General features: G+C 40.1%; 12 protein-coding genes, 1 non-coding gene and 1 pseudogene across 28 annotated transcripts; 8 read left to right on the forward strand and 6 right to left on the reverse strand.

Annotated features, from left to right (window-relative positions):
* Positions 1-6,576: 6,576 nt before the first annotated feature.
* On the reverse strand, positions 6,577-65,074 carry TSC22D3 (TSC22 domain family member 3). Of its 3 annotated transcripts, XM_068533066.1 has the most exons (4): positions 64,928-65,074; positions 64,134-64,559; positions 9,326-9,377; positions 6,577-8,122 (listed from the first exon to the last, which is right to left on the reverse strand). In XM_068533066.1, the coding sequence occupies exons 2-4, from the start codon at positions 64,451-64,453 to the stop codon at positions 7,892-7,894; spliced, it is 603 nt and encodes a 200-aa protein (XP_068389167.1). In that variant the 5' UTR covers positions 64,454-64,559; positions 64,928-65,074; the 3' UTR covers positions 6,577-7,891. The 3 variants fall into 3 exon arrangements, with proteins under 3 accessions (XP_068389167.1, XP_068389168.1, XP_068389169.1); XM_068533067.1 differs by lacking the exons at positions 64,134-64,559; positions 64,928-65,074 and adding an exon at positions 10,102-10,452; XM_068533068.1 differs by lacking the exons at positions 64,134-64,559; positions 64,928-65,074 and adding an exon at positions 9,742-9,770.
* Positions 11,125-21,109, forward strand: LOC137757388 (COP9 signalosome complex subunit 9 pseudogene; annotated as a pseudogene).
* LOC137756396 (serine/arginine repetitive matrix protein 3-like) lies at positions 64,688-65,731 on the reverse strand. Its single transcript, XM_068532667.1, has 2 exons — positions 65,579-65,731; positions 64,688-65,485 (listed from the first exon to the last, which is right to left on the reverse strand). The coding sequence occupies exons 1-2, from the start codon at positions 65,729-65,731 to the stop codon at positions 64,688-64,690; spliced, it is 951 nt and encodes a 316-aa protein (XP_068388768.1).
* Positions 65,732-84,850: 19,119 nt separating this feature from the next.
* NCBP2L (nuclear cap binding protein subunit 2 like) lies at positions 84,851-85,384 on the forward strand. The gene has a single exon (XM_068532668.1). It carries the CDS (start codon positions 84,851-84,853, stop codon positions 85,382-85,384), a length of 534 nt encoding a protein of 177 aa, XP_068388769.1.
* Positions 85,385-111,291: 25,907 nt separating this feature from the next.
* On the forward strand, positions 111,292-205,648 carry MID2 (midline 2). 4 transcript variants are annotated; one of them, XM_068533835.1, is made up of 12 exons: positions 111,951-111,983; positions 123,150-123,310; positions 123,587-124,302; positions 139,228-139,323; positions 183,992-184,114; positions 184,219-184,326; positions 185,718-185,866; positions 194,570-194,697; positions 195,800-195,943; positions 202,556-202,717; positions 204,165-204,372; positions 204,744-205,648. In XM_068533835.1, exons 3-12 carry the CDS (start codon positions 123,643-123,645, stop codon positions 205,144-205,146), a joined length of 2,181 nt encoding a protein of 726 aa, XP_068389936.1. In that variant the 5' UTR covers positions 111,951-111,983; positions 123,150-123,310; positions 123,587-123,642; the 3' UTR covers positions 205,147-205,648. The 4 variants fall into 4 exon arrangements, with proteins under 4 accessions (XP_068389935.1, XP_068389937.1, XP_068389939.1 ...); XM_068533834.1 differs by lacking the exons at positions 111,951-111,983; positions 123,150-123,310 and adding an exon at positions 111,292-111,353; XM_068533836.1 differs by lacking the exon at positions 123,150-123,310 and having other exon boundaries at positions 111,786-111,983.
* A 9,926-nt stretch (positions 205,649-215,574) lies between these two features.
* LOC137756575 (NACHT, LRR and PYD domains-containing protein 12-like) lies at positions 215,575-266,704 on the forward strand. Of its 9 annotated transcripts, none has more exons than XM_068532929.1 (14): positions 215,615-215,636; positions 217,263-217,329; positions 243,110-243,197; positions 244,246-244,290; positions 246,937-248,596; positions 250,587-250,676; positions 255,944-256,114; positions 256,230-256,400; positions 258,007-258,186; positions 258,881-259,051; positions 259,160-259,330; positions 260,020-260,190; positions 260,309-260,479; positions 264,621-266,704. In XM_068532929.1, the coding sequence occupies exons 3-14, from the start codon at positions 243,128-243,130 to the stop codon at positions 264,700-264,702; spliced, it is 3,153 nt and encodes a 1,050-aa protein (XP_068389030.1). In that variant the 5' UTR covers positions 215,615-215,636; positions 217,263-217,329; positions 243,110-243,127; the 3' UTR covers positions 264,703-266,704. The 9 variants fall into 9 exon arrangements, with proteins under 9 accessions (XP_068389032.1, XP_068389030.1, XP_068389031.1 ...); XM_068532925.1 differs by lacking the exon at positions 215,615-215,636 and adding an exon at positions 215,863-215,881; XM_068532934.1 differs by lacking the exon at positions 215,615-215,636 and adding an exon at positions 216,005-216,107 and having other exon boundaries at positions 243,127-243,197.
* TEX13B (testis expressed 13B) lies at positions 252,748-253,878 on the reverse strand. Its single transcript, XM_068534085.1, has 3 exons — positions 253,420-253,878; positions 252,943-253,247; positions 252,748-252,850 (listed from the first exon to the last, which is right to left on the reverse strand). Exons 1-3 carry the CDS (start codon positions 253,876-253,878, stop codon positions 252,748-252,750), a joined length of 867 nt encoding a protein of 288 aa, XP_068390186.1.
* Positions 266,705-303,873: 37,169 nt separating the features above from the next.
* On the forward strand, positions 303,874-338,886 carry VSIG1 (V-set and immunoglobulin domain containing 1). Its single transcript, XM_068532669.1, is given in 9 exon segments — positions 303,874-303,903; positions 305,191-305,268; positions 305,270-305,342; positions 319,343-319,503; positions 327,201-327,399; positions 333,199-333,354; positions 333,748-333,867; positions 337,673-337,820; positions 338,583-338,886. Coding segments are annotated over 9 exon segments (1,269 nt in total).
* A 5,948-nt stretch (positions 338,887-344,834) lies between these two features.
* On the reverse strand, positions 344,835-351,357 carry PSMD10 (proteasome 26S subunit, non-ATPase 10). 2 transcript variants are annotated; one of them, XM_068532455.1, is made up of 5 exons: positions 351,172-351,357; positions 348,882-348,980; positions 347,698-347,844; positions 347,516-347,603; positions 344,835-345,200 (listed from the first exon to the last, which is right to left on the reverse strand). In XM_068532455.1, the coding sequence occupies exons 1-5, from the start codon at positions 351,283-351,285 to the stop codon at positions 345,193-345,195; spliced, it is 456 nt and encodes a 151-aa protein (XP_068388556.1). In that variant the 5' UTR covers positions 351,286-351,357; the 3' UTR covers positions 344,835-345,192. The 2 variants fall into 2 exon arrangements, with proteins under 2 accessions (XP_068388556.1, XP_068388555.1); XM_068532454.1 differs by having other exon boundaries at positions 347,437-347,603; positions 351,172-351,354.
* A 155-nt stretch (positions 351,358-351,512) lies between these two features.
* Positions 351,513-421,064, forward strand: ATG4A (autophagy related 4A cysteine peptidase). 2 transcript variants are annotated; one of them, XM_068532452.1, is made up of 13 exons: positions 351,513-351,596; positions 392,417-392,527; positions 395,643-395,714; positions 397,836-397,934; positions 400,322-400,423; positions 400,646-400,718; positions 403,078-403,157; positions 403,867-404,054; positions 404,176-404,254; positions 408,499-408,644; positions 410,123-410,179; positions 411,604-411,712; positions 419,354-421,063. In XM_068532452.1, exons 1-13 carry the CDS (start codon positions 351,587-351,589, stop codon positions 419,422-419,424), a joined length of 1,197 nt encoding a protein of 398 aa, XP_068388553.1. In that variant the 5' UTR covers positions 351,513-351,586; the 3' UTR covers positions 419,425-421,063. The 2 variants fall into 2 exon arrangements, with proteins under 2 accessions (XP_068388553.1, XP_068388554.1); XM_068532453.1 differs by lacking the exon at positions 410,123-410,179 and having other exon boundaries at positions 419,354-421,064.
* A 1,399-nt stretch (positions 421,065-422,463) lies between these two features.
* COL4A6 (collagen type IV alpha 6 chain) lies at positions 422,464-713,134 on the reverse strand. Its single transcript, XM_068532769.1, has 46 exons — positions 713,049-713,134; positions 712,803-712,854; positions 584,191-584,274; positions 492,377-492,511; positions 491,135-491,179; positions 484,798-484,914; positions 482,342-482,410; positions 480,615-480,650; positions 473,783-473,845; positions 472,932-472,967; positions 472,711-472,752; positions 471,693-471,785; positions 470,399-470,452; positions 463,104-463,163; positions 461,799-461,843; positions 461,258-461,311; positions 460,024-460,093; positions 458,845-458,952; positions 457,788-457,928; positions 456,854-456,958; positions 454,918-455,078; positions 454,267-454,446; positions 453,551-453,734; positions 450,854-450,907; positions 448,062-448,133; positions 447,544-447,651; positions 446,434-446,655; positions 445,893-446,054; positions 444,074-444,244; positions 443,210-443,353; positions 442,637-442,762; positions 442,018-442,199; positions 440,014-440,077; positions 439,417-439,491; positions 438,796-438,903; positions 438,595-438,702; positions 437,941-438,012; positions 437,496-437,621; positions 428,487-428,603; positions 427,995-428,156; positions 427,708-427,806; positions 426,299-426,445; positions 425,437-425,553; positions 424,659-424,850; positions 423,628-423,914; positions 422,464-422,907 (listed from the first exon to the last, which is right to left on the reverse strand). Exons 1-46 carry the CDS (start codon positions 713,057-713,059, stop codon positions 422,647-422,649), a joined length of 5,121 nt encoding a protein of 1,706 aa, XP_068388870.1. The 5' UTR covers positions 713,060-713,134; the 3' UTR covers positions 422,464-422,646.
* Positions 713,135-714,922: 1,788 nt separating this feature from the next.
* On the forward strand, positions 714,923-965,877 carry COL4A5 (collagen type IV alpha 5 chain). Its single transcript, XM_068532465.1, has 51 exons — positions 714,923-715,125; positions 839,468-839,527; positions 850,687-850,776; positions 858,209-858,253; positions 860,775-860,819; positions 860,905-860,967; positions 863,297-863,350; positions 863,917-863,943; positions 866,643-866,723; positions 868,461-868,523; positions 870,146-870,181; positions 870,278-870,319; positions 870,479-870,571; positions 872,144-872,197; positions 872,294-872,350; positions 872,641-872,685; positions 874,247-874,300; positions 875,856-875,897; positions 877,918-878,050; positions 884,667-884,840; positions 885,179-885,262; positions 888,231-888,323; positions 890,557-890,627; positions 890,916-891,107; positions 892,275-892,443; positions 894,404-894,496; positions 894,584-894,688; positions 899,403-899,500; positions 900,782-900,932; positions 906,522-906,635; positions 912,168-912,335; positions 913,183-913,272; positions 913,749-913,898; positions 915,286-915,384; positions 916,775-916,864; positions 917,268-917,407; positions 937,172-937,298; positions 940,063-940,143; positions 940,791-940,889; positions 941,453-941,503; positions 942,816-943,001; positions 951,486-951,619; positions 954,096-954,168; positions 954,305-954,376; positions 955,196-955,324; positions 956,150-956,248; positions 957,732-957,944; positions 962,205-962,382; positions 964,279-964,393; positions 964,741-964,913; positions 965,754-965,877. Exons 1-51 carry the CDS (start codon positions 715,045-715,047, stop codon positions 965,833-965,835), a joined length of 5,058 nt encoding a protein of 1,685 aa, XP_068388566.1. The 5' UTR covers positions 714,923-715,044; the 3' UTR covers positions 965,836-965,877.
* LOC137757582 (small nucleolar RNA U3) lies at positions 933,666-933,876 on the forward strand. The gene has a single exon (XR_011072421.1). It is a non-coding gene; the product is annotated as a small nucleolar RNA U3 (small nucleolar RNA).
* A 26,796-nt stretch (positions 965,878-992,673) lies between the features above and the next one.
* IRS4 (insulin receptor substrate 4) lies at positions 992,674-996,489 on the reverse strand. Its single transcript, XM_068532743.1, has one exon. The coding sequence runs from the start codon at positions 996,487-996,489 to the stop codon at positions 992,674-992,676; it is 3,816 nt and encodes a 1,271-aa protein (XP_068388844.1).
* Positions 996,490-1,153,433: the final 156,944 nt, after the last annotated feature.

The raw sequence follows: 1,153,433 nt of genomic DNA on the forward strand, positions 1-1,153,433 counted from the left end.
CAGCACCAGAATCACAGGGCCCGGGTTTGCCCTGGCCCATGCCTAGCAGAGGGCCGGGCACCCAGCAGGTGCCGATGTGTGTGGGACGAATGGATGTCAAGATTGCAACCATCCTCACAGATCATCCAGGAATCACCTGGGGAGCTGACCAATGCCGGTGCCCAGGTTACAATCCCATATCGATTTTATCAACATTTCTGGGGACGGAGTTCAAGACACCAGCATTCCATTAAACTCTTGCCAGGTGATTCCAGTGTGCAGCCAAAGTTAATAACCATCGCTCTGGCCCAGTTCTTCCCTTTACTGATGGGGACCCTGAGGCCTAGAGCAAGAGGGTCACCTGTAACTCGTGGGCTCGTCCTGGCCCTGCTGCCTACTGCGTGAGTGGCTGGGACAAGCCTGTTTCTCTGTCCGGGCGTCCACGTCCTCCTCTGGGAAATGAGGAGGTTGGGACAGTTGATCTCAAGGGCCCCACCCAGCACTGATGGCGTATTACTCTGTCCTCCGATCTCAGGTGTGACTTAACTCGCTGGGACATTGCCTGTCCCTCGAGATGCTTCTGCACGATGGTTAGGCTAGCTTTGCCCTTGAGATGTCTGGGTTCTGGATGGCAAAGGACGGCAAAGAAGAGATGTTTGGGACAGTTCGGGACCCACAGAGTCAATCTTTGGTGGAGAATTTGTCCTGTTTGTTCCTAGGCAGTGGCAGCAGGAAGTTCACGGCAGAGGAGCCATGCTGAGGAAGGTCTAAGGGGCTGGGGCTGCCCCCGGGGCCCACATTCCTCCTCTTCTAGTTCCTGTCCTATCCTGCCCACTCCCTCCGAAGTCATCTCTTTTTCATTCCTTTCCTGCCCTCTCTCTTTATCTGCATCAGTCACAAGTGTTTCCTAGGCGAACCGATTCCCTCTGCTTACCCAACATGACCTCCGTGCCACCCGCCCACCTCCCTCCCATGTGAGTTTGGTGACCCAGAGCTCGGAAGTGTGTTGTCACAACAGAGGCAACCAGAAGTGATTCATGCAATGAGAAAGGCTGGGAAATAAGGCTGTAGGTGATTCCTTCCTCTACAAAATCACGTGGAGTGTCGGGGTGCTGAGCCATGTATCTGTCTTTAAAGGTGGCTTTTTCTTCAGCAACTTGATAAGAACTCGATATGAGGATGAATAGAATCTGGGGGCTGGAAGGAAAACTGAGGTCTAGAGCCAGGAGGTAGCTGTACAAATCTCATGCCTAGAGGGCTCTGCCTGGCCCAGGTACTTCCTAGGCACGTGGCTGAGAATCGATCCTGGGTAACTGCTTTGTTTTGCAGATTGGGAAGCTCATCACGGCTGGCGAGGACACCAATGACTTGCCCAAGGTCCTATAGCTTGTTAGCCAAAGACCAGGAGAATAGCCCAGGACTCCTGACTCCTCTTCCTAGACTATCTCAGCTGCCTCATGCTACCCCAAAATGACCTTTAAGGATTAGTTTAATTTAATAAGCCGGTGGGGTTTGTGCTAAGGACTCTGGAGAGGAAATGTCAAAAAGAATAGACCAAAAGATAAAGATGGGGAGGAGATCAGAAAACCTCAGTGTTCCCTTGGGGCTTTTCTTGTCTTTCCCTGACACCTCCCAGCCGGCCCTCCCTCCTCACTGTGGGCGGCCCCTGAAGCGTGGCTCTGGGCTTTCTGCTTGGCCTCCTCTGCAGCCACTTCCTGGGGCGCACGTCCACTCGCATCACTCCAGCCCCTGTGACACGCAGACACGCCCGCATCTGGTGCTCCAGCCTCGGACTTCACATTTCTTTCCATGGCCGGTTCTGGGATATTTCCATAGGGAAATATGCTTAGCTCAGCCAGAGATCAAAATTGGAATTCATCTTCCCTTGGCAAATCTGCAGCCTTTTCCTACACCCCTGCCTCTTCGGTGCTTCCATTGTCTCCCAATCCTCCGGACTCCAAACTTTCAGGTCACCTGAGGCTGCGGGGAGGGGTAAAAGGGGAGTTGGTGTTTAATGGGTCCAGAGTTTCAGTTTGGGAGGAGGAGAAAGTTCTGGAGATGGATGGTGACGATGGTTGCACAACAGTGTGAATGTACTTAACGCCACTGGACTGCACACTTAAAAATGGTTGCAACGAGAGAGGCCGCGATAGTGAGAGGCCTGCGCACCGCGATGAAGAGTGGCCCCCGCTTGCCGCAACTAGAGAAAGCCCTCGCACAGAAACGAAGACCCAACACAGCCAAAAAGAAAGAAAGAAAGAAAGAAGCTTTCATTAAAAAAAAAAAAAAAAAAAGGTTGCAATGGTATGTTTCATGCTATATATGTTCTATCACAGTTAAAATGAAGAGAAAACACAAAACTTTCAAGTCATCCTTGACCTGTGGCTACTTTGCTTTCTCATCCCAACTCACTTTGTTACCAGGTCATGCTGATAATTTTTTCACTTAGTGGTGGTTCCTCAAACTTTCACATCCTCCAGCATGACCAGGGGAGCTTGTTAGAGTTATCAATCCCAAGCCCCGCCCGCTCCCCTCTTTAGTCTGGGGGTAGGGCCTGGAATCTGCGTTTTAAACCAACTTCCCAACAAACCTGAGGTGAGTGGACTGCAGACCACACTTGGAGAAACACTGCCCTTCAGTGCCTTTTGGCTTTGTCCCTTTGTCTCCTTTCCATGACCCCCTCCCTGCCCCGGCTGGCCTTCATCACCTCACACCTGGATTACCGCAACAGCTGGCTTGCCTTCGGCTAGCCTTTCTCTGCTCCAGCCTCCCCAGCTGCCAGGACCCATCTTCTGCAAATATCTTTGGCATCACATCACTTCCCTGCTCAGAAGCTTACCATGGCTCCCTCAGACCCGTTAGGTCCCAGCTCGATTCAACTGGCTGGGAGCCAGCCAAGTTGGCCTCCCATTCTTCCTCTTTCCTCCTTTCCTATTCACTTCATCCAGCCAGCTTCATTGGTCATTTTTAATCTTATGTTAGTCCCTCTGCTAGTTGGGGGTGGTCTCCTTTCTACTTCCCCCCGCCCCACCCCCAGAACACCTCTGGTGACTTAGGCGGAATTATGAAAACTGTTGAGATTTTCCAGCCTGTTTCTCAATGCATCCATCTCCCCTCCCCTCCATCGTGGCCTGGCCATTCACTTGCTATAGGACTTCGGGCAAGTTGCTTCACCTCTCTGTGCCTTCGTCTTCTCGTCCTCTCATCTGTAAAATGGAGATCTTAATGGTACATCCTCATAGGTTTGCGGAGAAGATTAAAATAGGCAATAGGAGTAAAAGGGCCTAGAACACTGTCTGACACAAAGTAAGTGCCATGTAAGTGTCAGCTATTATTACTTAATCATTGTTATGATGGCCCCTTCCAGCGAGCTCTTCCCTGGAAGCCACTTCTGCTTGGAATAGCTAACTGGTGGAGTTCTCTGTCAAACTTTGCCTGATCTAGCAGAGGTGGTTAATTGTTAAGTATTTGGGTTCCAGTGAGCAGCTCTGCATGAGACAACCTGAGGAACTAGGCTGTCTACAAAGCAATAATTATGTCCATTAATTTCTAACCAACTAGGAGGAGAGGAGGTGAGATTTGAAATCAAGATTTTTCCAGGATAAGTAGGATTATGTTAGGACACTTCAAAATACGCTAAGAGACATTGGGTTGTGCACGTTATTTCCTATGGTCTTTCTAGAATCCTTCTCCCTACACGCCATGTCCCGGTGGCCCCGATTCCTCATCTGCTCACTCCCTGGGTTCCTTCTTGGAGCCCAACCAGAAACACCCTCTTCTGCGGTGGTTCCCAGCCTGGGAGCCCTGCACCTTGCACCCCTGAGGTCTTTGTCTGTAAATAATCTACCACCCACATTTCTGTTCTACTTTTCAAATCCACCTCTATGCTTTTGTGGCGAATACAGTTAAGTTCCTTTAAAAGCCCCATTGAATTCACAGTCACTGCTTGCCATTACGTGTTCTCTCTCTTTCTCAGAGAATACAGGCATACCTTGGAGATACTGCGGGTTCAGTTCCAGACCATGGCCATAAAGCAAATATCGTAATTAAGCGAGTCACATGAAGTTTTTAGTTTCCCAGTGCATATCAAAGTTATGTTTACACTATACTGTAGTCTATTAAGTGTGCGATAGCATTATGGCTTAAAAAACAATGTGCATACCTTAATTAAAAAATACTTTATTGCTGAAAAATGCTAACCATCAACTGAGCCTTCAGTGAGTCATAGTAACATCAAAAAGATCGCCGATCACAGATCACCATAACAAATATAACAGTAGTGAAAAAGTTTAAAATATGGCGAGAATTACCAAAATGTGACACGGGGACAGAAAGTAAGCAAATGCTGTTCGAAAAATGGCACTGATAGATTTGTTCGACGCACAGTGGTCAGAAACCTTTAATTCGTAAGAAAGAAAAGAACAAAATGCAGTAGCCGCGAAGCACAATAAAGTGAGGTATGACTATACTAAGAGTTCAACCACTCTCAGGTTGGGGGAGATCTGAGAAGAGTTTTGTCATTTAAAAGGCGCCCTTGTTGACAAGGCTGTGGGAACCACTGCCCCCACGGGATCAGTGGGAGCCGTGGGAGTAGCACGGAGCTCTCTGGCTCTCAGTTTTCTTATCTGTGAAATGGAGGTGAATCTTAAGTGCCTCTTTTTCTAAGGGCCGGCTGCGTGAGGATTAGATGAGATGATAGATAGGAGGGTCCTGGGAGAGGGGGCATGTCCAGGCAGGGGACCATTACGGCTGCTGCTCTTCTGGTTCTTTTCCTTGTTCTGGGTCCAGCTGGACCGGCTGAGCCCAGAACCCCAAAGCCTGTGAAGGTCTTTCCAGGAGCAGTGTTCTTTTGTCTTTCCTCACCCCTGCTTGGTTTTCTTGCTCCTCTATGTGACTGACAAACAGCCACAAAGTTCCTCTTATCTACTCTAGCAACCGCTGTGGCCTTAGAAGTTGCAGTGTTTGTTTGTCTCTGTTTAGTCACGGTTGCCTAGGAAGCGAAGTTGTTCTCTCTTTCCCACTGTGTGACTGTGGGTATGTTTTTTCCCCTTTCTCGTAGGGAAGGGCTAGATGACCAGAGAGGGCTGTATGCTTGCTGGGGCATCTTCTGAGATTCCTTTTTTCAGCTGTTGGTTCTTGTTTGGCTGGAAATCAGGGCGTGGGAAGTCTGCAGATGAGCCCAAGAGTCGAGAAGTCTCTCAGTTCTTCTTGAGAGGGGGAGGGGATGGGAGTAAGTGGGAACTGGGGAGGGCCCGGTTGGGGCAAGGGGTGGGGAAAGCTAGGGGAGTAGCTGCCTGATTCAGTCTGTGTTCATTCCAGCAACTGCGAAACCTGCACAGCCCCAAAATCAATCAAATGGGCAGGTGCAGACAATGAACTTGGCATCATGAATAGAGAGGTGAGGAGCAGGGAGGGAAGTCGGGATTTGAGAGGCCAGCAAGCAGGGGTTTGTAACGTTCTAAGAAGAGGTTTAGTGATTCGGAATGAACAGGCCAACACGTATGACCTCTACGGTGAAGGAAGCCTGACGTTTGGAAAGTATTTAGGCAGCGACGGGTGCAAGAAAGGGAGCCAAGACCTCTTGGTCCTTGAGGTTTATGGCTCAGGAAAATCAAGGAGTTCTTTTAAATTTCAAGTGACAAAGGGGGAGGTGCATATGTTATAGGAAGCTGAGATTGAACGGAGTCGCTCATATTTGGGGTGATAGCCTCCCTTGGGAAGCCAGGGGGCTTAGAACACAGCTCAGGGCCCACAGTGGCTCCAGGTTAGGGCGTGGTGGAGGAGACAATGAATGCCCAGAATCAGAAATGGCAGGACTACAGATGCCAGAGACACGGGGCCGGGGAAAGGGTGATGGGTGAGGATGACCTTCAAAGAGAGGCAGAGGAGGGAAGTGGAGTCGGGATCCTTGGACTTGGCCGTGCCCACGAGGCTGGTGGGTTTTGTGAGTGAACTCTCAGCAGTGACAAGTGGGGCAGCAGGGCTTGAGAGCATCTTTCCTTGGGGGAGAGGGATGGGGTTTGGGCCACCGCGTACATTGTGTCCTTTCCTCACTAAGGCCCTCTTAGCTCCTTTGCCCATGTCAGGGGTCTCCTGTGGATTGGTATCAAAGGGAACGCACCAAGTAATCCGGATGATGTTTCAAAAGAGGGAAGGGGCCCACTCATGTTTATTCAGTTCCTCTCTTCTTGCTCCCTCACATGGACCCCCCTGTCCTTTTCTATTGGACCTTCTTGGGGTACCCTTCCTCCCGAATCACCCCCTCGAGCTGAAGTTGTGTGTTAGCAGTCACCTCGCCACTCACTCCGAAGCTGTTACATGAAAGCAGGAGCAGGAGAGAGGGATGGATGGAAGATTGGGTCCCAACTCGCCATAATAGCTGTGTGACTTTGTGCAAGTCACTTAAACGGGCTGAGCCTCAAGCCTCCTCACCCGTACAATGGGGGTGTTGTGACAGTTACACAAGATCATGGCTGTAGCACAGGCCTGCCACTCAGGGGGTGCCCGTGAAAGGACAGCGAGTCAGAAAACCAGTGCCCCTGACCACCTGTGGGGCCCCTACCGCCCACTCCATTTTAAACTCAGTAAGACACCAGGTTTATTTTTAGAAAAAAAAAAAGAGCGATGTTTATTGAAATTTCAAGCTACATTTGAAAAATCAAAGTCCAAATCCTGGAGACATAACATCAGGATAAGGTGTCAGAGAGTGGAAAGTGTTCACTGCCACAGAACTCCCTAGAGACAAGCTCCCTGAGCACATCACCCAGGCACCGTCGGGTCAAAGCCATTCCCTTGTCTATCCCTTGTCCACAAGAGGACACCGGCAAGCTAATCATTCTGTTCACTTGCAAGTTTTCCACAAAACAAAACAAAACAAAACAAAAACACAAACATGTTTTCGAATGACAATGTGAAGTTCCAGCTGATCTTCTCTCAACCCCATTCTATGTAGTCAGCACCAGTGAATGGTGGGTTTGGCATTCAAAAGAGGACCTCACATGTCTTCAGGGGACAGATGGGGCAAAGGTTGCAGCAGCAAGGCATTCAGAGGGTGGCCCCCCCCCCTCCCTGCCTTTACTCTTTAGCTTTACTTAACCTAAAGGACAAACTGGATCAACCTGGTAAATGAACACAGTCAAAGAATTAGCCTTAAGAGATAAGGGACCAGTCAGTACTCCCAAAGCTGGTTAGGCCCTTCAACACGTAGGTGTATGTGTATATGTATACATCGCTACACTAAGATACAGATCTAGCCCTACGGGTATATATACGCATGTATGGCTATACAGAAAAACTATGCCAATACTAACCAAACAGAACTTTGTAAGCGGTCATCCCAAAGCCGTAATCCCACACTGGGCTGTGCACAAAGCCATGCATTACACCATATTAACCAACAGAAGGCTGACTTGGCTCAATCTCTCCCAACTGTGGCCCTGCCTTGGCGAGGCAGGGGAGGAGAGAGAGGCTGCCTCTGCTTAAACCACAAGTGGCTTCTTCACAGGACAGTCGTTGTCAGGTGAAGCTGTTGAAGATGTCCATGGAAATGAAAAAACAGACCCCTAAGACTTTCTGGAGCAAACTGGCGGCCTGTCTCAAACTACCTTTCTCCTCTGCCAGTTGCAGCTAAGTTGCCCAGGCCCTGGGAGCCCCCAGGGCGCGGTGGCATCAGAGGCTCGCTGGCTTGGGGTGGCGAGGCCCCATGCAACTCAGCCTCCAGAGACCTGCTCTTTGTCAGGGGTCTGTCACTGGAGTGGACCCAGGTGGCCATGTCCTTGGGACATCTCTTGGCACCAGCTATGCTAGGTGTAAAGTTCTCCACGTGAGATGACGCTTGGGGAGCCAAAAACAAACTGGAAAGAACTAGGTAGAACAAGTTTAGTGGCTCTGCCCACCCTGAGGACAGAGCCACTTACACCGCAGAACCACCGGGGGCCTCAGGTGCTTCTGGGGTTTCGGGAGCTGGCTCCTCGGGGCTCAGACGGGACTGGAACTTCTCCAGCTGCTCTGGGCTCGCCAAGGTCTTCAAGAGAGTGTTCTCACGCTCCAGCTGGGAGTTCTTCTCCACCAGCTCCCGGATCTGCTCCTTCAGGATCTCCACCTCCTCTCTCACAGCATACATCAGATGATTCTTCACCAGATCCTGTCCCGGAGGAGATCACGACAAAGCTATCCTTAGCCGCGGCAGCCCCTCTGCGGCACCTTCTCCTGGCCGTTGGGGCGCCTGCGCTGTCCCTCATGCTGCCAACCTCCAGCCTTCCCTCAGCAGCCCCTCAGCACGCTGGCCCCGCAGCCCTGGTCCTCCTGCCCCTTTCTCCGAAGCACCTAAACCCTCGCTCAGGAGAGCTGCGTGATCGGGGCCACGCCTGAGTTGGGAGCCCAGCTTTGAACTACATAGGAATTCCCCCCTGTAAGTTTCTGATGACTTTCAAAGCTGGCCTCCTGCGAGACTTTTGGGTGAGACTTCTGCTGGTTGGCGGTGGTATGCTATATCCCCATTTCCACATAAGGTCCCGCGGCTGGCCCAGATCCCAAGGAACACCTGCAATGCACCCCGTACTGTTGGTCTCCTTTACCCATCTCCACCAGGAGAATATAATGGGCTCTTTTGGAGTCTCCTCCTCTCCTCCACAGGACCCAGCATACTGAGCTCCTCCTTGGAGTCTCCTCCTCTCCTCCACAGGACCCAGCATACTGAGCTGCAGCTGTCCTGCAGCCTGGCCCGAAAGGACACTGGCCCTGGGGGAAGGTACCCGGATGGCTTCATCCTCTCTGAATTCGGATGACTGCACTGGGGGCGGGGAGCTGTGTCATTAGGCTCCGGGGCACAATAAAGTGTCTGCTAAAACTGCTGGAGGCCCCAGTCTCCTGCAGCCATTTTGGCTGCTTGGTGGAGTACGACCTCTACCTCGTGAAGGAGGGAGAAGGGGTGGGGTGCTTTGCTTCCTGTTTCCTCCCAACTCCTGACCCCAGCCCAGGCTCTGCAGAGGCACTGCAGTGCGGTGGCATCCAATGAGCTCTGGCCCCTGCCAACTGTGGGATGCAGACAGATCCAAGGGTCTGAGCTCCCTGCCCTGCCACGGGCCCAGGAGGGAGCCAGAGGCTGCTGCAAAGCCCTGGGATGGGAGAAGGAGGAGGAAAGGAGAGGGTCCAGCAAGGGTGGACTGGAAATGCCCTAAAAGGTGCCACTCTGATGGGACTCTACTTAAGGCCTCCAAGGGGATAGGAGGCAGGCTGTCAGCTTCCTCAGGCTCTTGGCTTTTGCACCCACCCGCTCACTGCCACCCTGAGTTACATAAGCAGTAGCCAGGTCTGGGGATGGGAATGACGCAGTGATGCCACTCACCATGGCCTGCTCGATCTTGTTGTCTATGGCCACCACGCTGGCTCCGGAGGCACTGCCAAGACAAAAAGGAAAGCGACCGCGTTACCCACTTGGTTCCAGTCTGAGTACCTGGCAGCAGTGGCCACAGAGCCCTCCATCTGCCCCAGCTCTTCCTCTATCGCCTCGCTGGCCCGAAGTTCCGGGCACTTTGTCCCTAGGTCCGTCTCTGGCCCCTGCAGGAAGCTGCACCTCCCCACCCAGACCGGCTCCGCGCCGCCGCCGCCCAGAGCTCCGCGTGGAGCAGCGCGCGGGTCCGGGGGCGCACGGGCCAGCGAGGCCTGCTCGGCGACATGCAAACAATGGGGGCGCGCGGCCCAGGGAGTCCCCGGCCGCCAGCCCATTCCGGCGCCGGCCCAGAAGGTCCCGGGCAAACCTACCGAGCTCCGAAGCTAGCTAGGAATTCCTCCTCGGCTCGGCAGCTTCCGGCCTGCTCCCCAGCGGCGCACGGCGCGCGGCCAGACCCCCTGCCCAGCCCAGCCCAGGCCCACTGCCCCTCTGCCTCCGCCCCCGGCTGCAGCAGCTCGTTCTTACGGCGCAGCGGCCGCAGGGACGCTCCGACGGCGGATCCCAGCGCGGAGGTGACCCCCCCTACTTCCCTGCGTCCCCTACCCCCGCCCCTTCCCAGGATGCTGCACCGCGGGGAACGGGGACCGGCGGCGCACGGCTCGCTCGGAGATCCCGCTCTCAGCCCAGCCCCCGCCGGCGCCCGGGCTCGGGAGCTGTGGCCAGGGGTTTACCTGTTATCCAGCTTAACGGAAACCACATCCCCTCCAAGCAGGGAAGAGAAGAAGGAGATGTTGAAATTGTGCAGCTGGTAGACCGCCACCTCCATGGGGGTCTGATACATTTCGGTATTCATGGCTCGGGCTGCCGGGGAGCTCTGGCCGGGCTGCGGGCTGGGCTGGGCGGGCTGGGCGGCCGCCGGCTGCTGGCGCGCTGGACGGGGCTGGGCTCTGCGCGTCGGGCCCTGGGGCTAGGAGGGGGGCGAAGGCTGCCGAGCGAACCCAAAGCCGGGCGGGCGTTCCAGAGTTGAAGGGAAGTGACTCGAGGGGTGTCACCTGGTGTGTCACAAACTCCACGGCCGCCAGTCCAACCCAGACTCGGAGATATTTCGGCTCCTTCTTCTTTATATAGGAGGAGCCGGCTGCGTCACATGGCGTCAGCGGCATGCAAATGAGTCCTGTACCGGGCTTTGTGGCTCAGTTAAACCACATCCCCTCCCTGAACCTTAGTCTGGGACTGTAAACAGTTCAGCACTTTCTTGTGCCAACTGGCATCTCCAAAGAGGGCTCTGGAGATTGGTAAAAACCAAATGGAGCTGATTTCGTAGAGAAATGAGAAGTACAAATGCCATTACAGGAGGTAGAAAGCGTTCAGTAGAGGGCGGCGCTGGTTTTAAAAGCTCTTCTTCGGATGTCAGCCAGCATACCTCCCGTGTCTTTGCAGCACCATCACAGGCCGCCCTCCCTGGACACCCGCCCTCACCATCAGGACCCTCACTCCTTCCTGGCGCCTGCCTTCTCAGCCTCTCTCCTGCACACAGACTTTGTCAGTTGCATGTCCCCTCACCCAGCCAGCTTGCCCACTGGCTTGCCCCCATCCCCAGCATCTATCCACTCACCTCCTTCTACGGATGTACCTGTCCATGTACTGACACATGCACAGATCTGTGGCATGCACGGACTAGCTAATCTGTACATGCCAGTGTGCATGTATGGAGGAGAGCGTAAGTGTCCAGGAACTCAGATGAGTGGGGGAACATGTACAAGGGGTCAGCTGGGGGCCAGATGGGTGACAGAGGAGGTGGGCAGGAGACGGTAGGGGAGTGGGCACTGCAGTGACCACAAGATGCCAGCCCTTTTCTCTTTGGTCTCAACACCCTATTCAACATCATCCAGGATCTCATGTTCCTATTTTTAAAAACAAGATTTTGTTACTGTCCTATGAACAGCAAATGACAGCAAAACTACAAACCAAGGCTAAATACAAACCATCCCAGGAGAACACCCACCCTGTGATGGATCCAGCAACACACGGGGTTACAGGGTACTTCACAAACAAACAGATTCCAAGTCACAGGGAAAATGAGGTGATTGTTGCCTACTAAGAGTTACACATGTTTCCATCAAAATATATTTTCATTCTTTTAAACGTCAAGCTTAAAACAAAAAAAAAGCCATCAGAGGCTTGAGGTCCATAATTTTATCATGCTCTTTCCTAAGTGAGGCCACCTGGTGGTCAGAAGCAGAATTGCAGCCAGATGGAGCAACCTAGACCAAACAAGGGACAGGTGATGCAACTGGGGGTATTATTTACACCAACTCAGGGCCATAAGGAGAACATTGAGTTTCACCACACATACAATAGTTTGGATGGAGTTAGGGCCAGTACCCATGAATCAGTCTGTGATTCAGGCTATGGTCCAAAGAAATACCCTAGTGCAATCAAGCTATTGGAAAAGTACTGGGGCCTCTTATCAGCAAAGAAGGTAATTATTATTTGCTTCAGGATATTTCACCTAACCAGGTACCTGGCACAGACACCCTGGCCAAGGCCCCGGTTAAGCCCAGTCTGAAGGCCTTAATTTTCTTCAGGCTGCCCATGCAGTCATGCCACTGAACAGCCAACATTTTTCACTATGATGTGGAGCTCCCATTGGATCCCACCAGTGGTAATACGTGCACAAGGGCCATTCTATTTGCAAAGGACCGACAAAGAGATCTACCCAAGCAAACCTACTGTACTAGCCCAGGATGGTGATTTCCTTCACCCCGGTTTAGCTGGGAGACAATCCCAATCTCAGGATATCATGTTATCTTCAGGTCACAAACTCCCTGAACAAGGTGTTCACGCTAAGCTGCGTGTAGTAGACAGAACAAAGTGCAGACCACATTTATAGGTCATCAAGAACATTATCTGAGCAAAAATAAAAAGCAAACCTTCTTAAATCTGGAGCTTAACTGATACTGGAATTCCCTGATATATTAATCTGCCCTCTGTGTCACATAGAGCTTTCTTGGTCCAGGAAGAGTCTGAGTTGACCTTTCATTGGCTTGTAAATCTTTCCTCAACTCACTATTGCTACCTACCCCAAGATTCCAAGGGAGATGATGAAAAGAAAAAAAGAGATAAATAAGCCGGGTCGGCAGGGAAAAAACACTACCAGGAAAACAGGGCATAGGACAGAAGAAAAACCAGCTCCTTCAATGGGGACTCCCTTATATGGAGACAGAGGCATAGAAATCCAGGTAGTTTGGGGAGGGGAAAAAAAAAAAAAAACAGGTGAAGTTTTCTAGCAAGGCTGTGTTTGAATTGTACATTAATTACACTCCAATTAGAAATAAGCTCGGGGCTTCCCTGGTGGCGCAGTGGTTGAGAATCTGCCTGCCAATGCAGGGGACACGGGTTCGAGCCCTGGTCTGGGAAGATCCCACATGCCGCGGAGCGACTGGGCCCGTGAGCCACAATTACTGAGCCTGCGCGTCTGGAGCCTGTGCTCCGCGACAAGAGAGGCCGCGATAGTGAGAGGCCCGCGCACCGCGATGAAGAGTGGCCCCCGCTTGCCGCAACTAGAGAAAGCCCTCGCACAGAAACGAAGACCCAACACGGCCAAAAATAAATAAATAAATAAATTTAGAAATAAGCTTTGAGACCCGCCGACAATAACAGCTACCGTTAACTGAGCAACGGCTATGGGCCAGACGCTGTGTTGGCTGAGTCACAAACCCTGTGGTGTAGGCGCTGTCACCATCATTTAACAGATGAAGAAACCGAGGGTCTGAGAGGCTACCTTGCCCAAGGTGGTGGCACAGCTAATAAATCACAGAGCTGGGACTCCAGCTCAGGTCTTCCTGACGTAGAGATCAAGTTTGTTCTTACTACACTTACTAGTGGGGGCAGGGAGTAGGTTTGTTGAATGAGTGAGTCAAGGCAGTTGGGGGATGGGTTGGAGGTGCCAGGAAAGTGGTGCAGAGGAAGAAAAGGTGAGGGGCAGGGGAAGTACTCCTAGGACTCCAGCAGCATGGGGGACCGGAAGAATATCCAAAGGGTCCAAATGAGCTTTATAACACGGCTTTGCTCACCTGCATTATTTCAAAAGGCAGCCACGCAGTCCTCAAAGAAAGCCCTCTCTGCCTAGGAAATAGGAACTATGAATCCAACCAGGTGGCTCCCAGAATGGACTACACAGCGCCCCAAATTAGGTATGGAGTCTCGTAATAATAATCACAGCCCAGTCAATCTCCAGTTCATAACTGGCACCCTTAATTAACTCTTTCTCCCCCATATTCCTGCTGTGCTCAGCTTTTAGGAGAATGAAACCAACAAGAAAACAAGCTCATATCAGGGATTTCGTTTCAGAAAAACAACTTTGAAAGGATGTCCCAGGTTCAGCCCACACTCAGCCAATCTCTCGTCCCCTCTGCACCTCTAGTTCACCAACCAATAGTGAGAAGAGCTCACCCTGAGGCCTTATGATTCTCAATTCGCAAATAATGGCTGGATCCCTGGATCGCAGGCTTTGCTAAAGGAAGACCACCAACCTAAACGTCCCTGTAGAAAGATTTTCAAACAGCAGGGGTAGGGGAGACAGGGGCAGATAGGAGGGGGAGAGGGAGAAGTTGGAGGAACCCAAAAGGCTTTCTGTGTAACCCTCGGCACACCGGAAAATTCCTCTGCCCAGAATAGCTGAGCCAAGTGTTGCAGTGAGTGGAAGCTTGTGCTGTATAGGGTATCTGTGATCTGATCTAACTTTTCTGAGTAAAGTGCTGATCCATGAGGCTCTCAGCGTCCTTGTGTCTCTGGAGGTGGGCCCCAGGCAGGAATCAGTGGCCTGAGGATTCAACAGCATAGCAACTCCAACATGTGTGTTTCCAAATTTCCTTTCTTCCATCCTGTGAGTTACATGGTGGGCTGGCCCCAGAGCCACCGCGGTCACAGCGCCCAGCTGATGAGCCAGGTCCTTTGCCGGCTCTCGGTTCTAGGCCTACAGCTATGGGATTCTGTGATTAAACAGACACAGCTGACCCTCCCTCTCTCAGGGTGACCTTCTAGGTGGAGGGTGGCACAAGGAGGATGGGGTCAGCTCCCGCCGTTTCAGGTGGCCCTGGAAGCCAACTTGTTCCCTTTGAAGTGGAAGAAGTGTCTCAACATCGTCACCGTTCTGTTCCACTTCAAAAGCCAGACTCTCTAGGACAAGAGCCCTTCCTATTTCGGGTTCCCACGGCGCAGGAAGGCGGAGACTGGGCAGTCTGGGCCTCGGAACCTGTGGGCAGGATCTCAGCACGCTGCCGAGGGGTGGGAGGCAGACTCAGGGTGGGTGCGGTAGGTAGGGGGCGGCGAGGAGGGGGAACATCTCACTTCCCTTTTTGTCACACTCGAAGCATTGTGTACCACGCAGCCCAAAGGAAACTCTTTATAGGCAAGTCTTCCTTATTTTCTACAGGGAATGTTCCACCCCCAAGGCTCGGCAATGTTGCCGGCGAAACACAGGGCCTTGTGGCAGGAGAAGCGGGAAAAGACACGATGCGAGAGGTGCGGGACAAGCCACCAAGCAAACGCTGCGTTAGGAGCTGGACAAGGAAATCAAAAAGGCTACTGAGCACCGGAGTGTTAGCACAGTTGACAAGGCGGCTGCAAAACAACCCTCCCCATCTACCCCTCCAGGGCGGCCCCCTTCCGCCTGAAGCTCTGTCTACTTCTAATTACTGACTTGTCCCTTTTTCTGAAGAGGCTGGGGGAATAAGGAGGCTGAAATGCCATCATTTAATTGGTGCTGGCTTCACTCTTCTCTCTTTCCCTCGGTTCCTCTGGAGAACGTCGACTTTGGGGGGCAGGAAAACAGGGAGGAGGATGCAGAAGGCAGTGGTGGGCGGCAGGGAGCCCAAGAGGAATCGTGGTGGAGAGGGGCACTGTCTTGGAAAAGTGGCTCTAGCAACTGATTTGGGCCAAACCCTGGCACGGAATGATGGCAGGAGCAATGAACTGTGCCTTTCAGCTCCCTCCCAGACAGGATCCAATGTGAGCTTCACAAACAGTCTCCCAGTGACACTAGGGCTGACAGGCAGAACCAAACCCCATTTGGACAAGGCACTCCACTCCACTCACCCTCGTTCAAAGAAGTCAAAAAGGGCTCTTGTCAAGTCACCTTTGTTACCCCAACTTTGGTGGCTAACTATGGGGGCTAGGCAGTCTCTCCTGGCATCTCAGCAAGACCGGAAGTACTGGCAACGTTATCCAGGAATGCAATTTAGCTCAGTGGATCTTAAATTTCATGAACCTTGTGTCAATATTTATGCTTGTCTCCCTTCTCCTTTTGCCTTGCAGCTGGGACAATTTACCCCCATCATTTTTCTAAGCTCTCTTCTCATTTTCCACCGTCCCCATTACCCATCTACAAGTATGAAATAGATATTCCTGAAAAAAGAGAATGTCAAATTAACCTCGGTAAATGGAATCTCGTCCTCCATCCCACACTAGTTGCCATTATCATTCGATTCAATTCAATTCAACTCAATTCAAAGTTGATTGACTGCCTATTCAAAGTACAAGGCACATTTCAGGGAAATTAAAAACAAACAAACAAACAAACTGGTAGCGCAGGTTAACAACTGTGCTTCTTTCCAGAATATCCTGGGCCTGTGGTGAACTCTGAAGTCTATCTAGTGGTTAGATCTCAGTGAAATGTTTACTTCAGGAAAAAGCCTAGGGCTTGGGGGTGTTCAGGAGGGTAGCCTGGGGTTTGGGAGGGCCACACCACCGCCATCACTCCTGGCATCATTTCAGTCCTCAGAATCGGGCCCGCCTTTTTTCTCCCCACCCTGTCGTTTGGTCCGTGCCCATCTAGATGGGGATTAACATAGCAGCCACAAAACGTGGAATTTCTGTGGGACCCAAGGCTCCTCTGACATGGTGGCCAACAGTGTCAGGGTCCCTCACTCTGATTCCCTTCCTTTGTAAACCAAGGGAACAAAGCACAGGTCCTTAAGGGTCTCTGAGTTGCCAGTCCCTTCCTTCTGAGAAGGGGGTCTATGTTTAGCACGGGGAGGGGGTCCCCTCTATCTGTCAACCTCCTTGGCCCTCCTCTTTCGGCTAGCTCCTCGTGGTCTTATCCTTGTTCTACAGGGCCTTCCCAGACCAGCGAGCATCTTCACGTGGGCAAATAAACTCCCTCATCACGGCCCACCTTCTGGGAATCCTGGCCCTCGACAGCCTTCTCAGGGGCTGGGAAAGGAAGCAGCAAGAACATGGCCACTCTCCGTGTTTGTTTGTCTGCACCAGCCCTACACCAGCTTCTCCGGGCCAGGGAGACACTGGCAGGGCCTCTCCCCAGTCCTTTTGCTTTACGGAGCAGTCCCAAGAGCCGAAATTCCAAGCCTTTTTTTTCCTGGCAGTTGCCGGGGTTACTCTGAGTGGTATGTGAAGGACTTGGGACTATTGGCAATGCTTGGAAGACGAGAAGCAGGAGGATCTTGTTGGGGACGCTGAGCCAGCAGACAAGGGGCCTGTGAAGAGGCCAGGGGCTCTGAGGTGCAGCACCTGACTCCCCTGTGGGCCCCGCTATAGAATGGGTGACCTCTGGAGTGGTCCAGGTTCCCTGGGGAACAAAACGACGGTAATAGCGCCGGCCTCTTCAGGCGCGGGAGCTCCTGGGCCAGGATGGGTAAGCATTATGAGCCTCCCAAGGCTCTCACATTGTACGCCCGAGGCCCTTGTTTAACTCACAGCGGAGCTATTCACCGTGGGCTCACTTGAGGTAGCTCCTTGATCCGCTGTTGTGGGACTCTGTGACTTGTGAGGAGAGGCTCTGTAATTGCAAAGGGCCTCTGGCTCTCCAGCCGCCTCCCCCCTCCCTTGGGTTTCCTGGATGGAAAGAAGGCAGCCCAGCTGAGGTGGGGGGCGGTGGCAGGAAGGGGCAGGGGACACACTAGTCCGAGAAGAGAAAGAAAGGAGAGAAACAAGGCAAGCTCCTCCCTGGGGGCCCCCCACCCAGCCCCAGCCATGGGGACAGAGCCAGGCAGCTCAAAGGCATGCGGGGAGGGGTTAAGGAAGGCCTCCTGCCCGGTTTGAGAATTGCTGACAAGGAATACACACACCTTATCAGGAAGAAAGAGCGGCACACAAGCGCGCGCGCACACACACACACACACACACACACACACACACACACACGTTTATGCAAACACCCGTTCAGCCTTTGACAAAGTCTAATTCACAGAGCTAGGCACGCAGAGGGCATCATTCCATCTCTGTCTCTCTCTCTCTCTCCTGATGCCAGCTTCGTGACCCCCCAAAGGGGTAGTAAAGCAATAGGACATGGCAAAGTGGCAAGGCAGGACACTGGCGACCCAGCCAGAGTGTCACAAGCCGTGGCCTCTGCTCTCTCTGACATCCAGAGCTGGCTGCGTGCTGTGCAGGGGTCATAGGTGACAGGCTCTTGGGGGGAAGCTTGGAGTGGAAGTCAGGTGGGCATAGGGGGAACCAGATTGAGACGCTTCACACTGTACACCGGGCACAGGAAGTGCTGGTGCTGCCAGGTCCACAGTTTTCAAAGATGTCAATCACACATTCAAGTGAAAGAGAAATAAAAAGAAGCACCATTTGTGTACAATCGATCACGTGAATGCCTAGGAAATGATTCCCATAGGCTCCTCACGAGGACAGTTCTAAAGAGAGCCAGGCCTGGCATAGATGTCACATGTGACTGACGACCTGAGAAGTGTGATTTGAATGGCACTGAGAAAAATTCCTCTCAGTCCAAGCTGTTTGCCTGACCGGACTACTGCAGTGCCTACAAACGTCGCCCTCGGAGTCATACCTTTGAGCTATAATGGAATTCTTTACACTTTGAGGAATTAGGAAAGTTTTTTCTTCCAATGCAAAAGCCCTGGGAAAGTACCACATTCTGCCACGATCAGCTACAAATACTTAAATAGGGATGAACTAAATTTCTGTATGACTTTCCACACAGTAGTCAGTGGCGGATCAGCATCAGAAGATGACTAAACACATAGCAGGGACACCTTGCTGGTGGGCTGCGGAGGGAAAGAAATGGGTCCAGGTGAGGAGAGTACGGACGTCCTGGGCTCCAGCCCTAGAAAATCTAGTGGGATATGTCTGAAGCTTGAGAAGGGTGCTTTCAGGAGATGTGGATGCAGCTCTCCCGGCCCCAGTCCATGGAACTGCTTTTGGGAACCACTGGCCTACAGGTGAGAGCCAAGACAGGATCTACCCAAAAAGTCCCCAAAGTGCCACGGTCACCACGACCCACTCTGTATGACACACGATGATGGGGTTCAGCATATTCTGAGCCTAACATCTGTTCAGTCACCTCCTTCCCTGTCACGTTTGGCTACCTCTTTCCCTCTCACTCCTGAAAACTTGATCAGAACGTGAATGAGAGCTGCTATTAGAAAGATAACCCAAACTTGCTCTGATTTATAAATCAACCTTCGGCAGATTTGGCTTCTCTGTTCTGAGGAACAGATTGCTTCTAAGACACTTCACAGCTGTCCGTGGGAACTCTTGGCCTGGGAGGTTGGAGGCGTGGGGGGCAGGCATCACAGGGCGGGAAGGGAGAAGAACCCGGAGAGAGGGAGAGAACGGGGAGGGGCTGATTTTTCTCCAACAGCACAGTCTGGTCAATTAACCTGCCCTACCCCCCCTTCAGCAAAAGCCAGCTCTCCTCCAGCCCTGTGGCTGTCCCTGCCTGGTCAAACGTGGATCCATTCCGAGGCTGGCTGGAGGGCTGTGGCTCATTCCCCCCTCAGGAGCTTGCTGGGGCTGACTACAAAGACTTGCCAGGATCTCTGCAAACGTGCCCATCCCGACCCTGAGCCAAGCCTTGCGCTCCCCTGCCCCTACCGGCCGCATCCCATCCCATGGCTTGCGAGTGCCTCCTGGGCAAGGAGGGCGCCCCTGCGGCTCACTGACTCCCCTCTCCCAAGGGAATTCACTGCTCTCTGTGGTACGCATCCCGCCTGTGCTTCGGTATTTTATTTTATTTTTATGTTTAATTTACACTGCCTGCTAGGTTTGGGGCTTAAATAAACAAAGGCTATGTTTCCCCCAAGGCCTGGACTTCCTGGTTGCCTGTCAGCAACAGAGTGACCCTTTTAACCTCTTTTCTTGTTCCTTGAGACAGGCAGTGTTGGGGGTGGGATTGGAAGAGAAAGATACTTTGGGTCAAAAGCCTGGAAATTCTTAGTGCCAGCCTAAAATCCCCCCCTCGCTCTTCTCCACATGAATGTTAAGCCCCGAAGCTGCCTTAGCAAGTACAGACTTCCTTTAAAGGCCACTGCAAGACTGTAAGGGTTAAGGCACAAAAACGGAAAGTTCAAAGTATTTGCATTGAGTTTTTGAAAAATCTACTTACAGATGTCTTTGTACCACCAAGGAAAGACAGAAGGGCCCAGGTCTTGGTGGGTGGAGCCTTGGCAGTGAGCAGCCTTGAAGGCCTATAGACGGGGCAGAGCTCGGTGGGCCTGCCTGGGAAAGGCAAAGCTCATACACCTTAAAAAATAAGAGGAACACTGGCCCCTGTGTCCTAGGATAGAGCTCTAACAGCAAAGTAACAAATCCTGGTCAACAGTTCCGACATCCTGCTATTTGCTAAAACTAATAATACTGTGGCGTTTGTTGACAGAGTTGCAGAAGAGCTAAAGTAAACATGGAAACTGAGGAAAGGCCAAGTATAGACAGTTACTAGCTCAGCAGTTGAGAAAAGGGAGTTTCACAGACACTCCTTGGACATCTGGGGGCAGTGGGGCCTGAACACAGTTGGGAGACAATCCAGAGGCATCTGTCTTGTCACCAGGTGATTTCTCTCTAACAATAGGCTGCTGCAATAATGGGCTTGGCCCATGGAGCTGAGTCCTCAGACAGAAAGTAATGACAAGAAGAATTGAGAGCGACTCTCCTAGTGTGTATGCCAGGGTAGGTGCTCCCTGAGAAACGCAGCTCTAGCACCCATTCTAAATGAACTAGGTCAAGTGGGAAGAAAATACGTCAGAAGGCCAGAGTTCCTTTTCTACCTTACCACCAGACCCCCAGAACTGCTTAGAAGGCTTCTAAATCCCCTATGCTGCTAGCTCCTCGTTCATGAAATGGGAATGATGCCCCCCTGCCCCACATAAACAACACACAAGGTGTATATGTTTATGGACTCCCCAAAGTCTGGAAATGGAGATAATACTGCATCGTTTCTGCAGACTGATGGTGTCCTTGACAACAATGTATACATGTGCCTATGCTTCCAGACATGGTGGATATCCTGTAGGCGGCATAGCTGAGTTCTTCAGGTAGTAAAAAGGGCCACGTGAATGCGATATGTGCCATGATGAGTAAGGGCCCTGGTCCTCAAATGCTGTTGGCAAAATGGCTCACCAAATGAGCAGTCCTATCAATGCTGTTTCAAAGTCCAGCATTTCTAACTTCCTGTCCAGTTCCAGTTTGTTGTTTCCATGATTTCACAAGTTATGGATACTGCCTATGGGGAGGGGCATAGTTTGAGGGACTGATGTTCAGATGGAATCAACATTCAAAATTTAGTGCCTTGGCAGGCGGAGGTGAAGCAGGTGGTGGACGAGATGTTTCCTGAGGGTGCCGGGCCCTACATGGATCTGGACGAGGCAGGAGGCAGCACAGGGCTCCTGATGGACTTGGAAGCCAATGAAAAGGCAGTTCATGCAGACTTTTTTAATGATTCTGAAAATCTCTTTGATGATGATGATATCCAGTGAGGTGTGTCCGGCGGTGCGTTTGCTCAAGCTTTGCCACGCGGTGGTGTGGTGGATCTCCTCAAAGGACAATTTCAGATGGTTCCAGAGAACTTGTGGAAATCACTTGAAATTAGGAGATGGTTAACCAAGAAAGAGAAGATGGTTTTAACCATCTGGATGAGGCCTGTTAATCTCTGAATGTGACCAGCTTTTGTCCTTAACTTCAATTAAAAAAAGTGATGTTATTAAAAAAAAAAATTTCGCGTCTTGAGGGTCTTAGCAATCCTTCCCTCACAGAGGACTTGTAACTTGCATAAAGTTTTGGCCTTGAGAGCTTCTCCAATGGCACAGTCAGTAATCAGCAGGACCCCTAGTCTTTCAAGCAGGACCGAAGGCACAGCGAGATAAGATCATGACCACTGGAAGCGGACAGTGCAAATGGTCTCAAGTGAGCAGTGACTGGCTTTCTAGACTAGAATACAAGCTCTTCGAGGGCAGGGGCTTATCTTATTCATCACGGTACCCCCAGAGTCTGGACTAGTGCCTGGCACACAGTCTCAATGCCATAAACATGTGCTTAATAAGTAAAGAGAAGGTTTAGATAAGTATTAGAACTTGGCTAATGGCCTCCACAGGGAAGAACTATAGGCAAATTTATGAATTTGCCTCCTGTTAACATGTTAATTTGGGGACAATCATTGTACGAGAGCAACTCTGCAGTTAAAAACACGAAAGACTGGTGAAACCCAAACATACTTGGAAAACCCAACCCAAACACAATTTAATTGAGTAAGTGGCCACTAATGACCTGGAACCAAGGCCCGACCTCTTCAATAAAAGGGGTAATTCACCCGTGTGTGTGCTGCTGGTTCTGCACTAATGCTGGGACTTTGGTCAGTTTCCATCTTTAGCTGGAGGGGCTGGGTCAGTTGGGAACAGGGCACCCACAGGGAGCAGTAGAGGGTGATGAAGCCCAGGAGGAGGGCAGCCAAGTCTCAGCTGGCAGTAACATCAAAGAGGGATTTCAGGCTAGCAAGCCTGATTCTGAGCAAGTGACAGCCATATAACTGGAACGATGCGGTGGCGGGGGGGGGGGGGGTTGCAGATAAAAAACCCATCCTGACTAAAAATACCCTGATGACCGGCAACATAAAGGAAATTCTCACCATTAATGTCATCCTTGGGTTTGAAGTCTTGAGGATCCCTATTAAAATGAAAGGTCTTTCTGAGAAGGGGAGCTATTTAGTTTTTCTCAGGGAAGGAACATGATGACCTGCTCACTGTGGTCCGAATAGTTGGGGGGCTTCTGGGAGAAGTGACCCAGGCTGACTAAGTATAGACTAGGGGGGTACTTGCCTGGGGTGGGCCATACAATGGGTCCTGGCTAACTGGTGGCCTTAGGCTTTCAGGGGACAGGCAAATGTGCCCAAATATTCCTGGACTCACTGTAAAGAAACCAAACTGCCTGAGTGGGCAGCTTTGAGTAGCAGAGTTTATGACAAAGGAGATTGTTTTCTCCTGCTCTTCTTGGTAAACACAAGCGAACTGTTCTGAAGAGGCCGTGAGGAGCAGTGATATATATATATGTCCAAGCCCTTCTGGGGGTTTCTATCTTCAGTGCTTTCCCGTCCGGGGGATCTTGCTTGCATGCTCATCAAAGCATCCTCCCTGGAAATCTCCTCCTCAAGTCCTACTGACTCACTGATAAGTTGGCATAGGTGAGAAACTGACCCCCAGGAAGGCTCTGTGACTGATAAGGGGTTGATGGGTTCTCCTTCCCCAGGGTAATTTCTTTTTACCAAGAGCCTCCTGTTGACCCAGAGGAATGAGTCCAGTGGGGGAAATGCCAGGCAGGAGGTCAGGTTGCTGGGGGGAGATTTCTTTGGCCATTTTCCACCACTCTCTGTTGGCAGTTGCCTTTCTCTGCCTGTGTAGCAGGCGACCCTGGCGGCAGACACAATACTCACACCAGAGCTGGCCAGGGCAGCCCTTGCCCCTCAGCACCCCTCCTTCTTGCCCTTGTAAAACTGGCAAAACCTCAGCCCCAGAACCCCACTCTAGCTTGACCAGGTGATGGCCAACTGCCTGATACCAGGCAGAGCTGGGCCGATGGAGGGAGGCAGGGGAGTAGGGCTGGGCAGGTTCCCCCACCCCCGTGGCTCTGTTGTGAGGTGCTGACAGCTGAGAGAGGACCTGAAACCAGTTAGCCTGGGGCTCTCAGCCAGCAGTGTATATTTTCATCTTGTTTTGACTGGGACTGTCCTCCTCTGTGTAAACACATCCATGTCAAGGGGAAGAAAATGTAGAACAGCTTAAAATAGGTGGGTGGAATGCATCCCACCCATGAATCACCAGCTCAGGGAATGCCCTGCAGGTAGGCCTTGCTTTAAGCAAACCTGACATATGAAAACCTTAATTCAACAAGAGGGCAGGGATGCACCGCTGTTAAGTCTTGACCTATCACTGAGAGATCTCAAAGCCACATCTGGTCCAAATAATAACTTCAGTAGCTCCCATGTACTGATTACTTAGCAGGCACTGTGCTAAGAGTATATCCATTAGCCTTTTGAACGTTGTCAAGAGTTATGGATAACTGATAGTAGGAATTGGGTATCGTATTATCATTAGGCCCATTTTGTGGATGAGGAAACTGAGGCTCAGACAGGTTAAGTGACTTGCCTAGAGTTACCTAGCTCGCAGTGGCAGAGGAGAGATGTGAACCTCTGGGGTGTGATTCTAAAGCTCCAGGCTGTCTCTAGCTGGGCATTCAGCTTTGTCTTGAGATTTCTAGGCAGGGCTGCATTCTTGGCATGAATGTCCATTCGTGCTGAACCCCCTTCATCACAGTTTGCAGGGGAATGATTAACAGGCCTTTATCAGGGTTAGGGTGGGGAAGCCCCCCAGGTGGGGGCTGGTTCTTTCCACTGACTAAAGGATTCCCAGGAGGGGGGCCCCCCTAGCATGCCAGGATGGGACGGATCTGCATTTCATTTCAGGCCTGGCAGACTGTTTAAGGGCAACTGCTTGACCAGACACAGGGAAGGCCCCTCCTAATTGCAAGTAAGTACAAACTACTCGACACCAGGCTGGGGTAGGGACAAAAGACTCAGTATAATCCAGCATAAGGAAAGACCAAATGTAAACACGTATTTTGAAAAAAAATGTCACCGATCACAATGTTGGTGCAGGGCTGGCCCCCAGGCTAAACTGTGAAGTAGGAGTGTGTCTTCAGAACCTTCCTGCTTCCTTTTCGGGTACCTTCCTCCTGCCTGTCCCCGCAGGTGACCTGTGCCCTCCTGCTGCCTAGGGTTCCATGGGGCCCCTCGCTACTGTTTGCAGCGGCCTGTCTTCCCTAGCAATGCCCCCTTTAAGAGGGACTCTTAGTCTCCCTCCCCCAAATCATAAGTACCCAGCCCATCCTAAAGGACAAATCGGGGAGATGTGTTTGTGTAAGTGGTAGGTAGTAGCTTAACAGGTTTCCCCCAGATCATGGGGCTCTAACCCTTAGATTTCAGTCAGTGGTACAATTTTAGGCATGGGCGGGGGGTGTGGAGGTGGGCAGAGAACAAGCTGGGTGGGGGCAACAGTGGGGGGGGCGGAGACTGCTCGTCAGTGACCTTCAAATCTTGCCAAGTAGGCCATGTGCTACTCTGACTCTAGGTCAAGTCTGGGTCTGCATGGAGGGATAAACGCTCCACCCGTACACTCATGCTGTATTGTTTCCAGAGCATGGTAGACAGGGCACTGGGATAGTAGTCAGGAGACAGGAGTCTGGCCTGGTTTTGCCTCTGGCTACCGGCACAACCGTGGAAAAGTCTCATAACCACTCTGAGTCCCAGTTTCCCCTAAATGTAAAATGAGAGGATCAAGGCTGCGAATTTATAGTCATTTGGGTGCTTATTTGATGAATGATACCCCCATTTAGACTGGGAGCTCCATGAAGCCATATACCAAGGGCCTATGACAGTGTATGGCACATAGTAAGTGCTCAACGAATGGAATAATTGAATGAGGGAAGGAAGGAAGGAATGGCAAAAGTGACTTCTAAGGTTGCTGCCAGTTCCAACAGTCGCAGCCTTGATGTCCTCAGATGCAGCTCTTTATAGCTGTGCCTCTGAGTGGAGAGGCCCAGGCCAAAGGCTGGGTGAGGCCTTCAGGCCCTTGCCCTCAGGACCAGAAGGTACAAGGGCAGCCTGCACTGCAGAGGGGCAGGCTCTGGGGCCGAAGGCAGTAGGCAAGAGCTTCCGGGAGGCCCAGGAGGCTTTCAGGATGCTGGATGGGGTGGGGGGCTGGTAAGGAATGTAGGAAGGGAAGGGTCGGTCAGGAGGAGTCAGGAGAGTAACTTTTACACAGTTTTCTGTAAAACGGGAAGCTGAGATAAGAGAGACTTGATGGGTGTCTGGGCTGAGGTAGGAAAAGTGCCGAGTTGCATGGTGACTCAAGGTCAGGAGCTGGAATGGGGCCCAGAGCTCTCAAGCCTCTGCTCACCCCCTTGGGACTGGCCCCTGGCTCCAGGCCAGCTCCCTGAATAGCTCCCCTCCCCCACTCAGCCGTCCACAATTCCAGCTTCTTACGCCAACCTGCTTCCCTGTCCAGCTGATGCCTTGGCTGTTCCCTCCCCCTCCCCCACTGAGACGTGAAGTCCTCCCCCAACCTCCCTCCGAGACTCCGGTGCAGTCACCCATTAGACCTCTGGAAGCAGACTCGCCCCCCCGCCCCCTCAGCATCGCCCGCATTCAGACTCTGACGCAACTCCTCACCTTCTTACGCAAAAGGCTGCCTCCCTCCCCTCCCCTCCCCTCCTGGCCTGCCCCCCTGCCCTCCCCTCCCCCACCCCACTCCGTGGCCAGGGCACTCTCCTAGGAATACTCCCAGACAATATTCTAAGGCGCTGAGATATTCTCCGGTGTCCCCACTCTTTCCTCTAGCACCCTTTCACATTTCAACAGGAGCCCCAGTTTCAATCCAGGAGAATGAATCTTTAAGAGTGAAATTTCAGGTATTAGTGAGTGGAGAGAGAGAGATTTACGGGGCAGGGGTCTTTCCCAGAATTCCTGATATAACGCTGTGGAGGTGGTTACCTACATACTCTGGATGCTCGTTAGACCAATTCTGTCTTTTGCTGCCCTGGGATTTGGGAGATCAAAGTTCTGGTCCCATCTCTGCCGTTAAAGCTGTCTGTGTGACCTTGGGTAAGTCATGTAATCTCACTGAGTCTCAGTTTCTTCATCTGTCAAATGGGAGTAATTACCCTTGCCCTACCCACCTTGACAGGGGTGTTTTGAAAATTAAAGGAGATGTGTGTGTGTGTGTGTGTGTGTTGGGGGGGGGAGATAGAGAGAGAGAGAGAGAGAGAGAGAGAGAGAGAGAGAGAGAGAGAGAGAGAGGGAGGAGACCACTAACTGCAAGGCCCGGGACAAATATCAGAGATTATGCCTCCCCCTTGATGTGTTTCAAGGACTCATTCAGGTTACTCGGTACAGCCCTTTTTACAAAAATGCCAGTGTGCCTTTGGCCTGCCCCCTTCCTCTGTTTCTCCTCAAGGGCTTGGGCCTTAGCCAAATCTGGTCTCCTGTGTAACTCTGCCCAGCTTTGAGAACATCTCCCGCCCCTCCCCCACCCCCTCACCACCCATCCTGTCGCCCTCAGGCCTTCCTTCACCATCCAAGGGCCTCTTGCCACACTCTCTCCCTCTCTCGCCACTCAGGGCCCAGGGCCATCCGTGTGTGCCGAGTGACCCTGCTCTCCCAGCTCTGACCTCAGCCCATCCCCATCAAAGCTTTGAAGAGGAAGGACTCTGGGGCAGGGGTAATGACTGAACTTGATGATTTGCTACAGAGGCTGAGCACAACGCGGAACACCCAGCATGCGCTCCAGAAACACATCATTATTTGGTTGCGTGTGCTGGGGGAGACCTGGGGGTGGAGTCTGCTTTGGGGCTCCTGACACAGCGCCAGATAGGCAACTGCTCCACCTCTAGATCCGCCAGGCCCTGCCCGCCTGCTCTTCCCACCCATCTTCCCCTTCACCTCTCAACCCAGAGAATGGGCTGGGCTCTTTCATCTCCAGGACCTGCATGCTAGAATGTGATTTCGGGCCTCCCTGGCCTAGCGCCACTGAGTTTCTCTGGTGACCCCACCTTTCCCCCAGGGACAAGAGGCTGAGAGCAGTTTGGGGCACCCTCTGAATTTCCCAGCATAAGCAATCAGCTCTCTCTGAAGGCCGCACCCAGGAATCTTCTCACCCGAGGAAACCTGGGTTTCCCTCTGCAGAATTAGGGGCTCCTGGGCTTTTCCTAGGGGCTGGAGAACGATGCCTACCACAGTTCAGCACGGATCTAATAGCTCTGCTCCTATACTAGGTTGACAGCAGTCCCCTTGGCTGGAATGTCTCTTGGTCTAGCAAATACTAGAGAGGGTTTCTTCTAAATGGCGGGGGCAAAGCCCTTACTTTTATCCCTCAGGGCTTCGTTTCAACCCTCCTCTCCCCAAAGGAGGAAATCAGAAGCAAAAGGTGACCTTGCTAGGCCTTGGCAGGGAACTGGTGACAGGGCGGCAACGCATGGCCTTATTTTGTTGGCCCCTGCCACCTGTCTCCCTCCCTCCGCCTGCTGCTGGGGCCCCATGTTGGCAGGCAGGTGGAGAGGAGGTGGGACTCTCTGGAGAGGCCACCTGGGAAAGCTGGTCTCATAATGAGAGCCTCAGTCACCTGGAATTGGTTTTTCTTCACTCCATTTTTTCCCCTAAGAGGCTAACAATTCCAATCAGGGATTTGTTTAAGAGCATCCAATGAATGGGGCAAGGGTCACACAAGAGTACTGGGCTCTGAATCAGGAGAGAGACCAACTTTTGCTCCTGGCCCTGCCGTGACATTGTTCTGTGACCGCAAGCTGGTTGAATTCCCTCTCAGGCCCTCAGTTTCCCCACCTGTCCAGACTCTATCTCTGGTCCTGGGCAGGGATCAGTGATGTATAAAATCCAAGGGTGTCAAATACTTAGTGACGGGCCCCTGAACCCTCTGTCCTCTGTGGAAGAAGCCCTGCCCATCTGAAAGTGTTTCCATTCCCCACACTCCACTCGGAGCTTACCCTGTGGTGAGTCCACTGCAGCAGTGACCACCCTTAACATCTGGTCCAGGACCCACTCAAGACCTCTGTGCCAGGCGGTGGCTCCTTAACCGGCACGCCCTCCGACCAAGCCCCTCCCACTGAACATGCATCCATGTCCCTTCCAGTCACTCCTTTGAGACGACCTCGCCCTGCCTCTTCCTCCCAATTCTCCTTGCCCTCCTTTCCCCCCAGCTCACTATTGCTCTGGGAACACCATCCTTCTTCTCTCCTGGCAAATATGTCTGATCCACACTGGCTGGCTTCCTCCTTAAACGGGCAATTCTCCCCTTTGGCCTACTTGGCATTGTCTGACCTCTTTTTGTTGTGTTTTGCTTTCCCACATATTCAGAGAGATGGAAGGAACCTTGAGGATCGACTAGTTCCAACCCCTCCTTTTATAGGCGAGGAAACAAATTTGAATACAGCAAATGACTTGCCCAGGGTCACACAGCCAGGCAGGGGCAAAGCCAAAACTCCATCCAGGTCTACCTGATTCTGGGGCCTCTGCTCCTTTACTCTGCTCCCTTACCCTTCAGGTAAGGCTTAGCCCACCAGCCGCCATTCCCCTCTCTTTCTCCAAATGCACCTACTGCCCATGTCACACCGCCGAGCACTGATTCTATTCCCTAATTGTTTCCCATGTGTGTATCTAGGTTTCCCAACGAGAAAGTAGTCTACCGGGGCGGGAGCTAACTCATTCCTCCCACTTGAATGAGGCACAAAAAGGGGAAGTGAGCTGCCTAAAGTCATGCAGCTCTTCAGTGCTAGAACTGGGAACCGGATCTAGGTCTCTGAGTCTCCACTTGGGGCCTCTTCCCACTATACCACGATGTGGTGCACCTCTCTTTTTATCCCATTTTTCCCGTTCTGTACTGTACTGGGATGTTTCATTCTTGCTTCTTCTTTATATTCTTATCCTCCTTCTTAACTTCTGCATTTTTCACAAACCTGCTGGATTTTAGAGCTGGAAGGGACCTCGGGGATCATTAGTTTCACCTATCACTGCACAGATGAGGAAACTGAGACCAGGAGAGGGGAAGTCATCTGCTCGAAATCAGAGAGCTAATTAGTAGCCCAGCTGGGAGCCAAGTCCAAGTCACCAACTCTTAGTTCAGTGCTCTTTCAACCACCCTCTTCCTGTCTGCACTCTTTGCCAAGAGTCCCTCTTGTTTGGAAATCCCCCCTCCTCTGCCCTCCAGGTCCTGCAAGATCTGAGAGTGCTTGGGCCCAGGGTCATAGAGCATCATTCGGGAAAGGTAGTAGGAGCAGAGGCCTGGAACTGCCCATATCCTCCCACCTCCCACCCTGGGAGACCCCAGCCTGGCCTTGACGAGAGTGGTGACTACCAAGTATGTGTTGAGATAAAGCAATAGCCTCTCGGATTCTCAGTTCATGGCCTAGACGGTGGCGTCAAAGCCCGAGCCGGCTGCAAAATGAGGTCAGTTCACTGTCCTCCCAATGGAAAAATCTTGTAAAATCAATAGCACTTATAACGTCAACAGACCCGGAGACCTCTCCTGTTTGTTTTTTCCTTCTGGGCCGCTCTTTCTCACCCACCCTGCTGTGAAGGCATAGACAACACAGGAATCTGGCAAGCGAAGCTGCAAAGGCCAGACCATAGCTCCCAGAGCCCCTGAACCGAATGGGGAGGGGTGGGTGCACATCAAGGTATGAGTGACTTGTGAAGACCCCGGCCAAGGCCCTCCTGGCTAACCCTCGGGCAATGCTAATCAGATCCTAGGCCCTCCTTGGTAACTGGCACCTGGTTGGGAATAATCAGAAGCTGTCCGGAGCTCCAGTAGTGACTCTGGAAGCTCGGCCTTACCCCAGCTTTGCCACACTGGGCCTTCACTAAGGAACAGAATGACTAGAAAGCCAATTAGACAACACCATGGGGCCTTCCTGCACTGGGAAGTGTCTGAGGCCCTCAGACTGGAGTGGATGTTGGCCCTTTTCCCAGACATCCTTCCCCCAGCCCCAGTGGGTGTACACTACCTTCCCTCCACGCACACAGAGAGTGGCTGCCCTCATGCTGTTATTTGCATGGTCACAAACAGGCTTCTTCCTCCTGCCCCGAAACTGGTCCTGAAACCAGACCACAGAGCCTGAGCCTGACATTTCTTCTATTAAATGCTGTCCTTTATATGAAAGTACTGTGAATTTATTCCAACCTGGATTCATTGCACAGGTATTTACTGAGCGCCTACTCTGTATCAGACACTGGTAGCTTCTATCAACTGTGTTTTGTGCAGTTGAAGACTGCTGTAACTCACGAGTTCCTAACGAGCATGTAGGGTCAGAGGAAGGAGCAGATTTGTTGCTACCAGGCAGAGGAAGCTCAGGGGTAAGCTGTGAAGGCGGGTCCTGAGAGTAAGCGTGTACCACAGTGTGGGTCTCTGCACATCGGGGATACTGAGGCATGGGCGCCTAGGGTGGTGAGCTGGGAGATGCCACTCCTACACAGACTCCTAGGACCAGGGACAAACCTCACACACCAGAGAAGTTGTCCTGGGTAGCCGCAAGAGGCAGAGGTGAGGACAATCACAGGGCCTTCCACGGCTAAGGGACAGCTGTGCGCTCCATCCTCGGTCCTTGCCTGTTGACCTCGCAAGCAAGGCAAAGGACAGGACATTTTGGAAGGAGCGGTGCTCTCTTTTCTGATATGTCCCCCGGGCCCCTGAGTTTGGTTCCCTTGCTGGTCAAGAGGTATCCAAGGCATTTAAAGGCAACTAGGTATTTCTTCAGGGGACAGTGTTCCTGGTTAAATACCCACCCCCACCTCCCAAGTGCATGAACTCGACTTTGCAGCTCATCTTCTCCTAGGCAAGGTCTTGGTCCTGTGCCTGTTCCCCCAACCTTGCCCTCTGGGTGATCTTGCTCAAGGATGCCAAGGGAGTTGGTGGCAGGGGCTGGGAGCAGAGCCCAGGTTTCCTGGATCCTGGCCTGGCACTCTTGCCACCAGATCCCACTGCCTCTCCCTCTCTTCTCTTGCCCTTTGTGCTCTGTCTGCACCGTCTGGAGGCACGTGCCCTGCACCCCACTAGCTTTCACTGCGTAAGATATTTCTGTCCGACACCAGTCAGCAGTTCAACCATATGGGGCATGGGGAGTCTGGCTGTCTGCTGCCCGCGGGGCCAGGCCCAGGTGGGGGAGGGGGAGGGCGGGTCACTCTGCTGGTCTGGGATCTGCAGAGCTGCAGCCCTAATGCAGTCATTTTTTTCCCAGGGGCCCTAAGTGTGGCCCCTAAGCTTGGCATCCCAGGGCTAGGGCTAGGTCACCGTGGGTCCCCACTCCCAGGGCTGTTGCTACGATACAGGGTTCTACAAGTGCTGAGTGGCACTGCCGGGGCCGGATGCAAACGGCACGCAGCAGGGTCTAGCTGTGAGCCAGTTGGCCAGCTGACATTTCAGGGTCCAAAGAGCTTGTGTGTACTGGACAAGCTGTTTATTGTGGTCCTGGCACTGCCCGGCCCTTCAGACAGCAACAAATGCTCCCAAACTGGGAAAGGAGAGGAAATAAGGAGACAGCCGTAGCCAAAGAAGACCTGGAATCTCTTTCCTCACACCATTTGCTCCCTGCAGCTGACGTGGTGCTGGTGCCAACCATCGGAAGTGCCCCTGTGAGGGTACCGGAGGGGGCAAGCCCCACAAACCTCCATTCGTGAAGACCTACATTGCAAATCGTGTACATGCCCACATCAGCATCCTTCCGACTGCCCAGCTCTCAGAGGCCACTGCCGAGGGAAGGTTGAGCAGTCAGAAAATACTAGGAATGAGAAATCTTGATGTCACAAAGTTTAAACACGCAGAAGAACTGGTACCCTAAGGCTGCAGGTTCTTGACACACACACACACACACACACACAGAAACACACACACACGTGCGCACACACACACATCATCTTCAGGGAGATGGTTATCAACAGGCCATGATAGAAATGGTCATTTCGAGTCTTAGCCTGGTTTTTTAAATTACACTCAGGGTTGACAACACGCTGGGGAACATGCAGCAAGGACATGTGTATTAGAGCATAGGGTGGGTGGACAGATGAGACATAGGAGACCCCACAAGAGGGAAGCTGAGAAGCCAGAGTCCAGAGAAGTTGTAGGAAAGGTAGAGTTTCCCAGAAGACATTTGGCCCTATCCACGCCTGGGAGTCTAGTCTGGCCTATGGCCTGAAGAAAAGCCGTACTTGGGAGGGATGGAATCAGGGATAAGCGGTTGAACTCTGCCTCAGGCTCTTGACCTCCATACCTTGTTCCACCCAAGATTGTGGCTGCCAGGGCTGGACAAATGGAACTGCCAGAGTGCCTTCTGAGTGTCTTGGTCAGGGCCTCCAGTGTGTCTGTGGTTTAGCACATAGTCAGTCTTATCAGCTCAGCTGTGCATGATGGATGCCTTCAATACACACACACACACACACACACACTCACACACACACACACACACACACACACACACGGTAGCAGTAATGAACACCAGCAGTTAACATTCATTGAGTGCCTACTTTGCACCAAACATAGTTCAAAGCACTTCATATACAGTATGTATTTTATCTCAATTAACCCTCCCCAGTTTACAGAAGGGGAATCTGAGGTCCAGAGAGACGAAATAACTTACTCAAAGTCTCACCAGGTAGAGTGGCTGAATAGGGATTCAACAGAGGTCTGGCTGACTGCAAAGCCTGTGCTCATTAAACTACAGGGCCCTTGTGACTAAGCATATGAATGTGCCCATTTATACAAAAAGCCTCAGGGAAGGAAGGAAGAGAGGGGTAAAAGGGAAGATTGGAGAGCTGGGCCTTGGAGAAGAACCACAATGGTGGAGGAGATGGTGGGCCATGGTGTGAAAGAGGGAAGATGGGCAGCAGAACGCCCACCAGATGCCAGAAGCTAAGATTATCTAAGTTTGCAACCTCACACCTCTTGGGAACCCCCAAGCCCCCCCATCATGGTGCTTGCCCTCACACCAGTACTCACTCAGTAAAACTGCTAAGGAGCAACCTTGGGGAATACACACAGACCAAGTTGCTGCCTCCCTCTTGGTAAGACCCAAGCTTTAAAGTGGTCTCCTCAGAGGCCAGGTCACCAGACATTACTTAAGCCCCCAGCACGTGGCAGGCACTGGGGGGATAGAGACAAACCCAACAGGCACCCTGCCCTTGAGATGTGGCAGGCTGGCAGAGGAGATGTTAGATTGGCCTTGAGCCACCCCCAGGGGTTAACTGGGGCTAACGGTGCGGGCTGTGCACAGTCAGGGAACAGAACGAAGCCCCTGGGTCTCCCCAGAGACAGGGCTGCTGCCTTTAGCTCCACTCACAGAGCTAGGCCCTCACAGCCCAGCTGGCACCATTCTCCACTGGGTTGCTTCTACAAACGTAGCTCGGAGCAGCCTTTCAGGGCTGTGCTGGGCCACTTTAGCTGACACACAGGGAGCCTGAAACGCGTGAGGGCTGGGAGAAGTGGTGAAGCCACAGGAGGATACCCTCACCCTCTCGTTCCTTAGCTTCTGCCGGTGGGCCTCCCACCTCCAGCAAGGGGAGAACACTCTTCTTCAGAGCTCTCCCCCACCAGCCCATCGTCTCCTCCCTTCCTGGGAAGCCCAAGGCTTAGAGAAATGAGTCTAAGTAATTAACTAATTAATGAATATGGATGGGAAAGTTGCTGAGGTTGCTGGAAAACACCCTGTTGCCGCCAACACACACAGCCCAGCCAGGCACCCGCCTCCCAGCATGGGTGAGAAGGAAGCTCCGAGGGACTACTCGACTGTCTCTCCCCAAGGCTCCAGCTGCATCAGAAGCACCCGCCACCCAGCATCCCCTCGCCCGATGCCAGGAGACCTGCCCCTGGATGGCACATCCCCTTGCAGTGACAGCCACCCCCCCCCCCACTCCAGCTGGGGCTGCGATCTGCTCAGTTACTCAGCGTCAAGGGTACTCTCTGTGGTCCAAGGAAGTCTGCCTGCGGGCTCTCCCAATGCAAAGTGCAAGGCTGCAGGAGATGGATGGATGGAGATAGGAGAAGGGGAGAGAAAAGCAGAAGGAGCAACCAAGAGGCACACACAGCTGGCAGGAGCCCATCTCCAGCTGTTGGGCGGGCTGTTTCCTTTGATAAAGCACTTGGCAGTACTCCCAGTTCTGTAGTTTCTGGCCTGTGAAAGCACACCCGGAGCACAAGCCTGCCTGTGGGAGGACTTCAGCCTTGCTTTGTTTTCTTTCTTTCTTTCATTTTTTTAAGCTTTAGAAGATGCCCCTCCCCTTCCAAGGAACCTCATCCCTCCCCCACACCTGGGCAAAGTGAAGTTGTACCAACAGGTGATGTGGGCTGGGCTGCCAGCTTGTCGTCATAGAAAGCCAGTGCCACAGAGGCACAGGGGTGTGCAGTGAGGCCTAGGCGTGTGTGTGTGTGTGTGTGTGTGTGTGTGTGTGTGTGTGAGAGAGCGAGAGAGAGAGCGAGAGCGAGAGCGAGAGCGAGAGAGAGAGAGAGAGAGAGAGAGAGAGAGAGTGTTTGTCTGAGAGGCTCTGCTTGTTCGTTGTGGCTGGCACTGCCTTCTGTGTGGCACACCATCACTGTTCTCCCACCTAGCATCCTTCCAGGCCCCTAATGTTTCCCCAGAAAGCACTGGGAAATAGGAGTCCCGGGGTCACGTGATCACACAGAACAACACGCCCTCCCTCAAACCCCTGGTCCTGTGGCTTTGTGGAAGCCTGTCTCCTCCGGCCCGTGTGAAATGAGGAGCCGGGCTCGAAGGCCTCCCAGGTCCCTTGGAGGAAGCAGAGCAGGCGCTGTAGCAGAGCCCCTGCCCCCTCGTCTCCCCCAGGCTCATCGACAGCCTAATGACAAGCCGCCCGCAGGCCCCAGTGTCCCAGATTCCTGAGGGGGAGCTCATCGCCCGCCTGCCCGCCCGGGAGCTCCTCGCGGGGTCCCCAGAAGCCCCCGCTCCCCGAGGGCCCCGAGCCAGCACCCACTCCCACACCCAGCCCGCCCCAGGCGCCCGGGGGGCCGGGTTTCCGAGGGGGCCGCTCGGCTCGGTTCGCAAGGCTGCCTCCCAGGGGAGGAGGACCGGCCCGGAGGAGACACAGAACTTCCTCTGCAGGCAGAGGGGGGAGGCCCGGGGTGGCCCTGAACCACCGACCCGCCGCCCCACCGCGTTCACGGCCCAAACCGAGGGGCCGCCGGCCCTTAGCGATGGGAGAAGCCAGTCGGGAAGAAGCAAACACGGAAACAAACACAACCTGGGAACTTTGGACCAGCTTCCAAACTGAAAGTCCTCAAATATACCTTGGCCGCCCCCTCGCAAAAAAAGCATTTGCCTCATGAAAAAACCTAGGCACTTAGACTGCAGGATGGCAGAGCCAGAGCACCTCGGGGGATCATGTCGTCCAACCATTTCATCTTACGTATGGGGAAACTGAGGCCCAGAGTGAGGTGGAGACTTCTGCTGGTTAGCAGAAGAGCTGGCACTAGAAGTCAGGGCACTAGCCCAAAGAGTTCTGGGTCCTGGCCATGGCTGGAAGACGATATGCCAACCCAAGGCCCAAGCAAGAATTCTGGGATCCAGAAGCTCTGAGTTGACGTGGGCAGGGTAGCCCGGTGAGCTGAATGTGGCCATGAGGCTGGTGTGGGTCTGTGAGCACTTTAGATCCCTTTCACCTGTCAAGGGATACGCCTGTTGATGTTATGGGGCCAGGTGGCCATCACACCTGGGGCTCAATGTCAAGTCGGAGTTGGGTTGGGGACCCCTGCTCTTTCTTGCCTTCACCTTTTCTAGAGTATTCTTCCTATCAGGGCTCAAGCTCTGGAGGGGGAAGAAACTGAGCCATAGTTTCTCCACCGGTTGGGGAGGGCAGTATGGGGGCAAGCCTAGGTATGTGGCTTTTGCCACCTGTTTGGGATTCAGAGCCCACCTTGCTCCTTCACAGCCCAGGTATAATCCTCCAGCTGTGAACAGGGAAGAAGAAGTGGGTAGGTAGGAGTGCCTATCAGCTTCAAGAAGGTAATAAGCCCTAGATAGCTTTCTTAACTTTGAGCAAGCTCTGGGGCCAGATTGTAAGCAGATGGCAAGGCCCACAAGGCTGAGCCTGGCATGCTCAGGCCGAAATTATATCGACTGGGTCTGTCTTCAAGCCATGTGCTGGAGCTGAAGCTGAGTCGACCCCACCCCCTATGACATAGCCAACCATCCGCTACTAGAAGCTGCTAACCCTTCACTATGGCCAGTGTGGAAACAGCACGTGCTGTTTTCTGAGACACAGCGACCTGGATATCTGCAAGAAGCTCCATTAACATAAAGAGCTCAGCATGGAAGACAATCATGCCCAAAACTTTCAGTACTTAAACACATGCTTTAGAACCTACTTTAACCACTTCCATTCCCCCTTGTTCTTGCTGAGGGCTGTGGTATTCAAGTGACAGTTAGAACAAGGTCCTTCTTGATCCCAGTCATGAAGTTCTGCACTGAGATTCCAGACAGTTGCATTTACCACTTAATTCCACCCATCATTTCATAGACACCATCATCTTATAAGACATTTTGGTATGTGTTATTTTACATCTGTGGACTATCTCTATAATTGTTCTGGAGTGATTTCTCTGTGTGTAGTCTATCTCCCCAGCTTGACCCAAAGCTCCTGACGGGTGGGAAGCGGGCCTTTGGTGGCTTTTTCTCCCCTCCTCCCTCTCCCTGTAGCACTCAGGACAGTGGTGTGGCCGAGAGGATGGTCTCAATAGTGCTTGTTCAACTCAGTAACAACAACTGGGGAGGCCAGCATAATTTCTGAATTCATCGGCAAGCGCATCCAGTGATGACGGAAATCTGCAGCTGGATGTATCCGTTGCCGCAAAGAAAGAGCTATTCTTGAAGGGAGGGTCACCCAGAGCCAGCATGTCAGTTGACTTAACTACCCCCTCCCTGTCCCATCTTGATGAAACAACAAATAAGCAGTTGGGACAAGGGTGGGGTGCCTCACACCTAGCGGCCATTAAGCCGAGGAGCTGGACATTCCGTTTCCCATCATCCTCCATTCTGTTTCATCCATCTCTTTGGCAACAGGGTGTTAGGCTTCTTTCTAGGCTCGTTTCCACAAGTGACAGTCTCCCTGCGTCTAGCTGTGGGACGACAGTGGACCCAGAGCGAGTGATTGATAGGAAATTATTTGAAACTAGAGATCATGCTTGTTCATTAATGGTTATTAACGTATACCTTGTTTATGGGTTTACCTAGGGGAAGATAAAAGAGGACTGGCTTTGATGGTGGATACACATTTATGGATGGGAACCTTGAGTATTTAGGAATACTTTTCCTAAAACACTCATTCCAATCAGAACTGTCTCTCGGTTTTCCTTCTCTCCTGTTTCATAAGTGGCCTCTCAAACTGAGTAGCTAGACATCTTTCATTTCTAACAGTAAGAATACAGAGGTAGCCTGGAGACCTATGTTATAGCTGAGATTGAGAATTTAGCTAATATCTCTAACGAGTGAGCTACTTACTATTAACCCAGTCATTAATTAAGGTCATATTTGCACTTCAGTTGTCAGCCCCAAACATCTGTTTGTTTAAACCGAGGTCACTTCAGTTTATTACAGTTATAGCCACTGGTGAGATTATCTGCTTAGATTTTACAAGTATGTGTGAATTGCCTACCTCAGCCCTTATTTTCACAGAATAAGAGTTCTCTTGAAGGCACAGGGTCAGACTTAAGATAATAAATGATTTTCCTTCTCAATAGAACTAAAAACAAGGCTTTAATTAAGTCACCAAAATTCTCGGATTGAATATCTATATTACATCTCTTAATGATGTTAATCTGTCCAAGGGTGACCCACAGGATTCCCATTGATCCAAGAACAATCTTTAGGCAGACATTTTATTGGCTCGGAGATTGTTTCCCGATCATTCAGCACTGCCCTTCTCAATGGTGGAGTCACCCCCACTTTGTTGATAGAGACTGCAGGTGGCCTGGGAGAGGGGGGGCAGTGGGGAGGGATGATAGAAATCATGAAACAGAGAAAGGGGGGGAATGCAGAGGCAGAGAGCTTAAAGAGGTCTGTGAGTGGAGAAAAGGGAATAGGGGCCAAGATGGTTCTCCCAGGCAAGCCTAGGACTTGAGGATAGTCCAGACATATACACCCTCACAAACCCTCACCACACACACACATACATGCACAGAGAGGCACACATGCCTCTTTTACATATACCTTCCTCACCCTGACTCTCAAGTCCCAAATACAGGAATAGGCTCAGATGGAGTTACACACATATGTCACACACACAAGAGCACCAACCCTCCCAGATGCCATCTTTCCAGCTGTCCCTTCACGAACACAAGTATCCCTCCCCATCTACACATGAATATGTTTACCGTACATTTTCCATACCTTTTTTTGCATACGATTTGAACATATTTTTATGTACATTCCACATTACTACCCAAACTCCCTCCACACAACCAAGTCCTCACATATGTACACAGCTACACACATACACACACTCATACACATCTTCCTTCCCAACAAAGGCCAAAAAAGTCTATGCTCAATAAATTCTAGTGCTTTCTTCCTTGGTGGGTGGGATTTGAAGGAGTGGCTGGATAGCTAGGTGAACTGGAGAAGTATTTTTCCTAGCATGGTTCTTAGCATGGCGGAAAAGTCCATCAAGGACATTTGAAATCCCTCACAGAGTTCACTCCCTTGGCCTATAGACAAGACACCAGCGGTAACCTTTAGCAGCTGCCAAAAGCATCTAAGACTCTCTTAGTCCTGCTATGCTAGCTGACCTTTGCAAGGAATCCTGGGTATTTTGAACCAAGAACATTTAGTATAAGAAACAAAACAAAACAAAACAAAAATAAAAATCTTTCCCTGACATTTAAGAACAATACTAAAGTGTCTGTCCAAATTCACCTGGCAGGATTGGCCTGTGGCAAGATGGCAAAGAAGGAAAAGTTGATTTTAAAGCCCACCAGCCCTGGATGTCCTCTTGGAGCCTGTCCCCATCCCCCTTCCCATACATGCTCTGGAATCTCATTGTCCCCCACCAGGCTGCCTCTGTTCCGGCCAAAGAAGACTAGAACTGGCAAAAGGCTTTTGGATTCGACCAAAAGGAAGTCATGGGCAAGCTGAGAGTGTGCAGTTAGTCTACTAGATCTAGGATCCAAGTGGTGGGTCCTGTGATCTATGCAGTGCCATCTGCATAGGAAGTCTACGGTCCAGTTAGTTTCTATCCAAGTCCCACCAGCCTGCCCATTAAAAAGTTGAAATGTGGCTAGGCTGAAAAGCAATCAGATCTGTTATTGACACTGTTTCATTCTGAATAGCACAGAGGACTAAAGGCTTTCTTTACTTAGTTCATTAGTTAGCTAACAAGCATTTTCCAAGCACCTACTGTGCATGGAGCACTGTCCCAGACACTCGCTCTTGCCATTGCTGCTTCTGCTATTTAATTTCTGAATACAGGCTGTTGCCAGACATCCAATTTTCTGAGTGCTTGCTCTGACAGGGAACAATGACTAATGAACCAAACATCAGGGAGGGCCCTCTGATCTCCAGCACAGAACATGCCCATAAAGGCAGAGTCTAATTTGTTCAGCAAGCAGCTGCCAATTCTTCTGGGATCTTAATTACCTGGAGCAGTTTATATGGGTGAATCCCCTTGGGAGAGAAACCCTGAACTCCGTCTTTCTCACATCCTATCATACGCCAGGCCCTACAAATGGCTTTAACCCCTAGCCACTGCACATGGGTACAAAGTCCAGGCCACGGTGGTTCACCAGACAGGCATTCGGGCACTGCACACGACCCTCCTTCACACCTCTACACACACTCCCCGACACACACACACACACACACACACACAGCGGCAGCAGTGGGTTATAGCGGAAAGCACTCTGGACTGCAAGTCAGGAGATCTTGGTATCAGCCCAGCTCTGCCTCTGCTCCTCTGTGTGACCTTGGACAAGACTTTTTCTGTCTCTGGGCTTCTGTTTCCTGTCCTATAACGTGAGGGGTGGGACTAGATGATCTCTGTGGGCCTTTCCGGTTCTAGGACTTGACATTCTACTTCCTGAGCCCCAAGAGAGCTGTGTGACCAGGTCAGGTTTGTAAAATGGGGATGAGACAAGTTGGGGGCAGTGGTCGGCTCAAGCAGTCACCATCATGGAGAAGGGGATATCTCCTTGGGTCGGCCCCTCCCAAAGCTCCATTCTATTTCTGAAAAGTTTCACAAACCAGGCTGGGGGATGTGGTGGCACTGTGGGCTCTGCTGTTCCCTTCAGCCTCATCTCCCTCCCCCATCATTTCTTTTTAACCCTTTTTCCAACTCTCGTTCCTTTTAACCAGCCCTTCAGCTCATCCTGACTAGTTCCCTTTAGCAAGCTCTTCAGAGAGACGGATGATTAAATGGTCTTGAGAGCCTCCTGAGTCTGTAAAATGTAAATAACAGTCCCTGCCCTGGCGGCCTTCACAGGCTTTCCAGAGGATCAAATAAGATAAAGTCTGTGACAGTGCTTTGGAAATTGTCAAGTGCCATGCAAATGCGATGGATTATTATTAATGATGGGTGGGGAGGCAGCCACGTGATGCAAGGGGGAGCAGAGTGTCAACTTGCCTGCTCTCCTCACCATCTTCGCTGGGTGAAGGCACTGGTGTTGCCAGCCAGCCTGTAGCCAACTAACACATCAGTAGGGGTGGTTCTTTGATTAGCGTTACCCCCCATTGTCCCCTCGTAGAGTTCAGAACCAGAGGAAAGAGGACAATGAAGGAGTAGGTTGATCTGGATATAGAGAGAGTAAGGCCTAGGGTAGTGATTTTTTTTTCTTAAAAAAGCGAATCCTTTCTTTCAAACAGAGTCTCACATGGAAAACCCAATTTATAAAACAGATGAAAGCAGAGCTACTCTAGTTGAAGTTAAGATGAGGCCCATGGAGTCCCACTGGCTGGGCTCTCCGCTTGCCCTCGAGATCACTCTGGTGGCTCCCCAGGGCTCTAAAAGGAGCACATTGGAAAACGGGCAGTGCAGAGCAGGAGCTCCTGCCTGGCACCCAGTGCTCCAGACATCCAGGGGGCAGCCACAGCCTGGGCACTGGAGTGATGGGGGTACAGGACATAGAGCAGGGGGGGGGTGGTGAGAGAATGCTATAGAAAGGCAGACAGAGTTGGGGGCAACACCTTTTGTTTACTTAGCAGCTTTGTCTAGGGTCCCAGGCCGGCATTCTAGGGTTACCCTAGAATGGGGCTGCAGTTTTATGAATCAGTGCTAGAAGGCCTATGGAAAAACATGGGTCTAGAAACGGTAAAACAAAGGATGGGACCAAATGAACGTGAGCAGGCCTCCTGCTTTCTTATTTTGCTTTGAGGGGGAAGGGCGTGCTCCCCAAGGCGAGTCTGCTGAAGTAGCTCCTTCCATCCATGAGCATCCCTGGCAGGGGAGGAGGAGAAGGCCAGAAGGAAGTGACCAGACATCTTTAGATGGGCTCAGTGGCCAGGCAGACAGAAATCTGCCACCAGCCCGGGGGGCTGAGCAGAGGAGGAGTGGTGGACATGCGGGCAAGCACAACTGTGGACCCAGCATTCCGGGCAGGGGGTGTTGGGCCTGGTCAGGATTGGAGCCCAGAAGCCTGAGACAGAGAACAAGGAGAGAGAGCTGGGGAGTTGGGGGGCAGGGAAACAGTAGGCTCCCTTCTGGAGCACTTGCTCCATTTTCCCACCCTCCCCACCCAAACAGGCTCAGCGACAGGGCACAGCTGACTGACTAGGCAGAAACCGATCAGATACTGCAGGTACAGGCTGAGGGTTCCAGGCCAGATAGGGGTATGTGCGTCCAAGACTCTCACACAGCCAGGACATGGGTTGTTGCTGACTCCCTAAGGCAGATGGAACAGTGTCAGGGATTTTGTTTGAGTCGCTGTAACTGGGAGGATATAATAATAATAAAAAAAATCACCTTAGACTAAATGATGCTGGCATCCGAGAAACATCCGGTGCTGGTATTTCTATATTATTCAGGCCTTTTGCAAAAGCCCAGCATCTTTCTCTCTGTGGAGATTCTTATTCCACATGTGTCTTCCCCTGATTCCTTTTGCACATGTGGTGGCCTAGAGCTCCTTCTCAAATTACCCTGAGGTAGCTGCTACAGAGACACGTTTGCTGTGCCAGGGCCGAGCAGGAAATGGGTAACCCAGAGCAGAGGATCAGCGGCAAAAGCCATTTGCGCTCGCAGGAAACGAGAGCATTTGGAATTCCGGTGTGCTTGGGCGGAGGGGAAGAGGTCGTTACACGGGCCCAGACAGTCTTTGTCCCTGCTCTTCTGGAAAGGAGCAGTGGGACCATCTCGGAAAATGTGTTGGATGAGAGAATCACTTGGCTAGAGGTTACTTCCCCTGCATAAGCCTGTGTGAGCACAGACACCAGGAAGGAGGTAGAGAGGGGGGCTCCTGAGGGGCTTGGGGAGGAACAGAACTCAAGGAGGAAAGAAGAGCAAATGAGCCAAAAATAGCTTTGCAACAGACCCCTTGGAAGGACCCTAACCCTTGCTCTGTAAGTGGTTAGAGCTCCTCCCTTCAAACGAGAATGGTTTTGCTATTACAAGTAATTGCCTCACTCTTGCTTTCTCAGATATTTAAAAAGTCAACTGAGTTAGGTACACACACACACACACACACACACACACACACACACACACACACACACGAGCGAGGATTTCCAGTTTCTTCCCAGCATCATCCAAAAGTACCTGCCTGGCTGGTGGGGGGAGGGCAGAGGCCAAGGCCGAATTTAGGCTCAGCTGGAGCCTCACCCCTGTGTACGGGCTTCTATGGGGATGGGGGCAGGGCACAGCCAGGACTCTCCCAGTCGCCTCTGCTAAAGTCAACCGCATCCCCTGGGATGGCTTTGCACATAGATGGAGAGGGTAGCTGCCCGCTTGGTATGATTTAAGGGGCTAAAGGTCAGAGGAACCTTGCCCAAAAAGGTCAGCTCTGCTAGCCCCCAGCTGAGCCTGCAGTTCTCACTTCACTTCCGTCAAAGGTCTAGGTCTAAACAGAATTGTGACTTGGGCAGGGGAAGCACATTCAGTTACTACCAGCTGTTTACACCTTGGCTGGATTCACTGTACCATATTAGCAGTAGCAGAAAGTAAGCCTCCCCAAGGGCATGGTTAAGAAGCAGGGTGATCAGGAAAGTTCCGGAACACGAGCTATCTATCACCCTGTAGCTGAGAGCCCTAAGCAGCTGGGGGTAGTTTGAGGGAACCTGTGCTAGAAAGGAGAATGGGGGAGAAAAGAGAGGGCCAAAACCAACTTCTACCCAGTTTGCCATTTTCTGTAGAATGTGCCTGCTTCCTCTATCCAGGCTGAGAATGTTTCAGATTTGGCAATTAGGTTTACAACAAGAGAGAGGAAATCTCCTCTCCAGACAGAGGCATTTCCCCAGAATTCAGACTCATCGCCTCCCACATAACGTAGGGACCATGTGCTGGTGAGGAGGGATGAGATCTGGAGCCAGGAGTGTCATTCACCACCCTCCCTACTGGGCTTCAAGGCCTGGCATGGCCCACCCCTTGCTTCCTGAGAAGAGGAGCATGACTACAGTCACTAGTTTTTTTTCTTTCTTTCTTTCTTTCTTTTTTTTTGCTTATTTAGTTCCTTATTTTTTAAAATTTTTATTCGAGTATAGTTGCTTTACAATGTTGTGTTAGTTTCTACTGTACAGCAAAGTGAATCAGCTATACGTATACATATATCCCCTCTTTTTTGGATTTCCTTCCCATTTAGGTCACCACAGAGCATTGAGTAGAGTTCCCTGTGTATGTTCTCATTAATTATCTATCTTATACATAGTATGAATAGTGTATATATGTCAATCCCAATCTCCCAATTCATCCCACCCACCCCCTTCCCCCTTGGTAGCCGTACGTTTGTTCTCTCTACATCTGTGTCTCTATTTCTGCTTTGTAAATAAGATCGTCTATACCAATTTTTTCAGATTCCACATATATGCATTACTATATGATATTTGAGTCACTAGTTCTTTGTCATGGCGGGGAATCTGCTCCCTTGGCCAAGCCCCTGCCCTGGAGACAAAGAATAGGAAAGGAACACACAAAGAGCTGCACCTGGAGGCCAGGAGTCTGTTTCCGTTGGTGCTGGGAACAGACCTGAGTGGAGTGGGTGCTCCCAAAGACACTGGGTTGGACTTTGCAGCTGGGGTCCCTTGGCATTGGAGAGGCTAGAAGTCATCTGGACAACTAGAGCCCGAAAGATGGAGCCCTGCTGCCCAGCTTATATTCCCCAGAGACACCACGGAAGCCTAATGACATTGCCAAGGGAGCAATCCTGGTAGCCACGCTGCAGGGGAAGGGACATGGAGCAAAGATGCAGTCCCAGGCTCAGCAGAGGGCCCATAGCCAAAATGCGCCCGGCAGGCAAAAAGGCAAAAATCCATTCACAAAGACTGCAAAGAATTAAGTCTAGATAGAGCCCCCTGGCCGCTGTGGGCTGCAGGGACCTGAGGAACCCCATCCACCCAGGTTGCCACAATGCCTGTCATGGCAACATGGCATCCACTGCAAGCTGCTGTGACTGGCTCAAGGGTCTGGGGTCCGTCCCCTTGGCCTCTAACTGCCAGGCAAAAAGCAGCAACAAGCCTCCTTCCTTCACCTACAGCTTGGCCCCTGGCGGGATGCACCTGGCCAGCTCTGCTCTGTTTTCTTAAGTGTGTGCGGAGCCAGAGAGGAGCGAGGGAGGGAGGAAGGGGGCGAGGAGGGAGGATGGACTCGAGGAAGGGAGGAAGGGCCAGGATGCTGGCCTCCTGAGGTAGCCCGGATTCCGCATGAATACACTACTGACTGTGAAAGGTAGCAGTGCTGCCTCTTCCAATTCTAGCACTTCTGGGAGTCATTTCTCAGCTCACACTTCCCTCCTGTGACAGATACATAAATCCTTGGCTGAAGAGGCTGCCATGCCCCTTCCTGTCTCAGACGTGATTTTCCTCAGATGAATTGCACCACCTCCTTCAGACTTGCACAGGTCAGGTGACCAGACTAGGCACAGTGCAACAGCCATCAGGCTGTGGAGAAGAGGGAGAAGGGAACGATGATTTCCTGTCAACTCCCTGGCCCTGTGTCTCCCCAAGTCAAACTAGGTACTGGTAGGCAGGCCCCTTAGACCTTCCTGGACAAATCCATGGCTTAAACAACTATATGACACATTCCAAAGACACACAGAGAAGATTTCTGAAAGCCAACTCCCAAGTATTTCTGGTGGCTTTTCCACTTTGTGAAATGTCTGTGGCAACGCTTGGTCTCAGCTTAGCTTCTCCCCCTACACCCAGGTTCTCCTCCTAGTTTCTGTATACTCCAGGGATGCAAGTTCACTTTCATATGGATCCAAATAATTAGGAAGGCAGAACTACTGGAAAAAAAACAAAAAAACTAGACCCACAGTGCAGTTCGAAAGCTAGCTACACATGATTTTTTTGTGTAACTTTTATTTTCGATTATCTGTGCCACAGGTCCAATGTTACCTCAGCCATGTAAAATTCAACTATGATTGTATTTGGAATCTGTGTGTGAGCAGATAATTTATTTTTGCAAGAATCTTCTTTATTTATGCTTGACTTGGACTGGTGTCAAAGTGACGCTGCATGCCTGAACACCCAGAGAGCAGCTCAAGGGGGGCGGGTGTGCTGGCAACCTGGGATTCAGTGACTTCTATGGATAATCCCCGATGTGGATAATGAATATAAGAATAATCAAAATATGACTCTACCCAGATACGAGAATGGGGCTATGTGGGTAGGGCAGCAAAAGACAGAGGTTGCAATGAATTATAAGCACACAATTTATTATCATTAAGGAAAAAGCATGATCCTGGATGCTCTAAATAAGGAAGAAGCATGTAGGAACTCTGAGGTCATCTTCCTTCTCTATTTTATGGCCACTGGCCACTAATGAAACCCTACACTGTTCCACTCTCCCGTGGGACAGCCAGCTCCGGGGGTTAGGGCAGGTGATTGGGTCCTCCGAGGTCCAGTTAATTTTTCCTCCTTTCCTAACCTGCATTCTTGCAAATGTGTGTCACTGGTCAAAGGAGAGATTGGGGCGATTGGCTAAGGGCAGAGACGTGCCTGCTATACTCTCAGCTGTTACGGAGGACAGAATGAAGTTTCTGGTGGAGAATTTGGAGACTGTCTAAGGGATGGAGAGATACAAGCTGGTTCGAAGTATTCTTTAATAGATTTTGCTAATTTGGAAAAGAGAGCTGAAAAAGGACATAATAACTACCATTTAATCCTATTAAGGGGGTATATCTGAAAGCAGGGAGGGCAGAATTTAGGAGGAACAGTCTCAGAGAGCAGAGGTTGTTAAACACTGGAGTGTATGACCAAAGGACATTGTGGTATTTCCTTTCTTAGAGGTGTTGGAAGATCAGCTGTCTCTCCTTGAGCCTTTGGCTAAAGACAGTTCCAGGGACAACACAGGAAAGACATTCAAGCCTCCTGAGGTACAATCTAGGTGGAAAGCAGGAGACCTGACCCAAAACCTTTATCACCTTTCCACTTCCTTCCAGGGCTCACCTCGCAATCCGCAAGGTGAGCCCTGGGAGGAAGCAGGACTAATAATCATGTTCCCTATCTCAGGGCAATGGAAGGAGGAAGTGGCCCAAGCTTATTTACACAGAGCCCATCACAAATTCCTGGCAGAAGTGGGAACCCCCTTGTACAGTTTGATTTTATACAAATTTCCCACCGAATCTTGCCTGAACCTGTCCGGAAATCGGCACCGGTTCATGCGAAATTGCCGCGGTGACATATTTCCTGTCCTTCTACTGTGGCTTTGTGCATTCAGAGAAAGATTGGAACCTCTTTGAGTTGCTTCCTGGATATACTCCTTAGGCTGGAGCTGAATATGTCCATGAACAATGCTGAGAAGTCAGTGGAAGCTGGTGAGGACAACTTCTCAGTGCTGTGTCCCCGTGTGTGCCCGAGCATGGTAGAGACCATGCCCTGGAGCCAGGGAAAGGCCTGCTGCTGATCTGGAGTGTTGAGTGTCACGGGGCAGAGCAGGACACCAGAGATATAAAAATAGCAGGGTGTTCTTACACTTGGAATCGGGCTGTCAGAGGGGGCCTTCAAGCTAGGTGTACATGGACAAGACAATGTCAAATCATATTGCATGGCTCCTATTGCCCGCTCTGCTAACACAGTGCAGTAGGATGGCCCCAAATCCAGTAATTTGCCTACCACTCTCAAGATCTCGGCCATATTTGAGGACCACCAATACTGTTATTTATTTACTACTTTCTCTAAAATAACTTAAAGCAGATTAACTTTTTAAAAATGCCTCCACCTCAGAAATATTTTTGAAATCATACAGTGTACACACTCCCCCCCATACATGTTAAATAAATAAATAGCTATAAAAATAGAAGAACAAAGTTAGTCCACGTACCACCTAAAATCATCTTACACACCACCAGCGTGTGTTTACCGCACTTGGGGGAACAGCGCTCTCTGTATAGCGCACACAGAGGGTCCCCACCGCCAACAAGCACGGCTTTATTTCCTCCTGCGATGTAAAGCCAGCAGGGCTTTAGAGGGCCGAATGGCCGGGATGCCTCCCGCACGCCTTCCTCTCAGGGCTAGAGCCCTGGCTCTTATTATTTTCCTCCTTTCAGGTGCCAGCCCCAGCCAAGGCTGGAGTTTGCAGCAGAACACAGGGCCCTTATTCTCGGTCAAGTGCTCCTTCCCTCGAGCCATTTCCCCTGCTGAGAATTCCTCACTAGACCTCACTTAACTCGGACAGTGCCCTCTGTGGAGTGGACTTCCTCAGCCTTGGCCCCAGGGGCTGCTTTGGCTGGAGTGCCCTAAGCCCACATCAGTCGCCTGCCTGTCCAGCCCAGCGCTCACATGGGCCCCGGCAACCTCCGGCTGGGAAGCTCGGAGCACGTGGTGCCCTTAGCTGGGAACGCCGTCTTCCCTGGGAAGCCAGCGACCCCACTCTGAGCCTGCTCCCCGGGTGGTCAGGAGACAAAGGAGGCCTGCAGCAAGAACATGAGCAGTGGGGCTAAAGCATTCTGCAGGCCAGAAGGATTGTGCCAGTGTTGGCTAAACACAAGGACTGTGTAACAATCAGGGCTGACCAACAAGGGAACCGGCTTGTGGGTAGATACCTTCAAGCTGAAGCAGTGTGTCCACCCCCTGGGGATGCTTTACAAGACATTCTTGTTTGGGCTGGAGAGTTAAGGCCCTTCGGTGGCTTACGGCCTTTTTTGTTGCTGTTGTTAAACAGATAGTCATTCCCCATCCCCATCTCCCCCAATCTAACCTGGATGCTCTCAGGGTCCCTGGATACAAAGTCTTCAGAGGAGCAGAACTGCTCTGAGGGAGGCGGGGCTGAGGCAAGGAGCTCCGCCCACTCGGCTCCCCAGGCTCCCAGAGCCCCCTAACTTCCACCACCCACCAGGAAATGCCTTGTAGTTCAGGGCAGCCCAGCTTGAAAATCCTCTGGTGAGGAAAATTAAGCCAGATGAGGACCCCAACCCCTCCAACTTTAAAAGACACCTGCAGATTCTTCTTTGTGACCTTGTCTATTTGGTGAGGGCGGTGGCACAATCAACCTCCCGTCTTTCTTTCTGTCCTCCTCTAAACTCTCTCCTCTTCTCCTTTCCTCCCTCAAATTCACCTTCTCCCTGGCCTCTCCTCCCCTGCCCCCAACTCTCTCCTCCCTTTCTCCCTTCTTCTTTCCTTTCAGCAGTCCCTAAGGCACTAGGGAGGACCATAGGGCTCTATATAGTGCAGCACCATTCCCTGTGGGAATTCTAAGATCCCCCGCAACCATAGGAATCTATGACTCATTAACTGAGGGGCAAGAAATGATTGTTGAACAAACTGAGCCAAGAAGAAGGAGCGCTAGCGGCGAGGAAGCAGAGTGTGTGGTGTTGAGGGTGAGGGCGCTAGGGCAGTGGGCAGGTGTCAGGACAGGTGGGGGCGGTTCCTCTTCTACTCACCCTCCCCACCACAGTCTCCCCAGCAGTGGAGAGGCTGGTGGGTACACGGTTGGCAAAGGACACTGGAGATGATCTACCATGTAGGGAGCCCCGAGCTCTCAAGCCTCTTGAGAGCTCTCTGGTTAGTGAAATGGCACCTACTGTGGCTCTGGACCCTCACCATATAGCCCAGGGAGAGACGACCCACTATGAAGGAATCTGAATGCAGCGAAATGTGCCAAACACCAACATTCACCAAGCAGATTGGTTTCTGGTAGCTCATCTGTGCATTAGTTGGGGGGAGAGTAGCGATACATAGCAGCCGTCAAATTCTAGTCTTTCTTCTTAGGCAGTCTTTTAGGTCTGGATGTGAACATCCAAGACCTGAAAATCCCCCTAATTCGAATGAGAATTTCCACAAAGACACACATGAACAACTCAAGAAACGCATTCCGGATTGAGGACCTGAGCTGTGGGGGTGAAGGCGCCACTGGGAGACATTGGGTGGAGGGCTCATTGGCAACTACACACTGACCACACCCCCAAACGCCCTGGTTCTCGTTACTAACTCATTCCAAGCCCATCATCCTTGAGTTTTGAAAATGGACCCTAGTGTTCTATTCAGCCTAGACCCTCTCTTGGAGTCACGACTCTCTACACATTTACCATCTTCTCCTTCCTTTTTTTGCTCATATGAACCCCCTTTGTCACTCCCACCATTCTAACATTCAGGGGTTCAATGACATATTCAACTGTCCATGCATCCCATCTACACACATCAAGATTTTAGAGGTGTAGTCTTCCAGAATATCTGAATTGGAAGAGACCCTAGAGACCACCTTGTCTCCCCACTCCCCGATTTTTTAAGTAGGGAAAGCAGCCCACAGACGGGCAGGGAGTTACTTACTCAAGCTCAAGCATCAGATTGGTGGCAAAATCGGGATTCGAACCCAGATCTTCTGGATCCAAATCTGACCCACTTTCCACCACTTCGAGCTGTAGCTCCTCCAGGAACTGTGCCTCCTCCACGAGTTCAGGGTCCTCTACAAGCTGGGGGTCTTCCACGAGCTGGGGCTCCTCCAGCCTTTCCCCCTTCATCTCACTGTTGCCCAGGGAAACCTTGATTGCCTGGCTGGGGTTGGCTCCTGTCTCTCTCTCTCTCTCTCTCTCTGTGCCTCCCTTTCGCTCTCTAGCTCTCCCTCTGTAGCTGCTGGGCTAGGCGGGAGCAACTGGAAACTCTTTCCCAGGCTCAGAAGAAAAAGTGCTCAGGAGCCTTGGGGCCAGCCTGGGCTGGCTCAGCTGTGGAGGCGGGAGGAAGTTCCCGGCACCGAGTGCCTTCGGGGGCTCCCAGGCTCTGAGGGAAGGCTGGAGCTCCTGGGGTGAGCGCTGCCCTCCAGATCTTCTGCCGAGGCCGGGCCAGCTTCCTAAACTAACTCCCAGACTGAAGGGGAGGGCCGGATCCTCCGGGGGAGCCCAGACGGCGGCTCTGCCAGCCAGCCCCTGTGGTTGGAACTTTCAAAAAGACCAATGTTTCAGCAACTGATTTCTTTTCCAACCCGAACAGCAGGCCTTTCTGTCCCCCTTGCATGACTGTGGCTGTGGCATGCAGCCCCAGCCTGAGCAGAAGCAAGATTCCAGGGCTGGGACTCCGTAACACCCAAACCACTGGTCAATCCCGTTAAATGAAATCAAATTAAAAAACACCGTTTTTGGCATCAGGTAGACCCAAAGCTGGTCTCCTGGCATGGAGGTGTTGTGTACCTACCGGGATGGGATGTCCACAGCCGTCTAGAGACAAGAAGTCATGAGGCCATTGGATCAGAGAATCAGGAGACATGGTTTCTTTTTTCAGCTGGTCACTAATTGGCTGTTTGCTTTGTGGCAGGTACCCACCCATCTCTGGGCCTCAGTTTCCTCATCTGTAAGGGGTGGGCGTCAGACCCAATGGCTACGGAAGCCCTACCAGTTCTGAGCTTTTGTGTCTCTGGCTAAGATGCATGTGGTGGCCACCAACCCTCGGGAGGGGGAAGCTCAAGGTCTTGAAGAGGCAGTCCCCAGCTCCGCTGCCCTCTGAAATCCTTCTCTATTTGCCAGCAATGCCAGTACGGTGCCCTGGTGCTTCTGTAGGTTTCGATCTGTTAAAAATTTTGAAGCTCCCAGCAGCTCGTCCCCCCAACAGGCGGAAGACCAGAAGCCTTCTCAGTCATTTACACCTGAGTGTGAATGAAGAAGGTTCACAGAGCAAACCTTGACAGGGAGAACGCTTGCCAGACTGGGTTGCAGGTGTTAGCTGACTTTGGGCAGGACAGGGTGTGTGATTGACGGAGCAAGGGGAGGGGTCCGTGAGGGGACTGGTGAGAGAGGGAGATGAGGGAAGTCTGAAGAGGTTTCCTTCTGGTTCCACATATGACTTGCCTAATGATAACGAAGGCTTCCCTTTACTGAGTGCTTCCTCGGAAGGTCCTCTCATTTAACCTTCCCAACCACACTTCCACCATTTTCTACAGGAGGAAACTCAGGTCCAGAGAAGTCACTTGCCAAAGTCACAGAGTCTGTCAATGGTAGTCTTATCAGACTCTTCAGGGGCACACAGTGGCTAATGTCCTTCTCTACTCCTCCTCCAGGAACTTTCAAGGGTGAAGAAGCCCAACCCAGCTCCCCACAAGGGCCAGCACCTCCCACCGCGCCCGCCCCAGGAGAGGAACCGGGGAAAGCAGAGCGGGGGTCCTGCCTCTCTACAATCCTTGCTCCCCCGGTCTCTGCAGCCCTGGGCACACCTTGCAGCCAATACTAGAATATACCAGCAAAGGCTCCCACGTTTGAATAGGAGACTGAAGATACAGCATTTTGGAGACATGGTCATTTTGGGGGGCCAGTTTCGAGTGTAATTTTCAGCACATTCGTTCTTTTTTCTCTTCACTGACCTTCATCCTGTTCGTCTGGCAGGTGGTGAGCTCTTCAAAGCCTTTCTGATGCCAATTTTCAGCTGATAGGCTATTACGGCCCTTAGAGAATCACTCTGCCTAAATCATGGCTGCTTGATCTTGGCAATGAGAAAATTTCCTCGGGGGTTTGCTCCTATCTGAGGGCCCCAGTGAGCCAGAGGAACTTCAAAACCCACATCTTAGGGTATTAGCAGTGACTGCGTTCATTTTAACTTTCCTTGCTACTGATTTGGGGCAAGAATCCCTCACAGAGGGACACAAGCAGTGCCCAAGGTTTTAACAAGGTGACTTTTCTTTTTGCGGATTTTCTAATCCTGGGGGAAGCCCCCTTAGCCTGTGTTCTCACGGCTTCCTGCACCTTTTCTTCATTATGATCAATTGTAGTGATAAGGTTATTTGTGTAATTATTATTTGATATCTGTCTCCACCACTAGATTGTAAATTTCCTGCCGCGGGGATCCTGCCTGGCTTGTTGGCTGCCACTTTCTCCCCTGTGTCTGATTTTCATTTGTGTGTGGAAGGAGAAATCTTCCTCTTCCCCATGCACCTGGGGTGGGCAGTCTTATCCCAATGCCCCCCACACTGAGATGCTCCCCAAAATTGTTAGACTGTGGAGGATGGGTGTCCCATTGAAGCTAATTTGGCCAGGAGATAAGGCTGAAGGATGCAGAGGGCACCTAACAGCTCCTTAGTCTATTCTCCCACATGATTCCAGTCCTAGGAGGGTATACGCTAGCTTTCATGACTGTTCTCCAATGGAAATCTCATACACATTTCTATTATGAAAGTATCTTCCTAAAAACACTTTCATCTCTCACACAGGCACTTTCCTTTTCCTTATAAGCACCTACTTCTGACTCCTTTGCTTTCCCCACCTGTTTATCCCCTTCTGTCCATGGTCCTTATAACCAGCCCTCTCACACTTTTATCCAGTTCTTTATTGCTATTGTTACCACCTTCCCCATATTTGTAATAAAACATCCCTTGGTAATTTTGTCTAGCTTCTCTGAATGCTGGTAGGCAGGAAGTTCTTTCTGATATCTAATCGCAATTCTTCATGCTACAGTAGAGGCCTATTTCCTCTTGTTCTGTTCCTAGTGTGGTTTGGAAACAGCTAGTCACCATCTCTGAGTTGTAACTTTTCTTATATTTGAAGATCAACCTCTCTTCTCTCTCTCCACAACCCTCAGGCCCACCCTTAACGTTCCTCTCTGATCAATCATCTTAGCTCCTTTAGCCTGGCTACACAGCTCCCTGAAGTCCCAGGCTTTAGCCCGTTGGCTAAACAAGCCTCTCTTCCCTTCTGCATTCAGGCTGTTTTTCAGCCTGGACAAATTATCTGACATTTGCAGCCCAGAAAATTTACACCCCAGGCCCCAGAAAGGAGTGCAGCCTGAAGCTCTGTGCCCCACTGCCTCTGTACAATGAGAAGCATTCATAACTCAGAAGGAGGCCCGCAAAGGGAAAAGAAAACCCAGACGACCCTCCCCATTCTTTTTCTTTACAGTAAATAATTTACAAAAACAAATTTTCCTCCCCATATGCTATACCCACTTTATCACTGGTCCCCAGGGCCAGCCTTTACGCATTTCCATACTGTCATGGACTATTTTTAGCGAAGGATGACGTTAAGTACTAGCTGCCCCGTGGGCTTCAAACTCATCTCTTCCTCTTGTCAGAATGCTGTCAGTCCTCCTCTTTTGGACCTGCTGGCCACTCATGGCCTAGAAATATCTCCAAGAGTGTGAGCAGCTACCTAATGTTATGACTTCAGGGGTTCCTGAGAAAGCCTCTGTCTAAACATGTCTCCTTTGGCTTGGGTCTGATGATTAGAATTTCAGCAATAGAGATTCATTTCTTTAGCTCAATATCACTTCCTCAGGAAGCCTTGTCTGATCCTTTGTTACACCCTCTGAGAGAAGCTTATTCCTTTTCCCCCTTGGCACATATTTGTAATTATACTTTCATTGGTGTGGCTACTCTGGTTAATGTTCATCTCCCCCACTCTACTGACTATCCCATAATGGCTGTGACCATGCCTTTTGTGAGTTTCCCACTCTATTCCCAGTGCCTAACAGTGAGCCTGTTACATGCAAGGCATGCAAGAATTTGTTGTTGCAATATTTGTTGTTGACTGAATCTGTTCATGAACTTAAACGTGAATTCTCCAGAGCACGGATGGGAAAGGGTGTGGGCGTGGACGCCCAGGACACTAGCTCGGGGAGAAGGCCCCAGAAAGTAAGGTGCTGACCATAGCAGCATCCTCCTTCCCCAGATGCTCTGAGGCTGGTTCCTTTTTGCTGCTCCAGCTCCCTCTCCTTTCCCGTCAGCTTGAGGCTTCCCTCCTTCCTCAGCCCAACCCCAGGACCTTCATTTATAGGGCACCTGGGAAAGAAGGGTTTGACCAAAGTATAAGCGAGGCTAAAATGACACCCTGTGGGGCCTCCAGCGACTTTTTTCCAGAGAGATTTGGGCAAAAGGTATATATATTATCAGGGCAGCACCTTGGCACGCCCCTGGTTCTGTCACCGCCCCCCGCTTAGAAGGGGCCTGGTGGAGACTGAGGCCAGAGGTGCACAGATGCGAAGCCATACTCCCAGGCTCCTCTGGTGCCCACCCTCAACTGCACTCCCAAGCTCAAGGCTCCTGGTTCTGATGAGCTTTCCACGAGCATCCACGAGAGGTGCCTTCCTGCTCCCGGGCCCTGAAGGCCTCCACCTATCCAAGCCTAGCTAGGTCTCTGAGGGGAGGCTACTAGGGGCCAGCTTGCCCCGAGTCAGAGAGGGGCCATGAGAGGAGGGCCAGAGTAGGCCTCTCCTCCCTGAAGCTGGGTGACTCTGGGTTTCAGCCCAGGAAGAATGGAAAGTGTTCCTCGCTGTCCCCACCCCAGCCAGCTCGTTCTGACCCATGAGCCCCGCTGGACTGGCAAGGTTTCCCTTCCCGCTCCCAACTAGGGAGCCCTACAGCTCTTCCCACCGGGCCAGAACCAATCCATTCTTTAAGGCCCTGCTGGAAGCCACAGCCATAAAGAGACTCTCCTTTCCTAGTCTGCTTTGGCATCGCCTAAGCTCCGGACTTGCGGATCCAGGGAACAGCAAGCTTGAGGCCTTTCCCTCAAGGAGCAGAAGCCCCAGTGTGGCCTGCGGTGGCTCCGGTGGAACTGCTTTGTTCCCCGCCGGCCTTGGGATGCAGCTCTATCACTCTCAGCTCCCCGCAGCCCAGCCCGTGCCTCTGCTGCCTCCCTTCTGTGTCCTTTACAGTGCTTAGCGGGGTAGACATTCAATAAATCTGCAGTAGGCACTAGATAAATAGCAGGCCCCTGGTCGATAAATGATGGATTGATTAACTGAAGTGCCTGGTCACTCAGCGCAGGGCCTGAGTTCGTTCATTTTCCTGTGCACCTGGGAAAGGCAGAGTATATTGCCTTAAAACTGGGCAGGGTTTTTCTTATTCTTTTTTCTTTGTTTCTTTTTTTTACTGCAACTGACTATGAACTGAAAGGGTGAGGAGACAGGGAGAAGTGAAGGGCTGGAGGCCTGGGAGGGGCCTCAAGGAAGGGAAATTCTGCACCTCCACCTCAGCCCCTGCCCCCAGTGTTCACCGGATTCAGGGAACCTGGGGTCCCTAGCTCTCCTGAGCCCTGAGATGGTGGTCTTGGCTTGTCTGAGGATTCATGAGTCTGAGATTTAGATACAAATCATACCTGCTGGTAGTTCCCAATGCCACCTTTTTGACTTTATCTCCCTGTTTCTTCCTCTTTTTCTCAGACAGGACAGCAGTGTCCCCAGCTACCCTCAACCTGTGAGCCATTTACCCCCTGGCAACACAGTGTGACAGGCTGGGCAAAGATGAGGAAAGAGAAGAAGAGGACTTATTGGTTTAGTCACAACCTTTGAGCCAATGCACTATTAGATTGATAGGGCTATTGTGCAATGTAGATATTCGAGTAAGCTTATTAGAGAAATACGTCATAGAATTCAGCAAGCCCCAGTTCACTGGGGGCTCAGTTGCACCAAACCGGTAATGCAATTTTCTGAACAGGCTAGGAAGAGAGCTAAGTATCACTGTGAATTCAGACCAGCCTGGGGACTTTTAGACTTTGTGGAGAATGGATTGGGAATTGGCTTAGGCCTTCCTTTAAAAAGTTCCTCCAGCTTCCGCTAAACCCTTCTCCCTAAAGTCTCCAGAACAGTACCTGAACCAACAAGCAGATACAAAAGGAAGAAGAACTTCTGACACCTGTTTTGGCGCCCCTCCAGATGCAACAGGCTGACTCTTTAGCACCGTACCATCAGGTGATAGCAGGAGATGCCACCCGCCCCCCAAAAACACCCCAAACCACACTAAGCCCACAGCAGCTCGCCTGCCTGGTTACGTCTGCTGCTGAGTATGGGGGCTCAGGAGGGAATCGCCTTCACAGCCTGGCACTTGGCTCTGAGCAGATGCTGGCCTGACACTAGGGAGAGCGGGCTGTCCTTTTGGAAGTGTAGTGAGCTCTACTTAGACCCCCATCAGGCTTCTGAATGCCTGGCCCCAGGGAAGCCTGCCACTGAGCAAGCAGAAGCTTGATGCCTCAGGAACCTGGCTCTGTTACATAAGGCACTACGCGAGCTATGAGTCAGGGACCTCAGGCTGGCCCAGGCCCAGCCTAGTCTGGGAGTGAGACTAAAAGGGAGGTGTGTGTGTGTGTGTGTGTGTGTGTGTGTGTGTGTGTGTGTGTGTGTGTGTGTGTGTGTGTGTGTGTGTGTGGTGTAAGCCAGGAAGGAGCCGCTGGAAGCACTTCCCTTCCTCTCACTTCTCACCCCCTTCTTCCTCAGGGAGAGCTGTAGCCAATCACTGGCCTAGAAAGCTCGGAGCGGGAATCCTGGCCAGACCCTAAGCTGTGAGCAGCTGCTCTCCATCTCCCCTGAAGAGAAGACAAGAGGAAGTAGGTTGAATACCCAAGGCTGTTTCGTGAGTAAATTCTTCCTTCGAGGAAGGATGGGGAAGGTCCCTGTGGGGCTTTGTCCACAGGCAGGGGCCTGCTTTCAGGCTGGGTCTATTTGAGGAAAGTGGCTCCCAGGGGAGGAAGGCTGATAGCGTGCCTGGGGCATCACTGACCAAGCATGCTTCTAGCTCTTGTTTCCCCCTGGGCTAGTGTCTGCACATTGGGAAGCTTCCCAGTCAGTCTTCATGCTGGCTGGGATCTCACACCTCTTAAACTCTTTCCAAAAGAGCAGTAGCTACTTTGGGGCAGGGATTTCCAGCTAGAAGGTACAAGTGGATTAGACTTGCCTGTAGAGAAGATTCCCTCCTGCCTGGATTAGCATTTGAAAAAGCTTGTTTTGTATTCTCCAAGACCCTGTCTTATCACTGCTCTGACTCCTTCGCTAAGCTGGATTTCGGTATGGTACACGGTAGCTTCCATAAGCCATTTCCCTGCCCTGACTCCTCATCAAACCTGCTTTGAGGCCGGGATCTATCCTTCAGGCCTTCACAGAGATCCCATTAGCCCACAGGGTCCTGCTCTGCCAAAGCTGCGGCCCCACAGCGAAGCCCTAACCCTTGTCCCATTACTGCAAGCATTGGGACAGCACATGTCCTGGGCCATTATTGCCTTCTTCATCTAAAAGGGAAATTTCATCTTTTTTGACCCCTGTGGTCAAGGAATGCTCTCCCTTGAGTGCACTGAGCACACAGATGCCCCAGCGAATGGGTCCAAGCTTCGGGCCCACTCAGCACGTTGGCTTCTCCAGGGGTAGAGAGACTATTGCATGACACCAACCAATTTGTTATGTAAACCCAGCCAGCCATGGCAGATTATGGCTTTGTAGTTATCTTGAGGGATGCCTTACATAAGAGGAGAAAGTTCAGGTAGGAGCAGAATCGTGATGAGCAAACACCATGCAATGGCCACCACCAGGTGCAGAGATGGCCGACCTTATTCCTCTCAACCAGCCCACAAGGTGCGGGCAATGCTCTGCTGGGCTCCATCACTCAGGGGACCTGGAGACCCTGCAGCTGTGGCCAGACAATCCATCTCCTTTTCCCCAGACTTCCTGGCCTTCAGGACCTGTTATGGAAAGGAGCCAAAGCTCTACCTGGAATTGGGAGCTTGTTAGTTTATCTGGAAGTGCAAATATAAGCAGGATTGTTAACCTTCTCTTCAGGCTGGGAGGGGAAATAAGGTCACCCTGGAAAGAGTTACTTTCTGAGATGTGGGCTCACATGGGTCCATTCCTGACAAACCAGAGGCGGAGGAGGTGAAATTTGTGCTCTGTTCTCGCCACGTTTCTTGAAGAGCACGAGCATTCCATCCAGACCTCGTGAGCTCCGTGCTGCCCAGAGCCCCACACTGCAGCAGGCCTTTCAAGGACTCCGGCCCGTCTCTCTGCTTCTCTTCTCCAAACTTGGCTTTCCCACATTCCATTCCCATAGAACCCTACTCCCAGTGAGCTGTCGCCCCAGGGAAAATTCTGATAAACCTATCCACACAAAGTGGTTAATGACAAGCGAAGCTATTACATGTTACTCTTTTAAAAAGGAAACCCTCAGTAGTAAACCCCGGTAGACCCTGGCCATTCATTAGAGAGACACGCTCAAACTTTTGCCAGTTCCTAATTCATGAGCATCCTGAAATCACATCATTTCCCTCATATGACTTCTACTATTTCTGTTGTTTTGTTAAACTTCTTAGCTTTCTTTTTATTGTGATCGCTAGCACTAGCAGTTGACTCAGGGAGGGGGTGTTCTCCCCAAAGAAGTAGACATTCACTCATTTCATGGGCATTACTACACTTGAATGGATTGACTAAGAGTAGAGGACCAAAAACCTGAGTTGAAAAGTAGGTGCTGGGCAACTCCACTCCTAGGTAGAGACCCAAAAGAATTGAAAGAAGGGACTCAGAAAGATACGTGTACACCAATGTCCAAAGCAGCGTTCTTCACCAGAACCAACAGGTAGAAAGAACCCAAGTGTCCGCGGACAGATGAATGGATTAAACAAAATGTGGTGTATCCATACAATGGAATATGATTCAGTCATAAAAAGCAATGAAGTACTGATACATGGATGGACCTTGAAAACATTACGCTAAGTGAACGAAGCCAGACCCAAAAGGGCACATATTGTATGATTCCACTTATACGAAATATCTAGAATAGGCAAATTCGTAGAGACAGAAAGTAGAATAGAGGTTACCAGGGACTGGGCGGGGCAGGGGAGAATAGGGAGTTATTTAATAGGTACAGAGTTTCTGTTTGGGATGATGACAAAGTTCTGGAAATGGATAATGGTGATGACTGCACCACTGTGAATATACCTAATGCTACTGAATTGTACACTTAAAAATGGTTAAAATGACAAATTTTATGTTATATATATTTTACTGGTATATATGTACATACTAATATATATATATATACTTTATATACATATATAAAACACACACATACGTAATATATATAGTAGCTGCTGGTAGAGCAGTAGGGTCGGTCACTACCCAAAGCCTCTTAGCACATGGAATTCACAACTGTGCCTCAGCAAAAAGGCAGTTCCTTACATATTGAGGTTCTCATGAGGTATACAGACCATGAATGTTAAGTTTGCAAATGCATTTGTGTTTTTAACGGAGAATGTGCCTTAATCCAAGAGTGCCTATTCTTTGTCAGACCACTAGGCACTCAGGAAATAGTTATTTTAAATTAACTCCAGCTAGGGAAGGACTTTGAGAGCTTGATACCAAAAGCAAAAATCACAAAGGCAAAGAATGACAGACTTAACCACATGGAAACCCAAAACCTCTCTACAGCAAAGTACGCCATCCTCAAAATCAAATGGCAAATTAGTTGACAAAGGGTTGCAATCTCTAATTCAGGATTTCTTATGGTGTGGTCCAAATACCACTGCGCTATGGGATAGGAGTTTTAGATGGTACAAGGACAGAAAACTGATCTTAGACTATGAATTTAGGCACTACAGCAGGCAGGTAGGAGAGCTTTGTCCCCCAGATCACACCATGTAAGTGGCTACGTCCTCAGAAATCAGGTCCAGGAATATATATTTATGAAATCATTAGTTTGAAGACGCAGAGAAGCACACATAATTTTTATGCAATTTTTTGTCGGAAGCCTGATCTCTGAATCTACATCTTTCCCTTTACTGTTGTATATTACATCAATAGCGAAGGTTAAATGAATTAGTACACATAAAACAGTTAGAAATCTTTGCTATTATTATTTTCTGAGCATCTAAGTGTGGGGACCAGTTGTTGCCAGCTCAGAAGCTTAAAGGTAGACTCCTGGGGCTGTCCGAGCTGGAAGGGAACTCAGATTCAAAGCAGCTCAGATCACATTGGCTGGCGTGCTTGGGGGCTGAAGGCAGAATAGAGCTGATTAAGTAGTTTTGGATAAAATCTCAGAAATAAATTTGAGGTTACAACAACAATGACAACAACAGAGTATGGCAAAAGCTCCCATTCCAGCTTGCTACACCTTACTGATCGGAGAATTAAGGCCCCTCAAATTTCAACTTTGCAAGTTTTTTAATAGGCTGTATTTCAATTGGAAATTTTAGCTCTTTGCCCAGCATATTACATCTGCCTCTTAGGTTTTCCAGTTTTAGAAGCATTTTCAAATGATACGATATAGTCCCCTAATAATAGGGTGACCAACCATGCCAGTTTCCCTGGGACTGTCCCAGTTTGACCATTGAAACTCCTGTGTTGGCTGAAAGTCCTGGGATGGTTTGTCACCCGACCTAATAAGGACATTTTAACCATTTGGTTAGTTTCTGGGCTAATATTTACCTCTGCTTAACAATTCTTTCTTCATAGACAATTCTTTAGTGTCTTACTGACCTTAGGTGGAGTCTTGGCTCTGCTCTTCATGGTAAGGCATCGGGCAAGTTATTTAATTTTCCCGAGCCTCAGTTTCCTTCGTTAAAAAATGAAGAATGGTGATAACAGTACCCATTTCATTGGGTTGGTGTAAATATTAAATGACGTTATGCAGCTATAGTGCTTAGTACATGCTGTAAACACTCAATAGATGTTAGCTATTCATCTATTATAGTTATTAGTTACCTAACACAAGATTGAAGGGATGGTGTGCAAAACACATCATCTCCCCCCCACCCCAGTAGTTTAGAGGCACCATTTACATACCAACGAGCTACATGCCCATTACCACTGATTCACATGTATATACACAGCACTGTTCATCAGGACTTCTACCAGGCTATTAGAGTTACTGCATGTGGTTCATACCGAAAAAAAAAAAAGAAATCACATTTAACCCTTAATAAGAATTTTCCAAGACTAAAGTTGTAAAATCTTTACAGAGGACCACACCAACAATTAAGCAGTCATCTAGCCAAAAAAAAACCCTTTACTGAGCACTGGGTGTATAACTAGAAGCCAAGGGAAAGCCAAGTAAGTGGAAAATATGCCCTACCCTCAAATTGCTTACACTCTTGTGTTCCAAGGAAACCAAGAGCTAAGCTGGGAGCCAGCGACAGGTCAAAGCAGACAAACCAGAGAGAAATCAAGAATATGTCCCACCCTTTCTCCCAAGAATATAGGAGCCCTTGCAGCAGGGGAGTGGGCTGTAGGAGGAGGGGCAGGAAGAGTCGCTTCTCCAGAAGAGACAGCCTTGAAGGTAGACAAATTAGAAGAAAAAGACACCCAGGCAGGAATCTGAAATATCAAATCATTAAATGGAACAGAAGGAAGAATGATGGCTGTGGTATGAAGATAGAAAACCAGGGAATAAATGAAGTAAGAAGAGGAAATTTTCACTCGGGAGAAGACTGTCCAGCTCAGATTTTGGAGAAACCCCGTGACCAGTAATAATGGTCTCCTACTTTGCTAATGAGCACGTCATTCTAGGCAAAACCTCAACCAAATTGAGAATCTCCAACCTCTAAGGTCCCAGTTGTCAAGGCAAATGAGAGAATGCTTTGTCCTGCTATTGTCCCGCTAGAAGCGTTAAGGCCGTTACCACAGGACCCTGTCACTCCCCAGCCTCATGGACGCCTGAGGGCTTGAGTTGCTCCCTCCACCAATGCTCTCAGTCCCCCACCCAACCTGGTAGCATTTCCAGGCTTTGCCAAGAACCAAACGTCAACAAGCAAGTGTCAGTGGAGTAGGTGACAAGGAGGTCTTGCCACTCAAGAAACCCAGACCACCGGAAAGCCTCCCAAGGTGTGGCACAAGCGAACACTGTGATTTCAGGCTTTCAGTCTCACCCCTCATTCGCTTAGGTCTGACCCGCCCAGGCCTCCAACCTAGGAACCAGAGCCGAGGAAGCGTCCCCTCTTATGTGTCATCAAGCCACTTCGGAGCCGTTTCTCTCCCAGCTGAAAGAGTGCAAGTGCTACAGGCGCGCTTTCCAGGTGTCTTGCCACCCCTCCCCCGCTGCCTACGAGCCCAGATCCCAGCAGATTGTTAGGAGCCTATTAGGGCTTTCGCTCGGCAGGGTTGCAGCTGCTATGGTCTGAATACGCTTGTAGTAATCTTTCACCAGAAATGAAGATTCCCTCGAAACCTTTCCCATACACGCGCGTGGTTTCTTGGAGACAATGAGATCAATTGATGCGTAAAGTAAAATAATAGATGAGAAAGGGCTTCGATGGCGTGGAAAATGGCTGAAAATACAACCTGTTATAATAATGCTAATTAAGTCGCTTGTCCCCTCCTGGAACTTCTGGGGCTGAGGAGGCAAACCTGGGCTGAGCACTAAGTGAGGGCAGTTCTTGCCTAGCTCGATGGCTTTTAAAATTTCTTATTTGTGCCTCACTGAAAAGCCATTCAATTATTCAAATATTCTGTGGCAGTTCAAAATTTCTTATTACCTTGTCTGAGCACATTACCTGCCCACAACCTGGCATCTCAGAACTAGAAGGAACCTTAGAGACCAGAGAGGTCAGGCGACTTGCTCAGGTTCACACAGGGAAGTAGAGCCATAACTTGTACTACAGCCCAGGTCTCCCACAGCAGGGTTTCTCTTTCTCTTACATAACCTGTGATGTTGAGAAAGAAGAACATCCGCCCGCTCGCAGGCACGGACGCGCACGCACGCGCGTGCACACACACACACACACACACACACACACCAGTGCCCTGTTCCTATGGCTCTAAGAACACCAAACCCACCACTGGGTTTCCTGAAGTTGCCTGCCCTGCCTCAAAATTGCCTCAGTTGTCCCCGCAAGACCGGCTCTTACCAGAGTGTCTCAGACTGGAGGACTGTAGCCACCTTTGGTCTTCCCATTGTGTTTCTCTCCTTCCCTCTCTCTTCCTTGCCCTTCAGCAAGATTTCTAGAAAGTCTCACCCGCACTCCAACACACGCCTGCTATGACATGGATCACCCACCCTCCTGTCCTTAGGATGCTCTTTGGGGGCGGCTTTTAGCCTTCATTGGAAATTGAAGGCTGTGATCCGTGGAGGAGGTGCGGGGTCCCGCCCCATCCGGAGTTTCAAGAAATTCTCACAGGTCTCTAATTTTTCCTATCCCCCCCCCCCGCCTCTCCTCCACACCAGCAGCAGCTTAATTTGTCTCGACATTTTGCTTGCCCTCATCCTCAGTCAGGGCCACTCAGTAATTTAAAAGCCCTTGCAGTTTCCATCTGAGTTTGCATAGTTGGAAATGGGCTTTTTGATAAGGGTGGGACTCAGATCCCAAGAGCATCCCGTGGCAGATTCTCCAAAGTGGCTGTAGAAAAGTGGGCATCTGGGGAGAAAGTGCCTCCAGCTACACCTGAACCATCTAGGACTCTGTCCACCTTCTGGGCTCCAGCATCTCCCTAGGAAGGACTCTGCAGGCACCTTTCAAAACAGGGCTCCCACCTGCCAGGCTTCCCCTCAGCCGTACAGGAATCCAGGTAGCCTCAGGGTCCGGTCGTGGCAGCCGGGAGCCCGACCCCCCCCTTCAGTGCCCCTCTTGGCCTTCCCGGTTGCCCCTTTCTGTCAGAGGGACGGGTCCAGCCGAGGCGGATGCGAGCCGGGTCCGTGTGCCCACCCGCGTGCCCTGCCACCCACCTGTGGAAGAAGAGCAGGATGGAGAGCATGGTCTGGTCGATGTTTCGGTTGCAGATGCCCTCGTTGATCAGGTAGCAGGGGTCCCGCAGCACGGGCTCTAGCGAATCCTGCCGCATTATGCTGTTGAGCTTGTCGGTGTTGAGGTTCTCGAAGATCAGCTTCTCCTGCAGCTGCCGAAAGTTGCTCACGGTGGGCCTGCCCGGGTTGTTGTTGTCCCCGCTGCTGTCGCGCTGGAGCCCGCTCCGGTGGGCCAGGTCCAGGCAGCAGTTGCAGCAGTCGAGGCCGACAGGTGAGCGGCAGTCGGGCTTGGGCTGGGCCATATTCTCCGCCTCGGGGGCCGCCTGGCCCGCGAGGCCAGGGGCGGCCGGCAGGTGCGCGCCCGCCGGGCCGGCCTGAGGAGACTCCAGGGTGTCTGGGACAGACAAGCTGTGAGGAGAAGAGTTGGAAATGAGCGCCGAGAGCCGGCCACCCTCGGCTCGGCCCCCTTCTGGCTGCGCCGCTCGGGGTGCGAATAGAAACAGCTGGACAAACAGCTCTGAGCGGATCCTTCGGGCTCACTTCCTCCTCTTCCTCCTCCTCTCCCCCCCCCCCACCTCCTCTCCGGGCCGGGGCCGCCCCCCTGAGGTACCACACGAGGCCCCAGAGCCGTCCCAAGTTTCCCAAGTGTAAGCGGGGGCCCGGGGCGGACCTGTGGTAGCAGGAAGGGCGGGCGGCGGGGCAGAGGGAGAGCCGGGGCGCGCCCTCGCTCCCTCCCTCCCGGGCTCCCTCCCTCCCTCCCCGGCTCGCGGACTCGCCAGATATCGGGCTCCTCGGGGCTGCGCCGGCGGAGCGATAGCAGGAGCCGAGCGCGAGTGAGCGAGCAAGCGAGCCGCGCGCCAGGAGTCGCCGCGGCGCCGTGACAGAATGCAAATGACCCCCGGGGGGCCGCCGGCCCACGCGAGGCCGCCACTTCCCCCCGCGTGCTCCCGGGAGCCGGCGCGGTCCTGCCCCCGCCCCCAGCCCCGCCCCGCCCCCCGCGCCCGCAAGGCTGCCCGCACCCTCGCCTGAGCCGCCGGGAGCCCGGCCCAGCCCTCTCTCCCTCCGCGCGCTCTGCGGCGCCTAAGCTCGGGCTCTCTCGCCGCTTCTGGCGCATCTTCGGCCAGAAATCCCCGAGAGCCGCCGCTCGGGGCAGCCGCGCCACCCCGGTCTCGAGCTCGGCGGGCGGGCCAGTGTGCCTGGTCCCACCGCGGACGGGTGCCCCTACAGGAGAGACGCCGCCTTCGAGAAGCGGGGTGGCGGTATGCAGAGAGAGCGGTGGCCCCTGAGGAGAGTCTGAGGGCGCCGGGCGCGCCCCAGGAGGACCCAAGACGGGCCTGGAACAAAACTCACAGAAGCACACTCAACTGCTCCTTGGTTTCTCTCCCTTTCTTCTCCCTTCACTCATCTTCCCCTTTTCCCCCACTTACTCTCTCCTGTCTCCTCGGCGCCCCAGCGGAGGTGGTCTCTGAGCTGGCTTCGGGGAGTGCCAGCCCCTGAGCGGGCTTCCCGCCGCCCCCGTGCCCTCTGCGTCTCAATCCCCCACCCCCCAGCCTGCCTTCTCTTGGCCCCTCTTCTCCCATTCTTTCTCTCATTTTTCTTTTCCTTTTTTCCTCTTTATTTACTCCTTTCTGCTCTTTCCTTTCTTTCTCGCCCCCTTTTTTATTCCTTTTCTGGATTCCTTTTCTTTATTTCCTCATTTACCCCTTTCCTCCCCCATTCCTCTTTTTCTCGCCTTGGTTTCTTTCTTCCCCTTCCTTTCCCTCATTTTATTTCCCCCTCGCTTCCCTCACCTCTGCACCCCCTCTTTCTCCCTAGTTTTGTCCCATCCTCCCCTCTTCACTTAGTTTCCCCGATTTTCCAAACTTCTCTCCCCTCTCTTTTCCGATCCCCACCTGCCACCTTAGGTGATCTCTGTCCTTACCCTTTCAAGGTGGGAAAGTAAATTGATACAGCCACTATGGAGAAGGGTATGGAGGTTCCCTCAAAAACTAAAAATAGAACTACTATATGACCCAGCAGTCCCACTACTGGGCATATACCCTGAGAAAACCATAATTCAAAAAGAGTCGCGTACCACAATGTTCATTGCAGCACTACTTACAATAGCCAGGACATGGAAGCAACGTAAATGCCCATCAACAGATGAATGGATAAAGAAGATGTGGTGCATATATACAATGGAATATTACTCAGCCATAAAAAGAAACACAATTGCGTCATTTGTAGAGATGTGGATGGATCTAGAGACTGTCATACAGAGTGAAATAAGTCAGAGAGAGAAAAGCAAATATCATATATTAATGCATATATGTGGAACCTAGAAAAATGGTACAGATGAACCGGTTTGCAGGGCCGAAATAGAGACACAGATGCAGAGAACAAACGTATGGACACCAAGGGGGGAAAGTAGCAGGGAGGTGTTGGTGGGGGGGGGGGGATGAATTGGTAGATTGGGATTGACATATATACACTAATATGTATAAAATGGATAATTAATAAGAACCTGCTATATAAAAAAATAAATTAAAAAGAAAGAGTATAGGGCAATTGTGTCCAATAGAAATATGAGAATCACATATATAAATTTTAATTTTCGTATAGCCATATTTTTAAAGTTAATTTTAATAATGTTTGAATAATGTAATTGAAAAACATCAATCTAATAGCCCTATATCAAACTCTAAATTTTGATAACAGAGAGAATATACTTTCTTTTCAGTTACTCAGAGAACTTTTACTAAAATTAAGTTATATAAGACTACAGAGAAAAGATAAAAAAATTCTAGAAAGTAGAGGAAGAATAGCATAGTGGTTAGCCTGTCTTGGGTAGATCCCACCTCCACCTTTGGCTAGCTGACCATGGGCAGTTTTCCCTTGAACTTCCTCTTTTCAAAATATCACCAATTAGAACAAGAACAGGCCATAATGCTCCAGCAATGTCCTGGTGGCCCCTGGGGCAGCTAACAGTCAATTAATGCTTCAGTTGCAAGGAGGTCTCTTAAGAGGGAAGGTGGAGGGCAGGGGTAGAAGCCAGGATGGCCACGGTAGCTGGGGGCTTTGCAGAGGTTGGTGGGGGGCGGGGGGAGGGGAGGAGGTAGGCGGCTCCAGGCACCAACCGTCATGGATGTATTGCAATATTTTAAAAACTGGTGCAGCTTTATTATAACAATGTAACTGAATAACTAAAAATAAAAAAAAAGAGGTGCGGTGATTGGACGTTCATGGGCACTGGGGTGGGGGAGGGGGCGTCTCATGAAACTTTGGCCTGAAGGGTTCTTGACCCTGAGGAGAAGGTGCCTCTGGAGTTGAGCTGAGGTGAAAGGGCAGATTTGTGGGGAGCATGGCTGGCTGATGCCCTGGGTCAAACCCCAGCTTTGTGAGATGTAGGGATGTGCTGGGTGGGTAAGTGGTAGGGTTCTGGGGTGTCTCAGAACTTGGAGACTTGGAATACTTTGAATGCATAGGATTCAATAATTATTGGCTCCTGAAAAATATTTAAAATATTCATGATGTTCAGTTTTCACTCAAAACTCAAATGGATTTCAGTTTCAGTCAGCACTCCCCACCCCCTTTCTTTCACAAGCCCATGGCCCTTGCAATAGAGCAGTATATACTGCCATCTTGTGTTCAAGACTTCGAACATTTCCTGCCTGAGTCAGGTCTTGCAGAGACACTGAATTGCACTAGTGGAATTGCACTTGCCTGCTAGTGGAATTCACACTGCACTGGTCCTGAGAGCCGGAGGAAAGAGGAGGCGGTTCCTGTACACTAAGAGGGCTTCATGGCCAGACCGACACCAGTCAGGGCAGAGCCACCCTCTTTCTAGTGGCGCCCCACTTGCCTGAGTCCCTGTAGATTGGGCTTTCATAGATTTGACATCCCCTCTGTATGCCACAAGGATCACCCCCATGATTAGGAGCAAAGGGCAGCCAACAAACTCCTGTTTCCAAGGCTCTTGGGTCTTATATGGGGCCCAGCAATTTCCGGAAATGGAAGGAGGGCCATATTCTCTCTGCTGTAGGGCCCAGAAAACCAAAATCAAGCTGTACCCCTGCTTCCTGACAGGATCCCAAGATAAGACATGAAAGAGGCATTGGGAGGTCACTGACCAGTCCAGCGAAGCTGAGAGTATGCTCCCTGTGTTCTCACAGACTACTGAAGATTGTTCTCTCAAAACCCAGTCCTTTAGATGCATTAATTTCCCCTTTTCTTCTTCTTCGCTGTCTTTTTTTTTTTTAATGTTCTTGGGTAAAAGCCAGAGGAGGTAGTAGAATATGAAATTTCATATGCATTGTGTAGACTTATAGCCTACTGAATTGTTTTTTAATTACAGTGTTTGTGATTTTCCGTCTTGTTTATAATTATTTTATGTTAAACATTATAACAAAATATATTAGCTCCATAAATGTTTATTTAAGTTGTGTTTTGAGACCTGCTGGGGCCTTTTGCTTCTACACTTGCCTGAGTCCTCTTATCTTTGTGCATAACCTTGGGACGAGGCCCTGGTGGAAGTATTTTCTTCTTGGCATTTGGCACCATTAAACTCCAGATTTTGTCCCCTTGACGTTTCTCTTGTTGTAGTCTTTGCTCACAAGCAGTATTGTTAATAACTCAGTACAGCTTTGCATACTATATCCAGGCTGATCAAGAGCAAATATAACTTAGAAAGAGGAAAATCTAGATAGTTCAGATATAGAATTCAGAAAGCTGTTGTGTGTTTGCATACAAGTCCAGCTTGTATTGACATATAGCATACCTCCCCGGGAAGGCTGACTGGGCAGGGCCTCCTTGACTCCTCTCCGTGAAGCCTTGCTTTGCTCACGTATATTGTGTTGGATGGAGAGACTCCAAGTAGCAAAACGTTCTTACATAAACCCAGCAAGCAGAAGGGGCCCCCACTTGCAGACAGAGCTGGTGGCTTTCTGGGTGGAGTAGAAAGGGGAGAAAAGGGACACCTCCTTCTCAGATGGAGTCATCAACAGTCACGTACTCTCCACTTGCCCTGTGCCAAGTATGGGGTTAGTGGGGATTCAGAAGTAAATAAGACACAGCCCAAGCCCCCAAAGAACTCATGGTCTAGTTGGCAAAACAGATATGTAAACAGACAAAAACAGCACAAACGGGAAGTGATGATGGAGGCCTGGTGTGTGTGTGGGGAGCACTGCTGTGGGAGTGTGAAGGAGGGGTCAGCTCTGGAAGGAGGGAAGGACAATCTACATGGAAAGAGGAGAGAACAGAGGTTTGGAGGTGAGAGCAGGGTGTATGTTGGGGGCTGCGTGTGGATTACAAAGAAAGTCAGTGTTACTGGAGAGTAAGATGTGAGAGATGGAACAATGAGAGTCAAGGCTAGAAAGGGATTTCAGGACCAGGTCTCAGGGGACCTTGTGTGAAGCATTAAGGAAATCCTCCCGCTTCACAAGTTTGCCACACATTTAGCAATTATTAAGAAAAGGAATAGATATTACTTATTGAGGTCATGCTATGTGCTGGGCACTTTACATATATCATCTCACTTAATCCCCACAACAATCCTATGAAGTAGGTACTATGATTCCAGTGATGAGCTGGGCTTGGGAAAGTTAAAGAAGCTCTCATGTCACATAAGTAGTAAGTAGTGGCATTTGAATTTGAACCTACCCCTTTCTGACTTCAAAGCTTATGCCTTTAACCGTTAGGTGACTTTTTAGTGATGGTTTATTATATATTTACAAAGTATAACATCTGTTTTAAGAAGATTGCATACTGCGAAAAAGTGCAATCAATGATTTATTAACAAATATATATATATATGACCACAATCTTCTTTTTTTAATTTTTCAAAAATGTTATACAATTTAAAAAGTTACTTTCCATTTACAGCTATTACAAAATATTGGCTATATTCCCTGTGTTGTACAATACATCCTTGAGCCTATCTTACACCTAGTAGTTTGTACCTCACAGCCCCCGCACCCCTATATTGCCCCTTCCCCTCACTGGTAACCACTAGTTTGTTCTCTATATCTGTGAGTCTGCTTCTTTTCTGTTATATTCACTAGTTTGTCGTATTTTTTAGATTCCACAAATAAGTGATATCAAACAGTATTTGTCTTTCTCTGTCTGACTTATTTCACTTAGCGTAATGCCCTCCAAGTCCGACCATGTTGCTGCAAATAGCAAAATTTCATTCTTTTTAATGGCTGAGTAGTATTCCATTGTGTGTGTGTGTGTGTGTGTGTGTGTGTACACACATATATACGCACATACATATGTGCGTATATATGTATATATACCACATCTTCTTTATCCATTCATCTGTTGATGGAGATTTAGTTTGCTTCCGTATCTTGGCAATTGTAAATAATGCTGCTATGAACATTGGGGTGCATGTAACTTTTCGAATTAGTGTTTTTGTTTTTTTCAGATGTATACCCAGGAGTGAAATTGCTGAATCATACGGTATCTATTTTTAGTTTTTTGAGAAACCTCCATACTGTTCTCCACAGCGACTGCACCAATTTACATTCCCACGAACAGTGTACAAGGGTTTCCTTTTCTCCACATCCTCGTCAACATTGGTTATTTGTGTTCTTTTTGATGATAGCCATTCTGACAGGTGTGAGGTGATCTCTCATCATAGTTTTGATTTGCATTTCCCTGATGATTAGCGATGTTTAACATCTTTTCATGTACCTGTTGGCCATTTGCATTTCCTCTTTGGAAAAATGTCTATACAGGTCTTCTGCCCTGACCAATATATTTAAAGACTTTTATTTGTATTGTGGAGAGCCAGGAAGGAAATTGATAAATCTGGTATAATAATTAATATTATAATAGCTGATGGACTTCCCTGGTGGCGCAGTGGTTAAGAATCCGCCTGCCAGTGCAGGGGACACGGGTTTGATCCCTGGTCCGGGAAGATCCCACATGCCGCGGAGCAACTAAGCCCGTGTGCCACAACTACTGAAGTCCGCGCGCCTAGAGCCGGTGCTCCACAACAGGAGAAGCCACCGCAATAAGAGGCCCGCACACTGCAACGAAACTAGAGAAAGCCCGTGCACAGCAATGAAGACCCAGTGCAGCCAAAAATAAATAAATAAATAAATATTTAAAAAATATTATAATAGCTGAATTTTTTATTACTACCATGTGCCAGGCACTGTGCCAAGTGCTTTACATGGCATTATCCAATTTAATTATCACAACAACCTTGTGAGATACTATCATCATCTCCACTTAAAAGATGAAGAAACCAAGGCACTGAGAGGTTATATAGCATATCTAGAGAATAGGAAGCTGCCGTCTAAGCACTTACAGTCTAATTAAGTTCAAGTCAAGGCATACAGTAGTTTTTAGATAAGTCCATTTCCCTACCATCAATATTTAATTTTGTTAAACTTTCTTAATGGGAGAAAGCAGATTATCTTTCCTGAAACTTTTCACAATTGTTCACATATTTGTAGACTGCTATAGTTCGTAAGGGTTTAAAACCTTCTAGATCAGGGCGTCTATTTTGTTTTTGTCTTTTTGATGATTAAAAGATAAGGCTATATCTTTATTTAGTTGATCTGGGCCTATAGTTAAACCATTTAAGAATTGTCCCGTGAAGGATTAAATCAATTTACATTGGGAAGAACCAATTATACAGACAAAAAACCAAATAATCTCAGTATCATGCATGCAATCTCTGAAAGAATCAGTTTTTTAAAAAAAAAAACATTATGAAACGATAAGCAGTACACATTCAAAATATGTTTCTGTAAAGATTTCTTTTTTTTTTGTTTTTGGACTTACTATTTTTTAATGTAATGTTTTTTTCTTTCTTTTCATTTAAAATTTCTTTGGAAGCACAAAGAATAAATATAAACATAATGTACAATATATGTATATAATATGTAAGTATAATATACATAAAATAAGAGGAAATAAATTAGCAATTATTTCACCGTCTAGAAAATTGTGCTGATTTTTTTCCTATTTGTCTCTATGCATTTATACACGTTTTTTGCATAATTATGGTTAGAACAAAGATCTAATTTGGTACACAGTTTTTCACTTAATATAAACATTTCTATATAGTTTTATACAGTTCATAATTATAATTTTAAATGGCTACATAATATATTCTCTTTTTTTTTGCATGTTCATATCAGCTTTATTATTTTCTACCTGCTAGCGTCATTTACACAACTCTTCTTTTTTAGTTCTTTTTTTTTTACACACACACTGTATTTTATTTTTACAAGAGATAAATAAACTGACACCAAGCATTGTAAATGGATGACCACAACAAAAGCAACAGTGATTGCAATTACCAAACATGAAACACACTCATACTATGTCATAGTATTGACATTCAGTCCAGTAATCCTCCACTGTAACAGCTCCTTTACCTTGCAGTGAATATTGATATGTGTATTTTTTGCCTCTGAGTCCTTGTGGGATTTTTTTTTAAAATTCAAACAGAAAGTCACAAAAATTATAATCATCCTCATCAGTTCACTCAGCCCCATGTAATTAATTTTTTTTCATCTTGATCTTTTGTTAGCACTTTTATGAATTCATCAGTTTTCCATTAGAGTTCTGAAAATGCTTATTCATTCAGTTCAGCAGTATAGTCAGTTACCAGAAACCTGTATTTGTCAGAGTCTTTTCCATGAATTCCTTGAAGATGAAACCCTTTTATAGGAACATTTTTGCAAAGGCATCAGAGTACACCCAGAACTGTCTGTAAATGACAAAAGACTTAAAAATGACCATGGTTAAAGATTTGATGAAAGTTCATAATAATGCAATTGACAAGGAAATTTAGTTATTTCTGAGATATACATTTTAAAGTAATAACTAGAATTATGACTTATAACATTATACCAGAACATATAAGATTTTTAGAAATTCCATGTAATGTCTGAAACATTTATATTAACATATTTCCATACAAATAACCCAAAGAAAGTTTAGTATTAGTTGGTTTTTTTTGTTTGCTTGTTTTTTTATACTGCAGGTTCTTATTAGTCATCAATTTTATACACATCAGTGTATACATGTCAATCCCAATCGCCCAATTCAGCACACCACCATCCCCACCCCACCGTGGTTTTCCCCCCTTGGTGTCCATACGTTTGTTCTCTACATCTGTGTCTCAACTTCCGCCCTGCAAACCGGTTCATCTGTACCATTTTTCTAGGTTCCACATACATGCGTTAATATACGATATTGTTTTTCTCTTTCGGACTTACTTCACTCTGTATGACAGACTCTAGGTCCATCCACGTCTCAACAAATGACTCAATTTCGTTCCTTTTTATGGCTGAGTAATATTCCATTGTATATATGTACCACATCTTCTTTATCCATTCGTCTGCTGATGGGCATTTAGGTTGCTTCCGTGACTTGGCTATTGTAAATAGTGCTGCAATGAACATTGGGGTGCATGTGTCTTTTTGAATTATGGTTTTCTCTGGGTATATGCCCAGTAGTGGGATTGCTGGATCGTATGGTAATTCTATTTTTAGTTTTTTAAGGAACCTCCATACTGTTCTCCATAGTGGCTGTATCAATTTACATTCCCACCAACAGGGCAAGAGGGTTCCCTTTTCTCCACACCCTCTCCAGCATTTGTTGTTTGTAGATTTTCTGATGATGCCCATTCTAACTGGTGCGAGATGATACCTCATTGTAGTTTTGATTTGCATTTCTCTAATAATTAGTGATGTTGAGCAGCTTTTCATGTGCTTCTCGGCCATCTGTATGTCTTCTTTGGAGAAATGTCTATTTAGGTCATCTGCGTATTTTTGGATTGGGTTGTTTGTTTCTTTAATATTGAGCTGCATGAGCTCTTTATATATTTTGGAGATTAATCCTTTGTCCTTTGATTCGTTTGCAAATATTTTCTCCCATTCTGAGGGTTGTCTTTTCATCTTGTTTATGGTTTCCTTTGCCGTGCAAAAGCTTTGAAGTTTCATTAGGTCCCATTTGTTTATTTTTGTTTTTATTTCCATTACTCTAGGAGGTGGGTCAAAAAAGATCTTGCTGTGAATTATGTCAAAGAGTGTTCTTCCTATGTTTTCCTCTAAGAGTTTTATAGTGTCCAGTCTTACATTTAAGTCTCGAATCCACTTTGAGTTTATTTTTGTGTATGGTGTTAGGGAGTGTTCTAATTTCATTCTTTTACATGTAGCTGTCCAGTTTTCCCAGCACCGCTTATTGAAGAGACTGTCTTTTCTCCATTGTGTATCTTTGCCTCCTTTGTCATAGATTAGTTGACCATAGGTGTGTGGGTTTATCTCTGGGCTTTCTATCTTGTTCCATTGTAGATCGGGGCTTCTTAACCTTTTTTGTGCCAAGGATCCCTTTGACAATATAATAAAGCCCATGGATGTCTTCTCAGAACAATGTTTTTAGATACACAGAATACAATACCTAGGATTACAAAGGAAGTAAATTATATTGAAATGCACTTATCAAAATAGTAAAAATGGAAAATTGTCATATAGTTATATAAGTGCTTGTTATTAATGTAAGTAGCAAGATATGGATGCAGCTCTGATAACCACCGTAACTTCAAAGTAATGATGAGTGTAAAAATATTTAAAGACATCTGTAATAACAGTAATGTGACATAAAACTGTGATTTCTACTGATGACAAAGTCACAGGTACTGCTAATACTACTGTGATTTGTTCTCTGCATTTATAATGGAAAGAAATCTAAATTTCAGTTAGAGGTTGGTGAAAATACAGATGTAATATTTTTCCCTTGAAGTTCATTTATCCCCTGATTTTTTAAGAGTTTCTGTTCTAGACCAACCACCTTATAATATTAATAACAACAGCTAACATGAATGAGCGTTTACTACATGCAAGGCACGGTGCTAAGGGCTTTACAACCATTTTCCATTTATTCCTCCTAGCAAGCCTATGAGGTAGCCTTGTTTTACAGCTCTCCGAGAGATGGAATTAGTTTTCCAAGGTTACACAGCTGGCAAGTGGAAGAGAATGACAGAAATTTATTTTCTCACAGTTCTAGAAACTAGAAGTCTGAAATCAAGGTGTTGGCAGGGTTGTTTTCTTCCGAGGCCTCTCTCTTTGCCTTGTAGATGGTTATCTTCTCCCCTGGTCTTCACGTGGTCATCCCTCTGTACCTGTCTATATCCAAACATCCTCCTTTTATAAGGATACCAGTCATATTGAATTAGGGCTCACCATAATGACCTTGTTTTAACTTAATTACCTCTTTAAAGATCCCACCTCCAAATATAGTCACATTCTGAGGTATAGGGGGGATTAGGATTTCAACATATGGATTTTGAGGAGGAACATAATATCACCCACAACAGATCCCAATTACAAGGATTCAGATTCAGTAGGTCTGGGGTGGGGACCAGGGATCTATAATTTTAAAAGGTCCCCAGGTGATTCTTATAGACAGCCAGGGTTGGTTCCCAGACCAAGAGGTGATGCCTGAATTGATCCTTGAAGGATGAACTGGGAAGGCTGAGCCCATTTTCTAGTGCCGAGTTGAGATAGTAGATATACAATACTTAGTGCCTAGCACATAGTGAGAGCTCAATAAATGTTATATATTATTTTACCTGACCCTTTCAAACAAACTTGAAAGACAACCTGTGTTTGCACTGAGGCATAAATGAGATAATGCATGTAAAGTACTTAAGATAGTACCTGGTACATAATAAGTGCACAGGAAAAGGTGGCAGTGGATAGTGTTGGTGGTGGTGGTTTTATGATTTTTAGGTTCTACTGGACTGAGATGGAATCATCTATCTCTGATCTTCTGGGTTGTATGACTCTGCAGTTTGTCCTGCTACATTATTTCATATATAGTGTCTCCAAGCGTGCTTATATTTGAGATTTCCCTTATAAGAAGCACTGGCCCAGCCACCACTACCCACCGTCACCAGTCGTGTGGTGTGTTCATGTTGTAATCTCCAAAAGTGTATAGAAAATAAAGGAGCTGATGGTAGAAGAAATGGATCAGAACTCTGGTTGCCTCGGAAGATATTTTTGTGTAGTAAAGGACAGTCTCTGGTTTTCTGATCAGTACAGGCCCTGAAAACAGCTGGTAGAAGTGAATCAAAAGCTTTCCCCCTCTTTCTTGGGCACTTTCACTGTCTGGTAGAGTCTATGTAGGCCACAAGTATGGTCCTCAGTCCAACCCAGTCTCCCCACAAGAGCCAGCTCTTCCTTCCCCACTAGCAGCTGACGATCAGTTTTCCCCCAGTTTCCCTAACTAGTGCAAAACTCTTAGTGTTCTCGCAGAGCTTCATGGATATCGTAATGGGCATTCGTAAATGGTGGGTATCAGACTTTGCTAGCTTGCTGCCCTATTAACCCAGACTTCCCCTGGATATAATCAATTTTCTTGCTAAAGACTTCAGTGAGAAGGCACAAAAGTCCTTTGTTTTTTCCATGGTCCTCTGTTATTAGCTTTCCACCTCTCTCCATCCTGGGAATCCTGTTTTCACCAGTCATCTCATTTTACCCAAAACAGTAGTCTTCTCCCTCTTTGTAAGGAAAAACTGTGTTGTACTTTCCTGAAGCTTGGATCTCCTCTTGAAAGAAGGAGGTAAGGGCAGAAGGAAGCCAAGTAAACCTGGGGGGTGGTTGTCAGGGTGTGGGTTGAGAAGGATGGAGGTTGGGGACGCTGTTTTCTGTCTTCTTCTCTGAACTGAGAATCCAGGCAAATTACAGAGAGCAAGGCAGGGGGAGGGTAACCATCTCTCAGAGATAGCTTGTAAGGCCTCTATATTGTTTGTAGATCCCAAGCTACTGATTAGGGGCCCCTGACCTAATATAGTAGAAAAATGGTTCGTGTTGTTCTTGCTGCTGTTTTTTAATATCCTTCCTGAGGTGTATCTCCCTTCCTGTATTAGCTTTCTAAACCTTGATACTGTGCACTCAGATTGATCTATCTACCCTACTTTCCACTCCTTGGAGCATTCTCATTTACCGTTCAGCCACCTCTGGAATTCTGGACTCGGTTTATCTAGCCCTTTGTCACCACTCCATATGTTGACATACAGGCAGCCTCCAACTTGTACATAGGCTGAGATCTCAAAGTTCACTCTGAAGTCAATTGTTTGGAAGGTGATGTGCATTTTTCCATAGGAGAAAAAAATTGTTAATAAATGGTAGTTACATTTCCAGGCCAGCCCACAAAAGATATTTTTTAGCTTTAATGTACTAGAACAGTGGGCCATTTGCGATGAAAAAGTAGAAAATCTTACTAATTCAGCAAAAACAAGAAGATAGTCCAAGGGAATAAGAAGTGCTTTAGCTTGACTGCTGGCTGGCGCTGGAATCAAGGAGGTTGAATTGGATGAGGAAAATGGGGCTTTCATGGAGGCTCTCAAGGGGACTTTGGAAGGCTACACTAGTTCTTTGTTATTTCTAACTTCACTTTGAAACTGATCGCTTTCAATAATAATGAGTACTATATACTGAGCACCTACTCTGTGTCAGGCCCTACGCTAGACAGTTTACATACTTTCTCTTCATTTCACCCTCACAAGAGCCCTATGGGGCAAATACTATAATGACCTTTATTTTACAGATGAGGGAACTGAAGCTCAGAAAGGTTTATAAGCTTGATGAAGGTTATTCACACAGTACAATGGGAAACCAAGTCTGTGGTTTCCCACTCCCCAAACTCATGCTTTACGGTATGTTACCTGGCTACTCTTTTCTTTTCCTTATCTGGGCATATCGTGAGCACTACTTTTAGGGCTCTCAGCCATAATTAGAGTTGTTTGTTAGCTTACAATGTAAACAAGAATCAGAGAAATCAAGAGAGGTGGAGGGAGGGAGAAAAGGAAGGAAGAAGGGAGAGAGAGTTTTGCTAGGCAAAAGTTCAGCTAAGAAACCAGGTATAGCAGTGCTTCTCAACCTGTACTGTGCATTCAAATCACCCGATGCTCCTGTTGCTCCACAGTCAACACTTTGAATTGCAAGGCCGTACAGTGCAAATGATAAACAAACAAAAAAACCCCATTAAGCATCATTAATTCCTTGTTACTAATTTAATCGGGGTCAGCTTCTATACTGAACAGTCGCTTATTACACTCTTTCCTCCTGTGGGCTGTCCTAGGCCATTGTCTCTGCTTTGGGTCTGCCTGTCTCTTTCAGCTTATGTTCAACTGCTTTTTAAAATACAAGTGTTAAAAGACATAAGAGCATCTTCTACCACTCTGAGGCCTAAGCAGCCTCAATCAAGCATTACTTTCTCTTGGCACCAGCCAGATCTCTGGCCATGAGGTCCAGGCTTCAACAGCTGCTCTCAGCTTTCTCTGTCTTCCTAGGAACAGTCTTATAAAGGTGAGGCATGTTAACACTGCTGTCCCAGCTCTGTCTAATTTCCTTTCTCAGAGCTACTGCCTTCATCTGGAGCAGGAAACAGCCTGGCTTTTTAAAGAGTCCAAATCTTTATTTCTTCCGCATAGTTGAAATAATACCAAGCATTAATTTAAGGCAGCCATTGAAAAGGTTCTTCGCAGAGTCCTCCTGCTAATTCCAGAAGGCCAGTAAAATTTGTTTCCTGGAAGTTTATTTGCTTTATCTTGCCACCTTCTCTCCTCCCTCCCCTTAGGATTTTGATTGTGATCATTTTGAGCCATTCTTCAAGTTTTTCTTCTATTTTTAGATGCTCTGACTCATTCTTCCCCACTAGCAAGAGTCAGAGAGAGCCTTCTATTCTAGCCAAGCTCTACTTTATAAAGTAGGAAATAGTCTCTCACAGTGTCTACAAATCAACTTGATGATCTGTGGCCTGTAACGACTCCATTGCTTTTCCACCTTCTCTAACAGTAGCCTTTCTAACTCCCTTTTCAGGTATGTATTCATCCAGCCTCCACTTTAATATACTAGGTAAGTTCACATTTCATCATTGGATAAATGAAAAACTGTGCAGAAAAGGATTTGCAATCTTCTCCTTGTAACTTCTCTCCATTAATCTTACTTTTACCACATGGAGCAGAAATAACCCTTCAAATGTATCATGATGCTGGTCATATCCTCCTCTAAAGGTTAACTATCTCTTTGCTAGACTAAACGTGCCCAATTCCTAATCAATCCACTCTAGTTTGTAAGTGTTCACTTTAAAATAAGGTGCCCAGGAATGGATGTACTGCTCCTTCTTGTGATCTTCTAATGCGATTTTACTATTGTGTGGGCTTAAAAAAGGTCACTTCTTCACATTTATTGAGCACCTCCTTTGGGTCGGATACTTAACGTCTACTAAGCAACTTCTCCAAAGGTTCAGTGGCAGAGGTTCTCTGTTCTCTCTTACCCCGTGGAGCCAGGAGATGATATAGTTACCCTCTTCCAATCCTTCTTACTGTTATCTACAGCCCTCCAGGTCTCTCACTTACTGAGCACCTCGGTACCTCACTTATAGTCTCCCGAGCTCTGGCCCTTATCCTGAGTGACTTTAATGTCCTTGTAAATGACCCATCTACAAGTTTCACCCTTTCAGTTTCCTGCCCTCACCCCACCCTGCCACAGAGCCGCATCCCTACACGTCCTAACCTCCTTCCTTCTTGTCTTGCAGGAACTACTTAGGCTTTGGAGCCCATTCTCTCCCACCTTCTTGAGGACCTTTCTTCATCAGTTATCCCCTCTCTCATCTGTATCTTCAGCCACTCTTTGTCTTTTTACTGGCTGCTTCCCATCAGCATTTAGATATGCTCAGCTTTCTCCTATTCAAAAAAGAAACAAACATGGACCTAGAGATTGTCATACTCAGTGAAGTAAGTCAGACAGAGAAAGACAAATATCATATGATATCACTTATATGTGGAATCTAAAAAAATGATACAAATGAACTTATTTACAAAGCAGAAATAGACTCACAGACGTAGAAAACAAACTTATGGTTACCAAAGGGGAAAGGGAGGTGGCGGAGGGATAAACTAAGAGTTTGGGATTAACAGATACAAACTACTGTATATAAAATAGATAAACAGCAAGGTCCTACTGTATAGCACAGTATCACAGAATCACTTTGCTGTATACCAGACGGTAACACAACATTGTAAATCAACTATACTTCAATTTTAAACAAAGAGAAACAAACAAGCAGAACTCTCCTTCGACTCTGTCCCTAACTGGTCCTCACCTTATTTCTTTCCTCCCACTATCATAGAAGCTTTTCAGAAGAGTAGTCTACACTTACTGTCTCCATTTCCTCACCTCCCATTCAAAAGCCAGCCCCGCCTCCCTCCACCCCCAAGTCTGGCTTTTCTGACCCCAGAACACCACTGTTAACTGCTCTTGTTAAGGAAACCAATGACATCCTGATTGCCAAATCCAACGAACAATTTTAAGTCTTTGTTTTGGTGGACCTTTGTTTTACTGGACGTCTTTCTGCTGCATTTAACATTTCATTCTCGCTCCACTTCTGTCCTCATGCCTCTCTGGAAAGTGCCTACTCCTTGGCTTTGGTCGTGCTGCTCCTCTCCTGATTCTCCTCATTCCTCTCTAGTTGCTCCTTTATATGCTTCTTTGTGGACTCTTCTTCGGCCACCCGTTAAGTGCTGGTGTTTCCCAGGATGTTTCTCCTTCTACACCTTTCCCTTAGATCATCTCATCCATCCCCATGGTTTTATCGACTGTGCTGTTGACTCCCTAATCTATATCTATGGCCCCAGACCTCTCTTGTAAGCTTCAAGCCTGAATCCTCAATTGCAACTAAACATGTGGGACATATGTCCCACAGGTACCTCAACACCAAACTGTGTGTCACAAATTCATCTTCCTTTTCACATCTGTTCCTCCTGCTCTACCTACCCCATAACTACCATTTTGGTGACTCAGAACTTTATCCACAGTAGTCCAGGCCTGAATGTTGGGAGTCATCCTAGACTCTTCATTCAACTAGTTACCAAGACCTGTTAAGTCTACCTTCTAAGTGTCTATCTGGTATGTCTTTTCTTTATATTACTACATTGTATTAGTCTAGAGTCCCTATCATCTCTTTACTTTTTCAACTACTAAAATAGCTTCCCAAATGGTCTCCCTGACTCTTGGCCTACTCCCCTTTAATCTTTTCTCCATATTGGTACTAGAATGAGTTTTCTGTAACGCATATCAGATCACATCACTCCTCTGCTTCAAGCCCTAACATGGCTCTCCACTGCTTACTGGTAGAGTCCAAACTGTTCCACATGCCTTACAAGGGCTTTCACAACCTGGCCCTGGCGACCCTTCTAGTCTTATCTTCTATAATCCTTTCCTTATCTTCTTGCCCAAATGGTATCAAAATGAACACCCCACCATGCCTCCATGCCTTTGTACACACTGTTCTTTCTGCTTAGAATGACCCCTTGTTTTCCAGCCAAACCCTTATTCACCTTTCAGAATTGGACTTGGTGTGTGTCTGGATAGATACACAAGAAACCAGTGACAGTGATTTGCCTCTGCAGAGAACGGGGTGGCTGGGGCACAGTGTTGGAAGGCAGACGTGCTTTGCCCATCTTTTTGTACATTTTATATTTTGTACCACAAATCTGAATCGGCTATTCAAAAAATAAATACAATGTGATCATTTTTTAAAAGACTCAGGGATCATGTCCCCCTAGAAAGTTGTCCCCCCCTCATATTCCTCCTCTGTAGTTTTCTGTCCCTTCTCTGTGCTGCCTCTGGGCCTAGTATGTGCTCCTATAAGTAGAATAATCACATTGTGTTGGAATTTATCTTGTAAGTTGCCAGTCTCCCCAGGTTGTGAGCTCCTTCAGGGTAGGGGCTGCATCTCATTTCTTAGTTCCCTAGAATCTAGCACAGTGCTCCATGAATGTTTATTGAATAAATGAAGAAATGAGCGAATAAATGAATGAACTATGGGATTATAAAATTATAAAACAGGACTCTTAAGCCTGTGCTCTTTCCAGATCTCCCTCACTCTGTCCTTTTGCCCTGTGTTGAATCTAAAAGTAAGACTTCACATTTATCCCTAAGTATTATCCATCACCTTGTCAGTTTGGGTTCAATAATCCAAGACTGCCCAGATCTGTTCAAAGTCCCTCCTAGCTCTGTGTCATCAGCAGATTTGATATGTACTTATATGTCTTATTCTGGGTCACTGAATCACAGAATTGGAATAATTTGTCTAGTACCTGCTGTTTATTGAACACCTACAGTGTGTTAAGCACTGTGCGAGGTGTTTTCACCTATGACGTTGTCACAGCATTTGCTTCAAGGTACGTGTTTTTATCTCCGGTTTACAGATGAGGAAATTGAAATCAGTGTGGTTAAGTACTTTGCCTAGGGTCACATTGCTAATAAGTGGTAAAGCTGAGATTTGAACTGAGGTCTTTTGACTTCAAAATTTATACTTGATTCATAACACTACACCGGTTAAAAGGGGTGTCTACATTGCCTGACTGCCGGGCAAGGGGTTCTCCAAGGTTGGCTCGAACTCCTCGGTGCCTGGTGGTCATTGCTCCCCAAGGCAGCCCATTCCAACTTTGAACTGCTCTGACCATTTTAAAAGCTCTTATTTGTAGGAAGCCAAAATTATAAATGAGCTGAACAAGATACAGCCAAGAATAGAGCTTTTTGGCTCACTCCTAGAACTTCCCTTCTAGTCTGACACCAAATCATTCGTTTGTTCAATCAGTTACAGACTCATTTCAACAAACAGCTGGAGCACCCAGCCTATATTCTGCCATCTCATCTGCAATGAAATTATGGGAAACTTTGTCTAATGCCTGGATGAAATGAAATCCACTATAGCTATCCCATTCTCTGATCTGCCAATCTAGTAACCAGGTCAAAAAAGAAAAAAAAAAAGGAAATGAAGTCTGGGAGGGATATTTGTTTTTTAACCGGGCAATTTGTCAATGACTCAAAGTAATGAGTTTCTAGCAGCAGACTTTCAGACACCATTGACAGGCTGTCAGGAAGATGATTTTTGGGCAGTGGGCTTCCTACTGCTCTTCAAATGACATCTAAGTAGGCAGGGCCCCCCATTTTCATTGCTTTGAATTGTGCAGCACCTGGTTTTATTTAGGCTCCCATTTCAGGTTTCTATGCTTTTATTTTTCTTTGTGTTCTACCCTTGCACATGTTTTCTCTATCTGGCTCTTTCCCTAAATTTCTACACCCTCCCCCCAAACACACACACACACACACACACACACACATACACACACACACACACCCTCCTTGTCATTTGAGAATCAGTGCACGCAGCCCTTCCTCTGGACACCTTCTCTGGTGCCTCCAAACTGGGTAACTGTTTCTCCTCCTGTGTGATGTAATGGAAAGTGCACGAAATATCCATAGCAAAGTAGATGCCCAATAAATGTTAGTTTCCTTCTCCCTTTCCCCAGGTATTTCGCTAAAATAGTACTGATCACGCCATATCATGTTTTCTTGTTTACTTGTCTGGCTTCATCAGTCAATTCTGAATTCATGTGTTCTATCATTCAACACATATTTATTGCATGTCTATTGTATGTGCAAGTCATTGTTCATGCTAGGTGCTGTGGATACAATAATTTCTGAAAATCATGCTTTCACTGTATCTTTTTCATTTTTGCATTCGTAGCACTTAGCATAGTGCCTGGCAAATAAAGATTGCTCATTATAGGTTTGTTAAGAGAATGCATTTCCTCAGAAGAGTTTCTCAGAAGTGTGGTCCTCGGACTACTTGCATCTGGATCACCGAAGGGTGCAGGTTAAATGTTAAATGTCAGTTCCCAGATCTTGCTCTAGATCTGCCGAGTCAGATTCTCTTAAGTGTGGGCTTCAAGAAGCTGCATTTCAGTCTAGCTCTGCAGGTATTTCTTTCACACTAAAATTTGGGAACCATTGCAAAATAGGAGTGGGGGAGGGGGGAGAACTAATGCATACTTTTGAAAAGTGTAGCTAAAACCAGTTGAATCATTTTTAATGCCTCCGACTACAGTAGGAAAATTTAGTAAAGGGGGAAAAGGGCATTCATTAAAATTATCTGGGAAGGGTTTTTAAGTAGACTTGGAATATTCAAATAATTAAATAAAAGCCTGAAGTCTAAGATGATGAGTGGAATTATTGCTAATAAAATCTAATCTTAATTTAGGTGAGATTTATGATGCCAGAGAGTTTTTATTTTTATAGAGCTTCTTGTGTACTTGATAGTACACAGGGATTCTGCCTAACCTAACAACACAATATATTGATTTCCATATCATAGACTCGAATCACAAATTTATTATTTTAAATCATAAGAGAGTATGCCACAAGTGTATTTGTGCTTTGACCCTGATTATGTATGTGTTTTATCTGATGCCTAGTCCTTGATCAGGATGATACTAGTGCTCATTCTCCATGAAAATTTGATCCATTTTACTGTCTTATGCTGTATTTTCCGAGAGCATACTGTTGTTAAATGTGTTCTTCGGTAATAGATGAGGTATGTAAGATCTGAGTCAACCAAAGGTAGCATAACTTCCCTTTCAGGAAGCCTTGCAAAATGGGGTTTTATGACCATGTTCCTGGGGCTTGGAACTTGCTATTTTTGGTTTGCCTTGATGTGATCCTCATGGTCAAGAGCTGAGATGTCTATGCATCTGGCACAAACCTCTTAAATACCCACAGGTTTGTATTTCAGTTTCCCTCCTTGTAACTTTACTTTTGTTAAATTTGATTTAGGGTTTCTTTGGTGGTGATACTGCTGCTGAGCTGGATCGGGCACTGCTGCCCTCACAGCGCCCGCTGGGCACTATGTCCAAGGACCTGAGAATTCTGTGCAGCGACTCCTCCCTGGAGCAGAGCGAGTACCAGGAGCAGCTGCTTAGTAGCAACGACGATGAGCGTGAAAAATTACTGATGGAAAGCTCCACACTGTATGTGGGGAATCTTTCCTTTCATGCAACCGAAGAGCAAATATTTGAGCTCTTTAGTAGACGTGGTGATGTCAAGAATGTTTTTATGGGCCTGGATAAAATAAAGAAAACGGCATGTGGTTTCTGTTTTGTAGAATACTATAACAGAGCTGATGCCAAAAATGCCATGCGATTCCTAAATGAGACCCACCTAGATGACCGTATTATCCACATAGTTTGGGATATAGGCTTTAGAGAGGGCAGACAATATGGCTATGGCCAATCTGGGAGCCAGGTAAAAGATGAATTTTGTGAAGAGGAGGCTTTGGAAAACAGGCTCAGGTCTGGGGCAGGAGAGGAATCCACTAGAGAAACACCTGCAACTCTAGCCCCTAAAAAAATAATTAAAGGACAATACCAGGTCAGCAAATAGCCCATTTCATAACAAATCTAAATTACTTTATTTGCTGGGCAGAAACCCTTTTGCTGTATCTTTCTCTCTGAAATGTTATTAAATGGTGTGAACAAAAATAGTCTCTTGTTCTTGTCTTAATGTTGAAGCTGGTTGTCAGATTACCAGTTTGATCATCAGGTGGTCAAAAGTGAAGTGTTCTTCAGGAATAAATTAGGTACGTGAGATATGAGTCATGAAAAGCACAACTTCCCTTTCAGGAAGCGTCTGACCGTGTTCCCAGGGCCTGAAATGATCATTTTTTTTAGACTTTGCATAAAATAAAGTCAAATAATTGGAAAACTTTAAAAAGTTATTAAAAGAATACAAGCACATTATTTTAAAATATTAAAAAATCCAGAAGAGTCTATAATGAAAGCAAAAATCCTCCTGCCCCACCTCTTCCTACCCCAGGCCTATTCCCTGGGTAATAACTTTCAATTATTTTAGCAGGTTGTTTTGGTTTCTTTCCTGGTAGTTTCCTCCATATTTCTAAATAACATGACTGCTTATACTGTTTATTTTAATTTTAAATGTCATCTACTGACTCCCTGCTTTCATAGATGAGAATTTAGCTCACTTACACCCCCACTGGCACTTCTCTTCTCTCAATCCTCTCAATATAGTTTACAACACTTTACTTACATTTTCTATTGTTACATCACATAGGTTAGGTTATTCTGCAGTAACAAACAACCCCAAAAGCCTTAGTGGCTTAAAATCACTAAAGTCTGCTCCTCACACTACATTTCCATTGCTGATTGCCATGATCATGTTCCTTCTGGGGCCCAGAAGTCTTATCTACTATCAGTAGTGTGAATCAGTTATGGTAATTCCCTCTTTCTTGCTGGTGATTGGTTTAGGAATCCAGGCTTAAGCCAATCAGAGGTTTACAATCCCGTGAGATTAGTTATTAATAAGGTCATAGGTGGACAATGACCAGTGGGGACACCAATAAGACAGAAATGAAGGATTTTTAATTTATGTTTGAAGGAGCGGTTGTCTCTCTCCTTCCCACTGGAAGTGAATAAGTATGTGTACAATGATTGCTGCAGGCAGCCTTCTTACAACCACAAGAGAAAAAAATCCCTAGGATGAATTGGACTCTTTAGAAGGTGGGAAGAAGGACCAAAGAAACTGTGTCCTTCACAAAATTATCCAGCTGCCGAATCAACTAACCTTGTAGCACACACTACATCTGGATGTCCTATTATGTGAGATAATACATTATTTTATCCTGTAAGCCAGCTTGTTTACATGCATCTGAAAGTACTCTGATACCAAACACTTTTTCTTAATTTCATTCTTGTACAAAGGATTTAAATTGCGCTCTCATGACCCCAAACTTACCTCTCCAGGGTTCATCACCTTTCATCTGGAAAGTTCGATAAAATCACCTTCTTACTCCTGAATCCTTCACCCTGTGACCTGAGGTTATCCTCTCCATTCAGTAACATTCTTTCCTTAGTAGAGGAGGAAAGGGAATGCCAATTTCTATAAATATTATGTGCCGGAAAATTTGCTAGAGGCTTTAAAACACAATTTCATTTACTCTTAACAACTCTGCGCCCCTTACATAGATGAGAAAACTGAAGATCAGAGAGGTACGGGCATCAACTAGTAAGTGGTAGAGCTGGGGTTCAAACCAAGGCGTCTATGTCAATGATGTTGCCCTTAATCAAGGTACTCTATTATCTCTTTCCCTTATCTTCAGTCAGGCCAGGAGGTCCAAACCTCTCTTTGAGTTTCCTCTTCTCAGGAAATTATCCCACTGACTACGTCGTATCTGAGCTCTCTCTCCCTCAAGCAAGCTTCTCAAGTGTGATCGCCTTTCGGCCTTAACGTCGAGGATCACTCAGACTCCACCCAGCCATATTTATCTTTACTCTCTGGGAGAAACGGGAGTACCCAACATGCATTTCTGGCCAATTTAGCTTACTCTGCATACAGCAATGGAGTTTACTAACTTTTTAGCATCCCCTCTTTGTAACTTCCGTAAAATAAAAAAAGAGATTTTTCAAGTCATGGGATTAAAATTTTGTTTTTATCACAGGATGTTTGTGGAAGAGTACCTTGGCATATCTCCCAACCACTCTTCATAGTGGCTACCCACTTAGCCTGCTCCCAAGGATGTCTTTAAGGATTTATCAATGTCCTATGAAGCATACTGTTGGTTAAGTTAAAGGAACTTTCATACTGTATGGCTAGAAGACTCCTCCAGTAGTTCTTACAATATAACATATTCTTTAAAATCATGCTGAATAGGGGCTTCCCTGGTGGTGCAGTGGTTAAGCATCCACCTGCCAATGCAGGGGACACGGGTTCTAGCCCTGCTCCGGGAAGATCCCACATGCCACGGAGCAACTAAGCCCGTGCGCCACAACTACTGAGCCTGCGCTCTAGAGCCCGCGAGCCACAACTACTGAGCCCACCTGCCACAGCTACTGAAGCTCGCGTGCCTAGAGCCCGTGCTCCGCAACAAGAGAAGCCACCACAATGAGAAGCCCACACACCACAACGAAGAGTAGCCCCTGCTCGCCGCAACTTCGCCACGCACAGCAACGAAGACCCAACGCAGCCAAAAATAAATTTAAAAATAAAATAAATAAATTTATAAAAAATCATGCTGAATAAATCAATAGAATAAAGGACAAAAATCACATGATCAAAATTCAATAGATGCAGAAAAAACATTTGAAAAAATTCAATACCCTTATCATGATAAAAATGCTCAGCATAGTAGGAATAGAACAGGACTTCCTCACTCTGATAAAGGACACCTATGAAAACCCCACAGCTAACATACTCAATGATGAAAGACTGAAAGCTTTCCCCCTAAGATCAGGAACAATAGACTTTTATTCAATATTGTGCTGGAGGTTTTAAGCTAAGATAATTAGGCAAGAAAATGAAATAAAAGACATTCATATTGAAAAGGAATAAGTAAAATATCTTTACTTGAAGGTTGCAAGAGAAAATCCTAAGGGGTCCACAAAAAAGAGAACTACTAGAGGTAATAATTCAGCAAAGTTGCAGAAGATAAAATCAATATACAAAAATTAATTTCACGTCTATGAACTAGCAATAAAAAATCCAAAATGAAATTAAGAAAGCAATTCCATTTAAAATAGCACCAAGAAGAATAAAATACTTAGGAAAAAATGCAAAACAAGAGTGCCAAATTTATACTCTGAAAACTACAAAATATTGTTGAAAGAAATTGAAGAAGACTTAAAGGAATGGAAAAATATATCCCATGATCATGGATTGGAAGACTTATTAATATTGTTAAGAGGACAATACCTCCCAAATTGATCAACTGTTTCAGTGCAATTCCTATCAAAATCCCAGCTGGCTTTTTTTTTTTTTTTTAGAAATTGACAGGTTGATCCAAGAGTTCATATGAAAATGTAATAGAATAGCCAAAACAATCTTGAAAGAGAAGAACCAGGTTGGAAGGCTCACACTTCCTGATTTCAAAACATACTACAAAGCTGCAGTAAACAAGACAGTGTTGTACTGCCATAAGAAAAGACATATAGATCAATGGAATAGCATTGGGAGTCCAGAAGTAAACACTCACATTTACAGCCAAATTATTTTTGACAAGGGTACCAACACAATTCAATGGGGGAAAGAATAGCCTTTAAAGCAAATGGTACTGGGACAGCTTTAAATGGATATCCACATGCAAAAGAGTAAAGCTGGACACCTACCACACAGCATATACAAAAATTAATTCAAAATGGATTAAATAACTAAAGATAAGAGCTAAAACTATAAAACTCTTAGAAGAAAACGTAAACATAAATCTTTAAGACCTTGGGATAGGCAATGGTTTCTTAGGTATGGCACCAAAAGCCAAAGAAAAAATAGATAATTGGATATTATCAAAAATTTAAAATTTTGTGCTTCAAAGGACACCACCAAGAAAGTAGAAAGACAATCCACAGAATGGGAGAAACATTTTGTAAACCATATATCTGATAAGGAACTTGTATCTAGAATATATGAAGAATTCTTACAATTCAACAAAAAAAGACAAACAACCTAAGTAAAAATGGGCAAAGGATCTGAATAGACATTTCTCCAAAGAAGAAATACCCATGGTCAATAAGCACATGAAAAGATACTCAGTGTCTTTAGCGGTCCGGGAAATGCAAACCAAAACCACAATGAGATGCTACTTCACAAACAGTAGGATGGCTATAACCAAAAAGTCAGATTCTAATAACAAGCGTTGGTGAGGATATAGAGAAACAGGAACACTTATACATTGCTGATGGGAATTTAACTTGGCACGGCTGCTTTGGAAATAGTCTGGCAGTACCTTGAAATGTTAAGCAAAGGGTTGCCAAATGACCCAGCAATTCTTCTCCTAGGTACATACCCAAGAGAAATGAAAACATATGCCCACACAAAAACTTGCACACGAATGTTCATAGCACCATAATTTATTAGAGGCAAAAAGTGGAAACAACTCAACCGTCCATCTACTAATGAATGGATAGATAAAATGTGGTATATCCATACAATAAAATATTATTTGGCCATGAAAAGAAATGAAGTACTGATACGTGCTATAATACGGATGAACTTTGAAAACATTATGCTGAGAGGCACCAGTCAAAAAGGACCACTTATATGAAATGTCCACTGTAGGTAAATCCACAGAGACAGAAAGCAGATTAATAGTTGCCAGGATCCAGGGAGGTGGGGGGCAATGATTGCTATTTGGTATGAGATTTCTTTTTGGGGTAGTGAAAATGTTCCACACTGATTGTAGTGATGGTTGCACAACTCTATGAATATACCAAAACCTTTAAATGGGTGAATTGTGTGGTGTGTGACATGTCTCAATAAAACTGTTTAAAAAAATCACACTGAATAAAAAGTTTGTTGGGGGCTTCCCTGGTGGTGCAGTGGTTAAGAATCCGCCTGCCAATTCAGGGGACACAGGTTTGATCCCTGGTCCTGGAAGATCCCACATGCGACGGAGCAACTAAGCCCATGTGCCACAACTACTGAGCCCTCATGCCACAACTACTGAAGCCCACGCACCTAGAGACCGTGCTCCGCAACAAGAGAAGCCACCGCAGTGAGAAGCCCGTGCACTACAACTAAGAGTAGCCCCCGCTCACCACAACTAGAGAGAAAGCCCTCACACAGCAACAAAGACCCAGTGCAGCCAAAAAATAAATAAATAAATAAATTTATTTAAAAAAAAAGTTTGTTGGATATGGGCAGATATAGGGGGAGACAGGCTATTTTATCTGTGTATATCCTGGCAATATTGAAGGCTTCTTCAATTTAAAATTTATTATAGGGCTTCCCTGGTGGCGCAGTGGTTGAGAATCTGCCTGCCAATGCAGGGGACACGGGTTCGAGCCCTGGTCTGGGAAGATCCCACATGCCGCAGAGCAACTAGGCCCGTGAGCCACAATTACTGAGCCTGCGCATCTGGAGCCTGTGCTCCGCAACAGGAGAGGCCGCAATAGTGAGAGGCCCACGCACCGTGATGAAGAGTGGCCCCCACTTGCCGCAACTAGAGAAAGCCCTCGCACAGAAACGAAGACCCAACACAGCCATAAATAAATAATAAATAAATTTTTAAAAATTTATTATATAAGACTTGTCTTCCCTACAACCCTACTTTCACCCCCAATCCGTCTTCTTTCAATTTGTGTTCCTTGATGGTTTTTCTATGGTGCTAGCACCACCAACACTTTCCTTTGTGGGGAGGGGGGATATATATTTAGTCAGACATTTGGATTCGTTCCTGTTTTCTCTTTGTCCTGATAAGGATAGGGCACTGGACCAATTTCTGATCTCAATCTAGGGATAACTGGAAAGGATATATAATGCTACCTTTAAATCACCTCCTCCCTGAAAAACACTTTCTCTGTCCTCTTGATGCTCTTGGATTTTTTATTTTTGCAACTGGACAATGAGATTTTCATCTTCACCAATTTTCCAGACCAAAAAAAAATCCCCCTGGAACTTTAACTAGCTGTCCCCAGTGGGTGTAAATTGGGCACAAGGTACAAAATAACGAACTGAGAATGGCCTTGTATCTCACCTCATAGGATCTCACATCTCATCTCATAGGATTCCCCCAAAACTCCCTTACTGAGATAATCCATGCTTTTCTCTAATAAAGTTCACTGTTTTATTATATATGTTCATTTGCTGGTGGGCAGATAAGACCTGCAGATAACAACTTATTCAAGGTTTACCAAGAAATCAGGGAAATGAAAAGGAGGGAAAACTAATGAGTTATAAATTCTTTAATAGTCTTATAATAGATTTCTAAGTATTTTGAAAAAATGTGGTTTCACTATGTTTTGTTTTTGTTTTTGTTTTTGTTTTTTGGTTTCACTATTTTTGAACTCATATTCATTAAATAATTATTGAGTGCCTACTGTATGCCAGCCAGTCTGTAGGTTCTGGGAATATAGCAATGAACAAAATGGACAAAAATTCCTGCCTTCATGGATCTTGTATTCTAAAAGGAGGAGACATAATAAATACATACAATATATATGTTGGATGGTGATAAGTACTATGGTGTTAAAACACTATTTAGTGAATGAGCAGGTAGGATTGCAATTTAATATAGAGTGGTCAGGAAAGGCCTCACTCAGAAGGTGTCACTTGATCAAAAATCTTTAAGAGGTGAAGGAGCTAGCCATTTGGATATTTGAGTGTGGTAGATTGTATGACTGTAATAATCCCTCTCATGCAGCATGCCCTTTTTGTAATGTGACTTTGCTACTCCTCCTATCAAGAAGTGGAGTTTCCCCTCTTCTTCTTGAATCTGGGCTGCTCCTGTGACTTGCTTTGACTAATAGAATGGGACAGGAATGATTTGTAAAATTATCAATGCTAGACCTTAAGAGGTTTTGCAGCTTCTGTTTTTACCCTCTTAGAAAGTGGCTGCTACATAGAGAAATCCAGCCTCTCCTGATGTAGAAACAGGCCACAAGGAGAATTAAAGTGCCCCAGTTGACAGCGAGCACGAAGGCTCCATTCTTGTGAGTGGGGCCATACTGGATCCTCTCAGACCTAGTCAAGCTGCCCCATCCAATACCATGTGGAGCAGAGCTGAGCCATCCCCACTGAACTCCGCCCAAAGAGGAGACAGACCAAAAAAGGTAAATAAGTAGAATAATTATAAATTACAGTAAGTTCTACAAAGGAAACAAACAAGAGGCTAAGAAGGAGAATAATATAAGGGACCTAATTTATTTAGAAGGATTGGCCAGGGAAGGCATATCTAAGGAAATGGCATTTGAGTTCAGACGTAAAGGATATAAAGGAATGGTGGTAAGAGTATACTAGGCAGAGGGAAAAGCAAGTGCAAAAACCCAGTCTCGAAAGAGAGCTTAGGTGTTTCAAGCACTTTTTAAAGACAAGGGGGGCTAAAACAAGGGAGTTGATTCCGGGGAAACAGACAGAGATTTGATTATACAAAGTCCAGCAGTTGATAAAGAATTTGTATTTTTCCCTAGGTGAACTAAAGGGTTCTAAGCTGTGTAGTGACATGATCTTTCATTTTAAAAGGGTTACTTCTGCTGCTGTGGGAGAATGGATTAGAGGGGTCAAGAATGCAAGTGGAGAAATTAGGTCCTATTGCAATCCAGACTTGAGTGGAAAGTGGTCCCGTTAGAGTGACGACAACGAAGATGGAGAAGTGTGACTAGCTTTAAGATATGTTTTGAAGATACAGCCTGCTGAGGAGTGAGGGCAGGATAAGGGAAAAGGAAGAATCAAAGATGACACATCGATTTCTGGCTTAGGCAATAGGATTGATGGTAGTGCTCACTACTGAACGTAAGGAGATGATTAGGGGACTCCAGACTTCAGTTTTGAATGCATAAAGTGTACTATATTTGTGAGATATCTTTATATAGGTGTCAAGTGGCCAACCGGAACTCAGAGGAGAACTCTGATTGAAAGATTGAAATTTGGGTGTCATCAAAATAAAATACGGTATTTAAATCTACGGGAATGGCTAAGATCACCCAATGAGAGAACATAGAGTAAAAACAGAAGAGAGTATAAGACAGATCACTGAAGAATACCAATATTTAAAAATTAGCTAAAGGAGGAGCAGATAGTTAAGCAGAATGAGTAGTGGCTAAGCAGTTAGGGGCAAAATCACGGGAGAACGGTGTCAAGAAAGGCAAGAGAGAAGTGTATTTCAAACTGGAAGGAGTGGTCAACAGGATTGAATGCTTCCTCTCCCATTCCTCAGAATAGCTATTTTGACCCTATACTATGTACTTCTCTCCTTGCACTGCGTAGATGACTTTGCCTCCTACTCACAAAGAAAATAGGTCCATCAGGAAGGAAATCTCTCTCACCAACTCCTTACGTACAAACTTACAAACTTACCTACGTATGCACAGTACCATGTTTTCTTTCTTTTTTTTTTTTAAATTAATTTATTTATTTTTGGCTGCGTTGGGTCTTCCTTGCTGCGTGCGTGCTTTCTCTAGTTGCGGCGAGCGGGGGCTACTCTTCATTGTGGTGCGCAGGCTTCTCTTGTTGAGGAGCTCGGGCTCTACGCGCACGGGCTTCAGTAGTTGTGGCACGCGGGCTTCCGTAGTTGTGGCTCGCGGGCTCTAGAGCGCAGGCTCAGTAGTTGTGGCGCACGGGCTTCGCTGCTCCGTGGCATGTGAGAACTTCCCGGACCAGGGCTTGAACCCGTGTCCCCCGCATTGGCGGGCGGATCTTAACCACTGTGCCACCAGGGAAGCCCTGTTTTCTTCCTTCTTAAGTGCAAATCTATCTACTCTCCTGTCTAAGGCTAATGCTCCAACGATGCGGAACTGCACCAATGTGCCCCATGCCAGCGATATCCCCTCTCTCCTGTACCTTTACCCTATTTCCACTTGATGTTTCCCCTGAGGCTATAAACTGGCACGAATCTGTCCCATCTGTACAACAGCAGCAGCTGCAACCACTACCACCACTGTCCTCCCTCTGGACTTGCCTCCACAGGCAAACTTGATAAAAGAAGTCGAAAGTAAAGTAAAACTAGTTGATAAGAAGTTGCTGTCTCCACTTCTTCATCTCAGAGTCACTTCTTTTTGTGAAATTTTAGCTTTTTATTTATTTATTTTAAAATTTATTTATTTATTTATTATTTTTGGCTGTGTTGGGTCTTCGTTTCTCTGCGAGGGCTTTCTTCAGTTGTGGCGAGCGGGGGCCACTCTTCATCGCGGTGCGCGGGCCTCTCACTGTCGCAGCCTCTCTTGTTGCGGAGCACAAGCTCCAGACGCACAGGCTCAGTAGGTGTGGCTCATGGGCCTAGTTGCTCCGTGGCATGTGGGATCCTCCCAGACCAGGGCTCGAACCCGTGTCCCCTGCATTGGCAGGCAGATTCTCAACCACTGCGCCACCAGGGAAGCCCTTTAGCTTTTTATTTGAACATAACTTCAGACACAGAAAACTTGCAAGAAGAGTTTTAAAAAATCCCATTTTGCCCTTCACTCAGATGCCCCAAATGTTAACATTTTACCACATGTGCTTCCTCCTCCTCCTCCTCCTCCTTCTCGTCCTTCTTCTCCTCCTCTCTCTCCCACTTCTTCTTCTCCTTCTCCTCCTCCTTCTCCTTCTTCTCCTTCTCCTCCTTCTTCTTCATCTCCCCCCCCATCGCCACACACACACACACACTTATGTTCTGGACCATTTGAGAGTAATTTGCAGACATGATGCCATCTACCCTTATATATTTCAGAGTGTTTTTCCTAATAATAAGGATATTGTCTTACATAACTCAAGCACAATGATCAAAATCAGGAATTAACCTTGATAAAGTATTAATAAAACTACAGACCTAATTCCTAATTCAGATATCGCTGAATGCATTGTCCCAATAGTGTCCTCTGTAGCAGAAGAAAATCTTGGTTCGTGAGTAGCACTCAGCTTTCGTGCCTCCTTTAATCTGGAATAATTCTACGGTCCTTGTGTTTCGTGACATTGACGGTTTTGAAGAGTATAGGCCAGCTATTTTGTAGAATGTCCTTCAGTTTGAGTGTATCTGAATTTTCCTCATGATTAGGTTCAGATTATGTGCTTTTAGAAAGAGCATCACAGAAGGCCTGTGTCCTCAGTAGGCACATGATGTTGATTTGTCCCATTAGTGGCCATATTAACTTTGACCACTTGGTTCAGATTCTGTTTGTTGGGTTTCTCTGCTGTAAAGTTATTATTTTTTCCCTCTTGTACTGATAGATATCTAGTAAGGAAACACTTTGAGACTATATAAATATCTTTTTACTCAAACTTTCATCCACCAGTTTTAGCATCCACTGATGAGTCTTTATGAGAGGGAGGAAGGAGAGCAGTTAGAGAAGGTGATATGACATCAGAGGCAGAGACAGTGAAGGATATGTGACAAGATTACGCTGCTGGCTTTGAAGATGAAGGAAGGGGCCATGAGGCAAAGGAATGCAGGCAATCTCTAGCAGCTGGCAGAGGCAAGCAAATGGATTATTCGCTAGAGCCTCCAGAAAGAACCAGTCCTATTGACACCTTGACTTTAGCTCAGTGAGACCGATTTTAGATTTCTGACCTCCAGAAGCATAAGAAGATAAATTTGTATTGTTCTAAGCCACTAAGTTTGTGGCACTTTGATAACCAACGCAATAGAAATAGAAATACAATACAATAGGAATACAGTACAGTAGCAGTAAAAAACGAATTCACTTAGCTCCTTGATACTACACTGTCCTGCTTTTCCTACCTCTTTGGCTGCTCTTCTTCCTTCCTTCCAGGGGTCTCTTCCTCTGCCACTCCTTAAATAGTGATGATCCCCCAAACTCTGTCCTCAGCCCATCTCTCACCTTATTTTGCAGTCTCTTCCTAGGTGAACTTATCTGTTCTCATAATTCCAGTGTGCACACTGGATGATTTCCATGATGATTTCATGATTTCCACATCTGTGTATTCAGTCCTTATCTCTTTTCTGAGCTCCTCATCCACATATCCATTTGTCTACTCAACAATTCCACCTAGTTATTCCCTAGGCTCCTCACACTCAACATGTCCCAAACTGATCTCATTATTCTTCCCCCACATTCTCCATCACCATTTCTACCCAAAGTCTGCTTCTCCTTCTGCATTCCCTGTCCCAGATAGTAACACCACCGTCTCCAAGTACCCAGTCAGAAACCTGACTCTTTTTTCTCCTTCACTTATTTTGTCACAAAGTTCTAAATCTCTTTCATTTGTGTGCTCTCCTTGTTATCTCTTGCTTAACATATTGCAATGGTTTCCCAACAGCTCTTCTGCTTCCGTCTCAACCCCTTTGAATTACTTCAGCTACCTGAGTAATTTTTCTAAAATGCAAATTTCATCAGGGCATTCTTCTATTTAAAGCCATTCAAAGATTGCTCATAGCTTCTGGATATGTCCATACTCCTTGGAATGTCAAATAGAGTCCTTCGTGAACTGTCTTCAGACTATCTCACCAGCTTTTTCTCTTCATTCTACTCCATACTCAACCTATGTGCCTACAATATTTTTTTAAAATAAATTTATTTATTTATTTAGTTTAGGCTGTGTTGGGTCTTTGTTGCTACACGCGGGCTTTCTCTAGTTGCGGTGAGTGGGGGCTACTCTTTGTTGCGGTGCGCAGGCTTCTCATTTCGGTGGCTTCTCTTGTTGCAGAGCATGGGCTCTAGGTGCGCGGGCTTCAGTAGTTGTGGCACGTGGGCTCAGTAGTTGTGGCTCACGGACTCTAGAGCGCAGGCTCAGTAGCTGTGGCACATGCGCTTAGTTGCTCCGCAGCACGTGGGATCTTCCCGGACCAGGGCTCGAACCTGTGTCCCCTGCATTGGCAGGCAAATTCTTAACCACTGAGTCACCAGGGAAGTCCTATGTGCCTACAATATTATTAATTTATTGAAGTTACCATGTTCCCTTTGGCCTCTGTGCCACTGTGCCATCTTTCTGAAATGCCCTTCTTCCCCTGAACAACATCTACTCTGCTTTCGAAAGATGACATAGTGTTTTTTTTAAAAAGTCTTTATTGAATTCATTACACTATTGCTTCTGTTTTATGTTTTGGTTTTTTGGCCGCGAGGCATGTGGGATCTTAGCTCCCTGACCCGGGATCGAACCCGCACCCCCTGCATTGGAAGGCGAAGTCTTAACCACTGGACCGCCAGGGAAGTCCCTCTACTCTGCTTTCAAGACTCATCTTTCCCTGGCTACCCTCCTCCCACTTCCACTGCTTAGTAGGATCCCATCCTATATGCTCTGTAGCAGCTTGTATTTATCGTATCTCAGTGCTTTATCACACTTTATTGTAATTGTCTGTTCACTTATCTTTCCCCTACTGGACTGTGGACTCCTTGAGGACAGGGACTCAGCACACACTGAAAAAATTAATGCTAGTGTAATGAGTTTGATTTACATAAAGCACCAATGAAAACCAATCAAATTGTTTTGTAGTCACAGGCTTGTATCTTATTTCATTGTATATGCATTGATAATTCCTTGAAATAAAATATGACATATATTTTTTTCAACATTGTTTTTAAAAATATTTTATTTATTTATTTGGTTGTGCTGGCCTTAGTTGCAACTCGCGGGATCCTTAGTTGTGGCTCACCAGCTCCTTAGTTGCAGCATGTGAACTCTTAGTTGCGGCATGCATGTGGGATCTAGTTCCCTGACCGGGGATCGAACCCAGGCCCCCTGCGTTGGGAGCGCAGTCTTAACCACTGCGCCACCAGGGAAGTCCCAGATTTATATATTGTCATGTATTTTGATATATTTGCTAATTCTCTCATTCTGTTCACTTTTCTGATACTCAGTTTCCTCACTTATAAAATTGATATGATGATAATGCCTCATTGGGCTGTTGTGGAGATTTTTTTTTAAAGAATACAAATTGACACAGATATATTCTTTTGAACATTCAAGCAATCCAAACCAATTGAACTTTCTCTTCATCTTGATTATGCAGGCACATTCGAAGAGAACATCTTTACAGTACTGTGCCTTCCTATACAGAAATGTCGCTGTTTATTTGTCTTTATGTGCCATGATTAAATTAAATGAAATAATGCTTTCAAAACACTTAGCATGGTTCCCGGACATCTTAAGTGCTCAGAACATGGTAGTCGGTAGCTTTAAAAAAAAAAATTGATTTTGGAAAATTTCAAATACACACACTGTAAAGAGGACAGTATAGGTGAATCTCCATGTATCCATCACCCAGTTTCAACAATTATCACCACATGACCAATCATATTTCACCTGTACACCAACCCATGTCTCTCCTTCCTCTGGATTATTTTAAAGCAAATCCTAGACACCTATATCATTTGTACACGAACGTTCATAGCACCATAATTTATTAAAGGCAAAAAGTGGAAACAACTCAACCATCCATCTACTAATGAATGGATAGATAAAATGTGTTTTATCTATCCACAGTGAAGTGTTTACACTTCAGTGTGTATCTCTGAAAGACCAATCCCCACCCCACCCTTATCTCCCTCTCTCTCTCATTAAAACCATTATGCCATTATTTTCACCTAAAAATTGAACCCAAAAATCTTAATGTGATCAAATATCCAATCAGCATTCAAATATCTCCAATTATGTCAAAACCAGTTTTTTGAAGTTGGCTTGTTCAAATCAGGGTAAGAACGGAAGTTGTATTATTCTTATTCTTATTATCATCATCATTATCATTATCATTTCTATCACACAAATCTCCAGCCTTGACCTCCAGTGATGAGAAGCTTACCAGCTCTCACAGCAGCTCATTTTATTTTTCGATAGTGTGACTATGAGGCTTCCACTCAATATAAGGAAGATTGCTGTCTCCCTGTATCTTCCATCCATTGGGTCTTACATAGAACAAATCTGCTCCCTCTGCTCCATTACAGCCTGTATTACTTTTCTGTGGCTGCCGTAACAAAGTGCCACAAACCAGGTGGCTTAAAACAGAAATTTATTGTCTCAGTTCTAGAGACTAGAAGTCTGAAATCAAGGTGTTGACAGAGCTATGTTTCATTTGAAGGCTCTGGGGAGAATCCTTTCTTGCCCCGTCCAGCTTCTGAGGGCTCCTGCTCTTTGGGTTGTGACAGCACAGTTCCAATCTGTGCCTCCTGCTTCACCTGGCCTTCTTTCCGCTGTGTCTGTGACCGAATTTCCTTCTCAGAAGGACGCCAGTCATATTGGGTTAAGGGCCGACCCTATGTCAATATGCCTCATCTGAATGAACTGCATCTGCAAAGACTTCATTCAAAAGTAAGGTCACATTCTGACGTTCCAGAGGTTAGGACTTCAACATACCTTTTGTGGAGGGGGCGGGGCACGATTCAACCCATAACACAGCCCTTCAAATATTTGAAGAAAATAATCAAGTCCCTTACAGTCTTCTCTTATCCTGGTTAAACCTTCCCTGTTCCTTCAACCATTCCTGAACTTTGGCTTTATTTTTTTCCAAACCACTGCCATTTATTGAATAATCCAACTGAGCCCACTGATTGAAATGTTGTTCAGGCATAGTTTGACCATGCAAATAGACCCACACTATCTCCTCCCTGGTTCCACATACTCTATTTCTATCACTGCAGCTTAGGTTTGACGTATCATTTCCTCTACCTCCCCTCATCTCAGGCTGAATTGGGTGTTCCTTTTCTGTTCTTTTGTTTTACCTTTATCATTGCACTTACCACACTATGTAACAATTATTTGTGTGAAAAGAATTAAGGGTGTTATAAGTCAACCTAATGAGCCAACAGTATGTTATGGCCATAAAATAGTTGATTTATCAAATATTCATTGAATTCTTACTATGTGCCAGGCAGTGTACATGGTGTGATGGATACAATTTTGAATAAAGCATAGTCCTTGCCCTCAGGAAACTCATAGTCTGATGACGGATATGGGCATGTGAACAGACAAGAAAAATATGGCTGGACAAGTGCTGGGATAGAAGCAGGATGCTTTGGAAGCACAGAAGAGGAAAATCTAACCCAGCCCAGGAGGGGACATGTTAAAGAAGCCTTCTTTGAGGAAATGATGCCTGGGCTGAGTCTGAGAGGATGAGAAGTCTGCCAGGCAAAGGGGGAGTGAGAAGCAGAGAGGATGGGCATCAAAGCAGAGGCTGCAGCATGAGCAACGTCACAGAAGTGTTTGGAGAATTGCAAGGTTGCAAGGAGTTTGGTATTGTTGAGACATTAGCTGTGAGTGAGGCAGTAGCGTGGGAGATGAAGCTGGCAAGTTTGAGATTTGCATGGCCCTGACATAACTTGGATTCCATCTTGCAGGTAATGATGTGTTACGTGATCATATCTGCAATTTAAAAAGCTAATTCTGGTGGCTGTGCGAAGAGTTGGACAGGGTCAAAACTGGAGGCAGGGAGATCAACTAAGAGTTGGTTACAGTTACTAGGTGTGTGATGAGGTGAGAAATATTTGAGAAGGAAAATTATCAAGATTGGTTTGGGGGGACTTCCCTGGTGGTCCAGCGGGTAAGACTCCACGCTCCCAATGCAGGGGGCCTGGGTTTGATCCCTGGTCAGGGAACTAGATCCCGCATGCATGCCACAACTAAGAGTCCGCATGCCACAATTAAGAAGTCCACATGCTGCAACTAAGAGCCGCATCCACGACTAAAGAGCCCACATGCCGCAAGGAAGATCCCACATGCTGCAACTAAGACCCAGCCCAGCCTAAATAAATAAATAAGTAAATATTAAAAAAAAGAGATTGGGTCAGGGTTTAGCTATGGGGGGAGTGAGAGGAAGTGAGGAGGCAAAACTGACTTTCAGGTTTCTGGTGTGGGAGTGACTGGGTGAGGCCATCAGTTGAGACAGGGAATATAAGAAAAAAAATAGATTTGGGGAGGAAATACTGAGTTTGGTTTTGGACATGTTCAAGTTGAGGTACCTGCAGGATTTTTCAGACTTGGAGTAAAGTTCTGGCCTGGAGTTATACATTTAGGTGTCATCAGAGCAAAGGTAAAAATGAGAACAATGAGGATGGATGGGACCATCTGGGAGAATTTGGAAAGTGGGAGGAACCAAGGACCAAGGATGGAATCCTGGTCAACACCTACGGGTTGATGGAGGAGGAGGATCACGTGAAAGAATAAGCAAGGATAGTCACAGAGGTGTGAAGGGAACAAGGAAAGTGTGGTGTCATGGAAACCACAAAAAAGAAAGAAATGAGCCGCAGTGTTAAATGACACTGAAAGGTCTAGTAAAATAGGGATTCCAGGAAAGAACTTATTTAATGCTTTGCTAAAATCCAAAGAAATCCAAGATTCCATTTGCTTATTCTTCCTAACAACTAGCCTCCTCAAAGAAGGAAATCAGGTTAATTTGACTTATTCTTAGTGAAAACGTCTCCCTCCCTTTAATAATCTGAACGTTCTAGAATTTTTATTAAATGGACATATATTTATTGAGCATTTAACTTATGCCAGGCATTGCACTAGGCTCTGTTCTAGGCTCATCATTAGTAAACCAGACAGAAAAAATCCCTTCTCTTGTGGAGCTTGTAATTGAGATACACTATAGCTATGATTCTGACTCCAATTCCGATGAGTGTCAGGGGTTGTCCCCATACCACCAAGCAATTTTCCCACACCAGCCGAGTGTCCTACAATTCAACTCAATTCTGACACTATCCACCTGGACGTAAATGTTAGAACACACAGGTTAAGGGCTCAGTCCTATACGACCCCCCACACCTTTAAATGCCAATCACAAGATCAGATTGTTGCCTGTGCTTCTGACCCACTGGCTATAGATTTGAGGTTCCAATGACCCCCTCCTTGAGTTCAGTTAATTTGCTAGTGCGGCTCACAGAACTCAGAGAAACATTTTACTTACTACATTACCAGTTTATTATTAAAAGATATAATTTTAGGAACAGCCAGATGGAAGAGATGCATAGGGCAAGGTATATGGGAAGGGACACCGAGTTTCCAAGCCCTCTCCGAGTGCCCAGTCTCCCAGCATCAACATGTGTTCATCAACCTGGAAGCTCTCCGACCCCTGTCCTTTTGGATTTTTATGGAGGCCTCATTACACAGGCATCACTGATTAAATCATTGGCCATTGGCTATTGACTCAACCTCCAGCCCCTCCTCTCCCTGGAGGTCCCCTGGCAACCAGCATCCTACCTTGGGTGTGGTCCAAAATTCACCTCATTAACATAACAAAAACACATTTTCCGCTCTCATCACTTAGGAAATTCCAAGAGTTTTAAGAGCTCTGTGCCAGGAACAGGAACAAAAGCCAAATATATATTTCTTATTATAAATCACAATATCACAATAGCATAATGCTTATGAGCCTGGGTCTAAATCCTGGAATCACCACCTGCTAAACTATATGACTATGGATAAATTACTTAAATCTCACAGCCCTAGTTTCTTCGTCTGTAAAATGGGGAGACTAAGGATTATTGCCGGGAGGTTATTATTAAGGTTAAAAGAGCTAATACACGTAAAATGCTATGAACAGTGTCAGGTGCATAATAAGAGCTCAATAAATGCTAGTTATTCTGTTGTGTATGGGGGCATGGGGACAAGCCAATAAATAAGAAAATATGCATTAGTGCAATGGAAATAATTAAAATAGATTTGAAAGCAAGTAAATGCATAGTTACCTTAGATTGGATTGTCTTACTCTAAGACAAGGATGTTTGAGTTGAATTCTGAACAAAAAGGAATTAGCTATGTAACAATCCTGGCAAAGTACACTCCAGGTAGACCAACTATGGCCCTTGGGCCAAATCCGGTCCATAGCCTGTTTTTGTAAACAAAGTTTGATTCTTTACATATTGTCTGTGGCTGCTTTTGCTCAGAGCTGAGTAGTTGCGACAGAGACCATATGGCCCAAAAGCCAAAAATATTTACTGTTTGGCTCGTTGGAGAAGAAGTTTGCCCACCCCTGCTCTAGGCAGAAGGAACAGCAAATGCAAAGGCCCTAGGCAGGTATGAGCTTGGAGAGTTCAAGGAACAGAAAGAAGTACTGAAATGGGTAAGAGGAATGAATGGTAATGAATCTTGCCTCAGATCCACATTAAGTCCACACTGGTCTGTAGTTTGCAGAACCCACCTTCTTTCCCCTTTTGAAAGCCATTCATCTCCAGTCTTTGAGGATCTGATACGGGTACTTCTCCCTTCTGTACGATTTCCCAAGGATCACTAACCGTGGTTCATCAATTGTACTTGCAGGTTCTCATTGCCTAGGGAGTAATTCATCTGGGCCAGAAGATTTGAACTTATTTAGAGCAGCACTCTTAACATATCACAGGCCAGTCGATACTAACAGTAAGCACTATCTCCAACCACTGCTTTATTTTAAACTTGATCCCATTCAACTTCATTTCACTGATATTTTTGACTTGGAATTTATTGTCATGGATCTTAAGTTAACTCTGATTAATATCCATTATATATATTTATAGACATACATATCTATATGTTTGTCTATACATATCTATACTTGTCTATATCTGTGACAGTATTTCCAAAACTGTATTTTGAGAGATGCTAGTATCCTGTGAGATATTAATAAGTGAGTAGAACATGAAAGTTCCACGGTCAAATATATTTGGGAAATGCTAAGCAAAGCTAAAATAGGTTTTATTTCTGGCAGGACTTCTTAAAGCCTTAATGTGCTAATGTGTGCTGTGGGTCTCTGAGAGAGAGATTCAGTGTGCAACATTTCCTAAACTTACTTGATCAAATTCATTTTTCTCAGAACACCAGTTAGTACCCTGAGGGACACTAGTGTTTCTTGGGTCAGTTTGAAAATTGCTGGCTTTTAGGCAGTTGAGGCACTGAGAAATGTGTCTGGCCTCCCTGAGTGAATCTGCTATAAATTTCTGCCAAAAGATCCTTTCCATGTGATATTCTCATTGCAGATTGAAGGTTGGGGTAAATCTGTATCGGTGTGATTAAAGTTATCTCTGGACTGCACTCTTTCCTGATTCTTGCCATCCACCCAGCAAATATTAGCACCTACTATGAGCTAGGTCCTGTTCTAGGTGTTGGAGATACACCAGTGATGGAGACAGACAAGGTCCTCGTTCTCGTGGAATATATATGCGCGCATGTGTGTGTGCATGGCGGGGAACATATAATAAACACATATGATAATTTTAGCTAGTGATAAGTGCCTTGAAGGGTGTTATATTAGAGAGTAATGTGAAGGGGTAACTTTAGATGGGGTAGTCAGGGAAGGCTTCTCCGAGTACGTGACGCATAACCTGAAAGAAGGAACTAGAACAGCTATGTGAAGAGTGGAAGGAAGAGCACTCCAGCAGAGGGAGAGAACTTGCAAAGTCTTGGGGATGGCCAAGAGCTTGTGGTTCAAGGGGTGTCGGAAGTCTAGTGTGTTTGGATTGTAGTGAGCAAGGGTGAGAGTGGAACAGGATGGAGTGGGAGAGGTAGACAGGGGCCAGCTAATGCCAAGTCTTATAGACCATGTCAAGAAATTTGCATTTTTACTCTAATGGCCATGAGAGGAGAAAGTAAAATGGTCAGATTTCCATTTTTAAAAGATCACTTTGCAGTACTGATTGCAGTACTGATTGCAAGAGGGCAAAAGTAGAAGAAGGGAGACTCAAATTAAAACTTGATGGATTGAACATTGGGTGTTGTGGAGAGGAGAGCATCAAGGATGACATCCCAGTATCTGGTTTAAGCAATTGGGTGGTGCCATTTACTGAGATGGGGAGGAGTAGAAACCAAGAGGTCTCTTTTGGTCACATTAAGTTAGTGCTGTCTGTGAGGCATCCAGGTGGAGATGTGAAATAGTCAGGTGGAGATGCAAGTCTGGACTCAGGGGAGAGGTCTGAGCTGAAGAGCTAAAGTGGGGATTGTACTTAAATCACAGGACTAGAAGAGGTCACCTAGGAAGTGTAGCTGTAGGTGGAGAAGACAGCCAAGGACCAAGGCTTGGCTCACACCAACCTTCAGAGGTTGAAGAGAAGGAGGAGGAAGCAACAGATCCCGAGGAACAGGCAGTGAGATGGGAGAAAAACCTGGAGGATGTGAAGTCACAGAAACTAGACCCTAAGTGACCCGGTGCGCTGGTTAGGAAGTCATGGTGAGCCGGAAGGTTTAGGCTTGGGCCTGAAGATTAAAGCTCTAGGAAGCCTGTGAGCCACAACTACTGAGCCCACGTGCCACACCTACTGAAGCCCGCGCGCCTAGAGCCCGTGCTCTGCAACAAGAGAAGCCACCACAATGAGAAGCCCGTGCACCCCAACGAAGAGTAGTCCCCGCTCACCGCAAGTAGAGAAAGCCTCCGCGCAGCAACAAAGACCCAACGCAGCCAAAAATAAATAAATAAAATAAATTTTAAAAAAAGAAAACTTAAAAAAAAAAAGCTCTAGGAAAATATTTACCAATGTACTATAGATTTCAAACAGATGTGTTCATTGTAACAAACACAATCATTCAGATAAATTACAAAACTAATAAAAGCAATACCAAAATATAGATCAAAGGTGAATAAGAAATACCAGGAGCATGCCATTTCTCCATACTGGGAATGTATTTATTTTGAACATGGCCTGTTCACAACTGGTTTTAGAACAATGTCTTATTGATGAGCCCGTGCCAAAGTACTTTTCTTTTCACCATCCTGTTAAGAGCCCCCTGGTTAGAAAAGCCTTCAGTCAACCTCTGGATTTCAGACAACCAGCTGCTTCTTTTGAGAGCAGCATGAAGGTTCCCTTCTGCAGAAGCAACAATGCTCTTGTGCAACAAAATCTCCCTTCTGTGATTTTTTCCTTCTGAAACAGACTGGGTTCTGTGCTTCTCTCTGTAGAAAGTATCTGGAGCGTTCCCCTGCCTACCCCGCCCCCTTATTTGTAGTTAGAAAAAAAGAGCCCATGAGCTGTCCCTTTCATACTCTAGGACTCTGGTGTCCTGAGTCTGCCTCAGATTAATTGAATTAAACACCTCAAGCTGAATCTGTCAAACGTCTTTTTTTTTTTGCCATGGGCCTGATTTACTTTGCTAATAGGATCAACACATGTAATATACAAAGGTAACCATTAAATAATTATAGACAAATAATTTCATCCCATACTCCCAGCCGATTTTGCATCTCCTGCCAGATACAAAACATTTACTTTAATACATTTACAGCGATAATTTGCATAAAACCACTGAAACTGGGGATATTTTCAAAGCAGCTGCTTATGTGATGTGATTAGTAAAATCTCCCTACGCCCATCCCCATCCACCCACGCTATTAGTCATTGCTGTGAGTTAATATATTGAAGCCCTCTGTTAAAATTAAAACATTATCTACAGAGACAAATGAAGTTATTAACATTTAGTTCAAATTAGTTGATTGAAATCCTTAATCAGTAAGGTCCTTTGTGAACGGAACCCAGAAGCAGTGTTAAGTTTTGAGGAAGGAAAAGGAAAGGTCCAGAATATGGGCTGCTGCTCAGGGAGGGAAGATGGGGTTTGGGGCCCTCTGTATAGAGCTCTGGTAAGCCAGGGAATAGCTTGAAAGCACTGGAATCTCAGGCGGAGGGGAGACTGCTAAAAAGTAAAGGAAAGGATGGTTTCTAAAGGACAATAAAAGCCATTAAAAGCAAGTCTCCTTTAAGTGACAGTTCTGCCAAGAGCCAGCTAGCTTGCTTCCGGTGTGTCGGTGATGAAAGTGGTCATTTCTTCACATTTTAGAAAATTCTCCAGCTCTCTGTAAGGATCATATCAAGTGAGGTTAAAGAATTCTCAGGGGTCAATATGTTCCTATAAAAGGGTTTCATCTTCAAGAAATTCATGGAAAAGACTCTGACAAGTACAGGTTTCTGGTAACTGACTGTACTGCTGAACTGAATGAATAAGCATTTTCAGAACTCTAATGAAAAACTGATGAACTCATAAAAGTGCTAACAAAAGATCAAGATGAAAAAAAATTAATTACATGGGACTGAGTGAACTGATGAGGATGAGTATAATTTTTGTGACTTTCTGTCTGAATTAAAAAAAAAAAATCCCACAAGGACTCAGAGGCAAAGAATATACAAATCAATTTTCACTGCAAAGTAAAGGAGCTGTTACAGTGGAGGATTACTGGACTGAATGTCAATATTATGACATAGTATGAGTGTGTTTCATGTTTGGTAATTGCAATCATTGTTGCTTTTGTTGTGGTCATCCATGTACAATGCTTGGTGTCAGTCTATTTATCTCTTGTAAAAATAAAATACAGTGTGTGTGTGTGGAAAAAAAAAAAGAATTCTCAGGGGTCAATTGACTTCTGACTAAACTTTGGGTTTTTTGGAGACATATCTTAAAAAAAAATTTAACTACAAAAGAAATTCTCATTCTAGAATATTCAAACAGTTATAAAATATATAGAATCAAACCTGGGGAATTCCCTGGTGGTCCAGTGGCTAAGATTCCGTGCTCCCAATGCAGGGGCCTGGGTTCAATCCCTGGTCAGGGAACTAGATCCCATATGTGGCAACTAAGAGTTCGCATGCTGCAACTAAAGATCCCACGTGCAGCAACTAAGACCCAGCACAGCCAAATAAATAAATAAATTTTTTTTAAAAAAAACCACCTTGAGGGACTTCCCTGGTGGCGCAGTGGTTGGGAATCTGCCTGCCAATGCAGGTGACATGGGTTCGAGCCCTGGTCCGGGAAGATCCCACATGCCGCAGAGCAAGGAAGCCCGTGAGCCACAACTGCTGAACCTGTGCTCCAGAGCCCGCGAGCCACAACTGCTGAAGCCTGCACGCCTACAGCCCGTGCTCCGCAACAAGAGAAGCCACCACAATGAGAAGCCCGCGCACCACAACGAAAAAAAAAAACACCTTGAAAAAAAAAACCTGAATGATCCCCTCAACATCCACCACAATTCTAGGCTCACACTATTTTACACTGTGCTTCCAGGTTACTTTCTATGCATTTACTGGCATATACATACATCTATTTTCTTACACAAATACAATAAGCTCTACCTGTCCTGTATACCTCCTTGTTCTTTTTTAAATTTGTTTTATTGTGGTAAAATGTACATAATGTAAAATTTACCATTTTAACCAATTTTGAGTGTACAATTCAAAGTACATTCAAAATGTTGTTTAACCATCACCACTATTCAGTTCCAGAACTTTTTCCATCATCCGAAATAGAAACTCTGTAACCATTAAACAGTATGCCCCCATTCTCCCCTCCCCTCAGTCTCTGGTAACCTCTATTCTATTTTCTGTCTCTATGCTCCTCTTTCTTGCAAAATTGTTTTTGAAAAGGTAATACACAAACATTATTAAAAAATTCAAACAATACAAAAGGGCAAATACAATGTAAAATACTTCTTCTCTTATGCTTGACTCCCAGGGAACCAGGTAATCAGTTTCTTAGGTATCTTTACTGAAGAGTCTGTGCGCATACAAGCACACGTGGACAGACATATATACCTTCCCCCCTTTTTTACGTAGTAGTAGCAAACCATACACAGCTTGCTCTTTTCACTTAATATCTGCAATATATAAATATGTATATAATGCATATATATAATTCTTATACATACACTTCTGTTATGCTAGGATCATTTTATTTCTGACTCAATTTTTTAAAAATTAATTTTTTTATTGTGGCAAAAAGCTTATAACATGAAATTCACCTTCCCAACAATTTCTAAGTGTACAATACAATATTGTCACCACATGCACATTGTCGTGCAACAGATTCCCCAGAACCCCTCACCCCAGTCCTGCATGACTGAAACTCTACATCCACAAAACAACTCCTTCCCTCCCCCTCCCCCCAGCCCCTAGCGTGCACCATTCTGCTTTCTATTTCTATGAGTTTGACTACTTTTGGTACCTCCTATAAGTGGCATCATACAATATTTGTCCTTCTGTGACTGGCTTATTTCACTTAGCATATTATCCTCAAGGTTCATCCATGTCATAGCATATGACAGGATTTCCCTCTTTTCTAAGGCAGAATGTATATGCCATATTCAGTGCATATACACTGAATGTATATGCCACATTTTCTTTATCCATTCATCTCTCCACGGATATTTAGGTTGCTTTCAATTCTTGCTATTGTGAATAATGCTGCAATGGACATGGGGGTGCAAATATCTCTTTGAGAGTCTGCTTTGAATTCTTTCATATATATTTCCAGAAGTGGGATTGCTGAATCATACAGTAGTTCTATTTTTAATTTTTTGAGGAACCTCCTTATTGTTTTCCATAGCAGTTGCACCATTTTACATTCCCGCCAACTGTGTACAGTGTTCCAATTTCTCCACATCCTCATCAGCACTTACTATTTTCTGGGGGTTTTTTGTTGTTTTTTTTTAATACTGGTCAGACTAACAGGTGTGAGATGATATCTTATTGTGGTTTTAGTTTGCATTTCCCTGATGAATAGTGATGTTGAGCATCTTTTCGTATGCTTGTTAGCCATTTGTATATCTTCTTTGGAGAAATGTCTATTCAAGTCCTTTGCCCATTTTTTAATCGTGTTCTTTATTTTGTTATTGGGTTGTAGGGGTTCTTTACATATTAACCCCTTATCAGGTACATGGTTTGCAAATATTTTCTCTCCATTCTTGCCTTTTCACTGTTGATTCTCCTGTTGCACAGAAATTTTTAAGTTCGATGTAGTCCCACTTGTCTATTTTTGCTTTATTTTTGCCTGTGCTTTTGGTGTGACTCTTTTACTTCTCTTAGGGCCAGACTTTCATCAGGATAGCTTGGTTGTGATTTTTGCCTTCCTTTCCACCTCAGTACTCTCTAGCACATTGTTTTGTTTTTAAATAAATTTATTTATTTTTGGCTGTCTTGGGTCTTCATTGTGGTGCACAGGCTTCTCATTGCCGTGGCTTCTCTTGTTGCTGAGCACGGGCTCATGGGCTCTAGAGCGCAGGCTCAGTAGTTGTGGCGCACAGACCTAGTTGCTCCGCGCCATGTGGGATCTTCCTGGACCAGGGCTCGAACCCCGTGTCTCCTGCATTGGCAGGCAGATTCTTAACCACTGCACCACTAGGGAGGTCCTAGCACATTGTTTTACAGGGGTGTTGGCTAATTACTATTGGTTCTCTGATGGGATACACTCAGAATTACCTTAATTTTTCTGGAATCATTCCCATGGAAGAAGGTAATGGGAGGCCTATGTGAGAGGGGGTTGTTTCCTCCCATTTTCTCACTTCTTTCCCTTTCATCTCCCCTTTTTCTCCCCTTCCAGAATCTCCTCTGGGGCCTCCTTCCCTCTCCCACCCTCCTCGTGAGTGGGGCGGTGGTCTCTGAGCCAATGACAGGTCAGCCCAAGGGCTGACTCCAGACCAATGAGCACTTCTGGGTTCCAGATGGACCAATTAGCTTATTAGGGACATTGAATACCTGTATGGCTGGCATCTGTCCCATTGTCCTCTTATTAACGACCCTCTTGTCCATCAAGGATCTGAATGTGTAAATGAAGCCGTATTCTCTCTCTCCCATTTTTTTTTTTTGGTTTTGTTTTTAAATTTTGGTGGCTTTAATCCATCCCCACAACTTCTGCCCAAGGCCAATAAAACACAGCCATTCTCCCTTTGTAAAAAGAAAGAGGGGTTGGGTTTCCTTCAATTGTCTGCCCTTTTCTGTCTCCTCCACTATTTTTGTTTTACTCTGTAGTTAACTTTGCATAGAGCAGCTTCATCCGAGGACCTGTGCGGTGGACCTAGGCACTCTTTTCTCACTGCCGGTTGCAACCGCCTTTTCGTTGTTCTAACCTGGGGGTTTGTGGGACCAGGGGCTTGGCGGCTGGGAGAAGAGTTTGGCCAGAGCCTTCCTTCTGCATTTCACACACATTCTGCTCTCGCTCTCTCTCTCTTACACACACACACACACACACACCCGTTCGGGCCCCTCTCCGTGTGTCTTCCTTCAAGATGACAGGGCGCTGGAGAAAAGGCTGCTGGAATCAGCTGGTAGGTACAGTAGTAGCCCGAACCCCACCCACCCGCTGCCTTTGCTCGCTCAGGTTTCTCCGGTCACTCCTGCCAGGGGAGAAAACATGTAAACGCGCCTCCAGAGGAGGGGCAGGGGGAGCTGGGAGCGGCGGGGGCGGCGGAAGGTGAGCCGGGGAAGGTGGCCGAGCACCCGTGCTGCCGGGCCCTTCCCAGAGCTCCCTCGGGGCGGCAGTCCCAGCCCGGTTCGCCCCCACCCCATCCCCCTTTTCGTCAGGATTGCCTTTTTTTCCCCTCCTTCTGCGGCGGCGGAAATGACAGTGTGGTGCTGCCGCGGTGTCATGGTGCTGCCCCTGGACTGAGGAGCGAAAACTCTAAGTTTGGCTCGGGAGACCCAGCCGCGGTAGCTTGGCGGCCGCCGTGCTGTCCCCGGCGGGGCGCGCGGGCGGGCGGATCCCGGCTACTGCGCGGCGGCGGCGGCGAAGGCGGGCGGCGGCCTAGAGCGGCGACGGCAACGGCGGCAGCGGCGGCGGCGGTGGCGGCGGCCGGAGAGCTCGCGCCGGAGCCCGAGCCAGTTCGCGCAGGAGGCAGGCGAGCACCCGGCGCCCTCGGGCGCGCCGAGGACATGGCCGGCAGCCGGGAATGCTCTGGGTAAAACGCGTCCCCTCGCCGCGGCCCCGGGGGCCGAGCGCCACCGCCGGCGCAGGGCTCGGCCCCGGCTCGGGCCGCGTCTCAGGTGCGGCCGGGGCCCGGCGCGGGCAGAAGGCTGCTCCGGGGCTCGGCGGGGCGTGATGACGGGGCCCGCGAGGCTCGAGGTGGCGGCGGCGACGGAGGGCGCCCCGGCCCGGCCCTGGCTTCCCGTTGCGCCGCTGGGGCCCGGGCACCCGTCGCTGCCCTCCCGGGACGGAGTTTGCACTCCGCGATGCGGGGCGGGGGCGGGTCCGAGGCCTCCCGCGCAGCCTGGTCGGGCCGGGTGCGGCCCCTCGAGCGGCTCTCCTGGAGCCTGGGTGCTGGTCTGGGAAAGGGCACCGCCGCCTTCCCACGCTCCCGCGGCCGGCAGCCTCCTCGGCCCGGGCGGCGCCCCTCGGCCGCCCGGCGGTGGCTGCTGCGGCAGCCGGTTGCTGCGGACAGCCTGCCCGCAGGAAGGCCCGGTGAAACTTAATCCCTTTGCTGCCGGGGGAGCGATCCTCGAGTCTCCGTCTGGGTGGTTCCTTATTTCTGGCCTAGCTGTGAAAGCAGCTCAGTGGGGGAGAGGGAAAACTTATAGGTCCTCAGGACAGGCTGCGACTGAACCCGGGAGAGGTGGGGTTTTTCCATTCCTGGCTCGTAAGAATTAAGTAAATAACGGCGGAGTAGATTTACAGAAACATTTTCGGTGATAAGGATTAGGTTACTTAGCATTTCGTATGCAGCGCATTTCTTGGAGGTGTTTCTTCTCGGAGCAGGAAATTGGGATCCTGAGGTCGTTGGGTTCTTCACTTTCTCTCTTCCACACTCCCCTACCCGCCTTCACGCTCACTCGCCTTCTTCCCACGTGGTCGTCACACATCTACCTGCCCACCCGAATCTCCCACCAACCACCCGTCCCCTGGACTCCTCCCCATCAATCTGTGCACTCCCAGCCTCCCAGCCATGCAGCCTCTGGCTTGTGAGCCAGTTTGCCTTGTTGAGGGTTTCTGAGTGTGGGGAGGGTGGATGGTGATGGTTGTTTGTGAAAAGGAGCCCTTACAAAGGAATATATTAGAGGCTATGTAAATAGACAAGTACTGTGTGTGAGTTGATTCTTCTGATTCTCAAATAGGGCCAAGAGGGCTGCCTTTAACCCCATTCTGTTCCCTCCCAGTACTCTAATCAGTTCTCTGGCAATGTTCCAAAAGAAGGGAAATGCTGAATAGGGAGACTCCCTCCCTACTCTACCCGGGCTGGTTACCCCTAACCCTCACATGCCCCTTTTCACTTCTCTCCACTGATCACTGCCCTGGGGGGAAAGAGTCTTTGCTATTTTTCTATATTCCTGCCCAGTCAATTAACTTAATGCAGATATATAATGTAAATTAGATTTCTCCTGATTGTTCCTCACAACTTGATTTATGTGCTTGAAATACAAGTCTAGGAGCCAAGAAGATCAGAGAGTTCATCCCAAATCTGATGTTGCATTGGCTTTGTGGCCTTAGGACATTCCTATGACCTTTCACTTGTATGAAAGGCATCATATTGTGTACTGGCTATTGTGAGTCTTGGCTTGGCCCTTTGAAGATGAAAGGGTTCTATAAACTCTCAGCACTATACTTTTCGAAGAAAGTTCTTCATTTACCTTTTATTGGGGTAATAGATTGGGTGTAAGTAGCAACCCTAGTTTACTGGGAACCCTAACTTGCCATTATTAATCCCCTTGGGAGCCAAATCTATCACTCTACTTTGGTCCTAAGTCTGTTTCTTTTTTTTTCCTCTAGTGTACATGCAACTGAATGAAAACATACATAAAAGTAGGCATACAGAGTAATTGGTGATTATTTTACGCTAAGGCTTGAATCATATCTAATGTACTCCAATCTAACAATCTGAGTCAGACTCATTTGAAAACATAACCTCACTAATTTTTAGCCCATATGGGGGCAGGTAGTTAATTTCTACTGAAAAGTGGCATAAATAATTTTAGGCATGGCTATCTGAGCATGATTAGCATCTAGCAGTGGTGAGTCAACAATATTTATTAAAAGCACCTACAGCGTGCAGAATCCTCTGTTGACTGGTCTAAGGCCCCAGCCTTGGCCTTGTATCTTGGCCTCCTGCTTGTTTAAGGCCTACCTCCTTACTCGCAGTTCCGGGATTAGGACAGGGAGGGGCTGTGCGGGGCAGGGGTAGAGGCTAGGGACATGAAGGAGCGATTGTTTCCCTCCCATTTACTTTCATGACTACTAGACTCCTCATCTAGCATGTTGTACCTTGCAAGGCCACCCCCCCGGGAAGTACTGCCGCAAATCAGAATGACTTGCTTTCTTCATGAACATATCATCTGAACAGTGCAAATTGCTTTAGGTGAAATTGGTTTAGTTAATCCCTCCTCTAAGTGCCGGGCAACTTGCTCAAACTTGTATATCCTAAAGCAGTGCCAGTGGAGTCTCATAATAGCGTCCAAAAATTGCTGTGGGTAGTGAGCCTGTCCATTCCCTCATCCCTCCTCCCATGAAATCTGCTGACACCATGACAATTGAGAAGGAAACTGCAGAAGGGGTATGGCTTTGCTACTTGGTGAGGAGGAGAGAACGTCCTCCCTTGACTCTGTCCCTTAGTACTCAGGTTCTCTCTTTCCCAACAGGGACAGACAGCCCTAAAAAGGAGGTGAAGACAGGGCGGAGGCACAGAATGTGTCTCAAATGGCTGTTCTCAGAGGTACCTGCTTGGCCTTATGTGTGTGTGTCATTCAGTCTCTATGGGTCTTGGTAAGTCCCTAGCTGTTAGGCCATGGGCCTCTGCTGCTAGTGGAGGCCAAGGGGTGTTCCATTTCCAGTTAGCATTAAGTTTTTGGTCTTCTCTTCTGTGCAAAAGGGGAACATGTGGTACTGTGTTTGCGAAGCACCTCCTTACTTAGGCTGAGTGCCTTGACTTAGAGCATTGCATCACCAAGATATGACATGTAACATGTTGTTACTGCATATACGACAGTTCAGGAGAGTTCACAATTGTTCACTTTTTGATGAATGAAATTTGGGTACCAAGGTGGTGTTGTGCTAATGTCTGTATTTCAGGTCTCTCAACAAACATTGTGTTCATCACTGAGCAGTGTGAAAAATAGACTAGAAAAGTGTTTCTCAACCAGTGTGTTGGATCATGCTAACATGTGAGAAGACCAGATGAGTGGTGTTGAGACAAGATGTTCCAACTCCAATGATCCCTCTGTACGGGCTGCTAGCCCTCTTTTTATTTCCCCTCTCTTCCAAGGATCAATATATGTTTCTGTCTCCATTTTCATGAATTAAAACTCTGCTAAGAGTCTTCTGTGGGTACTGGAGGTTTGTGGCTCTTTCTACAGTTTCTCCTTTTCCATCTTCCCCTTCTCCATGATCACAGACAGACATATTCTTTTTTGACAATCTCCCAGCTCCTGCATTGCCCTTAGAAATCCTGTAAGCTGCTAGGACTACTAGATGGTTAAAGTATGGGTGGTGGAGGGATTTTGAGTAATGTGCCAACATCCCTACTCCCTTCTCTGTGTTGGGTTCAACTGAATACATAATAAGGGTGTTGGTTCTGCCTAAGTGGGTTAGCAAGGTATCCTTAGGAAGACTTGTCCTACTTGGGTTCTTTTCTCCCTGCAGAGCTCTGACTGCCTGACCTTGGGCTTTGTCTCAGACTCTTTCCTGCAGGTCAGACTCCTCTAGTTGATGAACAGCATCCCCAGTCTCTGGATCTTCCTCTTACAGAGACCAGAAGATCTGATAACAAATTCATTATATAACCTAAAATCCTCCTGAAACAGAAAATCCCGGTATTTACAATTTGCCCAGTTAGGGGAATAATGTATGGGCATGGTAGACAGTGCTAATGCAGGACAGTGACATGTCTGAATGTATACAGCCCAGAGATAGAAAAATGGTTTACGGTCCAGAATCCTCCATCGCTTTGTCTATAGCCCTTTGTTCAGTGTTGCTAAGATCCATGTGGTTCCCAGGGGAGTAGAAGCTTGATTTCAAATAGGCTTCTGTTCTCTGTCCCTTGTTTCTGACCTGAACTTGGGGTCCTCTCAGCCTAACACTCAACAGCATGCCCTACATACATATATTGCCAATTTTATTCTGTAGTAGAGATGACTGCCCATCCGGGGGGGGGGCACTGAACATTAAAAAATTTACAAATATTTTATTGGGTAACAGAGATTGGGAAAAGCAGTCCTAGAATAGATGGAAAGCTGTGCTGGTAGCAGTAGGTAAATTAAGTTTTTTCTTCATTTGTTCTCCAATCTGGAAACTGCTAGTGTAATTGGCATTAAGATAAAGGTGTTATGAATTATACTTAACGATTTGTGACAATTATCATGTGTTACCTTGGCAAATCTGTTTCTTGGTTACTTAGATTAATCTACTGTGTTTGTAGCAGATCTAGGACTTTTAGTTCTGCTATTGTGATATTCCTTTTAATGTTTATGATGACTATATTGTATAAAATAGTCAATGGCTGGATTTAGGAGCTAATTATTGTAAAAAAAAAAAAAAGATCATTAAGGAACTTCCCTGGTTGAGACTTCGCCTTCCAACGCAGGGGGTATGGGTTGGATCCCTGGTGGGGGAGCTGGGATCCCACATGCCTTGGAGCCAAAAGACCAAGACATGGAACAGAAGCCACATTGCAACAAATTCAATAAAGACTTTAAAAATGGTCCACATCAAAACCATCTTTAAAAAAAGTATAGGTCTCAAGTCATTAAAAAAATCATTAAATCCATGTACTATAAAATATTAAGTAGGCTTTAATAACCTATTAGACAGGAACTGGCTCTGGTGCTGTCAGTCGGTAATCAACCTCCAGTCCTGAGCTCACCCTGTGCGTGATAAAAGCTTAAGAAAAAAGAAGAGAGACAGTTCTTCCCTCTGGGGGGGACTCCAGTCTAACAGGGGAGACATATGAGCATAATAAATACCACAAGCAGACCCATGGTCCTCCAGAAAACTTGTGGGGGAGTGTAATTGTCCTCCATTATGTCAACCATGCATTTGGGGTGAATTTCCAAACATGTGCTATTTCCTTAATAACTTGCTCTGTGTCTGTCATCTGTGAATGTGTGTTGAGAATATCTGTATTTGTAAAGCAAGTTAATAATTTTATTTTATTCTCATCTGATCCTCACAAGAGCCTGTGAGATGGGTAGGGCAGGTATTTTTCATTTGACAGACGAGGAGGCTGTGGCCCAAACAGTTTAAATGTCTTACCTGGGATCACTCAGCTAATTCAGTTTAGAGCCAAGACTACAACCAGGCTCTGTTGTGAGGATCAAATGAGATAGTGGCTTTGGAACCATTTGAAAAGTGTAGAATAGGTGCACAAATGTAAGGTGACTGTTATTATTAATTATGCTTACTGACCACCTAGCCTCTTTTTTCTGGGTTTCTATTTTCAGTCTATCTTTTTAGGGTGAGAATTCTATGCATTGGTTGCCTTTTATGTTCCCGAATGATCATTTCTGAAATTAAAGGGGTCTTTTCCTACTAATAGTATTCTAGGATTTGGTTGTCTTCCTTTTCTTCCAAAAGGTGTTGTCATTAGTTTGTACTCTCATGGGACTCTCCTCGCCTTTAGTTGTCCCCTGGAACACCCATTATATCTTCTTTGAAGTACAACAGGCAAAACCAGCCACTGTCCTTGGGCACCTTGGCTTAGCCAAGGGTAAGTAATGCATTTTGTTTATTTCCAGTTCGTTTCATGATGACGCCCATGGCTTGTCAGCCTTTCTAGTCACACTAATGAATAAGACTTGTGTCTTGAGGAGCTGGTTTTCAGTAATCCAAGGTGTCTTTCCTATGTGGTAACAGATAGCAAGAGCTCTGTAATAATAGGATGTCAGAGCTGGAACACATGTTAAAGAGATTGTCTGGTGATTCTAGTCCAACTTGAATGACATTTTACAGTTAAGGGAACATCAGACTAAGCCAGGACTCATTTGCTCATCCTCCAAGGCAGAGAGACAGTTTCTGGTGTTTTTAGGAAGAGCTCATGGGACATTACTGTTAATATCCTGAAGAATGTAAATCCTACAAGCCAGCTCAATCCTCATTGTACAGCCCAGGGGTCAGGTTGGGTTTTACACTCATGGTTTTTCTGTGAAGAAAGGGAGACTGTGGCTCCTCAGGGAGGTAATGAGAGCCCAGACCCATGCTCCGCGGATCTGGAAGATGAAAACTAGATGGAATATAAGCTGTTGAAATAAGTGGGCATTTAATTATGTTCAAATAACACTTGAAATAATAGCATTCTGCCAAGTGCAGATCATGGCTTCTCTCTCTGATCAGAGTTAACCGAATGTTGGATTTGAAGGGCAACGCTGAAATCAATCTTTCATTTTGTAAGTGCAGAATGTATTATTTTTATTCTAATCGCCTGCATTGAAAACTCCTCCTTTGTATTTCTATCTACTCACACAGCCTTATGATACCTTCTTGAGGTTTATTCTCATCAACTTTTTTTTCAGGAGTCTCAGCCTGAAGGGGGGTGCAGGGTGACGATAAGCCATACAGAAACAATTTTATACTAGAACAAGGGCAAATACATAAGCATCCTTATTTGACTACACAGCAGTAACTTAATGATATGGAAGGGAACAAATCAGTGGATGTGGATGTGGGCATTTGTTTCTTAACATGGCATTTGGTCTGCCCGCCTAGGCATTTCATCAGTGCATTTTTATGACAAACCATTGTGTTTTCTGGCAAAAGCTTCATGATTACCTGTCATTCGGTGACACTCTATCAGGTTTACATCCTGTCTTTATCCTTAGTATATTCTCTAATTCTGCATAGATTAGTGATTCACAAACTTTTTGAAGTTGCAGCACTGCCATTGTTTTATTTTTTGTCATACCACTTCCTCCTGTACTTCCTAAAGGTATTTTGTGATCTAGGAGTCAAATATTTTTTAGGAGTCTTATCATTTTTAAATGAATAAAAAATTGGGAGCTGATAATTTTCTGGCACCCATTGATCATTAGAGATATCCCAGGTATTGCAAAACCTAGACAGGGAATCACTAACCTAGAAAAACAATTGAAAGGAGTAAGCAATTCAGTAGAGTTTAGAAATAGTACATAGTTACACAGTTGGCAGTATGGAATAGTGGTTAGCTGTTTGTTCACACTCTGGATTGTGGGTTTGAATCTGTTTTAAAAATTAAGGTAAAATCCATATACCATAATATTCACCATTCTAAAGTGTACAATTCTGTGGTTTTTAGTATGTTCACAAAGCTGTGCAATCATCACTGCTAATTCCTAAACATTTTCATCATTGCCAAGAGAAAACCCATACCATTAGCAGCCACTCTCCATTCCCTCTACTCCCATGCCCCCTCGACCCAGGCCCTTGACAAACACTAATCTACTTTCTGTTCTTATGGGTTTGCCTATTCTGGGCATTTCCTATAAACAGAATCATATAATCTGTGACCTTTTGTGACTAGCTTCTTTCACTTAGCATAATGTTTTCAAAGATTATCCATGTCGTAGCATGTATCAGTACCTCATTCCTTTTTCTTGCTAAATTATATTCTGTTGTATGGACATACCACATTTGTTTATCTGTTCATAAGTTGAGGGACATTTGGATTGTTTCCACCATTTGGTTATTGTGAATAATGCTGCTGTGAACCTTTGTGTACAAGTTTTTGAATGAGCATATCTTCAGTTCTTCTGGATCATATGGTAACTCTACATTTAACATTTTGAGGAACTGCCAAATTATTTCCCAAAGCAGCTGCATCATTTTACATTCCCACCAGCAATGTGTGAGGGTCCCAATTTCTCTATATCCTGGCTGACATTTGCTATGTTTTTAAATTATGGCCATCCTAGTGTGTGTGAAGTAATATTATAGGTATCCTAGTGAGTGTAAAGTGGTATCTCAATGTGGTTTTGATTTGTATTTCCCTAATGGCTAATGATGTTGAGTACATTTTCATATGCTCACTGATCATTTGCATATCTTCTTTGGAGAAATGTCTATTCAGATCCTTTGCCATTTAAAATATTTTTTTTTGCCTTTTTATTGTTGAGCTGTAAGAGTTCTGTTTATTTCTAGATACTTGGCCTGTATCACATGTATGATCTGCAAATATTTTTCCTATTCTGTTAGTTGTCTTTTCACTTTTTTGATGGTGTCATTTATAGTACAGAAGTTTTAAATTTTGATGAAGTCCAATTTATTTTTTTCTTCAGTTACTTGTGCATTTGGTGTCATCTAAGAAACCCTTGCTTAACCTAAGTTCATGAAGATTTACACTTATGTTTCCTTCTAAGAGTTTTATAGTTTCTGTGCTTACATTTAGATTGTGGATCCATTTTGAGTATATTTTTATGTATAGTGTGAGGTAGGGCTGTAACTTCATCCTTTTGCATGTGGGCATCCGGTTATCCCAGAACCACTTGTCGAAAAGATTATTATTCCCCTGTTGAATGGTTTTGGAACCCTTATCAAAAGTCAGTTGACCATAAATATATGAGTTTATTTTTGGACTCTCAGTTTTATCTAGTTTTGAATCTTAACTTTGCTACTTGCAAACAAGTGTGACCCTGGACACATTACCTTTTTTGTTGTTGTAAAATAGTACCTGCCTTTGAGAGGGTTGTTGTGCCTGGCGCATGGCAAAAGCACAATAAATTTTAAGGGGAAATGTGCTTAGGTAATCAGGGAAGTAGGGAAAATGGGAGATAGGTTGAAAGGATGCTGAAATATTAGGAGTGACCAGAACAAGGTGGCCTCATAAATGAGAGATGAGATGAACAGATGTTTGGAGAAGTTGCAAAAATACTCAGTTCCCCGAAACTGTAAAATAAAACAGAATAGAAACAGTATAATAGAAAAAGTTACTTACCGTAAGGAACAGACTGTTAACCATCTTATATTATTCTGTACACAGCCGAAATCAGTTAAGGTAGTTATTTTGGAGCACTGATGTTTGGCTTTTTTTCTGTCAAGGACTCTTTTGAGAACATTTTGAATGCTATGGACAGCCCTCTCCCCGTGAAAGTGTATGTATGATATACATACAGCATCCTTTAAACATTTCTAGAAGGTTCAGGAATCCCTGGTTAAAAATCCTATTTTGACCTTATCCAAGGCAATCCTGACCCATAGCATGCTTTCCTAAGCTTAGTTTCATAGTGAGGTTCAAGTGTCTCACTTAGTCAGGAACAACTTTTAGGACTACAGGAAAATTCGCAGAGCTTTTCCTCTGTACAGAAGAATTAATATGGCATGCTCCTAAGATTCAGAAGAGTTGTGGTACTCTAATTGTTTTTGTAAAGGTTACAACACAGAGGCAGGTCTATCAGCAATGCATCTTGACCAACTATAATTTTGGCAGGAGGCCTTACTCGATTCTCCCAGGTAGCTGCCAACACAGACACTGAGGAATGCAGACCTGCAGTTCTGGAAGAGACAGTAATAGAAATGCAGAGTAAGGTGGAGATGGGCCTAGAAGAAAGAGATATGATTCTGAAAGGGACTAGGAGTGAGAGGCAGATTCAGAGAAACTCAGAGGGACACAGAGAGACACAAATAGAAGTGGAAACATGGTGTCTAGAAACCCTCTTGTAAATAGTCAAGATATTTGTCAAGTGAAGGAGGTGAGATGATTGAAATAAAGGTGTGTGGGAAAGAGCACAGGCCTTGGCATTAGACTGCCCCAGTGCTCTGGGTGTGTATGTTCCTGGTTCATTTACTTAATAACACTGAGCCCCAGTTTCCCAACCATAATATGCGTATAGTATTAGTACCTTCCATACAGCCTTCCTGATAGAATTTAATGAAATATTGTGTGTAAAGTTCTTAACATGGCACTCAGAATACAGGAGGTGCTCAATAAATGCTAGGTCCCTTCTTTAACTTCCTCTACTTGAAGGGATCCTTCATTTAACGATTTTTAAATACTCTGTGAGTGTGAGGCACTGTACTATGAATAAAAATATGAAATAGTTGATGCCCTTAAGGAGCAAGGAGGGTTAGCTGGAGACACAGATGTGTAAATGAAATAAAACAGAATGTTCTGGAAGCCACCAAGTGGTTGAAGTGATAAACATGTTCAGTGAGAGAACTCCTAGGTCTCTAGGCTTGGATGGTGATATTCAACAGATAGGGAAAATTGGAAGAGGAGCAAGTGTTTTGTTTTGGGGGGCAGGGAAGAATAGCAAGTTCATTTATGGACATGTTGAATTTGACCAATGGAACTACCAAAGGCAATATTCCTGCCTTGAGTGGAAGTTGGAATCTATCATCTCTAAAGTCTCTTCCAATTCTCAGATTCTATGATATATGTACATTTTAATTGTTTTACTTTTTCATCTCTATAGGTGAAGGCTGATAGATGTTATAAGCTACAAAATACTAGCCAACAATTTCCAAGCTCTTGTAAATTGTAAAATAAGAATACCACACATCTCACTTTTTAAAAAAGTGGTTATACAAACATCTAAACTTATCAAACCAACTGAGAGTGACCGTTTTACCAAAAGATTCTTCACTTTTACAGTCCAATTTCCTATAGATTTCCATTAAATAGCTAGTTAGTTCAGTGCACTTAAAAGGTTTGATTTAGAAACAGCTTTTAGGGATACATCTATTGTACTTATGCACAATGTATAATTGTACTCAGTATTTAAGTTTCCTGTGAGAGGGCTATGCAGATATCTCTGACAGATGACAAAACCTGAACAAATACCAGTGGCAGAATCAAACTTTCAAGCCCTGATGAGAGTCTCCGGTGATAGTGAGATGATGAACAAAAGTTATTCAAAAGCAAAAGATGCCTTTCTCTTTCCTATAAATAAGATTAACACTTTAAACTGGCAAAATATATTCTATAATTTTTATATTTTAATATTTTTCCAATTTGTCTCTAGTAACTCAGTTTACTAGAAATAGGATGGAACAGAAATTTCCATGTGTGGTAACAGGAAGTAATTCAAGTTCACACATCTGAAGAATTTATTATCCTGTGCCGAGAACTACATTTTTCTAAAGCTCTCTCTTCTCTTTTTATGCAGGCTCTGAGAATGGGATCATTTCAAGAACTAGAGAGTTAGTTTCAAATATGGCCTTGTTTTCCTTCCACTAGATGTGAAATAGGAGCAGCCTCTGTATTTTAACTGGAAGTAAAATAGAGAACAATATTGGAGAATGGAGACTGAGAATTTGGCAGGGCCTCAGGTGCATCATAGTCCAGGACAAGAGATGTCAGTGGAGAGGGTGTGTGAGAGACTGATCCGCACCAGTGTGGTGAGTTGGAACAGGAATGTGAGTCAGTAAACCGGGATTCAGAGATGGCGTCTAGCTTCTGTTTATTAGCGCAGGAAAATAAACCCAGGCATTTGTCAAAAACAAGGTTTAAAGGGGGAGAATGGCTTTTTGATTAATTCCCAACTCACTTTCCTATTGCTCCAGCATCCCTGGGGAATCCAGCCTATTAAAACCTCCATTGGTTAGTGTGTCATTATGCTACATCCACGTTTCCTTTGGAAATGCTTAATGACTCTTGCTTCGTGTTCCTTGCAGGTGAAAGCCCAGCCTCTGCGGTTCTTAATGCCTCAGCAGGATTATTTTCACTAAAGATGGAAACACTGGAGTCTGAATTGACCTGTCCAATCTGCCTAGAGTTGTTTGAAGACCCCCTTCTGCTCCCTTGTGCTCACAGCCTCTGCTTCAGCTGTGCCCATCGCATCTTGGTCTCAAGCTGCAGCTCTGGTGAATCCGTTGAACCCATTACTGCTTTTCAGTGTCCTACGTGCAGGTATGTTATCTCACTGAACCACCGGGGCCTGGACGGCCTCAAGAGGAATGTGACTCTGCAGAACATTATTGACCGCTTCCAGAAGGCTTCCGTCAGTGGACCCAATTCCCCAAGTGAGAGCCGCCGGGAAAGGACTTACAGGCCCAGCAGCGCCATGTCTAGTGAGCGAATTGCTTGCCAGTTTTGTGAGCAGGACCCGCCAAGGGATGCAGTGAAAACATGCATCACCTGCGAGGTCTCCTACTGTGACCGTTGCCTGCGGGCCACGCACCCCAATAAGAAACCTTTCACCAGCCACCGCCTGGTGGAACCAGTGCCGGACACACATCTTCGAGGGATCACCTGCCTGGACCATGAGAATGAGAAAGTGAACATGTATTGTGTATCTGATGACCAATTGATCTGTGCCTTATGCAAACTGGTGGGGCGTCACCGAGACCATCAGGTCGCGTCCCTGAATGATCGGTTTGAGAAGCTCAAGGTAAGGGATCTGGGAGATACCCCTTACACGACTTTGTCTCTTTATACACAGTTATACACTTAGCAAGTTCCCTAGTAAAACAGGTCACTTTTTCTATATGACAAATGAATTAACTCCAAATTCTTCTCGTGACAAATAGCCTCCTTGCCTGCAGGCTCTCACTGGAACCTGTTTCATCTGTTGCACAAACCTGCTTGCGTTCGTTCACCTCTGGCCAGTTCTGGGGGAATTAGCCTATGGCTCATACTAATAGTACGTCCAGGGAAACGGCACCCTCTCTCCTCTGACAGTGATATATTGTACCCTATATATCTTTGCCATGATCTTTCTACCTCTTCTTTTAAGTATGTGAGTACCCATGTAGGTGTATTACAATTAGCATATGTGCTGATTTGCATACATATGCGTATAGCTATGGGAAGGTTGGGTGTGTCTCCGGTATGTGTGGGTGGAGGTGTCTGAGTGTATCTATGTAGGTGAGAGGTTTTTGTGGAGGACAGTAGTGTATGTGTTTGCACACTCAGTACACTGAATAAACAAAGCTTTGGTACTGGCCGCTACAAATTGCCACCAAGCCCTTAAGAGGGGGCTAATTCTAAACCTGCCTTAAAAAACAGAGCAAAACAAAACAAACAGACAAAAAAGGGACTTCAGTGTACCACGAAGTTAGAAGGGATAATCAAATATCTGAACTAAAAATTTAAACTGAAGGCAATAAATATTTAATCCAGTATCATATTTTGTGCCAGTGTTCGTTTTGAAGTGCTTGTTTGCAGTCTCTGCCTGGGAAGTTCCTGTTCAGTGGCCAGAGTTTTCTGAAGTTGTTGTGCCAGCATAGTATTTATATGCAAGTCTAAGTGCCTATTTTTTTAAAGCACTACTACCTCACGTTGATGTTAACAAATGTCAGATCCAGCAAAATTGTTTTATTCCCATTGCCTGTCTGCTGTGTGGCTTGATTTCTCTTAAGAAGCTACTTAACAGAAATTCCAGAAAAATAAAATTTTTAACTGAATAATAAGATTACCACTCCAGAATCAGGCCTAGATATATAAGCCAAGCTGGAAGGAAGACCCAGATGGGATGGAAGGAAGGCAGTAAGGGAGTGGAGATCTTCCTCTTGCCATGCTACGGAAAAGTCATTGTAACATATGTAAAAATTATGATGTTGGTGAGGGTAGTAATACTCAGAATAGTATACATTTTCCCTTCTGTAATTTATTGAAAACAATATTGAGAGTCACACTGACAATGGTTTGTGCTCTTTTTGATTTTTTATTTACATTTAATATTTATAAATTTGTACAAAGTTTAACGTTTGTTGATTTCACTAAGGGTGATATTCTCATTCATATCAAGATGCAGAGAGCAACAATCTCAGTGGCTGCAATTCTTTTTTTTTCCCCATTTTTTATTTTTATTTATTTATTTTTTTAACATCTTTATTGGAATATAATTGCTGTACAATGGTGTGTTAGTTTCTGCTTTATAACAAAGTGAATCAGCTATACATATACATATATCCCCATATCTCCTCCCTCTTGCATCTCCCTCCCATCCTCCCTATCCCACCCCTCTAGGTGGTCACAAAGCACCAAGCTGGTCTCCCTGTGCTATGCAGCTGCTTCCCACTAGCTATCTGTTTTACGTTTGGTAGCGTATATATGTCCATGCCACTCTCTCACTTCGTCCCAGCTTACCCTTCCCCCTCCCCATGTCCTCAAGTCCATTCTCTACGTCTGCATCTTGATTCCTGTCCTGCCCCTAGGTTCTTCAGAACCATTTTTCTTTTAGATTCCATATATATGTGTTAGTGTACGGTATTTGTTTTTCTCTTTCTGACTTACTTCACTCTGTATGACAGTCTCTAGGTCCATCCACCTCACTACAAATAAATCAGTGTCGTTTCTTTTTATGTCGGAGTAATATTCCATTGTATATATGTGCCACATCTTCTTTATCCATTCATCTGTCGATGGACACTTAGGTTGCTTCCATGTCCTGGCTATTGTAAATAGAGCTGCAATGAACATTGTGGTACATGACTCTTTTTGAATTATGGTTTTCTCAGGGTATATGCCCAGTAGTGGGATTGCTGGGTCGTTTGGTAGTTCTATTTTTAGTTTTTTAAGGAACCTCCATACCCTTCTCCATAGTGGCTGTATCAATTTACATTCCCACCAACAGTGCAAGAGGGTTCCCTTTTCTCCACAACCTTTTTTGATGATGGCCATTCTGACTGGTGTGACATGATACCTCATGGTAGCTTTGATTTGCATTTCTCTAATGATTAGTGATGTTGAGCATCCTTTCATGTGTTTGTTGAAAATCTGTATATCTTCTTTGGAGAAATGTCTGTTTAGGTCTCTGCCCATTTTTGGATTGGGTGGTTTGTTTTTTTGATATTGAGCTGCATGAGCTGCTTATATATTTTGGAGATTAATCCTTTGTCTGTTGATTCGTTTGCAAATATTTTCTCCCATTCTGAGGGTTGTCTTTTCGTCTTGTTTATGGTTTCCTTTGCTGTGCAAAAGCTTTTAAGTTTCATTAGGTCCCATTTGTTTATTTTTGTTTTTATTTCCATTTCTCTAGGAGGTGGGTCAAAAAGGATCTTGCTGTGATTTATGTCATGGAGTGCTCTGCCTATGTTTTCCTCCAAGAGTTTTATAGTGTCTGGCCTTACATTTAGGTCTTTAATCCATTTTGAGTTTATTTTTGTGTATGGTGTTAGGGAGTGTTCTAATTTCGTTCTTTTACATGTAGCTGTCCAGTTTTCCCAGCACCACTTATTGAAGAGCCTGTCTTTTCTCCATTGTATATTCTTGCCTCCTTTATCAAAAATAAGGTGACCATATGTGCATGGGTTTATCTCTGGGCTTTCTATCCTGTTCCATTGGTCTATATTTCTGTTTTTGTGCCAGTACCATATTGTCTTGATTACTGTAGCTTTGTAGTGTAGTCTGAAGTCCGGGAGCCTGATTCCACCAGCTCCATTTTTCTTTCTCAAGATTGCTTTGGCTACTTGGGGTCTTTTGTGTTTCCATACAAATTGTGAAATTTTTTGTTCTAGTTCTGTGAAAAATGCCAGTGGTAGTTTGATAGGGATTGCATTGAATCTGTAGATTGCTTTGGATAGTATAGTCATTTTCACAATGTTGATTCTTCCAATCCAAGAACATGGTATATCTCTCCACCTGTTTGTATCATCTTTAATTTCTTTCATCAGTGTCTTACAGTTTTCTGCATACAGGTCTTTTGTCTCCTTAGGTAGGTTTATTCCTAGGTATTTTATTCTTTTTGTTGCAGTGGTAAATGGGAGTGTTTCCTTAATTTCTCTTTCAGATTTTTCATCATTAGTGTATAGGAGTGCAAGAGATTTCTGTGCATTAATTTTGTATCCTGCTACTTTACCAAATTCATTGATTAGCTCTAGTAGTTTTCTGGTAGAGTCTTTAGGATTCTCTATGTATAGTATCATGTCATCTAGTGGCTGCAGTTCTTAGACTCCTAAGGCGGTAGGCCTTGGACTTGGTCTAGTTGAAGCCCTATGCTTTAAAGTGGTATAAATGGAGGCTTTGAGAGGTTAAGCAATTTGGTCAAAGTCCCAGAACTGGAACTGGAACTCAGCTTCTAGAGCTGGGTTGAATTAAGTACCCTTTCTATTGCAGCCTGCTGCCACTTTGTTTTGGACCTAAATTTTCCCTATGAAATGTGATTTGAAACTTACTTTTATGCTCCAGCAACTGCACATTTCATGGGTCACGGATAAACGGTTAACAGCATCAAGGAAAAGACATAGTATAAACTTACAGCTTTTTAATGGCAAGAGGTGGGGGCGGGGTGCAGGAAGAGTGGGGGACATGGAGAGGTAGAACAATCTCTTGCCAAATATTTGCAGGTGTTGGAACTATAATAAGGCATTGGCCTTGAGAAATATTCCAAACAGAAAAATCTGTATCCATATGTACTGTTGAGATAACAAAAGACTGGATAGAATAAGCCTGTATCTACAGAGCACCAGCTTTTTGAAAACATCCGAAAACATGAAAACATTGGATGATTGATTAGATATTTGGCATCGTGCAGCTATAGTCCTTGTCTCCAGGGATAGATGGAACACAAAAGTATTTTACCAAAAGATCCTTTACTCTGTAACTAATCAGTAATTTTTGGAGAAAGAGAGGCCAAGTTTTGAATCGTTCCCCTTTAAGTTTTTAGGAAATGTGCAGAAAATTCAGATTATAAATTAAGTGGAAACTTCTTTGCTCATTTTTGGACGGAGAGTGGAAACATATGAATCATTCCCAACCGTGTGGTTTGTTATGTTGTCTGGAACATCTTGGGCTTTGAGGGGGGAGAGGGAGGTGCTGCTTGTGTGAGAGGGGGATGGAGTGGGGTAGGAATCTCTTTGGTTTGGTGCCAAGTATAAAAGGATATTAGTTCTCCACATTAAGCAGAGAGGAAGTCTGACTTTTAGTGTCACATATCCTCACTTCTTTGAGTTAATTTTAATTTAGAAAAGCATTTAGGATTATCCCCTTAAGCTGCTTGATTCTTCCCCAAGGAGAAAGGAGAAAGCCAGCTGTCAGAAGCTATGGGGGAGATGGCCTTGAGCATACCACCCTGGCCCTGAGAGGAGCACGGGAGTCCTACAGGAGAAGGGAAAGGGGTTTGACTTTCTGGCCAGTGACTGATACAGTGTTTGTTTGTACTTTTTTGTTCTGGAGATTCATTGTTGGCGTTTATAACTACACTTTTGTACTAATCCCTGATTAGGATTAGTGGTCTCTAATATTTATTTGTTCAATAAAGAATAAGCAGATCATTACATTATAGATGAAAGGTCAGAATAACCAGAAGCCAGCCTGTCATCTTAACGTGTACTCAAAATGGGCTAGAGGGTTTGGGATACTTAGTATAGTTTATTATCCTTAGTTAATTGTCCAGTCTACCTAAATATCCTTCAGAAGGCTACCAGTGGTTCTTCAATTTGAAAGAATAGTTGTGTTCATGACAGTTATTACAGTTGTAAGGCCTATCAGAGTAACTATTTTCTCTATTACTTCTCTTTTCATTTACTACTCCCAATATATATCTTAGTTCATGATCTGTGTTGCATTTCTAATGCTTCACATTTTAGAGTTTTCATTGTCACATGAGTTCCTCCCCTTAGAAAAGACTGATATTATTGTATTAATAAATGTGGCTTTATAAAAGAGGTCAAATTTGGGTGACTCTCTATTGGTGACAGATCTCAACTCAATCTTCCAAGTTCTGTACAACTTGGTTCTCATGCTTGCCCACCTGTCTTTTCTTCCTGCCACTCTCAAACATGTGACCTTCACCTGTCCAGTCTAACCTAACTGTCTGCTAAACATACTACTCTTTCCTGACTCTTAACTTTCAGTCATACTGTTCTCTTGGCCTGCTTAGGAATCCTACCTATTCTTTAGTGCTCAATTAAAATCCCACAAGGCCGCTCCAACATACCCCAGCTATACCATAAATTCTTTGGGGGCCAGGCACAATGTCTTTTATTTCTCCAATGTCTTCCTTAGTGTCTAGCACACATAGTATATGCTCAAGAAATCCAAGTGAATTAAATCTTTGTAATGGATCTGCAGTAAGTATACCAGCATCTATAGCTTGTTTCCATACTCATAAGATATAAAGCTGTCTTACCATTATGAATACCTTAGAAGTCTGGGGAGAAAAATCTCCTGTGAACTACTGATAATGTTAAAAACCACAGTGTTAGCAAAAGTACGACATGTCCTTAATTTTAGGTGCCTATCCATTTTGATTGCTGGATTTTCCAACTGCCTAACCCCGTGGTGACATCTGTATAAATCAGATGTGATTATTGTAATTCTCTTTGAGAGTGATGGCTTCACATTTCCATGCCCACAGCCTGCCAAAAATATAGCTGATGAAAACCAGAGGGAATAGAGGAATTTCCTGAAAGGAATAAACAAGTACATTTTCTTTATCTCATTACATTTCCACAAATTCATTACTACAAATAATTCTTTTTTTTTAAGATATTGGAAATGTCTGTTTCTTTTTAAAAAATATTTCTTTATTTCTTTCTTTATTTATTTGGCTGCATTGGATCTTAGTTGCGGCACGTGGGATCTTCATTGTGGCATGCGGGATCTTTCATTGCTGTGTGCGGGCTCTTCCTTGAGGCACGTGGGCTCTTCATTGTGGCATGTGGGCTTCTCTAGTTGTGGCGCGCAGGCTCTAGAGCACACGGGCTCAGTAGTTGTGGCTCGGGCTTAGTTGTCCCGCGACATGTGGGATCTTAGTTCCCCAACCAGGGATCGAACCCATGCCCCCTGCATTGGCAGGCGGATTCTTAACCCCTGGACCACCAGGGAAGTCCCTACAAATAATTCTTAAATGTAGTTACATTTACCTATCAGGGGTCTTGTTGTTATAAAATATTACCTGGTATTAGAGTAAGCTTTTTGTTGTGGGAAAGTAAAATACACACACCACACACACAAAGAGAGACTGAGACAGAGAGAGCTAAAGATTGCCAAAGAGAAGGGAGATATGAGACTTGGAGAATATTCAAAGGAAAACCACAACCAGAGTCAAAAGGTTAGAAAATATGGTATCCTAGAATCTTATCATAGTTGGTTACTTCTCCTTCTTCCTACTCAGTCACTCTATCCTCTACCCACCCATTCTCACTCAGCCACCACCTTCTCCCAGTCGTTTGTCTACTCACCCACTCCTGTCTGCCAAAACAGATACCCTCTCAATTTATCTACCAATGGACATTTGACTGTTTCTGAACCAGTATGAATATGAGTATAAGAGAAGGAAGGAGAAATATCTTTATGAGAGACTGGGTTGAGAGAGGGCATATTTGCATACATCTGTATGTGCCGCTATATACAAGTGTGTGTATTTCTGCATGGGTGAGTGGCTGAGAATTTAATCTGTGTGTGTCTGCGTGTATCTATAAATGTGTGTCACTGTGTGTGAGGAGGAGAGAGTGCCTGTGTTGATCTTCTGTGGGGTTATCTGTGGATAACTTGGGTATGAGGGGGCCATGAGTGTAGGGCAAGTTTTCTGTGGTCACCGTAGGGAGAGTTAGGGCTTCAGTAGAACCTATCCTGAGGCTAGGGATCTCCCTAATAAATGAGCCTCATGATGAGACAAATCTTCAGTGGAGGCCAGGGTGGGTTACCATAGCTGAGGGAACAGAAAAAGTTGTTTCTCACTTTCACTCACTTAGGTACTGAATCACAGTAGCTAAATATTATAAGAGCGAAGCATTTGTGTCTAGATTTGGACTCTCTAAGGTATGGTGGTGGACATGTGTGCATGGGGTGGGCGTAATATCTGTCATGGGGTTTTTCAGCAAAACCAGCCTTCAGCTCAACAATCGTAAAATCATTCTTGCTTGTAGATCTGGCTTCTCTGTGCTCTCTTAATTGTCCAAGACTTGCTCCCCATTACTTGTAATATGTATAAATCTGTACATGTTTTGTATGTGTGTGAGAGGGTAAAAAATGCATTTTATTCCATTTCTACTCGAACTGTGTGCTAAGACTCATTTGAACCCCACTTTCCCCCCTCCAATAATTGTATTGATTCTCTGGCTCTACTGTCACATAATATTAACAGGACTCTGTTGGAAGATGTTTTCTATTGTTTCTTAGGTTTGAGAGCAAGTTTAGCTAGTGGATACTCCAACTACCTGTGTTCTTATCTTTCTGTTTTTCTTTTATTTCTTTTGTCCCAAGTCTCCTCCTCATCAACATCTGAAAGAGCTAACAATCATCAGTCTGAGAACAGCTTACAAAACATTGACTCAGAGATTGTTCTTGGGTGGATGAAAATTCTGTCTGTTATTATTGGGCAAAAGAACATGTTACAGAAATATAATATAGGTAAAGAAAGATGAAAGAAACAAGAATTATTGAACCCAAAGAAGTGAGGTTTAAAGGGGAAAATGTCATAATGACACTCAAGTTCATGAAGGGTTGATATAAAGAGGTACTGTCTTGTTCTTTATCTCCCCTGAAGATGGACCAGACGAGAACTTAAACTGTAGCCCCAGGGATTTAGGCCAGGGGCTCATTCATTCATTTAAAAAACAATTAATGAACATGCACTTTGTTTATTAAACACTTAAATTGTTCAAGTCATTGTAGTAGGAGCTGGGGACACAGGAACTAAGGCACAGTGCCCGCCCTGCGGAGCTTTGAGCTCAGTAAGGGAGATAGATAAGGACATCTTCGAATTCAGTATGGTAAGTGCCATGGCAGAGGTTTGCACAGGGTTCTCTGAAGCACACAGGAAGGGTCAGTGAAAGGAAGTCATTGAGCTCAAAAGCAGGGAATCATAAATGAATTCATCGGAGAAGAGGGCCAACTGGAGAGAGACTGTGAAGAAAGAATTGACAGGACTTGGAGAACGACTGTAGTGGTTATAGATGATGGAGAGAAAGAATTAAAAAATGATATTTGAGGAGGAGATGTCTTGAAGAATGGTGGTATTGGGCACAGAAATAGAGGAATTAGGAAGGGACTAGCAGTTTTGGGCGATGACTTCAGACTTGAGTCTGAAGGTGCCAAGCGCTAGAAAAGGGGTTGCGGTTCCAGTGATAAAGACAGCACATCCCAACCCTGGTGGAGGTGTCAGCGTGGTGTGCAGAGGCAGACGAGTGAGGACACAGTTACAAGACAGTGTGGTGAGTCCTGTGGCAGTGGAGGCACGGGGCGGGGGTGTGTGTGTGTGTGAGAGAGCCCATAGGAGGGACATCAGAAGAGACTTTGGGCGGCGTTTTGGACCCCTAGTTGGGGGACAGGGATGGGGTCAGGGACAGGGAGTGTTCTAGTTCAGAGAAAATAGTTTGTTCAAATATCTGGTGGAGATAGAGCATGGGGCACTCTCAGAACTGAAAGGGCAAGTGTTCCAGAAGGGGTTGAAATTCAGGCCTTTGTGGTGGCCGAAAGATCAGGGCCAGAGACATAGGTTTGAGGGTCTTTAGCGTGGAGGTAGAGTCAGGAAGTAGGGAGCTGAATGAAGGCTGAGGAGTGAGCCTTGCAGCACACTCCTGGTCTAGAAGGTAGACAGAGAGGAAGGGCAAGTGAAGGAGAAAGGAGAGGATGTGTATGAGAGGCAGGAACCGAAGAGGAATCGTGCAAGTGGAATACAATATGGAGGCCTCCAGGAAAGTAGAGTGGTTTCAGCTCAATATTATCAAAATGAACACTGGATTTAGGTTTTTAGTATAGGTTTTCTTCTCGAAGGTCCAAATAATAATTTATACATTTAAGCTAGAGATTTAACCATGCTATGCACCTGAACAGAGGGAAAAGAAAAGAATATGGGATTGTGTAACATTTCTGATAAGGGGACTGGGAGAGGGTGTGTCTTTGCTGGATGATTTCAGAACCTTCTGAGAAGAGGAGGGCTGGCCACCTGTTTCACCTGGCTTGAAGACCAGTCTGGTGATTCCCCAGCAAACCTCAGGTAGAGTAGACCTCATGCCTCCAGTATGTCACCTGCATCTCATTCTGGGACAGAGCCCGTGTCTATACAACAGCGAATAAATGTTTGGGGAAAGAATAAACTCAGGCATAAGGGTGTGGGCTTCAGTTTGTGGACCAGATGGTGTGTTCCGCTGTTGAAAGGCCATATGTAATTGATACATAAAGTGACAGACTGAAGCAAAAGCAAAGTAAGTATTTTAAGACAAGCAGTTAAAAAAAGAAGGCAGAATGTGACCCCAAAAGTGTGCTAAGATTTTGGCTACTGGCTTTTGGAAGAGCTGGGAACATCCGTGAATAGACAAGATGTCAAAAAAGAGCTTGTCAAAGAATAGTAACGGGGTCACTGGCTCCGAGTATTTTTAAAGATGAAATTGTCTTCTGTCAGTTGGGAAGGCTCGGGTTTGAGGTGGGTTGGCCCTTCTTCCCTTCACTTCTCTTCGAAACCTTCAAGGTTCAATTGCCACATCAAAACAGTTGGGATCTTGTCTAGTTTTAGATAATGTTCGCCTTGTACCTTGTAGAAAGTAAGAGAGAATATAGGCATTCAATGGCAATAAAACATGTTTCAATAGAACAAACAGAAAGGCCCTGCCCCTTTTTAGGCTTCAAGACTCGCTGTGTCAGGTAGGTGTATGTAAGTGTGCTCATACATGTGTGAAGACATGTGCCTTCCCGGAGCATGACATATGAAGATCACAGTCAAGTGTGTGCCATGAGGGGACTCTCTGGCTTCAGTGAAGAGCTGGTGTTTGGACATGTAGCTGGGTTTCTTCAGGGAGCCAATGAGAAAGTTATCTGAAATAACCTGTGTCTGAAGAAGTGAAAAAAAAAAACCCAGCAATTATTTGAGAGTGTTAGTGAAGCCATTTCTTTTTATGGGAAGCTGTCTGGAAGAATAGCCTGTGCCTAGCTTTCTCAGAAATAGCAAAACATTTTCCTCTTTCGGAAGGGTATAACAGAACACAAACAGGCCAAGTCTATATGACACAAATGAAGTGGGACTTGGATAAAAATGGAATCAGTGTAGACTGCCAATTTAGCTAACTTGGGCCTTTTAAAATCTCAATTATGCAAATCAGCCAAATCTTCCCCTCACTTTGTGCTGTTTAGACACATGTAGAATTTTGTGAGAGCTCTAACAATGTAGTCACCTGGGGGTGTGGAGGGTCTCACGGTTTCATAGCTGAAATGGCTTCTCTAACCTTCACACAGGGAAGCACAGAAGGGCCCAGAGGTAACCTCCTGCAGCAGGAAATGGGAGTTTCATCCTGCTCTCCCTGCCAACCTCCTGTCCGGTTTCCTCCCGGCAGATATCTCCATTCCAATCTCCCCTGCCACTTGGGCTCTCTCGCTGTCACAGTTCAAGTATTCTGAGAAAGCTGCACTAACTAGGCTTGGGCAGAAGGAGCCTGGCCCAGTCACTAAGCAGACTGCTTGAGACAAGAGCCCAGCAAACCGGTTCTTCACAACCAAACCACCACCACAACAACACAACAAAGAGACGTGTTTAGTTTTACATAAAATTTTGCACACACACACACACACACACACACATCCTTTTTGTTTACTTCGTCTGCGTATAGACATAATAATTACTTGGCCAAATCAATGAAATCATTCATACCTAGAGTGGCCCAGGATTTCTAGTTCGAAATGATTCGTCAGGGCTAAGCATGATAAGGAAGGGTGAGGAAATCAACTGCATAATTGCTTCAATTCTCTGCTTCCCTTTGCATATGTTGATTATTGAGAATCAATTCCAGCTTGAGAGGAGGCTTTAATTCCTGGTAAATGAATAGGAAGTGAGTAAGTAAATGTTCGGTGTTTCCCTCAAATTATGTCTTGTAATGTAAGAAAACAGTGGCAAAAAGCCATCAACAGATGGTGTTTTCATTAGCCAAAGATTTATTTTTCAAAGCCTTTTCATATTAATGAAGTAAGGATGAAATTAGAGTCATCTTGTCAGTTCTAGTTCTGGATTGTTAAAATGTGCTGGCATTCTGCAAATTGCTAGGGGGCCAGAGCAAAATAACCATTTGCCATAATGTTGTGATGGAGACCCAAGGTCCATAGTCTAACCAGACCCCAAATTATGTGTTCAGCCCTAATTTTTGTTTTCAGTGGCTTTACAGAAGCTGTGAGTCTCAGTTGTGGGCCACAAATGAGGAACACACAGCAGGGATCTTAGTCCTGCTCTGCATTATGAATTATTTATAAGATATCAGTTTCATGACAAGTGTTGCAACAGGTTGCATACACTTGTTAGAAAACATTCTCCCCTTGGAATCCCATGTTTGAAAGAAAACACATTACAGTTGAAACACAGATTTCTTACACTGTATCTGCTCTGAGTTCCTCAATCTACATTATATTTACCTAATATGTCCATAAACTCATTTGTGAGACGTGGAATTTCCATTGATCTAGGAATCTGGACCACTCTGTGGGAGGAAATCACAAACTGATTGGGCCCGTTACGCATGCCCACTCTCTAACTTGAGCTGGACCTTTTCATCCAACTATAGCTCCATCTTATTCACCTTACGTTCGAATTTTTGAAGAGGAGTCCAGACTTGTAGCCTCCACATCGTCACTATTGACATACTCACTAACCCTGTACAATTTGGCATTTGCTTCCAAAACTCTACTGAAACTCCTTTTTCAAAGGTCACCAGTGACCTCTAATTACCAAATCCAGCTGCCTTTTCTCAGGCCTCGTATTTCTTGCACTCTCTGCATATCTGAGAGTGACAAATCCTTTCTTGAAACATGTTTCTCTCGATTATCCTCTTAGCTTGGCCCAGATCTGCATTACCAACTGCTTTGCATATTGCAGTCTCCTCCTAACCAGTGCCCCTGCCCCCAGGCTCTCCTGTTTTAGTCTGCTCCACATAGGTTGATCTCATAAATGCAGCCCTGATTATGTCATTATCTTGCTCAAAAGCCTTTGGTAAACCCCTACTGCTTTCAAAAATAGGTAGAGACTCTTCACCCAGACATTTAAGACCTTCATAACAGGGCCTCTGTCTCCATTTCCAGCCTGTGCCCCTCTATCTTCTTGTACCCTCTGTTCTAGCCAAACTCAATTCTGTTCCCTGGACATGTCCTACACTTTATTCCCTTTTACTTTTTCTTTTTTTTTAAGGTTAGCTATTTGAATTTATTTATTTATTTATTTAATTTTGGCTGTGTTGGGTCTTCGTTTCCGTGCGAGGGCTTTCTCTAGTTGTGGCAAGCGGGGGCCACTCTTCGTCGCGGTGCGTGGGCCTCTCACTATCGCGGCCTCTCCTGTTGCGGAGCACAGGCTCCAGACGCGCAGGCTCAGTAGCTGTGGCTCACGAGACTAGTTGCTCCGCGGCATGTGGGATCTTCCCAGACCAGGGCTCGAACCCGTGTCCCCTGCATTGGCAGGCAGATTCTCAACCACTGTGCCACCAGGGAAGCCCCGATTCCCTTTTACTTTTGCTCATGCTACTCCCTGTGCCTGGAACGCCCTGCCCGCCTCCATCTCTGTCTATTAAAGTCCTGCTTATCCTTCAAGACCCAGCATAATTTCACCTCCTCTTTATCTCTGAAGTCAAAGCACCTTGAATAGAGTAGGTGCTCAATACCTTTTGTATTAAGTACAAATGAAATACCTTTTGTATTAAATCTCCCAACTGCCATTTCTTTTTTTTCCCCTGACATCTAGTTAGCTTAGAACTCATGTCCAAATCAACAATTGCGGCCCTTCGTTTTTCCTTTTTCTCTCCCTTTTTCCTTGCTAAGGAGAAGACCACAGATTGAGATGGTGGTGGAGTTAAAGAAGGCCAGGAGAGACACAGTATCCAAGCTAAGAAAAATAGAATAAGTGGTGAAAAAATCACTCCCGTGGGCATAAAGCCAAAGAAACCAAGCGAGATCTGGCAAGAAGCAGAGATTAAGCTGATTCTCATAATCCAGACTGAGAACAAGTGCGATCAGACTGCCTGTCCTAGAAATACATATATCTGTGGGAATACTCCTCTGGGATGGATTCATGGGACAGTGCCAAGGGTACTAAGGAGCCACAGCTACCTAGCGGAGAAGAAAGGGGCCAACACGAGTCCTCTCCCCTTCTTCCCACTTTCCCTTGCCCCCTCCCCCCAGCCCGCCCCGCCCAAAACATGCACTTTGAACAACTATAAACCGTAGGAACCATGGAGACAGCCATGAAGCAATGAACACGACCAAGGGAAGGAATGCTGTGCTAGCAGAATAAGGGCCAGGAAGTTGGGGTATTCCATTTGGAACAGACTTTGTGGGGATGTTGGGATGGTGAGTGAGAGAGGAGTGGATATTGGGGCAGGTCCTGGAAGAAGCAGCCGCCAGAGCTGAAGACTTGGAAATGAGGAGGAATAAAAAAAGCCCATTACCAATCTAGAGTGAATAACATTCTATTTTTTTCACATGAGGAATGTAAGAGAGTAGCTTACTCAACTGAAAATATGCGAGGAGGTCTTAGTACTGTTTTAACCATGTTATAATAAACAGATTTGCAAAGCGCTGCTAATGTTTCCCTAAAAGGATCTATGTCCCAGTAAACAACAGTAAACAATGGATGTCCTGTCTTGATACATACAGCTAGGCTTTGCATTTTGAAGTCTGGCATTTCTGTAGGCTATTGCTTAGTGCCAAAGGAGGGAAGCTGTGAGATACAACGCTAGATTTTGATGAATTCCACACTGAAAATACCATCTTTTTTTCTGAAGGAACCTACTGATAAATATAAAGTGTTATCAACAAAGACAAAAAAATCATGGAATACTGGGGCAAAGCTGTATCTGAAGACTAGAGACCTGGATTCCAGTCCTAGCTTTGCTACATACTAATTACATGACTGTGCAAAACACTTGAAGCCCACTCTGCAGCTCAGTTCTCTCATCTGTAAAATGCTGACATCTCCTACTTCATAGGCTGTCATGATTATTAAATGATATGTATGAAATTGCCTAGCATAGTGTCTGACAAGTAGTAATTGTTCAATAAATTATAGTTTTCTTAGTCAACTCATCCATCTGTCAAAAAGGGAGAATAAAATCTGTTCTCCCTATGTCACCGGATTACTATGAGGGCAAAATGAGATATTGACTATGAAATACTTTTAAAAGTTAAAAAATATTATAGAAAACATAAAGTTGCTTTAATGTCATTAAATTCCTACATTCACAATGTCATCTTTTCCCCAATAATGACAGTCTGGAGCAAAGGTACAGCATTATTAATCGGCACCTAGAACAGTGCTTGGCCCACGTGCAATGAATCTTTGAAATATTTGTTGACTGACTGACTGACTGATTTCCACGTGATACTGGGTCTCAAACTCATTGAACATTTCTTCTTTTTTCCCCTCTTCCCTGTTTCCCTCTGGCTTCATACTCTGCGATGGCAGCAAACTCTGGAGATGAACCTCACCAACCTGGTTAAGCGCAACAGTGAACTAGAAAATCAAATGGCCAAGCTAATACAGATCTGCCAACAGGTTGAGGTATGTAACAGAAACATCTGTCATTCTTTCGAAGAACCTGGATCAGGCGATCCTTTTGGGGGGACTTGTTTTGTCAGAGTGTAGCTCGGCCATTTGGAGTGAAGGGCTGAATGATAATTTTAAGAAGTCTCATTCCTTTAGGATGCTTGTTCCAAGAAAAGTGGCAGATAGCTATTGTTTAAAAAATAATAATAAGTGGTGGTGGTGGGTTGGGGAGACGTCAGTCCCAGGGGCAATCCCTTCTCCTTTTCCAATAGCAGGTGGTGTGAGAATCCAACATGAAGTGTGTTCCTTTCTGCATCAGACTGAACATCCTAGCTACTTAAAAAGATTGCTAGGGAGTAAGGGAAGTTGGGAACCCCAGGTCCTCAGGGTAGAGTGAGGTTTGTTCAGTGCAATATTGTTTCTATAAGAATATTATCAGAACTGCTTCTCCTCTTCCTAACCTCTCCTCCCTTCTTCCCCATGTACCTTACCTGGTCCTCACTCATCGCCTTTCCACTTATTCTTGTCATCAACAAATGATATCTGTGTTAGAGTTATCTGTGAATTATCAAGTGTTGTACAATATGAGGTTATCTACATCAGATCTCAGAACAGAGCCTACAAGAGGAGTCGACCTCTTCATAAGTGGACATAATAAAACAAAGATGTTATTTCTCTCTTTTTTGCAAGAGTGTGAAACTTCAGCCATAGCATTTGGTTTTGTGTTGATTTTGTTGAAGAGGTGATGGTAGGTAGGGCTTAAAGTGTAAACAGGGTCGACTGAAATATTATACAGGACTCCTCATGGGCAGTGGTTGGATAAAAATGTTTCTGTTTATAACCTGATAGTCTGGTTCTAATCTTACCTGTATGACAGAAAACGTAATGGTTCAAGTTTATTTTATTTTAAGCAATAAAATAATTTTATTAAGATCTCATCTCTTAATCCCCCCTGGGGAGTCCTATTTAAGAGAATGTGGAGAGTTTTCTTATAAGGCAAAGAATCTTCTTATATAAGTAACCACTCCTGATTGTCTGGATATCTTAAAGTATTGGGTTTCTTAAAGTAGATTGTTGTTGTATGATGGGCATACCATAGCAATTTAATCCCTGCTGGGCACTCCATTTGTGGAAGAGACTGGTGCTATAGGTAGAGTACACAGGATACCAGTTAAACTCAGGTGTGAGATTATGGAATGGGGTGGGGAATTTAGGAAGAAGCATAAGGAATGGAAAGAAAGAATGCTGGAATGTAAGTTGGAAAATTGGTTTCTGAACTTGACTCTGTCATTAACTGGTAGTATGAACTTGAGTAAGTCATCTAGCCTCTCAACTTCAGTGTCCTTACCTATAAAATGAGGGATTGAACTGAATACATGACCTTCAGTGTCACTTCCAGATTTCTCAAGTCGTGATTCTATGAATGGTTGCTTTCTTTATTCTTTTCTTTGTCTCTTCAGTCGCATCCTTTCCAAGAGGGGAGAAGCAAAACAAAAGGCATTTTAGAGTGGTTTTCAGCTAATCAGAATCCCTTTATGTTCTACTCTATCAAAGCTTCTGATTATGCTGTTAGATTACAGTATAAGAAACCCACACTGGTGAAGAGACAAGGAAGTATTGTGAGCAGGAGACAAGATAAGAAATCCCTTGGTTTAGAATTTACATGATTGAGGGTGGGGTAACATCTCACAGTGAATAAAATGTGGTTAGAAATTGTAATCATCACTTCCTCATTCTCATCAAAAAGTTATTTAAGTAGAGAGCAAGTTGTAGTCAAATTAACAAAGTAAGCAGTTTATTTTCATTGCTTATTCACTTTAGCACCTCTCTAACATCTTATCATCCCACCCCCCCTGCACCGCCCCCCGCCCCCCCCCCCCCCAGGGAGCTTATCACTCTGGCCAGCCTCACCCAAACATAGCCCTGTTCCAGCCTTTCCCAGCCCATCGCACCAATCAAACCTTTATGATTCAGGGCCCTACTCTTTTCAAGTGGCAAGGAGCTAGTCTCATAAAACAGTGCATCATTGTGTTAGTGGAGGAGGACTCATCCTGGTCCTCTAGGTTATAGGTGATGTTTTCACAGTGCCTTTCTGAAGTTAGTATTCCTGCTTGAGCCTACAGGAGATGACACTAGTGGTGCCATATGTAAGCAAAGTAGGTGGGAAAAGTAGCCCCATGGCAACCAGCAAAGGAGGGGTTTAAGAGACTCCCTCAGGGATGCTTACTAATCCTCGGCCAATCGTCTGCTCTGGTACACAAAAGGTCACCTTTTGTTAATACTTACTTATGCATAGCACTGTACCAGGTACAAAGAAAACAGCATAGGCACAGTATTTACCCTCTGGGGGCTTACATGTTATACAAATCCACCCTGATGTGGATACACATGTGCAAGAAATACAGACAATGGAATTAAAATGTTAACTGAGAATTGGGAAAGAATCTTGAGATACTGCATTACATGTCAAGGGCGAGAGTGTATTTTGGGAGTTAACTCCATGGTCTTATTCAGTTTAGGATTCTGTCTTCGACAGGGGCCCTACAGGATGGTTTATGGAAGGCCATGGCTGTGCTCTATGACATCATCCCTTCTGAAAGGTTAGGGATGTGCCCTAACTTCCCCATAATAATAGGGTGAATCCAGGGTACTTATTATGTTCGTTCAGCACAGAGCCTGTGTGTCCAGAAGGCTTCAAGACAAGCCCCGGGATTAGAAATGCAGTTAAAGAAGAGATTTGAGACTTCATAAATGCTTATAAATACTTTATAAAATGAAATAAATAGTAGGATACTTTCATGCAAGCCAGACATTGAGGGGTGGTTTGAATTTTTTTCATTTTATCTAATCCAGATTTGTCTATCGGGAATGACTATATTCACAGTGTAAACCAGGCATTTCACATCGGGCGGGGGTGGAGGATACCAGCTAAGGCACTTCTGAGAAAACTAGAATAGGCTATTTTCCTGCCAAACCTGTTCCCCTTCCTGATTGTCTGCAAATGTTTTTGTCACAGATTGACTTTTCATAAAAGAGCCATAAATACTGCCTCCCTCTCCTGGTTCTTTCTCCCTGTTCTCTATTCTCCTCAGAAAGTAAACAAAGCTGCAGTCTTCCTATTATTACAGAAACAGAGATTAGGATCACCACAGATTTGTTAGCTGAATTCTTTGGTAACGCAGCCTGTTAGAGTCACTGCCCAGCTTTCAGAATTCAGTGGATAGGCAGCTGGAAAATATTTTCTGTCGGGGCTGGAGAACATGGGAAGGAGGGAGAGGCAGGCCCAAGACTCCTTTAATCTGGTTAAGGAAGGGCATGCTCTGACCTTGCTACTCTGGCCACTTGATCTCTGTATATAGTTCTTTGTCCCGTCTCATCAGGCATCCTTTGTTTACATTTCCAAAGGAAATTTCTGTTTAATGCATAGCCAAGGGAAAATGTATACCAACAGATTAATAGTTCCTCTTGGCTTCCAAGTCTGCATGGTTTTGTGAATAAATAAGCATTCCGGAAAATATTGAGGGGAAGAAAAATGGTTAAATATTTAGTAATCAGTCAGGCAACAACATTTCTTGAGCAAACGCGATGTACTCAGTGTGGTAGGTCATTTGGGGGCTACAAAAGAAACGTGTGTTGTTGATGACCTCCAGAAACTTTTATTAGTCTAGCTAGGGACAACCCAGTTATCTAGTGAGAAAGAGGAGTATTTATAAAACAGCGTGCAGTACAGGGAGCACAGATGAATGTAGTATAGCCCTTCTGTGTTTACTTTTTTAGTCTTACTGTTAACTTTCAGGGCATGGAGCATATTAAAGCACTTTCCTGGCTATTTTGTGTGCCATCTGTTTTCCTCCCCTCCAGAACTGCTGCAGGACAATGGGTTGGCCCATCCCAGAAGCTCCATGGGCAGACTGATTTCTTTCTGGCTCTTCTCAAGCCTTTTAAGGGGCTGGGTGGCATGGCTCTTTAGCATTAAGAGAAAGAAAAAAGAAAGGAGACGAGCTGGAAGAGAGGGAAAGGCTTCCCTTAGTTTGGGGAATTTCAGCTTTTCATCCTGCCACCAGGTTTTTGCTCCAATAGCTTTCAGAAGTCTTAGAGCTCAAACCGTAGGTGGCTTGGATTTCTCCCCTTTCTGCTCATGTTGCTCATTGAAATGGTATTTGGTTTGGGAAGAGCAAGATTCAATGTCTGACTACTTCTCCAAGCATAAAAATAGGTGTCTTAATAGAAATTAGTTAAAAAAACACACCACTATGGATGATTTCAGCAGATGACCCTGAAATGTTTTAGAGTGGTCGAGCTAGAAGCAATAATAGAATCTAAATCATTAAAGCACAAATACGTTTGTTGGAGGACTCTTCTGCAAGCACGGAGGACATGATAAAATGAAGGAGTGATTAGACTGAAGTAAGTGTAATTAGGGAAAATTTAATGGGTAAAATGCATTTTAGCCAAATGTTTCAGGAGGAAAAATAAATTCCTCCCTCTGCTGAGACAGAGAGCAGTGATATTAATGGAGGTGAAAATGAGCAAATTGTATGGGCAAAGTGGTACACTATGCACTAGGTATACACTGGGTATATAGAGATAAATAGCAAATGGTCCCTGACCTCAAGGAACTTGCTTAACAGGTAAAATGTCAAATATAATGTGAAGTCATGATTATTGTAATGAAGGTAAGTGCAAGATGACAAGCTAGCATAGAGAAAGAAACACCTAAGTCTGCCTGAGGGACTTAGGAAGGACTGCAAAATGTAAATAAAAATCAAATTGTCTTGAAATAAGAGTAGAATTTTGCCAAAAAATGAGAAAAGGGAGCAAAGGGAACACCATGTGAGAACATAGAAGGGTAAACACCATAGAGGTGTTCAGAAAATCACCAGAAGTTTGGTTCAGCCAGAATGTGAGATGTGAGATCATTGCAAGAGGTGAGTGTGGAGAAGTAGCTAGGGCCTGGATAGTGAAGGGCCTTGTATGCCATGCATAGGTGTTTGGACTTTATCCTGAAGACGCTAGGGACCCATGGAAGGATTTAAAGTAGGTGAATAACTGGCTAAGGTCTTCATTTCAGTATTGCTCTGGCTGTAGTATGCGGGATGGAGCAAGGGTCAGGGGTCAAAACTGAAGGTAAAGAGACCAGTTAGGTGGCTTTTACTGATCCATGGAGAGATGAAAGCCCAACCTAAGGCAATGGCAGTAGGGCTAGGGAGCAGGGGATAAACTCAAAACACATTTGTAGTAGGTAGAATCAGTATGACTTGGTGATCAGTTAGATGCAGTGGGTAGAGAGATGAGAGAATAGTAGGGTGATCTATAGGTTTCTGTCTTGGGTAACTGAGTGGATGTGTTTCCTTTAACTAGGTTAGGAAATAGATGGAGTTCTTTTTATTTTTTAAATTAAAAAATTTTTTTTGAATTTTATTTTATTTTTTAATACAGCAGGTTCTTATTAGTTATCTATTTTATACATATTAGTGTATATATGTCAATCCCAATCTTCCATTTCATCCCCACCCCACCCCACTGCTTCCCTCCCCCCTTGGTGTCCATACATTTGTTCTCTACATCTGTGTCTCTATTTCTGCCTTGCAAACCAGTTCATCTGTGCCATTTTTCTAGATTCCACATATATGCATTAATATACGATATTTGTTTTTCTCTTTCTGACTTACTTCACGCTGTATGACAGTCTCCAAGTCCATCCACGTCTCTACAAATGACCCAATTTCATTCCTTTTTATGGCTGAGTAATATTCCATTGTATATACGTACCACATCTTCTTTATCCATTCGTCTGCTGATGGGCATTTAGGTTGCTTCCATGTCCTGGCTATTGTAAATAGTGCTGCAATGAACATTGGGGTGCATGTGTCTTTTTGAATTATGGTTTTCTCTGGGTATATGCCCAGGACTGGGATTGCTAGGTCATATGGTAGTTCTGTTTTTAGTTTCTTAAGGAACCTCCATACTGTTCTCCATAGTGGCTGTATCAATTTACATTCCCACCAACAGTGCAAGGGGGTTCTCTTTTCTCCACACCCTCTCCAGCATTTGTTGTTTGTAGATTTTCTGATGATGGCCATTCTAACTGGTGTGAGGTGATACCTCACTGTAGTTTTGATTTGCATTTCTCTAATGATTAATGATGTTGAGCATCCTTTCATGTGTTTGTTGGCAATCTGTATATCTTCTTTGGAGAAATGTCTGTTTAGGTCTTCTGCCCATTTTTGGATTGGGTTGTTTTTTTGATATTGAGTTGCATGTGCTGTTTATATATTTTGGAGATTAATCCTTTGTCCGTTGATTTGTTTGCAAATAATATTTTGCATTCTGAGGGTTGTCTTTTCATCTTGTTTATAACTTCCTTTGCTGTGCAAAAGCTTTTAAGTTTCATTAGGTCCCTTTTGTTTATTTTTGTTTTTATTTCCATTACTCTAGGAGGTGGGTCAAAAAAGATCTTGCTGTGATTCATGTCAAGAGTGTTCTTCCTATGTTTTCCTCTAAGAGTTTTATGGTGTCCGGTCTTATTTTTGGGTCTTTAATCCATTTTGACTTTATTTTTGTGTATGGTATTAGGGAGTTTTCTAATTTCATTCTTTTACAGGTAGCTGTCCAGTTTTCCCAGCACCACTTATTGAAGAGCCTGTCTTTTCTCCATTGTATATCCTTGCCTCCTTTGTCATAGATTAGTTGACCATAGGTGCGTGGGTTTATCTCTGGGCTTTCTATCTTGTTCCATTGATCTATGTTTCTGTTTTTGTGCCAGTACCATATTGTCTTGATTACTGTAGCTTTGTAGTATAGTCTGAAGTCAGGGAGTCTGATTCCTCCAGCTCCGTTTTTTTCCCTCAAGACTGCTTTGGCTATTCGGGGTCTTTTGTGTCTCCATACAAATTTTAAGATGATTTGTTCTACTTCCGTAAAAAATGCCATTGGTAATTTGATAGGGATTGCATTGAATCTGTAGATTGCTTTGGGTAGTATAGTCATTTTCACAATATTGATTCTTCCAATCCAAGAACATGGTATATCTCTCCATCTGTTGGTATCATCTTTAATTTCTTTCATCAGTGTCTTATAGATTTCTGCATACAGGTCTTTTGTCTCCCTAGGTAGGTTTATTCCTAGGTATTTTATTCTTTTTGTTGCAATAGTAAATAGGAGTGTTTCCATAATTTCTCTTTCAGATTTTTCATCATTAGTGTATAGGAATGCAAGAGATTTCTGTGCATTAATTTTGTATCCTGCAACTTTACCAAATTCATTGATCAGCTCTAGCAGTTTTCTGGTGGCATTTTTAGGATTCTCTATGTATAGTATCATGTCATCTGCAAACAGTGACAGTTTTACTTCTTCTTTTCCAATTTGTATTCCTTTTATTTCTTTTTCTTCTCTGATTGCCATGGCTAGGACTTCCAAAACTATGTTGAATAATAGTGGTGAGAGTGGACATCCTTGTCTCGTTCCTGATCTTAGAGGAAATGCGTTCAGTTTTTCACCATTGAGAATGATGTTTGCTGTGGGTTTGTCATATATGGCCTTTATTATGTTGAGGTAGGTTCCCTCTATGCCCACTTTCTGGAGAGTTTTTATCAGAAATGGGTGTTGAATTTTGTCAAAAGCTTTTTCTGCGTCTATTGAGATGATCATATGGTTTTTATTCTTCAATTTGTTAATATGGTGTATCACATTGATTGATTTGCATATGTTGAAGAATCCTTGCATCCCTGGGATAAATCCCACTTGATCGTGGTGTAGGATCCTTTTAATGTGTTGTTGGACTCTGTTTGCTAGTATTTTGTTGAGGAGTTTTTCATCTATATCTATCAGTGATATTGGTGTGTAATTTTCTTTTTTTGTTGTATCTTTGTCTGGTTTTGGTATCAGGGTGATGGTGGCCTTGTAGAATGAGTTTGGGAGTGTTCCTTCCTCTGCAAATGTTTGGCAGAGTTTGAGAAGGATGGGTGTTAGCTCTTCTCTAAATGTTTGATAGAATTCCCCTGTGAAGCCATCTGGTCCTGGACTTTTGTTTGTTGGAAGATTTTTAATCACAGTTTCAATTTCATTACTTGTGATTGGTCTGTTCATATTTTCTGTTTCTTCCTGGTTCAGTCTTGAAAGGTTATACCTTTCTAAGAATTTGTCCATTTCTTCCAGGTTGTCCATTTTATTGACATAGAGTTGCTTGTAGTAGTCTCTTATGATGCTCTGTATTCCTGCGGTGTCTGTTGTAACTTCTCCTTTTTCATTTCCAATTTTATTGATTTGAGTCCTCTCCCTCTTTTTCTTGATGAGTCTGGCTAAAGGTTTGTCAGTTTTGTTTATCTTCTCAAAGAACCAGCTTTTAGTTTTATTGGTCTTTGCTATTGTTTTCTTTGTTTCTATTTCATTTATTTCTGCTCTGATCTTTATGATTTCTTTCCTTCTGCTAACTTTGGGTTTTGTTTGTTCTTCTTTCTCTAGTTCGTTTAGGTGTGAGGTTAGATTGCTTATGTGAGATTTTTCTTGTTTCTTGAGGTAGGATTGTATTGCTATAAACTTCTCTCTTAGAACTGCTTTTGCTGCATCCCATAGGTTTTGGATTGTCGTGTTTTCATTGTCATTTGTGTCCAGGCAGTTTTTGATTTCCTCTTTGATTTCTTCAGTGATCTGTTGATTATTCAGTAACGTATTGTGTAGCCTCCCTGTGTTTTGTGTTTTTTACGGTTTTTTCCCTGTAATTGATTTCTAATCTCATGGTGTTGTGGTCGGAAAAGATGCTTGATATGATTTCAATTTTCTTAAATTCCCCGAGGCTTGATTTGTGACCCACGATGTGATCTATCCTGGAGAATGTTCCGTGTGCACTTGAGAAGAAAATGTAATCTGCTGTTTTCAGATGGAATGTCCTATAAATATCAATTAAATCTATCTGGTCTATTGTGTCACTTAAAGCTTGTGTTTTCTTATTAATTTTCTGTCTGGATGATCTGTCCATTGGTGTAAGTGAGCTGTTAAAGCCCCCCACTATTATTGTGTTACTGTTGATTTCCTCTTTTATAGATGTTAGCAGTTGCCTTATTATTAAGGAGCTCTTATGTTGGGTGCGTGTATATTTATAATTGTTATTATCCTCTTCTTGGATTGATCCCTTGATCATTATGTAGTGTCCCTCCTTGTCTCTTGTAACATTCTTTATTTTAAATTCTATTTTATCTGATACGAGTATTGCTACTCCAGCTTTCTTTTGATTTCCATTTGCATGGAATATCTTTTTCCATCCCCTCACTTTCAGTCTTTGTGTGTCCTTAGGTCTGAATTGGGTCTTTTGTAGACAGCATATATGTGGGTCTTTTTTTTGTATCCATTCAGCGAGCCTGTGTCTTTTGATTGGAGCATTTAATCCATTCACATTTAAGGTAGTTATCGATATGTATGTTCCTATGACCATTTTCTTAATTGTTTTGGGTTTGTTTTTGTAGGTCCTTTTCTTCTCTTGTGTTTCCCACGTAGAGAAGTTCCTTTAGCATTTGTTGTAGGGGTGGTTTGGTGGTGCTGAATTCTCTTAGCTTTTGCTTGTCTCTAAGGCTTTTGATTACTCTGTCGAATCTGAATGAGATCCTTGCCAGGTAGAGTAATCTTGGTTGTAGGTTCTTCCCTTTCATCACTTTAAACATATTGTGCCACTCCCTTCTGACTTGTAGAGTTCCTGCTGAGAAATCAGCTGGTAACCTTATGGGAGTTCCCTTGTATGTTATTTGTCGTTTTTCCCTTGCTGCTTTTCATAATTTTTCTTTGTCTTTTATTTTTGTCAATTTGATTACTATGTGTCTTGGTGTGTTTCTCCTTGAGTTTATCCTGCCTGGGACTCTCTGCGCTTCCTGGACTTGGGTGGCTATTTCCTTTCCCATGTTAGGGAAGTTTTTGACTACAATCTCTTCACATATTTTCTCTGGTCCTTTCTCTCTCTCGTCTCCTTCTGGGACCCCTATAATGTGAATGCTGTTGCGTTTAATGTTGTCCCAGAGGTCTCTTAGGCTGTCTTCATTTATTTTCATTCTTTTTTCTTTTTTCTGTTCCGTGGCAGTGAATTCCACTGTTCTGTCTTCCAGGTCACTTATCCATTCTTCTGTCTCAGTCATTCTGCTATTGATTCCTTCTAGTGTATTTTTCATTTCAGTTATTGTATTCATCTCTGTTTGTTTGTTCTTTAGTTCTTCTAGGTCTTTGTTAAACATTTCTTGCATCTTCTCGATCTTTGCCTCCATTCTTTTTCCAAGGTCCTGGATCATCTTCAGTATCATTATTCTGAATTCTTTTTCTGGAAGGTTGCCTATCTCTACTTCGTTTAGTTGTTTTTCTGGGGTTTGATCTTGTTCCTTAATCTGGTACATAATCCTCTGCCTTTTCATCTTGTCTATCTTTCTGTGAATGTGGTTTTCGTTCCACTGGCTGCAGGGTTGTAGTTCTTCTTGCTTCTGCTATCTGCCCTCTGGTGGATGAGGCTGTCTAAGAGGCTTGTGCAAGCTTCCTGATGGGAGGGACCGGTGGTGGGTAGAGCTGGGTGTTGCTCTGGTGGGCAGAGCTCAGTAAAACTTTAATATGCTTGTCACTTGTCCGCTGGTGGGTGGGGCTGAGTTCCCTCCCTCTTGGTTGTTTGCCCTGAGGCGACCCAGCACTGGATGCTACAGGCTCTTTGGTGGGGATAATGGCGGACTCTGGGAGGGCTTACACCAAGGAGTACTTCCCAGAACTTCTGCTGCCAGTGTCCTTGTCCTCACAGTGAGCCACAGCCACTCCCCGCCTCTGCAGGAGACCTCCCAACACTAGCAGGTAGGTCTGGTTCAGTCTCCTATGGGGTCACTGCTCCTTCCCCCTGGGTCCTGATGTGCACACTACTTTGTGTGTGCCCTCCAAGAGTGGAGTCTCTGTTTCCCCCAGTCCTGTCGAAGTCCTGCAGTCAAATCCCGCTAGGCTTCAAAGTCTGATTCTCTGGGAATTCCCCCTCCTGTTGCCGGACTCCCAGGTTGGGAAGCCTGACGTGACATGGGGCTCAGAACCTTCACTCCAGTGGGTGGACTTCAGGGTATAAGTGTTCTCCAGTTTGTGAGTCACCCACCCAGTGGTTATGGGATTTGATTTCATTGTGATTGTGCCCCTCCTACCATCTCATTGTGGCTTCTCCTTTGTCTTTGGATGTGGTGTATCCTTTTTGGTGAGTTCCAGTGTCTTCCTGTCGATGATTGTTCAGCAGTTAGTTGTGATTCTGGTGCTCTCACAAGAGGGATTGAGAACACATCCTTCTACTCCGCCATCGTGAACCAGTCTCCCAGAGTTCTTTTTAGACATGTGAGGTTTGTTGTGCTGTCAGTCAGAGAGTCAAGTAGGAAATGCCTAGTGGACAGCTGGCTGGATCTGGAGGTCAGGAGAGAGGTCTGGGAAAGGGATAAAAACTTGGGAGTCATCTAAGTGGCACTGAAAGCCACGGAGAATGTACAATGTACAATGAGAAGAAAGCCTAGGGAACAGAAATCCAATTGTTTGTCACTCAGAATACAACAACAAACTGACTTTCCAAAAATAAATGGGAAGACTGTGGAGCTTTTTATGAGATTATTGAGGAATGGTGTGTGTTTAAAAAATTAAATATCAGGAGCAAATTTTTCATTTGTGGGAATAGTCAACATTTTAGAAATTACCTCTGTAAAGACTATAATAATAAGTGACACTTAATGAAGATTTCATATATTGGAGGTAAGCACTTTATATGTGTTAACTCATTTAATCCTCACAACAACTCTATGAAGTAAACACTGTTATTATTCTTGCTTTACAGATAAAGACATTGAGATATAGAGAGATTGAAGTGATTTGCCAAGGTCATGCTGCTAGTAGGTAACAGAGTGGGGATTTGAATCCAGGCACTTTAGCTCCAGAGCCTATGCCCCTAACCACACCATTATACTTCCTTTTGCAAGGCCAAGGTACACATCACTTGGATGTCCCTTGTTTATCACCAGTGGTTCCTGACCCATCATGAGGATGGCTTGTAGTCAGTAAGGGGAATGATATATGGGTGTGAATTCTGGAAGAAAGCAAAAGAGAAACAGATGGAGCAGAAGGGAGGAAGAAAACTGACAAAACAGAGGCTGAAAATAGCAAAGGAGGAGAGGCCTTCAAGGTGTGGAACTTTTAATAGAGTCCATTGGAGCAACACCATTATACAGGAAGATATCATTAATGACCTTTGAGGGAGAAGGTTCAGTGGAAAGGTGAGGATAGAAGATAGAGTCAGAGAGGTCAAAGAGAAAGTAAGTTGTAAGGAAATGCACGCTGTGAGAAGTTTGATCATGAAAGTGAAGAGAGAAATAGAGTGGTAGTTATTATCCTTTTGAAGTGCAAAACAATCAGACTCACAAACACTCGTACACTATTCTAGTCGTTTATTTTGTTACTGGGTAGCTAACAGTAGGAGTCACTAGATCCACTGACTCTGACCGCACATGCTTCATTTCCCATCCTGACTTGGCTTCCAGCCATCTTTCCAATCCTGGGCCCTCCTGCCCAGCTCCTAGCCTCAGTTTCTACAGCTCACTCCTCCTAGAAAGTGTGTAGGTTCTGGGATGCAATGTGATGTGGTAGCTTTGGAGTTGGGCATACTAGCTGTGTAACCTTGGACACACACATAACTTCTCTGAGCCTCAGTTTCATGATCTATGACGCTTAGACTAATCATATTTTGAAGGGAAAGGTAGTACATGTAAAACACTTGCTACTGTAATTGGCAGACAGTCAAGGCTCAATAAATGGTAGTAGCAGCAGCAGCAGCAGTGACAATAGGAGCAGTTGTTAGTATTAATTGTACTAGTAGTACTAGCAGTATTTCTGGGCACCTCACCTTTGCCAGAGATTCCTAGCCCTGACCTCAGGACTTCTAGAGGATCATCATTATTTCTGAGGGTGGGGAAAACAGTCAATCCCCAATGTTCACAATCAATCTTAAACTTAGCACATGAACCAGAACTTTCCTTGGGAAGGGGGAGTGGTAATGAAATTGCAGCACTAAAAATGTTGGAAATCTCAGCCATATGGCCCTATTTAATCACCCACCAACAACTGTGCAAAGGTGGTACACTAAAAAGGGTTATTATGCTCAATAAGCTGCCAGTTTTCAGTTACTGAATTAAACAAATTTTATTTAGTATGGAAAAGTTCACTGCCCTTCTGCAAGAATATCTAAGGGATTCTTTAAGTTGATATTTAAGTAAACTTGCCTATTATCCTGCCCAAATTCCTCTTTTTTTTTTTTTTAAATGAACCTGGGAGGGAGACTTTTTTTTTTAAATTTTATTTATTTATTTATTTATGGCTGTGTTGGGTCTTCGTTTCTGTGTGAGGGCTTTCTCTAGTTGCGGCAAGCGGGGACCACTCTTCATCGCGGTGCATGGGCCTCTCACTATCACGGCTTCTCTTGTTGTGGAGCACAGGCTCCAGACGTGCAGGCTCAGTAATTGTGGCTCACGGGCCTAGTCGCTCCACGGCATGTGGGATCTTCCCAGACCAGGGCTCGAATCCGTGTCCCCTGCACTGGCAGGCAGATTCTCAACCACTGCGCCACCAGGGAAGCCCACCAAATTCCTCTTGATTACTGCCCCTAAGCAAAGGCAAAAGAAAAGTTTTGGGGAGGGACAGATACTTTCACCTCTAGTGGTTTTAAAAACAGAGAGTTTGGGGGATTTTTTTTTTTATTGAAATGTAATTGACATACAACTCTGTTAGTTCCAGATGCACAACATAGCGATTCAATATTTACTTGGGATTTTAAAATGTTTATTAGCCAGAAAGTTCTGTATTTTTGTGGGACATGGAAGAGCAAGAGCAGCAGACTTAATATTAAGCTCCTGAGGATGATTTGGGCTATGAGTGCCTCGTGAAAATGAAATAGCTATTTTGAAACCAATGTGGAATTATAGGTGGAGAAAATGGTTTTCATGAACAATGGGAAATAAGTACATAGTGACCTAGTCAGTGTATTCATTTATACTACTGAAATGACCAATTCAGAGTATTATATTCAATCTTATTAAGTATATGGCAATTAACATCTAATATAGATGAAAAACCTAAATCAACTGTGCAATCTGAAGTGTGGGCATAGCCTATTTTTATACTAGAAAAGAAAATGCTTTATAATTTTCCAGACACCTAATGTGTTTGATTCTTTTTCAAAAATACTTTGTGACAATTCTTGATATATTCCAGTGAAATAAAATTTTCGAGGACATTAAAGGTTGCATTTGAAACATTTGGAGGGTATGGACACATGACAGGGTTGTAAGGATAAAATGAGTTAGGATTAACATTGTTTTCCCTCCCCTCCTCCCCCATATCTATAGGGCATATAAACTTTCCAGTGTGGCCATGTTTTCATAGTCAGAACAGTTCATATAGGCATGCACTCTTGTTCTGTTTTTGCCCTTTTTATGTTCAGTGCAGTGAAGCTCATTTTATAGCTCCATTCCCCATCTGCTGCCTTCTTCCTCCAGTTCCCGTTTCTCAGTGTTCAAATTCTATGTTAAATGACCAGAACACTTGCCTAATATTGCCTAATGACCCTTCTGCTTACTCCACTCTTTGCACAATCCACCCAAGTTCCCCATTTCCAGTGTGCTCTTGGAAAGTTGGTGGAATTCTAATAATTCAAGTTAAAGCCCTATCAAGCCTACCCTGTACCTTTAAATGTTTCCAGTTCCACCCCTACCTCCAATCTCTCTTGCCATCAACCCATCCAAAATGCTAAACAAATAAAACAAAACAAAGACCAAAAAAAACCCTAAAATGGAAACGACTACCACGATAACAGACATGCACACAGCCCTTGAAATGCCCTTTCTGTCTCTGCCTGTCTAGAAGAGTCCAGCTGTATGATATGGTAAGCAGAGGTTGGGAGTGGGAGAGAATCATATCTGAATCGTATGTGCTGGTCTTTGTGCTAGAGGCATTCTTGTTTCTAATCTCAGTGTTTATGACAACCCTGTGATAACGTTGGTGATATCCCCATTTTACAAATGAGGAACCTGAGAGTGAGAGAAATTAGATGACTTATTCAAGGTCACACATAGAGTAAGCTCGGGCTCTGTCTTGCACCTCTCTGACTCTGAAGTCCATGTTCTTTCCGCTGCACTATTTGTTTACTTGCCACGGATTCATTTGTGTTCAGATAGAAAGGAGACAGCTTAGGATGTCCACTGCTTTTCCTCCCTTCATTAAACAGCTCCAGAAGAATAGATGATCTATTTGGGGCCTTGGCATTCCTGACTCCATGGTAAGCCTCTTTTGTACCTATATTTGATAGCCCAGAGTGGCTCTCTGTCCTAACAGCCCTTCGTGGGGTTAGGAAGCAGAGGGAGAACGGCTGCTAGAGTTGGCAGAAGGAAGCAGTAGTGCCTACTGTTAAGACACTTACTTGCTCAGATTATTTTTGTGCCATGAGACCCAAGTCAGGGGTTGAAAACAGAGTGGGCAGCTCCAGGTATCGATACTGACCCTGGTGATACAGTCAGTTTACTGTGGGACCCGCACTTCCTTCCTGAGACTGTCTTGCTGGGTCGTCCTAGGGCATGACTGTCGTCTCCACGCGACACAGATTTTCTTAATCATTACAAAAGAGTTTGACAGTAAAGATTTACTCTCAAAAAGTGTCCTTAATCTTATCATACTTTGACTATAACTAACAAATATAATACCACAGTGACTGCAAACATATGGATCTCCTCAGAAAAAGTGCGTATATTGTTACTATTTTTAAAAATTCAATTTATTTAAACTAAAAAAAAATAGAAACAGTTCACCCATTTCTTCCACCCCCCCCCCCACCATCCCTCGCCTCTGGCAACCACCAATTTGTTTTGTATCTATGAGCTTATTTTTTTTAATTAAAAAAAATTTTTTTTAGATTCCACATATAAGAGAGATCACACAGTATCTGTCTTTCTCTGCCTGACTTATTTCAGTTAGTATAATGCCCTCGAGGGCCATCCATATTGTCACAAATGGCAAGATTTCATTCTTTTTTATGACTGAATAATATTCCATTATATAGGTATATCACAATTTCTTTATCCGTTCATCCACTGATGAACACTTAGATTGTTTCCATGTCTTAGCTATTGTAAATAATGCTACAATGGACACGGGGGTGCATATTTTTCAATTAGTGTTTTCATTTTCTTGGGGTAAATACTTGGAAGTGGAGTTGCTGGATCATATATGGTAGTTCTATTTTTAATTTCTTGAGGAACCTCCGTACTGTTTTCCATAGCAGCTGCACCAATTTACATTCCCACCAAAAGTACACAGGGGTTTTCTCCACAGTGTTCTTACTGCCTATGTTTTCTTCTAGGAGCTTTATGGTTTTAGGTCTTATGTTCAAGTATTTAATCCATTTTGAGTTAATTTTTGTGTATGGTATTAGGTAGTGGTCCAGATACATTGTTACTATTAACAGTGGGCCTATGTCCTTTGATGGAATGATTATTGAGAAGTGCATGTACACCCACGGACTCAGGTACTTACCACCTCAGGACAGAAAGAGAATTCCACATCTCAGCCCATTCCCACTACCTCTCCTCTCACCTACATCATATCTCGAATCTAAGTTTACCCCGTCTCAGGCAGTTCTAGGAACTCTTATTACTCTTAAGAGCTTTATATGCATTCATTCATTTAATCTTTACAATAACCCTATGAGATAAGTATTATTATTATTCTCCTTTTACAGATGGGGAAGCTGAGGCACAGGGCAGGTAACTAATTTGTACAAAGTCACACAGGGAGTAAGTGGCAGAGTGAGGGTTTGTATCCAGTTAGACTCTAGAATTCATGCTCTTAATCACTACGCTGTATTAAAAGTGAAAGGCAAAGCTAACCAGATCACTTAGTGGCTCTATGTGCAGTGCCTTCCAAGTTGCTGATTACTGTGCCTATGATCTGGGTAAGGACAGACGTCTGTCTGTATAACCAGTCTTGGTGTGTTATGTGAATGTGTGTCCATGTGGGAAGGACATGGTGTGTATCTGGAGCAGTGTTTGGGCATGTCCTTCTTTGTGGTGATAAGCTTCCTATAGAGCATGCATCTTAGCGCCCTTGCACATGCTATGCATCTCTCTATTTCATACATGGCTGACTGAGTGTTCATCTCGTGTGTGTGTGTGTGTGTGTGTGTGTGTGTGTGTGTGTGTGTGTGTGTGTAGGGGGTATATTGTAAAGAGGATATATGTGGAAAGAAGAACATGTCTAGTAAGAGAATTAGTGTTTAATTAATTAAACATTAAACTGGGTCGTGAGGACTGCTTTGACATCTGTTTTTTTTTTCCCCTCAAAGGGTTCTTTCCAAACCCTCGGAATTTTCCCCATATAGGGGAAGAAACTGGGAAACAACTAGAGGAGGTTGTCTTTTGTTTCCTCTGATTGGAAACATTGTCTTTTGTGTTCAGAGCAGTTTTTCAGCCCTCTTCTCCTCCATATCCCAGGCCTGTTCCAGCTTCTTCTAGTAACATCAAAAGCACAAGGCAATCATTGGCTTTGGAATAATTTCTAAACCAGTAAGACTTTAGCCAAAAGATTGCATTGTACCAATGGGAGTCCATGTCGCATAGAATCACACACTTCTGCCTTTAGCTCCTCCACTCCCAATCTATATACAGGTAGTCACTCATTGGCACACAATGGCAGGCTTACGAGTGCACAAAGACGTCTTCTTTGAAACATCTCAGGTGGAGGGGCAAGCACAGGACAGGAGGAGGATTAGAGAAGAGGGCGAGAGGACCAGGCAGGAAGGGATCACAATGGTACACTGTGAGAAAGTATGTGAAAAGGAAGGGGGAAACCAATCATAAGATGCCAGTTTAGTATATAGTGCACATAACAACGAAATTCTTGCCAAATCTGTGACGTGTTCTAGGATCTGAAGAGCTCTGAATCTTCTAGCCTCCTGGGGCTATTCTGGGCTTCTGATTGCCACCGAGTCATCAGCCAAGAAATCCAAACTATTTTAGGAGGATTCCTTTGGCTTTCGAATGAAGTGGAATTTATATTATATTGGTAGCACAGATAGAACATTTTATTTAAGAAGAATCTGATCTCACAGGTGAGTAGGCAAATTGCATATTGTCTGCAGGCCAGGGAGTAGAATTAAACATCTTCATGCTTTCACATTCCATTTCTGTCAAAAACAGGATATTGGCAGCAAACCATCTGAAAAAACCCCCACTGACCTACAGTGAGTACTGCCAAGCACCATGCTTAATGCTAACCTACTGTACAGCTGGTAACACAGTGACACATCATTAGCCCAGGCGGTAAAAGCAAATGGTGTTCCCAGGATATTAGTGTTTACTATTTATGGTCTTCTTTTTTAAAAAATAACTACCCTTATAGAGAGTCAGTAAAACTTCTGTCACTTTTCCTATGTGAACCTTTATCAAAAGGTATTTATTAAACTCCACTCAGTGCTTAGCATTGTGCTAAGTACTACAGGGGACTAGAGCAGGTATGTAAGTCACTATCCTTCTCTTCAAGGACATTATAGTCTAGTTGGGGAAACAAGAACTAACAGTATGAAGCAATGGTAAACAATACAAAATAAAATAATTGGGCCCTCAGTTGTGTGTTGAGGGCTATAGGAGTCCAGAGGAGAGGGAGATCAAAGAAGGCTGACATTATCATCACTCTCATCAATAGCTAACATTTGTTGATACTTAAAATGTGCCAGGTATTGTGCTAAGTGCTTTACACATATTATCTCATTTAATAGTCTTAGCTACCTCTGAGATAAGCATTATTATTATCCCCAAAAGATAAGGAAACTCAGATAACTAGGTGACTTATCCAAGGGGAGTAATGAGACCTGAGACTTAGAGAGGCAAGGAAGGACCTGATCACAAAAGACCTTAAGAGCCATGTTAAGAAGTTTGTAATTCATCCCAAGGTCAGAGGGAAGCCAGTTGAAAATTAGAATGAAGCCGTTTTAAACCTGGGAGGAGTGTGTATCTTAAAAAGATTATGCTGCCTAACTGCTGGATTAAGAACACATTTTGTATTGGGAAGATACAGACCAGAGACAGAGGGACCAGTTAGATGACTATTGTAGCATAGTGCCTGGTACATATGTATTAGGCACTCAATGCCTATTTGTTGGATGGATGGATAGATTAAGGAAGAGATTCTAGTGGACAGAACTAGTGAAGTAATAATAAAGGATAGAAAGGGATAGGTTCAAATTATATTTAGGAGGTAAACTATATGGGATTTAATGATTAATTGGATGTGGAGGATGAGAAAGAGAAGTTAAGAACAATGCCCAGGATTTCTGAGGGGCTGGTGGTGCCATTCATTCATTTAGGGAGTATTAGAGAAGAATCAGATTTAATGGAAAAGTGTGGGGGAAGGAGATGAGTTCAGTTTTGGAAACACTGATTTTATGGTTCCTGTGGTTATACAAATTAAAGTGTCCAGTAAACAGTTCGATATATGGGTCTAAATTTCAGGAGGGAGATTTAGGATGGAGAGAAAGATAAGTGAGGCAAATAGGGATCTTTTAGGGGTGACAGAATTATTCTAAACTTGGATTGTGGTAATGGTTGCACAGTTCTGTAAATTAATAAAAACTCATTGAATTCTCTAGCAGCACTATTTACAATAGCCAAGACATGGAAGCAGCCTAAGTGTCCACCAACAGATGAATGGATAAAGAAGATGTGGTACATATATACAATGGAATATTACTCAGCCATAAAAAAGAATGAAATAATGCCATTTGCACCAACATGGTTGGACCTAGAGGTTATCAAACTAAGTGAAGTAAGTCAGACAGAGAAAGACAAATATTATATGATGTCACTTACATGTGGAATCTAAAAAATAATACAAATGAATATACAAAACAGAAACAGACTCACAGACTTAGAAGACAAACTTATGGTTACCAAAGGGGAAAAGTGGGGAGAGGGATAAATTAGGAGTATGGGATTAACAGATATACACTACTATGTATGAAATAGATAAGCAACAAGGATTTGCTACATAACACAGGGAACAATATTCAATATCTTGTAATAACCTATAATGGAAAATAATCTGAAAAAATATATATGAAAAAAAATCATTGAATTCTCCACTTAAAATAGATGCATTTTATGGTATATAAATTGTATCTCAATAAAGCTCTTTTTTTTTTTTTTTTTTTTTTTTGGCCACGCCACGCAGCATGTGGGATCTTAGTTCCCTGACTAGGGATTGAACCTGCGCCCCCTACATTGGAAGCACAGAGTCTTAACTACTGGACCACCAGGAGAGTCCCAAATAAAGCTCTTTTTAAAAAAAGATAAGCAAGGCACTGGCATATAGGTGGTATTGAGGCCTTCAAAATGGATAAGATCACGAAAGGCTGAGGGTGATAGAAATCTTGGAATACTGGCATTTAAGGTTCAGGCAAAGGAGTTAGAGTGATCAGAAGGAAAACTAGGAGAGTTAGTGCCATGGAAGCCAAGGGAAGAGAGCATTTCCAGAAGAAGTAAATGGATGATTTTTTTTGAAACTATAGGAGAGACTTAAATATCTTTAAATGTCAATGGGATCCAGGAACCAGTTGACAGAGAGAGGCTGAATGAAGCAGAGAGAAGGGAAGATTGATTAAATGAGGACCCCAAGAGGGCAGGAGAGGATGAGATGCAGAGCACAGGTAGAGGGATGAGCTTTCTAGAGGAAGAGAGATACCACTTTTTTATAATGCTAGAAGAGGGCAGGATGGTTGAGGATGCAGGCATGTTTGTTTATTGGTTTGTTTTGAGAATTTGAGGGAATTCTCTGGAATGAGTACTATTTTCTTTGTGAAGAAGGAAGTAAAATCATTTGCTATGATTTTATTGAATATTATGAGTGAGAAGGGAGGTGGTGGCTTTGGAGCTTTGAGGACTGTGGAGATTTGAATAAGCTACTGTGGAGAGGTAGAGAGAGCTGTTAAGAGAATCATACTAATATAAGATTAGTAGGAAACATTGAGAGCCTCCTTGAAGCTGGACACCACGAATTTAAAGGGGAATCAATCTATGCTTGTGTGATCAGCATATAGGTCGCACTTAAACCCACAAGAATCAAAATGTTGCTTAGGTGAGAAGAAGGATGGAGATATGTGTGTGTGTGTGTGTGTGTGTGTGTGTGTGTGTGTATATATATATATATATATAAAACAGATAAAAGGTTAATATCACTAATATTGGAGATATCCAATATTGTATGATTATATTAGTGATGTTAACCTTTTATCTGTCACGTGTTGTGATTTTTTTCCTGGTTTGTCATTTATCTGTATTTTCCTGTATGTCTTTTAGTTTTTCTGGCTTGTGGAGGAAAGTCTCCCCTCCTTAAACATTGTTTTCATATTTTCAGTGGTTTTCTTTTTTGTATTTTAAGCCTTTATTATACCTGGAATTTATTTTAGGATATAAAGTTTTGAAATTTATCTTAGGATATGTAGTTTTGTTTTCTTCCAGATAAATAGCTCCTATGCCAAGACCATTTATTCACACAATAGTCCTTTTCCCATTGCCATATATTGGGTTTCCATATGTACTTGTACCTATTCTAGACTCTACTCTGTTCTAATGATTTAATTTTCTATTCTTATGCCAATACCTTACTATTTTGAGCATAGTGCCTTCATGGTAACTTTTTTTTAACATCTTTATTGGCGTATAATTGCTTTACAATGGTGTGTTAGTTTCTGCTGTATAACAAAGTGAATCAGCTATACATATACATATATCCCCATATCTCCTCCCTCTTGCGTCTCCCTCCCACCCTCCCTATCCCACCCCTTTAGGTGGACACAAAGCACCAAGCTGATCTCCCTGTGCCGTGCGGCTGCTTCCCACTAGCTATCTATTTTGCATTTGGTAGTGTATATATGTCCATGACACTCTCTCACTTCGTCCCAGCTTACCCTTCCCCCTCCCCGTGTCCTCAAGTACTTTCTCTATGTCTGCATCTTTATTCCTGTCCTGCCCCTAGGTTCTTCAGAATCATTTTTTTTTAGAGTCCATATATATATGTGTTAGCATACAGTATTTGTTTTTCTCTTTCTGACTTACTTCACTCTGTATGACAGTCTCTAGGTCCATCCACCTCACTACAAATAACTCAGTTTTGTTTCTTTTTATGGCTGAGTAATATTCCATTGTATGTATGTGCCACATCTTCTTTATCCATTCATCTGTCAATGGGCACTTAGGTTGCTTCCATGCCCTGGCTATTGTAAATAGAGCTGCAATGAACACCGTGGTACGTGACTCTTTTTTATTATTATTATTTTTATTTTATGGCTGTGTTGGGTCTTCGTTTCTGTGCGAGGGCTTTCTCTAGTTGTGGCAAGCAGGGGCCACTCTTCATCGCGGTGCACGGGCCTCTCACTATCACGGCCTCTCTTGTTGCGGAGCACAGGCTCCAGACGCGCAGGCTCAGCAATTGTGGCTCACGGGCCCAGTTGCTCTGCGGCATGTGGGATCTTCCCAGACCAGGGCTCGAACCTGTGTCCCCTGCATTGGCAGGCAGATTCTCAACCACTGCGCCACCAGGGAAGCCCACATGACTCTTTTTGAATTATGGTTTTCTCAGGGTATATGCCCAATAGTGGGATTGCTGGGTCATATGGTAGTTCTATTTTTAGTTTTTTAAGGAACCTCCATACTGTTCTCCATAGTGGCTGTATCAATTTACATTCCCACCAACAGTGCAAGAGGGTTCCCTTTTCTCCACACCCTCTCCAGCATTTATTGTTTGTAGATTTTTGGATGATGGCCATTCTGACTGGTGTGAGGTGATACCTCATTGTAGCTTTGATTTGCATTTCTCTAATGATTAGTGATGTTGAGCATTCTTTCATGTGTTTGTTGGCTGTCTGTATATCTTATTTGGAGAAATGTCTATTTAGGTTTTCTGCCCATTTTTGGATTGGGTTGTTTGTTTTTTTGATACTGAGCTGCATGAGCTGCTTGTAAATTTTGGAGATTAGTCCTTTGTCAACTGCTTCATTTGCAGATATTTTCTCCCATTCTGAGGGTTGTCTTTTTGTCTTGTTTATAGTTTCCTTTGCTGTGCAAAAGCTTCTAAGTTTCAATAGGTCCCATTTGTTTATTTTTGTTTTTGTTTCCATTTCTCTAGGAGGTGGGTCAAAAAGGATCTTGCTGTGATTTATGTCATAGAGTGTTCTGCCTATGCTTTCCTCTAAGACTTTTATAGTGTCTGGCCTTACATTTAGGTCTTTAATCCATTTTGAGTTTCTTTTTGTGTATGGTGTTAGGGAGTGTTCTAATTTCATTCTTTTACATGTAGCTGTCCAGTTTTCCCAGCACCACTTATTGAAGAGCCTGTCTTTTCTCCATTGTATATTCTTGCCTCCTTTATCAAAAATAAGGTGACCATATGTGCGTGGGTTTATCTCTGGGCTTTCTATCCTGTTCCATTGATCTATATTTCTGTTTTTGTGCCAGTACCATACTGTCTTGATTACTGTAGCTTTGTAGTATAGTCTTAAGTCAGGGAGCCTGATTCCTGCAGCTCCGTTTTTCTTTCTCAAGATTGCTTTGGCTATTTGGGGTCTTTTGTGTTTCCATACAAATTGTGAAATTTTTTGTTCTAGTTCTGTGAAAAATGCCATTGGTAGTTTGATAGGGATTGCATTGAATCTGTAGATTGCTTTGGGTAGTATAGTCATTTGCACAATGTTGATTCTTCCAATCCAAGAACATGGCATATCTCTCCATCTGTTTGTATCATCTTTGATTTCTTACATCAGTGTCTTGTAGTTTTCTGAGTACAGATCTTTTACCTCCTTAGGTAGGTTTATTCCTAGGTATTTTATTCTTTTTGTTGCAGTCGTAAAATGGGAGTGTTTCCTTAATTTCTCTTTCAGATTTTTCACCATTAGTGTATAGGAATGCAAGAGATTTCCGTGCATTAGTTTTGTATCCTGCTACTTTACCAAATTCATTGATTAGCTCTAGTAGCTTTTTGGTAGCATCTTTAGGATTCTCTATGTAGAGTATCATGTCATCTGTATGGTAACTTTTAATATTTGGTAATATCTTGTATTTCTTTGTCATAATTTCCTTGCTATTCTTGGATATTTTGTTCTCCATATGAATTTAGAATAATTTTATCTAGTTACTGAATATACTTAATTTGGATTGTGGTTATCATATTACATTGGGAAGAAATGGTGTTAAATCGTCCCAAACAGAATCATGGTATATCCCTGCAGTTTTTTAGGTTTTATTTTTGGGAACTTCTCTTTAGTATTTTATTGTATTCTTCGAATAGGTACACCTTTCTTGTTAAATTGATCCTTAGGTATCTTATGGTCTTTTCCACGTTGTGAGTGGATTGCTTTTCTATTTCCATTTAAAATAGCATGTGGAGGAAACTCTTGATTTTATGTCTTTTCTTATATGTAATAATCTTACCAAATTAATAATTTTAGAATTTTTTTAAAAGCTAGAGTCTCTTAGGTTTATTTGAAGTACTTAAATCTCTTTTTTCACCAATATTTATATCAATTATTTAATTTTCTTATTTTCTTTTGCCTCAGCTAAAACATTAAAAACACTGTTGAATAATAGTGGTGATATCAAACAGCTTTGCCTTGTTCATGTTCTGGGATGGACCTTAGCATTTTCACCATTGAATATCATGTTTGTTATTTGCTTTCTTTATCATATTTAAAAGTTGTCCTTTATGTATAGTTTTTATTTGGATTGCCTGCTGAATTTTGTTTAAAAACCTTTAAGAATGTATCAGTATAATCCTGTATGTTGATATATATTTCTAATGTTGAATCATTCTTTTATTTCTGGAATAAACCCTGTTTGATTATAGTGTTTTATTCTTTTGTTACCCTTCTGGATTTCATTTTCTATTTTATGTAGAATTTTTCCGTATATATTCAGAAGTGAAATCAATCTATTGTCTTATTATTTCCGATACCTTTTTTAGCTTTCTGATATTGTGGTTATACTAGATTCACTGAATGCAGTTGGGATCTTTTTATCTTTCTCTGTGGTCTTCATAGTTTAAGCAGCATGGGAATTATCTGTTTTCTAAAGAGTTTGTGGAACCCAGTTCTGAAACCATCTGAACCTGGAGTCTTTTAAAAAAAAATTACACATCTTTAATTCCAGTCTGGCCTAAAGTTATCAGTCTCTCTAGGTTTTGTTACTTCTTCTTGGGTAAAATTAGGTAGTATTTAATAGATTTTTCAACTGTATGCTGTAGGTTGCACGTAATATTCCCTTGTAATTACTTTTATGTCCATCTAGTGGTATGCTGCAGTTGGCTAGCCAGTTGTGCACATTTCTGGGTTAAGTGACTACACATTGGTAGCTTAAAATCCACCATGGTGGGAGTTTTTACACCATGTAAATCAGCAAGCACTACAAATAGAGGGTTTTTTTTGAGAGCCGATTGTTAAATGTTTACCAGCATACTATTGTCTGTATCAATGAGTGTATCTCCTTTTCCACTGTGGTTTTTTTTTTTGTTTGGCTTTGCTTTCTCTCTTTATCTTTAATCAGGATTTTCAAAGAACCCACTTTTTAAAAAAAATTTCATTTTATTTATTTTTTATACAGCAGGTTCTTATTAGTTACCTATTTTATATATATTATTTTATATATATTATTTATATATATTATTTTATATATATTAGTGTATATATGTCAATCCCAAACTCCCGATTCATCCCACCACTGTCACCCCCTCCCCCTGCTTTCCCCCCTTGGTGACCATATGTTTGTTCTCTACATGTGTGTCTCTATTTCTGTCTTGCAAACAGGTTCATTGGTACCATTTTTCTAGATTCCACATATATGCATTAATATACGATATTTGTTTTTCTCTTTCTGACTTACTTCACTCTGTAAGACAGACTCTAGGTCCATCCACGTCTCTACAAATGACCCAATTTCATTCCTTTTTATGGCTGAGTAATATTCCATTGTATATATGTACCACATCTTCTTTATCCATTCGTCTGTCGATGGGCATTTAGGTTGCTTCCATGACCTGGCTATTGTAAATAGTGCTGCAATGAACATTGGGGTGCGTGTGTCTTTTTTTTTTTTTTGTAATTTATTTTTTTTTCTCATTTTTTTTCACACACACACACACTGTATTTTATTTTTACAAGAGATAAATAAACTGACACCAAGCACTGTAAATGGATGACCACAACAAAAGCAACAATGATTGCAATTACCAAACACAAAACACACTCATACTATGTCATAATATTGACATTCAGTCCAGTAATCCTCCACTGTAACAGCTCCTTTACTTTGCAGTGAAAATTGATTTGTATATTCTTTGCCTCTGAGTCCTTGTGGGATTTTTTTTTATTCAAACAGAAAGTCACAAAATTATAATCATCCTCATCAGTTCACTCAGTCCCATGTAATTAATTTTTTTTTCATCTTGATCTTTTGTTAGCACTTTTATGAATTCATCAGTTTTCCATTAGAGTTCTGAAAATGCTTATTCATTCAGTTCTGCAGTATAGTCAGTTACCAGAAACCTGTACTTGTCAGAGTCTTTTCCATGAATTCCTTGAAGATGAAACCCTTTTATAGGAACATTTTTGCAAAGGCATCAGAGTACACCCAGAACTGTCTGTAAATGACAAAAGACTTAAAAATGACCACGGTTAAAGGTTTGATGAAAGTTCATAGTAATGCAATTGACAAGGAAATTTAGTTATTTCTGAGATATACATTTTAAAGTAATAACTAGAATTATGACTTATAACATTATACCGGAACATATAAGATTTTTAGAAATTCCATGTAATGTCTGAAACATTTATATTAACATATTTCCATACAAATAACCCAAAGAAAGTTTAGTATTAGTTGTTTTTTTGGTTTTTTTGTTTATTTTTTTATACTGCAGGTTCAAAGAACCCACTTTTGATTTTAATTATATTTTGTATGATAGTTTCATTTTTATTTCATTAATTTTAACTTTTCAAAAATGAAATCCTTCCTTCTGTGTCCTTTTAGTTTATTTTATTGTCCTTTACCAGTTTGTTAACTTGAAAAATTAATTCATTTATTTTTCATCTTTATGCATTTTCCTGAGTAGAGCTTTAAGCGTATCCCGTATATTTTGTTACTGTGTGCCTTTTCATTATTTTCTATAAAATTAAGAATTTCAGTTTTAATTTCCTCTTTGATTCCAAAATTGTTTAGGTATATGTTTCTTAATTTCCAAGTATTTAAGGATTCAGGAGTTCATATTCTTGTTATTTTCTTCCTATTTTACAGGATTATAATCAGAGAAGGTAGACTATAAAATCTTTTTAAAATGTATCTATATTATATTGTTCTTTGTGGTGAAGTACATGATGAATTGTCAATGTTCCACGAATAGAAGAGAAGAATGTATATTTTCTTTAGGGTACAAAGTTATACATGTAACTATTTTAAAAAATTAATTAATTAATTATATTTATTTTTGGCTGTGTTGGGTCTTCGTTGCTGCACGCAGGCTTTCTCTAGTTGCAGCTAGCAGGGGCTACTCTTCATTGCGGTATGCGGGCTTCTCATTGCTGTGGCTTCTCTTGTTGCGGAGCATGGGCTCTAGGCACGCGGACTTCAGCAGTTGCAGCATGCGGGCTCAGTTGTTGTGGCTCGTGGGCTCTAGAGTGCAGGCTCAGTAGTTGTGGTGCACAGGCTTAGTTGCTCCGTGGCACGTGGGATCTTCCCGGACCACGGCTCAAACCCGTGTCCCCTGCATTGGCGGGCGGATTCTTAACCACTGTGCCACCAGGGTAGCCCACATTGTTTTACTGGTATTTTTTTCCCATATTCTCTATGTCCTTGATTATTTTTTAGTCTGAAACCTACTTATTTCATCTGTCTGCTTCACACTGTACTGTATCTTTTCCCCTTGTCATTTCTCCTATTTTTAAGAATATTTGTTTCCTAGAAGTGCAACTGACAGTTTTTTTTCTGACAGTTTAAAGAAAAGGCGCATCTTTAAAGTTATTAATACATATTGTCAACATTCTCTGTTCACCAAGGCAATTTACACTCCCACCAGAAATGTACAAGGGAGCAGATGGGGCTTTCCTGTGTTTTCATCTACCATACTGTTACAGAATGCTACTGAATTCAGTCAACTCCACCTAGCCTTTTTGGGCTTCTTTATTTATTTATTTATTTATTTATTTATTTATTTATTTATTCATTATTTATTTTTGGCTGTGTTGGGTCTTCGTTTCTATGCGAGGGCTTTCTCTAGTTGTGGCAAGTGGGGGCCACTCTTCATCATGGCGCGCAGGCCTCTCACTCTCGCGGCCTCTCTTGTTGCGGAGCACAAACTCCAGACGCGCAGGCTCAGTAGTTGTGGCGCATGGGCTTAGTTGCTCCGCGGCATGTGGGATCTTCCCAGACCAGGGCTCGAACCCGTGTCCCCTGCAGTGGCAGGCAGATTCTCAACCACTGCGCCACCAGGGAAGCCCTCGGTCTTCTTTATAAGAGAAAAATCACTGGATGCCAAGCAGTAGTTAAGAGCAGGAGCTCCCACCGGATTAGGGTTAGGGTTGACAAAACTGACATGTCATCCAGTAGGCCTACTAACTCCTGTTGCAAGGAAGACAGTTGAGTCTTTGGGGTTTGGGTTGTTTCCATACAGAACGAGGTCAGAGAAATCAAAAGCAGTTGTGAGTAAGCAATGAAATATCCCCATGTTGGTCCTTAAGTAGTTTTCTTCACAATTCCTGCCACCCCTGCATCCCCCAGCTTTCTCGCTCTCTTTGTTCTGCCCAGGGATGGCTTTTTCTTCTCTCCAGTATCTTTCAAAACTTGTTTTCTGGGACACTGAAATTCACAATGCTTTCTTAATGAATGAAAACTGCTGTACAGAGACCTGCATTTTCAAAAAAGACATACATTTCTGAAAACAGAATTTTAAGGGTCAATAATTAAAGTGGAAAGAGTGCATGGTACTGATGGGGTCTTCCATTTTTTTTTCACCATGAAACAGCAGTATTTAATTATTCATTAGAAATATACATGTCCTTTGAAAAATCAGTATTAAATTCCTCTTCGTAAAGTATCTGATTCAAAGAAATCAACTGTAAAAGCATGTTTTTTACATAATTGGGAAAATTTAAATATGGAACAAGCACTAGATGAATGATATTAAGGCATTATTTTAGTCATTGTGACTGTGCAATAAAATATCCTTTTATTTTTGAGATGCAAACTGAAGTATTTAAAGGGTAGAATAATATAATATCGTAGATATGCTTTAAAATACTCCAGCAAAAAAGGGAAATAAATCAAACAAGTATAACAAAATGTTGATGGCTTTTGAAGCTGGGGGATGGGTACATGAGGCTTTTATCTAGAGCATGTCTAGTTTTAAATATGCTTAGAAAATTTCATAATAAAATATTTAAAATGGTAATAGTGGTGTATGTTCACTGCAACCAGTAAAACAATGCTAAAATGAATAAGGAAAACATTTTAATTTTCCCTCCCCTCTCTCCAGTCAGAGTCACAGCCTAGCTTATTTTCTGTCTGCTGAATCCATTTCTATCCAAGTCCTATATCCCCACTCTCGGGACTAGCCCAGTTTTCTCCCATGCCCAATTTATCTTCCTTTTTTTTTTGGTCACATTGTTTGAAGCTCCTCAGTGAGGTGAACGTGACAACAGGGAAAGATCCAGGTGCAAGAACTAAACCACATTACTATCTAAAGACAGACCACAAGAATTGGCTGCTTGTGGATGCATCCTTCCTTAGAAAATGCAGTTGGAATCTGGTGCTGGAGATGTGAGATTTGAACTCTAAGGGATCTTAGACCTGAATTTCTACAGTATATTCATAACAAAGTAACTGAATAAGTTAGCTCATTATTCAAATAAGGTTCTAGATGAGATTAAGAAGAATGAGAGAATGGAAATAACTTCCGAGTAATAATTGAAGCCTTTAAATGATGTGGAAACACATTCATACGTGCACACATACACACCTACATGTTTTAAATTCCAAAACTATCTCAATTAACCAACAAAAGATTACAGAAATATCAGTGGTAAATGATAAGCCATCAAGAGTTGAAATGCCAGTCATCCTATTTTTACAGTAACATAAATAAGTATAGACATAAATCTAAGACTGAATTTCAGCTTTCTGGGAAAGAAGTACTGCATATTTCCAGTCTAGAGTAGCAAGTAGGGGTGTGGGAGGAGTGGGAAAGGGAATCAATATTTATTTAACTCCTACTGTGTTCCGGGTTCTGTGCTAAGGCTGTTATCTCTATTTTCTCATTTGGTTTTTAGAACAATCTGTGAGATAGGTGACAGTGCTTCTATTTTACTTGCTGGAAGGATGGGCTCAGAGATGTTAAGTAACTTGTCTGAGGTCACTCAGCTTATAAGTGTTAAAGCTAGAATTCGGACTCAGACCTGCTTGACTTTAAATCCAGAGCTTTTCCAAGTCTACTTTTTTGCCTCCTGGGAGAAAAAAGTGCTGAGAAGAAATGGCAACTTAGCACATGAAAACCCTCAAAAAGAAAAAAAAGAAGGGCGCTTTTTCTCTCTAGTTATAGCTACAAAGAGAGTGATCAAAGAGCAGGATTTCTTTGATGGTTAGAATGAAACATGGGGAATCTGAAGGAGCCGTGGCTTTGAAATTAGAAAACCTAATTTGGGTTGTAACTCCATCACTTCGTAGTTTATATGACTTTGATAACTCACTTTACCTCTCTGGATCTCAGTTTCCTCATCTATAAAATGCAGACAGTAATGCCTGCCCTAGCAATCTTGTAAGGTTGTTATGAAGATCAAATGTAGAGATCAAATATACCTGAAAGCACTCTCTAGTCTAAACCATAACAACTACACAGCTATATTAACTACACAACTGTAACTAATGATTTCCTTGGTTATAATAACATTGTATTAAGATGATCAGCTCTTTGGAATTTCCCAGCAAGTCCTTCTTGCTTCTCCTTTTCTTTGTATTTTCTCTAGGAGCTACTGGACTTCCCAAAGTGAGAAACTGAGCCCTGAGCCCTAGGCAGAAAGTAAAGACCCAAAGTAAATCACATTCTGTGCCCCCTCATACCGTCACTATTTATGTATAGGTGAATCAGGTTAAGGGCAACATCAAGGGCAGACTTATAAGGGAAAAGAAGCTCCCAAAAGTAGCCTTTTGTCTGAGCAAGTGTGAGGTTGGGGGACACAGACCTACCTGCTTTGTCCTAGTGAAGGTGGAGAGAGATTATGAATAACAGGAATTATACACACGCAAACACATATGCAAACACTCACACATCTGTGAGCCTCAGGGGCTTTTCACCATAAGGCAATGCCCATCAGGATAGAGTCCCTAGATGTAACCTAGGGCCATCGCTGATTCCAGTAATACTTGCATAATACCATACTTTCTGTTCATATTTTTGACAACTGCCTCTCATCTTTCCTCATCAATACCACAGGCAGGCTAACTGGTGAATCCCTGCTCTGTAGAGCAGGGATTGTGTGTGGGAAGGTGCATATTCATCAATGCATTAACAAGTATTTTAATGAGCCTCCAAGGTATAGTGCTGTACTATGCTTGGAGCTCAGAGTACAGGACAGATGGGGTCCTCTCCCTTAGGGAGCACCGCAGAGGAAACTGAAACAGAATGTAATTACGGTATTATATTTTTGTAAGTGAGGGAATGTGTTAGCTTTCTTGCTTACACACCTATTTCTTCGAGACCCACCCTAATATCTTTTGGGCTCTGAGCCTGGGAATTGTGTTAATTATGAGGGAGCCCAGAGCAGAAAAACAGAGAATAACAAGCTTGAGCCAGCCAAATTCCTTCCCAGCCAAAGATGTGAAATGTAATCAGTGTTTTGTCAGAAATCAGCACTTGATCTCCCTTCTGGCATCAGCCTTCTGGTCTGAATGGAGGGGGAAGGTGATGGTCTGGCTCCTGGTAGGAAGAGAGACCATTTTATCTTCAGATGCAGGGTGAACCCTGTCCAGCAGTGTGGAGGTAACTACATTTGGGCATGAGATCTAGATGCTTAGGTGTGGGAAGAAGAATAAGAAAAGGGACATGGTAATCTCAGAGAAAAGCAAATCGTGACCCAGTATGTTCCAGGAAGCAAAACAGATGCAGAAACTGAATAAAAATAAACCAGGTGATAAAACAGTGCTTGCTTGTTTGTTCGGCAGAAAACCCCAGAAGATATAGTGGTTTTAGCAATAGTAGTCACAGTCATCATTATCATCAGAGCAGTAGTAGTAAAAAAAAACCCAACTATCTGGCTACCTATTATATATCAGAAAATGTATTAGGTGCTTTATTTCTGTTGTTTAATCTAATAAGCATGTACAAAACCCTATGAGGCTAGATACTAGTATCATCCTAATTTACAGAAGAGGAAACTTAGGCTGCTTGCCCAAGACCAGACAGGTCATCGGTAAGTAGCAGAGCTAGGAGGCTAGCCTGAAGCTAACTTCAGGTCTGACTTCAAAGCCCATTCTTTTAAGAATTTTCAGTTTGGCTTTTGGTTCAGTAAAGATAAACCCCTACCCCAGGACACCCAGGGATCCTTCCCAGCGAGTGCCCGCATGGGTGTGTGTGAGTGTGTGTGTGCGCGCGCGTGCGCGCGTGTGCGCGCGCATGCGCTCTCTCAGTCTCTCTGTCTCTCTCCATCCCCAACCCCATCCCCGCCAAGATAGCCTGACCAAGAGCTCTCCTCAGGACCCCTTTATCTCCTTGCGCTTTCCCACATAGAAACTCCTTAGCTCTGGTCTCTGTCCTGGCTCATGAGGCAGTCGGGACCCCTGGAAATATGTTCTCAAGGCATCTTTGTTACCTACTCATGGAACTGGACTTTTTTCTGGGGTCTCCTTTTTCACTGATGCTCTCGCACAGAATTTTTCGGGTCCGTGTCCTGAGGCTCTTTCCTGGTGCTTCTCTGTCTCCTTTCCCTACTCCCCAACTCCTCCACCCTCCGCAGCTTAGAAAGCAATACAGGCTCTTCTTCAGCTCTTTCCACTCTTCCACTTGGGCCCTTGCTCTTTCTAGTGACCATCTTCCTTTTCTGAACATGGAACCAGTTTTTTTTTTTTTTTTCCTTTTGTCATCTGAAATCCCCTGTCTCATAAAGAATGACTTATTTCTCAGAATTATGGCTTTCCTGACCTTAGCTGTCAGAGTGTGAATTTCCTTGGCTCTCGCAGTAGATTCCTTGTTCTGTATGTATATAGGAAGTATCAGGATACCAAAGCCATCTCCCAGAAACAAAGGTCTTGGGGAGGGATGCTTATGTCAGACTTGAGTACAAAGAAGGGCTAAATGCTCCCCACAGTCTAGTCTGAGGCTAAAGAAGGCATCATCTTTCATTGGCTCGCCCTGCTCTCTTTCTCTTACATAGTTCTGTGGTTGTGAAAGGCAGTTAAAAGGAGGACTTGGGGAAAAGCCCTAGACTCGGAATCAGGAAACCTGGTTTCTGGTACTGGCTCCGCCGCCACCCACTAGCTGCATGACCTTGGGCAGAGCGGCCAGTGCATCGCCTCTGTTACACTGCCTGCTTTGCTGTATTAGAATTACCTGATTCTGTTTTGTGTCCTTCATTGGACTATAAGCTTCTTAAAGGCAGTGGCCATGACCACGCCATATTCATTTTGGAAACCACAATTCGTAACTGGTCTCTCTGACTCATGCTGTCCCCCCTCTAATCCATTTTCCACATTGTTGTGGGAATGATCTTTTTAAAATGCAAAGCCCACATGTCACTCCCCTACCACAAACCCTTCAGTGGTTCTCCATCACGATTAAGATAAAGATTTATAAGACCCATCATGATCTGGACCCTACCTACCTCTAGCATGTGCTTTTTACTACCTGCACTTTATAATTTGTTCATTCATTCCACAGATATTTAAGCATATTTCTGCCTTGGGCCAGGCATTGGGAACACAGTGTGAACATGGCCCCTGCCCTCACAGAACTTCCACTCCTCCCCTTTTCTCCTGGCTGACTACTACTTGTCTTTTAAGACTCAGCTCAGGCATCACCTCCTCCAGGGAGCCATCACACATGCTCTATACTTCTCTCTCTCTCCTTACCCCGTGTACCTGGAACACCCTGTGCATACTTCTGTCATAGCACTTCTACGTACTGATCTGTCTCCCCACCAGACTGCAAACTCTGAGAGCGGGTACTGTGTCCTATCCACTTTTTTATACCCAGCACATGGCTTGGTACACAATAGGTATTGAGAAAGGATAACTGAATAAACAGTACCCTCTGGTGGCTGACTGTTGTAAGTATAATCTTTTATGCATCATAAGGGTGAGTAAAGCACAGCTGATTATCCAGAGGAGGTAACTTTTTCTTTCTCTTAACATGGGGTGAAGAACCATTTCAGAATATGTGATCTCCTAGCATCCAGGTTGTTATTCCGATATCCTTCCAAATCTTCCATAATGCAGCAAACAATATGTAAATGACAGAACAAAATTACCATTTTGAGTAATTGTGTAAAAAGAAAATGTGAGGGAAGTTTGTCTCATGTAATGAAGAAGTGTAATCTAGTATACAATTTTGCATTTGTCCTTTATTTCAGGGCCAACATACTCACATTCATTCATTAATTCAACAGATATTTGTTGAGTACCCACAGTGTGCCAGGCATTATTCTAGGTGTAGTGAACAAAACAAAGTCCTTAACTTTAAGAAGCTTACATTCTAGTTGGGGGAGACACACAATAAACAAATATATTTTTATTAGAGGTTATAAGTGTTATGGATAAATATAAATCAGGGTGCAACGTGGAGTATGAGATGAGATGCCATTTGGGCAAAGGCCTGAAGACATATTAGTTATAACTTCAGAAAAATACGTAAATGTTGGTTCACCAGACCTGCCTAAATCATTGTGGGACATCTAGAGTTTTCTTTCTTTCTTTTTCTTTTAAATTTTGAAATAAGTTTAAGCTCATATAGAAGTTGCTAAAATAAACCTAAGTGTCCATCGACAGAGGAATGGATAAAGAAGATGTGGCACATATATACAATGGAATATTACTCAGCCATAAAAAGAAACGAAATTGAGTTATTTGTAGTGAGGTGGATGGACCTAGAGTCTGTCATACAGAATGAAGTAAGTCAGAAAGAGAAAAACAAATACCGTATGCTAACACATATATATGGGATCTAAAAAAAAAAAAATGGTTCTGATGAACCTAGGGGCAGGACAGGAATAAACTAGCAGGCGTAGAGAATGGACTTGAGGACACAGGGAGGGGGGAGGGTAAGCTGGGACGAAGTGAGAGAGTGGCACGGACATATATACACTACCAAATGTAAAATAGATAGCTAGTGGGAAGCAGCCGCATAGCACAGGGAGATCACCTCAGTGCTTTGTGACCACCTAGAGGGGTGGGATAGGGAGGATGGGAGGGAGACGCAAGAGGGAGGGGATATGGGGATATATGTATACATATAGCTGATTCACTTTGTTATACAGTAGAAACTAACACAACATTGTAAAGCAATTATACTCCAATAAAAAATGTTAAAAAAGTAAGTTCTTGTATCAAAAAGGGAACTGTAAAAGATCATTAAAATCTAGCAATTTAAAAATAAAAAAAATAATTTAAAAAAATTAAAGAAAAGAATTTGCTAAAATAATAGAGTTCCAACATGCCATTCATCTCCTCTTCCCCAGTGTTAACATCTTTCATAACCACGTAACTATCGCAATTAGGAAATTGTCATTGGTACAATATTCTACTAAGCAAACTACAGACCTCATTCAAATTTCACCAGTTTTTACATGTACAAACTTTGGGGGGCGGGGGAGTATGTGTATTTCCATGAATTTTATCCCGTGTATAGATTCGTGTAATCACCACTATCATCAGAACAATACAGTTTCATCACCCCCAAAAACCTCTGGGGTGCAAAGTCTTTGTCGTCACATCTGCCCCCTGGCAACCACTGATCTGTTCTTCATCACGACGTAATTTGTAGAATGTTATATAAATGGAGTCATACATTATGTAACATATTATGATTTGCTTATGCCACTCATCATAATGCCTCTGAGATACATTTGTGTGTATAAATAGATTTAAAACATTTTATTGTTGATGTTCCACAATTTGTTTTTTCATGCCTCCACTGAAGAGCATTTCAGTTGTTTTTGGCTAATACAAATAAAGCTGTTATAAACATTCATGCAAGTTTTTTGTGTGTTTAGACATACATGTTCATATTTCTAGGGTAAATACACAAGAGTGAGATCTAGAGAGTTTTATATCTTCAGAGGGGGTTATAAGCAAGTGCTGTGCTTCACAAAACAAGCAGTAGAGTAGGAAGAACACTGGACGGGGAGTCAAAGGACCTTCCTCCAGCCTTGCCCTGTCGTTGATCAGTAATATGATGTTGGGTAAGCCCTTCTCCTCTCTAGGCCTCATATTTCTATCTGTAAAGTGAGGGGCTAGGAATTGATGATTTCTTCAGTCTTTTTAAGATCTAACAGTTCGGTGGTTCTGAAGAGATAGAAAGGAGGTTTCTGCCTCATTTCACGTAGGACTTATAGCTATATATATAGAATCCCAGGTGCAAACCTAGATTATGCCTCTCCTACTTCCACACAAGGTTCTAAACAGCAACCTTGTGTGGAAAGAGAATATGGGGGAGAAAGTAACTAACCCTAAGGCTACCAAGCCTTGGGGGTCTGATCCCTGAGGAGAAGGGACTCTAAAACCAACAAAGAATTGCCACATGGCACAGGGCCATTCCTAAGGCATGTGTATGGAGCAAATTGTCCTCTCTGTTGCCAAAATTTTTGTTAGTTAAACTCAGGGTAAAATAACTCTGGAATACGTGTATGTGTTGATACACATGTGTGTGCATTATATATTCTAAATGTTACATTATATGCATTTTTATACTATACATTATTTTCAAAATCAGGAAGGAATTACACAAAATGTTTGTAATAGTTGACTCTAAGGAATGTGATTATCTTGAGAGGCAACTCTGAGAGGAAAAGAAGTATGTTTATGAACACGTTTTCTCTGTCTCTGTTTCTCTCTCTCTCTCACTCACGCGTGCGCGCGCACACACACACACGCACACACGCTGGTTAAATCACGGACAAGAGCCAGGCTGCCGGAGGGCAAATGCTGGCTCTGCCATTTACTAGTTATATGTATGACCTTGGGCAAATTACATAAGCTCTACGTTTCTCAGTTTTGCCGACTTCATAGGGTAAATGGGAGAAGTAAATGAGTTAAAATATATGAAGCAATTAGAACAGCACCTAGCACATCGTAAGCACCCACAAGCTGACGGGAAACGTGTCTGTCAGTCGACGTCCATGTCTGTCTCGAGGCCTCCCACAGCATGGATCCCTGGGCCCAATACACTAGGGTTCTTACACTTCAAGAGATGGCCTGGCTGCCACCTCCTCGGCCACACTACTTTTCTAGTGTGTGTGATCCGCATCCTAGATGGGAGTGATGCACTGCCATCCCCCACCTACCTCTACCCTGCAACCCCTCATCCACTCCTCTGCCAAAAAATTAAACTTAAGCACTGAGGCAGCAGGTTGCTTAGCTATGCCTCAGGAATTTTTAATTTTTTTGTCTCCTAAGCTGCAGTTACTCCAGTACAGGGGACTCAAAATCCTGTTAATAGTTTTACATGTCCCCCAGTCTGTTAAGTGACCCCTTCCCTCCAAATCCAATGAAACAGATAAAATTCATAAAAACAGCCCTACTTCATTTAGTTATTTTTATGTAAAGCTGGCAGAATCATCTTTGAAATGTTGCAGTGTTTTGCTTTGGAAAACAAGAAAGAAGGTAGTCTCGTCTTCCTCTTCCTTTTATACATTTGAACCTTCCTTATACGAAGGGCTGCGGAGGTGGTGGTGTGTGCGATGGTGTCCTTTAAAGTGTGATCTGGATTAACACCTTAGCTTAGATGTTGCCACAGTAGGTGCAACATCTGTATCATAAACATCATGGTTTCTTTTTCCCCCCCAGCTTTGTTGACATATAACATTGTGTTTTAATTGACATATATCACATATAATTGACATATAATATATAACATTGACATATAATTGACAGAAAACATTGTGTAAGTTTAAGGTGTACAATGCGATGATTTGATATGCTAATATATCACAAGATTACCACAATAAGGTTAATTAATACATTCCTCACCTTACATAGTTACCTGTGTGTGTGTGTGTGTGTGTGGTGAGAATATTTAAGATCCACTCTCATAGCAACTTTCAAGTATACAATACAGTCTTGTTAAGTATAATCAAGGAATCTAAAAAAAAAACCTGAACTCATAGAAACAGAGAGAACATTGTGTTTTCTTGACTGCATCGTTATGAGAGTAATGAATTCTTTGCAGCTCAGCAAGGTGACAGAGTTGTTCGTAACAATGCCTTGATAATTCGTTAGATGTTCAATTTACCTCTCACTTTTCCTTCTCATCTCCTTTGCACAGAAAGTGGCTGCGTGTTGAATGAAGCCCTCAGCCTCTTTCCTCTGACATTTTGGAGTCTGAGAAGGTGGGGCAGTGGTCACCTGGGTGCTTCTGGGCAAGAATGGGAAGTGAGAAATTTGTTGTGCCCTTCCACTTCTTTGAATACTATGCCTGCTTTTTCTCTCCACCTTGTTCTCAACCAAGGTGGTTAAGGTGTTACTATGGCATTAAGATCCAGACATTTTATCCAGGTACGTTCAAAGACTCCAAATGACAGTGCAGCTTTCTGTAATATATCTGCAGTCTCCGTTTCTAGCCTTATTTCCCTCCCTTGCATCTGTCAGGCTGATCTGCTTTACCCAAACACGTTCTTTGCTTTCCTGCCTGTGTTTTTGCTCATGCTATTTATAGTATTCTCTCTGCCTGGAATTCTCTCCCCATAAACCTCATTTCTGCCTGCCCAAGTCTTGTTCATCCTTCAAGACCAGCTCAGCTACATGAAACCTTCCCTAATCCCCTGACTGTCCTTTTCCACAGGCCAAATTATTTTCCCTTCTCTATGCTCTCCTAGAGCTTTGTTTGTATTCTATTGCTTGTTCTGCTATTCATTAAATTGTAATTAGCTGAATTCACACTCATCTTTTGCACTAGACTATAAGTGCCTTGAAGGCAGAAGCTGAGTCTTTTTCATCATTTTGGTCCCACTCAGGAACCCTTGTATGTGGTGTAGGCACTCAATAAGTGTTTGCTGAAATAAAAACATTTCCAAATGATCTTTAATGCTGGCATTTCAAAATCTCCTAGGTGGAAGGGGAAGATCTATTTGGGCAGAAGTTTTCAGGAAATAATCATTTATTTATTTATTATATTTTTGGTTGCGCTGGGTCTTTGTTGCTTCGCGTGGGCTTTCTCTTGTTGCGGCGAGCAGGGGCTACTCTTTGTTGCGGTGCGCGGGCTTCTCGTTGCGGTGGCTTCTCTTGTTGCGGAGCACGGGCTCTAGGCGCACGGGCTTCAGTAGTTGTGGCTCGTCAGCTCTAGAGCGCAGGCTCAGTAGTTGTGGCACACGGGCTTAGTTGCTCCACGGCATGTGGGATCTTCCCGGACCAGGGATCGAACCCGTGTCCCCTGCATTGGCAGGCAGATTCTCAACCACTGCGCCACCAGGGAAGTCCAGGAAATAAACTAAGCTGGCATTGATCTTTTAGAGCGGAGTACACTAAGATGGAGATGCCAAGGAGGAGTTCTATTACCATGTAAATAAATTGCACTTGAGTCTGGGTAGAGGGCTCATCCACTATTTCATACATATTGTTCCACCTGAACATGAAATCTGAGTTCCTCCTGAACTCCAGTGCGGTGCTCTGCAGGACTGATGGACGTGACTGAGCTGAGGGGAGGGTATGAGTGGTGAAGTTTCCCCTGGGGGTGGGCTGGAGGGAAGGCTGATGAACTTAAAACCCAGAGATAAAAGACCTATAGAATGAGTGTGTGGGAGATCTCCCAAGAAACTACGAAATAAGCTCTCTAAAAGAAGGGAAGGGTAAAAGGTTAGTCCATTTACATTTCAATAGGGAACAGGAACAATGACCAAAATAACTTTTTGCAGTCTCTTAAACCTTGGCAACTTGTGGCTTTTGTGAACCCCTATGTATTGATTTCCTTGTAGTGACCAGCAAGAAAATCCTTCAAATAGGGAATGTGTGTCTTTGTGTCAGGGAAGGATGGAAATTGGGGAAGACTAGGTCTGACTCTGGGTTTAATCTTTGGGCTGGGAGGTAGGAAAGAGCTACAGGAAATAGAGTAGGGTGGGCAGTTGGAAAGAAACATGCGAGTCAAATTCTTGCTGCCTTTGGGAGGAAAGAAGAGAGCACAGAGCAGAAAAGATCTGGAGGCTTAACACGAAGGCCCATGTTCCCTAGTGCTTAGGCCTTGGAAGACTGGTGCTGAGACTCAGTCTTAAACATCAGAAACTGTCCTTCCTTTACACAAGTAGGTTGCCAAGATTATTCTAATGGTATTTTCAGGGAGGATAGATTTTTCCACAGACATAAAGCCATTTAGTCAGACCCACTAATCTAAACCAAAGAACAAACTTCAAAGAAAAATCTTGAGTCTTCCACAAACCACCAACTAACTAACCAATGAACCAACCAACAGATCAACCGACCAAGAATGCTTATCAAGATAACCCCTGATTCACTTTGTTATAAAGCAGAAACTAACACACCATTGTAAAGCAATTATACTCCAATGAAGATGTTTAAAAAAAAAAAAAAGATAACCCCAGTTGTTTTCCACTGAGGGTTAATAAGCAAGTGAAATACCTCACTGTATTTTCAAAGAAAACTGCAAACAAGGAAAATACCAGGGCTTTTAAGTGCCTTCCAAGCAATTTGAGATGTTTTATTCACATCATGAAGACAGATTTTCCCTGGAGTATTTCCTGTTCAGAAAACACTTAAGGACCCTGATCTTTTGGGCTGCTTCTTGACATGGAAAGATTTTAATGTCACTGCTTTACCTTTAGTTTGGGATTTTGCCTCTTCAGCCAACTTTCTGCTCTACTAGTTGCATCTGGCTGTTTTATCTTGCCTGATGCAACTGTCCAAACCCCACCCAAGCTCCCTCACTTCAACCTACATTTTCTCTACAAAATGCATTTACTATATTTTCTAATGTTTGCCATTCCTATTTTGATTTTTCACTTTGCTAAATCCATCAGTAAATGTTTCTTAAGTGTTTGTTATGTTTAAGGCATTGTGTCTGTTACAGTGGGAGAAAACAAAGTGTCATAAAACCTTTGCTCAAGGAGCTTGCTGTCTAATTGAAGATTTTCAAGCAAGGGGGTGCGTCTCATACTTGACCTTTCCTTTCAGTTCCTGTTACCCTCCTTGGCTAGGCCCTGTTCACATCACAATAGCCTCCTAAATTGTCCCCATACTTACTATTACCCCCACTCACATTCATCCCAGTTCATCTTCTTAAAAAATTTAATTATGGTCAATCTCCCACCATCTTACCCTCTCCCCCCCCTCCCAAATTTTCAAAGATACCATATTGTCTAAAAAGTAAGGTTCAATCTCATTAGCTTGGCTCCAAATTTCCCTCCTTCTCACCTTTTAAATCTGAGTCCTATCCATCTCCAAGGCTCAATTCAAGTCCCACTTCATTCAAGCGTCTTTTCTCCACTTCCCCACTGAGAGTGATCTTTCCCTTCAATTTCTGTAGATTATAGCCTTCACCACTCATTGATATTTCACTTATGCTAACTTGACTTGTTTGCTTTATATGTGTGAGGCTTTCCCCTATAAAATTGGCCAAGGAACCAATAAGCTGAAGCCCCTATCACCCTTTGGACTGCACATTTATTGAGGGCAGGGCCTGAGCATAATGCATCGTACACAAGAGATGATTAATACATGGTTGATGATGAAGATGGTGATGATTTTGCCTGGTTTCAGGGTGTAGGGTGGATTATGGGGGGCGGTTACAAAGGAAAGATTCTAGAGGTAGGGGGATGAATTAATGAGGCTTTTACAATAATAGTCCAAAAAGATGATAAGGGCTTCAATTTATTGTTTCCTTGGCCCAGAGCCTCATTGTATTACCAGAAGAACTTTAGTGAGATTGAAAAGAAAAGGAGGGTAGGACTCTGGCAGGACTGCTGTGAATTTATGTGGGGGATGAGGGAGAAGTAGGTAACTGAACCTGAGCAAGTGCAATAATGATAGTAGAAATAACCAAAAAGAGGAAATCAGAGGTGGAAGCTGGATTTAGAGGGAGGGTGATGAGTTTGTTTTTAGACGTACTGAGTTTAGGGTAACTTGAGTAACCAAGTGGACATGTCTGGCAAGCAGTGAGATACTGCCCCCCATTCAATTCAATGCAACAAATATTTACTGAACACCGACCACATGCCAGTCACTATGCTGGAGATATCGTCAAATACGACACAGCCCCTGGCCTCCGGAACTCATGTTTGATCAGGGAAGACAAACTAATAAATTCCTGTAACGTAGTAAAAGGTATAATACAATTATATGTAAAGTGCTATGGGAATAGAAATAGGGAACCAATTGTATCCAAGCAGGTGAGAAAAAGTTTCAGAAGTGACAATCTTTGAGCTGGGCTTGGAAAGATAAGTAGAACTTTGTTCAACAAACAAATAATGAAGTGACTTTCCAAGTGAAAGGAGAGTCTTGAGCAAAGGCACAAGACATGGATGTGCATGGCCTTCTAGGGGAACAACAGGTAGTCTGAAAAGACTAAACAGAATGGGATGACAAAATAAAGATGGATGGTGCAGAAGAGGTAATGATTGTCAGGAACTGAAGACAGGATTCTGTTACACTAGACTGGAGAGGCAGTTCAGTGTGATGGTTAAAGGTGTGGACTCTTAAAGTTGGACTCCCTGGGTTCAAATCCCGTCTCTGCCACTTACTAGGCGTGTGGCCTTGAGCAAGTCACTTAGTCTCTCTGTGCTCAGGTTTCCTCATCTGTAAAATGGGGCTGATGGTACCTCCTTCATAGGGTTGTTTTGATGATTGAGAGAGCTAGTATATAAACTGATTAGGGCAGTGCCTGGCATATAGTGAGTGTTATGTCAAGGTTAGTCCAAGGGCTGAATTATAAGAAACAAGGCACCATACCACTGTGTACTATACCATCAGCAGCCTCAAAAGGAAACTATAAATGGGAACTAAGTCTCCAAATAGTCTAAGCACAGATCCAGGGAGCACTAGATGAATCTCTTATTCTCACATGAGTGGGAGCTCTTTGAGAGGGTGATATTATCTGCCTTAGAAAGGTAGATCCAACTTAGGGAGAGAGTGAGGCGTCTGAGAAAAAAAGCTAGAATGGCCTGAGTGGGACTGTCCATTCAGGACAAATGGAAGCTCTCATTGTGGCATTTGCCCCCTGGAAAGTGGAAATAAAACAAAACAAGGTTGAAATTCGGCAAGCATATTTTATTTCAGTTAGGTAAGAAACAGAAAATTGGCCAGCAGGGACCTTAGAGGATGAGAGAGGAGGCAGCAGGGTCCAGCGACAGGTATTTTGCTGGGCTTGGGAGTACGTAAAGGAGCCCTTTGAAGAGGGCTATCAATTGGAAATGCAGCCCTACCTTGCTGATGAAGCACATCTGGCCACTTGAGTTTTGATGCTCTCAAGTAACCCATTGTCTATTTCTCGGCTTTTTAGAGCTCTACTCGAGTGATCCTTGAATAGACTCTTGGAATGATTGTGCTTCCCTGTGTGACTGCTGCTGAAATGGAACTGAACCTTGTCTGCCCACCTCGCCAGCCCAGGGGTTTCCCTTGACACGTCTTGGTTTGAATGGTGGTCTCACCACGGCCCAGCTGTGCAATCTTGAGCAAGTTGCTGAAATTCTCTTAGCCTCAGTTTTCACATCTGTGAAATGGAAATAAGAACAGCTCCTATATTATAAAGTGGTTCTGATAATTATATGAAATAATTTATCTATCGATATAAAGTAATTGGCACATTAAATGCTTAAAAGATGTAAGTTCCTTTCCCCTTCCTTTCCTTTTACACTTAGGCAGCCCAAAGATCCTCTGCTCTCATTTTAGCCCAGCTGGGGACTTCATATCATCTAATGTCAACAGTAATAGAGATGGGCAGAAGGAGAAGTCAGTACATGGGAAGACAATGAAGAATGGTGGCTTTTTTTTCACCCCCTACCCTGACTTGGCAGTAAAGATATTTTGATATAGCCAGTATCCCCAAGTAGGAAAGGTATTCAGATACTGGACAGCCCAAAGTGAGAAATATCTACCAAGACATGATGACAACTATGTGAAAATATATCTACACAATCATATATTTAATGTGAAGATATAGCTATGCATTCATATATTTTAAAATGGAAACATTTTCTATATTTTAGAAAGGAACAAGGAAAACTGAAAACACTTTTGTTAGGATGATACAAACATGTTGTTGTAATGTTATCTTAATATTCTTGTGCCTCTGGAGAGGGATCCTCTTTCCCTGATGTACTTAAATCTCCTTACCCTCTTTCCAAAAGAACAGTAAGAGGACAGGGTGTTGGAGTAAAGGGAATTTCACAGTGGGAATAACATGCCCCCATCTCATCTGTCCTTCTGCCCAGCCTCCATTAACCATCATGATCTACCAGAGGCCGGAGAGCTTCCTATCTGTGGTGCTTCAATGCCCTTGCATCATTAATATCATCATCTCTACCCTTCTTCTAGGAGTGGATCTTATGAGGGAGGTATGGAAGAAGTTATGCATGTTTAGCTATCAGTCCGAACCTTTGAGAGCCAGCAGGGGACAAAGGCAGAAATCACTGTGTAACACTCTGGACTTTCTTGGCAGGTGAATACTGCTATGCATGAGGCAAAACTTATGGAAGAATGTGACGAATTGGTAGAGATCATCCAGCAGAGGAAGCAAATGATTGCTGTCAAAATCAAAGAGACAAAGGTAAAGCACAGCAGTTCAGTGAGGCCAAGGCCGAGTTGACTTTACAAATGTCCAAGCTTCATCCCGATGGTTCCAGTTTGAACTTGGATCATGAAAGCAAGAAGAAATGAGGTTTTAGGGAGATGGGCAAAGAAGAAGCAATATTTGGCCTAGTGCTATGAATTCAGTCAAAATGATGGCAGTTCTGGGGTGTTGGAAACGTTCTATATCATGACCTGGTTGGTAGTTACATGGGTGTGTGTATGTGCAAAAAATCATGGAGTTGTACACTTCAGATTTGGGTGCTTTGCTGTGTGTATGGTATAAGTCAATACAAAAAGAAAAAAAAAAAGTAATGGTAGAAATGTGGGCCAGAATTACAGAAGGATCATGACTGCCATTGTAAGGACTTTGGGCTTAATCTGAAAGGCATTAGGAAATCATTCTAGTTTCTTAGGAAGGGAGAAGACGGATAGATACGGCAGAAGTGTGCAGGGTAGATCAGAATGGGACGATACTGAAGTCAGGCAAGCATGTTATGAGGCTTATGGAATGATTCTTGGCATGAGTTGATGAAGGCCTAACCAGGGAAGTGGTAGCACAAACAGAAGGGAAGAGCATAGCAGGCATTGCTAGCAAGGAACTGATGGGAATCATCGACTGATTAGAGATAAAAGATGAAGGAGAGAGAGAGAAGACTTGCAGGCGTTTAGCATGGGAACTGAAGAATCGTGGTCAAGAAGCTCAGGTGTGAGCTTCTATGCAGCTCTATGGTTTTACGCTTGCCGCTCTGCTGGTCAGTGTAGTGATTATGAGCTCATGCTGTGAGAAGTGTGTGAGAAGTTATGAGAGCCTGGAGTGATAACCATTACTTTGTGCCATGCTGGGTGGTTCCAACTAACACAGGAACTGAAGTGTCCGAGAACACAGATCTGTGAACACATAGGTATGCTTAAAGATGCTTAGAGAAATATATACATAGAAATGTCGATACTCATAAAGAAAAAGGAGGTGCTTTTTATTAAACATGTATGTGACAAGAAAGTGTCAACAATGGTGATCTCTGGGTGGTAGGGTTTCTTTTTATACTTTTTATTTTCTAAACTTTCTGTAATGACCACGCATTGCTTTTATAATAAAAATAATTAATGTGATCAATAAAAAGAGGAGGTAGGTAACCTGGAATATATGACTGTGTTGCAGGGTAAGTAAGCGGGCCGTAGGTGGTAGGAGGGGTTGACAAAACAGACATGGTGGGTAGGGTGACAAGGTGAGTGCTTAGTACAGGGACCATGGGATGTTAATAGGTCTTATTTTTAGAATCACTGCAGCAGATCTCCTTCATGTTGTTTTATCATTTTTAATTAACCACTAGGTATGTTATCTTATTTTTCTTTTGCTAATTCTTTAAGGTTATGAAACTGAGAAAGTTGGCACAGCAGGTTGCTAATTGCCGCCAGTGTCTTGAACGCTCAACAGTCCTCATCAACCAAGCTGAGCATATCCTGAAAGAAAATGACCAGGCACGGTTTCTCCAGTCTGCAAAAAATATTGCTGAGAGGTGAGTTCCTTATGTTCTTTCAGCATGCCTCCTCTTATGAAAAGGGGCCAGCTTAACGTCACTTAATTCTGTTCAGGCATGCATCAATATGTAGCAGCTGCCACCTGAAGATTTTGCCAGCTGGCTAGTTACTAAGCCTCAGTGTGGTAGATTGCCCTGTGGATTTCTGGCACCCTTCTCTCTGTCTCTGTAGCCTACCGGTTCTTCTAATGCACAGCCAACCATGTGCCCTAGTGATGCCATGGCTCTCTGCTGCCCACTCAGGGCTGGAGCTTTCTATGTTGGTGATGGTGTAGGAGCAGAGAAACTTCTGGCCACATAGATAGGTGCATGCGCTTCTTAAGTCTAGACTATAGCACTAGACTCCCTAGATTTGAATCCTGCCTCTGACCCTAAACTAGTTGGCTGCTCTTAGGGAAGTCATATAACCTCTCTGAGCTTCATTCTCATTCTCTCATTTGCAAAATGGGAATGATAATAGTGTCTATCTCATAAAGTTTTTGTGAGGGTTAAATGAGTTACTACTTATAAAGGCTTAGAATAATGCCCAACACAAAGTAAATGCTCAATACTATTATTATTGGAGAGCAGAAATTGGGGATGAGAGGAGATTGCTACTTCTTGCAGTATAACTATTAGCAACATTTGACTATTTAATTAGGTACAAGTATTACGTTAATATAAATAACTTTCAAATGTTTAAGAAGAGTAAATTAGAGGTGAAGAAATGAAAATTCTTTCAAGAAGTTTGCTGTGAGGAGAAGGAGAGAGATATGGCAGTAGCTAGAATGACTATGAGGTAGAGGAAAGTTGTGGGTATTATTTTTTTAGATAGGAGAGATGCGAGTGAGTTTAAAAGTGGATGTAGGTCGGACTTCCCTGATGGTGCAGTGATTAAGAATCTGCCTGCCAATGCAGGGGACAAGGGTTCGATCCCTAGTCCCAGGAAGATCCCACATGCTGTGGAGCAACTAAGCCCGTGTGCCACAACTACTGAGCTTGTGTGCCACAGCTACTGAAGTCCGCACGCCTAGAGCCAGTGCTCCACAGCAAGAGAAGCCACTGCAATGAGAAGCCCACGCACTGCAACGAAGAGTAGTCCCTGCACGCCACAACTAGAGAAAGCCCGCGCAGCAACGGAGACCCAACACAGCCAAAAATAAATAAATTTAAAAAAAAAAAAGTGGATGCAGGTCAGCTAGAGATGGGGCAAAACTGAAGCTGTGGAAAAAAGAAAGTATGTGGCCAAAGCACAAATGAAGGGACATCTCTTCCATTTAAGCAGAAGGAAGACAGACGTAATGGATGTGGATGTCAGTATGCCCAGCAGTTTGGTATGAGAAACTGAGGAACTTATCATTTCATATCTACCCCTCTCTTTGTAAAATAGGAGGCAAAGTCATTTGCTGAGCATGAGCAGGAAGGTAGCAGGGTTCTCTAGCTTTTTGAACATATGGAATACAGTTATAATAATTGCTTTAATGTCTAATTCTAATATCTGGGTCAGTTTCAACTAGTTGCTTTTTTCTCTTTATTATGGGCTTTATTTTCTTGCTTCTTTGCATGTCTGGTTATTTTTTATTGGATGCCAGACATTGTGAATTTTATCTTATTGGGCACTATATATTTTTGTATTCCTATAAGTATTCCTAAACTTTGTTCTGGGACACGGTTAAGTTACTTGAAAATAGCTTGTTCCTTTCAGGTCTTGCTTTTAAGATTTGTTAGGTGTGATCAAAGCAGTGTTTAGTCCAGGGGAAATTTTTCCCCACTACTGAGGCAAGACCCTTCTGAGTACGCTACCAAGTCCCCCATGAATCATGAGATTTTCTGGTCTGGCTGGTGGGAACATACACTATTCCTGGCCCTGTGTGAGCATTAGGGTTTGTTCCCTCTAATCTTTTGGGGTGACTCTTTCTCTAGCATTGGGCAGTTTCCTTATATGCATGTGTTGATCAGTATTTTATTGAATACTAGAGGCAAACCCTCTGAAGGTCCCAGAATTCTCTCTGTGCAGCTTTCTCCTCTCTAGTACTCTGCCCTGTGAACTCCAACCAACTTAGTCTCCTTGGGTTCACAGCTCTGTGTTCTTGATTAGGGACTCCACCGGGTTCCACCTGATTTCCCCTTCATGTACCATTTTATTCCCTTAATTTTTGCTGGAACAAATTTTCCCACAGCTTCCTAAGAAAGAGTACAAGGTAAATAAAATCTTGAGAATTTTTTGTTTAAATAATATTTTAAATTTATTTTCTAATTTAATAGGTTGGAAATAAATTTTCCTTATAATTTTGAAGGCATGGCTCTATTGTCTCCTAACTTCCACTGCTATTTTGATTCCTGATCTTTTGAATGTGACCTATATTTTAAAATCTGAAGCTTTGAAGGTCTTATCTTTAATCTACTTTTTTCTGAAATTTCACCAAGATGTGCCTTGGTGTGGGTCTTTTATTATTCATTTTTCTTGGGCACTAAGTGAGTCTTTCCAATCTAAAGACTACTGACTTTTAGTTCTGGGAAACAGTCTTTTATTATTTGCTAAGGACTTCCTCCCCTTCTCTCTTCTCTCTTTCTGGGACTCTAATTAGCCAGATTTTGGACACCCTTGATTTTCCCTCTAATTTTAAGACATCTTTTATCTCCTACTTTCCATGACTTTATCTTCTTGATCTAAGATGTTTCCTTAATTTTTCATCCAATCCTTCTATTACAATTTTAATTTAAGTATTTATATTTTTATTTATAAGAGCTCTTTCTTGATCTTTGCTTCTTTTTTAGCACTCTGTCCTTGCTTTAGGAATACAAACTATTTATCTTCCTGATGATATTAATGATCACTAAAAAAGTTTTCTTCTAAACTGCATTGTGTTGGTTTCCTCCACGTTCCTTTTCTCTGTTAGTTTCTGTCTTTCCCTAAATGTTTGTTTCACTGCCTGTTTGAATTTAAGACTAAAAGGTGACTGGAAGATCTGAGGGGGTGGGAACAGTTTGTTGCTTGGTGAACTTTGCTATAGGATTATAAGGCGGAATGCTAGATTTTTAATTTATTTATTTTTATTTTTGGCTGCATTGGCTCTTTGTTGCTGCGCGCGGGCTTTCTCTAGTTGAGGCGAGCGGGGGCTACTCTTCCTTGCGGTGCCCGTGCTTCTCATTGCGGTGGCTTCTCTTGTTGCAGAGCACGGGCTCTAGGCGTGCCGGCTTCAGTAACTGTGGCACGCAGGCTCAGTAGTTGTGTCTCACGGGCTCTAGAGCGCAGGCTCAGTAGTTGTGGCCACGGGCTTAGTTGCTCCGCGGCATGTGGGATCTTCCCGGACCAGAGATGGAACCCGTGTCCCCTGCATTGGCAGGCGGATTCTCAACCACTGCACCACCAGGGAAGTCCGGAATGCCAGATTTTTATTGAGTGGACCCGTCTGTAGGTGTTTTCTCTTGGGTCAGTTACCCGTGGAAGGAGTCCACCAATCTCCTGCTTCTGGAGGGGGATGAAGGGTACAAGTCTGGCTGCCATTATTCTAGGAGCCAAGCAGGGAAAGGGTTTTAAGACTGCTTTTAGTATGGCGTCAGGATGAGAGAGGGGTGGTCTGTGGTTGGGTGGGTCTAGTGGTCTTGCTGTTCCTCATGCAAGCTTTCAACTGTCTGTGGCAATAAATCAGCTTCATGTTTTTGGCTTCCCAATTCAGCTTTCTCTGCTCTGTTGTTGGTTACCACTCATCCATCCCTTTCTAGTTTCCAGACATTTGTTGACAATATCTTACTTGCATCTCTTTTTCCATTCTCTTTGTGGGTTTATGATTTTTTTTCTTTGTCATTTCAGTGGGATTTCATGAGAGCAGAGATAAAACATGTATTTAAACCACTGTATGTAATCATGTCCACTCACTCTCAAGTCTCTGAAATGTCTTGTGCCACTACCACACTATTGAAAGTATTCTTTCCAAGGTCACCAAATGAATACCTTGTTGCTAAATTATAATAGACATTCCTTTGTTTTATCTTACTGTTTCATCTTACTTGGTCTCTCAGTAGCATTTGTCCCTACTGACCATTGTTACTTGAAATTTCTCTGCCCTTAGCTTGAGAACGCTCCTGGTTTTCTTCCTACCTGTCTGGTTTCATTTGCCTTTGTGAGCAACTATTCCTTGACCTATTCCTTTATGCTGTTGTTCTTTGTGATTCTGTCTTAAGCTATTCTCTTTTCTCAGTACACATTCTCCCTGTTGCAGACTTGTAGCACCTAGGGCTTCGGTTACCATTTAGCTGTCGATGATTCCCAACTCTCTATATCTAAATCTTCTTTTCATGGGCTCATGTATAGCCTATGTGGTAGGAAGAATAGATGGCTAACTATGTGGTATGGCTTGAGAATCATCTATGCAACCTAAATATCTTTCTCACTGGTCTCTCATAGGGTCTGAAATTCTTCCCCACAATTATTCATTGTAATGTATTAAGAACCAAGACTTCAGTTAAAATGAAATTTTAACTGGGAGAGTTATTCCTTCCCCCTTACAAATGGCACTTATTACATATTATCCCTAATAGAGATCAGAACCTTGAGAGATAGCTAATGTTGTGTTTTGCTTAAATACAGAAACACAGACACACACACAGACACAAACACTTACATATATGTCAATGTCACTTTTATCTCATCCTTAACCTTCCAGCCACTGTTAACATTTGGGAGTGTGTGTGTGTGTGTATATATATATATATATATATATATATATATATATATATATATATATATATACCTCACAAACATAAGGTCATGTCGTATGTACTGCATTTTACCCTATGTTTGAAACGTAACACATCACGAACTTTCCCCTGGCATTGGATATTTTTTTATAACCTGATTTTCAGTGACCTTATAGTGTTTCATCTTTTGATGTATGACACATTACTTAGCTCAGTCCCCATTGTTAGACAACTAGGTTACATACAGTGTGTTGAGTGCTCTTATAGTTGTATCTTTGCATATGTCTTAGTTACTTCTTTAGTAAAAAATTTATGAAGTACTTAGAGAACGGGACGTCTGGTTTGCAAGTGGGAACCTCTGTGTAGCGTGTGATGGAAAAACATATTTTAAAATAGCTGATGTTGAGAAGGGCAAGAAGATTTTGTTCTGAAATGTTCCCAGTGCCATACCGTGGAATGGAGAGCCAAGCACAAGACTGGGCCAAATTTCCATCGTCTACTTGGGTGAAAAACAGGTCAGGTCCCTGGATTCTCTTACACAGAAGTCAACAAGAACAAAAGGCATCACCTGGGGAGAGGAGATATTGAATGGAGTATTTGGAGAATCCCAGGAAGGACATCCCTGGAACAAAAATGATATTTGCTGGTATGAAAAAGGCAGAAAGGACAGACTTGATAGCTTATCTCAAAAAAAGCTACTAGTGAGTAATATTTGGCCACTGCCTTATTTACTACAAAACAGAAGTAGCTCATGACTTTTTTATGTGCACCATAGTTAAATTGATCTCATACACCAGAATTCAGATCATGAATGGCTGATAGGATATTTCTGTTGGACAGCCATGACTTAAATAAGATTGGCTTGTGGCTAAATGAGTATGATCAGCTTTATGAATTTTGATAGTAATTCCAGTTCAGCAAGTGCCATCACTATTTTCCCCTTCTATAGATATGATTGGGGGACTTCCCTGGTGGCACAGTGGTTAAGAATCCACCTGCCAATGCAGGGGACAAGGGTTTGATCCCTGGTCTGGGAAGATCCCACATGCCACGGAGCAACTAAGCCCGTGCACCACAACTACTGAGCCTGCGCTGTAGAGCCCGTGAGCCACAACTACTGAAGCCCACGTGCCTAGAGCCCGTGCTCCGCAACAAGGGAAGCCACCACAATGAGAAGCCCGCGCACTGCAATGAAGAGTAGCCCCCGCTCACCGCAACTAGAGAGAAAGCCCTCATGCAGCAATGAAGACCCAACGCAAAAATAAATAAATAAATTTATTTTAAAAAAGATATGATTGGACTTGATTAAATAACGTTCAACTTTGCACAGAGGTGGTGAATGCCATCTCAAAACCTATAGGAGACTGTGTTTACATTTAGACTTATATAACTGGTGGTATTAATATATTTGAATACTGAGAAGATCCCTTCACTGTCTCATTGAACAGAGTAAGACTCACCTGTGCTTCAGGCTGTGTTCATTAGCCTGTTAAGGCCAGGACTAACGATAAGCTGGCAATGTCCACTTTCTCTTTTTGGTCTTAAGTATGCCAATTTAATCAAAATTCTCTGTATCTAAAATGTTGCCTTTTACTTAATGACAGGCATTTTAGTCTGGTTTAGGTATAATGCCAAATAAAGGGTATTTAATACTTCTCACATTTTTATAGATAATCTATAAGGTCGGATGTTTTTAAAATTCAGCATGACAAGATACAGTAGCAAATTTTGCTTGTGAATTCTTCACTAAGTCAGACCAAGTTATGGTTCAGGATTGTCTTTTAAACAGCTATCCAAAAACACATACAACTGTAGAACTACTGTATATGTGTGATTGGTAATGGTGCTTTTGCCAACTCATTAGAAGGATTAAAATAGAGGAGATATACCATCAGCACAAATTTTGTACATTATGTGATCATAAGGCTTAAGAATTAAAATCAAAATCACAGATCAAAAAAATTTTATGAAGTAGAACTGTGATGTCAAAGAATATTTACATTTTAAGCTATTTTGATATGTAATGCTAAATTTGGCCTCCAAAATTTGAATCATTTTCAGTCCTAATAAAAACATGTAGGCATTATTTAATATAGACATAAAAAGCTCCTATGATGTCTTTATTTATAATCATAAATGCTATCTCATTTTAATTTACATTTCTTTGATTTTACATGTAGCTGGGCTTTTTAATATATTTGTTGGCTATTTTCATGTGTTATGAATTAACTTTCTGTTTTATTTGTCTACGCTTCTCCTGTCACCACTTTACTTTCTGCTCATTCCCAGACACCTTAAAATCTGATCTGCCTCTAGTTTTGACCCCTTCCAGTCCATCCACTGCAGCTGGAGTATTGTTCTTATTTTTTTTAATTTATTTTTTAAAATATTTTTAATTTATTATTATTTTTTGGCTGCGTTGGGTCTTCATTGCTGCGCGCAGGCTTTCTATAGTTGCAGAGAGCGGGGTCTACTCTTCGTTGTGGCGTGCGGGCTTCTCATTGCGGTGGCTTCTTTTGTTGTGGAGCATGGGCTCTAGGTGCGTGGGCTTCCGTAGTCGTGGCACACGGGCTCAGTAGTTGTGGCTCACGGGCTTAGTTGCTCTGAGGCGTGTGGGATCTTCCTGGACCAGGGCTCGAACCCGTGTCCCCTGCATTGGCAGGCGGATTCTTAACCACTGCGCTACCAGGGAAGCCCTGGAGTATTGTTCTTGAAACATAAATTTGAGCACATCACTCCTCTGCCTCAAAAGCTTCAGTGGCTCTCATTGTATTAGTCTTTCATTTGTTTATCCTGACCTGAATTTTATTCCTGAAACCTCTCAATTTCCAGAAACAGCCAAAAGCTATTGTAGGTAGATGTGTAACAGGGTATCCATGCATAAGGATATGTATTTGTTTAACTCCTCATCCCCTTACAACTAGTTCACCATACAAGTTTCCTCTCTGGTCTTCCTGCATTCAATGCCTCTTCTCTCCACTTTAACATGCATATTGTTGCCAAGTTAATGTTTCTTTCCATCCTGTTATTTGCATGCTCAAGGATCTTCATTGGCTCTGATTCAGGTCTGGCACAGGACCTAAACATGTATATTTTGATCAAAGCTCAGAGATAAATCTGATGTGGAACAATGGTTTAGAATTGCTGAAGTATGTAAAAATATACCTTTTTTTTTTTTTTAAAAGGAACTGTCTACATGGTTAAGGGTATAAAGTTTAGAATCCAATGAACATAGGTTCAGTTATATATTTTTTTCTGATCTTTGTGTGACCTTGAGCAAGTTCCTTAACCTTTCTATGCCTCATTTACAAAATGGAAATAACCTTTGCTACGCGGGGCGATAGTAAGGAGTAACTTTATGTAGAGTACATGCATGGTGTCTTACATATACTAAATGCTCAATAAGGTTAGCGTTTGTGTTGTTGTTAGTCATTCAGTTATTCATTCAACAATTGTTTATTCATTATGTGTCCAACACTGTGTTAGGGACCATGGAAGATGGATCCTGCTCTTGAGACTCTTAGAATTAGTTAAATGGAAATGTTATAAAAGGTCAAACAAAGTACAGGATTTAGGGGAAGGTTTTAACCAAGCCCCAGCATGCTGGCTTGTTGATTAGCATTAAAAAAATAGAGGGGGAGAAAAAATTCTCTCAAACTGCTCTTACCAAGCCTTCAGAGGTCTAGTTTTGATGCTGCCTGCCAGATGGAAAATGATGCAGAGGGGAAAGAATCCTGTATTTACTTCTCCTAATTAAGACAGGATGGGGGAGTGTGTTTGAGGGGTGAACATATGTGAATAAATATGGTATAACCCTTAATTGGTTCCTGATGATTAAAATTTAAGTGGTTTCCATTGGAAAAGCACAGATATGATATTTTTCACTAAATGAATCAAGCCCTAGCAGTCATTTATTTTCACCTTGTTTAACCAGAAATCAAACATTGGATAAAGGTTGCAAACCTATTTTGATGTATATTGATGTACTTTTCTCTCTTCCAGGGTCGCTATGGCAACTGCATCTTCTCAAGTTCTGATTCCAGACATCAATTTTAATGATGCCTTTGAAAACTTTGCTTTAGATTTTTCCAGAGAAAAGAAACTGCTGGAGGGGCTGGATTATTTAACAGGTGTGAAAATACTGTGCTTTCCTTTCCATTCTAGTCCTTTTCTTTTGGTGTGCTTTTACTTTAAAATAATCTGTAAAGGGCAATATTGACCATGAAAATGCTTTTATAATCTTTAAAATGATACATGTATCTCTTTAGATAGAATATATTTTAGTTCATGTAACAGAAAAGAGAAATGAGTTGTCAATGACTCCGGGGACAGAATGGGTATACATACCATCCTTACTTAAAGGTAAAAAACAAGAAGTTGCTGATGGTTTTCTCCTTATGAGCCTGTCAGTAATATAACGTCACTTGTTATAAGGGGTAGAACTCGGGTGGTGATTAAAGAATATTAAAGAATGTCTCACATGGGTATAGGTACCACCCAAATGATTTTAAGGAAATTTAGGAATTAGCAGATTAGGAAGAAAAATATCTGAGTTGCAGAGAATTTTAGAAGATGAGGGAGACAACCAGTCTGTTAAAAACACTGACTACCTTCAGGATTGTTGAATGATCATTCCATGAGAAAAATATACACACACAATAACTTTGTGTTTGCAGTTATCTTTGTCACTATGTTAAAATAGCTGTCATTTATTGAACCTCTACTTTATACCAGACACTATATATTAATTTTATATCATGATCCTTACAATGAATCTGTGAGGTAATTATCATCCCCATTTTACAGATGAGGGAACTCATATTAATTTGCACAATTAACCCCTATTAATACTGCCAAAAATATATAATACAACTTACTTTGAAAAAAAAGAAATAGGTCGAAGGTCATGTAATAAGGAAACATGTGACCACTTTGCTCTAATATCCACATATGTGTTAGTGCAGGCAGAGTAGACGATGGGCAATCAATCATCTCAGCAACTTAGGCTTAGATCTTTGCCTAAAATACCTTTACCATTGAAGCAAAAGTGGTTTGGGGGAACTTGAGGTCTCAGCACTTGGATTCAGGTTGTATGGTACATGCAATCTAAAGCTTCTTATTAAGAAAACCTCCTTTCCACGAGATGTTGGGTTGGGCAGCAAGAATAACGATTGTAAAATTCCAGAACAGAGAGTATGCTTTCCTTACCTTCTTTTCCACCTTTCCTTACAGCCCCAAACCCACCATCTATCCGAGAGGAACTCTGTACTGCTTCCCATGACACCATTACAGTCCACTGGATCTCGGATGATGAGTTCAGCATCAGCTCCTATGAGCTTCAGTACACCATATTCACTGGCCAGGCTAACTTCATCAGTAAGTCATGGTGTAGTTGGGGCCTGTGGCCAGAGATAAGGAAATGTAAGGAAGCAGTAAGCTGCTCAAGATTGGCCGGGGCGCCACGAGGCAAGTGTTTGTAAGACATGTTAGGTTGTTTAGTATAGTGTTTCGTAGTAGACAGTGCAAGCTCCCCCAGGGCATTGCAAAGACCTTACTGATGGGTGACAAGCAAGTTGTGTATTTGCTTGCTGGGCAGTCACTGGGGCCACTCCCATTTGTTATGTAATCCTTAGCTTTTCCTCAGTTAATCCATGTCACTCCACTCTCCCAAATCAGAACACAGCTCAGAATTCATTCCTGAGTAGCTAAGCCACCATCATTGCCGATCCTATGTGTGTGAACATCTCTCTCCTTGACTCTTCTTCCACTTCATTATCATGGTAAAATACATTACATTCAAAGACTACCACTTCCTTTACCACACCTATTTGTATCAGTGAATAAGTGAAGTGACAAGCCTCCTGCCTCTGTCACTCTTCCCTCTACCCCTTCTCCCTTTCCTCCAAGAATTACACCAAATATAAAATGGCCCATCAGTGGGCCATCAAATGAAAGACGTTCGCAAAGCAGTCATTTAGCCTACATGTTATGGTTTCACCTTCTGATGAATTGGAGCAAGACAAGGCAGTAGGATCTTAACTAGAGCTGCAAGTTCCCCTCAGTGTGCTGGGGAAAATGGAAATGAAAGCAGAATTAAAAGTGGATTCAAGATTGGAACTGATCTGCACCCTAAGGTTGCATAGCTGCAAATTAGTATTTTCTTTTTACCTTGTGTTTGTGCTTCTGTGTCTGACTTCACAGACCCGCATGAGAGGAGTTTTTCCAACGAAACTGTCCCGATAGGCTTCCTTTTCCCGTCTTGTGACAATTTAGGGCCACATGGTGGGATGGGGAGGTGAGAAGACATTTGGGCTCAAACTCTAAAAAACACTTGCCTCGTGCAGCTCCATCCTAAGCCGCTTGGCCCTGGTAGCTGCTTTCCTGGGTGTTTCTTCAGGTTGTGAAGTCGCAAAACGCTAAGGCCTCCCCAACATACTTGTTTGCAGTTGTCTCTCCTGCTCGGGAAAGTCTTAAAGCAAGTAACTGTGCTTCTCTTTCCTGATATGGGGAGAGCAGTGGTCTCCTGGGAGTTGAGAATAAGTCCAAGAAGTGACAAAGATCAAAAGGCTGTCACCTCTGTTTTCAAGGGTACATAGTCCTTTGTAAAGAAAAGCTTAAGAGGATAATTCTTAATAGTGAGAGGACCATAGCATCTTAGAATTGGAAGGGACCTCAGACGTCATCTTGTCAAATCTTCCCTTCTACCAGAAACCCTGCAGGTGTTTGTCCTGTCTCTGCTCAAACATTTCCAGTGATGGGTAGCTGAATTCTAGCAAAATAGCCCATTCAGTTGTCGTGCAGCTATAAATAATTGTCAGTGCTTCCTTATAAAAGGCCTAAGACTTCCTCCTAGTGAATAGTAATAACAATTTGGATACGTATTATGCTTTTCCATTTACAAACACTCCCATATATGTTATGTCATTTGGTCCTCATGACTTCTTCCTTAGCCTTATGAAATAGATGATATTAATTCTATTTTATAGACGTAGAAACTGAGGCTCAAGTTAAATGAGTTGTCCAAGGTCACAGAGCTACAAACTGATGGAGTCATTATTTGAACCCAAGCCTGTCAGACTGCAAGCTTAATGCTCCTTGAATTAAACCAGCTACCAATTAGTCCTAGTCCGCTGAGGATAGCTGTATTATTGCTCTTGTGTGTTAGCTGATGCCCCCTTGTCCTGTACCTTTTTTCCAGCAGCCATGTTGACTGTTGTGTTGACTGAGCATATAGTCAGCTGAAATCCCCAGGCATTCCAAATCCTATTCCTATACAATTGAATATCTAAACTGAAATACAACATCTTGAATTTATTCCTATGACATTTTATCTGGCTAGTCCTGACTCCTCATTCCAGCCCACCAAAATTCTTTTGTATGTAGTTTCTGCCGTTCAATATATTTACTTTCCCTTCCAGCGTGCCTTCTATGTCTTCCTCCTTCGACCATTGACAGAAAAGTAGAATAGGACAGGAACAAAGGCAGAGCCCTGAAGCAAAATTTTGGATGGCAATGGGCAGATAAGTTGAAACTATTTTACTAGGAAAGAATATTCATGAAGATTCCAGTCCCACATGCTGGTCTGGCCTGCCACTGTTGACTGAACCCTGGTTGTGAGAGCTACTTTCCCTTGAGGTTTTCCTATACTTCCTCTTTTTTAAAACCACTTTATTGAGGTATAATTGACATACAAAAAGTTGTCCATCAACAGATGAATGGATAAAGAAAATGTGGTATATACGTAAAATGGAATATTATTAAGCCTTTAAAAAGAAGGAAATCCTGCCACATGCAATAACGTGGATGAACCTGGAGGGCATTATGCTAAGTGAAATAAACCAGACACAGAAGGACAAATACTACATGATACCACTTGCATGAAGAATCTTAAAATAGTCAAACTCCACATTTTCTTTAACCAGAAATTTCTTCCTTGCTGGTTAGAATTTTGTCTGGAGAAGTACTTCTCCTTATTTTTTCAACTTTCCCCCTTTATTTCAAACTTTCTCCCCACTTTATGTGAGATTAGAAATTGTCACAAGCCAATAATGTTTCAGATGATGCTGTTAGCTGAATAAGAATTCCAACAGATGTTTGGATAATGGTCTTCCCCATTACTGTATATCTTTCCTCTGTTTCAGCTTTGCGTTTTGCATTATGAAAGCACTGGCTATAACCTCTCCCTGGCCAGGCAGTCTGTAACATACTGCCACAGAGATGTAACTTCTATTTCCCCTCATTTTCATTCTCATGCAAATGCTCTCCACACACATTTACACTCAGGTTCATGGATTTCCATATTGTGGTCTTTCCATTTTGAACAAGGTTTATACTTCCATTACCATAATTCAATGATAAATCCCATCTCAGTAAGTCTCAGTGATACCCAGAGGATCATATATTTACCTTTTTAAAATTTAGAAATGATTTCAAAATTACAGAAAAGTTGCAAGACCAGCACAAAGAATGCCCGTATACTCTTTACCCAGATTCACCTATTGTTAATATTTTATCCCATTTCCTTTATCATTTGCTAACATTCTCTGTTTCTGTCCATTGTTTCTGAACCATTCGAGAGTAATTGGCATACATCATGGCCTTTCACCCCTAAATCCTTCAGTGCGTGTTTCCTAAGAATAAAGAAATTCTCTTATGTATCCACAGCGCGGTATCAACTTTAAGAGGTATGACGTTGATGCAGTACTTTTAACTAATCCACCATTCATATTCTAATCTTGACGGTTGACCCAATAATATACTTTATGACATATTAAGGACCCAATGTTGTCCTATATAGTCTAGGATCAGGTATTGGACTTAATTGTCATATTTCTAGCATCCTTTAATCTGGAACATTTTCTCAGCCTTTCTTTGTCTTTAATGACATTGATACTTTTTAAAGTGCCCTTTGATTTGTTTATTATGCTGTTCCTTATTTTGAGTTTGTCTGATGTTTCCTCACGATTACATTCAGATTACACATTTACGGCTGGAAGGCTACATAAGAGACGTGTTCTCCTTAGGACATCACATCTGGAGACACACGATGTGTACTTGCCCTTCATTGGTGATGCTAATTTTGATCACTTGATCAAAGGTGTTGCCTGATTTCTTCTTTGCATAGTTACTATTTTTCCTTTTGCAACTAATAAGCAATCTGTGCCATGATACTTTAAGACCATGAAAATATCCTGCTTCCTCATCAAACCCACCCCACCCCCATCCGTGTTTTAGCATCAATCAATAATTCTCACCTGATCCAACCTTTACTCTGATGATGGCAAAATAATGATTTTCCAACTGAGCATCCCCTTCCATGTTTACAAGTTGCCACTCTGCATTCTACTGTAAGCAGAAGTCTCATCCTTCATTTGTTTATTTATTTTTTTTACTTCTCAGTATGGACTTATGAATTCTCTTTTTTCAATGGTTTATAATTCTTTACTGCCCTTATTTATTTTGGTGCTCAGATTGCCCAAATTTAGCCAGTGGGAGCCTTTTAAGCTGACTCCTGGGTCCTTATAGTCTTCCATCATTTTCTCCAGTGCTTCCTTACTTTTCAGCATAACAGAAGGTTGTACGCTCATTTTGACCCTATCCTGCCCCAGCCCTGAAGTCAGCCATTTTTCTGAGGAACCCTGGTCCCTTTTAGTAGGAGAATGTTATTACAGACCAAAACCTGGGTACTAGAAGTACACACATACACCCATGTGCATATACATATTCACACATAATATACGTACACACATACTTAACATATGTGCAATATGTATGCACATACACATACAAATACGTATTTTAGAAATCATGAGTTTATACCAATATTTCCAATTCCAGTCCATCCCGCAGGTTCTTTCTTACCTTCCCCCATTTCATATTTGTATGTTCCTACTTCCACAATGAGAAGCCTGGCTCCCAACAACATCAACACGGGTACTCATTTGCTCAATGACATATCTGAAATAGTTTCAGAATGGCGTTGCCCATCCCACTGCAAACACAAACAATAGTGAGGATTTGTTTACAGTTCTCCTCTTGCCCTTTGCTGTGATTGTTTACATTTGAAATGCAGGTGGCTTCATTTGTTTCGGTTTGCCTTCAGTTTTAGACCCCACTCTTCCCATTCATATTGACAGCATTTACATTTTTTTAATTTTTAAAACAACAATGTTTCCAAAAGGGAAAACTATACAAAAAAAGGTGTACTCAGAGAAGTGGCATTCTCTCCTGTATCCTTTTCATTTTCTTCCCCCACCTCCATTCCCTGTAGGCAACCAGCTTCATTATTTTCTGGTTTTTCCTTCTTGTTGTTATTATTGCTTTGTAAATCTAAGCAAATATATGTATGTTTTCTTATTTGCCTTTCTTTCTCACACACAAAAAAGGTAGCATACTACATAAACTCTTTTGCAATTTTCTTTTTTAAATTAACAGTATATCTTGGAAATCACTCCATTATCAGTTCATAGAGATCTTCCACCTTTTTTATAGCTGCATAGTACTTCATTGTGAAGTTTGTTTTGGTTTTGTATTGTTAGCAGTATATCTGGAAGATCATATATTTCCCTCTTAGTATTAAAATTTAATGTGCAGTTTCTGATTCATACTGTGCATTGATACATAGGCTACCAAGCCCTCAAACATTTTTCCTGGCCCTTATCCTTGTGTCTTTTCATGAAAATCACTGAACATCGCCACCAATTATTCTTCTTTCTATAGCATATCTGTTTGCACCCCATTATGCTTCTTTTTCTAGTTTTTATTTAGACTTCTTCTACCGCTCCCCAAATTAATTATAAAACCCTTCTGATCATATCTCTTTCAAATCACTTATTATTATTTCCAATTTTTAACCTCACTAAATCCTTTGCTAGAGCTGCATAGAAATGACTAAATTCACCACTCATTTTCCCTGCCCTTTCTTTTCTATCTTCTGGTAGAATTATGGTTAAAAAGTGGTAACCTGACTGAAAAGCAGATAACAGAAGAGATAAGTCTAAATTCACAGACTAGAATGTCGATCCCTCTTTTACTAAAAGTTAGCCAAATACATGTTTTTAATTATGTACACTTTCTCTGTTTAAGTCAATGTTTATGGTCTAAAGAGTTTCAAAAGCAGAAACCTAGATCTCTGATCCCTTTCCCTACTTGGGAGGGAAGGAGATTCCAGACAACAATGTGTTCCTGGACCACCCAACCTCAAATGAGTATTGGAATCAGAACCAGGAAGGGGTAAAACTGGGTAGTGTCAAGTGAGGAGATGATATTCTGCTTTGACTGTCATGTCATCTCCTTGGCTTCCCTATGACACCTTGGAGCCCACCAAGATTGGAAGTAAGGGTGAGGATGGTGTGGGAGAGTTGAATCATAAGCCCTGAAAGCTTCGCTACCTTGCAGAGACTAAGGAACATTACTGTTTGCTCCGTGAATTGTGATGTAGTGGAGAGAACCCTGGACTAGGATTAAAGAGACCAGAGTTCTCCTCTCAGCACCATTGCCAGCTATCTGTGGCCTTGGGCAAGTCACTTTTCTTCTCTCTATCTTAGTTTCCTATCTGTAAAATGAGGGAAATATAGTGCCTAGTTGTCCTTTTGGCTCTGAGGTTCCATGTTACTGTGCTCTGCTCCACCCATTCGAGGTCAGACTCAGATCTCAGAGGATTGGACATTTGGGGTAAAGACCTAGAGACTCCATAAAAGAGATGATTCTGTGACTTTGTATAGAAGTTTTCCTGTATTATTTGGCAGCAAATTGGAGTAACCTAACTTTCACTAGTGGTTACGTTCAGTTACCAGAAGCAAGGAGCCTGGCATAAGCTTAGCTCCGTGGGAGAAAAGAAGCAGAGGAGGTTCATCTCACTATGTCTTCCACGGCTCAAAAGAAAACAAAATGAAATTCACTTTTGGGGGAGCTTTTGATGAATTTTCAGTGTGCTTCTCATCATCCTACCTCTATTACCTTAACATCCTTGCTTTCCCCACGTTACAGGCCTGTATAATTCCGTGGATAGCTGGATGATTGTGCCCAACATCAAACAGAACCATTACACAGTCCATGGACTTCAGAGTGGGACTCGCTACATCTTCATTGTTAAAGCCATAAACCAAGCAGGCAGCCGGAACAGTGAGCCTACCCGACTCAAAACAAACAGTACGTTGTGGTGATTCCAAAAGGAGAGAGCAGTTTTGCCCTCCGTGCCAGCAAGTACGCTTAGCCTGACACTGGCACCCACAGCAGTGTAAGGGGGCAGTGGCACCGGGTAGAGGGGCTGTACTGTTGGAGTCTGTGCTTGGGGCAGGGGGTTTGTTTGTGTCCTTGGGAGGTATGTGGACACAGAGATACACATAAAACAGCTGGTGGCCTGGGAGGATGTTAGTGAAGAGTTTTTCTCTGCACAGTGCCTCCATGCTTTGGGGACAATTGAGTAAAAGAGTACTGTTTGTGATAATCTGGTAAAATCCTCCTGCTGAGAAGCCATACCTGCTAGGAATGCTTTTGACTGAAAGTGACAGAAAAATCCAACTAATTTAGCTTAACAAATAGTATTTTTTAGCAGCTTAAACAAATAGTGTTTTTTTCTCTCTTTCGCGTAGCAAGAAGCTCGAAGGTTAGGCGGTTCAGGGATGGTGCAACAGTTCTGTGATGTCGTAAGAGACCCAGGCTCCTTCTCCTTTTGTGTGTTGGCTTATTGCCACATGGTCACAACATGGCCACTGCAACCTCTAGACGTCATATTTCCTTTCAAGATAGAAGGGGGAAAGTGTTGGTACACGTGATGGCTGTCCCTTTCATCAAGAAAGCAGACACTTTCCTAGAAGTTTCCTCCACCCTCTCTGACTTCTGCTTCCATCTTCTTAGTCAACCCTAGCAGCGAGGGAGGCTAGGAGCTTGAGTATTTAGCTTTTCTGATCTCTATAGTAAAAGCGGGTAAGAGAGAAAAAGTAGGGGGTGAGTGTTACGTTCGCCAACGGTGTCTGCCAGACGCGTTTTGTGTTATACAGCTCTTGCCATACTCAGCTGTTGGCTTCTAGTAACTAACTGGTTTTGTCCATGACTGTAAGGAATAATTTGTTGTGAATGACCCTGCACAACAAATATTTTTTCCAATTATTGATGATGCAAAAGTCACTCTAACAAAGTTACCTAATTATATGTTATTTACATCCCAGTAGTTAGAGGGCAAACAATTTGTCCTGTAGTTGAGTTATTCTCAGGTTTTTTTGTTCTGCCACCAAGCAGCAGTTATCTTGTCTATTCCCTCACTTTGTCTCACCTCAAATACTCCTTCCCCTGAAATCTGCTCAAAGCCCAAACCACCCACTGAAATAAAGCAAAGTACAAAACTTATTTGAGAACATGAGACCCTGAGAGCCCCCTTTTAACTTGATAGCCTGTGAAGGGAGGACAGCTTATTTTCATTTTATTGAAAACAGTGGCTTCTGGCCTGCTTCCTTAATATAATCCAAACACCAGTCAACTTTCACTGACTCAAGAACGATCATGATGTCGAGGCTCCTCTGATAGTGAGGGTCCTGGAGGACAAAGATAGAATTCTTAAATACTTCCTCATGCATTTTCTTTGTTCTACTTTTTTCAGGCCAACCCTTTAAACTGGATCCCAAAATGACTCACAAGAAGTTGAAGATCTCCAATGATGGACTGCAGATGGAGAAGGATGAAAGCTCTCTGAAGAAGAGCCATACCCCAGAGAGGTTTAGTGGCACAGGATGCTATGGGGCAGCAGGAAATATATTCATTGACAGTGGCTGCCACTACTGGGAGGTGGTCATGGGTTCCTCAACATGGTAAGTGGATCCCACCTTTCTTTTCTCCTCTCTCCCCTGTTGTTAGGTTCCTGGGAGACTCAGTTCTATAGCACAAACGTAATACCAGTAAGTCAAGGTTAAAAGGCGTGTGATGGAAACCACTGCTAGAAAAATTAGCCAGTTTTTAAAAAATAAAATTAGGGAAAATATACTGAGCTAGGAGTTGAAAATTACAGCACTCTAATTGCTAACTTTTTTTAAAGCTCTAGGGCTGTCAGTATTATGGGTCTAAATGTAAACTATTTAAGGAAGAAACATGTATTCTATTCCTTAGATATCCTGTACGGTGTCTAGCATAACTCAGATCATTAATAAATGTTTATTTCTCTCTCCTTTCTACTGTCTCACAGGTATGCAATTGGCATTGCCTACAAATCAGCTCCCAAGAATGAATGGATTGGCAAGAACGCCTCCTCATGGGTCTTCTCTCGATGCAATAGTAACTTCGTAGTCAGACATAACAACAAGGAAATGCTGGTGGATGTGCCACCACAGTTGAAGCGTCTGGGTGTCCTTCTGGATTATGACAACAACATGCTGTCTTTCTATGACCCAGCTAACTCTCTCCATCTTCATACTTTTGATGTGACCTTCATTCTTCCAGTTTGTCCAACATTCACAATCTGGAACAAATCCCTGATGATCCTGTCTGGCTTGCCTGCCCCAGATTTTATTGATTACCCCGAGCGGCAGGAATGCAACTGCAGGCCTCAAGAATCCCCTTACGTTTCTGGGATGAAAGCTTGCCATTAAGTTTCAAGAGAGCGTGTAATTCACTGGCTCTCCAGTTCAGCAGTTCTTCCCCTCCTAAACCTAAAGTTAGTGTCCAATATACAAGATACAAAAATAAAGTTCATTTGAAGCATCCAAAATAACTAGATATTATAGATTTAATTTTTGTGCATTAAAGCTTGTATTTGAATTAATGTATTGAGTTTCTCAGAACAAATTATCTGAGTAGTCTGGGTTCAAGCCATTGGAGAAGAAATTTGAAGAATGCTTCTCTTGTCATTGGAGAATTAAAAATTCCCCGTGGTTTAGGAGTATAAATGATATGGGAAGGAATTAGGGTCATTCTAGGTAAATAATGTAGAAAGATGCTCTGGACAAGGGGCTAGCCAGCCGGAAAGCAAGGGTGTGTCAGCCTTGCTAGTACTGGCCAATTAGGCCAAGGAGAATTTTGAAGTGTCAAATGACCCCATATTCTATATAGCTTTTTATGAGAAAACCTACAATCAAGGATTTATTATAAAGAAAACATGTCTGTGTATATATAATATATATATAAAATGAATAAATAATATATATTATATATTCATTTTATAATTATATATACATAATAAACTTTTTAATTTAGTCATTTGCGTGAGAAATATACTGGAAGGGAAAATAAATGATACCATCCATTTTTGTCCCCTAAAGGGAACATCAAAATCAGTCAACATTTCTCCCCTCCCTCCATTCATCCCTCCCTTCCTCCCTCCTGTCACACACACACATGCACATGCAATAATGACATAGATGGTGGGAAGAGCTCTAGGTTGGATTAGGAGAGATAGGGAGACAAGATTGCACAAGAGGTGCTATTGCTGGATAGAAAATTGATCCAGGTAGATGCTACCTAATGGAGGAGGTTTGTCCGAATTCTTAAAAATTCTGTCACAGAATATTTCAAAGAAATACAGTTTTCTTACTCTCAAGTACATACAGTTACTAGAATTAGGCTTAAAAAAAAGAGTTGCGTAATGGAGATTCTTTAGGAACCTTCTTTATTTACTTGCTCAGTAAGAATGGAGTGTTGTAGATGCAACAACTATTTGCATATAAATGTACTTGTATTTTCAGATAAAACACTTCTGAAGTGCTTAAGAATGCCTGAGAATAGTTTGTTTTCTTAAACAGGTTAAATAATCATTCTTCCCGAAATCTTGTTTACACTATTCATTTGCTTAGCCAACCCTTCATGGCAAATGCGGATGTAAGCTTCAACCCAGTCCTTATCACTATCATGGAAGGGAATCAAGCTTTGTGGTCTGTGCTTCTGTCAGTTCCGCTGCTGGGATTGGGAGTGTCAGCACCAGAGCTTTCTCCTTTCAGGAGCTGAGTCGGCTTTAAGGAGTCTACTTCTTGGGAGTCGTGAAAATATTGTTGTTGCACAACGTGTTAGTTGTAACAAGTCCCCAGATCGGAGCCTTGAAACAATGCCAAAACTTCCCCTCTTCCTTTCCACAGCCTTGGTGGACGTTCATTCATGAATTCATTCAACCAACTATTAGATGCCGGGTACCACGCTGCAGCTGACCTATTGATAATCCACAGCCCCTGCTGTCAAATGGCTTATTATTCTGTAGGAGAGACAAAGTATCTATATAAATCCCCTAAGGAACAGTTTCGTATTGTTTGTACACCTAACATGGAAAGCAAGACTGATGCAGATACAGATGGCAGGCTCACACTTAACCTATCTAGTGGCAAAGTCAGTTTTTTTGGTTTTAAAAACCCTACGTACTTACTGCTAATCAGGAAACGAGCAACCTCGGTAAGATTCAGCAGTGCTGGGAAATAGCTTGCTGTGATGGAAAGCTCATCATAGCCTTCAGACTAAAATCATCTATTTCCTCTGCCATTTACTAGCTGTGTGACCCAGGGCAAGTACTTCACTTCTCTGAGCCGCTGTTTCCTCTTCTGTACAATAATACCTACCTCACAAGGCTGTTGCAAAGATGAAAAAAAGATAGCACATGGAAACTGCTTAGCACACACCCGGCATTTAGTTAAGTATGGCATTAGTGTGGCATACTTAACTATTAAGCATGGCATTTAGTTAAGTATGCAACAAATATTAATCTCCTCCGCTCAGCCCCAGGCCCAGTACAGTGTAGCAGTGCTTTAAAATGGATGTCTTTCATTTCTAAGTTACTCTAAGTCTCTCCTCTAGGGCCTATCTCCAAATTCTTAAACAAAACAGATGATTTTAACCCCTTCATAAAATCTTTCACTGGCTCCCATAGCATTCAGTAGAAAGTCCCAGTTACTTACCCACTTTGGCTTTTCAAGTCCCTATTTGCTTTCCCAGCTTCATCTTTTGCCACCTTCCCCATCACACTGATTACTCTAGCCAAGCTTAACGACTTACACAAGTTGTTCTCTGGGCCTGGAATAGAGACATTAGTAACAATTTTGATGCCCAGAGTAAACAGTAGGAATTGTTCTTAAATTAAGGGAATAGTGTGAAAATGCTGTAAGTTCAGAACACTCCACCTTCACCCCAGTCCGATTTTCTTTACCTTGGCCTTGGGACTCCCATGCCATTCATCTTTTGTGCCTTTTAGATTTTAGTGCCCTGAGACAAAGCTTCAGATTCTCCACCCTACTTTTGACTCTAGCCTGGACTTCCTTTCCCCACCTCTGCCCCGCTCGACTAGATTAACTCCTGAACCCCTAGGCTGGGTTATGTTCTCCTCTCCGGAGCTCCCATGGCACCCTGAGCACTCCCCCCTCTCAGCAATAATCAGACCACCTGTTAGAATCATTTTCGGTGTTTGTTAAAACAATTGATTCCTAGACCTCACCCTCGATCTTCTTAATTAAAACATCTGGGCACATAAGTGGAATTTTACATTTTTAACAAGCTCCCCCAGGTAATTCTGATGCACACAAAGGTTTAACATATAAGAATCGTCTTCCCCACTAGACTGTGAATACCTTGAGGGCAAAGGCTGTGTCTTTTGGTTTTGTTGTATTTTCAACACCTGACATAGGGTGTGGAACAGAGTAGTTGCCTGGCTAATGTTAATTGCATGAATGTATGGATGAACAAATGAATAATCAAAGTTCCCCTGTTGTACTCTGATATCCATATTGGTGTTTGTTGTTTTCTGGGCAGAAATGCTTGGCTACTTCTCCATTTGGGCTGTATTGATATTATTTTGCAAATGTCCCAGGACTCATACATATAAACGAGTATTGTCTTCCTCAAAAGCTCTTTTGGAAGTTGACTTGGGGAATTGTCTGGAGCATGTGGCACCATTCTTTTCAATAACTTTTCAGTCTTTTCAAACTTTGAATGTGGATTTAAGTTTTGGTCATAGCCCAAAATCACTCAGAGCTAAGCCTACTGAATAAAGTAGGAAAATAAACTGGGTTTGGGGTAAGCAGTGAAGTTTCTGAGCCAAATAATAAAAAGTGCTTTCCAAGAAAAAACATGGTGGCAAAGTATTCAGTGGGGGTGTGGTGAGTCCCAGATACTTCAGTAAACTTAAGACTTTCATAGAATACTGGCAATGCCAGGTACCTTAAGAGAAGTCATTGACTACCTCTAGCTAAACCCAGCTGGACAAAGGGAATAGGACCTGTATTTAACATCTTCAAGGAAGGAGACTCCATAAGTTTTCATTGTTGCTCTCCTCAGTCTGTTCTCCTACAATCCTTTCTGCTAGCACATTATTCTTTCTGTCTGCAATTTATGCTTATTTTCACTTTTTATATCATCTTATTGAAGAAAGCACAAAAATAATCAACAATAAAGTTAAACATGTTTTGAGAATATGAAAGAAATTTTAATGCCACATTGGAGTTCTGGCTACTTGTAAGTAAGAGTAACTGCATCTGTATGTGTTTTTATCATGCAATTCCATTGTGTAAACTTTGGATGCAGTGAATTTCAAATTGCAGCAAAATCACTTCTATGTTCTTTTCGGCTAAAATACGCTAGGTGAATTTTCTAAGCTTCCGTGGTTTACATATTTATATATGACTACCTGGTTGGAGCAATCCACAGATGGACCTTTTGATAAGTGCAAATGTTTGATACCCTTTCTTCTACAGAATGGAGAATGTGAGGCTGACAGATGAGAACTACTCCCACACTTATTTTAATTCCTGAAGCCAACTGCAGCCTCAGAGCCATTGGGCTGTACTTGGCTGTGTATTACAGGTTGGCCAGGTTGACCGCCATTAGGTCTGGTGAAACTGCCTTTTACAGTCTGGTCTGCCAGCTTCAGACATATGCTATGTTGTTGTTCTCGGCTAGAATATTTATTAGACTATTGTTGGACTATTTTTTATCAAATATTTTATCCCAGGCTTGTTTGTACTGGGAGCTCTGGACCAATAGTGTCTCTCCTAGTGACAGAAATCTGAGCATCTGCGGATTACACAGCCTCATCCCTCTAACATATCCCAGCCCATTCAAAATGCTATATTATGAATTAAATAAATATGTATGTATTCATGAGTTCTTGATTGTCTCTCACTGGAGTTTGAATTGGGGGAAGATTAAAAGGAAAAAGGTCATGAGTTACTGGAATTGTCTAAATGACTTAGGGGAAATTAATTATGTAGTGGGTAGAGATTTGGGCAGGGAGGATCCGGAGCATCTGGAAATCGAGATCCAATGATGAAGACTTTGGTTTCAGGAGCAAGATACAGTCAGGAAGACTAAAGAAATGAAGGTATAAGGCCCAAGGAAACACGGCACATTCAGTTTCAGTGATTGGGCCAGAAGGTGGGAATTAAGGAAGAACAAAGAAAATCCCAGTGCTGGAACCTAGTGGTTAAAGTCAGGATAGGGCCAGATGTAAGCTGACTTGCTGTTAAACATCTGGCCTGTAGAAGGAGCCTGGGAGGGTTAGGAGATCCCCGCCCCCCCCCCAAGAGCTGGGCTTGGACATACTTTAATGAGAGTTACTAAAGGGGGAATGCAATGTGAAGCGAAGCAGGCCAGTCAAGGGTGGCAGCTAGCAAAGCGACTAGGAACTATAGCCCAAAGGCAAGAGGGTTAAAATATAAAAGACAAAAATTTGGAATTTCAGGGGTTAGTGGCCCATCTGGAGAACAGCAGCCCATGCAGAAGCTGAATATGGGGCTATTACCCACAGCTAAGAGTTTATACATTTTTGGGGATGTGATCTTTGGAAAGGCTGGCTCCATCTTAATGTGCCAGGCCAGAGCAGACATGGAGTTCTTTATATTCCCCTTCCTAGAAATAGGGTTGGTCCTAGAGTCTCAGTGAAGCTGAGCCTGTAGGTAGGGGTGAGGTGGTCTGTTACAAAGATTAGGAGTAATGGAGGCCAAATAGGTTGTTACATGGATACTGGAAATGTATATAGCATGATAGCTAATGAGAATGACTCTCCCTCACTGCGAATTTCTAGGAGTTAGGGTTAGGACCAAGGTGGTCTTCCTATAACTGTTGGGCATAATGCACAAATTAAAGTTGTGATAGGTCTGGCCTGGTCATTCATGAGGCGTTTATTTATGTTCCAAGGACTCTACTCATATCTGCGGGGGCATATTAAAAAGTATTCCTGACTTTATAATCTGGTGGGGTATGCAACTCAGTAATTCTTCCCCAATAATTTTCAATCTCTGAATTAGAGTTACTAGTGGTAGCTGAAAAACGAAGCCTTTATTGGAGACGCAGGGGTGAGAGTGGAAGCTCTTACCTGACTTGTACATAGGAGATACTCGGTAAGTGCTGGTTGAATAGAATAAGAACCTGATAAGCAGAATGACAAATGGGCCACCTCATATATTGTGAGGTTTGTCTTAGGTGAACTCCACACCACCACTCATATAATTCCTCTCAGGCATGTATCTCTGGTCCAGCATTCCCACAACTCCCTCTTGGTTAACAGGCTATTGTTCTTTATGGCCAGTCTCTTTCAAAGGGAGCATTTAGAAGAATTAATATATTAGCCACCAGTAATGTGTAAATGGAAGGGCATGGGCAAAATTCACACCTCAGACTTCCATGGTGGTGCAGTGGTTAAGAATCTGCCTGCCAATGCAGGGGACACGGGTTCGATCACTGGTCCGGGAAGATCCCACATGCCGCGGAGCAACTAAGCCCGTGCACCACAACTACCGAGCCTGCACTCTAGAGCCTGTGCTCCACAAGAAAAGAAGCCACCGTAATGAGAAGCCCATGCGCAGCAACGAGGACACAACACAGCCAAAAAAAAAAAAAAAAAAAAAAAAATTCACATCTCTACCAACTCCTCACTCTACGTCTTCCTTCCTTCTCAGAAAACAAGAAAATGTTAACAAGGACCTTCCAGAGGCAATGCTTTTGTTGTCTAACCTAGGGGTGACTGGGGTGGGGCAAGCTTCAGATTTTCAGGTTTGGAAAGGGTCAGCCAACAATGCTCTGGCAAGCCTGTTGGGAACATATTTTGGGCCAAGAGCAGTCTTTCTTTCTTTCTTTTTTTTTTTAACATCTTTATTGGAGTATAATTGCTTTACAATGGTGTGTTAGTTTCTGCTTTACAACAAAGTGAATCAGTTATACATATACATATGTTCCCATATCTCCTCCCTCTTGCGTCTCCCTCCCTCCCACCCTCCCTATCCCACCCCTCTAGGTGGTCACAAAGCACCGAGCTGATCTCCCTGTGCGATGTGGCTGCTTCCCACTAGCTATCTATTTTACATTTGGTAGTGTATATATGTCCATGTCACTCTCTCACTTTGTCACAGCTTACCCTTCCCCCTCCCCATATCCTCAAGTCCATTCTCTAGTAGGTCTGTGTCTTTATTCCCGTCTTGCCCCTAGGTTCTTCATGACCTTTTTTCTTAGATTCCATATATATGTGTTAGCATACGGTATTTCTTTTTCTCTTTCTGACTTACTTCATTCTGTATGACAGACTCTAGGCCCATCCACCTCACTACAAATAACTCAATTTCGTTTCTTTTTATGGCTGAGTAATATTCCATTGTATATATGTGCCACATCTTCTTTATCCACTCATCTGTCAATGGACACTTAGGTTGCTTCCGTGTCCTGGCTATTGTAAATAGAGCTGCAATGAACATTTTGGTACATGACTCTTTTTGAATTCTGGTTTTCTCAGGGTATATGGCCAGTAGTGGGATTGCTGGGTCATATGGTAGTTCTATTTTTAGTTTTTTAAGGAACCTCCATGCATTTTTCACAGAACTAGAAAAAATTCCACAGTTTGTATGGAAACACAAAAGACCCCGAATAGCCAAAGCAATCTTGAGAACGAAAAATGGAGCTGGAGGAATCAGGCTCCCTGACTTCAGACTATACTACAAAGCTACAGTAATCAAGACAGTATGGTACTGGCACAGAAACAGAAATATAGATCAATGGAACAGGATAGAAAGCCCAGAGATAAACCCACGCACATATGGTCACCTTATCTTTGATAAAGGAGGCAAGCATATACAGTGGAGAAAAGACAGGCTCTTCAATAAGTGGTGCTGGGAAAACTGGACAGGTACATGTAAAACTATGAAATTAGAACACTCCCTAACACCACACACAAAAATAAACTCAAAATGGATTTGAGACCTAAATGTAAGGCCAGACACTATCAAACTCTTAGAGGAAAACATAGGCAGAACACTCTATGACATGAATCACAGCAAGATCCTTTTTGACCCACCTCCTAGAGAAATGGAAATAAAAACAAAAATAAACAAATGGGACCTAATGAAACTTCAAAGCTTTTGCACAGCAAAGGAAACCATAAACAAGATGAAAAGACAACCCTCAGAATGGGAGAAAATATTTGCAAATGAAGCAACTGACAAAGGATTAATCTCCAAAATTTACAAGCAGCTCATGCAGCTCAATATCAAAAAAACAAACAACCCAATCTAAAAATGGGCAGAAGACCTAAATAGACATTTCTCCAAAGAAGATATACAGATTGCCAACAAACACATGAAAGAATGCTCAACATCATTAATCATTAGAGAAATGCAAATCAAAACTACAATGAGATATCATCTCACACTGGTCAGAATGGCCATCATCAAAAATTCTACAAAGAATAAATGCTGGAGAGGGTGTGGAGAAGAGGGAACACTCTTGCACTGTTGGTGGGGACGTAAACAGGAGTCTTTCAAGTAACAGAATGTAAATGCCCACTCTACTTGTGCATAGACGACAAAGAGAATCTGCTACTCCTCCCGCCAGATTGGAAGTCCCAGAAACATGGAATTTGGGCTGATTCTCCCGATGTACAGTGGCAGGAAAAGGCCATTATGATGTACATATCTTTTTGTTCAGCTCAACTCCCTCAGTGATAAGGGAGGGTGCTGTGATATACCAGAAATGTGAAATTCACAGCAAGCAGCAAGTACACAAGGCAAGGGGAGTCCAAGGCCTAACTGATTTAGCAGGTAAAGATACAATGAATGACGTTCAGAGTCAGTTTTTTATTTTATTAGTGAAAGGAAAAGTAGTCAGAGTTTCCTGCTCCTAGTGGTTGGTATCCCAAGCACCAAAAAGAATTACACTGAAACAAAAGGGGCCAGAGGACTGCAATGGTAGTTATGAGATATCCAGTTGCTCTGAAGCCAATTCTAGACTGCAACTAAATGACTTTATAGTCTGTAGCTCTCTTCTGAGTGGGATGAGTCAGGAAGACTCTTATCTCATCAGATCTCAGTAGGTGGGAGGCGATGAAAAACTGTCTCTTGACAGTTTCCCATGGGAGAGGAGAGATACAGAGGTGAGTGGGAGATGGCCCTGAAGCAACTTCTTGCAAGCCTCCTATCTTCTTGTTCTCTGGGAGGATCACAGGCATTTTGCCAAGACTCAGATTAGCTGTGGTTCAAGCCTTTGCCTGCGGGGTTTATGTGGATAATGCAGTTTCCAGGGTACCGTGGTGGAGCTGTTGTTCTATAGCAGTTAGCTGAAGGCCCAGGTACGTTCCCTGGAGGGGGAAAAAAGGAAGTAAAGTCAGAGTCTGTTGAGGAACTTCCTTTCTCCCTCCTTCCTGCTGACCTTCTATTTATGTCCTTTCATTCAGTCTCTTTGGGGTTTGGGACAGGGTGGGGCAGGAATTAAAGGAATAATGGGACACACAACAAATTCAGGCCCTGAAAGATTCAGTACCAAGGCCAGAGAATCCCAAAGCCCAAGTCCTTTGCTATCCATTTCTGGCTCTTAGTTTTTCAACTCTGAATTGAAATGTATGAGTAATTTCTAAGGTCCCTTCTAGCTCTAACAGTATTAATTTCCATAAATGCAAGTTTAGTGAATGTAGTGGTAGAAGCCTAATCTGCATACCTACCCCAAGAATGTTGGGACATGAGGGCAGATCATCAGGAACCCTATGACTAGAACAGAAAGGTGGATAACATTACTGTCACTTTAGGACCGCTATCAGATTTCCTTTTGGGGTCACTCTACTCCTCCATACACACTTCGATTCATTCAGAGCTCCCCCCACCAATCTCCCCCACTTAACATTTGCCACCATTATTTTTGAGTTTTCCACTTCAGCCCTCTCCCCCTTCTTTCTTTACTTACTAACTGTACAAGATGCAAATACTGATCTAGCTAGCCACAGCTCAGTTTCAAATTTCAGGTCAGCTGTCTGACAGTCGTCCATGTAGGAAACTGCCAAAGACATTCCATTTTCCAAGGGCAGAGCAGGTCACTTGATACAGCAATCAACAGGAGTCCTATGTGCCACCTTTCCCAATCATAGCCCTTCTTCCTCAAACTTCCACAAATGCACCCCTTACTTGGCATAGCCACTAGTCCAAGTTATCATTCAATCACCCATTTATTCATTAACTCAACAAATAATTTATTGATAGCTGCTTTGTGTCAGGTGCTGTAGTTCGGTGATAAAGAAAATACGTAGTCTCTGCCCTCATGAGACTCACAATCTAGAGGTGAGACAGACCACCAACAAATGAACACCTTTGTAATAATAGGAGCTATCACTGATTGACTGCTTACAGTGTCCCTGACACTATTCTCAGCACTCGAGATGTAGTAACTAATTTAATTCTCCCAGTAACACTATGAGGGAAAGACTACTAGTATTGACTCCAAAGGACACGAAGAGTTAATTCCTGTGCCCTCGCCCAGACCAGAAGATTCCGTGGTGCCCGGTAGTTGCTAGCAAGGGTCTTGGCTCTGGCTGCCTTTGGCGCGGGGGCAAAGGAGTCACGGCCCAGCACCTAGGAAAAGATCCAGCCTAGTGGCTCCTGGATTCGGGGTTGACCAGGCAGGATTCCCAGGACTGCGCTAGACACCCTCGAAACCTCTCCCACCGCGGTTTTCCCATCCTCTTTTTTCCTCCCCTTTCCCTCCCGCTCCCCAGTGCCCCCCCCCCCGCCCCTTTCCAGGCCGGCCCCTCCCTCTGAGACGCCTCCTCTCTGAGTCATTTCCCCTTCTCCGCCCCAAGACCTTGGCTCTCCCTTCCCTCTGGCTGGAAGGAGAGGAAGGGCAAACTGGCTTTGGGAACCAGGTGAGCGCTTTTCTCAGCGAGGACGAGAAACGCCTCCCGCCGCACCACCCTACCCCCCAGCGCCCACTCCGTTGGGAGGGACAGGAAGTCGAGGGAGTTCCCTCCGGCTGAGCGGCTGGCTTCCCCGTAGTCCGAAGGCCCCGGTGGCCGAGCGTGGGAGGTGCCACACCCCGCCCGGTGTCTCCTGGGATGCGAGGAGGGAAGCGGCGGCCCAGTTGGACTGGCCTGCAGCAGGCTCGTGCGGGGTGAGCTCAGCGCGCCGGGGAGGGACCTCGGGGCCCGCGAAGCTGGGGGGGCGGGGAGGGCCGGGCCGCCAGCCCCCGAGGAAAGCCCGCCCTGGAAAGAGGAGATGGGAGGGGCTCTAGAGGATGCGCGTGTGGAGGGGGGGTCGAGGCGCAGGACTTGGGGAACACGCGTCTGCGCGGAGAGGCGCGGGAGGACGCGCCCGGTTGCAGCAATTTATGGGGGTGTGTGTGGAGCCCCTTAGCGCGTGCGTGCGGCGCGTCCGTGGGGGGGGGGTGCGTGCGTGTGGGGGGCCGTGCGTGCGGGGTGCGTGCGTGTAGGCGTGCGTGGAGGGGGGAGGAGAGAACAGGAAGGAATGCTGAGGGACGCCGGGGGTGGGGACTGACACCGCGAGCTTGCGGGATTGAGGTAAAGATATCAGAGCGTCTCCGGCTGACAGCTCCGAGTCAGCATTCTTAACTTTTTAATTTTTTTGAAGGGGGGGTGGAGGGTGGACGTGACCCGTTTGAAATTCTAAGGAAAAGTATCGATCATCTCCTCAAAAAGAAAAAACAAAAACAAAAACCTAAACAAAAGCACATGGTGGTTCCTGGGCCCAAGGACGGCCATCCGTAGACCCCAGACTGTGGCTGAAGTCGGGCAGAAAACCCAAATAGGTGACTTAGGTATTCGCCACTGGGTCTTGTGATTCTGCGACGGGGGAACGGAACAGGTGACCGAGCTGTTGCCTCCTTTCTCTGCGGGCCCGTCCTGGGCTTGGTGGCTTCCAGGCCGTGTCACCGTGCCTTTGGGAGGTGGCGCCCTCAGAGTGGGTGTATGAAACGGGGTCGCTCCCCAGGGTACGGCCGCTCCGGGGCCCATGGCCTTCCCCATCCAGCTGGGGAGCCAGGCCTTGCAACTGGGTCCCGTGAGCCGGCCGGCTGGTCAGCCCAGATCTGGGCACCGGCCTCAGACGTGCTGGTCAGCTCCCTGCTCTTGCTCAGGTCCTCAGGTCGGAGCGCAGCGCGTCCTCGGATCCCCGCACCCGGGTGTAGTGCGGGGAGTGCGGCTCTAAGGTTGGCCCTTGGCTGGGTAAGTGACTAGGAGAGCAGCGGATTGGGGTTCTGATTCCGTCTTTATCATTAACTAACTGTGGGATGTGAAGCAATTTCCCTCATCTTTCTGCGCCCCACTTTCCTCCTTTGTGAAATGGGAGAGTAGCTCACAGCGTGGTTGGAAGTGTAAATAAGACTATAATAAGTTCCCAGCAAACGGAAGCATTTAATGAATGTCATCATACCTTAAGTATAAATATAAATAAGTAAGTAAGTAGATAAGTTAAAGTAGAAATTGTATCCTGAAAGAATGTATTAAACTGCTGGTTTTCTTTTTGGTCTCTTCTAGGCACACCTAGTTGTGCCATCCTCAGCCAAAGCCCACCAGATCCATCCTGTAAAGTCACACGCCTGAAGTAAGTGGGCTTTTAGTTTGAATCTTTTGTGATGTTCCGAGAGATAAGGCTTAGCCCACCATCAGCTCTCACCTGGATTGCTGCCCTGGTCGCCAGGCCTTCACACTTGGCCTGCTTCCCTCCCGTTCATTTTCTGTGTTGCAGTCAGAGTTACCATTCCCTCTGAGCTACAAAGTAACCTGCTGGTTGGGAGCACAGACCTTGGTGTCAGACAGATCTCTTTCAGATCCCAACTGCACCCTACTCCATCACTTTTTGTGTGACCTTGCACAAGTTACTTCCCCTCGTTAAGAATCCTCTTCCTTATCTGTAAAAGGGGATAATGGTGGTCTCTACCTCATATAGGTGTTGTGAGAAGTTCCAGAAGTAATGCATATAGAGTGGCCCATAGTAACTCATAGTAGCTCAGTAAATGGCAGATTAAAATGGATTAGAGCAGTGAGACTGCTAACAAGAGTTAAGCAGTGAGGTGGTAATGAGCTGAAGAATGGGAGAAGTCAAAGGATGGGAGATCTTGATGAGAATGAGCAGTGGGTATTCTGAGAACCAAGAAGTAATAAGGGTAAGAGGTTGTAGCCAGAGATTGGGTTAGTGGAGTTCAGAAACTCTGAAGTGGAGCAGCTCCATGTTTATCGGGTGGTCTAGGGCACTAATAGCTAGAAATGGCACGTGAAGTGGCATGTAGTCAGAGGTTGCAGAAGTAGAGGAGGTCAAGGGACAATGAAGCTAGAGTGTTGGGTGAGTCATCCATAGCCATTGAGGTTGCTTATCTGATGACATGGGTTGGAATGGAGAGGAAAATGGAGCTAGTGCCGATAAGGTCCACCCTGATTAACAGGGAGCAGTCATTTATTTCACAGATATTTACTGAGCTCTTACTAAATGTCAGGTTATAACAAGACAGACAAGAGTCCTGCTCTCATGGAGCTTACAGTCTAGTAGGAGTGATAACAGACATTAATAATCCCACCTATAAGTAGAAAACTGCAAATTGAGATAAGAGCTATGAAGGAAAAATAAGCATTCTATAAGTACCTATAACAGGAGGACCTGACTCTGTCTGGAATGTCAGGGAAGACTCTCCTAAAGAAGTGATGAGAACTGAAGGATCAGCTGGGGTAGAAGGAGATAGAGGAGGGATGAATGGAGGAAGTGTTCCACATAGAGGAAACAAACATCATGTGCAGAGACCTGAAGCTAGAACATGTGCAAGGGACTTGAAGTACTGAAAGGTGTCTGCTGTGGCTAGAGCACATTAAGCAAGGGAGAGAGTATTGGGAGCTGAGACTGGATGGCAGGGCCCCTTAATTATTTTGGGCTTTATCCTAGGAGCATTGGGAGTACTCCTACTAAAGGGTTTTGATTAGGTGAATGACATGATTTATCTGTATTTGTTTCTTTTTTTAAAAAATAAATTTATTTATTTATTTTTGGCTGCGTTGGGTTGTATTTGCTGCACACAGGCTTTCTCTAGTTGCGGCGAGCGGGGGCTACTCTGTTGCGGTGCACGGGCTTCTCATTGCGGTGGCTTCTCTTGTTGCAGAGCACGGGCTCTAGGCATGTGGGCTTCAGTAGTTGTGGCACGCAGGCTCAGTAGTTGTGGCGAACAGGCTTAGTTGCTCCACGGCATGTGGGATCTTCCCGGACCAGGGCTTGAACCCGTGTCCCCTGCATTGGCAGGCAGATTCTTAACCACTGCACCAGCAGGGAAGTCCTAGATTTATCTGTATTTCTATGTTTCTTCCTCCCACCTCAGTTTTATTCAGATGTAATTGATATATAACATTGTACAGTTTAAGATGTACAACATAATGATTTGATATGTTTATATATTGCAAAATGATTACCGTAGTATTTCTTAAGTAATGCACAACTATATGCTCATTAGAACAAAATAATCAAGCAACACAAGTATATAAATTGTGAAAGTCCAATTTGTATTTTTCTTTCTATGCATTAGAATACATATGTACACATGTATAATGCAGTAGATGTAGACATTATTCTATATATAGAATTATATATATAATATAGCAACTAGCTTTTTCCACTTAACAGTGTGTCTTTGACTTTTTCCATGTCTTTATTTTTTAATTACTCAATAATATATAAGTATATTTTCATGGTAAAAGATTGAAACAGTACACAGGTGTAGAGATAGTAAATCTTGAGACTTGCCTTTTCTGCTCCCTCTATAGTTGTTACTTCCACCCCCACCCCCCAAAAAAAGCAAAACAAAGAATAAACTAATTGTCAACAGTTTGGTGAGTATCCTTACAATCGCCTTTCCATGCATTTATATGAATAAATAAGTCCTTATACCATGTATGATTTATTCATATCATTATGCAGCTTTTAAATTTCTTATTTACTGACTTAATCACACAATTGACACACGAATACATTTTTCTTTCAGAGGATTAGAATGTTACAGGGAAGGCTAAAACCTCCTTTAGTCGTCATTGATTTTCTCCCTGATTCTTCCCCTCCCTACTCACTGTTGGACTTAGCTTCTTCCAGACCTTTTCTCTCTTTCTCTCTTTCTCTCTCTCTCTCTCTCTCTCTCACACACACACACACAATATACATATAGTATTATTTAGTGTTATTTAAAAATGTAAATTATTTATACTCCAGTAAAGATGTTAAATATATATATATATATATATATATATAAATTTTATCATGCTTATGTGTATTGTTCTGCTACTTGCTACTTTTCACCCAACATAATGTCTGAGAACTTTTCATGTTAGTACATGTAAATCTAACTTGTTCTTTTTCACTGTTTTGGAGTATTCTACAGAACAGATATGCTATAATTCATGTAGCCATTTCCCCATTGTCATGATTATTTCCAAGTTTTTTGCTAATATAAAATGGGCTGCAATGTATATCCTTCTACATGCCTCCCTCTTTCCTTTCTCTACTCACTCCAAATGCTACCTTTAATCAATACTAGATTCTTATGCATATTTAGGTTTGTTTCAGAATTCTTTATTTGGTTCTACTGATCCATTTATTTATACTTGCATTCATACCACACTTTAAATTTCTATAGTTTTATAATGTTTGATATCTGACATGGAAAGTCATCTTTTTTCTTCAATTTTGTGTTATTCTTGCATATTTACTTTTTAATATAGATTTTAGGATCAAATTATCATACCCAAATAGAATCTTATTGGCATTTTTGTTGGCCTCGCATTGAGTTTCCGGATTTAACGGGGGAGAATTGGCACCTTTACATTAATGACTCTTCCTTTATATGAATATATGTGGTATGACTCTCCATTTATTCAGATTTGTAAGTCCTTTAATAACGTGTCATTTTCTCCATAAATGTATTGAACATATCTTGTTTGGGCTATTTCTAGATACTTTATAGCTTTTGTTGCTACTATTAATAGGATTTTTTTCTTTCATTTTGTAATCAGGGGTATATAAGATAACTTGTTTTTTGTTTGAAATTGTGTCCAACAACTTTACTGAATTCTCCTTCTTTCTAATAGTTTGTTCATTGAGTCTGTTGGATTTTCTAGGTTGGCAAACAGATTATGTGCAAATATTGCTTGTTTTCTCTCTGGTTTCAATCTGTATACCACGTGTATTTTTCTTATCTGAATGCATTGCCTAGGACTTCCACTATAAGACTGAAGAGTAACAACGATATCAGACATCCTTAACTTATCCCTCCCTTTAATGGGAATGCTTCGAAAATTTCATCAAGTATGCTTCTTAGTGTGGGTTCTGGCAGTTGCCCTTTATTAAGTTAAGTAAGTTTTCTTTAATTCCTACTCTTCTGAGGCTTTTTAAAAACAAGAATGGCTATGAAATTTTATCAGTTGCTTTTTCACCTATAAGTTGGACATATAGGTTTTTCCCCTTTAACTTGTTAATGCATTGGATTGCATTGATAGCTTTTTAAAAACTTTCTATTATGATAATTTCCAAACATAAATGACAGTAGAGAGTACAGTAAACCCCCATGCACCCATAACTGAGCTTTAATAGCCATCAACATTTTGCCATACTTGTTTCAGCTATTCCCCTCCCCTCTTTTGTTCTGGGATGTTTTAGGCTAATCATGAGCATCATATGATTTCACTCCTAAATATTTCAGTATGCCTCACCAAAAAAATTGTAGCAAAAATGACATCTTCTCATATAATCATAATGCCATTATAATACTAATACCCAGCATATCTTCCGATTTTTCCAATTGTCTAAAAAATGGTTTTATTTTTTAGACTTTTAAAAAAAATAAATTTATTTTATTGTTGGCTGCGTTGGGTCTTCGTTGCCGCGTGGGCTTTCTCTAGTTGGGAAGAGCCGAGGCTACTCTTTGTTGCACTGCGCGGGCTTCTCTTGTTGCGGAGCATGGGCTCTAGGCACGCGGGCTTCAGTAGTTGTGGCACGCGGGCTCAGTAGTTGTGGCGCCTGGGCTTAGTTGCTCCACGGCATGTGGGATCTTCCCGGACCAGGGCTCTAACCTGTGTCCCCTGCATTGGCAGGCAGATTCCTAACCACTGCACCACCAGGGAAGTCCTAAAAAATGTTTTTACCATTGGGGTTTCTTCCAGTCAGGACCCAACCAACAACTCATTGTATTAGGTTATATCTCTTAGATTTCTTTTAAGTTTTTAAAAAGCTAAGACAGGACAACACCTCCTCCCTTTTATTTTCATGGCATTGGTTTGTTGAAGAAACCTGCCATTTGTTCTATAGACTCTCCCACATTCTGGATTTGGCTGATTACTTCCGTGAGGTGCTGTTTTATCTGTTTCTGTATTGTTTGTATTTCCTGTAGACTGGAAGGTGGATCTAAATGCTTGATTAGATTCAGGTTCTTATTATTTGTTGAGACTGTTCAGTGGTTGATACTATGTACTTTCTTTTACATAATGGTTGCCTGTCTCACTCTTAATGATACTAAAAATGGATTGAAGTGGTGTTAGTCTGATCCTGTCATTGTAAAGTTCTCCATCATCCTTTCACCTAGTGGCTTTACCATCCATTTGATAACTATTATTTGAGTCAATTATTTCGTTAAGGATTTCAAAATAATAAGTTTCTAATTCTATTATTCTTTCTGAATTTATTAGCTAGCATACCTCTGTAAGAAGAACTATCTCTCCTCTACTAGGGCTACTTGGTAAGCCTAAAATACAGTTCCTATACGAAAGACAGGATAAACGCTTAACTCTTTCCCTGTAATTGCCAATTTTCCAAGTAAGGAGTTGGTGTCCTGTTCCACATTGACAGGCCTGTAAGTGTTAAACTTCCCTGCATTCCTAATATTAACCTATCAGGTCAGGGGATGATGTGGTTTTTTTTTTTTCTTTTTTAATGTACTCTGAGATTTGAGGGACTAATCTTTTATTTAGCAGTTTTTATCTGTGTTCATAAGTGAGATTGCCTATAGTACTGATTCTCAGCCTGGGGCTGAACCATCCCTCTAGGGGACATTTGGAAATGCCTGGAGGTGCTTTTGGTTGTCACAGTTTATTGGTGTGTGTGTGGTGGGAAGTCCTGCTGGCATTTAGTAGATAGGGATCAGGGATACTAAATGAAGAATTGTTCCGCCAAAAATGCCATCAGCATCCCCTTGAAAAATAATGGCCTATAGTTTTCCTGTGCTTGATTATGGTATTAAGGTTATGCATTTTTATATCTACGTTCATAAGTGAGATGGGCCTATAATTTCTTTCCCTTTACTTGTCAGTTTTGGTATCAAGATTATTCTAGCCTATAGTTGTATGGTGTCATTTCCCTTCTTTACTTTGCTTTGGAAATTTTTGTATAAAGTTTGATTAATCTGTTCCTAGATGGTGTGGTCAAACTCTCCCACAGAACTTTTTGGGGCTGGTGACTTTTGAGGTAGAGTATTATCATTTCACATTCTTCTATGATTAATTGGTCTATTTAAGTTTTCTATTTCTTAGGCCAATTTTGGTTGTTTATTTTCTTGGAAATTATCCATTTCACCTAGGTTTTTAAAATTATTGCTATAAAAATTATACATACTAGTTTTTGGATAATTTTTTAATCTCTTGTTTCTGTAGTTTGGTTCCCTTTCATTTTTTATGTTAATTTATGATGGCTTTATTTTTGAAATCATACTTGCTAAAAATTTGTTCATTCTATTGTTCTTTTCAGAGAACTATCATTTCCTTTTATTGATTTACTCGACTGTTTAATTATTGTTTGCTTTCTATTTTGATAATTATTGATTTTTTAAATTGAGGTATAATTGACACACAATGTTATATTAGTTTCAGGTGTACAAAGTAACTATTTGATATTTGTATATATTGTTAAATGATCACCACAATAAGTCTAGTTAACATCCATCACCGTACATAGTTACAGAATTTTTTTTTCTTGTGATGAGAACTTTAAAGATTTAGTCTCTTAGTAACTTTTAAATATGTAATACAGTATTACTAACTATAGTCACCATGCGGTACATTACATTCTCGTGATTCCCATGACTTAGCTATTTTATAGCTAGAAGTTTGTACTTTTTGACTCCCCTCACCCACTTTGCCCACTCCCCACCCCCTCCCTCCCTGCCTCTGGCAACCACCAATCTGTTCTCTGTGTCTTTGAGGGTTTTTTTTTTAAGATTCTGTATGTAAATGAGATCATGTGGTATTTGTCTTTCTATGTCTGACTTACTTCACTTAGCATAATGCCCTCAAGGTCCATGCATGTTGTCACAAATGGCAAGATTTCATGGTTTTTTATGGCTGAACATAGGGGGTATCTTTTGTTTTATGTGAAACCGCCATATCTTTGTACCATTTTACTCTCCTACCAACATCCTTAGTAGCATTTGGTAGTGTCAGTTTTTTTAATATTAACCATTCTGGTGAGTGTGAACTGGTACCTCGTTGCAGTTTTTATTTACATTTCCCTAGTGACTAATGATGTTGAGCATCTTTTCATGTGCTATTGGCCATTTGTATATCTTCCTTTGTGAAAGGTCTGTTCGAATATTTTGCCCATTTTCTTTTTTATTGCAGTAAAATATATATAACATAAAATTTATCACTTTAGTCACTTTTTAAAAATTTTTTAATTTAATTTAATTAATTTTTTTATACAACAGGTTCTTATTAGTCATCAATTTTATACACATCAGTGTATACATGTCAATCCCAATCGCCCAATTCATCACACCACCATCCCCACCCCCCCACCACTTTCCCCCCTTGGTGTCCATACGTTTGTTCTCTACATCTGTGTCTCAATTTCTGCCCTGCAAACCGGTTCATCTGTACCATTTTTCTAGGTTCCACATGTATGTGTTAATATATATTTGTTTTTCTCTTTCTGACTTACTTCACTCTGTATGACAGTCTCTAGATCCATCCACGTCTCAACAAATGATTCAATTTCGTTCCTTTTTATGGCTGAGTAATATTCCATTGTATATATGTACCACATCTTCTTTATCCATTCGTCTGCTGATGGGCATTTAGGTTGCTTCCATGACCTGGCTACTGTAAATAGTGCTGCAATGAACATTGGAGTGCATGTGTCTTTTTGAATTATGGTTTTCTCTGGGTATATGCCCAGTAGTGGGATTGCTGGATCATATGGTAATTCTATTTTTAGTTTTTTAAGGAACCTCCATACTTTTCTCCATAGTGGCTGTATCAATTTACATTCCCACCAACAGTGCAAGAGGGTTCCCTTTTCTCCACACCCTCTCCAGCATTTGTTGTTTGTAGATTTTCTGATGCTGCCCATTCTAACTAGTGTGAGGTGGTACCTCATTGTAGTTTTGATTTGCATTTCTCTAATAATTAGTGATGTTGAGCATCTTTTCATGTGCTTCGTGGCCGTCTGTATGTCTTCTTTGGAGAAATGTCTATTTAGGTCTTCTGCCCATTTTTGAATTGGGTTGTTTGTTTCTTTAATATTGAGCTGCATGAGCTGTTTATACATTTTGGAGATTAATCCTTTGTCCGTTGATTCATTTGCAAATATTTTCTCCCATTCTGAGGGCTGTCTTTTGGTCTTGTTTATGGTTTCCTTTGCCGTGCAAAAGCTTTGAGGTTTCATTAGGTCCCATTTGTTTATTTTTGTTTTTATTTCCATTTCTCTAGGAGGTGGGTCAAAAAGGATCTTGCTGTGATTTATGTCAAAGAGTGTTCTTCCTATGTTTTCCTCTAAGAGTTTTATAGTGTCCGGTCTTACATTTAGGTCTCTAATCCATTTTGAGTTTATTTTTGAGTTTGGTGTTAGGGAGTGTTCTAATTTCATTCTTTTACATGTAGCTGTCCAGTTTCCCCAGCACCACTTGTAGAAGAGACTGTCTTTTCTCCATTGTATATCCTTGCCTCCTTTGTCATAGATTAGTTGACCATAGGTGTGTGGGTTTATCTCTGGGCTTTCTATCTTCTTCCATGGATCTATGTTTCTGTTTTTGTGCCAGTACCATATTGTCTTGATTACTGTAGCTTTATAGTATAGTCTGAAGTCAGGGAGTCTGATTACCCCAGCTCCGTTTTTTCCCTCAAGACTGCTTTGGCTATTCGGGGTCTTTTGTGTCTCCATACAAATTTTAAGATTTTTTGTTCTAGTTCTGTAAAAAATGCCATTGGTAATTTGATAGGGATTGCATTGAATCTGTAGATTGCTTTGGGTAGTATACTCATTTTCACAATGTTGATTCTTCCCATCCAAGAACATGGTATATCTCTCCATCTGTTGGTATCATCTTTAATTTCTTTCATCAGTGTCTTATAGTTTTCTGCATACAGGTCTTTTGTCTCCCTAGGTAGGTTTATTCCTAGGTATTTTATTCTTTTTGTTGCAGTGGTAAATGGGAGTGTTTCCTTAATTTCTCTTTCAGATTTTTCATCATTAGTGTATAGGAATGCAAGAGATTTCTGTGCATTAATTTTGTATCCTGCAACTTTACCAAATTCATTGATCAGCTCTAGTAGTTTTATGGTGGCATTTTTAGGATTCTCTATGTATAGTATCATGTCATCTGCAAACGGTGACGGTTTTACTTCTTGTTTTCCAATTTGTATTCCTTTTATTTCTTTTTCTTCTCCGATTGCCCTGGCTAGGACTTCCAAAACTATGTTGAATAATAGTGGTGAGAGTGGACATCCTTGTCTCGTTCCTGATCTTAGAGGAAATGCTTTCAGTTTTTCACCATTGAGAATGATGTTTGCTGTGGGTTTGTCATATATTGCCTTTATTATGTTGAGGGAGGTTCCCTCTATGCCCACTTTCTGGAGAGTTTTTACCAGAAATGGGTGTTGAATTTTGTCAAAAGCTTTTTCTGCATCTATTGAGATGATCATATGGTTTTTATTCTTCAATTTGTAATATGCTGTATCACATTGATTGATTTGCATATATTGAAGAATCCTTGCATTCCTGGGAAAAATTCCACTTGATCATGGTGTATGATCCTTTTAATTTGTTGTTGGATTCTGTTTGCTAGTATTTTGTTGAGGATTTTTGCATCTATATTCATCAGTGATATTGGTCTGTAATTTTCTTTTTTTGTAGTATCTTTGTCTGGTTTTGGTATCAGGGTGATGGTGGCCTTGTAGAATGAGTTTGGGCGTGTTCTTTCTTCCACAGTTTTTTGGAAGAGTTTGAGAAGGATGAGTGTTAGCTCTTCTCTAAATGTTTGATAGAATTCACCTGTGAAGCCATCTGGTCCTGGACTTTTGTTTGTTGGAAGATTTTTAATTACAGTTTCAATTTCATTACTTGTGATTGGTCTGTTCATATTTTCTATTTCTTCCTGGTTCAGTCTTGGAAGGTTATACCCTTCTAAGAATTTGTCCATTTCTTCCAGGTTGTCCATTTTATTGACATAGAGATGCTTGTAGTAGTTTCTTAGGATGCTTTGTATTTCTGCGGTGTCTGTTGTAACTTCTCCTTTTTCATTTCTAATTTTATTGATCTGAGTCCTCTCCCTCTTTTTCTTGATGAGTCTGGCTAATGGTTTATCAATTTTGTTTGTCTTCTCCAAGAACCAGCTTTTCGTTTTATTGATCTTTGCTATTGTTTTCTTTGTTTCTATTTCATTTATTTCTGCTCTGATCTTTATGATTTCTTTCCTTCTGCTAACTTTGGGTTTTGTTTGTTCTTCTTTCTCTAGTTCCTTTAGGTGTATGTTTAGATTGTTTATTTGAGATTTTTCTTGTTTCTTGAGGTAGGCTTGTATAGCTATAAACTTCCCCCTGAGAACTGCTTTTGCTGCATCCCATAGGTTTTGGATCATCGTGTTTTCACTGTCATTTTTTGATTTCCTCTTTGATTTCTTCAGTGATCTCTTGGTTATTTAGTAACGTATTGTTTAGCCTCCATGTGTTTGTGTTTTTTACGTTTTTTTCCCTGTAATTGATTTCTAATCTCATAGTGTTGTGGTCAGAAAAGATGCTTGATATGATTTCAATTTTCTTAAATTTACTGAGGCTTGATTTGTGACCCAGGATGTGATCTATCCTGGAGAATGTTCCATGCGCACTTGAGAAGAAAGTGTAATCTGCTGTTTTCGGATGGAATGTCCTATAAATATCAATTAAATCTATCTGGTCTATTGTGTCATTTAAAGCTTCTGTTTCCTTATTTATTTTCATTTTGGATGATCTGTCCATTGGTGTAAGTGAGGTGTTAAAGTCCCCCACTATTATTGTGTTACTATCGATTTCCTCTTGTATAGCTGTTAGCAGTTGCCTTATGTATTGAGGTGTTCCTATGTTGGGTGCATATATATTTATAATTGTTATATCTTCTTCTTGGATTGATCCCTTGATCATTATGTAGTGTCCTTCCTTGTCTCTTGTAACAGTCTTTATTTTAAAGTCTATTTTATCTGATATGAGTATAGCTACTCCAGCTTTCTTTTGATTTCCATTTGCATGGAATATCTTTTTCCATCCCCTCACTTTCAGTCTGTATGTGTCCCTAGGTCTGAAGTGGGTCTCTTGTAGACAGCATATATATGGGTCTTGTTTTTGTATCCATTCAGCAAGCCTGTGTCTTTTGGTTGGAGCATTTAATCCATTCACGTTTAAGGTAATTATCGATATGTATGCTCCTATGACCTTTTCTTAATTGTTTTGGGTTTGTTTTTGTAGGTCTTTTTATTCTCTTGTGTTTCCCACTTAGAAAAGTTCCTTTAGCATTTGTTGTAGGGGTGGTTTGGTGGTGCTGCATTCTCATAGCTTTTGCTTGTCTGTAAAGCTTTTGATTTCTCCATTGAATCTGAATGAGATCCTTGCTGGGTAGGGTAATCTTGGTTGTAGGTTCTTCCCTTTCATCACTTTAAGTATATCATGCCACTCCCTTCTGGCTTGCAGAGTTTCTGCTGAGAAATCAGCTGTTAACCTTATGGGAGTTCCCCTGTATGTTATTTGCCATTTTTCCCTTGCTGCTTTCAATAATTTTTCTCTGCGTTTAATTTTTGCCACTTTGATTACTATGTGTCTCGGCGTGTTTCTCCTTGGGTTTATTCTGTATGGGACTCTCTGCGCTTCCTGGACTTAGGTGGGCTATTTCCTTTCCCCTGTTAGTGAAGTTTTCGACTCGAATCTCTTCAGATATTTTCTCTGGTCCTTTCTCTCTCTCTTCTCCTTCTGGGACCCCTATAATGTGAATGTTGTTGCGTTTAATGTTGTCCCAGAGGTCTCTTAGGCTGTCTTCATTTCTTTTCATTCTTTTTTCTTTATTCTGTTCTGCAGCAGTGAGTTCCACCATTCTGTCTTCCAGCTCACTTATCCGTTCTTCTGCCTCAGTTCTTCTGATATTGATTCCTTCTAGTGTAGTTTTCATTGCAGTTATTGTATTGTTCATCTCTGTTTGTTTGTTCTTTAATTCTTCTAGGTCTTTGTTAAACATTTCTTGCATCTTCTCGATCTTTGCCTCCATTCTTTTCCCGAGGTCCTGGATCATCTTCGCTATCATTATTCTGAATTCATTTTCTGGAAGGTTGCTTATCTCCATTTAGTTGTTTTTCTGGGGTTTCATCTTGTTCCTTCATCTGGTACATAGCCCTCTGCCTTTTCATCTTGTCTGTCTTTCTGTGAATGTGGTTTTTGTTCCACAAGCTGCAGGATTGTAGTTCTTCTTGCTTCTGCTGGCTACCCTCTGGTGGATGTGGCTATCTAAGAGGCTTGTGCAAGTTTCCTGATGGGAGGGACTGGTGGTGAGTAGAGCTCACTTTAGTCACCTTTATGTGTACAATTCAGTGGCATTAAGTACATTACATTGTTACCCAAGCATCACCACTAGCCACCTCCAAAATTTTTCATCTTCCCAAACTGAAACTCTATACCCATTAAACAATAACTCCCCATTACCCTCTCCCCCCAGACCCTGGTAACCACCGTTATACTTTCTGACTCTATGAATTTGACTATTCTATGTACTTCATATAAATAGAATCATATAATATTTTTTATTTTGTGCCTGGCTTATTTCACTTTGCATAATGTTTTCAAATTTAATACATGTAGCATGTTTCAGAATGTTCTTCTGTTTAAAGGCTGAGTAATGTGTTGTATGTCTAGACCACATTTTGTTTATCCATTCATCCGTTGATGGACATTTGGGTTGTTTCCACTTTCTCATTTTCTTGTGTAATTGCATTTTTCATTGATTTTTTTCCTACTTTTACAGTTGATTTTTTTCTATTTTTTAATTGAGTTATAATTGACATATAACACTGTTTTGGTTTTAGGTGTACAACATAATGACTTGATACATGCATATATTGCAAAATGATTACCACAAGTTTAGTTTATAGCTTTTATTAAATTGATCTGATTGATTTTATTCACATACCATAAAACCCACCCTTTTAAAGTATACAATTTAGTTATTTTCAGTATATTCACAATGCTGTGTAACCATCACCACTATCTAATTCCAGAATGTTTCCAGCACCTCAAACAGAATCCCATAACCATTAGCAGTCACTACCACTTCCCCTTTTCCCTGAACCCCTGGCAACCACTAATCTACTTTCTTTCTCTACGAATTTGTCTATTATGTACATTTCATATAAATGGAGTTTCGTGTCTGACTTCTTTCATGTAGCATAATGTTTTCAAGGCTCATCCATGTTATAGCATGCCTCAGTACCTTGTTCCTTTTTATGGCTGGATAGTATTCCACTGTAAATATATACCACATTTTGTTTATTCAGTTCATCAGTTGATGGACATTGGGGTTGTTTCCACCTTTTTTGCTATTTAGTATAGTGATGCTGTGACTATTTTTGTACAAATTTTTGTTTAAATACCTGTTTTCAATTGTTTGGGGTATATACCTAGAAGTAAAATTGCTGGGTCACATGGTAATCCTGTGTTTAACTTATTGTGGAGCTGCTGAACTTTTCCATAGTGGCTGCATCGTTTTATATTCCCACTGGCAATGTATGAGTGTGCTAATTTTTCCACATGCTTGCCATTTTTCATTTTTTAAATTACAGCCATTCCAGTGGATGTGAAATAGATTCTTATTCAGTTATAAAAAGGAATGAAGAACTGATACATGATACAACATGGATGAACCTTGAAAACATTATGCTAAGAAAAGAAGCCAGACACAAAAGGGCACATATTGTATGATTCCATTTGTATGAAATGTCCAGAATAGGCAAATCCTTAGAGACATAAAGTAGAATTGTGGTTGCCAGGGGCTGGGGTGGGGGGAGAATGGGGAGTGTCTGCTTAATGAGTACAGCATTTCGTTTTGGGGTGATGAAAATGTTCTGGAATTGGATAGTGGTGATGGTTGCAAAACTTTGTGAATGTACTACAAAGCAATGAATTGTACACTTTAAAAGGGTGAATTTTATGATATGTGAATTATATCTCAATAAAAAAAAACCCAGAGTCTCATTTTAGGCCTGGAGGTGAGATTTGTAGCATTTCTTTCTCCTGTTTTTGGCAGCATGCATACCATGTCGAGTCACCATGAAAAGTTGTACCGTTTGTTGACTGAAAAGGCACACAGCCAAGGGTGTGAAGGGGGACTGAAATTAGCCCATACCCTGCTCTCTAACCTGTGTTCCCTAACTTGGTGCTCCCCTAGCGCAGAGGAAGAAGCACCATTTTACCATTTTGTAATTCAACTGCTTGTAGGAGACTGAATTACTTACTTTGATTTGTCTTCTTGAAGAGGGCACCTTTTGGTACTTTGCATAACGATTCCATATATTCTAGTGGAACTCCTAGTACAATGGATACTACTTTCCCATCGTGGAATTTGGGCCATCTCACAGCCTTTTACTCTAACTGGGTCTAATAACCAGTTATAAAATACCCCCATAGTTCCCTAAAGGTCTGTTGACTGTAACTCACTCTCTGGTATAATTTCTTTTTCTTTTCAATTTTTTTTTCTAGTTTTTTTGAGATATAATTGACATACAGCACTGTGTAAGTTTAAGATGTACAGCATAGTGATATGACTTACATACATCATGAAATGATTACGTCGTCTCATATAGGTACAACATTAAAGAAATAGAAAAAATATTTTTTCCTGGTGATGAGAACTCTTAGGATTTACTCTCTTAACAACTTTTATACAGCAGTGTTAATTATCTTCATCATGCTGTATATTACATCCATAGTACTTAATTTATCTTATAACTGGAAGTTTGTACCTTTTGACTGCCTTCACCTAATTCCCCCCTCCCCACCTCTGGTGGTCACAAATCTGATTTCTTTTTCTAGGAGTTTGTTTCTTTGCTTGTTTTGGAAGTACAATTAACCTACAACACTATGTTAGTTTCTGGTACACAACATAGTGATTCAATATTTCTATACATTTCAAAATGTCACCGTAAGTCTAGTTGTCATCTGTTACCATACAAAGATATTACATAATTATTGAGTATATTCCCTACACTGTGACTCATTTACTTTGTAACTGAAAGTTTGTACCTCTTGATCTCCCTCACTTATTTCTCTCCTCCCCCAGTTTCCTCCAGTCTGGCTACCACCTGTTTGTTCTCTGTATCTATGACTCTGTTTCTGTTTAATTATGCTTGTTAATTCATTTTGTTTTTTAGATTACACATATAAGTGAGATTATGTGGTATTTGTCTTTATCTGTCTGACTTATTTTGCTTAATATAATACACTCTAGGTCCATCCATGTTGTTGCAAATGGCAAGATTTCATGGCTGAGTAATGTTCCATTATATATATATATATATATATATATATATATATATATATATATATATATATATATATATATATATTCATCTATCAATGGGAACTTAGGTTTCTTCCATATCTTGGTATTATAAGTAATGCTGCAATGCAATATCAGAAAAACAACCCAATCAGAAAATGGGTGGACTATCTAAGTAGACATTTCTCCAAAGAAGATACACAGATGGCTAAAAAGCACATGGAAAGATACTCAACATCACTAATTATTAGAGAAATGCAAATCAAAACTACAATGAGATATCACCTCACACCGGTCAGAATGGCCATCATCAAAAAATCTACAAACAATAAATGCTGGAGAGGGTGTGGAGAAAAGGGAACCATCCTACACTGTTGGTGGGAATGTAAACTGGTACAGCCACTACGGAGAACAGTATGGAGGTTCCTTAAAAAACTAAAAATAGAGCTACCATAAAATCCAGCAATTCCGCTCCTGGGCATATATCCGGAGAAAACCATAAATTGAAAAGATACATGCACCCCAGTGTTCATTACAGCACTGTTTACAATAGCCAGGACATGTAAGCAACCTAAATGTCCATCAACAGAGGAATGGATAAAGAAGGTGTGGTACATATATACAATGGAATATTACTCAGCCATAAAAAAGAACAAAATAATGCCATTTGCAGCAACATGGATGGATCTAGGGATTGTCATACTGAGTGAAGTAAGTCAGACAGAGAAAGACAAGTATCATATGATATCACTTATATGTGGAATCTAAAAAAAGGGTACAAATGAACTTATCTACAAAACAGAAATAGAGTTACAGATGTAGAAAACAAACTTATGATTACCAGGGGGTAAGGTGTGGGGGAGGGATAAATTGGAAGATAGGGATTGACATATACACACTACTATATATAAAATAGATAACTAATACGGACCTACTATATAGCACAGGGAACTGTACTCAATACTCTGTAATGGCCTATATGGAAAAAGAGTCTAAAAAGAGTGGATACCTAGAGGAGTGGGATAAGGAAGGTGGGAGGGAGATGCAAGAGGGAGGAGATATGGGGATATATGTATATGTATAGCTGATTCACTTTGTTATAAAGCAGAAGCTAACACACCATTGTAAAGCAATTATACTCCAGTAAAGATGTTAAAAAAATTTTAAAAAATAAAAAACTGGAAAAAATAAAAAAATAAAAAAGAGTGGATATATCTATATGTATAACTGATTCACTTTGCTGTACCCCTGAAACTAACACAACATTGTTAATCAACTGTACTCCAATAAAAATTAAAAAAAAACTAGTGCTGTGATGAACATAGGGTTGTTTATGTATTTTCTAATTAATGTTTTCATTTTCTTCAGATAAATACCCATAAGTGGAATTGCTGGATTTTATGGTAGTTCTGTTTTTAATTTTTTTAACCACACCTTACTGTCTTTTTGATAATAGCCATTCTGACAGGTGTGAGGTGATATCTCATTGTGGTTTTCATTTGCATTTCCTTGATGATTAGTGATATTGAGCATCTTTTCATATTCTTGTTGGCCATCAGTATGTCTTCTTTGGAAAAAAGGCTATTCAGTTCCTCTGCCCATTTTTTAATTGGGTTGTTTGTTTTTTTGATGTTGAGTTTTATGAGTTCTTTGTATATTTTTGATATTAACCCCCTATAGGATATATCATTTGCAAATATTGTCTCCCATTCAGCAGGTGGCCTTTTCATTTTGTTGATAGTTTCCTTCACTGTGTAAAAGCTTTTTAGTCTGATGTAGTCCCATTTGTTGACTCTTGCTCTTGTTTCTTTTGCCTGAGGAGACATATCCAAAAAAATATTGCTAAGACTGATATCAAAGAGTGTACTGCCTATGTTTTCTTCTAGAAGTTTTATGGTTTCAGGTCTTACATTTAAGTCTTCAATCTATTTTGAGTTTATTTTTGTATATGGTGTGAGAAAGTAGTCCAGTTGGATTCTTTTGAATGTAGTTGTCCAGTTTTCCCAACACCATTTATTGAAGAGGCTGTGTTTTCCCCATTGTTTATTTTTGCCTTCTTTGTTGTAGATTAATTGCCCATATAAATGTGGGTTCATTTCTGGGCTGTCTATTGTATTCCATTGATCTGTGTCTGTTTTTGTGCCAGTACCATACTATTTTGATTACTGTAGCTTTGTAGTATAGTTTGAGATCAGGTAGCATGATACTTTATGTTTTGGTTTTCTTTCTCAAGATTATTTTAGCTAATTGGGATCTTTTGTATTGCCACACAAATTTTAGAATATTTGTTCTGTGAAAAATGCCATTGGTATTTTGATAGGGATTGCAGTGAATCTGTAGATTGCCTTGGGTAATATGGTCATTTTAACAATATTAATTTTTCCAATCCATGAGTGCAGTATATCTTTCCATCTCTTTGTGTCATCTTCAGTTTCATCAGTGTCTTATAGTTTTCTGAGTACACGTCTTTTATCTCCTTAGGTAGACTTATTCCCAGGTATTTTATTCTTTTTGATGCAACTGTGAATGGGATTGTTTTCTTAATTTCTCTTTCTGATAGTTTGTTGTTAGTGTTTCTGGTATAATTTCTATGTCAGAGTACTTTAGTTGCAGGCAATAGAAATTGATTCTGAATAACTTAACTTGAGCAAAAATAGAGATTTTTGGAAGGACACTGGAGTTACTTGAAACTACATGGAGTGCTCAAAAACAAGGTTTCAGGGAGGTCAGGAACTAAGGAAGCTTGGGGCATTTGGGTATCAGAACCTCAGTCTCTGTAGTCCCCACTCAGGTTTTAAAATTCAGGCACAGAGAATCTGATTATTCCATTAAGAGATATGGGATATCTTATCAAAACCAAGATCAATGAAAGAATGCTGGACAAACCAAACAGTAGTTACCAACAGAGGTAAGAAAAAGAGAGGTGTCAGCATCTAAGTGGAGATGTTGAGTAAGCCTTTAGATGAATAAATCTGGATCTGAGAGAAGAGGGCTAGACTTAGGTAAACAATTAGGAGTTGTAAGGAATGATTGAAATCATGGACATCGTAGAGATTGCCTAGGAAGAGAGTGAGTGACCATGTACCCCTCCAGCTCCATTACCTGAGGGCAGGAGTGCTTACTGGAGTAATTTGTAACTAGAGAATTTTTTTCTACTTTTTAGAGGACATGCTGTTCCTAGTGACTGGGAAAAGAACCCACGATGTGGGAATATAACACTGTGCTGGTAACACTCTGTCTCATAAGAAGTTGTTATGTGGAGATTTTAATAGAATGTAACTTCTTTCTGTCAGTTACAATAAATGCCAACTTATTTTTCTCTAACATTATTTATATTGCACTTGGTCCTCTGCTAAGAGTTTTATGTGTGTCATCTTATTTAATCCTCACAACAAAATAATGAAGTAGTTATTATTATCACCATATTTTACAGATGGGTTACTGTAGTCTCAGGAGTTTAAGTAACTTTACTCGAAGTCATCTTGCTAGAAAGCAGTGGAAATGGAATTTAAGTAAGGTCTATCTGAGTTCAGACATTTTTACTCTCTATCAAATGATACAGCAATGCCAACATTAGCTATGGTTTAGGATTATTGAGCCCTTACTGTGTACCATGTAGTGTACTGAATACTTCATATGCATACTTCATTTAATCCTCATAATAACCTTTTAAGAAAGGTTGTGATCAACTGTTGTTATAAACTGTTGTTATCCCTATTTAATAGCTGAGGAATCTGAGGCTTAGAGATGTTAATTCCATGGTTGTCACATAGTAAGTGGTAGAGTCAGGGCCTGAACACATCTGTTTGATTCCAAAGCCTGTGTGTTTCACCAATACACTCTATCAAAAATAACTAATTCTTAGAACAGTGGCTCTTTTCCCTGGCTGTGTATTCGAATCACCTTGGGAACTTAAAAAAAAGTCAGTGCCAAACCTCATCATCAAAGATTCTGATTTAATTGATCAGGAATGCAGACTAGGCACTGTATTATTTTTAAGATTTTATTCATTTATTCAATTTATTCAATGAACATTTAATGAATGTCTTCTCTATGTCAAACACTTTCTAGGCATTTACTCTCTAGCAAGATGTATTAGTTAGCTATTGCCACAACAATACATAACAACAACCACAAAATCTCAGTGGCACGAAAAGTTAAGAATTTATTAAGCACCTATTCTCACCGATCTGGAGGCCAGCTGGGACTCAGCTGATTAGGCAGGGTTCTGTTGGGCAACTCTGATTCGGCCTGGGGTGACTCTATTTTTTTTGCTGCAGGACTATGAGTAAACTGGGGTGGCTCTACTGCATGTATTTCTCATCCTTGGACGAGTGGACTACCTGGGGCTTGTTTCTCTCATGGCTCATCTCATGCCAGTGGCAGAATCACAAGAGGGAGCATGTACAACTGTGCAAGCACATATCAGGCCCCTACTTGAGTCACATCTGTGTACACTCCATTACCCAGAGCAAGTTTCAAAGTTGAGCTCGAAGATAAGAGGTGGGAAAATAAGTTCCACTTCTTTGGTGTGGACCTGCCAAGTTCATGGCAAGGGCTGAGAATTGGGGCCAATAATTCAATTTAAGGGGGAAATACTGAAAGTGAATAATAAACCTAACTCATAAGAAAATAATCAAGTGTGTTAGAAATTGATAAGTAATATTGCAACAAAGAAAACAAATTCTGGAAGGTGGTGTGAAGGTAATTCTAATGTGCAACTGGGACTTAGGACCACTGATCTTACAATGTTCAACCTGGAAAGAAACCTGGGCTAACATTCTCTCCGCCATTTTGAAAATAATAAAACAGATTCAGAAAGTAGAAGAATCTTACTCAAGGTCCATAGGTAGATAGTTATAGAAATGGAACTAGGGCTTGAATCTCCTGACTCTCTAGACTGTTTCTCTTATACCACAGTATTCTAATCTGTGGTCTTAGAATTCTCCCTTTACCAGTGGTACCAAATTGACTTGTGTTGTAGAAGGACACAGTCATTCTTTCTTATCTTGACCACAAACATTAGAGGTATACTGCCTAAATCCTATCCTTCCCTTAATAATGCATTTTAGAGCTCAATTTGACATTTCCCTTATTTGTACTCTTCAAAAGTCTGTGGACATTCTATCCTCTCTTTAGTTTTTTTGTTTTTTTTTTTTTCTCTTCAAGCTGAAGACTGTTGATTTTGGTCTATCTACCTTCCTGTGATCTCCTAGTCCCAGCTAGCTCTCTACTTAGTTACTGGGCCTTCTCTCTTCCCCAGCCCTGTGATGCTTTGAGTAGTCTTTTTTTTTTTTTTTTCATGTAATGTCTGAAACATTTATATTAACATATTTCCATACAAATAACCCAATGAAAGTTTAGTATTAGTTGTTTTGTTTGTTTTTTTATACTGCAGGTTCTTATTAGGCATCAATTTTATACACATCGCTGTATACACGTCAATCCCAATCGCCCAATTCAGCACACCACCATCCCCACCTCACCGCAGTTTTCCCCCCTTGGTGTCCATATGTCCATTCTCTACATCTGTGTCTCAACTTCTGCCCTGCAAACTGGCTCATCTGTACCATTTTTCTAGGTTCCACATACATGCATTAATATACGATATTTGTTTTTCTCTTTCTGACTTACTTCACTCTGTATGACAGTCTCTAGATCCATCCACGTCTCAACAAATGACTCAATTTCGTTCCTTTTTATGGCTGAGTAATATTCCATTGTATATATGTACCACATCTTCTTTATCCATTCGTCTGCTGATGGGCATTTAGGTTGCTTCCATGACCTGGCTATTGTAAATAGTGCTGCAATGAATATTCGGGTGCATGTGTCTTTTTGAATTACGGTTTTCTCTGGGTATATGCCCAGTAGTGGGATTGCTGGGTCATATGGTAATTCTATTTTTAGTTTTTTAAGGAACCTCCATATTGTTCTCCATAGTGGCTGTATCAATTTACATTCCCACCAACAGTGCAAGAGGGTTCCCTTTTCTCCACACCCTCTCCAGCATTTGTTGTTTGTAGATTTTCTGATGATGCCCATTCTAACAGGAGTGAGGTGATACCTCATTGTAGTTTTGATTTGCATTTCTCTAATAATTAGTGATGTTGAGCATCTTTTCATGTGCTTCGTGGCCGTCTGTATGTCTTCTTTGGAGAAATGTCTATTTAGGTCTTCTGCCCATTTTTGGATTGGGGTGTTTGTTTCTTTGATATTGAGCTGAATGAGCTGTTTATATATTTTGGAGATTAATCCTTTGTCCGTTGATTCGTTTGCAAATATTTTCTCCCATTCTGAGGGTTGTCTTTTCGTCTTGTTTATGGTTTCCTTTGCTGTGCAAAAGCTTTGAAGTTTCATTAGGTCCCACTTGTTTATTTTTGTTTTTATTTCCATTACTCTAGGAGGTGGATCAAAAAAGATCTTGCTGTGATTTATGTCAAAGAGTGTTCTTCCTATGTTTTCCTCTAAGAGTTTTATAGTGTCCAGTCTTATATTTAGGTCTCGAATCCATTTTGAGTTTATTTTTGTGTATGGTGTTAGGAAGTATTCTAATTTCATTCTTTTACATGTAGCTGTCCAGTTTTCCCAGCACCACTTATTGAAGAGACTGTCTTTTCTCCATTGTATATCTTTGCCTCCTTTGTCATAGATTAGTTGACCATAGGTGCGTGGGTTAATCTCTGGGCTTTCTATCTTGTTCCATTGATCTATGTTTCTGTTTTTGTGCCAGTACCATATTGTCTTGATGACTGTAGCTTTGTAGTAGAGTCTGAAGTCAGGGAGTCTGATTCCTCCAGCTCCATTTTTTTGACTCAAGACTGCTTTGGCTATTCGGGGTCTTTTGTGTCTCCATACAAATTTTAAGATGATTTGTTCTAGCTCCGTAAAAAATGCCATTGGTAATTTGATAGGGATTGCATTGAATCTGTAGATTGCTTTGGGTAGTATACTCATTTTCACAATGTTGATTCTTCCCATCCAAGAACATGGTATATCTCTCCATCTGTTGGTATCATCTTTAATTTCTTTCATCAGTGTCTTATAGTTTTCTGCATACAGGTCTTTTGTCTCCCTAGGTAGGTTTATTCCTAGGTATTTTATTCTTTTTGTTGCAGTGGTAAATGGGAGTGTTTCCATAATTTCTCTTTCAGATTTTTCATCATTAGTGTATAGGAATGCAAGAGATTTCTGTGCATTAATTTTGTATCCTGCAACTTTACCAAATTCATTGATCAGCTCTAGTAGTTTTATGGTGGCATTTTTAGGATTCTCTATGTATAGTATCATGTCATCTGCAAACGGTGACAGTTTTACTTCTTGTTTTCCAATTTGTATTCCTTTTATTTCTTTTTCTTCTCTGATTGCCCTGGCTAGGACTTCCAAAACTATGTTGAATAATAGTGGTGAGAGTGGACATCCTTGTCTCGTTCCTGATCTTAGAGGAAATGCTTTCAGTTTTTCACCATTGAGAATGATGTTTGCTGTGGGTTTGTCATATATGGCCTTTATTATGTTGAGGTAGGTTCCCTCTATGCCCACTTTCTGGAGAGTTTTTACCAGAAATGGGTGTTGAATTTTGTCAAAAGCTTTTTCTGCATCTATTGAGATGATCATATGGTTTTTATTCTTCAATTTGTTAATATGGTGTATCACATTGATTGATTTGCGTGTATTGAAGAATCCTTGCATCCCTGGGATAAATCCCACTTGATCGTGGTGTATGATCCTTTTAATGTGTTGTTGGATTCTGTTTGCTAGTATTTTGTTGAGGATTTTTGCATCTATATTCATCAGTGATATTGGTCTGTAATTTTCTTTTTTTGTAGTGTCTTTGTCTGGTTTTGGTATCAGGGTGATGGTGGCCTCATAGAATGAGTTTGGGAGTGTTCCTTCCTCTGCAATTTTTTGGAAGAGTTTGAGAAGGATGGGCGTTAGCTCTTCTCTAAATGTTTGACAGAATTCACCTGTGAAGCCATCTGGTCCTGGACTTTTGTTTGTTGGCAGATTTTTAATCACAGTTTCAATTTCATTACTTGTGATTGGTCTGTTCATATTTTCTATTTCTTCCTGATTCAGTCTTGGAAGGTTATACCTTTCTAAGAATTTGTCCATTTCTTCCAGGTTGTCCATTTTGTTGGCATAAAGTTGCTTGTAGTAGTCTCTTAGGATGCTTTGTATTTCTGCGGTGTCTGTTGTAACTTCTCCTTTTTCATTTCTGATTTTATTGATTTGAGTCCTCTCCCTCTTTTTCTTGATGAGTCTGGCTAATGGCTTATCAATTTTGTTTATCTTCTCAAAGAACCAACTTTTAGTTTTATTGATCTTTGCTATTGTTTTCTTTGTTTCTATTTCATTTATTTCTGCTCTGATCTTTATGATTTCTTTCCTTCTGCTAACTTTGGGTTTTGTTTGTTCTTCTTTCTCTAGTTTCTTTAGGTGTAAGGTTAGATTGTTTACTTGAGATTTTTCTTGTTTCTTTAGGTAGGCTTGTATAGCTATAAACTTCCCTCTTAGAACCGCTTTTGCTGCATCCCATAGGTTTTGGGTCGTCGTGTTTTCATTGTCATTTGTCTCTAGGTATTTTTTGATTTCCTCTTTGATTTCTTCAGTGATCTCTTGGTTATTTAGTAACGTATTGTTTAGCCTCCATGTGTTTGTCTTTTTTACGTGTTTTCCCCTGTAATTCATTTCTAATCTCATAGCGTTGTGGTCAGAAAAGATGCTTGATATGATTTCAATTTTCTTAAATTTACTGAGGCTTGATTTGTGACCCAAGATGTGATCTATCCTGGAGAATGTTCCGTGCGCACTTGAGAAGAATGTGTAATCTGCTGTTTTTGGATGGAATGTCCTATATATATCAATTAAATCTATCTGGTCTATTGTGTCATTTAAAGCTTCTGTTTCCTTATTTATTTTCATTTTGGATGATCTGTCCATTGGTGTAAGTGAAGTGTTAAAGTCCCCCACTATTATTGTGTTACTGTCGATTTCCTCTTTTATAGCTGTTAGCAGTTGCCTTATGTATTGAGGTGCTCCTGTGTTGGGTGCATATATATTTATAATTGTTATATCTTCTTCTTGGATTGATCCCTGGATCATTATGTAGTGTCCTCCCTTGTCTCTTGTAACATTCTTTATTTTAAAGTCTATTTTATCTGATATGAGTATAGCTACTCCAGCTTTCTTTTGATTTCCATTTGCATGGAATATCTTTTTCCATCCCCTCACTTTCAGTCTGTATGTGTCCCTAGGTCTGAAGTGGGTCTCTTGTAGACAGCATATATATGGGTCTTGTTTTTGTATCCATTCAGCCAGTCTATGTCTTTTGGTTGGGGCATTTAATCCATTCACGTTTAAGGTAATTATCGATATGTATGTTCCTATGACCGTTTTCTTAATTGTTTTGGGTTTGTTTTTGTAGGTCCTTTTCTTCTCTTGTGTTTCCCACTTAGAGAAGTTCCTTTAGCATTTGTTGTAGAGCTGGTTTGGTGGTGCTGAATTCTCTTAGCTTTTGCTTGTCTGTAAAGCTTTTGATTTCTCCATCAAATCTAAATGAGATCCTTGCCGGGTAGAGTAATCTTGGTTGTAGGTTCTTCCCTTTCATCACTTTAAGTATATCATGCCACTCCCTTCTGGCTTGCAGAGTTTCTGCTGAGAAATCAGCTGTTAACCTTGTGGGAGCTCCCTTGTATGTTATTTGTCGTTTTTCCCTTGCTGCTTTCAATAATTTTTCTTTGTCTTTAATTTTTGCCACTTTGATTACTATGTGTCTCGGCGTGTTTCTCCTTGGGTTTATTCTGTATGGGACTCTCTGCGCTTCCTGGACTTGGGTGGCTATTTCCTTTCCCATGTTAGGGAAGTTTTCGACTCGAATCTCTTCAAATATTTTCTCTGGTCCTTTCTCTCTCTCTTCTCCTTCTGGGACCCCTATAATGCGAATGTTGTTGCGTTTAATGTTGTCCCAGAGGTCTCTTAGGCTGTCTTCATTTCTTTTCATTCTTTTTTCTTTAGTCTGTTCCACAGCAGTGAATTCCACCATTCTGTCTTCCAGGTCACTTATCCGTTCTTCTGCCTCAGTTATTCTGCTATTGATTCCTTCTAGTGTAGTTTTCATTTCAGTTATTGTATTGGTCATCTCTGTTTGTTTGTTCTTTAATTCTTCTAGGCCTTTGTTAATCATTTCTTGCATCTTCTCAATCTTTGCCTCCATTCTTATTCCGAGGTCCTGGATCATCTTCACTATCATTATTCTGAATTCTTTTTCTGGAAGGTTGCCTATCTCCACTTCATTTAGTTGTTTTTCTGGGGTTTTTTCTTGTTCCTTCATCTGGTACATAGCCCTCTGCCTTTTCATCTTCTCTATCTTTCTGTAACTGTGGTTTTTGGTCCACAGGCTGCAGGATTGTAGTTTTTCTTGCTTCTGTTGTCTGCCCTCTGGTGGTTGAGGCTATCTAAGAGGCTTGATGGGAGGCTCTGGTGGTGGGTAGAGCTGACTGTTGCTCTGAGTAGTCTTTCTTGAGTTACTTTTTTACTCTGGGCTTCCACCAGGCCTTACAGTCATCATTTCTGTTTTGGGTTACAGTCTTCTTGATTTGCCAGGATGAACAGTCAAAAGAAACGAAAAGATATGGAACCTGCTTGCACCTGGAGCTTATTGTCTGAACAGAAAGGTGAGTAACTGAATGAGGTAAAAGGGTATAATCTAGGTAGTCTTGTTCATTCTCTTTCCCCTACTTCTCCTCATGGACTGTGGGATTTTTCTGAATCTTTAAAATTGTGTTGTATGTGTATAGGTATATGTATATTAAGGTATTACATGGATACAGAATTTACCCATTAATAATCTCTCCACAATTTTTGTGAAAAGGCATCTGGTGTTTATAATGTTTTCCATAGTCCCCAAAGCATCTATAATCATAAAAGACTCTTAAGTCTCTTCCTTTACTGTAACCACAGATTTTCACAGGAGACAGCACAAAAGAGTAAAGAGTGAAGATTTCTGGAGTCCTTCCCCATGTGGCTGATTCCTGAACTCCAAGGAATGTTTAGTTATGGGGAATAGAAACTGGTTATCTTCAACAGACCACTCACTTGCTGCCCATTTCTGTGACATTCTAATATCTGCCTCTCCATACTCTGCTCCCTCCCATACACCTAGTCACAGCTCCCAACTATGTCTCACTCTTGCCTATAAAGGTGTGCAAGTACTAAAAACCTATAGGAATGTGAAGGGATGTGTGTGTGTGTGTGTGTGTGTGTGTGTGCATTTGAATGTAGGTCATTGTATATTTCTGTCGAACTAACATCAACAATGTCTTATTCTTTCTCATTAACAAGTTAGGCTCAACAGAAGCTCCAACAGAAGCAATAAGCTAACGTTCAAAGGAAAACAAAATACCAGAAACAGTCACTTCAAATAATGAATGCCCCTTTAAGTTCATGCCTAAAATTTTCCTTATTTATCATATAAATATAAATGTTTACACCCTAAATATATTTGTGTGGGAATTTCTGAGGTTTACTTCATGTTGGACATTAGCTATGAAATACCTTTTTGGTAAGTTAGAATAGATGTGAGGTGGCTTTCTTTCTTTGTTTTATTTCTGTTTGGGGAACAGCATGAATGGCTGTAACAGTGTGACTAAATTTCTGTGTATTTCATGTTTTGGTACAAAGGTGTATTTGTGATACTCTTAACCCCAGCTCTTCCTCCCACAGCTGCTTCAAGTTCTCTGGCTTCATTTTCATGGAAGGAGCTTACAGGTAGATGTCTTTTCTGATTTACTCTTTTTCTGTTTTGGGAATAGTGTCTCCCATGAACCCCACTCATCCCCACTCCTCTCCCATTTCTTCCCCCATATTCACTGAGCAACAATCAATGGTTTTTTTGGTAATATTCATGAAGTCCCAAACTGTCATAACAAATAGGACTTTTATATCATTTAGAATAGATATTCAAATACTAGGAGGACCTCTGATGATGGTAGTCAAGCACCAGATGTACAGGACTTTATGGATAGAATAGATCAGTCTGCTTCTGGAGTGATCTAGATTGAGGTCAACAAATTACAGCTAGTGGGCCAAATCCAGCCAGCTGCCTGTTTTTGTAAATAAACTTTTACTGGAACCATCCATGCCCATTCATTTACATATTGTCTAGGGCTGCTTTCACGCTAATATGGCAGAGTTGAGTAAAGGTATACCTTGTTTTATTGCGCTTCATTTTATTGTACTTCACAGATATTGTGATTCTTTACAAATTGAAGATTTGTGGCAACCCTGTGTTGCCAGATGATGATTAGCATTTTTTTTTGCAATAAAGTACTTTTTAATTAAGGTATGTACATTGTTTTTTAGATATAATGCTCTTGCACACCTAATAGACTACAGTACAGTTAGTGTAAGTGTAACTTTTATATGCACTAGGAAACCAAAAAGTTTGTGTGACTTGCTTTATTGCAATATTCGCTTTATTGCAGTGGTCTGGAACTAAACCCGCAATATCTCCAAGGTATGCCTGTAATTGCAGCAGAGACCTAAAAGCCTAATCTGTTTATGGAACTTTACAGAAAAAGTTTGCAAACACTTATCTAGATCAGCATTCCCCAACCTGCATTCTACAGAATACTATTCTCCAGGAGTTAATAATTTTGCTTTTAAAAAAGGGTTCTGTAGTCATTTAAGTCCAGAAAATACTGGATTAAACAAAGTTAAGCAGTCCGTTTTTTTTTTTAACTGTTGATTCGCTCAGAGCCTTTCATATGCTAATATGTATTGAGAAACTCTAAAATGGGATAGAAGGTGCATTCCCCTTACCTTATTTGACCACTGGACACCTTTTTCACAGCTCTCCTATTAATATCTTGCAAAAATGTTACACGAGAAACTTATTTGGAAAATACTAGCTTAGATATTCACTTAACAGAAGTTTGAACTTGATAACTGACTCCTTGGATTATTTTTTCTAGTTGCAGAAAGTGAAAAACTACGTAGTACAGTATTTAAGCATATAGGCCATGGCTTCAGACAAACCTGAGTTTTAATTGAAGTCTCTGCCATTTACTAGCTGTCGAACCTTGGACAAGTTACCCAATGCTATAAGCAGGACTGGCTACATATTTATGGGGTATGGTGCAAAATGAAAAGACAGGATTCCTTGTTCAAAAATTATTAAGAATTTCAAGATAGGAACAGCAGAGCACGAGGCCTAAGCACAGATTGCACACCCATGAATGTGTAACCCTGGTTATAAGTTTTCAGTTTCCTCAACTATAAAATCTGGATAATACCTACTTCATGGGATTATTATGATAATTAAATTTTAAAAAAATGTATGTAAAGGGCCTAGTACAGTATCTGACACAGAATAGGCATAATAAATGGCTTGTTTTTAATTCAAAAGCAAGCATTTATAGCCATTTTCAATAAATATTGAGTGTCTACCATGTTCCAGGCACCAGCTAGGTACTTAGGGTACTATGATGAAAAAGACAGACAAGGTCCCTGTTTTCATGTAGGTTAGTGGGAAAGACAGATAATGAAAAAAATAAACAAGACAATTGTAAATTGTGCTAAGTGCTATAAAGGGAAAACAGGGTCCTGGGAGAGGGTATAGTAGAGAGGATCTGCTTTAAACTGGGTGGTCAGGGAAGTCTTCTTCTAGGAAGTAGTGTTTAAGGTCTGAAGGATGAGAAGGGGATCTCCATGGGAAGAGCAAGAAGAAGTGTGTTCCAGGCAGAGAGAATAGCTGGTGGAAAAGCCTGGAAGTGGGAAAGAACATGGCATTTGTGAGGAACTAAAAGTAAGCCGGTGTGGCTTTAGTATAGGGACTGAGAAGGAGAGTGATATAAAAGGCTGGGGAGTGAAGGTAGATAGGGCCCAGATCGTAGCAGACCTTGTAGGATGAGGTAAGGATTTTGGATTTTATATCAAGTGCAATGAAAAGCTCTTGAAAAGTTTTGGGCCATGGCAGTGACGTGATGTAATTGATAGTTTTAGAAGATCACGTTGGCTGCTTGTGTGGAGAGGAGCCATAGAGGCTGTTTCAGCAGTCCAGGAAAGAGTTGATTGATAGTGCCTTGTACTTGGGTGGTATTTGAGGTTGTAGTGGCAAATAAATGGATTGGAGGCTTATTTCGGAGATATAAATGATAGGCCTTGCTAAATGGATGTGGAGGATTCAAGGGAAAAAAAAGAAGTAATGAATCCTAACATTTTTCTGAGCCCTGAGGAGGGTTTTTTTGGGGGGGCGGGCAGTGGAATAGAAATCAAGAGCTCAGATGCGTGAAGTTTGAGGAGCCTTTGAAGCATCTGAGTAGAGATGGTGGTGATGGTAGTATTAGTTATAGTTGTTGTTTGTATTGTTGTCTAGGATTCTGTGATTACTGACTCTTGGTGTCACCCCATTAGATTACAGGAAAGTATTTAGAAAACATCTAAAAGAAAAATACCTAAAAAAAGGAGTTGACAAATGTTATCACCATGGCAAGCATATAGAGTCACGACTGCTTGTTGTAAAAGAACACTGTATATCAGAAAAGCCACCATGCGGAATTCCTCAACAAAATAATTTTATTGAGATGGAACATATATTTGATCCTGATGAAGAGGGCTCCAGCTTATCCCAAACTGTGGTGCTTCAGGGATGTGCTGGGATTGGGAAAACAGCTGTGGTGCATAAGTTCATGTTTGACTGGGCAGCAGGAATGGTTACTCCAGGCAGATTTGACTATCTCATCTATGTAAACTGCAGAGAAATAAGCCGTTTTGCTAACCTTAGTGCTGCTGACCTGATCACTAACACTTTTCAAGATATAGACGGACCAATCCTGGACGTTATTCTTGTATATCCAGAGAAGCTTCTGTTCATTCTTGATGGATTTCCTGAGCTTCAGTACCCTGTAGGTGACCAGGAAGAGGATCTTAGTGCCAATCCCCTGGAGAGGAAGCCAGTAGAGACCCTCTTATGTAGTTTCGTGAGGAAAAAACTGTTTCCTGAATCCTCCCTCCTGATAACTGCCCGGCCTACAGCCATGAAGAAGCTTCACTCTCTGTTAAAACAAGCTACCCAGGCAGAGATCCTGTGGTTTACAGATGCTGAAAAGAGAGCATATTTCTTGAGTCAGTTTTCAGGTGCTAATGCTGCAATGAGAGTTTTTTATGGTCTGCGAGAAAATGAAGGCCTTGACATTATGTCTTCTCTTCCCATCATCTCCTGGATGATCTGCAGTGTCCTGCAGTCGCAGGGAGATGGTGACAGGACTCTTATGAGATCACTTCAAACCATGACTGATGTGTATCTGTTCTACTTTTCCAAGTGCCTCAAAACCCTTACAGGCATCTCGGTGTGGAAGGGACAGAGTTGCCTGTGGGGCCTTTGCTCTTTGGCTGCAGAGGGACTGCAGAACCAGCAGGTCCTGTTTGAAATCAGTGACCTCAGAAGACATGGGATAGGAGTGTATGATACCAACTGCACTTTTCTCAATCACTTTTTGAAAAAAGTTGAAGGAGGTGTCAGTGTCTATACTTTCCTTCACTTCAGTTTCCAAGAGTTCCTGACTGCTGTGTTCTATGCCCTGAAGAATGACAGCAGCTGGATGTTTTTTGATCAAGTGGGGAAAACGTGGCAAGAAATATTCCAACAATATGGAAAAGGGTTTTCATCATTAACAATACAGTTCTTATTTGGCCTCTTACATAAAGGAAAGGGAAAGTCTGTGGAAACTACCTTTGGGAGAAAAGTCTCTCCAGGACTTCGAGAGGAGTTATTGAAGTGGACTGAGAAAGAAATAAAGGATAAATCTTCTAGGTTACAGATTGAGCCAATGGACTTGTTTCACTGTTTGTATGAGATTCAGGAAGAAGAATATGCAAAAAGGATAATTGATGATTTAGGGTCAATTATACTGCTTCAACCTACCTATACAAAAATGGACATTCTGGCTATGTCATTCTGTGTAAAAAGCAGTCATAGTCACCTGTCAGTGTCTCTGAAGTGTCAGCACCTACTTGGATTTGAGGAGGAAGATCGAGCTTCAGCATTCATGCCACCAACCTTGACACTTAATCAGTGAGTATACTAATGTCTTTTCACCAGTGTTTTGACCTACAGAAATGATAGGCCTTCTTGTTTATTTCAAGTATTCAGGCACATAATCATTTCTAGCATTGTCAATAAATAAATTGAATTATCTCTGCTTTCCATATTGTATGTCAATCAACACAATAAGGATTTATTGAGTATCTATCACATATTGAACACTGGCCAAGGTAGACACTGAGGGAGAGCTGACATTTGTGAGAACTTAACTATGTGCCAGGCACTGTGCTAGCCACTGTAAGTGTGTGTATGTGAGTGTGTGTGTCTATTAGTCTTCACTGTCTCTCTGTGAAGGTGCTTTATAATTATAAAAAGTTATGAGCATATAAATCATTAAGATTATCATTGAAGACTCTGCTATTTTGGTGTTGATGACTATTCTGGAAAAGGTTGTAAACTTAATGTTCAATTGGTCCTCACTCTTCTCTACATATACTTCATCAGTGAGGCCTCAAAGAGCTCCAGGTTGGTAAGGGACAGAGCTGCACTCCTGTGTATATTGCTATAAAGCCTGGGTTCTTTCTGCTAGACTCACACCTACATGGAGAGTTGAGAGCTGGAGTTCAAAGAGGCTTAGGTAAACCACTTACACAGTATGTACTCTGTATACTACAAAATACAGCTCTACTGACTTACTAAAGCAGCCAAGAAGACTTATACCTGCATTGTCTGGAAAATGCCACTGGTCATAAGTCTGTTCTCAGTACTCAGGTTAATATGGACAGTGCCTCTCATTTAGTTGTGGGGCCAGGGGAGGGGTAGGGGACCTTGAGAAGGAGACAGGAGTGGGCAGAAAGCTCAACTTGGGAAGTGAGTTAACCCGAGTCTTTTCTCTGGTAATTGTTAGTTCCTCAGTGGGCAGTAGCGTAGAGGTGGAATTGAGCATGGCATAGGTGTGTTTGTGGAAAGTGAGGAGGGGAAGTGAGGTGCAGCAAGACTTTGGGACCAGAGGGGAAGGGGTATGAGAAGTTACGTGGACTTGGAATTACGAAGCACTTTGGCTACAGTGTCTTCATGAATTCATGACAGCTTCAATCCAACTGTATATTATAAAGTAAAATAATGGACAATATACATTGAGAGATTTTAAGCACTGATGGAAACACAAAGGGGCTTCTAGTTCATTTTGGGTTTCCAGAAAATCAGCCTTAGATGGAGTCCCCATCCTTCAACCCCATTGCTTTCATCAGAAGGCTTAAATTCTTTTCAAAGTTTAAACCCCCCCCCAAAAAAAACCCACAAAAACACCCACTTTTCCCAAGCGTGTTGACTAAGTGAGAGTTTACTGCAGTTGATCCTTGAACAACAAAGATTTGAACCGCGCAGGTCCACTTACATGGGGATTTTTTTCAATAAATGTGTACTACAGTACTATAGGATTGAGGTTGGTTGAATCCTCGGATGCAGAACCTCCGATATGGAGGGATAGAGAGGGCTCACTGTGAAGTTTTACGTGGATTTTCAACTGTGGGGGTGTTGGTACCCCTAACCCCCATATTGTTCAAAGGTCAACTGTATTGAACTTTCCTAGTTCTCAATTATTGTCGTTAATTCTTCTATTAGTACTGACAACCAAGAATCAGTTACAGTGTACAGATAGCTTGGGCAAGTCACTTGACCTCTCTGAGCATCTGCAAAATGGTGATTACAATACCTGTCATTGGATTAAGGACCAGATAAGATAAATTGTGTGTGTAAAGTGTTTACCTCGGTGCCTGGCATACAATACCATGGCTTTGGCTTTGGAGTCAGACAGACCTGAGTACTGACCTTCATTCTGTTCCTATGTGACCTTGGGCAAATTACCTTTTTGTGCCTTAATTTCCGTATCTGCAAAATGGGGTAATACCTCCTAAGGTTTTTGTAAATTAGTACTAAGATGGCAACAGAAGCCAAAATAAGCCTTTTACTTAAAATTTTGTTTTTAATCATTTTATTTTTGCTTTCTCATCTCTTTTAGGCCCTTCCAGCTGCATAATTTGCCAGTCTCTCCACTACACTTGCTCTGCCAAGCACTGCGTAACCCATACTGTAAAGTCAAAGACCTGAAGTAAGTTGAACTTTGCTTTAAACTCTTAGGTATTTGCAGGTAAAGACTGGGTTGCTAGAAATTACACTCCCAGCTGATGAAAAGATAACGCTACAAGCCTAGAAGGGGTAAGGGAGTCAGGCAGCGATCCCTGCCAACCCCTCCTGCCTCTTCTCCTTTTGTATGTGCTGTTTTTGCTGTAGCAAGTGGGTGTCAGGCTGTAAAACCCAAGAGTTTGTGTCTGATGCCGGTCCTGGCCCTACCCCACTCCCCTGCCTTTTCCTTCCAGACTCCCATTGTCTTTCCCCTTGGTTTCCTTTTCTCTCCCTCCGTTCCCCACCCCCATCCTCCTCTGCAATTATTCCCCCAAGTGCCACTGCTCTGAAGCCCCCACCCCCCACCTGGACCTTACATCCTCGCTCACTCTCAGGTGCCTTGTCTGCTTGTCTGTCCACGTCGTACACACACAGACAGGAGCCTGCTTGGTTTCCCACCTCCTTGCCACACAGATCGGTGTCTGCTTTCCTTCCCTTCTGCCCCAGAGGAAGAGGTAGCCTTTCCAAACTCACCCGAGCCAGTAAATTCACTTACTTTTATTTTTTGTATTTTTGTGAGCATTTATTTTACTTTACACAACACCAAAGTATATAAAGACATAAAAGCCCTCCATCCCACTGCCCCGTACCCCTCCCCACCCCATACCCCCACTCCTGCTTCCCCACTGGGGGCTGGGGAGGCTTCTCCTGTCATGGGGCTGAACGACCATAGCAGTCCTCGTCTGCAGCTGGTGCTGGCGTCCTCTGTATGCAGCCCTGAAGGATTCCTCTAGGGGTGGCCCTGTTGTAAGCCCGGGGTTAACCCCAGGCCTGTTTTGTTTCTCATGATATAACTCGCTCAGAACATGAATGAGCTTCCTGGCCAGTTCATTGCTGGAGACTTGGGATGCAGGAATCCCCACTACCCATCACTCCCTGATGCACCGCCCCTGCCAGTTCCGACATTTTCTTTGATGGTTTGTGGTTTGCAACTGCTCTTCTGGTGTAAATTTCTGGCTTGGCAATAATCTGGTTGCCCAGACCAAGGACCCTCTCAAGTTAGCTTAAAGAAAAAAGGATCTGTGTAAAGTGGATTTTCACTCAGCACAACTGCAGGAAGTGAAAAGTGGTCGGGCTGCCACTCTGCACGTCTGGGGTCACGGGATCAACTCCTCTCTGCTTCTCTGTCTCTCTGCTCCCTGGGGCCTCAGACTGTGATTCTCTAAAGGGCACTGGGCCTTTGTAAAGCACGCGGTTCTGTTCCCCCACATCCAAGGCCAGGCCTCAGCTGTGGCCTCGGTGTCCATGACTCCGACCTTGCCCCCGACTCCCAGTGACCCACTGCTTCATTGCCCGACACCATCCTGGCTATGAAATCTGCCTCTCTGTTCAGATTCTCTAGTGTGAGGATCTGTTTGGCTCAGGATGGGTCAAATGTCCACTCCTGCTCCAGTCATCTACAGTCTAGTTTCAGGGGTGGGGGGGAAGCAGAGACGGGGGTGTTATATACTGTCTGCCCAGGTCCACCAGATGCTAGAGTTGGGGAGAGACACACACAGAAGCGGCAGTAGTTCTGGGGTGTCGAGTACTAGTGCTCTGGAACACAAAGAGGGTCATCAGAACACATCTGTCTCTCTAGGTCTCTCTCCCCCTAAGCCCCCAATCTACAACTTCCCCAGCCACCACCCCATACCCTACCTTCCACCCCATTTCCCCTCCTCTCTCACAGCTCCCTTGCCCCATTCACCCACCCACCCACCCTTTCATTCCCCCCTCCCAAGCCCTCCCCCGCCCCTCCCCCTCCCACTGAAAACGGATTTCCCATCAGGGTATATTTCTATTCTGTTTCACATTTCTGAATTCAAAGGTTTTATAGCCAGATTCCCCTCCCACAGTGGAAGCAAGTTTTCTGCCTTGAAAAATTCACTTTACACCAAGGGCAGCCCGTTGGCCTTCGAAGTACTGGAGGTGTCCCCTGCTGGTGGGAATCAGAGTCCCTCCCGTCTCTTTGTGGTTCTTGAGGGCCCATTCCCTGGGCCCCCACATCAGACCGCAGGCTAGTAGCAGAGGGCCCCCAGCGGGGAGACCTCTGAGGTGGAGCTCCTGCTGTGAACGGCGCTGCTGGTCGGGAGGACGTGGGTGGGGATGGTGTGGGTGCGTCTGGGAAGGGGAATAAGGGGCGTGAGTGTGAGGATGGGAATGAGGCAGGGAGCTGGACAGGAGGGGGTTCCTGTGAGGCTGTGGACCCGGACTTTGCTATCCCATATAAATAAAGCATGGGTGGGCCCACGGACCTGAGATCTCCCTCCCTCTGCCCACCAGAGGTGTAAATTTTCTGGTTCCCAACTCCGGGAAGCTGCATAAGGTCTCCGCGCAGCTCCTCTGCTCCCTCGGCAGCTTCTGACCCTTCCACACCCTTCTGTCTTCCTCCTCCTTCTGTGGCTCCAGAAGCGGCTGCAGTAGGAGCAGTGGCCCCTGCCTCCTCTTCCTCCTCACCTGCTCCTTCTGCCCCGGTCCCACTGGCAGTGGCCAAGCCTGGTCCCTTTGCAACCAGCTCCTGGAGAGAAGTGAGCAGATCTGACACCTGTTCTGGGGGCGGGGGGGGGGGGTGGTGGTGGCGGGGGTGGCGGAGCAGCGAACGGGACTGGGGGCGGGGGGGCGGGGGAGCGGCGAACAGGACTGGGGGCGCGTCCCGGGACGGGCCAGGGACCAAGTCAGAGTAATCTTACTGCCTGCGCCAGCTTCCACTTCAGGAGGTCCCGCTCTCTCTGCACCTCCACCAGCCTGGCATGGGCTAGCTGCAGCAGGAAGGCCGCCTCCTTGCGCTCCACCTCCTGCTGTGCCTTGAACAACTTCAGGTCTGAGACCAAGGCCTCCGCGGCCGACCTGTGCAGTTTGGTGAAGTCTTGCAGCCACTGCACCTTGTGCGTGTAAAACTGGCTCTGCCTGTGGGCAAAGCGCACGCCCAGGGCCAGGCTGCCCCAGACACAGGCCTCTTTGGCCTCGCTGGGCACCTGACGATCCTCCAGCGTGGCCCGGAGCTTGTCCTCCACCTCCGCCCAGGACAAGTGTATATTCTTGAGATAGAACGCAGAGCCTTTCTCGTGCCTGCTCATCCTCTCGTTGATGAAGGCCACCACCATGTCATGCTGGAACCCATTACTGGGGTCCTCGGGTTTCAAGGCCATGATGGCTGAGGGCCTTTGGGGCTTGGCTGGCCCTGCGGGGATGAATCAACCAGTTGTCCCCTCCCCCTCCGTCTCCTCATCTCCGCTTGCTTCCCCCCTACCCCCCTCGTAAAGAGCTCTCCCCCCGACTGGCTTGCGCTGCCCCAGGACACCTCCTGCCAAGCCTCACCTTCTGGCCAGCGCGGGTGCAGGCCGAAAACACGGGCCTACCACGCTTAAAGAGAGGGTAACCGCTCTCTCTTTCTCCCCGAGGGCTCCGAGGAAAGAAAGCCTCGCGTTACCACTCCCCGCTTTTACCGTTGGACTGTTCCAACTTCCAGAAACAGCGGGGGTGGGTGGGGTGCGTGAGGAAGATTCCCGCCCCCCGCCCCCGACATAAGGGAACTCCCTACGCTGTTGAAAGTCTTTGCAGGCGGGAAGAAACAGGAGTGGTCAGAAAAGATTCAGAACCAAGAACGTGAAGCGCTTGTAATCAAGTACAAAAAGTCTCAAACACCCCCCCCCCCACCACCATAATGGTTTGTCCCACTTGGTGGGCCCGCCCTTCCTAGAGGTGGAATATTCTAGAACAGGAAACAGCCCCCATCCCTCAGTGGCCTCCGCTACCTTGTGGAGGAAGAAGGTGGAGCCAGAGAACAGCCTCATCCCCATCACCCTAAGTGGTAATAAATCCTGGCCATATCCCCCCCAAAAACGTGTCTTGAATTTCTCTACCTCCAGCCCTTCCCCCCTCCCCCTGGGCAATTTATTCCCTGGACCACTGCAGCCCTCTGACCCCAGGTTTGTTTCCTGCCCTACCCTGGCATCAGAGGGATCTGACCATGTCTCTTTAAACTTCTAATGGTTTTTCCAGGCGTAGAGGATAAACCAGACAGCCCTCAGGTTGAGTACTACTTTGCCACTTACTGCATGACCTTGTGCTATAATTAAATTTCAGTTTTTACCTATGGGCCTAAGATGAGGACTGAATGACAAAGAGCATGTAAAGTAGTAATGTTTTCTATGGTCCCATTTTTGTAAAATGTACAAATCCTGTGTGTGTGTTTGCATATGTTTCTATGATCTTGGAGAAAGGAGTGGGAGCATACACATCAGACTCTCAACGCTGGGGACCTCTGGGAGGTGGAGTTGGAGGGGAAGTTGGGAAAAGGTTTTCGTCTTTTAAAATAAATCTTTCTGTGATTTCATTTGTTACAGAGAACATATAATGCTATACGTATGCATGCATTAAAAATCTGGAAAATTATATACCAAAATTTTAACAGTGGTTATCTTTGGGTGGTAGGAATACAGAACTTTCTCAAAAAAACTTTATTCTTTATATTTTTCTCTACTGTAAAAATTATTTATAATAAACATGTATTATGTTTTTCAGATTTTTAAGATTTTTTTTTCCTGATAACTTCTGATCACTGTAAACAATTTCTAAATATCTAGAAAGTAAATGTCTCCCTGTAATCCAACCCTTCCCTTCAACCTGGAAGATAACCATTGTTAGCAGTTTGATATATATCTTCCAGTGTTTTAAAGTAGGCCATAGCAAATAATTGGCAGTTTCTCAAATGAAGCATCCCATCTCTTGCCTCCTGGCTTTCACTCAGGCTGCTCCACGAGTGGATTGTCCCTCAGCGCCTCCTGCTCTCCCCGCTCCCATTCTCCTCATCCATCTAAGTCCGGTTCAATTTTTATTACCCTTTCAGAACAACACTCAAGTAGTGGTTCTTCTTACAAATATTTCTTGCTCCTCCAAACCCCACCTCAAGCTAGGCTGAATTGTGCCACCTTTCTGTGTCCCCATGATACCTTGTGCATACCACTTGCACTACTTTTCACACTGTGTTATAATCCATGATTTTCTAATTTTTTCCCCATTAACTGGGCATTCCTTGAGGGCAGGGTCTGGATCTTAATTATTTCTGTGTTTTCAGCATCTAGCACAGTGGTAAGCATCTGATAGATTAATTATTGAATGAATTTAAATAATTCATTACATCGGTAAGGGACAAACAGGTACCTTTAAAGAGAGTTCTGTTTTCTTCTCTGAAATGCCTTCTTCTCCACACAGACTGATTTTCTGCCACCTCACAGCTTCTTATGGCAGAGACCTCGCCTTAGTATTTGAAACCAACCAATATCTGACAGATTTGGAATTTGTGAAAAATACCCTGGAAGATTCCGGAATGAAGCTTCTGTGTGAAGGATTAAAACAGCCAAACTGTATCTTACAGACATTGAGGTAACTGAGAGCAGGAGAATTTGTTGTCTGTGTTCATGTAGTTTTTTTGTCAATTTCTTTTGTTTTGGGGGAGAGCATGAATAAGGTAATGAGGTCATTCTTCTGTTCTCTGAAGGTTGTACCGATGCCTTATCTCTCCTGCTTCTTGTGGTGCGCTAGCAGCTGTTCTCAGCACCAATCAGTGGCTCACTGAGCTGGAATTTAGTGAAACAAAACTGGAAGCTTCAGCTTTGAAATTGCTCTGTGAAGGCTTAAAAGATCCAAATTGCAAAGTACAGAAGCTCAAGTAAGTTGTCACTATTAGTTTCCATACTGCAAGAAAAAATTTAAAAATATGCAGCTCAAGATGGATGTTCTAAGATCAAAACACATTTCAAGGAGTCATGGAGAGGAAGAATAAAAGTGGCAATAACGAAAACCCACACTTACTGAGCAATTACTTTGTGCTAAGCATTCTGCTGAGTGCTTTGTATACATGATTTCCTTTAATGCGCACAACAGCTCTGAGAGATTCAGATTACTATCCCCATTTTAGCAGATGAGGAAACAGAAACCCAAGTTCAGAAGGCTAAATAACATGGCAAAGGCACAAGTAGAAACCCAGATGGGTCTGACTTCAAAGTCCATGTAGTGACCATAATAAAAAATTTACCATATATGTATTAGTCAGGTTTCTCCAGAGAAGCAGAACCAAAAGGATGTGTATAAATATATAGAGAGATTTATTTTAAGGAATTGGCTCACGCGGATTATGGCAGCTGTCAAGTTCAGTATCTGCAGGGTAGGCCAGCAGACTGGAGACACAAGGAAGAGCCAGTGTTGCAGTTCAAGTCAAAAGGCAGTCCGCTGGCAGAATTCCATCTTCTTCCTGGGAGGTCGGTCTTTCTCTGTTAAACTTTCAACTGATTGGATGAGGCTCACCCACATTATGGAGGGTAGTTTACTTTACTCAAAGTGTACTGATTTAAATGTTAATTTCATCTAAAAAGTACCTTCACAGAAGCATCTAGAATAATGTTTGACCAAATATCTTGGTACCATGACCTAGCCAACTACTTGACACATAAAATTAACAATCACAGTATATATGTGGGGTTTTCTAAAGTAAAAGCTCTTTAGCATTAAAGCTTTCTAAATCCACTTTGAAACTCATTTTTTTGGCAAAATACCTCTATTTAAAATTTCCAAGTTGGGGAAATATAGATACGTGATGTCCTTATGAGCCCTCTTCAAGACTGAGTTTGGAGCCTGGTAACTCAAGAGAAAATTGAAGACTCAGAGGTTGTAATGTATATCATAGAAATTCTTGAAAGTGATGGAAGGGAAAGTTGATGGGAAATAGTTCAAGGAATTGGACTACCTAATATGGAGAAACAAAGGTTGAGAAGACGGGAAGGTCAGTAAAAAACCACTCTTTGTGCCAGAGAAGAAATGTTATATGGATGATGGTGATGAGCTGGGTCTCTCTAAGGACGGCAGATTAATTAGTAATGAACTTATAGACAAAAGAAAAGGAAAGGAAAGATCTTTTGACTGTAAACTTTATTAAGGATGATTATAGCATTTTCCCCTGTGATTCGAAAGAAGATATGAGATAGAGTGCTAAAATCCATGCAGGGAATTAAAATGAGATTAGGTTGTGTTGATATTTCCTCCCAATTCTTTTCTTTTTGGGGGCAGTCAACATGTTTTGAGTTCTCATTGGGGGACACAGTGTTGTGGGAGCAACGTACAAGTCCCTCTTCATGGGTAAAAGGGGGTTGTGACATATTCAGGGTTGGGGGGTCTCGTATGGGTGAGCCTGTATTTTCTTTGCTCATGATGTTTTGCGGGTAGGGAGTAGGATGATAAAGTGGCCAATTCTGTGTCTGTTCATCTTTCTTTCTCTCCAGGTTGTGTGCTAGCTTTCTCCCTGGAAGCTCAGAGACTATTTGCAGATACCTTGCCTCTGTTCTCATCTGCAATCCAAACCTCACTGAGCTGGACCTGAGTGAAAATCCCCTGGGGGACACAGGGGTGAAGTATCTTTGTGAGGGTCTCAGACATTCCAACTGTAAAGTAGAGAAACTAGAGTAAGTTTTTTAGAACTATCATCTGGCATCATCTTATAACTATTGAACTTGTTAAATGCCTGCTGTGTGCCAGGATCTATGCTTGGTGCTTGCCAGCAGTTATTTCACGTAATTCACTCCTTGAAATAACTATATAGGGTGGGTTTTCTTACCCCATTGTACAGATGAGGAAACTTTGAGGACTGGGGGGAAAAGTGACTTGTCCAAGGTCACACCATTAAGAAGTGGTATAGTCAGGATGTGACTCCAAAATCTATCTCCATACCCCATGCTCTTTCCAGTATACTGCCATCCTGTGTGTTTACAGGAGTGATGCTAATTAAATATTAACTCTGTAAAGAATACTACTATGTACCCAACACTGGGCTAGACGTGAATGGAGTTATCAGAAGCACTACAAGTGACAGGGCTGCCCTTAAGGACACACAGATATGAAACAGTTAGAGAGCAACACAGTTCAACGTGTAATCAAGTGCCGAACACTGTAGAATCATTTAGAAATGCCAGATGAGCCCAGGGAAAGGGAGGAGGTCACTGTGGGTGGAGACCTCAGGAGGAGGCTCTGTGTAAGTGGTGGGCCAGGAGCTGGAACTTGAAGGACGGCTAGGACTTAGCTAAATGGGGAGGCTGGGAGAACATTCCCAGGAAGCTAAAGGACAGCAGTGGCTGATTTTTCTTCTTTGTCTCTGGGTAGCTTGAGCACATGTTACCTAACAGATGCTAGCTGTGTGGAGCTCTCTTCTTTCTTGCAAGTGAGTCAGACTTTAAAAGAGCTGTTTGTGTTTGCCAATGCCCTGGGGGACACAGGAGTACAGCGTCTCTGTGAAGGTCTGCGGCATGCGGATGGTATAATCGAGAATCTTGTGTAAGTGTCTGCTTGTCCTCGTCCTGCTCGTGGGCACTGGCATTTGAGGTTCAGTGGGACTCCCTGCTGCCATGGTTAACAGCCACCTTGGTGTCCCCATCCCTCCAGGCTTTCCGAATGTTCCCTCTCTGCAGCTTGTTGTGAGTCCCTCGCCCAAGTCCTGAGCTCTACCTGGAGCCTGACAAGGCTGCTTCTAATTAATAACAAAATTGAAGATTTGGGACTGAAATTGCTGTGTGAAGGATTAAAACAGCCTGACTGTCAGTTAAAGGATCTGGCGTAAGTATCGTGGACAAAAGCCGCAGGCAGAGTTCCTTGATGTTTCAGCAACTCCCAGAATTAAATGATTTTTTTCTGGCCTGGTGATATAATCTCTGAGGAAACAATAAATGAAGACCCAGATAATTTAGGGGGAATAAATCTTCCCCTCTCCATAATCTCTGTTTGGCCCTGGCCCAAGGGATTTTTTTTTACACGACACTCTGATTTTCTTTTCTTTTCTTTTTAAAATAAATTTATTTACTTATTTATTTATTTATTTTTGGCTGCTTTGGGACTTCGTTGCTGCGCAGGCTTTCTCCAGTTGTGGCGAGCGGGGGCTGCTCTTTGATGTGGTGCACGGGCTTCTCATTGCGGTGGCTTCTCTTGTTGCGGAGCACGGGCTCTAGGCGTGCGGGCTTCAGCAGTTGTGGCACGAGGGCTCAGTGGTAGTGGCACGCGGGCTCTAGAGCGCAGGCTCAGTAGTTGCGGCGCACGGGCCTAGTTGCTCCGTGGCATGTGGGATCCTCCTGGACCAGGGCTCGAACCCGTGTCCCCTGCATTGGCTGGCGGATTCTTAACCACTGCACCACCAGGGAAGCCCGACACTCTGATTTTCTAATGTGTTTTTCTAATGGGTAATCCCAATACGTAAAGTGACCCAATGCAGATGAAATGATGCCAACCTTATCTACCTTACTTCCTGGCAGACTGTGGACCTGTCACCTGACTGGAGAGTGTTGTCAGGATTTGTGCAATGCACTGTACACCAATGAACACCTACGAGTTCTTGACCTCAGTGACAATGCCTTAGGGGACGAGGGCATGCAGGTGCTGTGTGAAGGGCTGAAACACCCCTCCTGCAAGCTACAGACCTTGTGGTAAGTGCACAGAGACTCTTTGTACCCTGGGCTCTTGTTCCAGGCTGTATATGAAATGGAGGGTCACTGTGGAACTTGGTAAAACCAATTTCTTTCTTGAATCCCCAATCCCCCATAGGCTAGCAGAATGTCATCTCACAGATGCATGCTGTGGAGCCCTCGCCTCTGTCCTCAGTAGAAATGAGAACCTAACGTTGCTAGACTTAAGTGGAAATGACCTTAAGGATTTCGGAGTTCAAATGCTGTGTGATGCGCTGATTCATCCAATATGTAAACTACAAACGTTCTAGTAAGTTACTGTGGTGGGGGAAGTGGGAGAGAGGGGGTCAGGACAGGCACGTTGGGTTTGATCATAGTCACTGCAGTGAGAAAAGAGAAGAAAAACTGAGGGCCGGCCACGCCTAGGCAAAATATCAAAGTAAGTGAAATTACCAATAGGCCTCTTCCTTGGACACAGGGACAAGGAGAGAGGTAGAGAACAGGTAGTGCTGGATCCCATTGCTAAGAAAAGCAACAGGGTGTAGGAAAAAGAGCATCAGATCCACATTCTGCTAGGTCTGGCTTAAATACTAGGTCTAGCATCTACTAGCTATATGACCATGCTTACTTAACCTCCCTGAACTTGAGTATCCTTGTCTATAAAATGGGGCTAACATGAGTAGTACCTGACTACCTGGTGTTAGCATGGGGATTGCATGAAGTGAGACGTTAATTATGAATGTGCAGCCCCTGGCACATAGGAGGTACTCCAAAAATGTTAGACCCTTTCCCTTTCTTCTTCTAATACCTGCCAGAGGGCTTGATGTGTACATTTTGAGAGTCTTCAAGACTCAGGGGGATGAAGCTGTTACAGAATTACAGTTACAGAAGGTGGAGGTCTTCACCCTTTCGGGTCAATGTCCATCTGCCAGCTCAGCAGGCTGGCATAACACACAAAGTGATTCTTAATTAGGATATAGCTATGCTCTGTTGGCAGCTAACCAGTTGCCAAATGGCCATTTATTTCTGGCATTCAGAACTGGAACACATAATGGAAAATAAAGGCTGAGTGCAAAAATTCCACATTCCAAAGCCAATTTGATGGATTGAAGCGTAAATGAAAACAGCATAAAGGCCTGATTACAAGTCTGGCTGAAACAGAAGCTGGTTCTCTACTAGCAAAGTGAAGTCTGTTAGACTCGAGACTGTGGTGATTACTGCCCAGGAAGAGGGAATTATTCACAACATAATAAGCCTCAGGGGTTTAGGGACCTCCCTGGTGTCTTTCTCAGAAAAGGGTGACTGGAGTCTGCATTTTCAGTAGGTTGAAATAAACTCAACAATCAATCCTAATGTTTCTTTAAATATAGAGTAATTTAATGTGGTAGCACCCTATGGTGTGTAAGCTTCAGCAAAGGTCCTAAACGACATCACAGAGAAATTATTTTGTGATGCCATTATTTATTTTTTATTGTAAATTGTTGCACCGTTTCCTGTTTCTCTCACCCTTTGTCTTTTAACCAATGTGCTTCCATTGTGTTTTCAGGCCAGCCTTCAAACCCTTGTAATTTGTCAATCTACAAGTTGATAGCAGTGTGCAATAGTAGCTCAAAATACAAAATAAAGGACACACACACACGCACACACAGAGTAGACACCATTCACTGACCTCAAATAAATTTTGAACATCAGAGTGTATATAAGACAGCTAACACTGAAATCAATAGAAATATATACTTGCCCAAGTAAAGTGAGAGGAAACTGTTGATCGTTTAATGTGGTGGTGGGCAAGAGAGGGGATAAATCCAGGAGAGCCTCCTAAAAGGGGAGTCTTGTCTGAAAATTGGAAAGGCTGAAGGAACAAGGTTGTTTTCTAAGAGCTGCTTCAGTGTGAGGTCTGAATCTTATTCCTCATTGTATTTTCCCCATAAACTTTCTAGTTCAGTGCTTTGCGTTTAGTAAATGCATATAGGAAATCAGTTATTAATTTAGAGCATCCGGGGGCAAGGCAAGGAGACAGTTGATGATATGTTCAGTAAAGACTAGGTATCTAGACCTTCAGAAGATTGAGGGAAAAAAAGAGGTTGTGGCCTCAGAGGGACAGTGCTCACCTTCACTCGTTTTACAAGCACTTGCTGAGTATCTGCTATGTGCTAGGCAAATGTGCCAGGTGCTGGGAGACAAGAATGAGTAAGATGAGAGACATGATTTGTACTCTTTAGGGACCAGTGGACCTAGTGGTAGAGACAGGCACATAAACTGATGAATGCAGTAGGGTAATCATGAAATCTTAAGGGAACCATGGCAGGAGACAACTCACCCCGCCCAGGAGGCTCAGGGAAAGATTCCTGGAGGAAGGGCCACCTGAGTTGAGTCTCGGGACTATAGCCAGGGACATAGGGGTAAGGATGGAGAAGGGTAGTCCATGCTCAGGAGATAGCATGAGCAAAGGTAGACAGACAATAAGCAGCATGTTTTGTGGTACTTGAGGGGGATAGAGGTGGGAAACCTCTAGGAAGTTCGCTATTGTTAGAGCATAAAGTGCAAAGCAGAATGTGTCAAGGAATGAGACTGAGGGGGTAGGCAAGGCCTTGTATGCCATGTGTGATTAGTAAGATCTGTTTGCAGAATTCCGGGTTCGAATTCAGTTGTCACTCTTTTCTTTCACATATCTGAGTAGTAGTACATTTGGGGGCCTTTCCTCACCTTCCCAAAACTGGTTCCAAGGATGGAGCCAGTTTTGCTTCCAAAGCTGGTTGGAGAATCAGTCCACTGCTACTGCTGTTTCTTACTGCCACATGGGGCTCATCTTGAGAACTGGTGATCCTACCCAGTCCCACAGAAGCTTGGTGACTGGATGGTGATGCCCTGGCTGGTGTGGATCCCTCCCAGCCCTGCAGTGCCGTTATACTGGGACTCCAAGGTTACATATATTTTAGTCCACACCCAAATGTGCAGTCATTGTTCTCTAAAGTACCATATGTGTCAGAGTGTCTGGGTCTAGAAGAGCTCTTTGAATCAGCCACAGGTATGTATGTGTGAAGCCAGTCCTTGCCCACAAAGATGTAGGCCCCTGAGTTGAGTCAGGAGCCCCACTTAAGCCTTCTTCTTTCTTCAAGATACTTTATTTTTGGTGCCTTGGTGCCTTTCCCAGGCACTGGGCCTTGGATAAAGCCCCCTAGATCACCCTGACACATGTTCCTAATTCTAAATTTGGAAAGAAGGGGTTGAGAGTAGGTGGTCTCTTAACTCCCAGAAGACCTCCAGGCTTCCTAAGCATATTGGCCTGCCTCTTCTCCAGCAGTGAGTTATACATGTCAGGAGGTAAGACAGCTTTTGCTAAGTCATTCAAAAAATTCTAAAGTTCTTGTTACACTTCCATGGCATTAAATGTCTACTTACCCTACAGTTGCATAACTAGCAGGGCTACTCATTTCACTTTGCTAGATAAAGATTAGCTTCTATCTATTAAAAACTAAAAACTGTACCTCACTACACACTTGAAAGAGTTTATACCTAATTTGGTAGTCAATAGATTTTAATCAGGGATACACATGTGGAGTTTGAAGTGCCTGCAGGACATTGTGGGAAGTTTTCTAGTAGGTAACAGTTGGATATAGGAGTGTTCCCTGGAGGTGATAGCTGAAGCCATGGCAATGGATGAGATCCTCTAGGGAGAATGAGAAGAGAAGAACCTCTGAGGAACATCTCTTGGGAATTAGCCCTGGGCAGTACCAACTTTTAAGAGGTGGGTATGGAAAGGAAAACCCATGGAGAAAACCAAGAGAGAAAGGTGTCCTGGAGGCTATGGAAAAAGTGAGTTTCAAGGAGGAATTGCTCAACAGTGTCAAATGCAGCAGAGATTTCCAAAATGATGAATACTGAAAAGTGTCCTTTGGATTTACCAATTAGGAGGCCATAGGTGACCTTGTCAGGGGCTGTTTAGTGATGCGATGGGGCTGGAAACCAGATTGCAGTGACTTGAGAAGATGGAAGATAAGGAAGTGGAGAAGGAGTGGAGACTACTTTTTCAAGACTTTTGTGAGAAGGAGAAGAAATGTGGGGTTGTAGGCTGGGGAGGGATTCTTCGTTTTCTTTTTTGTCTTGTTTTTTAGGATAGGCAAATTTGTAAGCTGAGGGAAAGGAGCCCATAGAGAGGGAGAGGTTATAGATACAGGATCGGGAACTGATGGACTCATGGAGCAGGGCCTTGGACAAATGCAGGGAGGGATAGGAGTGAGAGTTCAAGAGGAAGTTAAGCATTTTCTCTCTTGGGATCCGAGGAAGGGAGTTAAGGCTGAGGGAGAAGGTAGATACTGGAGTGGATGAAGTAACTGAGTGGTGTTGTGGTGCAAGTGTGAATAGGAATCTTATCCTTAAGAACAGGAAAGAAAGGTACTGAAGGCGTCTGTTGGCTTGACTTGACACAAGATTCTTTTCATTTTTCATAGCATTGACACGGATCATTTACATGAAGAAACATTCAGAAAAATAGAAGCTTTAAAAATGAGCAAGCCTGGAATCACCTGGTAGTTTCCAAGGAGAGCCCCTGAATCAGCTGCATATAGACCTCCTCTGTCTGGCACCATCTCTAACAGTTGTGCAGTATTCTTGTTCTAAACCTGTTAACCTTTGCTGAGGACGCTAGTGTGAAACAAGCAGCAGTGATTGCTATTTCTTACATAGAACCATCCACTAAATAGGATGTAAAAGGTGGAAGCACCTTAGTTGAAATGTCTTCAGCAATAATACCTTACATTCTTATATTGTGTTACAATGTTTACTGTGTTTTTACAAAAACCTTCCAAGGTCGGAAGATGAGGCTCAGAGAGGTTGTGACGAGCTCCAAGTCACACAGCTCAGTGGGAGAGTTGGGACTAGCATCCAGCCAGGTTTCCCAATACTCAGACAGGGCAGGGAAACAATAGAAAAAAAGACATGTGAAGGAGTCCACTTAAAGAGACAAGATACCTGAAATGATCAAAGAACAAGAGGGTGGACAAACACATGTTATATATTATGGTGCTGACTTTAAGTAAAACTGTAATTCACAAAAGAAAGTGAGAGGAATGAGTTGGGTTAATAGATAAAGGCTTCATCGAGGTGAGACTTAATGTGGGCCTTGAGAATGAATAGGATTAAGATGCGGGGAGATATACTGGCCAGTGGCTATAAGACTGCAGGCAAAAGGGCTATGTTTGTGAGCAGCTCACCAGAAGCACCTAGGGAGAGAGAAATATTTGCATTAGAGTTTCTTGAGCTGCCACAGTATTCATATCCTAGGCTCCTGAGGGTGCTCTCCAGTTCCCAGGCTCCACTCCCTTTCTGAACTTTTAATACCTCCCCCATGTGTTTGTTCTTGTTCTTGGACTCTTATGACTGACTCACTACTCATCCCTCACAGCGTATTCCATAGCCTAGCATGGATCCTGCACAACCCCATGTTTCTATCTCTGCCTGGCTTCCACAAAACACTAGATGAGACAAGTGGAGAAAGGGAGCGCCAGGCAAGGAAAATAGCACAGAGCCTGTGGGACCGACAGAAAAGTAGGCTGACCTGATTAAGGTGTAGAGCTGTCTCTGGAAGCTACTTACTAGCTGTGTGACCCTGAATAAGTCACTTGGATTCTTGGAGCCTCAGTTTTCTAATCTATAAAATGGGGGTAAATTGACATTAACCTTGCAGGGCTGCTGTTCCCAGCATGGTGCCTATCCCACAGTAGGTACTGATTAATGGTAGCTGTATGTATGAGTGTGTACCTATAATATAGTTGAGCTGTGTAGTCTTTGAGCCCCCAGACTGTGTAGTCAGTGTGAACTGTGCATTTGAACTAAATGTGTGTGCTGGAGGTGGTGAATCTAGTGGGGGAAGAGACACACAGTGGAAAGTTATTGCAAGCGAGAGGTCCAGCTCTCCATGTCCTCATCTATCATCAGGTATTGTTCCCTGCTGCCCTAGGAGGTGGTAACTCTCAGAGACCCGGTCTGGCCTGAGAAGAATGGTCAAGGTAGCAATTTGTTTCCAGTTTTCTCAAGTTCTTCTTTCCCTTTAGTTATTTAACACTTATTTATTGAGGATTTATTATGTGCCAGGTTTTGTGCTAAGTGTTGGCTTTACAGAGGTGAATATGCCTTTTTCTGTGCACTTTCCTTACTATGTTCTCTGACTGCCCTGGTCCCTCTGTCAGTCTGGTGAACATCTGATAAAATTCAGTCACGTTAAGAACTCAAAGGTATAATGTTAAATGAAAAATTGCAGAACCCTGTGTGTGTGTGTGTGTGTGTGTGTCCTGTTTGTGTACAAAAGGATAAATATGCATGTGTATGTATGTGTCCAGAGTATGTAAGGAAGGATGTATACAAGAAATTGCTAACAGAAGTTACCTCTGGCAAGAGGAAGTTGGCAAGCAGGGGCATTGGGAGAACAGGAAAGGAACTTTTCATTTTCATCTATAGCCCTCTGTTTTACTTGATTTTTACCATGTGCATGTATTACTTTTATAATTAATAAACTTGATGTTAAAAATAAAACTTATTCATACTGAGGAGTTATTTTTCTTCTTTTAAAACATGACAATTTAGAAGAAAATACAGGGCAGTCATTTATAAACATGACATAAAAACCCAAAGGAAGAGAAAGATCTGACAACATCAAAATTAAAAATTTCTTTATGAAAAAAAAATCACCATAAATAAAATTAAAAGAATATTGATAAACTGGAGGAACATATTTGTCATGTGTATAAAGACAAGACTAATGTCTGTATATATAATAACAAATGTCCAAATATAAATAACAAGTCAGTATGAAAAACAAAACATAGAGGACTTCTACTTCCAGCAATAATGAAGTAACAGTGAGTGGATTTACCCTCGCACGCGAACGATTCAAAAAATGGGCAAAATATGGGAAACAGCAGTTTCCGGACATTGGATAACAGGCAGGGTTGGGACAAAAAATAGCAAGATGGTAGTTTTGAATAGAACTGTATCAGTAGTCATATTAAAGTCAGTGGTCTCACAGCAACCCAATTAAAAGGCTGAGGTTGGTAGAATGGAAAAAAATATTTTTTAAAGACTCAACTATATGCTGCTTATAGATAATCCATTTTAAATATAAAAACAAATAGGTGAAACATAAAAGATGGGGAAAGATACACTATGTTAACATTATTTTTTAAAAAGCTAGAGTGACTATATTATTATCAGAGAACGTACACTGCAAAGGAAAGAATATTAACAGAGGTAAAGCGGGCCATTTCATAATAATGTGGCTAATTCGTCATGAGGACATAACAATCCTAAAGATATGTGCATTTTAGTAACATTCAAAATACATGAAGAAAAAACTGACTTGAGAAATAGACAAATCCATAATTTTAGTCAGAGACTTCAATATCTTTCTCAATAATGGATAGACCAAAAAGACAGAAAATAGGAATATGGAAAATTTGAATAACACAAATAATATAGTTGACCTAATTGACATCTATACAACACTCGACCCAACAACAACAGAAAACATTCTTTACAAGTACACATTGAATATTTACCATGATAGACCATATCTGGATCATGTAACAAGTCTCAGTATGAAGTTAAAGGATGCAAGTCATACAAAGTGTGTTCTCTGACCACAACGGAGTTAAGTTAAAAATCAGTAAAAGAAAAATACATGGAAAGTCCTCCAAATATTTGGAAAGAATTACACACTTACAAATAATCCATGGCTCAAGAGTAAGTCTCACGGGAAGTTCAAAAGTATTTTAAACAGAATGAAAATGAAAACATGAGACATACAGATTTGCGGGATATAGCTAATGCAGTGCTTAGAAGGAAATTTATAGCACTAAACAGCTATTTCAGAAAAGAAAGGTCTTAAATCAATGACTTCAGGTTACATAATAAAAAACTAGAAAAAGGAGATCAAATTTAATCCAAAGTAAGCAGAAAAAAGGAAATAAAGATAAGAGCATAATATATATTGTATGATTCCATTTTTATAAAATTCTAGAAAATTCAAAGTATTCTTTAGTGACAGCAGATTAGTGGTTGCCTAGTGGCAGTTGAGGAAAGGAAGGGATACATTATAAAGGTGCACAAGAAAACATTTGGATGTGATGGATATGCTCATTATCTTGTTTGTGGTGATTATTTCAGTCAAAGCTCATCAAGTTGTACTCTGAAAATATATCTAGCTTTTTGTATGTGAATTGTACCTCAACAGAGCTGTAAACACATACACACACAAACACACACAAACATGTCTGAAAGAGTCATTTAAGAACACCAGTTGGCTAAGCCCCTTATTCTGCAGATAAGGAGCCTGGGATCCAAAGAGGTCAAGGTCACACAGCCAATTCATGATAAGACTGAGATTAGAACTTGTGTCCTTATTCCTGGTCTTGCTCATCTTAGTATACTAAAGGCAGAGCTCAGATCAAAGGAATAAATTGCAAATGGTTGGTCTTCAGTCTTTTGTGGCATACCAGTGGGAGGGAGACATGTGCATGATGAAAAGGGGTGATTTCCCAGGGTTCTTTTAGTGATGTGCCGGAACTGGCTCATACTGACTGGTGAAAGTTGATGGTTACATTTTCAGGAATTTTGCAATCCGTTGTTAAAGCCATTATTAAAAAATCACATGATATAAACTTGCAATTACATAAATTTTATTAAAGGTAATAAATATTCTAGACTCATGACTTCCTACTTATTTTTATCACATTTTACTATCATCTGTGCTCTTGAGGTAATTCACATCTGTTGTATTTGTGTAGTGGAAATGTTAAATAATGGTGTTTTACTCTGCATCTCTTCGGTAGCTTGAAAATGGCCATAATGGGAGTGTTTACAACACAGAAATGGGCAAATGCTACAAATTAGGGATCCCCCTCCTCCTCCTCCCCAGGAGAGCTGGTTGTTAAAACTTTACCAGCACATTTTTGCCTTAGAGCATCACTTTCCCTGCCATTCATTTAAGACTGGCCTGGAAGGCAACCCATCAGTACCTAAAGTCATGCTAGATAAACAGTGGGCAGTCAATAAATGTTTGAGGGTAACTTAACTAACCATCCCAGTTTATTCAGGACTCTTGATTCCTGAACATCCCAGGAAACCCCTCAGTCCTGGGAAAGCCAAAATAGTTGATCACCCTAGTGTTGGTGCACTTTTTTTTTTTTTAAAAAAGGAACCAGGTGGGTAAATCAATTGAAAGCTCTCTCTATTCTTGGGAAAGTAGCTTCAATATATCTCTTTCTGTGAGCTAACTAGTGGCACATTTGTGCATAAAGCTCCACACTTTACACAATCTCAGTAGTATCCAGGAGGAAAGATAGGACCTTACATGTGATAGGTGTTCAGAGATGTCCACTGGTGGTAGATGATTGCAGAGAGGCAGGCCTGTGATGGGAATGGAGGCCCAAGGATGGTGGAAAGCTGGAGTCTGGTCTACCAGCTGGTGACAAATGCAGGTGGCAACAGACTCTGGATCTGAGGCAAGCAGGGGTTGGGGAAGCCTCAAAAGAAAAAGGATCACAAAAGGTAGTGTCAATGAGAGTGATAATGAGTGTGAATACAAAAGGAGGTGGCTGCAACTTTGAGGTGTTTATTGTGGTTGTTAGCACTTTGAGGGCATCAAAGGAGTTTATTGGGAAGCACCTGCCTATTCCACTTTGTTTTCCTTTTCTTCTGTTCAAGACTCACTCCGCCCAAGGGCTAAGTAGGCAGTTGCCTGTGCAGCATGGGAAAGTTTTCTCTGTCCAAAGACTTTCCCCCTTCTGCCCCTTCCCCACCACCCAGACCTGTAATTTTTATAAGCCAGTCTCTCTCATGAGTTAAGGTGCTCAAAAGTGCTGTGCAGGGAGGAAACAAGAAACTATTGCCAGCCTGTTAACATCCCACCTCAGGTTAGTAAGTTAGTTCCTGATTGGTTTCCAAGAGTCTAGAACATACAGAACATGTGAGCTAGGTGGTAAGAACAGGAGAGGGGAAAGTTCTAGAGCGCTGACAGACAACACGGAAGCCTGTCTGGGCATATCAGTAAAAGCCTAAATTGGAAAGAGAGGTAAATGACCTTGGCGTGGAAGGGAGTCACCACAGACAAATGTCACCCACTTCTCAGTTTTGTTTATGGTTGATTGTTTCTCTTGCTCACTTAACTCTTTCTTGCTTTTCCAATCCAGGAAATCTTCCTTGAAAAAGTTCCATTCTGGGACTTCCCTGGTGGTCCAGTGATTAGGACTCGGTGCTTTCACTGCGGTGGCCCTGGGTTCAATCCCTGGCCAGGGAGGGAACTAAGATCCCGCAAGCCACGTGGCACGGCCAAAAAAAAAAAAAGTTCCATTCCCTAGTGTGAATGTATCACACACTCGTTCACCAAGGCTCTCTCTCACTTAATGCCCATCAGAACGGAGGGAGGGGGGAGGCATGCCCCCTTTTCTGAAAGAAACAGATAACAGTAGTAGTAGTAGTAGTAGTAGGAATTACTGTTCAGGAACTCAGCTGTGACAGGCATTGTGCTTTACTATATATTCTCATTGAATTCTATGAAGTAGATATTTATTTTCTTCATGTTCTATATGAGATGCAGAGTGGTTAAGTAATTTGCCAAAGGTCACACAGGTAAGTGGCAGAGCCAAAATTCAAACCTATCTCACCCCAAAACCTGCACACTTCATGTGGACTCTGGCTAGGGTTGGAGGAAGAAGGAGGTAGACATAAAGGGAGAATATTTTCATTCAACACATGTGTATGCACTACTTACTATGTGCTGGGTTTATGGGGTATAAAAAGATGAGTAGGCACAGTCCTTTCCCTTAACAAGATCTCAGTTGAACAGAGGGGATATGTCCACTGTTCTAATAGCTCTACTAGAAGGCAGAGTTTGATCAGGACCATAATATAATAATGATAATAGGAACCAGTTATTGAGAGCAAACCATGTGTCAGGCACTACGCTAATGTAGTCTGCATATATTTAATCCTTGTGACAACTCTGGGGCGATTACTGCATTTTACAGGTCCGGAGACAAGGCTAGTAGAGGCTTCATTAACTTCTGTGGCTCAGAATAATGTGTTACTGGGCCTTCAGAGGCAGGAGAGGACTGGGCTGAACATTCACTTACGCCTTCCTTTCGAGTGAACTAAATGTATATGCACCCACCTCAGAGCCTACAGACCAGAGCCACCAGCTGCTTCAAGATCATGCATACCTCATCCAGCACTTGGTCTGAAGTACCTTGTCACTATACTTTCGTTGCATTTAGAACCTTGAGAACAGTGAAGGCCACCAGAGTTCATCATTGGCCACCACCACAAATGCGCCCCACCAGCGTTTTTTTGTTTAAAACCATTCATTCGTTACGATTGTACTTTGCTGCCACTGGTCTGTACACTTTCAAATAGATAAAATGATACATTTTATGTTATGTGTAATTTACCACAATAAAAAACATTTATTACACAAAATGTTCACTTTTATACAGAGTTTAATAGGCATTGCAGGTTTACAGAAAATCACTTTCCTGCACAAACAATTTCAAAAGCTGAATAGTATAGAGTTCATAATCAGGACAACAGAGCCTTTTCCCAGGAGACCGGCTCCGCCACCACCTCAGCAGTTTGGGAGAGCAGCCTTGCTGCGATCATATCTCACATTCTCATATAGTCATACCTCATTTTATTGTGCTTCTCAGATATTGTGTTTTTTACAGATTGAAACTTTGTGGAGACCCTGTGTTGAGAACAGAACTGCACCCATGTGAGACGATAGAGTTAACCAATAAACGTTGTGTGTGTTCTGACTGCTCCACGGACCAGCCATTTCCCCATCTCTCTTCCTCTCCTTGAGCCTCCCTATTCACTGAGACACAACAATATTGAAATTAGGCCAATTAATAATGCTAAAATGTTCTCTAAGTGTTCAAGTGAAAGGAAGAGTCACATGTCTTTCGTTTTAAATCAAAAGCTAGAAACAATTAAGCTTAGTGAGGAAGGCATGTCAAAATTCCTTAAGCCAAAGTCCAATCCAGAGCAAGGCCCTAACTCTCTTCTATTCCATGAAGGCTGAGAGAGGTGAGGAAGCTACAGAAGAAAAGTTTGAAGCTAGCAGAGGTTGGTTTACGAGGCTTAAGGAAAGAAGCCATCTCCATAACATAAAAGTGCAAGGTGAAGCAGCAAGTCCTGATGTAGAAGCTGCAGCAAGTTATCCGGAGAATCTAGCTAAGACAATTAATAAAGGTGGCTACACTAAACAACAGATTTTCAATGTAGATGAAACAGCCTTCTATTGGGAGAAGATGCCATCTAGGACTTTCATAGCTAGAGAGGAGAAAATACCTGGCTTCAAAGCTTCAAAGCTTCAAAGAACAGGCTGACTCTTGTTAGGGGCTAGTGTAGCTGGTGACTTTAAGTTGAAGCCAATGCTCATTTTAGGATTTCAAAAATCCTAGAGCCCTTAACAATTATGCTAAATCTACTCTGCCTGTGCTCTACAAATGGAACAACAAAGCCTGGATGACAACACATCTGTTTACAACATGGTTTACTGAATATTTTAACCTTACTGATGGGACCTACTGCTCAGAAAAAAAATATTCCGTTCAAAATATTACTGCTATTGACAATGCACTTGGTCACCCAAGAGCTCTGATGGAGATGTGCAATGAGATTAATGTTGTTTTTCTGATTGCTAACACAACATTCATTCTGTAGCCTATGGATCTAGGAGTAATTTTGACTTTCAAGTTTTATTATTTAAGAAATACATTTCATGAGGCTATAGCTGCCATGGATTGTGATTCCTCTGATGGATCTGGGCAAAGTCAATTGAAAACCTTCTGGAGAGGATTCACCATTCTAGATGTTGTTAAGAGCATTTGTGATTCATGGGAAGAGGTCAAAATCAACACTAACAGGAGTTTGGAAGAAGTTCACTCCAACCCTCACGGATGACTTTGAGGGGTTCAAGACTTCAGTGGAGGAGGCCACTGCAGATGTGGTAGAAATAGCAAAAGAACTAGAATTAGGAATGGAGCCTGAAGATGTGACTGAATTGTTGCAATCTCATGATGAAACTTGAATGGATGAGGAGTTGCTTCTTATGGATGATCAAAGAAATTGATTTATTAAGATGGAATCTACACCTGGGGAAGATGCTGTAAAGATTGTTGAAATGACAACAAAGGATTTAGAATAGTATTGACGCATAAACAGCTGGTAAAGCAGCGTCAGGGTTTGAGAAGATTGACACCATTTTTCATAGAAGTTCTATTGTGGGTAAAATGCTATCAAACAGCACTGCATGCTATACAGAAATTGTTTGTGAAACGAAGAATCAATTGATGTGGCAAACTTCATTGCTGTTTTATTTTAAGACGCAGCCACCGCGACCTTTAGCAAACACCACCGTGATCAGTCAGCAGCCATCAATATCAAAGCAAGCCCCTCCACCAGCAAAAAGGTTACAATTTGCTGAAGGCTCAGATGATGGTTAGTATTTTTCAGCAATAAAATATTTTTAAATTAAGGTATGTACACTGTTTTTTTAGACATGACACTACTGCACACTCAATAGACTACAGTACAGTGTAAACATAACTTTTTTTTCAATGTGTAAGATTCCTTTATTCTGAGACATCCAAAAGATACATCAAGTAAACTCACTTTGCTAATATTTACTGAGCATATGCTGTGGGTGGCCAGGAAGTGATAGGGGAGGGGGGTGGACCAGCCTCAGACACAAAACCTCCAGGGACATGCTGTGGGGCCATGTGACAGAGAGGGCATTTGGGCTTGGCTTTTTTTCCGAAACCAAAAAAAAAAAAAAAATTGTGTCACTCCATCTATTGCAGTATTCACTTTATTGCGGTGGTCTGGAACTGAGCCGCAATATCTCCAAGGTACGCCTGTACTATTTTGTGCTTCTTCTCCTCAGCCCTTCTTCCCATGATTTCTTTCCCTCGCAAATATTTGTACTGTGTCCCTCAGATCCTTTGCTGAGTGATGAACAAGCTCTCCTACATGCTCTTCCTAGTCACCATCACCAAATGCTACTCACTCCCCCTTGCCCTAGCTGACTCTGGCACTTTGCCAAGGACACTCATTTATAAGGACCGCAGGAGTGACTTGCAGCCTCCTGCTTTTTTGAGGCAGCTTCCGGGCCATTGTTTCTCTGCCCTGCTGGAAACACAACATTAAGTCACATGCTAGTCTAATCATCTACCACAACCTCATTTTTGTTGTCTAGACACTGTTCATGCCCTCAAAGTAAATCAGGCATTTTAGCTTTTAATACACAGCCTTCCTTGCCAATATCATGTCATTGTCCTGAGGGGCTTCACTGTTCACCTGTTTTATTCATCCAAAATTTTGGCCTAGCAGTTCTTGACTTCTTAAAACCTAATGACTGGGACCTGCCTCCATTTTATTTATTTTTTAATTTTTATTTTATATTACAGTATAGTGGATTTACAGTGTTGTGTTAGTTTCAAGTGTATGTTGATCTCTTTTATTATGGGCTGAATGGAGTGACTTTGAGGAAGACAATTTTTTTTTGTTTTTTTAATTTAATTTTATTTTATGTTGGAGTATAGTTGATTTACAATGTTGTGTTAGTTTCAGGTGTACAGCAAAGTGGTTCAGTTATACATATACATATATCCATTCTTTTTCAGATTCTTTTCCCATGTAAGTTATTACAGAGTATTGAGTAGAGTTCCCTGTGCTATACGTAGGTTCTTGTTGATTATCTATTTTATACACAGTAGTGTGTCTATGTCAATCCCAAACTCCTAATTTATGCTTCTCCCCCCACCTTTCCACTTTGGTAACCTTAAGTTTGTTTTCTAAATCTGTGAGTCTGTTTCTGTTTTGTAAAGAACTTCATTTGTATCATTTTTTTAGGTTCCGCATATAAGTGATATCGTATGATATTTGTCTTTCTCTGTCTGACTTAACTTCACTCAGTAAGATAATCTCTAGGTCCATCCATGTTGCTGCAAATGACATTATTTCATTCTTTTTTATGGCTGAGTAATATTCCATTGTATATATATGTACCACATATTCTTTATCCATTCATCTGTCGATGGACACTTAGTTTGCTTCCACGTCCTGGCTCTTGTAAATAGAGCTGCAATGAACATTGTGGTACATGACTCTTTTTGAATTATGGTTTTCTCAGGGTATATGCCCAGTAGTGGGATGGCTGGGTCGTATGGCAGTTCTATTTTTAGTTTTTTAAGGAACCTCCATACTGTTCTCCATAGTGACCTGCCTCCACTTTAGTCACGCTCTTTCATGGCTGCTCTCTTGACTTGTACAGCCCAATACATTAGCCACTAGCCACAGGTGGCTATTTATTTATTTATTTTAGACAGGGCGAGGGGAGGAGCCAGGATATAGAGGAGTTTTGCAACAAAGGCCAGGTAGTCGGGGACATCAAAAGATTACTGTTAGTAAAGCAATTATACTCCAATAAAGATGTTAAAAAAAAAAAAAGAAAACCCAGACATCTCAAGTTAATGAATTTAGCGCTTTTTAAATTGTTTTGTATTTTTTATTGGGGTATAGTTGCTTTACAATGTTGTGCTACCTCCTGCTGCACATGGAAGTGAACCAGTCATATGTATACACATATCCGCTCCCTTTTGGATTTCCCTCCTATCCAGGTCACCACAGAGCACCGAGTAGAGTTTGCCGTGCTATACTGCAGGCCCTCACTAGTTATCTATTTCATACCCAGCGGCATATATATGTCAACTCCAATCTCCCAATTCATCCCCCCACCCCGCTTTCCCCCCTGGTGTCCACACATTTGTTCTCTACACCTATGTCTCTATTTCTGCTTTGCAGATAAGTTCATCTTACCATTTTCACGTGTGGGAAGATGCAAGAGTCTGGGCTCATTGAAATCATTCCTCTGATAGGCACCTTAGCTCTCTAGGGCCAGTATCCTGTTCTTTCCCATCCTGAGTCCACCCAGGGCTCACTGCTGGGGCGGGCTATAGTGGTTGAGGGCATCCTTTATTTGCTAATATGGCAGGCACCGTTTTTCATTCGCAGCTCCAAATACCTGTTTGTACCCTCATCCACAACACCCGCCTGACTGCCTACAGCAGCTCCCTGTTCTCCTTGGGCCCCGGAAGCAGCTCCCAGCCCACACTCGCTGCTCAAATGCAGCTGTCTGACCCACAGCCATTTTCCATCCAATTGCTGCTCCCCAAATACGCTTCCTAGGCAGCTGGAATTATGTCCCCTTGCATCAGAGGCCCATTTTGGTGACTTTGGAATTTGTCTGTAGCAACTCCAACTAAAGTACGGGCAAACTCAGGTGCAAAACTTTTGAGTCCCTCGCCCCCAGTATCAGGTCAGGAAAAGCCCTGCAGGCCCTGTTTGCATACTTTGCTCCTGGTCCCTCCCCTCGTCCCCCCCCCACGCCCCCCTCCCCCCGTGCCTCTGTGTGCACGTGCAGTTGGCTCTGGCAGCCATATTGTCTCCCTTTTGCTGGTGGTGTGTCGGCGGTTATGTTGTCCCCAGGGGCTGCATGGGTGTGTTTGTGAGTGTTTCTCCTCGAACCCATCAGTATTAGTGCAAGAAGGTTTGGTGACCTTATAGTTTATTGTCCCAGCCAGGTTATAAAAGCAGTGCTATTAGTCTTTACACCGTGACAAAACTTGCCCCGCGGGGAGGTAAGTCCCTGACCTGCGTGGGGCCAGCTGTGATCTATGGTCACACTATTTATACCCTTATAAATACGAGGGTACAAAATCAGGGGTAAAAATATCCGTATGCAAGCAGGGGTTCTGGCCCAGAAAGGCAGTTTGAACCTCTTGGTAATAAGTCTGAGTCGATTGCATTAGTCTTTTGCAGTACTGAGTTGTATCTGCTTGCAGCGAAGTGGAGTGGAAAATCAGGGTGTAATGCCCAGTCTCCACTAATCTGTCTGTGATATAGTCATAAAGTGACAATGTCTGCCAAAAGGAAAGAGCGCCTTAGGGCCAACGAGACTACCTTAGGCCAAGGTAGATATAAGTATTCAGAAAGTTTAGGAAGTTTTAATTTTGAAACCCCATTAGCTCAAGTAGTCAGTTCCAGCAGAAAGCAAGGTGAGATTGGAGCTCCAGCCCTGGAGACCTCCTGGCCAGGGCTGGTCTGTGAGCTGGAAGGGGGGTGGTGGCCAGTGGCTTCGGTACTTCAGTGACCTGGAATCCTTGACACTGCAACCAGTCCGGTCCTGGCCCTGAGGCAGTGGTGACCCCACCCACGTGACCTGAAGGTTGTATTGGCTTCCCTGGGTCCTGACCACACCTGCAGCTGATGGTCTCCCAGCCCACCCTGGCCAGGCCACCAAGGATGTGGCACCTTTGGGCAGTGAGCTTGGTGGGGCAAGAAGAATGGTGGCAGCCCAAGTGCTAGATGGGCTATGAGGAACCCTGAGGACCGGAGAAGGGAGATCAGCATGGGTGTCAGCTAGGCCACTTCAACTTCAGACCATGGACCTACACACTTCTGAGGATCTGGTGTGACCGCTGTTTCCCAGTTGGAGGAGATGCTCCTTGGCCCTGGCAACAATGAACAAAGGCTTTGCCAGAGCAGAAGCCTGCTGGAATCCTGAAAGAAGACAAGTGGAGGGGTCAGTAGCCAATAGGTGGTCTCCATTCTACCAGACCTTGATAATGGAAAAAAGAAGGGGTAAGATAACATACCACATTTGGTCAATAGGAACAGTAAGGGAAGATTTTCTGTCTCTTGTTTGAAGTCCTGTGTATATAATTGAAAAGGTTTCTCTTAACTTTCCCCCAAACCATTAAAAAGAAAACTTATTTTGCTATATCTACACAGACCATCTAGCAGTAAGGACTCTTGTAAATGCTCCAGTTTTTCCCTCTTTTTAAAAATTAAGTTTTGGGGCTTCCCTGGTGGTGCAGCGGTTAAGAATCCGCCTGCCAGTGCAGGGGACATGGGTTCGAGCCCTGGTCCGGGAAGATTCCACATGCTGCGGAGCAACTAAGCCCGTGCACCACAACTACTGAGCCTGCACTCTAGAGCCCGCGAGCCACAACTACTTAGCCTGCGTGCCACAACTACTGAAGCCCGTGCGCCTAGAGCCCGTGCTCCACAGCAAGAGAAGCCACCACTCGCCACAACTAGAGAAAAGCCCTCGCACAGCAACAAAGACCCAACGCAGCCAAAAGTAAAGTAAATAAAACAAAATAAATAAATTTTAAAAATTTTAAGAAAAGTAAAAATTAAGTTTTTTGAGATAAATTTCGCTATTTTAACCACTTTTAAGTGTACAGTTTAGTGATTTTTCGTATATTCACAATGTTATGCAACTATCACCACTATTTAATTCCAGAGCATTTTTGTTACCCCAAAGATAAATCCTGTACCCTTTAAACAGTTGTTCTCCATTCTCCCCCTGGCAGTCACTAATTCGTTTCCTGTCTCTATGGACTTGCCTACTCTGAACATTTCATATAAATGAAATCGGACAATATATGGCCTTTAGTGTCTGGCTTGTTTCACTTAGCATAATGTTTTCAGGGGTCATCTATGTTGTAGTATGTATCAGCACTTCATTCCTTTTACTTTTTCTTCAGCTAGGACAACAAAAGAGATGATTTATTTTACATGTGTTACATTCAGCCACAACTGAGAACAGAACTAGCCCATAATGTTACAGGTCCAGGGCAAAGGACCAAAAGGGACCATTTTGATATGAGCAAGGTGGGTCTCTCAAAGGTAGTCGAGGCAGTCAGAATGGCCATGCATGTTCTAGATCCATTGAGATAAGTTCTAGACAGTAGGCATGCAGTCCAACAATTTGTACCAGTGTCCCTGGCTATGGCTTCTCTTGTTTCTGCTCCTGTGGCTTCCATGGGTGTACAAGTTTACTTGGACCTCTGCCTCATCTTTCTTCTTTTGTGCTTTAGCCTGCACATTCTCTTCTTCCTCCACTTCACTCTCATGGCACAGAGGTTTCTCAGAAGATGGTGCTAAGGCTGAGAAACTTCACTCCTTTTTTGATGGCTGGATAATATTCCATTGTATGAATATATCATGTTTGTGTATTCATTCATCAGTTGATGGACAATTGGATTCTATCCAGTTTTTGAATAATGCTGCTGTGAACATTTGTGCACAGGTTTTTGTTTGAATGTAGGTTTTCACTTCTCTTAAGTATATACTTAGGTATAGAATTGCTGGGTCATATAGTAACTCTACGTCTAACTTTTTGAAGAACTGCCAAACTTTTTTCCACAGAGACAGCACCATCTTATATTCACAGCAGCAATGTATGACGGTTCCAACTTCTCCATATCCTCACTGACACATTGTTATTTTTCATTTCTGTAATTATAGCCACCCCAGTGAGTGTAGCTCATTGTGGTTTTGATTTGCATTTTCCAAATAACTAATGATCTTTTCATATGTTTGTGCCATTTGTATATTTTCGTTGGAGAAATGTCTATTCAGAGCCTTTGCCCATTTTTAAACTGGGTTCTTTGTCTTTTTATAGAGTTTATAAAGTTGTAAGCATTCTAATATATTCTATATACTAGACCACTATCAGCTATATCATTTGCAAATATCTTCTGTAATCCCATGGGTTGTCTTTTCATTTTCTTGGTAGTCTCCTTTGACATACAAAAGTTTTAATTTTGATGAAATCCAATTTATTTTTTCATCGGTTGCTTGTCCTTTCAGTATTATGTTTAAGAAACAACTGCTTAGGGCTTCCCTGGTGGCGCAGTGGATAAGAATCTGCCTGCCAATGCAGGGGGCACAGGTTCGACCCCTGGTCTGGGAAGATCCCACATGCCGCGGAGCAACTAAGCCCGTGAGCCACAACTACTGAGCCTGCGCTCTAGAGCCCGTGAGCCACAACTACTGAAGCCCGCGTGCCTAGAGCCTGTGCTCCACAACAAAGAGTAGCCCCTGTTTGCCACAGCTAAAGAAAGCCCACGTGCAGCAACGAAGACCCAACACAGCCAAAAATAAATAAATAAAATAAAAATTTAAAAAATTTAAAAAAAAGGAAACAACTGCCTAGTCCAAGGTACAAATATTTATTACCTATCTTCTAAGAGTTTTATAGTATTAGTTATTACATTTGGTTCTTTGATTCACTTTGAGTAAATTTTTACGTATTGTGTGAGGTAGGGTTCCAAATTATTATTATTATTAATTTTGCATGTGGATATCCATTTGTTCCAGCACCATTTTTTGAAAAAACTATTCTTTCTCCATTGAATGGCCTTGGCACCCTTGCCAAAAAGCGATTGACTGTAAATTTATTTCTGGACTGTCAGTTCTATTCCATTGATCTACATGTCTGTTCTTATAATACCCCCACTATTTTGATTACTGTAGGTTTGTAGTACGTTTTGAAATTGGGAAGTGTTAGATCCCAGCTTTACTCTCCTTTTTGAAAATTGTTTTTGCTATTCTGGGTCCCTTGCATTTCCATATAAATTTTAGGACCAGCTTGTCAGTTTCTCCAAAGAAGGCAGTTGGAATTTTGATAGGGACTGCTTTGAGTCTGTGGATTAATTTTGACAAGTACTGCCATCTTAATAGTATTAAGTCTTCCAGTCCATCAACACAAGATGCCTTTCCATTTATTTAGGTCTTTAAAATTTTTTTTCTACAAATTTTGTAGTTTAGAGTGTACAGGTCTTACACTTCCTTGGTTAAGATTCTTCTTAAGTATTTCATTCTTTTTGATGCTATTGTAAATTGAATTGTTAACTTTTTTTTTGATTTTTCACTGCTAGCGTATAGAAATAACACTGATTTTTTTGTATATTGATCTTGTATCCTGCAACTTTGCTGAACTCATTTGTTAGCTATAATATTTTATTTGTGGGTAGGTACTTTAGGGTTTTCTATATATAAGACCAAGTCATCAGTAATCATTGGTACTTTTAATTCTTCCTTTACTATATGGATGCCATGTATTTCTTTTTCTTGCCTAATTTCCCTGACTAGAACCTCCCATACAATGTTAAGTAGAAGTGTCAAGAGCAGACATCCTTGCCCTGTTCCTGATCTTAGGAGAAAACATTCCTTTTTTCACCATTATGTATGAGGTTATCTGTGTGTGTTTCCTAGATACCCTTTATCATCTTTAGGAAGTTCCCTTCTATTCCTAGTATTTTGAGTTCTTTTTAATCATGAAAGTGTGTTGGATTTTTGTTAAATGCTTTTACTGTGTTTATTGAGATAATTGTGTTTTTCCCCCTTTAGTCTATTAATGTGGTATATTATATTAATTGACTTCCATATGTTGAACCAATCTTGCATCCTAGGGATAAACCCACTTAATCATGTCATATAATCCTTTAATATGCTGATGTATTTGTTTTTCTAGTATTTTGTATCTAGATTCATAAGGGATATTGGTCCATAGTTTTCTTTTCTTCCAATGTCTTTGATTGGCTTTGGCAATGTTGGCCTTATAGAATTAGTTGGGATGTGTTCCCGCCTTTTCTACTTTTTGGAAGAATTTGAGAAGTACTGGTTTTAATTCTTTTATTGTTTCATAGAATTCACCAGTGAGATCATCTGGTCTTAGACTTTTTTATTGGAAGTTTTTTTTTGTTTGCTTCTTTTATTTATTTATTTATTTTACTGCTAACTATGTCAATGATTATACCCGTGGTATTTTAATTTGTAGAGGTGACTGAATGTAAACATGGAGAAGCTAATGCTACTGAAAGAAGATTTTTATTACTTATATTTTCCAGGAGGAGGGAGTATGCCGTACCATGCAAGGCCACATGGGGAAGCACCAGTGTCAGTCAGTAGGCAGAAAGGAGTGAGCGGAAAGCCTAGTCCAGAGCCTTTACTGGGGTTTCCAGGAAAGGCAAGGCAAGGCAGAGCAGGGTAAGTAGCTTAGGACTGGCTAGTTTGAATAATTCTAGTGGGGCTTGGGGCATAGGGGGGCTGTCCCTAGTTGTCTGTTATCTGTCCTGGGTTGACTTAGTTCAGGGGAAATATTGGCTTGGTATGTGAGAGTTAGATAAGGAAGTGGCTCAAAGTATGGGCTCTGTTTATATCACAGAGGAGATATAAACAAATTTGGCCATTAGTTTGGCCCTGTAATTAGTGGATGCCAAAGAGACAGATACAGCTTCTAAGAAAACTCAGTTCAAACACTGACTCACTTTACCTGTTATTCAGATTTTCTAGTTTCTTCTTGAGTCACTTTTGATAGTTTGTGTGTTTCTAGGAATTTGTCTGTTCCTAGAAACAGATTATCTGATTTGTTGGCATACATTTGTTTGTAGTATTCTTTATAATCCTTTTTTTTAAAAATTTCTCTAAGGTCAGTAGCAATGTCCTCAGTTTGATTCCTGATCTTAGTAATATGAGACTTCTTTTTTTCTTCGTCAGTCTAGATGAAGGTTTGTCAATTTTGCTGTTCTTTTCAAAGAATGATTAATTGATTTTCTCTATTATTTTCTGATCTGCAATTCATTTATTTATGCCCTAATCTTTGTTATTCCTTTTCTTCTGCTTGTTTTGGGGTTAGTTTCCTCTTGTTTTTCTAGTTACTTAAGGTGGACATTAGGATATTGTTTGAGATCTTTCTTCTTTTTTAATGTAGGTATTTTACTGCTATAGGCTTCCCTCTGAGCACTACTTTTGCTGCATCCCACATGTTTTGGTATGTTGTGTTTTCATTTTCACTCATCTCAAAATATTTTTTAATTTACCATGTGATTTCTTCTTTGACTCATTGGCTATTTAGGAATGTGCTGTTTAGTTTCCACTTATTTGTGAATTTACCAAATTTCATTCTATTGACTACTAATTTCATTCCACTGTGGCAAGACAGCATACTTTGTATGATTTCAGTCTTTTAAAATTTACTGAAACTTGTTTTGTGGCCTAACATATTGTCTCTTCTGGAGAATGTTCCATGTGCATTTGAGAAGAATGTTTATTCTGCTGTTGTTGGGTAGAGTATTCTCTAGATGTCTGTTAGGTCTAGTGGGTTTATAGTATTACTCAGGTCTTCTATTTCCTTGATAGTCTTCTCTCTATTTATTCTATCCTTTATTGATAGTGGAACATTGAAATCTCCTACTATTATTGTGGAACTGTATTTCTCACTTCAACTCTGTCAATTTTTGCTTCATGTATATTGGAGCTCAATTTTGGGGGGAACTTATATTTATAATTGTTATATATTCTTGAGTGTTTGACCCTTTTATAATTAGGTATTGTCCTTCTTTGTCTCTTGTAACAATCTTTGCCTTAAAGTCTGTTTTGCTTGATATTAGTATAGCCACTCCAGCTCCCTTTTGGTTATTGTTTGCATGGAATACATTTTTCCATCCTTTTATTTTCAACCTATTTGTGGTTTGGCTTATAAATGGGTCTCTTATAGACAGCATATACCTGAATCATGTTTTTTTTTCTTTCCATTCTGTCATGCTCTGACTTTTAATTGAGAGTTTAATCCATTTACATTAATGTAATTACTGATAAGGAAGAACTTCCTGCTGCCATTTTGCTATTTGTTTTCTATATGCCTCATTTTTTTGTTCCTCAGTTCCTTCATTACTGAATTCTTTTGTGTTCAATTGATATTTTGTAGCATACCATTTTAATTCCCTAGTCATTTCTTTTAATATACATCTTCAAGTTATTTTCTTAGTGGTTGCCCTGGGGGTCACAATTAACATTCTAATCTGTAGTAATCAAGGACCAGGAAAAACTTCTAGCTATCCAGAGTGAAGGCAGACAATAGTAAGTACATATTCAAATTCTTGTGATGTAGGAGGTTGTACAAAGTTCATCTGTAAATGTTCAAAGCATCCCTAAGGCTATGGTTTCTGTCTATGTCCCACCTTAAGAGTTTTCCCAGGGACTTCCCTGACGGTCCAGTGGTTAAGACTCTGTGCTTCCACTGATCCCTGGTTGACCCCTGGTTGGTGAATTAAGGGATTTGATCCCTGGTTGGTGAACTAAGATCCCATGTGCTGCATGGCCAAAAAAAAAAGTTGTCCCAGAGCAGTTTTCAAGTTTGTTTACTATGATAGGTCACAACCTGCAAATTTTTCATCAAGCTTCATTCCAGAGAGACTGGAGAGACCAAGGGACAGTCTCAAAGAACTTGACCATCCCTTTTATGTTTAAAGAGAAAAACAGACTTCGTAAAATTTGGGGGTGACCCAGAATGGTAGGGTTGTGGATAGTAGCCTTGAGTTGGTCAAAAGCTAACTCTGTAGTGCCCTCTGAAGGCAGAGGTTCAGGGGTGCCATTTTTAGTCATGTCATAGATAGTGGCAGGTGATTCAGAAAAGTTGGGAATCCACTAACTGCAATATTCTCTAAAGGCTCTAAATCTGCTAACTTGCCTTTTAGTAATAAGGTGAGGGCGATTTTGAATGGCTGTACTTCTGTCTGCTCAGAGAGATTTGCCTCCCTAGGATATACCATGGCTTAGGTAGTGAATCTGAGTGTAACAAAATTGTAAGTTATCCTTACAAACTGTATGTCGTTTTATAGCCAAAGTTTCTAAGAGATAAAGAGGCCTCTTGAGAAGAGGTTATATCAGGTGAATGTAAGAGCAGCTCACCTGTATATTGGATCAAGTTAGAGGAACAGAGAAATTGTAATTCTTGGAGATTATGATTGAGAACCTGAGATAAGTAAGAAGGGGCTTCAGTGAGGCCTTCTGGCATCACAGTCAAGGTGTAATAATTTTTGCATGTTAAAGTGAAAAGGTATTGGAAATCAGGATGTAAGGGAACACTAAAGAAGGCTGAAGAGACATCTACTGCTATGAAGTATGTTGAATTTGGAGGTATAGAAACCAGGACAGTGTTGGGTTGGGAACCATAGGGAAATGTGGGATACTGTATGGTTTGTAGCCTTACATCTTGTACAAAGAGGTACCTATGTCCAGTAGGATGTTTCTACTGGATGGATAGGAGTGTTGCAGACACTAGTACAAGGAATGATTAAGCCTTTAACTATGAAATCTATCACAATGGGTCATACTCCTTCTAGTGCTTTGGGTTTTAGGAGATATTGGCCAATTTAGGCAGAGGCATTGTGAGGTCAATATTGACTTGTAAGCGTTCTATATCCTTTATTTTTCCCATATCTGTAGATGAGGGGGCCCCGAGGATATTGGGTAATGAAGAAATTAAATCAGAAAACTGAGGTAATTTTAGGGGGAAAGGGAATGGAGGACTCAGGAGTAGTCCTCAGGTACTACTCGGGTAGTTGAGGACAGCCAACTTAAGATGGCATACTGGGTTATCAGAGTCTAAGAGATCAAGAAAAAGCCCTTTGGGTGTACACCTAATAGTAGTTCCCCACTGAACCAAAAGGTCCCATCTGAATTGGTTAGAGAGGGTGGAAGGACAGAAGAGAAAGGTACGTTGAGAAGTTAAGGGTCCCAAAGAGATAGGCAAAGGGCTAAGCAAGAGGGAGAGAGTGTATTCATTGGTAAATCCCATCACGGAGATTTTTTATTATCCCAAGGGAGGGTGGTGGGAAACTAGAAGGAATTAATGGTAGAGAGTGTGGCTCCAGTGCCTACTAAAAATGAGATTGAATGACCATTTGTGAATAAACAGAGTTATTTCTCCTTGTTGATCCAAAGGCAATTGGGGATACTCTAGGATGCCTTTCTTGGAGGGGAGGAATCACTTTGTTTCTGATTGAGCAACCTGTATAGGGTTGCCAGGTAAAATACAGGAAGTCTAATTAAATGTGAATGTCAGGTAACAAACAAATTACTTTTTAGTGTACGTGTGCCCCAGATATTTCATGAGACATACTCACGCTAAGATATTACTCGTTGTTTATCTGAAATTCAAAATTTCCTGTATCTTATTTTGCTAAATCTGGCAACCCTAGTTGAGTGTCTTGTTTCCTGGCTGAAGTGGGACATTCGCAGGCCCAGTGTCATTTTCTCTGCAATATCTACAAGTATGCATGTCTATCTGTGTTGTATTTGTGGAGGGCCGTTTATTTCCTTCAAGCTGTTAAAGTCATAATGACATAAATTTGCAGTGTGCGGTTTTCTCTGTGTTTATTATGCTCTCCTCAAAATGCTGAACAAAAAAGTGCTGGACACAAAGTGTAACTCATGAATGGGTGTAGTCTGCAAGGCTATTTTGTGCTTCTGAATATCTGATATTTCAGGCTTAAGGCCATTAACAAAGAATGTGAGAGAGTAGCATGGACATATATACACTACCAAATGTAAAATAGATAGCTAGTGGGAAGCAGCCACATCGCACAGGGAGATCAGCTCGGTGCTTTTTGACCAACTAGAGGGGTGGGATAGGGAGGGTGGGAGGGAGGGAGACGCAAGAGGGAGGAGATATGGGGATATATGTATATGTATAGCTGATTCACTTTGTTATAAAGCAGAAACTAACACAACATTGTAAAGCAGTTAGCACTAATGCCCAACCCTGAATATTCTTTAAAAGTGGTTTCTAATTGGTCCCTAAAGTTAGAGACAAATTCATTGTGCCTTTGGTGACAGGTTTGAATTATTCCTCAGTCAATGGAAGAGGGAAAGCCTTCAGGGATTGCCTTGAAAAGACCTTCTCCTATCTCTATGCCTTGTGCGTGTCTGGAGAGTTCTGAAGGTAGGGATCTAAAAGTGAGAGGAAGCTAAGAAAGGGAAAGAGGAGGAGAAAGAGGGCAGAGCAGAGGACAGAGAGCAAGAGAGGAGGAAGGCCAGGAGGGAATTGGTTTATAAGGGGCAGGCACAGAGTTAGAAAGGAGAAGGTCTTTGGGAAGAGAGAAGGCTGAGGTTGTTTTAAGAGAGGACTCAATAGATTGGAATCTTTCTGTACTGTTTCTTTTCTCAGCTTCTCCTCACCAGTTAAAGAAAGCTGCCATCTTATTTCCTTTTATTCCTTTTATTCTAAGGCTCAAGTCTCGATGGGTCCCAAGAGTCCCAAATGGACCACTGCAGTTCAAAATTGTCTTTCTCTACATACAGATGGCTGAAAAGCACATGAAAAGATGCTCAACATCACTAATTATTAGAGAAGTGCAAATCAAAACTACAATGAGGTATCACCTCACACTGGTCCGAATGGCCATCATCAAAAAATCTACAAACAACAAATGCTGGAAAGGGTGTGGAGAAAAGGGAACCCTCTTGCACTGTTGGTGGGAATGAAAACTGGTACAGCCACTATGGAGAACAGTGTGGAGGTTCCTTAAAAAACTAAAAACAGAGCTACAATATGATCCAGCAATCCCACTCCTGGGCATATATCCAGAGAAAACCATAAATTGAAAATATACATGCACCCCAATGTTCATTACAGCACTGTTTACGATAGCCAGGACATGGAAGCAACCTAAATGTCCATCAAAAGAGGAATGGATAAAGAAGACATGGTACATATATACAATGGAATATTACTCAGCCATAAAAAAGGACAAAATAATACAATTTGCAGCAACATGGATGGACCCAGAGATCGTCAGACTGAGTGAAGTAAGTCAGACAAAGACAAATATCATATGATATTGCTTATATGTGGAATCTTAAAAAAGGATACAAATGAACTTATCTACAAAACAGAAATAGAGTTACAGGTGTAGAAAATAAACTTATGGTTACCGGGGGGTAAAGGGGGGAGGGATAAATTGGAAGACTGGGATTGACACATACACACTACTATATATAAAATAGGTAACTAATAAGGACCTACTGTATAGCACAGGGAACTCTACTCAACACTCTGTAATGGCCTACATGGGAAAAGAATCTAAAAAAGAGTGGATATATGTATATGCATAACTGAACCACTTTGGTGGACACCTGAAACTAACACAACACTGTAAATCAACTATACCCCAATAATAAAAAAACAAACACCCTAAAAATAGAACTACCATATGATCCAACAATCCCACTCTTGGGCATATATCCAGAGAAAACCATACTTTGAAAAGATGCATGCAACCCGATGTTTATTGTAGCACTATTTACAATAGCCAAGACATGGAAACAACCTAAATGTCCATGGACAGAGGAATGGGTAAAGAAGATGTGGTACATATATACAATGGAATATTACTCAGCCATAAAAAAGAATGAAATAATGTCATTTGCAGCAACACGGATGGGCCTAGAGATTATCATACTAAGTGAAGTAAGTCAGACAAAGACAAATATCATATGATATCACTTATCTGTGGAATCTAAAAAATAATACAAATGAACTTATTTACAAAACAGAAACTCACAGGCTTAGAAAACTTATGGTTACCAAAGGGGAAAGGTGGTGGGGGGAGGGATAAATTGGGAGATTGGGATTGACATATACACACTACTATATATAAAATAAATAACCAACAAGGACCTACTGTAGAGCACAGGGAATTCTACTCAATATTCTGTAATAACCTATATGGGAAAAGAATCTGAAAAAGAATAGATATATGTATATGTATAACTGAACCACTTTGGTGTACACCTGAAACTAACACAACATTGTAAATCAACTATACTCCAATATAAAATAAAAATTAAAAACAAAACAAAATTGTCTTCCTCAAAGTCACTCCATTCAGCCCATAATAAAAGAGATCAACATACACCTGAAACTTAGGATCATCATCCCATTCTCTGCTCCCAGAGAACCTGAAAGGCCAGAAAACCTCAAAAGGCGAAAAGGAAATAGAGGCAGTGACTTCCGTCAGACAATGGGTTAACCCTTTCAGAGAGTCAAAGCCTGAAACTTGAGTGCAACCAAAAAGAACGTTGAGTTGGAACAGGACTTACCATTCGACCCACCAGGGGCCTCCAAGAAGGGAGGAAGAGGTTCCCCAGCTTGCTCTGTCCACAGCTGAATCTCAGTAGGCCCAAGGGTTATCCAGACCCAATCCGAGTCATAGCACCAGACTGTCAAAAATAGTTAAAGTGACTCAAATAGAGGTTACAGACTTATTCAGTTGATATGCATCCAGGAGCACCTCAGCATCAGGTAACTCCCTGAGCCGAAGTAGGATTGGGGTTTTTACAGGACGAGCAGAAGAGAGGGTTATAGGACTGTGGTCTTGTCTCAGGTTGCAATTTTCTTTAACTGTTAGTGCCGCACAACTTGAAGTTGGAATGGTTGGAGATTGTTCTGGTTTATGGCGACTCTCTGGGCATTGTTGGTGCAATCTCATTTTGGCTGCTCTCAGAACAGTTCTTTGGAAAGCTGTCTTTTGTAAGCCTGTGGGTCCTCTGTTAACTCTCTAATGCCAGTTAAGGTACAGGGGACAGACGGCTAGAAAAGAAAGAAAACAAGAAGAGAAATAAAAAGAAAGGAGACAACATTCCAAGAAAGGAAAAAACTGGGATCTGTTTTACTTCTTTCACAATTGTCTCTCAGCTTCCACCGTTTATGCACTCTCCACTCAGGTACACAGATTCTTAAGTTCAAACCTCAGATTTTTCCTTCCCCCTACAGCACAGCTCAAACCATCCCAGTGCTCCCCACAATACACCCTTGTACCCCAGGTTTGTTGCCTTCATATCCTCCACCCCATAGCCACAGGACAGGTCACATCTCTTGGGTGAGGAGCATGAAATCAGGGAAGGCTTCCTGGAGGAGGCTGTATCTGAGCTGGGCTGAGAGATGGGGCAGGATTTGCCTAGGCAGAGACAGTGGGAAAGACTTTCTAGTAGGAGACAGTGGTATGAATTTGTTCATTCTTCAAATAAAGTATTATGGAGGGCCTTTTTTTTTTTTTTGGAGGGCCTTTTTAATGCCAGACATTAATCGGGTACTGGGTAAGAGTGCGGGTTTTGAGGACAAAGACTCAAACCCCAAGCCTTGCCACTTTCTGGCCATACTAGGGGCTGGGGGATCAGCCATAACATAATCAGTGAAGCAGGCTGAGTGGAGACTGACAAATTGGAGAGCAAACGCCCTGTTTAATGAGGACAACTGCTCAGATGCTGACAGTCATAGCCATGTGGGCTAGTTGGGTGTGATATTCTGATAGTTCAAGAAAAGCTAAAATACTGGATTTTTATGTGAAATACTTTAATTTTTAAAATATTGGCTACTACATTTAAAAGAATAAGTTTGTAGCTCAAACTATATACATCTGTAGGCTGGCTCTCTCCATGGTTGAGACTTAAAGGCTTAACTCTGTACTTAGTACAGCAGGCAAGACCCTATAGCTAGCACCTCTGCTTCATGCCCTGCCTTGATTCTCCCTACATCTCTCCTTCCCTGCCACTCTGTGGCCCAACACACTGAAGTTGTTCTCCACATGGGCCTCTATGCTCATGCACATGTTGTTGAAATGCCCTTCTCCACATCCTCACCTCAATTTTCTTCTCTTAACATCTCCTACTCTTCAAGAGCCATCTCCCTTTAAGAAGCAAGCCTTCACCAGCTCCTTCTCTGTGCTTCCAAAAACACTGGGTAGTACTTACTGCACTGTATTGTCATTCCTTGTCTACACATCTTTCTTTTCCACTAGTCTGAATATACAGTGCCTGGGACATAAGGGCATGCAATGAATATTTGTTTGGTAAATGAATAAATGGAATGAATATGTGTTTACAATGTCACTTGCTATATGTAACCACACACCAAGAAAAATATGAAGTCCCCTTTCTAGCCACTCATCCATTTATCCAGCAGATATTTACTGAGCACCCATTATGTGCCGGTGACTGTTCTAGGTGATGGAGATTCAGGAATGAACATGCCAGACGAAGTCCCTATCTTCACATATCTGATATTTCAGTGTGGGAAGACACTAAACAAAATATGTAATATAATATAAGATGGTGATAAATGCCATGAGGAGAAAATAAAAGCCAGTAAGGCCTTAGAGGGTGACAGGTGCACTTTTAGACAGGGTAGTTGGGGAAAGGATCTCTGGGAAGGAGACATTTGAGCAAAGATTTGTGGGAAGGGTGGGAGCAAACCATACAGATAGCTGGAGGAGAACAGTAAGTGCAAAGGCCCTGGAGTGGGAGTACGATTGGCATGTTCGAGGCATAGCAAGGAGGCCAGAGTGGCTACAGAGGAGTGAGCAAGGGGGAGAGTGGTGGGAGGTCAGAGGGGCAACGGAGGGCTAGACCATGTTATCATCACCCTCCTCGACCACCCACTGAGCACAAAGCCTTAGCTGAGAAATAGGGTAAGGAATTTCAGACTTGCTGGGTTGTGTGGTGGTAGTGCCTGGGAGATATGCATGGGTCAAAACAGCTTTCCCCACAGACACATGCTTCTCTTAGTGCCCTCTCTACCCAGAGTCTTTACCGCAAGGCTCTCAGATGCTGGTCCCACCTGAGACCAGGCACTGTTTGCTTTGGGAGGGTCATGAAGTAGTGGAGATTGGCCAGAGTCATTTCCTGCTGGTTTGGGGCTGGGACCAGGCTGCGCACCTCCGCCCAGTTGGAAAGGGCTCCCGAGTTGTTATTCATCAGATACGTGGGTGTTTAGAACAAGTCTCGAGTTTCCCACTTCTACACCTTTTCCTCTCCTAGGAAGTCATACCAAAAAGCCAGGAGACCTGTATCCTACTCCCTGCTCGACCTCTACAAGGTGCTGTGAGACCCAGGGCGAGGTTGGAGCTCCACGGAATGAAGGATTTGGACTCGATGGTCTAGAGGTGTCACATCATGTCCGTGTCTTAACTCTTCCTGCGTGATGGGCAACGTGACTTCTAACCTCAGAAGTGGGCCTCCTGTGGCCCTCTTCGCGAAGCTGCATGCAGGTGTAGTAGCCGTGGCACTTATTCAAAGGCAGTGGCAGCGGCGGGGTTTGACTGAAGCCCCAAGGTCTCTTTCCCCAATTATCTCCTCCCACAGCTTTCCCTCTCCTGCATGCCCTGACATTCCCACCATTAATCATTCCTCACAAGCAAAGGTGGTGGCACCTAGGAGCCGGCAGGCCTGCACACCCACCCCGCCCAAGCAGGACTCGATCACTCGATCATGCTCCTGGAGGGCGGAAAGAAAGAACATCTCCTCTGAGCGAGAGACACACCGGCTTCGAGACTGTCAGGAAACCACTGGGCGTGGCTCAGGCCAGGGTCTCTACTGAGTGGCCCTGAGCAGCTCCAGCACGCGAAGAACTGGGGACCACTAGGAAGCCAACTGCCTGGGAATGCTACAGTGGATGGTGGCTCTGAAGGAAAACTTGGTTGACCTCGCAGCGTGGTTTGGGGCTAGCTGCTGTGTAAATTCTTCCTGAGCCGTGGAGCTTTGGGACCTTGAGGCACAGTTTAATCCCCTAAATGAGCATAGGAGGAGGACATAACTTGTCAAGGCCTGGTCACCCAGGGGAAGCGTACCCATTCCTGCTTTGCTGGTCTCAGCTTTGTGCTTCCCGCACAGTTGCTGCTGCAAAGGATTATGGGAGCCCTAAGTCCTTCTTCCCATCAGAAACGCTGAACTGGGCAGGAAGACCTGAGTCAGTGGAGGAGGCTTTGGGGATGGGGGTGCTGGTGCCTCCCAGTGGCCCAACACCTGGGGCCAAGGAGGGACCCCAGCTGGGGAGGAGGACAGATACTTCCCTTAGACTCTAAGGGTGAGAGCATCCTGTGAGCTCAGCCAGGCCTGGGATCCTGGCCCAAATTGCTTCCTTTATGAGCTCTCTTTGTAAATATAGGGGCTTATTAGGAATCAGGATGTCCCTTTCACTTTAAACCGGGAGTCACAAGAGCACATGAGGTGGGCCAGGTGTAAGCAGTTGGGGGTGACGGGGACTGGGAGCCCTAGAGGGTTACAGCCCCCTGTGAAGGCATCAGCCACTCCTCAGCTGTCCTAAGTTGGTGCCATGCTGCAATCTGCCTGGATGGCCTCATCTACCAGTTGTTTTAGGAGAAGGATCTTTACACAGTGATTTTAGAAATTTCCCACATATTTCAATGTTGATAAGAAATTACATTTGTATTTTTACAAAAAGCACATCTATAGTGCTTACTAAATGTAGGCACTGTTCTAAGCACTTTGCAGATAATAACTTGTATGATTCTTGTAGCAATAACAACCTCACGAGATAGGTCTTCTTTTATCTCATTTTATGGGTGAGGAAAATGAGGCACAAAGAATTGAAATAACTTACCCACAGTCCCTCAGCTGGTAAGTGGCAGAGCCCGGGCTTAAAGCCAAGCTGCCTGACTCTGGAGACTGTGCTCTTTGTTGCTTTGCTATGCTGCCTCATTAAAACTAGCAAACGAGCACACTCTAAACAGCAAAAACAAAACACCGCGCAGGACAAAAAACAAGCAGACAAGCAAACACAGAAACAGGCCTTTCATTTGCTTCCCTACTTTAAACCAAATCTGACAGAATTTGACACCTTTGCCATTTTTCCTGCTTTTGTCATCTATCTTCTTTGTAAGCTCCTTCATGCCTGACCCCCATCTTAACAACTCTTTCTTAGATATTGCCAATGATCTTTTTTCCAGCCCTTCCATAAAGCAACCTGACCTCCTTGCTTTATTGTCCTTCTTGCCCTCTGAAACACTACCTCTCTCTTTTCATTGTTCATTATAGATCTTTACCTGCAAAAATCCTACTCAAATCCTCCCAGAATCCCTCTCTCCTGCCAGGTGGATCCCATGGAGCTCATTCTGCAAGGAAGATTTGGGGGCTTACCGCCATCCCTTGCAGTGGCCCACATTCTGCTTTCTGTACTTGTGTTTATTTGTTTTCTGTGTTGCATAATGTGGGCTTTCATAATCTCGTACTTTTTAGCATCACTCCCTGTTTGGTGTGTATTTGTCTTGTCTTCCCAGCAAGAGTGTGAGCCATGCAAGCAGGAGCTGTGTTACCTATGTGTTTTACTGTCCCTTGTTCACAGCTGGGAGGTCACATCACATAATTGGCAAGGGCATGGGTTATGGAGCTGTCACACTTGGGCTCAAGGCCTTGCTCTGCCACTTACAAAGTGTGTGACCAATGAAAGCTCATTTTATCTCTCTGAACTTCATTTCCCTCATTTGTAAACCGAGGAGCATAACTAATACTTCCTTCATAGGATTAGCGTGAGACACAATGCGTATTAAATGCTTAACCCAGGGCCTATCAGCTAGTAAGCCTTCAGCATTTGGCAACTCATTACTATGTCACAGTACCATTAATCACCTCCCGCAGCTGTGAAACTCTTCAATCTCTTGGCTCCAAAAGGACCTCTGAGTTTTAGGGTTACTTTCACTCAGGTATGGCAATTTTAGGAAGTGTTGAATAAGACTGGCTTAAAAAACCAACCAACCAACCAAACCAGGGCCCTGCAATTGTACAATTAGAATGTGATTTTTCTGGATTGAAGTCAAACTTGACCTGTCCCAGCTGGAAGGAATGGGACGGTCTGAGACCTCTTTGGTTGGATAGGTGTGTGCCTGTATGTGCGCTCATGTGCGTGTGCTTGTGCCTGCACATACACGCATTTTATTTTCCGAAGCAGAGCCTATGACATGTGTTTATACAGTGTGTCAACACAAACTGCCTAGGAGTAGGCTTCCCCAAACACATTAATGTACACAGCAGGTTGAGTCACACTATCGGTTAACATAGGGTTCCTGGTACTAACTCTTTCCAGCCTCCCTACTATCGCTAGGTAAGCAATCCCAGGCTACTCAACACAAGCTGACTCATACTTCTTGTTAAAACACGACTTACCAAAGGGGAACTTTCTGCGTGACTCTTCCCTCCAGGACAGGAAACAAAGATTGCCCAAATTCGACACGACAGGAACCTCCATAGTCCTACCTAAATATATTCCTGAAGTGCCCTTGCTTCACAGCTTTACTGAAAGCTGCTGCTGGCCGTTCTCTGGAGGCCTCTGGGGGGATTCTCAGCAAGGTGTTCAGAGAGCATATTTAGGTGTTGCGGGTTCACACGGGGTTGAGTGCCAAGGGAAATTCCTGTCCTTACACACAGGTATGGGAGGGAGAAGGAGGACTCTTTCACTGAATGACACCATCACAGAATTTACTTGAGAGTTTCCCTTTCCGGAATCCCTAGTTTGGGACTCCCAGCCTCCTGGTGTGGAGAATTGTAGAATCACGTGCCACTTCTTTTTATTGTTTTTAAGGCAACTCAGTGTTAACTTGGAATAAGGAAGTTTGTTGTTGTTGATGTTATTCTAGATTTGTTTATCAACAAGTATACGAGATCATGCACATCCAAATGAATGCTACCGTTCAAATAGTCACTTTGCTATACCATGAACTTGAAAAAGTGAATTCACCAAACATTACTAGGCCGGTTCCTTTAAGTCACAGTCTACCATGAGTTAAGAGCACGTGTCCCAGTGCCAGCTGACTTGGGCTGAAGTCCTGTCTCTGGCATTTATGTGATCTTTGGAAAAATTCTCTCTGAGCCTCATTTTCAGCAATAAGGTGGTTACCAGGGACTGAGGTTTTGACCAACAGCAGCTTTACTTGTGAGGGGGATGACTGGCAGCCGTTTCACAGCAGGGAACTCGTAAAGCAAGATAAACATGGCTGCTCAGTAGATGTGTGCAGTAAAGGACGGGGAGGGGGAACAGGAGCCAATGGGTATTGCCCACTGAAGAGAGCAGAAGACCATCTAACTGTGCATGTGAAACAGGATGCAGGCTATGTAACAGGAATATTTGAAGCCAGTTGAGAGGGACGAGAATATGAGTCCTGAGTCTATCTGTTGCTATATGTGAGATTTGTGCAAATTGCTTGATTTCCCTGTGCTTCTGTTTCTTCCGCTATAAAATGGGCATAATAATACCACCTATATATCATAAAGCTTTGAAGAAGATTGTGATATAAGACATATAAAGAACTTAGCATAATGCCTGGCCCATAACAATCTCAGTGTGTGTGTGTGTGTGTGTGTGTGTGTGTGTGTGTGTGTGTGAGAGAGAGAGAGAGAGAGAGAGAGAGAGAGAGAGAGGGAGAGAGAAATCACCTAAACACAGCCCTTATCCTCCTTCGGAGCTTGCATTCTTAGAAGCATGAAGAGGACCAGTACATGAGTAGCTGCATTAACCTCTAAGTGCTGGGCAAATGGTATTCACTAGTGCTGTAAAGATGACATCACATCATATGGGAATCAGGAGACAATCTATGGAGGAGTTAGCATTTGTGATAAGGCTTATAGGATGAGTAGATATTTGACAATGAGACTTGGTGGGGTGAGTGATCTAGAAGGAGGGAATAGCTTTGTAAGGGCACAGGGGTGGAAAAGTGAGGCATATGTTCAGGGAACAGAGAGTATTTTGTTTGTTTGGAGACTACTTGTAAGACTTCGGCCAGCTCTGACATCCTTTGGTGTTACAAATAGCAGAAAATAGACAAGAAAGGTAGGTTGGGTACCTATTGGATGCCAGATGAAAATGTTTATGTCTTGGCAAAAAGGTGATGGGGAGTCATGGAAGATTTTTGATTATAAGAATGACATGATTACACTGGACTTTAGGAAAACTTATCTGGCAGGGTTTTAAAAGATGGATTTGAGAGGAAGATTTGAGGCCAAGAGATGGGCTAGGAGGCTACTGCAACCATCTAAATGAGAGATAACAGCGACTGAACTGGAGTAAGGCAAGAGATGGAAAGAAGAAGATAGATTATAAAGACGTTCTCAATAGGATTTGGGACTGGTGGATTGGCAGGGTGAATAAAAGTAGAAGTCAATGAATACCCCAACGAAGAGTTATAATGGGAGCACCAGCAACAGTGGCTGGGAAGTGGCACAGGTTTGGAAACAGAGGATGATATGTGTGAGGTAAAGTTTGATGCGCAAGTGGGGTACCTAAGCAGAGATGCCTGGCAGGCAGTTGGAAAAAACAATGAAGCTTCAATGGTGCTGTGATTGCACAAGGAATTTTTGAAACAACTTCTTCAGAACCATTCCAACAGGAATGAATTAAAATCTTTAGACTCAAAGCACTGAATAGATGGTGCCCTTCTAAATATAATTCAAAATTTTAAAAATCATACAAAACCATAAATGGTGCATAAGGAAGTCCAATAAATTCTGATTTTCCCACGTTGACTACTTCAACTATCAAAAAATATATATGTCCCAGGGAGGCAAGTATTCTTCAATATATGCACATCAATGTGATACACCATATTAACAAGTTGAAGAATAAAAACCATATGATCATCTCAATAGATGCAGAAAAAGCTTTTGACAAAATTCAACACCCATTTATGATAAAAACTCTCCAGAAAGTGGGTATAAAGGGAACCTCCCTCAACATCATAAAGGCCATATATGACAAACCCAGAGCAAACATCATTCTCAACGGTGAAGAACTGAAAGCAATTCCTCTAAGATCAGGAACGAGACAAGGATGTCCACTCTCACCACTATTATTCAACATAGTTTTGGAAGTCCTAGCCATGGCAATCAGAGAAGAAAAAGAAGTAAAATGAATACAAATTGGAAAAGAAGAAGTAAAACTGCCACTGTTTGCAGATGACATGATACTATACATAGAAAATCCTAAAGATGCCACCAGAAAACTACTAGAGCTAATCAATGAATTTGGTAAAGTTGCAGGATACAAAATTAATGCACAGAAATCTCTTGCATTCCTATACACTAACAAGAAAGATCAGAAAGAGAAATTAAGGAAACAATCCCATTCACCATTGCAACAAAAAGAACAAAATACCTAGGAATAAACCTACCTAAGGAGGTAAAAGACCTGTACTCAGAAAGCTATAAGACACTGATGAAAGAAATCAAAGATGACACAAACAGGTGGAGAGATATACCATGTTCTTGGATTGGAAGAATCAATATTGTGAAAATGACTCTACTACCCAAAGCAATCTACAGATTCAATGCAATCCCTATCAAATTACCAGTGGCATTTTTTACAGAACTAGAACAAAAAACCTTAAAATTTGTATGGAGACACAAAAGACCCCGAATAGCCAAAGAAATCTTGAGGGAAAAAAATGGAGCTGGAGGAATCAGACTCCCTGACTTCAGACTCTACTACAAAGCTACAGTCATCAAGACAATATGGTACTGGCACAAAAACAGAAATATAGATCCATGGAACAGGATAGAAAGCCCAGAGATAAACCCACACACCTAGGGTCAACTAATCTATGACAAAGGAGGCAAGGATGTACAATGGAGAAAAGACAGTCTCTTCAATAAGTGGTGCTGGGAGACTGGACAGCTACATGTAAAAGAATGAAATTAGAACACTCCCTAACACCATACACAAAAACAAACTCAAAATGGATTAAAGACCTAAATGTAAGACTGGACACTATAAAACTCTTAGAGGAAAACCTAGGCAGAACACTCTATAACATAAATCACAGCAAGACCCTTTTTGACCCACCTCCTAGAGTAAGAGAAATAAAAACAAAAATAAACAAATGGGACCTAATGAAACTTCAAAGCTTTTGCACAGCAATGGAAACTGTAAACAAGATGAAAAGACAACCCTCAGAATTGGAGAAAATATTTGCAAATGAATCAACGGACAAAGGATTAATCTCCAAAATTTGCAAGCAGCTCATGCAGCTCAATATTAAAAATACAAACAACCCAATCAAAAAATAGGCAGAAGACCTAAATAGACATTTCTCCAAAGAAGACATACAGATGGCCAAGAAGCACATGAAAAGATGCTCAACATCACTAATTATTAGAGAATGCAAATCAAAACTACAAATGAGGTATCATCTCACACCAGTTAGAATGGGCATCATCAGAAAATGTACAAATGATAAATGCTGAGAGGGTGTGGAGAAAAGGGAACCCTCTTGCACTGTTGGTGGGAATGTAAATTGATACAGCATCTATGGAGAACAGTATGGAGGTTCCTTAAAAAACTAAAAATAGAATTACCACATGACCCAGCAATCCCACTGGGCATATACCCAGAGAAAACCATAATTCAAAAAGACACATGCACCCCAATGTTCACTGCAGCACTATTTACAATAGCCAGGACATGGAAATAATCTAAATGTCCAACGAAAGATGAATGGATAAAGAAGATGTGGTACATATATACAGTGGAATATTACTCAGCCATGAAAAGGAACGAAATTGGGTCATTTGTAGAGACATAGATGGACCTAGAGACTGTCATACAGAGTGAAGTAAGTCAGAAGGAGAAAAACAAATATCATATATTAACGAATGTATGTGGAATCTAGAAAAATGGTACAGATGAACAGGTTTGCAAGGCAGAAATAGAGACACAGATGTACAGAACAGATATATGGGCACCAAGGGGGGAAAGCAGGGTGGGGGGATGGTGGTGGTGTGATGAATTGGGAGATTGGGATTGACATGTATACATTAATATGTATAAAATAGATAACTAATAAGAACCTGCTGTATAAAAAATAAGTAAAATAAAATTTAAAAAACATATATATATGAAAAGCTTTACTCCCAGATCTCTCTGTCTCTGTCTGTTTGTCTCTCTCTCATAATGGTGCCATAAGAATGGCCTTGGTCTGTCTTTTGCAAACCTGAGATTGACTTCTGAGCCAGCTCCCAAGCCACACAAAGACACCAGGCTCATTACCTTATAATTATGCCTCATTTCTTGACCACAAAGCAGCATTACTGAACTTGATCACCTACCTTAACTATTAGAATTAGCCTCAAATGATCTAGCTATTTTCAAAGACAAAATTCCCTTAAAGGGTAAGGATTTGCTCTAATTTAGGACATTAGGGCATTAAAAGAATATTTCGCCCTATCTCACACAATACACAAAAATAAATTCCAAATGGATTAAATCCAGATTCACAAATTTGTTCATTTAACAAAAAATTATTGAGTACCTGATATGTGTAAGGCACCATTCTAGGCCCTTGGAAAAACAGACAGAAATTCCTGCCCTCTTGAAACTTACTTTCTAGTTGGGTGAAAAAGTAAACAATAAGTAAGCTGTATAGTATGTTGGACGTTAGTGAGTGCTATGAAAAAAGGAAAAGCTAGTGGTGACTGGGAGGGCTGGAGTGGGGAGAGCTGCAGTTTTAAATTGTGTGAATAAGGGAGACGTTGAAAACTGACGTTTGAGCAAAGACTTGAAGATGAGGGAGTTTGCCCTGTTGACATCTGGGGTTAGAGTGTCACAGACAGAGGCAACTGCCAGTGAAAATGCCCTAAAAAGTGGGAGCACGCCTGGCTGGTGTGCAAGGTGAACAAGAAGAGCAGGTGGCTGGAGCAGAGTGAGAGAGGGAAGAATGGTAGGAGATAAGGTTGGAGAGGTGGTGGAATGGGTGATGCAGATCACCTTAGGGTCTTCTAAGTTATTTTAAAGACTTTGGCTTTTACTGCGAGAGAAATTGGGAACTATTGGAGGATCTTGAGCAAAAGTGAGACGTAATCTGACTTACATAGAAAAGAATCACTCCAGTTGCTGTGAGAATAGACAAGGCGGACAAAGGCGAAGCAAGGAGACCAGTTAGGGGCCCATTGCAGTGAGCCAGGCAATTGATGCTGGTGACTCAGACTCAGATGGTAACAGTGAAAGGTGGGGAAAGTGGTCAGAGCCTGGGTATATTTTGAACACGAACCCAGAAGAATTTGCTGATGAATTAGTTGTGGTACATGAGGGAAGCAGAGGGATCAAGGATAACACAAAGGCTTTTGGCCTGAGAAAGTGGAAGGAGAGAATTGCCATAACTGAAAGATGGGACAAAATTATAGAAACACTAGAAGAAAATATAATATTATATATTAATATTAACATTATATAATAATATTTCTATAGTCTTGGATTAGAGGAAGATTTCTTAAAGAAGACATGCAACTCAGGAGCTGCAAAGAAAAAAATTGCTAGATTTAACTACGACAAAATGCAAACTTCTTTATAGTAAAAGACAAAATTTTTTAAAAAGTGATGGACTGGAAGAAAATATTTATAATGTATATACCAAACTCAGATTAAGATTCATAACTGTAAAGAGTACTTCTACAATATGAAAAGATAACTCAGTGGGAAAATGGGATAAGGTCATAAAACAGGCAGTTTACAGGAAAAGGAACACAAATTAGGCCAGTAAATCTATGAAAAGAGGCTTAACCTCATTAGAGAAATACAGATTAAAACAACAATGCAATACCAGTTTCCATCCATGATACTAATAAAATTAAAAGACTGATAAATTTCATTGTTGACAAGGCTGTGGAGAAACGGGCACTCTCATACACTCTTAATGGAGGTGTAGATTTGTAAAGAATTTCTGGTGAGCAATGTTTCATAATCTGCCCAAAATTAAAATGTTCATACCCCTTGATCATCCAGCAATTCCATTTCTAGGTACCTAATCTACAGAAATAATCACATAAGTGGGCAGAAATATAAGCAAAAGTATGTTCAGTTCACCACTGTTTATAATAGTGAAATACTGGAAATGACCTAAGAATTCACCAAGAGGAGAATGGTAAAGTAAGTTGTGGTATTGTACATTCATACTGTGAAATACCATATAGCCTTAAAACGGATAAGGTAGATCCATAGATGTAGTTGTACATGGTGACATAAAGAGATAACAAAAGCGCTTTCTGGGGGGAAAACAACCAACTTGATAGAACAATACATATGTTATGATTACCTTAAAAAAAAAAGAAAAAACCCCACCTCATGTGCATGTGTGTAAATTCATAGAAAGGCTGAGAAAAATGCAAAACTCCCATTGCTTGTGAACATGGCATGAGATTACACATGTGGGTGAGAGAATGGAGACTTCCTTTTTATCCTCTGTATGCTTCTTTGTTCTTTGAAATCCCTTTACAGTCAAAATGTATTACTTTTGTAATTTTTAAGTATAAAAAAAATGAGGGATAAGTCAGATACTGCAGATTTCTGAAAGTTCCCAGAGAAGAACCCTGAAGGCAGTGGCATGTTTGTTACGATATAGTTACACTGTGCAGTGTGACGGGAGGGACAGCATCTAATGCGTGCTCTGGGGCCTTGGGAAAGACACAACGTTTCTGAGCCTCTGTTTTCTTATATAGAGAATGTAGATAATACCTACCCTATCTATTTTATTATCAGTTGTGAAGATAAAATGGAAAAGCAGTTTAAAAAATTGTAAAGCTCTGTAAAACTGTGCAAGATATTTGATAATATTTCACGTGCCAGTGAATGACTCGCTTCTTCTGAGCAATAGTCAATGACATCAAAATTCAGTCCGAAGTGGAAACTTTAGATTATCTCTTATTTTAACAGAGCTCTACCTGTCCAAGTTAGTTCCCACATAGCAACAGTGTAAGCATTTTACTTAAATTTTCTAGAGTGTTTTGTGTTTGTATGAGAGATTCTGGTGCAGATGGATTTTGGCAATAGCCTTAAGCTATACCCTCCACTCCCCATCTCAGGGCCAATCACCTTGGACATACTGAATTAATTAGCAGGCTCTTACTTAGCACCTGCTTTGTGCTTAGCACTCTCCTGTGGGCAGGAGGCCAGACGTTCAGGTTTGCCTGGGACTGTCATGGTTTACACTATCTGTCTCATGTAATTGCTAATAGCACCACTTTCACTCTCAAAACTGTCCTAGTTTTATGATGAATTATATAATCACCCTACTATAGTCACCTACGGCGCACGGAAGGAAACACAGGAAGTCCTTAGCTGATAAACACCAGACTCAGGGAAATTTCTTTCCCCATTCCAGCTCCCCACCACTGGAAAAGCCAGTATTACTTCCACAGGAGCCATTATGAAAACTATGGGTCTCTTGGAGGCTTGGTGGCTCAGAGGTAAAGGCAGAACCCAGGCTGAGAAGAGCTGGTGTGGACCTCCAGAAGGCTGCCCTGCAAGTTGTCCTCCTCTGCAAAATCTCCTCCCTCAGACCATTTCTCTTTATTCATTGCCTGATACTCCTGTTCAGAGATTTATCTGGGGGAAGACAAGCACTCTATTTTCAATAGTGTAAACAGGTTGGGGAATGTTCATGGCAATTGATTTTTTTCCCCCTCCTAGCATGGAGCTGATACCTGCTTATACAGAGGAGGCAGTGTGTTTCTTGGAGGAATAGGATTGGAAAGAAAACAGTAATTTTGCTGCACAGGATCCTGGGGGAGTAAGAGCCTCCCTTAGGGAAGCCTAGGTACACAAGGGGCCAGTGGACCATGAGGGTGAGGGGCAGAAGGGAAGGTGGGTGACAAAGACGTGTAATAGTTATTTGGGAAAAAAACGTTGCCTTGTGCTTAACCTGTGTCTTGGGAAAAGGAAAGGAATGTTCTTTCTCTGCCACCTGCTACTCCTTCTCCTCCCCTACCCTACATTGCCCAGCACCCAGGATTCAAGCCAATGCTAGACTATGCTCTGCGTAGGTTTGGGAATGAGACTTCATTTATAGCATTGCTTTAGCAGGAATGTGTACTCTTGGGTCCAAACAATGGGCTTACCAATACATTTTGGGACATATCCTTTCTTAAGTTGGGAACTACCTGTATAAGACCTGGTCCCTGCCCTGGAGGGGCTCACAGCCAGTGGATTTAGGGGAAACCCCATTAATAAACAGGAGACTACTGAAGAGTAATCAGGTGCCAACTGTAGGGTATTGGATCTAAGTACAATACAGATTTATCCAAGAGGGAGCCCAGAGAGGGGTGGTTTGTGGGCTCTTCAAATTTTTCACATAGGACAGCATGACTGATCTGCGCTAAGAATATGCTTAGATAGCAAAAGGAGGGAGGAGAAAGTTCTAAGTAGTGATGGAATTCACCTGAAGCCAAAGTTTGGCATCAGACATGAACATGGACAGAGAAGGCTTCGAGAGGGTATCATACCTGATGAGAGCAAAATGGCTTTCTGAGGAGCAGTGGGAAATTGGCTTGGCTGAGATGAGATGGTGTCAAATATTTCCTGTGAATTAAAGTTCATAAAACACCTCACTGCAACTTGCACATATTTCATGTGACTGAACACTTTGAGGCAATAACCTTTGACAGCATTTTTCAGGTGGATGATTTAACATGACTTAAGTTCAGATGAGGTGAGGACCAGATCCTGGAAGGCTGGGAATCCAGAATAAGGACTTTGGACTTGATGAAAGAGTCCATAATGGTGTCATTGAAGATGCGTGATCAAGATTGGAACATTGGCACGTGGCTGGTACACAGAGTGAAGGGGGAAGGAGTCAGGGAGGCCATTTAGGAAGCCGCTACAGTAGGCTAGAGGTGAGGAGCTGCGTGCCTGGACCAGGATGGAAGCAGCAGACTGGAGAAGGGACAGATCTGAGAACTATTGTAGAGACAGAAACACCAGCATTTAGAGATTGCAGGTGAAGAGCCAGAGGAGGCCCTTATGTATCTCAGGCTAACGTAAGCATGAGAGCAACTTTGTTAGAAGTTCATGTTCAGTTGAAGGCCTCTCATCTCTGCAGCCTGCCATTCCTTTCTAGTGAGCCCCCTTTCCAAGTTAACTCTGTAGCACCTATTCAGTATCTTAATTCTGCAAAAATTCAGACTCATCCAGTGGAAGTCTTAAAGCATTTATTCATTCACCTGATTTTGCAAAATTAGGTGGATGAATAAATGCTATCGGGTTTCTAACTTGGAAGGCAAAAGCATGCAATTCATCCTACTGCTAGGGCTTCACAAAAGTGTGACATGTCCAGAGTTTGTTCACATAGAAATGAATGCTTTCTTGCTTCATGTCCGCTGTGCCCTTTCTGTGAACCCTGTCTCCTGAGAAAATCTTAGAGCACCAATTTGCTAACTTAATTTGTAAAAGGTTAGTGAATCAATGCCCTGAGACTTTTATAGAAGTATTTGAAATTAATTAGCCTTGTCAACTTTTATTTATATAGGCTCTCTTCCAAAAGGAGCTCTCTTTTCCCCCCAAGTATAACTTTTCAATAAGATTGATTTTAAGCAATAAAACTTAGAGAATCTGTGTAAGATTGAAGAATTTAAATACGTGGGTTTATTATTAACACAGTAGCAAATATGCCAAGGAAACACGCCCCATGAAAAGTGTTTCAAAGAAAGACACATCTGCTCTGAGAAAGGTTTGTACCCAATAAGTAAGCCCAAAGAGGCTTGTTTGCTTGGTGATGCCAGCAGATAAGCCTGGCAAACCTCGGTGTGACTGAAGAAGCCAGTTTGAGACTCAGCCTAGCCCAGGCGAGCTACTGGACCCTGGCTGTGCTCAGCGAACCTTGGCACGATGGTGTTCACATATTGGAAGGTCTTTCTGATCCTAAACTGCCTTGCAGGTAAGGAAAGGATCTCCAACCGACCAAAGATCATTGGGAATGGAGTTTCTTTTTAAACTGAAATTGCAAATTTTTACATAGACTATTCCCCTCCTGTGCTTAAAAGGAACTATGATTAGTATGCTGAGTAAAATAATTTTTGGAAATCTTGCTTAGCAAATATGTGCCATGCCGATATTTTGGGGGCCCAGCCTGTAAATAGAATTGTTTTATGTAGTTTCTGAATTAGGATTTTTTTCACAGAAAAATCACAGTATCTTCCTTTTTTCCGTTTGAAAGTTGAACAGATGAATTTACTCAGAAGCTGAAGCTGTGCCAAGGATACATTTTTCTCTGTTTTACTTGAGCATTTCCTTCAAACTCATTTTGATTGACTTGCTAAGCCTGGCTGGGAGTGCCTACCATGCTTTACTATCTAACATTTCTTAAGAGTTGTCCTTTTCCAAGCATAAGACTGTATTTAGGAAAATATGTGAGTGATTTATCATTGTGCACAGTATGGGTGTTTTTAGGGGTTTGAGCAGAACAAAATTATTTTTAGAGTCAAAATCCTAATGTTGGTAGACCCAGGAGAGAGCACTAATTCAGAAAAACCCCTTGGCTAGTTTTTTCAAATACCGGATACATTTTGAATCTGTTCTTATGATAAATTAGGTCCATGGTAGATAAAACAAGATTGTTTATCCAAGAAATGATATTTTTAAGCTATCAATAATATTAGGCAGTTATTAGAATGAGGTTTACTAAGCATATTTAATGACATAAGAAAATGCTCAGGATAAAATATTGAGTGAAAAAGCAGGATATACCCACAGGATATGCCTAGAATAAATTACTAGAAGGTTATATACCAAATTGCTCATGGTGATTGCCTCCGGCTGTTGGGATTAGAGATGTTTTTTTATCTTATTCTCTGCCTTTTTCATATTTTCCACGGTTTCTACAAAGAATATTACACTATTTTTGTAATCAGAAAAAAGTGTTACTTTTCAAAACTATATGGTATTTAGTAATAGTTCTCTAACTGTTCGTTACTGTTTAAACAAACATGTTCTGTGGAGTCACCAGAAGGCAATACTGCATTGATCCAGTGATCTAACCAGGACTTAGAGCTGGAAAAAGCCGCCTTTCTCAATTTCCATCCTGGTGGGAACATATGTTACTATTTTCCCTTTCCCCCAGGGACATTCATTTTAAACCTTAACTTTAGACTTTGTCCCTTTTAAAGAGCTTCCAGTCATTAGCTAATTAGGTCGCCCCTGGGCCTTCTGCACTAGCCCTCTAAAAATCACACCTGTAGTCAACACCTACTTCCCTATGTGACGCCTTTCTCTGGCCTATACTAGATGCCAGTTTCAGAACAGTTGCAAGAGTGGTTTTTCACTATAACAAACATATATATATATAATTTTTACTGATTATAAATGTAATGTATGGTCTTTGTAGAGAGGTTGGAAATACAGAAATGTATAAATAAGAAAATAAAAGTCACCAGAAATATTACCAGAGATTTGGGTGAATTTCTTATTTTTTTCCTTTGCAAGTGTATATATTACATTACAAAATTGGGTTTATATCTTGTATACATTTTTTTTTACTGTTTAAAACTTACTTAGATGATGTCAGGATCTTATTTGATTATGACTTTTGGAACAAAGCCCAATCAGAGTGACCAATAAATACTTCAGAGCCTTTGTTTTAAAATTACTGTATAACTGGTTTTGTTGGTGTATAGTGTACATATACAATTTAGCTGGCCCAAAGCAAAATGTGGTAGTGTCAGTCTAGCAGATAGAATGGAAATATGGTACAATATATTGTTGTTTGCTTACATAAGTATGGAAGTCAGAGAAAGAAAGAGTTCAGTAATCTATGCCTGGCATTAGTAGTGTCCATCAGTTGATCCAGAAATGGCTGTGAGGTAACTGGTAATGTTTCCGTCCATGTGTAATTTGATGTCCTACCTGGACTTGTTTCCTGGGCAGGAAGAATGCCACATTTTTGGTGTCAAGCATGGTGCTTGGCACATAGTGGGCACATAGGAAAGGTTTACTGAAAGAATTAACTACCTTCCGAAATCTTGCCATTTGTGACATGGATGGACCTTAAGGGCATTATGCAAAGTGAAATAAGTCAGAGAAAGACAAACACTGTATGATCTCACTCATATGTAGAATCTAAAAACAAAAACAAAAAACAAAAACCTGAATTCATAGAAACAGAGAGTATAGCAGTGGTTACCAGGGGTGATGGGTGTGCAGTAATAGGGAGATGTTGGTCGAAGGGTACAAACTTCCGGTTAGAAGATGAATAAGTTCTGGGGATCTAATGTACAGTATGGTGACTATAATTGACAATACTGTATTATATGGTTGAAAGTTTTTAAGAGGGTAGATCTTAAATATTGTCACCACAAAAAAGAAAACATAATTATGTGATGTGATGGAAGTGTTAGTTAACGCTATGGGAGTAATCATTTTGAAATATATATCAAATCAACACTTTGTACAGCTTAAACTTACACGATGTTATATGTAAGTCATATTTGAATAAAGGTGGAAAAATAAAAGAGTGGGTTACCTCCTCAAACCCCAAACATCCAGAAATGATTTTCACTTACATATATAAAATGAATTTTTTGTACAGCTAACCATGACAGATTTTATTTTAATGAAAACTTTTTGGCTGACTTCTAAGGAAGTTAGGTTAAATTCCACTTCAGGAAAATAATGTTAATCAAAAATGTCTTCTGCAAAAGTTCAAGCATATCATTTTAGATGCTTGTAATATATATTAGTCACCTGTTGGAAAGATATGTTAATGTTGTTTCCATTCTCGGGAGGTACGTGCTATGCATTTTAATGCAGTAATATATTTGAACTTTGGGTTTGCAGTCAGATCCATAAAGTTAGTGATCATTTGGTTATATTATTCCCAAACTCAAAAAGGAAGCAATTTTACATGAAGTTGCTGGAAATTAAATCACTTCAAATGCATCAGGTCAAATATGGCTATTTGGTATATGAGGAGAATAATAATCCCCCTACAAGCAAAGTGCCTTCCACATTGTAGGCATTAAATAGATGAATGAACAATCATTACCAAAACATGAGGCATTTAAAATCTTTCTAGAGTGTTGATTAACTCAAGTGTATACAACTTGGATTATTTTCCTTTAATAGTATGCACTGATATTTAAAAGCAGTCACACATATTTCAACCACGTATATGTTTTTTGGGGGGGGTGTTTTTTTTTAATTCAGTCAGGTCAGTGAGTGAAATTGCAATTCTGAGTTTTGTTTAAATCAGGTACTAATCTTTATTTTGCTGTTTATTCACAGTCTTGTCAATGTGGAGATTTTTTCTGACTTTTTCAATTTTTAAATAATTTCTCAATTTAGACTAAATGAATCCAAAGGAAGGGAACATTTTTTTTCCTGACACACACAGAATCACTTTCAGTTTAAGACTAAATTTGTACTGTTCACTATCCACATGTGGCTATTTAAATATAAATGAATTCAAATTAAATAAAATAAGAAATTCTGTTCTTCAGTCACACGAGCCACATTTCAGGTGCTCCGTAACTCCATGTGGGTAACGGCTGCTGAATTGGACAGCACAGCTGTAGAACATTTCCATCATCACAGAAAGTTCTGTTGGACAGTGCTGGGCTAGACAGTGGTCTCAGAGGTTTAAGTAGTGTGCACTAATTGAATGATGTGACATATTTTTAAAGTTCATCTGGAAATATATAACTCAGCTCTGAAGTGTATTGTCATTATATTAGAGATGGACAGTTTCTGAAAACTGTCTTTTCTTCAGAATTTAAGGATTGATTATGGTGCTGAGTATTGGGAATCAGGGCAATAAAAATGGCCTGGAAATATTGCCTTGCCAATTGTTACCTATTTACAGAACAATGTGTCGTATTCTTAAAAATATATTGTCTCACAGTAGATTTGGAGGTTACCATACTTATTCCGAGGTGATATTGTTGAGCTTTTACAGATCTCAATTTACATATTTATATGTCTTCTATTAAAAATATGTTGAAAATCCCAAATCCTTGATTTTCATTTGCTTCCATTCTGGTCTGTACTATAAATGGTTCCTCATGCGTTGACATGGCAGGCAGAGATTGTGTCTGTCTTGTTCATTAGTATTTCCCCAGTGTTAGCACTGTTTGTGGCAGAAAATAGGTGCTCAACAGATATTAGCTGATAGGCATCAAGGCTTCTTCCATGGCTTACCTTGTGTGAGAATTGTGTTTACTCTGCCTTGAGGCACTTTTGTCGAGGGTAGCCCTTAAAGGTTCTTTTGGTTTGTTTTTTGTTTTTGTTCTTTTTTTGCCTTACCTATCATAAATTATTACCATTAGCCAATCCCATAATAGATACTGGGACATAAACTAGAGGACAAAAATGATGGCCAAATAATATCTTCAAAATCCCTTTTTTAGGGGAAAGTTTATGGGAACTTTAACGGCCACCAAATCCCCATTCTATCCCTTTAATTTTGGATGCTTTAAAGACATTTGGAAGTCACTATTTGGGCATAGCCAGAGATAGATGTGGCTAACTTCCAGGAGAAATGAGATGGGCTTCTGAGGGCAGGAGAGAGTCACTTAGCTTTCTCCAGTGAACTTTCCATCAAAAAAAGTAGCTGATTTCTGCAGGCCAATTTTGGTTTTGGGGTAGGCATTATGGGAACCAGGAACACATAGGGAGGAGAACATTGGGAAAGGGAAAACTGCATGGAGTTAGAAGGTGCTGCATTGGTGTCTACCCTAAAACACTTCTCTCAATTCATCAAGACATTGGTTGCCATGTAAACAGCCAACTCTGACAGAGAAGCAGCTGGACCAGATGGTCTGGCTGTGACAAAGAACATGGCTATTGAATCCAGGAAACCAGGGGTAATCAGTACAATGGTTTGCTTTTTCTTTAAAATTTTCAAAATGTTTGTTAATTCCCTGAGTTCCTTTTGCCTGACCACTGTCATTAAGAAAAAATAAAATCAAAGTCGTCTTTGGGAAGGGGGCCAGGAATTTGTCTTTCTGTACTATTTCCTCTGACCTTCCCACCATCTTTGTATCCTCATCCTGTCCCAACCTGTAAGGCAGCTAGCGTTCTCACTCTAGCCCCCCTGCAGCATAGAGAGCACCTCTTAAACTTGACCTTTTCTAATACCTGCCTGACAGTCTTATGTTCCATCCTGGAAAGCTTCTATACTCTGACTTCGCAATGGAGAATAACCAGTTATTACGATGAGCCAATGCCTCTATAGTGTTACCCAAAGTATTGTCCCCTGTAACATCCCTTGGGAAAATGTTTACGTAGTACTAAGGATTTCAAGTACAGTGGTAGGCTGGATTTTGGGGTAGGGAGCTCTTTGGTATTCCTCCAAATCATATGGGCAGCAGATCCTTTTCTAAGGCCAATAGTTCTCTCAGGCCCCTTTTACAATCTTAAATCTTGAGGGAGATTTCTGGTTTGGACAAAATGACATAGATCTGTGTCTCCTTGCTTCTTCCTGCTAAGCACAAGTATAAGCCCTCCCAGGAAATAATGCAAGAGACAGCCAAGGGAGAACTCTGAAAGATAGTAAGAAGACAGCAAACTGGCTTGGACCCTGGGAACTACAGAGTGGCAGGGTATCTTATGCCTCTTTACCCAAAGGAGGAAGGGGCCCCAGTCCTGGCATTTCCTGATCCTAACATAGCAGCCCACAGGGAGACTGATTCTTCCCCCAGACTGAATGGGAGTCCCTCTAACATCAGATGAGCTCAACACCACTGGCAAGGGGCAATCATCAGGAGACCCACCAACAATAGGAGACAAAAGAAGCAATCTCCTTCACTGGGCCTGAGACTCCCTACTTTCACCTAGCGATACTGAGGAGGGAGGGTGGAACAGACAAGAGGGATGAAACCACAGAAAGTATCTGGTTCTAGAAGGCTCTTTGTCTCTCCTCCCCCACAGAGAGACACCAGGGCAGCTGGGGGTTCCAATAGGAGTGTCCTGACATACCTATCTCCCACTGAGAGATACCCAGAAACCTGACCTAGGGAAATGCTTCCACGTGCTCAGGCAACAGGATCAGGGATAAATAGAAGCCCTGGTGACCCCAGATAACCAAACAGACCAAAACAACACCACAAAAATTAAACTGGCATTAGAAACATGCAAAAGTAGGCCAAGACCTGTGTGCAAAACATAAAACAAAATAAAAGTGACTGTCCGCTAAAATAAAAGATTTAAGTAGGAGTTTTCTAACATAATACACAAAATGTCTGTAGGTTTTGACAAATGTATAATCACATGTATCTACCATTATATTATTGTACAGAGTATTTTCACTGCCCTAAAAATCCTCTGTGCTCCACTGATTGATGTCTTCCTCTACACCAACCCCTGTCAACCACTCATCTTTTTACTGTCTGCATAGTTTTGCCTTTTCCACAATGTCATATAGTTGGAATCATACAGTGTGTAGCCTTTTCAGATTGGCTTCTTTCACTTAGGAATATGCATTTAAGGTTCCTCCATGTCTTTTCATGGCTTGATAGCTCATTTCTTTTTAGCACTGAATAATATTGTCAGTGTCTGGATGTACCACAGTTTATTAATCCACTCACCTACTGAAGGACATCTTGGTTGCTTCCAAGTTTGGGCAGTTATAAATAAAGCTGCTATAAACCTGTGTGCAGATTTTTGGGTAGACATAAGTCTTCAACTTCTCTGGTTAAATATCAAGGAACACAATTGCTGGATAGTATGGTAGGAGTATGTTTAATTTTGTAAGAAACCACCAAACTGTCTCAAAATGCCTGTACCATTTTACATTCCCACCAGCAACAAATGTTGCTGGTTCTCCACATCCTCATCAGCATTCAGTGTGCCAGTGTTGTGAATTTTTTAAAAAAATTTAAAAAAATTTTGGCTGCGCCGTGCGGCATGTGGAATCTTAGTTCCCCAACCAGGGATCGAACTTGTGCCCCCTCCATTAGAAGCATGGAGTCTTAACCACTGGACCACCAGGGAAGTCCCCCAGTAGTGTTGTTTTAATTTGCATTTCCTTGATGACATAAAATGTGGAACATCTTTTCATATGCTCATTTGCCATCTATATAGCACCTTTGGTGAGATGTCTCTTTAAGGTCTTTGCCATTTTTTAATCTGGTTGTTTGCTTTCTTATTATTGAGTTTTAAGAGTTCTTTGTATATTTTGGATAATGGTCCTTTATTATCTATGTCTTCTGTAAATAGTTTCTCCTAGTCTGTGGCTTGTTTTTTCACTTCTCTTGACAGTGTCTTTCACAGAGCAGTTTTAATTTTAATGAAATTCAGCTTATCAATTTTTTCTTTCATGGATCATGCTTTTGGTGTCATCATCAAACCCAAGGTCATCTAGATTTTTTTCTTATGTTATGTTGTAGGAGTTTTATAGCTTTGCTTTTTACATTTAGATCTGTGATCCATTTTGAGATAATTTTTATGAAATGTGTAAGTTCTATGTCTAGATTCTTTTTTGTTTTTTGTTTTTTGGCACATGGAAATCCAGTTGTTCCAGCACCATTTGTTGAGAAGATTTTCTTTCCTCCATTGTATTGCCTTTGCTTCTTTGTCAAAGATCAGTTGACTATACTTATGTGGGTCTACTTCTGGCCTTTCTATTCTGTTCCATTGATCTATTCGTCTATTCTTTCACCAGTATTACACAGTCTTGATTACTATAGCTTTATAGGAAGTCTTTAAGTTGGTTAGTGTCAGTCCTCCAACTTTGTTCTTCTCCTTCAGTATTTGTCTTGGTTATTCTGGGTCTTTTGCCTCGCCATATAAACTTTGGAATAACTTTGTTGCTATCCACATAATAACTTGCTGGGATTTTGACTGGGATTACACTGAGTCTATAGATTAAGTTGGGAAGAACTGACATCTCAGAAATATTGAGTCTTCCTTAAACATGGAATATCTCTCCATTTATTAATTCTTGTCTGATTTCTTTCATCAGAATTTTTTAGTTTTCCTCATACAGATCTTGTACATACTTTGTTAGACTTACACTGAAGTATTTCATTTCTGGGGGTGCTAATGTAAATTGTATTGTGTTTTTTTAATTTTAATTTTATTATAGTATAGTTGATTTACAAAGTTGTGTTAGTTTCAGGTGTACAGCAAAGTGATTCAGTTATACATATACATATATTCATTCTTTTTTAGATTCTTTTCCCATATAGTTTATCCCAGAATATTGAGTAGAGTCCCCTGTGCTATACAGTAGGTCCTTGTTGGTTATCTATCTTATATATAGTAGTGTGTGTATGTTCTTCCCAAGCTCCTGATTTATCCCATTGTATTTTTAATGTCAAATTCCACTTCTTCATTGCTGGTTTATAGATAGGAAAGCGATAAAGTTTTGTACATTAACCTTGTATCCCAAAAATTTGCTATGATCATTTATTAGTTCCAGGAGATTTTTGCTGCTTCTTTTGGATTTTCTACATAGGCAGTCATGTCATCTCTTGTTTCCTTCACAATCTGTATACATTTTATTCCCTTTTTGTGTCTTATTGCATTAGCTAGGACTTCCAGTATGAGGTTGAAAAGGAGTGATGAAAGGGAATATCCTTGCCTTGTTCCTGACCTTAGTAGGAAAGCTTCTAGTTTTTCACCATTAAGTATGATGTTAGCTGTAGGGTTTTTGTAAATGTTCTTCATCAAGTTGAAGAAGTTCTCTGTTCCCAGTTTATTGAGAATTTTTATCATGAATGCATGTTGGATTTTGTCAAATGCTTTCTCTGAATAAATTGATATGATCATGTGATTTTTTTCTTTAGCCTATTGCTGTGATGAGTTAACATTAATCAATTTTCAAGTGTTGAACCAGTCTTGCATACTTGGGGTAAATCACACTTGTTCTTGGTGTAGAATTCCTTTTATTCATTGTTGGATTTGATTTGCTAATATTTTGTTGAGGATTTTTGCATCTATGTTCATGAGAGATGTTGTCCTATAGTTTTCTTGTAATGTCTTTTTCTGGTTTCAGTATTAGGGTGATGTTGGCATCTTAGGATGAGTTAGGAAGCATTCCCTTTGTTCCGTTTTCTGAAAGAGATTGTAGACAATTTGTACAGTTTCTTCCTTAAATATTTGGTAGAATTCACCAGTGAACCCATCTGAGCCTGGTGCTTTCTGTTTTGGAAAGTTATTAATTATTGATTCAATTTATTTAATAGCTATAGAATAGATATAGGCCTGTTCGGATTGTCTACTTTTTGTGTGAGTTTTGGCAGATTGTGTCTTTCAAGGAATTGGTCCATTTCATCTAGGTTATCAAATTTGTGGGCATAGATTTGTTCCTAGTGTTCCTTTATTATCCTTTTAATGTCCATGGTACCTGCAGTGTGGTCCCTCTTTTATTAGTAATTTGTGTCCTATGTAGTTTTTTCTTAGTTAGCCTGGCTAGAGCCTTAACAATTTTCTTTATCTTTTTGAATAACCAGTTTTGGTTTCATTGGTTTTCTCTATTGATTTCCTGTTTTCAGTTTCATTGATTTCTCCTCTAATTTTCATTATTTCTTTTCTTTAAAAAAATTAAAAAAAAATTTTATGGAAGTATAGTTGATTTACAATATTGTATTAATTTCTGCTGTATAGCAAAGTGATTCAGTTTACATATATATATTCTTTTCCATTATGATTTATCACAGGATACTGAATATAGTTCTCTGTGCTATACAGTAGGACCTTATTGTTTATTACTCTTCTTTTTCTAGTTTCCTAAGGAACAAGCTTAGATGATTGATTTTAGAGCTTTCACATTCAGTGTTGTAAATTTCCCTCTAAGCACTGCTTTGGCTGCATACCACAAATTTTGGTAAGTTGTATTTTCATTTTCATCTAGTTAAAAATATTTTTAAATTTCTCCTGAGCTGTCTTCTTTGACCCATGTGTTATTTTGAAGTGTGTTGTTTAATCTTCAAGTGTTTTGGGACTTTTCAGTAATTTTTTTGTTATTGATTTCTACTTTATTTTCATTGTGGCCTGAGAGCAGACACTGTGTGACTTCTTTTAAATTTGTTAAGGTTTGTTTTATGGCCCAGAATCTGGCCTATCTTGGTGAGTATTCATAGTGTTTTAAAAGTGCATCTCTTTGTATAGAACACTCTACCCCAAAACAGCAGAATGCACTTTTTTTTCCTCCAAGCACCCACAGAACACTTACCAAAATAGACCATAGGCATGGCCGTATAACAGACCTCAACAACTTTAAAAAATTTTAAATTATACAGTCTGTTCTCTGAGCACAATGGAATCAAACTAGAAACCAAGAACAGAAAGACAACAGGAAAGTCTCTAAATACTTGAAAATTACACAACACACTTCTAAATAATCTGTGGATCAAAGAGAAAGTCTTAAAGGAAATTTTAAAAATATATATAGAACTGAATGAAAATGAAAATATAACATATAGACAAATGTAACATGCAGCTAAAGCAGTGCAGAGAGAGAAATTTATAACACTAAATGCTTACATTTGAAATGAAGAAAAGTCTCAAGTCAATAACTGAAGTTCCTACATCAAGGAACTAGAAAAAGAAGAACAAAATAAACCCAAACAAGCAGAAGGAAGGAAGTAATCAAGAGCTGAAATCAATGGAATTTAAATAGGAAAACTATAGAGAAAATTAAATGAAATAAAAATCTGGTTCTTTGAAAACAATTGATAAACCTCTAGCAAGACTGGTAAAAATAAAAAGATAAGACACAAATCATCAATATCAGAAGTGAAATATGGGATATCACTATATATCTTGCAGTCATTAAAAATATAAGAAGGAAATACTATGAACAACTTTACATTCATATATTTGATGACTTCTTAGAAGAAATGGATCAATTCCTCAAAAACAACAAACTACTAAAACTCACCCAATATAAAATGTATAAGCTGAATATCCCTATGATCATTAAAGAGATTGAATTCGTAATTTAAAAACCTCCTGAAAAAGAAATCGCCAGGCCTAGACTTTCACTGGATAATTCTACCAAATGTTTAAAAAATAATTAACAACAATTTTACACAATCTTTTCCAAAAAATAGAAGAGGAGGGAACATTTCAAACTCATTTTTGAGGCTCGTATTAACCTGATACCAAAACCAGACAAAGACAGTACAAAAAAGAAAACTACAGACCAATATCTCTCATGAAGTTAAACTCAAAATCCCTCAAGAAAACACTAGCACATTGAATCCCACGATGTTTAAAAGGAATTCTACCCAAGTGGGATTTATTTAAGGTATGCAAAGCTGGTTCAATATTCAAAAATCATTCAGTGTAATCTCTCATTTCAACAGACTAACTTAAAAAAAAAGAGCATATCAATTGATACAGAAAAAGTACCTGACAAAATCCAACACCCATTCATGAAAGAAAAAAAACAAAACAAAAAACCCAAAACCTCTTAGCATGTTAGGAATAGACGATGTGTTAGTTTCCAAAAGCTGCTGCAACAAATTTCCATAAACTGGCTGGCTTAAAACAGACAAATTTATTCTCTCACAGTTCTGGAGGCCAAAATTCCAAAGTCAAAGTGTTGACAGAATTGATTCTGGAGAATCCATGCCATGCCTTTCTCCTAGCTGGCTGCTAGCAATTCTTGGCGTTCCTTGGCTTGTATATGCATCACTCCAATTTCTGACTCCATCTTCACATGGCCTTTCCTTCTATGTATCTGTGTGCCAAATATCACTGTCCTTGCTCTTATAATGACAGCAGTCATTGGGTTTAGGCCCCACCTTAAATCCAGGGTGATCTATGTCATCATTAATTTCATTGCAAAGACCCTGTTTCCAAATAAGATCACATTCACAGGCACCAGGGATTAGCACTTGTTCGTATCCTTTTGGGGGCCCCAATTCAACCCATGGCAGAGGAATTCCCTTAACTTGATAAAGAACATCTACAAATATCCTACAGCTAACATTGTATTTAATGGTGAAATACTGAATGCTTTTCCCCTAAGACTGGGAACAAGGCAAGGATGTCTACTTTCTCAACTCTCTTATTCAATAAAATACTGGAAGTTATAGCTGCTGTAATAAGGCAATAAAAATTAATTAAAGACATACAGATAGGAAAGGAAGAAATAAAGTTCACTCTACCCAACAAAAGACTGGCATCTAAGTTGTATAGAGAACTCTCAAAATTCAAAAGTAGAAAATTAAGCAATCAGAAAACGGGCAAAAGACATGAAAGACATTTTGCTGAGGAAGATATACAAATGGCAAATAATCACAGGAAAAGTTATTTAGCATCATTAATTTGCATTAGGGAAATGAAAATTAAAACCACAATAATATATTACTATGCACCTATTAGAATGGCTAAATTAGAAAATAGTGACAACACCAAATGCTGACGAAGGTGTGGAGAGGCTGAACCACTCATACACTTTGGAAAACAGTGTGGCTGTTTTTTGCTTACTTTTAATAAAACTAAACATGTAACTACCATCTAACCCAGCAATTGCACTCTTGGGAATTTATCCCAGAGACATGGGAATTTATCCTCATACAAAAATCTGTACATGAATGTTTGTTGGAGTTTTATATAATTGCTAAAAACTAGAAACAACCCAGATATCCCTAAATGGGTAAATGGTTAAACAAATCGTGGTACATACATACCATTGAATGTTACTAAGCAATAAAAGGCAATGAACTACTGATACACACAACAACTTGGATGAATTTCTAGGTAATTATGCTGAGTGAAAAAAAGCTAATCAGCAAAAAGGTTACCATGCTTCCATTTATGTAACATTTATGAAATGACAAAATTTTAGAAATGGAAGACAGATTAGTGGTCGCCAATGCTTAGGATCAGGGATGGGGTACAGGAGGGAGGTGAGTGCGATTATGGAAGGGAAATATAAGGGATTTTTGTGGTGGTGGACTGTTCAGTATCTTGACTGTGGTTGTGGATACACAAACCTACACATGTGATAAAATTGTGTAGAATTAAATGCATACACACACAGGAGTACAAGTAAAACTGGAGAAACCTGAAATGAATAAAATCAGTGGACTGTACCAATATCAGTGTCCTGGTTGTGATATTATACAGTAGTTTTACAAAATAAGTTACCATGGGGGTGCTGAGTAAAGTGTACATGGGATCTCCATCTTATTCCTTAGAATTGCATGTGAATCTACTATTATCCCCCCAAAATTTTCAATTAAATATTGTTGAGGGCCCAAAAGACTTTTTGCTATGTAGGTTATTTCTATCTATATTTATTGTATTAGAAAGTAAAACTAAAAGAAATTTAAACACAAAAATACACAAGCATGCATTCCATTAGCCACTAGAGGAATATCATTACTTGTCACGTAACTGCTGGAACACTCCGTTGTACACTCATGAGAAGATGAGAGTGAAAATATAACAACTTAGTATTATTCTGAACATCATTTTGATCTTGTAGCCTCCCCAAAATGGTCTCAGGGCTAGGATGACCAACTCATCCTAGTTTTACTGAGACTTTCCTGGCTTAAGCACTGAAAGTCCTGGCAAAACCAGTATAGCTTGCCCTAGACTCACCTGGTTTTAAAACTGAAAGTGCCATATCTACGGAACCTCATCAGCCCTGGGCAAACTGAATTGGTTGTTCTCCATACTCATGGACTTTTTGGGTCCTTGGACAACACTTTAAGAACCTCTTTGTCAGGCCATCCTTACACAGAAGAAATTCCCAGTTCAGTGTTATTACCTCACCATCACATAGGAGTTGAACATCTTCACATTGTAATTTGTTAGAAACTCGCCTACCCCATGCCAGTTGCTTGCTCGACTTTCCTATATGGTTCATTCTACATTCTCCTTGCCTTGGATTCCTCAAATAAGATGTCATTGAAAGTGCTTTGTAATGAAAAAAATGTCATCAGAATGTGAGTGTGTACCATCGTTTTTTGATGATTATCTTTTCAGGTCCAGTTAGTGGAGTGCAAGTGACCATCCCGGACAATTTTGTGAATGTGACTGTTGGATCTGATGTCACTCTCATCTGCACCTACACCACCACTGTGGCCTCACTGGACAATCTTTCCATCCAGTGGACATTCTTCCATAAGGAGTCACAGCCAGTTTCTGTAAGGACTTCTTCCCCCTAAACTCCTCTCCTTTGGTAGTTCTGACACATACACTGTTGGGGTCAGTGTGAGAAGAAGGAATGGTAAGCCAGTGGCAACAGGAGCAGAACCTCAGATACAAGGGGTTTGAAGATAGCTGTTTAGGGAAGATCATCATCTAAGTGACTTGGCTTTTGTCCTCTCCTCATATTCAGTTACAGCCTGTTATCTCAGTTCTGTGTAGGTCAACATCAAGTATATCATGTATTCTAGAGTAGACAGGAAGGGTCTTTCTCACAGGTGAAATGAGCAGTAGTTCTGAAAGGGCTTCTCCCCTCCCCCAAATCTCTCCCTATTATTTCCAGAAAACCCCAGTTCAAATATATGTCCTAGTTGATCTGCAAATCTCTGTCAAACTTAATATCTGGGCTCTGCCTGTCAAGTGAGCTAGCTCATTGTGCCAGACTGAGTCCTGATGGAATGAGACTCTCCAGGTGGGTGGATAAGGGCAAAGTAATAATGAACCTTGGGTAATAAAAGGCATCTGGAGGCTAGAGGATAAGGGACAGGAGGGGAGGCTAGGGCCTGGGGAAGAGGTTGCTGGAGGAGGGTGGGTGAAAATCAAAGGAGGAGGATGATTCTGCTTGCAAGCTGCCTATTCCCAGTTTTTTTTCATCTGGCCTTAAGGATAATGCTTTCTTTAAATTAGTCCAGGGACTAAAATTGTATACTCAAAAGTATGTGTGTGTGTGTGCACGTGTGCGCACGTGTACGCATGTGCATGCACTCATGCATGTGAGTGTGCAAGCATGTATGCCAACACATATCCCTTGAGGGAAAAAGTCTGTAGCTTTCATCAGATTTTCAAAAGGATGTATGATCCAAAACAAGGAGTTCAGAGAAGAGATAAATCAGTGTGGTTTGGATATAGTGGAGTTGGGCCTTGAAGGAAAGCAAGGGTTCTGATTATAGAAAGACAGAGGAAGAGGCGAGTTGAGCGGGATAGAGGAGGCCCAAGGGCAGAGGTGGAAAAGAAGGAGGGCCAGGGTCTCTTCAGCCATCACTGGTCTTTCGGTCTTTTGTCTTTACCAAAGGTCCTGAACATTTGTTTAGCAGGAAACATCGTTCAAGAGGAGACTATCAATGCCACCCTCTAGTCAAAGTTCAACAATTTTGCTCAGTACTGGTTACCTTAGACAAGTATCTGAATCACTCTATGCCTCTCTTCAAAATATGGTAGAATAGTAATATTCTTCTACATGGGCAGTATACCATGCAGCATTCAGTTCTCAGATCCACCCACTTCTAATCAAACACAGCACAGCCCATGCCTCGATAGTGAGGGTATGAAGGAAAAGGCAGTCAGTCAGTGTCTAAAAATGGTGTATGCAAGAGACGCTTGGGAAAGATGTAGTTGGACCTGTCAGGCAAGAACACCTGTACTGGACCCCTTCATTGTTTGGGGTCTCTAGGGCAATGGTACCGGCTTTTAGGAGTGGGATGGGAGGGTCTGAGTTTGGTAACAATTCAGATCAGCACAAGCCCCTGGCAAAGCTGGGACAGTCTTGAGTTTGCCTTCTCATGCCCATGTCTGGAATTCCTTTCAGCTTCCTCCAAAAGGCTTTGGGACCTGTGGCTGCCTTGAGCAGGGCAGTGGTCAACTCTTGCCATAAGTTCATCTTCTTTTTCTCCCCCAAGATCATTGTGTTAAAGGAGCAGTTGACTCCAAGACCTAGTATTTCTCAGTACCCAGGGGAGAATATCATCTCTTACTGACTATCCCCTCCATGGGGTTCCTTTGTGAATGGGGGCTACGGAAGTATGCCATAAGTCTTCTGGCCAGGAGCCAGGGTATTCATTAGCATGGTCTTTCTCTTAGAGAAGCCCTCCTCTCAGAAGACATGGACAGATTCAGATAGTCAGTCCCTCAGCAGGGAGTCACAGCTGAAGCCTCTAGGCCCCAGAACAGGCAGGCTAGCATAGAAGTTTTGGTTCCCCTGTGATCACATGAATGGCTTCCTCTTCCATCCAGCTAGCCACTGGTAAAAGTACAGAGACTTCACCTGCCCATGAACAGAACAGGCATTGACCCTACTTAGCATGAGTCTCTCAAACAACACTTACTCTTCTAGAATAGCCACAGTGGAAGAAACCCTTTGCCATCTTCATCCTTCTAACACACGTATAATGTGGACAACTTCTTTCTAGAACCTAGTATCTTTATATTCCATGGCTGCTCAGATTCTTCCAACTTGGCCTCTGCAGATAGCATTATATCAAATGCTTTTCAGATGTTGGTGGGGTGAGGGTGCTTCACCTCCTCAGGGGCGTTTGAAAATGAGAGGAGTATTGGTTTAAGTGTTATAAATGGGAGTCATTACCGGCATTTACTGGGTGGTGGCTAGAGACGCTTAATGTCTTGCAATATGTAGGAGAGACCCACACAGGAAAGAATTGTCTGCCCTAAATGCCAGTGTGCCTCCAACTGAGAAACACTCCAAGTTCTTCTCTTCCCACCACCCCTTCCCATCAAAGTTTATCTATTCTGTGTCCCATTCCCTCAGGTGTCTATTCTTGTTAAATCTGATAAATTAATGTAATGCTAAGGTGTTAAGGACTGGTGATCGTTCACTTTGTTCTCTCCCAAAGAAAATAATTTAAGCAGAAACCTTCCAGGCTTCAAAGAAGCAGTTTGGTTGGTGGGTGTCTCTGGCAAATGGCAGGCTGGGAAGGGAGTGGTTTGGAGGCAGGGAAGCCTTCCTTTTGGTGTTATATTCCTTCCACGTGCAATCCCAGCCCCCCCTATGCAGTCTAGAGAAAATTCTGGGCTTGAGACCATTGCCACTCTACACTCCTCACCTCCCATGGCTAGCGCCTTTATGAACAGTGCAGGAAAGCAAGAAGCTGGAAGGGAAAGAATGGGTGGTTTGCTGTGGACTTCCATGCCCTTCTCATTTCCAGAATGTACCCACAAAGCAGCTCTGGAGGCTAAAGCATTTATTAACTCCAACTCAGACTCAAACAGAAAGCAGGCTGAATTCTTTCAACCCTTCTTGTTTATACTCCAGCTTCTAGTTAGAGAGCAGTGTCACAAAGCTGAGGGGAAAGAAATCTTTTTGGACAAATCTGGCTCCCAGCTGCGTGGCCTCCTGTGAATAGGAACTTGGCACAGTAGGAAGAGAAAGGCTGTCATTGCAGCTGGCAGCCGTCGAAGGCCTCATGCGGTGAACCCACTTGGCATGGGAAGCATCATGCCAATGAATAGCAGCAACCGGCAGGAGAAGGGTTGGGTTGGAGTAGCGGATGGGATGGCCCCAAGAGGGGAAGGTTACCTGGGAATCATCTTCCTCATCCAAGGCAGGGCTATGAGTGCCGGGTTAAGGTATTCAGCGGGAATTGGGAGGTCTGGATTCTAGGTCTGACTACAAATTGTGTGACCTTGGGAAGATCACTTCCTTTACTGGGGCCTCAGTGTCCTTTTCTGTAATAGAAGAGGATGAAATCAGAGGTTGCAAACTGGCAGCCTCTGGGCCTGATTTGGATGCATGTTGGTTGGCCAGCCCAGTATTTTGTTCGTTTCCACAGTTTGAAAGCCTTGTTTGTCTTGGCTCTCCAGTTCACCACAGTTCCCACTATCCTCCATGATCTTACCACTACCCACCAGCCCCTCCCAGCCATTTCCCATATGTCCCAATACCCAGCTGGTTTCTGAAGGCTCTTCAACCTTAGCAACCATGAGCTAAATTATCTCTAAGGGGCTCTTATAACTAATGTGCTATTATGTCTCCACATGTCAGCCTCTAACATCACCAAGGGGCAGGCAGAGGGGACCTTGGGGGGAAAGTGGGGCAGTCTGTCATGAACACAGCCACAAAGGGCAAGTGGGCAAAAGAATGAACAAGCACCGCTTAAGGAAACACTTGGATGGGTTTTCTTAAAGCTGACTTGCCAGCCCCCAAATCACCACCCCCAAAGGATGTGGCCTGTTGAATGAACATCCATGGCTGTTCCTGGACCTCAGTTGCTTTGATCTCTAAATTGACAATATACTTTCTTTGAAAAGTGTACAATACTCACAGGATCATGGGCCTGGATTTGGCCATCGTTCAGCTTTGATTTCTAAAAGGGTTATTCTTTTGTGGAAAATGGAACCAAGTTTCAGTCCTTCCTGTGTGATTAGATAAGTGGTTTCAGGAAAGCATTTCATTTTTTTTCTCTTTACAAGGACAGTGTGACAGTGTGGACTTCCCCTAACAGAAAGCCCCTCCATCTGTGTGTCTGGCCGCTGACTGGCCCTGGGGACTTTCCTTCTCACACAGCACCCTGAGGCCAAGGCCTTTCCCTTTTAGGTCTCCATGTTACACCTCCTTACCTCCATTTCTATCCCAGACACCTCCAGTATTATTTGTGAGAGGGCAGGATATATTAGGCTACAGTGCGAGGAGCAAGGATAGAAGGGTTGGTGAAGGTCCTTTTTGTTGGGAAGTTACAAGTCCAGGGCCTCATGACTTATTTTCTCATTGATTCCTGCCCAGCCGTGAGACTTTTACAATGTGGCTTCTTTCCATGTCCTGGTCCTGACCTAAAACACATTCTCCTGGCCCCCTGCTTTCTGCAGAAATAAAGTCCTTTCAACTAGATCCTCTGGGACTTACTGTGGGCCGTAGGCAGGACTGATGTACCTCCCTGTGATGTCATCAGGCTTCAACATAAAACAGGCCGACCTACCCTCAGTCCTCCTAGGAGCAGGGGAAGTGGCCAGATGTCTAAGTTGTAAAGGGCTTCCTTGATAGACCATAGGCTGCGTTCCAGGTAAGAGTCCACAGGACTGCAAATTGTTAATTAGAAAGTAAATAAGGCCAGCGCTGGCTAGTGAAATGGAAAGCCGGATATCTTGGATGTCAACTCACATGAAGGTAATAGACCTTTGACAAGTTGAACTTCCTCCCAGCCTACTTGAATACCTTAGGTTACACTGGCTTTCCAGTTTGTAAGTCAAACAAGACCCCTCTGGGGCAAAAGTTTGTGATTTCAGTAGGTGTGAATGGATGAATTGAATTATAAACTGTTCCTTTAGGGCAGAAAAGAAAGCTAGTTGATGTTAGAGAACCGGAGGAGAGAGACAAGTTGTTTTCTCCTTAAATATGCTCTTTTCTTTGAATTTTCCATCAGAATCTCCCTTTCTGCTTTAGTTTAAAAGTATATTGGCTTTCTACCTGAAGGAGAATACATTTGAATTTATCTAGACAATATCTTTTGGTTTGCTGATTGCCTTCCCTCTCATTAGCCTGTTAATGTAAAAAGCACTGGACAAGGAATTAGAAGAACTGCATTCTTGACCCGGCCCAACTGTTAACTTTGTGTGTCTTTTTTTTTTAACCTCTTTGGGCTTCAGTCTCTTCTGTAAAGTGAGGAGAGTGAATTAAATGAACCATAAGTCTCTTCTAGTAGATTTTATGAAATATTAATTGCCATTGGACTAGGGCAATCCCAGTTTATTGAATAATAAAAAACAATCCCTGGAATTATACACATTTATATGAAACTAGCAAAGTGTGTACATAGACTTTGTGTATTATGAAGGGACCTCAGGGATCACCTAGTCCAGTGATTCCCAAAGTTTAGTCATTCATGTCTCATCTTCATGATTTGTGTCATATTTGTGTATTACCAACACTAGTAATTATTTAATGTTGTTTTCTCTATTGACTTGGTTTTTTTGTTTTGTTTTGTTTTTTTTTGGCTGCACCACGCAGCTTGTGGGATCTTAGTTCCCTGACCAGAGATTGAACCCGGGTCTGGTAGTGAAAGTGTTGAGTCCTAACCACTGGACCACCAGGGCACTCCCTGACTTGGTTTTTAAAAGTCTTAAAAATGTCTGCCTTAGTTTCACTGTAAGCAATAATATCCATGAAGTCACAGATTTGATGTGATAGCTATGTCTCTAATACACATTACATTTTTAAAGTTTCCAATTTCTTGCCACCTAAAATCAACTTGTGGGCCTATGCTTAGGGAGTACATATCATACTTTAGAGAACACTACTCTGGTTCCTCATTCAGATGTGGAAACTAAAGGTTGGAGAGATTAAATAACTTTGTTTCTTATTGCAGAGTAGGTTGCCATGTAGACATGAGGAGAGGCTACTTCCCCCATGTCACAGTCAGAGGTCCAGCATGGCTAAAACCCAGGTCTTATGGAGGCAACCTAAGTGTCCATCAACAGAAGAATGGATAAAGAAGATGTGGCACATATATACAATGGAATATTAGCCATAAAAAGGAACGAAATTGAGTTATTTGTAGTGAGGTGGATGGACCTAGAGTCTGTCATACAGAGTGAAGTAAGTCAGAAAGAGAAATACAAATACTGTATGCTATCACATATATATATATATATGGAATCTAAAAAAAAAATCATTCTAAAGAATCTAGGGGCAGGACAGGGATAAAGACATAAAGACGCAGATGTAGAGAATGGACTTGAGGACACGGGGAGGGGGATGGTTAAGCTGAGACGAAGTGACAGAGTGGCATGGACGTATATACACTACCAAATGTAAAATAGATAGCTAGTGGGAAGCAGCCGCATGGCACAGGGAGATCAGCTCGGTGCTTTGTGTCCACCTAGAGGGGTGGGATAGGGAGGGTGGGAGGGAGATGCAAGAGGGAGGAGATATGGGGATATATGTATACGTATAGCTGATTCATTTTGTGATACAGCAGAAACTAACACACCATTGTAAAGCAATTATACTCCAATAAAGATGTTAAAAATAAATAAATAAATAAATAAAAAACCCCCAGGTCTTCTTACTCCTAGACCAGGCCTCTTTCCATCACACCATGCTGCTTCCACAGTTGCCATTATGATCTGAATATCCATATTCTTTAACAGAGATGGGACTATAATCAAGATCTTTCTTAAATCTAGTAAATAATAATAATAATAAATAAATCTTTATGGCTTTGGGTGAGTCGTTTAGTCTCTGTGTTTGAGTGCCCTTATTTGTCTAAAAGCAGTAATAATCCCAGTTCTGCCTCCTGCCATGTGGGGAGAAAGGTAGTAGCTACCGTTGACCAAGCACTTCCTAGGCCCTTGGCTAAGTTGCTTTGCTTCATCCTCGCACCACCACTATGAAGCGAAGGGGCCAGATGGTTTCTCAGGAGCCTCTCTGCTCTGAAACGTTATTCTTCTAACAAACAGGATGAACTCAGTTTTGCTTACCCAAAGGAATATGCATGTAAGGAGCATGAATATTCTTTTAGGGAAATCAGATACTCTAGATAATCCCACTGGGTAAAGTAAACTGAAATCAAAAATGTTTATCAGGTAGGAAAGACGATGGTTTTGGTTTTCCCATCAGACGTTTGTGTCCTATAAAATGAGTTTCCTCCAGGTAGACTCATCAGGTGAGCATCTTGATCTGTTAGCCTAAGCTTAGGAGTTGAATCCTGTCAGCTCCAGCTGCCTACTGTCTATAAGATCTGCATATCTCCCTGCCCTGATGACATCACAGAGCTGCTTTGAGCACAAATGAGGTCGCGGCTGTGCAATGCTGTGAGAAAGCTAAAGTGTCCCACTGAGCTGAGAAACTTTTGCCACAGGGACCTGTTCCTTACCGGGGGCGGGGGGAGGGGGATAGGGGGAACTTCCACGTAGCTTATCCTAGCCCCGGACACTGTCCAGTTCTCATTTCTGTCATTTTCTGTCCTAGATTTACTATTCTGAAGGTGGACGAGCTACAGCCATCGGGCAATTTAAAGATCGCATTGTAGGGTCCAATGCTCCAGGTAACGCATCCATCACTATTTCGCATATGCAACCAGCAGATAGTGGCATCTACGTCTGTGATGTTAACAACCCCCCTGACTTTTTCGGCAAAAATCAAGGCACCCTCAACGTCAGTGTGTTAGGTATGGACAATTTTTTCTGCTTTTTCTCTTCGTGGAGCAACTTAGGACATTGAATGAGCTAGGGCAGTGAGTTATTGGTACCAATTAAGTCCCAGGGTAAATATCCTCCCTGCTCCTTTTATTATCGGGAAAATAAAGACACACCACAAACCCAACCCATAGAGTAACACTGAGAAATCACTCATAAAACATGTTGAAACAATTGTCAAACCAAAAGGGCTGCCAACATGACAGATAGCAATAGATGACCACTTCCTGGACCCCTATCTCTGAAGGATGCGATGAGAACAGATGGGAAAATGCACAGTCCCACTATATGATCACTAGCAACTCTTTCAGAGGGAACTTCCAATTAGGGCCAGTCCTACCTGGGGGAAACAACTGTCAATTTGTTACCTCTCCAAAGACAGCCGCAATTCCCACCATTAAATCATTCTGTGGAATAAAGGCAGATGGGTCCCTTTCTAAAATATTAATGCTATTTGGAAAAAAGAAAGAGTTGAGAATTAATTTATTTATGCACAGATATTCAGTATGTGACATGGGGCAAGTCATATCTGCTCTTAAATGAATTTGGAGTGGTTCATTTATGCAGCATTTATTGAGTGCCTGCTTTGTGCCAGGAGCCAGGATGGAGGCGTGGTTTCTGCTCTTGGGGAAGTTCACAATTTTGGTGATTCTTAGGGATCCTTCCCATCTCTGTCTGAGAGGACACTGGGAGTTTTGCTCCTGTCTGTATGCCTAGCAGGTCCTGTCTGCAGGCCTTCAGATGTACTGAAGGGAGGGATGAAAGGGCTGTCAACCTTCACCAACTAACCAGTTGAGCTAAGGGCTCTCCCACTTCTAAGTAACCCCAGATGGAGCTTATCTAGCCGTTGCTGCTCTTGAGCTGTGTATATCCATCACGGCAAAGGAGGAACTAGATCAAACCAGTGACTCGATAATTGAGTAGCTTTGAAAAGCCGCAATTGGTAACAAGGTGCACACCCCAGGAGGACTGCCCAGAACCGTCTGAGCTTGCTGCCCAGGTGATGCCTAAAAAGAACCAGCCATTTACTGTGAGGTTTGCTACTGCATCTACCCACCTGGAAAAGAAGAAAAGGTAATCGAGAGCTGATTTCTAGGAACGGGATAACTCCATCATGTTTTTATTTTGCTGCACCTTGTGCTAGGCTTTGGGGTACAGGGGATGACAAGAGAAGTATACACAAGCCCTTTCCTGGGAGAGTTGATGTTCCAGTGTGGAATAGATGCTAGCACATCAGGCTGGGAGTCAGAAGACCTAAGTTCTAGCTCTTACTCTGCCACTCAGTGGCCTCAGACAAGTCAGTCCACCTTTCTCTGGCCATTTTGAGATGGGGTTGAAATTCCTGCCCTGTCATATTATAGTTATGAGAATCAAATGATATGCTGGAGATTCAGTGTTCATAGAATTTGAGGGATTAGTCCCCTAATGGTTTTCTGTTACTCCCTGGCTCTGGGTTGTCCTTCTGACCAGAAACAACCTAAAGAAGCCAAGCCTCTTTTTCTCTGAGCTTGGAAATAGCCCTGAGGTAAAGTTAGGGTGGTTAATATTCTTAAATTTAAAGTTCAGAGAGTCCCTAATCAACTTCCATAAGAAGTTGAGGGTCATTTCCTCTCTAAGTTGTTTTTTCCCATGAGTCTTTGGGTCAGTTGTTCTTGCAATGACTGTGTCATGACTTTTCCTTAAGCATCCAGTACCCAGGCAAGATAAGAGACAGAAGGCTCTGTGGATTTCTTTGTTTGGGAACTCTCAAAGTCCTGTTTTTATTAATTAGGCTAAGAACAAAGGCATTCCACAAATTTATGCTTTCTGGAAATTTTGAGACTGATAATTTCCTCTAAAAATTGCAGAGGCTGTTTGCAGTTCTCAAATTCTATTGCACATGAGTGCCTGCTCTGCTTGCCCTGACTGAGGGGTGGGGCATGGTAGGGGCAAGTGTGTAAGGGAGACCAACTGAGGAGAGAGGTATTGATATTTCCTTAAATGTTGCTCTTCCTCGCAATGCGTCTTTTGGAGACTTTTCATAACCCAGTGGTAGACATAGATCCCATGCATTCACTCATTCATGCATAAATTCATTCAGCAAACCCTGAACACATGTTCAGTTACTATGGTAGGCAATGGGGATGGAAAGATGTAAAAGTTCAGCTCCCAGCCCTCCTAGACTTCAAAGTCTAGTGGGGGAGGCAGATATATAACATAAGCTTACAGTGGAGGGAGGAGAGGAGAGCGGGGAGATCACAGGGGAAAGGGCATAAAGCCGTGCAGGGGGAACTGGAGAAGGCTCCCTGGAGAAAGTGACTTCTGCATTGAATGTTGAAGGATGTGCAAGAGCGTGTCACGCAGAAGAGGGGATGAGGTGGCAGGGCACGATTTAGGTGAAGGAAACAGCAATGCGCAAAGGCCCAGGTGGTTTGGACGACCATTCATTTGAGAGACTTCCATTAGGTATGATAGCCTTGGAAAATGAATATCTGAAAAATACCCAGCAGAAGTTTGAATAATTATTTTGTATGCATTTGGAACAAGCATCATCTTCCTTCTGCAATTTGGCACATAAAAAGAAAATGATGAATTTAGAGAAGGTTTGAGAACACACTGAAGCATTTTCATTTATTTTCTGAGGTGAGCCTCTTCTTCCCATCCCAATTCTGTTGAAAGCAATAAAGCTAAATGGTAGATCAGTGGCTTTGCCAGTAAAACATCCAAGTTCTGTCGGGGACTTTAACTGGATGAAATGTCAATTCAATACTGAATCAGTAGTCTTAGAAAATATACGGGTTTGGGATGTGGTTCAAAGTGACTCACTAAGTGTTTGGTTAATAAAAAATAAAAGAAAAATGTGTTCAGCAAAATTAAAAAATGCCTATCTGGGTTTGATTCTGGGCTCAAGAAATGAATGCAAGTCATTCCAGGTTTTTGTCCATAATTAGTTCAAGTCCTGGGGTCTGGCTCCGTGATGAAGCACCCCCATTTAATTTTCAGTTCAGATTATTCTCTTCCACTTACAGTGGAATAAAATCACCATGTTTTTTAAAAAGGCAATATCTAAATCTAGTGATAGGTGCACTGGATTTCTGGTTAAATAGCCTAGTTTATTTAGGGTAGGCAAATCCAAGGAGTTATCTCCATCTGAGGAAATCCACAGTAAGAAAGAATAAAGAGGGACTTCCCTGGTGGCACAGTGGCTAAGAATCTGCCTGCCAATGCAGGGGACACGGGTTCGATCCCTGGTCCGGGAAGATCCCACATGCTGCGGAGCAACTAAGCCCGTGTGCCACAGCTACTGAGCCTGTGCTCTAGAGCCCGTGAGCCACAACTACTGAAGCCCGTGTGCCTAGAGCCCATGCTCCGCAACGGGAAAAGCCACCACAATGAGAAGCCCACGCACCGCAACGCAGAGTAGCCCCCGCTCGCCGCAACTAGAGAAAGCCTGTGTGCAGCAATGAAAACCCAATGCAGCCAAAAATAAATAAATAAATAAATTTATTTAAAAAAAGAAAGAATAAAGAGCTAAACAGAAAAATACTTCTTTTAATTAAAAGACACCTGTTTAAAAGAAGGGATGGCACAACAGACAATTGGCTTAAGAAGGTATGGTACATATACACAATGGAATATTACTGAGCCATAAAAAAGAATGGAATACTGCTGGTTGCAGCAGAATGGACGGACCTGAGAATATTATGGTTAGTGAAATAAGTCCAACAGAGAAAGACAAATACTGTATATCATTTATACGTGGAATCTAAAAAATAATACAAATGAATGTATATGCAGAACAGACTCACAGACATAGAAAGCAAACTAGTGGCTATCAGAGGGAAGAGGGGGAAGGGGGAGGGACAGGTTAGGGGTGTGGGATTAACAGATACAAACTACTATATATATAATAGATAAGCAACAAGGATATACTGTATAGCACAGGGAATTATACCCATTATCATAACCTATAATGGAGCCTAATCTGCAAAAATACTGAATCGCTCTGCTGTACATCTGAAACTGTAACAGAATATCGCAAATCGAGCATACTTCAATTAAAGGACAAGAAGGGATTGTGAAATTTTCAAAGAACTCTAGCTATATCCATCTGTTTTCCTGCTCACATGTACAGTGGGTTAGAGTCTGAGATTGGAAGGTTGTCAGTGGCAAGGTTGGAAATGTGGCAGCAGGAGTTCATTCCTGCCTGTGGCCAACAGCAATTCCATGTGTACGATACTATATACATTATTTTATTTATATAAATACAATATATTTGGATTAGCTGGAGGCCAGGTAATCTCTTTTTCACATTTTACAGGTGAATCAACTGAGGTTTGGCTATGCTAGGTTACTTGCCTAAATACGTCTAGGGTAAAGTGGAGCAGGGTTCGGTGTGGATCCAGAGCTGTGCTCTTAACTGCTGCCTCCCAAGTAAGAGCCAGAGAGCTGGGCAGGCTGGAGCATTTAGGGTCTAACTAGCCTAAGGTAGAGAATCTATGCCTTTGGAGTGTTTTATATCCAAATTAAGGAAGGTGAATTGGAAAGTATCGATTCAGATCCTTATCTATAAGTCAGACTGAGGATAGAATAAGCTGTGAGCATTAAGATAAGTGAGGAGAATCAGATTCTCAGCTTCCCACAGGAGTTCCCCATACGCAGCTGAAACTCAGTATATCCCAACTGACCTCATCATCGCCCCTTCCTCCTCCTCACTACTTCCCTGAACACCTGCTCCTTACTGTAACCCTAACCCTCACCCTAACCCTGTATTTATCTCAGGGGATGGCAAGATCATGTACCCAGCTGTCAAATCAGGAACCTGGGAGCCATCACTGAGCCCACCCTCTTCCTCATGCCACAGATCCAGCTGGTCCTCAAGCCCTCTCGACTTCTTAATACGGCTTGAATCTGTCTCCTCCTGTCCCTTGGCTCAGGAACCCCTGGAGTCAGAGCAATTCATCTAAAACATTAAAATGATCATCGTCCCTCCCCTGCTTAAATTCCTTCTGTGGTCCTGCTGCTCTCGGTATAAAATACATGAAACACAAAGCCCCCTAATCTATGGCCTCACTGCTCTCTAGCCTAATCTCTTACCACTCCCCCACCCTACTTCAGAACTGTGTCAGAGTCACTTTTGAATTTCTGGTGCCTAGTCCGGTGCTGGGCACACAGAAGGCACTCAAGTAAATGCTTGTGGCGTGAAGGATGAATCAAGATTTCAGTGCCCTGTAGCACACCCCTCCCCCCCAATGGGTTTCCCCTCCCGATGAGGGACACGGGCAAATTCAAACCCTCCATTTTGTGTCACCCCCAGAAGAATAAATGCCAAAAAATGACTCACAAAGGAAAAATATGGCATTAATAAAACAATGTTTTAAAAAGAATAAGTAACCAGTTATCTCCAAGTATTTAAGGGTTCTGTTTTCCTTTAAGACTGTGCTTCCAAAGTATAAACTATGTTCCTAGTTGTTTTTTAATAAAGGCATATTTTAAGGCACAATGCGGAAATTCATGGTTATGAACCTGGGGAGCAGGCAGATAGAATGGATGCTATTAGAATATTAATGGTCCAGTGACGGAAGGTCTTTGTACCTGAAGTGCTCTACTCCCACCTGGTGGTACAGCTAGAAAACTGTCAAAATAAGTTTTTAAAGATTTTTAAAAAAAGTAAGTGTACATATTCTACAAAATGAAAGTGAGGAAGTGAATGAAAGTGAGGAAGTGACTAAAATTGGTACAGACTGCCATTCATCATGCAGGAGTTTTTACTCTTTGTCATTGCCTTACAGTCAAACCTTCCAAGCCCTTTTGCAGCATCCAAGGAATACCAGAACCTGGCCATCCTATATCTCTTACTTGCCTCTCTGTGCTTGGAACACCTTCCCCGGTGTACTACTGGTATAAACTTGAAGGAAGAGACATCGTCCCAGTGAAAGAAAGCTTCAGTGAGTATAGCCCTCTGCTGCCCCTGGCAAGGCCTGGTGTGTGGGCTTGGTTGACAGCATGTGTGTGTGACTGGCTGCTTGTCCTTAGAGCACAGTCTTCTATTTTTCTGGGGGGAGAATGTACAAAGAATCTCAATCTTCCATCAAGATGGTTGTCCTCTGGTCTTCTCCCCAACTTCTAGAAGTCAAGACCATTTTTGGCTCACAGGTGGTGGGTGTGGAGAAAATAAGCATGGTCCCAGATGGGAGTCTCCAGGGGTCTAGTTGGACCCTGGACATCTCAAGAAAGGGAGGCCAATGTGAGGAAGTGGGTGGGCATTGAATGGTCTGCTACATTCCCATGATCTCTACCCACGTAAGAGATTTCAAAATGCTATTTCCTGGTTTTGACAGACCCAGCCACCGGGATTTTGTTTATTGGAAATCTGACCAATTTTGTACAAGGTTATTACCAGTGCACCGCTATCAACAACCTTGGCAATAGTTCCTGTGAAATTGACCTAACTTCTTCACGTGAGTTGATCATATAACTTTAACAGTTTCTCCTTAAGTCAAGTATCCTGGGCCTGCCAATCAAGTAAATTAATTAGAATCCCCGGTTAGTCCTTCCTGACTGGAGATTTTGGTGCTTTATTTATAGGTTGACATGGTGGATGACCATCCTAATATCTAACGCTTACATAATACTTAATATATGCCACGTGCTGCTTCAAATTGTTTACAAAAATTAATTTGCTTAACCCTCACAAAACCTCCGGAAAGTTAAACAACAGCCTCATTCATAGTACGAAGCTGAATTTTCTTTGTGATGCTGTTGGTAGATCCAGGTGAAGCTATAGCAATCTGTGTCAAACATGGAGCTCACAAACTTTCCAGTTATTGACTAATTTGCTAAAATCTGCCTCTAATAATAATAGTAATAACGACACTTGCACCTGCATTCAGAGTAGCTAATATTGCGGAGCACAAAATATGTGCCGGACGCTTGGCCGGGTGCTGCGAGCATTATCCCACTCAGTCCTACAATCACCCCGTCTAGGAGGCAGAATATATTGTTAAGCTTCACTTTGCTGAAAAGGAAACTAAAGCTCAGGGAGGTAAGTGACTTGCTCAGGGTCATTCAGTTTGTAACTGGCGGAGTCACGATGCCTCTAAACCTCAACCTTCCAGTTCAAAGGTGCCTAGTTACTAAGCATAGACTTGAGGGCCTGAGATTGTCAAATTGGGCCAATCAGGGGGCAAGTTCTCACAAGGGATCTCTTGCTACACCTCTCAAGGATCACTTCATTACATTTCAGATCCTGTCATTTATTCATTTTTTCAAACTTCCTTTCAATCTGTGATTTTAATATATACCATATCCAGGGGGCCCAGTTCCATTGGAATATTATTTTCCTATGAAGCTGAGCTTTCTTCCTTTTATTTGTCCGGAATCAGACATTTTCCAACTCCAGTTTGCTCCTTCATTTTCGTATCACTTTCAGCCATTTTTTTTAACATCTTTATTGGAGTATAATTGCTTTACAATGGTGTGTTAGTTTCTGCTTTATAACAAAGTGAATCAGCTATACATATACATATGTCCCCATATCTCTTCCCTCTTGCATCTCCCTCCCTCCCACCTTCCCTATCCCAGCCCTCTAGGTGGTCACAAAGCACCGAGCTGATCTCCCTGTGCTATGCGGCTGCTTCCCACTAGCTATCTATTTTACATTTGGTAGTGTATGTATGTCCATGCCACTCTCTCACTTTGTCCCAGCTTACCCTTCCCCCTCCCTGTGTCCTCAAGTCCATTCTCTACGTCTGCATCTTTTTAATCCTGTCCTGCCCCTAGGTTCTTCAGAACCATTTTTGGCTTTTTTAGATTCCATATATATGTGTTAGCATACTATATTTGTTTTTCTCTTTCTGAATTACTTCACTCTGTATGACAGACTCTAGGTCCATCCACCTCACTACAAATAATTCAATTTTGTTTCTTTTTATGGCTGGAAACTTCATCTTTTTGTGTGTCCTTTTTTGTGGTCCCATTCTGTCCCTGCTCCCTTGATCATTTCTGCTGTTTTCCTCCAGATCTTCCCCAATCTCTTTTTGCCTTTCTAGAGGTACAGTCATATTGCAGATATAGAGACTCCTCAGATTTGTACTTGAGCCTTGCTTCCTTTTGAATCCTCTTTTCAATGATGTCTAGCATTTGGCTTCCTTCCTGCCTTCCTGCCTTCTTGACTTCCTGCCTCCCTCCTTCCCTCCATCCCTCCCTTCCTCAAACCTTCATTGACTATCTACTGTATGCCAGGGAATGTCCTAGGCGATGGAGATTCAGACATTAATAAGATATATGTCTTACGCTCAAGGAGCTCACAGATTAGCTAGAGGCACAAACACTAAAATTTGTTAAATGTTATAACAGAGGTCTGCACAGGGTCTATAGGATGCCAAAGAAGAAACAACTAATTATGCTTATAGAACCAGGGCCAGCTTTACCAGTGAAGTGCTATTTGAGATGGAGCTTGCAAAGCCTGTTTCTTTATCTTTAAAATTAGGATGAGGGTAAAAGGAGGTTGAAGGATGACAGCAGAGCAGCAGACTTAGGAGGGCAACCAGTCCATGCTCGGGGAGGAAGGTGGGGGACTCCAGAAGGGATGTCTCCAAGGGAAGAAACAACAACATAAGAAACCGATAGGGCTTCCCTGGTGGCGCAGGGGTTGAGGATCTGCCTGCCAATGCAGGGGACACGGGTTCGAGCCCTGGTCTGGGAAGATCCCACATGCCGCAGAGCAACTAGGCCCGTGAGCCACAACTACTGAGCCTGCGCGTCTGGAGCCTGTGCTCCACAACAAGAGAGGCCGCGATAGTGAGAGGCCCGCGCACCACGATGAAGAGTGGCCCCCGCTTGCCGCAACTGGAGAAAGCCCTCGCACAGAAACAGGGACACAACACAGTCAAAAAAAAAGAAACCGATAGATTAGCCGATGTGTTTGAAACTACTGAAAGGACTTTTGCTGGAAATTTTGGGGATTAGTAATAATACATTTAAAAACCCATAAATCCCCAAATGAGGCAATTATTAACCTTGGGGAAATTTTTAAAATGTTGTACAAGAAAGAATCATACTATGTTCTGCAGCTGTGAACGATACTTACGTAGTCACAATACTGCAAACATTGATTTAACAGTACCTTATGTTATATTAGGAGAATATGGCGGGATGTGAGGGGAGTGGTGTAAGAGAGTTAAATCCTCAACCTCCAGAGTAGGAAGCCAATAGAAAATGACAAAAATTGGAAAAGGCAGAACATATTAGAACAAGTGTAATAGAAACATGGGGGCAAATTCCTCTTGTGAATGGGACTTAGAGATGGGAAGGAGTGGAGAAAGGAACTGCTGATTTTTTTTTTTTGTTAGAAGCCTAGTAGAACTGTTTGACTTTCTAAATGATGCACATGTATTCCTTTAATCATAGAAAGTTAAAAGAATGATCAGGCAACTCAACTAGGCTTTCATCTCAAAGTGTAAGATATCCATCCTTGCTTGAAGGGAGGCCGATGGGGATGGGCCCACCTGGAACCCAGACATGGTCTCTTGTGGACAATACCTCAGTGCTTGAAGGTCTGGCGCTCAGCTAGATCATCTCACGCTCATTAAGTTTCTCCGTAGACTGATCTAATAAACCAGATGCCTGTTTATGGAAATGGGCATATCCCTTCCCAGTGGCCAGAATGCATGAGGCTCTTTGGTGAGCATGGAATCTGTGGAAGAGAAGGTTTTTAGGGAACTACTTCACCCATGCTTTGGGAAAGCCTGGTGAAATGTCCCTGCCTGTAACAGACGTCATTTCTCTGGTGACCGGATTGCAGCTCCATCGTGTCTCTCACTGCCCAAGCAAATGCACGATGAAGACTTATTTCTCCAAACCACATTTTTTTTGGGGGGGCGGGGCCGTGCCACAGGATCTTAGTTCCCCGACCAGGGATCGAACCCGCGCCCCCGGCGGTGGAAGCGCAGAGTCCTAACCACTGGACCGCCAGGGAAGTCCGAAACCGCATTTCTAAAGCAACCCCACCTCCCCCAAGCTGGCATATTTTTTTTTCTTTATGTGTGTAAATGTGAATGGGAAGGCTACATAGTCAAGCCAGTCACCTTTCTTCTCCCGCTATGAGTCCAGCTGAAAGAGTTCTAGGGGTTTCCACGCTCTCAGCCCATACAAGGCACCTTCCCACTATATGAATGCCCCGGATATTCCCCGCTGGTCACAAATGCACGTGGATGAGGCAGACACTATGCTCCACTTTCCTAACCAGCTGCTTGTGTCCTCCAGATCCAGAAGTTGGAATCATTGTCGGGGCCTTGGTGGGTACCCTAGTAGGTGCTGCCATTATCTTCTCTGTGGTGTGCTTCGCAAGGAACAAGGCAAAGGCGAAGCGGAAGGAAAGGAAGAGAAATTCTAAACCCACCACAGAACTCGAGTAAGACCTTACTTTGTTGTCTTTACTTGAATAGGCATTTCTCAGGCCTATCTCTTTCAGTCAGCTCTTCCTAAGCACTCCTTTTAGCATAAGATATAGAGGTATCTTTCTGCTTACTCACTGCTTTTATAAAAGAATGGTGATGGCTATCGTGTACTGAGCGCTGTGGGCCAGACTCTGTTCTAAGCATTTTATGTGTATCAACTCATTTAACTGCCACGACAATCCTTTTAGGGTTAAGAAAATGTTTTAATATATTAATATACTTGTCCTTCTACCAATAGTGATAAAATATAATTTTTAATATTTATTTTATGGAACAAGGGGCCCATGGAAGCAAAAGTGCTGAGGGCCCAGGCTCTTGACCACTTTGTTATTTCTTATCAAATGTTATTTCTTATCCATTTCTGTGCTTCCACAATCAAGTGCCAAGCATTGTGCTAGATGGAGTGGGTGCTAGACATGCACCAGAGCCATGGATTTGGCCAAAGACCTTATTAGAACTTCAGACCCTTTCAACCTCACAACAGTTTTCTCACCTCTTAAACACTAGTTTGTCTTTCTTGAACTTTCATTATATTGTTGAGACCTAACCTTTCTGCACCCCAAATGGAGACCCGTGGTCTGACAGTGAGTCAGACTATCAGAAATCACAGAGGTCCCGAACAGATTGGGACCTATGGTCACTGAGGCTACAGAGCCTATGGCTCCATGTGAGATGTCAAACCCTAACTTGTTCTTCCCTGGGCCTTCTTCCTGCAGACTAATGACAAAGATAAACCAAAGTACAGAGTGTGAGACAATACCAGATGAAGATATCATCCAAATAGAAGCAACTCTGCCACCTTCCATCCATGAGGCTGAGCCTAATACCACCCTGTGGCCAGATCACAAGCCTATCCCCAAGCCTGAGCCTGCCTTGCAGCCTGCGCTGGAGCCGGCCTCAGGGCCTGAGCTTGCCCGGGCGCCTGAGCTTGAGATCAAGCTGGAGCCACAGCAGGAACCGGAGCCCTCGATTGTAGTTGAGCCCTCCTGTGACGAGGGAAAGGGGGTGATTAAGACATAGGCCAGTGGCCCGAGTACAGTCTTCATCACTAAGGAACCCATTACCGGCGTTTGGAATTCAGTTGACCTAACTAACCCACCACCTCCCTCCATTCTGACCAACCCTCTTCTAACAAGGTGCTCCTACCATCAATCCAAAACAGACAGGTCAAGATAAGTACTAAATAAATGCAAGGGTTCCTGCATTACCAGTATAGAGTACTTACAATTTGACTAACATGTAAACACAACTAATGAAATGACAAGTGATTTTGAGCTCAGTTGAAGGTGTTTTGCAACACCTGTGTCTTACTTCAGACAATCTTACTTCTCTATTTTTAGCTACTCTTTGAGATTCCACATGCACACATGACAAGGTGGCATTAACTGGATTCAATATTATTTCTAGGATTTGTTGTTGACAGAGCTTCCCTATTCATTTTCACATTGACCACTAAGAAAAGAATTCACCAGCATTATCTCATAGATTGGAAAAAAATTCCTTAAAATTCCAGAGGGAAATAAAGGGTACATATTAATTGGTACATAGCATTTAAAACTAGGTCTTAAAGTTAATGCTTCATTTATCATATTAAGATTTCCCAAAGAACCACCGGCTATCCAATATCTGAGCACAGCAAAATTTTAAAATAACCCAATTTTTAAATGCAAAATAACGTACAGGCAAACAATTCCAAATACACTTTTCCTTCAATGAACACAAAATATTGATATTACAGGTGATGTACAATTTAGCTTTGAATGAGCTATTATGTTGTCACACTGTCTGATGCTATCTACTTTGGAAGGGCCAGACTAGGAAACTGTTCTAAATGAACACTTAAGATCTATTTTAGATAATCTGAACTAATTAATCTATTTTACTGTTGGGATATTTCACTTTAATAAAGAGATATCATTCTTGTATACATGCTTAATATTAACTAAAATGCATTGGTATCACCTCTTCTTCACCTGTTAAAAAGCTTTTCTATTGATCATATTTCACCCACATCTCACTTTGAAGAAATTTACCTGTAGACTTTTTCATCTGTGTAATCAATCAGATTTTAAATCTTATTTTAAGGTTCAATAAGTAATACTCAATAAAAATCTTATTTTAATGATCCTAAGGTAAATCTTTTATAAATAATTTTATTGATATATACATTATGTACAATAAACTGCACCTATTTCAAGTGTAAAATTTGATGAGTTTTGACAGACGTATACACCCATGAAACCACCGTGATAATCTAAATGGAGCATTTCCATCATCCCAAAGTGTTTCCTGTGTCCCTTTGTGCAATCCCACCATCAACCTGGACCCAGGCAACCACTGATTTGTTTTCCATCCTTAGAGATTAGCTTTGCCTTTTCTTGACCTTCATATAAATAGGACCATACAGTATGTACTTTTTTGTGTCTGACTTCCTTCTAAGTGAAGTCTTTTTTAAAAAAATTTTTATTTATTTTATTTTTTATTTTTGGCTGTGTTGGGTCTCTGTTGCTATGCGCGGGCTTTCTCTAGCTGCGGTAAGCCGGGGTTACTCTTCGTTGTGGTGTGCGGGCTTCTCATTATGGTGGCTTCTCTTGTTGCAGAGCACGGGCTCTAGGCGCGCAGGCTTCAGTAGTTGTGGCACGTGGGCTCAGTAGTTGTGGCTTGCGGGCTCTAGAGCTCAGGCTCAGTAGTCGTGGCGCATGGGCTTAGTTGCTCCGCGGCATGTGGGATCTTCCTGGGCCAGGGCTCGAACCCGTGTCCCTTGCATTGGCAGGCGGATTCTTAACCACTGTGCCACCAGGGAAGCCCCTAAGTGACGTCTTTTAAAATAAAGTAATGAATCTGTAACTTATCACATTCAGATTTTCATGTAGAGGAAACTGTGAAACCTTTTGTATACAGATCATACCTATACACTAATTGAGGTAGAGTCTTAGAAGGTTTTAGGGTAGATTGAAATTGAAATTAATATTACGCTTGTCCAGAGTCACGGAGAGAAGAGATAGCAAGTTTTTACTTATGCATTTTCCTTGATGTGTTAATTTTCAGCCAATCGCAGGGATTTTTGAAGCATCTGTAATTTCATTCAGACCAAATATAATATTATGACATACGGTGTCTGATGGGTTCAGGAAGCAAAATGATGAAGGTCTTAAGAATGATCTGACATTTAGAGCTTAAAAATGTCAATTACCAGAATGCCAAAGTAGCTGGAATTCACCTTCCTTCTACTCTTATGATAGAGGTAAATCGCAAGAGACTAATAATATATAGTAGTCAACACCACCCCCAAATTTCTGCTGAATTGGTGCTGAACAGGAAGGCAGGCACCCTCAGTGGTCTTATAGAGCTCTGCTCTTATTAGCACTGTTCTGATCAAAATGCCAATAAATAGTTGGATCAGCAGTTTTTAACCTTTTTTGAGGCCATGGATCACTTTGAGAATACACTGAAAACTCTGGACCCCTCTCCTTAGAAAAATGCTTATACACACAAAATGTCAAGTACAGTTTTAGATAAATTACAGACTCCCTGAATCCAAGAATAAGAACTAGTGAATTAGATAAAAACACAGAAGGTACACTTAATAAATCATGCATCCTGGGATGCGTGGATACTCAAAATGATCTTGATAGTCTGGAAGCTGAGTTGAAATCAACACAATGAATTTGCCAGGAATGGAGGGTATGGTCCAGATTTAAGGATATAGGGTACATGTTGCCAATGCAAAAACCCTAGCTGGGCAAGGTTGGGAAGTAGGTGAGGTTAATCTAAAGTGGTATCTTTGGGTCTCTCCTTTCAGTGCCCTTCTTGGCCTTCTGGCATTATTTTCCAAACACCCAGGATTGTCATGCGCCTACTGGCTCAGTGACCCATTTGGATCTGCGTCCCTCAGGCAGGATTCATTGCTCAACCTATCTCTACCCTTGCCACCCTTTCAAAAGGTAGCTGTTCTGTGACCTGTTCTTGTCCAGTGAACATTATCTTTCATCATCCAGTGATGTCATTCAGGTTGATAATAAACTAGCTCTCTTAGGAAAATTTATCTTTTAAGAGGGGACTCTTTAAAAAAATTTTTTTTTATTTTTGGCTGCATTGGGTCTTCGTTGCTGTGCGCGGGCTTTCTCTAGTTGCAGTGAGCGGGGGCTCCTCTTTGCTGTGGTGCGCAGACTTCTCAAAGCAGTGGCTTCTCTTGTTGCAGAGCCCGGGCTCTAGGCACGTGGCCTTCAGCAGTTGTGGCATGTGGGCTCAGTAGTTGTGGCTCACGGGCTCTAGAGCTCAGGCTCAGTAGTTGTGGTGCACATGCTTAGTTGTTCCACGGCATGTGGGATCTTCCTGGACCAGGGAACGAACCCGTGTCCCCTGCATTGGCAGGCGGATTCTTAACCACTGCACCACCAGGGAAGTCCCTAAGAGGGGACTCTTGAAGACAGATAATTCTTTAATCCAAAGATACTAAAAATGGTGGCATTTCAAGCACTGGAACAATCCAGAGGGGAGATATTCCTGGAGAAAGAAGCTTTCTCAGCCCCTCTCAAATCAACCCATGCGGGTTACCATCTATCTACTCCACCTACTTATAAGGCCATTCTGGGTCAGTGCAACTTTTATCCCAGTCTCCTTAATCTTCTATTAGTACATCCATAATATACCATATATTTATGTTTGTGATGAATCCTGAAACTGTATAAAATACAGAATTGTAACAAAATTGTGTTCACTAAATTTTACTTGGGCAGGAAAATGGACTCCTATGTTAAAGAGACTTCCAATAAGGGAACAAAAGAAAGTTTTTTTTTTCTGCTTATTCATCAGTGGATCAGAAGATAAGTAATGGAATAGGTCATTACCCAAATAGTCTGATAGCTTAAGCTTCGACCAAATTGTTTCAGCTTAATTCTCACTCAGATAAGGTACTACCTGATTTATTTTGCTACAGGTAGTTAAAAGTTAAGTGGGTAGTCCCAACCAAATCCCAAACCAGCCTTGGCTTAACCATTCACTTCTCACCACCCAAAAAGACTTCCAGGAACTTCTCTCACCTCTTTATTTCTGCATTTAGCAACTAGGATATGCTAAAGTCAGTGGAACAGCTTTGGGGCTGTCGGTCCTTATTCTCCCCAAATTCATCTGTTTATTCAGTCACCCACTGGACCTTTACTGAATGGGTACTATGGACCAGGTACTGTGGCTGATGATACAATGGTGAGCAGAATCAGAGCTAGCTCTTGTCTTAATGTAATATACAGCTTTACGAACTATGACAAGTTCTTGCACGTCATTATCAACAGTAGTGTGCTGACTGAAGGGGAGAAGGCTGGAATTTGTACGGCACTGTGGAGGGCCTCCAAATGATAGTGATCTATGATTTAAAATAAAGGACTAAAACATAGTAATTCTTGACCGACAACCAAGAAACTATGCACTTGAGATCTCCCATGTCCTTTAGAGTACCAAGTGAACTTTCCCCGCAATATTGTATGCTGAGAAGTTAATATTTGCAGCTTTTACACTGGCCTGTAACTCAGGTTTGATGAACTTTCAGTAAGAAGAACTAGAAAAGAATATGCTTCCCTGATTAATAATTGTAAAGCTCAGCACTCAAAATACTCACGTAGGGCTTCCCTGGTGGCGCAGTGGTTGAGAATCTGCCTGCCAATGCAGGGGGCACGGGTTCGGGCCCTGGTCTGGGAGGATCCCACATGCCGCGGAGCAACTGGGCCCGTGAGCCACAATTACTGAGCCTGCGTGTCTGGAGCCTGTGCTCCGCAACAAGAGAGGCCGCGACAGTGAGAGGCCCGCGCACCGCGATGAAGAGTGGCCCCCGCTTGCCGCAGCTGGAGAAGGCCCTCGCACGGAAACGAAGACCCAACACAGCCATAAATAAATACATAAATAAATAAATAAAAATTAAAAAAAAAAAAGCAACAGTCTAAGAAAAAAAAAATACTCACGTAAAAGGGTCTGAATATCAACAACACAGTTTGCGTTTACAAAACTCATTTTAGATCCTGGTCATTAAGTCTCTGACCCCAAATTAACTGAAGTTTGTGGACTCACTTGGATTACTTATTTCAAGCAATATTTGCAGCATAAAGTTCAAATTAAAAAATAATTTGAAGAGTCACTTGGAGTTCATTAGATTTTATGACTAGTAATCATTTAAAATGCTTCCCTAAATTGAGATCAAGTTTACACTTATTTTCTTTTGCTCCACATTTAATTAGCAATTCAGAAGATTACTATTTTTAAAGATTTTAGCTGTAGTTCAAGCTTCACTAATTTTATTGACTTCAGAGCTACCAAAAACTAAGAAATTGTCTTTATAAAGGATTTAAAGGCTTAAGTGGGTGTCTGATTTGCAAAAAGAATCGGGAGATTCTCTCAACATTTTATTTTTTTAGTTTCTGAAATACAAATCAAAATACATTTTTGTTACACGTCATGGTAACAAGCTTGACATTCTTTTCAATACAGGATGACTTAATATAGGTACTTTAAAACTTCCTTTTTATAAACAATACACTTTATTTTGGAGGGAAATAGCCCATTAAAAACATACATTGGTACACAGGCTATTATTTTTCATTATTTTAGTGTTTACGAATGCCAAACTTGGATAGCATGCCCTCTGAACTGAAAATTTCGTCCTCACAATATATAAGTATTCCTTCTATAACAAAAACAAATTAAACCATACTGTTGGAAAAAACAGAAATATTTGGCATAGGCCTCTGAGTGGGCTTGAAAAACGAGTTACGATGTGTTTCAACTGTATGGAAGAACATTCTAGAATCCACCTAGAAACATTTGGCAAAACAGTTGGCCTGGTGCTACTGGGGTTGTTCTGCCTCAGAGGGGGATAGAGGGTGCATGGCAGGGTGCTGAAGACTCACAACAGCCACAGAATCACTTATTCAAAGTTAACCAAGATTCAATACAGAATAATATACAACAGTAGAACAATCTCAATTATTAATATTGTTATTCAATGCCTGGAAAGCAAGTTGTAAGCTAAGAAAAAATACCTCAGCAGGAACAATAGTCAACATGTTTATAAGACTTGGAAGATGAAAAAACTTCATCATTCATAGATGACGTCTTGTGCACAAGTACATTAGTTTCCAGGACATTAGGGGACAACCACAAAACATACAAAGTAAGAATAAATCCAAGCTGCTTAACTTTCCACCATTCTCTTGAGTATTAAACCCAGACCACCTTTGGCCACTTGCAGGGGTGTCTTTTCTTCTTTATTCTCAATGTAAATACTTGCTCCTTGGGACACCAGCAGTTTTGCTTCTTCCACTCTCTCCTCATCACAGGCTAAGTGTCTGAAATCAAGGACCACAAAGACGGATTAATCATTTGCAATTCTATGTAATGGTTAGGATTTCCTGACAGGTAGTCTAAACTGCATATTATTAGGTAGTGTAATATTGGAAAGTTACTTAATCTGGAAAGGAAAATCGATTTTCATGGGGAAGACTGTTTATAAGTTAAAATTCATTGGAATAGTCTTATAATACCAGATCATAAATCACAATTCTGGTCCTACTACAACAGAAGTGATCTAAATGCCAGCCTAAGGAATAACGTCCTTATTTTATGAAGATTAGTGGTTTACACCAAACACATGCGATAATTCCAGGCTAGAACTTCGAAAAACCTCCATACACAACCTGCTAACAGCAATTTGTGTGGTTTAAATTTTGGAAAAGCAGTTTAAAACATTTTATATCATCTGATTGTTACAGACACCTTGTAAGTTAGCAAGGTATTATTATCACCATTTTACAGTTGAAATTGTGACAGAGGTTAGTCTTTGCCTATGATGACATGGCAGAGCAGTAAGTGAGGGGGAAACCTTGTCAGGCACTTAACGGTTTACCAGGTAGGGTATTAGACACTAACATGTTATTTTATTTAACCTTCACAACAATCTAGTGAGGAAGGAATTATTATCCTCATATTACAGATAAGGAAATTAGACTCAGGAATGTTAAGTAACTTCTCTGAGTTACTTAATACAAGTATTTAATATAGTTGTTTAAGTGGCTGAGTTTGGATTGGGTAAACAGCATGTAGCTATTCCTTAATCATAGGCTCTGCTCAGGACCCGATACTGCCTGACTCCTAAATTTCCTCCAGGCCACCTTGCCTTTCTTATTTGGAGAAAAGGGCTAGAATATGCATGTTTTTCTAGACAGAGTCGCTCAGAACTACAGAAAAAAATTGTAAAACTAAGAGTTAAGAAAACAATACTTTAAAAAAAATTGAATCCTACTTTGGACTAAAAAGAAGACTCACAGAATTTCTGGTTCAAAAAAGTCACCATTCGATAAGGAAGAATAGTGGCTAAGTACTGTAGAAAAAATATCAAGGTAGAGGACGGCTTCAGGTCAAGCATAAATCAATTCCAGATGGATTTGAGTTAAATGAAAAATAATAACCAAACCAAACCAATGCAATGTTTTAAAAAAAAACTACAATAAAATACAGGTGAATAGTTAACTAATTTCAGGGTGAGGAAGCACTTTCTAGCTATGAGGGAAGATTAATAGGTTTGACTGTATAGAGTTGAAATCTTCGGTTATTTCAAAAAAAATCATAAACAAAATGAAAAGACAAACTGGGAAAAATATTTTCAACTAACATGGCAGAAGGTTAATATTTGTACTATGTCAAGTCAAGGGTACATAAAAAAATCAGTAACAATAAATTAATTCTCCAAAAGGAAATAGAGAAAGGGACACAAAAAGTTATAATTTAGAGAAGGAATATAATTAGTCATAGGCATTAAAAAATGTTTAGCTTCATTGATAATAAAAAATGTAAATTACAACTCTGAAATACCATTTTTCCTATAAGAAAAGGATATTTTTGGTGTTGGTGGGGGGGTAATAGGCACTCTCACACTGCTATTGGGAGGGTACAATGATACAACTCCTCTGGAAGCAATCTGGGAATATTCAGCAATTGTCTTAAACTATGTGTATCTGTTGACCCAGCAATTCTACTTCTAACTTCTATACTAACTAAGATAATAATCAGCAGTATGGCCAATGATTTTTGTATAAAGTTGGTCAATGTAGCATTATTTATAATAGTGGAAAACTCAAAAAAGCTTAAATATACAGTAATAGAGGAATTATTAAATTATGCCATATCCATAAAATGGAGTTGTGGACAGCCATTCAAAAACGTTTTAGAAATATTTATTAACATTGGAAAATGCTCACAATATACTATGAGGTGAAAAGAACAAGATATAAAACTACATACACAGTATCGTCCCAATTTTACAAAAAAAAAAAGCGTAAAGTATGCACATTTGCATATAAAAGACAGGGAGGAAATACGTTAAAATGTTATCAGTGGTTATTTCTGGGTGGCAAAATGATAGGCATTTTGAATTTTTATCTTTATACTTCTGTGTACTTTCCATTTTTTTTCGCCATAAACATGTATTACATTTATAAGCAGACTAAAAAAAGAAATGATGTGTAAGAATTAGTGCAAGAGGGCTGATGTCAGGTAGAATACAAATGACTGCTACTTGTCACTTACAGAGGAGTGTTACCCTCAGTGTCTTGGATGTTTGTGGAAGCTTTGTAGTACAGAAGAATGTGAATCATCTTCAAGTTACCCTTGGCTGCTGCCCGGTGCATTGCTGTAGCCTCATAATGGTCCTTAGCGTCTGGATTAGCCCCGCCTTCCAGTAACATGACAGCAATCTGGGAAGATGGAGAAGAAAACAATGCAGAGATCTATTTGTGTTTGCGTACAGGTTTAGAACTCAAAAGAAGTAGCTTAGGAATGGAATCCTACCTCATGCCTGTTTTTGGAAGCTGCATAATGTAGGGGAGTACAGCCATTTTGATTGACAGCATTCACTTGAGCACCTTTTCCCAGAAGAGCTTTTACAATCTCATCCCGGCCAGCAGAAGCAGCAATATGAAGAGGAGACCAACCTGCCTGTAAAAGAGGTGGGCAGAACAAAAACCAGGGAGAAAAGGCACAGGGATCAATGCTAACATTTAGGCAGGGTTTACAGAGCTGTGTGTAAATGGTTTAAAAAAATAATATTCTTTCTCTTTCCCTCATTAAGCACTGCAGGATATTTGGAAACCAGATATATAAAAGAAAAGAAAAGCACCCATAATCCCACAACATGGAAATAATACATAAGTCTAATCCTAATGTGTTTTAAGATTGGGATCAAGGATACCCCAATAGGATATCAAGTTCCGTGAGGGGCGTTTTCCACAATGCCCACTTATCATTACTTTGTGAGAATTTTTCTATGTCATTCTTTGGAATCATAACTTTATCGGTTGCATATTATTATCATTATTATTATTATTATTATTTTTGGCCACGCCAGGCGGCTTGTGGGATCTTAGTTCCCTGACCAGGGATTGAACCTGTGCCCTCGGCAGCAAAAGCACGGAGTCCCAACCACTGGATCACCAGGGAATCCCCTGGTTGCGTATGATTTTATTAGGTGGATATATATGCTGTATTCAACTGTTCCTCCATTAAACTGTTTTTACTTTTTTGCCATTATCAATATTATTTCATTGAGCATCCTCGAAAAGGAATCTGCCTACAAAAACATTTCCATCCTTATTCTTCACAAGTCTTATCCTAATATAACCAATATCATTACACCAAATCTTTATATAACAAAAAAAGATATCTAGGCCTTCATTATTCAGGCAATATTCACCAAAAACAATTTCCAACATAATAAGAAGGATTTGTAGTCTCTTAGGGGTCATCATAATAAGACTTGATCTGCATGTTTACCTTAAACTACAGGCTATGAGTGGCAAAATGAACATTCTGAAATAATGCAACCACCAGTCCTGTATTTGGTCACTGAGGCCATGCTGTAACTTCCTAGTCATAAAGGTTAAAATTTGTTTGTGAGCTTAATACTCAGGCTTTCGTAAACACCAGTCTGGAGTCTAAAGATAACTGGGAATTTATCAACTCTGCCTAGTACTCACATCATCTTTATCATTCACTGGCACTCCAAGTTGCAGCAAGAATTCAACAATTTCTGTATGTCCGGCTGAGCATGCCCAATGCAAGGCAGTTCTGCTGTCCTACACGGGAAGCAGAGAAGCAATAAGACCAACATTCTTGAAGAGAAATAGAAGAACTAAGGCAAGAAAGCAGAAAAAAAAAATTAATATTGGAGCCAGCAAACCTACGGTTTGGGAACAAGAAATGGAGAGCACTGGATCCTCAGGTAGGTAACCTTAAACCATATTACTTACATAAGAGAGACCAAGGTTTTAGTAACATGAGGAGAATACATTGATGAACGTAGGTAATTCTGGGCAGACTAGAGCCATGAAAGCAATAGAGCAAAAAACTGATTTCAGTGCTTTGGCAGAAATACAGCTTTGGCTATTTCCATTATTTACGTACTTTTATGTCAGGCACTGTGCTAAGAGTTTTACGTGCATCACCTCCTGTAGTCCCCATGATCCTATACAGTGGATATTATCCCCATTTTACAGACTCCTCAGGGTAAGCAACTTGTCAAGGTCGCACAGCTAGTAAATCGTGAAGTTGGGACACAAACCCGTCAGCTCTGAATTTTCTAGATGCTCTAGAAAGAACAAATGTATCTTGTGGGAAAGAAATGTTCATGAAACTAGTTGAGACTATAACCATTTAAAAAACATACCACACACAGAATTAGAAAGCAACATTACTTTAAAAAAATAATAAGCTAGGAGTTAGTCATGTTTCTCAAAAGGAATCTCTCTCTCTCTCTCTTTTTTTTTTTGCAGTGACTGCTATATTTCTTAGCCCTATGTAAAACAAAATGGTATTTTAAACTTTATTACAAAAATTTCAAACTCATATAAAAATACAGGGAACATAATATAATCCATATGCCTATCACCTACATCTTATAACTATTTTGCCATATTTGCCTCATCTGTTTTCCTCCTTGATGAGATTTTTAAAAACAAATCTTAAATATTATGACCTTTCATACCTAAATATTTGAGTATCTAAAAAATACTTCACTACATAGCTATTACACTGATTAAAATGAACACTAACTCCTTTATAACATCAAATACCCAGGTTTCCCCAACTGTCCCCCAAATGTCTTTTTGCAGTTGGCTTGTTTCAATCAGGATCCATACAAGCTCCATAAGTTGCAAATGTTTGTTATGTTTCTTAAGTCTTTTGATCTTGAATAGTTGCTCCCTTTTTTATGCCATTGACTTGATGAAGAATGGTTAGAAGTATTATTAAATCTTAATTTAATATTGTTAAATTAAATCTAAAGTATTAAATATCACCAGACCAAAATGAAGGTAAACTAGACAAAGGCATTTTCAGGTTGAGCAATAAAGGAAAGTTCCAGAAAAAAAGTCTCCGAACTTCTAATTCTCTTCCCAAACACACAAAATGGAGATTTGTAATTATGTGACACTGTCTTGCTAGTGCTTAGCATGGTGCCTGTCAAATAGGAGGCAATCTATAAATGTATGTTGGCTTACTGGGGGCACCGTGAATCCTTCTAGAAACTCAGGGTGAAAGCATGAGGGTCTTTTGAGCAGGAGGGCAGAAAGAAACACTTCCCAAGGTCCACTCACTTTTGTTCTGCCTTTGCCTAGAATACCCCTTCATCCCCCAGGGAAATCCCACTCATCCTTCAAGATACAGCCAACCTTCCCTCCTTTGCAAAGCCTCTTCAGTTACGACAACATTCGGCTTTTCTAAGCGAGATTAAATCAGGTCCTTCCATGATATGTCCTGAAAGCCCCACGTCAACTTCTCTCCCGAGTATTTACCACAATTTATAATCGGACATATGATTTGGGATTATTTTATTAACGTCTGCTCCTTCCATTCGACTGTATCCTCAGCTCCCAGCTGAGGCGTTCAGTTACACGTGTTCCATAGAATAAAATCACTAATAAAAGCAAACAAACCCATTTCCAAAAACCAAAAACTTTCCTTCTCACGGATGTCTCAAAGACTGGGCATTTCTGAGAAACGCGCAAACGTTCTAGAAATATCCAAGATACAGCGACTAAGTACTGGGCCAAAAAACAACATTGGCGGTTTGTGGGGCTAGCTCCGGCCGCCCAGTCCCGAGTCCTGAGGTGACCCTGGGGTAAGGATGGGGCGGCGGGGGCGGGGATCTGGCCCTCTCGGAACCGGCCTCCCCATGGGTTGGGCTGGGCCGGGCAGCCACGTTGGTCTCCGCCGCTGCCGCCGCCGCCGCCGCCGCCGCCAGCGGAGAGGCCCCAAGCGTTGCTTTACCTGGTCAGTCCTAGTGGCCAGGGATTTATCGGCCAGGATCGTCTCCTTCAACTCCTCCAGCTTCCCGCTGTAGGCCAGGTTGCAGACCATTAGGTTAGACACACACCCCTCCATTTCGCTTTCCCAGGATCTCGGTGAAGCCTGACCAGGGACCGCCTCACGTCGCCAGCTCCGACTGCCAATCAAAAGAGGCGTTAGAGCTCCCCCAGTCACCAACCTCGCTCGTTCCTTTGCTTCTTTTCCCATCGCAGGGCGCCTCTGGGAGTTGCAGTTTGAGCACAGTTCCGGGCGGGGAGGCGCCTTTGCCGCTGTCTCAGTCTCTGCCGTTAGCAGCGCGGAACTACGAGTCCCGGGGTCCCTTGCGGCCTCCGTAGTCAAGTGGCCGGTGGAATTGGCCCAGGATGACAGCTGGAGAATGGAGTCAGGTACGGGGAGCGGCTTCGTGTAGAACCGGGGTGGGTGGTCGCTGTTGGGGCATTGAGTCGGTGACGCGAAGTGGGTGCGGGGTCATGGCAAGAGAGTTATGGGAGCCAGAAAGTCCTGTCCCACGGGGGCCCTGACCTGCAGTGGTAAGCGGAAGGGAAAACGGTAGCAGCTGAGTACTACCTCCTGCGCTCGAACCAGTGCCTGTGGCCATCCTCCCCCTCGCTGCTACCGCCGCCAAAGGAATGGAAAGAACTAGGGGTTAATTATTCTGACGTTTCGGCGGAGTGGCACTAGGGCAGAATTCTGCCACAACAGTGACAGCATATGACACCGTAGTAAGGTGATGTGCCAGGGTGATGCCAAAGGCAGAGTGTGATGCCATAGGACCCACTTGATGTCTAAGAGATCTCGGGAAGTCCGTGGCGTGGTGACATCACAACTTGATGAGGGTCATCTTGACACTGTGGTATGGTGTTGGCTCTTTAATATCACGATAATAACGGTGATATCGAAGTCTTGCTAGAACTATTAAGCTAATAGTGTTTCTATTTATGGGATTCCTAAATAGTGCCATAGCAGAAGAGATGCAAGGCTTATCCTTTATAGGGCATATCCAGACTGGCATCGTACCAAAACCAGGTAACGATAAGAATACACTCAAGAAAGAGACTGACTGTGTTTATATTTACCCTGTTATGGTGTAGAACAGGGCTTGGCAACCTTTCTGTAAAGAGCCACATAGTAAATATTTTAGGCTTTGGGGGCCAAAAGGCAAAATCGAGGATAATTTGTAGGTACTTATATGACAAGAGAGAAAACAAATTTCAACAAATATTTATTGATTAAATTCAAGGTATAGTAATAATAATTGAGCACTTTTTTTTGTAATATGAGACTACTAATGAGAATAATGGAATTCTTTTGGGGGGGGGTTAACATTTTGTTTATTTGGGGCTAATAGTCAGTGTTCCCTATCATCAAAATCATTTCAAATGTTCATCTGTTAGTACTGATCTGTAATGAGATTTTACCCATTTCATCTTTGTAAATGTCTTTTCACACAGATAGGTATGAATCCACAAACATATTCTTGTTATTTTTTATTTAAATACATTTTAAATTTCAGAATAGCTTTAGATTTATGGAAAAGTTGCAAAGGTAATGCAGAATTCCTGTGTACCCCTCACCCAGTTTCCCCTACTGTTCCTTTCCTATTTTTAACAGCTTTATTGGGATATATTTTTCACATCATAAAATTCACCCATTTTAAGTATAGTTAAATATTTTTAGTAACTTTACTGAATGGTGCAACCATAATCATAATCAGTTTCAGAACATTTTCATTTCCCCCCAAAGATCCCTCATGCTCATTTATTTGCAGTTAATCCTCGTTCCCACTCTCAGCCCCAGGTCACCACTGATCTACTTTGTCTCTATAAATTTACCTATTCTGGGCATTTCATCTAAATTAAATCAAATAAGAAGTGGTCTTTTGTGCCTGGCTTCCTTCACTTAGCATAATATTTTTTGAGGTTCATCCATATTGTAACATGTACTTCATTAATTTTTATTGCCAAATAGTATCCCATTATGTGGCTATAACCCATTTTGACTGTCTACTCACTAGACATGTAGGTTGTTTCCAGTTTTTGGCTATTATGAATAATGCTGCTAAGGACATTAGCGTGCGACTCTTTGTGTGGACAGGTGTTTTCATTTCTCTTTGGTAGGAACCTAAGGGTGGAATGACTGCATGATATGGCAAATTTAATCTTTAACTTTACAAGAAACTATAAAACTATTTTCCAAAGCGGCAGCACTGTTTTGCATTGCCACTAGTAATGTATGAGGGTTTCTGTTTCTCCACTTCCTTGCCAACATTTGTTATTGTCTTTTTGATATAGCCATTCTGAATGGATGTGAAATTATATCTTATTGTGGTTATAATTTGTACGTCCTTAGTGACTAATGATGATGAGCACCTTTTCATTTACTTACTAGCCATTCATACATCTTTTCCATTTTTAAATTGTTATTGTCTTTATTGTCTTTTTATTATTGAGTTGTAAGAATTATTTATATATTCTGGATACAAGTCCCTGTAGATATGATATGTGGATATTTTCTCCCACTCTGTTGCTCGTTTTTTCATTTTCTTAATGATGTCTTCTGAAGTGCAAAAGTTTAAAATTTTGACAAGATCTAATTTATTGTATTTTTTTTCTTTTATGGATCATGCTTTTGGTGTTGTACACTTTTAATAATTGTACAATTTAATGTTATTAGTATTTTAGAATTGTGTTACCATCACCACACTCTTATTTGAAACATTTCCATTACCCCAGAAAGAAACCTCATGCCTGTTTTCACTCTCTCCCCATTTCCACTCCCAGGCCTAGGCAACCACTAATTTATTTTTTGTCTCTATGGATTTTCATTTTGGGGGATTTCATATAAATAGAATCATACAGTATGTAATCTTTTGTGTCTGGCTTCTTTCACTTAGCATAAGGTTTTTGAAATTTATCCAAATTTTAGTTTATATCAGTACTTCATTCATTTTAATGGCTGAGTAATATTCCATTGTATGGCTATACCATATTTCACTTATCTGTTCATGAGTTCATTGGTTTCTGCCTTTTGGTTATTATGAATAATGCCATTATAAACATTCATGTACACGTTTCTGTGCAGACATGTGTTTTCATTTCTCTTAGCACATATCTAGGAGTGGAATTGCTGGGCATATGGTAGCTCTATGTTTAACTTTGTGAGGAACTGCCAGACTTTACCAAAGTGACTGCACTATTTCCCTTCCCACCAGCAATGTATGAGTGTTAGAATTTCTCCACATCTTTACCAACACTTGTTAATGTCTTTTTTTATTATAGCCATTCTAGTGAGTGCAAAGTGGTATCTCACTGTGATTTTGTTGTTTTGACCTGTGACAGCATGGGATGCATATAAAGCATGTTGACATTACTTATGATTCAAACAATGTTAGCTGTTGAAATGACTTTCCTACAGTGTAAGTTTCACATATAAGTGCTGTTTTGCCTTGTAATTTTAAGTTGAATTAATTAAGAAACATTATCAAGTCTGGAGCAAAAGCTAATTTCCAGGGCCATTCGGTGTTTGGTAATAGTGGTTGAAGGCAGTTCTTCCAACAGTTAAAAAATGTAAAAATCATTCCTACCTTCCTTACCATAAGAAAAACACATAGTGGATCTAATTTGGCCTGCCAGATGTAGTTTGCCGATGGCTGGTGTGTAAAAGTGTCCTGTATTTAGCAGGTGTTCAATAAATATTTATCCAGTTGATTACAGTGGTACAGCAGGGCTGCTGTGTGATATTCACAAAGAATTGGGTATAGTAACATTTCACCGTAATAATACATCAAGAAATTGGATTTGATTGTCAGAAACAGCTGGAAAAACAACTCCAAGTGCCTCTCCTACTGAGTGACTTGTTTGGGTAATCTTCCTTTATAGACGGTGTGTTGTGCTTTTATTTTATTTGATATGACAGGGTGGTTAACTTTCAATTCTGAGTCCCTTAAGGCCAAGGATAAGGTATTCTTTGACTTTTTGAAAGCTTTCAAAGGTGTCTTCCGTTTTGTCACTGTCCTCAAGTATGGAGGAACAATGTAGTTACTGTTTATCAAGAAGAGTCAAAGGGGGGCCCTGTTAGGGACTGACTCCGTTGCTGTGCATACAATTGCATATTCCCTTTACTACTGGTCATATAGAGTCTAGGTCCTAGAACAAGCCAAGTTCACCTTCTGGCCTTTAGAATAACTAACGTTTACTGATCACATGTGTCAGGTATTGGGCTTATCTCATTTAATCCTTCACAACAACCCTATGAGGGAGGTACCATTATCCTCCAGTCCCCACCTTTTAAAAAAGGAGAATACAGGCGCAGAGAAGAGAAGTAGCATGCCTGAGGTCACACAATTTGGCCAAAGTTGGAGCTAAAATTAAAATCCAGTGCTATTCTACCCCAAAGCCCTAGCGCTTAACCACTGCAATATACTGCTAAATATTGCTGAAGATGAAATTATGTGTAAATGCAAACCTCAGGTAATGCAATACTAATTCCTGTCAGAGCTCTTTGGGCTGTAACACTACCATTTCTTGGGAAATGACATGATTTTCATGCTCTAGAGCCACACTGTCTGGTAGAACTTTTTGTGATGATGGAAAAGTTCTGTATCTATGCTGTTCTGGTAGGGTAGCCACTAGTCACACTGAGCACTTGAAATGTGTCTAGGGACTAAATTTTAAATTTAATTTTAATTATTTTTAATTTAAATAGCTTCATGTGGCTAGTGGTAATCATTGTGGACAGTGCAGAGAGAGGCAGTTTCCCCCTACTTGCTCCTTTCTAATTATCACTAAACATTTTATTTAATGTAAATGTTCTTTCCATAGCACAGCTGGAAACCAATATATTCTATAGTGAAACCAACTTGAGGAAGCCCTACAGAGGTATATGACAGTTAACTGTATGACAGTCACAGGAATAGGTTCTGGCTTATCCAGAATGAAACTTCTCCATTCCCACCACTTGCTAGATAAAGTTTGAACAACTGGCCTTGAAGACCCTTTGCGATTGATTTTTTTCACTGTTTGCAGATGTAAGTTGTTTATGTGGTCAATTGCAAGCAATTCACAATAACCAGTTGCCTGGTTTAAGATGAGACATTTTAATCTGTGGCTCTAATATTTTTTTAAGCACATGTTTTAATCCTACAGATAAAAATGTCCTTGGTATTGTGTGTCACTGACCTATGCAAATCTTCCCCATTTAAATCTCTCTCTTCATAAAGCTGGCATATTGTTATAGGCTATTATAATAAAACATTTTATTTACTTGCTCCCTGGGTTTTAGCTTCCACACAGTCTTGTTTTCTGAGTTATTTGCTTTATAAGTGGTTTACTTTTAAACTTTTTACTATAAAGAATAAGGGACTCACAAGAAGTTGCAAAAACAGTACCATATACTCTTCATCCAGTTTACCCCAATCATTACATTTTATGTAATTATAATACAAGGTAAGAAACAGGAAATTGACATTGGTAGGATGTGTGTGTACGGTTCTATGCTATTTTCTCACTTGCGTAGATTTGTGCAACCGTAACTGCAATCAAGATACAGAAATATTCCTTCACTAGAAAGCTACCCCTTCATAGTCACAGCTATCCACAACCCCTGCCAAATACTAATTTGTTTTCCTCCTCTATAATTTTGTCATTTTGAGAATTTTATATAAATGAAATAATGGAGAATGTGATTTTTTCCAATTTTTTCCACTTTGTTTAATGACCTCGAGATCCATCCAGGTTGATACGTGTATCAATAGTCTGTTCTTTTTTATTGCTGAGGAGTGTTTCATGCTATGGGTATACCACAGTTTGTTTAACCATTTACCTAATGAGAGACATTTTGGTTATTTGCAGTTTGGGTCTGTTGCAAATAAAACTGTTATAAACATTTGAGTATAGGATTTAGTGTAGACATAACTCTCATTTGTCTGAGATACATGCCCAGGAGAGTAATTGCTGGGTCATATGGTAAGTGTATGTTTAGTTTTTAAAGAAACTTCTCCAGAGTGGCTATATAGCATTTTACACTCCCACCAGCAATGTATGAGAGATCCAGTTTCTCTGCATCCTTACCAGCATTGTCGTTGTAATTGTTTCTTATTTTAGCCATTCTGATAGGTGCATAGTGATATCTTATTGTGGTTTTATTTGCATTTCTCTAATGGCTAATGATGGTCAGTATTTTTTCATGTGTTTATTTTCCATCCCTATATCTCCTTCAGTGAAATGTCTCTTCATGTCCTTTGCCTATTTTCTTTAAAATAAAAAAAAAAATTATGAGGTAACAGTGGTTAATAACATTATATGTTTCATGTGTACAATATTTTATTTCTGTGTACACTACAGTGTGCTCACCACCAAAAATCTAGTTTCTATCTATCACCATGCAGTTGACCCCCTTTGCCCATTTTGCCCTCCCTCCGCCCCTTCCCTTCTTGTAACCACTACTCTGTTCTCTGTATCTATGTGTTTGTTTATATTTGGTTTCATTTGTTCATTTATTTTGTTTGTTTATACATTTCACATATAAGTGAAATCATACAGTATTTGTCTTTTTCCATCTGACTTATTTCACTTAGCATAATACCTCAAATTCCATCTATGTTATTGCAAATCCTTTGCCCATTTTATAATTGCATTGTTTGGGTTTTTTTTGTTTTTTACCTGTTGAATTTTGAGAGTTCTTTATATATTCTAGATATAAGTTCTTTGTCACATATGTAGTTTGCAAATATTTTTCTACCAGTCTATGGCTTGTCCTTTCATCTTATTAATAGGATTTTTTCATAGAGCAAAAGCTTTTAAATTTGATGATGTCCAGTTCATCAATTTTTTTCTTTTATGGATTGTGCTTTTGTTGCTATGTCTAAGGACTCTTCACTAAGCCCTGGGTCTCAAAGATTTTCTCCTAGATTTTCTTCTAAAGTTTTTTTAGTTATATTTTACCTTCAAGTCCATGATCCATTTTGAGTTAATTTTTGTATTTAGTGTGAGGTTTAGGTTGAGGTTAATTTTTTTAAACTATGGATGTTCAGTTGCTTCAGCTCTATTGAATTGCTTTTGTACTATAGTAGAAAATGAGTATGCTGTACTTGTATAGGCCTATTTTGGGGTTCTCTGTTCTGATTCATTGATCTGTGTGTCCCTTTGCCATCTCACACAGTCTTGATTACCATAGCTCTATAATAAATTTTAAAATTGGGTAGAGTGATACTTCTTCCTTTATTATTTTTCAGTATTGTTTGTTTGTCTTTCCCTATACTTTTCAGAATAAGCTTTCCTATATCTAAAAAAAGGTAGCTAGGATGTTGATAGGAATTGTATAAGAGCTGTATATCAATTTGGGGAGAACTGAAATCTTTACTATGGTGAGTCTTTCAATTCATGAACAGGGCATATCTCTCCATTTATTCACATCTTCTTTTATTTCTTTTGCTAGCATTGTGTCGTTTTCAGCATTGTATAGTTTTCAACATACAAGTCCTGTATATGTTTTGTTAAAATTATAATTATTTCATTTTTTGTGTGACTGTTAATGGTATTGTATTTTAAATTTTGGTTTCCATGTGTTCATTGCAAGTACATAGTAATACAATTGATTTTTCTATAATTTGTACCCGGCAATGTTGCTGAATTTACTGATCAAGTTCTAGGAGGTTTTTTCTGTTGTTGGTTTCTTTGGATTTTCTTTGTAGACCATCTTGTCATCTGCAAATAGGGACAGTGGTATTTCTTTCTTTCCACTTTTTATGCCTCTTATTTCTCTGTCTTCCCTTATTGTTCTGGCTCAGAATTCCAGTACTATGTGTAATAGCTGTGGTGAGAGCTGAACCTTTGCTTTGTTTCCAATCCTAGGGGGAAAGTAGTCAATCTTTCAGCATTAAGTGTTATGTTAACTGTAGTTTTTTTGGGCTAGATATTCTTTTTAAAATTGAGGCAATTCCCCCCTAATTCCTAGTTTTCTGAGGCTTTTTGTCGTCAATAAATGTTGAATTTTGTCAAACAGCTTTTTCAGTATCCACTAATATGACCATGTGCTTTTATTTATTACACTGATCGATTTTCAAATATTGACCCCACCTTGCATCCCTGAAATAAATCCACTTGGTCATAGTGTATAAATTTGTTTACATATTGCTGAATTCTATTTGCTAATATTTTGTTAAGGATTTTTGTGTCTCTATTCATGAATGATATTGGCTTGTTATTTAATTTTTTGGTACTGTCTTTGATTTTCATATCAATGAAATATTAGCCTTATAATAAGAATTGGGAAGTGTTTCCTCCTCTTGTATTTTCTGGAAGAGATTGTGTAACAGTCTCTACACAAAATTAATTGTGTATTAATTTTCCTTTAAGTGGTTGGTAGAATTCTCTAGTGTAACCAACTGGGCCTGGAGACTTTTTTTGGAGTTTTTTTTTTTTTTTAAGGGAATTTTATTTATATTTATTTATTTATTTATTTTTGGCTGTGTTGGGTCTTCCTTGCTGTGCAGGCTTTCTTTAGTTGCGGTGAGCGGGGGCCACTCCTCATTGTGGTGCACGGGCTTCTCATTGTGGTGGCCTCTCTTGCTGGGGAGCACGGGCTCCAGGCACGCCGGCTTCAGTAGTTGTGGCTCGCAGGCTCTAGAGTGCAGGCCCAGTAGTTGTGGTGCACGGGCCCAGTTGCTCCATGGCATGTGGGATCTTCCTGGACCAGGGCTTGAACCTGTGTCCCCTTCATTGGCAGGCAGATTCTTAACCACTGCACCACCAGGGAAGCCCTGGAGTTTTAAAAGTACAGATTCAATTTCCTTAATAGCTATAGGACTACTAAAATTATCTATTTTGTATTGGGTGTTTGTTTGTGTTTTTCAAGGAATTGGTCCAGTTTTCAAAATTGTAAAATTTGTTTGTAGTATTTCCTTTATCCTTTTGGTGTTTGCAGAGTCTCTAGTGATATCCCCTGTCTCGTTCTGATATTAATAATTTGTGTTTTCTCTCTTTTTTTATTTGTCATTCTCGCTAGAGGTTTGTCTATTTTATTGATCTTTTCAAAGAATCAGCTCTTTACGTCATTGATTTTTCTCTATTAATTTTCAGTTTTCAATCTCATTGATTTTTGCTCTTAAATTGATTATTTCCTTCCTTCTCCTTGCTTTGGGTTTATTTTACTCTTATTTTTCTAGTTTTTTTTTTTAAGGTGGGAAATTATATTTTAAAATTTGAGACTTTTCCTCTTTTCTGAGGTAAGCATTTAGTGCTATAAATTTCCCACTCAGCAGTGGTTTAGCTGCATATCACATATTTTTTTATCGTGGTAAAAAACACATAATATGAAATCTACCCACTTAAAAAATTTTTTTTAATATAAATGTTTACCGACTTTTCTTTTTTTTTAATTAATTAATTAATTAATTTTTGGCTGTGTTGGGTCTTTGTTTCTGTGCGAGGGCTTTCTCTAGTTGCGGCGAGCCGGGGCCACTCTTCATCGCGGTGTGCGGGCCTCTCACTGTCGCGGCCTCTCTTGTTGCAGAGCACAAGCTCCAGATGCACAGGCTCAGTAGTTGTGGCTCACGGGCCCAGTTGCTCCACGGCATGTGGGATCTTCCCAGACCAGGGCTCAAACCCGTGTCCCCTGCATTGGCAGGCAGATTCTCAACCACTGTGCCACCAGGGAAGCCCTACCCTCTTAAAATTTTAAGTGTACATTACACAATATTGTTAACTATAGGCACAATTTTTTTTTAAATTTATTTTATTTTTAATTTATTTTTGAAAAATTTATTTTTATTTATTTATTTATTTTTGCCTGCGTTGGGTCTTCATTGCTGCACGTGGGCTTTCTCTAGTTGCGATGAGCAGGGCTACTCTTCATTGTGGTGAGTGGGCTTCTCATTGCGGTGGCTTCTCTTTGTTGCAGAGCACAGGCTCTAGGTATGTGGCTTTAGTAGTTGTGGAGCATGGGCTCAGTAATTGTAGCTTGCAGGCTCTAGAGCGCAGGCTCAGCAGTTGTGGCGCATGGGCTTAGTTACTCCGTGGCATGTGGGATCTTCCCAGACCAGGGCTCGAGCCCTTGTCCCCTGCATTGGCAGGCGGATTCTTAGCCACTGTGCCACCAGGGAAGTCCTCCCCACAATGTTGTTTTCATCTTGCATGACTGAAACTCTATAACCATTGAATAGCAACTCCCCATTTCTCCCTCCCCCTAGTCCCTGGCAACCACCATTCTTTCAGTTTCTATGAGTTTGACTACTTTAGATACCTCATTTAAGTGGAACGATGCAGTATTTGATCTTCTGTGGTGGCTTATTTCACTTAGCACAAGGTCCTCAAGTTCCATCTGTGTTGTAGCGTATTGCAGAATTTCCTTTTTATATGGCAGACTAATATTCTATTGTATTTATATACCATATATATACCACATTTTCTTTATTCATTCATTGATGGACATTTAGGTTATTTCTTCCTCTTGGCTTTTGTGAATAATGCTGCAATGAACATGGGAGTGCAAATATCTCTTCCAAAGCCTGTTTTCAATTCTTTTGGATAAATACCCAGAAATGGTATTGCTGGATTATATAGTAGTTCTATTTTTAATTTTTTGAGGAGCGTCTATACTATTTTTCCATAACAGTGGCATCATTTTACATTCCTACCAACAGTGTAGAAAGGTTCCGTTTCTCTACATCTTTGCCAACACTTGTTATTTTTTTTTAAATAGCCATCCTAGCAGGAGTGAGATGATGTCTAATTGTGGTTTTAATTTGCATTTCCCCGATGATTAGTGATTGTGAGCACTTTTTTCATATATCTGTTGGCCATTTGGATGTCTTCTTTGGAGAGATGTCTATTCAAGTCCTTTGCCCATTTTAAAATAAAGTTGCTATTATTATTATTTGCTATTGAGTTGTAGGAGCTCCTTATATATTTTGGATATAAACCCCTTATCAGAGGTATGGTTTACATATATATATAACCTCCTATACTGTAGGTTGCCTTTTCATTCTGTTGATTGTTTCCCTTGCTATGCAGAAGATTTTTTTTTTCAGAAGATTTTTAGTTTGATGTAGTCCCACCTGTCTGTTTTTGTTTCGGTAGCCTGTGCTTTTAGCGTCATATCCAAGAAGTCATTGCCAAGACCAATATCTTGAAGTTTTTTCCCTAGGTTTTCTTCTAGGTGTTTTATAGTTTTAGGTCTTCTGTTGAAGCCTTTAATTTTGAGTTGATTTTTGTGTGTGGTGTAAGATAAGGGTCTAGTTTCATTCTTTTGCATGTGAATATTCAGTTTGCCCCACACCATTTGTTGAAGTGACTATCCTTTTCCCATTGTGTACTCTTGGCACCCTTGTTAAAGATCATTTGACCATATATGTGTGGGTTTATTTCTGGGCACTGTGCTCTGTTCCATTGGTCCATATGTCTGTCTTTATGCCAGTGCCATTTTGTTTTGATTACTGTAACTTTGTAATATGTTTTGAAATTAGGAAGTATGAGGTATCTAGCTTTGTTCTTCTTTCTCAAGATTGTTTTGGCTATTTGGGGTTCTTTGTGGTTCTACATGAGTTTTAGGATTTTTTTCTATTTCTATAAAAAATGCCATTGGGATTTTGATAGGGATCATATTGAATATGTAGATTGATTTGGATAGTGTGGACATTTGAACAATATTGTCTTACAATCAATTAACATGGGATATCTTTCCATGTATTTGTACCTTTAAATTCCTTCCAGCAATGTTTTGTCATTTTCAGTGTACAAGAGTTTCGCCTCTTTGGTTAAGTTTATTCCTAAGTATTTTATTCTTTTCGATGCTGTTTTAAATGAAATTGGTTTCTAAATTTCCTTTTCAGATGGTTCATTGTTAGCGTATAGAAATATAACTGATTTTTGTATATTGATTTTGTATCCTGTAAAGACTTAATAGTTAGAGCATATGCTGAATTAATTTATTAGTTCTAACAATTTTTGTGGCGTCTTTAGAGTTTTCTACATATAAGGTCATGTCATATATAAACAGAACTAATTTTACTTCCTCCTTTCTAATTTGAGTGCCTTTTGTTTCCTTTTATTGCCTAATGGCTCTGGCTAGAACTTCCAGTACTATGTTGAATAGAAGTGGTGAGAGTGGGCATCTTTGTCTTGTTCCTGAACGAGGAAATCTTTCAATTTTTCATGACGGGGTATGATGTTAACTGTGGACTTTTTATATATGGCTTTTATCATGTAGAGGTAATTTCCTTTTATTCCTAGTTTGTTGAGTTTAGAATACTCAACTTTTTAACCTGAAAAAGTGTTGAATTTTGTCAAATGCTTTTTCTGCATCTATTGAGATGATCATGTGATTTTTTTTTCTCCCTTCATTCTGTTAATGTGGTGTATCACATTGATTGATTTGCATATGTTGAGTTATCCTTGCATCCTGGAGATAAATTCTACTTGGTTATGGTGTATAATTTTTTTAATGTGCTGTTGAATTTGGTTTGCTAGCATTTTGTTGAAAATTTTTGTATCTGTATTCATCAGGGATATTGGCCTATTGTTTTCTTTTCTTGTAGTGTCTTTCTTCTGGTTTTTGCATCAGGATAGTGCTGGCCTCACAAAGTGAACTGGGAAGGGCTCCCTCTTTCTCAGTTTTTTGGAAGAGTTTGAGAAAGATTGGCTTCTGAAACTTTTTAAAAAGGAATGAAGTTAATTCTTTAAATTAAGAATTAACTTAGACATGAATTTAAAGTTAATTCTTTAAAAGAAGTTAATTTTTCTTTAAATGTTTTATAGAATTCACCAGTGAATCCATCTGGTCCTGGGCTTTTTATTTGTTGGAATGTTTTTGATTACTGAGTCAATCTCCTTGCTACTTATAGTTCTGTTCAGATTTTCTGTTTCTTCATGATTGTCTTGATTAGCTATATATTTCTAGGAAATTATCCATTTCTTCTAGGTTATGCAATTTGTTGATGTATAACTGTTCATAGTAGTCACATATAATCCTTTTAATTTCTATGGCATTCATCATAATATCTCCTCTTTCATTTAAAAATTTTTTCCTCTTTCATTTTTGATTTTATTTATCTGAGTATTTTTTTTAAACTACTGTAGTTAAAGGTCTGTAAATTTTGATGATCTTTAAAAAAACCCAACACTTAGTATCATCAATTTCTTTCTATTTTCTATTTTGTTTATTTCTGCTCTTAATTACTTCCTTCCCCTAACTTTGGACTTAATATGTTTTTTTTCTAGTTTATTGAGATGTAATATTAGATTGTTCATTTGAAAAATTTCTTCTCTTTTAATGTAGTCAATTTTCACTATAAACTTCCCTCTTAGTACTGCTATTGCTGCATTCCATAAGTTTTAGTATGATGTGCTTTCATTTTCATTTGTCTCAAGGTATTTTCCAATTTCCCTTTTGATTTCTTCTGTGACTCACTGGTTGTTCAAGAGTGTGTTTTTAAATTTCCACATATTTGTGATTTTTCCAGTTTTCCTCCTGCCATTATTTTCCAGTTCCTTTCCATTGTGGTTGGAAAATATAGTTGGTATGATCCCAACCTTTTAAAATTTGTTAAGAATTATTTTGTTACCTAACATGTGATCTGTCCTAGGAAATGTTCTGTGTGCACTTGAGAAGAATGTGTATTTTGCTGTTATTGGGTGGAATGTTCTATATATGTCTGTTAGGCTCATATAGTGTTGCTCAAGTCTTTTGTTTTCTTACTGATCTCATGTCTGAGTGTTCTGTCCATTATTGAGGGTGACATGTTGAAATCCCCTACTACTATTTTGTTGCTGTCTATATCTCCCTTCAGTTTTGTCGGTGTTTGCTTCATATGTTTGTGTCCTCTGTTGCATGCTTTATATTTGTAGTTGTTATAACTTACTGGTGAATTGACTTTTTATCATTATATAATGTCTTTCTTTGTATTTCTTGGCAGTTTTTTTAAACTTAAAATCGATTTTATGTGATATAAGTATACCACGCCTATGCTCTTTTGGTTACATTTTGCATGGAATGTCTTTTTCCATCCTTTCAAATTCAGCTTATGTGTGCCCTTAAATCTAAAGTGAGTCTCCTGTAGTTTTCTGAGTACAGGTCTTTTGCCTCCTTAGGCAGGTTTATTCCTAGGTATTTTATTCTTTTTGTTGCAATGGTAAATGGGATTGTTTCCTTAATTTCTCTTTCTGATATTTCACTGTTAGTGTATAGAAATGCAAGAGATTTCTGTGTATTAATTTTGTATTCTGCAACTTTACCAATTTCATTGATTAGCTCTAGTAGTTTTCTGGTGGCATCTTTAGGATTGTCTATATATAGTATCATGTCATCTGCAAACAGTGACAGATTTGCTTCTTCTTTTCTACTTTGGATTCCTTTTATTTCTTTTTCTTCTCTGATTGCCGTGGCTAGGACTTCCAAAACTATGTTGAATAATAGTGGCGAGAGTGGACATCCTTGTATTTTTCCAGATTCTAGAGGAAATGCTTTCAGTTTTTCACCATTGAGAATGATGTTTGCTGTGGGTTTGTTGTATATGGCCTTTATCATGTTGAGGTAGGTTCCCTCTATGCCCACTTTCTGGAGAGTTTTTTTTAATCATAAATGGGTGTTGAATTTTGTCAGAAGCTTTTTCTGCATCTATTGAAATAATCATATGGTTTTTATTCTTCAATTTGTTAATATGGTGTATCACATTGATTGGTTTGCATATATTGAAGAATCCTTGCCTCCCTGGGTTAAACCCCACTTGATCATGGTGTATGATCCTTTTTATGTGTTGTTGGATTCTGTTTGCTAGTATTTTGTTAAGGATTTTTGTATGTATGTTCATCAGTGATACTGATGAAAGAAATCAAAGATGACACAAACAGATGGAGAGATATACCATGTTCTTGGATTGGAAGAATCAATATTGTGAAAATGGCTGTACTACCCAAAGCAATCTACAGATTCAGTGCAATCCCTATCAAATTACCAATGGCACTTTTCACAGAATTAGACCAAAAAATTTTACAATTTGCACGGAAACACAAAAGACCCTGAATAGCCAAAGCAACCTTGAGAAAGAAAAGCAGAGCTGGAGGAATCACTTTCCCTGACTTCAGACTATGCTACAAAGCTACAGTAATCAAGACAGTATTGTACTGGCACACAAACAGAAATATATATCAGTGGAACAGGATAGAAAGCCCAGAGATAAACCCACGCATCTATGGTCACCTAATCTATGACAAAGGAGGCAAGAATATAAAATAGAGAAAGGACAGTCTCTTCAATAAGTGGTGCTGGGAAAACTGGACAGCTACATGCAAAAGAATGAAATTAGAACACTCCCTAACACCATACACAAAAATAAACTCAAAATGGATTAAAGACCTAAATGTAAGGCTGGACACTATAAAACTCTTAGAGGAAAACACAGGCAAAACACTCTGTGACATAAATCACAGCAAGATCTTTTTTGACCCACCTCCTAGAGTAATGAAAATAAAAACAAAAATCAACGAATGGGGCCTCATTAAACTTAAAAGCTTTTGCATAGCAAAGGAAACCATAAACGAGATAAAAAGACAACCCTCAGAATGGGAGAAAATATTTGCAAATGAAGCAACTAACAAGGGATTAATCTCCAGAATATACAAACAGCTCATGCAGCTCAATATCAAAAAAATAAAAAAACCAATCAAAAAATGGGCAGAAGGCCTAAATAGACATTTCTCCAAAGAAGACTTACTAATGGTCAATAGACACATGAAAAGATGCTCAGCGTCACTAATTATTAGAGAAATGCAAATCAAAACTACAGTGAGGTATCACCTCACACCAGTCAGAATGGCCATCATCAAAAAAATCTACAAACAATAAATGCTGGAGAGGGTGTGGAGAAAAGGGAACCTTCTCACACTGTTTTTGGAATGTAAATTGATACAGCCACTATGGAGAATAGTATGGCGATTCCTTAAATAAACTAAAAATAAAACCATCATATGATCCAGCAATCCCACTCCTGGGCATATACCTGAACCATAATTCAAAAAGACACATGCACCCCAATGTTCATTGCAGCACTGTTTACAACAGCCAGGACATGGAAGCAACCTAACCTAAATGTCCATCAACAGAGGAATGCATAAAGAAGATGTGGTATATATATACAATGCAATATTACTCATCCATAAAAAGGAATGAAATTGTGCCATTTGCAGAGATGTGGATAGACCTAGAGTCTGTCATACAGTGAAGTAAGCCAGAAAGAGAAAAAAAATTTATAATATCTCTTATATGTGGAATCTAGAAAAATGATACAGATGGACTTATTTGCAAAGCAGAAATAGTGACACAGACTTAGAGAACAAATGTATGGATATCAAGGTGGAAAGGCGGGGTGGGATGAATTGGGAGATTGGGATTGACATATGTACACTACTATGTATAAAATAGATAACTAATGAGAACCTACTGTGTAGCACAGGGAACTCTCCTCAGTGCTCTGTGGTGACCTAAATGGGAAGGAAATCCAAAAAAGAGGGGATATATGTATACGTATAGCTGATTCACTTTGCTGTATAGCAGAAACTAATACAACATTGTAAAGTAGCTCTACTCCAATAAAAATTAATTTAAAAAGAGTTTAAAAAAAAGAATACCAAAAAATAAATAAATAAAGTGAGTCTCTTGTGGACAGCATATAGTTGGATTTTGTTTCTTTGTCCATCAGCCACACTACGTCTTCTGATTGGGGAATTTAATTCGTTTTCATTTAAAGTAATTATTGATAGGGAAGAACCTACCATTGCCACTGTATTATTTTCTGTCTGTCTTGTACCTTTTTTGTTCCTCTTTAACTCCCTTGCTCCCTTCCCTTCTTTCATTCATTTTTTTAGTGACATGCTTTGATTCCTTTCTCATTTTCTTTTGTGTATATTCTATAGGTATTTTCTTTGCAGTTACCATGGGGCTCATGTAAAACATATTACAGTTATAATCCTTTATTTAAACTGATAACAACAACTTCAATTACATACAAATATTCTACATTTTTACTTTTCCCCCACCACACCTTATGTTATCAGTGTCACAAATTATATCTTTTTATATTGTGTATCTATTAGCATATTTAATTATAGTCATTTTTATACTTTTGTCTTTTAACCGCATACCAGAATTAAAATGATTTACACACCACTGTTACAGTACTCAGTGTTCTGTATTTGCCTATATATTTACTTTTATTAGCTTTATACTTTTGTATGCTTTCATGTTTCTCTTCGTTTCAGTTAGAAAGATTCTCTTCGGAATTTTTCGTAGGACAGATCTAGTAGTAATGAACTGCCTCAGCTTTTGCTTATCTGGGAATGTCTATTTCTCCTTCATTTTTGAAGAATAATTTTCTTGGATATAGTGTTCTTGGCTGGCATTTTTTTTCTTTCAGTATTTTGAAGGTATTATCCCACTCCCTTCTGGCCTGCAAGGTTTCTGCTGAGAAATACACTGATAGTCTTATAGTAGTTCCCTTGTTGTGAGGAGTTGCTTTTCTCTTGCTGCTTTCAAAATTCCCTTTGTCTTTCAATTTTGACAGTTTTATTATAACATGTCTTAATTTCAGTTTCTTTGGGTTCTCATTGGAGTCCATTGGGTTTCTGAATGTACATGTCCATTTTCTTCCTCAGATTTGGAAAGTTTTCAGCCATTATTTCTTCAAATAAATTGCCTATCCCTTTATCTTCTCCTTCTGGGACTCCCAAAATGCATTTATCAGTCAATTTGATAGTATCCCATAAGTCTTTTAGACTTTCTTCACTCTTTTTCATTCTTTTTTCTTTTTGTTCCACTGACTGGATAATTTTAAATGACCTGTCTTTGAGTTACTGGTTATTCTGCTTACTCTAGTCTGCTGTTGAACCCTTCCAGTGAATTTTTTAGTTATTATATTCTTCAGCTATAATTTTCTGTTTGGTGCTCTTAAAAATATTTTCTGTCCCTTTGTTGATATTCTCATTTTGTACATACACCATTTTATTGAGCTTGTAGATCATCCATGATGGCTATTTTGAATTCTTTGTCAGATACTTTATATATCTCTGTTTCTTTAGTATCAGTTTCTGGAGATTTATTTTGTTCTTTTTCTTTTTTTTTTTTGGTCATGTTTGCCTGTTACTTTGTGTGTCATGTAACTTTGTGTTGGGGTCCACGTATTTGAGAACATAGCCATTTCTCCCATTTTTCATGGACTGGCTTGGTACAGTGAAAGACCTTCACCAGTCAGCATGGCTAGAGATTCTGGGGTTTCTGAAACCTTTTTTTAGGGGGATGTGACTTCTCTGGTCCTATGCATACAATTTCTCAATTAGAGCAGCTTGCCAGTTTCTCTTTCAGGAGATTGTAAATCCTTGCTCCTACTGGTGCCTCTCTGTGCCAATGCATGTTCTCTGGTTCTACAGGAGCAAGCTGCTCCACTCTCTTTTGTTCTCAGTGACCACCAGGCATCCAAAGTGAGCCAGCTCTCTATCAGCACCCGAATTCTGGTGAGACAGATACCAGTCCCTTGGGCAGCCCTCCTAAGAGCCAGAATGCTGGTGCACATTCCAGTCCTCTCCTTCCCTCTTGTTGAAGCATTTTTATAATGGCTGCTTTAAAATCTTTCTTGGATAATTCCAGTATGTGTGTTATCTCAATGTTGGTTTCTGTTGATTGTCTTTTCTTACTCAACTTAAGATGTTCCTGGTTCTTTGTATGATGAGTGATTTTCTATTGTATCCTGGGCGTTTGGGGTATTATGAGACCCTGGATCTTAAATCAATGTTTTCTTTTTAGTGAGTCAGCTCTGAGACTGCTCAGGTGCAAGAATGGGGGCATGGCTTCATTACTGTCAGGGAGGGGTGGGAGTCAGGGTTTCCCACTCACAATCCATTGATACTGAGGTAGGAGTAGGGGTCCCTCATTATTACTGGGCAAGGGTGAAATTTCAGGCTCCCCACTAGACCTCTGCTGACACCACCCTGGCTTAGAGAGAGAAGGACATCTTGCTATTGCTCGGGGCCTCCTCTGCCATCATGTTCTAGGGGCTTCATTACTGCCTGGAAGGGATGAATGTCCCAGATCCCCACTTAAGCCTTTTTTGAAATCACCTCAAGGAGTGGGGGAAGGGTATGTGTGACTCTTTACAGCCAGATGAAGGTAGAAGTCTAGGCTCTCCACTTGGTCTTTGCTGATGGGTGTGGGATGAGGCCACAGGTTTTTCTCTGGTGCTTGGGTAGTGTATGGCAGTTATTGTCTTAAAGTTTTCTATCTTGGTAGGCTGCCGCTTTCCTATTCCTTTGGCTAGAGCTTTTGGGAGGACATTTTTCTCTGCATCCTTTGGCATTTCTGGGTTGCTGGCTTCTCCATCACCAGGTCCAGGAGGTATATTACTTAGAAACAAAACACAGGGAACTCATTGCCTATGTCTTGAGATCCCTAGCCAAACTGTCTTCTCTCTACCTTTCAAAGTTCATATATATATACATATATATATGCACACACATACAGGTGCTATATTAATATTATTATATCATTATATTAATATGTTACTTATTATTATTATATATATTATAATGTCCAGTGTTTTTAGCTGTACTTATTGGGAAGAATAAAGAAATGTATCTATTCTGTCTTTTCTTAGAACCAGAAATTATATAAGTAGTTACTTAAAGAAAACATGGATGCTGTATTAGCTATAGCCTTTCTCCCAGTAAAAATCTAGTTAAGAATAGGTAAAATCACTCTCATCCCTACCTGCATTGGTATACTTCTTTTTTTAGGATTTTTTTTTTTTTTTACTGTGGTATAAAGCACATAACAACAACAAAAAGAAACCCATCTTAACTAATTTTAAGTGAACAGTTCACTAGTGTTAAGTATATTCACATTATCATAAAATAGATCTCTAGAACTTTTTCATCTTGCAAATCTGAAACTCCGTACCCATTAAACAACAATTTACCTTTTCCCTAGCTCCTGGTAACCACCATTCTACTTTCTGTTTCTATGAGTTTGACTAGTTTTGTTAGATATCTCATATAAACGGAATGATACAGTATTTGTCCTGTGATTGACATTTAACCTAACATAATTTTCTCAAGATTCATCCATGTTGTAGCATGTGACAGGATTCCCTTCCTTTTTAAGGCTGAATAATATTTCATTGTATGTGTATACTACATTTTGTTTATTCAGTCACCCATCGATGGACATTCAGATTATTTACTTCTACCTTTTGGCTACTGAAAATCATGCTGCTATGAACATGGATGTTCAAATATCTTTTTGAGACCCTGATTTCAATTCGACTCCTTTGGTTTTATTGTCTGTCTTTATGCTAGTATCACTGTTTCGATTACCATAGCTTTGAAACATGTTCTGAAATTAGGAAGTATGCATCTTCCAACTTTGTTCTTCTCTTTCAAAATTGTTTTGGCTATTTGGGGTCACTTGAGATTCCTTGTGAATTTTGGGATGAATTTACCTATTTCTGCAAAAAACTGCCACTGGGTTTTGAGGAATTGCATTGAATCTGTAGATCGCTTTCAGTTGTATGGACATCTTAACAATATTAAGTCTTTCAACCCATGAACACAGATGTCTTTCCATTTCTTTTTTTTTTTTTTTTAAATTTTATTTATTTATTTATTTTTATTTATGGCTGTGTTGGGTCTTGGTTTCTGTGCGAGGGCTTTCTCTAGCTGCGGCAAGTCGGGGCCACTCTTCATCGCGGTGCGCGGGCCTCCCACTATCACGGCCTCTCGTTGCGGAGCACAGGCTCCAGACGCGCAGGCTCAGTAATTGTGGCTCACGGGCTTAGTTGCTCCGCGGCATGTGGGATCTTCCCAGACCAGGGCACGAACCCGTGTCCCCTGCATTGGCAGGCAGAGTCTCAACCACTGCACCACCAGGGAAGCCCTGTCTTTCCATTTCTTTGTGTCATCTTTAATTTCTTCAGTAATGTTTTGTAGTTTCCCATTGGTATACTTCTATATACTAAATAAAAGTTGACTGTGAAGTAAAAATTCTTTGCTAAACCTTGCTTTTCCAGTAATTTCAGAGTAAAGAACTATGGATGGGGTACCATTCATCATTCCTACAGATTCTCTGCTGCTTGGCACAATTGCTGCCCATACCGGAGACTCTGCTTATTCAGGCATTGAAGCCTTAGCCAGCTCCTTTATGATACAGTAGAATGGGGTCAGGGTCTGCATCCCATCTTTCTCTTTATTCATTATCATTAAATTTCCCTTAGGACTAGTCTCCTTTAGTGACATTCAACCTGAGGCCCTGGCAGGTGTGCTTAAGGGTGGAAATCAGTAAAGGCAGAACCAGACTTTGAATGGAAAGAGACTTCAAAGTAAACCCAACCCTGAGCCCTGCCTCCTCCACGAAGCCTTCTCTGACTAAGCTATCCCATGCTCATCTCCTTTTTCAGAAAACCTCTGCTACGTGGCTCTTTCTGGGAAAAAGACATTTTTATTTATTTATTTTTTAAGATTTTTTAAAAATTTATTTATTTTTTTTTATTTTTGGCTGCATTGGGTCTTCGTTGCTGTGCACGGGCTTTCCCTAGTTGCGGCGAGCGGGGGTTCCTCTTTGTTGCGGTGCGCGGACTTCTCATTGCGGTGGCTTCTCTTGTTGCGGAGTACAGGCTCTAGGCACACGGGCTTCAGTAGTTGTGGCACGTGGTCTCAGTAGTTGTGGCTCATGGGCTCTAGAGTGCAGGCTCAGTAGTTGTGGCGCATGGTCTTAGTTGCTCTGCAGCATGTGGGATCTTCCCGGACCAGGGCTTGAACCCATGCCCCCTGCATTGGCAGGTGGATTCTTAACCACTGCGCCACTGGGGAAGCCTCAAGACATTTTTAATCACTAGGTTTTTCAAATGGCTCGTGATTTCTCTAATTTAAGCACCATGAGTTTTTTGTTTTTTTTTTAAACATTTTAACCACCCTGAGTGGAATTCTCCTACAACAACAAACAACCCCAATGAAACAGTCTACTCCTCTGACTTCTTATACTGTGTTTATGGACATAATTTAATCTTTTTTGGTTAAGGATCATTATTATGACTGTCAGTTGTTGTATTGTGTTATAATATAGTGGTATTCTAAGGCCTATTGAAATGTGATTTAATGTTTGCCCTTGCACTAAATGGTCATAGGCCATTTAGTGTGTGTGTGTGTGTGTGTGTGTGTGTGTGTGTGTGTGTGTGTGTGTGAATCCATATTAGATTTTCATGGTTTTCTGTCTCGTTCCTTGTCAGTTGACCCTTCTGGCTGCTCTTGATCTACTTTTGTAAAATTCATCCCCATTCCCTAGCTCACTAGGCTCGACAGAGACTTCTAAACTAGGACTTAATGCCTGAAGGGAATGTTCCTCACGGATCTTGTGAGACTCGGGATTTACCTTCTCTAGTCTGTTTTGTTTGTTTATCTGCAGGCTTGTTCTAGTTTGGGGAGCTTAGCTGTGGAACTAAGAACAAAATCTCCAGGAACAGGAACCACTGGAGTCCTTGAAGCCAAATCACCCTAATTTTTCCTTCTGTCAAGCTCCTCTCACACTGCATGGCTCTCCAATCAGGAGTTTCCTGCTGGGTCCAGTGGAAAGAACAGTTGGTGACAGGAAGCATTTTGAGGCTACTCTGGCCTATATCACTTCCTCTCATCAGAGAAACAAACTTCCAAAGGTGACACAAAAGAGCTTCCATCTAGGGCTCTCTGACTAGGAGTATTCGGGGCTCTGACAAAGATTTCAGAGTGAAGAATATTTAAAAAACTTTTTATAGTGGTCACAATGGATGGCAGAGGGTAGAAATGGGAGCAGCCTTCAGGGGCAGATATTGAGAAGTTCATAATGGAGAGGGGGACTATGGCGTGGGTGTTGCAGATACAGTTCAAAGTTCTAGAAGTGTGAACTGAATATAATGCATATTACATCACTGGAGCTACATCTAGAAGTCATAATTAGGAAAAACAAGGAAGGCAGTTATTAACTCTACTTCCCTGAACATATCTATTTTCAGTATTTATTATAATGGAATTATTTCCACTTTTCAGATATCTTAGACTTTGAGTGTATGTGCTAATCCTGACTCTGGTGAAGTGTAAGATATGTGAAACTGAAATACAAGCTTTGAAATTTAAGTACATTTTCTATTGGCCACACCCAGGCACAAATTCTAATTAAACACAGCTTTGAGGATATTAACACTTCTTTAAATTTTACAAAGCACTTTCACAACCATTTTCTTATTTGATCCTCACTATAGCTTTGTAGGGAGGAAAGTATTATCTCCATTTTATAGATAAGGAAAGGGAATCTTTGCTTGAAGACTGGCCCAAGGTAACTTGGCTAGTAAAAGAGCAGAAATAAAACCCAGCTCTTCTAATTCATAGGCCAGTGTTCTCTTTAGTATACTATGTTTTCTTTCATTAAGCTTTGGGGAACAAATTCAATATATTTCTCTGATGAAGTGACTTTCAAATCAAAATGATCCTGTAAAAATAGATAACATTTTGGAATGCTATAAATGGAAAAATCCAATAAATTAGCCTTATATCTAAATAATATCTGAAGCCCTAAACTACTTGCACTTATATTTGATATGTGTGTGTGTGTGTGTGTGTGTGTGTGTGTGTGTGTGTACAGGGATAAATTCATAACTATATCTCTGCTCCTGATAACAAAATAATATTTTGTTGTTAGCATAACTTTCATTTGTATTGCCAATCTGTACCAGAAATAAATCCACTATAGAGACTTATCTTTTTCTTTTTTCTTGAACTGAGGTATTTCTTACAGACAATAAAGTACACAAATCTTAAGTGTACAGCTCAATGAAATTTTATGTATGTGCGTCCTCCACCCATATCAGGACAGAACATTTCTGATCCCCCAGAAGGTTCTCTCTTGCCTCCTCTTAGTCAGTACCTTCTCCCAAGAGTAACAACTACTTTGACTGCTATCATCATAGGTTAGCTTTTCCTGATTTCAAACTTTATATAAATAGAATTGTATTGTATGTACTGTTTTGTGTCTGGTTTCTTTTGTTTAACATAAGGTATGTGAGATCCATCCATGTTTTGCGTATAGTATTAGTTAGTTCTTTTTTGTTGCTGTGTACCATTCCCATGTGTTCTTCACCACAATTTATTTATCCATTCCCCTTGTCTTAGTCAATTCAGGCTGCTGTAACAAAATTCCATAGACCAGGGGGATTAAACAGCAAACATTTATTTCTCACAGTTCTGGAGGCTGGGAAGCCCAAGAACATGGAACCAGCAGATTAGGTGTCTGGTGAGGTCCCTCTTTCCGGATTGCAGACGGCCACCTTCTTGCTGTGTCCTTACATGCTGGAGAGAGATCATCTCTTTGGTATCTCTTTTTATAAGGCCACTAATCCCATTCATAAGGGCTCCACCCACATGACCTAATTACCTCCTGAAGACCCCAAATACCATCACACTGGGGATTAGGGCTTCAACATATGAATTTTGGGAGGACACAAATATTCAGTCCATAACATCCGTGTCGATAGACATTTGTGTTTTTAGGTTTTGGTTATTATGAATAAAACTGCTATGAACATTTTTTACCATATCTTTTGGTGGACATGAGTGCTCATTTTTCTTGGATATAAAACTAAAGAGTGGAATTGCTAGGGTAGGTGCAATAAAATGACATTTTAACTGAATTAATTTAACTTAGAATAATTTAACTTAGTATTAATGAAAGAACTGATGGCAGAGAATGAGAAAACCCACTTTGTGAAGAGCCACTTTTAGGGATTAAAAATGGATCTGTGTTTTGTTCAGCAGGTCAAGATTTTCTGCCTGTCAGATATTAGAGAGTATTTTTGTTGTGGTTGGAGGGTTGGGTCTTTCATGCTTGTGGGTAGATAGATATTTATTTTCCTTGTGTCTGATACATAGAGTGCACATCAGGGCTGAGGAACCATTTTAATACAAGCTGTATCTTTTCTGGATGGGGTCAAATTGTCTTTTCTTGGGTAATGTGGCTCAAATGATCATAAAATAACATTGAAAAATCAAGTTCACTTTACAGAAATCTGCCTTAGGATTAACTTGGGAGTACATCTTTTGTTTTGGAAGTGAAGATACACATATAATTTTATGTAATCCAACAATTTAACTCTGGCAGTATAATTTTACATTACATTGGAGGTAAAGAATTTTTAAACATCATATGTCTGCTAGCAACATTTACTAATGAAGTGTGATGTTGAAAGGGTGTGTGGAAAATTCCTGTGGTCTGGGAAGTGGGTGAGGTGGTTGTAAACAGAGGAGAAAACTGGAAAAGTGCTCCAAATGAAGAGTACTGTTTCTGGAAAGGATTCAGGGTTTCTCCAGTTGTGCTGTACCACTGAGTGTGCTGTAACACAGAGACCCACCTTAAACCCTTCCTTGACAAAGATGGTTACTTCAGGTTTTTGAGGCTTTCTGTTTTGTTTTGTTTTGTTTCTTAACAGAATTTAACTTGATAATGAATGTAAAAAAAACCCAACTACATTACAGGCAATTACTTGTTGCACAGCTTGGTTTCTGCAAATAGTGGAATACCTAGACTTCCTCTTGGATGTATTTGAAACCCTTCAGGGGCTCCACGAAGCCTGGGTTAAGTCCAGAATTTTTACCAAGGCTTCCAAGACCAGCATCTCTCAGCCCTGCCTGCCTCATCAACTTCAATCTTTGACAGTCTCCATGTGGTATCACTATTCCACAGTCTCTCAGCCCTCAGTGTTTTGGTACATGTTTCTCCTCGGCCTGGAACGTCCTTCCCCTGCCCAAATTGCCTAACTTTTATCCGTTAAGGCTAAGTCCTGCCATCATCTTTCTTCCCAAAGCCTTCTCTGTACCCTAGGCTGGCTTAGACAACCCTCTGCTGTTCTGCCCTAGCCCCCTGTGCAGACACTGACCATACTATATCAAAATGAACTCTCCTTCTCCTTATCTTCCCATTAGACTTGAAATTGCTTAAAATATGTTGCTAGCCCCAGGGCCTAGCACAGTGCCGGTCATATGATAGGCACTCAGTAAAGGATTGTTAAATTAATGTGTGCATGGACATATAAACCAGCTTTTGGACTTTAGTCAGTGTGCCCATTCATTCAATAAACATTTGATGGCCCTTAGGGGACAACTTACTGCAGGGCACTATGATCAGAACTGTAGGAGATACAGAGATGAACACTACGTGGGCTGAGATGGGAATTCATTCCAATAGCAGAGAGATGACATGCCTGCAAATAACAATAATCTAAAGTAAAAAGTGCCCAGTGCCATAAAGGAGATATAAATAAAGGACTATAGAGGCTTAGAAGAAGGAGCAAGTATTTCTTGGTGGGAAAATTGAGGAAGAAGTGTTCATAGAGAAGGTAGTATTTGTGGTAGGACTTATGCGCAAGTAGGACATGAATGAGCAAAGAACCTCCTGTGTATCATGTGGTTTATATTGGCTGAAAAGAGTAGATCTCATGAGGGAGTAATGAGCAGTGAGGAACAATTAGAAATGTAGAATGTGGCCATATTGGAGAGGGCCTTAAATGCCAGGCTGATGAATTTGTATTTGATTCCTGTCAGTTGGAGCGATCTGGGAAGCTGGTGGAAATTTCTGAGCAGCTTAGTGACATGGGCAGAGAAATCCTTTAAGATTAATCTGGCAATGGTGTATTTTAGTGTTTTCTTAGTAAATCATTATTAGGTAATTAATTGCTAAGCTAATAATTAGTTTTACTAAATAGGGTGGAAAAACTCCAAGGCCTGTAGCTCCTTGACCTTTTTGCACTAGTCCTTTCTCACTTGAAATGTAGATGAGGTAAGAAATCATATGACCAATTAGTTTTCAGAAATGAAAATTGAAATTGACAGAGGAAAGAAACACTATCAAGTCAGAAATGGCTCATAAAAATGCATAGACATATAAAGTGATATTTGCTTAGGAACCATGTCCAAAACATTGCCTACAGCTGTCTGGAAAAGTCCGGACACAGTATATGAATTATATTGTTAATATTTATTCCTTTGGGGGTAGTTTAGATCACTTCCAGTTAAAAATAACTATAGTGTTCTAACCTCAGACTGTCTACTCTTACTCTCCCCTATAAACAGTGGGTACTGAATTGCCAGTCTGCTTTATGGGATATTATATAACCAGAGCATCTGGTTTCTTGCCACCTTAGGTCAGGCCTTCAACACTTCATGCCTGGATTATTACAACTTTCTCATTGGTCTCCCTCTCTCCAGTGCTTCAAATCTAGCTTTTATCCTAACAGCAAGGTATAGTGGGAAGAATACTGAATGGAGAGTAAGATTAACTCAGTTTGAATCCTGGTTATACTGTTCATTAACTATATAACCCTGGGCAAGTCATATCACCTGAGACTCAGTTCCTCAACTCTAAAATGAAAGTAATGATCCTTGCCCTGGCTATCCCAAGGGGCTGTCACAGGATCATGTGAAAGTGCTCTGAAAAGTGTTAATGGCTTTACTGAGACTTTGGACTATACTGCCTGGCTTTCCAGCCTCCACAATCCAGTCCCAAGCCACCTATCTAATCTCTTTGCTCAGTATTCTCTGGAACCTATCCCTGTCTCTGACACACATGAGGTGTTCCTCTCATCTGGAATATTCTCCCCTCTTATCTCTGCTCATCCATATCCAAGCGATAATTTAGGGACCAGTCCAAATCCTACATCGTCCTTGAAATCTTCCCTGATGACTCCAGTGCTGACTGACTTCCCCCTTTTCTGAATTTTGACAGCACTTAGTTATTATCAACACTTGCCTATATACATTACCTTATATTTTTAGCTCTTTCATTTACCTAAGGCTCATATTCTTAACTAGATTATGATTTTATGATGCCTTAGCTTGTTCATTTAACATTTAGTGAATGTTTATAAGGATGTTTCCTCTGTATTCCTCACAGAACCACGTACAGAACTTAATAAATAATTGCCGCCTCAATTACTTAGAAATTCACATACAGGCTCTCTTAAGAAAGAGACAAGTGAACCCATCTTCTCTTCCAAGCACTTGGAGTACCCCTCCTAACAACCCACCCCACCTCCACCTCCTACAGAATCATAGAAATGCCATTAGAATAGGACTGTGCAATAGAACTGTGATGATGGAACTATTCTACAGCTGTGCTGTCCAATATGGTAGCCACTAGCTGCATGTGGCTATTGAGTGCTTGAAATGTGGTTAAGGCAACTAACTGAATTTTTGGTTGTATTTAATTTGAATTAATTTAATTGTAGATAGCTGCACGTGGCTAGTGGCTACTGTACTGGATAGCATAGGTCTAGACCAGTGCTAAGAATTGTTATCCAGCTCTTTATTTTCAAAATTCTTGGTTGTCCGAAAAGCAGGGCACTGGAAGGAAGAGAAATGAAGATGGGGGCAGGGCCTATTCACAGATGAGCAGAGGCTGGGAAGACCAGGACACTAAGTGGACCCAGGAGCAAGGGGATGAAGGTACATTTTAGGCTGAGTTTTGTTTTTCTGGATTCCTCCTGTTTTCCTAGGCTCTGCTAATCAACCTGCCATCTACCATGCCCGTCTACATGATCCCTATGCAGGTTGATTTTCCTCTTCGCTTTTTTTTTTTTTAACCTCTCATTCCTTTGTCAACCAAATCCATGACTCCAACAGGTTCTGGCTGGATCAAGATTATTATCCCCCTATCCCCAACTATGTTTTTCTGCTACCATTTCATCACCCACACTTGAAAACTGCAACTTATTTTTGACTCTCTCTCTTTCGTACTCTTCCCAGACCCATCCCACATGCAGTTGCTTGCCAAATCCTTTTGGTGTTCCCCCATACAGGAGTTTCCTCCCTTCCCCCATCCCACTTATATCTTATTTCCAATAAGGCTCAGCTCTGATGCCACCTTTTCAAGGTTGTTGAAGATCCATTCATTCCCAGATTAATCATTTGTTGCCTTCCACATCACCTTCCTTTCTTTTTTTTAAATTGAAGTATAGTCGATTTACAATATTCGTTTCAGGTGTGCAGCATTGTGATTCAGTATTTTTACAGATTATACTCTGTTAAAAGTTATTACAAGACAATAGCTATAATTCCCTGTGTTATACAGTATATCCTTGTTGCTTATCTATCTTATACATAGTAGTTTTTATCTCTTAATCCCATACCCCTAATTTGCCCTTCCCCCCTTCCCTCTCCCCTTTGGTAACCATTAATTTGTTTTCTGTATCTGTAAGTCTGTTTCTGTTTTACATATATATTTGCTTGTATTATTTTTTATATTCCACATATAAGTGATATCATACAGTATTTGTATTTGTCTAATTTATTTCACCAAGTGTAATATTCTCTAGGTCCATCCATGTTGCTGCAAATGGCAGTATTTCGTTCTTTTTTATGACTGAGTAATATTCCATTGTATATATATACCACATCTTCTTTATCCATTCATCTGTTGATGGGCACTTGGGTTGCTTCCATATCTTGGCTATTGTAAACAGTGTTGCTATGAACATTGGGGTGTATGTATCTTTTTGAATTAGTGTTTTCGTTTTTTCCAGGTGTATACCCAGGAGTAGAATTGCTGGATCATATGGTAGTTCTATTTTTAATTTATTGAGGAACCTCCATACTGTTCTCCATAGAGGCTGCATCAATTTACATTCCCACCAACAGTACACAAGGGTTCCCTTTTCTTCAAATCCTCTCCAACGTTTATTATTTGTAGGCTTTTTGATGATAGCCTTTCAGGTGTGAGGTCATATCTCCTTGTTGCTTTGATTTGCATTTCTCTGATAACTAGTGATGTTGAGCATCTTTTCATGTGCCTGTTAGTCATCTGTATGTCTTCTTTGGAAAAATGTCAATTCAGGTCTTCTGCTCATTTTTTAATTGGGTTGTTTGTTTTTTTGATATTGAGTTATATGAGCTCTTTGTATATTTTGGATATTAGCCCCTTGTTGGTCATATCGTTGGCAAATACTTTCTCCCATTCGTAGTTTATCTTTTCATTTTGTGGATGATTTACTTTGCTGTACAAAAGCGTTTAAGTTTAATTAGGTTCCATTTGTTTAGTTTTGCTTTTATTTCTTTTGCCTCAGGAGACAGACCCATAAAAATATTGCTAAAATTTATGTCAAAGAGCGTTCTACCTATGAGCTCTTCTAGGAGTTTTATGGTTTCAGGTCTTACATTTAGATCTTTAACCCATTTTGAGTTTATTTTTGTATATGATGTGAGGAAATGTTCTAATCTCATTGTTTTACATGTAGCCATCCAGTTTTCCCAGCACCACTTATCGAAGAGACTGTATTTTCTCCATTGTATATTCTTGCCTTCTTTGTTGTAGATTAATTGACCATAGGTGAGTGGGTTTATTTCTGAACTCTCTATTCTATTCTGTTTATCTATATGTTTGTTTTTGTGCCAGTACCATACTGTTTTGATTGCCGTAGCTTTGTAGTATAATTATGAAGTCAGGGAGTATGATACCTCCAGATTTGTTCATTTTTCTCAAGATTGCTTTGGCAAGTCATGGTCTTTTGTGGTTCCATATGAATTTTATTTGTTCCAGTTCTGTGAAAAAAAATGTCATGGGTATTTTGATAGGAATTGCATTAAACCTATAGATTGCTTTGGGTAGGATGGCCATTTTAACAAATATTAATTCTTCCAATCTAAGAGCACAGTGTATCTTTCCATTTCTTTGTATCATCTTCAGTTTCATTCAGAATGCTTTATAGCTTTCAGAGTATAGGTCTTTCACCTCCTTGGTTAAGTTTATTTGTAGATATTTTATTCTTTTTAATGCAATTTTAAAGGGAGTTTTTTTTTTTACTTTCTCTTTCTGATAGTTCATTATTAGTGTACAGAAAAGCAACAGATTTCTACGTATTAATCTTGTATCCTGCAACCTTGCCAAATTCATTTATTAGTTCTAATAGTTTTGGGTGGAGACTTTAGGGTTTTCTGTATAAAGTAGCATGTCATCTGCAAATAGTGACAGTTTTACTTCTTCCCATCCAATTTGGATACTTTTGTTTCTTTTTCTTGTCTGATTGCCGTGGCTAGGACTTCCAATACTATGTTAAATAGTGGAGAGAATGGGCATTCGTGTCTTGTTCCTGAATTTAGAGAAAAGGCTTTTAGCTTTTTACTGTTGAATATGATGTTAGCTGTGGGTTTGTCATAAATGGCCTTTATTGCATTGAGATATGTTCCTGCTATACCTAATTTGATGAGTTTTTATCATGAATGGATGTTGAACTTTGTCAAATGCTTTTTCTGCATCTGTTGAGATAATCATGTGATTTTTGTTCTTCCTTTTGTTAATATGGTGTATCACATTGATTGATTTGCAAATTTGAACCATCTTTGTGTCCCTGGAATAAATCCAACTTGAATAAATCCAACTTGATTATGGTATATGATCCTTTTTATATATTGTTGGATTCAGTTTGCTAATAGTTTATTGAGGATTTTTGCATGTACACTCATCAAAGATGTAATTTTCTTTTTTTGTAGCGTCTTTTTGTGGTTTTGGTATTGGGGTAATGGTGGCATTGTAGAAAGAATTTGGGAGTATTCCATCCTCTTAACTTTTTGGAATAGCTTGAGAAGGAGAGGTATCAGTTCTTCTTTATATGTTTGGTAGAATTTCCCCATGAAGCCATCCAGTCCTGGAGTTTTGTTTGCTGGTAGTGTTTTTTTTTTTAAATTACAAATTCAATTTCGCTACTAGTGATCAGTGGATTCAAATTGTCTGTTTCTTCTTGATTCAGTGTTAGCAGGTTGTATGTTTTTTGAAATTGGTCCATTTATTCTAGGTTGTCAATTTGTTGGCATATAACTATTCATAGTATTCTCTTATGATTTTTTGTATCTCTGTGGTATGGATGTCATTTCTCCTCTTTCATTTCATATTTATTTGGGTCCTCTCTCTTCTTGGTGAGCCTGGCTGAAGGTTGATCAATTTTGTTTATATTTTCAAAAAAACAGTTCTTGGTTTCATAGATCTTTTCTATTGTTTTTTATCTCTATTTTATTTATTTCCTCTCTGGTCTTTATTATTTCCTTCATTCTGCTGACTTGGGCTTTGTTCTTTTTTTTAACATCTTTATTGGAGTATAATTGCTTTACAATGGTGTGTTAGTTTCTGCTGTATTGTTTGTTCTTTTTCTAATTCCTTTAGGTGGCATGATAGGTTGTTTATTTGAGATTTTTCTTGTTTCTTGAGGAAGGCCTGTATTGCTATAAACTTCCTTCTTTGAACTGCTTCTGCTACATCCCATAGATTTTGGAATGTTGTTTTTCCATTTTCATTTGTCTCAAGGTATTTTCTGTTTTCCTCTTTGATTTCTTCATTGACCTGTTGGGTTTTTAGTAGCATGTCATTTAGTTTCCATGTGTTTGTGATTTCCCCATTTTTCTTCCTGTCATTGATTTCTAGTTTCATACTGTTGTGGTCAGAAAAAATGCTTGATATAATTTCTGTCCTCTTAAGTTTGTTGAGACTTGTTTTGAGGCCTAGCATGTGATCTATCCTGGAGAACATTCTATGTGCACTTGAAAAGAATGTGTATTGCTGTTTTTCATTGTAATGTCCTGTAGATATCTATTAAGTCCAACTGGACTATTTTGTCATTTAAGACCACTGTTGCCTTATTGATTTTCTGCCTGGATGATCTGTCCATTGATGTGAGGTGGTAAAGTCCCCTACTATTATTTATTATTGTCAATATCTCCTTTTATGTCTGTTAGTATTTGCTTTATATATTTAGGTGCTCCTGTATTGGGTACATATATGTTAACAAATGTAATATCCTCTTCTTGTATTGATCCCTTTATTATTATATAATATGCTTCTTTGTCTTTTGTTATAGCTTTTGTTTTAAAGTCTATTTTGTCTGATATGAGTATTGCTACCCCTGCTTTCTTCACATGTTTCTGGTTGCATGAAACATCTTTTTCCATCCCCTCACTTTTATTCTATGTGTCTTTATCCCTGAAGTGAGTCTTTTGTAGGCAGCATACTGAAGGGTCTTGCTTTTTATCTAATCAGCCACCCTATGTCTTTTGATCAGAGCATGTAGTCCATTGACATTTAAAGTAATTATTGATAAGTATGTACTTATTGCTATTTTATTACTTGTTTTCCACTTGTTTTTGTAGTTATTCTCTTTTCATTTCTTCTTCTTTTTGCTTCTTCCCTTGTGGTTTGAGGATTTTCTTTAGCAGTATGCGTGTGTTCCTTTCTTTTTAGGTTTTGTGTATTTATTGTAGGTTTTTGATTTGTAGTTACCCTGAGGTTCATATATGCTGACCTATAATTATACCTACTTGTTTTAAAGTAGTAGTCATTTAAGTTCAAACACATTCTAAAAGATCTACATTTTTTACTTCCCTGCCCTACATTTTGTGTTTTTTGATGTCATATTTTACATCTTCAATCTTATCCCTTTACTGTTTATTGTAGTTATAGTTGCTTTTACAATTTTTTGTTTTTTAATCTACATACTGGCATATTTAAGTGTTTGATCCTCAATCCTTACTACATATTTGCCTTTCCTAGTGGGATTTTCCCTTTCCTATAGATTCTTACTTCTTTTCCATTTAGAGAAGACCCTTCAGATTTCTTTTACGGTAGGTTTAGTATTGATGAACTCTTTTAGTTTTTGCATATCTGAGAAGTTCTTTATGTCTCCTTCTAAATGATAATCTTGCTGGGTAGAGTATCCTAGGTTGCAGGTTTTTCCCTTTCAGCACTTTGAATATATTATGTCACTCCCTTCTGGCCTGCAAGGTTTCTGCAAAGAAATCAGCTGATAGCCTTATGGGGGTTCCCTTGCATATGACTCTTTGTTTTCCTCTTGCTGCCTTTAGAATTCTCTCTTTATCTATAACTTTTGCCATTTTAATTATGATATGTCTTGGTGTGGGTCTATTTGGGTTCATCTTGTTTGGGACCCTCTGTGATTCCTGTACCTGGATATCTGTTTCCTTCTTCAGGTTTGGGGAGTTTTCAGGCATAATTTCTTCAAGTACATTTTTGATCCCCTTTTGTCTCTCTTCTCCTTCTGGAACCCATATAATGCAAATGTTTGGATGCTTAATGTTGTCCCAGAGATCTCTTCAATTGCTTTAATTTTTAAAAATTTGTTTTTCTTTCTGCTGTTCTGATTGTGTGGTTTCCATTATTCTGTCTTCTAGATCACTTATGTGTTCCTCTGTATTACTTTGTCTGCTATTCATTCCTTCTAGTGTGTTTTTTATTTCAGCTGTTAAATTATTCATTTCTGATTGGGGTTTTTTTTTTATATTTTCTAGTTCCTTGTTGAAATGGTCACTGTTTAGATCAATTCTTTTCCCTAATTCAGTTAACATTTTTATTACCAATGTTTTGAATTCTTTATGTGGTAAATCGTTTATTTCTGTTTCATTATTTATTTTTCAGGGGCTTTCTCTTGCTCTTTCAATTAAGAGTAGTTATTCTGCCTTTTCATTTTGCTTAACTTTCTTGCCTCTGTGATTTAGGTGAAACAGTTATCTATTGCAGTCCTGAAGGTGTATTTTTCTGTGGGACCATCTCTATACAGACTGTGTGTGCCAGATGCCATTGGTGGGAGAGCTGGATTTGATGTGAATGCAAGTCACATCTTTCCTCAGGGTGTGCTGGCAGCTATCACCTTCGTAGCTGGTGTGGCTGGAGATGTAAGGGCTAGAGCTGGAGGTGGGTGTGAGGTGGGACTTCCTCTCTGCTCAGTGGCTGTCACCACCCTCTCAGGGGTGGGGCCTGAGCTAACTCTGTTCCCTTTAAGTGTGTGTATTTCCCTCTCCCCACACCAGGACCTTTGCCCCAGAGGAGGGGAGTGCTGAAGCAAGCGGGGCCCGGGTGCTGACAGAGGTCTAATGCACTGCCTGTATAGGTGTCTGTGGCTCCACACAGACATAGCCTCAGGTGCAGATCCCCTTTGTTCCTCACAGCCTCTGCCACCCCTGCCCTGTTGTGGAACTGCCCTACAGGAAAGATGGTGCCTGTGTGGACTCTCCATGTATATTGGGAGGTTAGCTGTGGTGCAGCAGCCACTGTCAGAGATCTGGGGGGCTTCTGAGGCACTGCTTGAGTAAGAGCTAAGAGTAGCTCCACTCTGGGACTGGGTCACCTCTGTGTCCCATAGTCGAGTCTTCTCCTCTGTCATGGGCACCCCAGATCCAGTTCAGTGCTATGGCATAGGTTGAGCGGGGCTAGAGTATTCACTGAGCTTGGGCTGGCAGGCATGGCAAGGCAGTCACGGGGCAGTTCCCCTTTGTCTCTCACAGCTGATCACTGTCCCCAGCCTCAGCTGCTCCCACCCTGTTGTGGAACTGCTCTGCAGGGCAGGCGGGGCCCTTGTGGTCACTCTGTGTGTATTGGGGTGGGGGAGTGAGCAGTGGTAGGGTGGCTGCCATCAGAGATCTGGGCGGCTGCTGGGACGCTGCTTGAGTAAGTGTCAACAATGGCCACTGCTGCCCCACCCAGGCTCCACCCCACGACTCAGTCATCTCTGCATCCCATGGTCAAGTCTTTTCTCTGGTCGTGGCTACCCCAGATCCAACTGGCATGCTGTGGCATGGAATGAGTGGGATGGAAGCATTGCTCGGTCCTTTGGGCTGAGGTGCATGGCTAGCTGGTCATGGGAAACCCAGCCACCTCAGAGCAGATCTCTCTCTGCCCTGCCTCGGGGACAGCCAAGGTGCATGCACTCCTCACAAGTGGAGTCCAGTCTTGTTTGTCTAGCTGTCCTCCAACCAGCCGAGGGGGCTTGTCTCCTCCACAAAGAACCCCAGCTCTGGGACACCCAGTCTGTGGCTCAACCTGATCACTCCCCAGGGTGGGTGTCTACCCATGCGACCTCCCTTTTCCTCTGATTCCCCTCCCAGGGGCACAGGTCTCAACCTGATCACTTTTCCTCCCTTCCTACTGGATTATGTGTGGATCGTTCTTACAATCTTGGTTGTACAGGAGTGCTTCTGCCAGTTTCCAGTTTTTTAAAAAATTAGTTTATTTATTTATTTATTTTTGGCTGCGTTGGGTCTTTGTTTCTGCGTGGGGGCTATCTCTAGTTGTGGCGAGAGGGGGCTACTCTTTGTTGTGGTGCATGGGCTTCTCGTTGTGGTGGCTTCTCTTGCGAAGCATGGGCTCTAGGGGCGCGGGCTTCAGTAGTTGTGGCGCACGGGCTCTAGAGTGCAGGCTTAGTAGTCGTGGTGCAGGGGCTTAGTTGCCTCTCAGCACGTGGGATCTTCCCGGACCAGGGCTCGAACCCATGTCCTCTGCATTGGCAGACGGACTCTTTTCTTTTTTATTTTAATTAATTAATTTATTTTTAATTTTTGGCTGCGTCGGGTCTTCGTTGCTGCATGCGGGCTTTCTCTGGTTGCCGTGAGCAGGGGCTACTCTTCCTTGCAGTGCATGGGCTTCTCATTGCGGTGGCTTCTCTTGTTGCAGAGCATGGGCTCTTGGCGCACAGGCTTCAGTAGTTGTGGCGCACGGGCTTCAGTAGTTGTGGCTCGCGGGCTCTAGAGCGCAGGCTCAGTAGTTGTGGCGCACAGGCTTAGTTGCTCCGTGGCATGTGGGATCTTCCCGGACCAGGGCTCGAACCCGTGTCCCCTGCATTGGCAAGTGGATTCTTAACCACTGTGCCGCCAGGGAAGTCCCTCCAGTTAGTTTTAGTGAGAATTGTTCCACATGTAGATGTATTTTTGATGCTTTCGTGGGGGGGAGGTGGGCTCCATGTCTTCTTACTCCACCATCTTGATCTCTTTTCTCTCACTTTCCTTTCTTATAGGATTTATTGTTGTTAGTTGTTTCCAGACCTATCCTCTCTACTAGATTAAAAGCTTTTGGAGGATGGAGGCTACATCTCAGTGATGTCTTATCCTCTGTGCTTAGCACATAGTAGGTACTCTGTAAAAATTTATGGAATGAGTATATTAATGTATATTCAGCCCTTACCATACCTGTCTGACGTGAACATTTTCTTATGCTTTTGAAGCTGTGACCTGACAGTATGTTAAATGTGTATGTATTAAACTAGTGAATATAACAAAAAGGAAACAGACTGACAGATATAGAGAACAAGCTAGTGGCTACTAGTAGGGAAGGGCAAGATAAGGGTCGGGGATTAAGAGGCACACACTACTATGTATAAAATATAAGCTACAAGTACATATAATACAAAACAGGGAACATAGCCAACATTTTATAATAACTATAAATGGAATATAACCTTTAAAAATTGTGAATCACTGTGTTGTACACCTGAAACTTAAATAATATTGTACGTTAACTATACCTCAATTTTTGAAAAATTCAAAAAATGTATTGCTGAGAAGGCAGTTTTGGAAGCAGCAGTATCCTGGAGTGCTTTTAGAATAGGGTGATCTACAAGGAAGATACGCTGTGGTGTCTCAGGCTTTTTCTGGCCCTGAGATTCTGTGACCTTTTGATTTCATTTTAGAGTGATTGTATTGTTTGTGGGGCACAAACCCCACAGAATCTGGGAGCCTTGATGTACAAGGTTTGTTAAACCCTATCAGAATTTCTGTTGTTTAAAATAATTTTTTTCTTCATTTACTTGCAGTTTTACAAAATAATCCTTAGAAATATAGCCAATCACTGGAAAGCAAATTATTAAAGTAAGTTATCAGCAAAAATGGAACAGTGAGGACTTCTGAAAATTCTACCCATAATAGAAATGACAAGAAATGGCAAAAATGATCAGAATCAACTTTTGCAGCACTCTGGAAATTAACCAAAGGCTTGCACCAATCTGGGGAGTATTTATTCATGAAAAAAGGCTGCATTTTTGTAAGAATAGTAAGCTTTGTGGCGTTTTCACTTGCGCTATGCCCATCCTTTGCTCTCCAGCTCTGCAGTAGCCTTGAGAATCCACAGCCTGCAACCATAGGGAAAGCCAGCAACCTGGTAGCCCCTGGAGGACGCAGAACACGGTTGGAGCTCCTGTAAAGCCTCATTTCTAGAGAATTGTCATTACTTGATCTGTCTGACGATTCCCCGGCAGACCCCACTTAGAAGACTTGTATTTATTTGTCCTGACTTGGAGGTACAGAAAGCCTTCCCTGCCGGGGCTTTTTTGGAAAATTATTAGAGGCAATTAACTTCACAGCTGTTTGAGGAGTAGATAACCAAAAAGTTTAAAAGGTAAAGCTGAGGAATAATATATCCATTGGGGCTTTGAAAAGTTCAGGCATATTCCTGGGAATCTAGAGGACCACATGCATGTTCAGGGTTATGTGCATTCCTAAGGCTGTGTGCATGCTCAGGAAAGACCTGAGAAGGCCCTCAGCTCTCACTCTGGCTAACCTCGAGCTCTGTACAAGCAGAAAGGGAAAACTAAGGCAGAGTTAATCAACTGCCTGGCTGACTGTTGAAGGCATGCCCCAACATGTACACAGAGCCACTTGGCCAAGACTGGGAGACTTTTTGGTTCCAGGAGTTTATGGAAACCTTTTTATCAATTATTAGTTGACTACTAAGCTAACCCAGCAGAGACTTTGGTGCAATAATTATTAAAGTAGAATGGAACAGAGTGAAGCCTGTTGTCCATCGGACCTTGTAGAAGCTAATTCTTGGTCCACCAAGCTGCAGTATTTGTAGCTCTGCCTGTACAGTTCTATGTCTTTAAACGGGCTGAAAGGGCAAGGAACTCATATGGGGCTGATGTCTTGTTTGTTAATTTTAAGGCAAGACAAAAGTAGTTTTTGAAAATTTTTTTCAAAAGGATTGCCATTAGTGAGAAGTGATTTGTTTGGAAATGCCATTTCACTTCTGCACCTCAACCACATCCCAGCTGGCTTCTTCATCTTTTGGAGGTCTTCTTGTGGAAGACCAATTCCCCTCTCCTCCCCAGGCTCCCATTTATATACTCTCCCCGTGTTACTGCTCTTTGCTTCCGTTAATCTCATCTTCTGTTCTGGCTTTCATTTGTTTCATCCATGTAGCTTTCAACTCAGGCTGGCTATGGCCTGACACACTGCATTCTGGGAGTCTATTTTCTAAGAGGAGAATCAGGAAGAATAGAGACTGCAATGCCCTTTTTGCTGGCCTTGGGGGTGGTGTGGAAGAGCAAGAGGAAAATTCTTTGGCTACCATTTTGGTCAGAGCCATCTCAGATGAAGCAGTGCAGTTCTCACAGGCTTTAAGGGGCTGTACTAATTTGACCAGATAGCTGGGCAATGACTCACTGAAACAGGGTTGGCGATAGAAAAATGTTTTTCTTTTTCAGCCAGTACTAAAAAAAGACCCAAGGCTTATATGCATACATGCTGTACATTCATCCAATGCCACCCTTCCTCATCCCTACCAGGGGAATGCCAGAGAGGTTGCCCCTTTCCCACACTCCTCTCAAGCTACTTATTTCCTGACTTCTTTTTTCTCTTTTCTATGCTACACTGGATGTTCGTTTTAAGCTGATTTCTCTTGCCTGTGAGGGGTGGAGAGTAGGGTGGGGAGGTACACAGTGTGATTTATGCCACCTCAGTCCACCACCTCCTGGGGATGGCCTGACCTGGATGATCATTTTTAGCCTGCTGTTTCCTGGGCATGGGCCAGGGGCTGACGCCAGTGGCAGAAAGGCTAAGACGGCACAAGCTCCCTGGCAGATTTGGCAGTGATGAGTTTTCACTGGGGAATGAAATGGCTGTCTCATTTCTAACTTCTTTAGGTTTGAAATACTGCCAAGGCTGTAACCCTAATGATTAAAACATCTTGAGGAGAAAGGCTACCTAAATCCCTGAAAGATTGGACTTCTGTAATGTGTTTCAAGAAAGGCAGTATCCCTGGGTAGCTGTGTTTCTAAAATTTTAACTTCAAACAAATTATAACTTCAATTTGTACAAATTATACAAAGTATAACATCAGCCTTCAACCACGTAACCTGTTTTCATGATCAGATAAGACTCATTTATACTTAAGAACATATATTTCTATGAAAACAGCATGCCTTAGAAAACAAAGCCAAAAGAAAGCAATTTGTCCTTTCAAGTGAGCTTAAACACATCCCACAATGCCATTTTTTATAGGAAACTATTCCCCTGGCGCTCTTAGGGACTGGTCTGGGAGAGTCCCTGCAGCTACCTGTATCTGCACAAAATGGCCCCTACTCTGTCTGAGCTCCCCTCCCCATAGGGGCTGGGAACCTCCAAGAGCTGAGAAGAGAAGGTGTGTGTTGGGTTGTCTCAGCTTTGAACTTGAAATATGATTTGTCAGTGAAATAACACCATAAACTACGAAATATACTAGCAATTTGATTTTGCTGATTACAGGTTAAGATAGATTTTTGTGGGCTGGCTTGGAAACTTATTTACCTACAATACCTACAATATTCTTTCTCTCAGAAAATTACTTAAAGGGAACTTTTGCAATAAGACCCCTTCATAAATCAGTCTCGACTCTTTTAGCAGAACCTTTCTCCGCAGGTGGTACAAAAGTGGATATTAACATATCTCGCATTACATGGCCATAAGTTCTAAGACTGTGGCCTGTGAACTTATGAGATTTAATTGTATTTTGTTCGGTTGCTTTCTCTTGAGAGAGAGTCACTTGTGAATCCCAAGAACAAGTTATATTTATCGGCAGCTTCAAGATTCTTCTTTGCAGAAGTTATAAGTGAATAAAATGGTAAATGAAAGTACTGTTAAAACATCTGGTCTTCCAGCTAAAATATTACGTTTTCACAGTTGTATAGTCTTTCAGGCTTATCATAACCCCCTTCTAAGCCACTGGCCGCTAGAAACCTCACAATATTCCCTGTGATGTGGACAGGGGTTAGGTATGCAGGTATGATTGCGCCACCTGCTACAGTCACACTAGGAGAAGCTGGAAAGTGACTATTTACAAAGAAAGCCCCATTGGAAAAAAAAAAAAAGGTTTGACATAGCTGTGACCAAAAAATTATTCAGAGATGGTGCCAAATGGGACCATGAGAAAGGAAAGGTCAAAATAGGTGGTCAAGAGGAAATCCCTCTACTAAAGGATTTTCAGGCCTTGTGAGTGTCTTTGTTCCTCAAGCAAAAGGATTTGCTTCCATTCAATTCTAGCCAGCGACCTTTTACCTTCAGGACAAAGGTAATAATCAGTAAACCACAGAAGCAAGCCCTCTGTATTAAATTTTGCCTAAGTTTCTTTCTTTTTCTTTTAGTTTTATCCAAGTATGAAAACCAGATTACTATTTTCGCTGACTACCTAGAAGAATTTCCAGATACAGATGAGCTGGTATGGATCTTGGGGAAACAGCATCTTCTTAAAACCGGTAAGGTTTGGTAGCATTGGTCTGTGAGAACCCAGATGAGGTGGGTGCCCAAGGTTAAGGTCCTATCCCGTTTTCCTCCTTGGGTTGATAAGGGTTAATGCTACTCCTAGGCGGATTTACCTGACAACCAGAGGAGTTTAAGCCTTGGGCCCCTTGCTTGCATGCAAGGTCCCTTCGAAGGCCCTGAGGGGCCCCTAGCAGTGTGTTCACATGGTCATTGGTATTTGTACGATTTGAAAAAGTCATATATTTTTGTTCTTTTCCTTAAAGGGGAACCCCCAGATTCTATAAGCCTCGGGTTTCAAAAAACATGGACCTGCTCCTGGTATCACTAACCGGTATCTAGTCTTTGATGACTGGGCTACATACTTCTCATTCCTCTCATGTCCTTTTCTATCTAGATGAAAAACACTGCCACCCAAGGGACTTCTAAACAGCCCATGGCTGTCAGAAACAATATCAGACACTGAGAAGCCTTACAGTTTTAGAGCTTTTGCTGACCGCAGCACTGTCTCAGTTTATTCTGATTTTGTACAGAACTTTTACCCACTGCAGCTAGATGGAAAGGAGGCTTGGATTTTTCTTCCTTACCCTTACGCTCTTATAGATTGGGAAAGACCTTTTCACCTGAAACTGCTAACAACCCAGCACATAGATAAACCCTGAACTTGGAGAGAGGCAGCTCTGATTTTTGTGTCTGAGGAGAGATCCTCTTTGGAGGCCCTAGCATGGAGGGAGGGACAGGAAGAAGCTGATCAAAAGGCAGGAGGGGGGACTCCCCTGGCGGTGCAGTGGTTAAGACTCTGCGCTGCCAATGCAGGGGGTGTGGGTTCGATCCCTGGCTGGGGGACTAGGATCCCACGTGCCACGCGGCACGGCCAAAAAATTAAAAAATTAAAAAAAAAAAGGCGGGAGAGGAAGTTAACATCTCTTAACTCCATCTGAGTCTGGCTTCATCCTTTTGATTGGAGAATCCTGAATAGTAGAGAGCACCTAGTGCTAGCGATTAGGAGACCTTTTGTATTCAGGCTCTTCTACCTTGGATAATTCACTTTCTCTTTCCAGATCTTAACTCCTTTCACCAGTAATTAACTGGAGGGGGACTGGAGATGATCTCTTCTAGTTCAGCATTCCATGACAACAGGGATCCCCAAGTTGCCAAATATGCCCATTTTCTTTTTTTTAACATCTTTATTGGAGTATAATTGCTTTACAATGGTGTGTTAGTTTCTGCTTTATAACAAAGTGAATCAGCTATACGTATACATACATCCCCATATCTCTTCCCTCTTGCGTCTCCCTCCCACCCTCCCTATCCCACCCCTCTAGGTGGTCACAAAGCACCGAGCTGATCTCCCTGTGCCATGCGGCTGCTTCCCACTAGCTATCTATTTTACATTTGGTAGTATATATGTCCATGCCACTCTCTCACTTCGTCCCAGCTTACCCTTCCCCCTCCCAGTGTCCTCAAGTCCATTCCCTACGTCTGCGTCTTTATTCCTGTCCTGCCCCTAGGTTCTTCAGAACCATTTTTTGTTTTTAGATTCCATATATATGTGTTAGCGTATGGTATTTGTTTTTCTCCTTCTGAGTTACTTCACTCTGTATGACAGTCTCTAGGTCCATCCACCTTGCTACAGATAACTCAATTTCGTTTCTTTTTATGGCTGAGTAATATTCCATTGTATATATGTGCCACATCTTCTTTATCCATTTCATCTGTCGATGGGCACTTAGGTTGCTTCCATGTCCTCAGATATGCCCATTTTCAAACGTTAGGCTGGAAAAGGCCTTTCAAGGTGAAATTATTGTTAAAATGCCTATACAACTTTTCCCCAGACTTTCTAGCATATAGGCAAGCTGGAAGACGTAGAGAATATCAGAGGAAGGAGTGAGTGGCGTGAGCATTTGATAGGAGGGAATATAATAACAGCTAACATTTACCTCAGGCTTAGTGCATACTGTACCATGTAAGCTACTACTTTCCATGTAGTATTATCTTGTTGAATACTCATAAGTCTATGAAGTAGGTACGATCATTCTCCCCATTTTACAGATGAGGAAACTGAAGCTTAGAGAGGTTAAGTGACAAGCCCACACAGTTGGTAAGTAGTAGAGTCAGGGTTCAAACCCAGGCAGAATATGGCTCCAGAAGTCTTACTCTTAACCATTTTACGTCTGCTTCCCATAATGTGCTAGGCACCGGCAACATGAAGGGGAAGGAAAATCCAGACAGCTCAACTTTCTGATTTGTTCAAAGGAAAGGCAGGAGAAAAAATAGAGACTATTGGCTAAAATTGAACTTCCTTTTCTTCTTTTAAAGTGCAATGGCTATAAGTTCTCTATAGAATACAAATATAGATGTGTTGTTGAGAAGGGGGAGAGAGAAGACTAAGAAAGACAGAACCACATCTAAGTACAGATGACATGTGGATGCCAGATTTGTGGCCATCGAAGTAAATTTATGCCATAAAATACAAGAAAGCATGCTTTGGAAAAAAATATACAAAAGCATTTGTGATGTTATACATCCATTTAGATTACAAATGCCAGTTGCAGTAGGTAGTATTGATAAATTTCTTATACACTTAATTTGCTTAGCAGGGACATCTCCTTCTTAGTTAAACATTTGTGTGTACCCCCCCCACATACACACACACACACACACACACACACACACACACGACCCATCCCTATTTTTAGATAACAGACAGTGGATGCTGATAAGAGATCCAACCAACCATCATCATTCAGGCAGGGGCTGATTGCCTTGTTAGCAGGTTATCCAGGATCCTCGCTTTTCCAAGTCCTTGTCTTTTGGCCATGTGACCCCAGTGTTAAGTACCTGTTGGGGCTTTGGCTCTCAGTGAGAAGGAGGCAGGAACCACTCAGCATCATTGTACTAGCCAGTAGCTCTGGTCAAAACATAGGTGGGAGGAAATGCTGAAATTATTTGGCTAAAATGAGATTGGGTTTCCTATGAATTTCCCTTAGCCTCATAACAATGGAATTGACTGGTTATTTGAAATTGAGTTTGCTGCTGGCTCAGAAATCAAAGGCAGATATCTTCAGATGGGATACGATGATTTAATTTTAATTTCACATTTAATTACAGAAAAATCTAAGCTGTTGTCTGATATAAGTGCTCGTCTATGGTTTACATACAGAAGGAAATTTTCACCAATTGGTAGGTATATCATTTATTATACTGTGCTTTCTTCTTTGTAGATAGCTTTCCTGAGGTTATCAGTGGCATCATGGAAACCTCAGAACTAACAGCTCACTATGGCGAAGAATTTAATGTGGGGGAGTAGTTAAGTCTTATGCTTCATCCAGAAATTTCATTGACGACGTGCCTCATCATGTATGGTTCCATGGTGTTAATGTGTAATGCCAGTATACTTTTGAGCCCACCCACCTCCAGGTGTTCAAGCACTTAGAAGTGTTACTTGTTTTAATTCTAAGAGCAAGGAAAAAGTCACACTTTTAATTTGCACAGTATCTATTAAATTATAATCCACTGCTTTGTGGAGCTATTTGATTATTAAAGATGGCTGTACCTTGAAGGAAAGAAAATAATTCCTTTGCTTTTTTTTTTCCCTGTGAGATGAAAACATCTTGTCACTGGGAGATGAATTATAATGGACTTGCTTGGAACTAATTCTAGTCAGTTAAGAGTACCAGCCGCTGTCTAGAAAAAAAGGACAGTTCAATGAGCTAAGTGAGTAGGATCCCTCCAGAGAAAATTTGTGAAATGTTTGCAAGTAGGGTGACTCTTCCTAGTCTCGTGGTACTGTAGGAAAGGATCACCAGACTCAAATGGTGGAAGCTATTCTTCTAAGAGGAAACCTGTCTGACTGATTTTGGTCCAGGACTGGACCTAGTAACTGGAGTGAAATCAACCTTTCTGATAAGTGCAAAGAGTGAAGTTCACACAGACATTTTTTTTTTTTTTTTTTTTTTGCTCTCCACAGGAAGTACCTGAGCAAAATACACAAAAGAACAATCTTTAGTACCCAGTGATTCTAAACTGTTAAACTTTTTTCTGGGTGAAGAGATCTTTGCAAGATTTGAAAACATTTGCAGTTCAACTCTGACAGTGTTTCGGAAGAGATGATCTTTTTCTTATGTGGGCTTCCTTGCATCTTTTCCATACTAATCTGGCCCATAATCCCACCATTAGCAAGAGCCAAAGGACTCCCCTTCCAGCTCACAAATTGGCTCAACCTTCCCCATCTTGCTGTAGCAAGTCTCCTTCAGTCCCCACAACAAAAGGAAAGGAGCGGCCACCTTGGCCCACTTGTCTTACGTGGTTGATGACCCCCTTTACAGTTAGTCTTGTGAGACCATGCCTATAGCATACTTTTCCACTTCCATGTTGGGAAATGAAGCAATGAAAGCAGAATGTCTCCTCCGCCATCCAAGTTATCTCATTTCACTGGTACCTTGAAAAAGGATATTGAGCTCACCCTGGCCACGTTTATGGGATTTTTGTTACATCAAGTGTTCTTAAAATGGAACCCGTTGTCTTATTAACTGGCTTTGTGCCTTTTAAAAAGGTAGTACATTTCTAATTTATTAGTGGTATTTTTAATTATGACCATACTCATAACACCAAATATTTACATCATCCTGAGTGGGTTGTAGAACACTTTTATACTCTCTCTTTTAATTCTTACAATATCCACTAACAGTAGGCAAGGCATGTGCTATTATCCCCAGTCTACAGATGAGACTTGGATTAGGTAACTAGAGACTGGTCTTCTGATGCCTAATCTAGGACTCTTTCCTCTATTTTACATTCTCCTTCTTACTGTTCAGACCTTCATAATGTATATTTAGAACAGTCAAGAGCCTTCCAGATTTCCTTGACCATTTTGATAATCAAGTTTGGTAGCATTTACTCCTTAACTAAGGTAAGATTGCCCTCCCCGAGAAGTGAGTTGTGAAAAGTCAGGTTCGGTCAAGCAGATGACGACACGGCACGGACTAAGTGTTGGTAGTCATACATGGTAGTCATGTACCAAAACTGCACGCATACCTGGATGTCTCTAGGCAGAAAACATAAGGGGCAGGTTTTGTTCATTTGTTTGTTTTCCTTTGGCCATAGAACCTGTTTTGGTTAACTCAGCATTATCGTTGCAAGTTCCACCCTGTAACAAACCCTGTTTGATGTCTGGCTATATCTCTTGCCTCTCTATTCCGAGTATGTGTGCCTGTCTGTCTTGTATGATTCCCAAATATGCTGATGTTTCGGGAAAGGGCAGTTCAAGGAACTCATATTCATTCCCATCCATTTTGCCAACAGGGGGAACGGGCCCTTCGTCAGACGCCGGCTGGGGATGTATGCTACGCTGTGGACAGATGATGCTGGCTCAAGCCCTTATCTGCAGACACTTGGGCAGGGGTGAGTTAAATTTGTTCTGGAAACTGCCTCGGAGACCTCTGCAGTCGCACTGGCCGCTGGTAGTTTAGCACTGGTGCCGAGGGGACAGAGCTGCAGGTCCTGAAGTGCTCTCTGCCAGTCCAAGTAGTGGGGCTGACAAGTTGGCAAAACCTCTCGTGAGAAGGAAACAGCCGGCATTTCCTTGTGACTCACCAAGCCGGAGACTTATTTTCCTGGGACAGATGAACGTTGAGGCAGGTGTATCATTTAGAGTTTCCATCTTCACTATTGTTCGCGTGAGTCCTTAAACAGGTCAGATAACAAAGGGGGCAGGAAGAAGGGTGTGGTGGTAAGTCTGTTTTTTGACCTCATGTAAAATATCTGCCTAGTGAAGGATGTCAGTGACCTAAAGGAAGTGCCTAATGAGGGAGCTATTTTGGTTTGGGTTCACTGATGATGTCCATTCGATGATGAAGAAGTCCTTAAATTAGCTTCCTTCGGAGGCTGCTTCATTAAGAACCTTCCAGTAATCACTGTTGGAACTCTCGAGTCTTGCTTTCTTAAGACATGCGTGTGCTTCCCTGTCGGCATCTGTAGGCTGACCTTGGGTAGATGCCAGTTCAGGCACTTGGGTGAAAGTCTGGTTTGCCTTGGGGATGAGGGAGTGAAAGAACACCTTGGATGAGATTGGGCTGCCGAACTCATCGGCTGTTCCTCCTTGAGATTCAGAGGTACAGAAACGTCACTCCCTGTCCGGGACTACGCAACCTCACACATCCTCCTGCGGTTCCCAGAGAAGACTGGGGAAGGGGCTGGGGAGGGTTTAGGGCTTCGTGCCTTCTTTTCAGGGTTTAGCATGTTCTGTGCCTGTGCTCCCTGGGTAGTATCATAATTTCTGTTTTACAGATGAGGAAACTGAGGCTCAGGAAGTAAGGTGACTTGCCCTGGGTCAAACAGCAAGAAGGCATCGATTTGGGAATAGAATGCAGGTCTTCTGACTCCTTGTCCAGTGATTTCTCTACTGTACACATACTTCTTGGAGCAGATCGTTCTTCCTGTGTAACTTTCTCATTTATGAAACACTTCAAGATGATTCTTCTGGAAGTGAATTTTGTGGAAAGCAAACTGGGGGAAGAAAACCCCACAGTCAGCAATCTCAATTGTCTTAATATAAAAGCAAGTAGCAGGAAGAGTGTGGAAATAGATCTTGTAGCTAAGACGAATGAGAAGATGTAATTTTATAAAGAAGTATTTTGGAGTGTTTCCTATTCGGTTATTTTACAGTTGAGGTGGGGTGTTCACTTATCACCGTCATCAGTAAATATTTAGTGGTACTTAGCAGCCAGCTAATCAGGATTTCCCCCAGACTTGGACAGTTTGGTAGCTGATGAAAAACAGTTGGGTGCTGTTCACCCTTTGAAGACTGCTGGATACGAAGTTTAAAACTTTGGTTTCAGAAATACTAGAAGCAAAGAGAACTAAAGACTCTGGAGATAGTGGCCTTTGGCTTCAAGTAGATTTCAGTTGTGAATTCAAATGCTCTCTAAAACCTCAGGAGAGAAATTTCTGTCTTGGAAGCAAACTAAGTCTCAGAAATCTGTCCCATTAGACAGAGTTCCTAGAGCTGAGGGAAGGGGAATAGTGTGTCCTGTCCACAGCAGTGACGACGAGAGTTTTTGCAGTTGTCCTCAGTAAGCGATAAGCAGGCCCTGTAGGATTTGGGGGGCTGTGCCTGAGGCACAGACGGGATCCCCGCAGATGTAATTATTTTAGTTTTGGTCATAAGGAAACCTGGAACACCTGATAACAAAGGTGTTTGTTTTTCCAAAACTCACTGTGGCCTTTTTAAAAGGTTGTGTAAAAATGGCAGCATGCATTTTTAAAAAAAGCTTCCTTAGTTGCAAATTGTGTATATTCCCCTGGGAATAGGTGTGTGTCAGAAGAGCACTTCCCCCCCATGAGACTCTGCTGGCAATGCTGCCAAAATATACGGACCAAAGCCGTTGCTGTCTGTGTGGACATGAGCCATAACAGCGTCTGGGTGAGACACGGATATACTGCCAGGTTTTGTGGTGACCTCCTGTTCACTGAGTAGCTGACCAGAAAGGCCTTGTGACACTGTCTTCATGTAATATTTATCCAGCTCAAGCTCATGGGCTAAGTCAATTCCTTGGTCAACTTCTTGTTTTGCTTTTACTTTATAGCCACTGAGCCTTTGAAAGAAATCAGTTTCCAGATGTCTTGGTCATCAACATTAAAGATACTTAGGAATGTTCTGACCTGATCGCTCCCACCTTCTACATGTAACTCCTTTGTTTTCCTTCTAACCTCGTAGTCACAGTAAGAGTGCAGAGATAACAAACGGTTATAAAAATGATTTTAACTCATGTTTTCTTTTTCCTAAAAAGACTGGAACTGGGAGAAACAGAAAGAACAACCCAAAGAATACCAACGAATCCTACAGTGCTTCCTAGATAGAAAAGACTGTTGCTACTCTATCCATCAAATGGGTAAGGTCACATGAGTAGTTTAAAGGCTGTCTCTCTGTTCTGTAGTTCAATTAAGAGGAAAGGAACACTGTATGTGAAATTCAGCTTACATTGCCCGTACTTGCTTTTCTTGTCCCCTGCTTTGTATGTGGCTCTACTAAGTCGTCCCATCTACTTATTTATGCAAAAAATTAGGAGTTTGTGGTTTGCTAACCTGTTTATTATTTTTCCACATAAAAACAGCACAGATGGGTGTAGGAGAAGGGAAATCAATTGGCGAATGGTTTGGACCAAATACAGTTGCACAGGTGTTAAAGTAAGTAAAAGAGTCTGGCATGCGCCTTATTCTACCATCTCCTATGCCTCCCTCCACCAACTCAACATCCCATCAACCCAGCTGTTCCTGCCATCCCACTAAGCCACCAAACATCTGTACCATTTTGCTCAGATAGTTCTTTGAAATGTGTAATGTGTGTGGGCAACTGTCTTGGTAAATCACAGTTATAGTCATTGGTACCAGTCTATGGGGAGGCCCCTCAGGACTCATTCCGTATCCCACTTGTAGATTGGTGCTCACGTGCTCAGCCGTCAGCCCGAGGGTCACTTTGAAGCCAAAGGGTTTGCACTAAGCGGGGAAGCCTGAGCCAGCCTAGGCAAGGCACAGACTCCCACCCTGTATGGTATAAAAAAAAAAATTCTTCACTGATTCATTCAACATTTACTGGGTGCCTCTGTTGCCCTAAGTACTGAGTGCACAGAAATAAACTAGGTGTAGTTCTTGCTTCAAGGACCTCACCACCTATTGGAGGAGACAAACCCCAGGGGAGCCTTAGAATCAGTTTGTCATCTCTTAGGAGACTCAAGGTACTTTCAGCATGGTACTTTCGCAATTGTCCTGTTAAGTCTCAGAATTCACCTCCCACAGCAAGAGGCGACATGGAGAGGCCAGGACCAGTGCTTTGGAAATGAATGGGGTGAGTGGCATCAGCACCTACACCTGCAGGCCATCTCACCTATTGTCACTCTCCTTTCTGACAACCTGTCACCAAATGGGAACTCCATGAGGGCAGAGATTGTATTTGCCTCGTTCACTCCTGTAATATTAGCACATGAAACTGCCTGGCACATGTAAGTGCTCAGTAAATACTTGATGAATGAATGAATGAAAATGGCAGATAGAATCTGGGGCTGGATTTAGGCATCAGAAAATTGAAACTGTCTAGCGTCCTTTGGTAGCTACTTCAATTCCTGGGCTCTCTGGTGTGTGATGATGGGACCTGCTCCATGCAAAATACAGATGGGGCACTGTTTCAATTATTAGCCAACGTTCAATGAACTGGAATGCTTTGTAAATGTGCTTTTGAGGGGAGTAGTCTGGACTTCCTGGGGACCTAAGTGAAACCTGTATCTTTGCATTACGCTTTGCTGACAGGGCAGCCTCTCTGAGACCACTTTCTTACCTTGGTCCGTAGTGGTTTTTGGGGCAGTGTTGATCTGCTGAGTGAGGACCTGGTGGTATTTCGGGAACCACTGTAGGAACCCAGGGCAGAAAGTGTAGAAGATTAGAATGGCTGTGCCGAGCCCAAAACCTAGCTTGATATGGTTGGTTTATAAATGACATCCTTCAGAATTTGCTTCTTTCTTCTAAATTTTGAGCTTCCCAACAACAAGCAAATGGAAACATACATTTTGAAAGAATTTAAGTGGGTTCTGAGTCATCGTGATTGTTTTTAACAACAGTAGATGATGATGATGTCGTCATTATTATTTTGGGGGAAAGATACTACATTAAATGAAATTAAAATATAATGGTAATTAACCTCTTCTTGGGAGTTACTTTGGTTTGGGAGAGAATGTGTCTTTTGTTTTGTTTTGTTTTGTTTTGTCGGCCATTGAGACTGGGCTTTACTGCAGAATTCCGGAGTAGCCAGGGTAAACATGTCTTCTTCAAACTGGCAAGAGGAGAAGGAAATAAGGGAGAAATAGACAAGGTACTTTACTCAGACATCAGATAATCTCTCTTTTAAAGGGGTTTTCTTTCTAATCTCCTCTGAAGTCATGCACTTCAGCATGCTCTGTCTTCAGCTGTTGACCAGCAAGGCCCGGCACTGAAGCCATCTGCGGCCCAAGTCTCCTGGGACGGCATCCTTACCGCATGTGGGAAGGGACAGAAGAGATCACCTCTCTCTCTCTCTCCCCCCCTCCCTGGATTTCCCTAGAACTTATTGTTTGTATTATGTATGCTCCTAAACAAATATATATATATATATATATATGTGTGTATATTAATAACAGTTTTCTTTTTTTGGAAAAAGGAGTAAGTCAGAATGTCTCTTATTTAAGAAAAGAAAACAAAATCTCTTGGGAGAAGATGCACTGGTAACCTCTCTCTTTCGCCCAGTAGGAGTAACATCCTTTTGCAAGGCAGCCTTTTCCATTTTGTAAAGCAGGCCTTCTTTTTGAGGTGCGGAAACAGTGCCTCTGGCATTCTCAAGGTCCCTGGACATAGAACGTTCCAGAGCTCAGTCAAGGGAGCCAGACCTGACCTGAATCCCAACTTCTCTGTGGCTCAGTGTTCGGTACCGTCAGGAACGCTGGGCATACATAGGTTGTACTGCTTCCTGCCGAGACGTCCATCTTCCCCAATTGTGACTTCATTGTATGTTGCTTTGCAGAAAACTTGCTTTATTTGATGAATGGAATTCCTTGGCTGTTTATGTTTCAATGGATAACACCGTGGTTATTGAAGATATCAGTGAGTCCCGGGCCAGTTTACCTTCTCGGGTGGCTGGGTGATGAGGTTCTTCCTCACCATTCAGAATGTGTGTGTGGGGCGCGGTGGGAGAGAAAGACAGAAAGCGAGGGAGAAAAAGAGAAAGAAGATGCACACACACCCGCATTCCCCCGCCCCCCGGCTCTCTGGCCTGCCCATCTAGCAGGACGGGGGCACAGGGCTCCGGTTACTCATTCCCTGTGTCCCTTCTTCTCTTCCCTCTCAGCTTTCTGAAAGGGAGAAAACAATTAGAGGATCTCTGCTGCCCCTCAGTGAGGTACCAGACCCTTTCCCTGCAGGTCTCCCCGAGTGCGGGTAATCAGTTAAACCACTGACAGGTCTTCTGTGGCGGTCCCCCCTGTGCTCCCCGCCACAGGGTTAGAGGGACCCACAGATACGGTCCCTGTTTCCAAGGCCCTTGCAGGCTAGTTGCGAAATGAGATTCTCCCAGTGAGCCCATAATATCTGACAAGAGGTAAGTGAGCGTTCAGTTGCCAGAAGGAGGAGAAGTAAGGGCTGGAGGAGTGGCCTGGGCTTCCCGTAGGAGGTGGGGCAGCCGGGCCCCGCTGGCAGGGGGAAGGGCCTTCCAGGCAGTGGCTGTCATGTGAGGTCTCCTTTAGTTTTGCCCTTGGCACATCTCCTAGGGCTGGATGCCCCTTATTTACCCAGCTCTCTTGTCTTCTGTTTCTAGAAAAAATGTGCCGCACCCTCCCCTTGAGTGCCGAAACAGCTGCTGAGAGCCCCCCTGAGTCTCTGAATGCTTCGACCCAGAGTAAGGGCCCCTCTGCCTGCTCTCCAGCCTGGAAACCCTTGCTGCTCATTGTGCCCCTCCGCCTGGGCATAAACCAAATCAATCCTGTCTATGTCGACGCCTTCAAAGTAAGTCGCACCTTTCCCCAAGCCGCTTGCTGCCCGCCCATCCCACCGCCATGTGAGCACGGAGATCCGTGAGCAGCAGTCCACAGATGAGCTGAGAATCTTGCGTTCTCTTTCCCTCCAGGAGTGTTTTAAGATGCCACAGTCTTTAGGGGCATTAGGAGGAAAACCAAATAACGCCTATTATTTCATAGGATTCTTAGGTAAGAAAAGAGGAATCACAAGTAAGTCATCATGGGCTAGGGGAGGGTGGGCAGAAGGTCTGCACGGGAGACCAGGCAATTCCAGTTTTAGGGGGCCCTCACCTAGCCTGGAGATGCTATGGCCTCTGGGCAGCTCATCTTGTCTCTGGCCTGGAGAGTAGCGTTTACCTGTGCCTGACAGAGAGCAGATCCCCCTTCAGTGCCTCTGCTTCATTGCCTCTTGATAAGATGGTTCCATGGCTGCTTTCCCACTGGACGGCCCCAAGGTCATAGCATTGCTTCAGCACCTGTCTCTCTTTCCTGTGGCGCCCAGGGTGGCAAGGTTTCACTCCCCTGGCCTCGCCGATACCCCTCTTACTGGGGCTCGGGCGTTCGGGCTAGGAGCCGTCCTCTGGCTTCCCGGGCTCATGCAGCCTGGGCTGCTAGCTTATTGTTCAGAGCCCTGACTCTGGTGGGAATAAGAGGAGGTGAAGACAGAGGTATCCCTTTCCTGATACTGGAGGCTAAGCCTTAAAACGACTAACCTCCTAATGTGGATCCTGATGAGCAGCCCGGCATTACCTGCCTCAGTAGATGCCTCTGGAAACCCGGCCACCTTACTCACTAGCTGTGACCAGAGACATTTAAGGCCCTTGGCACACGAGGGGAGCTAGCCCGGTGCTTCTCAAACTTTAATGTGCACATGAATCACCTTGAGAGCCCATTATAATGTGGGTTCAGCGGGTCAGGGGTGGGGCCTGAGAACCTGCATTTCTAACTAGGTAGTGCTGGTGCTGCTGGTGCCACACTTTGAGTACCAAGGGCCTAGGCACCTGCTTAGCGCCGCAGAGTAAGGGAGTGATGCGGTGAGGGAAGTGGGATACGGGACACCTCTCGCAGGAGTGGGCTTCGAGGAAGCTATGAGCTTAGACTGCAAGGGAGAGCCAGAGCAGGCGTGGGGAATGGCCTGAGGGATGTGCAGAGGGCTGAGTGAGATGGGCTTGGTCACCTTCCCACTCATCTCCTCCTCGGAGATTCATGGAGGTGGGGGGGGTGGAAACAGACCCAGCCCTGTATGTGGCCAGTCTCCCACTGGCTAGCTGTGTGCCAGCAGGAAAAGAGTGTCAGCTCTTTCAGTCTCAAGTTCCCTTTATGGAAGATAGGGCTGACCCCCAGCTCACCATGTTGTCACCTCACAGGAAAGCGCTCAGCAAAAAGAGCCAGCCTGACCCCAGCGCCTCTTTCCTCTGCTCGCTCTTTCTCTCTTTAAGGTAGGGTTTCTCCACAGCTGCTGGGGCTCTCTCGAATGCTGCCATCTACTGGTCGATCCTAAGAACTACAGCTTGATGGAACATTTGGAAAGTGGAGGCGTTTCTTTTTCTAAGTACAAACCCCAGTATTTAGAGTGTTATAAATTTAGATGTTCTCTGTTTCTAAGCTTTTGGGTTCCTGTCAAAGAAAATGTAGCAAAAATCTATTTCCTATTGTCCGTGCTTGAGGAAAAGGTGGAAACATTGGAAAATAATTTTGGAGGGATCTCAGTGAATCCTGGGCACCCTGGCCTCCTTTATCCCAAGTTACCCAGAGAGAATTTGCCAAGCTGGCATAGCCCTCCTGTTTCCTGGGGCCACTGGGTCAGGGAGACATTGGTGGAGTTGGACTACTTTTGAAAGAGATGTGGGCAGTCCTCAGTTCCCAAGACAGAGGTTTACATAGTGCCCATTTGCCCGTTAATTTCCAAAAATCCTTTGTTTAACCGTCACTTGAGGCTCCAAACTCCCCTCAACCCCCATTTTCTGACTTACCCCCTTACTGTATTAGGCTCAGGTGGGGAGAGTCTGGATTGGCAGAATGTCTGAAGGGAGAGGACAGATGACAACTGCCATTTTCTGAACAAGGGACTCTGCAGAGGGTTCTCTCTCAATCTCTCTCCCCCTCTTTCTCTCTCTCTCTCCATGTATAAAAATATATATATTTATATTACTTGTCATTATAATATATTGTTTCCTATATTATATATAAATATATAATTTATATTTATATTATATATAATTATATATTAAAACATATATACATGTATAGAGAGACATAGATTAATGTTGATAGTTATATAGAGATGTATAGCTTTAGATAGATTGATTGATTGATAGAGTTAGCACAACACCCCTGTGAGGTAGAGATCATTATTTCCATTTATGCCTAGCGGAAGACTTAGAGGGGTTGTTTCCTCAAGGTTACTGAGCTCAAAAGTAGCAAAGCCAAGATTCGATCCCAATTTGGCCGTCCCTGCCCACCACACCACATTGCTTCCCGAGTGCCGTCTTGCCCAGTGGGAAGCTGGGAGAAGCTCCTGGTGCACAAGACTATGGCCAGGGTGAGAGACTGGCTGGGAGATTTTTTTCTGTTTAGAATGTTTGTCCCCTGCGCTTTGGTGGAGGGTGCCACCTGGAGATCTGTCGCATGAGCCCAGTGTCTGCAGATGGTGGACCTGCCTGCCACTTCTTCTTGGGCCTCATTAGAGACCTTGATTTAGTCCCCATATCATTTCTAGGACTTTTTTGATCTCTTACTGTATCTCTTTTAAGCACTCTCAGAAATAGGGCAGCCCACAAAGCTCCACTACACACACACACACACACACACACACACACACACACACACACACACACACACACACACACACACACACACACACCCATGGGAAAGGGCCAGAGTCAGAGAGGACACTGTTATTATTCCCAGCACCTTAACTCAAAACTGGCAGGGCACTCGGTTCTGATCCTGCTTTGGAGTCGCATTTTCTCGTGCACAGCTTCCTTCTCCCCTTCCCTTTCTATGGTCTTAGGTAGGCTTTCCTCTAAACGACCTGGTTGTTGCTCTTTATTGAGCCTTGACGCTTTTTTGATATCACTGGTCTCACCCGCCTGTGGTCTGGGGGAATATGTACCTTGACTTTCCTAAAGCAAGCCATATGGGGGCATTGATTTCCATATGCTCTTACACATGTATTTGTAGGAAAATCCTTTTGAGTCTCAGCAAGGTACATCTATGACTACCTTGCGTTTGTACTGTGTTGTAAGCAGTTCACAGAGGTGAGGTCTTCTCATTCTGATAATACCCTGTGAGGTAACTGGAACAGACCCAGTGACCCCAGTTTAAAAGCAAGAAAATTAGGACAGAGTGAAGTGGTTTGTCCTAGGTCTGCGACAGAGATAAGTTAAACTTGGCATCAGACATCAGAAACACTCTTGGCCAACAGAAGCACTTAGATGTACCCAAAAGAATCCTGGATGCCATTCCAGAGAGCGTCTTCGGGGTGTCCCTTCCCACCCCATCCTCCTGCCTCAGGCAGATCTCTCTCTCTGCTTGTTTAACCCAGTCTAGAACACAGAGACCCAGATGGTGCTCAGGCCTGGACAGCGAGGTTGGGGTGACCCCTTAGGTACGTCAGCCTACTCAGTATGCTGCTGATGAGCATTAGAGAGACTCTCAACCCTTTGAACGTTAGATAAAAGTAGAGATTTTATTATCCAAAACTCCCCCCAGATCATTATTGGGCTAGACTTTTTCAATTTAATGAAGCAGCGTTTTTCTCCGATTTGTAACGGTCGACGAATCTCAAAGTGAGTTTTCCCAGCAAGGCGTATCTGTACTGATACTACTGTGACCAAGGCAGTGCTTTCTGACCGGAATTACTGACTTGCTAACAATGACTAACTTGCTAGCGAATCAAGACCAGACGTCAGCTCCCTGGTATCTCATCCGTGGCAGAGTCAGCATTCCCATTTCTTTTGGAGGCCAAGGCCTTTTTCCTTCCCAGATGTGCTCTTTGACCATAGGTCTAAGAACCAGTGGTCTAGAGCAAGAGGCTTTCCAGTGTTGGAAGGGTCAGGAAGCTCCCTGATGGCACCTGGACTCATGGCCTGGTGATTCCACCTACCACCTCTGGGCTACTGCTGCTCACCGAGCCCGCCATGTCATCTGTGGTCGCTCACTCCCCCCTCTCCCCAAACCTGTGCCTTTCCGCTTTTGGACTTGGACTTTGAGGAGATACAAATGCTAGGGCAAGTCTTCGCATTGAATGATTGGCTTTGGGTGCGGGTGGCTTCCTTCAAGCATGTGCACCCTCCTTCCGGCTTTCTGTCATCTCATTCTCATTGTCACCAAGGGAGGGGTTAGGACAACCAGAGCGCCTCATCCCAAGGACAGCAGTGCGGCCAGGGCCGGTGGTTCTTCGAAGGTTAAGCATGTCTCATTCAAAACAGGCGATGAGCTCATTTTCCTGGACCCTCACACAACCCAGACCTTTGTTGACACTGAGGAGAACGGAACAGTTGACGACCAGACTTTCCATTGTCTGCAACCTCCACAGCGAATGAACATCCTGAACTTGGATCCTTCCGTAGCATTGGTGGGTATCTGAAGGTTGGGTGGACCAAGAGACACAACGCTGCCCTATCACAGTTTGGCTCCCTGGAAGTTATCCAGGTTGCTAGGCAGGGCGGCAAAAGACTGTTCGCTCCCCACCCCCACGAGAGGTAGTGTCGTGTGGTGTAGTGGGGAAGGAATGGGCCCTGAAGCCGAGTTACGATCGAAGCCGCTTACCAGCCATGGACTTAGGGGGAGTCCCTTAACTTTTCTGAGCTTCGGCCTTCTCATCCCTCCAGTGGGCAAAACGGTAGTTCCTTCCTTGCATGGCTGTATGAGTACACTGTGTGTAAGGCACATAGCACAGTGCCTGGCATGTTGTAAGCATTCTAGAAATGTTAGTCATGATCAGTGTTACCATCTTTCCCCCTTTTCCTTCTTGCTCTCTAAATATTGCCATCCAGGCACCGGGAATAAGGTGAGACATAGGGAAGGAGGGATAAGGAGGCAAGACCTCCGGGGTGGACAATGTCCATTCCTCTGGGCACACAATCCAGGAAGCTGCAGGCTTTCCCCCGCTGGAAATATGACTGCCGTCCACACATGGAAGGGACAGCTGCCTGGGAAGTAGCCAGTGGTTCTGAGGCCTGTCTGCATCCTCTCTACCAGTTTAACCCGATTGTCGGAGGGCCAGTGACGGAGAGCTGACGGAGTCCTCCTCTTGTTTTGGACCATTCTTTTAGTGCTGTAGGATGGTTCTGAGGATGGGGAAGGAGGCTGATGGCTCTCTTTATTCTTTTTTTTTTTTTTTTTCTTTTTTTTACCGCCAGGGAAGTCCCTGACTTTTTTTTTTTAATTTTTAAATTTTATTTTATTTGATTTTTTATACAGTGGGTTCTCATTAGTTATCCATTTTATACATATTAGTGTATATATGTCAATCCCAATCTCCCAATTCATCCCATCACCACCTCTTTATTCTAAAAGATAATTTCCTTAAGGTCAAAGCCACCTTGTTAAGTGATGCCTCTAGCTAAAAGTACTATTTGGCTTTTGTTTGCTGGTTTTAATGGATTGCTTTTTATAGGTAGGTATATTTGTGCACTGAACGTAATGGAATTAACCCTGTGCTTTGGAGATTGGTTTTCAAGTTACTATATCTCACAGTGTGAAGGGAGAGGATCAGGGAGGGAAAGGGACAAGGTAAAAGGGAAAGGGACAGGGTAAAAGGGAAAGGGACAGGGTAAAAGGGAAAGGGACAGAATAAAAGAAAGAGGCAGAGAGAGAGAGAAAATATGAAGATGAATGAGCAGATGTGTGTGTCCAGGTGAGGCACTGATCTAGGAGAGAGATAAGCTCAGACAGTCTTCCTCCTTGTTGCTGGGAGGACAGACACATCCAAAGGAAGTGACCCACATCCTACATCACAACTCTGGGCCAACGGCTCCATCTTGCAATACAAAGGGCCTGCCTGGGTGCCCCTGACCAGTTCTAAGTTGTCTTCTTTTGCTTTCCCCCAAGGGATTTTTCTGCAAAGAAGAAAAAGACTTTGATAGCTGGTGTAGCCTTGTTCAGAAGGTAAAGATGTATGTTTTTCTTAGTCTTAAAAAACAAGTGTTATTCAATATAATTCCTTTTCAAGACGGTTTTTCATAGTAACGTAAATCCAGCCTGCTATGACTTTATCGCAAGAGAAAGAAACTAGGATGTGGGGAATTGTACATAACTTTGGGGAAACTAAAGAAAAACTTTGGTTTGCAATATGCTTAGTGTGTCAGGTGAGCGATATTTTTAACTACTGAATGTTCCATCTCGTTGAGCCCGTGAGTCAATGAAATATTCAACTAATATTCTACCATTTTAACTTAAAAATGCCAATTTCATATAGCTCAGCCTAAATTCTTCCTTACTCTGTTTGTGACACTGAGATGGTTGAAGAAGCCAAACTACTTTTCTATTTGTTTCGTGTCCATGTACGGTTTAATGTGTTCCATTATGGTTTAAGGGGCTTGCCTTTCTATTAACTGTCTTATTTATATAAAATATAGGCACACTGCCACTTCAAGCAAACACAGTTTGCAGAAATCTGTGTAAATACGAAAGCAAGTTATTCTTTCTTTTTGGCATTTTGTGTCAAAGGGTGTTTATCATTTTGCTGGCTCACAACTTTTGTATCTGCCTCCCTCATCCTTTGCTTCTAACGCATGCCAATTATGTGGAAGATATTGATCAACGCTTATTGAAAGAATGAGGGGAGATCATAGGGAGTAGTTTAAAGAGCCCTGGATGGGGTGGCAAGAGACATCGTGTTCTCTTATCTGCAAAACAGAGGGGTTGGAGAGATGGGATCCCAGAGCCTCTTGTAAGTGTAAGGAGGGAAGATTTTTCTTCACAGGTGAACAAATAATTAACACTAAAGTCCCCAGATGAATCTGAAACCCCGGTTAATAATTGGCTGAGACATAATGGAGAATTATTTTCTAAAGGCATTACTTACATTTCAGAATGCCGCAAAACTGTATATCACGTTTAATGTTAGAAAGAAAATTTTCTGATAAGACTATGCTATTTAAATTAGGACATATATCATATGTCTTGGATTGAAACTGAAACCATGCCAAAATGTACCAATATTCTTTGGGGGCAGATTTAACTTGATTAACCAACATTTCTTTGGAGCCAACACTTCAGGAACATCTCACCCCTAAATTGAGTTGGTCCCATGCAACTGGCGTAAGACCTCATGATGGAGCATGGGCAGTGAGTACTGGCCTTCCGTCAGATCCTCCCTCCAGTGTCCTTCCTTCCTGGCCAACAGTATCTAGAATTGAAGAGAGCTGGGTCTTCAGACGGGTCAAGTAGAGGATGGGTGTATTTGCTAAGCCTTTGCTTTCACCTTTCAACAACCAGGCCACTCTCTTAGGGTTTGGAGTCATATACTGCCAACTGGGCAGAAATGTAGTGACTCTGCAGTGTTTACAACTGTTTCTGTGTCTCCTCAGGAAATTCTAAAGGAAAATTTAAGGATGTTTGAATTAGTTCAGAAACATCCATCACACTGGCCTCCCTTTGTTCCTCCAGCCAAGCCAGAAGTGACAACCACAGGGGCAGGTAAGCTGTTGTTCAGAAGCTCTCTGGCCAGCAGACCCATGGATAGCAGTTGTTTTGTGAGACAGAAGCAATTGTGGGTCATGTTTTCCGTGGAAATGAAAAAAATTCTCCTCAGCTGCACTGATCAAGGAATGGTGCTTCTTCTGATGAACTGATATTTACCAATTTCAAAGAATGATAGTAAAAAAAAATAAGCTCCGTGCAAAAGTTCCATACAAAGTCAAAATGACTAGAATTTCTTTTTTTCATGGTCTGGTTCAGAAGACAAATCAAGAGGCCATGGGTAATTCAAAAGGTACCTCGAAGGTCTTACAGAGCCTCAACTTCATCACTTTGAATAGGACTGTGTAACAAGTCCAGTTAGTTTGATTCTTTTTTTTTTTAATTGAAGTATAGTTGATTTACAGTGTTGTGTTAGTTTCAGGTGTACAGTAAGAGATTCAGTTATATATACACTTTTTCAGTTTCTTTTCCGTTATAGGTTATTATAAGATATTAAATATAGTTCCCTGTGCTATACAGTAGGTCCTTGTTTATCTATTCTATATATAGTAGTATGTATCTGTTAACCCCAAACTCCTGATTTATCCCTCCCCCCCCTTTCCTTTTGGTAACCATAAATTTGTTTTCTATGTCTGTGAGTCTGTTTCTGTTTTGTAAATAAGTTCATTTGTATAATTTTTTTAGATTCCACGTATAAGTGATATCATATGGTATTTATCTTTCTCTGACTTACCTCACTTAGTGTGATAATCTCTAGGTCCATCCATGTTGCTGCAAATGGCACTATTTCATTATTTTTTATGGCTGAGTAATATTCCATTGTGTGTGTGTGTGTGTGTGTGTGTGTGTGTGTGTGTGTGTGTATATCTCACATCTTCTTTACCCATTCACCTGTAGATGGGCATTTAGGTTGCTTCCATGTCTTGGCTATTGTAAATAGTGCTGCCGTGAACATTGGGGTACATGTATCTTTTCAAATTAGAGTTTTCATCTTTTCGGGATATATGCCCAGGAGTGGAATTGCTGGATCATATGGTAACTCTATTTTTAGTTTTTTTAAGGAGCCTCCATACTGTTCTCCACAGTGGCTGTACCCATTTACATTCCCACCAACAGTGTAAGAGGGTTCCCTTTTCTCCACACCCTCTCCAGCATTTATTATTCGTAGACTTTTTGATGATGCCCATTCTAACTGGTGTGAGGTGATACATCATTGTAGTTTTGATTTGCATTTCTCTAATAATTAGTGATGTTGAGCATCTTTTCATGGGCCTGTTGGCCATTTGTATGTCTTCTTTGGAGAAATGTCTATTTAGGCCTTCTGCCTATTTTTTGATTGGATTGTTTGTTTTTTTTTGCTATTGAGCTGTATGAGCTGTTTGTGTATTTGAAAATTAATCCCTTGTCAGTCACATCATTTGCAAATATTTTCTCCCAGTCCGTAGGCTGTCTTTTCATTTTTTTTTTATGATTTCCTTTGCTGTGCAAATGTTTTCAAGTTTAATTAGGGCTCATTTGTTTATTTTTGCTTTTGTTTCCGTTACTCTAGGAGACGGATCCAAAAAAACATTGCTGCAATTTATGTCAGAGAGTGTTCTGCCAGTGTTTTCCACTGGGAGTTTTATAGTATCTGGTCTTACATTTAGGTCTTTAATCCATTTTGAGTTTATTTTTGGATATGGTGTTAGAGAATTTCTAATTTCGTTCTTTTACATGTAGCTGTCCAATTTTCCCAACACCACTTATTGAAGAGACTGTCTTTTCTCCATTGTATACTCTTGCCTGCTTTGTCGTAGATTAATTGATCATAAGTGCATGGGTTTATTTCTGGGCTTTCTATCCTGTTCCATTGATCTATGCATCTGTTTTTGTGCCAGTACCATGCTGTTTTGATGACTGTAGCTTTGTAGTATAGCCTGAAGTCAGGGAGCCTGATTCCTCCAGATTTGTTTTTCTTTCTCAAAATTGCTTTGGCTATTTGTAGTCTTTTCTGCTGCCATACAAATTGTAAAAAATGTTTGTTCTAGTTTTGTGAAAAATGCCGTTGGTAATTTGATAGGGATTGCATTGAATCTGTAGATTGCCTTGGGTAGTATGGTCTTTTAAACAATATTAATTCTTCCAATCCAAGAACATGGTATATCTTTCCATCTGTTTGTGTCATCTTCAGTTTCTTTCATCAGTGTCTTACAGTTTTTGGAGTACAGATCTTTTGCCTCCTTAGGTAGGTTGATTCCTAGGTATTTTATTCTTTTTGATGTGATAGTAAGTGGGATTGTTTCCTTAATTTCTCTTTCTGATAGTTCACTGTTAGTGTATAGAAATGCAACAGATTTCTGTATATTAATCTTGTACCCTGCAACCTTACCATATTCATTGATGAGCTTTAGTAGTTTTCTGGTGGCATCTTTAGGATCTTCTATGTATAGTATCGTGTCACCTGCAAGCAGTGACCATTTTACTTCTTTCTTTCCAATTTGGATTCCTTTTATTTCTTTTTCTTCTCTGATTGCTGTGGCTTGGATTTCCAAAACTATGTTGAGTAAAAGTGGCGAGAGTGGACATCCTTGTCTTGTTCCTGATATTAGAGGGAATGCTTTCAACTTCTTACCATTGAGTAAGATGTTTAGCTGTGGGTTTGTCGTATATGGGCTTTATTATGTTAAGGTATGTTTCTTCTATGCCCACTTTCTGAAGAGTTTTTATCATAAATTGATGTTGACTTTAATCAAAAGCTTTTTCTGTATCTATTGAGATGATCGTATGGTTTTTATTCTTCAATTTGTTAATGTGGTGTATCACATTGATTTGCAGATTTTGAAAAATCCTTGCATCCCTGGAATAAATCCCACTTGATCATGGTGTATGATCCTTATAATATATTGTTGGACTCAGTTGGCTAGTATTTTGTTGAGGATTTTTGCATCTATGTTCATCAGTGATATTGACCTGTAATTTTCTTATTTTTTGAGATATCTTTGTTCTGTTTTGGTATCGGGGTGATAGTGGCCTCATGGAATGAGTTTGGAAGTGTTCCTTCCTCTGCACTTTTTTGGAATAGTTTGAGAAGGATAGCTGTTAACGCTTGTCTAAATGTTTGGTAGAATTCATCTGTGATGCCATCTGGTCCTGGTTTTTTGTCTGTGGGGAGTTTTTAAATTACTGATTCAATTTCAGTACTGGTAATTGGTCTATTCATAGTTTCTATTTCTTCCTGGTTCAGTCTTGGGAGATAGTACCTTTCTAAGAATTTTTCCATTTCTTCTAGGCTGTTCATTTTATTGCCGTATAGTTGCTCATAGTAGTTTCTTATGATCCTTCGTATTTCTGTGGTGTTGGTTTTAGCTTCTCTTTTTTCACTTCTGATTTTATTGATTTGGGCCCTCTCCCTTTTTTTCTTGATGAGTTTGGCTAAAGTTTTATCAATTTTGTTTTTCAAAGAACCAGCTCTTAGTTTCATTGATCATTTCTATTGTTTTTTTAGTCTCTATTTCATTTCTGCTCTGATCTTAATGATTTCTTTCCTTCTACTAACTTGGGGTTTTGTTTGTTCTTCTTTCTCTAACCTGTTTTAGGTGTCAGGTTAGGTTGTTTGAGATTTTTCTTGTTTCCTGAGGTAAGCTTCTATCGCTATAAACTTCCCTCTTAGAACTGCTTTATGCTGCGTCCCATAGGTTTTGGATCATCATGTTTTCATTTCCATTTGTCTCTAGGTATTTTTTAATTTCATCTTTGATTTCTTCAGTGATCCATTGGTTGTTTAGTAGCATATTGTTTAGCCTCCACATGTTTGCGTTTTTTGCAGTTTTTTTTTTTTTGTAGTTGATTCCTAATCTCATAGTGTTGTGGTTGGAAAAGATGCTTGATATAATTTCAATTTTCTTAAATTTACCAAGGCTTGTTTTATGGCCTGGCATGTAATCTATCCTGGAGAATGTTCCATGTGCACTTGAAAATAATGTGTATTCTGCCACTTTTGGATGGAATGCTCTACAAGTATCAAGTTCATTTGGTCTAATATGTTATTTAAGACCTGTGTTTCCTTATTGATATTCTGTCTGGATGATCCATCCATTGATGTGAGTGGGGTGTTAAAGTCCCCTACTATTATTGTGCTACTGTCAATTTCTCCTTTTATGTCTGTTAATATTTACCTTGTATATTGAGGTGCTCCTATGTTGGGTGCATATATATTTACAATTGTTATATCCTCTTCTTGGATTGATCCCTTGATCATTATGTGGTGTCCTTCTTTGTCTCCTGTAACAGTCTTTATTTTAAAGTCTATTTTGTCTGATATGAGTATTGCTACTCCGGCTTTCTTTTGATTTCCATTTGCGTGGAATACCTTTTTCTATCCCCTTACCTTCAGTCTGTACGTGTCTCTAGATCTGAAGTGAGTCTCTTGTAGGTAGCATATATACAGGTCTTGTTTTTGTATCCATTCAGCCAGTCTATGTCTTTTGGTTGGAGCATTTAATCCATTTACATTTAAGGTAATTGTAGATATGTATGTTCTTATTGCCATTTTGTTAATTGTTTTGGATTTGTTTTTGTAGGTCTTTTTTTCCCTTTTCTTCTTTTGTTCTCTTCTCTTGTGATTTGATAACTACCTTTAGTGTTATGTTTGGATTCCTTTTTCTTTTTTGTGTGTATATCTATTATAGGTTTTTGGTTTGCAGTTACTATGAGGTTTTTGTATAACAGTCTATATATAAATGTGATTGTTTAAGTTGCTGATCTCTTAATTTCAAGTGCATTTTAAATACCCTGTATTTGTACTCTCCTCCCCTCACGATTACAGTTTTTGATATCATATTTTACATCTGATTGTTTTCTGTATCCTTTAACTGCTTATTGTGGATACAGGAGACTTTACAAGTTTTGTCTTTTAACCTCCCTACTAGTTTTGTCTGTGTATGATATACTACCTTTATTTGCCTTTACTGGTGAGCTTTTTCATTTTGTAATTTTCTTGTTTCTGGTTGTGGCCTTTTCTTTTTCACCCAGAGAAGTTCCTTTAACATTTATTGTAAAGCTGGTTTGGTGGTGCTGAATTCTTTTAGCTTTTGCTTGTCTGTAAAGCTTTTGATTTCTCCATCAAATCTTAAGGAGAGCCTTGCTGGGTAGAGTATTCTTGGTTGTAGGTTTTTCCTTTTCATCACTTTAAATATACTGTGCCACTCCCTTCTGGCCTGCAGAGTTTCTGCTGAAAAATCAGCTGATAGCCTTATGGGAGTTCCCTTGTATATTATTTGTTGCTTTTCTCTTGCTGCTTTTAGTATTTTCTCTTTATTTTTAATTTTTGTAATTTTGATTACAATGTGTCTTGGTGTGTTCCTCTTTGCGTTCATCCTGTATGGGACTCTCTGTGCTTCCTGGACTTGGGTGCCTGTTTCCTTTCCCAGGTTAAGGAAGTTTTTAGCTATTATCTCTTCAAATATTTTCTCAGGCCCTTTCTCTCTCTCTCCTCCTTCTGGGACCCCTATAATGTGAATATTAGTGCACTTGATGTTGTCCCAGAGATCTCTTAAACTGTCCTCATTTCTTTTCATACTTTTTCTCTTTTTTCTGTTCAGCTGCAGTGGTTTCCATTACTCTGTCTTCCTGCACCCTGGTGCATTCTTCTGTATCATTTGGTCTACTATTGATTCCTTCTAGTGTATTTTTCTTTTCAGTTATTGTAGTCTCCATCTCTGTTTGGTTGTTCTTTATATTTTCTCTTTGTTAAAAACTAGCTTCTCATTCTGTGCATCCATTCTCCTCCCGAGTTCTTTAATCATCCTTACGACCATTACTCTGAACTCTTTCTTGGGTAGATTGCCTATCTCCACTTCACTTAGTTCTTTTTCTGGGGTTTTATCTTGTTCCTTTGTCTGGAACATATTCCTCTGCTGCCTCATTTTGTCTAAGTTGCTATCTGTATTTTTATGTCTGTGGTAGGTTAGTTACGTTTCTCAACCTTGGAGAAGTGGCCCTCTGTAGGAGGCATCCTATGCATTCCAGCAGTGTGCTCCTCTCTTGTCACCCAAGCTATATGCTCTAGGTGTTCCCCCTAAGAGGGCTGTGTGGTTCCTTCTGTTGTGGCAGGCTGACTATGTGGGTGGTCTGCTAGGCTTAGTTGGCTTCTAGTCTGGTTGGTTGCCAGGCCCTGCCTTGTGCAGATGCTGCTGGTTGCTGTTTAGTGGGGCCTGGTCACGAGGTGGCTGGTTGTGGAATCCATGGGGGCCCCGGGGCTAGTGCTGGCTCACTGGTGGCCAGAGTCAGGGTCCCGAAGCCTCGGGGGCTGTTGCCCAACCACTGGTAGGGGTTAGTGCTGGATTACTGGCAGGCAGAGCTGTTTCCTGGAGTGTGGCTCCTGGGCCCAGGGATCCCAGAGCTCATTTCAGATCACTGGTAAGGAGGGGCTGGTTTCTGATACAGTTGGGTATGGGGTCTGGGGTGTCCCTAAGGTTGCAGTGGCCTGCTAGTTGGCAGGGTCAGGGGCCAGCTGGTCCCAGGATAGGGTCTGGCCTGTGTTGTGGGATTGTAGTTTTCTTGCTTCTGGTGTCTGCCCCCTGGTGGGTGAGGCTGCTTTAGAGTCTTGTTCAGGCTTCCTTGTAGGAGGGGCCAGGGCCTGCCCACTGGTGGGTGGAGCTGGGTCTTGGCCCTCAGATGGGCAGGGCCGTGTCTAGGGGCTTGTCTAGAGGCCATGGGCTCAGGACTTCTTTAGGCAGCCTGTCTGCTGATGGGTGGGGCTGTGTCTCTGCCCCATTGGTTGTTTGGCCTGAGGTGTCCCAGCACTGGAGCCTATAGGCTGTCGGGTGGGGCCAGGTCTTGGCACTAATGATCCAACATGTCAGCCACCAGGAGTGTTCATGTAGTTGAATGTTCCCCAGTATGTCTGCCACCAGTGTGTATGTCCCCCGGGTGAGCTTCAGCCACCCCCCTGCCTCTCCAGGAGAGTCTCCAAGCCCAACAGGTAGGTCTGGCCTAGGCTCTTATCAAATCACTGCTTTTGTCCTGGGTCCCAGTGCACATGAGATTTTTGTGTGCGCCCTTTAAGGGTGTAGTCTGTATTTCCCCCAGTCCTGTGGGGTTCCTGCAGTAAAGCCTCACTGGCCTTCAAAGCCAAATGCTCTGGGGGCTCCTACCCCCAGTGCCAGACCCTCAGGCTGGGGAGCCTGATGTGGGGCTCAGAACTCTCACTCCTGTGGGAGAATTTCTGTGATATAATTATTCTCCAGTTTGTGGGTCGCCCACCCGGGGGGTATGGGATTTGATTATATCGCGAGTCTGCCCCTCCTACCCGTCATGTTGTGGATCCTTCTTTATGACTTTAGTTGTAGCAGATCTTTTCTGGTAGGTTCCAGCCTTTTTCATCAATGGTTGTTCTGCAGATAGTTGTGATTTTGGTGTGCTCATGAGAGGAGATGAGCTCAGGGTCTTTCTACTCCTACATCTTGGCCCTTAAACCTGTTTTGATTCTTTATAGAGAATTGCTAATACTCAGCAGTGGTCCCGCCTATAAGTCTCCTCTACACAAGCTTTTCTGTAGCAAAGCAATTTAAAATGCATGGTCTTAACTACTGAGTAACTTATTGACCGCTTGAGCCAAAGTGTCAAGCTTTTTTCTTCCTCTTTTCTGTATTGTGATAGAATTCATCGACTCTACTGAACAACTAGAGGAGTTTGACCTGGAGGAAGATTTCGAGATTCTGAGCATATAGAATAGTGGGAACTCACCTTGGACATCTGTCTTCCATCTGGCACCAGAAGAACATGAACTCATCACATAAAACTTGTCTAGTCAGCAAGTGCCTGATATGCCAACAGCATACAAACTTGATAGCGATCATGACTGAGCCAATCACCTTTTCTCAGAAAAAAACAAACAAGTGAACAATATACCCCTTCCCCAGAAAGAACTAAAACAATCATGGAATCTAGGAGCAGAAAGATTAGGAGTCGTCTCTTGCACTTCCCAGCTTCTTACATGGCCACAGCGAATCTTCAGCTACTGAAATGAGGAGGTGGATGTCTGGAAGATAGGCAGCAACTCCCACCTTGCTTCCAGCACCAGCAGATGAGAGATGATTACCCTGTGCTTCTTCACCCTTTCAGGTTTGACCTCTCTGGGCTAAATACTAAGAAGCAATCTGTTCTCTTGCTCTAATAATAAAGTGATAATCATTGTATCAGGGAAAAAAAGTTCTTGTTAAATTATTTGAATATGTATTTAAATAATTATAATTGATCTCAAAAAGTGTGTCAAAGACATTACATCTCATTACATTGATCTCCTTCCTGTTTGAGAGAACCTTAACTATTTGATGGGTCACTGTCCCCATCTTTACTGATACTTTTGTCAGATGGTCACCCTGTCCTTAAATCATTATCACTTAAATCAGGGGTCTGCAAACTTTTTCTGTCAAGGGTCAGATAGGAAATGTTTTAGGCTCTGAAGACCACATAGTGTCTGTCACAGCTACTCATCTCTGCTGGTGAAACCCCAAGACAGCCATAGACAATGTGCATGCACATGAGCCTGGCCGTAATCCAATAAAACTTTATTTACAAAAACAGGCAGAGGGCTGGATTTAGCTCACAGGCTGTAGTTTGCTAATCACTGACTTGAATTGTTGATTTTTGTTTGGGAAATTAAAAATTGTGTTTGAATTTGACTCCATTTTGCTTGACAGTCATAACTGGAAAGAATTATTCATGTGGTGACATTAATCTGTGCATCAAATACAATTCCAAACCGTTTCAGGACTAGCAAGCAACATACTAAATTTGAAAGCACATATTCGTCAAATTGGCTTTGCTAACCAGTCTCCTGTGTGGATGCACCTCATGTCCCAGTGGTATCTTCCCCTTTTCCTCTCCTTGTCTTCTTAACCTATGCATTTCACCTCCATGCTCAACCAAGCCCCCGGGAAGGCCAGCAACTGCGGTTTGAAAGCTAGCACCAAACCAAGGTGGGTTTTTTTGTGTGGTATATTTAGGAATATTTGAACACTTGTTTCCTTAGATTCCATTTTTTTCTTTTCCAGTAGGTAATATATTCCAGCGGTTCCGAATTCGAAAGGTGCAAAATGGTATTCAGTGAAATGTCTCTCCCTCCCACAGGTCAGTTCTCTTTCCTGAATGCTCCCAATGTTATTAATTTCTTGTTTATCCTTCCAGAGGATATATTTTATGCATATACAAATATATGCACATATATCTTAGATTTGATTTTAATGACTTTTAAATTTCTCTACTTTTGATTTATCTGTAAATGATCCTGAGGCCCCAGAAATATGGAAATTCCTTTCTTGAACTCTAGCATGTGATGGGGCTAAAAACAGTTGTAGGCTGATCTTGAAACATGTTGTGGATTTGTTGCCTGTTGGAAGACATTATCAATCAACCCTTGGCTTTAATTGTATTTTTCCGTGTCTCAGTGTTTTGTTATAAAGCTCGACTTGCAGTGACAGGAACCCCCATGGCTCTGAGGGAGGCTTATGAATTTCAGTGAGATGGACTTTAGAAAAGTTTTCATCAAAGAAAGAATGTCAAAAGAGTCAAATGTTCATATTGGATTCCTTTTATTTGCAATGTACAAAGCTGACACCATGCTTATTACTGAGGAGGTGACGGTAACAATAGTTCAGGTTATACTGAGTATGCTTTGTCTGTGTTGGCACAGTTTACATAATATTTAAGGAAACAGAATCACCTGGAAGGAATTGCCTCATGTCAACATAGCTAAGTGTTCTGGGAAACTGATAATTAAAGGAAATGGTTAAAACAAATCCCCCTAAACAGAATATACTTTACAGTCTACTCAGGCTTGCTTTGGGTCTGCTAACTGCTAAAGAGAGGACTGTGCTAGATTTTTATGAGGCTTTAAAAACATATCAAAATGGTTTAACAGGCTACCTGTGAAAGAGCAATTGGATGGACATTTTAGTGGAAAGTCTCTCACAGCCTCAAAATGCAAAGGAACCAACACTGCAGTGTCGATTTGCCACACTGCACACATCTGAATGGCATTTGGAATAAACAGGGGCTTCTGAGAAATTGGGACAAGGGATTTTCCTTTTTGTTCCTGGAGTCAAAAGCAAAATTCACACCTCCTTACCCATCCTCCCCTCTCCCCACCCCCCCCCCCGGCCCGGGAGAAAGGGCTGCGGTTCTCATTTCCCTTTATGGGTCTGACCACATTTGGTGCATCCTCTGCTCTACTCTGAACCAGGCCAAGTCTGCTGCCTGTGGCTGGGGAGGGAGCCGGCAAGGAGGAAGTGATTTGTCTACGACCATGTGACGTTAATGAGCACCTCTCGGCTGCTGGTCTTCCAGCGTCCCTAAGCAATCTGGGGCCCAGTCGTGCTCACTCTCGAAGCAGTCAGAGCGCACCCCGGGACACTGGCTGGCACCTCATTCCAGCTCTGCTGCCTGCCTAGACACAGTGGGTCTCCGGGAAGAGTTGAGAGCTTGCCCTGTGCAGGCTTGAGCCATCCATAATGTTGAGCCAGAGAAATTTTTTTCACGTGGAGACACTGGGTTCTGGTTTAAGCCAAGTGATGTGCGGTGACCTCTGGACATAATGAAATGACTCCTTAGCTATCACGAAGAGCTTTCTGATCAAGAGAGTGAGGAAAGCTAGCATTCTAAGAAAGTGGTGGCCCAGCAGGTCTTTCTGAGGTAGCCACGAAGAGTCACACAAACATCCAAACCAAACTGTAGCACCGAAATGGGACAGCAGCTCCCAGCGGGGTGGGCTCACCGTGGGGCCTGAGGGTGGAGGTGATCAGCATCCAGCGGTCCAGCCCAAGCGAGACTCCAATGGACAACTTGACAGATGGGCAGAAGGGCTTGGCCTTCCTTCTTCAGACCGTTCAGGTTTGTGAGGTGACCGTTGTGTGGGGCAGGGGAGGGCAAGGGGCAGAGTGGCAGGTGCCACCCTACAGGCTTTTCATACACACCTGGCAGCGGCTGACCCGGGTGTGGAGCTGCCCGGCTTTCAGCGTCTCAGATACGGGCTCCTCCCCAAACTGCTGCCTCTCTTCCACCGTCGTCAGCCAGAAGCTGTACTTGTTGGCAAAGTAGTGGCAGGTGCCCCGGGCACCACTGCACTCGATGAAAGGAGTGGCTCGGAAATCCTCCAGGCAGGAGCCGGGGGAGACCAGGGACTGGCCCCCGCCCTCAGCGCCGGCGGCCGCGTGCTGAAACAGATGGGGGCGGCTGTGAGCTGGTCACCTTGGGAGGTGATGGGCTCCGCCGCTCCGGCTCTCAGCTCTGGTCCCTTGGCTCAGCCCCCCTGTCTGGCCAGCGGACCAACAGCTATGTTTCAGGACCGGGGGCGCTCATCCTCCCTTGTCTCAGCCTCAGAGCCGGGAGCGCCCCCTCCGAGCTCCCTAGCGCCCTCCTAACCCACGGCTCCTGGGCTGCGGCTGCATCCCAGCCAGTATTTCCCAAACTGCTGCTGTCCTGCCGAGTCCAAGGTGTGGTAGGTGCCCCCCGAACATTTCCACTGACAGATCTGAGAAAGGCTGAATTAAGGAAACTGCCAACAGGGTTCAGGATGCAGTTCTTCTCAGAGCCCTCCGTCTGCCCCAGGCCCTTGGCGGTGTGCTCCAGAGAAGGGAGAGAGCGCGGAATAGTCCACAAGGTCGTTAGACCATGGGCCCTTCCCCCCAGCGGACCTATTAATAGCTCTGGCTCTGAAGTCACCTTCATTGGAACTTTTACTGCAATCTGTACCGTACCCTTTAGGGTGCCAGTTAGTGTTTGTTACCTGCCGAGGACAAGTAGGCCTCGTATTTGGCCTGACGTCCCAGCCCTCGAGTCACAGGGCTCCCTCGGCACTCGATTTCAGAATTTCCCTCCCAGCGCTCCCTGCCCTCGGCCTTCATACTGGTGGAGAGGGCGGTGCGGGACCTTACCATGAGGAAGGAGTACCCAATCCAGAGGCTGCGCCAGCCCAGGGGGCACTGCGGGATGGTGATGTCCTGGCTGTGCACAGCAATGGCTTGTGAGGGCGCCTCACACACAGAGCAGCGGCTGATGTACTGGGGAATCTGCGTCTGGCCGACGGGCATCATGGGGATGGGCGCGGTGGTGGAGAGCCAGTAGGATTTATCGTTGCGCCGGGCATAGTGGCACACTTCGTTGATGTTGCAGTAGATGAAGGGCATGGTGCTGAAGCGGGGCAGGCAGGAGCCAGCAAACCCTGCAAGGAGAGAAGGTGGGCAGGGGCAGGTAAGGTCTGGCTGAGGGGCAGGGCTGGGATTGTCCCTGGAGCCACTACGACTGGACTAGATGGTGGTTTGGGTTCATATCCAACTGCTTGTAGCAGAGCAGGGACGCCTTTCCTTCCTATCCTGAACCACTGTACACACACTGAAGTCTATTTTCTATGCACCAGGGAAGTTTGATAATGAAAAGAATCTTTTTAGAAACTGAATGATGACTCCCTAATTAGTCTGCTTTGTAAAATCAGCATTTAATAGAGTGAGCCTGCGGTTCTCTGAAACACACACCTGAAGACAATTCAATTAATTCTTGGGTAATCATTGTTGCCGGCAGGTCATATTATTATTACTACTACTAATTGCTAACGTTTAATGGATGCTTGATACGTTGGATGTCAAACGTTGACATCCAATGGATGTCAAACGTTGTTCTAAGCATTTTACCTGGGTGATTCCTGTAATCCTTAGTCCGCCCTGTGGGACAAGTACTAGAATTAGGCTTGTTCCACTGAGAAGGAGGCGGAAGCTTAGACAGGTTGAATAACGCGTCCAGAGTGAGCGGCAGAGCTGGGGTTTGAACCCAGATCTGACTGACTCCAGAGCTGGTGCTTGTAACCCACTACCCAACATGGGCCCACCAAGGGTTGGGAGGAGCGAGGAGTGTGGCTCTTGGGCCTTGTGGGGACAGAGGGCCAGGGCTGGATGTGCAAGCCGGTACCTACCCAGGTCCTGGTTGTGGGCTTTCTCCTGCCCCTCCACGAACAGCAGGCTATAACCCACCCACAGCTGGCTCATCCCGACGGGGCACAGGGGCACCTGTTCCGACTGGCTGTGCTTCACCAAGGTGTAGCCCACTCTCACGCTCTGCCCAGGCACTCCAGCCCTCCCGAAGGGGCCCGGCTTCCCTGGAGCTCCTGAGATGGAGAGAGCAGAGATAACCAAGGACCTGCTGAATCAGAGGCAGTGAAAAAGCAGAGCTGGGGTTAGCGAGGCAAAATCACACCCTCCTCTCCGGCCCGTGGCAGACGTGGCTAACAATCGTGGCACTCTCCCAGCGAGCTTCAGGACTGTTCTCTACTCAGGACAACTGATTTGCCGTCTCTGATATAAAATGGAAGGTAAGTAGCAGAGCAGCCATATCTTATCTCAGATTCTCTTCTCCCTTGAACCAGCCCCCTTCCATCCACGTCAGAATCCCTGGGTAGAAGAGGGGGTGTGCAGGGCAGGGGGCCACGCTATAGTATAGGGTTATAGCTCTTACGAGCTGGAAGAGAACCCAGAGAACTATGTGGAACAGTCCTTTGCCTTCTGGAATGCAGGGCTCTAATCCTTCACAGGCTCAGAATGGAGTGAACGGATTCGAGCCCAGTTTCCCAGCCTGCTAGTAGTGTCAAGCTTTACTGCCCGGTTTCGTAATTCCACGATTTGAGATTGTGACTCACCCTCAAGCCTCAAACCCTTACAGAAGCCCTCTGCCCCCTAGTGCTGACATTGCCAGACCTTCAAATCCTGGAGGGCCTTGCAGTCCAGGGAGACCAGGGTCACCAAGAGCCCCAGGTGGGCCAGGGAGTCCATTGGGGCCATCTTTGCCGGGGATGCCAGGTAAACCTTTGAAGCCTGCCAGGAGAGAAGGCCCACAGCGGGGTACTCAATGTGCAGGGTCTGGAGGAGCCTTCCCTGGAGAAAGGGGACTCGTGTGTCATGCCCAGGACTCACCAGGAGAGGGCGAACTGGCCATGACCCTGGAGTGCACGCTGAGCTCAGGGCTGAGCCTCCTGGGCTGGTCCTTAGTTCACGTCCGGGCAGCTCAGCCCTGGGACCTCACTCTGAACTTAGCCCTTCTGAGCTCCTTCACACCCATGTCCCCCTCCCTTCCTCTCATCTTCCCAGCAATGCTGGGGAGGACGCAGGGCAACTGCTGGGGTCCCATGTCAGAAATGAGTTCACCGAGGTCCAGACAGAGACTGCTAGCTTACTCCGGCTGGGGCAAAACTGGGATTGGAAGCCGGGTTTTCCGTCCCCCAGCCCTGGGCTTTCTCCGTTGCTCTCTGTCCCCCCACCACGCTCCCTCCTTCCCGCAGCAGCACGTTAGCGAGGGACGAGCTGTCTGGATTAGCTGCTGTGCTCTGCCCACGCGGAGCACTTCGTTCCGTGTGCTTCGTTCTCTGAAGCCAAGTACAACTGCTGGCCCTGCTGGTCCCCTCCTTCCTGGCGAGAAGCTTGGAAGCTTTGTGAGGGAGCCGAGGAAACGCTCGATGAAGGCGCCCCCTTGGAGCCGGGGTTCCCAGCCAGTTGCTTCAGCCTGCCAGCCAAAGCCGCCTCAGCTCCCCGTGAAGTCCCCTTTCTCTGGCGCCCTCCTCACCTTGCAGGCCTCCAGGGCCTTGGACCCCAGGGTCCCCCATGAGGCCAGGGATGCCATCGATGCCTGCTAGACCCATGGGTCCAGGAGGAGCCTGGATGTCTTCTGCAATTGGTGTTTGTCCAGGAGCGCCTCGGGGGCCGGATAAGCCTGTGGGCACGTGGGAGAAATGGAAATGTCAAACGGAGGCAGAGGAGGTGGCCAGGGTGGGCTCCCAGAGGTTCAGTTGGCATCACAGCCGAGACCCCAAACCCAGCCAGCTGGCTTACTAATAGAAGCCAAACAAGCCAATTTGCTTATTAATTCATTGAAAAAGTATTTCTCGAGTGCCTACCATGTGCCAGAGCCTGGTAGATCAGGGGATAGAGCAGTAAGTAAGACCTTTATGAGACGATGGTCTGGTGATAAAGATGAAAAATGCATAACCTGACAAAAACCATTAATCTTACTGCAAATTGTAAGAAGTGCTACAAAGGAAATGGACAGTGCACGGACAGTGGGAGGGAGCGGAGAGGGCTATGGGGTGGAGAACCTGCTTTAGAGAGAGTTATAAGTGGCCTCTTACAAGCAGTGACACTTAAGCTGAGACCATTAAAGCATTAGAACAAGCTGGGGGGTGGGGGAGAGCATTCCAGAAGTAGAACTAGCACGTGCAAAGGCCCTGCGGCCAGCCAAGGTGTGGTGTTTTTGGATAACTGAAAGAGGCTAGGGTGACAAAAGCACAGTGAACAGCAAAGGGGAAGGGCTGGTAATGAGGATGGAGAGGGAGGCATCACAGAGGGCTTCATGGCCATAGTTAATTCTTATGCCATGGGACGCCCATGGATGATTTCTGTTTTTACAAGACCTCTCTGACCACTGTCTAGAGAAATGATTGTTGGGGGAGGTGAATAATGGAAGCAGGGAGACCAGTTAGCAGTCACCGCAGTGATCCACGTGAGAAATGTTGGTGGCTGGGACCTCAGTGGTAGAGGTGGAGGTGATGAGAGGGGGGCAGATGCAAGGCACGTTTATAGGAGACACAGCCCTCAGGGCTTGCTAATGGATTGGATGTGTGTGTGAGGGGAGTGGTGATAAAGGACAGAAAGGATGGTTCTTCATTTCTGGATTCAGCAAATGGGTGAGTGGTGATCTGAGTGCAAACGCAGTGACCGCAAATGCAGAAACAATGCAGAGAGGGGAGGTCAGTGGCAAGATCCATGGCGGCAAAGCGGCAATGACCTTGAGTCCTGGGAGCTGATGCAGGCAGAGGTATCTCCAAGGTGGAGAAACTCCCTCCCTGGAGGAGCTTGATCCAGCTGCTTCAGCCATCCAGGCTTTCTTGGCGTGCTTAGCAGTGACTCCTGAAGGAATGATACCCCCCAACCCCTCCCTTGAGCTCAGGATCAGCCCGGCACATGCTCTCAACTCACCTCTTGGCCCTGCCTTCCCCTTCACCCCGGGAAGTCCTGGGTCTCCAGGTGGCCCAACTTTGCCTGGAGTCCCCATGAAGCCAGGCTCACCTCTCATGCCTGGCAAAGTCCAAAGGAAAGCAAGTCAGGGCCTGGCATGGTGGTGCTGGTGGTGGTGGGGTTGAGACTAAGCAGAGGCGAGGGCAGGAAAAGCATCATCAGCTGGTCTCTCTTCACAGGGCTGCAGGAAGGGGCCACCTCTGACAGTGGAGTGGGAAAGGACCCAGTAGCCAGCCACGCAGTCATACCTTTCAGTCCTAGCTCTCCAGGGAGGCCAGAGAAACCTGGAATTCCTTGGTCTCCCTTGGGCCCTTGAGGGCCAGGAACTCCAGGGAAGCCAGGGTCTCCCGGGTCGCCTTGATCCGAGGATGGCCCAGGGGGGCCTGGGGGCCCCGGGGGGCCTGGGCGGCCTAGAGATAAGATTGGAAGAGGGATGAGGGCAGAGGGAAGAGGAAGCGGCCATTGCTGAAAGCCTCGGGACTGATAGGAAGCCAAAGGCTATTCCCGGGGCAGATAATGTTCCCTTGCCTTCTGTGGGGCCCCAGTGCCCAGACCTTCCCAAACCCTTTTAGCAAAATGCAGCCCATTCCAACCCCCTGTGTCCCTGCGGGAGGAGGGAGGTGAGGCCTCACAGGCCCATGCACATCCAGCAGTGGGGATGGGGCTGGACTGTAGACAGGCCCTCCCCAAACTCCAGACAAAAGGTGATGGCCAGCCCTCTTTGGGCTTCCTGGCTTTACCTCGTTCTCCATCTAGGCCTGGTCGCCCGGCGTCGCCAGGCTGTCCTGCTATGACTGAGGGCAAGGAGAGGCCTGGGGCACCAGGGAGACCAGCGGGGCCCTGGAGACCTGGGAAACCTGCAAAGAATAAATAAAACGGGCTGCAGGGGCTTTGTGTGCTTAAGAGAGGGCCAGGCTCTCTCAGAGAAAATGGAAGTTCACACAAGAAAATGGAAGCCCTTAAGGTAGGAGCCAGACCAGCCGAGGCCAGCAGAAGGCTCTTCTCCCTTTCTCCTCCATTGGCAGCCATCGGCCCAGCGCAGCTGACAGCGGCTCAGAGACTCCTCGCTCGCAGCAGGCGCTGCGTTGAATTGGGATGGATACAGCTTCGAAAAGTTCTAGCTCCCCAACCTCGCTGGTAATGGAAATACTTTAGATAGATTTCCCCTAAATCAGGAAGAAAAGAAGGTATGACTGCAGCACCTGGAATCGAAGTTTCCTACAGTGATTTTAAACCTACTGTCCCTGTTGCACAACATTTCGTCAAGTTAGCCAGTCCTGTCTGCTGCTACTCCGAGGAGGTCACAGATCAAGGTGGGGCACAGGCCCCAGCCAGTCAGAACAGACACTCACTTGCCCGCTCGAGCAGAATGGAGGTGGCAAGGGTGCTATGATCCCCGGTGTCTCCTACAGCTAACTACTGGGTCTTCCAGGCAAGCTGGAAAACAGTTTTATAGGTAATTCATGATATTAGCTGAATGCTTGCTCAATTGCCTGAATCCCTTCTCCCTGTTTGGCCAAAGAGAATAGCCATTTACTGGAGTTACATACGTAATACTCGTTTGCTCAAAGTTTAATACTGCTTTACATGTTTTCTGTTTGTGGAATGATTTCTATTATAATATGTTCAAAACCAAAAATTTCAACCGATTACAGTAGATTTATACAATATGCATACATTGAAAACACAGACGGTAATCTTGCTGGGAAAACACATCAAAGCCACGTATACAAATGTAGAAATCTATTTTATTCTTGTAACATGGAAGAAATGTATTTATTACTTTGGTATATTCTAAAAGATAGTCAGACGAAGAGGAATAGATTCGAATTGGTTGACAAACTGTTTTGGTGGTTGAGATTCTTGTTCGTGACAAGAAAATTCCAAAATAGGATGTTGAATTTTATTTTTCTGACAAGAAAAGCTGAAAATATTAACGTTGAATTTCTCATATTTTGCTAAGAAATAGTAAATCCACGATAATTTGTAAAGAAAGACGGCAGATTGGTTAGTTAGGGTGTCTTTAACAGCTCATTGATTAATTGAATACTGAGGAAATATAAAGGAGGAAAAAATAAATTTAAAGAAAAGCTTCCACTTATTAGAAGTCTGGAAAAGAAACAAAGGAAAAACAAAGAGCAAAACTAGTTGCAAAACCACTTCGTGCTACTTTTAGCATTGTCAGTTATGTCTTGATGAATCTTTGAAGTATTTTTCTTTTTCACAACGGTAAAAATCGGAAAAGAGAGACACATTGTATTTTTGTCCTGAAAATATAACTTCATATATCTATACATATATATGTGCTGAAATTATGCAAAACCAATAAACAAGACACCACATATAGTAGATTAAGTGTGGACAGCGCACGGATTGTAAAAATGTCTGTTTCCATGGCAATATTTGGAGCCTCCTTCTCTTTTCACCTGTTTCTTGATTTTATAATTACACCAATATATCATTAAACCTGAAATAAAGGTACTACTGACCACAAGTAGTAAAAAAAAAAAAAAAAAAAAAAAAAGCTCAAGTATTTAAGATTGAGACTTCTTTTAAAAATTTTTTAATTTAATTTTATTTATTTTTTTATACAGCAGATTCTTATTAGTCATCCATTTAAAACACATCAGTGTATACATGTCAATCCCGATCGCCCAATTCATGACACCACCACCACCACCACTCCCCGCCGCTTTCCCCCCTTGGTGTCCATACGTTTGTTCTCTACATCTGTGTCTCTATTTCTGCTCTGCAAACTGGTTCATCTGTACCATTTTTCTAGGTTCCACATATATGCGTTAATATACGATATTTGTTTTTCTCTTTCTGACTTACTTCACTCTGTATGACAGTCTCTAGATCCATCCACGTCTCTATAAATGACTCAATTTCGTTCCTTTTTATGGCTGAGTAATATTACATTGTATATATGTACCACATCTTCTTTATCCATTCGTCTGTCAATGGGCATTTAGGTTGCTTCCATGACCTGGCTAATGTAAATAGTGCTGCAATGAACATTGGGGTGCATGTGTCTTTTTGAATTATGGTTTTCTCTGGGTATATGCCCAGTAGTGGGATTGCTGGATCATATGGTAATTCTATTTTTAGTTTTTTAAGGAACCTCCATACTGCTCTCCATAGTGGCTGTATCAATTTACATTCCCACCAACAGTGCAAGAGGGTTCCCTTTTCTCCACACCCTCGCCAGCATTTGTTGATGGTAGATTTTCTGATGATGCCCATTCTAACTGGTGTGAGGTGATACCTCATTGTAGTTTTGATTTGCATTTCTCTAATAATTAGCGATGTTGAGCAGCCTTTCATGTGCTTCTTGGCCATCTGTATGTCTTCTTTGGAGGAAAGTCTATTTAGGTCATCTGCCCATGTTTGGATTGGGGTGTTTGTTTCTTTAATATTGAGCTGCATGAGCTGTTTATATATTTTGGAGATTAATCCTTTGTCTGTTGATGCGTTTGCAAATAGTTTCTCCCATTCTGAGGGTTGTCTTTTCGTCTTGTTTACGGTTTCCTTTGCTGTGCAAAAGCTTTGAAGTTTCATTAGGCCCCATTTGTTTATTTTTGTTTTTATTTCCATTACTCTAGGAGGTGGATCAAAAAAGATCTTGCTGTGATTTATGTCAAAGAGTGTTCTTCCTATGCTTTCCTCTAAGAGTTTTATAGTGTCCGGTCTTACATTTAGGTCCCTAATCCATTTTGAGTTGATTTCTGTGTATGGTGTTAGGGAGTGTTCTAATTTCATTCTTTTACATGTAGCTGTCCAGTTTTCCCAGCACCACTTATTGAAGAGACTGTCTTTTCTCCATTGTATATCCTTGCCTCCTTTGTCATAGATTAGTTGACCATAGGTGCATGGATTTATCTCTGGGCTTTCTATCTTGTTCCATTGATCTATGTTTCTGTTTTTGTGCCAGTACCATATTGTCTTGATGACTGTTGCTTTGTAGTATAGTCTGAAGTCAGGGAGTCTGATTCCTCCAGCTCCGTTTTTTTCCCTCAAGACTGCTTTGGCTATTCGGGGTCTTTTGTGTCTCCATACAAATTTTAAGATTTTTTGTTGTAGTTCTGTAAAAAAATGCCATTGGTAATTTGATAGGGATTGCATTGAATCTGTAGATTGCTTCGGGTAGTATAGTCATTTTCACAATATTGATTCCTCCAATCCAAGAACATGGTATATCTCTCCATCTGGTGGTATCATCTTTAATTTCTTTCATCAGTGTCTTATAGTTCTCTGCATACAGGTCTTTTGTCTCCCTAGGTAGGTTTATTCCTAGGTATTTTATTCTTTTTGTTGCAATGGTAAATGGGAGTGTTTCCTTAATTTCTCTTTCAGATTTTTCATCATTAGTGTATAGGAGTGCAAGAGATTTCCGTGCATTAATTTTGTATCCCGCAACTTTACCAAATTCATTGATCAGCTCTAATAGTTTTCTGGTGGCATCTTTAGGATTCTCTATGTATAGTATCATGTCATCTGCAAACGGTGACAGTTTTACTTCTTCTTTTCCAATTTGTATTCCTTTTATTTCTTTTTCTTCTCTGATTGCCCTGGCTAGGACTTCCAAAACTATGTTGAATAATAGTGGTGAGAGTGGACATCCTTGTCTTGTTCCTGATCTTGGAGGAAATGCTTTCAGGTTTTCACCATTGAGAATGATGTTTGCTGTGGGTCTGTCATATATGGCCTTTATTATGTTGAGGTAGGTTCCCTCTATGCCCACTTTCTGGAGAGTTTTTATCATAAATCGGTGTTGAATTTTGTCAAAAGCTTTTTCTGCATCTACTGAAATGATCATATGGTTTTTCTCCTTCAATTTGTTAATATGGTGTATCACATTGATTGATTTGCATATATTGAAGAATCCTTGCATCCCTGGGATAAATCCGACTTGATCATGGTGTATGATCCTTTTAATGTGTTGTTGGATTCTGTTTGCAGTATTTTGTTGAGGACTTTTGCATCTATATTCATCAGTGATATTGGTCTGTAATTTTCTTTTTGTGTAGTATCTTTGTCTGGTTTTGGTATCAGGGTGATGGTGGCCTCGTAGAATGAGTTTGGGAGTGTTCCTTCCTCTGCAATTTTTTGGAAGATTTTGAGAAGGATGGGCGTTAGCTCTTCTCTAAATGTTTGACAGAATTCACCTGTGAAGCCATCTGGTCCTGGACTTTTGTTTGTTGGAAGATTTTTAATCACAGTTTCAATTTCATTACTTGTGATTGGTCTGTTCATATTTTCTATTACTTCCTGGTTCAGTCTTGGAAGGTTATACCTTTCTAAGAATTTGTCCATTTCTTCCAGGTTGTCCATTTTATTGGCATACAGTTGCTGGTAGTAGTCTCTCAGGATGCTTTGTATTTCTGCGGTGTCTGTTGTAACTTCTCCTTTTTCATTTCTAATTTTATTGATTTGAGTCCTCTCCCTCTTTTTCTTGATGAGTCTGGTTTATCAATGGTTTATCAATTTTGTTTATCTTCTCAAAGAACCAGCTTTTAGTTTTATTGGTCTTTGCTATTGTTTTGTTTCTATTTCATTTATTTCTGCTCTGATCTTTATGATTTCTTTCCTTCTGCTAACTTTGGGTTTTGTTTGTTCTTCTTTCTCGAGTTCCTTTAGGTGTAAAGTTAGATTGTTTATTTGAGATTTTTCTTGTTTCTTGAGGTAGGCTTGTATAGCTATAAACTTCCCTCTTAGAACTGCTTTTGCTGCATCCCATAGGATTTGGATCGTCGTGTTTTCATTGTCATTTGTCTCTAGGTATTTTTTGATTTCTTCTTTGATTTCTTCAGTGATCTCTTGGTTATTTAGTAACGTATTGTTTAGCCTCCATGTGTTTGTGTTTTTTACGTTTTTTCCCCTGTAATTCATTTCTAATCTCATAGTGTTGTGGTCACAAAAGATGCCTGATATGATTTCAATTTTCTTAAATTTACTGAGGCTTGATTTGTGACCCAAGATGTGATCTATCCTGGAGAAGGTTCCGTGCGCACTTGAGAAGAACGTGTAATCTGCTGTTTTTGGATGGAATGTCCTATAAATAACAATTAAATCTATCTTGTCTATTGTGTCATTTAAAGCTTCTGTTTCCTTATTTATTTTCATTTTGGATGATCTGTCCGCTGGTGTAAATGAGGTGTTAAAGTCCCCCACTATTATTGTGTTACTGTCGATTTCCTCTTTTATAGCTGTTAGCAGTTGCCTTATGTACTGATTTCTCCTATGTTGGGTGCATATATATTTATAATTGTTATATCTTCTTCTTGGATTGATCCCTTGATCATTATGTAGTGTCCTTCCTTGTCTCTTGTAACATTCTTTATTTTAAAGTCTATTTTATCTGATACGAGTATTGCTACTCCAGCTTTCTATTGATTTCCATTTGCATGGAATATCTTTTTCCATCCCCTCACTTTCAGTCTGTATGTGTCCCTAGGTCTGAAGTGGGTCTCTTGTAGACAGCATATAGATGGGTCTTGTTTGTGTATCCAATCAGCAAGCCTGTGTCTTTTGGTTGGAGCTTTGAATCCATTCACGTTTAAGGTAATTATCAATATGTATGTTCCTATGACAATTTTCTTAATTGTTTTGGGTTTGTTTTTGTAGGTCCTTTTCTTCTCTTGTGTTTCCCACTTAGAGAAATTCCTTTAGCATTTGTTGTAGAGCTGGTTTGGTGGTGCTGAGTTCTCTTAGCTTTTGCTTGTCTGTAAAGCTTTTGACTTCTCCATCAAATCTGAATGAGATCCTTGCTGGCTAGAGTAATCTTGGTTGTAGGTTCTTCCCTTTCATTACTTTAAGTATATCATGCCACTCCCTTCTGGCTTGCAGAGTTTCTGCTGAGAAATCAGCTGTTAACCTTATGGGAGTTCCCTTGTATGTTATTTGTCGTTTTTCCCTTGCTGCTTTCAATAATTTTTCTTTGTCTTCAATTTCTGCCAGTTTGATTCCTATGTGTCTCGGCGTGTTTCTCCTTGGGTTTATCCTGTATGGGACTCTCTGTGCTTCCTGGACTTGGGTGGCTATTTCCTTTCCCATGTTAGGGAAGTTGTCGATTATGATCTCTTCAAATATTTTCTCTGGTCCTTTCTCTCTCTCTTCTCCTTCTGGGACCCCTATAATGCGAATGTTGTTGCGTTTAATGTTGCCCCAGAGGTCTCTTAGGCTGTCTTCATTTCTTTTCATTCTTTTTTCTTTATTCTGTTCTGCAGCAGTGAATTCCACCATTCTGTCTTCCAGGTCACTTATCCGTTCTTCTGCCTCAGTTATTCTGCTATTGATTCCTTCTAGTGTAGTTTTCATTTCAGTTAGTTATTGTATTGTTCATCTCTGTTTGTGTGTTCTTTAATTCTTCTAAGTCTTTGTTAAACATTTCTTGCATCTTCTCGATCTTTGCCTCCATTCTTTTTCCGAGGTCCTGGATCATCTTCAGTATCATTATTCTGAATTCTTTTTCTGGAAGGTTGCCTATCTCTACTTCGTTTAGTTGTTTTTCTGGGGTTTCATCTTGTTCCTTCATCTGGTACATAGCCCTCTGCCTTTTCATCTTGTCTATCTTTCTGTGAATGTGGTTTTCGTTCCACTGGCTGCAGGATTGTAGTTCTTCTTGCTTCTGCTGTCTGCCCTCTGGTGGATGAGGCTATCTAAGAGACTTGTGCAAGTTTCCTTATGGGAGGGACTGGTGGTGGGTAGAAGGAATGAGACACTGTAAATGATCACATGAAAATGTAAGATGTCATGTTTTCCCAACTCATTCCATTGTCAGAGACCTAAAAAAAAAAACCCTCCAATATACTAATGCAGCCTCTCAATATTTAGTGCAAATACGAAAATGTTTGGCCTAATTTAATGTTATTTAGGTGAAGGTATTGTAGGGACAGGGATTGGTGCTAGGAAATTTTCTTGGGGGTACATCTTCATTGTACACTGATTTCTATAATCAAATCAGAGATTTTGTTCCTGTTGGAATTTCCTATATTCTTTTAAAACAAATTGTTTTAATTAGATATTGAGAACAGAAGAATATTTATAAATCGTATGTAAAAAAATCATCCAGATACAATGAACATCTGTGTTCCAACCACCCAATTTAAGGAAAAGAAGATAGCAATACCTTTGAATTTCTTTCCATGCCCTTCACAGATTCCACCACCTTCCCTCCCTCCCAGAGGCAACCACTCCTGAAGTTTGTGTTCATCATTCCCTTTTCATCACAGTTTGACCATGCATATTTGTATCCCTGAAAAACATATTGGTTGGAGTCATACCAAATGTATTCCTCTGCAACTTCCTTTTCTTCCCCGTCTCCATTATGTGCCTGAAATGTATCCACATTGACATGTGCTGTTTACTGCATTTGTAATTGTGATTTTATTACCTCAGATAGCCAAAGGCAATGAATAATTTAATGACCAGGAATTCATAGTCATGGTTTAAAAACAGAAAAGGCATCATGCCTGTGCTTCCACCCAGGACGCTTCTTCTCTATCTATCTCCTGCCAAAGAAGCCACACAACCTCCCTACAGGCTCAGACCCTGTTGGAGGCCTCACTCTGAAGAAGCTGCTGGCTTTCAGAAAAGTACAGGTTGGTCCAGACAAAGGAAAGAGTAAACACAGAGATAGCAGATGCCCCAATATAAAATGCAACTGGAAATGAATTAATGCATGAATATAGTTCCTAGAAAACCTACACACACATGCACATAAACACATAAAATAATGTGGTGGGACATCAGGCCCCAGAACTATAAGGAACAGAACATTTTGAAAACATGATTTCCCCAGGTAACATGTGATGGTAGAATGGCCAGTGTTTCTTGACCAACTACTATGTGCCATGCACTGTGCTAAGTGATTCCACATACATTACCTCACTCCTCATTGATTCCTCACCAAACCTATGGGGTAGATTCTCTTATTCACCTTTTATGGAAAAGGAAACCCACGTTCCTTTGGGATGGAGGGGCAAGTAACTTCCTTGTTCAAGGTCATGTAGCTAGTGAGAGGAAGAGCTGGAATTTGAATCCAGCAGTCTGACTTCAGAGCCCATACTCTTAGCTGTGATGCTACACTAAATTCATTTCTTGTTCTACGTTGCGTGGGAGGTATATGCGTCTCCAGAACATTTCTAAGGAGAGTTGTTAACAAAGCAGAATTCATTCACACTATTTGAGAAGTGGGGAAATGGGGGCTCAGAAAGGGACTTCAGACTATGTGATGAGTCAGGGGCCGAGATTAAGACGAAACCAGATTTCTAGTAAACCTAGTAAATCCTAATCAAGTGCTTGTTGTGTGCCTGTCCTAGGGAGACATTTATCCTCTTAGACTTGGGCTCCTTCCAGCAGCCACACTGTCATCCCAGGGCCCTGGGACAGCCAACCGCACTGGACACCAAGGAACTTCTGGTAAACCTCTCGCTATGTGGACAAGCACAGTCCCTCAGGACCATTAAACCCAGGCTGTGGCAAAGTGAGAAAGGGAGGCCCTGAGGTTAATAAGGGAGAGTGGGAGGGAACCTGGAGGCTGGGGGGCACTCACTGAACTGCTCTCTGACACCCCTTCCCAGGAAAGCCCTAAGTGTAGCCTACCCTCTTTTTGTTGGTAGTCAGTTCCACTGGGTTCTGAGATTCCCAGAGATGCGGAGGTACGCACCGCTCATCCCTGTGAGCCGCGTGGCCCTGAGGAAACCCAACCCTGGCTGCCCAGCCAAGCCTGACTTGGGCTCACTTACCTCGGCTACCTTTTGGTCCTCTCACGCCTGGCTTTCCTGGAGCTCCGATGCCAATTCCTAGAGAACCTTTTCCTCCTTTGGGACCAGGCAGGCCAGCTGGCCCAGGCACACCGGTTATACTAGGTCCTAGGAGGAGATGCAGAGAGATGCGGGGACAGAAGTCAGTGGGGGTGAGACCTTTGTGCCTAGCTCACTTGCAGGGGGCCTGCTTGACAGACACCGGAGGCTGAGGACTGAAATGACAGGAAGGAGAGCTCGTTCGGGTAGAAGGACGAACCCCATCCTCCTTCCTCCCCACATCAAGGCATCCCAAATTGGGGGCTGGCCAGGAGACCTAGGAGTCTAAGGATATGGGATACACCGCAGCCAAGAACTCAAGGCCAGCCTCTGTCAGGCTTCCGGAAGAGCGAGTGCTCTCCTCTTTGCCTTTGAGGGCCTTGCTTACCTGGAGTTCCATGGGTTCCCTTGGTTCCTGGCAGCCCATTCAGTCCATGTAAACCAGGAAGTCCAGGGAAACCTGAGGGGAGAGAATATCAGAAATGGCTCCAGCAACTCTGAATCATGAAGGGTCAGCAAAAGGTCCTGCCCCCAGGGGCACTGCAAAGTCCTCATTTCAAAGGTCATGGTCTCTCTTGAGGCATTATTTAATGCCCTAAGGGAGACTGGACCACAACTAGTCTCCACCCTCCACCCTAAGTCTTCCTGCCTCTTATTAGAGACCAATATAGCTTAAGAGCAGGGTGGTAGATAATGAGGTATCTTCAAGAAGAAATCAGAGTGGCAATGCCAAGACCTTGAGTTGCCAGCTCCCAGAGACTTGCTGCCCAATCTCGAAGTCAGGAAAAGGCTACATATGCCAAGGCAACGACCTTCCTTCCCAACTCTGCTCTCCATGGATCCCATGTTCTCCTCTTCCCATTCATGTTTGCACTCCTTTCTTCTTCTTCTTCCTCCTTTCCTGTTATCCCTCACGAAACCCAGTCAATGACTCCCCTGGATATGGCTTAATCCCAGCTAGGTTCTCCTAAGAAAAAGTAGTTGCCATCCTTTTTTTGAGGAAAGGACCCTTTATCCCACTGCCCACTCCTAACTCTCATACCTTTGGTTCCTATTAGGCCAGGGGGTCCCAGGGGCCCAGCTGCCCCTGGGTGGCCTGAAGAACCTGGAAGCCCTGGATTTCCTCTCATGCCTGCGACCCCGGGGAGCCCTAAAAGTGAAAACAAGGCACAAGTTCAGAAGGGGTTGTGCCTTGAAGCTGATCTGAACTTTTTCAGAGTAAAGTTGTCATGTGTCATGGTACCTGGGGAGGCAGGAAGGCCAACATCTCCAGAAATACCAACTTTCCCATCTTCACCTTTGTTTCCTGGGAAACCCACATCACCAACTGGTCCATCTTTTCCTTTCACACCTACAAAATCAAGAAAAATGCTGAGTGATCAGGCCACAGTTCAGGCAGTGTGTTCCTCCACGGGAGAGGGGGAGCAGGAAGGTGAAGCCATTTTGAGTTGCCATGGGAGCTGGATCCAACAAAGATACTCTGAAAGGGATTGTGACAGCTGTCTTCATATTTGAAAGATGCTTCCCAATTGAAAAGTAAGTAAACTTGTTCTGAGTGTTCCCAGCAGTAGGAGTGATGGGTGGAAATGTTCACGAAGTATTTAGTTTAACTAAAAACTAAGGGGGTGGACACCATTATCTTAAAGGTCTTAGACTTATCCCGTAAGTCTGTGAGTCTTGAAGGAAAAGTAGGCTGGTTTGCTTGGGAAAACTGTTGACGGCCTCTGAGTGGATATATGTCAGGTAGGAATTTTTCTGCACTGTACAGAAGTTGCAGAACTTGGGGTTGGCCTCCAAAATTCCTTCCGATCCTCAGTTTTGAGGAGTCTGTGAGACATGGGAGACAAAAGTACAGTAGCCTTACCTTTGAAACCAGGCTCCCCAGGTTGTCCCTTCGGTCCTGGGCTACCAGAAATTCCAAGTGTCTGGCCTTGATCTCCTGGGGATATCAAGACATTGTTCAAGTGGTCAGGAGAAGCTACAGCTCAATTTGCAGCACATAGATCTTTTGAGGGAAAAAAATCATAGCCAGAGAGGCTCCTTGACACAGTTACCCACCGGGTAAAAGGTTACGCTTTTATGCCCCAATGAAGGGCTGGGATGCTACCAGACTATTGGCATGAAATGTTGCTACATGCAGCATATCTCCATTGGGAAACACATCACTAGGCTCCGTATGGGCAGAGAAGATGAGAGGAGGAGCCCTAAAACATCACCAGAAGGGGAGACTGTCTAGAGCTGAGGTTCTCCTCTGCTGCTGAGTCTGGAAGGCAGCTGGGTCAAACCACTGTTTGTCGCATATCTTTGAGGAACAAAGACTGCAAAGGGGGTTCAGCCGAAGGGGAAATGTAAATCGATTCCTTTTCCTCGAAACACAATGTCTCCCCCAAGGAGAGCCCTGGGCCTGTTAGAAATCCACCTTGCTCTGGAAAAATGCATTAAAGGGGAAAATGCTCCTTACCTTTTAAACCTGGGAGACCAGATGCTCCTGGGAGCCCGGGAGCTCCATTGAGACCCTGTGAACCCTTCAAAGCAAGACGGGAGTCAGTAGTTCTGCCCAGCGCTCAGGGCCTCCCACCCTCTCTTACCCCTCCCTTCCCTGAGCCACTGCTGGAGAGATGTCCATTGAGTAGTCTGTGGCAGGGGCAGACAGGTGGGGGGCATCCTGCAGAGGGGAAAGTGATGAGCAAGGGGGCGGAAATGCACATTTACGGGTTATAGGGGAGGGATTCGATCTGCAGATTAATCCTGGTCTTGTCATTCATAACCTCCCAATGCCTATCAAAATTGGTATCTTGGGAAATCAAGGTGTGAATGTTCTAGCAAGTCTCTTAGAAAATACAAAACCTAACAGTCAGGCCAGGCATTTGATCTGCTCTGCATACAGTTGGCTATCACCGCCCATGCCAAAGCTCTGGAGCCATCGTGCACGAGAACAAGCGTGGCCTCACCAACGTGGGGCTAGCTCTCTGCCGCGGGTTCCACAAGGAACAGAGTCTTTCCGCCACCAGGTAGTGGGCTGTATGCATACAGGTACTGGAGTTTGAATTTGGGCTAATATTTCCATGATTTTCACAAGAAAAACTGCCTTCACTGGCTAATGTCCAACACACTATCGGAGTCTGGGAAATGGGCGTGTCAGCTGCCATTGGTACAATTCTTCCCCTGGCATCTGGTATGGTTTTGATTCGTTTGAGATGTACCCAGTAAGGACATACGCTACCTAATGCCTTGGGTAGGAGTCCAACTTGGGTCACTCTGGTCACTGGACCACGACCCAGGACACCCCCTGCATTCACCTGGCCTTTTCTGCATATTGCCATAGCTACTCATTCTGAGCCTCTGCTCATGCTGGGACCCCTCCCAGAATGCTGTCCCACTTTGAGTCCATCCTTCCTAGTGTGTAAGTAGCAGGTTGAGAATTGTTTCTTTTGCAATTGCTTCAGGGGTGTGTGTGTGTGTGTGTGTGTGTGTGTGTGTGTTTGTGTGTGTGTGTGTGTGTGTGTGTGTGTGGTGTTTTCTCTCCACAAGCTGGATTGACGCTTTTAAAGGACAGGGACTTTGTCTGCAGGGAACACAGGTGTCCTATGATCCAGTTTATTAGTCCCTTCAATACTACTACTATTATTGCTACTATTTATTCAGAGCCTACCATGTGCCAAATACAACGTAACTGCTTTATACACATCAGCTCACTTAACCCTCACTATGGTCTGAAGAAGGTTTGAAAATGATTCCCATTTTTAACAGATGAGAAAAGCGAGGCTCCGGCAAGTTAAGCAATACGCACAAAATCACAGAGCTAATGAGTGATGGAGCTGAGATTCAAGCCTACGTCTTCTCATTGCTAAGCCTACTCTACCACCCAACCTTTTAAGAACCCAGAGAAAATGGTTTTGATTCTTTGTTGTCTCCACAAGAGGCAACAACTGGCAAAGACCTTTCTGAAATCAAAACATCAAATAGTCTGTACCGAATTCTTCTGCTGTCCCAAACTCAGCGTGGGATGCTGGCGGCGGGATGCAGACAAAAAAGCATGCAAGGCGGTTCTTGTTCTCAAGTCCTAACAGTCTCGTTGAGGAAATCAGACCCACACAGAACCAACTAGGATAAGTGTAAGCAGTGAGGAGTGTAGGGTGCCAGCGGCGTGGGAGCTCAGGGATGCCTGGAGGGGCGGGTGCCTGGGCTGGGGCCTGAAGGACAGGCAGGTAGTCAGTGATTTCTAGGCGGACGCTCTGCCACGTGGGGGAAGGTAAAAGGCCCAGGAAGGAAGAGGGGATGTTTGGGAAAGGGTGAGAAGACCTGGCAGACTCAAGGAGGGGCCTTGTCTGGGGTGAGCTGGGGGAGGGAGCTGGGCGAGGGGGCTGGGAAGTGGGCTGGCATCAGAAAGGTGGGCAATAGGAACACATCCCCCTGCTACGGAGGCCGTTCCCTGGTGGGGAGATAAGGATGTGGGCAGACTTACACTTTCCCCTGGTATTCCTGGGAAACCTGTGATTCCAGGGGACCCCTTCAGGCCGGGTAAGCCCCGCAGTCCTGTGGAGCCAGGGGTGCCTGGTCTCCCACTAAGTCCCTTGATGAGGCTGGGGAAGCCAGGAGCTCCAGGCAAGCCTGGTGGCCCGGGGCGGCCAGCCTCTCCTTTGTCACCTGGGAAAGAAGCAAAAGTCTTGGGGAAAGACTCTAGGCAAGAGAAAATCTGCTCCCCAGGGTGCAGGTGCCCTGGGTCACAGGCGGCCGAAGCGCAAGCTTGGGCACGGTTAGCTTAGGGGGAGGAGTGGGGATAGAGGGAGGTGCCCCACTGGCAAAGCCACTCAGTGCCCATCCCCACTGTCTGCCAGGCCCTTCCAGGGATACAGCCGCCCGTGGTTCAAAAACGGAGCTCCACAGTGGCAATGAAAATTGGCAGGCTCACAGCCCAGGCCCCCCTCAGGCCCAGGGAAGGCAGCCTCCGTGGATGCCCAGCTGCCACCCATACTGCTGCTCTGGGGGTTCTTGTTCTGTGGGGCCTTTTCTCAGGAAAGAAGTTGAATTTGGTCATAAAAACTGTCTCGGGCATTTCTCCTGCCCATTCCCTGCCCCAGCACCTCTGGGCCCAGGAAATCCGATGGATCCAGCTGAGCCCTGAGAGCCTTTGTCTCCTGTGAAGTGGAGGTTCAGCACTGGAAGTCTGGGGCTGGGTACTCCGACTGGCCCCGGGTCGCCTCTGTCTCCTGCAGGGAAGGAGAGGATGAGACCCGTGTGAGTCGGAGCTTAGACATGAGGTCAGGCACGGGCTGACCGCTCATATCAGCTCTTCCCGCCCCACCCCAGGCCCCCTTTCTGGGCTCTTCCACCTTCTTCCCCGCCCCTGTTTCCCCAACTTTGCATTAATGTGCACGCCCTCTCCCTCCTTCGACAAGCTCAAGGTCCACCTGCAACTTTAGACCCTACTCAAAACCCTTCTCCGTTGAGCATCGGGAATGTGTGTCCAGGCCTCTAACACGCAGTAGTAACTCAGAGTGATTAGGTCTTTTGGTTTAAAAGGACTTCATTCAGAAACCTCAAATCTTATTATCTAACACAGGGTTGGTATAAGCCACAGGAACGACAAAGTTGATAAACAAAATGTACCATGGGAAGCATGGGTGGCAATTCCAGAATTCGATTCCCCAGCTCACCTTTTACACCAGGGCTACCAGCCTGTCCAGATGGTCCGACTCTTCCCGCCGACCCAGGAATTCCCTTTAATCCACTTGCACCAGGAATACCAGGGAGACCTGGAATCCCTGGAAAACCTATCAGTCCAACAGACCCCTTCTCACCTGTTGAGAAACAAGAACTTCTATTATTACCCCTGTTTGACATATAAGAAAGTGGACGCTCAGAGACGTTAACTAACTCACCCAAAGTCACACAGCTAGGAAGTTGCAGAGAAGGGATTCAAACCCAAGTTTCTCTAACCCCAAAGCCCAAGCTCTTAGTCAGTACATGTCATGCTGCTTCCCTGAACAGGGACATTGTACTAAGCACCAGAAAGGAAAGAAGAGGTGGGTACCTCTCATGATTTGCCAAGTTAGAGTTCATGTTTGGCACAGGAGGAAAAAAAAAAAGCCTATGGCCAGGAGGCAGGGAGATGAGCTCTAGCCTGGTGCTGTTGCTAACCAGTTGTGTGACCTTGGACCAGTCACTTTCCCCCTCTGCCCAACCTCTGGTGTCTAGCAGGACAGTCACAGGAATTGAGAGCTATCAGGCTCTATGGTAGAAGTTGTGCAAATGAGTAGCCTTGGTGTGGCTGTTCCTGTCTTGGGCTCCCTGCCCATGCTATTCAGCCCAGTGATCCACCCAGCAGGCAGGGAAGGCGACTCACCTTGGGTGGGGTTCCTCCTTTAGAACCAGCCTTGTCCAACTATCTTGCCGAAAAACCCCTGCCCACCTCCCTCCCCATTCCCCTTTCCCAGGCAGAGAGGAGGGAGGGGGCGAGCTGGGCAGCATGGCAGCTCCTTTTTGGCCCCCACTGGTGCCTTCCTGATACCTTCACTTACCCTTCGGACCTGGCAGGCCTGGCAGTCCAGTGGCCCCTGGCAAGCCGGAGTTCCCCAGGAAGCCAATTAGCCCTGGAGATCCCGGAAGGCCTTTCAGCCCAGGCAGGCCTCTCTTTCCAGCTGATGCAGGGGGACCTATATCGCCTCTTGGACCTTTCTTTCCAGGATGTCCTGAATCAGTACAGGAGAGAACACAGGACAGCTGTCAAGTGAGACTCTGTCCAGATCTGGGCCGCTGCCCATTCCCATGGCTTCTGGTTGGTTGGCTTGTTGGCGTTTGTAAACTGCCCTTTAACGATGGCTTAGGCAGGCTGCTAACAGGCAGAGTTCTTAGTTGGCTGAAGCATTAGCACCTACCGCCCAGGGCGCCCCGCCAATGGCGACTTCTTTCAACATGGCACTGTAGCTGGCGGGGGCGGGGAGGGGGGGGGGGAGCGAACCCCTTCTGATGATAACTTCCCCCTTTATGAATGTGGTTCACACTTTAGCCTCTGAATGGAGCTCTGGGAAGCCAGGGTGGCAACTGGACTCTAGTTTCCTGGTACTTCCAGTTTGAATCACTCCACAATGGCTGTTTCCTGAGCCAATCGGTGAAGTAGAGGTTAAAGCCAAGCCATTGTTTCAGCCTCCCAGGGAGCCATGGATACAGGGCTGCCCTTTTAATCCCTCATGCGAGCAGTTAAGTCAGCCAGTTCCTTGGCATTAGGGTTGAAAGACCCCCTAGTGCCAAGTACTGTAGAAATCCCCAAGGCCCATCTGGTATCCTAGGTATTCTGAAACTTCTTTCACCAGGCTTTAAGTTGCTCAATGGGATTAACCTCCTGAGCTGCTGCCAAAGTGGAATGTTCAGGTACAAAGCAAGGAAATTAAAAAACCAAAGGATTAAATCAGTGACGACAGAGGTATTTGGGCCCCCAAGGACCTAAATGAATGGCTGACTTGGCCTTCTACGGATTGAAAAGCATCAAGTAGCTGCGAGCCCCAGGATTCTAATGGGAGGCTGTGAAGGGGATTCCACAACAAGGGAAGGAAATTCAATGGGGGCCACCCCCACAGCATGAGTTCAGGGACCCCTGGCCTAGCCAGGTTATAGTGTATAGTAAGATAATTCCCCAAGAGGCCAAGCTAGTGGGAGTGTTAGTCTGTGAGCTTGTGTGCTGTTTTCTCACCTGGACAGCCTATGTGAAGATCCCAGAAACACAGAAGGACAAAGAGGATAAAAAAGATATTAATGGCTGCGTAAAAACTCAACTTCAGTCACGTGGCTGGGAGTCGGGGCGGACAGCGGGGTGACGAGGGGGGTGTGAGAAAAAGGCAAGCTGCAAACAGTAGGCTGGAACCGGGGGCTGTCAGGCCCCGCTGCGGAGTGAAAGGCACTTTGGCCCTGGGTCCTCAGAGGCCTGCTGGCCCGAGAGGCAGGCTGCCAGCACGGTCACCCTCTCTGCCTGAGCTCCTCGCCCGGCCCCAGCGAGGGCGGTGGACAGGGGCGAGGCCCACCTGCACAAGGAGGGCGGGAAGGCAGGAGGGAGGCTGAAGCCTGAAAAGGGGGACTGAGGCCATGGCGGAGGGGCGGGGAATGATCATATTTGGGGGTCACATTTTGGAGGCTAAACTGCAGCAATCGGTTCAGCTTGGCACCGCGAGGGTGACTTGAGATGTGAAGCTTGAGAGGTCAGGAAAGTCAGTCTCCTTGTCAGCTCTGACCCTGTCACACTGCTGCTACTGCCCATCAGGGCGCCAGGGTGGGGAGGAGGGGGGTGGAGAAGGGAGGGCTCAGCTTAAGTCTGTCAAGATGGGGCTCCTCCTCCGAAGGACCTACCTGAAGTGCCTGGAAAGCCTGGTGTTCCTGGGAGCCCGGGTTTGCCCTTGATGCCGAATAGACCACCAGACCCCCGGGGGCCTGGCTGTCCTGCGCGGCCTGGTATTCCAGGGCTGCCCCGCTCACCTTTGGGGCCGAGCAGGCCCGACTTCCCAGGCAAACCTAAGGAAAGGAAGGGCCAGACAATTACAGCCTGGACTGATAGCAGGGACCGATTACCTAACCAACTTCCAGCCGAAGAGCCTGCCCAGGATGCACCCTACATGCCACTGTCTTATCAGCTCCAGCCTTGTTGCTAATCACAGGCTCTGCAAGAAATCTGACTATGGATTATAGATACTTCTGGAATTACTAAGACGGGAGAATGGACGCAGGTGATTTAAGAAAAAGTTCCACAAAGGGAAGGACAGAACAAAATGACTTTTCATTTCAAGTCCCTAATTAATCCATCACCCCAGAGTCATGCAGGTATGCATGCAAGTATAGCAGTTAGTGAAAGGCTTTCTGTAGACTGTCAAATAAGTGGGGCAAAGAGAGTCACCCTTGGGTCCTGTAAGGCCAGAGTCTCCAGGAAATCCTCTGCCCCCTGGCAGTCCCTGCAGGCCTTGCTCCCCAGGAGCACCATTTTCAGCACCAATGATGTCACCAGGGGCTCCCTTGGGACCTGGTAAGCCGGGACTGCCAACTTTCCCAGGCAAGCCATCTTTTCCAGGGAGCCCAGGAAACCCAGGCAAGCCCTTCTCTCCACGAGGTCCAGGAAATCCTAAATGTAAAGAGGCAAAAATAAAAGGCCATGGAGGTTTAGAAGTGACAGGTTTGGGGAGAGGACTCTGACACAGGTTTTTTCCCTACTACAAAAGCTAACATATTAGTAATGTGTGTCGCTTCCCTTAAAGGTCAGGAGTCTCTGGTCCTGGGAAGACTTGCCCAGTGGCAGGGACTGCCCCGTGTGCCCTGCAGGAGGCTCTAGCTCAGCGGGCAGAGCTCAGCAACCCGCTCCTGGGGAGCCTACAGTGGCCAGAGAGCACAGGTTACGCCCGGGACCTCCTGTCAAAGGCCTGGTCTCTTCTGGAGTCGTCTAACTCCTGCCAAGTCATGCCTCCCTCTTTCTGGGTGGCAGACAGATCTGCAGCGCTGATAAGCCCGAGGGAACGTGGCCTAAAATGAGCTTCATGCCGTAGAGCAGGGGTGGTTCTCAAACGGAGCATGCGTCAGAATCCCCTGGGGCAGGGGTGCTTGGGAAAAGCCAGATTGCGGGGCCCGCCCCCAAAGCTTCTGATCAGTAACTCTGCCAAGGGGCCAAGGCACTCCTTTAAGGAGTTGATCCAGGAAACTGCCATAGAACTTGCAGTCAGACCACGTGGCAGAGTCCTAGCTCTGTCACTAGTGACCTTGTGATCTCAGGTGAGCCACCTTCCATATGAGGCTCAGTTTCCTCCTCTGAAAGTGAAGGCGTTGGCCCAGCTCATCACAAATGGCCCTTATTGCTCTGAGATGCTGGCATTCTATAGCTCTAAGCTCTCTTGCCTGAGTATGAAATCAAAACCATCCCACTTACACCAGAGCACAAACCTAACTTCCTACAGTGGGTGGATGGCTACACACACTCACACAAAAGGAGAAGCAGGTGAGGAGAAGCTCCTTTTCTTACCTGGCAATTCAGGGAGGTGAACCAATCCTGGACTTCCGGGCTCTCCTTTATTTCCACGCAATCCAGGCTGGCCTGGAGTCCCAGGGAGGCCATGGGCCCCGTTAGGGCCTGAAAACCCAAATGTGAGTGGTAAGGGGAAAGGAAAGTCGGTGTGGCTAGCTATGATTTGCGATGTCCAGTCAAGAATCCTAGTCTCGGGAATTCCCTGGTGGTCCAGTGGTTAGGACTCCGTGCTTTCATTGCCGAGGGCACGGGTTCGATCCCTGGTTGGGGAACTAAGATCCCATGAGCTGCGCGGTGCGGCCGAAAAAAAAAAAAATTCTAGGCTCTTGGAGAGCCTCTCTTATTCTCACCTCCCCACACAGGCCTCTCCAGCAGCCATTCTATTTCCTCAATCCTCAACGCCGCCCTCTCAGGAGGAATGTGGATCCCCAAATGCTACCGGGCTATCCTCAGCTTCCTTTGGTGCATGGCCCTTACAAGTGTGCTCAGTGGCTTTTTCTGGCCTCAGTCCATACCTGGGAATCCGGGAGCTCCTGGGAATCCTGATGGACCGTATGGCCCAGGAATAATACAAGGCAAGGTGATACCTGTAAATGGTAACATGTAAGCAGGTGGTGAACCCCCTGAGTCAGGGACGATTTCCCCCTAGCATGCTCCTTTACTCCCATTCCATCGAATGGAACAGCTAAGTTATTCTTCCCACCCAGAAGCTGGGAGCCCATGCAGAAAAATCGTAGCATCAGAAGCTCTTGGGAGTTACTCCTAGTGCAATTTCTCACAGATAAGAATGCCCCTAGTGTGCAAGTCAGGACATCTCATTCTAACAAAGTTTCCTGCTGTGTAGGAACAGCAGCAAACGGCAGTTGCCTATTCACCCTGCCTTCAGAGGGAGCCCCTCCCTAGGATGCGTGCTTGGTGTTAGTTATTATTATGCCCACATCACTAGATTGGAGTGCTTGGAGCCAACACCCCTCAAGTTCAGATGACTGCTCTTTTCTTGGAATGAGGCTTTTCCCAAACCACTGGGTTCTTTTGACACATGTTATTTGAGATCTACTGAAACCTATTGATTGTCCTTGGTCAGATGGACCCATGTCTGTACCAGGTAAACACTGAAGGCCACTCTCTTGGCCATGGCAGACAGTGATCCTTCCCTCAGCTCCTCATTTGAAACTGTCAACTCTGCTACTCAGGGAGAAGGGGTAGTCAATTTCAGTATTCAAGACATTGAAATTGGCCTGCGGAGCCCTTCCCTGGCAAATTCTTCCTTGCTCACTCATAGTGCAAATAAAGAGTCTATAAGATCACAGAGGGGAGGTTTAATAAAATACCAGTGAACAAATTGTTAGTTGGCTCCTTTAAATGCCATTTATAAACAATTGCTAATTAAAATCAGTCTTGCCTATTCATTAAAACAATCCCCTGAGATCTACTTTAAGCCAGAGTCCACAGTTCTAATAAACTGCTATAGCTTTTGCCTGTACGTAAAATAAATCACAAATTGCATCTCTTAAAGATATGTATACAACCTATGATTCAGACTGCTTATTGAACTGGTTGGCATTCCTCCTCCAGTCTCGCTTCCATTTTCAAATTTAAAGGCTTGATGGTATTTTAGCCCACCTGTTCTAGTCCTAAATCAAAATTGGGAATTGAACAGTATAATGTATTGGTTAAGAGGTTGGGCTCTGAAGCCAGACGGAGCTGAGCTTGTATCGTAGTTCTGCTACTAACTAGTTGTATGAGCAAGATACGCAACCTCTCTGAGCCTCATGTGTAGAACTGGAGCTACTTACGTCATATGGCGCTTGTGAGGATTATATGGAATAGTGTTAACGGCACTTAGCACAGCGCCTGGCACCCTGGTATGTGCTCAGTGAATACTAGTGTTTTAGTATCTTACTTAAGGAGGAGTATTCAGAAGAGCTCCCACAAGGCCATCCCCTGGATTCTACCTCAGTCAGGTTAGTGACACTACTTTGTAGCCTGGGCAGCAACTCCCTGCCTTCTAGACCTCAGGCTCCTATAGTTATATTTTCACAGGTGGAAAGATGGCCACAAGCCTGATCTTCCTCCATAGGTAGTCATACCCATCTCCATCCTGCCAGATGTTGAAATGATGGAGCTTTTTTGGAGGGCTATTTCCCTACTGCGGAAATATGCTTTATGAGCAAGCATCTCATGATAGATGAGATGCATCATGAGGAGAGGGCTGCCTGTCCTGTGCTCGGCTTTGCACTAGGCTGAAGAACTGCCTCGCTAGATGGTATCATGAGAGGGACCCTGCAGAAAACTCTCCTGCCCCAACTATTTCAGTAGCTGATTGACTCTAATGTGTCAAACATTGTAGTTCCATTGCTTTATGTCTTAAAAAACAAACTGGATAAAATACAAATATCTCTGGGCCAGGTCCAAACATGAAGCCATCCATCTTCAATTTGTCATATCTGTTTCATAGATTCTTTTCACCTGTGATAGCCAGAGCAAAACAAAATCTTTAGAAGATGGGGCCAAGGACAGGCATCTGGAAATGTTCCAGGGCAGGAAAAATACTTAGAAAAGGGAAGATGAGTAGAACCCAGAGGAAATCAAGGACATACTTCCCTTTGCCTCAGACCAGTCCTGTACAACACACCACATTTGTCTATTGCAAGCAGAGGGTCAAAATGGTGAGAAGGTAAGGACTTCAAGTCATACTGCTATCTGACTCTTTTACTTTACATTCCTGTCTTTTACTTTACATCCCTGAATTCCGAGCCTTCTCCCCAACGTAGCAGAAACCAGCTCTACCCATGTTCTCTTTTATAAGTGCAACAAATGACCTAGTTATTCAGAATTTTCCCCATTAATGACAAAATTCATCTTCAGAATAAAAAAGCACCTCTGGTTATCAAGATTCTAACATCTCAGTTGATTCTGGTTCCAATGAATAAATATCAGACATGTGTGGCTCCTTCCAGGTACCTCCCAAGGCAAGTCATGGCCTCAGTTAAGTTCATAAATGAAGATGCTCAAGGAAGAGATCAGCCAAGCCATCAACATGCACAGTGAAGGAGACCAGCCCCTCGCAGAGACTGCATGCCCACTTCCTCTGTCCTCCCTCCCAGGAGAGGTGTGCTAAGGAGACTTTGCAGCGGTGTCAGCGTGAGTCTTTGCACCCCAGCCTTAGGATCACCCCTCCCCAGCCCGGGCCTCCAGTGTGGTGCTCAGGCCATTGTGAGTGTCTGAGATTAAGTGAACAAAAAGGAAGGGGGGGGGGTTTGCCATCACTGGTGTTTGAGAACCTCTAGACCTAACTACCTCTCACCTCCCTCTGTGTCTAAGTCTCCTTGCCCAACCTTCTCCCTGCAGCAGCAGTCACCTAGACCAAACAAGTAAAGAAGAAAATTAAACCGGGACAGAAGTTCCTTGAGGCCCAAGGGAAGTCTTGTCTGTAGCCCACCGATCAAATTCCCTGTCTGGACTGAGTCAAGAAAGCTGGCATCCACACAGGATCAAGGACACAGTAGCCGCTGCGGTGATAACCAGGGTGATTGATTACTATGAGCATCTGGATCAGAGCCTCTTTGGAAACGGCCAGTTGTCTCCTTGCCCAGGATTTGTAATAATTCACACTGTTAGGTTGAAAGGCTTCTGATGACTTCATTCCCTTTCCTGGCAATGTAGTTGTCCTAGCCTGAGCCACCACCAGTTGGAGTGAGTACATTTAGGAACAGCATCTTCATCTTTCATGGCAACAGTAATGGCCATAATGCAAATGTTTAGGGCCCACAGGTTAAGTGTTTTTACAATTGTGTGGAAAGAAAGCTAGGTTTGAGGACTTATATTTGGTGGCTGTAGAGAGAAAAAGAAAGCTAATGCTCTTAATTGAAGTAATTTTTTGGAAAGTCTTGGTATTGCAACAAGAACATTTTCTGCATAAGGCATCTCCCAGGCTATAGCTTTTCTAGATCACTAGTTTCCTGAGAACTTTCTGGGTCCAGGGATAGTGAAGTTTGGGACAGAAATGTTCCTGTGGGCTTCCTTCTGTTTCCAAGCAGTTGGAATGTTGATAATATCCAGATGTGAGCGTGTCTAAGTTTATAGGCACCATGTTAATATAAGTCAGTTTAAAACCTAGTTGCCTGCAAAATGGGTTGAACTAGAATGAAGACCCAATTGGCGGAGGGGCGGTGGAATGACCACGAATAATGTCTCTGGGAACAGAGCTGGAAGCAAAGCTATAGCTGACACCAGGACTTCCAAAAGGCCGAATGGTTTTGTTTGACAAAATTCCTCACAGCCTTAATAGGGATACTGACTTGGACTGAAATACTGACTTGGGTTTAAGAATCTTGAATCGTCCATTTTTAACTTGTACTGTAATCCTTATTATACCAATTCACAAAAGTACATTTTAAAAGAAATAAATTTTGACAAGACCTGGTATCTGTCTTCTTTTTTTGTAATTCTTCAAGGTGATGAGGTGGAAAGAGGAGAAATAGGTCTAAGAAAAAGCTCCTTGGTTATGGAAAAGGCCCTTTCCTCTGTAAATGTATATTAGTCTCCTGTGGAACACTGCACTATACTAGGCAGGTTGAGAAACACTAAAAAGGATTACTCACCTTCCTTAGTATCCAGAGGCTTACAATGCAGTTGGAAAAAGTAAAAGCATTAATGGAAGGAAATATATAATCTAACTGGCAAAGACATACTATAGGGGTCATAAGAAAGCTTAGTGGAAGAATTAGGGCCTATATCGAACCCTGAAAGTTGGATGGGGATGTGAGTACACAGAGAAAGGAGGAAGAGTATCCAAGAAAAAGGCAACATGGGCAACATGTTGGAGTTGGAAATGAATATATTGTTTATGGGGACAGTGAAAGATACTGTTGTCTTAGTGTTTTGTTTTGTTTTAATCATGAAGAATTCTGAGATAGAATCAGGTTAGAAAGGTTGATTGTGTCCATGTTTGGAGACTTCTGAATTGTAGGCTGAGGAGTTTGAACATTATCCTCTATTTAGTAGAGAACATTTGTGGCTTTGGACTAGGGGAGTAACATGATGGAACCAGCACTTTACAGATTATTAAATTGGCAGCAGTCTTCATAGTGGAATTGAGTGGGGAAAGTCTAGAGATAGGAAATGAAAAACTACTTAGGAAGTTGTCATTCTTCTATCCATCCATCCATCCATCCATCCATCCATCCATCCATCCATCCATCCATCCATCTATTCCAACAAGCATATAGGTGTTAGCTAGGCATGAGATAATGAGCTTAATACCAAGAAGAAGAAGGGAAGAATATAAGAGGCATTGCAAATGAAGAATATGAGATGAATTTCAAGTTTTCAAACTCCAGACGACTACAAGAAGTGTGGTACCACTAATGGGAACACAGAAGTTGTGGAAACATAGAAGTTAGGATGAAGAACTGTTTTAGCTGTATGCAAGAAGGCAAGTTAATAGCATAGTACCTTAATCTATAAGCAGGGCTGTCACTCATTATAATTACTAAAATTCAAGTAGAAAGAGAAGCTATATAAATGGGAGGGATTTAAGGTATGAAATGGAGATCGGACTAGATAGAACTAGGGTCTCTTCTCAATCTGAGATCTCATGAATTAAGGAAAGGTTCTTCCCTACTGATGATATTACCATACAACTTAGAGGATACGTTCCTTGTCCAATTTCCACTCATTACTTCCATGGCACTTGTAATAAATGGTCATCCAGCTTCTGCTCGAAATCTTCCAGGGATTATGAGCTCATAACCTCCCAAGGCCATTCTGTTATACTTTCAGACTGCTCTGTTAGGAAGTTTTTCACTTAGTAGGGCTGAACTCTATATTGTTCTGTGTAACTGTACCACAGTATGATCCTTTTTCCACATGAAAACCCTCAAGAGGCTTCAAAGTAGTGATTCCAGTTAGCCGCCTTATGACACATTTCACGCATCTGGGTCATATCTACCCTCAAGGAGTCAGTTTTCCAAGCCCAAAGCCATCTGATTCCCTGACTCACCTGGAATCCCGGGGGGGCCTGGTTGCCCTGGGAATCCATCTACTCCTTTATCTCCAGGAAGCCCACGAGGTCCAGAAGATCCTGGTAGCCCAATTCCTGGGGGGCCAATTGGACCAGTGTGGCCTTTTTCACCAGGAAGTCCTGGTAACCCCTTTTCACCTGGGAAGCCCTGTCCACCGTCACCCTAGACAACACATAGGAAAGGACGAAAGCATGACTTAAGAGACTTATCTGGAGAGCCCTCTGACCATAGGAAAGAAACACCTAACCAGTATGAGCAGGGTTTTAGTTTTTGGTTAAAATTCTCTGTCACTCTAGTTTTTCAATCAATTCTTCTGAGTCAAGTTAATGGGAATGAAGCTCGTCAACCCTGAGTGATCTGATAATGCAAAAGGTTCTAGATTGGTGGGGGTGAGGGGGAAGGACAACTCTGGTAGTGGGGGGCGGTCATAGAAAGCAGCTGGATTACTTGCAAGGGAAAGCTCCTGAGAAGCTGAAACATTTTAAGTGATGTGGTCAGTTGTCACTAGCATTTATCAAGTGAGCCAATGACCCATTCTGAGAAAACGATTCCTATTTTACAGAAAGGAAAAGCACAGAGCCAAAAGTGTCAGTGGCAGAGGCAGGAAGTAGCCATCAGATACTCCCCACCCGCCCACCTGCCAAGTCAGGTGTGAGGATTTACAGCACTATTTACCCAGGAACAATCCACTTACCTGAAAGCCTGGCAGGCCTGGTAAACCTGGTACTCCGTCCTTGCCTGGGGCTCCTGTCTCACCAGGGAGCCCCTGGGGACCAGGATCACCCTGATCTCCTGGCAAGCCTGATCCCGTACTGAGAGTCGCTTCCCCTTTCTTTCCTCTGGGGCCTGCCAGACCTCGAGGCCCAAATACACCCTGACAAAAAGACAGAAGGGAATGATGAGGAGATGCAGACTTCATAGGATTCTGGCACCTCACATAGGTCTGACCTAAAACAGGTCCTTGGGTACATTTTGGCGCAGTTCTGGACACTGGATTATGTCGTCATCTTGGATTATAATTGCCCATTTATTTTCTTACCCTTTCTAAATTTTGAAATCTTTGAGGATGGGAACCTTGTCTTCAGGGCCTGGCACAGTTCTAGGCAAATGTAAATAATTTTGTGGAAGGAAGGGAGGGAAGAAGGGAGGGAACATAGGTAGGTTAAAGCAGAAAGGGACTTTCAAGATACCTAGATAGACTTCTTCATATTACGGATCGAAACCTTGAAGGTCTGCTTTATCTCCATCTTTCTTTTATGTGTTTTAGGAAAGTGATTGGTGAGGAGTGAGGGGCATTTGAAAGCTCCCATTTGCTCCCTCAGGGCCAAAGTTTGGTAAGACTTACTGGATCCCCTGATGGGCCCTGTGCACCCCCAGAGCCTGGATCTCCTCTCGTTCCTTTCAGGCCCGGAAGGCCCAGGAGACCTGGTGGCCCAGGCAGGCCTGGCTCCCCCGGTGGTCCAATGTTTGGGACACCACCATCACAAGCACAAAAACCTGAGTCCCCTGGAGGAAAAAAAAAAAGACAACGTTAATCTAAGTGGGCCATCTTTCCAAGAAGAAGGAAGACCTGCCAGTGGTAATTTGTGACCTGAACAACTCCATGGAGGGAATCAGAAGGCCTGCAGAGAACAGACTCGAATGAACTAGGTTCACTTTCCATCAAAGTACATCTGTGCTAGTGATTTGGATTTCAATCTTCTGGGGTGGAGCCCAGCCATCAGCGAGTCTAATGTGCAGCCAGAGTTGAGAACCACTGACCTATACTAACCAACTGAGAGTCTGGAATCCAAGCCACTCGAACGTCCTATTCACCAAAATGTCTTTCCCCTGTCTTTTGTACACAGAGACAAATGCCAAATAAATTGAAGACAGAGATTTCAGCAAAGCATCTTTGAAGAGATAGCAAGGAGTCACTAGCACTATAGCCCAGCCATTTATACCTTCCATGCTTATGGTCTAGGAAATGAGACTTTGGATCAACATAGGTGACTCTGAGTTTCCCTAAGATCCTGAAGGGCCTCTTCCTACCTTTAGAAAATCGATAATCCCTGAAACTCTGAAAGAACAGCCTGTTCTCCAAATAATCACTTCTCGAGTGTGATCCATGAACCTCCTGCATGAGTCACCTGGGATGCTTGTTTATAAGGCAGCTTGCTGGGCCTCACCCCAGGTCCAATCAGTCAGACTCTCAGGCGGCCAGATCCAAGAATCTAATTTGTAGTAATTTCCCCTAGGTGATTCTCATGTCCAGTGAGTCACTTGAGAATCACTATCACTATTCCAGACTTAGAGAGAGGAAAAAAAAAAAAAACAAAAAAAACAAAAAACCCTTCTGGTCCCATGGGAATATAGGAGGGGAGGCATTAGAGTTGGCCCTGTTTTTAAGTATGAGAATGGTATCAAGAAGCACACCAGCTCTGTAGTGAGTCAGGGAAGGGCCAAAGTTGACATCCTAGGTCAAGACTTGAAATTTAATATCCTTTGCTCTCAACCATCTTCCCTGGATCTAAAAAGTAGAGATGGGGCTTTCAAAAATTTCTGAACTAGCTCCTATACTTAGGTAGTGCCATTTTATGATAGGGCAATGAGAAAGGAGAGGAGTGAGTTAAAACCTCTCTGTCTGACGTTGAGGAGAGCTGTAAATTCCTTGAGAGAATAGGAGAGATCCCAGGTACCTGAAACCCCCAGGTATACCCAAACCTTTCTTCAGCCAGTACTTTCACCTCTTCCTCCACCCTGCCCTGGGCTGGAACTATAATGAAGTGATTTATTTGCACTTTAGCATCTGCCCCTCAGAGTATGAAATGGAGGAATGACCCAAAGGCAACAGGAAGATGGAAAGTGCAAGGCAGCCGAAGGCTGGGGCAATCAATCAGTCCTTCAGGCAATCTGTGGGGACCGGAGTTGTTTTCCTGGAGCCAGTTGGCTTTTTCAGAGTTCCAGGTCTTGACCTCTCCTTCAGGCTGAAGATAATCATAAGTGACTTCCTGCCTTGGCCTTGCAAACTGAGAGGGGCTGCAGAATGTGCAGAGTAGCTTCTGCAGGTGGAAGGGGCAGGAAGAGTAGTAGCCTGGGGCCACTTTGTCCTGTGAGACCTCAATCGCCAGCATCAGTCTTAGAGCTCCAAATATAGCACTTCCAACAGTCGTATAATCACATCCCCAGTCAAGATCCAGGATTGGTCCTGTTCAGGTTCCCAAGGCTGTTAGTTTGCTCCTTCCCAGAGGGCCTTCTCCAGGGAGTTTGGGGAACAAAGAAACCTAAGGGGACAAAATCACCTTTGATTCCTTTGAGGCCTGGGTTTCCTTTTGGACCTCGTTCTCCTCGGAGGCCAGGCAACCCTGGCTCTGTGCTCTGTAGAGTTCCCGTCTCAAATGCTGGACCTTTAGGAAAAAGAAACATAAAAGATTGGCAACTTACAGGAGCCTGGGCTCATGCGACTCAGCATAGCAGCTCAGTCACCAAGGGTCCTTGAGCCTCAACCACCAGAGCAGAGGCACCCTACCCCCAAAAAATCCAAGACAAGGACCCAAAGTCTGTAGCAAGTCCAAACTCTGTTGGCTCAATTCTCTCTACTACTACTACTACTTATAGGATGTCTACTGTGTTCCAGGCACTGGACTAGACACTGGGGATATGGGAATAACCAAGGCAGCTTCAGCAACTCAGCAGTCCCCGTGTCTATCCCAGGAAGTCCTCTTAGGACAAAAGAGGAGATGGGTACAAGCTGCAGTGGTCAGGGGTTGCAGGTTACAAAGAAACATGCAGGGCATATTTCTAGCCTTTTTCTTAGAATCTAGAATCTCATACTCAGGTAGATGACCTAAGGAGAATAAGCCCTGTGGAGGCTTGTAGCAGCCACTTTGAGGATCCAGGCTTGGTTTCCCATTTCTTGGACTCTCAGCCCGCCCCGCTGGAGCCCTGAGGACCAGGGAAAGCTTGAAAGAGCCAATGCTGCTCCTTCAGGAGCTGCAAGACCACAGGCCTAGGGGCTGAGAACAGTGAAGGGGGAAATGGAATGACTACGAAGTCAGAAGGCTTTAGGTAGTGTCTGATCACCGAGATGGCCCTCACTTGCCTATTCCTTGATGAACATTCTGATTGCTGTGGTCCCTAACCTGTGAGATACTCCCTCCCTCAAAAATCAGGACTGTTCTGCAATCTGGATCACACCTGAATCTCAAGACCAAAGAGAGAAACAAAACAACTTACCGGGTGGGCCTGGTAGGCCTGGTAGGCCTGGCAAACCATCTCTGCCAGGGAGGCCAGCTGCCCCAATTGTGGTGCGGCCGGGGTTTCCTTGGTCCCCCTTCAGGCCTGGAACTCCCTGGAGCCCTAGAGCACCGGGGCCACCTGGAAGGATAAGCCCACACAAAAACGCTCACCATATCACCCTCCTCTTCAGGGGATTCCAATCAGTGCTGATGTTAGACACTAGCTCCAAGGAAGAATTTGGGAAAGCATTTGCCCTTCTCCTGCAGCTGAGTTAGAAGGGTCCCTAGGAATCAGCTAGCCTAACCTCTTGGGAAATGGAGGCCCAAAGACGTACAGAAACATGGTCAGGGGTGCAGAACTTCTAAGTGGCACACCTGAGAGGGAAACCTGGGTCTCCAGCCTCCCATGTCTAGATTTTTTCCACCTTGGTGCTGAGATCAGCTGTACCTCCTCCAAGGGGCCGTTTTAAAAGCATAGGTATCCTTACAGAGGCCCATCTCCAAGGAATTTAGAAACTGCTGTCTTTAAAAGTAATGTCTGAGGCTTTATATTTGGGACATCACTGCCTCCCAGACTCTGGCATGCCCTTTCTCTGTTTACTACTATAGAGTGGCATATGGGCGTGTTCCTCCAATGATTGCGTCAAGGATGTCATCCACAGGATCCTGGGGCCATTTAGTGCCTGGGTTAAGCACAGAGTGAAGGTCTGGGTACAAACTTTCGTCTGGGCTTTTGTTAGCTCCTTCGGGCAAGCATCAGCTGGGATGGCACATAAACAGAAGAGTGACAGGGCTCTGGCAGGCCAACGCAGGCCCCCTCATTGATGGTCTGGGATTGCCTGTCTAGCGACGGTACGTTATTGAGGCCAAAGGAAAGCTGCTTGCCCAGGCCCTATTCTCATATACATTGGCCTTGGGCTTGCAGCAGGGAGCCTACTGACTATAGTCTACCTTTCTTTTGACTTTGGCTGGGTATGTACCCACACCAGAGTACAGAAGGGGACGCTGAGTACCAGAGTGGAGATCTGTGCATGGGGTGGGTTAGTTTGTTTTACCTGGTAAAGCTGGTAATCCAGGAGCACCAGGAGGGCCAGGCAGGCCCTGGATGCCTTCATCTCCTTTAAGGCCTGGGAGGCCTGGCATACCGGGGTCTCCAGGATAACCTGGCATTGCAACAACAACAAAAAAAGCGGTAAGCAAACCGAAGGGAGGCCCACAAATGCCACAAAATGCCTCAAAAGAGTTGCAAGGAGATGTCCTCAGGTTAGAAGCACCTTTCTTGCCCTTCATAGGTCTCCCAGATGCTAATGCCCTCATGTGATAATGGGCCTGTTTGAGCTAAGGCTCTCCTACTGTTCAGTACTGGTCTGGCCAGGGCTTACCTTCCATGGTAAGATCTGATAAGTACTAGGAAGGTTCTTCTACTACTAGTAATCTTGTGTCATGCCTCAAATCTCTGTCATTTGGGTTAAGGTGTTGAAGTCTACTCTTCATGTTATACACAGGTTTCTTGAGCATGGAACACAGGAAGCCACTGTCAACCATTAACACCTCAGCTTTAATGAGTTTACCAGACAGGGCACAGGCCTGAGAGGATGTGAGGAGAAAGAAGTTAGGAGACCCAGATGGAAGAGGCACTATAGTAGAAGCCTTTGGTCAAGCGAGAAGTAGCTGGAGACACTGACATCTAGATCTCTAGAGAAGGCGAAGGGAAGAGTTGGGCACACACCGTAACTAGAACAAGGAGAGGTGAAGACTAACTTCCAAAGTGTCATACTACTGAGGGCTGTCCTAACCAAAAGATACTTGCTCCCCTAACCAAAGATGCTTTTCCACTTCCCGTGAAATTGTCAAGCTCAAGCATGCATGGGATCACGTACATGAGACCCTGTGTGTCCCAGAGTATCAGGCTGAAGTTAGCCTAGCTGGGAGGGTATGAATCCTTCCCTAAGCATCACTAGGAGAACCATTTTTAGCAAATCCAGACCCAGGCCAACGCAAATCCTAGTCTTGGTGGACCCAACACAAACATGGAGTATGGGGCTTGGCTTCTTTGCCTAAGACATTGGAGTTAGATTCATTTCCCAAGTTTTGGATCCATGAGTGGCCCTTGTGGGGATCGGGTTTCGCAGCAATCCAGTGGCTGACAAAGTATCCTCTTAACAATTACAGGGGATATAGAATTCAACTTCCTATCTTTTTTTTTTTCCACTCCAATCAATGAAAAGTTGCACCTGAGATCACAGCACCATCTGTATCGATGAAAACATCTGGGCCTGGCAGGCCAATGTCACCCTTTTCACCCTGCAAAGGTTAAATACATTAAACACAAATATTTCTGTGACCTCATCACGTAAGATTTATGTTCCCTCAAAACCATTCCCTGGGACAATGGAAGGTTCCTCCTTCTGTAACCCCTGATTTCCAGGGCCAAATAATCCATAGGTTAATTTCAAAGTCCAATAAATTTAAGGTGAAGGTGACACAAGGCAGCCCAGAGGCCTGACACTCAATTGAGAACCTGTCAAGGACAAGGGATCCCAATTTTATTTTGCAACCTGACTCCAGGACAATCTGCTTCTGGGCCTGGGAAACATATCGCAGGAATAGACAATATGGCTATACCCAAGAGGTTCTAAGGAGGGAACAGAGTTTTAACTTTTTTTTCCCACTTTCAGCAGGCTTGGGACTCTGCTACTGTCACGGCCCTTGTTAGTGGGTGATGTCAGGCAGAGGAAGTCAAAAGAGTCCTAATTCTCTCAAAAGGGAGACTCAGGTACCAGAATCAGATAGAGTGGCATATCCAGGGTTTGGGGGGGGTAGGAGCTGTCTGCCCCAGGTGCAGGCAATAAGGGGATGCGTTGCTTGAGAGAATTTAAAAACGATAACAAAACCCAAAAGTTGGCAATTCTAAACAATGTCAATAATAAAATATTTCTCCTTGTAGGGGTGGATTTGCTTGTACGCATTTCGTGTGAAAAGGGTGACATCTAAAATGTCAAAATACTAAAAAATACTCCATTTCATCACATAGGCGTTTGCTATGATCTGAATGTTTGTGTCCCCCGAAAATTCATGTTGAAAACCTAATGCCCAAGGTGATGACGATATTAGGAGGTGAGGCCTTTGGGAGGTGATTAGGTCATGAGGGCAGAGCTCCCACCATTGTTAGTGCCCTTATAAAAGAGGCCCAAGAGAGCTAGCCTGCCCCTTCCACCATGTGAGGACACAGCAAGAAGTAGGCAGTTTGCAAGCCAGAGGAGGATCTTCACCAGAAATTAACCATACTGGCCCCCTGATCTCAGACTTCCAGCCTCCAGAACTACGAGAAATAAATTTCTCTTTTTTATAAGCCACCCAGTCTGTGATATTTTGTTATAGCAGCCCAAATGGACTAAATAGCATTTATACTAATTCTTCACCCTTCCATCTCCTCAATCCTGGATTTTCACTTCCCAACAACATTACCTTAATTCCTGGGAATCCATTAAGTCCGGGGAAACCTGAAGACCCCTTCTTGCCCTGTGACAGAAACATAGTTACAACTGAATTGAATGTCTAAGAACATAAGAGGGGGTGGTTTTTGGATTAGGCCAGGGCAAATGGCACAGGGATTTTGGCCGGCATTCCAGGATATATACGGATCATACCTGACTCTGGAAGCCGTAAAATGTTCCAGAAGGCAATATGGCGCTTAGGTAGCCAACTTGCACGTTAGGAGGTACAAGGGCCACAAGGCTAGAGATGAATACAAGCAGGCTGGCCTTGCTAGGCCCTGATAACATGTTAAAGGAGTACGACTGCATCACAGCACTGAACACTGGACACTCGTCTTCTTGGGTAAAAACAAAAGAAGTGAGTGGCTGAGATTCTATCAAACAAAGAGAGGCGGACAATTTGAATTGTAAGCAGTGTTTCCCTTTGGATTGATGGTCATGTTGAGTAAAGCAAGAGGGCCTTCTGATTTGGATTTTATACACTGAGGCTTTAATGATATTAACCAAAATACCTGACTCCCTGGAGGGCCTTGGACTCCTTCTAAACCCACGGGACCCTGTAAAGAGAATAGAGGTACCTTAGAAAGATTAATAGCCCATACTAGACAAAGCAACTAGACTTACATAACAAAGCTCTCCCACTGAGATCAGGATTTAGCAGCTCCTAAAACCAGGTAAGAGAATGTTCCTAGACTTGCCTTAATGACTTCTTTCTAAGCACTAATCCATCAGGCTGAATAGGCACACAGGGAATCTTTAAAGAGCTAAATAAATGGAAACATGTTAAGTACTAGGTGGAATTGGGTAGAAGGGCTGGGTGGTATTATACTTAGTCTGCATTAGTTCCAAGTCATGAGATTTTTAAATAGATTGTGGGAGGGCCTCTTGTCTCTCTCCCCCAGTGCATTTTTTGTTGGTGATTTTGTGTTTTCAAGACAAGGGAGTAGAGGAAAGTGGAGAAAGAAATGGCAGGGTAACGGATGAACATTGCTGAATACTCAAAAGACTCTTGACAAACTTCATGACCAAGCTAAAAAGACAATTAATACTCTGAAATGTTGCTTCTTTAAGGCTAAGGTTGGCCAATTACTAACAACGTAAGACCTAAGTGCCTGAAGCTAGGAATCAGAGAGGCTAACAGTTATTTCTCCACTTGAAGTGAGATTATTATTGGAAACTGTTGACTCCAAACATTACTCACTATGTTCTAGAACTTCCCAGGTTTGTTTCTGTCCTATAAAAATTGCACTTGGTCCTCTTCCTTCCATTCCTGCAAACTGCCCCTACCCCACCTTCCCTCAGGATAGAATGGAATGAAAGTAAGACATGTCATTCTTTAGCCCAGAAGATAATTATAGTTGAGGACAAGGAGAGTAAACGGGCTGAGGAGCCACCTGGTGTAGGGGGTACAGTAAGTCTCCTACATGCGAACGAGTTCCATTCCAAGAGTGCGTTTGTTAAGTCCAGTTTGTTCGTAAGTCCAACAAAGTTAGCCTAGGTACCCAACTAACACAATTGGCTATATAGTACTGTACGGTAATAGGTTTATAATACGTTTGCATCTTTGAAAGGTTCACAACTTGAAGGTTCGTACGTAGGGGACTTACTGTTCATCATTCCTTATTCAAAGGAGCCACTAAGTCAAGGGAATGTGGCAGAAGGGAGAGCAAGAGGTCTTAGGGACCTGCCCGAGGGTTGAGAAAGAGAAACAAGAGAAGCTTAGGAGGCCATCAAGTTACATAACAGAGACGCAAACAGGAAAGAAAAGGGACCGGGTGACTTGACAGATCCAGGCAAGCAAAATTCCAGGTTCGTACCCTAGGTCCCGGCAAACCAGGGATTCCCTTTTCTCCTTTTTCTCCAGCAATTCCAAATCCCTAAAGGAAAAAAAGAGACCACAGATTATAACATTCATTTCCTCACAGGTCTCCTGGCTCCATCCAAAGCAAGGTGGTAATTTCCAATCAGCTCCACTGTCCCCCGGGGGCAGCTCGCCATGCTGAGCGTCTCGTCACCGCCTGAGAAACACATAGGACTTGAAGATAATTTGAACCATTCATTCAAGGCTTCTTTTTGGTTCTAGAAGTAATGTCTTCTCCCCCAAAAACTATTACAAGTATTTATGGAAACACGAACTAACAGCATAGAAATGATGACAGATCTAACCTCATTGATTTTACAGATGGGGAAACTAACACTCAGAAGGGCCAAGCATCTTGCATGGGTTAGAGAGTCAACGAGACAGTCAGGGCTTCAGCTTCCGTTCCAGGGCCCTTTCCAAGAGAACAGCCTGCTTCCCACCATCTAGGAGCCTGGGTCAAAGATGACCCACAAATGGAGAATTGTGTTAATCCTTGGGGATCGATGCTAGAGAGAAGAGCTTTTGCCCTTTGGAGACATGATGACTGCAACATCCTCTTCAGTGGGAAGGAGTGTTTCTATCTAGGCGTGATCTAGAACCGTGCGGGCTTTAGGAACACTCTCAAAGGGACTGCAGGATGGTCACCAACCCCTCTTGCCCTGCTCACAGGAGGTGAGGGCTTGCAGCCACAGACATGACTTGGGGATTCTCTAGGAACAAGCAGAAATCCAAAAAGCAGAGTGAATGAGAGAGCTTCCTCCCCTCTGGGTCCAGGGCAAGCATATTCTGGGCCCCCGAGATACAGAAGAATTCATTACCAGAGTGGATAAAGTCTTTCATGGCAAATGTAATCGAGGTCACTTTGTTGTTACTGTTTAAAATGGGACTTCCTGGAGCACGAATTTTGGCAAATAGCATTTAGGTCTATTATGAGAGTAAAGGAGGCAGTGAAGTTTTCTCAAATGTAAGCCTGTGAAAGACACTAAGTGTTATGGCACATCTCCTGTTGTCCTCTTGATGTGACCTGGCTCAGCTGATTGTAAAAGCACTGCTCCAATCCCATTTGTAGTGTTTTTCTTCCTCTTCCATACTCAGAGCATTCCCGTGGGTACAGTTGGCCGAATAGCCCTTAGTTTTCTAGGCCCAAGTTTTTACTTTCTTTTGTTTTTAAAACGTGAGTTGTTTATATTGTTGTTGTTGTTGAGGAGGGGAGTGTATGTCAGTGAAGGGTCCAACTCAAAGCAGTCTTTGGTTCCTACTTGCCTTCCCTCTTTTCTACATCTACAGTTAGGAGTCAAATTGCTCAGACCTCATGCTGAATAGGATTTCTATTTGAAAGGCCCGTGTGTCAAACTGAATGCAAACTTAGTTCTGCGGCTCAAATTGGAAACCAAGGCATGCTGCCCCCTGGTGGCATGTATCTATTGGCAGCTGAAGTCAAACACTTCACGGAGCCTTCCCGGGCCTGTGCACAGAAGCTACAGCAGCCCACGCTGCCCCAAACTCTTCAAGCACTAAGCCGGGTTCCGGATGAAAGTCTGGGAGCAGAAGGTCTGTATCACATTCACTTCTGCCTCCTCCAAGGCATGTTACTGTAGTCTGAATGCATACAAGGTGGTCCAATACATACTTGTTGAATTAAATGGAACAGTGACCCCGGGAAAAAACTGTTCAAAAGCGCAAGAAAAACAATGTCCAGCACGGGTTTGAGCCCTGGTGCGGGAAGATCCCACACGCCGCAGAGCAACTAAGCCCCTGCACCACAACTACTGAGCCTGCGCTCTAGAGCCCACGAGCCACAACTACTGAGCCTGTGCGCCTAGAGCCCATGCTCTGCAACAAGAGTAGCCACCAGTCTCCACAACTAGAGAAAGCCCGCGCGCAGCAATGAAGACCCAATGCAGCCAAAAATAAATAAATAAAATAATTTTTTTTAAAAATGGGAAAAATGAGCCTCTAGGGCTTCCCTGGTGGAGCAGTGGTTAAGAATCCGCCTGCCAATGCAGGGGACATGGGTTCGAGCCCTGGTTGGAGAAGATCCCACATGCTGCGGAGCAACTAAGCCCGTGCGCCACAACTACTGAGGATGCACTTTAGAGCCCACGAGCCACAACTAATGAAGCTTGCACGCGTAGAGCCCATGCTCCGCAACAAGAGAAGCCACTGCAATGTGAAGCCCGTGCACCACAACAAAGAGTAGCCCCCGCTTGCTGCAACTAGAGAAAGCCCGCGTGCAGTAACAAAGGCACAACTCAGCCAAAAATAAAGAAAAGAAAAGAAAAAAATTTATTAAAAAAATAATAAAAAAAATAAAAATGAAAAAAAAAAAAAAAAAAAGAATGTCCAGGAACCATCTCACAGCCTCCACCTATCTTTTCCACAGTTGTAAAGACAAGGGGTCCTTGTCCTTCTTCTCCGGAAAGCAGAAAGAGCCTCTGGACTCCTGCTTTCTCAGAGAGAGGGTCTGAGAGCTTGAGCTACAAGGTGAGCAAAAAAACATATACAAAGTTTAAAAAGGGAAAAAAAAATGTTTAAAAGCAATTTGTGTGTCGGGGTTAGAGCCAATAAAACATAAATGACTTGGCAAGATATTGGGCTGTAGGCTCAGCTTGTCTCCCAGCACAGGGGGGCCCTGTACGAGGCCCTGCTGAACAAGCTGCTCTAGCAAGATGTCTTGGGCCCCGGCCCCGGCCCAGCCGGTCGCCACCACGAGCTGACCAGCACCCACTGCTCCCTTACCCCTTCTCAGCCAAGGTCAGGGACCCCTCATTAGAGCACTAGCTTAGCTGTTTACAGGCCGGCTCTCTAGGGCCCTGGGCTCCTGGCATTTTGGGTTCATGGATATTAGTGGCTCTGCAAAAACTCAACTTCAGTCACGTGGCTGGGAGTCGGGGCGGACAGCAGTGTGACGAGGGGGGTGTGAGAAAAAGGCAAGCTGCAAACAGTAGGCTGGAACCGGGGGCTGTCAGGCCCCGCTGTGGAGTGAAAGGCACTTTGGCCCTGGGTCCTCAGAGGCCTGCTGGCCCGAGAGGCAGGCTGCCAGCACGGTCACCCTCTCTGCCTGAGCTCCTCGCCCGGCCCCAGCGAGGGCGGTGGACAGGGGCGAGGCCCGCCTGTACAAGGAGGGCGGGAAGGCAGGAGGGAGGCTGAAGCCTGAAAAAGGGGGACTGAGGCCATGGCGGAGGGGCGGGGAATGATCATATTTGGGGGTCACATTTTGGAGGCTACACTGCAGCCATCGGTTCAGCTTGGCACCGCGAGGGTGACTTGAGATGTGAAACTTGAGAGGTCAGGAAAGTCAGTCTCCTTGTCAGCTCTGACCCTGTCACACTGCTGCTACTGCCCCTCAGGGCACCGGGCTGGGGGGGGAGAGGAGGGGAGGGCTTAGCTTAAGTCTGTCAAGATGGGGCTCCTCCTCCGAAGGACCTACCTGAAGTGCCTGGAAAGCCTGGTGCTCAGCAGAAGAACTCCCGCCTGTCCAGTAGTTGCCTCACATCCACTCAATAGGTACCTCAGGCTTCACCGCTTTCTTCCCTTCTCTCTCCCGTCATCTGCCATGCTGCCTTACCCTGCGTTTGCTGGTGCCTTGGAGGGCACAGAGGTATATGACTCTCTCTGACAATCTCCACGGGAGCATCTGTGGCCTACACGTGAGTGTGCTGCTGGGACAATGTCATGAAATGTGTGAGGCTGGGGCTGAGCCAGAAAAGCAAGGATGCTGGGTCACTGCAGAAGGGGCAAGGGAAAGAAAGTGAGGTCTAAATCGCTCAGGTTGGCCACTTGTCAGCAGCTCCTGCAAAGATCTGGGCTAGGATGGAAAGGAAACAAATGGTTGAAGGGAACATTTCAGATTCCCTAGAGATTTCCACCCTCAGCGCTGCCTTGTTTCTCAGTGAGTGTGGATAACTGAAAGCCGACGTGAGGGCTTTGGATTTGAGAAGTGTCACCACCATTCTTCTTACAACTATTCTGGCAGAAGTCACAGAAGTCACCTATAAATGTTCCCATTAAGCAGATAGAGATATTAGCAGCAAAGGAGTTATAGGATTTGGCCAGGGTTGCATGTGGAATCCACACCAAAGTGGCCTGAGAACTCTGGTTTCTTGATTCCCACTCTCTGAAAATATGCTGTACCATATAAAGGAAGCTTGTTTTCCACCTTGGATGTCTTTACAATCAACTGGGGTTTCTATTTGTCAGGCCACACTGTGAAACACTGGAAATGCTGAGCTTGAAACGGTATTGCAATTTATCACTGTGCATTGCTGTCAGTCAGTGTGTCTTTCTTTTTACGAGGCAAAAGGGAACGGGTGAAATTGCAGAAGGGGAAATCCTCTGAGGTAGAACAGGGAAGGGAATGGTAAGGAGGGAGGGAGCGTGAGCCAGTGAACTGCAAAGCACCAGAGGTCACGCAATCCACGACCACCATGACAAGAATGAACTGAACAGTAGGGGGCAGTATGGTATGAGGAAAAAGTCTGGAGTTGGCTAGTATTCAAGAAAACTGAATTTCAGTCTCAGCTCTGCTAATAACTTGCTGGCTGACTCTGCACAAGCCTCTTTACCCGTTCAGGCCACGGTTTCCTCATCAGTCAGGGATGTAAACCCAGCCCACCTTGCTTACATCATAGGGATGATATGAGGTGACTAGAATCTATGTGAAATGCTCACAAAGAAAGGTGCAGACGTTATTGCCCAACCCACTTGCAAAGTACTCTATATCTGTGCTGTCCGATCGAAAGATAATGTGAACTACTATGTTATTTTAAGTTTTCTAGTAGCTTCATTAAAAAAGTAAAACAAATAGGTGAGATTAATTTAACAACATTTTATTTAACCAAACACATCATAAATATTGTCATTTCAACACTGACGTAAAAATTGTTAATGAGATAATTTAGATTATTTTCCTCATACCTAGGTTTGGAAGTCTGGCGTGTGTTTTACACTTACAGCACATCTCATTTCAGACTAGCCACATTTCAAGGGATTGGTAGCTGTTATGTGGCTAGTGGCTATCATATTGGACAGCACAGATTTATACGTTGTAAAGAAACCTGATGAACATTGTGAGCTGGGCCTCAGAACAGTAGATATGACCATTGCCACGTGACATATATACAGAGAGGTTCAGATACTTGAAGGCCCAGAGCTGGGGCTGAGGCTGAAGTCCAGGTGTCCTGTCTCCAACATCAAGATTCTTTCCCTTTATGATTCATTAGATACTGAGCTGATTAAAATCAAGGCCATTGAATAGATGGTTCTCTGTTGCCCCTGTGTCTCTATGGAGTAGTAGGGATCATTGTGGAAGCAATCTGTGCCACTGGCTCTACTGGCTGTGTTTTCCGGCGACCTGGAAAGACCCAAAGTGTTTCAAAGAACTGCAGGGAAGCACCGGACTCATCTCTCCCCCCTTTGCCAGCAAGCCGGGGGCAGGCCTAGTCATCTTTGATTCATCCATTTCCCTCCTGGCCCCTACACCCAATCCATGGAAATCTCATCAGCTCCTTCAAAACATATCTTGTAGTTTAAGAGATATATCAACCAAATGTAATGTGTAAGCGTCATTTGGATTCTGATTCAAAACCAGGTAATTATAAAAAAATATATTTATGAGACAATCATAAACCTGAATTCTGACTTAACAGATATTGTCATTTCTGATAATTAGTGGTGATGAAATCATCACTATGTTTTTAAAAAGTCCTTATCTCTTAAAAATACTGAGGTATTTGTAATGAAATGCTACATCTGTTGTTGGCTTCAGATTGGCCGTGAGTTGCTAATTGTTGAAGCTAGGTGATGGGTACACAGGGGGACCATTATGCCATTCTCCCTACTTTGTATATGTTTGAAATGTTCTGTAACAAAAATTTTAAACTTTTTACATTTTGAATCCATGCACTTCTCTCCATTTCCACTGCCATCATCCTAGTCCAAGCCACCACCATTTCTCACCAGGATTGTTGCAGCAGCCTCTGTTTGCTGCCTTCCCCTCCCCCCATCCTCCATGACCCAGACCCCCAACTCCCACTACCACCAGAGAGATCTTAAAAATACAAGTCAGGGCCTTCCAATGGCTTCCCATTACATTTGACATAAAAGCCACATTTGACCTACAAAGGTCTCCATGATCTGGTTCCCGCCTCTCTGCCTGGTTCTTGGCCTCGCTCACTCTTCTCCACCCGCTCGCCTTCTTGCTATTCCTCTAAAGCACTGAGCTTGTTCCAACCTCAGGGTGTTGACACTTGTGGTTCCCTTGGCCAGAAACACTCTTCCCGACCTTTCACATGACTCGCTCCCTCATAATAAGCGCTCCCTCAGAGAGGCCCTTCTTTTTTTTTTTAAAGATTGATTGATTGATTGATTGATTGATTACTATGTTGGGTCTTCGTTTCTGTGCTAGGGCTTTCTCTAGTTGCGGCAAGGGGGGGGGCCACTCTTCATCGCGGTGCGCGGGCCTCTCACTATCGCGGCCAGAGAGGCCCTTCTTGACCACTCTGTCCGAAGGTGCCCATCCCGTTCCCCATCCACACTCCATCACTTTTACCCTTTTTTATCTTCTATGTATCACTTACCAATATATGAACTTGTTCTCCTTCATTTGTTTACTTGTTGATTCTCTCCCCTCCCTCATCCCCCCCAATTGGAATGTACTTTCCTCAAGGACTTTTACGTATCTGACTGTTAGTTGCTGTTGCAGCCTTAGAGTCCAGCAGAAGGCCTGGCAAATAGGGGCCCTCAAAATGTATTTGTTGGGTGAAAGAATCTAAGATACAAGGGCATATAGGAAACTGAAAATAGGATCACTAACACTAACTACCATTTACTCAACAATTGATACGTGCCAGGCATTTATTAAGCCCTTTTCATGCATATTATCTCATTTAATTCTCATAACCACCCCATTATTATCCCTTTTTTGGTAGGTTAGGAAACTGAGGCTCAGAAAAGTTAAGAAACTTGTCCAAGGTTACATAGCTAGAAACTGCTGAAATCAGAAGTCAAGCCTAGGTCTGTTTTAACTCTAGAGCTTGAGATAATAACCTCTAAGCGATATAGTCTCATAAAGAACCTAATGTCCCCATGGGTTTGAGAAACAAGACATTTCCTTAAATGCCTTCTAACAATGAAGATGGTGAAATTCTCTACAATAACCATAGGAAGGAGGTCTTCCTGTTAGCTTTCTGTTGGTATAGCTTTTGTCTAATCAGATCCTTGAATACACGTTGACCAAATAGGGAGACTTACCGGGAGACCTGGAGGACCACTTATTCCTGGGAAGCCCTGAAGCCCTGGTTCACCCTGGAAAATCGACCAAAGCTTAGTGAGTAGCAGCAGGAAGCAGTGAACATAAAGGCGATGGTTCCCTTGAGTTACTTGGGCCGGGCAGTGGGAAACCATAGGGTATCACAATTGGGACACCAGAGGCTGGTGCAGATTGCCTAGTCTCCACAACCAGTAACTACACCAGGATGTCTTAATTTACGGAGCCCTTAGTAGTGTGGAAAGGACCAAAGTCCATGACAGGCAAAGAAAACTATCCAAAACAGAGTCTCAAATGCTCAGGCTAATTGGGAGATAGAAAAGCTGATCATCTGCTTTCTTTCTAGCGGAAGAAGCTGTTCAGTGCGATTTCCTTTAGCAAATTACTGGCTGCAAAGACATCAATGGTTTTGGGAAAAGAGTAACAATTACAGTTTGCAAAGGGCCACATAATACTCTAATCTCTTTCCTTGATATGCTAATTTATCTATAAGTGCCATGAAAGGGCTCCCTAAGGTTTGGGAATGATTAGGGAGGCAGGCAATTTTTCATATGCTCCCAAACTGTTCCCAACTCAATAATTACTTCCTGTAAACCTGGAGAAGGCCTGGAGCTGTTGCTTCCACAAAGACAGAATTAAAGAAATGGGACTAAACACTTTCCCCTGCCTGGGTCCCTTGACCACAGGTGCAGGATCACAAAACTGAAGGAATCCCCAGGAAGGAAGGGAAGTCAGGTTATTGAAAGATATCTGCACATCTTAACAGCAAACAGTCATTCAAATACAATCACGTGTACACTCACATCAAAATACAGATTAGAAAATATCTCGGTTAAACAGGTCTACAGCTTCAGCCTTGGTAGTTCAGATCAGGCAAATTAGGGCATCTACCGCCACTTGGTGACAGTATACCCTATTTGCAGGGTCATGTTCTGAGGGCAAATAATTTCTTTAAACAGATAACTTGAAAGCAACCATTATACCCTATTGTTCTGTCACAGTGCTTTGGGGACAACATAAGTATTGACAGGGTTGGTAGTTAGGAGGGAAACAACCCAACTATTCAATGTTTGTTTTAAGTTATTCAGCATTTTGATAACTGAATCTGCAAAACAAACACAGAAAATAGCACTTGAATGAATATTCAGAAACCCAGGCAAGCTCATATCCATATTACCCAGAACCCTCTATCCTTCCAGTATACTCTGGTTATTAGAGTTGAACTCTAGTATTAATAGGAAAAGGCTTATTAACTTCTTGTTCTCAAATGTTCACTACCTTGGATCCTTTCTTCCCTTTGGGAAATCCCATGAATTCCAGTTCCCCAGTAGATGGTGGGGGTCCTGCAGGGCCAGGCAGGCCAACATCCCCCTGTAAGATCAAAGGAAACATTAAGCAAAGCAGACACCACACAGATATTTCTCCGGAGGGGAGGTTTGTCCTCAGGATGTAATTCACAAATCAACTGTCCATGACTTTAGCCTCTTCACCCTCACCCTTGCATCAATGAGGAAACAAAGCTACCAGTCTCAAGGGGTGAAAAGAATTATAAGCCTGACCAGATGCATTTTGTACCAGCACTGCAGAGGGAGAAAGCAAAATGGATGAAAGTAAATGGCAGGTTCACGGTTGCCATGGTCATGCATGAAAGGGTATTTAGAAGAAAGCAAAAAAGGATTTGAGCAAGGTAAATGGCTACATTTTGGCAACAGTGATCAGACTCTAATTGGTCCAATCATTGCCAGGAGCACAAGCAGAGGCAGTGAAGTCCCTGTTGGAACACTGAAGACTGGATTTGCTCCTTGAAGACAGTGCAGTCTACCAGAGGCAGCCGCCAAGGATGGGGAGGGCAAGCTCCCAGTCTCCCTTGAGGCTCCTAAGTCACTATACAGTTTGTATAGAGGGAAATAGGAGAATGAGGGAAGGGAAATAAAAGGGAATGACGAGAGAGGGTTAAGAAGGAGAGATAGAGGAAATAGAGAGAGGAGGAGGAGGAGGAGGAAGGATGGAGAGAAGAGAAGCAGAGAAAAGGAAAGAGAAGGTGACACAATATAATACAAATCAGCAGGGAAATACCCAGGTGGAAGGAAGAGAAAATATATCTCAAGAGCGTATGTTTGTAAGACATGTACATTTCACAGGTAGGAAGCAGGAAGATCACAGTATTTTGAAGGAAAAAGACCACAGTAGCCTATGTGTGCACATGCAGCCCTAACACAAGCAGGCACACGTGTGTAGCTAGAGACATTTCTAGGAGCATATGGACTGCAGAGCGTATGTTCCAAAATTTATTTACCTTGACTCCTTTCTCTCCTTGGAAACCTAACCCCATATTCCCCTGGGGCACAGGGGTGTAGGGAGGAAAAACAAAATCAATTACTAAACAACCTCCAGGAACTTAAATTGGAATGCAGTCTTTTTTACCAGAAAGTATGTTTAACCAGACCAGAACATCTCTGGGGAAACTAGAGCACTTAGTGGTAGGAGGTCAAATGCCCCAAGACAAAGTATACTTACATCAGGACCAGGGAAACCAGGGGGGCCTGGAGGACCCTAGATTTAAAATGAAAGGAAAGAGCGCTTTTTAGTTTCAGCCCCGAAGAATCTAGGCATGTTGAGAGTCATTGAAGATAAGTCCCCCACCCCCTTGGTGTGGTCTGGCTTTGGTGTAGCAGATTCTAGCTCCTTCTCCCTGGGTTCCTTTTTTTAAAATCTCCTTTGAAATTTCCCCAATTGACCTGATAACCACATTCATGCTAAGGTAGTGAAGACTTCATGTGTCATTCTTCCCATTAGGCCAGCACTTTTTAAATGATGACTTTTGGTGAAAGTAAACCGAAGTAATCAGTGGTGGTGGGATTTCACACATTGGAGAGAGAACAATCTGGGGATGTGGATTTCCCAGAACCACACAGATGGCTGGCTATGCTCTTCCTATAGCCAGTGATGGGAAATAGGTAGGTGGGAAGAGCTCCCCAAGGTGAAGTGTTGAGAAAGATTTTGAAGGTGCCTCTGTGCTCAGGGTGGGTGATAATGGTGTGATTAATTAGCAATGTCTGTCGTGGGTAAGGGGAGTGGACGGTCACAATAGATGTGCCAGGTATTAGCCATCCTTGGGCTACACTTTAGGTTGAGCTAGACTAGGAGGTTTTGGAGGCACAGAGTGGATGGTCAGAGAGACTCTGATAAAAGAAGATAACAAATAGCTCCTTACAAGAGCATGCTTCACTTTAACCTCCAAGAATGGAAGTTGCCTTTCTCTGCTAGGAGGGCCTACATTTACATAGGCTTACATTTAATCCACGGCCTGGTAGGGAAAGCATTCATGTGAATGCTGTGAACACGTGGTAGATTTAGGTGGGTCTTACTTGCAATCCTGGTGGTCCTATGGGTCCCACAGCTCCTGGAGATCCGGGTGCTCCTTGTGGGCCCTAGAGAGGCACGTTTTTATCAAGGTCAAAAAAGTATGGCAGTTTCTCAAGAAAAATATATCCACAAGAATTGCACAAGAATGTTCATAGCAACTTTACTCATGATAGTTAAAAACTGAGAAAAAACGATGGCCCAAAACCTATGGGATGCAGCAAAAGCAGTTCTGAGAGGAAAGTTTTTAGCAATACAATCCTACCTCAAGAAACAAGAAAAATCTCAAATAAACAACCTAACCTTACAGCTAAAGCAATTAGAGGTAGGAGAACAAAAAAACTCTCAAAGTTAGCAGAAGGAAAGAAATCATAAAGATCAGATCAGAAATAAATGAAAAAGAGACGAAGGAAACAATAGCCAAGATCAATAAAACTAAAAGCTGGTTCTTTGAGAAGATAAACAAAATTGATAAACCATTAGCCAGACTCATCAAGAAAAAAAAGGGAGAGGACTCAAATCAATAGAATTAGAAATGAAAAAGGAGAAGTAAAAACTGACACTGCAGAAATACAAAGGATCATGAGAGATTACTACAAGCAACTGTACGCCAATAAAACGGACAACCTGGAAGAAATGGACACATTCTTAGAAAAGCACAACCTTCCGAGACTGAACCAGGAAGAAACAGAAAATATAAATAGACCAATCACAAGCACTGAAATTGAAACTGTGATTAAAAATCTTCCAACAAACAAAAGCCCAGGACCGATGGCTTCATAGGCAAATTCTATCAAACATTTAGAGAAGAGCTAACACCTATCCTTCTTAAACTCTTCCAAAATGTACCAGAGGGAGGAACACTCCCAAAATCATTCTATGAGGCCACCATCACCCTGATACCAAAACCAGACAAAGATGTTACAAAAAAAGAAAACTACAGGCCAATGTCACTGATGAACACAGATGCAAAACTCCTCAACAAAATACTAGCAAACAGAATCCAGCAGCGCACTAAAAGGATCATACACCGTGATCAAGTGGGGTTTATCCCAGGAGCGCAAGGGTTCTTCAATATACGCAAATAAATCAACGTGATACACCATATCAACAAACTGAAGAATAAAAACCATATGATCATCTAAATAGATGCAGAAAAAGCTTTCAACAAAATTCAACACCCGTTTATTATAAAAACTCTCCAGAAAGTAGGCATAGAGGTAACTTACCTCAACATAATAAAGGCCATATATGACAAAATCACAGCCAACATCATTCTCAATGGTGAAAAACTGAAACCATTTCCACTAAGATCAGGAAAAAGACAATGTTGCCCACTCTCACCACTATTACTCAACATAGTTTTGGAAGTTTTAGCCACACCAATCAGAGAAGAAAAAGAAATAAAAGGAATACAAATCAGAAAAGAAACTGTAAAACTGTCACTGTTTGCAGATGACATGATATTATACATAGGGAATCCTAAATCTACCAGAAAACTACTAGAGCTAATCAATGAATTTGGTAAAGTAGCAGGATACAAAATTAATGCAAAGAAATCTCTTGCATTCCTATACACTAATGATGAAAAATCTGAAAGAGAAATTAAGGAAACACTCCCATTTACCACTGCAACAAAAAGAATAAAATACCTAGCAATAAACCTACGTAAGGAGACAAAAACCTGTATGCAGAGAACTATAAGACACTGATGAAAGAAATTAAAGACGATACAAACAGATGGAGAGATATACCACGTTCTTGGATTGGAAGAATCAACATTGTGAAAATGACTATACTATCCAAAGCAATCTACAGATTCAATGCAATCCCTATCAAACTACCAATGGCATTTTTCACAGAACTAGAACAAAGAATTTCACAATTGGTATGGAAACACAAAAGACCCCGAAGAGCCAAAGCAATCTTGAGAAAGAAAAATGGAGCTGGAGGAATCAGGCTCCCTGACTTCAGACTATACTACAAAGCTACAGTAATCAAGACAATATGGTACTGGCACAAAAACAGAAATACAGACCAATGGAACAGGATAGAAAGCCCAGAGATAAACCCACGCACATATGGTCCCCTTATTTTTGATAAAGGAGGCAAGAATATACAATGGAGAAAAGACAGCCTCTTCAATAAGTGGTGCTGGGAAAACTGGACAGCTACATGTAAAACTATGAAATTAGAACACTCCCTGACGCCACACACAAAAATAAACTCAAAATGGATTAAAGACCTAAATGTAAGGCCAGACACTATAAAACTCTTAGAGGAAAACATAGGCAGAACACTCTATGACATAAATCACAGCAAGATCCTTTTTGACCCACCTCCTAGAGAAATGGAAATAAAAACAAAAATAAACAAATGGGACCTGATGAAACGTAAAAGCTTTTGCACAGCAAAGGAAGCCATAAACAAGATGAAAAGATAACCCTCAGAATGGGAGAAAATATTTGCCAATGAAGCAACTGACAAAGGATTAATCTCCAAAATATACAAGCAGCTAATGCAGCTCATACAGCTCAATACCAAAAAACAAACAACTCAATCCAAAAATGGGCAGAAGACCTAAATAGACATTTCTCCAAAGAAGGAATACAGATTGCCAACAAACACATGAAAGGATGCTCAACATCACTAATCTTTAGAGAAATGCAAATCAAAACTACAATGAGGTATTACCTCACACCGGTCAGAATGGCCATCATCAAAATATCTACAAAGAATAAATACTAGAGAGGGTGTGGAGAAAAGGGAACCCTCTTGTTGGTTGGAATGTAAATTGATACAGCCACTATGGAGAACAGTATGGAGGTTCCTTAAAAACCTAAAAATAGAACTACCATACGAGCCAGCAATCCCACTACTGGGCATATACCCTGAGAAAACCATAATTCAAAAAGAGTCATGCACCACAATGTTCACTGCAGCTCTATTTACAATAGCCAGGACATGGAAGCAACCTAAGTGTCCGTCGACAGATGAATGGATAAAGAAGATGTGGCACACATATAGCATGGAATATTACTCAACCATAAGAAGAAACGAAACTGAGTTATTTGTAGTGAGGTGGATGGACCTAGAGTCTGTCATACAGAGTGAAGTAAGTCAGAAAGAGAAAAAACAAATACTGTATGCTAACACATATATATGCAATCTAAAAAAAAAATTGGTTCTGAAGAACCTAGGGGCAGGACAGGAATAAAGACGCAGACGTAGAGAATGGACTTGAGGACACGGGGAGGGGTAAGGGTAAGCTGGGACGAAGTGAGAGAGTGGCATGGACATATATACACTACCAAATGTAAAATAGATAGCTAGTGGGAAGCAGCCACATAGCACAGGGAGATCAGCTCGGTGCTCTGGGACCACCTAGAGGGGTGGGATAGGGAGGGTGGGAGGGAGGCACAAGAGGGAGGGGATATGGGGATATAAGTATACGTATAGCTGATTCACTTTGTTATACAGCAGAAACTAACACAACAATGTAAAGCAATTATATTCCCATAAATATGTGAAAAAAAAGAAAAAATAATAATAGTTAAAAATGGAAAATGTCAGATGAATGGATAAAGAAGATGTGGTATATTTATACCATGGAATACTACTCAGCCATAAAAAGAATGAAATAATGCTATTTGCAGCAACATGGATGGACCTAGAGATCATCATACTAAGTGAAGTAAGTCAGAAAGAGAAAGACAAATACCATGTGATATCACTTATATGTGGAATCTAAAATACGACACAAATGAACTTATCTACGAAACAGAAACAGACTCACAGACATAGAGAACAGACTTGTGGTTGTCAAGGGGGAGGGGAGTGGGGGAGGGAAGGATTGGGAGTTTGGGATTAGCAGATGCAAACATACACAGGATGGATAAACAACAAGGTCCTACTGTATAGCACAGGGAACTATATTCAATATCCTATGACAAACCATAATGGAAAAGAATATGAAAAAGAATTTATATATATATATATATGTATATGTATATGTATATATATATGTGTATATATATATATATATATATCTGAGTCACTTTTCTATACAGCAGAAATTAACACAACATTGTAAATCAACTATACTTCAATAAAATTAAAAAGAATTGGAAATATCTCAGGTGTCCACTGATACTAGGATTGATTTAAAAAAACTGATACATCTATATGTAGAATAATACTCAACGATAAAAAGTAACAAATTATTGATATATGAAACGATGAGGATGAACCTCAAAAGTACTGTTCTAAGTGAAGGAAGCCAGACCCCGAAGGCTACATATTGTATTATTCTCTTTGTATGAAGTTCTAGAATAGAGAACACTTATCTATGATAGAAAAAAATCAGAACCGTGATTGTCTGTGATGTGCAGCGGGAAGGAGCAGGAGGGAACTTTCTGAGGTGATGGGAATGGTCTGCACCTTAAGAGGGTTTGAGTTACACAGAAGTGTGCATTTGTCAAAAAGCAGCAAATGCACATTTAAGATTTGTGTATTTCATTATATGTAAATTTTACATAAAAAGAAAAATTGTAAACAAAATTTGAAGTGTAGCTAATGGTAGGCATGCTGTAGTATTTAGGGGTAAGAGTACTATTGTCTGCAATTAACTTTGAAATGCATCAAAAATAAGATGGCTTGATGGATGGAAGTGTGGTAAAGCAAGTAGAATAAAGTATTCATGGTACAGGTGTTCACTGAAAACTTTCTTCAACTTTGCTCTCTATTTGAAAATTTTCATATTAAAGTGATGAAAAAACCAAAAACTTACAAAAGAAAAAAGTTATATTAATATCAGATAAAGTAAACTTTGAGACAAAGAATATTACTAGAGATAAAGAGGGGGCATTTCGTAACAGTAAAATAGTTCAATTCATCAAGAAGACATATATATATCTATCTATATATATCTATATATCTATATATATATATATATATCTATATCTATATAGATATAGATATATATATCTATCTTAGATGTGTATGCACCTATTAGCAGAGCTTCAAAATACATGAAGCAAAGACTGATGGAACTGTAAGGAGAAATAGATAAATTCACGATTCTAGATGGAGATTTTAACATCCCTCCCTCAGTAATTAATAGAACAACTAAACAAAAATATCAGTGAGGACAAAGAAGATCCAAACCACATTATCAACTACCTTGACCTAATGGATATTCTTTAGATCACTATACCTGCCCCAACCAGCTGAATACATAGTCTCTTCAAGTACATATGGAACATTCACCAAGATAGTTTCATAGATTGGGCCATAAAATAAAACTTAACAAATTTAAAAGCATTGAAATCATCCAGAATATGCTCTCTAACTGCAATAAAATCAAACTAGAAATCAATAATATAAAGATATCTGGAAAGTCACAAATTTGGGGAAATTAAACACCACAAATCTCCATGGGTCAAAGAAAAAATCCGAAGGGAAACTAGAAGATACTTTGAAATGAATAATGCCAATATTAAAAGCAAGAGAACGAAATCTGAAGAGAAAGATGGTATGGGAAAATGCATGGCCCTGTTAAAGTTGGGGAGCAGCAATAAGGTGATATGTGCTTAGGTAAGGGATGGAGAGGCTAAGTGAAGTTGAGACTTAGACAGGAGGAAGAGAAAGTAGGGGTTCAAAGGTTCCCCAGGAGTATATGAGAGTAGAACATTGCTCTGACAATAACTAATAACCTGTGGTCTCCTTACTGATCACAAATCTCTTATCCAGCCAGGAACCACCCCCCTCCCCAAATCTAAGTGGTTTATTTATCATGTCTGTATATGCAGACAAACACTGTGCTTCTGGGGGCAGGGAAAGGCATCTCTAAGAGAAGTTATGCAGCAAATACACTGGATGTTATTCTACAGATTTAGTTAACACACCATCTAAGCCAATGCTGTTTCACTCTAGGAGACCTCTACGCCCTTGGTCCTCACTCATCTCTGTTTACATGTGTGCTTGCTCACACTAGTCTCTCTGTTTAGAAAGCTTCCTCCCATTGCCAGCCAGCCTAAATGTCACCCACACTTTTCAGAGGCTACCTTCTCTTAGATATAAAGTTTCTCATGATGTAGCCTTAGGTGGACAGCATCTCTTTCTTGATGCTGTCGGTGGAATCCTTACGCCACATTCCGACTAGTTTTTCACATCTTGGGGTGGGAGGTGTGTGTGTGCAGAGACCGTGTCTGAATTGTCTCAGGGATCACTCCTAGCCCTTTGCTCAGTATCTGTTCTGCTCAGTATCTGTTCTGGAATGGAAGAGGAAAGGAAGGAACCGTGATACAGGAAAAGAGGAGGAGAGAAGGGGCCTTTCTGAAGCCACTTCAAAGGAAAATGATGACAATGTGGAAAGTCAAGGAAAAACAAAGCTCTTATTAATACAACTCATGGCCTTTCATGGACTCACTCTTATTGAGTCCCTAAAAATTTTTTCTACATGGAATACCTTTTAAAGAAGAGTGTTTTGCTTCTTTTATTTTACCCACAGTACTCTGAACACACAGAAAACACTTAATAAATGCTTGCCAAATGACAGGCAAAATTCTTTCCTAATACATCCCAGGGAGGATGCAGGTCCCTGGCCGAGAGGTCTGAAAGCCAGCCTGCCATGTCACTGGAGGTAGACAGTCCATCCTCTCAGTACTTTCTCATTTGGAAAATGTCAATAGAGTGATCTATTCTACTTTACCTCTCTGGATTGTCCTTGAGAAGGTCTACAAAGACCTTTGAACACCGTAGAGAGGAATGAAAAGGGGTCATTGGTACTGTTGACTAGACAAACATTGGGAGCTCAACACATAGGTAACAACTTACAGTGATTCCATCCAGTCCGGGCAGCCCAGGCTCCCCCTGAGAAACAGACAAAGGCAGGACATTGAAGAGATGAATACATTAAGCTTGTGGTATTTCACAGATAACTGACCTAAGATGCAATAGGCATAAAAACGCATCACTGAAGCTTGGGCCTCCTCTGTCAAGGTCTTGTGTTTTAAATAATGCGTGAATTGGACAGATTCAACCATCTACTTTTTTTTTTTTCCTAAGAAAAATCTAGACTCTAGAAGAAAAATATTATAGCCTTGGTTGAACAGGAATTCATATTTTACTTGGATTAATTAATTTTCACCTTTGCTAGGAACTTATCAATTAGAAACTGCTTCTGGGGGCTGGTGATTTTCCTGCTCTTTTTGGAGGAAAGCAAAGCTACCTTCCCGTGTGCCTTCATTCCCAGAGAATCTGTGCCCATATGTATACAATGCAAATCAGACATTTCAAGGGAGAATCAATAAAGCATATAGTCTCTCATTACGTTTTAATTACTTTGCAGCATCTTAAGTCACCGTATGAATCTGTAATATAACCATCCTGTGGAAATTGCTGTGTTCCGCTGGGTCCAGGGTCTCTTTGGTTTTTGGCAAAACCGTTTAATCAATGTTTGTTACAACAATGGTCACATTTTGACACCTGCTAGTCTTACCCCGCTTGGCTTACAGTGAAAAATCAGCTCTCTGCAACCTGGGAAGAGCGCTGCCTGGGTTTTAGCTCTTTGGGAAGCTGGCTTGTGCCTGTGAGCAAGTCACATAGCCTCAGGCTACCTCAGTTTTTCTATCTGTAAAATGAGCAACATGAATCTGACAATCTTGAGGTCCTTTCCAAGTCTAACATTCCATCTTCAGCTATGGCTTCGATAGCCAAGAACCCAAACCCTGTACCTTCTTCAGTTCTCAGCTACCCACACCCATCACTGCCTTCCAAAGTGATTTCCAATATTTCTGGCTCTGTGCATGGGTGGAAGACAGAAAGGTGCCATCTTCAGCTGAGTGAGCTTGGGTGCATCTTCCCCTCAGATGTTGCACACATAGACTCCTGTCTGCTCCCAGGGAAATGATGGGCTCCCTTCCCACTCTGCAAGGGATTAGGGTCAGTCATTTGGCACCAGAGTTTACTGAAGGCCCACAGGATACCAGGCAGCATACACCAAGAATACAGCCACAAGAATACAAAAGGTTCTTGTCAATTCCAGGAAGAGATGAAAGTTTCCAGCCAGCTGCAGAGTTGATGGGCAACTTTTGTAGATAGCCAGGGGCCCAGCGAGGGTGATGGCTGGTATGCAGGTACAGAAAAGGGCGGAGCCATGATCCTGGGCTGGTGGCCATGTTAAGATGGGCAGAGACATACATGGCTTCAAACCAAGGTATGCAGACATCAAAGATTCTGTAGTAGACAAAAAGGTATCTGCCTCCAGGAAATGTCTCGGCTTGTCAAGGAAAATGACACCCATGCAAATTGTTTGTTTGCTGATCTGTCTCCTATTTTTGGCCTAGATCTTACAGAGCAAATCTTTTTGACAGTATGGTTGCAAACATTACTGTCAATGTTTCCACCACAAAAAGCTCTGGATTCTTTTTAGATCCAGCTTGGTCTGCGCCTTAAATAGAGACGCAGATGCTAGTTCTGGAAATGTTTTCATTGGATGTGGGGCTCCATCCTGGGGAACTCAGCTTATAGCCTACTCAGCTGTCTGCCTTAGAGGCTCTTACCTTCATTCCTTTGAAACTACCTTGGGCAAGGATAGGTTCACCTTTAGAGCCTTTCTGACCAGGAAGCCCCTGAGTAAAATAAGAAAATTTTGTGAAGAAATGCACGCACATACACACACACACAAACACACACACACACAGTATTGTTAATAGTATGATCTGATCAGATAGAGGATGGAGATGCAAGAGCCTGAAACCACGTGGCTTATTCTATGGCAGAGTTGGCCATGCCAAGGGGGCAAAGTACATCCCCTGAACTGTGCTGTGTCTCAGAGCTGCATGCCTGCTCCCCCAGCCTCCAAGCCAGAAGTCTGTAAAGGGATTAGAAAGTAGACTTTGAATCTATTCAGAGTACCAATCTGAACATCCACATATAATACACATGCCGTTTATAAGCCTATATAGCTCACCTGCTCCATATCTCACAGGTACACGTCACTGACAGGGACTAGGTCTAGGACAGAGGTTAGTGGACTTTTTCTGTAAAGAGCCAGATAGTAAATAATATAGGCTTTGTGGGCCATATCTGTGCTCTGTTTCATATTCTTCTGTTTTTCTTCACAATCTTTTAAAAATGGAAAAACAAGCCATGGGACAAGGGTCCTGTGGGCCGGTTTGCAGACGCCTGGTCTAAGATATAGCTACAAAACCATCTCCATCCTATGCTTCTACCATACAGCTTCAGTTTCTACACCTGTCTAAGAGGCTGGTGTGTCTCACTGTTAACATGGAAAACAGTTCAAAGTATGCCCAACCCATCCAGTCAGCCAGACTTTTTAATGTCTCAGTGGCAGATGCCGCCTAATATCTGCTAGATGTTGGCCTCCTGGGGAAAATCAATATCCCTATACCTAAGGGGAAGTTGGGATTAGTGTTGGGGGTAGGGCTAAGCTTTGGGGACTGAAGCGTTGATTGAATGATGGATTCCTGAGTTCAAGGTCCATAGGTATAATAAAAGTACAATGTGGTTCCAGAAGCACAAACCAGTTTCTTTCCTAACACTTCCTATTCCCCCTTATTCTCATGGCCACTACTTTCATCAAAGAAGATTCAAAGGATATCCATTCAGTATTCAGCAGGGTTAGTAAGGTTCAGCTTAGTAAAATACACACCCAAGTTCCTATTTAGGCTTAAGGGGAGGTTTAGGGACAGGATTAGGTTTTACCCTGGTCCTTTGGCTGTCAGGGGCTGTTTATTACCTCAAGATTTCTTTTCTCCCTCTTGGGGGCAGTGATTCCTTACTTTGCTGGATTTCCATTGTCTTAACACAGATGTGATTTGTTTTCCTCCCCTGTTGCCATGGCAGTGTTTGGAGGCCTTTGTGACTCAAACAGCTCATATTATGTTGGTAATACATCTTTCTCCCCCACTCCCTGCTGTATATTGGTTTGGTCCTTAGTTCTGAAGGTCCTTATGCCAATCTGGCGCTTGTGCTTTGTCCATCTCACCTTCTCACGTATGCACTCACACCCACAACTTGGTCACTGAAGGCAATGCTCTTCCAGTAAAACGCCAATTAATTCACGTAGCTATGGAATCTAACAGATAGTGCAATTTCTAGCTAAATGTATCACATCCGTACCCTTATTCTCTTAGATTATTTCAAATGAGGTTGAGAATGGGCTTGAAATGTGTTATTTTTCTCTTTCCAGCCACTCATAAAAGCAGCCTTGCAAGGGCATGGTATCTTTTAGAGACCTTTTAGATCTAAATATTTGAGCTCTATCTGGATGAATGGAATGAAATAAAAGTGATGACACCAAGATCCAATAGACGTCTTAACAATCCCAGAACTGAGGGTTGTGATGTGGGGAGTGGGTGGGAAGAGGGAAAACTACGTCAGTGTAGAGCAGGATTTCTCAACTATTTCTCACTATTGATACTTTGGGACAGATGATTCCTTGATGTTGTGACGGGGGGCTATCCTGTGCCAGTAGCACACCCCCAGTTATGAAGACCAAAAGTGTCAATAATAACTGTCAAATGTCCCCGGGGGTGAGGGGCGGGGCAAAATCACCGCTGGTTAAGAATCGCTAGTAGAGACCAAGCTTGCCAAGCCCTTTGGGTCACTGTTAGTGCTCCCATGATCCCATGTAAGCCTTCCAAGTACTGCATCTCCCAATATCGTCTAATGTGGGAAAATGTCAAATAGCCCAAGTGTGTACTTTGCTCTAAAATTTACTACAGTTTTTTCACAATCTTGCCAACTCTAAAAGCATCATTAAAAAAAACCAAACCCTAAGTAGTGTAGCATATGTGTACACTTCCCTGCAACTGGTGTTCTTCTTTAGACTTTTAATGTTGTGGTGCTGCAAGCACACACTCCTGCATTGGACAAGGGGCTGCAGTGGTTGCCCCTCGGCTACTTAACGAGCTCTCCAGAGAAGCAGAAGATAGGGCACACTTGGAGGCAAGCAAAGCCATTTGAAATAATGTACAAAGATCTGGCAGCATACGGGTGGTCCGAGAAGCCCGGGATAGCCATCAGGGCCTGGAAATCCAACAGCTCCTTGAGTTCCATTACAGCCATCCAGGCCAGGTGGGCCTCTGGGCCCTGGCTGTCCAGGGTGGCCCTGTTCAAAGAGAAAGAAGGGATCAAGTCAGTCACAGGACTCTCAGCTACTCTGACAAGCTCCACAGTGAGAGAAGTCAAGGATGCTGTCAAACTCTGGCTCCTTGTCCACTCCCTTTGCCCCATCACCTCTGTTGCCATCGCTGTTCATTATACTCAGGTGTGGGTGGCTGATGACAGCTCGGTGTTACCCCTCCCCAAAAGATCGATGCTTTAATAGGATCCAAGCTGAAACCAAAGGGATCAAACATGAAGAGATGGGCTACACGGGTTGCTGCAACTTCACCTTCCTTCAGTACAAAGATGTACTAAGATGGGGCTTAGCTGCCAGGCAGCTGGACTGCTACCAACAGGGAATCATGCCAGGCCTTGGAAATTCCTCAGAACAGACTGAAACCTGGGTAGCCTGGCACGGCTTTCTGTATGGGAAGCTCTGCATGGGAAATGAGGCTGGATTTTGGTCAAGAGCAGGAGTTTCCATAGCACCACCTCTCCTGAATGCTGCTTGGTCAAAAATAAACAAGTCAAGGAAGAACCACACTTTGAACCTTATTTTGTCATTATCTCACGTCATGCTATTGCTTCAGTCAGGGAACTGTATCTTCTCTTCTTCATACTCATTACTGAGGCAGTTGTTTTGCTGGGGAATCAGTAATCATTCACATACAGTTGGTGTCTGAATTCAATAATTCTGTGCTTCCTTGGTGCCTAGAATCTACCTCTTTGTAGGAAATATATCTTTTTCAATCTATCAAAAGCAGGTTGTGTGTTGGGTATGGAACAAAGAGATGACCTGAAAGACCAAAAATCTAGATGGGTCAATAAAAGGTAGACTCCCACCCTCCCATACACACTTTTAAAAGCCACATATACACACACACACACACACACACACACACACACACACACACACACACACACACATACACATATATATATACATGTATATACATATATTTTATTTGGCTTTAAAATATATATTTGGCCTTAAAATATATATACATGTATGTATAATATATATGTATATAATATATATGTGTATATATTTAATGATTTGAGGGAAACATGCCATGTGTTCAAAACTCAACTTTTCAAATTATTAGAGGAAACAACCTTTTGTCAAATGCTTATTGTTAAAATGCTCCATAGAATTCTGTTTCATTTTCTTTGCTATTATAGTTGTAGGAGATAGATGATCTGTTAGTGCAAGAGTATGAGTCTAGACTGCTGGACTCATGGAATGCAGAGTCCAGAGAAATGGTCAATAAACATATCTTTGCAATAAACCTGTTATAAGCTGTGCCTCTCCAGACTCAGGTGAGGAGTTTTAGTTGCACTGGGGAAACTGAGACAGCTTACTAGAGTCATCAACATTTTATTACCAAATGAGATGGCTATTCCTGTTTGCCCTGAAGATCTACACTCTACCTTCCCTAGATCTGCGCCTTGGGAGGCTGACCTTCACGGATGGTACTGTCTAGGCTCCCTTTCCCTCTGTCTTCCAGTTATATTTGGTCACTGGGAGGCACAAGCAGGAGACGGGAGAGCATGAGAGGGACGAGCACAGATTGTTTATTTCTCCCATGCCCTCCCTCCTTGGCTATATTTCTGGCAATGGCCACATTTCTCTATAATCTTAGCTCCCACTGGGCAACTGTTATTCCATGGTTCCAGGTCTTACAGGGTTCCAGTATTACCATTCCTCCTTTCCCCTTTGGGACTAGGGGTGGTAACAGCTTTGTGCTGGTTGCTTCACCCTGCACTGCTGTTTCCCTTAACCCTGCTTGCATCCTTTAAATAAACCCTTCACTTAACTCTATTTAGTCGACCCCTTCAGGTGGAGTGTCTATTTCTTCCTGGGATCCTAATCACCATTTTAAAATGTCCCGGCCAAGTTTGCTAGGGATTATCTCTCAACTGGGTAACAGAGATGAGTTAAGACAAGACAACAGGCTGGCTCAGTGCTAGGGATCTTCCTTAGTCCTGGGACCTTGGTTCTGCCCTTTCTGGGTAGAGATAATGACTTTACATATGTGTGTGCCAGCTCTCCAAGGGAATGCAGCTCTTTGAGGGAGAAAACCACGGTTCTATATAATCACAGGGGATTGAACACACAGAGTAGGTGGATCTGCTGTATTCCAGAAAAGCAATGTTCCTCAGAACCCAGAGTGCAAAGGAAAAGTTTCCATTTGGTGAGTGGTACGTGGTCACTTTGAAGATATAAACCTGGTGTGTTCATTTATGAGTCTCTAGGCGGGGAAATGTTTGAGATTGACTCCATGGGAAAAGCTAAACATAAATTGCAAAGGATAACTTGAAAACTTCTGCTTCCAACTTATTTGAACTGAAAACATTGGCTCAACCTACATTTCTTGTGGGTGCCAACAGCCCAACTCACAGCTGCGATATCGTTAAAAGCCACAGCCCTACCGCCCCTCGTCCACGTTGTTTTAATGTTGAATATCTTGATGACTGCTTGTTTGTTCACTCTCAACTGGTGGCCGTGCCCCTCAGTGCACAGACTTGGATGCTCTTGCTCATTCATGTGGAAAGTGTCTACCTGACAGCAAAAATGGAGTTCTGGGACCAAAACCAGTGACACAGATGTGAGCAGTCCGCCAATATTAAGAGGGGAATCCAGATTTGTGCAGTGATCCAGTTTAGTAAGATGTGTTTTGGGGAAGCTGTTGGTTTTAGCCAAATGGCTTAATAAAGTGCTGCTGAAAGTTGGGCAAAATAATTACTCTGACTGGGCCGAGGGTATCTGTGTTTTCCTCTGTCTGAGGGAGTCTTGCCAGTCTGAGAACTGCTGCTTCTATAGGCACTAGAGGTTGGAGTCAGTCCCCCCAATATTTCTGGAGTTCCTACTCTATGCTGAATTTAGCCCTGGGGTCTCTGAGGCCTCTGAGGGGAGCAGAAGACAGACTCTGTGCTTTCAAGGAGCTAGATAAGGCTATCATACAAGACAGTCAATAAATACCATGCACCATATGTAATAAGGAGCTAGAGTGTGTGGGACAGACACCAAAGACTCCTGGAAGAATAGAGATGGAAAGGAGACGTAAGCTGTCAACAGGAGGTGCTCATTAATACATCATGAATAGCTGGAAGAGAGGGAGGGAACAGGGGATAATAATTTCCTAGAGTAAGTGAGGCTTGGAGCCTGAAGCTAAAGCGATTGAAAGTCAAAAGAAAAAATGTACAACCTTAGGTCAAGGGAAGGGCCAAGCGAAGGGCCAAGGGAGTGGGGACTTCTACTGGGAGCAGCGCACTCATTTGGAGGAATCTGGACAGCTGCGACTCATTCTCCCAAGCAACGAAGCCCTCAAAGAGAAGTGGTCAATTTCTAGAAGCCCTCTGGCTCTGTTGGCCACAAGTTGGAGGCAGAAGTGTCCAGCTGGACTCTGGGGTGGGTTCCAGCTCAGAACCGGAATCAGCCTCTGCTTCACAGGATTCATTTCCTTCCAGCCCCCATTAAAAAGAGACTACAGGAGGAACGGTATAGTACTGTTGCAAGCTTCATATCCTCCACTCATCTCTGGTGAAGCCAGCTCCGCAGGATGAATGGAAGAGGTGGCCTCCAGTTTGCTAGTTTCCCTCACCCATTGGTTCCCACAAGATACACATTCTGAGTGGAGACTCTGGATGACGTGGTCATAGAACACAGCCATGAGAAAACGCCAGGGGATGGCGTAAAAGGGTGGCCAACCCCATCCACTTATTTCCCCACTGGCCCCTTCCTGGGCATTTTGCAGACTCTGCAGTTGAATAACAGGCAGAAATACGATGGCCGATTTGTTGATACGTATAACAAATACAAGGTAAGTGAGCCTTCTATTCTCCAAATCCACAAATGTATACGAGATCTGGGGATAAAGTGAATCAGATGATAATACCTTTGAGGGCAGAGCCATATGCCTTTTTTGTATTCCCATAGTAGAGTGCTAGCACATAGCGGGTACTCAAGAAATACCTATAGATTGGCACAAAGAAATTCGAACCCCCTTAGCTGATACTAGATGATTATGTAGTGTAACACAAGAAGCTGTTAAGTCAAGAGTTTACCAAACTGCTTTGATATGATTCAAAAGAACCCCTTAGAGGTTGTTTGAAAGATAAAGGCATGCTGTAGGACTTCCCTCAAATGGAGGAGCTCCATTTTTTCCTGTTCTATATGTGCTGAGCTTCTACACAAGAGTTGGTTCTTCTCTTAAGGTTGAAAACCACTGCTAGAGGCAAACACAGTCCAGGCTAAAGATTAAATATATAGAGAAGTGCTGAAGGATATAACTAAAAAGTGATAGCAGTAAGTTCCAAATACTGTATCTTAAAGGCTGGAGAAATGTTACCATGCAATCTCCAGTGGCAGGATAAGTAGGGATATTGGGTGAAAATGGAGAAACTAAGGGATTGGGCTGGATGGAATGGGAAAAGGAGATGTCTGCAAGCTCCAGACTCCCCACTTATCTCCAGCAAAGCCAGTTCCTCAGGATGAAGGGAAGAGGCTGTCTCCAAGTGACCTTAGGAGTAGCCACTTTGTAAAAGCCATCAACAAAGCAAAAAGACAACCTAATGAATGGGAGAAGATATTTGCAAATGATATGACTGATAAGGGGTTAATATCCAACATATATAAACAGCTCATACAACTCAATATCAAAAAAACAAACAACCCAATTAAAAAATGGGTAGAAGAACTAAATAGACATTTTTCCAAAGAAGAAATGCAGGTGGCCAACAGGCACATGAAAAAATGCTCAACATCACTAATCATCAGGAGATGCAAATCAAAACCACAATGAGGTATGACCTCACATCTATCAGAATGGCTATCCTCAAAAAGAACACAAATAACAAATGTTGACGAGGATGTAGAGAAAAGGGAACCCTCCTACACTGTTGGTGGGAATGTAAATTGGTGCAGCCACTGTGGAAAACGGTATGGAGGTTTCTCAAAAAAATAAAAATAGAACTATCATATGACCCAGCAATTCCACTCCTGGGTATATATCCGAAAAAAACAAAAACACGAATTCAAAAAGTTACATGCACCCCCCCCAATGTTCATAGCAGCATTATTTACAATTGCCAAGATATGGAAGCAACCTAAGTGTCCATCAACAGATGAATGGATAAAGAAGATGCGGTATATATATACCACAATGGAATACCACTCAGCCATAAAAAAGACCGAAATTTTGCCATTTAAAGCAACATGGATGGACTTGGAGGGTGTTATGCTAAGTGAAATAAGTCAGACAGAGAAAGACAAATACTGTACGATGTCAATTATATGTGGAATCTAAAAAATACAACAAACTAGTGAATATGACAAAAAAGAAGCAGACTCACAGATATAGAGAACAAACTAGTGGCTACCGGTGGGGGAAGGGAGGGGCACTATAGGGGATGGGGGAGTGGGAGGTACAAACTATTGGGTGTAAGACAGGCTCAAGGATGTATTGTACAACACAGGGAATATAGTCAATGTGCTGTAATAACTGTAAATAGAAAGCAACCTTTAAAAATTGTATTTAAGAGTCAAAAAAAAAAAAACAACTAAAGGGAAATTCACTCTGAAATAAGGCTGAAGAGAAGAAATTATTGAAATTAAGTGTATTAAGGTATCACTAAGTATTTTTCTATCTAATTTCATGTACCCTCTTAATTTTCTTATAATGAGGATGTATGTGCTCTAATGTGGCACTGTCTTCACACCAGTCCCGCATCCCCAATGAAAGCTCCCCTCAAGCCATAAGACCTAACTCATTCTGTCTAAGATACTGATGGTCTTTTATGCCTGTACATGTCTCTGCATCCCCCAACCACATGGTTTAGGTCTGCCCGTAACTGAATCCCAAGGAAACTGCGGGTGAGCACTGCCCTTTAAGCCTTACCACGCACATCTCAACACTTGACCCTGAGCATGTGTGCCTGAGACAGGGTGTTGTTAAGGCCAAATTGCTTGAGCTATGAGGCAGAACCTAGAGGTTGTATTAAAAATGCCTCTATGCAATGGATAAACAACAAGGTCCTACTGTATAGCACAGGGAACTATATTCAGTATCCTGTGATAAACCATCATGGAAAAGAATATGAAAAAAATGTATATATATGTATAACTGAATCACTTTGCTGTACACCAGAAACTAACAGAACGTTGTAAATCAACTGCACTTCATTAAAATAAATTTCAAAAATGCTTCTATGAACACACTCACCGGAATCCCATTGATGCCAAGAAAGCCAGGAACTCCCATGGGACCCTAAAAAAAGGAGTAGGGAGAGGAATGTAAGAGATGCTATAACTGATCTCCATTAGATGAAGTGGGTTTGTTCATGTGATTCATGACCTAAGTCGTTAAGAAGTATTTTGTACCTCCCTCCCCACATTGCATCGCCTTGCTCCCTATTCCACTTCCAAGCAATCACTAGCCTCTATCTAAAGTCTCGGACAGTTCTTGTCTTAGACAATGTGGTGTAAGACCTAAAAATAAGGCTCAATATTACATGCTGCTGTGACATCTGGGAAAACTGGGAGGGCCTCAAATGGCCTAAGCAAAAGTTCCCTTCTCCACTCTGCTTCTGAAGATAAGGTCTCTTGGGCAAACGACCTTTCTTATTAAATAGACCAGGTGCAGTTCCTGCTTATTCCTGAGTAGTGGGTTTCCGTCCTCTGCTGGCCCACTGAATTATTCAAACAAGCCAGTCATATCCTCCCTCGAGAATCAAGGGGCACTCACCCTGTTGACATGACAAAAGTCTGCTTCTCACAGCCCCTTCTGGCTCATTCTGTTCCACAGCGCAAGCCCTGTGTGGCCCTGCATGGGGTGTGGTGTCCTCCTCCCCTGTGCTGTGAGTGTATGTGACTAATAAACCTGTTGTTGATCTCTTCTGTCCAGTGTCAGGTGTCATGTCTTTGGCCATCCCCAGGACCCTAGAGTAGGAATCCCTCCCTCACCAATGGGGTGAATAGGAGGTGATTAAGATCGGCAGATAACATAAACTGAACTGCTAACCTCAGTCAGCCAGTCAGCCATGTCACCATGACATGACCAATCTTCCTTGCATCTCTTTCCCTATATTTGTGGCCCAGCTGGTTTCCAAGCATTCTGACCCCTTGCATCCCGTTCCCCTTGCTTGGATTCCCTTGCTGCCCTGTTGATTGGCCTTCTGACCCATGCCCAGTTCAAATCCACATGACTTCCCACCACGGTCAGCCCACTTGTCTAGCAAATAGCTTATACATGCACTTTCTGACTTGCTGGCTATGGGAATCTCTCCAAAAATGGGCTGTAGCAGCACAACACCCAGCCTGTCTCTTATTAAAGTATGTAGCCTGGCACCAAGGTATTTGGGATTAGTATTCTTTCCATAAATAAACAGAACTGAGATTTAGAACCTTTTACCTTCACACTCACAGCCCATGAGTCAAAGGAAAAATCAAGCTTTGGTGTTCTTACCTTATCTCCTTTTGGTCCATACGGTCCCAGAGGTCCTGGGGAGCCCCTTTCTCCTTTCAACCCTGATAAACCACTAGGGCCAGGAAATCCTTGAGGACCCACTGGACCTTGAATTCCAATTGGTCCTGGTCGCCCCTAAGATGGACAGAAGGAGTACGATTAGGCAACAGAGGACTTACCATCCCCGCTTCCCATTTTCCCATGCACAAAGAACACTGTCGTCACTTCACTAAATAATTTTGGCTTAGAGACCTCTGAAGCATGCCAAAGTTCCAGACACGGATCAGAACAGGCTATTTTAGGGGCTGCTAAGCTTATTTGGATAGAACATATTTTATAAGCACATTTAATAAGATTCATGTGCACCAAGATCCTTCAACTTTGTACTTCTTAGGAGATTAGTTATTCAGGCTGGATAATATTGTCCTCTTCCTAGTTAATGCTAGGCCATCCGTCAGGTTGTCCAAAGAGTGAAAGAGCAGAACTCTGGAGAGCATCAGGACGTTTTCGAACCCATGTCCAAATGGCCAACTGCATGCTTGCAGTGAAGTCCGGAAATGGCTGTGCCTGGAGAACACTGCCTCAGTGGGCCAGAGAGAGGAGAACCCAGAAACCCACGGTTGACCAACCAACCTGTCAGCTTATCTTTGACGGCAGTTCCCAGAACCCCAGCACTACAGCTAGAAACAGACACTCACAGCGAACACACACACGCATTATTTATTTGCTCCCTCTCTATGTCTCTCTTCTCCCCTTTACTCCTCCCCGCCCCCGCGCTCCCCGCCATCTGTACAGTGTTGAATGTGTAAAATCCAAGAAGCCTGAGAATATCCATTAAGTATCAATTATGATAGCAAGAGGGAGCAGCCTGAGGATTTTGAATGCCCTGGTGATAAAGTGTCTGTAACAATTAAGTCTGAGAGTTCAGGCTGACATTTTCAAGCTGACCGAGATAGAGAATTAACCCCAGTGGGTGCAACAGAGGCCGGCTAGTCTGTTTAGAACAAATCCCAGTAGGGACTGAATTTTCTTGGCAGAAAAATGAAAACCATTAGTAATGTGCATTAACTCTCAGAGAACACAACACCATATCAGGTAGAAAGCCTATTTTCATAAACACTTCCATCTCTGCCCCTTAGCCCCTTTTACCGACTGTCCGCAATTTCCTACAAACCTGTGCAAAACTCTGAGAAAAGTCCATTAAACATGCCCTTTAATATTCACCTTCAAGATTTACTTTTGAAAGGGCTGAGAAGAGGACAGATGCTTTATGCAGTGGTTAGAGTCACGTACTGGAGACGCAAGTGGCTGCCAGTTATGCGGGGCCTTTGGACTAAAATTTCCACTGTCAATCAGGCCCACGAAGACCTGGGACTCTTGCAAAGAAGTAAAAGATGCTCTTCCCAAGGAGATGCAATTCTCTGCGGGTGCCACCCACCAATCAAACTTTCCGGACCCCTAACGCGCAACCTACAGAGGGTGCTAGGCTGCAGAATGCTTAACAGGCTTATTTCTGGGAATGATGGGGTGGGAGGTTAACTTTTACTTTTTATGCTCTTACCTCCTGTTGGTTGGACTTCTGTTTACAATGATTCTCTTATTTATTACTCTTCTAAATGTTCGCTGTGGGGCTTCCCTGGTGGCGCAGTGGTTGAGAATCTGCCTGCCAATGCAGGGGACACGGGTTCGAGCCCTGGTCTGGGAAGATCCCACATGCCGTGGAGCAACTGGGCCCGTGAGCCACAACTACTGAGCCTGCGCGTCTGGAGCTCGTGCTCCGCAACAAGAGAGGCCACGATAGTGAGAGGCCCGCACGCCGCGATGAAGAGTGGCCCCCGCTTGCCGCAACTAGAGAAAGCCCTCGCACAGAAACGAAGACCCAACACAGCCAAAAATAAACAAATAAAAATAAATGTTCACTGTATATACACACACACACAACTAAAAAGTAAAAGAACAACACTTAAAAAAATAGTGCTGGGTTGTGGTTGAGGATTAACAAAGAAGTCTAAAATGTGGGCCTAGCTTTCAAGACTAATGTACACAAAACCATTGCAAACAGTTCAAGTCCGGAATGGAGCAGAAGTGCTGCGGGAACACAAAGGCAGGGCTGGCCGTGGAGGGTTTGCGGAATGCTTACATTCTGTCCACGGCTCAGGGGAGTCACGGGCCACACGGGAAAGGCTGAGTGGGCCCCAGCTGAAGTAGGCCTGGAAAGCAAGGCAGGGAAGTTGAAGACTTGATGTGGCAGGAAATAGGGAACCCTTAGAGGTTTAGGGACACAGGAGGGATGGGAGGAAGGCAGTGTTCAGGGCTGAAACTCATCAACAAGTGTTCAGGAGAACCCGCGCATGCGCGCGCGCGCGTGTGTGTGTGTGTGTGTGTGTGTGTGTGTGAGCATGAGGCCAGGGCAGCCTGCCTGAGGCTGGAACAAGGGAGACAGAGAAGAACCAGCTGTTGGGGGAGGAAAGGACTGGTTGGTGGGAGGATGAGAGGCACGATAGGTTTGCCGAGACCATGTTATTACCAGCAAAGGAGATGCAGTCAGGGCACTGAATGCTTGACCGAAATCTGAGCCCTGCCCAAAGCTTTCACGCATCAAGGGAGGGGAGGTGAGAGCATGATAAACCATTGAACAGCTACTGAGAGGGCAGACTGTGGCGTGGCCCAGTTCCCATCTTGCTCACATCACTAGAGCCCGAGCAGCGCTTGGTGTGGGCATATGGGCTGGCACACTCCAGCCCTGGTCTCTTGCCTTTGTGAGTGCACACTCAGCAAGAATAAGCAAAGAGACATAGGAGTGAGGCAATTCTCGGGCTGGATTTAACAGGAAATCTGATTCCATCCAGAAAAGGCAGGCTTCCATGGCCCGCTCCCTTTCTCTTGGCTGGGAGGGCAGGCTGAATTTACCATAGGCACACACATGACTCCTCCATTCCAGTCAGAGAGCTTAAAGTGAGTCTCTGAAAGAGCTCATGGATTCTTTGAATTCGAATTCTTTTTCCAAAGGGGCATTTGAAATGGTACCCCTTGGAGGAAGGTGTACTTCTGGGCTGGTCCCGGCTAGAAACCTCTCAGACGGAAGCAGGGCCTGCGGGATGTCTTAAGGCCTCTGAGGTGCTGCTGGCCCAGAACTTCCTCTTTAGTGTGGTGCCAGGCCCTTCTGGAGCCTGCAGTCCTAGGATACGAGACAAGGAGGCTTCCTATCCACTGAGGTCCTGTCTTTCATACAGTGGCACAGAGCACCATGAACAGACGAAGATGGCAAAGAAAAAATTTGAGAGAGACATTTCTTTCTTGGGCTGTTCTGTCAGCCATCTCTAGCTATGCTTACTCTGTGCGTATAGCTGTATGATCTTTTCCCTCGTCTCCAATGCATAGGCTTTCTGTCACCATGCCCAGTGTACTGCTGACGCTTAATACTAAATCAATGATGAAGTGCTTTTTTTGGTTTGTTCGCTTGTTTTCCTCCGAAGAAGCCATCGGTGGCACTTTTCACAATGGCCAGCAGAGGGCAGTGTGAGAACATAGCGGCTACGGATAAGCAGGTGGGTGGGTGGGCCTCTCCCTCTCTCCCACTACAGAGAAAAGGAAATCAAACCAGTGTCAGAGAAGTCACGGAATGTTGGAGCAAGAAGGGCCCTTAGGGACCGTTCCATCCAGGCTCTATTTTATACACAGGGGGAAAAAGGAGGCAGAGAGAATGGGAAGGACTTGTTTAGGTCACGTAGCTAGTGAGGAACAGCGTGGGACTCAAACTAGACCACCCGTTGCCAGTGTGTGGCTCTCTCCCTGTTTGCCAGTGGCAGATGTCCTGGGGGGTCCTTGAGGCTGCCCCCCCTCACCCCAGACCCGCCCCTGGGACTGTCCCCATCAGTAGGCTGCAGTAGCCAGATGCTCACACATCATTTCTCTCTTCCTAACTGATCATTTCACAGAACCAATCTGAAACATCATCACTGTTTGGACCGCTAGCAGAATTTCAATGCGCTTGGACCAATGCCCTGCCCTGATACATGTCATTTATTTTGGCAAATAGACCCAGGCAGGGCAGAAGGGACTCCTCCAAGTCTTTCCAACAAGCTCTCCTGCCTCCATCTGCTCGGTATCTTAAATATGCACATCAGGGTCTAATTCTCAAGAGAGTGAGCTGGGACTTGAGCCTAAGGCCCAGGCTGGCTGCCTCCTGCTGACCACAGTGGGTTGAGGTCAGCATGTAGTGGGTTTTTTTTAGATAATGCTTGGGACAACATTGGCTTTTTATATATATATATATATATATATATATATATATATATATATATATATATATATATATATTTATTTATTTATTTATTTATTTTGGCTGCGTTGGGTCTTCATTGCTGCGCGCAAGCTTTCTCTAGTTGCGGCAAGTGGGGGCTACTCTTCATTGCGATGCGCGGGCTTCTCACCGTGGTGGCTTCTCTTGTTGCGCAGCATGGGCTCTAGGTGCGCAGGCTTCAGTAGTTGCCGCACGCGGGCTCAGTAGTTGTGGCTCGCGGGCTCTAGAGCACAGGCTCAGTAGTTGTGGCGCACGGGCTCAGTTGCTCCGCGGCATGTGGGATCTTCCTGGACCAGGGCTCGAACCCGTGTCCCCTGCATTGGCAGGTGGATTCTTAACCACTGCGCCACCAGGGAAGTCCCCAGTGTGTAGTTTAATTTCACCTTCGATCAGACCACACCCGAGCCCCAGCCCCAGATAACTGGGGTAGCTGACCCAGAAATGGGCCGGCATATAAAGTAGTATACATATGCAGAAATAGCATCTAAGAACCTTAACAGCACATGCCTCCAACCAAGTAGAACTATGAAACTAAGGGGGGAATGACTTTTCATTACAAAGCCCATTTCTGCCTTTTTATCCCTCCCTAAAGGTTCCAGTGTCCTTCTCCCATAAAATTAAAATTTGTTCTTAAGGAAGAATCTGAAATTCATTCCCACTGAGGCATAAATGACTGACAACAACTTAGCGCTTTACTTCTCCCCAGGGGACCTGTATTTTAATGGAGAGCAAAGTGTTAAGCTAGGGGATGCAAATGATATTTATGAAGCACAGAAGGGAAAAGCGGTGTGCACAGGCTTTCTTAAGGATCTGGCTATACTGCAGGAGGTGGTGGAGTGCTGTTAGGTGGTATCATGGTGCAGGCTCTGGAGTAGGACAGACCTGGAGTCAGATCTTAGTGCCATTTAATAGCTATGTGACCTTGGGCAAGTGACTTAACCACTCTGAGATTCTAAGGGCTCCAAGAAATAATAGCTCTAGTGTAGGGTTATTGGGAGCATTTGAGTCAGTGAATGTAACACACCTGGTAGATAGCATGAACGTATCTGTTTCCTCTCTTCTTTAAGGCATGTTTATGGTAAAATGGAGAAGTTATAATTGGGTACTTAATGCTCCTTCTCTTAAGTATAAGTGGGCAATGCACAGACAACATTGTGAAACTCTCTTTGGGGCAGAGATGTGTGCCCAGGAATGAATGGGCACTCCGCATCTGGGAGAGTATTTCCCCTCTTAGCACTGATGTCCTGGATCTCTTGGGCACTCAGCTCTTCAGGGTGTGCTCATTCTCCTCAAAGGGACCTCATTTACAAGCTAATGACTCCCCAGTCTGAACCTCCAGACCAGATTCCTCTTCTCAGTGTGCCAGATCCTTATAGCCAATGGCTTACCAGACCTCTCCACCTGGATATTCCAACTCAAACTCAACAAGACTAAAGCCGAACCCATCATCTCTTCCCCAGCCTCATTCCCCAAACCAGATCCTTCCTCCTGAGTTAATGGAACTAACTCTGTAAATAGCAGTCCATCTACAGAGCTGATAAAGCCAGAAACCCAAGGGTCCTCCATGGCCTCTCTCTTTCCCTCATCTTCTACATCCAATTCACCAGCAAGGACTGTCAATTCCACCTTGAAAATATAACTGAAAACTGTCCATTTTTCTCTGCCTCCATGGCCTTAGTTTAGGACTTCCTCGTCTCTCCCCTAGAGTGTTGCCACAGCCTCCCAATTGGTCTGCCATTCTCCAGTCTAGCTTTAGTCTCTCCCAGCATCCTGCCTCAGGGCCTTTGTACATGCCTTTGTTCTCCTGGCTAGCTCCTATTTATCATTCAGGCTCCAACCAAGATATCAGCTCTTCCAGGGAAACTTTCATGATTACCCCCCTGCACAGAATGGGCTTGATTGCCTATTTGTGTTCATACCCCCCCCCCCACCAAGAGATTGAACTCCTTGAAGACAGGACCTGTGTCTTACTTCCCACTGAATCACTTGTGCTAACTACAGTGCCTCATACACAGTGGGTGCTCAGTAAATGTTTGCTGAATGGAGAAATGAATGAATGAATACACACACCAAGAAGCCAGAGGGCCAGGTGTATCAATATCTTCTTTGGAAGTCTGGATGGCTGCACTAGAGTACGAGCAAGAAACATCTGACCACGGAACAACAGAAAAGAGAGCTGCACCAGACTTAGGCAATCATCCAGTTCAGGGTGGAGAAGCTGAAGCCCAGAAAGGGAAAGGGACTAACTCAAGTTCATACAGTATCACCTCTGGACACATCACAAGTGGAAGGGGGTGGATGGGGCAGCAAGACCAGAGACGGGGAACCCAGTGAGGAGGTTGTGATCTCTGGGAGAGAAATAATGGTGACCTGAACTAGGTTCATGGCAGTGAAGACAGGGACAAGATGGATTTAAGAGATATTTCAGAGGCTAAAAATGATAGAACTTGATGCTAGATTGGAATTGGTGGGTAAGACAGGGAGGTGTGAAGGAGGACTCCCAAGTCTCTTGATTGGGCGACCGAGTGGATCTCTTCACTGACATGAGGAAGCTTAGGGGAGGAAGATGAGGAGTTCACCTCTGGAGAGGTGGGGATTAAGATACCTTCGGACCATCTTGGGAGATGTTCAGCACCTGTTTCTGTCACTAGACTGGAAAGTCTGAGAGGGCAGGGAGCTCAATTGACTTCGTTTGCCCTGGTATCTCTGAGAGATGCAGTGTCTGGTGTGCAGTAGACTCTCAAAACACAATTGTGTGGAAAAAGCACAATTGTGGAATGAATGAAAATATAGAATTAAATATGCATGTGGGAATCCTTGAGAAGGCCACTTCCAAGTCTCATTAGGGGCAAAATGAGATTAAAAGACTTTGCTGCCATCCCGAAAAATCCCTTGTGGCCTTTGGGAAAAGGGGAGCAGAAATCCCTGACCTCCAGCCTAGGGACCAGGTGGCTTGAATTCTACAATTTGTCCCTACTTTTCAGCTGGAGTTCCCATCTCAGCTATGAGGCCAGGGCGGAGGGGGTGTAAGAACTTAACAGATTCTGGCCTAAGTAGCTGGGATCTCTCCCTAGCCGTGAAATATGTGGTAAGAAGGAAACTAACGATGATACCCCCCCAAGGGCAGATTACTTAAGAAACTTCAGAACACTATTCCTTTCACCATTCTTTTAGAGCATCACAGTACACCTGTGAAGTAGGTGGAGGGCACCAAGCTACAAAGTGGTTAGCCAATGAGGCTTGCTAATTTCACACAGCTGGTCAGTGGCAGAGTGAGTATCAGGGCCTCCCCATCAACTCTGGGCTCCTTCTACTGCGACAAGCGGAAACAGCCGTCCGTACAGCCCTACAATCCACTCTCCTAGTAACAGCACTAACGGGCTAGCGCTGTCTGCAGAAGTAAATAAGGGAGAAAGAACACCGGCAGGTGAAGAATAGGTCTAAAGTCGGCAGATAAAGACTCATATTATACAGATATACAGATCCATTTGGTGGCCCAGGAAGCCCTGGTTCAGCTTGATAATGTTAGCATAACCTACAATTTGCCAGCACAGCCAGTGACCCTTCCCATCTTCCAAAAAGAAAAAAAAAAATAGGTGATTGGTGTCTACCAAAGAATGAACCCCCGAAATTCTCAGTGTCTGCCATAGCTGAGAAGCAGTATCAGAGTCTCGCCCTCAACACCCAAATGAAAACACATTTATTTTCTAGTTCTTAAGCTATAGTCAGTGTTTGAAGCAGCCAGCCCAGGCATGAAGACATGCATCTACATGTTTTGTTTGCAAAGACACACACACCCATCCCATTGGCTGTTGTCAGCATGTTGAAATTTTTGGAAAGACACCTCCCAGAGTGCTAACGTTTAACTCTTGCTAGCCAAGGCTTTGCAGCCCTCCCTTCTACCTGTTTATTCACATTTCTCTTCTAAAACATAATAATAACCTTCTTTTCACCAAACACATACTAAGTGCCGTCTCATTTAACCTGTCTCCTTTAATCCTCTAAACAGTCCTAACAGGTGGGTATTAGCTGCATCTTGCAGATGAGGAAACTGAAATATAGACAGGGTAAGGAATTTGCTTGAATTCACACAGTAAGCAACTGGTGAAGCCAATTTTGGTGATACCAAATCCTCGGCTTCTTCTACCAAGCTTATATTGCCTCTCTGCAATGAATAATGCTCTGAAAGTATCAATAGAAACACAAACCCACTTGAAGAGGGGCAGTGAGAGCTACTCTGGGCAGAAAATATTTTCATTTTCATTGATACTGGGACAATTTATCTCAATTTTCCCAATCTTTTCACTGGAACAGGTACTATTTAATAGGAACTCGCTTAAACAGAATTAATCAATTAAGTCATAAAAGGCACTTCAAGGGATAGCACGTCCTAGACCTTAAAAAGATGGAATGTTCCTTCTTGTTCCACAATTAAAGTGGCCTTATTGATTGGTCTGTGGGCAATGGACAGTTTACTAGGTTCTCGTAGACAAATTCTGATGTGCTACGAGCCCCTAATGCTAGCATATTCAATTAGGGGTGGAAGGGGGAATACAGGCACAGTGTACTAATTTGAAGATCATCGTGGTGAGCAGAAATTGGTAATTTTGTCTTTAAACATGTCGTATTTTCCCTTGCCCTTGGGGAATGCTAATAATTGTTAAAATAGGATGAAGCAGAGATGTCTGCTAGATAGAGGCAAATAAGTTGATGAAGAATTTTCAGGTCTCCCTTTTCTCTATAACATGTTCCTAAAACTACATCAGAAACCAGAAAAATCTTTTCTTTTGTGATAATAGTATAATTGGGATGGTCAAGAACCCCAAATCAAATGAAACTGGAAACATGACCAACAGTTGGCCACAAAAATAAAAACAGAACAACCAAACACCTCTGTAACCATTACAAATGGTTGAATGAGTCCCCATAGCCCTTCAAATATACATGCAGACTATACAAAGAGCCCCACTGTACTATAAAGTGTGTGCTGAGTTTCCAGACTGCATGAGAAAATAAATACAGCTCTATCTACTTAGGATGAATTTAACCTAAAACTAATACACATGTTGGAAAAATCTGAAATACTTAACTTACCATAATTTTGTTTTCCTTCTTAGAATTTGAAGGGCAACTTGTGTATGATTTGATGGCACAAGTCTCTTAAGAAAGACTTCTAGTAAACAGAAAATTCACCTATTTAAAGCAGAATCATAGGATTAAGTTTCTATTTCCTGCCCTCACTTTCTAACTCTGTGATCTTGAGAAAGCCAGTTCATCTCTTGGCCTTAGTTTTCTCATCAGCAAAATGGGGATATTGCTTGCCCTACCTATTTCCTGAATTGCTTTGAGCATCAGTTGAGACAATGTATGTGAAAAGGGGCTGAGGGTTCACTCCATGGACTAAGCTTTGCTTTGGGGGAAATAAAACCCTAGTTAACCAAACTCCCAGTTTTCAAAAACCCCTGTTTGCTGGGCTCATAGGGCAGTAAGCTCTTAAATAAATACAGGCTCATGAGGAGGAGATTTCAGTAGACAAAAAATTGAATGAAACAAGGAGCAGAATGTAAAGCTGTGAAAGGTAGGAGCAAACTGACGGTCCAGCACAGGGTTGTCATTATAGTTTAGAAAGGATGTGGACCTACCCTCTTATCCTATTATTGTAGTTTAAAAATATGTGGTTTACAATGTTCATTGCAGTTCTATTTACAATAGCCAGGACATGGAAGCAACCTACGTGTCCATCGACAGATGAATGGATAAAGAAGATGGGGCACATATATACAATGGAATATTACTCAGCCATAAAAAGAAACGAAATTGAGTTATTTGTAGTGAGGTGGATGGACCAAGAGTCTGTCATACAGAGTGAAGTAAGTTAGAAAGAGAAAAACAAATACCGTATGCTAACAAGTATATGTGGAATCTAAAAAAAAAAAAAAAATGGTCATGAAGAACCTAGGGGCAGGACGGGAATAAAGACGCAGACCTACTAGAGAATGGACTTGAGGACATGGGGAGGGAGAAGGATAAGCTTGGACAAACTGAGAGAGTGGCATGGACATATACACACTCCCAAATGTAAAACTGATAGCTAGTGGGAAGCAGCCGCATAGCACAGGGAGATCAGCTCGGTGCTTTGTGACCACCTGAATAGAGGGGTGGGATAGGGAGGGTGGGAGGGAGGGAGACGCAAGAGGGAAGAGGTATGGGTACATATGTATATGTATAGCTGATTCACTATGTTATAAAGCAGAAACTAACACACCATTGTAAAGCAATTGTACTCCAATAAAAATAAATAAATAAATAAAAATAAAAATACGTGGTTTATTTTAAAACACATGATTTAATTACAACCTGGAGCCAATCTTTTTTTCTTTTCTTTTTTCTAGCAAAACATAGCCATGGTTTTATAATTAAAAAATCAAAGTGAAACAGGTGTTGCCAGAAATTCACTTTACAGCAATTTTTGCTGTAGTGTACCTACTCCATTAGAAAAGGGATACTTGTGGCATTTTTCTCTGACACGATAAATTACCCATCACTGATATACCGCACAACCTTTGGTCCAATACTGAGCTGGTGTGAGCTGATTGCTTCTGGATCAGTGTTGGCTTCCCCAAGTCTCTGGTGAGAAGCCCTCAAGTTTTGGGAGTGGAAGGTAACAGGGAGTGACCAGTTACTGCTCCTTAAACAGAAGGAGAAAAAGGAGGATAGGATCAAAGAAATCTGCTAGGACCCCATTGCCAAAGAACTCAGGGAGCTCTGACAGGGGAGGGGAGGGCAGGGGAGGGAGAGGAACAACTTACTCGTATAGTCTCCCTGCTGTTCTCCTACAGGCCCACACCCCTGCATTCATTTAGAACCAGAGGAGCATTCATTTCCACACCCATGCAGATAAAGAGATAGGCATTCCAACCCCAATACACATGCCCGCAGGCACAGGAGTCTGCTAAAATGGTAGGGCTTGCTGGTACTCTGGCTTAGCCTACCCTACACCTCCCAGCCAGCCATGGATTTGAATTCAAGAAGATGGGATGACTTACAGCTCCCCCTGCCGGCTGTATGCAGTAGTCACTATGGACAAGTCCGGTCATCTGCACAGCCGTGCACAGGCCAAAAAGGAGAGGGGAAGGGGGTCTAGAGGGCAAGAAGCGCCACAGTCCTGATATCTTTTCCTTTTACGTGGTGGACAATGGGAAGCTGAGATGAAATCAAGCTCTGTGTACAACAGGAAAGACGGGCTGTGCTGGCGGAGGCTGCTGCGGTATAGGTGACGAGTAGAAGCTCCAGAGCTATTAGTGGCATCAGAAACAAGCTGCAAGCTTGCTTTGGAGAGGCGCTTCAGATTTCAATTGTGTTTGCACATCCACGACTCCACTGAATGTTCAGAATAACCCCATCCTCAAAGTACTAGAGAAGTAATTGAGCCCAGAAGTGAATTAACTTGTCCGTGGCCACACAGCTTCTGAGCAGCAGAGCCAGACCTTCTTAGTCCCAGTCTGGTGCTCTTTCTGCTACTCCCTTTATAAAGAGACAGGTCAATTCTGGCTCCAAAATTCCCACAAAAATGTCACGTAACTCCACCCAAAGCCCTGGATCTGGAGCTTATTGAATCCTTTTGACTCTTCCCTTCATCCGTCTTGCTGCCCAGTGGCACGCTTATTAACCAATTAAGTAGATGCACAAAGGACAGAGAACTCAAGTCAATCTACATCGTCCCTTCATAACTCATCAATTGAGAAAACAGTTGTGGAGCGCCTACTGTGCGCCAGCCATGGTGCCACATGTTGGGAGCACATAGATGAAAGTGACACAGTCCCTGCCCTTGAGGTGCTCTCAGTCCAGGTCAGAGAGACTAGTTATGTACACACATGAATATACCATAAGGCAGAGGCAGGCAGAAGGGATAGGATTCTGAACCCAAGGGCCACCGATAGGTCTGTCTTGAAGATAGAGGAGCGCACTTTATCCCTCCAAACTAGAGAGTGGAGAAGGATGCATAAAGAAAAGGAGCCAGGATGAGTTTTGGTAAGTAAGAGGGAAGTGGAGAAAGTCCATTTCAACTTGACCTCAGTTTTCTCAATAAACGTAGGAAGTGAGGTTGCAGGTAGAGAGTGAGGGTGTTTGAGGTTGAGGACGACTGGCAAAGGGCGGGGAGAAAATGCTGTGGAGGCCATGGCAGGAAGTCAATTGTTAGAAAAGTGTGAAGGGCTGCCAAGCAGCTCGGAGGGCTCTGCCGACACTAGAGAACGTACTTTTGTTGGGGAAGCTTCCTCAAACAGTACTTGGCAGCCCAGGAGCTGGAGCAGGCAAAGCAGGTAGTGGGGTTTTCCAGGGTTGGATGCTGGCACACACATCAGAAGTACTGGGGGTGAGGGAGAAGGGTGGGTCCAACAGGAGGATGTGAAAGCACTGTTGACATAGCTGATCTTGGGGGCCAGGCTGGAGAGTGAGCCGGAGGGGAGCTAGCCATTCCTGATAAACAGATGACTTCCTAGACCATTTGGGCCTGGCTCAAAGGGAGAAGGCTGGACTAGCTATAGCTAGGAACTATGCACAGCATTTAGTACTTGAGTCAAGGCTGTCAAGACAAATCTGGAGCCAGAGAGAGCAACCTGGTGATCCAAATGTGGAGAAATCCACCAGACCATCAGCGATGTCACGCCACATCTACACGACCTTGGTGTAGTATCCAATTCAAAGGGAGATGGTTTGGGCTGATGCAAAGATAATGGTGCCAACACCCAGGGCAGAGTCAATGGCATGTGTGGGTAGGGAAGCAGGTAGCTCCCATGTTCACAGTTCACTGAAGACATGTTTTGTCCGAGTTCTTGGTCCTCTGTACCTTCCCCACTGCCACAGTGTCATTTACATTTTTGTTATATTTCACTCTGCCCAACTATTCCCTTAGAGATAGGAGAAATGAAAGCACTTTAAACAGCTTAAAACAATAATCTGGTTCCCAGAGAAAGCAGAGTTAGGGATAAATCAGGAGAGGATTCTGAGAGGAATCCAGGTGGAAAATTGGGGAGGGAGGAAGCAGCAGCTGGAAAAGAAAGCAAAAGGAGCCAAACCCTAGGACCTGGGGGACAAAAGATATGAAAATGGAGCTGGCCTGTCCAGGGGCCTGGCCTGGGAAGGTTATCTGGGCAAGAGGCCCCATGGCCCCCCCTTACCTCTCCATCCATCACCACTTTTTTCATTCTCTGGTTTTATGGGGATCTTAAAAGCTTTTAGATCTGGTGCTGGTAATCTTTCAGAAAAAGTTAACAGAGAATTCTGCAGAGATAAAGTCCCCAGTGAAGCCTGTAGCCAAGAGTAGCAACAATTGTCCCCTAAAGCTGAGTGGTAAACAGACCTTCAAGTGCTTTCCCCTTCAAGGCTTTGAGTGCTGCAGGTCCTTTGGCCTAAGAACCTAGCAGGTAATCACTTCTCTCAACTTGCTGACTGACAGAGAGGTTTCTTTGTTAGTCTAGTTTCAACCAGTCTCTGGAACCCAGGAGAAGGAAAAAAAAACTGAGGAGGTGTAAAAGGGGGGCAGGGGAAGGCTCTAGTAAGTCATCTGGGAGAGGGGCGCTCTCCCAAAGGCAAAACAAAGGAGCATGATTAGGGGAAAGGTGGAAATCAAGGTACAGCAAGGCTAGCTTTCAATGAGCATGACCAGGTAAGCTGCTCCAGGGCTCAGAGGAACCCTCCTATCCCTTGAGACCCTACTCCTGTAACTACCCTCTCTTCCCCTCCTATCTTCTGGACTGGTTGCTTTCTGTTGGTCTTCAAGATGTGCTCTCATCTGCTTGATGCTAAAAAAATAAAGAAAAATCTTTCCTCTGCTGCTCTGACCACTCCATCTCTCCATCACCCTTCCAGAACAAACCTCTTGAGAGACATCACTCATTGCCGCCACTCTTCCTCTCCTACCACTCTCCCCACCCCCAGGCCATCTGGGCCGGCCAACTCTTCTGTCTCGAAAGTCCTCTCTGGAAAGTAACCAGTGATCCCTGCTAAATTCGAATCCCATAGGCCTTCCCTGCAGCTTTTGTCATTGCTAAACACTCGTTTCCCTTCCGAAACCCTCTCCTTGGCTTTCATTGCTCTATACTCTGGACTCCCTAGTCTTTTATCATGTCACCATCTTCTTTACTGGTCCCTTCCATTCTGCCCAGAGGCTCTTGCCTGTCTCTTGGTGATTTCATCCACCACCTACAGCTTCTACCACCTCCTCTATAAAGATGAGGCATCGCTCTAATTTATTCCTCAGGTCCTGTCAATTTCCCAAGTCCATGTCCACAGCACTATTATTGGTCCCCTTAGGGACCAATACCAAAGCTTATCTCAGTCCCTCATTAGCTCTCCCCTGGATAATGACAACAGCCTCTGGAGTTCTCTCTGTGTCCAGTCAAACATTGCCACAATCTAACACTCTGGACAGTAATCTTCCTAAGTCTGATCCTATTGTTTCTCCGCTCAAAACTGTAAGTCACTCCCCATTACTTTCGCAACTAAACCCGTACTCCTTAACTGGGCACTGATGGCCCTTCATTCAGTTCCCACGTGTTTTTGCAGGCTTATTTTCCCCCTAAACACCCTTACCTGCCCTAGACTCCAAGTATAACAGTCTCCTTGCTGATTCTTAAATCCACCCTGTACTCTCTCACCACTGGGCTTCCAACCAAGTGGTGTCCTTGCCAAAAATACCCTTCTCTTCCAGGACTCTCTACCAAGGTTCTAGCCATCCTTCAAAGCTCAACTCAAATCTGACCTCTTCCAAAAAGACTTCTCGTATTTCCCTGCTTGGAGTTAACGTCTCCTTTTTCGTAACACTTGAAACAACTTTTCTTGGTTTGGAATTCAGCTATAGAGAGCTGGATTAGTCACACCCCTCAGTTCATGGCAAAACAGAATCATTAGCCCATATAAGGCACCTCCTTTTATTTTTAAATTTTCCTTCATCCAAATCTCCACTCTCATTCTTGTCCCCTCACAGGAAATTTCTCGAATGTATTTGATGTCAGTCCAAGATATCCATCTATATCTAGATCTACACCTACACCTACGTGTACATCACCTACATCCACATCTATATCTGTCTCCTACTGTTGGTGTGTATGTGTGTATTTAAATTCAAGCAAATGTCACTGGGCTATATAGAGATCATTCTATTTCTCCTTTCATGAGAATGTTTTTAAGATCTATGTTGGTATTTGCACAACTACTTTACTTCTCCTAATCCTTGTTAGTACGCATAGTATGCATTCAGCTTGCTTTCTATGTATATTCCCCCACTGATGGACAACCTAGTTTGCTGCCAATCCCTTAACACAAATGATTCTGTGATAAACAAATGATTCTATGATAAATATCTTCATAAGGGTTCCATTTTAGAACTATGGAGAAGTTGGCCAGGATATATACTCAGGAGTGAGGTTGCTGGGTTGTAGGAATATATAAATGTTACCATCAAAAAGTGCCATCATATTGCTCTTCAAAAAGCTATTCCAGTTTACACTCCCACCAGTAATACACGAGAATTCCTTTTCCCCCCCACATGCTCACAAACACTTGGTGGTATCTGACTTTTTAATTTTTGTCAATTGGATGAGTACAACTTGTTCTCTGTTATTTTAATTTGCATTTCTCTGAATACTAGCGAGATCGATCATCTCTTCATATGCCTGTTAGCCAATACAGTTTTCCCTTCTGTGAGCTGTCCGTACTGTAAATATGCTTTGCCCATTTGTCTGTTGTGTTTTCTGCCTTTCTCTTGATAAGTTACCAGAGTCTCCCGGACATTCTAGATATCAATGCCTTGTCAGTTTTAGACATTGCAAATATCTTCAAGTCTATCATCTGTCTGTTAACTTTGTCTATGATGTCCTTTCATTGAATTGAAAGTCTTAGGTTTGTTGTAGTATAATTCATGACTTTTTTGACCTTATGTTTTGGACTTTGGGGTCTTACTTATGAAGTCCTACACCATTTCAAACTATAAAGAAATTGTACATTTATAGTTTTACCTTTCACATTTAGGCTTCTAATCCACCTGGAAGTCACCTTGGTAGGTGATGTGAAGTAGTGATGCAACTTCATTTTTCTCCATATAGCAATGCTTCTCAATCTTTTCGATGTCATGGCATAGAGAGTATATGGTAGTATGTGCCAAGCATAATGTGGTAAACGGATGGGGCTGCTCATAGCCAGAGATGGAGGCTACCGGAGCTCTGGCCACTTTAGGTCCTGCCTGGCCATCCTAAGGGTCAAGGGGATCAATAGCTCTACACCCCTATAATCCATTTGTGGCTTTCAGTATGACACACTGATTGGGAAGTTTTGCCACATGGCGACCCATTCCTTCCAATACCAAACAATCCAGCCTTCCCTTGCTGTGAAATTGCATTGTACTTATTATCACCTGTTTCTGTGCTCTATGTTCTATTCCTATGGATTATTTGCCTTTTACTGTGACAGTCCTACAGTTTATGATGATGATGTCTCAAACTGTAGAAGAACAAGTCTCTCATCTGTTCTTTTTCAAAATTGACTTAGCTATTCATAGACATTTATTCTTCTATATACATTTTAGAATAAGTTTTTCAAGTTACTTAAAATATCCTGCTGGTATTTTGATGGGAATGGCATTGAATTGATAGATTTGGGGAAAATTGACATCTTTACAATGATAAGTCATCTCATCTGCCAACATGGTATATCCCACCATTTATTCAGGCCATTTATGTTTCATTAATGGAATTCAAAAATTTTATCTGGAAAATGTCCGATATACTTTTTGTTAGGTGAACTACTAACAAAAAAAATGTTACAGATTTTCCTTTTTGTTGTTATTGTGAATGGTGATTTTCCATACAGAACTTTGCACCTCTATTGTATATTCAGAGTGCGCATTGAACAACTAGAATTCTATGTCTAAGGGTCTGTTTCCCTAACCGGACTTGGAGCATCTAAACATGGGACTTTGCTTCACCTTTCTTTCCACTACTGTGCTTTGCCATAGTAGGTGCTCACTTAATATTGGTTGGACTGAATTGAGGGGTCTGTGAAGTACTTCAGAATGTTTTAGAAATTACCATCCATGTAATTTTCTGACAAAAATGCCATGTGATTCTCATTTACAAATTAGATATTGGAGGAAAGAGAGGGAAGGAGAAAAAGAGATTAATGTAGAGATTTTTAAAAATTAATTTTTGTTGGAGTATAGTTGCTTTACAATGTTGTGTTAGTTTCTACTGTACAGCAAAGTGAATCAACTATATGTATACATATATCCCCTCTTTTTTGGTTTTCCTTCCCATTTAGGTCACCACAGAGCACTGAGTAGAGTTCCCTGAGCTATACAGTACGTTCTCATTAGTTATCTATTTTATACATAGTATCAATAGTATATATATATGTCAATCCCAATCTCCCAATTCATCCCACCCCCACCCCATTTCCCCCCTTGGTATCCATACATTTGTTCTCTACATCTGTGTCTCCATTTCTGCTTTGCAAATAAGATCGTCTATACCATTTTTCTAGATTCCACACATATGCGTTAATATACGATATTTGTTTTTCTTAATGTGGAGTTTTGACTTTTGAACCATGTTAGTGTTTTGCCTATCCCCAAATTATATTAAATTATGAAAGATGGAGGGGGAAGGATCTCTGAAATTGAATAGAAACAAAAACAAATGAGTAATTGGGGTGGGTAATAAATGGCAGGGGACATATGGGGGACTTCTGGGGTGAGGATGATGTTTTATATTTTGATCTGATTGTTAACATGCGTGTGTCAACTTTGTAAAAATTCTTTGTGCTGTACACTTATGATTTGACTACACTGTATATTAAATGTAATTTAAAATTTGTTGTAGTATATATAATGCATAATTTAAAAGCTGTGAAAAATAAAAGTGAGACATGATAGGAGGTTCACATGTAATATAAATGCATATAAAACACAATATAGTGTCTGCACATAAATAATAACACCCAGCATTCACTGTATGTCAGGCCTGTGCTAAGCACCTCATAAGGTTGCTCTCATTTAATGCTCAGAAAGTCTTATGAAGGAGGTACCATTATCATCCACACTTTGTATGTAAGGAAAATGAGACAAAGAGAGGTTAAATAACTAGCCACAGTCATACAGTTGGAAAGTGGGAGAAGCCCTATTCAAATTCAGGCTTCCACACTCTTAACTATTATGCTGAACTGACATTCCACAAATAGTACTATTAAGAGCCTCTGTGAGATACATAGAAGTAATGAATTAACTTTTTACAGCTTGGAGCCCTGAAGGAAAAGTGCCCTCTGACCAAGTTATTTGCAGAGGACCATATCATGGTGAGGGGTGCTTTGTTGATCCTTAGCTGCCATCATTTCTAAGGGGCTTGACCTGAAAGCTCTGGAGAAGAAAAGGATTCTAGCTCTTGTTGTCTTCTGTCAGATTGCTCTACTGGTCTTTCCTACATCCTTTCCAAAGTGATGCGTCAGACTAGAAACAATTTTTAATATTTTAGTAGCCTGTTTTGGGGAATAATCTTAGATTTATAGAGAAGTTGCCAGGGTAGCAAAGAGTTCTCATATACTCCACACCTCCATCACCTGATTTCCCCTAACGTTCACATCTTACATAACCATTGTACATTTATCACAACCAAGAAATTAACATTGGTATGAGACTCTTAACAAAACTCCATTCTTCATTCAGATTTCATCAGTTTTTGTCCTAATGCCCTTTTTCTGTTCCAGGATCCAAACCAAGACACATCACTGCATTTAGTAAAATGCATTACTTTTAAAAATTGTGGTAAAATGCATGACATAAAGATTTACCATTTCAACCAATTTTGTGTACAGTTCTGCGGCATTAAGTACATTCACGTTGCTGTGCAAACATTGCCACCATCCATCTCTAGAACTTTTTCATCTTCCTCAACTGAAACTAGTAAAATGTATTTTTACAACAACAAAGAAAACCTTATTGCCCAGAGTAGCTGGCACCAAAGAAAAACAATACCACCATGCAATTAATGACGAGGTTGTAACAAGACCAGACAAAGAGGTTGATTTATGTGGAAACCATGGAAACCGCTAAGTATGAGCAGTACATATAGGAAACATCTAGACTGGGTTAGTGGTATGCCCTCTTAATAATCAAAACCTTTGGCGATAATAAGCTAAGGAAGCCAACTGGGTAAAATTCATAGCCTGAAAAAGAGGCTGCAAATGGTTTTGAGAGAAGATCATTCTGTGAAACCGATCCAATAGCAGAAACATCACCAGGAAGAAACAGGGGACTGCACTCCTGTTTTCAGAAGAGAACCTCAAACTGGTCACTTCACTCACATTGTTGGCAGTTACCCAACAATGCGCATGGCACCTGAGTGAGTGATCAGACCCCAGCAGACCACCTCGTACTCTGTACCATCCAGCAATTGTCTTAAGACTGCCCAGCCAAGCACCTGGTATCGGAGATAAACCTATAGTTTGTAAAGGGCTCACATAGCTATTGTTGCAAATATTTGACTGCATAAGGAAGGAGGAAGATTCTCTAGAGTAGAAACGTGTTAGATGCTCTCAATCAGCGCTTCTCAAAATGTACCGTGCATACGGATTACCTGGGCATCCTGTTAAAATTCAGGTTCTGGTTCCGGAGGTCAGGGGTAAGACCCAAGATGCTGCTTTTCTAACAAGCTCCCAGGTGATGTTGATGTTGTTGATCTGTGGGCTGCTCTAAATTAGTAGTTCTCAGCTTGGCTGCATATTGGAATCACCTGGAGAGCTTTAAGAACTACTGATGTCTGGGTCTCATTCTCAGAGAGTCTGATCTAATTCATTGGTTTAGGGTATCCAATGGGTGGAATTGTGTTCTCCTAAAATTCATAATGAAGCCTACACACCCACCCCCCATAATTATATTGGAGAAAGAGGCTTAAGGAGGTGATTAAAGTTAAACGAGGTCATAAGGGTGGAGCCCTGATCAGAAAGACCTGGTGCCCTTAGAAGAAGAGGAGACACCAGAGTTCTCTCTCCACCATGTGAGGACACAGTGAGAAGGTGGCCATCTGCACACCAGGGTGAGAGCTCTCACCGAAACCCAACCATGCTGGCTCCCCGATCTTGGACTTCCAGCCTCCAGAACTGTAATCAAATTTCTGTTGTTGAAGCCACAACAATGATATTTTGTTATGATAGCCCAAGCTAAGACAGGGTGTGGCCTGGCCACTGGGAGTTGAAAAAGCTCCCCACGTGATTCTAATGTGCAACCAAAGCTGGGAGCCTCTGCTTTACATAGTAGTTGAAGTGAATGCAGCGTCCAAGTTGCATCACCCTTGCACCTGTGTGAACACAAAAGCTACCGCATGTGTTTGGAGAAACATCAACCTACATCACCGCTTCATCGCAGGATAGACACGAGCCCCCTTCCTGCTCAAACAACTTAGTCCTATCCATCAAAGACATGAATGTCCTCCCCCAAAGTTGGGGTAGCTTATGTGACATTTAATGAAATGACAGCTGTCATATTTTCTCTTTTAGTTCTCTTCAGAAGAAAGGCAATGTTATGATCTGTATTTTCTGTTTGTGGACTTAACTAAGACATATGATCCCCTTGTCTGCGTGGGCATACGGGAAGCCCTGTGAAGAATGGGCTCTTCAGATGTGTTCATCAACGTTTTTTGCTTCCTTCGTGGGAGAATGAGAAACGAGCTATCAAACGCTCTTCTCTGATTACACCAAACAGGGCTCCATTGCCACAATGTGTTATTCAGTGTTCACTTTTAAGCAACATTCTCAGAGTTATAGTGCTTAGAATCAACATTGAGTTTGGTCAAAGAAGATTTAATTTGAAAGAATTTTACAGCAAAATCAAAGGGTTGAGAGAATCAAAGTCTCTTGTTGGTCATCGTTGCATCGTTGGTCACTGATCATAAAAACATGCAACTGTGAGTTCAGTTTGCTTAGGCTCTGCTTCTCTTTGAGCTGCCCAGTAATGCCACAATTCCCCAAGTCCCAGGCCCAGGGCACCTGCAAACACATACCTGAGCACCTGACCTGCCGAATGGCATAACTGTCGACCAACTGATCTACAGGGTAGCCCCTAATCACGGAACTTGCACTGGATTGTTGCGAGGGTTTAACGAGAATCTTCAATGGGAAAGTGCTTTGAAAAAGGATTCAGTACTAGGTGAATATGATCAGAGCGTGGTGATTAGACCTTGCGAATGAGTGTGCTGAAGGCTGGTTCGACTGTCCTAACCTGCAGGCTGGTTCAACTGTCCTGACCAACACTCCTTTTCCACATACAGATCATCAAGAAATAATAATGAAAGTTCCTAATGGCTTCCCTGGGTTCACTCTTTTGCTAGTTAGCTCCAGGCACTCATCCAAAAAAGAGCCAGCTCGGACAGCCATGGAGCTGGGTTTTGACCCACAGCAAAAAGACGTCTGTCTTTAGACACCATTTCGAAAGTCCCCTTGGCCCATTAGCAGACGGTTAAAAAAAAAAGGCATTCCTGGGGGACCATCACGTGCTACAAAATACAGGATGCTCACAAATTTTCTCCCAACCTACTTGGCAGAAGTAGGGTTTTCTTCTTTAAATTATCAGAGAGAGAAGTTTGCTGGGCGTAAAATCACTCCATCAGTACATGTGACAATAATGAAACTCACAAATTCTCCCAACGAACTTAAAAGAAGATTCTTTTAACAGAAAGGTGTGTGTGTGTGTGTGTGTGTGTGTGTGTGTGTGTGTGTCCGTCAGTCCCCGCGTGCATGCACAAACAGGTCAGTCCGATAACACTCCAAAAGCCTTGGTCCAAGAAGCCTCCTTCACCAGTCTGCATTTTGCTCCTTCCTACCTTCAGACTCTTCCAACAGAAGGCTCGCTGCTGTGAGATGTTTACTTGTCATTAATTAGCTTAATTAAATGGTGCACTGAGTAGAGGGAACACCGTGTTATTGTAAGGATTCACAAGAGTCCCATGGAAGGAACTCCAGGCCCAGTGGGTGAGACTGAAAAGCTGTATATGCCCGAACCTTCTCCCACCCACCCCTGAAAAGCTGTGGCTTATTGGCCACTGTCGTCTGCATTTAGCAAAGCAAAAGCTCCAGACCGCTGAGCTCAGGGTGAAAGTGACCATCTGCCCTAGTCACACAGAGAGGACAGAGGGTTGCCTGTGAAATTAGCTGTTGTGGTCATCTCCACATGAGCCACTTCAAAAGACGGCACCGACTACATATTTCAATACGTAGGTGGTATTAGTGAGCAAGCCTTGCACCCTATATAGTCAGGCCACTCAAGATGGCTGTTCTCTTGCTCCTTGTACATCCCCTGCTCGACCAGTTCCTGCCTCACCTACACCCTACTCACAGGAACGTGCTTGCCCCCTGCCCTAGCTAGTGACTGCTCGAATCCTTGGGCTCGAATGGCTCCACCTGCTATTTTATTAAAGAGAAACATCTGCCCTTGTGATGGTCATTAACCTGAGGCTGTGCCCAAGCTGCTGGTTTCCCTGGTAACTGATGAGCCAACCTGACATAATTCCCCCTATTAATGGTAGCTGCCTTCTCCCCCAGGAGTGAGGATGACTGCCAAGTCTTGCCTGCCGTCCACAGTGGGGTGTGTCATTCCAGGCCCTTTAATTGAGGACGTGTAATGTCCCCTACCCAATAAACCACTGACATCCCTGTCACTGCCTCTGGGCTCTTTCTTTGGTCTCGAGGCTGGGCAACTACAAGGCTTACAGGCCTGTGGGGTGCAGCCCAACACACTCTGTCCTCAAAAGGCACAGATTTTAGCAGAGGAAACAATATGTATTTTGAAACAATACTTCAGCTCCTGTCACCTGGATCCAGCATAGGTCCAAGTGACCTGAAGAGAGAATTCAAACTCCACAGTCTAGTATACCTCTGGGCTGCAACTCAAATGTATTCTAGATTTCTCAGCAAGCAAAAGGCTGGCAGAGGATGTAAGAATTGAGAGGTCGGTGTAACCTTTTGACAGAGGCTCAAACCAACATTTTAACAGACTGCGTAGAAGCAGCCAAGAGGGAGATAAACATGTCAAACCCAAGCTGCTGCTCTCTCTATTCCTTTCTCCTCTCTGTTTCCATGGTGCTGATCACTTTGGTGCTTCTGCACAACACGGGGAAAGAATGTTCCTTCATTTGCTATCTCAAAACAGGTCTGGGACTGCTAACTGCTCCATCTCCATTTTCTTCATTTCCTTCATGTATGATAGAGTCAGATAGAACTGGGCTGGAATTTCAGCTATGTCACTTCCTAGCACTTATTATCTGTGTGATCCCGAGCAGATAACCTCCTTGTGTCTTAGTTTTCTTCTCTTCAAACTGAGGTTAATGATAGCACCTACTTGTCTGGGTTGTTGTGAGGATTAGATGAGATAATACATTTGTATCAGTTAAAGTTCTTGGCTGTAAGCAATAGAAATCAAGTCTTCATATATTAAGCAAAAAAGGGATGTACTGGAAGGATGTAGAGCAGGAGAGGGCAAACTTTCTGGAAAGGGCCAGGTAGTAAATATTTTAGGCTTTGTGGGCTGTATGTATGGTGTTGCAACTATTCAACTGTATGTATGTTGCAACTATTCAGCTCTGCCACTGTAGGCCCCAAACAGCCAAAGACAATACGTATTGAATAAGTGCATGGGCGTGGCTGCGTGCTAATAAAACTTTATTTGGAATAAAAGGTAATGGGCCAGATTTGTAGTTTGACAATCTGTGATATAGAGACTTCCAGAATAGATGGAAGGGTGGAGAGGACTTTGGAACCTCGGTAGCAGGAACAGTCTGGTCGAGGTACCATAACCACAGCCATGGACTACCATTGTAGTTGAATTCTGTCTTGTCACCTTAGCTTCAGTTGCTCCAGATTGAAAGTTGCAGGGAAAGTGCCCTACTGGCCCGGCATAGGTCCTGTGCCCACCCCCTAGCTACCCAGGAACGGAGAAAGAAAGTATCTGGTCTCCTTCAGCTTCCACAGTAAGGGGTGAAGCCCTGCCCAACAACAAGACTCATGCAATGGGGAATTCTTTCCAACCCGAAATGGCATTTGGGTGCTGAGTGATTTTAAAACGACGTATATTCACTATGCCCCAGAAAGCGCTTGGTGGTTTTAACTATGCCCCTGCTACTGCCTTTGTTATTATTAGAGCACTGGCGCAATGCCTGATCCATGGGGGCGCTCCATACGTGCTAATCCTTTCCTCTTCTCCTCTCCCCTGTGAACGTTCCCATCACTCACTCCCCACCCCTCACTCTTTTTTTTTTTTTAACATCTTTATTGGAGCATAATTGCTCCACAATGGTGTGTTAGTTTCTGCTTTATAACAAAGTGAATCCGTTATACATATACATATGTTCCCATATCTCTTCCCTCTTGCGTCTCCCTCCCTCCCACCCTCCCTATCCCACCCCTCTAGGTGGTCACAAAGCACCGAGCTGATCTCCCTGTGCTATGCGGCTGCTTCCCACTAGCTATCTATTTTACGTTTGGTACTGTATATATGTCCATGCCACTCTCTCACTTTGTCCCAGCTTACCCTTCCCCCTCCCCATGTCCTCAAGTCCATTCTCTAGTAGGTCTGTGTCTTTATTCCCGTCTTGCCCCTAGGTTCTTCATGACTTTTTTTTTTTTTAGATTCCATATATATGTGTTAGCATACAGTATTTCTTTTTCTCTTTCTGACTTACTTCACTCTGTAGGACAGACTCTAGGTCCATCCACCTCACTACAAATAACTCAATTTCGTTTCTTTTTATGGCTGAGTAATATTCCATTGTATATATGTACCACATCTTCTTTATCCATTCATCTGTCAATGGACGCTTAGGTTGCTTCCATGTCCTGGCTATTGTGAATAGAGCTGCAATGAACATTTTGGTGACGCCACATGGCATAGTGCTCAGGGGTAGAGATTCTGGAGACCACTTGGGTTGGAATGCTTACTGATACTTCCTACCTCTGTGACTTTGAGGCAAGCTGCTTTATTTCAGTTTCCCACTTATAAAATGGAATGATGATTGTAATAGCACTTGCCTCACAGAGGTTGTCATAAGGATTAACTGAATCGATGTACGTAAAGTGCTTAGAACAGTGCCTGGTACATAAATGTTTACCGTTGTTCTTCTGTCTGTTCTCATAGCTGCTCTACTCCCATTCTTTCAACTCCCCAATCTGTGACTCCTGTCTGATTGTTTTCCCAAGCTTCATCCCCCCCCCCCGCCATTTCTCACTGTCCTCAGATGATTTCTGTTGGGATGCTGGGCTGTCATCTGAACCAGTTTACAGTTTCCAAGAATCATTGCCCTTCCTCCACTACCCAAAACTTGAGGTCTCAGAGCTGCCATTGATTCCCCTCCCTCCCCTTCATCTGCTATTGATCACTGAGACCCGCTCACACTTCCTTTGAAATGTTATTTGCATCTGTTCTCTTTTCCATTGTCATTACATTTGTACTTCAGGGTGAGGTTTTGAAATAGCCTATGAATTTGTCTCCCTGCTTCTACCACCTGCCCTTCCCCACACCACCCTGGCCACAGCCAATTCATCTTATGCATGATGACCAAATTCAATGAAAAGATTAAAGTCTACAGGCTGTTATACTACTCAGAAGTCTTCAGTGCCTTTCTCCACCCAGGGAAGGGGTTCTTAAACTGGGGTCTAAGAATGGGCTTCAGAAGGTTCATCACCTGTTCCACCTTTTTTGAAATTGTACAGAAAACTTAAGCATCTGTGCATGGATTTCTGGGGAGAGAAGAGGACATGTAGCTTTCATCAGATTTTTAAAGGGCTCTGTGGTCCCAAAATGTTTAACTGATGCTCTAAGGCAGTGGTATCCAGAGCGGGGGCGCAGACACCCCAGGGGGAACACAAGATGATTCTTTGGGGTATGAGAAGGAAATATTAGAACTTTTAAAATTTTATTACATCATCCTTTATAATTTTTGCTTATGCTTTATAATGTACTAGTGCATTAGTATAAGTATACACTTTATAAATAAGTATACGTATGTTGGGGGTATGCTAATGTATTTTATTTATTTATTTATTTATTTATTTATTTATTTATTTATTTATTTATGGCTGTGTTGGGTCTTCATTTCTGTGCGAGGGCTTTCTATAGTTGCGGCGAGTGGGGGCCACTCCTCATCGCGGTGCGCGGGCCTCTCACTATCACGGCCTCTCTTGTTGCGGAGCACAGGCTCCAGACGCGCAGGCTCAGCAATTGTGGCTCACGGGCCCAGCTGCTCCGCGGCATGTGGGATCCTCCCAGACCAGGGCTCGAACCCGTGTCCCCCACATCGGCAGGCAGATTCTCAACCACTGCGCCACCAGGGAAGCCCCTAATGTATTTTTCTGATATGAGTGTATGATCAAAAAGGTTTTGAAGATACTGCTGTAAAGGATCAAATCAAGATTCTTCTGCTCTTTACTCTGGTCTGAAGCTTTTTTTCCTACCCTTATTTCTTTTCCATAACCCCTCCACATACATTTATAGGCTCATTCCCACCTCTGGACCTTGGTTCGTGTAATTCTCTTTGCACAAATGGCTCTCTTCATATTAAAATTATATGCATTTTTCAAGGCCCCAGGAAAAGTCTCATCTCCATCAAGAACCCTATCCTGACTAATCCTTCTGCTACATCACTGCAAAACTCTATCTGGAGCACTAATTATGTCACTTAGCACGTGGTCCTTAAAGGTATACACTGCAGATTTTGTTGACTTATCTCCAATAACCAGAAAACAAGCTCATTAAAGGAAGACTATGGAAATGTTTTCCATATCCTCTACAGGACCTAGCACAGTGCTAGAATTAGCGCTTAATACAGATTTGCTGAAAAAAGCAACAAACTGCTTGGGATGCACTGGGATATAGAGTCCTCTGATGGTTTTACCAGTGATAAGGCTGTTGGCTGGCAGATAAGTGAACTCATATGAAGCAGGGAATCTTTAGTGCTTGCTGATTATCTAGGAACCAGGTGTCAAAGGCTAAAAAGACTAAGCAAACAAAATCCTCTCCAGTCACCGTAGAGAGCTTTATACTTTCAGTCCGTTTCCCCAGGGGTCCCAATTTTCTCTTGAGACTAATTTGATAAATGCATTTGAGGGGAAAAGTATTAATGACTGATAATGTATCTGACGCCTGATCGCATTCCAGATAATGATTGCACTCAGAGACCCTTCAATGGAGTGATGAATGATTGTCAGTGTAGATACTAACAGGATTGGTTAGGGAGATCTGGGCTTGGCATTTCATCATGTCCTTCACATCACATCCCAAAAATGAATAGGGAGAAAAGTAAAAAATGATGCATCCGGATATTTCATCACACAAAGAGGTGAAGTATACAAGGTCAGAGTAGGCACTAGAGCCCTGGTCTTTGCCTTCCTCTGCAGTGCTTTCTGCCTTCCATGACACTCCGCCTCCTCCCTTTCTAGAGCCTGCAGTGTATATATCACATACAATTCATGATTAAAATGCCCTCCATTGCACAGTTCAATGTAGGTTGCAGTGACATGAAAGATATGGAGCTGGAAACACTTCAAAAGCCAAATAACTCTAAACTTGAGGCTACATTTATTGCAACGGGTCAACTTCCCTCAGGCTATGGAACCGTGCAAATGAAACTCCAGGAACACAGAATGGCATCCCCTTCCCATCTCTCTTCAGCAGGAAGTCCAGAGGATCAGAGAGAGAGCGCCAGCTGGCCAAGCCAGGAAACTGTAAATTTCCAAACAATTTCCAATTAGCTTTAAAGTATCTGCTCTCTATACAGCACTGCCTTCTATTTCAAGTCTTTTGGGTGGTGGTAAAGGAGCTCTGACAGCTGGAGGCGAAAATTAAGACCCCCAACAACTCCCTGAGAAGGGGACAAGTGAAAAAAGTAGCCCTCGGTGTTTAAAACTTCTCTCCACTACAAAGTGACGGATGTGCAGTGGGCAAACATCCTGAGATGAACTCTTTACCTATCTCAGTTCCTCTTGGCTAAAGTCTATGAAATAATTAATTCCAGCCCCCTTGTCATCACTTACATGATCTAGAGAAGTTCATGGGCATTGATGACAAGGCTGTCAACCTCTCCCTACAGCGCCATTTCTTTGTGCGCATAGGCTCCCCTTCCAGTCTGCTCAATCTCTGGAGGACAGAGGCCTTTGTCTCCGAAATCCCTCCCTCCACAATACAATCAGGGCTTAAGTGACTCCCTGGGCCTGTAGAACCAGTCACAATGCCCCACGCTTCCTGCCCTGAGAGCCCAGAATTCATGACCGTGCAGATAAATGAATTATACACTTGGCCAGAGATTAAGCCTGGCCCTTTGTACAGCAACCTCTGAGGTCTGGGGGAAGATTTGACCTGTCAGGATCTGTGTTCATTCTGCCTTGATGAGAGGCAGAGCAAAGCGGTCCTGGCTGTACAATCCCACACCCTGGGGTGTGATAATCAGCAAATTGCAGACAAGGAATTGGCTATTGCCCGATTCTCATTGTCCGGGGCCCAGGCTGAGCTGTTCAGTGGTTGGCAGGCTGTTTTTCTGACTCCAGATGGCAGACCTGTCTCTTGCCAACGAAGAAGAGCATCCTGAGCGGTGGTGCTAGCTCCAAAGAGGTCACAGAGGAGTTTTAAGAGACTGAATGCACGGAGCTAAGTCTATCCAGAATCCCACATGGGGACTGAAGCAGGAGGGAAACATGGGTCTGAGCTCTGTTGCCTTGGCTTTAAACCCAATGATTTAGGTAGAACTGGGAGACTGAGATAATCAACAAGAACCTCGGCCCACAAATTGCCACTTCGAACCCATTTCTTTTTTTTTTTTTAATATTAATTATTTATCTCTACTCTTTGCTTTATTTTAGGAAACATGATGGCCATTGGAATTCTGAGATATGACTGAAATTTTTCTGCATAGTTTTGGGCTGGTCTCAGGCCAGCTTAAGGAGTCTCTCTAGTGTTTACATTCTTATCATAGGAAACGTATAATATTAGTTCCTCTCAATTCAGAACCCATGGTTCAATAGATACAAAAAAAAAATAGATCCAAGCACAAGAAAATTATATTCTACCACTTGTAGGGTCACCAGGGAGAAGTAAATTTCTAAAAACAAAATTCTGTCTCCCTGACACAAAGGGTTAACAAGCCTTAGCAGTATCCCAGATCCTAAAGTCATGCCAGAACATACCAGAGTGCTGCGATTGCATTACCCTTCCTTACACAAGTCTCAATTCTTTCTCTCCTCATAAAACACAGCATAGAGGAAAGAGTAGCATTGTTCAGATGCCCACTTGTACTTTGCTTTTGTCGAACCCATTTCTTAACATGTCAACTGAATAGCCTGCAAATGTGAGTCACTTAAAAACCAGACATCTGCAAATTTCCGGGAGTTTTTGTATGCCAAATGGGAGCTGTTTGTTGTCTAAAGGGTAACACTCTTGTCTTGGCTGACTCTTCATGTCTCTGCTCAAATGTCTCTGGCTCAGAGAGACCCATCGAGATGCCCTGATCTACAGCAGATCCCCTTGTTATAATCTCTAGACACACACGTTAATATTCTTTCATGGCACTTCTCATAATTTTTAATCATCTATATTTAATTTACTCATCTGTTCAACAAATATTTACTACACATTTACTGGCTCAGTTCTAGGCGCCGCAGCTACAACAGTGAACGAAACAGGCAAAAATCCCTGCCCTCGCGTAGCTGACATTATAGAAGGGAGCTAGATACACAAAAGTTATGTTATATAGTAAATAAAGGCCCAAACGTGAATTCTCATGTGAAAATATTTTTGCAAGAAGTTTTATGCTGGTCCACATATATCCCTATAACGTACAGTAATGAACTAATTATGTTTTTTCTTTTTTTTTTTTCTAGTTCAAATAAATCTGATCTTAATCCATAAAAACAAAGTGGTCACATCAGCAAAGGAAATAGCTATTTCCCTACAGCTATTTCTACTATCTGTTAAATAACAAAAAATGCTCACTTTGCATTGTGTTTATACCTCTATAATAACATTTACCTCTGTAAATTGTGATTGTTAATCTCTTGGTCTCCTTCTGTCACCGGGTAGTGAGGTGCTTGAGGGTGGGGGTCTCTGCCTTATTCATCTTTGTTTCCCTAGAACCTAGCCACATGGCCACAAAGTATTTGTTGAAATGAGAATCCTGGATCCTGTCATAGGTACTGAGACCACTGAATGATTTGCACATAAAAGCCCAGGAACCAAGTAAAAATAGAGAATGCATATATTCCTGTGGAGCCCAGGCCAGGCTGGGGCAGAACTAGATCCCCCTTTTCTTTCCCAAGCTGGAGAAGGTCCTGTCTGATTCACAAGCCCTTCCTCAGCCCTTGGGAATTATATCCTAGGATTTGTGGGTTCCTGTGGGCCCTATCTTCTAGAAAACTCATTAATTTATTATGGTATTTATTAGAGTTTACAGCAAATCTTTTATGTAATGGGGACTCTTGGAGTATGGACTGTGCAAATTTACAGAATTGTATGGTTCATTGAGGCCTAATGGGAAAACCCTTATTGATGCAAATCTCTCTAAATTGTCAGAGGCAACCTTCCTGTCTCATAAGGTAGAGTCGCGTGGAGATGATAGAAAATCTTTCTTTGCTATTTGAGAGCTCAGTGGCTTCTGAGTTATTCTCCAGTAGATCATTTCCCATTGTCTGAGTCTGCTGTATTTGTTGGAGCTGCAGGACATGGACTAAATGGGAAGGGGTCCCAGGTTGCTACCTGGAGGCTCCTTTTTTTTTTTTTTTTCTGGGCTATATCCCTGACCTCTCAGGTCATTTCCCTCTCATATGTGATTCTTCCTAAAAGGGGAGTACCACAGATATCCCAGATAGCAAAGGTTCTGGCCCATCAAGATTTTACTGAACATTTCAGTGGGATATCTGTAATCCTATGGGCACACCTAATTTAAAGGGAATGATTTTTACTCTATAATATTCTTCCCTAAGATGCCTGGAATAGGGTTGCAACAAAAGTACTCTTAGACAGTTATAGTTGACATCAAGGGAATTTTGTAATTTGGTTTGAATTAACACACTCCGAATCCCAAAGAACGTGACACATTGGTTTGCTAACATGCAAGGGGAATAATTAATTCCTGTCTGGGGAGAAAAAAAGGTGAAATCAATCAACTGTACATGTTAAACGCACAATGATTTGAGGCCAGAATGTCCATTTTATACAGCTCACACACTTCTCTAAATCTTGTATCAATAGATGTGGTAACACTCGTGGGCACTCTGCATATAGCTACCTCTATTAGTTTTGTTTATCTTGGGGAACTGTGCAGAATAGAAGAGGGGTCAGAGGTGTGTATATGCCAGGATCATGGGACTCGGATGGAAGGACTGCATGGGGAGAGGGGAAGTTAAGCTTGGAGAAACCACCAGTGGGGTAAAACATTTTGTTTACTTTACCTTATCTGCGCAAATACTGAATTTTTTTTTCAGTGAGATAAGTTTTTTTTTCCCCATTTTTATTGGAGTATAATTGTTATATATAGTTTCTGCTGTACAACAAAGTAAATCAGCTATATGTATACATATATCCCCATATCCCCTCCTTCTTGGTAGTGTATATATGTCAATGCTACTCTCTCACTTTGTCCCAGCTTCCCCTCCCCTCCCACTGTGCCCTCAAGTCCATTCTCTACGTCTGTGTCTTTATTCCTGCCCTGCCACTAGGTTCATCAGTACCATTTTTTTAGATTCCATGTACATGCGTTAGCATACGGTATTTGTTTTTCTCTTTCTGACTTACTTCACTCTGTATGACAGACTCTAGGTCCATTTACCTCACTACAAATAACTCAATTTCACTCCTTTTTATGGCTGAGTAATATTCCATTGTATATATGTGCCACATCTTCTTTATCCATTCATCCGATGATGGACATTTAGGTTGCTTCCATGTCCTGGCTATTGAAATAGAGCTGCAATGAACATTGGGGTACCTGACTCTTTTTGAATTATGGTTTTCTCCGGGTATACACCCAGTAGTGGGATTGCTGGGTCATATGGTTGTTCTATTTTTAGTTTTTTAAGGAACCTCTATACTGTTCTCCATAGTGGCTGTATCAATTTACATTATCACCAACAGTACAGGAGAGTTCCCTTTTCTCCACACCCTCTCCAGCACTTATTGTTTCTAGATTTTTTGATGATGGCCATTCTGACCAGTGTGAGGTGATACCTCATTGTGGTTTTGATTTGCACTTCTCTGATGATTAGTGATGTTGAGCATCTTTTCATGTGTTTGTTGGCAATCTGTGTGTCTTCTTTGGAGAAATGTCTGTTTAGATCTTCTGCCCATTTTTGGATTGGGTTGTTTGTTTTTTTGATATTGAGCTGCATGAACTGCTTATATATTTTGGAGATTAATCCTTTGTCAGTTGCTTCATTTGCAAATATTTTCTCCCATTCTGAGGGTTGTCTTTTCATCTTGTTTATGGCTTCCTTTGCTGTGCAAAAGCTTTGAAGTTTCATTAGGTCCCATTTGTTTATTTTTGTTTTTATTTCCATTACTCTAGGAGGTGGGTCAAAAAGGATCTTGCTGTGATTTATGTCATAGAATGTTCTGCCTATGTTTTCCTCTAAGAGTTTTATAGTGTTTGGCCTTACATTTAGATCTTTAATCCATTTTGAGTTTATTTTTGTGTATGGTGTTAGGGAGTGTTCTAATTTCATTCTTTTACATGTAGCTGTCCAGTTTTCCCAGCACCACTCATTGAAGAGGCTGTCTTTTCTCCATTGTATATTCTTGCCTCCTTTATTGAAAATAAGGTGACCACATGTGCGTGGGTTTATCTCTGGGCTTTCTATCCTGTTCCATTGACCTATATTTCTGTTTTTGTGCCAGTACCATACTTTCTTGATGACTGTAGCTGTGAAGTATAGTCTGAAGTCAGGGAGCCTGATTCCTCCAGCTCCATTTTTCTTTTTTCAAGATTGCTTTGGCTATTCAAGGTCTTTTGTATAATCCTGAACTTCTTAACTCCAGTGATAAAAAAAGCAACAGTGGAAAATGGTGCCTCATGGAAAAAGCAAACCCTGACCAAGTTTTGTATAAACCCTTCCCTAGATCTGCCAGGGAAGGTTTCCAAAAGTTGGATGGCTTAAGAAGGCTCTATCCCTCTTGAGAGCACACTTACAAAGAACCCTCAGTGTTGATTCTGCTAATTGCTCAAGCCAATCTGAGTCTCACAGGGAAGAAGAAAAACGGAAGGGCACCTCAGAATTGAGGGAGCTTACTTCCTGAAGAGAGCTGTGTGCAAAGTTCTGCTCTGATGGACTGCTATATGAACTGGACCAAGGTGAGGGTCTATGCTATCTAGAAGAGTCTGTGTTAGTGCTCCACACTAAAATGTAAAGCAGCATTTCTCAAAATGAGGGCCAGGATGTCCTTGGGTGTTGAAAGAACTTGAGAAAGGACTGATGGTTCCATAAAGAGACTCATCAGCAAAACAGACTTCTCCCATGCTTGCATATGGCCTACCAAACAACACAGCATTCGGAGCCTCTTTCCTCTTCCCTGCTCTTCTCTCTTCTTTCCTCTAACTTTGTTGAGATCCAAGTTGTGTATGTACCCTGAATCTGCTTTTCAGTTCTCTCCTGTCACTGGTCTGCCAACCTCACCCTGTTAAAAACCTCTGACTGTTTTTCTTGCCCATGTTCATTTTTCACACTTCCTCCTAATTATCTGGCAGCCAGCATGTTCGGCTTCTCTTCCAACTCTAAGCTCTTAGGACAATAATCAACCATGGCCAAAACCCCTATGATATAACAACAGATGTTGTCACAGACCTATAAAATCAGGTTAAATGACAAAACCTTGATAGAAATTAGGTGTCTTCAGTATTAGAGACAGCTGCTATAATGTCATCCTAAGGCAGGAGGAAGGGGTAGTGGGGCATTTCTCCCAAGAGGTAGTAAAGACAGTATTTTTGTCAGGGATTTAGGAGACTTGGTCTCAGCTCTACCATTAACCTTCTGTGATCATAAGTGAGTACCTCCTTTCCTTTGGATTTCAGTTTCCTTATTTGAAAAGAAGGCTTATGAGTGACATCAATCCTCTTTCAAAGAGAGATATCCAAACGATCAGTGGTTTGAGGTGGTACACAGATAAATTTATTTTATTTTAATAGTTTTGTATATATTCTATCTTAAATTTGGAAAACACTGGTCTTCCATTTCTAGTTTTATTTTAAAATAAATTTAGCCAGGTAAAACCATGAGCCAACCTAAAGAAAAGCATTTAGTAAAATAATGAGTACTACATACAGCAAGAATAAAGGTATTATGCGAATTTGGACTTGGATTTGGTGAGGGATGGCCTAGATTATTCTTACTGGCTCTAGCATTTTGGGTCAATTGAACAATAATACCTAACAATTTACAGCATTTATTATGTGCCAGGCATGTGCCAGTGTACTAAGAACTATATATATTAAATCATGTAATCTCCACAATAACCTTATGAGGTAGGCATTGTTACCTCTATTTTACAAATGAGGAAACTGAGCGACTTAGAACTTGCCTAATGTTACACAACTTAAGAGTCAGAGCCAGGATTTGAACTCAGGCAGATTGCATCCAGAAGCCACACTCTTTAACTGCTATACCAGTGCTTCTCAAAGTGTGGTTCCTGGACCAGCAGCATCCACATCACTTGGGAGCTCGTTAGAAGCTCAAATGATCAGATCCCCACCCCAAACCGACTGAATCAGAACTTCTGGGAGGGGAGGTCCAATAATCTGTGTTTCAACAAGCCCTGCAGGTGACCTCTGACACACACTCACATTGGAACATGTATTACACTGTAATGCACTGTCCTGAACCAATGGCAGCAAGTGTGGAATGATGGGAAAGTAATTTGGATTTCAGATTGAGGTAGAGTGAAGGTTTATGCAAGAGTGGAGAAACCAGGACATGTCTGAAAGCAGAAGGGAAGGGACCAGATTATGGAAAGATTATGGAAACAGAGGAGAAGTAGAAGAAAGCAGAGTAGCTTGGGATCACAAAGGACAACGAGGATGGCTATCTCTTGAGCACTGGAAAAGAGAGAGATGGACCCAGGGAAGAAGAAGCTGATGCTTTCGATTTTTGCTCATATGACCAGAAAAATTGATTAATAGATTTTAGTGATGGTGCAGGGGAACTGACCAGATTTTGAAGAAAGAGATAGCTGATTCAAACAACCTGCTGTGAGCCACTGACACGGGTGAAATAATGTTTACTCACAGTGCTTAGGTCAGAGTAGCAGCTGGAGATGAAGATTTTCCAATGAACCAAGCCGACTGATTATTAGGTTTTGTGGCAGCCCTGAAAATGTGCCACACAGGTCTCTTGCTTTGGGGAGCATAATTGACAGATGGCCCTAGCTGCTGACCCTCTGAACCCATCGCTGCATTTGAGCTGAGGTCATGCTTCCAGCAGGCAGTTCCTAGCCAATGGCTGAGCATGGCAAGAATACTAATGTGGGCCCCTTCCGTGAGACAGAGGACTCCTCTCTCATGGGTGACTTTGGCTTGAGGACTCCCTATTGGCTTGGCTGAAACATTCTCAAAACTGTCCTGCAATCTGAGAGTCTACTTGTCCAGTCCTCTTTCCTTCCCTCTCTCTTTCACGGGGGTTGGCCCCGCACTATGATCTAACAGCCCCTACTTCCTTTGGCTCCCTTCCCATTTTTCCTCATGGGAACCCAGCTCAATAAGCCTCTCGCATATCTAATGCCATATTAGAGTCTGCTTTATAGAGGTCCCAAGCTAATAAAGGATTCTTCCCCAACCATGATTTGCTGTATGAGCAAAGATATGGACTCTGCAAGTATCTCAGGGATGGATGGTTTGAGGATAAGGGTAACACACATTCTAAGGAGGTAAAGGGGAGTAGAAGTAGAGATTCCTTAACCCTAGACCTTTACAACAGAGGACCTGCAAATTCAAATTCATTCAAATTCCCTCATAGAGACAAATGTCAGGCATTTATAAATAAGCAATTGGAAAGCTCACCATTATACTGGTTTTGCTCTCTATGTGAATTCCACAGGAAAAGCTCTGATACAAGGCCTTGAGCTTAATAGTGTGGAAGGAGTCAGTGATCTGGGTAGAATGGGTGGATCCTAGTGTGGGATGAGATACCTTCCTTCATTATTGATTGGAAGGTACCTGATTTCATGTGAAAATGAGGCTGGTGGTGACAGCAAGATGAGAAAGAAGAATGATCTGGCAGAAGTTGAAGGAGCTAATGTTGGCAGTGAGACTTTCCTTTATTAACAGTGTACACTTAAACTACATATACTCTTTGGGAGGGGCCTCTTCGAGGCTAAATAGTGCCAGGAGAAGTAACATCTTAGGAACCAACATCTCAGAGGGCATAGTCTGTGATACAGTTGGAATAGAGCTCATTAGAGATGAGTTATGGGGTCTCACTGAAAGAGGAGCTGAGATAATATGAAAAAAACACAAATTTTTACAACTTCCCCTTTTTTACTTTTGCCCTGTAAGGGAAGACACTCACATCCTCTTCTCTGTCAAGAAACCCTGAGGGTCCCCATTTACCATTGCAACAAAAACCCACAGGCAACATTGTTTTCAATGGTGAAAAACTGGAACCATTTCCACTAAGATCAGGAACAAGAAAAGGTTGCCCACACTCACCACTATCATTCAAGAGTTTTGGAAGTTTTAGCCACACCAATCACAGAAGAAAAAGAAATAAAAGGAATCCAAATAGGAAAAGAAGAAGTAAAACTGTCACTGTTTGCAGATGACATGATATTATACATAGAGAATCCTAAAGATGCTACCAAAAAACTACTAGAGCTAATCAATGAATTTGGTAAAGTATCCAGATACAAAATTAATGCACAGAAATCTCTTGCCTTCCTATACACGAATGATGAAAAACCTGAAAGAGAAATTATGGAAACACTCCCATTTACCATTGCAACCAAAAGAATAAAATACCCAGGAATAAACCTACCTAAGGAGACAAAAGACCTGTATGCAGAAAACTAAAAGACACTGATGAAAGAAATTAAAGATGATACAGACAGATGGAGAGATATACCATGTTCTTGGATTGGAAGAATCAATATTGTGAAAATGACTATACTACCCAAAGAAATCTACAGATTCAATGCAATCCCTATCAAACTACCAATGGCATTTTTCACAGAACTAGAACAAAAAATTTCACAATTTGCGTGGAAACACAAGACTCCAAATGGCCAAAGTAATCTTGAGAAAGAAAAACGGAGCTGGAGGAATCAGGCCCCCTGACTTCAGACTATACTACAAAGCTACAGTCATTGAGACAGTATGGTACTGGCACAAAAACAGAAATATAGATCAATGGAACAGGATAGAAAGCCCAGAGGTAAACCCACGTACATATGGTCACCTTATTTTTGATAAAGGAGGCAAGAATATACAATGGAGAAAAGACAGCCTCTTCAATAAGTGGTGCTGGGAAAACTGGACAGCTACATGTAAAAGAATGAAATTAGAACACTCCCTAACACCATACACAAAAATAAACTCAAAATGGATTAAAGACCTAAACGTAAGGCCAAACACTATAAAACTCTTAGAGGAAAACATAGGCAGAACACTTTATGACATAAATCACAGCAAGATCCTTTTGACCCACCTCCTAGAGTAATGGAAATAAAAACACAAATAAACAAATGGGACCTAATGAAACTTCAAAGCTTTTGCACAGCAAAGGAAACCATAAACAAGAGAAAAAGACAACCCTCAGAATGGGAGAAAATATTTGCAAATGAAGCAAGTGACAAAGGATTAACCTCCAAAATTTACAAGCAGCTCATGCAACTCAATATCAGAAAACAAACAACGCAATCCAAAAATGGGCAGAAGACCTAAATAGACATTTCACCAAGGAAGACATAGAGATGGCCAAGAGGCACATGAAAAGATGCTCAACATCACTAATCATTAGAGAAATGCAAATCAAAACTACAATGAGGTATCACCTCACACTGGTCAGATTGGCCTTTATCAAAGAATCTAGAAACAATAAATGGTGGAAAGGGTGTGGTGAAAAGGGAACCCTCTTGCACTCTTGGTGGGAATGTAATTTGATACAACCACTATGGAAAACAGTATGGAGGTTCTTTAAAAAACTAAAAATAGAACTACCATATGACCCAGCAATCCCACTACCTGGGCATATACCCTGAGAAAACCATAATTCAAAAAGAGTCATGTACCACAATGTTCATTGCAGCTCTGTTTACAATAGCCACGACATAGAAGCAACCTAAGTTTCCATCAACAGATGAACGGATAAAGAAGATGTAGCACATATATACAATGGAATATTACTCAGCCATAAAAAGAAACGAGATTGAGTTATTTGTAGTGAGGTGGGTGGACGTAGAGTCTGTCATACAGAGTGAAGTAAGTCAGAAAGAGAAAAACAAATACCGTGTGCTAACACATATATACGGCATCTAAAAAAAATGGTTCTGAGGAACTTAAGGGCAGGACAGGAATAAAGACACAGATGCAGAGAATGGACTTGAGGACATGGGGAGGGGGAAGGGTAAGCTGGGACGAAGTGAGACAGTGGCATGGACATATATACACTACCAAATGTAAAATAGATAGCTAGTGGGAAGCAGCCACATTGCACAGGTAGATCAGCTCGGTGCTTCGTGTCCACCTAGAGGGGTGGGATAGGGAGGGTGGGAGGGAGCCGCAAGAGGGAAGAGATATGGGGATATAGGTATATGTATAGCTGATTCACTTTGTTATAAAGCAGAAACTATCACACCATTGTAAAGCAATTATACTCCAATAAAGATGTTATAAGAAAAAAAAAAAAAAAGAAACCCTGAGTGTCTGGTCTGCTTCTTCGTAGACCCAGGGTATGGCAGGAACCAAGCCATTCTTGTAAAGGAAATTACAAGTCACTAGCTGAAGGGTGTGTCTTCCTATGGAAACTGGGGGATCAGGCCTCTCCTGCTCATGCCTTCGGAAGAGCTGAGAAGCTTCAGACACATTGAAATTTAATTTACTGAAAGGATTATAAGGATCTAATTGGAAAAACAAGAATGGGATCTTTGAGACACAACCGAAGTGTTAAAAAAAAAAAAAAAAAGGAAGGAGGGTAAACTACTCTAATAAAACTTGCTGCTTAATGGGAATGTTCAACAGCAGGGGAAACTTTAGGATATAAACACACCTTCTAAACAGAGGCACTGAATGTTTGTTCAGAAACAGATGCACCTGGCAGTTAAATGATAATGCCATTAACCACAATTATACCCTTCTCCTGATTGTTCATTTATAGTCATTATACTACTTAATAAATAATAAATGTGATTCTCACTTTGCAAATCATTTAACATTGCCAAACTAAAGAATCATTTAGATCGTAAACACAATCTAAAGAATGGGTAACTCCAAAGGCGGAAGGGGGGAGGTATAAATTAGGAGTATGGGATTAACAGATACACAGGACTATATATAAAATAGCTGAACAAGAAGGATTTACTGTATAGCACAGGGAACTATATTCAATATCTTGTAATAACCTGTAATGGAAAAGAATCTGGAAAAGAATATATATATGTATACATATATATGAGTATATATATGAATATATATATATATATATATATGTGAATCACTTTGCTGTACACCTGAAACTAACACAATATTGTAAATCAACTATACGTCAAAAAAAATAATAATAAAGATGGAATAACCCAGACTCCCAGGTTCCTGCTACTGCATGATTAGCATAGCAGGTTTCACTCCTCTCTATTTAAAATGTGAGGGCTCAACCCTTAGAAACTGCCTAACAATGATATCAATGTTATTAAACTTAATAAACACAGTTTATTAAGGCATAGGAGCAACCCCTCTTGAGGACACAGGCTGTAAGTAAGAGGAGCAAATTATTAGGTGGAGAGCAACACATTAACAAAGGCAAACATCCAGGAATTTGCTAATGATAAAAATAAAGATTGTATTTGTTAATCAGAACTAAACATTCCAGTGGGTCCTGCTAAGCTAGGGTTGGTCGTTTCAATCAATGGGCTGCTACTTCTTTCTTCCAATCAGGTGGCATTGGACACAGATGTCTGGAAAACATGTAAATCCGACTCATGGGAAAATATACCAAATAATCTGTTTGGATGTGGCCACACCACAAACCAATAGATGGGCCCAGTTTAATAGGCCTATCCAGTCTCATTTGTCCAGGAAAGTAGACATCATTTCCAGTAAACTCAAGAGCAATGATAATCCTGCACCAAACATCCAAAGTACAATTACCACGTGGTAGGCTGGAGGCGGTGTCTTGCTGAGTCTGTCTGAGTCAGGAGGCTGGGATCTAGTCCTGTTTTTGCCACCAACTGACTTTGTAACCTTATTTAACTCGCCTCACTTCTTTCAGCCTCAGTCTTCTCATGTATAAAGTAAGGGGATTGGATTGCATGTTCTTTAGGGATCCTTTCAGCTCTAGAGCTGTGTGTATTTTACCGTGCTTTTGTTTCTTACAAATCGATCATGTCCACACGGCAAAAACTAGAAAGGGAAAATAAGTTTCATCTTAAATGTTGTCAGTTAATTGTCTTCCTTGTTTGATACTGGCTGCCTAGAACACTGTGTTGAGAAGAATTCTGAGGCAAGGTCCAAGCTCAGTGGGAAAGAAAGCCAAAGACAAAGGAATGGGTGGGAAATGACAGCTTTCATGCCATGGATTTACCAACCCTAACATACATAATACCACTTGGGCAAGTGGATCATATTCTTTAGAAGCCTCCATTCTCACCAGTTCATGGACTGGGGTTTAATATTTTTTCAAATATTCCCAAGACTTATCATGAATGCTATTTGCACTATAAGAGCTATGATAGAAAGTCTTGACTAATAAATGCTTATTATTACTTAGTTATTACTGGTACTAGTTTTAGTAATAACTAATAATCATATATTATTTACTATATTAAGACAAATATTGTAAATTTGGAAGCAAGAAAGGCAAGTCCAGGAACAGCCATAGCTGATTTTCAACTCAATGAGTTGTATAATGAAGAGCTGCCACTATTTTTAATTCAGACAGATGAATAACTCTCTGCAGTCAATGCTATGAAATACAGATCAGTAAACTATTAAATGGCAAAGAAACACTTTGCAAATTAAGTAAACAAGCTCTTTTTTGGTATAAAAAATGTTTAATGTGAAATGATGAAGGTTGATTCTGTGCGATCTGCTGTGATGTCTTAGAATGCCCTACACTGATACTGTTTTCCCAGCTTAACATGGTGCAACTAAAAGCATATTAACATTTCAGACAGAAAAAAAGAGGAAATTAGTTCAATGGCTTGCCACTTTTTAGTGGCATTAATAAGAACTCAGGAGTTGTACATTTTGAAAACCTCAACCCATCTAAGGATATTTGATTGTATCCCACCTTCTACATCAAAGAAAGAGCGTTCCAACTGAGCAGTGTTTACCAACCACTTTAATCTCCTCCAAATTAGAAACCATCGTCAGCGCAGATAATGGCCTTCTGTAAGGAGCGAGGCAATACCATTGCTAATCGTCTAGCATTATGCTGCCCTATATGGTAGCTCCTAATCACAGATAGCTATGACATTTAAATGAATAAAATAAGATTTAAAATTCAGTCCCTCAGCCACATTAGCTACATTTGAAATGCTCCATAGCTAAATGTGGCTAGAGGCTACCTTATTGGACACCACATTTCCATCATTGCAGAAAGTTCGATTGGAGGGCACTGCTCCAGAGAGCCTGAGTATTACACCTGGAGTGGGTAGGGCTTTCAAATGGCTTAGAGAACGTTTCCATGAGGATTCAGAGCTGGAAGAAATTTTAAAAATTCAAATTCATCTCTTTTATTTTATAGATAAGGAAACTGAGGTCCAGCGAAGGTCACACACCTAACTGGTAGCAGATTGGAGGCTAGAATCCAGGTTTCCTGATTCTGAGGCCCCTCCTCATTCCATGATCCTGGTAATATACCTAGAGTATTTTCCTGGTTACTCTACTAGCTCGGGGTCAGCTCCCACCAACATCAGAAGCTCTGTTCCAGTAGCCAGATGTGCCCATCATCTCCCTGCTACTCCTTATAGAGAGAAAACATCAGGAGAACACTGAATAGGGTTGGAGGTGGGGGAAGAGTATGCAATTATGCAAGTAAATACCTAGTTCCAGAATGCAGAGTAAACATTCCAAATGATCTATAAATATTTAACCAAAGTCATACATCTGGGCGCCAAAGAAGGGGGTTTGTTCTTCGCATTGGCGATTAAAATGGATTAATCCCCTGACACAATGTTAATACTAACCTTTCTTGAGTATAAACATGTCCTAGGATACTCCACACTGAGTGAAAATGTATAGGAACACATTATTCACTGGATAGCCAGCTCTTGGCGAAAACACAATGGTCTATTCTCTGAGCACATGGTTGGGGATATTACATCAGCAAGGGGTTTGTTGGGTCCTGTTTTCCATGGGCGGGGGGAAAGGAAATGGTCTTGTTTACAAGGATGATTAGGCTGTCCTCCAGAAGTTTGGCTGTTGGGACTCATTTGGCTGGGTCCAAGGCTGGATCCAAACCTCCCATGGCAGTTCTGCAATGATACATTTTCACTGGCTGCCATTCATCAACTATCCCAAACCAGGTGCAGGGGCTACAGAGATGGCAGGGCCCCAGCACACTATTTCTCAAAGGACTCATATTGGTTTATTTATTTATTTATTTTAGGCTTTTTAAAAACATCTTTATTGGAGTATAATTACAGTGTTGTGTTAGCTTCTGCTGTATAACAAAGTGAATCAGCTATATGCATACGAATATCCCCATATCCCCTCCCTCTTGTGCTTCCCTGCCACCCTCCTTATCCCACCCCTCTAGGTGGTCACAAAGCACCGAGCTGATCTCCCTGTGCTATGCGGCTGCTTCCCACTAGCTATCTATTTTACATTTGGTAGTGTATATATGTCAATGCTATTCTCTCACTTCGTCCCAGCTTACCCTTCCCCCTCCCCATGTCCTCAAGTCCATTCTCTACATCTGTGTCTTTATTCCTATCCTACCCCTAGGTTCATCGGAAACATTTTAAAAATAGATTCCATATATATATGTGTTAGCACACGGTATTTGTTTTTCTCTTTCTGACTTACTTCACTCTGTATGGCAGACTCTAGGTCCATCCACCTCACTACAAATAACTCAATTTTGTTTCTTTTTATGGCTGAGTAATATTCCATTGTATATATGTGTCACATATTCTTTATCCATTCATCTGTCGCTGGACACTTAGGTTGCTTCTATGTCCTGGCTATTGTAAATAGAGCTGCAGTGAACATTGTGGTACATGACTCTTTTTGAATTATGGTTTTCTCAGGGTATATGCCCAGGTAGTGGGATTGCTGGGTCATATGGTAGTTCTATTTTTAGTTTTTTAAGGAACCGCCATACTGTTCTCCATAGTGGCTGTATCAATTTACATTCCCACCAAGAGTGCAAGAGGGTTCCCTTTTCACCACACCCTTTCCAGCATTTATTGTTTGTAGATTTTTTGATGGTGGCCATTCTGAGCAGTGTGAGGTGATACCTCATTGTAGTTTTGATTTGCATTTCTCTAATGATTAGTGATGGTGAGCATCTTTTCATGTGCCTCTTGGCCATTTCTATGTCCTCCTTGGTGAAATGTCTATTTAGGTCTTCTGCCCATTTTTGGATTGGGTTGTTTGTTCTTTTGATATTGAGCTGCATGAGCTGTTTGTAAATTTTGCAGATTAATCCTTTGTCAGTTGCTTCATTTGCAAGTATTTTCTCCCATTCTGAGGGTTGTTTTTTTCTCTTGTTTATGGTTTCCTTTGCTGTGCAAAAGCTTTGAAGTTTCATTAGGTCCCATTTGTTTATTTTGTTTTCATTTCCATTTCTCTAGGAGGTGGGTCAAAAAGGATCTTGCTGTGATTTATGTCATAGACTGTTCTGCCTACGTTTTCATCTAAGAGTTTTATTGTGTCTGGCCTTACATTTAGTTCTTTAATCCATTTTGAGTTTATTTTTGTGTATGGTGTTAGGGAGTGTTCTAATTTCATTCTTTTACATGTAGCTGTCCAGTTTTCCCAGCACCACTTATTGAAGAGGCTGTCTTTTCTCCACTGTTTACTCTTGCCTCCTTTATCAAAGATAAGATGACCATATGTGCGTGGGTTTATCTCTGGGCTTTCTATCCTGTTCCATTGATCTATATTTCTGTTTTTGTGCCAGTACCATACTGTCTCGATGACTGTAGCTTTGTAGTATAGTCTGAAGTCAGGGAGCCTGATTCCTCCAGCTCCGTTTTTCTTTCTCAAGATTGCTTTGGCTCTTCGGGGTCTTTTGTGTTTCCATAGAAGTTGTGAAATTTTTGTGTTCTCGTTCTGTGAAAAATGCCATTGGTAGTTTGATAGGGATTGCATTGAATCTGTAGATTGCTTTGGGTAGAATAGTCATTTTCCCAATGTTGATTCTTCCAATCCAAGAACGTGGTATATCTCTCCATCTATTTGTATCATCTTTATTTCTTTCATCAGTGTCTTATAGTTTTCTGCATACAGGTGTTTTGTCTCCTTAGGTAGGTTTATTCCTAGGTATTTTATTCTTTTTGTTGCAATGGTAAATGGGAGTGTTTCCTTAATTTCTCTTTCAGATTTTTCATCATTAGTGTATAGGAATGTAAGAGATTTCTGTGCATTAATTTTGTATCCTGATACTCTACCAAATTCATTGAGTAGCTCTAGTAGTTTTCTGGTAGCATCTTTAGGATTCTCTATGTATAGTAGCATGTCATCTGCAAACAGTGACAGCTTTACTTCTTCTTTTCCGATTTGGATTCCTTTATTTCTTTTTCTTCTCTGATTGTTGTGGGTAAAACTTCCAAAACAATGTTGAATAGTAGTGGTGAGAGTGGGCAACCTTGTCTTGTTCCTGATCTTAGAGGAAATGGTTTCAGTTTTTCACCATTGAGAACGATGTTGTCTGTGGGTTTGTCATATATGGCCTTTATTATGTTGAGGCAGGTTCCCGCTACGCCTACTTTCTGGAGAGTTTTTATCATAAATGGATGTTGAATTTTGCAAAAGCTTTTTCTGCATCTATGTAGATTATCATACGGTTTTTATCCTTCAATTTGTTAATATGGTATATCACATTGACTGATTTGCGTTTATTGAAGAACCCTTGCTTTCCTAGGTTAAACCCCACTTGATCAGGTGCATGATCCTTTTAATGTGCTGTTGGATTCTGTTTGCTAGTATTTTGTGGAGGATTTTTGCATCTCTGTTCATCAGAGATATTGGCCCGTAGTTTTCTTTTTTTGTGACATCTTTGTGTGGTTCTGGTATCAGGGTAATGGTGGCCTCATAGAATGAGTTTGGGAGTGTTCCTCCCTCTGCTATATTTTGGAAGAGTTCGAGAAGGAAAGTGTTAGCTCTTCTGTAAATGTTTGATAGAATTCACGTGTGAAGCCATCTGGTCCTGGGCTTTTGTTTTTTGGAAGATTTTAAATCACAGTTTCCATTTCAGTGCTTGTGATTAGTCTGTTTATTTTTTTTATTTCTTCCTGGTTCAGTCTCAGAAGGTTGTGCTTTTCTAAGAATGTGTCCATTTCTTCCAGGTTGTCCATTTTATTGGCATATAGTTGCTTATAGTAATCTCTCATGATCCTTTGTATTTCTGCAGTGTCTTATTTCTTATTCGTTCTTATTTCTCCTTTTCATTTCTACTCCTGTTGATTTGAGTGTTCTCCCTTTTTTCTTGATGAGTCTGGCTAATGGTTTATCAATTTTGTTTATCTTCTCAAAGAACCAGCTTTTAGTTTTATTGAACTTTGCTATCGTTTCCTCCATCTCTTTTTCATTTATTTCTGATCTGACCTTTATGATTTCTTTCCTTCTGCTAACTTTGGGGTTTTTTGGTTGTTTGTTCTTTAATTGCTTTAGGTGTAAAGTTAGGTTGTTTATTTGAGATGTTTCTTGTTTCTTGAGGTAGGATTGTATTGCTATAAACTTTCCTCTCAGAACTGCTTTTGCTGCATCCCATAGGTTTTGGGTCGTTGTGCTTTCATTGTCATTTGTTTCTAGGTATTTTTTGATTTCCTCTTTGATTTCTTCAGTGATCTCTTGGTTATTAAATACTGTATTGTTTAGCCTCCATGAATTTGTATTTTTTACAGATTTTTCCCTGTAATTGATATTTAGTCTCATGGCATTGTGGTTGGAAAAGATACTTGATATGATTTCAATTTTCTTAAATTTACCAAGGCTTGATTTGTGACCCAAGATACGATCTATCCTGGAGAATGTTCCATGAGCACTTGAGAAGAAAGCGTATTCTGTTGTTTTTGGATGGAATGTCCTATAAATATCATTTAAGTCCATCTTGTTTAATGTATCATTTAAAGCTTGCGTTTCCTTATTTATTTTCATCTTGGATGATCTCTCCATTGGTGAAAGTGAGGTGTTAAAGTCCCCTAGTATGACTGTGTTATTGGCGATTTCCCCTTTTATGGTTGTTAGCATTTGCCTTATGTATTGAGGTGCTCCTATGTTGTGTGCATAAATATTTACAATTATTATATCTTCTTCTTAGATTGATCCCTTGATCATTATGTAGTGTCCTTCTTTGTCTCTTGTAATAGTCTTTATGTTAAAGTCTATTTCGTCTGATATGAGAATTGCTACTCCAGCTTTCTTTTGATTTCCATTTGCATGGAATATCTTTTTCCATCCCTCACTTTCAGTCTGTATGTGTCCCTAGGTCTGAAGTGGGTCTCTTGTAGACAGCATATATACAGGTCTTGTTTTTGTATCCATTCAGCCAGTCTATGACTTTTGGTGGGAGCATTTAATCCATTTACATTTAAGGTAATTATCGATATGTATGTTCCGATTACCATTTTCTTAATTGTTTTGGGTTTGTTTTTGTAGGTCTTTTCCTCCTCTTGTGTTTCTTGCCTAGAGAAGTTCCTTTAGCATTGGTTGTAAACCTGGTTTGTCGGTGCTGAATTCTCTTAACTTTTGCTTATCTGTGAAGGTTTTAATTTCTCCATCGAATCTGAATGAGTTCTTTGCTGGGTAGAGTAACCTTGGTTGTTGATTTTTCCCTTTCATCACTTTAAATATGTCCTGCCACTCCCTTGTGGCTTGCAGAGTTTCTACGGAAAAGTCTGCTGTTAATCCCTTGTATGTTATTTGTTGCTTTTCCCTTGCTGCTTTTAATATTTTTTCTTTGTATTTAATTTTTGATAGTTTGATTAATATGTGTCTCAGTGCATTTCTCTTTGGGTTTATCCTGTATGCTACTCTCTGTGCTTCCTGGACTTGATTGACTATTTCCTTTCCCATGTTATGGTAGTTTTTGACTATAATCTCTTCAAATATTTTCTCAGACCCTTTCTTTTTCTCTTCTTCTTCTGGGACCCCTATAATTTGAATGTTGGTGCGTTTAATGTTGTCCCAGAGGTCTCTGAGACTGTCCTCAATTCTTTTCATTCTTTTTTCTTTATTCTGCTTCCTGACAGTTATTTCCACCATTTTATCTTCTAGCTCACTTATCCTTTCTTCTGCCTCAGTTATTCTGTTATTGATTCCTTCTAGAGTATTTTTTTTAAACATAGGCAGTATGCTTTTTTTAAAAATTTTATTTATTTATTTATTTATTTTTATTTTTGGCTGTGTTGGGTCCCCGTCTCTGCATGCGGGACCCCTCCAGCTGCGGCGAGCAGGGGCCACTCTTCATCATGGTGCGCGGGCCTCCCACTGTCGTGGCCTCCCCTGCTGCGTAGCACAAGCTCCAGACACGCAGGCTCAGCAGTTGTGGCTCACGGGCCCAGTCGCTCCGCGGCATGTGGGATCCTCCCAGACCAGGGCCCAAACCCGTGTCCCTTGCACCAGCAGGCAGACTCTCAACCACTGCGCCACCAGGGAAGCCCTAGAGTATTTTTAATTTCAGAAATTGTGTTGTTCGTCACTGTTTGTTTTCTCTTTAGTTCTTCTAGATCCTTGTTAAATGTTTCTTGTATTTTCTCCACTCTGCTTCCAAGATTTTGTTTCATGTTTACTATCATTATTCTGAATTCTTTTTTAGGTAGGTTGCCTATTTTGTCTTCAATTATTTGGTCTTGTAGGTTTTTACACCTTGCTCCTTCGTCTGTAACATATTTTCTTGTCATTTCATTTTTTTTTTGATGGGTGTTGTTATATTCCTGTCTTACTGGTTGTTTGGCCTGAGACATCCAGCACTGGAGTTTACAGGCAGTTAGATAGAGCTGGGTCTTGGTGCTGAGATGAGGACCTCCTGGAGGCCTCAGTCCAACTGATATTCCCTGGAATCTGAGGTTCTCTGTTAGTCCGGTGGTTTGGACTCAGAGCTCCCACCACAGGAGCTCAGGTCTGACCTCCAGCCTGGGAATCCAGTTCCCACAAGCCAGTCTCTGGGGGTTCCTCCTCTCCACTTAGGTGTCCGTGGTCCCCCACCAGTGCCTGGTAGGTGCCTTAGTTGTGAGGAGATGCGAATTCTACGTCCTCCTATTACTGCTTTGGATAGTTCTAAGGATAACTCTCAGAAGGTAAGGGTGGAGTATGGAGCCGAAAACAGGAATGGTAGGAAGTCTGTGTATCAGTCTCCCATGTGTCCTCCTTCACCCTAAGCAGCCTGGAAACGATTGTTCCTTTACCTGCTTGTCTTGGAGAGTCTCCCGGAGAGGCAGAGGGTGGCTGCAGCACATACTGGGGAGCTCCTTCTACCACATGAAGCCCGTGCTGGCAGGTGCCATTGTGGAGGCTCCTCCCTCTTGCCTCACATTGGTTTTTAAAACAGGTTACCTCTGCAAGTAAATCCTGGTATGGGAAGTGCAAGGAAAAACCAACTTGCATTAAAAAGAGAAGTTAGTCTTCGAAGCCTTGGGCTCTCTTTTTGAGGTTCTTTTAACCTCTCTTCTATGGTGTCATTTCTCCACCAAGATTGTCATGGCTCTTCCTTCCTGAGAGTATTGGAGGTATTGGGGACTTAATGTGTTAGTTCTGTTTATATTTAAAAACACGGATCTGACGAGGGAATGTTTAAATGAAATTTAAACATTCATCACTAGTGATGGAAATTCAAGGCTAAATGAGGAAATAAAGGGAGTTTTTAAAAAAATGCATTTTGAGGAATAAGCGGGTGTTCCTACTGTATTCGGCAAATCTCACCATGTTTGGTGTGGTCATCCCTGCAAGGCTGACTCTGTCTGTGGTTGTCTAGCTGTCTTACACAACTAATGTGAGGCAGACAAACATAAAGACAAAGCTTCTAAAAAAAGGAATAATATTGCTTCCATTTGCTTCAAAAAGGACCAGCCAGGTGATGGGGTTCAGGGCATGCTACCCCCAAACATGGCACCTCGGCATATTGAATATTTTAAGCTGAAGGAGTTTGAGAAAACTGCAGAAGTAGGAAGGTCACTCTGACCTTCACCCCACCCTTCTCCCCTGAAACAGGTCATAAAACCCTTATGTGAGATGCCTTCCCCATACCCAGAGGAAAGGAACATCCTTGTCTCCGAAGACAAAGAGACGCGAAGAAGAATCTGAACAAACAGGCCTTGCTAAGTGTTCCCCAGTTTACTACACTTACCTCATACTCCTTAACCTACCATATTTCTACACAACTGCCCACTCTTCATCAAACCTAGCATAAAAATATACAAGTATAACTGTCCCTTCCAGTCTCCGGTTCCTTATGAAGGTTCTCGTATCATGTAAAAGTTAAAAGTTAATTTGTATGCTTTTCCCCTGCTACTCTGTCTCTGTCAGTTTAATTCCTAGACCCAGCAAAGGACCCTAAGAGGGTCAAGGAAAACTTTTTTCTCCTCTACAAGAGCTAATCATGGATTGGTAGTTAAGCTGTCTTTTTGCTCCTACTAATTCACAGTGAGGGGCCTTGAAGGCCTCTCACTTTAAATACAACTTTGTCTTTACAAAGACTGTCTCTTAAAAGCATCAATTGCCCTTGTTTTCATTTGATTACCTAAATAAAAATTTAAAAAAACATCTTCAAAAACCTTTCTTTATAGAGGTAGAAGATATTGGAATCTACATTTTATAAACACTCAGATACACTCAGTAGCTATTTGTTTAAAAAAATGAGTAAGCAACTGCAGCCAATGTTTACTTAGTCCAGGAAGACCCATAAGACCACCATAACCATAATAAATGATAGATTCTAGTGGGTAAACAAGGTTAGGGAAACAGAAGGGGTTCTACCACCTAACATCAAGCCAAAGCACTAGACTAACTCAGGGACGGAATCCATAGCAAAAGAGAAATGAAATCTACCTGATGAAGTTCTCAAATGAGGTTCCTGCATCCTACTTCTTAGAGCATTGATGCTTAGCGTTTTAGCTGCACATTAGAATCATCCAGGTTCTAGAGAGTATACCCTAGAGAGAGTATGATTTAATTGATCTGGAGTTAGACCCAGGCACTGGTGTTCTTAAGAATTTTCCCAGGAAATGCTGATGTGCAGTCTGGGTTGAAAATCACCGTCCTAGAGTACAAGGTTCTGCTTAGAGTTGTCATTCATCTGAGGCATTACGAAGAGCTCAGGGCAGTGGTTTCCAAACCTGGCTGCACATCAGCTTCCTCCTGTGAGGTTTTTAAAAATACAAATTCTTGGGACATATCCCTATACTTCCAAATTGGAAGTTTTAGGAGTTGGTCCCAGGAATCCCCAATTTTACAAGCTATGTAGACAATTCTTATGCAGCCAGACTGGCAGGTCCTTGTTGGAGGAAGTGCATTTGAGAAGTACTGAGTTAAGTCTTCTGTATATCTGTGATGGTACAGAGCAGTGGCTCTCAACCCTGGATGCTCGGATGCCTGAATCTCACCTCCAGAGAATCTAATTTAATTGGTCTGGGGTGGACTCCAGGTACCAGTATTTTTTAAAAAGCTTCCTGTGATTTGTGTGCAATCATGTTAAGGAACTACTAGCTCTGAGCAAGAGTGGAAAAAAAAAAAGTAGATCATTTGTTGGCAAACTTTCATGTCCATGGCAGACATCACTAATCAATTCTGGCACTCTTTCCTGCAGAGCTCATATGTGGCCTCATAATTCTTCTCACTATATTGTTCTAGGCAGCCACTCATGCATGGAGTGGGCATGAAACTACTGTTTGCCATCTTTACCTTAAATCCTGCCTGGCAGGGATCTAATAACCTCTGGAGAACCCTTCCTGGCTTTTGCTTCTAGTATCATACTTAAGTATCCAGATTGTTGTCCACCAGGACACTCTTTTGAAGCAGGAGAAGGGGGAAGCCAGAGGTGGATGCAATAGAGAGATCCCTCACCTAGCTACCTCTACTACCCAGTGAAGCACTTTCAACCCCAGCTTCTGCTACAAGTTGAAAGCCTTATGCAGAGGAATTTATCATATTGGGTTCATGGAGGGTCTCTGTATGACCTCCTAGTATCAAGTGTACAGGAAAGGCCAAGCATAAAGGGAGTTTCACTCAATATTTACCTTAAATCCAAACTAGAGTTCTTGTTTGTACATCCCAATCTATTTTCCATAAACATTCCACCTATTGATGGTTGTCTTATCACAGGACTCATACCCAGCACTCTGAACCTTTGTCCCAGGCTATGGTATGTGGGAGAGCACTTGAGCTTCAGAATGAAGCTCTTCTCTTGCTGTGCTGCTTCCTGCTCTGGAGGAGAAGAAAGGCTAAGCGGGCCAGAAGTTTCAGCAGTTCCTTCTGTAGCTGGTAATTAATGTGGTATGTGAGGAGGGCAGAAAGAACATTTTTTTTTCTTCTAAAAAAGGGCCTCTTCCCCTGGGGCCTGTTGTTTCTACAAATGCAGAACAAAGAATTGTAGGAAGACAGACGTTTTTCCCTTGGTAACATGCAATAAAGCACCTTTAAAGGCAACAGATCATAATTCTGATTAGGACTGGAGAGGTGGTAAGTGCACATTGAGCTTGCCAAGGATCCAGAAGTCTGCAAATGAGGAAAGCTTTGTGGGAGGCAAGTAGCCTGGAATTAAAGGAAAGAGGAGGGCTTTGGAGTCAGAATATGTTGAGTGGCTCTATGACTTATTATCTGTGTGACTCTGGGCAAATTACTTAACCTCTCTTAGCCTCAGCTCTCTAACTTACAGAATGAGGGATTAAATTAATACCTTCCTCATAGACTAGTGGAAAAGATTAAATTAGGTAATGATAGCTTTCTATAAGGCCTCCTGGAACAGACCAGTATCTGGCAAACAGTAACTATCAACGGATGGTAGCTAATATTATTATCCGAAAAGGTCATTACACTGCTCAAACACTCAATTCAAAATCCATATTAGGCATTCTCAAGGTATGATTCCTGGACAATCAGCTTCAGAATGACCTGGGGGGAGCTTCAAAAACACAGATTCCTGGGCTACATGCTAGATCTAAAGAATCAGAATTGAGCTTGGCTTTAGGAATAAGCAATTTTAAGAAACACTCTGGGTGATTCTGCTTCATATATAAGAGTCACTGATCTATCTAATAGGGCCAATTATATCTGGCTTGTTCATCTTACAAAAAATACAATTAATTCATAGGGGGAAAATTATGTAGAAGTACTTGAGGAAAACAACATTGTAAACTTTCTAAGTAGTATTAACTAATATCATTTAGATGACAGGAAAGAAATGGAGTTAATTTCAGGATTCCAGGTTCAGGGAGAATCCCGAAACACTGGAAACTTTCCCTGCCTTCATTGCTTCCTTCTTTATGTATAAGTGGCCTAAGATTTAAGAAAGGTATGTTTTGACTGGACTCCACAAAGATGCCAACATTCTTTTTAACTAATATTGTTTTTAATATATACTATAAGCTGGGCACCGGTGGTGACACAGCAGCAGTCGATAAGATAGACGAGGTTCCTGCCTCACTAAGCTTACATTTTAATTGGAGGAGACAGATAGCAAACAACTGTAAAAGTTGAGACTAAAAGATCATTCATTCATTAGTTCATTCACCCACACTCCTTTTTTCAACAAACATGGAGCTTACATCTAGAGGAAGAAAAAAAAATCCAAGTAATTACAAGTTAATAAGTGCTACAAAGAAATGCACGGTGCTAAAGGATTATGTGTCTAAGGGAGGATACTATCAAGGGAGACCTAATACAGGGGTGATTTTTAGTGAGGAGGGTGGGGGCAGGAGTGGGAAAAGAAATAGCTGATGATAAGCATTTCAGGAAGACGCAGCATGTTGAAGGCCCAGAGGTTGAAGAGAAGATGGAAAATATCACAAATGTCGGATATTTGAAAATATCAGAATGGCTGCTGAAGATAGTGCTATAGGCTGAATATTTGTGTCACTGCCAAATTAATATGTTGAAACCTACTCCCTCAATGTGATGGTATTTGGAGGTGGGGCCTTTGGGAGGTGATTGGGTCATGAGGGTGGAGCCCTCATGAATGAGATTAGTGCCCTTATAAAAGACACCCCAGAGAGCAACCTCACCCCTTCCACCATGTGAGGACACAGTGAAAACATGGTCATCAATGGATTTCGAAGTGAGCTCTCGCCAGACACCAAATTTGCCAGCGCCTTGATCTTAGACTTCCCAGCTTCCAGAACTGTGAGTAAAACAATTCTGTTGCTTATAAGCCATCCAGCCTATGGTATTTTTGTTATAGCAGCTTGAAAAGACTAAGACAGATGAGGGAGGTGGAGAATGGCACTAGAATATGAAGAGGAAGACAGAGCTGCCAGATCGTGATGACTCACAGCGCTACGATGAAGAGTTTGGACTTTATTCTGAGGGCAGTGGGGAACCATTGAAGGGGTTTCCAATCAGGAAAGTAATAAAACGCAGATGCCACATGTAATAGAGGAAAAAAATGACAAATAATAAAGGACACAAAGGCGTGACTCAGAACTGTGCATACTACAGAGGCAAAGGTGAGCTGCTATGGCTGGGGAGGGGATTGTTGAAGGCAGACATGAGCTGGACCTGATAAATGGGAGAGACTTGGAGTTCATGAGGTCCTTCATTTTGGATGGAGGAAAACACCTGAGTGGAGTGGAAAGCTTACAACAAACATGGCCATGTGGGAAGATGGAGCATGAGGGAGGCATCCTTCTCTTTCTTTGGTGGAAATATCTGTTTTGTTGCTGGTATTTTTATGTTGGAAGACTGTAATGATAGAATTCTGCAAAGTCACTTTGTGGGATGGGTGAATGGGTGAAAGAGGAGATACCAGAGTCACAAAACAAAAGCAATCTGAGAAAAAGGATTAGGGGAAGAATGGAGTTCGTAATGGCCTAAACTCTCTGTTTTACAAATGAGCAAAAAACAAGGTATTCCTCAGTCAAGAAACAGGAAGATGTTGAGAACCACCTTCCTGTAAAATATAGGTTTTGAAATGGGAAGAGATAATGAAAATAGCCTGAGAGCTCCATGAAGACAGATCCTTTATCGATGCTGTTCATCAGTGAGGCCTTAGCATTTAGTGTACTGCCTGGCAAATGGTAGGAACTTAGTAAATATAGTGCTTCTAAGGCCAGACACAGATATTAAGTGTAAATTCTGTGTCTAGGGTACCTGAAAGTATGAAGGGCCTAGGTTTCCTATAAGCACAGTTGTGGGACCAAGAGGTGGTAGTGGTGGTGATGGTTAGGGGATAGAATTTGTTGTTTGTCATCAACTTGGCTCAATGTCTGCAAGAATTTCTTATTACTGCTATAACAAATTACCATAATCCTGGTAGCTTAACGACACAAGTTTATTGTTTTACTCTTCTGTAGGTCACAAATCTGAAATGCATTTCACTGGGTTAAAATCAGTGTTGGCAGAATGGCATTCCTTTCTGAAGGCTCTAGGGGATAATCAATTCCTTTGCCTTTCTAGCTTCTAGATGCTGCCCACATTCCTTTGTTCATGGCCCCTTCCTTCTATCTTTAAAGCCAGCAACATTGGTCAAGTCCTTCTTACCTTACATCACTCTGACACTCTCTTCAGCCTCCCTCCTTCCACTCGTAAGGACCTTTTTGATTACATTGGGCCATGCCAGGTAGTCCAGGATAATCTTCCCATCTCAAGGTCAACTGATTAGCAACATTACTACCTTCCACAATCTTCATTTCCCCCTGCCATGTAACATAGCATGTTCACAGTGTTCCAGGGATTAGGATGTGGACATCTTTGGGAGGGGGAGGCATTATTCTGCCTATTACAAGCTCTCACCCATAAAGCTGGTAAATGTACTCTACTGGGCCTTCTTTCAAGCCCAGAGCATATAAATTGCTTAACACAATACACTGACCATATAGTAGAAGCTCTCTTGTATATATAATACTCGCTTGTATAATAAGTAATTGATTGGTTAAAGTGAAGAATCATATAAAATGATACATATGGTCCTTAAGCATTTTATTTGAACCTAAAACAAACAAATGTATATTCATTCAGCAATCTGGTGATGTGATGTAAGACCAAGACCCTCTTTCTGAGTGTGGGTCCTTTGGCTGACATTTCTGACTCTTTCTTGCATAAGCTACATCCCAAATGCATCCCATTTGATTTCCAGTTTCATGTTTCCCCCTGCCTCAACAATAGAGCAGTTTTTAAAAGTAACTTTTCTTTATCAAGTCTTCCAAAGAATCAAACTTAGTTTACATGGAAACAGTAGCCTCCCTTTTATGCTCATATTTCATAAATTTATAATGTTACCTAATTATATTAGCAAGTACAACTGGCAAAAATGGGTTTGGTGACGAAACAACTAATTCTTTTTTTTTTTCAGATCAAGCTAAATATATTTGTGACCTTATATGAGAGAAATGACATTTAATTCAGTGGCTATAGGTCAGTATGCTCCATAAACGGTGCCAGCTGATAATGAAAACAACTAATTCTTGATAAGCATCAACTTGACACATGGGAGCAGAAGTGTAAGGGTCAACTGAAGGGTAACTTACTGCCCATGACCTTTCTTTGTGCCCTGAGCATTAGTCAGTATATATTTCAGTAGGAAGGGAAAGCATCAACTCAATCCACCACATCAGCTAAGTAGATGTCAGTGATGGGAGCTTTTACTATATTTAAGAGTTTACTAAAAAAGGAATGCCCAATAGATACCATGTAGTCTCAATGTACTCTGGTACTGATTTCCTTCTTGAAAGTCCCCCCACCCAAAATGTGCATCAGCTAATATTAACAATGGTTAATATTTATTTAGTGCTTCTTATGTGCCCAGAATTGTGCTAAGAACTTTATATTTTATTTAATCCTCACGACAACCATATGAGGTAGGATGCATTATACCCATTTTATAGATGTGATAACTAAAACTTAGAGTTAAGAAACTTGCTAAATGTCACACATCAAAAGACATTCAAGCCCAAGCAGTCTAGCTCTAGAGCCCACACTGACTACTACTGTACCATGTTGTCAACTATTAGACACGCAAGTCAGGAATCATAGCATGTGGTGCCACCCTGCCAGCTGCCTCCTTGCTTCCTCTTCATATCCCAATGGTGGACCACACCAAAGTGAGAGACAAAATATCTATGGCAATGCTCCTAACCAGACTTCTTTGCTTCCTTATCTCCCTAGCAATGAGTCAGCAAGATAATCAGGGACCACAACTGGACACTGTTTGAATTTACTGAGGTTCTTTATCAGTAGCAGAAATTTGTTTCTTCCAGCAGCTGCACCTTTTTTTTTTTTTTTTTAACCAAGCTGGTCCTTATTCACTTTTCCTCTGGATTTAGCTATATTCTCCAAAGGCTCAAGGACAACCAGCATTCCCTCTTAGTTCTACCACTACAGAGGCTACTCACTTACTTTCTGCCTCCAGAAATCACTGCAAGTAATCTGTCTTCCAGTCTTCCATGGAAGTATGGAGAAAGAGATCAGAACTCAGCCTCCTTGCCATGGCAACCAGCTGCTGGAAGTTAGATTACAGAAAAAAAAAGATAAGGAGAGAACCGTGCTAAGGAAAAGGGAGGGGCTTTCAGAGACAGACTGGGGTCATGGAGACTTCTGTCTAGAAGGTTCATATAAGGCAAACACACTGTCAGTGCATGCTGGCCAGAAACCCTGAGGAGGAGAATTTAAGGGCAGATGGTACCTTCTACCCTTAGGATGCCAAAAGCCAGACTTAGCAGTGCAAGTGTACCAAAAGCCAGAGACACAGGTTGCCATGGAGACTCACACCTGAAAAAATCTTGCAGGCTATATCAAAGATACCAGCTCATATCTCTTCAGGCTAGGTTTGAGCAGCTTGGACTAAAATTCTACCCAGACCAGACTGGGCAGGATGGGGCAGAGGCATGATTTGAAGGCAACTAAAAACTCTACAAAGGCAGTCAGGTAAGGGCTAAGACAACACTAGCCTGGACCTATTAACATCTAAGTAAAGCTCAGAGTCAGCAATAAGCATGTTGACAGATTTCAGATGATTATAATATTCCCATTCTTCAAAGAACCATAGTATATTGGGGTTTGAGGCCACTCTAGTTCAACTAACATGTGATGTTTAGGTTTTTTTAAAGATCTATTTTTATTAAAAATGGAGAGATAGGTATGTCTGTTTCAGGGACGGGAGAATTTGTGTCTGCATGTTTCAGTAGGAGGAACTTCCAACCTCCCCCCCAAACAGGTCCAAATGGAAGAGTAGATTGTGACAACTGTGAAGGAGGCAAACCCTAGGGGCATAAGAGAGAACAGAAAAGGACCAGGCCATGAGGATTCATCCCTGAAGAGAAAAGAGCCATGGACCTTTACCTAGCTGTGTATGTTATGGGATCGTGGAATTTAGTGTGGCAAAAAGAAGAGAGGGCTAGAAGTCATAAGAGTTGGGTGTGCATTCCAGACCTGCCCAGATTTTCCGTGTGATCTTGAGCAAATCATTTAAGTTCTCTGGGTCTCGGGTTTCTCATCTGTAAAACAAGAACAGTCATATCTGCCCTAGCTACCTGTGGAAAATTGCATTATTGACCCCAATTCTTTGCCCCTGCCATCTCCCATCCATTGACTCTGGGTTTGATCATGGAGCTTGCTTTGGCAAATTGGATGATGTGGAAATAACAGTGAGCCAATTACGAGCCCAGGCCTTAAGAGGCATTACTGTTTCTACTCACTCTTGCATCTCTCTCTGCCTTACCATGAAAATAACACGCTCAGGTTAGCCCATGGTTCTAGGAGGAGGATGAGGAACACGTGAAGCACAGCCATTCCCAGCCTAGACCAGGTAACCCCTAGGCTTGCCACAGACTCATGACCAAGCCCAACCTAGACTGGCCTATGCCCAAGAAACCTACAGCCTGGTGAGAAATAAGAAATCTTTTAAGCCACTGAGTTTCCGGATGGTTTGTTACATAGTGACAGTTATTTGATATAACTTGTAGAGGTGATATGAGTCTCAAATGTGATAATATATGAGAGTACTTTTACAAAATATCCAAGGTTTATACAAATGCAATGGATTGTTTTAAGAGTGTAGTAGCTTGAAGGGCTAGAATGCTAGGGTAAAGTGGAATTTGGTCATGTTCTGTTACTGCAGGTTTTAATTGAAAGGGTCCCCTTTGCCACAAGTAAACTAGGGGGGCTAAGTCTCAAGGTTCCACTCCAGTGACCTCATCCTGAAGTCATCGTTGCCCATGAGTCCCGGTTCAGGCACTTGAGGAAGAACAACAAAGCCTAGAGTAGAAGGAGATAGAAAAAGGATGGCTTAATGAGAAGCCTTGCAGACTTCTTCAGACAGCAGAACAGGATGCCAGCAGCTCTTCGCTGTGCCTCTTCAAATACTTGCTCTGTTCACTGAATCAGCCATAAAATTCATCGATGTTGGTGGAGTCATGTGGGCTGTGGCCGGCAGGCTTGCTGAGCAATAATTCTGTCAGCTCTCTATTCCAAGCAACTGTCTCTGAGAGTTCCAAAAGCTAAACACAGGAAAACCACACCAGCCACAGGCCTCATTAACCAATAAACCCTTGATGGAAAGCAGGATCTCACACGGTTGTTTCTGGTACAAAACTTCCCTAAGGGAGGGGGACAGTTGTACTTAAAAATCCCACTGGGCTGACTAAAGATGCTCCCATCCTTCACAATTTACTTCAGAGTTTGGGTCAGGCCAGTATTTCTACCCATAAAATAAATATTAGAAGGGATATTTAGAAGACCTTGGCAAGAAAAGTATAAGTAAATATAAGAGCACAGGCAGGGGTATTTTGAGAAGTAATATTAACTGGGCTCAGTGGACTAGAGAGTAAATTATTTACACTCCTAAGGATTCAGGGCAGACTCAGCCATTTAAGGGAAGGAGGAACGACCATCTGCTGCTTCAGCTACAAGTGACCAGCTTACAGGTCGCATGCCAAGGCTTGAACCACAGCCAGAAATATGAATCACAACCAGATACAGCCTCAGAAAATTCCACCTTGGGGGTCTATAAAGGGAAAAAAATTGTGTGCTCTCTTTATTGGCAGCTGGGATTGCTGGTTCTCACTGTATGCAGCTGTCCAAAGGGAGTTCTCTCCTTTATAGAGAATGCGAAAAAGCGAACTACTTTAAACCACTTTATTTCCACTACGTTTCCCTTGTGAAATCGATCCGTCACCCATTCACTCTGAGCAAGGGAAAGCCTACGGTGGATGGATTCCCTTAGTATCAGCTGCCTTCAGGGATACCCATGAACATCTGAAATCTAATTAATCAGTTTACCCTTCCTTTAACCACAATGCCAAAATAGATACGTTTTGATCAAATCCCTTATTACCATCTTACCATCATACCCAAAGCTTGGCAACCCACATCCAATAGGTCCTTCAAATTTGCCTTTTCTTCAGATGCATCTCTGGATTTGTCCTGCTCCTCTCCCCTTCCACTGCTCTGCCCTATCATAGGCTCCGTTCCCCAATGCTTTGCTTACTGTAACAGCCTGTGAGATTCCTGGGTTTTAGGTTTTCTCTACTTTCCTTCATGTTGCACTCAGGTCGTCTTTCTCAGCTACCGTTTTGAAAAAATCTGTTCATTCCCTTTCTTTTCAAGGAATGAGAACGACCCATTTTCTTATAGCACTGAAACCTCTGTGTGACAGCCCTGTTGCTCTAACTTCACTCATTGTGTCAACCACTAACTTCAGGCTCATACCTGGAAAACTAATTCCCTCCTCTGAAACTGCTCATAACATTTCCTTTGGCTGGAATGCTCCTTGAGACCTCCTCAACATTCCTGCCACTCCATGTATGCATAAGCAGCCTCGAGTTTCTATCTTCTCATGAAAATTCTCCTGATAACACTAATGAGATGAGTGGAAATCTAATTGGAAACAAACCAAGCAACAACAAAAGCAAGATGAGAAGGAGGATTCTCAGTCTTCTTACTACTGGGTTATTGATGGTTTCCTCAGTAATGCCTTATTCACCCCATCCCTCCTTTTCGATTTCCACAGGACCATTTTATTTCAAGATTGCACACTCTACCTCTACCTGCCAATGGTTCTCAACCTTGGCTGTGTATTAGAATCACCTGGGGAGGTTTTAAAACACTGAATACCCAGGTTGTACCCTAGACCATTAAATCAAAATCTCTGGGCATAGTGAGTCCCAGGTATCAGTACTTTAAAAATTGTTCTAGGAGATTCCGAGGTTGAGAACCACCAATCCAGAAAACCAGTGTAATCTCCTGCCAGGTTTCCTCCACTTCTGGATTTTCTTAACTGTACCACATTTTACTGCTGTTTAAATTCTCAGCTCTAAGTGGTTCATTCCCTTACTCAAGATCTTTTAATGGTGTATCTATATCTATATATCTATTTCTATCTATTTATCTATACACACATAAACATAAATATGCTATATTAAATGAAAAAACATAGGTTAGAGAAGAATATAGTATGTTTAAATATCAATTTTATGTGTATGTTAGTTTTCTATCATTGCATAACAGATTTCCACAAACTGAGCAGTTTAAAACAACACAAATTTATTAAGTCACAGTTTCCATGAGCCAGGAGTCTGAGCATAGTTTGACTGCTGCTAAGGGTCTATCACTGTTTTAAAATATCGGTTTTATTATCAGTCACGTATGGTGAGGCCAACAGATCAGGGGATGACTGCCGTTGAAAAGATAATTTGTTACTACAGGCCCCAAGAAGAGGGGCACAGCACACCACACAGGGCCACATGGGAAGTACCAGGGTTGGCCAGGAGGCAGAAGGAGTGAGGGAAAAGCATCGGCAAGGGCCTTTATTGTAGTTTCTATGGGAAAGGCAAGGCAAGGCAGCACAATCAGGCTTAAGACTGGCCAGTTTGAATAATTTCAGTGGGCTCTGGGCTATAGAAGCTGTCACTAGTTGTCTGGTGCTGGCCCTGGGATGATTAGGGCAGAGGAATATTGCCTTCTGGAGTGTAAGAGCCAAACAGAGGGGGTGGTTCAGATACTGGCTCTGGATTGGTTGGTTTGCATATGAAAGGCACCCTTCTGGGCCAGTCATTTGCTATCTTTAAGAACTGGCTACAGAAAAGAAGAAGATGTAGTCAATACACTTAGTAGGTTGAAATTACAGCATCAGCCAGGGCTGTGACCCAAGCTCACTACTTATTGTCAGAATTCAGTGCCTTGTGGTTTTAAGACTAAGGTCCCCGATTTCCCCAGTCAGTTGCTGGCTGACTGCTGGGGGTCAGTCTCAGCCCCTAGAGGCTGCTCTCAGGTCCTAGCCACACGGCTCTCTCACAACGTGAAGATTAGTCTTCAAAGCCAGCTGGAAATTCTTATATAATGTAATGTAATTACAGGCGTGACTAGCTCACCACCTTTGGCATATAAAGTGACTTATCAAGGGAGCCATAGCACATCATATTCACAGTATGCCCACACTCAAGAGGAGGGGATTATATAGGGCATATAGCCAGGGAGCAGGCATCTTAGAATTTTTCCTTCTACAAATATGGAATATCCAATAATATGGAATTATTTATATGTATATATTTGCATGGGATAAAAGTCTGGAAATATATATCTGTATACATGGAGAGAGAGAGAGAGAAAGAGAGGGACAGAGAGAAAGAGAGAGATGTTAACATGAATAATCTCTGTTGAGGGGCTTTCAGGTGGAATTCTCTTTTTTTTTTAGATATTAATTGTTAGCACATATATTACTTGGGAGGCAAGGAAAGAAGGAAGGAAAAGGGGAAGAAGGAAAGAACCTTCAGTTGCTTACTGAACTAAGCATAAATTCATCCTGTCAAAACAGGTTCCCCATAACATAATCCCAACTCTGTTTAAGGAATCATCTTCCAATACAGCCTTCAAATGACCCCATATTCTAGCCAAACGATCTACCCTGGCCCACATTTTACCCTGTGCTTTTCTACCTGTATGGCACACTCATATTATTTCAGTGCTTTGTTCTGTCAAAATCTATCCCTCAAGGCCCATGGTTATTTTCTCTGCAAACTCACCCTTGACTCCACCAGCCTTGAGGTGCTTCCTCTTGATTTTGGAATCCCTGAGCAATAGAGCATAGGGGTTAAGCTCCTAAACTCTAAGGTCGTATTGCCTAGGTTCCACTCCTGGCTCTTGCTACTTTCTAGCCAAGAAATCTGGGGTAAATTGCTTAACTTTTAATAAGTCAGGACCACAGCTCAGAAGAGATAAAGCAAGTAGGAGAAGAGGGGCTTTTATCCATAATCCAAGGAGAAATAGCAGAGTGGGAACACTGGAATTGAAATATCTAAGTCAGCAACCCAAAGGAAACCACATATGTCTTCAGAAAGAAATCAACTATGTGGGACTGATAGTAGGATGGTGGTTCAAATGAGTGGAGCTTTGATCTTCAAGTCCAAAATGTAACCTTTGCCTTGGAAAATTCCCCAGCCAAAGTCACAGAAACTAAACAGAAAGCAAATGCTCCATGAAACCAGGCAATGCCATCAATGACACTTCCCAGGCCATGTCTCCAAAACCGAGGGTTCTTCCTATTTAGGTCTCTATGCAGTGATGTATGAGTATGTTAATTGCAAGTGAGGAAATTTCATTTGTGATCGTTTTTTGAGAATTGAATTCATCCAAGAAAAACAAACATACTTTTTGACAATTTTCTTCTCCATTTATACCAGCTCAATTATGAGAGGCAAAGCATAGTATTTTCCAGACCTGTGCTCTAAAGAAACCTAGTACCACACCCTCTATTTAGCTCTCTGTCCTGGCACAGTTGGGTACACTAGGATTGCCAAACCCTGCCAGGCTCCCTGGGAAGAGAAGGATGTGCCTTGACTCCACCAAATAATATATGAAATTGGCATCCATCTGGTAAACCAGTTTAGCTCACCCTGGACTTGGATTCTGATTCACAAATCCTCATTTTCTTTGCCTATATAATAATTGGGAGCCACATCACTGAAAGATACCACTTTATATTCCAAAGAAATAGCTATATGATTAAGATTTACCATTTATTTAGCACCTATTATATGCCAGACTCTTTGCATGCATGATCTCAATTAATCCTCACAATTCTACCAGCTAGGTAGTCTTATTGCTTTGTGAAGGATGAGGACCCACTTGGGGGAAGCAAAATGGGAGGCTGAACAATATCTCTCAGTGATCTCTCCTTTCTCTGATACCGTGGAATAACTCAGGCTAAGCACTTGGCTCAGGATACCCCAAAGCAACTTCCTCCTGCTCCTGAGACAAGTGACTCTTCTTAAGATGGCAGGCCACGCTGATATTTTAGAAATGTCTGCTGCTAGGCTGCTAGGTGACATGGGGAAGTAGATCACAGGAATCAGAAAACTGAGGGTTGCAGCTTCTAACTGGCCATGGAGCCACAAGCAAATTCCCTTCACTTTCTGGGGCTCTGTTTCCTCACCTGTAACACGAGAGGGTTGGACTAGATTTATGGCTCGTAAATTTTCAAAAGCTATGGAGCTTTAGTTACACAAACAACATCTTATAGAAGTTCAAAACAGTGTCACTGGTTGAAAGGGATAGAGGCAAGAAGGGCAGAGAGGCAGCATTTGAGGCACTTTGCTGAATCTTAGGGCTTGAGGATCCACAGTTTGAAAACATGGTTGTACTAGGTGATAACTAAAGGTTCTCTCCAGCCCTAACATTTGATGGTTCATAAGCTGGACACTCTACTCTTAGGTTTTATAATATAGTTCCCTTCCCCAAGCTGAAAATAGAACATCATCCAAGATGGGGACCATGCTATGCCCATCTTATTTCTACTCTGGTACCTAGCTCAATGCTGTACACAGAACAGGTGTTCAGTAAACACTTGTTATGTACCTGTTGGTTCAAAGAGAATGTTTGCTCTGGGATGTCTGTACCTTAAGGTGAACAACCTTTTTTGTCCGTAGAGTGGCTCTCTGAAGTTTCGAGGGGGAAGTGAGCCTCAAAGTCTCTCATTCTTATTCTCTTCAGTAGCTAAAACTGACAATTGTGGGATCTGACATCCTTGATTACAGGTAAGGGCAGGACACAGTGCTTTATAACAGGAACACTTTAAAATCTACCTTTAAAATCTACCATGACAAGGGCATAAAAAGTGACAAGAATGTATTAGACATGGGCTCCCAAGAAAAAAGAGGTCTTGGGAGGAAGGTAGAGCCTCTGCAATAGAGGGTGCTGGGGGAGGAAGATTGTTGGATGCTAATTTGCTGTTTGAAAATATGTTCTGGTTATATAAGATGACATCTGAAGAAGGGCCACACTTGAGAAATGTGAGCAAGATGAAGAAGCCCAAAATACAGAGGCAGAGAGAATTGTAACACGTTCAATAGGTTTAGTGTTATAGTTATTGATTTGCTAATACTACTCTATTGCCCTGCCTGACTGGTGGAGGGCAGATAGCTCTTGTGCTTTAGGTTTAATCCACTGAAAAGAAAGATACAAAGACCTAAAGCTGAATTGTCCTTTTGTATATTATTGGGTGAAACTCTCAACACGTTTTTTTCTCAAAGACCGCATAAGATCCTCTTTGATTTGCCTCGTTTGTGGCAATTCACTGTTTGGATCCAAAACACTTCACAGATCTGGAGCCGACCAGTTCAAAGAATGTTATGTTTTCCAAATCAATAAAAAAAGAGGGGTCAGAAAGACAGGTGCTCAGCTAGCAAATGTTTGCAATTTTTAGTGTTAATAGTCATTGACAGTTGAAGCGTTCACCCCAGTCTTTTGATAGCATGGTCAGTGAGGGGTTAGTTTGAATAAATGGAACAAAGTTCTAGTTTTTGGAGCTCATATAGCATCAAGCTTCAAATACATCTCCATGCCTAACAGAGGTTTCCTTCTCACCTTCACCTGGAAAACAACTTAAGTTGTTAATGTCCATTTCTTATTGGGTGAAAACACACCCAGTCTCATGAGTTATCTTCCCTTTACATTAACTCTCCATCCATACCCTTCATTTTATCCAAACTTCAAGGTCTTACTGAAAACAAAACTGCACCTGACAAACAGCATTCTGTTAAGTCAAAAACCATCTCTTTCCAATTGGCCTAGATGGTATGCTCTGGGTCTACTGGATGTCCAATGGGAAACATTAGATAGGGCACAGCAGGTCAATGAGTGTGTTTACTGAATCTACTCCATCATGACTTCTGTGGACAGGCTCACAGTGGGAGAGCCCAAGAGTAGCCAGAGTGGTGGTTGTCCCGTTCTCTCAAAGATTTGGGGAAGGTTGAAATAGGAGTGGGGATTGAAACCGGGTTTCCCTAAAGCCGAGTTCCTCTGCTGAGTTTATGATTAACCTCTCTGTCCAAAATTGTATTCTCTTTCTTGTTCTGAACTTGTTCCCCTCAAGATTGAGGAGTATCAAACAAAAGGGGGTATTGAAACCACATACAAGCCCCTGTGTCCCTGTCCTTTGAAGTAAAAGGGTTTTGCTTTAGTCTCCCAGGCCTCCCCTGAGTCTTGAAAGGCTGGCTCAAGAGTTAATGATTAGGAAATGTGAAGATGTATAAACAAAGAATACTTGTTGGGCCAGGAAACTGGTAACAATTTAGACTATAAATCCGCCACATCGCAGAATCACCGAACTCCTAGTTCCCTGAAAGATGGAGATACAGGCCTGACACACATTCCTACATTGTTTTTACAGGAAGCATACCCCCACCAGATGAAAGCTGCTGACCACAAGCATATAGACTCCAGACTGGTTGAAACCAGAAGATTGGTGATGCTCGAAACTTAACCTTGATGCCAACCAATCTGAGAATTATGCATGAGCTGATCACGCACCCTGCAGCTCCCTCTCTCACACTGCCTTTAAAAACCCCTTCCTGAAAGGCATCAGGGAATTCGGGTCTTTTGAGCATGAGCTGCCCATTCTCCTTGCTTGGCACCCTGCAATAAACGCTGTACTTTCTGTCACCACAACCTGGTGTCAGTAGATTGGCTTTACTGCATGCAGGAGAGTGGACCCAAACTTGGTTCCATAACAAGGAAAGAGTCTTCCCCTGAGGTCACAGTCTGGAGTCCAAATAAGCACTGTAGGTTCTATCTCAACTCCTTCCACCAGAGCATTTCTTTAGGTTGTTAGTTTGCTATATGAAACTCCTATGCATGTTATACTTCAAAAATCACTATTATTTGGTGTAAAGAATAATGATGGTGGTGATGCTAATAATAGAGAAGCAGTGTGATTACAGGAGGAGAGAGCTTTTTGTGGAGAAAGTGGAAATATTATACTGCAATGTCTGAGCAGAAGGTTATTAAAACATTACTAACTGGAGAGCACCCAGGCCTGACTTCTTGTAGATTTTTTGGTCTGAGTTGCTCAAGACAGCACACAGAGCTAGTGCAAAATGCTCTGTGGGAAGACTCAGTGAGCCAGTCATATACTTGGTTTGTATGGCACCTTGAAAGAACTGCCATTTTTCAGCAATAGTTTCTTGCCTGACAAAAACAGATCAATTGCATGTCCACCTACCATCTCTTGCAAATGACAGATTGTATCTATCATGTGCTAAAATTTCCTCCATCAAGAAGAAGGCCCTGAGGTTCCAGGGCATGCAATATGGATGCCCCTGTGAAAGTTAGTTTCAGCTGCAGGTGTTAGTGACTTTATTAGGAGAGAAAGAAAGTGAGCTGTTTCAGGACTAGGGCATAAACACATTGAATGACCCTGCTTTCTTGGCCAGGATAAACATAGGCATAAGTCAAACAAAATGTTAAACTCCACCTTTAGTTTGGTGTCACTGATCGGGGAAATGGAGCAATTCTGGCAGTTTGATATAAACTCAAAATTATATGGAGGTATGGGGGCTGGAAGTCAAACAACCTCAAACCAAATTAATCAGATTTTAAATTTTTGAGTATGAAAAACACTGAGGTGTGTCTTATTCAGATTTTTTTTAAGCCAGGAATCATAATGTTATTCAAACTGGATCAGGACCTCTCCTGCACTGACAGGAGTCTGAACTTGAAAAGTGGTGGCTAGTTGTCCCCCTATTTTGGTTCTCCCATTCTTCACTAAGTAGTAAAACTCTGACATTTTAACTGGGCACATAGCCACCCAGAATAAAGACTACAATTCTTGATCTCACTTTCAGATGAGTATGACCCTGAAACTATATTCTGACCAACTGGATGCAAGGGAAAGTGATGTCATGTGATTTCTAATTGTCTTCAAATGGAGGGGCATACTATTTTCCCCTAGTCTCCAAACCTGCTGGTTGGAATGCAGATATGATGGCTGGAGCTAGAGCAGCCATTTTGGATCATAAATTGGAAACCATATATTGAGAATGGGAGAGCATCAAGACAGAAGGAGCCTGGGTCCCTAGGGATCATGGAGATGCCATACAAGCCCTCAACTACCTATATGGACTTTTACATCATCTCAGACATTGAATTTTTCATCTCTAGAAGTTCTATTTTGGTCTTTTTAACATCTTCCATATCTTTATTTAACATGCTTAATCCTTCCTCTAGCTTCTTGAACATATGGAAAACAGTTATAATAACTGTTTAAAAGTCTTTGTATACCAGTCCCATTATCTGTGTTATTTCTGTGTCAGTTTTAATTTATTTCTCTCCTTATTATGGGTTATATTTTCCTTCTTTTGGATGCCTGGAAGTTTTTGATTGGATGTCAGATGTGAATTTTATCTTGTTGGATGCTGGATATTTTGTATTTCTATAGATAGTCTTAGGCTTTGTTCTGGAACACAGTTAAGTTACTTGGAAACAGTTTGATCCTTTCAAGGCTCTTTTTTAAACTTCATTAGGCAGGTCTAGAGCAGCCTTCAGTCTAGGGCTAATTTGGCACCACTACTGAGGCAAGACCCTTTTGAGAACTCTGATACTCTGAATTATGAGATTTTCCACTCTGGCTGGAAGGAACAGGCACTATTTCTAGTCCTGTGTGATGATATCTGTTCCTTTTGGGTGGTCCTTTTCCTAGTCTCATATACATGTGTTGATCAGTATTCAGTTGAAGAGTAAGGGGGACTCTGCAAATCTCCAGAGTTCTTTTTCTGTACAGCTTTCTCTTCTCCGGTACCTTGTCCTGCAAACTCTAGCTGCCCTGGTTTTCCCAACTCCCGGTTCCATATCCTCATCCACCTGGCCCTGCCTGGATTCCCTCTCCCTGTATCACTGACTGGAAACTCTTTCCAGGCAGTAAGCTGGGGCAATCATAGGGCTCACCTTGTTTGTGTCCTGTCTCTCAGAGATCACTGTTGTTTCTTGCCTGGTGTCCGATGTCTGAAAACTATTGTTTTCATTTTGTCTGGTTTTTCACTTGTTTCAGGCAGGAGGGTAAATCCAGTCCCTGTTACTCCATCTTGGCCAGAACTAGGGACTTTTACATTAGAGAGAAATAAATGACTGTATTGTTTAACCCACTGTTATTTTGGGTTTTCTGTGATTTGCGGCCAAGTCTAATCCTAACAAATACAGGGCTGATCCTTGATTTATTTAGAGCAGTTTCTGACTTTAATATAGAGAAGCTAAGATTTTTAGAATAACCAGAGACTTGAATAGTGCCTGAGTAAGGTCAAATACCTGGATGAAAACTGAAAGTTCTGTCATTTCCCATGAGAAGAGTGGTGCTTAAGCAGCCAAATCAATTCCAGCTGGTGCCAGTTGACAAAATAAAGTACATTTTTTTACTTAGTATGATTAATTTCTCATTCATGGAGACAGTACAGTTGGAGAGACATTTATTCCATAAACTTTCCCTGAACACCTATGGTAGCCTAGGCACTAGGCTATATTCTAGGGATACATATATGTATAGACTGGGACATACGCTTCCAGCAGCAGGTCACAATTTAGATAAGGAACCCCTTATTTAGATAAGATCTCTTGTCATGTGAATAGCTCATGAATTTGGCTAAGAGGCTTAGTGCCACCTTTTTTTTTTTTTTTAAATAAATCTCATCTTCTATTTTTTTTTCTTTTAATTAGGGAAAATGCCTTTTCAACCCATGGTTCTGCAGTGAACCATGTAATTTATACTTTCAGTAATAAGGTAATTTATACTTGTGGCATAAAGAAGCTTCTCCTGGAACAGGATATTCACATAAACTCAAAACTTTACCAGTATCAGTGCAATGGAGAAATATGTTGGATACCACCCTAACCAAATGATTGAGTTTACCATTATCAATAATGGTAAAAATGACATGTTCTTCCTGTTGTGAGGCACTGAGAAGGATATAACATTATGGAAAACAAAAAAGTTTAAGCTCAATGTATTCATGAGAAATAATCAGAGGAATCAAACTGAGAGAAATTCTGCAAAACATCTGGCTTGGACTCTTAAAAAAATGTTGATGACATAAAAGACAAAAGAAAAAAAAAAGTGGGGTGTGCGGTTCTAGATTAAAGGAGACTAAAGATACTGACAATTAAATGCAATTCATAATATTTTATTGCATCAAAAAAAAAAGCTATAAGGACATTACTGAGACAATTGGGGAAGTGTGAATATAGACTTTATACCTGTCTGTGGTATCAGAGTTGTATTTCCTGAGTGTGATGACTATATTGTAGCTATATAGGATAGTGCCCTTGTTCTTAGGAGACTCTTACTCAAGTATTTAGGGGTGAAGAGTCAAGATATCTGCCAATACCTCTCAAATAGTTCATAAAAATAGAGTAATAAAGTAGATGTGGGAAAATATTAAGAATTGGTAAATCTAGGTGAAGGCTATATGGGCTCTCATTGTTCTATCCTTGTAACTTTTTCTGAAGGTTTGAAAATGTTCAAAATAGAAAGTTGGTGGGAAAATGAAAAGCTTGACAAGCAGGGGAAAAAAAAAGTTTCTCTCATTCCTATGACAGGTGTTAGCTTTGGCTTTACTGAGAGGTTTCATGAATGGCCAGACCTGGACTTGCAGGCAGTAACCAGAAGCTCCTCTGTTCCCCTGGGCCTTCCCTTAAATTATCTCACCGGCTGGAGTATCCTAACCCATTACCTTATACTCCCTTCCCCCTCCCTTTTTGACATACTAAAACCAAGCTCCTTGAATAATGCCCATACTTGAATTCTCACTGAGTTTATACACGCTCAGGAAAGCAACCGATTCAAAGTTGGTATTCTGCTTTTAGTGGTGCGTTGGAACTGGCCTGCCTTGGCTTGTACTGGCTAGCATTGGTTCACAGAAGCCGATCACAACGGTAGTTTGAAATCAGCCCTGGTGGAAATATTTATGACATGACGTCTGAACATGCTACAGATCAGGGTCCCTCTACTCCCTCTCCCAGAGCCAGTGGTTAAACATTTACCAGAACACTACTGACTTTCAGCCTTACTCTATGAGAAGTGTCTTGCAGACCTTGTAATTGGTTTATAGCCTTTCTAAAGAATCTTGAAGTTCTCTGAGGCTTGCTAACAAATATCCCATAGATTGTTCCCTGGTGTCCTCTATTTGGTCTAAGAGTAGGCTTTGACTAAACTGAAGATGTACGTAAGAAGAAGGTTGTCTACAGTAAAAAGAAAAAAATGTTGTCAATGATGTTCTCAAAAAAAGCCAAAAGGCTTTTGACTGGGTGGCAATTTAATAAAGTGGAAAAAGAGTGCTGGACCAGGGGACAAATGGCGCTATCACTTACTGACTGTATACACTTAGGCGAGGCAGTTAACCTCTCTGAGCCACAATTTTCTCATCTGTAAAACGGGAGTATTAATCGAAGTACTATCTCATGGATAGTACTTTTAGGGAATTCCCATATCTGTCTTTTCAAGTTGAGACATATAATCAGTCACATATAATCATCAGAGCTAATGTTTAATGAGTGTTTACTAGAAGACAAGCATTGTATTAATTTATTTAGAAATATAATCTCACTAAGACTTCAAAATTCTATAAATTTGGAATTATTAATACTCCCCTAATCTTAGAATTGTGCCCCAAAGCGATGTAGTGTGTGCCTAGTACATGTTTATTATTACCGATAATCCCTTGTATTTGCAAATAATTGAATTTAGTCTGCAGAACAAGCTGGTGAGCAAACAAGGTAAGTGTTTATAGCCATAACTAAGACTGAAATTAAGTATCTTGCTAAGAGGCAGCAAAATAGGGAGTAGAATTAAGCCCTTTGAAATCCCAGTCCAGTGCTCTGCTTCCTGTGTGACTTTGGTCATGACACTACCCATCTCCCAGCCTCAGTTTGCTTGAGTCTGGGGTGACTAATGCATCCCAGTGTGCACAGAAATTTCCCAGTTTTAACACTTCAACTCCCACATCTTGGGAAACCCCTTAGTCCTGGATAAACCAGGATGATTGGTCACCCTACTTGAGTCCGCCCTCTCATTCACAGAATAGATCCAGGCCTCTTCCCAAGAAAACCTACCTGGCTCTGCTACCTAGCTATCTCCTCATTCCTTCAGATCTCATTAGCGTCCTATTTAGGAATACTTTCTCAGTCTTTTTTTGTGGGCTCTTCTTCCTCTGCCTGTCCAAAATTTCCCCCACAATTCTACCTCTTGGTGATAACCACTGCTAACTTTGTGGTGTATGTTTTCAGTATTTTGTTTTTTTACAGTTAGATATATATTATAATTATCATCATTACAAACTTGAGATCATACTGTATAAATACTTGTTGCCCATAATTCCCACTTAACATTATATCATAAGCATTTTTCCAAGTCATTGAAGATTCTTCAAAGAAATATCATATCAGCGACTACATTATTCCACTGCAAGGGATATACCATATTTCTTTACTTAACCATTCCCCTACTGTATGACATTTAGGCTTTTTCCACTTTTTACTGTTATAAATAGGGCTCTGACAAATATCTTCATTCATAAATCTTTCTGTACTGCTTTATTTCCTTCAATTACATTTGTAAGAGTGGAATTACTGTGTCAAAGGCTGTGAACATTTTTAAGGCTATTGATACACATTGCCAAAATGCAGAGAGGATTAATTGGGAAGGGAAATTGGCAGTATTAATTTGGTAGACACATTTGGAAATTGTTTGAACAGTATCTGGGTGATTGTGGAACTTTATTTTATAAATGGCTCTGTGGAAAGAACTTAGATTACTTTGGAAAGCACTTTAAAGTTAACATCTAAGAAGGTGAAAAAATTGCTAATAAAAAGTTTAGTCAATGTATATTGTATTGTTTATTTTAGGTGGCATTTGATAATTAGATGAAAAAAGAATGATACAGCAGGGATCCCTTTTATAATCATTATGTAGACTCTACCTATGTCCATTATAAGGCACAAGCCTTGATTTATTATTTAGAATTATTATAGTCCTACTGTAAGCGTATCTTTGCTAATATGACAAATTGTTGGTCATATTTTAAATTTATTTGATATAGTGTCCTTGGTTTGAAACATAGCTCCAATGATAACATTATTCTTTAAGGAAGTAATCTTCTTTGGTTCCAGGATTGCATTTACAGTAAAAAGCGGGCACCGCTTATACCACTGTTCTTTCCTCCTTCCACCGACCACTAGAGGGGAGAAAACATTCAGAGGTAACTCACAGCATATCTCCACCCTCCAAAAAGAGCAAGGTGGTTTCCAGCAGAGGCCACCCATTTACCACACTCTTCAGCGCTTTCCTCCTGAGCCTATTTCTGTAGCACCCAGACTCCATCCTTGCAAAATGGGCCCACCTCTTAGAAGAATTGTTGTCATTTAATTTACCAGAAGGCTACAGAGCTCTTTAGGGGAGAAAGAGCCACCTCCTCCTGCTTGTCATATTTTCTTTATAGATCAAGGGAAGCAGATAAGAAATTTAAAGGTAGAGTGATAGGAGCTATTATTCTATTTGTGACCACTGAAAATTAGAATATATGAGGCAGTCAAGGCAACGTCTCTGATACTGATACTCTCAGTCCCACCTCAGACTCTCCTCCTACCACAAAGTAGAAAAAACCATGACCCCAACTTCAGTAATTCTCTGGCTAAGCAGCAAGTCAGCTTTATCGCTAGGATCATTTTATCCTTGTGCCTAAGTCTCCAAGTGTGTGGCCTCTGGTTACCAGCAGTACTATAGTGTTTTGGGAGGCATTCATATGATACAGTGGTTGAGGGCATGTATGTCGGACAGATCTGGGATTTAATCCCAGCTTCACCACTTTCCAGCACTATGATCCTTTGTTTCCTTAACTTTTAAAATGGGGAAGATAATGTTACTTACCCTTATAAGATAGTTGTAAGAATTAAATGAGATAATGAGCACACAGTAAAGCCCTTAGCAAAGTGCCTGTTATATGGTAAATAAATAATGGCAACTATGATCATGGGTCAAGTTTGGGTCTCTGGTATTTGCTCCTGGATTGTGTCGGGCCATCCCGCTCTTTGGACCTTTGCTGACTGCTCACCCTTCTCCTGTTTGGATTGGATGTTGAAATTGACTTAAAGCCTAACCTGATAAGCCTGCTTGAAATCTATATTCCAGATTCTCATCTTAACCTGCTAACTCTAAAATAGCCCATGGGTTATACTTTCAGCTATATTTGGGCCTTTGACCTCTATCCAACCACATGGGTCTGCCAGGACTACTTGATCTCCTCAGGCAGGTCAGACCCAACTGGACACTGTGCCACTCCTGGCTGTGCTCAATATCTTCCAAGTCAAGTTTTGCTTTTTGATGACAACAGGGAATCCATGTAGTTTCTTAAAGAGGGAAATGCTGTGACTGCTGTGAGGAAAGCAACCAGAGATTTAATGCCAGAAGGGATCTTTATGCTTTTAGTTGATTAACCTGGCAAGAATTTGCAGGAACTATTTAACTTGATTGGTATACTACCTGGCAAACTATCATTCATTTCCTTGCATAATAAATGCTTTTTTTTAAAAATCAAAGTTTGCCCTGTGGGCCTGCAGTCTAGGGAGATTCTAGGCCATATATCTTAATGTGTGCTCTATAATTCCGCATTCTACCCATTCACTGAAGCCACCAAAATAACTACTGCCATTTACTGAGCATGTACTCTGTTTCAAGGCATTGCATTATACATTTAGCATGTATATGCCATTTAGCCCTCATAGCAGGCCTGTGATGCGTGTGTACCATTATTATTTTTTGGCCACTCCAAGTGTCATGTGGGATCTTAGTTCCGCGACCAGGGATCGAACCCGCGCCCCCTGCACTGGAAGTGTGGAGTCTTAATCACTGGACTGCCAGGGAAGTCCCGCATGTATTATTATTATTATTTGCATTTTACAGCTGAGGAAACTGAGGCTCACAGGGGTGAACTGCCCAGAGTAACACATTTAGCATGGGGAAACCAGACTGGAACTTAAAATCTAAGCTTGATGTCAAAAGTTTTCTTCGGGGTTTCCCTGGGGGCGCAGTGGTTAAGAATCCGCCTGCCAATGCAGGGGACACGGGTTTGAGCCCCGGTCCGGGAAGATCCCACATGCCGCGGAGCAACTAAGCCCGTGTGCCACAACTACTGAGCCTGCACTCTAGAGCCCGCGGGCCACAACTACTGAGCCCCCATGCCACGACTACTGAAGCCCTCACGCCTAGAGCCTGTGCTCCGCAACAAGAGAAGCCACCACAATGAGAAGCTCCCGTGCAATGAAGTGTAGCCCCCGCTCGCCGCAACTAGAGAAAGTCCGCACGCAGCAATGAAGACCCAACGCAGCCAAAAAATAAAAAATAAAAGTTTTGTTCTTATCACTATGCTAAATGATGGCTTACTGTTAAACAAAAGTAGGCCTAAGAGAGTATAACAAATTAAAGTTTTACAAGTCTTTTAGACCTTCAATGCAAAGTCAAGTCACTAGCTGAGAAGAGATTTTGACAGGGGAACTGTGTGCTGTATATTTGTATGTATATGAAGGCGGTGTGGGCAGGAGGAGGGCAGTTGCTAGGGATACCAAAGCCATTAATCCCACGAGGGATAAAGGAGAGGAGGGCAAGAAGTGGAAGAGAGAAATAAGAAAGTTACGACTTTTCCCTTTGGTGTCCCTGTTGGTGGAACCGATAATGGACCATGGTACAAATAAAGGACCATCAAGGGGATAGAAAGAGATGTATGGGTTTGGGGCCCAGAGGGATCTGCCTTTGACTCTCAGTTCCACATGAAAGAACTCTCAGTTCTTACACGCTGTGGGAACTTGGTAAATCACTTAACCTTACTAAATCTTTGTTTTCTCATTTGTAACATGGGGTTTAAAATAAATACTTACTCCCCAAGGCTACTGTGAAAATTAAATGAGACAGGGTGATGAAATGTAATGGAAGTAGATAGTTGTGATGGTTTTGGGCAGCCTTGTGAATGTACTAAAAACCACTGAATTGTACTCTTTCAAAGGGTTAGCTTTCTGGTATGATATTTATATCTCATTAAAATATTGAGACAACATACATAAAATACCTAGTACCATGACTGGCACATAGTAAATACTTTATAAGTGGTGACAACTATTATTATCTCGTTGTTATGTGTTATCACTTTTATGACGGCGACCATGAAAAAGATGACAATCATTTTCTCCGACAGCTCTGAAAGCAATGCCTATATCTTAGTAGGAAAAATATGTCTCTGTGAGCACATTAGTCGACATGAGGAGATGAGTGGGTGGTTTCTGGACACATTTAGATCACAGATGGGATTACTAGGCTAGGAGCTCATTTGGCATCTATAGAGGGCTCAGGGGACTCGGGCAGCTGGGTCACCTTTCCAGAATGAATTACAACTTCCCCCCTTGGGCTCTATCAACACTACTTTCAGGAGCCTTGGCTATCTGTGGGCCCAGATGGATATTGGAGGATCTTTGACAAATAATAGTAGAACTGCCAGAAGTCACCAACAGCACAGCCAGTTGGAAAATCATGGTGGCCTTTATGTCACTTGTATGTCACTTGTGTATTTACTCAGCACCTACCGGAAGGCTTTAAAAAACAAGACTGTTGAAAAAGTTTAGAAAATTTAGAAACTAAGTTAATTTTTAGAAGATCTTTGAGTTGATGGCAAGTTCAAACCCAAAGAAAATTCATGCTGATTTGAAAATAAAGTTGTATTAACATAATTCCTTTTGAAGTCAATGGTTAGAGTTTTGTGGATTAAAAAAAAAGTCTTTGGTTGCTAATGTAAGCCAGGTTACAATTTTTCTCTGCACTTGGCCAGGTCCCATCTGGCAAGTTACAGATAGGCTGAGCCATCTGTAAAGCAGGTTGGTTACTGCACATGGGCTATAATGCAAGTGAGCAGGAGTGTGGGTTTTAGATGGTCAGGGACTGAAAACATATGGGTTTTATTTAATAGCATTTCTTAGGGTCCAAGCTACGGACATTTTGTTTGGAGTAGGTGGTGAAGGAAAGAAAGGAAAGGCTAGCCATTACTTAATGCCACAGTTGGCAGTAGTTAATGGCATGAATATTATAAAAACTAGACATTCCATTTTTAATGGAAAAAAGAATCTTGGTTCAAATAGCCTATTTGGTTATTACCTCATTTTCACTAAAATGCTGACAAATTATGTTATTACAATGATCAGCAACGCTTAGTAGATGTTTTGAGTGTTCACAAGTTTTCTAATAAAATTTGGGTTATGTACTTTTTCTAATGGCTATCCCTAAGGAGCCAAATTCTCAGGCTAATATAAACGCCACTTGCAAATTTGTACAGATGCTAATAGGAGCTGATTAGTGTACAAAGTTGCTCAAAGTTCAAGATGACTGAAAATGAAGTTCAATCAGTACTGTGCGTCAAGTGAATTTATGTTGCTTACTCTGTCAAACCCAACAGATAAGCTCTGTTCATGCTAACATTTGGTCGCAGTCCCACTTCTCCCCCATACCTGGGAGAGGAGGAACTGAGATGATTAATGGGTGAGAACTGCTACTCCCTACCTTTTATGGTCTCATCATTTATGAAGAGGGGAGTGGAAATGGCTAAGATGTGACTCCCTTCTGGATGCCTATTCCCATGAGACTCTAGCCACCCACCCCCACCCCCAATCAAGCTCTTCCAAACCTATTTTTCCTCTAAGGTCCTGCTCTATCTAGGCTCGTGCCCTCGTCAAGTACTCTCGTCCATAGCAAACTGTTTTCTGGATATATATCCAGATTTGGATATATACCCTGCTATTGAATAAAGCTAAACGTTAATCCATGCTCGAGGCTCATAGCCCAGTAGGGGAGAAGGATAATAATAGCAATAACATCAGTGGTAATAGTTGTAGTAGTACTGGTAACAGTGACCAGTTATTAAGTGCTTGATGTGTGCTAATCACTTTACATACATGATCTCATTTAATCCTTACAATAAATATTATTCATTACTTTATTCATTCAACAAAACAAAATAAATCAGATCAAGTCCCTCTCCTCTTGGAGCAAAGCTTTCTACATTGAGGTAGGAGGAGAATCAAAGGAGTGGTATCCTGGAAGCCAAGCAAAGAAAGTTTTTCAAGAAACAGGGAGTGAAAAGCCATTGCAAATGCTGATGGCAGGTCAAGTAAGATGAAGACTGAGACACGGTCATTGCAATTAACAAAGTGGATGTCACGGGTGACATTTATAAGAAAGGAGTGGTGGCAAAGAAAGCCTGATTAGAGTAGGTTCGAGAGAGAATGTGAAAAGTGGAGATTTTGAGTATAAACAACTATTTCAATGAGTTATGCTGTAAGAGGAACAGAGATACAGGGCAGTAGCTATAAGAGAAGGTGGAGCTAATGGAGGGTTTGGGGAACTAATAGCTAATAATTAGTAGAGCACTTACTTTGTGCCAGACACTATGCTAATGGCTTTATATGTTTTAGTCTATATGTTATAACAACCCTGTGAGATAGGTACTATTACTCTGGGTCACAGATGAAGAAACTAAAGCTTAGAATGGTTAAGTCATTTGCCTAACACAGGATTTCTCAACCTTGACACTATTGACATGTTGGACCAGATAATTCCATGTTGTGAGGGACCGTCCTGTGCACTGTAGGATGTTTACCAGCATCCCCGTCCTCTACTGATTAGATGCCAGTAGCACCCCACCAATTATGGCAACCAAAAATGTTTCTGTACCTGGCCAAATGTTCCCTGGGGGGCAAGACTGCCCCTGGTTGAGAACCACTGGGTAAAGACCACACATCTAGTAATTGATAAAGCCAGATCTTAAAAGATGGGCTTATCTGGCTCCAAAACCTGTGCTCTCAACCACTGTACTTTCTTGGACTACCAAAATGGGAAATTTCCCCTACCCTGTTCTGAGTGCCTGTGAATCCCTGGGAAGTGGGAAGAATATCTGGTCACTGGGGTAAGGGCATTCCTGCTCACAAGTTCCATGGTTCAGTATTCCAGATCAGAGAGTCTGTCTGTCTGTCACACACACACACACACACACACACACACACACACACACACACACACACACACACACACACACACACACACACACACACACACACACACACACACACACACACACACACACACACACACACCCCTGGCCTTCATAATCAAGGAAAACTCCTTGGAGCTTAAGTCTCTTCCTCACTATGGACCCCCATACGTAAGCTGAAATGGTTGGACGACATGATCCCCCGAGGTGCTCTGGCTCTGCCATCCTGCAGTCTAAGTGCCTAGGTTTTTTCATGAGGCAAATGCTTTTTTTGCGGGGGGGCGGCCAAGGTATATTTGAGGACTTTCAGTTTGGAAGCTGGTCCAAAGTTCCCAGGTTGTGTTTGTTTCCGTGTTTGCTTCTTCCCGACTGGCTTCTCCCATCGCTAAGGGCCGGCGGCCCCTCGGTTTGGGCCGTGAACGCGGTGGGGCGGCGGGTCGGTGGTTCAGGGCCACCCCGGGCCTCCCCCCTCTGCCTGCAGAGGAAGTTCTGTGTCTCCTCCGGGCCGGTCCTCCTCCCCTGGGAGGCAGCCTTGCGAACCGAGCCGAGCGGCCCCCTCGGAAACCCGGCCCCCCGGGCGCCTGGGGCGGGCTGGGTGTGGGAGTGGGTGCTGGCTCGGGGCCCTCGGGGAGCGGGGGCTTCTGGGGACCCCGCGAGGAGCTCCCGGGCGGGCAGGCGGGCGATGAGCTCCCCCTCAGGAATCTGGGACACTGGGGCCTGCGGGCGGCTTGTCATTAGGCTGTCGATGAGCCTGGGGGAGACGAGGGGGCAGGGGCTCTGCTACAGCGCCTGCTCTGCTTCCTCCAAGGGACCTGGGAGGCCTTCGAGCCCGGCTCCTCATTTCACACGGGCCGGAGGAGACAGGCTTCCATCCTGCTCTTAGCTAGAGCTAGGCTTGGGCTTGATTTGGAAGGTAAACTCAAAGAGAGATTCGTGTGTCCTACTCTGGTGCCAGTCATTGGAACCTTGGCCCCAGGTGCCAGTACTGGATTTATCAGGCATTAAGCTCCGTCACATGCCTCTAAAACCAGCCCACTGTTAGGCATGGTGGGACTCCTGGTGTTTCTGCGCTGCTGAGCCTCTCTGAGTCTGTTTCTGAGGGGTGGTACCCTTGGGGTTTCTGGGGATCAATATTAATATCTCTGTGGATGTACAGGTTTAGGTACGTTTCTAAATTCATGGAGTGTCTGCACGGGTTTTAAGAATAACAAATGTTGCTCTATATGAACACGTGGGGCTTTTCTATGTGTGCTCAGTTAATCATTCTTCAACTGAATTGCAAAGGCTGTGTTTAACCCCTGGCTCCCCTCCCTTCCTGAGCTTTGTGAAGTTTAAGGCTCTGTTCTTACAGCACGGGGGCCCTGTCTGGGGAGCCTGTTTAGACCTGTCTCTTCCTTTTGTTTGCTTTCTTTTTGTCTCTCTGGGGAAACCTGGCTCCTGAACCCTGGTTACCCCTCATTCCATTCAGGGCCTCACAGCCTGTTTCTCCACAGCTCCCTGCTTTGCTCAGAGCTTTACTGGCATTCCCGCAGCAACATGTGAAGGGGGCAGCAACCACTGATTGGTGTCAAGCCCAAGAGGGAACCCAACCAAAGCAGTGGAATGCCAAGTTGCTCCAATTACTTGAACTAGAAAAGACATGTACAGGGCCAGAGACCATGGTTTCTTTGAGATGGCTGATAACCAAACATATACATTAATCTTCCTGGGGTCTAAAGGAATGAACATTTTTTCCTCTGGGTTTTCAAAAATTAAGGAGTAAAACTAACCTTGTAAAAACTGTAAAAGCTGTCAGAGCAAAGCCGAGTGCTTAGTTAAGTCCACAGAGCCTGCTAAGGTCCTAGCTGGTAATTCAGGATAAGGGAACCGTTCTAAGGCATTCTGTAGATATCTCCGCTGACCAAGCTTTAAGATCTGTCTTATATTAACCAGCGACTTCCTTCTTTCATGATTCCTCAAACCCTACCTTTCACTCATAACTCCCACAACAAAATGCATCAAGTCGGAAACAGATGCTCTTTCAGAACCCACTGAGGTGGCCTTTCTCACTGGGCATTGTAGTAACTGTAGGAGCTTTTAGCGTGCAATGGAGAGAAGCACCTTACTGTCCTCTCCGTAATCAAAATAAGGTCACTTCAGTGCTGCTGATTCCACTTGGTTTTGGGATGAGTTTTCCTCAGTTGGCATCAGTAGAGACTAACCAATGGGGATACTGGTTTCCAAGGAGTTAGAGGAATGTGGTGGAAAGGAACTGGTACCATCGTTCAGTTAATAAAAAACAAAAAGGTGATACCGTCAATGAAGATGAGCCCTCATCATCAAATCACTGTTTGAAGGTGTATGCATCTCTGCGTGTGTTCAAGGTTGGAGAGAATCATTTAAAGGAAGATAGGATCTGAGCAGCAGAAAATGCAAAGTTTCCATTCTGCTGTGCTAGGGGATTTTGGACATGCCACTTAACCTCTAAAAATAGAGAGCATTCTATCCGCCTATCATGTCTCTCACTCTAATCCGCTCTGCACAGCCCCCATCAAATTAATCTTCCTAAAGAAACATTTTTGTCATGATATTAAAAAAAAATAGTTTGTTTAATCACTCCAGTCTATACCAATACCTCCTTTTGAGGACTTGTGCTCTGGCACTCAGACTTTCAATCAGATGATGCAGTGCTGTGTAGTTAAGGGCTGCTGCTGGCTACGGTGTGTGTGTGTTTGTGTGTGTGTGTATGTGTGTAGTCTCCCTAACTCTGGTGCTTGTGATATGTCTGCATTCTCCAGAGTGCCTGCACCACCACCCCCCGCCCAGAGTGTTTCCTTAAATGTTTGTGTAGTGGGCTTGAACCTGATGCAACACAATGAGAAAAACAAAATGCAGAGCATAGTCTAGGACCTCTACCTCTATAAGTAAAGGTGGTCATTAAACAATTGGCCATTTGCCTTATGTGTTAAAATAAAAGCTCTTTTGAAAAGATGACAGTGAGGTAAATTTCTGCAAACAAAGCAATGCACATTTTTTCCCATCGACTTCTATAGCTTAAGAGAGATGCCATGCAATTAATTTTGTTAAACATTCTTGGAAGACTTCCATTAATGCAAGTCTTCTCAGAACAGACACCATATTATTTCCTTGACATATATTTGGTAGTTTCATCTATACACATTTCTAACTCCATTGCAGAGAACTTCCATACAGCGAGTGGCCTACATAAAGGGACAGATCTGTATCAGAGCTGTAAAAACTGATGTGACACCTCACAAAACTTGTAATCACAGATGAAAACCAGGCTTTCCTTATGCATGGATTTCAGTTCTTGTGACTTTTAAAAGACAGGGATATTAGGAAAACATTTTAAAACCCAGACAAGGATATAAACAGATGCTATACACATGGTCAGGGGTTACTTCTCACTGGGGCAGGGAAAGGATGATTGATTTGTTGATATCTGGTCTACATCTTCTTGGCATCTTCTTCTCCACTACAAGTATTCCTCCATTCACAACAATCTAACCAAGATGAGCTCAGCTGATTATGGCCATGAAATTAAGAGGCCATTTGACATGGTGGAAAGAACACTGAGCAGGGGGCTAGAATACTTGGTTCAAATCTCAGCTATGCCACTCGCAAGGGACCTTGGGGAAGTCTCTTAACCTCTCTGAAATGCTTTCTTCTAAAAGTCTTCACATTTAAAGAGAGGGAAAGAGCATTCACACGCATGGTTTATAAACCATGATATGCCACTTGGGGCTTGGATCCAACCTCCCAGGCTTGAGATTTTATGATTTTTAAATTTCTTTGCTGTCTCACTTCTCCCAGCTCCTGAGATCCCCATTGCTTTATTTTATATAAAGTTGTCAAGGTGAGGCTCTAAAGTTGGTGCCATGGCTGTTCGAAAGGGAAAGAACAAGAGATTTGGGGACAGTTATTTTTTTCTTATTCAAGTTCTTTTGCCTCTGCTCGTAGGTCCCATCTATGTTAAGTATGGTCTAGGCCGGCGGTCTCCAAGTCTTTCTGATTGCACACCCTTTTCAGTTAAAAGCAATTAGAGCATGCTTTATATATATACACACTATATCATTAATGATTATATAAATTACATACATGTCCTACGCTGCATATATATGTACCTACACATATATTATGAAATGCACACAATAAATAGAAAATGTAAAAGGATGAGCTAAAGCTGAAATAAATAGCATGTCAAATGTCTTGTTCATTGTGATGGCTTCATTGTATTATTAGCTAGTATTTCAAGGCACCATATACACTTAGGGAAAGATCTTTCATTACTGAGAATGGGTATAAATCCATATTTCATTTAGTCTTCTTGATTATTCTTGCATCACTTTTTTGCTGACTTCTTGTCAGGTATGATTAGGTTGCTGTGCTTTTTACCTCACAATGAGGCTGATGGAAAAACTCATTCAAGGAGTAAGAGAAGTGTGAGCGCTGCCATTTTCATGTGCTTGCATTATTGGTATTATCTTCAATACATGGTTTATTTGCGGAATCTTCTTAAGCCAGTTGTCCATTTTGTGAGGGTTAATGTAGTTAGATAATATAATCCGTAAATCCGCTTAACTGGCCCAAGGAGATAGCAGTATCTCTGGTATACATAGAGGAAAACAAAAAGTAAGGGCTCCAGGGTCAAACCTTCCACCTGTGGGCTCCCATTCTTCCCTCAGAATACCTTACAAAGCATATGCAACAGAGGGTGCCAGTGACAATATGTGTATTACATATTTGAAAGGCTTAACAGTAGTGCTAATAAGAGCTAATATTTAGATAGCACTTGGTGTACTACACACTGTTTTAAGCACTTTACATAAATTAAATTGTTTTAATCCAAATCTTAATTTCTTTCTAGATGTTTTCAATTTAAATGGAAATAGAAGTCGTAATATTTTCTTTCACACTGATTCTACAATGGGCTGATCTGCATGTGCCAACCTCCCCCTCCCCACAAACCCACCAATTTTGGAGACCACTGATCCAGGCTTTGAGATTTAGAATCTCTGGAGAAGTGCAATGCTTCTGTAAGTACATCTCAGCCACCCTTTCCGATCTCCTGCTGCTATAATTTCACACCTGCTCATAGAGGACGAGAAACAGGCACCGGTGACACAGGAAGCCCTCCCAGGCAACTGAAAGCAGAGGGCAGTAACTGGGTGAGGAAAATGAGAATGAGGGATGGAGAGCTAGAAATGCTAGAGCTGGAGGGAGGGAAGCCGGGAAGGAGAAAGAAGGAAGTTAGAGACCAGAGAAGAACAAGGAGAGGAGAGGAGAGGAGTATACATCTGTGGAGGGAAGATGAAGGCAGATTCTGGAGGAGAGACTACGTCACACGTTAGCAGGCAAGATGAGCAGGGCAGGACAAGGAAACTGAACAGTCTCTAAAGATTTGTACACACGACTCCTCCCCAGAGGAGAGGCCTATGCAATTTATTCAAGCAATGCAAAGATGGGGCCATGCTTAACCTAAAGAGTATGTCTCTAAAGCTAGAACTGCAGGCAGGCCAGGCAGGGAAGGTATTTGGAGGTGTGTGTGGTGAGTCGACATCCCGGTGACTCTCTTCAAATCACACCAGCCAGATGGCCAAGGAGGAGAGCACGGCACATTCCTGCAGGGGTGCAACTTCAGCTGTTAGGCGCTTCCAGCATCGGCAGTAAAAAGCCACAGCAAGTGATTTACGTCTGAGGCAGCTGCCAAGACACCACTCCAGAGGGTAGAACACTGTCAAAAATGGCCCTCCGTATCTCACTGCCACACTAGAAAGCACGATAAGACACTTTAGGGGCAAGGAACTGTCATGGTACAGTAACACGGGGTCTGACTTCGATCTTCAGAGCTGGTGGGTGGTGGGTTCTTTGAGATCACCCTGCCCAAACCCCTCACTCTTTTGATTGGTAAACTGGGACCCTGAGAGGGGAAAGCACCAGCCCAATGTCATCCAGTTGGCAAAGCTCAGGCATGGCACTGAGGTCTCTGGGTATCTAAAGCAGTGCTCTTGACTCCACAGCTGTGTATTAATCTCCTCCTCCAGCCCCTTGGCTTCTCTTTAACAGAAGCCTTCCTCACTAGTACGGATAATATATTCCATAAATCCCACACTGTCCCAATATGATCAAAGAGAGGATTAAGATAACCACAAACATCTGCTGGGCTACGATTGCATCTTGACTCAGGGCAGAGACACTAACTTTTAACATTACCATCAATTATCCTTGACCCAAACAACTATATTTAAAATACACAGGGCTCTTTGATTTTTTTACTTCCCTCCCCTGCTGTCACCCAGTGGCTACTTCCCTGTGCAAACACTTTTCCTCTCCCCCCACAAGGAAGAGGAACAAGGGAAACTCAAGACCATCAACTTTGCGTAAGGTTAAGAGGCTTTAAGCAAAAGGTTTGGTGGAGAGGAGGGTGAAATCAATGTCGAAAAGAAAGTTTGTGATTATCTTTCACTCACGATTATTCATGAATGTCCTCACCTTGGAAAAAGCACGAATTGCTGTGTTCAGTTTTAAAGGGAGGCCCCTAGTGATGAGAGGCAATGTTTTGTGATCATAGTGGGACTATTTACCATCCATTTGCCACTCTGCTGTCATCATCTTTCCAAAACATAAATATGATCACAAAACTCTTGCTTAAAATCTCTCAGTGGCTGCCCATAGATCTCACAATAAAATCTTAAAACTCTAGCAGGCTTGCAAAGTCCTCCATGACAGGGCCCTTGACTACCTCTCCAACATTACCTCTCATCACTAGGGGCCTCCCTCTTCAGAAAAAGAAACAAAACAAAACCCTACACATAAACCGAACTATTTATAGTTCACAGAACCTGCTATGTTATTTAATACATTCCAGGTTTTATACCTGCTACTCCCTTTACATGTACTTCCATTTTATATGTACTTCCACTGGCTCTACCCTTTTTCTGCTGACTTGCTTCTCTTTACCCATCCTTTAAAACTGAACACAGATTTCACCTCCTCAGAAGCTTTCCATGGTCTTGAGTTTCCCTTGTTCCTCTTCCTTGTGGGGGGAGAGGAAAAGTGTTTGCACAGGGAAGTAGCCACTGGGTGACAGCAGGGGAGGGAAGTAAAAAATCCATCCACTTTTCTCCATACCTATTTTTATCTACTCTTCTCATCCTTCTTCTCATGCTGAACTACAGCAATCTAATGACTTGTCTGATCTCCACTATCTCATGAACCCCTAAAGGGCAGAGATTTGGTCTCCTTAGACCCTGCAGGGGCAGTAGGCAGTACAGATTGTTTCATGAAGGACCAACCAACCAACCAACCAATTTGGTCGGGTATGGTTCCAGCCCCGCTCTCCTGGATTAGCTCTTAGGTTGCTGTGAAGCAGATGAGAGTCTCTTGTCTAGGGAGGAATCCATTCTGCTAAAAGAAGGCAAAAAGCCAGGGCAGTCATTTCCATATCTTTTTTAGATCTTGTTAGCTGTAAGGATCCCAGCTCTTTCCCACACTCTGGTTCCCATAGCTTGCTTTGGGATCTTGCTCTACCTAACTCCTCTGGGTTTTTGACCTTGAAAGCTTCTTTTGCCTGATTGCTTCTTACTCTGTGCCTACCAAGGCAAGGGACTTGGCAAAATGCTGTTGTTTTACTACCAGCAATTCGTGCTTTTTCCAAGGTGAGGACATTCATGAATAATCGTGAGTGAAAGATAATCACAAACTTTCTTTTCGACATTGATTTCACCCTCCTCTCCACCAAACCTTTTGCTTAAAGCCTCTTAATCTTACGCAAAGTTGATGGTCTTGAGCTCAATTTAAGAAGATAAATAGATGGGATTTGATGATGAATTGGAGGTGGAGAAAAGAAAGAGAAGACAAGAATGACTCCTGGGTTCCTGGCTTGAGCAATGGAGTGCTTGGTGGGGCTGAGATGGGGAAGACACAAGGTAGGACTTAGGAAGGAACGTGTCTGGTGGGAGTTGCTGGTTGAATTCTGTGCGATACATGTTTGTGGTGCCAGTGAAACTCCAAGCAGAGATATCCAGCAAGAAACTGATAATGCTGATCCGAAGCTACGGAGAAAGGTCTGAACTAGAGATAGAGACTGAATATCTATCATTGTATGGGTGGTAGCTGAGATCTCTGGAATATATGAAACCACCCTGGGAGAGGCCTACAGTGAGAAGAGAAGTAGGATGAGGACAGAACGCTGGGGAGTCCCAATCAGAATAGGAAAGAACCAGGAGAGAAGAGCACGATGAAATCCAAGGGAACTGAGAGTTGCAGGAAAGAAGGGGGTGTCTCGGGCAGCAAAGTCAAAGAAGATAAGAAAGAAAAATGTCCATTGTTTTTGGCAACAGGCAGGTTAGTGGTGCCCAGCGTTAGCAGTGAGGCCAGCCTGCAGAGGGGCAAGACGCCTGATCGCAGGCAGCTGGAGCAAGGCCCGGCCACCCAAGGAGGTCATGCGCATTATGAGCTTTCCGCTTTGGAACTGTAGAGGCTAAGGACAGTGGCTGGTCAGGGCACCCAGAGAGAAGGGAAAGATGTTTTACCGGAATTGCCTAATTCAGGAGAAAATGGAACAACCTCTGGGTACTCTCGGTAGCCATGGCGCCAGTCAGCTGACACAGGGAATGCCAGCCGTTTGCAGGAGGAGAGTAAATTGAAGGGGCTGGTGGTGAATGCACCTGGGCTCTGGAATTCATGGGAAACACACTTTGTGACAGAGAAGCAGCAGGATGCAGGCAGGAGATAAGGAATCAAGAAACCTGGGCTGTCTCTCGTGAAACTCAGGCTAGTCTCATAAACTCTCTAGCTAGGACATAGCTTCCACAGCCATAAAACAGGGGCCAACAGCCCTTACCTGGGGGGGGGGGAATCCAAACATCCCCTGTGGTTTGGGATTCTCTGTGATAATGCACCCTTAGATGGCATGGATAATTAGGAGCTCTCCATGCTTTATGTAAACACCAGAACACTTAAAACAGGGAAAACTCCGAAATGCTATTAAGGAGTAGTAGACTCAGAACAAAACAAACAGTCCCGCCTGCTCCCAACTCAGACAAACACACGCGGGTAATGCAGAGACAGCTTTCAAATCCAGTAGGGAAAAGAGGGCAAGGGATGGAAATGTCAACCTACAACGATTTGATCAATCCAATGGCAAAAGAAAAAAAATACCAGGGAAGAGAACAACTCAAAAGAATGGTTTTTCCAGATAATAACACTTACCCCCAAGAAAGAAAGCTTGAAGTCAAACATTAAATCCAAATTTAAATGTCCAGGGGTTGGGGGAGAAACACCTTTATTTAACATTACTTGGCATGTCATTGTTTAAAGTTGCCATTCTCCTAAAGTAGGCTAAATAAGGTTTAGCCACTGACAGGCTAGTGACCTTGGGCAAATCACTTATCAGTTTATTTGTTGCATACAGATAATGATACAGACCCTGGGAAAAGATGCTTTGGAAAGCACAAAGCAGTGCAGCAACGCTAGGCAAGGGCTTTTTACGAGGCATGGCATGCCTTCGAGAAATCAGTTTGAGATGGCTTAAGCCAAAAAGAGCTGGATCACAGTCGAGCAGGAGCGCTAGGTGTTGTGTAAATGTCTTAATCAGTTCAAGAGGCCTCTGGCAAAAGAAAAATACACACTGCCCAGCAAGCTATGTGCTTGATGTCTCCCCAAGGCAGGAGGCAAGCCCTGCAAAGGGCTGCAGCATATCTCAGGGGTGAACCAACGTTCCGTTCCCCTCCCAGCTCGCAGAGCTGGAGAGGAACAGCTTGAAATCCAAAAGGGGCCCTCTTCTCAGCTAAGGAAAACAGTCTCAAATCTTTCTGACATCTGCACAAAAGGGGTACTGAGGGGCTGCCCTGCAGGGTCAACAGTGCTGGGTCCAGTTTAAACAATCCTGCTTGGCCCTGGGAACGCGGGAGGGTAGGGAAGATGAGTAAAAAGGGCCTGGCTGCGTGGGCAGCTTCAAGCATCCGTGTGCACAGGATCGGCCCCATGTGCACTGGCCTCCTGATCTACTTGGGAAATAGGACATTCCTGCCCTTGACTCATGAAATACAGCTTGGTCTGGTTCACTAACCTTGACAAGCGTTCCCAGAAACTTCAGGCTTCACAAATAAAGTTTTAGGAGCATATTTGACTGTGTGGACACCGAGTCTTTTAAATATTGACGAAAAATATCTGTGCGGTGATATTCTATTTTTCTCCATCCCACGCCCCTTCAACCACTCATGTTTTCAAAGGAGAAGCCAGATTAGGGCGCCAGATGTTTGGAATCCAAATGAGAGCTCCTCACAGAGGAAATCTACCGCCTTCTATCTTCAAAGATCAAAATCTCAGCCAGGGGTGAAACAATGAGGTCATCGTAGGCATGTTTGCCTGGTGTAGGACTGACCTCTGTTCAGAATATATAAGAATTTCTAGTTTTAAAGGCTCCCCAGCCCCACAAACAGTTCAGAGTTGTTTCTCAGTTCCCTGGCTGCAGGGTCTAACCAACTTCCTGCCCCTCACGCTCCACCAGGAAATGCCCTTTTGTGTCAAACTTCAAATCTCATCTGCTTCCACTTGGGCCATTTTTACTTGCTGTATCTTTGCAGGGGTAAAGTAAATCAATAAGAATCACCCCTTAGGAAAGTGGGGAGAGGATATGTCCAGGAAATTCACAGAGGAAATACAAACCTGCAATGAATATGTGAAAAGATGCTTAAACTTACATGTAGTCTGGGAATTGAGATGATTTTCACCCATATTAACAAAAATATCAAGTGATGGCAAGGGTATAGAAACATGGGCACTCTTGTACAACAATGCTGATGTAAATGAATTCCAATAGATACTCTGTGGGGTAATTGATCATTGGCTTTTAAAATTAAAAATGCCCATTACCCTTACATCTGGTAATTCGGATCCTTAGTATCTATGCTAGAAATGAGTACAAGGAGGACTGTTCAAGGATTTCTACTGTAGCACTTCCATTTTTTAAAATAGCAAAAATTTGGAAACAATCTATGTGTTCATCAAAAGGGAAATGGCTAGATTAAGCTTCAGGGTAGAGGAAAAGATCTTCAGGACATATTATGTGACCAAACAAACAAACCAAAAAAGGCATAGAATATATACTTATGATTATAGTTTGGGAAAAAAAAAAAACAGAAAATGAAACTATTGTTATACATATTCGTACATATCTTTGATCATGCACAGAAAAAGACCAGAAGGACAATAGTGGGACCGAGAGAACATCAAGGGAGACTTTTGCATTGTCTGTGTTGCTTGCTGTAGTTTAAGAACATATTCACATATTTGTTGTAGAATTATTTTTTTCCAAAGTGTTTCCTAGATATAGATCAGAGGAAGAACGTGGGCCTCGGTGGCTATAGTGAACACGACTTCCCTGGGAGACAGCAGTGGGTAAAGTAAACAGGCGAGAAATCGAAAGACCCAGGTAATAGCCTGAATCTGTCATCAATTTGCTGTGTGACCCGGGAAGTCATTTTCCTTCTCAGAGACTGTTTCCTCTACCATCTGTGGATAAGATGAGAAGCTCACGAAGATACCTTCCCTTTCTAATATTTTATGATTCCCTAAGTCTGTGCCTTTAATGTACAATATGTCTGGTCCCTTTTGATGAAGAGATGGCTTTTTCTACTTTTCCTTCAAATTCTGGCATAGTTTGACATTTCACTGTACTGCAAATGGAAGATAATGAAAGAGGAGGTGGAGCGGTCACTCTGTTCCCTGTTCGGCTATGTTTTTAAGGGTTTCGTTGACCTATTTATGCTACCTTCCTTTGACAATGTAAGCTCTTAGGCTTGTTTGAATGTGATGAGAGTGCAAATACAATGCTGCAAGTCGGAAGATCTCAATTCTACAGGGTGGCCATAAATTTTGAAGACGTAGATTGGATTTTATTTTTTTTATGGATTGATCCCCCTTGAATACTTTTGCTGAGTTATACTAAAGATGCAGGTTTCTTCAGTGCAAATCAAAAATACAAATCATCTGGGGCAACACATCACATATGCATATACGAGGATTGATAGAAATGGTGTATCAAGGCACTGTGTTCATTGCAATTTGCACAAAAATTTGAACTGGGCATGGCTATTAAAGGACAATACATTGAATAAATCACTTAATGTTTTGAAACATGTCCTATGCTTTAATATAATATCTATAAATCATTCTTTATGTATAGTCACCTATATTTCTGGACTTTATGGCTACCCTGTACCCTTGATTTTGGATGAAGCACATCCCTAGTCTGTAGATAACGATTGGACCACTTGTCCCCCAGAGTGGTAGGGAAGACCCTACCTATAAATGAGCTATGAAAATTTACGTGCATCTACAAACATATCATAATCTGGTTCTGCACAACTTAATTGCCTTTTGGAAATACCCCAGATGAAACCTTGAGGAAACTTTGGTATTGAGTCAACGAAAGAAACCTCTTCCCGGTCCGTCAGAGACTTTGACTAATCTGGTTCTGCCTATCATTAGTCAGCAAAGCTCCTTCCAGCTGGTCTTCATCACTTTGCTCGTTCCATGAGGTCATAAGAGTAAATTCTAAGCAGTTTAATTGTAAAGAAAACACGCACACTTCAGATATCGGCTCCTGTGACTATCTGTCTTTCAACAATGAAGGAAGCAACTTACTCGGGCTCCTTTCTCAGGAGAGCATTTACAGTCCCCAATGCAGTCTTGGCCTCCACATGGCTTGCCATAGGGCTTCTTCTCTCCCTATTAAAAACAAGAAAAAAAGAAAAAAGTTAGTGAACCATGTGAAGCAAGAGACAATGCTACCCAGGGAGCATGCCCCTTAGCCACACTCCTCCTAACCAAATAAATCAGAGCGGCTTAATCATCTCACTTGGCGGTGTCATGAGTCACATGAAATAAAAAGGCATCTTAAGCTAGCACCCTTTTAGGTCAGCTCTGTACCTCACTATATAGCCAGTTTGGTAGCTGGTTGGGGAACTGTGACTTAAATCTGCCCACACAGGTAGAAATTCCAGCCACAAAATACAAGAGCATTTCTTTACATGGGGCTGGAAATAGGCTCTAGCTGTATCCCTGAGCCCCGCTGGACGTATATATTTGCCCTCATTGAGAAAGCAGCAGCTGTAGCAGAGAACTTGAGAGAAATTCAAGTGCCAGAAATGTAATGATAGATGAAAATAGCCACCCTGTACTCTGCCCTCAGAGTTGTTCTCCTCAGGTCCCACTTTCAGCACAGCATTCAAACCCCTGTGCCCAGTTAGTCAGATCCAAGTTTCTCAGGTGATACTGTACACTATTCCCTTAACTCTCCAATCCAACTTCCTTTTCCCTTCTCTGCTTTTTTTTTTTTTTGGACCGCGCTGCGTGGCCTGCAGGATCCTAGTTCCCCAACCAGGGAACGAACCAGGGCCCCGGGCAATGAAAGCACCGAACCTTAATCACTGGACTGCCAGGGAACTCCCACCTTCTCTGTTTTATGGTGATGATTATAACAAGCTGAATTTCTCCAAGGCCCCCCGCATGACCTGACATGTGCTGACCCTCTCCAACCTGTTCTCCTCACTCTCTCCCTGGCTCACTCTGCTTCAATCACACTGGTATTCCTTCTATTCTTTAAAAACTTAAGCCTGTTCCTGCCTCAGGGCCTTTGCCCCAGCTGTTACTTCTGCCTGGAATGCTCTTCCCCTAGATGTTTCTGATCGCTGGCCTCTTTTTATCACCCAAGTCTCAGTTCAATTGTCTATTCTCAGAGAGGCCTTTCCTGACCACTCAACCTAAGGTGGCCCCCAGTTACTTCCAATCATATCACTGTTACCTTTTCAACATTAAACATTCTGTCTCCCCCCATTAGAATGTAAGCCCCATGTTAGTAGGGACCTTATCTGTGCTGTCCAACACTGCATCCCCAATGTCTAAAACAGTAGATGGCATGTGAAAAACGCTTGATGACCTCACAGAGCTGGGATTTGAACACAGGTCTAACTCCAAAGCCTTGACCTTAACCCTTATGCCTTTTAGTGTTTTCTAAGTCTTCTGTCTCAATGCAGACTCAAAAATGAGGAAACTGCCATTCTGACCCTACCCACCTTGGAAAAAAAGCAACACATAAATTCTAACTATTATCTGTAATAAGAACTTTATCTCTGGGATGGATTTAGTATCATCCAACTTTTTTGTTTAATGTTGGCTGTTTTGTTCAAAAGAGAAAGGCATATTTATGAGCCAGCCTCACACTTAATCATTCTTGTCTCTTTGTACTGTGAACCTTTTCCTAACTCCCAGGGAGCACTGTGAATTTCTCAGATGGTCTCTTATCTCTTTAGGCATTCCCACAACCCTTTATCACCACAACACCTCGGTAATAAGGTAGTGATGGCAGAGCTATGACAAAATATTGCTATTTTAGATTCCAAACACCTTCCTGATATGAAAGATATTTTATCTCTCTTATATGCCTTTGACATGGTAAGTGCTTTTGTACACTTTCCGGTTTGCCCTCCACTTTATGGTATACAGGACAGGCAAGTTTTCATAAGGGTGAGATCAAGAGGTGCTGTGGAAGGTGAAAGCTGGGGGCTGGAATGGAATAGAGAACAGGGAGACAGAGCAGCATTGAATTTAATCCTCACCAATGCTGTGCCCCCTTTGTCTAACGTTGAGTGCTATATTTCTCGGGATAATGGATAATTTCTATTTGCTTTTCCATATAGTTCTGTATTTTCCAAGCAGTCTTCAATGAACACGTATAATTAGTAAGAAGAAAAAAACCAGTCTGTTTCCAGATGACAAATTCATCACCTTCAAGGGAGAGGACTCAACAGGCATTGCCAAAGTGGTATCTGTTTGGAGCTATGGCCTAACTCGAAACAATGCCCTTTAGGTGTCCCATAAAATTTGTCCATCATGGACCAAAAGTTTCCAGATCTCTAGCGTGGAGCAAGGAGGCTGGAGGCAGGGAGCTGGATAAGACAGGGGGAAAAATCCCAACAACAGGAGCTGAACAAAAATATAAGGAGCACAAGCTGAGGTTTCTTGGGAACTTGGCATAACAAGGAGGCAAAGACACCCAGCTAACAGACAGGAAGCCATCACTGTCTTCTGTCACTGAGGAAAGTAACCAGAGAAGCCCCACTGGCCACAAGGCAATTTCCTGTAATGCCGGCCCTGGCAGTTCCCCCAGGAGTCTTCAATTACACTGGGCGGGGGGGGGGTGGGGGGTGGGGGGTGGGGGGAGGGCAGGGATAAAAGGAGTGGCTTCCAGGGAACATGGCAAGACCAAGAACAGAGGAAATCTGCCCTATCCTGGCTTGTCTGGGGACACGCCAACCGTTGCTAAACCAGGCCACATCACTGGTGTCATTCCCACCCTGGAATGCTTTCTCCCTTCCATGTATATGTATGCAGTGCATATTCGGTGGTTAGGACTCTGTGCTTCCACTGCAGGGGGCCTGGGTTCGATCCGGGGAACTAAGATCCCGCAAGCTCCATAGTGCGGCCAAAAAAAAAAAGGCACTTATTATGCCATAATTGTATTGCAAAGAAAAAACAAAAGTCGTTCTAATGAAACAATATGTATTTTAATATGTAAATGCTCATACATGGCTCTATTAGAAGATGTAGGGACTTCGCTGGTGGCGCAGCGGTTAAGAATCCTCCTGCCAATGCAGGGGACACGGGTTGGAGCCCTGGTCCGGGAAGATCCCATATGCCGCGGAGCAACTAAGCCCGTGTGCCACAACTACTGAGCCTGTGCTCTAGAGCCCGCGAGCCACAACTACTGAGCCCGCATGCCACAACTACTGAAGCCTGCGCACCTAGAGCCTGTGCTCCACAACAAGAGAAGCCACCGCAAAGAGAAGCCTTCCTACCGCAAGGAAGAGTAGCCCCTGCTCACAACAACTAGAGAACGCCCGAGTGCAGCAACGAAGACCCAACACAGCCAAAAATAAATAAAATAAATAAGTTAATTAATTAAGAAAAAAAATGAAGATGTAATGAAGTCATCAGAGGCTAGCAGCTTGATGCAGAATCACCAGGAATGCTACAGTCTGCTGAAGCAGGATGATTCTGGAATGTGGTATTGCTGACTCAAGTACCACAGATGGAGTTGCTATTAGTGCAGTGATTCTCTGAAATGGTGAATAACTCATGGTAAAGCTCTGTTTTAACAGTGTCAGATTTCTTCAAATCACCTTTCACACCAAATCTCATTTGATTTTCTACCACAAATCTGACATAGGTGTTTTAGAGGTACAGGTATATGTAGCGACATACACACATACACAATATTACAATGCTTTCTTTATATCTTCACCTATCCCCCTAGACAGTATGTTCCTCTGAGGTGATGTTGGTTTGTTTACTATAAAGCAAATCAGTTTAAACCCTCTAAGCCTCAATTTCCTCAACTATAAAATAGGGATAATAATACTTTAGTTCATTGGGTTTTGGGAGGTTAAAGATAATGCCCCTAGCAAAGTGCTTGGCACATATAGTATGCTCAATATATGTTAGCTGGTATTATTTATAACTATGGCATCTAGTACCGTGCCTACCTACTAAGTGATCACTGGATGACTGATTTGCATTTTAAAGATGAGGAAATGAAGCCTCAGCTGTTAGTGACTTCCTCACCATAGGAAGTTAAGTATCAGAGTTGGGATAAGAAACCAGCTATCCTCACTCTCTGCCTTGTTTTTTTTTTTCCCCACTGAACCCACTGCCACAAATTCCAGGAATCAGCTTGAAATTGGGAAGTCAGGAAAAGAAAGGTGAGTGTTGGGAGGTGACTTTTTTTTTTTTAGAGACAAAGTAGCTTATTTTTTTTTTATAAGCATATTAGTGGTTTTTTCTTTTTTTTTTAATTATTTATTTGTTTATTTATTTATTTATGGCTGTGTTGGGTCTTCGTTTCTGTGCCAGGGCTTTCTCTAGCTGCGGCAAGTGGGGGCCACTCCTCATCGCGGTGCGCGGGCCTCTCGCTATCGCGGCCTCTCTTGTTGCGGAGCACAGGCTCCAGACGCGCAGGCTCAGCAGTTGTGGCTCACGGGCCCAGTTGCTCCACGGCATGTGGGATCCTCCCAGACCAGGGCTCGAACCCGCGTCCCCTGCATTGGCAGGCAGACTCTCAACCACTGCGCCACCAGGGAAGCCCGGGAGGTGACTTTTTATTCTTTTGCCTTTTTTATCAAGATGGGTTTACTGACTTTACCATAACTTGCATTGTTTGTACACTTAACCATAACTTGCATTGTTTGTACACTTTCTAAACAACCTTCCTATAGATATAATTCCCACAACTACTTTTGAAACAAGGAAAATTTATATATAAATTTTCCAGATTAAAATAAAATTTAAACCTGAGTCTCAGAGTTGGTATTACTTGGCAGTTAAGTGACAAAGGGAAGACTCAAAGCCAGGGCCTTTCTTTTCAGTGCACAGGTAAACTTCTAAAAAGAAAAATAATACAAGACGCTGAGGTGCCCTTTTACAATCTCCATTCCCTGCTTGTTGCCTCAGGGTCCAAAAACCGAGAGAGGCCTCTTTGGCTGGATCAGAACTAGTCCTGGGGCCACATTCATAATAATGGGTACCGCTCATGGATCATCTGCTATGTGCCTGGCTACGTACTTCACTTTTGCTATCTCACAGAACTGTCCCAACTGCACTGTGTGGTAGGCACTATTACCACCATCATTTCACAGATGAGAAAACTGAGGCTTGAAGGGGTTTACTAGTTTGCCTACTCAAGGTCATACAGCTAGGGAGTGGCACAAATTCAAACCCAAGTTTGACTCAAAATCTTAGTGCCCTTCCATTAAGCCTGGCCCCCTGTAGCATTATCCTAGGTTTCTGTACTTTGTGATAATAACACAGAGAGTCTGGCTTACTTTGAGCAATTCCAAAACAAAACCTATTCATTGAAATTTAAACACACACACACACACACACACACACACACACACACACACACACTAAACCGACCTTAGTCTTCTCCCATGTTTAATGTGCATTTGCCTTTTAAGAACAGCTCTCTATGAGTTTATGAATGAAAGGCTCTGGGAAGAGAAGAAATGGATCTGTAGGAGCTGGCTCCCTACCAGGTGAGACTTGTCACCCACACTTTATTTTAAGGATGAAGCTGACACCAGACATTGATGAGTAGTTCAGGAAGGCATTTCCCTCCATCTGTCCAACTGTGGTCACACACATACACAAACGCAACAGATGGGCTCAGGGGGTGGGGAGAGGAACAAGCATTTCGGACTTCACTTGGAATAGCCCTAGCCAGTCAGAATGAACCAGGGCCTGAGGGGGTGTACTGTCCAGCTAGACCTTAAAGTGAATTCACCAAGCAAATGTTTAAGACACACAAACAGAAAAACTAAATCTTGTCCATAATGTTCTTAGAACAGCATTTCTGAAGGATATATGAGAAAAATATGTGAGAAAGAGACTGGGAGAAAGTGAGGAATCTTTGAGCTTTAAAGCTGGAAGGGGCCTGAGGACCAGAGGTCACACAGTTCACATGTAGTTAGGGTAGCCAGTTTTAACAAATAAAAATCCAGGATGCTGAGTTAAATTTGAATTTCAGAAAAACAATAAGTATATCCCAATTAGCAAATTTTCTTATAAGTATGTCCCAAATTAGCATAAATATGTTCCATGCAATATTTGGGACATACTTACACTAAAAATCTATTTGTTGTTTACCTGTAATTCAAATTTAACTGGGCATCCTATATTTTATCCGGAAATCCTACAAGTAGCATCATGACACACTTGTGTGACAAGTTCAGATGTGAGGAGTGTCGAAAGTAATTGTTAGTAATAACATTTTAAAGTACAAACTCTGCAACTTACTTTTAAACATATTAAGAGGGTATTCACGTTTCTTTCTGTAATTGAGTCGCTCTTACTTATTTGCCTTCTAATATGGTTTCTAAAGCAGGAAGGAAAGGTACAGTTATCACTAACATTGGAAGGATTAGATTCACTCATTTACTCAACAAATGTGTATTGTGTGCCTGCTGTGTACGAGGCACTGTGCTAGGTGCTGGGGATAGGATGATAAAAAAAACTGAATATGACTTTTTCATGAAAGTTCATAGCAGTTTTATTCTTAATAATCCCAAAGTGAGAAGAGCCCAGACTTCCATCAATAGGTGAGTAGATAAACAAACTGTGGTATATTTGTACAATGGAATACTATTCATGAATAAAAAAAATGAACAAAGTATTGATACATGTAACTGCATGGATGAATCTCACAGATATTATGTTAAGTGAAAGAAGCCAGGCAAGTGCATATTCAGTATGAATCCACTTATACGAAGCTCTAGAATAGGCAAAGTGAATATATGATGATAGAAATCAGTGGTTACCTCTGCAGGGTTGTGAGAGTGAGGTTGACTGGGGGCATGAGTACTTCCTGGGATAATGGATATGTTCTATATCTGTTTGGAGAGATGTTTATGAGTGTACACATTTGTCAAAACTCATGAAACTACACATTTATAATCAGCACATTTTATTGTCTGTAAAATATAATTTGATTAAAAAGTAAGCATAGGGGACTTCCCTGGTGGCGCAGTGGATAGGACTCCACACTCCTAATGCAGGGGGCCCGGGTTTGATCCCTGGTCAGGGAACTAGATCCCACATGCATGCCACAACTAAGGAGCTCACATGCTGCAACTAAGGAGCCCACCTGCCACAACTAAGACCCGGTGCAACCAAATAAATAAATAAATATTAAAAAAAATACTATTCTTTAAAAAAAAAAAAGTAAGCATAGTACTTGCCATCATGGAGCTGATATTCTCATATGGGATACAGATAAATACTTACACAAATATTTGAAGAATAATCATTGTGCAAAGTGTGATGGAGAAAAACAGGATACTCTGAAAGTTTACAATGTTCAAGTCATTAAGATATAAGCACTACTTCTTCATTCAACAAAGATTTACTGAGTGCCTACTCTGTGCCAGGCACTGGATTATGCCCTGGGAGTATCCTGTTAGACAAAATAGACTTGCTCCTTTGCTCTATGTTCTTGTAGAGGAGACAGATGTTGGAAGAGTAAATAATAATCTTTTAATTATAATGGTGCTATACGATACAAAGGAGACCAATGGAAGGATATGAGAACGTACAACAGGGACACGTGGCCTCCTTGATGGGATCAGAGAAAGTTTATTTAAGAAAGTGCAGTTAGCGGGACTTCCCTGGTGGTCCAGTGGTTAAGACTCCGTGCTCTCAATGCAGGGGGCACGGGTTCGATCCCTGGTCGGGGAACATTCTCCATGCTGAACGGCATGGCCAAAAAACCCCCAAAAAGTGCAGTTAAACTGACGTCTGAAGAATAGGAAGCATCAGCTAGGTCAAGGGATGGGAATGAGGCAGAGAATCTTCCAGACAGAGGGAAAAATCAATGCACATGCCCTATGGTGAGAAAGAACGTGGCAGCTAGGAGAAGCTAAAGAAAGCCAGAGTGACTGAAACAGGAAAGTAAAGGGGAGAGTGACAGAAGATTTTGCTGTCTAGGCAGGCAAAGACTTGCTCATGCAGAGTCTTGTGGGCCATGTTAAGAAGGTTTGATTTAATTGTCAGAGCGACAGGAAGTCACTGAATAATTTTAAGCAGAGAGTAACATGGTCAGATTGATATTTTAGAAAAAATTTTCTAGTGGCAGTATCGCTAGTGGACAGGAGCGGGTAATAGCGAGGTGGGAGACCAATTAAGAGACTGTTGGAGAGGGATTTCCCTGGTGGCGCAGTGGTTGAGAATCCGCCTGCCAATGCAGGGGACACGGGTTCGAGACCTGGTCTGGGAAGATCCCACATACCGTGGAGCAACTAAGTCCGTGCGCCACAACGACTGAGCCTGCACTCTAGAGTCCGCGAGCCACAACTACTGAGCTCGTGTGCCACAACTACTGAAGCCCGCGTGCCTAGAGCCTGAGCTCTGCAACAAGAGAAGCCACTGCAATGAGAACCCCGTGCACTGCAATGAAGAGTAGCCCCTGCTCGCCGCAACTAGAGAAAGCCCGCGTGCAGCAATGAAGACCCAAGAACGAAGACCCAAAGTAGCCAAAAATAAATAAATAAATAAGTAAATTTATATATATATATAAAAAAAGAGAGACTATTGGAGAGAAGATGGTGGCCTGAACAAGGGTTATGGCGGTTGGATGGGGAGAAGTGAATGAACCTGAGACATATTTAAATAGAGGGGACACGACCAGAAAGGGACAAGACTAGAACAAGGCTTTCTCACACCAAGTCTACTTCACTGATTTGAGGACAACCTTCAATGCACACCTGCTATGTATTAAGTCACTGTGTTGGGCACAATGAAAGAAAGACAAATATTTAGGAAACTTTTATTACACTCAAGGAGCTTAAAGCCTAATGACAACTATGATCAAAAGAAGAAAGTGAGAAGTATTATTGGAAAAGGTAAAGAGATACTTTTCTAAAACTTAGATGTGATTATGTCCTGTCTTCTCTCAAAAACCTTTCATGACCCTCTCTTATCTGCAAACTTCTAAATCCAAGCATAACACTTGAGAGCCCCTTTAAATCAGGCTCAACCACCACTGCAGGCCAAACTATCACCTCCAATATTCTACACAGAGTTCTATTTATCAGCTATTCCATTTTCATGGAATGTTTTTCATATCCTATCCATTTCTCTGGAAATCCTAGTCACATCTTTTCTTTCTCTTTTTTGTAACAATTTTATTGAGATATAATTCATATACAATACATTCATTCACACATCCTTTCTTAAATTTTACCTTCCCTCTTTTCCAACAATAGCACTATTTATGTTTCATTATGGTATTCATTGCTCACTCTAACAGCTTCTCCTTTTGACTGCTTCAGAGAAATTGTGGTGACAGTTTCTAATAAAAATATACAAGATTATTTTGAGTGGCCAGGTGGATCCTCAGGTTCCTCAGCTGTGCAAAGCATGGTGGGGCTGCATGTCCTACTTTCTGTGAGCCTATTCTTGCTACTAGACTTTAGGCATACAGTGTCATGGGCTTTAGTGGCCTGTCCCAGAGCCTTATGGCTTATTTATAATATGATGTCTTTAGGGAAATCATTCCAAGTTGAAAAAGAATCCCTTAGGGTTTCTAGTTGGTAGCCTAAGTTAGGATGGAAGAGTCAATAAGTTCTCTAAGAGTTGAACCTACAGGAATAGGAAGGACTGGGATTCCAGGACAGAGTATTCGACTTGCTGGAAATATCCTGACGGACTGTCTCATCTATTATTGAGTCCAAAGGATCAAAGACACTGCCATTTCTGTCTTTTGTACTTGGAAGAGAGAATTTAACCAATGCTCAGTTGAGACAGGCAGTGAGTCCATGTGGAATTCACCAGCAGTAGCAACTGTTAGAAGGATATAGCATGGGAAACAAATGCAGGTTGTTTCTATAATTCTTTAGCTAGATATTTAGCTCATGATATAGAGAGTCTCTAAGGCATACTGATATAGATGAGAGTATAGATGTTCTGCTTGCTCAGAAATGAGGAAAGAGGACATGGGGAGGAGGATCTAAACCAGGGAAATAGAACGGTTCATAGCAAATCCATCCCTCATGACTAGAAGGAAAATGAGAGGGAAACCCTCCCCAAATTACAAAACCCAGTAAATAGAAGACTAGGATCTCTGTCTTCATTTGCCAAGAACGGCATGTTACTTTTACCTAATTTTATGGCTGTAATTTTAAGCTGTAAATCCTTTCAGAAGTTGTTTTTAATTTTGCGTGCAGGGTGAGCAAGACAAACCAACTTGTCACATATGCCTGCATTTCTAAAATTAGGAGAAACAGCCCTAATCCCTTCTCATATGCAGAAAATAGAAACTAGTCGAGTAGTCTACTTGGTTGGTGGGAACAGACTTTAAAAAAGAAACATGCCAAAAAAAAAAAAATAAAAGCATGATATGTCGTAAGCAAAGTTAAACTCCAATTCAAACTTTTTGGCCTTAGCCAAAGCCCACGAGCAAAGGAGTGGGCCAGTATTTCTGTCTCTGATTCTGTTTCATGGCTTTGAAACTCATCTACTTTTTGTTTCCAGGCAAAGTGACATGCAAAACTCATTTCAGAAAGCCCATCTATAGCAAGGCCTCAGCTACACCTTTGGTAAGTCCTTTGCAATATACAACCTACCAAAGCTCACTGAGAAGAAATAGATAATCTGAATAGTCCTATATTGATGTTAAAAACTGAATTTGTAGTTAAACCCTCCCCACAAAGAAAATTCCTAGGCCAGATAGCCTCCCTGGTGATTTCTGCCAAACCTTTAAGGAATAAATAATACCATTCCTACACAAACTCTGCCAGAAAATTGAAGATGAGGGACTACCTCCTAACTCATCCTATGAGTCAAGTATTACCATTACAGACTAATATCTTTTGGGAATAGAGACACAAAAATTCTTGACAAAAATTTAGGAAATTGAATCCAACAGTATATAAAAATAATGGTACATTATGACCAAGTACAGTTTATCCTAGGAATGGTAGGTTGGTTTAACATTCAAAAGTCAATCAATATAATTCAGCATATTAGTAGACCAAAAGGGAAAAATATGATTATCTCAATAGATGCAGAAATATAATTTGACAAAACTCAACATCTATTCCTGATAAAAACCCAAAGCAAACTAGAAATGGAAGGGAATTTCTTCAGTCTGCTAAAGAGCATCTACGAACAAGCCTATAGGTAACATTATACCTAATGGTGAAAGCCTGAATGCTTTCTCCACTAAGATTGGGAGCAATGCAAATATGTCCACATTTACACTTCTGTTCAATATTGTGCTGGAGGTTCTAGCCAGTGTGATAAAGCATGGGTGAAAAAGGCATCCGGATTTGAATGGAAGAAGTAAAACTGTCTTTATTCACAGATGACAATGTAAAAAATACTATGACACCTACGCAAGAAGCAACTAGAACTAAGTGAGTTTAGTAATGTTTAATGACACAAGTTCAATATACAAAAATCAATTGTATCTCTATATGTTAACAGCAAGCAACTGAAAATTGAAATTAAAATATGACTATAATAGCATCTAATATATGAGACATTTAGGAATAAACCGACAAAATATTGGCTAAACCTGTACACTGAAAACTTAACTGCAGAGAAAATTAAAGAAGACCTAAGTAAATGGAAAGCCATTGTTAAGAAATTGATTTCTACCCAACTGATCATCATAAATCCAATGCCATTTTAAAATGCATACAGAAATACAGAGGACCTAGCATATCCAAAACAAGTTTGAAACAGAAAAACAAAACTTTAAGACTTCCAGGACTTGACTTTTGAAAGTATTATTATGAAGCTATAGCAATCAATACAGTGTATTATTGGGACCAATGAAACAAAATAGAGAGTCCAGCAATAGACCCACACATATATGGCCAATTAATTTTCAACAAAATAGCAAAGGCAATTCAGTAAATAAAGGATAGACTTTAACAAATGGTACTGCAACAATTGGATATCCTATGCAAAAGAAAAGAAAGAAAGGAAGAAAGAAAGAAAGAAAGAAAAAGAAAGAAAGAAAGAAAGGAAGAAAGAAAGAAAGGAAGGGAGAAAGAAAGAAAGAAGAAAGGAAAGGACCTTGATCCGTACCTCACACCATATACAAACATTAACTTAAAATGGATTGCAGATCTAAATTTAAGCCCAAACTTTAAAATTTTCAGTAGAAACATAGGAGAAAATCTTTATGACAAAGACTTTAGGTTAGGCAAAGATTTCTTAGATACAACACCAAAAGCCTGACGTAAAGAAGAAAAAATTGAGAAATTGGACTTCATCCAAATTAAAAACTTCTACTTTTTGAAAGATATTCTTAAGAGAATGTAAAGACAAGCTCCAGACTGAGAGGAAATATTTGCAAATCACGTATCTCCTAAGGGACTATAATAGGGTCAATACCATAAATGAATATAAAAATAAATATGCTAAGTAAAAGAAGCCAGTAAGAAAGCATTTACATTCTTTATTTCCATTTACATAGAATTCTGGAAAATGAAAATTAATTTATAGTGACAGAAAGCAGATTTGTTATTGTCCAGGGACAGGGGGTGATGCAAAAGTGTGAGGGGAGGGATTACAAAGGGACATGAGGAAACGCTTGGGGACGATGAACGTGTTCATTATCTTGACTGTGGGGTATGTTTTTATGGTTGTATACATATGTCTAAACTTAAAATGTACACTTTAAATATATGCAGTTTACTGTATGTCAATTACACTTCAGTAAAGCTGTTAAAAATACTATTAGGGTACTCAAAAGGACTCAAGAGCCAATCTGAATATACTTCCACTGGCCAAGTAAGTGATGATTTGTATATCAATAATGATAACTGCAATGAATGAAATGCTTAAAATATTTAAAACTCCATGAGTTCATAACGGTACTCTCCTCCAGACCCCCAAACAAAAACCCCTCACTAGTCACCTTTGGAGGATGCTAGACAATTAAGTGTTTTTTAAATTGGTAGGAGAAAAATGGGGGGGAGTGGTGGTGGAACCAAGCATTTATCCTGCCTTTACTAAATGAACTATAGCTCAGGGTAACCGTAAAAATCAGTGAAGGAGTGTTTCCCCTAAAATAAAAGATGGAATTACAGAATCAACATTTGCAAGCCCCTATGAGGTAAAGGATTGAGGCAATGCATAGCAACAACTGCTGACATCACAGAGAAACAAGCAGATATTGCAGACATTTTACAGCTCCTGATGGGAGGGATAAAATACGACCTGATGAAATATGATGAAACAGTCTTGGAGAGAGAGGAAGGGAGGGGGAGAAAGAGACAGAGAGGGAAGACAGAGATAGAGATAGAGGTAGAGATGAGAGAAAGGGAGGGAGGGAGAGAGAGAAAGAATCTGATCAACTGTCTAGATCTAACTACCAATGCTTTACAATAATGCAAGAGCAAATGCAGGAAACAGCAACCAACAAATCAAAACCGTGGGCAACTGTTAACAGGAAAAAGTGACTTAAGAGACTTACTACCTAATCATAATGTAGGGGCTTTATTTGGATACTCAAATGCAAGGAAGCAAAACAATGAGAAAATATGAACACTGACTGGCTATTTGATTATACTATGGAATTATTGTTCATTTTGTTTTTGGTGTGATAATGGGATTTTGGATGATTTCATGACTTATTTTTAAGAGATACATAATGAAATTCAGATGAAATGAAATGATCTCCGGAATTTGTTTCAATATAATTGAGAGTGAGGAGAAGTGCGGATAGATGAAACAAGATTGTCTGAATTGACATTTGAAGCTGAGCACTTGGTACATGGGAGGAGTTTCACTGTACTATTCTATTTTGTATTTGTTTGAAGTTTTTGATAAAAAAGGATTTTAGGAAAGGAATTTAGGTTTCTGAACTGGTGAATGGACGGATGAAGGTGAATGATTAGATGTGGGAGATGAAGGAGAAAGAGGAGTCAAAGGTGACTCCTTCCGCTTGAGCAACAGGGAGGATGGTGGTGCTATTTGCTGAGATGGGGAAGCATGGAATAGGACCAATATGTGTGTGTGTGTGTGTGTGTGTGTGTGTAGAGAATGAGTTCTGTTTTGGACACACTGAGTTTAAGGTAACTGTGAAAGCCAGGGAGACATATCTAAGTAGTCAGATATATATGTACTTAGAGCTTGGAAAGATTTGGGCTGAAAGATATAATTGTGCAGGAATGACATTGTGCGTGGAGAGAAGAGGTCCTTGGGTAAAGGCCTGAGGAACGCTCACATTAAAGATCTGAGCAGAGAAAGTCGGGTCTAAAATTGTATGGATACAAAGCGGAATGGGACAAAGACTGCCTTTGGGGAGCTCACACTTTAGCCAGTGAGACACATTCACTTAAGTTCTATAAGCCTGGTACTGGCTCAGATACTGGGGAGAAGACAAACTTTTGAAAATATTCACGTGCTACCTTGCATGGTTCTCCAAGTATTTTATGGACATTAATTAGTCTTCTCTCCCCCAAGGCTGTAAATGACTCCAGTGCAGGGAGTAAGAGAAGAGCTTGCGTTTTGGGGAATTAGTGGAATTCAGCACATTTTAAGGACATAGGTCTTCCCTAAAATACCAGGCCAGCCTTTCTGATGGGTGCTACATGGAAGTTAGGCACTGATAGAGCCTGAAAACTAAAGAGGCAGTCCTGAAAACCAGGAGGTGGGAGCCGGGGGACAGCTTACTGTCCCAGCCCATAGATGCACTGTCTAATTTGGCTCAAATCAAGTTGTCAGAGAGACAAATGCCCTGACCAGGAGCATCCATGTGCCTGGTTTTCACTGCACAGTGACATCAAGCAACTTCTCCATCCCTAACCTGGGCTCCAGAGATTAGGACAAGATTAGGGAAAAGCTCTGGCAACACTGAGGCTTCTTAGATCATCACCACTTTGTCATTATACACCATGTAGAAAGCCAAGATTCATGTTTATTGAATTAATAAATTCAATCCATAGACTTAAACAATAGCCTAAAGAGAGAAGCAAAATCTATTTTTGCCTAGTGGCAAGATTTCTCCTTCAGAATTAAGTATATTGTCCATTTACAGATGAAGTCTGAGTGCCATGAGCATTATTAGCAGGTGTAAAGGGCAGCAGGAAATACACCTGTGTACTCTTCTTGTGGCTTTATTTTCCTACCTTGTCCTACCTTTGTCAAGGTGCTTTGTCATATTTTGCCACATTGTACAAATCTCTTTGTACAGAGATCTCTTCTCTATATTCCCAGAGCCTAGTACTGGGCCTGGTATTTTAGTAGGTGGCTGTATTAGTTAAGGTTCTCCAGAGAAACAGAACTATGAGGATATGTGTGTGTGTTGACTGTATGTATGCATGCATGTATGTACGTCTGTACATATGTCTGTACATATTTAAAGGAACTGGCTCATACAATGGGGACTGGCAAGTCTGAAATATGCAGGACAGGCTGTCGGGGTGAAGACTCAGGGAAGAGTTGACGTTACAGTCTCAAATCCAAAGGCAGTCTGGAGGCAGAATTTCTTCTTCCTTAGGAGATCTCAGTCTTTTCCTCTTAAGCCCTTCAACTGATTGGATGAGGCCCACCCACATTATGGAGGGTAGTATGCTTTATTCAAAGTTTCTTGATTTGAATGTAATCATGTCTAAAAAATACCTTCATAGCAATATCTAGACTGGTGTTTGAGCAAACATCTGGGCACCATAGCCTAACCAAGTTGACACATAAAATTAACCACCACAGAGGTTAATGCATGTTTATAAAATAGAACTGAAATCAGTGGACTGCCCACATTTGCATATCTACTTTTGAATATCAAGTAGCAAATGCAGTGGGCACACAGGCATCAGGGAACACAGGTCACTGGTTTATTTCTAACTGGACAAAACAGTTTTTCAATAAAGCCTGTGAAACATGAAATGGAAGTAATTAAGGTACAGATGAAACTTATTTTCAGATTCCCTCCAATCTTTTAATCATTTTTAAACTGATCAGCCACTATATTATTCATTCATTTAGAGTCAAAAAAGTAACATGAGCTGGCATTCTTGGAACTGGTTTCTAGTCCCTTCTTTACCATTAACTGGCTTAAGTGAATTTGGGTAACTCACTTTACCTCTCTTGGTTTCTGCTTCACCAACAGCAAAACAAGATCTCAGACATTCTTTAAAGCAAGTGTGGTATAGTAAATTGAAGCCTTCAGAGAGATCTGGGTTCAAATCTTGGTTTATAACACCTACTAGTTCTGGGCAAGTTGCTTCTGAGCTCGTTTCCGCAGCTGCAACGTGGGAATATGGATACTTACCTCGCAACAGGGTTGTTATACAGATCAAATAAGACAAACTGAGTGCACAGTGTACAATGGATGTTAATTACTTTCACTGCCCCTTCCCCTTTCAGCACAAATACTATATGATTCTGTTTTGTGTAGGTGGAACGTTAATCCCTCTTAGAAAAATACAGCTTCCAACCAAGAGACTAATCATAAGCAGGAAACTCAAAAGATACATTTGAGATTATAGAGTCTTGAGCTGCTTTTGTTATGGTGTAATTTCATTTCATTTGGAAAGAATCTTTATGATCATTTGATATTCTTTTGAATCTGGCTAAAGTCCCTTGACTCTTTAACTCCCATGGGCCACATCGATGGCTTGGAGGGTGTGGGAAAGCAGGGAAGGGCAAAGTCATGGGTATTTCTGCAGCAACAGACAGAGGGTTGAGAACTTGCTGTGTGGCAAGCGCTATGCTTGCATGATCTCATTTAACATTCATAGCAAACCAACAAATGTAGGTACTATTAATATCCCCATATTTACAGATGAGGAAGCTGAGGCTCAGAGGGGTGAGGTAACTTGCCCAAGATTGCACAGCTAGGAAACACGGAATTGGAATTTATTCCCACATCTGTTTGATTCAGAACACATGCTCTTAACTAGTACACTGTCTCTTCTTGGAAAGTGTCTGTTATATAAAAAACACACAGGCTTTTGACATTTTGAAGAAACTTTTTGAGTAGAAAAATTAATGTGTATATGTAAGTGTGTATGTATGTATGTGTGTGTGCATATCTGTACATGTGTACACACAATTTAAATAGTTAAAAATTGAGGTGTTAAGAAACCAGCATACCTCATTTCTCTGGAGATTAAGATCACTTCCAGAGTTCTACAAGGGGGTGCGGGGGTAAGTGGCAAAGCCAGTAAAAGGGCTGTGCCTCTACTTATCTGTGATATTGACTATACATCACATTTAGCATGAGACTTATATAGGGTATTCCTAGTAGCTGCCATGTATTTAGTGCTTACTATGTGCCAGGCACTGTGCTAAGTGCTTTGTATGTATAATGCCATGTAATCCCCCAAGCAACCATATTCAGTAGATGAGAAGACTGAGGCTCAGAGGTTATATCACTTGCCCAAGACCATATAACTAGTAAATAGCACAGCTAGGATTCAACTCAAACTTCAAAACCTTTGTTTTAAACCACTATGCTAGATTTCCATGAAAAGCATGCCATTTCCTCAATAAACTAAACATAGGTTTATCATACGACCCAGCAATTCCACTATTTGTTATATACACAAAAGAATTGAAAACTAGTGCTCAAACAAAAATTTATATACCAGCCTTCATGAAAGCTATATTCATAATAGCCAAAAGGTGTAAACAATCCGAATGTCTAGCTACAGATGAATGAATAAACAAAATGTGGTATACACACACACACACACACATATATACACAATGGAATATTATGCAGCCATAAAAAGGAGAAACATTCTGATACATACTATAACACGGATGAACCTTAAAAATATGCTAAGTGAAAGAAGCCAGACACAAAAGGCCACATATTGTGTGATTCCCTTTATATGAAATATTCAGAATAGGCCAATCCATAGATACAAAAGGAGATTAGTCATTGCCAGGGGCTGAGAAGAGGGGGGAATGAGGAGGGACTGCTTAATGGGTATGGGGTTCCCACTTGGAATGGTGAAAAAATTCTGGAATAAGATAGTAGTGATGGTTGCACAACATTGTGAATGTACTCATGTCACTGACTTGTAGACTTTAAAATGGTTAAAAATGGTTAAAATGGTAAATTTTATGTGATGTGTATTTTACCACAATAAAAATCAATCAATTAATCAGTCCATTGGTCCCTGATTTTCCCTGTGTCTAATTGTGGGTTGTGCCCCATAAAGCATTTAAGTGTCTCTTCTCTGCTGGCCCATCAACACTCCGGGCTCATTTTCCTCTTTGCCATAACTCTTTCAGTCCCTTCCTGATTCTTCCTGGGACCTGGAGTCTCCTCCCTCCTCCCTACCAATTCGAATGTGACTCGCCCTTCCATGAAGACTTCCTGATTATTTCTTGTCTTCTGCTTCTAATCAAGAAACCCAGAACGACCCAGGTAGGCCCACTTTATTTTAAAATTAATATGAAAAGTTAACGTTACATGACTGTTTCTAAAACAACACCTTTTGGCTCTTAGGCCTGTGTCCTTTCTATTAACACCTCACTGTCTCCCACAGCACTTAGAGATGTCACCTGAACTGGCGTATTATTATTTTTTAAATTAATTAATTAATTATTTTATTTTAGGCTGCATTGGGTCTTCGCTGCTGTGCGCGGGCTTTCTCTACTTGCGGTGAGCGGGGGCTACTCTTCACTGCGGTGCGCAGGCTTCTCATTGTGGTGGCTTCTCTTGTTGCGGAGCACAGGCTCTAGGTGCATGGGCTTCAGTAGTTGCAGCATGTAGGCTCAGTAGTTGTGGCTTGTGGGCTCTAGAGCACAGGCTCAGTAGTTGTGGCGCATGGGCTTAGTTGCTCCGTGGCATGTGGGATCTTCCCGGACCAGGGCTTGAACCCGTGTCCCCTGCACTGGCAGGCAGATTCTTAACCACTGCGCCACCAGGGAAGTCCTGGCATATTATTTTTTATACATACATATGTATATGTTCTTGGAGGGGTTCCTGTGGGTTAGCCTTATTTCTCTGGTAAGACACTTCTTGGTGGTAATACCTGTTTCCTACACGTCTTTGAAGCACCCAACATGTGCTGGCACATGATAGATGCCCAATAAATACTTTTGATGCGTGACCTACAAATTTCCACACTCTGCCTCAAACCCATTAGTGACATGTCAAATAGGACAATAATATCCATCACTTCATCAGAAAGGAAACATCTGTTTATTCTACTGCATTTTAGTTTCTAACAAATTAAAATCAGATGAGCTCTCGCTAGCGAAGCAAGGAGCAGACAGATGCTTTTCAAGAAGAGACAATGTAGTGTACTAGTTAAGAGCATATGTTCTGAATCAAAACAGACATGGGAGTAAATTCCAATTCTGTGTTTACTAGCTGTGTAATCTTGGGTAAGTTACCTTACCCACCCTGAGCCTCAGTTTGCTCATCTGTAAATGGGGGATATTAATAATAGTACCTCCGTTTGTTGTGTGTTGTGAATATATCACTTATATGTGAAATTTAAAAATATGATAGAAATGAAGTTATTAGCAAACAGAAATAGACTCACAGACAAAGAAAACACACTTACGGTTACCAAAGGGGAAAGGGGAGGAGGAAGGATAAATTAGGAGTTTGGGATTAAAATACACACACTACTGTAGATAACAATCAACAAGGACCTACTGTATAGCACAGGGAACTTTACTCAATATTCTGTAATAACCTATAATGGAAGAGAGTGTAAAAAAAAGAATATATATATATGTATATCAATCACTTTGCTATACACCTGAAACTAACACAGCATTTTAAATAAACTATATTTCAATAAAATTTTTTAGAAAACAAAGTAAAAAAAAATAAATGAGATAATGCAAGCATAGTGCCAGGCACATAGCAAGTACTCAACATACATTAGTATTTATGATTATCAATTGCCTTCCCAAAACTTCTTCCTAAGGACACAGTTTATTCATAGACTTAGGGCTCAGGGAAGCATTCAGCCTAGTTGTTTATATGCTAGTTGTCTATCAGTTCAACCATTGGATCCTAAATGGTGTCATCAGGACCCAAAGATATACATTAGGAAGGCTCAATAATCACATCCAGAAAAATGCAGGCTGGTGCTCTGATACTGTAATTATGACCTAATAAGTCCAATTAACTGTGCCAGCCAGATTCCTTTTGGAATAACTGCAGCATTCCTAAGCCTGAGAACAAAAGTGGGACTTGAAAGAAGGGCTAGTTTGCATCCTGGCAGATGAACAAGGGATCTGCTTGTGGCTTACCAGCTGATAATAGAGAAATCAGTGCACGGGAATGAGATGGCATTCCCAGTGTTTAACCACAAGAATAAGCCTTTTAATTCCCTAAGCCCCATGGATCTCTTGGACACATGGTTATTCATCAATTTTCTTCAAACATCTGATTGCCCATGCATGCCAAGACAGTTGCCCATGTTTCAGTAGACTGGCTCATGCCTGGGCACAGGGATTTGAGGCTGAAGAGTGAAGTTACATGAGGTGGAAAGAAATAGGGGAGTCAGAACAAGAAATAGCCTTGGGAATCAAAGAGCTGTAATCTTTGTAAAGAATTAGCAATGCACACACACAGCTCTTTCAGACTGGTCTTGTTCAGGAATCCAAACCTCTGACAATATTGCTAGAGGGTATAGAAAGCCATTGAGAAAGATTTCTGTGATTGCAAACCCACTGTTGGTAGACAGTTGGCTGCTCTCGTAATGCATAATCTCCACTTGAATGATTACTTTCCTGAGGTCAGATAGGTTTGTTTCCCCTTTGGGTGCACTGTGTCTAGCTCCTCTGCCATTGGCTTTGGTCCTCAAAAGCCAAGGTTAGAAATGAGTTTGCAATATTGTAAGCAAGCAAATAAACAGAGCTTTGTTTCCTCTGGTCTTAGCATTGATTGTATCTTTATTTGCTTTGAAGGTAGGTACTACTCTGATTGAGTTTTGATAATAACAACGGAAATCTGAACTGAGTTTGGACTATCTATAGCATGTGAAAGGATGAGGGGTGGGCAGGAGAGATAGGATTTTTATTGTCAAGCTAAGCTTCACAAGATTTCAGACAGCGACATGGGATACCCTGCTTGACTCATGCACTTTCAAATGGCTGTCTCTGATTTTCCACTCAGAGCCAACTTCCCCTTTGGCCACACACCTGTCCCCTCCATGCCGAAAATGTTGGGGACCAGAATTTTTTCATCACTACCTCTGACTTGGGGAAGTTAGTGGATTCCGGGGAGAAGCTTTCCGGAAAACTAGGAGTGGACTGCAGAGCAACTCAGAGAGCCTGGGGCTAGAACTGTACTTTCTAACTGAATCAGACCCATGGCTTCTGAATCTCACACAGCATTCCTGTGTTTTGTTTTGTTTTGTTTTTTTAAATTTCTAGAAAGAACCCTACAATTAATTGGAAATCAATATTAAGACATGTAAAATGCCCCCACTTGTATTCTGCTTCATCTGGCCCTTGCCCTTTTCATCCTCCTTTCCTTTTCGATCTGCTCTTCTTTTACCACACTTGCTCCCTCCCTGTCTCTTACTCTTTCCAGAGTAATTACTCTCTCAGAATGCAGTTCTCAGCCGCCTAGTCCAGGCCCCATGCTCCAACCTCCAAATGTTCACAGCTACTCGTAATGGGACCCAAATCCTAATCTTCTTCCACATTCTTCCAGATAACCCTCTCCTAACCATAGCTTCCACTAAAAGTGGACAGGCCTCCCTTCTTGTGGGTGATGGCAATCTGCTCAGGAAATAACAAGATTTTCATCTCAAAGCCAGGAGTACACAGGCTTCAGAGATCTTCACATTTTTTCACAGCCTCTGTCCTGAACTGCTCTCTCTGACCTGCCTTGCACTCTACCTCTTGGCCTCCTTTTAATCTTTTTGGCTTCTGACCTCATGACTCATTTTCCCCACTCACAGTCTTGCCTTGGATCTTATTCTTGCTACAGCTTCTCTGTTTTTGAGCTATCTGATTTCCTCCACAATAATGATTCCAACTCCTTTTCTTGCTATGTTGCACTTGACTGCCTTGGATAAACACCTTGCTCGATTCTCCTCCAACCTCATGCACAGGACCCTGAAACTCTGCTCAAATCCCACCCCTTCTAAACTTGTTTAGCTATTATTCCTGGAACTCATTTAACACTTACCATATACAGCCTCATAATGCAATATTTTCACATTCATTCATTCTGTAGATATCAGATGCTTTTTACGTTCATGGTATACTGGGCATATGCAAATAAAGTCATTCTTCAAGGCAACACTGGGGAATTCAATAGAACTTTCTGCAATGATGGAAATGCTCTATATCTGCACTGTTAAATTTAGTAGCCACTAGCCACATGTGGCTATTAAGCACCTGAAAGGTGGCTAGTTCAACTGAAGAACTGATACTTAAATTAATTAAAATTTAAATAGCCACATATGGTTTATGGTTACCATATTGGATAGTGTAGATCTAGTGTATATATCTAGGGATGGACTTGCTTGTGTTGAAGAGCATGTGCATTTTTTTTTGTTTGTTTTCCTTTCTTGAGAGTCAGTACATGGGATGATTTGGAAAAGCATACAAATTTTTTTAACTTTTTATTTTATATTGGAGTATAGCTGATTAACAGTGTGCTAGTTTCAGTGTACAGCAAAGTGATTCAATTATACATATACATGTATCTATTCTTTTTCAAATTCTTTTCCCATTTAGATTGTTACATAATATTGATCAGAGTTCCCTGTGCTATACAGTGGGTGCTTGTTGGTTATACATTTTAAATATAGCAGTGTGTACACATCAATCCCAAACTCCCAATCTATCCCTCCCCCCCCACGCTTCCCCCCGGTAATCATAAATTCATTCTCTAAGTCTGTGAGTCTGTTTTGTAAATAAGTTCATTTGTATCATTTTTTTTTAGATTCCGCACATAAGCGATATCATACGATATTTGTCTTTCTCTGTCTGATTTATTTCACTCAGTATGACAATCTCTAGCTCCATCCATTTTAATTTTACTAAATATCACCAAATTTTCCTAAAATGGTTGTCTGTGTTACCCCAAAATGGAAAAATAACTTAAATATCCAACAAGAGGGAATTCCCTGGTGGTCCAGTGGTTAGGACTCCATGCTTCCATTGCAGGGGGCACGGGTCCGATCCCTGGTCAGGGAACTAAGATCCTGCATACCACACAGCATGGCCAAAAAAAAAAAAAATATCCAACAGGAGACAAAAAGATACACAAATTATGATTATACGCATACAATGGAATACTAGATAATAGTTAAAATGAAAGAAATGGAATTATAACATATTTGAATCTTAAGACATAATGTTGGATGAAAACAGCTGTAAAATTATGTATCATTTACATAAAGTTTATAAATATGTAAAACAATATTCTGTGTTTTTGAGGAATGTAGTAAAAGTATAAAGACAAGTATAGCGGACTTCCCTGGTGGTCTAGTGGTAAAGAATCCATCCTGCAATGCAGGGGACACAGGTTTGATCCCTGGTTGGGGAACTAAGATCCCACATGCCGCGGGGCAACTAAGCCCACATACACCACAACTAGTGAGCCTGCATGCCTCAACTAGAGAGCCTGTGTGCCACAACTACAGAGCCCACACACCCTGAGCCCAAGCACCACAACTAGAGAAAGAGAGAACCCGCACGCCACAACTAGAGAAGAGAAAACCCACACACCACAACTAGAGAGAAGCCCGTGCACCACAATGAAGAGTCCGTGCGCAACAACGAAAGATCCTGCATGCTGCAACGAAGATCCTGCGTGCCGCAACTAAGACCGGACACAGCCAAAAAAATAAAAATAAAAAGACATGCATAGGAATGATCGATAAATATCTGAAATAGTTCACTAAAAAATAAAGTCCTTTCTTTTCCAGTAACTTAAAATCTACTAATAGAGGGGAGTAGACAGGAGGGCAGATCAAACTTGTATATTTACACAAATAGCTATGCTTTATGAAGGCCATGAGAGGAGAAAAATGGCCAGAAGCTTACAGGGGAACGATTCTCGTATTTAGCTTTGTATAGTGAAACAATTTTTTTTTTCTATTTTTTTGGCCGCACTGCACAGCATGTGGGATTTTAGTTCCCCGACCAGGGATCAAACCCGCGCCCCGTGCAGTGGAAGTCTTAACCACTGGAACTCCAGGGAAGTCCCTAGAACAGATTCTGTTTTTATTGAAGTATAGTTGATTTACAATGTTAGTTTCTGGCATACAGCAAAGTGATTCATACGTATATATATGAACACACACACACAAGGAATCAAGGATGGTATGCAGGTTTCTCCTCTAGCAACTAGGTGGATGGTAGGACCATTCACTAACATAAAGAACAATGGAGCAGGACCGGGTTGGGGTTTTGTGGGGAGGGTAGAGGGGGATGTTTTTTGTTGAGTTTGAGGTTCCTTTGAGACATCCCAGAAGAGCTATCAAGTAGCCAATTCAATTGCAATAATCTCCTAACTGGTCTTCCTCCATCTGTTCTTGCCTTCCTACAATAGCCAGTCATCCTTTGAAAACATAAGGCTATAATGTCTGTCCTCTGCCCCAAATTCTCCAAAGACTCCCCATTTTACCCAGAATAAAAGCTAAAATCCTTACAATGGCTTACAAGACTCTATATGACCTACCTCCTCCCTTTTTAAACTCTCTAAGCTGACCTAAAACTCTACCTTCCATTTATTTCATTCTAGCCACACTGGCCTCCTTGCCACACTCCTACTGCAGGGCCTTTGCACTGGCTGTTCCTTCTGCTTGGAACACTTTTCCTCCAGATATCCGCAAGGCTAATTTTCTCATTTTTTCAAGTGTTGGCTCAAATCTCACCTTTTCAGTGAAGCCTCTCCTGTCCACCCTATTTAAATACTGCTACTTCATTCCCAGAGCTTTCAATCCTCCTTACCCTGCTCTACCTTTCCTTTTTACCGTAGCACCTCTGACCTTCTGGCATACTACATAACTTAATTATTATATGAATTGTCTGTTTCCTCCCCTAATGTAAGTGAAGTAAAAGCTGTTGTCTGTTTTGTTTCATGGTGAAACCAAAGTGGCTAGAAGAGTGCCTGGCACATAGCAAGCACTTGATTAATACTTGTTGAATTAATGAATGCCAAAGTGGGTCCGGAACTCAGAGCTAAGGTCTGGACTAGAGCTATCACTTTGGAAATCATCAGCATATATGAGATCACTAAAACCATGAAAATGCTTAAGATTGATTAGGATAGAAAGAAATGAAAAGAGGGCCTAGGGCCAAGCCCTAGAGGACTACATAATTTAGAGGTCAGAGGAGGCTGAGCCACTGGAATAGGAAAGCACTTCCACACAGGAAGGAAGAGAATACACAACTCTGTTGAGAGCTGATGAGAGGTTCAATAATAAGAGGGATAGAAGTTTCCATTGGACTTGGGAACAATTTATTCAGTGATAGCGCAGGCTTCCTATCTCTTGCCTAGATATTTGCAGCGGTTTTGCAATATCACCTTGCCCTCTGCCTCTCCCTTTTCTTTTATATCCAATATACCAAAACCAGATTAATATTCCTACAAACAGATCATTCAGTATTTACTGGGCAAGTATGTCCCTGGGCAAGCCAATGAACCCCATTGTTATCCATCTAGAAAATGGGGATCAGAATGACTGCTCTGCTTCATAGGATTAGCAGGAAGAACAAATGAAATGATGAATGTGTAACGTCTGGGTCTTGCATCCGTGCAACTTGACGTTACTTATGTGGAATACAGTCAGATTGGTCTAGGCCTGCCTTCCTTTCCTGGCATTCCTGGGGATGTCTGAAATACAAACATTTGTTTATTCTACAAGGTTGCATTAAGAGGCATAAGTAACAAGATTACACAGTGCACACAAATGTTAGGTGAATCTGTGTCAGGACCATGAGAAGTTCCATGCCGTATTATCCTTTCTATCACCCCCCTCCCACCATTCCCTTACCATCTACCAGCTTCCATGCTCCTCCCCTGTGCTGGAGGTGGTAACTTCTCTGCTCCCAGCTTCTGAGCTTACTGAGTTGGAACTGACCTGAAGGAACTGACTTTGCCTCCCCTAAGGCCCCCAAATGGGGCTGAAGTTTGTTTCTTCCCCGGCTCCCCCTGAAGTACCCACCAAATCTTGGAAGCAGGCAGGAAATGTTGATCTCCTTTTACAGCCACAGGCCAAGTTGCCGGGGGATGAGAGTGAGGGTCTGGATGGGTGAGGTTATGGGAACTCAGGCCGAGATGAGACCCACTCTGCTTCCAGAGACCACACAGTGATTTGCAGCGACCCCCTAGCCTCCTAAGCAGGCCTTCTAGCTTGTTCTCAAGCAAAGACTTACAGGTTGCTAACCCTCACTGGTTTCTCCAGAGGGAGGGAAGCTCATTGTCTTTCCCTGGCAGTTTTCCCTTTTTTTCTTTCCCTCATTCAAAGTGTCACAGCCTCTTCTGGAGACCACCTCTCTCCACCCCCTGACACCTCCTATAAATCTTGGCCTTGGTTTTTCAATTTATATTAACACTAGAGTTAGCATACATGATAATAATTTGGTAAGATTCACTTACCCTCAAGAAGTGTATATCTCAAGGGAGCAAAATCATACATATCCACTCAACAATTATTTATTTAATACCAACTGTGTATCAGGCATTGTTCTGTTGGGTTGGCCAAAGAGTTCTTTTGGAAAAACCCGAAAGAACTTTTTGGCCAACCCAATAGGTCTCGGTGATAGATCAGTGAACCAAAAAGACAGATCCCTGCCGCGCTTCCACTGCAGGGGCCGCGGGTTCCATCCTGGTTGGGGAACTAAGATCCCGCATGCTGCGCAGCGCGGCCAAAAAATTAAAACAAAGCAAAAAGACAGATCCCTGGCCTCATGGAGTTTACATTCAGTTGAAAATACAATGGACTATGAAACATATATCAGAATACAGAGTAACACACGTTAATTGCCATAAGTAAGGTGCAAAGACAACTCTGTGGGTTCAGATTTAGCAGTAACCAGGGAAACAGCAGCACAGGGCAAGGGGACAAGCACAAGTTTCAGGGTTGACCTGGATCCAAGTTCCCTTTATGCTGCTTGATTACCTGTGTGCCTTGGGTAGGTAACTTAACTTTGCTGAACCTAATCTTTAAATTGAGGATGAATGCTACATATCTTATAGGGTTTTGGGGCAATGTTTTAAATCATGCAGAGCAGACATAGAACATTTAGTTCCTTTCTCATTCTAGACAACTAACTACCCCCATATCTCATGCCTTTAGGATTTTCAGATTTTTGAACTAAAGGTCTGAAAAATAGGCAAAATATTTAATATCTGTGAATTTCAGTTTTTTATCTGTAAACTGGGGATTAGAATAATTACTTCCTAGGGTTATTTGAGAATTAAAAAGCCTCTAGTATAGTGCCTGGTTCATAGCAAGTAATCAATAAATGGTCATTGGCTTCCTTTATTATTCTTTCTGCCTTGTCCAGGTCACCTACATAGACTCATACCCAATGTTCGAAAGGGACTTAAAAAACTCAACTATCAGGTATTTGTTGATGAAACCTACTTTGGCAGGGTTATTGTCAGGATTAAAGGAGATAAGTCATATGCCTGGCCTAGTATCCACACATAATAAATCTCATATTCCCCATCCCCGAGAAGTCTAACTGAAAAAATATCCAAGCCCAAGACGCCACAATGGGTGATTCAGAAGGACTGGTCATACTCCATCAAAAACCACACGAGGCTCTCTTTTCTGAGTAAGCAAAAGAGCAGAGTAGAAGAAGCAAAATAAAGGCGGACTAGGAGAGCAGCAAGAAGTACTCAGTAGGTAGAAGTTGGGAACTTTGGGTGATAGTTAAGAACATCTAACTTTTAAAATGTATGGCTGGTAATTTTTGCAGTTGTGATAACAGTACTATAGTTGTGTTAAAAAAAAAAGCCTCCTTATCTTTTAGAGATACACACTGAAATATTTATGGATAACTTTTTAAAAGGTATTGAAAATTTTGATTTAAATTGCACTAAACTTTAAAATTTTAGGAATATGAATACTTTAGCAGTAATCTGGTTTTCTAAGCAAAGCGCATACGGGACCAGTTGATACATCATAAACACGCACACTTATTTACAAATTATATTCTAAGCAAGGACATTCTCCATTTCCTATCCTTTCTCAATTCAAAAACACACTATTAACTTAATTACCCCAGATTTATTGAGCACCTACTATATATGTACAACGGTTGGGTGTTGTCAGTGTACCCATAAACTACAAGGTACACTCAGTTCAGTTTAACAAACATCTGCTATGTGTAAGCCACTAAAATATGGCTCCTGCCTTCATACCATATAAACCAGCGGGACAGCAGTGTAGCATTATCTGGGAGGCATAGATAACAATCTAGGGCAGCGAAAAATTGAGGTTGAGGTTCTTAAGGTTCATTTTTGGTTGGATAGGATGTCTAATTACAGAATGAAAGGTACTGCGTATAGAACAACCCCTCTGTTTCAAGAAAAAAAAAACTAACAAAAACACTATCTAACAATAAATATTCCTAGCCATAGCAGTATAGCAGTATATAGGTTTGAGATAAACAGGATTTGGGGATTGGAAGGGAACCTGGCTTTGAGATTTGATTTCACTGATGAATTAACTGTTAGTTGAAATAGAAAACAGAGCATTAATAAAAGTTTAGAGCGACTGAATGCCAGAAGTGACTGAGGCACCAAAAAGATTGCAGTAAAACTTTGGTTTTATCCTTCCATTCCAAATTAGGATGAGAATGAACATAATTTACCAGTTATTTTTGGCTGCAGAGGCAAAAAGCCAAAAATGGCAGGGGTGGCGGGGGGAGGGCAAGGACTAGGGAGAGTTAAGTTGCTGCCATTTAAACGTATCTAGCCATTAACCAAAGGTGGTCCAATCAAACAACAATAGTGAAATTGATTAGAAACCTTAACTGTCTATTATCAAATGGTAGGGATAAAATACAATAGCTTGACTTACTGAATAGGGAGGGTGGGAGGGAGATGCAAGAGGGAGGAGATATGGGGATATATGTATATGTATAGCTGATTCACTTTGTTATAAAGCAGAAACTAACACACCATTGTAAAGCAATTATACTCCAATAAAGATGTTTAAAAACATACGATAGCTTGATTTTTGTTGTTTTCTTTTTCATGAATGTTGTATCTGTAAAGATCTACTTTGCCGACAGTAGCTGGTATACTGCATCCATTTAAAAATCAAACTCCAAGGATAAAATCAACTCCATTCCAAAAAGTAATATTTCTGGAAGCCTCAGATCTGCATTAAAAGTTCCAGGATAAAGCTCTGTGTCTAAAGTCAGCCCCTTGAAACACCCAAAACATTAGTTTCCAGTTAGAGTGTACTTAGAGGCAAAAGTTGCCTCTGCTTTTCACTTCAAGGGAGCAGACTAAGGATTTCGAAACCCTTCATTTGGTAAAGTAGTGATCCCAGATAAAGAACAAAGCAGCCCAGGACCTCTCTCCTGGCCACCACAAATAAACAAGTAAGAGGAACAGCTTTACAAACAAAACAAACCGAACTATCCTCCCCTTCTGCTTTCTTCATCTTACTTGGCAGCATATCAGAGTTTTGGGGAAGATTTTGGAATATATAAGATTTGTGCTCAAGATAAAACTCAAATTTTGCTGAGGTTTAGCAGTAAGTCCCTTCCAGAAGGCATTTTTTCTAACATTTCTGAAAGATACTTTAAACTTTTCTTCAGCAATTTAAGTCACACATTAAAAGCCATATTATCAATAATTCATTTCCAGTGAATGTTCTTTCTCATAAGAATGCTTTAAATTAATACCATATTATATGATCAACCATCACTTGTTTCTGATTCGAGATCATCTGATTTCAAATTGGTAAATTTATATGCAACTGGGCTTTCTGGGGTTCAGAGAGTTGCTTCATAAATCATGTCCCTGTGTAAAAACCAGATCCATTTTCCTCCATCAAGAGCAATGAGACTTTTACAGGAAAGAATCCAGGCAGAAATGCCGGTATTTGAGTGATGATTTATATTTCCATTTTACATAGAAATTAACTGCACACTGAGCCCGTTACCCAGATGAACACTAACCATGGGGGGGGTGGGTAGGTGGCGGGATGATCGTGCCTATATTACTAATAGGTCCCACCCTGGATTAAGTGTCTACGCCAAGCTAGAACACATCACAGTCCTATAGGGTGGAGACATGTTCCCAACTGCTGCCCTCTCAAGGTAAGTTTTTGTTGCCTGGCTTTGAGTCCTCCAAGCAGACAACAGTTGTCCTACTCGTTTGTAATCCATACTTGACGAAAACCTCAAGTACTATGTCCCCTTCCTCATCTCTCCCATCCCATGAGACTTCATTAACCAAACAAATCTGTTTTCAGATGATTTTTAGTGTGCAATAATGAAGAGTGCATTTTACCACTTCTCATCCACAAATGGGCCAAAATTACCAAAAGAGTTGAAAGTCGGCACAATTACAGTTTATCTAAATAAAACACATGTCGTCATCTTCTGGAACTGACAGAAGGGCATGAGTTATAGAACCATCTGGAATTGTGGACAAGGCAGATACATGTTGAAGCCTAAATTAATAAAAGCTGAGCAATAGCTAACAGCCCAAGCACAGGAGATCAGCATTAATGAGATTAACTCTTAGGCTACTGTCATACGTTTACTCAACTTGATCACAAGGCCAGGTGTGAGCTCTTTTATCCTCCCTTATGCACACTGGACACATTAAACGGAGAGGGGTACAGTATGGCTGGGGGTGACATCTGGTAAATACAGGCGGGCCAATGCGGATTCTGTGGATTGGTGATTATTGCCCTGGGTCAAGAGATTTGGGAGGAATCTGTGATCGAGGCTGCAGTGGCAGCAGTGGCTGTAGTGGTACTCTGCTGCCTTCAGTGGCATGATGCTGATTTTCATCATCTTTATCACCGATGTGCAGCATCTGCCTAAAATCAAGTGGTTCTCGACTCTCGATGCACATTAGAACCACTTGGGGAGCTCTGAAAAATCCCATTGCTCAGGCGCCACCACAGATGAATGAAATCAGAATTTCTGGCGGTGCGGCCCAGACATTTGTTTTTTTTAAAGCTCTGCAGGTAATTCCAATGTGCAGCCAAGGGTGAGAACTACAGGTTTAAATGTTGTGATTCACAAGGATTCGAAGCAACACAATAGGGGGAAACAGGGAGCCACTCTCCCCCTTCCATGGCACCGACATTTAACTGGAGGGTCGGCTGGCTCCCTTGTCTTGGGATTGCTACCTTACAACTAGGGCTACGAGGACATTGGCTTCCCCTTGGAGAAAACAGTCAGCATTGGCTGGGCATTTACTCTGTGGCAGGCACTGTGTGTAAAGCACTGCACGTGCTCTGTCTCATTTAATCCTTGTGACATCCCTACGAGGTATATATTAGTTATTGCCTTTTACTGAGGAGGAAACTGTGGCACAGACAGGTGAAGTGATTTTCCTAAGGTCACACAGCTAGTACTCTTCACTCCTCTGAAACTAAAACATACTTTGTCTTTCACAAACTGTCCAGAGGCCTGGGTTCTCTTTGGTCACATTGTTTTCCCAGCTAAAAAGGTTTCTTCTCTCTGGAAGGAGCCCGACAGTCTACCTCACCAATAATGATGCACTAGAACAAAAATGTCAGCAAAAATCCAGCAAACATCACCCATTTCTATATATGCAATTTACCACAACTTTAAGCCACTCTTAATTATGAGTTACATTTCCCCAAACATTTTGTGGTTATCCATCTTTCAACTGTGGCCTTCAGGTAGGGAATCAAACTCAGGAAACATGGTAGAAGAGGATCTGTCAAGAAAATCCACAACTGAGATTAAGAGCCAAAAGCCAAGATTCCAGAAAGGTCAGCTACTTTACTTTACCTTTCGGCGACTCTGATTGGCTCCTATTCCCCAACTTAATAATGAGCATCTATTTCAGAAAGAAACATTAATTTCCCAGAGTCAATGATCTCGCATTGTTATTATGACCGGTAAATTTTTCTAGGGTATTGTTTCACTAGAATCAAGACTGAGTAGAGGGAATGAACAAATTCCATTTCTAACAGCGCCCCACTGGGCTGGACATGTGTGAAGGATGGATGGCCCCAGGATACCAGATCAGACTGTTGTATGGTGAGCTGCAGTGAGGCAACCCCAAGCAGGGAGGGCAGAAGAAAACCCATTAAAGCTGCTCTGAAGCCCCACTTCAAACAATGGGGCCGAGCTGCAGGCAGCAGGAAACAAGCAGCAGGCAGGCCAGTCTGGCTACAGCAATAAGGGAATGCAGGAGGGGGTTGTTTTCTGAGCTCCAGGATGACCTCAGGTCTCGGAGGCAGAGTCCCAATCAACCACCCTATCAGCACAGCTGCAATTGTAACTCAAAAACAGTCTTTGTGTCTACGGACTGGAAAGGGCTGTGACTGTCACCCTGGTCTTTTGAGCCCCATCTGTACTCACAGATAACAATCCCCATTAGTAATATTATCTTCAAATGCGTGTAGAACATCAACATAAATATAGCTAACATACCATTTCCGTGAATACAAATAGAGTGGCAGGACCTGTACCGGGAGGATAATAATCTGTGGTATCTTTTCATTCTGTAAATGGATTTCTTTTACAGTAGAGCCACTTCTGAAAAAAAAAAATCTATCTGCATATAAGAGAAAAAAATATTAGAAATATGCACACTAAAATGTTAGCCATGTTTATCTCTGGCTCTTGGAATAACAGATGAGTTTTTAACCTATTTTCTTTTGTCTGTATTTTCTAATTTCCTAAAATAAACATATATCCCTTAGGTTATTTTCTAAATTTTAAAAGGGTTTTTGGCTGTTGTAGATTTTTTTTTCAAAAATAAAAACAAACAAACAACTTATAAGTGCCTTAATTTGTCCTCAATCTCAAAGATATCATTTGAGAAAAGGGATTTGCATTTCTAAAGATAGAGCATGACACAATATATTCCTGTACCCTTTGGGGGGAAAAAAGATTCTATAAATAAGTCACAAGAGGCCCTTGACAGGGGCTCAATATCAGTAATAGAGCCAGGCCTAAACTCTAAAAGAAGAGTTGGCCAGAATACCAATTCTATTGAATTTTAGAATCCTGGCATATAAGAAACATTCACTTCTTTTTCTCTTGACTCTTGGAATCTTACCTTGAAACAACACCCAGGGTTTGGTTTGTCATTCTCTACAGAGATGGAGGTGGTGGTATGCTAGAGCCAGCTCATGTCAGCTCAAGACTCTGGATTGTACACATCTCTTCCCAACGATGCATTTAGTGACATCACTTTGATAGCTTGAAATCAGATTTGGTGGGAGTATTTATACCGTGGAAATTGGCATATGCTACAAAACAGGGCTTTCCCCTCCTCCCATAGAGAACTGGTTGTTAAACATGGGAATATCTAACTGCCCCTCCTAATTCAGCAGAGCCATTGTTTGTCCAATGCTTTAGCTGGGGAGTGAAAACTTTTATTTGTAGGAAAGCAAAACTACACTGCCGTAAAAACTGCAGAGGTTGGGTTCAACCCACGTTTGAACTCTGCCATTAGTGAGCTGGAGTATCTTGCGCCCCTTCCTGTGCCTCAGCTCTTTCCTCTCTACAGTGGGAGGACCAGACTATGATGCCTAAGGTCCCTTGTAGACAGGGACAGCTTATGATTCTAAGCTGAAGAGGTAGTGGTTAGAGGTTCAGACTTTGGACAGATGACAGCCCTTGGTTTATTTTTCTCTATTTCTTTTTTATTGAATGACAGCCCTTGGTTTAAATCTTCGCTCTGCATTCACTAGTATCTGGGTGACCTCAGGCGAGTTACCTAACCTCTCTGAGCCTCCATTTCCTCATCTGAGAAATAATGATAATAATAATAATGCCTTCATTATAGGGCTCTTATTAGGATTAGATGAGACCATTCTCAGCAGTCATAGTAGAGGGCACCAATAAATTCTAACTATTATTATTAAACTTGTTCCCGCTTGTCCCTGACACAAAAATGCCTTAGAACTACAGGGAAAACTGGATTTGCTAAGATATCTATGAGATGTTGCCTAGGCTCCCTCAGATATTTATAATCTATAACAGAGTAATCAGCACCGGAAATAGTGGTAGAGCGTCACTTGCAGTATAAATGTAGATAGTAAAAGGGGGATAGAGGCCTAATATTTATTGTCCCCTATGCTAGGCCTTTCATACCTGCTTTATCTTGTCTAATGTTCACACTCCCTGGGCAAGCCATGTGTTTTTCTGTTTGTCTGGGGTTTTTCCTTTCTACAGATGTAGATACTGAAGTTCAGAGATATTAGGGAACTTGCTCAAGGATCTACAGCTAATAATTGGCAGAGCCAGAAATCCTCTCTCCCAAAGAGACAGGCCCAGATATCATCTGAAGGTATTGGAAGACTGTATTTTTTCAGAAACACCAATATCAGAGCAATTCTGTTGATTAGAAGGCACAGGGGTAGATAAAAAGGAACTCCGGAACAAAAATGCTGTGAAGAGATCTGAAAAGTAAAATCTGCAACATGTATGGAGTGGTGGAGTGTGGTGGTAGCTAAGTCCAATAATTTTCTGTAAAAACTCGCCTAAATCAAGAAGAGTATTTTGGATAATTTACAGTTTCATCTTCTCCCTAAATATTTTGGGATAGGATCCTTCCTACACATCCTAGTAGGGCAGTGGTTCTCAAAATCTGGGCCTCAAATCAGCAGCAACAGCATTACCTAGAAACTTGTGAAAAATGCAGATTCTCAGGCCCCCATCCCAAACCTACTAAATCGCAAACTTGGGAGCAAACACCCTTTTCTTAAATCCTCCCATGTCCCAGGTGTTTCTGAGGCACACTACAGTCTGAGAACCAGAGCTGTAGGTGTAAGTGGAAAGAGTGAAAAACAGAATTCAAGTGTCTAAAGAAATCTTTATATATAAATATATTGCCCTACCATGCTGATGGGTGGTGACAATGTAGTAAAAGTGCTACAGCTTCAAGAAAGATTTAAATGATTCATCGTTTTATACATAACAACTAAATCCTGCCCAACACTGAGCTTCACGTCTTTCTGCCACACATCCTACTCTCCCAAAAAGCACCTATAATTGATTGTTTTTGAAAGAGTGGTTTCTGAAAAATAAATGATGTTCAAAGGACCTTGGTACTTAGTATTAACTTTGTTCCTAGTTTGGGGGCAGTGAGGGCCTGGAGAGCAGGAGAGTTGACTGTCAAAATTAACCCTTACCTTTTCGAAAGCTAGAACTCAAGGTTTTAGCCAGCAATGAGCAGGGAAAGTTTTGCTTACATTACAGAGCCTGGGCAGGGACAGTCAATCCCTCTGAAGTGGCTTCTGTTCTGGCACTTAATTCTACATTTCCTCCACAAGGAATTCTGCTGCAGCCAAGGTTAGCCTCAGGGCACCCAATAAGCTCTCAGGTGCACATCCTAGAACCCTGACTTTGCTTCATTTCAAGTCACATTACTGTTATCCCCCAAAGAACTGTGCCCTATTGACGGATTACTATTCATTACTAAGTTGAAATTAAATGAATCTGTGTTCTGGAAAGATATAATACCCACTGTTAGAAATGTTAACAGTGGCTATTTTGGGGGAGAGGTGGTGGGATGGTCTTTTCTTCTTTATATTTATCTGCATTTTTTAATTTAAAAATAAAGTATTTTTTAACCAGTATAATTTAATTTTTAAATTTAGGGTTTAAACATAAAAATAAGCAGTATTCGGGAATTCCCTGGCGGTCCAGTGGTTAAGACTCGGCGCTTTCACTGCTGAGGGACCGGGTTCGATCCCTGGTCCGGGAACTAAGATCCCGCAAGCTACGTGGTGTGGTGGGAAAAAAAAAGACAAAAAATAAGCAGTATTTTTAAAAGGAGATGACTCTGTGTGTGTGTGTGTGTGTGTGTGTGTGTGTTGGAAGGGTAGCTGGGAAGAGTCTCACAGCCACACCCTGAGCAAATAAAAATAAAACCTGTGGTCTATTGCTGAAGCTCATGACTGTATTGCCCTGTGACAGATCCCAAATGGTGATACACTCACAGGACTGTACCTTGATCTTAAACTCAGATGTTTCAAGATGGAAAAGGAGACTTTGCTTGTAGAAGGGCAGGAAGAAGGGGAAAAATCAAGAACAACAAAATAAAGTTATTTCCAACTGGGATAAATAGTGATGCTATTTGCAAAGAAAAACCATTGAGGTTGTATTTCTTCAGGTAGCAAGAAATAGAAATTAAACACACATACACAGAAGCAAGACAGTAAAACAAGCTACCCATATATTCACTGCCCGAGGCTTATAATCAGAGATCATTTCTGCCAGAGAGCGCACCGTCCTTTGCAAATTGCCTGGATAATTGCCATCATATTACAAAACCTCGTCTTCCTTGATCAACATGGCAAGGTATTGGGTACATAGGAATCTTGATCAGAACACTCTGGCCTGCAGTCCTTGCTTTGGACTTAGGTGAACGCAGGCATTAGGAGGAGTATTCATGAGCCTGTCATGAAGTGTGTGTGTGTGTGTGTGTGTGTGTGTGCGCACGGCACACGTGCCCTCATGCATGCATGCGTACTTCTAGATAGAAAGGGTGGGACACACTTGACCCATAGAAACAAATTCTAAAAATGTGTTAATGTGAACGCAACCCAACATTGTACCTTGGAAGGTGTGAATTGCAAAGTGCTTCCCTCAAAAGTGGACTTTTATTTTGCCAGGAAGCAAGGAGCCAACGTGCTTTGCACCCATGCTTCACAGAATCCTCGTGACAAACCTTTGAGGAAGACAGTAATCTCTTAATGGCCAAAAAACTGTATTCTGAGAGAAATTAACCACAAACACGTCCCATGTAGAGAGCATTTACTATCTATCTGGTGCTGGGCTACATGCTTTCTATGTATTATCTCACTGAATCCTCACTAATCCAATCCAGGTTGAGAATATTCTGGAATGTTCAGTGGTGTGCCAGGTAGTCCCTGAAAGCCACAACAGCGTAAACCTGGTACACGTATTTGGAGCGCCAACTTTAACTTCAAACATTATTTTATTTATTTATTCATTTTTTGGCCATGCCACAAGGCACGTGGGATCTTAGTGCCCTGACCAGGGATCAGACTCGCACCCCCTTCAGTGGAAGCGTGGAGTCTTAACCACTGGACCGCCAGGAAATTCCCTCAAATATTATTTTAAATATTCAAACAAACACAGTTACATTATGGATGAGACTACAAAGCAGGTCTGGATTTTAAGATAAAGCATGAGCATCAAACTTATGGAAGGTGCTTTGGGCCACCATGCTAAGGTCCCTAAAGGGTATGTGCTTGCTGCCCTCTGTCATTGGCATTACACTCTGTTATACTGCTTCTAAACAAGGTAGCAGGCAATTTTTGTCTATCATTTCATGCGATTTGCTAGAACTTGGGTTCCTTATGAGAATGTCTTAATGAAAGGAATATGTATGGTTTTCTTTCCTCTTATCTATTCCCTCCCTGTGGAATCCCATTATATAGTTTCCTTGGCATCAGGGTGATAGGCCACTGGTTGAAGAGGTGATGAGTTTTCTGACAGGCAGGCTGAGCTACACAGGGTAGTGGTGGCAAGAAATAAGAAAGACCAGACAAGGCCACAGTCCTCAGTGTTTGGTCCCAGGGCCCTTCCCTCTAAGGCTTGTGTTGTACTGCTCAGGGCAGTGAAAAGCCAGGTCTTCTGAGAAATTCCTTCTCAGTGGTAGTCAAGTAAGCCTCCTTCTCTTTGCCTGATTATCACTTCCCAAACAATCCCCCAAGTCATCTTCTCTTTGTATCGTGGAAGACAATGAGAAAACAGGCTTCAGTATACAGAATACCTCCTGGCCAGCCTTGCTAGATGGCGGTCACTTCTGCCTCTATGGCCCTGGGATATATGTGAATCAACCTACAATTCATTTATGAGTCTACAAATATTTGAATACCTGTATGGAGGCTTTGTGTTGAGCCTCAGGAGGATGAAAAGATTAGGAGAAAAGGCTAAAGGAATTCGCAACACCAAAAGATCACTTCCCACTGAGGTGGCATTTAAATGGGCTTTAAAGGATGGGAAGAATTTCATTAGCTAGAGATTATAGGGTGAGGGAGAGGCATTCCAGAGGGAAGGAACAGCATAAGCAAACATTCGGTAGGGGAAGGGGTGGTGGGAAAGATTGATCCAACAAAGCACAGGGAATAACCAGGAAATGCAAGATAAGTACTGCAGGATGTCTGAGATTAGGGTATATTTTGGAAGGGGTGGGAAAGCAAGCTAGAAAGATAGATCTTGAAAGGGTTTTAGTGTCAGACTCAGGGGTTTGATTTTATTTAATCGGCAGGGAAGCACCATTAAATGTTTGGATAGAAAGCAAAGCTATCAGAGAAGTGATTTAGAAAGATTAATACAAGGGAGTGGGAAAACAAGAGAAACCTTGCAGATGAGACAGGGCAAGGTGCTATACAGGACGCAAAAGGAATGTTAAGATATGGTCTCTTCCCTCAAGAAGCACATACTCAGATAAACTGAAACCAACAAACACCATGAAATAATTCCGGGCTGCTTAGTTCACTTCTACCGCATAAGTGCTTTACTGTAGGACACTGGCTATAACAACTTCTGAACACACATTTCCCCCTACAAATGTTATTTTCTGTGACAACAACTATTACAGGCACATTGCAGCCCTGACCTTTGAACCTTGTGACCTGGAACCCTTCCCTCTTTCCTCATATTAACACATCCTCATTCATCAGAGGGGAAAGGAAAGGCTTTCCAACAATAGCCTTTTTTTAGGATGGTCTTTAGATTCTCTTTCCTCACTTCATTTAACAAACTAGACCTTTATAGGGTAGCAAGACCTCCAAGCTACCATAGCCACCCCCTCTCCACTCTTAAATCACCTGTGCTAATTTGCTGACCAGACTTCTGAGATTACAAGCAAATATCATTTAGGAAGAAAAACATGCCATCTCTATGGCAACCTGAAAGTTTGAGAGGGAGCCCACCTTGAAACCACCAAACAATGGTCTCTTTGAGAAGTCTCCAGGGCCTAGGTTAGACAGTCTCTGTTAAGAGCTTAGCTTTTGTTAGTGTATCCACTTCTCAAACCCCCAAGTATAAGCCCTAACTCTTGAAATTCCTATGCAAGTGGTCTCTTTTCTTTCCACACCTTATTGACATATAAAGTTGTGACGCTAAAAAAAAAAAAAAGCAAATTCATTCATACAGTGGATAATTATTGAGTACCCGCTGTGTGCAAATCATGTGCTAAATGCTCTAGTGATGATATAATAAAAATGGCAAGGTCATACCAACTGAGATGTCAGGAGCTATCCAGAGAGACCCATGGGAGCAGGAGGCTGTGACCAACATTATCAGGTACCCATTTTGCAATGACCTCCGTAGGAGACGCCAGCATCGCAGAGATCATATGCTTGGATTTTCCAATCCAGGGCTAATGACATTCTCTCTTCTATCCCACCTAAACCACTGAAAATGTACAAGAAATTTCAGTATTTTAGGATCCAAAGTATATCTTCCAATTGTTTCTTATACCTTGAAACATATAAAGGTTCTTTGACAGAAGAGGTTGCCTGGATTTTGGTTCAGAAAATAGAATAACTGTATTTGTTTCTTCGTTCAACACATATGAATTGAACTCTGCCACGTGTTAGGCACTACTATACAGATACAGTGGCGAACAGGGCAGACAAGGACACTGGCCTTGTGGAGTTTACGTTCTAGGGAGAGTACTCAGATAATATGTAAATACAGAAGGCAGATGGTTTCAGAGAGTGGATACAGACAATGAAGTAATCACAGTGCGATGTGATAGAGCACAGCAGGGAGGGACCTACTTTAGATTAGGTGGACAGCGGAGGCGTCTGTAAGGGAATGACATTTGAGTGGACATCTGCATGCTGTAAAGAGTCAGTCATGAATATCGCTTAAGGAAGAAAGTTATGGAGAGAGGAAATAGTGAATACAGAGTTTCAGAGGCAAATAATAATATTAACTCTGTGACAGGCACTGTTTAAATGCTTTACCTGTTGAAGTCATTTACTGATAATTCTCACCAGAACCCCCTGAGGTGGATACTATTAATAACCCCAGTTTTCATAGGTGGAAACTGCATGATATACAGAGACAAAAAGAGACAAAGAAACTGCATGATATACAGAGACAAAGAGAGGTTGCAAAACTAGCTTAAAGTCAATAGCTATTATGGGGGAGGAATGGAGTGGGGTTTGGGGTTAGCAGATGCAAACTATTACATATAGGATGCATAGACAACAAGGTCCTACTGTACAGCACAGGGAACTATATTCAATATCCTGTGACAAACCATCATGGAAAAGGATATGAAAAAGAATGTATCCATATATATACAACTGAGTCACTTTGCTGCACAGCAGAAGTTAACACAACACTGTAAATCAACTATACTTCCATAAAATAACTTTTTTAAAAAGTCAATACCTATTAAATGACGTGACTAGGATTGAAATCTAGGCAATCTTGCTCTATAGTCTGTATCTAAACCATACAGGGGGGAGGTGTCCAAGCAATATAAGAATCTATCCTTAAGAGTTGAAATTTGCATAACACACACTGAAAAGTCTTACAAAGCAACCTAGGAAGTTATGGGGCTAACCCAAGTAGCTGGGATCCTAGGAAGCAGGTGGCTTGGAATAGTGAAATAACTCACTTTATATTGAATCATTTAAAACATGGGAGTTTGATCTACGGAGTTGTGCCTCAGCACCCAGACTTAAAAGTTTCTATTGATAAAACATTCAGAAGTATCATAAAAAGGGCAGGAAATACCACAGGGTAGGAATATTAACCCTCTTCATAAAAAAACAACCATGAATCCAAGTTTCCATCACCTGCCTACCTAAAGACCTCTCCAAGAAAAACAGTCTGATTAAATAAGTGTGAAGAAGCTGGCAACATGTCATCGATGCAGACAAGTCAGTTCAGGGGTATAACTATCATTCTTCATTTCCCTGGAATTCTTTTTCTCTTTATTAGGTCCCATTTGTTTATTTTTGTTTTAATTTCCATTACTCTAGGAGATGGATCAAAAAAGATCTTGCTGTGATTTATGTCAAAGAGTGTTCGGCCTGTTTTCCTCTAAGAGTTTTATAGTGTCCGGTCTTACATTTAGGTCTCGAATCCATTTTGAGTTTATTTTTGTGTATGGTGTTAGGGAGTGATCTAATTTCATTCTTCTACATGTAGCTGTCCAGTTTTCCCAGCACCACTTATTGAAGAGACTGTCTTTTCTCCATTGTATACCCTTGCCTCCTTTGTCATACATTAGTTGACCATAGGTGCATGGATTTATCTCTGGGCTTTCTATCTTGTTCCTTTCATCTATGTTTCTGTTTTTGTGCCAGTACCATATTGTCTTGATTACTGTAGCTTTGTAGTATTGTCTGAAGTCAGGGAGTCTGATTCCTCCAGCTCCGTATTTTTCCCTCAAGACTGCTTTGGCTATTCGGGGTCTTTTGTGTCTCCATACAAATTTTAAGATGATTTGTATAGCTCCGTAAAAAATGCCATTGGTAATTTGATAGGGATTGCATTGAATCTGTAGATTGCTTTGGGTAGTAGAGTCATTTTCACAATATTGATTCTTCCAATCCAAGAGCATGGTATATCTCTCCATCTGTTGGTATCATCTTTAATTTCTTTCATCAGTGTCTTATAGTTTTCTGCATACAGGTCTTTTGTCTCCCTAGGTAGGTTTATTCCTAGGTATTCTATTCTTTTTGTTGCAATGGTAAATGGGAGTGTTTCCTTAATTTCTCTTTCAGATTTTTCATCATTAGTGTATAGAAATGCAAGAGATTTCTGTGCATTTATTTTGTATCCTGCAACATTACCAAATTCATTGATTAGCTCTAGTAGTTTTCTGGTGGCATCTTTAGGATTCTCTGTGTATAGTATCATGTCATCCGCAAACAGTGACAGCTTTACTTCTTCTTTTCCAATTTGTATTCCTTTTATTTCTTTTTCTTCTCTGATTGCCGTGGCTAGGACTTCCAAAACTATGTTGAATAATAGTGGTGAGAGTGGACATCCTTGTCTCGTTCCTGATCTTAGAGGAAATGTTTTCAGTTTTTCACCATTGAGAATGATGTTTGTGTGGGTTTGTCATATATGGCCTTTATTATGTTGAGCTAGGTTCCCTCTATGCCCACTTTCTGGAGAGTTTTTATCATAAATGGGTGTTGAAGTTTGTCAAAAGATTTTTCTTCATCTATTGAGATGATCATATGGTTTTTCTCCTTCAATTTGTTAATATGGTGTATCACATTGATTGATTTGCATATATTGAAGAATCCTTGCATCCCTGGGATAAATCCCACTTGATCATGGTGTATGATCCTTTTAATGTGTTGTTGGATTCTGTTTGCTAGTATTCTGTGGAGGATTTTTGCATCTATATTCATCAGTGATATTGGTCTGTAATTTTCTTTTTGTGTAGTATCTTTGTCTGGTTTTGGTATCAGGATGATGTTGGCCTCATAGAATGAGTTTGGGAGTGTTCCTTCCTCTGCAATTTTTTGGAAGAGTTTGAGAAGGATGGGTGTTAGCTCTTCTCTAAATGTTTGATAGAATTCACCTGTGAAGCCATCTGGTCCTGGACTTTTGTTTGTTGGAAGATTTTTAATCACAGTTTCAATTTCATTACTGTGATTGGTCTGTTCATATTTTGTATTTCTTCCTGGTTCAGTCTTGGAAGGTTATAACTTTCTAAGAATGTGTCCATTTCTTCCAGGTTGTCCATTTTATTGGCATACAGTTGCTGGTAGTAGTCTCTCAGGATGCTTTGTATTTCTGTGGTGTCTGTGGTAACTTCTCCTTGTTCATTTCTAATTTTATTGATTTGAGTCCTCTCCCTCTTTTTCTTGATGAGTCTGGCTAATGGTTTATCAATTTTGTTTATCTTCTCAAAGAACCAGCTTTTAGTTTTATTGATCTTTGCTATTGTTTTCTTTGTTTCTATTTCATTTATTTCTGCTCTGATCTTTATGATTTCTTTCCTTCTGCTAACTTTGGGTTTTGTTTGTTCTTCTTTCTCTAGTTCCTTTGGGTGTAAGGTTAGATTGTTTATTTGAGAATTTTCTTGTTTCTTGAGGTAGGCTTGTATACCTATAAACTTCCCTCTTAGAACTGCTTTTGCTGCATCCCATAGGTTTTGGATCGTCGTGTTTTCACTGTCATTTGTCTCTAGGTATTTTTTGATTTCCTCTTTGATTTCTTCGGTGATCTCTTGGTTATTTAGTAACATATTGTTTAGCCTCCATGTGTTTGTGTTTTTTACGTTTTTTTCCCCTGTAACTCATTTCTCATCTCATAGCATTGTGGTCAGAAAAGATGCTTGATATGATTTCAATTTTATTAAATTTACTGAGGCTTGATTTGTGACCCAAGATGTGATCTATCCTGGAGAAGGTTCCGTGTGCACTTGAGAAGAAAGCGTAATCTGCTGTTTTTGGATGGAATGTCCTATAAATATCAGTTAAATCTATCTGGTCTATTGTGTCATTTAAAGCTTCTGTTTCCTTATTTATTTTCATTTTGGATGATCTGCCCTTTGGTGTAAGTGAGGTGTTAAAGTCCCCCACTATTATTGTGTTACTGTCGATTTCCTCTTTTAGAGCTGTTAGCAGTTGCCTTATGTATTGAGGTGCTCCTATGTTGGGTGCATATATATTTATAATTGTTATATCTTCTTCTTGGATTGATCCCTTGATCATTATGTAGTGTCCTTCCTTGTCTCTTGTAACATTCTTTATTTTAAAGTCTATTTTATCTGATATGAGTATTGCTACTCCAGCTTTCTTTGATTTCCATTTGCATGGAATATCTTTTCCCATCCCCTCACTTTCAGTCTGTATGTGTCCCTAGGTCTGAAGTGGGTCTCTTGTAGACAGCATATAGATGGGTCTTGTTTCTGTATCCATTCAGCAAGCCTGTGTCTTTTGGTTGGAGTATTTAATCCTTTCACGTTTAAGGTAATTATCGATATGTATGTTCCTATGACCATTTTCTTAATTGTTTTGGGTTTGTTTTTGTAGGTCCTTTTCTTCTCTTGTGTTTCCCACTTAGAGAAGTTCCTTTAGCATTTGTTGTAGAGCTGGTTTGGTGGTGCTGAATTCTCGTAGCTTTTGTTTGTCTGTAAAGCTTTTGATTTCTCCATCGAATCTGAATGAGATCCTTGCTGGGTAGAGTAATCTTGGTTGTAGGTTCTTCCCTTTCATCAATTTAAGTATATCATCCCACTCCCTTCTGGCTTGTAGAGTTTCTGCTGAGAAATCAGCTGTTAACCTTATGGGAGTTCCCTTGTATGTCATTTGTCATTTTTCCCTTGCTGCTTTTGATAATTTTTCTTTGTCTTTAATTTTTGCCAATTTGATTACTATGTGTCTCGGCGTGTTTCTCCTTAGGTTTATCCTGTATGGGACTTGCTGCGCTTCCTGGACTTGGGTGGCTATTACCTTTCCCATGTTAGGGAAGTTTTCGACTATAATCTCTTCAAATATTTTCTCTGGCCCTTTCTCTCTCTCTTCTCCTTCTGGGACCCCTATAATGCGAATGTTGTTGCGTTTAATGTTGTCCCAGAGGTCTCTTAGGCTGTCTTCATTTCTTTTCATTCTTTTTTCTTTATTCTGTTATGCAGCTGTGAATTCCACCATTCTGTCTTCCAGGTCACTTATTCGTTCTTCTGCCTCAGTTATTCTGCTACTGATTCCTTCTAGTGTAGTTTTCATTTCAGTTATTGTATTGTTCATCTCTGTTTGTTCTTTCATTCTTCTAGGTCTTTGTTAAACATTTCTTGCATCTTCTCGATCTTTGCCTCCATTCTTTTTCCGAGGTCCTGGATCATCTTCACTATCATTATTCTGAATTCTTTTTCTGGAAGGTTGCCTATCTCCACTTCATTTAGTTGTTTTTCTGGGGTTTTATCTTGTTCCTTCATCTGGTACATAGCCGTCTGCCTTTTCATCTTGTCTATCTTTCTGTGAATGTGGTTTTTGGTCCACAGGCCGCAGGATTGTAGTTATTCTTGCTTCTGCTGTGTGCCCTCTGGTGGATGAGGCTATCTCCCCCTGGAATTTTTCATCTGCAATACTTATCTATTGAAATAATAAGAGCAGAAGTAGCACCTTTCTTCTGAAAAAACTAAAAATGCCTGCAAACATTAACTCATTGTCCTCATGATATTAAGAACAAAGTGTAGAAAAGTCTTTTCAATTCCTTTTAGGGAGGAAAAAAAAGAAGGGTTTTGAAGTTGAAATACTTTTGTCCACACCACCTCATACTAGACTGTCCTTTGTTCCTTTTCAGTTGTATCATGCTTTTAATATTATCTTCTGAACATACATACCTCTATACAAACAGACAAGTCTAGAGAATTCATTCAGTGAATGCTTACAATGATGGGCAGAGAGCTTGAAAATATACAGGAATGGGACAAGAGGAAAATGAATGTTAGAGGTGGAAGACATCTGGTAGAGTTTTATCCTTACACACCCTGGGAACTAGACTATACAGGATCCAAAAACCTGCAACAGATAGGCTAGGCCTCCTCTACTGGCTGTTTCACAGTCCCTAGCCCAGAAGTTGGTGACTTCTCAATAAAGATATGATAAAATGATTTCACTCCATGCCGGTTTTGGCCCTAAAATGTCATTCCAACCTGGAATTTGGTAAAATTCCACTTGTACCCCTTGCCTCAGTTTCCCTCCCTGACAACCACTGAGATAGATCAGTGACAACACATGGGGTGACCCTCACTCTTAAATGCAGCTGCTTCTGTGGTTTCTCATTACCTTACAGGATGAAGTCCAACTCCCTTACTATGGCATACAAGGCCCTCTGTGCCTGCTTCTCCCACCTTCTCTTATTACATTCACCAACCTCCTTTTTCACTAAAAATTCCCCTCTTTTCTCCCCTTCCTTTTCCATACACTGTTATTTCCTTCCTGCAATGCCATCCCTTCTTCCTCTCTTTGCTTCTTCCTCTCCCCCTTCTCGTGGATAATTCCAACTCGCCAACTCATCTTGGGAACTTTTAGAAGAGAAACTCTGGCCATTAGTATATGATGGCCCAGAATAGGATTAGCTAGGAACTGGGAAGGTCCCTAGTTAAGAAGGTATTTTATAGACCTCTGTCATAACACATAGACCTGTTAAAAACAGTAGTAGGCTATATCTAAATAATTTGTCACAAATAGTTGTTAAAGTACCAAAGTTTGCAAATGACTGAAGCAGATTCAAGGATATTCCTGTATAGTATCACTAGCACTCAGGTTCCCCAAGAAGTCTTGCCTGATACCTCCCACACAATTTCATGTGTCCCAGATTTCTACCATACCCCTATGCATAGCACTTAGAACTCTTCCTTGGAACTATCAGTTTTCTTGTTTGTCTTCCTTACTAGACTATGAGTTCCTCAAGAGCCAGGAGAATATATTTGTCATTTCTGTATTTCCAGTGCTGGGCACAGCATGTGGTACAGCGTAGGCATTTGCTGAATGGGAGCATGAACATTGATAAGTAAAGGAGCTAAGAAAACACTAAGAATTCATTCTGCTTCACCTATAACATCTAAGCAGACCTAAGCTCAATGGATAATTACTTTAAAAAATTTGTCTCATCTTCTCATTCTATTGGTTATCATGGAACTCAGTCAATATTCCTTTCGACTTGGGAGGCTGCAGACATAACAGAGCAGAAGTCTTTCTACAGCAATCCTTTCCTTTTGAATTCGATGAGCTGACAATACAGCATAAATTGAAGTATGAGTAGAATAAAGTAGCTGAAATGGAAAGTTAGGAGTCCACATCCTTTCCAGAGGGTGGTGTTTCTAGACCAGGCACGGGGAGAGGGTATCATTTGAAGAGAACTTCAGAATGCTAGGGCTTGGATCTATACTAAAGATATACAGTTTGAACATGGTTCAAGACAGAAAAGAATCCCAAACCATTCTGGAAGCAGCTTTATCCACCGCATTCTAGCCACAGCATTCAAAAGATACTGTCTCCAAGTCCTTGTTAATCAGTGATTCCCTCCCTTTTTTGTATCAACCTCTCATTCTCTACTGGCTCCCTCCTTACCTCCCCGCAAATGCCCAAGTGTCCTGCATCAGTTCATTTGATTCTCAAACCAACCACATGCAGTATGCAATATCATTATCCTCATTTGAGAAATGAAAAAACTGAGGGCCAGAGAATGAATTACCCAGGGCTACACAGCTAGCAAGTGACCAAATCCAGAATTCTAATCCAGATCTGTCTGACACCAAAGTCCTTGTTTTAAACCACTCTGCTAATTTTGTCTTCTTATCTAACTCAAGCAAGTTGCAATTGCAGGTTTTTTCCTATTATCCTGTCTTCCCAGGTAATGGAGGACAACTGTCTACACTATCCATGTAATACTCTACCTTGTACCAGGAGATTCATGATCATGTCTCTCCTTAATCATTTCTTCTTAAAATTAAACACAGATGGTTTAGCCTTTAGACTCTATTTAGCAGATCTCTAATTAAATCAGCCAAACCTGGAAAAATTTATTAGGTACGAGTGAGCAAATGTACATTATTTATTTCAAATGCTCACATGTTCAGGAAAATTAAATGACAGAGGCTGTCATCATTTGCCTTTGGGATGTACAAGTTTCAGGGAAATACTACCTGCATAACATATTTGGAGTTAAGGAAATAAAAGAATCCCCATGTATATATCTTCCTTGTGTAGAGTCAACAGATGTGATCCAGAAGTGCTATATTCAGAGCAGCTGCTGGAAGACTGGACACAGCTGGACAAGAGTCATTAACTTCAAGAGCAAAGTATTTCTAAGCACCCCAACAGCTGTGCCAATGATATTTGGAGGCAACCAGATGTTTTGGTCTGTGTGGTGGCTACCATCAAATACTTTTACCCAACTGTTAAATAATCCCAAACTCCAGAGATCTATTCAGTTTTCTTTTAGTTCAACTGCTTGGGTCCCCACATCCTTTCATTCAGGCCAACTGTTAGCCTCACTTTTCCATTCTGTTCAACTACGACTCTCCTCAACATGAAGTTCTCAACCGATTCATTTAGTGTCTCCTCTGCACGTGGTGCTGTTGGGAACACAATGATACATCATTTAAGGCAGCAGTACTAGGCTCCGTCTCTCAGGAGCTTACAAACTGCTAATATTTGGGAGACAAGAATGACTCACATGAGGAGATTATTAGAATGTACTGCCTTAAAGTATGACGTGCCAAATGAGAATGCAGACAGGTGTATAGGATTTCAGAAGAGGGAACAGAAAGATCGATGTTTGAGGGTAAACATAGTCAGGGCAGTTTCAAAATGGAGTTGTCACCTGAACTCCTGAAGGACCAGTGGGTTGTGATTTAGGAAGGAAGGGGACTTTATAAGCAAGGAGGGATGAGAATGATTCATGGGAGAGAGAAGAAATGGATGAGTCTGGAAAACTAGTCTGGGGCCAGATCAGGAAGGTCTTGTATTCCTGGTAAATGATCTGACTGTCATCCTATAGGAACCTGGAAAGCCAGGGCTATCAGGATGATAGTCTACAGGATATTGCAAACATTGATTTACCATTTTTAATTTTGTGGAAACCAGTCCCCACGACCTCTCCATGTAATATTTAATTATTTTTCTGCTATCACTTTTAATTCTGCTTTTGAGGATCTTTCCCCCTCTGGTTGATTAAAATAATATATTTATGGTATGAACCCCCAGGTTCAATGCCTTTATCCCTTAGAAGTCACAACCTGAAAAGTTGCTAACGTCTATCACACTGCGTTCAGTTTAATTAACTGCACAAATAGATTGATTCTCTAAAATAAAAAATTATCTGGAGAGAGAAATAAAAGGATAGGGAAGGAAGCTATGAGAAGCAGAAGCCAGAAGACAAATTTATCTCACTCAGGAAGCCATACTGGTTATCTTAACAATAACAAATATTTATAGAGGGCTTTCATCCTGAAGAATCCCAGAGCCCCAGAGCAATGAACACTTGCAGTAAATAGAGTAAAGGAGCTACTCAGCTATCTAAGAGAGGAAGCCCTCTCTCCCAGGCCCAGTGCACTAAGTCATTCCGGGGACAGCATGTGATTTTAGCCAAGGGATTTTAAAGGAAGGTGGATGGAACTTCCAAGTCACAAAACCTGGACAGCATGCATAAAGAACATCCCAGAATCTTTTCACAGGAGAGAGCCTGGGAGCAACAGGCATGCCCATAGTCATCTTAAGTTTCATGCATTAAGAGCACAGCAGCTTCAGGGGCCAGTGAAACTTCACTGATCTGAGATAAAAGAAGTCACAAATACCATGAGATATTGTTTTATATCTTGAAACCATAGATTTGCCTTACTAACACACAATTCTAAATAAATTAATATAATACATAGTTTGTGGGAGGATATTAGAGAAGGGCTTACTATCTTTAGAAATTAAAACCACACCATTAATAATGAAGTGTATGTTGTTCTGGTCACATTTCTGGATCTAAAATAAGTAGCCATATGATCTTAGACAAAGTCATTTGGCATCTCTGGATCTCAGTTTCATCAAACTAGTTGTGTGTGTGTGTGTGTGTGTGTGTGTGTGTGTGTGTCTGTAAGAAAAAGGGAGGCGGGGAAGGAAGGGGTGGAGAGAGAGAGAGAAAGAGAGGGAGGGAGAGAGGGAGGGAGAGAGAGAGAATATGTATTACATAATTCTAATAACTTTTCTCTGCCTGCATGGAGTGGTCAAAGGTCATTTGGCTCAAGGACCCCTTTGGAGACCTGAGAAATACAGTCTACTAGAAAGCATAGAGCTCCCCACTTAGAAGTTTAAGAAAAAATTTAAAAAGAGAAGCCGATTACAAGACTGTAGAACTTGAACAAATGGGTAAAATCTATAGATATACTGATGTTTGAACATGGGAATAAACTAGACTGTAAAGGTCACTTAGGTCCAGTGGTTTTCCAATGATTCCTTGGAGTATCAGGCTTCCTTGAGAGCATCTCAGGGTCCACTAACAGGGCCAAAAGGGCTGGTCTCCCAATCCAATGCTGAAATGTCCTCTACAACAGCGGTCCCCAACCTTTTTGGCACCAGGGACAGGTTTCATGGAAGACAATTTTTCCACGGACAGGGGGTGGGGGGGATGGTTCAGGTGGTAACGCGAGTGATGGGGAGCGATGGGGAGCGGCAGATGAAGCTTCACTCGCTCACCCGCCATTCACCTCCTGCTGTGCGGCCCGGTTCCAAACAGGCTGTGGACCAGTAGTGGTCCACAGCCCAGGGGTTGGGGACCCCTGCTCTACAACATCCTTTCTGCTTTTGAAAAACATTCAGCCTATGTTGGAATAACTTCAGTTACTGGGAATTCCTTCCCTCTCAAGGTGGCCTACTGTACCTTTGGAGAGCTCAGACTACTAGACAGCTTTCCTCCATGTTGAGCTGAAATTTATTTCCTGTAGCTTCAACGTATTGATCTCAGCTCCAGTCCTTGTGGCAATATGGACCACGGTTACTCTCTTTTCCCCATGACGGCATGACCCTTCAAATATTTAAAGACTGCTAATCTGCCCCAGAAGTCCCCTCTACTCCAGTCTCAACAGCCCCAGTTCCTTCACCTGTGCCTTCACTTCTCAAGCCTCTCTCTTCTGAACACAAGTCAATTGCCTTACATATGTGTTAAACCTCATGGCCCAGAACTATCCTTAAATTTTGAGGTATGATCTAACTAGTACAGAAGAATACAGGGCAGTCAAGTCTCTTGGTTTAGAGACTCTGCCATGTTTACTTCTATTTATGCGTGTCATATTACAGTAGCTCAAAACAAGGAGAAACCTCCTCAAACTCAGAGTGGCTGAAGATAATTGTATTCAATACTAGCACAGGGGGGCATGAACTGTAGCTGGATGTGACACAGGCCTGTTGGAGGAGCATAAACATAAAGTGGGATTATTATTTGGTAGGTATATTGTAGCGGGATTTTGGTGGGGTAAGCAATGTTACCCCATTCCCTTTGAGCCCTTGAGTCTATGATTCCATGAATCAACTGACATCCTACAATCTCTCATACATGTCTACATCTGGAATGATCGGAACCTCTTCAGATGTTTCTCACAGTAGAGTCAATAAAGCAAGGAATCTAGCGGGCACTTACTTAGGAGTGTTAACACCCCAGTTGAGCTTGTGGTTTCATACAGGAAGATCTTTCCCAAGTAGGGAAGCAGGTGATAAAAATAAAAAATAGCTGGGGCCTATTTTCAGCCTCCAAACATAGGCATAAGTTTCCTCATACCCCATAACTAGTAAGTAGAAGAGAAAGGCTCAGATACTGGGTGTCCAGACCCCAAACTACAAGACTTTATCTTCACAGCTGTGAGCTTATCCCAACTCCAACCTCATGTACTTCCACCTTCACTTTCAAGACACCTGCAAGTCTGTTACCTGTAAAGGGGGCCTTCAACAACCTAAGTGTCCATCGACAGATGAATGGATAAAGAAGATGTGGTCTATCTATCTATCTATCTATCTATCTATCTATCTATCTATCTCACACAATGGAATAGTACTCAGCTGTAAAAAAGAATGAAATAATGCCATTTGCAGCAACATGGATGGACCTAGAGATTATCATACTAAGTGAAGTAAGTCAGAGGAAGACAAATATCATATGATATCACTTATATGTGGAATCTAAAAAAATGATACAAATAAACTTATTTACCAAACAGAAATAGACTCAGAGACATAGAAAACAAACTTGTGGTTACCAAAAGGGAAAGCAAAGAGGGGAGGGATAAATTAGGAGTTTGGGATTAGCAGATACAAACTACTATATATAAAATAGATAACCAACAAGGACCTACTGTATAGCACAGGGAACTATATTCAATATCTTGTAATAACCTATAATGGAAAAGAATATGAAAAAAGGGGCCTTCAAGGGCTCTTCACCCATATCAGACATTCTGTATGGGTTTCAATGACATAATAACCCACATTTTATTCAGATCAATTTGTTCTGAGCCTTTAAGTTGTGCTTTGACTTGACAATTCTGATAGGGAGCTCTCTTCAGTTAGGCACATTTTCCTCCCCCATCATGGCAGGCTCCTGACAATCCTAATCAAGAATGCAGAATCCAGAGCAAATTAAAGAACAGTTTGCCTATACCCTTGAAGAGACTCTTCTCTCTCCTTCCACAATCAATCCAAGGAAGTTTTATTGAGCACTTGTTATGAGATGATAATATCTGAAAATCACTAAGAACTACCCATTGTATAATGAAAGGAAAAAATACCCCCTAAGTTTCTTAGTATTATACATGTTGGATAGGACCTTTTTTTTTTAACATCTTTTTTGGAGTATAATTGCTTTACAGTGGTGTGTTAGTTTCTGCTTTATAACAAAGTGAATCAGCTATACATATACATATATCCCCATATCCCCTCCCTCTGCATCTCTCTCCCACCCTCCCTATCCCGCCCCTCTAGGTGGTCACAAAGCACCGAGCTGATCTCCCTGTGCTATGTAGCTGCTTACCACTAGCTATCTAGTTTACATTTGGGAGTGTATATATGTCCATGCCACTCTCTCAGTTTGTCCAAGCTTATCCTTCTCCCTCCCCATGTCCTCAAGTCCATTCTCTTGTAGGTCTGAGTCTTTATTCCCATCTTGCCCCTAGGTTCTTCATGACCATTTTTTTTTTTTTAGATTCCATATATATGTGTTAGCATACGGTATTTGTTTTTCTCTTTCTGACTTACTTCACTCTGTATGACAGACTCTCGGTCCATCCACCTCACTACAAATAACTCCATTTCGTTTCTTTTTATGGCTGAGTAATATTCCATTGCATATATGTGCCACATCTTCTTTATCCATTCATCTGTCGATGGACACTTAGGTTGCTTCCATGTCCTGGCTGTTGTGACTTCGAGCCTAACTTTGAGCCTTATCTGCAGCCATCCAGCCACCTCTGCCTTCCTCCTCCCCAGCATGCACACGTAGCCCACATGATGTACGCACACCTGACTACTTGCCACTCCCTAAACATACCGTGTAGTGTGTGTGTGTGTGTGTGTGTGTGTGTGTGTGAGCGCTATTCACTCTGCGTGGGAAACCTCTTCTACCTGGGGGTTCAAAGTCAACTTCCAAATTTGACCCTAACTTCTTTCTGTAGCCTTTCCTACCTCCTCATTTCTGAAATCACTTAATCACTCGACTGCACTCCTGAGGCAACACTGTTATAGCATTAAGAAACATTTATTAAAGATACTTGCTTCTGTAGAGAATAGACTTGTGGGTGCCAAAGGGGAGGGGGGTGAAGGAGGGATGGATAATTTGGGGTTAGCAGATGCCAACTATTATATATAGAATGGATAAACAACAAGGTCCTGCTGTACAGCACAGAGAACTATATTCAATATCCTATGATAAACCATAATGGAAAAAAATATATAAAAAAAGAATGCATATATATGTATAACAGAATCACTTTGCTGTACAGCAGTAATTAACACAATATTGTAAATCAACTACACTCCAATAAAAAAAGAAAAAAAACCCAAAAAAACAACCAACCAAATAAATAAGTAAATAGCTACTCGTGGCTAGTCACCACCGTACTGGACAGTGCAGGTATAGGAAATGCAGAATGGCAAGAATACAAAAGTAATCTTGAAAAAGGAAGACATAGGTTACCACGCTTCCAACTTATTGTGAAATTCTAGGAATTAAGGCATGGGGTATGGGTCAAGGCGAGGCTAATAAACCAATGGAATATTACAGAGAATATAGAATCTATCTATCTATCTATCTATCTATCTATCTATCTATCTATCTATCCACATACTGGTTCATCACACAGGGCATGGGAGGTTGGGGTTAGCAGATGCCAACTATTACATATAGAATGGATAAACAACAAGGTCCTACTGTATAACACAAAGAACTATATTCAATATCCTGTGATAAACCATCATGGAAAAAAACTTGAAAAAGAATGTATATATATGTACAACTGAATCACTTTGCTGTACATCTGAAACTAACACAACATTGTAAATCAACGATACTTCAATAAAATATTTTTTTAAAAAAGATACTTGCTTATGGTCATATGTATTTCCACCAGACTCAAAAGCAGAGGCTTTGTCTTGCCTATCCTTATATTTCCACAACTAGTGTCGTGTATGGAACAGAGTAATGTTTGGAAAATGTTGAGGGATGGAAAGAAGGAAGGAAGGAAGGAAGGAATCCCTCCCTTTACTAGACCTTGAGCTCCTCAGGGTAGGTACTACATCTTACTCATTTTTGTACCGCAATGGCTTATACAAAGGAGACCTCTGTGGAATTGAAAGCAGGTAAAAAAATGATTCCTAAATACAAAATCATTAAATAAATAGCTGCCTCCCAAGTGCTTACAGTCCAAAAGTTGAAAAGAAGTTTAACTGGGAAGCAATTCAATAACAAGACAGACAACCCCAAGTGCTCTAGAAGTTCAGAGAAGGGAGAAGTAAATGAGGGCTGGAGCTGTGTAGGACAGCACTTCTCAAACTGTAATGCGCAGTGGGGAGTTTGTTAAAATGCAGAAGCTGATTGTTGGGCTGCACCCCGCAGGCCTACAAGGCCTGTACTTGCCCAGCTTCAAGACCGAAGAAAGAGCCCAGAGTCAGCGACAGAGACCTCAATGGTTTAATGGATGGGGGAGCTTACGTATCTGAAGCAAGGTCCTGCAGTGACACCCCACCGTGTGCGGCCAACAGTGGGCAGGACATGGCGGCAGTCTTCGCTACTCGGGGGCAGGGGGAAGGTTACTAGCTATAGGCGAAATTGACGTTACGTTGGCTCATTGGTTACCAGGGAAACTAGCAGAGGGGCACTACCCCCTTTGATAAGGTATCACGGTGGAGATGTTCTGACCTAAAGCTTAGAACAATCACTAGCTGGAGCCGGGGGCAAGTACGTAGGCATTTACTGATTAGACTCTATGATTAAGAGGGAAGGTCAGTCATGTGAGTAGGGCGTACGTTGAGCAGGGGATGTACAGAGAGCAAGTGAGCAGCCATCTTGGGTGGCATGATCATAAACTGGTTCAGTAGGTCTGGGAGGTGCCTGGAAATCTGCATTTCTAATGGGCTTCTAAGCAGTGCTGATCCTGCTAGTGTGGGGACCATGCTTTTTTTATAAAAAAAAACAACAGCTCCTGTTTATTTTTTTATTTTTATTTATTTATTTATTTATGGCTGTGTTGGGTCTTCGTTTCTGTGCGAGGGCTTTCTCTAGTTGTGGCGAGCGGGGGCCACTCTTCATCGCGGTGCGCGGGCCTCTCACTATCGCGGCCTCTCTTGTTGCGGAGCACAGGCTCCAGACGCACAGGCTCAGTAGTTGTGGCTCACGGGCCTAGTTGCTCCGCGGCATGTGGGATCTTCCCAGACCAGGGCTCGAACCCGTGTCCCCTGCATCGGCAGGCAGATTCTCAACCACTGCGCCACCAGGGAAGCCCGGGACCATGCTTTGAATAGCAGTGAGGATGTAGAAAACCTTCTTGGAGGAAGCACTTCTTAAGGTAGGTGCATTTCCTGGCTGGTTTAGTCAGGTTAAATAAAAGGGGACGGGCAAAAGGCAGGAAGAACAATATAAGTCAAGTAACAGAGGCAGGAAGATGACGTTTTATTCACAGGAGGGCAAATGGAGCCATGTAAATAGAGCAGAGAAGTCTCATAAGGGCACGAATGAGAAGGGTAGAGAGATGAGGTCGGGCCACATTATTAGCTGCATCAAAGCCTCTTCTGAGGATTCTGGACTTTCCATTGTAAATTCTTAAGAACCTGATGTATCATCTTCACACCTTATACTGTTATAGAAGTGTTCAGTTTATAAAACACATTTCTTACTCATCATTGTCACCTGCTCCTCACAACAACACCGGGAGTTAGGTCAGGTGTTTTGTTTTCATTGCTGTTTTACAGGATGAGGAAACTGAGGCTCACAGAAGTGAACTTACTTTCCGAAGTTTATCCAAACTTGGATTAGAGACAGTAGCCAAACCAAGTTTTTATGACACCCACTCCAACGTAATTTTTCATCACATCACACTGCAGATTGCCACTTTAAAACAGAGGGTCCTGAAAAGGGGCACTTGTGAAATTATCTTCACATTATTCCAATCTTCTCTTTAACTGCAGCTCATTATCTGGCTAAGGAAAATCTGCCTTTAGAATTATAATTCTCTGACCTAAAAGGCTATTAATTTCCTTCTATTTAGTCACTGAAGGATTTCTCCCTGCCCCCTCCATTCTCACTGTATGTTAAAGAAGAATGAAATTATTGGAGTAAGAATATGAGGAGGCACCTGCTAATCTATTTTGTTTGAGAAAATTAAATGGAACCGTTGGAGTCTCTTAATGATAGCGTCAGAGTCTCCTGCCAGAGGCCTTCTTTTGTAGTTTCACTTGCCGTGCATCTTTTGTTTGTATCTCCCAGCCTGGAGAATTGATCACTCTGTTATTGCCTATTGTGACCTTACAGGAGTCTATTGTTCACAAATTTCCCTTCTTTACTGACTTTTTTTTTGGAGATTTGCAGGGCTAGGGGACTGATGGTGTGGCATCAGTGTCATATTTTCTGATGCTTTCTTTTCAGTTGCAAAGAATGAGTTTTGCCGTGTTGGAATTAAGTGGGTCCAAATTCCATCTAAGCAGCTCAGGAATTAAGAAACACTTTTTCTAGAAAGGAGGAGAGAGAGAGAGATGGACTCAATTGAAAGGTCTACAGAACTTGTATCATCAAACAGGTGATACAAACTCATGAGGTTCTCAACCAGCATTTCAAATTTGACTAATTTCTAACTTATTGGTTGAATGTTCAGACAGTACCAAATTGAGTTTATTTGTGTTTATCTTGTTACTAACTACTTAGGCAAGAAAAATTTACTGGCTGTGTGACCATGGGCTAGTCTCTTAACCTCTCTGAGCCTCAAGCATCATTAACTGAAAAGGGGATAATGAATTGTGTCAATCTTGCAGGATAGTTGTGAGGATTAAATGGTATAATTTACACAAAGCACTGTCCGGCACCAAAGTAGGAACTCAGTAAATGATGGCTTATGCTCTCCCACTCATTGTCATGCTTTCTCTGAAAGGAACATGAAAGGAAACAGACCTGAAGAACACATCCCTCTGCCTTTAAAGGCAGGCAACTAAAGAACAGAGCTGTTATCTGATAAACTGTAACTTTATAGAGTCAAGGCAGATCCTTTGGATCAGTGACTCCCACTTTCTAGACTGACTCACAGTAAGAAATGCATTTTACATAGTTTCACAAAACAATTATTCACAGTAATGCAATATGAAAGTTTCATTCATTTCTACTCCTGTCTTGTCCATTCCACTCTATTGTATTAGGAAACAAATGCTGGTCAGGATCCATACAATTGATCAAAAAAAAAAAAAAAAAAAGAATGGGTTTCATTCAACCTGCAGTTTGAAAAATACTGATTTAGATGCCCCAAACTCCATTTCCATCAACCAAGAAAAGAAACAGATCTCACTAGTACTATCTAGATTATCAATCCTACTCATCCTTCAAATTTTAGCTGAAATGCTTCCTCAGAAATCATTCTCTGACCTCTCCAGTCTAGAGCATATTCCTTTGTTATATGCTGTCTTAGGACCGTGTTCCTTTTCTTTAGAGCATTTACTACAGTTGAAAATTATATATTTATTTGTGATTTTTTGATTAACATATATCATCCCTAATAGAATGTAAGGTCAACTAGGACAGGAAATTTGTCCATCTTTTTCATTAGCATATTTCAGTATCTAGCCCAGCCCAGCACCTGGTACATAGTAAGAACCCTATAAATATGTGCTGAATGAATGAGTGAATGAACAAACTAATAAATGAATGAATGAAGATGTTCATAAACCCATAGGTAAACCTGGTCAGTCATCAACCAGCTATGAAATAATTAGTTGGCTTTGCTTTCCAAAGTGAAAGATGTGCTGAAGTTCTGTTAAAAAGTGTCTCTTCTGGTAGACTGTAAGCTCCATGAGTGCCAGGATCATGTCTGGTTTTGCTCCCCATTGCACCTCAGAACCAGTAGAGTCCGTAGCAAACAGCAGATGCTTCAAAAAGAGTTGTTGCGTTAGTAACAAATTTATAGATGGGGCCTCTGGAAATTTTCCAAGTTTTATGAAAGGTTTTTAAGATGAACCTAATGACTGCAAATGGTCTCATGCATTAAGCCTTTAGCAGCATCGCAGAATGTCAGAGGTGGAAGAGACCTTACACGTCAATAAGCAGTCAGCTAACATTTTTTGTAAAGGGTCAAATAGTAAACGCGTTCAGCTTTGTATGCCATACAGTCTCTGTCACAGCTACTCAACTGTGCCATTGTAACTGCAAAACCGACCATAGATAATACCACGTGAATAGGCATGGCTGTGTTCCAACAAAACTTTACTTATAAAAAACCGGTGGCGGACTACATTTGGCTGCAGTTTGCTGACCCTAACTAACTCTAATCCAACCCATATTTTATAGGTGAGAGCAGAGAGGGACTATTTCTCCATAGGCAAGTGGCTTGTTCAAGGTCACACCACTAATAAATGACAAAGTGGGGACTTTCAACTTCTAGCTTCAATTCTCATGACATAGCAGCCATGTTTTAGGGTCTGCCTGCTTCAGTCCTGGTGTTGGTCCTACACTGCCTTGTTTATTGAAGCTAACAGACTTTGCCTTAAATTTGATTTGCATTGGTGGTTTTTCATTTTTACTTTTTATTCTATCAATCATCCATGTAGTCTAAAATCCTTGGGAGAGATCAGCTTCACAGGGAAATTATACAACTCCCATTTTATTAGATGTAGGAGTTCTGTCTCCTCACATATCCAGAGAGGGTATGTACTAGGTTCTCTCAGGCAAAATATTCTGACTTGTATAGTATCAAGGGCTGGAGGAGACTAGGAGGTGAGGGCTCTGTCATATCATGTCCTACCATACGCCTACCCGGCTCTCTCATAAATCATTCAGTAGCAGGGATTCACTGAGTTCCTACTGTATATGCAGCACTACGTTAGGTTTGGGAAGGAAGGAATGATAAGAATGAGAATATTAATAGCAGCTAACTTGTACAGGTTCTGATTATATGTCAAGCACATTATATACAGCTTCCCTAAAACCTCACCACAACTCTTTAAGGAAGGATCAGATAGACTAAATTGCTTGGATTGGAACCCAATTTGGTTCACGTTGAAACCCTGGGCTCTCTTTACCACCATCGATGTTCTCAAGGCCATACATTCCTGAATACCCTTCTGAGGATTGGAGGTGAAAAACACAAAGCACCTAGCCCAGTGTCCAGCACACAGTATGCACTCATCTGTTCTCATTACTCACCACACTCGCTCGCCCACAGACACAGTCTCCAACCACACGGAACCTCCCAACACTCCTAGAACTAGCACTGTGCCTTTACAGGTGCTGTCTATTCTTCTTGGAATGCTTCCCACCACATGTCCTCTGCTCTACCAAGCCTCAGCTCAAATGTCACCTCTTCTGTGACACTTTCCTGACTCCTCTGGAGACACCAAATCAGTTTCCCCTCCATGTTTTCCCCGTCCAGCACTTTGTTCAAATCTCTATTATTGGACCTAGTAAAGCATTTGTTCTCTGGTTCATCACACTAAGAACTCTACTGAGACAGGGGCTGTCTTATTGATTTCCTTTTAAAAATAACATCTATTGTGTGTTTTTAATACAGAGAAGTATAAAAAAGGGAAAAAAGAACCATAATTCATCTCTCAGAAACCTTTTTTGGTTTTTAAGAAAACACAGCAATACAGGAACATATTAGGAAAATTCAAACTGTATAATAAGGGTACAAAATGAAAAGTAAAACTCTTCCACTAGCCAACCCTCACCCCAAAAGAAATCTTTGATAACAGTTGTTTACATGGCCTACCAAAAATATATTTGTACATATATGTCAGAATACATATATAGCCTCTTATTAAAACAGGTTTTTTTCCCCACAAAGGTTTTTCTAAACATGATATTATGTATCTTAACTTTTCCCCTTAATTATATACCTTAGAAATTTTTTTTGAATCATCACATATAGATCAACCTAATTTTTAAAGTAACCGCATAGGATATTATTCGGGATGAATGTAAGTTAGTTAACCAGTATTCTATCTATGGACATGTATGCTTTTCTTGATCTTACTGTTACAAGTGACACTGCAATAAAAATCTATATGGTAACTTCTTGTGAATGTTGGGAAGTACCGTAGTTCATTGAATCAAAGGTGCATCCCAATTGCACAAATATTAAGATATGCATAAAATGCACATCTATAATATAAGTGTGCATCTTAGAATTAATGAAATATGGTATATTTGTGGGATATCTCCAATAAGTGGAATTGATGGGTCAAAGAGTACGTGAATTTAAATTTTTGACATATGTTGCCAAATTACCCAATAAAAGGCTACATCAATTTCCACTCCCAGTAGCAAGGTCTGAGATCTACCATTTTCCCACATTCTTGCCAACAACTTGGCAACAGCCAATGTTTTAATTGCCAAAGAAAGAGACTGTACCTAACTTACATTCATGAAGTACAGTTTGAGAATCATTGCACTAAATGCCTCTCAAACTTTCAACCTTGAGATACTCTGACTTCCTGTGAAATTTCAACAACTAATTGGCTCTAGCAAATTAGAAGTTTTCAAACTTCCAAAGCACAGCAAGACAGACAGTAAGGCCAGATGCAAAGCTGGAGATTTTATGCAAGAAAAACACTCCCTCCTTCGACAGGAGCAGCTGAAATCACTCAGATCTGAAGCAAGAATTCAGCTCTCTCTGCCTTCTCTCCTAACCTTGCTTAGCTGATTGCCTTCTTAGATTTCTGCACCATTGTTTCAGCCAGCCCCCAAACCTGCCCCCGATCATGCATCTTCTGGGTAAAGATCTATCTTCTCTAGGTAAATGCTGTCTCATTTTATCCATTGCTCTGGACATCTAGATAACAAAAACCTGCACTTGAGAGCAAGGCACTTTCAGCTGACTTAAGAGCTTTGAGCTATCACTGTGGTTGTTGTCTCCTTGGTGTTGAGGTGGGTGATTTCTCAGCTTCCCATAGGTACGGTTGATACCAAGAGTGAGATGGCGAGTGCAGTTCCTCACTTGGGAGAAGTGAGCTCATTGGCATCTTCAGTAGAGTGTCCACATAATCCAACGACCCAGAGAAGAGCAGACAGACAAAAGCTACTTATTTTATTCAACAAATATGTACTGAGCAACTACCAAGTGCCAGGCTAGTGGTGCAGCCTTGAACCCCCAAGCTCCTGCCTCTGTGGAGCCTACACTGTGTATGTGGAGGGAGGGGGTATAGGGGGTGTAGAAAGGACACAACAAAGAAACTAACTAAAATATATAGTATGGCAGATGGTGACTAGTGTTATGATGAAAAGTAAAGCAGGGAAAGGAGAAAAGAAATGCCAGGGGTTGGTTAAACTATCATTTATTTTGCCAGGCCCAGTGCCAAGTATGTTCCATACATGATGAGATGAAAGACAGGGAAAAGAAGAACAGGATGGGGGAGGAAGGGAGCCACTGCACTTAGCTTAAGCTTGTCTTTAGAATCAGTTTGAGGGCTGACACTGTCCAGCTTCACTACAGAGTAGTGGACACACAAAGCAGAGAGAAGGGAAAGTGAACCACTTCTCAGGTTTTCACACTTTTAGGCCTTCCTCATAGTACATCTTCAGAATTTATTTTGCTGACTGTTGCAAGATCAGAAACACTCCTATTCTTTTTTTTTTTTTAATTAAAAAAATTTTGGGGGGGCCATGCCGCACAGCACGTGGGATCTTAGTTCCCCATCCGGGGGAATCAAACCCGCACCCCCTGCATTGGGAGCATGGGGTCTTAACCACTGGACCACCAGGGAAGTCCCAGAAACACTCTTATTCTGATATTAAGCACAGTACAGCTCCCAAAGGCAAACCTACACTCTTTAGGATTATATAATTTCTTTTCTTCCAGTCACACAAATAACTAAGCGTATAGAGAAGAGCTTGAATGCAAGGCATATGTACGGTGAGGGGTTGCACGTGTCAAAAAATAAATAAAATGGGTGAGTGCCATGGAGAGGTATGGGTTAGATCAATGTAGACCATGACAGAGGCGCTATTTGCAAAAAAGACCAGCATGGGAGGTGAGGAGGAAGAGCGTGTAACTAAGTGTAAAAGATGGAAAAAAGAGAAAGGACAAAAGCCGGGGTAGGGGTGGCCGGGGAGTCAGTTGAGCTGCCGCTGAGATCATGGGAAACAAGTAAAAAATGAAATCTCTGCTTTGCTTCCTCTGCGCAGACTTCAATCCCCACCCTCAAACAAGCATTGTACAAGACAAGCTAAGGGGTTGGCTGGTTAAAGCGCTTTTCAAGTGCTTTGCAAAATCAAGGAAACTAATAGTCATTTTTCTCATTGAGGAAGGCTGGGCCTCTCAACATCAAAGAATGGCCTCTCTTTTCAGTGAGGCAGCTTCCCACAGCAGTACCTGGCTCCCTTAATCTCAGTAACTACAATAAATGCACAAGCCCCCTTTTGTGTGGAACTCCTATCTAATCAAACTAATCGCCAAACAGATCTTTGCCTAACATATCTGAGTAACAGAGCCAAAGTCTTTACCCCAGCAGAGGCCCCCAGGAAGCCCCTGTGAATGAGAGGAAGGGTGGTCGGGGCTGCCTGGCTACGGGAAGTGGCTTCCTCAGTATCCAGTGAAAACTCTTGATATTGACAGGAATTAAATCAGATATACGCACGGGCATTTGAAGGACAAGGATATGGTCCAACTCTCTACATCTAGATTGACTGGGACCAGGCAGATCCAGATACTGACAAATTGAGAATAGCAGAGATGCCTCCAAACCTGTTTCCTGGGAGGGGAGCGGAGGAAGTCTAATAGCGTTGGGGGAAGGGGCTGTTGTGTAAGCTGACACGGAGGCCCTCAATTTAAAGATGATAAAAGCTCAGTCTCTAAGGAGGGGCTAGAGAGGCCCCTTTGTGTAATCTAACTTGTCTAGCAAAACAGTCAAGCCAAACCAGGGCTCCAGTAATTGGGAGCTATAAATGGCTACTATTTCTTGAGTGTTTATGGCAAGCCAGGTGGGTAAAACATGCTTTGCTCAGATTAACTCATTTAGTTTTCAAAACAAGCCTATTAAGTATATAGTATTACTATTCCAATTTAAGAGTTAGAAAGTTTTGGCTCAGAGAGGTTATGGAACTTGCCTGAAATCATAACCAAGTGGATAAATTGGGATTCAAACCTTGGCCAGGTCTAGTCAAATCCAAAGCTTATGTTCTTTCTACTACATGATACCACCTCTCCCCAAATTTAATGGATCTGCATAATTTTTAAAAATTTATTTATTTTTTATTTATTTATTTTTGGCTGCATTGGGTCTTCATTGCTGCGTGCGGGCTTTCTCTAGTTGCGGCGAGCGGGCTTCTCATTGCCGTGGCTTCTCTTGTTGTGGACCACAGGGTCTAGGCACGGGGGCTTCAGTAGTTGTGGCACGTGGGCTCAGTCGTTGTGGCTCTCGGGCTCTAGAGCGCAGGCTCAGTAGTTGTGGCACACGGGCTTAGTTGCTCCGCGGCATGTGGGATCTTCCCGGACCAGGGCTCGAACCCGTGTCCCCTGCATTGGCAGGTCGATTCTCAACCACTGTGCCACTAGGGAAGCCCCAGTTTAATGGAGTTGATACAGAATTTTCTCTCATGTATATTTTTCTCCATGACTGGTTTTTCCTTATTCTGGTCCTGAGCTTTAATGGAGGGGCCTTCAGAAGGTTCATTCCTCACCCCTGTAATCTATCACTCTTCAGCCATGAGACCTATTGAGAACTTGAGAACCTGACTGGATTTAAAATTTAAAACTCACTTCTCTGAGAAAGCTTTCAAATTCTAGAATGCCCTGGTTGCAAGTCCCTTATGTGGTCCCAGCCCCTGCAATGTGGAGGGGTGACCTAAAGTTTTGAGAGGGGAAGTGACCAACCCAAGGGCAAGAAGCTGCAGAACGAAGTTTGCAACAGGACTAAACCCAGCTCTTCTGAATCCCAGCCCAGCACTCTTTCCCCTATAGCCTCCTTCTCCCCATTTCCCCACCCTCTTCCTTGATTAAGCTCTCCTTCCCTGAATAAGCCCTTTATATATCCCTCCAAAGTCCATCCTACACACATCATCTTGTTCATTACTGTCCAAAGCAAGGCCTCTACATTAGTCAAGCCTGTTACCTTATGCCCACTTCACTGCTCATTTACTGGAGAGTCCCTTCAGACATATGCATAATGTTTGTGGTTTACCATTTTTTATAACTAGCTTAACCTTCTCAGATCCATCAGCGCTTTTTAAAAATTTTCTTTTGTATTCTTCCGTATCCCGCATAGGCCTTAAAGGTGCTTAGTAAACATGGGTTAAATCAACAAATATTGTCTCCTTGGAAAAAACAAATGTTTGCTAAAATAATATATCCTCCCCTGAGAGAAAATAAAACCTGGTAAAAAGACTCCTTATCAGTTCTCATTAGAATTTGACAAAGTATACACTAGTTAATTAGTCCTTCGAAAAGGCTTAGATAGGAGCTTGTGGATGCTAATTAACCCCAAGTCCCACACAGACCAAAGGCAGAGAAGTGGGAAAATATTTTAAGCAAATTTTGTTTTCAAGAGAGTACGGTTCTGTGAAAACCAAACATGGCATATTTACAACACTATATGTTTAACTGCTGTAGCAACCGAGCCAGACTAGAAGCAAAAAATCCTGGAAACAAGGCAGCTCATCATCGAAGCAGCTCACCAACTGCTGAATTCTCAAAACACCTTTTTGAGGTAGGAAAGTATCATTATCCCACTTGAACAACCGGGAAACTGAGACAACCAGGCTAAGTGACTTGTGGGGTGGTGGGGAGGGAGCTAAAGTTATCTGAGGTATATATACCTGGAATGGATATTCTACACATTTGTTTACTGTTCATAAATCACTAATAGGATGATCCCTAAAATACAGGTGTGCTTGACAGTTTAGTCTTCGAAGGTAATTGTCAAAAGGGTATAAATCAAATCCTATTTTCAACACAGAGAGAAGGTTCCTGGTGGTGAGTGAATTCTTTAGTAAACAGCCCCCTCATTTATCTGTTTGGTAAATAACCTCCTGCCTTCTTAATCACAAAGTCCCTGGACGAGAAGTCTGACCAAAGAAAAAGAGCTAGAATCTACCACTATAATTCACAAAAGAGCAGCAATTTCCGGTGTTTTTTTCGAAATGTTAATAACTACTTCATTCATTATACTGATTAGAACTTCACGCTTGCTCTAAGGGTGGAAGTAAGGGTTGACCATCCATGACACAGGAGGATTGTTATTATCAGCCCTTGGCAGAATTTCATTCAGCTATTTGAAATCAGGAGAGAGCTCTCTGATCCATTTTAAAAAAGCTTGCAGCCTCTTTAATAAAATTTACAAAAGTATTTTCAAAGCGTTAAGTAAGTAAACTGGAAAGAAAGTGTAATGAAGTTGTCTTTTCTGAGTTGTCTGTCCCCTGGATACCATTACCACCTATCTAAGTTAGCTCAAGGACTTAGTATCATTTTAAGTAATCAAGCGGAAGGCTCCAGGCTTTTTAATCTAATTGCCATCTCCTGGGAAGTGCCTTCTTCCCTCAGCTAGGTTGAAGGGGAAGAGCATCTCTAGGGATTAAGACATGAGTGATTTGGACGGTAGATTTTTCAATCGTTTTGATGGTGCTTGTCTCAGGAATTAGGGAGTTCCCCCCCACCCCCAACCAATTTGGTTTGTAGTGAAAACGCTGGTCTGGGTGAGCAGGTGTAACAATCTACCTCTTTGGGGAACACCACTAATCTGTGTTGCCTGGTATGCCTCTCCTTAACATTTCAAGGGCTACAAATTGCTGATCGCAAGAATCTGGACTAATTTGACTGGAAGATGTAAGAAAATAATATTATTCTCAAAGATTTTTTTTTCTGAGCTGCCTGGGGAAGAGAATTTTTATCATCAGAATCAGTGGGAGTTTAGAAACTTAACATGGTATCTGAGATTCTTAGAAAATTCTTGCTTTTAACACCCTTATTTGTATTCTGGTATAGAGTAGGTGCCCTTACCTATTCCAACACTATCTTTTCTTCAGGTATCTTAATATACCAGTCAGGCCTCTACCTGGTTTCCAGCTTTTGTGGCTTTCCCTTTTGGGGCCATTTGCTTACCACCTGCAGCTTCAGCCAGGCTCCAACCCCTAGGATTAAGATAAATAATAGCTGAGAAAGGAGGAGCATTTAAAGAACCCTAACTCAACTTTCTAGTCTATAGTCATAACAGCACCACTGCCATTGCCAGTCTGGCCCTAATTCTGTATCCTAGTCCTCATAATTTGATGGCTCTGCTATTCAGTTCACTTCAGCAAGCTTTAATGAGCATCTATTATGTGCCAGGTACTCTAGTTAGGCCTTGGAAATAGCTCAGCTTAGTCAGGTCCAGACATGTAATCTTAAAATATCATAGCATTTTTTCAGAGCTAGAGTTATGCCTAGGGTGCTATGAGAGTCTAAAAGAAACCTGGTCACTACCGCATATGCTTGTTAATAATAGAAACTGGATTCTTCCACCCCTTCCTGGATTGTTCATGTTGCCTGAGTTTTTTAGTTCCCTTAGCTTAGTACCCTATTTGTAGGGTTGGAGCCATGCTCTGGGATGTACATATATATATATACAGACTCCTACTTCTCCCACAGATACACTCCAGTCTCCTTCTTCAGAACTAGCCACTGTTAAAAATTTTCTGTGTGTCGTGTATGTGAATTTTCATCTGATGTCAAAGCTTATGAAGAAAAAAGCTTGAGAAGAACGCTCAAACCCTGGGTTTCTAAACCTAACGAAGCAACAGAGTGACAAGAGCCTATTCAAGTAATAAACGTTTATTTTGTCTTACAGTTTCTGTGAGTCAGGAATTTGGGGGCAGCTTATCTTGGTGGTTCAGGCCCTGTGTCTCACATTAGATTGCCATCAAGGTGTCAGCTGGGGCTGCAGTCATTTGTAGGCTTACTTAGGGCTTCCCTTTCAAGGTGGCTCACTTATAGGATTGACCAGATGATGCTGGTTGTTGACAGGAGATCTCAGTTCTTCCCCATGTGGGCCTTTCCACAGGGCTGCTTGAGTGTCCTCCTGACATGGCACCTGGCTTCCCACAGAGTGGGAAAAGAGGTCAGAGTGAAAGCTGCAATGTCTTTTAGACCTAACCTTGAAAATCACACACTGTCACCTTTGCCATATTCTCTTGGTCATACAGATGGATTCTGAGTCAATGTGGGAGATGACCACACAAGGGTGTCAATGGCAGGAGCTGAGAATCACTCGGGGTCATCTTGGAGACTGGCTATCACAGGTATAGAGCAAAGCGAAAATGGGCAGAGAATGAATTGGTGTGAATGGGGAGGTGGTGGAAATCAGAGAAAAAACAGCACCCTTCATTGACCACCCTACTTAAAACGTTACGTGCATTCTTGACATTCTATGCCCCACGACTCTGCTTTATTTTTTTTTCCCATAGGACTTAATGCTACCTGACATATTACATATTTGTTAACTATTTTACTTGCTGATTCCCCTACTAGAATACAAACTCCATGAAATAAAGAACTTAGTCTGTTTTGTTCCCTGTTGGTACCCAACAATCTTTAATTAAATGTTTATGTATTTGAATTAAATATTTATGTATTTATATATTTGAAAAACAATTGAGTTTTTCAAAGTTTCAGATTCCCTGATCCTATCCTTAGAAATTCTGATTCTGGAAACCTGGAAATCTATATTCTTCTAAATCCCTCCTGGGTGATTTTTATTATCATCTGGGTTTCTGAATCACTGCTCTAAACAATAGGGAGGTTGTGTTTGATACCCTAAATGACCTGTCCTAACTGGAGGGTGCTTGGAACTGGAATAGACTATTGGATGGAGAGAGAGAGATACAGATAGAGATAGAGAGATAGATAGAATCGATAGCTGTGGATACTAAGAAGAAATCTAGTCTACCAGGCAGCACAAGATTTCATTTATGCAGCATTTATTGAGTGAGTATCCACTACGCGTCAAATAGTATTGTAGGCATTGGCAATACTACAGTGAGGGATGAAACAAACAAATGTCTTTCTTTGGAATCAAAATTAAAGCTAAACGTGAAGGTGGCATGAGGGACAGTACGCCAGAGGCATGAGGCAGAGCACAGTAATAGGCATACAAACATAACATACAGAAATTGAAGTAAGCAAGTAATTGGTATAGGCGGTAGGGAAGGAATCTTACTTTTATTTTTAACTATGTTCATGTATTGGCTTTACAATTAATTTTTTAAAGTTTTCATGCATGAGGAATTCCCACGAGCACATCTGGGATTGCAAATAATACTCCCAGCATTACCTGTAACCCTGCTTCCTTCATCTCCCACTCAGAATGCAGGTTAGTATCAGTGACTTTATTATAAAGCAGCATTCACCAAAGTTTTTTTAAAAATGTATATACTGAAGGACTTTTCAGAGCCTTTGATATATTAATATCCATTATAAATCTCAATGCAGAGGGAGAATCTACTAAACATATTTCCCAATTCATATGGCCTCAGACCCAGTTTTCCTCTAAGTAAGTCTCCAGTGCATGTGTTACACATATGGAACATCCTTTGGGAAACAACGGTTTACAGCAAAGTTGGAAGCAACAAGCAACACATGCAATCCTCCACATACTTTCTCTCCTCTTATTTGCCCTCAGATGCAGAGAATTCTAAGAAAGACTGTGATGCCTTAGGCCAGGGTTGGCAAACTATGGTCCAGGGGTCAAATCCAGCTGCCACCTATTTTTTTTTGTAAATATATATATTGGAATACAGCCACACTCGTTCATTTAAGTATTATCCATAGCTGCTCTTGCGCTACAACAGTTGTTGTAGTTGTGACAGAGACTGTATGGCCCACAAGCCTAAAAGTATTTACTACTTGGCCCTTTACAGAAAAGTTTGCTGACCTCTGCCTTAGGCCATCACACAAACTTGATGGAAGGAACTTGGGTCCCTGAATGGACTGCATGGAACAGAGGCTCCTATTTCCTCCATGGATCCTCATTGGACCTTTATCATGTTCAGCCCTTGATATTTTGGGTTTGTTTATTACTGAAGTTGGCCTAACATATTGTTAAGGGATGTGCTAGATATTCTTCTTGCTCTTCCAGATTGACTGTCCATCTTTTTCTACTCTGTTTTGTGCCCAGGGAGGATGCCTACACTTTTGTGAATGGTCACTTTATTAGATTCTCTTTTATTAGTCTTTTGAGTGTGCCATATGCTTTTTGCTGAGATCCTGACTGATACAAGGAATAACCTTGAGTCTGCTTTATTTATATTAAGAAATCCACACATTTTATATGTTACTATTAATATATTACTTGTAGTGCACTGCATAGCCGATGGAGACACAGTAGTAGTAGTATAGCACATACAGGTAAAAAAATACTAGATTTGTCTCCATATCACATTTAAAATAAGTTAATATTTTTAAAAAGCTCTCAAGGCTGGGTGGTACAGAAAGAATATCCCCCAAGGATTTGGCAATGAAGAGTCTTCTATTTGCTCTGCCCTGTGACTCCCTTGGTATCCTCTCACTTCATTATTGCCAATGAGCAGAGGTCTTCAGAGCTCTTTAGAAGGCTGAACCTGGGGGTCTGTCTTACACATCTCTTTGCCACCAGTATTTGATAATGATCCCAAGAATCCACCCACTAACTAACCCAACACACTAAGAATTCAGCATGGAATCTCCTGGGTTTATGCATTATTGAGATTTTTCAGCAGGGGAGTTTGTGCTCAATACTCAGTTAACGAGGTAATGCTGTCAATCTACTATTTTAAGAACACAAGCTAACGGAGGCCTTAATATATTTAATTAACATAGATTAAATTTAAGGAGGCTATTTTTTACTTCTGTGAATCAAGAATGTTGTTGATATTCTTTCCTATATAAATTGCTCTCAGCAGCTTAAGGGGATTATCTCAGTAAACTAGTTCATAAATAGCTGGCTTGCCATTTAAGAAAAAAAAAAGTTTAACTGAATCACTTTTTAGAAACTGGATTTCTTCAGGGCTGGAGACATAGATCATGCACTGGCCAGAGTGAATAGTGAGGTCTCCATTGACCCACAGGTTATTTACTGAGCTTTATAATAGACAGGGGATTGGATACACTTTGGACTTAGGAGTTTTTCCACAGGCAATAACATCAATTTCAATCCAGAACAATCTGTAGTATTGATTAAATTTTGGGATCTCTTTTTACCACTACTGATCTGTCTCATCTTTTATTCAACAGCTCCCTGAAAGAAATTGAGAGGCAACTCTGGAACACCTGAGGCAAATCCTACTTGCAAATTCTCTGCAATACTGTTACCTCCTCAGTTTACAAACTGTCCTTAGAGAATGGGGAAACTGCCCAGATTTTCAGCTCTTTCTGACACTGCTCTGTAAAGGACACTGGACCAGAAATCAGGAGCTCAGGGTTCTTGAGTCACTGAATAGCTGTGTGTCCTTAAACAAATCACCAAACTGGTAGGGGCACCAGTTTCCTCATCTGTAAAAAGAGAATAATATTCGTCTACTTCATAGGGTTCTTGACAGGATTCAAAGAGATATACTCATGTAAAGCATTTATTACAATGCCTAGCACATAGTGAGCACTACTATTATTGGAGTATTATTTTCCATAAAGTAGATCAACTCTGCCTATGATTCTATTTTCACCCACTCTTCAATGTAAGCCATCTGTTGTAAAAATGCCCAGTTCATAACTATACCTTTAAACTGTGCCTTCAATTGTAAGTGTATTATTAAATTATAAGTTGTATTATTTCTTATTGTTTTATCTATGTTTGTCTTTCTCTAAAATTCCCTGAGAACTGTAGGTATGTCTCATGCCTTAAGGATTGTGACTCATATCCCTACAAGGACGGTCAGATAACATAAATGAGTTAAGCAGGCTGGGTAGGCATTGAAGTCTACGACAGCCTATGCTCTGTCTAAAGCAGAGGCTCATTAAGTCCAGCTGAACATTGCCATGTGGGAAAACATGCCAAGTGTAGCTAGATTTTGGCATATATTTTAAAAGAAGCTGAAAAATCTGTATCTTTTAAAAAACGTAAATTGTCTTTCTTTTTACATGTTGAAAACAAATTAATTTAAAAAAACGTTGTACAGACCAAACAAAAGATAGCAACACCTTCAGACTATATTTGGCTGCATTACTGACTACTCTGCGTGACTTTGCACAGTTACTTAACCTCCTTGTACTCTAGCTTCCATAACTGCAAAATGAGAATAATAGTACCTAACTCATAGGCTGTTATGGGGGTTAAATGAGGTAATGTATGTAAAGAAAATAATTACAACAGTTCTGAGCACTTAGGTAGCATTTAGTAAATGTTAACCATTATCATATTCATTTAAAAAGTTATTGGTGAGGAGTTTCAAGATGGCGGAAGAGTAAGACGTGGAGATCACCATCCTCCCCACAAATACATTAGAAATACATCTACACGTGGAACTGCTCCTACAGAACACCTACTGAACGCTGGCAGAAGACGTCAGATCTCCCAAAAGGCAAGAAACTCCCCACGTACCTGGGTAGGGCAAAAGAAAAAAGAAAAAACAGAGACAAAAGAATAGGGACAGGACCTGCACCAGTGGGAGGGAGCTGTGAAGGAGGAAAGGTTTCCACACACTAGGAAGCCCCTTCACGGGTGGCGGGGTCAGGGGGAAGCTTCGGAGCCACAGAGGAGAGGGCAGCAACAGGGGTGCGGAGGGCAAAGCGGAGAGGTTCCTGCACAGAGGATCGGTGCCGACCAGCATTCACCAGCCCAAGAGGCTTGTCTGCTCAACCGCCGGGGCGGGCGGGGCTGGGAGCTGAAGCTCGGGCTTTGGTCGGATCCCAGGGAGAGGACTGGGGTTGGCAGCGTGAACACAGCCTGAAGGGGTTAGTGCGCCACAGCTAGCCAGGAGGGAGTCCGGGAAAAAGTCTGGAGCTGCCGAAGAGGCAAGAGACCATTGTTTCAGGGTGCACGAGGAGAGGGGATTCAGAGCACCGCCTAAGCGAGTTCCAGAGACGGGCGTGAGCCTGGCTATCAGCGCGGACCCCAGAGACGGAAATGAGACGGAAATGAGACACAAGAAATGTTTAACAAGGAACTAGAAGAACTAAAGAGCAAACAAACAGTGATGAACAACACAATAAATGAAATTAAAAATGCTCTAGAAGGGATCAATAGCAGAATAACTGAGGCAGAAGAACGGATAAGTGACCTGGAAGATAAAATAGTGGAAATAACTACTACAGAGCAGAATAAAGAAAAAAGAATGAAAAGAATTGAGGACAGTCTCAGAGACCTCTGGGACAACATTAAACGCACCAACATTCGAATTATAGGGGTCCCAGAAGAAGAAGAGGAAAAGAAAGGGACTGAGAAAATATTTGAAGAGATTATAGTTGAAAACTTCCCTAATATGGGAAAGGAAATAATCAAGTCCAGGAAGCACAGAGAGTCCCATACAGGATAAATCCAAGGAGAAACATGCCAAGACACATATTAATCAAACTATCAAAAATTAAGTACAAAGAACAAATATTAAAAGCAGCAAGGGAAAAGCAACAAATAACACACAATGGAATCCCCATAAGGTTAACAGCTGATCTTTCAGCAGAAACTCTGCAAGCCAGAAGGGAGTGGCAGGACATATTTAAAGTGATGAAGGGGAAAAACCTACAACCAAGATTACTCTACCCAGCAAGGATCTCATTCAGATTTGATGGAGAAATTATAACCTTTACAGACAAGCAAAAGCTAAGAGAATTCAGCACCACCAAACCAGCTTTACAACAAATGCTAAAGGAATTTCTCTAGGAAGGAAACACAAGAGAAGGAAAAGACCTACAACAACAAATGCAAAACAATTAAGAAAATGGTAATAGGAACATACATATCGATAATTACCTTAAATGTAAATGGATTAAATGCTCCAACCAAAAGACATAGACTGGCTGAATGGATACAAAAATAAGACCCGTATATATGCTGTCTACAAGGGACCCACCTCAGACCTAGGGACACATACAGACTGAAAGTAAGGGGATGGAAAAAGATATTCCATGCAAATGGAAATCAAAAGAAAGCTGGAGTAGCAATTCTCATATCAGACAAAATAGACTTTAAAACAAAGACTATTACAAGAGACACAGAAAGACACTGCATAATGATCAAGGGATCGATCCAAGAAGAAGATATAACAACTGTAAATATTTATGCACCCAACACAGGAGCACCTCAATACATAAGGCAAATACTAATAGCCATAAAAGGGGAAATCGACACTAACACAATCATACTAGGGGACTTTAACACCCCACTTTCACCAATGGACAAATCATCCAAAATGAAAATAAATAAGGAAACACAATCTTTAAATGAAACATTAAACAAGATGGACTTAATTGATATTTATAGGACATTCCATCCAAAAACAACAGAATACACTTTCTTCTCAAGTGCTCGTGGAACATTCTCCAGGATAGATTATATCTTGGGTCACAAATCAAGCCTTGGTTAATTTAAGAAAATTGAAATCATATCAAGTATCTTTTCCAACCACAACACTATGAGACTAGATATCAATTACAGGAAAAAATCTGTAAAAAATACAAACACATGGAGGCCAAACAATACACACTTAATAACCAAGAGATCACTGAAGAAATCAAAAAATACCTAGAGACAAATAACAATGAAAACGCGACGACCCAAAACCTATGGGATGCAAAAAAAGCAGTTCTAAGAGGGAAGTTTATAGCAATACAATCTTACCTTAAGAAACAAGAAACATCTCAAATAAACAACCTAACCTTACACCTAAAGCAATGAGAGAAAGAAGAACAAAAAAACCCCAAAGGTAGCAGAAGGAAAGAAATCATAAAGATCAGATCAGAAATAAATGAAAAAGAAATGAAGGAAACGATAGCAAAGATCAATAAAACTAAAAGCTGGTTCTTTGAGAAGATAAACAAAATTGATAAACCATTAGCCAGACTCATCAAGAAAATAAGGGAGAAGACTCAAATCAACAGAATTAGAAATGAAAAAGGAGAAGTAACAACTGACACTGCAGAAATACAAAGGATCATGAGAGTTTACTACAAGCAACTATATGCCAATAAAATGGACAACCTGGAAGAAATGAACACATTCTTAGAAGTGCACAACCTTCCGAGACTGAACCAGGAAGAAATAGAAAATATGAACAGACCAATCACAAGCACTGAAATGGAAACTGTGATTAAAAATCTTCCAACAAACAAAAGCCCAGGAGCAGATGGCTTCACAGGCGAATTCTATCAAACATTTCAAGAAGAGCTAACACCTATCCTTCTCAAACTCTTCCAAAATATAGCAGAGGGAGGAACACTCCCAAACTCATTCTACGAGGCCAACATCACCCTGATACCAAAACCAGGCAAAGATGTCACAAAGAAAGAAAACTACAGGCCAATATCACTGATGAACATAGATGCAAAAATCCTCAACAAAATACTGGCAAAAAGAATCCAACAGCACATTAAAAGGATCATACACCATGATCAAGTGGGGTTTATCCCAGGAATGCAAGGATTCTTCAATATACACAAATCAATCAATAGGATACACCATATTAACAAATTGAAGGAGAAAAACCATATGATCATCTCAATAGATGCAGAGAAAGCTTTTGACAAAATTCAAAACCCATTGATGATAAAAACCCTGCAGAAAGTAGGCATAGAGGGAACTTACCTCAACATAATAAAGGCCATATATGACAAACCCACAGCCAACATCATTCTCAATGGTGAAAAACTGAAACCATTTCCTCTAAGATCAGGAACAAGACAAGGTTCCCCACTCTCACCACTATTATCCAACATAGTTTTGGAAGTTTTAGCCACAGCAATCAGAGAAGAAAAAGAAATAAAAGGAATCCAAATCAGAAAAGGAGAAGTAAAGCTGTCACTGTTTGCAGATGACATGATATTATACATAGATAATCCTCAAGATGCTACGAGAAAACGACTAGAGCTATTCAATGCATTTGGTAAAGTAGCAGAATACAAAATTAATGCACAGAAATCTCTTGCACTCCTATACACTAATGATGAAAAATCTGAAAGTGAAATTGAGAAAACACTCCCATTTACCACTGCAACAAAAAGAATAAAATATCTAGGAATAAACCTCTCTAAGGAGACAAAATACCTGTATGCAGAAAATTATAAGACACTGATGAAAGAAATTAAAGATGATACAAATAGATGGAGAGATATACCATGTACTTGGATTGAAAGAATCAACATTGTGAAAATGACTATACTACCCAAAGCAATCTACAGATTCAATGCAATCCCTATCAAACTACCAATGGCATTTTTCACAGAACTAGAACAAAAAATTCCACAATTGGTATGGAAACACAAAAGACCCCGAATAGCCAAAGCACTCTTGAGAACGAAAGACGGAGCTGGAGGGATCAGGTTCCCTGACTTCAGACAATACTACAAAGCTACAGTAATCAAGGCAGTATGGTACTGGCGCAAAAACAGAAATATAGATCAAAGGAACAGGATAGAAAACTCAGAGATAAACCCATGCACATATGGTCACCTTATCTTTGATAAAGTAGGCAAGAATATACAGTGGAGAAAAGACAGCCTCTTTAATAAGTGGTGCTGGGAAAACTGGACAGCTACATGTAAAAGAGTGAAATTAGGACACTCCCTAACACCATACACAAAAATAAACTCAAAATGGATGAAAGACCTAAATGTAACGTCAGACACTATAGAACTCTTAGAGGAAAACACAGGCAGAACACTCCATGACATAAATCACAGCAAGATCCTTTTTGACCCACCTTCTAGAGAAATGGAAACAAAAACAAAAATAAACAAATGGGACCTAATGAAACTTCAAAGCTTTTGCACAGCAAAGGAAACCATAAACAAGATGAAAAGACAAACCTCAGAATGGGAGAAAATATTTGCAAATGTAGCAGCTGACAAAGGATTAATCTCCAAAATTTACAAGCAGCTCATGCAGCTGAATATCAAAAAAACAACCCAATCCAAAAATGGGCAGAAGACCTAAATAGACGTTTCTCAAAGAAAATATACAGATTGCCAACAAACACATGAAAGAATGCTCAACATCATTAATCACTAGAGAAATGCAAATCAAAACTACAATGAGATATCATCTCACACTGGTCAGAATGGCCATCATCAAAAAATCTACAAACAATAAATGCTGGAGAGGGTGTGGAGAAATGGGAACCCTCTTGCAGTCTTGGTGGGAATGTAAGTTGATACAGCCACTATGGAGAACAGTATGGAGGTTCCTTAAAAAACTAAAAATAGAACTACCATATGACCCAGCGATCCCACTACTGGGCGTATATCCTAAGAAAACCATATTTCAAAAATAGTCATGTACCACAATGTTCATTGCAGCTCTATTTACAATAGCCAGGACATGGAAGCAACCTAAGTGTCCATCAACAGATGAATGGCTAAAGAAGACGTGGCACACACATACAATGGAATATTACTCAGCCATAAAAGGAAACAAAATTGAGTTATTTGTAGTGAGGTGGATGGACCTAGAGTTTGTCATACAGAGTGAAATAAGTCAGAAAGAGAAAAACAAACACCGTATGCTAACACATATATATGGAATCTAAAAAAACAAAAAAAAGGTCGTGAAAAACCTAGGGGCAAGACGGGAATAAAGACACAGACCTAGTAGAGAATGGACTTGAGGATATGGGGAGGGGGAAGGGTAAGCTGAGACGAAGTGAGAGAGTGGCATGGACATATATACACTACTAAACATAAAATAGATAGCTAGTGGGAAGCAGCTGCATAGCACAGCGAGATTAGCTCGGTGCTTTGTGACCACCTAGAGGGGTGGGATAGGGAGGGTGGGAGGGAGGTAGATGCAAGAGGGAAGAGATATGGAGATATATGCATATGTATAGCTGATTCACTTTGTTAAAAAGCAGAAACTAACACACCATTGTAATGCAATTACACTCCAGTAAAGATGTTAAAAAAAAAAGAGTTATTGGTAACAAGGGTATCATTAACAACAGCAACAACAATAATGTTATTAATGACAACAACATTAGTATACAGTCTCACATTTACGTCATCACATACAATGATATTGTTATTAATAATTGACATGATTACTTACTGTTTCTTCCTCAGCTTTGCACAGTAATAGGCATGAGGTAGGATAGGGACTTTTCATTCTTGATTTTCCTCCTTTTTCTCTCTCTCCTTATGGCTAATGCAATATCAGGTCATATTGATTCTAATGTATACATTTCTCTTTTTCTCTTGAATTTGAATTTCCCCTTCCACCTCCAGAATTACTGTCTAATTTTAGGACCTCATCATTTCTCACCTAGGCTGTAACAATAGTGTCTTCACGGGTTTCTCAGCCCTAGTTTTGGTACCCTCCAATCCATTTCCAATACAGCAGCCAGAGTTATTTTGCTAAAATACAAGTCTGCTCACATCTCACCTCTGCTCAGAAATCTTCAAATGTACTCCAGTAATAATAATATATAATTTTCCTTTCATCTCCATTATGTCTGCCAGGGTTTGTTTGTTTGTTTGTTTTGAATTTTTTTGGATTTTATTTATTTATTTTTATAGCAGGTTCTTATTACTTATTTTATACATATTAGTATATCAATCCCAACACCACCATCACCCCCCCCCACTTTCCCCCCTTGGTGTCCATATGTTTGCTCTCTACATCTGTGTCTCTATTTCTGCCAGGGTTTTAATCCTGGATCTGTTCTTTACTTGCTATGTGACCTTTGGAAAGTTACTGAGTCTCAGTTTTCTCATATCTACTCCATTAGGTGGTTGTGAGGATTAAATGATTTAGTTTAATGTGTATAAAGCAGTTACCACTGCGCCTGGCATATAATAAGTAATTGATAAATGGAAATATTATGATCACTCTAGTCAGATTAATTGGTTATGTTAACTCCTATGTTGATCTCTGAGATCCAGGTTCAAAGAACATCTTAGTTTCCAAACATTCCAGATTATTCTCCACCTACATACTCATGAACATGTGTATTGTGGTTAACCATAATCCTTAGTGCAACCACTACAAACAACCTCCCCCTTAAAAAAAAACAATAACCAAGAGACATAACTAAAGAGCCAACATTGTGAGGAGATAAAATGGAATACAAAACAAAACAAAATTTAAAAACATTAATTCAAAATAAGGCAGGAAATGAAGAACAAAGGAACAAAGAACAGAAGGGGGCAAATAGAAAACAAATAGCAAGTAAGTAGACTTAAGCCCAGCCCTAACAGTTACTACATTTAAAGTAAATGGGCTAAATGCTGCAATTTAAAGGTAAAGACTGTCGAAATGGATAAAAAACAAGACCCATCTGGTTCAACCATAGACTCATAATTTTAGCATAAATAGTCACAGTTTAAATGAAGACAAAATCAGACAAAATGTACTTTAAAACAAAAAGTGTTACTAGAAACAAAGAGGGACATTTCATAACGATAAAAAGGTCAACCCAGCAAGAAGATATAACAATTATAAATGTATATACACTTAACAACAGAGCACCAAAATACATGAAGCAAACCTGACGGAAATAGATAATTCAGCAATATAGTTGGAGACTTCAATTACTCACTTTCAATAATGAATATAAGTAGGCAGAAGAGCAACAAATGTTGAGCAATGCTATAAACTAAACAGATCTAACAGACATCTTTAGAACACTCCACCAAACAACAGTAAAATATACATTGCACATGAAACATTTTCCAGGACAGACCATAAAAGAAACTTGAATAAGTTGAAAATGATAGAAATAATACAAACTATATCTCCAACCACAGTGGAATGAAATTAGACATCAATAGACAGGAAATATTTGGGGAAATCACAAGTATGTGGAGATTAAATCACACATTGCTAAATAATCAAAGGGTCAAAGATGAAATCAAAGGGAAATCAGAAAATACTCTGAGATAACTAAAAATGAAGACAAAACATACCGAAACTTAGGAGATGCAGCTCAAGCATTGCTTAAAGAGAAATTTATAGCTACAAATGCCAATATTAAGAAGGAAGAAAGATCTCATATGAATAATCTAACTTTACATTTAAAAGAATTGGAAAAGAAAGAGCAAATTAAACAAAATAAATTAACGTAGTACACTATATCACATGATCATCTCTATAGACATAGGAAAAACATTTGACAAAATCCAACACCCTTTTATGATAAAAAATTCAACAAACTAGTAATAAAAGGTAATTTCCTAAACCTGATAAAGGACATCTTCAAAAAATCCACAGCTAACATCATACTTAGCGGTGAAAGACTGAAAACTTTCACTCTAAGAACAGGAATAAAAATGAAGGTGTCTGTTCTCACCACTTTTATTCAACATTGTACTGAAAATTCTAGCTAGAGCAATTAGGCAAGAAAAAGAAATAAAAGTCATCCAAATTGTAAAAGAAGAAACTAACTAAAAACTATATTTGCAGGTAACATAATCTTGTATATAGAAAATCCTAAATAATACATTAGAATTAGCAGAAGAGAACTATTAGAACTAGTAAGAGTTCAGCAAAGTTGCAGGATACAAGATCTATATACAAAAATCAATTGTATTTCTATACGCTGGCAATGAACAATTTGAAAATAAAATTAAGAAAACAATTCCATTAAAAAGAATAAAATACATAAGAATTAATTTAATAAAGGAAGTGTAAAATTTATGCTCTGAAATTTATAGAACATTTTTGAAAGAAATTAAAGAAAATCTAAATAAATGGGAAAACAATCATATTCATTCATCAGAAGATAATATTTTAAGTGGCAATACTCCCAATATAGGTCAACAGATTCAATGCAATTCCCATCAGAATCCCAGCTGGCTTCTTTGTAAAAATTGACAAGCCAATTCTAAAATCTAAAGAAATAGCAAGAATCCCAGAATAGCCAAAACAATGTTGAAAAATAAGATCAAAGTTGGAGGATTCACATTTCCTGATTTCAAAACTTACTACAAAGCAACAGTAATTAAGACGGTGTAATACTGGTGTAAGGATAGACACATAGATCAATAGAATAGAATCAAGACTTTATTGAGAAATAAGCCTACACATCTTGATCAACTGATTTTTCACAAGCGTGCCAAGGTCAGTCAAGGGGAAGGAAGTCTTTTCAACAAATGATGCTAGGACAACAGGATATCCACTTGCAAAAGAATGAAGTTGGATCCTTACCTTACCTTTTTGTCATATACAAAAATTAACTCAAAATGGATTAAGGTTCTAACTGTAAGAGCTAAAAGTACAAAACTCTTAGAAGGAAAGGGGGATAAATCTTTGGATTGGGCAATGGATTCTTATAAATAACTCCAAAAGAATGGGCAACATAGGGAAAAAATAGAGTGGACTTTATCAAAATTAAAAACTTTTGTGCCTCAAAGGACATTATCAAGAAATTGAAAAGATGATGAGAGACAGTCATATATCTGATAAAGAATTTGTATCTAGAATATTTAAAGAACTCTTACAATTCAATAATAAAAAGACAACCAATTAAAAATGGACAAATGATCTGAATGAATAGACACTTCTCCAACAAAAATATACAAATGACCAATAAGCATATGAAAAGATGCTCAACATTATTACCTATCAAAACCACAATGAGATGCTATCTCACACCTGCTAGGATGCCTATAGTCAAAAAGACAATAACAAGTGCTGACAAGGATGTGAGACATTGGATCCTTCATAACACTGCTGGGTGGAATGTAAAATGGTGCAGCCACTTTGGAAAACAGTCTGTCAGTTCTTTAAAAAGTTTATATAGAGTTATAATTTGACCCATCAATTCCACTCCTAGGTATATACTCAAGAGAAATAAAAACATGTCTACACAAAAACTTGTACATGAATGTTCCTAGCAACGTTATCCCTAATAGTCAAAAAGTGGAAAAAAATCCAAATGTCCTTAAACTGATGAATGGATAAACAAAAGGTGGTATATCCATATAATGGAATATTATTCAACCATAAAAAAGAATGAAGTACAGATATATGCTACAAATTAATGAACCCTGAAAATATTATGCTAAGTAAAAGAAGCCAGTTACAAAACACTGCATACTATATGATTGCATTTATATAAAATGTCCAAAAGTGGTTGCTTAGGATTTGAGCAGATGAAGTCATGGTGGTGGGGGGGGGGCGGTGACTGCTTATGGGTACAGGGTTTCTTTTTGGGATGGTGAAAATATTCTAAAATTAATTGTGGTGATGATTGCACATATCTGTGAATATACTAAATATTATTGAATTGTACACTTTAAATAAATGAATGTAATGTTACCAAATAACTATAAAGGCATAGATAGGTTGAAAGTAAAAGGATGAGAAAGGTAACCCTTACAAACATTAGTCACAAGAAAGTGGCTGTGGCTATATTATTATTTTTAACCTGTCCATCTTACCTTCTAAAGCTGTGAGTTCCTTGAAGGCAGGGACCACATATAACTGGGCTATGGATTCCTAGCACCTAGCACAATGCCTGGTATATGAAAGGCATTTATTATCTGCTTGTAGAATTACTGAATTGTTCACTAATAGTACATGCAGCTTGCAAAAACATGAATGAATCTCATAGACCTGATGAGACAAAAAAGCTAGACATAAAAGAATACACACTGTATGATTCCATTTTTATGAAGTTCAAGAACAGTCAAAACTAATCTATGGTGATAGAAGTTAGAAAGGAGTCTGGCGCAATTCTGGAAATATTCTATATCTTCATCTAGGAGGTTCTATATATTGAACTAAACAGTTAATGTTTGTATACTTTATCGAAAGTGTGTTATTACTCAATAAAGAGCTGACACTAAAAATGATCCATATATGAATAGAGGTTCTGGAGTTCTATGTTGCCATTCACCACTTTTCTTTAGTAAGGTATATTTATGTAGATTATCGCATGAAGCTTGCTTTTATATTAATACTGTCACCATCCCATCCCAACCTCAGCCAATTTACCATTGCTTGCCTTTGTCTCTTGATGCATTACAGAAAAATAAAACAAAAAATAAGGACAAGAATACCCTTTCCTGCAAAGGTTATAAACAGATCCTCATCAAAGGCTAAATATGTGTTAATGCATGGCCTTCCACATGCTACCTCCGGAACATCAGATTATGATTCAGTGTTTAAAATGGGAAGAACTTATCAGTTTGGGGGTTGAGGGAGACTATCCTCCATGACAGCAGATCCTGTGTGCACTATGAAATATGCTCCGTCAGTAAAAGGATCATTCTTTAGGTAAGGAGCAAAAGCCCCCTGACGGTATTCATCAATCTCAAAGGAAAAGTATGATCGAAAGAAAAAATCACAGTGAGTGGACACTATAACTGTAGGTATCTCAGATTTTTCCTTAACCCAATATCTAGAATGCATTAAATTTGATAAAATAGAAATGACTTGACTTTGGTTTATCCTGTCAGTCTGATTAAGCACGTTCCACATTTCCTTCACCGTTTTAGGTGCCCTGAATTATATTTGATATTTGCCCTTACAGTTTGCATGGCAGTTTGAACAAATGCACTATGCTTGTGCCAGTATGTGTTTTACATTTTCTGAACTTAACTTCTGTCCCAAGAGTTTCTCACCAAGGCAGTCCAAAATACATTTAACTAGCTTTTCCAAAGGATTCCATAATAAGAGGGGCTGACCTCATTTTTTCTCCCAGTTAACCATCTTGCAGTTTTATGATGAATCAGAACAAACACAGTTTGTATTCCTTGTATTCCTCATTTAAACATGGCTGATCCAGGACAGCTTTAACCAGCATTAAACCATACACGCTGTCATTCCGGATATCCTTATAAGTGTCTCAAAATGGTATTTGTCTCTCCTCCTTTCTCACGGCACCCCTCTCTCATTCCCCAAACTCTGGGGAAAAAAGCAGAAAATATTAATATTAATGTTAATTCTCCAGAGCGAACTGTCAACTGTCTATGGAGGAATGGGAGTTGGATTAAAAACTGCTTTCCCCAGGTATGTGAGAGCACTAGCCTGTACCTGTGCCTCACGCTGTTCACACATTCCTCTGTTGTGGAATTCAGGTCAGAAACTCCACTCCTCCTCCTCCTCTTTCCACTCTCCCTTCTCAAGGCCTCACAAGAATGAATTCACAATCTTGGAATGAAGAAGGTGAACGGAGCTTTTTCTTTGCTCATCTGAATGTCTGTGTACTGGCTTGGGTGTTTTCCCAAATTGAGTGAATTCATCAAATGTGTCGGGGCAGAGGTGCTCTCTCTTGTTAAGCGCACTCCAGCACAAAGGCATTCTCTTCTCTAAAGCCTGTGGCCCAGTGCCTGAACTCCTGGCAGTGAGATACCTATAGAAGCTCCGGTAACTATTTCAGGACAGAAAGGTACGATCCAGCACCACCTCCCAATGCTAAATAATCATTCAACAGGCTGGTTGGGGAAATAGGCTTACAATTCAGAAACAATTCAAGGCACTATTCACTTAAGATTTATAAAATAATATCATTCAGAAGGTAAGTCACAGGAAGAGAGTTCAATACTGACCAGGAAGTCAGGGAAGGCAAATCAATGTCATTTCACATGGGCTCCTTCTTCTTCTGCCTATCCAATTTCCATGTCTCTTTTAAGGTCTAACTCAAGTTTCACCTGATCCAGGAAGCCTTCCCTGACCACCAAGGCGAATGTTGAGCACTCTCTCTTTTGATCACGTATTGCCTGAAACTGACACTTATTTTAAAATTATTTCTATTTGTAATTAAATTTGTATTTGTATTTCTATTATTTCTATGCATGTAAGTCATGCCTCTCCATATAGGTTGCAACTTTCTTGAGAATAGGAACCTTGTCTTACACATCATGTCCTCCACAAAGGCAATGAAACACACAGTACATTCTGAATCCTCAACCAAGAAGACCCTCTCTTTTTCACTAAGCCAGACCCCATCTATTCTTTAAGATCTAACACAAATAAACATATAATCCACAGAAGAATAATGTGCTTGCTAATGTACATGTAGCTTCAAGATAAGTCCTCCGTCCTCCCTTCTAATCAGATTGCCATCCCCTAAGCCTCTCCTATACAGAAATTCTGAATCAACCATAATGGTGACAATCTGTTTTCTTTTTCTTTTTTTTTTTTTTTTGGGCCGTGCCACGTGGCATGCGGGATCCTAGTTCCCTGACCAGGGATCGAACCCACGCCCCATGTAGCGGAAGCATGGAGTCCCAACAGCTGGACCGCCAGGGAAGTCCCGACAATCTGTTTTTGAGACCTTCTCCAACGTCCCAAAAGGGAGGTTGCAGTCAATAATTTTTATTGTCTTTACCATTTACTATTGTTGCTCAAATATAGTCAGCCTTGCATCTTTTTTAGCTCTCTTTCATTATTATATCTTGTTTCTCAAACTAGGTATTAAATTACAGAATGATTGGGATCAGTGTATTATATTTCTGTTTCATCTGCCACAGCCTTTGAATGCAGTGCTGTGTGTATAGTAAGCTCTCAAAAATGGCATTAAATGAACAGAAGATATTCAGGACAATAAAATGCTAGGCAAAAAGAACATAACTAGGGGTAGATCAGCCTCTGCCTATACTTGGAGGGCTGTGTAGCGTTGTTCACCCTCAGTGTGAACATAGCTCCCTGTAACAGACACCAAGCAAACAAATTCCATTGAAGTTAGTTTAAAAACTGCCAAGCAGACAAGATGTACCTTTTTGAAAGAATTAATTCGCTGACATTTTGTGTCAAGATGGCCAACCAAAACACAAAATGAATAATCAGATATTTATTGAGCTTCTTTTACATGCAGGACCTTGTGCTAGGTGATGTGAGAATTTAGTCCACAAAGCAGGTAACTATTCTTAAAATTATTTTGAAAAAGACAAAGCCATGAGCAATATATGATAAAATAGTTAAATAAAGCTCATTTTGCTCAGTCAAAAAGTACTCTCCCCACCCTGCCCTCGCAGCAAGAACTGACTAACGATGAATCAATCTCTGCAAACCTTTGGCACTGCCCATCTATTTTAGGCATTATCAGATTCTGAGTCACTTTACTCTTGCAATTAGTTCTGCACATTTTCCCTCATTTTATGTGAAGAATCAGACTCTTAGAAATCCTAGAGCTGGAAAGGCCAAAGGGGTTGTCCAGGGGTTCTGCACCATTGTGTGTTCGTGTATTTGGTTGGGCTGCCATGGACGTTTTGGCAGTCTGGTGAAGGCTTTGGAGACAGAATAATGGCTTTAAATGCATAAAGTAAAACACATAACAGTGATTCGTACTATTTAAAGTTTTAGAACAGGTAAAACTAAACTAGAGTGCCAGAGTCATGACAGTGTTACCTTTGGAGGTTCTGATTGGAAGGGGGCCTGAGGGGCCCTTCTGGAGTGCATGTAATATGCTTATTTCCTATTCTGGGTGCTAATTATACAGTTATGTTCACCTTGTAAAAATTCATTGAGCTGTACACTATGATTTGTGTACTTTTCCGGATGCATGTTCTATTTCAATGAAAAATTTAAAAAATAAATAAGCTATATAGGATTACAAAGAAATCTATTACATTGAAATACAGTTCTACCCAGATTCTTAAGGGATCCATTCCTTAGGTTAATAATCCAGAAAAAAAACAGGAAGGGTATACAAAGAGATATGAAACATTACAAGGAGTTAAAAATCTACTTGAGGAAAAAAGACTGACAAATCTGAAATCTGAAGAAACCAATAAGCATACTGGATAAGAGCCAAACTAGAGGAGAAGCCAAAAGAGAAATGCGGGAATAAGTACTTTGGAGCTAGAGTGTCAGGGCAGAATAAGTAGAGGATGTGGAATCCATACTGTAAATGGAAGGGTGTGAAGTGTTTGGTTAAGTTGAAGTGAGAGCATTCCTCTTGTAGTATGGGTAGTCAAGGGCTTAGGAGATCTTGTATCCATTTGGCCATGGTAAAGGAGGAATGACAGTACGTAGGATGAAATAAAGCTGGTGACTACTGCTGGGTGCAGAATGGGAAGAGATTTTGCACTGGGATTTCTCACTAATAGAAAGCCATTGAATTTTTTTTTTTTTTTTTTTTTTTTAGCTGAGCAGTAAGACAGAACGTTGTTTACGAAACGATTCAGTTCAATTTAACAAATGTTTACGAAATGCCTACTAGGGTCAATGTACTATGCTAGATTCTGCCCTGGTTGATGGTTTTAAATATTCTCTAAGATTCTCTGTTTTGTATCTTTCATAAATACTAGACCTGTCTAATTTGTAAACTGCCAAATTACATTTACATTCTAGGTTGGTATAAATTAGACTGCAATTTATTCAAAACTGCAACTCTTTAGATATTACAAATCAAGCAAAACTGGGGCAAAAAGACAATAGGATATCTTCCTATTTGGGTCAGGAACATGCCTCAAAGTTTTTAGCTGGATTCTTTCCAAGCGTACTGTTTGTCCAAGTGTTTCCCCTTCAGGCAATGTTCTTTTCAACACACAAAATGCTAGGGCTGGAAAGAAGATGAGACACCCAGGGAAGGCAGCAAATTTTAATAACCATTGAATAGCTCAATGAGTCACCCTAACATCTTTCATTATTAACCATTTTGAAAGTTTGATAATGAAAAAGAACCATGGGAAAGTCCATCCAAGTATATATACCCAGATAATGGAGAAACTTCCAAACTTCCCAGCCCATTCGGTTTTCCTACTTGTCTAACATGGAGGTCACACTAAGTTGTAAGTTATCGAAAGTCAGTTTCACATTGAGGAAGAAAATGGAGATGGCTGATTTCAGGGAGTTTATTGTGTTCCTTTCAGTGCCTGAAGGTTATTCTATCTTTGTCATCATGACTACCAGTCAAGGCATGCTTTATGATTTCTATAAGACATTCTATCCAGACTACATGGCTGCCAATAAAGTATTTATTTTCTGAAGACCAACACTAAGCCTCCTTTATTGTGAGGTGCAGGTTAGCAAAGATTAGTATTTGCTAGCAAAATGTGTCTAAGACAATTCTACAAGAAATGAGTTCTCTACCACATTTACTGCTGGGCTAATATTTTGCCCTTATTACCTGTAGGAAACAGAAATCCCTAGGTTCGTAGTCTGATTCTGCTCTCTCTCTCTCCTCTCCTTCTTTCTTCTCTCTTCCAGAGGATCTTAAACTATAGAATTTCTGTACCACAATGTATAAAGACTTTAGTCATACAAATCACGTACAGGTGGTAATGTCTCACTAATCATTTCACATCGGAAGAGGTTAATTTAATTATCAGCATTTTAATAGTCACTCCCAGATTTTCATAGCCCTCTTATTTTTTCCCTTAGCTCAAGACTAGAGCTGCATCTCAAAGCGATGATGGAAGGAATATGACTTTTATCTGGGCTCCAAGTATAGCGAGGTGAAACTGCTGTGTCTCATGTCACCTGAACCTCAGACTAAAAAGCTTCTTATAATTTCCATATAGTCTCAGAAAATCCGTTTTCCAGCACCCAACCTGAAGAAGGCTAAAAGAGAAAGCTTTGACTTCTCTTTCTTGAAAAAGACCCAAGCAATCATGTGTATGTGTTTATATTTTCATACACATACACATGCACACACAAACCATAGATAACCTTCAGTTCTTTAAATAGTAATGGATTAAGCTTTTCTTATGCATGTGTTGTAAATGTTTTCCCCAATGTGGCATTTGTCTACCAATTCTTTCGCGATATATTTTTGACACAAAAAGTTTAGAATGTGCTCCAATGTATCAACATTTTTCCTTATGTTTTAAGATTTTTATAAGAGTAGTTATTCCCTACTTCACACTTACGAGAACATTTCTCTACATTTTCTTTTAGGATTTTTGCAGGTTTTATCTCTTACAGTTAAAACTTTACTGGCATGTTAAAACTTTACCTGGCATATATTCTGGTACATTGTGTTCAACACAGATTTGACTTTTTCAAAATTATTAGCCAACTATCTCCAAAAACTGATTTGAGATGCTACCTTCACTATATCTTAAGTTAATACATGTAGCTGGTTATGTGCCTGAAGCTGGTAATTTCTTGAGTCTTTAGAAAAGGTGTATACCCTTTAACTTAGCAGTTTCACATGTAGTTATGTACCTTAAGAAAAATCATAGATAAGTATAAAGCCTCAGCTATAAGAGTGTTAATCACAGCATTATTTATAAGAACTTATATTGAAAACAACCTAAACTGCCTAACAATAGGGGAGTAACTCAATAAATTACAGTATAGCCATTTGATATGATTCAGTACAGCCATTGCATGATAATGTATAAAGTTGTTAGGGATGTGATATGAAAAATATTTATGATATTGATAAATGCAAAAAGGAGGTTACAACAGAGTAGTATGCACAGTATAATCACATTCATGTAAGTTACACAAATGCACACACATACACAAAACTATTGGAAGGATATGCACAATAATGTTAGGTGTTGTGGAATTACGGGTAATCTTATTCTTCTTTTTTGTGCTTTTCTGTATTTTTCTACTTTCTACAATGAAGATATATTATTTTGTAATCAGGAAATTATAAGTTTTATTGTTAAATAAAATAAAATTCACAATATCCGCATGTTAACAGGAAGTAACCAAACTGAAATATGAGACATAAAATTTATTGCTTACTGCTTTAAAGATGTTTCAACCTCTGTGGAGATCAAATTAATTGTCAGGGAGTTATCCATACACTATTGTGTGAAAATCTCTCTACTGAGAGGAGCATAAGTTTTTCTTCTTGAATCTATTAATATGGTAAATTACATTTATACAGGCATACCTTGGAGATATTGCCAGCTTGGTTCCAGAGCAATACAAGAAAGGGAATATCTCAACAAAGTGAGTCACACAAATTTTTTGGTTTCCCAGTGCATATAAAAGTTATGTTTGGGGACTTCCTTGGTGGTCCAGTGGTTGGGACTCTGCACTTTCACTGCAGGGGGCATGGGGGTTCAATCCTGGTCAGGGAACTAGGATACCACATGCCTCATGGCATGGCCAAAAAAAAAAAATGTTATGTTTGCACTTTACTGTAGTCTATTAAGTGTGCAATAGCATTATGTCTGAAAAAACAATGTACATACCTTACTTTTTTTCCTTTATCTTATTTTTTTATTGAGGTATAATTGATGTACAATATTATATAAGTTTCAGGTATACAACATAGTGATTCACCATTTTTAAAGGTTATATTCCATTTATTTTTGGCTATGAAATATTGACTATATTCCCTGTGTTTGTACATACCTTAATTTAAAAATACTTTATTGCTAAAAAGACAATTACAATAGTAACATCAAAGACTGCCAATCACAAATTACCATAACAAATATGATAATAATGAAAAAGTTTGAAGTACTGTGAGAATTACCACAATGTGACACAGTAGACATGAAGTGAGCAAATGTTGTTGGAAAAATGATGCCGATGGACTTGCTTGCAGCAGGGTTGCCACAAACCTTCAATTTGTGAAAAAATGCAATAAAGTGAAGCATGATAAAACAAGGTATGCCTGTTGCATTCCTGGAATTAACCCAACATGTCATGATAGATTTTTCTGTTTTATATCCTGATGGATTTATTTCTCTAATATTTTGTTTAGGCTTTTAACATCTATATTCATGAAAGAAACTATCCAGTAATTTTCCTTTGTTGTCATTTTATCTTTTTTTTTTCTAAAAGTTATCCTTATTTCAAAAAATGAGTTGTGTGTGTGGGCATACTCCCACTTTTTCTATTCTCTGGAAGAATTAGTTTAATATTGGGATAATCTGTTTTATGAAGTTTTGGTAAAACTTTAACTACAGAATTCATTTTTTAAATAATTATTCTTCTAGAAAATTGTCCACTATCAAAATTTATTGCCATAAAGTTGTTCATAACATTCCCATTATATTAGTTTTTGCTTTAAGCCATTTATTAATGAAATATTCATGCATCAATTTATAACAGACTTTGTGTTATATACTGGGAATACAGTAAAGAATAAGACGATGAGGTCTCTGCCCTCAAGACAACTACCATCTATGGTAGGGAGGCAAACATTAAACAAACAAGTATACAAATAAGTATTTAATTACAGTGCTACAAAGGAAAAAGTCAGGATGCCATCAGAGCTTAAATTGGGAACTCAATCCAGAAAGTTAAGGAATTCTTCCATGAAGAAGTAGTATTTAGGCAGTCATATTTAGGTCATATTTAAATCAGGAATAGTACTTAGCCCGTCGAAGGAGAATAGGACTATTTCAGGCTAAGGAAATAGAATATTCCAAGTCCTTTCCTTGAGTGGGATGAATTCCAAGAAGTTAAGAGAGAGATCAGTGAACGTTTGAGGTTGTAGAAGAAGGCAGATCATGAAACATTTTATAAACCATGTAAAGATTTTGGATTTTTTTCTTTTTCTTTTTTTAAACATCTTTATTGGAGTATAATTGCTTTACAATGGTGTGTTAGTTTCTGCTGTATAACAAAGTGAATCAGCTATACTTACACATATATCCCCATATCCCCTCCCTCTTGCGTCTCCCTCCCACCCTCCCTATCCCATCCCTCTAGGTGGTCACAAAGCACCAAGCTGATCTCCCTGTGCTATGCAGCTGCTTCCCACTAGCTATCCAGTTTACATTTGGTAGTGTATATATGTCCATGCCACTCTCTCACTTCGTCCCAGCTTATCCTTCCCCCTCCCCATGTCCTCAAGTCCATTCTCTACGTCTGCGTCTTTATGCCTGTCCTGCCCCTAGGTTCTTCAGAACCATTTTTTTTTTAGATTCCATATATATGTGTTAACATACAGTATTTGTTTTTCCCTTTCTGACTTACCTCACTCTGTATGACAGACTCTAGGTCCATCCACCTCACTACAAATGACTCAATTTCTTTTTATGGCTGAGTAATATTCCATTGTATATATTTTTAATATCTATTACATCTGTACTTATATCCTCTTTTCTAAAATATCACTCATATTGATTATTTGATTACTGACCTTATTTTTCTTGCCAGAGGTTTTTCAGTTTTATTATTCTTTTCAAAGAACCAACTTTTGATTTTTTTTTAAAGATTTATTTATTGATTTATTGATTGATTGCTATGTTGGGTCTTCGTTTCTGTGCTAGGGCTTTCTCCAGTTGCGGCGAGCGGGGGCCACTCTTCATTGCGGTGCGCGGGCCTCTCACTGTCGCGGCCTCTCCTGTTGCAGCACACAGGCTCCAGACGCGCAGGCTCAGTAGTTGTGGCTCACGGGCCTAGTTGCTCCGTGGCATGTGGGATCTTCCCAGATCAGGGCTCGAACCCGTGTCCCCTGCATTGGCAGGCAGATTCTCAACCACTACGCCACCAGGGAAGCCCCCAACTTTTGATTTTAAGGATGCTTTCCACTGCATGTTTGTTTTCTATCTCATTAATTTTTGCTCATATTTTAATTTTCTTCAATCTTTTAGATTTATTCTATATCTTTCTAAAATCTTTTAAGGTAAATGTTTATACAATTAATTTTCAGTCTTTCCCTTTTATTATAAGCATTGAACACTATATATTTTCTTCTCTATATACCTTTCACTATATCTCATAGTTTTGATATGTAGAATTTTCATAATCATTCAGTTCTAATGTTTAGTTTACATTATGATTTCTTTTTTTAATGTGTGCTTTTAATGTCTAAATGCATGAGGATTAAACATTTTTTCTTTTTGTTATTGACTAACTTAATTTCAATGTGGTTAGAAAACATGTTCTGTGGATATGGATTTCTTTGAATTCTGTTGGAATTTGCTTTAGGGCACAAGACATGGTCAATTTTCATGTATGTTCCATGTGTGCTTGAGAAGAATGTGTATACTCTAATTGTTGGGTACAGCATTCTATATACATTCATTATATCAAACTTGTCAATTAGGTTGTTCAAATATTCTACAGTTTTGTTAATTTTTATCTGCTTTAAGTATCAATAATTGAGGGAGGTGCTTTGAAATCTTCCTCTAAGATGGTAGATTTGTGAATTTCTTCTAGCATTACTGTTAAATTTTGCATTCGATTGTGAGTGGTAAGTGATCTGCTATCAGTTTAACTGTAGTTCCTTCGTAAGTGATCTTTCTGCTTTTAAGATATTTTTGTTGATGGTGTACTGAAGTTTCACTACCTTTGCCTAGGCTAGGATTCTCTCTCTCTCTCTCTCCCCATCCCTATCTTTCTATTTCTATCCCTGTCTCTATTTCCCTCATCCTGTTTGGTATAAGTTGTGCTTCCTGAATCTGGGGATTCATGTCTTTCATCAGTTCTGGAAAATTCTCAGTGATTACATCTACAAATAGGGCCTCTCTTCAATTCCCTCTATTCTCTCCTTCTGGGGAGCTAATTAGATATAACTTAAGTGTTCACATTCTGTACTCCATCTCTCTCTATTTTTCAAAAATATATTCCAGCTCCTTGTGTTTCTATCTCTATTGTAGATAATTCTTCTAGATTTTTCTTCTTGTTTACCAATTCTCTCTTCACCTGTGGCCTGAGCTATTGTTTTAAACAGTCACTGCATTTCTTATTTCAATAAATACATTGCTCATTTCTAATAATTAAGTTCCACTTAATTGACTAGAATACAGGTTTTTGACGAATGGAGGGGAAACTGGGTGCTTTCAGGATAATAATTCAATAAATAAGCATAATTATTTTATTTTTCAATAGATCAATTATACCTTATTTTAATAAAGAAAAATAATGACTTACAAAAACTACTTCATTTTTAACTTTTTAAATATGGAAACTTTATTAATCCATTCCTATCAGAGAAATATAACACTGATCATCTTTATATGCTTGACTTCCAGGGATTTATTTCCTTTGCTGATAACTCATAAAACTGATACAAGTTTTGTTGCTTAATTACTGGAGTGGGATGGAGGAGAGACAGAAGCTATCACCCTCATAAGCAGATTATCCTTTTCCCAGGTTTTCAGAAGAAACAATGACCAACAACCTACCAGAAGTTTTCATTTGTAGAAAGTTCATCACTGAGTAATCATAATTGTCAATTCACCTCATGTGTCATATATGATGAGTGAAAAGGTTGAATGGCAGAAGCCCACTGAAGAACAATGGCTTCTAATTGTTCATTTGATCATATCCAAACTCAAGAGCATACTATTTAAGAATCTACATTATTTGGCCTTGTCTCAGTACCCAATACCTCATCTGGCAGGCATCTCCTAACAAATATGTATTCCATTTTCCCATCTATTAGCTCAGGCTTAGCAATATATGATGATTTAGTGATGTTGAAGTGAATGAAATAGAACTGAATGCTGGCCATGTATCATTACCAATTTTTCAACATTGATCTCATTCCTTCCTTTTCACCAAAAGTAGAGTCTGAGCCATTATATTCATCCCACATATTTTGGTTTTTGATTATATTTAAATCAGTCCTTCAGAGAAGTGGTTGCCAAATTCTCTTTTTTAACAGTAAGGTCCCCACTCAACCCCACCCAAATCATTTACCCACACACAGAGTAGAAATGAAGGTGCTCTAGTTAAGCATGCTGCTAGTGAAGCATGTTCTGGCATGAGTGAAGTGGCTGCCCAGCCTCTTCCTTGCTCCATGCAGCAGCCTCAGTGGTAGCTCCTCAGAACCCTGGCACTTTAAGGAACAGTTTGAAATTAAGTATTATCTTTTTTAAAAAAAAATTATTTATTTTTACTTATTTGGCTGTGCTGGGTCTTAGTTGCAGCATGTGAACTTTTAGTTGTGTCATGTAAACTCTTAGTTGTGGCATGTGGGATTTAGTTCCCTGACAGGGATCAAACCCGGGCCCCCTGCATTCGGAGTGCGGAGTCTTAGCCACTGGACCACCAGGGAAGTCCCAGTATTACCTTTAAGTAGGTTGTAAAGTGCTTGAGGTCAGGGCCCTCTTATATTTAGCATAGACACTCAGGAAGCATTTGTTACATATTGATGTTGTACCAGGGTTCTATTCTCAGATCTCTGCTCTTTTTATTCTACATGTTTTCCTTGAGTTAAGCTCATCTATTCTCATAGTTTCAACTACCATCAATATATCCATCATTCATATATATCTATACATATCTGTATCTATATATCTCTCATTTTATATATATATATATATATATATATATATATATATATATATATATATATATATACACATACATATATATGTATCTCAAGCCCAAACCTCTACCGAGAAATAGTATTTCCAACTGTCTCATGGTTATCTCCACTTGTAAGGACCAAGGGACATTGGGCATCTCAAACACAAAACATCCAAAACTGATGTCATGTCTAATTCCTCCTAAATCTCTCCCTCTTCACGTGTTGAATCAATCATTGCCATCACTAAGCTAGACACCTAAGGTGGGAGTTTTCCTGAGTAATTCATCTTTTTCTGACCCCATGTGCACCAAATCAAAAAGTCCTACCGATTTTATCTCCCAAATATCTCTTGTGAATCTGCTTTTTCCACTCCACTTCTATAATCGTTGTCCTAGTTCCTGCACTTATCACCTCTTACTGTACAACTTAGGAAAGCTGTCACCCAATCATTCTACTAGACTTCTAGTATCCACCCTTATGTTAGAATCTTCTAGTAGATCACTATCACTTAGATGAAACATTTCAGGCTTCCTATGTTATTCAAGGTCCTTCTTGATCTGGCGCCTGCCTGTCCTGGCTTTGTTTTTCATTGATTTCTACCTGGCACGTGGTGCTTTTCTAACACTGAACTGCTTGGAGATTTCCAAACACACCATGCTAGTTCTTGCCTTGGTTTTATGCTCAGTGCAGCAACCTCTGCTTTACTCTTTCTTTCCATCTTCACCCCTGTCCCTGGAAAACTCCTTTCTGTCCTTTAGGATGTCCTACGGAGACTTCTTTAGGTGCTTCCCTCCTCTTTGCTTTCGTAATATTCTTTGCATATTTCAAGTAGAATGCTATGCAGTAAATGCAATGGAAATCTGTTTGTGTGTCTGTCTCCCTTGCTAGACATTTAACTCTTTCAGGGCAAGGACTGATGGTGGTGGTGGTAACGATGGTTTATAGAATGTTTGTGGAAGGAAGGAAGGAAGGGAGAAAGAAAGGAAGGAAGGGGGGCAGTGGTCCCCTAACTCTTTAAGGAATGGCAATCTAAATTTGCCTGCTGGATTTTAAGTACAGATTGTATTAATATACAACTATCAGGGTTTTATGGTATCTGTGATTTTACTACCAGAAACCTCAACTCTGGCAGTGAATTATATGTAATCAAATGGCTTGGACTATGCTATGACTGCTAATGACTTTTAGATGGCTGCTAAAAGTAATTTTTATAACCAGAAACTGTCGAGCCTAAAATCAAATGTTTCTTGCCTCTCCTATGAGAGATTAATGCTAAAATGCAAACTCTCGGGAGGGCCCCAAACTGTGGTTTGAGAAGGAGGGCCAGTGACCTCTTAGTGACTGTTGAACAGGAGTAACTTCCTTTCCTTCTTTAGTGGATATTAAGTCCTTCAAAATCTGAACGTTCTCGCTGAGAAGCTGAGGAGCTCCTTACCTACATAAAGGTTGGTACCCTCAATTCAGGAGACAATAAAAAAAAGTATAGCAATGTTGGAGAAAATGGAAAGAAAGACCAAGAAGAAAATTTAGTTTTATGTGGCAAGGGGTTTGGGGGTGAAGGGAAGTTTCTTTCAAATCCAGCGAAGTGAACTTGAATACAATCCAAGAAATAGTTTTTGAACATCTGCTGTCCCAGGCACTATAAGGAATACATAAATAAATAAAATATAGCCCCTGCTCTCAAACAGCTCATAATCTGCCAGGCAAGGACTTTGCAGAAACCTAATCAGATGTCTAGACCAGTGGTTTCCAAATTGTGTACTAGAAAACCTAGAGTTAGTATTTGACAGAGATGGACATTTAAAATGAAGCATTTAAAATGTTGTAAGATACATTTGAAAAAGTGTTTCCCACCAAACAGGGAAGATGCAAGGAGCTAAGGAATATATTGAACAATTCTATTGCTCTATGATTCAAGGAATTCAAGCAGATGCTGCTGGTGGTGGTGATCATGACAGTGCCAGTTAATATCTACTGATTGCTTACTACGTGCTAGGCACTCTGAAAAGTCTGCAAAATTCTTCAAACACCTTTACATACAATATCTTATGTTCCCTCATAACCTTTTGAGCTAGGTACTATTATACAAATAGGGAAATCAAGCCTCAGGGAAGTTAAGTAGCTTATACAAGTCCATGCAATTTTTTTCTATTAATATTCTTTTAAGCGCTAGATTAGTTATTAAGACAAACTCTGCAACAATTTTTGATTACTACATCTATGTGAACTTTATTTTTTTTAACTGTGTGGAAAACAAAATGCAAAAACAAATGTGGATTACAATGACAAAAGACTACAACTGTCATCCTTAGCACCTAGTTTCATTTTTTGCACTGAACATATATACAAGTATTATATACATGCACCTATGAAAAATTTCAAACTAATAAAATACTACCTTTATACGTTCTCTATATTATGGCTCTTTGTATGATTTCACGTGGGTGAAAAAGAGGTAAGCTGCTGTTCAAAAAGTTTTGAAAACCACTGTTGTAGACCGTTTAAGGACTGTACTTTGGGAATTAAGAAGAGATGCAGCCTAACTGAAATGTTCAGGATCTTTGGTCTCCATAGCTGGGAAGCCAGTGGTTGCAATGCCTAGCTTTTAAGCAGTCTATATTCACAGAAGGCATAATCACATTAGGTAGAAGGAACTTGGCCCGAGTTTGTAAGGAGAAGAATCTAGTAAACTCTTCTCCTTAAGCTGTGGCCCACAGAGCTTCCCAGAGACCTTCTATAATGGCCACGATGGTAGGAAGTTATTATTTATTATATTAATAATTATAATGAAACTATGACATTGGGAGCAACTATGAGCAACAATCAAGTGATTACTATGCTAAGTGATTTAAATGTACCATCTCATTTATTCCTCAAAACAATCCTGATATATGGATACTATTATTATTCCTATTTTACCAGTGCAAAAATTCAGGCTTGAGTAAACTCGAAGGAGTTAAATCACTTCAGCAAGGTCTCACTACTAGGAAGTGGAAGAGCTGGAATGGAACTGGGGTCTATTGAACACTACCTCCCGTGCTTTCACCACTATGTCAAACCCTGTCGCCCCCAGTCAGCTCTGTAAAAACTCCATTATGCTGCTCTCTTTAATTGAAGCCCCTCAAAAGTAGTAGGAAAGGATGGCAAGGCATCAGGCAAAAAAAAAAATGGGTTGGATACCAAACCTCGTGCTGAAAGCTATGACCCTTAAGGTCAATAGTGGCACTGTATGGTCAAGGGTAGAGGATGGTCTTCATTTTTCCATTGAATGGCTAATGAGATTGCCCCCAACAATGTTTTCCCTGAGCTGAGCATGACCAACCCTTCTGCATATCTCAAGCAGCTCATTCCAGGCTTGTCCCCTGAAGTCTTCTCCAGGATCCTCCTCCTATCATCCAGGAGAAAGATCCTTGGGGAAGGTGAGAAATTTAGAATAAGGAAAGAGTTTCTCAGTGGCTGTCAAGCATCAGGTCCGAGGGTGTTTGGGAATTGATCAGTATGTTTTGTGAAGGTTATGCATACATACATAATTAATACAATTGATCAATAAATATCTCTTCAAAGACTGATTATCACGATTTTAGGGTGAACAAGACTTGTTTTGCACCATCCCTAACAGAAGTGCAACCATTCATGTTACTTTACTACCGCATATTTGCATTTTCTTGGTGAAATTTGCACGAAGAACTCAATTTCCATCTTGTATGAATGACAAACGAGTTGTGTGTGTGTTTTTTAAGCTTAAACAGAGAATGTTTTCTCCTAAACAAACTCGACACTAGGGCCACCTAGGACAATAATTTCCCAAACTTTTAATAACCGTTATCTGCCTAGACATCAACTCATACTAAAAAAGAGAAAAAACTGTCAAAGGGTAAAACAATCAACATCTGCAAAACTGAAGAATTTGGGTACAGTAGAGGTAGATTAAAAAGCAAATAAATTGCATTTCAATATGGTAATTAATGCATAAGAAAGATAAGCCCAGAGGTGGGCTAAGGCAGGCACTAGTAAATATCTTCTCTTAAAAATCTTGCCAGTAAATCATAATTACATACCAAGATCATAAAGTATTTTCGAGAAGGTACCTTTCACTTGGTAAGTGGACAGTGTCTTAAAAATATAACAAAACTACAGAAAAGGTTAATGATTATAATAAGTTTACATTTTAATTTCTTCTAGCTGCAGTTGATAGGAAGTGGTAGGCAGTTTTGGCTCCTTTGTGATAGGGAAGGGAGGTGTCTGAAATAATATAACTTTCAAGTTCTGTGGGGTCTTGTGTACACTTTCACTATTATGTAGGAACTTGGCTCCAACCTTGTGAGGTGTACAGGGCAGATACTGTTATCATCATTTTGCAAACGAAGCAACTCAGGAAGAATTGAAGTGAAATGCCTAAGACCACAGTGGTAGGGCCAGAAGTCCTCCAATTGGTACCCAGTGAATTTCCACTACTCCTACCCCTTTGAAACAAACAGGTTAGATAAGAGTACTAGGTTATCTATGAATTTAATTTATCCAGGATATTCTAATCTACCAGCAGGACAAACAGAGAGATGTACTTCAATTGTTTTAAAACTCTAGGTACCTGAGACCTGTAAATCCAGGGCGCCTGTGCATGCCAGAGTTGATCCTTCAGAACATTAAGCTTTATTTTAAAATCTGCAGGCCTTTCAAGTGCATCTCTTTAGTTTCATTTTTTTCCCTCTACTGCTATTTGGAGGGAGGGGATGCTCAGTGTTGAGGGTAGGGGTGGGATCAGAGGGAAGACGAGAGATTTATGGAGACCATGTAAAGGAGGCCATAGGGGTGCCTGTTGTGCTGGGGGGGCTGCATTTCACATGCTAAAATAGGCATTTTCACAAAAGCACACCTAGATCTTAATGAAGAGGAGCATGAGATAAGCCTTATCAGGGAAAAAGAAAAGACTCACAGGAATAACATTAGTGTTTGCTTTAATAGAAAAGCAGGAAATGTGTTTTGGGACCCATCCAAAATGCCTGCCTAGGAAAAGGAGTGAGAGATGGTGTCAGTAGATTTGTAGGTTTATCTAGCTTTCCCCAAACAAGTATTATATGTAAATACTGGTTTGTTACTATTCACTCTAATTATATTAGTTAGACGATCTGGCACAACTTAGGACAAACAAAGATTTATATTCTCTCAGAAATATCAGATGCAGTACAGCACACTGGCTAGAGTTTCTATATCCCTCTCACAAGAAGTTTGAGAACAGAGGTAGTTTCTCGCTGCTTAACATGTCTTAAGCTTATTATGTGAAGGAGCATTCTACTTAATCTAAGACTTCCATAAATTCAGAAAGGATGAGGAAGCAGAGGTGAGGGATAAGGGTGCATCATTATCATAATGTGCCATCTGAGGGGCCATTTTTGGTTTGTAGGAGATCTGTGGAGGGATCACACAACCCCACCCCTGCCCCCTGTGAATTAAAAATGCTGCCCGCCATATCAGCAAACAAAGGATGCTGCGGCCATCAAGCCATCAGTCACTACCGGCACCAATGGTGAGCCTGAGGGAACTCAGAATGGAAACAAATGGGCTGTCCACAGCCAAGCCCTCAGCCACTGCAGCTACCCCCGCCAAGGTATACCCTGAGGGGACTCAGGATGGGAAAGAACAGGATACTGGCCCTAGAGAGCTAAGGTGCATATCAAAGGAATGATTTCAAGGAACCCAGACTCTTGCATCTTCCCATACATAGAAAAGTGCTAAATTCATTAACCTGAGACATCTGGTTTTCTTTAACTAGAGGTAAATCTTCTGATGTCTTTGTTGCAAAACCCCCTATATATCCTGGCTCCTCCCTTACCTCTTTGGAGTAGTTCCTCACAGCTGAGAGGCTACCTCCCCAGCTTGAGTCCTCAGGAAGTCCGCCAAATAAACATAATTCTCAACTTCTAGGTTGGGCAATTTTCTTTAGTCGACACCCTACTAATTTGATAAAAACACTAAAATGCCTTTGCCTCTCCTGTGGCCCTCTGGCACCCAACCACTTTAGGCACCAACTCCACTGAATGAAAAGGGAGCCCAGTTGACATAGGAAAGGTTCCGGGATTCTGACAGCCAGTGTATAATGATTCCAGTGGGTACACACCCGTTAGCTGAACAAAGGCATTTCCCTGATCCAGGAAACAAAACATTGAATTTCATGTTCAGCTAATTCAACAAAATTCTGGCACGATCAAAAAGTTTGCACAGCTTGGAGTACCGTGAAATTGATTTGGTATATGCATGCCAAATAATCAAAGCTAGGGAAGTGACTTTCTTTTGAAAGGTCTTGTTAGTCATTGCTGGGCAGTCTATATCATTTGACCCATTTGCTGTTGTTTGGGGAAACTGAAGGTTGGTAGTACCTTATTGTGGAACTTGGAAGAGTAGGTTATATACCCTGAATGTTTAGTAGTCTTAATGGCACACAGGAGGATTGCTACATCAGTCAAAGTAATAAGGGGTAAAAAGACTTTATTTGGGGATCATGTTAGGGAGTCGGCAACACAATCCCACACAAAGTTAGTGTGTAAAGATGTGAATCTCCAAATGAAAGTACGAATGTTAAAGTTCAGGCGTAAGAAGATGATAGATTTAATCTTCACACATTTTAAAAGAAAGGAAATAGTCTATATGATGGAATTGAGTCAATGGATTGCCTGGCTTACGAAGTTAATCATAACACTGGGGGCTAGGGTCAGTCTAGCCCATCTGAGCTGATTCATCACGCTCTGCAGGACCCTGAAGAGAAGAGATAATTTAACCCTGCCATCCTTCTAGCAGCATTCAGGCAGTTCCCACTGCTTTACTGCAAACAGGATGCACTGACTTTGCCTGGCTTCTAGACAGTCTATTCAGAACTAGTTTTCCCAGCCTAGGTTCATGGCACTCTGGAGGTTCACAAAGACTGAAGGCAATGTAGGAGTTAAACATCTATTACTACTGGTTTTCAGGGACCATGTAGATAATATCTAGTGATTCTCATCTATGCAAAGCTCTTCAGAACCATCATATCCTCAAGAGACACTAATTAAAGGTTTCACTCTCTCCCCATCTCATTTGTTACAAAATGCATGGGTTGGGGGTTAAGTCTATGGCCAGCACACATAGCAAAGGGAAGTTCATAGAGACATGGAAAAATGCACTGTATGACGATTTTTTTTTTTTTATGGCTGTGTTGGGTCTTCGTTTCTGTGCGATGGCTTTCTCTAGTTGTGGCAAGTGGGGGCCACTCTTCATCACGGTGCGCGGGCCTTTCACTATCATGGCCTCTCTTGTTGCGGAGCACAGGCTCCAGACGCGCAGGCTCAGTAATTGTGGCTCAGGGGCCTAGTTGCTCCGCGGCATGTGGGATCTTCCCAGACCAGGGCTTGAACCCGGGTCCCCTGCATTGGCAGGCAGATTCTCAACCACTGCGCCACCAGGGAAGCCCGACGATTTTTAATGGAACTCTCTAATCAAACCTCTCAGAGTTATGCTCGGTAGTCAGTAACTAATAGGTTGAGGAGGAAAAGATTATATTCAATCTGCCTGTTAACTACAAGACTTTAATCAATTTCAGTGGACAATTGATCTGAGGCAGAAAGAAATATAATAGGGCAGTGATCTAATCTCTAAGAAAGCTTGGTGCCATTTTCTCTTTTCTCTCCAGCTGGGGAGATGCATTAGCTGAGACCATTCCTAAGTGTATTCTACATCAGTGCTGAGGAAGAAGAGGGTCATCTTGCTCAATGAACCACACATATCCTTAGCTACGAACTGCTGAAACCTGGCTTTCCCAGTATGGTTGTATTTCATCACACCAGAGCATCTGGAGGGCCTTGCTGGGGGATTGTGGCAAGCCTGTGGGCTCAAAGGCCTGCTCTCCTGTCCAGGAAAGCCAACAGAGTCCTACCTCTAGCATACAGCATGATGAGAACAAAGCACATCTTTGAGCCAGATTTGGACCATGGCTCACCAGTTTGCAACCTCCAGTCTAGACCGTAATTATTAGAGGATTTTAGAGAAAAGGGAGATTAATGGAGGCCAGAATGGTCACAGCATGCTTTGCGGAAGTAGTGCAATTTGAATGGACCTTGGCAGGTGAGTAGGATTCCTCTTCGTCCAACGACTTCGTTTCACGTAAACATACTTTTGAAAGGTCTACGAACAAAACCCTCCCACCCCTACACATGCTCACCAATCTCTATCAGCACATATCTACCCCCATCAATTTAGATTCAGGGAAACTTATCCTTTTCCCACCTATGGGATTTATCAGAGAAGGAGGGAAATTGATATATCATCCTGCAACTCAAATTTACAGGGAAACTTTCCTGATTATCCTCTTCCCAAATGGGCTCTCCCCTCAACCACCCCAACTGACTACTCTAGGACTTAATGTCTGTACCATTTATTTATTCACAGAAGAGGCTTGCAATAAAATAGCAGATCTCTTTGTAAGATAGGATGTATCAAGTCACAGGATGGACAGAAAAGCAAATAATGTGGGACTGTTGGAAGACCACTGAATTCAGCTTGTGGCTCTGTAAATGACTTTTCTACTTATCAGCCAGGTGACCACTTAAAATCAGTTAGCTTCAGTCCCTTTCATCTATAAAATGGGTATAATAATTGCTACCTCTCTCATATTAACTGCTGAGTAGCTCAACTCAGATAACATATGAGAGGCCTAAACACAAGTGGAAAGGTACCGTCATCATTATTATTCAACATTGCAGCCTGTGAGAATGGGTTGTTTAAAGTTCACTCCGGAAGAATGATCAAACTTTCTATTTACTAGTTGCAAAAAGCAACTCTCCTGACGTATTATTCATTATTCCTAGTAGCCTTGCATGACAAGAATTTATAAGGAACACATTTTGAGCTACACATTGGAGATAAGATTTATATAAAGAACATCTGACTATATTGTTCAGGCTCCACTTGAGAAACAGCAACAATGAAGACCAAAGAGAGTAAGTAAATAAGCACAAGTAAAGGCAAAGTAGCCAGTAATGCTGAATGAAAGGGAGGTGATTACCTAGGGGGAATCCAGGCCAAAATACCTGTCATAGGACTAGAGCCCACAGATTTGAAGTCTCCATTGTGACTTAAGTCAATGTTTAGCTTGGGCATCTTCCTAGCAACAATTCATACATTCCTTTTCATTCTTTTCCCCTTCTTTTCCTTACTCCCACTGATTAGGTAGTACAGGGTAATGGTTAAGAATGGGAGATTTGGGTTTAGTCAGACCTTACTTTAAATCACTGTTTTGCCACTTGCTTTTCTGAGTCTCAGGTATCTCATTTGTAATAATGAGATAATAATAGTAATAATAGTAATTAAGGCACAGAGTCTGGCACATAGTTATTCTTTTTTTTCTTTTTTCTTTGGCTGCACAGCTTGTGGGACCTTAGTTCCCCGACCAGGAATCGAACCCAGGCCCCCAGCAGTGGAAGCATGGAGTCCTAACCACTGGACCACCAGGGAATTCCCTGGCACATAGTTATTCTTAACAAGTATTAGTTATTGTTGTTACAGTAGATAATAAACAATTTGTTAATACACTCCTTCAAAATTCTCCCAAGTAGTGATCCATGCTCCAAAATGATCTTTTACCTCTTTCAAAACTACCCTGGCCAAACACTCAGCAAAGATTTTTAAAAAATATTTTGTACTAATCTATAAATGACCTGTACTTTCTAGAGATATATGTAATTAAGGATAATGTCTAAGAGTATCAGTGGCCAAGGGAATGGATCTATAATAGTCTAATTTTAGACAGTATGTGATAAATGGCAGGTAAAACATTTGGGGCCCTTCTGTAGCAGGGAGTTCCTAGGAAGGTTTAGAAGACTATATAGCTTAATGAATAGCCACATACTAATGGCAAGACTTATCTAAAATTTATTTTATTCTCATAGCCCTTCTTCTATTTAAGTATAAAATCTAACAATCCAAGTCAACAGGCATTTATCAAGTGTCTGTTGTATGCCTGACATCATGTTAGGTGAAAGATATATAGTAAATGAGGATTAGTTTGTCTCCCTTTCAAGCAAAAAAAAAAAAAAAAAGAGGAATATACTTTCAACAGTTCAAGAGGAGTCAAGATTGAATATAACAGGAGCAGAAGGTGATGTGAAGAAGTCTTGTACCTCGAGCAAGTAAGAAGCATCTGAGCCTCCATTTTTTCATCCTAAATGAGTATATTACTGTAAAATATTTTCCTTTCCTATTTCATAGTGTTCCTGCTAGGATCAAATGAGATAGTACACATAAAAGAGATTTTGTTAACTGCATGTAAATTTAGATGCTGATGAAGTACTCATACCCTGCTATGAGAATGAGTGTTACAGCAGTAGCAACTGTGAATGAAAAATGTTGCCTGCCATATTAGCAAACAAAGGATGCCCTCAGTCACTGCAGCCACCTCCAAAGGTGCACCCTGAGGGGACTCAGGATGGGAAAGAACAGGATACTGGCCCTAGATAGCTAAGGTGCATATCAAAGGAATGATTTCAATGAGCCCAGACTCTTGCATCTTCCCATACAGAGAAAAGCACTAAATTCATTAACTTGAGATATCTGGTTTTCTTTAATTAATAACAGTAATCTTTTGATGTTCCAACTACCTGGTTTTTGTTGCAAAACTCCTATATATCCTGGTTCCTCCCTTACCCTTTCGGAGCAGTTCCTCAGAGCTATTTGAGAGGCTGCTGCTTCCCGGGTTTGAGTCCTCAGAAATTTTGCCAAAAAAACCATAATTCTCAACTTTTAGGTTGTGCATTTTTTTCAGTCGACACAACCCACTGCAAGATGGAGAAACTGCCCATAGGAAATACAAACAGATGAGCTGTAGCGCCTTCCACCAATGTACACTACCTGATATCAACAGTACCTCAAGCAAACAAGGAAGGAAGATCCTCTCACCCTACTATCCTTGGGTTGTTGTGAGGATGAAATAAAAAAGTAAATAAGATCCTTAGTACAACGACTGGCACACGGGTGTTATCATCTTCTTTTGCTATTGTTATTGTATTATTGGTAGTAGCAGGCATTAATTTACATACAATAGCTTAATCTATGGTCTTGCCTTTCAGAGCTCTGGAGTGAAAAACGAAAGCACTAGTAAGTTTGCATCCCAAAGCCTGCTTAGAATTCTCCAAAGCCACTAAGTAACCTGTGTTTCAGCAGATAGGAGTCCCCCCCAGCAGATCATTGTTACATGTAATATAGGTATAAAATTAAAATAATGTTCAGTTCTGCATGACAAAAAAGTACTAAAACCTTCATTGTTGTCAATTTCAATGCTTACTAATGGAGATGAATATAGAGAGAATATTGTTTTATTTACAGAGTATTAAAATCCAGTATAGAATCCTACCTTGATATGGAGACAGGCTTCTACACTGTACATGAGAGTAGAAAATGACTGCCAAAATATTCTCCCACTGAGCCTCCCAAGTTTACAGAATCCACACTTAAAGAAGACAATACCCCCGACCTCACATAAAGCAATATCATACTGACAGAAAATATAAAAGTGTAGACTCCTTAACCTTATAGTAAGGTATTATGTTTTAACTTAAATAATTCAGTTCCAATACACCTTTATAATGTTATTTTCCACTACTAACTTTTCAACCTTATATTCTTCGGAAAGGTTTTTTCTCCACCAGAATGTCCACATTCTGTTCACTGAGGGCACAACTAAACTTTGGGGCCTATCTATTTGTTTCAATGGTAACTTGTGTGATAAAACTCTCAATTTTTCCTGTATTCTTCCCTCAGAGTGGGATTTCTCCTCCTTCAGAACTCTAAGGAACTATAGAATGGATTCATGGATCTATTTGAGAAACACTGACTAAGAAAGTGAAATCTTATTTTATAAAAATGCCTTCTGATACTGCATTGCCATTTTAAAAGATAAGTACTGATAAAAGAATTCAACATGAGTAAAAGAGTGAACACTCAGAAGGATTATTACCAGTTTGATATTGGAAGAATGTTTCTTAACTTTAAGAACTTATAGATCCCCAAGAATACATTTGCTGATACTCAAAGGTTGATAGACCACAATATGAGAAGCAGTGGTCCTTTTCTAGCTTTTAAGTCCTTTGATACAATGGATAGATCCTGATAGAAGGATGTTGGCTCCCTTGACTCTAAGAATTTCTTAGGAAATTGGTTGATAACATCTGCAGTTGAGCTATTCTAGTGATATGAATATTTTGAAAACTATTTTTCTGGTGGTGTGAATAAATCCTCTTTACGTAAAAGCCTACTATTTATACTTACAGTCGCCATAAAAAAGTGAAAAGATATTAAAAAATAGTTCATAGCCATGAAATGCAAATGATTATGATAATCCTCATAAAGACCTCATAGCAGATTGGCCATGAATTGATAATTGTTGAAGCTGGGTGATAGGAACATGAGGCCATATGATACTGTTCTCTCTGCTTTGTTCATGTGTGAAATTTGCCATGAGGAAAAAATTGACCTGGTAGCTAAATGACTACGGCAAAGGACTCTGTGAGAAGACATTATGGAAGATATTCTATCACCACAGATATAATATAAGAGAAATTGGCTTTGACTTTGCACTAATGGCCAGTGTTCTCAGATATCTATATATCATATCGATATATGACAATAATGCTGGGTTTTAGTGTCCAAAGAGTAATCAAGATCACCTGATAGCAGAAGGCAAAGTATTGGAACAATTCAGAATATCGTCCTAATGGGTTCTGTGTGGCATCCTTCAAAAAGGTTCCTTCTTCCTAACCCACAATTTATATTATTGAATATATATAAAATGGTGTATTCTTCTATTAAGCCTGGGCAGAGGTTCGTGTTATCTGCAGATACCCTGGACCACCCATGTCATATTTGTTCATATCTTAACAAGAATCCTATGCCTGTGTGTTAGGGCTTGTTTTTGTATTAGAGATGCCTCCTTTATTATCTATGATTTTTAGTGATAGTCTCATTGGCTAGGGCCTTTTTTTTTTTAAATCTTTTGGCCACGCAGCGCAGCATGTGGGATCTTAGTTCCCCAACCAGGGATCAAACCTGCGCCCCCTTCATTGGCAGTGTGGAGTTTTAACCACTGGACTGCCAGGGAAGTTCCTGGGTAGGGCCTTTTCTTAAACAGTTATCAATAGTGAATTTGGTTAACACTAGAAGTGCCACTGAAGAGCTTTATAGTAAACTATACCTGAGGAGAGCCCACAGCAGTTCACACAAATACTAACTCCAAATTGAGACAGGCTGACACAGCTTGTGCAGTAATGCTTTCACTAAGCTATTGATACCATTTGTAATTTGAAGCCTTGAACATTGTCTCACATTCTAAATACTAGTGAGAAACAAACCTGCTAAAACACAATGCGTGCAATGCCTTATTCCAGATTGAGATAAAGTGAAAGTCCTTATTTGTTTGAGTCTTACAGATAGTCAGGATCATGTCATTGATTCATTCAGGGCCAGTTGTTTATTTGCTTCAAGAAAGAACACAAACTTATTGGCATCGGAATCCCAGGAATCTGATTTTATGACATGGAATTCATCAAAATACTCCAAAGGAGACATTTAAGTGGAAAATTCCTTCTGTTCAAGATTAAAGACTAGGTTCTGTTGTTACCAGTCATCTCTGGTAGTAAATTACAGAGCTGCCAGTTATACAACTTTCTTTATAATAGGGCCTGGTGTAATAAAAAGAAAACAGACTCTGAGTCAGAAAACCTGAGTTCTAGTTCAGGCTCCTCCAATACCAACTAACTACACACCCTTGGGCAAGTCACTTAATCCCATCTATATGGTCAGAGGATCACAGAATTATAGCTATTCTGTTACTTACAACTATAAACAGCAGGAGGTGAGGAAGAGTCCAAATGACAGCATTTTATTGAAACAAAACTATTTCAAGCTAATACCTCTGTATATCACAGCAGTATACAACTGCAGGAACACCAAAGAGGCTGAAGGAATTCAAATCTAGGGGAAAAAAACCTTGCATTAAACAACACAGCCTACTACGGTATGCACAATAATTACCAAACTGATAAGAAGTAGCTTGGTTTTTACAGAAGCAGATAAACAAGAATGAGTGAAATTGAAGGGAAGTGACTTAGCAAGATGTCCCAGGGACAGGGCTAGAGAGACCAGGGATGTCTTTCTAAAGAGAACATTAAGTAACAGTGTGGCTGAATATTTCCAGCTCTCCACCTTCAGGGCACATGGTAGGATTGTCCTTCTTGGCCTCCAGTTGGTCTCTGATCAAGGCTGACCAATGGTATATGAAAAAAGTGGCATGTGTCACATACAGAAATAAGATTTAATTGGTAGTCCAGTGTGAGACCTGCAGAGCTCTCTTTCCCTCTGTTACAACAATCAGTAGTGTTCCGGATGGTGGCTGTTCCATCTGGGTCCTAGAGTGAGGACCACATAATGTCCCCCAGATGACCCATGATGGACATGCAGTGTGAACCAAAAATAGACCTTTGTTATTTTAAGCCACTGAGATGTCGGGAGTAGTTTGCTATAGCAACATAACCTACCCTATCCTGACCGAAGGGATGGCAGTTGTGAGGTCAAGCACTCTACCTAACAGAGGGCAAAGATAACTTGGCTGATTTTCTCTTAGCTGATGGGCCTCAGTGAGGGCTTTGGTGCTTCTCAGAGGTTTGTGCCCTCAGATATTTTAAGGTTCTGTTATGCATATGAACAAAAGTATGTCACTGTTACTGGCAGCTAATAGAGGACGTGAAGGATAAAGAGGACAGCTCAGGACAGGGCAGACTCAGGGGACTGGTAACTTGATATAAATCCTTCCTCTCATTCTGTTCCAAGTAAATAGTGTCTGAAAGTCATATGGCTCTTCAATGGCCTGTCCAGGATAACTGGCCCTAGGCCAGCTTGAAGCCAGCAGGTGTCCTTCGTAATAGAGTTGGCACCTACATTTGTCAGTCTGTTTAGTAGCAGAGTGGGCAAAAAGCTGAACAAACAAGGAAAGGAGGGCTAACTTCTTACCATCTGAGGTTTTTAAAGGTGACCAGGCTGAGAACAGCGTTACAAACTTTGGGGGATGAAATTTAAAACTATATCTCTATGTAATTCAAGGCTAACTAGACTTCACCTAAATTATTTTCTCTTAAAGACTCTTAGGATCACTGATCCTGCCCTAAGGAGAACTATTAATAGGTACAGGGGTTACTATTAGCCTAATGAACAGCACTGCAGGAAGCTGAGGCAGTAATTGCAGGCTGTCTTCCTGGCATGACCTCTGTCCATTCATAACACCTTAAATAGGGGGCTGGGGGATGATGAGACACACCACAGTGGTATGAGAACTGACTGCGAGTAATAGCTACAGTTTATTGAGCACATACAACAATCAGGCACTTTATGAACATTTTAACTAACCCTCACCACCATATGAGGTAGGTATTATACTTTTCAGATGAGGAGACTGAAGAATGTCAAGAGAGTGCAGAAACCAAGGCGAGGGAAAGAGTCTAGAAGAGGTGAGTCAAGAGTAAGATGCTACTGGTAGTTCAGTGAGGATGGGGACTGAGAAGAAGCAATTGAATTTGGTGATTAAGAAGTGACCTAATCAAATCAATCTCAGTGAACTGGTTGGGGAGAAAGCCAGAATACAAAGAGCTAAGCAATAAATGAGTGGCGGAAAAGGATATGTGCTAACTGTAGACTATTTTTTTGTGAACTCTGCTACGTCACACATACGTTTATGCATGTAAATCTCATCAAAGCTATGGACCTTTTCCCCAGAAAAATGTACATGCATATCTAATTTTATGTACAGTTTCAGGGCACTTACAGACCCACCTGAAACCCACTTAGAAACTCCATCTTAGGAGTGAATGATATATACCAAATTCAGGATGGTGGAGGTGGGGCTGGGAGTGATACACAGGTGGTTTCAACTGCATTTTATTTCTTAAGCTGGGTGATGGTCATATATTCATCATATTTTGTTTAATTACATTATTATATATGTTCATTATATTATTTTACATATTATATAAATAACATTCCTGTTGCCTAAAATATTTCATAATAATTTTTAAGAGAAAAAATGACTACATAGCAGAATATCTTTGTTTGTAGGAAATATACACTGAAGTATTTGGGAGTGATGTCGGATCATATTGGCAACTTACTCTCAAATGGTTAAATAAAAAATTATTGTAGCATACTTGAAGCTTTTCTGTAATTTTGAGATTGTTTCAAAATTTTAAAAAGACAGTAAAAGACACAACATGAAAAAGACAAAAAACCTGACAAACAAAAAGTGTTAAATAAATACATACTCTCACAGGTATACAGGAGGGCATAACCAAACTTACAGAGAAATGTACACATAGAAATGCATAGGGAGATCCTTCAAAATAGAGAAAGGAAGTGCTGTCAATTTGGCTCTAAAGTACAATGTTTTATGTCAGAACTCTCTTTTCTTCCCTGACTTATGGTCTGACAGGGAGAGTATAAACTGGGAGTCAGTGGACGAAGAAGCTGCCATCTCTCTCAGCACCTTTGGTTATCACAGCCATTAGGGAAAGTGGGAGCCACAAGCCAGTCTCAGGGCTTCAAGACTGGAGATCGCAGGCTGAGGGCTCAAAACAGGTGCTGGACATTAAACCAAAGAAAGCTACGGGTCTCTTCCAACTTGACCACTGTGCCTTAAATTCTTCAGGTGGTCCAGTAGGGAGAGATTTGGGTGTGGGGGGGGGGGGCGAACTACAATGTTTTAATGGAGTAGGCATCTGGGTGATGTTACAACTTCTTGAGGAGGGGAAGAATAAAAGTGGTGATTTAGGATGATACACAGAAGGCAAGAAAGTAAAGGCAAAGACTGTGGTTAAAGCTAGAGAGTAGTCTTTACAATAAAAATAAAAAGAAATCAATAAAAATAAAAACAGCACACTCTTGGTATGTATATGTGTATTTACGTTGGATATATAGGATACAGGGAGTTATATGTACAGGCACTTGTCTGACATAAGAAGAGTGGGCTAAAGACCCACTGATCATGTCAGTATTTCCCTCAAATAGCAATCAGCACAGCGCTTTGCAGCCAAATTTTTCTCTCTGCCTGGGTTTTAAGACCTCCATGACCTAACCCTGCCTCAGCTGTCCATAATCATTTCCTTCTACTCCGGTGCTTTACCCAGGTAGGTCTTCTCACTGTCCTCCATTCAACCATATTCATTCTTGCTAGGGGCTGCAGTATATGACTGCTCATGGGGTTCACTGCAAAAGGAACCTTGACTGAGGAGGCACATGGGGGCTGAAATCCACACTGTTTGCTGCTCAGCAAGGAGTGAGGCGTGGCAGGGAGCTCTGACTGCCTAGAGGAAAGTGTGCCTTTTTCTAATTTCCTCAAAGACACTGCACCCTTATACCTCCTCTATGTTTTTGCTCATGCTCTGATCAGCTTGTCTCTTTGATATTTAATAGGACTACATTTAACTATCAAAGATAAATCATCGACCTACTAGAGAATGGACTTGAGAATATGGGGAGGGGGAGGGGTAAGATGTGACAGGGTGAGAGAGTGGCATGGACATATATACACTACCAAACGTAAAATAGCTAGCTAGTGGGAAGCAGCCGCATAGCACAGGGAGATCAGCTCGGTGCTTTGTGACCACCTAGAGGGGTGGGATAGGGAGGGTGGGAGGGAGGGAGACGCAAGAGGGAAGAGATATGGGGACATATGTATATGTATAGCTGATTCACTTTGTTATAAAGCAGAAACTAACACACCATTGTAAAGCAATTATACTCCAATAAAGATGTTTAAAAAAATTAAAAAAAATTAAAAAAAGATAAATCATCTGTCCTGACAAATACAAGTATATTTATAGAGACCTAGAGAAGAAAACTTGAAATCGGGGATGTCCTGGAAAAATCTAGAATATCCCGTCTCCACATTTTTTTTTTTTTCATGTAATGTCTGAAACATTTATATTAACATAGTTCCATACAAATAACCCAATGAAAGTTTAGTATTAGTTGTTTTGTTTGTTTGTTTTTTTATACTGCAGGTTCTTATTAGGCATCAATTTTATACACATCAGTGTATACATGTCAATCCCAATCGCCCAATTCAGCACACCACCATCCCCACCCCACTGCAGTTTTCCCCCCTTGGTGTCCATATGTCCATTCTCTACATCTGTGTCTCAACTTCTGCCCTGCAAACCGGCTCATCTGTACCATTTTTCTAGGTTCCACATACATACATTAATATACGATATTTGTTTTTCTCTTTCTGGCTTACTTCACTCTGTATGACAGTCTCTAGATCCATCCATGTCTCAACAAATGACTCAATTTCGTTCCCTTTTATGGCTGAGTAATATTCCATTGTATATATGTACCACATCTTCTTTATCCATTCGTCTGCTGATGGGCATTTAGGTTGCTTCCATGACCTGGCTATTGTAAATAGTGCTGCAATGAACATTCGGGTGCATGTGTCTTTTTGAATTACGGTTTTCTCTGGGTATATGCCCAGTAGTGGGATTCCTGGGTCATATGGTAATTCTATTTTTAGTTTTTTAAGGAACCTCCATATTGTTCTCCATAGTGGCTGTATCAATTGACATTCCCACCAACAGTGCAAGAGGGTTCCCTTTTCTCCACACCCTCTCCAGCATTTGTTGTTTGTAGATTTTCTGATGATGCCCATTCTAACAGGAGTGAGGTGATACCTCATTGTAGTTTTGATTTGCATTTCTCTAATAATTAGTGATGTTGAGCATCTTTTCATGTGCTTCGTGGCCGTCTGTATGTCTTCTTTGGAGAAATGTCTATTTAGGTCTTCTGCCCATTTTTGGATTGGGGTGTTTGTTTCTTTAATATTGAGCTGAACGAGCTGTTTATATATTTTGGAGATTAATCCTTTGTCCGTTGATTCATTTGCAAATATTTTCTCCCATTCTGAGGGTTGTCTTTTCATCTTGTTTATGGTTTCCTTTGCTGTGTAAAAGCTTTGAAGTTTCATTAGGTCCCACTTGCTTATTTTTGTTTTTATTTCCATTACTCTAGGAGGTGGATCAAAAAAGATCTTGCTGTGATTTATGTAAAAGAGTGTTCTTCCTATGTTTTCCTCTAAGAGTTTTATAGTGTCCAGTCTTATATTTAGGTCTCTAATCCATTTTGAGTTTATTTTTGTGTATGGTGTTAGGGAGTATTCTAATTTCATTCTTTTACATGTAGCTGTCCAGTTTTCCCAGCACCACTTATTGAAGAGACTGTCTTTTCTCCATTGTATATCTTTGCCTCCTTTGTCATAGATTAGTTGACCATAGGTGCATGGATTTATCTCTGGGCTTTCTATCTTGTTCCATTGATCTATGTTTCTGTTTTTGTGCCAGTAGCATATTGTCCTGATTACTGTAGCTTTGTAGCATAGTCTGAAGTCAGGGAGTCTGATTCCTCCAGCTCCATTTTTTTCCCTCAAGACCGCTTTGGCTATTCGGGGTCTTCTGTGTCTCCATACAAATTTTAAGATGATTTGTTCTAGCTCCGTAAAAAATGCCATTGGTAATTTGATAGGGATTGCATTGAATCTGTAGATTGCTTTGGGTAGTATACTCATTTTCACAATGTTGATTCTTCCAATCCAAGAACATGGTATATCTCTCCATCTGTTGGTATCATCTTTAATTTCTTTCATCAGTGTCTTATAGTTTTCTGCATACAGGTCTTTTGTCTCCCTAGGTAGGTTTATTCCTAGGTATTTTATTCTTTTTGTTGCAGTGGTAAATGGGAGTGTTTCCTTAATTTCTCTTTCAGATTTTTCATCATTAGTGTATAGGAATGCAAGAGATTTCTGTGCATTAATTTTGTATCCTGCAACTTTACCATATTCATTAATTAGCTCTAGCAGTTTTCTGGTGGCAGTTTTAGGATTCTCTATGTATAGTATCATGTCATCTGCAAACAGTGACAATTTTACTTCTTCTTTTCCAATTTGTATTCCTTTTATTTCCTTTTCTTCTCTGATTGCCGTGGCTAGGACTTCCAGAACTATGTTGAATAATAGTGGTGAGAGTGGACATCCTTGTCTCGTTCCTGATCTTAGAGGAAATGCTTTCAGTTTTTCACCATTGAGAATAATGTTTGCTGTGGGTTTGTCATATATGGCCTTTATTATGTTGAGGTAGGTTCCCTCTATGCCCACTTTCTGGAGAGTTTTTATCATAAATGGGTGTTGAATTTTGTCAAAAGCTTTTTCTGCATCTATTGAGATGATCATATGGTTTTTATTCTTCAATTTGTTAATATGGTGTATCACATTGATTGATTTGCATATATTGAAGAATCCTTGCATCCCTGGGATAAATCCCACTTGATCGTGGTGCATGATCCTTTTAATGTGTTGTTGGATTCTGTTTGCAGTATTTTGTTGAGGATTTTTGCATCTATATTCATCAGTAATATTGGTCTGTAATTTTCTTTTTTTGTAGTGTCTTTGTCTGGTTTTGGTATCAGGGTGATGGTGGCCTCATAGAATGAGTTTGGGAGTGTTCCTTCCTCTGCAATTTTTTGGAAGAGTTTGAGAAGGATAGGTGTTAGCTCTTCTCTAAATGTTTGATAGAATTCACCTGTGAAGCCATCTGGTCCTGGACTTTTGTTTGTTGGAAGATTTTTAATCACAGTTTCAATTTCATTACTTGTGATTGGTCTGTTCATATTTTCTCTTTCTTCCTGGTTCAGTCTTGGAAGGTTATACCTTTCTAAAAATTTGTCCATTTCTTCCAGGTTGTCCATTTTATTGGCATAAAGTTGCTTGTAGTAGTCTCTTAGGATGCTTTGTATTTCTGCGATGTCTGTTGTAACTTCTCCTTTTTCATTTCTGATTTTATTGATATGAGTCCTCTCCCTCTTTTTCTTGATGAGTCTGGCTAATGGCTTATCAATTTTGTTTATCTTCTCAAAGAACCAACTTTTAGTTTTATTGATCTTTGCTATTGTTTTCTTTCTGTTTCATTTATTTCTGTTCTGATCTTTATGATTTCTTTCCTTCTGCTAACTTTGGGTTTTGTTTGTTCGTCTTTCTCTAGTTTCTTTAGGTGTAAGGTTAGATTGTTTACTTGAGATTTTTCTTGTTTCTTGAGGTAGGCTTGTATAGCTATAAACTTCCCTCTTAGAACTGCTTTTGCTGCATCCCATAGGTTTTGGGTCGTCGTGTTTTCATTGTCATTTGTCTCTAGATATTTTTTTATTTCCTCTTTGATTTCTTCAGTGATCTCTTGGTTATTTAGTAACGTATTGTTTAGCCTCCATGTGTTTGTCTTTTTTACGTTTTTTCCCCTGTAATTCATTTCTAATCTCATAGCGTTGTGGTCAGAAAAGATGCTTGATATGATTTCAATTTTTTTTAATTTACTGAGGCTTGATTTGTGACCCAAGATGTGATCTATCCTGGAGAATGTTCCGTGCGCACTTGAGAAGAACGTGTAATCTGCTGTTTTTGGATGGAATGTCCTATAAATATCAATTAAATCTATCTGGTCTATTGTGTCATTTAAAGCTTCTGTTTCCTTATTTATTTTCATTTTGGATGATCTGTCCATTGGTGTAAGTGAGGTGTTAAAGTCCCCCACTATTATTGTGTTACTGTCGATTTCCTCTTTTATAGCTGTTAGCAGTTGCCTTATGTATTGAGGTGCTCCTGTGTTGGGTGCATATATATTTATAATTGTTATATCTTCTTCTTGGATTGATCCCTGGATCATTATGTAGTGTCCTTCCTTGTCTCTTGTAACATTCTTTATTTTAAAGTCTATTTTATCGGATATGAGTATAGCTACTCCAGCTTTCTTTTGATTTCCATTTGCATGGAATATCTTTTTCCATCCCCTCACTTTCAGTCTGTATGTGTCCCTAGGTCTGAAGTGGGTCTCTTGTAGACAGCATATATATGGGTCTTGTTTTTGTATCCATTCAGCCAGTCTATGTCTTTTGGTTGGGGCATTTAATCCATTCACGTTTAAGGTAATTATCGATATGTATGTTCCTATGACCATTTTCTTAATTGTTTTGGGTTTGTTTTTGTAGGTCCTTTTCTTCTCTTGTGTTTCCCACTTAGAGAAGTTCCTTTAGCATTTGTTGTAGAGCTGGTTTGGTGGTGCTGAATTCTCGTAGCTTTTGCTTGTCTGTAAAGCTTTTGATTTCTCCATCAAATCTAAATGAGATCCTTGCCGGGTAGAGTAATCTTGGTTGTAGGTTCTTCCCTTTCATCACTTTCAGTATATCATGCCACTCCCTTCTGGCTTGCAGAGTTTCTGTTGAGAAATCAGCTGTTAACCTTATGGGAGTTCCCTTGTATGTTATTTGTCGTTTTTCCCTTGCTGCTTTCAATAATTTTTCTTTGTCTTTAATTTTTGCCACTTTGATTACTATGTGTCTCGGCGTGTTTCTCCTTGGGTTTATCCTCTATGGGACTCTCTGCGCTTCCTGGACTTGGGTGGCTATTTCCTTTCCCATGTTAGGGAAGCTTTCGACTATAATCTCTTCAAATATTTTCTCTGGTCCTTTCTCTCTCTCTTCTCCTTCTGGGACCCCTATAATGCGAATGTTGTTGCGTTTAATGTTGTCCCAGAGGTCTCTTAGGCTGTCTTCATTTCTTTTCATTCTTTTTTCTTTAGTGTGTTCCGCAGCAGTGAATTCCACCATTCTGTCTTCCAGGTCACTTATCCGTTCTTCTGCCTCAGTTATTCTGCTGTTGATTCCTTCTAGTGTAGTTTTCATTTCAGTTATTGTATTGGTCATCTCTGTTTGTTTGTTCTTTAGTTCTTCTAGGTCTTTGTTAATCATTTCTTGCATCTTCTCAATCTTTGCCTCCATTCTTATTCCGAGGTCCTGGATCATCTTCACTATCATTATTCTGAATTCTTTTTCTGGAAGGTTGCCTATCTCCACTTCATTTAGTTGTTTTTCTGGGGTTTTTTCTTGTTCCTTCATCTGATATATAGCCCTCTGCCTTTTCATCTTGTCTATCTTTCTGTAACTGTGGGTTTTGGTCCACAGGCTGCAGGATTGTAGTTTTTCTTGATTCTGCTGTCTATCCTCTGGTGGTTGAGGCTATCTAAGAGGCTTGATGGGAGGCTCTGGTGGTGGGTAGAGCTGACTGTTGCTGTGGCGGACAGAGCTCCATAACCCGTCTCCACATTTATCATTTATTTTCTAGGAGTCCTTTAAGGCCCAGCACAAATTTTACTTCTGTGAAGGTTTCTCTAACTACAATCCGTACTGACCTCTTCCTTCTTTCACTTTCTAGAACACTTCATTCTGATCTATGAAGTTTGATGCTGGATTATCATATAATCCAGTGTTTTTAAATGGTGGCGGTATTTCAACAGTTCCACAACATCTGATTTTAATTTCAGTTAAAAATTATATTTTAAACTATTTTAAGACTGTAATAAAACACAGCATGTACCATTCAAATGGGTTCCACACCAAACACTCACACATCAGAAACCACCACCAATTGCGCTGATCTGTGCTGTCAAGTTGGCAATGTGTGTGTATGTGTGTGTATGTGTGTTTATGTGTGTGTATGTGCGTTTATGTGTGTGTATGTGAGAAAGAGAGAGAATGAAAGTGAGAGGACAGAGAGAGTAGTGGATGTATACCGAGAAATATAGATTTTCTTGCTATGTCTGTTTAACTGAAGAGTATCCAGAGATGACAAGACAAACTATTAAGCAAAAAGCCACTACTTATTTGGGTACATCAGAATTTCCTCCACACAGGAATGAACTGGAGACTAAGACTGCCATAGCTCTCAGTTTCAGATTTTATGTTTTTTTTCATTCTCTTCCTTCTTACTGACTTTACAAATAAATATTAAAAACTTTGACTTATTAGCAAAACACTTCGGTTTTTATGTTGGGGGTCATATAAGATTTTGTTCGGGGGGACAGGGTCTACTGCTGTAAATTTTGAAAAGTGCTCTAATCATTCTTCTTCATCATTATCAGCATCAACACCAACATTATTATCTATGAGCATGTTCTGGGTATCTAGATGCTGGTGAGTATTTTTGCAACTTAATCTTATCACCAAGGCAAGGTCACATAAATCTTTTAAATCTCAAGTTGATCTTCATTCTCAAGGGATCTGCTGCACTCACAAACAGAATTTAGAGATTTTAGGCATTTTAGATTTTCTCTGCCAACTCTCTTTGCTCTGGATAAGGAAAAATGGTCACTCAAAGATTTACAGAGCAAAGGAGAAATACCACTTAACTTTCCTTCTCTCCCCCAGAGAAAACGTGTCTCCCAAAGGACTAATTCAGTCTCTTGGCCAGAAGTCCACGACATTTCTGGGAAAGCCTGGTCTCTCTGAGGTAAATACTGTTAGAACTTTAGGGCCAGGGAGATTTCCACTGAAGAACACCAACTCCCCCTCAGTAAAAGCAACCAGATTGAGAGATAATGGCAAACTAGTTCTATTGTTGTTAGACTAAAGGGAACTGGGACTTCAAAGATGACTGAAGAGGTGTCTTCAGACATCATCTTCAGTTGGTACCCTGGTCTCTACAGAAAGTCACAAAGGTAGGGCAGCAGAGGTAGAAGTGGCTTTGGAGAAACTGGAACAAATATAACAATTCTAACTCTTCTTCTCCCTTTAGGAAGCTTGAAATACAAATTCAACACATAATTAAGCAATTTACTCTAAAAATGCCCCCAAAATGGGTTCACCACTCATTTTTAGTGCAAAGGCAGTCACAGTGAGTGATGGGAGCAAAATAACAACAATAGTAATAATTTTTCAGCTAATAATACATTTAGTGATTTCTCCTAAGGCCATAATTAATGCTGGAGTCTGTATCTGAACTGAGAAACATTTGGCTCCAAATATGGAGCTCTTTATTTTTTAACCACACTATAATCCATAAAGGGGAAAAAAAATCAGGAAATAGACCTCCAGACTTAAAACATGGAACCCCCCCAAAAAGCTGAAGAAAAGACACATACCTCATGACTTACCTAAATTTTATAAATCTGGAAGGGGTAGATATGTGCCACAGGAGTGAGCCCTCCAGGCATAAGGGTTTGCCAGTGCTAGACACAGAGTTGGTGGCCAGCAATAACTATAACGCCTATTACACTCCACCAGAGAAATACACCTTAGCGCAGGCATTAGGTAAACGCTCTAAGGAATCAGGAGCCAATAAGAGTGCAGGGTAGGGACTTCCCTGGTGGCGCAGTAGTTAAGACTCTGTGCTCCCAATGCAGGGGGCCTGGGTTCGATCCCTGCTCAGGGAACTAGATCCCACATGCATGCCACAACTAAGGAGCCCGCTGGCCGCAACTAAGGAGCACACGTGCCACAACTAAGACCCAGTGCAACCAAATAAATAAAATAAATATAAGAAAACAAAACAAAACGAGTGCAGGATATATCTGGTCCTTTCCTGTTCCTCCAGCCTCATCTCACACAATCTTCCACCTCCCTCCCTCTACTTACCCCACCCTGTGTTCCAGCCACAGTGGCTTGGTACTTGCCATGGTCCTTCAAACAACAGGGATGGCCACAGTGTTTGACACATAGAAGGCACTAAATAAATCTTTGTTGAAGGAAGGAAAGAAGGAAAAACAGAGGGGGAGACAGAAGGCTAGAAAGAAGGGGAGATTTCAGAAAAACATTCCCTAAACTGGGCCTTAAGGGAAAAATACTAAGTCCATCTGCAGAGACAGGAGGAAGAAAGAGGATGAGAAAAGAAGGGTGTTTCAAGCAGAAGGCAAAGCAGGAGGATGTTGGCATGCTGAGCCAACATCAAAAGCAAACTGTGGTCTAAACATCAGAATGAGAACAGTAACAGGAGATGGGGTTGGATGGGTGGGCAGGGCCAGATGATGATGGGTATGGGGAACTTGGAGCGGCATGATCATATTTGTGTTTCAGAATAGGCCCCTTGCTTGCAGAGGATGGCTATCAGGAGAGGGGGTGGGGGGCAGGGGAAGACTGAAACCAGAGGAAGGCAGGTCTGCTTTGGAGTCCAGATAAGAGATGATAAGATGCCTGAATTAGAGAGACAGCAGAGTAGAGTGGGTTTTAACCCAAATGCTGCCATTTGCTGGATTTGTGATCTTAGAGAAATCAATTAATCTCTCTGAGCTGATAATATTTGTGCTATATATTTCTCAGGGCAGTCTTGAGCTGCTAAAAAGATAATATTGAGAAAGTGCTTCGTAAACTTAAAGCACTAGTAATTATATGTCATTATTAAAGTGGTAGAAGAGGGAAAAAGAGACAAGGGGGAAATTGAGAAACATGACCATTCTTCTAGACATACAATCTACAAAACGAGAGTCTTGTCCGGCATCTCTTTTTATCAGTTGTCAAAATTGGGAGATACTTTAAAAATTTCCCTCAGCATTAAAAGAAATGGAGAATACTTTTCCATAGGGGGATAGAGTGGGGATTTAGCAACTACCTTGTGAATGGTAACTACACATACGTTCTCCCTTCTAATCACCCAACACTCTCAGGAGGAAGGTATTATTATCCCTTTTTTACTGATGAGAAAATTGAGTCTCAGGAAGGTAAAATGAGTTGCCTTACGTCACACAGAGGGCAGAGGCAGCATTCAAACATAAGTCTGATTCCAGAGTCCTTTCTCTTAAACATTATACCATTGAACAAGGTTATTTTCCCATCAAAGCAACTGTTATTAGAGTTAACATTTGTAATTCTCAAGAGAGACAAGGAAAAGGCAGTTGTTACAGGCCATTAGGAGTAGGTCTGTTTACTCACTTGAAAGTCATCTATTGATCACTTCCTATATGCTTGGCAGTATCCTGGACATCATAAGTTTGAAGAGGGCAACATTGCATACAAACATAGGAATTTCACAACTATGTGGTAGGTTCCACCAAAGGGGCCCAAAGAGTTTTGGAAGCACAGGGGAAGGAAGGATAAATTGTTTCTGAAGAGGACTGGGACTGTTTCATAGAGGAAACAACGTTTTATCTGGGTATTAAAGATTGAGTAGGAATTCACTAGGAAGAGAAGGTGTAAATGGTGGAGAAAGACATTCCAGATGGAGGGGACGGCATACAGAAAAGCAAAAAATGTGAAAGAACATAAAGTAATTTGGGAATGGAGAGAAGTTCAGTCTGAATGAAGCGTAATGTACACTATGAGTTTGAGAAGGAGAGGTGGCAGGAAAAAACACTCAGACATGAGGCTGGAATGGTAGTTGGGGCCAGATAATGAAGGCCCTTAAATGTGTCAAGCCAAGGAGTATGTATTTTAGTCTTGGAAGAAACAAGAAACCAACAAAACTTAAATCAGGAGATAACATAGTTGGATTTGTTGTTAATAAAATAACTCTGGTGGCAGTGTAGAGATTAGAATGGAGTCAGGGGGTAGAAAAACTAGTTAGGAGATTATTTATATATGATGATGAGATTTGGAACCATTAGAATATGAATAGAAAACTGGATTCTGCAGGTTTTTGGTAAAACTAACAGAACTTGGTGGAGATGGAGATAATGAGGTTTGGTGCCTGATTCTATAGTTTCTCGCTTGAAACTGGGTGGATGGTGATGACATTTAACAAAGATAAAAAAGATAGCAGGTTGGAGTATCATGCTAAAGACTAGAAAATAATTTCATGTTCAGATACACTGGGTTTTGGGGCAATACAACATAAGAGCTGGCATTGGTTGAGTGCTTATACTAAGCTCTAGGCACCATTTTAAGTGCTCTGTATGTAACAACTAATTGAGATATAGGTACTTAGTAGGTAATTGGAAATAAAGATTTGGAGCTAAAAAGAGACATCTGGGCTGGAAATAAAAATCTGATAGTCATTAATGTATAAGAGGCATAGTTAAAACTGTTGAGGCAAGAAGAAGGCAAAGGATAAAAATGCTGAGCAAAACCACCATTTTATGACCAGGGAGTGATGAAGATTGTAACCTCCATGATGGCAAAGATCATGCCTGACTTGTTCACCACTGTGTCACCAGAGCCTGGCATACTAGTTAGAATACAGTGGCTGCTCAATAAATAAATGTTGAATGAATGAAATTAAAATATCAGAGGGAATTCCCTGGTGGTCCAGTGGTTAGGACTCTGCGCTTTCACTGCCGAGGGCTTGGGTTCAATCCCTGGTTGGGGAACTAAGATCCTGCAAGCCATACAGTGCACACCTCCCCCCCACAAAAAAAATCAGAGAAGTGTAATGAGAAACAACGAGGCATCATGACTTGGAAGACAAAGGGGGAAAGGTGGTTTGAGAATGACTGGAAAATGCCAAGCACTACAGTAAAGAAGTCAGATAAAATGGGGACTGCAATGAAACCATTGGGCTTGGCAGTTAGGTATCCACTAGTAACTTGAAAGAGGGCAATTTTGGTAGAATAGCCTCCTTCTAGACTGTAATGGGCTTAAGGGTAAATGGTTGTTGAAGAAGCGTAGAAAATGACCAGAAATTTGGTGGTAATGTGATTGAAGGGGTTAGAGTAACAGAGGAAAATGAAGCCATGGTTTTTAAAAAATTTTATTTGTTTTTGGGCTTCCCTGGTGGCGCAGTGGTTGAGAATCTGCCTGCCAATGCAGGGGACACGGGTTCGTGCCCCGATCTGGGAAGATCCCACATGCCGCGGAGCAACTAGGCCCGTGAACCACAACTACTGAGCCTGCGCATCTGGAACCTGTGCTCCGCAACAAGAGAGGCCACGATAGTGAGAGGCCCGCGCACCGCGATGAAGAGTGGCCCCCGCTTGCCACAACTAGAGAAAGCCCTTGCACAGAAGTAAAGACCCAACACAGCCAAAAGTAAATAAATTTAAAAAAATTTATTTGTTTTTATAATGGAGGAGACTTCAATATTGCTTATAGAAGAAAAAATATCCTAGGAGAGGGATAAATTACAGATGGTAAGAGTGGATAATTGTTCTTGGCTAATTTTCCTGTCACTGTTTTCCCTTCGGCATGCTGATCAGGTGTTCTATTTATATTTAGACTTTAAAACAAGTTAGAGCTCTATGATCTGCCTCACTGGGACATTTGGTCAGCTTAAAAGGACTTGGTAGTTTAATACAGCATGGTGCTTTCCTAATAGCTTCTTTCTAGATGTATATGTCTTGTCATCTACGCAGGATAGGACAAGTCTATACTCCAAGCATGGTGGTGAAATTATGGAATTATGCACAAATTGAGGCAAGCGAACACCAATATGTATTGATAACTGAGGTCAATCTATTTGTTTCATTATTATATTAACGAAGTAATTAGGGGAATAGCCCACTTTGCTCCTGTGATTTGGCTTGACCATGATCTTATAGAATATAGGGGCATATTTACTGGAGACTCCATAATATGCCTAGAATCTAAAAGGTTGTTGGCACTTGTAGTCAATACAAATGCCCTCACACCTGAAGATGCCTTAGACAGTGACAAATTGTAAAAACCAACTGCATAACTAGATGGGTTCTTTTTCAATACCATGGATAACTCTGACAGTCTAGTGAAGCCTACAGACTCCCTTTCAGAAAAATATTTTTAAATGTAGTCGATAAAATACATGGGCTTACAATAGAAACCAATCATCAAAATATATAATAAAACAAATTTGTGATATAGTAATATATCTATCTGATTCTTTAGTAACACATTAAATAATATCTATTTTCCCCTCCACTCCTATCTGAAAATGTTTCTTTTGACCTGTCAATAATATAACTACATTATCATCTATTGCTACCTATTTATGTAGTCATTTGATGGTTCACTTGATGATGCACTTATACACATGTATCAGTATTCCCAGTCACCCAAGATACATATTTGATGTACATGCACACACACATATATATGTTATATATTCCAATCATTCATAGCTAGCTGATATAGGATATTTGCTAGCAGGCAAAGCAGAAGACTACTTTAAGAATTCATATTAAGAAAATGAAAACATAAGCCACAGACTGGGAGAAAATATTTGCAAACTGTATATATGGTAAAAGACTCGTATCTAAAATATACAAAGAACTCTTACAACATAATAATAAGACAATCCAATTTTCAAATGGGCAAAATATTTGAATAAACGTTTCTCCAAAGAAGATATCCAAATGGCTAATAAGTACTTGAAAAGATGCTTAATTGATTAGTCATTAAGGGAAATGCAAATTAAAACCACAACGAGACACCACTTCACACCCACCAGGATGGCTATAATAAAAATGACAGACAATTACAAGTGTTGGCAAGGATGTAGCAAAACTGGAATTTTCATACAGTGCTGATGGAATGTGAGGTGGTACAGTCACTTTGGAAAACAGTTTTGCAGTTTCTTAAAAGGTTAAATATAAAGTTTTCATACAACCCAGCAATTCCATCTACTCAGGAGAAATAAAATATATGTCCACACAAAGATTTGTATGTTAATGTTCATAGCAGTATTGTTCATAAGAGCCAAAAGTGGAAAGAGCCCAAATGTCCATTAATTGGTGAATGCATAAAGAAAATGGGGTATATCCATAATGGAATACCAATACTAAATACCAATACCAATACTAAAAAAAAAAAAAAAGAGTAAAATACTGATATATGCTACAACATGAACGAATTTCAAAAATATTATGCTAAGTGAAAAATGCTAAACACAAAAGATTATATATTAATTGGTTCTATTTATATGAAATGTCCAGAAAAGACATATCTATAGAGGTAGAAAAGTAGATTCATGCTTGCCTAGGCTTTTGGGGGGTGGGAATAGGGATTAATTAAAGGGATATGAAGGATCTTACTGGGGTGATGAAAATGTTCTAAAACTGGATATAGTGATGGTTGTACAACTTGGTAAATTTACTAAAAATCATTGAATGATACACATAAATGGGTGAATTTATGGTATGTAAATTATATCTTAATAAAGTTGTTTTAAAAGAGAAAAAAAGAAAAATCCTAGAGACAGCCCAAACAAGGCAAATACTCCTCTTGATCCTTAGATTAGGAAGGGATTTTCTCCATCTCTGAAAAACCTTAACACTCCCTTCATACTTTGATGACTGTGATTATGACTGAAAATCACATTGGAAAGGACCAACCTGAGCAAGTTACAACTTTAAGAAGTTTGTATTTCAATCAGATCTTGATTTGAATGTGGCTAAAGGCACTTTACCTGTGCTCTAGGCAGAGTTGATAATAGACAGGTGTTTTCTCCCCTTTGCCTCTTCCCCACTCAAATAACTCTCCTGCTGGGCTTTGACTTTTAAATATGTCTGGTTGTATTAGATCCTCTTGTGAAAGCAGATTTGGGGCAAAATGGGAAGAAAACATGAGGACCCTGACTAATTTGGGACATATTTTAACTTCTAAACATATTGGCCTTTGGTGAGATATGGATCTTTAGAGTCTCTTCTCTAACATGATGCTGATAATAATTTATCATTAAGTATCCTATATTTTAAAAAATATTTTTATTTATTTATTTGTCTGTGCCGGGTCTTAGTTGCAGCACGCAGGATCCTTTAGTTGCGGCATGAGGGATCTAGTTCCCTGACCAGGGATCAAACCCCGGACCCCTGCATTGGGAGCTTGAAGTCTTAACCACTGGACCACCAGGGAAGTCCCAAGTATCCTATCCTTTAAGGAACAAAATGACAACCATTGTCTGAGAAAGTGAACTCCTACAGAGTTAGAGACTATGTTTAAATAAATCTTTGTGTGTGGTGCCTTAGGCACTTAATAACCAAAAAACCATTATGGATGTTCTGAAATTCTAGGCTCTATCTCATTCAGATAAATTGTGAAAATATTTCAAATAAATGAATATCAGCGCTCTTTTAAAAGAAATTTAATGAAAACTCATTATTTAATCCTGGGTTTTAACATTTAGTTTTCCATCCCTTCAAAAGTACTGCTTTATAAACTCTGACAAAGAAAGAACTCAAAAGCACCTAAATGACCCTATCTTAAATGCTCACCAGTATTCCTTTATTGACAACGTTAACTCTCACAGTGAAGAGACTTTGTCATAGTGAAGCACAACATAGTTCCTGCCAATCTATTTATAAGTTATTTTTCACTAATATAAGTCAAAAAGTTACAAAGAATTCAAATGTTTAAAATCATCTGAAAGGTGAAAGACATTACAAACCCAGATGATGAACTGGAATTGAGAGTAAAAGATGAGAACCAGCCAATATAAATGAGAATCCAGTACAAAGAGTACAAAGGAAAAAACTTCCCCTCAGCAAAGTCACCTTCTGAGAACTTATCCTGTTACTCTCCTCTTTCTCTTTGCCATTTTTCCAAAAATTAAAAATTAGCTTTACAATGTCAAACATATAATGCAGAAGCAAATAACAGGTGAATGAAGTAGTTATGAACTGAAGGCAAAAAATAAAGTACGGTCAGTGTATCTCAAGGTTTATTTTAGTCTTACCAAGGTCAGTCACACTGACATAGCAGGTGACATGGTAAAACAATGGGACAGAGTCTAAAATCCACACACCAAAGTAGTGCTTGATTTTGGAGACATGCTTCAATACTTCTAAGAAATGAAGACAACATCCTCTAGTAACTTTTAAAGTTATCAAGTGATAGGATGCAGTGTTTGGGAAATCTCCATAGAATGATTTGTTAATGCTTTTCCCAAAAGTACACTGAATAAGATCAGCCAGAGTCTGAAATAAAGGTTTTACTGGAGGGTATTCTGCCCAAGCATGACATTTTTATAAGTGGCAAGATTCCCAGACAAATTGTTAACTAATCAAAACCTGGCATTTTCAATAAATGTAGTATTGAGCCTCAAGGTAACATATAACTACACTTGTATACTGCAGGAATCAGAAAGAGAAGTGTGCAGAAAACTAGATCAATACCTCTGCTTACAAAATCTAGAATTTACTTACATAAAAGCTGATGTTCTGAGCTAAGGCGTCACAAAACACTAAAAGTCAAGTTTTCTGGCATCATCCTCTTTTCATAAGAGAAGTCATTTCACTTTATTCTGATATTTTCTTAAAGACATATACCAGGACAAAGTAATCCATTTTTTTCCCATAAAAGTATTAGGTAATTTTACTGGGTTGAATTAAGTATGGCTCTATAAATAGTATTTTAAAATATTTAAAGTATTAAAAATAGAGCCAATCAGTGAAAATTGTCAAAACTCACAAAGTAAATATTTGGAATATATATTTAGCTGTCATATATATACATATATATACAGACACACATATATAGAGTACATGCATGACTTTGGCAATTATTAAGAATTTTAAAAATAGAACAGTGAAACAGTACTCAATAGTTAACTTCATATTTGAACTCAATGATTAACTTTATTTCTGCAGGCATAAGTTGCTAGTGAGTCTGGAAAACCGCAGCATCTCTGATTATTCAGGTCACACCACCTTTGGTAGCTTATCCTAGTAATTCCATTGGAATTACTACTTTCTGGGATCTATTAAACTTTTCTTGACCAAACGTCTACAGAAATTCCTTTGCCTGAAGCCCCTAGCTGATTTGATGGATGATATCTAAACAGCCTATGAAATGTTAACTTTTAGAATTTTTTTTTCCTATTCTAACCACTTTAACTTTCAACTTTCTGATGATAGAGAAAACCAGTAAAAGGAAACATCAGGCAGAAACTGAACATCATCTAGTAGTATCAGTGCAGTTCAGGCAGTTAAAGAATCCAGATGTTGTCACCTGGTACTGTCACAGGACTCACAAGAAAATACTCAAGTTTAACTTCTAACAACATTCTCGGTACTTCCAAGTCCCACTTCTTGTATACTCCTCCCACTTTCAAACTTGTGTGCCAATTCATGTTCTTGTAAACCAGGGGAAATTACATTTCTTCTGCCTTGGAGATCGATACAGAGAAAGGCATCAGATGTCAGTCATCTTTAAGTCGTCCGGGAAGACGCTCAGAAATGCGTGCCTCTTGTGTCTTCTACTTTTATTTTCCCAACCCCTTACGAAGTTTTGGAACAGAAAGATGCCTGAGTCCCAAAGGCATTAGCCTGACACTGTGCTATTCCTTTCTAAGAACCCCATTAACTCCCAGTAGAAATGAGAGTGATGTGAACTCCGTTTCATGGCGCAACCCTCTGCAACCCCCTAACACAAACACAAGAGGTGGGATGGGGAGGAGGTCAAAGGAGGAGGAGGGAAAGGGGTCGGGAGAAGAGACTCACCGCTCCTGCCAGTTCCTCGGTCAGGCACAACGTAACCAGGAGAAGCCACAACCTGAAACGGGAGGGAGGGTGAATAACATGGGTTCTCTAGGCTCCGGGGTCCTGCGTCTGCCTATAGACCCTCGACCCCTTTTTGCTGCCCGCCCCCACTTCCTCTGTAATGACAGAAGTACAAGTATAGTCCCGGTCCGGCAAAGTAGCCCAGAATAGGAAAGAGGAGAGGAGCTCGGGGCAGCAACGGCTCACCCAGGGTGCATGCTTGCGGCTCCTCCGGAGCTGGGTCCCGGGAGACTGCTTAAGCGGCTCCGCGGCCCCGGCTCGTCGGGGCTCCGCTGATGCTTGGCGGCTGTTTCCTTATTCAAGAGGATGGGGTAGGGGGGCGAAGTGGCTCACTTCTGAAGAAACTAAACTCAGCTTCTAGATAAAGAGGTGCCCCAAAGGGAAACACGGTCAGCGGTGCCCGCTACAACTTGCCGCACTCAAAAGATAGTTCCATGCACCAGGGGAGGAAGGAATGGAGGGGAAGGGGGCGGGGCTGTCTGCTGTCAATCATCCCCCCTATCTCGGGCAGCCGGTCGTCTTTCTCACTTTCAGGCACCTCTACACATAACATTCCCACGCATCTCCACAGCTTCATGCACAGGCCCACAGACCTACACACTAATATGTAAGCAGCTGTGCATCATACACTTCCTTAAAGCACTGTTAATTGTTACACACATACAGATTAAGGCATACTCCTCCCACATAGACAAATGGGCCTATGCACACTTTCCCAAATGCATATCACTCATTCTAATTTATTGCACACTAAGCTCTTGAGGTGGTGGTAGTTTCTGGGGTTGTAAAACTACCCTTAGCTGAGCAGAACCTAAGGATAAGCGGGCCCCCGTGATATAGGTCCAAAGCCCTGAAAGACGCTAAAGTGGTAAATTCTAGGGTGTGAGATAACAACTGTTCTGAAGAATTCGTCAAGAAATCCCTGAAAGATCCTCCAAGGAGTCCACATAAAGTATTTTCTGGGCCTGATGGTGCTTAAAAAAATCTGTATGTCAGAATTACCAAAGTAACGTTCAAGTCTACTTTATTTGGGAGACATCAATTCAATTGCCATTAACTCCATACAAATATTTCCAGTTAAGTGTTCGTGTTAGTGTTAAGGAAAATTGCACTAAAGTTATTTAATTCCCTACCCTAAATCTCTCCGAGAAACATCTGCAATGAGAGTCAATACCTTTTATGTTAGTCAGTATGAGGTAAATATTAATTATGGCATTCAATGTAGCTAAAGAAAAAGATATGACCATATTACTATAACATCCAACCACATAATAATTACTCATATCTACTGAACGCTCCCAAATCTTATATGAATATAATACGCATAAAATCTTCACACACGTATACGTACGTTCATTTTCTTAATTCTTCAGCTGGAAGCATATATTTAATTATATAAATATATTTATATGTTTCTAATATTTGCACATTTTCTGTTGTATGTAGAAACTCCCTCTTGTGAGCAGGTGGAAGGCAAACAACCCCAGCAGCCCTGGGAGCAGGCACCAAAATTTGTTTCTAATCATTAACAATAAAAGGAACCGTTCTCTTAGATCCCTCCGCTACAAAAAATAGTCCCAGCTCAGGTCTATTTGTAATGGGCTTTGGTGCTCACACCAATGAGAGTGGGACTGGGCAGGGAAAAGGAGTATCAACGGAAGGTGCAAGTGAACGAATACAAAAGCATCCCGGGGGGAGTCAGGGTGCGCAGTCAACTGGCCTGGACGTTTCCCTCCTCCAAATAACTGAGCGTCACTCCCTCGCAGGTTGCTGGTGCGGTCTAAAACTGTGGCGGAGTGATCCTCAAATTCCCCAGGGCTGGTGGGGAGGGGGCGGTGCGGGGGAAGAGAGGGAGGAAAGTAGATCTGTGGGACTTGCGCGAGGAAAAAAGTTTGCAAGTCTGGACAGAAGGGAAAAGTGCTCCCGAGAGACCGGCTTTGGGGAGGGGAGCGGGGAGGGAAGAATAGCTGCTGCTTTTTTTTTTTTTTTTTTTTTCCTTTCCCTTTCCACTCTTAAAAACCTACTTTCTCCTCACCCAAGACGACCGGCACAATTGGGACACCCTCGCTGTCTCTCTCCGGCTCTAGCTCTCTCCCTATAAACCCTCAAGATTATGTCAGTTGGTCAGAGCCAGCCAGGGATTTCGTGCGGGTGCTGAAGGAGCTGCGGGAGCCGGAGAAGAATGAAACTGCGTGGAGTCAGCCTGGCTGCCGGCTTGTTCTTACTGGCCCTGAGTCTTTGGGGGCAGCCCGCAGAGGCTGCGGTAAGTCCTTCCTTCTACCCCCGACCCCCATCCCATCACCTCGCTCTCACGCTGAAATCACTTTTTGTCCCTTTACCTTCCTTTCTCCTGGGCCTCGGCTAGGGAATTCAGGTGTGCCTTCACTTGTTTAGGAAGAAACATTATTTACAACGCTAGTAACTCAAGCCTTCTGAAGTCCAAGGGAGAGGTTTAAGTGTTTAAAAATAGGGCTGCTTGCTTTCCCTGCAGCTAGCTGCTCTGGGGGCAAGAGCAGAGCCTGGGGAGGAGGATGCATGTTAATAGATAACTAAGCTCTGGTGGATATTTAAAACTTTTCCTCCGCACCCTCCGCCCTCGAGTGTTTCCCTACATGCCCGCTAACCTTTTCACTAGTTGTGCCCAATCCACGCACTCTTTAAACTTTGTCGATAGTTTACTATTTTGGCCTTTCTAAAATCCACCTTCCACCAAAGTGTTAAGTGCGCCCGTGAAGTTCTTCCCTTTTGCCTTTTCCTTAAGGAACGTGAACCTACCCTCACCTCTGGTCAGTAAAGCCTCTGTAGAGACTGCTTCCCTCTTGACATCCCTGTTGCAAATGCTCAGGTAACATACCAAGAAGAGTGAGGTAAAGGCGGATGGCTTCAGGCTTCGGTTCTTCTGCATCTTTTTTTTTTTTTTTAAGTTCTCGGTTTTTGTTGTTTACATTTTTTAGCTTACTAAGGCACCTGAAACAAATTGAGAATTTGCCCATCACCTATTTAAAGGAAAAGAACGATCTCTTTTTCACAGGAGAATGAGTGTTCTGGTTTAAAGGAGAGTGGAGGAGGGAAGTACACGTGAAATGACTGAGCAAAAACTTCCACTCAGTTTTAGGAATGTAGAATTAAAATCCTAATGTATCTCTTAGAAGGGTATCTAGGTAGTCCCACCCACTATCCTTCTGGGGATGAGAGGCAGATCTAAAGGAATGAATGGCTTTGTCAGAGAAAATGTTCTCCAGACTGAAACCCATCATCCTTAATTTCACTTAACCTCTAAATAGAGAATTAAGTGTGTGACAAATTATTTAAAAGTTATATTTGAGTGAACATAATGGGTGGTTTTAAAAACACTTTAATATGAGATCATGGCTTAGGCCTTCACATGGTTGAGTGACTATCAATTCTTTATATGCAACTGCTGTGTTATATAGCTTACGTGGGTCCACTTGTAAGTTAGCTGTCTAGCTGTTCTATACACTCAGCATGCCTCAGGTTACATTGCCCTCCTCCCATCCTCCAGAAAGTGTGTACTCAAGGTATGAGAAAACTAATATTTATTCCTCCATCAAAGTAGATAGATAATTTAAAATTGCTTTTATGATGCAGAGCTTCTTAATGGGCTAAGGTTTAGCCACTCAGTAGGGCTGCAGGCCCTTGGATAAAACTACAATTGTGTTGTTGAAAATAGTTCCTTTTAAAAACATCATCTTGGTGTTTACTGCTTGTGGCATTTGGCCCAGGGGCAAAGATTTTGTGGATGTTTGATTAAATATTTCTCATTTTTTTCTTTTGACCTTGCTATTAATAAATGTGCACCAGATACCAATCATACAGGTATGTATAGCTATACTTGATGTCAGTTTATATTAAATCATGTTATGTTAAAAGTGAAATTTCTTTTTATGATTGACAAAATTTGGGAGCAAGCTTGTTTTCTTGGACTCTTTAACAATTGAGTGTTCATAAAGAAATTACAGAACACACCAGGCAGTTTTTTTTTTCCTTTTTTCTCCTATATAATTATTTATTTATTTTTCTCCTATATAATTTTTAAAGAACATTTTAGACCCCATTTCCCTATCATTAGTATAATGTGCCTCTAATAAAACCAGGGTTTGTTTTTTCTGCTTCACACATTAATATCCTAGTTAGATTAATGTTTTAATCACCTCAAAGATATGAATGGTATCTGCTCTCCATACTGGTGCTGGGGATATTGGTGACCTTCTCCAGAGTAAACTGGATAGTAGTGGGGCTACTTGTTGACTGAAGTAGTCTAGTATTGGGACTTTTATACCAGGAAGAGCATTGCTACTTAAATTGCTTTAATTTTTCATAGTTAAGTGATTTCTTTATCTCTGAAGTCATGCCAAATTGGGATATCGCAAATATGTGGAAAATTTTTTAGGTGGAGAGTTTGTTAGGTGGAATAAAGTAACTCTTATTCCAAAAGGTTAGCAATAAAGGAAGAAGGCAAATTTAGTTGGAAAGGTCAGTTCTAGTGATGGAAATATGTATTTTTATGTAAAGGTACCTGTCCTGGCTCTCTGTTAGTAGGATATACACTTAGATTTATGAATATGGTGTGTAAAATTCTAGTACTACTGTACAGTTATTAGTAACTTCGTGTGTGTGCGCAGTGGAGTGGATAAGTTTCTTTAAATGTACTATCTCCCTTGTGACTAAGAGCAACAACTTGTTAAGGGTAGCAGTGTGGTTTGTGGCCATGGAACAGTTTTTCATCTGAAGTATATTGCTCCATAGGGAGAATTTGTTGACATTGTTATCATAACTTAACATTTTTGCATGTTTACTGTGTGCCAGGCACTGTGCTAATATGGAAATGTACATTATCATATTTAATCTTCACAACAGACCTATGAAGTATATACTATTGTTATTCCCACTTTACCGATCAAGGAGCTACAGATCACAGAGGTTAAGTAATGTGCCAAAAATAACATAGTTAGCAAGTTGTAGAGCTGGAAATTTGAATCCAGGCAATTTGACTCCAAATTCTTTGCCCTTAATGACTGTCCTATACTGCCTCCTTTGTATGTGGCCTATAGAGATGTATTTGCTGTTCAGAGTGTTTGGATCTCTGCTACTTTTTTTTTGAGTAAGGGGGAGACACAGGAAGTGAAATGGAAAATATAATGGGGATTACATCTCTTCCTGCTGATGTTAGGAGAAGCATCATGTTGTAATGGAAACAGCTCTGGGATTAGAATAAAAAGATCAGAGTTTGATCTCTATATGTATGTCTACTTATAGGGGGATAATTTAAAAGTAATCTAGAAGCAATTGCTTGTTGCAGATTGTATGATTTTATATAATTACATATATAAAAGGTTAGATTTATAGAACAAGTGTAATTTGTGGTAGGTGATTATTTTGAAGAAAGATTTGCCTTATTATATTTGTAATTAGTCAGTTTCCATAATAATTTTAAATATACTGAACTTTTCAGGAGCATGTCTATTGTGATAAGACAGAGTATGTGTATGTGGTAGCATACTTTGCTTAAGATGTTCGATTCACTTCTTTTGTTTTACCGATTTACCCACCCATCATATCCAATTCTGTTCACTCAACTATCTATATAACTTTAGTCTTGTGTGTGTATTTGTATATGTGTGTCCTGTGAGTGTATAAGAGTGTGTACCTTTTTTTCCTGTGTTTTTACTTGGCTTTTGTTGTGTGTATATGCAACATATGAGACTCTACTTTGAGTTAAAATTGATAAGTTGGTCAAGGTTGTGTCTGCCAGGTTTATCCACTGTAAAGTCACCATTTCTCCCTTTGTAATTACAAAGCGACCAGATTTTCTAAGACTATATGGGGCAATATTGCGAGACAATGTACATTTCTTGTTTCTCATCATAGTTTCGCCCACTGTTTTAGCATCTATTGAGGATTCTGACCTGAATAATTACTGCTGTGATATTTGCCAAATGGTGATCTTCAGTTATCAACATTTTCTGCATTTATTTGTTGAATTCTAATGTAACAAAGAACTTTACCTTCTTTGCTGTTTGTTTCTGTTTATTTATTTATTCAGTGATTTATTTATAGTAGTATGGACTTACGGATACTTGTTTTATTCTATGAACTATAATGAATTATGCTATTTTTCCTATTTTTTTTTTTGCTGAAATTACCCCAGATTTGGTCAATAGAAGCCCCTTCCAATTGGCTCCTGTGTCCTTTCAGTGTGTCCCCATCATTTTTTGAGCATTCTCTTACATTCTGGTACCACAAGGTATTCCAGACTCATTTTCTACTTTCCCTGCCCCAACCCTGGAATGAGCCATTTTTCTAAGGAGCTCTGATTCTTTTTGTTGAGTAATGGTATTTAGAGATCAAGATCTGGGTGCTTGGCATGCTCATTATTACTGGGGTGTCATTGCTTCTAGGCCTTCTCAGCAGATAAAACTAGGGAATGTATGTATATATACATAGACACATACCCACTTCTATATTTCTTACAAAACCATGAATTTGCACTGATACCTCTGATTCCAGTCCAAGATCACAGAATAAACATACCTCTTTGATACTATGGGATCTCGCTGCTTTCTGGTACCTCTCCTCAGGCATATTTTTTTTTTATGTTCATATGATGGTGTATTATACAGCAACTCAAAAGAACAAACTACAACTACAAGAAACAACATGGAGGATCTCACAAGCTTAACGTTGAACAACAAAAAAAAGCCAGACACAGAAGAACACATATTGTACAATGCTGTTGATAGAAAGTTCAAAACCAGGCAAAACTACTCTGTGGTGGTAGAAGTCAGGGTGGTGATTACCTTTAGGGAAAGCAGAGATTAGGGGGAGGCAAGAGGGGCTTTGGGGGATGCTGGAATTAATCTGTTTTTTTGAGCTGCCTTCTGGTTACATATTGTGTTCATTTTTTTCGTTTTAGAAGTTTGATTTTTTGTTGATGTTGGCCGTGCCATGTGCCATGTGGGATCTTTTATTTATTTGTTTATTTATTTGGCCGCACTGGGACTTAGTTGCAGCACGCAGCATCTTTGTGTGGCATGTGGGGTCTTTAGTTGTGGCATGCAGACTCAGTTGGCGGCATGCATGTGGGGTCTAGTTCCCTGACCAGGGAACGAACCTGGGCCCCCTACATTGGGAGTGCAGAGTCTTAACCACTGGACCACCCGGGAAGTCCCACATATTGTGTTCATTTTGTGAAAACCCATGCACTTTTCTGTCTGTATGTTACACTTCAATAAAACATTCACATTACAACAAAATTAAATGGTGGCCCAGAGAGACCTGTGAACTTGCTCAGGGTCACACACCTCTTAGACCGGCAGTTAAAGTCCTAGGTTCTTACTCCTGCTTTGTTCCCCCCATCTATGTGGAGTGGGAAGAAAACAAAACCACAGTTGCTGTTATAAAAGCTGACAGCAGAATTCCCCTGAGAGGAGGCTCTGCTTGGGAAATAACTTGCTGGGCTCTCTCTGGGCATGAAAGGAAGAACAGCTGGCCCCAGCTAATAGCCTGGAGCACTCTGGGTTTCAGGGGAGAGTTCCTGAAGAGAGATGTGGGTGGGGCGGGAGGGTGGGGGGAGACAGAGAGACAGAGAGAGGCGGAGAACCAACAAGATAACAAGATGGTGGGTGACAAGGGCGAGATGAAAACATGGCGGCCGGCTGTGAGAGGAGAGGGCAGCCGTGGGGCTTGAAGACCAGTGGTGTCTGATATTCATCACTCCCCTCCCTCCTCCAGCACCCCCACCCCGCAGGAATGATCCTCCACCTTCACTGTCCTCAGGCATATTTTGTGGTCTTACACAGAGTCTTTAAGAGATTGCCCTCTGGAGTCAGATCTGGAATCTGAGTGGAGGATGTGTGACCTTCGGACAGGTAGTAACCTCTGAGCTTTAATTTCCTCATTAGCGAAAGGGGGCCAGTGGTACCTATGTCACACATTGTTTTGAGGATAAAATGAGAGAAGTTATGTAAAGCGTTTAGAATAGTACTTGGCGCATAGTAAGTGCTCAATAAGATTTCAATTAGATTCCATTATTGTCATTACAAACTAGTTATTGACTTGCCATTTCTTATTGCATTAACTCTCAAATTCTCTGCCTGATTTTCAGGGTCTAGCATGATCTTCCCCTTCATTCATCCTTATTTTTCATTACATTTTACAATACACTCCCTCCATTCTAGCCTAGGTGAACTTCCCTATAATCCCTTGAGCATTACATACATTTTTTTGAATTTTATTTTATTTATTTTTTTATACAGCAGGTTCTTATTAGCTATCTATTTTATACATATTAGTGTATATATGTCAATCCCAATCTCCCAGTTCATCCCACATTACATACGTGTTTTGGCTCTCCATCTTGTTTAGAATCCTGTGGATCCAAATCTTTCCTCAATTTCAGCATAACGTTTACATTCATTCAGCAGATATTTATTCAGCAACTCGTAAGTACTTAAGAATTATATTTATGTTGTCCTATTTCTCCCCTCATGGATATGTACTATCCACAAAATCATTCTGTGCTAGACACTATAGATAAAACTGAATAAGATAGACAGGGTCCCTGCCTTCACGGAGCTTCCATGCTAGTGAGCATAGATAAATAGTTCTGTGGAGCTTTCCCTTACTATTAAATCAGTTGCTGATTTTACCCTTCTTTGAACATTTGTCATATTTAGCCTCTTGCCTAGTATCTAAATGTATTTGGTCTTACAAGCATTTTGTTTCATGGGATTTTATGTCTTCTCCCTATTAGATTATAGACTTTTTGAAGGCAAGAACTGTATATTTGTTCATTCAACAAACTTACATGTTGATTTTGTCTGATGACAAAAATAATACATGCTTAATGTTGGAAACTTGAAAAATGAGAAAATTATAAAGAAGAAAATAAATCTCTCTCCACAGTTCTACCAACAGCACAGAAATAACCTGTATTATTGTTTTGATGATTTTCCTTCTTATGTATCTAATATTTTCTTAAAAAAGTAGATTGGTTAAAATTTTTTAAAAGTTGGGATTACGATATATACAATTTTATATGTTATTGTTTTTTCACTTATTAAGTGTTTTCCTGCTATTAAAATTCTTAGTTTAAAAATATTATTTTTAAATGATTGCATACAATTTATATTTATACACACCACAATTAATTTACGTGTTCACTTTTATAGACTATATTTTTAAATTTCAAGTTTTTTTAGTCATTATAAGAAATACGGCCATAAACAATTCTTATTCCCTATTTTGTATTATTTTGTTAGTACTGCCTCCTTCATGGGGAATTATTGGGTTAAAGGTCATCAGTATTTTTAAAGTCTTTGGTACAGGCAGTAGACCCTGACATTTAGAAAGGCTATATCAACAGATAATATGATAGCTAACTTTTTTTTTAGTGGTTACTATGTTATACCCTCTTAGGTAGATAATATTATTCCCATTTTATGTACAAGGAATCTGAGGCCAACAGGGTGGTTACAAAACTACCAGAGGTCACACGATTAATAAGTGATTGAGCAGTTTAGCTCTAGAACATGCTCATGAAATTTTCCTCAGTTCCTATTTCATTCACGGTAGTACAGAAAAATAAAATCATGTTGAAAAGTTGAATAATTCCCATTACCCTTTCCGTGACTGGTCACTTGAATTGATTTTAGACACTAGCCTATCTTTAGAGATAGGCTCACCCACCAGTTCATCCTTTAATAGCTCTTTACTATAATTGCCTGGGCCATTCATCCTCAAGGACCTAAATTTTAATTTTGTAAACCATGCATCCCCCTACATTTCTCCCCTATACGGAAGGTGGAGCCTGTATTCCATGAATACCTCCCCCACTGACCTCTTCCTAGCTATAGCAAGGGTGTAACATACTCCCAAACTCACTGACATTCTCCATCCCCCAGGAGAGTTTTGGAATGCGTCTGAATATGGAGACCCCCTTTACCCTCTCTCCCCACCCCCTACCCCATAGCTGCCTATGAGCTATACACTTAAATGCCAGTGTCTTTGCCTAGTGTTGTCCCTTGCTTTCATCCTCCCTAAGTGATACTCCAGAACTTTCCCCCCATTAATTACTAATCTGTTTTTCCCACTTTGGGGTGACACTGTTCCAGCCCCCATCTCCTGTTTTTAGCAACAAACTTGGAAGTACACATGGAGTGAGAGGTCCCCCATCCATTTTGCAACACTCCTGCCTTACCTTTTCCTTGTGTTTCCTCACTAGCTAAGTGACTTTACTGCCTTTATGATAGCCTTGTGGCTTGTGCATTTCAAATGTATTCCTCCACAAAATCACAAACCGTTATACATCATGGCTTTTCCAGGTGGCATTTGAATAGCTGAACTTTAAGCTTCTGAATGATAGGGATCTGCTCTTGCCAAATTACTTTCCAGAATGGTTTTACCAATTATATTCCTATCAGTAGTGTAAAAGAGTACCTATGAGACAGTCTTAATAATTCTTTTCTATCTAGTACAGTGACTATAGAATTGATGCTCAATTGATTGCCAGTTGGTTGGCAGATTTGGTTCTATCCTCTAATGATTTTCTTTTGAAAATGTAATCATTCCATCATCTCATCCCCTTCTGACAATAGCAACCATAGAACAGAACTGATTTTTGAAAATAAATTCTCTCTAATGAACATTATAAATGAACCACCCAACCACTTAACTAAACCCTCATTACAAAGATTGTTTTTAATAGCAGTAATTCTTGAGGTGTTTTGGAGAGGCATCTTTAGTGTGATCTCTGATACATTAGCTTCTTTCATTTTAACCAGATTCTCATTTTATGCATCAGTGCTTGAGTTTATTTACCTTCATAATCTGTACAGGTCCAACTGCCCTTGGTTCCTTTAGAAGCTTCTGCTGGCCTTTTACCAAAAGTGTAGTCTGTGATGGTACCTGCCACCCTGTTGAAAAGGGAACCTTAAATCCCTTGCTATTTGCTAACCAAAGACAACCAAAGGCAAATGTTATAAAAGAAACAAGTTTTTGCTAAATTTAATTTTTAACTTAAAAAAATTTTACTAGATCATTTGCTTTACTTTTTAACTTGTAGAGAGACTTAAGCACCTTTTTTGAGCAAGTGCTAGTCAGGTTAATGGAATTGGTTTTATGACAGTGAGTACTAAAATAGAACTGGAAGAAATTCTGTTGGCATTTGTATCATCTTATAATTCAGTCAAATGACACTCTTCATATATGTTAAGAGAACTGGCTGATTTGCTTCCAAAATTTCTTATAGTGTGTGTGACATTAATGGAATCCTGAAGGAAATATTGGAACTTTGGCGGGGGAAGATGGTATTAAGAGTGGGACACTAGTGAAAAATTGTTTCGTGTATTCTGTATTTTGAGCTCTCCAGGACTTGCTAAAGGAGGAGAAGTCCTTCTCTGTCCATAATCTCATAATCTAATTGATGTAGTAAAACATTTCTGTATGTGAAAGGCATAGTAGTGCCTGTTTATATCAGGTTGTTTTCTGTTGCAAGTGGTAGAAAACACTAATTCAACTGCCTTAACAACAGAGAAAAATTTTAGCTCACATTACAAGAAGTTTGGAGGTAGAGTACCTCCAAAATTAATTAATTCAGCCAAATAGTGACCCAGGTTCTTTCCACTTTCTCCTCTGCCATACTCTGCCTATCAGCTTACTGTCTCAGATTCGTGCCCCTCATACTTGCAAGATTGCTGCTGCAGTTCCAGGGATCACATACAGATGCCACAATGCCCAATAGAAGAAGAGTATGAACTGTTCATTTGTGTCCCTTTTTATCAGCAATGAAAACTTTCTCAAGAGTCCCATACCTTCACCCTTACATCTGATTGGTTAGAATTGTATTACATGTATATGTTTACACCAGTACATTGGCAAGTGGAATAGGACCATAAACGTAGAGTTAGACAAGTGACTTACACTGCCACCTCCCCCTGCAACACACCAAAGCACATTGCTGCCTGGAAAAGTTAGAGGATGGGAAAATTTGAATAAAATCAAGGTTCTTTTAGGAAGGAATAAATAGTTCCTGCTTCACAACCTCATGAGTTTGTTGTCAGGATCAGTTGACTAAAAGATTTGTAAGAATTTGATGTATTTGTTAAATGTAAGATGTATTTCTTTTTTTTTTAAAAATAAATTTATTTATTTTATTTATTTATTTTTGGCTGTGTTGGGTCTTCGTTGCTGGGCGCGGGCTTTCTCTAGTTGCGGCGAGCGGGGGCTACCCTCCGTTGCGGTGCACGGGCTTCTCACTGCGGTGGCTTCTCGTTGCAGAGCACAGGCTCTAGACACGTGGGCTTCAGTAGTTGTGGCATGCGGGCTCAGTAGTTGTGGCTCGCGGGCTCTAGAGTGCAGGCTCAGTAGTTGTGGCGCACGGGCTTAGTTGCTCCGCGGCATGTGGGATCTTCCCAGACCAGGGCTCGAACCCGTGTCCCCTGCATTGGCAGGCAGATTCTTAACCACTGCGCCACCAAGGAAGCCCATAAGGTGTATTTCTTAATAGGGAAACTAATGTTTTATAGAGTTGTACAAATGAAAGATGTTGGCTATTTACGTAACTATAGATATTTTAACGTTGGAGGGACATTAGGTCATTGGTTCTCAAAGTGTGGTCTGCAGACCCCTGAGATTCCTGAGATCCTATCAGTGGGAACATGAGGACTATTTGAACAATAATTTGAAGACTGTTTTGCCTTTTTCACTGTGTTGCCATTTGCACTGATGATGGGTAAGACAGTGTAGTATACCAAATTGTCCTCGTAGCTGTATTCTTCATAGTCTTGGAGGACAGAAAGCCAATTTTACTTAACAATGTCCTCAATGTAGCATTGATTTTATTCAATCTTGACCCTTGAGTACAGATATTTTAAAATTTCTGTATGACAAAATGGGAATTATACAGAAAACGCTTCTGTATGCTGAAGTAACATCGTTTCTAGGAAAAGCTCTTGTGCTTTGTGAGTTGTGTGAGTTGGGGGGCTGAACAAGCTGATTTTTGCCTGGAACACATTTTTACTTGAAAGAACAACTGAGACAAACTGTGGTTATTCAGACTTGAGTATTTGGCAGGAATTTTCTTGAAAATGAGCAAAGTGAGTCTGTCATTTCAACGAAGACAACTGGCAGTGTTTGTTGCCAGTGAAAACATTTGAGCTTTTCAAGTATTAGAGTTTTAGAAAACTTGAATCTTGAGTATGGGCTTGATAGCTTTCCAGAACTTAGCCTTTTCTAATGAGATTGGTAACTATATTAATGTGTATGATTTTTTTTTATATTATGTAATAAAATGTGTTAACATTTGGAAGTTCTGCAAATCCCACTGAACTAATATTTTCCAAATGACTAATGCATGATGTTACAAAATCATGCATGGCTAAAAGATCCATTGAAAGACAAGTTAGATCAATCAGTTTTAACGTAATTGAGTACAAAAATTAAATAGATAAGGTATCAGATTCTATGTTGCAACTTAGCTTCTTTTAGGTAGACTCTTCTGTCTACCACTTGCAGAATTTTGGCATAGTATCAAAGAATATCTACAGTTATTTTAAAAGGGTATTAAAATACTCAGTTTTCCAAATATATAACTTCATGAAGCCAGATTTTCTTCATATATTTCAACCAAAACAACATATTGCAACAGAATGGATGCAAAAGCAGATATGAAGATCTAGCTGTCTTCTATCAAGGCAGACATTAAAGAGATTTGCAAAAAAGATGTAAAACAATCCCTCTTCTCCCTTTCTTTTTTGTTTTGGAAAATATAATTATTTTTCATGAAAATGCATAATATATGTTAACATGTAATGAGTTCATTATTTTAAAAAATATTTGTTTGTTTATTTATTTATTTATTTTGGCTGCGCCGGGTCTTAGTTGTGGCACGCGGGATCTTCACTGCGGCATGCGGACTCTTAGTTGTGGCACGCATACGGGATCTAGTTCCCCGACCAGAGAGCAAGGAACCTGGGCCCCCTGCATTGGGAGCGCAGAGTCTTACCCACTGGACCACCAGGGAAGGCCCCTGAGTTCATTATTGTTGCTTTTAAATGAATAAAGAAATAATTATTTTAATTATTACTCAGTTTTATTTTATATGGTACATACTGATAGATGTAACCCACATAAGCAAAAGCTTTGGGGTCCTCAGTGATTTTTAAGAGAGTAAAAGGGTCTTAAAAAGTTTGAAAACCACTACTCTACAGAGACCAGCTCCATCATTTTACAGGAAAGTGAAGTGATTGATGAAAGATGCAGCTTATTAGTTGCAGAGGCAGAGAAGTAATATTATTCCATTCCTCTCTCCAGTATACCACATTGGCTTAGGGATTGGTGATATGATTTTGTAATTTTATTCATCCTAGTAGATAGAGTTAAAATACCAAATAGAAAATGTACTAGATTGTACTTGTATCTTTCCTACAATCTTCAGTCTCTGTGGGTATTGCAAGTCAGAAACATTCTCACTATACATACCACAGCAGAGGAGACCCTGATGAAGAAAGACTATGAGCTAAAGTTACAGTTATTTTTAGATACCAAATTGGAAAACCCATAAAACCAGAGTTCTTGGCTTACATAGCTTTGTATTCGTCACAGTGTATAGACTGGTTCCTTGTATGTAGTTGATTCTCAATAGCTAATTGTTGAATGAATTTTGAATTTTGGGGAAGGGTAGATTTATTTGCCAAGAGGCAAGACCTAGAATCAATGAGTTAAGTTATAGGAACTCTTGATATCAATTAGTTTCTAACCATTAAGCTATTTAGTAACAGGAATGACCCATTACTAAAAGTGCTCAGAGGGTAGATGCTACGTTGTCAGCAATACCCACAAAGTCTCTTTCCACTCTAAAATTCTATTGTTCTGGTTGTTAGAAGGAACTTTCTTTTTTATTGAGCTCAAATCCTTGTCTCTATAATTTTTAAGTAACTCTGAGGTATAATTGACATAAAATAAAGTGCACATATTTAAAGTGTACAATTTGAGGAGTTGTGACTTACGTGTACACTTGTGAAGCCACCAGTACATTAAAAATAATGAACATATAAATCACTCCTGGAGATTTTAATGCCTCTTGGTAGTCCCTCTCTCCCTTCCTACTCCTATCCCCCATCCCCAGGTAACCACTGATCTGCTTTCTGTGCATTAATTTTGTTTTCTAGAGTCATATAAATGGATTCATATGTACACTTTCTTTGTTTTGGATCTGTTTTTTCAGCGTTTGAGATTCATCCACATTGTAGTGTGTATCCGTAGTTCATTATTTTCTTGTTGAGTAGTATTCCATTGTATGGATATACCACACTGTGTTTTTCTGTTCGCGTGTTGATGAATATTTGGGTTATTTACAGCTTGTCTATTACAGGTAAAGCTTTTATGAACACTTTAATTTTTGCATTTTAACAGTTATTTTATTGAAGTGTAATTTACATAAAGTGATATGTACCAATCTTAGGTGAACAGCTCAAATATATATATTTTTAATTGTATACACTTTGGTAACCACCATCCAGGTCAAGATATAGAACATTTCCATTACCCAAGCTCCGCCATGCCCCTTTCCTTTCAGTGCCTTTTGTGTCTTCTATAAAAATTTTTAAACTCCAAGGTTGCAAAGATATTATCATATGTTTTCTTCCAGAATATTTATAGTTTCAGTTGTCTTTAGGACCATTTTTTCTCTATATAGATAACCAGTCGTTCCAGTACCATATATTGAAAAGAAATACCTCTTTTCATTGATTTGGTTTGATGGCTTTATTGAAAATCAGTTGAATGTATAGGTCTAGGTCAGAACTTACTAGTCTGGTCTGTTGATCTGCTTGTCTATCCTTATTCCAATATTATGCATTCTTCATTATTTTGGCATTATAATAACGCTTTAAATTTTGTAGTATAAGTCCTTCAAATTTGTTCTTTAAGATTGTCTTGACTATTGTCTTGAATGTTTATTTTATTCCATATAAATTTTAGATTCATCTTGTAAATTTTTACTAAAAAACTATTTGAGATTTTGGTAAGGATAGCAATAATTCTATGGATCAATTTAGGAACAAGTGAAATCTTAAAATTATTGATTTGCCCAATCTATTAACACAGTATATCTCTCCTTTAATTTAGATATTCTTTAATTACCTTCATCATAGAAGTCATGCTCAGCATTTGGTCAGTTTCTTCCTATGCATATGCTTGTATAGTAAATGATATAATTTTAAGAATTGTATTTTTAGTTGTTTGTTGCTAAGATATAGACATTCATTTATATATTGATCTTTTTACCCTAAGATATTACTATTTTTTCTTTTTCAGGGTATGATTTATATATTGTAAAATTCACCTATTTTATGCACAGTTCTGTGAGTCTTGACAGATGCATACAATAGTAAGTGTAGTCAATCAAGATATAGAACAGCATTGCTAAGATTATTCATTAGGTTCTAGTAGTTTGTATTTTCCATGTCCATAATCATATCATCTGAAAATAGAGTTTTTTTTTTCATTTTCAATCCATATGCCTTTTTCTGCTCTCCACCTTATTGACTGGCTAGGACTTCCAGTACAAGTTTAATAGAAGTGGTAAGAGAAAATATCCATTTTTTTTGCACTCTATCTTTTGGGGAATATATTCACTATTTCGCTCTAATGTTAGCTTTAGGTTTTACAGAGTAACAGATTGAGGAGCTCCTATCCCATTCCTGTTTGCTGACATTAAAAAAAAAATGTTACATTTCATCAAGAACTAATTTGCACCTATTTAAATGATCATGTTGTCAGGGACTCAGCTGAACTGCTAGGTGTCTTAGTAGCCAGTTAAAACAAGCAAGCCAAAATGAAAATAACAACCCCTTAATTGCTTATTATGATTGATAAGCAAGAGACTAAATCAGGGAAAGTGCCAACTCCCCTTCCCTCCCATTTACATTTTTCTCCATGCAGTGACTGCAGGTCTGGGGGATCAGCACAGACTTGGGGATCAGGTCATCTCACTGATGAAGGAACCTCAAACAAAAAGCTCCTGCAGTTTTAGGGAGCTGGAGACCTAGGAGAGGAAGAGGAGAAGTGCTATGAGTGAGAAAGGTACTGAGTACTGAGTCAGGTGGAGAAAATTGTCTTCAGAGTTTCCCCACACTTCCTCTGCTATGAATGTTGTGAACAAGTCTTTGTGTGGACATACGCTTTCATTTTTCTTGGGTAAATATCAAGGAATGGAATTGCTGGGTTGTATCATAAGTCTATTTTAAATTTTACAAGAAACTGCTAAATTGTTTTTTAAAGTGGTTTTACCATTGTACATTCCAACAATGTATAAAAGTCCTAGTTGCTCCTCATCCTAACCTATGTTTGCTACTGTTACTCTTTTTAGTTTTAGCCATTTTGATGTCTGAGTATTGCTACCTCCTTGTAGTTTTCTTATAGTTCTTTTTATTTATTTATATACAGTAAAATTTACTATCCTTGATATACTGCCTGTGAGTTTTGATAAAAGCATACACTCTTGTAACCACTGCCATAAACAAGATTTGGAACAGTTCCATCACCTCACAATGTTTCCTAATGCTGCCCCTTTGTAATTAGCTCCTCCACTTACCCACAGTTCCTGGCTATCAGTGATCTATTTTCTAATTCTATAATTTTACTTTTTTCGTAATGTCATATAGATTGAATCATCCAGCATGTAACGTATTGAGTCTTTTTTCTCTTAATGTAATGCATTTTAGATTTATCCATATGGTGTCTATCAGTAGGTCATTTCTTTTTTCTTATATTTGAGTGGTAAGGGCTCTTACATATTTTGGATACAACATCTTTGTTTGATATATACAGGTTTTGTGGATGTGTTCTCCCATTTGGTGGCTTGCCTTTTTATTTTCTTAACTGGTCTTTGACTACTCCAAGGTCACCAAGATTTTCATCCATGTTTGCTTCTAAAAGTATTTTTAAAAAAGTAGTTTCAGCTTTTGACCCATTTAGTTGTTTGTGTATGGTGTTTGGTAAGGGTACTGGTTCAGTTTTTTCCCATGTGTTTAACTAGTTCCAGCACCATTTTTTGAAAAGAATCCCTTCCCCATTTAATTACTTTGGTACCTTTGTTGAAAATCAATTAACCATATATGCGTGGGTTTATTTTTGGACTCTAATAAATTCCTCAATCTATATGCCTACACTTAAGGTAATAGCAGACTGTCTTCATTACTGTAGTTTTATAGTAAGGCTTGAAATCAGGTGGTGCAAATCCTCCAAATTTGTTCTTTTTCTAATTTTTCGTTCTCCTCCTCCTCTCCCTTCTCCTCTTCCTCCTCCTTTCCTTTTCCTCCTCTTCCTCCTTTCATCCTTCTGCTCCTCCTTTGCATTCCTATATAAAATTTGCAGTCACCTTGTCAATTCATACAGATAAACCTCCTGTAATTTTTTTTTTTTTAAGGAAATGAAATGTGATAAGAGTTACGATGATCACTGGGGGGGGGGGAATGTAGATTGAGAAAGCATTTCTTGTTTTTTTTTTTTAAATGTATTTATTTATTTTTGACTGTGTTGGGTCTTCGTTTCTGTGCGAGGGCTTTCTCTAGTTGTGGCAAGCGGGGGCCACTCTTCATCGCGGTGCGCGGGCCTCTCACTATCGCGGCCTCTCTTGTTGCGGAACACAGGCTTCAGACACGCAGGCTCAGTAGTTGTGGCTCACGGGCCTAGTTGCTCCACGGCATGTGGGATCTTCCCAGACCAGGGCTCGAACCCGTGTCCCCTGCATTGGCAGGCAGACTCTCAACCACTGCGCCACCAGGGAAGCCCAAACCTCCTGTAATTTTGAATGGGATTCTGTTTAATCTGCAGATCATTTGGGGGAAAATTGATATCTTAACAGTATGCAATATTCTGATAAATGAACATGGTATATCTTTCTGTGTATTAAGTTGTTCTTTTTTTTTTTTTTTTTTTACTTACTAGATTATCGATTTATTATGAAAGAATAGAACTCAGGAACAACCAGATGGAAGAGCTGCACAGAACAAGTTATGTAGGAAGGGGCACGGATCTTCCAGGCTCTCAGTCACTCTCCCAGCACCTCCATGGGTTTACCAACCCAGAAGCTTTCTAAACCCCGTCCTCTTGGGCTTTTAGGAAGGCTTCATTACGTAGGTATGGCTGATTAAATCATTGGCCATTGGTGACTGAATTCAATCTCTAGCCCCTTTCCCCTCCCCAAAGGTGTGGATGGAACTGAAAGCTCCAACCATTTAATCATGTGGTAGGTTCCACTTGCCCCCAGCCCCCATTTTTTTTTTTTTTGGCTGCGTTGGGTCTTCATTGCTGTGTGCCGGGGTCTCTCTAGTTGCGGCGAGTGGGGGCTACTCTTCGTTGCGGTGCGCGGGCTTCTAATTGTGGTGGCTTGTTATGGAGCGTGGGCTCTAGGTGCGCGGGCTTCAGTAGTTGCGGCGTGTAGGTTCAGTAGTTGTGGCGCACAGGCTTAGTTGCTCTGCGGCATGTGGGATCTTCTGGGACCAGGGATCGAACCTGTGTCCCCTTCATTGGCAGGCAGAGTCTTAACCACCACACCACCAGGGAAGTCCCTGGCCCCCATTCTTTTTTTTTTTTTTAATTTTTTTTTATTTTTTAAGTTTTTATTTTTCTGTAAACATATCTAAATAATTCTTTTACTCCTTTTCAGCATCTACATTTCCTTCAGTTTCAGTGTTTTTCTTTTTTGTTTTAACATCTTTATTGAAGTATAATTGCTTTACAATGGTGTGTTAGTTTCTGCGAGGTGGATGGAGTTAGAGTCTGTCATACAGAGTGAGGTAAGTCAGAAAGAGAAAAACAAATACAGTATGCTAACACATATATATGGAATCTAAGGGAAAAAAAAAAAGGTCATGAAGAACCTAGTGGCAAGATGGGAATAAAGACACAGACCTACTAAAGAATGGACTTGAGGATATGGGGAGGGGGAGGGGTGAGATGTGACAGGGTGAGAGAGTGTCATGGACATATATACACTACCAAATGTAAAATAGATAGCTAGTGGGAAGCAGCCGCATAGCACAGGGAGATCAGCTCGGTGCTTTGTGACCACCTAGAGGGGTGGGATAGGGAGGGTGTGAGGGAGGGAGATGCAAGAGGGAAGAGATATGGGAACATATGTATATGTATAACTGATTCAGTTTGTAGTAAGTTGTTCTTTAATTTCTCTCAGCAATGTTTTGTAGTTTTCACTGTGTAGGTCTTATACATATTTTGTTAAATTTATCCCTAAGTATTCCTGTGTTTGAATAGTATTATGTAGTATTAATAGTATTGTATTTTATCTTCTATTTTCAATTATTAGTGGATCGAAATATGAGTGATTTTTTTCCTATTGACTTAAATACTATGATCTTGCTAAATTAATTTATTATTTCTGGTAGCTTTTTAATGAATTTCTTAGAATTATCTACATAATGTGATTATATCTTCTGTGAATTAAGATATAAGATAGATTTACTTCTTTCTTTGTAGTCTGCACACTCAATTTCCCCCCTTATTTTATTGTTAGGACCTTTAGGAGAATGTTTTAAGTGTTGAAACCACCGTCTTTGCTAACTTTTCCCAATGTATGAAAACATTTGTTTCACATACTTTGTAGAGTTTTTTGGTTGTTTATGGCAAGATGGCAAGTCCAGTAGCAACTGTTCCAACATAGCCTGCTTTCATTTCTTTTGATAACACTGCTGTGAACATTGCTGAACAAAATTATTTGCTTTTCAAATTATTTCCTTTGAGTAGACTTCTAAAACTAGATATTGTCATCTGTATACCTATATCTGTACCTGTCTATCTGTCTACCTACTTATTATCCATCCATCTATCTATCTATCTAAACTTACAGTATAAGAGTTACCTTGGAGGGGACTCCCATGGTGGTCCAGTGGTAAAGAATCTGCCTTAAAATGCAGAGGATGCAGGTTCGATCCCTGGTCAGGGAACTAAGATCCCACATACTGCAGGGCAACTAAGCCCGTGTGCCACAACTACTGAGCTCGCGCAGCTCAACTAGAGAGCCCATGTGCCACAAACTACAGAGCCCATGCGCTCTGGAGCCCATGTACCACAACTAGAGAGAGAAAACCCGCACGCCACAACTAGAGAGAGAAAACCCGCACGCCACAACTAGAGAGAAGCCCGCGCGCCACAACGAAGAGCCCACATGCCACAGTGAAAGATCCCGCATGCCTCAATGAAGATCCCATGTGCCGCAACTAACACCTGACACAGCCTAAATAAATAAATAAATAAATAAATAATCTTTTTTTAAACAAAGAGTTACCTTGGAATGGAATTGCTGGGTCATATAGTAGTTCTATTTTTATTTTTTTGAGAAACTTCCATACTGTTTTCCACAGTGGCTGCACCAATTTACACTCCCTCCTTTTTTCTACATCCTTGCCAACATTTGTTATTTGTGTTTTTTTTTAATTTTTGATGATAACCATTCTGACAGATGTGAGGTGATATCTCATTGTGGTTTTGATTTACATTTCCCTGATGATTAGCAGTGTTGAGCATCTTTTCATGTGCCTGTTGGCTATCTGCATTTCCTCTTTGGAAAAATGTCTGTTCAATTCTTCTCATTTTTTAATTGGATTGTTTATTTTTATTTTTGATGTTGAGTTGTATGAGCTGTTTATATATGTTGGATATTGATCCCTTATTGGTCATATCATTTGAAAATATTTTCTACCATTCCATAGGTTGTCTTTTTGCTTTGTCAATGGTTTTCTTTGCATTGTTGTGCAAAAGCTTTTAAGTTTAGTTAGGTCCCATTTGGTTATTTTTGCTTTTATTTCCTTTATATGACTTGACAATTCCACTCCTGAGTATATATCTGGAAAAAACAAAAACACTAATTCAAAAAGATACATGCACCCCAATATTCATAGTGGCATTATTTACAGTTGCCAAGGTATGGAAGCAACCTAAGTGTCCATCCACAGATGAATGGATAAAGAAGATGTGGTGTGTGTGTGTGTGTGTGTGTGTGTGTGTGTATATATATACACACACACACACACACACACACACACACACACAGACATATACACACACAATGGAATGTTACTCAGCCATAAAAAAGGATGAAATAATGCCATTTGCAGCAACATGGATGGACCTAGAGATTGTTATACTGAGTAAAGTAAGTCAGACAGAGACAGACAAATAACATATGAGAGATTGTTATACTGAGTAAAGTAAGTCAGACAGAGAAAGACAAATAACATATGATATCACTTATATGTGGAATCAAAAAAAGGCTACAAATGAACTTATCTACAAAACAGAAATAGAGTTACAGATGTGGAAAATAAACATGGTTACTGGGGCGTAAGAAGGGGGAGGGATAAATTGGAAGATTGGGATTGACACACATTATATATTCACTAAAATAGATAACTAATAAGGACCTACTGTATAGCACAGGGAACTCTACTCAGTACTCTGTAATGGCCTATATGGGAAAAGAATCTAAAAATCAGTGGATATATGTATATGTATAACAGACTCACTTTGCTGTACACCTGAAACTAACACAACATTGTAAACCAACTGTACCCCAATAAAAATTTTAAAAAAAGAACAGAAGACTAGGGTCATTCCTATAGTTTTTATTTCCTATTACCTTATTTTACTTCATTTAGGTGTCTTATTTCTCTTCGATAATGTATGAAACAAAGAATTAAACTATATGTAGGACTAAGATTGGGTAACTGATAAAAATATTTTAGAAAAAAACACAGTTCAGTTTATTTTGAGATGAGGAAGACACTTTTTCTAACTTTCCTTCATTTTGACTTAACTTCGTAGGAAAAATGCTTGAACGATGACCCTGTAGGAAATGGCCCTATCCAGTTTGAGTTAATATGATTTAATTTAGTTTCAGGAAGCCTTCTGAAATGTGAAGCATTTATTTAAGCTTTAGTATCCCTTCTGAGTAGTTTTCCTAGCTGGCTATAAATGAGCCAATTTTCCCTAGCTTTAAGGTCATGTTAATTTTCATTGTTTTGTTTCAAAATGAAGGAGTCAATTCCTTTTATGTTTTGATTTTTGAAATAAGCTACACAATTTTTTCAGATATGGGTATGTTGAAAGTTTCCACTATCTGGCAAGATTCATCTCCCTAGATTTCCCCCCTCCCATTTTCCTCACTCCTTAAAGGTACTAAATACATTTTGGAGGAAGAAAAATAATATCTTTTTTCTTCTAGTTCTTATGGTCAGTTGAGTTCCTGGGTTTTTAATTTAAAAAAAATTTTTTTACCTTGGAGTGAATGTACTCAATTTATAGTAATTTGGTTCATAGTGAATAAATGCATCCCTAGCTCTTCTCTCAATTATATTTGCTTGTTTATCTTTTACAGCTTATTTAGGCATTTCATTTTTCTCCACAGTTGCAGTAAAGACTTTTTTTTTGTTATAGCACAAGCTTATTAGACCTTATCATAGCCTTCATGCCTTCATTTGTGTATACTGTATAATGGAAAAAACCGCAGACTAATGTTGTAAAGTAACAAGTGAGATTAAACTGAGAAAGGTCACCTTTTTTAGAGGCGGAAAAAGAGGTTCATCCTCAGGGGCTTAGGTTTGTTTTGCTAACTAGTTTGAATGACACATTTGAATTTGCAGATTGACAACCATCATATTTAAAACATGAGCTTACAAACTTATCTGTATCCTAGTAGATTTTCACACCCATATTCTCATTTTTTCTGCACTCCATTATACCCAGATAGGGAAAGAGAAGTATCTTTTTTCTTAAGATGGTTAAATCGTTATAATTTGAAGTTGACAATATGCTAAAAAACAAAGGTGAGTTCAAAATCAGGTCTTTCTGATTTCCATGAGACATTATAAACATTTTGTTACTCAGGCTTTGTTTTAAAATCAGGTCCTAATTTATTTTGAAAAACTGAAAATATTCATAGGCAAGAGGGATTAAATTATTTCAGGTTATAATATTTTTCTTACTTCTGCTTACATGTCTACTTTTTCATCTGTATTCTTCATGGTACTTAAAAATTCTGTAAAGATTTTTATTGGGTTTAAATGTTAATAAAATCATAAATTATTATGGAAGAAAAGTATATAGACATAGGTTTTCATAAATCACAATTAATGGAAATGTATACTCATAGGAACATTAACTTGGTTCATTTTGGGTAGAATACTCTAGGGCATAAAGTTTCATCTCCTTTCCATACCATTGTCTTTAAGAATGCAATATCAGTCTAAACATGAAATTTTTATATTAACAAAGAACTTCTCTATGATAAATGTTTATTCAAAATTAAATGGAGAAAAAAGATTCAGAGGATGATAGATTATGGGTCCTTATTTTTTTTTTCCTTGTCTATTTTCTCAGTTATCTATAGTAAGTGTTTATTATTTTTGCAATAAACATGTTTTTAAAATATTGCATACTAGTTGACGGCTGTATATTTCAACTTTTTTTGGATTTAGACAAGTTAACAACACATTTTAGAGTTTAGCCATTTTTGTGCCATTATTCCTGTTAAAGGAAAAGAAGGCTAGGTGAATTAATGAAAAACTAAAACAGGATTTTATTATTTTAATAAACATTTCAGGTCAGTTTTAGAGTTTTCCTTTACCTGTCTTTTTTTAAAGAACTTCAGTGGGTTTTTTTTTTTTAAGTAAAAAATTGCAGAGGCTGCCAGAATAACCTAATGCCAGTAGTAATTCTGTCATGGAACACTATGAAGAGGAGTTATCGTTAATTTGTATGTACTCTTTCGTGTAAAGTGTAACATGTATTCTCATCTTTTCCCCTCACTATTTACAAACACCTTCCCACTTTTTACTTTACCAACACTAAAAAGAGTGATATTGAATGCTGGATTCAACTTTTTCACTTATATTTGGAGCAAAATATGTAATATATGTATGAAACCTGTGATTTTATTTTAAGGTCTCATAAATATATCCAAAATATTTAGATAAATTGACACAAAATTTGCGATAAAATAGAAATTCCCTCTTAAAAGGAAGACTTTTTTATTATTTTTTAAATAAATTTATTTTTATTTTATTTATTTTTGGCTGCGTTGGGTCTTCGTTGCTGCCCGCGGTCTTTTCTCTAGTTGCGGCGAGCGGGGGCTACTCTTCGTTGCGGTGCGCGGGCATCTCATTGCGGTGGTTTCTCTTGTTGCAGAGCACAGGCTCTAGGTGCGCAGGCTGTAGTAGTTGTGGCACGCGAACTCAGTAGTTGTGGCTCACGGGCTCTAGAGCGCAGGCTCAGTAGCTGTGGCGCACGGGCTTAGTTGCTCCACGGCATGTGGGATCTTCCCGGGCCAGGTCTCGAACCCGTGTCCCCTGCATTGGCAGGCGGATTCTTAACCACTGTGCCACCAGGGAAGCCCCAAAAGGAAGACTTTTAAACTTTACATTTTAGTTGAGTGTTTTCTGGTTGAATTAGGAACATTCAGGATTTGTAAAATATGTAGTAACTCTCTAATAAACACTTAAAGAAGGTATCTTAGTTTTTAATTACTTACAAGTTCTATAATTTATTCCAAAGCCTTAATAAATCATTTTAAGTAACGATTTAAGGCTGTTTATGCTGTTTCCCAGTTTATGCTGTTTCCCAGTATTGGTTGAAAATAATTGGATAATATTACCTGTTGCTGCTCTAATCCCCACCCCATTTTTTAATTTCCCTGAAGAAAAAATTGTGCCAGTCTCAGTGAGTGTCTGAGAGTTGACTTCATAGCCAAGATAGGGTGTTGTGGTAGTGAGATATACTTTTAGGGTTTATATTGATGAGAGGATGTACACTTTCTGAATCTGTCTAGAAGATGGTGTAAGTGAATGCAGCTGGGAAAAGTGAGAGTGGCATCCCATTAGGCATGTTGTACCCATCTTATTTTAGGATTCTGCACATTTCTTAGTCATTTCTTTAAGAGGTAGTCAGCATGTAGTGTGGAAGGTACATTCATCTTCTCCACACTGTTGCTTTAATGTTGCACTTTATCACAGCAAATTATTGGACAGAGCAGGATTTGGAAGTTAGGTTATTCTATAGAACTGGGGTAGAGAGAGACTGCTCAGAGAGTTTATCCTGAATAGCAAAGGGTCAGGAATTAGAATGTTGGATAGCTTTAGCATTTTGGTGTTTTGCAGTAGGTAGGACAGATTCCTCTCTTTTTTGTGGCAGTGCAAAAGCCCTGCAATGGCTAGTTCTAAAGTTACCGTGGTAGTATAGCGTAATGGTTTAGTTTAAAGCATGGACATTGACATCACGCTTGGTTTAAGTCGTGACTCTTCCACCTACTAATTTGGCTAATATTATTGACCTAAAGTGTCTTAATGCCTAGCATATAGTAAGTGTTCAACAAATGATAACAGTGATTCTCCTGCAGGATCTGTAGTCTGTCTCAATATAATTTACTGAAATCTAGTTGCCTTTCTTAGGCATAGTAATTTGCTTTCCTTCTTGATTAGCTTTCTTCATCTCTGGTCTTTACCATGAAGTGGAAAAATGACTTAGAAACACTATTTTAGTTTATTTCTAGAGTTGTTGGCTAGACATTATGTCAGTTAAGTATGCCTATACCAGTATTTGATATATTAAAAACAGATATTATTTCATAAGTAGTGTTGTCTGACTAGAGATGAAATGGTCCAAAAGAGACAGGAAAATGGGGAAGTGGGAGTAGCTGTAAAGGCAAAATTAAAACTAGCGTGTAAATAAGAAAGCAGGTTTATCTGCAGCCATAGAGAAAAACTATTACAACTACTTAGCTCACTTTAATTTCCTAGGAAGCTTCCTAAGGTTCTTAATTATTAAATTATATATTTGGTTGAAACTAAATATTTAGATAGTTGTAGTATAGGTATGCATGTCTGCATGCATGTATGTTACATATATGTAAATTTGTTATTCCTAAACTAATTTGGGGGGGTTCCTTCTCACCTAAAGGAAATTTAAATAAATACTTTAAATATTTTAGGAAATACAACATACCATTTAGTAAATTTACGGGAACAAGTGAATAACTTAGCTATTCCAACAATGTTTTGCCTCCGCATTCCTTGGCGCAAACAGGGACCTCAGTGAAGCGTCCCTCATGGGAGTTGCCTGTGGAAATCTTACGAAGAGGTCCAAGTCCCAATTCAGGCTCCCTCCCTTCTATTTTTTAAAAGTCAACTTTATTGAAGTATAGTTTACATACAGTAAACTGCATTCATTTTAAGTGCACAGTTTAGTGAGTTTTGACAAATGTATACACCCTCAACAATCAAGATAGTGAATAGTTTCATCACTCCAAAAAGTTCACTTGTGTCCCTTCCCAGTGAAATCTTGCCCTGTACCTGTACCCTGGAAACCACTGATCTGCTATCTTTTGCTGTGAACATTGGTGTACAGTCATCTTGTACACAAAATTTTCATTTCTCTTAGGTAAATACAAAGGAATGGAGTATATAATGTATTTAACTTTACAAGAAACTGCACAAATATTTGTCAAAATGATTTTACTGTTTTACATTCCCACCAACAGTGTATAGGAACTTTTAAATTATTGCTGAGTGAACAATTCAGTGGTATTTAGTACATTCACCATGTTGTGCAATCACCACCTCTATCTAGTTCCAAACATTTTTATTACTCCAAAATAAAACCTTGTACCCAATAAGCAGTTTCTTCCCATTTCCACCTCCCTCCAGCCCCTGGAAACCACCAATCTGTATTCTGTCTCTGGATTTACCTATTATGGATATTTCATACAAACAGAATCATACATTTTGTTTATCCACTCATCCATTGATGGACATTTGGGCAGTTTATGTTTTGGCATTTGTGAATAATGCTGCTATGAACATGTGTATACATGTATTTGTTTGAGTACCTGTTTTCAATACTTTGGGGTGTATACCTAAGAGTAGAATTACTGGCCATGTGGTAATTCTATCTTTAAGTTTTTGAGGAACTGTCTAATTGTTTTCCCACCAGCAATGTACTGGCATTCCAATTTCTCCACACCCTTTCAACACTTGTTATTTTCTGTTTTATTATTATTATTATTACCATTCTAGTTTGTTAATGAAGTAATTCTTTATTGTGGTTTTGATTTGCATTTTCTTACTGACTAATGATGTTGAGCATCTTTTCATGTGCTTGTTTGCCATTTGTGTATCTTTGGAAAAATGTCTATTTAAGGCCTTTGCCTATTTTTTAATTGGGCTGTTTGTCTTTTTGTTGTTAGGTTGTAAGAGTTCTGTTCTGTATATATTCTGAATACTAGACAAATACATGACTTCAAATATTTTCTCCCGTTCTGTAAATTGTCTTCTTACTTTCTTAATAATATTAGTTTATGCACCATTTAAAAAGTTTTTCATGAACTCCAATTTATCTTTTTGTTTTGTTTTGTTACTCATAATTTTGGTGTCATATGTAAGACTCCATTGCCAAATCCAAGGTCGTGAGGATTTACTCCTTTGTTTTCTTATAAGAGTTTTATGGTTTTAGATTTTATATTTAGGTCATTGATCCATTTTGAATTAGTTTTTGTAAATGACATGAGGTAGAGGGCCAACTTTATTCTTTTGTGTGTAGATATCCAGTTGTCCCAGCACTGGTTGTTGAAGAGGCTATCCTTTCCCATTAAATGGTCTAGGCACCCTTCTCAAAAACCAATTCACCATATGGGTTCATTGCTGGACACTTAATTCTATTCCATGCACTATTTCTTTATCCTTATGCCAGTACCGCAGTTTTGATGACTATAGTTTTGTAGTAAGTTTTGAAATCAGGCAGTGTATGTCCTCCAACTGTCTTTCTCTTTTTTTTTTTTTCAGATTATGTAGGCTATTTTGGGCCCCTTGCAATTCCATATGAATTTGAGGATTGGCTTTTCCATTTCTGCTCAAAGGCTGTTGGAATTCTGATAGGTATTTCATTGAATCTATAGGTTGCTTTGGGTCGTATTACCATCTTAATATTGTTGTTTTCCAATCCAAGAGCAAAAGATGTTTTTCCATTTCTTTATGTCTTCTTTAATTTCTTTCATCAATTTTTTCTGGTTTTCGATGTACATGTTTTTCACTTGGTTAAGTTTTTAAAAAAATTTTTTTATTGGGGTATAGTTGTTTTACAGTGTTGTGTTAGTTTCTACTGTACAGCGAAGTGGAGTTCCCTGTGCTATATAGCAAGTTCTCATTAGTTATCTATTTTATACATATTAGTGTATATATGTCAATCCCAATCTCCCAATTCTTCCTACCCCCCCTTTCCCCCCTTGGTGTCCATACGTTTGTTCTCTACACATGTGTCTCTAGTTCTGCTTTGTAAATAAGTTCATCTGTACCATTTTTCTAGATTCCACATATATGCGTTAATATACGATATTTTTTTTCTCTTTCTGACTTACTTCACTCTGTATGACAATCTCTAGGTCCATCCACGTCTCTACAAATGACCCAATTTTGTTCCTTTTAATGGCTGAGTAATATTCCATTGTATATACGTACCACATCTTCTTTATCCACTCCTCTGTTGATGGACATTTAGGTTGCTTCCATGTCCTAGCTATTGTAAATAGTGCTGCAATGAATATTGGGATGCATGTGTCTTTTTGAATCATGGTTTTCTCTGGGTATATGCCCAGTAGTGGGATTGGTTAAATTTATTTCTAGGTATTTTATTCTTTCGGATGATATTGTAAATGAAATTGTTTTCTTAATTTCCTTTTCAGATTGTTCATTGTGGTTGTATAGAAACAAAATTGATTTTTTGTGTGTTGATCTTGTAACCTAACACTTTGCAGAATTTGTTTATTAGCTCTGGTATATCATTTGTGGATACTTTAAATATTCATTTACTTGGCTGCGTCATGTCTTAGTTGTGGCACATGGGATCTTTTACTTGCGGCATGTGGGGTCTTTAGTTGCAGCATGCAAACTCTTAGTTGTGGCATGTGGGATCTAGTTCCCTGACCAGGGATGGAACCCGGGTCCCCTGCGTTGGGAGTGCGGAGTCTTAGCCACTGGGTCACCCGGGAAGTCCCCATTTGTGGATACGTTAAGACTTCTGTATGTATGTATGAAACAGACATAGTTTTACTTCTTCCTTTCTAATTTGGATGCCTTTTATTTTTTTATCCTTACCTAATTAACTTTGGCCAAGACTTCCAGACTATGTTGAATAGAAGTGGTGAAAGCAAGTATCCTTGTCTTGTTCCTGATCTTTGAGGAAAACCTTTCAGTCTTTCACCATGGAGTATTGAGTTAGCTGTGGGTTTTTCATAAATACTTTTTATCATATTGAGAAAGTTCCCTTCTGTTCCTAGTTTCTGAGTGCATTGATCATGAAAGTGTGCTGAATTTTGTCAAATGCTTTTTCGGTATCAATTGAGGTGATCATGCGTTTTTTTCCCCTTGTTCTATTAATGTGGCATTTTATATTGATTGATTTTCTTATATTTAACCATTCTTGAGTTTCTGGAATAAATTTTACCTGATCATGGTGCATAATCCTTTTTAGTCAGCTGTTGGATTTGGTTTGCTAGCACTTTGTTGAGATATTTTGCATCTATTTTTATAGACGATATTGGTCTATGATTTTCTTTAGTGTCTTTGTCTGGCTTTGGTATCAGGATAATACTGGCTTCATAGAACTAGTTAGGTTGTGTTACCTCCTCTTTTTATTTTTTGGAAGATTTTGAGAAGAATTGGTGTTAACTTTTCTTTAAATATTTGGTAAAATTCACCAATGAAGGTATCTGATTGTGGACTTTACTTTGTTGTGAGGTTTTTGATTATTGATTCGATGTCTTTACTTGTTATAAGCCTTCTCAGATTCTCTATTTCTTCTTGAGTTACTTTTGGTAATTTGTGTGTCTAATTTGTCCATTTCATCTAGGTTGTCTACTTTTTTGATATATAAGTATTCATAATATTCTCTTATAATCCTTTTTATTTCTGTAAGGTTGGTAGTAATGTCACAACTTTCATTATTTATTTCATTTATTTACATCTCTACTTTTTCAGTCTAGATAAAGGTTGGTCGATTTTGTTGATCTTTTCAAAGAACCAATTTTTGGTTTCATTGATTTTTCTCTATTTTTCTATTCTCTATATCATTTATCTCCACTCTAATCATTTTAATTTAATTCCTTCTGATAACTATGCCTTTAGTTTGATTTTCTTTTTCCAGTTTTTCTAAGGTGCAAAGTTAAGTTATTGATTTGAGATCTTTCCTTCTTTTTAATGTAGGTATTTACTGCTATATATTTCCCTGTGACCACTCCCTTTACTGCATCTCATACGTTTTGGTATGTTGTGTTTTCATTTTTATCCTTCTATGTTTTCTAATTTCCTTTGTGATTTCTTCTTTGATGTATTGGTTTTTTAGGAATGAATTGTTTAACATCCACATATTTGTGATTTTTCTAGTTTTTCTCCTTTTATTGATTTCTAGCTTTATTCCATTGTGGTTGGAGAAGATCCCTTGTATGATTTCAGTCTTTTTTTATTTATTGAGATTGGTTTTTTGGTTTAACATATGTTCTCTCTTAGATAATGTTCCATATGCACTTGAGAAGAATGTGTATTCTGCTCTTGAGTAGAGGGTTATATATTTATGTCTTTTAGGTATAAGTTCATGGTGTTGTTCAAGGCCTCTATTTTCTTATTAATGCTCTATCTGGATATTCTATCTATTACTGTAAGTTGGTTATTGAAATCTCAAACTATTATTGTACAACTGTCTAATTCTCTCTTCAATTCTGTCAATATTTACTTCATATGTTTGGGGCTCTGTTTGGTGAGTATGTTTATAATTGTTATAAATTATTGATGAATTTACCCTTGAAAAAATATAGAGTCCTTCTTTGTCTCTTGTAACAGGTTTTCACTTAAAGTCTAGTTTGTCTGATATTGTTATAGCCAGCCACCCAGTTCTCTTTTGGTCATTATTTGCATGGAATATTTTTTTTCCTTACTTTAACTTTCAAACTATTTGTTTCCTTGGATTTAAAGTGAGTCTCTTAGAGAGATCATATAATTGGATCCATGTTTTCATATCCATCTGCCAGTCTTTGCCTTTTGGTTGGAGAATTTAATCCTTTTGCATTTAAAGTAAATGGATTAATAAAAAGGATTTACCTCTGTCATTTTGCTATTTGTTTTCACCCTTTTAGGGTGCTTACACCCTTTTTGCCCCTCATTTTCTACACTAATCTCTTCTTTTTTGTTTAACTTATTTTTTAAATTCCTTATTTATTTATTTTTTATTTTTGTCTGCGTCAGGTCTTAGTTGACACATGCGGGATCTTCGCTGTGGCATGTAGGATCTTTTGCAGTGCCTGGGTTCTTCGTTGCAGCACGCAGGCTGCTTTCTAGTTGTGGTGTGTGGGTTTTCTCTCTCTAGTTGCGGCGTGAGGGCTCCAGAGCATGTGGGCTGTGTAGTTTGCGGCATATGGGCTCTCTAGTTGAGGTGTGCAGGCTCAGTAGTTGTGGCATGTGGGCTTAGTTGCCCTGTGGCATGTGGGATCTCAGTTCCCTAACCAGGGAATGAACCCATGTCCCCTGCGTTGGAAGGCAGATTCTTTACCACTGGACCACCAGGGAAGTCCCTAATTTATTTTTTGTATCGTACCATTTTGATTCTTTTTTTATTTCATTTTATGGTTTTTGTTTTTTTGGGGTTTTTTTTGTTTTCTGTTTTTTGGCCACACTGCATGGCTTGTGGGATTTTAGTTCCATGACCAGGGACTGAACTGGGACCCTTGACAGTGAGAGAGTGGAGTCTTAACCACTGGACTGCCAGGGAATTCCCTTATGTATTTCTTTTACATATTTTCTTGGTGGTTACCATGGGGATTAAAATTACTGTCCTAAATTTATAACAGTCTGATTTGAATTGATACCATAATCGTTGTTCTCACATGTTATATATTTATACATTGTGTGTACTTTAACATATATTTTTAGTTACCTTTGTATGCATTTGTCTGTTAAGTTATATAGGACATACTGGGTTTTATATTTACCCATGTAGTTACCTTTACTAGAGATCTTTATTTCTTCATAAAGCCCTGAGTTACTGTCCAGTGTCCTTTCCTTCCTGCCTAAATCCCTTTAGCACTTCTTATAATGCAATAGCAATGAAAACCCTCAGGTTTTGTTTATCTAAACATGTCTTAATTGTTTTAAATTAATTTATTTTTATTTATTTTTGGCTGCGTTGGGTCTTTGTTGCTGCACGCGGGCTTTCTCTAGTTGCGGCGAGCGGGGGCTACTCTTCATTGCAGTGCACAGGCTTCTCATTGTGGTGGCTTCTCTTGTTCTGGAGCACAGGCTCTAGGCACACGGGCTTCAGTAGTTGTGGCTCATGGGCTCAGTAGTTGTGGCTCGTGGGCTCTAGAGTGCAGGCTTAGTATTTGGTGCATGGGATTAGTTGCTATGCAGCAGGTGGGATCTTCCCGGAACAGGGATCGAACCTGTGTCCCATGCATTGGCAGGTGGATTCTTAAACACTGTGCCATCAGGGAAGCCCCTAAGCATGTTTTAATTTTACCTCCATTTTTGAATGTTTTTTGCTAGATAAAGAATTCTTGCTTTTTCTTTTTTTTTTTAATACAGCAGGTTCTTATTAGTTATCGATTTTATACATAGTAGTGTATATATGTCAATCCCAATCTCGCAGTTCATCACACCACCACCCCCCCTCCACCACTTTCCCCCCTTGGTGTCCATACATTTGTTCTCTGCATCTGTGTCTCAATTTCTGCCCTGCAAACCGGTTCATCTTTACCATTTTTCTAGGTTCCACATATATGCGTTAATATACGATATTTATTTTTCTCTTTCTGACTTACTTCACTCTGTATGACAGTCTCTAGATCCATCCACATCTCAACAAATGACCCAATTTCATTCCTTTTTATGGTTGAGTAATATTCCATTGTATATACGTACCACATCTTCTTTATCCATTCGTCTGTCGATGGGCATTTAGGTCGCTTCCATGACCTGCCTGTTGTAAATGGTGCTGCAATGAACTTTGGGGTGCATGTGTCTTTTTGAATTATGGTTTTCTCTGGGTATATGCTCAGTAGTGGGATTGCTGGGTCTTATCGTAATTCTATTTTTAGTTTTTTAAGGAACCTCCATACTGTTCTCCCTAGTGGCTGTATCAATTTACATGCCCACCAACAGGGCAAGAGGGTACCCTTTTCTCCACCCCCATCTCCAGCATTTGTTGTTTGTAGATTTTCTGATGATGCCCATTCTGACCGGTATGAGGTGATATCTCATTGTAGTTTTGATTTGCATTTCTCTAACGATTAGTGATGTTGAGCATCCTTTCATGTATTGGTTTGCAATCTGTATATCTTCTTTGGAGAAATGTCTGTTTAGATCTTCTGCCCATTTTTTAATTGGGTTGTTTGTTTTTTGATATTGACCTGCATGAGCTGCTTGTATATTTTGGAGATTAATCCTTGATCAGTTGTTTCATTTGCAAATGTTTTCTCCCATTCTGAGGGTTGTCTTTTCATCTTGTTTATGGTTTCCTTTGCTGTGCAAAAGCTTTTAAGTTTTATTAGGTCCCATTTGTTTATTTTTGTTTTTATTTCCATTACTCTAGGAGGTGGATCAAAAAAGATCTTGCTGTGATTGATGTCAGAGAGTGTTCTTCCATGTTTTCCTCTAAGAATTTTATAGTGTCCAGTCTTACATGTAGTTTTCTAATCCATTTTGAGTTTATTTTTTTATTTTTTAAAACATCTTTATTGAAGTATAATTGCTTCACATTGGTGTGTTAGTTTCTACTTTATAACAAAGTGAATCAGCTACAGATATACACACGTTCCCATATCTCCTCCCTCCCGCATCTCCCTCCCTCCCACCCTCCCCATCCCACCCCCCCAGGTGGTCACAAAGCACCGTGCTGATCTCCCTGTGCTATGCGGCTGCTTCCCACTAGCTATCTATTTTACATTTGGTAGTGTATATATGTCCATGACACTCTCTCATCCTGTCACATCTCACCCCTCCCCCTCCCCATATCCTCAAGTCCATTCTTTAGTACGTCTGTGTCTTTATTCCCATCATGCCACTAGGTTCTTCATGACCTTTTTTTTTTTTTCCTTAGATTCCATATATATGTGTTAGCATACTGTATTTGTTTTTCTCTTTCTGACTTACTTCACTCTGTATGACAGACTCTAACTCCATCCACCTCATTACAAATACCTCCATTTCATTTCTTTTTATGGCTGAGTAATATTCCATTGTATATATGTGCCACATCTTCTTTATCCATTCATCCGATGATGGACACTTAGTTTGCTTCCATGTCCTGGCTATTGTAAATAGAGCTGCAGTGAACATTTTGGTACATGACTCTTTTTGAATTATGGTTTTCTCAGGGTATATGCCCAGTAGTGGGATTGCTGGGTCGTATGGTAGTTCTATTTTTAGTTTTTTAAGGAACCTCCATACTGTTCTCCATAGTGGCTGTATCAATTTACATTCCCACCAACAGTGCAAGAGGGTTCCCTTTTCTCCACACCATCTCCAGCATTTACTGTTTGTAGATTTTTTGATGATGGCCATTCTGACTGGTGGGAGATGATACCTCATTGTACTTTTGGTTTTCATTTCTCTAATGATTAATGATGTTGAGCATTCTTTCATGTGTCTGTTGGCCATCTGTATATCTTCTTTGGAGAAATGTCTATTTAGGTCTTCTGCCCATTTTTGGATTGGGTTGTTGGTTTTTTTGTTATTGAGCTGCATGAGCTGCTTGTAAATCTTGGAGATTAATCCTTTGTCAGTTGCTTCATTTGCAAATATTTTCTCCCATTCTGAGGGTTGTCTTTTGGTCTTGTTTATGGTTTCCTTTGCTGTGCAAAAGCTTTTAAGTTTCATTAGGTCCCATTTGTTTATTTGTGTTCTTATTTCCATTTCTCTAGGAGCTGGGTCAAAAAGGATCTTGCTGTGATTTATGTCATAGAGTGTTCTGCCTATGTTTTCCTCTAAGAGTTTGATAGTGTCTGGCCTTACACGTAGGTCTTTAATCCATTTTGAGTTTATTTTTGTGTATGGCGTCAGGGAGTGTTCTAATTTCATACTTTTACATGTACCTGTCCAATTTTCCCAGCACCACTTATTGAAGAGGCTGTCTTTTCTCCACTGTATATGCTTGCCTCCTTTATCAAAGATAAGGTGACCATATGTGCGTGGGTTTATCTCTGGGCTTTCTATCCTGTTCCATTGATCTATATTTCTGTTTTTGTGCCAGTACCAAACTGTCTTGATAACTGTAGCTTTGTAATATAGTCTGAAGTCAGGGAGCCTGATTCCTCCAGCTCCATTTTTCGTTCTCAAGATTGCTTTGGCTATTCGGGGTCTTTTGTGTCTCCATACAAATTGTGAAATTTTTTGTTCTAGTTCTGTGAAAAATGCCAGTGGTAGTTTGATAGGGATTGCATTGAATCTGTAGATTGCTTTGGGTAGTAGAGTCATTTTCACAATGTTGATTCTTCCAATCCAGGAACATGGTATATCTCTCCATCTATTTGTATCATCTTTAATTTCTTACATCATTGTCCTATAGTGTTCTGCATACAGGTCTTTTGTCTCCTTAGGTAGGTTTATTCCTAGATATTTTATTCTTTTTGTTGCAATGGTAAACGGGAGTGTTTTCTTAATTTCTCTTTCAGATTTTTCATCATTAGTGTATAGGAATGCAAGAGATTTCTGTGCATTCATTTTGTATCCTGCTACTCTACCAAATTCATTGATTAGCTCTAGTAGTTTTCTGGTGCCAGTTTTAGGATTCTCTATGTATAGTATCATGTCATCTGCAAACAGTGACAGCTTTACTTCTTCTTTTCCGATTTGGATTCCTTTTATTTCTTTGTCTTCTCTGATTGCTGTGGCTAACACTTCCAAAACTATGTTGAATAATAGTGGTGAGAGTGGGCAACCTTGTCTTGTTCCTGATCTTAGTGGAAATGGTTTCAGTTTTTCACCATTGAGGACGATGTTGGCTGTGGGTTTGTCATATATGGCCTTTATTATGTTGAGGAAAGTTCCCTCTATGCCTACTTTCTGCAGGGCTTTTATCATCAATGGGTGTTGAATTTTGTCAAAAGCTTTCTCTGCATCTATTGAGATGATCATATGGTTTTTCTCCTTCAGTTTGTTAATATGGTGTATCACGTTGATTGATTTGCGTATATTGAAGAATCCTTGCATCCCTGGGATAAACCCCACTTGATCATGGTGTATAATCCTTTTAATGTGCTGTTGGATTCTGTTTGCTAGTATTTTGTTGAGGATTTTTGCATCTATGTTCATCAGTGATATTGGCCTGTAGTTTTCTTTCTTTGTGACATCTTGGTCTAGTTTTGGTATCAGGGTGATGGTGGCCCCTTAGAATGAGTTTGGGAGGGTTCCTCCCTCTGTTATATTTTGGAAGAGTTTGAGAAGGATAGGTGTTAGCTCTTCTCTAAATGTTTGATAGAATTCGCCTGTGAAGCCATCTGGTCCTGGGCTTTTGTTTGTTGGAAGATTTTTAATCACAGTTTCAATTTCAGTGCTTGTGATTGGTCTGTTCATATTTTCTATTTCTTCCTGGTTCAGTCTCGGTAGGTTGTGCATTTCTACGAATCTGTCCATTTCTTCCAGGTTGTCCATTTTATTGGCATACAGTTGCTTGTAGTAATCTCTCATGATCCTTTGTATTTCTGCAGTGTCAGTGGTTACTTCTCCTTTTTCATTTCTAATTCTATTGATTTGAGTCTTCTCCCTTTTTCTCTTGATGAGTCTGGCTAATGGTTTATCAATTTTGTTTATCTTCTCGAAGAACCAGCTTTTAGTTTCATTGATTTTTGCTATTGTTTCCTCCATTTCTTTTTCATTTATTTCTGATCTGATCTTTATGATTTCTTTCCTTCTGCTAGCTTTGGGGTTTTTTTGCTCTTCTTTCTCTAATTGCTTTAGGTGCAATGTTAGGTTGTTTATTCGAGATGTTTCCTGTTTCTTGATGTAGGCTTGTATTGCTATAAACTTCCCTCTTAGCACTGCTTTTGCTGCATCCCATAGGTTTTGGATCGTCGTGTCTCCATTGTCATTTGTTTCTAGGTATTTTTTGATTTCCCCTTTGATTTCTTCAGTGATCACTTCGTTATTAAGTAGTGTATTGTGTAGCCTCCATGTGTTTGTATTTTTTACAGATCTTTTCCTGTAATTGATATCTAGTCTCATAGCGTTGTGGTCGGAAAAGATACTTGATACGATTTCAATTTTCTTAAACTTACCAAGGCGTGATTTGTGACCCAAGATATGATCTATCCTGGAGAATGTTCCATGAGCACTTGAGAAAAATGTGTATTCTGTTGTTTTTGGGTGGACTGTCCTATAAATATCAATTAAGTCCATCTTGTTTAATGTATCATTTAAAGCTTGTGTTTCCTTATTTATTTTCATTTTGGATGATCTGTCCATTGGTGAAAGTGGGGTGTTAAAGTCCCCTACTATGATTGTGTTACTGTCGATTTCCCCTTTTATGGCTGTTACTATTTGCCTTATGTACTGAGGTGCTCCTATGTTGGGTGCATAAATATTTACAATTGTTATATCTTCTTCTTGGATCGATCCTTTGATCATTATATAGTGTCCTTCTTTGTCTCTTGTAATAGTCTTTATTTTAAAGTCTATTTTGTCTGATATGAGAATTGCTACTCCAGCTTTCTTTTGATTTCCATTTGCATGGAATATCTTTTTCCATCCCCTCACTTTCAGTCTGTATGTGTCTCTAGGTCTGAAGTGGGTCTCTTGTAGACAGCATATATATCGGTCTTGCTTTTGTATCCATTCAGCCAGTCTGTGTCTTTTGGTGGGAGCATTTAATCCATTTACATTTAAGGGAATTATCAAAATGTATGTTCCTATTCCCATTTTCTTAAATGTTTTGGGTTTGTTATTGTAGGTGTTTTCCTTCTCTTGTGTTTCTTGCCTAGAGAAGTTCCTTTAGCATTTGTTGTAAAGCTGGTTTGATGGTGCTGAACTCTCTCAGCTCTTGCTTGCCTGTAAAGGTTTTAATTTCTCCATCAAATCTGAATGAGATCCTTGCTGGGTAGAGTAACCTTGGTTGTAGGTTTTTCTCCTTCATGACTTTAAGTATATCCTGCCACTCCCTTCTGGCTTGCAGAGTTTCTGCTGAAAGATCAGCTGTTGACCTTATGGGGATTCCCTTGTGTGTTGTTTGTTGTTTTTCCCTTGCTGCTTTTAATATGTTTTCTTTATATTTAATTTTTGATAGTTTGATTAATATGTGTCTTGGCGTGTTTCTCCTTGGATTTATCCTGTATGGGACTCTGTGCTTCCAGGACTTGATTAACTATTTCCTTTCCCATATTAGGGAAGTTTTCAAGTATAATCTCTTCAAATATTTTCTCAGTCCCTTTCTTTTTCTCTTCTTCTTCTGGGACCCCTATAATTCGAATGTTGGTGCGTTTAATGTTGTCCCAGAGGTCTCTGAGACTGTCCTCAGTTCTCTTCATTCTTTTTTCTTTATTCTGCTCTGCAGTAGTTATTTCCACTATTTTATCTTCCAGGTCACTTATCCGTTCTTCTGCCTCTGTTATTCTGCTATTGATCTCGTCTAGAGTATTTTTAATTTCATTTATTGTGTTTTTCATCATTGCTTGGTTCCTCTTTAGTTCTTCTACGTCCTTGTTAAATGTTTCTTGCATTTTGTCTATTCTATTTCCAAGATTTTGGATCATCTTTAGTATCATTATTCTGAATTCTTTTTCAGGTAGACTGCCTATTTCCTCTTCATTTGTTAGGTCTGGTGTGTTTTGACCCTGCTCCTTCATCTGCTGTGTGTTTTTCTGTCATCTCATTTTGCTTATCTTACTCTGTTTGGGGTCTCCTTTTCACAGGCTGCAGGTTCGTAGTTCCCGTTGTTTTTGGTATCTGTCCCCAGTGGCTAAGGTTGGTTCAGTGGGTTGTGTAGGCTTCCTGGTGGAGGGGACTAGTGCCTGTGTTCTGGTGGATGAGGTTGGATCTTGTCTTTCTGGTGGGCACGTCCATGTCTGGTGGTGTGTTTTTGGGTGTCTGTGGCCTCATTATGATTTTAGGCGTCCTCTCTGCTAATGGATGGGGCTGTGTTCCTATCTTGCTAGTTGTTTGGCATAGGGTGTCCAGCACTGTAGCTTGCTGGTCGTTGAGTGAAGCTGGGTCTTGATGTTGAGATGGAGACCTCTGAGAGATTTTCGCCATTTGGTATTATGTGGAGCTGGGAGGTCTCTTGTGGACCAGTGTCCTGAAGTTGGCTCTCCCACCTCAGGGGCACAGCCCTGATGCCTGGCTGGAGCACCAAGAGCCTTTCGTCCACACGGCTCAGAATAAAATGGAGAAAAAAATAGAAAGAAAGAAAGAAAGAAAGAGGATAAGATAAAATAAAATAAAGCTATTATAAGAAAAAGAAAAGCCTCAGCTCCCAGCCCCGCCCGCCCCGGCGGCCGAGCAGACAAGCCTCTCGGGCTGGTGAGTGCTGCTCGGTGCCGAGCCTCTGTGCGGGAATCTCTCCGCTTTGCCCTCCGCACCCCTGTGGCTGCGCTCTCCTCCGTGGCTCCGAAGCTTCCCCCCTCTGCCACCCACAGTCTCTGCCCACGAAGGGGCTTCCTAGTGTGTGGAGACCTTTCCTCCTTCACAGCTCCCTCCCACTGGTGCAGGTCCCGTCCCTATTCTTTTGTCTCTGTTATTTCTTTTTTCTTTTGCCCTACCCAAGTACGTGGGGATTTTCTTGCCTTTTGGGAGGTCTGACGTCTTCTGCCAGCGTCCAGTGGGTGTTCTGTAGGAGCAGTTCCACGTGTAGATGTATTTCTACTGTATCTGTGGGAAGGAAGGTGATCTCCGCGTCTTACTCTTCCGCCATCTTGCCCCTCCCCCTTTAGAGTTTATTTTTGTGTATGGTTTTAGGGAGTGTTCTAATTTCATTCTTTTACGTGTAGCTGTCCAGTTCTCCCAGCATCACTTATTGCAGAGACTGTCTTTTCTCCACTGTATATCCTTGCCTCCTTTGTCATAGATTAGTTGACGATAGGTGCGTGGGTTTATCTCTGGGCTTTCTATCCTGTTCCATTTATCTATATTTCTCTTTTTGTGCCAGTACCATATTGTCTTGATTACTGTAGCTTTGTAGTATAGTCTGAAATCAGGGAGCCTGATTCCTCCAGCTCCGTATTTTTCCCTCAAGACTGCTTTGGCTATTCGGGGTCTTTTGTGTCTCCATACAAATTTTAAGATTTTTTATTCTAGTTCCGTAAAAAATACCATTGGTAATTTGATATGGATTGCATTGAATCTGTTGATTGCTTTGGGTATAGTATAGTCATTTTCACAATGTTGATTCTTCCAATCCAAGAACTTGGTATATCTCTCCATCTGTTTGTATCATCTTTAATTTCTTTCATCAGTGTCTTATAATTTTCTGCATACATGTCTTCTGTCTCCCTAGGTAGGTTTATTCCTAGGTATTTTATTCTTTTTTTTGTAATGGTAAATGGGAGTGTTTCCTTAATTCCTCTTTCAGATTTTTCATCATTAGTGTATAGGAATGCAAGAGATTTCTGTGCATTAATTTTGTATCCCGCAACTTTACCAACTTCATTGATTAGCCCTAGTAGTTTTCTGGTGGCATCTTTAGGATTCTCTATGTATAGTATCATGTCATCTGCAAACAGTGACAGCTCTACTTCTTCTTTTCCAATTTGTATTCCTTTTATTTCTTTTTCTTCGCTGATTGCCGTGGCTAGGACTTCCAACACCATGTTGAAAAATACTGGTGACAGTGGACATGCTTGTCATGTTCCTGATCTTAGAGGAAATGTTTTCAGTTTTTCACCATTGAGAATGATGTTTGCTGTGGGTGTGTCGTATATGGCCTTTATTATGTTGAGCTAGGTTTCCTCTATGCCCACTTTCTGGAGAGTTTTTATCATAAACGGGTGTTGAATTTTGTCAAAAGATTTTTCTGCATCTATTGAGATGCTCATATGGTTTTTCTTCTTCCATTTCTTAATATGGTGTATCATTGATTGACTTGCGTATATTGAAGAATCCTTGCATCCCTGGGATAAATCCCACTTGATCATGGTGTATGATCCTTTTAATGTATTGTTGGATTCTGTTTGCTAGTATTTTGTTGAGGATTTTTGCATCTATATTCATCAGTGATATTGGTCTGTAATTTTCTTTTTGTGTAGTATCTTTGGTTTTGGTATCAGGGTGATGGTGGCCTCCTAGAATGTGTTTGGGAGTGTTCCTTCCTCTGCAATTTTGTGGAAGAGTTTGAGAAGGATGGGTGTTAGCTCTTCTCTAAATGTTTGATAGAATTCCCCTGTGAAGCCCTCTGGTCCTGGACTTTTGTTTGTTGGAAGATTTTTCATCACAGTTTCAATTTCATTACTGTGATTGGTCTGTTCATATTTTCTATTTCTTCCTGATTCAGTCTCGGAAGGTTGTGCATTTCTAAGAATTTGTCCATTTCTTCCAGGTTGTCCATTTTACTTGCATACAGTTGCTGGTAGTAGTCTCTCAGGATGCTTTGTATTTCTGCGGTGTCTGTTGTAACTTCTCCTTTTTCATTTCTAATTTTATTGATTTGAGTCCTCTCCGTCTTTTTCTTGATGAGTCTGACTAATGGTTTATCAATTTTGTTTATCTTCTCAAAGAACCAGCTTTTAGTTTTATTGATCTTTGCTATTGTTTTCTTTGTTTCTATTTCATTTATTTCTGCTCTGATCTTTATGATTTCTTTCCTTCTGGTAACTTTGGGTTTTGTTTGTTCTTCTTTCTCTAGTTCCTTCAGGTGTAAGGTTAGATTGTTTATTTGAAATGTTTCTTGTTTCTTGAGGTAGGCTTGTATAGCTATAAACTTCCCTCTTAGAACTAGTTTTGCTGCATCCCGTAGGTTTTGGATTGTCGTGTTTTCACTGTCATTTGTCTCTAGGTATTTTTTGATTTCCTCTTTGGTTTCTTCAGTGACCTCTTGGTTATTTAGTAACGTATTGTTTAGCCTCCACGTGTTTGTGTTTTTTACGTGTTTTTCCCTGTAACTCATTTCTCATCTCATAGCGTTGTGGTCAGAAAAGATGCTTGATATGATTTCAATTTTACTAAATTTACTGAGGCTTGATTTGTGACCCAAGATGTGATCTATCCTGTAGAATGTTCTGTGTGCACTTGAGAAGAAAGTCTAATCTGCTGTTTTTGGATGGAATGTCCTATATATATCAACTAAATCTATCTGGTCTATTGTGTCATTTAAAGCTTCTGTTTCCTTATTTATTTTCATTTTGGATGATCTGTCCGTTGGTTTAAGTGAGGTGTTAAACTCCCCCACTATTATTGTGTTACTGTCGATTTCCTCTTTTATAGCTGTTAGCAGTTGCCTTATGTATTGAGGTGCTCCTATGTTGGGTTCATATATATTTATAATTGTTATATCTTCTTCTTGGATTGATCCCTTGATCATTATGTAGTGTCCTTCCTTGTCTCTTGTAACATTCTTTATTTTAAAGTATATTTTACCTGATACGAATATTGCTACTCCAGCTTTCTTGGATTTCCATTTGCATGGTATATCTTTTTCCATCCCCTCACTTTCAGTGTGTATGTGTCCCTAGGTCTGAAGTGGGTCTCTTGTAGACAGCATATAGATGGGTCTTGTTTTTGTATCCATTCAGCAAGCCTGTGTCTTTTGGTTGGAGCATTCAGTCCTTTCACGTTTAAGGTAATTATCGATATGTATGTTCTTATGATCATTTTCTTAATTGTTCTGGGTTTGTTTTTTTAGGTCTTTTTCTTCTCTTGTGTTTCCCACTTAGAGAAGTTCCTTTAGCATTTGTTGCAGAGCTGGTTTGGTGGTGCTGAATTCTCTTAGGTTTTGTTTGTCTGTAAAGCTTTTGATTTCTCCATCGAATCTGAATGAGATCCTTGCTGGGTAGAGTAATCTTGGTTGTAGGTTCTTCCCTTTCATCACTTTCAGTATATCATCCCACTCCCTTCTGGCTTGTAGAGTTTCTGCTGAGAAATCAGCTGTTAACCTTATGGGAGTTCCCTTGTATGTTATTTGTCGTTTTTCCCTTGCTGCTTTCAATAATTTTTCTTTGTCTTTAATTTTTGCCACTTTGATTACTATGTGTCTCGGCGTGTTTCTCCTTGGGTTTATTCTGTATGGGACTCTCTGCGCTTCCTGGACTTCGGTGGCTATTTCCTTTCCCATGTTAGGGAAGTTTTCGACTATAATCTCTTCAAATATTTTCTCTGGTCCTTTCTCTCTCTCTTCTCCTTCTGGGACCCCTATAATGCGAATGTTGTTGCGTTTAATGTTGTCCCAGAGGTCTCTTAGGCTGTCTTCATTTCTTTTCATTCTTTTTTCTTTATATTGTTACGCAGCTGTGAATTACACCATTCTGTCTTCCAGGTCACTTATCCGTTCTTCTACCTCAGTTATTCTGCTATTGATTCCTTCTAGTGTAGTTTTCATTTCAGTTATTGTATTGTTCATCTCTGTGTGTTTGTTCTTTCATTCTTCTAGGGTTTTGTTAAACATTCCTTGCATCTTCTCGATCTTTGCCTCCATTCTTTTTTCCTATGTCCTGGATCATCTTCACTATCATTATTCTGAATTCTTTTTCTGGAAGGTTTCCTGTCTACACTTCATTTAGTTGTTTTTCTGGGGTTTTATCTTGTTCCTTCATCAGGTACATAGCCGTGTGCCTTTTCATCTTGTCTGTCTTTCTGTGAATGTGGTTTTTTTTCCACAGGCTACAGGATTGTAGTTCTTCTTGCTCCTGCTGTCTGCCCTCTGGTGGATGAGGCTATCTAAGAGGCTTCTGCAAGTTTCCTAAAGTCTTTGGCTTTTCTCTAAAGGTAATGGTGAGCTCTTGGAGCGTTTTGAGCAGAAAAATGACATGATCTGACTTACATACCAGTATCTCTCTGCCTGCTGGGTTGAGACATGCATTTGATTGGAGCCAAAGCCTTCATTCAGATGTTCTTACATTTCACAAATCACAGTTTGCTTTGACAACCAGTAGAGATAATGCTTCAGAGAGGCAGCCAGAACCACAACCAAGATTTCTAGTTTTTCAGGTTTTTTTTTTTACTTTCAGTACTTTAAATATGTCATCCCACTCCCTTCTGGGCTCCATAGTTCCTGATGAAAAATCAGTTATTAATTTATTGAAAATCCATTCTTTGTGATGAGTTGCTTCTCTCTTGCAGCTCTACAGATTCTCTCTTTGTCTTTGTCTTTTGACAGTTTGATTATAATATGTCTTGGATCTCTTTGAGGTTGTCCTACCTGGAGTTAATTGAAGTTCTTGAATATATTAATTCATGTATACTGAAACTTGGGAAGTTTTCAGCTAATATTTCTTCAAATATTCTTTCTCAGCCTTTCTCTCTCTTCTGGTATTTCCAAAATGTTTATGTTGGTCTGCTAGATGGTATTCCACAGGTCCCTTAAGCTTTGTTTTTTTTTTTCTCTATTTTTCTTTCTGCCACTCAAATGGGATAATTTTAATTATCTTCAATTTCATTGATCCTTTCTTCTGCTTGCTGATATCTGATGTTGAACTCTTCTTGTAAAGTTTTCATTTCACATATTATCCTTTTTGGCTTTAGATTTTCTGTTTGGTTCGTTTTTATTTTTTCTATATCTTTGGTGATAGTTTCCTTTTGTTCACATACTATTTTTCTGGTTTCCTTTATTTCTTGGTCCATGGTTTTCTTTTGCTCATTGAGCATATTTAAGATAGTTGTTTTAAGTCTTTGTCTAATAAGGACAAAGTCGATACTTCCTTAGTGATGATTTCTGTCAAGTTTATTTCTTGAATGGGTATACTTTCCTGTTCTTTGTATGCTTTGTAATATTTGCTTGAAAGTGGAATTTGAATTTTTCCTTGCAATTCTATTGAGATATAATTGGCATACTGTACTGTATAAGTTGAAGGTGTATAGCATAATGAGTTGACTTACATACATCATGAAATGATTATCACAATAAACTTAGTGAACCTCCACCATCACATTTTGTATAGATACAAAATTAAAGAAATAGAAAAATATTTTTTTCCTTGTGATGAGAACTCTTAGGATTTACTCTTTTAACAACTTCCATATATAACATACTGCAGTGTTAATTATATTTATTATGTTGTACATTACATCCCTAGTACTTATTTATCTTCTAATTGGAAGTTTGTACCTTTTGACTGCCTTCCTCCAATTCCCTCTCCTCTCACCCCCCCACCCATGGTAAACACAAAGCTGATCTGTTTTTCTCTGAGTTTGTTTGTTTTTGAAGTATAATTGACCTACAACACTATGTTAGTTCTTTTCATTTTTTATTTTATGTTATTTAGTGTTGTTTTTTTTTTTTTTTTTTGGCTGCCCCGTGTGGCATGCTGGATCTTAATTTTCTGACCAGGGATTTAACCTGCTCTCCCTGCAGTGGAAGAACAGAGTCTTAACTACTGAACTACCAGCGAAGTCCCAACACTGTGTTAGTTCTTGTTATGCAACATAGTGATTTGGTATTTCTATACATTTCAAAACGTAATGATCACCAGGATAAGTCTAGTTACAATATGTTACCATACAAAGATATCACATAGTTTTTGACTATATTCCCCACACTGTACATTTCATACCTTGACTCATTTATTTTGCAGGTGGAGGTTTGTATTTCTTAATCTCCCACACCTATTTTTTTCTTCCCCCCATCCCCTCCCTTCTGGCAATCACCTGTTTGTTCTATCTATGACTCTGTTTCTGTTAAGTGATGTTTGCTCATTTGTTTTGTTTTTTAGGTTCCACATATAAGTGAAATCATATAGTATTTGTCTTTCTTGGACTTATTTCACCCTCTAGGTCCATCCGTGTTGTTGCAAGTAGCAAGATTTCATTCTTTTTTATGGCTGAGTAATACTCTTCTTTATCTATTCATCTTCTTTTTGCATTCCTCTGTTAGTGGGCACCTAGGTTGCTTCCATATCTTGGCTATTGTAAATAATGCTGCAATAAAAATAGGGGACCATATATTTTTTCCAAGTAATTTTTTTGTTTCCTTGGGGTAAGTACCCAGGAGTGGAATTGCTGGGTCATATGGTAGTTCTATTTTTAATTTTTTGAGGAATTTTCATACTGTTTTCCATAGTGGCTGCACCAATTTACATTCCCACCAACAGTGCACAAGGGTTCCGTTTCTCCACATCCTTGCCAACACTTGTCTTTTTGATAATAGCCATTCTGACAGTTGTGAGGTGATATCTCATTGTGGTTTTGATTTGCATTTCCCTGATGATTAGTGATGTTGAGCATCTTTTCATGTGCTTGTTGGCAATCTGTATGCCTTCTTTGGAAAAATGTCTATTCAAATCCTCTGCCCATTTTTTTTTTTTAATTTTTAAAAATTGAATTAAAAAAATTATTGGAGTATAGTTGATTTACAATGTTATGTTCTCTGTCCATTTTTTAATTGGGTTTATTTTTATTTTTGCTATTGAGTTGTATGAGTTCTTTCTATATTTTGTATATTAACCCCTTATTGGATATATTTTTTGCAATTATCTTCTCCCATTCAGTAAGTGGCCTCTTGGATTGGTTGACAGTTTCCTTTACTGTACAAAAGCTTTTTAGTTTGATGTTGTCCCATTTGTTTATTTTTGCTTTTGTTTTCCTTGCCTGAGGGGACATATGCAAACAAATATTACTGAGACCAGGTGTTTGTATATTTTATTGTGGTAACTCTGGCAATCAGATTCTTGCCCTTTGCCAGAGTTTGAGGGCAGCAATTATCCGTTTGGTGACTTTAAAACCTACTTTTGCAGAGACCATATCCCTTGTTATGTGTGGTACTGAAATTTGTGTTCCTTTATCTTGTGTTTAGATAGTGTTTTGATAGGTATTTCTTTGAATGCCAAGAATCAATAAAGAGAGAGGGAAAAGGATTAAAGAAAAAAGGGGAAGGAGAAGAAAAATCTCCTTTCTCTCTCTCTCTCTTCCTCTATCTGTGTGTGTGTGTGTGTGTGTGTGTGTGTGTGTGTGCATGCGTGTGTGTGCGTTGCAGCACTCTTTCAACACTTAACCAGGCCATGCGTAACTAACTCTGCCTTAGCTTTTACTTCCTGCTTACACTGTGCCTGGATATCAGCTAGAGTGAAAATTCAAGGTTTACTCAGGTTTTTCTTGAGCATGGGTCCTCCTCTGGGCATAGGCCTGGTTTTTAAAATTTCCTAGTATACATGGGCACTTTTCAGTGCCCTAATTTTCCCAAAGAAAGTCTCTCCCCTGCTTTTCTTCCCAGGTTTTTGGCACTCTCTCCATATTCCTCACCTGTAATCTTTTGCCCCAGGAAGACTGTAGGTTGTTCATTCACTTTACAGTGTTTTCTCACAAAGCGTATGGTTCTTCTGTCCTGAGTCTTTTCTAAGTTAGGTGAAACAAAGATAAATGCCCTGCATCAGTCTTTTAGGTAGCCCCCATAGAGATTAGACAGACAAACAATTCTTTGGGAAAAAAATATGCTCTATTTCCGCTGGAACCAGGGACAAGTGTTCCACAGTGTGAACGTGGCTGCCCTTTTGAAGACTGCCACTAAGCTGGAGAGGCAGTTGGGTCAGAGCAAGCAAAAACACCACAGACATTTTCTACCATCTAAAGTTGTGTTTTTCTTGATTCAACGTTTGCTTGGTTGCTGTAAACCTTAGATTGTTTTCCAGAGTTCTAAAAAATTTGGTTCTGATAGTTCCTGCTTGATTTTTTGATGTTTCTATGGAGGGACAAATGTTTAGAGCATCCTACTTCACCATTTTCACTGTTGTCCAAACATAATTTTCAGTATGAATATCCAGTTGTTCTTTCACTGTTTTCTTTTCTTTTGGAAAGACAGTCCTTTCCCTGTTGAGTTATGTTTTCATTTTATGTTGCAAGTCAATTGACCATATATGTATGAATCTATTTCTGGACTTTATTTTGTAGATCTACTTGTCTATCCATATGCCAATACTATGCTGTCTTGATTACTGTAGCTTTATAGCAAGCCTTGAAATCAGACAGTGCAAGTTTGTTTTAAGTATTTTAACATTATTTTGTTTCCATATAAATTTTGGAACAGCTTGTCAATTTCTGAAACGTCTCCTGGGATTTTGGTTGGGATTGCATTTAATCTGTAGTTCAGTTAACATTAATGATATTGAGTCCTCTTATACATGTCTATAATATATTTAGTTTTTAGGACTTCTTTAATTTGTCTTAGCAATGTCTTATACATTTCAGTGTACCAGTTTTATTACTTCTAGTAGTAGCTTTTTACAGATTCTCAAGAACGTTCTATATGTACAATTATGATGTCTTTGAAAAGGGACAGTTTTACTTTTCCCTTTCCATTCTTTATGCCTGTCTATTGTTTTCTTTGCCTTGCTCTCTTGGCACTGAACTCCAATACAATATTCAGTAGAAGCAGTGAGAGCAAAGTGGTGAGATCAGTCATCTCTGCCTTGTTTCTGTTATTAGGGGGAAAGCATTCAATCTGTTACCATTAAATGTGATGTTAGTTCAGTGATTCTCAATGTGTGGGGAAACTGCCACAGAGGACAGTTGGCAACATCTGGAGACATTCTTGGTTGTCATGATTGGGGGCTGTTAATTGGCATCTAGTAGATAGAGGCCAGAGATGATGCTAAACATCCTACAATACATAGGACACCCACCTACCTACTCTGTGCAACAAGGAATCATCCAGGCCAAAATGTCAATAGTGCCACTGCTGAGAAACTCTGTTAGCTCTAGGTTTTAAGGGATGTCCTTTATTGGATTAAGGAAGTTACCATTATTTCCTGGTTTGGTGTGTTTTTATCAGAATTGGCTACTGAATTTTTGTTAAATGTTTTTTCTGTATCTACAGAGATGCTTATACAGTATGTTCTCCCTTTTTCTATTAATATAGTGAATTACTGGCTTAGTCTGTTCAGGTTGCTCTAACAAAATACCATAGACTGGGTGAGAAATTTATTTTTCACCGTTCTGGAGGCTGGAAAGTTGAAGATCAAAGTGCTGGCAGAGTTGATGTCTGGTGAAAGCCCCTTCCTGGTTCATAGACAGCTGGGACAAAATCTGGATCTAGGAATACACTTGATTTATTTGGGATTTGTGAGACTAAACTGGCTAACAGAGCTTCACATTGGGAGGTGTGGAAAATAATTTTTACCCCTCTGTTGATTATCTCATTACAGTTGGGCTGGAATATATTAGGATATTTTCAGAAATGAGGTAATGCTAGTAACATTATTTAACTATTTCGTTTTACTTGGCATTGAACATTTAATTTTCCATGTATATTAGGTTCCAAGCACTGCTCTAACAAAATACCACAAACTGGGTGGCTTAAAATAACAGAAAATTATTGTCTCTCGCAATTCTGGAGATTAGAAGCCTGAAACCAAGATGTCAGCAGGGCCATTTTTTTCTGAAGGCTCTAGAATAGGATCCTTCCTTTCCTCTTCCTAGCTTTTGGTGATTACTTGCATTCCTTGGCTTATAGATGCATCATTCCAGTCTCTACCTCTGTCATCACATGGTGATATGATGTGTGTCTTTGTGTGTCTCTGTGTCCAAATTTGTCTCTTTTCATAAAGACATCAGTCATTGGATTAGGGCCTACCCTAATCTAGTATGACATAATTTTAGTTTGATTACATCTGCAAAGAACCTACTTCCAAATTAGGTTACATTCTAAGGTTCTTGATGAACATGAAGTTTGGGAGGACAATATTCAAACCAGTACACCATGTATAAGAACGTTTCTTATTTGTGCTTTCATAGGATACCTTGGAAAGTATTTTCATTTCAATGTATTTTGGTCTATATGCCAAATCTAAATAGTTTTATGCACAAATGTTCAGATAGACTAAGATTAAAATAGACTTTCCCGAAGTTTTCTAAACAATAAAAATGTGGAAGGACATGTTATCAATGTTACTTTCTTCTGATTTAAATTTATCAGAATTTAGCAAATAATGATTACGTGAGAGAGTGTTTTGGGGAGGAAGTTAGGCAGTTGTCAGACTTTCACATTGCAATGTATATGCCAGGGTGAGTAGTGCATAATCTCTTCACATGCAAAGAGCTCACAGTTCTGTTGAGAAAGAAGTTACAGTATAGCATGATGAGTGCAATACTAGAATTGTACATAAGGCACATAAAGAAAGAATTATCTATACTGAATTATAAAAAAATCTGTGTGTGTGTGTATGTGACACAGAGGAAGGGAGAGAGAGAGAGAGAGAAAAGAGGGTTAACTGATCTGAAAGGTAATTAGGTAAACCGAACAACATTGTATATTTCACTTACACTAATTCAAAAGTAATGACCCTCACAGTGTTGTATTTATCAAAATGTTGACTTATTTATTCCAAAATGTTGATTCTCTGACGATGTATTTTCTTTTGGATCTGGAGGATCTGCTAAAGGTGAAGCTCTCATATAGCTTATCAGGAAACATCAGTGGGGAAAACTTACCAAAATACCATGAAACAAACATCAACCTGATTACTGATTTTGTAACTGAAATAAATTGGTACCTTTGGTTCTTACCCTGCCCCAAGGTGTTTTTTAGACAGGAGACATTAGCTGTAATAATTTCTTCTTGAAGATGAGCTGTGCTACTCTGGATTGTTCTTCTTTTTCTTTCTTTTGTTCCCTCCTTACATTTATTTTTGATTAGGTACTGCATTCAGGTGGTTCAAATTTTGGTAGTTATAAAAGAGTATACAATGAAAGAGCACTCTTTGTGTCCAGCTACATAGTTCTCCTTCCCAGAGCAACCTGTGTTAACATTTCTTGTTTTTAGTTCTAGAGCTATTTGATGCATAAAAAGCATGGGCACTCACAAGCATAAATATACTTTATTGTTTTTCCTTATTTTTACACATTTTTATGTACTTTGCTTTAGATCATTCCATATTAGTACATAAAGAGCTATGGCTACACAGTAGTGTTTGATTCTATGAATATGCCATAATTTATTTAACCAGTCTCCTGTTGAGGAATATATAGATTGTTTCCTGACTTTTGCTATTGCACTTCTGCAATGAATAACCTTGTAATAGGTCATTTCAGATATGTACTATCTGTAGGATAAATTTCTAGAAATGGGACTGCTGGGTTGGATAGTATGTACTTTTGTCATTTTGATGGATATAGCCAAATCGTCCTCCGTAGATGTGCCAGTTTACACTTATACCAGCAGTAGATATAAAAGTGCTTGTTTCCCCAACCCTCACCAACATATTGTGCTATCAAACATTATATCGTAATATGATAGGTGAAAAATTATATCTCATTGTGGTTTTAATTTGCATTTTTGTTCTGGGTAAGGTTGAGTCATCTTTTTGTATATTTAAGACCCTTTGATATTTATAAAAAATAATTTCCTTTTTATAATGGCTGGGATGCTACTGGATTGAAGGGCACAACATCTTTTCTCCTTAATTTATGCCTATGGGCATGTTCCTTTGCACAAGAGAACAAGGGTGATTCCAAAGAGCATGTTTAGGTCAAACTCTAAGCCAGGAACATTTTATGTGTTTAAAAAATTCACTAGCTTTTTATAATTCACTCATTATACAGCTAATATATCATGGTTGACAACAACTGAACTAACATCCCCTAGTAATTTTTTTTAAATAAATTTATTTATTTATTTATTTATTTTTGGCTGTGTTGGGTCTTCGTTTCTGTGCAAGGGCTTTCTCCAGTTGCGGCGAGCGGGGGCCACTCTTCATCACGGTGCGTGGGCCTCTCACTGTCGTGGCCTCTCCCGTTGTGGAGCACAGGCTCCAGACGCGCAGGCTCAGTGGTTGTGGCTCACGGGCCTAGCCGCTCCACGGCATGTGGGATCTTCCCGGACCAGGGCACGAACCCGTGACCCCTGCATTGGCAGGCGGATTCCCAACCACTGCGCCACCAGGGAAGCCCCCCTAGTAATTTTAAATGATTTAAATTACTCATAAGAAATTTAACTCAATATTTTGTTACTTCTTAACATAGATTGTACTTTTTAAAAATGTTTTTTATATTCCAAGAGAAATGAAAGTATTCTTTAATTAGAAATTTAACAATGTGTTAGAATTTACACAGAATTATTTAAAATTATGATATGTTCTCATTTGAAGTATGTGTATGAAGCCACATTATAGGAAGGTTAGAATTTCAGTGTATATTTATTTATTTATTTTAAAAATTAATTAATTAATTAATTAATTTTTGGCTGCGTTGGGTCTTCATTGCTGTGCGTGGGCTTTCTTTAGTTGCAGTGAGCGGGGGCTACTCTTCACTGCGGTGTGCGGGCTTCTCATTGCGGTGGCTTCTCATTGCGGAGCACAGGCTCTAGGCGTGCAGGCTTCAGTAGTTGTGGCTCGCGGGCTCTAGAGCACAGGCTCAGTAGTTGTGGCGCACGGGCTTAGTTGCTCTGCAGCATGTGGGATCTTCCTGGACCAGGGCTCGAACCTGTGTCCCCTGCATTGACAGGCGGATTCTTAACCACTGCACCATCAGGGAAGCCCCACAAGTTCAGTGTATATTTAAATGTGTTTGATGATGCATAAATGGCTCTGGACTCGTTTGCATCATACAACAAAATTGTTCTCAGCTTTGTCTATGGCACACTAGATCACTTCTCTTATAGGACTTATCAGCATCTGCATGTGTCATCATTAGTTATTTATGTGTCTGCCTTTCTCACTAGATTGTGTACTTCTAGAGGTTATAATTTGTATTCCACTTTAGCACTAGCTTAAGAGTTTTGCATGTACCCCATACTCACAAACTGTTTCTTGAATTGAATTGAATCACATTTACATTTAGGTTTTGAGTTGCATTTTTGAAAACACTTTTCCACATATTGTTTGATTTTGTTTTTCTTGTAAAATCTTATTCTAATGCTGCCTGGATTTGCTCTCTGCTAATATTATTGACTTTGTGTCAAAAAGAATTACTCAGAATGCTCCTCTAATAATAGCATTGAAGAGGTAGATTTTTTGTACATATTTCTTTTCCATTCTTCATTTTTTCTGTCAAAGTCCTACTTTATTTCTAGCCACAGACAGTTCTAAGTATTAATTGGGCAATAGTGGGTAGACTGAACATTTTGGTGAGATATTATTAGTTGTTTCATTTCACTAAGAGTCCCAATTTATGTATGCAGTTTGAAATGTGCAATTAAAGTTCTGATCACTGCTAATATTAAGTAATTTAGAAGGTTCTATAGCAGAGTGAACAGCTTTTCAAATTGCTGCGTTTTTCATATAAATTTTTATTGAAATAATTGTAGATTCACATTCAAGTCTAAGAAGTAGTACTGAGAGATCTCTTGTACTCTTTGCCTGTTTCCCCCAATGGTAACATCTGTGTTATGCAGTATCACAACCAGATATTAATATTAATGCAATCCACCAGTCTATTCATATTTCACCACATTTACTTGTGTTCATTTGTGTTTTAATACTATACAGTTTCATCAGGTATATAAATTCATGTATCCCCCACCACAGTTAAAATACTGAACAGCTCCGGGACTTCCCTGGTGGTCTGGTGGGGAAGACTCCGCACTCCCAGTGCAGGGGGCCCAGGTTCAATTCCTGGTCAGGGAACTAAGTCCTGCATGCTGCAACTTAAGATCCCACATGCCACAACTAAAGATCCTGCCTGTGGCAACTAAGACCCGGTACAGCCAAATAAATAAATAAATATTTTAAAAAATACTGAGCAGCTCCAATATCACAAAGATACCTGTATTGCCCTTTTATAATCACATACACTTTACACTCCCACCTCCACTATCATAACCCATGGCAACCAGTAATCTGTTTTTCCATTTCTAAAATTTTGTCCCTTAAAAAATGTTATACAAATAGAAGAGTATAGTATGTATCTTTTTGTGATTAGCTTTTCTGATCAGCATAATTCGCTGGAGCTACATCCAAGTTCTGAATATCAATAGTTATTTCCTTTTTATTTCTGAGTAATATTCCATCTTATGTATGTACTATATAATGATTTTTTAAATCATTCATATACTGAAGGAAGCCTGGGCTGATTGCAGTTTTGGGCTATTATAAATAAAGCTACTTTGAATATCACTGTACAGGTTTTTGTGTAAATATAAATTTTCATTTCTTTGGGATAAATGACCAGGGGTATAATTGTTGGGGCGTATGGTAGTTGCATGATTACTTTTACAAGATAGTGCCTAACTGTTTACAGGGTAGCATTCTCATCCCAAATAAATGAGAGATCCAGTTTCTCTTCACCCTCACAAACATATATTGTTATCACTATTTTTTAATTTTAGCTACTCTTTACAGGTGTATAGTGATATCTCAAGGTTGTTTTCAATTGGTAGTTCCCTAATGGCTAATGATATTGATCATCTTTTGATGGGCTTAATGATATTGATCATCTTTTGATGGGCTTGTTTGCCATCTTTGTATCCTCTTCAGTGAAATGGCTTTTGCTCACTTTCTAATCGGACTTCGTTCTTTTTACTATTGAGTTTTGTGAATTCTTTATATATTCTAGTTCTAGTCCTTTGTTAGAGGTGTGGTTTGCAAACATCTTCTCCCAGTTTGTAGCTTGTCTTTTTGTCCTCTAAACAGGGTTTTTTGCAGAGCAAAAGATTGAAAATTTGATAAAGTCCAATTTATCAATGTTTCCTTTTATGGATTGTGCTTTTGGTGTCAAGTCTAAGAACTCTTCACCTAGCCCTAGATACTAAAACTTTTCTTAAAAGTTTTATAGGAGAGGACCTTCAACATGGCGGAGGAGTAAGATGCAGAGATCACCTTCCTCCCCATAAATATATCAAAAATATATCTACATGTGGAACAACACCTACAGAACACCTACTGAACTCTAGCAGAAGACCTCAGACTTCCCAAAAGGCAAGAAACTCCTCACGTACCTGGATAGGGCAAAAGAAAAAAGAAAAAAACAAGAGACAAAAGAATAGGGACAGGACCTGCACCTCTGGGAGGGAGCTGTGAAGGAGGAAAACTTTCCACACACTAGGAAGCCCCTTCACTGGCAGAGACAGGGGGTGGGCAGGGGTTGCGGAAGCTTCGGAGCCACAGAGGAGAGCGCAGCAACAGGGGTGCAGAGGGCAAAGCGGAGAGATTCCCACACAGAGGATCTGTGCTGACCAGCACTCACCAGCCTGAGATGCTTGTCTGCTCACCCGCCAGAGCAGGTAGGGGCTGGGACCTGAGGCTCAGGCTTCGGACGTCAGATCCCAGGGAGAGGGCTGGGGTTGGCTGCGTGAACACAGACTGAAGGGGGCTAGTGCGCCACAACTAACCGGGAGGGAGTCTGGGGAAAAGTTTGGAACTGCCTAGGAGTCAAGAGATCATTGTTTCAGGGTGTGCGAGGAGAGGAGATTCAGAACACTGCCTAAATGAGCTTCAGAGATGGGCGTGAGCCGCGGCTATCAGCGCGGGCACCAGAGATGGGCATGAAACGCTAAGGCTGCTGCTGCAGTCACCAAGAATCCTGTGTGCAAGCACAGGTCACTGTCCACACCTCCCGTCCCGGGAGCCTGTGCAGCCCGCCAGTGCCACGGTCCCGTGTTTCAGGGACAACTTCCCCAAGAGAACACACGGCATGCCTCAGGCTGTTGCAACATCATGTTGGCCTCTGCTGCCGCAGGCTAGCCCTGCATTCCATACCCCTCCCTCCCCCGCCCTGAGTGAGCCAGAGCCCCCTAATCAGGCGCTCCTTTGGCCCCCTCCTGTCTGGGCAAAGAACAGATGCCGGAGGGCGACCTTCATGCAGAGGTAGGGCCAAAACCAAAGCTGAACCCCAGGAGCTGTGCGAACAAAGAAGAGAAAGGGAAATTTCTCTGTGCAGCCTCAGGAGCAGCGGATTAAATCTCCACAATCAACTTGATGTACCCTACACCTGTGGAATACCTGAATAAACAATGAATCATCCCAAAATTGAGGCAGTGGACTTTGCGAGCAACTGTAGACTTGGGGTTTGCTGTATATGACTGACTAGTTTCTGATTTTTATGTTTGTCTTAGTATCGTTTATAGCACTTGTTATCACTGGTGGATTTGTTTATTGGTTTGGTTGCTCTCTTCCTTTTTTTCCTCACTTTTTAAATTTTTTAAATCATTTTTAATAATTTTTAAAATTTAGTATTTTAATAACTTTATTTTATTTTATTTTGTTTCGTCTTTCTCTGTTTTTTCTCCCTTTTCTTCTGAGCTGTGTGGATGACAGGGTCTTGGTGCTCTGGCTGGGTGTCAGGCCAGAGCCTCCGAGGTGGGAGAGCCGAGTTCAGGACATTAGACCACCAGAGACCTCCAGGCCCCACGTAATATCAATCGTTGAGAGCTCTCCCATGGATCTCCATCTCAACACTAAGACCCAGCTCCACTCAACAACCAGCAAGCTCCCCCATGCCAAACAACTAGCAAGATAGGAATACAAACCCACCCATTAGCAGAGAGGCTGCCTAAAATCATAAAAAGTTCACAGACACCGCAAAGCACACCACCAGACGCAGTCCTGCCCACCAGACAGGCAAGATCCAGCCTCATCCACCAGAACACAGGCACCAGTCCCCTCCACCAGGAAGCCTACACAGTCCACTGAACCAACCTCACCCACTGGGGGCAGACACCGAAACCAATGGGAAGTACGAACCTGCAGCCTGTGAAAAGGAGACCCCAAACACAGTAAGGTAGGCAAAATGAGAAGACAGAGAAATAGCAGATGAAGGAGCAAGGTAAAAACCCACCAGACCAAACAAATGAAGAGGAAATAGGCAGTCTACCTGAAAAAGAATTAAGAGTAATGATAGCAAAGATGATCCAAAATCTTGGAAATAGAATGGAGAAAATACAAGAAACGTTTAACAAGGACCTAGAAGAACTAAAGAGCAAACAAACACTGATGAACAACACAATAAATGAAATTAAAAATTCTCTAGAAGGGATCAATAGCAGAATAACTGAAGCAGAAGAACGGATAAGTGACCTGGAAGATAAAATAGTGGAAATAACTACCTCAGAGCAGAATAAAGAAAGAAGAATGAAAAGAATTGAGGACAGTCTCAGAGACCTCTGGGACAACATTAAATGCACTAACATTCGAATTATAGGGGTCCCAGAAGAAGAAGAGAAAAATAAACGGTCTCAGAAAATATTGGAAGAGATTATAGTTGCAAACTTCCCTAATATGGGAAAGGAAATAGTTAAAGTCCAGGAAGCACAGATAGTCCCATGCAGGATAAATCCAAGGAGAAACATGCCAAAACACATATTAATCAAACTATCAAAAATTAAATACAAAGAACAAATATTAAAAGCAGCAAGGGAAAAGCAACAAATAACATACAAGGGAATCCCCATAAGGTTAACAGCTGATGTTTCAGCAGAAACTCTGCAAGCCAGAAGGGAGTGGCAGGACATATTTAAAGTGATGAAAGGGAAAGACCTATAACCAAGATTACTCTACTCAGGAAGGATCTCATTCACATTCAATGGAGAAATTAAAACCTTTACAGACAAGCAAAAGCTAAGAGAATTCTGCACCACCAAGCCAGCTTTACAACAAATGCTAAAGGAACTTCTCTAGGCAGGAAACACAAGAGAAGGAAAAAACCTTCAAAAACAAACCCAAGACAATTAAGAAAATGGTAATAGGAACATAAGTATTGATAATTACCTTAAATGTAAATGGATTAAATGCTCCAACCAAAACACATGGACTAGCTGAATGGATACAAAAATAAGACCCATATATATGCTGTCTAGAAGAGACCCACTTCAGACCTAGGGACACATACAGACTGAAAGTGAGGGATGGAAAATGATATTCCATGCAAATGGAAATCAAAAGAAAGCTGGAGTAGCAATTCTCATATCAGACAAAATAGACTTTAAAATAAAGACTATTATAAGAGGCAAAGAAGGACACTACATACTGATAAATGGATCAATCCAAGAAGAAGTTATAGCAGTTGTAAATATTTATGCATCCAACATAGGAGCACCTCAATACATAAGGCAAATGCTAACAGCGATAAAAGGGGAAATCAACAGTAACACAATCATAGTAGGAGACTTTAACACCCCACTTTCACCAATGGACAGATCATCCAAAATGAAAATAAATAAGGAAACACAAGCTTTTAAATGATACATTAAACAAGATGGACTTAATGGATCTTTATAGGACATTCCATCCAAAAACAACAGAATACACTTTCTTTTCAAGTGCTTATGGAACATTCTTCAGGATAGATCATAGCATGGGTCACAAATCAAGCCTTGGTAAATTTAAGAACATTGAAATCATATCAAGTATCTTTTCTGGCCACATTGCTATGAGACTAGGTGTCAGTTACAGGAAATAAACTGTAAAAAATAAAAACACAGGAGACCAAACAATACACTACTAAATAACCAAGAGATCACTGAAAAAAATCAAAGAGGAAATCAAAAAATACCTAGAAACAAATGACAATGAAAACGTGATGACCCAAAACCTACAGGATGCAGCAAAAGCAGTTCTAAGAGGGAAGTTTATAGCAATACAATCCTACCTCAAGAAACAAGAAACATCTCAAATAAACAACCTCACCTTACACCTAAAGCAGTTAGAGAAAGAAGAAAAAAAAAAAAAACCCAAAGTTAGCAGAAGGAAAGAAATCATAAAGACCAGACCAGAAATAAATGATAAAGAAATGAAGGACACAATAGCAAAGATCAATAAAACTAAAAGCTGGTTCTTTGAGAAGATAAACAAAATTTATAAACCATTAGCCAGACTCATCAAGAAAAAGAGGGAGAGGACGCAAATCAATAAAATTAGAGCTGAAAAAGGAGAAAATACAACAGGCACTGCAGAAATACAAAGGATCATGAGAGATTACTACAAGCAACTATATGCCAATAAAATAGACATCCTGGAAGATATGGACAAATTCTTAGAAAAGCACAACCTTCCGAAACTGAACCAGGAAGGAATAGAAAATATAAGCAGACCAATCACAAGCACTGAAATTGAAACTTTGATTAAAAGTCTTCCAACAAACAAAAAGCCCAGGACCAGATGACTTCACAGGCAACTTCTATCAAACATTTAGAGAAGAGCTAACACCTATCCTTCTCAAACTCTTCCAAAATATAGCACAGGGTGGAACACTCCCAAACTCATTCTACGAGGCCACCATCACCCTGATGCCAAAACCAGACAAAGATGTCACAAACAAAGAAAACTACAGGCCAATATCACTGATGAACATAGATGAAAAAATACTCAACAAAATACTGGCAAACAGAGTAGAGCAGCATATTAAAAGGAACATACACCATGATCAAGTGGGGTTTATCCCAGGAAAGCAAGGATTCTTCAATATACGCAAATCAATCAATGTGATACACCATATTAACAAATTGAAGGATAAAAACCATATGATAATCTCAATACTTGCAGAAAAAGCTTTTGACAAAATTCAACACCCATTTATGATAAAAACTCTCCAGAAAGTTGGCATTGAGGGGACTTACCTCAATGTAATAAAGGCCTTATATGACAAACCGACAGCCAACATTATTCTCAATAGTGAAAAACTGAAACCATTTCCACTAAGATCAGGAACAAGACAAGGTTGCCCACTCTCACCACTCTTCACCACTCTTATTCAACGTAGTTCTGGAAGTTTTAGCCACAGCAATCTGAGAAGAAAAAGAAATAAAAGGAATCCAAATCGGAAAAGAAGTAAAGCTGTCACTGTTTGCAGATGACATGATACTATGCATAGAGAATCCTAAAGATGCTATCAGAAACTACTGGAGCTAATCAATGAATTTGGTAAAGTAGCAGGATACAAAATTAATGCACAGAAATCTCTTGCATTCCTGTACACGAATGATGAAAAGTCTGAAAGAGAAATTAAGGAAACACTCCGATTTACCATTGCAACGAAAAGAATAAAATACCTAGGAATAAACATATCTAAGGAGAGAAAATACATGTATGGAGAAAACTGTAGGACACTGATGAAAGAAATTAAAGATGGTACAAACAGATGGGGAGATATATACCATGTTCCTGGATTGGAAGAATCAACATTGTGAAAATGACTATACTACCCAAAGCAATCTACAGATTCAGTGCAATCCCTATCAAACTACTAATGGCATTTTTCACAGAATTAGAACAAGAAATTTCACAATTTGTATGGAAACACAAAAGACCCCGACTAGCCAAAGCAATCTTGAGAGAGAAAAACGGAACTCGAGGAATCATGTTCCCTGACTTCAGACTATACTGAAAAGCTACAGTAATGAAGCCACTATGGTACTGGCACAAAAACAGAAATATAGATCAATGGAACAGGATAAAAAACCCAGAGATAAACCCACACACATATGTTCACCTTATTTTTGATAAAGGAGGCAAGAATATACAGTGGAGAAAAGACAGCCTCTTCAATAAGTGGTGCTGGGAGAACTGGACAGCTACATGTAAAAGACTGAAATTAGAACCCTCCCTAACACCATACACAAAAATAAACTCAAAATGGATTAAAGACCCAAATGTAGGCCAGACACTATAAATCTCTTAGAGGAAAACATAGGCAGAACACTCTATGACATAAATCACAGCAAGATCCTTTTTGACCCACCTCCTAGAGAAATGGAAATAAGAACACAAATAAACAAATGGGACCTGATGAATCATAAAAGTTTTTGCACAGCAAAGGAAACCATAAACAAGATGAAAAGACAACCCTCAGAATGGGAGAATATATTTGCAAATGAAGCAACTGACAGTGGATGAATCTCCAGAATTTACAAGCAGCTCATGCAGCTCAATATCAAAAAAACAAACAACCCACTCCAAAAATGGGCAGAAGACCTAAATAGACATTTCTCCAAAGAAGATATATAGATTGCCAACAAACACATGGAAGGATGCTTAAAATCACTAATCATTAGAGAAATGCAAATCAAAACCACAATGAGGTATCACCTCACACTGGTCAGAATGGCCATCATCAAAGAATCTACAAACAGTAAATGCTGGAGATGGTGTGGAGAAAAGGGAACCCTCTTGCACTGTTGGCGGGAATGTAAATTGATAGAGCCCCTATTGAGAACAGTATGGAGGTTCCTTAAAAAACTAAAAATAGAACTGTCATACGACCCAGCAATCCCACTACTGGACATATACCGTAAGGAAACCATAATTCAAAGAGAGTCATGTACCACAATGTTCATTGCAGCTCTATTTACAATAGTCAAGACATGGAAGCAACCTAAGTGTTCATTGATAGATGAATGGATAAAGATGTGGCACATATATAGAATGGAATATTACTCAGCCATAAAAAGAAACAAAATTGAGTTATTTGTAGTCAATTGGGTGGACCTAGACACTGTCATATAGGGTGAAGTAAGTCAGAAAGAGAAAAATTTATACCATATGCTAACACATATATATGGAATCTAAAAAAAAAAGTTTCTGAAGAACCTAGGGGAAGGACAGGAATAAAGATGCAGGCGTAGAGAATGGACTTGAGGACACGGGGTCGGGGAAGGGTAAGCTGGGATGAAGTGAGAGAGTGGCATGGACTTATATATACTACCAAATGTAAAATAGATAGCTAGTGGGAAGCAGCTGCATAGCACAGGGAGATCACCTCGGTGCTTTGTCACCACCTAGAGCGGTGCATTAGGGAGGGTGGGAGGGAGACACAAGATTGAGGGTATATATGTATATGTATAGCTGTTTCATTTTGTTATACAGCTGAAAGTAACACAACATTGTTAAGCAATTATACACCAATAAACATGTTAAAAAAATTATAGTTGTACTTTTAAAATTTATGTCCATGATCCATTTTTAATTAATTGCACCATTTGTTGGAAAGGCTATAGTTTCTCCATTGAAGTGCTTTTTTACTTTTGTGAAAAATATCACTTGGGTTTATTTGTGTGGATGTATTTCTGGGTTCTTTATTCTGTTCCGTTTATCTGTGTGTCCTTCCACCAGTAACATACTATCTTGGTTACCATAGCTATATAGTAAGCCTTACTGGGATAACTGATTCCTCTCACTTATTCTTTTTTCCCAAGATAGTTTTAGGTATTCTAGGGCCTGTGCCTTTCCATATGGATTTTTTAATTAGTTTGTCTGTGTCTACAAACCCTTGCTCAAATTTTGATAGCAACTGAATTAAACCTACAGAAAAATATGGGAAAATTGACATCTTTACTCTGCTGAGTCTTCCAGTTCATGAGCATGGTATGTCACTCCATTATTTAGATTTTTCTACCCAGAATAGTCCTTATGGTGTTTTTCTTGTTTTGTTGCCAGATGGGAGTGTATACATTAATCTGGATTTCAACTTCTGTAGGCTTGCTGAGAATGATTAAGCTCATTTATTAATATTCATTCACTATTTATTCATTCATTCATTCACAGTGCAGGTATATTTGTCTTACTCCATTGTGATTGATAGATAATATTTTATGTTTGTAGTATTAATTTTGATTTTAAAGATTACAGCCCTGTAAATAGGTGAGGAATTGTACTAAAGAAGGAACAATAGTGTTATAGACTAAGGAATCTTTGTAATAATATTTACTGTAATGATTTTTATCTCTATCATATTAAATAAATATGATAGGCTGAGGGAGGGATTACTGACTAAAGGAATAAGGATTTATTGGAGGGAGGGTATAATCTTTGACAAATGTCTTATTTGACAATTTTTGAGCCCAATATCAAAAAAAATTGAGGGTATGGAGAGGTCAACTCAGAAGGTGGAAGTAAGTGATTATTATTTAGATGACAGCAGATAAATAAGCTTGGCCTGTACTAGAGGGATCACATCATGGATTAATAAGAACATTTTGCTTAAGGTTGTAACTCCTTCTTGAAATAGGAAAATCTAAGGAGTTATTTATTCATTTAACAAGTATTTATGGAGCCCCTACTATTTTCCCCACTTTTTTGCTGGGAACTGTTAATATATAGCTGTTGAAGAGATAAGATCCCTGAATTCATGGGATTTATACTGTAATATGATTTATGACATACCAATTAGAGCATCTGTAGGTTTTTCAGCAGGTAAATGGCATGATAAACTCATTATTTGAGTAGGCCTATTTACAGTTATTAGTGGCCAGTACAGTAAGGAATACCAACCTTGTACATCAATTTTTAAGTTAGGGGGATTTTTTCTGGTTTTAATGGTTTTCAAGGTTTTGGAATCTATACATTTGAGATTATTGATCCTATTGTCAAGTTAATTATGACTTAAAATAAATGTTTTTTGAGCCATTTGTGAACAGCATTTTATATATTTTTGGTGAAGGGTAATATATGTCAAAAGGGAAGGCGTATACAACCTTTGCTATAAGAAATCTAGCATAAATAGCTGATTATGTTAAAAATATGAGTCACACTGTACTTCCCTCTTCATTCATAAAAGATCAGGGAGTCTGTAGAAGCCTGTGTAAAGTTTATATTAAAATAGATACCCTGGAAAGCAGAAAAGTATGCTTCCTGTCATGTTAAACAGTCGAAACCCACTTTAAAATGTGGTTTAGATTGAATGGCATGTTAATAGGAATATTGGGAATGATTATATATTTCAAACCATTGATTCTTTTCTGTATTTCATTTGTTTGATCACAACCATATATTTTACAGTTTTAAAAATTCCTTTTGAATATTTTGCATTTTTAAACCTCCCATTCTTATTGGATTTCTGTTCTATGGAATTGTTTTTGAGACATTAGTGATTTTTCACTGTTCACTTTCTTTGTTATTCTCAGTAAGCACATTTCTGGAAAATTTCTCTTAAGTCCCTAGGGACATTTAAAGGAAAATCTAATTTATAGGGAATAATATTTCCACATTTTTCTCTGAAAATCTGAATTTTCATGAAATAGAATTGCATAAAACATGGTATCTTATGCAGCTGCCTTTTATAAAAACCCAAATGTGTTAAAATATTTATAATTTCTTTAAAATAAATGAATAAATGCAATATGATTTGTTTGAATCTTTATTGGAGAAACTGTCTATTTTAGTAAAGAGTTTGGGTTCTTAGAAATAGATATCCGCTCTACCCCTTGATATGGGTGGGGTGGTTATTGTAGAATGGAACTGTAGTGTATTCCAGTGGTGAGGCAGTAAATAGAGGATAACTTGTTCATGAGCTCCAAATTTCCATATTATCTATAACATATTTATTTTGTTCTCTTTTTTTCTCTTATACTTTTTTGTTTCCTCTTTTTTAACTTTATTTTTATGTTTTTAAATTTTTTATTGGATTATAGTTGATTTACAGTGTTGTGTTAGTTTATGCTGTACAGCAAAGTGAATCAGTTATACATATACATATGTCCACTCTTTTTTAGATTCTTTTCCCATATAGGTCATTACAGAGTATTGAGTAGAGTTCCCTGCGCTATACAGTAGGTCCTTATTAGTTATCTTTTATATATAGTCATGTGTATATGTCAATCCCGATCTCCCAATTTATCCCTCCCCCACCCCCACTACTTTCCCCCCTGGTAATCATACATTTGTTTTCTACATCTGTGACTCTACTTCTGTTTTGTAAATAAGTTCATTTGTACCATTTTTTTTTTTAGATTCCACATATAAGCCATATCATATGATATTTGTCTTTCTCTGTCTGACTTACTTCACTTAGTATGACAATCTCTAGGTGTATCCCTGTAGCTGTAAATGGCATTATTTCATTCTATTTTATGGCTGAGTAATATTCCACTGCATATACGTACCACATTTTCTTTACCCATTCCTCTGTCAATGAACTTTAAGGTTGCTTCCATGTCCTGGCTGTTGTAAATAGTGCTGCAGTGACCATTGGGGTGCATGCATATTGGCTTGCACATGGCCAACATACCTTTGTAGCCATTCTGTATCATGGCCTCTTGGCTTTGTTCTCATTGCTACCTAAGTTAATCTGTTGCTATTTCCTGGTTCAAATTCATGAGAGTAAATCTGCTCAGTCTGATTGGTATAATTTATCTTTTCATGCTTGCCACATCATAGTCCACTGGCCAGCCTATAGATTGGTTGTCTTTGAGTTACCTTGCTTCTTCCTGGTCTATAATTACCTATAGTCATGTGCATGGGAAGTCTGGGTCATGTGGTCTAAAATATGATTGCCTGTGGCTGGCCTTGTGTTAGTAACTGTTGGCAGGACCATTTCACTTAGAAAGGACTTTAGTTGTCACTATGATCAATAATAGTAAAAAATAACTTATGCAAATATACTACCTTCAAGTAGGCTTATTTAGGCCTAGAAACTAGTCTTTAGGAAGGATATCTCCACCGTGTTACAGTTAACTGGGATGTAATACTGATTCAGAGTTGTCTTAGTTCTTTGTTTTAGAAAGTTGCTGGTACCCTAAAATTTGCATTGCACACATTACTTTTGGGAAAATGGACCAATTTCAGGTCTTCATCTAACAATATTTATGTATACTGTATAAATATAATGAAGTGTAACTTACTTGGGCAGTGTCTGCCTATTGTTCATTACCCAGTTTGAACCTCATCAATGTTATAGAGATAACTAAATTGGTTTGGTTTATCTATACAGACCTGTGTCAACATTTGGATAGACTGAGCCAAGAGTACAAATACAAATCTACATGCCATATGTATAAAATTTTTAAAATTTGTAACCCAATTTAACAAACTGTTAAATAAAATGAAGTCCTATTCTCACATTTTGACAAATATGCCTTTATAATGAACTGGAAGGTCAGGTTCAAGTTTAGAATTCTCAGACTCCTCCGACTTCAACACTGGCACATGATTGCACTGGGAAAGTTGGCTCCTAGACCTTGGCTGGCCTCCTTCTCTTTAGATACCTGTCTCTGTCTTGCACCAGAAAGGGCCTCACTCTAATGTATGTTTCACTCCAGCCTATGTGTACAAGCTCTGTCCATGGTCCCTGTCACTGGCCTACTTTGACCACCCCTTGGGCTTAATAGTGGGCACATAGATAGCAAGATCCACCCTCTAGAACAACACTTCAAAATGAGTTCCAGGAGAGAATTAAACCATTAAATTATTTAAATAATTAAACCATTAAATGCTTTAAATTAAACCCCAAGGCATCTATTAGATGAAAAAATTAAAATGCCATCAACCTTGTGCTGTATTTGGGAGAATGGAGAAAATGGTTACATGAATAATATTCTTTAGGGCTTGAGAAAGGTTAGTGGGCTGAGAAAGGCTGGTGAAGAGTAGACCTGAAGAAGAGGCCCATGTGGGCTCATGAAAGTGGCTTGGGGCTATTTGGGCAGGGAATTTGGGCATCTTGGGTACACAAATTATGATCTAGAGGGGGGAAGCACAGGCTTCTGATGTTTTTATATCTGTGGCCCCACAGATTCTTTCCTCTAGGAACTGGGAGCAGCTGAGGAATTGCTAGAGTGGGTTCTGCTAAGTTATGGGGCCTCTCTTACCCACATCAAAGTGTGGCACTTCATCCATTAATTGTTTTTCGTGTCTTAACTATTAAATGCTATGTTAAATTTTTTGTCTTGAAAATGTGTTTAGATGTAATCAGGCTTGATTCCAATGAACATGGCAGAGCAGGGAATCCCAAAAAATCCATATTTCCATAAAATCGCAAATAAACTAGCAGATACTCTCAGAATCAACCTTATTGGTATTCTGGAAACCAATCAAAAGTTTATAGCAACCAGGTAAATGCTTAATCAAGGAAAAAAACAGTTGAATCTCAGTAAGAGAGCTTTGTGGCATTTTAACTTACCTTGTCCCCATCCCCTTCACTACAGATTGGAAGAAGCTTTGAAGACAACAGTCCATATTCCAAGTACAAGTTCTTAGTCCCAGAGGTAGTAGAAGTGACCTCATTCTTAAAGAATTGTGGTTGTTCATTTTGACCAGCCTAGTGGATCCCTGAAGACTAGCTGTAAAAGGCCTGCCCTTATTTTGCCTAACTCAGAACTCTCCGAAGGTTGAGGCAGCTACTTTGGGGGGCATTTAATAGTTTTAAGGGCAAATGTATTAGCCACTGCCTCTCAGAGCAAGGACTAGCAGTTGGGCAAACAATAGACCAACCGAAAATAATAGTATTTGGGTGTAAAGTATCTCTTTGAGACCCTGCTTTTAATTCTTTTGAGTACTTGGAAGTGAAATTGCTGGACCACATGGTAATTCTGTTTTTAATGTCTTGAGGAACTGCTACACTTTTCCATAGCAACTGTACCATTTTACATTGCCACCAACAGTGCATAAGGACTCCAATTTCTCCACATTCATAGTAGTCACCCTAGTTGGTGTGATGTGTATCTGGTTTTTTAAAAACTATTTATTTATTATTTATTTGGCTGCACTGGGTCTTCATTGCCACCTGTGGGATCTTCATTGCTGTGTGCGAGATCTTCATTGCAGCATGCAGGCTCTTAGTTGTGGCATGCAGGATCTAGTTCTCTGACCAGGGATGGAACCCAGCCCCCTGCATTGGGAGCATGGAGTCTTAACCACTGGACCACCAGGGAAGTCCCGCATTGTGGTTTTGATTTACATTTGCGTGTTGATTAGTGATGTTGAGCGTGTTTTCATGTGCTTCTTGGCCATTTCTGTCTTCCTTGGAGAAATGTCTCAAGTCCTTTGTCCATTTTTAATCTGGTTGTTGTTTTTTTGTTGTTGAGTTGTAGAAGTTCTTTGTATATTCTGGATATCAACCCCTTATCAGATATGATTTGCACACATTTTCTCCCATCCCATAGGGTGCCTTTTCACTCTATTGATTGTGTCCTTTGATGCACAGTTTTTATTTTTGATGCAGTCTAGTTTATCTATTTTTACTTTTGTGATCTGTGCTTTTGGTGTCTTATCCAAGAAATTGTTGCTAAATCCATTGTAATTCATGAAGCTTTTCTCTTATGTTTTCTTCTAAGAGTTTTATATTTTTAGCTACTATATGTAGGTCTTTGGTCCACTTTGAGGATGTTTTCATTTTTTAAAATATAATGTGACATTCATCATTAAAGGTGAAAAAGAAGGATGGAAGTTGTTGAGTGGGAGAGATTTAACTTGCTGTATTGCTCACTGAATAAATGAAATGGATGAATAAAGTATTTAACACAACTGAGGGGACTCTCATTTACTAGTAAAATATGCTTTTATAGAAGTAGATAGCTATTAAAAATGTCTGGCCTTTTTATTGCATTATAACTTATAATTAAATTTTGGTTATTGTTCTGTCTTATTTTGATATGTAGAAGCTAACCCATTTCTTGTGAGCATATGGATTGATGAGTTTTGCTCAAGTGTTACAAAATCACTGAGTATTTTGCAGGATTTGGTTCTTTGACTCTAGATAAAATAGTATGTATAAACCCTTTCCCGAATAGTACCTGGTTTTGCTATATTTCTCTTTCTTCCAATTATATAGCCCAATTTTTACCGTCTCACTTGTACCCTCTACTGGACATTTAAATTTGCTTAATATTTTCACTTTATAAAGAAAGCATTATATAACTATTTTAAAAATGGATCGTTTAATGTAATACCATCTTAAACTATAGACCTCTAGTACCTATCAAGACTTAGCAAAAGGAGGAGGAATTTTTAAAAAGATATATTTATAAGCAAGGGTAGAGGCGGGGTTCAGTAAGTGAGTCTGGAATTGTGCATCCATTTCAGGGCTCTTATTAATAGAAAATAGAGAACATCAGGGAAAAGACTATCAGTTTTATCAGCTAAGTATACTTCATGTATATAAAGCAATTTGAGTAGAGTTCAAAGGGAAAATGAAAGATTTCAAAAATAAAAGTATCAATTTTACTTCACAAGCTGCTTGAACTCAAGTAGTGAGCATCTAGGAAATGTACTGGGACAGCCTACAGGTGATTTACATTTTTTTCTTAATTAAACCTTCGTTGGAAGAGTTGAATTTAGTGATTAAGATGCTTCTTTGTGGTGTTTTTCTGTGTTGGCTTTTATTTACATACTTTATGTTGGTGACATGTCATCAGTAGAAATCATAAGGCAATAGATATGCTGTTGTTTAACTCCAATTCTGTTTCTCTTTAAAAAGAGTAAATGTGTGTACAGAACAGTTTGTCTGTTATCCAGGGATTATAGGGACTTAATCCTTGGGTCTACATAGCCATCAAAGTACCATATTTCACTTGAGGGAGCTCCCCAATTGCATGGGGGATTAACCAGCATTTATAGGGCTTACCTTGTATCTGCAACATAGAACTGATGCAAAGAATAGTATCGTCTAAATGTTCTTTGACATTTTAGTTGATTCTCACTTTTAATTGTTTTGTAAATTAGTATTTTGGCGGGAATAGGCTAAAGCTATAGTGAAGCACATTAAAATACGTTAAATTGTGACTGCTTTGTTTACCTTGTGATTTATTTTGGTATTGGCCAATGCTCAGAAAATAATAAAAACTCTTTATAAGAAACCAAATTGCAACTATTTAAGTCCACAGTACTTCTTTCTTGTTTTTATAAATTAAATTTCAAGCACAGGCTATACTGAGGCTATATTTTAAGGCTGTCTTTGAACTAAACAATTATAATACTGAACTCTGTGCAGTTTTGTAGAATTTCTCTGTAAGTCCAAACAGATCTAGCATTATGGAGACAGCAAAAAAGATGATGCCTCAGGGTGTAACAGGACCCGTAATTGAATTACTTGAAATTATTATTCTAGAAAAAAATTTCACGCCAACACATAGATTTTCTTTTAGGTCAGCATTTTATATAAATGAGCCTTACGGCAAATGGGTGATAGGAAGGGCAAGGGAGGAGAAAGATCCATAAGTAAAGATATAATCAGCTGCAGGAGGTAAGAGGACATCTGGTTCTTCTATCTTTTCATTTTGAGATGCTTAAATCTTTTATAGATAAGAAAATACTCCACGTTTTAATACATTTATGCGATTTTCTTAATTTGTATTTCAGCATTCTATAAGCATTTACTTCCAGAAGGACTTTTTCTGTTATAAATTAAAGTGCTGATGTTTTTTCAGATGTGTTTATTCAATGCATTCATAGGTTAGATAATGTAGAGAGAGGTTTATGTGGAAATGATTGTTTTTGTAAATAAACAGTCATCCAGTGAGTCACTCACATGTTCTCAAAATGCCTTAAATGTATTAACATATATGAGTGGCAGATTCTATACTGCAGAAATAATGCCAACTTTGTAACAATTAACATAAAATTAAGCTTTTTCATCCTCTCATTCTCTCTACCCCCATGATTGAAATTAGTGTCTTTGGGGATGAGAACTTACTTAGATAGATGTACACTTGATGTGTTCGGGCTCTGGGTTAGAGTAAGATGCTTAAAACTCAGTTATGAATATTGAAAAAGAAGAGTAAAGGTGGGAGGAATCACTCTACTTGATATTAAGGCCTACTGTATAGCTAAGTTAGTCACCGTAGCTGTGATAATGTAAGAGGGATAGACACGTAGATCAATGAAACAGAAGAGAGAATCAAGAAATAGACCTACATAAATATGCCCAGCTAATCTGTGAGAAAGCAGCAAAAGAAATTTGATGGAGGAAGGATAACTTTTGCAAAAAATGATGTTGGAGCAATCGGACATTCATAGACAAAAAGGTGAACCTTGACCCAAACCTCACATCTTTCAAAGTACTAACTCAAAATGGATTGTGGACTTAAATGTAAAAATGAAACTTTAAACTTTTAGGAAAAAAAATATGGGAAAATCCTCCATACCTAGGGCTAGGTGAAGAGTTCTTACATTTGATACCAAATGCCTAATTTAAGAGAGAAAATACTGAAGAATTGGACTTCACCCAAATTAAAAACTTTTGTTCTGTGAAAGTCTTCACTAAAAGGATGAAAATACAAGCTATAGACTGGGCAAAAATATTTGCAAAACACAGATACAACAAAAGATTAGTATTTGAAATATATAAAGAACTCTCAAAATTCATTATTAAAAAACAAAGAATCCTATTAGAAAATGGGTAAAGGACATGAACATACATCTTACAGGAAAGGATATACAGATGACAGTTAAGCACATGTAATTATGTTCAACATTGTGAGCCATTAGGGACATGCAAATTAAAACCACAATCAGATATCACTATATACCTATTAGAATGGTTAAAATAAAAATAGTGACAATGCCAAAAGCTGAACAAGGATGTAGAGAAACTGACTCATTTGTACATTAGTTCTCCTTTGTAGTGATATTTCATCATGGTTTTAGTTTTCCTTTCCCTAATGGCTCATGATGTTGAACATCTTTTCATATGCTTATTTGTATAACTTCTTTTGTGAAGTATCTGTTCAAGTCCTTTGTGCATGTTTAAATTTGGCTCTTATTTACTTACTGTTCAGTTTTTCAGATTTCTTTATATTCTTGGAATACAAGTCTTTTGATTACTACATGATTTACAAAAGTTCTTCCAGTCTGAGCTTTTCTTTTCATTCACTTAACAGTGTCTTTCACAGTTCAAAAATTTTTAATTTTGATGAAGTACAATTAATCCTTTTTCTCTTCTATGGAATGTGCTTTCTTCGTCATATCTCTAAGAATTTGTGTGTGTGTGTGTGTGTGTGTGTGTGTGTGTTAGACAGATTTTATTGTTGAAGAATATTTTTGCCTAAGGAAGATTTTGTCCTATATTTTCTTATAAAATATTTATAGTCTTAAAGCTTACATTTAGATGTCTCCTCCATTTTGTGTTAATTTTTGTGTAAGATGTGAAATTTCATTTAAGGTTTATGTTTTTGTATATGGATTACCAGTTGTTTGAATATCATTTGTTTAAAGGACTACCCTTTTTCCACTGAATTGCTTTTGTACCTTTGTTAAAAATCACTTGACCATATTTGTGTGGTTTTATTTCCTGACTATTCTTTTACACTAATCTATGTGTATATCCTTTCATCTATACCACTCTGTGTTGATTACTGTAGCTTTGTCATTAAAAGTCTTAAAATCTTCAGTGGGTTTCTTTCTAATTTATTGTACTTAAAAATGTTTTGGCTATTCAACTTATTTGTTTTTCCATGTAAATTTTTAAATTAATTTTTATTGGAGTATAGTTGCTTTCAATTCCATGTAAATTTTAATACTAGCTTTTCTGTATCTACAAAAATTTCTGCTATGACTTTTATTGGAATTACACCAAATGTATCTATCATTTTGGGTAGAATTGACATCTTTACTATGTTGTATCTTCCAACCAACAAGCATAGTATATGTCTCCATTTACTTACATTGTCTTTAATTTCTCTTATGAGCATTTTGTGGTAAAAATGCTTAAAAATATATAAATCTGTTCATAATTTATAGATTTATACCAAAGTATTTTATGTGTTGGAGTTGTTGTTAATGATATTTCTTTCTTAGTTTCAGTTTTCAATTGCACATTGCTAGTATATAAAATACAATTGATATTTTCTATCTTTTTTCCATTTACTGATTTGCATTAGTTAATTAATTAATTTAAGCTGATCATTGCAGTTATCCTCTTAGAGTACAGCCTTGGTAGTCTCAATTATTAGTTATACCAGATGTTTTGTTGATTCCCTGGGTTTTTTTTACATAGAAATTTCTTTTATATTTCTAGCTCATTAGATTTTTATTATGAATAAGTATTTTATTTTCTTAAATGCTTTTACTGAATGAAGTTTTTATTCTCTAGATTGCTAATATGTAGGATTACACTGATTTTCAAATATTGAAGTACTTCATGCATCCCAGAAACATATCCCATTTGGTCACAATATATTATTCTTTATGTATATTGCTGGCTTCAATCTGCTAATGTTTTATGAAGAATTTTTGCATTTATGTTGATGAGGGATACTGGGTTGTAATGTTCTTTTTGTACTGTCTAAATAGGGTTTTGGTGTTAGCATAATGCTGGCCTCATAAAATAAATTGAAAAGTGTTCCATCTTCTTCTACTTTCCAGTAGAGATTATATACAGTTGGTATTATTGCTTCTTCAAATGTTTGTAGAATTTGCCAATGAAATTATCTGGGCTGAAATATTTTTTTCAGAAGGTTTTTAACAATGAATTCAATTTCTTAATAGTTACGGGACAATTCAAGTTATCTGTTTGATTTGAGGTGAGTTTTGTAATTTGTAGATCTTTAGGAATTGGTTCATTTCATCTAAGTTGTCAAATTTATGAGCATAGAGTTGTTCGTAGTATTCCTTTATTATCATTTTAAGGGCTCTTGGATTACTAATGATGTCTCCTCTTTCATTTCTGCTATTGATAATTTAGGTGTATTTTTTCTTTAGTCAGCCTGGCTAGAGGTTTATCAATTATATTGATGTTTTCAAAGAGCCAGCTTTTGTTTTCAGTGATTTTCTCTATTTTTCTGCTTTCAGTTTCATTGATTTCTGCTCTACTCTTTCTACTTCCTTTGGTTTTATTTTGTATTTCCCTTTCTAATTTCTTAAGGTATAAACTTAGATTATTGATTTGAGACCTTTTTTCCTAATATATGCATTTAATGCTATAAATTTCCCTCTAAGAACTGTTTTAGCTATATGCCACCCATTTTTTAAATTGAAGTACAGTTGATTTACAATATTATATTAGTTTCAGGTGTACAGTGTAGTGATTCAGTATTTTTGCAGATTGTATTCCATTATAGCTTATTACAAGATAATGGCTATAATTCCAAGTGCTCTACAGTATATCATTGTTGCTTATCTATTTTATACATAGTAGTTTGTATCTGTTAATTTCATACCTCTTAATTATTTTCCCCCACTCCCCTTTGGTAACCACAAGTTTGTTTTCTATATCTATGAGTCTGTTTCTGTTTTGCATATACATTATTTGTATTTTTTTTAGATTTCACACGTAAGTGATATCATACAGTATTTATCTTTCTCCATCTGACTTCTTTCACTACGCATAATATTCTCTAGATCCATCCACCTTGCTGCAAATTATATGCCACTCATTTTTTTAAAATAAGTTTATTTATTTTATTATTTTTGGCTGCGTTGCGTCTTCGTTGCTGTGCGTGGGCTTTCTTTAGTTGCGGTGAGCTGGGGCTGCTCTTTGTTGCAGTGCACAGGCTTCTCTTGTTGTGGAGCACGGGCTCTAGGGGCACAGGCTTCAGTAGTTGTGGCTCATGGGCTCTAGAGCGCAGGCTCAGTAGTTGTGGTGCATGGGCTTAGTTGCTCCGCGGCATGTGGGATCTTCCTAGACCAGGGCTCGAACCCATGTCCCCTGCATTGGCAGGCAGATTGTTAACCACTGCGTCACCAGGGAAGCCCTGCCACCCATTTCTGACATGTTGTTTTCATTTTCACTTATTCAAAATACATTTCTTTAAAGAATTCTACTTTGACCCATAAGTTATTTAGACTTGTTTTGTTTCATTCCAAACATTTGGGTATTTTTCCCAGTATCTTTCTGCTTCTGATTTCTACTTAATTCTATTATGCTCAGATAATATACTTTGTATGATTGTATGATAATATACTCTGTATGATTGTTACTCTAAACTTATAATTTTTTTTAAACATCTTTATTGAAGTATAATTGCCTTACAATGGTGTGTTAGCTTCTGCTTTATAACAAAGTGAATCAGTTATACATATACAATATGTTCCCATATCTCTTCCCTCTTGCATCTCCCTCCCTCCCACCCTCCCCAACCCACCCCTCTAGGTGGTCACAAAGCACCGAGCTGATCTCTCTGTGCTATGCGGCTGCTTCCCACTAGTTATCTATTTTACATTTGGTAGTGTATATATGTCCATGACACTCTCTTACCCTGTCACATCTCACCCCACCCCCTCCCCATATCCTCAAGTCCATTCTCTAGTAGGTCTGTGTCTTTATTCCCGTCTTGCCACTAGGTTCTTCATGGCCATTTTTTTTTTCCCTTAGATTCCGTATATATGTGTTAGCATACTGTATTTGTTTTTCTCTTTCTGACTTACTTCACTCTGTATGACAGACTCTAACTCCATCCACCTCATTACAAATACCTCCATTTCATTTCTTTTTATGGCTGAGTAATATTCCATTGTATATATGTGCCACATCTTCTTTATCCATTCATCTGTCGATGGACATTTAGGTTGCTTCCATGTCCTGGCTATTGTAAATAGAGCTGCAATGAACATTTTGGTACATAACTCTTGTTGACCTATGGTTTTCTCAGGGTATATGCCCAGTAGTGGGATTGCTGGGTCGTATGGTAGTTCTATTTGTAGTTTTTTAAGGAACCTCCATACTGTTCTCCATAGTGGCTGTATCAATTTACATTCCCACCAACAGTGCAAGAGTGTTCCCTTTCCTCCACACCCTCTCCAGCATTTATTGTTTCTAGATTTTTTCATGATGGCCATTCTGACTGGTGTGAGATGATATCTCATTGTAGTTTTGATTTGCATTTCTCTAATGATTAATGATGTTGAGCATTCTTTCATGTGTCTGTAGGCCATCTGTATATCTTCTTTGGAGAAATGTCTATTTAGGTCTTCTGCCCATTTTTGGATTGGGTTGTTGGTTTTTTTGTTATTGAGCTGCATGAGCTGCTTGTAAATCTTGGAGATTAATCCTTTGTCAGTTGCTTCATTTGCAAATATTTTCTCCCATTCTGAGGGTTGTCTTTTGGTCTTGTTTATGGTTTCCTTTGCTGTGCAAAAGCTTTTAAGTTTCATTAGGTCCCATTTGTTTATTTGTGTTCTTATTTCCATTTCTCTGGGAGTTGGGTCAAAAAGAATCTTGCTGTGATGTATGTCATAGAGTGTTCTGCCTATGTTTTCCTCTAAGAGTTTGATAGTGTCTGGCCTTACACTTAGGTCTTTAATCCATTTTGAGTTTATTTTTGTGCATGGTGTCAGGGAGTGTTCTAATTTCATACTTTTACATGTACCTGTCCAATTTTCCCAGCACCACTTATTGAAGAGGCTGTCTTTTCTCCACTGTATATGCTTGCCTCCTTTATCAAAGATAAGGTGACCATATGTGTGTGGGTTTATCTCTGGGCTTTCTATCCTGTTCCATTGATCTATATTTCTGTTTTTGTGCCAGTATCAAACTGTCTTGATTACTGAAGCTTTGTAATATAGTCTGAAGTCAGGGAGCCTGATTCCCCCAGCTCCATTTTTCTTTCTCATGATTGCTTTGGCTATTCGGGGTCTTTTGTGTTTCCATACAAATTGTGAAATTTTTTGTTCTAGTTCTGTGAAAAATGCCAGTGGTAGTTTGATAGGGATTGCATTGAATCTGTAGATTGCTTTGGGTAGTAGAGTCATTTTCACAATGTTGATTCTTCCAATCCAGGAACATGGTATATCTCTCCATCTATTTGTATCATCTTTAATTTCTTTCATCAGTGTCTTATAATTTTCTGCATACAGGTCTTTTGTCTCCTTAGGTAGGTTTATTCCTAGATATTTTATTCTTTTTGTTGCAATGGTAAACGGGAGTGTTTTCTTAATTTCACTTTCAGATTTTTCGTCATTAGTGTATAGAAATGCAAGAGATTTCTGTGCATTCATTTTGTATCCTGCTACTTTACCAAATTCATTGATTAGCTCTAGGAGTTTTCTGGTAGCATCTTTAGGATTCTCTATGTATAGTATCATGTCATCTGCAAATAGTGACAGCTTTACTTCTTCTTTTCCGATTTGGATTCCTTTTATTTCTTTGTCTTCTCTGATTGCTGTGGCTAACACTTCCAAAACTATGTTGAATAATAGTGGTGAGAGTGGGCAACCTTGTCTTGTTCCTGATCTTAGTGGAAATGGTTTCAGTTTTTCACCATTGAGGACAATGTTGGCTGTGGGTTTGTCATATATGGCCTTTATTATGTTGAGGAAAGATCCCTCTATGCCTACTTTCTGCAGGGCTTTTATCATCAATGGGTGTTGAATTTTGTCGAAAGCTTTCTCTGCATCTATTGAGATGATCATATGGTTTTTCTCCTTCAATTTGTTAATATGGTGTATCACATTGATTGATTTGCGTATGTTGAAGAATCCTTGCATTCCTGGGATAAACCCCACTTGATCATGGTGTATGATCCTTTTAATGTGCTGTTGGATTCTGTTTGCTAGTATTTTGTTGAGGATTTTTGCATCTATGTTCATCAGTGATATTGGCCTGTAATTTTCTTTCTTTGTGACATCTTTGTCTGGATTTGGTATCAGGGTGATGGTGGCCTCGTAGAATGAGTTTGGGAGTGTTCCTCTCTCTGCAATATTTTGGAAGAGTTTGAGAAGGATAGGTGTTAGCTCTTCTCTAAATTAAACTTATAATTTTTTATGTCCCAGAATATGTTCTATCTTGGTGAATGTACTATGTACACTTGAGAAGAACATGCATCCTGCTGTTGTTAGATGAAATATTCTATAAGTATCAAGTTGCTTAATAGTGTTCAGGTCATGATGAAGAAATCCTTACTGATTTCATCATGTTTGTTCTATCAATTACTTAGAGGACTGATGAAGTCTCAGAATTCAATCAGGGGATGATTGGTTCAAGATGGCAGAATAGAAGGATGTGCTCTCACTCCCTCTTGCAAAAGCACCGGAATCACAACTAACTGCGGAACAGTCATCGAGAAGAAGACACTGGAACTCACCAAAAAAGATAACCCACATCCAAAGACAAAGGAGAAGCCACAGTGAGATGGTAGGAGTGGCACAATCACGATAAGATCAAATCCCGCAACTGCTGGGTGGGTGACTCACAAACTGGAGAACACTTATACCACAGAAGTCCACCCGCTGGAGTGAAGGTTCTGAGCCCCATGTCAGGCTTCCCAACCTGGGGGTCCGGCAACAGGAGGAGGAATTCCTAGAGAATCAGACTTTGAAGGCTAGCGGGATTTGATTGCAGGACTTCAACAGGACTGGGGGAAACAGAGACTCCACTCTTGGAGGGCACACACAAAGTAGTGTCTGCATCGGGACCCAGGGGAAGGAGCAGTGACCACATAGGAGACTGAACCAGACCTATCTGCTAGTGTTGGAGGGTCTCCTGCAGAGGCGGGGGTTGGCTGTGTCTCACCTTGAGGACAAGGACACTGGCGGCAGAAGTTCTGGGAAGTACTGCTTGGCGTGAGCCCTCCCAGAGTCCTGCATTAGCCCCACTAAAGAGCCTGGGTAGGCGCCAGTGTTGGGTTGCCACAGGCCAAACAACCAACAGAGAGGGAACGCAGCCCCACCCATCAGCAGACAAGCGGCTTAAAGTTTTACTGAGCTCTGCCCACCAGAGCAACAGCCAGCTCTACCCACCACCAGTCCCTCCCATCAGGAAACTTGCACAAGCCTCTTAGATAGCCTCATCCACCAGAGGGCAGACAGCAAAAGCAAGAAGAACTACAGTCCTGCAACCTGTGAAACAAAAACCACATTCACAGAAAGACAGACAAGATGAAAAGGCAGACGGCTATGTACCAGCTGAAGGAACAAGATAAAACCCCAGAAAAACAACTAAGTGAAGTGGAGATAGGAAAGAATTCAGAATAATGATAGTGAAGATGATCCAGGACCTCAGAAAAAGAATGGAGGCAAAGATCGAGACGATGCAAGAAATGTTTAACAAAGCCCTAGTAGAATTAAAAAGCAAACAGAGATGAACAATACAATAATTGAAATGAAAACTACACTAGAAGGAATCAATAGCAGAATAACTGAGGCAGAAGAACGGATAAGTGACCTGGAAGACAGAATGGTGGAATTCACTGCCACGGAACAGAATAAAGAAAAAAGAATGAAAAGAAATGAAGACAGCCTAAGAGACCTCTGGGACGATATTAAATGCACCAACATTCGCATTATAGTGGTCCCAGAAGGAGGGGAGAGAGAAAGGACCAGAGAAAATATTTGAAGAGATTATAGTTGAAAACTTCCGTAACATGGGAAAGGAAATAGCCACCCAAGTCCAGGAAGTGCAGCAAGTCCCATACAGGATAAACCCAAGGAGAAACACACTGAGACGCATAGTAATCAAATTGGCAAAAATTAAAGACAAAGAAAAATTATTGAAAGCAGCAAGGGAAAAACGACAAATAACATACAAGGGAACTCCCATAAGGTTAACAGCTGATTTCTCAGCAGAAACTCTACAAGCCAGAAGGGAGTGGCATGACATATTTAAAGCCATGAAAGGGAAGAACCTACAACCAAGATTACTCTACCCGGCAAGGATCTCATTCAGAGTCGATGGAGAAATCAAAAGCTTTACAGACAAACAAAAGCTAAGAGAATTCAGCACCACCAAACTAGCTGTACAACAAATGCTAAAGGAACTTCTCTAAGAGGGAAACAAGAGAAGAAAAGGACCTACAAAAGCAAACACAAAACAATTAAGAAAATGGTAACAGGGTTACCATACATACATATCGATAATTACCTTAAACGTGAATGGATTAAATGCTCCAACCAAAAGGCAAAGGCTCACTGAATGGATACAAAAACAAGACCCATATATATGCTGTCTACAAGAGACCCACTTCAGACCTAGGGACACATACAGACTGAAAGTGAAGGGATGGAAAAAGATATTCCATGCAAATGGAAATCAAAAGAAAGCTGGAGTAGCAATACTCATATCAGGTAAAATAGACTTTAAAATAAAGAATGTTGGAAGAGACAAGGAAGGCCACTACATAATGATCAAGGGATCAATCCAAGAAGAAAATATAACAATTATAAATATATATGCACCGAACATAAGAGCACCTCAGTACATAAGGCAACTGCTAACAACTATAAAAGAGGAAATCGACAGCAACACAATAATAGTGGGGGACTTTAACACCTCACTTACACCAATGGACAGATCATCCAAACAGAAAGTTAATAAGGAAACACAAGCTTTAAATGACACAATAGACCAGATAGATTTAATTGACATTTATAGGGCATTCCATCCAAAAACAGCAGATTACACGTTCTTCTCAAGTGCGCACGGAACGTTCTCCAGGATAGATCACATCTTGGGTCACAAATCAAGCTTCAGTAAATTTAAGAAAATTGAAATCATATCAAGCATCTTTTCTGACCACAACACTATGAGATTAGAAATCAATTACAGGGAAAAAAGCGTAAAAAAGACACACACATGGAGGCTAAACAATACGTTACTAAATAGCCAAGAGATCACTGAAGAAATCAAAGAGGAAATCAAAAAATATGTAGAGCCAAATTACAATGAAAACACGACAATGCAAAACCTGTGGGATGCAGCAAAAGAAGTTCTAAGAGGGAAGTCTATAGCAATACAATCCTACCTTAAGCAACAACAAACATCTCAAATAAACATCTCTAACCTTACACCTAAAAGAACTAGAAAAAGAAGAACAAACAAAACCCAAAGTTAGTAGAAGGAAAGAAATCATAAAGATCAGAGCAGAAATAAATGAAATAGAAACAAAGAAAACAATAGCAAAGATCAATAAAACTAAAAGCTGGTTCTTTGAGAAGATAAACAAAATTATTAAACCATACACAGACTCATCAAGAAAAAGACAGAGGACTCAAATCAATAGAATTAGAAATGAAAAAGGAGAAGTTACAACAGACACCACAGAAATACAAAGCATCCTGAGAGACTACTACCAGCAACTGTATGCCAATAAAATGGACAACCTGGAAGAAATGGGCAAATTCTTAGAAAGGTATAACCTTCCAAGACTGAACCAGGAAGAAATAGAAAATATGAACAGACCAATCAAAAGTAATGAAATTGAAACTGTGATTAAAAATCTTCCAAGAAACAAAAGTCCAGGACCAGATGTCTTCACAGGTGAATTCTATCAAACATTTAGAAAAGAGCTAACACCCATCCTTCTCAAACTCTTCCAAAAAATTGCAGAGGAAGGAACATTCCCAAACTCATTCTATGAGGCCACCAGAACCCCGATACCAAAACCAGACAAAGATTCTACAAAAAAAAGAAAACTACAGACCAATATCACTGATGAATATAGATGCAAAAATCCTCCACAGAATACTAGCAAACAGAATCCTACAACACATTAAAAGGATCATATACCATGATCAAGTGGGATTTATCCCAGGGATGCAAGGATTCTTCAATATGTGCAAATCAATCAATGTGATACACCTTATTAATAAATTGAAGAATAAAAACCATATGATCATGTCAATAGATGCAGAAAAAGCTTTTGATAAAATTCAACACCGGTTTATGATAAAAACTCTCCAGAAAGTGGGCATAGAGGGAACCTACCTCAACATAATAAAGGCCATATACAACAAACCCACAGCAAACATTATTCTCAATGGTGAAGAACTGAAAGCATTTCCTCTAAGATCAGGAACAAGACAAGGATGTCCACTCTCAGCATTATTACTCAACATAGTTTTGGAAGTCCTAGCCATGGTAATCAGAGAAGAAAAAGAAATAAAAGGAATACAAATTGGAAAAGAAGAAGTAAAACTGTCACTGTTTGCAGATGCCATGATACTATACATAGAGAATCCTAAAGATGCCACCAGGAAACTACTAGAGCTAATCAATGAATTTGGTAAAGTTGTGGGATACAAAGTTAATGCACAGAAATGTCTTGCATTCCTATACACTAATGATGAAAAATCTGTAAGAGAAATTAAGGGAACGCTCCCATTTACCATTGCATAAAAAAGAATAAAATATCTAGGAATAAACCTACCTAGGGAGACAAGAGACCTGTATGCAGAAAAGTATAAGACACTGATGAAAGAAATTAAAGATGATACAAACAGATGGAGAGATATGCCATGTTCTTGGTTTGGAAGAATCAATATTGTCAAAATGACTATACTACCCAAAGCAATCTACAGATTCAGTGCAATCCCTATCAAATTACCAATGGCATTTTTTACAGGACTAGAATAAAAAATCTTAAAATTTGTATGGAGACATAAAAGACCCCAAATAGCCAAAACAGTCTTGAGGGAAAAATACGGAGCTGGAGGAATCAGACTCCCTGACTTCAGACTATACTACAAAGCTACAGTAATCAAGACAATATGGAACTGGCACAAAAACAGAAATATAGGTCAATGGAACAAGATAGAAAGCCCAGAGTTAAACCCACGTACCTATGGTCAACTAATCTGTTGCAAAGGAGGCAAGGATATACAATGGAGAAAAGACAGTCTCTTCAGTAAGTGGTGCTGGGAGACTGGACAGCTACATGTAAAAGAATGAAATTAGAACACTCCCTAACACCATACACAAAAATAAACTCAAAATGGATTAGAGACCTAAATGTAAGACTGGACACTATCAAACTCCTAGAGGAAAACATAGGAAGAACACTCTTTTACATAAATCACAGCAAGATCTTTTTTGATCCACCTCCTAGAGTAATGGAAATAAAAACAAAAATAAACAAATGGGACCTAATGAAACTTAAAAGTTTTTGCACAGCATAGGAAACTACAAACAAGACAAAAAGACAACCCTCAGAATGGGAGAAAATATTTGCAAATGAATCAACGGACAAATGATTAATCTCCAAAATATATAAACAGCTCAATATTAAAAAAGCAAACAGCCCAATTCAAAAATGGGCAGAAGACCTAAATAGACATTTTCCAAAGAAGACATACAGATGGCCAAGAAGCACCTGAAAAGCTGCTAAACATCACTAATTATTAGAGAAATGCAAATCAAAACTACAATGAGGTATCACCTCACACCAGTTAGAATGGGCATCATCAGAATATCTACAAACAACAAATGCTGGAGAGGGTGTGGAGAAAAGGGTACCCTGATGCACTGTTGGTGGGAATGTAAATTGATACAGCCACTATGGAGAACAGTATGGAGGTTCCTTAAAAAACTAAAAATAGAATGACCACATGACCCAGCAATCCCACTACTGGGCATATACCCATAGAAAACCATAATTCAAAAGACACGTGCACCCCAATGTTCATTGCAGCACTATTTACAATAGCCAGGACATGGAAGCAACCTAAATGCCCATCGACAGATCAATGGATAAAGAAGAAGTGGTATATATATACAATGGAATATTACTCAGCCATAACAAGGAACGAAATTGGGTCATTTGTAGAGATGTGGATGGATCTAGAGACTGTCATACAGAGTGAAGTAAGTCAGAAAGAGAAAAACAAATATCGTATATTAACGCATATATGTGGAACCTAGAAAAATGGTACAGATGAACAGGTTTGTGGGGCAGAAATTGAGACACAGGTGCAGAGAACAAATGTATCGACACCAAGGGGGGAAAGTGTTGGGGGGTGGTGGTGGTGGTGTGATAAATTGGGAGATTGGGATTGACATATATACACTAATATATATATAATGGATAACTAATAAGAACCTGCTTATAAAAATATAAATAAAATAAAATTCAAAAAACTAATTCAATCATGGATTTGCTACTTAGTTTTGTTTTTTTTTTTAGTTTTATCAAGTTTTGCCACATGTTTTTTGAAGCTCTGTTGTTCGTTGCATACACACATAAATATTGTCATGTTTTCTTGAATAATTTATCCCTTTATTATTATGTAATGTTCCTCTATCTTGTCAATATCACTTATTCTGGATAATATGATGTCAAAAATTAATATTGCTGCTACAACTTTAATTTTTTAATACTGTCATTCTTTTTTTAAATGAAAAGATTTATTGAGCTGTAACCCACTCATTCAAAATGTACAAATCAATTTTTTTTATTGTACTCATAGATTGTTGTACAGTTATATCCACAATCTAATTTTGAAACATTTTCAGTGCCCCATAAAGGAACCTCATACTACTAGCAGTAAGTCCCTATTTTCCCCTAATCTCTCAGATCTAGGCAACCACTAATCTACTTCTGTCTCCATAGATTTGACTGTTCTGGATATTTCATATAAATGAAATCATACAATATGTGCTCTTTTGTGACTGTATTCTTTTACTTAGCTGAACTTTTACAAGGTTCAGCCATGTTGTAAGGTAAACCAGTACTTCATTCCTGTTCATTACTGAATCAAATTCCATTATATGGATACACCACATATTGTTCATTAATTCATGAGTTGATGGACATTTTGGTTGTTTCCTCATTTTGGCTATTATAAATAATGATGATATGAATATTTGTGCAAAAGTTTTTGTATAAATGTATGTTTTCATTTATCTTTGACATATACCTAGAAGTAGAATATTTGAGTGATATGGTAACCCTATATGTTTACTTAATTGCAAAACTAACATTCTGTTTTCTAAAATGACTACTTCATTTTACATTCCCACCAGAGAGCCTGGTGAGGTTCCCGGAAAGGGCTATTAGAGAATGTCTTCCGTGTAGCTCCCAGAAGTTTCACACTCATGTCTGTCCATGCTTGACCTTTGGCAATTAGTTAAAATTTCTAATTTCATCCTCCTACCTGCTTCTATGCATTCAATATTGTCATCCCCAGATAATCAAATGTTCTAAACTGGTTTCTCTCTGGAAGTTTGGGCACGTTGTTTGCCCTGTGATCTCTTTTATCTGTGATTGGTCCAAGGAAAGTTGTTAATCTGCAAGTTGCTTAGCTTTTTCTTGTTTCGAGTTTAGGAGTAACGTCTTTCTAGTTATCTACATCTCGAAGCTAAAAATGCCATTTAATGTTCAGTTTTAACTGTTCCTTATATATTATGCATACTAATCCTTTATTATATATGTCTTGCACAGGTCTTTTTCCAGTCTGTTCCTTGTTTATTCATTTTATTAACAACGTTTTTTGATGAGTAGAAGTTTTTAATTTTGATGAAATCTAATTTTTTTTTAGTATTTCTTTCTTCTGTTTCTTGTCTAACAAATATTTTCCTATACCAAGGTCAAAAAGGTATTTCCTTTTTTCCCCTAGAAGCTTTAAAATATTATCTTTTATATTTAAGGTAATTATTGATCTCAAAGTAATTTTTTGAATGATGCAAGATAGAGATTGACATTTCTTTTTTAAAAATATGGATATCTTGTTGCTTCATCAAAATTTATTGGAGAGTTTTCTTTTCCTAGTGAAGTTTTCTGGTACCGTTTTTGGAAATCACTTTACTTTATTTGTGTGTTTCTAATTTTGGGTTCTCCATTTTGTTTCACTGATCTATCCATTCACTAACATTATACCATCTTGTTTGTGTAGCATTCTAGTGAGCGAGTCTTAAAATCGTGTAGAGTATATTTTACAACTTTCTTCTTCTTTTCAATATTATTTTGAACATTTTATGTCCTTTTCATTTCCATATAAATTTTATAATCAGTTTGTCCATTTCTTAATGTCTCCTAGGATTTTAATGGGGGTAAAATTGAATGTATGGATCAATTTTTGGAAAATTGATAATATTTAGACTCTAGTACATGAACTTTGCATATATTTCCATTTATTTAAGAACCTTTCAATTTTCTCAGCAATATTTTATTATTTTCATTGCATAGGTCTTGCACATCTTTCCTTAACTTTATCTCTTAATAATTGATGACTTTTAACAACATTGTAAATCGTATTATTTAACAGTTTTTAATTTTATAATAATTAATTTAATATTAGTTTCATTTTGTATAATTACTTTTTATACTGTGATATCACAAAATTCACTTACTTAGATTTTACAGTTGTTTACACATGACTTGGAATTTTCAACATTTAGTAATTATGTCATCTTCAAGTGATGAGAGAGGATATTTATCTCTGTTCCCAATCATAGAGAGAAAAGTCTTCAATATTTTATTATTAAGTATAATGTTAGATGTATTTTTTTACATGCACATCATCTGGTTGAGGAAGTTCCCTTCTATTTTTAGTTTGGAGACAATTTTTATTATGAATGGTGTTGAATTTTATCCAATGACCATATAATTTTACTCCTTTAATCTGTGAATGAATAAGATTGTATTTATTGATCTTTAATTGTTAAGCCAATGTTGCATTTTGGGAGCTAAAACCTATTTGAGCAAGATATAATATTCTTTTTATGTATCACTCTATTCAGTTTGGTAATATTTTATTAAATTTTTTGCTCCTGTGTTCTTGAGGAATAGTTGTCTATAGTTACATTTTCTTGTAATTCCTTTGTCTAGTTTTTGTATCAAGATAATTGATGCCTTCTAAATGAGTGTTTTTTCTTCCTGTATTTTCTGAAAGTGTTTGTAGCATTGATATTATTTTTTTTCCTTTAATATTTGATTAGACTCACTAATGAAGCTATCTGGACCTAGATTTTTCTTTGTGTTATAATACAATTTTTACTGTATTTATTTACTTCACATTATATCATGAGAATTTTCCTATTTCATTAACTATTTTTCAAAAACAAGATTTTTCACAGTTGCATAATATTTGTTTGAATAAATATACCATAATGTATGTAACTAGTCCCCTACAGTTGGCTATTTTGGTTGTTAAATATTTTCCTCTCATTGATTTCTTTTTTGTTTTTTTAAAGATTGATTGATTGATTGCTATGTTGGGTCTTCGTTTCTGTGCTAGGGCTTTCTCTAGTTGAGGCAAGCAGGGGCCACTCTCCATCACAGTGCACGGGCTTCTCACTATCGTGGCCTCTCATTGCGGAGCACAGGCTCCAGACGTGCAGGCTCAGCAGTTGTGGCTCACGGGCCTAATTGCTCCGTGGCATGTGGGATCTTCCCAGACCAGGGCTCGAACCCATGTCCCCTGCATTGGCAGGCAGATTCTCAACCACTGTGCCACCAGGGAAGCCTCCATTGATTTCTTATTACCAAGCAAGGCAATTGAGCTGTGATGTTCTTTTTATAAAACATGCATCAATGTGTATGAATATTTATGTATAATATATATTATATAAAGCTATATAACACAATATATTATATACATTATGTACATAGATAGTAAATGTATATGTTTATGTATAAAAAATACACACATATACACACAGATACACACACACACACACTGAAGGAGATAGACAGATTGACAGACTATGGTATTAGATACATCAGTACATTAACATAGTCCAACTTTGGATGTTAGGAGTTTGGGAAATTTTTTCTTTCTTTTCATAGTTTTTGGTATTTCTATGTTTTTATTTCCAGACTGAGAATGTCACTTTATAGTTAGAAAGGAAAGAAAAAACCTGAACTGGTTTTTTTCTTGGGAATTAAAAAATAAAGGATTTATTAAGCTATCACAGGCAGTTTGAGAAATTACTATGTGGTAGTTAAAATTCTCACAATGTTTTACATTTGAGAATTTTTTCCCCCAACAGCAGAACTTTAAATGATGTCTGAGTAGGTGCAGTCTTTCAGGCTCCCATGGGAATTGCCAAATGATCAAAGGGGCACTTACGCTCTTTGGGAATAGGTCCAGGTTTTATTTTTTTCCTCCTTTTTCAAAGTCTTAAAGAAATAAAAATCTTCACAGCCAAATACATTTTTTGGTTCCCTTTGGTTTAGAGCATGGAAGGCTACCCAATGTCAGGAGACACTGGGAGAATTTGGCTTGAATTTTTAAAGCTATTTGAGAGGGGGAAGGGAGATGAAAAGAATTACTTTGAAGAATTACCCAGCTAAATCTGGTTAATGTAGCCAGTGATAGGATAAAGTAAGTTTTAGCACATGTAATCCATTGTGATTGCTCCAATTTTCCAAGCCAAGTAAGAAATAAACTTTATTGCTCATAGTCTTTAGAAATAATGGAAAAGTACATGGATACTTCATCAGGTGCTTATAAAATTAAGTGGGTGACAGTTTAGAACTGTTACTTAAACTCTTTAACTTCTTTGTCTTGTACAAATGTATGTGACAGCTTATAAGTTTTTAAAAGAAACATTGAAAGAACAAAAATAGAGGGCTTTTTAAAAAGTGCATGTATATATGTAGAGATCTAGTATTAACCCTCCCTTCCAATAAAATTGTGGACAGAAAGATGTAATCATTAGAAGTCAGAGTTACTTAGGCTGTTTTAGATCAACTGTGAGGGATGAGTGTCGCAAGAGGAATAGGACCAGAGGACCAAGGAAGGATGAGAGGTTGTTGGGAGGTGGAGAGAAAAACTGGAAACAAAATAATTAGAGAAAAATCCAAAAGGTTATTGGGCATAGGGTGAGGAAGTTTTGTTTTTTTTTCTAATTCCCTAAATTGGATGATTTCAGGGTGCTCATATCTGTATCTGTAAGTATGTTATTCTTAGATCAGTCTAGGATTAAATGATGCTAAGTACAAATAATGAGGCCATAAGAAAATGAAAAGAAATAAAATCTTATTTGCCCTATTTCTCTAGCTCAGTATCTCATAATGTGTAGTCAGAAGACTACTCAGTTTTGTCACCTGGGATGCTTGCTAAATAGAATATAGAGTCCTGAACCCGCTTCAAACAATGAATTTCTGAGGGTTTGAACCTGGGATCAGCATTTTTAACAAGCTTCACAGATGATTCATAACATAGGAAAGTTTAAGAACCATTGCTATCTAGTGTATGTCAGACTTACTCCCATTATTTCCTAATCCATAACTCTCCTCCTTTTCCACCCCATCGCCCCTGCCCCCTTAAACACAAGTGTGGATCATTTATTTGATCTGGAATAGATGTCACTTATTTCAAAATTGTTTTGCTCTATCATTCCTTTTTTCGGTACTGAACTAAAGGTACATTTCTTACAGTTGTTTGTAGTTTTACTGCAGTACCAAATTGAATAATGCATCCTTAGGCCAGAAAGCAGTTCAGGGCAATCACTTAGTTTGTGAGTGAGCTTAGGCAGCTGTCTGCTGGACAGCTATATCTCCTTGTGGCTGTATTTCCTCTGCTCATTATTAGGTACACTCTAATTGTTGTGGAGTTATAAATAGTATTTATTTATTTTTTTGTTTGTTTATTTTTAGTCATAATGATCCTAACCAGAAAGCTATCTGCTGATGATTGTGATGGAAGTGAAATAATGTGAGAAAATTAACCTTTAGCCATGACATAGCTGTGTCAATGACCTTTCAGTTACATATTACTACAGTTTGTTTGGGACATTATATATCCTAGTGCTTTTTGTAATTGTGGGTTTGGTAGTTTGAAAATTTATGGAGAACATTCTACCGATACTCTCTTTTTTCCCCATTAGGCAGTCATCAAAGTCTTGTTGGGTTATTTGTGTTTCCTTATTTCCCTTTGATTATTTGAGAGGTAGCAAACCAAAGAAGAAGGAACTGGGGCTCCTAAAATGGGGCAACTTGAAGTATCACCTTTGTTTTTTTGTAGCCAGATGTTTGGTGAACATGGATGAAACCCAGAGAGTATAGAACAAAACCAGGATATAGGGTAGGTTTCAGCAGTAGGCATTTTGTAAGTCCAGATATCTGTGTAGTCAGTATGGTTGAGAGTGTGGTAGGTATTGTTCACAAGTGAGTTGAGTACAAGAACCAGGGTAGCTAGCGGTAGGCAATATGCTGAGATCCAAGTCAACATTCTGTCTCTGGTTGTGGGATTGGAGCAAAGTTGAAAGTTTTACAGTGATCACTCATGTAGCCACTGCCTAGATTTTATCATTTAATTTTGCTGTAGTTGTTTTATCTGTGTGTCAATTTATCCATTCCATTATCTATTCATTAATTCATATTATTTTTTAAAAGTAAATTGTGGAAAGACATCCCATGATCATACATCAGAAGAATTAATATTGTTAGATGGCAGTACTCCCCAAATTGATCTAAGGATTCAATGCAATCTCCATAAAAATTACTGCTGGCTTCTTTGCAGAAATTGAGAAGCTGACCTAAAATTCCTATGGAAATACAAGAGAGCCAGAATAGCCAAGACAGTCTTCAAAAAGAACAAATTTGGAGGACTCACACTTCCTAATTTCAAAACCTACTACCAAGTTACAGTAATCAAGACTGTGTGATACTAATATAAAGAGAGACATATAGATCAATGGAATAGAATTGAGAGTCCAGAAATACATCCTCATTTTTACAGGCAATTGATTTTTTACAAGGGTGCCAGGGCAATTAGATGGAGGAAAGAATAGACTTTTCAACAGATGGTGTTATGTCAGCATGCAAAAGAATAAAGTTGGACTCCTACCTCCACCATATACAAAATTTAATTCAAAAATGGATCCTTTGTATGAAATGTACAGAATAGGCAAATCTCTAGAGAGAGGAAACAGATTAGTGGTTAACTAGGGCTGGGAGAGGATTGGAAGGAAATATGGAGTGACTAATAGGTATAGGCTTTCTTTTTGGGATGATGAAAATGTTCTAAAATCAATTATGATGATGGTTGCAAAACTCTATGAATATACTAAAAACCATTGTACTGTACAGAAAGCATGGCTTAATAAACTGTTAGATAAAAACAAATAAATTGTAGAAATCAGTATTTTCCCCCAAGTACTTCAATATATATTATTAATATATATTCAATTTTTGTTTACAGATTTTCCTTTTGATGTTAAAATTATATAGAATGAAATGCATAAATCTCAAGGGTGCATTCACTGAGTTTTGGCAAATGCATACAGCTGTGTAACCCATTCCTCTATCGTGTTATAGAACATTAACGTCATCCCCAGAAAGTTATGTCACCTTCCCAGTCAATTTTCCCTTACCCCCATTAAAGGCATCCTTTGTTCTTTGTTCTGATTTTTTCCACCACACAATCATTTTGCCTGTTTTAGTATTTTATATAAATGGCATTATATAATACGTACTGTTTTGTGTGAGACTTTCACTCAGTATACTGTTTCTGAAATTAATCCATGTTGCATTTCTTTAATGGCTGAGTCATATTTCATTGTATGAATTTATCAAAGATTGTTTATTCATTATCATAATGATACACACTTAATCTCTTACCGGTTTCTGGATATTATGAATAAAGCTGCAATGGACATTTTATTACAAGCCTTTTTGTGATTCTGTGTTTTCATTTCTCTTCAATAAACACTGAGGAGTGGAATTGTTGGGTCATAGGGAAGGTGTATGCTTCCCTATGACACATAAAAGCTGCCACAGTTTTCCAAAAATAGTTATGCCATTTTACATTACCATCAACTATGTATGAGAGTTCCAGTTATTCCACACCTCTTCAATATTTGTTGTCATGTCTTTTTTAATCTTTAGCCCTTCTGCTGATTGTATAGTGGTATTTCATTGTGCTTTTAATTTGCATTTCACTGATAATTAGTGATGTTGATCACTTTTTCATGTCCTTATCGGCAATTTGTATATCTTCTTTTGTGAAGTGTCTGTCCAAATCTTGTGCCTGTACTTCCATTAGGTTGTTTGTATTTTTATTGTTGAGTTGTAGGAGTTCTTTTTATATCCTAGATATCAGTTCTTTGTCAGATATATGTATTGTGAATATCTTCTTCCATTCTCTACCTTTCTTATATTAATTATGATGTCTTTTGATGAATAGACATTTTGAATTTTGATGAAATCTTATTTATCAGTTTTTTTCTCTTATGGTTTTTCCTTTCTTTGTCTTGTCTAAAACAATCTGTGCCTAAGCTCAAATCACAAAGATATTCTCTTATATGTTCCTCTAGCAAGTTTGTGGTTTTTAACTTTTATGGTTTTTTTCTATGATCCATTTCAAATAATTTTTGTGTTTGGTATGAGGTAGGAATTGAGTCTAATTTTTTCCCCATAGGGATATCCAGTTAGCCCAGCACCATTTTTGGAACATATTTTCCCTATTGGATTGCTTTGGCACCTTTACTGAAAATCTAATATGCTATATTCTGTTTAATTGATTTATTTCCTAATCCTTAGGAAACCACACTGTCTTAATTACTGTACCTTTATAGTAAGTCTTGAAGTCAGGTTTGTGACCACCCCCCAAGATTAAGCAAAAGATCTAATAAAGAAAGACAAGCTTTTAACTAAGTTATAATAAATACCCTCATTTTCCTAATATTAATAATGATTCACTTTGAGTATTTTCAGCTGGATTAAATGAACCATTATAATTTTCGGAAGGCCATTTCAATTTATTAGGGAAACTACTCTAATAATATGTATAATTTGGGGCATAATCCTTAGGAATATGTGAACCTAGCATTAGGTAACCTTTCCTGAAACTTAGCAGGACTCACGATCCAAGACCACTGCACTAGTTTTGTACTGTTTAACTCCAGGGGGCGCCATTCACATAGGCATAGTTAGATAAGTAAATAAAAGCAAGAAACAGATTAGAACAGAGAGGAAAGATGAGGAAAAGATAAGAGAAATATATGTTGTGTAAATGGTAGGTCATCACATGTCGGGTATCGTATAGATAGACTAGGAAATTTAGTTTCAAACATTTATTTTAAATGTATCAAAAAAGTAAAGCGAATATAAAAGTGGAGCTTCTCTGGCTAAAGGATATATGTGTAATATCACCAGAGCTCCTTCCCATTCACACCTTCACTTCTCCTATAGTCCCTAAAGTTGAAATCTAGTATATAAGGCTATTATGTTGCATATTGCAGTTTGGACTTTTACACGTTATGGCGGTAAAAAAAAAAAAAAAAAAGTATTGTGCTGTGTGCCAAAGTGAAAGCTATATAATTCTTTGAATCTTTTTGCCATTAAAGCAATTAACAATTATTTAATAAATTATGCAGTTGTCTCTGATTATTGCATCTCAGATTGATTTTGACCATTGGGGAAATTGTGTACAAGATAGATTTATTTAAAAACTATGTACTTGAGGTTGCTAACATCTGTCTAGTTAAACTCAATGTAATGAATAAAGTACAATTCTGCACACACACTTACAAATATTTTCTTTATTCTCCATCTCTTTCATTTTCTTTCCATGTTCAATAACTAAGAGATGCTCAAAAAGTTGATATAAGTATGAACACCTCAATCAGAACTATGACTTTTTCCTAACAGGTGAGAAATTCAGAACTGTCATTTGTTCCTATTATGTAAGTGGGAGAAGGTAGAGAAATTTGCTGATTTTTATTACTTGCTACACAATTTTCTATTCATGGGTGTTTTATTTTCTGATTTTCTGATCTGTAGTTTATTTACCATTGTTATAGGATAGCAGTATTTTGGTTTAGTGATTTTTTTTTATTGGAGTATAATTGCTTTACAATGGTGTGTTAGTTTCTGCTTTATAACAAAATGAATCAGTTATACATATACATATGTTCCCATATCTCTTCCCTCTTGCATCTCCCTCCCTCACACCCTCCCTATCCCACCCCTCTAGGTGGTCACAAAGCACCGATCTGATCTCCCTGTGCTATGCGGTTGCTTCCCACTAGGGATCTATTTTACGTTTGGTAGTATATATATATGTCCATGCCACTCTCTCACTTTGTCACAGCTTACCCTTCCCCCTCCCCATATCCTCAAGTCCATTCTCTAGTAGGTCTGTGTCTTTATTCCCGCCTTGCCCCTAGGTTCTTCATGACCTTTTTTTGTTTTTTCTCCTTAGATTCCATATATATGTGTTAGAATACTGTATTTGTTTTTCTCTTTCTGACTTACTTCACTCTGTATGACAGACTCTAACTCCATCCACCTCAAAACAAATAACTCCATTTCATTTCGTTTTATGGCTGAGTAATATTCCATTGTATATATGTGCCACATCTTCTTTATCCGTTCATCTGTCGATGGACATTTAGGTTGCTTCCATGTCCTGGCTATTGTAAATAGAGCTGCAATGAACATTTTGGTACATGACTCTCTTTGAATTATGGTTTTCTCAGGGTATATGCCCAGTAGTGGGATTGCTGGGTCGTATGGTAGTTCTATTTTTTAGTTTTTTAAGAAACCTCCATACTGTTCTCCATAGTGGCTGTATCAATTTACATTCCCACCAACAGTGCAAGAGAGTTCCCTTTTCTCCACACCCTCTCCAGCATTTATTGTTTCTAGATTTTTTCATGATGGCCATTCTGACCGATGTGAGATGATATCTCATTGTAGTTTTGAATTGCATTTCTCTAATGATTAATGATGTTGAGCATCCTTTCATGTGTCTGTAGGCCATCTGTATATCTTCTTTGGAGAAATGTCTATTTAGGTCTTCTGCCCATTTTTGGATTGGGTTGTTTGTTTTTTTGATACTGAGCTGCATGAGCTGCTTGTAAGTTTTGGAGATTAACCCTTTGTCAGTTGCTTCATTTGCAAATATTTTCTCCCATTCTGAGGGTTGTCTTTTCATCTTGTTTATGGTTTCCTTTGCTGTGCAAAAGCTTTTAAGTTTCATTAGGTCCCATTTGTTTATTTGTGTTCTTATTTCCATTTCTCTAGGAGGTGGGTCAAAAAGGATCTTGCTGTGGTTTATGTCATAGAGTGTTCTGCCTATGTTTTCCTCTAAGAGTTTGATAGTGTCTGGCCTTACACGTAGGTCTTTAATCCATTTTGAGTTTATTTTTGTGTATGGCGTCAGGGAGTGTTCTAATTTCATACTTTTACATGTAGCTGTCCAGTTTTCCCAGCACCACTTATTGAAGAGGCTGTCTTTTCTCCACTGTATATGCTTGCCTCCTTTATCAAAGATAAGGTGACCATATGTGCATGGGTTTATCTCTGGGCTTTCTATCCTGTTCCATTCATCTATATTTCTGTTTTTGTGCCAGTACCATACTGTCTTGATGACTGTAACTTTGTAGTATAGTCTGAAGTCAGGAAGCCTGATTCCTCCAGCTCTATTTTTCGTTCTCAAGATTGCTTTGGCTATTCGGGGTCTTTTGTGTCTCCATACAAATTGTGAATCTTTTTGTTCTAGTTCTGTGAAAAATGCCAGTGGTAGTTTGATAGGGATTGCATTGAATCTGTAGATTGCTTTTGGTAGTAGAGTCATTTTCCCAATGTTGATTCTTCCAATCCAAGAACATGGTATATCTCTCCATCTATTTGTATCATCTTAAATTTCTTTCATCAGTGTCCTATAATTTTCTGCATACAGGTCTTTTGTCTCCTTAGGTAGGTTTATTCCTAGATATTTTATTCTTTTTGTTGCAATGGTAAATGGGAGTGTTTTCTTAATTTCACTTTGAGATTTTTCATCATTACTGTATAGGAATGCAAGAGATTTCTGTGCACTAATTTTGTATCCTGCTACTTTACCAAATTCATTGATTAGCTCTAGGAGTTTTCTGGTAGCATCTTTAGGATTCTCTATGTATAGTATCATATCATCTGCAAACAGTGACAGTTTTACTTCTTCTTTTCCGATTTGGATTCCTTTTATTTCTTTTTCTTCTCTGATTGCTGTGGCTAAAACTTCCAAGACTATGTTGAATAATAGTGGTGAGAGTGGGGAACCTTGTCTTGTTCCTGATCGTAGAGGAAATGGTTTCAGTTTTTCACCATTGAGAATGATGTTGGCTGTGGGTTTGTCATATATGGCCTTTATTATGTTGAGGAAAGTTCCCTCTGTGCCTACTTTCTGCAGGGCTTTTATCATAAATGGGTGTTGAATTTTGTCGAAAGCTTTCTCTGCATGTATTGAGATGATCATGTGGTTTTTCTCCTTCAGTTTGTTAATATGGTGTATCACGTTGATTGCTTTGCGTATATTGAAGAATCCTTGCATTCCTGGAATAAACCCCACTTAATCATGGTGTATGATCCTTTTAATGTGCTGTTGGATTCTGTTTGCTAGTATTTTGTTGAGGATTTTTGCATCTATGTTCATCAGTGATATTGGCCTGTAGTTTTCTTTCTTTGTGACATCTTTGTCTGGTTCTGGTATCAGGGTGATGGTGGCCTCGTGGAATGAATTTGGGAGTCTTCCTCCCTCTGCAGTTTTCTGGAAGAGTTTGAGAAGGATAGGTGTTAGCTCTTCTCTAAATGTTTGATAGAATTAGCCTGTGAAGCCATCTGGTCCTGGGCTTTTGTTTGTTGGAAGATTTTTAATCACAGTTTCCATTTCAGTGCTTGTGATTGGTCTGTTCATATTTTCTATTTCTTCCTGATTCAGTCTCGGAAGGTTGTGCATTTCTAAGAATTTGTCCATTTCTTCCAGGTTGTCCATTTTATTGGCATAGAGTTACTTGTAGTAATCTCTCATGATCCTTTGTATTTCTGCAGTGTCAGTTGTTACTTCTCCTTTTTCATTTCTAATTCTATTGATTTGAGTCTTTTCCCTTTTTTCCTTGATGAGTCTGGATAATGGTTTATCAATTTTGTTTATCTTCTCAAAGAACCAGCTTTTAGTTTTATTGATCTTTGCTATCGTTTCCTTCATTTCTTTTTCATTTATTTCTGATCTGATCTTTATGATTTCTTTCCTTCTGCTACCTTTGGGGTTTTTTTGTTCTTCTTTCTCTAATTACTTTAGGTTCAAGGTTAGGTTGATTATTTGAGATGTTTTCTGTTTCTTAAGGTAGGATTGTATTGCTATAAACTTCCCTCTTAGAATTGCTTTTGCTGCATCCCATAGGTTTTGGGTCGTCGTGTCTCCATTGTCATTTGTTTCTAGGTATGTTTTGATTTCCCCTTTGATTTCTTCAGTGATCACTTCGGTATTAAGTAGTGTATTGTGTAGCCTCCATGTGTTTGTATTTTTTACAGATCTTTTCCTGTAATTGATATCTAGTCTCATAGCGTTGTGGTCGGAAAAGATACTTGATACGATTTCAATTTTCTTAAATTTACCAAGGCTTGATTTGTGACCCAAGATATGATCTATCCTGGAGAATGTTCCATGAGCACTTGAGAAAAATGTGTATTCTGTTGTTTTTGGATGGAACGTCCTATAAATATCAATTAAGTCCATCTTGTTTAATGTATCATTTAAAGCTTGTGTTTCCTTACTTATTTTCATTTTGGATGATCTGTCCGTTGGTGAAAGTGGGGTGTTATAGTCCCCTACTATGATTGTGTTAGTGTCGATTTCCCCTTTTATGGCTGTTAGTGTTTGCCTTATGTACTGAGGTGCTCCTATGTTGGGTGCATAAATATTTACAATTGTTATATCTTCTTCTTGGATTGATCCCTTGATCATTATGTAGTGTCCTTCTTTGTCTCTTGTAATAGTCTTTATTTTAAAGTCTATTTTGTCTGATATGAGAATTGCTACTCCAGCTTTCTTTTGATTTCCATTTGCATGGAATATCTTTTTCCGTCCCCTCACTTTCAGTCTGTATGTGTCCCTAGGTCTGAAGTGGGTCTCTTGTAGACAGCATATATACGGGTCTTGTTTTTTTATCCATTCAGCCAGTCTGTGTCTTTTGGTGGGAGCATTTAATCCATTTACATTTAAGGTAATTATCGGTATGTATGTTTTTATTCCCATTTTCTTAAATGTTTTGGGTTTGTTATTGTAGGTGTTTTCCTTCTCTTGTGCTTCTTGCCTAGAGAAGTTACTTTAGCATTTGTTGTAAAGCTGGTTTGGTGGTGCTGAACTCTCTCAGCTTTTGCTTGTCTGTAAAGGTTTTAATTTCTCCATCAAATCTGAATGAGATCCTTGCTGGGTAGAGTAATCTTGGTTGTAGGTTTTTCTCCTTCATCACTTTAAATATGTTCTTGCACTCCCTTCTGGCTTGCAGAGTTTCTGCTGAAAGATCAGCTGTTAACCTTATGGGGATTCCCTTGTGTGTTATTTGTTGTTTTTCCCTTGCTGCTTTTAATATGTTTTCTTTATATTTAATTTCTTTCAGTTAGATTAATATGTGTCTTGGCGTGTTTCTCCTTGGATTTATCCTGTATGGGACTCTGTGCTTCCAGGACTTGATTAACTATTTCCTTTCCCATATTAGGGAAATTTTCAACTATAATCTCTTCAAATATTTTCTCAGTCCCTTTCTTTTTCTCTTCTTCTTCTGGGACCCCTATAATTCGAATGTTGGTGCATTTAATGTTGTCCCAGAGGTCTCTGAGACTGTCCTCAGTTCCTTTTCATTCCTTTTTCTTTATTCTGCTCTGCAGTAGTTATTTCCACTATTTTATCCTCCGGGTCACTTATCCATTCTTCTGCCTCCGTTATTCTGCTATTGATCCTTCTAGATTATTTTTAATTTCATTTATTGTGTTGTTCATCGTTGCTTGTTTCCTCCTTAGTTCTTCTACGTCCTTGTTAAATGTTTCTTGCATTTTGTCTATTCTATTTCCAAGATTTTGGATCATCTTTAGTATCATTATTCTGAATTCTTTTTCAGGTAGACTGCCTATTTCCTCTTCATTTGTTAGGTCTGGTGTGTTTTTACCTTGCTCCTTCATCTGCTGTGTGTTTTTTTGTCTTCTCATTTTGCTTATCTTACTGTGTTTGGGGTCTCCTTTTTGCAGGCTGCAGGTTCGTAGTTTCTGTTGTTTTTGGTGTCTGTCCCCAGTGGCTAAGGTTGGTTCAGTGGGTTGTGTAGGCTTCCTGGTGGAGGGGACTAGTGCCTGTGTTCTGGCGGATGAGGCTGGATCTTGTCTTTCCGGTGGGCAGGTCCACATCTGGTGGTATGTTTTGGGGTGTCTGTCCTTATTATGATTTTAGGCAGCCTCTCTGCTAATGGATGGAGCTATGTTCCTGTCTTGCTAGTTTTTTGGCATAGGGTGTCCAGCACTGTAGCTTGCTGGTTGTTGAGTGAAGCTGGGTCTTGGTGTTGAGATGGAGATCTCTGGGAGATTTTCGCCATTTGGTATTACATGGAGCTGGGAGGTCTGTTGTGGACCAGTGTCCTCAAGTTGGCTCTCCCACCTCAGAGGCACAGCCCTGATGCCTGGCTGGAGCACCAAGAGCCTTTCATCCACACGGCTCAGAATAAAAGGGAGAAAAAAATAGAAAGAAAGAGGATAAAATAAAATAAAGTAAAGTAAGATAAAATAAAATAAAGTTACTAAAATAAAAAATAAAAAATAATTACTAAGAAAAAAATTTTTTTAAAGTAAAAAAAAAAAAAACAACGGACGGACAGAACCCTAGGACAAATGGTGAAAGCAAAACTATACAGAAAAAATCTCACACAGAAGCATACACACTCAGAAAAAGAGGAGAAGGGGAAAAAATACTATATCTTGCTCCCAAAGTCCACCTCCTCAATTTGGGATGATTCGTTGTCTATTCAGGTATTCCACAGATGCAGGGTACGTCAAGTTGATTGTGGAGCTTTAATCCGCTGCTTCTGAGGCTGCTGGGAGAAATTTCCCTTTCTCTTCTTTGTTCGCACAGCTCCTGGGGTTCAGCTTTGGATTTGGACCCGCCTCTGCGTGTAGGTTGCCTGAGGGCATCTGTTCTTTGCTCAGATAGGACGGGGTTAAAGGAGCAGCTGATTCCGGGGCTCTGGCTCACTCAGGCGGGGGGGGAGGGAGGGGTAGGATGCGGGGCGAGCCTGCGGTCGCAGAGGCCAGCGTGACGTGACGTTGCAGCAGCCTGAGGCGCGCCGTGCATTCTCTCGGGGAAGTTGTCCCTGGATCACGGGACCCTGGCAGTGGCGGGCTGCACAGGCTCCCGGGAGGGGCGGTGTAGATAGTGACCTGTGCTTGCACATGGGCTTCTTGGTGGTGGCAGCAGCAGCCTTAGCGTCTCATGCCCGTCTCTGGGGTCCGCGCCGATAGCCGCGGCTCACGCCTGTCTCTGGAGATCCTTTAAGCAGCGCTCTTAATCCCCTCTCCTCGCACACCAGGAAACAAAGAGGCAAGAAAGAGTCTCTTGCCTCTTCGGCAGCTCCAGCCTTTCCTGGACTCCTTCCCGGCTAGCTGTGGTGCACTAACCCCTTCAGGCTGTGTTCACGCCGCCAACCCCAGTCCTCTCCCTGGGATCCGACAGAAGCCCGAGCCTCAGCTCCCAGCCCCCGCTCGCCCCGGCAGGTGAGCAGACAAGCATCTCGAGCTGGTGAGTGCTGGTCGGCACCGATCCTCTGTGCGGGAATCTCTCCGCTTTGCCCTCTGCACCCCTGTTGCTGCACTCTCCTCCGTGGCTCCGAAGCTTCCCCCCTCCACCACCCACAGTCTCTGCCCGCGAAGGGGCTTCCTACTGTGTGGAAACCTTTCCTTCTTCACGGCTCCCTCCCACTGGTGCAGGTCCCGTCCCTATTCTTTTGTCTCTGTTTTTTCTTTTTTCTTTTGCCCTACCCAGGTGCGTGGGGAGTTTCTTGCCTTTTGGGAGGTCTGAGGTCTTCCGCCAGCGTTCAGTGGGTGTTCCATAGGAACAGTTCCACGTGTAGATGTATTTCTGATGTATCTATGGGGAGGAAGGTGATCTCCGTGTCTTACTCTTCCGCCATCTTCTCCTCTCTCCGGTTTAGTGATTTTTCATGCTGGTTCTGGAATCACAGATATTCGTGGGATTCTTGGCTCTACCATTTACTGTGTGAATTTGGACAAGTTACAAACATTTTTGCTACCAGTTTCGTCATCTCTAAAATGAAAATCACTATTACTGCCACCCACAATTGCTGTGACGATTGAGATATAATGCATGTAAAGCACTTAACACAATAGTTCCGATGAAGTAAGTGCTCAATAAAAGGTAGCTTCTAATGATCATACCATCTTCTTCTGAAAAGGGTTTGATGCACATCTGAACTGCGTACTCTTCCCTGAAATGGGACTATAACCCACCCACTTTTGTGTGGGTGGGTTATCAGTTTCTTAAGTTGTCATTTCTGTTGCCTGGTCTCTGTTACAGTGATGGAATTCTTCATTGTATGACTTAATTTCCCCCCATTTGAAAGGATAAGGAAGAAGGCTTACTTTTGATAAAAAATACATTCATGGCTGTTTTGACCAGTCAGCTGTACCCATGGAGATGATACTGTAAATGTTATATTTAGTGATAGCTTTGTAGATGATAACATCATGTTTGTTTTAGGTATAACAGTAATCGTTTGGCTGCTTAAATTGAATTGTAATGAAAATGAAGACTTCACACTCTTTAATAGTAATTATCTCAATGATATAAATAACAGATGTGGTATTGAAGTAGATATAAACAATTGAAGGGAACTAACCATCTCATTTACTGTGTGTTCAAGAAACTAGACTGAATTAAATGGATCAATAGCACTTTACTATTTACTCACATGTACTTAAGCTTATTTACTTCCTCTTATTAATCATGAAAGTCTTTTTGAAGTGGTGATTAACAATTTTTATGGATTTCATTACAGATTTTATCTGACAGTCTTATCAAATTTTTTATAGAATTGTCATCATTTTTCATAGAATTTTTTAAAATTAATTTATTTATTTATTTTTGGCTGTGTTGGGTCTTCGTTTCTGCGCAAGGGCTTTCTCCAGTTGCGGCGAGCGGCGGCCACTCTTCATCGCGTTGCATGGGCCTCTCACTGTCGCAGCCTCTCCCGTTGCGGAGCACGGGCTCCAGACGCGCAGGCTCAGTAGCTGTGGCTCACGGGCTTAGTTGCTCCGCGGCATATGGGATCCTCCCAGACCAGAGCTCGAACCCGTGTCCCCTGCATTGGCAGGCAGACTCTCAACCACTGCGCCACCAGGGAAGCCCCTGTCATCATTTTTTTCTGAGCATGTTAGAGCCTTCGGTAGGCAACTCAGTTTTAATAACTTGGCTTGTTCAAAGAGGTATCATAAACTGCAGAGAAGCAGTAATAGGCAGGGTGTACCTTCAGATTGTATTGCAGGTCTGACAGCTATGAAAGGACAAGTGGAAGGAAGTGTGCCGGACTGTGGTGCAGTTCTAACAAAGTTTTGACCAGGCCAGTGGAGAGTCCTTGAGCCAAAGTCACCTGTTGGTGGAGTCCCTTGTCCTACAAGAATGGGTCTGTAATAGCATTCCTGCTATGCTCAGTCATTGTCTTGGAGCAGCCTGAGTGAAGCATGACCTTGTTCTGAGCATGATGGTGGTCTAGAGGGATGGCAACTTGGACTGTAAATCCACCATGATCCCTGCAGTATATCTGAGTGGCACATTTCCATAGCCCCCACATTCCCTGTGCTGCATACATCCACTTCCCCATGCAGATTTGGGGAGCAGTTTGTCCATGCATGGTGCCCATGATCCTGTCTTCTTGAGGGGAAACTTAGAAGAGAGAGGTTAGTTCAATGAACCATGGTCTACCATTCTTGCAGTTAGCCTTGGGGCTTCCATCTTGGCAGGGATTATTGATTCTAATAAGGAGGAGGTTGGGCTGCTTTTACACATGTGGGATCAGGGAAGAATACAGGTGAAACCCAGGGGATCTACTTAATGTCTCCTTGCCCCGTTTAAACTGTGAATGGACACCTGGAACAACTCTGACATGACAGATGGATCATTACCAATGGATTAATTCCCTCAGGAATGAATATTTAAGTCACACCAAGACCCATAGAGGGAAAGCTAATGATGAGATGGATTTAGAATGGCTAGTAGAAGAGGGAGAAGATAAATAGCACTGTTTCAGATCCTGGGATCTACTAGTAAACAGAATAAACTCATTGTCTTCATGGTTACATTCTAGTGTGGAGACAGAGTATACACACACACACCCCCACACCCAACCACATAGTGAGTCATAAGTACTATGAAGAAAAATAAGAAATAGAGAATGATGGTTTTGCTTTTTTAGATAGAATGATCATGGCAGAACTCTTTGTAGGGATAATATTTGAGCTGAAACCTGAATGAAATGAATGAATGAGCCAGGTATGTGGATATCTGGGATTGGTTCATTCCAGTCAAAGGCAACAGCAAAAGCAAAAACCCTAAAGCATGAACACTCTTCAACATGTTTGAGGCAGGGCAAAAAGGTTAGATAGACAATAGGATAGTGTGAGAAATAAGGTCTGAAAGGTAGGAGGGGAGTCAGATATTGTGGGACCACCTTGTGGTCTATGGAAAGGACTTTAGGGAACTCATGTGACTGAATCATAATTTCATCCAGCCACATTTTGCCATTTTATCTATAAGTATATTGTGTTAAACGCCTTGCTGAAATTAAAGTCACTATGGTATTCCATTTCCCTTACCTAAAAAACTATTCTCTTATTTCACCTGGTATTTATGTCATGTTAACTTTTCTGTAGTTCCTCTAATTCTTCTCTTTTTAACAATACTGAAAATTTTCCAATTTGAGTCATCCAAACATCTTTACTGCTTTCCATACATTTAAAGATTTTCCTAAAAGTGGTTATGAGAAAGCTTGCATTAGCTTAGTGCATAATTTATTTGAACCTGGAAACGTGAATACATTCAACAGTTAATGACATTGCCTGCCCTTTAGTTAGGGTCTCAACTTCTCTTCTGTCCAGTTTGAAGACCACCTTTCCTGTTGGAGATGAAGGAAACCAAATGTTTCCCAAATAGCACACTAACCACGTCTCTGTTTGCTACTTTTGTTTTTCTAAGCATTTTTTCCCCCATGAGTTTGATCCCTTTTATGTTTTTATCTTTCCTGTGATTGTTCTTACAGGTTTATGTTACTCATTTGTGCCTCTCTTCATTTCTTTTTCTCCTTTTTCTATCTTTTCACATTTTAAAAATCTAATTTAGTCAGAGTGTTCCCTGTGTTGTACCTCTGGTTTATTCACATGGCTCTATTTTCTTTGTCATTGAATTCTCATACTTGTATGATAGAATTTTACTTTTTAGCATTGCCCATAATCACTATGCTATTAGAGTCTTTGGTCATGAAATCACAGTTATAATTTTGAACTTTCAGAAATCTGCTTTTTAGCTTACAGGGTTTGTGGTTGCCTGAGCTCAGCCTTCTCTTCCCTTACTATTAACAACCCCAATCTGGCTTTACAGTTTTTCTTCCTTAGGTTCCTTTTACTGCCAAATGTCAATCAACTCAACTGTGCTCTTCAGGCTTAAAGAGCAGAATGCTTTGGTTGGAAATAATCTGACTTCAACCACCTTTTGAAGACTATGAGTCTTCCCAATTTTTTAAACTTAGTGGTTCTCAGCCTTGGGTGCACATTAGATTTAATTGGTCTGGATTGGGGACAAGGCAGTCAGATTTAGGACTACCATTGTAACGGAAAAGGAAGCTGCACAGAAATTTTTGTATTACCCAGGTGATGAGAAGGTTTTTATATTCATTATCATGTTTTTAATATTTCCTCTTATTATAAGATAGTTTTTCCCACCCACTCTTCATTATTCTTTTTTTCTTGGTTCTCTGTCTTATAGCCCAAATATATCTTGCCGGTAATGATCACAATTGTCATTTTTGTTTTCTAGATCAGCTTTATTGAATTGAAGTATAAGGCATGTGACCCATAATTTAAATTTTTCTACAAATGACCTTAACAAAGCATAAAAAACAGATGAAATGAACCTTCGTAACATGTCGTTTAACTCACTATATCCAAAAATGTTATCATTTCATCATGTAATATATAATTTATTAGGGAGAGATTTATACTCTTTGAAAGCTGGTGTATATTTCACATTTATAGCACATTTCACTTTGGACTAGCCATATTTCAAGTGTTCAGTAGGCATAGGTGGCTAGTGGCTACTGTTTTGCACAGAGTAGGTCTGTGAATAGTTGTCCGCATTATTTTCCCTTAAAATCTGCTATAGAAAATGCCTGTTGATTTGTTCTTTTGTCATGACTTTTTCCTAATTAGAATTAATCCTTTATCTTTTCTCACATAGCACTTTGTTTTATACTTCCATCATAGCATTTTTATTTCCTATTGTTTTTATTATATTATAATAATTGATTTGCCTGTGTGTTTCTCCAGCTAAATTGCCAGGTGTTTGAAGGCAGATTTTGTGTACTGTATTCACCTTTGTGCCATCCTTCCCCATCCTCAGCAGTTATCATTGCTTTCTGAGGTAGTAAATCATGCAATAAATGTTTATGGAATTGAATTGAATACAACCCATCTCGTGGTTTGTCTACATATTACAGAGGGTTAGTAACTAGGAATGTGGTCGGTATTCCCTCAAGAATAAGGAGACATTCCATTTTCAAACATCTAGCCACAAGCCAAGATAGCGTACGTTCTGTTCTGATTTTGTCTACTCACATATGTGTAGCTCTACCAGATGTACCATTTGAATTTCTTTTTATGATTTTCTGTTATGTAGTATTTATTCTTTTTGTTTCAAATTCAGCTTTGCCTTCAGTTATACTTATAGATGACTAGCCAGGTAGACTTTGATTTCTAAAATTGTTTTGCTAGTTTATGTATGGTTCTTAAAGCTTTTCACCCAACAGTAGTATTTGTTCCTAAGAAATGGACTGATGATGGAAATCAGGTACAATATCATGTTAACAAACTTGATTAAATAGCAAATTGCAAGGTTGTTGCAATTTTTATTAAAATAAAAGCTCATAGTTTGACTCTGTGTATGTAGGGTATGTGTGGACTCTTTCTGCCTGTAAAGGATTTTCCATCTTCATCTCCCAGATCTGTTTGTCAAATCATCTCTCTCACCTACACTTCCACCGATCTCTCTAAGACAGGGCTAAGTAAAGACAGATTTTTGTCATGACAAGAGCACAAAGTGACAATAGATTTTGAGTAGTATATAAATTGAAGCTACTTTGTAAATACTCTGAGTGACAAATATTGAAAAAGTACTGCCAGCTTTAATGTTAGAGGAAGTTGTAAGTTTTCTAAATATTGACTTGACAATTACCAGCCTATTAGATGGAGCTGGAGCTTTTGTGACTTGGGAGGGGTGGCTGCGGTGACGGTGGTATACTGTTTCTCACCTTTGATATGTGACTTTATGTAATCAGTGTCCCAAAATCAAGAACACTATTAAGAAGGCATTGATTTTTTTCCCCTGCTGATTATAAGTGAAACAGCCAGAACTGAAGCATGCCTGCTTTTTGTGATTGTACTAAACTAGGGTTTTCTGATCTCTGTGTTGGAGAATACCATGGAGGTTTTCATGCAGAACACTTGCTTTACTGAAAGTGGTAGCAGGGTTTCCTGCTTTGCTGCCTGTGAAATAAAGATCATATTAGCTCCTCCTACCATGAATACCAGCTGCTGCGGTGATCAGCCAGTAATTCTGTTAGAAATGCACAGGAAATGTTGGTCTACTCAGTGTAAGGGCAAAAAACAATTTCTGCTTCTTACCTTCCTGCCAGCAGCCAACAGGGAGGCCTAGGGTATATTAGTGCATTTTTACACTGGCGTAGGGCCCTGGAATTGGACGCACTGAGTCTTAAATGCACTTAGAATACAGGTTTTGACTGCTTCATAGGAGACATTCCAGACATATTTATGCTCAGCAGAACTCTGAAGTTCTTATTCTTATTATCATGGTACTGTGGTCTTTCTGCTTGTTTCTCTTATATGTGATGTTAGAAGTCTTCCAAGGCCACAAATAACTCAAAGTTCAACTTGTGCTAACCTCTTCACATTTATGGAACCGCTTTACTGAAATCCTAAGAAAGATGTTGAAACTCAGGATATGTCTGTACAGGCCTGGTAGAATGGAAAGCCACAGTGCTTTCAATAGCCAGTCTATAAAAATCTTGCTACAAAATCAAGGTTTATTTTACTTCTCAATTTTCTTTTCTCAGTGAGCCCATAGTTGTGGTTAACTCATTTATCTGAAAGTAAATCATTTTAAATGCTGTTGGAAGTTTTCATAATGCCCAGAAATAAATTATAACATAAAATCCAATGATTTTATTATGTTACTCATGTTTATAATTCCATCATTCTGGACCACTAATTTTTTGGAAATTTTGGATACTTTCTTCCAGAGTTAGTAGTGGAAGGAACGTAGCATTTGGAGGCAAAAGACAAAAATCTGAGTTCAAGTGTTAGCTTACTATGTGGTCCTATATCAAGTTATTTAAGCTCTCTAAATCCCCATTTCTGCATCTGATACCATAGGTAAGTATAGCTGCATACATCCCAGCAATACTACTGAGACGACCAAATGTGATATATATCATATCATTTGTAAATTGTAAAGAGCTATTAAAATGTTGGTTATCATTTTTATTATTTTACAACCCTTTCACCCTAAAATCTTCAATACATTTATCTCATGCTTATAATCCCTTAGTGGCAGGTTGGATATGATAGAATCACTTAAGAATGTATGTTTCATTTTACTGCTGAAAATGTGTATATCACCAGATTTTCTTATGAAGTTTTCATATTAAAAATGAATAATAATCATTCTAGCAGGAACAATTTATGTGTAAGCACTGTCCATCTCCTTCTACCCACAAAGTAAAATAACTACTTTTAGTTTGAGTAGGGAAATTAAATGTTTCTTCTTCTGCTTATATTACAGCTTTATTAAGTGATTCATTGGGTTGATCTCATTTTAAAGTGATTTTAATCTGTTACTTGATTGAGTTCCCATTGTTGAATTTTCTTTGTAAGAGACTTAAGCAGGTTAAATCTCTTACTGCACAAGTGTCTTAAGCCTTAGTACTATGGGCTGCATTATGAGTTCATCACTGGAGGTGTTAACTAGGTGAGGCTGGATGGCTAGAAATGTTTTAGGTGGATATCATAGATCATATAGAGCTAAGAATTGGAAAGCTGCTAATTCTGTGATGTTGTGTTCCTTACTTGTGTTTATTTTCAAATTTAGATCATGAATATGCTTATAGATACTTATTACTTCCTTCGAATATTGCTTGTCCCACTTAAAAACTTTGGAAATTCTTGCTAGGGAAAAATCTAGTAGAGTAACATATGAAAAAAAATATTTTGTGTGTGTTACCAGTTTTCTAAGCATTTTTTTTCTTTTTTCAATGTTCATAATACTTTATGTTCATCTTCTGTCATTTATCTTATTCTGTCTAATAAATACTAATTTGCTTATTTCTCTAATTCCTCTTTTTAGGTTATAAAATTTTCTAGAGAGATAAGATATTTAATAATCTCCATACACTCCATATTAATTTGTACAGAGCCAGACTCAATAAAAACTTCTCAAATTTAATTTATGGTTACTGGTACCTAAAACTGGGGAGAAAGTCGCTCTTGATTAAGGTAGCTTACACTTGGTTTTTCTTCCTGTCTGCCAATCATAGAATCTACTCTTAACAAATGCCATTCTGATTTAGGGTAATTTTCTAATGTAAAAATCCCATTTATACAAATACCATTAAAAGTATCTAGTAACCTAATTTTTTAAAAAGCTCCTCCATTTCACATATTTCCAGATGGTATCCAATAATACTTGGAAATAATAAAATTTGCCCAAAATAGGTATAGCTTCTCCACCCTAAATGTAAAATCACTAAAGCTAATGTGAGTAACTTGTCTGTGGATTTTTAAGGTTAAAGTACTTCTGGTAATAAAGCATTTGGTAATTTGTCCAGACTAGATGCCAGAATAGCTCCGTTGTCTGATACCTGATATCTTTAAATATTTGGGTTCACTTTGATCAACGTTAGTTTATGAGCATCCTTAAGTTCTGGCGTACTTCTGCCTGGTAACCTTTCTTAGGCCACCGCCTCCTTTCCCCAACATTCTTACATCCCTGTTGGAAAAAAAAAAATAGAATCTTGAAAACCAAATGAGTGTGTCTTTTTCTTTAGTTATCTTAAAAATCGTAATGTTTTTAATCAAGGAAACTCATTACCTATGTTAGTATTGGTGAATCACATGTGGTAGTCATCCAATTTTTAATGAGTCTCCACGTATTTTTAGTTCTAGATTTGTAGAAAGTGGCAGGTGCTGCTTTGGTTAAAAGGCTTTCAAACTGATTAATATGTTCATCTATAATTTGATTTTTAAAGAAATACATTTATGATAGTGAGAAAATGTTTCCTCTTCATAAAAAATCTGGTAAGACATCCTGGCTTTTGCTCAGAATTTGAAAGTATATGGGAATCAGTTTGGAATATTGAAAAAGTCAAGAAACTGATTCTAGCTCTGGCACTGTCTTTGACTGGCCGTCCATTTCTTTATATTTAAAATGAGGGAGGTATATTAGGTAATTTCTAAGACCTCCTTCAACTCTGCTAACATTCATTTATTGATAGCATTTATTCGGAAGAAATAGATCTGTTTATGGATTGTGTCAGGATATCAAATGAAGGGATGTAACAAAAGTTACGTAAATTTTTTACCCTTGGACTGTTAAAGAATGGCGACTCTGTGCCCCATCCATCCCCCAAAATGGAGGTTTTGTGTTAAGAGTAGCCAGGTCAAAGATGACTTCTGTTTTGAAATCTTAAATTACTATCTTCTAAGAGTTTATGAGACTTGTGAGAGTAGCCATTGTGTGATGATATGGCATAGTATTATATTGTATGCATATGGTATTTTTTTTAACATCTTTATTGGAGTATAACTGCTTTACAACGTTGTGTTAGTTGGTATTGTATAACAAAGTGAATCAGCTACATGTATACATATATCCCCATATCTACTCCCTCATGTGTCTCCCTCCCACCCTCCCTATCCCACCCCTTTAGGTGGACACAAAGCAACGAGCTGGTCTCCCTGTGCTATGCGGCTGCTTCCTACTAGCTATCTATTTTACGTTTGGTAGTATATATATATGTCCATGCCACTCTCTCACTTCGTCCCAGTTTACCCTTCCCCCTCCCCGTGTCCTCAAGCCCATTTTCTATGTCTGCGTCTTTATTCCTATCCTGCCCCTAGGTTCCTCACAACCATTTTTTTTTCAATTCCATATATATGTGTTAGCATACAGTATTTATTTTTCACTTTCTGACTTCACTCTGTATGACAGACTCTAGGTCCATCCACCTCACTACAAATAGCACAATTTCGTTTCTTTTTATGGCTGAGTAATGTTGCATTGTATATATGTGCCACATCTTTATCCATTCATCTGTCGATGGACACTTAGGTGGCTTCCATGTCCTGGCTATTGTAAATAGAGCTGCAGTGAACATTGTGGTACATGACTCTTTTTGAATTATGGTTTTCTCAAGGTATATGCCCAGTAGTGGGATTGCTGGGTTGTATGGAAGTTCTACTTTTAGTTTTTTAAGGAACCTCCATATTGTTCTCCATAGTGGCTGTATCAATTTACATTTCCACCAACAGTGCAAGAGGGTTCCTCTTTCTCCACACCCTCTCCAACATTTATTTTTTGTAGATTTTTCGATGATGGCCGGTGTGAGGTGATATCTCATTGTAGTTTTGATTTGCATTTCTCTAATGATTAGTGATGTTGAGCATCCTTTCATGTGTTTATTGGTAATCTATATATCTTCTTTGGAGAAATGTGTATTTAGGTCTTCTGCCCATTTTTGGATTGGGTTGTTTGTTTTTGGATATTGAGCTGTATGAGCTGCTTGTAAATTTTGGAGATTAATCCTTTGCCAGTTACTTCATTGGCAAATATTTTCTCCCATTCTGAGGGTTGTCCTTTCGTCTTGTTTATGGTTTCCTTTACTGTGCAAAAGCTTTTAAGTTTCACTAGGTCCCATTTGTTTATTTATTTATTTATTTATTCCATTTCCCTAAGAGGTGGATCAAAAAGGATCTTGCTGTGATGTATGTCATAGAGTGTTCTGCCTATGTTTTCCTCTAAGAGTTTGATAGTGTCTGGCCTTACATTTAGGTCTTTAATCCATTTTGAGTTTATTTTTGTGTATGGTGTTAGGGAGTGTCCTAATTTCACTCTTTTACATGTAGCTGTCCAGTTTTCCCAGCACCATTTATTGAAGAGGCTGTCTTTCCTCCATTGTATATTCTTGCCTCCTTTATCAAAGACAAGGTGACTATATGTGCGTAGGTTTATCTCTGGGCTTCCTATCCTGTTCCATTGATCTATATTTCTGTTTTTGTGCCAGGACCATACTGTCTTGATTACTGTAGCTTTGTAGTATAGCCTGAAGTCAGGGAGCCTGATTCCTCCAGCTCTGTTTTTCTTTCTCAAGATTGCTTTGGCTATTCAGGGTCTTTTCTGTTTCCATACAAATTGTGAAATCTTTTGTTTTAGTTCTGTGAAAAATGCTGTTGGTAGTTTGATAGGGATTGCACTGAATCTGTAGATTGCTTTGGGTAGTATAGTCATTTTCACAATATTGATTCTTCCAATCCAAGAACACGGTATATCTCTCCACCTGTTGGTATCATCTTTAATTTCTTTCATCAGTGTCTTATAGTTTTCTGCATACAGGTCTTTTGTCTCCCTAGGTAGGTTTATTCCTAGGTATTTTATCTTTTTGTTGCAATAGTAAATGGGAGTGTTTCCTTAATTTCTCTTTCAGATTTTTCATCATTCGTGTATAGGAATGCAAGAGGTTTCTGTGCATTAATTTTCTATCCTGCTACTTTGCTAAATTCATTGATTAGCTCTAGTAGTTTTATGGTAGCATCTTTAGGATTCTGTATGTGTAGTATCATGTCATGTGCAAACAGTGACACTTTTACTTTTTCTTCTCTAATTTGGATTCGTTTTATTTCTTTTTCTTCTCTGATTGCTGTGGCTAAAACTTCCAAAAGTATGTTGAATAATAGTGATGAGAGTAGGCAACCTTGTCTTGTTCCTAATCTTAGTGGAAATGGTTTCAGATTTTCACCATTGAGAATGATGTTGGCTGTGGGTTTGTCATATATGGTCTTTAGTATGTTGTGGTAAGGTCCTTCTATGCCTGCTTTCTGGAGGGTTTTTTATCATATGTGGGTGTTGATTTTGTTGAAAGCTTTTTCTGCATCTAGTGAGATGATTATATGGTTTTTCTCCTTCAATTTGTTAGTATGGTGTATCACATTGATTGATTTGCGTATATTGAAGAATCCTTGCTTTCCTAGGATAAACCTCACTTCATCATGGTGTATGATCCTTTTAATGTGCTGTTGGCTTCTGTTTGCTAGTGTTTTGTTGAGGATTTTTGCATCTATGTTCATCAGTGATATTGGCCTGTAGTTTTCTTTTTTTGGGACATCTTTGTCTGGTTTTCATATCAGGGTGATGGTGGTGGCCTCATAGAATGAGTGTGGGAGTGTTCCTCCCTCTGGTATATTTTGGAAAAGTTTCAGAAGGATAGGTGTTAGTTCTTCTCTAAATGTTTGAAAGAATTCTCCTGTGAAGCCATCTGTTCCTGGGCTTTTGTTTGTTGGAAGATTTTTAATCACAGTTTCCATTTCAGTGCTTGTGATTGGTCTGTTTATATTTTCCACTTCTTCCTGGTTCAGTCTTGGAAGGTTGTGCTTTTCTAAGAATTTGTCCATTTCTTCCAGGTTGTCCATTTTATTGGCATATAGTTGCCTGTAGTAATCTCTCATGATCCTTTGTATTTCTGCAGTGTCAGTTGTTACTTCTCCTTTTTAATTTGTAACTCTGTTGATTTGAGTCTTCTCCCTTTTTTTCTTGATGAGTCTGGCTAACGGTTTATCAATTTTGTTTATCTTCTCAGAGAACCAGCTTTTAGTTTTATTGATCTTTGCTATCGTTTCCTTCATTTCTTTTTCATTTATTCTTGGTCTGATCTTTATGATTTCTTTCCTTTTGGTAACTTTGGGGGTTTTTTTGTTGTTCTTCTTCTTCTTCTTTCTCTAATTACTTTAGGTGTAAGTTTAGGTTGTTTATTTAGGATGCTTCTTGTTTCTTGAGGTAGGACTGTATTGCTATAAACTTCCCTCCTAGAACTGTTTTTGCTGCATCCCATAGATTTTGGGTTGTTGTATTTTCGTTGTCATTTGTTTCTAGGTATTTTTTGATTTCCTCTTTGATTTCTTCAGTGATCTCTTGGTTATTTAGTAGTGTATTGTGTAGCCTCCATGTGTTTGTATTTTTTACAGACTTTTTCCTGTAATTGATATCTAGTCTCATAGTGTTGTGGTCAGAAAAGCTACTTGATACGATTTCAATGTTCTTAAATTTACCAAGGGTTAATTTGTGACCCAGGATATGATCTATCCTGGAGAATGTTCCATGAGCACTTGAGAAGAAAGTGTATTCTGTTGTTTTTGGATGGAATGTCCTATAAATATCAATTAAGTCCATCTTGTTTAATGTGTCATTTAAAGCTTGTGTTTCCTTATTTATTTTCATGTTGGATGATCTGTCCATTGGTGAAATTGGGGTGTCAGAGTCCCCTACTATTATAGATTCTTGCTGTTCATACTGAGATTTAGTAAATTTTGTTGAATAAGTGTTTCTTCATTTGCTATAGGTTTTTCAGACAATATCCAGAGACTTAAATTTTTAGTTTTTTTTTCTAGATTTCATCATTTATTGTTGTTTCGTTAGGGAGTTGGTTCATAGAGTTCCTTAAGCTGTCATTTACAAGTGGCATGGCACTGACTTTTTGAATAATCCATGCTAGTTTTTTTTATTAATATACCATATTCCAAATTTGTCTGATTTATTTCTTCATGCTGTGTCATTTTATACTTAATTGCAATTAATATAATTGCTGATATATTTCTTTTAGTTGTATTGCCTTCTCTAAGATAGCATTTTCTTTCTCTTTCTCTTTCCTCTTCTTTTGGATTTGAGTATTGTCCTTCTCCAATAATTTGGAAAACCTTGCTTATCTTCTTTTAAGGTTTATCGTAGAATTTAGAATTCCTAGGTTTTATGCTTATCTTACCAAAGTCTAAAGTAATCAGTGGCCATACTTGTTTTTTACAGTTACAAGGATCGAAGAATACTTTAACTTCACTCATCCTCTCCTGACTTACATTGTATTATCTTTTAGTACTGTATTTTTGAACCCTGCACCTATTTTTATAATTGTGTTTTATAGTTAGTATTTATTTAAATTCAACCACAAATGTATTACTTTTTTTCTCTTAATTCCTTTTTGTATTTTATTTTTAAATATTTATTTGTTTATTTATTTATTTATTTGGCTTCACTGGGTCTTACTTGTGACATGCAGGATTTTCGTTGCCCCATGTGGGATCTTTGTTGTGGCATGTGGGGACTTTTATTTGCGGCATGCAGAATCTTTAGTTGCGGCATGTGAACTCTTAGTTGCAGCATGCGGGATCTAGTTCCCCAACCAGGGATCGAACCCGGGCCCCTGCATTGGGAGCACAGAGTCTTACCTACTGGACCATCAGGGAGGTCCCCCTTTTTGTATTTTAGACCCTCCACTTCATTTATATTTCCTTTCACATACAGGAGAAGATATTTGAAAGGTTTGAATTTCCTTTTGTGAAGTCCTGCTGGGGGCATACTTTCACAGTTTTTGTTTGTCTAAAAATATTTGTATTTTTATCTTGTTCTTGAAAGGTATTTTCACTGGGTAAAAAATACAGGTTGAAAGTTTTCTTTCAGCATATTAAAGATGTAATTTCATGGTCTTCTGGCTTCTGTTTAATTTCTGAGAACTAATCTATAAATTAATTGTCACCCCTTTGAAGACGGTCTCTCTTCTCTTGATGCTATTAAGGCCATGGGTTTTTTGTTTGTTTGTTTGTTTTTGTTTTGTTTTGTTTTGGTTTGGTTTTATGTTCTGACATTACACTATTTTCCATCCGGTTTGGGGTTTGTTTTTTCTTTCATTGGATATGCTGGACTTTTAGAATTACAGATATTTTTAGTTAGTTCTTAAAAACTTTCTAGCATTATCTCTAACTATTGCCTCTGCCCCATTCCCTCTTTCACCTCTTCTTCTGTAACCCAAATTACCTGTTTGCTATACCACCTCACTCTTCCTTCCATGTCTCTTAACTATTCTTTTACATTTCCCATGTGTTTCATCTCCATCTTACATTATAAATAATTTCTTTTTACTTTACTAAGTGTTTTAACTGTCTTCAGCTGCATCTAGTCTGCTCTGAAGCTCATCCATTGAATTTTAAATTTCATAGCTTTTACTTGTAGAATTCATATTTCAATTCAGCTAGGTTACTTTTTTTTTTCTTTTAATCTTTTTTTGTTTTTTTACCGTTTCCTGGTCCCTTTATTTTCTTCAAGTTAAAAATCTTTCATCATTGTAAAAATAGTCATTATATATTTTGCGTCTAATTCTAATATTAGAAACTTTGCTGAGTAGTTTCTGCTGTGAGATGTTTCTCCTGTTTTTTGCTTATGGTATTTTGTTTCCTTGTATGCTTAGTGATTTTTGAATGGGATAGCTTATTTTCCTTTCAAAAAGGATTTTTTGGAATTCTTTGAAGCTTAATATGAAGGTATGCTCTTCTACATAGGATTTATATGTATTTCTGCCCAGCCTCTGGGAGGTCAAGGCAGTTTGAGTCCACTCTGAACAAATTTACAGTTTGAGGTTAGTGGACCACCCAGCTAAATGCTGATTTGCACTGCAAATCTGTATGAGGACCAGTTTGTGGTTACAGCTTCTCAAGGATCTTTTTCCCTTGTACTTCTCTGCTGAGACCTAAGATGTCTTTTTCTTGAAATTCCCTGAGGTTATTTTGTATGTGACTCCCTTACAATGTAAAACAAGAATCTCAAATTCTCCAAGTTTTGTAAATGCCCTCGGGGAAAAAGCAGTTTCAGTGGTCAGCTTACTAGGGTTTTCCCCCCTAGATTTTAGCCTGATAAAGCCTATTGTGCCTCTCTTTGAGGTTTTTAAGATATTTTTACGTTTTTTTCAAGCATAAAAGTTTTTTTTTTAAGTAGGCGTATCAGTCTGGATACCTAACTCCAATATTGGGGTATTATTTCCCTATGCCATTATTTTGTAGTATATATCTTAGAACACGTGAATCAGAATCACCTAGAGATGTTTATTAAAATTTCAGATTCTGGTAGCCAACCTCAAGCTTCCTGAAACAAAATCTTTAGGATGGGGGTTGTAGTATCTGAATTTTTGTGAGGTTCTGTAAGTGATCCTAATGCATACAGAAGTTTGCTTTTATTTGTACTTTTAGTCCTATATCTAGTATTTTTTATTGTAGGAGCCTGAGATCTAAATTTATTGTTTTCTGTACTTGTCCTAGTATCATATGTTAAACAATACAATCTTTTCATATCTATTTCATATGCCAACTTATATTTATAGTAGGTGTGTGTGTGTGTGTTTATGTAGATCTGTTTCTGGCCATTGTATTTTGGTTTATTGAGCTGCCTATTCATTGAGCAATACCATACTGTTTTAATTTTTGTATCCTCATGATGTGTTTTACTACATGATAATAAAAAAATTTTCATACTTTTTATTATTTTCTCCCTCACTAAAAAGTGTACAACATTACTATAGTTGCACCAGTTTTCTTGCTTCAACAGTGTTCAGTGACTTTGTAGAATTAAATAAGTTTTTCCACAGTTTTTGAAAGTTTTTTGGGGGGACTTATCTCCTACTGTACTTTTTCCATATGTACTTAAGAAGTCCTTTAGACTGAGGTACTTAATGTTTGTTTTGCCTGACTCTTTGTTCACAAAAAATTTGTATTTTAATTTTATTGCTTAGCATGACCACTTTTTCCTCTAGATATATTTCTGCCCATTTTTAGAAATTGAAGTGGAGTTATTTATGTTCTCTACAGAGCCATTATGAATACTCCCAAGTTCAAGGGAACTCTCTTAAGTTTGATAACAATTATTGATTATAAAACTTGTTTTCACTTGGGAAATCCCACTGAATCACAGCCTGTAAAAGCTGGACGCTACCTGAAGATATCATATTGTCTATATAATTTTACCAAGGAGAAAACTGAGCACTAGGGTATAGGAATGACTTATCCATAGTCATCTAATGAATCAATTCCTGAGGTAAAATCAGGATGTATTTCTTGTAGCTTAGAGTTCTTTCTCTTACCATTGTCTGCTATATCATTATTCCATTGTATTTAAGTATTATTTTCATTTGTTTGGTAGGCCTAGTTTGTTTGTTTGTTTTTTTGCTAGATTGGAAGTTCCTTAAAGGCAGCACCCATTTTTTTGTATAACTTATAGCCCTAATATTGTGCTTGGTGCTTATTAAGCAACTAATCAGTATTAATAGATGTTGGTAAAAAAACAAATTGTTCCATTAAACAGATGTCAACTTGGGGCTGTTTCCTTGTGGGCATCATGGTTATAACTGTATGAAAAATGGCATCTAGTGGTTGGTTTGTGTATTACAGTTACCTTTTTTTTTTCTTGAACTTAGTACCGGAGCCATTATCGTAACCTAGGTGGAATAAATAGAATATAAATGAAATTTTCAAGTTGAATTCAAACAAATTTTTCTGTAGATACCAAATGTTTTACATAGTGAGCTCTCTAAAGTATAACTACATGTTAAGTAATAAAGAAGTGCAAAAAGATGAAATTAGTAATTTTTAGAAAAACTTTGTGTAAAATCACTTCAAAAATGACACGTATGAGTAAAATTTTATTGTTTCTTTGTAAATTATATTAGGAGTTGGAGAATATTGTTGGATACTGAAAAGTCAGAAATACATTTATAAAGACAGGTTACATAGTATCTTCTCCATGTTGATCAATCCTATTAGGCTGTTGCTTTGCATTATTTTCAGGAACTTAATTTGTATTTTAAAAAGGTGGAACTCCTTTAAAAACTTTTTTTATTTTTTTAATTGTAATACAGTTGATTTACAGTATTATATAAGTTTCAGATGTACAACCTAGTGATCCACAATTTTTAAAGATTTTACTCCATTTATAGTTATAAAATATTGGCTATATTCCCTCTGCTGTACAATATATCCTTGTAGCTTAGTTATTTTATATTTAGTAGCTGGTACCTCTTAATCCCCTCTCTATCTTGCCCCTCACCTCTTCTCTCTCTCCACTGGTAGCTACTAATTTGTTTTCTGTATCTGTGAGTCTGTTTCTTTTTTTGTTATATTCACTAGTTTCTTTTACTTTTCAGGTTCCACATATAAGTGGTAACACATAGTACTATATATATATAACATATAATACTATATGTATATTATAAGTAAGATACAGATAATATACAGTACTTACATAAAAACTCTTAATGAAAGATGAAAATGGAATGTTACACCACCTTTTACTTACGAAACCAAAACACTATGCAAATATATTTATGTATAAAATGCAGACATACACTTCAAAGTCAAATTTTAATTGTTCTTAGGTTTACAGTCATTTTATATTATCGCTGTCCTTTACTCCTCCATTAATGCATGTAATTGAGTGTTGATAATATGCACAATCTAATTCCATGAGTATAACCATTCTCATGAATCAGTATCTTCTAAAATTTATAAGTTTTACTTTGGAATCTAGAATTCATGTTTGTACAAAACACTATTATATACCTTAAATTAACCTCTGTTCCTGATACACTGTGATGTAATTTTTGTGTATGGGATTATCCTTCCCATTAGAGAGCAATGATGTACCGTCTTTGTATCTCTACGTGCAACTAACATAACCAAATGGCTGGCACATAACAGGTGATCAATAAGTATTTGTTGAATTAGTTATGTATGTTGGAATGAGTCTTGCCTTATTCATTTTTAGCACCTAACAGGTTTTCTGGCCTCTAGTAGTACTCACTTCATGTTTGATGTGTAAGTCTTAAGAGTCTGTATAGAGCTTCCAGGTTGGTGAAGCAGAATGCCTCCATGTGCCACTGTGCTGGGCTCCAAACTCCAAGAGGACTGAAGTTTCTTTGTTCTCGACCTCACCCTATGAATCTCTTCATCTGGCTGTTGGCTCCTGTGCTTTAATATCCTCAGTAATAAACCACTCATCTGCTTTCCAAGACTCATCATAACGGGCTACAGGAGAGAATGGGAAAGGAATTTTCTACATCTCCAAGCAAAGATGTGAAGAAGCCAGAAGTTGTCTTGGTCATAAGGGAGGATTGATCTTGCCGTAGGCTGCTATCTGTGCCATAGTTGGAATCTGAATCTTGAACTTTCTGAGGAGAGCATCTGAGCTTTAGAGTTCCTATCAGCCATGTGGCTGAGAAGGTCTTAGTGCTCTGGCCGGGTGTCAGGCCTGAGCCTCCGAGGTGGGAGGGCCGAGTCCAGGACATTAGACCACCAGAGACCTCCAGGCCCCACATAATATCAATCGGCAATAGCTCTCCCAGAGATCCTCGTCTCAATGCTAAGACCCGGCTCTACTCAATGACCAGCAAGCTACAGTGCTGGACACCCCATGCAAAACAACTAGAAAGACAGGAACACAACGCCACCCATTAGCAGAGAGGCTGCCTAAAATTATACTAAGTTCTCAGACACCACAAACACACTACTGGCTGCGGTCCTGACCACCAGAAAGACAAGACCAGCCTCATCCACCAGAACACAGGCACCAGTCCCCTCCACCAGGAAACCTACACAACCCACTGAACCAACCTCACCAACTGGGGGCAGACACCAAATGCAATGGGAAGTACGAACCTGCATCCTGCAAAAAGGAGACCCCAAACACAGTAAGTTAAGCAAAATGAGAAGACAGAGAACTACTCAGCAGATGAAGGAGCAAGGTAAAAACCCACCAGACCAAACAAATGAAAAGGAAAAAGGCAGTCTACCTGAAAAAGAATTCAAAGAAATGATAGTAAAGATGATCCAAAATCTTGGAAATAGAATGGAGAAAATACAAGAAACGTTTAACAAGGACCTAGAAGAACTAAAGAGCAAACAAACAATGATGAACAACACAATAAATGAAATTAAAAATTTTCTAGAAGGAATCAATAGCAGAATAACTGAGGCAGGAGAACGGACAAGTGACCTGGAATATAAATAGTGGAAATAACTACTGCAGAGCAGAATAAAGAAAAAAGAAGGAAAAGAATTGAGGACAGTCTCAGGGACCTCTGGGACAACATTAAATGCACCAACATTTGAATTATAGGGGTCCCAGAAGAAGAAGAGAAAAAGAAAGGGACTGAGAAAATATTGGAAGAGATTATAGTTGAGAACTTCCCTAACATGGGAAAGGAAATAGTCAAGTCCAGGAAGTGCAGAGAGTCCCATACAGGATAAATCCAAGGAGAAACATGCCAAGACACATATTAATCAAACTATCAAAAATTAAATACAAAGAAAACATATTAAAAGCAGCAAGGGAAAAACAGCAAATAACATACAAGGGAATCCCCATAAGGTTAACAGCTGATCTTTCAGCAGAAACTGTACAAGCCAGAAGGGAGTGGCAGAACATATTTAAAGTGATGAAAGGAAAAAACCTACAACCAAGATTACTCTACCCAGCAAGGATCTCCTTCAGATTCGACAGAGAAATTAAAACCTTGACAGACAAGCAAAAGCTAAGAGAAATCAGCACCACCAAACCAGCTTTACAGCAAATGCTAAAAGAACTTCTCTAGGCAGGAAACACAAGAGAAGGAAAACACCTACAATAACAAACCCAAAACATTTAAGAAAATGGGAATAGGAACATACATATCGATAATTACCTTAAATGTAAATGGTTTAAATGCTCCAACCAAAAGACATAGACTGGCTGAATGGATACAAAAACAAGACCCGTATATATGCTGTCTACAAGAGACCCACTTCAGACCTAGGGACACATACAGACTGAAAGTGAGGGAATTGAAAAAGATATACTATGCAAATGGAAATCAAAAGAAAGCTGGAGTAGCAACTCTCATATGAGACAAAAGAAACTGAAGACTATTACAAGAGACAAAGAAGGACACTACATAATGATCAAGGGATCAATCCAAGAAGAAGATATAACAGTTGTAAATATTTATGAACCCAACATAGGAGCACCTCAATACATAAAGCAAATGCTAACAGCCATAAAAGGGGAAATTCACAGTAACACAATAATAGTAAGGGACTTTAACACCCCACTTTCAGCAATGGCCAGACCAATCAAAATGAAAATAAATGAGGAAGCACAAGCTTTAAATGATACATTAAAAAAGATGGACTTAATTGATATTTATAGGGCATTCCATCCAAAAATAGCAGAATACACTCTTCTCAGGTGCTCGTGGAACATTCTCCAGGATAGATCATATCTTGGGTCACTCATCAAGCTTCGGTAAATTTAAGAAAATTGAAATCGTTTCAAGTATCTTTTCCGACCACAACACTGTGAGACTAGATATCAATTACAGAAAAAAGAACCATAAAAAATACAAACACGTGGAGGCTAAACAATACGCTACCAAATAACCAAGAGATCACTGAAGAAATCAAAGAGGAAATCAGAAAATACGTAGAAACAAATGACAATGAAAACACGACGGCCCAAAACCTGTGGGATGCAGCAAAAGCAGTTCTAAGAGGGAAGTTTATAGCAATACAGTCCTACCTCAAGAAACAAGAAAAATCTCAAATAAGCATACTAACCTTACACCTAAAGCAATTAGACACACAAGAACAAAAATAACACAAAGTTAGCAGAAGGAAAGAAATCATAAAGATCAGATCAGAAATAAATGAAAAGGAAATGAAGGAAACAATAACAAAGATCAATAAAACTAAAAGCTGGTTCTTTGAGAAGATAAACGAAATTGATAAATCGTTAACCAGACTCATCAAGGAAAAAAGGGAGAAGACTCAAATCAATAAAATTAGAAATGAAAAAGGAGAAGTAACAAGTGACACTGCAGAAATACAAAGAATCATGAGAGATTACTACAACCAATATATGCCAATGAAATGGACAACCTGAAAGAAATGGACAAATTCTTAGAAAAGCACAACCTTCTGGGACCGAACCAGGAAAAAATAGAAAATATAAACCGACCAATCACAAGCACTGAAATTGGGACTGTGATTAAAAATCTCCCAACAAACCAAAACCCAGGACCAGATGGCTTCACAGGCAAATTCTTTCAAACATTTAGAGAAGAGCTAACACCTATCCTTCTCAAACCCTTTCAAAATATAGCAGAGGGAGGAACACTCCCAAACTCACTCTACGAGGCCACCATCACCCTGATACCAACACCAGACAGAGTTGTCACAGAAAAAGAAAACTACAGGCCAATAACACTGATGAACATAGATGCAAAAATCCTCAACAAAATACTAGCAAACAGAATCCAGAAGCACATTAAAGCACATGATCACCATGATAAAGTGGGGTTTATCCCAGGAATGCAAGGATTCTTCAATATACAGCAATCAATCAATGTGATAAACCATAGTAACAAATTGAAGGAGAAAAACCATATGGTCATCTCTATAGATGCAGAAAAAGCTTTTGACAAAATTCAACACCCATTTATGATAAAAACTCTCCAGAAAGTAGGCATAGAGAGAACTTACCCGAACATAATAAAGGCCATATATGACAAACCCACAGCCAACATCATTCTCAATGGTGAAAAACTGAAACCATTTCCACTAAGATCAGGAAAAAGACATGGTTGCCCACTCTCACCACTATTATTCAACATAGTTGTGAAAGTTTTAACCACAGCAATCTGAGCAGGAAAAGAAATAAAAGGAATCCAAACAGGAAAGAAGAAGTAAAACTGTCACTGTTTGCAGATGACATAATACTATACATAGAGAATCCTAAAGATGCTACCAGAAAACGACTAGAGCTAATCAATGAATTTGGTAAAGTTGCAGAATACAAAATTAATACACAGAAATCTCTTGCATTCCTATACACTAATGATGAAAAATCTGAAAGAGAAACTAAGGAAACACTCCCATTTACCATTGCAACAAAAAGAATAAAATATCTAGGAATAATCCTATCTAAGTAGACAAAAGACTTTTATGCAGTAAACTATAAGACACTATTAAAAGAAATTAAAGATGATACAAACAGATGGAGAGATATACCATGTTCTTGGATTGGAAGATTCAACATTGTGAAAATGTCTGTACTACCCAAAGCAATCTACGGATTCAGTGCAATGCCTATGAAACTACCAATGGCATTTGTCACAGAACTAGAGCAAAAAATTTCACAATTTGTATGGAAATACAAAAGACCCTGAATAGCCAAAGCAATCTTGAGAAAGAAAAACAGGCCTGGAGGAATCAGGCTCCCTGACTTCAGACTATATACTACAAAGCTACAGTAATCAAGACAGTATGGTCCTGGCACAAAAAGAGAAATATAGATCAATTCAACAGGATAGAAATCCCAGAGATAAACCCATGCACATATGGTCACCTTATTTTTGTTAAAGGAGGCAAGATAATAAAATGAAGATAGACTTTTCAATAAGTGGTGCTGGGAAAACTGGACAGCTACATGTAAATGAGTGAAATTAGAACACTCCCTAACACCATACACAAAAATAAACTCAAAATGGATTAAACACCTAAATGTAAGGCCAGACACTATAAAACTATTAGAGGAAAACATAGGCAGAACACTCTATGACATAAATCACAGCAAGATCCGTTTTGACCCACCTCATAGAGTAATGGAAATAAAAACAAAAATAAACAAATGGGACCTAATGAAACTTAAAAGCTTTTACACCACAAAGGAAACCATAAACAAGATGAAAAGACAACCCTCAGAATGGGAGAAAATATTTGCAAACGAAGCAACTGTCAAAGGATTAATCTGCAAATATACGAGCAGCTCATGCAGCTCAATATCAAAAAAACAAACAACCCAATTAAAAATGGGCAGAAGACCTAAATAGACATTTCTGCAAAGAAGGTATATAGATTGCCAACAAACAAATGAAAGGATGCTCAACATCAGTAATCATTAGAGAAATGCAAATCAAAACTACAATGAGATATCACCTCACACCGGTCATAATGGCCATCATCCAAAAATCTACAAACAATAAATGCTGGAGAGGGTGTGGAGAAAAGGGAACCCTCTTGCACTGTTGGTAGAAATGTAAATTGGTACAGCCACTATGGAGAACAGTATGGAGGTTCCTTAGAAAACTAAAAATAGAACTTCCATACAACTCAGCAATCCCACTCTTGGGCATATACCCTGAGAAAACAATAATTCAAAAAGAGTCACGTACCACAATGTTCATTGAAGCTCTATTTACAATAGCCAGGACATGGAAGCCACCTAAGTGTCCATCGACAGATGAATGGATAAAGATGTGGCACATATATACCATGGAATATTTCTCAGCCATAAAAAGAAACAAAATTGAGTTATTTGTAGTGAGGTGAATGGACCTAGAGTCTGTCATCCAGAGCGAAGTAAGTTAGAAAGAGAAAAACAAATACCGTATGCTAACACATATATATGGAATCTTAAAAAAAAAAATGGTTCTGAAGAACCTAGGGGCAGGACAGGAATAAAGACGCAGACGTAGAGAATGGACTTGAGGACACGGGGAGGGTGAAGGGTAAGCTAGGACGAAGTATGAGAGTGGCATGGACATATATACACTACCAAATGTAAAATAGATAGCTGGTGGGAAACAGCCGCATGGCACAGGGAGATCAGCTCGGTGCTTTGTGTCCACCTAGAGGGGTGGGATAGGGAGGATGGGAGGGAGATGCAGGAAGGAAGAGATATGGGAACATATGTATATGTATAGCTGATTCACTTTGTTATAAAGCAGAAACTAACACACCATTGTAAAGCAATTATACTCCAATAAAGATGTTAAAAAAATAAAAATAAGTCTGTTTAACTCTTAATGTAGTTGACATATAGTACTAAAAGCAGAGTGTATAACCTAATCACCTATGTATAATAAATAGTGGCTATATAACAGTTTCAATTAGAAATGTCAAGTTCACATCTTTTATTGGAACAGTCTTTGGCAATGTGCGTGAGAGATTTCCCCCAACATCAAGCCACTGTAGTTTGCTGTTATAATCAGGAAAAGGAGTTTCAGCATGAGGGTGACGTCTAGTTGCAGCTGAGTGGGTTAGGATTTCTAACCAGAAGGACAAGGTTAGTAGTTTGTTAAGGATTGAGGGAGGTACTCTGGTAGTGATTGGAGTAAAGGAAAGCACGGAATGTTGGGAAGGAGGCTAAGGTACATTTTAATTCATAGCCTCCCATGGCTGAACATTGATAAACATTATTTGGTATTTACATCACATAAAAATTTCTCTGATTTGATGAGAAGCATAACCCCTTATTGTACATAAATGCTGAGCTATCTACATATGTTAAACTAATTACTATTTGTTTATCTAAGCAGTTCAGCTTCACGCCAGAGTAATGGATAGTTCTGGATGGCAGACATCATCTGTTGTCTTCTTGTCCTACAGGTTCTTATTTTGGAGGAGTATATTTTTCTGGCTCTAGTACCTCAATTCCTCATATGAGTGAATGAAGTTGTTACGAGTGGCTATTTAGGACACCTAGTCTGTGGGAACAACTTTTGTGGTAAAGCTTGGAGCTGTTAGAGACTGAGCTACTAGTGATGAAATAGTGGAAGCAAAGAAAGAAAGGTGGTAAAAGGCAGTATGTTATTTCATGCTCATGAATGCAGAAAAGCAAGGGACTTTAAGTGGCAGGCATCTTTGGCTAGTTGCCAAGGTCTTTGCTAATATAGATTGAGAGGTAATTTCTTACAAGTGATGTTAGTAGAGAAAATGAGTTCCTTAGAGCTGAAAATCATATTACAGGGCAGTTGTATGGATTTCTTTTTCATTTTTAAAAAGACATTTTTCACTTTAAAATTATAAGTATTATATTTGCTCATTTTGAAAAGTTCAAACAGAAATGTATACAATAAAAGATGAAAGATTCCCCAGAGGTAACCATTGTTTGCAATTTAGTATATATCCTTTCAGATGTTTTTCTGGTAGTTGTTTTACAAGTTTGGACTGTTGAATTCATTTGAGCTCTAAGTCAGAGTCTGGTTTTCAGGTTCATATTTAATGATTTTCCTCCCTTTTTCTCTTCCTTATAGGCTTGCTATGGGTGTTCTCCAGGATCAAAGTGTGACTGTAGTGGTATAAAAGGAGAAAAGGTAAGATATGAGATAAGCCTTCAAAAACTTGGAAAACCAATAAAATCGTGATTTTAATATTTTTTTTAAAAAACAGGGCTTGTACCTCAGCATCTAATTAAATAAAATGAATTTTACTCTATTGCTTATTTTAGATTGCTGTAAGGATTAGACTGTATCTCAGAGATCAGCAAACACTTTCTGTAAAAATCCATATGGTAAATAATTTAGCCTTTGAAAACAGAAGATTAAAAAGTGATAGTGAATTGTGGCCAAAAAGGAATTGTACTAGGAGGAAGGTGATCGTACCCTAGTCTTCACTCTTTGGGGCTCAGTGAATATTTTTGAATGAATTATTGAATATTACTAATGATATATGAAAAAGTTTGGGATAATATCTCAAGAGCATATTCCATTTAGGCATATAGAAGGTACACTAGCATACTAAAGGTGTTTAAAAGTCCTGGAGTAAAGAAACCTATTTGTTTGTTTTGCAGTGCTGTATTTCCAAGCTCTATTTAACCATTTAACCCACTTTCCTTCCTTCTAACGGAACACCTATTAATAATAATTGAAGAGTGTTATACAGAACCTTATTTGAATAACATTAGCTTGAGGGGAGTAGTTTTATAGTAAAGCTACTTTCTGTAGCAGTAAAAAGACCAAGAGGGATTCCTTTCTGATACTAGCAGAATGACTTTTATCAGATTAACTCTCCTTAAGATAAGAAGTAAACACTCTGGACAAAATATAACAACTATTTAATAGTACAGGAGAGTGGCCAAAGTAGGAAAAAAGTAGAGAGGAATCTACCTTTTAAAGAAGGGAAGTACAGTGGGCAAGTTTGCACTTATGTGCCTTTTCTCCTGGGTGGGCACTTCAGTCTGCAGGGCAAAGGATGGCAAGAACCCAGACAGAAAAACAAAGTCTCAGTGGCTTGAGAAGTCAAGGACAGAATTGAGGATGCCAGAATGGCTGGAAAATGATGGGAGATATGCTGGAATGGAGGGAGTCACAGAATGGAGAGCCCAAAAATCTGCTTGTAAATGCAGCCCAAATACTTGGTTGGACCCTGGACTTTATATGTATAGGGGAGGATTCATGCAACCCAGCAAGAAGGAACAGCTGGAAGCCTGCAATAAGTGAACATAGACTTAACTGCTGTCCACTGAAAGGAAAACAGAGTTCTAAGTGTTAGTTCAGCTGAGTTAGCTATTTCCTAAGATAAAAGTTCAGTACTTTTTAGACAATATAAAAGAATCCAGTATGTGTACATATTAACTACAATGTCCAATATGCAATTAAAACTTACTAGACATGTGAAGTAACAAGTAAAAGCGACCCATGGTCAAGAAAAAAGACCAATCAATGAAAACTAACTCTGAAATAACACAGATGTTAGAATTTTTAGACAAAGATTTAAAGCAGATAGGATAAATATATTTGTTGATTTAAAGGGAACTCTGCTAATAATGAGTGAACAGATAGAGAATCGCAACAGAGCACTGGAAATTGTGAAATAAAAAGGAGGGAAATCTAGATTTGAAAAGCAAAATATAAGAAAGAACAATTTACCAGGTGGGCTTTTAACAGCAGAATGAAGAACACTGAAGAAAGATGGACAAATAACTTGAGAAATACACATTACCTAAAACTAACTAACTAACTAAATGAAGCAAAATATGACTAGCCCTATATCTACTAAGGAAATTGAATTATCAAACTCTTCCCACACACACATAAAAATTCCAGTCCAGAAGTTTTCACTGATGAATTATATGAAACATTTATGTAAGAGACAATATCAATCTTCCATAAACTTAGAAAATGGAAGCATTAGGGCTGATGTCCAGCTAATTTTATGAAACAAATATGTCCTAATACCCAAACCAGACAAAGATAAAATTTTAAAAATCATTAAGCTATAGCTCATTAATATAGATGCAGAAATGAAGAACAGAATTTTAGTAAATCAGATCCAATGGCATATAAAGTGGATAATGTGTTCTTACCAAGTGGGGTTTATGCAAGGAGTGCATGGTTGGTTTAACATTTGAAAATCAAACTTATAATTCACCATATTAAAAGACTAAATACAAATTTTAAACATAAATAAGCCCACCATGTAACTATCTCAGCAGATGCAAAGAAAGCATTTACCAAAATCCATCATGGATTTTTTTTTTTAAGGCAAGGCTTTACTGGAGCCCCTGCTGCAGCAGGGGTAGGGGTGCATCCAGGGATCGGGCCAGAGGGGTGGCTTAGGTGTTTTGCCCACCCCTCTGGTGGTGTTGTGTGCAGGGGGCATGCTCAGTACCCTGCTTTTGCTCCAGGCTCTTCAAAAGTGGCAGTTGGGTTTTTTGATCTTTTGTTTCTTTTTGGGTCCAGAATTTGCCCCAACTGCACATGCATGCGGTTATTTTTAGTCCCATATAGTTTCTGTGTTATTTTTAGTCCCATATAGTTTCTTTGTGTTTTGTTGCTCGAGGAGAGGTGTGTCCAGGTGCAAGCATTGCAGCACTGCAGCAAAGGGTCCCAGGTCCCAGCCTGTTTCTGATAAAAACTCTCAGCTAACTAGAAATAATAGAACTGATTTCCTCAGTCTTAAGGAGCATCTACCAAACCCCTGTAGCTAAAATTATATTCAGTGGAGAAAGACTACATTGCTTTCTCCTAAGTTCATAGCATGTCTGCTCTCACCATTTCTATTCAACATCGCCAGTGCAGTAACACAAGAAAAGGAAAAGGAAAAGCATCCAGACTAGAAAGGAAGAGTAAAGCTGTCTCTTTTTCTGTGGATGAACAATACTAAAATACTCCTAAAACTTGTGAGTGCAGAAAGATCACAGGATAAACATACCCAATAAGATAAGATCAATAAACAAAAATCAGTTGTATGTATATATTTTAACAATGAAAATTAGGAAATTGGAATTATAAAAATGCCTTTTGCAAGAGCATCAAAAATTTAAAATACATAGGAGCAAGTCAGTCAAAAATGTGCAAGTCCAGTACACTGAAAACTACAAAAATATTGTTGAGAGCAATAAAAGAACACCTGAATTAATGTAGGTATATATCATGTTCAGGGATTAGAATACTCTATTACTAAGATGCCAATTCTCTCCAAATTTTTCTACAGATTCAATAAACATTCTTGCTTTTCTTGTAGAAATTAACAAGCTGATTCTAAAATTCAGATAGAAATGCTAATACAGCTTTTTAAAAGAATGAAGCTGGAGTATTTATATTACACAATTCCAAGACTTAGTCTAAAACTAGAATAAATGATAGTGTGCTAGTAGTTAAAGGATAGACATATAGATGAATGGGACAGAATAGAGTCCATAACTAGACCCGTAGGTGCATGATGAATTGATTTTTTTACAAAAGTGCAAAGGCAAATCAGGGGAGAAAAGATAGTCTTTTCAACAAATAGTACTGGAAGAATTGGATATGCATATGCACAAAAATGAACTTTGACTCATTGCTTGCACTGTTTACAGAAATTAACTCAAAATGGATCATAGACCTAAATATAAAACCTAAATCTGTAAAGCCTAAATCTACAAATCTTTTAGAAGAAAACAGGAGAAAATCCTTGTGACCTTGGGTTAGGTGTCAATAGATATTGCTTAGATATGACACCAGAAAACATGATCCATAAAAGAAAAGGCTGAAAAATTGTATTTCATCAAAATTAAGAACTTATTCTTTTCTGAAGATATTGTTAAGAGAATGAAAAGACAACCTACAGCCTAGGGAAAAATGTTTATGAATCACATATCTGATAAGAATCTTGAAACCAGAATATATAAAGAAATCTTAAAATGAAATAATAAAACAAACATCCCCAAATAAAATTAAATTAGAAACAAATTGGAAAAAGGTTTTAAGACACTTCCCAAAAGAAGATATAGAGATGGCAAATAAACATTTGAAAAGATACTCAACATTATTAACTAGGAAAATGCATAATAAAACCACCATAATGAGATACTACTATAAACCTATTAGAATGTGTAAATATTAAAGCATAACCATACCAAATATAGACAAGGGTGTGGAGCAACTGGAACTATCATAGATTGCTGGTGCAAATCTAGAATCATGCAAACACTGTGGAAAATAGTTCGGCGGTTTCTTAAAAAGGTAAACATAAACCTGTCATATGACCCTCTCTGTTCCTAGGCATTTACCCATGAGAAATGAAAGCATATGTCTATACCATACTTGTACATGATGTCATGATAGCTCTATATGTAATAGCCAGAAACAGGAATCAACTCAACTGCTTTTTAACAGGTGGATGAATCAACAAATTATAGTACAGCTGATCCTTGAACAACACAGATTTAAACTGCATGGGTCTACTTGTATGGAGATTTTTTCAATAAGTACCTAGTACAGTACTGTACAGTCTGCAGTTGGTTGAATCCACAGATGCAGAACTGCAGATTTGGAGTGCGGACTGTAACGTTATACTCAGATTTTTAACTGTACTGGTGTTGGTGTTCCTGACCCCCCCATGTTGTTCAAGGGTCAAATATATATTTATACAATGGAGTACTACTCAGTGATAAAAAGGAATAAACTATTGACACACCTCTAAATCTCAAGATAATTATGCTGAGTGAAAAGTTAGATAAAAAGGGTATATTCTGTATAATCCCATTTATGTAAAATTCTAGAAAATGCAAATTAATCTATGGTGATAGAAAGCAAATCATTTATTGCCTGGGGGTATGGGTGGAGGTATGAGGAAGATATAAAGGGGGGTAAGGAAATTTTTTTTAATATTTATAATGTTTACTTTAGTATTGTTATTTTTTAAAGACTTTATTTTTTTAGAGCAGTTTTAGGTTCACAGAAAAATTGAAAGAGATACAGATTTCCCATATGTGCCCTGCCCGCACACATACATACATGCACAGCCTCCCCAACTATCACCATCCCCCACCAGAGTGGTACATTTGTTACAGCTGATGAACCTACATTGATATGTCATTATCATCCAAAGTTTATAGTTTACCTCAGAGTTTACTCTTGGTGTTATACCTTCTGTGGGTTTGGACAAATGTATAATGATATGTATCCATCATTATATTATCATACAGAGTATTTTCACTGCCCTAAGAAAACTCTGTGCTCCACCTATTCATCTCCTCCACCTGTACCCCTTGGCAACCACTGATCTTTTTACTGTCTGCATAATTTTGTCTTTTCCAGAGTGTCATATAGTTAGAATCACATGGTATGCAGACTTTTCAGATTAGCTTCTTTCACTTAGTAATATGCATTTAAACTTCCTTCATGTCTTTTCATGGTTTGATAGCTTGTTTCTTTCTAGACTGAATAATATTCTATTGTCTAGATGCACTACACTTTATTCACCTACTGAAAGACATCTTGGTTGCTTCCAAGTTTGGCAATTATGAATAAAGGTGCTATAAACATCTGCATGCAGGTTTTTGTGTGGACATAAATTTTCAACTCCTTTGGATAAATACCAAGGAATGTGATTTCTGGATCATATGTTAAGAGTATGTTTAGTTTTGTAAGAAACTGCCAAAGTGTCTTCCAAAGTGGCTATACCATTTTGCATTCCACCAGCAGTGAATGAGAGTTTCTGTTGCTCCACATCCTTTTCAGCATTTGGTGTTGTCAGTATCCTGGATTTTTGCCATTTTAATGGGTGTGTAGAGGTATTTTTTAATTTGCATTTCCCTGATGACATATGATGTGGAGCATTTTTTCATATGCTTATTTGCCATCTGTATATCTTTTTTGGTGAGGTATCTGTTAAAGTCTTTGGCCCATTCCTTTTTTTTTTTTCATTTTATTTATCTTTGGCTGTGTTGGGTCTTTGTTGCTGCACACAGGCTTTCTCTAGTTGCGGCAAGCGGGGGCTACTCTTTGTTGCAGTGCACAGGCTTCTCATTGCGGTGGCTTTTCTTGTTGCGAAGCACGGGCTCTAGACACGCAGGCTTCAGTAGTTGCAGCACGTGGGCTCAGTAGTTGTGGCTTGCAGGCTCTAGAGTGCAGGCTCAGTAGTTGTGGCACACGGGCTAAGTTGCTCCACGGCATGTGGGATCTTTCCGGACCAGGAATCAAACCCGTGTCCCCTGCATTGGCAGGTGGATTCTTAACCACTGTGCCACCAGGGAAGTCCTCTTTGGCCCATTCTTAAATCAGGTTATTTGTTTTCTTATTGTTGAGTTTTAAGAGTTCTTTGTCTATTTTGGATAACAGTCCTTTGTCAGATGTGTCTTTTGAAAATATTTTCTCCCAGTCTGTGACTTGTCTTCTCATGCTCTTGACATTGTCTTTTGCAGAGCAGAAGTTTTTGATTTTCGTGAAGTCCAGCTTATCAATTATTTCTTTTGTGGACTGTGCTTTTGTTGTGGTATCTAAAAATTCGTCACCATACCCAAGGTCGTCTAGGTTTTCTCCCATGTTATTTTCTAGGAGTTTTATGGTTTTGTGTTTTACGTTTAGGTTTCTGATCCATTTTGAGTTAATTTTTGTGAAGATGTAAGGTCTGTGTCTAGAATCTTTTTTTTTTTTTTTTTTTGGCATGGAATGTCCAGTTGTTCTAGCACCGTTTGTTGAAAAAACAAGGAAATTTTTGTGAGTGATGGATATGTTCATTATTTTGATTGTCACATATGTGACAAAAATGTTCAAATTGTCTACTTTAAATAAGTGAAATTTATGGTATGTTAATTTTACTTCCATAAAACTGCTTTTTAAAAATAAGTTTAACACGGTTATAATAAAGTATGTACATTCTGCCAAAAGACTGTGTCCAAGTGCATACTGCTAAAAACAAACAAAATTCACCAGGCTCCTGATGAGAAAAAGAAATTAATCAGTTGACAACCTGAAATTCATGTCACAGTCAAATATTATCTAAACAAAGTGTGCCCCTCTACCAGTTGCATCAGCATTTACTGAGAGCTTGTTAGAAATGCAGATTCTTAGGCTCCATAGCAGACCTACTAAATCTAACTCTGGAGGGGTGGGGCCAGGTAATCTTGTTTTAACAAGCTGTCCAAGTGGTTCTGAAGCAAGCTAAAATTTGAGATGCTCTGACCTAGATTATCTCCATTTTGACAGTTGCCAAAGATCCATATTCTTGTTCTAATTACATCAAATATTTCTTTATAATTACAAAAACAAAATAGAAATTACATAAAAAAGAAGACACAATTGCACATAATTTATATAATTATAAAACTATTATAATTGCATTACCTAATTAAATCACTGTTTCCTTTTGTCCACTAAGGGTATTGCCTTGCCCATATGCTTGTATAATTTTTACATTTTTACAATATTACAATCCAAAATAATTTAAATTATAATTGTCATTGTAACAGTTTGTCCTAATTTTTATTTTTCCTATCAGAAATTCAATATTTTTCCTGTTAATTTTGTATCTGCCTTGAGAAACTATTCTTTTTTTTTTAATTTAAATCTGAGATTTTATTTACTAAAGAAAATATGAATTTGATGGAATTCATTTAGAAAGCATAGAATTAAGAGGTTACAATACTTTTCTTCAAACCCTTCATTTTGTATGTGAAAGAAGAGAGTTTAAGGACGTAAGTATTTTTTGGGATTTCTGACCTTTCTTGGTTGTGCTTTTGGTCCAAACTTATCATGTCAATAGCTAATCAATTTTCCTGAAGTAAAGTATGTTGCACTTGTCTCAGGTTTACCAGCTGTAGGTCACTTTTTTCTTCTAATTTTTACACCTCCCTTTAGTACAAATTCTATAGTGAACCAAGCCCCTACCAGTTTCACTGATGTAAATTCTGTTAACACATCCTCAATACTAGGAGGTTCAAGAAAGGTTTGTAATTCATGCCCACAAATCAGCCTGTCAGCTGAAGTTATTGTGTGACATGTGCCTTATTTTATGAGAAACTATTCTTAAAATATTTTTTTATTCCCATGATTGTATAACTTTCTTATTGTGATTATAAAGTGCCCTTCCTGTAAAACTGTAACATTTTTATGTGTACCTGTTACTCACAAACTAGGTTCTACATCTAAGTAAATCAGTCTGTTATCCTTCTTTTTAACACTAGCTTGTGGTATATAAGCCAACTTTATCACAAAAAAGTCATCTTTTGTATAATTTCTCCTAAACCTACCTCTTATTTTTTTCTGAATTTTTGAAGAAAGCATGTGCCATAAATTTTATATAATCCATTAAGGAAGTTCATTCACTGGATGAATATTTTCTGAGTATTTGTCCTGTTGGGCACTAAGAATACAATGATGAGGATAACATAATTGATTCGATGAAGGAGTAATGGAGAGAGTGGAGTCAAGATTATTATAAATTTCTGGCTGAGGTAGCTGGGTTGTGTTATTTCCTGAAATAGGTAAGATGGTAGAAAGATAATGAATTCAGTGTTATTTATATTAAGTTTGCTTTTGGAAAAATTATTCAACTTTTCTTTGCCTTAATTGTTCATCTGTAAAATGGAGATAATAATAGTATTTACCTAATATTGTCACTGGGAGGATTAAATAAGATAAAACATGGAAAGAGTTTAGAATGAACTCTGGCACATAGAAAGCACTCAATGCATGTTTGCTATTATTACTGTTGAATGTTAGGTGCCTGTGTGATATTCAAGTGGAGATGTTTAAGATGGTTGGCCTGTGAGCCCAGTTTTTAGGGAAAAATATGTTGATGTTTGAGATTTCCCAGGAAAGAGTGAGAAAGGGTCAAAAAAGGGCATCCAGAGTAATACCAATATTTAAAGGACAGGCAGGGAGAGAAGAATATTATTCCATAAAGAAAAATAAGACTGATTTTTTTATTCAAATATGGGCAGGCAGCATAAACCAGGTTTTTTTTTAAAGTTTGACCTTCAGAAATAGATGTAGTACATCATTTTCTATGTTAGTGAGTGTTAGCAAATTACAGTAAAATCTAGGTAGCTGTAAGGATTAAATAATTGCCTGACAACCAGTAGCAAAGGGTAGACACATAACAAATGTCAGCCTTCCCTACCATCTGTATTAGGAATTAGGTCGAGGGCCCTCCTGGCACCCTCTCCTCATGGAAGCCTTCTGTACTTTCTGCTGCAGGAAACTTTCTACCTTTCAAAGGCTGGGGATTGCTATTGCAATTCTTTTTGCTACTTTCCAGTAATTGCCCTTCTATCTTCCGTGGTATAATATTGCTCTGTCAGCTAGATAGGACTACAACATCGTTTGACTATAGTGTGAGATTTCAGGGCCAGTATCTGGAATAGGTATATGGTTTTTATTAATACCAACACAGTTAAGCTTTTTAGCACTCTCTACTTTCAGTTTCTAGTGTATTCCTCTCGCATCTATAGCCTGGGTAGCAGTTTTGCTTCTGAGAAAATATAGCTCTCTTCAAGCATTATCCTCAAGTTTTGGCAGAGATAAGCTCTAAATACTAGCGGAGATCCCAAAACGTAGCTGTGTTTTCCACTTATGGAAATCTACTCGAACTAGATAGTTTTTTTCCTTCTAGCTTCCTTTCTGACTGGCACTTGTGGTCAGATTTCTACTACCCGCTCTGCCAGTATGGGCTATGTAATGATTTGAGCCAATCCAGCTCTAAAATTTTTGAATCTTTTATTTTTCTTCTCTTGCTCTATTTCCTTCAAAATAATGGCATTGAGATTGATGGATACTAAATTATCATAATTCTATGAGTAATTAAAAACAATAAAGAGATATATTTATAGAAAATAGAAAATGCTGTAATATGTCAATAATAGTTATTGTCAAAGCTACAGGAATGTTTAGGCCTACCTTTAACTGGCTAACATTTGCTTCATTGGCTTTGAAGTAATAAGTGAAAACTGACCAGAAGTAGCCTTTTCAAAGTACTTACATTTATTGTAGGATGCTTCAACATAAGAAGTTATCCGATACAAGATCATCTAAGCTATCTAGGCTAAACTTAGTATTTACCCCCTGTTGCCACACGCACACAGACACACACAGATACACACACATACTGGGGTTATGAATGAAAGTCTATTGTACCTTAACCTCCAAGGGTAAGTGCTTCTAATGGCCCATTAGTCAGTTGCCTTGTAGATATGGATGCTTTCTTTTCCTCAGGTGCTGCCTAGGCTGTCACTGTGGATAGGATCTGGGGAGAAGAGGGTTCCCAGAACAAAGTCCAGAGCCTCTGGCCAGAGACTCCACCTTCAAGCCTTAGGAAAGTAGAGGAACTGCTTGCAGCCCTGCAGTTGGAAGCACATGCCGTGGGGCTGTGAGCCCTTAGGGTTCTTAAACTTAATAGTGGTGAATCTGCTTTCTGTGACTGGATCCCCTAGAGATGTTAGGGTTCACACTCTTAATATAATTGACTGTATGCAAGTTAACTAACCCTAATGTGTCTACCTAATGGTATATTAGTATACATGGTCGCCCTGCAACACCCACCTATCTGGTTGTATAGATAGGCACATCAGGCAGCCTTTCCTGATAGATGCTGATAAGATGTAGACCTAGTAGACCCTCACTAGTAGGTAGACAGCCCTCCTGTGCTGGTGTTGATAAGTGCTGTGGTCACAACTGGGACTTGAGTCACAATTACTGGTGGTTTTTTCTTTTTCTCTACAACAAACATTTATTCCTTTTTGTGTTGATTTTACAATCAGAGAAAAATATAAAAATTTTGATGTCATAGAGCCTTTTTCTAGCTAACTCATCACTAATCAGCAAATGAATTTCCATTCTGAAGAATCCTGCAACTCTGTACTCCACAGCAAACCTGAAATCTTCTCTGATGTTTTCCTTTTACCCTTCTTCATCCCTGCACCATACTTATTTCATGTAACTCCTTCATTCCTGGTTTCCTGGATTTATTGCCATCTTCCCTGTTAAATTCTTGATGTCAGTATGTTTAAACTTCACTTCATCTCTGATAAGCTTTTTACTTTTACGAGAAAGCAAGAGATTACATTACCAAATATGATATAAATTCAGAGTGGTTTGTGTTTTTCCACTCATATCTTACAGGTTTCTCCATGTTAGTGGACACTCTGAACTTAGCATAATTAAATTAATTTAGTCTTCTCTAGATAGTCATTTGATGTTTTTGAATCTCAACCATGTTTGTGCTGGAAAATTCACAAATGACTTTATCTTTCATTCTTGTTCAATTGCAGGGGGAGAGAGGATTTCCAGGTTTGGAAGGCCATCCAGGTTTGCCCGGATTTCCAGGTCCAGAAGGGCCGCCAGGGCCTCGGGGACAAAAGGTATGTGCCAAGTTACCAACCAGTAATACCAAAGGAATTGAGCCATCTTAATGTGGGACACGTGTCAAATCAATTAAAAAGTTACTGAATTATAGCCAGAAACTAATATTTAAATAAAACAATAGAATGGCCAAGAATCTATACTTCATTGTTGTTGTTTTTTTAAGAAAGCTGAATATTACTGCTGTATTCAAATGCTTTTGGAAGCTGTTAATTGTGTGTGGTCATTGGGATCCTTAACAAAAATTAAGTCCTGTCAGGAGCTCAGCTGAGCTGGAGAGCACTTAACTGCCAGGTGTCAGAGTACTGATTAAGACAACAAGCCAAAATGAAAGTAACAGGCAAGCCTTTAGTCTCTTACTGTGACAGTGTGTATAAGCAAAACATAAACCAGAGAAAGCGTGGGCTCCCCCACTGTGCCATTATTCCTCATGGAACAGTGCCAGTGAGGGTGAAATGGGTCAGCACAGACACGGGGAATTGTTTCACTGCTCACGGAGCTTGGAACAAAAAACTGCTGTTTTTTTTAGTATACCTGACAGCGGGATGAAAGAAGGGAGGGGGAAAGGGCTAGGAGTGGAGAACTACTGAGTCAGAGTACAGAAAAAATGTCCTCAAGGTTCCCCCTCTCTCAATGAAGACGTCTTCACCAAGGTTCCATATAAAGAGGCCTTTCAGTGCAGATATGCATAAGAGCCTGACCAGCCAGGGGGATTGACTCCTTTACTACAATTCCCTTCAGAGACTGACATGCATTGGCTGTGCACTAATGCTGGTGTGGGATGGGCAGCTTTTCTCTATGAGGTTAACCATATGGTTGGGCCTGAAAAATCACACATAGGTCTTTAGCCAGGAGCCAGACTCCTCGATTCCATTTCTTGATTTTTCAGGACCCAAATGAGAAACATAGGTTACTCCAACATGGACCTGAATGGGTCGGACTTTGAGGAGTTATGTCAAAAAATAGGTAATTAATCTGAGGCTACAGTGGATCATGGTCATGATCAAAATTATTCCAAGCAGGACAGTCAGGCCTGCCTGGAGGAGTGAGTGTAACCATAAGCTCCAAACATTACCAAGCCAGGAATAGACGGCCCATAGCCCATCTGATCTAATTTAGAGAGCCAGGAGACTTTTTTCTTAAGTCTGGTGATAGACTGCTCTACCTTGCCAGTTTTTGTGATGTAGGTACAACATGAGGTTCTGGCAAGAGCAAGACCATTCCTTGGTTGGCCAGCAGGAAGTTGAAGACTAGGCTGTTATCCAACACTACTCAGGCCGAGGACTTGAGGCTGGCCTGTTGTGCTTCCAAAGCTGAACTGGTATCATTAATGACTTCAGTAGAGGTCAAGGACAGGTTGCACACCACTTTCTCTGTGATATGCTCAGTGGAACGGGCTGTTTTGAATATTTGGAAGTCTCTTCTCAGTGCCCCCATATGTACATGTTACATTGGTAGGAAAGTTGAAGGCCTGGCTTTTACAAAAGAAATACCCAAAGGGTGGTGTGCACACGGTGCTGGGGGTGTATAAAAGTCATCGATTACCATGAGGGTCAACCAGCCAGAAGTCCCTCCTGATGGGCAGAGTCCTTGAGTGGAACTGGAAGATTTGTGTATGGTAGGGGCATGTATGGAGGAGAAGCCACTACTACTGATGTCAAAATAGCTCCCATGGCAGATCCCATATCCCTTTTCCCAGATGCTTCAGTTAATCCCATCTCAGACAGGAACAAGTTGACATCTGAGGGGGTGTTTTATTTCTGTAGTGCCAGAGTCCAACTGTGGCAATGCATCAGTGTAATAAGGTTGGGATATCTGAGGTACTAAAAAGTTCCCTGTTTAGAGAAGTGTCCATTTGTTGTATTCAGTGACACAGCAGTCAGATGTTATCTGCAGGGTTGGGTGGTGAGAGACATGTCTACCAGTTTGTCAAACTTAGACTGGTGGCAGCTATCTGAGACAGGTGTATCAATGAATTTGGTGAGGTGGATGTCACACAGGCCATTCTGTGGGAGAGAAAGAAGGAGACGATAGATCCTTACACTCTCCCTCTCCCGTACCCAGGCTCATAGATCCAAAGGTGCTGTTATCCTATCAGTTGGGAATACTTTTCCCCATTGACTGCTGTGTGGGCAATTTCTCCTATACCACGAGCAAGGATAGCATCTTATATGCATGTTAAGATATAGGATGTGAAGAGATAATAGTGAATTTTAAGATTGGGAAAAGCTTCTGGTTCTTTTTTTAATGGCTCTTTGACTGATGAACTGATATATGAAAGGGCCAGTTCTGTTCATTTTCCTCCTGGAAAATAATAGTGGTTTAGAAACCCTTTTTTCCTAATTTTATTTCATGGAATAGTGGTACATCGTGTCATTAGAGCATTAAGGAAATCAAATGGATACTCATCAAGTAGTCCTCTGAGTAAAGGGGGAAAATTAATTTAAATGCACAAATACTTTTTAACACTTAACTATACCATAGCATAGATTGTGGGAATAGGCTTGAGCATGGTCTCTGAGGAGGTGGCAGTACACCAAGGAAGTTTTATTAGATTCAAGAGCAGAAGGGATGTGTGCTAAATTTCCTGAGTAGAACTTTACACTGAGGAAAAGGCAAGACTCTAAATGACTGCATAAAATTTAAGTAGATGGGACATACAACAGAATTTCCTGTGTCCAATGAGGTGCAAAACAGCAGAATGTTTCTTGTGCACCCAGAAATAGCAGAAAGATCTGAAAGAGTCAAGTGGGTAGAACTGAGCACTAACTCAGCAGCAGTCCATGTAGACTGCTGGCATTGGACATCTCAGTGGATTCCAGCTTGGACTAGACTGTCCCACCCCTCAACATCTTAGAACTACTTAAGCCCTCCACAGCTTAGGCACAGCCTTGTGAAAATGAGGTGGGAAGTCCAATTAACTGAGGTTAAATTTCAGCCATCTTAGTGAAATGGGTGCTTTGAAATAGAAATTAAGTTGAACCATAGAAAAATAAAGTTACATTTCTTGTATCTGAGTTTACCTGGGATTTGGGGCTGAGTTTCTTGCACACTATGCTCACTGAGAGGTGGCAGGTCTAATAAAGATTTAGGTCAGATTAAAAAGAGTTGGGCTTCCCTGGTGGCGCAGTGGTTGAGAATCTGCCTGCTAATGCAGGGGACACGGGTTCGAGCCCTGGTCTGGGAAGATCCCACATGCCTCGGAGCAACTGGGCCCGTGAGCCACAACTACTGAGCCTGCCCATCTGGAGCCTGTGCTCCGCAACAAGAGAGGCCGCGACAGTGAGAGGCCTGCGCACCGCGATGAAGAGTGGCCCCCACTTGCTACAACTAGAGAAAGCCCTTGCACAGAAACGAAGACCCAATAGCCAAAAATAAATAAATAAATTAATTAATTAAATTAATTTTTAAAAAAAGTTAAAAAAAAAGAGCTAACTACATCAGATTTTTTGAAATAGTTTAGCATTAGCTGGGACTATTCTACAATAGTATGATAATTTTTAAAGGTGTGGTTGTATGCAGTTTAAATTTAGAAAGCAATCCAGTCTTTTGCTGTGATTCCATTTCTGTATCCATAAAAGGAGGAGGTTTGACTGCTTTCTAAACTTTGGGGATTTTGAATTAGAAGCACTTTGTGCTTCTATCTCCAGTATGACTTCATGCTCCCCAGCATAGCTGAATTTATACTTTTTATGTGATTGAGTATTCGGGCACATGTGTATGTGTTAACATACATACCAAATCAAAAATTTTGTAGGATTATTCTTTAATCTGTATGCTCATATATGAAAGTAAATATGTATAAAACAAATATATATAGGAGTGTATATATAAAAATTTCCAAAGGATTTCTTTATTCTTAAAAATAAAATTTAATTGATTTTCAATAGAAAATATATTCATTTTATTCAAAATAAATTAACATAAAAAGGGTATACAATGAAAAAAATCTCCTTTCCACTGTGTCCATTAGCCACTGAGTTCTACATATTCCTAATGGGTATCCACTTATGTTATTTTCTTGTGAATATGCCCAAGAATTTTTTATGAATATGCGTGCAGATACAAATATATACATGCACATACATGCATATACACACATACACACTTTTACCTCCCTTTGTTTATAAAATGGTATCCAACACATTGTTTGACCTTTGTTTTTCACTTGATATACATTGTAGATATCCCATATCAGTAAACACAGAACCCCCTCATTTTTTTATAACTGCATTGTATTATATTGTGTGTATATACCATAACTCATTAAGCCAGTTCCCTACTGATGATCATTTAGGTGGTTTTCAATTTTTTGCTACCACAAACAGTGCTGCTAAGATGTACAATTTAAATAGATTTTCTTTCCCCAATAAGGGATTATCTCTGTAAGATTACTAGAAGTGGTTTTGCTGGATCAGAGCATACATGCATTTATGTGGATATTGCCAAATTGCCACCCAAGAAGTTGTATGATTTATCCTTGGTTCAGCAATGTACAAGAAGATCAATTTCCCTATAGCTTCACCCAATCCTATTATGAAACTTGGAGTCTTGCCAATCTGTTAGATGAAAAATGGCCTCTCAATGTACTTTTAGTTTGCATTTCTCTTATTAAAAATGAGATTGAGCATCTTTTCATTTCTGTGAACTGTCTGTTTATACCATTTGCCCATTTTTCTACTGGATTGTTGGTGTTTTCATATTTCAATGAGCTATTTATATTTTAGGGAGATTGCCCTTTATCTGTGTTGTGAGTTACAATTATTTCCCACCAGTTTGTCATTTGTCTTCGCTGGGTGTGTGCATGTGTATGTGTATATTTATGTGTCTGTGTGTGTGTGTTTTGTGTTTTGTGTGTGTGTGTGTGTGTGTGTGTGTGTGTGTGTGTGTATCAAAGGTCTTTTGTGGCATTTGGGTTTTGAATAGGAAATGCCTTCCCCACTGTAAGAGTATAAAATAATTCTCCCATGTTTTCTTCCAGTATATTAATAGTTTCACATTTTTCATGTGAATATTTTATTGATTTCTAATTCATCCTGGTATGGTTTGTGATGTAAGTTCCACTTTTTTTTCCAGATGTCCTCACAAGTGTGTCCCAATATAATTTTCCCCACTGATTTGCAATGCCACTTTCATTATATACCAAATTCACATGAATATGTGGACCTGTTTCTCAACTTCTCATACTCTTCCAATGGTCTGGTTATTCAAATATCAGAACCAAACTGTTTTAATTATTGACATCTTATGCTATATTTTTATATCTGACAGTATTAGTGTCTCCTCATTGGTCTTTTTTTTTCTTCAGAATTTTTCTCAATGTTCTTGCTTGTTTATTTTTCCATATAAACATTAGAGTCACCTTGTCCAGTTTTAAAAAAAGTTCGTTTTATTTCTATTTTTATTGTATCAAATTTGTAACTAAATTGTTGAGAATTGACTTTTTAAATGTTGAATCCTATTATCCAGGAACATGGAATGCCTTTCCATTTGTTCCAGTCTTCCTTTTTGAACTTCAGAAGTGTTTTAAACTTTTCTTCTTATGAATCTTATACATTTCTTGCTCAGTTCATTGCTAAATATTTTATCTTTTTCTGCTATTGTAAATTGCACATTTTCTTCCATTATGTTTTCTAACTGGTAGTTGCTGGTATATAAGAAAGCTATTGATTTCTTCATATTAATTTTATATACAGTTACCTTACTGAATTATCTTATTGATTATAGTTCTTCATTTAATTATCTGGGGTTTTCCATGCATACAGTCATATTCTTTGCAAATAATATGTTTTACCTCACTCTTTCCAATTTTTATACCTCTAATTTCTCTCTCTTATTTAGCCATGTTGGTTAGTATGACCAGTATAGTTTTAAGGCATCCTTGTCTTATTTTTACCTTTAGTGGGAAGACACAAAAAGATTCATTGAACAAACAATTTTCTAGTTTTAAAATAGAATTAGATTTACTTTAATTTCCTTAGAGATGCATCTTTTGTGAAAAGAGTAGATTATTAACCTTGTTTTAAAGCAAGGTGTGGTAGGCAGAATAATGCCCACCCCCTAAAGATGTCCATAACTTAATCCCCAGAACCTGTGAATATGTTAGGTTACATAGGTAAGCGAAATTAAGATTGCAGGTGGAATTAAAGCTGCTAGTCAGCTGGTTTTAAACTAGGGTAATTATTCTGGATGATCTGGGTGGGCCCAGTATAATCATAAGGGTCCTTTCAGTGTGGAAGAGGGAGGCAGAAGAGTCAGTGTCAGAGTGGTGCAATGTTAGAAAGACTCATTCAGCCGTCGCTGACTTTGAACATAGAAGAGGGCCACGAGCAGAGGGATGCTGGTAGCTCTGGAAGCTGGAAAAAGAAAGTAAATGAATTCTCTCCATAGAATCTCCAGAAAGTAGCATAGCTCTGCCACTGAGACCCGTCATACCTCTGACTTCCAGAACTGTAAGATTGTATTATTTTAGGCCACTGAGTTTGTGGTAATTTGTAAGAGGAGCATAAGGAACTAATACATCAGGTAACCTTTTCTCCAAATAAAACTTTTCATGGAAGCCCCAAATAAAACAGATAAAAGCAGAGCTTCAGTGATTGAAGGAGGGTGACATAGGCATAAAGGAACCTCCAGGGGAAATTCTAGGATTGTAAGTAGAGTAGTTTGAAAGCCACTTGTATAAAGCAAGATGTCCCAGTTTAATAAAAACTATCTAAAGGCTCAGATGGTGGCCTACTAGCTGTATGTTCCACTGAAATTCCTGCCTATTGGAGCAGAATTAGGTTTTCTTTATTCCATTTTTAAAAGAAACTACATAGTAAAACTTAGTGAGGCAAGACTTTAAATTCTCAGCCATGCGGTTGTAACTAGAAATGGGTAAATAGATTGACAAACATGTGGGCAGCCCCTTTTGCATGGAGTCTATAGCAGAAGCTTGAAAGGAAAGTCTATGGTTTTTTTCCCTTCTTAGCTCTGCCAGTAGAAAGTGTCTTATAAAACATAGCAAAGGTTTAAAAGAGCAAACTCAAGAACAGCTCATATTTAGGCCTAGAGATGATGCAAGCAGATTGACACAATATAGAAACTGCCCAGATTTTCAGCTCTTATTTTGTTTATGCATAAATGATTTGGGGAATATCTATACTACTATTTCATCTTTCTTTTCTTGCATGATTCATAATTAACTTTACAGGTATAAAGTTTCTTCTACATGTTAACAGTTTTCTTCTCAGTAAATAAAGGCGTTTCTTTTAGCATATGACTTACCTCAGTGCTTTCAGTCTCAATAATAAATGCTTCTTCCCTGGGTATGTAAGTTTCTCACTAACTTTCACAAAGGTTCACAAAAATTTGTCTCAGTTTACACTCTAAAATTAGTTATTTGAGGGCTATTTTTGAAGGAAAAATAACTAAATATGTTGTATTTTTCAGGGTAGTGATGGAATTCCAGGGCCACCAGGACCAAAAGGGATCAGAGTAAGTGATACTTGCTGTATCAAATGCTTTGTTGGTCAAAATAGAGAAGAAGCAAATGAAGTGTTATGAGGCATCTAGAAAAGACTCATATTGAAATGCAGAAAGAAAAATGAAGTCTTTAAAAAGTTAAATTGAAGAGTTTGTATATGTTTACAATTAGCCTTTCTCTAGTATTTTGATAGTTATCTTTATATATCCAGATGTCTGTTTAAACTAATGAAAGAAGACTTTTGGTTAAGAAATATGAAAGTGTTGAATTACAACAATTTTTCAATTTATTAAAAATATATATCATACAAGTGATTTAAAGCAGAACTTCCCAACCAGTGCGATCATCTCAGTCCTCTGTGTTCAGAGGGCTGATCAGTCACATCAGGCTGTGTACCCTCCCCGGGTACTACATACAAATATTATAATTTTATTTGTGTATCTTGAAGAGAACAAGTTTGGGAAGCACTAGTTTAAACCGTTATGTTAAACAATAACTATTTTTGGAAGAATACAATATTTCCTCAGTTCTAAGATGTATGCTTTTTCAAGTTTTAATGTTCTGGAAATCAGGATGTGTCTCAAAATTGAAGGGCACATTTAGTGTAATTTTTCTGAAAAGCTTTTAGGTTGATATATACTTTTCAGTGTGTTTTAGATTTGGGAGGAAACTGTAGTTTAAAAATAATACTGGCTTTTGGAAAATCATATTTAACTTTTTGAGCCTCAGTTTCTTCATTTGTTAAATTAGAGAGTCAAATAGCACAATCTCCAAGGTCCCTTTTAGCTCTGAAATTCTGTTGTCATGGATTGACAAGGTCCCTGAATTTGAATATAAAATATATGGGTGGTGGCATAGCATATTTATGTGTTACAAAGACAAACATTCTGATCTTCTGGATCTCCAGAAATTTAGTAGATGTACACATTTTATATAAATATTTAAAACATTCTGTTTGCTATCTACATCTTAACAACATGTAGCTTGCCTTATGTGCTTGCTTGTGACTGGTGTGGGTAGGGCACTGGAAAACAAGGAGGAAACTCAAAACCCTTAGTTTATTTTAGCAGACATGTATCTATGTTTTTTTGTAATAACTGAATATCAGTATACTATTAAAGCTCTTCCTAATAATCATATCTCTTAATAGGTATAGCTACCATTAACTATGTTCTAAGCACTGTTGAAACTAAATAGCTTCAAAATAACAATATGCAAATAAACAAAACAACCATTTCAATTTTAATACTAATAATAGAATTCTTAAATGCCACTAATTATTTCTTTGCTGTTCTTTTTTTCCCCTTTGAATTGACTAATTTCCGTCAAAATATCGTGTTTTAAAGACACTTGAAGGAATTCTCTTCTCTGTATTGGTTACTGTCCACAATTTGCTGTACATTAGGTTCATTGGTCCCAGTTTGCTTTCAATTTTTAACGATTTCCTTTTTACCGCTTTCTAATTTTTCATTATTTAAAACATTTACATTGTTCTATAAGACAAGGTATAGTCAGAGATGCTACCTATCCTTCCTTCCATCTCCCTATTCTCTTTCCTCCTTCCCCCAGAGGTAATCATTTTTATTATTTTCTGTTTATCTTTTCATTGCTTAGTATCGCTACCCTTGCTATAAAAAGTTAGTGTATTATATACACTACTTACACTTTTTTTTTTTTGCTTAACATTATATCCTGGAGATCACTACATATTTCAATGTACAGAGATTTTGCTCATTCTTTTTAACAGCTGCATAGTTTTATATTATGCGGATGTACCATAATTTATTTAGTCATGTCCCTATTTAGGTTAGAAACCTACAGGTTTCTAACCTTTAGCTATAAGTATGGTTATACGGCCATTTCTGAACTTTAGCTATAATAATGCTTCAGTCAGTAACCTTGAATTTCATATTTTGTTTCATAATTTCTTGTGTGCCTTTGGGATAGATTCTTAGAAATGAATTTCTTCAAAGAGTAAATAAATACATGTGTAATTTTGTTAGGTATTTCCAAATTTCTCTCCATGGTGTTTAAGTCATTAGCAGTTGTATGAGAGTGCCTTTTCCCCATAACCTCACCTACAGAGAGTTTTGTCAAACTTGTATTTTTGCCAGTCCTGACAGGGGAATTTGATTAAAGAATTTTGGGGGTGATCACATTGATGTTCTCAGGGGCAGATATATTTGTCACATAACCATACCCTGCTGAATTCAGTATTCATCACAAACCTGGGAGAATCACTTTGTCTTTTAGAAAAGACCTTTCATCCACTAATTTGCCTGCTCCTACTAAATGCAATAAAGGCAACGCTCCCTCAAATAGGAGATTTTTTTCTATAGTTTTCTATAAAAGAGATTTTTAAACACATATAGGAGTTTTTTCTATAGTGTTTAAAAGAACGAGTGGTGATAATCAGTGAAACACATTTTGTCCATTGCTATTCTAAATGTAATTTTCATAACTCCCTTAGGTAGGATATTATTTTATTGTTACTGATTGTTATTTGATTCAAGGAATTTATTTCTTTTATAGGGTCCTCCTGGACTTCCTGGATTTCCAGGGACACCAGGTCTTCCTGTAAGTAGGATTTGGCTTCTTATTTTAAAATCCCTTAAAAAGTAATCTAAGAAATATTATACATGTGTTATATCCTTTTTCAAAGGGAATGCCAGGCCATGATGGGGCCCCAGGACCTCAAGGTATCCCCGGATGCAATGGAACCAAGGTGAGATTTCTGTGACTTAATCTTAGGCAATATGCTTGATAATAATAGACTTAAAAATTTCAAGGAATCAATATGAAGAATGTCAAAGAAGAGATATAGTAGCTTCATGTCTAGGACAGACATAAGATATGTTCTCAGTTAACATTTTCAATATATTGAAACATCAGTAATTCTTGAAGCTTGTGTAATTAGCTGGGATATTGCATTGGGTTGAAGATTACTTACCAAATCCTTTTTTTTTTTTGACTTTAGTGTAAAGTAAGATGAGAGTTAAAAAGGAATTAAGATATATATGTTTCAAATATTGTATCGGTTGTTAAGAGTAATACTTGTGAATGTCATTCATTAGCTTTGCCTTTTTTAAAAAACTAGGTATAATTTAAGTTTTCAAATCTTTCATATTCTTAAAACTTCTTTGCCTTGCCTAATAACTTCCTTAAGAAAAATCTTAAAAATCTATATGTAATACATCACATCAGTTTTTACCATAAACTATTAGTATGAAACCTGAAACTTCTTCTCCATCAGTGAAAATAATGAATTTAACAAGTGAAAAAATAAAACTTCACATACTACAAACATTGTTTCCTGACCCACTTTTCTTATCTTTAGTCAATCCTAAATCCAACTATTTGGATTTAATATAAAGTGAGAGCAAGAAAAACAAAGAGGAAAATCTGCTCTTTTTAAAAGCTTACATATTATTGTTTCTGCTTCTTCCCTCACTTTTCTCATTTTCCTATAGGTTAATGAAATATATTATTATTTTCTGTATATCCTTTGGCATTTCCATTTTGCACATAATATTCAGTGAAACTATTTATGAAATACCCTAGATTTTTCTAACTAATGACATGTGTCATATTTTATATTAGGGTATATATTTAAAATAACTTGAACAAACTATTTTGCATTATGGGAGGCCACGTTTTGTGATGATCACTGTAGTATATACTTGAAGGCAATAAAATTATTTTTACCTCAAGTATTTCTCCAAGTCGTTGTGACCCTTGCCAATAATAATAATAATAATAATAATGCCATTATTATTATTATTATTATTATCATCATTTTGATTTTGATTTTGGGTTTGTGAGGCTTAGTTGTGTTCTTCATTTCTGCTTGGGGTGACCTTACAGTGATAGAACCAATGTGGAATTAGTTTGCATGGCACATTGCATGTTAAAGTAGGCTACATTTGTATGCCTATTGTGGTAATTTGTTTGGTTTTTGCCAGCACGCCTTGAGCAACAGACCACTAGCCAGTTTTAATTTTGAAGACCAGATGTATCTACAATGAGTATAGTATGCTACGTGATTAAAGGGATCTTTTTCTTTCTTTTTGCTAAAGCAGCACCTTAGCAGATCTCATGACTAGTTTGTGTTTGAGGCCCCCATTTATGTGAGCAACAAAGTTTTGAAAATGGATTTATTATGTATACTTTCAGATTAAATGGTTTCTTATATTTCTAACTACATAACTAATAGAATGAACCCTAGAGATGGAGCCAGAATACATGGGTTGTTTTGTTTTCTGCCTTCTAAGCTCAATGTACAGGCCACTCCCTTTCTCTCTGGGCCTACTTTGTCCATGTGTAAAAAGTGGTGGAGACAATAACTCAAAGGCATGTAGCTGTAATCATTTTACTCTTTTAAGCCTCTGACGAGGATGTTTCTAAGATTACTATGGCACATAGGTATTTGAAAGGAGGTTGCATTGGGGTTCTTCTGCAGCAATTTTAGCTTTTGTTTTCTAAACCAAATGTCCATATTAGTACTTTACAAAAGGGAGTGAGAAAAATTGGGTGCCTAGAGAACATAATGGCCTGCAATTGCTAGACCTATTGCTATTATTGTCCTCTTGGTGATATTAATGGCGTTCTTTCTTATCATCTTTTCCTCTTTACAAAAATAATTTGAAATAGTTTACGATAAAAGAGAAATGCAATGGGGCAGTTAAAATAAAAATCTATATAATACACGGGCAGGAAATTGGGGCAGATCATTAACTATTAAATGTGATGATGGCCAGGAATCTGTGGTATGATTGTCTCAAAATGGATTTGTCAGAAGAAAATGACTAAGGTAGAAGATTTTTTTCTTTATTTCTGATTGGGATTGATGAGTAGAGATAAAAGTATCTTAGAAGGCTGAATTGATATGGATAGTTGATATTGAAGTAATTGGAAAGTGAAGGCTAATGAATTTTTGGCAACCTGGTATGTTTCAAAATAGCTTTTACAGAAATCTTTTCAATAAGTCATTGTTTGTTGGTATAGCTACGCTTTGTTTTTTGTTCCTCAAGCTCTTTATTTTTAACTCCTTCTAGGGAGAACGTGGATTTCCAGGCAGTCCCGGTTTTCCTGGTTTACAGGGTCCTCCAGTAAGTTATAAAATTTGGGATTATAATGAACACAGGAATTAACAGAAGAAGCAGAATTGTAGAAAGTGAGCTCAGTGCATTCATGTGGAACAAAGTAGTACATTTTGAAATAGTAAACTAGAAGAGGATTTTTTTATATAAATTTATTTGTTTGTTTGTTTATTTATTTATGGCTGTGTTGGGTCTTCATTGCTGCACGCAGGCTTTCTCTAGTTGTGGCGAGCGGGGGCTACTCTTTGTTGCGGCGTGTGGGCTCTAGGCACGCGGGCTCAGTAGTTGTGGCTCACAGGCTCTAGAGCCCAGGCTCAGTAGTTGTGGCACACGGGCTTAGTTGCTCTGCGGCATGTGGGATCTTCCCGGACCAGGGCTCGAACCCATGTCCCCTGCATTGGCAGGTGGATTCTTAACTACTGTGCCACCAGGGAAGCCCAAGAAGAGGATTTTTTATAAAAGAAGTTAGTAATACACAGAGCTCTCTGCTCTGTAAAACTAAAGATTCAATTTGTGTTCTTTTGCTTGCTCCCCTCTCATGTATATAAAATAATCCCTTTTCTTTTTAATAATAGGGACCTCCTGGGATCCCAGGTATGAAGGTAAGCATCTCATGTTGGGAAGGTAAACATTTTGAATAAAATATTTAGAAAGCCTGCATCTTCAATCAGATAATGTCTCTGACTTCTGTCTTAAAATGGATGCTTCTAGAAGTTGTGCAGGTGCACATTTACGAGCTCTCCTTAAGTAGTCTCCTTTGTTCTCGTGGCTTTAAGTACCTTTTATGGGCTGATACACTTGCAAATGTGTATATCAGACTCACATTTCTTTTTTGATACCTTCCTCATTACATTTTTAAAATATTTATTTATTTATTTATTTGGCTGCACAGGGTCTTAGTTGTGGCACGCGGGATCTTTGTTTTTTAGTTGCGGCATGCAAACTCTTAATTGCGGCATGTGGGATCAAGTTCCCTGACCAGGGGTCGAACCCAGGCCCCCTGCATTGGGAGCGCAGAGTCTCAGCCACTGGACCACCACAGTTGACCACCTGCTCCCTCTAGAAATATTCTTTCTCTCTGGCTCCTGAGACGCTACCTTTTCCTGATTTTTCTTATGCATCTCTGGTCATTCTGCAGTCTTCTATGCAAGCTCATGTTATTCTATCCAGCAGGTATCAGGACATAGTCCTGACCCCTTCTCTTCTATGCCTAGCAATATTATTGATGCTCATGTTATTGATTGCTGTCTAGTTATGGAACACCTACATTTCTTTGTCTAAAACAGAATTTTCTTCTGAGTTAGATGCATGTATTAAACAGCCTCCCTGACATCTCCACTCAAATTTATCTCCCAGACATTCAAATTAACATGCTCAAAGTTAACCCAGACCCCCAAATGAACCTGTTCCTCCTGTTTTCCCCATCTCTAAAATTTGTATCACTATCATGTACACTTTTGCATGTATCAAAACCTGAGAGTTAGTATTTGCATTTTCTACTTCTTCACACAGCTCCTCATTCCATGCTATCTCTAAATACTGTTAATTTTGCTTGTAAAATATATCATAAATTCATCCACTTTTATTCATGTCCACTGCCACCACACTAATCATAATGCCTCATCTGGACTAGGTAGTAGCCTCTTAACTAGTTTCTTTTTTCACACCCCCTCACCTCCCAGCCTGATTTATTCTGTATAAAGCAGCCAAGAATGATCCTTTAAAAATGTAAATCAATAATTTAATCTCCCTCCTTGTTATGAAGCACAGAACTTTTGGAGAAACCTTGAATCCCAGAAGAGAGGTTTTTTGCCGCTTCCATGGTTCCTAATGCCAGACCTGGCTCTGTTTCTGGTGTGGGACAGCAAGACAGAATATTTGATTTGAATGACATGTTTGCCAGCAAATAGATTGCCTTTCTATTGCATAATGTCATTTCATACCAAAAGATACAACAGTCCAAAAGCCGTAATCCTAAATAATGTTTAGTCAGTATCAGTCAGGATACACTAAGAATATAAGAAGTTTCTGCATAATAAAGGACTCTCACAAAATGAAAAAACTTTAATCTCCCTCCTTATAAACCTTCAAGGGCTTTCCACTGCATCTAAGATACAGTTCACATTCTTTTCCATTGCCTGTAAGACCTGCATATTCTGCTCTTTGCCCCATATTCCAGCCGTATCTTAAACCACTTTTCCTTTGGCTCACTGATCACACCTGTCTGCATTAAGTTATTTGAATGTGCCAAGCTCTTCTCTTTCTGGGTCCTTTGTTCATGCTGCTTACACTGCCTAATGCTCTTCCCCCATCTTCACCTGGCCGACTACTTATTATCCTTTAGATCTCAGCATGAATGTTAACTTCATAGATTTCCCTTCTTCACTACCCAAACTAATTTCCTCCACTATTTCTTTTTTTTAGTTGAAATATATTTGATATATAACATTGTATAAATTTAAGGTGTACAACGTGTTAATTTGATACATTTATATTTTGTAATATGATCTCCATTGTAACGATAGTTAGCCCTTCCATCACGTCACATAATTATCATTTCTTTTTAGTACTCCACTGTTTCTTTTTTTTTTTAATTTATTTATTTTTGGTTGCGTTGGGTCTTTGTTGCTGCACATGGGCTTTCTCTAGTTGTGGTGAGCGGGGGCTACTCTTCATTGGGGCACACGGGCCTCACTAGTTGTGGGGCACGGGCTCTAGAGTGCAGGCTCAGTAGTTGTGGCACACTGGCTTAGTTGTTCCACGGCATGCAGGATCTTCCTGGACCAGAGCTCGAACCCGTGTCCTCTGCATTGGCAGGCAGATTCTTAACCACTGCCTCACCAGGGAAGCCCTCCACTGTTTCTTTATCATGTACCATGTAGTTTTCCTTTATAGTCCTAAACAGAAAATTTTGTCATCTTATTTGTTTATGCATTATGGTCTGCATTTCCCCAGTATATTATCAGCACAATAAGAACAGGAGTCTTGTTTATCTTCTTCACTACAAAGCATCCAAAGCCTAACACAATTCTTGGCAAATATTTATATTTAATAAATGTTTTTAATGAATGAGTAACTAAAGGTATGACAGGTTCTTAATAAATCGACTGTACTTCAGTGTACTCTGGCCACTTCCTCATTTTCCTTTAAAAGGTAAATTTATTCATGTTAATTACTGAGATCGCCTAATCTTTGGGGACACTTCTGTGACAGATTGAATTCTCAGATCACTTTTTTGTGTTCTTGCCAGTTTTCATGTATCATAACTACTACTTAAATTTCCATTGATGATTTCTTTCAGGGAGAACCAGGTAGTGTAATTGTGTCATCACTGCCAGGGCCAAAGGGTAATCCAGGATTTCCAGGTCCTCCTGGAATACAGGTAAGCATCTGGTGATTTTCTTCTTTGCTATACTGATTAAATCAGATCACAGCATCACTTTTTTATCCTCAGCCTTTAATACTCTCTATTTTAGTTATAGAAATTATCACCTGAGGTTTGATAGACATTGCAGGTACCTTGTACGTGAAAATAAAAGTATTCTGGACCAGGGAGAATTTTAAGAAGCTCTGCTTTGTTCTTTTAACTCTCAGTCCAGTTTCCATGGAAATTTTTGTTTTGGGGTTTCGCAGCAGAAATAAGCTTCTATATTCTTATTCCTATGCTGTGGTTATCAGTAGGGTGGTAGGAGTAAATGGTCTGATTAAAAATAAAAATTGTGGGTTTCCCATTTAAGATATTAGAAGACATAATTTGTAACATTATCAGTTATATATAACATGAACATATTTTGAAAGCTAAAAGAATAAAATTTATACATAGTGAACATCAAGTATTATCTTCAGAAAAATAGTCATGTCAGCCTACACATAACATACATGGAGACAACAATAACTTTTGGGAATTTATAGATTAGGAAATTAATTTCTTGAGGTTTATTTTTCATGAAGATTGATCCCTTTGCCAAAAATAAAAATCAGTACTTTCTAGTATTTGATCACTAAGATACAATGTCAGGAACTGTTTTCATTAGCCACCTTCTCATTCCATACTTGATATAACCCATCCATATGTTCTTAGTATTCCCAATCTTTTATCTCTTATAAATTTGTATTATGTTATATTTGAAAATATCAGAATACATGCAAAATATATGTAGGTTATGAAGCATAACAACCAAATGAACACTTATGAACCCAACACAGTGTTTAAGAACTAGAACATTACAAATAATTTTGAATCAACCTGTGGTTTCCTTGGCAGCCACGTCCTTCTGCGTTCTCCCAAGATGTGACTACCATCCTGGGTTTTCCATTGCTTCTTAAAAATAGTTTTATTATATATGCATATATCTTTAAACAAGAGTATTTAGCTTTTGAAATAATACAAAATTTATGTGTAGTTTTCTCCAACTTTTTCTATTTGGTATGTTAAGATTCATTCATATTATTGTATGAAGCTGTAGTTCATTCAGTTTCACTTCTGTATAACAGTCCTTGTTTGAATACACTAGAATTTGTTTCTCTGATCTCCTATTGTTGGATATTTGGGTTGTTTTGAGGTTTTTTTAAATTACAGAATAATCCAGGATTTATACCTAGATATAAAATTACTAGATTTCAGGGCAGTCAAAATTTCAACTTCTTAAGATGCCAAATTGTGTTCCAAAACAGTTACATCATTCCCTTACCTTTTGTCCCAGCTATTCTCACTTCCCTCTTTGTCTTTAATCTTATTTATTTTTATTTTAAAATTAGAGAAACCACCTTGAATCTAGCAGGCTTTCCCTTCCCATTTCTAGCATAAAAGCCCCACTAAATGCCCATCATAATTGCTTTATGTTTTAAAACTTCCTTACTATGTGTTTATCCCACATTTGTTATGTACCACTGTAAAACATAAGTTTTCTAATGCCTCCATTCTGTTTAGTTGAATTTCTTTATAGTTATTTAATGCTTTTATTCTTCTACATTTTAAAATTCTGCTTATAACACTTCAAAATTATAGAATTGTAGAATAGAATTCTGGCAACTGAAGTTAGAATTTCATCCACTTAGTTCTTTATACAATACAGTGAGAGTTTTTTTCTCATCCTTTTCTTTACTTCCTTTGTAACAGGGCCCAGCTGGTCCCACTGGTATACCAGGGCCAATTGGTCCCCTAGGACCACCAGGTTTGATGGTAAGCTTGCTTCTGTAATTTCATTTCTCCTTTTCTTTTGATTTCTTTCACAAATATTAATATTATTTGTATTACTTGAAAGTATAATGTATTTACAGTGTTCATGATCTATAGTTTTCTTAAATTTTCTTATTTATGGGAGATTTTACAGTGTTATGGTGAACAATATATATGCTAAGTAATAGCTCCATTTTATAGATGGAAAAAATGAAGTACACAAAAGGAAAGATTAAAATATTTTGTCAGTTCTGGCCATCTTATGAAGTCTTCTAAGGCAGTTCTTTAGTCACTTGATGAAATATGTTTCTTCAAGCTGTGGTTTGCTGTTAAAGAGGTATTCACAAAGCAGGTATTCACAAAAAAATTGGCTCTCATTTCTTAAGGACCTGTAACAAAACAGTAGGATTGGTGAGGGTAGTGAATCACTGTGCAATGGGATAAGGATTGGTATTCCCCAGGAAAGAAGCAAAAACTTATAAAGACCCTGAATGTGCAACCAGTTCTCTTACTTTACTACCTGTATGGTCACTTATATTTTCTACTGTAATAAATTGTAAGTACTTTTACCCCTGAAATACTTAGATTTCATTCAAGTCATGTTTTAGACTTAGAGCTCTGCTGTTGCCCTCTTAAAAGGGCAAGAAAATTGTACTTCAGAGTAATTTCTCATATGCCACTCTATCTCTCATCTACCATATATTTAAGTGACAGTTTTCATTATACCTTTATAGAGTGTACATTTTTGCTTGTGACAATTGGTCCTCTATTCATGAATGAAGGAAATAACGTTCGATAAATACTAGAAGATCTACCAGAAAAATATTGTGATTTCGGCTTTTTTAGAAATCTTTGGGAGAGGATTAGAAAACCTCTGAGTTTAGTTTGTTTTAGTTGTAGGTGTCTTGCAACACATGAGATTCTGGACCATGGCACTTTTTCCTAACTCTGTTATTACAACCTTGGCCTACCCTAGGTGTATTGTTACACCTTGAATTTCGTTAACTCTTGTGACCACATAACAGATTCACTGTGTACTTCTTAATGTCCTTGCAATTAACCCTGATTCAACAGATGAAGCAAAGTCTTAGAAATGCCACCAAGGTACAATATGTAAATAAATAGGTCAGCTGACATCAAGAAGTGATATACTTGGGCAGACAAATGCCAATTTAACTTTTCAAACCTTCAAACATTCTCAAATATACAAAGATTATATAAAATAAAACTGGACTAAAAAAGTAAACACATGCTTTTTAGAACTAGACAGTTAATTGTCCTATGGTACCTAAATTTAACCTATAATTCTGATATGATAAATTTGATGTTTGTTGAGATTAATTTTTGTATTGATTTTTGGCACGAGTGCTACTCCTCTGCCTCTACCCATCCTTGCATTTCTTCCCCCGCCCACTTGTAGCCTGTCATGAGAAGTCTCCACAATCATCTAGTTTCTTTAAATCAATTTAAATGTGTGTCTCTGACTAGAAAGCAATGAGAAAAAAACCCAGGAAATATTATTTTGAAGGGCTTTTTCAGTCCTCACTTTTTATGAAACCAAATAATTTTTTAATATACTCATTAATATAACACTTTTTTCCCTTTTCTGTGTCTTTTATTCTTAGGGCCCTCCTGGCCCACCAGGACTTCCAGGACCAAAGGTAGTTTTCTTTTTTTTTTTTTTTTATATCTTTTATTTGGTGTGGATTATTTTTGTTATTGTCAATGAGGTTTTAAATTGAAATCTCTCTTTTCAGGGGAATATGGGCTTAAATTTCCAGGGACCCAAGGGTGAAAAGGTGAGTAAAGACGAAAGTTGCTTATTTAGCCCTCAGTTTTTTCCTTTCATAGTCATTTGAACTTGTGTTTTTGCTTCTTGCAACTGTCTTAGCTTACATGTTATATTATTGTCTGTTTAAACTATGAAATATCGCTTTCTTATTTTATCTTGCAAACAGGGTGAGCAAGGTCTTCAGGGCCCCCCTGGGCCACCTGGGCAGATCAGTGAACAGAAAAGACCAATTGATGTAGAGTTTCAGAAAGGAGATCAGGTGAGTAAGTAGGGAGGAAATCAATGAATATCTTGCTATGAAAGTAGCATTCCATTAAAATGCATTACAAGCTGGAATAAGGTTATATGTGAAAGTCCTTTTAAAATAACAAGGATTTGAGATAATTAAAATTTTAAAATAGCTTGATTGAGATATACTTTATATACCATACAATTCACCCATTTAAAGGGCACAATTACATTTTTTTTTAGTATATTCACAGGGTGGTGAAACCACCATGACAATTTAATTTTAGAATATTCTCATGAGCCCCCTCCAACAAAACCCCATACCAGTTAGTTGTGACTCCCCATTTCTCCCCAAACTCTCGAGCCCTGGGCAACCACCAATCTAATTTTTGGATCTGTAGAGTTGCCTATTTTGGACATTTTGTATAAATGGAATCATACAATATACGGTCTTCTCTGTCTGGTTTCTTTTACTTATTATAATGTTTTCAAGTTCATCCATGTTATAGCATGTACTGGTACTTTGTTCCTTTTTATGGCTGAATAATATTCCTATGTGTGTATATTCCACATTTTATTTATTAATTCAACAGTTGATGGGCACTTGGATTTTTCTGCATTTTTGGCTATTGTGAATAATACCTTTATATACAAAATCAAGTCATGGTAAGATAGATTGTCATTGTTTTAGATGACTGTGTTCTTTACATTTCACTGATATGCAGGGAGAAAGATGGTATTACTCTATAAAATCTTGTCATTTTTAGAAATAATCTTCTGATACATTGCTTCTACTAGAGTAGATGAGGGGATCAAACACACCTTCTATAGAATAGTGGCTCACCCTTCAATAGAGTGTGTGCACTATTGTTTCACTTAAATGCTAATAAGAAAGTTAAGAATAAAGGACAAATTATACTGAAACTCTACCATCAATATGTATTGGGCCATTTAAATCTCTGCCAAATTATGTGTGTTATATAGCTCCCAAATCTCCAAGTTTTAGGTACCCTTGCTTTTTATAAAATATTTTATAAGAATAAAACATCATTAATACTTTTGGGACTTCCCTGGTGGCGCAGTGGTTAAGAATCCGCCTGCCAATGCAGGGGACACGGGTTCGAGCCCTGGTCCGGGAAGATCCCACATGCCGCGGAGCAACTGGGCCCGTGAGCCACAACTACTGAGCCCACGCATCTAGAGCCTGTGCTTCACAAGAGAAGCCAGCGCAATGAGAAGCCCTAGCACCACAACGAAGAGTAACCCCCACTCGCCGCAACTGGAGAAAGCCTGTGTGCAGCAACAAAGACCCAATGCAACCAAAAATAAAATAAATAAATAAACTAAAAAATATCATTAATACTTTAATTTGAAGTGTTTTCTTGCTATTTACCTCAAAACTTGGCTTGTCCTAAAACTTAACTGAAATGAGCAAAGATGGCTCTAGATTTTTTGCCTAGTAGATATCAACTTTGAATTTGAAACATCTTATTATCTTTGGTTATATTACATGAGTCTATAGTTCAGCTTGTTAAAAGTGTTCCTAGCTAGCTCTAGTACTAACAGTATTTATATTGCTTTCCTTCTCCCTACTACTGCATAGGGACTTCCTGGTGACCGAGGGCCTCCTGGACCTCCAGGGATACGTGGTCCTCCAGTAAGTAACCTAAAATTCTTTAGCATCATTTAATGTAAATTGATATTGACACATAGTACTCCATGAACCAATGTAAAATTACTTTTGTGTGTACAGGGTCCTCCAGGTGGTATGAAAGGTGAGAAGGGTGAGCAAGGAGAGCCTGGCAAAAGAGTAAGTGTTATGGCTACTAATACTCTTTGCAAAAAATTTTAAATTTGTCTATGTGTGTGTGTGTGCATGCCGGTGCACATGCACATGTATGTCATTTTCTTTTTTTCCTCTTAAATCCTGCTTTCATTGCCTCAAAATGTCATGACTGACATATTCATTTATTTATTATAACATTGAAGTCCAAAAAGTCTACTTAAGAGAGTCCCAGGCAGGAAAAAGCTTGTTATATTTTTTAACCTTATATTTCCAAATAACAAATATATATTCTTACATTTCCTTGAATCCTATAGGGTAAACTGGGCAAAGATGGAGAGAATGGCCAACCAGGAATTCCAGTGAGTATTTAAAGTCTATCCCTTCCCTCAAAAAAAAAAATGGCAACATTTGTACATGTGGGTAAAGAAGCAGGATGGCAAAGAAGCTTGGGTCTGGAAGTAGTTTAAATGAATGGAAATTATGCTTTCTTTCTTTTCTGAATGTGAATTTGAAATTTCTCTGTTTTTCAAGACAGATTTTTGTCAGATTTATTGAAATATAATTTGTATACAGTAAAATGAACCATTTTTAGTGTACAGTTCTGTGTGTTTTGCTAAACACATACAGTTGTGTAACGATCTCCATAATACAAAATAGTTCCGTCCCCTCAAAAGTTCCCTCACGATCCTTTGTAGCTATTCCCTACCCTTCCCCAAAACCCCTGGAAACAACTGATCTGTTCTCCATCCCTATAATGCTGCCTATTCCAGAGTGGCATATAAATGGAGTCACATTGTGTATAGCTTTTTGAATCAGAATTCTTTCATATAGCATAACGCACTGTACTGTATATCAGTAGTTCATTAACTTTTAATTGCTGACCAGTATGTGGTTATATGGATGTACCAAGGTTTGTTTATGCATTTACCCATTGAAGGACATTTTGGTTGTTTCTGGTTTTGGCCATCATTAATAAACTGCTAAAAACATTCACATACTATTTTTTGTGTGAATGTAAGTTTTTTCAGTAAAAGTTTTGACATATAATTCTAATTGCTACCAAAAAAAGAGGAAAATAAAATATGCAAGTCCAGGAACATTATTTCAGGCAGCCTCAGTTTCAAGAGTATCCACCATAGATGTTAAAAGAGGTTTGCAAGGACAGATAGAAAATTTGATGAAATTTGGAGACTATTCTGAAGGAAAGGGAAGCATTCTTAACAAGACTGGAAGTTATAAAGTCAGATAAATTGATTTCCAGATGATTTTCCTAAACAGGCAGTCCTCAGCTTATAAACTCTAGATTCACCAATGGCTTAAACATATAAAATGGCATAAGGTGGGGTTCAATTCAGGGCCTCAGTTACTGGCTTCCTTTGGAACAGTGATTTAGGCAGCCATGATGTTCAGCAATTGCCTCTGATTGTTTTTGACTGATATCCCCAGGGAAAACGCTTTTCTCTGTTTGCACTGGGAGAACTAAAATTAGGTCAAATAAAGATAGCCATGCAAGTGGGATCTTTCTGGGAACCACCAGACAGGTCAAAAATGACAGTTCTCTGGGAATGGGGCTTTGAAGAAGCTTCAACCTGGTTCTTTCCCTTCCAGTTGCTGCTGTGCTGCTGGTTTTTACCTTGATTGTGAGCTGTTGGTTTTCAAGGCTACTGCGGAGCTGAGGAAGTGTGATGGGAATAGAGCCACAAACCTCTGTGTTCTCACCAAGATTCAATCTTTTATTTTTTTTTCAAGAAACACTTCCTGGATTGCTGCAAGCCTTTGGTTAATTTCTAGAGTTCTAAAAAGGTTGACTCTGACCATTTTTGCAAGTGTCCTTGTTGCTTTCATGGAGGAGAGGATTTTTGGAGGTCCTTATTACTCCACCATTTTTGCTGATGTCACTCTGTCTTCCATGTTTTAAAGGGTTTGCCTGGTGATCCTGGTTACCCTGGTGAACCAGGAAGGGATGGAGAAAAGGTAAGAATTTTAACACTTTGAAGTGACCGGTTTTATTCCAGTTAGCACAATCCTTTTCTTGCCCAAGTTTGAGTTATAAATGAAAAAATTCTAAATAACTAGCTTTTGTATTCAAAACATACCTTCTTTATCCATCTTTTGGTGTTGCTCTCTTTTCTGTTAAACCAGTTCCTCTAAATTTTCATTCACTATCCTAAATCACAGTCCATGTGATAGAAATACATGGAGAAATGTTTAACTTTAGCATTTCCATTGTTAAAAGTTGATGCCTTTGCTTTGAGCATGTATCGGCAAAACTTTTGTTCTCCAGAAAGAGGATTCAGCACTATTTTAGTCAGGTCCTCATACTAAAAAGGTTTATATAGTTGTGAATTTAGAATGTTGCCACTAAACATTTCCATTCTCTACGCAGTTATTGTCTGGAAGTCCGTGGCTAATTCTTTGTTGTTTTTTTCATTTGGCTACGCAGCCTGACTGAAGTCATTTATTTAGCAGCCTATTTTAAAAGTGACTTTGAAAGAATGTATGAAGCACACAGTTCTCCTATTTATAGCAAATCACAAAACATCCAGTTTTCCAATCTCTCTGATCTTTAATTGCTTTCTATGAAAACCAAAACTGAAAAGCTTTGTTCTGCAGGCAAGGAGGGAAAGGTGTTACAAACTTGAATGTACCCAGAGGGCACACGTTTTAATGGTGGTTTATCTCTAAACTAGATCCAAGTTCTAGCTTGGCTTTAGAGGCACAGCTAGAATAAATACTCAGAGAATAGAATTTTGTTTTTCTAGTGTAAGTGAAGTTATAGGATAGAGTATCTTCTTAAACTAAAAGGAGTTTATAGATAGATGAAAGGTTCCTATGAACAAGTCTAGAATGAGAATAGAGGTGTGAGAGAGATACCTATTCTTGGGTCTTGGCCAGTAGAGTAACAGTTGAATACTGTGTTCTTCAGCTGTTGTAGCTACTGGTTAAGGGTAAACAGTTTTGTCTGAATTTGTCTTTCATTAGATTCTAAGAGCAAAGTCACAAAAGTAATTATGATTTATTAACTGTTCCTGATGATAGTTAAGTCCATAAGCTCTAAAATATCTGTCACTGATGGAAATGACACTAAATTTATGCCGTTGACAAGTTTTTTGAAAAGGAACATGGCTAAATGTAAAAAAACAAAAATGTAATGATTATAGCTGATTCTAGTGCTACCAGTTTGTAAATCAGCATCTTCTTTATAGAGTATTTATAGTTTGCTGGAAACTAGGAATCTTAAAATCAAAGGATGTTACAGCTAGACGTACCTTAGAAGTCTGGTCTATAGATAAGGCAGAGAAGTTAATTGATTTAGTCAGCATCATAGAGCTTGTAAATCTGAGACAACATCACAGGTCTTCCTAGGCTTAGCTAAGTACCGTTTCATTACCTCATTTTGTATTTCTCTTTGAGATATTTTATTATGGATTTCTGGGTCTTTATGAAACATAGTTATCTGTTATATCTTTGAGGAAATTGATGTTTTCATGTGATTTTTACTAACCTGTTTTACAATTGTATTGAACAGGGCCAAAAGGGTGACATTGGCCCAACTGGGCCTCCTGGACTTGTAAGTTTTTTGTTTCAGTTTTTATTTATTAAATTTATTAGTGCATTTTAGTTTTCATGTTTTAATTATATACTCCGTACCTTTTCCTCATAGAACACAAAATTCCAAGATCAACTTTTCCTGGCTTAAAAGTCTTTACATCCAAAACTTCAGTGATGTTGACCTCAAAGTCTTTGTATTGTTCTGCCTGTGTATTACTTCTCCATAATAAAGGTCCAAAATTACGGCATTAGGTTGTTTTGCATCATGATTGCCAAATCATTTCTCAAGTAACCAGCAGGTGGTGCAAGTGTTGCTTACAAAGTTTCAAAAAAAGAAAGTGTTGGGGAACTAGGGGATTGGTCCTTTCCCCTGCAGAGCTCAGGGGAAAGATGGATTTGGTCTTAATAGGTTTTCTCAATTTGTAATTGTCTGATTCACACCTCTTTCTTCCCTGAGTGTGTGCTTTCTAGGGGCTCTTAATCAGAAATGTAGGGAACTGCTCTGTAAAGGAATACTTGAGGGGTTTACAAATCTTCTGTCATGTTTGCATTCACCATGAAATTCTAGTCAAGTATATTTCATTCTTATTAAGAATAAAATGTCACTGTTGCAGTTGACATATTGGTTTTCCTATCATTGAAATTTGCTAAGACTCTTGACTTTAGGCTGCACTGAAGCTGCAAAGGGTCAATTGCCATAAAACCTATATGTTCAGACATTTGAATAACATTAATTATTTTTGTCCATAAGTGAGTCTCAGATATTGATACTTGGTAATTTACCAAATCTAATGAGGAGGTACTTAAAGAAGATCTTAGACAATTTTTATTCACTTTCATTTTAAAATCAGAGTTTTACTTCTCTAAGAAGCAATTTCTCTAAAAAATGAAATAAAATTTTGATGAACATCAGAAGAAATGGAAATTTTGAGAGTGCAATCCAATCCAACAGCTCACTTCCCCTTTTGAACTACTATCCCAATTCTAGGTCCCACAGATTTCAGTGTCCATTTGTCTGAACATTTCTTATATCCAAAAGAGCCAGGATAATTATCTCACTTTGCCAGTAGGTGATGATTTCTGTCTCAAACTGATAGTTTCTTAAATGTAAAGCTTACTTTACCTTTATAGCTCTATGAAGTTAATTTCTTTATATTTAGATTGTTTAATGTAAAATTATTTGGGCATAAGGTTCTAAGAAGATAGAAAGGGAATGATCGGCTAGTTGATTTTGATTAGTAAAGCCTTCCTGGTAGAGATGTGTTTTCTTTTTTTTCTTTTTTTTTTAAGAAGAAGAAAGAAATGTGGGTTGACAAAGAGAAAGATTGGGGGAAGGCATTATAGATGTTTAGAATGGCATATTCAAAGGCAAAAGCAGGAATGTGCAAGATACATGAAGTGGTTATAATCAGACCTCACTCTCCTAAAAGGTCATTCAGGACATGAAACGGGTGAGAGAGGTATTGGGAGTGAGAAGTAACTTGACAGAGTCCATGGTTAAAAGTGACATCAGATATAGTAAGAAGTAGTGAACAATTTTGAATCCTTTAACAGGATAAGTAACACAGAAAAATTGGTTTTTGAGGAAGTGTGTCCAAGTAGTAGATTTGGATTAAATGGGACAAGCTCAGAGTTACTTCTGTTAGTACAAATGTAAGGTAAGGATAGAAGCTGTTGCAACAAGAAAGAAGGGGACACATTGGAGAGACATTTTTAGTAACGAATTATCAGGCTTAGGTGATTGGAATGAATCGAATGTGAATTATAAGATAAGAGACATCAAACATAATTCTAGCTCTGTGAGTCTGGGGCTCAGGAGGGTGGTAATATTAGTACTGGCATTGAACATTTTCTAATCTGTTGAAGCATAGAAGTAACATAGAATATGACTCACAATCTACGTAAGTAGTCTTGATGATTTTGCATCTGAACATTTTGTGACAGAGATACACTGTAATCATATGTAGCTGCTAGGTTATTTTCAGAAGAACAAGTCTCTTCCTCTTTGAATTCCTTTATTTTTTTCTTTCATAATAAAGGTAATTCCTAGGCCTGGAACTGGTGTAACTGTAGGAGAAAAAGGAAACATTGGGTTACCTGGCTTGCCTGGAGAAAAAGGAGAGCGAGGATTTCCTGGAATACAGGGTCCACCTGGCCTTCCTGGACCTCCAGGTAAAAGAGACTGTACTGTACTTAATAGCCTTGAATTTATAGTATCTTTACTAATCCAAGTATACAGTATTATCATACTAGTTCCAGGGTGAGCATGGCAGTAGGAGGCAGAGGTATTTTTTAATTGACAGAAACTTCTCAACTCTTACTATAGCTTTTCTCACCAAGTTTCTTACCTGTACTTTAAAAAAAAAAAAAAAAAAGCAAAGTTACTTGAATAGTGTCCTTTTACCCTAAAAAAATACCATCTCTACCTTTTGTTATTAATAAATTACACCAAACAGTACTATGATCCAAAAATTAATCATTATACCTTTCATGCTGTTATGAAAGGGAACATTGTGCTAATAATGCCTAGTTATGTAAGATTTACTGTATTTTTATATAGTAAATAGCACTATCCACTTAGAATTCCAGAGACATCTACCTAGAAATCCCCATGGTGATTTTGCTGTGCAGTAAAATCTTGGCGCTCAATACTGAGTTTTATATCATTCCTTTGTTGAAGATACACAGTATAGTAGAGCATTTCTAATTTGGCCACAAACTGAGCAGTACCCTTTTTAGCATGTTTATTTGGATGTTCTGTGAAATGAGGTGATAGTAAGGATTTATGTAAAATTTGAAAAAACATCTACAGTATCTGTCACACATACATGTATAATAAATTATGGTTACTTTTCCTTCAAAAATATTTGGCTAATGAAATATTAACATGATGAGATGAGTGACACTCAGTGTTCCTCCCAAGGGGAAAGAGAATAAATTGTGGGTCCCATTTTGCTCTAAGTATGCACTTTGGATTTTGAACTTCAAGTTAGTGGACTAAACACATACTGTGTCTGGAAAATTGAGATAAGGATTTCTCCAAGGATGTAGCAAAAAAGTTAAAGTGTTAGATAGTATGAAATAAAATTTAAGACGCACAAAGGATAAACCTAGAAGTCCCAAAATCCAGCATGAGTGAGTTCAAGGAGAGAATAGGACAAGAAGCAATATTTGAAAAATTAATGGCTGAGAACTATCTATTAAAAAATGATTCCCTGTGAAAAGGCTTATGAATTACGAAGCAAAAGTAAAATAATAATACAAAAATACGTAACTAGACACATTTTAGGGACATTTTAGAATTTAAGGGTAAAAAGAAATTCTTAAAAACCATCTGAGAGCAAAGGCAGATCACCTACAAAACAGTGAGAATAAGAGGAAGATAATGGAGCACATTTTCAAAGTAATAAGGAAAAATAACTATGAATTTGAGATCCTATATTACATCAAACTATCATCCTAGCGTGAAGATGGGATGCTTAGAAAGTTTACTACCTCCAGATCTTCTCTGAAATAGTTACTGGAGGTTTTACACCAAGAAGAAGACAATGAATTCAGGATGAAGTTGACGGTGGGGGTGGGTAAGATACAAGAATCAGTGGTTAGGAAAGATATGTATAAAGTATTTTAAGTCTAAGTAAGTATGGATCATAAAAAATAACAGAAGTATTTTAAGTAACAATATGGAAGTATAATTGTACACATGACTAACACAGGATATGGACGTACAGAGAGAATGGGGAAGTGAATGATAAGGTTTTTTGTTTTGTTAGAGGGAGAGAATATAAATATTATTAACTCTCTAAGTTTTTTCAAAAAATATAAGTTTTAGTACATAGGTTAAACATTTTAATAGTAACCACTAGAAAAGAATAGAAATAATATACATTACTTACTTGTTGAGGAAAGAAGATGACCAAAAAGCTGGATCTATGTCACACAAATTAGGATTGGGATAAAACAGACACAGATAAACCTGAATAAATAGAAAAAAATAAATAAAATGACAAGAAGAAGTTAAAAATAAATCAGCAACTCCAATAAATGTGAAAGGACTAAACACTGATTAGTAGACAAAAACTAAAATAAAATCGGAATAAAAATATCTGTATGCTGTGCACAGTAGATATATCTAAAGTAAAACAACATAGAAAATTTGAAAATAAAGCAATGGGAAGATATTAAGCAAATGCTACCAAAAGGAAAGCTGGTTTAGCAATTCTAATACAGTATGAAATAGAATTCAATGAAAAAATGCATTAAAAAACAGATATTTCACGTGGATAGACAACTTATACCACAGTGATATAAAGGTCACTAAACTTATGCATCTAAAAATATAACTTTGAATATGTAAAATGAAAGCTGATAAACTACAAGGGATAATTTGGCAACTCCCCAATATATCAAGTAAGTGAAAAATAAATAGGGATATAAATGATTTGAGCAACACAATTAAGCTGTATTTATGGGGGAGAGAGAAAAACTGTGTGTGCAGCAGAGAATGTACATTCTTTCCAAACACACGTGAAGCATTTATAGAAATTGACTCTATTAGACCAGAAAAAATCTTTTAAAATTATATGCGGGCCATGCTCTGTGACCACAGTGAAATGAAGTCAGAAATTAACAACAAAAAGCACCAAATATTTGTATATTAAAGTGCATATTTCTAAATAACTCTAGAGGTAAAGAGAATACAGAAATGTAGATGATGAACTACTAAATGCTAAATAAACAACCTCGTATCAAAACTCATTGTACCCTTAATTTATCACAAAATTAGAGATACTGAAAATAAATGAGCTAAGTTGGAAAAATAATAAGAAATAAAACAAGCACATGCCATCTGCAGCAACATGCGTGGACCTAGAGATTGTCATACTGAGTGAAATAAGTCAGACAGAGGAAGACAAATATCATATGATAGCGCTTATATGTGGAATCTAAAAAAAGGCTACCAATGAACTTATCTACAAAACAGAAATAGAGTTACAGATGTAGAAAACAAACTTATGATTATCAGGGGGCAAAGGGCGGGGAGGGATAAATTGGGAGATTGGGATTGACATATATACACACTACTATATACAAAATAGATGACTAACAAGTACCTACAGTATAGCACAGGTAACACTACTCAGTACTCTGTAATGGACTATATGGGAAAAGTATCTAAAAAAGAGTGGATATATGTATATGTATAACTGATTCACTTTGCTGTACCTCTGAAACTAACACAACATTGTAAATCAACTATACTCCAATACAAATTAAAAAAAAAAACAAGCACAAACAAAATAGATGGAAAAAATTGAGAAAGGTAAAAATAAAATATGATCAAGATAAAGGGAAGAGAAGGCACAAATAAAATCAGTAAAGAAAAAAGATTATTACCATGAATACAATTAAAATTTTTAGATTACAAGAAAACTATAAAACTATGTCAATATATTTTAAATTCTAGGTGAAATATACATTCCTCATGAAACAGAAAATATAAAGTAATAAAATTTTCCTGAGAAAGTAGGACACCTGAGTAGATCAATTACCATAGAAGTTTTTGAAACGTTAATGGTCTCCATGAAAAAGCATTGGTTTTGTGGGTGGTTTTATAGAGTTTTATGGATGAAATCTACCAAGTTCTTGAGCAGGTGTTTCTCATAGTTTATAAACTGTTTCAGAACATTTTTTTTTAAAGGAAATTCAGTTTAGCAGTATCAGTACCAAACCACCAAGGAGATACACTGGAAATAACTATAGTTCAATATCATTTATGAATGTGGAAGTAACAATGTTAAATAAAATATTATCAAATCAATCCAGAAGTATATTAAACAATATGATATTATGACCAAATAGATTTTACCCTAAGATTGCAAGGATGGTTCAACATCACTGTAATTGACCACATTGACATATTAAAAGAGAATAGGCCAATAAATGCAAGGAAAACAGTAAAATTCAATACTTATTCATTTTTAGAAGGAAAAAAAAATATTAAACTAAGATTAGGGACTTCCCTGGTGGCACAGTGGTTAAGAATCCCCCTGCCAATGCAGGGGACATGGGTTCGAGCCCTGGTCCAGGAAGATCCCACATGCCATGGAGCAGCTAAGCCCATGTGCCACAAGTCCTGAGCCCACGCACCTAGAGCCTGTGCTGTGCAACAAGAGAAGCCACTACAATGAGAAGCCCACACACCACAACGAAGAGCAGCCCCCGCTCACCACAACTAGAGAAAGCCCACACTCAGCAACGAAGACCCAACATAGCCATACATAAACAAATAAATAAATTAATTAATTAATTTTTTTAAAAAAACTAAGATTAAAAGGGAACTGTCTTGAAGACCTAAATAGACATTTCTCCAAAGAAGATGTACAGATGGCCAAGAGGCACATGAAAAGCTGCTCACCATCACTAATTATTAGAGAAATGCAAATCAAAAGTACAGTGAGGTATCACCTCACACCAGTTAGAATGGGCATCATCAGAAAATCTATAAACAACGAATGCTGCAGAGGGTGTGGAGAAAAGGGAACCCTCTTGCACTGTTGGTGGGAATGTAAATTGATACAGCCACTATGGAGAACAGTATGGAGGTTCCTTAAAAAACTAAAAATAGAATGACCATATGACCCAGCAATCCCAGTACTGGGCATATACCCAGAGAAAACCATAATTCAAAAAGACACATGCACCCCAATGTTCATTGCAGCACTATTTGCAATAGCCAAGTCATGGAAGCAACCTAAATGCCCATCGACAGATGAATGGATAAAGAAGATGTGGTACATATATACAATGGAATATTACTCAGCCATAAAAAGGAATGAAATTGGGTCATTTGTAGAGACCTGGATGGATCTAGAGACTGTCATACAGAGTGAAGTAAGTCAGAAAGAGAAAAACAGATATCATATATTAACACATATATGTGGAATCTAGAAAAATGGTACAGATGAACCGGTTTGCAAGGCAGAAATAGAGACACAGATGTAGAGAACAAATGTATGGACACAAAGGGGGGAAGTGGTGGGGGGGGTGGGGTGTTGTGATGAATTGGGAGATTGGGATTGACATATATACACTAATATGTATAAAATGGATAACTAATAAGAACCTGCTGTATAAAAAAATACATTCAGAAAAATAAAAAAGGAACTGTCTTGGGTTTCCCTGGTGGCGCAGTGGTTAAGAATCCCCCTGCCAATGCAGGGGACACGGGTTCGAGCCCTGGTCCGGGAAGATCCCACATGCCGCGGAGCAACTAAGCCCGTGCACCACAACTACTGAGCCTGCGCTCTAGAGCCCGCAAGCCACAACTACTGAGCCCATGTGCCACAACTACTGAAGCCCGTGCGCCTAGAGCCCGTGCTCCACAACAAGAGAAGCCACCACAGTGAGAAGCCCACGCATCTCAATGAAGGGTAGCCCCCGCTCGCCACAACTAGAGAAAGCCACGCACAGCAACAAAGAACCAAAGCAGCCAAAAGTAAATAAATAAAATAAATAAATTTATATAAAAAAAGGGAACTGTCTTAACTTGATGACAGAATATAAGACTTGATGTCTTATATTCTCTTGAAGCTATCTACTTCATACAGGAAGTACAGGACTGTGCAGGAAATGTCATACTTTTTGGTGAAACATCAGGAGCATTCTCATTCAAGTCAAAAATAAGGTAAAGATATGGTCACCAATACCGTTTGTTCTTATACTGAAGATCCCAGCCAGCATACTAAGTCTGGAAAAAAAAGAGGTGTATGGATAAAAAACAAAAAGCAAACCAAATTTTGGTTATTCACAGGCCATGTGATAATCTACCCATAGAGCCTAAAAGAATCAAATGACAAATTACCAGAACTTAGAATGTTTGCAAGGTAGCCAAATATGAGTTGCAAACTTAAATAACTTACCTTCCTCTAAACCAGCAATAAAATAATCAAACATATAAGAGGACAAAATCCAGTTAACAAAAGTAACAGTCATAAAACTGACATTAGCAATCAAATTTACCCATGAATAAACCAAACAAAAGATGTGTAAGATCTCTTTCATAACTTTGTAAAATACTATTAAATAATATAAAATTAATAAATGGAAAGATATAATACTTAATTATTACTTGATGCGAGAACTCAATATTATATACAGGCGATTCTACCAAAATTTAATCTTTAAATTCAAATTAATCTCATTCAAAATTACAATGTTTTTTTTAAAATGAAACTGACAAGCTGACTTTGAAATTCACTTAGAAGAGTAAATTTGTAAGTGTAGTGAAGATGATTTTAAAAAGAACAAAGATGTGTATATTTTCCTTACCAGTTTTGAAAACATTGTAAAGCTGTAGTAATGAAAAAGTGTGTTAATGGTGCAGGAACAGATAGTGGAACAGAAGAATGTCCAGAAACAGAGCCACGTTTACATGAGAACTTTGAGATGCCTCTTTTCTTCCTGTAAATGGCTTCCTGGTATTTCTGAGATTAAAAGATCATAGTGTCAAAGGAGAGTGAGTAGAGAGTTAGTTATTAGTACATTTCCAAAAGTAATAAAGCTACTTTAAATTATTCTTTCTTATACTCAAAGTAGTACTTACATTATTGGAACTTTCCATCTTTTCCCTAGGTGTTGATTCTCATAGAAAAAACTAAGAACATAACCGGTATTATACATTAAAGGAAGATCTTATCATTACTTAATGTCTCATTGAGACCCAAAGTAATATGTCTAAAATAAGATCATTTTGATCACTTTTAATGGGTATTTGTTTTTATTTTAGGACTTGCAGTTACAGGTCCTCCAGGGCCCCCTGGCTTTCCTGGGGAAAGGGGCCAGAAAGGTGATGAAGGTCCACCTGGAATTTCCATTCCTGGATCTCCTGGACTTGATGGACAGCCTGGGGCTCCTGGCCTTCCAGGGCCTCCTGGCCCTCCTGGCCCTCACATCCCTCCTAGTAAGCTATAGTTTTTTCCTGTTAAGTGCTATTGTTGCTTTTGTTTTGTCTTTATAAGTGAATCTAGCTGAAGGTTGGCATCATTCTTTGTATTTCTGATAGCTAAATATTCTTCCACTGCTTCTACTTTTGATTTTTGGTGATTCTTTGATATTTAGATTTGTTCTTCAAATTCTCACTAATATTATATCTTCCTTTTGTTTATAGGTAGTTGTATTAATGCAGAGAAATAACTGAAAATAGATCTTTTTTTTTTCTAGCCTATCAGACTTTCTCTTTGTTGTCTTCTGGATATTTTACAACAATTGGCTTGCTGTTCTTGTTTTATCTTATCTCAGGTGATGAGGTATGTGAAGCAGGCCCTCCTGGCCCTCCAGGATCTCCAGGTGATAGAGGACTCCAAGGAGAACAAGGAGTGAAAGGTTTGATTCCCATATTCCTTCATCCTTTGAAATCATCAGCAAAATCCCCTATATCCTCCACCCTACCTCAGCCACTCACTCGCATGGTCATACCCCAAGACCACACGTTACCAGTAGGGCACACTTCCATATTTTGATTTCCCGAATCTCATTTTGTGACCACTACATCCTATCTTTCTAGCTTACTACCTCTAATAACCTGACTCCAACATTACTTCACACTCACTGAAACCTACCAACTTTGACTGTCCCTCAACCTTTTGATGTCCTTTCTTCTCTCTTAACCCAGCTTAAATTCCATAATCAATCTCATGCATAAACTCTTGACACCTTTGCCCTCCTCTCCTGCCATTGTACTCACTTCGAACAAAAGCACAGCCCTGGTAATTCCAAATTACCACCTCTTCTGAGCCTGTGCCTTCTCTTCTCTCTTCGAACTTCTAACACCTCCTCTTCCATTCTCATTTTAGGATTCTGACTTTGCTTCCTCCTCCACTGACCAGTTGAAACAATAACAAGAGAACTTTCACAGATTGCCGCCACCACCATATTTACCCACCTATTTGCACCTTTGCCCCTATATTCTGCCTTCCTGCCTATTATTGTTACTGCTCCTATCTAAAGCAATTCTTCTGTTTGTACAATAGATTCAGTTTCCTCTTGTTCCCCCCCCCTCCCCCGCCAAATTCATTCCAGAAATTCTTGTCTCTCCCATATCATCGATTTTCCCCTTTTACTGGATCATTCCCAGCAGTATACAAATATGCTTTTTTCACCCATCTAAAAATATTTTATAATCCCACTTCCGCTGCCAGATACTACGCCATTCCTCTGCTTCCATTTGCAGCAAAACTCTTCAAGAATTTTCTACTCACTGTCTCTAGATAACTCTACTCTCATTTTCTCTTAAACATACTCCTTAGGACTTCACTCCCCTCCCTCCACCACTCCACAGATGCTGCTTTTGTCAAAGTCATCAGCAGCCTGTTCACTGCCAATTCAAATATCAAGTCTCAGTCCATTATTTCCTTGATTTTTCCATTCTTTAAACACTTTCTTCACTTGGTTTTCAGTATATTACATGGTCTGTTTTTCTTCCGACCTTCCTGGTGTATCGTATATATTAGATATAGATATAGGTATAGATATGTCTCTCTCTCTACAGATATGTCTCCTCCTATACATACTCTGTCTCTATATGTATATCTCTCTGTGTGTATGTCTATCTATTACCTCCCGTGTAACTACTGTCTAAATCAAAATATAGAACTTTTCCAAGACTCTAGAAGACTCTCTTGTGCGTCCTAGTCAGCACTCCCAAAGGTAACCACTGTTGTATCCTCAATCAAACAGTTTGCCTAACTTTGAACTTTGTATAAATGGAATCATACAGTATGGGCTCTTTTATGTCTTAATATTTTATCTCGTTTCTTTTGCTTAATATTATATCTGTGAGGTATATCCATGTTTTTGTTTGTAGCAGTATTTTTTCACTGCTCTTTGGTATTTCATTGAATGAATATTCCTATTCATATTCATCCATTCTAATGTTAATAGACATTTGGTCTGGGGCTATTATGAATAAAGCTGCTATGAACATCCATATATATATATATTTTGTAGGACATAAGCATTTATTTCTGTTGTGTAAACCTGGTAATGGAATTGCTGGGTCATAAGGTAGATGTATCTTTGATTCCATAGATATCACCAAACCATTTTACAAAGAGGATTTAGTTTCCACTTCCCTCACAACTTATTGATGCTGAGCCTCTTTTCTTATAGTCTGTACATTCTTTTTGTAAAGTACCTATCTTTTTCTATTTTAATTGGGCTGTTGGATATATGTATCACAAATATATTCTCCCATTCTGTGACTTGCTTTTTTACTCACGTCTTTTCTTGAACAGAAGTTGTTAATTAAAAGAAGTCATATTATTAATGTCCTCTTTTATGGTTAGTGCTGTTTATGTTCTGTTTTAGAAATCTTTGCTTATCCCAAGGACCTGATGATATTCCTCTATGTTTTCTTCTAAAAGCTTTATCGTTTTTGCCTTTTACATTTCGACCTTTGATCTGTCACGGAGTCATCCTTGAATCCCTTCTTCTTTAGCATTCTATATATGATCCATGAGAAAACCCTATTGGCTCTACTTTCAAATATGTCCAGAATCTAACCAATTCTCACCATGTTCATTGCTGTTACTCTGGAATGAGCTACTATCTCTCCTAGATCACTTCAGCAGTAGCCACTTATGTCGTTACCCTGTTTCCATCCTTGTACTTAGATTATACTATTAACATAGCAACCAGAGTCATCCTTTTACAACTTAAGTCATATCATGTTGCTTTTCTGTTTAATTTCTTCTCCTAGATTCTCATTTCGCTCACAGTAAAAGCCACAGTCTTTGTGGTGGCCTATGTGATATTTTATGATATGCCACTTGTTATAACCTGTTAACTGTCTGACCTGGTTCCCCTTCCTCACTGTACTCCCGCAATCTGTTCTCCTTGATGTTCCTTCTATATGCCAAACATGGCTACTCTTTCTACCTGGACTGCTCTACAGTCGTTATGCACGTGCCATGTCCTTTAAGTTTTTTTAATCACGTGTCATCTTCTCAGTGAGGTCTTATCCTGACCACCCTATTTAAAATTGCAACCTGCCACCCACCCCTAAGCATATCCAATTTCACTTACCCAGCCACTGGTAGAATGTAAACACTGTGAAGGTATGGATTTTGTCTGTTTTGTTTATCAATGTATTACAAACTCCTCGAACAGTGCTTGGCACATAGTAGGTGCTCAGTAAATATTTATCAAGTAAATTGATTCTAGATATAGGCTTCTCTAACTACACTGTTAGGTAGGAATATTGTCCCTTAGTGCTAACTTCTTTAGAACCTATCTAAAGAAGGTATATGTACACCTTCAAGTAAAATTTGTTTTTTATTATGGTTTTCTCTAGGTGACAAGGGTGACACCTGCTTCAACTGTATTGGAACTGGTGTTTCAGGGCCTCCAGGTGAACCTGGTTTGCCAGGTCTTCCAGGTCCCCCAGGTAAAACATTCTTCCTCAGGGCAACCTTAAAAATATTTCTTGGCTAGATATTAGTGAGCTTATTATAGTTTTAAATGATGCCAGTTTCTCATTTTATGGCTAGTCACTCACATCCATAAATAATTAAATATGAAATGTCACTATCTGCTATGAAATAAATTATGCTCTTGTTTCCAGTAGCTGAAGCTACCAACATTTTCTTTTAAAGAATTTCAACAGTATTACTCCAGGAAAAATATCTTCCTTATTTTCCATATGGTGAGGAAAATAACTTATACAGGGTCAGACCTCTTTATTCCAGAAAACTGGGGAAAATGTTCATAATACCTGGCCCCTGAATATGGTTTTCAGTGGTCAAGATTCTAGTCATTGGGATGTATCACATGTTGTCATTAAGAAACGGTCTTCTACCGGAGTTTGGCAATCAACTGCCAATATTCTTCTTTATTTTTTTTAATTTTTAAAAATTAAAAAAAATTTTAAATGTTCTTCTTTCTTGTTTTTAAAAAATTTTTTATTGGAGTATAGTTGATTTAAATGTTGTGTTAGTTTCATGTGTACAGCAAAGTGAATCAGTTATACATATACATATATCCAGTCTTTTTTAGATTCTTTTCCCATTATAGGCCATTACAGAGTATTGAGTAGAGTTCTCTGTGCTATATAGTAGGTCCTTATTAGTTATCTATTTTATGTATAGTAGTGTGTATATGTCAATTCCAGTCTCCCAATTTATCCCCCTCCTCCCTTACCCGCCTTGTAGCCATAAGTTTGTTTTCTACATCTGTAACTCTATTTCTGTTTTGTAGATAAGTTCATTTGTACCCTGTTTGTAAATTCCACATATAAGTGATATCATATGATATTTGTCTTCCTCTTTCTATATATAACTCCCCCTTCCCCATTTCCAATCAGAACCATATTTGATACACCTCAGACCCACAGCTCTTTTACTCAACTGCCTCTTGGGGTTTCCCAGTATTATATTCTCTTGAAATCACACTTCATGTCTGAGTCAGTCAGGGCTGAGAATAGATACCAGATCTCTTACCTTTCTGTCTAGTGTGTCTGCCAAACACACATTTGGTGCTTGGAAATAGATTTTCAGCAAGTCTTATAGCTGCCCCTAGAAGTTAATCATCTAGCCTTGTACTTCCAGTCTAGTGGTTTTCAAACTTGGGAGTGCATCAGAATTACCTGGAGGGCTTGTTAAAACCCAGATTCCTGGGTCCCACCCCCCAAATTTCTGATTCAGTAGACCTGGGGTGGAGGACCCAAGAATTAGCATTTCTAACCAGTGCCCAGGTGATGCTGATGCAGCTGGTCCAGGGACCCATTTCCTCTAGGCTTTGAGCACCAATCCTTTCTCATAAACCAAATTTTAGGGAGTGACAAACCAAAGAAAGAACTGGTAGGAATCTAGGAAAATTGTTTAAGTAAGAACAAAGAAAGATACACAGACTTTGTCCTTATCTCCTTCTTACCTTGGCAATGGGGTGGTCATAAGAGCCGAGCATTTCTGTGCATAGTACTTGGTACCTGCAAGCTCTGAGAGGCTTTGGAATTGGAAATACCTAAGGATACAATGCTGTATGTACAAGGAAATATTAGATTTACCTAAAAGAAAGGATATCTCCTCACCTTCAGAGCATAGAATAGAAAAATCAAAATGTTAAATGGGATTGAATGGCATTCTTTCTTTCTTTCTTTCTTTCTTTATTTAATTTATTTAATTAATTTATTTATTTATTTATTTTTGGCTGCGTTGGGTCTTCATTGCTGCGTGCGGGCTTCCTCTAGTTGTGGCGAGTGGGGGCTACTCTTCGTCGTGGTGCCCGGGCTTCTCATTGCGGTGGCTTCTCTAGTTGCAGGGCCCGGGCTCTAGGCGTGCGGGCTTCAGTAGTTGTGGCACGTGGGATCATTAGTTGTGGCTCACGGGCTCAGTAGTTGTGGCTCGCAGGGTCTAGAGTGCAGGCTCAGCAGTTGTGGCACACGGGCTTAGTTGCTCCACGGCATGTGGGATCTTCCTGGACCAGGGATTGAACCCGTGTCCCCTGCATTGGTGCATTGGCAGGTAGATTCTTAACCACTGCGCCACTGGGGAAGTCTGGCATTCTTATTTTAAAACTTGACTTCCTGACTTGCTGATTTTTATATGAGCTTTGTCAGGATTTCAAGCTCAAAGCTCACATTACTCTGTGTGTGTGTGTGTGTGTGTGTGTGTGTGTATTAGGATCTCTTGGTTTCCCTGGACAGAAGGGTGAAAAAGGACACGCTGGTGCAACCGGTCCCAAAGGATTAACAGTAAGTTTTGAGTATATTATATAACAAAAGAAGTAGAAGAAACCCACTTACACTTTGATTTTCACTTGTGGATATATATAAAAGAAATTTAGTTTTCTTATTATGATATATTTGATTCTTTCACTCTCGCTGACTCATATGTCTCACTTGACTCATAGCTTGGTACACTAAATGTTATTGGGCAGGTTGATGGGATAAACTGGAGAAAGTATTAGAAAAAAAGAAACTGATTTCCTTTTTCTCTCTCTTCTTTTTCCCCTCTTTTTTGCCCCCCCTCCCTCTCCTCAGGGCATACCAGGAGCTCCAGGCGCTCCAGGCTTTCCCGGACCTAAAGGTGAACCTGGTGACATCCTCACTTTTCCAGGAATGAAGGGTGACAAAGGAGATTTGGGTTCTCCTGGAGCTCCAGGGCTTCCTGGTTTACCTGGCACCCCTGGACAGGATGGATTGCCAGGGCTTCCTGGCCCCAAAGGAGAACCTGTGAGTTGGTTTGATATTCTTGGTTTTGTCATGCCAAATTGTTAGTGATGTTTCCTAGGATAGGCCTGGTGCTGAGATCAACATGTAATCAATGCTTAAAAGAATGTGATTATATATACTAATGGTACATTGTTATTGACTACGTAGGGTTTCTTTACAGTTCTTTTCTCAGTGGTTTTATTAATTCTTTCTGCTTAACCCACTGCTATATTGAGTAATATTTGCTATGACTAGGTAGGCAGGAGGTTAAGATGCTTATGGGTCACTGTGAGGTTCCCCTTTTCTTTTTTTTTTTTTTTTTAATTCACGTTCTTTTTTATTTATTTATTTATTTATTTATTTATTTATTTATTTATTTATTTATTTATGACTGTGTTGAGTCTTCGTTTCTGTGCGAGGGCTTTCTCTAGTTGCGGCAAGTGGGGACCACTCTTCATCGCGGTGCGCGGGCCTCTCACCATCGCGGCCTCTCTTGTTGCGGAGCACAGGCTCCAGACGCGCAGGCTCAGTAGCTGTGGCTCACGGGCCCAGTTGCTCCGTGGCATGTGGGATCTTCCCAGACCAGGGCTCGAACCCGTGTCCCCTGCATTGGCAGGCAGATTCTCAACCACTGCGCCACCAGGGAAGCCCCCCCTTTTCTTATCCCACATAGCCTTGTCTGGTTTTTTTTAGACCAGACAACAAAAGACTAATTTGGTTTTTATATAAAGTAAGCTTAGAGATTAGTGTGAGTAGATGGCTGTGTTAAATGTGCCATGGAGCCTAAAGATTGAAGATAAATGAATAGATTCTTATTTTGTGCACAACACACAGCCCGGGATATTTAAGTAGAAAGTGCTATTTTATTAAATGTTAGCTAGGCTGTAAACTTCTTGACTTCATGAACGCAGAGATTTTTGAATGTAAGCTTCATGAATGCAGAGATTTTTGCCTATTTTTATTCTTTGCTTTATCACCAGCACCTGGCACATAGTAGGAACTCAAAAATATTTGTTAAAAGAATGAATAAGTAGAGTGATCACACATACCACCCCATAATAACACACACTTATGCAGTTTTCAAGAACTATTTATGGCTGCATCATTTCTCTAGTTGTACTTAGTAATACCAACCTACAGATAGCTGTTATATCTATATGTTTCTGTATTAAATTTTTCCCTTTTCAGGGTGGAATTGCTTTTAAGGGTGAAAGAGGTCCCCCTGGGAACCCAGGTTTGCCAGGTCTCCCAGGAAATAGGGGGCCTATGGGCCCTCTTGGTTTTGGCCCTCCAGGCCCACCAGGTGAAAAAGGCATACAAGGTGTAGCAGGAAATCCAGGCCAGCCAGGAATACCAGGTGAGTTTACTATGGTTGTTTTGTTTTTAGTTTGGTGCTTAAAAGCAGAAATGTATTTATTATCTTTTGGCCATTCTTGGCTTCCTTTTATGAGAGTTGTGTTTCCGTCGCCATTTATATTTGGGCTTTTCAGAGCTTCTTAGCAGGGAAACATAAATGTGTGTGTGTGTGTGTGTTTTAAGAGGGGCTTCTCTTTAAATTTTTTGACTGTATTTATCGTTACTGTTGTTGTTTTTAAGTGCATGATATATATAATGTACATGATATATATAATGCAAAGTTTAACAAATAATTATAATGGAAACACACACATAACTACCACACACGTCAAGAAACACATCATTGCCAGCATCCTCGAAACCCCTATCCTCCTCTCTCTGTCCTTTCCTGATCATAATCCCCTTCCATTTCTCCAAAGGTAAACACTGTCCTGACTTTTGCATAATTTCCTTCCATATATAGTTTTATCACCTAGATAGGTATTCCTAAACGAAGTACTTTAATTATGCTTCCTTTTGAGCATTATATTAATGGAAGCATAGGGTAAGTATTCTTTATGTTACCTTTGTGTATGGATATAGCATATTCATTTTCACTGCTGTACAGTATCCCACTGTGTGTGTGCGTGTGTGTGTGTGTGTATCACCATTGCTTTATGCATTCTATTGTTAATGGACAGTTGGGTTATTTATAGTTCAGGCCTATTATGAGTAATGCTTCTATGTGCATTCTTTTATATATATTTCTGGTGTACATGTGCATACACTGCTCTGTGACAGAGATCAGCAAACTACAACTCTGGCCCTCCACATGTTGTCATAAATGAAAATTTTATTTGAACACATCCACAGCCATTCACTATTGTTTATGCTTGCTTTTGCACTACTACTGCAGAGTTGTTGTTGCTACAGAGACCAGATGGCCCACAAAGCCTAAAGTATATGCTGTCTGGTCCTTTACAGAAAAAAATTTGCCAATCCCTAGGCTAGGGTATATATTTAAGATTAGCATTCTTGAGGCATAGAATAAATACATCTTCAGCTTTACTAGATAATTCCAAACTACGTCCAATTTATACTCCCACCAGCAGTATTAGAGGTTTCTTGTTGCTCTATATCCTCATAAGTATTTTATATTGTTAGACTTTTTCATTTTTGCCAGTCTGTTGAGTGTGATATATCCCATGGCAGTTTTATTTTATATTTCTCTGATTATATCAATGTTTACCACCTTTTCATGTGTTTGTTGACCATTTGAATTTCTGTTTGTGAAATGTCTATTCAAGTGTTTTGACCATTTTTTCTTTTGGATTGTTTCTTTTTCTTATTGATTGGGAGGAATATATGTGTGTGTGTGTGTGTGTGTGTGTGTGTGTGTGTGTGTATATTATGTGTATTAGTTCTTTATTAGCTATTTATTTTGCAAAATCTTAATTCACTATGGCTTGCCATTTTCACTCTCTGTATGGTGTCTTTAATGAACAGAAGTCAATTTGAATGTAGTCAAATATATCAACCTTTTCTCTCATGGTTAGTGCTTTTTATGTCATGTTTAAGAAATCCATCTTTGTCCTGAGCCTATTTCAAATTCTTATTTCAATAAATGAGAAGTAGTTGTACTTGGACTTTGCACACATAAAACCTTAAAGTACCACTAGTTAACCAAAAAGAAGTATTTTTCTTTTGACCTACATTTAGAAAATATTTTTATAGATGCCTAATATTTTTATAGATGCCATCTTCATGGAAACCCTTAAAACTGTCATTTACTTTTCTCTTTGAAATTTCATCCTTCTGTTTAGTATCTTCCTTGAAAATATATATAGGATTGTTTTTCTCGTGGATTTTTGTTAGTTTGAATTTTTAGAAGATTGTAAGTACTTTCTTTTTTGTTTTAATTAGTGGAGATCTTTAGTCAAGTGAACACTTCCCATTCACTATTAATTCCCACTTGTTCTTAGGTCCTAAAGGTGATCCAGGTCAGACCATAACACAGCCAGGGAAGCCTGGCTTGCCTGGTAAACCAGGCAGAGATGGTGAAGTAGGTCTTCCAGGTATGTGAGGAATTTATTTGACCATGTCTTCAACACTTGTTGGTTTCTTTCTTTGGCTACTTCCAAAAAACTGCTGTTTCTCCGTAGGTGAACCTGGACTCCCAGGCCAGCCAGGCTTGCCAGGTATACCTGGTAGCAAAGGAGAACCAGGTATCCCTGGAATCGGGCTTCCTGGACCACCTGGTCCCAAAGGTATGTAGGACTGGGTAGCAGGCAAGGTAGGTTAGCTGGTTAGTATGATATTATTCTTTGATATAGTTCACACAACAGATAAAGTATATTCGTGCAACTTTTTTCTATGTGCAATAAAGAATGTAAGGGAAAAGTCACAGCATGTATGTACTATAGTTTCATTGTCTTTATGTAAAACATTCTAGACAAGGAAATATCAAAATCCTAGATATGCAAAAATGACATACAAGCTTTAAAAATCACAGTAATTATTGTCTTTTGTGTTCACCACTGTATTTTCAGGGCTCAGAAAAGTCCCTGGCACATATTAAGTGCTCAATAGATATTTGTTAAATGAATGGATTGTATTAAACAGAAAACAGATTTATTGCACACATATATCCAAGTAATGTTTTATCCTAAATCATATTCTCTTGATTTACTGAAATTTTTAGGGCTGTTGCTTCAGTTATGCTTTATTCTTCACAGAATTTCTTTTCTCATGAAAGGCAAGAGTGTGCACTGGTCTGAGAGCAGTGCTTAAACATGTCCTTACTCATTTATACTAAATGACTTCAAGAGTCAGATTTGATTTGTTGTGTATATATGTGTATAATATCTGCAATTTTTTTAATATCTTTATTGGAGTATAATTGCTTTACAATGGTGTGTTAGTTTCTGCTTTATAACAAAGTGAATCAGCTATACATATACATATATCCCCATATCTCTTCCCTCTTGCATCTCCCTCCCTCCCACCCTCCCTATTCCACCCCTCTAGGTTCACAAAGCACCGAGCTGATCTCCCTGTGCCATGTGGCTGCTTCCCACTAGCTATCTGTTTTACATTTGGTAGTGTATATATGTCCATGCCACTCTCTCACTTCGTCCCAGCTTGCCCTTCCCCCTCCCTGTGTCCTCAAGTCCATCCTCTACGTCTGTGTCTTTATTCCTGTCCTGCCCCTAGGTTCTTCGTAACCATTTTTTTTTTTAGATTCCATATATATGTGTTAGCATACAGTATTTGTTTTTCTCTTTCTGACTTGCTTCACTCTGTATGACAGACTCTAGGTCCATGCAGCTCACTACAAATAACTCAATTTTGTTTCTTTTTATGGCTGAGTAATATTCCATTGTATATATGTGCCACATCTTTATCCATTCATCTGTCGATGGACATTTAGGTTGCTTCCATGTCCTGGCTATTGTAAATAGTGCTGAAATGAACATTGTAGTACATGACTCTTTTTGAATTATGGTTTTCCCAGGGTATATGCCCAGTAGTGGGATTGCTGGGTCATATGGTAGTTCTATTTTTAGTTTTTTGAGGAACCTCCATACTGTTCACCATAGTGGCTGTATCAATTTACATTCCCACCAACAGTGCAAGGGGCTTCCCTTTTCTCCACACCCTCTCCAGCATTTATTGTTTGTAGAGTTTTTGATGATGGCCATTCTGACTGATGTGAGGTGATACCTCATTGTCGTTTTGATTTGCATTTCTCTAATGATTAGTGATGTTGAGCATCCTTTCATGTGTTTGTTGGGAATCTGTATATCTTCTTTGGAGAAATGTCTATTTAGGTCTTCTGCCCATTTTTGGATTGGGTTGTTTGTTTGTTTTTTTGTTATTGAGCTGCATGAGCTGCTTGAAAATTTTGGAGATTAATCCTTTGCCAGTTGCTTCATTTGCAAATATTATCTCCCATTCTGAGGGTTGTCTTTTGGTCTTGTTTATGGTTTCCTTTGCTGTGCAAAAGCTTTTAAGTTTCATTAGGTCCCATTTGTTTATTTTTGTTTTTATTTCCATTTCTCTAGGAGGTGGGTCAAAAAGTATCTTGCTGTGATTTATGTCATAGAGGGTTCTGCCTATGCTTTCCTCTAAGAGTTTTATAGTGTCTGGCCTGACCTTTAGGTCTTTAATCCATTTTGAGTTTATTTTTGTGTATGGTGTTAGGGAGTGTTCTAATTTCATTCTTTTACATGTAGCTGTCCAGTTTTCCCAGCACCACTTATTGAAGAGGCTGTCTTTTCTCCATTGTATACTCTTGCCTCCTTTATCAAAAATAAGGTGACCATATGTGCATGGGTTTACCTCTGGGCTTTCAATCCTGTTCCATTGGCCTATATTTCTGTTTTTGTGCCAGTACCATACTGTATTCATTACTGTAGCTTTGTAGTACAGTCTGAAATCAGGGAGTCTGATTCCTCCAGCTCCATTTTTTCTTTCTCAAGATTGCTTTTGCTATTCGGGTCTTTTGTGTTTCCATACAAATTGTGAAATTTTTTGTTCTAGTTCTGTGAAAAATGCCATTGGTAGTTTGATAGGGATTGCATTGAATCTGTAGATTGCTTTGGGTAGTATAGTCATTTTCACAGTGTTGATTCTTCTAATCCAAGGGCATGGTATACCTCTCCATCTGTTTGTATCATCTTTAATTTCTTTCATCAGTGTCTTATAGTTTTCTGCATACAGGTCTTTTGTCTCCTTAGGTAGGTTTATTCCTAGGTGTTTTATTCTTTTTGTTGCAGTGGTAAATGGGAGTATTTCCTTAATTTCTCTTTCAGATTTTTCATCATTTGTGTATAGGAATGCCATAGATTTCTGTGCATTACTTTTGTATCCTGCTACTTTACCAAATTCATTGATTAGCTCTAGTAGTTTTCTGGTAGCATCTTTAGGATTCTCTATGTGTAGTATCATGTCATCTGCAAACAGTGACAGCTTTACTTCTTCTTTTCCCATTTGGCTTCCTTTTATTTCTTTGTCTTCTCTGATTGCTGTGGCTAAAACTTCCAAAACTATGTTGAATAATAGTGGTGAGAGTGGCCAACCTTGTTCCTGATCTTAGAGGCAATGGTTTCAGTTTTTCACCATTGAGAACGATGTTGGCTGTGGGTTTGTCATATATGGGCTTTATTATGTTGAAGTAAGTTCCCTCTATGCCTACTTTCTGGAGGGTTTTTATCGTAAATGGGTGTTGAATTTTGTCAAAAGCTTTTTCTGCATCTATTGAGATGATCATATGGTTTTTCTCCTTCAATTTGTTAATATGGTTTATCACATAGATTGATTTGTGTATATTGAAGAATCCTTGCATTCCTGGGATAAACCCCACTTGATCATGGTGTATGATCTTTTTAATGTGCTGTTGGATTCTGTTTGCTAGTATTTTGTTGAGGATTTTTGCATCTATGTTCATCAGTGATATTGGCCTGTAGTTTTCTTTCTTTGTGACATCTTGGTCTAGTTTTGGTATCAGGGTGATGGTGGCCTCTTAGAATGAGTTTGGGAGGGTTCCTCCCTCTGTTATATTTTGAAAGAGTTTGAGAAGGATAGGTGTTAGCTCTTTTCTAAATGTTTGAAAGAATTCTCCTGTGAAGCCATCTGGTCCTGGGCTTTTTTTTGTGGGAAGATTTTTAATCACAGTCTCAATTTCAGTGCTTGTGACTGGTCTGTTTATATTTTCTATTTCTTCCTGGTTCAGTCTCGGAAGGTTGTGCCTTTCTAAGAATTTGTCCATTTCTTCCAGGTTGTCCATTTTATTGGCATAGAGTTGCTTGTTGTAATCTCTCATGATCCTTTGTATTTCTGCAGTCAGTTGTTGATTCTCCTTTTTCATTTCTAATTCTATTGATTTGAGTCTTCTCCCTTTTTTTCTTGATGAGTCTGGCTAATGGTTTGTCAATTTTGTTTATCTTCTCTAAGAACTGGCTTTTAGTTTTATTGATCTTTTCTATTGTGTCCTTCATTTCTTTTTCATTTATTCCTGATCTGATCTTTATGATTTCTTATCTTCTGCTAACTTTGGGTTTTTTGTTCTTCTTTCTCTAATTGCTTTAGATGTAATGTTAGGTTGTTTATTTGAGATTTTTCTTGTTTCTTGAGGTAGGATTGTATTGCTATATACTTCCCTCTTATAGGTACTTTTGCTGCATCCCATAGGTTTTGGGTCATCGTGTTGTCATTGTCATTTGTTTCTAGGTATTTTTTAATTTCCTCTTTGATTTCTTTAGTGATCTCTTGGTTATTTAGTAGTGTATTGTTTAGCCTCCATGTGTTTGTTTTTTTTACAGATTTTTTCCTGTAGTTGATATCTAGTCTCATAGTGTTGTGGTTGGAAAAGATACTTGGTACGATTTCAATTTTCTTAAATTTACCGAAGCTTGATTTGGGACCCAAGATATGATCTATCCTGGAGAATGTTCCACAAGCACTTGAGAGGAAAGTGTATTCTGTTGTTTTTGGATGGAATGTCCTCTAAATATCAATTAAGTCCATCTTGTTTAATGTGTCATTTAAAGCTTGTGGTTCCTTATTTATTTTCTGCAATTGTTTTTAGCTCACTTCCAGAATTATGTAGTAGGTCTTTTATCATACTGTATCCAGATGTAAGCAGAAGAAAAGTTTCTCTGCATTTTTGTGTTGGATTCATTCCTTAATTTTAGTTCTATCTCATTGGTAATAGCTTTGATTTTCCTTAGAAAAGCATATCTTCCACACACATTAGTCCTATATGACAATAATAGGGGACCATATGGTGATTGAGAGAGAATATCTGGTGTCTGTAAGGCTTAGTCTGAAGTAGTCATCCAGAATGTCATTGTGGTTTTACCATCTTACTGTAGTCACTAAGCATGATTGAATAGGGTGAAAATGTGAGTTTGGGGGTTTGGGTATCTTTCTTACAGTGTCTTCTCTTTGGAGATTAAAAAATGACTTCTAATTTTACAGGTTTTCCTGGAATTCCAGGACCTCCAGGAGCACCTGGGACACCTGGAAGAATTGGTCTAGAAGGTCCTTCTGGGCCACCAGGCTTTCCAGGACTAAAGGTCTGAGACATTTTAATTTACTTTTTCTTCTTTTTCTATTCCCCCTACCTTCCTTAGCCTTCTCTATTTTGATTTAGACATCATCCCAAGTCTTCACTGTATAAATAAAACTTAACTTATTGTATTTTTATTTAAAAATATTTAATTCCAAACACTTTTTAATAGTCCAAGGGGTCAAATTTGAAGCAAAAAAAAAAAGAAGTTTCTGAACCTGTTTAGAGTGACTGGTTATATGATGAGATGAGATGAGAGAATACAATCATCAGCTTCCCCTGTGCTTTTCTGTAGTACCATCATTCCATTTAATCTCTGTCCATGTCTGTGTGATGTTTGGTTGAAATGGTGTTGAATATCATGTCAAGTACTTCTCATACTTTTCCCCTCTGTCCCAACTCCATCCCAGATACATAATGCAAATCATTGCTATCGACTTAGTACTAATAATGGTACTATGTTTGAGTTGGTTTCTATTCCTCTTACTACATTTTAGCTAATCTAAAATTTTCCTTAGTCAGTCTTCAGCAAACTGCCATGGTACGTAATTATCCTAACTGTTCCTGTATTTTCTCTGTGCTTAATTAATTTAAACTTCCTGTGTTTTTATGATTACTATCAATAACTTTTTTCCATGGGAAGAAAAATTGACCATGGCCACAGTTCTCGTGAGAAATCACTTCTCTATTGATTGTTTTTATTTTATTATTAACCTTTTCAAATGAACGCAAAAGTAAAAGGAATAATACAGTGAACTTTCATATATCTATCACTCAGATTCCAAATTATCAAGATTTTATCATATTTGCTTCATCTACGCTTTTTTCCTTTGCTGAAGTATTTGAACCCAAATCTCAATATTGTGTCATTTCACCTGTAAATATCTATACTTCAGTATTCATCTCTAAGTAAACACATTATATAGAAAACCCACAATTCTGTTATCATACTTGGTCAAATTTAAAATAATCATCTAATACAGTACCCAGTCTGTAATCACATTTCATCACTTCGGTTCTTTAATCTCATGCTGTCTCAGTTATTTCTTTCTTGTCCTGAAACCAGACCAAATAATTCAATTTGTTTTACTAAGCCCAGTTTCCTCTCCTTCCAGATGTTCTGTCCTGCATACCAATTACTTTTCATTTAATTATCCTACTCCCTTTACCATGGAGGGGGGGCGGGAATATTACCTTGTATTTTCTGCTTTAAATTCTCTATAGTAAACAGTAAACACCAAGAAAGTCATGGGAGTTTTTGTTGTGTTTTATCATGTGTATGCTCAAGGGAGAACCAGGATTTGGGCTACCTGGGCCACCTGGGCCTCCAGGACTCCCAGGTTTCAAAGGAATACTTGGTCCAAAAGGGGATCGTGGTTTCCCAGGACCTCAAGGTCCTCCAGGACAAGCTGGCTTGGATGGGCTACCTGGACCAAAAGGTACGGAGGCTGTTGCTACTTCTCAATTTGCTTTTAAATTTATGGAAATTGAAACTGTTGTGACAGTTTATGGGTGATAATCCCAATTAACTAGAAAGCCCATGCTGCCACTCTATCATGGCTTTTTTTTTTTAATCCTCCATTGGTATATGTTGTGTTTTATTTCATTGTATAGATGATACAATCATATATGTATTGAAGTAACACTTTTGTAAAAGTCTTCCCTTTACCCCATATCCATCCACTATGTGCCTCCCCATCCCACATGTAGCCATTTTTTAGTTACTTATTTATCCTTCTGGTGTTCCTTCATACGAATACAAGCCAATAAGAATATATATATACATATATATAGTTTAACATCTTTATTGGCGTATAATTGCTTTACAATGGTGTGTTAGTTTCTGTTTTATAACAAAGTGAATCAGCTATACATATACATATATCCCCATATCTCCTCCCTCTTGCGTCTCCCTCCCACCCTCCCTATCCCACCCCTCTAGGTGGTCACAAAGCACCGAGCTGATCTCCCTGTGCTAAAGAAGAATATATATATTTTTATTCTCTACCTTTCTCAAAAGATAGAGTACTACCTTTTGCACTTTACTTATTTCATTTAACTTTATATTCTAGAGAATCCTCCATGTTAGTACATAGAGATTGTGATTTTTTAAAAATAGTTGCCTAGTATTGAATTGCTTGGGCATGCCATGGTTTATTCTACCAGTTGCTAGTTGCTAGACTGTGTTTTTGGCAATATTTTCTTATTAGAAATAATGCCACACTGAATAATCTTGCATACATGTTATTTCATGTGTGTACAGGTGTAATGTTAGAATAGAGTAATAAAAATGGGTTTTCTGAATGGAAGGGCAAATGCATTTCTAGATATTGACTGATTCCTCTCCATTTGTACCTTTTTACACTCCCCCCAAAAATGTATGTGCGTGCTTGTTTCCCCACAGCCTTGCTAAATGAGTATGTTGATAAACTCTTGGATTTTTGCCAAACTGTTGGAAACAAGTAGGTATATCGGTATAGTTTTTTAAATATTTTATTGTGAAAAATCTCAAACTCAGAAAAATTAACAAGAATTGTACAGTGAAAACCCATCTATCTACCACCTAGATTCTACAATTCACATTTTATCTCTCTGCCAACATTTAATTTTAAAAATTTTTTTATATATAGCAAAGTAGAAAGAATTTTACAGTGACTACTGTATACCCACCATTGATATTCTACTATCAACATTTTACTATGCATGATTTGTCACGTATTTGTTCATCCCTTTCTCCTTTCATTGACTTATTTTTAATGCATTTCAAAGTAAATTACAATTGCAATGCACTTCTCCCTAAATACTGCAGCATGCATGTCTATGGTTGTTCTTTTTCTTTTGATACACTACCAAATGTAAAATAGATAGCTAGTGGGAAGCAGCCACATAGCACAGGGAGATCAGCTCGGTGCTTTGTGACCACCTGGAGGGGTGGGATAGGGAGGGTGGGAGGGAGATGCAAGAGGGAAGAGATGTGGGGATATATGTATATGTATAACTGATTCATTTTGTTATAAAGCAGAAACTAACACACCATTGTAAAGCAGTTATACTCCAATAAAGATGTTAAAAAAAATGAAATGTGCAAATCTTAAGGGTACATTTTCTGGATTTTAACAGATGCATACTCCTGTTTAACCAAACCCCTATCAAGATATGATCCCAGAAATTTCCCTTTCGCCCCTTTCCTCAGTCCTAACCCCAACATCCACAGTGGCAACCATACAGTAATGATTTTTTTCATCAAAAATTAATTCTACCTGTTCTAGAAATCCTTTGGAATTATACAGCATGTACTTTCTTTGTAAGGCTTCCTTCACTCAGATTACTGTTTTTGAGATTCATTCATGTTGTTGTGTTTATCAGTAGTCCTTTATTTTTTTTCATGAGCATTTCATTTTATAAGTATACCAAAGTTTGTTTATCCATTCTCTGTTGATGGACACCTGGACTGTGTCAAAGTGTTTGGCTATTATGAGTGAAACTCTTAAGAACATTCTTTTACAACTTTTTTTTAATGGATATGTGCTTTCATTATGCTTGAGTAAATACCTAAGAGTAGAATTGTTGGGTCATAAGACAGGTGCATGTTAGTTGTATAAGACACTACTAGACCTTTTTCAGGGAACCCTTGTACATCGTTGGTAGGAATGTAAATTGGTACGCCCACTGTAGAAAACAGTATGGAAGTTTCTCAAAAAACTAAAAGTAGAACTACCATATGATCCAGCGATCCCACTCCTGGGCATATATCCAGAGAAAACCATAATTCAGAATGACACATGCACCCCAAAGTTCATTGCAGCACTATTTACAATAGCCAGGTCATGAAAGCAACCTAAATGCCCATCAGCAGATGAATGGATAAAGAAGATGTGGCACAGATATACAATGGAATATTACTCAACCATAAAAATGAATGAAATTGTGCCATTTGCAACAACATGAATGGACTTGGAGGGTGTTATGCTTAGTGAAATAAGTCAGACAGAGAAAGACAAATACTGTATGATAGAACTTATATGTAGAATCTAAAAAATAAGACAAAATAGTGAATATAACAAACAGGAAACAGTCTCACAGAAATAGAGAACAAACTAGTGGTTACCGGTGGGGAGAGGGAAGGGGCAGGGGTAAGATAGGGTAGGGGATTAAGAGGTACAAACTACTATGTACTATAAAATAAATAAGCTACAAGGATATATTGTACAGCACAGGGAGAATAGAGCCAATATTTTATAATAACTATAAATGGAGTATAACCTTTAAAATTGTGAATCACTATGTTGTGCACCTGAAACTTATATAATATTGTAAATCAACTATAACTCAATAATAGAAAAAAGAAATTACTAGACCTTTTCCCAAAATGGTTGTATCATTTTCTAACCAATACGGTATGAAAGTTTCAGTTGTTCCACATTCTCTCCAACATTTGGTTTTATCAGTCTTTTCATTTTTGAATTTTAGTAGGTATGTAGGTAACGTATTTTGGCTTTAGTTTGCATTTCCCTGATGACTAATGATGTTGAGCTCTTTTACATGTACTAGTGAATTATTTACATATTCAGATATTTTTCCCACTTTAAAATATGGGTTGTTTCTCTTTTTATTGTTAAGTTGGAAGTGACCTTTACGTATCCTGCATACTGGTTCTTTGTCAAATACATGTTTATGAGTATTTTATCCCTATCTGGCTTGCCTAGTGTATTTTGATGAGCAAAAGTTTTAATTTTATTTGATTTTTCATTTATCAATTTTTTTCTTATTTGATTATTATTTTCTGTGTTTTATCTAAAAAAACTTTCCCTGTTCCAAAGTTGCAAATATATTCTTTTTTATTTTGTAAATTTTATAGTTTTAGCTTTTATGTTGGAGACTATCATCCATTTGAAATAATTTTTGCTTAGCATCATTTATTTAAAATAGCTCCCTCCTCATTGGATTATTTTGGTGTCTGTGTCAAAAATCAAATGGCTGTTTATGTGTGGGTGTATTTCTGTGCTGTCAGTTCTGCTTATCTATCTTACTACCCTTAAGTTCCTACCAACTGTTTATATTACAGTAGCTTTGCAGTAAGACTTGATGTCAGGTAATGTAAGTTCTCCAACTTTGTTCTTTTTTAAAAATTTCTTTGGATATACTAGGTCCTTTTCCTTTACTCTCAGGGTAGTTTAAAATTTGTATTTCCATTATTATGGGGGAAATTGACCATCTTTTCATATGTTTAAAGGACATACATATTTTTTCCTGTAAACTGCTCATGTCCTTTGCTCATTTCTTTATTGGTTTCTTCTATCCCCTTGATTTTGATTTCCCTAATTATATATATATGAATAGAATTAGTCTAACTGGTTTGGCAGTTGTTTTTTTTTTTTTTTCCTTTCTGGTTTGCAAGGAACTAGACTCTCCTGGTCAACGTTTTGGCCCCCAGAAAATAATCTGAAGAACCCCATGCTTCTGAAACATGTTGGATTGATTCCTATTAAAGCAATAAAACAGCATAGCCAAATTTAATCAGGCTATATTCTGCCAGCAAGAGCCCCAAACTAACCCAATACAAATTGTTCTCAGATAAGCACTTTTAAAAATACCTTCCTGTCTTTGAGTACACAATTCTGGCCGGCTATAAACTGTAACACTCAAAGTTACAGATAGTGTTTCCCATCAGTTACCTCCCCCAGCTTAAACCTGTGACCCCCAAAACTTGCAGATAGAAACATTTCAAAAGATAAGCTATGTGGCAAACAATCTCCATATGGAAATTACTCACTCATTATACTTTGTTTATGAAAATATCCTTGAGACAGAGGTTGGGAAGAAAGGGGTTGAAGCCCATTTTAAACATCAGCTCTTTATCAAGCATTTGCCTAACCTTTGAAAGGAAGTATAGGATCCCCATATCCTAATAGGAATCATTCTCAAATATTAAAACCTCAGTACAGTTCCTAAGGTGCTAGAAAAAAAAGACTTTGGGGCTTTCTGCCACGTAATTCCTTTATTCCTCAAACATTCATTATGTTCTTATTCTGTGTCTATTACTACTTGAATCGTTAGAAACACAAAGGCATAGACTCCGCTCTTGAAGATCTCAGAGATTGTTGTCTACTATAGGAAAATCTAGGTGGCATCACCATGATAGTGTTTATCTCAACAGGAACTTTTATGAATATGTATCACTAATGTTTTGGACCAATAGACCATAGTCAAAACACAGCAAGCAGATCACAATAAAAGTTCACCCACCAGATATACTTACACAAGTGGCTGGGTATCAGAACTTAGTGACTAAACTATAGGAGAAATTGATACAACATTTTCAAGGCAACATAGTGACCAATTATAAATTAATAAGGCTAATATCCATCAGGAAAGAACTATATGAGGAAGAAAATGTGCTTAAGACTGAACATTGGAATCATTAAACAAAAAAGAAAAAAATGATGACTTTGGAAGCATTCAGTTTACCTCATATGTTACTTTTGTTCAGGACCGCATCTAAGGTGCCTTGGGAAGCTTCATATACAAGGTGACATTTGAACTGAATCTTTAGGGAAGGATGTTCCAGGTAGCAGAAATAACGTGCAAAATATCATTGTGACAAATAGAATGGTGTGTTTGTAAATATTGAAATAAATAAGAAATAAAGTATAATTTGCAAAAAATCTATATCATATCTAGAAATTAATAAAACAAAATGTGCCTAATGTATTTGTGGGAAAAATTAAAACTCTATTATTAACAACTTGAAAAAGGGTAGAATTAATTGGTTGATAAATCATATGTGTAGATGGGAAGAGACAGTCAATTCTCCCCAGATTTGTCTGCAAATATACTGCATTTTCAATGAGAATTCAAGTAGAAATTTTCTGGATATGACATAACTGATTCTGAAACTTGATATTTAGCAAACATATGATAAAACATACTACAAAATCATTGTAATTATAACTTTGTGAACCAATGCTAAAGGCTAGTGACTCAGCTATTGTTGTTTTTAATATCTAAACTATATTTATTCCTTAAAGGTGACATTGGACCAAATGGACAACCTGGGGCAATGGGACCTCCTGGGCTGCCAGGAACAGGTGTTCAGGGACCACCAGGGCCACCAGGAATTCCTGGACCAATAGGTCAACCTGGTAAGATTGGAGTAAATGTGCATTTTGTAGCACTAATTATGTAGAGGTTGATTAGCCCCTCAATAAAGTGTAACCTATGTAACGGTCTTCCAGAAAACAGATTTGAGAGTTAACATGTCCACTTATATAATTATGTAAAAGTGAAAGAGCACAGATCACAACATAAGAGCTACTTTAATCCCTGATATTTCCCCTCCCTGTTAATTTAAAATTGATCTATTAACAACAGTGCAATTTAACAATTGCAATGTGTTGCCGTGGCTTATAATCATTGAGCTAGTCATAGCCTTGGAATCCCAGACCTTCTGGTGCTAATCATTTCAGACCTGAGTAGCTATATGGCATTAATAGACCTTTGTGGAACCTCATAACATTTCTTAGCACATGAGAACTAGGGTTAAAAAAGTCCTTTGAAAAATATTTCTTAGGCATTCTCAATTTTTTAAATAAAACAAGTGAGTTTACTTGAATTTTCTCTTCTTTTGCCCATAAATCAGCATTTACTTTGCAACTCATAAGCACGCTAAGGTTTTTTTTTTAATATGAATACTCAGAAAAGTTTTGTCAGCTTGTAACCTAATAGAGAATCATATGATTCCTCTATGTTTGTGTGAGAGCTTACTCGAGTTTGTGGATTCTGAGCCATCTGGTGATGTGAATTATTTTTATCTTAATCTAGGCTGGCATAGTAAGGGCCACACTTGGGCCAAGATTATGTTATTGCAAATCACTATAATAATATATGAAATTAAAACAAATATGGAACATTTAATCATTCCTTACTTCACATGAATACATCGGATGACTTAAACGCACCGTTCAGATATACATACATTGACTTTGAAACAATGGAATATATTTTCTGACCTTAAATGCCAATAGGTATTTTGTTAGTTATTATGCTAAAAATCTAGAAACACTGATTAACAATATAAAAAGCCTGGAAAGTAAAGGTTATTTTTGCTTATGTCCTATTTTAAACATTTATTTTATGGCACATTATACCTTTTTTTTAGTGGCCCCTAACATGTCACTACTGATTTAGAAATAAGAAAACTTACAGTGTTGCTTTGAACCAGCTTGTTAAAAAGTAAGTGCTTCAACATTCATGAGAAAACCATCTGTCCAACTAGCAGAGGGATCTTGAGAGAAAACAATTAATTTTTAGGGTTGGCTATTATAGTCTTGGCCCGCTGTTTCACAAAATGGCTAAAATGAATTTATCATTTCTGTTGTGTTTTGTCATTTATTTTATTTACCAAAATTGCATGAGGTTTTGGAAGCATTTTGAATTCTTAAATCACAGCTTAGCAAGAATAAAAAGAGACCACTGTTAATACCAATATGAACAAAATAAAAATACATTCATTTGTGCTTTATGCCTTTTCAAATTTAGCTAATACTCTACGATGTTTCATTCATCTAATGTTGTTTCTTTTTAACTGATGGATATATAGGTATATTTATAAAGTCCATATAGAATGGGCAGGGGGAAAAGTAATGATGCTGAATTTAATCTCATCTCTTCCCTCTGTAAATATATATTTTGCTACAGAATTGAAGATCTTTAATATGGTTCAACAAACAAATGAAGTTAACAGCAACTGCCATGAAAATGTATTGAATGCATTCTTATTAATATAGAAATGTTCTCAAATCACAATTTTTTTTTTACCACAGGATGAGCACATTTTATATTTGATAATAGCAACATATACTCACTTTTAAAGTAAATTTTATTTGTTCACCGAAGCAGAATATTATCTTAGTCCGTTTCAAAAATACCATAATTTCTGTTTGTACATCTCAATAACAGGATGATCAGCAAGGCTACTACTAATATCTTGATACACCTGACTTATACTGCATGGCTGAAATCCTAACTACCAATTTTTTTTAATAAGAAGCTTATTAAATATACTTGCTGTGTTTCATTTTGCAGTAGAAAACTTAATGCAAAGTATTCTATGTTGTCATTTCTCCAGAAATATATGCTTTTCAGGCTTTTCTTTTGACTCCAGTTTTCTATTATTTAATTAAGCTTTACTATCTGTCATTCTCTTTTCCAAAGCAGGCTGTACAGTTTAATGCATGTTTATAAGTTAAAGATGTGTTGAATATCAATTCCTCATTTGGCAGTAGAGAAATAAAATTTTTTAAAAATGCCGAGGGACAAGAAACAAAATGCTTTTCATCCCATGCCCTAGTTACCCAGGCAGAAATGGAAGTTGTTGGTTCTTGTTATTTGGTCTGGCCACTAACTAGAAGATAATTGCTTTAGTTAATCTTTTTAGAGGTCAGTTAAATATACTCAATTCCACGTCTACAGATAATACCCTAACCTGAGTTAAATGTGTTGTAACACTTGCCCAGTCTCAGGAACACGTGCATGGCTGAATCAGCTCAGGCTCATCACCACTAATGTGAATCAGAGGAACAAGGAATTAGTCGTGTCATTTTTATAGGTGAAGGAGAGTACATTGTAGTTTTCTAACTTTTGTTGGCTATAAAACCCTTGGGCTGTGTGTGTGTGTGTGTGTGTGTGTGTGTGTGTGTGTATGTAAAGTTTTCACAGATAATGCATGTTTTTGGAATTTTCTTTTTTTTTTTCCATAAACTCATTCCATTTGGCTGCAAATAAATTTAGAGCATTATACACCTCTAATGTACTTAGCCTCTATAGATATATCCATGTAATTCCTTTTATTGTGTAAGGAGATTCAGCAGAGCTTTGAATTTATATTGACTTTCTTCATTCTGGATCTTACCAGGATGCCAATTCCTGACGTAGTCATGGAAAAGATCTATGCTGTGAAAAACGCAGCATAATATCTGTTACTACTACTAATGATAATGCAGAGATCTTTGCCTAGTACATGTAGTTTGCTTAATCATAGACTGCACTAATAAATAATTATTGAGTTATCTGTACCTAACCTGTTACAGTATAAAATCAAGTTTATTTTTAAATTCTAACTAACCTTTAGGAGCTTAAATTCCAAAGTGATCATTCACAGCAATATAAAGATCAGAGGTAAACAAGAGTGTAAAGCTGATCTTCATCAAAAAGTATTACTTTTTGTGAATGTAAATATTTTATTGTGTCTCTGTTGGCAAACACATTTATACTATATGTTATATGAGCATCTGAGCAAATGCCTAAAATAAATTTCTTTACTGATTACTAATATATGTTAGTAGTGAATCAATGTCTAATAAATTCTATTCGTAGACTTTTTGTTCTAATCTTTACATGGTTAGTTTTGTTTCCTAACCTAATGAATCTTTTTGCAACTTGCTTCTGCTTGGGTGGTTCATCTTGCTGCTGAACTGTAACTTCCTGCCTCTTGAACTTCAGGTCTGCCAGGTACTGTAGTTCTCTCTCAAAAGCCTTATCTTTTTCTTTTTTAATATTGAGAATTTATTATATTAGAGCAAATAGAAAATATCATTCAAATATAATAGGATCATCGTAAAAGATGCAAGAGATATTTCATGAAAATGGTTCTGAGAAACTGTAAATAGGATATTTCCTTTGATTTATTAACCTTTGAGCTCTATTGAGGTATAATAGACAAATAGAATTGTAATGTATTTCAAACGTACAATGTTATTATTTGATATATGTATACATGGCGAAAGGATTTTCACAATCAAGTTAACACATCCATCACCTCACATATTTTCCGCTTTCTGTGTGTGAGAACCCTTAAGTTCTACTCTATTAGCAAGTTGCAGTTATACAATACAGTATTATCAATGATAGTCACCATGTTATACATTAAATCCTCAGACCTTATTCATCTTTTTTTTTTTTTCCCAAAAGCCATATCTTAAAGCTTTAAACTTGGAAAACAAGATTTCTCCAGATTGAAGTCTTTGGTTTCTTTTAATTATTTTGTAGAACCGCTCTCTTGGAGCATATTTCAAAGGACTAGTTAGTTATCTTGAAAACTCAGCTATTAAAAACTACTTGGGGCTTCCCTGGTGGCGCAGCGGTTGAGAGTCTGCCTGCCAATGCAGGGAACACGGGTTCGAGCCCTGGTCTGGGAGGATCCCACATGCCGCGGAGCAACTGGGCCCGTGAGCCACAGCTGCTGAGCCTGCGCGTCTGGAGCCTGTGCTCCACAACGGGAGAGGCCGCGACACTGAGAGGCCCGCGCACCGCGATGAAGAGCGGCCCCCGCACGCTGCAAGTCGAAAAAGCCCTCGCACGGAAACGAAGACCCAATGCAGCCAAAAATAAAATAATTAATTAATTAATTAATTAAAAGAAAAAAAAGTAAAAAGAAAAAACTACTTGGGCTGTAGTATAACAATAGACAGTGATTCATGTAGGGCTATAATTGTGCACATGATTAGGTATCTCATCATATTTCATAAATATAATAATATAAAATATCTCTCCCCTTTTAATAATCTTTTTACTATGAAATGGCAGCATTGGAATCATTACTACTGTACCCACTAAATGGAATTCTCTAATCCTCAAAGTGAATTTAATCAGTTTAAAGGCATGCTGGTATATGACATCAAACAGGTCTTAAAATGCCAGCATCTTGCTCTCTTATAAAAATAATTGTCTGTGAATCTTCAACAGTAATAAAATTCGGTCTTATTGTTGAAGGGATGCTTGGAATGGTCACCTGTTTCATCCCGCAGCTTTCAGTCAGTTATGGCACATCCCCATTTAACAGATGAGAACCAACAACATTAAGTGACTTAATAAGTCACGTAGCTGATAGGTATTGGAGTGGGAACTTGCACCGTGGTGTAATTCTTTTCACTAAACATATTCTTTTTTAACCACCTTGTTTTCTGGAGTATATTTTTGCAATGACATATTTTTTCTATAAAATCCTGGCTGGATTACTGTGAAACAGAAGTTAACAACAAAGACTAATAATAATGTATTATTAAAACAACATGTAAAACAAAGCCAAAATAAAGTCAAAAGGGCCCATGTAACTTACTTATTCAGTAATTAATCTTTTTATGGATTATAGATATACATCTTTATAATTCATAATACCTTAGAGCAGTGCAAATCCAAGTGTGGTCAATGGACCAGTGTCGAATTACAAACTGTTTGTTACCAGTCTGCACTGGAATTAGAAGAAGTAGAGAGTAAGCATTTAGAAACTTTTATAGCAGTTTGACAGTGTAATTGTATTTATTGAATATAGTAACCAAAAGGTAGGATTGTATTTTATGTGTCTTTGATTTCTTTATTTTAGTATTTTAGTAATTTTTATTGTGTTTTATGAAAAAAATAGTCCATGATGGACCAGGAATTAAGAAAAGATTGGTCATTCATGAGAAATAATTTCAGAAGCACCTTCTTAGAGAAATATACTTGAGAATCCTAAAGTTTTATTGTTGGTTATTTTCTGCGCATGATGCCAAAAGTATCTCTAACTCACTGTTAGGTTTGTTATATACAGGATTCTATCACTTGTTTGCTAGAAAAATAACCAGATACATCTCTTAAAACTGCTTCAATACTTCTTAATATTGGTTTGTATTAACTAGGCTTGCATGGAATACCAGGAGAGAAGGGGGATCCAGGGCCTCCTGGATTTGATGTTCCAGGACCCCCTGGTGAGAGAGGCAGTCCAGGGATCCCTGGAGCACCAGGTCCTATGGGACCCCCAGGATCACCAGGGTTCCCAGGAAAAGCAGGTGCCTCTGGCTTTCCAGGTAAGTTTTTAGTCTTCCCTGATTTTGGATTCAGGAAATTAAAACTAATATGACTCTGGTATATTACCCTCTTGTACTTTTCTGGATTGACACTATCCTTTAAGGAAAAGTGTTAAATGTCTTTGATTGTAGGAAACTCACTTTGCTATTTGCATTACACTTTTTCTCTCTGAGGGCTCCAGTTATATATTGCTGTGTAACAAATGACCCCAAAATTTAATGATTTAAATCAACCTTTTAATTTTGCTCAAGGTTTGTGGGTCAGGAATTAAGGGATGGCTTGCCAGGGTTGTTTATCTCTGATCCACATGGCATCAGCTGGAGTGGTTGGGGTTGAAGGATCTACTTCTCTGACACCTGAGTGTTCATTGGCCTCCTCACATGGTATCTCATTATCCATAGTGGTACTTCGCATTATGGTAGTATCAGGGTAGCTGCTCTCCTTCCAGGGCAGCTGGCTTCCAAAAGAGAGAATCCCCAAAACTGAAAGTGAGTGTACTAAGAGCCACAGATGGAAGCTGCAAGACTTCTTATGATCTAGCATTGGGAGTCATACAGTGTCACTTAGTCAAGGGTAAGGCACAGAGTCATCCCAAATTCAAGGGGAGAAGGCTACTCTAGGCTGTGTATACTGGGAAGTGTGGTTCATTTGGGGACCATCTTTAGAGACTAACTACCACAATGATATAGGCAGTAGTGGCCACTAAGGTTACAGTAGTTGGAAAGGGGTGAAACTTAGTGCCTTCCCTCCAAGTCTCAATAGTTTTCCAGTTGACATCTTTAAACTTATCTTTTATCTTTCCAAGGTCAAGGAAAGGTAAAAGATACTTATCGATATTCTTAAAAGGTGCCAAAGGTGAAATGGGTATGATGGGACCTCCAGGCCCAACAGGACCTTTGGGAATTCCTGGCAGGAGTGGTGTTCCTGGTCTCAAAGGTAATATTCAGGGTTTGCTGGCAGATGCATGAAAGAAAGAAAATTAAATATTTTACTTTATGTCGATACAGAATATTTTTATTTGACTGCTTTAAAATGAGCAATGCTTACTTGTATTTTGTTTCTTGTATTTTCATGGCATTTAAATAGGTACTGTTTTAAGTTTGGTGGTATGCTTAGCTTGAATACTATGAAACATGGTAAGTGCTTAGCTCAAAATAACAGAATATAGGGATTAAATTTTTACTTTTTACAGTCTTTGTAATTGTCAGAGAATCCCAGAAGAGAGACTGTTATTTGAGTGTAAAAGTGTGTGTGAGCTCGAGTTATTTATAGGCAGTAAATAAGGTGCCTAAGTGTTTTGGGTGGTCAGTGGCCTACCCAACTATGTAACATATGAATAATCTTTATATATGCATTAATCCTGGATGGATAAATCTGATCTGCTTTGTCTTCCCCACACATGTTGGGTTTAGGTGATGATGGTTTGCAGGGTCAGCCAGGACTTCCTGGCCCTGCAGGAGAGAAAGGTAGTAAAGGAGAGCCCGGCCTTCCAGGCCTTCCTGGACCAATGGATCCAGATCTGCTGGGCTCAAAAGGAGAGAAAGGGGACCCTGGCCTACCAGGTGAGTGAATGCATTTATTTGTTAATGTGTTTCCTGCTATATATGAATTTTAATTTTTAATAGCATGGACAGTGACTTGTAATCCAGGACTCACCAACAAAAGGCAGTTAGGTGCATCAAATTTTGGTAACGAAAATTAATTTTCACTGATTTCACTGATCAACTTTTGTTTGAGTACTTTCTTTGTAGTTTATCTGTCACAAACTATGAGGTTTTAAAATAGACAGTCACTTTCAGGCCTTCCAGAAAATAGTATATAGGATGTGGTCAAGAGAAAAAAGATATATAGCCAGAATTACTTGGAAAACAGATTTCAGTGTTTGGAAAATTTGCTGGTCCTTTAAACTTTTTCGCCTTGAAACCAGATGAGGATGAGTGGTACTTTGTTGCCCTGCAGTGTTTTGATATCCACATCATGCTTGACTTTTAAGTACAGTTCATTGTTATTCTACCCTGGAAGAATAAACAAGTATTGGACTATGAACAGCCAAGCTCAGCTCTGGGGGAGGTCGCTGAAAGTAGGTCTAGGGAATGACTGTGTTGTTATAGTTATTTTATTAGAAGCAAATAAGGTATGAAGTGTAACAGGTTTTTAACATTTAGAAGTCCTTTTTTCTTTTTATAAAAGGATAATATATTCATAACAAAGCACCAGAAAATATGAATAAGCACAGATCAGTAAATAAAACACAATCCAATCTATATAGAATAGTCTTTCAAACAACATGGAACTTTAAAAACTATCTATGTTTATTTGCAGATCATAGTAAAGTTTGTGACTCTTTCTGTGTTGTAACCATTACTACTGTCAGTCCGCGTGTGAGTGTGTGTGCAGGTGTGTGTGTACACAGATGTTATAAGCTTCCCTATGAGCAGGACCTGGTGGGATTTCTCCTCAAAAAAGAGTGTTAAGACATTACTGTGATTTTGTATACAGTCATGAAAGAGGCAAAGCCACCTAATTTTGTATTCTTGTGAAAGTGAGACACCTTTCTTGACTTACTTCTTGCAAGGCTTCTCTTCTCTTTCCATTATGCCTTCTGCAAAACAGAGGCAGTAAACTGTATTTGCCTGTGATATAGGGTTATTAAGGATAGTTATAGAATCTAAGAGACAGCTTAGGGATAATCTTCCCCAATTCCTTCATTTTACAGTGTAAGAAACTGAGGCCCAAAGAGGAAAGTGACTTAATTATTGAGTGCTCTGCAATTCTTAATGGTAGCTAAATAAAGAAGTGGGGGATTTTAGTGAGTCCAGTGCTGTTGGTTCATACTATATCAGAATATCACTGTATTTCATTCATATTTCAGAGTTTGGTTAGCTTGCTTCACCAGATTTATTTAATGATATCAGCCTAACTTGTCTTTCTTATACTCATCCTTGGAAGGTATTCCTGGAGTTGCAGGGCCAAAAGGTTATCAGGGTTCGCCTGGAGACCCAGGGCAACCTGGACTGAGTGGACAACCTGGATTACCAGGACCATCGGGTAAGTGTGATAAACCACCTGTAGCAACTGGGTGGTTGATCCTGAACCCTGGAACAAAGTAATTATGTATTTATCGTGTGTAATGATGTTTTGAATCTGGTCATGGCAACATGCTTGGGTAGTTACTGAGATACCGGACCTCTCCTTAACAGAAATGTTGCCATTTGGCCCAAGTGTCAACAGAAGATTTGTAGAATATTTTGCTTTGCTCAGTTTCTTCTTTTTGTGGCATCAGTGTGTACGCAAAATCAGAAGTACATCCAAGTAAGGTGCTGTGTTTTATTTATATCCATTGCAGCATATGTAAATAAGACAGGTTATCTGGTAGGAGCCTAAAGAATTCACCCTTTCCAGTTCTCTGTCTTCAGACAAGTCAATCATTAAACTATGTGAAACAGATGGCTGCCAATTCTATTCTTAAAAGTTTCTAGGGATAAAAATTTCACAATCTAACTTGGTAATGTGTTATAGCATTAATCACTCTTACAGTCAACATGGATTTTTTTTCTTATTTCTAATAAAACTCTTTCTTGCTGCTTCTTAAGCCATTTTCTTTGGGTTGGGCCCCTAAGGAATAAAGAGTAGCTCATCTCCATCTTTGTAAGAGCCCTTTGGGTCAGTTATTCTGTTCTGGACTCGGTACTGCATTACCTTGATGTAGTGGGAAGGAGAAATTATCTCCTTTTCTATCCTTCACATATTTTGCATTTTCTTCCCCAAGCTGGAAGACAGTGTGAAAGGAAAAATAAAAGAAAATAATATTTAAGGCAACACTGTGGTCCTTGGAAAATACCTGGGTGACACCACAGAGCCTCAAGTATCTAAGCTCTGGGAAGAATGTGTAAACACAACAGCCATGACTGTTGGGGGGAGATAGTCCAGTACTTCTCCATCAACTCTTGTCTATCCCTGGCCTAATGTGCTGAGGGTGTATCATGACAGGTTACCACTTTCCTCTTCTGGTCTCACATGGTCAGGCTCTACATGGGAATGCCACTTCTGAATCTTTTAAAGAGTCCCTTTATATTGGATTTACCTGTGATAAATATAGTAAGGTACTTACTTATACACAAACAACAAATAAGATTTCAGGTGACTGGAATAGTTTTAGGGCAAGAAACAAGGTGTCTTGGTGAAAGTTTTGCATTTTTAAAATAAATTTGTATTGGGAAACCTCTGTTACCATGATTATATTGTAATATGTTCCTAAAGAGATTTCTTAGGTAAATCTTACCTGTTTTATGCTGAGTTAGATCTGTGGAACTTAATCATATGTTAAGATTTAATCCATTCAATCTCACGCTTGCATTTTAATTACAACCGACACCAGGAAACCAGGCAACCTTAATATTGCTGAGTTGTCTTAATTTTACCAATTTGACTTTTGTAGGTCCCAAGGGTAACCCTGGTCTCCCTGGGAAGCCAGGGCTTACAGGACCTCCTGGACTTAAAGGAAACATAGGTGATATGGGTTTTCCAGGTGAGTGATGAAAATTTCCCAAATGTTTAGTTCCATTAATGGAAGATGGTTCACTATCTTTGTTATTAGAAATGAGACTGGTATTGATAGAGTCAAACTGAGACAATATCTAAGGCAGTCAGTGGGTAGAGCTCTCTCATTACCCAAATATTTGAAGTGCTAATTAAGAGACAGAGCTTTAGAAAGAATTCACAAACTTACATTTTTTTCTCCAGCTATACCCCCTTTCACTTAAACTTCCTTGAAAAATAGGCTTTTATATAATCCTGGTTGTAAAGCTCATTATTATATATATCAGAATTTGCAGAATTCTTTTTAAAAATCTTTTTGCTTGGTCATGTGCATGATATATATCCCACAAACAATATTTTTTAAAAGATTGCATATTACATGTTTCTAACAGGCCCCCAGGGTGCAAAAGGGTCTCCTGGACCTCCTGGAGTTCCTGGACAACCTGGATCCCCGGGATTACCTGGACAGAAAGGAGAAAAAGGTGATCCTGGTATTTCAGGCATTGGTCTTCCAGGTCTTCCTGGCCCAAAGGTAATCCTACTCAGGTATATGCCTGAGCAGATAGGATTTTTCTTTAACATTGTGCTCGTTCCTAATTCTTCCTTAAACAAACTATAGAATGACATGGTATAGTCTGGGCAAGAAGTTCATTCCTTCTCTTTTCTCCTATATTGTAAGGAGATATATTTTAGGTTTGCAGCCAGTCCAAAAAACGGAGGGGAAATTTTTCTGATTTCTTTATTTTCCCTCTATCTTACTCTTTGAGTATGTTTCAGTAACCCAAAAGCGTATTTCTGCCTAGTTTTGGTTTTTTTTTTTCCTTTTTAGTGATGGAGTTGTTGGTCTTTGTCCTAATATTATTATTAACTAATTTGAAGAGGCTTATAAGCAAAGTAACTTATAAAATTAATGAAGGTGCAGTAGTATTCTTAACTGCATATCTGAGGTGGTTCTCCGAAAACAGTTGTACGTATCTCTCTCTGTCCCTAGTCAATGTGAAAACTTTGGTGGTATTTCTCAAGCAATCAAATCTAGAACATGTTTAAGAATCCCTGGACTCACAAATGTTTGATAACTGCTTAATTCCATGTAAAAAGGAAATAATTGCTATTGATTTGCAGAAGTATTTTATAACTAGCAGAGAGGTATCCATTGTCTAATATATATGTTGCGAGTATTTTCTCCCAGTGAATTGTTTGTCTTATAATGATGTTTAATCATTCAGTTACAACACAAAACCTGAGAGTATTAGAAAAGGAATTGTGTTACTCAACTACCATGAAATTGGTGAAAGTTCCCACTGAGATAAGAATTTATTGAATAACATTTTAAAGATAATTTCTTTTTAATAGTATGCAAAAAGACTATATTTTTTAAAATATTTTCTTTCTTTTTTTGGTTGCATCGGGTCTTAGTTGTGGCATGCGGGATCTTTTATTTGTTGCGGCGCGTGGGCTCTTCGTTGGGGCGTGCAGGCTTCTCTCTAGTTGTGGTGCGCGGGCTCCAGGGTGCGTGGGCTCTGTAGTTTGTGGCACGCAGCCTCTCTCATTGAGGCACGCAGGCTCTGTAGTTGTGGCACATGGGCTTAGTTGCCCCGTGGCATGTGGGATCTTAGTTCCCCAACCAGGGATCGAACCCGTGTCCCCTGCATTGTAAGGTGGATTCTTTACCACTGGACCACCAGGGAAGTCCCCAAAAAGACTATATTTTGATTGCCCAGTTAATCAACTTATTTTAAGAAGTAATCAAGAGAAATTTCTGCATATTAATTGTGGATTAACAGTATAAAGTTTATTGAAATGAATCTTAATTTTTTCTATTTAAATTTTATCAGTAATACATGAATACATATTTTACTAAAAATAACAATACAGACATATCAAGGGTAAAAGTGAAAATCTCCTTTATAACATGTCTTCTTTATTCCATTCCCTTCCCCACAGAATCCACTATTAATAGTTGGTGTGTAAATTTGAATCCCTTGCAACATATTCTCTTTCTCTTTCTCTCTCTATACACACACACACACACACACACACACATACATACACACACACACGTATATACACATACACACAGAATTTTGGTTTTTCTACACTTTGTGCATATGTAGAGTCATAGAATATATACTATTCTGTATGTTACCTTATCACTTATGTCTTTTAATATTTCTTCTTTCAGTATATCTTAATCAGTTTTCTTCGTCAGTGTACATCATTGTTAATGGTTGCATGATATCCTACTTCTGTTGCAATTCATATCATAATGAACATTCTTACACATATCTGTGGACACATGTACAATTATTTATACTGTAGAGATTCTTAAAAGTGAAATTGCTGGGTCAAAAGATAAGTGCATTTCAATTTTTGTCTTTTTAAGTTTTTATATTAATAGTAACAAATTAGATTGATTTTAAAAATCAACCAGCACACCATAGTGTATACAGAAATAGAAATATAATGTTGTACACATGAAACTTTTATGTATAATGTTATAAATCTATAAAAATAAAATCAACCAGTATGAAATGATGTAAAATGAGAACTCTTCTTTCCACACATTTACATACTCCAAATCCATAGTTCTTCCCCAAGGTAGCCACGTTTAGTAGTTCCTCATGTATTTGTCCAGAAAAGGCTTTTTATGCATATATATGAATGTATATATGATAGGTATTTCATCAAGTTTAAGACTCAGTTTTGTACAATTCAAAATCTCTGATATTGAGGGGCATCTTACAATGGGAAACACCTTACAATTATAATCAGAAGCATTTTTCCCTCAGTTATTGATGCATGGAATGATGCGGCATCTTCTAATGGAAGTTATATTTTTATTTATATGCATGAAATCATATTCAATACCATATATCTGCTCTGGACCTAGTGGTCATAGTTTAGTAGATCTTAGCATACTTTCTTTATCAGCCTATAAATATACACCTCATTCTTTTTCATAATTATATAGTATTTTCTGTTTAGGTTAACCATAAATAATTTAACCTATTATTAGTACTGAAGTTGTTTCTATATTTTCATGATTACAAACATATGTTGCACTGAAATTCTTATCCATATCTTACATAAATATCTTAATATTATTTGGTAAATATTGCCATAGAATAAATTATGAGTAGATTTGCTGGAATCCAGCATATATATGCCTTTTTGTTTTTTAAAATTTTTATTGGAGTATAATTGCTTTACAATGGTGTGTTAGTTTCTGCTTTATAACAAAGTGAATCAGCGATACATATACATATACCCCCATATCTCCTCCCTCTTGTATCTCCCTCCCACCCTCCCTATCCCACCCCTTTAGGTGGTCACAAAGCACCAAGCTGATCTCCCTATGCTATGCGGCTACTTCCCACTAGCTATCTATTTTATCTTTGGTAGTATATATAAGCCCATGCCACTCTCTCACTTCCTCCCAGCTTACCCTTCCCCCTCCCCGTGTCCTCAAGTCCATTCTCTACATCTGCGTCTTTATTCCTGTCCTGCCCCTAGGTTCTTCAGAACCTTTTTTTTTTTTTTAGATTCCATATATATGCGTTAGCATACGGTACTTGTTTTCTCTTTCTGACTTACTTCACTCTGTATGACAGACTCTAGGTCCATCCACCTCACTACAAATAACTCAATTTCGTTTCTTTTTATGGCTGAGTAATATTCCATTGTATATATGTGCCACATCTTCTTTATCCATTCATCTGTCGATGGACACTTAGGTTGCTTCCATGTCCTGGCTATTGTAAATAGAGCTGCAATGAACATTTTGGTGCATGACTCTTTTTGACCTATGGTTTTCTCAGGGTATATGCCCAGTATTGGGATTGCTGGGTCGTATGGTAGTTCGATTTGTAGTTTTTTCAGGAACCTCCATACTGTTCTCCATAGTGGCTGTATCAATTTACATTCCCACCAACAGTGCAAGAGAGTTCCCTTTTCTCCACACCCTCTCCAGCATTTATTGTTTGTAGATTTTTTTTAAACATCTTTATTGGAGTATAATTGCTTTACAATGGTGTGTTAGTTTCTGCTTTATAACAAAGTGAATCAGTTATACATATACATATGTTCCCATATCTCTTCCCTCTTGCGTCTCTCTCCCTCCCATCCTCCCTATCCCACCCCTCTAGGTGGTCACAAAGCACTGAGCTGATCTCCCTGTGCTATGCGGCTGCTTTCCACTAGCTATCTATTTTACATTTGGTAGTGTATATATGTCCATGCCACTCTCTCACTTTGTCACAGCTTACCCTTCCCCCTCCCCATATCCTCAAGTCCATTCTCTAGTAGGTCTGTGTCTTTATTCCTGTCTTGCCACTAGGTTCTTCATGACCTTTTTTTTTTTTCCTTAGATTCCGTATATATGTGTTAGCATACGGTATTTGTTTTTCTCTTTCTGACTTACTTCACTCTGTATGACAGACTCTAGGTCCATCCACCTCACTACAAATACCTCCGTTTCATTTCTTTTTATGGCTGAGGAATATTCCATTGTATATATGTGCCACATCTTCTTTATCCATTCATCCAATGATGGACACTTAGGTTGCTTCCATGTCCTGGCTATTGTAAATAGAGCTGCAATGAACATTTTGGTACATGACTCTTTTTGAATTATGGTTTTCTCAGGGTATATGCCCAGTAGTGGGATTGCTGGGTCGTATGATAGTTCTATTTTTAGTTTTTTAAGGAACCTGCATACTGTTCTCCATAGTGGCTGTGTCAATTTACATTCCCACCAACAGTGCAAGAGGGTTCCCTTTTCTCCACACCCTCTCCAGCACTTATTGTTTGTAGATTTTTTGATGATGGCCATTCTAACAGTTGTGAGTTGATGCCTCATTGTCGTTTTGATTTGCATTTCTCTAATGATTAGTGATGTTGAGCATCCTTTCATGTGTTTGTTGGCAATCTGTATATCTTCTTTGGAGAAATGTCTATTTAGGTCTTCTGCCCATTTTTGGATTGGGTTGTTTGTTTTTTGATATTGAGCTGCATGAGCTGCTTATAAATTTTGGAGATTAATCCTTTGTCAGTTGCTTCATTTCCAAGTATTTTCTCCCATTCTGAGGGTTCTCTTTTCGTCTTCTTTATGTTTTCCTTGCTGTGCAAAAGCTTTTAAGTTTCATTAGGTCCCATTTCTTTATTTTTGTTTTTACTTCCATTTCTCTAGGAGGTGGGTCAAAAAGGATCTTGCTGTGATGTATGTCATACGGGGTTCTGCCTATGTTTTCCTCTAAGACTTTTGTAGTGTCTGGCCTTACATTTAGGTCTTTAATCCATTTTGAGTTTATTTTTGTGTATGGTGTTAGGGAGTGTTCTAATTTCATTCTTTTACATGTAGCTGTCCAGTTTTCCCAGCACCACTATTGAAGAGGCTGTTTTTTCTCCACTGTATATCCTTGCCTTCCTGGGAGAAACCCCACTTGAACATGGTGTATGATCCTTTTAATGTACTGTCGGATTCTGTTTGCTAGTATTTTGTTGAGGATTTTTGCATCTATGTTCATCAGTGATATTGGCCTGTAGTTTTCTTTCTTTGTGACATCTTGGTCTGGTTTTGGTGTCAGGGTGATGGTGGCCTCATAGAATGAGTTTGGGAGTGTTCCTCCCTCTGCTATATTTTGGAAGAGTTTGAGAAGGATAGCTGTTAGCTCTTCTCTAAATGTTTGATAGAATTCGCCTGTGAAGCCATCTGGTCCTCAGCTTTTCTTGGTTGGGAGATTTTTAATCACAGTCTCAATTTCAGTGCTTGTGACTGGTCTGTTTATATTTTCTATTTCTCCCTGGTTCAGTCTCGGCAGGTTGTGCTTTTCTAAGAATTTGTCCATTTCTTCCAGGTTGTCCATTTCTTCCGGGTTGTCCATTTTATTGGCAAATAGTTGCTTGTAGTAATCTCTCATGATCCTTTGTATTTCTGCAGTGTCAGTTGTTACTTCTCCTTTTTCATTTCTAATTCTATTAATTTGAGTCTTCTCCCTTTTTTTCTTCATGAGTCTGGCTAATGGTTTATCAATTTTGCTTATCTTCTCAAAGAACCAGCTTTTAGTTTTATTGATCTTTGCTATTGTTTCCTTCTTTTCTTTTTCATTTATTTCTGATCTGATCTTTATGATTTCTTTCCTTCCGCTAACTTTGGGGTTTTTTTGTTCTTCTTTCTCTAATTGCTTTAGGTGTAAGATTAGGTTTTTTATTTGAGATTTTTCTTGTTTCTTGAGGTGGGATTGTATTGCCATAAACTTCCCTCTTAGAACTGCTTTTGCTGCATCCCATAGGTTTTGGGTCATCGTGTTTTCATTGTCATTTGTTTCTAGGTATTTTTTTATTTCCTCTTTGATTTCTTCAGTGATCTCTTGGTTATTTAGTAGTGTATTGTTTAACCTCCATGTGTTTGTATTTTTAACAGATTTTTTACTGTAATTGATATCTAGTCTCATAGCGTTGTGGTTGGAAAAGATACTTGATATGTTTTCAATTTTCTTAAATTTACCAAGGCTTGATTTGTGACCCAAGATACGACCTATTCTGGAGAATGTTCCATGAGCACTTGAGAAGAAAGTGTATTCTGTTGTTTTTGGATGGAATGCCCTATAAATATCAATTAAGTCCATCTTCTTTAGTGTATCATTTAAAGCTTGTGTTTCCTTATTTATTTGCATGTTGGATGGTCTGTCCATTGGTGAAAGTGGGGTGTTAAAGTCCGCTTCTATGATTGTGTTACTGTCGATTTCCCCTTTTATGGCTGTTAGCATTTGCCTTATATATTGAGGTTCTCCTATGTTGGGTGCATACATATTTGCAATTGTTATATCTTCTTCATGGATTGATCCCTTGATCATTATGTAGTGTCCTTCTTTGTCTCTTGTAATAGTCTTTATTTTAAAGTCTATTTCATCTGATATGAGAATTGCTACTCCAGCTTTCTTTTGATTTCCATTTGCATGGAATATCTTTTTCCATCCCCTCACTTTCAGTCTGTATGTGTCCCTAGGTCTGAAGTGGGTCTCTTGTAGACAGCATATATACAGGTCTTGTTTTTGTATCCATTCAGCCAGTCTGTGTCTTTTGTTTGGAGCATTTAATCCATTTACATTTAAGGTAATTATCAATATGTATGTTCCTATTACCATTTTCTTAGTTGTTTTAGTTTTGCTATTGTAGGTCTTTTCTTTCTGTTGTGTTTCCTGCCTAAAGAAGTTCCTTTAGAATTTGTTGTAAAGCTGGTTTGGTGGTGCTGAATTCTCTTAGCTTTTACTTGTCTGTAAAGGTTTTAATTTCTCTGTCAAATCTGCATGAGATCCTGGCTGGGTAGAATAATCTTGGTTGTTGGTTTTTCCCTTTCATCACTTTAAATATGTCCTGCCACTCCCTTCTGGCTTGCAGAGCTTCTGCTGAAAGATCAGCCTTTAACCTTATGGGGATTCCCTTGTATGTTATTTGTTGCTTTTCCCTCACTGCTTTTAATATTTTTTCTTTGTATTTAATATTTGACAGTTTGATAAATATGTGTCTTGGCATGTTTCTCCTTGGATTTATCCTGTATGGGACTCTCTGCATTTTCTGGACTTGACTGACTATTTCCTTTCCCATGTTAGGGAAGTCTTCAACTATAATCTCTTCAAATATTTTCTCAGTCACCTTTTATTTTTCTCTTCTTCTTCTGGGACCCCTATAATTCGAATGTTGGTGCCTTTAATGTTGTCCCAGAGGTCTCTAAGACCGTCCATAATTCTTTTCATTCTTGTTTCTTTATTCTGTTCTGTGGTAGTTATTTCCACTATTTTATCTTCCAGGTCACTTATCCGTTCTTCTGCCTCAGTTATTCTGCTGTTGATTCCTTGTAGAGAAATTTTAATTTCATTTATTGTGTTGTTCATCATTGTTTGTTTGCTCTTTAGTTCTTCTAGGCCCTTGTTAAATGCTTCTTGTATTTTCTGCATTCTATTTCCACGATTTTAGATAATCTTTACTGTCATTACTCTGAATTCTTTTTCAGGTAGACTGCCTATTTCCTCTTCATTTGTTAGGTCTGGTGGGTTTTTACCTTGCTCCTTCATCTGCTGTGTGTTTCTCTGTCTTCTCATTTTGCTTGACTTACTGTGTTTGGGGTCTTCTTTTCGCAGGCTGAAGGTTAGTAGTTCCCATTGTTTTTGGTGTCTGCCCCCAGTGGCTAAGTTTGGTTCAGAGGGTTGTGTAGGCTTCCTGGTGGAGGGGACTAGTGCCTGTGTTCTGGTGGATGAGCCTGGATATTGTCTTTCTGTTGGGCAGGTCCATGTCAGGTGGTGTGTTTTGGGGTGTCTGTGACCTTATTATGTTTTTAGGCAGCCTCTCTGCTAATGGGTGGGGTTGTGTTCCTGTCTTGCTAGTTGTTTGGCATAGGGTGTCCAGTGCTGTAGCTTGCTGGTCATTGAGTGTACCTGGGTCTTAGTGTTGAGATGGAGATCTCTGGGAGAGCTTTCACCGTTTGATATTACGTGGAGCCAGGAGGTGTCTGGTGGACCAATGTCCTGAACTCGGCTCTCCCACCTCAGAGCCACAGGCCTGACACCCAGCCAGAGCACCAAGACCCTGTTGGCCACACGGCTCAGAAGAAACGGGAGAGAAAAAGAAAGAAAAAAAATAAAAAATAAAATAAAATAAAGTTATTAAAATAAAAAATAATTATTAAAAATAAAAACAATTAAAAAGTAATAAAACAAAACAAAACACAAAACCAGACAGGCAGAACCCTAGGACAAATGGTAAAAGCAAAGCTCTACAGACAACATCACACAAAGAAGCATACACATACACGCTCACAAAAAGAGAAAAAGGAAAAAAGTATATATATCATTGCTCCCAAAGTCCACCACCTCAATTTTGGGATGAGTCTTTGTCTATTCAGGTATTCCACAGATGCAGGGTGCATCAAGCTGATTGTGGAGATTTAATCCGCTGCTCCTGAGGCTACACAGAGAAATTTCCCTTTCTCTTCTTTGTTCGCACAGCTCCTGGGGTTCAGCTTTGGATTTGGCCCCGCCTCTGCATGAAGGTCACCTGAGGGTGTCTGTTCTTCACTCAGACAGGACGGGGTTAAAGGAGCAGCTGATTCGGGGGCTCTGGCTCACTCAGCTCAAGGCGGGAGGGAGGGGTACAGAATGCGGGGCGAGCCTGCAGCAGCAGAGGCTAGCATGACGTTGCACCAGCCCGAGGCACGCCGTTTGTTCTCCCGGGGAAGTCGTCTCTGGATCACAGAGACAGAGACCCTGGCAGTGGCATGCTGCACAGGTTCCCTGGAGGGGAGGTGTGGATAGTGACCTGTGCTTGCACACAGGATTCTTGGTGGCTGCAGTAGCAGCCCTAGAGTCTCATGCCCATCTCTGGGGCCCGCACTGATAGCCGCGTCTCACGCCCATCTCTGGAGCTCGTTTAGGCGGTGCTGTGAATCCCCTCTCCTCGCGCACCCCGAAACAATTGTCTCTTGCCTCTTAGGCAGGTCCAGACTTTTTCCCTAACTCCCTTCCGGCCAGATGTGGCTCACTAGCTCCCTTCAGGCTGTCTTCGTGCAGCCAATCCCAGTCCTCTCCCTGGGATCCGACCTCCGAAGCCCGAGCCTCAGCTCCCAGCCCCCGCCCGCCCCGGCGGGTGAGCAGACAAGCCTCTCGGGCTGGTGAGTGCTGGTCGGCACCGCTCCTCTGTGCGGGAATCTCTCCGCTCTGCCCTCCGCACCCCTGTGGCTGTGCTCTCCTCCGTGGCTCCACAGCTTCCCCCCACCACCCCCCATCTCTGCCAGTGAAGGGGCTTCCTAGTGTGTGGAAACTTTTCCTCCTTCACAGCTTCCTCCCCAAGGGGCAGGTCTCGTCCCTATTCTTTTTTCTCTGTTTTTCCTTTTTTCTTTTGCCCTACCCAGGTACGTGGGGGAGTTTCTTCTGCCAGCGTTCAGTAGGTGTTCTGTAGGAGTTATTCCACGTGTAGATGTATTTCTGATGTATTTGTGGGGAGGAAGGTGATCTCCACGTCTTACTCTTCTGCCATCTTGAAGGTCTTCCTCTAATTGCTGCTTTTCTCATGGAGTGTCTAACTTTTTTTCCCTTGTTGCTTAGTCTGGTTTCCCTTGCTCATAGGGGGCCGCATGCAGAGGCCTCGCACCTGCCCTTCAGACCAGAGTTCCTCCTGGGAAATAACTGTGCCGACACCTCAGCTCTGGGATGGTGTGCAGAAGCCTGTATATTCCTTTTTAATATTGATAGTTACTGGCAAATGTTCCTAATTAAATAGCTCTACTGCTTGATACTCCCTTGATCAGTATAAGAAATTTTCTATTTTCTCCTCATTTTACAAGTATTAGGTACTATCGGTCTTTCTAATTTTGTCAGCCTAATGGGTAAAAAGTAGCATAGCATTGTTTAAATTTGAATTTTCCTGATTCCAAGTGAGACTTCTTATATGTATATCTCCTCAGCAAATTGTCTATTCATACTCTTTGCCTCATTTTTTAGGAGGGGATTTGCTTATGTATTTCTTATTGATTTGTAAAAGTACTTTATAAACACCGAAGATGCATCCATTGTCTATCATATATGTTGCAAATAGTTTCTCCCAGTCAGTTGTTTGTCTTACTACAGTGTTTACTGTACATTTCATCAAGTAGAAGTTTAACATTTTAACATAAGCGAATGTTATACTCATTCATTCATTCAAAAAATACCTATTGAGTATGTATGATGTGCCAGGAACTATTTTAGGTGCTGGAGATAGAGTATGAGTGAAACAAATTCACTGCCTGCATGGAGTTTACATCTAGTCAGTGAACAAAATAAACAAAATAAAAAAGTTTGTTAGAAGGTATTGCAAAATTAGAGTGAGGCTTGGGGATAAGAATTGCTGAAAAATGTTACATTTTTTAAAATAGGGTAGTAAGGAAAATCTTCTCTGATTACAATTGTTTAAGTGGCCTCATGCAATGAGGGGGTTAGTCATTCAAAGACCCTGGCATTTTGAGAAATATAAATGAGGCTAGTGTGAATTAAGCTAAGTATTGAAGTGAAAGTCAGTAGGAGATGAGATCAGGTTGGTAATGGAGGATAGATTATCTAGGGCTTTTTAGATCATAGTAAGGCTTATACTCCTAAGTGAAATAAGGGACAACTGGAAGGAATCACATGATTGTACTTTAATTTAAAAAAAAAAATCACAGCTCTCATTTTGGATATAAATCATAGAGGAGTAAGGATGAAAAGAGTGAGACCAATTATGACACTATTTTATTATTATTATTTTATTTTTATTATTATTTATAATACAAACTAGAGATGTTTGATAGCTTGGATCAGGGTGGTGGCAGTGGAAGTGATAAGAAACTGTCAGAATCTTAAGATATTTTCCATGTCAAGTCAGCAAGATTTGTGTATGGAATATGAGAGAAAGAGAGATGTCAAGAATGACTCTAAAGTTTTTATCCTGAGCAACTGCAAGAATGGAGTTGCTACGTACTGAGATAGGAAAGATTTGGGGAGAAACAGATTTGGCAGGAAAGATCAGGAGCATAGTTTTCTGATTGTTATGAAGACTTCTATATCTAAGATTATAAAAAGAGTCCTATATATTCTATTCCAGTGTTTGCATGATCTTGTTCTTTATGTTTACATCTTTAACCCATCTGACTTTTTCTGTATGTTTTGCGAGGTGAGGGACTATATATTTTTTTCCAAATAAATTATCCAAATAACCCAAACCCATTTGTTATGAGCTCCATTCTTTACTCATTGATTTGAAATTACATTTTAAAAATTTTCTAAATTTGTTTATACATATTTTTTTCTAGACTGAGTGAATTTTAACATTCATATAGTGCAACCAAAATTACCATAATAATTCATCTCTGAAACTATAATGGATGGCAGCAGAAAACCATGTTTCAACTGGCCAGTGTCCACAGTATATTCAACTCTTCAAGCAAGAGGCTAACTCTTAGTTTTTCTATGCATCCTACAAGTATTTTTCAATAAGGAAATCTACACTAAATTTGGACATTTGCAGAGCTGATAAAACCAGGAAATCATGTATCTGAAGTATCCTACTGTTTCTTTCAGATGGTATTATTTTATCTTAAAATGATGACATATTTAAAAAATATGATTTTACCTCTCAGTTTTGATAAGCACAAGCAGTCCTTGCTTTGTACAGTTCTGATATGCACAAATTTGTTACCACAGTTTAGTTAAATAGCATCAGTCCACAACAGTATGGTTCAAGTTTAAGTTACCATGATATATTAGCTCTTCAATCCCTAAACCACTATGTAAATATCTACTGTGCATCATGGTCAGTGAGCGGTCATTTCACTTCTTTCAAATTCTGTCAGTGATTCATCACTGTGAATCTATTGTTCCCATAATGCATTGACAGCAAAGCATGTAGATGTGTTGCCTCTGTCTCTCATTGATAAACCAAACTGAAATTTAACAAAAATGGATAATCAAAAGAGAAAATTGACCAACAATGATGAAAGTGAAGTAAAATAAAAAGAAAGGTGATAACACTGGAAATGAAATTTAAATCTAATGTAGATGGAGTTAGAGATGAAATAGCCAGCCAAAGGAATGTTGACACTGCCACCATTTGAGAGACTTTAGATGTGCAGCCAAGAAAGCTAGTGAAGTTGAAATGATCAACATATGAACTTGGCTCTCTATACATGTACAACTGACAGGAAGAGGGATTTTAGTGTTTTGAGAAAAACTTTTACAGGTCATAGAATGATCATATTTTTCCCATTGATTTTTAAAATCTCTTTACATGGTTTCATCTTGCATTTTCATTTTTATAGTCCAATGCTGTTATGCAAAATGAGGAGTGCCTGCCTATATTGTAAAGGAAGAGTAGAATAAAAGTTTCAAAAGACATGATAGTATGATTAGGGATGTCAAGCATAAGAAAAAATTCTATAATTAGTGAGCTGTTAAGAAGTAAGGATAGTGGTAAAAGGTCAGATGGTAGTTTGTTTTATGAGAGAGTGTCCTTGTTAGTCAAAAAGCATAATTAATATAGTACACTGAAAACCCTGGACAGGGAATCAATAGGCAGAACTTTGAGTCCTGAGTCTGTCTACATGACCTTGTAAGTCACTTAATTCTTTTGTATCTTCACTACTTTGTCAGTAAAATAGAAAAAAGAATTATACCCATTGCACAGAGTTATTGTGAGGCTTCAATTAGATTTAAAAAAGCACTTTGTAAATTATAAAGCACTCTATACATAATATTTGTCTGTGAGATGAGAGAGCTGGACTAGATAGTACCTAAGATTTCTTCAACTCTTAAACTTAATGACTGTATTCTTTAAATGTGGCATAATATTTCTAACCTCCATTAATCCTTCTTAAAATCTAATCATACTACAGACTCAGAGCAATCCCTGTCATAATCCCAGATAGCTTTTTTGCTGAAATTGACAAGCAGAAAGTCTTAGAAGAAAACATGATATATCTTCAGGACCTTGGGTTAGGGTAATTATTTCTTAGATATGACACCAAAAGCACAAGCAAACAAAGAAAAAATAAATGAATTGAACCACATTAAAATTTTGTGCTGCAAATGATAGCATCAAGAAAGTGAAAAGACTATCCACAGAAAGGGAGAAAATATTTGCAAATTATATATCAGATAAGAGATTTGTATCCAGAATATATTTTAAAAACTCTTATAATTCAGTAAGAAAGCAAATAGACCAATTTTTAAATGGGCAAAGTCAATTGGGCCTAACAGACCTATACAGAACGTTCCAACCCACAACAGCAAAGTATCTATTTTTTCAAGTGCACAAGAAACATTCTTCAGAATAGAGCATATGTTAGGCCACAAAATAAGTCTTGATAAATTTTAAAAGATTGGAACCATACAAAGTATCTTTCCCAGTTACAATAGAATGTAAACAGCAAAAGGAAAACTGGAAAATTCACAAATATGTAGAAATTAAAGAACATACTCTTAACAACCAGTGGGACAAAGATGAGGACACAAGGGAAATTAGAAGATATCTTGAGACAAGTGGAAAAGAAAACACAACATACCAAAACTTACAGGATCCAGCAAAAGCAATGCTAAGAGGGAAATTTATAGTGTAAATGCTTGCATTAAAGAAGAAAGATCCTAAGTCAACAATTTACCTTCATACCTTCAGGAACTAGAAAAAGAAGAACAAACTCAACCCAAAGCTGGCAGAAGGAAGGAAATAATAAAGATTAAAACAGCAATAAATACAGTAGAGATTAAAAATAATAGAGAAAATCAATAAAACCAAGAGTTGGTTCTTTTGAAAAGTGAACAAAATTGAAAAACCTTTAGCTAGGTTGACTAAGAGAAAAAGAGAGAAGACTCAAATTGCTAAAATTAGAAATGAAAGAGGGTGCATCACCACCAATTTTACAGAAATAAAAAGGATTATGAGGGTACTATGAACAAGTGTACAACAACAAATTGGATAACTTTGAAATGGACAAATTCTTAAAAACACAAGATTTACCAAGACTGAATCATAAAGAATAGATTTTCTGAATAGACTTATAGCTACTAAGGATAGTATCTTCCTTGGGTGGTAAAGGATACCATAGGGTCCATTATTTTATAAACTTAGTTCATATTATTTTTCTCTAAGTTCATCGCCTTTTCTCTAAGTTCATCACCTTACACATACTCATTGAATCCCATGTACCGTGTTTTGGCCTGCTCAGGCAGCTTTGAGCCTTTATTTATCAATTTGTCCCTGTTAGCTTAAAATTTCACTACCTGGGAGAGGAAAGTAGCATGCAAACTTGAAGATCTTATTTTATACTCTCTTTCCTATATCATTTAGTAAAATGTTAAATAAGAGTATCTCTGCATCCACTCTTTAAATCCCTATTGTTAATATTTCCTAACTAAAGAAGAACCTATATATGGCTTGGTTCATGGTGTCTTTAATCTCCAAATATAAATTGAACTGTAAAAAAAATTAATAATTATGTGGGAACCACAACTTCCAACTGATTGGACTACTATTGCAATACTCTTCTTGCCATAAAACAGGGTATGGTTTTTACCCTTTCTCACCAAATATTTTCAACTCATTGTCCTGTTTGTTTTTTTTTTTTCCACTGGCAGTGCTTCTTCAGTTTTACAATGGAACACAACAACAGTGTTAGCTTTTTCACCAACTTTGATGTCTTCTATTCTGTATATTGAGGTCAGCCTGATATTTTATTCTGGGTCTTAGGTTATAGCATGGAATGGAAGCGAGATTCTGTTATTAAGAGATAGTAGAGAATGACTATGATCCAAATACTCTTAGATAACCAATTTGGATTTTAACAGCAAAAAAGGTATCAACTTGACTCCTATTTCTACATGGAGTGCCTGTTATATACAATAGAGTGACCTTGAAAGCAGTTCTAGTTTCAGGCTTGTTAAAAAGCATTTTAGTCTTACAGTGTTACTCTATTTGTTAGGTAGTTTCACAATGCTAAATTTGACTCATTAGGGATGATATATTCCATTTTCAGTTATATCAAATCTCCCAAAAAATAAAAGTCTAGAACCAGACAGCTTCATTGGTGAGTTCTATCAAACATTTAAAGAAGAATTAATACCAATCCTTCTCAAATTCTTCCAAAAAAATAGAAGAGAAAGGAACACTTCCAAATTCATTTTATGAGGTGAGCATTACCCTGATACCAAAACCAGACGAGGATACCACAAGAAGAGAAAATTACAGCCAATATCACTAATAAACACAGATGAAAAAATCCTCAATAAAGTATTAGCAAACCAAACTCCAATACATTAAAAGGATCATACACCATGATCAAGAGGAATTTTCCAGAGGTGCAAGGATGGCTTAACATCTGCAAATCAAACAATATGATACACCACATTAGCAAACTGAAGGGTAAAAATCACATGATCATCACAATAGATGCAGAAAGGCATTTGACAAAATTCAATACCCACATATGATAGAACTGTCAACAAAGTGGGCATAGAGGGAACATACCTCAACATAATAAAGGCGATACATGATAAGCCCACAGCTAGCATCATACTCAATGGTGCAAAGCTGAAAGCTTTTCTTCTAAGATTAAGAACAAGCAAGGATGCCCACCCTTGTCACTTTTGTTCAACATAGCATTAGAAGTCCTAGCCAAAGCAATTAGACAAGGAAAAGAAAGAAAAAACAATCAAATCGGAAGGGAAGAAGTAAAACTTATTTGCAAATGACATGATATTATATATTTAAAAAACCCTAAAGACCACACCAAAAAGCTGTTAGGACTAATAAACAAATTCAGTCAATTTGCAGGATACCAAATCAATATTAAAAAATGTGTTGTGTTTCTATACACTAATAACGAACTAGCAGAAAGAAAAATTAAGAAAACCATTCCATTCACAATTGCATCAAAAAGAAGAAAATATCTAGGAATAAATTTAACCAAGGGACTTGCACACTGAAAGCTGTAATACGTTGATGAAAGAAATTGTAGAAGACACAAATAAAAGGAAAGATATTCCATGCTCATGGATTGGAAGAATTAATATTGTTAAAATGTCCATTCTACCAAAGCAATCTGTAGATTCAGTGCAATCCCTATAAAATTCCAGTGTCATTTTTTCAGAAAATAGAACAAACAATCCTAAAATTTGTATGGAACCATAGAAGACCTCAAATAGCTGAAGCAATAGAAAAAAGGACAAAGCTGGAGGCATCACACTCCCTGATTTCAAACTATATTTCAAAGCTATAGTAATCAAAAAAGTATGAAGACTGTATTTTCAGGGATCATTTGTATAGTTTGTTACTAGAGAAGTTTTTCTGAACGTGTAGAGCACCCAAAACCACGAGAAGTAGGTGCAGCGTTCTCTCCTGAGTGTGAAGTCAGCTCTTGGTGTTACTCCTGCAACTGCCACTAGCCACTGATGATTGTTCTTCTCTTCCTTTGGGAGAGTAAGAGGGAGAGAACGCTGTCAGAGTTAAAAACAAAAACAAAAACAAAAACAAAAACCAAGATGGTATTCACACAAAAACAGACACATAGATCAATGGAGCAAAATAGAGATCCCAGAAATAAACCTAAGCATGTATGGTCAGTTAATTTATAACATAGAAGCCAAAACTATACAATGGGGAAGGGACAGTCTCTTCAATAAATGGTGTTGGGAAAATTGGACAGCCACATGCAAAAAAATTGAAACTGGACCCCTGTCTTACACCATACACAAAAATCAACTCAAAGTGGATCAAAAATTTGAACATAAGACCTGAGACCATAAAACTCCTAAAAGAAAACACAAGTGGTAAACTCCTTGACATTGGTCTTGGCAATGAGTTTTTGAATTGGACACCAAAGCAAAGGCAACAAAAACAAAAAAATAAACTAGTGGGACTACATCAAACTAAAATACTTCTGCACAGGAAAGGAAACCAACAAAATGAAAAGGCAGCCTACTAAATGGGAGAAAATATTTGCAAATCATATATCTGATTAGGGGTTAATATCTAAAATATATAAAGAACTCATACAACTCAATAGCAACAAAATCAATCTGATTAAAAAATGAGCAGAGAATCTGAATAGACATTTTTCCAAAAAAGACATACCTATGGCCAATAGGTACATGAAAAGGTTCTCAATATCACTAATCATCAGGAAAATGCCAATCAAAATCGTGAGATATCACCTCACACCTTTTTGAATGGCTATTATCAAAAAAACAAAAAATAACAAGTGTTGGCAAAGATGTGGACAAAAGGAACTCTTGCACACTGTTGCTGGGACTGTAAACAGTATCCAGGTTCCTCAAAAAATTAAAAATAGAACTACCATATGATCCAGCAGTTCCCCTTCTGGGTATTTATCCAAAGAAAATGAAAACACTAACTGGAAAAGATATATGCACCCCCATGTTTCTTGCAGCATTATTTACAATGGCTAAGCAACCTAAATGTCCACTGATAGATGAATGGATAAAGAAGTGGTGTATAAAAAAGAATGAAACCTTGCCGTTTGTGATAACATAGATGGACCTTGAGGGTATTATGCTAAGTGAAATAAGTCAGACAGAGAACAACAAATACCATGTGATGTAATTTATATGTGGAATCTAAAAACAAATAAAATCAAAACAATAAAACAAACAAAAACCAAGCTCATGGATACAGAGAATATACTGGTGGTTGCCAGAGGCAGGGGAGGGTGGGGGTGGGTGAAATAGGTGAAGGGGGTTAAAAAGTACAAACTTCTAGCAACAAATTAAGTAAGTCATGGGGATGTAATATACTGCATGGTGACTATAGTTAATAAATTGTATTGTATATTGAAAATTGCTTAAAACTTTTCCTCACAAGAACAAAAATTTTATAACTGTATGGTGATGGATACTAACTAGACTTACTATGGTGATCGTTTCACAATATATGCACATATTGAATCATGTTGTACACCTGAAACTAATGTAATATGTCAATTATATCTAAATTAAAAAAAGAACTATATCAAAGCTTGACATTAGAATAAATATAGATATTTGTGGTTTAAGTGTATGGATAAGTGTGGTTTAAGTCATGCCTAGCTTTTGCTGAGTATTAATAGACTAGAATTTTCCCTTCTCAGTGTGATTTATAGGATTCTTGGCCAGGTTGTTGATTTTCTGAGTACTCGTTTTCATTATCTTCTTGCTTATCTTTTTGGAAGCTCATTATTTTTTCTGCAAGTGTATGAATAATAAAAGCTTAGGTGAAACTTAAACTAGCAAATTGTAGTACTTTTCAGAAGTCCTAGTGAAATATTTACTTTCTTTTTTACAGTTCACTTGGTTTGAAGGAATAGGGCCATACGGTGGTAAGAAGAACTGTATCAGAGAACAAGAACTGGTCGAAATTACAATTTGGGGTTATTTGTAGAATTTAACATAACTTCATTATCAATAATCAGAAGTTTATCTACTGCATTTCATGTTCACCATTAGCAGAATAATGGAATTTTCTTCTTGTTTTTTTTTAATTTTGATATATGTCATTGGTTCATGAATAACAAGAAGAATTATGATAGTTTATTCAAAGCTTTTCTGTGTAAGTACCTAAGCTGGAACCAGTTCAATCCAAAATTCAATTCTATACCTATTATGTGTGTAAAAATGTGCTAGATATTTGATTTATAATGGTTCAGACGGAAATACATATATTCCAAACCCAAGACTGTTCATTGTTTTTTAAGAAAGGGAAGTAAGGAGAAAAGTCATTAGTATAAAAAGCTTTTACCGTAGTGCAGAAACACTTGAGTCACAAATACGTGATCTTACTCACCTAGGCAAGCATAAACACTAAATGAAAAAGAAAGTATTCAGCAGGTGATGTTGAACACTTTGTTGGACAGGTCATGGTCCTCATGAGCAGAGCAGTGAACACTGTGGTAGATTTAGTGTTATGACATATATTCTCATTGTTGTTGGGAAAAACTTGTTTTAATTGTGAAAGTGGGTATGAATTCTTCTAAGGCTTTATTAGAAGAAAATAATGCAAATGTTCGTTGAGCAAAAGTGGTTATATATGAATGATCTCTGACCCCAAAGAAGTTTTCAGGGTAATTGAAGAGTCAAGACATGCATATGTGAAAGCATTATAAACATAATGGAATAAGAACCTACCCTAAATTTTTAGGGTAGGCTCTCTGTCCTGGAAGTCTTCATGGAGGAAATGGCATTTGAGATGTCCACTGAAGAACTGATAGACTTCTTCATGTTAAGATGAAATTTCCCTTTTACAATAGAACCTACTGTAATTATTGTTTGATATGCTTATTGTAAGCAATGAATTTCATTGTAGTATACTAGGGATGATGATCACAGGTTCTGAAATCAAACTGCCTGGACCCAAACTCAGATTCCACCACTTATAAGCTGCATTACCATCAAATGGGGATAATAATAGTATCTTTCTTATAGAGTTAGGATTAATGAGAATAATGCATCTACATATCATGGGAATAGCATGAGCTCTGGAGTCTGACAGATCTTGGTTCAAATCCCAGTTCTGCTACTTACCAGAGACCTTAGGCACTTGAGTTCTCCAAGATTCAGTTTTCTCATTTATAAGTGGAGATGATAAAGCCTAACCCAAAGGGCTGTTGTGATGATTAAAGGAAGCAATTTATGTAAAGCACTTAGCAGAGTGCCTGACATACAGTAAAAGCTCTATGAATAATTTTATGTTGTTATAAAATCTAAGTCATGTAGAGACTTCAGTTTTATCTTTCTATTCATGTTTTTAGGGTGAACCTGGTCTGCCTGGATACCCAGGGAACCCTGGTATCAAAGGTGCTATGGGAGATACTGGTTTGCCTGGATTACCGGGGACCCCTGGAGCAAAAGGGCAACCAGGCCTTCCTGGATTCCCTGGTAATACTACTTTTCTTAAATGCTACCTTCTCTCCTTTCTTATCTACTCTAACCCATGTCACAAAGCAACTTCTTATTTGACAGACTTCTGTTCTATTTCTCAATCAGCTACTGACCAGCAAAGCAATCTCGAACTAGCTCTTTAACATTTTTGCCCAAATTTCTTTCTGTATAAAATGAAAATGGGCATTACCAAGTCAACAGGACAATATCCTGTGGACAGAGAGCACTTTTGAGTCTTTGACTGCTAGCCACAAGTCAACTAAGAGGCCTTACTATTTTTCTAGGTGATAATGTACACTGCCAAGCCCTAGCCTGCTGCTGATTCCCTTAGAATATTGTACTCAGGCGCACGGTGGGTAGCTGTTGGTAGAACAATCATACAGTTCATTCAAATGATAAGGACTGAGTCATGCAAGCAAAGGGACTTAAGCACTGTAGTCAAGTAGGTGGTCTGAACTCAGTTGTTATAGTACCTGCTCTGTTTATGCTTGTATTTATTTTTTTGTTTGTTTGTTTTTTGGATTGCACCGTGGCATGGATGCAGTGGGCCTTTGGTTATCTTTTCCTTAACCTTTTTATTAAAGTATAGCATACAATAAAATGTACAAGACAATAAATGAGTTTTTACCCATATATATATATATATATATATCCATGTACCCACCACACATATCAAGATATAAAACAGTTCCCTTACCCCATGAAGTTTACCTATGCCCCTTCACAGTGACACCCCCCTTCCCCAGGTAACCACTACTATAACTTCTATCACCACCAGTTAATTTTACCTGTTTTTGAAATTCACATAAATGGAATGTACAGTATATATCTTTGTGTCTAGCTTCTTTCACTCATCATTATGAATGTAAGATTCATTTATCTTGTTGCCAGTCAGCAGTTTTTTTGTTTTTTTTTTATCATTGCTCCATAATATTCCATTGAAGAAATAAACCATAATCAGTTACCCATTCTCTTCTTGATGGACTTTTGGGTTGTTTCCAGTTTGGGACTATTAAGAAAAAAGATGCTATTAACATTCTTTGAGACGTCTTTTGGGGGGCACGTGTACTCATTTCTCTCACACAAAAACTTAGTGGTAGAATTACTGAATCAGAGGGTAGGTGTACATTTAACTTTAGTAGATGGTGCCAGTTTTCCAAAGTGATTTTATACATTACAGTCCCACCTGCAATGTATGAATGTCCATGGGTGGCTCCAGGTGGCTTGCCATAATCATATAGTGGTTAGTACTTTGTGTTGTGAAATGTCCAGTTGCCTGTATCCTCACCTCACTTGATATTGTCGGTCTTTTTAATTTTAGCAATTCTTGTGGGTATATAGAGGTATCTCAATGAAGTTTTAATTTACATTTTCCTAATGAATGACAATGTTAAACACCTTTTCATATACTTATTGGCCATTTGGCATCTTTATGAAGTGCCTGCTCCAAGTTTTTTTGCTCTTATTTAATGAGTTGTTTGCCTTTTTTCTTATTGATTCAGAGCAGTTCTTTATATATTCTGGATATGTATTACAAATAGATTCTTTCTGTCTCAAATTTGCCTTTCACTCTCTTAATGCTGTCATGCGATGTTAATAAAGTCCTTTCTTACTCTTCTTTCATGGTCAGTGCTTTTTGTGTCCTATTCAAGAAATATTTGCCTACTCAGGTTTATGGAAATATTCTAATTTTTTCTGTAACTTTCAATGTTTAAGGTTTAAGGTTTTATATTTAGGTTTATGGTCTGTCTCGAAGAAGAATAGTTTTATGGTGTGATTAGGGGTCAAGGTTCATTTTTTTTCATACAGATGTCCGATTGCTCCACACTGTTTTTTTATTTTAAAGAAACTGAGTTCTTCTTTTCTTCTGCTCATCGAAAGACACCATTAAGAAAATGAATAGGGAAGCTACAGACTAGAAGATACTTGCAAAACATGTATCTCATAAATGACTGATATCTGGGATGTATAAAGAACTTCTACAACTCAATAATAACAAGACATGCAATCCATTTTTCTAAATGCCAAAGACTTGGAACGTACGTTTCACAAAAGAAGATTCACGGATGTTCAATAAACACGTGCAAAAGTGGTCAATATCGTTAGCTATCAAAGAAATGCAAATGAAAACCACAATGAGGTAGCACTACATTTCTACTAGAATGGCTATTATTAAAACAACTGGTATCACCATATGTTGTACAAGGATCTGGAGCAACTGGAATTCCCAAATATTGTTGTTCGTTTGTTTATAAATCACAGCATATACCTATTCTGTGACTCAGCAGTTTCACTCCTATCCAAGTATTTACCCAAGATAAATTAAGACTTATGTCTACAAAAATACCAGCACAGAGATAGTCATAGCAGCATTACTCATAATAGCTAAGTAGACCAGGTTTCCATAAATAGAATAGATATTCATGATAGCTAAAACCTGACAACCCAAATGTCCAAGAAGAAATGAATGGATTCTTAAAAATTTGGTATATCCATACAATGGAATCCTACCAATTAACTCTACCAGTATAATATGGTGATAATTGTTTTTATTATGAATATAAAATAATGTCAACCTCCGGATAAATCAATTTAAAACTTAAAATTATTCTTAAATCATCAAGCAAACACCAGCATCTTTTTGGGTTTTCTTTCTATTCTTCACTGTTTCTATGCTAACACTCTAAATTGTAAATTTGAATTGTAGCTCTCAAAGCAGTGTGGTTTTTCTTTTATCATTAAATTGAGCTCTTTACTCTAGGAACCCCAGGCCTTCCTGGACCAAAAGGTATTAATGGTCCTCCTGGGAACCCTGGCCTTCCAGGAGAACCTGGTCCTGTAGGTAAGAATGAAAAATAAGGGTTTGCTGTTCTGTTAAACTAAGGCTTTATTCATTTTTGGAAAGTCAAATCATTTCTGGGAGCTGTGAACATTTTCAAGACAAAGAAACATGGTGATCATTCACTTAATACTACCTGTTAGGTACGAAGTGAACAATTCTTAATAAAAGTTGCTTAAAATTATTATTATGGGGCCTTATTTTGGGAGCTCACTTTTTCCAAGGAGAGTTATTTCAAGTATCCTATAATAGTAGATAGACGCTCTGATAATTTTAGAATGGCAAGGTGTAGTTTTCTTTGTTTACTGAATTCTAAAGCAAATCACTTCCTCTGGCCCCATATGAGGCCTATAATACACCCCACTTCCATCCCCCCACACACGCACATCTTGCTTTCTTATATATTCTAAAGGTAGATTAAAATGAGAAAGTGAAATGTTTTGAATACTGAATGAATGATAAAGCAGTTCCTTATTCTCAAATTATCCTGTATTTCTTTTCCACAAGATTTCATGATTTAAAGGAGTGTCCCAGAGACACTTTGTGTCTTTTGGGTAGAACTCTTTGAAGCCAAAATGGAAAGAATTGGGGATATGGAAGGAAAAGGGAATTGGGAAGATAGGTGTAACCTGCTGTACTCTGTTCTTCAGGTGGTGGAGGTCGTCCTGGGCCACCAGGGCCTCCAGGTGAAAAAGGCAAACCAGGTCAAGATGGTATTCCTGGACCAGCTGGACAGAAGGGTGAACCAGGTGCTATATTTTTTTATTGTCCTTAATTTTCTAATTTCTTCCTTGTCTACTTTAACTTTTGCCCTTTTTTACCCATAGTGAAATTGTATCTTCTTTCTTACCCTCTAAGCTTCCACACACTCTTCCCTTCCTAATTACCTTCTTCCACTCCATCCTGAGAATATTGCCTCACATTTATCGATAAAGTTGCCTCCCTCTTATGAAAAACTCCATATCCTTTCTTGTTCAATTTTTCATGTCAAGAAGCTACCTGGACAACTTCTTGTCATCAAGAAGTCAACTACTCTGGTTGACCTCCTTTCACTATGCAATCTCTATTCCATTTATATATACACACATATATTCATATGACATGAGTTTTTAAAGATAACACTCATCACAAATAGACTATAAGTTTATATGGTTTTCTCATGTTAGAATTGTAGTTCCATGTTGGAAATGTCTTCATGTTTCATATAATATACATTGCAGCACTTACGAAAAACCTAAATGATCCAAAAATAATTTGTCCTTGTTTCAGTTATTATTATCTATTTGAGAATTTTTGGTTTATTCTCTAACAGGTCAACCAGGCTTTGGAATCCCAGGACCCCCTGGACTTCCAGGACTTTCTGGTAAACTTTAATGAAGCATGCTAAATCAGTCCATAAAATATAATATTCTCCAGTACACTTAGTTATTCATCTCCACATACAACCCCAGACAACTCAAAGCTAGAGTTACATCTTAAAGCATTTCTTAATTAGCAACTTAGTATAAAGAGTTGTACTATAAAAAATGCACCATTAAGAACATTTACATATAAATATCTCTTCATTAACCTCATAAATAAATATTAGGGGTGGGATAGGGAGGGTGGGAGGGAGACGCAAGAGGGAGAGGATATGGGGATATATGTATACATATAGCTGATTCACTTTGTTATACAGCAGAAACTAACACAACCTTATAAAGCAATTATACTCCAATAAAGATGTTAAAATAAAAAAAAAAATTTAAAAAAGAAAGCAAAATTGTATGAAGAGGTAGATTTCACTAGGTTTTTAGAAACCCTTTTAGCCAGAAGAAAAACACTTTTTTCTCCCCATGGAAACCAAAACCAAGGTAATATAAGAAAACTGTAGAAATATGTACCATAATAAAAAAGTCTATTGAAAACTCCATCTTAATTTACATCTTGCAGTTTGGATGGGTAGGTGTGCACACACATCTACCTTCCCTCATTTGTTCTTACTATTATTGTAAGCACCAAGTAGTCAATTAAATGACTGAATGTGTGTACGGATATGTATGTTTATGTTCTGAAATGACCATTGGCTATTCGATGGAGACTTTTTTCAAACCACACATAGATCTCTTAGAAATTCCTGTATTTTTTTCATGAATCCAACATAAAAATTATTACTCTAATGTGCGACTGTTTTATTGCTCTCAAGCATGTCGGTGGTGTAGAAAAGGTGTTGAAAAGAGTTTATCTAGATTGTGTTTCTAAATCTTGGATAGAATGGTCTTCACGGACACAAAGCAACCGTTGAAGACCCATATCTTCCAATGGTCTCAAGAATTAGTCTCAGAACATTTGTGTTAGGAATTTCCTCCAGCTATCTCTAACCTATTGTTGCAGATATTTTATACTTTTCTATTTTTTTCTCCTTTTTTCTCATAACTACTGGTCATGTGATCATTGCTCTATGTCCTAATACAAAGGATATCTTTTAGGATGCAAGTTATTATTGTTTCTATATTTCTATACATAGAAATAACAGTATGGGTTTTCTGGATGGGCTGGGGATTTGGTAGGAGGTAGAAATGACCTCAGTAAATTCCATTACTTGTTCTAGTAAGTGAGAGCAGCTTTAGTCTTACAGGCAAGCCTGATATTCAGTATCATTTAATGTGTTCTCTAACATGACTTCACTTTCATAGGTCAAAAGGGTGATGGAGGATTACCTGGCATTCCAGGAAACCCTGGCCTTCCAGGTCCAAAGGGTGAACCAGGCTTTCATGGTTTCCCTGGTCTGCAGGGTCCCCCAGGCCCTCCTGGTTCTCCAGGTCCAGCTCTGGAAGGCCCTAAAGGCAACCCTGGGCCCCAAGGTCCTCCTGGGAGACCAGGTATGTACATGAGTGGTAGGGGAATGGTCTATTTATTAGTCCATTTATTTCATTTTGCTGGTAGGTTATTCAGTCTTTAGGACTTTAGAATCTATAATCCAAAGAACTTCTTAAAAAGAAATAGCTTGTTTTATTCATAGCTCAATCCATTTCCATGGCATCTAATAATTCTTTTCAGTAATGCGTTTCATCATTTAAAGTTGAACTAAAACATGCCAACTTGGAGGAAAAAAGGAAATAGTGGATTTATTAGTCTTTTTATTAAACATAAAGCTATACTGATAACCTGGCAGCAAAATGTCATCTGCATTTTTAATGTGAGCTTCTCAGCATGTCATCACAGAAATCATTTTAGTGATCACCCAATAGATGCTTGTGGTCCATACCAAAAGTGTTGCTATGGTTCTGTCACATGATCAGCAAATGTCACCAAGCACAATAAAGAAATTTTATCTTCTCTAGGAGCTAGGCAATCAAATTTATCTTCAACATCACAGCATGATTAAATTGAATAGTGATCTCTTCATACCAGCTTCATGTCTATACCTCATTTGTCTTGTGTTAACTGCTCTAGTAGTCTCAGTTTTGCATCCAATGTTCACTTTTCACTTTGTGTTTGTGCTGTGTCATTTCATTTTAGTAAGTTTGGAACCGCTCATTTTCATCCTGAATTAATGTCGCTGAGCTCAATCACTGGAGATAGATTATTAATACATTCTTGAGACTTGATATTCAATTTTTATATTTCTAATTATTGAAAACTTGGCCCTCATTGATTTTTTAAAAATAAGAGAAATGTAAGATTAAAAAAACAAAGCAATTGCCTTTTTATCCTTTGAAGGTCTCTGACCCATTTTTAAAATGTATTTAGAAGCGAAAATTTCCATAAACTCTGAAGTGACTGCAGTCAGTTTTAATACGATGTGCTCTAAAAACATGAATTAAATGGATTACATACTTTGTTCAGAAGATCATTTTCAAAACTAGATTTTATCTGATCTGATTTGACTGTTTATAGAGAGTGTTATTTAAAGTTTTACTTTGGTTTACTACTGAAGAAAAGCAGTGAAAATCTCCTCAGCCATGTTAATTCTCTTGCATGTAATGTAAAGAATTGACACAAATATCTTGCTTGGTTATGCATGCAATAATTCAAATAAACCAAACTATTATCCTTTTTTGTATTTTAATCAGCACTGTGGCTGTTTATTCTTACCAGTAATAGAGCTCAATGCTGAACATTACTCTGAAGTATGTCAACATAAAGACATCAGTCAAAAAGGTTCTTTAAAAATTACCGTTTCTAAAAGAAATAATAACAAAAGTAGTCAGAAGAAGAACACACATCTGATGAGTATTTGTGACTTCTCGATTTGTTCATAAACTACAAATTAAAGTGGAATTTTAAACCCAATTGCTTTTAGAATTGATTGTTGTTGTCTGCACTCATAGTAATAATTACTATAAAAATGATTTTTGGTCTTTCATAATATGTCACATGTGCTGTTTTTATTTTAGTGTTGATGTGAAGTGGTGATAATTTGGTTTATATACAGATGCATGAATATGAGCTTGCAGAGTATTCTTTTATTGAATTAAAGTTTAACTTGAAAGAAGTTAGTGTAATGCTTTAAGTTTCTTGATATTTCTAACAATTTTGATATTTTTCCTTTTTGTTAATGATGACATTGGGCCTTGGTGAACTTTGATCCCTATCCAGGTCCTACAGGTTAGCTCCTTAACTCCAAAGTAGTATCTGCATGAAGTATGAAACTTTTCTTATATTTTTATATATATATGTATGTGTATATTATTTATATACACATATATAGTGTATGTATATGTGTGTATATAGGTGTATATACACCTGTACCTAATATTTTCAAGTGTTTGAATATATTTTAAGAGCATATATGCCAATTCAATTCTTACGTGTTGATCTATCTGTGAAAGTTGTCAGGAACTTGCAGAGTCCAGTTTTTCTGTCTATTGGAATAACTAAAAATTACCTAATTAGGAAAACTGATTTATCATTTTAAAATTCATATATTTGTGTCATTTTTAGTTGAAAAATTTTAGTACTTAAAAGTATATTGTATACTATTTTACGTTTACCTTTAGAGTGTATTTCCTATTTTTGCCTCGTATCTGTTAATGTAAATGAAATTGAACTATTCTTCAAAAAGACATTCTTTTTAAACAATAATATATGTATTATCAGATCCTGCAAATATGCAATTCTTGATGAGCCATACCTCTTGTAATTTTTCAAACCACCCCATCTTCACATTTTGGTTTGTCACAAAGTTCTAAATTCTACTGCTATGTAAATGGACTAATAGGCACAGAGTAAAAAAAAAGTCAGTGCAACCAGCACAGATTAGAAACCTCTTAATCTTATTTTCATCCTATACATATAAAAAGTACACACCCAAGAACAGTTACCAAGAGCTGCCCATTAGAAAACTGCTGATTCATATTAAAAGATGTTCACCTAATCAGGAGTAAAAAGAACCACAAATATCTGAGTGTGTTTATTATTTTTCAAGATAAATAGCCCTTTTCAGATTTCTAAGGAGGAACTAAAACGGGAAGAAGTATAATCCTGAGTTCTGGCTATTGGAAATGGCAGGAAATTTTCTCTTCTTATGATTTTAAAATTCATAATTTTTCAAGATTCTTTTTAGGAAGCCATCTATCTCTGTGTGAATCGATTCCCTGGTTTATTACTCCCCCACAAACCCATTATTTCATATAACCATAGATTATCGATCTAGAAGGACCTAATTTTTACATTTGTCAAAGAGGTATTCATGAGGCACTTGATGATAGCAAGACAGATTTTATTCAAGACTATTGCATTAGGGGAGAGACTATTTCAATAGGAGAGAGAGACTGAGCTCAGCTCTGAGTACAACAAAGTCAAATGGAGATTTATAGTCCACTAGCAGAGTGAAGGAGTCAGTGGATGAAAAATTACTAAAAGGAGACATCAAGGGTAAGCAGATTCTTGCTAAACTGGCTTTTTAGAGTTCTCGCTAAAGGCAGTCCAAGGACTTAGACATCAGGATAAGGAATGAGGAACTTGATCAGATATCAAGGGTGGGGAGGCTCTCCCTAAACTGACTTAGCAGGATTCTTGCTAAAACTGGACTCAACAGACCAAGGCCAGGGCCCAAGGGGTGAGGCCTAGTTGAGAAGAGGGCTCAGAGGAACCTGTCTAAAGTTTAGTCACAGATGAGAAAACTAAGGCCCAAAGAGGTTAATAAGCTTGCTCAAGGTCATATTGTTAGTTACTGGCATAGCTGGGAGTCTGACTTGGGGCTCTCCAGTACTCCGTTAAGTGTCTGTTCTACTAGTAACACGTATCATCTTTCCACAAAGGTAGTTATATAGCTTGATGCTTATGATCTGGCCTCTTATTCTAGTTATAAATATGATAAGTGTTGGAGCAAAGCTGCTTCTGCCATTTTAGGAGACTCTTATAGATAGCAGACTGGGCCTTGCCTTCACTTTCTTGTTTTCTGTTAACTTAAAAGCTCCATCAACCCCTACTAACTGCTTCTTGTGTTTTTCCTAAATGGATGTCATCAAAAAGATTAAGACAAACACATGCTATTTAACTATTGCCAAGATAAAGAGAAGACTAGGGTATTCCTTGAAGTAATTTTGAGTCCTGCCCTATCTGACTTACATAGAAGTCTGCTGCCTTGATCACTTCCAGACTTTACTGTCAGCTAGAATATTGTTTTCTTCTGAGACACTAGAATATATTCAAAGAAGAAAAAGGAAAGTAGCCACATTACTTTAAAACCGATTTGACAACTTATTTACCAGATGTACTCTAAATTACATAGTTATTGGAACCTGGTATCTGCAGTGTTCTCTTCTTTGCAACAGTTGAAGACTACAACCTTAAGTGGAAACTGGATTTAAAATTTACCAATCAATTCATCAGCTTATCTTTAGTTATTACCACGTATATACAAGACTTGAGATTTTTGTTTTATTTTGTTTTTCAGTTAAACTTTGTTAGATCATTTGAGAAATAATGGATTGAGAGCCTCATGTACAAAATTGACTTGGCATATAACTCATTAAAATGTTACCTTTTAGAAATTAAAGTCTTAGAAGTTTTGCTATGATATGATCTGATGTTTTTCTTGTTACTTACTCAGACTGAAATATCATATAGTTCAATGACACATTTTTCTAAGAGCTCTTGTTTTGTTCCTTCTATATCAAACACATATATAAAATGTCTTTACTCAAACTCTGAATTATCTTTGGTAGGAATTCTAATTTATCTAGCTAATTGTGTTGCCAGACTCTGCTCAAAGGGTTGTCTTGAGTCAGTTTGCTGTATGTGATTTAGAAACCATTTAAACAAACAGAAGCTAATTTTTGGCCTCCTGAATTTCAAATTGTCAAATGCTTTAAAAGTTTTATTACTAGGTAGTAATAGCAATGTTTTATATTTATATGACATGCTACCATTTATATCATGTAACATACTTTCATTATAAGCTCCCTGAAGGCAGAGTTTGGGTCTAGCTAATCTTTGCGTTCCCTGTAGCATCTTGCACATGGCAGATATCAGGTCAACATTTTTAAAAATGAATTTGATCTTTAAAACAACTCTGAAGGAGGTTAGGGCAGACAACACTATTCCCATTATGTGGGTGAGAAAACAAGCTCAGAGAGATTGAATTACCCAGAATCCCATAGATATAAGTAGTAGAGCCAAGAATAGATCCTAGGTCTTCTGATTCCTAGGATTCAGTGCTCTAGCACAATTTATTCTCTCTGCTAACCTCAGTGCTTATAAATCATAGCAGGACTTGTAAGAAAAGGAAATTGTGTTTATAGTCAATTAACATTAACCAAGGGTTGTCCTGTTTGTAGGCTTTTTATCTTTTTGTTTAATGATCCTTCTTTTAATAGTTAATAGCCTATTTTAATATGTGCATTGAATAATATAAAGTAAATGTGATATTTTCTGTGGTTTGGGGTGGGATATTGCATGCCAAAATATTTTGAAGTGCCCCTTCACTGATGGTCTTCATATCTTTGGAAAATCCGAGTTCAATAGTGAGCAAGCATATATTGGCTTTTTGTCTTTGAGTAACTTATTACAAGTAATAATGCACAGAAGAACGCCTCTTGATGGATTATTTTAAAAAATCACAATCTGGCTTCATGGAATGATTTTCAAAGAAGACAAACAGAAGTACAGTTGGTAATGGCCATTGTGTACTCGTGTTTTAATTTCTCTATTTGGTCACCTATGATCTTTGTATATTTGTCTAATAAGGCCTTTAAATTTAACTGTAGCTCCTTGGAGCAGCCTGCACACACCAATAAATTTGCACCTCATGTTTTTACTAAAGAATGGCAGAGGCCAAGATAAACTTTTACCCAAAAGTTTTACCCAGAGGAATAGAAGGCTATCAGTGAAGTGGTACTACCTTTCCAACTTTAATGTTTTGAAGGTGCTAACTTTTGGAAAGCCACTGTAGCAGTGTTAACATGTCTTCAGTAGAGTTTTGCATTTTTTGCATTAATGAAAATTGGCAGCTTATTTTCTAGAATAAGCTCTATTTTAAAATATTTGGCTCTCTATACTCCTGTAGGGTTCTGTTTGCATACTGATTACGCTGTAGGTATAAGAAATGCTGGCAAAGAGGATTATTGTTTAACTTGTGCTATAATGTGAACCACTTCTAACTCATAATCTTATTTTGTACTGTGTGATGTCTGATACTGCTAACATCGATCTTTGGGCTTTGGTGAACTCTGATCTTCCCAGGTTTTCAAGGTTAGACTCTTCACTGGTCAATTCTTTTTTTTTTTTTTTTTTAAATGCTTTGTATGTGTGACAAGAGAAATGCACTTTTTTTGCTATAATTCAGAAGTCATTGAAGAGTGCTGTTATCCTCAAATACTACCTGCTCTGGTATTTAACATTTTGGTGAAGGTAATGTGACTTGTTTATAATCAAGTTTGAAATGACATTAGGTCTTTGTGGTTTCAATTATTTATAATAGGTAATTCATACGTAGAAACATGTTGAATTTTAAGTGGAAATACACTTATTTTTATCTTTAAGACTGAATTAAGATATTTAGGCAGGCATCTGGCCCATTTGTAACCTCTGTATATTGATTTTATTTTCTTGAATTTTTGTTGCTTGAGATTGATCAGATCTGTGTTTTCATGGCTACTTTCAGTAATGGAAGAGGCTAACTATTGAGTATTGTTAAACATAAATCTTGTATCATTAGCAAATCAGTAATTTAACTTTGAGAGACTCTAGAACAAGAGGTCTGAGTTAATAACATGTAAATTTCCCCAAATCTCCTTTTAATTGCAAACAGAGCAATGCCCAAAATATGCCTACTTTGTTTCCAAATGATAACAGTGTTCTGTTTACTTTTCAAACTGGGGAAGCCCGGGTGTAAAATGTTTCTTTTTTTCTTCCTCTTAATCTTACCCTAGTTATTGTTAGGCTGATTCACAGATAGTTTACTTTTCTCTTAATAACCTGATTTGCTACCTGATTTCTAGTCCAAATTACACATATGGATGAGACTAACAATTTTTCTTAGAAAACCCTATCAAGGGGTTTGAACTCAGAAGTTGTTTTTAATTTGTTTAAGTTCAAAGTACCCCAACCCTTTCTTTATGATTGGGAAGGGAATTTCTGAGTGTGTCTATCTGATTGCTGGGCTAGGGTGACTATATGATTAAAACTGTTTAAAGATAAAATGATTGTTGTACTGTTGTGAACCTGCTTCCTCTTTCTCATGTGACAGATAGAACACTGTTATATTATGAAATCACATAGATATAGCCGAAAGATTAAAAACAGGTTTATATTTTAAAGATATGTTCTTACCTTCAGTTTTACTAATAATGAAGATAATACTAGTAATAATAATAATTGTTTAAAACTTCTTATGTAATTCTTACTATGTGCCAGGCACTGTGTTTACATATATTATCTTATTTAATTCTTGGAACAACCTGATAAGGTAGGTACTATTCTTATTTCCATTTTAAAGAAGAGGAAATTGAGGCTAAGATGGTTAATAAACTTACTGAGGTCAAACAGCTAATGATTAATGGAGCTGGGATTCCAACCCAGCATTCTAGCTCCAGAGTCCGGCATTCGTAATCCCTATACCATGCTGCCTTGTTAGCCTGTAGCCATTGATTCTGGGTCATAAGAGTATTGGAAAGGATAGGATCAAAAATGTGACCTTTTGTGCATATTGTAAGCATGAACTCGGTATTCTAAATTCATATGCCTATGTTATTTCCTTCAAAAATAATCCCTACATATTTTCCTTTTTTGTTGAAACCAATGAAAAACTAAGATTACTGGAGGAGAGAAGGTATAAGGGCTCACTAGTTGCTGTTCATTATTTGGGGCTTCGTAATTATTTTCTTAAGGCAGGACTACTTAGTCTCCACCTCAGCTATTGCTTAGCGCTCTGCAGGCAAGTAACAGCTATTTCCCACCTAGTGAGAAAAAATGTGGCCATTTATAAGATCTTCTTGGTTGCTTAATGGACCTGGTATCTTTATTTAGAAAGAAAAGTTTAAAACACAGTATAAGGAAAGAGCTTACCAAATCCCCTTTTAAAGTACTTTATTTATTCAGACGTTATATGCCAAATCCTTTATTTTTCTTCAGAAATATTTAAAATGTAAATAATGCAAAAACATTTTTAAAATAAATTCAAAAGTACTATATTGAATCAATAACTTTCTGACACTAAAACATTCCCATGTATTAAGCATATCACTAAAATGAAATTAAACAATTAGTTTGCTTAAATAACTATCTTAATTACATAGTAATACAAGCTGAATAAAAGTAACTACTTCCAGGTAAAGCAATTTTATTTTAATCACAATAAGACAAATGGTTTGAATCCCTGATTGCGCTACAAAGTGTGGTCATGAACCAGCAACTTTAGCTACAGGACACTAGTTTATCTGCAGGGCATTTGTTAGAATGCAAATTCTTGGGCCCCTCTCCAGCCTAACAAAATTCAGAACTCTGGGGTTAGACCCAGGAATCTATTTTAACAAGCCCTCCTGGGTATTCTGATGCATTTCCAATTTGAGAAGAGTGCCCTATGGTGTCTCTTTTGGTTCACTTAAACACTTAGGGATTACAGAAGCAATCTTTATTATAATGTCCAAAGTCCTTCCTTTAGATATGAGCTTATTGGATTAAAAATATAATAAAATACAAACTAAAAGAGTCTGCAAACCAGTGTTAATAACAAAAAGAACCCAGCCCAGTTTACATTAGAGAGTCAGCGTGGATCTATATATTTAATGTAGTCTGGATTTTATTCTGCAAACTAATAGTATTTAGATGACTAATAGTATTTGGATAATTTAAAAGCCTGACTTTTATGCTATTCTTATGTTATACTGAAATGTGATTATTTGTTGTGCATTATCAAGGTCTACCAGGTCCAGAAGGTCCCCGGGGTCTCCCTGGAATTGGGGGCATTAAAGGAGAGAGAGGAAACCCAGGCCAACCTGGGCAACCTGGTTTGTCTGGTTTGAAAGGAGATCAAGGACCACCAGGACTCCAGGTAGGAAATGGGAGTATTTGATGAGAAAGGGGTGTGGGTGCTTGCATTCAAAATGAGAATTCCAAATTGCATTATTTTAATTAGCATTTACTGGTCAAAGCTCTTGACTAAGCTATATATATATGAGAGCATTGCATGTGGAGGAGTAGTCCTTCCATAGAGAAGTAATCATGGTGAGTGTGGGGATATTTTAGACTTTGAAATTAGGTGGAGTTAGGGTCAGATTTCAGCTCCTCTGTACACGTCTACTTTGTGTCTATGAGGAAGGCAGACAGACACTTTGCGTTTCTGTCTTTACCTGTAAAAAGAGAATAATAGCATATCCCCACGTCTGTGTTCATGTGTTTTCCACCTTGGTTTGAGCGACCCAGAAAGTCACATACTTCTTCATGGATCCTCAAAGCTTCCTTCCTTCATTCAGGAGGATTGTTGTTAGATTTTGCAGCCAACAGAGCCTGGGCTCAGTCTTTGAACTCTGATGGCTGCTTTATTGCAGAAAAAAAAATATCTAAAGAAATTGTCCTTAAAGCTTTCCAACAACTAACCATTTTTTCCTGTTATCACTATTCTTCTAGACATCTAGACTTAAAATTTTAATCTGCTCTTTATTTATTCTCTACTCACTTCCTACCTCATTCATTTCCCATGTCCTTCCAGTTCACATGTCACTATGCCTGATTCAAGACTACTGTCTGATACCAACATTTTATAAATCTGGTATTGTCGAGTTCTATTCATTTTCTTTCATGCAAGTTCTTACATTTGCACCTTTCTAATTTTTGTTTGGAAATAATGTTAAACTTACAGGAAAATTGCAAGAATGGTGAAAACCCGCATTTACCCAGATGAACCAATTGTTAATGTCTTACCCCATTTGCTCTCTGTATGTATGTTGTGTGTGTATGCGTGTGTGTGTATAATTATGTATTTTTTTCTGAAATATTTGAGAATAAGTTGTATCTATCATGTCCCTTTATCACTAAATACTTCAGTGTGTAATATTTCCTAAAATTAAATATATTCTTTTATATCACCATAGTACAGTTCTCAACTTCAGGAAATTGAGCATCGATGTAACATTTTTATTTCTGCCCACATGTTCTAATTGTATCAATTGACTTAGTAATAGCCTTTATAGCATTTTTCCTCCTCCAAAATAGGATCCAGACCAAACCATGCATTGCATTTAACTGTTATATCTCTTTATTCTCCCTCGATCTGAAACAGTTTCTAAACCTATTTCTTTCTTTCATAACCTTGACATTTTTGAAGAAATGTAGCCCGTTCCCATTAAAAAAAAAAAAAAAAAAAAAAGAATGTTTCTTCTTTTGTCTGCTCTTTCTTCATAATTAGATTCAGGTTATGCATCCCCAGATGGAATACTCCATGAGTGGTGTGTTCTCAGATACGGAGACCCGTGATGTTCATCTGCCCTTCATTAGTTATCTTAATTTTGATCTTCCCATCAAGTTGTTACCTCGTTTCTCCACTGCATGGTTACTGTTCTTCCCCTTGTAACTAATAAGCAAAACTACAGGAAGACACATTAAGATACTGCAAATATATATACTATTCCACATCAAAATTTCTCCCTAGATATCATATCTATTTATGATTTTTGCCTCCACTGTTCAATACTGTGATAGTGGCAACTACCTCCACATATACCACTCAGCCCTACTGTAAGCAAGAGCCTCCCTTCTCTGCTATTTACTGTCTATTTGTTATCATTATGGACTCACAAATTCTCATTCTCTTCAATGATTCATAATTTTTATTGTATCATTACTTATTTTGATGCTCAACCTGTCGTAGATTTGGGAGCCCCTTCAAGCTGGATCCTGTGACTTTCTGACATGCCTCCCCGTTTTAAAGTTCTTTCTTACGTTTGGGCATAAGATGTTCCAGCCTTGCCTCTTTTTCATTACTGCTAATAAGAGCTTCATCGTTCCACACTTATTTTCCCTTTAGATCCATTCTAGAGTTATTTTCAACTCTTCTTCTTCCCATAGTTTTCCTGGTCCTCAAACCCAATTAATTAATAAGCCCACTATATTTTTTTGCTTAGTCTTTCAGACTTTATCATTTCTTAGATTCTAATTCACACACTTAGCACATCAGGGCTACACTAAAGAAGAAGTGCCTTTGTTAACGATAATAAAATAATAACTAAATTTATTAAGTATACATCATATGCCAATCAGTTTTCTAAGTACTTAATATGAATGATCTCATGTAATCCTCACAACAACTTCATGGAGTAGATACTATTATTTTCTGTATGTTAGAGGTGAGAAAATGATGCATCAAAGAGGTTAAGCAATCAACTCAAGGTCACACAAGCTAATAAGGGGTGAATTGGGTTTTGAATCCTGGGAGTCTGACTCTAGAGCCAGTGCTACAAATCACCACCTATGCCCTCACTTCCTTCCTTCCCCCCAACTTTTTTCTAAAATTAATGATTTTATTTACTCAGGGTAATCCTGGCCGGCCAGGTCTCAATGGAATGAAAGGAGATCCTGGTCTCCCTGGTGTTCCAGGATTTCCAGGTATTTGAAGGGGTGTTTGGAAGTTTCCCCCTTTACATTAAACTCCTTTGGGGGAAGACACCCATTTTCTGATTTGGCTGGGTAAAGGCTGTGGCCCTGTTGCTTTGCTGTGCAATTGTGTGTACCTTCTTTGCAGGCATGAAAGGACCCAGTGGAGAACCTGGTTCAACCGGCCCTGAGGGGGATCCAGGACTTATTGGCCCCCCAGGTAAGAGTTATTTCTGGAGCTAGTTATACCTGATACTTAAACTCATTGAAGAATTTGAAAGTTTGCATTCTGCCTTTCAACCAAAACTTTCAGAGTCTCAGTCCCCAACAACTGAGGGGAAATAGGCAGGACTCTCCCTCTATTAACTAATCTTCTCAAGCTCTCTATTTCAATAAAGTAATATCAGGAGCAGACCTTTTAAGTTTAAGGTAGATGCAGGACCAACAAGAATGCTTCAATGAGATTTTTATTGACCTTTATACTAACTTTCCCGTATTCACTTGAATAGATCACAAGAGCAAGTCACATAAGTATGTTTGTATATTTTTAATATGAAAAGAGTTCTTTTGCTGAGAGACTTAAAGAGGTTTCCTGTAAACTGTGAAACAGAGCATCTACTAAATTCCTTTACTAGTTAGTTCAGTGGGTCCCTTGACAAGCACAACAAACAAGAACTGCAAATGATGTCACAATCAGAATGGACTCTACAGCAAGTAGAATTGTCTAACCTTGACACCAGTGTTCACAGATTTGCAGTGGATTAGACCTTCTTGTAACCGAGTCATGATTCAAGGCTTGAAAATTGAGACAATATGCCTAATTTGTCCATGGACCCTAAGAAAATTATTTATTTTTTCAGGCTTTTGGGTGAGATAATGATAATTTTCCCAAACAGATGTCTGTTGGACATAGCAAATTCCAATACATGTAACTTGTTTCTCTCAAACCAGTTCTTGTTCTGATCTGAGGTTACTTTGGCATCCATTCTTTCCGACCTTTCTCTTCCCTACCTTCAACTTTACGTGCTTTGCCTCTTAGGTCCCCCTGGATTACCTGGTCCTTCAGGACAGAGTATTGTAATCAAAGGAGATGCTGGTCCACCAGGGGTTCCAGGCCAGCCTGGATTAAAAGGTCTACCAGGACTACCAGGACCTCAAGGTTTACCAGGTACCTTTGTAGATCATCTTTTTAAGCCTTACGTATTTGAAAACATTTCCCTCATTCTTCTTTCACTTGTTAGAGTTTGTCTCTGACAATAGGAGTCTCAGCAACTAGTAGAATACCAGACCACCAGGTTCCATTTCCTTTTTTTCTTGAAAATGTTCACTTCTCATGCCCTAATTTCTTTTAGGCCCAGTCCAATTTCTTTCAACTCCTCTGGCTATCCTAACTTGAATGATTAGGTTAACGTTGTTAAAATCTCTGTAATGACATTCATATGCATTTAAGATATGGTGCTTTCTCTATCCCAACCACAAGAAGGATAGAAGGCTGATTTGGTGGGCTATCAGTTCCCCCACTGTGAGGCCTCCTGATTTTTAAACTAAATCCTATCTAGTTGGCCACTTAACTCTATGCTTGCAGCCAACTTTGATTAAAAAGAAAGCTAGAAACTAACTTCAGTCTTTCTGTTTTATCAGGTGGCTTAATAGCAGTCTTTTCATAAATAAAGTGTACCAGGCAGTAACAGCCTTGCCTATGGTGAGATATATAATAAAAGTTGGCCTTGCACTCTATCTTGTTCTGAAGGCAAGGAGAACACAACTGCCGTATTATGGAAATCTCCACAGAGGCAAATGAATTGTTTAAAATTAAAGCTAAATCCTTGTCTGCTTCTTTTGTCCTGGGCTTGAGCTGTTCCTTCGTTTATCTGAATTAAAGACGAAACCAGATTATGAATTCAGTGACACTCGAGGACCTAAGTGTCCCAAATCTATCTGGATGTGGATTTATTCTACCCACATTTGAAAACCCTACTTCATTTTCCTGTAGGTCCAATTGGCCCTCCAGGAGATCCTGGACGCAATGGACTCCCTGGCTTTGATGGTGCAGGAGGGCACAAAGGAGACCCAGGTTTACCAGGCCAGCCAGGTGAGACGTGCTGCTGCTACTAGTTTTTAAGTCTGGGGGACCTCTGGACATACGGCCTCCGATTGAAGCTGTGAGAGCCTCCTCTTGAGAGAGCATAGCTAGGTGGGGAGTCTACTGCTTGGGAAAAATGGGATGACACAGATGTGCCACTATAAGAGAAGCATAGAAAGGTGGTTTTTATTTATGTGTTTAGAGCACTGGAAAACCCAGCTTTTCCTCAAAATGAGGATTTTCCAGGTACTCACTGTACTTAACTGTTCTGATAATTTTCAATATTTTTTGAATAAATTTATTTATTTTATTTATTTATTTTTGGCTGCGTTGGGTCTTCGTTGCTGCGCGTGGGCTTTCTCTAGTTGCGGCGAGCGGGGGCTACTCTTCGTTGCGGTGTGTGGTCTTCTCATTGCGGTGGCTTCTCTTGTTGCGGAGCCCGGGCTCTAGGCGCGTGGGCTTCAGGAGTTGTGGCACGTGGACTCAGTAGTTGTGGCTCGCGGGCTCTAGAGCACAGGCTCAGTAGTTGTGGTGCACGGGCTTAGTTGCTCCACGGCATGTGGGATCTTCCCGGACCAGGGCCCGACCCCGTGTCCCCTGCATTGGCAGGCGGATTCTTAACCACTGCGCCACCAGGGAAGTCCCTCAATATGTTTTAACAACTTTAGATAATATAAATATAACTCTAAATAATATAAACATAAAGGTTTGTATTGGTAAAAACTAGCAGCGGCAACAAGGCAGATTGGTGATAACTATGTTGCTCCTAGAACCAACACCCTCCTGTTTCATTAACTGTATTTCTAGGGAAGAAGCAAGTTAGTGCCATCTTCATCACATATATGGGCATTGCTGTGAAATTCCCCCAAATGAAAATCTATACACACGGTGGCCAAAGGCCTGTAAATAGAGAAAATTTTAAAATCAGCTCAAGTCGGGTGGCCAAATGGAGAATGGGAACCAGTGGTAGATTGAAATTAGACATTTTGAAAAGTTTCCTTAGAGCACCCTGCCTATTCTCTAGACAAAAAGGTATGCGTGAGAATAATTCCCCAGACAGATTCAAAGGAAAATGTTTATCAGCACTGAAGCTGGCAGGTTGATGGCAGCCGCACCCTTCCTTTCTCGTTGATGAACAAAACAGCAGGCTGAAATTTCGTCGTGGGGTTTGCACTCCTTTAGTACAGCAAGAGACTAGATAACACAAACCCCCCAAATAAGCATCACTTTTTCCCGTCTAATGTTCCATTCACTCAGTATTTATTTAGTGCCTAATGTCATCAACCAATTTCAGAAGGAAAAGAATACATTTAAATCTCTTTGAGGGCAGAGACTGTATTTTATTTATCTCCAAATCCATGATATCTGACAATGCCTTTGTAGACATTCTATAAATATTAACTAATCAAACAAGGTCACAATGTTATGTCGATAGCCATAACAGTGAATCAGAACTTACTTAATTTGTGTACTGATGATTCTTTGGAAATAGGTATCCGTGGTTTGGATGGTCCCCCCGGGCCAGATGGATTGCAAGGTCCCCCAGGTCCCCCTGGAACCTCCCCTGTTGCCCATGGATTTCTCATCACACGTCACAGCCAGACAACAGATGCACCACAATGCCCACAGGGAACTATCCAGGTTTATGAAGGCTTTTCTCTCCTGTATGTACAAGGAAATAAAAGAGCTCATGGTCAAGACTTGGGTGAGATAATCAGCATCTTATTTCTTACTATGCATTTTGTTTTTGTTTTGAAAATCTTATTGGGTTCTAGAGTAGCCTTGGCCAAAGTGTCTCTCTCTATTCTTTTGGGGCTTCCAAACTGAAGATCATGTCAAGGGCAGCTGAATATATTCACTATAAGTTTTAAATAAATAATATTTAACTTTAAACTAAAAGCATTAATTAGCTAGTGTGAGGTACAATTCTTGGCCTAAAGCAAGGCATTTGGAAAGGGCCATATGTACTTTTGTTAGCTTAGTTATTGAGGAAACAGATTCTCTGGGCTCTCTATAGTATAGCAGCTGCTTAAGTGGGCAGTTTTCATAACTCATGGGAGATAGTGTCCTCTTTTCTGACACTGGTCTTTATCAAGTTAAAGATAAGTGCTGAAGAGAATCTTGGTTTCTAGATCAAAGAAAGTAAGGTCATTGCTTAATTTTGCTAGTTCATGAATAAACGCCTTAGCTTTATAAAGTGTTATCAGAGTGGTTTAAAGCTATACAAAGCACCATATTTCCATATAGGGTCCACTTCATTTAATGTGTTCTCATGCATCTTCTCTATGCTAGGGTGGGCAGTTTTGTTGATGGGATGAGGCTGGACTGAATGACTTTCAAGACCTCTTCCAAATCCCTAACATTTCTTTTTCTGGAATTCTGACTTTTCATTTTGAGGCCCCATTGTTTGACCTGGGGCTGCCTATTTTAGAAATCACTATCCCTTTTGCCTCCATAAAGACATTTAAGAAGATAGTCTAGGTCTCCAGTTTCTGGGGTCTCCATAGTAAGAGGCCTTCTGAAGTCTCTTTACCTGGGCCGTTCTGTGAAAACAGTTCTGCAGCAACAGAGATCTCCGGGGGTCTGCTGTGCTCACTCTGTTCCAGGGCACATGGCCACACCTGCCAGGAACATCTACCTACATGGAAGCCAGTAGTCACAGGTCATTTTAAAGAGCCTAATAAAGTAGGAGTTTGCCCAACGACTTTTATCTTTTAGATAATTTTCTCTAGTTTTTCTCCCATAAACTTTTTCTCCTTTTAGTCCATTCTCTCTTTACTGTCAGAGTTTAGCTTATACCCGTAATCAAGCTTATAAACTTCAAATCCCTAACCTATCAAGTGAATAGAAAGCATTAGAAGTTTTTGAACATCATGAAGTTCACAAATGTAATGCAAAGGAAAAAATGGGATCTCTTACCCTGTATATCACTATAACTTTTCAAAATGTGTGTATTTGTTCAAAGGAGACCCATCGTAGTATGTATTCAGACATAGAGGCTATAAACTGGCCCTGACTCAGGTACAGCTTATGCCTCAGACATAGGAAGGCCATGATAGGGCCCAAGATCCCAAGTGTGATACTGGATTGCAGGGTCTATGCTAGAGCTCACTCAAGGATCAACCTGGAGATATCTTGATGGCTAAGCAAAGAATAGTTATAGGTTTGATGTTAAGGAAACAATCACCTGATTAAGTAAATACATAGTCTCTGCTGGATTAGTGAAAGGATTATGGTGTATAAAAAAGAGAGTGGAGGAAACACACTGAATACTAAAACTGTTCTGTCTGGGAGAATAAAAGCATACTAGGAACCATTAGTCTATAGTTTTAATAGAGGCATGGAGAGTTCATGAGATCACAGTCTCTTTGCATGTTTAGAAACTGTAACCAGAATTCTGCATCATCATGGGTAGCCTACAGCATAAATACAACCAAACGCCCATGTTCTCATCATTATGGGCCTTCCTTTTATGCACATCTTCCTTTTCTTTCTGAGACCAGGGATATTTCCATCTCTGTCCCTGATTAGTAATGTTAGTTTTATTTTTAAATTACTTTATAATTAGAATGTACTTTCATATTCATTATCCAATTTGATTTTCACAACTGTGATCAAGAATGATATAGGACAAGTATTTTTCCACTCTACACACCCACACACACGCACACACACACACACACACACAAACTGGCTAAGCGGTTAAGTGACTTATTCAAAACCACACACTCAGAAAGTGATGGAGATAAGAATTGACTCCAACACCTACCAGTTCTTTTTTTTTTTATTGAAGTATAGTTGATTTACAATGTTGTGTTAATTTCTGCTGTACAGCAAAGTGATTCAGTTATACATATATATGCATTCTTTTTTATATTCTATTCCATTATGGTTTATCTCAGGATACCGAATATAGTTCCCTGTGCTATATACAGTAGGACCTTGTTGCTTATCCATTCTATACGTAATAGTTTGCATCTACTAACTCCAGACTCCCAGTCCAACCCTCCCCAAACCCCCTACCCCTTGGCAACCACAAGTCTGTTCTCTATGTCTGTGAGTCTGTTTCTATTTTGAAGATAGTTTCATTTGGAACACCTACCAATTCTAAACCCATTCGTTTTTCAGTTATGTCAGTTTTGTTATTTGCTCTCACGTGACTTTGAACTCATTCACCTCTCTGAGCCATTTTTTTCTGAAAAAAGTATAAATTACAATAAATCAATGATTTTCAACCTGGGGAACTTTTGAAAAGATTCCTGGGCCCATCCCAAACCTATCATGTAAAAATTCCCAGTGATCCTGACAGTCTACCAGTTTTAAGAATTATTGGTCTTTTATCAGTCACCTTCAGCCCGAGATAAGCATACCCCTTTGGATACATGAGGAATTTCCAATGTATAATTTTAAAGGACTTAGTTTACAAATCCTTAATTTTCATATGTACTTTCTCCTAAAGTCGAACTGCCTGTGTATGTGCTTTGGATAATCTTGTTTCCCACATCCCCTTTCACTACCACCCACCTCCCACTTTATAAAAGACTCATACTATGGCATATTGCCTTGAAACATGAAAACCTCTAGGGGGCAAATTCAGAGAAACAATTCAAAGTAATGGCTTTGTTAAAGTCTCCATCAACTCAGGCTCTATAATTCACTTCTAATCCATCTCATTAGGAAATGCATTTCCAATAAAAGTTTTCTTTTAACGTTTAGTAATTATCAAAATTTATAATAAACTATCTTTTTGATCAATGTGAATTAGTAATTATTATGATGATGACCATTCAAAATAAAATATTTAACATGTAAAGCTTTAGGGTCACAGGAAGTTTTTAAAAGTTACTTTAAATTTTTGTTTCAGAAAACTATGATTGGATAATCAGTAAAAGACTTTCAAAAATTAAAAAAAAAAATACATTAGGATAAAACTGTGTGAGAGAAGTGGAATGGAAATATAATTTCCAAATGCAAAAGGAGCACTGTATAATTTCCAGTTATTAAAGATGAGTTTATGCACTTTTCAAAAGGTTTATTGTTAGGTTTCAAATACTTACATTGGATACATTTAAAAGAGTGATGTCAAAGTTTGTTTTTAAATATAAGTATTCACAAAACACTACAGATGACAGCTGGCAATGTTGAAATGTGGTTTGCAAAATTCCAGGCTCCGGTATTACAAAGCATAGAAGGGTGGGTTTGAAGCCAAGAGACAGTAACCAATAACTTAATAACTGGCACAGTATCAATTTAAAATTCTGATGAAAAATTTGAGATGTCAACTTAAAAATGTGTGAGTGGGGTACGTCATTCTTCATCATTCTTTTGTGAGTAAATGAGAAAAGAATGGCCTAATCGCTGGTAGAGATAACCTCTATTGCCCCTACCAGCTCAGAAATTTAAAGACTCTAGTTCCTTTCCTTTTTTGTTTCCCTTACGTTCTTCCTTTCTCCCTTATTTACTTTTTTCCTTTGTATTATTTACCTGCAAACCTGTCCATGATTGCTGTGCATATTAGTCAACACTACAGTTTTCCCTAGGCTTAAAGAGATTGTGAACCCACATAAGACATATACTGGGGATGTCTTGGATGAAGAGAGGACAGCCTGGAGAGGAAATACTGATATGATATTATAGGGAATCAGTGTGTGCCTTTCACTCGTCTACAATAAATTACCCAATATTCTCCGTAAGACACCATTGTTTATAAGATGCCTCACCAGTTTAAAAACAGTGTTGGGGAGTATATAATAAGCTACCACAATAAATGTCTACATAATTTGTAAGATCTATCCTGATTTTAGAGATGTAAAAATATGAGTAAATGTGCATCTTATAACTGAAGAATTAAAGTGTATTTATCATCTAAGAGATGGGGGAAAGTTTCTCTTTGAAAGGTTGTTAGTATGTTAGAAGAAACTAATCATCATGACATTTTTTTCTTTTTCTCCCCATTTCTTCCCAGGAACGGCCGGCAGCTGCCTTCGTCGCTTCAGTACCATGCCTTTCATGTTCTGCAACATCAATAATGTTTGCAACTTTGCTTCAAGAAATGACTATTCTTACTGGCTCTCCACCCCAGAGCCCATGCCAATGAGCATGGAGCCCCTGAAGGGCCAGAGCATCCAGCCATTCATTAGTCGGTGAGACACTGGTATACCTTTGATTTTTATCAATCTCCAGTTAGTTTAGCTAGTTAGTTTAGCTAGTTAGAAATGAGTCCAAAGCTAATAATCTGATCATATTCATCTCAGGTTAGGTAGAATAGAGGTGCCTTTATAATACTCAGTGCGGTATGTAGTTTGATCCATATTTATCGGGAATGTACTTTTGACCAGGACCCATGATAGACTAGTGTAAATACAAAAAAAAAAAAAAACTCACAGTCTAGTCACTAGGCAAATATATGTAAATTAATATATATCAGGCTTGGGCTAAGTGCTGCAATAGATCCAGTAAAGTGTTATGAAAGCATTGGGAAAGGGATATTTAATTCCAGCTAGAGAAATCTGAGATGACTATATGGAAGAAATATGTTTTGAACTGCTTAGCCCTTGAAGGATGCAGAGGACTTGAGACACAGGCGTTTATAAGGGAGAAAGGCATACTAGGTAGAGAACATTGGAACGGGTTGTAGATTGATATGTCTAGAATGTAGTTTCTAAAAGTTGCAGAGGGAGAAGAGATTGGAAAGTTAGCTTGGACCCGGACTGTAGAAGACTTTCAATGTTAGGTTTTAGTTTGGAATTTATTTGGTATGTAATGGGGACATCTGGAGTTTTTGAGCTACATTTCAGGGAGGATTACAGAAACATCAATGTACAACATGGATTTCAAAGGGGATAGTCCAGAGGTAGAGAGACCAGTTAGGTTGAGAATATCGCTGTAGTCCTGGTAAGAGTGGATTGGAACTCTCAGTAGGGTACATGTATCACATTAATAGAATAAATAAGATTTGGCATGATTAGTTATGGGAAGGAGAAAGTGGTAGCTGAGACTTGGCGCATGAGTAACTAAGAGGAGGGTGGTACCATTAATAGAGATTTCCTAGAGTGTTGCTACATTAGAACCCTAGTTTAACTCAACCTCCTAGGCATGTTAGATATTGCCATTTTCATTCTGATCATGACCCAATTGACCTAGGAGTCTAGTAACCATAAAGGATGAATCATTGGAAACTCTAGTTTCTTTGACATTGAATATAAAGGTTAAACTTCGTTCATCCTCTCTTAATAGCAAATTCATGGTGCCCTTTTCAATATATTTGCCCTAATCCTTTGAGAATTCATTTTTTAGTGTGTGATTTTTTTTGTCAGTCCCAACTCTTGGGAATAAAAGATCCCCTAAAGGCATTCCCTATTTTGTAGATAAACTTTACCAAATTGGTTTAGTCATATTTCAAAAGGTACCCTTATGCTCTTTACTAAAGATTTGGTAGACTCAGCTGTATTTTACTTGATTTTATAGATTTAAGCCACATCTCCAAGTGCCTGGGTACTTGCCCAGCATTCTGGATATGTTGTACTTCTACAGATATGGCCAAATGGTTAATAAATATCCTTTGGGCCAAAAATAATGGGTGGGGATTAAGAAAGTGTCTGTTTCTTGTCTTTTTAAGTTTACTAGACATTGTTCTTACCACAGTTTTAGCATTACTAAATGTCTCCCCTCCAGTTGGGCACTTTGACAGCAAGTAGTATGTGCAGTACACTAAGCCAAACTCTTATAGTAATTATGACATTGATTATAGCAAGTATGGGTACAAATTTAGGGCAGAATAGAAAATGAAAATGCTATAGCAGTGGTTCTGTAGTTTCTTTTTAAAAAAGCTTACACTTTTCATTTATAACTTTATTATGTATATTGGGAGACTGGGCTTATGCAAAAGCAATTCTCAAAGTGCATTTTTCTCCTCTTTTTCTGAGCACTGAAGACACCTTAATGGGCTTTTATACCAGGAAGCCTTCCAAAGAAGAGGGACTGCTATTTCCCATATGCTTACTCTGTAGATTGTGTTCCTTCTGCCTTTCCCTTACCAGATGTGCAGTATGTGAAGCTCCGGCCGTGGTGATTGCAGTTCACAGTCAGACCATCCAGATTCCCCGCTGTCCTCAGGGATGGGATTCTCTCTGGATTGGTTATTCCTTCATGATGGTATGAAACACTCTTCCTTGTCTTTGTCATCAAAGCTGACTGTCCATCATATCTACATTTCTTTCTAATATGAGGAATCCCTATCATTTATGTAGTAAGAAGCTTGAACCTCATATAGCTTCTATCCAAGCACTGTGTTCCCTCTCATACATTTGCTGGAACATATTTTCATAATCTGCCTGTTTCTTTTGTTGGATACCTTTGGTGTGGATACTGTTCTGTTACCTCTGGCTCTAGTTCCTTCACTGGCTTTGAATTTTTGGCCCAGCTCAGCATGTATCTTTGGATATTCACTAGGGTATCATGGCACATGGGTATTGTGGCACATTTTCCCTTGTCTTTTCTAGCACACAAGTGCAGGGGCAGAGGGCTCAGGTCAAGCCCTGGCCTCCCCTGGTTCCTGCTTGGAAGAGTTTCGTTCAGCTCCCTTCATTGAGTGTCATGGGCGGGGGACCTGCAACTATTATGCCAACTCCTACAGCTTTTGGCTGGCAACTGTAGATGTGTCAGACATGTTCAGGTAAGGTGCTTATGGCTTTAGTTTAGGTCCTAAGCTTCCTTCAGAGGTGCTAGCGAACAGAGAGGCAGTTCATGGATGGTTTATACCCAACAAATGTTAGGAATTTAAAGGACCATGTCGTTTATTCTTGCTTGTTCTCCTCATATACCAGACTCAGGTCAGAAAAGCAGACTTGGCTAATAATAGGTATATGTAGTTTGAGATGGCTTGGTAATAATTCTTCAGAAGCAAAACAGAGCAAGGAAAGGTTATGTGACCTGCTCAATAACAAGTGAGCAACTGAAGCCACCCCAGAAATTGAAGCAATAATCTGTGTTGCCTTCCCCAGTCCAGTAGTCTCCTTTCCCAGGATGTTTTCAAGGCTCTCATCCAAGTGTATGAATGAGTAAGACCACATATGATACATGTACCTCAAGATACTTTATCCTATTGGATTTTTTTTTCAATTTCAATTTATTTTTATATGTTGCTTCTTTTGTTATCATTAATATTTTTCTTATGTATTATCTTTATGTAATTGTTGTGTGTTATGTATTATCATTTATTCATCATCAATTGCCCAGATCCCTCTCGTTCTAGGACTATTAAAAAAATGTATAAGAGGAAGAGAGGGAGAGACAAATAGACAAGGGTAATGGCGGCAGGGAGGAGAGTCACAAAAATACCTATGACCACTAATGACTCTTAGGCTATAGCAGTCATTGCGTTAGATTGCATTGCTCAAAAGTTAACCAGTAAGTCATCAGAAGAGCTACTGAAACACAACGAGAATGTTTACATATGAATTTGAACCAAATACCAGAAAAGGCTAATCTGATAATCTTGTTTCTTATTTCCCAGCAAACCTCAGTCAGAAACGCTGAAAGCAGGGGACTTGAGGACACGTATTAGTCGATGTCAAGTGTGCATGAAGAGGACATAACATTTTGAAGAATTCCTTGTGTGTTTTTAAATGTGATATATATATATATATATATATATATATATATATATATATATATATATATAAATTTCCCAGGATGCAATGTCTCACTCTCCCCAACTTTACCACTGCTGCCACCAATGGTGCTACTATATATGACCAGGAGAACATGCTGACTAGTAATCATGAAGATTCAAATGTACCTCAGCGATGTGCCAGAGCAAGGTCTCTATTATTTTTCTACGAACAAAATAAGGAAATGAATTTACTTTTTGGGTCCAGAATGACTTTCTCCAAGGATTATAAGATGAAGATTATATATTTTGCCCAGTAACTAAAATGGCACGTTAAAAATTCAATTAAGAGAAGAATCACACTGAGTAAAATAAAAGACTGCAGTTTGGGGGAAGAATTATTTTTCATGGTGCTACTAATCCTACTGTATCCCAGTTTTTTAATATAAAAGTGTTAAGCTTATTTTGCTCTGTAAGTAAAGAATGTGTATATTGTGTAAACAGCCTTTTAGCTCAAAATGTTGAGTCATTTAGATGTGACCTGACATGAATCACTCTTTACAGAAAACTTAGGAAAACCTAGAATACAAACAGCAAGATTTTATATCCATGTTTATCAAAGTGAGAGAATTTATATTCTCGCATCAAGTTATTACCGAGAGTGAATATAACTTGAATTTTATCCCCTAAGTTCTTATTTGACTTTTTTTAAAAAATAGGTCATTTTTAGTCACTTTAATCAGAATTTTAAATGTACATGTTACATACCAAATTATAATATTTAATGAAGTAATTTCTCTTTTGCTATATTCTCCAAGACACTCTTAACACTAGATGCCCCCAGCTTTGATGTTTCTTACATCTTGTTTTTGCTCATCCCTGACTGGGCAAAGTTCTCCCAAATAATTTTGAGAAACAAAAATGTATTTAAAAAATTGACAATTCTTTTCCCTGTGCTTTTTATGTAAGAATTATTCTCCTGTGGGCTGTGCTTGTGCAAGAACTGGGAAGACAATACTTAGTCTTCTCTCTTCAATTACAAGGCCAATTGATGTTTCTTACTTTTTTTATTTTAAACATTTTATTATAAATAGGCATAAGAATACCTTATTTCCCTAGCTGTCATCTTCTCACTTAATGTTTTTTAACTCACCAATATCAATTTAATTAAAGATATCATATGTTGTAAGGATGGTTTGTTGTGTATCTCTTCAGCCTATGTGTAAAAATCTGCTCATTTACAGATAGACTACACATCTGCACATCAACAGGTAGTCTGCCTTCTCAGAGAATCATTTAGAGCAGTTCTAAAGCAAAAGGAGTTTCTGCAGACTTTGATCACTCTGATACCTGATAGGAGACATAGTAATGTACTTTTTCCAATGAAGAAAACAACTCCTTGGAAAGTATTTTTGAGGTAATAAATTTATTAACAACATTATGTTGATGGCTGAGAAAGGAAGCAGAACTACTTTCTATTTTGGGAAGAATTCATTAATAATGTTTAAAGCAGATTAGTGCGTTAATATTCCTAATGATTAAGAATGAACTCATGTAGCTCTCTAAAATCGTTGAGGACTTGCCTCTATAATAAAATGTGTATTATAGCTAAGATATGAAACAACCAAATGATTTTGAGAATTTTAGACCCTAATATGAACCCACGTAAAAACTAAAGCTTAGAGTCTATAGTGGTAAAATTTAGGTTCTAAATAATGGTAGATCATAGTGCTGATTGCTCATAATACTGTTGATTTCAAAGCTAGCCAATTGCAAATTCTAGCTTTATTTTTCCATGAGCTACGTGCATGAAAACACTAATGGGTAATTGTAAGTGAAAATGCCATATTACATCCCATACATTTTTCTATATGCTGTACACCTGAAGGTTGCTCCTTGAGTTACAGCTGCAAACACTGATTCCAGAGGTTTTGCTGTTTGTAGCTTTCCCTCTCATGTTTAGCTGGTTGAAAACCTTGGCTCAGAAAGAACCTCCTAATATTTTATATTTTAATAGTTGCATGTGCAGCTGGTCTTTGTGTTTCTTAAATCCCCTAACTATCCCCAGCCCCGCTTTGTTGTTTAAAGTACATGAACCCAGTCCATTCCAGGATCTTAATGTTGTTGACTCACCCTTGCCACTGAATATTCAAAGATTATTCTGATGTAACTGCTCTAGTAGTTACCTATAGTGAGTTTTGCAGTCAAATACAGTTAATGGTTTTCCCGCGTAGGCAGGCAATGAATGAACTGTTCTGCTTAATCAGATACAAATAGTTATTACATGTACCAACCAAATGAGATATATGTGTGTGTGTGTGTATGTGTGTGTGTGTGTGTGTTTGTATATGCCACACTGCTATCACACTCATCGTCTCCAACACTTCCAAAAGTGTTTTTACTGGACACCTTGTGATTATACAATGTCTTTTCTCACCTGGGCAAATTTGAAAAACACTTTCTATTTCTTATGGTGCCGGTGAGGTTCTTTGCCTCAATTGGCATGTTTAATTGAAATCTCACTGGTCATGCCAAGCCATCAGAAGTTTATTCATATGTTAATCACAAGAGGGCACTATCGCCTATAAAAATAAATCAACATGGGAAAAAAATAAATGTCAGCATATATTTGTTGAGCTCAGTGTTGATGAGATTCCTTGTTTTAGCTTCATGTATTCTTTCATCCTCATAAAGATCAATAGCAAGTATTTTAAGAGGTGGCCCAAAAAAAAAAAAAAAAAAAAGGTGGCCCAGTTACCCCAATATCTGCATCCAAGATAAGGGACAGCTTTGCTGTCAAAGATTTTCTTAAGAGCCTGATTAAGAGTTGGCTCTGGTAGTAATTCCTGTGCCTCTCAACACAGAAGCAAATGTCCCTGCTCCCCTATGCAGCCACTTTTGTTTGGCCAGGATTTCAATTGGCTTCTTTAGCAGAGAAGCTCTGTTCTCGGACTGGACTATAAAAACACCTTCATCCATAGGCAGCTCCAAAATAAATTGAATAATATTTTTAAATCATATGTCATTTCCATTTTACAGCAGTGGTTTCTAGAGTATATTCAGGATGTTTGGAAGGTTTTTACGGTAGAAGCACTCATAAGTTGGGACACGGAAGGAAAAAGTTGAGCTAGGCCTGTCTCCCAAGTTCCATAGCAACAAACGTTCATTAGATACTTATTAGCTGTAGGGCACCATAATAGATAGGAATCCAAAATCAACTCAACCAGAAAAATAGGTAGTCACTCTAATATATACTCCTAAGAATAGGTATGCTGTTACTACCAAATCTAATTCTAGGCCGGACTAGGACAGATCATGAAGCTTTTTGCCAGCGGTAGCTGTCTGGAGGAAGCTGGCTCACCAACCCATTCTCTAACACATGGGCAGGCTAAAATCACATTTATGTACCGTAATTCTCTTTTCTTATGAGTAGACAGCATGCCTAACACCTGACCCCACAGGATGACGAATTGCTGATATCATACCAATTTATGCCACATATCTTCTGTTTTCCTCTTCCAGATTCACATTGCATCCTTCACCCTGCTTTCTGCCCCCGAGGGTTCCTGTGCCCTCGGGCTTCTGCTTGGGTTCAACCAATGCGATTCCGCAACAGGATAGCAGAAGTGATGCACGAGACTGAGATTAGGGTATTTATTTGTATGGGGCCTCTAGGGTCACCTCAGGTTGGCTTGTACTCAATTGAATGTCTCTGCTCCTCTCAAGATGACCTGTTCTTCTTAATTATCTCCCCCTCTGATTCTAGTAACCTCTTATCCCTTCAGGTCTATGTTTATGATGACAAGTCTGCTGTTGCTGTGCTGCTTGCCCTGGATTCCTGCATTACCTTTTGTGGTTTCCCTACAGACTCCCTATATCTTTCTAATTAAACTCTCCTCAGACTATCCTAATATAAGTGTATTGTATGTTGTTGATAACCTGACGAATGAACAACTGCTTCTTGTTTCCAAAATCTGTTGGAGGTGCTTTATTCTGCAGGTGGCACAATGAGGCTGGATTGATAAAACTGACATGCACGATTAGCATCTGCCACTTTGTACTGAGGGATAAGCCAACAGAAATGACTTAACGTCACTTAATCTAAGACCTAGTTTACCAAGCTTTATTGGAAGCTGTGTTCCAAGGTTCTTAGGGTGAAACGAGGCAAAATATATTTGTTATGATCTTAAATGATTCAACTTTTTTCAAATATTGTTTCACTGGATCTCTAAAGAATGCATCTTGACTTCCCCCAAGGTGGTCATTTGGCTTGCTTCATCCTACTCCGAATGAAGATTCTCAGTTGGCAGACTAGATGCTAAGCACTGGTAACTGATCCCTGAAAGCTCCAGAAAGAAAACTCCTGGTAGTACTACTTCCACCAGAGAAATCTGCCAAGTCAGGTGTACACGCCTGCAGTTAGTTAAAAACCCCAAAGTATTACTAGGCCAAGAAATAGACAATTTAAATCACCTAAAACAAGTGTTGTTCTAACTTCAAGAGCCCCTGTGAAAGATGAGCCAGCAGAAATACTTCAGATCTGCTTCCATGTGTTCATCAAGAGTACCAGAGTGAATACTTAGACTGGGGATTATGGAAGATGCGACAGCCTCTAAAGCCAAAGGCAGTCTGAGACTACTTGTAAATTTCAACCAGGGCCACATGGAGCCTGCCAAGAAGTGAAGATATTTTCATTTAAAGTGAAATAGTTTTCTGGTTGATTTCCTTGGGGCCAGTAAAGTGTTTGCCAGTCTATCGCAAGCCAGAATGGTAAACCAGATGCCAGATTTTTGTGTCTTTCTCTGATGCAGTAATTTGACTCTTGCTTGGGCTGTAAGGAACCCTATCACTGATGCCTCAGTAGCAAACAAGAGTAACACCTTACATTTATATAGTTCTCATTAAAATGTCATTCTTCAAACATTATTTCATCTGAACCTCAACAGTGCTGATCTATTCGAACTGCATTTTACAGATGCAGAAGCTGAGCCTTAGAATGGTTAAGTGACTTTCCCAAGGTCATAGAACAAACCGCTAAGTTCTTTTTCACTCAGAATCTAATCATCACCATCTAGTCATGAAGATGCCTGTATCAAAAACTTCAGAATCCTATGTATTGGAGATTCCTGGCACTACAGGGCTCCCTGCCTCATGAGAAGTGATAAGTTGCATGTTTTGAAAATCTTGGTTCCTAGTTAATGATGGGTGATTTTTCCCAGCACCATTGCAGCACCTGAGACCCTTTAGAATTAGCCCTTGGACATAGGGGACTTACAGTAAACCCCACGGTACCTCAGGATGCTTTTGTCTGTCTGGTCCAAGTCTCTGTAGTGAAAGTAAACCTTGTGAGTCTGGCCTGGTGTCCGCCTCACATGACCTTCCTTGGGGATCTTGAATCCAGATGACCCCCTGGAATTTGAATGCTCTGATCTGCAAACACTCCAGTGCTACTAGTGTCCAAGTAAGGACCAGTGTGTATTGATTGCTATGTAAACCTGAGACCATGCAGATACTATCTATTGTCTATTTTAAACAATGTAAAAAGTACTCTGGGGAGGGGAACTTTTCTTTAGTTCCAACAGGAAAGTTCATTATATTTCATTAACACCAGCATACATAAACACACAGAAGCAACTAGAGTTTGCTAACTATAACCTGCACTGGTCATATTTTACATGCAATAACTTTCCTTATTTGGCTCCCTTCAGCAGAAGTTTAGGCTGGGAATCAAATGAACCAACATCAAACCAACTGGGCCAAGCAGTATGTGGTTACTTATCAGAATAAAAATGAAGGGAAGGTTAAAGACAAGTTGGAAAACATGTAGGCTAAAACAGGGCCCTGCTTAGCTTATAATAATCAGTACAGTAAGAAGACAGGCTTTGAGATTACTAGACTTAAATATGTTCTTAAATTAACTGTGTACTTTCAGGTGGCAGCTGTTGCCCACCTCAAGTCCAGCAGCAGCACAGAAAACTGCCCACATGGAGTGGAAAGAGATAACAGTCTAAAGCCATTTTCACAAATGCATCCTTCTCCTGCTCTGAGAAAGCGGTATTTTCTTTTTTTTCCTGTATTCAGTTTTTTTTTAAATTGAAGTATACTTGATTTACAATATTATATGTTTCAGGCGTACAACATAGTAATTCACAATTGTAAAGGTTATATTCCATTTATGGTTATTATAAAATTTTGGCTATATTCCCTGCGTTGTAGTATATATCCTTGTAGCTTATTTATTTTATACATAGTAGTTTGTACCTCTTAATCCCCTACTGCTATCTTGCCTCTCCCCCCTTCCCTCTCCCCACTGATAACCACTACTTTGTTCTATATATCTGTCTGTTTCTGTTTTGTTACATTCATTCGTTTTGTTTTTTAGATTCTACATATAAATGAAAACATATAGTATTGGTCTTTCTCTGATTTATTTCACTTAGCATAATGCCCTCCAAGTCCATTCATGTTGTTGCAAATGTCATTCTTTTTTATGGCTAATATTCCATTGTGTATATCTGTCTAGATAAATAGATAGATAGGTAGATAGATAGATAGATGGATAGATAGGTATACACAACATCTTCTTTATCCATCCATCTGTTGATGGACACTTAGGTTGCTTCCATATCTTGGCAATTGTAAATAGTCCTGCTATGAACATTGAGGTGCATATTATCTTTTCAGATTAGTATTTTCATTTTCTTCTGATTTATACCCAGGAGTGGAATTGCTGGATCATATGGTAATTCTATTTTTAGTTTTTTGAGGAACCTCCATAATGTTTTCCATAGTGGCTGCACCAATTTACATTCCCATCACCAGTGTACAAGGGTTCCCTTTTCTCCACATCCTCACCAACATTTGTTATTTGTAGACTTTTTGGTGATAGCCATTCTGACAAGTGTGAGGTGGTATCTCATTGTGGAGAAACTAATATTTTCTTTTGTCCTCTCTGAGCAAGCAGAAGCAGCCATGGGCACATGACAATGTGCTAAGGCTTTTCTCCTTGCAGGTCTGTCAGGTTTTGCTTCATCTATTTTGAAGATCTCTTATTAGGTGCATGAATATTTACACCAGTGGGTGTAAAGTGGTATCTCACTGTTGTTTTGATTTGAATTTTCCTAATGCCTAATGATGTTGAACATGTTTTGTATGCTTGTCGGCCATTTGTGTGTCTTCTTTAGAGAAATGTCTCTTCAGATGTTTTGCCCATTTTTAAGGTGGGTTATTTTTCTTTTTACTGTTGAGCTGTAAGAGTACTTCGTACACTCAGAATACTAGTCCCTTATCAATATTTCCAAATATTTTCTTCCATTCTGAGAGTCGTCTTGTTACTTTCTTGATGGTGTCCTTTAAAGTACAAAAGATTTTAATTTTGATGAAATCCTATTTATCTATTTTTCCTTTTGTTGCTTTTGCTGTTGGAATCATATCTAATCCAAGGTCATGAAGATTTGCCCCTATGTTTTCTTCTAAGAGTTTTATAGTTTTAGCTCTTACATTTAAGCCTTTGATTCATTCTGAGTTAGTTTTTATACATGGCGTGAGGTAAAGGTCCAACTTCATTCTTTTGCGTGTGGCTATTCAGTTGTTCCAGCACTATTTGTTGAAAAGACTATTCTCCCCCCCCATTGAATTGTCTTGGCATCCTTTGAAAAATCAAGTGATCACAAATGTGTGGGTTTATTTCTGGACTCTCAATTCCATTCCATTGATCTGTATGTCTGTCTTTATGCCGGTACCACACAGTCTTAATTACTGTAACATTTTAGTAAGTTTTGAAATTGTCAAGTGTGAGTCTTCCAACTTTGTTCTTATTTTTAAGGATTGTTTTGGCCTATTCAGTCTCCCTTGTGATTCCATATAAGTTTTAGGATCAGCTTGTCGCTTACTTCAAGGGAAAATATAGCCAACTGGGATTCTGATAAATTGCACTGAATCTGTACCTCACTCTGGGGAATTTTGTATTTTAATAATCACTATTCCAACCAATGAACACAGGATGTCTTATCATTTATATAGGTCTTCTTTAACTTCTTTCAATGATGTTTTGTAGTTTTCAGTGAACAAATGTTGTACTTCTTTTATTTAATTTATTCCTAAGTATTTTATTCTTTTTTACACTACTGTAAATGGAGATTTCCCCCTTAATTCTCTTTTTCAATTGTTAACTGCTTGTGTATAGAAATACAATTTTTTTGTATATTGATCTTAGTATCCTATAACTTTACTAAATGCATTTGTTAGCCTGAATAGTTTTTAGTGGATTTCTTAGGATTTTCTATATATAAGGTCATGTCATCAGCAAATAGAAGTAGTTTTACTTCTTCCTTTCCAACCTTTATGCCTTTTATTCATTTCTGTTATTAATTGATCAGGCTAGAAACTCCAGTACAATATTAAATAGAGACGATGAGAATGGACATCTTTTTCTTGTTCCTAATCTAAGGGGAAAAGTTTTAGTCTTTCACCATTAAGTATGATGTTAGCTGTGGTTTTTCATAGATGCCCTTTGTCAGGTTGAGGAACTTCCCTTCTATTCCTAGTTGGTGAGTGTTTTTATCGTGAAGGGTTGTTGAATATTGTCAAATGATTTTTATGCATCAATTGAGATAATCATGTGAGTTTTTCCTTCATTCTATTAATTAGGTGTATCACATTGATGGATTTTAATATGTTGAACCAACCTTGCATTCTGGTATAAATCCCACTTGATCATGGTGTATAATCCTCTTAAGATGCTTTTGAATTTGTTTTGCTAGCATTTTGTTGAGGATTTTTCACATCAGTATTCATAAGGGATGTGAATCTGTAGTTTTCTTGTAGTGCCTTATCAGCATACTACTGACCTCATAGAATGACTTAGGAAGTGTTCCCTCCTCTTCAATTTTTTGGAAGAGTTTAACCAGGGTTTTATTAATTCTTCTTTAAATGTTTGGTAGATTTCACCAGTGAAGCTGTCTGGTCCTGTGCTTTTTATGTGTTGCTTAGCGGATTTGCTAGTGGCTTTTATTGTTTGTTTGTTTTTTTAAAGATTTTGTGTCTATATTCATAAGGAATATTCGTCTGTAGTTTTTTGTGGTGTCTCTCTCATGTTTTTGTATCAAGATTTTGGTATCTATGAGGTTTTGGCCTCATGGAATGAGTTGAGATGTTTTGCCTCCTCTTCAATTTTTCTGGGAAACCTTGTGAATGATTGGTATTAATTCTTCTTTAAACATTTGGTAGAATTCACCAGTTATCTTGTTCTAGGCTTTTATATGTGGGAAGTTTTTAAATTAATTATTCAACCTTTTTACTTGTTATATCTATTCAGTTTTTCCATTATTTATTGTCAGTTTCGGTGGTTTGTGTCCTTCTAGAAATATGTCTATTCCATTTAATGTGTCTAATTTGTTCACATACAATTGTTCATAGTATTCTTTTATAGTCGTTTTTATCTGTGTAATGTCAGTAGTAATGCCCCCTTTTCATATCTGATTTTAATAATTTGAATCTTCTCTGTCTTTTGTCTTATCTATCCCATGAATTCTAGCCACATTGACCTCCTTGGACTTAGAGGTCCATCTCTTTAATTCAAGGAGTTGGCTTAGATTCCACAGCCCTGCTCCATGGCCTGAAATTGTTCTCAAGGCAGTAAGACAGGGCAGATGTAGGTCTTACCAAGTTTGTTTCTCATCTCTTAGGGATCACTATTCTTTATTACTTGATATCTAGTGTCTTGAAACCCCTTGTTTCATATTCTGAGGTTCTTTTTTCAGTTGTTCAGGTGGGAGATTAAATATGGTCTACCTTGGCCAGAAGTGGAAGTCTCATATCTCATTACTTACAATTACTTGGTGCCAGCACAGGGCAAATATTCATTACAACAGTAGGTCAAAATCTTTGTAGAGGATTTTGTTTACTATACGGCACATAGGGCTTTAACTGTAGGGTCATCTGTTACCTCTTGTAATATGAATATTTGTATTAGGATAGCCTAGTCTTTTGTCTCAGCTGTGATTTAACAGCTGGAGTTTCAGATAAGATATTTTTCTCATTAACTTTAGTAATACAGGGTTTTACTTTATCGTAAGTGGGGAAAGTAGGAAAAACGGCTTTAGGCTCTGAATCCACAAAGTGAAATATTGTGAGCACCACTGGTGTAATGAACACATCTCTTAGTGGGGGTGGGAAGTATGAAAACAGGGAAGAAGTGAAAATCCTCCTTTCAAATCCTATATGGCAAACTCTCATTTTTTTTTCATGTATCATGGGTCATAGAACTCTAGACTAAGAAGAAATCTTTCCAATCATTACATCCTATTCTCCTGCTAGACTTCTTATCAGGACTTTAATAGCTAGGAAAGATGGTTAAAATAAACTTTTCCAAGGGAGAGAAGTGGATGAAAAGAGAAGTAGTTGGAAGGGTGGTAGGGCCTGGTCTATACCATGTCTAAACCCAATTGTAGTTCTAAACCCTTGTAGTTCTAAACCCAATTCCAGAGTATCAACTCTATACAAACCAAGAGTCAAGTGTAGTCTTCTAAGGTGTTAAGGAACCAAACTGGAACCCTTGACAACTAAAAGGTTGACCTATTGTCATTGTCGTGCTCCCACCAAAAGACCTGGTAGTCTTGCAAAAAAAGTTTTTTGCAGTTTCTGTATCTTATATGCGTTATATCTACTGTGTAATTAATGTGAGATATTTAGCTATAATTCTAAGTACTGTCTAAGCACCACCACCAATACTGCCTGTCTTCCTAGAATGAGCATATTCTTAATATAAAGAGGAAAAGAAAACATAATAAAAAGGCAAGGTCAGAAAGATGGTTCCTAAACTGCTTCTGAGAAAGTTAAAATAAAACAATAACAAAAATCTGAGCATGGATATATTTTAAATGGCCGATATGCATTCAATTCCCTGAAAATGATGCAGAAAGTACAAAAATGTTGAAAAACTTTTTGGGAGTTACAAGTGTGGAAATACAGAATGAACTGTGGGCATCACATTTTTCTGTAGATGTTTAAGAATCTGCTTCCCATTTCAATATTTCCTTGCTCCTTTTGTTATTGAAATGATATTTCAGGTTACTGCCAGTGCAGTAGAATACCCTATAATGCATATTCTGAGATTGAAAAGTCAAATCATTAGCAAAATGAAAAGGCAACCTACTGAATGGGAGAAAATATTTGTAAAGCATATAGCTGATAAGGGATTAATATCCAAAATATATAAAGAACTATACAACTCAATAGCAAAAAAACAAAACAAAACAAACAAACAAAAACAACCCCAAGCAATCTGATTTAAAAAATGAGCAGAGGATATGAATAGACATTTTCCCAAAGAAAGACATACAGATAGTCAATAGGTACATGAAAAGGTGCTCAACATTACTAATCATCAGGGAAATGGCAGATCGAAACCAAAATGAGATATCACCTCACACCTGTCAGAATGGCCATCATCAAAAAGACAGGAAATAACAAGTGCTGGTAAGGGTGGAGAAGAGAGAACCTTAGTTCACTTTTGGTGGAAATGTAAATTGGTGCAGCCACTATGGAAAAAAGTATAGAGGTTCCTCAAAAAATTAAAGATAAAACTACCACATGACCGAGCAATTCCACTTCCGAGTATTTATTTTAGAACAACACGCTAATTTGAAAAGACACATGCACCCCTATGTTCATTGCAGTATTATTTACAATAGCCAAGGTATGAAAACAACCTAAGTGTCCATCAGTGGGTGAAGAATGGATAAAGAAGATGTGGTACATATGTACAATGGAATACTACTCAGCCATAAAAAGAATAAAATCTTGCCATTTGCAGCAACATGGATGGACCTTGAGGGCATTATGCCAAGTGAAGTAAGTCAGGCAGAGAGAGACAAATGCCATATGATCTCACTTACATGTGGAATCTGCAAAAACAAATGAACAAACAAAACAAAGTCCATAGATACAGAAAACAAAAAGGTGGTTGTCAGGAGGAGGGGGGAATGGGTGAAATAAGTGAAGGGGGTCAAGAGGTACAAATTTCCAGTTATAAAATATATAAATCATGGGGATTTAATGTACAGCATGGTGACTATAATCAATAATATCGTAGTGCATATTTGAAAGTTGCTAAGAGAACAAATCTTAAAAGTTCTCATGGCAAGAAAAAAATTTTTTGTAACCCTGTATGGTGACAGATGGTGACAGACTTATTGTGGTGATCATTTTGCAGTGTATACAAATATTGAATCATTACACTGTACACCTGAAACTAACAGTTTTATATGTCAATTATACCTCACTTAAAAAAAAGAAAAAAATAAAAAACAAGAAAGGTCAAGGAGGGGATTGTTTCTATTTCAGTTCTATGGACCCAAATGTTTAAGTTAAATCAGTGGTCTCCTCTGAAATTCTCAGGACTTTAAATAAGTTTCCCCCGTTTATATAGCACAGCACTGATGTTACTGACAAATTCCAATGTAGTATGCAACAGTGGTTCCTAATTGCTTTAGCATTTATCATGCACAAGACACAGGAGGGAAGTTGTCTCATTTTGTACAGCTCAGTTGCACTTCTTATCTCCAAGGTACGCGTAAGCAGCAAACTGGGACTTAAGGTAGCTTCCTGAAAACCAGCATCCATTAAAATGCCTGTCTTGGAGGGAAAATGTATTGGTTTTTCTAAAACAGAATACAGTTGAGCCTCATTCTGTGCATTAATTTTGCGTAATTTCTCTTTTGCACATTTTATAAATTAGGGGCCCTGATCTGGTTTACCATATTTTTTTCATACTCACATTTTCCAGGTTCTGCCTTTGAGCATTTTTGTTTTCAAAACATTTAAAAAAGCATTTTGGTGCATTTCCAAGATGCCCTTTGGGGTCAATTACCACCTAGTAATATTTTTCTAAGCAGTCACTGAAGGTGCTTAACTTGTGTATACTTAGGCATGTTGTACCTGACAAGTCTTTTGCATAGGTTTTATGCTTTAAAGAAACAGTACCCCTTCACATTGCGTAGTGAGCATGTGGCTGCTATGTATGTGATTAGGGGAGTGGAGAAGCTGAAGTTCTGTTCACATACTCTTCAGTGTAGAGCTTTCCAGCTGGCAAGCTCTGCTGATAGTCAAAGCAGCCACACTGACTATGCCTACTGTTCCAGGAATTCAAGTTCCATTAAGATGTGAATCAGCAAATGAGTATACAATGATTATATAGACTGAAAAGCACAGATGTGCCTGTCTGTCTTTGAGGGGCTGTTTGGAATGAAAAAAAGATATTTGGGCTATGCCTTGGCAAATATAGATTGCCTCCCTTGAAGAGAGGAGAGATAGATAGATAGATCTATCTATCCATATATATAGATATAGATAAATATATTAAATCTGTAAAGTGCGTGTGTATATGTATTTATATATACATATGTGTATGTGTGTACACATACACGTACACATATACACATTTTAATTACAGATTTTAAGATGATCTCTGTTGTGGACACTTTCTAATGATAAAGGCAGTCTAACTATACGTTCCCACTGTGATATTCTTTTACACACAACTTCTTAGGTGCATCAAGTAAACTCAAGCTGTATAATGAACTCAACTGTCCACAGACATACAATCCATGTAGCTTGTGGCTTATGCACATGATGTGGGAACTGCTTCCTACTCTGTGGCCCATCTGACTCCACCGATCCCTCCCCCTTTTCCCCGTTGATCCTTGAGCAAGCATGGGTCCCAAAGTCTTACTACACTGCCCTTCTCTGTGGCAAGGGTGATTTGGTAAAGGAAGGAATCAGGGATGCAATCATTTGTCTAGTGTTCCTTTAAACCGTTGGCTTCTGATTAGGCTGACAATATAATTTACTAATATATTCTTGACGTTCAATCCATTCATCAATGCAGAAATGTTTGCTGTCTGTTCATTGGTGAATTTTCCATGTACTCATATTTATCTTCCCAGGGGTTAAAAATAAGTAAATAAAAAGGGAGTCATTTAAAGGGCAAGAGTAAGTGGCAAGAGAAGGAGACAAAAGAAAACTGTAACTGATTACCTGAAACCTTATTGAGTAGTCCCTTCTACTTAGGATTCACACATTATCAGGATTGACATGAAAACTCAGGTTAAGTTCTACACCAGGGACTTCCCTGGCGGTCCAGTGATTAAGACTCTGTGCTTCCACTGCAGGGGGCACGGGTTCGAACCCTGGTCATGGAACTAAGGTCCCACATGCCACGCAGTATAACCTCCACTTTTGGAGAATCAAGGCTTGGGAGATATTAACTCTATTAAAAAGCCTCAAGTTTCTAGGCATAGTAACTTTAACCCAAACCCTCAGTTATCTATCCCAACTGCTTTATTCTGAAAAATGCAGTCAATCCTACCATGGAGCAGAAAAATATATTTATAATGAAGTAGTAGAGATAACACCATTAAGAAAAAATGAGTCTCCACACAAATAACTTTCATGAACACATTTATTGCAAGTAGCTCTATGGAAAGGCAAGTCAGATATATATATAAACACTATACAGAGTTGCACGTTTGTCTCCCAAAACTGCAAATGAGATGTTTACAAAGAAAAAAGAATATAAGAGTATTTACAAAGGAAGACAAAGCCAGGGCAACTCAAAGCAGATCTGTGAAGCAGAAATAGCAAATGTAATGAACTGTTGGAACTGTAAAGTTTTAGATTTTACTGACCAAGTGACGATGTCTGATACCAAATGAAATGTAGACGTCACAAAAAATCGTTCCATCGTTGGTTTTTCTTAACAGCAGCATAAACTGGTAGCTGGACGGTAAGTGATATGTTGGTACACATATTCTAAAAAGATTCTTCCATCACAATACTGAATAAATTAGTTGTGTCTGTAAACTAAGAAGTAGCGTCAAAAGATTGCATATTTGTTATGCTGTACCTGTGACTATTTGTACCTGTTACTATTTGTACTGTTGTGCATGAGGTTTCCCATTCATTTATTCAGCAGTGTCACATCTGTGCTGTACCCTGTCTGCTGGCAGCCTCTGAACCTAATATGCAAATAAAGCAATACAGCATTTTCCCCCCAAATAATCTTTTCATTCCACAATTCTGAACGATTATGACTTAACTTACTTGAAAATAAAATGGTGACAGAAGGCTCGAGAAAAGGCTGCCTAAAGACTGCATTGTTACCATAATGAACAAAAGCCACACTGAATTCTTTGATTAGGTTGGAAAAAGAGAAGAGTCTGAAGGAACTGATGAAACTGATGCCCTAGCAGTGACCAGTAACCGGAGTAGTGATTGGTACTGCAGCCTTATCCTCTCCTCAGCACCACTCACAAGGGAACAAACAGTAAAGAGGCCCCCCCCCCATCCCTTTGGTTGGTAGGCAAGGAAAAATCATAGAAGTCAACTCGGTTCTTCGGAAAAGTTAGTGTAGCAACACATGTACTATAAGCCTGCTTGAAGATAGAAGTACACGTTCAAAGACATCAAAACCGAGTGGCGAAAAACTTCTGGTAAATATTATACTATTTCAAAGTTGCACGTTAAATGCGAAGCAATTTTTTTAAACAGAGTTACGCACAACAGGTACATCTACAATCACATGTACACAGGTACACAAAGGTGTGCGCACACGTTAGCACTCACACAGTTGTACAGACACTCACACCCATCTGTGATATGATGAGGTTTGCCAGTGATGGTACAACAAGTCGTGATTTGTGTGCCACCACATAACAAAGCTCTAAGCAAGCTTCAAGACCTTTGTACCTATCCTCTGTGATCGCCACCTGTTAGTGTCATGTTCTCAAAGGTCCAGGTTCCTAAAATCTTAATTCAGTTTCCATCAGAGGCAAGCAAAAACAGGAGGGGGGAGCTTGCTCTGATTCTTTTTCCTTTTTTCTTCTTTTTAATTTGGTACGTCTTACGTAGTCTCATTGTCCAAAGGGAAACAAGACCTTATAAGAGGTTCCTTTTGGCTTAAGTTTTAGTCAGAATATTGATTGATATGTATACACTAATGTCTTGAATATGGGAAACTGATCTCTTTATAGGAGCCCTGGGCATAGGAGGGAAAGTATGTGTCAAGGAAAGAGCCAGAAAGAGGGGAAGAATGGAGGGTGAAAGGGGGAGGCCCAGAGTGGCAGAGAGGGTCTTTGTGAGGAAACGTTTTGAAGAACTTTGCTTCTTTTAGGGGGAAAATGTAGGTTTTAAAATTTTTTAAAATTAGTGGGTTTGGAAATGCTCAATTGATTTGCAAGCAGAACATCACAGTATTGTATAAGAAGAAACAGATCATCTGTTCCTCAGTTCTGCCTTTATAACATTGGAAATGTTCAATCACGGTTATCAGTTTAGTTAACATTTAATGTGGACAGAATGTTGCAGTTTTGTTAACGAGCAAAACTGAGATAATCTGCCCTTTGGTGCTGCCTTTAAAATATTAGAAATGTCCCATCAAGATATCAGTTCAGTTGGTGTTTAATTCCTTGACCAAGAAAAGTTTTGTGTATATACTACTCAGAAAAAAAAGGTTCCAGATCATACCTACCTTCTCAGGAACATACCTTTCTTCTTTATCATCTCCTCTTATTTCAAAGGTTTCCAACTTCAAAACTAAATCTAAGTATTATACATTAGTAAAATTGGTATTGGCCACATTTACACATGTGTAAATAACATGTTTTTTAAAAGAGGAAATGAGTTACGAGATGCTCACTTTTATAGTATTTGTTTCCTTTCAAAAAGACAGATTGGGGAGGGAAACCAGAAAACAAAAACAAAATACAGTGGGAATTTCTTAGTTCAAAATCACTGGATCTATAAGGCAGCGGTACGAATGATCTGTTGCAGGAGCATTCAACTGCCAGCATCCACTTGTAGGCTTTTAGAAATCCAGGTTGCTTTCTATTCAGAAGCCTGTTATTTCTCTTTCTTTTAGGCAGATCTGGAGTAGACAAAGATGAAATTCCATAAGCATCACTTTTCTTCTAAAATGTGTTTTTGTGGCAATGTAATCACTCTAGAAAAAAAAATGACAGAATGAAAGTTACTTTCAGAATTAAAAGTGTGAAGCGCTTTTACCCGCACCCTATTCTAAAACAAAACAAAACGAAATCGAACTAGTAGTTTTGGGGAGCCACATTGAGGAGACTGCCTTTGCACGGACACGCATAACGAGGCTGGCTGCCTGTGACGTCTTAAACGCCAGCACAAGCCCAGCAAAGGCGCAAGGGCAGTTACTCCTTTCGCCCCCAGGCTCCACTCTGACTTTTCTGGTGGATAGCAGCTTTGTCAATGTGCGTGCACTGCTCTACTTTCTCCCAGTGGGGCCAGCAAGTGAGCCTGGCATTGGGCAAAGAGAAATTTTTTCTTCTCCTACATGCTTGATTATGCCTTCATCAAATTATGTGGCACGGGTCAAAGGCTCTAAGCACAGCCTTGGTGCTAGTCTCCAGATTCAATCACTAAATTTTGTCTAAAAGAGCAAAATCATACCTGTAAAGGAGATATGACTGAAATCTCCATCTGTCTAACAAGAAGAAGTCTGGTATTACTCTCTTGGCCTGCTGCTTATTGAGAAGGTGCATAATCGGGAGTGGGGCAGAGGAAGGGTGTCTGGTGCTGAACTGGAGAAGGGGTGAGGATAAATGGTCAGCAAACTGATTATGGGATGTGAGTGTTACTTTAAGATCAGGTCACATCAAAGAACCAAATATTCTATTTCATTATAGCCAATGTGAAAGAATCCACGGAACACACACACCCCGCCCCCCCCCCCCCAGAGTAGGCTTCAAGTACAGATCTTGCATTAAACCAGCAGTATATGTTTTAACTATTCATTCTTTCATCAGAGGTTTTAAAAATGTAACAACGTGTATCTGGATGAAGCATCAAAGCTCTCCATTCCCCTCCCACCTACTTATGGCTATTCATCATGATTCATTGTATAGGGCCCGTTCCTCCACATTAAAAGTTGTTTTTTTTTAATTAACACCTTAGATTAGTAAAGATATTAACTTTTGTCAGCAGTGGGCTTAGGAAATTTTAGATTCTATGTATCTATCAAGTTTACACAGGATGAAAGGTGTGATAGCCAGAGGTTAACCACAGTACATACTAGCAACTCAGTTATCCACTGCAAAATTAGGCTAGACATTGTGGAATTTTGAAGCTCCTGTCAGCTAGAGGATTTTAACAGAAGTTTAAGGTTAGAAAGGTATTGAACCTAAGTTAGTTTTCTACTTTGTTTTAATATAAAAATATATCCATATATAGTATACTGAATGGGCTTTAAAGGAGATTTCTTACTACCCTCTATAATATACTATATTTCACAGGTATTTTTTCTAGAAACATACAAATTAAGCTCCATCTAACTGCCCCATCAACATTACACTAAGCCTGAACTTAGGGGCATTTGTTGCTACTAGAGCTTTCTTTCTTCTTACTTTTTAAAAAACTGACAGGGGCTCTACTAAAAATTTGATTCATATTTCAACTGCTTTCCTATAACACCTACACACCAGCATTGACTGAATGCTTGATAACGTACTAAAACCTAGCAAATAATGGTGTGATTTCAAGTTTACTTTACAAAATATATTTGTCAACTCTTGATTAGCCATGCTGGTAGAAAGGAATAATGCTATCCAAAACAAGATAATCCAAAACTAATTTAATTTGCTTTTGAAATGCATTATGGGAACCTGAGCCACAGATTTACCTTTATAATCCTGTTTTACTTAGGCCAATATTAAAATGAGTTTACATTCCTGGAGCACATTCCAAAGAACAGCGTACGTAGGAAATAACCCAGAAGCTTGCTGGGTGGCAAAGGAAAGCAATTTGGGATTAAAACTCCATCAAAAACAGTCTGCAAAATGAATCAAAGGGCTGACAGTCATATCTTAGTTCTGTTTCCTGTTCATTTTGATATCATTCCACCACCAGAAAGGTAAATGTTGATGCTTTTAATAATGTGATCTGATTTTGATGGATTACTTCCACTTGAGATTGACAGGTTATAAAGAATTACCGTACCAGGTATTCTTACTTTCCTGATTAATCAAAGATCTCTTTAATGACAAGTTAATTCCACCCCTTTTAATGGGAGGTATGCTCTTCAAGTAGTTTTTCTCCATAAGGGAGAAACCTCAGTGGACTCTGGATGGGTCAAAACATTTGCCTACTCTTGGCCCCCCAAATCTGGCAGGTATCATTTTCTTCTCAAATACAAACGCAGTAAATGTTTCTGGTTCAACTTGTCTAATGATATAAACCTAACCATTACTCTTCAGTATACTAATAAAACACACATGACTTCAATATCCCTGGAAATGTGTAGGGTGAGCCAGGAAGGCAGTTCCTCCAGGGCATTCCAGGCCTCTTCACATGAATTGCAAACATGCCTCTATTACAGCCTGAAGTCCAACACAGCAATGGTTCCCCTGCCCAGAGAAGCCCAAATGATGACAATATATCCAATTAGCCTCTCATTCTCTTTCCACTCTCCCCAATCTCGTGGCCTCAGTTATCTTTCTAACTCCAATCTTCCTAGAACTAAAAAAAAAAACAAATTCACGTTCTTCTGAAAATTTCTCACCGTTCATTAGTCAACATGCTAGCCATCCCCGTGATCAACTGGTGATCACAAACAAGCAGGGGCAAACAAGTAAAGCATTGAAGACAAACAAATGAAAGTAACTGAGGAGAAATGGAAGCATTTACCCCAAAGATGAGTGTATAGTAATACAGTTACATTATTCAGCTTAGCACTGCTTCTGGCTTATATACAGTTTTTTTCCCCCCAATAAGAATAGCTCATCACACCTTTCTGTGCCCTGTAAATATATGGGAAGACGCCGCTCAGGAGCCTGATAAAAATCGAAGTGCTGTCCCTCAAGGGTGAAAACTAGCAATAACTGCTGCTAGTCTTTACAACACCAATCACAGCAGACTGTTGTCTCCTTTACAGATTAGAAGATCAAATATGCTTCTCCTCATGGCGGCAACGGTTTTGTGATGGAATACTCAAAAGAATCTGTTAAGGGAAATGGATGACGCTTGTAAACCTCCGTCTCCTCAAAGGTCAGCTCAATTGTTTCACACCTGCCCTTCGCAAGCAGGCCCTGGACCACTTATGCATGCTCATTCCAGTCTTGATTATCTGGATACAAACTATCTGGGGATCAGCTACAGGATTTTCATCGCAGGTCAGCTTCGCCCCTACCTCCCAACACACACTTGGGCCACTTCACTCTGCTGCCTAGTTACTGCAGACTTAAAGAATGCAAGTTACTAGAACTCTAATATAGGCAGTCTCCGATTTACAAAAGAGACATATTCCAAGGCTCATTGTTTAGTTGAAGCTCAGAATAAATTATCCTACGGAAACAATGTTATAAATAAATGGCGGATAGGTTCCTAGGTTCATCCACACATGCCTGTATTAAACCTATGCAGGTCCTGAACTGAGAGAGGAACGATTTTGACTGCACCCAATGGTCACTTATAACATCACTTCAGTGGGGAGATCTGTTTGAAGTTTCAATATGAGGCTCCAGGAGAAGATCTCTTCTAGCCATGGCAATAAGAATAGGGTCCCCTAAATTCAAGCAGCTGAAACAGCTGGGGGCAGGGTGGCAGGAGAAACTATGGTCAGAGCTGCAGCCACGACAAGGAGTCCTTCATAGGAGGTGGCAGGTTTGCGTGCGAGGACAGTGTTGATATGCCTTCCAGACCAGAGGCACAACTTATGAAGAGGCAGGAGTCAAACACCACACTTATTGGTCAGACTTTCAAGGGCACCGTGGGTGCACACGTGAATCATTTTCAAGGTGAATTTAGAGGTAGTCTTCGTGGATATTCTCTCTGAGTTTCAAGTCTACAAGTAGCAAATTAGCAATCTTAGAGAGGCCAATTATATACATTGTGAAAACGAGCTCAAGTGACTATGGTTTATGGGGAATTGGATATTCAGTAAATCCAGAAGGTCTGGCTAGCATCAGACATATTGTGGTCAACCCAACCAGAAAACAGCTTTAAGCACCGGCCCAGCTGCCTCTGTGCCAACAAGTGAGAGCAGGGCAGGCAGCACAGCCTGGGACCTGCAGAACAAGAAGGCCACAAGGAAGGCTGTTCCCGCGAGCTAAGCGCAAGCAGGCTGTGAACTAGGAGTGGCAACGTCTGGGGAAAGAAATCCTCCCTCTGGGGGCCTCCAGGGACTCCCAGAGCACCCTCACCTTTACAGCTAGAGAGAGACCAGGAGAGGCATGTTTTCCTGAAATTAGGGACGCAAGCTTGGCAAAGGGCACAGGAGGGTAAGACTCACATAATACAATCAATGCGACCCTAACCAATAAGAAAGGGCGTGTCAGGAAGCTAGGGAAAAAAATAGCAATAATTTTCTCATTTCCATAAATAAATATTAAACTACATATTTTCCATTAAGTCTAAAAGGAATTAAGCCCTCAGTCAGAAATTGTAAGGTACCCTCTAAAAGAATGCAAATTTAAACTAGGATAGAGGTCTACATTAAAGAAAATCTTTAAAAATTCTTATTTCTCAAGTGTGCAGCCCAACATTTTCAAAAGAAGATGGAAATCTAAGACCTGTTGCTGCACAACCAATAACCAATGCAGAATTGCTAGAGAATGTACTTTAATTTCATATGGTGAGTGCATTATCTGGGCAATTTTATCAATAGCTTTAAAATTAGCAATCTAATAGTTGTGGTAAAAACTGAGTGTGCTGTAATGTATTCATTTCATTACTATAAAAGGTAGCCTTTTTCATCTCTCATTTCTCACTCAGGACCAAGCAGTGCTTTCCAGTAAATGATCCTCACCATCTTTGAGCCTGGCAGCATCTCTGAGACAAGACATACTGCAGGCTTTAATTAAGCATTTGACAAAAGCTATTTTCCAATACTGCCAATAAAATGTCCGAGCTACTTGAGCTATTTTTACATAGTCTTAAAGCATTTTCAAAAAGGTGCTAAACAAAATGAATTTAATTTTAAAAACGGATTTTTTTGTCCCAAGGAGAGGATTTGATTTTCAAGGCTTCTAAAGTCTACTTTCCTGACTGCCAAAAGCAAATTTGCTTTTTAAACAAATGAAGAGCATCCCTTTCTCCAGTGCTTTTGCTTCCACCTGTCTCATTTTATTCTGTTTTTCCCACCATGATGGTGCAGATTAAAATATCAGATTTTATACATATGGAAAAAATGGAATTGAAAGACTTTTGGCCATAACTGGCAAATGTCAACGGATTATTCGGAAAGCCACACATAGGTGACTTCAGTTAAGGAAAGGACCATTCCTGGAAGTTTACTGAATGCACCCCTTTCATTCCTTTCAGTGTTTCCGTGGGATCCAAGTAGATACACACACTATTCGTGTTTGGGAGGCAAAGATGAGCAAACTCCTCCCCCAGATTGAAAGCCTTCGATTCCAGTACAGGTCAAATTCTTTTATTCTAAAGCTATGGCAAACAGTTCAATGTAATGAAAATGACCCAAGCTCTGGTGGATGGCTCACAGTTATAACACTCCGAATGAATTACTTACAACGAAATTGGATACTATCAAATTCAAGAAGCCTTTAAATCTTCCCAATCCTTGCCTATATAATAATCTTTCATAAACAGGAAAATAACATATTGGACATCTGATGAAAGGGCAGTGTGGTGTGCTGGGTGGAGCCCTGGACTTTAAATCAGATGTATGGGTTTGATTTTCTGCTCTGCCACTTGCCTCTTTGACCAGGGGAAAATTCTTAACACCAGCTTCAGTTCCAGTACCTACTGTCCCCCAGTAAAATAATGAATGTATATATGCTTTGCAAATTATAAGGCAGTAGGCAACTGTAAGGCATTTCCTCCATCAGCAAGCTGACAATTCAACAACGATCCCTTTTGAATCACACACAATAGTCCTGATTTCTCCCTACACCGGTTATCCTCATCTATTCCAACATGAAGACTTGTGGGGGGGGGGGGTCACTCGAAGAAGCCCGAGTTTGTTCCCCAAACAATTCCCTGCCAATGACTGGAGTGTTTTGGTTCATATTTGGTAATTAGGGAGAGGAAAAGAAAGCAAGAGATCTTATTCGAGTTTTGATGCGTGTGCGATATTCAACTCCTAGTCCTTGTTTGAAGGTCTTTTGCTAGTGAATGGCCAAAATATTTACCTGGGAAGCATCACTCTTAAAAATGGAATGAATGCACATCGATAATGATTGCCAGTAACTTTAGTTAACTTTAATTGAATGAAATCTTTAACTGTTATAGGTCAACTAGCTCTGCTCCAAATGACTGTCCAGTTCTTTTTAGGTGGGGATGAATGTTGCCTAAAATAAGTGACCCATCCATGGTGACTGACATATCTCTGCTATATGGAGATTTTATTCCAGTAACGTATAACAAATAAGTCCAATACAACAAAAACTTTGCTCTCAAGCACCTATAATTTATAGCAAGAGGATCTGGCAGTACTACACTGAAAAGAAGTTTATACCTCCTTCATGTTAATAACAGTGTCTAAAATTTCAAAAGGTAATTACTACAGATTTTTTTTTTTTTTTTTTTGCTTTTTCATACCAGGTGCTGTTATAACTTTACTAATTTGGCTGGCCAATTCTCTCACCTCTCTTAGAGCTGCTCTTATCTTCCCATCTCTGGAATGGAAAAATCAGTGAATTTTTTTAACCTTAAGTCATTTCAAACTATGAATTCTATATCAGATACAGCAGTAAAAGAGGCAAAAATGCATTCGTGGGTCAGGAGTCACAATAAACCATATAAGAAACTGCATTCTCCTCCTAAATGCTAACACTTGTAACCCATGTGTTTAAAATCTGAAGACTTCACACTTCTTAAATTATTTCATTTATAAAAAAGTCAAGTCCAGGTTATATTTCTGTGTGCTTCTTTCTAACTGACTTGAACAAATGGCTTTGAAGTACTTACTTATATGCAATGTGACTTGTAGGTAAATGAGATTATATATTAATTTTGTGTTATATGCAAAAAGTTGTCTCACTGCCTTACGGGCTCCCTTCATTTCGCTTAAGTTATAAACAGATCCGAACTATAAAGGTCTCAACTCTGAACAAGCATGTAAACCATTTTAAGTGAAAGTAATGACTAACTGAAAAGTGGGATTTGGGGACACAGAACTTTAATTTAGCTTTGTGTTTCTAAAGGTGATAATAATAACAACAGTCACAACAATGGTAATAGTAGTATAATAATTCATGTATAACACTTACTATGTGCCAGGAACTGTTCTAAGCATTTGCCATAAATTAAAATTACTCCGGGGGATATCTAACTCCTAATGAAGACTGTGCCTTTGCTCCTTTGTCAAAGCATATTTGTTATTTTCTAAGATGATCTTTTTTTTAATGTTAGATAAGAAGGTGAAGAGAGATCAGAAATGGGTGAAAATTATTCTATAGCTTTATAGAATCAGAATTAGCCAGCTTGTTCTTAACCCTTCACGGACAACATTCTACCGTATCAATTTACATTAAGATGGTAGCGAAAGTAATTTCCTGCAATGATTTCTTTCTATATATCCTCCCATTTATATATCTCAGCAAATCACGTGCTTTAATCAGTCTCAGGACCAATCATTTTGGCAAGAAACTAAGTCATCTGTTGAAATTGTTGAAACGTCAATGTTTGTTAATCCAATGACAAAATTAAAATATCTTACACTACTTGTAAAGTGCTTTAAAGGTCCAAAGTACTTCCACATTCACTCTCTTGTTTTAACCTAACCACCTACCTCCCTGTGAGATACAGCCTCCTTGCTGTAGTTACTCAATAAAGTTAGGAATTTCCTCAATGAACAACACATTTAGAGAACATTAAGCCTCAGGAATAGTTACGAAGTCATTTGAAGTTATTCATAAATCAGTAACTTATGCTAAGATAATGTTGATTATTTTAGGATCTAGATAATATTTGCGAAGACAGGGTTTATTTAAGGAACAAGAAATTTTCATCTTTGCTTAAACAAAGAGTAGTGGAAAGTATAGACAAACCTCTATGAAAACGTGTCCTTTCCAAAGTACCACAGGGACATAGACAGCTATGGAACACCCACATCAACATCATAAATGGGGTCTTCAGCAGTTAGGTGCAAACAGTAGCCTAAGACCAATTTCCAGGTGTACTTTACAGAATAAAACAGATCTGTTCTTGAAAAGCTGGTTATGAATTAAATTCTTGGAAATAGATCTGTATATTTTAAGTGCATGGTTCTAGTAGTAGTGGTGATTGTGTGTGTGTGCCTGCACGTGTACGTGTGTGTGTGTGTGTGTGTGTGTTGGGGGGAGCTCACAATTTAAAGGAGATCTGAATTGAATCCTTTGGCAAGCCAAAGCATCCTTTTGTCGTTTTAATGATCACTCTTTAATGTGTCCGTGCTGCAAACGTGAGTTTTTGTATGGCAAGTTTTCTAAAGCAGGGGGAGAAAGGGGAGGGGGCCTACACCTGCACTAAATAGGGAGCTTGTTAGGTGACTGCTGTGATCAGTCCCCAACTTGTTCTGCCTGATCAAGCACAGTGGGCAGAGATCCAATCACAAAAGCATTCCACAAAGCAAGCAAAGCAAAAATCTTCACTAAACTGACTACTGGAATGAAAACTGCTGGGGTCCATCCCTTCTCTTCCCTGGAAAAGAAGCACATTCTGGTAAAGAGGGAAGGCAGTTGAGACTATGGAGACATCATCTTCCAAAATCATTTCTTGAGAATGTCTCCAGACAGCCTGATAACAACATTGCACGATGTACACAGCAGATTTACTTGAAGTCTTATTTCCAAGATCCTATTCTTTCTTATTTCTTCCTTTGGAAAAGTAACCCTTTAAAAAACACTTCCACTCTTCCAGGGTAGGCTGCCCCTGGGGTCAGGTCTTCCTCCAGCCCTTATTATCTTGCTTACTGAATTGCCCAGAAGACACACCAATTAGATGTTTTAAATGCTTTTTAAACCTTTCAAGCAATATTCATACCCATTATAGTGTTGTCACCATACCCTCTTTGGGGGGAGTTACATGAAGAAAATGAGGCACAGCAGAGGTGACTTGCCTGTCACTATTAGTGACATAGAAAAGGAATGCTCAAGGTTTCTGGCAATTTATCCTGTGTAAAAACTAAACAAATCAACACAAAAACACATTCCAGAGCCAAATACCCTCTTCTTTCAATCACCTGTTGTTCTGGATTATTTACCTTTTGTTCCCTCCAGACCTTCATGCTAACAGTTGAGATTTAACTTTCTTGGTAAATCACAGCAAACCAGCATAACAATGACTGCTTTTTAAAAAAGTAACTTTCAGAAGGAGAATGTCATCAACCCCCAAAGGTTAACAGTTGATTATTACTCCTCAGTATTCGGTGCTCTTATTAAATTTCCTGCAATTAAATATGGTCATTTGTAGAAAAGCAGCTTTTACTTGTTGATTTGAAAATGAGTTGATGGGATTCAATTTACGACGTCCTGTTTGTGTTAAATCACTAAGCGTTAGGGAAGGATATCTGAAAGCATCCTCATGCTGCATATCCTTAAGTTTGAACCACTCCTAAAAAGTAGAACCAATGTTTGAATGATAATCGGTTCTTTCCAGGTAAAGAAGCTTATCATTAGATTAAAACAAGTTTTTGCAACGATCACAAGGTATTGCGTGATTAAAACTGAATTCTACTTTCCATTCTAAATAAGCACCAGTGAATGAAATATTAGCTCACATTTTCCTAACACTGTAGACAGAGTAGTGCATCGATCGATTCATTAAGCAATAACCATTAACTTCAGGGAAATGAATTCTAAACTTACCAACCTCTTTGGGGAGAGTCGAACTTCTCGTTGTCAGGCCTGGCAAAGTCCATTCTCACGTACGTGTCGTCGTCGTCGTCAGAATCTTCTTGCTCCGGGGGTCTCGGCGCCCGGCCGCGGCCAGGTGATGGAGGGGGAGCGGCGGCTGCAGCGGCAGCCCCGCCGGCTCTGTTGTTACCTGCGGCAAGGTCTGCCGATGGGTTCTGCGCTCTGGGGTTCGAGCCACCCGCAACGTCTTGGGCGCCTCTTACCGCTTCGGCACCAGCAGCATTAGCAGCAGGTTGGAACCAGCGGACGGAGGCGGAGTCAGATCCCGCGGCGGCCTCGAGGTCCGCGGCGGCTGCGCCGATGCCCGGGGCAGCGACCAGGGCGGAGGCGGCGGCTAAAGCCCGGCTCACGGCTAAGGTTGGCGCGGCTGCCGCGGCCGCGGCTAAAGAGGCGGAGAGGTCTCTCTCGAGGCTGTCGGTCGGGAAAGCAGAGACGGCGGCTCTGGCAGCTGCAAAGAAACTTTGCGGACGGCTTTGTGGGCGTCTACTCTCGAGCTCTTCTTCCAGCAGCAGCCTCCCTACAGGTGGTGGTTCAGAGCAGCGGCTGGGGGAGAGAGAAATGTCCATACAGCACTCAGAAAATGGGTCGACCACGTAGATGCGCCCCGTTTCAGCATCGTAGCGAATGGCACTGTCAGAAAAAGGCACGGCCGGGGTCATTGCTGGGTTGAAAATCACTTCAATGTAGTCACCTTCTTCCTCATTAGCACTGTTACCTGTAGCACTGGGAGGAAGAGGCGGAAGTGGCCACCTAGCACCGTCCAGAGAGAAGGGGTTGGCACCTGGAATAGCTCTTAAAAGATCTGAGAGGTCGTTTGCTGGATTTGGAAATGGCACTCCGAACTCAACATTCACGTAATTCGAAAAGGCGAACTGTCTGGGGTCGGCAATTATGCCCCACAAACCTGGCAGTCTCTGAATACAGGGAGCTGGCATATTGCTACCTCTTTTAGGGAAGTCAATGTTGATGTAGCCACGAGCGCTGTCGGCTTCTTTCCGCTCATGTGTGGGCTTTTGTGGTTTTGGCTTGATTTTATTTCCTTTTGTAATAAAAGAAAGTCGATTAGGTCTCTTAGTCTTGTTCTTGGGGGGCCCATCCCCTGAACGCTTGGGAGGTGATCCCTCATCTCTAGGCTTTGAGAATGACCCCTCAACTGAAGGCTTTGAAGTTACCTCTTTGGGGCCTCTGTTAGATGAGGCTTCTTTGTCTAGGCCCTTCCCCAGGAATTTTCCAGGTAACATTGGTACATACTCACTGTGGTCACTCTGCCCCAACGGGGAGCTCCGAAAAGCATGTGGCAGAGAGAAGTAGGAGCTCCAACTTTTGGAGGAAGAGCCTCCCTGAGGATTTCTGGGGTTTTTTGGAATTGCACCAGCTCCAGGAGCCATAAACATGTAGTCACTGTCACTGTCATTGTCCTTTGAGTCATCCTCTTTGTCAGGATCAGGTGCTTCTGGAGGACTTGGTGCAGGTGGTGGGCTCACTCTGGGAAACATCATCATGTACCCTCTTGAATCTTCGAAAGGTGATCGAGAGTGGCGCTTTTTTGACACAGAGACATTTTGGGGAGCCATTGGCATGTAATCACTGGAGCCTGAGAGACGGGCAGCCCCCCCTGGCCTCATTGGCACGTATGGGTCATCCTCATCTTCATCAAAAGCTCTGGCTCCGTGGGGACCCCGAGCTGCACCTTCTGGGGTCTCTGTGTCTTTAACCTCTTTGGCTTCTTTGTGTTCTTTTGTGGCTCCTCTGTCAGCACAAAAATAAAGTCGGAACCTTCCCCCAGACTTTCCTTTTCCACCAGTTGCTGCAGCTGGCGGGGGTGGAGGTGGAGGTGGTGGAGGTGGTGGCATTTGCTGTTGCTTGCTTTGAGTTAATCTGCCAAAGTAGGATCTTTTCTTCAGAGATTTCCCACGATCACCATTGCCTTCGGAGCCTTTCCCACTTCCTGAGCCTTTGCCCCCTCCAGAGTTCTTGCCCCTGCCTGAGCCATGGCCATCTCCGGGTCCTTGGCCACGGCCTGAGCCGTGCCCACCTCCAGCTCCCTGGCCACTGCCTGAGCCATGCCCACCTGAGGTGCCCTGGCCATCTCCTGAGCACTGGTTTCCTCCTGCACCCTGGCCCCCGGAGCCCTGGCCACTTGAGCCCTGGCTGCCACTTGAGCCCTGGCCACCTCCGGAGCCGTGCCCCCTGCCCGAGCACTGGCTTCCTCCAGAGCTCTGGCTACTGGAGCCTTGGCCACTTGAGCCCTGGCCACCTCCGGAGCCCCGGCTGTTTCCGGAGCCCCAGTTGTTCATGGGCATATAGTCGCCTCCGTTTCCTTCCTGATCCTCTTTGCCCTGAGGGTTGCCTTCTTCCCCAGAGTTGCCAGAGCCGGAACCAGGTGCTTCAGAAGACAGGCAAGCTCCCTCGTTGGGGGCTTCTGCAGGGTGCGGGCCGCGCACGGGGCTGGGTGCTACGCGGCGAAAAAAGCTGGCTGGCACTGAAATCGCTCTCCTGGATCTCCGCGCTCTGGGCAGGTGCAGTCTTCCTCGCCTGGAGGTGGGCACAGGCTCACTGGGTGTTATGTAGCGCCTGGCGAGGAGCATCTCGTCTTCCCCGTCACCGATGGCCCTGAGGTGGCAAAACTGCTCAAAGCGGGACCTTCTGAGCCAGCCGCCGGGCTCGAGCGGCAGCATGTCCAGGTGCCTCCTAGTGGACAGCAGGGTTAACAGGTGGGCGCCGATACTGATGCTGTAGCTGCGGCAGCGGGCTCTGTATTCGTCTGCACACAAGGCTCTCATCTTCTCCAAAAACAGCTCGTGCATGTTTTGGGCCACCACACAGTCATCGACCTGCATCCAGAGCTCCCCCGGACCGATGACGGTGGACCTGCCGACTTCCAAGAAGAAATACTGCTCCGAGTGCCCGCAGCGCCGGATGCTCAGGAGCTGGACGACCACGCTGGCCACTTCGGTATTTAGCCTCACAAACACAACCTCCTCGTCGGTAAGACAGAGCCGGAACACGCCGCTCAGCTCTTTTCTGTGCCCCAGCCCCCTGGGTTTCACTATTACCTGCCACACATCTTTGTAGAAGGGTGGCTCCGCCGCCGCTGCAGCCGCCAGTGCGGCTGGCTCTCCATCCGGCTGCGCGCCGGGCGTGCCGCAGCGGCGGCGCTTGCTCTCGAGGATGAGGCGGCTGAGCAGCAAGTACCAGCTCTCTTGCTCCGACTCGTTCTCGGCCACCATCGCGAAGTACTCGTCCTGGGTGAAAAGAGCGATGAGGTGTCGGTACCTCGCGTCGGCTCGCTGGCTCACCGAGAAGCACTGGTACAGGGTGATAACGCGCCGCGGTGGGATGAGCGCGGGGACCGCGGCGCCAGAGGCAGCCGCCGCTGCTGCAGCCGCCGCGGCGCGGACACTGTGCCGGAACTTCCTGGCATTTTCGTAGTATTCCAGCCGAGCTGGGGCGTCGGCGGTCTCCAGTTTGAGCACGAAGTAGCGCCTGTGGCCATGCTTCTGCTTCCGCAGGTAGCCGCGTTTGCAGACTTCGTCCCCGACGGGGAGGTCCTCCTCATCGGACTCGGAGTCTGACCGGGAGCCAGTGGCCGTGGAGAGCCACATGGCTCCCGGACAAGACGACCCGGTCCCAATGAGTGCGGTCGGGGTTCCCGAGGAAAGAAGTGGGGTGGTCGCCACCTCAGCTACAGCTGCCGCTGTTGCCGCTACTGCAGCTCGCCGTCTCCTTGTCGCTTGGTCGCGAGCGAAGGAGCAACTCGCCATGGTGATGCACGATGGTTTTAAGGTGAGCGGGCGGAGGGGGGGGGGGGGCTCGGGGAAGGGAGGGTTGGGGGAAGAGGCCGTCTACCCCCGTCCGCCCGCCCGCCCCAGCCCCCTCCCGTCTCGGCCCGCGCCCCCGCCCACTCCACTCCAAGCGCGCGGCGGCGGGCAAAACAACACGTGACCGCTGCCTCACGCGGCGGCCGCTGTGGCTCCGGCTACCGACGCAGTAGAGGGGCGCAAGCGGCCGCCAGAAGAGGGGTGCGAGGGAGGGGGCGGTGGGCCCGAGAGGCGGGGCCACCTCCTATCCCGCCTAGACCCTCTTGGAGAATCTTCCGGCCTCTGGGCCTCGGGAGGACCGGCGGGAGGAGGAGGGGCTCTCTGGCCACGCAGGTGCTCACGAGGAGTCCACGGAGGCACGAGCGTGGTGGGCGGGGGTTGGCGGGAGAAGTTCGAGAGAGGCGGAAGAGAGAGCGGCCCGCGACGGGGGGCAAGGGCATGATTGGCTGGAGGGGGCGAGAAGTGGCGGGAGGAGGCTGAGCGCAACTGTCTCGGGCGGCGCAGGGGAGAAGAGCTGGCAAGGTCCCGGGATGGTTTGTTTGTTTGGGAAGCCGGAGCCAGGTGAAACTGTTGCAAGGTTTTCATTGGATGGGAAGGGAGCCAATGGGAGTGTCTGGCAGGGAGGCGGCCTCGAATTAATTAGTTTGGGGGGCAGGAAGGGAGCTGAGGGGCGAGGAGGAGTGGCTTGGGTCCCGGGGTGGGCTCCGCTGTCTGGTTGTCGCGCGTTCGGCGGTAAACAACCCTCTGCGAGTAGCTGTTAATGGTAGTGATAAACTTGTGCAAATCCCGAAGCCACGGTGTCCCGGGACCGAGCCGGGCGCCCTCTCTTTTTCTTCCCGTCCCACACATAAATCCTCTCTTTCTGTCACAGTTTGGTCCACTAGTTGCTGCCGCGCACGGCGAGCCGAGAGTCTCGGGAGAAAGCGTGGGCACCCCCTGGAAACGTGTTAACCACCAGGGCACTCAGACCTGCCGCCCACTGCGCTGCAGGCACTCGCGAGCTCGCTCCAGCCCTGACAAAAGCCCGCGAGTCTGAGGCACACAAATAACAGCGATGCGTTCAAAGATGAACCTAATCTTTCATCAGGGCGCGTCTGTGGCCCACGAGACGCAGGTTGGCTAAAGATGGTGTTTTTGGCTATTAGATTAATGCTGACTATGAAAGCACAAATTTGGAGGCCTGCAAAGTATACAGCCATGACGAAAAAAAAAAAAAAAAAGGACTCGATTCTTACTCAAATACACCAGTGTTGAGCTGTCGTGATATTTTCCCGTGGGAGATGCTTTGAAAGGCGCCTTTAAGAGAATTTCAAAATAATTTTAAGTTTCCCTTTCCTTGATCGAGACCGAAAAACTTTAGAAAAAGAAAAGCTCATACCTAGAACAAAGGATCATACTGAACACATATCCTAGAATATATTTCACATCCCTTGCGTCAAGAAAAGAAGATTTTTGCTGAATCTCAGTCTACAACTTGACGCCTCAAAAATAAGAACTACTGCCTCCTCTGTTTCTGGAAAAACTGCTGGAGTGTAAGTGCAACCTGAAGTGTTTCTAAATTCCTCTCTCTCTCTCTCTCTCTCTCTCCCTCTCTTCTACTAGGATTTCAGCTTCCTAACTGTGGAGATGGGTCCATGTTACATTAAAATGCTAAAGGGGTGACCACAATTGCAAAGAGGGATTTTGGAGGGGGAGGGTGGGACGTGGTATTTCTAAAAGAATGGAATGTCAGTTCACCTTTGCCCTTGGGTAGATGCTGCAAAGCGTATTATTTATAAAATCTAACAGTAAACCAAGCAATGTATACATCATAAAAATAACCCCCAACCCTGCCCTCTTAAGAATTTGTTCTCTGTTAGTAACAGAATAAACACATTGGATGAATGACTCCTTTTTGATGTTCCCATTTTGGGAGAAAAGAAATTGGTTTTGGTTCTCTCCAAAATATTAGAAACAACCATTATCATTCCCTCTGCTGCCACCGGTTTATAAACACAGTATATTCACAGGTGCTAGGAGCAGCCGTGATTTCTGAAAGGGGCTAGAGGTAGAAGGAGTGTGGATGCTGACAGAGCTCTGACTGGAGCTGCTACCCACGTTTCAGCTGCTTGGTCACATATGTAGAAGATTCCCTACTCCTATAACCAAAATGAAAATGATTAAAATCATTTGAGATTTTTATGATAGATGTTATAATGTTTCATAAGCCTTTCCAAGCACTGGGTTTTGCTTTAGATAGAAATGTTTTGAAAACAAGGCAATGCATTTGAAAGTGCTTTGAGTAAGAACATGACATTTAAAAATGTATGGAAAAACAAACTGCATGTTGAATAAAATTTTGAAAATACTGAGAATAATAGATTTCAAAATCCTCATGTCTTTATAGAATTTTATCATAGAGTGGTAGGCTTACAATGTATATAATATTTTATCTTGTTCTTTTCACTTAGCATACATGATAACATTTGCCCATATTATTATAGATCAACCTAAACATTATTTAAAATGCAGCAAACTATTCTAGGCAGCTGTATATTATTGTACTTAGTCATCCCTCTGTTCGAGGTGTTTAGGTTGTTTTCATTTTTTTAATTTTATAAATAATGCTGCAATGAACATCTTGGACCTATAGATTTTTTTTTTTTAATGTTGAGAATTATTCTCCTGGGGTAGAAACCGAGGAGTGGAATTACTGGGTTAAAATATATGAACTTCTATCTGATGCATTATTTTTCAAAAACATTTTAGCAGTTTACCCTGTCACCACACTGATTGCCAGAATTGTATATTGTTATTTTTTTTTAAATCACTGGTAAGATGGGTGAAATGGTATTCCACTGTTTTTTTAATTTCCTTTTTTTTTTTTTTACTAGTGAGATTAGAAAAAAAAAACTTTTACATATATTTGCGGACAATAGTGTTATCTTCTATAAAGTGTCCTTTTGTGTCCTTTGCCTTACCTTTTGGGTTCTTAGTGGTTTTTTTTTTTTTTTGTCTTATTATGTGTGACTTGTTTACATAATGAAGATATTAAAACCTTGTCATATTTGTTGCAAGTTTTTTCCTAGTCTATTGATGAAAAATATCACTTTTGAGCTAGATTCTCTTCTGTTTTGAAAGGTGTGTAAATTTGGCACAAGGAGGTTTGTAGTGTAGTTTAGAAGGGAGATACTGACACACACAAATGTTACTATGATCACTTCTAACCTTCTTTTAAACAAACTCACATATCTAAACTTACCTGCTGTTTTAAAGAGAGAACTAAGTTTGTTCTCATATCAACAAATTATAAGAGAGCATCTATACTTCTTAAATGTTAGGTAGCACTCTTAAACAATAGTTTGTAAGACATTATTTTCTACTCTAGTGGGGGAACCCCTAGGACTAATCAATGTGTTAAACGAAACAAAAAAAAAAAACAAGCATGAAAATAATTTTAAACAACTACAGTGAAAGATTAACAATGTTGATTATTTGTATCCAAAGTATATTATTTGGCTGCAACAGAAAGGAATTAGAGAGAGTGAAATGTTTCATAGAGGGATTTCACTTGCTGTGTTTTCTAGGATGGGGGAGGATACGGTCAATATTAGTATTTGTGAACAGGGAGAATGTGTGGCTAGAAGAACGTTATTTTCTTTACATAGGTTAACCAAATCTCCTCATCAGTTCTAAAAGTTGTTCCAACACTGAAGCTCTCTGGAGGAGACGATCATTACTCAATTGCACCAGATGCTGTAGCTTGTCTGACATATATTTAAACTTTCATCTTCCTGGACAACTTAATGATATAGAATAGTTGTTTAGTTTAGGTCAGGTTTCCATAGGCAAAATAAAGCAGAGGGGTGGTACAGACGTCTAGATGGTTCAGGCAAAAAGGAGAGACTTTGTATTTGGCCTGAACTCACCAGATGGTTGCTTTTAATGTTCTACTCTCCTTTGGTTGTAGATTCTTGTCTCTTAATTTTTTGTTTTTATATTTAGGACAAGTTACCCCAGAAAGCTCAAGTTGTCATAATTTCTGTAAAGTTTGGACTCTGAACCAAGAATCTCAAGCACAGATTTTTAAAACAGCAGATAAGGAGTAATGAAATCTACAATATTTTTAAATTGTTTACCACTTTAGCTGAAGGGAGGAAACTCAAGCATTTCAGCTGGTATTTTACACCTAGAAACTAAGATCAATGGATAAATACAGCCACAGTACCTTTAAAACAGTTTCTATCTAATGAAGAGATATTCCTTTAATGCAGTTTGCCTTTAAAAGGAATCTCCTGTGAATCCTGTTTTAAGAAAGCAGTTGTTTGACTGAATTGAGTAGTCAGTAGTAATAAAAACTCATCTGCTTTTTTCCTCATACAGATGATCATCAGTCTTCTAAATTCCACTTGTACTGAAATCAAAATGAACAATAGAAGTGTGGATTTACTTAGCTTGAAAATTACTTTAAATATGGACATTGTTCAAGAGAATAAAGCCTGAGAGGAAACAGTAGCCAGTATAAAAAACACTATTATTCTTGCCCAATATATAAATTGTCCTTTAAGTATTAACTCTATAGTTTTTGTGAGCTAACATCCAATTATGTTGATAAAAATGTGGTGCTACCTTGATATTAAAAAATGATGCTAGTGATGATGATTGCTTTTTCTGTGTTAGGACATAAATAAAATCATGCACGATAAATGATGTTTTTTTCTACACTGTGCAGGAAAAGGGGCTGCCCTGTGATTTGTGGCTGCAGCCACTGCTTGCAGATGATGGCTTTTCGTCTCAGCTTTACTTCTGTGCTACTCAAAATCTCTGCTGGAGAAAACAACCGTCAAATGCCTGGCCGCTGCGCACAGAACAGGTCTGTTTGCTGCTTTTGTTTCCTTGCAGTCTGCGGCTAAAGTAATTAGAGCAAATACAAGGTTTAATTAGGCTCCTAAAGCTTCCCTGTTATCTCAGGAGTCAATTGAAAACTAACTCAGTTAAAAATCAAGCATTTCTTTCCACCTTCAAAAGATAAAACTTTCATTTGGAAGTTACTTAGTAAGTAAACTGAACATCAGAACAATTAAATCTAGCAGATTTCACATAAATGTCAACAACTTCATACTATATGCATTTTCTGTGTTAGTATAAATGAACAGTAAAAAAAAATTAGCTAATGCTGTTCCTTGTGGTATCATACAGCAGCCTCGTTCTTAGTGTCAAAAGATTACCAATTCATACTGCCTCATCGTGAAGAGTTAGGATCTTTATTTTGTAAATTAGATAGGATCGTTCTATGGCTAAATTTGCTATTTTAAAGGAATTAGTATTAGAGACTTACATTTTCCTTTGGGTGTTTAGAAAACCAGCTATCATATTTAAGATGTAATATATTATGCTTATCATCGATTCCTCCTTCTCCGTTCCTCACATGGTCTTGCAATATCTGTCAGATTGAACCCTTCCTTTCATTTCCGTAGTCACCATACTGGTTCATGCCCTAATGAACTCTTCCCCAGGGTTGCTGAAGTAGCCACTTAAACTGGCCTTACCCTTCTTCAGTCTCTATATAGTCGGCAGAATGGTTTTCCTCATATGTCACTTTCATCATACTGCTCGAGGACGAGCGGAGTAGCCCCCCCCCCCGCCCTTTTTTCCTGCTACATCGGAACTAAACTTGTAACCCTAGCGTATGTTTCCCTCTTCCCAATTGACACTACAACCAACCCCCTCTCTCCCTTGCTACACACAACCCATTCTTCCAAATGCACTCTTCATCCTGTTACAATACATTCTCACTGCCCACACTTCCAGTTAAGTCGGTCTCTTTAATGGCATTCTATATATATGATTTATCCATTTCCACTGTTACTTGGGCTATTTCTCACGTCTAAATGCCCTCCCCTTCCTAGTCACCAATTAATGCCGATCTTCTTTCTCAAGACTAAGCTCAGGACTCACTCAGGAAAGCTTCCCTCACTCACATAATCTCACTACAACCACTGCCTTCTTTTCCCAAGTGTTGGCTGTAGGTAAAGCTAAGGATTTAATTGGTACCCATTGATACAGTCATATCATCATTAAATGACAGTCATTGTTAACATGACTAATACTTTTATACCATTTGGTAAATAGTTACTGCCACAAACCAAACCCCCTCCAAGTGCTGTTACCTACCCAATTATCCTGGCTACTCCAACCCCTCCCTCAGGACCTCCTTCCTCTCCACTATGCAGCCACTACAAGGTTAACCACTAGCACAGCAGTGGATTTCCAGAACCCTACTCTGGAACCTTGACTGGCATATATTCTCATTGGTAAGCTTGTGCTACATGGGTTGCTAAGTAGTTAAAAGTACTACCCCTGGATATAACTAATCCCTGAGTTGGGAACGCTGTTTTAGGCTATAAACTGCTTGAGGACCAGGGCCAGGACTGTGTCGTATTCCTCTTTGTATCCCTCATGCTTAGGATTGTGCTTGGCAATCACCAATATATGTTTGCTTCAAGGAAGGAAGGAGAGAAGGAAGGAAGGGAAGGAAGGAGGGAGGGAGGGGGGGAGGGAGGGAGGGAGGAAGGAATGGAAACAAGGAAGGAGGAAGGGAGAAAAAGAGGAGAAAAGAAATGGCCAAGACAGGTTTAAATGGCCAATGCAAACTACCTCCTTTTAACAGTGCCCAAGCTCTCCGTGACTGATGGCAAGGCTTGGTGATTTCTGCCTGATGTAACACCCTTCCTCCTCAAAGGAATCATGCCCATTTTTTTCTCTCATTGGTCATAGCTGAGGTCATCTTTTCCAACATACGTCCCTTTCCCATCCTGCGGTTGTTGCCAGCAAGCTCAGGAAATGTCTGTGCCCTATATTTGCCCCACCCTCCTTTAGTTCCATTTAGAACAAAGAGACATTCCAACCCCAATCATGGAGGGTGGTAAATATAAAATTAATATTGGTCATAAACATAGAGTAATGGTCAACACGAAGCAAGGAAAAGCGCTTATCCCTTCTTGACATCATTGTTTTTCCTTCCCAGCCCCCACCAGAAGGTAAGATCCCTGTGTTCTGGTGTGGTCCGCATGCGCTCTCCCCATGTACTCCCAGTGCCTAGAACAGTGCCTGACATGTAGTGGAGATCCTCAATAAATACTTGTTGAACGAGTGAATGAAAGTGAAAAATATATATTTTTAAAGAGATTTTTTTCTCTTTTCTTAAATTTTATTTATTTATTTATTTATTTATTTATTTATTTATTTATTTATTTATGGCTGTGTTGGGTCTTCGTTTCTGTGCGAGGGCTTTCTCTAGTTGCGGCAAGTGGGGGCCACTCTTCATCGCGGTGCGCGGGCCTCTCACTATCGCGGCCTCTCTTGTTGCGGAGCACAGGCTCCAGACGCGCAGGCTCAGCAGTTGTGGCTCACGGGCCCAGTTGCTCCACGGCATGTGGGATCCTCCCAGACCAGGGCTCGAACCCGTGTCCCCTGCATTGGCAGGCAGATTCTCAACCACTGCGCCACCAGGGAAGCCCGAAAAATATATATTTTGAAGTTGAAAGAGAGATATGTCACGGACTGCAAGTGCTCTTGATAGGGATCCATTTCCGAATCTCCACAGAAGTCTTCATCTACCTGCTTTAATTAAACACGCTCTTTCTCAAGCCTCAGCATTCAGAATATATCGAGATGTATTTTATAAACCTATTTCATAATCGTTTTTGTTTTCCAATTTTTGTCTAATAGTATTACGGCACTTTTGCTTTCTACTGTATTTTCCTGGCAAATATACAGGGAAAATTTCCCTATATTCCAAATTAAATGAGTTTCTTTTGGCAAACCTATAAACCCAATCAGCATTTATTTATAACACTTCTGTGGGTAAAACGTGTTCTAAGTTGAAAACAACACCCTTACAAACTGCTTTAGTTTCCTGAGTTTCTATATTCAGTCTGTGCTTTACTCTCAGACAATTGTTTATGGATTGTAAGTACTTTTTTCAGTTGCCTCATTAGTGGATGCTTTATCTTCCCCAGTGTTTTTAAGCTCCCCTGAAGGCAGGGATTATGTTTTTCTACTTTTGTTCACCTCTTCATGGTGCTTAGTACTGCATTGAACTCAGTAACTACTTGTTGAATGAAGGATTTTACCTAAATGCAAAATACTACATAAGGTGATAAGCCCAGAAGACAATGGATTATTATTATTTTTTTTTTGCAAAAGAGGAAACATCAGTCATTCAATGCACTCTTCAGTATTTCGGGCCACTGCACTTGAGAGTCACGTTAGAGACCACGTTTTATTTAGGCTTATTAATCATTCTTCCCTGTCAAATTTTTCACATGAGGTTTTTTTAAAAAAATAGCAACAATACAGGACAGTAAGTCATAATTATAAAAACATCAACAGCATAGGTTTAAAATATTTCTTTCTTCATTAATTCTTTCCCTTGAATACCTTCACCAGGGAGCATCATGAACTATTATGTAAAGAATTTAATTTGAGTTCAGGAGTTAGGAAGTAAGATGTTTGTACTTGTTTACTTCAGGACCTTTTCCAAATTTGGGACTAACATGTCAAAAGACAAATGAGGGAAATTTTTCATTTTTGATTAAGGAACAACAAGGAAATTTAGACTGTCTCATCGTAAACTGCTCCCTTCCTTCTGTGACAGTGCATTAAAAAACACCTGGGATTTTATTTCTTAACCTGAGTGATAGTTACATGGGCATTCAGTGGGTAGTTATTATTTAAACTGCACATATGTATTCTGTACAGCCTTCTGTGTATATGATGTATTTTACAATCAACGAAAAGATACCTTGAAGAAAAATCTGGTCCAAAGAGGGACACATCAATATTTCACACTGATTCAAAATCAAGAACCAAGTATGAACCATTCCTTCTTTTTGTTAATTAGCATTCAGAAAGGAATAATGTTAACATTTGAATAGAGTGTTTAGGAAATAGTCACATTTGCATCTGAAAAGAGGTGTCCCTTGGGAAATAAACTTGGTGCTTTCAGAATTAAAAAAACAAAAACCAAACGAAATAAAAAGTTCTGCCTACCTAAAAAGATTTCTTTAAAGATTGTTTCAAGGTCCACCTGAAGACTTTTGTCACATGGTTCAGCACTCCTCTGGAATCTCTGAGGTGTTACAGAATCAAAGCTGAGAGCACTCCAAAAAGTGAAACATGTAAGCTGAGAAACCCTATTCACAGTGCCTAATAGTACAAGCTGATATTTATCAGGGAAGAGATACCTTTAAAGTTTATTTACTTTCTATGATTTTACCCTCTGTGCATATGTGTGTACAATACAATTGCGGGTTTTGATGTAAATTTTTTTCTCATCAACAAGATTGTAAATTTCTTGAGGGCAGGGATAATCTGCTGTCTTTCACGCTCCCTGAGTGTCCTAGCTCTGTGATAGTCACCTAATACCTCCGCTTGATTTGCAAATGCACACATGTCATATTCTGATAGCTTGTGAGTCCTTTGTCTCCTCCATTTTATACTCAAAAGAATTTGTGCTGGAGAATATAAGGATCACAGTCTCCTGTCCTGTAACGCATGTGATCTGGAGGCATTATAACCATTAATTGTAAGTTTTAGGGTTTTTGTACAGTGAAAATGATTGACATATAAATGTGAAAGCATGCTGTGATCTGGAAATCTTTTAAAATAGTATTAACTCTATAAATCAATTTTGAAGATTTTCAGATATCCAGGTTAAGTTTTTGCTACTCTGACCGTAAGTTTTAAAAAAATCTCACTCAACTTACTAGAACTATAGGCTTGTGCCTTTTTTAAACTTCTATTACTTAAAGTGGAAATTGATTTACTATATACAATCCTTCTGTGAATTGAAAATCTAATATGTTAAAATTTAATCATCTGTGACATTTTGCAATGTTACAAATTACTTCTAGCACCTGTATTGCAATACATCTCTAACTTTTAGATGTCATCATTCAACTTTAGCTAAGTGTTAGTTTTTCATGAGGATTGAACATGTGTGATTTATTCTTGTTTTACAATTTTAAGTTCTCACCCATAGCAGACCATACACTCATAAGTAAAACTTTCTTTAGTTCATTAGTTCTCTTCATGAAAGACCTACCTTTTAAGCTTTGTTATGCCATAATAGAACAAGTATTTGGTAATGACCAAAATATTTATTTTTAGTAATAAGAAAGGTGTGGAAAGAACACCACACCGGAACTCAGGCGAGGCGGGGTCCAGTCCCAATTCTGCAACTTACTAGCTGTGTGATCATTTAATCCTATATATTAGCGGTCCCCAACCTTTATGGCACCAGGGACCGGTTTCATGGAAGACAATTTTTCCACGGATGGGGTCGGGGGGGATGGTTCAGGCCATAACGCGAGCAATGGGGAGCGACGGGGAGCGGCACATGAAGCTTCACTTGCTCGCCCACCACTCACCTCCTGCTGTGCGGGCCGGTTCCTAACAGGCTGCGGACCGGTACCAGTCTGCAGCCTGGGGGTTGGGGACCCCTGTTATATATCTTTGTTTACTCTTTTGAAAATTGAGAGGTTAGGGACAAGTGATTTCTAATGTTTCTGAGACAGGGAGGAAGAGGACAGACATATACATCCCAGTTGCTATATATTTAGATTGTTCCTTATTTTGAACCATCCACAGAGAGTAAGCTTTACCGTGTGCCCTTGGAGCAACAAATCTTAACCACTGAACATCTCGTTAAATTATTAAACACGAATTTGTTTTCATCCTCTTTTTTCATTCATTTATTTAGAAATATTTATCACAAATCAGATATGTTCCAGATAGTGTTTTAGGAACTGCAAATATGGCAGTGAATAAGATAATGTCTTTAATCTCGTGGAGTTTACATTCTAGTAGGGAGTAGCCAAATAAATAAATGCATAAGAAAATACCAGGTGGTAAAAAGTGCTGTTTAAAAAATGGAATTGGGTGATATGACAGAGAATATAACTGTGTTGGTTGATCAGAAAGTGTCTCTCTCAAAGGAGAGGACATTTGTTCTGATATGCAAATGCCAAGAAGAACCGAGCCATGCAAAGATCAAAGGAAGCATTCCAGGCAGAGAAACAGAAAGTACAAGGCATAAAAGCAGGCATGAGCTTGGACTGTTGGAGGAACAGAAAGAATGCAGGGTGCTGGAGCATAGTGGGGTCGAAGCCAGGGGCCACATCAGGGAGGGGATTGTAGGTTAGGGTAAGGAGTCTGGAATTCTTTCTAGATAAACTGGGCAGCCATTGGAGAGGTTTTAGCTGAAGAGCGACATTATCTGATTTATGTTTTAAAACGGACACCACACCACTGTCACTGGGATTGATGGTGGTCAAAAGTGGCAGCTGACAGACTAGCTAGGAGAATGTTGTATTGCTCCAGATAAAGGTGGGTAAAACAGTGTTGATAGTAGTGGAGGTAGAGATAAACGGACAAAGTTGGGATATATTGATATTTCGGAGGTAAAGTCTACAGAAGTTGCAGAGGGATTGGATTTAGAGTATGAGGGACAGGGATGAATCAAAGATAACTCCTAGGTGTTTGGCGTGAACAAATTTAGTGGAGTTATTATGAACTTAAACAGTTTTACAGAAAATAGAACCCATTGAACATTAAACTCTATAGGATTTCATTTCTTTTTCCATCTCTTAGTATAGTCTCATATGATTTTACTTAACTGTAATAAGTGAAGCAGGAAGTTTGAACAGTTTGATGTTATTTTCAACTTAACATTATTTTCAGCATGCCTATATCATTCTCATACACTCCCCTGTTTTATAGATACACCTTGTTTTATTGCGCTTCACTTTATTGAGCTTCACAGATGCTGCGTTTTTTTTACAAATTGAAGGTTTGTGGCAACCCTGCATCAAGCAGTCTATCAGTGCCGATTCTCCAGCAGCATTTGCCCACTTCTTGTCTCTGTGCCACATTTTGGTAACTCTCACAATGTTTCAAACTTCATTATTATTATATTTGTTATGATGATCTGAGATAAGTGATCTTTGATGTTACTATTGTAATTGTTTTGGGGTCCACGAACCGTGCCCATGTGAGATGACAAACCTAATTTATAAATGTTCTGTGTGTTCTGATTGCTCTACTCACTGGCTGTTCCCCCATCCCTCTCCTTCCTCTCGGGCCTTTCTATGCCCTGAGACAGAACAATATTGAAATTGGACCAATTAATAACCCTACATGGCCTCTAAGTGTTCAAATTAAAGGAAGAGTTGCACATTTCTCACATTAAATCAAAAGCTAGAAATGATTGAGCTTAGTGAGGAAGGCAGGTCGAAAGCTGAGATAGACCATAAGGTAGGCCTCTTGCACCAAGCAGTTAGCTAAGTTGTGAATGCAAAGGAAAGTTCTTGACGGGAATTAAAAGTACTAACTTTGGTGAACACACAAAGCAGGTTTTTTGCTGATGTGGAGAAAGTTGTAGTGGTCTGGGTGGAAGGTCAAGCCAGCCACAACATTCCCTTAAGCCAAAGCTCAATCCAGAGCAAGGCCCTAACTCTCTACAATTCCACAAAGGCTGAGAGAGGTGAGGAAGCTGCAGAAGAAAAGTTTGAAGCTAGCAGAGGTTGGTTCATGAGGTTTAAGGAAAGAAGCCATCTCCATAACATAAAAGTGCAAGGTGAAACAGCAAATGCTGATATAGAAGCTGCAAGTTATCCAGATCTAGCTAAGATCATTAGTGAAGGTGGCTGCACTAAACAACAGATTTTCAATGTAGGCAAAACAGTCTAATATTGGAAGAAGATGCCATCTAGGACTTTCATAGCTACAGAGGAGAAGTCAATGCCTGGCTTGAAAGCTTCAAAGGACAGGCTGACTCTTAGGGGCTAGTGCAGCTGGTGACTTTAAGTTGAAGCCAGTGCTCACTTACCATTCTGAAAATCCTGGGGCCCTTAAGAATTCTACTAAATCAACCCAGTCTGTGCTCTATAAATGGAAGAACAAAGCCCAGATGACAGCACATATGTTTACAACATGGTTTACTAAATATTTTAGGCCCACTGCTGAGACCTACTGCTCAGAAAAAAAGATTCCTTTCAAAATATTACTGCTCATTGACAATGTATCTGGTCACCCGAGAGCTCTGATAGAGATGTGCAATGAGATTCATGCTGTTTTCATGCCTGCTAACACAACACCCATTCTGCAGCCCACGGATCAAGGAGTCATTTCAACTTTCAAGTCTTATTATTTAAGAAATACACGTCCTAAGGCTATAGCTGCCATCGATAGTGATTCCTTTGATGGATCCAGGCAAAGTAAATTGAAAGCCTTCTGGGAAGGATTCACCATTCTAGATACAATTAAGAACATTTGTGATTTGTGGGAAGAGGTCAAAACATCAACATTCACATGAGTTTGGAGGAAGTTGATTCTAATCGTCATGGATGACTTTGAGGGGTTCAGTGGAGGCAGTAACTGCAGATGTGGTAGAAATAGCAAGAGAACTAGAATTAGAAGTGGTGTTTTAAGATGTGAGTGAATTGCTGCAGTGTCATTATAAAACTTAAATGGATGAGGAGTTGCTACTTATGGATGAGCAAAGAAAGTGTTTTCTTAGGACTGAATCTACTCCTGGTGAAGATGCTGTGAAGATTGTTGAAATGAAAGCAAAAGATTTAGAATATGACATAAACTGAGTTGATAAAGCAGCGGCAGGTCTTGAGAGGATCTGACTTCCAATTTTGAAAGTTCTGTGGGTAAAATGCTATTAAACAGCATTGCATGCTAAAGAGACACCGTTCATGAAAGGAAGAGTCAATTGATGTGGCAAAATTCATTATTGTCTTATTTTAAGAAACTGCCACGGCCACCTCAAACTTCAGCAAACACCACCCTGATCAGTCAGCGGCCATCAACATCAAGACAAGACCCTCCACCAGCAAAAAGATTATGACTGGCTAAAGGCTCAGATGATTGTTAGCAGTTTTTAACAATAAAGTATTTTTTCATTAAGGTATTTACATTGTTTTTTAAGACATAATAATGGACTACAGTATAGTGTAAACATAACTTTTACATGCACTGGAAAACCAAAAAAATTGTGTGACTCGCTTTATTGCAATATTTGCTTTATTGTGGTAGTCTGGAACTGAACTCGCCATATCTCTAAGGTATGCCTGTATTCCTGTTATCACCCCAACCTTAAAATATATATTTGTAAAAACACTGCCACTTTAAATCTGGGGCCCATTCCACACTACTTTTCCAGGTCTGCTTTTCATCTTTATCAAACATTTAGTAAACACCTTTACTTACTAGGTAACTAACCACGTTATCTTATTTAAAAAAAATACTGTGCAACTCTGGAGGAGGTTAGGTACATAAGCACCTGAAAGCAATTGAGGAAATTTTGTCCTACTTAGTTGCAAATACAGTATTAAGCCACTTTATGACTAATGCTGTCATACACGATATGAATGATGGTTGTAGTTATCTTCATGTTTGACTAGAACTATAGGGCTCTGTTGTACAAAACGAGTACACATACAGAGATGGTTCACACTTTTATGAGAATCCTTTTTTCAGATTATAGTGGTGTTATGCTGGAACCTTTGTTTGGAAACAGTCGTTCAATCTGATAGCTACAGAAAACAAACTGATGTGCCTTCTGTTGCTATTATTTCTCAGCTGAAAATAGAATGGTACATTGTTTGAAGTTTGTTTTTTTTTTTAATTCAGAATGCCCTTGAAATGCTTCTTCTGTTCTTCTTGCTTATTATTTCCTTTCTGAAGATCACTATTCCTGCTTTCATCCATTCTTCTCATTTACTTTGCAAAGATTCTATCTCATAGAAGACACTAACGAAAAACTCCAAAAGGCTGTCAGGCTCTTTATAGTAGTCTGTGATTTACAGTCATGAAAAAGATGGAATGCCAAATTCTAATGCTTCTGTTTAATCTGGAACTACAGTTAGCCCTCCATATCCACAGGTTCTGCATCCATGGATTCAACCAACTGCAGATTGAAAATATTCAAAGAAAATTCCAGAAAGTTCCCAAAAGCAAAACTTGAATTTGCCAAGCACTGGCAACTATTTACTTAGCATTTACATTGTATTTACAACTATTCACACAGCATTTACATTGAATTAGGTATTATAAGTAATCTAGGGATGATTTGAAGTATATGGGAGGATGTGCATCAGTTATATGCAAATACTACATCACTTTATATAAAGACTTGAGCATCCACAGATTTTGGTATCCTTGGGGCTCCTGGAATCAATCCCCTATGAATGCAGAGGCGTGTCTGTATACTTAAGTTGTAGGATGCTGGCAGGGTTATGTTTTCATTCTTGTTCTTGTTGCATTTGGGCACATGGCTTAAAACATAAATATCTCTACAAAGCTTGTTATAAAAACAGCTATGCTCTTCCCCCATTTTCTCCTCTCTAGAGGCAGCCATATTTAATCTTTATATCTTAACTTAAACAAAAAAATTTTAATAGATCTTTATTGGAGTATAATTGCTTTACAGTACTGTGTTTGTTAGTTGATGTGGCACAATAAAGCAAATCAGCCATATGCATACACATGTCCCCATATCCCCTCCCTCTTGAGCCTCCCTCCCATCCTCCCTACCCCACTCCTCTAGGTCATCGCAAAGCACCGAGCCGATCTCCCTGTGCTATGCTGCTGCTTCCCACCAGCCAACTATTTTACATTCGGTAGTGTATATATGTCAATGCTACTCTCACTTCATCCCAGCTTCACCCTCCCACCCCATGTCCTCAGGTCCATTTTCTATGTCTACCTCTTTATTCCTGCCCTGCAACTAGGTTCATCAGTGCCATTTTTTTTTTTTTTTAGATTCCATATATATATATGCGTTAGCATACGGAATTTGTTTCTCTCTTTCTGACTTACTTCACTCTGTATGACAGACTCTAGGTCCATCCACCTCACTACACCTCACTACAAATAACTCAATTTCGTTTCTTTTTATGGCTGAGTAATATTCCATTGTATATATGTACCACATCTTTTTTATCTATTCATCTGTTGATGGACACTTAGGTTGCTTCCATGTCCTGGCTATTGTAAATAGTGCTGCAATGAACATTGTGGTACATGTCTCTTTTTGAATTATGGTTTTCTCAGGGTATATGCCCAGTACTGGGATTGCTGGGTCATATGGTAGCTATTTTTAGTTTTTAAAGGAACTTCCATACTGTTTTCCATAGTGGTTGTATCAATTTACGTTCCCATCAACAGTGCAGGCGGGTTCCCTTTTCACCACACCCTTTCCAGCATTTACTGTTTCTAGATTTTTTGATAATGGCCATTCTGACCAGCTTGAGGTGGTATCTCATTGTAGTTTTGATTTGCATTTCTCTAATAATTAGTGATGTTGAGCACCTTTTCATGTGCCTCTTGGCCATCTGTATGTCTTCCTTGGTGAAATGTCTATTTAGGTCTTCCGTCCAGTTTTTAACTGGATTGTTTGTTTTTTTGATATTGAGCTCCATGAGCTGTTTGTATACTTTGGAGATTAATCCTTTGTCTGTTGTTTCATTTGCAAATATTTTCTCCCATTCTGAGGGTTGTCTTGTTTATGGTTTCCCTTGCTGTGCAAAAGCTTTTAAGTTTCATTAGGTCCCATTTGTTTATTTTTGTTTTTATTTCCGTTACTCAAGGAGGTGGGTCAAAAAAGATCTTCCTGTGGTTTATGTCAAAGAGTGTTTTTCCTATGTTTTCCTCTAAGAGTTTTATAGTGTCTGGTCTTACATTTAAGTCTTTAATGCATTTGGAGTTTATTTTTGTGTATGGTGTTAGGGAGTGTTCTAATTTCATTCATTTACATGTAGCTGTCCAGTTTTCCCAGCACCACTTATTGAAGAGGCTGTCTTTTCTCCGTTGTATGTTCTTGCCTCCTTTGTCGTAAATTAGATGCCCATATGTGTGTGGGCGTATCTCTGGGCATTCTATCCTGTACCATTGATCTATATTTTGGTTTTTGTGCCAATACCATACCGTCTTGATTACTGTAGCTTTGTGGTATAGTTTGAAATTGGGGAGCCTGATTCCTCCAACTCCGTTTTTCTTTCTCAAGATTGCTTTGGCTACTCGGTGTCTTTTGTGTTTCCATACGAATTGTAAAATTTTTGTTCTAATTCTGTGAAGAATTCCATTGGTAGTTTGATAGGGATTGCACTGAATCTGTAGATTGTTTTGGGTAGTATAGTCATTTTCACAATACTGATTCTTCCAATCCAAGAACATGGTATATTTTGCCATCTGTTTATGTCATCTTTGATTTCTTTCATCAGTGTTTTATAGTTTTCTGAGTACAAGCCTTTTGCCTCCTTAGGCAGGTTTATTCCTAGGTATTTTATTCTTTTTGTTGCAATGGTAAATGGGAGTGTGTCCTTTATTTCTCTTTCTGATTTTTCGTTGTTGGTGTATAGGAATGCCAGAGGTTTCTGTGCATTAATTTTGTATCCTGCAACCTTACCAAATTCATTGATTAGTTCTAGCAGTTTTTTGGTGGCATCTTTAGGATTTTCTACGTATAGTATCATGTCATCTGCAAACAGTGACAGTTTTACTTCTTCTTTTCCAATTTGTATTCCTTTTATTTCTTTTTCTTCTCAGATTTCTGTGGCTACAACTTCCAAAACTATGTTGAATAAGAGTGGCGAGAGTGGACATCCTTGTCTCGTTCCTGATCTTAGTGGAAATGCTTTCTGTTTTTCACCATTGAGTATGATGCTTGCTCTGGGTTTGTCATATATGGCCTTTATTATGTTGAGGGAGGTTCCCTCTATGCCCACTTTCTGGAGAGTTTTTATCATAAATGGCTGCTGAATTTTGTCAAAAGCTTTTTCTGCATCTATTGAGATGACCATATGGTTTTTATTCCTTAACTTGTTAATGTGGTCTATCTCATTGATTGATTTGCATATATCGAAGAATCCTTGCATCCCTGGGGTAAATCCCACTTGATCATGGTGTATGATCCTTTTAATGTGCTGTTGGATTCTGTTTGCTAGTATTTTGTTCAGGATTTTTGCATCTATGTTCATCAGTGATATTGGTTTATAATTTTCTTTTTTTGTGATATCTTTTTCTGGTTTTGGTATCAGGGTGATGGTGGCTTCGTAGAATGAATTTGGGAGTGTTTCTCCCTCTGCAATTTGTTGGAAGAGTTTGAGAAGGATAGGTGTTGGCTCTTCTCTAAATGTTTGATAGAATTCGCCTGTGAAGCCACCTGGTCGTGGACTTTTGTTTGTTGGAAGATTTTTAATTCCGGTTTCAATTTCATTACTTGTGATAGATCTGTTTATATTTTCTAATTCTTCCTGGTTCAGTCTTGGAAAGTTGTACGTTTCCACGAATCTGTCCATTTCTTCATGGATGTGCATTTTATTGGCATATAGTTGTTCGTAGTAGTCTCTTATAATCCTTTGTATTTGTGCAGTGTCAGTTGTGATTTCTCCTTTTTCATTTCTAATTTTATTGATTTGTGTCCTCTCCCTTTTTTTCTTGATGAGTCCTGCTAAGGGTTTATCAATTTTGTTTCTCTTCTCAAAGAACCAGCTTTTAGTTTTATTGGTCTTTGCTATTGTTTTCTTCATTTCTCTTTCATTTATTTCTGCTCTGATCTTTATGAATTCTTTCCTTCTACTGACTTTGGGTTTTCCTTGTTCTTCTTTCTCTAGTTGTTTTAAGTGTAGGGTTAGATTGTTTATTCGAGATTTTTCTTGTTTCTTGAGGTGAGGTTGTATTGCTATAAACTTCCCTCTTAGAACTGCTTTTGCTGCGTCCCATAGGTTTTCGTTGTCATTTGTTTCTATGTATTTTTTTAATTCTTCTTTGATTCTTCAGTGATCTCTTGGTTATTTAACAGCGCACTGTTTAGCCTCCATGTATCTGTGGTTTTTACAGTTTTTTTTTTTTCCTGTAATTGATTTCCAATCTCATAGCGTTGTGGTCAGAAAAGATGCTTGATACGATTTCAATTTTCTTAAATTTTCCGAAGCTTGATTTGTGACCCAAGATGTGATCTATCCTGGAGAATGTTCCATGTGCACTTGAGAAGAAAGTGTGTTCTGCCACTTTTGGGTGTAATGTTCTATAAATATCAATTAGATCTATCTGGTCTATTGTGTCATTTAAAGCTTATGTTTCCTTATTTATTTTCTGTTTGGATGATCTGTCCATTGGTGAAAGTGAGGTGTACAAGTGCCCTACTATTATTGTGTTACTGTTGATTTCTCCTTTCATGGTTGTTAGCATTTGCCTTATGTATTGAGGTGCTCTTATGTTGGGTTCATAAACATTTATAATTGTTACATCTTTCTTTTGCTTGGATTGATCCTTTGATCATTATGTAGTGTCCCTCCTTATCTCTTATAACAGCCTTTATTTTAAAGTCTAATTTTATTTGTTATGAGTATTGGTACTCCAGCTTTCTTTTGATTTCCATTTGCATGGAATATCTTTTTCCATCCCCTCACTTTCAGTCTGTATGTGTCCCTAGGTCTGAAGTGGGTCTCTTGTAGACAGCATATATATGGGTCTTGTTTTTATATCCATTCAGCCAGTCTGTGTCTTTTGGTTGGGGCATTTAATCCGTTTACATTCAAGGTTATTATCGTATGTATGTTCCTATTACCATTTTCTTAATTGTTTTGGGTTTGTCTTTGTGGGTCTTTTTCTTCTCTTGCGTTTCCCTCTTAGAGAAGTTTCTTTAGCTCTTGTTGTAAAGGTGGTTTGGTGGTGCTGAATTCTCTTAGGTTTTGCTTGTCTGAAAAGCTTTTGACTTCTCCATCAAATCTGAATGAGATCCTTGCTGGGCAGAGTCATCTTGGTTGTAGGTTTTTCTCTTTCATCACTTTAAGTATATCCTGCCGCTCCCTTCTGGCCTGCAGAGTTTCCACTGAAGTATCAGCTGATAACCTTATGAGGATTCCTTTGTATGTTATTTTTTGTTTTTCCCTTGCTGCTTTTAATGTTTTTCCTTTGAATTTAATTTTTGTTAGTTTGATTAATATGTCTTGGTGTGTTTTTCCTAAGATTTATCCTGTATGGGACTCTCTGTGCTTGCTGGACTTGGGTGACTATTTCCTTGGGAAATTGGGAAGTTTTCAACTATAATCTCTTCAAATATTTTATCAGACCCTTTCTTTTTCTCTTCTCCTGGGACCCCTATAATTCAAATGTTGGTGCGTTTAGTGTTGTTCCGGAGGTCTCTGAGATTGTCTTCAATGCTTTTCATTCTTTTTTCTTTACTCTGCTCCTCGGCAGTTATTTCCACCATTTTGTCTTCCAGCTCACTTATTCATTCTTCTGCCTCAGTTATTCTGTTATTGATTCCTTCTAGTGTATTTTTCATTTCAGTTATTGTGTTGTTCATCTCTGTTTATTTGTTCTTTAGTTCTTCTAGATCTTTGTTAAACATTTCTTGTATTTTCTCAATCCATGCCTCCATTCTATTTCCGAGATTCTCGATCGTCTTTACTATCATTACTCTGAATTCTTTTTCAGGTAGATTGCCTGTTTCCTCTTCACTCATTTGGTCTTGTAGGTTTTTACCTTGCTCCTTCATCTGTGACATATTTTTTTGCCATCCCTTTTTTTTTTTTAATGAGTGGGATTGTGCTCCTGTCTTACTGGTTGTTTGGCCTGAGGCTTCTAACACTGGGGTTTGTAGGCTATTGGGTGGATCTGGGTCTTGGTGCTGAGATGAGGAACTCCATGAGACCTCACTCTGATGAATATTCATTCCCTGGGGTCTGAAGTTCTCTGTTAGTCCAGTGGTTCGGAATCAGAGCTCCCACTGCAGGAGTTTTGGCCAACGCCGGGCTCGTGAACCAAGATTCCGCAAGCTGCCTTGGGTGGCAAAAACAAAAAAACAAAAAAACCCAACAATAACAAAGTAAAAAGTAAAATTAGACTAGAAAACTAAGAGATATGTTAGGAAGAATATAAAAATAAAAATATAGATGAATGAACAACCGGTAGGTACATCAGTACCACAATAGTAAAAAAGAAGAGGCGAGAAAAGAAGAAAAAAAGAAAAGAAAAAGAGGGGGCAAAGGCCTTGTCTATGGAGGGCAGGGCCTAAGCAAGGGCCAGGTTTGGGTGGTGGGCAGGGCCAATGCTCAGGACCCACAGGGCTGGAAAAGGCCCTGTGGGCTGTGGGGGGTGGGGCTTAGGCTCAAGGAACAGAAAAAGTAGGAATGGCTAGGCAGCAGGTGGCAAGGGCAGATTTTTCAGATCAGAAAGATGGTGGACTTTCATTAAAGGCGAAACAGTCACCTAGTGTATCTTGGAAGTCAGACCACATGCTGCTGACTGAACCTGCAGTGTTACAGGAAATGATTTTAAAAATTCAGTATATTGGTATGTCTTTTGCTTTGTGCTACTTTTAGCTACTGAGTTGTCTTCCAAGGGAGACAATGCAGTCCAGAGATAGACAAAAGGAGGCATGTTATGCTCATGGTTTATAACCTAATTTTCTAAGATTCCTATAATTTGCCTAACCATCAGGGTTAAAACAAACCAACTACTTTAAATATTCCAAAAGAAATCAATGGTAATCAATAAGACAATACAAGCAAGAGAGAAAATTTTGGCCCAAAGTATTTTTCAGGAAGCTCCACTTAAGCATTCTCTTTCCTGACAATGGGATCCAGCAAAAATCAAAGAGAATTTCCTTCCCACTCAAATTTATTTTTAGAAGACCTCCAGGTATCCACCATTGCATTGAGATAGAGTCAGGCAAAGCACAGAGGGAAAGAAAAAAACAGAGAAAGGATTAAAAACTAAGTCTAGAGAAGATCTTTGTTTGTGCTTACTCCCTCATGAGACTGACAAGAAGTAATGAGACTAGAAGCCTATAGGCTTTCTTTGTTGTTTTTAGTTTGCTTGTTACCCAGCTTTTTTGAGATATAATTGACATATAACATTGTATAAGTTTAAGGTATACAATGTGTTGATTTGATACACTTGTATATGACAATATGGTTACTTTCATAGCTAGCTGACACCTCCATCACGTCACATAGTTACCATTTCTTTTTTTGCAGTAAAAAACACTTAAGATCTACTCTCTTGGCAACTTTGAAGTCTATAATACAATATCGTTAACTATATTCACAATGCTGTGTATTAGATCCCCAGAACTTATTCATCTTCTAACTGGAAGTTTGTACCCTTCAACATCTCCCAATTTCTCCCATACCCCAGCCCCTACTAATCATCATCCTACTCTCTGTTTCTATGAGTTTGGCTGTTTTAGATTCCACATATAAGTGAAAACATACAGTATTTGTCTTTCTCTGTCTGATTTATTTCACTTAGCATAATACCCTCCAACTCCATCCATGTTGTTGCAAATGGCAAAACTTCATTCTTTTTTATGCCTGAGTAATATTCCATTGTGTATATATATATATATATATATATATACACACACACACACACACACACACACACACACACACACACACACACAACTTCTTCTTTATCCATTTGTCTGTTGATGAACACTTAGGTTGCTTCCATATGTTGACTATTGTAATTAGTTCTGCCATGAACACTGGGGTGTGTGTTATCTTTTCAGATTAGTATTTTCATTTACTTCAGATATGTACCAAGGAGTGGAATTACTGGATCATACGGTAGTTTTTTGAAGAACCTCCATAATGTTCTCCAAGGTGACTGTACCAATTTACATTCCCACCAACAGTGTATTAGGGTTCCATTTTCTCCGCATCCTCACCAACATTTACTATTCATTGTCTTTTTTTGAGGATAGCCGTTCTGACAGCTGTGAAGTGATATCTCATTGTGGATTTGAATTTCTCTAAGGATTAGTGATGTTCAGCATCTTTTCATGTGCCTGTTGGCCATCTGTATGTTTTCTTTGGGAAAATGTCTATTCAGGTCTTCTGCCCATTTTTTACTTGGGTTGTTTCCTTTTTTGATATTGAAGAAGAGCTCTTTATATATTTTGGATATTAGTCCCTTATCAGACATATCATTTGCATATGTATTCTCCCATTCAGTAGGTTGTCTTTTCATTTTGTCAGTAGTTTCCTTTGCTGTACAAAAGCTTTTAAGTTTAATTAGGTACCATTTGTTTATTTTTGCTTTTGTTTCCCTACCCTGAGGAGACAGGTCCAAAAAATATATTGCTAAGACTTAGTCAGAGTGTACTGCCTGTTTTCTTCTAGGAATTTTATGGTTTCCAGTCATAAATTTAGATCTTTAATCCATTTTGAGTTTATTTTTGTATATGGTGTGAGAAAATGTTCTAATTTCTTTCCTTTACATGTAGCTGTCCAGTTTTCCCAACACCACTTATTGAAGAGATTGTCTTTTCCCCATTGTATATTTTTGCCTCCTTTATCATAGATTAGTTGACCATATGTGTATAGATTTATTTCTGGGCTCTCTATTCTGTTCCATTGATCTATGTGTCTGTTTTTTTTAAATTTATTTATTTTATTTATTTATTTTTGGCTGTGTTGGGTCTTCGTTTCTGTGCAAGGGCTTTCTCTAGTTGCGGCGAGCGGGGGCCACTCTTCATCACGGTGTGCGGGCCTCTCACTGTCGCAGCCTCTCTTGTTGCGGAGCACAAGCTCCAGATGCGCAGGCTCAGTAGTTGTGGCTCACGGGCCTAGCTGCTCCGCGGCATGTGGGATCTTCCCAGACCAGGGCTCGAACCCGTGTCCCCTGCGTTGGCAGGCAGATTCTCAACCAGTGCGCCACCAGGGAAGCCCTATGTGTCTGTTTTTGTACCAGTACCATACTGTCTTGATTACTGTAGCTTTGTAGTATAGTCTGAAGTGCAGGAGCCTGATTCCTCCAGCTCCGTTTTTCTTTCTCAAGATTGCTTTGGCTATTCGGGGTCTTTTGTGTTTCCACAGAAATTGTAAAAGAATCCACAAACCAAGGCGTCAAAAGCATGTGAAACAATGGCACCAAAAATACCATAAAATACTAGTTATAACTCTAATAAGTTATGTGCAGGATCAGTATGTTGAAAACTACAAAAGACTGATGAAATGCAGTCCTAAAGAAGTGGAGAAATATGCTATGTTCATGGATTGGAAGACTCAATATTTTTCATATGCCATAGTCCCTAATCCTGTGATTCAATGCAATCCCAATCAAAATCCTAGCAGGATGTTTTATAGATACAAGCTTGTCAGTTTGTTATAAAATTAAGTATACACTTACCATAAAACCCAGCAATCCCACTCCTAGGTATTTGGCCACAAGAATGAAGACTTAAGAAAGCACACAAAAACTTGTATGTGAATGTTCATAGCAGTTTATTTTTCATGATCACCCCCAACTGGAAACAACCCAAATATCCTTCAGTTGCTAAGTAAAGAAACAAAAAACTTTGCTTCATCTATACAGTGGAATACACTTCAGCAATAAAAGATAATTAACTACTGATACAAGCAGCAGCATGCGTACATTATGCTAAGCTAAAGAAACGAGACTGAAAGTCTACATATTGTGTAATTCCACTTATATGAATCCTGGAAAAGGAAAACAATAGATGCAGAGAACAAATCAGTGGTTGCCAGGGGCTGGGGTTGGGAAGAAGAGTTGACTACAAACGGGTAACATAAGGCTAGATTGTGGTGATGGTTACATAGCTACATGTGTATTTAGAACCATACATAAATGTTCAATAAAAAGAATGAATTTTACTCTATGTAAACTATACCTCAATAAAGAGGTATGAAAGAAATGGAACTAAAAATAACCTATGATTATTTGACATTTTAGCCTCCCTTCTGTGCTCCCAGGAAGTGAACTGTAAAAGCCTTCCAGCCCCCAAAGAAGGGCATACTATTCTCCTAAGATTCACTTTCTATATACTTCAAAGGGTAGACCTGTGGAATATGAAGGAAATAGATAAGAGAATTGTCACCACAGGACTTCCAGAGGAACTTACCTCACTGCTGAGGTAGGGAAAGAATCATCACAATCATGTTTAGAAGGATTCAATGATTGCTACAGGGCAGTGATTACCACATGTTCTCATTCTTACTTTCTTTGAATGGAAGTTTTTATTGCATTTTATTTTGTCCTTACCCCACCATTTTGTATTGGCTGTTTTGGGTGTAGGGTAGGGAGAGGAAGGTAACATGTCATTTACACGAAGCTGAATCTATAGCCTATCTTAAACACTGCATGGTCTGTTTACTACAAGTTAATCTCTTCTATTTGTTTTGGTTGCTGTCTTTCATAAGAAAAAGTTATCAGGTTATCATTTGTTGTCTGCTCATTTTAAAGATTGTGGAGCTAAAATGTTGCTTGGGGACTTCTGCTTCTGGTAATTGCAGATTTGGTAAATAGGACTAACCTTCCCACTGAGGATAACCGCAAAAAAAGAACTAATCTTTCCTGAAATCTTCAGTGTATCAGAGAATAAACAAGGTAGTGAAGAAACACTGGACTTGGATCAAAGAAGATGGGAATCCAGAAATGTGAACTATCCTTTTGGAACTGCTCTTCCCCTTGGATGTTGTCAGTTCTATAAGACATGGCAAAGATACAAAGCAGAAATGTTGAAAGGCTCTTGAGTCTAGAGGGGCAAAAGAGTCCATGATCTGCTAAGAGGCAGGAGGCCTGGGTAATCCCATATGTTTTGGATTGGAGCCCTGAAGGATCTGCCATAGAAGTAAGGGTAACCTTGAAGTAGGTTAACTTTTGCAGGGATTGCAGCTTCAATCCAGCTTCAAATCATATTCATCTCTGAAATTGTAGTATAGTGATTCTATATTGTTATTTCCCACAGGTGCTTGGCAAAAAGCTAATGTAAATTTTCTCTGGAGGATGATAACATTACCTTAAATTTCAAATTATTTTTATAAACAAATTTAATTAGAATGTTTAATATACAATAAAATCACACCAAGAGACAAAACAATATGAACAAGAACCAGCAGAGAAAATAATCAATAGCAACATATGCATGGGGGAATCCCGAAATATGAAGTATCACACACAAATTTTAAAATAACTATGTTTACCATGCTCAAGGGGCTATAAGACTAGATTGAAGTTTTTGGCAGGATACTAAAAAATATTTTTAAAAAGACATGAGGGATTTGAAAAACAACAAAATGGATATTTTAGAATTGGAAAATTATGATAACTGAAATTAAAAATTTGGTGGATGTGTTTTTTTTTTAACATCTTTATTGGAGTATAATTGCTTTACAATGGTGTGTTAGTTTCTGCTTTATAACAAAGTGAATCAGTTATACATATGCATATGTTCCCATATCCCATATATGTTCCCAGTTATACATATACATATGTTCCCTCTTGCATCTCCCTCCCTCCCACCCTCCCTATCCCACCCCTCTAGGTGGTCACAAAGCACCGAGCTGACCTCCCTGTGCTATGAGACTGCTTCCCACTAGCTATCTATTTTACGTTTGGTAGTGTATATATGCCCATGCCGCTCTCTCACTTTGTCACAGCTTACCCTTCCCCCTCCCCATATCCTCAAGTTGGTGGATGTGTTTTAGCATCAGATAAAACCTAGCCGAAGAGTAATTTGGTGAACTGAAAGATAGATCAGAAGAAAATTGCCCTAATAAAGCATATACAAAAGGTGAAAAATAAAGAAATGAAGCTGGAACTATAGAGAATGCATGGAGAAGTTCTAACATATGCATAGCTGCAATTTCAGAATGAGAGGGAAGAGAGAATGGGGCAAAAGTGGTATTTGTAGAGATAAAGTAAAGGCTTTCTTTCAACAAATAATGCAGAAACAACTGGATAGCAATTTTGAAATAAAAAATTAAATTTTATTCTTACTTTTCACATTCATAAAAATTATTTTCACAAAGAGTGTAAATGTACACATGAAAGGCAAGATAATAAAAACTTCCAGAAGATAATATAAGAGAATATTTTTATGATGTTAGAGTAGAGAAATATTTCTTATGCATGATAATGTACTAAAAGGAAAAAAACTGATAACATAAAATTCAGAGCATCTATTTAGCAAACCATTCAGAAAGGGAAGAATGAAGCCATGGCACATATTTGCAAAACATCTATTTGACAAAGGGCTCATATCCAGAATGCCTAGGAATCTATAAAATAACAGGCATGAACATGCTGTTCCAAAAAGAGAACATCCAATAAATGTATGAAAAATTGTTCATCCTCCTTAGTTATGAGGGAGTAAATCAAAACCACAATGTGATAACATGATTGATCCAATAAAATGGTTAATACCAGGTGTTAGCAAGGATGTGGGTTAACCAAAACTCTGAGACAGTGCTAAGGGGAATATATATTGGTACACTATTTGCAAAACTACTTGACTCTATCCACTAATTTAAAAATGTCCGTATCCTATGATCCAGCAAAGGTATATTTCTAGTAGATATGTGTGCATATGTGCATGAAGAAACATGTACAAGACTATTTATAGCAGCATTATCTAACTAGGCAAATTGGAAACAATTCAAATGTCCATTAATAGTAGACTAAACAAATAGTAGTAGTTAATAGTAGAATAAACAAATCATGGCATATTCATACAACAGAATATTATACAGCAGTGATTCTCAAAGTGTGATTCCTGGACGAGCATACCAGCATCATCCAGAAAGTGAGTAGAAAAGCGAATTCTTGAGCCCCATCCTAGACCTTCTGGATCAGAAACACTGGCGGTGTGGGCCCATACATTTGTGTTTTAAGAAGGCTTCTGGATGATTCTGACACTCTCGAGTTTGAGAACCACAGCTCTACAATAATGAAAATGAATGAACTACAGCTACATACAACAACATAGATGAACCTCACAAACATAATGTTGAGTGTAAGAAGCCATATATAAAGTATGCTATGTGATTTCATTTATATAGAGTCTAAACAATTAGGCAAAACTAAACTATATTGTTTAGGGATGCATGCTGAGGTAGTAAAACTGGAAAGAACAATCAAGGAAATGCTTACTATAGAAATCAACATAGTGGTTATTTCTAGGTGAGGAAAGAGCAGGTAGAGATTTGGAAGGGGCTCTGAGGAGTCTTCTGGGGCTGATAGCGAGCTTCCTTCATCTGCATGGTGGTTACTCAAGTGTTGTTTGTGATCATTCATTTGTTTGCTTATCTATTATATCTATCTAATAACTATATACATAAAATATTTCACAATACTTTTTTTAAAAGGTGATTGTAAATTCCAGGTCATTTTGAGGAGAAACCCCAACGTTTCTTTCTCTAAAACGTTTCTTTTAGAGAGTCAGATTTCCAAGAAGAATCTTTAAATCTCTTGCCTGGGAGGCCTGAGCCTGGCTTCCAATGTTCTGAGAACCGAGTCGGGAAAGAGGGCTTTCCTCACAGTTGACAGTTACCACTTGTCCATCTGCTTACCTGAAATGTTGTAGCTTTTACCTCCTCTTCCATATTTTTTTTTTTTGTCTCTGTGGGTTTAAGCCTTTACACAGGTCTTACTGTTGCTTTAGTGGGGTTTCAGGAGGAAGAAAAATAAACATATGCATTCAATTTCCCATCTTTGCTTGGAAGCCCTCTATCATTAGGACTTTATTTTGCACGTTGGAAGACTTCATAAGGAAGTGTTCCTTGTCTATGTTCATAACTTAAACATTAAATACATTCCCATTGGGTAATACATTCCCTTGAGAAAAACATAAATATAAATAAGAAATTAAACATTAGTCTTCTTTAATCTTTTTAATATTTTTCTTAATTAAGTGCATACTATAACTATAATTCTTTCTATTTTTTCATTTAACTTTGTATTTTCTCATGTTATTTAAACTCTAGAGAATGACATCAGCAAAATGGCAGCATAGGTGGTTCCCTGTTCTTATGTCCCCTCAGCAACAATAATTTGGCAGCCATCCACAGACAAAAGTTTCTTTGTGGGAGCCTTGGAATCCAGGTAGTAGACTGTGACATCCCAGTGGAGGCCAAGTCTGAGGAGGTCCACTTTCACAAGGCTGGCCCATGCCGGAGTGGCAGACTCACCCACTGTGGTCATGGCTATAGACTGGGCAATAGCACTTTCCCCCTGTGGATTCAGATACAGCCCCATTTAGCCTTGGTCCTACCACTAAGTGGTACCATCTGCCAAGGGACCTGGCAGGAGTTACATCTCCCCATGCTTAAGGTAACAAGCCCACTGACCTTTGTCCTGGTTGTGGACCCTGAAGTGGCTAGTGACCTGACTCCAGCCCCTCTTAGCCATGGTCAGGGAGCAGTCCTGCCCACCCAGGGATCCACTGGAGTCACACCCATGTGTGCTTTCAGAGGTAGGCACACAGGCCTCAGCCCAGCTGCAGATCTTGAAGTGGTACTGTAAGCTAGCTCCAGCCCCTCCCAGCCATGATCCAGGAGCAGTTCTGCCCGCCCAGGGACCCCCCCCCCCAGGAGACACACTTCTCAGTGCTCCCAGAGACAGGCCCACCAACCTCAAATCTAAATGCACACCCTTAAGGAGCCTGGTGAACCGGCTCCAGGCCCACTTAGCCCAAGTCCAGGAGAATTCCTGCCTGTCCAGGGACCCACTGGGTCCTCTTCGGCCATATTAGGACACAGCAAGAAGTCAGTTGTCTGCAACTCGGAAGAGGGCTTTCACGAGAACCTCACCATGTTGGCATCTTGATCTCAGACTTCCAGCTTCCAGAACTTGAGAAATAAATTTCTGCACTCCCGTGTTCATTGCAGCATTATTTCACAGTAGCGAAGATATGGAAACGACCAAAGTATCTGTCTATGGATGAATGGATAAAGAACATGTGGTATACAAGTTCAATGGAATATTATCTAGCCATGAGAAAGAAGGAAATCCTGCCATTTACCACAACATCTCTGAACCTGGAGGACATTATGTGAAGTGAAATAAGCCAGACACAGAAAGACAAATACTGTATGATCTCACTTCTATGTGGAATCTAAAAAAGTTGAACTCATAGAACCAGAGGGTAGAACAGTAGTTGGCAGGGGCAGGGAGGTGGTGAAATGGACAGATGTTGATCAAAGGATATAAACTTTCAGTTATAAGATGAGTAAATTGGGGGATCAGATGTACAGCATGGTTACTACAATTAATAATACTGTATTGTATGCTTAAAATTTGCTTAGAGAGTAGATCCTAAGTGGTTGCACCATACACACAAAAAAGTAACTATGTGAGGTGATGGGGTGTTCATTAACGTGATTGTGGTAATCATTTCACAATGCATGTGTATATTAAATCATTACGTTGTACATCTTAAATAAGCACAATTTTGACTTGCCAATTATACCTTAATAAAGCTGAAAAAATAAAAGTATCAAATTATTTTATTTTTAACAGCTACATAATATTTCATCATAGAGGCAAGCCAGAAATTTACTTATATATTACTATGATTGGATTTATAGAGTTACCCCCACCCCAACTTCCCTTTATTATGAGGAATGTTGCAATGAATAGCTTTGTGATCCTGAACTTTCCCTTAGGAAATATTTCAAGAAATATATCAAAGAACACAAAAAATTTGTCTATTTTTCTTCCAGAAAATGGATAATTGATTGATTTTTTTCTGGTTATAGAGCTAACACATGCTTATAGGAACTTTCAGAAAGTAGAGAAAAGTAGGACAAAGCAGGGAAAAATTACCCACAATTCCACAAGCTAGTCCTAGAAATAAGCACTGTTAACATTTTAGAATATCCTTCCACAAATATTCACAAATACAAATACAGATTTAAACATGAATCTATTCTTATAACTTATACTTTTTTAAAAAATTGAGATATAATTGAAATGTATCATTGTGTAAGCTTAAGGTGTACAACATGTTGATTGAATTCATTTATATATTTGTAATACGAGTACCACCATAGTGTCAGCTAGCATCTTCATCATGTCACATAATTATCATTTTTTTGTGGTGAGAACATTTAAGATCTAGTCTCTTAGTAACTCTGAGATATATAATACAGTATTGTTAACTATAATCACAATGCTCTGCATTAGCTTTCTAGACGTTAGTCACCTAATTGCATGATGTACACTTCTTGTTTTAACAACCTGCTGCAGACATCTATACACCACTGCCCAGTAGAACTGTTTGGAATGATGGAAATGTTCTGTTCTACACTGTCCAACACGGTAGCCACTAACCACATGTGGCTAGTTCAACTGAGGAACTGGATTTTAAATTGTATTTAATTTTAATTAAGTTAAATAGATAGCCACATAAAGTTAGTGGCTATTTTATTGGACAGCACAGGTATATAATATCTACATATTCATTTTCATAGTTTGCAGAGTACTTCACTGTATGGATGCACTATAACTTGTTTAGTTACTATCTAACTGTTAGGCATAAGTTTCTTGCAATTTTTGCTATTATAAACAATGGTTCAGTGAATTCTGCAAAGAAAGAATATGTTGAAAGAATACTGGGCTAGTTCACCTTTCTGGTGTGTTATCAGTTCATAATCTTTTGCCAATGCTATACATAATTTATTTGATCACTCTCTTAATTCAATTATGGAAATATTTTGCTGTACCTGGATAAATGTTTCATAACTTTAACATTCTGAGTATTTCCTTTTGGAAGATTTTCCTAGTGTTCAGATAAATTTTCTCACACTAGTTCCCTAGTATGACTGAATATAATATTTTTATTCCATACCAATTATAAAACACTCTTTTGATGGCAAGGAATGGATAATTTAGTAAATTATCCAGCCTTAGAATATTAGTGAAATTCTCAGAGAACTAACTCTATGTGATATACTTTAATATATTTTTTCCTTTATAGGGTAGTAGTTTTATATTTTCCTTCACTTTGAAAATTAGCATACACACAAAAAATATATTGAAAAGTGTTTGTAAAGTTGATGGAAAAAGTAAAAATCAACATACATGCATGTACCACTCAGTCTAAAAAATAGAATATTACTGTACCCCAAAAGCCCTATACATGACTCTGTGTCATCATGTATCCTCCCATTTCCAAAGAGATTAAACACTTGACTTTTGTGCTAATCATTCCTTGTTTTCTTTAAAGTTTTTAATGCTTAAATATGTATCCTTAAAAAATAGATTGTCTAGTTTTGCCTGTTTCTGAACTTTATACGCATGAAATCATAAATATGTTTTCTATATGGATTCTTTTGCTTGAATTATGTTTTGTTATTGATGATGTTATTGTTTTATATTGAAGGATAACATACACACAGTAAAATGCATAAAGTGCATTAATCTTTATTGTACATCTTATTAATTTTTTAAAATTTATATTGACACCCGTATAGCCATCACCCTTATAAAAATAAAAATTTTTCAGCACCCTATAATATTCCCGTGTGAGCCTGCCCTGTCCATCACTCCCTTAGAGGAAACTACTATTCTGATTTCTATCATTAATGGTTAGTTTTGAATGTTTTTGAAGTTTATATGAACGCGGTCATACAGTATGCGATATTTTGGAGTCTGGCTTCTTTTGCTTAAAGTTATATATTTGAGAGTCATTCATGTTGTGATACCATTTATGTGTCATTATTATTATTATTTTTCAATAGGGTTGCATTGTATAAATACACCACAATTTTTTGGCAGCTTTTTTGACGATGAATATTTGGGTTGGTTTTAGTTTTTTGCTATTATAGAAAAGGTATTATGATCAATCTTGTACATGTCTTTTTGTGGGTATAAGCATTCATTACTTTGGGATATATTCCGAGGAGTGAAATTGCTAGGCCACAGAGCAAGCATATGATTAGCGTTGGTAAATACTTCCAAAGAGTTTTCCAAAGTGGCTATACAGTTCTACATTTCCAGGAGGAGTGTGTGAGAGTTCCAGTTCTTCCACATCTTTTCCAGCAATTCATATTGTCAATATTTTTAATTAGAACCAGTTGGGGTTGTACCTCATTGTGGCACTAATTTGTATTTCACTGAGGAGTAATGATGATGAGCACCTTTTCATATGCTAATTGGTCACTTTAATCCTCTTTTGTAAAGTGTCTCTTCAAGTTTTTTGCCATGTTTTTATTGTTTTCTTTTTCCTATTAACTTGTAGAAATTACTTACTAATTTGTAGAAATAAAATTTCTTTTTATATATTTAATATGAGTAATTTGTCAGATATGTGCATTGCAAATATCTTTTGGAACCCTTTAGCTTGCTTTTTCATTTTATAAACGATGTACTTTTAAATAGCCTTAATGAGACATAATTCACAGATCACACGTTTAAAGTGTGCAGTTCAATGGCTTTTAGAGTTGTGCAACCATCAACAAAATAAATTTTAGAACATTTTTATCACTCCATAAAGAAATCTATTACCTATTAGCAGTCACTCTCCACTGTCCCTCAATACCCCCAGCCTCTTGCAACCACTAATCTGCTTTCTGTCTCTGTAGATTTGCTGTTTTGGGTTTTTCATATAAATGGAATTATACCGTATGTGGTCTTTTGTGACTGGCCTCTTTCATTTAGAATAATGTTTTCAAGGCTCATCTATGTCGTAGCATATATCAATACTTCCTTCCTTATTGTGGCTGAAATAATATTCCCTTGTATGGATATACCATATTTTTTTTGTTATTCATTCATCTGTTAATGGACATTTGGAGAGTTTCCACTCTTTATCTATTATGAATAATGCTGCTATGTACACTCATGTACACGATTTTGCATGGACATATGTTTTAATTTCTCTCGGGAATATATCTAGGAGTGAAATCACTGGATCATATTTTAACTCTATGCTTAGCTGTTTGAGGAGCTATCAGATCATTTTCTAAAGTGGCTCACCTTTTTTTTTCCATCCCCAATAACATCTACGTGGGTTCCAATTTCTCTGTATCCTCACTAACACTTTGTTATTGTCTGGTATTTTTTGACTATAGCCATCCTAGAGGATGTGAAATAGCATCTCACTGTGGTTTTGATACGTATATCTCTGATGGCTAATGATATTGAGCATCTTTTCATGTGCTTCTTGACCGTTTGTGTATCTTCTTTAGAGAAATGTGTATTCAAAACCTTTGCCCATATTTAGTTGGCTTTTCCTTTTATGATTGTGTTGTAAGATTGTTTATATGTTCTGGATATAAGTCCCTTGTCAGATATATGATATGACACTAATTTCTCCAATTCTGTGAATTATCTTTTCACTTTCTTCATGGTGTCCTTTCATGCACAAAGATTTTATTTTGATGATTTTAATGATGGTATTTTGATGAACAGCACAGGACTTTTAATTTCAGTAAAGTCCAGTATGTAACTTTTAATTATAAATGCATTTTGTATCCTATTTAAGAAATCTTTGCCTATCCAAATGTCATGAACTTATTCCTTTGTGTGTTCTTATAGAGCTTTTTGGATTCATTTTACATTTAGAAATATGATCCATTTTGAATTCATTTTCCCTATAGTGTGAGATAGTCATCAAGATAATCTATTTCTGAATTCTCTTCTCTTTCATTGATGCATTTGTCTATCTTCTAATACCACACTGTCTTAATACTGTTGCTTTATGGGAAGTCTTCAAAACAAGTAGTATGAATCCTCCAACTTCATTCTCCTTCAAGATTGTCTTGGTTATACTAGATCCTTTGCATCTTAGATTTTTAAATTAGCTTATCAATTTCCACAAAAATTCTTCCTGGAGTTTGATTTGGATGAAAATAAATCTGTAGGGAATTCCCTGGTGGTCAAGTGGTTAGGATTCCATGCTTCCACTGCTGGGGGCCCGGGTTCAATCCCTAGTCAGGGAACAAAGATCCCACCAGCCTCGTGTCATGGCCAAAAAAAAAAATATATATATATATATATACATATATATCTGTAGTTCAATTTGAAGAGAATTAATATCTTTGATTCATAATTGATATGTTAACAATGTTGAGAATTCCAATTCATGAACGTGATATAACTCTCAACTCATTTATGACTATACTCAGCAATGTTTGTAGTTTTCATTGTAAAACGCTTCTACATCTTTTATTAAATTTAACCCCAGCTATTGGAAATTTTTGTTGCATACATTAGAAAAAAGCATTAAAAAACACATTTTCCAATTGTTTGTTTCCAGTTTATATAAATGCAGTTTATGATCCTTGTCCCTATGGTGAGCCACAGACACCCCCCACCTCTGCAGGAGACCCTCCATCACTAGCAGCCGTGTCTCTGGCCAGGTGTCAGGCTGGAGCCTCTGAGGTGGGAGAGCCGAGTTCAGGACATTGGTCCACCAGACACCTCCCAAACCCTTGTAATATCAACTGGCGAGAGCTCTCCCGGAGATCTCCGTCTCAACACTAAGACCCAGCTCCACTCAACAACCAGCAAGCTCCAGTGCTGGACACCCCATGCCAAACAACTAGCAAGACAGGAACACAACCCCACCCATTAACAGAGAGGCTGCCTAAAATCATAATAAGGTCACAGACACCCCAAAACACACCACCGGATGCGGTCCTGCCCACCAGAAAGACAAGATCCAGCCTCATCCATCAGAACACAGGCACCAGTCCCCTCCACCAGGAATCCTACACAACCCACTGAACCAACCTCACCCACTGGGGGCAGACACCAAACGCAACGGGAACTACAAACCTGCAGCCTGTGAAAAGGAGACCCCAAACACAGTAAGTTAAGCAAAATGAGAAGACAGAGAAACACAGAGCAGATGAAGGAGCAAGGTAAAAACCCATCAGACCCAGCAAATGAAGAGGAAATAGGCAATCTACCTGAAAAAGAATTCAGAGTAATGATAGTAAAGATGATCCAAAATCTTGGAAATAGAATGGAGAAAATACAAGAAATGTTTAACAAGGACATAGAAGAACTAAAGAGCAAACAATGATGAATGACACAGTAAATGAAACTAAAAATTCTCTACAGGGAATCAATAGCAGAATAACTGAGGCAGAAGAAAGGATGAGTGACCTGGAAGTTAAAATAGTGGAAATAACTACCACAGAACAGAATAAAGAAAAAAAAATGCCAAGAATTGAGGACGGTCTCAGAGACCTCTGGGACAACATTAAATGCACCAATATTCGAATTAAAGGGGTCCCAGAAGAAGAAGAGAAAAAGAAAGGGACTGAGAAAATATTTGAAGAGATTATAGTTGTAAACTTCCCTAATATGGGAAAGGAAATAGTCAATCAAGTCCAGGAAGTGCAGAGAGTCCCATACAGGATAAATCCAAGGAGAAACACACCAAGACACATATTAATCAAACTATCAAAAATTAAATACAAAGAAAAACTATAAAAAGCAGCAAGGGAAAAGCAACAAATAACATACAAGGGCATCCCCATAAGGTTAACAGCTGATCTTTCAGCAGAAACTCTGCAAGCCAGAAGGGAGTGGCAGGAAATATTTAAAGTAATGAAAGGGAAAAACCTACAAACAATACTACTCTACCCAGAAAGGATCTCATTCAGATTCAACAGAGAAATTAAAACCTTTACAGACGAGCGAAAGCTAAGAGAATTCAGCACCACCAAAACAGCTTTACAACAAATGTTAAAGGAACTTCTCTAGGCAGGAAACACAAGAGAAGGAAAAGACCTACAATAACAAACCCAAAACAAGAAAATGGTAATAGGAACATACATATCGATAATTACCTTAAATGTGAATGGATTAAATGCTCCAAGCAAAAGACATAGACTGGCTGAATGGACACAAAAATAAGACTCATATATATGCTGCCTAAAAGAGACCCACTTCAGACCTAAGGACACGTACAGACTGAAAGTGAGGGGATGGAAAAAGATATTCCATGCAAATGGAAATCAAAAGAAAGCTGGAGTAGCAATTCTCATATCAGAAAGAATAGACTTTAAAATAAAGACTATTACAAGAAACAAAGGAGGACACTACATAATGATCAAGGGATCAATCCAAGAAGAAGATATAAAAATTGTAAATATTTATGCACCCAACATAGGAGCACCTCAATATATAAGGCAAATGCTAACAGCCATAAAAGGGGAAATCAACAGTAACACAATCATAGTAGGGGACTTTAACACCCCACTTTCACCAATGGAAAGATCATCCAAAATGAAAATAATAAGGAAACACAAGCTTTACATGACACATTAAACAAGATGGACTTAATTGATATTTATAGGACATTCCATGCAAAAACAACAGAATAAATTTTCTTCTCAAGTGCTCATGGAACATTCTCCAGGATAGATCATATCTTGGATCACAAATCAAGCCTTGTTAAATTTAAGAAAATTGAAACCGTATCAAGTATCTTTTCTGACCACAATGCTATAAGACTAGATATCAATTACAAGAAAAAAAATGTAAAAAATACATACACATGGTGGCTAATAAATACACTACTTAATAACCAAGAGATCACTGAAGAAATCAAAGAGAAAATCAAAAACTACCTAGAAACAAGTGACAATTAAAACACAATGACCCAAAACCTATGGGATGCAGCAAAAGCAGTTCTGAGAGGGAAGTTTATAGCAATACAATCCTACCTTAAGAAACAAGAAACATCTCAAATAAACAACCTAACCTTACACCTAAAGCAATTAGAGAAAGAAGAACAAAAAAACCCCCCCAAATTTAGCAGAAGGAAAGAAATAATAAAGATCAGATCAGAAATAAATGAAAAAGAAATGAAGGAAACAATAGCAAAGATCAATAAAACTAAAAGCTGGTTCTTTGAGATGATAAACAAAATTGATAAACCATTAGCCAGACTCATCAAGAAAAAAAGGGAGAAGACTCAAATCAGTAGAATTAGAAGTGAAAAAGGAGAAGTAACAACTGACACTGCAGAAATACAAACATCATGAGAGATTACTACAAGCAACTCTATGCCAATAAAATGGGCAACCTGGAAGAAGTGGACAGATTCTTAGAAAAGCACAACCTTCCAAGACTGAACCAGGGAGAAATAGAAAATATAAACAGACCAATCACAAGCACTGAAATTGAAACTGTGGTTAAAAATCATCCAACAAACGAAAGCCCAGGACCAGATGGTTTCACAGGCGAATTCTATCAAACATTTCAAGAAGAGCTAACACCTATCCTTCTCAAACCCTTCCAAAATATAGCAGAGGGAGGAAGACTCCCAAACTCATTCTACGAGGCCACCATGACCTTGGTACCAAAACCAGACAAAGGTGTCACACAAAAAGAAAACTACAGGACAATATCACTGATGAACATAGATGCAAAAATCCTCAATAAAATACTAGCAAACAGAATCCAACAGTACATTAAAAGGATCATCCACCATGATCAAGTGGGGTTTATCCCAGGAATGCAAGGATTCTTCACTATACACACATAAATCAATGTGATACACCATACTGACAAATTGAAGGATAAAACCCATATGGTAATCTCAATAGATGCAGAAAATCTTTAAACAAAATTCAACACCGATTTATGATAAAAACCCTCCAGCAGGTAGGCATAGAGGGAATGTACCTCAACCAAATAAAGGCCATATGTGACAAACCCATAGCCAACATCGTTCTCAATGGGGAAAAACTGAAACCATTTCCACTAAGATCAGGAACAAGACAAGGTTGCCAACTCTCACAACTGTTATTCAACATAGTTTTGGAAGTTTTAGCCACTGCAATCAGAGAAGAAAAAGAAATAAAAGGAATCCAAATTGGAAAAGAAGAAGAAAAACTGTCACTGTCTGCAGATGACATGACACTATACATAGAGAATACTAAAGCTGCTACCAGAAAACCAGTAGAGCTAATCAATGAATTTGGTAAAGTAGCAGGATACAAAATTAATGCACAGAAATCTCTTGCATTCCTATACACTAATGATCTAAAATGTGAAAGGAATTAAGGAAACACTCCCATTTACTATTGCAACAAAAAGAATAAAATACCTAGGAATAAACCTACCTATGGAGACAAAAGACCTGTATGCAGAAAACTATAAGACACTGATGAAAGAAATTAAAGCTGATACAAACAGATGGAGAGATATACCATGTTCTTGGATTGGAATTGTCAACACTGTGAAAATGACTATACTACCCAAAGCAATCTACAGATTCAATGCAATCCCTATCAAACTACCACTGGCATTTTTCACAGAACTAGAACAAAAAATTTCACAATTTGTTTGGAAACATAAAAGACCCCGGATAGCCAAAGAATCTTGAGAAAGAAAAGCTGAGCTGGAGGAATCAGGCTCCCTGACCTCAGATTATACTACAAAACTACAGTAATTAAGACAGTATGGTACTGGCACAAAAACAGAAATATAGATCAGTGGAACAGGATAGAAAGCTCAGAGATAAACCCATGCACATGTGGTCACCTTATCTTTGATAAAGGAGGCAAGAATATACAATGGAAAAAAGACAGCCTCTTCAGTAAGTGGTGCTGGGAAAACTGGACAGGTACATGTAAATGAATGAAATTAGAACACTCCCTAACACCACACACAAAAATAAACTCAAAGTGGATTAAAGACCTAAATGTAAGGCCAGACACTATAAAACTCTTAGAGGAAAACATAGGCAGAACACTCTATGACGTAAATCAGAGAAAGATCCTTTTTGACCCACCCCCTAGAGAAGGGAAATAAAAACAAAAGTAAACAAATGGGACCTAAAGAAACTTAAAAGCTTTTGCACAGCAAAGGAAACCATAAACCAGATGAAGAGACAACCCTCAGAATGGGAGAAAATATTTGCAAACGAGTCAATGGACAAAGGATTAATCTCCAAAATATGTAAACAACTCATGCAGCTTAATATCAAAAAAACAAACAACCCAATCCAAAAATGGGCAGAAGATCTAAATAGATATTTCTCCAAAGAAGATATACAGATTGCCAACAAATACATGAAAGAACACTCAACATCACTAATCATTAGAGAGATGCAAATCAAAACCACAATGAGGTATCACCTCACACCGGTCAGAATGGCCATCATCAAACAATAAATGCTGGAGAGGGTTTGGAGAAAAGGGAACCCTCTTGAACAGTTGGTGGGAATGTAAATTGATACAGGCACTATGGAGAACAGTATGGAAGTTCCTTGAAGAACTAAAAACAGAACTACCATATGACCCAGCAATCCCACTTCTGGGCATATACCCTGAGAAAACCATAATTCAAAAAGAGTCATGTACCACAGTGTTCATTGCAGCACTATTTACAATAGCCAGGACATGGAAGCAACCTAAGTGTCCATCGACAGATGAATGGATAAAGAAGATGTGGCACATATATACAATGGAATATTACTCGGCCATAAAAAGAAATGAAATTGAGTTATTTGTAGTGAGGTGGATCGACCTAGAATCTTTCATACAGAGTGCAGTAAGTCAGAAAGAGAAAAACAAATACCATATCCTAACACATATATATGGAATCCAAAAAAAAAAAAAAAAAGGTTCTGAAGAACCTAGGGGCAGGACAGGAATAAAGACGCAAACGTAGAGAATGGACTTGAGGACATGGGGGTGGGGGGAAGGGTAAGCTGGGACGAAGTGAGAGAGTAGCACTGACATATATACACTACCAAATGTAAGATAGATAGTGGGAAGCAACCACGTAGCACAGGGAGACCAGCTCGGTGCTTTGTGACCACCTAGAGGGGTGGGATAGGGAGGGTGGGAGGAAGATGCAAGAGGGGGGGATATGGGGATATATGTATACGTATAGCTGATTCACTTTGTGATACAGCAGAAACTAACACACCATTGTTAAGTAATTATACTGCAATAAATATGTTAAAAAGAAAGAAAAGGAGCAGGTTTGGGAATTATGAAGTCAGTTTGGGATGTGTAAAGTTGAGATCAGGGTAGTTGTTTTGCTCTGGGTGTGATCAGCTGCACAAATACAGATCAGAATGATTAGTTCTACGGATTAAACAAGATTTATCGAAAGAGTGACTCATGAGACAAAAGAAGGCAAGAAATATTATTACGAGGGTATATGTAATTATTTTAAGGACAAATCATGGAATAAAGACAGAAGCTGGTTCAGGAGCTCATTAAAAAAAATGCTGTTTAGTTTTGTAGGTTGATTTTATGTCCAGCTACCTTGCTAAACTATCTTATTTATTCTCATGATTTACCTATAGTTGCCTTTGCATATTCTTGGTATACTATATTATCTGTGAATAATGACAGCTTTGTTTCCTCCTTTCCAATCCTTATGTATTTTATTTAAAAATTTTGTCTATGTATTCTGGCTAGGTTCTTCAGTACAATGGTGAATAGAAATGGTAATAATGGGAAATTTTTGTCTTGCTAATGATCTTAAAGGAAATGTCTTCAATTTTTAAGATTAGTATGATCTTTTCTAAAGAATTTTTTGCAGATACCCTTTATCAGGTTAAGAAAGTTCCTTCTACTTTTAGTTTTCTAAGAATTTTTCTTATGAATGCATGTTGGATTTTATCAAGTCTTTTCTACGTCTATTGAAATGATCACTTGGTTTTTCTTTTTAAACTATTAATGTCATGGATTACATTATTTGATATCAAAATAAACAAATTTATATTCCTCAAATACATTTTTATGATGATATGCTATTTTTTATAATTTTTAGATTTAACTAGCTAATTTTTATAAATTATTTTTATATCTTGGTTCATGAATGAGACTATCTTGGGATAGTTTATGTGAGATTTGAATTCCTTGTTCTTTGAATGTGAGATATTGCTCACTAGTAAACTTTGTGGAGCTGGAATTTTCTTTATAGACACATTTTTGAATAATGATTCATTTACCCAAGGGTTATAAGACTATTCAGGTTTTCTATTTCTTTCCAGTTCAATCTTAGTAAGTTATATAATTTTGGGGGTAATTTGTTTGGTTTATACAGATTGCTAAAATTTATGGGCATAATTTTGTTTATAATATATTTTATATTTGTTTTGTTGTCTGCAGTATCTATAATTAGGTACCCCACTTCATTCTTAATACTGTTTATTTCTGTTTTCTATCATATTTTTCCTTGATCAATCTTAAAAGTAATTTTGTTAGTTTTATTAGTTTTTTCAAAGAATCATCTTTTGACTTCATTCATTCCCTCTATTGTTTGCTTTTATCTATTTCATTAATTTATGCTTTTATTCATTATCATTTCCTTCTTTCTATCTTATCTGAATTTATTTTACTGTTCTTTTACTAAGTTCTTAAGATATGTGTAGTATGTATAATTTTCAGAGCCACTTGGGAGTACATTGTAGACAGGATGACTGTTTAGCCCTAAATATTTCAGTATGTATTTTCTTAAAAACTTTTTTCTTACATAACCACACTGCAATTATCAAAATTAGGAACCTAACACTAGTTCATTTCTATTATCTAATCTACAAACCTCATTCAAATTTTGCCAATTATGCTAATAATGTCATTTATATAAAAAGATTTTCATTTTCTGGTCTAGGTTCCAGTCCAGGATCACACATTGCATTTATTTGTGACGTCTCTTTAGTCTCCTTTAGTTTAGAACAGTTCCTCATTCTTTCTTAGTCTTTAATGACTTTGTTACTTTTGAAGAGTTTAGGCTAGTTATTTTTGTAAATTGTTCTCAAATTTTGTTTATTTGATGTTTTTCCATGACTAGATGCAGGCCACACAATTTGGCAGGATTACCACAGAAATAATATTGTGTTCTTCTCAGAACATTATATGAAGACTCAACTATGTTGATCTGTCCCCTTCTGTTGATACTAATTTTGATTAGCCACAGCCACTTGTGTTAATATCCATTGAAAATTCTTGCCCAAGTCCATTATTATTATGATGATTTGGTTGCCAAATTCTTATTCTGTAATCCCATCATTACTTTTACATTTGTTAATTGGCATTCTAATGTAAGAATGAGATATTTTGTTCTTTATTTATTTGTTTGTTTGTTTACTTATAGTAGTATGGATTCATGCATTCTTATTTTATTTAATAGGTTGTCATTCATAACCATCATTATTTATTTTGATACCCAAATAGTCCTAGATTTGGCCAGTAAAAAGCCCTTTCATACAGACATCTGTTATCCCTTTGGCATGTACTCATCATTCTTTGAGCCCTTCCTTACTTTCTGACTCTACAGGATCCTCAGACTCATCTTTTAATTTCTCAGCTCCAACTCTGGAATGAGTCATTTCATCAATGAGTCCTGGGTACTATGTGTGCTTGTTGTTACTAGAGTGTCATTGCTTCTAGGCCCTCTATATCTATATAGGCCAAGCTATATACATTTCTGTTTATTTATATACATAAAATGCTAATTTGTTATATTAATTATAAAGTTATAATTTTACATATATTTTATGATATGTATGCGTGAAAATCAAGAGTTCACACTGATACGTCTAATTCTAGTCCAATATCACAGGGTTGATTCTAGCTTACCCCCTTTCCACAGTTGTAGCTCCCTTTTCCAACAGTGAGAAATCTGGCTCCCATTATCCATAATATATTTACTCATTTGCTCAATCCTAGAATGCACGGAAAGCAGTTTTATGATTGCTAACCAATTCTACTGTGAGAAACAAACCTATAACTCAAGCTCAATATTTGTTTATAGGGTTTTTTGTTTTGTTTTGTTTTTAGACTGAGGATATATAGTCAAAATACTGCATTCAAACATTACTTGGGTTTATTCTGCCCCCTCCTTTGGTTTGGTTAAAAGTTAGGTTCATTTGTTTCTGTTTCCATTTTATGTTTTCCCCATCCCTTTTTTGAGTATGTGAAATATTAACATGGTTCCAAAAGTCAGAACTATAGACAAAAGTATTCTCAGAGAAACGTAACTACCTCCAACCTTTATATCCCATTTGCACCCCCCATCCTTTCTACCCTGCCCCCACCCCAACATATGTATAAATCTCATTATTTCTGCTTTTTTTTCTTCCTATGTTTCCTTTTGCATAAATGAATAGACATTTTTTCTTATTTTCCGTTTTTGCTTACACAAAGATGACTTAAAATAGACACTCTTTAACACTTTGCTTTTTCCATCCACTTAGTGTATCCTGGAACTGATGTTCAGAGATTTTTTTCATTCTTTTTAAAAAATTATAATTAATAGACTTTTTTTGTAACAGTTTTAGGTTTACAGAATAAATTTTACCAAAAGTACAAAGTTACCATATGCCCCTTACTTCCCAACAATTTCCTCAATTTTTAACAGCCTGCATTAGTATGCTACATTTACAAATGATGAGCCAATATTTATACACTATTATTGAAGTCCATAGTTTACATTAAGTTTCACTTTTTGTGTTGTACATCCTATGGGTTTTTGATAAATGTATAATGACATTTTATCCATCACTACAGTATCATGCAGAAAAAAACTTCATTGCCTTAAAAATCTCCTGCGTTCCATTACCATATAATTAATCCCCATCACCCATTTTGCCCAACCCCCAACCCCATTCCCCCCTGGTAACCACTAATGTGTCCTCTGCATCTATGAGTTTGTTTCTGTTTTATTTTGTTCATTCGTTTGTTTTGTTTTGTTTTTTAGATTCCACATGAGTGGAATCATGCAGTAGTTGTCTTCCTTTGTCTGACTTATTTCACTTAGCATAATACGTTCAAGGTTCATCCATGTTTTCAAAAATAGCAGGATTTCATTATTTTTTATGGCTGAATAGTATTCCGTTGTATATATAACCACATCTTTTTTTTTTTTTAACATCTTTGTTGGAGTATAATTGCTTTACAATGGTGTGTTAGTTTCTGCTTTATAACAAAGTGAATCAGTTATACATATACATATGTTCCCATATCTCTTCCCTCTTGCGTCTCTCTCCCTCCCATCCTCCCTATCCCACCCCTCTAGGTGGTCACAAAGCACAGAACTGATCTCCCTGTGCTATGCGGTTGCTTCCCACTAGCTATCTATTTTACGTTTGGTAGTGTATATATGTCCATGCCACTCTCTCACTTTGTCACAGCTTACCCTTCCCCCTCCCCATATCCTCAGGTCCATTCTCTAATAGGTCTGTGTCTTTATTCCCGTCTTGCCACTAGGCTCTTCATGACCTTTTTTTTTTCTTTTTCCTTAGATTCCATATATATGTGTTAGCATACTGTATTTGTTTTTCTCTTTCTGACTGACTTCGCTCTGCATGACAGACTCTAACTCCATCCACCTCACTACAAATAACTCAATTTCGTTTACTTTCATGGCTGAGTAATATTCCATTGTATATATGTGCCACATCTTCTTTATCCATTCATCCGATGATGGACACGTATAACCACATCTTCTTTATCCATTCATCCATTAATGGACACTTAGGTTGTTTCCATATCTTGGCTATTGTAAATAATGCTGCAATGAACATAGGGGTGCATATATATTTTCAAATTAGTGTTTTTGTGTTCTTCAGTTAAATACCCAGATGTGGAATAGTTAGATCATATGGTAATTCTATTCTTAATTTTTTGAGGAATTTCCATACTGTTTTCCATAGTGGCTACACCAATTTACAGTCCCACCAAAAGTGTACAAGGGTTCCCTTTTCTCTACGTCCTCTCCAACATTTGTTATTTCTTGTCTTTTTGATAATAGCCATTCTAACAGGTATATCTTATTGTTTCTTGATTTGCATCTCCCTAATAATTAGTAATGTTGAACATCTTTTAACATGCCCATTGGCCACCTATATGTCCCCTTCGGAAAAATGTCTGTTCAGATCCTCTACCAATTTTTAATCGGATTGTTTTGTTGTTGTTGTTGAGTCATACAAGTTCTTTATATATTTTAGATATTAACCCCTTATCAGATATATGATTGGCAAATATTTTATTTCTGGGGTCTATTGATCTCTGTGTCTGTTTTTGTGCCAGTACCATACTGTTTTGAGGACTATAGCTTTGTAATGTAGTTTGAAATCAGGGAACATGATACTTCCAGCTTTTTTCTTCTTTCTCAAGATTTTCTGGCTATTCGGGATCTTTTGTGGTTCCATACAAATTTTAGAATTATTTGTACTAGTTCTATGAAATGTTATTGGAATTTGATAGGGATTGCATAGAATCTGTAGATGCTTTGGGTAGTATGGACATTTTAACGATATTAATTCTTCCAATCCATGAACATCGGATATCTTTCCTTTTATTTTATTTGTGTGTGTGTGTCTTCAATTTCTTTCATCAGTGTCTTATAGTTTTCAGTGTATAGGTTTTTCACCTCCTTGGTTAAACTTATTCCTAGTTATTTTATTGTTTCTATGCAATTGTAAATGGGATTGTTTTCTTAATTTCTCTTTCTGATTATTTGTTGTTAGTGTATAGAAGTGCCACAGATTTCTGTATATTGATTTTGCATCCTGTGACTTTACTGATTTCATTTATTAGTTCTAAGAGTTTTTTTGATGGAGTCTTTAGGACTTTCTATATATAGTATCATGTAATCTACAAATAGGGACAGTTTCACTTCTTCCTTTCCAATCTGGGTGCCTTTTATTTCTTTTACTTGTCCAATTGTTGTGGCTAGGACTTCCAATACTATGTTAAATAGAAATGGCGAGAATGGGCATCCTTGTCTTGTTCCTGATTTTAGAGAAAAGCTCTCAACTTTTCACCATTGTGTCTGTTTTTAGCTGTGAGTTTGTCATATATGGCCTTTATTATGTTGAGGTATGTTCCTTTTGTACCTACTTTGTTGAGAGTATTTGTCATATGTGGATGTTGAATTTTGTTAATATTTTTTTCTGCAACTATTGAGATGATCATATAATTTTTATCCTTCATCTTGTTAATGTGATGTGCATGTTGATTGATTTGTGGATGTTGAACCATCCTTCTATCTCTGGAATAAATCCCACTTGATCGTGGTGCATGATCCTTTTAATTTATTGTCGGGTTCAGTTCACTAATATTTTACTGAGGATTTTTGCATCTGTGTTCATCATGGATAGGGGTCTGTAATTTTCTATTTTTGTGGTGTCCTTGTCTGGTTTAGGTGTTAGGGTAAGGCTGGCTTCATAAAATGTGTTTAGAAGGTTTCTCTCTTCAGAGTTTTGGAAGGGATTGAGAAGGATAGATATTGAATCTTCTTTGAATGTTTTCTAGAATTTGCCAGTGAAGCCATCTGGTCCTGGGCTTTTGTTTGTTGGGAGAGTTTGAAATTATTATTTCACTCTCCCTACTATTAATCAGTCTATTCAGAATTTTTCTTCATTCATGATTCTATTTTGTGAGATTATATGTTTTTATGAATTTATCCATTTCTTCTAGGTCTTCAATTTGTTGGCATATAATTGTTCTTAGTAGTCAATTATAACCCTAGTCGTATTATAATACTACTAGTAGTCTCATAATCCTTTGTATTTCTGTGCTATCAGGTGTAACTTCTCCTGTTTAATCTATGATTTTGAGTTCTCTCTCTTTTTTTTCTTTGTTAGTCTAGCTAAATATTTGCCGATTTTGTTTATCTTTTCAAAGAACCAATTCTCAGTTTCATGGACCTTTTCTATTGTTTTATGTTTTTGTCTCTATTTCATTGATTTCCCTTCTGATCTTTATAATTTCCTTCCTTCTTCTAATTTTGGGCCTCCTTTATTCTCATTTTTCTAGTTTTTTATGTGCAAAATTAGATTATTTGAATTTTTGCTTATTTCTTGAGGCAGGTCTGTATTGCTATGAACTTTCTTCTTAGAACCACTTTTGCAGCATCCGATAGATTTTGGTATGCCATATTTCTGTTTTCATTTGTCTGTAGGTATTTTTAAATTTCTCCTTTGATTTCTTTGATGACCCATTGGTTGTTCAGTAACATGTTTTTAATCTCCACGCTTCTGTGTTTTTTCCTGTTTTTTTCTTTGTGATTGATTTCTAGTTTCATACCGTTTGGTTGGAAAAGATGCCTAAAGTGATTCAACCTTATTGAATTTATTAAGACTTGTTTTGTGACCCAAAATGTGTTCTATCCTGGAGAATGTTCCATGTGCACTTGAGAAGAAAGTGTATTCTGCTGCTTTTAGATGGAATATTCTATATATATATATATCTATCTATTAAGTTAATCTGGTAAATGTATCATTTACATTCATTGTTTCCTTACTGATTTTCTGTGTGGATGATCTGTCCATTGACGTAAGTGGCATGTTGAAGTCCCCTATTATTATTGTATTGCTTTCAATTTCTCACTTTAAGTCTATTACATTTGCTTTATATATCTTGGTGCTCCTCTGTTGGGTGCATATACATTTATAAATGTTATACCTTCTTGCTGGACTGACCCCTTTATCAATATATAATGACATTCTTTGTCTTTTGCTGAAGTCTTTGACAGAGCAGCAAAATGAGAAAAGAGTCTATTTTATCTGATATGAGTATAGCTACTCCAGCTTTCTTTTCATTTTCATTTACATGGAATATCTTTTCCCACCCATTCACTTTCAGACTCTGTGTGTCCTTTCTTCTGAAATGACTCTTTTGTAGGCAGCATATAGAAGGATCTTGCTTTTATATCAATTCAGCTACTCTATATATTTTGATTGGCAAATTTAGTCCATTTGCATTTAAAGTGATTATTGGTAGGTATGTACTTATTGCCATTTAGTTAATTATTTGCTGGCTGTTTTTGTAGTCCTCTATGTTCCTTTCTTCTTCTTCTCTCTCTCTCCCCTTGTATTTTGTTGGGGTGTTTTAGTGTTATTCTCATCTTCTTTTCTGTATTTATTGTAAGGTTTTTGTGGTTACTGAGGTTCACGTATGACATCCTAGGTATTATTGGGTTGGCCAGAAGGTTTATTCAGTTTTTTCCATAAATGGCTCTAGTAGTGCTTAGTTGTCTTTAACTTCATTCAAAACAATTTTGTTACATTGTATTGTGACAGCTGTCATATCAGAGTGCATTAAAAAAAAAAGACTTATCAAAATTGGTGAACTTTTGTGTAGCCATTTTAATATTGAAGATGGAAGAAAAGAGCAACATTTTTGGCATATTATCCATTATTATTTCAAGAAAGGTGAAAACACGACTGACATGCAAAAAAAAAGAGATTTATGAAGTGTATGGAGAAAGTGCTGTGACTGATTGAACGTGTCAGAACTGGTTTGTGAAGATTTGTGCTGGAGATTTCTTGCTGGATGAGGCTCCACGGTTTGGGTAGACCAGTTGAAGTTGATAGCGATCAAATTGAGACATTCACTGAGAACAATCAACGTTATACCACGTGGGAGATAGCCGACATACTCAAAATATCCAAATCAATTGTTGAAAATCATTTGCACCAGCTTGGTTATATTAATCACTTTGATGTTTGGGTTCCACATAAGTTAAGCAAAAAAAACCTTCTTGACCGTATTTCCCCATGCAATTCACTACTTAAATGTAATGAAAACATTTTGTTTTTGAAACAAATTGTGACAGGGTATGAAAAGTGGATACTGTACAATAATGTGGAATGGAAGAGATCATGGGGCAAGTGAAATGAACCACCACCAACCATACCAAAGGCTACTCTTCATCCAAAGAAGGTGATGTGTATATGGTGGGATTGGAAGGGAGTCCTCTATTATGAGCTCCTTCCAGAAAACTAAACAATTAATTCCAACAAGTACTGCTCCCAATTAGACCAACTGAAAGCAGCACTCAATGAAAAGCGTCCAGAATTAGTCAACAGAAAACGCATAATCTTCCTTCAGGATAACGCAAGACCACATGTTTCTTTGATGACCAGGCAAAATCTGTAACAGCTTGGCTGGGAAGTTCTGATTCATTCCCCGTTTTCACAAGACATTGCACCTTCGGATTTCCATTTATTTCAGTCTTTACAAAATTCTCTTAATGTAAAAATTTCAATTCCCTGGAAGACAGTAAAAGGCACCTGGAACAGTTCTTTGCTCAAAAACATAAAAAGTTTTGGGAAAATGGAATTATGAAGTTGCCTGGAAAGTGGCAGAAGGTAGTGGAACAAAACAATGAATATGTTGTTCAATAAAGTTCTTAGTGTTGGACAGCTACATGTAAAAGAATGAAATTAGAACACTCCCTAACACCATACACAAAAATAAACTCAAAATGGATTCGAGACCTAAATGTAAGACTGGACACTATAAAACTCTTAGAGGAAAACATAGGAAGAACACTCTTTGACATAAATCACAGCAAGATCTTTTTTGATCCACCTCCTAGAGTAACAGAAATAAAAACAAAAATAAACAAATGGGACCTAATGAAACTTCAAAGCTTTTGCACAGCAGAGGAAACCATAAACAAGACAAAAAAGACAACCCTCAGAATGGGAGAAAATATTTGCAAATGAATCAACAGACACAGGATTAATCTCCAAAATATATAAACAGCTCATACAGCTCAATATTAAAAAAACAAACAACCCAATCCAAAAATGGGCAGAAGACCTAAATAGACATTTCTCCAAAGAAGACATACAGATGGCCAAGAAGCACATGAAAGGCTGCTCAACATCACTGATTATTAGAGAAATGCAAATCAAAACTACAATGAGGTATCACCTCACACCAGTTAGAATGGGCATCATCAGAAAATCTACAAACAACAAATGCTGGAGAGGGTGTGGAGAAAAGGGAACCCTCTTGCACTGTTGGTGGGAATGTAAATTGATACAGCCACTATGGAGAACAGTATGGAGGTTCCTTAAAAAACTAAAAATAGAATTACCATATGACCCAGCAATCCCACTACTGGGCATATACCCAGAGAAAACCATAATTCAAAAAGACACATGCACTCCAATGTTCATTGCAGCACTATTTACAATAGCCAGGTCATGGAAGCAACCTAAATGCCCATCGACAGATGCATGGATAAAGAAGGTGTGGTACATATATACAGTGGAATATTAGCCATAAAAAGGAACAACATTGGGTCATTTGTTGAGACGTGGATGGATCTAGAGACTGTCAAACAGAGTGAAGTAAGTCAGAAAGAGAAAAACAAATATCGTATATTAACGCATATGTGTGGAACCTAGAAAAATGGTACAGATGAACCGGTTTGCAGGGCAGAAATTGAGATACAGATGTAGAGAACAAACGTATGGACACCAAAGGGGGAAAGCCGCGGGTGGGTGGTGGTGGTGGTGTGATGAATTGGGCTATTGGGATTGACGTGTATACACTGATGTGTATAAAATTGATGACTAATAAGAACCTGCTGTATAAAAAATAAATAAATAAATAAAGTTCTTGGTGAAAAGGAAAAAATGTGTCTTTTATTTTTACTTAAAATCCGAAGGAACTTTTTGGTCAACCCAATAGTAACCTGTTTTAAGTTGGTAGAAACTTAAATTTGAACACATTCCAAAGCTTTATTGTTTTACCCCTTCCCCTGTCATTTTATACTTTTGATGACACATTTTATACTCTTGAGGACACATTTTATATTTTTATATTGTATGCATCCCTTAGCTAACTTTCTGTACTTTTATTTTTACTGCCTTTGTCTGCTAACCTTCATGCTTGCTTTATAAGTGATTGATTCTTTACCTTTATTATATATTTACCTTTTCCATTATGATTTTTTGCTTTCATGTTTTCTTGTTATTAATTAGTGCCATTTCTTTTCTGCCTAAAGAAGTTATTTTAATGCTTCTTGTAGGGCTGGTTTAGTGTTGGTGAACTCCTTATCTTTGCTTATCTGGGAAACTCTTGGTCTCTCTTTCAATTCTGTATGATAACCTTGCTGGGTAGAGAATTTTTGGTTGAAAAATTGTTTTCCTTTCAGCACTTTGAATATGTCATGCCACTCCCTTCTGGCCTGTAAAGTTTCTGCTGAAAAATCTGCTGACAGCCTTATGGGATTTCCCTTGTACATAACAAGTTGTTGTTTTTTTTTTTCTCTTCCTGCTTTTAGGATTCTTTCTTTCTTTCTTTCTTTTTTTAAATTAATTTATTTATTTTTGGCTGTGTTGGGTCTTCGTTTCTGTGCGAGGGCTTTCCCCAGTTGCGGCAAGTGGGGGCCACTCTTCATTGCGGTGCGCGGGCCTCTCACTATTGCGGCCTCTCCCGTTGCGGAGCATAGGCTCCAGACGCGCAGGCTCAGTAATTGTGGCTCACGGGGCGAGTTGCTCCGCGGCATGTGGGATCTTCCCAGACCAGGGCTCGAACCCGCGTCCCCTGCATTAGCAGGCAGATTCTCAACCACTGCGCCACCAGGGAAGCCCCTAGGATTCTTTCTTTATCCTCAGCTCTTACCATGTTAATTATATGTCTTGATGTGTGTCTCTTTGGGTTCATCTTATTTGGAAATTTCCGGGTTTCCTGGACCTGGATGTCGGTTTCCTTCTCAAGATTAGGTAAGTTTTCAGCCATTATTTCTTCAAATAATTTTTCTGGTCCTTTCTCTCTCTTCTCCTCTGGGACCCATATAATGTGAATGTTATTCCACTTAATGTTGTCCCAAAGGTCCCTTAAAATGTCTTCACTTTTAAAAATTCTTTTCTCATTTTGCTGCTCTGTCTTGGTGAGCTCCTTTGTTTTGTCTTCCAGCTCACTGGTTAATTCTACCTCGTCCATTCTTCTGTTGAACCCCTCTAGTATATTTTTCATGGGTACTTTATTATATTTTCTATCTCTTTTTTTGAAGTCCTTACTGTGTTCATCCATTCTTCTCCTGAGTTTGGTGAGGATCTTTATGACCTTTACTTTGAACACTTTATCAGGTAAGTTACTTATCTCCATTTTGTTTAGTTTTTTATTTTTTGAGATTTTTTTCTTGTTCTTTCAATTGAAACATATTCCTCTGTCTCCTCATTTTACCTAATTCTCTGTGTTTGTTTCTATATATTAGGTGTATCAGCTATTTCCCCCAATCTTGAAAGAGTGGCCTTATTTAGGAGATGTCCTGTGGGGCTCCTAAAAGCAATCCTGCCTGGCCACCAGAGCCAAGCGCTCAATGGGTGTCTCTTGTGGTGGGGCCAAAGCTGCCATGGGACACTGGTGGGTGGGGCTGTCCCCCTGGACTAGCTGCAGGACCTGGTGGTAGCTGTGACAGGACACTGGTAGGTGGAGCTATCACTTGGCTGACTTTGAGGCCTGGTTAAGGTGCAGAGTTGGGCAGGGCTCTCAGTGGGGCATGTACACTGGTGCTAACAGGTTAGATGGAAAGTTCCAAAATGGCACCCATCAGCACCAGTGTTAGCAAGGTAGCCTGAAATTGCATAAATGGTTCCCACCAGTGACTCAGTCCCTGGGGAGCATCTGAACTGGTTCCTGCCTCTTTGACAAATGCTTCAAAATTAGTAAGCGGGTCCCCTTCACCTATGATGTTTTTGCACTGGTTTTCAGGTTGAGTGTGTCTGCACGTGAGCCCATTAAGAGTGGATTTTCCATTTTCTAGTTTTCCTGGGCATATTCCCATTGGTTTTCAAAGCCAGGTGTTTAGGGGTCTTGTTTCTTCTGTGCAGGATCTAAGGGTTGTGGTGCCTGATGTGGGGCTTGAATCTCTTGCTCCTCAGGGAAAAGAGTTTTACTTTTGTGATCCCTCCCAATTGTGGATTGCTGCAACTGGGTTTTGGGTTTTTTTCTTGGCAAGCTTGTATCTCTGCCTCTCCTATCCATCTCAGTGCTGTCATTTTACCCTTTTTTTGTGAAGCCTCTGTTCATCCAATAAGGTTCCTTTCCAAGGGAATTATTCCATATGTAGTTGTAGATTTGTTGTTTCTGTAGGAGGAGGTGAGTTCAGGATCTTCCTATGCCACCATATTGAACCCTCTTGGCAGTTTTCCTCTTGATCTGTTGGGAAAGCAGATTTATTTATAGATTATTCTTAAACTGACCTCAAATTTTTGAGATTCAAGATTTCCATAAGGACCTTTTGGTTGATTCCACACCTTGAGGAAGCCCTGGGATTTGTCTTCTGTTTTCTAAACCCTTTAAATCTGCAAAAATTAATGCTTAATTCCACATAGTTTGGTGAGCATTATCAAGATGAAAACTTCAGTGTTCCACTTAATTTACTGTGAGGTAATTTTTTTTCCTTTTTTTTTAGGTAATTTTTTAAATACCTAGCCAAACAATTCCTCGCTTTTTGTCAGACCTTAAAAGGCCCTAAAAATACTTTAAAGTGTTTTACCCATTATTTTTATTGTTTTCTTATGGAGGATCATTCTGGGCATATAATCTGCTTTGTTGCTAAAAAACGGAACCATTTTGAAAGGACAGAAAAGATAGTGGTTTTATGTTTTCCTATATTTTATGTGCAACAAAAATATATTTTACTATTTTGATTTTGGGCTGGTCTTGACTGGTAATACGGTAGATTCAGAAGGACTAGAGATAGCATGTCAATAATGAAAAACAGATGAATTTTATGATAATCATTCTTATCAACTTTATTTTCTTTCTACTTGAAGAACTGATTACAAGAGATAGCTCTGGAATCTTTTGGCATTATTCACTGTTTAATTTTTTAAGAGATAGCCTTTAAAGGCATCTTCTCTTGCCAGTGTACTTAAAGATATGTTGTCAAAGCCTTTAGCATTATGTTTCTTCACAGCTGTGAAGGTAGTGTATTGCAGTGAGTGAATGATCTCTGTCACTTCTTTAGTAATCCCCCTGTCTTTGTGATTAGAGGAGAACCATCTTATTTTGGCAGTGATACTGTGAAAATAGGAAATGGCTTTCATTTTGCAGTTATCTTAATGGTATAATATTCTTTAGTGATATAATAATTTGAAAAGCCCTGAATTTCTGCAGCAAAGAATTAATTTGGCATGAGCTTGTCAAACAAGGCCATAATTTGAAGTGGAAAAGTTATCTTCGGTTAATCTTCACAGTTTCTGAATTTATGACATTCCCTGCTTTTTTGAGTTTCATAAATCTTAATAAAAGTTTTTATTATGCCCTTACACTATAGAAAAGTATCTATGTACTATTACAGTCTAAAATTTCTGCCAATTTATGCTACAAATAAAGTTTCCATCTATAAACAGATAATACAATAATTTCTTTGACATTTGTGGCTAGCTATGATCATGATATTTAACAGAAATGCAACTTATGACACTCATTTAAATGCTATTTTAATTTTTCCTTCCAGTTTTATTGAGATATAATTGATATACAGCACTATATAAGTTCAAGCTGTACAACATAATGGTCTGACTTACATACATCCTGAAATGATTATCACAATATGTTTAGTGAACATCCATCATTTCATATAGATACAAAATTAAAGAAATAGAAAAAAATGTTTTCTTGTGATGAGAATTCTTAGGATTTACTCTCAACAATTTTCATATATAACATATAGCAGCGTTAATTATATTTATCATGTTGTACATTATATCCCTAAGGCAGCCATATTTTTAATCTGAGTCCAGCCACGAATCCAGATACCAAATGCACAAAGCTGGAAACCATGTAGGTATAGTCAGAATTGAAATTGTTTTGAAAGCTTCCTGCAATTGCTTTATTTCTGTTCAGTTCAGTAGTGTGTATAATTGTAACAAATTTCTTATCTCAGAACTTGAAGATAGAGTAGTTACAAAGAGATTTATCTTTGATGCAACCAAGATATAATCTATCACCATTGGTGCCTCCAGTTACATTTCTCAACCACTAACCTGATTGTTTTACTTCCCAGCTCAAAGAAAAACTTTTGCTATCTCCTCAGTACTCAAAGGATAAAGTTAAACTCTCTCTCTCTATATATGTATATATACTAACTTAAAAGTCCTAATATCCTCTCCAGTTTCCTTTCCTATCACTTTCTCTCAATGTCTCTTATTTTTCTATGCTTTAGCTGTACACATCTTGCCATTCCCATATCACATTGTGCCTATATACATGTGGACATCCTATTCATTCTGCCTGCAATGTCCATTCCTTTCATTGACACAAGAACAACTGATTCATTTTTCAAGGCCCAGCTCATATATTACTTCCTCTGTGAAGCCTTACTTTACATTCCCAGGTACAGTTAAGTTATTCTTTCTTTATTAGATATGGTACACCAGGCTTCAGTAATAAATAGATCCCCAAATTTTATCACATTAGCACTATATAAATATTTTCTGTCTTTTAACATTTGTGAGAGATTTTTCAGGTTGGTGGACTAGCTCTCCTCTATGTAGTCATTCAAGACCTAAGCTGAGAAAGCACTCCAATCCTCAACACATGACTTTCATTTTGCCCTGAATGTCAACATCCTAGGCAGCCAGAAAGAGGAAAGAGCATGGAGGAGCAAGCACGGGTAGTTTTAGGATCTAGATCTGGAAATGGGGTATGCCACTTGTGTTCAGATTTTATTTGAGACAACATAGTCCCTTGGCCATACCTAACTACATTAGGTGCTAGATTGTGGCCTAGTTGTGAGGCCAAAAATGGAAGAAAAACTTTAGTGGAGAGCTGTAATTTCTGCCATATCCTCCTGGAGGGTTCCCATAACACTACATAAGCATATTTCCATTTGTAATGCAATTATCTTTATGTATGTTTATCTCTCTCAATAATCTGGTCTTAAACTGTGAGTTTTTTGAGAACTGGGACTTTCGTCAGTATTCATAATTCATTCCCTCAATAAATGCTTATTAAGTGTCCTATGTGTGGCAGTGTCTGAGTACCTATTACATATTTCCAAATTAATCAGTTAAATAACAGAGCTTATAGTATTATGGAGTAGGGATTGTCAAATCTTTTCTGCAAGGGGCCATATAGTAAATATTTTAGACTTTGTGAGGCACATACAGTCTCTGTCACAACTACTGAACTCTGACTTTGTAATGTATAGGTTTCCCAGCTTGGCCTGTGGCAGGCCATAAACTGCCAACCTCTGGCATAGGGTAATATATGCTAAGATATAAAATCACTGGCTATTTCTATAGCCAAGAAAGGTATAAAATATATCAAATAGTTTTAATAATTACTTGGAAGGCCAATATAAAAGAATTTTGTTGGCTGAAGCAAGATGGCAAAGACTCAATTTTCCCTGTTTCTTGGCTCTAAATAAAATTAGATACCATAACAAAGGGGCTCAAAAATGTAGAAAGCAAAAGGTAGACTGGCTAGAGAGCCCAGAACTTGGAGCAGGACACTACAGTGAGCTCCCTGGGTTTTCTTTTTATCTTCCATGTATCCTGGACTGGGTGCTGGAGGGTTCAGCAACCCAGAAACACCAATAGGTATAGAAAAAATAACCCTCAAAAAAGTTTGCTCCCTCTGGCCAAAGGATTGAAAAGGGGGGAGCCCAGCAGGGACTTAATGGTAAGACCTAAACCTGCTGGCATCAGTAGAAATGATCCTCTAGAATTAGTGGCAAAAGTGGATTGATTCAGGGAGTGAGAGCTCACCACGTTCCCCACACCTGCTGGAGGAAGTGGATACAATCTGCCCACAGTGGTAAAAGCAGAACATGGGCAGGACAATTCCCTCCATACTCAATACCAAGAGGTAGCAAGTATGCCCCTCTGCCCATATTAGAGGCACCACTGTGCCTGGTATCTCCTGGCCCTCCACCCAGAAGAATATGACTCAGGGCTGGCATCTCTTGACCTTCCTCCAATGGCAGAGAGTGACTTAGGCTTGGTGGCCCCAGCCCCTCCACCTAGTAGGAGAAGGAGGCCCAGGTAAGCACTTCCCTTCCCTGAAGGCAAAAGCAGAAATATAGTGGGAAGTCCATCAGCAGGCATCCAGTGGGAGAATAGGTAAGGGGAAATGCTCTCCATCCTGTGGGTCTGGTATACCCACTCCATACCTAACAACACTGGGTAACGTCAGCAGGGATCCAGCAGGAGCTCAAGCAGAGCTAGAAGTTGGAAACACCAAAATAGCATCATAAGAGCTCAGAAATCTCAATTTTCACTGGAACTACAGATCACAAAAGTAAGCCATAATCTACATGATAAACCTAAACAAGGTGACTGCTTGCTAAATTCAAAGATTTAGATAGGATCAAGAGTCTCCTGACATCTAAAATATACACACTATGACAGAAAATCATCCATCATACCAAGAGCCAGGAAAATCACAACTGGAATGAAAAAAAAAAATGATGCCAACACTAAAATGAATCAGAAGTTGGAACTACCTGATAGATATTTTAAAGCTGCCACCATAAAATTGCTTCAATGAGCAGTTACAAGTTATCTCAAAACAAATTTAAAAAAGAAAAATCTCAGCAAAGGAAGAGAAGTTATAGAAAAGAATCAAATGGAGATGATAGAACTAAAAATATGATAACTGAAATAAAAACTCACTTGATGAGATGAATAATGAGTGGATATGACAGAAAATATAATCTGAACTAGAGGACCGATAAATGGAACTTAATCTGAACAAAGGAGAGAAAATAGACTGAGAAAAAATAAACAGAAACACAGGGATCTGTGGGAAAATAACAAAAAAAAAATTAACATTTGCAGATCCCAAAGGGTCTATGAGTCCCAGAAGGAGAAAAGAAAGAATAAAGGGCTGAAAAAGTATTGAAGAAATAGTGGTGTAAAACTTCCCAAATTTGGCAAAAGACATAAACCTACAAATTTAAGAATGGAGTGAATCTCAAATAGGATAAACCCAAAGGAATCCATGCTAAGATACAACATAATTAAACATATGAAAGCTAAAGGCAGGAAAACATCTTCAAAGCAACCAGAGAGAAATGGCCCATTACTCATAGGGGAACACCTATGTGAGTGGCAGAGGAATTTTCGTCTGAAATCATGGAAGCCAGAAGAAGGAGGCACAACATTTTTCAAGTCATGAAAGAAAAAAATCTATATACCCCCAAACCTATATCTATTCTTCGTCAATGAAGTGGAAATAAAGACATCCTCAGGCAAAGGGAAATTAAGAGAATTTATTATCAGCAGACCTTTCCTAAATAAATGATTAGGAGAACTCTTCAAACAGAAGGAAATTACAGCAGACAAAGGCTTGGAAACTCAGAAAGGAAATAAGAATAAATAAATTGATAAAATATGGGTATATAATAGACTATCCTTCCCCTCATAAGTTTTCTAAGTCATATATGATGGTTGAAGCAAAAATTCTAACAACATCTATTGTAATGCTCAATGTATGTAGAGGAAATACTTGAGACAATTATATTTTAAATGTGTGAGAGTGAAAGGAAGTAAGCGTCAATACTTCTTTCAAAGTAGTAAAACATGGATACTAGCAGGCTGTGATAAACTATGTACAGATATTGTAATACCTGTAGCAATCCCTAAAAATCTATGCAAAATGACATACCCAGAAGCAGTATAAATAAAACAAGAGGAATCCTGGAAAAATGTTCAAGTAACCTACAGGAAGGCAAGAAAGGAAAAACAAAGGAAAGAAACAGAAAATTAATAATAAAACACAGACAAACCCTAATAGAGCAATAAGTACATTAAATATAAATGGTTTAACTACACTAATTTAAAGAGATTCACAGAATGGACTAAAAAATATGAGCTAATAATATTCTGTCTACAGGAAATTCATTTAAAATACATCAACAGAGGTATGTTGAAAGTTAAAGGATGGAAAATGATATATCATGCTAACATTAATTTAAGAAAAATAGGAGTGGCTATATTAATATTGATAAAGTGACTTCAGAGCAAAGATAAATTACTGCCAAAGAGATATTACATAATGATAAAAGAGTCAATCACCGAGACGTTATAGTGATCTTAAATGTGTATGCATCAAATAACTGAGCTTCAAAAATACATTAAAAAAAAACCAATAAAGCTAAAAGAAAAAATAGAGAAATCCAAAATTATAGTTGGGGACTACAACACCCCACTCTCAGCTATTGATAGAACTTACAGATGGAAAATTTGCAAAGATATAGAATAACTCAACAAAACCATCAACCAATAAGATCTAATTGGCATTTATAGAACACCCCACTCAACAATAGCAGAATGCACATGTTTTCAGGCACCCATGGAACATTCATCGAGATAGACCATGCATTAGTCTTCGTGGTGTCATAACAAAATACTACACACTGGGTAGCTTAAAAAATAGAAATTCTATTTTCTAATAGTCCTGGAGGCTAGAAATCCAAGATCAAAGTTCTGGCAATTTCAATTTATGGTGATATCTCTCTTCCTACTTGCAGACAGCCACCTTCTCCCTGTCTTTACATGGCCTTTCCTCTGTCTATGCATGGAAAAAGAAAGGGAGAGTGAGCTCTCTGTTATCTCTTCTTATAAGGACACAAATTCTATCATATCAGGACCCCACCTTTATGATCTCCTTTAAACTTAATTACTTCCTTAGAGGCTTTATCTCCAAATACAGACACATCAGGGGTTAGGGCATGAACATATGAAGTTTGGGGGGACGCAGTCAATCCCTAACAGACCATATCCTCAATCATAAAACAAATCTCAACAAATTGAAAAGAATTGAAATTATACAGAGTATGTTCTTCAAACATAACATAATCAAACTAGAAATCAGTAACCAATAAGAAAATATTCAAACATTAAAAATTAAACAACACACTTCTATCTAATCCATGGGTCAAGGAAGAAGCCTTAAAAGAAAATTTAAAATACATAGAACTTAATGAAATAAAAACTTAACATATCAAAATATGTGGTATGCAGGTAAAGCAATGCCAAGAGGGAAATTTATAAAACCAAATACTATCAAATAGAAATGAAAGGTCTCAAACCTATAATCCAAGTTTCAAGACACTAGGGAAAAGAGAGCAAGATAAATCCAAAGCAAGCAGAAGGAAGGAATAAAGGTATGAGCAGAAATCAATCAAATTGAAAGTAGTAAAACAAGAACATAAATGAATCCAAAGCTGGTTCCTCAAGAATATCAACACAATTGACAAATATGCAAAATGACATAAATAGAAATTTGCAAAAATGACAAAAATAGAAAGAGAGAAGTCATAAACCACCAATATCAGGGCTGAAAGAAATCATACAGCTACTAAAAGACACTAAAGGAATATTATGAGGAACTTTATATGCACATAAATTTAACAACTTAGAATAAATGGATCAATTCCTTGAAGACCACAAACTACCAAAACGGAACCAAGATGAAACAGTTAACCAAAGTAGTCCTATAAAAATTAAAGAAATTGAATTTGTTATTAACCAGCTCCTGAAAAAGAATTTTCCAGGCCCAGATGGTGTCACTAGACAATTCTATGCACTTAAAGAATTAACAGCAATTGTATACAATAAATTTTTCAGAAAACAGAAGTTTTAAACTTATTTTATGAGGCAAGTGTCACCTTGATATCAAAATGAGACAAAGAAAGTGCAGAGAAATATACAGACTAATATTTTTCATGAACATAGACATCACTCCTGGTGAATATGCTGTGAAGATTATTGAAACGACCACAAAGTATTTAGAATACTACATGAATTTAGTTGATAAGGGAATGTCAAGGTTTGAGAGGATTAACTCCAATTTTGAAAATTTTTCTATTGTGGGTAAAATGCTACAGAGGAATTGTACATGAAAGGAAGAGTCAATTGATGCGGCAAACTTCATTGTTGTCTTATTTTAAGAAACTGCCACGGCCATCCCAACCTTCAGCAACCACGACCCTGATCAGTCAGCGGCCATCAAAATTGAGGCAAGATTCTCCACCAGCAAAAAATGATATAACCACTATGGAAAACAGCATGGAGGTTCCTTAAAAAACTAAAAATAGATCTACCATATGACCCAGCAATCCCACTACTGGGCATATACCCTGAGAAAACCATAATTCAAAAAGAGTCATGTTACCACGGTGTTCATTGCAGCTCTATTTACAATAACCAGGACATGGAAGCAACCTAAGTGTCCATCGACAGATGAATGGATAAAGAAGATGTGACATATATATACAATGGAATAGTACTCGGCCATAAAAAGAAACGAAATTGAGTTATTTGTAGCGAGGTGGATGGACCTAGAGTCTGTCATACAGAGTGAAGTAAGTCAGAAAGAGAAAAACAAATACCGTATGCTAACACATATGTATGGGATCTAAAAAAAAAAAAAATGGTACTGATGAACCTACTTGCAGGGCAGGAATAAAGAGATAGACATAGAAAATGGACTTGAGGACATGGGGTGGGAGGGCGAAGCTGGGGCGAAATGAGAGTAGCATCGACATACATACACTACCGAATGTAAAAGAGTTGGCTGGTGGGAAGCAGCAGCACAGCACAGGGAGATGGGCTCAGTGCTTTGCAATGACCTAGAGGGGTGGGATAGGGAGGATGGGAGAGGCTCAAGAGGGAGGGGATATGGGGACGTGTATGCCTATGGCTGCTTCGCTTTGTTGTGCAACAGAAACTAACACAGTACTGTGAAGCAATTATACTCCAATAAAGACCTATTTAAAAAAAAAAGATTATGACTGGCTGAAGGTTCAGATGCTTAGCATTTTTAAGCAATAAAGTGTTTTTAGTTAAGTACTTACATTGTTTTTTAAGACATAATGCTATTGCACACTTAATGGACTACAGTACAGTGTAAGCGTAACTTTTATACGCCCTGGAAAACCAAAAAAATAATTGTGTGACTCGCTTAATTGCAACATTCACTTTATTGCTGTGATGTGGAACTAAATCCACGATATATCTGAGAGAGGTACTCCTGTAGTATGCTTAAAATGACAAAATTATAAAAGATGGAGAACAGATTAGTGGTTGCCAGGGGTTAAGGGCACACAAGAGAAGTGGCTGTGGTTATAAAAAGACAACATGTGTGATCTTTTTGGTGATGGAACTCTAAAAATAAAACTGATGAAGTCTGAACAAGATTGGTGGATTGTATGGGTGTCAAAATCCTGGTTGTGATATGGTACTATATTTGGGGGAAACTGATTAAATTTATGTGGGATATTTCTGTATTATTTCTTACAACTGCATGTGAACCTACAACGATCCCAATGTAAAAGTTCAATTTAAAAAAGTATGGTTTGGCATGAAAGAATCAGAAGTTGGTTAAGTCTATGAGAAATGATTTTTTAAAAATTCATAAGAAGGACACCATCTAACAATGATGCATTTTTCATAGCTAAAACAGGAAGCAGAATTATGAGAAGTATTTTCATGGAAAATTACTCTAATGGTCAATTGTGAATTAAAGAAAAAAAGTAAAAATGTGAATATAAATGGAAATGGCATGCTCTTTTCTTTGGAAATAGTGTTAAATTTACTTCTTAAAATTATAACAAGTAATTTTACTGATATTTTGCTGCTCTATTTTTCTGATGAAATAATACTGGAATAAACTACCAGAAAGATGTGGATTTCCAAATCCATGAGGGATTTCAGACTCTGTGTTTGCACTCTTTGCTTTGGCAAGATCACTCTTATTTGGGGACCATGATTCCTGCTCAATTCAAAACCCTTCTGTATGGGGAGGGAATCTTTCCCCTTCATGGAAATCTTGCCAGAAAAACAAAATTTTTTTGTGAAGACCAAAAAGCTGACAGGGTTTTTCATCTTGGTAGAAATTATTTTAATTTTTTCAGAATATTTGTCTTCTGAAGTTTATCAGAGAATATCAATTCTATTAAATTAATACATTCTGAAAGAGGCATCACTGGGTTTAGGACAGAGGTGGAGAAAGAGAAGGGGGGGGGGACATGTTTGACCTCCAAAACATAGATGCCAGTTTTCTTCTCTCTCCCCAACATATTATGGGGTTTTTAAAAAATATTTTTTTTATTTATTTATTTGGCTGTGCCGCGTCTTAGTTGTGGCACGTGGGATCTTCGTTGCAGCGTGTGGGATTTTTAGTTGCGGCATGTGAACTCTTAGTTGCGGCATGTGGGATCTAGTTCCCTGACAAGGGATCGAACCCGGGCCCCCTGCATTGGGAGTGCAGAGTCTTAGCCACTGGACCACCAGGGAAGTCCCTCCCCAACATATTATGTTTATCTCAGGACTCAACTTTGTGCTGTTTATTCTATCAGGTGGCTAATTGTGGAAGTAAATCCCCAAAGGAAGTTTTCTGGGGTTTTTTTCTGGTGGATATAGGTCAATTTGAAAATCTTCCGATTCTCCCTTGGCAACATATTACCACTTGAAGCTACTCTTCTACCATTTCACCCTTGAGTTTCTTTAAACATTAGAGTAAATGGCACCTTCATATGTATATCATTTCCCATCATATCTGTAACTCTGCCTGCCTGCTTATGATCTAATATCTCTGACTTCATTACTTCACATTTCATTTAGATTCAGGATTCTCCTTCATGGATTCCACAGTAAAGAAAAAAAAACCTCACTGGGTCTCTCTGCTACCACTCTTTCATGCTTGATTATACTTTTGGCCTGATCATAAGGCAGCCCCACTGATTCTCTAGCTCATTCCCTGTTTTTATATCTTAAAAACATTTTAATATTCATTTAGGAATGTCTTGTAGGGTGATCCTTGAAATTATTATTATTTTTTTTACTTCACCAGGCACACATTTAAAGATTTCCTGTTCTCTTCATGTAGGGAATTTTTTTTCATCTTTGAAAAGTGTATTCCCCTCTACCCCCTACCACCTCTCTAAGCCTCTTTTACTTCGTCATATAGCTATGGAGACCTTAAAGTTTTTTGATTGCTAAATTGTTTTTAATCCACTGCACACATTTTTGGTCTTTGTAAAATAGAGATGTAATTGACAGATAACACTGTGTAAGTTTAAGATGTTTAACATATTGATTTGATACATTTATATTGCAATATGATTGCCAATGCACCATTAAATAACACCTCTATCAAGTCACATGATTATAATTTCCTCTCAAGTACTGGGAACAGGGGACTTCCCTGGTGGTCCAGTGGTTAAGACTTTGCCTTCCAATGCAGGGGGTGCGGGTTAGATCCCTGGTCGGGGAGCTAAGATCCCACATGCCTCGTGGCCAAAAACCAAAACATAAACAACAGAAGCAATATTATAACAAATTCAATAAAGGCTTTAAAAATGGTCCACATCAAAAAAAATCTTTTTAAAAAAGTACTGGGAACAATTAAGATCTAGTCTCTTAGCCAGTTTAATGTTTATAATACAGTTTTGCTGTCTATAATCACTGTACTGTGTATTACATCTCCAGGACTTATTTATCTACTCGTTGCAAGTTTGTACCCTTAAACTCTCCCATTCTCCTACTTCCCAGCTCCATAGTAACCACCATTCCACTCTCTGCTTTTTCAAATTCATTTTAAAAAATTTTCACATATAAGAGGTATCACGCAATATTTGTCTTTCTCTGTCTGACTTATCTCACTTAGTGTAATGTCCTCAAAATCTATCCACGTTGTCCCAAATGGCAGGATTGCCTTTGTTCTCGTGGCTGGATAGTAATTCAGTTGTGTGTGTGTGTGTGTGTGTGTGTGTGTGTGTGTTTATCACATTTTTATCCATTTATCCATTGATGGACACAAGTTGTTTCCATTTCCATATCTTGGTTATTATGAATAATGCTGCAATAGATATGGGAGTACAGATATCTCTTAGATAATCTGCTTTCATTTCCTTTGGATATATGCCCAGAAGTGGGATTGCTGCATCATATGGTGATTCTATTTTTAATTTTTTGAGGAACCTCCATACTGGCTGCACCAGTTTATAATCCCACAAACAGTCAATAACAATTCCTTGTTCTCCATATCCTTGCCAACACTTGTTGTCTTTGTATTTTTGATGATAGTCATTCTTACAGGTGTGAGGTGATAGCTTATTGTGGTTTTTATTTGTTTCCTTGATGATTAGTGATGTTCAGCACTTTTTCATGTACTTATTGGCCATTTGTATATTTGTTTTGGAAAATGTCTATTTAGTTCCTCTGCCCATTTTAAAGTCTGATTTTGTTGTTATCGAGTTGTATGAGTTCTTTAAAAATTTTAGATATTAACCCCTTATCTGATACAAAGTTTGCAAATATTATTTTCCCATTCCATAGGTTACCTTTTCATTTTGTTCATTGTTTTGTTTGCAGGGCAGAAACTTTTAAGTTTGATGTAGTCCCACTTGTTAATTTTTGCTTTTGTTGTTTGTGCTTTTGGGGTCATATCCAAAAAAATCATCGCCAAGACCAATGTTGAAGAATTTCTTCCCTATGTTTTCTACTAGGAGTTTTACAGTATGAAGCCTTATGTTTAAGTCTTTGGTCCATTTCGAGTTAACTTTTGTGAGTAGTGTAAGATAAGAGTCAAATCACATTTTTCTGCATGTATTTATCCAGTTTTCCCAGCACCATCTGTTGAAGAGACTGTCCTTTCCCCATTGGATATTCTTGGCTCCTTATCAAATATTAGTTGACCATATATTCAGGTCATTATATGCAACTAATTCTGGGCTCTCTCTTCTGTTCCATTGGTCTATATGTCTGTTTTTATGCCAGTACCATACTGTTTTAATTACTGTAGTTCTATAATATAGTTTGAGATCAGGAGGTGTGATACCTCTGGTTTTGTTCTTCTTTCTCATGATTGCTTTGGCTGTTCAGGGTCTTTTGTGATTCCATACAAATTTTAGGGTTGTTTATATGTCCATGCCACTCTCTCACTTTGTCCCAGCTTCCCCTTCCCCCTCCCCTACCAAATGTAAAATAGATAGCTGGTGGGAAGCAGTCACATAGCACAGGGAGATCAGCTTTTTGCTTTGTGACCACCTAGAGGGGTGGGATAGGGAGGGTGGGAGGGAGACGCAAGAGGGAGGAGATATGGGGATATATGTATATGTATAGCTGATTCACTTTGTTATAAAGCAGAAACTAACACACCATTGTAAAGCAATTATACTCCAATAAAGATGTTAAAAAATAAAAATAAAAATAAATAAATAAAGTGAGTTTCTTGCAGCCAAAAATAAATTTTTTAAGATTGTTTTTTCTATTTATGTGAAAAAAATCCACTGGAATTTTGATAGGGATTGCATTGAATCTATAGATGGCTTTGGATAGTGTGAAAATTTTAATAGTATTAATTCTTCTGATCCATGAACAAAGGATGTCCTTCCATTTGTTTTTGTCTTCTTTGATTTCCTTCAACAAAGTTCTGTAGTTTTCATTGATTTTTGGTCTTTTAAAGTGATTCTTAAAAGATTTTAGTTTGTAAAGGTATGTTTTAAAAAGTAGCAACACCTGCATTTTATCATCACTCTCTTTGCTGAAACTGAATAACCAAGTGATTGATAAGTCTGTTTTTTTGTTTACACTAGTATGCGAAACTTAATCACTCTTATGCAGTAGTTCCTATGGATATTTTTGGTCTCTCAAAGTCATATTTTTTTATTTAGAGTCATACAAATCTCATTACAAGAAGTGGTCATTTGTTTTATGCAAATCTCAATTATCTATTTCATCTCAATGACATGTTTGATAAATTTGCTTGTGAATAATTAAAAACCTCCAGAAGTATAACATTGACTTATTTCCATTTTGGGTGGCAAAACTGTATTATTCTGGTCAAGTCTTCTGTGAAGTAGACACAGGCTACTAATTTTGTTAATGAATTTTACATTTTAAAGATGGTATCTTTGCACTCACATAGTTTGTATTGCCCTTTCCTTGTCTAAATAGTCTATGCTTATACTATGTATGTTGACCCTTATACACACAACAGTATACTTCCCTATCAGCCCAGGCTGGGCCTTCCTGTAGTTATATGTAACTTGGCATTGTAAATGGTTGGTTTTCCTCCTTCTTTCAAATTGCCTAAAGGCTAGTTATATATCCTTACATGCTGGTCTACATTCCAATTCAGCTATTTTCCTTTCAAGGCTTCTAGAAAAAGTATAAAAAATATGTACTTATATTGTATTCTTACTTATTTTAAACCACTTCCTATATATGTCAATTGTGTATTTAAGAAGTTGGCATGGTAAGTTGTCTTCAATTTTATTTATACCACTGTCATAGCCCTGACGCATTTTCCACTCCTTTCTTTAGTTTCCTTTACTCTAGTGGGATCTACATTGGTTTGAATATTATGCTTTTCTACTAGCTTGCCTCATGTCCTTTCCTTTCTAGTACAAGATTCCTGATGACATTTTGTTCAAGAGGAACATAGCCTTCCTGTATAGTCTACAACTATTAAAAGAGTTCTGTTGGGTTAGGAAGAATTTGGAGTGTCCATTCTTATTTCTCTGCATGGAGCTGATGCTTTTTAGAAAACATTAACATAGAGATTTTGGCCTTGAGTTTCTTGTCTAGGGCTCTAAATTTGGCCTCCAAGACTAAATTTTCTTATGTCTTAATATTTAAATGTGCAATGACTACTGGCTTTTCTTCCTGCCATCACTTGAGGTTTGCCTGGTGCATGGTAGCCATGTGGCTAATATGGCTTCATGCTCTTACATAACCTTCATTATTATCATAGGCATGGCTATCTATGCAGTCTACGATCTAATCTATCAATACTAACACCACTTGTTGCTAACCTATCTTGGAGACATACTCTCCATATATAGGACATTGTAGCAACATATTGATGATTGGATCTCATTTAAGGATCTTTTTCTATTCAAGTCCACCTTCTTTAAGGATTTTTTTTTTCTCCTGAGCACCACAGTAACTGCCCTCGTGGAAATGGGAATATTCTACAATAATCTAGAAACCCTTTGATGCTGTTTGTATCTGCTACTCCTCCTGTATTTACTGACAGAAAATGAGCCTATTCTATGAGGGCCAAGAGTTCTTTGAACTTAACGTGGACACGCCACACTTTTCAGGGATGCTATAGCTCCCATGCTAGTCCTGACATTTAAAATTGAACGTAGCAAGCCATACTAAATATTGTGGTGTTCAGAGTCCAAAGCTCTGACTTTGGGTCCTAGCTTCAACTATTTATATCCTTGAAGAAGTCATTTAAATATTCTGTGCCTCAGTTTTCTTATCTGTAAAATGGTCTACCCCACACAGTTGTTGAAAAGATTGAATTAATGCATTCAAAGTGTTACATAAAATTTTGCTATATAACTATATAAAATATATATTAATATAACATACTAATGCTATATATAATATGATATATAATATTAACATACTATATATCATATATCATATATATAATACTATATGTATATGTGTTTTTACAACTTAGATTTCATAGACTCATAAAATATTAGACCTGAAGCCACCCTAGAGATCATCTAATCCAAATACATATTTTTACACATGACTAATCAGAGTCCCCCCCAAAATTAAGTTGCTCAAGTTTACTACAGCTAGTGTGGCATACCTAGAGCTAGAACACAATGTCCTAATCTCTTTGCTTTTTTTCTGTTTGTTTCCTTCAGTCAGTTACCAAGTCCTATAGATTCTGCCTTGGAAAAGTGTTTGAATAATAGTTAACATTTATTGAATATTATTACTGTGTGCTGCGCACTCTTCTAAGTATTTTGCATGTATTTCCACATTTAATCATAATGACAACCTCAAGATGTAGATACTATTTTTATTCCCATTTTGCAAATGAGAAAATTGGGGGTGGGGGGGGCAGAAATACTAACTACAGTAAGTCCCCTACATATGAACGAGTTCCATTCCAAGAGCGCGTTTGTAAGTCCAATTTGTTCGCAAGTCCAACAAAGTTAGCTCAGGTACACAATCGGCTATATAGTACTGTACTGTAATAGGTTTATAATACTTTTCACACAAATAATACATAAAAAGCAAACACAAAAAATAAAGAAAACATTTTTAATCTTACAGGACAGTACCTTGAAAAAAGTACAGTAGTACAGTACAGCAGCTGGCATACAGGGGCTGACATCGAGTGAACAGGCAAGAAGAGTTACCGACTGGAGGAGGGAGAGGAGGTGGGAGATGGTAGAGCTGAAAGATCGTCAGCAATAGGAGATGGAGGGCAAGCTGCAGTTTCACTCACGCCTGACGTTGATGGCACAGGTTCTGGTTCCTTGCTGGATTCAATTCTATCTACCCTCTTGAAAAGATGATCCAGTGACGTCTGGGTAGTAGCTCTTCTTTTCTCGTCATAGATGACCTGGTAGCACTGGATTGCATTCTGAACGGCTGCTGCAACCTTCGTGTACCGTCCTGTGCCTCAAAAACTAACAGTGCCTCCTCAAATAAAGAAAATCCCCTTGCCATTTCCTGCGTTGTGAATCTCTTCTGTTCTTCAGTTACTTCTTCTTCCTCTTGTCTCTCTTTGTCCTTTCTCTGGGCCTCCAATTCCATCAGGTCTCCATTAGTAAACTCCTCGTGTTGCACAGCAAGGAGTTCAATGTTATAAGAATGAGCGACGTCTACCATCTTTTCGCCTCGCTCCACTCTCTCAATTATTTTCACTTTTGTTTCCATCGTTATCGCTTGGCTCTTCTTAGCAGTACCAGTTACATCACCACTGCTTTTACGCTTGCTTCTGGACATCCTGGGCTTGAAATAAAGATACTGTACTACTGTACTCTATACAGTACTGTAGAGTAAAGTACACAAAAGCACAACTACTTGTAGAGGATGCACGCACGTGACAATGTACGCCAGACACGTGAACTAACTTACGTGATTGGACATGCGAACACATGTTCATTTCTTTGAAAGTTTGCAACTTGAAGGTTCGTGTGTAGGGGACTTACTCTCATTTACTGAGAGATATGTAATCTTCCTAAGATTAAAGTTTCAAATGCTAATGAAATAATGTGACTAGTTGGATAGAAGTGATATGATTGGTATCCAAAGTAAGGTAATGTAGGGTATAAATAACAATAGTAGATTCCAGATTCTAACTCAGGCGGTCTCCAGAACTCATGTTATTAACCAAAATACTCCTCTATCCTTTTCTCTATATTCCCCTCACCACCACCATAGGCCAGGCCCTGAGTTCCTCCTAAAGGATTTCCCTGCTATCTTCTTGCTCTTTTCCCTGCAATCCATTATCTTTGCCTTGGTCTGATCAGTATCCCTAGGCCACCACTTCATTCACATCATTATCTTTTTAAGGAACAAGTCATGATTCTTAATTGCCTATCATATCACGTCCCAAATTCTGTCTCACTCACTCAAGTTTCTCTACAATATAGGCTCTCTTCATTGTCCAATATGATTGCTCACTATTCACCAGCATGAATCCTTTGCTCTATTCACATGAATGGCTGGACAAAACCTGATTTCATTCAAATAAAGAGAGCTTACTAGCTCATATAACGTAATAAAACCAGAGATAATTCTGGCTTCAGGCAAGGATCGATCTAGCAGTTTAGTGATGTTACCAAGGATCCAGGTTTACTCTGAATCTCTTCCACTCTGCTTTCAGTGATGTCCATACCAACCCACAAGGTCCACATAGTAGATCTTTGGCAACTCCAGGGTCTCCCTACAACACTGGTTTTAAATGGCTAGAAGCTTTGAATCTTCATAATATACTAACCAGTAGAAGAGAGATCTGTGTCCCAGCATTCTCAGAAAATATGCAGAAGTTTACTCTGATAGAAGCCTTTAAGAATCTACTTTTATATTAATTACTGGGGCCAGAGGAATAAGATTCAGTAATTCGTTTAGGCTTGGGTTACATGCCCATCCCGAAGGCAGTCACTGGTGCCAGGAAGATAGAATATCCTGATTGACTTAATGCAATTATCATGCACACCTGGAGCTAGAGTCAACTCTGCCTAAAGCACTTGGCTGAGAATTGTCTATGCAATGGTTTCCCAAGCAAGAATTCAGCAATACTGCAAGAAGAAGGGAGAAATAGATTTTTGAGGGGAGGCACTCAGCAAATGCGTGATACAGTTTTTCTCTCTCTTCAGCAATTCAAATCTTATCTTTTCTTTGATGTCCAACTTAATTTTGCTCACTCTGGCTCATACTGATCTCTGAAGCCACATAGCAGGTACCATGTTGTGTACTCTATACTTGGGTTTATACTGCTTTAATAGTTTATATCAAAGCAGTATAAACCCCATTAGAAGACGATGTCTTCTAACTCTATAGCCCCCACAGAATCTAGAACATTTCTGGTCATATAGCCAGTGCTATGCAAGCACTTGTTCACTTGACATTGACTGGTTGGGTTAGGTACAGCCACTTTGTTCATTTTGGTCATCCTCAAGATTGACGCTGATTGCTCTGGTTCACTCAGTCATTTGGCTCTCCACATCAATCATGAAGATAACCAAAATAAATGGGTTGGCTAGGCTTCAGTTCATTCATTGTGCACTTATGGATAGATACAGCCTTGCTGGTAAGTAGTACTTATCTGTACGTACCCAAATCATACTCCATAGTTTTGTGTAGGTTTTTGAAAACGTATCTTTTTCTTTAGCTATAGTTACTGTTAATACCATTTCTATTGGAAACATTCTCTAATAATTGGATACATCTGAGTTACTGGTAAGTGCTTTCTATTTTGCAATGTTTACTTGCATTAACTGTTGTACCCTATTTGGTGTGCATCTACCTTAATCTTTTTCTATTTTGTGTTATTATATTTTTCATGTCCCATAATCAGACTTCTGGAAAACAGCATTAGCCATGTTGAGTGCAGTTCATCTTGTACACATAATCCACTATTAGCATGATTTCACCTAAGTGGAACACTCAACTTTTTCTCCAGATCCATGGGACTTTTATTTTCCTAACAAAAAAAAAGTTAGGTGGATCCCAAAGAATTGTCTTGTCCTGCCTTTAAGATTAGTTTCAAAGCTAATGAAAAGATAATGTGGATAGTTGAATACCAGTGATATGATTGGTATCCAAAGTAGGGCAGTAGAGAGTATAAGATTTGGTGTCAGAAGACCTCAACTAGAGTCCTGATTGTGCCCCTTAACTACATGATCTTAGTGAGTTCACTTTACATTTTGTGAACTTAGGTTTCTTCCTAAGTAAAATGAAGAAAATGATATCTACCCACCAGGATGTGGAAAGATAATGTGTATGGGAAAGACTTGAAAACTTTCAAGTACCCCCAGAAAAATTAGTGGCTATAATTATAGCAAAGGAATTTTGGAAAATGACCTTTTTAAAAGGTACGATTGATTATGTCATCCCCTGCAATGTCTTCTAATTGAGCTTAAGAGTATTATTATGCCTCTGGCTGCAGTTTCTCCATCTTCGTTTTCCTTCATTTTCCTCCTCACTCCCTTCCTATACTCTAGCTATGTTCCTCCTCACTCACTACTAGGTCTTTTTTTTTTTTTTAATTTATTTATTTATCGGCTGCATCGGGTCTTAGTTGGGGCATGTGGGATCTTTTGTTGCGGTGTGTGGGCCTTTCTTTAGTTGTGGTGCACCAGCTCCAAAGCGCGTGGGCTCTGTAGTTGCAGCAGTCAGGCTCTCTAGTTGTGGCATGCGAGCTTAGTTGCCCTGCGGCATGTGGGATCTTACTTCCCTGACCAGGGATCGAACCCACATCCCCTGCGTTGCAAGATGATTTCTTTAACCACTGGACCACCAGGGAAGTCCCTAGGTCTTGAATTATTTCAAGCTTTTTCTTTCTTCTGGAAATTTGCAGACACTAGTCATTCTTCCTGGAGTCACTCTTCCCGATTGTTTACCTAACTGTTATTACTCCTGCTCATTCTTCCAGTCTCAGCTAGGCTTTCATTTTTTCATGAAAGCAGACATTGTCTGTTTTGTTCACTGCTGTATTAGGTGTTCAATAAATACTGACTGAATGAATGAATGACACATTATTTACTCCCATCTCTACTAAACTTTAATTTGCAGTGGATTGATGTAAGTATCATTTTCAAGTCAATGCCACATCTACTTTAAAAACCAAAAGGGTCATAAATATTTATCTATTAAACACTTAAAACATTTTGGAGATATCTATTTTAAAGCAAAACAGAAATCTTCAAGTTAAATGGAGGTAAGCTCAAGTAACAATAAAGATCTACACTTAAAACTTCCTGTCTTGAACATTTTAGAGTAAAGGAAATAAAACCTTAAGACTTAACTCTGAAAGATTTATATAAGTTAATAAAGAATCTGTAAACACATAGTGGAGAACCTATTTCCAAAGGCTAGTACAGAGTAATCTTTGTTGTTTGGGACATGTAAGTTAACTAAGAGTTATATTTGGTTTTTATTTCTCCCAAACTGCTAAAGATTTCTGCTTTCTGACTCTGTACTTTCACCCATCAGATATTTCTTATAACTTTTGAGTTTTAAAAAAATATTTTTACACAAGTATTGCACTCATGAAGGACAAAATATAGGCAAATGTAGACAGGAAAAATAAAATAAAATCACCCATAAAATCGCCACCTGACGTAAAATACTGTTTACATTGTGGTGCTTAATCAACTGGACATTTTAGTGAACATATACACATATGGTGGGCACAAAATAGGATCATGTTATACATGGTTATTTGCAATTGGCTTTTAAAAATTGTGGTAAAATATATGTAACAAAATTTTACCATATTAACCATTTTTAAGTGTAAATTTAGTGGCATTAAGTACATTCACAATGTTGTGCAACCATCATCACTATCCATTTCCGGTACTTTTCATCATCCCCAGAAGAAACTCTGTACCCACTAAATTGTAACTCACCATTCCCTTCTCTCCCCAACTTCGGGTAACCTCTATTCTACTTTTTGTCTCTATGAACTTGCCTGTTTTAGATACCTCATATAAAGGGAATCATACAATATATTTCCTTTTGCCTCTGGTTTATTTCACTTAGCATAGTGTTTTCAAGGTTCATCCATGTTGTAACATATATTTAATTGATTTTTTTGCTATTTAAAACATATTGTGATTCTCTCTCTCTCTCTCTCTCTCTGTCAGTAACATAAAAATAACAATTTTAATGGCTGCGTAGCATTCCATTATAATATGGGTTTACATAATTTAACCAACTATCATTGAGATTATTTCCAATATATTGCTATTATAAACAACACTTTGCCGACTATTCTTAAGCATACATCTTTTCACCCTTGTCTGATTACTATCTAAATGTAGAATTCTTGGATCAACAGATATGCACATTTTTCAAGTTTTTGATCCTTATTGACAAAAAGCCCTTCAAAATGCTGGTACCATTGGAAACAGCCACCTTTGGTAGAGGAGTGCTATTTCATACATCCATATGATTATTTTTGCTGATCTGATGGGTGAAAAAGGTGTACTGTTTTTGTTTGCACTAATTTAATTACTAGTGTTTAGTACTTTTTAACCTATTGTTGGCTATTGCACTGTTTACTGGATAAATTGCCGGTTTATGACTTTTGCCCATTTTTCCCTGGTATTGTTGCCTTTTCATATTGAATTGTAAAACTGCTTTGTGTACTGATATGGTATGAATTTCATTACGCACATTGTATATTATCATTCTACAAAAATTAAGAAATATGGATGAGCGAAGGGCAAAGTAAAGCAAATAAAATTCCACCATCCAGAGTCAACTACTGCTGACATTTTGGTGTATATCTTCTCAAACTTTTTTCCACACAAATGTGATCATAATATGCATGACTTTTTTTCACTTTATTTACTGTGAATCTTTTCATATCAATAAACATACACATATATAACTGTCTTAATGGCTTCATAAATATTTAACCAGTTTCTTATTGATAATTTAAGTTTCTAATTTTTTGAATGAAAAATAATGGTACGTTGGACCTCCTTATCCACCAGCCTTTTTACATTTGTCCAATTACGTCCTTAGAAAAATTCCTAGCAAAAGGATTGCAAAGTAAAATGGTATGAACTTTTGAGGACTCTTGGTACATGTTTCACCCAAATTGCCCTCCAGAAAAGTTGTGACAATTGATCTGTCCACCATCAGCATTTGAGACAGTGTCCATCTTCCTCCATTTGCTCAACATTGAGTATTTTCATTTTATTCTAAGCTTTGCCACCCTGATAGACAGAAAATGGTATGTCATTATTCAATTTGCATTTTTTGATTACAGGCAAAGTTGAATTTTTTGAATTTTCTTTCACAGTTTATTGGTCATTTGTATTTCTTATTTTGTAAATTGCCTGATCTTGTTCTTTGTCCATTACTTTCGCCTATATCTTTTCCTTATTAATTCATAAGAATACATTCTATATTAAGAATATGATTCTTTTGGCAGTCATATATATTTTTAATATTGCTTTTTATTTTGCTATCTGTCATTTTTATTTCATCAAGATTTTCCAGTTTATTGCATATAACTTTATACTTATTTTTTAAGAATCCCAGGACTTCCCTGGTGGTGAAGTGGTTAAGAATCCTCCTGCCAATGCAGGGGACACAGGTTCGAGCCCTGGTCCAGGAAGATCCCACATGCTGCAGAGCAACTAAGCCCATGCGCCACGACTGCTGAGCCTTCGCTCTAGAGCCTGTGAGCCACAACTACTGAACTCAACGTGCTGCAACTACTGAAGCCCGTGTGCCTGGAGCCTGTGCTCCACAACAAGAGAAGCCACCGCAAGGAGAAGCCCACGCACCGCAACGAAGAGTAGTCCCCGCTCGCCGCAACTAGAGAAAGCCCATGCGCAGCAACAAAGACCCAACACAGCCATAAATAAATAAATTAAATAAATAAATAAATAAATAAAGGTTCCTTTGGAAAAAAAAAAAAGAATCTCTATTATGCTGTAATAATTGTTTAATTTTTTTTAATTCTAAAGTTTGGTTGTTTGGATTTCTCTATTTTGCTTGTTTAATATTACTGTTTCTCAACATTTTATTTTGAAAAATTTAAACCTATCAAAAAATTGCAAGAGTAGTATAATGATCGCTTTCTATATTTACCACTCTCACTATGTTTGCTTTCTCTCTCTCTCTCTTTTTCTCTCTCTAATATATGAACATATGTAGCTGTGATTTCCTTATTAAGTTTGTTTGTAATTTTGCTCCACATAAAACTTGAAATTTTTATGTAGTCCAATCCATTACCCTTTTCCTTTATGAATTCTGCCTTTAAGTTCATATTGGAAAGTCTCTCCTCATCACGAGATTATGTGTATATTCACCAGTATCCTATTCTTTCTTGTTTTTTATTCACATTTTAAATCCATATAGAATTCATTTTGGCTTATTGCTTTGGGTAGGAATTTTTTTCCAAATGGTGAACTAACTTTTCTTGCTATATAAATAATTCCTATAAATCAATAAGGGAACAGACCACCAGTATGCTAGAAAAAATAGGCAAAAAATAATAACTAGATAATTTGTATAAAAGGAAATAAAAATGATGGCTTATAAATATATGAAAACATATCAAACTCACTTATTATAAAAGAAATGCAAATGAAACAAGTTCGAGATAACATTTTTCACCTATTAGATTGGCAAAGATCAAAAAGCTTCTAGTCCTCTGTTTGGGAACAGTCAAGGGAATCAGGCACTTTCATGCATTGCTGATGTGGGTTTAAATTGATAACTCCTCAGTGAAATAAGTCAGGCAGAGAAGGACAAATACTATGTGATCTCACTTATATGTGGAATCTAAAAAACTGAACTAATTGAAACAGAGGACAGATTGGTGGTTACCAGAGGCAGGGAGTGGGCAGGTGGGAAAATGGGTGAAGGTAGTCAAAAGGTACAAACTTTGACTTTTAAGTACTGGGGATGTAATGCACAGCATGGTGACTATAGTTAACGATACTGTATTGTATATTTGAAAGTTGCTAAGAGAGCAGATCTTAAAAGTCCTCATCACAAGAATATGAGGTGATGGATGTTAACTAAACTTATTATGGTAATCATTTCACAATATATAAATACATTAAATCATTATGTTGTACAACTTGAACTTACACAATATGTCAATAATATCACAATAAAACCGGAAAAAATACCTTGACATTTCCTCTATGGAGGACAGTTTGAAAACAATCTATCAAAAATGAAAGGAGACAAACCGTTTGACTTAGAAATTCCACTCCTAAGTACTTATCCTATAAATACAGTCATATTTGAGTGAAATAATTATTGCAGCCTTGTTTGTACCTTCAAAAGATTGGAAATAACCATCACTGAGAGCTACTTAAATCATGGTACATCTATGTAATGGAATACTATGCAGTTATTAAAAAGAATTTGGCAGCTCAACATGTAGTTATATGGAAAGATATCCAAGATATTTTTAAGTGAAAAGAACAAGGTGCGGAGCAATGTGGTGGTATGCTACCATTTGTGAGGGGAGGAAAGAATGTATAAATAGAAAATCTTTGAAAGTGCAAAGGTTATCTCTGGCAGGATATACAAGAAACTGGTAACACTCCAGGGAGGTTGTAGTACACGGGAGAAAGGGAGACTTAGCCAGTTATCTCCACATTACTTATTGAATAATCTACCATTCACTACTGGCAGTGGTTCATGCAAGATGCTGCCTTTGACATATATTAAATGTGTATATGTATTTGGCTCTGGTCTGGACTTCCTATTCTACTGATCTATCACTTCAGTTCCTCAATGGTACCACACTATTTTAACTATTCATTATTCAATTTTTAACATCTAAAAATACCTACTATAGAAAATTCCCCTTCTTTACTCTATTTTCTCAAAGATTTCTTTACCATACCATTATGCTTATTTTTTCCCAAACAACCGGATAATCTCTTTGTCAAGAACCCCTTTCCCCAAATACTACTGGGATTTGATTGAAATTATTTAAAATTCATACATTATTTTTCCTTCATTCATTCTATAAATATCCATTGAGCATCTACTATGTGCCGGGCACTATTATACATACTGGGAATAAATGAACAAGTCAATGAACAAGTCAAACGAGATCATTGCTCTTGAGGAGCTTACATTTTAGTCAGTGGTGGTAGTGAGGAGGTGGGTAGTAAACAAGTAAATATATACAGAAATAAGTTCAGATAATAGTGAATGCCATAAAGACATTTAAAACAAGGTACTGTGATATGAATATCTGTTCCAGCAAATGGAGAGGAGTATTTTAGATCAGGTGGCCTGGGGAGTTGACATTTGAACTGAGACCTAATTGATGAGAAGAAGCCTTACGAAGATCTAGAGGATAAGTGTCCCAAGCTGAAGTTAGAAATCAAAGGTTCTGTTCTGTACCTTTGAAGTTTGATATGCCTAAGATTCATCAGTGTGACAGTGTCAAGTAGGTAGTTGGATATATGACTCTAGCAGTCAGAGGAGAGGTCAGTGCTGACGTCATCAACATATAGATAGTATTTGAAATCACAGGAGAAGATGAGTTGACTTAGGAAGAATGCAAATAGAGAAGAGAAGATGCTTAAGGACTAAATACTTCAGAGGTTCCTGGGAGAAGGAAAACCCAGGAAAGAAGACTAAAAAGGAGCAGGCACTAAGGTAGCAAGAAAAACAGGAGAAGATTATAGAATAAATGCCAAGAGAAGAACGCGTTTCAAGGGAAAGAGAGTGGCCACATCTTTACACTATTAAGTCTTCCCATTGAGAAACATGACATGTCTCTCCATTCATTTAATTCTTCTTTTATGTCTTTTCTGTTTCTCAGTGAAATGTTATGGTTTTCTTCACAGAGGTCCTTAACACACTCACACAATATTTAGTTTTGCTCTGAGTAGAAAAATGACTCACTTTAGATTTGGTCTTGGTTTATTTTGCTAAAAGATCCAGCTGCAACTTGATATTTACATTTTTATCACTGATTACTTGAATATCTATTTTATATTTGTCTATATTGTGTGTGTGTGTTTAAACTGATTTTAGCTCCTTATATCTATTTCTAATCATACTTCATTTTGAATGATTTGTTCTTTTTCTTGGAATTCAGATGTCTACCCCTGTGAATTCTTTTAAGTGGAAAATATTTTTGATATTCATGAAAGTAATTCAAGTTAATTGTAAAAATACAAGCAGTACAGAAAGTAAAAAATGAAGTCTCCACCATTTCCATCTTTCAAAGAGAAACTTTGTTAACTGTTTTGTGTATATCCTTCCATATATTTATCTACGCATACATGAACCTACATATACATATTTTTTCTTTACAAAATTGAATACTAGTTATATACCACAACCTGCTTTTCTTCCCTTAAAATATATGGGGAACATCTTTCCATGATAATACATAGAGTTTTAATCCACTCTTGTTCTTTAACCAAGTAGAGATGCACTTATTTTTAACAACTTATTCTACTTAGTCTATCATTCATGTCCACTCTTTCTATATTTTTTATTTCAGCACTACTTTAGAAAAGTTGCACTACAGCCCTTTACTCCTAAATATTATTCAGCATGTGTTTCTTAAGAATGGGTATATTGTCTTACGTGATAGTACACTTTCCAACTTCAGGAAATATAACATTGAAAAAATAATTTTTTTCTAATCTCCTATCCATATTATATTTATGTTAATTGACCCCAAAATGTCCTGCTACTAAAGGATTCGGTCTAGGGTCGGGTATTGCAGTTAACTGTCATGCTATTTTTGTCTTTGGTTACATTGACAGTTTTGAAGAATACAGTCTCATCCTCTCTTTTTTCTTAAAAGGTTTCTCATATTTTCTGATATGTTCTCATAATTAGATTTAGTTTATGCATTCCTGGCCAGAATAGTACATAAGTGATGCTGTGTTCTTCTCGGGGTACCATTAAGTAGGCACACAATGCCCATCTGTTTCTCCTTGGTGATGTTACTTGTGATCATCCAGTCAAGGTGTTATCTGATCTCTCCACTGTATAATTAGTATTTTCCCTTGAAAATCATAAGCAATCTTTAGGGAGACACTTTCATAACATGAAAATATCCTTCTCCTCATCAAAAATTTTCCCTAGATTAAGCATCCATTGATGATTCCTGCCTGCGAAATGAATCGTCTTCTAACTCATCACTCCCTTCACATTTACCAGTTGACACTCAGCATTCTAGGTAAACAAGAGACCTCCTTCCTCTCCAATTTACTTACTTATCAATCTAGTTGTTACCAGTATGAATTCCTGGGTTTATTCAACTATATAATAGAGCATATCTATTTAAACTTTCCCCTATGGTTGGACAATTTAGACTGTTTCCAGTTCTCTCATTATTTTAAATGCAGCTGGGTGTTCTATTTGTACCTAATTTGGATGACAGTCTGTAGAACCAATGAGTGCTACAAAACCAGGGTTTGTAGAACAAAATACCTTTGAGGGGATCTATTTGCATGAGTTGTTATGCACGGGGGCTTAAAGAAGTTTTGTTTTGTTGCCTGATGAAGGTCTTTTTGTTAACTAGGGTAGAAGGAGGGAGAAGATAAAGATAATGTGGATAGGTAGGTGCACTTGGAAAATGCTGTACGTCATCACACAGAGCCAAAATAAAATTTCTTGGCCCCATATTTTAGCAATATCAAAGAGGAAACAAAGAAGAAATTATAAATCAAGCATAGATTTTATATTTGATCAGGGGAGGCCACTTCATATAGAGGGAGCAGAAGGGTGGAAGGATCATAAGGATACTCTTTTTTTGTAGTTTCCAGTACAGGAATATTATCATCAGGTTTAAATTATGTGATAATGACTCATATTCTGGAAACCATGGAACCTCTTTATTTGTGAAGTTGTGTGCCTAGTCTTGAAATCGCTTTGAGGTTTGGAACCTATATTGAGTCCAGTGACCTATTTTTCTCCTTGATCCCTTCTTTCGTAAACACTAGCACCGTGAGCAGGAGATGGAAGAGTTGATAGCCTTAAAACCAGTTAATAAGGGGGAACCACCCCATAAGCACATGGATGAAAGTGGGTGTGAGCTCGATCACATGCTTTATAGAATTGTTGGCAATTTATGCTTATATAAAGTGAATTGCACTTTTGTGAATAGGGCTGAGATCAAGTGAATTACTCCCTTGGTATGTACCTTATGTAAGGAATTGTGAAAAGGCATAAGAATAGATAGCCAGACTATTATGTAGAATATCTGATAATCCTTCATGATGGCTTTTAGTGAATACCAATAAATATTCCTAGAAATAAGAAGTGGTCTTCGTCAATACCCAGCAGCCCTCAGGTAAAATGCCCTCCTGGTTCAGAAAGTAAGGAAAACTAATAAAATTTTCTCTTCCCAAATTTTTAGGCGGCAAGTGTGCTTGTTCATTCAGAATTAATTATTCAGCTACTGGGGTCCTTTAGTTTTAAAGTGGTCCAGTCTTTATTCGTTTTCAAACAGAGTGCACTTTGGAAGAGAAGAAAAGGTTCGATTAAATCAAAGTCAATATTTCTCAACTCCATGCCTTCAAATTCTTCTCTTTATGAACCATGCCATCGGAAGGAACTGAAACCACCCCCTAGATCATACTGTGGATAAGCAGTTATATACAGGGCTCACTAGCTCCATGTACAATCAAAGAGATATTTTTGTCTCAATGCCTTGGTTATTTGATGAATTTCCCCAAATCCAAAGTTGAGAAAATGAACTTGGGAAAACCGCTGCCTCGATTTGAGTCCCACCTCAGCCATTCACTAGCTTACAACCTTTGACAAATACCTTAACATTTCTGTTACAGTCTGCTCCTCTATAAAATAAGAATGAGGATCAGGGTATGGATAAGATAGCATAGACTTGTCTCTTCCTGCTCCCCTCTATTAAGTACAACTTTAAATCCAGGAAATAATGCAAGGTAAGTCTGAATAGTGGTAAGAGGAAGGCGAATTGGTTTGGGACTTAAGGAATAGAGGAACAACATAGTGGCAGTGTGTAGAACCACCCAACAGAAGAAGGTGACCCAGGCCCAGAATTTCCTGACCCCCCCCCCCCACCCTAGAAACAGAAGAGAGCCTAGGCAGGCTCATTCTTCCTCCAATTGCACAAGTTCCACAGATAAGACCAAGCAAGCCCAGAAGGTAGTGAGGATTGACTGACTGGAAGTCTTGCTGACAATAAGCAGTCTGGTGAAGTGCTCTTCTTCTTGAAATTGGGCCCAAGATTCTGCTCCTCCACTGAGAAATACTGGGGTGGCAAGCACCAGGAAGAGGGACCCCACCTTATGAAATGGCCTGGCTTGGGAAGCCTTTATGTCCCTGCAGGTCAGAGACTTCCTTCTCCTTCCCAGAGGCAGCTGGACAGATGGATGGCACCAGCGAGAGGGGCCATACCACAAAAAGTGACCAGGTCTGTACCCCTTTGATCTCCTGGGTCTGAGACTCCCCTCTCCCTCAGGGGTAATAAACTCACTGGATGAACTCATTAGTAGAGTGAAGATGACAGAGGATAGAATCAGCTAACTTGAAGATAGATTAATAGAAATTACCTGATCAGAACAACAGAGAGAAAATAGTCTGGAAAAAAAAAAAAAAAAAAAAAGGAGCACAGCCTCTGTCTGGGACTGCAGCAAATAACAAAAGATCCAACATTTGTATCGTTGGAGTCCCAGAAGGAGAGGAGAGAAGGGGACTGAAAGGGTATTTGAAAACATAAGGCCAAAACCTTCCCAAATTTGGCAAAAGTCAGACTTATAGGTTCAAGAAGCTGAGTCAACCCCAACTAGGATAAACATAAGAAAATCCATGTCAAGATATATCATAATTAAATTTCTGAAAACTAAAATGGGGAGAACAAATTTTGGGTCATTATGAGGATTAACTGATGCAATTCATAGAAATTGCTTGGGGCATAGCAAATACTCAAAATATATGAACTATCATTATAAGCTTCTTTCTTCATTATCTCTATAGATAGTCAGAGATGATCCTTGAATCATCAGAAGAGTGTACATATCACTATGTCCAGAAGCAGAGGCTTCTTTCCGTACCTTATAGGTTTCATAACCTGTCAGAATTGGGATATCTAATTTCTGTTTGTGAGAAGAAGGGCAGGGCAGGAGAAAAGGAGGGTAAATTACCTGGGAATCCAGTCAGTGTCGTGGTAGGAAAGAGATGACATGCTTAAATGGTGTAATTGAGGAAAGCTTATTAAAGAGGCTATTAGCAAATGTGTGGTCAGGGTTAGGGGAATGCAACAAAGGACGGTGCAAGATCCTAGGACCAGAAACAGTGGGGAGCCTATAGGCCCAAGGGAGCAAGAGGACGGCACAGTTGCCAGAATCCATTAAAAGCTGTAAGAGGACAGCCTGACAGAAGGTATGGCTCTTATCCGATTGACTTAGACAGCCCATGGTGATGCAGCAGAGAAGGAACTAAGGAAATAAATATCCTGATCTCACTATGATGCCCTTAAGTCATCTGCCAGTATTTCCCATCGGCCACACCTAATGTGAAGCCAAAGGACAGGATGACCTGTTGATGCAGCCTGTAAAGTCCAGTTTCCCAGGCCACAGATCAGGATGAAAAAGGGTAGAAATGGATCGGGGCGGGGGGGGGGGGGTGGGGGGGGGTGGGGGTGGGTGGCGGGGACAATGGAAAATAGCTAACACAAGAAGTTTGAGTCTATCAATTGTTCATACTCTAATTAATATGAATTACTTTATTCAGTAACCAGAATTATTTCCTTTTTGCTAGTCAGCTGAGGGAACAAGATCGTAGGGAGAGGGAAGAGTCAGAAAGAAGATTATTCTTAGTATAAATCACTTTTTTATTGAGGTATATAACTGATGTACAGTGTTATATGTTTTAGGCATACAACATAGTGATTCACGATTTTTAAAGGTTATATTCCATTTATAGTTATTATAAAATGTTGGCTATATTCCCTGTGTTGTGCTATATATCCTTGTAGTTTATTTATTTTATACATAGCAGTTTGTACCTCTTAATCCCCTACCCCTAGCTTGTCCCTCCCCCCTTCCCTCTCCCCACTGGTAATCACTGGTTTCTATATAATTGTGAGTCTGTTTCTTTTTGTTTTATTCACCAGTTAGTTTTATTTTTTTAGATTCTACATATAAGTGATATCATACAGTATTTGTCTTTCTCTGTCAGTATAAATCAATTTTGAGGAGGGCGTCTTGGGTTACTTTGAACTTACCGAGGCCACGGGATAATACAATGTCCCTAGATAGTGGTGAGGAGCCGCTAACTGCAAGTGAGAATGGGGATCAGAAAAGAAGGTGAGAAGGGTCAAAACCAACTGGGCATACTCTGCAATTTGGCTTTAGCCCTAGTGGTCATCAAGCCTCCCTGCCTCATTTCCTCTGGCAACTTAACTGATACACCGTACAAAATGAGTGAGAACAGCCATCTGAATCTTGGCTCAAAGCTTGGCTCAGAGCTTTCAAAGCTCAGCAGTACCGTAGGAATGACTAATGTCAGAGCTTGTCAAATTTTGAAAAGATAGGTTTACGTCTGCCAAGGCAACTAAAGAGTATAGGTTTATAATCAGCTGTTTTAAAACTGTTTTAAAGCAGGAATTTCCTGTATACACATATTATCAGAGCTCAGATTGCATTTAATATACCTAAATGCACTCACTGGAACACTGATTGTTATCTTAAAACCAAGTGATTAGAACCTTAGCATGGCTATTCAAAAGACAATTTCTCTTATGGATTAAGTGATTCTGAAGCCACATTTGTAAACATCATTTACCAAAAGAGCCACAGGACTGAATGCTCTATGTCCCGTAGTACCTCTTGCAACCTAATATTTTAACACAGAAACCAGAGGTCCAGAAGCGTGTGAAACGGTACCTACAGCTCAAGGCAGCTTATGAACTTTTGAGTATCTCTCCAATAGCATGGAAGAAGGCACAGATTTTAGCTACTGATAAAAATACTGAATTCTAAAAATTTTGGCTTTCCTCAGGTCTCCTATCCTGGAAATAATCTCCTATCCTGGAAATAATCTCCTTTGGCTCTGCGTGGTTTTAAGAGCAAAGAAAACTACAGCTCCACTCTCTAAGCATTGATTCTAACTGGCTCATTAATGTTTTACTGAAAATCATGGATAAGGCCACATTGTTAGGCTCACGATTTTAAATAAGAAATAACTCTCCTGTGTTCACCCTCCCCCCAACCCTTTCAGAGGTGACAGGGAATGTCCTCTCCCAGGTTTTCTTTTATATTTTATGGTGGATGCCAGACAAAAAAAGAGACATCGAATGTTTTATGAATTCTGTTATGACAGCACTATTCAAAATGCATAAGCTTATATTTTCTAATGGATAATCAAATGTAAACAAAATATCTGTATTGAACAAAAGCTGACAAGCAGAGCAATATATGGGAATGTTAACTTAATTTCTCATAATTAATTTTAACATGAGAAGCAGAATGCATTTATATTCCCCAATGTCTGTTCTTTGCTGTTTGCAAACATAGCTCTCCAATAGGAGATAAGCTCCTTTATTACTGAAATCTTAAAATTTGTATCAGTGACATGCTTGATGGAAAAGTCATTTTTACAGCCACTTTAGAAAACGGTTTGGATGTTTCTTAATAGGTATTTACCTAAGGGAAAGAGAAACATATGCCCATACAAAAACCTGTATGCAACTGTTTATAGCCGCTGTATTCATAATCGCCCAAACTGGAAATAGCCCAAATATCCATGAGCTAGAGAATGGAGAAACAAACTGAATCTTCCATCCATACAATAGAACACAGTTCATTAATAATAGGAACAAACTGTTGATACAGGCAACGACATGGATAAATCTCATATTTGCGTTGCTATATGAAGGAAACCAGACTCAAAAGGCTACATGCTATGTGATGCCATTTATATAACATTATGGAAAAGGAAAAAAGAACATAAATCAGACCAGTGATTGCTGGGGAAGGGGGCAGGGTTGACTACAAAGGGAACTTTTTGATTGTGGTTGTGATTACACGGCTGTATACAGTTGTTAAAATCCATAGAATAGCACACCAAAAGGGTGAATTTCACTGTATCTCACTGACTCACTTTGTTATAAAGCAGAAACTAACACACCATTGTAAAGCAATTATACTCCAATAAAGATGTTAAAAAAAAAAAAAAAAAAAAGAAATCTCCCTTTAAGAAGCAGCCGCATAGCACAGGGAGATCAGCTCGGTGCTTTGTGACCACCTAGAGGGGTGGGATAGGGAGGGTGGGAGGGAGACTCAAGAGAGAGGAGATATGGGGATATATGTATATGTATAGCTGATTCACTTTGTTATAAAGTAGAAACTAACACACCATTGTAAAGCAATTATACTCTAATAAAGATGTTTAAAAAAAATCTCCCTTTAATAAAACACACTGTAATGATTAAATGTAATGTAATGATTAAATGTAATGATTAAATTAATCATTACAGCTAATAATTAGTCAGAGATGATTAATCATTTTGTGAAATTTCCAGGCCCTTTCTTTCTCTTCTTGCACACATCTTCATCGGTTCCTGACATATTCACACTTCTACCGAAGACTGATGGAGGCCAAAATAAGAATGGAGTAAACCTTAAATCTGTTGGTATATATTAATTACGGAAAGTATAGAGATAAATATAGGAAAGCCAAGGTCTAAAATTAGATTTGGGGGCATGCTATGAATTTCAATGATCTAGGCCCAGTAGTTCTAAAACATGAGTGCCCAAAGAGCTTTGTTTTTGTGAATTATATCCATCAATATTTACCATATTATAAATTAAAACTGAGAAAGGTTAAAATATTTATTTCTTAATTCATTTAAAATGAACAATAATAAACCCACTATATGTTAATATAATAACATAACATATAGCTGTAAAAAACCACTACATTAAAAAATATAATAGTGAAAAGTGAGAAGAGTGACATTATTTTGCATTTTTGCAAATCTCTTTAATGTCTGGCTTAATAGAAGACAGCTGGATTCTCCTAGCTGCTTCTCCATTGAATCTGTTGTGGTACCCCACTCCACTGTAAACTTCAGGATGAGAGTGAAAAAGGCAAGTAATATTTCAGTGTTATTATGAAAATAGCTTTGCTCTCACAGACCCCCTGAAAAGGTATTGAAGGCCCGCAAATTTCCCCAGACTACACGGAGAGAACAGCAGTTCTATACGATTAGTGTGGCGGAAAGGACACAATATTTATGAATTACCTACTGTGAGCCAGGCACTGTGCTTAATGCTTTGCATAAATTGCTTATTATTATTCCCATTTTATAGATGAAGAAACAGATGTTCAGGGCCATTAAGTTCCGATCACACCAGTAGTAAATGACAGCTTTAGGATTGAAACCTAGGTCTTTCTGCCTCTAAAACAGGGCTTTCTTCACTGTACCCCAACTCCATTTTTACTAATAAGTAAAGTGTACTCATAGAACCTGTTTCCCTCCTGTAGTTGAAAGAAATAGTATTTTATATTATTGGAGCAAGTAGAGATTTTACATAATTACTGTTTTATTTCATGTGTTTAGAATTTATTCCTGATGAAATTGCAAGGGATTAATGACTCAGAAGAAAGGCATGCATTAATGCTAGTAGAAGTGCATTCCAAACTCCCTTTAAAATCCTCCTTTTCCCTTTTTATCCCGCAGTATCTCTTGCAAGAAGGGATCGATAAAACTAATTCTCACTTAGGTGTTAGGGATTTAATGATACTCCTCTGAGGAGTATTTTTAGTACCTGAGGGTGGAGAATGGCTCTTATTTATCTTTGTAACCTCAGCAACCTGTACACTGTCTGGAGCAGTCGGTGTACAATAAATATTGGTTGCCTTTATAGACTAATGGGAAGTAAAAAGCCAAAGAGGGAGTTCTTAAAACCAAAGAGTGGAATTTCAGTCATCAGCAGAGGAAATATATTTATTGGATTCAACAAATCACAGCACCCAGAAAACTACATATCTAACTGCATGGAAAGACAGAAACAGCTGCTTTCATGTAAATGCCCTTTACATTCAGTTTTGATTTGATTGTTCTAGAAACTCTAGAAGGTAATTAATCTTTTAAAATGTTCAAATCAGCTGTTAATTACCAACATTAAACTAACATTTTTTTGGCCACAGTATTTGTTTTTATGCTGTTGGTTTTCCTCATGGGTGTTAAGAGAAATGGAGAGAGTATAACTCCATTTCAACTAATAGCAATGTTGTTCATTACTTTTCTCATCAATGGTTTGTCTTCTTTATTGTTGCTTCTGTAGTAATTCAAAGAAAGCTCCTAGTCATACTTTTCATTTGTTCCATTTGGATGTTTGACCTAATCTAAAAGGGAAGAGGCTTAGTCATTGTGGAGAGGATCAAAAGCAGGGCACAGCACATAATATGTGTGTTCTACTGTAAACTAATCTCTGCCTGATATCAATATCAGTTTTGTCTGTAGCCAAATTATGTTTACATTGCATGCAGTTTTTTAAACCTGCAGAGGAATAATGCAAATGATAATTGTGTGTGATGGTTAAGGAAATATGTTTTTCATTTAAAATTTGAAAATAACCATGTTCAAAGCAATAGCTTCCAGCCAGAACTCATCCTAAAAACTCTGATGGAGATGGGCTCATAATTCATGCAATATTATTAAATCTTTGGTGTGTTGTTTGCAATGCTTTTAAACTTCCTCTTTCATAATCCTAAACCCAATACTGAATTTGTCCATCTGTAAATAATGATTGATAGACAAGGTTATTAAGTTTTGTCTTCTTGGTGTCGCTGCTCTCTAGAATAATGAAAAATATTAATTTCCTTTCAACCTCTAGGATAGATGACTGTTATAAAATCCAACGGACAACTTCTCCTACCCATGTGCTTGTCAGTAAAAGATCAGTCTTAGAGGAATTCAGCTATTAATTATACAAGTTTCTTAGATATTTGGAACCCATTATCACTGGCAGCCACTTTCTATGCATATTGACATGTTATTTCCACTCTGGGCCTTGGATTATTAAGATGGTCAAAATAAGTCATCATGTGTATGCTAAAATTACCCTGGGCTAATGTGGTTTTTATAACATAGAGAATATTTAAATGTGGCCAGGACTTTCTGTTTTCATCACTGTAGCATATAGCTCTGAATTACTGAACTAATTGGATTCAGATAAGTATTGGGTTGGCCAAAAAGTTCTTTCAATGTTTTCCATAAGATGGCTCTAGTAGCTCTTAGTTGTCTTTAACTTCATTCAAAACATTTTTGTTAGATTGCTGTGATAGCTGCCATATCAGCGTGCATTTTTTTAAAAAAAAAAACGTATCAAAATTGGTGACTTTTTGTGTAGCCATTTTAATGTTGAAGATGGAAGAAAAAAGCAACAAGTTTGGCATATTATGATTTATTATTTCAAGACAGGTAAAAGCGCAACTGAAACACAAGAAAAAGATTTGTGCAGTGTATGGAAAAGGTGCTGTGACTGATGGAACGTGTCAAAAGTGGTTTGTGAAGTTTTGTGCTGGAGATTTCTCCCTGGACGATGTGCCACGGTCAGGTAGACCAGCTGAAGTTGATAACAATCAAACCGAGACATTAATTGAGAACAATCAACGTTATACCACGCGGGGCATAGCCGACATACTCAAAATATCCAAATCAAATCTTGAAAATCATTTGGACCAGCTTGGTTATGTTAATCGCTTTGATGTTTGGATTCCACATAAGTTAAGCGAAAAAAACCTTCTTGACCGTATTTCCGTGCACTTCTCTACTTAAACGTAACGAAAACGTTCTGTTTTTAAAACAAACTGTGATGGTCGATGAAAAGTGGATACTGTAGAATAACGTGGAACGGAAGTGATTGTGGAGCAAGTGAAATGAACCACCACACCAAAGGCCGGTCTTCATCCAAAGAAGGTGATATTGGGTATATGGTGGGATTGGAAGGGAGTCCTCTATTATGAGCTCCTTCCAGAAAGCCAAATGATTAATTCCAGCAAGTACTGCTCCCAATTAGACCAACTGAAAGCAGCACTCGACGAAAAGCATCCGGAATTAGTCAACAGAAAACGCAAAATTTTCCATCAGGATAATGCAAGACCGCATGTTTCTTTGATGACAGGCAAAAACTGTTACAGCTTGGCTGGGAAGATCTGATTCATCCCCCGTTTTCACCAGACATTACACCTTCGGATTTCCATTGATTTCTGTCTTTACAAAATTCTCTTAAAGGAAAAAAAATTTCAATTCCCTGGAAGACTATAAAAGGCACCTGGAACAGTTCTTTTCTCAAAAAGATAAAACGTTTTGGGAAGATGGAATTATGAAGTTGCCTGAAAAATGGCAGAAAGTAGTGGAACAAAACGGTGAATGCGTTGTTCAATAAAGTTCTTGGTGAAAATGAAAAATGTGTCTTTTATGTTTTACTTAAAAACCGAAGTCACTTTTTGGCCAACCCAATAATTGTAGGTTGAAGTAATAGCACGCTGTGGGTCTTGCTAAGAGTATCTCTCATGTAGAAAATAAAAATGGCCAATATTTTTGGGTCACTTTTCTAACCACAAATTTTCACTCTAAAAACCTGCTTTGTAGTGAAGGGGGTTACGGAATGCTTCTTCTCCAGGATAATGTGTCCTATCATCATGTGGAGGGTTGGCCACCACTGTAATGCACTTGACCTCTCTCCACCCTTTACTGTGCCTCCCCATGAGAGGTGGAATGACATGGCTAGTGAGTTCGGGAGCAAAAACTGGATTTGAATAGTCCCCTCCCTTCTTCTTGGGAATGAGCTATACCCTCTTTTGTTCTTCTTTTGCTCTTATAAGGAAAGGACTCTCAACATACCCCGTGGGGAGAGGCCTGATCTCATAGAGCACTGCCTGTGCCTAGGTTGTTATCTCTGTTAATTCTGGAATTCGGTATCAGGAAACTCTCTTGACCAATGTTATGAGCTACATCTTCCAACACATCCCTTATCAGTGATAAAGGCTCACTGTTTTGTCTTATTTCACAATAGATTCAGAATTCAGGCAGGGAAAGGATGACCTTTCTAAGATGCCAACACCAATCTCCATCATCTACTTACTGAGCCATTCTTTCCAGTGCCAGCTATTCTCCATTCAACTGTTCCATTCTCTTTCTATCTACATGCCCACCAAGCCATATACCATCTGAAAGAACTGCTGTTATCGCTACGTTTTCTGGCAAATTGGTGCAACCTCGGATCATACCTAGGAAGAACTCAACATACTAGCAACTAAATTTAAAAAATCAATAATAAATTTGAGGCAGGGTTTTCCCTAGGACACTGCGAATTCAAAATTGTCCAGGTCTCTTTGCCTAAGGGAATAGGTAGTGAAGGAGAAGAAGTGATTCCCTTCATGAACACTAAAATTATTTGAGACTTTTATAAAAACAATTTCATAAAATCTCCAGTTATCTCCAGTGTAAAGTAATTGGGCTACTCCTCCCCACTTCCAAAGTATTTCCTTTTAATTTTATTTTCCTTATTGAATGCTACCTCCAACGTACATTGGAAACTTATCTACCTGTAAGTAGGTTTAGGAATATGAAGAGAGGTTGGGTAGAAACACATGGTGTGATTTCCTCCATGACTTCCTCCTCTGGATGACTCTGGGTTCATGCCACCCTAAAAAATGCCACCATAGAGGGGTACGTTCATGTAAATTGCCCAGACCAGTGAATACAACCTGGCCAAATGTTATCACCAGGCTGCCATGAATTTCAGGGATGACAGAAAGCAGGTATTCTGTGACAGCTTTGGATCTGAAAGTTCAAATGCAACAAGCATTCATTCTGTTCTTAATATGTGCATGACTGTACTAAATATTGTGAGGAATATGAAGATATCCACAGTATATTCCATCACACACTCCTGAAATTATCTTAAAGCTATCCCAGAATGCAGAGTGTGCAACAGGGATGACAAAAAATGCCAGACATTCACAACACATGCAGAGGGCCCCCAGGGCCTCGGACTTAGCTCAGGGTCATATAACACGGAGTATACCCTATGAGGGTTAGTTTTTTGAACATGAAACCTTAGAGTCAGAAGAACCTTAGAGATGATCTAGACTAGCCTCCAACTCAGTATAGGAATCTCCACTACAGTACCCCTTAAAGGTGGTCCTACAATCTCAAATTCAATGTCCCCAGTGATGGTGAGCTAACTGCCTCAAAAAGGCAGCATGTTATGTGTCTATAAACTTCGGGTAAAATTGCATGTTACTTGGGTATTTACGTATGTAATTTAAATGCTTATTTCGCAAAATATTTTTTTTCTACAAAGTACTCAGCAAAAGCTCATATTACCAGGGCAACAGAAAATGTGGCATATTATGGTTGTCGAACAAGTGGGTTACCAATAGTGCCCGTAAAAGATGAGGCGCCACATAAAATCTCAACCCAAAATAGAGGAGAAAATCCTAGGGACCTTCTCTAGTAACTTGAAGGAAGTGTACTTCTTGCTGCAGTTCAGCACTGGCTATGTGGCTACCAAAACCACACGTTTGGAGAGTAGGCAGAAGTTGTACAAAGCATCTCTCTGGACACCACAGTATCAGGAAAGATGGAAAGCATCCACAACAATTGGGGCAGTATTATTAAAAGAAAACAAAGAAGTTTTAGATTCTAATAACATAGAAAGAACTCAAAGCTAAGGCAAGATTGCCAGTCTTTCTATTTTAGCAACTGGAGATTTGTATGCACTGTCCCTAAAACAATGACCTGCTCATAGTTGAATTTTCATTGAATGTGTCGCGGATGAGGAAAAGAAGGAGAAAGAAAAACGCCTGACCCAGTGAGGTATATAACATGTCCAATAGGTGTAAGGCCTTTTACCCAGAGCATGAAGCTTGATTTTTTTAAAGAAGCAGCAGTATCCCAGGATCCGTGGGACAAAGGTGTCATGGCTAAAGGTATCAAAGACAGAGTCATGGAGGAAAGTAGGAGAAAGGGTCACAGAAAAGGAAGAGAAGGTGAGGAATCACTGTACAACTGTAAATAAAGGTAAACATACATATGTATAAAGCATACTAATAGATGTGTGACTCTAATCACAGTGGAGTGAACTAGACCATCTTCAAAAGCGTAAATTACATGAAGGATTCCTGAGCACTATTAGAAGCAAGAGAATGTGCTACAGACCTTCAGGGGAGCCAAATCTTGGCCGTTAGGATTTCCCATTGAAGGTATAGAGGAAGTCGGGAGTAACTCAAATACGGCCAACCTGAAAGTGTGCCATCTTCCAGGAGCACTTATCTAGGATGTGCCATAGAACCTGCAGAGACTTACCAAAGCTACTGATCATTACCCATTCCTGTTGATGCTCAGGACACCATCAGAAGATCAGAGAGATATCTTTAAAGACTGTGAAATTTGCGGCAGTAAATTGAACGACCTGGGAATCTAGGAACACAGGGTTTTTTTTGTTTGTCTTTCTGTTTCTCCTTTTCGAAAGTTGGGCCTTTGGAAGAAGAGTTAACAGGATTGGAAGGTGGCTGCCTGATTATGCAGATTGTGTCAAATAACAGAGAAAAATGCATAGATACTAAATCTAGTTCCAATAGAGGAAAGCAGGTATGACCGGAAAAGGGGAAAAAAATCAAAGTTTAGCATTTTCCTGGTGATTAACATGAGAAAGCAATTAGGGAGAGGGCTAGTCACAGTATTGTGTCCACAAATGTTTGTGTACTAATGCCCAGAGACAGTATGTGTAATAAAGTGAAACTTGTATTAGAACTCAGGACATTACATGTGAGCTCATCAGTATCACTGAGACCTGATCGAATGGAACATCTGGCTGGAAATTGGAGTTGGTGGGTAACAGGAAAACCTACTGTGAGAGGACTTGGAGTACGATTACATCAACACTATGTACACCAGTCTGAAAATTCATGAATGGTGGTGTCGGAGGAGCATGGTGGCATTCTCTGGTCAGTTACACCAGTCATTCTTCAAATAGATATAGACCTGTGTTTGAGGAGAGCCATCAGGATGAAGGGACTCGAATGCCTTATGAAGGTCAGACGAGGGAACTAGGAATGTGGGAATAACGAAAGGATAACAGGCTTTGGACTTCGAAGTTGAATCCCAGCTCCACCACTTACTGGCTGTGTGACTTGGGCCCTGGGCCCCACTCATTCAAATCAGTTACTGTTTACTTTAACACCTGCCATGTGTCAGGTGCTGTGCTAAGCACTGGGTCTACAATGCTGGCATAAACAGGCACAGTCCTTGCCTTAAGAGAGTTTTAGTTTCTTCACTAGTAAAATGGGGTTAATAATATTAAGCACATCCCTTATACAAGCTTATTGTGAGGATTAAATGAGTTGGTGCATGATGCATGTTCGTGATGCATGGAGAGTTCAGCTCAGTACACAGTGTTGGGGCTCTGTAAATGTGTAATAAATGGTAACTTTATGTACATGTAGGAATGCATGAATGTTTTACTTATCTTCAACTATCAGAAGAAATGTCCTGTAGAAGATAGGATAGGCTTTTCTGTATGTTAGAACCAGGAGGTATAGGTAGGAGCCTTGGGGAGAGGCAAATTACTGCTCAGTAACGGAAGATGTTTCTAATAGAGCTGACCAAAGATGGAACGAGTTGCTTGAGAAGCTTAAAAGTTCCCCACTGTGAGAAGAAATGAAGCAGAGGGTAAACAGCATCCTTACAAATATGTGTCCTGTCTTAACTCTTGGTTGTGTGGTCCCAGTGTTTTGTTAAAGCTCCTTTGCTTGTATGAACCGCATAGTGCCAGATGCAGATGAGGCAATGGACTTTCTTATCTGGTTTTCCCAGTCCAGATGTGGCCTGATGGAGTTTGCTTTTTAGAGTGAGGTACAGGGCCCGGAGTAGGATAAGGCAAGAAAAATGCCTGAGGAGCAAAATTTAAGGAGACACTCATTCTCATGGCCATGCAAGTGTATGGTTAGCAACTGCATGACCCTGAGAGTGAGTGCCTTATTCAGTTTTGCACCTTAGGCATTTTTCTTGCTTCACCCTAGTCCTGGACCTGTTGAGATATTAGGACAGTAAGGAGTGGGTTTGGTTGGGAGTTCTTTCAAACAATAATGACATCAGCTTTCTCGGGTTCAGGTGTCTACGTTGCCAGTTACAGTACCCCCTAAATCTGCTTTTGACCCAGGCAGTTGGTGAGCTCGAGGCATCTCTTATTCCTGAGTGGCTCCACCTTGTCCATGTACTGCTCAGGTGCCAATACTGCCAAGACATGGAGTGCACCGCATTCTGCACCTGGTGAAAACTCTGAGCGCCGAGGAAGTCTCCAGGGGAACACTCCCTGAAATAAATAACTTTGTAAAAAGACATGTTTATGGCTTTTCTCTCACCCTGTAGGTATGTGCACATTTGTCTCTGTCACCAGAGATGCTTCTGGGGTTTCACAGTTTTCATCTCCTCATCCATCTCTAAGAATCCTTTCTTCCCCACCCGTTTTGCTTAACCTGCAGCTGAAGATGCAGTACTGAATTCTTTGACTCCCTTGTCTAGCTGCTTGGAATCTGGGATACGGGCACCCAGGCTCTGAAAGCGCCCTGTTAAGAACACCTTTACTAGCACACAGAGAACTTAGGGAGATGGTTGAGGCCTCTCCCCGGGAAGAAGAGCTCTGAGAATAGAGGTATTGGGGCAAGGCAGCTGGAAACCTCTATTACACGTAGCTTGGTTTATCGCTACATCTCTGGTGTGTCAGGCAGGGAAGGATGCCACCTACAGAGCCTAGCGTGCTTGGCATGTGGAAGTTTGCTCCATCCTAGGAACCAAATCTTGGGGTTATTGCGTTGCCCTATTTAGAGTACTATTCACTTCCTTATTTTTCCCTATGGCTGTCTGGAGGATTACAGGGATTCCAAGGAGGGAGGTACTCCTCACATACCCCCATCCCTACTTCCTTCATGACCAACTGTTGTCAGTGAGCATAGTTGTATCAGGACTACCAGACCTTTTTCCGGTAAATAGTGAAGAGGATCTGGGGACTGATGGCCAGGTTATAAGACTATAAGTTTAATACTACTGATCAAAGAGAGGACAAAGAGATGCCCCCTACTCCTTCACCCCTTCTGGGGAAGGGGGTCATGGTGTCAAGAGTGAGGCAGGATTTTATCCAGAGGTAGATGAGGATTGAGACCTCTGGACCGTACCCTGACTCACTGTTTCATCTCCGGGAAGAGCGCTTTTGAGTAAGGCAACGAGTAAGTAAGTAAAATGCTGTCCATCCCAGCTCCTGACAACCTGCCCCAAGGTCTTCCGCAGGGGAGACTGCGAACTCAAAGGGCCAGATTACCCTTTGGGAGCCTCAGGAAAAGTTGCAAACATGAGTGAGGTGAGCGGCTGCCCCACCTCAGCCCGGGAGCTGAGAGAGCAGTTCCAGCCTGCTGCCTTGCTCGGTGCCTCTACAGCGACCCCAAGGATCTGCCGCATTTGCGAGCAGCCCCACAGCTGGGCCCTGACACACCCACAAGCTGCCTATACAGCAGCCGGGTTTTTGTTTTGTTTTGTTTTTGTTTTTTGTTTTTTTTTTTTGCTGTGAGGCCAGGGTTTGGGGGAGGACCGAGCGGTTGGAAAGAATTTGGAGGTTGCGGGGCGCGGGGGCTTGTGGGAGAGAAATGAAGAGAAAACAAATCGGTCGGCGAGGTAGTGCCTAAGTAACGGGGCGTAATGTTGGGAAATGAGAGTGGGGTGTATATGGTCCCAGGCAACAACTCTGCGCTGGATGGTCTCAAGTCTGCTCAAAGTAGCTGAGGGATTTCAGACCCTCTCTAAACGAGGTGCAGCAGTGTTTGCGTGCTGTGTTTCTGTGCGCAATTGATCGTGGACAGACTGGTGAGGGAGGCACAGTTAATCTTTGGTCTTATCCATATTTGAAGTGAACGGAACAAATCCGAGTAAAGTGTGTGTGCGGGTGTGTAAAATTCCTAGAGGCTCATAGAATTCAGCACAGAGACTGGCTTTGAATGCCCTCCTTTGCTTCCTTCCCAGGCCTCTCCTCCTGCAGCCCCTGCCCATTACCTCTCATATTGGGTTTCTCATTCCCCCTCCCCACCTCTGCCCGCTCCTCAGTTCTCTGCTTCCCTCCACCTCGGGGTCCCTAGCCCTTCTCCCTCTCAGCTTCCTTCTCCCTGCTGCTCTCCCCTCTGGTGTCGCGTTCTCTGCACTCCCCTTCTCTGTACCCCTCTCTCCCACTCTCCTCCCTTCCCTCCTAATCCCCCTCCTGTTTTCCTTCCTTCTGATCCAACGGCTCAGACCTCCCAGATTTCTCCCCTCCGGGGCCTCAGTGTTGACATTCTGCTCTCTCCCTTACTTCCTTCTAATACAAGGCAGAAAAGGAGAAGACCCTTAAGTCTTTACGTACACTGAAACTGCTCTAATTCATCCTAATTGCGGACTGGAGGTGGAGGGTGGGAGAAAGGGAGGAGGTAAGGTCAGTCTGAATTAATGAAAAATCTAAGTAATAGAACGTTTTGCAAGAAATGTAATTGTATTACTTTCAGGTACATCCAGTAATACTGCTAACTGGAACAGAAGCCAAGAGACTCTTACAAGTGCTTTAACAAAGAGATAAGAATCATGGATAATTAGCATTATTATGCAGCTGGAAGGCCCTCACTCTTAAATAGGCTGATATTTCCCTTATTTATTCTCTAAATCTGTTAGTAGACCTCGTTTCTTAGCTAGAGGTAAAATCCTATTATAAGGGTTCTTTATAACCCTGATTTCCATGTCACTGCAGATGGTCCATTGTAACAGTGCTTTGTTGATCTGGTTACCACAATTACTGACAACAATGATGTACAACAAATGATTTTTCTGGTCCCTATCTATTTAATAGTGATTCTCCATAAAGAGAGCTCTTTTCCACTGTAGATGGTAAACAGGAGAGGGGAGTGGAGATGAGTTATTCTGGAGCTAAGCCATGTAGATGTGTGTATTTGTGTGCACAGATCCATGGCTGTTGATTTGTGGGGAAGCATTTAATGGGATTATGTGCACAGTAGCATATATAAGGAGGTCGGCTGTGTGTCTGTATGTATAAAGGCCTGGTAGGTACCTGGATGTGCGCTGAGGTCACTAAGTATGTAAGTATCAGGATGTGTGTGTCTGAGATCTGAGTCTTTTTATGGGTATGGGCATGTGTGAGACAATTTGTTTAAACAACTGTGTGTGAAAGGTAGAGTTTGGGAAAATTGTAGTTTAACCCTGTGAGTGTAGCTATGTAATTTGTATGTGTGTGTAAGAAAAAGAAAGGCTATGTGCTCTGTACATTAGTAATTCTCAAAACAGGGCTATGAGATACTCCTTAAACCCTACTCCTCTCCTAATATAGATCCTTTGAGTCCTCTACCACCATTTTTTTCCTTTGTTGCCTCTCTCCCTTCCCTTCTTCCTCCTGCTCTTTCTCCCCCCTTTTTTTCTCTCTGATTTCAAAGCAAAAAACCTCCTCAAGCCTCCGTCAGTTATGCCTATCTTCATCTTGTCTTTTCTCCTCCATCCATAGCCTTGTCAGTTTTTCTCTCCAGGAACATTCAACCATGATTAATTCAAAACACCATTCAGAAATGTGCCCAGCAGCCTACTAGGTGCTGAGGAAGAGCAGGTGGGGAAAGCTGCTGAAAAAGCCTTGTAAAGGTGACAGTAGGGAAGAGAGTACAGTAGTCCCCTGTTTTCCACGGGGGATATGTTCCAAGACCCCCAGTGGATGCCTGAAACCGAGGATAGTACTGAACCCTATACACACTATGTTTTTTCCTATACAAACACACCTGCGACAAAGTTTAATGTGTAAATTAGGCACAGTAAGAGATTAACAAGAATAACTAATAATAAAATGCAACAATCATAACAATATACTGAAATAAAAGTTATGTGAATGTAATCTCTCTGGAAATATCTTATTGTACACATTAAATGCCTTTCCCGTCTTAACTAAGCACTTACCATGCACTGTGGTCGTGACTTGTGCTGTTTGAGGGTTATGGGTGTCCCTGGTGGGACCGGGGGGAGGGGGATGGCACGAGATTTCATCATGCTTGCTACTCAGAATGGCACACAGTTTTAAACTTATGAATTCCCATTTCTGGAAATTTTCATTTAATATTTTCGGACCACAAATGACCACGGGTAACTGAAACCATGGAAAAGTGAAACCTCAGATAAGGGTGGACTACTGTAGTCTCCTTTGGTGAGTTCAGCAATTTTAGGACGCAAGGTTCCTCAGGTAACGCTCACAGTGTCTCCCTAGTGCCTCTGAAAACACCCTGGCACCACAGTGATGGTGCCGGCTTTCTTACTCCCAGTGATCCACCTCACCACTTCCTCAACCCCCTGAGGGGAGGCTACGCCTTTACCACTCACAGTTCTTCTTCCATGATTTCCCCAAACTCTGAATTTTGGTCTCACTTACTATAACCTCCTATTTATTCACTTATTCATTCATTCACTCAACAAATATTTAGTGATGGATATTCATGTTATCAGTTACCGTTTGTTTCAGGCATGTGGGGTATATTACTGAACAAAAGGGACCAAAATCCCTGCCCATGAGCTCATATTCTAACGTGGGGGGACAGATAAACAGCAATGAACAGTAAAAAACATGTAAACGGTATACTCTATTAGACGGTGATAAAGTAGACCAAAGTGATACAGCTTGGGAGTGTATAGGTCCACTGTGGGAGTGGGTGTCACAGATTTCAATTTTAAGCAGCGTAGTCTGAATTGCCCTCACAAAGAAGGTGACATTTGAGCCCAAACTTGAAAGATCTGAGACAGTGAATACACTAGTCCTGCCCACCCCGTCTGAGGTTTTGTTTTCCATGGTTTCAGTTGCCTGCAGTCAACCACGGTCCGAAAATATTAAATGGAAAATTCCAGAAATAGACAATTCACAAATTTTAAATTCTGCGCTATCCTGAGTAGTGTGATGCAATCTCGAGCCATCCCACTCTGTCCTGCTTGGGGTGTGAATCATCCCTTTGTCCAGCATATTCCGCCCATTAGTTACTTGGTAGCCATCGAGGTTTATCAGATAGACTGTTCTTGTATCGCAGTGCTTGTGTGTTCAAGTCACCCTCACTTTACTTACTAATGGCCCCAAAGCACAAGAGAAGTGACGCTAGTAATTCGGAAAGGCCAAAGAGAAGCCGTAAAGCGCTTCCTTTAAGTGAAAAAGTGATTTCTTTCTTCCTTTAAGAAAAAAATCAAATGCTGAGGTTGCTAAGATCTACAGCAGGAACGAATCCTCTATGCATGAACTTGTGAAGAAGGAAAAGGAAATCCATGTAACTTTGGCTGTCACGCCTCAAACTGCAAAAGTTATAGCCACAGTGCATGGTAAGTGCTTAGTAAAGATGGAAAAGGCATTCAGTTTGTACAGTAAGGTATTGAGCGAGAGAGAGGGAGAGAGAGTGAGAAAGAGAGAGAGAGACCACATTCACATAACTTTTATTTCAATATATGGTTATAATTGTTCTATTTTACTATTAGTTATTTTTGTTAATCTCTTACTGTGCCTAATTTATAAATTAAACTTTATCATAGATGTGTATGTATAGGAAAAAACATAGTGTATATAGGGTTCAGTACTATCCTTGGTTTCAGGCATCCACTAGGGCTCTTGGAATGTATCCCCTGCAGATAAGGGAGATTACTGTAATGTGGATTCCTGGGAGAAAGATCTTTGCGGCACAGAGAATAGCTAGTGCAAAGGCCCTGTGGTGGGAGCATGGCTGATATTTTTTAAGGCACAGGGAAGATGCACAGTGGCTGTAACAGACTGAACTGTTAGCAGGAAATGTGTTCCAGAAAGGAAATGGTGAAGGGTTGGGGGTGGTGGGGAATTTGTCTATATACTTCTTGTCCTCTACTCCTTGTTGTTCACCGCATCGTGATTACCTCCTACATAAAATGCTTAAGAAAGAGGGTTGTGAGGATTTAAAGAGAAAACATGTGTAAGGAGCTTGGAACATTATAGGTCCTTTTGGAATGTTTTCCTCAGCTCCTTCCCACTCTCCTTAAGTATCCCATGACTGGCCCTTCACCAATAGTATATGGAGATTTAGTGAGAAGTCCCATAGTTTCTATTTCAAAATGTTTAACCTCCTCCCCTCTCTCTTGCTATATTCTGCCTTTAAGAAAAAATTATTCCTTTTTTTCTTGCCAAGGCTGACTCCTCTGTACCTGTGCTTGGTCTTCCCATCTCTTCCTCCTCTTTATCCCCTTTCTTGCATGCATTTTCAAACCCTCTCTTTCAGCTGGCATCTTCTCTTCTGGGGACAAGTAGGCACAGGCCTCCATTACCATAAAATACCTTCCTTTAACCCTACTACATACTCAAGCAACAGCTTCATCTGTCTCCCCTAACAAATTCCTTGAGTCTTGTTGCTTTTTCTGTTTCAACCTACATGCAATTTGACTTCCCCTTTCATTTCTATATAGAAACTGAACTCAGGATGGTTACTAATATCCTCTTTCTCACCAAATCCAAAAGTATATTTTTTGTCCTCCTCATTCTTGATTCCTTCGCAATGGGCTTTGATGAAAAGAGCACAGACTGGATCAAAACCAATGTGGTTTTGGATTAAAATCCTGGCCCTGCAACGAAGTAACTTTTTTGAGCTACAGGTGTTTTTCGTCTTCAAAAAGGTGTTGATGATATTTGCTTTGCCAGGTGTTGGTGAGGTTTAGAAACAATGGATGTAAAGTACCTAGTATATACTAGACACATCGAGTAATTTACCTCTACCTTCTGTGACTGATTTTTAAATCACTTTTGCTGAGTCTTCCTCCTCGTGAATCCTTAAAAAGATTTGCATAACCCAAGATTTTGCCCTTGAATCTCATCACACTGAAACTTCCCAGTCTGTTACCTGCTGCCACCCCTAATATGGATATTTGGGTGACTTTTACACCTAATTCTAGGTCTCTAGAAACTTCTTCTAAATGCCTGGCATGGATTTCTGACTTAAAGGTACCTTCTAGTATGTACTTTCTGTGATTCTATTTTGGAGATAAATGAAAACAGAGTTTTAGAGGGGCATGGATAGAGAGACAGCTGAGGTAGGGTACTACCTACTGTAGGCTGATGAGTTTAAATTGATAAAGTCAGCCGACTAAAGGAGTTCTGAGAAGTGGAGTAACATGGTTTGAGTTTAGCATCTATGGGGTTGCACTGGAGCAAAGCAAAGCTGGGGCAAGGAAACCATTTGAACATATATTATGAAAGTCTTGGTATTACTTGATGTGATTTTACAAAGAAAAATTAAGCTGCAACCCAAGGAATTTTGCAGAGGAAGAATTAGAAAGACTCAGCAATATATTGGATGTAGTATAAAGATTTGAGAGAAATCAAAAATATTCCACAGTTTCAGGGAAGAGACACTGGAAAACTAATGGTGTTGGTGGTGGTAGTGGTGAGATTAGGAGGAATTCCTGTTTTAAAAAGGATCCAGAGAGTGAGAAGGGAGAATAATTAAAAATTTGACATATTAAATTTCAAGGGACAGTAGGAAACCTAAGGGAAAAATATCTTTTGGGCAACTGGAACTAGAATACAGAAAAGAAAATAAGAAACTAGTGTTAGTCAGTGCTGGTGCTAGACATATTAGATTCATTTGTATACAAGGAGTAGCCAAAATTGGAAGAATAGATTAGCTCCCCTAAAGGAGTGAGTACAAAGGGGAATGGTTGGGGGACAAGAATTGAATTTTGGGAGACAGCCAGAGGGAATAAGTAGGAGGAGGAAGGAGAGCTGGAGGAGCCAGAAACAGAGAATTCAAAAACATAAAAGGAGAAGCAGTGTGAGAGAAACCTACTGACTTTCACACTAATTCATTGGTCCCTGACTGACTTTTCCATTTTGTACCAACTCTCTTTTACTCCCCCACCTGGGCCCAAGCTTTTCTTTCCATCTATCGTTTATCTGGGCCTCCTGGGCCTCAGACTCTAATTATTATTCCTACTGTCAAAATCACTCTCAATTAATGCTTCCCTGCACCATCAGTTATTAAGTCTTCTGTCCTAGGTAGTTAATACAGTCAAGAATACTCATTCACAAAAAACACACAGAAGGTGCTATATTTGCTAATTTGGTAAGTGATGTTTATGAACTGGAATACAATAGTAGAGGGTCTTCCTTCCCAATAGGGTGGTCTGTAGGAACAAATACAGATGATCCAGTACGCATTTATTTGTTTAGAAACAATGAGTGAAATATCCCATTCTTATTAAGGCCCTATTGTGTGTCCAGCTGCCCCAAATCAATGAGAATATTGTGAGCAAATTAATATATAATATGAATAATCAGAGTAACATATCTAGACTTATGTGCACTCTTTTTCTATTTTTAAAAGATTTCCTTCCTCAACATACTTCTTGCCTCCCCCATTCCCCCTTTTCTTCTTTTACACTAAATCATATTTCTTTTTTTTCACATGCTCACAGTCTACACACATCCATAAATATTTTCAAAGACTCAGGGCTCTTCTACATTGCACTAACTTGCACACAAAAACTTCCATTCATATGTTTTTATACTTTTCTCCGGCTTGAATATTCAGCCAACTCAATAAAGAAATGTCCTCAAAAACGCAGCATAAGAATTAAATCATTTATACTTGTCCATCTTTGTATTTCTAATAACATTTTGCTAATGGAGGGTGTAACATAGAGATCTAATATTGTCTTTGATTCAGAAAGTGATATTTTCTCCTGGATTAGTATTTTATTTTATTATGGTTCTAAAATTTAAAATATGTCTTTATTATTTCATCTGATTACTGAAGCAATATATATATATATATATATATATATATATATATATATACACACACACTAAAATATTAAAAATTTAGAAAAATATAAAGAATAACCAAATATCCTCTGCAACCATGACAGAGTAGCTGGCAATGAACTTGATCTCCTGCCATAAACAACAATTCAACTAGAGAAAATATTTAAGGACACTATTTTCAGGAACTAGACAATAGACAGTACAGGAATATGAACCCTAAGAGAAGGGAGACAAGTGAGGTGAGCCTCACATTCTCCCACCTCTCTGCCTGGGGACAATTTTCCAACAATGGCACAGAGACCAGAGTTTGTGAGAGGGTTTCCTTTAGGTGTTTGGCTTAGGCCTGAACTGCACAAGTGCAGAGCAAGATGCCATGAGACCTAGCAGACTGTGGCTGTTAGAAGTGAGCAGAATGGAGATTTTAGAGGTCACACAATGCAGGGAGATATTAGGATTCAATTCCAGCCAGAATGGAGAGACTTTGTTAAAACCTAGGCACCAGAAGGGCCATGCCTTAAGAATAAAGACCATGCCCTAAAGATAGGGCCACTCTAGACACATCTTAATAAAGCTTAAAACCAAGCCTCCACAGGGTAAAGGAAAACTACTAGTAAATAAACTGAATATCAGAACAAAAGTCATCATTCTTTAATGGAAGTAAAATCCAGACTCCTTAAAGTGTATCTTTGACAATAACTGGCATGCAATAAAAAATCACTAGACATGTGAAAAATCAGGAAAATATGACTAAAATCAAGAAAAAACTATGCTGTCAATGGAAAACAACTCTGTAATGATCCAGATATTGGAATGATCGATCAAGGATTTAAATCAATAATTTTTAAAATGTTCAAGGTCATAAAGGAAAATACTATTTTAGTGGACAAAAAGATGGGGAACCACAGCAGAATGTAAGTTCTAGAAACAAAAAGCACAAAAATATTACATGAAAAATAAGCTAGATGAACATATCAGATTGATGATGGCAGAAGAAAGGGACAGTGGACTTGAAATACCATAGAAATGACCCAATCTAAATAATGGAGAGAAAAATGATTGGGAAGAAAATGAACAGAGTTGCTGAGACCTGTTGAAATCCCAGATGGGAGGAGAGAGGGAGAGAATGGAGCAGAAAAAAAATATTTTAAGAAGTAATGATTGAGGGACTTCCCTGGTGGTCCAGTGGGTAAGACTCTGCGCTCCCAATGCAGGGGGCTCGGGTTCGATACCTGGTCAGGGAATTAGGTCCTGCATGCCACAACTAAAGATCCCACATGCCACAACTAAAAAAGATCCCGCACATGGAAACAAAGATCCTGCATGCTGCAACGAAGATCTCGCATGCAGCAATGAAGATCCCATGTCTCAACTAAGACCTGGCACAGCCAAATTAAAAAAAAAAAGAAAAAGAAAGAATGATTGAAAATTCCTCAAATTTGGTGATATTCTGCAACCTACAGATCCATGAAGCTAAGTGAACTCAAAGAAGAAAAAAATACAAAGATGTCCACACCTAGTTTCATTATAATTGACCTGCCAAAAAATAGATAAAGTGAAAATTTGAAAGCAGAGAAAGAAAAATACATACAGAGGGAAAGCAATATAAAAAAAATGGAGGCCAAAAGTGTGTGGAATGATATGAATTAAAACAAAAAACCTGTCAATCCAGAATTTGACACCCATCAAAAAATAATCTTCAAACATGAGGGTAAAGAGAAGACATTTTTGGATAAATGAAAGCAAAGAGAATTAGTCTGCGGTGGATCTTCACTATAAGAAGTATTAAAAGGAATTTTTCAGGCAGAAAGGAAATGATCCTAAGTAGAAATGTATAATATATAAACAGGAGGAAATAAGGAGCACCAGAACTGATAATGAATGAAATATGTGGGGAAATATGAGACAAGTTTTTACATTTTATTAAACTTTTTAAAAGGCGAATTACTATTTAAACAAAAATAATGTCATTGTAAGGGTTATTGCATATATTAAAGTAAAATATGTGACAACAAAACAACAAAGGATGAAGATAAATGGAATTATACTGTTGTAAGTTTCTTATATTTGCGGAGTATGAACTATGAAATAATACAACATTAATTTTAAGCAAATTATAGTAAGTTAAGAATGCATATTCTAATATCTAGAACAACCACTAAAAATTACCTAAAGAGGTAAAGCTTAAAAGTTAATGGTGGAAATTAAAGTGCGTATTAAAAATATTCATTAAATGCAAGAGAATACAAAGAGAAACAAAGGGAAAGAAACAAATGAGACAAATAGAAAACAAATAGCAAGATATTTAAATCCAAACACAGCAATAATTACATTAAATATTAATGGAAAAAAACTCCAAAATGTCAGATTGCATTAAAAAGCAAGACTTCTCAAATATATGTTGCATATCAGAGACAAATTTTAAAGATGCAACAAAGTAAAGGATAGGTAAAGGTATTGTGCAAATGTAAGGATATGAAAACTGGGGTAACTATATTAAGATTAGTCAAAACATTATCAGATGGAGGAAAACTTTTAAAAAATTTGTTACCATCATACCTATCATAAAAGAATAGCTAATAGAAATTCTCTAAATAGAAAGGAAATGATAAAAGAAAGAATCTTCAAGCCTCAGGAAGCAAGAAAGAACCAATGGAAGAGAGAATACGGGTAAATACAATAGGTTTTATTCCTCCTCTTGAGATTTCTAAATTTTGTTTGATGGCTGAAGGAAAGATTAAAATCCTGGTATAGTTCTCAATGTACACAGAAAAATATTTGACAGTTGTATTATAAATAAGGGAGGGTAAAGAGATGTAAGGGAGGTTAGGTTTCTATGCTCCTCTTGAACTGGTAAAATGTTAACACCAGTAAACTGTGATAAATTAAATATATATAATATAATGCCTAATGCAAATGCTTAAACAGCAGAACAAAGAGATGCACTCAAAAACACTATAGATAAATTCTATAAAATGTTCAAGTAACTCACAGTAAGGCAGGGAGAAGAAAATGGAGACATCAAAAATAGAGTCCAAATAGAAAACAAAAAATAAAATGGGATGCTTGAGACTAATGTCAATAATCACATTAAATGTAAAAGGTGTAAAGACACCAACCAAAAGTCAGAGATGTCAGGATGGATAACAAAAAAATGACACAACTCACTCACTTCAAATGTAAAAATATAGGTTGACTGAGAGAGTAACAGGGTGGGAAAAGATGAAACAGTGTGGAAAATGTAATCAATAGAAAGCAGGAGTGGGTATATTAATATCAAATAAAGTAGGCTTTGGAGCAAAGAAAATTACCAGAAACAGATAAGACTATTACATAATGATGAAAGGGTCAATCCATTGAGAAGACATAGCAGTCCTAAGTGAGTATGCACCAAACAACAGAGCTTCAGAATATGTAAAGCCAAAACTGATTGATAGAATTGAAAGGAGAAATAGACAAATCCACAATTATAGTTGAAGAGTATAGTACATCTTATGAAGAATTGATAGAATAGAAAAAAAAAATCAGCAAGTATATTGAAGAGCTCAACAACACCATCAATAACAGGATCTAGTTAACATTTGTAGAACACTGAACCCAACAACAGCAGTATACATATTCTTTGCAAGTGCCCTTGGAAAAATATATGAAAGTAGACCCTATCCAGGGCCATAACACAAACCTCAACAAATTTAAAAGAATTGAAATTATTCAGTATGTTTTTTGGCCATAATATAATCAAACAAAAAATCAGTATTAAAAAGATAACAAGAAAACCTCAAAACACTTGGAAATTCAACAGAACAGCTCTCAATAATCTGCAGGTTAAAAAGTAAGTCTCAAGGGAATTTAAAAATGCATGGAACTGAATACAAATTAAAATACAATATATCAAAATTTGTGGGATGCACTGAAAGCAGTGCTCAGAGGAATATTTATAGCACTAAGTGCTTCCATTACAAAAGAGATAAAGTTTCAAATTAATAATATAAACTCCTGCCTCAAAAAACTAGTAAAGAAGAACAAAATGAACCCAAAGCAAGAAGAAGGAAAAAAATACTAAAAATTAGAACATAAATCAAAATGAAATTGAAAACAGAAAATCAATGAAACAAAGATCTGGTTCTTTATAAAGATGAATAAAATGGACAAACCTTTAGTAAGAAAAAAAGGAAAGAAAATACAAAAATTACAAATATTAGGAATAAAACAGTGGACATCACTACAAACTTTGCAGATATCTAAAAGATGAGTAGGTCCAACTTCAGAGTACTTAAATAAATTAAGTAAATATTAACAGATCTGAAGGGAAAAATAGACAACAATGCAATATAGGGAACTTCAATACCCCACTTTCAACAGTGGATTGATCATCCAGACAGAAAATCAATAGGGAAATAATGGACTCAAACTATACTTTAGATCAAGTACACCTAACAGACATACACAGAACACTGCATCCAACAGCAACAAAATACACATTCTTCTGAAGTGTACATGGAACATACTCCAGGATAGATCATATGTTAGGTTGCAAAATAAGTCTTAGAGAACTTAAAACATTGAAATCATACCAAATATCTTTTCCTACCATAATGATATGAAACTAGAAATCAATAACAGGAGGAAAACTAATAAAAAGCACAAATATGTGGAAATTAAACAGTACACTCCTGAACAGCCAATGGGTCAAATATGAAATCAAAAGGGAAATTTAAAATTCTTGAAACAAAAATGGAAGCACAACATACCAAAAAAAAAAAAAAAGGTAGTGTTAAGAGGGAAGTTTATAGTGATAGATGCCTACATTAAAAAGAAAGAGTTCAAATAAACCACCCAAATTTACACCTCAAGGAACATAAAATAGAGAGCAAACTAAGCCCAAAATTAGCAGAAGAAAGGAGAGAAAAAGATCAGAGCAGAGAGAAATGAAATAGATAATAAAAAAAAAAAAATAGAAAAGGCCAACAAAACTAAGGGTTGGCTTTTTTTAAAAGGTAAACTAAATTGACAAACCTTTAGCTAGACTTACTGCGAAAAAAAGAGAGAGGATTCAAATAATTAATTTTAAATGAAATAGGAGACATTACAACTGATGCTACAGAAATACAAAGATAATAAGACACTGCAATGAACAATTGTATGACAACAAATTGAACAACCTAGAATAAATGAATAAACTCCTAAAAACATATAACTTATGAAGACTAAATCATGAAGAAATAGAAAAACAGAACAGGCCAATAATGAATAAAGAGTTTGAGTCAGTAATCAAAAATGTCTCAATGAAGAAGTGCCCAGGCACATAATTAAAAAAACCCTTTACACTTAAAAAAAAAAAAAAAAAAAGAAGTGCCCAGGACCAGAGGGCTTCACGGGTGAATTTTGCAAAACATTTAAAGAAAAATTAACACTAATCCTTTTCAAATTCTTCCCAAAATGTTAAAGAGGAGAGATCACTCCCAAACTCATTTTACAAGGCCAGTATTACCCTGACACCAAAGCCAGATAAGGATGCTACAGGAAAAGAAAACCACAGGCTAGAATCCCTGATGAATATAGATGTAAAATGTCTTAACAAAATACTTACAGATCTAATTCAACAGCTCATTAAAAGGATCATATGCCATGATCAGAAGGGATTTATACCTGGAATAAAAGATGGCTCAACCTATGCAAACCAATAAATGTGATACGCCACATTAATAGAATTAGAGACAAAAATCATATGATCATCTTAATAGATGCAGAAAAAGCATTGACAAAACTCAACATCCTTTTATGATTAAAAACTCTCAACAGATTAGGAATAGAAGAAAATTACACCAATATAACAAAAGCCATATATGAGAAACCCACAGCTAACATCTTACTCAACAGTGAAAGGTTGAAAGCTTTTTCTCTAAGATCAGGAAGAAGACAAGGATACTCTCTCACCACTCCTGTTCAACATAGCACTGGAAGTCCTAGCCAGAGCAATTAGGCAAGAAAAAGAAATGAAAGACATCCAAATCAGGAAGAAAGAACTAAAATTATCTCTTTCTGCTGGTGACATGATCTTGTATATAGAAAATCTATATACAAAAACAGTTCACCAAACCCTGTTAGAACTAGTAAAAAAAAATTCAATAAAGTTGCAGGATACAAAATCAATGTACAAAAATTAGTTGTGTTTCTATACACTAAAAATGAACTATCTGAAAAAGAAGTAAAGAAAACAATTCCATTTATAGTAGCATCAAAATACTTAGGAATAAATTTAACCTAAAACTGTAAGACATTGATGAAAGAAATTGAAGAAGAAACAAATAAATTGATAGATATTCCATGATCATGGATCAGAAGAGTTATTAATGTGAAAAAGTCTATACCACCTAAAGCCACCTATAGATTCAATGCAATTTCTATCAAAATTCCAATGGCAGTTTTCACAGAGATAGAAAAGAATCCTAAAATTCATACGGAACCACAAAAGACTCTGAATAGCCAAAGAAATCTTGAGAAAAAACAAAGCTAGAGGCATCACACTTTCTAATTTTAAGCTATATTACAAAGCTATAGTAACCAAAACAGTGTGGTACTGGCATAAAAAGAGACACACAGACCAATGGAACAGAATTGAGAACTCAAAAATAGACCTATGCATATATAGTCAACTCATATATGACAAGGGAGCCAAGAATACTCAATAAGGAAAGGATACTCTCTCCAATAAATGGTGTTAGAAAAACTGGAAATTCACATGCAGAAGAATGCAATTAGACTCCTATTTTACATCACTCACAAAATTAACTTGATATAAATTAAAACAACTGTAAGAACTGAAACCATAAGACTCCTAGAAAAAAACATAGCAAAAAAGCGTCTTGACTTTGGTCTTGGCTATGACACCAAAAGCACAGTCAACAAAAGCAAAAATCAACAAGTGGCACTATATTAAACTACAAATGATTCTGCACAGCAAAAGAAATAATTAACAAAATGAAAAGGCATAGAATGGGAGAAAATATTTGCAAACCGTATGTCTGGTAAGGGATTAACATCCAAAATATATAAGGAACTCATACAACTCAATAGCAAAACAAAATAAACAAAACAAAACAAGAACCCACAATCTGATTTAAAAATGGGCAAAGGACCTGTACTCTCTGTTTCTCTGAGTTTGTCCTTTTTAGATTCCACGTGAAAGTGATATCATACAGTATTTTTCTTTCTCTGTCTGATTTAGTTCTCTTAGAATAGTACCCTCAAGGTCCATCCGAGTTGTCGCAAATGGCAGGATTTCCTTCTTTATCATGGCTGAATAATATTCCTATCTTCACATCTTCATTCATCCACTGACAGATGTTTACATAGTTTCCATATCTTGGCTATTGTGAATAACGCTGCAATAAACATGGGAGTGCAGATATCTTTTCGGTATCTTGTTTTCAATTCCTTTGGATATATACCCAGAAGCGGGATTGCTGGATTATAGGATAGTTCTATATTTAAAAATTTTAGGAACCTCTATACCATTTTCCACAGTGGCCACATCAATTTGAATTCCCAGTATCGATGCACTAAGCTTCCCTTTTCTCCACACCCTCACCAACACTTGTTGTCTCTTGTCTTTTGACGGTAGCCATTCTAACTAATGTGAGGTGATATCTCATTGTGGTTTTGATTTGTATTTCCCTGATGAGTAGGGATGTTGAGCACCTTTTCATGTACCTGTTGGCCATTTGTATATCTTCTTTGGAAAACTGTCCAGTTCCTCAAAATGGGCAAAGTATTTAAACAGATAATTCACCAAGGAAGATATATGGATGTTAAATAAGCCAATAAAAAGATGCCCAATATCATTAGTCATTAGGGAGATGGAAATGAAAACCAAAAAAATGAGATATCACTACACACATACCCTAGAATGGCTAAAATAAAGACGCTGAGTATATCAAGTGTTGTGAAGATGGGAGCAACTGGAAATCTCAGACATTGCTAGTGGGAATGTAAAATGGCACAACTACTTGAAAAACTGTTTGGAAGCTTCTTTAAAAGGTAAGCATTTCACCTACCATATGGATCTAGCTATTCCTCTCCTAGATATTTACCCAAGAGAAAGGAAATGATATGTCCCTATAAAGATTTATACATAAACGTTTACAGCAGCATTATTTGTAATAGGTAAAACCTGTGAAAGTCCAAATGTTCATCAACAGAGAAATGGACGGATAAACAAATTGTAGTTTGTCTACACAAGGAAATACTAGTCAGGAAAAAAAAAAAGGAATGAACTACTGATAACCCAAGAGCATAGATGAATCACAAATAATTAATCTTAGTGAAAGAAGGCAGACAAAAAAAGAGCACATTTCATTTATATAAAATTCTAGAAAATCTAACCCATAATGACATACAGCCAGCTGGTAGTTGCTTAGATGGAGGTGGGATGGTAGAAGAGGTAGGACGGGTTGATTGTAAAGAAGCATGAGAAAGCTTTTGGGGGTAATAGATGTGTTCATTATCATGATTGTGTTGATAGTTTCATGGGTGTATGTGTATGTCAAAACTTATCAAATTGTACACTTTAAAACTGTGCAGTTTATTGTATGTTCATTATACCTCAATAAAGCTGGCTAAAAAAGAAATTAAAAAAACTCCTTGAAATGTTTGCTTAAAATCTCCGTACTTTATAGTAAAAAGATTATGCTTCAATCAAGTTGATTTAATTTTAAAAATGGAAAAAATAATTATAATCACTGTTGGCATTTAGGTATATACCTTTTTCGTCTGTTTTCTACGTACAAGTATAGAGAGGGATGCATATTTTACAGACATATTATACATACTATTTTAAATTTGGTTTTTCACCTCATTCACCAAGAATATACATCTATTCCAATAGATATAAATTGACACAATCTTTTTAATGGCTATATAAAATTCTATTGTATGTATGTACTATACTGTATTCAATGGCTCCCCTATTTTAACTTTGGTTTGTATTTTATTACTACATACAAAACTGGGATGAACATCCTTATACATATATTCTTGCAAATTTTTATATTATTTTCTTATAATAAATGATTCTAATTGATTTCTATGTCAGAGGACATTCTTTTTTTCTTTTTAGGGCTTTTGGTGCATACTGCCAAATAGTCATCCATAAAGGGTTATAGCAACTTATACCCTTGCCAGAAATATATGAGAGTGCCTATTTCCAGTCATCATTGAGTATATCCATTTTTTTTCTTTGCATATCTGATGTGTGAGAAGTGGTTATCTCATAGCTATTTTAAATTACATTTCTTTGAATAATATTGAGGATGTATATTTAAAAATTTTTTGGCATTTGTATTTCTTCTTTTGTAAATTGTCTGTGCACATCCTTCTCCATTTCTCTATTAAGGTGTGATTTTCTTGTTTATTTAATGGAACTATTTTAATAGTAAGGATATTAACTGCTTGTCTGCCATGCATATTTCAAATATTTTCCCTCATTAGTTGTTCATCTTGTCTTTTAACTTGTGTTTTGCTGTTTAGAATCTTTTCATTTTATATTCTTTTTACAATTTATATTCGTAGACTCTAAATTTTGTGTTGAAAAACAGGAGTTATCAATTTGTGTCTTTCATCATACATTGTGTTGTACTTATTTGACATTCACAAAATGTAAGAGTGCATAGAACTATACATGTAGAGCACTAGGAACAGTGCCTGGCATGTAGTAAGTATTCAATAAATTTTAGCTACTACTATTATTGTTAACCTTATTAAGTTAATAAGTGAGTCTGATGATCTGGAAAATGAGATAGTTATATCAAATACAAAAATAAGGCTCCATTTTGTGGCCTCCACCCAGAATGAAATATAAAGTTGACTTCATCCAAATATCGACCGTCAACTTCTTCCTTTTGCTCCCTTTACGTGAAGATTGAATGGCTTGATCTTTGGAGCTGATAGAAATCACCCATCAAGTCTAGTTGTCCATCCTCTATGCTTACAAATCTACCCTAAAGCTCCTTCTGGCTCTGACAATTTCAATGGAATATTTTGGTAAAAGACAGATTCCCTAATAATTGAACCTGAGTGTGCAGAAAAAACTTTCAAACATCTCACCTTTCCAACTCCTGTAGCTGCAGGCATCACACAGAATGAAAGTAAACAGAGACAGTAATGATGCCATAAACAAGAATCTGCAGCAGTCGCCAAGCAGCTGAAGGACTCTGAGAACAGAGTGATGCCTGTTGGAGAGAAGTTGTCCGATATCGGGAATGGTAGCCTGTGATTGACATAGGTGAGAGTTATAATTGACCATCTCTCTCCAGCAGGGCAAATAGTGGGTAAAGATGTGTTCTTATCATAGTCACGTTTGTACTTTAGAGATGTTCAAAGCATCTAGAGTACATGAATTTGGAGGGTGATATAATGAACATGTTAACAGTCAATTCACTCATTTTATGAATGAGATTTGGGTAAAAGTAATAATGAAAATGGATGCCTGGACCTAATATAGCATTGTAGCATTTAATCATAATCAGAAACTGTGCCTTATCTGGATCAATGAGAAAAATAAAATAAAGTTAACCATGGAACACTAATGAAGTTTGCATGAAAATTAAGACATGTACTTTACTGCACACAATATTTATGTTTTTAAGTGGGTTGTACAAATGCAAGGTTTTAATTACAACAGAGAACAATCACATAGGCGTCTCTTCTAAAAATATTGTCTATTGGTCAGGTAGCCCCTATAGTTTATCACAAAATCCAACTCGACTAATGCTGGGTTACAATGCTCCCATACCCTTAACTCACTGCCCGAAATGCTAGTGTCATGCTTCCTCCCTCCCTTTTTTTTGCCTCTCCTGGTAGATTCTGGGGGAACTCTCAGAGGTTTCTGCATCTTCTGATGTCAGCAGCAGCTGTCCCTGCTGGTTTGGTTGAGAAGCATAGTAGTGCCTCGCCATGAAAAGCTTGGAGAAGATTGCATTTAGACTGTAAATAAAAATAACCTGCAAATGATCTTTAATTCATTTTCTATTTTCCTTGGATTTCTTTTTCTTCAATAAGGATAAGGTTGATGAGATAGTATGAAGAGAACACACGATGCTTCAGGAGCCTCTTGGACTCCATTATCCTTGACCTCTAGTTGCCTGTCACGCTTTAATGGTGATCATCCTCTCCCTTTTGAAATTTTATTCTCTTGGTTTCCATGACACTGTATACTGCATTGCTCTTGTCTTACCTCTCTCCCTGCTACTTCCTACTTTTCTATCTTCTTCGCTGATCTCCTTCAAAATCTTGCTTCCCAAATGTGTGTGCTTCGGGTCAGTCTCTGGCACTCTCCTTTTCTCTGAATGCATACTGTCTCCACGCTGTTTCAAATGCCACCAAAATGTGCATGACTCCTGAAATTTTCTCCAGGCCCTAATATTTCTCCAAGCTCATTTCACCTTCAAATCCTGGCTGGGTATTTCCACTTGCTTGTTTCACCTAAACTCAATACATCTTGAAATAAGTTCACTACCTTTGCTATTCTTCATGTGAAGTGACTTTTCTTCTGACTGAATTATTTCTGTTAACAAGCTCTTTTCCCAGTTACATAGTTGTGAAGCCTCTGGATCACCTTTAACTTCTTTCTCCGTCAGCCTTCTACACCCAGTCAGTTACCAAGTTCTGTCTGTTCTTCCTTCCCAATTAGTCTCATATTCTCTATACCTTTTACTTCCCACTGCCACCACCATACCTTACTATTTCACACCTTGTTTATTGTGCTGGTCCTTCTGCCTCCTGTATTTCTTTCTTCTAAACTGCTTAAAAGTCCAAGCTCATCTTTTTAATATACCATTCTCATTGTGTCATTAAATGCTTGAACCTATTGTCTCTTCATTGAAATCCTAACTCATTATTTTGGCGTTTAATCTTTCTAATATCATGATCTCAATTGTCTTGTCCAAACTTATCTTCCATTATTTCTTAGAAGACTTTAACTCTGTTTTCCCACATCCAGGTTTCTATGCTATTGTTGCTGCATTTTAATTCTATACTGTTAAAATCCTCCAAAGGATTGTTATTGTTTCAGATAGTCAATATTCATTTAGATTTACTCAAATGTTTACCACTTTGCTCTTCACTCCTTCTTTCTTTTTCCTGGAGTATATCCTTTAGAATACCTTTGATTCTATTTCACTCTTCTAAAAGACACCTTAGTTTTTGTTTGTTTGAAAAAGTCTTTACTTAAGTAATAAAATACTAATTTCTAGGTTAGTAGTTATCTTTAAGCTAATTGAAGTTATCATTCCCTTGTCTTCCCATTTCCTTTGTTGCCTTTGAGACATCAGCTGTTGTCTAATTTGCTCCTTTGAAGGTAATCTGACATTTTAAAATTCAGGTTGCTTTCAAGATTCCCTCTGTGTCTTTGTTTTACTGCAATTTTACTCTGATGTTTCCAGGTGCAGCTTTCTTTTTATTTATTTTAGTTCATATTTCTAGGACATTTTAAATTCATGAATTAGGGTTTTTCATTAGTTTAATGAAATTGGCAAGTACTATTTCCTCAAACATTACCTCTGCTCCATTTTTTTTTTCTCTCCTCTCCTGGGTTCTGATTAAACAAATGTCACATCTTCTCACTCTGTCCTCTGTCTCTTACCTGCTTTTCTTTCTATATATTCTATAATTTTTCTCTGTGTGCTGGATTCTGGATATTTTGTTTTGACTTATTTTAAGTTCATCAATTTCTCTTTAGCTATGTCTAATCTGCTGTTATACCCACCAAAGAGTTTCTAATCTTGACATTGAATTGTTCAGTTCTAGAAGTATATTTGGTGCTTTTTCATATCTGCTGTATCACTTTTTATGGTTTCGTGTTCCACGCAGACCATATTCATGCTTGTCTCTTATTTCTTTAAGCATAGTAACCATACATATTTCTTAGTCTGTATCTGATAGCCCAAAATCTGAAGTTCTGTGGGCCTGTTTCTGTTGTTCCTTGCTGGTTCATCCACATGATATATTGTTTCTGTATGGGCCTGGTTGTCTTTGTAGGCTGACAATTAGATCTTAATAACTATCAGTAAGAAAAATTCAAGGTCGAGAATGATGGTATCCTCACCAGAGAAGATTTTTTTTTAACATCTTTATTGGAGTATAATTGCTTTACAATGTTGTGTTAGTTTCTGCTGTATAACAAAGTGAATCAGCTATACGTATACATATATCCCCATATCCCCTCCGTCTTGTGTCTCCCTCCCTCCCACCCTCCCTATCCCACCCCTCTAGGTGGTCACAAAGCATGGAGCTGATCAGAGAATATTTTTGATCCTTCTGCCAGGCCCCAGGGAGCATTAGCGATTTGGGACCATGTTAACCTAAATTTATGGCCTGAGAGTCTCTGGGCTACTCATGAACTGGGTTGCAAGTCTATGGAAGGGCAGGTCCAGTTCCCCTTTACCCTGAGGGTGTAGCCTGTTGGGGTCTGAGCTTATTGACAAAGGGAGTTTATCAGAATCTCCACTTTGAAAAGGTATTGGGCTTTGACTTCTGCTCCCCTCACCACGTGCCACTACAAAAACCACTACTCAATTTCACAGCTATTTATCTCAGACTGTCAAAAGACCTCAGGACAAAAGCAGCTTTTAGTACTAGGCTTACCTCTCTGGAATATTGCTTTCTCCTAGGTTTTGAAAAAGCAATTCCTATCCAGTTAGTATTTTGATACTTTTAAGATGATTTTAAAATATTTCATTCTTCCTAACTGGGAGCCATCAGTAGGAATTACCTAGCCCACAGTTATCAGAAGCAGAATTTCCTCTATGTTTCTTTTCAATGAATACTGTACTCCAGCCAAACTGCCCTGTGCCCTCTTACCTGAAATGTGATTTGCATATTCTCAATTACTAGTCCTTTCTTATGTTATACATTATGTTTAATTCCATTCTCTTTGGGTTTCCATTTAAACCACTCACTTGTCTGTCATTTGTCTCTTGTAATCTTACCTATGCATTAGGCTCTGTTTATTCTCACCTCCCTTATGTAGTCTTCCCTTACTACAGGTTAAAATGAATTATCCTCTGAACTCTTATGAGAACTCTTTGCCTAACCTACTCCTTTGTCACATATATATTCCCTTTTGTTTACTGATTTCATTTACCCCAAGATGCCATTCTGATTTCAGAAAAGTTAACATGAGAAAAAAGTACATATTTGAATTGATGAAATTTGATTTTGTATTAATTGCACCATTTCTTTTGTACGCCTAGAGAGTAAGCTGCTCAAAAGCAGAGCCTGTGTCTTAAGACTTTTCTGTAACCCCTTCAAGTATATGTCACATGCTAAGTTCTAAATATATGTATTACTTGGTTTATTGGTTCTTTCTGTGACTTAATTGGAAAGTTTAAGATTGTGACACTAGAATAATCTTTCATATTTCTTGTTTAGTGTTTTCTCAAACAGTCAGAAGGACTCTGGAGGAGAAAAAGAGCTCTACTTAAAACTTGCAAAATATCAAGAACTATGTTGTTATAATTTTCAGCCTTTTATGTAGCCTATCTTTAAAAAAATCAAACTTTTAATTTTGAAATAATTGTAGATTCACATGCAGTTATAAAAATTACAGAGGTTATATACCCAGGAGTGGAATTGCTGGGTCATATGGTAGTTCTATTTTTAGTTTTTTGAGAAGACTCCATACTGTTTTACACAGTGGCTGCACCAATTTACATTCCCACAAACAGTGTATGAGGGTTCCCTTTTCCCACATTCTTGCCAACATTTGTCATCTGTGGTCTTTTTGATGATAGCCATTCTGACAGATGTGAGGTGATATCTCATTGTGGTTTTGATTTGCATTTCCCTGATGATTAGTGATGTCTTTTCATGTGCCTGTTGGCCATCTGCATTTCCTCTTTGGAAAAAATGTCTTTTCAGTTCTTCTGCCCATTTCCTAATTGGGTTGTTTTTTCTGACGTTGAGCTGTATGTACTGTTTATATACGTTGGATATTAAACCCTTATCAATCATATCACTTGTAAATATTTTCCCCCATTCAGTAGGTTATCTTTTCATTTGTCGATGGTTTCCTTTGCTGTGCAAAAGCTTTTATGTTTAATTAGGTTCCATTGTTTATTTTTGATTTTATTTCTTTTGTTTTAGAAGTTGAATCCAAAAAAATATTGCTACGATTTATATCAGAGTGTTCTGCCTATGTTTTCCTCTAGGAGTTTTATGGTATCTGGTCTTCCATTTAGGTCTTTAATCCATTTGAAAAGCTACATGCACCCCAATGTTTATAGCAGCATTGTTTACAACTGCCAAGATATGGAAGCAACCTAAGTGTCCATCAACAAATGAATGCATAGAGAGATGTCACACACACACACACACACACACACACACACACACACACACACACACACTGGAATACTACTCAATCATAAAAAAGAATGAAATTTGCAGCAACGTGGATGGACTTGGAGGGCATCATGCATCATGCTAAGTGAAATAAGTCAGGCAGAGAAAGACAAATACTGTATAGTATTGCTTATATGTGGAATCTAAAAAATACAACAAACTAGTGAATATAACAAAAAAGAAGCAGACTCACAGATTTAGAGAACAAACTAGTGGTTACCAGTGGGGAGAGAGAAGGGGGAAGGGGCAATAACAGGGAAAGGGGATTAAGAGGTACAAACTTTTAGGTATAAAATAAACTATGAGAATATATTGTACAACATAGGGAACATAGCAAATATTTTATAATGACTATAAATGGAGTATAAACTTTAAAAATTGTGAGTCACTATATTGTACACCTGTAACTTATATAACATTATACATCAACTACACTTCAATAAAAAAATACAGAGGGATCCCAAATACTTTTGTCTCCATTTCCCTCAATGGTAATATTTTGTATAACTATAGCACAATATCACAACTAGGATACTGACATTGATACAGTTAGTTCTATCACCACAAAGATATACTATGTTGTGCTTTTATAATCACACCCACATTTTTGCTTCCTGACCCCACTTAAGCCCTGGACACCACTAATCTGTAATCCGTTTGAGTTAATATTTGAATAATTTATGAGACTTAAGTCAATGTTTTTTTGTTTTTTGTTTTTTGTTTTTACCTGTGAATGTCCAATTTCTCCAACACCATTTGTTGAAGACAAGTTTTCCTCTACTGAATTGCTTTTGCTCCTTTGTCAAAAGTCAGTTTGGTATATATGTGTTACATCTTAGTTCTTTACATATGGGTTGATGTATGTGTCTATCCCTAAACTAATACCATACAGTTTTGATTACGTTACCTATACAAACCTTAAAATCAGAGTTATTCCTCTACTTTATTCTACTTTTTCAAAACTGTTTTAGCTTTCTAGTCCTCTTGCTTTTCCATATAAACTTTAGAATAATCTTTCTTATATCTACAGAAAAACTTACTGAGATTTTGTTGGTAATCCTGTTTATTAATTTGGGAAAAATTGACATCTTTACTATGCTCTTTCAGTCCATTAACACAGTATTAATCTCCATTTATTTGGACCTTTTCTATTTCCTTCATCAGCATTTTATAGTTTTCAGTGTGCAAATCCTGTACATGTTTTTTACATTTATACACAATTTATTTTTGAGCGGTTATAAATGTTATTGCAGTGGCCATGTATGTGTCCACTGCTAATATATATAAATGTAATTGATTTTAGTGTTTATCTTGTGTACTTTGACCTTCCTGAACTCACTGAACTCATCTAGGAGGGTTGTTTTTTTTTTTTGTAGGTTCGTTGGTTATTTTCGACAAATATCACCACGTGATCTGCAAATAAGGATAGCTTTATTTCTTTTCCAATCTGTATTCCTTTCATTTCCTTTTCTGGCCTTATTGTACTGGCTAGAATGTATAGTACTATGTTGAATAAGAGTGATAAGGGCAGGCATCCTTGCTTTGTTTCTTAACTTAGGGGGAAAGTATGTAGTCTTTTACCATTAAATAAAATTTTACCTCCAGTTTTTATATGGACGTACTTTATTAAGTGGAGCAAATTCTCTTCTATTTCTGTTTTTCTGAGAGCTATTTTAATCATGAATAGATGTTGAATTGGTCAAATGGTTTTTTTGGCATCGATTGGTATGATCATGTGATTTTTTAGCCTGGCTAATATGGTAGATTACACTGATTTGATTTTCAAATATTGAACCAGACTTTTATCTCTGGAATAAACTCTATTTGGTCATGGTGGATAATCCTTTTATGTATTGCTGAATTCTATTGCTAATATTTTGTTAATTTTTTGTATCTATATTTATAAGGGATTTTTGTTTGTAATTTTCTTCTTTTGTACTGGCGTCTCATTGTTATATCAAAGTAATACTAGTTTTTTAAAAATTAATTCCCTCCTTCCCCTTATTCTTTTCTCTGGAATATTGTGTAGAATTGGCAAAAAATCTTTAAAAGTTTGGTAGAATTTTCTAGTGGAACCATGTGGGCTTGGAAATTTTGAGGGGGAGGATTTTAAAATAAGAATTTAATTTCCTTAATAGATATAAGGCTGTTTAAGTTATCTATTGAATTTTGGATGAATTGTGTTAATTTGTATTTTTTGATGAATTGGTCCAATTTATCTAAATAGTCAAATTGATATGTGTGGAGTTGTTTCTACTATTCTCTTATTATCCTTTTGATGTCTTCTTTCTTTTTATTTTATCTTCCTTGCTAGAGGTTTGTCAGTTTTATTCATCCTTTCTAAGGATCACACCTTTGAATTTCATTGAGTTTTTTTTTGAATTTTGAATTTCATTGAATTTTTGTGGTCGATTTTATTGATTTCTTCTCTTACTTTTATTATAATTTTGCTTCTGCTTTCTTTGGGCTTATTTTGCTCTTCTTTTTCTAGTCTCTTGAGGTGGGAGTTTAGATTATTGACTTAAGACTTTGCCTCTTTCTTAATGTAAGCATTTAGTGCTATAAATATCCCTCTCATCATTGCTTAAGCTGCAACTCACAAAATTTGGTATATTATTTTATTTTTCTATTTTCTATTTCACTTGAGACTTATTATTTGACCCATGAATTATTTAGAAGTGTGTTGTTTAACTTCCAGGTGTTTAGAGATTTTCTTGTTTATTTTTCTGTTATTGATTTGTAACGTGATTCCATTGTGTCAGAGAAAACACTGCATATTTCAATTCTGTCACATTTGTTTTATGGCCCAGGATATGGTCAACTTTGATATATGTTCTGCGGGCAGTTGAAAAGAGTATGTATTCTACTGTTGTCAGGTGGAGTGTTCTATAAATATCTCTAAGATCCTTTCAGTTGATGACATTGTTGAGATCTTCTATAAACTAGCTGATTTTCTGTCTAGTTGTTCTATCAATTGTTGAGAAAACTGTGTTTAAGTTTCCAATTATAAATGTGAATTTGACTATTTTTCCTTTCATTTTTAATCAGTATTTGCTTTGCATATTTTGCAGTTGTGTTGTTTGGTGCATAGGCACTAAGAATTGCTATGTGTTCTTGGTGGATTGACCCTTTAAATATTATATGATGCTGCTTTTTGCCTTGAGTAATCTTCTTTGCCCTGAAGTCTATCTGATATATCCACTCCTGCTTTACTTTTATTAATTTTTGTGTGATATATCTTCTCTCATTTTACTTTCTACCAGCCTGTATCTTTATATTTGACATGAATTTCTTTTAAATAGTGTATAGTTTGGTCATGTTTTAAAATCCAATTTGCCAATTCTTGTCTTTTAATTGTTGTCATTAGACCATTTACATTCAATGTAATTATTGATATCTACCATAACTTGAATTATTTGTCCCCTATAAGCAAGATGTCATTTTTCTCTGGCTGTTTGCCAGTTTAATTTTGTCATTAATTTTCAGAAGTCTGACCACGATATTTTGGTGTGGATTCTTTTGGGGGTTGAAAATCGTCTGGAACTTGTAGCTTTATGTCTTGTGTAAAATGTGGCAAGTTTTCAACAATTTTTTTTTTCAGCACTGCTCTCTTTTTCTTGCCTTCCAGGACTCCAGGTACATGACTGGTAGATCTTTTGTTACTGTCTCACAGATCCCTAAGGCTCTGTTTAATTTTAAAATCTATTTTCTCTCTGTTGTTCAAATTGCATAATTTTTATTGTTTTAACTTTAATTTTGCTACTTTTTTCGTTTGTCCCCTCCATTCTGTTCTTGAGTCTATTCATTGTGGTTTTTATTTTATTTTGTTTACTGTAATTTCTTAGTTCTAAAACATCCATTTGTGTCTTTTTCTTTAATTGTGATAAAACACCTATAACAGAAAATTTAGCATTAGTGATATTTAGTACATTCACAATGTTGTACAACTATCACCATTATCTAGTTCCAGAACATTTTCACTACCCCAAGGAGTAACCTCATACCCATACGTAGTCACTTCCCATTCCTCTCTCCACCAAGTCCCAGCCAACCACTAATATGCTTTCTGTCTCTATTGATTTGCCTGTTCTGGATATATCATATAAATGAAATAATACAATATGTAGCCTTTTATGTCTGGCTTCTTTCACCTAGCATGTTTTTGAGATTCATCCATGTTGTAGCATGTATAAGTACTTCATTTCTTTTAATAGCTGAATAATATTCCATTGTAGGGATATGTCACGTTTTGTTTATCCATTAGTCACTTTATGGACGTGTGTGTTGTTTCTACTTTTTGGCTATTGTGAATAATGCTACCATGAACACTTGTGTATAAGAATTTTTTTTGAACATCTGTTTTAAGTTCTTTGGGGTATATATCCAGGAATGGAATTGTTGGGTCAAACAGTAATTCTATGTTAAATTTTTGAGGATTGCCAAACATTTTTTCACAGCAGCCTCACTTTTTTACATTCCCACCAGAAATGTATGAGGATTATATCTCCACATTGTCACAAACACTTGTAATCCTCTGTTTTATTATTATTATTATTATTATTATATACATCCTAGTGGGGGTGAAGTGGTATCTCATTGTGGTTTTTATTTGCATTTCCCTAATGACTAATGATGCTGAGCATCTTTTTATATGCTTATTGACCATTTCTATGTCTTCTTCGGAGACATGTCTATCCAAGTCTTTTGCCCATTTTCAATTGGGTTGTTTGTTTTTTGTTGTTGAATTGTAAGAGTTCTTTATATATTCTGGATACTAGATCCTTATCAGATATATGATTTGTAAGTATTTTCTCCCATTCTATGAGTTGTTTTTTCACTTTCTTGACTGTGACCATTGATCCACAAGTGGTTTTAATTTTGATGAAGTCTAATTTAAATATTTTTCTTTGTTTTCTTTATTTGTTGCTTGTGCTCTTGGTGTTATATTTAAGAAACAATTGCCAAATCCAAGATCATGAAGACTTACCCCTATGGTTCCTTCTAAGAGTTTTAAGGTTTTAGCTCTTATGTTTAGGTCCTTGATCCATGTTAATTTTTGTATAAAGTGTGAAATGTATGGAACTTCATTATTTTGCAAGTGGCCATCCAGTTGTTCCAGCCTCATTAATTGAAGAAAATATTCTTTTCCTGTTGAATGGTCTTGGCACTCTTGTTGAAAGTCAACTGACCATAAATTTGATGGTTTATTTTTGGTTTCTCTATTCTATTCTATTGATCTATATGTCTATCCTTATGCCAATGCCACACTATTTTGATTAGGGCAGCTTTGTAATAAGTTTTGAAATTGGGAAGTGTGAGTCCTCCAACTTTGTTCTTTCTCAAGGTTGTTTGGCTATTCGAGTACCTTGCAATTCCATATGAATTTTAGCATAAACTTTTCCATTTCTATGGAAAAAAGGCTGTTGGTATATTGATAGCTATTTCATTTGATCTGTGGATTGCTCTGAGGAGTATTGCCCTCTTAACGTTATTAAATCTTCTAATTCATGAACTCAGAATCTTTTTCCGTGTATTTAGGTCTTCTTTATTTCAGCAGTGTTTTATAATTTTCAGTTGTACAAATCTTGTACCTATTTGCTTAAATTTATTCCTGTGTGTTTTATCCTTTTTGATGCTATTTTAAATGGAATTTCTTCTGAATTTCCTTTTCAGATTGTTCATTGCTAGTATACAGTTGTACAAATAATGCTTATGTGTTGATCTTGTACCCTACAACTTTGCTGAATTACATTTGGTTCTGTGTTATATGTTCTATTTATTTGCTGAAAGCTTCTTTTTCTTTCGTGAGGCTTTCTATCTTGTCATTTGCTTCAAATGTGTTCATAATTGCTGTTGAAACATTTTTATAAAGGCTATTTTAAAATCCGTGTCAGATTATTCAGATATCTCTGTTATCTCGGTGTTGATATTTATTTATTGTCTTTTTATCATTCAGTTAGACATCTTCCTGATTCTTATTACAAAAGATTTTTTTATTGAAACCTGGCTTTCAGATATTATGAGACTCTCATTCCTATTTAAACTTTCTGCTTCAGCTGGTCTCCCCTAAGACCATGCCATCGGAGGAAATGAGAGTGCCACTTAATTACTTCCAGGTGGAAGTAGAAGTCCAGTTTCCCTACTTGGCCTGTGTAATAAAGAGGGGGCTCTTTATTACTGCCAAAAGAGTGTGGGAGTTCTGGCTCTCTGCTTGGCCTACAGTGATACCTCCCTGAGTGGGAGGATCAGGTATTCCTCATTAATGCTCCCCAAGTAGCCTTCACTGACACCACCAGATGATGGTCTCCTTATCACTGGGGTTAGTGAAAGTTTTACTCTTCTCTAGGCCTTTTCTGACATTGCCCTAGAGAGGAGGGGGAGTGGTGCTTTGTCACTGTCCGATGGGAGTGGGGGTCCAGGCTCCCCACATGGTCTCCACTAACATTGCAGTAGTGGGAGTCAGCAGGCAGGGGGAGGAGGAGAACCTCATTACTTCCCAGCAGGAATGAAGTCCCAGCTCCCTACTTGTCCTTCTGTGACACCACCCTAGCAGAGTGTTTGGGGCACTTCATTACAGCCTGGCTAGCCTGGAAGACTTGGCTTCCTACTTGGCCTTTGCTGGTATGTAAATGACCACAGATTTTTTCCTGTGGTGTTTAGCTGGAGTAGAGTCTGTATTGTCTAAAAGATTTCTGTCTTGCTAGGCTGCCTCTTTCCTTGTCCTTTGGCTAGAGAAAGCAAGATTTTGTTGGAGGCTTTATTTTGTCCAAGCCCATTAGCATTTCTGGGTTGCTGGCTCCTCCAGCACCTAGTCTGGGATATATGAGGCAAAAAGAAAACCTAGGGAACTCACTACCATGTTATTCTTCAGATCCTGAGGTTTCTAGTCACTCTGCCTTTTCTTCTCCTCTTTTCTTGTGTTTGATATATAAGTACCAAACATATAACAACATAATATATATATGTATATTCATTCCATATATAAAGTTGTTCTTAGTGAAAGAAATAAAAAAAAGTATGTCTACTACATCTTCTCAGAAAACTAAGTCTCTACAGAGGTCTTAGAACAAGTCTGTGTAGACTGTTTCTAAAGAACTTTTCATTTTATTCTTACCACATAGTCATAATGGAAAGGCAAATAATATTCATGTATTAGAGATAAAGAAACTGAGGGCCAGAAGTATTAGATACTTCCCCATGCGAAGTCATGATTTCTAGGTGAGTACACGAGGAGAACCAAACCCCATTGTTCTGATCAATAACCTAGGGTATTTCCATTAGGTCGTGCTTTATAACCCAGGTAAACTTCCAGTCTTCTATGTGCAAAGAAATAATTTTGTTGTAATAACAGAATACATGCATGCTAGTGCATGCTGTGGAAACACTGAGAATTCTTGAAATTCTGGAGGAAATAAAGCCACAGGGAACCTCAACCTGTGGGTTATGATCAGATGGGACATAGCTTGGGTGTAGCATCAGCTATCACAGGATCCCTGTTGCAGACATCAGGTAAATGATTTAAGGGACAATTTTCTGGTAGAAATTCCTAGTCAGTATACATTTTCCAAATATGGTTCCTGGTACAAGCACAGGTCTTCAACTTGAGGTCAATTTATAAATGTAGAGTTGAAAGGGGTCTCAGCATTTCTTAAATGAATCCTTGCTGCTTCTTAGAGCTAGCAATCTTAGAGTTACCAATCTGTGCTGGGTGGCTCTAGAGAACAAAATAAAGGACAGTGGCAATTAGAGGAAGACAGGTTACATATTGATATAAGACTTTTCAAACTATCAAAGCTATCCATTATGATATGGGCTGCGTCATTGAATAGTAAGTCCTTTATCACTGGATAGCTTCAAGCCAAGGGATACTGTAGAATTGATTCTTGCACTCAGTGGGCACTTGGTCGAGATGAACTCAGAAATCCCAACTTACTCTAAGGTTTTATCGTGACTTCTTGTGCAAAACCAACTCAGCAATGCCCTCTTAGTGTTCTCAGGCTGCCATAGCAAAATACTATTGATTGGGTGACAGAAATGTACTTTCTCATAGTTGGAGCCTGGAAATCTGAGATCAGGGTGCCAGCATGGTCAGATTCTGGTGAGGCCTCTCTTCCTGGCTTTCAAATGGCCACCTTCACACTGTGTCCTCACACGGCCTTTCCTCAGTGCATGTGCCTGGAGAGAGAGTGTGAGTTCTCTTTCCCTCTTCTTATAAGGGCACCAATCCTATTGGATTAAGACTTTACACTTATGACTTCCTAAAAACAGTATCTCCAAAAACAGTCACATTAGAGGTTAAGGCTTCAACAAATGAATTTTGAGGGACAATTCAGTCCGTATCACTCTCTCCTGTTCCTGCTCAAGTTTTTTGTTTGTTTGGTTGGTTTGGGGTTTTCTTTTTTTGCTTCCAACCCTATCACCTAGAACCCAGCCACACCAAATTCATTGCTCTTTCCTGAGCACATTAAGCTCTTTCATACGTCCAAACATCTGCCTGGGTAAAAGTCCCTTTGCCTGAAATGGCCTTTTTTATCTTTTTCACCAGGCAACACCTTCAAGATCCAATTCAAATGTCACAATCTTTATGAAGACCTTACTAATTTCTCAAGAAAAAAATAGCAGTTTATTCCTTTAGATTCCCCAGCATTTTCTTCATGCCTCTATAATAGCCCTTCTCACATAGCCTTACAGTTATTTATTAACATCTGTTTCCCCCACTAAACTGTGAACTACTTAAGGGCAGGAACCCTTGTCTCTTTGTACTCCTAGCACCTACTGAATAGTAAATAGTGGGTGTTCAGTAAATGTTTATTGGAAACATATGTGCTTTTGAGCTGCACAATCTGATAGTTATTGAAGTATATTTAACTTACAATGTTGTGTTAGTTTCAAGTGTACAGCAAAGTTATTCAGTTATACACACACACACACACACACACACACACATATATATACACATATATATTCTTTCTCAGATTCTTTTCCATTATAGGTTATTACAAGATATTGAGTATAGTTCCCCGTGCTATACAGTAGGTCCTTGTTGTTTACCTATTTTATATAGTAGTGTGTATATGTTAATCTCAAACTCCTAATTTATCTCCCCCCGCCATAGTACTTTGGCTAGTCTTTTTATTTATAAGTGAAGTTTTGTTTTATTTAAGATATCAATCATGTAAAAATAAGATAAATAACAGAATGAGGAAAGTAATCATATTTATTTTACATATATATTTTTTACAAGAAATTTTGTGATATATGGAGGTGGCATGTTCCTGAAGGACTAGTAAATTTCATGTCTCAAAAGTTAAATAACCCTGAGGAATACTATGTGTATGCATAAAGAAGCACTCATTCTTGTAGTTCTCTTTTTCTGATTCAGCATTATTTTGATTTTAGCATGTAATGTTTTAAATTAACAGAATTAATACACATTCCATCTAGAGAAAGGTAGTTAATTCAACTTTCCAGTACACACATTAAATCTGTGCCATTTTGTCTAGATAGGCTTCATGTAGGCATATGTGAAAAAGATCTGTACCTCCATTTTAGATGTTGCCACCTGATAATTCAGTCACTAAAGATGTTTTTCACTAAACTTTAAATTCTAATCTCAGTCCTGTAATGGAGATTGAGAGATATGGAACATTAAGGGAGCAGAGATTAAAGGGAAATTGGCATGGTTTCATAAACACTTAGAAAAAAACCCATCCAAACAAAAGCTGAAAGAAATAGTTATCACTAGATCTCTATCTACATGAATTTGTCCATGTGGACTAAGTGAAAATTAGAACAAGATTTTGGCCAATATTGGTTAAAATATGAGAATTATCTTTCTAGTCTTCTCTAGGTAAGTGTTTTGCAGTACGACCTGCACTAGCAGCATCAGCTGCTGACAACTTGTTAGAAACTCAAATTCTCAGGTCCTACCAAAGACCTGATGAATCAGAAACTCTTCAGGTAGGGCCTAACAACCTGGTTTTTAACAAACCCTGCAGGTGATTCTGATATGAATTCAAGTTTGAAAACCACTGCTCTAGATTTCTGGCATTTATGAATTCCCTGGGTAATTAATCGTCCTTCCTCATTTTTTCCTTTATGGGGCTGATGATACATTGTTTTCAGGTGTTAATCATCATTATTACTATTATAAAGATTGTTCCAACTCCCTTTGTCCGTGAGCTTTGCGATACTTGGACTCCTAGCCCAGAAGCCCCAGATTGGTTTTCCATCCTTTGATACCTAATTTGGCCTCCCCTGTCTTAGAATATAAGTTTTATCTTGCCAGCTGATGAAACCTGGAAAACACACTTCCAAATAACAGAAATAGCACACACTGTTTTCTGGGTGTGTAGACTGTGTGTTGGAGTGAACTCTGCCTAAAAGTCCCCTTATCCCATTTCTGGAACTCTGTCCTAAGAATATATAAAACAAATGTGGAGATAAATATCCAAAGTTTTTTATTGTAACCTTGTTTGCCAATATGAAAAACTGGACAATTCAAATATTTATCAATGGGGGATGATTATATAAATTACGTTAAATTCATATTATTGAATATTATGTATCTGTTAAAAGAATTTAGTAGCTCAGCATGTACTGGAATGGAAAGATATCCAAGATATGTTGTAATGGGATAAAAGTAAAACCATGGTGCAGAACAGTATTGTTTATATGATCTCACCACTTGAGAAAAAAGATATTTGAATTTTCAGCATGGACGTATTTCACATTTACAATGTAAAAAGAGAAATAAGATCTATATTTATTAGAAACAAAAGATGATCACAATATGCTTTTAACCGCAAAAAGAGTGCACTACAAAACAGTATGCAGTAAGAACTTTTGGAAGCGATGTGTCTATCTCAATGGGTCTTGGGTTGTATGCGTGTATGCATTTTTAAAAACTCATTAAATGGTACCCCTAACATTTGTGTGTTTCACTGTATGTGAATTTTATCTAATTAAAGGGTCATACAAAAGAATGAAACTGGACCCGTAACTCACACCATATACAAAAATCAACTCAAAATGTATTAAAGACTTGAATGTAATACCTGAAACTCTAAAAATCCTAGAAAAAAACATAGGGAGTAAGCTCCTCGACATTGGTCTTGGGAATGATTTTTTGGATTTGATACCAAAACAAAGGCAACAAAAACAAAGATAAAAAAAGTTGGACTACATCAAAATAAAAGCTTATGCTCAGCTAAGGAAACCGTCAACAAAAATGAAAAGGCAACCTTACAGAATGGGAGAAAATATTTGCAAACCATATATCTGATAAGGGTTTAATATCCAAAAAATAAAAGGAACTCATACAACTCAATATCAAGAAAAACCAAGTAGCCAAATTTAAAAATGGGAAAAAAGACATGGAAACAACCTGAATGTCCATCAGTGAGTGAATGGATAAAGAAGTCGTGGTATGTATGTATATATGTATGTATGTATGTATGTATGTATATATGTATGTATGTATGTATGTGTATATATATATATATATATATATATATATATAAAACGGAATATTATTCATCCATAAAAATGAGGAAATCCTACCATTTGCGATAATATGGACAGATCTTGAAGGCACTATGATAAGTGAAATAAGTTAGAGAAAGACAAATATTGTCTGATTTAATTTACATGTGGAATTTAAAAACAAAAAACAAACAAAACCCCTCACTAAACTCATAGAAAAAAAGATAAGATTTGTGGTACCAGAGGCATGGGGTAGGGGGAGGGGAAATTGGAGGAAAGTAGTTAAAAGGTACAAACTTCCAGTTATAAGATAAATTATGTACTAGAGATGTAATGTACAACATGATGACTATAGTTAACACTGCTATATGATATATAGCAGTGTTAACTATAGTTAAGAGAGTGGATCCTAAAGAGTTCTCATCACAAGGAGATCATTTTTTTCTTTTCTTTTTACTGTATCTGTATGAGATGATTGATGGTAACAAAGCCTATTGTGGTAATCTTTCCACAATATATGTAAATCAAATCATCATGCTGTTCACCTTAAACTTCTACAGTGATGTATGCCAATTTTTCTCAATAAAACAGGAAAAAAATTTTAAATGGGCAGAGGATCTGAATAGACATTTTTTCCACAGAAGACAAACAGATGGTCCACAGACACATGAAAAGATGCACAACATCATTAATCATTAAGGAAATGTAAACCAAAACCACAGTGAGATACCACCTCACACCTGTCACAATGGCTATCCTCAAAAAAGACAACAGCTAACAAATGTTGGCGAGGATGTAGAGATAAGGGAACCCTTGTGCACAGTTGGTGGGAATGTAAACTGGTACAACCACTATGGAAAACAGTATGGAGTTTCCTTAAGAAATTAAAAATAGAATTACTATACAATCCAGCAGTTCCATTTCTGGGTATATATCCAAAGGAAATAAAATAATTATTTTGAAGAGACATCTGTTCTCTTATGTTAATAGCATTATTCACAATAGCTAAGAGGTGTGTGTATAAATATATATATATATAAAAAATAATAAAATAATAATAACATATATATTATTCAGACTTAAAAAAGAAGGAAATCCTGTCATTTGTGACAAGATGGATGATCCTGGAGGGCATTGTACTAACTGAAATTAGCCAGACAAAGACAAATACTGCATGGTATCACTTACATGTGGCATGGACTTATATATACTACCAAACGTAAAATAGATAGCTAGTGGGAAGCGGCCTCATAGCACAGGGAGATCAGCTCGTGCTTTGTGACCACCTAGAGGGGTGGGATAGGGAGGGAGGGAGACGCAAAAGGGAAGAGATATGGGGATATATGTATACGTATAGCTGATGCACTTTGTTATAAAGCAGAAACTAACACACATTGTAAAGTAATTATACGCCAATAAAGATGTTTTTAAAAATTCCAAATATAAAAAAATTAAATTAAATTAAAAAAATAAGTTGAACTCGTAGAAACAGAAGAGAAAAGTTGTCGTCAGGGACTGGGGGAGGAAATAGGGAGAGGTTGGTAAAAGTGTATAACTTTCAGTTATCAGATAAATAAGGTCTGAGGATCTAATATATAACATGGTGATTATAGTTGATGACACTGAAATTGTTAAGAGAGTAGAACTTAAATGTTCTCATAAAAAATAAAAAGAAAGAAAGAAAAAGAAAGAAAGAAAGAAAAAGAAAAAGGTAAATATGTGAAGTGATGGATGTATTAATTAACTCAATGGGAGGAATCTTTTCACAATGTACATGTAATATAAAATCATCACATTGTACACTTTAAATATCTTACAATTTTATTTGTCAATTATACCTCAGTAAAGCTGGAAATAGTTTTTAAAAAGTCATAAACAAATATTGGACTCTAGTTATTCATACAAAGGTATTTAGGGGTAATTTGTACTGGTATCTGCAATTTCATGTGAAATATATCAAAAATTAAGAGGGATTAATGGACTGACAGATATGTGTAAAGCAAACAGGATGTTAACAAGTGCAGAATCAAGGTGATGAGCACATAGGAATTTGCTGCATATTTCTTTCAACTTTTCTAAATGTTTGAAAATAATCGTATTAAGTGAAGTAAGCCAGGCAGCAAAAGACAAATATCATATGATATCGCTTATATGTGGAATCTAAAAAAATTATACAAATGAACTTATTTACAAAGCAGAAATATACCCACAGACATAGAAAACAAACTTATGGTTACCAAAGGGGAAAGGGGAGAGGGATAAATTAGGAGTTTGAGATTAACATATACACACTACTATATATGAAATAAATAACCAACAAGGACCTACTGTATAGCACAGGGAACTATACTCAATATTTTGTAATAACCTATAAGGGAAAAGAATCTGAAAAAGAACATATATATGTATGTATGTGTATATATATATATATATATATATACACACACACACACACAATATGTGTGTGTGTGTGTAACTGAATCACTTTGCTATACACCTGAAACGAACACAACATTGTAAATCAACTACACTTTAATTTATAAAATGTTGAAAAAACAGCATGTATAGGATAACCTCATTGTAACTCATTTTTTGATTCTCCATGATTTTGAGTTTGGCACATAGTCTATAAATTAACAGAATTTATATAATGTTACAGTACAAGAATATTTATTCTTGACATGGAAAGATATCTAACCTTTTAAGTGGACAAAAAATTTGCAAAACATCATATATAATAGGATCTCATTTGTGTAAAAACCAAGGTGTTTATATAGACAAATTAAATGTCTAGAAGAATGAACAGGAAACTGTTAACACTGGGGATCCCTGGGGGTTGAAATAATGAGGGCTTTCATTTTTTCTGCACTATTTTAATGTTTTACTACATTCAAGTATATTCAGCAAAAAAAATGGATATTTCCATTTTAAAATTTAATTGGTTTTAATGGTGACAGATGGTATAATTTAGGGGAGAAATGGGAACTTTCTAACCTGTGCCTGAATACCTCTGGGGTTCAGGAGTTATCTACGTCAAGAAACAGTCTGTTCCATTGTTGGAAAGGCCTTAATTGTAAGAGTGGTTTTGCTTATGGCAAGTTAAAATCTCCTTGCCTCGGTGTTTTTCTTATTGGAACAACACTGAACAAGATGACATTTTACTATACGACATAGTGGTCTAACAATATAAAGGGAACTAGAGCAACTAACGGTGGCACAAAGTATGGGTGATGGGCATAGACAAGGAGCAACAGTGAGGGCTATAACAAGAGTTTTTGAAAAGAAGGCACAGTAACTTCTAAGAGATTTGGCCCAGGTCCCATCTGGAGTGAGAGATGACAAAGCCACAGAAATTCACCTGAGAGCTTTCTAGGGGTTCCCAGTTGTTCTCCGCAGGTCTGGGGGCATTGTCTTGTAAGGGGCATTGTATTTCTGGTGATTCTGTTTAGCAGGAACACTACTTGATAGTATAAACTAAGACTAGAATAAATAGCTGTGCTAATAGACATCCTCAGCAATCAGAAAATGATGAAGGTCTAATCAAACTATCAGGATGGCGATTGTCTTTAAGTACGTAATTTTATTATGCCTGAGATATGTGTTTGAGGAAAAACTCATCAAGTTTGCAAATGATACAAAATGACACAGGGGCTGCTAAATATTCTCAAAGACAGAATTTAATTCAAAATGACTTTGACCAATTGGGGGAAATGTCCCTACAACAACAGGATAAAACTTAAAAGGGAAAAGTACAAGTTGTTACTTTTAGGATGGACAGATGTTTAGGTGCATGTGTAAAAGGAAAAGACTGAGTAGGATGGAGAGGATCAGAATGTACCAGAATCTATAGCATAAAGTTTTTGTGGGAAAGTGCCAACCAAATACTGGGGTAAAATTAGGATTAAGTAGTTCTGGGAGATGGGCCTTTATATTACAAATTTCTCAGAACTCTCTTATTTTCTCTTTCTCTGTCCCCTTACCCATTTATTTATACCTTGCCTTTTCCCAGAAATATAATTATACATCTTATAATGGCACATGAAATAAAATATAATGTAAATAAAAATAGATGGCAAAGAAGAAAGATAAACAAGTGTGAGGATGCAAGACTAGGAATGGGGCTCAAACATGCAAGTTATAAAGACATATGTCTTTTCTGTTGGTGGAAAGCAAATTTAGCTTTAAGCTTATTCGCTGCTAATTAAAAAGAGAAGAAGAAAGAAACAAAGCAGGCCAGTTATATAGTTTAGAAGTGTATGGTGTTTATAGTAGGCTACTAGAGTAACAAAGTGTAAACAAAGTGGAAATGTGATTAAAGAAACTGAAATATCAATCCTATGAGGAAAGGTTAAGAGAATTGCGGCTATTTAGCCCAAAGAAGAGAAATTTAGGGAGTGACCCGACTATTTTCAAATATTTCAGAGGACTTTATGTGAGAGATTCAAAGTAATTGTCTTCTGTGCCTATGGAGAATAATAAAAAACAAATGGACAATTTAATCTAGTGACAATTGCAATGTACCTAGCAGATAAAGATTCATATCCATAATATATAAAGAACTTCTACAAATTTGTAAGAATACTTAAAACAACTTAATAGAAAAATGGCCAAGTACATGAACATGTAAGTTACAGAAGAGGAAATACAAATGACCAATACAAATGAAAAGATGCTTAACTCCACTAGCAATCAGAAAAAAATACGTTATATCATTTTCTTCCTCATTAGACTGGAAAACAAACAAACAAAAATACCATGATAATAACAAGTGTTGAGAAGAACATGGGGAGATACATATGCTCACAGTCTGACAGTGGGAATGCAAATTGGTGTAGCCACTTTGGAATTTAATTTGGGTGTGTGTATTAAAGTGGGAAATGAGTATGCCCTATGACGTCAATTTTGCTGATTATTAGAGTAATTAGTGATCTTCACTGTTATTCAGTTCTCCTTTGCTTCTGGGCACACAGTAGGACTGCACTCAGTGGTTCTCTTGTGGTTGATTAGGACTGTGTCTAGTTCTGGTCAACGAGTTATTATTTCTGTGGCAAGTGGGAAACTCTGAAAAGATTTTTCTTCTGCCATGTGGACTGTCAGTGTTAAAAATGGTGACTGCTCCAGCAGTCTGGGTCCCTGAGTCCAATGAGCAGAGCCCTCTACCCCTCAATGGACATGTAACTTGAGCAAGAAATAATACCTTTTTAATATATTAATCATCGATCAATGTAGCGCGAACTGAAACATTTATGGTTAAGTTTTAAAAAGATGCAAAATGATATGCCTAATATGATACCATTTATGTACAAAAAATCAAACTATCAAACTTCAAAGTATATTGTATCTCTTCTATAGCTCCACTTATGTATTGTCGGTACACAGAAAAGAGTCAAGAGGAATACATAACATAACATGCAACCTCAAAATGATGGTTACTTTGAGGGCAGGACTGGTTAGACCAGATTTGACAATGGTGGCCAAAAGGGATTTAGCTTACTCTAAAATGTTTTAAAGGAAGAATATATTAATTTTAAATAAAAAATTATTTAAAATGTTGAAATGGCATAAAGTCAGGAAGATTTTTATTGTTCATAAGGGAAGAAATTTTTACTTAGCTTTAAAACATCGATGGAGTGTAAACTCGGTAGATAATAAATTGGTCATATATATCCATATAAAATGCACGTATCCTGTGATTCACTATTCTAGGGGCACATGTGCATGTAATGTGTGTACTAGAATGTTTATTGCAGCACTGTTTGTAAAAGCAAAAACTTGAAAAAAGCTTGCATCCTTCATTAGGGGATTGGTTAAATTAGTTGTTGTACATTCATAAAATGGAATACCTGGCAGCAGTTTAAAAGAAAGAGGAGGATCTATATTACTGATATGGAAAGATGTCCAAGATAGATTATTAAATGAAATGCAATGTAGAAAATATTTTGTATAGTATATTAACATTTATAGAAAGAAATGTAAACAAAAAAAAAGAAGAACGTATCTATAGTTCTTCTCTCCAAACCAACAAACACAGGAGCAGAATGATAACTTCACTGGACAAAGTGTTAATCTTGTACAAGATAAGAAGGTGGCAAAGGGCCTCAACATGCCTATGAGTTAGAAAAATAGCTTACCCCAGCCAAGAAACATCAAAAAGGTTTTTACTTTATCCTGGAATATTTGCAAGTATAGTAATAGAAAAGGATTACTTTTGCAAGGAGGCCTATACAGGACTAAACAAATGATGTCTGAGAAAGCAGTGATTACAGAGGAAACAAGATAAAATGTAAGCAATGGAAAAAAATTGGTTAATGGTAGGAGAGGACACGCATACTCCTGCGAGATGCTGAAGGAGCCACTGAGACTGAGCAGGAAGAAGATTCCAAGAGTATAGGTCCTATACTAGAGGAGACAATACAGGAGGACCTGGACCAGTGTTTCTAAAAGTGTAGTCCTGTTATAGTGTAGTGGATCGTCTGGTGTGTAGGCAGTGTAACCTCCCGAGATGGAACTTTAGACTACTTCATATTCTGTATCACTGTTGCTCACAAACATCTAGGTCTACTCTGGCATTAGATCCTATTCTCCTCTGGCCATGGATGCCCGCACCATCACAGATGAGGAAGTGAATATGGAGTTAGACTGTGTGCAATATTAAAGTGAGATTGTGGGCTCTCTATAAGTCTGCATACTAAGATGGGCATTCATAGGTACCCAAAGTTACTGTTAGTTGAACATAAGCAGTTTATTAATAATATAAAAAGTCTCAAATAAGATTGAAATTAAAAATGAAAACAAGCTGTAGTCAGGCATTCATGGGTCCATTTTGTAAGTTTTACTTGTGCTATTACCATTATTATGCTGTGATTCTTGATATGCAGCTTCAGCCCTCAAGGGGCTATTTAAAAAAAAAAAATTATTAACATCAACTCCATCACCAATATCAGAAACCTGGTTGTACTCAATTTCCTCCTTTTTCTTCAGCTGAAAATAATTATTGCAACAGATTCCTAATTAACCTCCCTAACTATGTACTCTTTTCATATATTCTTCAAATTATGACCTGAGAATTACTTTCTAAAATCTAAGTGTGCTAAAGTTGCTCCTCTATACAACTCATCAATTGCTTCCCATCGATCTACTGAGTAAAATGCAAATTCCTTAGCACCATAGGCAAGATTGTTTAGTCCTCGACTCTTCAACCCTATCTCAAGGGGCTATTTTTTTCTTCATCAGGTACTTTGCCCACAATTAGAGTACGGTGCTTTTATAATGAGCCCAGTAGGTGTCTGGATTCATACCGTATCATGATTAAATATACAAGGCACATGTTTTATCTTCAAGTTGAATCACAGACATTAACTTTCCCCCTCAATATCATTTTATGGTCAAAAATACAAACCTCTGCTAAAAGAGTTGAATTTAAACATTAATAACAAAGGAGATAGTTCACACAGAACAGTGTTACAGGAGTGTGGTCCTTTGACCACCTGCACCAGAAACAACTGGAAGCTTGTTAAAGCTGCAAATCTCTGGGCCCTATGCCAGCTCTATCAAATCAAGCCCTGTGGAGGTGGAGCCCAGGAATTGGTCATTTTAATAGGTTTCTCCAGTTGTTCCTGGTGCACACATCAGTTGATCAGCCACCTGCCTGTATGATGACGGTGACAGCAGAATTAAGGAGAATAGAATAGAAGGAAAAAGCTTTTTTTTCTCAAAGAAGTGATAATTTAAAAACTAATTAAATGTGTGCAGGGGTTAGATGAGTTGAACATTACCCTAAGTTACCTCATTCAGGATGTTAAGAAAAAATGATCAAATTTCCCATTTACGATAGGAAGGTTTAGCCTGAAGGAAGCCACAAAGGATAAATGTATGCTCACACTGACGGTGACACTGATAGACGTCTGCTAGAAATCTTTTCAGTAAAGTAAATTCATTAAAAGTACAACTAAATGTGATTGAATTTTTGAATCTTTGCAAGTCTTCATATGAATAATTCACAGATCAGAAAAAAAATCCTTTGTCAGGTCATGCATATGTCTCCTGATTTTTGGTGCAGAAAATATGGTTGCCTTAGTTATACAGGACTGAACCCATGGATTAAGCTCAGCGCAGACAAGTAGAATTGTGTGTCATCCACAGAGACGATAATTGAATCCAGGAGACAGATGGTATTGACCCTGGTACAGTAAACCCACCACATTCAGAATTGTGCAACTTGGTGGTTTCAGAATTTCAGCAGAAGCCAATGCTATGGGCAATCAGCACGGAACTGCTAATCTCTCTTGATAGAACTTTTAGCTTGGCTGATTTATTAGTTCAGTCAAGGAAGATGTACCTCCATCTCTCTTGTTGACATCTTTTAGAATAACTAACTTTTCTCCTCTTCCCGTAGTACAAAGATCTGTAAGTCTCTTTGATTTGGGGATCTCTAACAGTTCGTCTAAGAACAGACAGGACCTCATTTGTATAGCAATAAAAAATCCCAAATGGGAGTCTTAAGGCCAGTGGGAAATGCTTTGATGTGAAAGTATGGAAACAGATACTATAGAAGAAGCCAAAGATAGGAGATGCAAACCAGATGAAGACTAATTAATATTCCTGAGGCCCAGATTGGAGAATGTGTTTAGGAGTATGTAGTGATTCATGGTATCAACAGCAGCAGAGAAGTAGATATGATAAAGAAAAACTATCCTTTGATGTGGCACTGAGGTTTTTATTGACCTTAAAAAGCCAAGTTGAGGGTAGAAAAATCCAAAGATTTTTAATACACAGTGTTAAGAACTCACTCCAGAAATTTGGTGTTGAAAAAAATAGAAAGCGGATTAAAGTTTATTGATGCTTACTGTGTACCTGCCACTTTATATTTGTTATTACATTTCTCCCTCACAACTAGGGTGTGGAAACTAAGGCTCAGAGAAGTAATTACCCAAGGTTAAAACAGCTTCTAAGTGACAGAAATTGGATTTGAACCTAGTTCTGTCTTATTCCATATGTAGTGCGCATTCCATTGTAAGAGGCTGATCGCATGACATTTAACAGGATTTTGTGACCCACCAGCCTTTTATCCTTTAGGTCCCTACTTTGGACACTGGAGTAACATCAGGGTTGAGGTAGCAGTTGTGAGGAGTTGATTGGCTGTAGGTTGGAGGAGTGGAAAGAAGCCTTATAGGTACTTAAAGGGTATTAACTCATTTAAGCCTTACAACAATCCTAGGATGTAGGTACTATTACCATTTTGCAACTGAGAAAAATGAGGTACAGAGCATTGAAGTAACTTATTCAAAGTCACCCAGCCCGTACAAAGCAGTATTCAAACCAAGTTTGTTTGCACTATGCCGTATTGCTTGGAGAAATGAAGAAGTCAGGTGTTTGTTCTTGCATATTGAAGAGGAGCCAGAAGAGAAGGCTGAGAGTGAAAGATCGCTTGTTTGGTTTCAGACTAACATCCCTCCTGTGGCCCTGAATTCATTCTTTCTTTCTCTCTGTCTGCCTGACTCTTGCTCTTTACTGTGTTACTCAATAAAATCCCTCCTCCATCCCTCTTCACATGTTATTGTTCTTATTTCAAACCTCTCATTACTATGGTCCTCTCTTTAAACCTAGTAATCCCATAGCATTCTTTCATGACATCCCCAAAACAATCTCTTGTTCTTTATCATCTCTCTCTTTATTCTAATCCATTATGTAGGACAACCTCAAATCCCTACCAAATGTTAGAACCCATTTCCTCTTACCTCTCCAGTTCATCTTACCAAGTGGAACTCTTGTTCTCTCCTGCGAACACAGATTTCTCTATGGGCTCACCAAAGAGGTCTTTTTCAAGTCAATGGACGTTCTTTCAACCCAGTGGAGTTGAGGAGGTATGCCAGTGGCACACTCAGAGCTTCACCTTAGAACATGTACCGTGAAGTATCAGAGCTGAATGGGGACCCTACTGATCATTAGTCCAACCCTCCCACACCACCTTCTTCAGTGGAAAAATTTGAGGCCCAGAGACTTTTCCTTAAACTGCATATATCTCAAAGTTCACTCATATACTAATCATAACTACGGTAGGTTAGACCCACTTCTCTCCTTGCCACCCCTTTATCACCTTCTCTTTTGTGGGTAACTAGCGCTTAGATGACTTTTTCCTCTCTACTTCTTCCTGTGCTATTTTCTCAGCAACATTTATGTTAAGCCATCTATCAATCAATATTTATTTTTAGTGACCGGCCAGATGCCAGAGATAGAGGAGTCATTGCTCTTCTAAACTTTGTTTAATGTTTGCCTTCACGCTACATTTACCACTCACCAACAATAATAGGACTTCATTCAGCCCAGCTCTATTTCAAACCACGATCTTCTTACAAGCTCCCTGATTTCACCAGGACACTCAATTGCTCTGACTCCAATAACTTCACTGAGATCATTGATTCTCTTCATGCTTTGCTGGGCTCCCTCCGCAGCCTGCCCACCATTACTCACTCCTGTATCTTTTATAGTTCTTGAGTTCTCGTAACCCCCATTTGTTGTCCAACTAAGCATCTTCTGTAACAACCTCTAGCTAACTATTATGCCCTTACCTATTCAATTATCCTTCCTGTTCATGACCTCTCTCTACCTTGCCTGCCATGTTAATGTGTCTCTGCTTATGTGTCTGCTTTTGCCTGTTGACCAAACGTCTTCTTATGTTTTTATCCCCAAATTATTTGCTTGATACTTGCCTGTCTACCATTGGCCTATTATTCCCAATTAGGCAGGTATGCCAATGATCTGCCCCATAGTGTGCCTTGCTAGGGATATAGATCACACCCTATAGTAATTCTGCAACATCTCTCAGGTCCTTTTTTGGGTATTCTCTCCCTCTACACATCTGCCCCACTCAAGTGAACAAAATTGAAGTGGTTAAAGTGTTCTGCCTTAATATTGACAATTTAAGGCAAGAAAATGATATCTGATAACAAAGGTACTAATTGCTATTCTTGTCTTTGGTTTATGTTCCGTGTAGTTGATAGAGAACTGAAGAAAATACTCTAGTTGTAGGATTTATATTTATGTGAATTTGGTAGATGAACCTAGACTAAGTTATATTTGATATGTAAACAACCAGAATATAGGCATGGAAAGCAGTTTATGTGCTCCATAAGGAGGAGCAATTAGTAAATTTATGGTTTGGAGTTGATGTTATTCTTGTAATATGAAAATAACTATTTGTTAGCTAAAGTTAGTTGTTATGCCTTTTTTAAAAAATACATCAATTTATTTATTTTTAGCTGCGTTGGGTCTTCGTTGCTGGGCGTGGGCTTTCTCTAGTTGCGGTGGCTTCTCTTGTTGCGGAGCATGGGCTCTAGGAGTGTGGGCTTCAGTAGTTGTGGCTCGCGGGCTCTAGAACGCAGGTTCAGTAGTTGTGGTGCACAGGCTTAGGTACTCCGCGGCATGTGGGATCTTCCCGGACCAGGGCTCGAAGCCGTGTCTCCTGCGATGTCAGGAGGATTCTTTTTTTTTTTTTTTAACATCTTTATTGGAGTATAATTGCTTTACAATGTTGTGTTAGTTTCTGCTGTATAGCAAAGTGAGTCACCTATACGTATACATATATCCCCATATCCCTTCCCTCTTGCATCTCCCTCCCACCCTCTCTCTCCCACCCCTCTAGGTGGTCACAAAGCACCAGGCTGGTCTCCCTGTGCTATGCGGCTGCTTCCCACTAGCTATCTATTTTACACTTGGCAACGCATATATGTCAATGCTACGCTCTCACTTCATCCCAGCTTACCCTTCCCCCTCCCCGTGTCCTCAAGTCCATTCTCTACTTCTGCGTCTTTATTCCTGTCCTGCCCCTAGGTTCTTCAGACCATTTTTTTTTTTTTAGATTCCATATATATGTGTTAGCATATGGTATTTGTTTTTCTCTTTCTGACCTACTTCGCTCTGTATGACAGACTCTAGGTCCATCCACCTCACTACAAATAACTCAATTTTGTTTCTTTTTATGGCTGAGTAATATTCCATTGTATATATGTGGGCAGGCGGATTCTTAACCACTGCGCCACCAGGGAAGCCCAGTTGTTATGCCTTGATTACAATGACGAATATATAAGATTGTTGATGGAAGCTCTTACCCCACTATAAAATACAAGACATGTTAACTTCAGATATTGATATAAATTCTAAACATGCTGTTGCCTAATCATAGGAATTAATGACTTTAATGAAGTCAGATTCTCTTTCTAAAATCACACAAATGAATGGCCTTAGTCATAAAAAGAGAGGCTGTTCCTTATTTATGAATGTATTAATTGTCCTTCAATGTTGGTTTGCTACATTGGAATCCTCATCTCCTGTTATTTCTACTAAGGAAGTGATGGTTACCTTTCTTACCTCTCCCTATCACACCCCCCAACACCTAAATGCTTCTGCCAAACCAAACCAATCCTTTGTTAGTTCCTAAATATATGCTTTAATGTAGGTGGAGCTTCAGAGAGCTTTAGAGCTCTCGTAACCTTATCACCCTTCCAAAGCCATCCAAATAAATACCCAAGCTATGGAAACGTGATGATGTGCCTTTCTATGAAAAAATGGCCTTGTCACTTTAAGAGGTTTCCTAGACCTTCCTCTTATTCAACTTATCCTCCCCAATTCCCCTTATATAAAGTTTCTTGACCTGTCATGGCCTTTAACAATGTTAATCTCTATGCATGCACAATTATTTCCTCCTCCCACCAAAGTTCAACCAATTTCTAATTTTCCTTCAAGAACTACCTCAAATGTTGCCTTCCATGAGAAGTCTTTTCTGATCCTGGACTCAAAATAGTGTATTTTTCTTTTGTGATCTTATAATGTTTTGCTAAAACTATAGCATTTCTCAATTTATATTCCAAAGCTTTACTTACATGAGTGTCTCCCACGGTAGACTGTCAGCTTCCATATTCAAGAATGATGTAGTTTATATTCTCAGTTCCTGCAACAGTGACTGACATAGGTATTTAATTCATTATTTAATACATGAATACATTATATTGTAAGTCAATTATTGCAAAATCTATTAATAAGCATGTCCTCCTCAATATAAATTATTTTTATTAAGTGCCCACTGCACTGGATGTTGTACAGAATGCATTATGAACTAATCAGACATGAGGTACTCATATAATCTAGACATTTAAAACCTCATAAATTCTGATTATACTAATTTAGAAATTGAGACAATCCAGATGGATCAGCCTCAAGATTACCCTGGTTACAAATTCCTCTCTTCGTTTTTGCAAAATAATAGTAACCATATTCAAGTACCCTAGAACAATTTTAAAGTGTTTTATATAAAATAACTGATATCCTAATTAACAATAATTCTTGTCCATTTTCATTAAAGCAAATTTCCCTAAGGACCTCTATTAGGATACAGTTTTTGTTAGCTCACATTTAATTATAATATGTACTTGAGGATAATGATACTTACTGAGGAAAGAACAAATTGCATTTATACCAAAAGGTCTACTGCAGTTCCTTTCTTCACCTTAAACCCCAGTATCTTAAAGGCCTCCAATAAATGTGTTATTTTCTCTCTCACATTTTCCCTCATACAAATCTATTCTCAGGAAAGTATCTGAAAGAATTTTAAAGAATGTTCCTAACACCATGGTCCCACTTATCCAAATTTAATTAGTTTGTTTGTTTGCTTGTTTTTTAGTGTGGTAAAATATACATAAAATTTACCACTTTAATCTTTTTAGGTGTACAGTTCAGTGGCATGAAGTATATTCATGTTGCTGTGCAAATTTAATTTTAATAGAGATTGAAACCTTAAAGTAGAAGTAAAGTCTGGATTGTATTTTCAGCCAGTTGATGAGAAAATACCTGGATGAGGTGGAGTGGGCCTTCCTTAGATCTGTGAAATCACTTCATTGTGATTCTCTTGCCTGCTACTCAACGGTGCCTTTTATTAGCCTTGTGCTAGGTGAAGGGCACAGATGTCGGGATATTGGTTTCACCTCCCCGTGATGGTATACACTTTTTCTCACGATGAGCAAAAGTTCTGTCAAAATTTAAAGAATTATCCTTTATTATGAAGTGGGTAAGTGTGTCCCACTGAACCCCTACAGGCTTCCAGGGCCTTTCCAGAGACAAAGTAAACCTTTCCTCTTGTCTAACATTTAATGAATATTGAGAGAGCATCTGAAATCACATTTTTTCCCAGAAGTAAGTCTTCTGAGTATATTCATCTCTTGCCTCAGCTAACCTTAAAATTCCAGTGGGAATCTTTTGTTATGAAATAAGAGTTACTGTACTTTTAACATGTGAAGCACATTTCTGCTAGTATTCCAGTTTCACGTTGTTATAAATTCGTTTAATTGGTAACTGGTTTAACGATTGTGTAATCTCTCTGGAAATATAGAATGGAGTGAAGAGCCAGAAACGGATTTTTGGTTATAGTTGACATCAAGATCGTTCTTCCTCCAAGAGGAAACTAAATGTTAATTTGCAATCAAATTGTATGTAGACATGTGGTTGTTGGAGGGGGTGGCGGAGGAGCTGAAGAGAGAAGAATCTAAAATAGAATCTGGTATGAATGGAACACCAAGAGAATCAGGGTAATGAGTTTCCAGTCTCAGCTTTACTGTCTTAATTTTCCCATTGCTGTCCCTATCTGTAAAATGGGCAGAATTTCCTTCTCTTGCCTACTAAAGGGGCTGGTTGAGGATAGGGATATTTCGAGTGCCCTTTTTAAAAGGCCCTACTCATGTTTAACAATTAACTGTCATTGTAAAGGCAAGCCACAGAATAAGAGAGTTATTTGCAGTTCATATAGTCAACAGAGGACACATCAGAATATATAAAGAACGCCCAGAAAGCAATTTAAAACCACAGTATACTCATAGAAAAAATGGATAACAGATTTGAATAGGCACTTCTCCAAAGAGGATATCTAAACAGTCAATAAGTATACAAAGGATGTTCAATGTCAGTAATCATCAGGGAAATGCAAATTAAAACCACACTGACATGTAACCACAAAACCCAGAATGGCTAAAACGAGAAAGACAACAAATATCAAGAGCATTGGTATGAATACATTCTGGTGGGAACATAAACTGAGACAACAATTTTGGAAAACTCTCATAGTATCTTCTAAAGCTCAGTATATGTACACACTATAACCCAGCAAGTTCACTTCTAGGTAATAAACCAACATAAATACTCTTATATGATCAACATATGTACAAGAATCCTAATAGCAGCACTATTCATAAAAGGTAAATATTGGATTCAAATGTTCATCAACAGGATGGATAAATGCATTATAGTATGCCAAAAGAGTACACAAAAGAGTGCATAAAGTATGATTCCATTATGTGAAGTACAAACACAAGCAAAACTAATACATGTTATGAATCAGGATAGTAGCCACCCTTATCTAGGGAATGACTAGAAGGAGACTTGAGGAGGGCTTCTGGGATGTTAGTTTTGTTGTTTTATTTTTACCTGGATGCTGGTTACATGGGGACATTCAATTTGTGAAAATTCATTGAGCTGAAAACTTAGGTTTTCTTCACTTTTCTGCATGTGTGTTACACTTCAATAAAACTTTGAAAAGAATCACTAACATTTTTTATTAGGACTCTGAGACCCTGGTTGGTTCCGATATTCTTTGCACATGCACTAGCAGGCAAACATTGATAATTTAATCTCTTTTTTTTCTAGCTTATCATCTGAAAATGGGTTGATACTTACTCGACCTGGTAGGAATCTCTTTATGTTATGTCATTTCCCTTTTGTGAGGTGAGAAAAAGTTTTCCCAATACCCACCCAGTACATTTCTACTGTGTGTATTTAACTTTTATGGTCTTTATGGTGGAGGCAAGCAACACATTCAGGCTTTTACCATTGAGTATGATGTTAACTATGGGTTTGTCATATATGACCTTTATTATGTTGAGGTAATTTCCTTCTATTCCTAGTTTGTTGAGAGTTTTTATCATGAACGGCTGTTGAATTTTGTCAAATGCTTTTTCTGCTTCAATTCATATGATCACATGATTTTTATCTTTTATTCTGTTAATGTAATGTGTCACATTAATTGATTATCATATGGTGAACCATTCTTACATACCAGGGATAAATCCCATTTGGTCATGGTTTATAACCCTTTTAATATGCTATTGAATTCAATTTACAAGTGTTTTGCTGAGGATTTTTGCATCTATGTTCACCTGGGATGCTGGCTTGTAGTTTTCTTTTCTTGTGGTGTCTTTGGCTTCAGTATGAGGGTAATGCTGGCCTCACAAAATGAGTTTAGAAGTGTTCTCTCCTCTTCAATTTTTTGGAAGATTTTGAGGAAGATTGGCATTAATTCTTGTTTAACTGCTTTGTAGAATTCACTCATGAAGCCATCTGGTCCTGGGCTTTTCTTTTTTCAGAGGTTTTTGATTACTGATTCAGTTCTCAAACTAGTTATAGGTTTGTTCAGACTTTCTATTTCTTCATGATTCAGTCTGGTAGGATGTATGTTTCTAGGTATTTATCCATTTCTTCTAAGTTATCCACTTTATTGGTGTATAATTGTTCATGGTGGTTTCACAACCCTTTTTATTTCTGTGGCATCAATTGTAATGGCCCTCTTTGTTTTTAGAAGAGTAAAAGTAATGTTTTATTTTTCCCCTTTAAAGAAACATGCTGATGACTTGGAATAACATTATGTAAAAGGATATTTTTACACATAAAATTTTAGTAGAGAAACTCTGAAGCTAGTCTGCCCATAAGTACTTACTGAAAGGCTTACCATATATTTGGCAATATAGCAGTAGCAGAACAGTGACAAATAGAAAGATCTAGATCATGTTAGTCTAAAACAAAATTTTAGACAAACTTCAGCTACCAGTCTTATCCAGCCCCCCATTACTTTTTATCTAAATCCTTTTTTAAATTATAGTTGATATATAATATTATATTAGTTTCAGGTGGACAACATAGTGATTTGATATTTTTATAGATTATACTCCATTTAAAGTTATTATAGAATATTGCTATGTTTCCTGTGCTGTACAATATATCTGTGTATCTCATTTATTTTATCCATAGTAGTTTGTACCTCTTAATCCCCTACCCCTATCTTGCCCCTGCCCCCATCTCTCTTGCCAATGGTAACCACTAGTTTGTTCTCTATATCTGTGAGGTAATGATGCTTTTTTCATTTCTGATTTTATTTATTTGGGTTTTCTTTCTTTTTTTGTTAGTCTAGCTAAGAGTTTTTCAATTTTGTTTAACTTTTCAAAACACCCAACTCTTAGTTTTGTTGACTTTTTCTATTTTTTTCTATTTCCTATTTTATTTATTTCTGCTCTAATCTTTGTTATTTCCTTTCTTCTTCTAACTTCGGGTTTAGTTTGTTCTTCTTTTCTAGTTCCTTCAGGTGTAAAATTATGTTGTTTATTAAGATGTTTCTTCCTTTAATGTAGGCATTTATCACTATGAATTTCCCTCTAGTACTGCTTTTGCTATATCCCATGAGTTTTGGTATGTTGTGTTTTCACTTTTCTTTTCTCAAGGTATTTTTTAATTTCCTCTTTTATTTCTTCTTTGGTCAAAAGATTGTTCAAAAGTGTGTAGTTTAATTTCCAAATATTTGTAATTCTTCCAGTTTTTCTTCAGCTATTGATTTTTAGTTTTATCCCATTATGGTCATAAAAATACTTAATATGATATCAGTCTTCTTAAATTTACTAAGACTTGTTTTGTGACCTAACGTGGGATCTATTCTGGAGAAGGATCCTTGTCTTCATGGACTGAGCTCATGCAGGAGAAGACACTCACCATGTAGCCTAGCCAGAGATTCTGGAGGCCTCTACCGACTCTCAGTTCCCAGGAAAAAGCAAGCAGCTGTAGTAGTGGTTGGCTTGCTCTGTGTTGAGAGAGCAGGAAGGAGGAGCCATGGCATCTACCAGCCCAAGCTGCCACCTCCATTTTTCCATGGGAGGCTAGACTGTGCTGGACCCATCAGAGCTCCAAGACTGGCAAGACAGAAGCCAGTCCTCTGGAAATCTCCCTTAGAAAATTTGGGGCACAGGACATGTGAACCAACCCCTTCCTTCCCCTGGGTGAAGCTGGGAGCTAGGGGGTCTCTTCCTGATTCTATCGTGCTGCAGCAGGGGCAGGGGTTCTTGTGAGAGTGTCATGAATCTTCGTACCAGCTTTGGTGAATGTGGTTTTGTGTTCCCCCAAGGTGCAGGAGCCTTTCAATTTGTTTCTGATTCCTCACAAAGATAATTTGTCCATGAATTGTTACTGAATCAGTGTGTTTGTAGGGGGAAGGATTGTCCAGGGCTTCCTCCTCTGCCATCTTGCTGACCTCACTCTCTAGAGAAAATTGGTCCTTATCTCTAATCAAATCACAGTTTTGAATCTCTCAACTTTGTTTTCTGTCAATAGAGAATGCCATCAAGTAGTTCCTTTCACCATGGTCTAACTAGCCCAGCCCACTCTCTTATTTATCCTTATCTTCTCTTTTATCCACCATTCAGCCCTCATCCTTCTTTCACCTTCTTGTCCATTTACCATCTGCCTTCATCCCTCCCTTTCTCCCTCCTCATTCTCTGCTCCTTCCTTCCTTTTGTATTCTTTATACTTTTCTTTTCTAACTGTGATGGTTGACATCTTGTTGTCGATCTTTGCCCATCCTATGTATGTTTTTCCTAGAAGTGTGTGCATATGGGAGTTGTTGGGGATTGTGACCAACTATGGTTGCATGAATTTGAAGGACCTATATGGGAGGGTGCAAACATCCGATGATGGTGCTTGTATATATGTGAATAAGGACAGTTACATATGCTCTAACAGCATCTGTGAAAAAGATAATCTTAATCCCTTCTCTTTTTTTTCTTTTTCCTACCAAAGTGACTTTGAGGTTCTCTTTCATGGTTTTCATGGTAGATGGCCAGATCAGGATAGTCTGCTACCTCCTCACTCTGATGTCACCACCTACATCCTTTGTAAGCACACATACTTTTTCTGTTTCTGTGTTTCTCTTTGGGGGAACAACGTAGGATTTGAGATGGAGAGAATAAGGTCCAGGGTCAGCTTCATGGGCATATGATCTGTGGAGTCACACAAGGCTTCACACTCAAAAGGACTCCATGCTTGATTTAATGCTCTGCTGTCAATGTCTTGAGAGCCTTAATAATTTTATCTTTGAATTTGTGTTTTGTAAGTGTAGTAGAATGGGACGAGTCATGTGTGTGAGCAGAGGAGATAGATGCAATATGTGTGTCCATCACCATTCCTTGCCACTGTATTTGCATATAGCATTCATGATGCCCCAGAGCACAGAATTCCAGTGGACCCACTCTGCGTGGGAGTTCAACATGTCTAATAGTGAGTAAGGGAGGCGCTGTCAGCCAGAGAGGCCACACTTTCCATTCCATCAAGAACTTGCTTCTAACACAGAAAAAAAGCAACAGCATCCGAAGAAACATGAACTATCAAGGAACCCTTCTTATCTCCTTTCTTACTTGTGCTACCTCCCCAAATCATCCAACCACTTAAGCTGAAAACAATGCATATAAAAAAAGGGAAAGATACAGCAAACCATTCTTCCCTTTCCTTTTGGTCCTTCCATATTCATCAGCAAACTGAAGGTAGAGAGTATCAGTAGAATATGAGTGTAACAATAAATTAAATAAAAACGGTTGAGTTAGTTTTGTGCAGCGTTTCCACAGTTCTGGTAAGAACAAAATACATAGGCAAGTATGGGCTATGAAATATGAATTGTGTCTTTTCAGGGATTTCACATAGGAGTTCAGTGCTCTTATATTTGCATTTGAAAGAGGCATTTCACAATATAAAGATGAATGGTAAAATTCATGCTAATACTTTAATGTTTTTACTATTTAGAATGGCTTTCAATGGCCAATAGAAAGCAGTATCACAAGGTGGGAGAGAGACAGAGACAGAAACAGAGACAGAGAAGGGTGGTATTCTAGTACCTTTAATGACACTTTTTTTGAACAAGGAGACCCACATTTTCATTTTGCCCTGGCCCCTGAAAATTATGTAACTAGCCCTGTTTAGGTCTGATATTGTTTCTGCTGTTATTTTTTGGGGAGAGTGGGTATTCATTTTCATCCAACAGAAGTGGGCTGCTGAAAGTTTCACCGCTCAAACAGCAAAACAGAAATAACTGTTTCTTCTCCTTCCTATTAATCTATAACCCTCTAAGTTTGTTGTTGTGCAGTTTCTCTATTGGATTCAAAGATCCTACCCATTAGAGCAATATGACTATAAGATGGCATTAGAAATGAGATCAGAGTAAAATTTTCTGTTTGCTCATAAGTAGTTATTCATTCAACATATATTTATGAATTGCCTACTATGTGGTAGTCACAGTTCTATGTGTGTGATATGGCAGTGAACAATGCAGGCAAAGTCCCTGCCTTCAGAAAGCTTAAATACTCCATCACAATAACATTTAATGCATTACTAATTGGTGAAGAGAGAGGAATCTTGGGTTCTCCTATCAGCAAATAATATATTTGTCATGAGTTCACACAGCTCTGTCTACATCATTATGATGAAGAGCGTCAAGTGATTTAGATGATGAAATTCTTCAAGTTAGGTATGAAAACTTTCCTTTTCCCCCAATGGCGTGTTTTTCCATTCAAATTATCTAAGTAACTGTTTCAACTTTTTGTCTCTTTCTATGTAACACTCACTAAATATTTTTTCTCTTTGGAGTTATCTGATCAGTCTAATGAGTGAATAGCACCCTTCTCATTCATCCAGGCTAAACAACTCACTGTCGCCTTTGGCCTCTTTTCCCTTGCAGCCCACGTCTAATCAGCTCCACTCCATAGTAGTACTGAGATCTATTTCCTCCTCTCCTCTATCCATTATTATCTCTCTGCAATAGTTTGTTATCTGATCTCCCTGCCTCTGGATCCTGAGGCTACTCTCCTCACAGTTGTCATATTGATCATTCTAAAGCATGACTCCAATTGCCACTCCAGTCCTCAAATTTTTCAGTGGCTCCCCATTGCCTACTGGATGCAATCCAGACCCCTCAACCTGGCAGTCACAGTTCTTTACAATATGGCCCCAATCTACCTCTTTAGCTTCATTCCTTTACACCTTGAACGCTCGCCAAAACTAATCTCTCGTTCTTTCTTAAAATATGCCATGTTGCTCATGTTATTCCCTTCCTTTTAAGCCACATCTTTACACATATAAATCCTACCTATCCTGCAAATTCAAATCTCATTTCATGAAGCCTTTCTTTAAACCCCCAAAGCCCAAAAAGAAAATAATTTCTCCATCCTCTGAAACCTCAAATATCAAATTTGAACATTTCCTACAGTAGTCACCTCTTTATATTTTTGCTATAAAATGTTGTACTATGATTTTATGTCATTTATAATATTTTATATTTACAAAATAATTATTATGCTTTTACAATAATTATCAAGCATGATAATTATTATAATCTGCCTTCAGAGATTTGAAACTCATACCTGGTCCATAGAATATACTAAAAAATGTTGAAAGAATGAACGTATGGATGGATGACAATAATAATTTGTTCCCCAGAATATGAGCTGAATACCAAGAGGGCTAATGAAGATTGGAAAGCTCTCTGAAATTTGCAGCTGAAAAATCCCTTTAGGTACAAAGTGTAAATATTTGACAAATAAAAAAATCGACCCATGGGGAACAATCTTATTTGTAGAAAAAAAAAAAGCCTTGTATTCTAGTAGAACAAAACAAAACAAAAAACAAGCAAAATACAGGATAGCTAATCTTGTGGAGTTATCTGAGATGAGAACCAGACCTCATGAGTCCCTTATTCCTTCATGCCTTCACGTTCTGTCCCTGAAATGTCTTGTATTACACCCCTTCCTATGTACTCCCACTGCCTGGGTCCAGAATTTTATATACTTTTTTTATCTGTACCATTGCAAATTACGTACTGTTTTTGCTACCTCCAGTTGTACCAAATTTTACAAATGCTTTAAGAGCAGCTGAAACATCAATCGTCCCCCTACTTCAAACTTTTGCCTACTTTCCTTTATCCCCTACCTAGATAAAGTCTAACTTCTTAATAAAGACATTCAAGGCTTTTCAGGGTCTGACTCCAACCTATTTGCAATGGTCATCATTGATATTTCTAGCTGCCTATCCAACATCTTCTGAGTAGGTTTTCTATGTTCAGAAAAATGTCACTGTATTTAGGCTCACTCTTTAGCTATACATGTCAGAACTCAGATTTCTAGCCTCCCTTGCAGCTAGGAAGCAGACATTTAATCTAGGATCAAACAGGCACACTCATGTGAGACATTGATTTGCGAGTGTGTAACATGAGGAAACTGGCTCTGTGAGGAGCTCTCACTTTGCTGGCACAAGTGGTGGTAGAGGCATCCAACTTTCAGGAGCAGCAGCAACACAGACGTGGCATTGGTACTGGCGGCAGTACCAGTTGCAGTCAAGTTGAGTTCCTGGCACTTAGTTTTTGGCAGTGGTAGAGACTGCAATTTCCTTCTCATCAGGCCAGTTCTGTGGTGTGGTTTTGGGCATTATTCCTGGAAGATTAGCCTTAAGCCTGTTTCTTCAGCCCTCCCAATAATACTATGAGCCACCTAATAACTGTTAATAAATGTCTTTATGCTTTAAATAGCTGGAGTGCATTTTGTTGTTTGCAACTAAGAACTCTAACTGACTCTTCATTCAGCCTTGGGTTTTTTTGTTTGTTTGTTTTTACCAATTTCTCTCATGTGTGCTGCCACACCAGATTACTTACTCATGACTCCATGCCTTTCTTCCTGTGCTTCTCTTTTCTTAACATACACTGCATTCTCCCCACTCTCTCAAGGCTAGTTAATTCCTACTGTTCTTCAAAATCTGGCATTGAAAAACTTTGGGTGTATGTTCCAGGACCATCTTTCACCTTCATAATTTTCTTCAGCATAGAGTTCACACTCTTCCTAAGCATCCCAAACGCAGCTGTCTTTCAATGAAATTTATATTCTGAGGCTGTCCTTGAAGACATAGCACCTGCCACATAGAATTCCCCAAAATGTTCATCCCTTTATGACAGCTTGACTTCATTGTTTTACCAGGAGTCTTTTTCCTTAACTAAATTTGTGTTTTTATTACAAGAGTAGTACATAAATATATTCTCATTGTAAAAAATCAAACACAAGAAAAGCAAAAAAATTATCTCTTTATAAACAACTCTAAATTCCAGAGCAAAAAATGTATCTGTGTTATTCTTGCTCTGTCTCTAAGAACATAGTTCACACCCAATAAATATTTGTTGAATGAAAAAATGATTCTTCCTCTTCCCATGAAAGAAGAGAAAATATGACTTAGATTCAACAAGACAGAAGGTCTCTCTTATGGCTTTGATTCTCGAGTGAGTGAAAGAACGCTCTGCTGCAGTACTCCATGGAGCTTCTGTTTTGTGGCTTGGCTTTGGGTCCCGCCTCCTTGGTTCCACACAACTTTCTAAGCCTGATCCTCCAGCTACCCATTGATTCTCTGAATCCCTGATGATCTTCCAACAAATTCCCTTTTTGTCTAAGATCATCACAGCCAGTTTCTCTTTCTGGAAATCAAGTACCTTGACTGACACATCTTTCTTAGATGACTTATGCTAATCTTTCCTATTTCCTTCTCCCCAGAGCTTCATCTTCATGAAGATACTGGCATATAATTCACATCTAGTGATATTCTGCTTTTATGGATCATTACTATTGCACGGGCAAAATTGTAGATTTTTATAACTAGAAAAGATCTTAAATATCTTGTTTGATTTTCTTATTTTAAAGAAAGGAAACTGAAACTCAGAGATATGTTGAATCCATTATCCAGGTCTCTAGAACCTTGGTCTTTTTATTCCCACTCTAAATCTTTATGCCTCTCTATAGACTCCTTGAGGAAGTCCTAATTACATAGCTCCAAAATGTCCTTAAAGTTTAAGAGTAAGATTACTTCACTTACCTCACATTTTGTCTTGGAAGGTAAGAGAAGGTAATTCTTCCCCAAAGAATGCATTTTCCCTTTTTTAAATTTGCAATACCTTTTGTACCTTAGGAAAAAAATTAATGAAAAGAATACAGAGAAGTAAACAATTAGCTATATTCCCACCACTATGGGTTAATAACTATTATCCTTTTGTGGTATTTACCTCTAGTCCTTTTTCTTTTTTAAATATATAGAAAATTACATAGAAATTAAAATCTCCTTTAGAGACCACCCTCATTTCTATTGCACTCTTTTACCTGCCAAGGGGAAACTACTACCAGAATTTGGTATATATCTTTCTGGTCCATTTTCTATATAAACATATTATATCTATAACTAATACATAATATTGTGTGTTATTACATGTGTGTTTTTCAATTTATATAAATGATATGAAGCATATTGTTTTATATATTCCTAATATAACTCAGTATTATATATTTGAGATATAATACTCTATTGTGAGAATGTACCATATTTTATCGAATCAATTTCCTTTATATGGGTATCCAGTTGTTTCCAATATTTTACATTTATAAATAATGCCCCAACTGAAAAGACTGTGGGCTTCTTTGCATTTTTTTTGGAGGAATATCTTCAGAGTATATTTCTAGAAGTTGAATTACTGGGTAAAAACATATGTAGTTGTGTTAAACAATGGCAAATCCCTCACCCTGCCATAAAAGTTGCACCATTTTGTATTCAATCCAGCAATGTATGAGAGTGACTTTTATTCACGGCCTCTTCAACAGTGTTTTATTGAGGCTTTGAACTTTTGCCAATCTGTAAGATTGTAAATGATATCTTGGATTAGTTTTAATTGCCTTTCTTTTATGTTGTGTCAAATCGTACATCTTTTCATATCTTCAAAGGTCATTTATATCACTTTAAAAATTATCTCTTCATGTCTTTTGCCTGTTTTTTAAAATTGAGTTTGATTTTCTTTTGTTCTTACTTTATGAGTTCTGTATGTAGTAAAGATACTATGATATATGCTGAAATCCTTTCTCCCAGTTTACAATTTGTCTTTAATTTTTCTTATGCTGTTTTGCGTGCATGTTAAAAAATTTTATAGTTGAATTCATCAGTATTTTTCTTTATTAAATCTGGATTTTGAATCTTAGTCTTTCCCACACTCAACTTGTATCATTTCACTTTTTTACATTGAACCCCTCTCCTCTACTAGAGTTTATTCTTCTCGGTGGTGTGAGGTATGGATCCAATATTTTATTTTGCAAATAGTTATCCAATTGTTCCAACACTACTTAATAAAAAGCCCATCTTTGTCCCTAAGATTTAAAATGCTGCCTTTATCATATACAAAATTTCCATATGACTATACCTATTTCTGAACTTTTATTCTATTCCATTGGTCTATCTCTCCATTACTTTCTAATATGTTATTGATGGCATATATTAAAGATTGATTTCTATATGTCAATATTATAGCTGCCTTCTTTCTGTACTCCATTTAGCTGTATTAGTTTATTAATTGGGGGTTACTATGTAGATAATATTTCTGCAAATAATGATATTTTCCCTCTTTTTTAGCATTTCATAATCATTTTCTTCTATAAAGTTGCCAAACTTTATACCATTCTTTTTTTTTAAACTCTCATTCATTAGCTAAGACTCTAGTAATATGTTGACTAATAATACTACTGACCAGTATCCTTGTTTATTTTTTT

The sequence above is a fragment of the Eschrichtius robustus genome, chromosome X, assembly GCF_028021215.1.
Source record: "Eschrichtius robustus isolate mEscRob2 chromosome X, mEscRob2.pri, whole genome shotgun sequence".
NCBI classification, from domain to species: Eukaryota; Metazoa; Chordata; class Mammalia; order Artiodactyla; family Eschrichtiidae; genus Eschrichtius; species Eschrichtius robustus.

Excerpts from the sequence above, each read along its gene's own strand:
- IRS4 (XM_068532743.1), bottom strand. The coding sequence starts at position 996,489 with ATGGCGAGTTGCTCCTTCGCTCGCGACCAAGCGACAAGGAGACGGCGA.
- NCBP2L (XM_068532668.1), top strand. The coding sequence starts at position 84,851 with ATGTCCAAGGACCTGAGAATTCTGTGCAGCGACTCCTCCCTGGAGCAG.
- PSMD10 (XM_068532454.1), bottom strand. The coding sequence starts at position 351,285 with ATGGAGGGGTGTGTGTCTAACCTAATGGTCTGCAACCTGGCCTACAGC. Across the intron at positions 347,604-347,697 it reads CTTCCAAAAACAGGCATGAG|ATTGCTGTCATGTTACTGGA; the intron begins GTAGGATTCCAT and ends CCATCTTCCCAG. Across the intron at positions 345,201-347,436 it reads ACTGAGGGTAACACTCCTCT|ACACTTAGCCTGTGATGAGG; the intron begins GTAAGTGACAAG and ends CCTTGATTTCAG.
- MID2 (XM_068533834.1), top strand. The coding sequence starts at position 123,643 with ATGGAAACACTGGAGTCTGAATTGACCTGTCCAATCTGCCTAGAGTTG. Across the intron at positions 195,944-202,555 it reads TGGCCAGGCTAACTTCATCA|GCCTGTATAATTCCGTGGAT; the intron begins GTAAGTCATGGT and ends CCCACGTTACAG. Across the intron at positions 202,718-204,164 it reads TACCCGACTCAAAACAAACA|GCCAACCCTTTAAACTGGAT; the intron begins GTACGTTGTGGT and ends TACTTTTTTCAG.
- TEX13B (XM_068534085.1), bottom strand. The coding sequence starts at position 253,878 with ATGGCCTTGAAACCCGAGGACCCCAGTAATGGGTTCCAGCATGACATG. Across the intron at positions 253,248-253,419 it reads AGTGGAAGCTGGCGCAGGCA|GAGCTGGTTGCAAAGGGACC; the intron begins GTAAGATTACTC and ends ACTTCTCTCCAG. Across the intron at positions 252,851-252,942 it reads TATTTATATGGGATAGCAAA|ACGCACCCACACCATCCCCA; the intron begins GTCCGGGTCCAC and ends TCCCCTTCCCAG.
- COL4A5 (XM_068532465.1), top strand. The coding sequence starts at position 715,045 with ATGAAACTGCGTGGAGTCAGCCTGGCTGCCGGCTTGTTCTTACTGGCC. Across the intron at positions 872,351-872,640 it reads AAGGAGAGCCTGGCAAAAGA|GGTAAACTGGGCAAAGATGG; the intron begins GTAAGTGTTATG and ends TGAATCCTATAG. Across the intron at positions 941,504-942,815 it reads TGGACTTCCAGGACTTTCTG|GTCAAAAGGGTGATGGAGGA; the intron begins GTAAACTTTAAT and ends TCACTTTCATAG.
- ATG4A (XM_068532452.1), top strand. Across the intron at positions 404,255-408,498 it reads TTATTTCATAGGATTCTTAG|GCGATGAGCTCATTTTCCTG; the intron begins GTAAGAAAAGAG and ends CATTCAAAACAG. Across the intron at positions 411,713-419,353 it reads AGTGACAACCACAGGGGCAG|AATTCATCGACTCTACTGAA; the intron begins GTAAGCTGTTGT and ends GTATTGTGATAG.
- COL4A6 (XM_068532769.1), bottom strand. Across the intron at positions 456,959-457,787 it reads AGGCCTACCAGGCCCACCCG|GTCCAGCATTTGAGACGGGA; the intron begins GTAAGTTGTTTT and ends TTTTTCCTAAAG. Across the intron at positions 455,079-456,853 it reads AGGCCTCAAAGGAATCAAAG|GGGACTCAGGTTTTTGTGCT; the intron begins GTGATTTTGTCC and ends TTTTTCCTCCAG.
- LOC137756396 (XM_068532667.1), bottom strand. The coding sequence starts at position 65,731 with ATGGGAGAAGAGGGGCCAAGAGAAGGCAGGCTGGGGGGTGGGGGATTG. Across the intron at positions 65,486-65,578 it reads CGCCGAGGAGACAGGAGAGA|GCCCGTCTTGGGTCCTCCTG; the intron begins GTAAGTGGGGGA and ends GTTTTGTTCCAG.
- LOC137756575 (XM_068532934.1), top strand. The coding sequence starts at position 216,005 with ATGCGCGTGTGGAGGGGGGGTCGAGGCGCAGGACTTGGGGAACACGCG. Across the intron at positions 250,677-255,943 it reads TGTAAAGTCAAAGACCTGAA|ACTGATTTTCTGCCACCTCA; the intron begins GTAAGTTGAACT and ends TTCTCCACACAG. Across the intron at positions 259,052-259,159 it reads GGTATAATCGAGAATCTTGT|GCTTTCCGAATGTTCCCTCT; the intron begins GTAAGTGTCTGC and ends CCATCCCTCCAG.
- TSC22D3 (XM_068533066.1), bottom strand. The coding sequence starts at position 64,453 with ATGGCCCAGCCCAAGCCCGACTGCCGCTCACCTGTCGGCCTCGACTGC. Across the intron at positions 9,378-64,133 it reads ATCCTGCTCTTCTTCCACAG|TGCCTCCGGAGCCAGCGTGG; the intron begins GTGGGTGGCAGG and ends TTGTCTTGGCAG. Across the intron at positions 8,123-9,325 it reads ACAAGATCGAGCAGGCCATG|GATCTGGTGAAGAATCATCT; the intron begins GTGAGTGGCATC and ends CCTCCGGGACAG.